At 39.5% G+C, this 1,041,943-nt stretch overlaps 16 protein-coding genes and 8 long non-coding RNA genes across 27 annotated transcripts; 13 read left to right on the top strand and 11 right to left on the bottom strand.

The window, feature by feature from the left end:
• Positions 1 to 46,330: 46,330 nt before the first annotated feature.
• On the bottom strand, positions 46,331 to 46,925 carry LOC109420761 (lectin subunit alpha-like). The gene is made up of 2 exons (XM_019695235.4): positions 46,776 to 46,925; positions 46,331 to 46,715 (listed from the first exon to the last, which is right to left on the bottom strand). The coding sequence occupies exons 1-2, from the start codon at positions 46,878 to 46,880 to the stop codon at positions 46,341 to 46,343; spliced, it is 480 nt and encodes a 159-aa protein (XP_019550780.3). The 5' UTR covers positions 46,881 to 46,925; the 3' UTR covers positions 46,331 to 46,340.
• Positions 46,926 to 101,652: 54,727 nt separating this feature from the next.
• LOC109428166 (uncharacterized) lies at positions 101,653 to 102,739 on the top strand. Its single transcript, XR_003896440.2, has 3 exons — positions 101,653 to 102,136; positions 102,197 to 102,303; positions 102,363 to 102,739. It is a non-coding gene; the product is annotated as an uncharacterized LOC109428166 (long non-coding RNA).
• Positions 102,740 to 255,489: 152,750 nt separating this feature from the next.
• On the bottom strand, positions 255,490 to 735,659 carry LOC115264953 (uncharacterized). 2 transcript variants are annotated; one of them, XR_009997626.1, is made up of 5 exons: positions 734,342 to 735,659; positions 707,031 to 708,205; positions 494,320 to 494,362; positions 417,659 to 417,758; positions 255,490 to 255,593 (listed from the first exon to the last, which is right to left on the bottom strand). It is a non-coding gene; the product is annotated as an uncharacterized LOC115264953 (long non-coding RNA). The 2 variants fall into 2 exon arrangements; XR_009997625.1 differs by lacking the exon at positions 255,490 to 255,593 and adding an exon at positions 351,582 to 351,729.
• Positions 349,437 to 351,335, top strand: LOC109421016 (general odorant-binding protein 45-like). The gene has a single exon (XM_019695504.4). The coding sequence runs from the start codon at positions 350,320 to 350,322 to the stop codon at positions 351,310 to 351,312; it is 993 nt and encodes a 330-aa protein (XP_019551049.3). The 5' UTR covers positions 349,437 to 350,319; the 3' UTR covers positions 351,313 to 351,335.
• On the bottom strand, positions 398,230 to 399,351 carry LOC134286999 (uncharacterized). The gene is made up of 3 exons (XR_009996946.1): positions 399,252 to 399,351; positions 399,111 to 399,180; positions 398,230 to 399,045 (listed from the first exon to the last, which is right to left on the bottom strand). It is a non-coding gene; the product is annotated as an uncharacterized LOC134286999 (long non-coding RNA).
• Positions 491,578 to 494,191, top strand: LOC109420732 (embryonic polarity protein dorsal-like). Its single transcript, XM_019695197.4, has one exon. It carries the CDS (start codon positions 492,450 to 492,452, stop codon positions 493,968 to 493,970), a length of 1,521 nt encoding a protein of 506 aa, XP_019550742.2. The 5' UTR covers positions 491,578 to 492,449; the 3' UTR covers positions 493,971 to 494,191.
• Positions 622,888 to 629,535, bottom strand: LOC115265007 (uncharacterized). The gene is made up of 2 exons (XM_062854669.1): positions 629,452 to 629,535; positions 622,888 to 629,393 (listed from the first exon to the last, which is right to left on the bottom strand). The coding sequence occupies exon 2, from the start codon at positions 629,311 to 629,313 to the stop codon at positions 622,888 to 622,890; it is 6,426 nt and encodes a 2,141-aa protein (XP_062710653.1). The 5' UTR covers positions 629,314 to 629,393; positions 629,452 to 629,535.
• On the bottom strand, positions 662,886 to 663,341 carry LOC134287895 (uncharacterized). Its single transcript, XR_009997623.1, has 2 exons — positions 663,167 to 663,341; positions 662,886 to 663,097 (listed from the first exon to the last, which is right to left on the bottom strand). It is a non-coding gene; the product is annotated as an uncharacterized LOC134287895 (long non-coding RNA).
• On the bottom strand, positions 667,086 to 668,810 carry LOC134286998 (uncharacterized). The gene is made up of 3 exons (XR_009996944.1): positions 668,549 to 668,810; positions 667,432 to 667,528; positions 667,086 to 667,374 (listed from the first exon to the last, which is right to left on the bottom strand). It is a non-coding gene; the product is annotated as an uncharacterized LOC134286998 (long non-coding RNA).
• Positions 688,566 to 688,974, top strand: LOC134286997 (uncharacterized). The gene is made up of 2 exons (XR_009996943.1): positions 688,566 to 688,645; positions 688,706 to 688,974. It is a non-coding gene; the product is annotated as an uncharacterized LOC134286997 (long non-coding RNA).
• Positions 735,660 to 831,285: 95,626 nt separating the features above from the next.
• LOC109420799 (ribonucleoside-diphosphate reductase large subunit) lies at positions 831,286 to 835,406 on the bottom strand. Its single transcript, XM_029869125.2, has 5 exons — positions 835,180 to 835,406; positions 835,010 to 835,098; positions 834,705 to 834,882; positions 832,196 to 833,814; positions 831,286 to 832,050 (listed from the first exon to the last, which is right to left on the bottom strand). Exons 1-5 carry the CDS (start codon positions 835,217 to 835,219, stop codon positions 831,463 to 831,465), a joined length of 2,514 nt encoding a protein of 837 aa, XP_029724985.1. The 5' UTR covers positions 835,220 to 835,406; the 3' UTR covers positions 831,286 to 831,462.
• A 30,547-nt stretch (positions 835,407 to 865,953) lies between these two features.
• Positions 865,954 to 867,090, top strand: LOC109421191 (radial spoke head 1 homolog). Its single transcript, XM_019695687.4, has 2 exons — positions 865,954 to 866,269; positions 866,326 to 867,090. Exons 1-2 carry the CDS (start codon positions 866,186 to 866,188, stop codon positions 867,037 to 867,039), a joined length of 798 nt encoding a protein of 265 aa, XP_019551232.2. The 5' UTR covers positions 865,954 to 866,185; the 3' UTR covers positions 867,040 to 867,090.
• Positions 867,091 to 885,576: 18,486 nt separating this feature from the next.
• Positions 885,577 to 950,778, bottom strand: LOC115264946 (RNA-binding protein 42). The gene is made up of 5 exons (XM_029869122.2): positions 950,621 to 950,778; positions 950,166 to 950,559; positions 949,932 to 950,099; positions 930,014 to 930,269; positions 885,577 to 886,004 (listed from the first exon to the last, which is right to left on the bottom strand). The coding sequence occupies exons 1-5, from the start codon at positions 950,659 to 950,661 to the stop codon at positions 885,880 to 885,882; spliced, it is 984 nt and encodes a 327-aa protein (XP_029724982.1). The 5' UTR covers positions 950,662 to 950,778; the 3' UTR covers positions 885,577 to 885,879.
• Positions 891,914 to 929,993, top strand: LOC109420831 (uncharacterized). Its single transcript, XM_029869123.2, has 2 exons — positions 891,914 to 892,733; positions 929,036 to 929,993. Exons 1-2 carry the CDS (start codon positions 892,725 to 892,727, stop codon positions 929,555 to 929,557), a joined length of 531 nt encoding a protein of 176 aa, XP_029724983.1. The 5' UTR covers positions 891,914 to 892,724; the 3' UTR covers positions 929,558 to 929,993.
• Positions 950,779 to 950,943: 165 nt separating the features above from the next.
• Positions 950,944 to 953,370, top strand: LOC109420817 (zinc finger protein 391-like). Its single transcript, XM_029869121.2, has 4 exons — positions 950,944 to 950,989; positions 951,058 to 951,183; positions 951,253 to 951,383; positions 951,894 to 953,370. The coding sequence occupies exons 2-4, from the start codon at positions 951,073 to 951,075 to the stop codon at positions 953,245 to 953,247; spliced, it is 1,596 nt and encodes a 531-aa protein (XP_029724981.2). The 5' UTR covers positions 950,944 to 950,989; positions 951,058 to 951,072; the 3' UTR covers positions 953,248 to 953,370.
• Positions 953,333 to 964,838, bottom strand: LOC109621988 (uncharacterized). The gene is made up of 4 exons (XM_029869120.2): positions 964,522 to 964,838; positions 964,185 to 964,460; positions 963,175 to 964,117; positions 953,333 to 955,781 (listed from the first exon to the last, which is right to left on the bottom strand). Exons 1-4 carry the CDS (start codon positions 964,768 to 964,770, stop codon positions 953,401 to 953,403), a joined length of 3,849 nt encoding a protein of 1,282 aa, XP_029724980.2. The 5' UTR covers positions 964,771 to 964,838; the 3' UTR covers positions 953,333 to 953,400.
• Positions 964,839 to 967,811: 2,973 nt separating this feature from the next.
• Positions 967,812 to 970,259, bottom strand: LOC109419288 (uncharacterized). The gene is made up of 3 exons (XR_003896439.2): positions 970,189 to 970,259; positions 969,762 to 970,123; positions 967,812 to 968,903 (listed from the first exon to the last, which is right to left on the bottom strand). It is a non-coding gene; the product is annotated as an uncharacterized LOC109419288 (long non-coding RNA).
• A 5,702-nt stretch (positions 970,260 to 975,961) lies between these two features.
• LOC109621987 (SUMO-activating enzyme subunit 2) lies at positions 975,962 to 979,034 on the top strand. The gene is made up of 5 exons (XM_020076185.3): positions 975,962 to 976,121; positions 976,184 to 976,355; positions 976,892 to 977,046; positions 977,111 to 977,398; positions 977,525 to 979,034. The coding sequence occupies exons 2-5, from the start codon at positions 976,212 to 976,214 to the stop codon at positions 978,876 to 978,878; spliced, it is 1,941 nt and encodes a 646-aa protein (XP_019931744.2). The 5' UTR covers positions 975,962 to 976,121; positions 976,184 to 976,211; the 3' UTR covers positions 978,879 to 979,034.
• A 14,563-nt stretch (positions 979,035 to 993,597) lies between these two features.
• On the bottom strand, positions 993,598 to 994,827 carry LOC115264988 (histone H1). The gene is made up of 2 exons (XM_029869169.2): positions 994,698 to 994,827; positions 993,598 to 994,635 (listed from the first exon to the last, which is right to left on the bottom strand). Exon 2 carries the CDS (start codon positions 994,615 to 994,617, stop codon positions 993,703 to 993,705), a length of 915 nt encoding a protein of 304 aa, XP_029725029.1. The 5' UTR covers positions 994,618 to 994,635; positions 994,698 to 994,827; the 3' UTR covers positions 993,598 to 993,702.
• A 5,767-nt stretch (positions 994,828 to 1,000,594) lies between these two features.
• On the top strand, positions 1,000,595 to 1,010,515 carry LOC134287897 (uncharacterized). Of its 2 annotated transcripts, none has more exons than XM_062851082.1 (3): positions 1,000,595 to 1,000,996; positions 1,001,079 to 1,001,138; positions 1,010,096 to 1,010,515. In XM_062851082.1, the coding sequence occupies exons 1-3, from the start codon at positions 1,000,865 to 1,000,867 to the stop codon at positions 1,010,411 to 1,010,413; spliced, it is 510 nt and encodes a 169-aa protein (XP_062707066.1). In that variant the 5' UTR covers positions 1,000,595 to 1,000,864; the 3' UTR covers positions 1,010,414 to 1,010,515. The 2 variants fall into 2 exon arrangements, 1 of the variants encoding a protein (XP_062707066.1); XR_009997624.1 differs by having other exon boundaries at positions 1,000,698 to 1,000,996; positions 1,001,082 to 1,001,138.
• LOC109428556 (uncharacterized) lies at positions 1,005,710 to 1,007,393 on the top strand. 2 transcript variants are annotated; one of them, XR_003896436.2, is made up of 5 exons: positions 1,005,710 to 1,006,005; positions 1,006,064 to 1,006,158; positions 1,006,222 to 1,006,293; positions 1,006,358 to 1,006,466; positions 1,006,529 to 1,007,393. It is a non-coding gene; the product is annotated as an uncharacterized LOC109428556 (long non-coding RNA). The 2 variants fall into 2 exon arrangements; XR_009997627.1 differs by having other exon boundaries at positions 1,006,358 to 1,007,393.
• A 904-nt stretch (positions 1,010,516 to 1,011,419) lies between the features above and the next one.
• Positions 1,011,420 to 1,017,519, top strand: LOC109420855 (zinc finger protein 883). The gene is made up of 4 exons (XM_062847952.1): positions 1,011,420 to 1,011,586; positions 1,011,874 to 1,012,844; positions 1,015,035 to 1,015,674; positions 1,017,384 to 1,017,519. The coding sequence occupies exons 1-4, from the start codon at positions 1,011,420 to 1,011,422 to the stop codon at positions 1,017,517 to 1,017,519; spliced, it is 1,914 nt and encodes a 637-aa protein (XP_062703936.1).
• Positions 1,017,520 to 1,017,820: 301 nt separating this feature from the next.
• Positions 1,017,821 to 1,022,155, top strand: LOC134286344 (uncharacterized protein K02A2.6-like). The gene has a single exon (XM_062847951.1). The coding sequence runs from the start codon at positions 1,017,821 to 1,017,823 to the stop codon at positions 1,022,153 to 1,022,155; it is 4,335 nt and encodes a 1,444-aa protein (XP_062703935.1).
• A 3,452-nt stretch (positions 1,022,156 to 1,025,607) lies between these two features.
• Positions 1,025,608 to 1,029,684, top strand: LOC109621983 (zinc finger protein 665). Its single transcript, XM_029869119.2, has 5 exons — positions 1,025,608 to 1,025,904; positions 1,025,990 to 1,026,052; positions 1,027,243 to 1,027,446; positions 1,027,530 to 1,028,751; positions 1,028,878 to 1,029,684. The coding sequence occupies exons 1-5, from the start codon at positions 1,025,812 to 1,025,814 to the stop codon at positions 1,029,648 to 1,029,650; spliced, it is 2,355 nt and encodes a 784-aa protein (XP_029724979.1). The 5' UTR covers positions 1,025,608 to 1,025,811; the 3' UTR covers positions 1,029,651 to 1,029,684.
• Positions 1,029,685 to 1,041,943: the final 12,259 nt, after the last annotated feature.

The following is a 1,041,943-nucleotide window of genomic DNA, read 5'->3' as shown; positions in this document are numbered from 1 at the left end:
CCAAGCGTCATTTATACAACTCTTATGGTATAAAAAGGATAAACATAGCCCGTGGCGTAATGATCACACATTCACTTCTTAAGTGGATAGTCATGTCAAGAAAAGACTGTGGTATTTATATATTGTTGAATAATTTTCAATTGGATCTGGAGCCATTTGCATTATCATTTGTAGCTCATGTAAGACAGCAAGCAAATCTATATATCTTTCTATCTTTTACCAATGGTAAATAATCGAATCTTTTTCAGCATTTCGCTTGGAAATGGTTTCGGTTGTTCTCTTTGAAATTAGTTATAGTATCAAATCCTTCGATGATTCCTTTATTTTTTCCCAAAAAATAATTTGGAAATCCTTTTGGCATTTGATTTTTTTTTTTGCTATTTCCTTAGGATTTTTTGGTAATGTGTTTGGAAGTTCCTTTGGCAACTCCTCTGGTAATTTCTCAAGCAGTTTTTTTTTTTTTCGGAAATAGCGATTTCTCTCGAAATTTCTTCGGCAATCTTTTGTAAATCGAATATTGCTTCTGTGATTCCTTTGCAAAACCCTTCAATAGTTCCGTTTGGTAATTTATGATTTAAAAAAAAATAATTCGCTAAACTTTCAATAGAATGATCGAAGGACTTTTGAAAAAGATAGCGGAACAATCTTCCGAGAAATAATATGAAAGAATTGCGAGGAGAATTCCTAGAACAATTTCCTGAGAAATTTCCGAACGAACGGTGAACGCCCCAAGGAATTTCCAGAGGATTTGCCAAAGAAGTTTCATGACAAATTAAAAAAAAACTAAAAAAAATTCCGAAGGGTTTTGCGAAGAGAGTACCTAAGCAACTCTTAAATGAACTATCGGAGAGCTTCTCGAGAACAAAAATGCGGAACCTCGTATATTCGATGAAAATACAATTCTATTGCAGAAGGAATTTCAGCAACATTGCCGACAAAGCTTAAAATTTTTATTTTTTATTCGTGAACTTTAACTTAGGCTAATTTTTCACACGGGATAGCTTCCAAAGGTATTAAGAAAGAATTTCCAAACATACCCCCACAAGATTTTAAGGAAGAGTTACCGCATAATTTTCAAAGGAATGGTTGAACAATTTTCAATTGAACTACAGTGATTTTGGGAAACACGCATGTCTTCCAGGTAAACAAGTTTTATGGCTTATTCAGTACATATTTCTGTGTTGTTTGAGTTTTGAAGTTTTAAAATATATGTCTCCTTCTACGCTGATAAAATCAGTTGGAAACATATTTTCAGCACTTTTTTATTTAGGAAATTAAATGGGACTATATCGGTAACTTTTTAGGTTTTGTCAAAAGTTTTTCAATGCTAATCATATAAGTCATGAACACTCAAAATTTCCTTGCATTTGGTTCATTGAATCCAGAGATATAACAGCTCAAAGTTGGCTATCGGATTATTATGACTTTTTCTAGAATCTTTCTAACTTCATGTAGAATGACCCGATCTTTCCTAAATTGAGACCATTGATACACAACAAGTTGATCAACTTACAGTAAAAATTTAAGATTTTTTGATACACTTTTCAAAAGGTTACACAGCCATTTGACCATTTTTTGAAAAGTGAAAATTTGGCCTGTCCCGACCATTTTGTCTATCTCCTGTTTATTGATCCCTTAAGAGTTGAGCAGAAAGCGAGACACAGACGGTAAAATGTATGCAATTTTGTCGTCTTTTTTTATGCAAAACGGTGAGAATATCTTGCCCTGCGATATGTAGAATTACAGGAAAAAAAATAAAATTCGTTAATTGTTGCGATTAAATACAAAAGAAACAATGACATCCAGAAGGTGATTTTTCAATGATTTTTTGAAAATGTTAATACGCTTTAAAAGACACCAAAACCATTATGAGATGTACAAAACAGTCCCGAATATCAGCTAAATATATAAAAGTTTTGATTGAAAATACAAAAATGCTCAAACTATATCCCGTCTAAAGGCGGGGTTGGGTATTAGAGGGTTAACGGCAAGGACAGTAGACAGTGCAATACGCTCTGCTTTTCTGGTACACTAAGTGTACTGGAAAGGCTATATGTTCACTTCAAAAATGACCTTCTGATAGAAGGCTCGGAAGATCGAGTCACATACACCAATCAACTCAGCTCGACGAAGAGAGTTGATGTCTGTGTGTATTAGGCCTGTCCAATTTTTCAAAAGTGTTCGCTGATTTTCAAGTCCACCCCCGTATTTTTTTCTTTTCGTACGAAATTGGTACGAAGGTTCTCAGATTTTTTTATTTTTTTTTCATAGGTAGGGTTCATTGATTGATTGGTTTGTCTTTATTTCAGAGACTTTCAGCGCTTGGCTGGCTCGTCTCTCTCCCATAGGGTTCATATACATATGAACAAAAACATAAGTGAATCAACCAGGGTCGCCTAATTTTCCGGAAAACTCTAGTGGAAAACAAACATTTTTCACAGACACCACCTTATTTGAAAAATCATAACTCAAGAACGAAGCATCATAGATACATTTTTTTGTGAAATCATCAGCAAATTTTACCAGCAATCAAAAAAAAAAATTGTTTTCCACGAAATTTTCCACTGTTGTGGAAAATCGGTTGGAAAAGTCGGAAAACTATTTTCGACGTTCGGAAAAGGGAAAAAAAATTTCTGAAAGGAAATTTTATAAGCTATATTCTGTAAAATTTTTCACGATGTGGTTTTTCTCCGTTCTTGAGTTATGTCCAATTTTGTGCAAACGAATACTTAACATTTTCAATTTTTGCAAAATAAGGGACAGCCTACTGTCCCGGCAAACGTCGTACTGTTTATCTACTGTTTTTTTTTTTTTGACAAACAGCTCTATAAAGAAACTTGATTTATGAACTGTTAGAATTCATATAATTTTTGGATTGGCATGCAGTCATTCAAATCAGAAGGGAACAGATTTTGTCTATTTTCCGACGTTTCGGTGCAATGTATTTTGCCCAAGAAGAAGGCAAAATACATTGCGCCGAAACGTCGGAAAATAGACAAAATCTGTTTCCTTTTGATTTGAATGACTGCATGCCAATCCAAAAATTCTATAAAGAAATTTGCAAATTCTTCTGTATGGGAGCCCCTTTTTCCAAAGGTCTCAGACCGTGTTAAGAACCATCTCTGTCCCACAAAAACCCAGCATGCAAATTTTCAAGCCAATAGGTCCAGTAGTTTCCGAATTCATAAGGGTCAAACAGACAGACAGACAGCAATTCATTTTTATAGGGAAGCGGAACCATCTCGGAAGGGCTCCTATTTTGGTCACTTTTCTGCTATAACTCAGCCAATTTGGAACCAATTGACACAATTTTCGGAACGCGGCAAGATACGTATAGTATCTAGCCGTGTACAAAATTTCAAGTCAATTGGTTTGGAATTGACTGAGTTATAGCGAAGAGTGCCCAAAATACCGGCCACTGCCCAAGTGGCTCGCTACCCTATATAGAGAGAAAAGAGAAAAAGAGAATTTCAATCAGATTTCAGGAACACTTCGGCTTACGTCGATGGCAAAATCAAGAGTATACATTAAAAAAAGCACTATCACCGCTAGGTAGACTGATCTGTTTTTTTTTTGTTGAAATGATTTATGTATTTACAATAGACCAAACTGAGATGGATTCAATTTGGTAGGCATTGCGATCGATAAATAATTATCAAGGGATATTTCTAATGGGTTATATGAGTTGGTATCTATGTAGATAAGCTCTTCAGACAGTTTCCAATCCAATTAGATTCCAAAGACAGCTACATCATCGTGAACCCCCAAAAATGTGAATGGCGACACATGCAAACCGTAATTCTCGTCAAATGAATATCTGATAGCCTTATCTGCATTTTTGCAAAGAAGTGACTAGTGAAGTTAATGATAGTAAAGGCGTGATCCGGGGTGAAAGAAAAGAAGGGGTGGATTTTGGACTATTTAAGGTTCCTTAAAATCTTTTTTGAGCTTTAAGGCGAAACTGGAAGCATTTCCTCGCTTTTTAATTTTTTATTAAATAACGAAGCAATATTTTCAAAACCGGTTTTCATCACATGTAGAGTATAGATCAAGGTATCTTCTGATATTTTTGTGGTGGAATTTTTTTTCGTTTTTGCAGAAACCATTTTTGAACAAAATATCCCAAAAAAATGGTTTCTGCAAAAATGGAATACATTTTCCACCTCAAAAAAAAAATCAGAAGATACCTTGATCCATACTCTACATGTGCACGAAAACCGATTTTTAAAATATTGCTTCGTTATATAATAAAAAATCAAAAACCCAAAAAATGAGGAAATGCTTCCAGTTTCGCCTTAATCACACATCTTCACCCATGACTTATATGTTTAAATGGAATTCATCCTTGCATAGCCTCATGCAACTATGTGCTGTCAAGTGGTGAGTTCAATCCCCAAAAACTCCGTTGAGTTTCCCTATTTCATCGGATGTATAAGCGTAATCAGTCTGGAACTTCTTGAGCCCTTCTGAATTTACCTAAACCGCCTATGAAAAACCACTGAAATCCCGCTGAAGCTCACACAAGAGCCTGCAGTGTAAAACTTATGTGAAGCCCGTTGAAACGTTTAGAAATGCACAAAATTTCATTTTGAGTATCAGATGGGTGCCGATGTAATTAATCGATCGTTCTGCGTGAATGACTTGTGTGTGCAGCTTGATTCGGAACTAACTTTTACCGAACATACAGAAAAAGTTATTGCAAAAGCTAACGCCATGTTTGGACTGATTAAGCGTCTTGGGAAAGATTTCGACGATCCTTACACTATCATCTCACTTAACATTGGATGAGTTCGTTCAACCATTGAATATGCTAGTGTAGTTTGGCAACCATATTATGAAACTCATAAAACGAGAATCGAAAGTGTTCAAAAAAAGTTTGTCCGGTTTGCTCTTCGTAACCTAGGTTGGAGAGACGCCTTACCCAATTACAAATCATTATGCAGAAATTCGTAGGAAAATGGCCGATGCTTTATTTTTAAGGATGTCATAGATGATAGATAGGTTTCTCCATACCTAGCAGGGCAGGTCTCATTGTATGAAGGACGATCAGGTTTAAGACAAGTACGTCCGTTTCAAATTCCAAATAGAGTTCAAAATTACGCTAGGAATGAACCCATGTATCGCATAATGTCATTTTATAATGCTAATCGAAATCAGTTTAATGTTGAAATGTCCAAAGAAAAAATTAAGCATGTAATTAGATGTAGTTTTTAGATTAATTGACCTGAAATAAATGTATGTGTTGTAATAGTTTAAGATAATGGGCAAATGCCTACAATCATAATAAATCAAATCAAAAAAACGTCTCAGCAATCCTTCTGAAACTCTTCAAAAGCAGAGTTAATTGCTATTCTGAGGTATTAGATTATGATGCGAATAACAACGTCCGCACGCAATTAGCCGTAACCTAGACCATAACAACGATTAGCCATGAATATTTGGGCCAAGAAGCGTTTTTCTAGACTCATAGACACTAGAAATGTATAAAGTCATTTCAGAGTTATAAAAAGACACTACACTCCGCCATGCATTTTTTTTTACCAAACATCAGTATTCAAGCAAATGAAAATATATTGCAGAAGGTTTCAAAATATTCTATCGGTGAAAAATTTACTTGGCCGGGGCCCGTGGCGTAGTTGGTCACACGTTCGCTTCATATGCGGGTGGTTATGGGTTTGATTCCCAGCCCCGGCACTTGCAATTTTTCGTCAGTTGCTTTACCCCGAGAGCAGCTGACACTGACCCTCTTCTGAGCCCCATGGCTCAAACGGACCCGGATACCTAGATATCGGCGAACTGCTACTCATAATGGACCCCCAATCGGACTGGAAAGGAACAACGGCCATCCATCATCATCCTTGTGCTCATCATTCTACTAGGTATAATGAGCATGAGCATGAGCATAGATGACCGCACAATTCGTAGTTGCTACTCCGTGATTGACCAGAGCAATCGAAATTGCACAAGGAACCAATGAATAGGGCTTGGGACTAGCTTACTATTCTCAATGTACACAGTTCGAGAGCTCTCAACTTTAATAAGGTCAATAACGGCGCCGGCCACGTCCTTACGGTCATCGAGGATGGGAGGGAATGTTAGTAAGACAAACGTTGTTAAAAAGACCGCGAATCGCTGCATCTCCACGTTTGTCTCAGGAAGGAATTTTTTGTTAGTAGGGTAAGGTACATTGTCAGTCCGGGAGTCACATATGGTTGGTGATATGATTTGACAATGGATCAATATACACAAACCGCCGTTAACAACCGACCACTTTTCGACGCAAAAACTAGCCAAAAGGAAAATTATATCGCGCGTCTCCACTCCACTAGGGAGCAGAGACCTTTAGTCTATTCCACACAGAAATACACTGAACGCGACTCACTTGTCGGCGCCCGGATTTTTTTTCTCGACCGGCGAGCCCTAACTATCATTTTCCACTCTTTTGTGTTAATGCAAAAAAAAAATATTTATTATCCACTAAAAGTGTATTTGGAAGTAGCGCCGACGGAGAGCGAAAAATTCGGAACCGACTCGAGCCACGACGCGTCCACCGCACAGTTCGTCCCGTCGTCGGAGCCCCGCAGAGAAGAAAAAAAAATCGCAAAAATCTAGCAAAGCCAGCGCGCGAAGCTTTGCTGCTGCCGAACTACCGCACACTACTGACTGCTTGGCGTCCCGTCGTCGTCGTCGGAGCCCCGCAGAGAAGAAAATATCGCAAAAATCTAACAAAGCAAGCGCGCGAAGCTTTGCTGCTGCCGAACTACCGCACACTACTGACTGCTTGGCATCCCGTCGTCGTCGTCGGAGCCCCGCAGAGAAGAAAAAAAAATCGCAAAAATCTAACAAAGCAAGCGCGCGAAGCTTTGCTGCTGCCGAACTACCGCACACTACTGACTGCTTGGCATCCCGTCGTCGTCGTCGGAGCCCCGCAGAGAAGAAAAAAAAAATCGCAAAAATCTAACAAAGCAAGCGCGCGAAGCTTTGCTGCTGCCGAACTACCGCACACTACTGACTGCTTGGCGTCCCGTCGTCGTCGTCGGAGCCCCGCAGAGAAGAAAATATCGCAAAAATCTAACAAAGCAAGCGCGCGAAGCTTTGCTGCTGCCGAACTACCGCACACTACTGACTGCTTGGCATCCCGTCGTCGTCGTCGGAGCCCCGCAGAGAAGAAAAAAAAAATCGCAAAAATCTAACAAAGCAAGCGCGCGAAGCTTTGCTGCTGCCGAACTACCGCACACTACTGACTGCTTGGCGTCCCGTCGTCGTCGTCGGAGCCCCGCAGAGAAGAAAATATCGCAAAAATCTAACAAAGCAAGCGCGCGAAGCTTTGCTGCTGCCGAACTACCGCACACTACTCCTCATCATTCTACTAGGTATAAAGTAGAAAAAGTGAAAGCAGCAGAAAGGCAACCAGTTCGATAAAGTTGAATAGAATCTAGGCGCTGTACAAAATGTAAGTGCAGCTGACAATTGAATTTGCTCACGTAGTGCCCCAGTGGACGATAGAGCTGTAAATTAGGTTAAGTGATTAATAATTAAAAAAAATACTTACATTTTGTATGGTAGATAAATTGGCCGAAAATGTGAATTTCATGCGAATTTGTATGAAAAACAGCTACAAAGATGAACAATCAAAATGTATCAGATGAAATATTTTAAATGTTTCCGCATATGACAATATAGCATGAATTCTGATATTCTATGGAAAGAAACCTGATGTACATTCGATTTTAAATATCTGCTATTTCAGACATAGCGAGCACCGTCTTCAGCCAAAGGTTGTACAAACTGACCATAACTTACACTAGACAACGGACAACATGTGCGACACCCAGTGGCCCAATGGAGAATTTCGAGGAAAAGTTTTCTCCGTCTGGAGTGGGGATCAAACCAACACACTATGGGTTACAATACGCTTCAAATTCTGGCGCCACAGCCGTAGAGCTAACAATCATTTAATCATAATATAACTGCATTGTAATTGTTTTATTTACTTATTGATAACGATACCCTATTGATGTATTGTCATATATTTACATAAGTGTGCTGAAAAAATCGGCATCGAGTTGCATACATTTTTTTCGCAATAATTTTGCACTGTGCTAGTTTAAGGTAATATCGTAATATCCATAATGCTACCTAACTAATTTCCATAATAAATATTGTGCAATTCTCATATTATGGGAATTTTTGAAAGACTGGAAAAGAAACTGAAGGATTTAACTCCTTTCCCACGTCCCAACCAAAACCGTAACATTCAATTCGTTTTTGTAATGAGTGCGTCATTGAACGACAACTGAACTGAGCGAACCAAAGAGCATAAGAGCCTACTCGACGACGACGACGCAGCAATGTGCAGCATTCGCTTTGTTCTCTGTGTTGGTCGTTGAACGACTTGAAAGCTCTCCTCAACACAGTCAACACCGAGACTAATGACGACAGAAAAAAAGCTTTCCACCATGCGCTCACTTGGCCGGTAGTAGCGCTGCGGCGTTCCCTTCACTTTGGCCTCCCCTTCTCCCATTTGCAGCATGCTTCCTCCTCAGTTACCAACCAACCAACCAATGCATAAGCGAGCAGACATTCAAAACATAAGCGCACAACGCTCCGCGAGCGAGGACTGAGGAAGGAAAAACCTTCAATGTGCTTATGCATTTCGGTTTCGTTCGTTCGGTCGCTCGCTTGGAGTTTTGTCGTTGTTGGTCCGTCGCGGCCGCATGCTGACTCCTGGCTTGGTCGTAGGTATGAGAACATTGAGCTCGCACAGTCGGTCGCCTCTCACTTGCTTATTTTTTCTTGTTGTACAATCGATGCTCTCCTTCCCGTCACCGAACGTCGTCGTCTGACTGCGATTGCACGTGGGGGTGATGGGGTGAAGTGCATTTCACTTTGTGAAATTGGCTTGAACAAAATTCAACTATCCTCAGATTAAGGATTTACATTGGGTAATGAGTGATATCGTTTAGCTTTAGGTTATTATATGGAGACGCATGGTCATCGTATCCCATGCATCGTATCGCATTGCGTTTCAGGAATCACCGGTCAAAAACTGGGATCTTATTACTGATTTGGTTGCAGCCAAATTTCATGGATACTCACCATCCATTGACACTCCAAGTGATTTAGATGATGCCGTTGATACTACAACGACCTTTATCATGGAAGCTTTTGAAGAAGCATGCCCTCTACGATCTGTGAAGATCACAAGATAGAGGAACCCCTTGGTGGAACGCTGATCTGGCGAAACTCAGGAAACAATGTAGAAAGAGTTGGAACAGACGACGTTCGGCTGGTTCGGAGGCTTTCAGGTCGGCTCGCAATGCCTACAGGAAAACTCTCCGGTCTGCTGAACGATCCGGCTGAAAAAACCTTTGTACAAATGTTTCCTGTTTGAGTGAAGTCAGTCGGTTAAAGAAAATCCTGGTGAAATCTAAGGATTTCCGAGTGAACGAACTTCATTTGCCAAATGGCGATCTGACTTCCTCCGGTGAGGAAGTTCTGGAATGCTCATTCAGCACACACTTCCCTGGATGTGTGGATACTACATCTTCGGATGAACCTGATGTCTTTTCTTGTAGTTACGATTCCCTGGTCTCGGCTCGGAGTAATGTAACTATAGAATCGACTGAAAGGACACTTAATAGCTTTGCTCCTTTCGAATCTCCTGGGGCAGATGGGATTTATCCTATTTTGCTTCAGAAGGGATTTGATTATTTCAAACATGTTTTGAAAAAAAAAAATATACTTGTTTTCAGTTTTGCTACAGGGTATATTCCCAAATCTTGGCGGGATATTACTGTGAAGTTTATTTAAAAAGTAGGTCGTGCGTCGTATGAACAAGCAAAGAGTTTCAGATCAATCAGTTTGACCTCTTTTCTTCTGAAATGATTAGAACGCATTGTGGATCATCACATCCGTGATGTTCATCTGGCCAACGTGCCTCTTCATGTGAACCAACATACCTACCAATCTGGTAAGTCTGCTGTAACTCTTTTACACAAGGTTGTTTACGATATCGAGAAAGCATTCGCTCAAAAGCAATCTTGTTTGGGTGTTTTCTTAGATATCGAGGGTGCCTTTGACAACGTGCCTTTCGATGCCATATTGGAAGCCGCACGGCGTCATGGTATATCTCCAATGATTTCCAATTGGATTCATCAAATGCTAAAAAACCGATATCTCTTCTCGATATTGCGTCTAGCAGGGATTAGGAAATTGAGTGTTTGTGGATGCCTCCAAGCGGGAGTCTTGACACCGCTTTTGTGGAATCTCGTAGCAGATACGCTATTGAGGCAATTCAAAAATAGTGGTTTGGCGAGATGGATCTACATAGGTCTTAGCCGAGTCGAAAGACATCAGCAAAGAAAAAAATAGCGGTTTTCTACTTATGGGTTTGCCGACGACTACCTAACATTGTTGGTTGATATGTGTATCACCACTCTTTGCGACCTGATGCAAAGCGCTCTTCAGGTAGTTGAGGGTTGGTATCGCCAATATGGCCTTTCTGTTAATTCGCGTAAAACATCCATTGTTCTTTTTACGGAAAGGCTAAACCGTAATGGCGTTAGACCTTTGCGTATCTTTGATTCTGAAATCGATGTGACAGAACAGATAATGTATGTTGGAGTCATTCTTGATTCCAAGCTATCCTGGACACCTCATATTGAGTTCAGAATCAAGAATGCTTGTATGGTCTTTGGGCAATGCCGACGAACCTTTGGTACTTCTTGGGGTCTAAAACAAATGGATTTACACAACTGTTGTTCGTCCAATGGCTGACTTGTGTTGTGGCAAAAGGGCGAAATGAGAACGATCCAATCAAAGTTAGGCCATCGCCAAAGGATGTGCTTAATGGCGATGTCTGGAGCGTTCTTTTCAACTTCCACGGCAGCGCTCGAAGTTCTCTTTGACGTTGCCCAACTACACATTCATCTCAAACAAGAAGCACTTTCTAGCACTTACCGTCTACGGGTACTCGGTCTACTAGAGAAAACTCCTGTGAACCGCAGATCAACACACACCTCGTTGTTTCCACTTTTGGTGAATTGGGACAAAATTGTATTTGCTCCAAGTGATCTTACAATTGCTTGTAATTTCCCATATTGTACATTTACCGCGAAATTCCCTTCCCGGGAAGAGTGGACATCTGGATATCTGCAAAGAAGTATTTCAGACGGCATCGTATGTTACATTGATGGCTCCCTTCTCGAAGGTCGAGCAGGTGCTGGTGTATATTCTCGTGAGCTAAGGCTGTATCAGTCTTACTCACTTGGTAGATACTGCACCGTTTTTCAGGCCGAAATTTTTGATCTTATGTGCGGAGTGCAATCGACTCTTCAGAAGCACGTAATAGGTAAAGTAATATACTTCTTTTCAGATAGCCAGGCTGCTATTAAAGCACTTGCTTCAGTGAACTCTAGGTCGAAGATAGTTATCGCTTGTCGAGCTCAAATCGAGGAGCTGAATTCCACAACCGCTGTTCACCTTGTATGGGTACCTGGCCATTCTTCCATCGCTGGAAATGAATTGGTAGATGAGTTAGCTCACACTGGAGCATCACATGACTTCATTGGCCCTGAGCCAGCTAATCCGGTATCGAAGAGTTGGGTAAAGCTTCAAATTCACACTTGGGCTGCCACTCAACACAGACAATACTGGAATAGTTTAGAGTCATGTCGTCAAACCAAATTGTACAGTGCTGAGCCATCTCTATGGATGGCGAAGTATCTAACTAATCTGTAAAAGCAAAATTGCAGCATCCTGGTCAAAGCATTGACTGGCCACAGCCGACTCAGCTATCACATGGCAAACATTCAGCAAGCTGATTCATTTGTATGTGACAGCTGTGAATCCGATTATGGAACTTCGTATCATTTGATATGTAACTGTCCAGTTTTTACGCAACAGCAGCGTTTCCGAGTATTCGGTAAACACTTATTAAGTGAAACGAGCGTCTGTTCACCAAGGAGGTGCGGCTCAAACAGCGTCTGTTCTGGCATCCAGTGGCTGAGTAAGAAACGCTGCACCACGCCAAGGCTAGATCCAAGGTGGTTGCCCCATCAGCGTGGTCGTCCCAGTGTTAGTTGGTACGTCAAACAGAACTAGCACGATGGCCCTCCGGCGAGACAGGAGTGTTGGCGTAGGCCCAATAAGCCACCCGTAAAAATCCCCATTGCGAATAACATAGGACAAAATACGACTCGATACAATCGGTATCTACGCGACGAAATAAGGACTACGATTGGAAACATGGAACATGGAATTGCAAGTCACTAGGTTTCGCAGGATGTAACAGGATAATTTACGACGAACTACATCCCCGCAACTTCGACATCGTGGCGTTGCAGGAACTTTGTTGGACTGGACAGAAAGTGTGGAAAAGCGGGCATCAACCGGTTACCTTCTACCAAAGCTGTGTCACCACCAATGAACTGGGAACAGGATTCATAGTGTTGGGCAAGATGCGACAACGTGTGATCGGGTGGCAGCCGATCAACGCAAGGATGTGCATGTTAAGAGTTAAGGGCCGTTTCTTCAACTACAACATCATCAACGTCCACTGCCCACACGAAGGGAGACGTGATGACGAGAAAGAAGCGTTCTACGCGCAGTTAGAGCAAACATACGATGGTTGCTCGCCGCGTGACGTGAAAATCGTTGTCGGCGACATGAACGTGCAGGTTGGAAGGGAGGAAATGCACAGCCGGTAATCGGGCGAAACAGCCTGCACGCCGTTTTGAATGATAACGGCCAGCGATGCGTAAATTTTGCAGCCTCCCGTGGTATGGTAGTCCGAAGCACCTTCTTCCCCAGTTAGCCTAGTGGTTAAGGCTATGGATCGCCGATCCGGAGACGGCGGGTTCGATTCCCGTTCCAGTCGGGAAAATTTTCTCGACTCCCTGGGCATAGAGTATCATTGTACTTGCCTCACAATATACAAATTCATGCAATGGCAGGCAAAGAAAGCCCTTCAATTAATAACTGTGGAAGTGTTCAAAGAACACAAAGTTGAAGAAAGGCAGGCCAAGTCCCAGTGCGGACGTAGAGTCACAAAGAAGAAGAAGACCTTCTTCCCCCGCAAAGATATCCACAAAGCCACCTGGAGATCACACGACCATCAAACAGAAAACCAAATCGACCCTGTTCCAATCGACGGTAAATTCTTCTCGGACATAATGTCCGCACATACCGCAGTGCGAATATAGATTCGGATCACTACTTTATCGCTGTATGTATGCGCTCAAAACTTTCGACAAATATCACCACGCGTCGAAGTCGAACGCCTCGGCTCAACATCGAGCAACTTCGTAACGTAGAAGGGGCTCAAGACTACGGGCAGCAGTTAGCAGTGGCCCTACCAACGAAAGAGCAGCTTGGCGCAGCTACACTTGAAGATGGCTGGAGGGACATCTGATTCGCCATAGGTAGTACCTCGGCTGCAGCACTAGGCTTCGCGACTCCCAATCACAGAAACGACTGGTACGACGGCGAATGTGAACAGTTGAAAAGCGAGAAGAATACAGCATGGGCGAATGCTGTAACACCGTATGAGAGCGAATGAGGCACGTTTCAAACAGGCGCGGAACAGGCAGAACTCAGTCTTCCGGATGAAGAAGCGCCAGCAGGAAGAACGAGATCGCGAAGCGATGGAAGAACTGTACCGCGTTAAGGACACACAAAAGTTTTACGAGAAGCTGAAACGCTCGCGCAGAGGCTTTGTGCCACAAGCCGACATGTGCCGAGATAATCACGGGAATATTCTCACGAGCGAGCGTGAGGTGGTCGAGAGGTGGCGGCAGCATTACGATGAGCACCTCAATGGCGACGTTGCAAGTACCGAAGGTGGTGTGGTAACAGATCTAGGAGTATGTGCACAGGACGAAAGACTTCCGGCCCCTGACCTCCAAGAGATTGAAGAGGAGGTTGGCCTGTTGAAACACAACAAAGCCGCTGGGACAGATCAACTACCAAGCGGTCTTCTAAAATACGGTGGAGAAGCACTGGTGAGAGCACTACACTAGGTCATTACCAAGATTTGGGAGGAGGAAGTATTACCGGAGGAATGGATGGAAGGTATCGTGTGTCCCATCTACAAAAAGGGCAACAAGTTGGATTGCGGGAACTACCGCGCGATCACACTACTGAGCGCTGCCTACAAGATACTCTCTCATATTTTATGCCGCCGTCTATCACCGATTGCAAAGAGTTCGTGGGGCAATATCAGGCTGGATTTATGGGTGAACGCGCTACAACGGACCAGATGTTCGCCATCCGCCAGGTGTTACAGAAATGCCGCGAATACAACGTGCCCACACATCACTTGTTCATCGATTTCAAATCGGCGTATGATACAATGGATCGAGAACACCTATGGCAGATTATGCACGAATACGGATTCCCGGAAAAACTGATACGATTGATCAAGGCGACAATGGATCGAGTGATGTGCGTAGTTCGAGTATCAGGGACTCTCTCGAGACCCTTCGAACCTCGCTGAGGGTTACGGCAAGGCGATGGAAAATTGGCTACGTATCTTTATTCTTTAATTATTGGTATACACTCCACATAGGTTCACCACGCCATGGGCCATGAACCAAAAAATGCAGTCAGGACACTTAAAGTTAGCCGAAACACTAGAGACAAAACATTATTTTCCCGCTGATGAAGGCACCATCCCTAAGTGGTGAAACGTTTGGTAAACAATAAACCCGTTTAAAGCCACTAAAATTCCCCAGTTAAGACTACAGTTGATCCTGGAAAGCAATACTCTAAACCAAAACATTTTCTCTTCTTCTTCGTCTTCTTCTCTATGGCTCTACGTCCCTACTGGGGATTGGCCTGTCTCGCTTCAACATAGTGTTCTTAGAGCACTTCCTCAGTTATTAATTGATGGGCTTTCTTTGTCATTTGTACATTGTGTGGCAATGTCGAGAAAATTTTTCCAGCTGGAACGGGAATTGAACCCACCGTCTCCGGATTGGCGATCCATAGCCTGAACCACTAGGCTGACTGGAGACCCTAACCAAAAGATCATCTTGAGCAAATTTGTTATTACACCATTTCCATCGTAAACGTCAGTTGACCCACTGCTCCTCTACGCACTTTGCCTGCTTTATGCCCGTCGATTTATTTTTTTTGCGGCAAACATCATTGAATTCGAACAGCATTCGATACATGTCAGTAGTAATGGTGATGGTGGTGGTGGTGGTAATACCCCAAACCGGACAATGTGTGCCGATCGATCCTTTTACCCCCGTTTGGCTGTTGTTGAAGCCGAGGAGACTCGAGACTCGGGACTATGGCGGTTCACTACCCTCTCGCAGAGTGTCCGTCAGCCGTACCGACCGGTCGGTCGATTGTACGCAACCAGCCGAGGCGACCGTCACCATTGCCATCGAGGCCTCAGCAGCAGCCAGCAGCGAGAGGCACAAATTTTCCCATTCCCTTTAATCGCTCATATCCTCTCCGCATCCTCTCGGTCGTCGTCGTCGTCGTCGTTTTCGTCATCGACCGACCGACGAGCATAAAATGCGAGCATAGCGAGGAGAAAGAGCGACGAGTTTTTCGTCATCGTTGATGGTTGATTGCTCGTCGTCGTCGCTAGTCGCAGAATTCAACATCGGCAACGTTGCATTTTATGTGTGATGTGTTTTTTGTGAGTGCATTTTGCTCCTTTGACTCACCACCGGTTTCCTATCCCGACTAGGAAGACGAAAAAGGTTTCGGTTGACAGATGTTACTTTATAATTGACGAAACTGTCATAGAATTTCCGATGATTCTCAGCAATGTACAGTACTGTCGCCCGCTGAATTAGTTACCGGTTAAGGTAGTGTGCTATGAAGATCACTAAAACAATGTCAAAGAGGGCTTAAAATGGAGTCCCATCGACGATTAGTATGATGAAAGAACAAGGTTTTATGAAAAACATTGGTTGCATTATTGAAGAAACAAAAAAAAAATGTCGAAACAAGCAAAATTCATCGGGCGAAGGTTTTATAATCTGAGTAATCGAAATGTGCAGCATAATGCTAAAAGGAAAAGAACTTGTGCGACTGAAAGGTGGCAGCAACACTTAAATGAACATCTAAACGGTTGGGTATTTTTAGCGTATTTTCTTATAAGAATCTATGAAAAAGTAATGAGAAAACATGGTGGCATTCATGACGAATTAAATGGGCATGCATGCAATGCAAATTTTGGATAACCAGAAACAAGAGAGTTAGAAAGAAGAAAAAGAGGATGTCAGACTAGTATGTTGCTATGGTCCAAACAAACCGAATACGTGGAACGTTTCTGTTATACCCTCCCACTCAGGATCTCCTGCTGCAGCGCATACGGCATTAACCACCACCACACATAATGCGTTCTCCATGGATGATGATGGGTGTGTTCGAGAGTGAGGTTCGCCAGCCGTCGATGCTTTCGAGCGTGCTGCTTGGTTCGGGCTATTGTTGTTATACTCCTTTGGGTCCCGAATCCGAACATTGCAGCGTTGTCAAATCGATCATCAGACAGGCATGGGATGGTAGGTAGTCCTGCAAGGTTGGGTGGTGTTGGCTGGAGGGTGGTAAGTACTCGGTGAGGACACCACCGACCGCCACCAACAGCTCCCGGCTGCATGAATGAGGTGGAACACTGCTCGGAGTGTTTACGGCCCGCTTGGGATCGAGGACCCTGACCGGCTCGCAAATTACACACCTGATTTGGTTTCGTGATTATTATCGGCGACATGTGTAGGTTTGATTCGTTGCTGGTGCGTACTTTTTTCTGTTGTGGCGGAATCGAATTGCTTGGGAGAGCATTGAATATTGCACGACGACGGGTTAAGGGAGTAATGGAGTTCCATAATGCAAAGTTGTATTTTATTTTTGCTGGTAAATATTTCAGACATTGAGGCATAGCGTTCAACCATTTCGATTACTGATTCGCATTTTGCATCACAGGCGATTCCGTGCAGCCCAGTATTGGAGTTTATGAATATATTTTAATCATAATTCTGTTTCAATCACCATAAATTAAACTATAGTAGTTGAACACGTACTAAGGTCGCTTTCAGCAGTAGCGTTATATTCCAAATTCTGACGGACGGACTCCAAATTTTGCAATTCTACTGGGGCTTTCCAAATTTACTTTTCGATCATTTCTAGTATAAATAAATTAAAATTGTTATACGGCTTGTTCCATTTTACATACAGAGGATGTCCAAAATGTTTGGAATAGGCAACTTTTTTTCTCTCACAAAAAAATTCAACATGCTATAACTTTTCGTAGAATGCATCAAAAAATCTCAAATTTTGACTGTTTATCAACCTGTTATATGTGCATCACTGGTACAAATTTGTGCTCGATTGATTAATCTTTTGCAAAGTTATAACCGTTCGGGTGAAACACTATTTTTTAGACAACTCATTTTTGAGCTGTCATATCTCGGAAACCAGTGAACCGAATTGAATGAAATTTTGAACGTACACTAACAATATACAGATGCTTCACAAACTATTAAAACATAGATAGTTTTTGAACGTTGAAAAAAAATTATCATGGATTGACACTTTTTGGATTTTTCTCGAAAAAAGGTATTTTTTTTGCGTCAATGTCAATAAATTTTAGTGTTGATGTCCAAAGATTTTCCACTTCTGGTCTCAAGTTATCTCTAATCAGATATATTAGAGCCTATTTAGATTGAAGAAAGAACACATTTAGCAATTTTTGTATGGTATTGTAAATTTGACTTATTTTCCTCTATATGTAAAAATTTCAACCCGGTATAACTTAATTCGTCGTAAGAAAATATTACATTTTAAAACGTTGTATTAGGTATCAATATATTGTTGATAAACGTTAAAAAAAACAATCATTCAATTCGGTTCACTGGTTTCCGAGATATGACAGCTCAAAAATGAGTTGTCTAAAAAATAGTGTTTTACCCGAATGGTTCTAACTTCGCGAAAAATTATTCAATCGAGCCCAATTTTGTACCAATCATGCACATATAACAGTTTGATAAACAGTCAAAATTTGAGATTTTTTGATGCACTCTATGAAAAGTTACAGCATGTTGAATTTTTTTGTGGGAGAAAAAAGTTGCCTATCCCAAACATTTTGGCCACCTCCTGTACGATTTGGAACGAGCTGCATTGATATTTTAGAACCATCAGCAAATCATAGACAGATTTTAAAAGGTTGCTTATTTTGGGACTTTATTTAAATTCAGAAAGAAGATCCTCATCATTCCTTTGATGATTCACCGGAAAAAGTTCTGATTTTATTCCTGAAGAAAGCCATGGTGGCATCCCAGGTCAAATTCATATTTTTATAATTTGTAAGCATGGAGTTGGAGAAAAATCAAGATGTCCTTCAGGAGTTTTCGCGATAAATGATTTGACACTTATTCTCAAATGTTTGCAATGAGTTCCCCAAAAAGTTCATGCTGAAGTATCTCTGGCAATTTCTTCAGAATTACTTTCAAGACTTTTTCCAAGAATTTATTTATGGGCTACTCTGGGAATTGCTTCAGGAGCTTACACAACATTCCTACTGCAGTTACCCGTGAATTTCTTCGGAAATTGTATCTGGAATATTTTTTCAGAATTTTTCAAAAAAAAATTCCAAAAATTTCTCCAGAAAAATGATTTTTTTTTCAAGAATTTTTCCAAGAATAAGATTTCCATGAATTCCTTCAAAAGCTTTCCGGGAATATCTTCAGAAGCTTCCACAAAATTCCTGCCACAGGTCCCTGTGAATTACTTCAGGAGTGCACGGGGAGTTTTTTTTAATTAAAAAAAATCCTCCGAGCATGCTTTTAAAAGTGTTGCCGCGAAATTTATTCAAGAAGTTTATAAAAAAATAGTTTATTAAGGAGTATATTTTGAATTTTCCTCAGATTATTTTTCAGGAAATACCTTTAAGACTTCCTCTTCATTATTCATTTCTTCATGAGCTCCTCTGGAAAAAAAAAAACATCCAGATGTTCAGTTTGGCATGACTCTGAGAATTGTTTCAAGAGTTTTTCCAAGAACTTCGGCCGAAGTCACCCCGGAGATTCATCCGGGAGTAGCTCCGGAAATTTCTGCCGTTTTCTTCCTTCCAACTTTCATAGAATAGTGTCAATCTATCATACAACGCCCACGCCACAAGTTATGCTACCAAGCGAACTGTGCCGCATAATTTTCACAGTAATCTGTCATTGGCATTCACGCACCAATGCATGGACCCTTTGCAAAAAATAACCATTTCCCACAACACTCCGACATCTGCATGATCTTGGGCAGGCCGCAGAGGACACAACGGCCATATTGATTGGCAACTTGACGTAGCAGGCACCATTATTGCCTAAACATAGAATATTACCAGCATTCACACAGAAGATGTGTGAGTATAGTTGAGCTGGAAATACTGGAGTACGTAGCAACTACCGGACGGTCAATCAAGCTTAACTCCCTCAGAAGTTCTCCCGGGAATCCTTTTAGAAGTTTTGCCAGAATTGCCTTCAAGGGTTTGTTCGAGACATCTTAGATTGTCCTAGAATTTTTTTTTCCAAGAAAGTTTATTGGTAGTTCCTCCAAAAATCTCGTCAGGAGTACCTACCCAGCCAACCACATATCGTAAATGTGGTGTGGAAAAAATCGTATATTTTCAGATATTGAATCAGAATTGTAGATAGAGGGCCCATATAGCCGAGGCGGTAAACGCACGGGTATTCAGCATGACCATGCTGAGGGTGACGGGTTCGATTCCCGGTCGGTCCAGGATCTTTTCGTAAAGGAAATTTCCTTGACTTCCTTGGGCATAGAGTATCTTCGTGCCTGCCACACGATTTACGCATGCAAAATGGTCATTGGCAGAGGAAGCTCTCAGTTAATAACTGTGGAAGTGCTCATAGAACACTAAGCTGAGAAGCAGGCTTTGTCCCAATGAGGACGTTACGCCAAGAAGAGAGAGAATGAATCAGAATTGTATTGTAATATGTATATTTGTTGACAATGGTTGAGTAAAATCGCATTCCATGCCAAATTAAATTTCAATTGCGATTTTGTTTGGCCGGCTGTTCGGGTTCGTTTGGAAGTTGACCATCAATGTTAACTTCTTTTCCCGATCAGCCTAGATAGCTGTGTAGTGTCGGTAGCGGTTGTCTCAATTGGCTAAGAATAACGCTACGGACCACCTGATCCAGTGGTAAGAGTCCACTAAACAGGTGACCCCTAATTCATGGTGTTATGCGGCTTTATGCTTACCGTGCCAAAGAATGAATGGTTAGGGGGGTCTAATAAAAACCTAACCACAAACGGAGCCTGTGGAGAATTAAGGCGTCCTCAACAGTATTACGCCCTTACTGCGCTAACCGGAGCAATGGTGCAGTGGACCTTGCTTTCTCCGAGATAATCAGTTGCCCTTCTTAAGTCTCAAATTTGAGGCTAAATAAGGGCGGGGTTATTCAAATGTTGTTAATTAGCTTACATTACTGCCTATATGGGTTCGCTTAATGCGTTTTCGCCATTGGCGTTTTTCAATTGATACCGATTTGGTTCGTCATTGATGTTTCTTTTTTTGTGCTGTGATTGTGAAGAGTGTAATCCTGTCTAGTTTGGGTAGTGGCTACGACAAGGAAACCTCAGATCAATTTTCAGCGTAAAAAGCGTATGTAGCCCAAGTGGATCTACTTCAAAAAAGTTCAATTTCGTAGGGTAACTTCTGTATAGGTTACCTTGTGAACCCAGCTTTGCTTTTTTCATTATAGATGAACTGTCGTGCCTCGAGCATGCTATATTTTAGAATAACGTTAACAGTATGTTTCAACCTATCCTTATGGATGCCTTCAAGCAAGCTCTTGTTTTCAGCATCTTTTCGCTGATATTTGGCATCTGAAGTAGCTCAAACATTGGTTTGAGATACTTCACTTTGACGGAATACTTAGGTAGTACAGTTCATGGTTAACTTAACATAGAATTGCACCTAACCCAACTCTGCAAGAGCAGAATTTGTCATGAGTTGACTGATTGGCATGTGTCAGATGAGGACTCTCCATTTGACCTTTTTGCACTTTGGAGTGTTCCTTCGCAAACTTTGCGTATTCAGGCGTCCCTGCTCAACAAGCTAGGGAACCTGTAATAATTGGTTGCGATCGCTTCCATTGCTACTCCAAGAGAGTTTCATTATGGTTTTGTTATTACAACGCCCTTCATTGTGGTATACCATAGCTACTGCTTTGAAAGAAGCTTGCCCTCTGCGGTCTGTGCGGACCGAAAGAGGTATTCCTGAATGGAACTCGGACCTGTTCAGGTTCTAAATATCTTCGGATAAACCAGTCTTTTGTATAGCTACGAATCTTTAGCTTCTACCCCGAGGATTGTAGCTTTAGAATCGATTTAGTGAGCACTAAAAAGCTCTGCTTACTTCAAATCCCCTGGAGCAAATGGGGCTTTGTCCTATTTTTCTCCAGAGGGATTTGAGTTTTTCAAACATGTTTTGAACTCTTGTAGTTTTCTATTGGGTGTTTTCATGGCGTCAAATTACTCTGTAGTTTTATCCCGAAAGGGTGCATGCGTTGTAAAAAGAAGGAATAAGTTCCAGATTTATCTGGTTACGTCGTTCTTTCTGAAATGCTCGAAACGTATTGTCGATTATCACATCTGTGATGTTCGTCTGGCTAACATGCCTGTTCATGTGAACTCACATGTCTCCTAATTTGGGATGTCCACAGTGACTCTTTTACACAAAGTTGTATACGTTTTCAAGACAGCACTCGCTCAAACGTAGTTTTTGCTTAGGTGATTTCTTGAATATTGAGGATGCTTTCATGACGTGCCTTTCTCTGTCATATTGAAAGTCGCATGACGTCGCAAGCTACCTCCAATGAGCTATAGGCTCTTTTTACGCTTATGCGTTTTACAGTGTCCTTTTCAGGGCACTGATTAACCCCGTTGTGATAAGAGCTATGAGCTCTCGTTGCGCTTATGCGTTCATTCCCTCTTTTAGGGCACCAATTCCTATTTCATCACCTTTCCCTTTCCCAATTCCCATCCCTTGTCCCATTCTCCCTCAGGTAAATGATGAAATAGGCTCATATGTATGGCGATGGCACAAATGTCCCAAATGGAGGATAACGTGCCTCTGGAGCCGGCCTTCTGATACCTGATAAGCTGAGAAGCAGGCTTTGTCCCAATGAGGACGTTACGCCAAGAAGAGAGAGAATGAATCAGAATTGTATTGTAATATGTATATTTGTTGACAATGGTTGAGTAAAATCGCATTTCATGCCAAATTAAATTTCAATTGCGATTTTGTTTCATATAGCCGTCTCCGATCATAAAAGGTGCGAGAAAAAACACACATTCTTAGTGTCAAGCTGCAAGTTCGCTAGCATCGCATATATGATTTCTTCGAATCGTTGAAAACGTTGCTTCACATCGTATATGAATCTGCTAAATCGAGCTTGCTACCAAAAGTATGATGAAAATCGGTGAAATCGTATACAATAATAACAATGTTGTATATTGATCGTTTGCGTCACACATGCGTCGTATACGAAGTGAATGAAATCGTAGAAATCGTATATGCATTTTTACAGTCGCATATGATTGTTACTGCACTTTTAATAGTCGAAGCTTAATCTCGGAAATCGTAAATGGTTTTGTTTACATATTTGAATCATGGAGTAAAAGAAAAAATGGTATTCATCACAAATTTGTATTGTTGTTTTTGTTGACACATTCCAACCATGGTAACAATGATTTCAACCAAATATATAGGTTTCCATACTAGCAGATGACTTACAATAAGTGATGTATAGATTCTAACAACGATGTGAATTCCAGGCCTCTTGCACGGCACCACTTTTTGTGCCACTCAATGCACAACAACAACGCTCCCACCACAAGTCTCGCACCGTATCATGCTAATTTTTATTCATTTCATGCCATTCACTTTGAACTCACTATTTTCAACTTGGCAATAAAGCCAATAGAGATAACGCGCAGTTCTCAATCAAAGGACCTAAATTCGATTCCCACTGAATACCAATAGGTTTTTTTAATTTGAAAATCTTGAGTCGTATATTGGTACACTCAATCGTAATAAGATCATGCATAATCGTATATTCTGACGGATAAAATCTGCGAAATCGTAGAAATTTTTCGAGAAATCGTAAATAATGTTGGATGGAATCGCAGTAATCGTATATATGTTTTGATATGGCCTCCACTTTAGTATGTATATGCCTCTTTCGTGCATTGAATACGATTTCTTTGGTGCTATATATGTGTGACTATTACAGTTGCAATTTCGATATAGCAACCAAATTGCTGGCTGGGTACGACATCTTTCACAGAAGTTCCTTCGGGAATTATTTGAGGAGCTCACCCACTTGAGCCAGCTTGAAAAGCTTCAGGAGTTTACCTCCTACGGAAATCACATTGGGAGTTCATACGAGAATATTCATCATCTCCTCTAGGAATTCCTTCAGGGGTCCCTAAAACCCCTTTACTCAGGATTTACTTCGAGAATTTCTTCAGGATTTCTCCCAAGAATTCCTCAAAAAAAAATCTTAAAGATGTTTTTTTAAAAGCCATTTCAGGAATTCTTCCTGATATTCTTTGACGATTTAGTCCTGTTTTTTTTCAGGATTTCCTTTGGAAATTCCTACGCAAGTTCTTTCGAAACCCAAAATAAGGAGCTTCTCCAAGAATGTTTTCGGAAGTGTTTCCAGGAATGGCTTTGGAAGTGCCTATGAAAATTCCTTCCAGAGTAACTCCGAGAGTTTCTTTAAGGAGTTTTTGTGGAACTGTTTGAGAAAGTTATCTGAGAAATCTTCAGGTTATCACATCAGGGGGTTCACTAGGAATTCATTTAGTAGTTTCTGTAGGAATTTCTTCAAAGGTACTGCAGAGAGTTCCCCGGGAATTGGCGTCATATATGTTCACCTGAGAGTCAGATTAATTTTAGGAATTGCTCCGGTATACCCTTCTTGAACTCTTCAGCGAATTTCATTTGTGAGGAAATTCCTAAACATTTTTTTTTAAATTATGATATAATTCCTAAAGTAGTTTCTCCAAGATTTTTTTAGGAATTCCTCCGGCAATTCTTTGTGATTTTTTTCCTAGTAGGGTAAAAACACCAGACTTCGCCCCCCCCCTAAAATTCTGCTCTAATCTTCGCCCTTCATACATAAAAAATGGAATTTGTATGGAGGGGGCGAAGACTAGAGCAGTGGCGAAGTCTAGTGCTTTTACCCTATTCCATGAGGATTTTTTTCTGGGAATGTTTTCAAAAGCTCCTCCAGAAAATCATCCAACAATTACATCAGGAGTCGCTCCGAAAACTTCTTCAGGCTTTTGTGGTGTTTGTGTTTTCTTTGAATAACTTCTACGAGAATTCCTTCACTATTCGATCATGAGTTCTTTCGTGACATCCTGCAAGCTTGTTCGGAATATTCCTAAAGTTTATCCAGAAGCAACCCTCAGGAAATACTGCAATCTGAAACCAATGTTTCGTGATTCTCGCAAATAGTTTCAGATTAGTGCTAGGAAATCAATTCTCCACGGATTCAGTTTGTAATGATTCCATAGTTTTCTTTAGATTTAGTACATTTGGAGTTTAACAGGAGCTCCTAAAACGTTTTTAATGGATGCATCGTATATATTTTCAGGACTTCCTCTGAAATTTTATCAGAATTTCAAGGACACCAATGAGGAAACGGTTGGAGCAAATTTGAAACAAATCCTTGAAGCCATCTCCGTAAGAATGTTTAAATTATTCTTTGAAGAATCTTTAGAAAAAGTGCTTGAAAAGTTTCAGAATGAATTTGGAAATCTCATAAAAATCTTTAAATAATTGTAAAATAAGATCTTTAAAGACACTCCAGAAGATTTACTCAGTACGGTTCTTGAGTTTTTGGAAATATTCAGGTATTATTCTATCTCTTTTCCAAGACTTTTTTCTTCAAAGTGTTCTTCCTAATATTTTCTGATTTTTCGCTCTTTTTTATATATTCTCAACTTTTCAAAGATCAAAGTTGAAACCAGGGGCAACCCCTGGAGGAATGTCTGATAAAACTCTCGCGGAATTTCAAGTGGTGCTCCAGAGGAAATCCCAGGTGGAACTTGTTTAAGAAATCTCCGATAAAATTCTTGAATTTGCAACCCCTAGAAAAAAAAATGGGTAGATTTCAAAAGACACTACACCGTCTTCAACCAGAGGTTGTACAGACTGAACAAGAACTAATATATGACAACGGACAACACACATAACACCCAGTGGCCCAGTGGAGAATTTTCCGTTTGACGAAAAGTTTTTCCCGACTGGAGCGGGAATCGAACCCACACTCCGAGGCTTACGAAACGTCTAGATGACTGACGCCTCTAGCCGCACGGCCACGAAGCCCACAAAGTTTTTGGTGAAATTTCAGGTTGAACCTCTGGAGGAATCTAGGGAAATCTTAGTACAATTCCAGGAAAAATTCCGAAGCGAAGTCTGGTGCAGTATCTGGAGTCATTCCCAGAAGATATCCCGGAAAAGTTCCCGAAGGAAATTTTGAAAAACAAAACAGGAGAAACTTCCGGTAAATCTCGGAGGAACTCTTGGAAGAATTCACTGAGGAATTCCTGGGAAAGATTTTGGAGAAGCTGAAATTTCTGGGAGAATTAGAAAAGCAACTGCAAGGATCAGTTCCTAGAGGAGCTCATGGGAGAGATTCCAAAGGAATTCCCGAAAAGACGAGAACATGCAGGAATTTCTGTAAAAATCTGTAATAATTTGGAAAAATGGAAGAATTCTTGGAGGAAGTTCCAGTAGATTTATTAGTTGTAAGAAAAAATCGGAGGGATTACCAGAGAAACTTTGGAAAGAATTTCTTTTGGAACTTCTGGAATTATTTCCGAAGGAATACTGGATGAATTCTAGAAGAAGCTTCTGATGAAACTTCAAGAATTTCTGATGGATCTTCTGGGAGTTTCCAAGAAGAACTAAAATAGTAACCCTCAAAGGGATTCAGGAGCATATTTCTAAAAGAACTCCTGGAAGAACTGAAATAGAGACGATTGTAGGATGGAAGTTTTAATGGACTCCTAGAAGACTTCCCGAAGCAAGTATACTGAGCAACATCATCATTAGGGCTAATAAGGAGCGTATTGATGATAAACGATTTAAAAAAAATAATAATAATGAATAAATAATAACACATGGTGTTTCCTTACAAACTTGGAACTTTACAGAGGAGCTCCATTTTTCGGAGGGATAGGAGCTGGGATTCCGAAACAAGCTCCGATACCACTGTCAGAAAAATTTTCTGTCGAACTCCTGGAACAGATTCCTGAGGAACTTCAGAAAACTTTGGGATTTTTGGAAGAATTCACGTAGAAATTTTCAGAAGAATTCCCGGAGCAATATCCGGAAAAATTCCCAAAAATCAAATCCGAAGAATCAAAAAAAAAAAAATATATATATATGTAAAATTCCCAGAGGAACTTACTGAATAATTTTCGAAGGAACTTCTGTAAGAATTCCTTGTGGAACACGTATAAGAAATCCTGGGTGGAGCTTTCTCAGAAATACCCAGTAAAATTGCTGGAATAAAACTCCTTCTAAAACTGAGATTTTGGGAAAAAATCTCGTAGAAGTTTCCAGACGAATTCCTAGAGCAGTTGCCGGAAGAACTCCTAAAGAAACAATCGGCGAAATTCCTTGAAATATTTAAAGACACGGACAACGTCTTCAGCTTTCGGCTGTACAGACTGTTTTAAACTTAACATGAGACAACGGACAACGGAGCATGCACCAGTGGAAACGGGGAAGAAACTATTCTCACGAAAAGTTTCAACGCCCGAAGCGGGAGTCGAACCCTCACCCCAAAGCATGGTGCGATTATAAGCTTGCTGACCCTAACCGCACGGCTACGAGGCTCCACAAACTGTGAAATAACTTGTGGATGGAATTTTGAAATTTTTTCTTACGGATGAATTCTTGGAGAAACTTTTGAAAGTATTCCTTGTGGAACACCTAGAACAACTTCCAGCGAATCTCTTTTGAGAATCCACAGAAATTCTCAGTAAAACTTCTGGGATAACTTCCAAGGAAACTGCTGATAAAGTTTCCGGCAGAACCAACTTGGAAAACTTGGAACTTCCCGGACCAGCTCCTGGAAAAAATCAACGAAAATTTCTCGAATAAATGAGAGCTGAAATATCTCAATCTGAAATAGTTGGAATAGTTACATAAATAGGACATAAGATGTCTGTTGATGTTTATGAATAAATAAAGAAGTTTCGAAATACCCGTAAGTTATAATTTCTTGTGAAGCTGCTGCAGATTCCGGAGGAACTTCAGAAGAATTTGGGATTTTCGGAAAATTTCCCATATAAGTTTTCAGAAGTATTCCTGGAGTAGTCTTCGGAGAAATTCCTAAAGAAACTTCTGTAATAATTTTCGAAAAAAAATCTTCCGGAAGTTCTTACGATAATCCTCAGTAAACCCTGGTGGAACTGCTTGGGTAACTCACGGCAAAGTTGCTGCGAAAGTTCCTGGCCAAACCAACTTATAAAACTTGGAGCACTACGGAGCAGCTCCTGATAGAACTCTCCGAAATATTCCTTGAGCTTTTTTCGGAGGAATGGAAGCTTGAATTTTTGTAGAAGTTCTGGGACTACAGTTAGTGACAATTTTCTGCGGAACTCCTGCAGCAGAAGACTCTGAGATTTTTACGAAAAAAAAACATGCGAAGTTCCTCGTGGAGTTGCTGAGATAACTACCGGCGAAACTGCTGCAAAATTCGCGGCAAAATGAAAAAGGAAAACTTGGAACTTCTCGGAGCAGTTCCATGAAGAATTCTCCGAGGTATTCCTTGAACATTTTCGGAGGAATGGGAGCTGGAATATCTGAGAGGAGTTCCGAAACAACTCTAAGTAACAAATTCCTATGGAACTACTGCAACAGATTTCAGAAAAATTTGGGATTTTTGTAAGAATTCGCGAAGCAGTTTTCGGAGGAATTCCTAAGGAAGCTTCCGGAGGAATTCCCGGAAAAACTTCCGGAAGCACTCGGAAATTTCTGGCGGAACTGCTGAGATAACTACTGGCGCAACTACTGCGAAAATTCCCGGCAATACCAACTTGGAACTTCTCGGAGCAGCTTCTCGTACATTCTTCGGAGGAACGGAAGCTGGAATTTCTGAAAAAAGTCTGAAAGAAACAACTGGAAGTAATAATTTCCTGTGGAGATCCTGGAACAGATTTTAGGAAAAATTCTCGTGGAAGTTTTCTGAAGTATTCCTGTAGCAGTTTCCGGAGGAGTTCATAGTGAAACTCCCGGCAGAATTCCCTGAAAATTATCTAACCGATTTTCTGGATGGTACTAAAAAAAATCCGTGGGAACTTACGGAAGAACTCTCGAAGAAACTCATGAAAGAATTCCTTGTTGAACATATAGAACAATTCCAGGTGGACCTCTTAAGAGACTTCTCAGAAATTCCCGAGTGAAACTGCTGCAAAAGTTTCCGGTAAAACCAACTTGGAACTACTCAGATCAGCTCCAGGAAGAATTCTCTGAGGAATTTCTTGATTTTTTTTTTCATGAATGGGAAATGGAATTTCTGCAAAGTTTTGAAACAGTTCTAAGTAACTTTTTTTTTTGTAGAACACCTGGAACATAGGAACTTTGGATTTTAGAAGAACTACCGGAGTAGTTTCCGGAGGAAATACTAGTGACTCTCCCGGAAGAATTTTCTGAAATATTTCTGGTAGAACTTCTGGAGGAATTTTTGATGTATTCCCGTGAAAACTTACAGAAGAACTTTCGGAGGTCCTTGTGGGACTTCTAGAAACATTCCTGTTGGAACTCTTACGAGAATGCTCCGAAATTCCCGGTAGAACTACTGGGATATCTCCCGACGAAATGCTAAGAGTGTAACTCCATCAGGAATAACCGGCGACATATCTTGAAGAATTTCTTAGAGCGATTCTCAAAGGAACTTCTGGAAGAACTCCCGGTGAAACTACTAGAGGAATTTCCAGTAGAACTCCTGTTGTAATTTTTTACCGATTGTTTTTAATTATTTTTAAATAATTAGCTTATCCTTAAATCTTCCGAAATAATGGGAGCAGAACTACAAATTCACCGGAATCTTCATATTCTTTCCGAAAGCAAGAGTTATCTTCAGGAACCATCAATATTTCTGCGAATTCGTGAAAAGTTTGGACGTTATTATCCAGCGTCTCGGGTTAAACAATAACTGAACCCTAGTAGGATGTTGGGGACAACATAACTCAGACAAGGGGGTCTCCAGTTAGCCTAGTAATTAAGACTTCTTCTTCTTCTTCTTTATGGCTCAACGTCCACACTGGGACTTGGCCTGCCTCGCTTCAACTTAGTGTTCTTTGAGCACTTCTACAGTTATTAATTGAAGGGCTTTCTTTGCCTACCATTGCATGAATTTGTATATTGTGAGGCAAGTACAATGATACACTATGCCCAGGGAGTCGAGAAAATTTTCCCGACTGGAACGTTAATCGAACCCGCCGTCTCCGGATTGGCGATCCATAGCCTTAACCACTAGGCTAACTGGAGACTCCAGTGGTTAAGACTATGGATCACCAATCTGGAGACGGCGGGTTCGATTCTCGTTGCAGTCGAAACCATTTTCTCGACTACCTGTGTATCATTATTTTTGCCTCATAATATACAAACTTAATGCAATGGCAGGCAAAGAAAGCTCTTCAATGAATAACTCTGGAAGTGCTCAAAGAACACGAAGTTTTAGATAAGATAAGTTTAAGTGAGAGCGTAGAATCATAAAAAAGAATGACCCAGCTAAGTACGCTGACCATGCACTACGCCATCGTGGTATACAAGAATCCTAACATCTTAGGAGGGCTTACCGGTACATTTTCATATCAAAGAAATGGTAGATGGTAGGTAATGGTCGGTTCAACAATGAATGCCAACGAGTGACGAACGAAAATAACGCCATCAGAAGTAGATGCTAGTGTGACAAAAGCAGAAAATAAACGAATTCATTGTAGCAACAAACGGCAGCATGAAGAGAAGGTAGTTGTTGAAACGCAAGAATGCATGGATCAGAACGATTAGGGAGGCTTGATGGCTGGGATAGAAATTAGCTTACAGAGAAAAATAATGATGGCAAGCAGGTAAAAGGAAGTATAAAACTTGTTTTTGCTAATTGATTTTTGACTAGATGCTTTTATGTTTAATATATTGAAATTCACAAACGATAGTTGCAGTTTCGATAATCCTAGTTAAGATCAATAGAAATTCGCATGATCAAGTTCTCATTCATAACTAGTTTTGTTTTCAATACCCAGACAACCAGGAGTCGCCTAAGGATGCACGCATTACATCGTATATCACGCTTCGTCGTTTTTTTACTCCATATAGTCTCCGTTTAGTCGCACAGCAGCGCAGGTAAAGTTAGCGCACTTGAATAAACACTAAAAGTGCCATTAGACTGTTTGTGATTATGTCAAATATTTGCCATTGAAGTCCGACATTTATCCAAGGTTGCTATGAATCATGATGTGTTGGGCATTTGTTGGGCTTGTTTGGCCAAATATTTGTCACGTCTAATGGGACCTTAAGGTCAGTTAGAATATCATGTTAATTGATCAGTTTCTTTTGTAAGTAGTGTTCGATATTAGGTGTAAAGTGCGGCTCGTTAATCTGACGATTATTATGTTGGCAGTAACATAAAGAGAGTTGTTTTTTATTTCGAATATCACTAAGTCGCATTCGATGCTACATTGCATCGCAATAGTGTGCACCGTAAATCGCATAAGTTGACGTTTTAAGTCATAATTTATTGTTATTACCCCGCCAATGTACGTATATCATCTCTACTTTTGTACGCATAAGGCACGCTGCATCTTACATATGCAATGTAGTTTTCTCCTAGAAAAAGTACGTGTTATACGGTGGTTATAAACTTCATTACGTGCAAATTGGTGGTCTGAGAAGAAGAACGGTGTATGGATAACAAGGATGAACCACAAGCTCGCTGCACTATATGGTGAACCCAGCATCATGAACGTGGTCAAAACCGGGAAGATACGATGGGAGCGGCATATTTCCAGGATGCCGAACAACAATCTTGCTAAATTGCCACCGATTGTTTTCGTTCTTTTTGTTTTCATGGGTGCTCACTTCTTACAAAAAATACAAAAATAAGAAACGAAATAAACAGCGCTTTAATCCTTTGTAGGATGAAAATGGGAGCCACGTACTTAATAAGGGAACCAATACCCTAAGACTGACATGAACTTGAAATTGCAATTTGGCCATTTGAAATGTACACAAAAAGTGAATCTATAATGATGACTACATTACTATCTCAGATGCAAAAACTAAGATTCACATCTTCAAAACTGCAAGGTGATGGCTCCCATGGTGAATCACTTCCCGTACCGCCTTAAGTAAAACACGATCTGAGCAAATGAGGGTCATATGTACACACATTCATATCTAGTTTTCCTAAAACCATCTCGCAAAGTCAACTACATATCATGCGTTTGCTCACCTTATCCGGCAGTGGAACTTCGTAACGATGTGCGTCTTCCGACTGTAGCTATTCGTCCTTATTGCTGGCAGCTTTTCTTCCTACAGTTGTATCGGTAAACCCTTCAGGATTCGTACCACCGCAGCGCCATGCAATTGAATATGGATGAATAATTTATCGATCTAATCTCGCCGTTGCTGCTGGCTGGTTGTAGGTATGTAGCAGCAGATCTCGCAACTCACTCCCGCAGTTGTGCTGCATTCCCGGTGGACCAATTTCTTCCTTCTGCTCCAGCAGTCCAGTCCTCCGGCACACTTCCCGTCAGTCAGTGGTGGTAGTACACGACACCGTTATTGTAACACATAACTCACAAACCGTAATAAGGGTATTTCACTGGCACGAGCGGAAAGGCAACTATGTTGTTTAGAAACGTAAGTACATTCTCCCGGTAGGTGGATGGGTAATTACCACCGCCCGCGAACTAAAAAAAAATAGAAAAACGCGATCCTAGAACCCACGCGGAGGGCACTCCAGAATGTTTGTACGATATATTTTTGAACCGTTCAGCTGCCGAGGGGCTGGAGCTGCGACTGATTGCGGCTGGAGAAATTCACAACTACGGAAGAGAATCACCACCACGCAGCCGACCAGCAGCAGCATTATTGCCAGCGGGGTCGGAAAGGGCGAGGCAGCATTGGCAGCAGCACAGAGCTTAGCTAGGTGCACACAGGCGGCTGCGGCGGCGGTAACGGTGGCCGGCCAGGAATAGAAATGCAGAGGGCAAAAAACAACACAACAAACGGAGACCACCACCGTATCGCATCGGACGGGGCCGGCCGGTGAATACACGTAGACGTACGGGAAGCCTCCTTTCTATGGGTTTTATCCGTTCCTTCACCAACACTCGTTATGCGTGCCGGGTCAGCATATTTCTTTAGAGAATGCAGCAATATCGAATTTTGCATTCGGACCCAGCCAGCATGGGTTGCACTATCGTACCGTTAGAAATGGAGATGGAGGGATTACGATCAGGGCCTGTGGTGGTGTGCGTATGTTTGGAACTAATTTGAATAGGACAAAAGGGGAAACATGAAGACTGATCCCATGGAATCAGCTGTTCGAAGAGGTAGAAGTTTTTTACAGTATTTAGTTACTGTCCCATTTAGGATTACTGCCGGTAATGTTAGTTCCGTTAATTATCCTCATTTTCTTCGTCTAAAAATAATACTAACTCGAAAACGGTTTGTTGAATTGGATATCTTCGAAGATGTTTGAGGATTTTTGAAGGTATGGGAATGGGACCTTGTACATTGTTTTAAGGAACAAATTTTCATATTTTATTTTTATTTTATTATGGTATACAATTTATCAAATTCCTCTGGATATTTATTCAGAAATTTCTCTCGGCATTCGTTTGGAAAATGTATTGGAGATTCCTTTGGAACACCTACCAAAAATTTCTTCGGACATTCTTGGAATAAATCTTTTTAAAAATAATTCCAAAAACCAAAAATTCTCTCATGGAATTAGAAAAAAATCTTCCATGGATTCATCCGGAAATTTTCTTCAGGGATTTGTTTAGAAATTCCTTCTATTCTAAAAAATTTCTTCAAAGCATCTTGCATTCTTTACTTCTTAAATTCTCCCAATTTTACCCATGATTTTGAGCAGAAATTTCTCCAAGGATTTTTTCGAAAATTCGTTCAGAGATTCCTTCAGAAATTTCTTTGGACATTTATTCAAAAATTTCTAATAAAACTTTCTAGCCTTTAGAAGCAAAACCACACTTTTCAGAAAATGTTTCAAAAGTTTTCTCAAAAATTTGTTACAAGGATTTCTCCAGAAGTTTCACAATTTCTGATGAAAAATCTTCCTGGGATCTCTTTAGACATTCCTTCAGGGATTTAAAAAAAAAGTGTGATGTCCATTCGGGAATTTTCTGTGGGGATTCTTATACGAACTGCCCTAAGGGTTCCTACACATATTTTTTCGAGGGTGTCTTTCAGAAAATCTCCCTTGGCTTTTATCATAAATTCGACTAATAATTTCTTCAGAAATATCACCAAATTTTCCTCCAGAGATTTCTTTACAAATTCCTATAAGGATTGCTTTGAAAAAAAAAAACATTCACAGGTTTTTCGATAATTCTTTCATGGACTCTGGTGAAATTCATCCTAGGATTTTCTCAAAGAATATTTTACGAAATATTGAAAAAATCTCCCAGGGATTCTTAACCATCCTTTTGCATCAAGTTGGCAGCAGCTTGCTGACGTAGTGTGCGGTTAGGGTAAAAAATGACCCCAATGCCAAGGGAGGGTTAAAGAAGTTCTTCACGGACTCATCCAGGAAATCCCAAAAAAAATCAGTCAGAAATTGCTTCACAAAATCTTCTAGGGCATAGCTTCCCACCCTTCGTTTCGCGACCCCCCAACCGCTTGCAGGCACGCTTCGATTGTTTTACGAAAAGTGCAGTGACGACAGACTGGGGGGTCGCGAGAGCCGAGTTTAGGAACCGTGGTTCTAGGGATTCCTTCAGACTTAAACATGTCCTTCAGATTTCCTTAGAAAATACTGCAAGAATTCCTTTCAAAAAATCTTGCATAGATTGTTCGAGAAAATCATCTACGTATTCTTCAGGTTTTTTTTCATGGAGGATTCAACATTTTTTTCAAAACCATCTATGAACTTCCCCAGAAACAACCCATGGATTTTTCTTAGAAAATGGTTAACGGATACATTATGAATTAGAAATTCAGAATTCCTTCAAAATTTTTTCAGCAGCTTCAGAAACTGCAAGAGATTGTTAAAAAAAATCCCAAGATTTCTTCACATTTTCCTTCCAGAAATTGCTCCAAGGATTTCTTAAGAAAGTCTTAGAAAACCCGCCAAGGATTTCTTCAGGAATTTTTCTACAGAGTTTTTCAAAGATTTTTATAAGTATTCTTACGTAAGGGCTGGAAGACATTCTTGCAGAGATACCTGCAGAAATTCACATAGCGATTTCATTAGAATATCCACCGGATATACTTCTATGTATTTTCTCATAAATTCTTCCAGGATTTCCTCCAAGTGTACCTCTCGGAATTTCTCTATGTATTCCTCCAGCAATTCCTCGGAAAAAAAAAATTGTTTAGGGTAACTTTCCAATTGTTGCACGGTTAAAAACTCGCCTATTGTTGCACACTTCATGTTATTCTTATGGAGTATGCAACAATTGGCATATTTTTAGCCGTGCAATAATTGGAAAATTACCCTAGGATTTTTGTTTTTGTGGATTATTTCTGAGATTGCTACAGGAGCTCATTCATGGGATTGTACCAGTGAAGGGGCACTGAAATCGGGGAACCTTGACTAACTAGCTATGATTTTACTGGAAATAATGTATCACACATCTTGTCAGTAATCAGCCGAAGCATTAGAATGACCTTTTTATGGTTTTATGGTTTTTATGGTTTTTTGCTAGGTACAAATTTTGGAATTCAAACAAGCGGAGTACACGTCAAGATAGTATAAGGAATCAGATCATCAAAGATATCAAGCATATATTACATTCCTCGGTGAGGCAGTCATAAGAAATTTTGAAAAAAAAAATTTTAAAGCTTTAAAGAAAAGTCTGGCAAATGGGCGGTTTGCATGCATCCGTCAAAATTGATATCATTGCTAGGGGATCTGTGAAAATATAGTCAGAGAATCACCCCATTTATTCTACTTATCGTAATCATCAACAAAACGAGAGATATTTATAACATTTGAGGAAGTAAATATATAAAACTAAGTATGTAAGTATGTATGTAACAATTTATTGGTATGAGTGCTCCGCGTGTTAAAAGGCTGAAAACCTCTGCATTATAAGTCATCATAATACAAACTGCAACTTTTAAACTTATTGGAAATTTAAATTATACCATTAACACCTATGTGCCTGAGCCTCATTTTGCTTCCAATACTCTTGTTTTGAAGGTTTTAGAACCGGTCAGAAAATGGCCACTTCACTGAAGGCACCTGGGTCGGAACATCCGGAGAAGTGACCATTGTATCTGAAATCTCTAGAAACATGGTTCAATACTCTTAGGTAGGTAGGTGTTAAAAAAAATAACATTAAATCGTGGTTAAATGTATATAACATCGAAGTACATAAAATAGATGGCCTATAAAATCGAGGGTCCACTAAATCTAGGTATAACTGTATTCATTTATTGAATAAAAAAGATATTTATTTTATATAATATTAACATTTTTTTTTGGATTTCTTCACCCATTACATATCACATACAGCAACAACAAAAGCTGAAGCTTTCTGAATAAAAACTATAATAGAAACTTTTTAAATTTTGTAAGAAAATACTTCAGATAGCCTACTTTTTGAGTTAAAATTATTTCGGCAAGACTGAATAAAGTTTATTTTTTATTTTTTATCAGTAACTGCTCCTTCAGGAAGGCAATTCTGAAATTCTCTCGGAATACAGGACTTACGTTGTATCAAACAATTGCCCGTTCGGCGATTTTTTTTCCTATGTTTGTTACCATTTAAACATACACTTTTTGACACACGAATATTTGACAAATTCTAACTACGGCTACTTCCAATAGCTAGCGTCAAGCTCCCTTTTCACTAAATGGGTTTTACAGGACCCGTTTTAGGACACTGATGGAATTTTTAAATCTCCTTCCTACATATTTCATTATCACTCCTTTCTCTCATCCCCATCACATATCCCATTAGCGGTGACAAAAATGTCCTGAATGTAGAACAAGGTCAGTGTCTCTAGAGCTCTCTTCTGAAATCTGTCACCTGACTCTTCTGTCAAATATGAAGATTATTTTGTACATATGAGTTACTCACATTACTGGAATTGGAAAGTACCTGAAAATGAAAAAGAAAAAAATAATGTCAATTTCTCGTAAAATATGGTGTTTTGGAGAATTTTAGCTTGGTGAAACTGGCAGCACTGGAATAGCTCATCGTATAGAACAGGTTTATAGATAGAAGGCAGTAGATAACTGAAAGGAAAACTGTTGGGATGTTTGGGTCTCGGAGCAACAGTAAATACAATAATGTAAGTTATATTTAAGATTACATGGGTAAAAATCCGGAACTCGAAACTGGCATAATGCGTCATGATTGGGCGATAAATATGTGTTTTTATGTTATGGATATATACCATAAAAAATCGGCATGATATCATGACGAGTTTTGCCGTTTCTTATGTTTAGTACTGATAACTTTACATTTTCGGCATGATGTCATGCCGCATGTACTCCAGAAACATAACGAAAATTTATGAAATCCTAAGCCTTATTAATGGAACTCGTACTTTTAATTTATGATTTTGGTTCCATTGGCAAAAATATTGAAACTCCTTTCCATCAAATGGAAAGTTGCTACAAATGTTAAACTAAATTAACTTCTAGTTCCAATTACTTTTTGGCAGTTTTTAACTCCGGTAGCATAATTTATGTTTCGAAAGGAATTTTGATCCTCAAATCAGTTATTTGAATAAGGCGCCGTCATAGGTAATGAAGGAAAATATCTTTTATGGGGGGTTTCTGCATGCAAACCAAAAGCCCTTCCTTTTTTACTGCTTCCCTTTTTCGCTGTTCAATAAGGTTAGAGTTACCCGGGCAGAGGTCAAGTACTGACGATCAAGACGTGCTATTGGTTTGATTGATATAAGAGGTAAAAGTACTGAAAAAATAGCAAAAAAATGTTCCTAGGACGGCTGACTAATAGCAAAATTTGCTATTTGAAGATTAACCGAACAGCTCGCTGCTATTGATTAGCTCTCAAAAGAGCTAAATTTGTTATGATGATGTTGGTCGAGAGGTTAATTTTAGCTATTATTTCCAGTACTTTTACCTCTTATATCAAGCAAACCAATATCACTTCTTGCTCTCCATATCAAAATATGCCTTTATTGATTTTTTTTTCTTATGCTCGGATACACACTTTTTTGTTTAAAGAATACTATGTCTTACAACGAAACAGAGCAAATCGGAATATGTGTGGAGCTCACTCACGTACACGATGCAAACAAGATCGGTCATCTTTGCGGCTGAGGTAACACTTTACCACCGACGAATTTGGTGTGAACGTGGCGACCCATAGTCCACAGACAGTGTGCTTGGACCTATTCCCGTATCCAACGATGGGCGCTGGGCGACGACGTCAATTGGTGGCATTTAACACAAAGCTCGCACCCGTTTGTTTTGTTGCATTACTTCATACCGCTGTTTTCAAAAACGCTGAAATTTCGACCAATTGTAACCCATATATTAAAGCTCCATTGGTAGAATTTTAAGCGAGATCGAATAAGTTTTCTGAAAGTTATAGAACTTTTAGTAAAACTTATAAAATTTTTGAATACATTTTTAAAACATTATATCTCAATATGTACTTGATGAAACTTTTTCAATATTTTTCGTGTTATAGCTTATACCTCAGGCTTTCATATGCAGCTTCGTTTAAGGTTTTATATTCACTACAAAAAATATGAAAAATTTGTATATGTTCAGAGTGCCATTTGAAAATTTATCATATTTTGGTCAATAAAAGTGCCAAGTGTTTTCAACTTTTTTAAACTCTTTTAATGATATATTTTTATACAGGACCTACTAAACTACATATGAAGAGTAGGTCCTATGGATTTTTCGTTCAGTTAATGCACTTTTATTGGTGGAAAACGATTGGCAGATTCTACGTGCAAAATATGGTAAATTTTAAAACATCGTTAACTACATACGCACATTTTTCATATTTTTTTGTAGTGAATATAAAACCCCAAACATGGCTGCATATGAAAGCCTTAGGTATGAGATGTAACACAAAAAAAATGAAAAAAAATTCATCGAGTACATATTGAGATATAATGTTTTAAAAATGTGTTCAAAAATCTAATAAGTTTTACTAAAAGTTCTATAACTTTCAAAAAACTTATTCGATCTTGCTCAAAATTTTACTAATGAAGCTTTAATATATGATTCATGATTGGTCTAAGTTTTAGCGATTTTGATTGACGCATAAAAAAGTTATTAACATTTGAATGAAAAATTATTTTGACCAAACAATTGCTGTACGGACAATTGTTTGATACACTGTAGTCATGTTATCATGAAGCGACATATTTTATGATTTCATAACTTTTTCGTCATGTTTTGAGCTCCGGCTTTTTACCCGTGTAAAATGATTGAAATGAAATAAAAACTAAATAACTAAATGAAGCTGACCACAAAAAACACTGCTGTTGATAAGTATTTGTTCACTCATAACTGGATAACTGACACTGAGGAAGATTACAAGTGGTAGTCGACATACGCGTATCTGTCAAAGGATAAGCAACATAGGGCGGAATTCAAAGGTATGAAACTGATTACACTCATTCGAAAATGATTTGGTGTTTGCACCAGGCATATATTTAGTTTGAATCAATCTCTCTAAAGATCAACCATCCAATGCTTAAACTAAGAATAGAAATCATTACTTGAACACTCTTAGCTGCTATCTTCTCGGTCACAAATTTGTTCATCATGGCGGCGGAAGTTAAGAGACGACTTCAATTCTCTAGAATTCTTTTGAAATCTTTGGGTATGTATAAAATAATAAAGTTATACTTCTATACTTTTACATATAAGCGTATTTCAATGAATTTCGTTTTCAGCCAACGGGCATGATATTTCATGGCTTAAAAGCGCGATATTTCATGACTACAAATCCACCAAGTCTAGAAAACAAAGGCATTGCAGTGGATAACGAATTGCCTCCGACTTTGATGAGTATCACTGGCCAATAAATCTCTATTATCCATAACAGGTACACTGGAACCTCTTTTTATGCACATGACTGGAACTGCATAAATTAAAAATGTGCATAAATTAAAAAAGGCATAAAAAGAGGGAAATTTATGCATAAATTAAGTTTATGCTTTAATTAGAAAATTTAGTTTGCGAGAACAGATCTTGTTCCTGGGCAGATGAGGTGGGGCTAAGGGGGTTTCCAGAATGTTCCCAGAGAGCCCAGAAAGGGGGTTCCAAGGGGCTCCAGGGGCGTTTTAAGGGATTGTTTCGGGGGGTTTGAGGAGCCTTACAAGGTTGTTCTGCCAAGATTTTTTGGTGTTTTCATGGGATTACGGAGAATTCTGGGATATTTCAATAGTATTAAGTGGGTTTCAGGGGCGTTCTAAGGGGCTTTAGGGGCAATTCAAGGGATCTCAGGAGACTTTAAAGGGCGTTGCATGAGGTTTGAGGGGCGATTTACGGTATTTCAGAGTCTGCTCTGAAACTTCCTGAAATGCCTCAAAAATCCCCCTTGAACCCCCCGGGGACCCCATGTAACGCACCTGAGAGGCTTCGAAACCCCTGAGAACATCTCCGTAACGCTACCGTAACGCCTCTGAATCCCCCGAAAATGCTCTGAAACGTCTTGAAATGCCTCTAGAATCCCTTTTAAATCCCCTCGGGCCCCATATAACGCACCTGAGAGGCTCCGAACCCCACGAAAACTCATCCGTAACGCTTCCGTAATGCCTCTGAATCACGCCGAAAATGGTCTGAAACATTTTGAAATGCCTATAAAATCCCCCTTAAACCCCCTCGGACCCCATGTAACGCACCTGAGAAGCTCCGAACATCCCGAAAACTCCTCCGTAACGCTTTCGTAACGCCTCTTAATTCCGTAGAAAATGCTCTGAAACGTCTTGAAATGCCTCCAAAATCCCCCTTATACCCCCTCGGACCCCATGTAACGCACCTGAGAGGCTCCGAATACCCCGAAAACTCCTCCGTAACGCTTCCGTAACGCCTCTTAATCCCGCCGAAAATGCTCTGAAACGTCTTGAAATGCCTCCAAAATCCCCCTTAAACCCCCTCGGACCCCATGTAACGCTCCTGAGAGGCTCCGAACACCCCGAAAACTCTTCCGTAACGCTTCTGTAACGCCTCTGAATCACGCCGAAAATGATCTGAAACATCTTGAAATGTCTAAAAAAATCCTCATAAACCAGAACCCCTAAAAACGCCTCCGTAATGGCTTTGAAATCAGCCTAAAATGCTCTGAGACTCCTGAAATGACTCCGAAATCCCCTTAAGACCCACTCGGATCCCATGTAACGCACATGAGACCTTCGGAAACACCCAAAAACGAACCTGTAACCTTCCTTTGCTCTCATCTGTAAACATCCCCCGGTCGCCGTTGCAATAGTTCCTGTCATTAATAAATATTCTTATGCACAATATTGGTTTTGAGCAGCTTTCCCTCTTTTTATGCAGGGCATAAAAAAAGGTGCATAAATTAAAAGTGCATAAAAAAAACATGCATAAAAAGAGGTTTTAGTGTACTATATAAACGAAAATTTTATCCTCGTGTTTATTCTAAATATAAGGCTTTTAATGATTTAAAAAATTAAAAAAAAAACCCTAATTAATCCACCTAGCGGTGATGGTGCCTTTCTCGTGCCGCCATTTAGGATTTATGTACAGCAGCTTGGAAATTCTGGTCGCTATTTTTGGACTCCAGACTTCTTCCCCATATCAGATACACCCATATTGATTGGTTTTAGAGCGTAAACCTCCATTAAACAGCTGCCGTCTTGAAGTTTTTGCCGCCATCTTGAATTTTGAGACGCCATATAGCCATATAGTGAACATATAGCCTTTCAATACACTTCGGTGCACGAGAAAGGCAAAACAATATTTTCGAGCATAAATTCTGTAGAAAACTAAGATATTTAACTAAACCATTAGATTAAAAGTTCTGTTTTTGATAGAAAATTAAATAAACTTTCGAATGAGGGTTAAAAAGCTGCGATAAGTTTGACCTTTTTCAAGTTATAGCCAGTTTAAGACAAGCAAAGTCAAAAACATCTAAAGTTAATTACTATATAACGGTTGAGATTTGACCATATGCGTACACATCACTCCTTAAAAAGTTTACATTCACCCATCGGGACCCCCGGAACCGGTTCCGGAACACTACCGGTTCAGATATGGACTGATAGTGTTTTCCTGCTAACCGTTCATCAGGTTATCAAAAATGCCGCTGTTTGTTGTGTCGCATGAATGAGTTATGTTCAATTTTATATGTGGTCACTTCCGGCGGAACACCCAGAACCGGTTCCGGAACACTACCAGTTCATATATGAGCTGATGCTGTTTTCCTGCTAACCGTTCATCACGTTATCAAAAATGCCGCTGTCGCATGCATGGGTTTGGTTCTCTTTTATATTTGACCACTTTCGGCGGGACATCCGGAACCGGTTCCGGAACACTACCGGTTCTGATATGGTCTGAGACTATTTTCCTGCTTACCGTTCATCAGATTATCAAAAATGCTGTGGTTTGATGTGTCGCATGCATGGGTATGGTTCTCTTTTGTGTATGGCCACTTCCGGCGGGACATCTGGAACCGGTTCCGGAACACTACCGGTTCAGATATGTTCTGAGACTATTTTCCTGCTTACCGATCATCAGGTTGTCGAAAGTGCCACGGTTTGATGTGTCGCATGCATGGGTTTGGTTCTCTTTTATATTTGGCCACTTCCGGTGGGACATCCGGAACCGGTTCCGGAACACTACCGGTTCAGATATGATCTGATACTATTTTCCTGCAAGCTGTTCATCAGTTTACCTAAAATGCCGCTGTTTGTTGTGTCACGTGCATGGGATTAGTTCTCTATTATATTTGGCAACTTCCGGCGAGGCATCCGGAACCGGTTCTGGAACACTACCGATTCTGATATGGTCTGAGACTATTTTCCTACTTACCGTTCATCAGATTATCGAAAATGCCGTGGTTTGATGTGTCGCATGCATGGGTTTGGTTCTCTTTTATATTTGGCCACTTCCGGCGGGACATCCGGAACCGGTTCCGGAACACTACCGGTTCAGATATGTTCTGAGACTACTTTCCTGCTTTCCATTTATCAGATAATCGAAAATGCCGTGGTTTGATATGTCGCATGCATGGGTTTGTAGCATTTTCATATCTGGTCCCCCCCAGAGGTACCGATCCGGAACACCTAAATGGCCATAACTCCGGAACGGCTGGACCGATCCGAACCATTTTCAATAGGAAACAATGGGACTATATGCCGCGTCGAATGAACCGTCGATCATTAAAATCGGTTGAGGTTTACTGCCAAAAAGTGATGTGAGTTTTTTGTACACACATACACACACATACACACACACATACACACACATACACACACACATACACACACACACACACACACACACAGACATCACCTCAATTCGTCGAGCTGAGTCGATTGGTATATGTGACTCGACCCTCCGGGCCTTCTATTTTTGGAGTGAACATATAGCCTTTCCAGTACACACGATGATCAGTGTATGCTTAAACCAACTATCCGATAAAGTTAGTTAAACCCTCAAGTTGAGGGTTAAGTTAAGCATAAGCATGCTTGAATCCACCATGAGAGTAATTGAGCTGTCAAACCATCAACCATAAATATTGTTGATGTAAGCATAATATGGTTGAATGAACCTTTTTTTGTGCTCTCATGAATGCTTCAATTCTGGTTAATTTTAGCTTCCATTACTGTTTGACCTATTGTAGGGTAATTCATGTATTTTGGACAGGCTGAGGACAACCTTAGAAAAATCGTCCCCTAGCTTTCTTAGAAAGGAATAGATTATTTTGCAAAGTTACTATTACACTTATAATATGATTGTACTTTGCGTTCCTGGTGATAAAAAGCTTAACGAACGCATTTTAAGCTGGGAAAATCATAATTTCCAATCGCTTGTTAGAGTTGCATTTTGGACACCGAATATATGTTTTGGACACCCTCAGGTATATATAATTTGGACAGGGCAATTATCTCTATGTTTAGCCATGGATACTGCTAAATCATGGAAGTAGCATACATTAACACATATTTTCTTGCAAATAATCAAATTTCTTCGCTTAACAGGCATTTAACTTGATAACTATTACAGTTTTTGTTAAAATCGAGGAAATATCACCAGACCCACAGAATACGCCTCCAAGTATGCAATCGCATAACATCCTCATGTAGATCGTCAGATGACCAAAATATATTTACAGTAGAAAACTTGTAATGTATTTTGGACACCACCTATTTTAGGCGTTCTAGATGAATGTTAAGAGATTGGCTGCCCAATACTTCTTTATTGATCAGTTTTCATTGCAATAAGGCTTTTAAATTTCTTACAATTATCAATTCAACGATTTTGAGGTGAATATTGTATGTGACTGTGAAGTGTATGTCGTCTTGCATACCTGTGCATTTGAGGGGTTTTAGTGAAACTTTTTACATTTTCGATAATTTTGAAGTTAATTCTTAATTGTTAAGTGTATTTTCAACGTAAGTCATCAGAATAGGGTCTGTTTGATCCAATAATCGATATTTAGAAGTATCTACTTTTATTAGCTCTCCGGAACAAGACATATATCGCAGTGCATGTCCAAATTATATTTTTTACCCTATTATGCGTCATAAAATCTCAATATAGGATTATTTAAATGTCAATGTTTTTCTCTGTGATCATTGATTCTCTCGGATTTTTTTCCGGAACTCTTTCGGTTGCTTTTTTATTACTCATTATGGGGTTCCTTTGAGAATTTCTTCTAGATTTTTTTTTGGGAATTCTATCAGAAGTTTATCTTGTGGATAAGAATTTCTCGAGACTTCTTTCTGGAATTCCTTCAGTGATTTCTCCTGGAATTCCTAAGAGAATACCTCCTTTCCCCTTGGGATTCCTCCCGGATTGTTTTAGGATTCATTCAGGGGATCATTTCGAAATTCCGACAGGGATTTATCCCAGGATTTCTACATTTTTCCTTGCATGTATGCATTATTTAATTATAGACTTGCGAAAAATTTTGGAATTAGAGTAAAAAGATAGGCAGTTTGAAAAACAACATGGGACTGACATGCGGAGAAAGGCAGTGGATTTCCGCAAAGGTTCATCCAGGAATTAATTCCGAACATCCTCCCTTGAGCGGAATTCCTACCGGAGTTCTTCTAAGAATTTTCTTCGTGATTCCTTCCGATGTTTCTTCTAGGATATTTTTTTCTGAGATTGGATTTTTTCAGATATTTCCCGGGAGCCCTGCGAGGATTACTCCTTTTGGGAGCGTTTAGGATTCTCCGAAAGTGTAATGCGCTATTCATTAAGTAGGGTTTTTATCTAATTGCCGTCTAACTTAGCACTAACCAATCATTAACGAGTTTATTCTTGTACCTCGCTTAATGCCTCATGGCTAATTTAGTATCAATTACTGGAATTGAAGCGTAAGCTTTCATACCATGTAAAAAATATTGTAGAAGAACTATGATTTTCATAAAATAATGAGATTGAACAATTGGCTCTCGAATTCTGTTTCCGTCTAGTCCACGTCTATTTTGGGCACAACCTGAATTTAATTCCCGGTACACCTTCTATGTGACACTATGGTACATAGGATGATCAAAAAATATTATTTGATCATAGGAGTTTATTCGAAAAGTCGATCATTGATTGATTGATTTGTCTTTATTTAACCCGCGAATACCCAAATTTTTGTTTTTGTTCTAAATATCATTTTTCGTCATCTAAAATGGATTTAAACATGTTTTGGAAGTTGATTCTTTTTAATTCTCGATTTCGTGAATTTCAGTTTTTGATTTTTCTAATTTTTATTTTTGAACATCCTCACAGTTTTATATTTTTCCTGGAAGTCTATTAGGGGTACGGATTTTTTGAGATGAAAAAATTTTGAGATTCTATGATTATTGTTGAAATATTTTTATATTTATTTTTTTTCATAGAAAATTTTATTTTCCGTGTAATTTTAAGGAAAATTATTTAAGAGTGTATTCGATTCCCTTAAACTATAGAACTATGACGGAATGATTTGAGGAAAAATTAAAATACGCTTATTGTAGCGATTTAATACAAAATAAACAATGACTTCTGGAAGGTGACTTAAACATCAATTTTTCAATGATTTAAAAAAAAAAATGTAAATGCGCTTTAAAATACACCAACAACCATTTTGAAATATACAAAACAGTCCATAATATCAGCCAAAAATATGAAAATTTTGATTTTCCACGAAACAAAAATTACAAAAATGCTCAAACTATACCCCGTCTAAAGGCGGGGTTGGGTATTAGAGGGTTAAGAGACTTTCAGCCCTTGGCTGGTTCGTCTCTCCAAAAAGTCGATCAAACTCTTCGCAACCCATATCAATTCATGTGTTCAAAGTACTTTTGAGCAGAAAGCTTCCAAGTTGAGATTAAGATGGCATTGGATAACGACTAAAATATTTCAATTCCTATTTTTCCCTAATACCATTATACGCCATCACAGTGCGGTGCTTGCATCGTCCCTAGACGAAAACAACTTGTCGTTTACATTGTACCGACGGGAAATAAATGATTTATTTCATTTATTGAACAGCTTCTGCTGCATTGTGCAGCAGTGAAATCCAAATTGAGATTTTGTGGGGTGTGCATTGAAGGTCAGTTCAACAAGTGAATCTGGAGAAGTGAAAATAGAACGGCGAAGAAGGACAATTCTGCAAGCTGCAGCTTCGGAGCGGATGCCTTCGTCGTATGTAAAACGAGAAAAAAAAATCAACTCGTATTTGGAGTGCGATGGCGACTGGTTATTGATAGTCTATATCGTTTTGCTTCTGTTTGATGAATCATTTGGCAAAGGTAAGTTGGAATATCTGAATTTGAAAATGACGAAGTAGATTTCTACCCGGTGGACAAACTGTTTGAAGCAATAGGAGAATATCAAAATTCAAATCTTTAGAAGCAAGTCTTCCTGGAGCATTTCGAAGTCCAAACCAACAAATGAAACCACCGTTTACACTTTTCAAGGTTGTACTCCGACATTCTCACACACAAAATAAAAACTATTTTCACAGTCAAGGTCGTTCCAGTCCCAGTACAAGTCTGACGACGGCAGGTACCACATGTGCACACAGTGCTCCTTGGTGTGCAAATTGTTCGGTTCATTTTTCTTCCAGTTGGTATACCCGAGTGGCAATCCGGTGGCATGCCATATGAACTTTCCCTCCAGAGCCATATCGTTTGCACCGATCCACAGATCGAAACTGGTGACATCTGCCAGGAACATGTGGGAACTGCGCGCTAATCGGACAATCTCGGTTTGCTTCCATTCGGCCTCGACTACGGCCAGACGCATTCCGAGGCGGTTGCAATGATGCACAGCTGCGATCCAGTTGGCCTACGCGGTGGAAGAGTTTTTAAGGTGATGGGATAGAGGACCGGGGTTTTATGGGATTACCTTGACATCTGGAATGTAGAACGTTGAGGGTGAAGAACAGAACAGTTCTTGAGAAACTGCTACTGAAATAACTGCTAGGAGGATGCCGAACCGCAGGAAAGCCATTTCTACTTGGGAAAGTGCAGGACAGTAGTGAGGTCAACTGCAACGAGCACTTATATATTTGGTGAAGCGTTTCGATGGTGAAAATTGATACAGAAATTCCCCTAAGATAAGATAGTTACTTTGGCATGTGCTTCTAAAAGCACGAATTTCTCGTTAATTGAACAACCATATCGATAGAATGGTATTAATAACTGTATAGATTTCAATCTCTTGAAACTCGGCGAATCTTGTATTCACTTTGTTGGAAGTTTGTAAACAAGGTGTCGACATATTTAGAAGGTGATTGGACTCTTCCTGATTGTTCATTTGATTTCATGATGATTTGCTCATTTAATCCAACTCATGTTAGAGCTATATAACCGAAGAAGTATTTGTTCGTTCGATTCCCAGTCGGTCCAGGATCTTTACGTAAAATAATTCAGCATCCAAAAATGATAATTTAAGAATTTAAGAAATTTACCAAAGATCCTAGGTTGTGCAAGTACAATATAGACAGAAAGTACCGCTCTGTCCGTTCTACCCAACGTAGTTGAGTAATCTGTATGAATATTCAGAAAACTACAAGTTCTGACAATACCTTCATCAGTACGAAGTTTGATTCTAACGGAAACAAACACTAAAATATTTACCCATGCCTCACTTAAGTACAACACTCTATGAAACTATTATTAGACAGATTTCCACAGGAAATATTCTCATATGTTTCAGCAACTCGCTACACAAACAGATAGCTTCGTTTCGGGTTCGCTGAGGGTGCCTTTCAGAAAATTGGATCCATTAAAGTATACCACAACCGTACACCCGATGTGGTCAGAGGCACGCATTAGTTTGAATTAACGTAGCCTTATGTTTATAACGTAAACACACACACAGTAACGCCCTTCCGCATGATCAAATTTGCCGGTCCCTGTCCCGCCGCAATGCCTCATCCAGCCACCAACAGCCTTCGGACCGACCGACTTCGATGCTGATGCCGCGCTCTGGTGGGATAATGGTTCAATATAGAGCTACTATGGGGGCCGTCGTCATACTCTCAGAGTCGTTATTCGTTCGGGCAAATGGAGTGAAATAATCACATTTATATCCTTTTTTGTGAGAGATCTTTGTTTGATTACGTTTAGCGTTATTTTCTTTAGACGGTTGTTTTTGGGGTGGCCTTAACGAGTTGGTCGGATTTTCTCAAGGAGAGCAGTGGGTTAGCAACGCGCCATGTATTGTTGTTTTCGGGGTTGTGGTGGACTACAGCCTCAGAATGTGGAATGTGGACCAGTTTAGCGGTTGGATCTAACTTTGAGCACTTTTCGCTCACTTTTCGCAATTAACTCAGTCAATTTTATTCCATCAAACTTGAACTTTTGAACATGATGAGAAATCTATAAAGTCCAGTGTCCAATAGGGCATGATCGGTGAAGTAATATGTAGATTTGTAGTAATGAGCTGAATTTCGAATTCCTTTGCAAGAAGTGGGTAGGCGAAGTATCTGTTAAGGAGAAGTGAGGAGTCAGGAGCGGGATGCTGCACACGCAGTTTCAGCGTGAGAGCTCCGATCCATTCCTCGGCCTGCCTGCCGGTGGAGATTTTGGACGGATTCTGAGCTGCTATGGCTGAGTAGCAGCTTGGCAAGATCATTGACTTTGCATCGACGAAGTCCAACATAAGTTAGGACCTGAAAACGGCCCTGTTACGACTCCGTAAGTCGTTGGACGATGCCAAGCAGGATCACGTGAGACTCGTGAAAACTGCAGCAGCGGCGGAACCGGCAAAAGTAAAGGTTACGAAGTCTACCCAGACGGAGGCCTTCGCTTTCGCAGGAGGTCCAAAAGGTGCGGCGGATGCGACTGCTTGTGATAAGAGAATACTAACCCCGAAGGTTGGCAGTAATGCCGGCAAGTCAGACCCCAGCCAGGCGTCCAGGAAAGCTGGAAAGGCTGAGTCTGAAAAGTTTGGCCCATCCTGGATGGAAGGGAACAGGGGCTTGCGATCGTTGTTAGGCCCTGAGCAACCACAGAGTAGTGTGAACCAAGGAGAGGTCCCCCATGGACGAATGTCGATTGGTACAGGAAGAAGAAAAAACCAGGTCGAGGAGAACAGGGACGCCAAACCAAAAAGGCGTAAAATAGTAGGTGCCAAGCGCGAGAAAGGCGACGCGCTTGTCATCAAGACCGAAAAGTCTAAGTACTCGGACGTCTTGAAGGCTATGCGAAGCGACGCCACGCTCGTGGATCTGGGAGCCGACGTGAGCAGTATCAGACGTACTATTACGGGTGAAATGATCCTAGAGCTGAAGCGCGACAAGGATCGCAAGGGCACCGCCTACAAAAGTTTGACGGAAGAGGTTCTTGGCGAAGGGGTAGAGGTGAGGGCTCATACAGCAGAGGCGACTCGGAAAGTGAAAAACTTAGACGAGGTCACCGAAGCGGAAGAGCTTGTCACGGCACTGCGGCAACAGTGCGACGTGCAGGTGGCCACCACAGCCGTCCGACTACGGAAGGGGCCGGCAGGGACACAAGTAGCATTGGTTCAGTTACCTGTGGCGGACGTAAAAAAGTCCGTTGAAGTAAAAAGAATCAAGGTGGGCAGTGCGTATGTCAATTGATCTTCCACGAGTCATCGGAGGTTTGTTTTAGGTGTCTGGAATTAGAACACTAGTCATGGGACTGCAAAGGCCCTGACAGGATCAAACAGTGTACTGCCGTTCTACGCATAATTGTCCCATGTTATATGGGATTCCCATATAACATGGGACAATCGGGCGTAGAACGGCAGTGTATGAGATGCGGCTCCGAAGGCCATAAGGCACAAGGTTGCACGAGTCCATCCATTTGTCTGATTTGCATCAGGAAATCCATGAGCAACAGGCACCCAACTGGTGGTCCAAGGTGCCCGGCCTTCAAGAAAGCCGCCGGTAACGCAGCAGAACCTAACCCACTGTGACGAAGCTCGGCAACTGCTTTGTCAGGTGGTTTCTGAGTGGGGGACGGATATCGCCATTATAGCGGACCTGTACCGAGTACCCACCGGCAACGGCATTTGGGTCGCGGATGGGTCTTGAAAACTGGCGGCGATATGGACGACGGGTAAATTCCCCGTCCAGAAGTTGCTGTCTACTACCTATAAAGGCTTCGTGGTCGCCAAAATAAACGGGGTCTCCTTCTGTAGCTGTTATGCATCTCCGCGGTGGAGGACTGTGCTAACATGGCAAAGGCCGGTTGGTAATAGCGGGTGAGTTCAATGCCTGGGGCTTGGATTGGGGAAGCCGAACTAGTGGGGTCAAATCCTGCTGAAACCAGTGGCCATATTATATGCCGACCTGGCAAATGTCGGTACCAGAAGTACCTTTTGTCGGAGCGGAGCAGAGTCGATTATTGACGTTACCTTTTGCAGTCCTGGCCTAATAAGTAGTTCGAACTGGAAAGTAGACGATAGCTACACTCACAGCGGTCACCTAGCGGTTCACTACAGTATCGACTACAACAACAGGCCAAGCCCTCGCAGGTGGAAGACATCATATGACAACGACGGGGTATTTAGGGAGGCGCTTCGCCGTGAGCGAAACTTACTTGGTTTAGACGGTGACGAGCTGGTAGCGGTGCTCTCGCATGCGTGCGATCCAACCATGCCTAGGCAAGTTTACCCTAGAAATGGGAAACCACCGGTTACTGGAGGACTCAAGCGATAGCGAACCTGCGCCGCTCCTGCCTACGAGCTAGGTGGTGGATGCAGCGAGTACGAACTGAGGATGTGCGAAACGGACAGCGGGTGGTGTTCGCCGCTGCTATAGTCGCGCTGTCGACCGAGATAAAGCCAAGCAAAGAGGCCGGCTGTCACAGTGCCAATGTGCAACCGTGGAGTGCTGCCTACAGGATCGTGATGGCCAATACGACAGGTGAAGTAATGGCTTCTACAGAGCAACCTCCAGATATTTTGGAGGAGATCATCAGGGAGCTTTTCCGCGTCATGATCCTAGTCTCTGGACTCCTTTCGTAGGACAGCCTGGGTCTGGAGCTGGTGATGAGGAGAGGGACACCGATGTGGAACTTGCGGGGATAGCCGTAGGTAAGACCCCAGGTGCGGACGGAGTTCCAAACCTGGCCTTTATTTAAAAGTAGCTATTGCATAGGCTCCCGAGATGTTCAGGTCCGCTATGCAGAAATGCTTGGATGAAGGAGTTTCCCAAGAAGTATGGAAGAGGCAGAACCTGGTTCTATTGTCAAAGGCAGGGAAACCACTCGAAGACCCATCGGCATATAGACCAATGTGCTTGATCGACACGGTGGGGAATGTACTCAAAAAGATCATTTTCAATAGAATGTTGATGCACACCGAGGGTATAAATGCTCTCGAGTAGCCAGTACGGCTTCCGGAAGGGGAGGTCGACCGTAGATACTATCATGTCGATTACAAAAACCACCGAGTAGCGTTCTGGCGTACGAGAAGGGGAATTCGCTACTGTGCGGTAGTGACTCTGGATGTAAGGAACGCGATCAATAGCGACAGTTGACCGACTATTGCGCTCCTTCGTCTGGGGATACCCGGGTACCTGTATAAGATTCTCGGAAGTTACTTCCAGAATCGGGTACTAGATTACGACACAGAGGTGTGCCGGAAGTGTTTTTCACATAACCTCAGGAGTCCCTCGCGGATCCATCCTGGGTCTGGTGTTATGGAATGTCATGTACGACGACGTGTTAGGGTTAAAGTTCCCGATGGGAGTGGTGTTCGTCGGCTTCGTTAATGTCATTACATTAGAAGTCTACGGTGAATCGAACGAAGAAGTGGAGTTGACTACTGCCCACTCGATCAAGGTTGTGTAGACGTGGATGAGATCCAGGAAACTGGGATTGGCTCACCACAAAACTGAGGTGGTGGTTGTGAACAACCGGAAGTCGGAGCATCAAGTGGTAGTCAGTGTCACACGACGCGCTCTGCGTCATCACTGGTATGGTGCCTAACGGCATTTTTTTTTTATCAGGGAGGACATGGAGTGCATTGAAATGCGCGGCACAACAGACATACCCAAGACTACCAGGACGACCTTCATGGCCAAATGGCAGCGGGCGTGGGACAGTTCTACCAAAGGAAGGTGAACCCATAGGTAGACTCCGAGGGTAGACAGTTGGATTAATAGGCGCCATGGGGAAGTAACATTCCATCCGGCAAAGACCAGGCCTTGCTCATATACATTACATTTATGTACCGTAAAACGGGGTATCTTTGATAATGCGGGTAACTTTGATAGTACGGCAGGCATTGTGTAATTTATCTTATAACTATGATTCCTTCAACCAGTTAAGAAAAAGGTAAACATAAATCAATTCTATACATATGAAAGTTCGAATTTTCATTAAAATCTAGTTTATATACAACTTTTTGGACAAAAAATAAAAATTGTTGAAATTTCTGTCATTTATCAACCCCTTCAAACAAACTGCTATACGACCTCGTTAAAACTATTTTTTCAATGAATGGACTTGAATCCTTGAATCTCTTAACGAAGTGTGTTTTTATGAAATGGAAGCAATTTTGTAAAATGTGACATAAATCTCCATACATTGATAAACGCCTAAAAGTATGCAATGCCCTTGTAATTTCATGTAGATAAATATGTGTTGTACAAAATTGGTTAATAAAACATTAAAAAACTACTCAAAAAAAGAAAACTAACCATGCATAGCATGTAATTATATGTTGATGTACCGTTAAGCATTTATTATTCCAAAGATAATGATTTTTGATAGCTAAATTTATTGTGTTTTGCACTCAATACTCCACAAACTCAATTTTATATGTAGAATTTAGTAAAATATCAATGTTTTGATATAAAAATTCTATCTAATATATTCCACAAGCCTTCTTTCATCATGTTCATACGCTTAAGATTTCAATCTGTAATTATTTTTTGAGATTTGATGTGTTTTTGGGGCATTATCAAAGTTACCCCAAAATGAAAATCTGATTTTCGGTTATATGAAAAACTAAAAGTTATCTAAAATATTTCAGATTATCGAATCTTTTAATTGCAATTGATAACTGATACCCCAGTACTTGTTTTAAAAATATAAAACTAGGGGAAATACTGTTACATGTAAAAATATTGAGAAAATTCGCTGAAAAACTATCAAAGTTACCCCATTTTACGGTATTAAAAATATACTATGTGCTAGGTTTTGAAATATCTAGGAAAAAGACCATGTGGTTTATGGTTAGCTGCAATGGAGATTATGCTATGATAGAAAGTTTTGGAGTTATATCTGCAAATGTATTGTACACCTTTGGGTTTTCACACGATTCATCGTTGTATTTCTATCGTCTTAATATTCAATGAAAAATGCGCAATACTTTTTGTTTAGCTTGTGGCTGGTTTTTCTAGTAAGACATTTTTAGTGGATAATTCTAGGGTTCTGGAGGAATAGTGGACAATTTTTCCGTAATCCAATGCCACTGTCGTTGAAGTACTTTTACTTCGCATGAGCCTGACGGTGGTGTTGTTTTCCTCTTAAGCCCGTTCCAATTCTGCTCACGTTCGTTTTTATTACACTTCAACTCGGAACAAACTTCCCCATCGCATAAACCAATTCTTTCCGTGTCAAGAGAGAACCAACATATACCATCACCAAGATATGGTCTTCCGACCGATGCGATGCTGCGATGGGGACGCAGAGCCGTAGAACGAGAACTGATAATGGCAGGATAAATTTACTTTCAGAACCAATTTGATTTACTTCTTCAGCCGGCGCATTGTGCTCCGTGTTCTTGGGGGTATTACCTGGTTCGGTCCCTTTCGGATCGAAACCGCCTCGGTCTCTCTGTCTCTCTCTCTCTCGGCACCACCATCGGGCAGGATTCCTTCAGGCACAACAACCATCCGTGCATATCGCATTCGTCTCCAACAACAACGGACGAGAGTGAGAGGTGTTACAAGAACTGGAAAAAATCGAAACGAAACAGCATTTTCCACTCTATACCTTTTCCACGCGCGGTAGATTGTACGGACCGAAGTCGTCGACGACGACGGCGGCGACGACGATAACAACAAGAACATGATTCCAGCATTTTAAAACAGTGCACTCGGGATCAGCGAGTTGTCATATTATTATGAGTAATCCTTTCACGAACTGGTTCAGGGTTGAGGGCTATGCGACGCGGCAGCGGAATCGGTGCAGGAAGGCAGGGGTGATTAATTTAAGAAGCATTTTATAATGAACCTCGGGAAACGTGAGCAATTTCCGATTGGATTGCACCGCGGCGGCGGGCGCGCACACACAGGATCAACGATTCCTCCAAGATGGAGCATGCGGGCGATGAACTTTCGATTCGCGGCAAGGATGAATACTGTTCCGTCACATGGAAGGCATGATGTTTTTTTTAGAATTATGTGGAAATTCTGGTAATTGTATACAAACTACAAAAGACTTTAGCTAACTTCCCATGATTGGAGAAGCGCTCATAGAACAAAAGCTGTGGATCAGGCTTTGTCTTAGTTGGGACGTTACGCCAAGAAAAAAAAATATAAACTGCAAAATGGAAAGTCGATGACAATTCTACCAGCTTAAAGCTGTGCGCTTAGCTGGTAGTGTAAATACCATGGGTGCTGTTGTCCTTCTGACTTCAGCTAAATTGAGAAGGGGCATCCCGAGGTGTGCTTTAAAAAGCGAATGTCCTGTGAGTGAATATGAAATGCCCCTCCACCGGAACCCATACCTGAAGTGGCAGTCTCAATACGGTGGATAGGGGATCTTAGGCAAACACAACTGAGAAACCTTCAAGAAATCAAAAACGAATAGATAACGAAGGAAGAGCATACAAATTTAAACTTGAATTATTGCCTGTTGTGAAGATTTATAGATTCCGACGCAAATAAATGATTAGGCTCATTTTCAGCGTAGGTGCGTTATAAATGTTTGTTTACAATGCAAAACTATCACCAAATGTGTACCTAACAACACAGCGTAAAATATTCACCAGGACGCGGTCTGGTTTTATATCTGTGGGCCCACGCAAGAAAAATCCACGCAACTAATTTTCGCGCAGGAGTCTAAACAGGTGGAATCTCCGCAATAAACCTAGTCCTAGATAAAGGTAACTGTCAATTTGTCAATTACATTTTCTCTAGGGAGAAAGGTTTACCGCAACCATTATGTTTTCAGAATTGAAAAATGTCATGCCGTGCACTGGCGCAAATGTTCTTCGCACACCATTGATAGTTGTATAAAGCCTCCGCATATCGTTCGGATCCATTTTTCCCTGTGCTTCAGCAATCATACTCTCTACGTGCTGAACATTTCTTTTCTGTTGTGTAATAGTTTCTTTACTGCTGGGCATTTTTTTTATTATCGTACAAATTGGGCCGACCCGAAGGGTCTTAGATTTTCATGAAACTTTTACCACAGGCAGGGCTCATGGATATATGAACAAAAAAAATTGAGGAAAATTCAGGGTCGCCTATTTTGCCGGAAAACTCAGGTGATTTTTTTTTTGTTTTCCCCTGACACTACTTACTTTGAAATATCATAACTTAAGAACGAAGCATCGTAGAAAGTTTTTTTTAGAAAATGAAAGCAAATTTTCTCAGAAATCCAAAAAAATATGAACTGGAAAAAGTTTCCCACAAAATTTTCCTCAGTTGAGAAAATTCGTAGAGAAAAGCCGGAAAACTATGTCCGAACTCGTGGAAAATTTTCAAAAAAATGTTTTTGGGAATGTAATTTTATAAGCATTGATCGCTGAAATTTTTGGAATATACTTTTTTCTCGTTACTGAGTTATGGTCAATTATGTGAAAATGATCATGTAAGCCTATATTATATGGTCATTTCTCACAAAATTTGCCATAACTCAGGAACGAAAATTAAGTGCATTCCAAAAATATCAGCTTATGAAATTACCTTCTCAAAAATATTTTTTTTAATTTTCCACGACTTCGGACACAGGTTTTTCGGCTTTTCTTTATGAATTTTCTCAACGTTGAAAAATTTTGTGGAAAACTTTTTCCATTTCATATTCTTTGGATTTCTGAGAAAATTTGCTTTCATTTTCATTAAAAATCTTTGTTTCTACGATGCTTCGTTCTTGAGTTATGATTTTTCAAATAAAAGGCTTTTATGGCACATTTGGACTTTTTTCAACAAAATTGGCCATAACTCAAAAACGAAAAAAAGTGCATTCCAAAAATTTCAGCGATTAAAGCTTATAAAATAACCTTCTCAAAAATATTTTTTCGAACATTTTTCCACGAGTTCGGGCATAGTATGTTACCTGCACTGTGCGTGCTTGGCAGACTATCTGGGGGATGATTATCTGCACAGCTTTCATTCCACACTCTAGCTAGTGCTACCCATTGTTGATTATCGAACCCACAAAACAAAAAATATGAGTGTAACAGCACCTCTTTATTATTATCACATATCAAAACGCATTGTGTTCACAAAAACGATTCGTATGCAGGCTTGTTTGTATGCACACTTTAGCGAGTTTATTTTTACATTTATGCGATTTCATTCGAACACCAATGCGAGTTAAACTGATATAATAAGAAAATTACCAAGTGAGGTCGTATAATCATCGCAGTACGCAATTATACGAATTCAAATAACACTTTGCGAATTCGCTCATACTCTTTTGCAAGTAGTAAAACATCAGAATGTCGTTTACTGCGATGCAGTCATAACTTAAGAAAGTTCAAGTTAAAAAATAACATCATAGGGTATATGTACCATTCCTTGGCCTAATTTGCAAGCCACCTTGACCATTTTGACCATAACTCATGAATTGATAGCACTAGAAATAATATGTTGACCCTATTACACACTCTAGGCAATGCAAGTTTCACCAATTGGAAGTAAACTAACGTAAATATTCAAGAATTCAGTTAATTAAGTTAAAAAGATTCGATGCGATGGGGTGCAACGTTGGTCTATGGTACAAAAATTGGCCTATTAGTGGATACAACGTTGGCCTATTGCTCTCCATGCACTAAAATCACAAATTATCTTATTTTTACAATATTTCTGCTGAAGTATTATCTGTGTTTGTTCACTAATCTTACTTTTAAATTACATTTACGGAGCCAAATTTTCAAAAAACTATAAATAAATCACTTAGACTAAAGTTCAATCTTAATTTAATAACGAAAACAACGCAACCCTATTATTGTGTTATATTTTTACAGTCACCGCACACAAAATCTTTCTTTCTGGGCTTTACGCAAGCAATGTTGTTGACGTTACTTTATCGTTGTTTTTGACGTCACTTTACTGATGGGCCAAGATTTGGGTACATAGTGAAAAAAAATGTCCTCAATATTCGGCCCACATTCAATTTGTAAAAAAAGCTATTTTTCGTTGAAAACAAATATACAAGTTCAAAATAGCGTCTTTGACCGTCGCATCAAATGTTCATTTATTGAAAAGTCAATTCGAAATGTCCCAGAACCATGCCATTTGTGATCATGTGTATAGACTACCCACTAAGCCGAAAATTCATGGCATCTACAAAAGCTAAACAACGTGACATTTTTGTTCAATTTTAATGCTCCAAAGTGCTATAATTGAAACGAAATGCTACAGTTGTTTGCCGTATAGCTTTTCCGATATCCAGTTATGCGTGTTTGTTTGAGTTTTTGGTTTACGTTGAGATAGGCCCAACGAGGGGACTATGCCAACGAAGCATCCCGATACCCTATGCGATGAAAACTGTCCCTCTGCCGTACATATGTGCGATAGTATCTTAAAATACTACTTTATACGATATACTGCGTGTATGTTTATGCGACTTCAGTAGCCGTTGGATACTAAAAGGCAGGGTATCATCAGTGACGTCATGCTAGAACCAGAGCTAGTTACTCAAGGTTTCCACATTTCGGGGTCCCTGTACAGGTACGCTCTCATGGAAATGCCATCAGTATTGTGCCTTAAAAACCGTATCTGGATGATGTTTAAGGATTATAATCATATTCAAAGGATCATAAAAATATTTAAAAAAAAAACGGAAAGTAGATATAAACAGAAAAAAATTTTGAAAAAAAATTCCTGAAGGAATATCGTAATTCCTAAAAAAATCTCTTGACATTTTGTTGGAAGTATTCCTGGAGAAATCCCTGAAGAAATATCTGGAGACTCAAATGAGTATGCATCTTCATACTTCAGGAGAAAATTTGAAATAAATTCCTGAATGAATCCGAGAAGAAATTCCTTAAGGTATCCTTGGAGAAAATCCTGGATGAATTACTGGCGAAAAACATTTTCACAGAAAAAGCCCCTGATTGAGCCACTGAAAAAAATCAGCAAGAATTTCTGTAGTATTCCCTGAAGGAATACTCCGCCTTCTGGAATTGATAATGGAATCCTTGGATCTCTGAAAGAGTTCGTGATTAAATGTTCGTACGAATGTCTGAAGAAACCACTAGAGAAATTTTCACAATAATCCTTAGTGGAAACAAGAATCTCTGAAAAATGCCTCAACAAAAAGAGAAATTTCTGAAGGATGTGAATGGAATCTCTAGAAGATTCTCTGGAGGAATCAACTAACGGCCAAAAATCTTCCTATTAGTTTGTTAAGAAGGAATTCCTAGTAGAATTTCTTTAAAAAAACACGAAGAATCAATAAATTAACTACTCGATCAATTTCTGTAAGAATCCTTGGATGATTTTATGAATTCCTGGAACAATTTCTAGATTTTTATCTTGAAAGTTTCTGAAAATATTCCGAATTTATGATTTTCTGAAGTAATTGATGGAGGAATTTCTAAAAAAAATCCGTGTTAGATTTAGGAGAGAATTCTTCTGAGGGATATCAGAAAGAACCCATGAGGAAACTGATCAATGGAATATTTTCTATAGGAATACTTCGAGAAATTTCTGAAAAAAAAGAAAATTTCAGAAAAAATCGGAATCAATTCACAGAATAACTTCTAAAGCAAGATTTTCTTAAAGATTTTTTGGAGTTTTTTTTAAAGAAATCTATGAAATATTTTCTGATAGTAAATCCTGGCAGACTTAGGTTTATTCGTATCCACGCAGAAGTTTTAAAAGCAATCCATGGGTGATTTTTTTTAAAAGGAGTCATTGAAGAAACTTCTGGCGGAATCTCTTGAGGAATTTCTTAAGAAATGCTAAGAGAAATTCCCAATGAAATGTGACAGCGAGCCTCACACCAAATTGTCTCCCAGCTCTTCAAAATCGCAGTGTGCTGCGCTGCTAGGAGGCTCACGAAAATCTGGTGGGTGCGAGCTTGGCGCATAGCTCCCGGGGAGCTCGTCTCATGCGCTGCGTGAGCTGTTGGTATCTAAGGTGAAAACCATCTTCTTGGTAACGAAGAACACCAACAAATTTTTTCCGTACCCAACTCAAGTGTCTGGTTGGCCTATGCGATAAGACTAGGGACTCTCAATGCAAAGGTTAAGGTTTCAATTCTCGTTCGTTTAGGAAGTTTTTGTCGTGAAATTTTCTATTTTAATCAGCGCATGAGACGAAGCTCATGAGACACATCTTGAGAAAAATGAGGCGCACAACTTTCAGTCTCAAAATGTACAGTGCTCCTGGGAGCTCGCTTGCAATGTGGCTCCCGTACATGGGACTGCAGCACGTGTACATCAACTCTGACAAGGTTTCCTCAAAAAATTAATGCAAGATTTTTAGGAGATATCTCTTGAAGAATTACTCAGCCGATGTCTCATTTATTTATTTATTTTTCAAAAGCTGTCCCACATTTACCACAGATGATGCGAAGTGAGAAATAAGAAATAAGGAGTGAGGAGTGCGCAATAAAGGGTAAAAGGGAGCAACGAGCAGTGAAAAATAAAAAGTTTGAAAAAGCAGTGAGGAGTAACCATTGAGTGGTGAAAAGTGTGAAGCAGTAAGGAGTGAGAAGTGAGGAGTTTGACATGGATTTGAGAAGTGAGCTTTGAAGAATGAAAAATTTAGAGTGTGAAGCAGTGAGGAGTAATTCCTCAGTATTCATCAGTGAAGAGTGAGGAGTGAGTAGAAGTAATGATCAGTAAGAAGTGGGCACTAAAGAGTACTAAGCGTTGAATAGTGAATAACGAGGAGTGAGCAGCGAAGAGTGAAACATTGAGGAGTAAGAGGAAAGAAATGAGGAGAGAGTAGTGGGGAATGAAGAGTAAGTAGTTAAGAGTGATCAGTGAAGTGATTGGCGAGGAGAGACTGAGAAGTAAGCAGTGAGGAGTGTTATAAGTGAGAAGTAAGCAGTAGGAAATTAAAAATTAAGACCAAGGAGTGTAAAGCAGTGAGAAGTGAGAAGCAAAGCAGGCTTGACCGCATTTAGCGCATAAACTCTGCTGTTTTGATTTACACCACCAATACGATCATATTAGTGCAATCTCCTATGTTAACCCTCTTAAAATGTTAGGATTTTCGAACCATGATGGCGTAGTACACGTTTAGCGTGATGATGATGATAATGATGAATGTGAATTGTGATTGTAAATGAATTGTCCGCAGATTGTGTCCGGAGAAGTCTGGAACTGAGTCGACTAAAATGAGTAGTTACGAGTGTCTAGTGAGGCGTGATCAGTGAGAAGTGAGTAGTGAGACTAAGCAGTGAGCAATGATCAGTGGGAATGTAGAGCAGTGAGGAATTAAGCGTGAGGGATGGGAAGCGAGTGAGAAGTAAGCAGGTGTGAGTATTGGAATGAAGAGTTGGAAGTGAGGAAATGGAACTGCTGTGCCGTTCACAAGAAACACGCAAGTTCTACCAGAAGCTCAACGCATCCCGCAAAGGCTACGTGCCGCAAGCCGAAATCTGCAGGGATAAGGGCGGGAGCCTCCTGACGGACAAACGTGAGGTGATCGAAAGATGGAAGCAGCACTTCGACGAGCACCTGAATGGCGAAGAGAATGTAGGCACGGAGGACCAAGGCAGCGGAGGAAATGACTATGTTGGTGCAGCAGAGGACGGGAACGAACCAACTCCCACGCTGAGGGAAGTTAAGGATGCCATCCACCAGCTCAAAAACAACAAAGCGGCTGGTAAGGACGGTATCGCAGCGGAACTCATCAAGATGGGCCCGGAAAAGTTGGCCACCTGTCTGCACCAGTTAGTAGTCAAGATCTGGGAAACCGAACAGCTACCGGAGGAGTGGAAGGAAGGGATAATCTGTCCCATTCACAAGAAAGGCGACAAGTTAATGTGTGAGAACTTTCGAGCGATCACCATTTTGAATGCCGCCTACAAAGTGCTATCCCAGATCATCTTCCGTCGTCTTTCACCTAAAGTAAATGAGTTCGTGGGAAGTTACCAAGCCGGTTTCATCGACGGCCGGTCGACAACGGACCAGATCTTCACCGTACGGCAAATCCTCCAGAAATGCCGTGAATACCAGGTCCCAACGCATCACCTGTTCATCGACTTCAAAGCGGCATACGACAATATCGACCGCACAGAGCTATGGAAAATTATGGACGAGAACAGCTTTCCCGGGAAGCTGACTAGACTGATAAGAGCAACGATGGACGGTGTGCAGAACAGCGTAAGGATTTCGGGTGAACTATCCAGTTCATTTGAATCTCGACGGGGACTACGACAAGGTGATGGACTTTCCTGCCTACTATTCAACATCGCCCTGGAAGGTGTTATGCGACGAGCCGGGCTCAACAGCCGGGGTACGATCTTCACGAAATCCAGCCAATTTGTATGTTTTGCGGATGACATGGATATTATTGCTAGGACATTTGGAACGGTGGCAGAACAGTACACCCGCCTGAAACGTGAAGCAGCAAAGGTCGGACTGGTGGTGAATGCGGCTAAGACAAAGTACATGCTGGTAGGTGGGACTGAGCGAGACAGGACAAGCCTTGGCAGCAATGTTACGATAGACGGGGATACTTTCGAGGTGGTAGAAGAATTCGTCTACCTCGGTTCCTTGCTAACGGCTGACAATAACGTGAGCCGTGAAATACGAAGGCGCATCATCAGTGGAAGTCGTGCCTATTATGGGCTCCAGAAGAAACTGCGGTCAAAAAAGATTCACCCCCGCAACAAATGTACCATGTACAAGATGTTAATAAGACCGGTGGTTCTCTACGGGCACGAGACGTGGACGATGCTCGAGGAGGACATGCAAGCACTCGGAGTTTTCGAGCGACGGGTGCTAAGGACGATCTTCGGCGGCGTGCAGGAGAACGGTGTGTGGCGGAGAAGGATGAACCACGAGCTCGCTGCACTTTATGGCGAACCCAGCATCCAGAAGGTAGCCAAAGCCGGAAGGATACGGTGGGCAGGGCATGTTGCAAGAATGCCGGACAACAACCCTGCAAAGTTGGTGTTTGCTAACCATCCGGTTGGTACAAGAAGGCGTGGAGCGCAGAGAGCACGATGGGCGGACCAGGTGGAGCGTGATCTGGCGAGTGTTGGGCGTGACCGACGTTGGAGAGCTGCAGCTGCAAATCGAGTATTATAACGGCAAATTGTTGATTCAGTATTATCATGAATTTGATGTTAACTAAATAAATGAAATGAGTTGGAAGTGAGCAGTGTAGAGTTGGCAATTGTAATAAAACACATTAATAAAAAAAAGGCAGAGTGAGTTACAACGGTTATCGTTGTTATTTATCGAGTGTCCGTTACAAATATAGCCATATTGCACTAGATATTGCATAAGTTTTCAAGGATTTATAAAACCGGAAGCCACTAATTACAAAATAACGTCAGACATAGATGTTTGGCATCTACTACGTCAAGACCGCTCCAAAAAAGTGAAGTGATAAACTTAAGTGATCATGTCACTGTTTTCTACATCAATATAATCCGAAAGAACATCTTATGATAAAAAGAAGGAAAAATCCCTCACAAAAATATTCACAGTTTCAACGCCTGCTAGCCTCTTAATGGTTTAAATAGAAAGAATAGACTTTGATTAAAAGAAGGAAATATTTCTGATGATTACCCAGAATTTGTCTGTGGTTTCGAAATCTTTTGATCGTGATTTGGCCAAATGGCCGGACACCCTCCGAAAACTACTTTATGGTTTTCTTTTGAAATTTCTCCTTGAAAAATCTTCCACGGGATCTTTAAAAAAATTCTAAGGAACGGCTTCCACTTTGATTTGCTTCAAAAACCCATGAGATTTCTTAAAAAAAAAACCTTTGAAGATTCTTTCACAAAAACGTCTCGAAATTCCTTTTAAAATTCCTCCAGGCATAACTGAAGACTCGAGCATTTTCTCCAAAAATGTCTCCAAGAACTCCTTTAGAAAGTTTTCCATTGATTGCTTCTGAAATTATTGCAACGATTACTTCAAAAATATCTCCAAAAATTCGCCCAGTAGATGTTGCAAAGTTTACTCCAGATATTTCTCAATGAATTTCATCAAAATTTCTCAGGCACTTCAGAGTTTCCTTCACAGATTAACCAGATTTTTTTCCCAGGATTCTTCTAAATAATTTTCATATACTCCATGGATTCTTTCAAGGATACTTTTGAAAATCTTGCATGGATTTCTTCAGAAAATCAAGAAAAATCTAAAATGTCTTTCCAAAAATTCGAGATTTACTTAGGAGATATGAGGAACTTTACTAATTACTTTAGATTTTTTCTTAGAAATTTCTTCAATAATTTACTTAGAGCACTTTAATGAATTCTTGTTAAATAAATTCATGAATTTCTTTACAAATTCCTCCATGATTTTTTTCAGGAAATCTTCCTCGAATTTCTATACACATTACTCAAGTATTACCGCTATATTTTATTTTCAAAAGTTCAAAAAATCCTCCTTCAGCCATTATTAGAGAGCTTTTTAAAGAAATACCTCCAGAGATTCCTCCAGATATTCATTTAAAAAAAGTTCTCCTTCAAAAATCATTCGAAGGATAGAAAAGCAGGCATATGTAGAAAGGTTTTTCCGGGAGTTTCGTCGGGTTTTCTATGTTTTTTTTAAAGAAACTTCTCCATGAAGTCGTCCAAGTATCCTCTATTAATATCTCCACGGATTCCTCCATGAATTTCTTCAATAAATCGCGCGAAAATTTTGTAATGATATTTTCTTAGGGAATCTTTTAAACTATCTCACGATGTTCTACCACAAGGGGTTTCTTGTGGAGTTTCTTAGGGTGTTAATAAAATAATTTCCTCAATAATTTCTCTTCTGATTTCCTCACGAATTTTCCTTGGTTTCTTTCAGTAATTCTTTCGAGAATTTTCGACTAAAAAATACTTCAAAAAATGTTCCATGTTCTAGGGATTTTTTTTAGAAATGCTTGCAGTGAAATTTTTTGATAGGCGTAATCTTACTAAAGAGCTATCTTTCAAATGAGGATATTCCATTTAAATAATGGAATTTTGTAGCAAAACTGAAGTCATCTCCACGGAGGCGTGTCAATATAGGAATTTTGGAGTCTTGAGTGACCAGATCTAATTTCACCATGACAGCACTAACTAGTAGAGATGAATCCTGGTGATGGTTGGCAATCGGCAACAATAACAATGTTTCCAGATTGTTGTAGATTGTGCAGTATGAGTTTGAGAGAATTGTCGTAAAAATAAAAGAACCATAAATCAATTTTTGAACAATCTACAACCCAACAAAAATCTTTATTATTTACCACTCTCGATCGATATCTGTGGAGGTTGTCAATCGCTAATCGGAATCATAATCACCAACCCCACCATCAGCCTCCGGGTACAATCAGCGTCAATCAGCCAAACATCGATGTCGTCGTCGACGATGTCGACGTCGACGATGTCGACGTCAGCCACCGTCATCATTGTAGGTAGGCTTGTAGGTCATGACCACTTAGACGGCGCTTAGTGCCCCTACTAAACAGCACACATCTATCTACATATAACTGCAGTTTGGGTGAATGGCTTGACTAGAGTGCTCGCTCATAGCTCTACGCTAGCTGCAGCCTCCCTCTACTGTACTGACTGCATTCTGTGCGCGATTAACGGGGCTTTGTTGGACAACGACTACGAGTTAGCGAGCGAGCGAGCCCCAGCTCTGCGCGCCCAGAAGCCCAGAATGGTGACGAGGTTGGAAATATTTTTCAATGACTCATTGTTAGCCGTTTGGCACTTGTGCCTCCGGGGGCAGCATGTGTCACGTTCGAGTGCCGGAATAGCTGAACTTGGGCTCCCCCGATTGGGAAAGAGAATAGTCAGGTTCAAAATAAGAAATCTATCCAGAAATTAAAAATTAATAAAGCTTTTGTCAGATGGTCTAGTGTCCTTGATATTATGCACTAATATTCATTAAAACAACTTTACGGGAATCATCGTAAAGAACAGTTATAAATTCAAGTTATTCATTAAGGATTTGCTACAATTTTTGCAACAAAATGATAAAATATTTTTTATTCAAATTCTGATTCTGAGTTTCATGGACATTGACGATTGACAATAACAATTATAATTCTACCATATTTTCCGGTTCAGGTCTCTTCAAAGCAGTTAGTTCTCGTGGTGTTTAGTTAGTACCGACTAGGTACCCAAATCAAGACACTACAAGTTGAGTGGTTCAGCAAAATAAGTGCCGGTGATTGTTCTAATGCTTTCAATGTCGAATGAATGCGACCCGTGCGCGCGCGCGCGATTGTTGACGAGTATCAATTTGCCTGATCTTGGATGCGAAAATTGCGCTTGACCTGGTGGGCACCGAAGGTCTCCATCTGTTTGTATACAAATTTAGTTGGTGGCCAAGAGTGATTGGATGATAAAGACAAATTGGTGGAATATGTGCGACCTCAAGAAGTTCTCAAATATTTAAATATGGCTTACAATTATTAACCCGGGAGCGGTCCGTCGTGTACTGAGTACACGCACCATGAAAAATGCACGCTTGTGGTACACAGCGTGAGCGCGGCGTCGCTGCAGGTAGTCAAAGACGCGACTGCTTGAGAGTTAATGTAAGTACAGCATCGTTTGATTTATTTGTAAAAATCTTAAACTCTGGAAAATGTCCTCAAAAGATCTACGGGACCGTTTTGCATATAGGGTAATAGAGCCATTATTAATCTTACGCTCCCAGATTCATCCTATTTGAAAACAAAGCGATTATGACGAGGGTGGTTCAAGGTGCACGGCCTTCAAAAAAGTCGTAGTGAACAAATCACAGTGCAGATAAGCTGAACCTGAACTACTACGACGCAGCTTAGCAACTGCTTTGTGGGGGACGGATCTCGCCATCATAGCGGCCCCATACCGAGTACCCGCTGGCAATGGCATTTGGGTTGCGGATGGGTCAAAAAAAAAAAATGGCGGCGATATGGACAACGGGTAAATACCCCGTCCAAGAGTTGGTGTCTACTACCTATGAGGGTTTCGTGGTTGCCAAAGTATACGGGGTCTTCTTCTGTAGCTGTTATGCGCCTCCGCGGTGGCCATTCGAGCAGTCACCCAGATGCTGGACTGTATGACAACCGTGCTAAAAGGGCGAAGACCGGTGGTAATAGCGGGTGACTTTAAGGCCTGTGCCGTGGAATGGAGAAGCCATTTCAAGAATCAACGGGGGCCTAGGCGAATCCACCCTTGAAATGGGAGACCATCGACAGGTGGACTCAAGCGATTGTGTACCTGCGCCGCGCTTGCCAACGGGCTGGCGAATGCATCGAGCACGATTTGAGGAAGAGCGAAACGTACGGTGGGTGGTGTTCGCCGCTGCAAAAGCCGCGCTGAAGACCGAGATAAGGGCAAGAAAAAAGGCCTGCTTTGAGGGTCTCTGTCAAAGTACCAATGTGAATCTGTGGGATGATGCCTACAGGATCGTGATGGCCAAGACGAGAGGTGTAATGGTTCCTATAGAGCAATCTCCAGAGATGTTGGAGGAGGGTCATCCAGGGGCTTTTTCCGCGTCATGACCCTAGTCCTTGACCTCCATTCGTAGGACAGCCGAGGACTGGGGCTGGCAATGAGAAGCGTGTCACCGATGTGCAACTTGGGGGACAGTAAAATTACTTAGCGTAGGTAAGGCCCCAGGTCCGGATGGAGTTCCGAACCTAGCCTTAAAAGTAGCTTTTGCAGAGGCTACCGAGATGTTTAGGACTATTATGCAGAAATGCCTGGACGAGGACGTTTTCCCAGATGTATAGAAGAACCAAATCCTTGTTCTATTGTCAAAGGTGGGGATACCACCCGGAGACCCGTCAGCATATTGACCAATACAGTCGAGACTCTTATAAGATCACTGGTCGGGGGGCGCTATAGGAATCCGCTTAATAGGAGACTAAGAGCATATGGGATTTCGGCATTTTGGGGGTGTGGCCTATTATCTCGGGTGTGTTAAGAGTTAACGCAATACTTTCTTCGGCAAAGTTTCAGGGCTTGATAAGATCTACCATTTAGAACTTTGGTTCACATGATTAGTTAGCAATTTGGCCGCTAGAGGGACCATCAACAATTTGATGCTAAATTGCACTACAGGAACCATATCAGGTTGTCAAGCAAACGTTACGATATGCGACAGCTCAAGACCCTGATCATTTGGAAGGATAGTGTCTTCGGGAAAGTTGTTGGGTACGCCAATAACTTACTGACGATGAAGTTGCGAAGTTCGAAATTCCTCCACTGGGCGGCGCTAGTGAGCAAGTGAATTTTCAAAACCTCATATCTCAGAATCCCGATAACTTAGGAAGTTGGTGTCTTCGGCAAAGTTGATCAGTATGACATAAACTTACATAAAAATAAACACTTGTTTCGCAATTCTGCCACTAGGTGGCGCTAGTGAACATGCAAATTTTAGAAATCCCATAGCTCAGAATCCTGATAACTTAGAAAGTTGGTGTTTTCGGTAAAGTTGATCAGTATGACATAAACTTACATAAAAATAAACACTTGTTTCAAAATTCTGCTACTAGGAGGCGCTAGTGAACTTGCAAATTTTAGAAATCTCATAGCTCAGAATTCTTATAACTTAGAAAGTTGGTGTTTTCGGCAAAGTTGATCAGTATTACATAAACTTACATAAAAATAAACACTTGTTTCAAAATTCTGCCACTAGGAGGCGCTAGTGAACTTGCAAATTTTAGAAATCTCATAGCTCAGAATCCTGATAACTTAGAAAGTTGGTGTTTTCGGCAAAGTTGATCAGTATGACATAAACTTACATAAAAATAAACATTTGTTTCGCAATTCTGCCACTAGGCGGCGTTTACCGGGGTTTTTCGTCTTTTTTCGACTTTTTTGGTGGTTTTTCGGCTTGGCAAAACTACTGTCGCTCCCCTCGATAACTTAGAAAGTTGGTGTCTTTGGAAAAGTTGATCAGAGTGACATAAACTTACATAAAAATAAACAGTTGTTTCGCAATTCTGCCACTAGGCGGCGCTAGTGAACATACAAATTTTAGAAATCTCATAGCTCAGAATCCTGATAACTTAGAAAGTTGGTGTCTTCGGCAAAGTTAATCAGTATGATATAGACTTGCACAAAATGGGACACTTGTGTCAGAATTCTGCCTCTAGGTGGCACCAGTAATCACGCAAATTTTGAAAATCTCATAGCACAGAACTCTGCAATCTTGGAGAGACTGTATTCTTTGATGATATACTTGGTTTGAAATTCTGCCCCTGGGCAGGATGCATATTTTATGAGTTGTATACCTTGATGTCAGTCGGACTCAAAAGGAATCCTCCGTGGAATTTTTAAGAGTATGCCAGCTAAAACTACTAGACGAATTAAAAGAATTAAAAAAATAAAGAATTGCGAAACAACTGTTTATTTTTTATGTAAGTTTATGTCATTCTGATCAACTTTGCCAAAGCCACCATCTTTTTAAGTTATCGGGGGGAGCGACACTAGTTTTGCTGAGCTGAAAACTCCCCAAAAAAGTCGAAAAAATACGAAAAAAAAAACAGTAAACGCCGCCTAGTGGCAGAATTTTGAAACAAGTGTTTATTTTTATGTAAGTTTATGTCATACTGATCAACTTTGCCGAAAACACCAACTTCCTAAGTTATCAGGATTCTGAGTTATGAGATTTCTAAAATTTGGAAGTTCACTAGCGCCTCCTAGTGGCAGAATTGCGAAACAAGTGTTTATTTTTATGTAAGTTTATGTCATACTGATCAACTTTGTCGAAGACACCAACTTCCTAAATTATCATAATTCTGAGCTATAAGATTTCTAAAATTTGCAAGTTCACTAGCGCCGCCTAGTGGCAGAATTGCGAAACAAGTGTTTATTTTTATGTAAGTTTATGTCATACTGATCAACTTTGTCGAAGACACCAACTTCCAAAATTATCATAATTCTGAGCTATGAGATTTCTAAAATTTGCAAGTTCACTAGCGCCTCCTAGTGGCAGAATTTTGAAACAAGTGTTTATTTTTATGTAAGTTTATGTCATACTGATCAACTTTGCCGAAGACACCAACTTTCTAAGTTATCAGGATTCTGAGCTATGAGATTTCTAAAATTTGTATGTTCACTAGCGCCGCCTAGTGGCAGAATTGCGAAACAAGTGTTTATTTTTTTATAAGTTTATGTCACTCTGATCAACTTTTCCAAAGACAACAACTTTCTAAGTTATCGAGGGGAGCGACAGTAGTTTTGCCAAGCCGAAAAACCACCAAAAAAGTCGAAAAAAGAAGAAAAAACCCAGTAAACGCCGCCTAGTGGCAGAATTGCGAAACAAGTGTTTATTTTTATGTAAGTTTATGTCATACTGATCAACTTTGCCGAAGACACCAACTTCCTAAGTTATCGGAATTCTGAGATATGAGGTTTTGAAAATTTACTTGCTCACTAGCGCCGCCCAGTGGAGGAATTTCGAACTTCGCAACTCTTCGTCAGTAAGTTATTGGCGTACCCAACAACTTTCCCGAAGACACTATCCTTCCAAATGATCAGGGTCTTGAGCTGTCGCATATCGTAACGTTTGCTTGACAACCTGATATGGTTCCTGTAGTGCAATTTAGCATCAAATTGTTGATGGTCCCTCTAGCGGCCAAATTGCTAACTAATCATATGAACCAAAGTTCTAAATGGTAGATCTTATCAAGCCCTGAAACTTTGCCGAAGAAAGTATTGCGTTAACTCTTAACACACCCGAGATAATAGGCCACACCCCCAAAATGCCGAAATCCCATAAGCTCTTAGTCTCCTATAACGCTCACCCCTGTCTAGTAGGAGTTCGTTTAATAGGAGTCCGTTTAATAGGAATTCGTTTAGTAAGAGACTCGACTGTACGCTTGTTCGAAACGGCGGGGAAGGTGCTCGAAAAGATCATCCTCAACTCAATAGAATGTTGAAGCACACCGAGGGTGTAAATGGTGTCTTGAGCATACAGTTCAGCTTCCGGATTGGGAGGTTGATCGTAGACGCTATCCTGTTGGTTACAAAAACTGCCGAAATAACGCTTCAGCGTAAGAGAGGGGGATTCGCTATTGTGCGGCAAAAACTCTGGATGTAAGGAACGCGTTCAATAGCGCTAGTTGGGTGGCCACTGCCAATGCGCTCCTGCGTTTGAGGATATCCGGATACCTGTACAAGATTCTCAGAAGTTACTTCCAGAATCGAGTACTAGTTTACGACACAGTGGTGGGTCGAAAGTGCTTTCACATAACCTCAGAAGTCCCGTAAGGTTCCATCCTGGGTCCGGTGTTATGGATGTCATGCACGACGAGTTCCCGGAGGAGATTGTCGACTGCTGACAACATTACGCTGGAAGGCTGGAAGTCTACGGTGAAACGATCGAAGAAGTGGAGTTGACTTCTGCCCACTCGATCAAGGTTGTGAAGGCGTAGATGACATCCAGGAAACTGTAATTGGCTCACCACAAAACTAAGATGGTGGTGGTCAACAACTAAAAATCGGATCAGCAGGCGGTGATCAGTGTAGGCGATTGCATCGTTACTTTGAAGAGGTCCGTCAAACACTTGGGTGTAATGATCGACGATAAGCTTACCTTCAGTAGCCACGTTAATTATGCCTGAAAAAGAGTCTCCACAGCTATAGTGGCACTGTACCGAATGATGTCCAACAGCTATGTATATGGTGTATGCCAGTAAGTTCAAGCTTCTGGCTAATGTCGTTACGTCCATACTAGGGTATGGTGGCCCGGCGTAAGGTACGGCGATTAGTACTGAAAGCTACCGTGGTAAGCTGGAAAGTACTTTTAGGCCGACGTTCCTGAGGGTTGCTGGCGCATATCGTACCGTGTAACACGATGCGCTCTGCGTCATCACTGGTACGGTGTCTATCGGCATCCGTATCAGGGAGGATATAGAGTACTTCGAAATGCGCGGCACGAGAGGCATACGCAGGACTGCCAGGATGGCCTCCATGGTTAAATGGCAGAGCACCTGGGACAGTTCCACCAAAGGTTTGGCTGGAATGCGGTTTCAACGACTGTCACCCGCATCGTCTTGGAGCTACAGAGGAGGTGGCACGTGGACTAGGGTAGTTCAGATGCGGTACAAGAGGTGGTCCAGGGGTTCGGAGTCGGCTACATAGGTCATACCGGTGCCCTGCGGTCGAAATCGACCCTTACAGCGACTAAGTGTTGCTGTCGTGACGTCGGTCAACTGGGTTGAATCCAAACCTGCGGTTTAAAAGGGGTCCCCGGTAAGGGCTGGAGCAGGTGGTTGCCCTACTGTCAGCAACCTTCTGGTGCAGGGTAGTTAGTGACCCTTGCCTTCAGCAAGTCAGATTTGGTTGCACGTAGACATAAGATCCCAAGCAACACACATGGTCACAAAACAGTCACGGCAGCGCAGGTAATGGTTGCGCAGTAAGTCACAGTGACTTCTGTGCAACCCTTACATGCGCTGCCGTGACTGTTTTGTAACCATGTGTGTTGCTTGGGTTATTGATGCCTTCAAAACAGTTGGGCGCGTGCGTGGGGTTTACCTTGCCCGCCTTCCGAGGACAAAGGTAGTGGTAAGGGAGGGGCACTCGGGAAACTGGCTAAGCGCCAGCTTGCTATTTCAGTGAACTCTCCAAATCAAGTCATCGATGTTCGTTGCTGCAGGATACGCAGCTAACCTTGAGGATACGATGTGCACTAGTCCCTCTGACTTCTTGGTGGTTTCGGAGAGACGAATGGATTGACGATTATGGAAATAAGTTGAGTGGGTCGAGGAAAGAGTACGTCCTGGCTTCAGTAGTTAGTTTCCATGTCGAACGTGGGCTTCTTAATAGTAAAGATCAACGGGTTGCACTACGGTAGTTGCTATGCCTTCCCAGGTAGCTGATAGGCTAGTTCTTGTCCATGCTAGACTCGTTATCTAGCGCACTGCTGGGTAGGTATGAGTCCCGGGTTTTTTGGCGGGGACTTTCAAGCCTGGGCGATTAAATGGAGAAGCTGTTTGACTCACACAAGAGACTGGGCTCTGGTCAAATCTATGACCATCTATGACCAATCTATGACGTATGCGATAAAAATACCCACAGTATGAAACAATGCAGAGTCCATTATCGATGTGACCCTTTTTGAGTTCGGGTCTTAAACCAAACTTAGACTGGAGGGTTACTAAAGGGCGCACGAATAGTGACCATCTGGTGATTTGGTACAGGTCGAATATAGAGAAAGGAAGCCACAGTCAAAGGGCTTCAACAGCCACCGCGGAGAGCTGACCTCGTGCTTTGACAAGCTGGCGTTTCTGGAGCGATTGTTCATGAAGGGAAACACCGACGACCTGTCTAGTGACGACACGTTCGGAATTCTCAGTCACATGAGTGTGACAAAGCAAAGCCAAGACGATCCCTATTAATGATTGGGCTCCGATCAGTGTAGTAGTGGTACACGGAAATCGCAAGAGGAGGATAAGCAGAAGGATGCATAGAGCTCTTACCGATGATGATGGAATGGAGAACCTACATGGCGACTAAACTGGCACTCCAAAAGAAATTGAGGCACGTAAGAGGACTTGCTTCAGCGATTTTTGCCAGGAATTCCTGTGGAGATGCTTGCAGGGTATATAGTTACGACCAAGACGAAAACCTCGTCGCCACCCCGGAGCAGTCAACCGAGATACTGCAGCGCTCCCGGGAAACATTCTTTTGGGGCCACGAGCATGGTCATAAGACTCTTCCATGTCAAAGTTATGTTTGTTTAAGGTTTGCGAGGGATTTTAGGGGACTTCGTTAGCCCTTAGGTGAGCTTCACGAGGATTCCAGGGGGTTTCAGAGGCATTTCAAGCCGTTTTATGGCGTTCAAATGCGTGTCATAAGGCTTCGGAATAATTTTAGGGGACTACACAGGCTCTCTGGTGAGGTTTAAGGGGATTTCGGGAGGGTTCCAGAATCGCTACAAAACATTCCAGGGCGTTTGAGGAGATTTCGGATTGGTCTTAGGGTGTTTCACAAGCTCTCACGTGAGCTTCACGTGGATTCCATTGAGCAGAGAGGTTCAACCCTTTGAGAACGGATGGGTCGTATTTGCCCAGCCGAGAAAATCGACCATCACAATCGTGTTCTAGACTAGCGAGGTTGCATTCAGAGAGGTGAAAATGCTGTCTCCAAAGGGTTAAGGGGCGTTTCAAAGTGTCACAATGCGTTTCGAGTCTTTGCAGGAGGTTTCGAAGGGGTTTCAGGTGAGGGTTCTGAAATTCTTCATTGTATTTCAGTGTATGGCAGGGCATTCATTGAGGTTTTAGAGGGGTTCAAGGGGCGTTTCAAAGTGTTATATTGGTGTTCTAGGTGGTTTCACTGATTACGCTTGTAGATCCAATGACCTCAAAGAATAAATTCCATTCAAACACATAAGTTATGCATGTATATCCCATGATTTATACTCAAGAAAGTGTTCAGGGAATCTTGGATAGTATTAACACTCCCCTTACCTTACTCCTCCCATAATCTGTTTCCTCTGAACGCGTCTCAAATTCCCTATAACTGCACACGCTGCTTTATGATCCATTAACCAATGATAGGTACCCGTAGTTTTAAGTAAAAAGAAAAGAAAGACTGGAAGCCAGTGGGTGACAAATCGGCGTACAGACCAATCTGTTTGCTGGATATCGCCGAGAAGCCGTTGGGTCGGATTATTTTTTTAAGGTTGATATTCTATACTGAGAAGTCAGATGATTCTGGGCTTTCAGATAACTAGTTTAGCATCCGGAAGGGACGAGTACTATGTGGACGCTATCAGGAAAATGACTAAAATGACCAAGATAGCGTTTTAAATGAAGCGCTACTACGTGGTTGTCATGCTAGACATGAGAAAAATGTTCGACAATGACAGTTGGGTCGTCATCGAAATCACTATATATTAGCACCTAGGAGTCTTCCAAGCGATCACTGAAGTATCTGGTGTCATGATTAAAGATAAGCTGAACTTCGGTAGGCACGTGAAATAAGCCCGAAAAGAGCAACAGGTTGCGCAATTTGACAGACTTGCTGCCTGAGCCATTCTTTTAAGTTTTATATGAACTGCGAAATACTAGTCTAAGCCCAGCAATTATGTGTGACTTGGAACAACCCAATCTCATCTTGAGTCACCTGCCACCCGAATTTAACAAACACCATTTTATGCTATTATTTAGTGTGCAAAAATGAAAACTACCTATGCAAAAACGTCAAAATACCAAGACCGGACCGCAGGCGTTCATTTTCATGATGACTTCTGCACCACTCAGTGACGACGACGATGATGGACGCGCTTATAATGTGTCAATCTAGGTTAAACATGCGTACGTAGGTACGTGCACGGGTCGCATCGCGTGTGACACAACTGTGATGCAATTTGACAGAAAAAAAAAACCGGTTATCGGATCAAGGGGGCCAAGCACCAGCACCAGCAACCAGCAGTAGCGCAGATCGAATCGTGGCCGGTGTGGTGCTGGCTGGTGTCTTGATGAACTTGACGAAAATCGAAAAGGTCAAGTTGAAGCGCCACTGACTGAACCGGATGGTGTGTCTGATGACTGGGCTGGCGTTGACTTGGCTCGGCAGGGCCACCGGATGGGTCTCGGACGTTGTGTTGCGTTGGATTGGATTACCTTGTGTATCGTAGGTTGATTTCTGGTTTTTGCTGGAAATTCATTATGTTGGGTGAGCATTAGTTAGGTTACGATTTTCCGTTCTGATTCATATGACGAATACTGGAGGCTATGCACGTTTTGAAACTTGGTATTTGTAGGTGAATTCCCACCTACAAAAAACAAACGCCATCTGGTACAAGATGCGGTACTCATCTGTCATCCTAGGTTAAAATAATTCAATTTTTGAAGTATTTCTGATATTACCAAACTCCATTCTTTAAAAGAAGTACGACCATGGATTTCATCAGCCAACGAGGTTGAAACTTTTTACAGCATACGATTTAAGTGTAATAAGTAATATAATATCTTATACCATTTTAGTGTATAATGTTAATATCTTTCTTGAGTTCATGCAAGATTTCTTCCAAAAATTTCTTGATGTATCTCTGGAAATTCTTTCAGCAGTTTTTTTTTTCGAAAGTCCATCGAAAGTTGCTCTGGGAATTTTTGAAGATGTTCACTCCAAAAGTCAAATCCGGTAAGCACACGGATGTTCAGTAAGACCATTCTGAAAGTGACAGGTTCGATTCCCGGTCGTTCCAGGTACTTTAACTTATGGAAATTTTCTAGACTTGCTTGGATTTAGAGTATCTTCGTGCCTGTTACACATGGAAAATGGTCATTAGCAGAGGAAGCTCTATGTGAATAAATCTAGAAGTGCTCATAGTACACTAGCTGAGAAGCAGTCTTTGTCCCAGTTGGAACGTTACGCCAAGAGGAGAGAGAGGAAGAAGAGTCCATTCCTCAAAGAATTCTACCATAAGTTCATCCAAATTTTTCTTTTCAAAATCGGAAATTATTTTATAAGTTCCTTTAGGAATTCTGTAAGGAGTTGCCCTGGGAATCCTCCATTAGTTTCCGGTATAAATAATGCATACGTTTTTTCGTTATTTCTTCTCCAGGAATTCTATCTGCAGTTCCTCCAGGAATGTTTTCAAAAATGACATCCAGAATTCTTTTGAAAATCCCCTGAGATTCCGAGCATGTTTCTGACAGTTTCTTAGGAAACTATCTTAGAAGTTCCACTAGAAATTCTCCCAGTTATTTCTTTGGGAACTCTTCCAGAAGTTCTTCTGAGATGTAATGCAAAAGTTCCACCAGAAGTTATTCCAAGAGTTTGAACGGGTGTTTTTCCAATAATTCCTCTGTAATCTCTTCTCGGAATTCCTTCAATAATTACTCTGGAAGCACTTCTGGGAATTCTTCAAAAAGTTTCCAACGAAACTAATCTTAAAGTTTTCTAGTTATTTGTTCGTCCGAGATTTCTGGAAGATTCTCCGAAGATGCTTTCTGTGCCTCCAGGAATGCTTTTAGAAATTCCATCTGAAATTCTTTCGGAAGATTCCTCAAGAAATAAATTCGAAAACCCCTTCGAACAGTCTTCGAGCAGTTCCTTTAAAATTTCTTAATGAAGTTACACTGGGAATTCTCCAAGTAATTTCTTTGGTATTTTTTAGAGATTCTTTCGAGAAGTACACTCATTGCACAATTATGGGTCACTCAAGGAACAACCATTTCATAATATGAATCGTTTTTCATACAAAAATAACACTTTCATTATTTTTATTTTATATTCTAATCATTGAAACCTCTCTTTATTGTTTTAAATAAAAATCTGCTTGTAAAATTCACTTTAGGCGGTGAAAATTACTAAAATGTTGGTGAATAATGAAAACCACAATAATGGGTCAAAATTGGCTGTGTAACAATTATGGGTCAATTTGTTGCCTATTATGGGTCACTTAAGAGAAATCGGCTCAAAAATAATGTTTTGTCTATTTTTTCAATGAATGATCACTTATTCTCGATAGATCAACTATAGTAGAATCTAAAACTGGTCTCAAACCTCTTAACGAAGCGTGCTTTCACGATTTGGAATCAATTTTTCAAAATTGGGTCAAAATCTCCAACACAACCACCGATAAACGCCTAAAAGTATGCAATGCCCATGTACGCATAACTGTCAATATTATGCTGCACAAAAAGTGACCCATAATTGTGTGATTTTCGGTGTTCCTTGGCACAATAATGAGTCACTTAAATTTTGCCAGAAATGAGCTTTAATTGGCTGCAGTCACATGAATTTCTACATTTAGAACGTTAATTATACCTTTGTTCTGGTGACGATACCATTTCGCACATGAAAATCACTGAAGCTCGCTTTTATAGAGCTTACGAAAGCAGCGCACGCACTGTCCGATATTCACAATCGAAGCGTTACTTTGACAGCTAGTTTTGCGCCGAACAAAAAAATATTGAAAATATGTATGTTTTGATGTATAAGCCCGTGTGCGGTACGTATAGTGGCACAAAACAAATCAACTTATGTGCGAAAAATAATAATAGCTAACAAAAGCTTGCAATTAATTAGTATTTATCTATTTAAGTGGAAAGTGACTAATAATTGTGTGTGACCCATAATTGTGCAATGAGTGTATTGCAGAAGTTCCTCTGGGAGTTGTTCCAAAATTTCTCCCGTAAGTTCTTCCAGTACTTTTTCCGTGATCTCTTAGAGATGTTCTCTCAAGATCTTCCAAAAGATATCCCAGAGATTGCACGGGACGTCTTCCAAAAGTTTCTTCAAGTATCGTTCCTAGCAATTGCTTAGAGAATTTCCTCTAGCGTTCTCTACGGATTTTGACGAGAGCTTTTTCAGGACCTCTCTAAGGAACTTCAGAGGGTTCGCTGGAAATTCTTCCAAGGTATTGTTTACCAGTAGTTTCATGAGTTTCATTGAAAATTTGTCCATGACAGTCTACGGCAATTTCGTAAAAAATCTTATCTCCACAAGAGACAATCCTGAAATTAAATTTGGAGTTTCTTCGCAAATACGAGAATTTTCATGTAGGATTCTTTGAGTTACATAAGAAGGAATTCTTAGAGGAGCTTTTCAAAGAATTCTTTAGGGAAGAACCTAACAGAGGTCTCGGAGGAACTCCTGAAGGAATTCTCATAGTACATTTCCGGAAAGACTGTTATCCTTTTGGTACCAGATTGTTTTGCCGCTGCTTTTGCAACCTCGCTTATCTCGTATACGTTTGTTATGCTCGGTTTTAGCACCGATGGCATATACAACCATCTCGGCTCCAAAGGGTTGGAGAAATCCATGCAGGGACTCCAGAAAGATTTATTCAAGGTATCGATGCAAGAACTGCTGGGAGAACTCTAAACATACTCTTTCTAAAATTACAGGAGATGAAAGTATCTAGATAAACTATTGGATGAACTTCGAACTTCGAATTCTTGAAAGAAAGCTGGGAGAAACCCTTACGGAAGTTCTTGCAGAATGACCGGTGGAACCCTGGGAAACGTTTTTGCTGTAACTTCAGAATAAGTTATTAAAGGAGGAACTTGTTACTGGAGAAATTTCTGGAAAAATCTCAGAAGAAACTTTTGAGGGAATTCTCTATGATGCTACTGAAGAAGTGCTTGGAGAAACTCCTGAAGGAATTCCCAAAAGTACTTCTGGAAGAGATCCCTGAGAAATTATACTAAAAGAATCACAATAGTTGCACAAACTATTCCCTTTGGACCCCTGAAAGCATTCTATGAGGAACACCTGAAATAGATTCAAAGGAACTTCTGGAGGAATCTCTTAACTGATGTAAACCGGCTTCAAGAAGATGTCGGGGGTTCCGGATGGGTTTTTTGTTTTGGTAGTTAACCAAGAATATTTAAATTCCTGCGTGAATTTCTTTAGGAGTTCCACCAGGGATTTCTCAGGGATTTCCCATATCAATTCTATCGGGTATTCCAGCATCAGTGCCACTAGTAGTTCTACCAGGATTTCATCTAGCAGATCTGCCGGGAGTTGATATAGAAGTTCCACCAATAATTGGTATACCAGTTCAACGAGGAATTCTTTTAGGAGTTTCACCGATAATTTCCACAGCAATTCCGACGAGAATTACTCCAGGAGTTTCACCGGGTAGAAGTTCTACTGAGTATTCCAATTTCATCGGGGATTTCCAGTTTCCAGTTTACCCGGAAATTCTTCTAGAATATTCACTGCAAATTCACGGAAGTTCCACCAGAAATTCTATTAGGAGTCCACCAGGAATTCTTCAAGGACTTACACCGGGAATTTTACCAAGAGTTCCACCAGAGAACCTACCAGGAGTTCCACCCGGTTTCCCACAGGAGTCCCACTTAGATGTCCTTCAGGAATTCCACCGGGTATTCGTCTAGGAGTTTCACCAACATTTCCTATAGAAGTTACACTCTGTAGGAGTTACACCGGAAATTGCTCTAGGAGGTTCGCCCGGCATTCTTCCACCAGGAGTTCCACCTGGATTCCTATAAGAGTTCCTCCATGAGCTCCTACAGGAGTCCCCCACCAACTACTCTAGTAGTTCTAGCGAGAATTTCTCAGAATTCCCAAAGGAGCTCCGCAGGAAATTCTTCTTCAAGCTCCACCGGTTATTACTGTAGCAGTTTCGCCGGAAATCCCTCGTGGAGTTCGACACGTAATTTTTTTAGGAGTTCGCCAGAAATTCCTCCAGAGTTCCATCGGAGTTCTAGGGCGGGTTTGGTGATCTAGAGCCCAGAACCTTCGATTCATATATAGAATGTCCTGGTTTCAATTACTGGTCCGCTCCTTTCCTCCAACTTTGTACCTCAACTTGTAACCTTGAACTGGGTGTTATTTTCTTCTTACATCATCACTATCGTCGCTTTGCTCACATTGACTTGCTTTCTGAGGTGGCAGGCGCCAAGCTCGCCTAAAACTAGAAAGATTACCAACACTCACATACTGAAGATGCCTGTTGGTCCTAAACAGTTATCACATTAGTACCTTGTGTAAGTGTGTCGTTGATTGCGCGATACTTTAGTACCGTTTATGGGCGGTTCATCAAGATCAAGTTATAAGCTAATAAGGTCTTCTAATTCCGTTTTGGCTCAAAAACACACGCATCAGTGACAGCCTTGACGGTTCCTGTTCTAAAAAAGAAAACCAAACATCCAACTCTGAGACCTAGTTACGACGACAGGTAGATCCAGGTCTCGATCTGTGCGCTCTAATGGCCCACATTTGAGGAAACAAAAACAAGGAACACATTCCGTCGTCAGCACCACCATCACCACCGACCACTGCTAGAACCCAAACCAGGTGGCCCAAGATGCAGAAGGATTCAAAACATAGGAGAAAGGGAAAGATTCCTCCTTTGTGTTTTCCTCGATCCAAACCTGCCTACGTACCTATGACTTACCCAATGCTCTCTACAACCTTTTTGCTTTTCTATGACTAAAGGGAATGACGACGGACGACGCAATCGGCAGGTTTGAACCGCCGCGGCACCGACTCATCATGCTCATCGCTGCCTAGCAGCTAGCCAGCCAGCCAGCGTTAGGGTAGGTCTTTGATCTGAGCTGCAATGAAAAATACCTGATTTTTTCGGGATCTTCTTCATTTTTCCTGTTCGTCGTCACCGCGCGAGTGGGAATACTTGTTTCAAGACGGTGGTGTGGTGTGTCCTCTCACCTGGTTTTTCGGTTATAGCTATTTTTTTTGCCGCACTTTTCTATACAAGTTGGTTTCCTTTCTACTCTTCCTGGCTGTCGTTAACTCACGTCGTTGTTTGCATGCATCATACGTTTGGTGAAGCCAGGGTAAAGGGCGCTTCCAAAGAAAGGGCTCAATAAGAATATTTAAATTCACTATCTACATCCATCATAGCAACTTGCATGTGAAAGTCATATATACCATATAAGTGTAGATGATGAGTAATGTCCAAATCGAGGATCATTCCACCCCAGCGGCACATTTCGTACCCTAGGATTTTTAGTTTCCTCACAACATGTTGTGAAACCGAAAATAAGATAAAAAAAAGTGAACACATTCTATCATCAGGGTCTGACTCAGAAGGTACGAATCGGACCGAGTTCTGCTGCTGATGTTGCCTGTTGCTGCATCAGTCAACCAACTCCGGGAAAAACAGGTTTTCTTGGGTCTTGAGCCAGACCAGAGCAGTATTAAACTGATTCAACATGTAGCTTTCTTCGTTTTGGTTTCATCGTTTTTGCATCCTCTCTCGGGGCATGATCTTGGCCTTTGTTCTTGAACTTTTCAGGCCGGTGATCGCTGTTACACATGATGTGTGTGTCTGGACTGCTCGCTGCTGCCCGAAGAAGAAGTCTGGGCTCTGGTGGTTGCTGGTTTATATTTTACTTCAAAATGTATTACTTATATCATTAGACTTTTGAAACGGTTGAACTTGTTTGTGTTCTTTATTAAAAATTTAGCACTTTTTCCATCAGCAGCTATTATACAAAATCAATATTTCCAATTTTTTAAAATGCCATTTAGTGCTCCAGGTATTATGGATGAATGCTCAATATACTGTATCCCATATAAGACATGTTCAAAAATTGAGTTTCTGCCAGCTTTTCTCAAAATTGGACCTCTGTGAGTCGTGACCAGGGATGAGAAATGTGCTGGAAAAACGGTTACCGGCTGTACATTTGACATTTTCCCACACGAACATCATAGGCCCAGCCAAACTCAAACTGTTCGAAAAATAAATGTCATAACATTTTTTTTCTGCAGAGTGGATAACTGACACTGAGGAAGATTACAAGTGGTAGTCGAAATACGCGTATCTGTCAATGGATAAGCAACATAGGGCGGAATTAAAAGGTACGAAATTTATTATGGAGTTTTTTCTACGTTTTTCTGTAGTTTTGGTGGTTCATAGCATAAAAACGGTAGAATATTATGCAGAATATTTTTTCTGGATATCCTAGGTCATCCAAACTGTTCTTGAGTTTAGATCCTTAAGTCAACGGGTGTAACGATAACTTCTTTCATTATACAAAGCTACGATTTCTAATCTATCATGTCCAGTAAGGGGTTACGTACAAAAGGCTGAAACACGAAAGGCTGAAATAACAAAAGGCTGAATTACGAAAGGCTGAATCACAAAAGGCTGAAAATGTCAAAAGGCTGAAATAACATAAGGCTGTAATAATGATTCGACTAGTTTTCAAACGGCGAGCCTAAAGGCAACATTAACATCACAGACAAACAGACATAACACTCTAATTATTCATATCGTACACTGATATAATGATCTTTATGAAAATTTGCTAGTTGGCCGACCACTCAGCCCTGACACTTGCATTGGCTTTGCTTGAGTTTGACGCACACTACCGCTCATTGGTTGATGGTTCATTGTATGCAGTATTCAATATTCACTTAAAACAGAATGCCGAGATCGGCTGTGCAAATCTCGGTTAAAGTTCATTTGCTGAATCTCGGCTAAATACTTGACGTTTGAAGTTTGATGCCAGCGGCACCCATAGGTGCTGCTATGAATAAAATTGAGTTTTTGCTGATATTTCAGTTAAATTTAGGTTGCCGAGCAATCGGCTGTGCGGATCTTGGAAAAAGAATGGAAATTAGCCGAGCTCAACTGAGTGTGTTGATCGCCTACATAACTATGACAGTATTTCTCCAAAGAATAGCATATATTTAAAAGAAGGAAAAATCTCTGATCACATTGTTGACAGCTGTAATGGCAACCAATCTCCATAACAGCATGACTTGAAAGAATAGCTCATGCTCAAAGAAGGAAAAATCTCCGATTGAAATACCATCCGTCATTTTGTGTGTTAGTTGGTATGCATCATTAGCTTCTTCACTAAGCACATTCTATGACTAGGACTCATATATGTAGCCGATCTGGTTAGCGAACGGGTAGTCATGCTGAGGGTGACGGGTTCGATTCTCCCTCGGGCCAGAAACTTTTTGTAATCAAAAATTCCTTGACAACCGCGGGTATAAAGTATCTTTCTGCCTGTCACACGATATACAAATGCAAAGTGGTCATTTGCAGAAATGGGTATAGAAGCTGAAAGTAGGCTCTGTCTCAGTTGGGACGTTACGCCAGAAAAAAAGAAGAAGAAGTACTATAACTCAATTCCTGCATTTTTGCAATTTCAGCCTTTTGTGCATTCAGCCTTTTGAAATTCAGCCTTATGTTACTTTCAGCCTTTCGTATTCAGCCTTTTGTGCATTCAGCCTTTTGAAATTCAGCCTTATGTTAACATCCCCCAGTAAGGCTTCTGAAAGGTCAATAGACCATATCAGATCAGTCGAGATGTCCTAGGTCATCCATTCTTGAGTTTAGATCCTAAAGTCTATGGGCGTAACAGTAACTTCTTTCATTGTACAAAGCTACAATTTCTAATCTATCATGTCCAGTAAGGCTTCTGAAAGGTAAATACATCATATCATATCAGTCGGGATATCCTACGTCATTCAAACTGTTCTGGAGTTTAGATCCTAAATTCTACGGGTGTAACAGTAACTTCTATCATTATACAAAGCTACGATTTGTAATCTATCATATCAAGTAAGTCTTCTGAAAGGTCAATAGACAATATCAGATCAGTCGGGATATCCTAGGTCATCCAAATTATGGATTATGTAACACTACCTAATGTAGTGGGAAAAACTATCATCACAAGTGTAGACCTGAAGCTATGGTCTACGGAGTAGTTTTATTGATCTGGAATATCTTAAAACTATCTTGAAATGACTCATGATATGCCAGGGGGTTTACAGATAACAGTTTAAAGTTCATTGTGAGAATAATTACTGTTACTATCAATAGCTAAACTTCAGACTCTCAATGTCCCAAAAAACCATAATAATATATAGTAGACTTCAGGTTGGTCCAGTCACCGCGATTGATTATGAAACGTTACTCAGTATGTAAGATATAACTGATGTTACGAGAGTAGACCTGAAGTTCTGAACTTCAAGATAGTTTGGTGTCTGAATGACATTTGAGGTATCAAGAGCTTCACGGATCTCGGCAGATTATGCTATGCTTTTATTTATTGTGAAAACACTTAAAGTTTTTCTTGTAGATTTGAAGGACTTCATAATAGAGCAGTTTGGACGAACCAGAATTACCCAAAGGTTTATAATAAAAAAGAAGACTTCAGATTGGTCCAGTAACCACGGATATTGCATATTTACACAGAATAGCAGACATGACTGTTGTTACGAGTGTTGACCTGAAGTCCTGAACTCCAAGGTAGTTTGGTTAACCTGGAATATCTCTGTAGTGTCTTTAAAAGACATTTGAGATTTCATGAGCTTCGCGGATTACAGCAGATTATGCAATACTATTATTTATAGCGAAAACACAGAGTTATTCCTGTAGATTTGAAGGACTTCATTCTAGAACAGTTTGTACGTTCCTGAATGTCCCAAAGGTTGATAGCAAGCTAGTAAACTTCAGATTGCTCCAGTAACTGCGGTTGATTATGCAACGTTACTCAGTATAGCAGATATGGCTACTGATACGAGTATAGCCCTTAAGTTCTGAACTCCAAGGTTGTTTGGATGACCAGGAATATCTCTATAGTGTCTATAACAAGGGTGCGACCATTCATTTGCAAAGATTTACATTAACTTGCTATTATCTCAGTTCAGATGCATGCTATCGAAAAACAATGTATGGATGAATTTAACCTTGTAGTTTTATCTGAAAGTTTGCCGAATGTTGGTCCGCAAACGAACCCCAATGTTGGTCGCAAACGTATACCATAGTCGTGAGCGAGCTGTGAAGGCAGCTCTCCATAGCGTAATGTAATTTACAATCTTTCTTTCGTTAATTCTCTCGGCCAATTCTTAAGAAATTTCTGAATGTCTTAGGATTTGTTTTGGAGTTTCCTTCGGCAATTTCTTTGAAAGTTTTGTCGGGAATTCCACTGTCACTTCCATAAGTAATTCCCATGTTCCTTCAAAAATTGTCCAGGCAATTTAATGTCTAAGATAGTTCTCTGGAAACTTATTAAGCAATTCCTTTCTAAATTTTGTTTGTAATATTTGAACTTCGAAAGTAATTGCTCAGCTCCACATTGTGGTCAAGGAAAATGCAACGCATTCTCATTTCTTGAGCGATCCCTCGCCTGAATTTGAGATAGGCCGGTAGCTAGGTATCGCAATGTACAGACCTACCATGATTATTTTTGGAAATTTCATCGGAAAATCCTTTGAAAATTCCCAAATTTCTAAAGAAATAAATGAAAGTATTCACAATGGAATTTCTCCAGAAATCTCGAAGGTATTGTTAAAGGAAGTTTCAATTCCATAGTAAATTGCTTGAAAAATTCCCAATGTAATTGCCATAGAATTTTCCTAAGCAAATATCCGACTACTCGTATTGTTAGAGGAAAGTCAGTGCAAATCGACGATATGTGTTGCTTGATCAAAAGTTTCTAGTAACGTAGCTGAACACTAAAAACATGACCATCCGCTTACGAAGAGAATGTTTGATCTTTAAGGACAAGCTATTTGGAGTTACCTCCAAGACAAAAAGCTTAAATTTTATGGAGCACCGTTTTAAAGAATCGTTCAACGGATATGGCTGAAAATGCATCATTATGCAATTTAATCCAAATCCGTTTAACGGGTTTTTAATCGTGCTCTAGAAAATTTGAGTTATGTACTCAAAATACCTTGTTCTTAAGGCTAAAAGATCACGCATTGATCTCCAATAAATGGACAAGTAAATCCCAAAAACCAGCTCATTTTCAGAAAAATACAAAAAAAAAATTCTAAAAAAATGTAAAAAAAACTGAACAAATTTCCAAAAATAAACGAACCCCATAGGCCCCCATAAGCTCTTCAAAACCGAAGAATTAGTGATGGAATTTCAAAATGAATTACCCAAGGAAATTCCTAAAGAATCATTTCTGCGGCATCTGCCATCCTGCAAGAAATTGCATATTGCCAAAAGTTTTAGTTCACGAAATGTACAAGAAAAACAGCTTATTTTCCATGGAATTTTAAATAAATTTGGCCAGGAATGCCTTCTGAGATTTTTCTGAGAATTCTTCCAGAAAACTTTCCAAGCATTACTTTATTAATTTATAATTCCCATCAGAATTTTCTCCACATTTTCCTAGAGGTTACTCCAGAAATTATATTAGGAATTAATTTATAAAACCTTCTTGAATTCCTTTTTAATATATCCTATGAACTCCTTAAAAAAACCTTTCAGGAATCCGTTTCAAAAAGTCTTTTATGAATTCTGTTTTGAAGATTTTTTCAGAACATCTTCCATGGATTGCGTTAGAAATTCCTCGAAAACTTTCTTTAGAATTTCTTCACGAACCCCTCTAGAAATACTTCTATGGTCTTGTACCGACTTTTCGAACTTCTATGGTTTTTTCCAGACATTACTTCATATATCATCTTACGGTTTCTACAGAAATGTTTTCAGCAATTTCTTCAGAAAATCAAAAGTTCAGAATTCCACCAGAAATTTCTAAAAAGATTTCTCCAGACCCCTTGAGAAATTCTTCCCAAATATCAGTCAGAGTATCCCAGTCAGAAAAAGTCTTATGAAATTGCCCCAGCAATTTCTTCAGGTATTGCTCCCAAAAATTTCTCCAGAAATTCCTCGAAGAATTCTGTTCTAAAATTTCCATGGTCCTTTTGAAACTTTGCCAGAGAGATAAGTTTAAAAATTATTTAAGAGATTTGTTTAGAAAATCCTTTAGAAGTTTTTGGTGGTATTCTTTCCGAATTTTCAATAGGGATTCTATTAGAAATTCCTTTATAGGTTCTCTCAAAAAATCCCTTTTTGGTTTCCTCAGCATGTTTTCCAGAGATATCTTCAGAAACTCGCACAGGTATTTTTTTTCAAAAATTCCACCAGTAATATGTTTTGGAAATGTTCTAGGGATTCCGAAATTTTCACAGGACATTAATTCGTGCAGGAATTCCTTCCAGGTTCAGGCAGGAATTTATCCAGATATTCTTGCAGAAGTTCAAACACAGAATTTTTCAATATTTCCTGTAGATATTTCTCCCCTTAGATTATTTCCACGGATTCTTCAAGAAATTTATTCAAAAATTGTTCCTAGGAATTTCAACAAGAATTCCTTTAGAAATATTTCAAGATCTTTATATATCCGTCTACATAATGCTCCTGGATTTCTTTTAGTAAATCCTTCACGACTTTTTTTGAAAGATTGCTCCAGAAATTCTTCTGAAATTCCTTATGGGATACCTTCTAAAATATATCAATAAACTTCTTCAGAATTTAAGGGATTTCTTCGTAAATTTCAGCAAGGGTATACTTTACAAGATCTTTAACGGAATTTTACGGAAATTTCTCTAAAACATTTTTCAAAACTTCTAGATTTCGTTTTTTTTTTTCAAGAGTGCCTCCGAGAATTCTTTGGGAAACTTCCTCAAGATTCAGATATTTTTCCAGGGAATTCTCAATAATTCTTTCAGAAATTGCAAAAAAAAAAAATAAGTGGCATTTTTATTGAAGGAATCCCTGAGGGAACTTCTTAAGATATCCCTGGAGGAGTGCCTTAAAGTCTCCTTTTGCATTAGGGTCATTTTTTGGATTTTTTTTTTGAGAGTTTTCAGTAGGGATTCCTGGAGAAAATCGTTTACGGAATTTCTGAAGAAATTTATCAATAATCTCTGCAGAAATTCCTGGATAAATTGCAGACAAAGGTACTGGTGGAATTCTTGAATGAATCCCTCAATAAATTTCTAAGGGAATCCTGGAGGATTTTCTGAAGGAATCCCTGGAATTAACCCTGGACATACTTCTGGAAGAATTCTTAGAAAATTTTTTTTCACAAGTTCTGAAGAGATTTGTACAAAAAAAACCGCTGATGTACTGCTGCCCATGTTCGTATAGTCGACGTAAATACCATTGACAAAGTCGGCAAACGCTGGCTAGTATTAAACGTATGGATATATTTGTGGCCAATTTTATTCAATAGAACTCAACATCTAACCTTGAGGTAGATATCAGCGTGGAAAAAATCATCAACTTCGTATTAATTTATCAACAAATTATAAAAAATGAGTTGAAAACGATAGTGGCGCTTACGTCAACTATGCGAATATGGGCAGACTGCGCAGGAGATCTTCCAGAAATAAAACGAAATCATGAAGTAATTCTTTGAAGAACCACCGGAATTATTATTTTTTAAATAATAAAGTTTTGTTATGCTTCTTTGAAAAGAATACCTGGTAAAACTATGGAATCCTCAGCAAGTATTCACAGAAGAAGTTCTTGGAAAATTTCTTGAAATATGGTGTTGGCGGGGAACAGAACGAGGAATGTGGCGGGCACCGGGCTGTTAGCAGCCGAAAGAATACACGACTGATGTGTGATTCATGGCAGCTTTAAACTGCAAGTAAATTGGTTTTATTAATTCCAGAACCGTTTTAACAAATTCTAATCACTTACACTTTTCGGTGTTTTCTTCAACTAACTTCAAACCGTTCTTCCCAACGCAACTAAAACCGATCTATCTATAATAAATCAAATAGTTAATCACTAGTTTTTAAGTATTTTAGTGTAACTGACACATTAGTCATTAGTGTTGCTCATCCTAGTTGTACATGTTACTCATTACTTTTGTGGCTTCAAACCCATTTTAGGTACTGTAAACAAATCAGTTTGATTAGTATTTCACATTTCACTCGACCTAGTTCAATATAGTTTCTTACTTTTAATATTTAGATTTAAGTAGAATAATAAATTGATTAGATTAGAGTTTGCTAATTTATAACGTCACATCAAGATATAAACAGGTGGTTTTGTTATCTCTCGCACCTTTTGTGCGACTCCTATCAGCTATCTCATCTCCTGTCATTCGTTAACGATTTTTATTTGTGCTGGTAACCAGTTGAAGGCAGTGCAGCCAGCGGCAACATATGGCATAAATATATTCTGAAGTAATTTCTTTAGGAATTGTTGAGAGAATCATTGGAAGAATTCCTGAAGCATCTAAAAAAAATCCTGATAGAATCCCCAAAGAAAGGTCTGAATAAATTCTAAGTAATCCCGAAAGGAATATCTGCAGGACAGATCAACCAGTGGAACTTCCAAAAGAATCTCTTGAGAGTTTTCTATTGGAATTTCTAAACAAATGCATGAGAGAATCCTCGAAACGATGTAGAAATATCTGAAGGAATCTCATGAGAAGTCCTAATTTCTGACCTAAAGAAAACCTTTAAAGAAATTTCTGAAAGATTCCTCGATTCTCTGTAAGAAAATCTACTGGAATTGCATCTTTTGGGTAGTTCAAAAAAAAAACTCCTGAAGAATATTCTGATGATATTCGTGAAAAAGTATGATAAAATACATGCACGAACTTCTATAGTAATCCTGGAAGAAATTTCCTGAAGAATTCCAGGAGGAATTTCTGAAGAACCCTACTTCAAGATAAATCTCTGGAGAAATTTTCAAAGGAATACATGGACAGGAATGGCTTCTAAAGGGATCCTCATGCCTATGTTGCTCTTTAAAAGCCTGTCCAAATTTGCTGTTAAGTCTAAACATACTGAGAAAAACTTTACAAATTGGAAACACAGAGGAAACACAGATTGGCAAATTGGCAAATGAAATTATGTAACAAATCGTGAAAAAATCTCTTTCGGCTCTGATGTGTTTGAAAAGTTGGCAAGCCAAAAGAGATATGGAATGGTGAAAGTAGGAGTGTTCATGGTGTGGGCTCGGAGTCAAATTGGCTTTCTATTCCACATAATCGTTACCTGTCTTGGGTTCGAATCCCACCAGAACGCGTTTATTTTTATAGTTTCATCTCTCAATTGGCCAATTTACCAACATTTCGTGTCTTTCAATTTTCAAGTTTTTTTTTCCAGTCTAAAGGAATACCTGAAAGAAAATAAGGAAGATTTCTTGCCGAAATCATTCTAGGGAATCCTTTAAGAATCTTGTTTCTATAAAAATAGTTCTCTGAGGAATCTTCAAAACCGATCTCGTTGAAAACATGAAAGGAATTCCTGCAAGAATGTTCCTTCCGCGATAAGTGCAGAACAATTTCGTGAAAAACTGATTTCCCTAGAATATTTTTTTTCTAGGCGCTATATTGAAACCGTTTACATGGGTCGTATCAGTATAAAGACCCCTGAAATTTGTTAACGTTGAGTAACCAGCGCTGATTTATCCATAACAGTACTGCAGTTTACTGGATCCCGTAGGATGGGAAATATGGTGAGTAATGATTGTAATAAGTAAAACGATCCGCAATAACCATTTCACAACTTGCTGATGGTTGGGGCTTGAGGGGGTTCAGGGAGATTAGAGGGGGGAACCAAGAGGGTTACGTGAGGGCTTCAGAAGTTTTCAGGAGGGTTTCAGGGAATTCAGGTGATTCCAGGGGGTACCAGAGGTGTACCAGAGGGGTTCCAGGGAGGTTTTGGGAGGTTTCAGTGGTTTTCTTTTTTAAGACGATTACACCGTCTTCGACCTTGCGGCCCCTACAGACTGAACATTACAAACATTTAGCAACGAAAAACACATTTAACACTCAGTGGTCCAGTGGAGATTTTTTTTGTTCGACGAAAAGTTTTCCCCAACTGGAGCAGGAATCAAACCCACACTCCGAGGCTTACGAGACACCTAAACGGCTAATGCCGCTAACCGCTCGGCCACGAAGTCCACCAAATTTACAGTGGGTTTCATGAGCACTTTAGGGGTTTCGGGGAGTTATATGGGTTAACGGGAGGCTTCAGAGAAATAAAGAGTTTCAGAGGATGTCAACGAGGTTTATAATGGGCTCTATGACGACTCCTATGTGTTTTCAAGAAATTTCAAGGGATTCTAAGTGGTTCATGGAGATGTAAGGGGTTTAATGGATATTCAGATGAACTTCAGTGGGTTCCAGGAAGTTTCATAGGATTTTTATTTTCATAAAATATTCATGCTCCACCCAGGATAGGCCAACTGGGACAATGCTGTTGTTATCTAGCTTTTAAGTGTAGACTTAATGTGTACATTTTGGTCAAATTTTTTTTATAATCAAAGAAAATATTGCTGAGCGAACATGACCGTGAACATATTTGCCACAACCATGCTCCATGCTCGGAATCAATCGGTTTCTCGAGATCATGCACTACCAACCGGTAGAACGAATGACTGGTTCCATCCAGCGAGCAAAAGTCTTTGCCCCCAACCGCGATCGTTGACTGTGGTACCCGGCTCGTGAGTTTGTCGTTTTTTTTTCTCTTCAACCACACTTTATCCCGCACGTTACGTTCTTGGTTGCTGGAGAGGAACAAGATGTGAACCACCTCAACAACAGGCTAGACCCCATCAGCGGTTCCAGCATCACTCAGAGCACTAGATGTTGAATCCCATCGCACCCGGTTCATTAGTTCTGCGGGTTGATGTTCTGCGAGCGCGCTGAGATGAATAGTTATTTTTACTATTATTTCCAAGATGCTGGAATGGGCTTCGGTTACTTGCCTATCATCTCTTGTGCTGTTTCATTCCGCCAGTTTTGTGGATGACGACGACGACGACGACGACGGTAACGAATCAACCGGGCCTGATGACTGACTCGACCGATCACGTTCTTGAAGCTCTCTGGCGGCGGTGGTGGTGCGATCGTGAATGTTGCGCTCCAAGTTCAAGATGAAAAGTAATGATGGAGTAGAACATGAAATGCTGGAGGTTGTTGATTTTCTTGTCGATCGGAACAGTTCTGATGGTAGAATGAGCCTCATGTCGGATCGAAAAGAAGAATCTTTGAAACACTTCCTTTTTTCTTATACATTTTGAAAAAAAAACTGGCCATATTGCGATTTTGAGTGAAAAAAAAAATACGCTGACTCTTTGCAAGCATATGTTGAGTTCCCAGTGTATAGTCATTTGGTTTGAATGGACATGCCCAAGTTACAATGTTAAGTTAAATATACTAGTAGAGTTTCTCTTAGAACCATCATAAAGCCAAAGTATTCGGTTTTATAATGGTTCTCAAAACCTCTTCAAGACTAGATGGTCATAACAATGTTACTTGGAATTGGTCACCCCCTAGGTTATTCAAATTGTCACAAAACTAAAATTTGGAAGATCTACATAAACTTGAATTTTAAGTATGCAATCCTTGCAAATTTAGTTCACCTTTAAGCCCAAGGATGCCAACACGAGATATTCAGAGTCAACAACATTGTCAAGGAACTCAGGTTCTTGAAATCTCTGACCCCATAATCCAGAGATCTTGGAACAGAGGTAGAACCCAGATATCTTCAGCATCCATTTCCGCTCGGTCCAGAAACATTTTCTGGTAGCAGAAGTTCTTGAACATAGGGTAGCTTATTGCCTGCCCCACGATATATTTAATACAGATTGATAATTGGCAGAGAAAGCTCTTAGCTAATAACTGTGGAAATGATCAAATAACATTAAGTTGACAAACAGGCTTTGTCCCAGTCAGGACGTTACACCAAGAAGCGGGAGAAAGGAGAATATCCCAAACATGTCCAGCTTCGTTTACGTATTGAGCTATGGTCCATTCCATAGCTTTGTATGTAGCTGATTTTTTGGTATGCCTTTCAAATTTACCTTTCTAAATCCCCATTTCGTTCTGCCCTAGAGTAGATACCTAACAAATAATCACACCTCATTGATAACTGATCGTGATACAATCATCCCATCCGGCTCCACGGCACCACTTTCAAATTGCTCCCATTATTCTGAGCACGCTTTTTTTGGAAAGTTCTCTCCCTTCTTGCAAAACTTCCTTTCACCCAGAACAAAACAAAAATCACCGCTCATGTTGTTTCGTAACTTTCAAATTGTGTCTTCTTCTTTTGGACTTTTTTCTGTTTGTTGTTGCTTAATTCGCCCCTCATCTGGCTGGGGGCATGATCTCAGAAAATGGAAAGTAAAAATCTTCGTAGCCAAAGACGATCTGCTGCCCCGCTTCCGGATTCTCATTTCATCCCATTCGATCCAACCCGTTCGCGTTCGTGTGGCGTTGCGTTGTTGGTCGATCGTCCGCTGTTGTAGCAGGCAGGAAAGTTCCCGAAACCTCGTGGCTTGATTAAGGTCCATAAACTTGAAAACCTGAATTTAGAACTTCAACGACGTTTGCTCGTTAGGTTGTTGTTGGTACGCGCGGTGGTTACGGAGAGAGGATGGTTTATTGTCAGAGGCGTGTGAGATGAGGGACAATTGGGAAGTTAAATAGTAAGGACCAAACCAGTTCAGCCCCTGATGGCCCACAACTTTTTTTTTGCAGAATCTGAAAGACGATATACATTTCAAATTTCGTATAGATTGGAGCACTAGAACGACAAGGCTTGGCAAAGTGGGAAACATTACACTTTATCTCGAAATGGTGTTTTTGAAAAGTACCGTTACAGTGATCACGATACCTAAAAAAAAAGGGGACCTCGAGGTACTTAACGGTTCACTTCACCGAAGAAAAAAAAAATTTCGCGATAAAAATCTATGTTGAACGCAAAAGTCGTTGTTTTTGGAGTTAAAGTTAAAACAAAGTGTTTTTTAATGCGAAACTGAAAGCATTTCCTCATTTTTTTGGTTTTTGATTTTTATTAAATATCGAAGCAATATTTACAAAGTCGATTTTCGTGCACATGTAGAGCATGGATCAAGGTATCTTCTGAATTTTTTTGTGGTGGAAAAGGTTTTCCATTTTTGCAGAAATCATTTTTTTTGTGAAATTATATTCAGAAATGGTACCTTGAAAGATACCTTGATCCATACTCTACATGTGCATGAAAACCGATTTTGAAAATATTGCTTCGTTATTTTATAAAAAATCAAAAACCAAAAAGTGCGGAAATGGATCCAGTTTCGTCAACTATGCATTTAAGTATATATGAAAAGTAAAAAAAATGCAAATCGGTCAACTAGTTTTTGAGATATCGTGATCACCGCAACGGAACTCTTTAAAAATATTCACGTTTAAAGTTAAAACCGTTTAAACCGCTAAAAAATCTTTTGAAGTGTTGGGGCAGAAAAAGGGAATATTCAGTGGTTCTGTCATGGGGTCTCCAGTTAGCCTAGTGGTTAAGGCTATGGATCGCCAATCCGGAGACGATGAGTTCAATTCCCGTTCCGGTCGGGAAAATTTTCTCGACTCGCTGGGCATAGCGTATCATTGTGGTTGCCTCACAATATACAAATTCATTCAATAGTAGGCAAAGAAAGCTCTTCAATTAATAATAACTGTGGAAATGCTCAAAGAACACTAAGTTGAAAAGAGGCATGCAGTGGGAACGTAGAGCCAAGACAAAAAAAAAAGAAGAAGAAGTTATGGCAAAGTCAAAGCTTGTTACTCAAAGTTTTAAAATTTCAGCGCCCCTAAACCTCCATGGAAATGGTTTTACTATTGTGCCTAATCGATAATTATTCCGCATTATAATTTTATTTAATGTCTCTGCAATCATCGGAATGGAACGAACTTTTTTCTAGAATTTCTTTTATGAGTTGGAGAAAATTCTTCCTTAAATTTCAGGAAATTTCCTCCACGATTACTTTTGAGGGCACCACTGGAAATTACTTTGGGGATTCTTTTAGGATATATCATTTTTTTCTGGATTTTTTTTACATAAAGAAGAACCTCGCAAGATTTCCAAGAATGGTTTCAGCAAGAACTCCAAATTCCTGAAAATTCCTTTAGAATGCATTCCTTTCAATGCATTTCTTTGAAATTAATGCAGAGATTCTTTCAGGAATTTTCCCAGGGATTTTTCTTTTGAGATTTTTTCCTTAAGGGACTCTTAAGGGAATTTCTTCAAGGGTTGCTCCATAAGTTTAAGCTTGTATTCCTTCATGTATTTCTTCAAACATTTCTGAAGAAACTCCTGCAGAAATAGTAATTTCTCCTTTCCTCGGAGTTCCTCCAAAAGTTCTTCTCGAAATTTCTTCGGAAATTCTTTAAGAAACTTTTCCACGGTGTTTCTGTAGAAATTCTTTCAAACTTTTTCTTTTCAAAAATGTAATCCTGAAGTGTGTTTTTGCAGAAATATTTGAAGATTATTTTGGAAATTCTTTCAAACTTTTTTCTAAGGTTTCCTTAAAAAAATCAGATTTTTTTTTCGATTTTTTTAGAATTTGTTATTTGAATTTCTAAAGTGTAGTTTTTGGAAAATTTCTGAATATCTAATGGAAAACAATTGAAAAAAAAAATCAGATATTGCTTCATTTATTCAGCAGTTTCCAAAGGCATTTTATTAGAAACTCCTTTTAAAAATGGCCAAGAGATTCTTCTAGAAGTTCCTCGTCTCTAATGGTCTTCCAGGATTGTTTTGATATTTTTCCGATTTTCCTTCAGGAATATTTCCAGAATTTGTTTTTTTTGCAAAGATTTATTCAACAATTCCTGCAAAAATTGCAACAGAATGTATTCCTTAGAATTTTTCAACAATTTTTTTCTATGAATACCTGCAGATGGCTCTTCAGTTCTTTCAGGTATTCTTTCCAAGATACCGTCAAGAATTCATTTTTTTTTTGAATTTTTCAATTGTTCTCTAAAGATTCCTCCAGATTTTTTTTAAATTTCTGCAATATTTCCTTTAGAAATTCCTTCAGGGATGTTTGTTTACAAATCCTTTGTATATGAAATTTTTCTGAGGTATCTCATGGAGTTCTCGCAAGGATTGTTTGAGAAAACCAGGTTCCCTAAGAAATTTAATAAGGGATTTCATCCAGAATTACACCAGTACCTCAGTCTGCGATTTCTGGAAGGATTTCTGCAGACATATTTTCAAGAGATTCCTTCACGAATTTCTACAGGAATCTCCCCAGATTTTCTTTTGAATTATTTGCAGTGTTGCTCTTATGATTTTCTTTTATCTAGGAATCAATGAGGCAGTCTAAGGAGTTTCTTCAGATGAGTCCTAGGTATTATCGTTGGAATTCATCCATGAATTGCTCCAGTGATAACTTCAAATATTGCATCAGACTTTTTTGTCTCAGAATTCCTCCTGAAAATTTTGATTTTTTTTTCTAGGAATTTCAAAAGACATCCTCAGCCGTTATTAAAGGGTTTTCATGAGATAATTCTCCAAGGATTTATTTAGAAACTCTATCAGAGGTTTTTTCAATGTTTGTGCAATTTTTAATAGAAAATCTGAAAAATCCCTGGACGAATATCTGATTCAGTTCTACAAGAATCTCTAAAATTCCAGCATGAAATTTTTTCAGTAGCATCCCCATAAAAAAATTAGGGGGTACTTTTATATGAATCTCTGAAAGAATGTTTGTAGAGATCCTAAAAAAATCTCGAAGGGATTTTTTGAGCCCCACAAAAAAATTCTGTAGAACCTCGTAAAGAAACTTCTCGGGAAACCCTTGATTGACATGACGGGATGATTGACACGCGTGAGGTGTAATAAGTGATAAATTTGCAAAATTTGCATTCAGAATAGTGATAAAAACGTTATTTTAAGTTTAATTTTACTATTTTTAGTATAATTTATTTCATTTGAAATCACAAAACATTGATGTCTTCGGCGACTTAACCTTTTTTTATGCACGCTTCACTTTGCAGAAGGCAGGAAACATCTTGGACGTGAAACAAAAAATATAGTATCGCAACACTACCTTTGCGGCAAAATTGCCAACTAGCTTTTGATGATTAACCTGGGCTTGTTAGTGGAATATCTGTAAATAAAATGAAAATCGGGCTAAGTACGGTTCCTTTGAATTCCACTAAGAATTTGCATCCTTTGACAGATACGTATTTCGACCTCAACTGTAAGGTCGTCTTCAGTGTCTTGTACTTGACTCGACGCGGTGAATGTAAATTATATTCACGCTGTGGAAAGTTGCCTTCACAGCTCGCTCACGACTTTGGTATACGTTTGCGACCCCAATGTTATTCGGCAAACTTTCAGATAAAACCACAAGGTTAAATTCATCCATACATTGTTTTTCGATAGCACGCTTCTGAACTGAGATAATAGCAAATTAATGTAAATCTTTGCAAATGAATGGTTGCAACCTTGCTGAAAAAAAATGAACTTTCAAAACGCTAAATATGTTTGCTCGCTAGATCCCGCACATGGCCCAGTGTGCCTTGGTGGAAGTCCTAGAAATGTTTATTAGGGAATTTAAAGAAACAATCCTGGAAAAATCTTTTAATCATTTCTTGGAGGGTTTTCTTAGACATTTCTTGATGAAATTTGAAGGCGAATTTCTGAAAAATTGCATGGAGAAACGCTTAGATAAGCATTTCTAACGATCCCTAGAAAAATAATTTGTGTTGTTTCCAGAGCAAAGTACCCAACAAACATTAATGCTGAACAATGGACGATTAAACCGCTTTTAGGCTTGATTTTAAAAATTTTAGTTGAATAAGCCGTTATTCAATCATCATTGTTACTTGGGTAATACCACAGATCAGATCACAGTGGTTCTTACATATATGAGGCGAAATGGCACACAAAAGGAGTGTTTATGGTTTGGCTTCGGGGTTAGTTTGCCTTACTTTCCGCAGAATCGTTACATGTTCTGTGGTTTAGATGATTAAAGCGCCGGTCTAGCGAACTCGTAGCCGTGGGTTCAAATCCCAACAGAAAGCAATTTTTTTTTTCACAAATTTTGTCTCTCAATTTGTCAATTAGCAACATGTTGTGCCTTCTAATTACAAGTTTTGCCAATATATTTCAGACATACCAGCAAATCTGATCAATGTCAGTAAAGGGCAATTTATATCATTCACAGTACGAACAAAATCTGTAAATTTATGACGAACTAAATGTAACAAATAGACCTCCATCGTGCTCGATAGAAATTTATATGTGATCTTAAAATTACACTGCTGATTGCTGAGAGAAAAGTGTTAATTATAGCACTGACTTTTTAGAAAAACTCAAAAAATCTTCATACGAGAATCGAACTTAGATCTTCCGAGTGAGAGTTCACGCCTTACCTCTCTAGGCTGTCTCACCAAGCTGAAGAGAAGCCAACATGATCCACCATAAAGGAACAAACTGTTGTACCGCTTTGGCCACAGAGAGCGAAAGAGAGCAGTCTCCGCAGCGAGGCAGACGACTGAGCGTAGGTGTCCTCGTTTATGTTACTGCTTGTAAATTTCAAGCGAATATGCCTCAAAATCTGTAAACAGTACGCATGATTGGCTGATTACTGAGCGGACAGTATCATCGTATCATCTCACGGTAAATGGCTGTAATTTTGTAGCTTCTGATATAATTTTCAGTCGATGCTTAACTTACATGTTGTTTAATTTTCATGATTTCTTTCTGTGTTGTCTACCATACTTCTTGGTCATGTTACTTGGGCTCCAATAATAAAATATTTATATACTTGGTACCTCTCTGATTTTTACTTAAAATACGAAAAACTCCTCCCTTACCGCATTTTTTGTGCACGGGCTTGAAAGGGCGTCAAAATATAAAAAATAGACACGGAAATCGTCTTCAGCGAGAGGCTGTACAGACTGCACGGAGTGTGGCTTCGTGGTCGTGCGGCTAAGGTCACCAAGCCTTTAGTCGCATCGTGCTAAGGAGCGCGGGTTCGATTCCCGCCGCAGCTATCGGGAAAAGTTTTCGGCTGTGCCACTGGGCGTTGCATGCTAGTCCGTTGTCTAGTGTCGTGCTTTCTTCAAAAAGCAAATTGCTCACTGTGGAAGCATTAAACGTGTCCGTGTCTTTACACTAGACAACGGACACGATACACATTACGAGCACCAGTGGATAAAGGGAAGAAACATTTCTTGCGAAAAGTTTGATAACTCTGAGCGGGAACCGAACCCTCGTTCCATGACATGGTACGGTTATACTTTTGGTGAAGCTAACCGCACGGCAACGAGGTTCCACAAAAAAGCAAAGATCTAGTCATTTTTTTTTGATACCTAGTAGGGCGGAAACAATTCCTAATTCTACTGAGTTACTTATTATTATTATTATTATTTTTTTTTTGTCTGTATTAACGAGATTTTTAACCCTAGGCTAGTTCATCTCGGGACCCACGTTTTACTTCCCTTCCGAAGGAAGAACCCACATTTTGTGAGTATGTCGGGAGTGGGATTCGATCCCAGGTCCTCGGCGTGATAGTCAAGTGTTCTAACCACCACACCAGGTCCGCTCCACACTTATTATTATTATTGTTATTATTATTATTATTGTTTATTTTTAACTCAAAATTTAGAAAGAGGGAAAATTTACTAAGTTACTTTTTTCCTACGTGTATGGAAGCATAAAACATGAAAAATAAAATGCATATTTCAATTGCCTGTTTTTAATTTGTGAGGGTGCTCAAACTGGGATTTGCCTTTTTTAATCTCAAGAGCTGGTTACTCAGTGAGTAACTTCGAGTAACCTCGATGACACCACCATGGGAATCGCTGACCCAAAAAACTGGCGATCAATAGGTGCCCAGATCGCGAGCATTCTCGTTGCTGCCACAACCACGGTCATCAACTGGCTAGTCGTGACTATTACAGATTTAGCTACCTATCTCAACACTACAATCCAAGAAACCTCGTCACCCAGAGATTCAGGGTACAGTTAAGCGCGCTCCGCCTGTCGTAAGGCCAGCGGCGTCATGGTCGCGATTTTTCCCGCAGTCAAGTTCGCAGATTGTGAATAATCCCTGGTACCCACTTACGTAATTTATGTTTAGTCCCTTGCTGTCAGAGCTGTCAGATCGGTGTAACACGCTAAATATAATCAACACAAAAGGCAATTTACACGGGAAAAAATACACGGTAATGAATATTTATTGGGTACCTGGCAAGGCACAGAAAATTAAATGGTTTTCTTTGGTACATCGACGTCTTGAAATTATTCTATGGTAAGGCTATGTTCTCCCTCGTTGGTTTGACCGGCATCTTATGTAAAGTAACAGGTTTCGTTTTTAATTTGAACTTCTTGTAGCCTTGTGGGCACCACAAACACACTGCTGGTGACTGTACTTACTGTTTGCTTTGATTCTGCGTTTCTTTTCACTTTGCCCATGGGTAGAATGATGTTTAAACCATTTTCAGCTCAAACGATATTCAGATTAACGGGGGTCAAATAAAAAAGTGTTTAGATTAGCTACGGTCAAACCAACGAGGGTAGACGGTATTCTGTATCCCAAGGTATTGCGTAGTCCCTGGTAACTGGCATAATGAATAGACGGGTATCAGAAGGCCGGCTCCAGAGGCACGTTATCCTCCATTTGTGATATTTGTGCCATAACCAACATTGACAGCGGCAGAGCCTGGGAAGCTGAAGGTACTGAAGTCAAAATAGACAGAGGCCCTCGAGTGCGTGGAAAGCCTGACTGTGACGTCAGACGCGATTTCTTTTTCAAAGTAAGCGTGCGGAGCATCCGTTGGCACTAGAAAGGTCAGGAGAATTATAACACCGAAGCAAGCTCGAAAATCAAGCACCAGTCAGGCACCCCAGAGGATTGGGAACGGTAGGTTCAAAAAATTTGTCCTGTCCCAACTGTAGACAGTAAACGCGATAAGACTCTCATCATCAAAATCGACGAACCCAAGTATTCAGAGGTCTTGAAGGTGAGGAAGAGCGATGCTAATCTCATCTGATCTCAATCGGATCTAGGAGTCAACGTACAGCATCAGACGTCCTCGTACCGATGAATTGATCCTTGAGCTTAGGCAAAGTTTTGGCAGAATAAGTCCTCGGCAAAAGAGTAGAAGTGAGAGATCTTACTGCTGAAGTGCCTCTCCAAAGCAAAATTCTAGAAAAAGGCAGGATGGACCATCCTATTCCTATAGTCTTTGCACCAAAAATTTTGGATAAGATCACGCCCAAGCAACACACATGTTATATAAGAGTTACGACAGTGCAAGTTTTGGTTGTATAGAAGTTAATTTTACGTAATTCTTACATTGTATTGAAATAACGTCAAATAACCTTTTATACAACCAAAACCTGCAATGTCGTAACTAATATATAACATGTGTGTTGCTTGGGCGGATGCAGATGAGCTCATCACGTCACTGTAGCAGCAGTGCAAGGTGCAGGTGCCTATCGTGTTCCTCCGAATGCGGAAAGACTCGTTGGGGATACAGATATCCTCGATTAGGCTACCTGTGGCGAATGCCGATGCATCCTTTAAGTAGGAAAGGTTAGTGTCGGCTGGTCGATATGCTCATGCCCATGACCGGGACACGAATCATGAGACTGCTAAGATCAAACTTTGTAAGCGATGTGAAGTCGGTGTATATAAGATACAAGACTGCACAAAACCCTCACAAGTGTTCAATCTATTCCGGGAAATCGGAGAACACCGAAACTCGAAGTGCCGGTTATCAAGAGAGCCTCAGTTGCTAGTGAATCTGAATCTGAACCACAGTGACCACAGTGAAATGAGTGGGGAATGGATATTGCTATCATAGCGGATCCGTACGACGTGTGGTTGTGAAGGGGTCCAAAATGGACGAAGGATAAATACCTAGTTCAGGAGTTCGTAGTCGCCAAGAAAAACGGAGTCTTCTTCCATAGCTGTTATGCGCTCCTTGGTGGTCGATAGAGCATTTCACGCAGATGCTGAATTGTATAACGGCAGAGTCGCCTGGGCCGTGGATTGAGGAAGCCGTTTCACGAACCAACGGGATCATATTATGCTATAAGCATTAGTCATATTTTGAGTCGCAGTCCAAGGCGAAGCTCTCGTAGGTGAAAGAGAACATATTTCAACAACGAGGTATTTAAGGTGCTGCATCTCTGTGAGCGAGACATATTTGGTCTAAGTGGTGCTGACCAGTTGGTAGCGACATCGCTGGCATGCGATGGCACAGTGTCTAATGAAGAGAAAACGCTGGTGTGCTGGTGAACTCAAGCTATTGTGAACCTGCGACGTACATGTCCAAGTGTCCAAGGACAAGGCAACGGATGCAGTGAGCACGTACTGATGAAGAGCGGAATGCCGATCCTGTCCCGTCTTCTGTGGATCACGAAGTCCATAGCAGCAAGACTAGGCCTACTTTGAAGGTGTGAACTGCAATACCTTATGGTGATCTTGGTGATCAGGTGCATGCAGGTGCTTGTTCAAAAAAAATGTAATCCATCCCTTAGATCAAATAAAAAGCTTGTTACGTTTTAGTATATTCTGTTGTAAATTGGCATAATTACATTCATAATCAGTTAAACTAGCCACACTCGGAGGAAAAGCAAACCCTCAAATAATGCCCACTCGAACTGACATGCCAACCGCCAATTTAAATTGCACCCGTTAGACCGACAAACGCTTATGCCGACAAGCCCGACGCTGCTGTCAATCAAGCAAAGCGGCGCGACGAACGCCGCCAACACACATACTGCTGCATCGGGTTCAGAAAACACAAAACTTCTGATCTGCCACCACGTCACCGCAAAGCATCACTCCACAAAAGTTGTTCGATAGTGTCGGGTGTGCTCATCGTGTGTGGATCGTTTAGCATCCACGAACAAGTAGAGAAGGCGAAAATCAAAGACGGTTAAGTTGAGAGGTCGAGCAGAACCACACGGGAACGGTTGCCGTGTCCCATACGGCACGGTGAAGCACGGACGACACGCCTGGCATCGAACAATCGACAAAAGGTAATTCCCCACGCCAATTGATAGGAAGAGCCAACTAACCTATAAATTTTCTCCAACCAGCACACTCTGGATCGCCACGTGTCTGGAAAGAAACGAAGCTCTCGATCGATCCGAAGCAGCAGGCCAAACGGTGCGGACAGCACGAGAAAAATCAAAAACCCCTCTGGGTAAGTCGCCGGCGAATGACCAGCATAATTTATCTGGCTAATAATGCGTAATTCTCCAGGGTTTTTATGTCGCACTGGATTGCGTCACACCATCGCTTTTCGGAGGCGGTAATCACCGGCCAAGGTGCACGCAAGGCCAGGCAGCTTCGATCGGACCAGCAGACCGGAATCAGTTCCCTCGGACGGATCAGCGGAAGCAGGAGCTACAGTTCGGAGAAAGAGCACTCTCGGCTGCCATCACCCGAGAAAGGATCGCCGACAGGCGGCTTCGGAAGAGGCCTACGAACACAGGGCATCGCTGTTGAAGTGAGGTTATGCTCCGGATGTAACATCACGGGAAGAAGGCCGTCGGTTCAGAACTGCGAGTGCGAAAGGCGTCGGAAAGAGGCACGTTCCGAAGAGTGCCGGATTCGAGCGAAGCGTCGAGAGGAATAAACACGGGTGACGTGGCGCAGTGAGGAGAAGCACGTTTGCCGAACGTGCTCGGTTGGCGACGGCGGGCAGAAAGAACCAAAGTGTGGAATGTGACTTTGGTACCGTGAGTACCCGCTAGATTTAAGTAAAAATGAGAGGATAAAGGTAGCGTCAGGTCGTTAGGAGTTAGTGCAGCAGGAGAGCAGGATGATTTCTGCAAAATATATGTGTGGAAAAATGTGATTATGCCTTTTGATTAGTTGGTGCGATAGCCCTCCAGTGTCTGTGCCCTTTTGCTCTTTGGTTAGTCGCTCTACCGAGCCGGGAACATCACAACAAGCTATTCTTCGGTAAAAAAAAAGCACTTTGCTTGGTTCCCTGACTACACTTCTGGACCACACGCCCTGCAGAATGCAACATTCATTGAACCACAATAAGAACAAGACGTGGAAGCCTACGAAGAACCATCCAGGAGAACCACACAAAGAATCAGAATCCGAATTATTGCTGCCTGCCTCTCCGACCAACGACCGGCAAACGTGAGGCTCGTGTGGTTCAAGGCACCATCAGAGCAAGAACCAGAACCAGACCACAACGACCAAGAAGAAAAGTAGAAATTCTACATCTTTTGAGACTTCTTTTTCCATCATCAGAGGCAGCAGCAGCAGCAGCAGCATCCCGCCAGCCAGATCGAACCAGCAGATCTTGGGGTTCGTCGTTTTCTCTTTGTGTTTTGTCTGCTGCGCGCATAGGCTCCCCATCTCAACAGCAAGAAGAGCAAGAACCCGCTGGAAGAAGCTGTCGGGTTCTCGACCAGAGTGCCCAGTGCTGGCCTTTGGAGTGTTGCGGTCGACGGCCAGCTGAAGGCAAAGAACGTTTTTTTTCTCCTCGTATTCTAATTATGGCCAGGCATTCAACTAGTCATCATCATTATTGAGTTTTTTTTTCTGCTATTCACTCTCTCGCTAGAGCCGGCTAGAGCAACGAGCAGTTTCCCCCGGTCAGTATGGTGTGGATGCTGCGAGGAATGAACTCGTAGTTCTGGTTTTGAACTTGAAGCTTGCGTTTGCGCCACTACCACCACCAGCACCGGTTCGGTCATTCGTCCATCGGTGGTTACTCGTCTAATTCGGGTTATGTCCGGTTCTGGGCTCTCTGATTGTGGTTGATTCTTCCTAAACGTTTTTCCCTTGAACCAGAATTTTTAGAAAGTCGTTCTGGAAGACGACCGACCAAACAACGGTACAACGGTTTGTCCGTTTTCAATTGCGTTCACCCTTCAGGAATATGTTACTGTTTCCACAGCATCGTCGTTTGTTACCATCTAACAAGTTTGGTGAATGTGCGCTCGGAAAAGCTGCACCATAAGAGAAAGACTGCGAAAAAAACGTCATCTTGATTCGAGTGGTCTCGCTACAGCATCCCGAAAAAAAAAACAATCGATTTTGGAAGAATAAACTGCCGGTTGAATCGAAACAGCACCACTGCGGCTTTGGTTGCGAAGTGAATCCTAAGGGGGAACAAATAACAATTGGATGTGGTCTGAAATTTAAATCCTGATTTCCTTTTTTGGCACAATCACGCACCGCACGATTCGTGCTGTGTTTGATACCGACGACGACGACGACGACGACTGGGGCTCGGAAATGAATCGAAAGGATATTGTATTTTCAGATGTTACAAAGATTGGCTGCGTCGCCGTTGAGTTTTTTTTTTTGGTTTTGTATTATATTGTTTAAAAATTATGAGGATTCGTTTTGAAAAGCAAGCTCAATAATGACCGTATATATGCATTTACGATTCAAATGGCAACTGCTTCGATGTCTCAGTTTCGATAAACTCGTTGGATTATTTTCTTATAAATTTCCTCTGGTCACCTGGATTTATGACATTTTTCGAAAATTTTGAGATTAATAATCAATCGGATTTTTATTCAATTGTTTAAATTTTTCCGGAAAACTTATCTTTGATTTTTTTAACTTTTTTTATGTAAAAGAATCTTCCATTTTTGCAGGCCTATGTAGTAGTTTTATTTTAGAAGAATTTCCAAAAATGGCAGCAATATCATGAATATTTAACCATCTAATACCCAACCCCACCTTTAGATGGGCAGTTATGTATTTTTTTTTCTTTCCTGGGCAATCAAAACTTCTATACTTTTGGCTGATATTTTCGACTGTTCTGTATAAGTTAGAATAATTTTCGGTGTATTTAAAAGCGTAGGTATTTATTTTTTTTTAAATAATTGAAAAACTGATGTTTTGATCATTTTATACCTCAATTTGTGCACATGGCTGGGGGAGCATAAATTAAAAATGTGCAAAAACTAAATAAGGCATAAAATGAGGGAAATTTATACATCAAATTTGGGCTTCCCAGACAACCAGGAATCGCATAAGGATGCACGCTGTACATCATTTAAGGTACTATTTTAAGTCACTACCGCATATATGTACGGCGGAAGGACAATTTGACATATGATGTTATTTTTTGAACTTACTGCGATGTATCTGGTAAAATCATATAAGAGTGCAAATTAACTTTTATAATGCATGACTGCATCGTAGTAGACGATATTCCGATGTTTTGTCGCGACGAACTTTGCTTATTCGCAAAAGCGTTCGAGTGAACTCGCAATGTGTCAATTGAATTCGCATAATTGCGTACTGCGATGATTATACGACTTCGCTTGGTGATTTTCTAATTATGTCAGTTTAACTCGCATTGGTGTACAAACTAAATCGCTTAAAAGTAAAAATAAACCCGTTCAAATGTACATACAAACTCGCATAAGCTAGAATCGTTAACGTTGGCATATTGCGATGTGATATGTGATAACAATGAAAGAGGTGCTGATGGAGTGCCAAAAAGTTAAAAGAAAGTGGAAAGTTATCATTATGGCTACAAAACAAGTTACAAAGCCATCATGTTTGTTTTGTTGACCTTATATAAATATTATGGGTGGTGCTAGCAAGAGAGGAGTAATGGTAACTGTGCGGGAAATCATGCACATCATTTTGATTTCCAAAGAGCCCGCCGAACACGTACAGCGCACGAAAACCAAGTGCATTTCAACAAGCACTGAGGTGAGTAAGAATGTCATGACATTTAATAAGTGTGTTTCATAAGTAGTGTTTGGTGCTAAGTGTGAAGTGCGGCTCGATAATCCAAAGGTTATTAGTTCGATACTTAGGTGACAAGATTTTTTTATTTCGAATATTTTTAAGTCGCATAAGGTGCTATATTACGTCGCAATAGTGCATACCATACATCGCATAAGATATCGCTTCAAGTCATATAGCGTCATTAATTTCCCGTTGATGCACGTATAGTGCCTCCACTTTTGTACGCATAAGGCACTTTTACTGCATCTTATGCGATGTAACTTTACCGCATAAAAGTACGTATAACATGAACATAAACTTCATTATACGTGCAAATTGGTTATCTGGGTTTAATGAGGGAATCTAGTTCACAATTTCAGATTTCGGCTTATGCAGTCTTTGGTTTTAGCGTTGGTTGTTTCTTATCTTCGCCGACGTTTCGGTCCTCGGATCGGACCTTCTTCAGGGCGACCAGTTGATTTTTTATCGAGCCCTGAAGAAGGTCCGATCCGAGGACCGAAACGTCGGCGAAGATAAGAAACAAACAAAGCTAAAACCAAAGACTGCCTAAGCCGAAATCCGAAATTGTAAATTACTACAAGCAGTCGTTACACACAAACCTAGGAATCTAGTTCGTGGAAATAGGTCTAGCTCCTGGGCATTTGAGGTAGGGCTAAGGGGGTTACCATTAAGTTCCCAGAGAGCCCAGAAAAGGAGGTTCCAAGGGGCTTCAGGGGCGTTTCAGGGGGTTGTTTCAGGGGATTTGGGGTGCCTTTTAAGGATGTTCGGTCAGGTTTTGATGGCGTTTTCATGGGATTACGGGAAATTCAAGGGCACTTCAATAGAATTTAGAGGGTTGCAGGGACGTTTCAAGGTGCTTTAAGGGCAATTCAGGGGATCTCAGGAGCCTTTAAAAGGCGTTACAAGGGGTTTGAGGGGCGTTTCACAGCATTTCAGGGTAATTTCAGAGAATTTCTGGGGGTTTCAGGAGCATTTTAAGGGCGTTACTAGAGATTTTAGGTGCGTATGATAGCATTTTACAGGGCGTTTCGAGGTATTTCAGGTCAGGGTCGTATCAGGGGGTTTCAAGAACATCTTTCCATCAAATAGCAATTCAGGAGCGTTTCACAGGGTTTTGAGATAGGATCCGTGAAAATCCTCTGCAACTTCCTGAAACGCCTCAAAGATCCCCCTAAAACCCTCTCGGACCCCATGTAACGCACCTGAGATGCTCAGAAACTCCCTAAAACTCCTCCATAACGCCTCTGAATCCCACCAGGAACGCTCTGAAACATCTCGAAATGGCTCCAAAATCCCCTTTAAACGATCCTTGGTCCCCATGTAACACACCTGTGACGCTCCGAAACTTCTGAAAACTTCTTCGTAACGCTTCCATTAAGCCTCTGAACCCTCTCAGACACCCGAAAACCCCGAAAAGCACAATATTGAACAGACTCAAATTTCGTGGGTAGGACAAATGTATGGAATCAGACACGTCTTAGATTAAAAAATGTTCTCAACGACAACCCCAGAACGTTGCGAGAGTAACTCTGTTATCGAAGTGTTGCTCAGAACTCCTCTGGATAGCTCTGGATCACTCTGGTTTTCCCGAAGTGTTGCCTGATACCAGAGGGGTAAGAAGCTTACCGTAAAATTTGTGGTGTAATTATTGGAGTAATTATTCTCACAATATCAGAAACATATTTATTGTTAAAGTATCTCTTAGAGGTATCCCTAGAAAAATCTTCGAAGAAGTCTGTACAGCGTATTTTTTTTTTCGTGTGCTTCTTCTGAGAAAAGTCTTGGTGAAATCCTTGGAGAATTTTAAGGTGGATTTCCAGGAGTAATTTCTTGAAAAGTGTCTGAAATAATCATTGCAGCATTTTTTCTGAAAATTTTTGACTATTTACACCCAAAAAGCCAAGGTTATTTTCGCAACAAATTTTCAACTTGAAAAAATCATAACTCTGTTTATTTTTATTCAATCCTAATGACATTTTGAGATAATATCCAGTTTTTATTCTAGTTTTGATAAAATGGGACACGAAGTCAAAAAACAGGATGATTCCGGAGTTATTTCGGATTCCCGTGGGGTACCAACGTTATGGCACTTGGGGTGATAGAAAGAACAATTTTTTTCTCTATGGAACAACTTTAAAACATTGGCAATAATCGAAACTTTATCCAAGCTGATTCTATTAGTACCTTTTCTGAATACCTGGAGTCCTTCTGGATGTTTCTGGATCCCCTGGAATGCCCACGGGGGAACTGATTCCAGGGGACATTTGCATTTTGATTGATTGATTGATTGATTTGTCTTTATGAAAGAGACTTTCAGCCCTTGGCTGGTTCGTCTCTATCTTTGCATTTTTACTCCAAAACATACCGTGCGACAGCTCATTATTCATGATTTCTCGTCAATAGGATTCTTTTAGCTGTAAAGAAGGCCATTGACAATTTTGGCACACTTCCGGAACGTCCGGGGTGTCCTGACGGAACTTGTATATATTTAGTTATTCTTGACGTTTAAACGTGAGGTGATCGAAAGGTGGAAGCAGCACTTCGATGAGCACCTGAATGGCGAAGAGATCATCCCAGCCAATTCACGATCGGATATGCTGTAGAATAGGATGCTAAAGTGGAGGCGATATGCTTACATTTTGCACGCGGTTAAATGGAAGCATGTACGCATACAGCCTCCACTTTAGCATTCTATTCTACATCATATAAGACTTCGTGATGGCTGGGGTAGACAACGAAGGAAACGGCAATGCCAATGCTACAGAAGACAAAAATGATCCAACTTCCACGTTGAGGGAAGTTAAGAAAGCCATTGAACCAACACTGTAGCTGGTAAGGATGGTATCGCAGCTAAACTCATTAAGATGCGCCCAGACAAGTTGACCATCTGTCTGTACCGGCTGATAGTCAAAAGCTAGGAAACGGAACAGCTACTGGAGAAGTGCGAGGAAGGGGCAATCTACCCTATTCACAAGAAAGATGTCCATTTGGAATGAGAGAACTGCCGAGCGATCATCATTTTGAATGCTGCCTACAAAGTGCTACCCCAGATCATTTGTGAGTCCCCAGTGAGTTCGTGGGAAGATATCAAGCCGGCATCATCGACGCCCGATCGTTAACGGACCAGATTTTCGCCGTACGACAACTCCTCCAGCAATGCCGCAAATATACGATCCCATTGGCTTCAAGGTGGTATACGACAGCATCGACAGTATCGAGTTATGGAAAATCATGGACGAAAACGGCTATTCTGGGAAGCTGACTAGACTTATCAAAGCAACTATGGATGGCATGCAAAACTGCGTTAGGCTTTTGGGTGAACGTAGGAAACTGCGACAAGGTGATGAACACTCATGCCTACACTTCAACATTGTTCTAGAAGATGGACTAAATAACAATTCTCACGAAAACCGGTCGATTTGTGTTTTGCGGACAACATGGATATTATAGCCAGAACGTTTGAAACGATGGCAGAGTGTACGTACACCCGCGTGAAAGTTCGGACTGACGGTGAATGCGTCAAAAACAAAGTACAAGCTAGTAAGTAGGCGGAATCAAACACGATGAGATTCGTCGGTGTGAGGCGGAGAAAGAGGATGAACCACAGGCTCGCTGCACTATACGGCGATCCCGGCATCCACAAAGTGACCAAAGGTCGAAGGATACGCAGGACAGGGCATGTTGCAATTAACGTGGACAACAACACTGTGAAGTTGATGTTCGCTACTGATCCGGATGGCAAAAGAAGACATGGAACGAGACCACGATGGGTGGACCAGGCTTGATCTGGCGTGCCCAGGAACGAAGAATGCCAGCCAAATCATCATATTATGGCCTACCTGTGTTGATTATGTGTTATTGTGATATTTGTGCCTTAAATATATTTTCGTTGTTGAAAGCCGAAGCATCTTGATAATATCCGTAGCATTCTCATTTTTAGTAAGATAAAGGTGCCATTAGACTGTTTGCTATGATGACAAATATTTGGCCAAACAAGCCCAATAAATGACCAATACAACGTGGATCATGGCAACCTTGGATAAGTGTCGGACTACAATGACAAATACATTTATCCGTCTAATGGACTCTAAAGTGCGATAAGTAATGCGATCCTTTAACCCGTAAACACCCGGGACGATCTACTTATGGTAGAAATGCAATGTCTTCTTTATTTTAAAACATTTTACCCCGGATTTTGTTTATGTCAAGGGGAATAGTTGTGTTAAGAAATGCATGGTACCTCTCACTTTTGCATCCTCCCCCCTTTTGCTGGGAGCCGAAAATACGTGGCTTTTGTTGTATTTTTTATCAATTCTACATGTTTTTGCTTAAATTTCATCGTTTTGATAATCATCAATAGTTTTCGCTGATCCTTGAGATGCAATGTATTACTACCCGTCATAATCTGATGAAGTTTTGATCCCAGAGCTATTCTAAGGCCTCCAAAGTATTCCGAAGTTTGTGACACAAATCCAACATTCTCAACCAAATTTCATACACGATGTATTTATGATCACAGAACATAGTCTACGGTACTCAAAAAGCCTCAAAGCATTTCTTAAGATATACAACATCTACCATCGTTTGTGTTCACTCTGTTCAAGAAATTTTGTCACTTTATTGTCCATTAGATCTCGCAATGCTATGAGCAACTTGATATTGTGGTAGTTGGACATTACGTGGAATACAATTGGCCTCCAATACATTTTGAAATTTGGATTACGATATTCACATACTGTATCATGCTTTAGTTGTAAAAAAAAATCGTGGAATTTAGTCTATACTGCTGATGGAATCTCAGTGCACAGCTATAACGCTTTTGGTACATTCATGGGATATTCCGGGCTTTCCAAACTATTCTGGAATTAGGATAAGGACCTACTCTTGTACTCTTGTTGGAGAAATTCCTGGACGGATTCTTGGACGAATATCTGGAGAAATGCACAAGTAACACAAAAAAAAAATACTCAAAATATTATGAGATACAACAGGTAATCGTGAATTACATCGATAAAGTAAAAAGTAGAGCTTGTAGAGCTTGAAGGTCCTAATTCCAGAATAGTTTGTCTGGCTTTTCGGGCCCGTATGAAGTTGATCACCAATATCAACTTCTTTTCCCGATCAGCCTAGATAGCTGTGTAGTGTCGGTAGCGGTTAGTTCAACTGGCTAAGAATAGCACTACGGACCGCCTGTTCCAGTGGTAGGAATCCACTAATCAGGTGACCCCTAATTCATGGTGTTATGCGGCTTTATGCTTACCGTGCCTAGGAATGAATGGCTAGGGGGGTCTAATAAAAACCTAACCGCAAACGGAGCCTGTGGAGTACCAGGGCACCCTCCACAGTATTTGCCCTTACTGTGCTAACCGGAGCAATAGCGCGGTGGACCTTGTGTTTCTCCGAGACAATCAGCTGCCCTTCTTCAATCTCATACTTGAGGCTGAATAAGGGCGGGATTATGAAGATGTTATTAATTAGTTTAGATTTTCACCTATATGGATTCGCATTATGCGTTTTACACAGTGTATTCTGTGCATCCTCGCCTTTGGCGCACTCAATTCGATACCGATCTGGCTTTATTGTTGCTGTTCTTTTTTGTGCTGTGATTGTTAAGAGTTTAATCTTGCCTAGTTTGGGTAGTGGCTACGGTTAGGATAGCTCAGATCAATCTTCAGCACAAAAGAACAGCAACGATCAATCTTTGTAGACTTATGCAAAATGGTACAGCCCAAGTGGCGTTAGTCCAAGAACCTTACTTTCGTAAGGGGAATTTCTATTTAGGAAACCTTGTGAATCCGGTGTTTGCTACTTTCAGTAAAAATGAAATGGCAAACTCACGTGTCATGCCTCGAGCATGTGTGCTTGTCAACAACGCAATCGTTGCTACACTCATCTCTGAACTAACTACCAGAGATGTATGTGCTATCATAATAGATGTATCTGTTGGAAACCTCAACAGGAAATACGTTTATTGTTCGGTTTATTTACCGCATGATGAACCATCCCCTACGGATGCTTTCAAGCAAGTCATTGCATACTGCACTTCAAAAGGCCTTCCGCTAATTGTTGGTAGTGATGCTAATGCTCACCATATAATCTGGGGCAGCTCAGACATCAATTTGAGAGGCTCCAGTTTGATGGAATACTTGAGTAGTACAGATCTTGGATTACTTAACATAGGCAACCGCCCAACCTTCATGGTATCTGGTAGAGAGGAAGTGTTAGACATAACTCTTTGCTCTAGCAGAATTAGTCATGAGCTGACCAATTGGCATGTGTCAGATGAAGAATCTTTATCTGATCATCGTTACATCTTGTTTGAACATGTGAATTTTACTTCGCAAACTTTGCGTTTCAGGAATCCCCGGTCAACCAACTGGGATCTCTTTACCGATTTGGTTGCAGCCAAATTTCATGGATACTCACCATCAATTGACACTCCAAGTGATTTAGATGATGCCGTTGATACCACAACGGCCTTCATCATGGAAGCTTTTGAAGAAGCCTGCCCTCTGCGGTCTGTGAAGACCACAAGAGGAACCCCTTGGTGGAACTCCGATCTGGCGAAGCTTAGGAAACAATGTAGAAAGAGTTGGAACAGACGACGTTCGGCTGGATCGGAGGCTTTCAGGTCGGCTCGCAAGGCCTACCAGAAAGCTCTTCGGTCTGCTGAACGATCCGGCTGGAAAAACCTTTGTACAAATGTTTCCAGTCTGAGTGAAGCCAGTCGATTGAACAAAATCCTTGCAAAATCTAAGGATTTTCAAGTGAACGAACTTCGTTTGCCAAATGGTGATTTCACTTCCTCTGATGAGGAAGTTTTAGAATGTTTATTCAGTACACACTTCCCCGGATGTGTGGATATTACATCTTCGGATGAACCTGATGTCTTTTCTTGTAGTTATGATTCTTTAGCTTCGGCTCGGAGTATCATAACTTTAGAATCGATTGAATGGGCACTTAATAGCTTTGCTCCTTTCAAATCTCCTGGGGCAGATGGGATTTATCCTATTTTGCTTCAGAAGGGATTTGATCATTTCAAACATGTTTTGAAACAACTACTTGTTTGCAGTTTTGCTACACGGTATATTCCCAAATCCTGGCGGGATATTACTGTGAAGTTTATTCCGAAAGTGGGTCGCGCGTCGTATGAAGAAGCAAAGAGCTTCAGACCTATCAGTTTGACCTCTTTTCTTCTGAAATGCTTAGAACGCATTGTGGATCATCACATCCGTGATGTTTATCTGGCCAATGTGCCTCTTCATGTGAACCAACATGCTTACCAATCTGGAAAGTCCACTGTGACTCTTTTACACAAAGTTGTTTACGATATCGAGAAGGCATTCGCTCAAAAGCAATCCTGCTTGGGTGTTTTCTTAGATATCGAGGGTGCCTTTGACAACGTGCCTTTCGATGCCATATTGGAAGCCGCACGGGGTCATGGTATATCTCCAATGATTTCCAATTGGATTCACCAAATGCTCAAAAACCGACATTTCTTCTCGACATTGCGTCAAGCGACGATTAGGAAATTGAGTGTTTGTGGATGCCCCCAAGGGGGAGTCTTATCACCACTTTTATGGAATCTCGTAGCAGATACGCTATTGAGGCAACTCAATAATAGCGGTTTTCCTACTTATGGTTTTGCCGACGACTACCTAACATTGTTAGTCGGTATGTGCATCAGCACCCTTTTCGACCTGATGCAAAACGCTCTTCAGGTAGTTGAGGGTTGGTGTCGCCAATATGGCCTTTCGGTAAATCCGAGTAAAACATCTATTGTTCTTTTCACGGAAAAGCGAAACCGTAATGGTGTTCGAACTTTACGTCTCTTTGATTCTGAAATCAATGTGACTGAACAGGTAAAGTACGTTGGAGTCATTCTTGATTCCAAGCTTTCCTGGACACCTCATGTTGAGTTCAGAATCAAGAAAGCTTGTATGGCCTTCGGGCAATGCCGGCGAACCTTTGGTACAACTTGGGGTCTAAAACCCAAGTATATCAAATGGATCTACACAACTGTTGTTCGGCCAATATTGGCCTATGGATGTCTTGTGTGGTGGCAAAAGGGCGAAGTGAGAACGATCCAATCAAAGTTAGGCCATCTCCAAAGGATGTGCTTAATGGCGATGTCTGGAGCGTTCTCTTCAACTCCCACGGCAGCGCTCGAAGTTCTCTTTGACGTTGTCCCACTACACATTCATCTCAAACAAGAAGCACTTTCTTGCACTTACCGTCTATGGGTACTCGGTTTACTAGAGGAAACTCCTGTGAACCGCAGTTCAACACACACCTCGTTGTTTCCACTTTTGGTGAATTGGGACAAAGTTGTCCTTGCTCCAAGTGATCTTACAATTGCTTGTAATTTTCCATATAGGACATTTTCCACGAATTCCCTTCCCGGGAAGAGTGGACATCTGGTTATCTGGAGAGAAGTATTTCAGACGGCATCGTATGTTACACTGATGGCTCCCTTCTAGAAGGTCGAGCAGGTGCTGGTGTTTATTCTCGTGAGCTAAGGCTGTATCAGTCTTATTCACTTGGCAGACACTGCACCGTTTTTCAGGCCGAAATCTTTGCTCTTATGTGCGGAGTGCAATCAGCACTTCAGCAGCACGTAATGGGCAAAGTAATATACTTCTGTTCAGATAGCCAGGCTGCTATTAAAGCACTTGCTTCGGCCAACTCCAGGTCGAAGATAGTTATCGCTTGTCGAACTCAAATTGAGGAGCTGAATTCAGCAAACGCTGTTCACCTTGTATGGGTACCTGGCCATTCTTCCATCGCTGGAAATGAATTGGCTGATGAGTTAGCTCGCACTGGAGCATCACATGACTTCATTGGCCCTGAGCCAGCTATTCCGGTATCCAAGTGTTGGGTGAAGCTTCAGATTGACACCTGGGCTGCCACTCAGCACAAACAATACTGGAATAGTTTGGAGTCATGTCGTCAAACAAAATTGTATTGTACTGAGCCATCTCTAGGGGTGGCAAAGTATCTAACAAATCTGTCAAAGCAGAATTGCAGCATGCTGGTCAAAGCATTGACTGGCCATTGCCGACTCAGTTATCACATGGCGAATATTCAGCAAGCTGATTCATTTGCATGTGATAGCTGTGAATCCGATTATGGAACTTCGTATCATTTAATATGTAACTGTCCAGCTTTTGCGCAATTGCGTTTCCGAGTACTCGGGAAACACTTATTAAGTGAAACTGACTTCAGAAGCCTGAATCTTCAGGACGTTCTGTTGTTCTTGACCCGCTGTGGTAAAGAGCTATAGGCTCTCTTTACGCTTTATGCATTATCACAGTGCCCTTCTCAGGGCGCTGTTCGAACCCATTGTGGCACGCTTATGCGTTATTACAGTGTCCTTTTCAGGACGCTATGTGAACCCATTGTGGTACGCTTTTGCGAGTATGACGATCCTATTCCCTTACCTGTCCTTTCCCATCTCCTATCCTTTTTCCTTCCCTTCTCCGTCAGGTAAATGATGAATAGGCTCGTGTTCATGGCGATGGCACAAATTTCCCAAATGGAGGAGAACGTGCCTCTAGAGCCGACCTACTGATACTGATACTGATACTGGGTGGACCAGGCTTGATCTGGCGTGCCCAGGAACGAAGAATGCCAGCCAAATCATCATATTATGGCCTACCTGTGTTGATTATGTGTTATTGTGATATTTGTGCCTTAAATATATTTTCGTTGTTGAAAGCCGAAGCATCTTGATAATATCCGTAGCATTCTCATTTTTAGTAAGATAAAGGTGCCATTAGACTGTTTGCTATGATGACAAATATTTGGCCAAACAAGCCCAATAAATGACCAATACAACGTGGATCATGGCAACCTTGGATAAGTGTCGGACTACAATGACAAATACATTTATCCGTCTAATGGACTCTAAAGTGCGATAAGTAATGCGATCCTTTAACCCGTAAACACCCGGGACGATCTACTTATGGTAGAAATGCAATGTCTTCTTTATTTTAAAACATTTTACCCCGGATTTTGTTTATGTCAAGGGGAATAGTTGTGTTAAGAAATGCATGGTACCTCTCACTTTTGCATCCTCCCCCCTTTTGCTGGGAGCCGAAAATACGTGGCTTTTGTTGTATTTTTTATCAATTCTACATGTTTTTGCTTAAATTTCATCGTTTTGATAATCATCAATAGTTTTCGCTGATCCTTGAGATGCAATGTATTACTACCCGTCATAATCTGATGAAGTTTTGATCCCAGAGCTATTCTAAGGCCTCCAAAGTATTCCGAAGTTTGTGACACAAATCCAACATTCTCAACCGAATTTCATACACGATGTATTTATGATCACAGAACATAGTCTACGGTACTCAAAAAGCCTCAAAGCATTTCTTAAGATATACAACATCTACCATCGTTTGTGTTCACTCTGTTCAAGAAATTTTGTCACTTTATTGTCCATTAGATCTCGCAATGCTATGAGCAACTTGATATTGTGGTAGTTGGACATTACGTGGAATACAATTGGCCTCCAATACATTTTGAAATTTGGATTACGATATTCACATACTGTATCATGCTTTAGTTGTAAAAAAAATCGTGGAATTTAGTCTATACTGCTGATGGAATCTCAGTGCACAGCTATAACGCTTTTGGTACATTCATGGGATATTCCGGGCTTTCCAAACTATTCTGGAATTAGGATAAGGACCTACTCTTGTACTCTTGTTGGAGAAATTCCTGGACGGATTCTTGGACGAATATCTGGAGAAATGCACAAGTAACACAAAAAAAAAATACTCAAAATATTATGAGATACAACAGGTAATCGTGAATTACATCGATAAAGTAAAAAGTAGAGCTTGTAGAGCTTGAAGGTCCTAATTCCAGAATAGTTTGGATGACCTAGATCACCAAATGAAAGTTGCTTAGTTATCAGAATTGCACTCTGAGGCTTTAAAAGTAGTGTAGATTATATTTTGCGAGCATTCGCTTCAATAAAAATATCCTAAGATTTACATATATTGCGATTTCAAAACACATTTGGTCCATTTGTATGGCAGTGGACACCCAAATAGCAACAAATAGAGATACTCGTAATACAATGAGGTGCACCAGACACAATCGTGAAAGAATTATGCCGATAGAGTGAAGGAAAAAAAGAGTAGAGCCTATAGACATTGAAGGTCCTAATTTCAGAATAGTTTGGAAAGCGTGAGATATCCCATGAATGTACGAAAAGCGTTATAGCTTCACAGTACGAACAAAATCTGTCAATTTATGATGAACTGAATGTAACAAATTGACCTGCATCGTGTTCGATAGAAATTTATGTGTGATTTTAAAATTACACTTCTGATTGTTGAGAGAAAAGTGTTAATTATAGCACCGACTTTTCAGAGAAAATTAAAAAAAATCTTTATACGAGAATCGAACTCAGATCTTCCGAGTGAGAGTTCAAGCCTTACCCTTCTAGGCTGTCTCACCAAGCTGAAGAGAAGGCAATCAAAGTTAAACATGTTCCACCATAAAGGAACAAACTGCTGTACCACTTCGGCCACAGAGAGCGAGAGAGAGCAGACTCCGCACGGAAAGATCGATGTACACAGAGCAAGGAGTAACTTTCACGCAGCGATTGAAAAGACAAAAGATTTCATGCAAACTTGTGTGAAATTTCACGCAAATTTGTGTAATACCGGATCAGCACATTTTTTGTGCTGATCCAGTCATACGCAAATATGAGTGAAAAATCCTTTGTCTTTTCGCAAGTTACTCATTCGCTGTGTACTTTCGTTTTAGGGTGCGCAGCGAGGCAGACGACTGGGAGTAGCTGTTCGCGTTTACGTTACTGCATGTAAATTTCAAGCGAATATGTCTCAAAATCTAAAAACAGAACGCATGTTTGGCTGATTACTGAGCGGACAGTATCATCTCACGGTAAATAGCTGTAATTTTGTAGCTTCTGCTATAATTTTCAGACGATGCTTAACTTACGTGTTGTTTAATTTTAATGATTTCTTTCTGTGTGTGCACTGAGATTCTATCAGCAGCATAGACTAAATTCCACGATTTTTTTATATTTAAAGCATGATACAGTATGTAGATATCGTGTTCCAAACTTCAAAGTGTATTGGAGGCCATTTGTATTTCACGGAATGTCCAACTATCACAATATCAAGTTGCTCATAGCATTGCGAGATCTAATGGACATCAAATTGACAAAATTTCTTGAACAGAGTGAACACAAACGATGGTAGATGTTGTATATCTTAAGAAATTGAATTCCAGAGTAGTTTGGACGACCTAGATCACCCAATTCAAGTATCATGAATTTTCTAGGGATGCTTTGAGGCTTTTCGAGTACCGTAGACTATGTTCTGTGATCATACATGTATAAAATTTGGTTGAAAATGTTGGATTTGTGTCACAAACTTCGGAATACTTTGGAGGCCTTAGGGATCAAAACTTCATCAGATTATGACGAGTAGTAATTCATTGCATCTCAAGGATCAGTAAAAAATATTTATGATTAGCAAAACGATGAAATTTGAGCAAAAACATGTAGAATTTGAAAAATACAGATAAAAGCCACGTATTTTCGGCTCCCAGCAAATTGGGTGCGGGTGCAAAGGGAGTAGATTCCATGCATTTCTAATAAACATAATAAAATCTGTCTGGTGGGGGGGGGGGGGGGGGGGGTGACTTATTTATGAGGAGTACGAGAGTAAGTCTCTGCTTCAGTGGACACAAACGCGAATGTGTTTGGTACCTTAGCCGAAAAAATTGGAGTTGTGAAAAAGGGAGTGTTTCTGGCAAGGGCGCGGATTCTGTTTCGCTTTTTACTCTGCAGAATCATTACCATTTTTTGGCTTACTTGTTTCAAGCGCCGATCTGGCAAATATAAAAAGTCGTGGGTTCGAATCCCATCAGAATGCAATTTTCTCAAATTTTCAATTCACAAAATTCTGTGCCTTCTAATGACAAGTTTTCAAATATGACAAAACGAGACATGTTAATTATTATGTAATAACTCTACACCTGTCACCATTTTATGTCAAAACATAATGTGCTTACCAATTCACTTTAGTATAAACTGTTGAACTTTTTCAATCAATGGATACGCACCTGAAATGAGAGAGGGAAAAAACTTTCAATATAAGTACATAAAGTGTTAAGTTTTGATAATTATTTTATTGGAAAAATTCAAATGGCCGCAACAGAAATTGAAAAAAATATCCTTGCAAACGCACAATATTGAGCGGTATTCAAATCCTAGAATTTCCTTGTTTTTTTAGCCAAAATTCAGTTGGCGTCCATCTCTCGTTCGACACGTTCATGCATAATTCATTCCCACTTGGAGCCCACCGAAGCAGAACATCATCCTCAGATGAATGGTTTTTTTCTGGCGGTAGCTTTCGCCAACTCAGCTTCAAAGAATTTTATCTCACTGACTCACTGCTAGGAAAATGTAGGCATAGAAAAACAAATCCTTGTTTCTCGCCAGCAGCATCACCCGTATAAAAGAAACGGAGATGGAAAATTACGGAAAATTTATCCAACCGCACACGTTTCCTCGTTTGGCAGGCGTTATATAGGGTGGAAATCGATTTTGAATTTTGTTTTCTCGGTTTTCCGAAGAGTGCTTTCTGAAGAAGATTGTTTTTCTCTGGCATTGTGCCAGCCGATAGTTATTGTGATGCTTTTGCGATGAAGGCCGCATCCACTTGATTTATTGAGTGGGTAAAAGTTTTTCTTCTTCTAGACGTGTCAGGTCAGAATGAAGCAAATTCTAATTTTTGGAAACGCGAAAGAAACGTCAACCGCAAGATGAAGGCGAAGAAGCTCTACCTACAATTTTAATAGGAGTTTCCAAAGGTTGCAGGAGACCACTTAAAAAAGAACCAGACATTCATTAAAATTATTGTTATAAAAAGTCAAATCACCTGTTTGGCTTCCTCATTTATCCTCCTTCATCAAAATTATCAATCCTCTTAACCGTCCACAATCAAGGTTCAATATCAATCACCGCAAGACCAATGTTCCGTCTCTTGAACATACTTGAACTTCACCGCTCTTGTATCGCTCAATTCTCTTAGCTCTCGGTGTGAACTCCGAATGGCAAATTGCCGAATAAACTCACTGCCGTTTGTAATTAATAACACGATGTCAGACATTATCTTCAAGAGCGTCTCAAACCTGAACGGTGGTGAACGCTGGCTGTGCTGTCTGCTAACTAACCTTCATCTTTGTGACAACCTTTGCCACTACTGTGTGGAACAAACTTGAATGCAGTCGTTGTTCAAAATGTACCTATTGTTACCAACATCGCATCATGATCATCACCATCACCAACATTGGTGTAACTATGACATGACAGCAGCAGTTTAGCGCGCTGCTGGCCATGACTACAGTCGGTGGTGGTATACGATCGCGATGTGGCGTGGTGTTGGCTGGCCTGGCGTTAATGAGAATTTATTTATGCGACTAATTATGTTCCAATATATGCGCTTCACCTTGCGGTCAAGTGTCAACGGGTCTCGTGCCGCGATTTGTTCATAGTCGTCGTCCATCGATGGGGAACACGTTTCTGGCTGGGAGGCCTGTACAGGCCATACATATCGGTAGCACAAGAAAGGTGAGCCATCAAGGGCCAGGCTGGCATTGATATCACACCTCTAGTGAGCGATACCATACACTGCGCTGGTGAAGTTGTTCGTGGAGGTATTCCATTAACCTTTCCAATGCCAATTGTTCAGGTGCCTGAGCTGGGTGGTATTTGGGAATATGTTACCGAGGGAGGTTAATTAGTGTCGGAGGATTATTCGGCAGGTGCTTGTTCTCTCTCTCTCTCTCTCTCTTCTTGGCGTAACGTCCTCATTGGGACAAAGCCTGCTTCTCAGCTTAGTGTTCTATGAGCACTTCCACAGTTATTAACTGAGAGCTTCCTCTGCCAATGACCATTTTGCATGCGTATATCGTGTGGCAGGCACGAAGATACTCTATGCCCAAGGAAGTCAAGGAAATTTCCTTTACGAAAAGATCCTGGACCGACCGGGAATCGAACCCGTCACCCTCAGCATGGTCATGCTGAATACCCGTGCGTTTACCGCCTCGGCTATATGGGCCCTGGTGCTTGTTACTCCCGCTGATTGGATTGATGACGATTTGCGGCAAGGACGCATGTTTATATTAAACAATTTGATTAAAGTAAGTGCTGTGCATAAATTTTCTGGGAAGGTTATAGGAAGTAATAGCGCTAGTGTACCTTGAAAGTATTCAGAAAATTCATGAAACTATTCTCATTACTTACCGAAGTTGGTTACTTTTTCGGGAGACAAAACTATAAAACCCCAGATATCGCTAGATGTATGTCATGAGGAACTCTAGAGAGAACTCCTGGAAGAATTCCTGGAGGAATCCTTGAAAGAGTTCCTGAAGGAATCATAAAACGAGTTTCATGAAGAATCTCTTAGGGAGATCCCAAAGAAGTTCCTGAAGAAATTCCCGGAAAAATCTCTAGAACAATTACAGAAGAAATCTCTACAGCAATTCCAACAGAAATATTTCTAAAATTCTATAAAACGCCTCTGCAGGTTTTCCCGTAAAAATCCGAAGGATTCTTTGGAGAAATCCCTAAAGTAATTCCAGGAGAAATCCATAATGGAATCCTCGAGAAATCTTTGTAGAAGTTTCTGAAAAAAAAACTTTCCAGCTATTACAGGAGTGATATCTTCAGCAATATCAGAAGAAATCACGTAAATTAAACTTAATAATTAAACGAAAAATCGCTAAAGGATTTCGAGAAGGAGTTCCTAGATCATTCTTTAAAGAAAATCCTGGAGAAAACCCTGAAGGAGTTCATGGAAGAATCTCACTTAGAACTCCAGGTGGAATCCCTCAAATGATTCCTAGAAGAATGTCTGAAGGAACTCCTGGAGTGATTTCTGGAGGATATTGCGAATTATCTTGAAAACATTGGTGGTTCAGATATTTTCATCTCTCAATTTGCCAATTAATCAACATTCTGTATATTTCTAATTTACAAGTTTTTCCAGTACGTTTCGATTTGGTACAAGCCTGTAAAGGGCAACATAGACTTGTGATTTCTGGAGGGATCGATCGAGAAGATCCTGGAGGAATCCAAAAAGGAGTTCCTGAAGACAACTCTTAAAGAGCTTTAGGAGAAGTTCATGCAAAAATCCATGAAGAAGTTCTTGGTGAAATCCCTGAAGGAGCTCAAGGAGAAATCCCCTATGGAATTTGGGAACAAATTCCTGAAGGATAAATCCCTCAAAAAACTTCAAAAAAAAATCTTCAAGACATTACAGGAAAAAATCTCTGATGGAATTCCTTGAGAAATTCCTGGATAAATGGAAGGTTCTTCTGAAGAAATCCTGGATAAAGGGAAGGTTCTTCTGAAGAAATCCTTAATGAAATTCCTAGAGAAATCGCTGAAAAAATCCTGGAGGAATCACTGAAGAAATTTCTGGTGGTATCCCCGAAAAAAAATTGACAGAATACCAAAAGTAATTCCGGAAACCATGTAAGAATTCCTGGATGAATCCCTTGCGGAATTCCTGGAGGAATTCAAGAAGATATCCCTGAGAGCTTCTACAATCTAGAGGAACGCTTGAGGAGAAATACAGAAATACTCGAATGAACTCCTGATAAAATTCCTAGGCGAATCATTGCAGAACTTTCCGGAGGAATTCCTGGATGAGAAACCCTTGACGGAATCTTTAAAGGAATCCCTGAAGAACTACTAAGACAAATCTTATTTCTGCCCGGTGTCTGTGAAAAAAAATATTTTCGAAAAAAAAATCAGTATCGCTTAAGGTGCCCTCTTTCATTTGAGGCTAAGAGCGAAATGTTCTTGAACGTTTTTTTTTAGTTTTGTCATGATTTTTAGAACAAATTCCCGAATAAAACCCATTTTTGGGTACTTTTTACCCAAAATTTGTATGAGAAAATAACCACCGATAGATCATTTCGCTCTCAGCACCAAATGAAAGAATGTACCCTTAGCTTTCATGTGGTGGGTAGACACCGTAGTTGAGGGAATTACTGGAGGAATCTTTGAACAAATTCCTGCAGCAATCTCTGAAGGAACTGTCAGAGAAATCTTTGAATTTACTTCAGTAAACCCCCTGAGGGAACTTTTGGAGAAATCCTGGAAGGAATGCCGGAAGGAATTTATGATGCATTTCCTCGAAAAAAAAATCATCCCGAAAGAATTTTGGAAAGACTTATTGGAGGAATTAAGGAATAAATTCATGGAGGGATCCCAAAAAAAAAAAACTCATGCTGTAACCTCAGAAGGAAAATCTGAAGGAATAACTAAAGGAACTTTGAGAGGAACCCGTAAAGGAATTCCTGGAGGAATCCTACAAAGAGTTCCTAAATCGCCTAGTAGTAGTTAATGGAGGCATTCCATAAGATCTTGGAGGAATCCCGAAATTATTGCCTGAATGCAGAACTTGCTGGATGTAGAAAGAAAATAGAATGCAGAAGGAGCAACTTAAGAAGGCTTTTGTGATTGATGAATTCCAGAAGGAACACCTAGAGGAATCCAGGAAGGAATTCCTCAGGGGGTCCCGGAAGATTTTTTTGGATGAATCTTAACCCGGAAACGGTCGCGCCATGTAATAAGTACACGCACCACGAAAAAAGAACACTAGGACTATCCAGTGTGAGTGTGGTGTCGCTGAGGAAGGCCGAAGACGCGACTGCTCAAGGGTTAAAAAGAATTCCTGGAGAATTCCCGGATGGAATTCTGGACGGAGTTCCTAGAGGAATCTCGAAAAGAACTACTGGTGAACAAAGAGTAGAAAATTCGAAGATTGAAAGTGAAGATTGACATTCTCATTTTTTCATTCACGTTTGACCACATTCATTCAGCTGAATGCCTTTTTTTTCATTCAATTCTCTGTCACGAATATTTTTTTTCGCACGTCGTAAAATGTCCAATTTCTGTTACAGACGCACAATCCGACTTAATGGACGAATAGAGATGATAATTAATATTCTAATTAACTACTATACACAAGTTTTGAGGAGATTAGAAGTATAATCGGGAGTTGCGGTCCAGTTATATTTCTCAGTGAAAATTGTCAGTGACAGAAAAATGAATGAATAGGTGAAAAAATTCATTCACCAAAATGAATTTTATTTTGATCCCTCAGTTGAGATTTTTCAAATTTCACGTTGAGTTTCACTCATTGAAAATGAAAATTTTAAACTCTGCTGGTGAAATCCTAAATAGAACTCCCTCAGGAAAAATAGAAGAAACTTCTGGAAGAAGCCGGGAGAGAACTTATGAGGTAATCCTGAAAAAAATCTCTGAAAGATATCTCTGAGAAATCTTGAAACATATTTCTGGAGGAACCACGGTAGCTATTCCTGTAGGGATTCCAGGAAGAACTCCCGGGAGAGTCTCGGAAGAAATACCTGAAGGTATCTCGGATCGAATTCCCAAAGAATATCGAAAAGAATTCCTGGAGGAATCCCATCAGAAGGAGTTCCGGGATGATTTCCGAAAAGAACGTTTGGAAGACTCGTAGTTGAATCTTTTATACGGATCTCAGGAAAAACTCCTAGAAGAACCACAGAATGACCTCTGGACACTGAAGGCATCCTCAATTAACGACGACTAGAAGAATCACCGAAGGAGCTCCCTGAAATTCCTTAATTGATTTAAGGCTCAATTTCTGGTTGAAGCACAGATGGAATTTTCGTAGGACTCCTTAAAGGTTTTTTTCTGGGATTTCCAGAGAGTTCTTGATGAGATTCCTCCAGGGTTTATTTGCGATTCATCCTGAAGTTCCCTCTGAAATTCTTTCAGAACTTTCTTTTAAGAGTCCTAAAGAGATTCCATCTGGGATTTTTCCATGATATCTTGCCAGGGTTTCTCCCGAGATTCCTCCAGAAATTATACTTAGGATTTCTTCAGGAATATAATCTGAAAAAAATCAGGAGTTCCTGAATTCCTTCAAAATTTCTTCCAATTTTTTCCTAGACAAAAACTCAAGTGTGAAAGTAAGTAACGCTGCGAACAAAAAAGCAATCTGCCAGAGCAAAAACTCTATTACAGGTGATGATGTACCTGGGCTTGTTAGGAGAATATCTGTAAATAAAAAGAAAATCGTGTTAAGTACTGTTCCTTTGAATTCAAAGGAGCAGTACTTAACTCGATTTCCTTTTTATTTACGATAACAGGGTTGACTGATAGACCAAGAACAAATATGAAACCTCGTCAGTCGTCATCCTGAGTTCGGAAATTGTTATCCTAGTAACTGGGCAAAATATGTGTTGTGTATTTGTCCACATGTTATGACCTAATTTATTACGCATTTGTAGTGCTTCACTACAAGGTATTTTATTTTATCATGTACTTGAAGTGCTTCATTATAATTTTCGTAATCACATTTATGGAGGAATTCTCCAAGAAACTCCTGTAGGTACTTCGTGGGAATTAAAAAAAACAACACTCGAGGATTACACCTTGAAGACTTCTCTAATAAATTCCCGGACAATTTCCATTAGAAAAATCTTAAAGAATCTCAGAATTAACTGCCGGAAGAATTCCAGAAAGATCTGCCGGTATTCCGGACGGAGCTCTTGAAGGAATCCCGAAAAAAAAGTTCCTAGAAGAATCCTGGAAGGAGTTCCTGAAGAAAACCCGGAAGCAATCCTGGAAAAATTCCCAGAGGAATCCCGGAAAGAGGTCCCAAATAAATCCCGGAAGAAGCTCCTGGAGGAATTCTGGAAGAGATTCTTAGAGGAATCCCAGTACCCCGGAGAAGTTTGAACAGGAATTTTGGTACGAGTACCTAGAAAACGCCCGGAAGAACTACTTGGACTACTTGGAGGAATCCCGGAAATGTTTGAAGCTTTTGAAGGAATACTGAAATAAGTTCTTGAAGGATTCATGGAAGGACATTACAAGGAATCCTTGTGAAAGGACCTACGGGAGGAATCTCGCATGACATTCCTGGAACGAATCTCTGAAGAAATTATAAAAGGAGTTCCTGAAAGAATCTCAAAAAGAATTCCTGAAGCAATCCACGAGAGAATAAAGACGTGTGAACCCTATGTGTGTTTCATTGGCGCAGTTGGTCGTTTGAGTGTGCGATCGAACCGAGCTCTCGACGCATACCGTTACCTGTTCTGTGGCTTAGTTGGTTGAAGCGCCGGTCTAGCGAATACGGTGTCGTGGGATCGAATCCCACTAGAACGCGATTTTTTTTTTCACAATTTCATCTGTCAATTTGCCAATTAATTAACATTCTGTGTCTTTCTAATTTTTAAATTTCTCCCAGTACGTTAAGTCGTACCAGTAAATTGGTACAAACCTGTAAAGGGCAACATAGAATATGTACCGTCGAAGAATTGCTGAATAATCCTGGTTGAAATTCTTGGGGAATCTCATAAGAACCTCCTTCAGAAAAGTCCTATTATTTTTTCTTTGGGGGATCCTCCAGCAGTTTGATCTGGAGATTACTCCAGAAATGCCATTAGGAGTTTTCTTCAGCAATTTATGATGGGAAACTCCTTTTGGAAATTCATTGAAAAATATTTCTCTGGATTGCTCCAACTTATTTTACTAGAGATTCTTTCATTTGTGAATAGGATTCCTCCAGAAATACTATCTTTGAAATACACCAGAAATGGCGTAGAATTCTTTCGGGAACTCCTGCTGGGAATACGCTTTGCGAATTACTCCAAAAATTCGTTCATGTGCATTCCTTCAGAAATTCCCACATGTGACTTACTTCAGAAATGCTGTCTGAGGATCACTTCAACAGCTCCTTTTTTTTTTTTTATTTGTGAATTTTAACTTAATGCTAATTGCTCCTGTTGGGGATTCCACCCGATATAAGTACTAATAATTCTGGTGATGACTCCACTGAAACTTTTTCTGTTATCTGGAAATATATTCAGGTTTTTTTAGAATTACTGCAGGAATGACAATAATTGAATGAGCAATTCTTCAGGAACTCAAGTATTTTATATTCTCCACATTCTTTTATAGATTTCGTCTACGGACTTATATCCTTCAGAATTCCTTTAGTCAGCAATTTTATTTAGAAAGTCCATGAGGATTTATGAAGGAACTCCAGAAAAATTTACAGAAAAAAACTCAAGAATGGTTACCTGAAAGAACTCCTGAATAATTCCCAAAATAAGCTCCTAGAGGATTCCTAGAAAAAAATATTGGAAGATGTTCATGACGAAGTCCGAGAGGGATCCCAAAAAAAAACTACTGGATGATTTCTCGAAAAAAAAAACTTCTGGAAGATTTCTAAATGGAACTTCTCATACATTCCTACAAAAATTCCCAGGGGGTAACAACTAGAGGATTTCCAGAAGAAGTTTCAGAAAGGCACACAGACGGAATTTCTAGAGGACTCTTAGAAAGAACTCTTGAAGGATTTCCAAGAGAAAACCCTGGAGGATTTTAAGACAGAAGTGCTGGAGAATTTCTGCAAACAACCTTTAGAGCAGGGCTGCCCAACCTTTTTCGCATGTTCCAGACATTTTCAATCGGTACGTTCGCAAAATAAGTCAAACATGGCGTATTTTAGCATCAAATGAAAGCTTAGTGTTACATCTAAGTCATTCAAGTGAAAAAGTTAGAATTCGTTGACAATTTTTAGCTTCCGGTGCAGTTGAACCCAAAAAACAGTCCGGCCCGCGGGCCGGATGGATGGATGGACTGAATTGCCACGGTAGCTAAGTGAATAAGCTAAATTTTAATTTCAACACATGTATCCCTTAGCCCTCACACCAGGCTTCCATTTGATACTAAACGATCTAATATCTGACCATTTTTACGATCCTACGGACCACAAATGTATGAAACAAGCGAAAAAGGTTGGGCAGCCCTGCTTTAGATGATTCTGAGAAAACACCAGAGGATTCTTCGAAAGCATTTCTGGAAGACTCTCGGAAGGATCTCCTGGAGAATTTCCAAAAGGAAGTCCGATAGGATTTTAAGAAAGATGCCCTGGAGTGGGAGCTTATGCAAGATTCTCAGAAGAAACTTCTGGATTTCTAGAAGGCACTTCTGGAAAGTTCTTAGAAGGGACATCTGGAAGATTCCTGGGAGGAACTTCTAGAATACTACTATAAGTAGCTTCTATAGGATTCTTAAGGGCGAACGGGCTGGTCGAGTAAATATCCGCCATTGCTCTGTTGCTAAATACTTAGATGATAATTTCAGATTCTACTTCACAGTTGGCAATAAAAACCTTTCATTGTGTATGCTCACTTGCAGTGCATATGCTGATTGATTTTTATCATGTTCTGTGCGATAGAAATCGAGATTACCGTCTTCAAAATGGCGAGGCAAATTGTTAGACAGAGAGGGAAGAATGGAAAAATAACACGGCGTCCCGTATAACCTTAAGAGAAGTTTCTGAATCCATGAAATTCTGGAGGAAATCTAGAAGACGCTCTTTATAACGGTTCGAAGTGGCCTTGTAGCTGCCGGCTTAGAATAGCACTATGGACCATCTGTTCCGGGGGTAAAAGTCCACGACCCGTGCTGATGGATGCTCGATCTTTAACGGAGCCCGTAGCGTAGGTAGATCACCTTTTTGGGTTGCGTTGCGGCGACATGCACTTTACAAAGGACATGGGATGTGTGGTAGTTTAGCCTCGATGCAGCCTCGAGCAGCTCGATGAGTAGGCCGTGCTCTTGGAATTGTCATTATCAGTATAACTGTCAAGAGAGAAGCACCACAGGATGTACCACAATAGATCAAATATTGGTCGCAGTGATCACGCTCCGAACAGAGAAAAACAAAATCCCAAAACACCCTACGCCGTTAAGACATCCGGTGAAGACTTGGGCAGATGAAGATCCGGTCATTCGCTACTCCAGGCCGAGGACCAACCTGAGGCCCGTTCTCCAGTTAGTGGTCGCAAACATCCCGGTTCAATTGGGCGGCAAAGGTCGCAACGGACATGGAAAAAGGAGAAGCACGAGGAAGGAGAGGATCGCGGATGATGGCAGCAGGACAAAGTGGCCCCGAAGGAAGAAGGTCAGATTAGACTAGGAAGAAGGTCAGATAGCTAGAAGATAAAGCAAAAGTGCACAAAATTGGGAAGAATAAACAGGAATGTGAACAGGCAATCCAATTGTTTTCCTGAATCCGTGAGATCAACAAGGATAAGCGTGCCGACCCTAGAGATATAAGGTCCTAATCGGCTCAGCATACGTGCAGAATCTCGAGGCAGCGTTGTCAGACGAGTGGGAGCTCAATGTGCCCCTTCTAGAGGACTTCAGGAGTACAGTAAGAAGAGCCGAGAACACCATCGAATATGTAGAACGGGGTCGATGAAACGAATGGTTCGTCGATGAGAGAAAAGCAATTTTGGAGAAGAACGAAGAGCGGACGGTAATGCTGCAGCATGAAACCTGGCAGAACGTGGAAAGAAACATAAGTGGAAAAAGCAAACGCGTCTCTTTCGGGAGAAAAAACACTGCCTGGAATATGTAATGCGAAGAGCCGGGATCAACAGTCGAGGTACGTAGTGGAGCGGACTTGGTGTGATGGTTAGAACACGTGACAATCACGCTGAGGACTTGCGATCGAATCCCACTCCCGACTAACTCACAAAATGTGAATTCTTCCTTCGGAAGGAATGTAAAGCGTGGATCCCGAGATGAATTAGACTAGAGCTAAAATTCTTGGTGGTAGGCACAAATCGAACACGACAAGAATCGTCTACCAAGTAACTTACTATAGTGGGGGATACCTTCGAGATAGTGGAGGAACGCGTCTACCTTGGATAGCAACCAATTGCTCACATTTTACTTAATAGAGAAATAGATTTGCAATAACCAAAATTTGTATCAGTTTATTGTATGCATTCTCGATTAGTTTTGAACGATGGTTATTCAAATAATTAAGAAATAGGTGAATCATTTCCGAATTAGCAATTCAGTCCAAAACTGAACACGCGTCAACCATCGTAGCCGAATTGAAATCCCCGCTACCCTCATTCTCGGAAATCCTTCGGCACTCATTCAAAACCATACGCACCTAATGAGTCCCATCAGCGACCGCCGCCGTCTTACCGCGTACAATGCCTTCGAGGCCGCCGCCGCCGCCGCCGCCGAGTTCGAGAGTCGAGAGATTGTTGCACGTTTTTTGGCAACCGGTGTTCCGCTCAATTTTTCGCTGTTTCCTAGCGGACGTTATAGTTGTATTAAAACGTGCCCTCACTCACAGCCTGCTGACAACTTGCCTGCCAGCCTGCCTGCCTCTGCCGGCGTGCGGCTCGACCTCGGTGCGATGCTTTGTTCCGCGTAGGGCCATGAATGCCGCAGAGCAAATAAAAAAAGGTTTCAATGAGCGAATTCGTCCGTTCGACCGTTGGTAGGTATGTATGAGAGCAGTGTCCGGCGACCGTCCGCGCAGATGTCGTCGTCGTCGTCGAGTCGCACCGGCTACCACCACGAGGTTCATTATGATTTTAATTAGCTTCGATGCTGGAAGTGACCGAACGCGCGTTTGCTCCAACTGCTCGTGGTCTTGAGTGTTCTATAATGGATGGCGGTAGTGGAACGTACCAGCAATCGTCGTTGTCGTCGTCAGTGCTCACGCATAGTAGTACAACAGGTCCGACTTAGTACTTCTGTGGTACATTGGAACAGAAAGCAAATTTTCATTTTGTCATTTTGTCATTTTATTTATTTATTTGACCTTCATCGGGCATAGAGCCTTAATGAAGCCTGGCTGGGAAAAGCCTTTTTGAGTTGCCCACATCATACGGCTCACTCAAATAGGCATAAAAACCCTGCATCTTTTGAATACATATACACATTAAAACATAGGCAAAAAATAATAATAATAATAGTACAAAAATGCCTTAAAAACTAGATTGTTACAAATAATAAAGTCATTCTATAAAAGCATTACACATAACACAAAAAAAAAATATATATATAAAATAAAAACACATAGTTTCTTCCACAGAGTATGTTCAGCTTCTGAGCTATCGATGGCTATCCTGAAGCCTTCGTTTGAACGACTCGGCGGAAGTGTTGAAGTCGAACAGGTAGTGTACACTGTTGAAAATGTCAGACATGAACCGGATTGGTTCATGCATTCCATAGCCTGAATTTCTCGATTCAAGCATTAAAAATCCACGTTGGCGAAGTACTCGCATTGGAGCATAAATGTTGATTCGGCTAAGGATCTCAGGAGAATCCAACTCTCCCAGCAGAATTTTGGCCACGAAAACAGCTTGAGCGTCCTTCCTTCTCTGTTCAAGAGTTTCGATGCCGAGCAATCTACAACGGTTCTCATACCTTGGAAGATTGATAGGATCCTGCCATGGTAGATTACGGAGGGCGTATCTCACGAACTTTCGTTGTATCGCTTCAATCCTAGCGATCCAACTTGACTGATTGGGACACCACACTACCACATTCGATTCAAGAATAGATCGGACCAAAGCGCAGTATAACGATCGTAAACATAGAGGAAACTAGTGGCAAACTATTCCACTTGAAGAAATCTCTCGGATATTTTTCAGAAACTTTTGCATGAATTGCTTCTCGGATTCATATTAAAGCTTCTAGGAGAAACAACTAGGAGAAACAACAGAACTAGTGTTTTTACCATTCCGAGATTTCCCTTTAAGGACTCCCATTATTCTTTCCAGAACTTCTTCCAGAAATTCCAACGAAGCTCTTCCTGAACTTTTATAAAACTTATTACTGAGATTTTGCAATTTCCCTCCAAACTTTTCCTAAAGTTCCTCACGAGCTATTTCTCATGAAGATTATTCCAGAATTTTATCAGATATTCCTTACGGACTTTTTCTAGTCTCTCTCGGTATATTTTCTGAGATAGTTTTTAGAAAGTCTTGCGAGAAATGAGATAATTCTTCGCGATATTTTCCCAAAAGATATCCAAGAATGCAAGAAAACTAAGAAAACATCTCGAGAAATCTCATGGAATTTCTATGAAATTTCGGTAAAAATTCTGTGATGGAAACTTGAGAAAAGCTGAGAAAACATCTTTGAGAAATCTCGGAAATAACTGCATTATCAACCCCGAATGTTACTCCGGAAGAAATCCATAATTATAACTACGCTCATCTAAATTCATATTAGGGGATTCACTACAAATATTTCAAATAGCAGAAAATTTTAGCTTACGCAGAAATTTAAGGTGTATAGTGAATCCTTATTATTAGTGTGAATTTTATTTGTTCTCACAAAATATGAAAAATTATTAAAATAAACACCTTAGGCAATTTATTCAAAAATTACTCGAGAAATCTCTGAAGACACCGCCGCAGATATTTATAAAGGAACTGCTGGAACAGTGCCTTAAGGAATTTTTTAAGGTGTTCTTGAAGAAATGTTATAGGAAACCCTTAAGAAATTTCTAAAACAAAAAAAACAATGAAGGATTCCTGGAGAAATTCCTAAAGGAATCTCTGCACATAGTTCCTAACAAACCACTTGAGAAAATCTAGACAAAATTTCGTAAGGGAACTTTGAATAGTTTCCTGATTTTTTTTTATGAATCGACTCCTGGAGGAACTTCTATAGGAATCTGAAGATAAGTTCATGTTAAAACCCCTAAAGGAATTCTCGAAAGAATTTCTGGAGGAATCTCTAAAGGAATCCAAGAGAAACAAATCAAGGGTGGATTTTCAGAAGGAGTCCCTGGAGAGTTACTTAAAGCAATTCCTTGAGAAACCGCTGGTGAAGATTCCTCCATTAAATATTGACAAATTCTCAAAAAATCTTGGAAGAAATTTTGAAGACCTGGAGAAAAAATATAAAACTCCGTAATATTCATAGAAAAAAATACTCTCTGAAGAGAAAGAAAACTCTTCGAGAAACTTTTGGAAAACTCTCTAGGGGACTTTCTAAATGAATCTCTGGATGATCTGGATTAACTTGTGAAATTCTGGATAATTTTTATTTCATAGGAAACTTTATGCTTTTAAGGAATTTCTTGGCGAATTTCTACTAAAGGAATATCTGAAACAATCCACAGAAGACTGTTAAAGGAATCCTTCGAAAAATTTCCGTAGAGGATTTTCAGTAAGAATTTGGGGTTTTAGTAAGAATGGGTTTCAGAAGAAATCTATAATAGCTGCTTCTTCGAAATAATTTCTGGAAAAAATGGAATTGTCACATCCTAAAAATTTAAAGTTGCGAAAACTGTGGGAAAATATTCATTTTTTTCTTATTCTGGCGCAAATATATCTATGGAATCTATGGAATGTTTTCTAAACAGAATCATTCGAAAGATTTCTGTAGAAAGCTCCTAAAGAATTTCTGAAAAAAAATCATGAAATTTCAATATTTTATGAAAACATTTTTCGATAAATTTCTGGTTGCATTCTTGGAGAGATTACTAAATCAATGCCTTGAGAAAATTTCAAAATAAATCCTTGCAGGAATCCGTGGAGGAATTTTTAAAGGAAATTACTGGGGATTATCTGAATCAGCGGAGAATTTGCGGAAAAATTAACAAAAAAGCAATCAGTGCAATTCGGGAGGGATTTGTGAAGGGCTATTTGTATAAATTTAGAAACAAACGCCTGAAGGAATTCCTGTAGCAAGCACTTGAAGAAATCATGTGAGAATCTCTTCAAGAATTCCTGAAAAAGTTTCTGGGAACTTTCGTTCTGCAATTGTCCCTGGAGAAATTCCTAAAGGAATCCATGGAGGAACTCGTGACGTATTTCCAGTAAGAAACCGCAGGAGAAGGAATAACGGAATAACGTGAAATAACCTCTCTCTATCTCTATCATATAAAATTGTGAAGAAATTCATAGAAAACTTTTTTTGAAAAGTTTTTGAGAAAATCTCTAAAGGAATTTACGCCTAGACCTGTGCGCCGACTATATTTTGCTCGGCGGCGGCGTCGGCGTCACGCCGGTGGCAGCTATCGGCGGCGGCGGCGGCGGCGTGAATCGGCGTGACCAAAATTTGACCATAATGTCAACATTGGCAAAGCAAAGTCATTACGCTTATGAATTTGTAGTCTGATCTTTTTCATGACCATTGATGACATAAACCATTACGTTTAAGTGAATACCTTTCTTATTTCTGTTCGGGTCCGTCACTGCCACCACATTACTCGTATCCTTAGTGTAGTGCATGTTGCATTATTTCATTTCAAAAAAAGGGCAATAAAATATCGGTTTTGCTACAGTTGTTTTGTTTTCTTCGAACCTTCAGAAGCTATCACATTTCATAATAATAAGGTCGCATTATTTACACTAAGGAATCCCCGAATAATTTCAGGGAGGATTCTCAGACAGAATTCCAAAAGGAGTCTTAAAGTAACTCCTGGAGAAAACCATGAAGAAAATTCTGGACTAATCTCTGCTGGAACTGCTGTATTTAACCCTGAAGGAACTTCTGCAGGAATCTCTGGTGGTTTAAAAATCTCTCTTGGAGAGATCCCTGCAGAAACTTATGAAGAAATTCCTGATTTTCGAGGAATTTCAGAAGGAAATCCAGTAAGAATCATCGAAAGAATTCCTGAATGATTCCCCAAACGAATTCAAGCAGGGATTCCAGGAGAAATCCCCGAAGGAATTCTAGCGGGAATTTCTAAAGGAATCCGTGAAGGAATCCTCAAAGGATTTTTAGGAGGTATGAACGAAAAATATCCACGACGAATCTCTGAAGGGATTCCAAGAGAAATCCCTGAGAGAATTCTGGGAGGAATTGCCGAAAGAATTTCACGAGGAATCTTCGAAGGAATTCTGGGAAGAATGCGCGAAGGAATACTAAGAAGAAATCCGAGAGGAATTCCGGTATGGATCCTCTATGGAATTCCAGCAGGAATCTCCGAAGAAATTCGTACAGTAATCACCAAAGGAATTCCTAAAGGGTGTCCCGAAGGAATTCCAGAAGGTATCCCCGACGGAATATCATTAGAAATTCCCGAAGGAATATCAAGAGGAATCCTCGAAAAAAGAACCTCCCAGGAGAAACCCCCGAAAATTTTCTAGAAGGAATCCCCGAAAGAACACAGGGAGTAATCCCTGAAAGAAATGTTTGAAGGAAATCAAGGCAGAATCACCATAAGAGGAAACCCCCAAACATTTCTTGGAGGAATCCTCGAAGGAACTCCAGGAGGAATCTCCGAAGAAATTCAAAGAAAAATCTCCTAAGAAATTTCAAGAGGGATTTTAACCGTTATGTGGCCGGCAAACTTTTTACTTTTTTCTACACCGTGTATTTTAAATGGGTACTGGGTACCCGGGTACCCTGCCGGCCACATAAGGGTTAAGAAGAAATCCCCGACGGAATATCAAGAGGGGTCCCGAAGGAATTCCAGGAGGGATCCCCTAAGAAATTGTAGGAACAGGCACCGAAAGAATTCCAGGAGGAAATCCATGAGGAATCCCTTAAAGAAAATCCAGAAGGAATCTCCTAATAAATTCTAAGAGAAATCATCAATGAAATTCCAGGAGGAAACCCCGAAAAAATTTCAGGAGAAACCCACGACAGAATGTCATGAGGAATTCCCGAAAGAAATTCATAAGAAATCCGTGAAGGAAGTCCAGGTGGAATCCCGAAGGAATTCCAGATCCTAGACTAATTTCTGAAGACTGAAAAGTTTCTTACGAAATTCTTGATGGATCTCCAGGAGACATTTAAGAATCCTTCTGAAAGCCTCTGAAGGGACTTTTGGAATGACACCTGAGCGAACTCTTGTTGAAATATTTCAGGGAGTTTCTGAAGGAATTCCTAATGAACACCTGGTGGCATCCCTCCTGGAGCAATTGGGGAGTTCCCTAAACGAACTCTTGGAAAGATCCTCCAAGGAACTTCTGGAGCAATCCTTGAAAGAACTCCTGTAAAAATCTCTGAAAAATTACATGATGCATTCCGAGGTGATTCCAAGAGGAATCCCCGAAGCAATTTAGGAGGGATGCTAGAAAGAATTCCTGTAAGAACCCTTGATGAAACTCCCGGAGTGATCCCTGAAGGAACTTTTTGGAGGATCATTGAGCAAATTCTTTGACTAATTTCTGAAGCAACTCCTGCAAGAATTCCTGAAGGAGCTTCAGAAGGAATGCCTGAAGGAACTCTCAGACTAATCTCTGAAGAACCTCCTATGAGAATACCTGAAAGATCCTATGGATGAATCTCCGATGTATTCCCAGGAGGCATCCCTGAATCCTATTAAAAAAATCTGAAGGAACTCCTGGAGTTTTCCCTGAAGGTTCTCCTGTCGACATCTTCCTAAGAGATCGCCTAAAAACAATCCTGGATCAATAAAAAAAAACCTGGAGGCATCCCTGAAGGATTTTCTGGAGGCATCCCTGATAAATCTCCTGGAGGTATCGATAAATCATTTTGGAAGAATCTTTGGAGAAACTTCTGGAGAGATGTGAATGATGGATAATGAATAAAATCTAATGTAAAAAAAGTTCTAAGAGTTTCGTATTTGAATGGACACCCAGAAACTGCATTAAAATTTCTTCAGAAGTTCTTAAAACTCTTCTCTTCTGCAGAGTTTGTCTGAAACAATAGAAAGACAAAAAATAGACAGACCAAAGTTTCAATGACCGGATTTCAAATTGTTAGAACGTGTTATTTTTAATTCACTATCATAAAGCCATAACTTTAGTAATTGATTTTTTATTGATATTCTCTTAATAGTATTAAGAAAATCGATGATGAGAAATCAATTATTGCAGTCAAATTCTTATGATAGTGACCGACTCAACTTTATATTAACTTAATTTTGTTCGTGCACTGATCACCGGCGCGAAAAATGAAAATCGGCGGCGTGATAAACAGCGGCGTATGGCGCGCCGCCGATACCTCGGTTGGCGTCGGCGTGGGACAAAAAGTGTCGGCGGCGGCGGCGTGGCGAGGCGGCGCACAGGTCTATTTACGCCTGGTAGTTTCTGAACGAATCTTTGATAGAACAATTTCTAAGAGAATCCATGTAAATTCCAATCCAGAAAGAATTCTTGATAAAAAAATATAAAGCAATGTAGGAATTCCTGTCTTGGAAGGATTTCTGAAGGAACTCCTGGATAATTTTCTGGAAGAATCTGTAGTGGAATTACTTACGAAATTATTAGAGGGATTTCTTTATTTAGTTTTGAAGGGATTCGGTATTAATACAAGAACCGTTGAAGGAATTTCTGAAGAAATTCGTGGAAATTTACCCAAAAGAATCACCCCTAGGAAATTCTAAAATAAACGGAAGAAATTCTAAGAAAGTTTGTTAAAGTTTTTTTGAAGAAATTTTTGAATATTTTTTGGAGAAGTGTCTAGAGTACTTTCAAAACTTAGATATATTTCTAAAGGAATTCAAAAGAGACTTTATGTAAGAAGTCTTGAAGAATTTTTGAAGGACTTCTTCTATGGATTTCTAAAGTCCCTGGAAGAATTTCTCAAGAAATTTGTGATAGATTTTTTCTACAACTCCTGGGAAAAGTTTCTAAAGGGAGATTAAAGGTAGAGGAATAACGATAAATTACTCAAAATAATTACAAGGAATAAGTACGGCACGTTTTGGTCCCTGGAAAAATGTTTAGAGGAATATCATGAGAAATTTCAGAAAAAAATAATCTTGGAGGAGTGTCGGAAATAATTCACAAAAGAATGTTTAAAGAACCTATCGAGAAATTTCTGTAGATGCTACTAGAGGATTTTAAGTATGAATCCTTGGAGGATTTTCTGGAGAAAGCTTTTTAATAATACTGAAGAAATTCATGAAGGAACTTCTGTATAAATTTCAAAATCAATTCCCAAACAAAATTTTCAACTTAATCCTTGGAGTTTTCTTTTAAGAATCTGTTTTAAAATCCTTCCGGTAATTTTTGAAGGAAATTACAATTCGTTCAGGAAATGCCAACTCCATGGAGAAATTCGCAAAGGAATCCATGCAGCCGTTGGTGATGTTTTTCCGGGAAGCATTTCTGAATAAACCCACAAAAGAAAGTCCTGAAAGACCTCTTGGTAAAATTTCTGGATCACTGGAAGAATTTCTGAATGAAGCAGGATTAATTTCTGAACAAATTAATGAGAGATTTTATGAAGGGATTCCTGGAATAATTCCTAAAAGAATCCAGGGAGATTTCCAGAAAGAGTCTCTGGAAGAATTTGTAAAACACATGGAATTTCTTAAGAAACCTCAAGAGGACCTTCTAAGAGAACTTTTGAAGGAATTTTAGAGTATTTTATTTTAATAAATCCTGAAGAATTTTCTTCAAGAAATTGCTGGAGTACTTTCGACGGATACTCTGGAGATACTTCTGAAGTAATTCTGAAATTCTAAAGGAACAGCTAAAGCAATAGCTTAAAAAGTTCATGAAGGATTTGCGAAAAGAAAATATAGTTTTAAATGAAACTTAAATATTTTCCTTAAGGAATCCATGAGAAATTTAATGAAAGAAAACCTTAAAGAATTTCTGAAGTTCCTGAAAGAATTTATAAACAAATTCTTAACAGTTTTTTTAAACGACACGCAGGAAAAAAAAATTTGAGGGGGGATTTGAGAAAGAAGAATAGAGAATACTTTCGTAAAAACATTTCTGGAAATATCCATAGCAGATAACTTTGGGAGGAAATTCTTAAGGAAATTATAAAAATCTCGGAGGAATATACAAAAAATCCAAACATGAAGAGGCCATGGAGCATTATTTGAATAAATCTCTGAACAAAATTCCGAAAGTTTTTCTGGAGCAATTTAAAAAAGAATTCTTGAAAGATTTTCTGAATGAATCCCTGAAAAAATTCTTAAGAAATCCATGGAAAATTTTCTTATGAGGTACCTGGTTTTCTAAAGGAATTTCTGAAGAAATCTATCGGAGGTTTTCTCAACTGAAATCTTCGAAAGATTTCTGGGGAAAGATCTATGATAGTTTCCGCAAAAAAATCTAAGAGAACTCATGGAAGAATTTTCACATCAATCACAAAAGAAGTTTTCATAACTAATCCATGGAGGTTTTTTAAAAATTTGTGAAACAATCTTTGGAGGAATTTCTGAACTAAGTAATGGGATATTATCTAGAAAATTTCAGAAAAAATGGAAGGAATCTTTAAAGGATTTTTGAGGCAAAACCCTGGAGAAATTTATAAATAAGCAATTGGAGCACTAAAAGAAAATCACCGTAGGAATCTCTGCAAAACTTTCTGGAGACTTCTGTCCGGGATTTTTGAATAAAATTCCTAGAAAATTTACAAAGTATACATGAAGAAGTTCATGAAGTAAAACCTGTACGAAATCCTGAGGAATTCTGGAAAAATGATAGAATCTTTGAAAATCCCCAAATGAATTATTGGTAAAATTTCTGAAAGAATTCCTGTATTTTTTTTAAGGAATCCATTGATGGTTTTTTAAAGGAATCATAGGAAAAAAAATCTGAAAAATCCTTGAAGAAATTCCTAACCGAATCCCAGGAAGAATTTGTGATGGAACCGAAACAAATTTCTGAACGATTTTTTGGAAAAAAAATAAAAAGGGATTCCTAAGAAGGTTTTCAAGAAAATTATGAAGGAATCATTGGAGTATTTTTTTTAATAAACTCCAAAGGATTTCTTTCAATAAATCTTTGAAAGAGTTTCTAAGGAAAACTTTGGAGAATTTTCTGAAGGAATTCCAAATTCCTGGAACTGCTGGGATAAGTTTTGAAAAAAAAAAACCCGTGAATCTAAAAAAAATCCCCGGAGGGTATTTTGAAATTTTTGAGAAATTTTGTGGAAGATTTATCAAAGGAATTCTTAGAGAAACCTCTAGAGGACATTCTAAAGGATGGGCTTGTGAAACAATCCTTGGGTGTTTTTTTTTTTATTTTAAGGAGAGCCAGATAAATTACAAAAAAAACCTAAAAGATATTGGAAGATATAGAATTTTCCGACTGAAATGGGCGTTGAACACACACTCCGCGGCTTACAATATACCGAAACGGCTGGCACTGCTTACCGCACGGCCACGAAGTCCACCTGGCTTCAATATTTTGCTAGGGAATTCCTTCCATTCAGGTCCTTTTTTTATTTTTAAAAAAATTGGAGGAATATCCGAAACAACCTGAAGAAGATTGGATCCCTTAGAAATATAACTGTAGGAACCTCTAAATTTTCGGAAAAGTCCATAAAGGATTTTTTCATAGAAAACTCTGGAGAAAATTTCCATTCATTCGAAAGGGTTCCTAGAGGGCTTTTAAAACGAATTCTCTGATTTTTTTGATTTTATAAATGTATCCCTATGAAAATTTCTTAAGGTATCCATTGACAATTTTCTAATGGAATACTTGAAAAATTTATGGGGGAATATTTGGGCTTATTTCTGGCAAAATGATTGAGGATTTTCTAAAGGAATCAATGGAGGAATTTCTGAAAAAGTCCATGGTATGTTTTTTCAACTGAATCTTTTGGAAAATTTCTGGAGTAAGCTCTGTAAAATTATCAGAAAAAAAATTCATGGAGGTTTTTCTGAAGCAATCCATGCAAGGATTTAGGAAAGAGTTTTTTAGAAGAGTAACTCATGGAGGAATTTCCAAATCATTCTCTGAAGATAATACCAGAATAATCCATGGAGGTTTTCTGAAAGATTCTGGGTATTATTGGAGGAAATTCAGGAGAAAATTAGTGGAGATTTTCTGAAAAATAAATCTAGACATTTTTTAAGAAATCCCTAAGGGAATTTCAAAGAATCCCTGGAAAACATATAAAAAATTGTAGTAAAATTTCTGGACGAATCCTTGGTTGAATTTTTAACGAATTTCAAGGAGAATCCATCCCTAAAAGATTCCTTTGTGAAAATTACTGATGAATCATGTGTGAAATGTCTGAAGGAATCTCTGTGAGGATCGAACGCAATCTCTGAATAATGTTTTTGAATGAATTCTGGAAAGTTTGTTCGAGAGAATCCGTAAGAGAATTCTTGGGGGAACTTTTTAAATGAATTTTTGGAAGACTTGCTGTAACACCTCAAGAGGATTTTTTAACAGAATCCCTGAAAGTTTTTCTGAAGGAATACATGCTAAAGTTTTGCATAAATATCAAGAGGAACTTGTAAAAAAAATCCTTGGGAAGAATTTTATCAAAAAAAAATATGGAAAAATTCCGAAAGCAAAACATATTGATTTGCAAAAAGATATCATTTTTAAATGTCTGAAAAAAAAAATCCATCCTGGAGGAATTTCTTACGGAATTTTTGAAAGATTTCTGTGAAATTTCAGAAAAAGTTTTTTTTTTCTTAGGAGGAGTTCTGGAGCAATCCCAGAAATACATATTTTGCGAGTGAAGAATTGATTATTATTGGTTTTAAATTTTTCACTCAAGGCGGGTGTCTCATCATTTGACCTAATGCCATTTGACCAAACGCCATCTGGCCAAATGCTGTTTGGCCGAAAAAGTATTGATTAACTGTATATAATGCTAATGTTCCCTATATCAGTAAAGTTCGAAAGAACAACCTGTGAGAGAAAAAACGTAAAAATCTCTGATATAAATATTAGCAGTTTTAATGCCGATGTCCGGCCATTCGTCCGAATGCCGTTTGGCCGAATGTCGCTTGGCCGAACGCCATTTGGCCGAATACCATCTGGCCGAAATGGTCATTTGGCCCAATGTCGTTTGTCCGAATTACGATCTAATGCATTTAGAGGCGTGGGCAAACTCTGGATAACATTCCAGCTGCAAATATGATCACCAAAAGTATTTTATTTTTCAATCATAGACTATTCTTCCTAGTTTGACCATTAAGGGATTAGTTGGCGTTGAAACTGCCAATATTTCTTTCGGAGGTTATTCCTTCTTTAAATCATACAGTGTATCAAACAATTGTCCATACAGCAATTTTTTTGGTCAAAATATTTTTTCATTCAAGTGTTTATAACTTTTTTCTATGTTAATCAAAAACGCTGAAATTTTGACCAATCATAAACAATATATTGAAGCTCCATTGGTAAAATTTTGAGCGAGAGCGAATAAGTTTTTTTTTTGAAAATTATAGGACTTTTAGTAAAACTTTTAAGATTTTTGAACACATTTTGAAAGCATTATTTCTCAATATGTACTCGATGCCTCTTTTTCATTTTTTTTTGTGTTACAGCTTAAGCCTAAGGCTTTCATATGCAGCTTCGTTTGAGGTTTTATATTCACTACATAAAATATGAAAAAAAAATCAGTCTTCCCAAACGAACACCGAACTCGCCAAGTACTGCTGTATTCAAACTCCGCTTGTACTCCGACTCGGTGTTTAAACCGCAACACACAAATCTGTACCCAAACGTGTACTTCTGTTCAAAGTTCGTTTTAAACACAAGTACGAACATATGTACAGTACACGTGTACCGTGCGAAACGAAGTGGGAAACGATCATGCAAAAAAGAACTTTCTCGAACGACGATTGACAGTTCGGCACCCCTCGTTTACCAATCGGAAAGCCGCTTCGGGTTTCATTCTCGGTTTGCGTTCGGTTCGATTTTCGTTTCGTACTACGGTACGTACACAAGTTTTGTACTTGAGTACTCTTCGGTACGGAGTACGCTAGCATACACGGGTACTCCGATGATTGGCGTTTGATGTTCAACACAAGTGCAAGAAAACGTACCGAAGTTGTACATGAGTTGCGTTCGTGGGAAGACTGATTTTGACCAAAAAAAGTGCCAAGTGTTTTCAACTTTTTAAACTCTCTTAATGTAATAATTTTATACAGGACCTACTAAACTACATATGAAGAGTAGGTGCTATGGATTTTTCCTTCAGTTAATGCACTTTTATTGGTGGAAAACGTTTGGCAGTTTATATGTGCAAAATATGGTATTTTTTTAAATATCGTCAACTACATAAGCACATTTTTCATATTTTTGTAGTGAATATTAAACCTCAAACGTAGCTGCATATGCAAGCCTTAGATTTAAGCTGTGATACGAAAAATAAAAATTAAAAGTTTCAATGAGTGTATATTGAGATATAATGTTTTCAAAATGTGTTAAAAAATCTCATAAATTTTACTAAAAGATCTATAACTTTCAGAAAATTTATTCAATCTCGCTCAAAATTTCACCAATGGGGCATTTATATATGATTCATTGGTCAAAATTTTAGCGTTTTTGATTGACGTATAAAAAATATAAACATTTGAATGAAAAATTATTTTGATCAAAAATTTGCTGTATGGACAATTGTTTGATACACTGTAGGTTGTTCTTTCGAGTTATAGGAAACTGTTACAAGACCACTCGAATGTATCATTTCTTTTTCGGAAAAACGGCATTCGACCAAACCCTTCATGGGTTGAACTTGAAAGAATAGTCTTTAATTACACAATGTCAAAATGTTCCTTATATATCCATAACTTTTGAAAGAACAATCTATGTTTAATGTGTACCCTTCTAAATTTTATTTCGCGTTAACTTTTATGCTGGACCATTGTGAACAGACGATCATTGCTGATTGAGTTGAGTGGCTCCGCGGAACCGTTCTCTTGTTCGGAGACTCGAAGTTAACGCTTTTTCGGCCCTGACCTCGTGATGTATGTATGTTTTGTTCTGCGTGATGGTTGATGGCGGCTTCCGATCTCCACGTCGTCGTTGCCGGTCGTCGGTCAAGTTAATTACCATTAAAGGACCAATTCAACAAGCGACAACTGATTAATTGCCGCTTGATGTGCGAGATGTATGAATTTGTCTATAATTCATCAACGTTCATTGAGTGGAAAATTTTCAGGTTCAAAGGCTTGTGGCAAATTTGAAGTCATACTATGTGAATTGGTTACATTACATCGTAATGGTCCATGTGCATATAATTGCAAGATTATAGTGAGGATGTCTGGGATCGATTACCAGTCTTTTATTTTTGGAGCTTTCTTTTGCTTTTGCTACACTTAAGGGATCGTTATACCTCGCAAAAGTAGTGTATCCATTCATTAGGCATTAGTTAATAGATGCGGAAGCGCTCAGAGATCATGATGTTATACTGGAATTTTACGCCAAAACCGAAAGAGAATGAAATCCAAAACGTTTGATTCGAGAAACAGATAGGGTGTAAGCTACATGATTGATTTTTCTAAATTTTATGATGTCGTTTTTAACAATTGATTGATTGATTGATTTGTCTTTATTTAAGAGACTCAGCCAGTGCCGGATTTAGAGGGGGGCCAGGGGGGCCAAGGCCCCGGGCCCCCACATTTTAGGGCCCCCCACAAAATTCCACTTCACGAAAAAAAATAAGAACTTCGAATTACTGTCTATTGACAAGATGTATGTGATATGTCGTGATTCTTTTGAGTAAGAATATTTGCCCATCTATTTATGAAATTTTAAATTTTGTCTCCAAAAATTATTTAAATTTATTTTTGTTGTGCATTTGCTTAACTCTTCAGTAATCGTGCAGTTTTATTTTGAACAAGTTGAAAGAAGCTCACTCGTTGTAGTTAGCATCAGCGTGGTGCTGACGGTATAGTGGCCGACCACGCGATTAACGGAAGGTTAAGAAATATTACCGGATATCCTGAAAACAATATTAGGCTAAATTCTAGAGGAACTCCAAACTTCCAAACCTCTATAAATTACAGAGTAATAAAGTTCCTGCTTAATATGTTTGTTTTTCTTTCTGTCTACAGATTTTGAAAACATTTTGAAGAATTTTCTACAAAATTCTTGAAAGAATCAAAGTATTTTTTTTTCGAAATTTAGAAGTATTTTTGGAAATCCTGAGTTTGATTTTACTTAGATAGCTTACCACTTCTTATAATCGGAGAACCACAAATCTGATGAATCATTTTAAGAGGAAATCTAGCATAAATTTAAGACAGATTGTTGTGAAGAGTTTAAGTTCGATTTTTTTGAGTAGAGAGATTTGCTCACTGAAATGAGGATGAATCCATGGTGAAATTCATGGTGTTCATGGTGTTGGCGAAATGGATTATCAAAAATTCAGTAGAAATTTGTGAAGAAATTGGCTGTAAACTTTTCCGTTAAATATTTTTAAGAAAATCAATAGAAAATTCTTTTGGAAATTGAGTCAAAAATTCCATTCGGAATTTATCACACATTTCCTCTAAAATTTCTTTAGAATGTTTGTTAGAATATTCTCTTTGATACCAGAGTAATTCTTTGGGAAGGTCGCCGAAAACTTCCCTAACAGTAGCGGTAGAACAAGTTTTTGTTCATTCTTTACCAGCAATTTTTTCCAGAGATTGCATCAGAGCCAATATAAATTCTCTTTGGATTTCGCAGAAACGACACCATCGATTGCGCTACAAATTTCACTTGAGCATTTCAGTTATAAATTCTTCTAGGAGTTTCTCTATGAACTCTGGCTTGAATTTTGACTAAAGCTGGGATCCAATGCGGCGAATGTAGTTTTGAAAACAATTATTTGCTTTATATAATTTTCCTTTATCATTGCTTTCACGTTTGAATTTTAAGTCTGTTATAAATAATTCAGTGAATATTGACATTTTGCATAGTTCTGCTTATTGTTCTAGATTCATGATTCTTTCACAACTACATTAATCATATTTGTAAGAGAGATAATTTTTTTCCAGGTTATTTGGGCAAAATGTATCTTCTTTACAAAGGGCCCCCACAATGCTGCGGCCCCGGGCCCCCACATTTGTAAATCCGGCCCTAGATCCGGCCCTGCTTTCAGCCCTTGGCTCTTTAACAATTCAGTTTAACACTCCTTATAAACAAGAAAATTTTATGTGCTTCGTATCCTCGTTCCCTTATATTGTAAAGATTAAATCTGTACATATATACAATTAACCGAAATTGACTTTCCGCCATAATTACAGCTCACCGAGAGTGTTGAACATCCATCACCTAAATTGCCTGGAAAACGCCTTCACAAAAGTGAAACACAAAGAAAAATCACAACTGTCAATATAGATTTACTAGTAATTGCCCGTGATCTTTGCTTCCATCGTCTTCGCTTATGCCATCATTGCCATGTTCCCAATTACAATAAGGCCAATGTACCACCACGAGCCATTCTGCCGCCCGGTCCGACAACATAACTTCTGTTCCTGCTTCAAGGAGCATAGCTTCTAGAAAAGGAAACCACCGACCATCATCCCTTGGCAAGCATAGGTCGTTCCATCAGTTGTGTCTCTACACGTAGTGTGCAATTCGTAGAACAATGCGTCGTTCCATCATCGCGTCGCTACCATCAAGCGGCCAGTGGTGCAGTGCTGACGACTGACTGGCCGTCGTCGTGGTGTGGTCAGGATTCCAACCGAGGCCATCCGAGTTCAAGGTTTGCCTGCCCTCGGAGCTATTATCGTTGTTGGTTGTTCGAGGAAAAAGCAAAATCAGACACAGACCTTGGCAAGAAAGAACACCCGACGAGACCGCAGCAGCGCAGCGCGGCCGCAGCATAAATTTATGTTCGTGCACTTGCACCTCCACAACTCGCCACCATCAGACGACCGACTCACAGGCAACAACGACTGCAATAAGGAGAATGCGCCTTCGGTGTGTTTCCTGCCTGTGTTACTGCTGCTGCCGTCGATGAAGAACATTTCACGAACCACGCAAAAACTTGGAAAACTGAGCTTTGTGCATTACATATTCGTGCCGTACACGTAAGGCAACATCCAGCGACGAGGGGCACAGTCGGTGCTAAAATGCCTCCGGGCCCGCTGAATCCTTCATTTGATTACCGGAGAGTCGGAGGAAGGATGCATTAAGCCATGATAGCTGGCTAATGTAACGACGGTCAAAGTTGAAGATTGCCCATGAAAGATATTGGAAATCAAAAATTTCAAATCTGGAAACAGCAGATCAAACGATTGTGATGGTATCTACAGTTTCAAAACTAGTAACAAAAAACAGCGAAAAAAAGCTGTTTTCATTTACGTAACGAATTGAACTTCGAAGAGAAGTAGGTGTCCGATGTTAATTAACGGCGACAGGGCGACCTTTTTTGTGGTGTACTCATCGTCATCATGTGTCGGATGTCGTCATTTTCAGACCTGTGAACTAACATATTGCCGCGTTTCAAGGGAAATGATTTTTCTCTGTCTTTCGTTTCGTCAAACAGATGTTTTAGGTCTTGTTATAGGTCAATCGAGTTATCGTTCAAAGTGGTGACGCATTTTGGGGTTTCTCGAAGGCTGGAAAGTGAATCAACTGGCATTTGAAATGAAATAACATTTCGGCGCTTGCTTTTCTGATGACAAATTGTCTTATGAAAAACGGTGCATCTGCGTGAATCAAGATCATGGTCGACTTTTGGGACAGGGGCGGGTGGGCGAGCGCATTCATAATGATTTTAAAAATAGTTGTTTTCAATTCAAGGATGTTTTCGATCACCTGGCAAACATTTGACTTATTTATCCATAGCTCAGTTCAGAAGCATAACATTGAAACAAGGTGTTCGGCGAACTTGTAGATAAGTGTTTTTCCTACAATTACCACCAAGGACACCATATCCTAACTTTCATATATACGGCGTGAGAGCGCTAGTAACACCTACTCATACTAAACGATCGAAAAATCCGATCGTTTAGTATGAGTAGGTGGTACTAACACTTTTACGCCGTTAATATAAGAGTTAGAATATGGCGTCCTTGGTGATAATTGGAGGAAAAACAATAATCTACAAGTTTGTCGAACATCACATTTTATTATAAGGCTTCTGAACTGAGGTATAGACAAATGAGTCAAATGATTGCCAGATGATCGAAAACATCCTTCGTTTTCATAAACATGAAAACCCCCTCTGCGAGATTCGAAGGGACTCGAGAGTGTCCCCGATACTCGAACTACGCACATCACTCGATCCATCGTCACCTTGATCAATCGTATCAGATTATCCGGGAATCCGTATTCGTGCATAATCTGCCATAGCTGTTCTCGATCGATTGTATCATACGCCGATTTGAAATCGATGAACAAGTGATGTGTGGGCACGTTGTATTCGCGGCATTTCTGCAACACCTGACGGATGGCGAACATCTGGTCCGTTGTACCGCGTTCACCCATGAATCCAGCCTGATATTGACCCACGAACTCTCTTGCAATCGGTGATAGACGGCGGCTTAAAATTTGAGAGAGAGTATCTTGTAAGCAGCGCTCAGTAGTGTGATCGCGCGGTAGTTTCCGCAATCCAACTTGTCGCCCTTTTTGTAGATGGGACACACGATACCTTCCATCCATTTCTCCGGTAATACTTCCTCCTCCCAAATCTTGGTAATGACCCAGTGTAGTGCTCTCACCAGTGCTTCTCCACCGTATTTTAGAAGCTCGCTTAGTAGTTGATCTGCTCCAGCGGCTTTGTTGTTTTTCAACCGGCCAACCTCCCCCTCAATCTCTTGGAGGTCAGGGGCCGGAAGTCTTTCGTCCTGTGCACATACTCCAAGATTGAGGTGCTCATCGTAATGCTGCCGCCACCTGTCGACCACCTCACGCTCGCTCGTGAGAATATTCCTGTGATTATCCCGGCACATCCCAGACAACCAGGAATCGCATAAGGATGCACGCTGTACATCGTATAAAGTACTATTTTAAGTCACTATCGCATATATGTACGGCTGAGAGACAGTTCTTATCGCATATGATGTTATTTTTTGAACTTACTGCGATGTATCTGGTAAAATCATATAAGAGGGCAAATTAACTTTTATAATGTATGACTACATCGTAGTAGACGATATTCCGATGCTTTCTTGCGACGAACTTTGCTTATTCGCAAAAAGAGTTCGAGTGAACTCGCAAAGTGTCAATTGAATTCGCATAATTGCGTACTGCGATGATTATACGACTTCGCTTGGTACATTTCTAATTATGTCAGTTTAACCCGCATTGGTGTACAAATTTAATCGCATAAAAGTGAAAATAAACACGTTCAAATATACATACAAACTCGCATAAGCTAGAATCGTTAAAGTTGGCATATTGCGATGTGATATGTGATAACAATGAAAGAGGTGCTGTCGGAGTGCCAAAAATCTACAAGAAAGTGAAAAGTCATCATTATGGTGGAGCGCTATCGACTGAAAACTCTGTATAACCAGGGAAGTTTTTCGGCTTCGCAGTCATCAAACGCAATCAAACGACTAAATATCGTTCTTCATCCGACGTTTCGGTGTTTATTACACCTTCCCTGAAGAAGCCGAAAAACTTCCCTTGTCATCATTATGGTTACAAAACAAGTAACAAAGTCATCATTTTTGTTTTGTTGACCTGATGATTAACAATAGGTGGTGCTAACAAGAGAAGAGTAGTGGTAACTGTGCGAGAAATCATGCTACATCAGTTTGATCTCCAGATAGCCTGCCGAACACGTACAGCGCACGGGAACCAAGTACATTCCAACAAGCACTGAGGTGAGTTGTCATGACAATTAATCAGTGTGATTCATAAGTAGTGTTTAACCCTCTAATACCCAATCCCGCCTTTAGACGGGGTATAGTTTGAGCATTTTTGTAATTTTTGTTTCGTGGAAAATCAATTTTTTTATATTTTTGGCTTATATTTAGGACTGTTTTGTATATCTCAAAATGATTTTTGGTGTATTTTAAAGCGTATTTACATTTTTTTTAAAATCATTGAAAAGTTGATGTTTTAGTCACCTTTTATAAGTCATTGTTTATTTTGTATTGAATCGCTACAATTTACATATTTTAATTTTTTCCCAAATTATTCTATCCTTGTTTAATAGTTTTAGGGAATCGAATACACTTTAAAACATTTTCCTTAAAATTACACGGAAAATAAAATTTTCTGTGAAAAAAATTTAAAATAATAATATTTCAACAATAATCATAAAATCTCAAAATGTTTTCATCTCAAAAAATCCGCTCCCCAAATTGGCTTCCAGGAAAAATATAAAAGTGTGGGGATGTTCAAAAATAAAAAATAGAAAAATCAAAAACTGAAATTCGCGAAATCAAGAATTAAAAAGAATCATCTTCCAAAACATGTTTAAATCGATTTTAGATGACGAAAAATGATATTTAGATCAAAATTAAAAATTTGGGTATTAGAGGGTTAATGTTGAGTGTGAAGTACGGCTCGAGTTCGATACTTAGGAGACAAGATTCTTTTATTTCGAATATTTTTAAGTCGCATAAGATGCTATATTACGTCGCAATAGCGCATACCGTGCATCGCATAAGATATCGCTTCAAGTCATATAGCGTCATTATTTTTCCGTCAATGCACGTATAGTGCCTCCACTTTTGTACGCATAAGGCACTTTTACTGCATCTTATGCGATGTAACTTTAACGCTTAAAAGTACGCATAACCTGAACATAAACTTCATTATACGTGCAAATTGGTTGTCTGGAATGTCGGCTTGTGGCACAAAGCCTCTGCGCGAGCGGTTCAGCTTCTTGTAGAACTTTCATGTGTCCTTAGCGCGATACAGCTCTTCCTTCGCTTCGCGATCTCGTTCTTCCTGGCGCTTCTTCATCCGGAAGACTGAGTTCTGCCTGTTCCGCGCCTGTCTGTAACGTGCCTCATTCGCTCTCGTATGGTGTTGCAGCATTCTCGCCCATGCTGCATTCTTCACGTTTTTTCAACTGTTCACATTCGCCGTTGTACCAGTCGTTTTTGTGATTCGGAGTCGCGAAGCCTAGTGCTGTAGCCGAGGTACTACCTATGGCGGATCGGATGACCCTCCAGCCATCTTCAAGTGTAGCTGCGCCAAGCTGCTCTTCCGTTGGTAGGGCCACTGCTAACTGCAGCGCGTAGTCTTGAGCCACTTCTACGTTACGCAGCTGCTCGATGTTGAGCCGCGGCGTTCGACTTCGACGCGTGGTGATAACTGTCGAAAGTTTTGAGCGCATGCATACAGCGACTTAGTAGTGATCCGAATCTATATTCGCACTGCAGTATGTGCGGACAAGACTGGCGCTCGAGCCTAGCTATTTAGCACTGTAGTTGGAGGAAATGCCAATGCAGAACCCGTAGCTTCCGGGAAGGTAAGCCCAGCTCCCTGGGTTAGTGGGTTGGCGTCAGGCCCTGCGAGCCAGCCGTAAAAAAGACTAGCACCGGAAAATCAACAAGAGAAGAATGCGAACCGATACCAATGGCGACGACCACAGCGACGAAAAGGGACTTGCGATTGGAAGCTCGGTACGTGGAACTGCAGATCTCTCAACTTCATCGGGAGCACCCGCATACTCGCCGATATACTGAAGGACCGCGGGTTCGGAATCGTAGCGCTGCAGGAGGTGTGTTGGACAGGATCTATGGTGCGAACGTTTAGAGGTAATCATACCATCTACCAGAGTTGCGGCAACACACGTGAGCTGGGAACAGCTTTTATAGTGATGGGCGACATGCAGAGGCGCGTGATCGGTTGGTGGCCGATCGACGAAAGAATGTGCAGGTTGAGGATCAAGGGCCGATTCTTCAACATTAGCATAATAAACGTGCACAGCCCTCACTCCGGAAGCACTGATGATGACAAAGACGCATTTTACGCGCAGCTCGAACGCGAGTACGACCGCTGCCCAAACCACGACGTCAAGATCATCATAAAGGATCTAAACGCTCAGGTAGGCCAGGAGGAGGAATTCAGACCGACGATTGGAAAGTTCAGCGCCCACCAGCTGACGAACGAAAATGGCCTACGCCTCATCGATTTCGCCGCCTCCAAGAACATGACCATTCGTAGCACCTTCTTCCAGCACAGCCTCCCGTATCGTTACACCTGGAGATCACCACAACAAACGGAATCGCAAATCGACCACGTTCTGATTGATGGACGGCACTTCTCCGACATTATCGACGTCAGGACCTATCGTGGCGCTAATATCGACTCCGATCACTACCTGGTGATGGTTAAACTGCGCCCAAAACTCTCCGTTATAAACAACGTACATTACCGGCGGCCGCCCCGGTACGATCTAGAGCGACTGAAGCAACCGGATGTCGCCACCGCATACGCGCAGAATCTCGAGGCAGCGTTGCCGGACGAGGGTGTGCTCGATGTGGCCCCTCTAGAGAACTGCTGGAGTACAGTGAAAGCAGCCATCAACAACGCAGCCGAGAGCACTATCGGGTACGTAGAACGGAGTCGACGAAACGATTGGTACGACGAGGAGTGCAGAGCGGTCCTGGAGGAGAAGGATGCAGCGCGGGCGGTAATGCTGCAGCATGGAACCCGACAGAATGTGGAGCGATACAGACAGAAGCGGAAGCAGTAGACCCGTCTCTTCCGGGAGAAAAAGCGCCGCCTGGAAGAAGCGGAGTGCGAGGAAATGGAACTGCTGTGCCGTTCACAGGAAACACGCAAGTTCTACCAGAAGCTCAACGCATCCCGGAAAGCTACGTGCCGCAAGCCGAAATATGCAGGGATAAGGAAGGGAGCCTCCTGACGGACAAACGTGAGGTAATCGAAAGGTGGAAGCAGCACTTCGACGAGCACCTGAATGGCGAAGAGAATGTAGGCACGGAGGACCAAGGCAGCGGAGGAAATGACTATGTTGGTGCAGCAGAGGACGGGAACGAACCAACTCCCACGCTGAGGGAAGTTAAGGATGCCATCCACCAGCTCAAAAACAACAAAGCGGCTGGTAAGGACGGTATCGCAACGGAACTCATCAAGATGGGCCCGGAAAAGTTGGCCACCTGTCTGCACCAGTTAGTTGTCAAGATCTGGGAAACCGAACAGCTACCGGAGGAGTGGAAGGAAGGGATAATCTGCCCCATCCACAAGAAAGGCGACAAGTTAATGTGTGAGAACTTTCGAGCGATCACCATTTTGAATGCCGCCTACAAAGTGCTATCCCAGATCATCTTCCGTCGTCTTTCACCTAAAGTAAATGAGTTCGTGGGAAGTTACCAAGCCGGTTTCATCGACGGCCGGTCGACAACGGACCAGATCTTCACCGTACGGCAAATCCTCCAGAAATGCCGTGAATACCAGGTCCCAACGCATCACCTGTTCATCGACTTCAAAGCGGCATACGACAGTATCGACCGCACAGAGCTATGGAAAATTATGGACGAGAACAGCTTTCCCGGGAAGCTGACTAGACTGATAAGAGCAACGATGGACGGTGTGCAGAACAGCGTAAGGATTTCGGGTGAGCTATCCAGTTCATTTGAATCTCGACGGGGACTACGACAAGGTGATGGACTTTCCTGCCTACTATTCAACATCGCCCTGGAAGGTGTTATGCGACGAGCCGGGCTCAACAGCCGAGGTACGATCTTCACGAAATCCAGCCAATTTGTCTGTTTTGCGGATGACATGGATATTATAGCCAGAACATTTGGAACGGTGGCAGAACAGTACACCCGCCTGAAACGTGAAGCAGCAAAGGTTGGACTGGTGGTGAATGCGGCTAAGACAAAGTACATGCTGGTAGGTGGGACTGAGCGAGACAGGACAACCCAAGCAACCAAAAGTTCGGATAAAATAGCATGTTTGGGCTTAATCAGCTATTCGAAGGTATATGAATAGCATTCTATTCAGCTCACTTTTTAAGTAATTAACCGAACTTCAGTTCACAAAAAGTACACTTGTGTCGCTGAAAGCAACGCTATTCAGCTTAAAAATAAACTTCGAAAAAATGAAAAAACAAAATGTTTAGTCCTCAAAAGTAATTTATTATTAAGAACCATTAGTTCATGTGGAATCCAAATTGACTAATTCCTTGAAATAATGTTAGATGTTTTTTAATTACTGAGATTTGAACTCGGGATCTCCTCGTTGAAAGTCGGTGCCTAACCACTACTCCATGTATGTGTTGTTATGCACTGTTGGATTTTACTCAATGTGCTGATATCATATAGTAGAGCTCAATCAGGTTCGCGTGTGAACTTTCTCTGAACTTGGAATAGTTTTTGAAGTCGAAAGTTCGAAAGAAGTTCACGTGGAACTTCTTGTGAACTTACGCAGTTTGACATTTTCAGTTTGTTGTGATTCGCAGTGCAGAGCAATAAATTAAGGCCAGTTAATCGATTTCAAGAAAAGATTATAAGTTTTCGGTTTAGGTTTCAGTGAATACGATTGCGTCGATTACCGGTGCGCTGCAGTACCAAGTGAGACGGGTGTGAAAACATCCAGCAAAGCTGGAAAATTTTTGTGCGCAGCCGAAAAACCCCCGGCGGCATCCTGGGGGGAACAGTTTTCTGCTGCGGGGGCAGCCTTTGATCCACACAATACGGATCCTTTGCGTTGATTACAAGTAAGTACGTTCAAATATTATAGTGGAACAAAGTGTACTTGTGGAATTAACACAAGCTGTGGCTGCTGAGCTCGATTTCCGAGTGATTTAATTGAATGAGAACTTCTCCCCGGCCCCGCTGTCGCCGAAGTTCAAGTAAAGTTCACTTTTGGTACGGTTAATATTTTTCCGAACTTTCAGTAGTAAGTTCAAAACAAGTTCAAAACAAGTTCGAAACAAGTTCGGAACGGATGATTTCAAGTTGTTGGGATATGTTCAAATGAACTATATTTGAATTTTAAAGGCACGCAAAAGTTCAACATGAGTTCGGTTAATATTTGATTGAACTCTGTTTTAAAGTTCAACATAAGTTCTTTTTGAACCTTTTTTCGACTTTAATGTCGTTTTGAAGAGAAGTCAAAAGCTTGTACATGTACTTCCAAGTTCATAAACAATACAAGAGTAACTTTTTGGAGAATTAAGTTCAACGAAACCTGGAATTGAACCGAACTTGAACTTCTGAGTTCGTTCTTCAAGTGGAATCCGAACTTTTGGTTGCTTGGAAAGCCTTGGCAGCAATGTTACGATAGACGGGGATACTTTCGAGGTGGTAGAAGAATTCGTCTACCTCGGTTCCTTGCTAACGGCTGACAATAACGTGAGCCGTGAAATACGAAGGCGCATCATCAGTGGAAGTCGTGCCTACTATGGGCTCCAGAAGAAACTGCGGTCAAAAAAGATTCACCCCCGCACCAAATGTACCATGTACAAGACGTTAATAAGACCGGTGGTTCTCTACGGACACGAGACATGGACGATGCTCGAGGAGGACCTGCAAGCACTCGGAGTTTTCGAGCGACGGGTGCTAAGAACGATCTTCGGCGGTGTGCAGGAGAACGGTGTGTGGCGGAGAAGGATGAACCACGAGCTCGCTGCACTTTACGGCGAACACAGTATCCAGAAAGTGGCCAAAGCTGGAAGGATACGGTGGGCAGGGCATGTTGCAAGAATGCCGGACAACAACCCTGCAAAGTTGGTGTTTGCTAACCATCCGGTTGGTACAAGAAGGCGTGGAGCGCAGAGAGCACGATGGGCGGACCAGGTGGAGCGTGATCTGGCGAGTGTTGGGCGTGACCGAGGATGGAGAGCTGCAGCTGCAAATCGAGTATTATGGCGGCAAATTGTTGATTCAGTATTATCATGAATTTGATGTGAACTAAATAAATGAAATATGTGCGGACATTGGTAATATCCGAAAAGAATTTGCCGTCGATTAGAACGTGGTCGATTTGGTTTTCTGTTTGGTGGTCGGGTGATCTCCAGGGAGGCTGCAAAGTTTACGCATCGCTGGCCGTTATCATTCGATACGGCGTGCAGGCTGTTTCGCCCGATTACCGGTCTGTACATATCGTCCCTTCCTACCTGCGCGTTCATGTCGCCGACAACGATTTTCACGTCACGCGGCGAGCAACGGCCCTTAACTCTCAACATGCACATCCTTGCGTTGATCGGCTGCCACCCGATCACACGTTGTCGCATCTTGCCCAACACTATAAACATTGGCGTAACTAGAGGGTGGGCCAGGGGGGCCAGGCCCCCCCCCAGAATCCGCCAGGCCCCCCCCAGAAATTGTTCATGACTTTATATATGAAAATTAGAAAAAAAAAATCTGAAAACCACTGTCGTGGTGACAAATATAGATCTATATTCTCAATTTAGTTGAAAATCGGAGTTTCGACTAGCGAAGTTGGATTTTTCTCCAAAGCCGTGCGTCGGACCTAACTTCGGAAGTGGTGCGCTGTATAGCAAACAGCTATACAGCGCACCACTTCCGAAGTTAGGTCCGACGCACGGATTTGGAGAAAAATCCAACTTCGCTAGTCGAAAATTCCGGGTTTCAACTGCACGTACAGTAATAGAAATTTAATTGGCATAATATGTGTTTAAATTGACAGTTATTGGAGACAATTCTCAACTTGTCACTCTTTACAAGATCATTGTCCAAAATGGTCTATGTAATTAGTTAGTTTTGTTTGGAAATATTATATAATCAGAATTATATAAAAAGCAATACTTTGTACATTTTCTTTTTTAAATCGCTGAGAAATTAAATCTAAATGATAATTTCCAGGAATTCCTGGATGGGTACCTTTAAGAATCTTTGAATTTTCTAGCAGCATTACTGCAAAATATGGTTTAGTGATTCTTTATGGAAATCAAGTATCATGTGGATAAAAACTCTGGTTGAATTTGCAATGGAATTCCAGCAAAAGTTTGTGAATTCCTAGTGAGAATAGATGTACGTAGCTGAAGCGTAAACGCATGTGTATTCATTAAAACCATGCTGGAGGTGATTTCTAGTCGGTCACTATTAATTTCTTTTATTTCGTGGGCCAGGAGTATTTTTGCGTCTATCAAACAACGCACAAATTTAAATGGTCATTGAGGGAGTTTTAATATATTTAAAAGCTGGTGCTGCAAGATGTAATCGTAAGTTTGAAGGTATTCATGATTGGACTTGTAAAAGACTTGGTATTCATGAGATAATTGTGAAAGAACTCCTGGATGACTTCTTGGAGAATTTCTTGGCTTCTATGTCCCTCTAAAATTATCTAAAAGAATTTCAATACAAATCGCTGGAGGAATTCCTCTAGAAATCCTTCAAATCATTCAAAAAATCTACAAGTAATCCTAAAAAAACCCTGGGGTGAAACCCTGAAAAACATTATGAACGGAATACTGTAATTTTTTAACTAACCGCTGAATAAATTAAAAAAAAATCCGAGAGAAATTTCGGAATAAATCATTACAAGAATTCTCGGAGCAATACCTACAGGAATCCCTGGAGTAATTTGTGAAAGTATACCTGGAGGAATCCCTGGATGAATTCCTGGAGGAATCCGAAAAGCAATTGGCCGGGGTTCTGCTAAACCGAACTAAGCGCCAAAAACTTTATTCCGAGATAATTAAGCTTAAAGTTCAACCACTCACAAATAAACAACAGCAAAGATTATTTGAAACTTTTCCACACACATGTAACTTAAAAGCCTTCATGAATCATCAGAGACGAGGAATACATGTAAATTATTTGAAATCATTGATATAATTACATTTAATTTTTCAGTACTTCGCACTCAGTTCACTCTGGCTGAACAAAAACATTGGAATATGGTTTATAGTTCAGTGTAGCTGGCTGTGTTTCTTAGTTTCATAGAAAACCATTCGGATTGTGAAAAAACTCGTTTTTTCATCGTCTATGATATTGAAATCGATATCACTCACAATTCTTTACATGAATCAGAGAGGAATGCTAGGAATTTCAGGAAAAAAATCTGAAGAATCCGCATCAGAAACCCTTGTAGAAATTACTAGAAAATTTTTTAGATGAATCGTTGGAGGAATTTCTGGATGCATTCCTGGAGGAATCCTTAGAGGAATTCTTCAAGAAATCACAGGAGGAGTTCCTAGGTGTATTTCTGGAGGATATCCGGGAGAACCTTCTGGAAAAATTCAATGCGGAATCTCTGGAAAGTTCCTGGACTAATGCCTGGAGCATTAGGGGATTTTTTTTATTGTCGTACAAATTGGTATGAAGCTTCTGAAGGTTAATGAAATTAGGTAGGGATCATATATATTTGAAAAACTAAATTGAAAAAAAATCAGGGTCGCCTAATTTTCCGGAAAACTCCATTGAAAATCAAACATTTTCCACAGACACCACCTACTTTGAAAAATCATAGAACGAAGCATCACAGGCACATTTTTTTTGTGAAATCATAAGCAAATTTTCTCAGCAATGCCAAGATGGATTTCTGGAGGAAATCCTAGAAATTTTTTTGGACAAATTACTGGCGGATTCCCTGGAAAAGTTAATGGATTGATTGATTGATTTGTCTTTTTTAAAGAGACTTTCAGCCCTTGACTCCAAAGTTAATGGATAAATTTCTGAAGGAGGCATCCCTGGAGAAGTTCCTGGAGTAATGCCTGGAGCATTAGAGAAATTTCTGATGAAATTCTAAGATAAATTTCTAGAAGAACTCCCAGAGGAATTTCTGGAGGAATTCCAGGAGGAATTCTTGGAGGAATCTCACGGAAGAATGCTTAGAGGAATCCCTGCAGGAATCTCTGGTATATTCTTGGAGGAATTCCTGGTGGAATTTCTAGAAGAACCCGTGAAATAACTCCTGGACGGATTTCTAGAGGAATCCCTGGAGTTGAAATTCATGGATTTATTCCTAGAGGAAACCTGAAAGAATTTCCGGAGGAATCCCTTGGAAAAATTCCTATAGAATTTCCTGAAGAATCTCCTGAAAGAATATCGGAAGCAATCTCTAAAGGATTTCCTGCAGAAATTTCTGGAGGAATGCTGTAGGAATTTCCGAAGAAATTCTTGGAGGGATTCATGGATCAATTTCTGAAGAAATTCCTGTAGGAATTTCTAAAGAAATACCTACGGTAAATCTTGGTGGAATTTCTTGAGGAGCCCCTGGAGACACTGCGGTAGTAATTTCTGAGGAATTCCCAGAGGAATTCCTGAAGGAATTCCTATATGAATTCCTGAAGGACGTTCTGAAGGAATTCCTGGAGTATTAGAGACGAACCAGCCAAGGGCTGAAAGTCTCTCAAATAAAGATAAATCAATCAATCAATCAATCCTGGAGTATTTCTGAAGAAACCTCATAAGGAATTCCCGCAAAATTTCTTAGAGAAATTTCTACAAAAAATCTTGAAAGAACCCCTGGAGATATTCTTGGAAAGAACCCTGGAGAAATCCCTGAAATAAATTTCTGGAGGAACCTTAGGAGGGATTTCTGGAGGAACTTCCGGACAAGTTCCAGGTGGAATTTCAGGAGGAATTTCTGCACAAATATTTATAGGAAATCTTGGAGAAATTCCATGGAACTATTCATGGATGAATTCCAGGAGGAATCCCTTAATCAATTCTTTGAGGAATCCTTCAATGAATTCCTGGAAGAATCTCCAGAGGAATTCTGGAAAGAATCCATGGAGAAATTTCTGAATATATTCGTAGAGAAATTCCTAAAGAAATTCCTAGAGGAATTCCCAGAGGAATTCTGAGAGGAATTTCTAATAGAGTTCCAGCAGAAATTTCCAGAGGAATTTCTGGAGGACTTACAGGAGCAATTTCAGTAGGAATTTCTGGAAGAATTACTGGAGAAATCATCGGAGGAATTTCTGGAGGAATCCATGAAATAATTCCTGGAGGAATCTGTAGAGGAAACCTCGGAGAAGAAATTCCTGGAATAATTCTTGGGGGAAACCCTGGAAGGATTTCTGGAGGAATTCTTGGAACAATTCCTGAAGGAATTGCTGTACGAATTTCCGAAGAAATTCTTGGAGGAATTCCTGGATCCATTCCTGAATCCCGAAAGTATTCCTGAAGAAATACCTGGGGTAATTTTTGGTGAAGTTCGTGGTAGAACTCCTGGAGGAGTCCCTGGAGAAATGCCTGGATGAAATCCTGGAAGAATGCCAGGAGGAATACCTGGAATAATTCTTGAATAAATTCCAGAAAGAATTTGTGGGGAAATTTTTAAAAGAATCCCTTGAGGATTTCCTGGAGGATTCCTGAAAAAATATTTGAAGGAATTCCTAGATATATCTCAGGAGGAAATCATTCAGGAATCCCAGGAAGAATTATTGGAATATTTCTTGAATAAACTCCGGGAGGAATTCTTGGGGTAATTTCTAAATGAATCCCTGAAGGATTTTCTAGATAAATTCTTGGAGAAATTGCGGTACTGATTGCTGAAGGAATCCTGGATTAATGCCTGGAGGAATCCCTATAGAAATCTCTGGAGGAACTTCTGGAGGAATGCCTGGAGTAACCCCTGGATAAATTCCTGGAGACATGCCTGTATCAATTCCTGGAGGAATCTCGAGAAATTCCTTACGAAATCCCTGGAGGATACCCTGGGGAATTTCCTTAAAAAACCCTGGAGAAATTCCTGGACTAATGCCTGGAGTAATCTCTGGATACATTTCTAGATGAGTTCCTGGTGGAGTTTTCAGAAGAATTCTGGGAGCAATCTAGTGGAGTTTGGAGTTTTTAGAAGAACTCCCGAAGCAATCTATAGATGAATTGCTGGAGAAATCCCAGAAAATTTTCTAAAGAAACCTCTTGAAAAATTCCTAGAGGAATCCTCAGAGAAATTTCTAGAGAAATTCTTGGAAGAATCCCTGGGAAAATGCTTTGAAAAATCCCTGGAGGAATCCCTAAAGCAATTTCTGGAGAAACCTCAGGAGGAATGCCTGGAAAGTTCTGGACAAATTCCTGCAGGAAGTTATGGATAAATTCCTTGCGGAATCCCAGGAAGAATTCCTGGATTAATCTGTAAAGGAATTTTTGTGGAAATTCCTTGGAACTATCTCTGGAAGAATTCATGAATGAATTCCTGGAGGAATCCTTAGAGAAATTTCTAGAGAAATTCTTGGAAGAATCCCAGGGAAAATGCTTTGAAAAATCCCTGGAGGAATCCCTAAAGCAATTTCTGGAGAAACCTCAGGAGGAATGCCTGGAAAGTTCTGGACAAATTCCTGCAGGAAGTTATGGATAAATTCCTTGCGGAATCCCAGGAAGAATTCCTGGATTAATCTGTAAAGGAATTTTTGTGGGAATTCCTTGGAACTATCTCTGGAAGAATTCTTGAATGAATTCCTGGAGGAATCTCGAGAGAAATTCTGGAAGCATTTAATGGAGGAATTTCTAAAGAAATTCCAAAAGAAATTTCTGAAGAAATTCCAAGAGAAATTTCTGAAGAAACTCCAGTGAAATTTCTGAAGAAAATCCAAGAGAAATTTCTAGAGGAATTCCCAGAGGAATTTTTGGAGGAATTCCAGGAGGAATTCCTGAAGGAATTGCGGTAGTAATTTCTAAAAGAATTCCTATGGGAGTTCCTGGATCAATTCCTGGAGAACTTTCTGAAGGGATTCTTGGGGTAATACTTAAGTAACCTCTTGAGGAATTCCTGGAATCATCCTTAGAGGAATTTCTAGAGAATTACTTGGAAGAATCCCTGGGGGAATTCTTGCAAAAAAAACCTGGAGGAATCCCTGAAACAATTTCTGGGAGAACCTCTGGAGGAATTCCTGGACAAATCTCTATAGGAAATCTTGGGGAAAATCTGTGGAACTATTCATGGAAGAACTGCAGGAGGAATCCCTAAATGAATATCTTGAGAATCCCTGAATGAAATCCTGGAAGAATCTCTAGAGGAATTCTGGAAGGAATCCATGGAGAAATTTCTGAAGGAATTCCTGGAGAAATTTTTAGAGGAATTCAGAAACGAATTTCTGGTGGAGTTCCTGGAAGATTTTCTGGAGGAATTACTGCAGGAATCATCGGTGGAATTACTGGAGGGATCCATGAAATAAATCATGGAGGAATGTGCAACCCTAGAGAAGAAATTCTTGGAAGAATTTTCGGAGGAATTCATGGAAGAATTCCTGGATCCAAACTTGAATAAATTCCTGGAGTAATTCCTGAGGAAATACCTGGGTTAATACCTGGAGAAATTCTTGGTAGAACTCTTGCAGAAGTCTCTAGAGAAATGTCTGAATGAAATCCTAGAGGCATGCCAGGAGGAATACCTGGAATAATTTATTGAAAAAAAATCCGGGAGAAATTTCCGAAGGAGTTCCTGGAGGAATCTCAAGATTCATTCCTGATGAAATACAAAGTTCGTTTTCTGAGGGAATACCAGGAGGATTTTCTGAAGAATTCTCAGGGGAAATATTGAAGAAACCGCTGAAATTCCTGAGGATATCCTGAAATCCTGGATTAATTCCTGCGGGAGTTTATGAAGGAATCCCAATAAGAGTTCTTCTAGAAATGTTTAAATTAATCTCGGAATTCGTTTTTGTAAGAATAACAGACTGACAGCTGAGGGTGACGGGTTCGATTCCCGGTCGGTCCAGGATCTTTTCGTAAAGGAAATTTCCTTGAATTCCTTGGGCATAAAGTATCTTCGTGCCTGCCACACGATATACACATGCAAAATGGTCATTGGCAGAGGAAGCTCTCAGCTAATAACTGTGGAAGTGCTCATAGAACACTAAGCTGAGATGCAGGCTTTGTCCCAATGAGGACGTTACGCCAAGAAGAGAGAGAGAGAAGAATAACAGAAGAAATTTCCGGTGAATCCCTGGAGGAACTCTTGAAGTAATTTCTGAAGAAACCCGATGAGGAATCCCGGAAGCAAGGCCCATTAGGAACTCTTTATGGAATCTCAGGAGAGCTTTCTTAGCGAATACCTGGAAAATTTTTTGGAGGAATAGTCCTGGATAAAAAAAATGAAATCAATGTCTGCAGTAATTGTTGAAGGAATACTAGGATCCCTAGTGGAGCGGACCTGGTGGGATGGTTAAAACACTTGATTATCACGCCGAGGACCTGGGATCGAATCCCACTCCCGACAAACTCGCAAAATGTGAGTTCTTCCTTCGGAAGGGAAGTAAAGCGTGGGTCCCGAGATGAACTAGCCTAGTGCTAAAAATACCGTTAATACACATAAAAAAAAAACTAGGATCCCTAAAGGTTTTTTTGTACAAATTTTTCAAGCAATTCTTGGAGTGTTTTTTAAGAATCTCTAAGTAAATTTTTCTAAAAGAATTTCTGGAATACATTCCTGCAGAAATACTTCGAATCATTCCAGATGTAATTATTGGAGCAATCTCTAGTGGAATTTTGGAAGGCATATATGGAGATATCCTTGTAGAAATCTCTGAATACCTGCAGAAATACTTTAAAAGATCTCTGGAGAAATTCCTGAAGGAAACTTCGAAAAAAGCACTGGAATAATTACTGGAGGAACCTCTAAAGATATCCCAGGACAAATCCCCGAAAAAATGTTTAGTGGAATCCCTAGATGTATTCTTGATTGAATTTCTGGAAGAAGCCAAGATGGAATCACTGAATTAAGCTATGGAGAAAAATCTTGGAGGAATTGTTCGTACTCATATAGTTTACAAAACTATGAACAAATCTGAAACAGTCATTTTGATTACTCAAAACTACAATACTGATTTGCATATTCACATATCGGGCGCCCATCCCGCTTAAAATTCATCTCAAGTCAGGCCCCCCCTGGGCCCCCTCCAGGAAAAAATCCTAGTTACGCCAATGACTATAAATCCTGTTCCCAGTTCATTGGTGGTGCCACAGCTTTGGTAGAAGGTAGCCGCTCGATGCCCGCTTTTCCACACTTTCTGTCCAGTCCAACCAAGTTCCTGCAACGCCACGATGTCGAAGTTGAGGGAATGTAGTTCATCGTAGATTATCCTGTCACATCCTGCGAAACCTAGTGACTTGCAATTCCATGTTCCATGTTTCCAATCGTAGTCCTTATTTCGTCGCGTGGTTCTTTGCCGATTGTATCGAGTCGTATTTTCTCCTATGTTATTCGCAATGGGGATTTTACGGGTGGCTTATTGGGTCTACGCCAACACTCCTGTCTCTCCTCTTAAATATCCTTTCAGAAATTGCAATCGTTCAACCGTAATTTCTTCATTGGGTTTTCCTAGATTTTCTTTAAACATTTATCCCGGTATTCCTTCGAGGTTTCCCAAGATTCCTCAAGAGATTAATTTAATGATTCCTTCAGGAATACTTCCCGAAATTCCTCTCAGAATTTCCCCTGTGATTCCATCAGGGATTCCTGCCAGATTCTTTCAGTCCATTAGGGATTCTTTCTAGAGCATCTCCAGAATATTCAAATGGATTGCTTTTGAGATTCTTCCAGGGATAAGTTCAAGATTCATTAAAGGACTCCTTCAGAATTCTTCCTGGGTTTTCTTCCGGAATATCGTCAGCGACTTTACCTGGAATTCCATCAAAACTACAGGGATTCCACCCCAGATTCCTTCATTCATACTTTTCTGAGATTTCTTCAATGATTTCTCTAGGAGTCCTTTTGAGATTCCTTGAGCGGTTTTTTAAGGATTTTTTTCTTGATTCCTTCCAAGACTACTTGCGGAGTTATTTCAGGAATCTGCTCCGGCTTTTCCTTGAGATCCATTTAGGAATTATCACAGAATTTTTTCATGGATTGCTCCCAGTATTATTACAGAGATTCGTCCCCTAATTACTTCCGATATTCCTCCTAGACTGGATTCCTCTAGATGATTTCCCCTCCATGTAGAGGGAGGAATTCTTCGATAGTGTAGCAAGCCATGTTTCAAATGTTGGGATGCAGAAGAATATCAAGAATTGATTAAAAAGTAGTATGGATTCGTCTTACTTTACGCAAAGATCTTGGCCTAAACGGGAAAGCTAGACACTCTCAGCATGGTCCTTCTCAATAAAACAGAAAAAATTACCACAAATAAGAGAAGAGGTTTGGGGTAACCCTTAACGTAATCTAACAGTACTTTTTTAACATTTTTGAGTAGATGCTTTGTTTAGAGAAGTTGTGCTGACATATAGCTTGAGAAAATTATCAGATGATGAGAATCTACCTCGAAGAATGGTTTTGGAAAATCACAAAATAATTTAGATATTTTGCTATTGGCTTAAAATATTATAAAAATAATTGCAGTATGCGATACTTTGTGAAATCTATCATAAAGTTCAAATAATACTTTGTAGCAAGTACGCCCGATTCTTTTTTTTATTTCCTATCCACTTGATTTTTTATCCACTGAAAGTAGTAACCGTGTCTACCTGTGTACCAATTTTCATGTGAATTGGTACATACAGGACACAACAGCTTAGGCATACGGCATCATAAAACTCTGCCAATATCTCGACTCCGGAGTAGGGTGGCTCACACTTATATAAAAAACAAAAATTTCGAAATAAATCATGTCTTACCTAATGTATCAGTTTTTCTGGACACCCAAAAGCTACTTCAAAATTTGAGCAAAATTGGTCAAGCCTAAGGGGGCGATCAACAAGCTTGAAGTTTGTATGGGAAAACTTTACAAAATGTATGCAGAAATCTTTTGTCGGCTGTTCGAGTCCGTATGAAGTTAATCATCAATATTAACTTCTTTTCTCGATCAGCCTAGATAGCTGTGTAGTGTCGGTAGCGATTGTCTCAATTGGGTAAGAATAACACTACGGACCGCCTGTTCCGGTGGTAAGAATCCACCAACAGGTGACCCCTAATTCATGGTGTGATGCGGCTTTATGCTTACCGTGCCTAGGAATAAATGGCTAGGGGGGTCTAATAAAAACCTAACCGCTAACGGAGCCTGTGGAGTACCAGGGCGCCCTCCACAGTATGTAGCCCTTACTGCGCTAACCGGAGCAATGGTGCAGTGGACCTTGTGTTTCTCCGAGACAATCAGCTGCCCTTCTTTAGTCTCACTTGAGGCTAAATAAGGGCGGGATTATGAAGATGTTGTTAATTAGTTTAAATTTTCACCTACATGGGTTCGCATTATGCGATATACACAGTGTATTCTGTGTATCCTCGCCTTTGGCGTTTTCCAATCGATACCGATTTGGTTTTATTGTTGCTGTTCTTTGTTGTGCTGTTGTTGCGAAGAGTTTAATCTTACCTAGTTTGGGTAGTGGCTACGGTTAGGATAGCTCAGATCAATCTTCAGCATAAAAGAACAGCAACGATCAATCTTTGCAGATTTATGCAAAATGGTACAGCCCAAGTGGCCTTGGTACAAGAACCTTACTTTCGTAAGGGAAATTTCAATCTAGGAAACCTTGTGAACCCGGTGTTTGCCACTTTCAGTAAACATGAAATGGCAAACTCGCGTGTCATGCCTCGAGCCTGTGTGCTTGTCAACAACGCAATAGTTGCTACACTCATCTCTGAACTAACCACCAGAGATGTATGTGCTATCACAATTGATGTATCTGTTGGAAACCTCAACAGGAAATACGTCTATTGTTCTGTGTATTTACCACATGATGAACCATCCCCTACGGATGCTTTCAAACAAGTCATCGCATACTGCACTTCAAAAGGCCTTCCGCTAATTGTTGGCAGTGATGCTAATGCTCACCATATCATCTGGGGCAGCTCAGACATTAACTTGAGAGGCTCCAGTTTGATGGAGTACTTAAGTAGTACAGATCTTGCATTACTTAACATAGGCAACCGCCCAACCTTCATGGTATCTGCTAGAGAGGAAGTGTTAGATATAACGCTTTGCTCTAGCAGAATTAGTCACGAGCTGACCAATTGGCATGTGTCAGATGAAGAATCTTTATCTGACCATCGCTATGTCTTTTTTGAACATTTAAATGTTACTTCGCAAACATTGCGTTTCAGGATCCTCGGTCAACAAACTGGGATCTTTATACTGATTTGGTTGCAGCCAAATTTCATGGATATTCACCATCCATTGACACTCCCAAGTGATTTAGATGATGCCGTTGATACTACAACGACCTTCATCATGGAAGCTTTTGAAGAAGCATGCCCTCTACGGTCTGTGAAGATCACAAGAGGAACCCCTTGGTGGAACTCTGATCTGGCGAAACTCAGGAAACAATGTAGAAAGAGTTGGAACAGACGACGTTCGGCTGGTTCGGAGGCTTTCAGGTCGGCTCGCAAGGCCTACAGGAAAGCTCTCCGGTCTGCTGAACGATCCGGCTGGAAAAACCTTTGTACAAATGTTTCCAGCTTGAGTGAAGTCAGTCGGTTAAACAAAATCCTTGCGAAATCTAAGGATTTCCGGGTGAACGAGCTTCGTTTGCCAAATGGCGATCTGACTTCCTCTGATGAGGAAGTTCTGGAATGCTTATTCAGCACACACTTCCCTGGATGTGTGGATATTACATCTTCGGATGATCCTAATGTCTTATCTTGTAGTTATGATTCTTTAGCTTCGGCTCGGAGTATTGTAACTATAGAATCGATTGAGGGGGCTCTTAATAGCTTTGCTCCTTTCAAATCTCCTGGGGCAGATGGGATTTATCCTATTTTGCTTCAGAAGGGATTTGATTATTTCGAACATGTTTTGAAAAAACTACTTGTTTGCAGTTTTGCTACAGGGTATATTCCCAAATCCTGGAGGGATATTACTGTAAAGTTTATTCCGAAAGTGGGTCGTGCGTCGTATGAAGAAGCAAAGAGTTTCAGACCTATTAGTTTGACCTCTTTTCTTCTGAAATGCTTAGAACGCATTGTGGATCATCACATCCGTGATGTTCATTTGGCCAACGTGCCTCTTCATGTGAACCAACATGCCTACCAATCTGGTAAGTCCACTGTGACTCTTTTACACAAGGTTGTTTACGATATCGAGAAAGCATTCGCTCAAAAGCAATCTTGTTTGGGTGTTTTCTTAGATATCGAGGGTGCCTTTGACAACGTGCCTTTCGATGCCATATTGGAAGCCGCACGGAGTCATGGTATATCTCCAATGATTTCCAATTGGATTCACCAAATGCTCAAAAACCGATATCTCTTCTCGACATTGCGTCTAGCAGGGATTAGGAAATTGAGTGTTTGTGGATGCCCCCAAGGGGGAGTCTTATTACCGCTTTTGTGGAATCTCGTAGCAGATACGCTATTGAGGCAACTCAATAATAGCGGTTTTCCTACTTATGGTTTTGCCGACGACTACCTAACATTGTTAGTTGGTATGTGCATCAGCACCCTTTTCGACCTGATGCAAAGCGCCCTTCAGGTAGTTGAGGGTTGGTGTCGCCAATTTGGCCTTTCGGTTAATCCGAGTAAAACATCTATTGTTCTTTTCACGGATAGGCGAAACCGTAATGGCGTTCGACCTTTGCGTCTCTTCGATTCTGAAATCGATGTGACTGAACAGGTAAAGTACGTTGGAGTCATTCTTGATTCCAAGCTTTCCTGGACACCTCACATTGAGTTCAGAATCAAGAAAGCTTGTATGGCCTTGGCTTATGGATGTCTTGTGTGGTGGCAAAAGGGTGAAGTGAGAACGGTCCAATCAAAATTAGGCCATCTCCAAAGGATGTGCTTAATGGCGATGTCTGGAGCGTTCTCTTCAACTCCTACGGCAGCGCTAGAAGTTCTCTTTGACGTTGCCCCACTACACATTCATCTCAAACAAGAAGCACTTTCTTGCACTTACCGGTTACGGGTACTCGGTCTACTAGAGGAAGCTCCTGTGAACCGCAGTTCAACACACACCTCGTTGTTTCCACTTTTGGTGAATTGGGACAAAGTTGTCCTTGCTCCAAGTGATCTTACAATTGCTTGTAATTTTCCATATAGGACATTTTCCACGAAATTCCCTTCCCGGGAAGAGTGGACATCTAGTTATCTGGAAAGAAGTATTTCAGACGGCATCGTATGTTACACTGATGGCTCCCTTCTCGAAGGTCGAGCAGGTGCTGGTGTTTATTCTCGTGAGCTAAGGCTGTATCAGTCTTATTCACTTGGTAGACACTGTACCGTTTTTCAGGCCGAAACTTTGCTCTTATGTGCGGAGTGCAATCAGCACTTCAGCAGCACGTAATGGGCAAAGTAATATATTTCTGTTCAGATAGCCAGGCTGCTATTAAAGCACTTGCTTCGGCCAACTCTAGGTCGAATATAGTTATCGCTTGTCGAACTCAAATCGAGGAGCTGAATTCAGCAAACGCTGTTCACCTTCTATGGGTACCTGGTCATTCTTCCATCGCTGGAAATGAATTGGCTGATGAGTTAGCTCGCACTGGAGCATCACATGACTTCATTGGCCCTGAGCCAGCTTTTCCGATATCGAAGTGTTGGGTAAAGCTTCAGATTCACACCTGGGCTGTCACTCAACACAGACAATATTGGAATAGTTTGAAGTCATGTCGTCAAACCAAATTGTATAGTGCTGAGCCAACTCTACGGGTGGCGAAGTATCTAACTAATCTGTCAAAGCAGAATTGCAGCATTCTGATCAAAGCATTGACTGGCCACTGCCGACTCAGCTATCACATAGCGAATATTCAGCAAGCTGATTCATTTGCCTGTGATAGCTGTGAATCCGATTATGGAACTTCGTATCATTTGATATGCAACTGTCCAGTTTTCGCGCAACTGCGTTTCCGAGTATTCGGTAAACACTTATTAAGTGAAACTGACTTCAGAAACCTGAATCTTCAGGATATTCTGTTGTTCTTAACCCGCTGTGGTAAAGAGCTATAGGCTCTCTTTCGCTTTATGCGATATTACAGTGCCCTTTTCAGGGCGCTGTTTGAACCCATTGTGGTACGCTTATGCGTTAGTACCCTCTTCCAGGGTATTTTTCCTATTTCCCTACCTGTGCCTATCCCCATCCAAATCCTTTTTCCTTCCTTTTCCCTCAGGTAGATGATGAAATAGGCTGTTATTTTGGCGATGGCACAAATGTCCCAAATGGAGGAGAACGTGCCTCTGGAGCCGGCCTTCTGATACCTGATAGGGTGGCTCACACTTATATAAAAAAACAAAAATTTCGAAATAAATCATGTCTTACCCCCTGTATCAGTTATTCTGGACACCCAAAAGCTACTTCAATATTTGAGCAAAATTGGTCAAGCCTAAGGGGGCGCTCAACAAGCTTGAAGTTTGTATGGGAAAACTTTACAAAATGTATGCAGAAATCTTAAATTTTAGATTTTTTATTAAGCCCCGTTAGGCTTGACTGATTTCGCTCAAATTTTGAACGTAGCTTATGGGAATCTGATACAGCTAAATCCAGGGGTAGTGGGACTGGACATTTTTCGATTTTTTTTATAAGTGCGGACACCCTACTCAGGAGTGCTTACATGCCATTTATGTGAAGCAAAGTAGCTTCAAAAACTTCAAAACTCAACTTTTTTTCGTCTCCGTCGACCGAAGTTACCACACTGCCATTATTAATCTTATCGCATCTTGATGCCCTGCCCAATTGCAGCCTTTAATTATTTTATTGCTTAATTCATTTCAACGCGTTAATCTCCTTCGTGGTCTCTGTCTGTTGCAGTGTAGTAGTATCCAGTCCAGCAGCAGATGGATTGCATGGTGCAAATCTCTCGAACCGATATCCAAATCCCGACGTCATAAAAAGCAGCACCAGCAGGCAATCAACCATCAGCACAGACATCCCATCCGACAACAACGACGACGACGATAGGCCCCAGAGAGGACGATCGACCCGGCCCGATATAGGACGAACGGCCTGAAAAATTGGCAACAGTGTGCAGTAGTGCATTCAGCAGCATAAATGCATCCAGCCAGCAGAACGCACACCACCCAGCATCATTGGTGGTGCATCGCGCGCCGGGAGGAAGGCACGGAAGGACGGACTCTGATGCTGATGCACGAGATGCAGACAGTCGTCGTCGTCGTCGTCGTCGGATTTGGATACACGGACGGACGGCCAGGAAAGGGGCAAAAAAGAACCTTGAGCATAATTCAATAAAATGCATCCTTGACTGTTGTCGGGAGTTTTGTGCTCTTTGCCCGGAGAGCATGTTTCGAACGATGGGAATAAATATGCTCCCAGTCGATTGGTTCCGAAGGAGGCAGCGTTGAATTGGTGGGAGGAGGAATTGGAACGAAACTCACGATTTTTTTGTGTCATATTTTCAGGAAAACGTGCTGAAAAGCATTATGAGGGTAATATTTTCGCGAATGTCACTACAATATGGCTGTCGGAAGGGAATATCTTCGGAGTCATAAAATAAATGTTTCGGAGTGAGTGTTAAGGCATTATCAAGCAAAGTTAAACGGTTCGCTTTGAATCCATACGGATTACAGATGGAGGTAAGGGATTATTATAAGATGCAAAATGTTATGTTAACCTGGAAGGAGCATCCAACATAGTTCTGGTGCTCATAACCTAAGTAACACTTTATATTTGATTTAATTGTTTTTAAGGCCCACCATTACCCCCAGCTCTTTAGTTAGAACCCCCCGGTAGCGGATCCTATGGAGCACAGTCTTAATGACACGAATATCCCAAATGGAGAATAACGTGCGTCTGGAGTCGACTACTTATACCTTCCATTGAATTCCATTTTCTAAGAGCAAATAGAACATTTAAATCGGATGTCTGGAATCCAACTGCTGAACGCATCCTGAAACTTCCTAATGTTGACTTATTCTCGCTGTTGAATGGTTCACTTCGATAGTAGACATTTTCAAGATTTTCTGCTACAAATTTATCAGATTTTCATTTCGAAGTTTCATAGGAATTTCAAAAGGGTTTCGGAGGGGTTCTCGATAGTCCTTAGGGCTTCTAAGGAAATTTGAGGAATCTTTCCGAGGAGTTTGAGAATTTTCATTGGAATACACACAGTAAGATCAGCTCGGTATTTTCCGCATCTTTTTACTGAGTTCTCAACAGCAGATTTAACTCGGTACGCTCGGTTGTTTATTTTGCGGATATTCTGTAAATGAGTTATCGAGCTCAGCTTATAAACTGTCAAAAGTTACTGATGCACGGTAAATATCGTTAACTGGGAACGGTAAATACGATTACCGAGTGTACCGAAATAAATCTGCTGTTGAAAACTCAGTAAAAAGATGGAAAAAATACTGAACTCAGTGAAAAAAATACTGAGCTGGAACATCTGAATCTTAGTGTGCAGGAGTGTTTCGGGGTAATTCAGACGGCTTCCAAGGAATATTCATGTGTTTTAGAGGCGTTTCAGAGCTTCAGGATATATTGAAAATACATATATGGAACGTCCCTTAAACCTCTTGAAAACCCTTGTAATGCTCCTGAAACTCCCTGAAACCCAATGAAACTCCCTGGAACGTCCCTGGAACTTACTTAAAGCTCCATGAAACTTCAAGAAACGCTACTGAAATCCGCTAAAACCTCTTAAACGCTCCAAAACTCCATAAAAATCCCAGGAAAAATCCTGAAACCCGCTGGAACTCTTGAAAAAAAAAACATAACTTCATGAAACAGCTCTGAAACTCCCTGGAACATTCATGAAACTCCCTGTAACGTCCCTGAAACGCCTTGAAAAACCAAAGAACACTGCTGAAACCCTCTGGAATCCACTGAAACTCATTGGAACGTCCCTATAACCCCATGGAACGCTCCTGAAACAGCCCTGGAACGCCCCGGAAATTTTGGAAATTCCCTGATGCAGTCCTGGAACTCTGTGGAACGCCCCTGAAATATCCTGAAAACCCTTGGAACTCTCCTAAAACCCCTGAAACTCACCGGAACACACTCGAACGTCCATACAATCACATAGAACACCCCAGGGATCCCCTGAAACTCCTTCGAATACCCCTGACACTACCTGGAACGCCCCTTAAATCCCTTGATAACCGTTTGAACGCTCCTGAAATCTTCTTTAACCCTCTGGAGTACCCTGGATTATCCTGAAACCCCACGGAACGACCATAAAGCTCAGTGAACCCCCTGGAACACCCCTGAAACTCTCTGGAACCCTTGGAACACCCTGGAACACTCCTGGAACACTCCTGAAACAACCTGAAGCCTCATTGAAAACTCCTGATATGCCTCTTGAAACCTCATGAAACGCCTCTGAAATCCATTGATCAACTCTCTAACGCCCCTGGGACGCCTATGAGACCTCCTCGAACACCCATGAAATCCGCTGGAATCCCCACAGTTGGAACGAAAAAGAACAGTATTTAGCTCAAATATCTTTTACTTACATTTCCCAGAAATTCATTTTTCGGAAAGACATTTTCCGGAAAACATTTCCCGGAATGACCCATTTCCCGGAAACCTTTTTCCGGAATGTCCCATTTCCCGGAAACCCATTTTCCGGAATGGAACATTTCCCGGAAAACTGTTATCGCTATTCCCAGACTCATTAAATTGCAACCTTTTTATGAAATGCACAATAATTGACTTATTTTGGTTGGTATTCGTTGATGAATTTAAGCAGGGGTTTCAGCTTTATTTCCAAATCTTTGACAAAACATTAAAACATATTAGCAGTTATGATCAGGCCCGGATTTAAGGGGGGAGGGGCAAAGGGGGCAAGTGCCCAGGGCCCCCCGATTAGGGGGGGGGGGGCAAGAATCCATAAGCACTATATATTTTGTTCAACGAATCTATAAAAATGCACATCAAAGACGATCATATTTATTGTAAGTCCTAGATAATTGGATACCCTTCTAGATTGTTTATAATCTGAAATCGAAATCCATAATTTCATAATTTTGAAGCATTGGAACTATTTGCAGATTGGATTTAAAGTTTTTGTGGGATTTTTTTTTGTATAGACTGTTTCAGAAATTATAAATACACTAACGATTAACTGCCATTTCAATTTGAGCACAATATCCAAAAAAGTTTCTTCTAGCTCTTATAGTAAACATGCTAACGAAGCAAATAATACCAATTTTGTTGATGTTTCTGGTAAAAGTTAAAAAATAGGGCTCTTTAAACAAGATGATTAATATTTGAAGTTGTACAAAGTGGTCAAAAAATGTAGCATAGTAGAAAAGAAAAAAATCTCAAAGATAAAATATTTAATTTCCAAACACAATAAAAATGGCTGTATCGATAATAAAAGATATTTCTCCATTGGTAAGAGTAATTTTTACTGGCATATTTGATCAAGAACCACAATTACGGGCCTTCTCAATACAAAATGTTTTGTTTCAAATTTCTCAACAACACCAGTAGCACCAAACGTTAAGCAAACGAATGTCTTAATTACTGCTTACTGCTTTCGTCCTTATGGCTTGACAAACTTTGTCATCTAAAGAATTGATTTAGCTTAAAAAATAAGTTTGTTTAGATTAAATGCGTTCAGGAAAGCTAAGAAACTGTGTGGTAGTTCTTATCTTCCGTAGAAAACCTTAAAAAATAAGAAACTTGATCTCCGAAAAAATGTTGTGGAAATGCATTTATCGGTTTTTCCCAAATATTGAACAAGGCATTCCTTAGACAAGTTGTTGAGAAAGCGAATGAGATAAAAATTTAGATATTTTTGGTATTTAGTGATAAATAATGTTGAAATCATTAAAAATCACCTTTGTGCATATGCAAATTTGAAAAATTAAGTTATTTGTTAGAGAACTCGACTGTTCTTTAAAATATCAAGACAATTGAAAGGAAATATAAAAATATGGAGTACAATATGCTATACTCTGAAAGAAGTTGGTAAAAATCATTAGAACAGTTCATTTAATTTAATAAACAAAGTGTATTTATAATTTCTGAAACAGTCTATATGTGCTGCAATTCTAAAGCCATAAAACTGTTTTGTCAATTTATGTTTTGAAGCAATGAAATTTTGATCTTTCGATTAAACTGAAAAACAATATTTTAATTGCTTGGCAATTCAATTGTTTAGAACATGTTTGTATTTCCCAGAGTTACTGTTTTAAGGCTGCTTGGTTGCAGCAAATTCAGCTCTAGAGAGATTTTTGCAGTATTCAACAATTTATTGAGATCAGAAAAAAACTTATTTATGTAAAAATTACTGCACAAAAGTGCGTTAAAAGATTGAGTTTTTCGGAGTAACTTAACCCTTTGGAGCCGAAGGGGTCAATATGACCCCGGCGATGAAACCAAGCATAACAAACGTGTTCCACACCAGCACGGTAGCGGCAGCACTGGCAAAAAAATCCGGCTCCAAAGGGTTAAACAATACTTGTACATTAGTCTGTTGATTATACGATCATATTCTGAAAACAAACTACTTAAGGATAGACTTGTTAGAATCCCAAAATGGCCGCCACAATGGCCGGCTTTGGCACCTACTCACGATTTTGAAAGCACAAATCTCTTCATAAACAAAACCAGCGCACCTGAGCTTCTTATTTTAAGCTTATTACAAGTGAGTAAGAACATAATAATTAAATGTACTGTTGTTTGAATCTTGCTTCTTGACATTTGTGCATCTGAAGTTCTGATGCACTGTTGAAGCGGGACTTCAAGATGTTTGTCCTTAATATTCATCTGCAAAAGTTTATTGAGGACAGATGTTATCATGGGAAAAAGAAGATATTGATTTCTGGAAATTTCCCTGGAAAATTTGGGTTAGTTTTGAAAATCTAGTTTCCAGAAACATCTCAGAAAAGTGATTTTACACATCTGTTTCACTGTCATTTTGTTTTTAGAATTCATTGTCAAAGTTGCTTCCTGGCGTACTAACTTTGTTCAATCTGAATCTTAAAATACTCGTAGAATATTGCAATCCTAATGAAATTTTTTCCACATTGATAGGTGTTAAAATGAACGCTAAGTTCTAGAATTTTCATAAATTGTATGAATTCGAATGAATTTTTAAAATATATGTTATACCTATCTGAATAAGATGACATTAACGCTGTAAAATTGGATGCAGTATCTTGGTGTTTTAGCAAAAATATTAAAATAAATGTTCGTAATTTTTTCTTCATTTAAATAATATGTCGTCATTTTTGAGAACTGCAGTGTTTAAAGTACCCTTTTTGTAGGACATCGGTAGTAAGCAATATTTGGCCTGAATATTTCCTACAATAATACTATATCATTGATAATACTGCAAAATAAATTATAAAATAATAATTTGAATGAACAAAATAGTTGTCTTAGTTTTTCCTAAATTGCAAAAAACATTAAAAATATAAAAATACGAATACACAACATTGAAAACAAAAAGTTGAAAAATCTTCAAAATCTTACTTTTGGGGGCCCATTTTATAGGGTTTGCCCCGGGCCCCCCGATGCCCAAATCCGGCACTGGTTATGATGCCAACAGTTTTTTCACTATGTACATCTTGAATGAACAGCCATTGTTTAATGAAGAAAAATTTTCAATGACAATTTTGGCAACTGTAATTCCAAAAGATAACATTCGAAAGAAAACAAATGAGAGGAATAATATCTTATAAAATGGTGGCGGTTGGATTTTGCGCATAGTTTGTAACCAGTATACCCTTGGTCTAAAGTTTCTTATTATTTACGAGCTCCATAGGTGGGTTGCAGATTAGTCAATATTAGCTCATGAAATCAAAAAGTCGGCTCATCTTTCGACAACGCTTCTGAAACCTACACATCAGACGCGAACAAAAAAAGAACAAAACTAAAACGTTGAAATGAAAAAATAAATGAGAGACGAAATGGCAAATTTAAAAAATGGGGAAGGCAGAGAATGACTACATATATCAAAGAATTGTATACTGTTTTAAATTTTGAGTGTAGAATTAGCATTTAAGTTAAAATACACATAAATAAAAACTAAAAAAAAATAAAAAAAAATAATTTATCTGTAGCACTCACCTTATTATCTTATTTATTCTCTCATGTGTTCTTTGCCTTTTTGGTACTAAACCTTAACACTGTAAATAACAAGAGGCCAACTTCAAGTTTTTGCCTAACGACTGGGTGTGGCTTATTAGGCCAAAAATACATTTGGCCACATTATTACTAAGCCAAATTGTCATCAGGGTAGATTGAAACGAAAAAATAGCCCATTGCTGGAAGAAGGGAAAATCTCTAAAGGTGCAATTGACAGTTTGGCAATTAAACAACTCTGTAACAGTCTAACTTGAAAGAACAACACATTTGTAAGAGAAGGAAAAGTTTCAGATAGAGTTAATAGTTTGGCCGCCAATCAAATACGCAACGTTGTAACTAGGAAGAACAGCCCATTAAATAAAGAAGGACAAATCTCCTATATAGAATGCAACAAGTGCCAATAAAACACATGTTGGTAACCATGTGTTTCAGGTCGTCTGAACAACACATTTTTAAAGAAGGAAAAACACCAGATAGAATTAATAAATTGGGCGCGAATCAATTCTGCAACGTTACATCGTTGGAAAGAACAGACTGTAAATTGAAGAAGGGCAAATTTCCTCTGCAGTTAGCAGTTCAACTTTATAAATGCACCTAGAACAGCCTTTGACGAAAAGGAAGAAGAATTTCTTATTGAAAAGCCAGTCAAATATATCCATTCGGCTCAACGATGCTGGCTCTACTTTGTTAAGTGAACTGAAACGAGAATCTGAGTTCCATTTATTTATTAAGCTTTACAACCTTGAAAAAAAAAAATATTAAAAAGTTTTAAGGCTCGATTTTCTGGAAATTTATCATCAACTGGTAAAATTATTTTTAATAAAAAACAAAAAAAAAAACAGATTATGCTTAAAGATTCTAAAATATCTTTTCAGGTTTTCCTAGAATTGCCTTTCTGGGAAATTAGGCATTCCGGGACATTAGGCGTTCTGGGAAATGGAGTATTCTGGAAAATGGTTTTCCGGGAAATGGGGTATCTGGGAAATAATTTTCGGGAAATATCTTTCCGGGAAATAGTATAGAACCCTTACTGTTATTTCACTGAAACGCCCTTGCTTATCATTCTTTAGTCGTTTCAAGGGTTTTACACTTTTTCGTGCATTAGCTGATACTCTCTCAGCGTGCCAGTGGGTCATAATGACCCTAATGCACGACTAATTTTCATTTTTATTTGTTTCATGAGAGTTTCTGGGCAGTTGCGGTGCCCCTGACCCTAGGTCTCCTTTGAACTTCCCGAAACCTCTTTGAAGTTAAGATGTGATCTTTTATCTTGAAACGCTTCTGATACCCCCTAGAAATGCCCCTTAAACGCCTTATAAAATTCAGTGGCATCCTTTAAATTTTGAGACACCCTAATACTAGCCCTAATACGTCCCTGAGATCTCATGGACTCAATCTTTCCACCTGAAATCAAGCCTCCGGCAATGTGACCGAAAACTCTAGAAATCTCCGAAACCCCTGAGGCAGTCTAAAATGCTTCTCCAGCACGCTTAAAGTTTTAAGGGCTCCCTTGAAAGCCCTGATACTCGAACTACGCACATCACTTGATCCATCGTCGGCTTGATTAATCGTATCAGTTTATCCGGGAATCCGTATTCGTGCATAATCTGCCATAGCTGTTCTCGATCAATTGTATCACACGCCAATTTGAAATCGATGAACAAGTGATGTGTGGGCACGTTGTATTCGCGGCATTTTTGCAACACCTGGCGGATGGCAAACATCTGGTCCGATGTTGCGCGTTCACCCATGAATCCAGCCTGATATTGCCCCACGAACTCCCTTGCAATCGGTGATAGACGGCGGCATAAAATTTGAGAGAGTAACTTGTAGGCAGCGCTCAGTAGTGTGATCGCGCGGTAGTTCCCGCAATCCAACTTGTCGCCCTTTTTGTAGATGGGACACACGATACCTTCAATCTACTCCTCCGGTAATACTTCCTCCTCCCAAATCTTGGTAATGACCCAGGGTAGTGCTCTCACCAGTGCATCTCCACCGTGTTTTAGTAACTCGCTTGGTAGTTGATCTGCTCCAGCGGCTTTGTTGTTTTTCAACCGGCTAACCTCCTCTTCAATCTCTTAGAGGTTAGGGGCAGGAAATCTTTCGTCCTTCGCACGTACTCCTAGATCTGTTACCATGCCACCTTCGGTGCTTATAACGTCCCGAGTAGAAGAAAATAACAAGTGAATGACATTTCAAGGTATTTATCTTAAATACTACCATACCTTGATATGCCCTTCCTTAGGTGGCAATAAGAGGCAAAATAACAAAAATGAATACCAAAATTTAGTATAAATAACACCTAGAAAATAACAAGTCTTATTATTTCAATAATGAATGCATACCTAAAATTTCAAGTGCTGTATTTGTTATCCTAAAGTTATTGAATAACAGACTAATAACATTTCTAGTTATTTAATACTTCATTTATGCGATGACTTCATAATGTAATAGCAAATCTTGCTCTTCGGCTATTTTCACTGCTAAACCAACAAATACCACATCAATACCGGACACTGCTCAATTACCTCCAACAGTTATTGTGATGTTCTCATTTCGTAGAATAACGCAGCAATAACAATTTTAGGTATTAGAGCACATGTTGATCTTCGCATGTTATTTGTAAGGTATGCCCTTCTGCTCGGGGTCGCCATTGAGGTGCTCATCGTAATGCTGCCACCATCTCTCGACCGCCTCACGCTCGCTCGTGAGAATATTCCCGTGATTATCTCGGCACATGTCGGCTTGTGGCACAAAGCCTCTGCGCGAGCGGTTCAGCTTCTCGTAGAACTTTCGTGTGTCCTTAGCGCGATACAGCTCTTCCTTCGCTTCGCGATCTCGTTCTTCCTGGCGCTTCTTCATCCGGAAGACTGAGTTCTGCCTGTTCCGCGCCTGTCTGTAACGTGCCTCATTCGCTCTCGTACGGTGTTGCAGCATTCTCGCCCATACTGCATTCTTCACGTTTTTCAGCCGATCAACTGTAAGCCATTATTCTTCCAAATAGTTTCACTGATTATCCCCCAGCTGTCTAAGTGATAAGAAATAGGGGAAATTACGTATTTTCGGCAGTTTTGCTCGAAAAAACACACAGAAGGCTGCGGTGGATTGAACACGGTGGAATTTTCAGTGGAACACCAGGAATCGATGGTCGGCTTTGTGGTAAGCCGCACACACGTTGGTTTTTCTTGAATTTGAAGAGGATCTAAGGTCTCTAAACGTTTGAGGAGACTGAAAGCTATTTGCGAGTCCAGTGGAGCAGAATTTTTTATTTAGTGTGTCACGTTAAGTATGTGGTGACTTGTTTTAAAGCATCCGTGAAAGATAATTCGCCATGTGATAAATAAAATGAACAATAGATAGCTCCTACAACGATTGCCTAGTACACATCAAGGATGGGAACACTCACTTGCAAAGAGTTACACTCACTTGCAGTTTTCTCAGCTCAGAAGAATGCAACTGAAAACGATGTATGAACGACTTTTGCCTGGTGATTTTGTCTAAAAGTTTGCGAGTATTATTTTGATCCTTGCTGTGCATGCATCGCTCCAGATGGTGTGAGTAAATATTGCAGCATAATCAATCGCGTTCGCAATGATCTTGCGCGAAAACGAAAACAATAGATGCGCGGTGCTTAGTTTTGTATTGTTTGTTGTTGTGAATGCATATGGTTTGGATCATTGGTTTGTCCTTTGTCGCGTTCAGTTCATTCCTGTGTGAAATGGGCTTAAAGCTTCTGCTCCCTAATGGGGTGGAGACGCGCGACAGGATTTCTTTTATTAGACATGCTTTCATATAGAAAAGTGGTCGGTTGTGCGCGAAAGTTAGTGTTTATTGGTCCATTGTCAGATTACATCACCAACCATAGGTGACTCCTAGACCTGACAATGTACCCTACCTCCCTAACAAAAATTCCTTCCCAAGACAATCGTGGAGACACTGGGATTCCCGGTCTCTATAACAACGGTTGTCTTACTAACATTCCCTTCCCTCCGCGATGACCGTAAGGACGTGGCCGGCGCCGTTATTGGCATTACTAGTGAGTTCTCGAACTGTGCACATTGAGAATAGTAAGCTAGTCCCAAGCAGTGTCTTAATTTGTCAAATTACAGTCATCCTTACCGACGCTCAGGGGCTCCTGCGTTGTAGATTTGTTTTTGTTTTGATTATCGTCTCGACAACCTGTGTGCCACTCTCTGAAGTTCAAGCGATGAAAAATTCATTACCTCGCTGTCTGCTGAATTTAAACCACCCACTGATATTCAAAGTCAGCATATTCATCTTCAATTGATATTTTTTGGTTTAAGCACGATTTAAAAGTAAAAAGTGCTGCTGGTGGATACCATTCACCTAAAGCAAGTATAATAAATATAATTAGGGCAAAATATCGACATTTGCGTGCCTTAAATAGCCTAAAATCACAAAAAGTCATTTCCAAATTAAAAAAATCATTTTCACATTCACCGAGCTCGGGCTGAAGATCAAAACAGAACTTCAGCTACAGTTGATTACACTACGAGGCGTCGCTCTCATTGTCTTGCTTTCTCTTTGTCATGTTCATTCTCGGGGTCATGTTGGTGCGAGACTGCATTCGTTTATTTGTGTTCGTTTTCGCACTGATTGAACATCATTGGGCTGATTTTTTTAGGCACTGGTCCCAAGCCCTATTCATTGGTTCCTTGTGCTATTTCGCTGCTCATGCTCATGGTGGTTTTGTCTAAAAGTTTGCCGAATAGAGTAGGGGTCGCATACCGAAGTCGTGGGGGAGCTGCGAAGGCAACTCTCCACGAGGTGAATGTTAATTACACTCACCTCGTGGAGAGTCGTTTTCACAGCTCTGTCACGACTTTGGGATTCGTGTGCGTCCCCTACTCTATTCGGCAAAGTTTTAGACAAAACCACAAGACAAAAATCGTCCAAACATCGTTTCTTGATTGCACGCTTCTGAGCTGAGAAAACAGCAAGTGAGTGTAACTCTAGGCAAGTGAGTGTTCCCATCCCTGGTACACATGCTCGAGGCATGACACGCAAGTTTACCATTTCACTTAGTTGAACGTAATTGGGTTCTAAGGTTACACAGAGAGATGTTCTCGTTACGAAAACGAGATACACGGACATTCCGAGTATAAAATAACTTCGTATGAAGACTAGACATTCTACGCAGCAGCATGCTTCTATTTTTATTTGACTAGAAACCAAGGTCCGAGGAATAAATCGGTATCGTAATCGTTTTCTTTAGAAAATGATAAATTATAAAGCTTAAAATTACACAAGACAATGTTATCCTACACATGATGCATACAAAAGTGACAGTTTTGGCAAAGTGGCTGAACAGAGAAGCGATATTTTCATCAGTTAAGACGGCAAGCAAATCGGAAGAAACGAAGAAGAGCTTGCATCGTGTTACATGGATACTGAAAGTTAATTCCTAATTCTCTGTGAAATATCCTGACACCATAAGCCTTGATGCATCACAGAGAGTCAAATCCGAAATGAAGAAGAACCAGCTTACAACGAACACTGATGTTGCATTCAAGTGAAACTAGGCCTGCTTTTTTTCTAAGGAAAGTAGCACAAAAACAGGAAGATAAAAGAAATCCCAAAAGAACCTGTCCCAGCAAGCGGTAGGTTAGAGTTTCTACCTACGACACCGCACAGCTGTTTTGTGAACTCATTTTCCCTGCTCTCTTGTCCCATGCTGGCTGGTTAGGTTCTAGAAGAGGAACCGAAAGAACTTGAAACCATCCCAGCTGAAAGCGCATAAAACCAACAACGCAGTCTGATAACTAGTAGCCGAGTGAAAGAGTATGCGGTGATAAAGGCAGTAACAACACAACAAAAAAAACTGGAATTGGCCGAGGCAAGCCTGTCCTAACGAAGCATTAGAACACTGAACTGGAATCTAGGTAGAATTATGTATGTGAGCATGTGTGCGCAGTTCAAAGAAGAGTGAAATGTAAATAAAAAATAAATCATATTGCAGGAAGCACTGGCACACACTCCGTCGACGGCGGAGTATGCACCGATGCAACATGGCAACGTTGCGTCTGGGTTGAGCTTGGAAAAGGACTTCTGCATCCCGTAACCGACTGCAGCCGCACGCAGCAGCAACACCACGGGTCTTCGTCATCATGTGCGAAGCTAATGGATTCGACCCGGTCGTCATCGTCGGTCGTCGGGTTGCACTGCGATGGGATGCCTGTAGGTAGGCAGCAGTTCGATTGTCCGGCCTGGTTGGTAGGTTAAAACGATGCAATTCGTGGTTCAATCGAGAGAATTCGCTGTTCATTGAGCTGCGGAGGCGTAAAATAATAATATGTGTACTGCTATTTCAACCGAGAATGCTGTTTTCTCTGGGCTTTATGATATACAAAATTTTTGTATTTTGAGTCTACTTTCTTGATGATTTACAGACAAATACGGGCTTGCTGGCTTAATTGCTACCGTTCCTGATAAATCCATAGATGGTTGTAGGATCAATCCTTGGCTCGTCTCTTTCCTACTCCCAAGTAACATTTTTTTAGTCTATTGGACTAGAAGAGGTTCTTAGAACTACCATTAAACCAAAATAAAAGGTATTAGGTTTTATGACGGTTCTCAAAACCCTTAAAGTGTAGTTGGTTTTCAAAATGTTACTTGGGCTACTTTGTATCATTGTAATTACTTTCTCCCTCTTCTCTTCATTTACAACCCATGTATGTTCAGATACCCAATAGCAATCGCTAGATCCAGAAACTTATTTGAAAAAAGTTGTTTTCCTTCCTTTTAACTTTCGAACAGTACAATAATGTCAATCTTTTCATAACACTAAGTTATGAACAAGTTATGCAACCAGCGAACTGTGCCTCATCATCTTCAGAGTAATTAACATACAATCTCTCGGTAACTACTCTCCAAACGTTGAACCTCTGTTAAACAATCATTACCCCACAATACTGCGACACCCGCATGAACTTACGCAGATGCAGCGGTCTGCCGTGGGCAAGCAATTGCAATCATCGTTTACCTCCCTATTAATCTGCAACTAGACGTGCCTCTGGAGTCGATCTACTGAACTTGAAGTAGCAGACGCTATTCTCGCCTAACAATAGAAAATCATCAAAACTTACACACTTAAGTAACATTTGATAGCTAATTAGTCTTGTAGAGGATTTGACAACCGTCACAAAACCCAATACCTTTTATTTTAGTTTTAAGATAATTTTAAGGTACTTTTCTAGTCTATTTTACTAAAAATGTTACTCTGGTGGTGACTATAGTAGTATCATTCAACTCAAACCATGGAAATGCTTAGAAGGCACCAGATTGATTTCATGTTGTTGATAGTCTAGTAGTGAACAAATTGCAATGAGATGTAAATCATACATACCCATCAAATGACACCATAAGTAGGATCCATTTTGAATCAAGCGTTATGTTTTACATAGAAGTTCGACGTACCTGAAATGAAAAAAAAACAACTTTGTATTATTTTGAATAATTCCGGTTTCGATAAAATATATTCCGTTTAAGTCTACATGAATGTAAATATATCGTTCATCCCTCGTTCCGAATCGATGCCTGTTTCAACATAACAAGGGCGTTGTCAGTGTTTCCATCTCTGAACAAGGGGATTCCACTTTTTTACCAATGTCCCTATCACAATATGCAAGTACTTTTTTCCCTTATCCATCCAGCGAACAGGATTCCGTACGCACAGTTGTTTTTTGTTTTGTCCCGGGTATATAGATAATCGTCCGAACCGAGTGAAAAATAAACCATTGAAACGATGTGGTTATACCAACGCCACCGCACTCACTGCCGTATGCCACCATACAGACAATTCATATTTTGGCACGTGTGATGTGTATCATCATCCCTTCCAGAATGGGGTCGTTGGACATGGGACATGGACTGGCTTCTCGGGCTAATGGTGCTGATGGAGAGAGTGAGTACAAAAGAGCACTGCTGCCGTTTAATTAAATAAGGGAGATAGGTCTGATTGGACAATTCAGATGGCCATATGGTCCGGTATGCGTTTTTTTTTTTGGTGGATTACTTAGCACCAATATGAAATAAATTATTGAAATTGATTCTCGTTGATGAAAAAAGGTTCTTTTGAAAGCAATCTGAAAACAAATGTGAGATCAATATGGTTGTTTTTGACAGATCGGAGCACTTTAGTATACGTGGAGGATATTCCAGGGAGAACCTTGACAATACTGCTACCAAAACTTCCTCCCAAAAATTTCAATTTAAAATCTAGCTGCACCTGAAAGCATTTGCAGCAGAGTTCAAGACTTTTATTAATTTAATATGTTTTGTACATCGATTGAGATGATGAAAAATATCATGACATTGATAATAGAAATAACCATAAATGGTTTTGATGAATTAAAAGTTTACTTATGCAGACTTCTCACAGTAATTACTTATAACCTTGTTTTTGGTATTGTTTTGAAATACCTTCAAAAACGTGAAGGAAAAAAAAATGAAAATTGATATTTGGATATGTTACAAAAAATAAAAGAAAATAAATTATTATAGAAGTATTAACATATACATATTAAAACATGGAGCCTTTCAAACGTATAAATAAGCAAAATTGCAAATTAACACAACACGACACAAAACATAAATGTGCCCTGTTATTCAAATGGATAACACTTTCCTATCACAGAATGGCGAGGTTTCATTAATTGATTTGGTCCATCAGTCATCCAGGAATTGTATTTCATTTGGCAATTTGCCTTTTAGTTCACAGTATTTGTTGCTGTGTTCATAGCCTGGTTTAGTCTAGGAAAACTAATTCTAATTGGCATTCCGTTTCGGGGTTCGATACTTGAGCTCAACAACTTGAAATCCTTGGCAGGAACAGGTTTACATCACTAGTACTTGACCGCTTCCCGTAATGCCCTGAAAGTTGCCAATCAATGCAGGATTGCATTTCATGTGCCTCTATTTTTCCAGAACCCTATAAATGTGCATTAAAATTATGGGAATATAATCAAGCTAAAATAATGAAACATACATCACAAAGAACACACGAATAATAAACTTATAACACATTAAATAACTATTCTGTTTTATAAGTGCAACAAATATTTGTACCCGTAGTAAATGTTGATAAATTTAACAAAGATGGTAAAGTAACTCATCTCTAAGAAAAAAATTGATCGTTGATGAAAGTTCACGACTTCCGTTTTATTTTAGTGTTGGTTTTAAATGTATACATCTGAAATATCTTGTGCCTTGTGCAAAATAAATGACAATGATTCGAAAAGATATGGACTGGATGTTAGGTTTATCCCAGGAAAAAGCCTATGTGGAGTAATTTTTGGAGGTCTTTTGCAATTATTTCCTAGGGAAAGTCCTTGAAAAATTTGCTGTGAAAATACAAAAAAAATGCAGCATTTTCAGAGACGTAAATGTTTATTTTTCCAATTACTTTCCTATAAAGTATTGCAAAACTACTGTCAGAAATGGCCCCAGAAATTCATGAACTCAAATCAGTTAGCAGTTATTTTCATCAAACTCCTGTAGAAAAACAGAACAAAACAGAAATTATCACTGAGTTGCACTATGTATATCGATTTTCTATGGAATGACTGTATACTAAGCACAACTCGTTAAGTCTGTCGCTTCAAGTAGAAGTGTAAGTTCCTAACTCATACAACTGCATTCAAGATGGTTATAAAACTAAGTCCCATATTTAATTTTCGAAAGCACACATCGGCAGCATCAAATATCGCACCACCCTGAAAAGTTGATCTATTGGACATACGCGGCTGTCAGATCTGTGTTCAACTTCTCAAAACTCTCAATAAAGTGAAGTTTCTGGAAGTGGAAAACATTTACAGAATCAATTCAAACTGGTTCCAAAAAGAAAATCCTCTTACAAACAACATTTCTGCATGTCGGAATAATATATTAAAAATACATTCTGATTTTTTCAGGCAGTTTTTTTTTGACACTTTTTATTAAATTATTTGTCTTTTATTCATCATTTTATTTAATTTTTTATTTTTTATTTTTCAGTTTTTTTTAAGAAATCATATGTTTAGGTATTGTTTCAAAAAAATTGAATTATTTACCCAAATCTTCTTCTGAAAAATTCACCAAGAGTTTCAATTAATATTTCTCCATAAACTATTTCATAATTGTACCTGGGAAAATTCCTCAAAGATTTCCCCAGATTTTTTCAATTCAAACTAGCTGCCCCGACAAACTTCGCACGCCTGCCCACTGCGTTTCTTTTAATTTGCAGTTCCAAAGGGAAATACCTGCAAAATGATATTTTAAAATTTCACATTTTTCTTGCTGTTTGTTGCCATCATTTTTCTTTTCTTTTTTTTTTGAAACGAACACTGTGGAGCTTTGCATCAACAGACCAGTCAAAAAATGAACTTAAATCCGGTGGGCCGATGTGGAGTTAAATTGTAACACACAATCTCAAGAATTTCTATTTTACGGAAATCCTATATTTTTTATTCTTGGAATTTCAAACGTGTCCGAGTTATTTTGGTGTCCTCCTGGGTTCGACCTTTTTTTTTTTTTTCAGAGAACCAGTTTTGTTGTAACATGTCTCTTGAATTTCCCAAGGATTGATTCCAGATTTTCCTTTACGCATTTACCCATGGATTTTCAGATTCTTTCATGCAAGCCTTTATTTAAAATGATTTTATGACGCTACTTTTAAAATAAACATTGAAGATGTAATTATTACTAAGGTGATTTTATGAGAAGATACCAGGAAATAACATCGGAAGGATTTGTACAAAAATCTTCGGCGGAGTTTATAATGCCATCTTTGTAAGTGTCTTAAAAAAATATCAGATGACTTACTGTTGGCCCACGGAATCATTTGTGGAGGAAACTAACACTAAAAAAATGGATAAAAAATCTTATCCTTTCGGGACGCGCGCTCTTTCGAGCCTTAAACTGCACCGCGCTCGCCCCGTATACGACGAGCGAGGTGATTTGGTGGTATTGCACTTTTTACAATGGCGCGCGTCCTGGAGGGTTATGGAACTTTCAGAGAAATTTTCGGACAGGCCTTCTGTAGAAATACTTATGTGAAAACCAACAAAATAAAATAATAATAATAATAAAATACAGGGTTTTTTTTTCGAAATCGATTGTCCACTTTTTTTGTAACACTCCTGCTATTCTATTTTTAAAAGAATGGCTCCAGAACTTCTTATATGCATTTACCGTGCACTTTTTAATTCTTTTATGAAAACCTTAATTTAGAATAATTTTTAGACGTTCTGAAAGTAAACATTTACGATGTTATTGTTATTCCTAGAACGATTCCATGACTAGATTCCAGGAAAATTCTTCGGCGGAGTTTGTTAATGCGTCTTTGAAAGCATTCTTGGAAAAAATCTTGGTTGCGTTGCTGAATCACTAGAGCATTTTTTAGGGAAATTTCTGAACAAACTCACGGAATAATTTGGGATGGAGTCTTCAAAGGAACCTTCGGGAGAAATATTTGAGAAACTTCTAGACGAATTTTCAGAGAAATTAACAGGCATATCTGAAAACTCCCAAAAATATTAGAGCAAAGCGTGAAGACATTTTTGAAGATGTTCTCTTAGGAATTCCATAAGAAATCTTAGAATTATAACCATCATTGCAGGAATTTAAGAGGGAACCCTTAAAACAATTTCTAGATGAGTCGTTGCAAAAATTTTAATTGGATTTCTTATGAAGAATTCAAGAGGGATCTTCTGGAGAAATTTTTGTAGGAACTGTAGGAATTTCTGGTGAATTCTTTGGAAGAAATCCTCGAAATTTCTGGATGAATTCTCTCAAATTTTCAAAGGGTTCTCTGAAGGAATTTAGGATGGTATTCTCAGATGAACTACTGGAAGAGCAATATTTCGACGAATTCTCATAAGCATGTCTGGATAAACGTCGAATGACTATTCCTCGGTGACATCTATTGAGATTTTTTTCTGAAGATATCTAGACAAATTATCACAAACAAATTCGAGTAATCATCGGTGGAGCTTGTAGACAAATGTTTAGGAGATGTCTTGGAAGAATTGATGTATCCTCCTAGAAGAATCCTTGGAGTAAATTTTAAAGACATACTTGGAGGAATTGTTTAAGAAACTTTTCAAGGAATCCTAGAAAGAATTCCTTGAGGAATATGCGGATGAACTTCAGAAGGAATTGTTATAAGAACGCCCTAAAAAATCTTAAGGACGAAGACATTTCTGGATGATTTTGATAAAAAATACATGGAAAATTTTGTAAGAGGAGAATTCAGACAAAAAATATAAGGAATCCTAAGAAAAATATTCAGGAAAATACTTTGGAAGAACAAGCAATGGAATTTCCGAAGAAATTCTTTAAAGTCCCAGGCAGAGATGCCAGATATACAGATATTTCTGTATTATACAGATTTTTGACCTCCTATACAGACAAGATACAGGGTACAGAAAAATACAGATGTTTAAAATGTGATACAGATTTATCCAGAAAACACAAAATTTTAAGTTATTTTTAATACATTCAATGAAAACTTTGTAAATTGCTGCTGTAACTTTAAAGAATTTATGCGAATTTGTACATTTTCACACATGTTTTAGAAAAATCAATACCAGTAAAAATTAAACACCGTCAAAAAGTAGTACTTTTTTGTTAGTTTATATTGAAATCTAGGACTCTCGGTGACGAATATAACCTCTGATATGGCGATACAGAAAAATCTGTATTGATACAGAATTTGAGATAAAATAATCTGGCATCTCTGGTCCCAGGTAACAATTTGATGCTGTACAAACGTTTCTCAAACAATTTTAAATCAGCTTTCATTTGAACAAAAGCTGAGCACAAGAGGTACAATTGTTCATTCAGCTCCTAACATCTAATTTTGGTAATTTTATTCAACCTTTAGCTGATTTGAGGTTCATTGGAAGGCTGATTTTAGGCTTAATATGCGCAGTTATCAATTAAATTTTTTAATTGTGTAAAAATAAAATAAAACACTTTCGTGAGCCTATTTTTATCATTAGCTGCGTCTATTTTCAGAAGATATGTTAAGGGATGTATAAATTAATCTGTGAGAAAACTGGGAATTGCACTCGGACCTCCTGATTTATAGTCACTCACCTTAGCACCTACATCACAAACAATTGTATACATATCATCGAAAACAAGAGCATTACTTGTTGTGTCTGAATAGTCAAGAACATAAGTTGAACTAAGTATTGAGGCTGATGAAGCGATGTGGATTTCACGAAAACATGCTTGGGTCAGCTGTCAAAAATAATTTGATTAAAGGTTGAACAACAGATGACTTAATCTGTATGCCTTAAAGCTGGTTACGCAGATGAATAATATTCTATTCAACTTGATATTCAGCCATCTATGTATTGCTAATTAAAGAGGTTGAACAAGCCATACTTCAGACCAATATTCAGCTGCCATTGTGTTCAGCCATTGACACTTTTAACCAGCTATTGTTCAGCTAATACTCTCACAGCATTCATTGTTACTCGGGGTACCATTGCAAGAATTTCTGAAGCAATCCTTGATAGAACAACTGAAAAAAAGTATAGAAATTTTCGGGCAAATCTTTTGAAATCGTTAAAGGAGCAATCCATAGATGATCTCTGGAGAAATCCTCAAAATATATGTTGGTGCAATGCCACAGACATCTTCTTATGCAATTGTGTAACAACACACTCAGTTTTATTTCACGATCTCGGCTGTGCAAATCTGGGTTTCTGAATTTTAACCGAGACTCAGCTAACAAGACGATAGGCTGCTTAGCAACAGGGGGTTTTATGCTGATTCTCGGCATTTTGAGCAGCGATTTCATCAGCTGACTATTCGACTGTGCAAATCTCGATATCCGTAAACTGAGATTCGGCATTCTTAATTAAGGCGCATTTTCTCAATTTTTCGGTTTTTGATTTTTTATTAAATAACGAAGCAATATTTTCAAAATCGTTTTCCGTGCACATGTAGAGTATGAATCAAGGTATCTTCTGAATTTTTTTGATGTGGTAAATGTTTTCCATTTTTGCAGAAACCATTTTTTCGTGAAATTTTGTTCAAAAATGGTTTCTGCAAAAACGAAATACATTTTCCACTACAGAAAAAAATCAGAAGATACCTTGATACATACTCTACATGTGTACGAAAACCGATTTTGAAAATATTACTTCGTTATTTAATAAAAAATCAAAAACCAAAAAGTGAGGAAATGCTTCCAGTTTCGCCTTAAGTGTGAATGATCGATTTCTTTAGAAACTAGTCCAATGAGAATTCAAATGGATTTCTTCAAGGACTAATCCTAAAAATTCTGCAGCAATGTCTCCACAGAATCTTGCATTATTACTTTCAGTGCTTCGGGCAGGAATTTCTTCAGAGATTCATGTCTCCCAATATTTCTCGATGTCCCCAGAAATTTATCTGGTGTATCCCCTAAGGATAATTCCAGTAAGTTCTGCACGGATTTCTTAAGAAGTTTATTTTAAAATATTTTCTGGAAATTTCTACGGAAATTCCTTTAATATGTTTCAATAGTTTTTTAAGGATCTTCGCAGACTTTTATAAATGTGTTAAGGTACACCGGGGCAAGTTGAAACGGGTGGGGCAAGATGAAACAGTGGGTTAACATGATATTTTCTAATGATGATAAACAGTTCGATCGCCATAACACATAGTTTTCGATTCAAACAATCTTTTAGCGAAGGAAAAATTTCCAAATTGTATTGAAATCTATTTCAAAACTTCGTGTTTCATCTTGTCCCACCCGTTTCAACTTGCCCCGATGTACCTTACTCCAGGTATTCATGGTTTTTTTCAGAAATTTGTTCACAGATTTCACCAAGCATACTTTGAGAAAATCACCCAAGAATTTAAGGATTTCTCCAGGAGTTTACCTATGTAGGGTAATTGTTCCCATCGTTGTGGTAGTACCTAATGTTGCGGTAATGGCAATTGAGCACTTTTTCGACTGAAATGTTACCAAAAGGTATTTTTAATAGATGTATGGTGCTTAAATTATGAGATTGCACCATTTGTTGTGCTTAACATTTGCCCAAAAACTTATTTTAAAAAAATATTTTCCTAAATGTGTTTGCTGCTGTGTTCCTATTGTTGCGGTAGTGTTCCTAATGTTGCGGTATCCCATATGATTTCAATGGGATACCGCAACAATAGGAACAAAATACCGCAACATTAGGAACACAATGTTCTTTCAGATAAAAACGAATAAAATGCTCATAACAACATTAAAGTGGCAATATTTCGTTATTTTCCCGTAGATTAAGGATGGATTTTATTATTTTCAATTCAATCCATGTAAAAAAGTTTGCTTGGGGCGATACAATTGTGGTTTAAACATGAACCCAGCGCTTAACTCCTCCATGATCGGATCAATTACCCTATTCCTCAATAATTTAGGAATTTTTCTACGAATTCCTCCAAAGATTTACAGAGTAGTTTCTTCGGGAAGTTCTTAAGAAATTTCTCCTGAAATCCCTAAACCCTTTCGAGACGGATGGGTCACATTAGCCCAGCCGAGCAAATCGACCCTTACAAACGTGTTCAAGATCAGCGAAATTGCATCCGTCTCCAAAGGGTTAAATAATTTTCCAAAGAGTTCTTTGGATGTTCCTCCAGAGGTTCACTCAAAGTACTGTCTTTGATTTCTACAGATATTTTACAGAACACTTTATCACTATCACAACTCGTTGCAGGTTCACAGTTTTAGCTGGAATTGCAGGAGCAAGTCCACCTTCCTGCTCACGTAAATCTTCAGGATTTCTTTCAGAAATACCTCCTGGAATTCCTTCTGAAATTCTTCCGAGGAGATCTCCAGAGACTTCTATGGTTTTTTTTTTCAAAAGTTATTGAAGAGTTTTTTTATTTTTTTTTTTTTTCTAAAATTTTCTCTATGAATCCTACAGGGATTGCTCCGGAAATTTTTCCAAGTATTGTTTCCAAGAATAAGAAATTCCTTCAGTGATTTGTCTAGAAATTCTTACAAGGATTATTTTTGAAATTGCATTGCGAGGTTTCTCACTCATATCTCTTGAGATGTCTAGATCCCTGCAGGGATATTCAGTAATTTTTCTCTTAAATCGTTTTAAATACTTTTGGAAATTTTTAGAAGCTATTCTTGTTTTATTAAGTACTAGCTGTCCCGGCAAACTTTGTCTTGCCAAGCTTTGGTAGTTTGACAACTGTTGAGGTCATTGCGGCACAGCACTCTAGATTTGTTTCATTTCGATCATGTTGATTTTCTTCCCAATTCATAAAAAATCTGTATTTATATTTTTTTTTGTAATTTCTTAGCTAGTTTTCGTAATTTTTAATACTTATAAACACAGCCACCATGAATACGAATAGAACCGTGCAAGAGTCATGCTGATCGGTTCACCCGTTCGTGAGTTTTGTTGCCTCAAAGAAACTTCGAACTCATTTTTATATATATAGATTCCCGAACAAAAATTCTTTAAATAATTTTTGAAGCTATCTTATCAGAAATTACTAGATGAATGCCTAGCACGATGCTTATGAGAATACATGGATAAACACTTTAAGATACCTCTTTTCCTGAAAAGAAAACATTAAAAATTACTTATGGGGGAAAGGTACTGGTGGAAATCTTTAAAAAATCCATCAATACATTTCTGAGCGATTCGTTAAGGATTTTCTGAAGTATTCATTGGAAGAACTCCTGGAAATACATCTGAAGGAATTTCTCATACAATTTCATCTTAACCACTTCTTAACCTAATTTACAGCTCTTTTGTCCACTAGGGCACTACGTGAGTGAGCGATTCCAATTGACAGCTGCACTTCCACTGTTTGTTCAGCGCCTAAATGTATTCTATTATTCTACTACATCGAACTGGTTACTTCGCGCTGCATTCACTTTCTACCCTACTATGGCAGAATGATGAGCACGAGAATGTTGATTTTATTTCACTCCGGGTATTCAAATTCTCCGGGATAATCGAATCATGAAAAAAAAAAAAATTATGAAAACGTATGGAAAAGTATATGTTTTTGTTATTTTATGTGCATGACGTAGCCAGAAACTTAAATTAGGAGACGTCCATCAATTACGTAACTTTTTTTATTTTTTTCGCTCCTAGTCATGCTGGTTTAATGAGACCCCTGAAGTTTTTGTATTGGTCATCACACTATGTTGGATTCCCTCTCTCCTCGTAAAGCGTGACGTAAGTTATAGGCGTTCCTTTAGAATATTGTATAAATTGGATCCGTTTTCGTTGACTTTCCGGGTTATATTACAAAGTATTCTAACATAGAAAGAGCTTCTGCGCTAAGTCTATGATACACACGTAGTACTGAGAGCGATGAAGGAATTCCTTGATTTGCTCCCGGAAAAATCACTTATCATTACCAAGACAAGGTATTGAGTCATCAATTAAAATATCTAAACAAGTTATTGGTTTGGTATTGAGGACTGCTTGAGGTATTATTGAATTATTGAACACGCACCATTTATTTTTTAGGTTTTGCATACCTCAGTTTAATATTCTACACCTACTTATTCTCTCCTGCTCGGGTACCTGGGAGTTCCTGTAGAAATCCCTAAAATATCCTGGGGAATCTCTGGAAGGAACTCTGAGGAAATCCAAGCACGAGTTTCTGCAGAAATTCAAGGAAAAGGAGCTCCTGCAATAATCCTTGGAGAAATTCCAGCAGTACTTTTGGAACTTCCCCTTTAAGAGAATTCTTATGCTCCACCAACAGAAAATTCTGGAGGAAACATTTAAAAAATCCTTGGGGAAATCTTTTCAAAAATCGCAAGAATAATTCTTAGGAAATTTATAGAGGAAACCCTGTTGGTTTTGTAGGTAAAGGAAGGTAAGGAAGAATCTGCAGCAAAAATTCCTGAAGAAATCTCAGTGGACTGAAGGATTCCATGCGAAATTCTTGGAGGAATACCAATTGATACCAAGAGGAATTCATCTTATTTGAATGCTTCCAGCTGCTGGAAGTCTGCACCGGGAATTCATCATTAAAAAAATCTCTGGAAGATTTTTCCTTGGAAATTCAAGAGGAATCCCAGCAGTAACATCCGAAAGAATGTCTACAGGCATTGTTTGGGAAATTCCTGGATTGACGTCTGTTTTCAAAGGATACCATAAATTATATTTTGAAAACAGTCGCAAATTTAGCATTTTTTTCGCTGAAACGGAATTTTAAATTGTTTGGCCCTTTTCAAATATAACGGGAGATTTGTTTGTTAAGTAATTTGTATATGATTCCAAAATATCTCAACTGAAATAAAAATTGATTGTAAAATGGTATCCAAATGTGAAACACTTTTTCTTGTTAAAAAAAAAGCTAACACAATCGGATCAGAAAACCGACAATATCTGAAAAAAAAAACGCAATCGAGGCCTCCCTAAATCGGGTCAGCACAGTATTATAATATACGATTTCGAAGTTCTGCAATAAAATATTAAAAGAAATCTTAATAAAAAACTCCAGATAATCGAGTCTAAAATTCCGGATAATCGAATCCCGGATAATCGAGTCTCCGGATAATCGAGTCTCCGGATAATCGAGTTTCCGGATAATCGAGTCCGACCTGTATTTTTAAGAGAAATTTGGAGGAATTCTTGGGAACCCCCTGAAGAAATTCCTAGAAGAACTACCAAAGAAAAATTCTTGGAAAAAAATTGGCAATATTACTGGAGGAATTCACGGACCCTTATTATTGCACGAGGTTCACGTAACTTAATACAAGTATGTTCTTATGTAGTTTCCCTTAAGCAATTCCATGAGAATTTTCGGAAGAAAGCCGTGAACCAATTTCAAAATAAATCTTTTGAGAATTTTTTAGAGAAACTTCTGAAGAAGTTACAAGAAATTCTCAAATAATTCCCAAAAAATGCTTGAGAAAATTCCGAAAAAAAAATTGTAAGAATCTCTGGAGAATTCTTCAAGGAAATACTTGGACAGGAATGCATTTTGAAGGGATACTAAGAGGGATCATTAGAGGAATTCTTGCAAAAAATAATCTAAGAAACCCTGCGACAATCTTCTTTTTGTAAACATTACAGAAATTTTGGATCATCCTCAAATGATTCCCAAGAGATTTCCTGGTTCAAGAGTTTTGAAAGTATACTTTTTAAAACATGTCAAAAATTCTGTTTTTTGTTATCTAGTTTCAATCTTTCAAAATTTATTTTGGTAAAAGTACTGATAATAATAGCAAAAAAATGTTCCTAGGACGTCTGACGAATAACAAAATTTGCTATTTGAATTTTGAAGACCAACCGAATAGCTCGCTATTCGTTAGCTCTCAAAAGAGCTAAATTTGTTATGATGATGTTGGTCGAGGAGTAAATTTTAGCTATTATTTCCAGTACTTATACCTCTTATATAAAACAAACCAATATCACTTTTTGATCTCCATATCAAAATATGCTTTTATTGAGTTTTTTTTTCCTTCTGCTCGGGATACCATAAAATATTGCAAATATTTACCACAGATTTCATGATATTTTTCGTTCAAACTTTGCTATTTCCATTACAACTGATTTGATATTACTTGATGGATTGAATTCAAGAATGTATTTGACTAAAGTACGATCAATGCCCAACTCCGTGGGTGGAAATCCTTTCACACAGAATTCCAACTGTCAGATATGTACGTCGCAAAACTAGTCAAGATACACAGCAAGAGACAAACAAACAAAGCTCACCAGGTGCTGAACACCTTTCACCCATCGAGTCAATCAAGCATTGCTGGACGGACACATTCACCATTCTCAGCACGATCTCCCGCCCGAGTTGCCTTTCGTAGAATGGCACTTTCTTACGGTTCGGTGCGGTGTGGTGCTGTGGCCGTATATTCTTCCATACCTACGCCCCGTTCCGGATTCCACACGTACACCGTCGCTTTCCCAAAGGTGGGTCCCTCAAGAAACAGTCTATCCATTCTTTCCATCATCCGGCAAATACCATGCACACAAACCCGACCTTTCTCTTCTGGGATCCTGAACGTAGGCGCGCGCGCGCTCGGGAATGTGCTTACCTCCTCCGAGAATCTCGCCCCGAGTGTGGATAAGTTCTAATGCGCCTCTTGTACAGCATTGACCGAATACTAGGCATGTAAACAAACATAAACTTGATTTCTTTCGCCTGTCTCAGGTCTCAGCTGCCATGCCAGCGAAGGGCAGGCCCGAGCATGAAAGCTCTTGTAGGTGTTGGGATCATGGTAGCTGAATGGGTTGGGTGGGGGCGCAGTAGTGCTGGGAGACTGGAGCTGGAAAACCGGTAAGACCAAGACCAAACGGCTTGAGCAGAGTTGAGCTAGAAATTTGTACAGTTTTCTCGAGGGAAGTGCGAATTCGATGTTAGCATGACACAGTTTTGTATTAAGATATGTTGCAGATAATAAATCAGTTTATCAAAAATGCTTCCTTCTAAGCTTGTCGAAGTTATAGGAGTTTGACCACTGATTTCAAACAATTTATTTCAGTCTTAATTTTTTTTATTCGCCAACAAGTGAAGTCCCTTCTCGGACGCACAATTCAACGCAAGCCTACTTAAGGTAGGGTTTTTGCGTGAAAGGTGAACAGCGAGAACACTTTCGTCGTGTGCTGGCTCTGGCTGGCAGGCTCGATGTCAGAAGACGGAATCAACAAAACGAAGACAAAATCTTAGAAGGTAAGGTTTAATAATAAACATGTTTATATTTATCATAGAGTTCATTACTCTTTCAGGCGTTGCTGCTGTTGCGTTCAGTTGTGTGTGCAATGGTGTGAGAAAATATGAATGTTTACAGGCTCGATTGCGCTTCGTTGGCGCAGAAGCCGGATTTGGAGTTGTGTCGTCGTGAGAAGGGTTATGGTTGGCATTAAATATTATTGCATAGGTTTTTGAAATTTTATTTCATTCGTCAATATCCTTAAACTCTTAATTCTATTGATATGGAAATGGAACCATCTCGGCAGGAATCCTATTTTGGGCACTTCTCTGCTATAAATCAGCCAATTCTGAACCAATTTGACACAATTTTTGGAACGCGATGAGATACGTATAGTATCTAGCCGTTTACAAAATTTGAAGTCAATTGGTTTGGAATTGACTAAGTTATAGCAAAGAGTGCCCAAAAACCCTGCCGCTGCCCAAGTTGTTCGCTACCCTTTTCATTTGGAGTTAAGGAAGTAATTCAAGTAGGTTTTGGTGATAGTGATGAAATCTGTTATAAGTGAAAATAAGAAACAAATAATTTAGGCAGAAATTTTGTAAAAACTTCTAATAGATGCTATTTGCTCGCACTGGAGGGTCTATCCAGGGCAACACTGGATGCATTTCCTCATTTTTTGGGTTTTGATTTTTTTTTTCATTAATAAAGTAATATTTCCAAAATCGGTTTTCATACACCGGTAGAGACACCTCCTGATTTTTTTCATGGTGGAAAATGTTTATCAGTTTTTCAGAAATCTTTTTTTTTATTTTATTGTAATAGGTGAAACCGATTTTGAAAATATTAGGGGAGATCGGGGCATAATGGACACCTGTTTGACCAAAACCGTTGACTTTGATGTTGAACTTTCAATGTATAAGTGTAAAGGAACAAGTCACTGTTCTATTTCTCAAAAGTACCATTTTATTTATTTTATTTATTTATTTATTTTTTGTCTGAATCTCGTTATTTTTAACCCTAGGCTAGTTCATATCGGGACCCACGCTTTACTTCCCTTCCGAAGGAAGAACCCACATTTTGTGAGTATGTCGGGAGTGGGATTCTATCCCAGGTCCTCGGCGTGATAGTCTTGTGTTCTAACCACCACACCAGGTCCGCTCCACACCATTTTTATTCCTCCAAAATAACCAGCATATAATTGAATTTGAAATATGTTTTTCATATGGTGAAATTCCATAAAAACCATAAAAACAAGTGAATTTTATTGTTATTACTAATATTTATTGAAGACACTTTACCAGTCAGTCATTTGATATTCGTGTCCGAAGTAAATTTTTACCTTATCTACATGCATACGCAAATTTAGCAATGGATGAAGCCGATTCGGGGTAAACTGAACACTGGAAATTACGAGTGGATGTACGGTACGCGCATTGCATACTGTTAGGCATTTTAGGGAGTTTGGAAAAAAAAATAATACGATTATTTAAGACTACAGTTTATTTGATTAACCTTCATGTACCCAACCCCCAACAACTCATTTTTAAAATGCTGGTTCCGGATAATGCAAGGCCACTTGAGTATAATAAACTTGCACCAATTTATGATCCATTGAGGGCGACTTAAAAAAAATCGGATGAAAATTGACGAAATGCCAGCATTTTGAAAATGAGTTGTCGGGGGTCGAGACGTGAAGGTTAACTTTGATGTTATGTAAACTCGTCTAAGATGGAATATTATATCTGTGATCACCATAGGCAAATTACTTAACTGGTCGATGTAATCAAAGAATTAGCATAAAATATGGCGGGATATCCATTTCGCCCCGTATTTTTTCCTGTCAGGTCAAAAAACACACGGTTATTATTTCTTCACAATAAAGACATTCTATCTACGGTAAATGATTGAAATACGTAGGAAACAAGCTAAAGTTGTGAGCCAACTGATATGTTGAGTTTTACCCTGTTAAACAGACCTAACGAACTCATTTGCTTAGGGTGCCCATTATGCCCCCCCTGGTGGAGATGAACCAGCCGCGGGCTGAAAATCTCCTTAATAAAGCTAATAATAATAATTATGCCCCTATGCAAAAACAAGGAATGACAGTTAAAATGTTTCAAAAAACAACTACTAGACGAAGAAACAACAACTTATTCGGTATGTGTTAAGTGTTGCGTAATGTGTTAAAAACCAATGTAAACGTCCAATAAAATTACAGATTCCCTGAAGAAGATCCAATAAGGATCGAAACGTTGGAAATAGAAAACATATAGTTGTTTTTGATCCCCGAAAAGACTGAAACGCCACAAAAATACCCAAAAAGTCTAACAAACAGTCGTCGCCAAAGCTGTTAGTTCTCCATATCAAAATATGCTATTATTGAGCTGTTTTCCTCTGCTCGGGCAAGAACTAAGAACACTGGAGGCGATTGCTTCTTTCGGCGTAGACTCATCGCTACGAGTTGTGTCCTATCAATTATCAAGTATGTAGAGGAAAGTTTCAGTTCCAAGGAGGATCCAAGGCTTTGCGGATCTAAGGAAGTTTCATGATGTTCGAGGAGATTACAGAGGGCTTCAGAGATGTTTAAGGCAGGGAACTTTTGATGCGTTTAAAAGACTTTAGGGGAATCTCAGGAGGCTTCAAGGTTTCATTGGAGTTCCCGGGAGTTTTTAGGGGCTTTACAGGGTTTCAGGTGAGGTCATGGAACGATTCATACGCGTTTCAAAAAATTTCAAAGGCGTTCACGAGGTTTCAAAAGGGCTTAAATACACTGTGGTGCAAAATTGATTGGACAAACGCCGATTTTCATACAAAATAGCCAAGTTTGTGATGCTGTAACTATGGTTTGCGTTCATGGATTGAACTCAATTTTTGACACGAAACTACTAATAGGCTAAATTTTACGTATACGAGGTACAGAAAGTTTTCGTTCACAGGTTTGGGCGTGGCAAGGCGTTCAAAATGTGTAAAAGTAATCGGACAGCGGTACCCCTTTGATTTACACGCGTGCCGGTGTCCGATCACTTTTGCACATTTTGAACGCCTTGCCACGCCCAAGCCTGTGAATGAAAACTTTTTGTACTTTGTATTCGTAAAATTCAGCATATTACTAGTTCCGTGTCAAAAAATGATCTCTATCCATCAACGGAAACCAAAGTTACAGTATCCCAAACATGGCCATTTTGTATGAAACTCGACGTTTGTCCGATCAATTATGCACCACAGTGTACGTATTAGCACAGACAAACAGACGTAACACTTGCGAAATTTCCATTGACCACTCTTTTAACGATAATTTTGAATCCTCATAGTTATAGGTTCACAACCAGAGGCGCGCGCATCGCTTTTCTTTGCGTTTGACATTTCACACAAGCGCCTTCTGTTGACGATATTGCACAAATCAGTGTAGCGTGAAACATTTCCACCAGGTGATGTTAGTGTGAGCTGGGCGATGGATTTTCACGAAAATTATCTAGTACAATTGTTAGGGTAGGTAATCAAAAGTTGAACCAAATTGCGGCTTTCCGAAGTAGCGCAAATTTTGAGTGATTTTTTCTCCGACATGGAAATAATTTACTACGGCAAAATCTTATGTACATGAAAGCCACGGGTATAAGCTTTCTGCTAAGTGGTGGAAAGTTTGTATTTGCACCGTATTTTACTGAAAAATTCGATTATTCGTCAACAATGATTTTAATCTTAATTTGAACCATCCTAAGCATAATTTGAACCAATTTTAATATTAATTTGAACTACTGGCGGCAGCAGCTCGACCATCTCCCACAACAGCCAATTTCGTGCTAAACAATAGAAAAACACATGGATCTGCTAATTCCCATACATATTTTTCATTAGGCAGTGGAATTTCAACTAAGAATGTTCTAAACTCTTCAGGAACTTGGAAACTAAATTTGGAAATTTTCATCCTCCAAGAGTAAACAAAGCAACCACTAGCGCAGTCTGCTGGCCAACACTGGAAGCTCGCCCGCGTTTACTAGTTCAAATTTAGATTACAAATGGTTCAACTTGAGATAACATTCTCCAAGTAAGAATTACATAAATTTGATAATTTTATGACAAATAATGCGAAATATTATTCGGTTGGTCGATTCTACGATGAATAAGCTTTCATTTGACGTGTTCACATATTGCATGAGCTGTACGAGTGCACCGAAAATGTGCTTTCTCTGGGGGGAAATGGGTGAAATTACAGTGATTTTTCAATTGCCTGTTTTCCATGACAAAAACGCTTTTTTCAATGCTTTTAAAGTCCATGTTATCAGGTTATATTACGGAAATCTGTTTAGCATCTTTTTCGGGACAATATTTGCCTAAAAAGTACGTTTTAAAAAAGACACAGACACGTTTAATGCTTCCAGTGAGCTATTTGCTCTTTGAAGGAAGCACGACACTAGACAACGGATTAGCATGCAACGCCCAGTGGCACAGCCGAAAACTTTTCCTGACAGCTGCGGCGAGAATCGAACCCGCACTCCTTAGCACGATGCGACTAAAGGCTTGGTGACCTTAGCCGCACGACCACGAAGCCGCACACGTTGTTTTAATGAATTTTGAAATGGTTCAAAATAAGATTACAATTCGACTAGTTCAAAGTTTGATTTCTTACCCTACGTCTGTTTGTCTGTGGTATTAGGGTGTAGGTAGGTTTCAAGGGGTTTAGAGGCTTCCAGGAAAGATCCAGTTGGGTTTTAAAGCAGTATCAGAGAGTTCCAAGGGGATTTTAAAAGACTTAAGGGGATTTCAGACGATACCTTAGCGTGATTTTCAGGGGGTTTCAAAGGAATTTCAGAGCGATTTGGAGCGTTTCAAAGGGATTAACAGGCTTCCAGGTGAGCTTCAAGGGCTTTCCAGAACCACTTTCAGGCTTTTCAGTGGGCTTCAGAGGAGTTCCTCGAGAATTAAGGGGATTCAGATTCGTTTATTGGGCTTTCGTGTGAGCTTCAGGGGGATTTCAGGAGCGATTCAAAGGCGTTTCAAGACGTTTTATTGAATTTCAGTACATTTCAGGGGGTTTCAGAGGGGTATCCCGGAATCTTAGGGACTTTCCCAGTCTTTCAGGTGAGCTTCATATGAGTTTCAGACACTTTCATAGGCGTTTCAAGGTGTTAGAGGGCTATTTAGGGCGGTTCAGGGCGCTCCTGAAGTGTTTCAGAGGGTGTCACAGGTTTTCAGGCGGATTTCAGGATTCGGAGGTGTTTTATGGAGGTGTTTTTTTCAGTAGGATTCCCGGGAATTTCAGGGAATTCACATGCTTTCAGATGAGTATGGGCATTCCACAATGTTACAAGGCGTTTCAGGACGATCAGGGGGACATAAAGAGGCCTCACAGGTTGTCAAGTGAGCTACAGGATGATTTCAAGTGGATTTCAAAGGCATTCCATGGCGTTTCAAGATGTTTCAGAGCGTTAGGTGGAATTCAGAAAGTTTATGAGGCGTATCAATGCATTTCAATGCGTTTCAATGCGTTACAGGGCTTTACAAGGGGCTTCAGGTGATTTTCGGTGGTTTTGGGGGGGCATCACAAGGTATCGGTCATGTTTCAGGAGTTTCTAAAAAGGGGTTTAAGACGTTTCAGACTGATTTCTTCAGTAGATTCGATTATCTTTATTCAAGAGAGTTCTTGGAGATCACATACATACCACATGATATCATATGGTTGCATGAGGCTGCTGGAAATGTTTTTTTTGTAATACCTTTGATTACGCTATTATTAGTGAGAAGTCGCAAGTTATTGTAGATTCGACCCGGTTTTGGCTGTTTTGCTGTTGAAAATTGAGGTTATACTCACCAGGGTTCTCTAAAAAAAAGCTGAAGGAAACATTTTTGGCCTGTACAGCTAAAGCTGTAAACGTGCTGATATTCAGCAATACCATACTGAGGGTAACAGGTGCGATACCCGGTTGGTCCAGTGTGTTTCGTAAATAAATTTTCTTTGAATACCTTGGGCAAAGGGAAGCTTCGTGCCTGCTACATGATTACACATGCAAAATCTTATTGACAGAGGATGCTCTCAGTTAAAAACCGTGGAAGTTTTCAAAGAACACTATGCTGAGAAGCACGCTTTGTACCATTTGTGACGTTGCGCCAAGAAGAAGATGTTCAACGAGGTTCAATTTCTAAACAAGATATATCCCAGAGTAACAAATAACAATCCGTTTCTCGTTAACAAGTTCAATACCACGTTGGTTTGGTACCTACGTGCATCTAATTTAAATTTCTAAACCGCATGAAACTCTTCAAACGCTGCGCTGGCTGCTGCCAAGCTGGGTTTAGATAGATCTCGACGCAGTAAACAATCCTCACGCCGAGTGCGCGCTTTTGTTATGATCTTGGCTTTCCGAGTCTCGGGAACCGGTTTCTCAAGAGGCAAACCACACAAAAAGAAAAGTTCTTTTAGAATCTTGGCTTAGCCCCACGTCGTCGTCGTCATCGAGTCGAGCACAATTCATTTCTTTATTTTTTTTTTCGCTGCCCCATCCCGAGATGATCCATCGATGGTACCCGGCTCTCGGTTGAATAAACTCACGCGAGCACACTACTGCAGTGTGGAGTGGAGGTTTGTCAGTGGAGTAGCTAGATTCTTGTCTCTAGAATATGTCAACTGGCCCCCTTTTTACACTCCAATACCGCTTGGTTTAATAATGAGTATGATCTACTCATAAATGCAAAATTTTTTAACAACAAAAAAACAATTGTTAACAGTTACACATTAAAAACAAACTTAACTCTTGTATCCATAAAATCATCAAATTTGCTATAATTATTGTACGCCAACCTAGCTTGGTTTAATAGTGACCTACATGAATCACATATACATTTATCATCCTGTAATGTAACAACATTAAATTATAAAGGCAATGTTTAATTCTTCAGCAGTCACGTTTTACAATACGTTGAAAAAAAAAAAACCAGTGGCCAATTTCTAGGAGAGTAAGGATTTATCTTTACTCGTGCTATATTACTACTGAAGCTCATATTTTTTGCTTGTCAATATCTACAAATGAATAGATTCTTCATGATTTCCATCAAAATTTTCTTCAACATAATGGAAACCCATCAGAATATATTTTCAAATGTATTCCTAATGTCTTCCATGATTAATTGAAGTTCTTGCACTAACTATGGAATGTCCTGGATATGTATTCATCTAAGAATAAAAATCCCTAAAGATAAATGTATATACTCATATACTGCATATATTCACTTCAGAGAAAAATCTTAATGAAATGTCAATTGAAATATTCCTGGAACGATCCTTGGAAGAATTCTTGAAGGTAATCTCGTAAAAGCCTTAAAATTACACTAGTTTACAGCATTTTTGAACTCGGTAAGCTGATGTTCATTTTTGGTGTTGAGTTCGAAAACGCGAAGGAAAAAAATTACAGTACAGCGGAAATTTTTTCGACTTTCCATACAAGGTTGATGATTTGAAATCGATTTTTGTTCTATTTTTAAGCAATGTCGCTCACTTCACACATATCATTCTCCGTAATCAATGCTCCGATTGCGCTGATTTTTTTTTACTGTAACTCGCCTACATATGATATGTCAAATAAACATTGAGAAAGAATTTTTTGCAATTACGTGGCATAAGATTGGACTTTTCAATCGTCGAAAGTGTGCCGAAATGGCCTACTTTTCTTCACGAACTCAAGAGTGCCGAAAAGTACTACTTTTCAACACTCTTAAGAGTGCCGAAAAGTACTGCTTTTCGGCACCTTTGCAAGGGTACACTTTTCACGAGTTTTCCGAAACGCAAATGCCTATCCGTAGTCTTATGTCGATTTAATGGCTGCTTCTCTGTCATTTCGGCAGATCAAATCTGAATAGAAGCGATTTCAATTCTAATTTGATCAGCCAAACAGACGTACAGAGAAAAGCAGCAGCAGCAAACAACGCTCGTTGACGACGCGATTCCGAGTACTTGTAACCTCTTGTGACACCCATGAATGACACAGCCTACCTGATTGAAATAAAAGACGCGTATGGATGCTCTGCTCACACGTGGTTTCTCATGAAACATGTGTGGAGTGTGGACAGTCAGAAACTAGGTGAGAAATGATCGTACTCAAGGGTATTTTTCATAATTGCAAAAAAATTTGTATGTAACTCGTTGCAAAACTCGATTTTTTCAGCACTCGTCGTATTTATCCAACTCGGCAAGCCTCGTTGGATAAATGTACGACTCGTGCTGAAAAAATCTTCATTTTGCAACTTGTTGCATAAATAACTATTTCGATTGTTTTTCTTATTGAAAAAAATACATTTCTTCATATATTTTTGGAAATTTGGCTGAAATTTAAGGAGATCCGCCCTAAAACTCGCCAATATCTTGAATTTAATCAATCTGACGCAAAACCTGCATTCAGATGATCGAATGGTATTGTATTCAGCTTTTAATTTATGGAAAAAAAATGAAATTGGTTGAACACAACGCAAGATATTTGAATTTTAGTAAATTCTATATTTTTAAAAGTTGTAAAACTCAATATTGAGCTAAAACTCAAAAACTGCTCTACTTAATTTTTTTAAGCACGGTTTAGAAATCAGTGCTAAATTGTACTTCAAAAATTTTGATCGTTGGCAGAAGTTCACGACTTTCGTTTTATTTTGTAAACTGTTGTTATCTTTGGCAGAAATCTTCAAGGTATCCTTGTAAGAATTCCTGAAGAGAATTCTGAAAAATATCCTCTCAAATAATAGAATCCTTTGAAAAATGCTTGAACTCACCTGAAGGAATTCCGGGACGAATTGCTGGAGTATATTCAAAAAGAAATGTCTAGAGAAATTTTAGTAGAAATTCCTGATGCATTAAAAAAATCCAGGAGGAATCCCTGAGAGAATTTTCGAAAGAGTCTTCTCTAGGTGAAATTCTGGAGAAATGTCTGAACATCCCTGGAGGAATTGTTGTATGAATTTCTGATCGAATTCCTGAGTAAACTCCAAAAGAAGCTGCTGGAGGGATTACCGAAAGAATCCCTGAAAAATTTGTAGGCAACTTCTTGAATAAATTCTAAGAAAAACTTCTGGCGAAATATTCAGAATTTTCAGAAAGGAGTCCCTGGTAAAATACTAGAAGGAATCCTTAGATAAGTCCTAAAATAACACAGCGCAACATTTTTTTGTCTCAAGAGCAAACTTATGTGTCTCCGAAGGACTTTGGGCCGCTGATTCCGAATCCGGGCTCAGATTTGCTCTAACACGTCACAATTTTGAGCTATACCTCAATTTATAGGGCAAAATATGCGATTTTGGGCTTATTTGACAGCAAGCCATTAAGCAAGGAAATATTTTTTTTAAGCAATCAAAAGGTTAATTGGTCAATTAACATCTAAATTAACGACTCATGCAGAATATTTCGTTTTACCTAATCAAATTTGATGGATTTTAGCAAAGTTATTAAAAATTATAACATTAAAATTACAGTACCAAATGAAGTTACCCAAATATTATCATCATGCAGTTCCTTACACAAAACCAGACGATTCACAGTTCAAGGTTTTTCCACTTGAACTGTGATAAAACGAAGCATTCGCTTAAATATCGGGACACTGTAAGATCGCCCATACCTCTACACTATCCTGGTTATCGAAATGTCGATTCTCCTTGTGAGTGAACTGGATGATCAGAAATTTAGTCCAAATTTGCTTTCGGAATTGACAGCATTCATACGGGTTAAAACAGATTCTAGAATGCACAGAAACTTCTAATCTTCACTTTTTTCCCTTTTGGTCTTACTGTTACTGCTTGACCACACATAGAAGGAATTAGGGCACCAAGATACAAAACACCGCGAAAAATTATCCGGAATTACAACCGACGAATACTCTACATGTACCTCGTTCACCTTTATCGAAAAACGACAATCAATCTTCTTGAGGTCCACATTAACCAAGGCTAGCAAGAGCAGGAGTATGGGAACAAACACGCCCTTCCTTCTATCGCGGCTAAAATATAAACGACTCATAAAAAAGTGATCATTTTCCATAACAAAATCAGAAATTGCAAATAAAAAAGTAGGGGTGGGAGCAATAATAAACTATAAAATTTCCATAAACAAATCAAAAAGTGCATAAATAATTCAAAACTTCCCATAAATAATTGATTTTCAAGCAATAAAAAATGTCAGAATTTCCACAAATAAATCAACAATTGCAATAAAAAACTATATTTTTTCCAACAAAAAAGTTTAAATTTTCCATAAATAAATCTGATTTTTCCATAAATAATTTAAAAATTCCCAATTGAAAAACATTAAAAAAGCAATTGAAACTTAAGCAATAAATACGAAATAATGAGCAAAGTAAAAGTACTGGTTGAGCCATGCGGCGAAGCCGCATAGAGGATTGAGGAACTGAGGCGGCAGAAGGCCGCCGAAGTTTCCGAAAGCCGATGCGCCGTAACTGCGTCGATTCGGTTCTAGGCAATCCACAGATCCAAGAATTGGCCCGGTATAATGCGAACAGAGATGTTATCCTTTTTTAAAGTCCGACGAGCGTTAGCGAGTTCGGACAGCAAGCGATTGTCTGTTAATTTGCACAATAGCTTCAGTTTTTCCATCATAGTTCTAAGATGTAGTATGTTCGAAATTTTTTGTTGGAAAAAATATAGTTTTTTATTGCAATTGTTGATTTATTTGTGGAAATTCTGACATTTTTTATTGCTCGAAAATCAATTATTTATGGGAAGTTTTGATTTATTTATGCGCTTTTTGAATTGTTTATGGAACTTTTATAGCTTATTATTGCTTCCACCCCTATTTATTTATTGGCAATTTTCGAATTATTTATGGAAAATTTTTAATTTATTATGGGACGATTAATTGGCTGCCTTCTATCGCGGTGGTTTTCACGGTCAGAAGATCGAATCTTTGCGCGTTGACACTTTCAACGGAGCGCGGACACGCGGCGACACGGTACATTCGGCAGATTTTCAAAAATGTTATCGTCCGAAATATTTGTTAAAAAAAAAAACTGATATTTGAACGCAAAAAATGACAGTCCCAATATGCCTTTCGACATGAATCGATCTGAAACTATTTCAACAGTGAATCGGCAGTTGAGTTTTATATCTAAAATTGCCAGACTTCTCGTACCCGCACTGCTGGAAATCGTTGTACTATGCTTCTGTGCACCCGATTTTGAAGAATGCTTAGATCGCGTTGCATCCAGAATTATTATAATTGTTACTGGCGGAATAAGATTGCCAAGAGTTGCGTTCTCAAACGTCCCAAATATGTATCTGACAAGCAAAATGTTATATGAAGCTGACCTTTTTGGCAAACCAACTTTATGTATGCCGTAATCAGTCAAAATGTTGTCTCTGTACAGCATTCCGTTATCGCCACGCAAATGCAAATTTAATTGGCAATCTTCTGGTCAGTCGTTACCGATAGTTTAAAAAACGCTATTCTAAAGATAACAGACAGATTTCACTTCATAAATTCCACAAAGAATGCCGACAGAATTTCTCCTGGAACTGTTAAAAATGTCTCCATTGATTCGTACACTAGAAAACCTTTAAAAACATGATTTTTCTTTCAAGAATCCTGAGATCTTTCTAGAAAAGATTTACCAAAATCCATCTGTTACTGAACATTTCTCAAAAAGTGTGAGCAAAATTATAAAAAAAACGGACTTTAAGGAGCTCGGATATTCCTCAAAGCTTTAGCCTTTAAGTCCGATAAATATCTGTCAAAATCGACTCTGAGTTTGGCAAAAAATGTCTTCAATAATTTTTTAAAGAAATTCACATTGGTCTTGTTTAAAAACACTTTATATTGGTAACCACTAAAGTAATCAGCGACTCATCCCTTTGATCACCCTTAACTTGACCGATAGATAATATTGAGGAGTGATTCTAAACTTTTGGTCGATGACAGCAACAGTTCAGTTAATTAATACGTTTTTTTATCAAATTCAGTAGGAGATTGAAAGCTACTAACAAATAGCCTTGGCAGTAAAAAACGACCTGCAGTTCGATGTTTTGTTTCATATTTCATTAAAATTTTGCAACTTGAGGTGCAGGTGAGTTTTCATACATTTAACAGACAAATCTGTTACATCATTGAATTGTTAAGACCCATTTGATTTAATATCTTCTGAATGGCACCTATACTTTTGTAAACGTACAGTCAGGTCTTTTTTTACGCGGCCGCGTAAATGAAAACTCCATACAAAAAAAAAAAATCATATTTTTGATGCGCTGTATAGCGGACCAGGTTTACTATACAGCGCACAACTTCCGAAGTTAGGTCCGATGCACGGATTTGGAGAAAAATCGCTAGTCGAAAACTCCGATTTTCAACTAAATTGAGAATATATCCCTGGTGATGTAATGCACGAAAAAACAAATTCCTCGAGGGATTCCTCTACGGATTCCTCCAGGAATTCCTGCAGGGATTCCGCCAGAAATTGCTCCAGGGATTTGTGCCGGATATTTCTCCAGAGATACCACCAGGAATTCCCTCAGAAATTCCTCCGGGCATTCCTCCAGGAATTCGTTCAAGACTTCCTACATGTCTTTCTCCTGGGAATTTTCCTGGAATCCCTTCAGGGAATGCTTCGGGAGTTCGTCCAAGGATTGCTCCAGGAAGATGCAGATGCAGATATTTTTCCTGGGATCCCTTCCAAAATTTATTCAGGGATTCAATCGATTATTTCAAAAATCTTTTCATCACCAACCAAGAATTTCTCCAAGGATGCTTCCAGGAATACCTGAAGACTTTTTTGAATTAATTCATTGATTTCTAGGGAAATTTCTCTTGCGATTAGTTTTGGAATTCTTTATGGACAAACGTCATGAAATCCCGCTTCAACAGTGCATCAGAACATCAGTCGCACATATGCCAAGAAGCAAGCTTTAAACAACATTGCATTTTATTATTCTGTTTTTGCTCACTTGTAATAAGGGGATTTTTTTTATTATCGTACAAATTGGGCCGAAGGGTCTCAGATTTTCATGACACTTTTTCCACAGACAGTGCTAATGGATATATGAACAAAAAAAAAGTTGAGAAAAATTCAGGGTCGCCTATTTTCCCAGAAAATTCAGGTGGATTTTTTTTGTTTTCCCCTGACACTACTTACTTTGAAAAATCATAACTCAATAACGAAGCATCGTAGAAACAAAGTTTTTTTAAGAAAATGAAAGCAAATTTTCTCAGAAATGCAAAAAAAAATATGTACAGGAAAAAGTTTTCCACAAAATTTTCCACAGTTGAGAAAATACATAAAGAAAAGTCGGAAAAACTATGCCCGAACTCATGGAAAGTTTTCAAAGATACATACTCTATACCCAAGGAAGGCAAGGACGAATTCGTGGTAGAATTCCTATATAAATCGCTAGAGGGTTCTCATGAGTAATTCATAGATAATTCATAGCCTGGAAGAATGTCTGGATGAATCCCTGGAAGAATTCCTGAAGGAGACCCTGGAGCAATTCCTGGAAGAACCCCTGGAAAAAAATCTGGAGACATTCCTGTAGGAATTCCTGAAGAAATCTCTTGAGAACATCCTGGAGGAATTCTTGGAGCAATTCCTGGAGGAACTCCTGGGGGAATCCATGAAGGAATTCCTGGGATAATCACTGAAAGAATCCCTGGAGCAATTCCTGGAGGAGTTCCTGGAGGAATGCCTAGAAGAACTTCTGAATGAATCTTTAGACGAATTCCTGGAGGATTGTTTAGAAGAATCCCTGCAAGAATTTCTGGAGGAATTTTTGGATTTCTCAGAGAAATCCCTGCAGAAAGTCCCGGAGGAATCCTTGGAAGTATCCCAGTAGGATTTTTTTTTATGAAATATCCCAGGAGAAAGTACTGAAGAAATCGTTGAAGGATTTCTGGGAAAAGTCCTGAGGGAAACCTAAGAAGAGTTCTTGGGGAAACTTCTAGAGGCATCTCTGTAGCAGTTCAAAGAATTTCTTGAAGAAACGCCAGGATCAGTCCTGTGCGCAGAATGAGGGGGGGGGGGGGGAGAGAGATGGTGTTCGGGTTAAATGCTTCGGGTATTAAGTATGTCCGACCATGCTGAGAGTGGCAAGTTCGAGTTCGGGCCAGTGCAGGAACAATTTGTAAAGAAAATTTTCTTGCCTTCCTTGGGTATAGAGTATGTATCTTTATGCCTGCCAAATAATATACACATTCAAAATTGTCATTGACAGAGGAAGCTTCCAGTGAACAACTGTGGAAGTGCTCTCACAGTATGAACACTAAGCTGAAAAGCAGACTTTGTTCAAGTTGGAAAGGTACACAATGGAAAAGAAGCAGCTTTTGTCTATGAGATATAATGTAAATTTTCATCTCAACATACTTTCATGCCACAATTCAACGTATTTACGTAATATGCCTGCATTATCCTAATTCCTAATTTATCTCTGCTGAAAATGAACCGAACCCCCTCTAACTAGATACCCCCTAGCTACGCCAACCAACTTGGCATCAACAAACTCTCTGGCGCTTCGCCGCCTTGGCCCATTTGCTGCGTCCGACCAAACCGACGACACAGAGCAGACAACGTGGATGACGACGATGACAACGACGACGACGACAAAGTTGAACGCCGGGAAAAACAAAGTCTGTTACATTTCAGCCGGATAACTGGTTCCAGTCTGACGAAATTTCTCCCGAAAACAATGCCATCCATGCGGGTTAGACGAAAATTTCTCAGATTTGTACTCGTCGTCCGGGGGAGAATAAACATCGCATCGCGTGGTGGCTCCAATATGGGAATGAAGCTGCGCGTTGAATCATAACTGTTGTAAGTATGTAGGTATGGAATAGAAATCCATCAGAACTTGACGTGGAAGGAGGAATGAGGGCTGATGAGGGAGAGGGGATTCAAGAAGTGTTGCTTTATTTTTCCTAAGCACAGAGCGGTGGTAAATAGAAGACGACGACGGTGGCGGTCACGAAATGTCAGTGAACTTTCGGGACCTCGTGGCTCGGCAAATACCGCGAGACCTGGCTGGCTGGTTGGCATCTCGCGGCTCGAGTCGAAGTCGGGAAAGTCTTTGTACTGGCCGAGAATATTTACACACTCATCGCACGTTACCGCGTACCAGCTGATTCCATCTCTTCATGTGGTGCCTGCCTACCTACAATTAGCAGAGTTACTAGCGCCTAGTTAGCTGTTGTGAGTTGGGGAAATTGTTCCTTATGCAAATGCCGGCCAGTTTTGCGTGTTTTGGTCGCTTTTTCACTGCAATTATCAACCGGTACGGAATGCAAGGTTCTGTAAGAAGAGTGAGTTCGAGCCGGCTATGTACATTATACGCATGTATGTTCGTGGGCAGGTGTAAAAGGAATGTTTCAAATATACTATATTAACAGTATAGGTCACTTCATGTTTTTACATACAACGACATGGAGACACCGTTAGCGAATGATTTCAGCACCACCTGTTGTCAGAAAAAGTCAATAAATGTATTTTGATCAATTTTAGTTTACCGTGCAATGCGACATTTCTTGAAAAAGATCTTAGGGGTGTTGAAGTTTTTTGTTCCCAAATAATCGATTAATATATAATCGATTCAAAATATACGCCAACAAAACAAAATTCCATTAGATGACATCTAGGAATACATCTATAGAAGAATTTGAATGCTCCCTCATTGTAACGACACCGGAATCGTTTAACATTGGTTTAACATCATAATTTTAATTTTCCATCCTCAAAGTTAACTTATATTTTTCCCTGGTGGTTGTTATTTTCTTTTGACAATGGCTTTTAATATCATCATTCTTGATGCCCATGCTGACATTCATCGGATTAAAGCTCCTCTATTTGATCGTATAATGTGTTGTAGACGCATCTGGAAGAGAATTTACTTTTTTGTACAGAAATGGCTCGTTTGTATTTCTATGGAGCAGTTAAAAAGATAACTTTACCAATGCTGCGCCTTGATGGAGTCGTACTTTTGACAGTGTTTAAATACCCTATTGTTGTTGTTCAAAATACTGTACTTTTCCTAGTCATACCAGGACTTTACCAAGAGATCATTCAACAAGTCATTCAACTATTGATCATATTTCTTGGTAGTTTGGAAAATCGATCGTTGCAGCTAGACCCTACGGGCTATGGAAGGTAATAAACGTGAGAAATTATATTTGCATGTCGCAATTTGGATCGGAAATGTGGTTTTCAGACTCGTGGAGCTAGATAACGCGTTAAATGCCCAACAAACATTTTTGTTGTACAAGAGTGGAACAAACTTCTCCTAAGCAAACTTTAGCTTAACCCGGGAGTGGTGGCGTCGTGTACTGAGTACACGTACCATGAAAAATGCACGCATGTGGTACACAGCGTGAGCGCGGAGTCGCTGCAGGTAATCAAAGACGCGACTGCTCGAGGGTTAAGAAACTGTTATTCAGCTAGTTCTATTACTTGGGTGGTTATTATATCTTTCATGACGATGCCTGCACTCAAAGTGTTTAAGTTTGATAAAAATAAGAATAAAAAAATCGGCCAGAGAATTATACGAGAAAACCCTGACAACTTTGAACTTTTTTTCAGATTATTTTTTTTTTCATAGAACTACATATAAAAACGTGTCTACAGTGTTGGCCAGGACAATTACTTTTAATTCAATAATCCATTTTAGGTTGGTGTTAAAAAAGTGAACATGTTTTCGTTGACAAAGCATTTTCTCGTTGTTTCTGGACGTATCTTTGTAAAGAAACGTATATAATTTGGAAGTCACCCGTAGACTTCATGGGCATGTGGGTTTTATTATCGAAACTTTTCGTGATATCGAACACAGAAATTCTATGTAGAGGTCAAGCTAGATTTATAAAACTTTATACACGATAAAAAGAACGGCAAAATTCAAGAAAGTGATTCTGGGATTAGTTCATTCGTGTTTTCTTTTCATTTTACAATGTGCTTCAGTTCATGTCAAGTCGTACTTCAAGTATTCGGCTTTAATAAGTTAAAGTTGGGGTGTGAGACCAATTAGGTAGAGGGTCCTATGTTGGGCACTTTAAGCTATAAAGGCAGCACCCGTTTATTCAGTGGCGATTCTTAACCTTAAATCTACCTGTTCAACAAGCCTAAATTCTTGATTTGTCTTATCAAATTAGCTTGTAATTGGTAGAAAATGACGAGAATTGTCGTTTCCGTCCATTTCAATTTGATTCTGATCTTAATTTCTTCACAAATTCAAGAACAAAAAAACACAGTGTGCAAGACAAAGTTTGCCGGGACAGCTAGTTTATTATAAATTCGGTAGAGAGTGCTCCAAAAATACATGTGGAAATGCGAACAGAATAGTAAAAGAAGGTTCAGATTCTGATAAAGTTGGTTTAGCACACCAGAAAATGTTGAGCTAATAAATATTTTATTTTTCTAATTTGAGTAGTTGAAAAAAAAATCGATTATTGTTTAATCGATTATTTAGGAATAAATAGGCATCCCCACCATGCAATGACAGCTTGACAGAATAAACGTCATTTGGATGGCACATGCATTGAGTGTGTAGTAGTACCTCTTCTGCCGCTTGGTGGCGACACATTCACTAAAAAGGAGTCGCCAAAAAATCGTAAGAGTGACCTATATTGTTAATATAGTATATTTGAATGTTTGGTCCTGTGAGATTGTAGTCGCGTGAAGTATTTTTTATTTTGTTTACTTTCTCTCCCCTTCCTAATAACGTCGATCATTGTGCATCGTTTGAAGAATCAAGTGCCTTATTCGCTGTGCAATGTGCAATTGCAAAAACTAGCCGAAAAATATGCTAATTGTTCCTTAATAGTTTTCGAAAACAAATTTCAATTTTTTTTTAATTTTCTTCACAATGCCCCTGTCAAGTATATTAGTGACCGTTATATTTTCCCACACACTTGTTTTCGAGTCCCTTATTCAGCTATTCATATTCCGGTAGAAGTTTAGATTAACGCAGTTCAGCACAACTGGGATTATTTTGACTTCCCAGGGCATAGGATATCACCGTGACTGTCATTTACACTCAGTTTTATTTTCCAAGCTCGGTTGTACAAATCTTGGACAATGCACATTCCAAATTTCATAAAAAATGGAGTAAATTGGAACCTCTTGCTATGCACGTGGCTGGGACCGCAAAGATTAAAAAATATGCATAAATTAAAAGAGACATAAAAAGAGGGAAATTTATGTATAAATAATGTTGGGCTTTAATGAGGGAATGTAGTTCGCGAGGACAGATCTTGCTCCTGGGCATATGAAGTGAGGCTAAGGGGGCTTCCAGAAAGTTCACAGAGAGCCTTAAGGGCGTTTTAAGGGGTTGCTTCTGGGGATTGGAGGGTCCTTTTAAGGGCATGCTGTCAAGATTTGTTTGCGTTTTAATGGAATTACGGGGGTCTAAGGGACGATTTAAGGGGCTTTAAGGGCAATTAAAGGATGTTTCAAGGGGTTTAAGGGGCGTTTCAAGGTATTCCAGAATCATTTCAGAATCATTTAAGAAAGTTTCAGGGTGTTATTTTAAGGGCGTTCCTAGAGGTTTTAGGGGCGTCTCATACTATTTCAGGAGCGTTTCAAGGGGTTTTCAGGTACATTTCAGAGGATTTTTAGATCCTATTAAAGGCCCCCAAGATCCCCCTGAAACTCCCTCGGACCCCACGTAACGCACCCGAGAGGCTCCGAAACCTCCGAATACTCCTCGGTAACACCTCTGCATCTCGCAGAAAATTCTCTGAAATTTCCTAAAATGCTTCCAAAATCCCCAGCAATTTCCCTAGAGGAATTCGGAGCAAATTTTAATCAAATGGAAGAATTCTTAAAGCAATCATTAAAAGAAATTTCAATCAAAACAATTTAAGGAATCTTTGAAGCAATGCCGTTTAAACTGAAGATGTGCAGTAATTATAAGAAGAATATCTTGGGATATTCCTTGAGAAGCGTCAAAAAATAAATACTAAAGTGATTTCTGATGGTGCTCCTGATAGAATCTCTGAACGATCCCCGTAAAATTGGTAAAATAATCTCTGAAGGAGATTTTCTATAAATCTTAAGAGAAGTTTACGATCCAATCCCTGGAGGACCTTCCAGAAGAATCTCTTGAGAATTCCTGAAAAGAACCCAATGGGACTATGTAAAGAAAATCAATTTGGAACATCTCTAGGAACTTCAACAAAAAAAAATCAGAAATCAGAATTTCTCAAGGAATCGAAGAAATTCTATTCTAAGCAATTATCGTCCTGATTAGAAAAAAACATCCAAACAATATAAATAAGGTTCAAGTTTAGAATAATTTTCTTACGAGCATACCAGTATATGGGGCACTGGAATTCGAAAACCTTGAGTGAGTAACCAGCTTTGATTTTGCCATGACAACACTGGTCTAAAATGAGTTTTAGAAAAGAATATCATTAGAAAATACGTAAGACTTTGTGAATTTAGTTCTAGAGGATTTTTTTTTATAATGAATGCTCTCAAATATCTATAGCAAAATTCTTGTATTGACGATTTTTAAAAACCAGCAACAGCAATTCACAAAAATAAAATTATAAAAAAGGCTCACGCCGATTACGCCGCCGCTGCCTCAAATTACTATGAATGCCGCTGCCGGTGAAATCTGCTTCGGCGCACACGTCTACTCCGGAATCCCCCTAAACCCCTTGAACCCTATGTAACGCACCTGAGAACCTCAGAAACCCCCGAGACGCCTCCGCAACGTCTCTGAAACCAGCCTAAAATTCTCTGAGACTTCTGAAATTCCTCCAAAATTCTCTGAAATCTCTGAAATGCTATCGAAAACCCCCTCAGAGCTTCGAAAGTTCTCTGAGATTTCATGGTACCCCACTGAAACTCCTTGGGAATCCCTGAAACGCCTTTGTAATCTTCCTTTGCTCTCCCCTATAAATGCCCGCCATTGCAATAGTTCCCGTCATTATTAAATATTCTTATGCACAATATTGATTCTGAGTAGCTTTCCCTTTTTTATGCAGGGCATAAAAGGAAGCGCTTCATCCATAAGGACAAGGCAAAGCGTGAAACTTTCAACGCGATTTTCGTGCTATTGGTTTTTGTAAAAAGTGCCGTTACGGTGATCACGATATCTCAAAACTAGTTGACCGATTTGAAAACTTTTTTTAATTCTTCGTGTTTCAAATCTCAAGGTACTCAACGGTTCACTTCAACTTAAAGAATTTAATAATTTTAAACAGCTGGAAACATTTACTTCTTAGTTTCCTCCAAGAACAGAACATACGTTGATGTGGTTATAAGTAAGACAACACCGAACATGTGGCACTGGGGTAACCACTTCTTTAATCTTTGTTGTCCGGCATTCTTGCAACATACCCTGTCCTTCGTATCCTTCCGGCTTTGGCCACCTTCTGGATGCTGGGTTCGCCGTAGAGTGCAGCGAGTTCGTGGTTCATCCTTCTCCGCCACACCCCGTTCTCCTGCACACCGCCGAAGATCGGCCTTAGCATGCGTCGCTCCGAGTACTTGCAGGTCGAGCATGGTCGATGTCTTGCGTCCGTAGAGGACGGTTTAACGTTTTGTTCATGGTGTATTTGGTGCGTTACCATGATTTGGGAGGAGGAAGTATTACCGGAAGAGTGGATGGAAGGTATCGTGTGTCCCATCTACAAAAAGAGCGACAAGTTGGATTACGGGAACTATCGCGCGATCACACTACTAAGCGCTGCCTACAAGATACTCTCTCAAATTTTATGCCGCCGTCTATCACCGATTGCAATAGAGTTCGTGGGGCAATATTAGGCTGGATTCATGGGTGAACGCGCTTTTATATCCTTTAAAAGAAGAATATTAAAGACGTTGACAAGTCCAAGGCTTGTGCAGTATCTGCTGTGTGGTCCAATGATCAGCCGTATTAATACTACCTTAGGTAGACATAATGAATCATACCTAGACATTAAGGTATTGCCATGAATAGTATTTCATGTAGGTAGATATCCTATGCACACATCCATTAGGTAGACACTACAGTCCTTTCCCCTTTAGAAAATTTCAAAAAATAACATTCATCACCAAAATAATGATAGCACAAATAAACTGACGAGTCATTCATACTTAGAAACTGACGAGAAATTCATACTTATTTCTGCTGTAGATTTCTTGTTGGCATTGTTTCTGGAATTGCTGCCAGGATTCTTCCGTAAATTTCTCCAAAATAAACTGACGAGTCCGTCACTTCCAAAGAACATATCTGTTCGCTAACAAATCTACAAAATCAAAAAGACGATTTCGCTATCCCAAAATCGGCAGCCAAAAATGTACAAATAACACAAATCCATTCACCATAACATTAGGGTCAACATATAACATATCACGGTGTGTCTAAAACCGTTACCCACCATTCGAAAGATATAGTATCCAGGTATCATCTCTGAAATTTTGGAAATGTTTCATCGTGGGAATTGATAGTTTGAGCGATTTGAAATTTTAGGGCAATTTTCAATGAAATTCTCTTTAAACTATTAATATTCAATCGTGGTTGAGTCACGATCGTGGTCATCGATCTGTCCCTCATAAATTTGGAATTCAACATTCGAAACGTATTGTATTCGAGTATTCTTACTGAAAATTTTAGAACATTTTATCTACGAAATCAAAAGTTATCCTGAATCGATTTTATTATCCAAATCCATATGTTTTTACAGTATTTATAGCAATTAAATAGATACTTTTTACTACAAATAACCAAAACCAATTCAAATGCCCGCTGTTGCAGTCAATCACAGCATTCATTAGCTAGTTGAAATAGGATTTAGATGTCTGGTCTGGAGCGTACGATATGTCTCCCATGTTTCTGAAAAACTTCTAAGAAAGCTCTCAGTAGCTTGTTCTCCGAGCACACCAAGAGATATTCCAGTATGTATCATCTCAGACCAGCAACTGGAACGGCAAAATATGAAACTTTGAGAAATTCGGCTAATTAAGGGTCTCCCATATCGTTCCAAACCTAGTCTTCAACGTGGAATAGTCTGGATCCAATTTTTCACGCTCTGTAGATATCTTTGTAGTTTTTAGAGTTTTAATGCATGAAATATAATTATTATTAAACCATCATAAATAGTTAATTAAACGCTTACATTTAAAAGGTCGTGTTAAGACCTCCATCGAGAACCATTAAAGCGTTCATTAAATTGTGACATGCTTTTCCGGTGAAGCCATAGTGCGTTGCTAATGCCTCACAACAGCCATCATGGACCACATCTGTACCTTTTCAGGACTTGCGTTTTTGGCGGCTTTGTACAATCCCGAGCAGAGGAAAAAAGCTCAAAAACTGCATATTTTGATATGGAGAACAAAAAGTGATATTTGTTTGTTTGAGATAAAAGGTAAAAGTACTTAAAATAATATCTTAAATTTACTCCTGGACCATCATCATCATAGCACATTAAGCTCTTGGTAAGATCTAACCAATAGCAGTAAACTATTTAATTGATCTTCAAATATCATATTTTGCTATTGGTTAGATGGTTCAAGAACAAATGTTTGCTATTATTTTCAGTACTTTTACCTCTTATCTCAAGCAAACCAATATCGCATTTTGATCGTCTGTACTTGAACTCTGCCCGGGATGCGTTTCAAGAGTTATGTGCAAAGCAGGTTGTTAAATTGCAGTCAATATCAGCTCCTGATCCATACCCTTGACTAGGGGCTCATTTACACAACAAACATAGAGTTTCGCTTACAAACTTAGATGTTTTCGCTTGCAAGAATGATGACAACGCTACTTCACCATGCCGTGGGTCTAATAAAAATCACGCAACAATTTGCTTTTATTGCTGACTTGCTTCTACACATTACAAAAAATGCTGCTTTCCCTTCTCAATTCCTGGTAAGCATTGTTACAGATCCACTAAACGTCATTTGACCATTCATATACCACGTTAATTGCAAAGTATGTATCAATTTCCTAAAAGTTTCATATTAAGCGGTTCCACGTTAAGCAGTTCTGAGAATACACTGTGAAATCTCTTGGTGTGTTTAGAGAGCAAGCTACTGAGAAGGTTCCCAGCGATTTTGCCGAAACATGGGGGAGATATTTCAAGACATTGAAAACCTGTTCCATCCAACTATGGAATGCTGTTATTGATCTCAAAAGCGGGCATTTGAACTGATTTTGGTTTTTGTAGTAAATGGTTACCGTTTGTGTAAAAACCTTTGAATTTGGATTATTAATTCAATTCAAGATAACTTTTGATTTCGTAGATAAACTGTTCACAAATTTTCAGTAAGAATACTCGAATACCATACGTTTCGAATGTTGAATTCCAAATTTATAAGACAGATCGATGGTCACGATCGTGATACAACTACGATTGAATATTAATAATTTAAAGAGAATTTCATTGAAAATCGCCCTAAAATTTCAAATCGCTCAAACTTTCAATTTCCTCGATGAAACATTTCCAAAATTTTACCACTTTTATATCCTTTAAAAATTTCGCCACTTTTATATCCTTTAAAAGAAGGATATTAAAGATGTTGGCAAGTCCAAGGCTTGTGCAGTATCTGCTGTGTGGTCCAATGATCAGCCGTATTAATACTACCTTAGGTAGACATAATGAATCATACCTAGACATTTAGGTATTGTCATGATTAGTATTTCATGCAGCCATGTAGGTAGATATCCTATGCACACATCCATTAGGTAGACACTACACGCGCTACAATGGACCAGATGTTCGCCATTCGCCAGGTGTTACAGAAATGCCGCGAAAACAACGTGCCCACACATCGCTTGTTCATTGATTTCAAATCGGCGTATGATACAATCGATCGAGAACAGCTATGGCAGATTGTGCACAAATAGAGTAATGCGGGGCAAAAGTTCGCACCTAACAGACTTCACAAAATAACTATTGAACGAAAAGAAAATAATATCGTTTTTCTTCGTTAAACGGGTCCCTATCATGTTGCCTTCAAAACGTAGTACTAGATTTTTTCGCGTTCCTTTTGTAGTTGTAGTAATACAATTTTTAAAACAAGTACGCCAGTGCGAACTTTTGCCCCATAGTGGGGGCAAAAGTTCGCATTATGCGGGGCAAAAGTTCGCACCTTGTACAGGGTAGTTTATTGGTGTGATGTTCATTTATTTCATGTTAATTCATGTTCATTTTTTCACTCTAGCCATGAAATCTGTTTCTTTCTGTTCTTAGAATTACGACCCAACTGGAATACGACCTGGTGTTCAGCTTTTGTATAGAGTGTGTTTTATGAAGACTTCCACAACTATTAACTAAGAGCTGTCCTTTAAGCGTTACTGAAGTTGTCAAAATACATTGTGGGGTAATCATAGTGAAACGTGTTGCACAAAATGCATGATAATATAAATCAAATATGCAGCAAAACAGTTGAACGGGAGTGTTATTGAATCTTATCCCCATCAGTATGATGATGGATTATAACTGTGAATTTACAAACTAAGCAATGAAAGACCCCGGTAAAGTAGATGAACATAAGACCTTCAGAAACATACGAAAAAACACGACGAGGATGACGAAGAAAATGTTTTAAAATGTTTTTTTTTTTTGTTATTTTTCATTTATTGATTTAAATGCGTGAACATAATGTTTGCTTTACAATCAATCTTCTTGCAAAACTAAGTTCAGACCCTCTGTCGCAACAATTTCAGGGTGCATACTACTCATATTATGCATATATAGCAGTTTCTATACGAAATTAGTTTTGCTTCAAAGATTCTGTAATTATATTCATGTACTAGACTCAGAAATCTAGTGCGAACTTTTGCCCCACAGCTACTGCGAACTTTTGCCCCACTGTCGAGGTTTTAACAATGTCCCTTTCTGCAAGAAGCACTAGTAGTTTATTGTTTATTCGAGTGCACCTCGCGAACTACTATGGAATAACGATTCTCCGACATAAAGAGGTAATGAGATTCTTCTTCTTCCTGTTACTACAAATTCTTATTCCAAAAGGTCCAAAAATTCTATCGAAACCCCTATAAACACATTTTTTCGCATAACTCTGCCAAACCATAACGAAATCGTTCAAAATTTTATTGACGAGTAGCTGACCTGATTATGTGTCGAACCCATACAAATTTGTTTGGGTTCTTAACTCGTGCTCAAAAAAAGACCCACTGCGAACTTTTGCCCCGTGCGAACTTTTGCCCCGCATTACTCTACGGATTCCCGGATAAACTGATACGGTTGATCAATGCGACGATGGATCGAGTGATGTGCGTAGTTCGAGTATCAGGGACACTCTCGAGTCCCTTCGAATCTCGCAGAGGGTTACGACAAGGTGAGGGTCTTTCGTGCTTGCTGTTCAACATTGCTTTAGAGGGTGTACATAATTAGGGGAGCGGGGATAGACACGAATGGGACGATTTTTACGAAGTTCGTTCAGTTGCTTGGTTTCTCTGATGATATTGATATTATAGCTCGTAAATGTGAGACGATAGCGGAAACGTACATCCGACTAAAGAGTGAAGTCAGGCGAATCAGATTAGTTATCAATGTGGTGAAGACAAAGTGCATGATGGCAAAGGGCTCTAGGGAGGAATCACCGCGCTTGTCACCCCGAATGTATGTCGATGGTGATGAAATCGAGGCGGTTGAAGAATTCGTGTACTTGGGCTCATTGGTGACCGCCGACAACGACACCAGCAGAGAAATTCAGAGGCGTATTGTGACAGGAAATCGTACTTACTTTGGACTCCGCAGATTGAATCAAGTTCGCCGTAACACGAAGTTAACTATCAACAAAACGCTGCTTAGACCGGTAGTCATCGATGGGCACGAAACATGGACCCTACGTGCAGAGGACCAACGCGCCCTTGGAGTTTTCGAACGAAAGGTGTTGCGTACTATCTACGGCGCAGTGCAGATGGAAGACGGGACTTGGAGAAGGCGAATGAACTACGAGCTGCATCAGCTGCTGAGAGAACCAACCATCGTCCATACCGTGAAAATCGGCAGGTTACGGTGGGCGGGTCACGTCATCAGGATGTCGGATAGCAACCCACCGGTACAAGAAGACGTGGTGCGCAGCGAGCTAGGTGGGTCGACCAAGTGGAGTACGACCTGCGGACAAACAGCCATGGACCGAGTGGAATGGAGACGGCTACTATGTACAGCAGAGGCCACCCGGCCTTGGCCTGATCGTAAGGTAAGTAAGAAGATCTGGTCCGTTGTCAACCGGCCGTCGATGAAGCCGGCTTGATAACTGCCCCGAACTCATTCGTTTTAGGTGACAGATGTCATCTTCCGTCGTGATAGCACTGAGCATAGCACTTTGTAGGCAGCATTTAAAATTGCGGGATGCGTTGAGCTTTTCGTAGAACTTCCGTGCACAGCAGTTCCATTTCCTCGCACTCCGCTACTTTCAGGCGGCGCTTTTACTTCCGAAAGAGGCGAGTCTGTTGTATACGCTCCTGTTTGTAACGTTCCACGTTCTGCCAGGTTCCTTGCTGCAGCATTACCGCCCGTACTGCGTTCTTCTTCTCCAAAATCGCTTTGCATTGCTAGTCGAACCATTCGCTCCGTCGACTCCTTCCCACGAACCCAATGGTGCTCTCGGCTGCATTGTTGATGGCTGCTTCTACTGTTCACCAGCAGTCCTCTAGAGGGGTTACATCGAGCTCGCCCTCGTCTGACAATGCTGCCTCAAGATTCTACGCGAATGCTGAGACAACATCCGGTTGCTTCAGTTGCTCAAGGTTGTACCGTGACGGTCGCCGGTACCGTACATTAATGTTGATGGAAAGTTTTAGACGCAGTTTGACCATGACCAGATAGTGGTCGGAGTTGATGTTAGTGCCACGATAGGTGCTGACGTCGATAATGTCGGAGAAGTGCCGCCCGTCAATCATAACGTGGTCGATTTGCGAATCCGTCTGCTGTGGTGATCACCAGGTGTATGCTGTATTGGAAAAAGGTGCTACGTATGGTCATGTTTCTGGAGGCGGCGATATCAATGAGTCGTAGGCCGTTTTCGTTCGTCTGCTGGTGGGCAACTCATTTTTCACAATTTCAGGTTTCATTTCCTAGATACACTGAATTCTTTTTTTACACGACTTTTTTTTTACGCGATTTTATTTTGCACGACTTTTTTTACGCGATTTTCTCGAAGTTACGCGACTTTTTTTACGCGATTTTGGTCATTTGCGGAGGGCAAATCGCGTAAAAAAAATTTCCTTTGGATTTTTTTTGCGCGAATTCTCGAAGTTACGCGAACTTTTTTTACACGATCTTTTTTTGCGCGAACGCATCCATCGCGTAAAAACAGAATTTAGTGTATACCTAGGATATGTGTGCCATCAGTAATCTCACGCTCCCATATTCATTTTATTCGAAAACAAGCGATTACGGCATCGATTGATTCCGTTCTTTTTGTTTTCATACGTGCTCACTTCTAACAAAAAATACAAAAATATGAAACAAAACAAACAACGCTTCAATCCTTTGAATGAAAATGGGAGCTACATGATTGTACGACATTTCCCCGAAAACCAGTTCCCCGAATGAAGTTTCCCCGAAAGTTATTTCCCCGAAAAACGATTCCCCGAACGAACCGTTTCCCCGAATGTACCGTTTCCCCGAATGTACCGTTTCCCCGAATGTATCGTTTCCCCGAAATATTTATAATACTATTTTTAGTACTGGTTTCTAATCATTTTCTTGATTAATTCCATTGTCTGAACTAGTCATTGGAACGAAGTAGCGGAAAGTTAGCCTGAGTACAAAGTGTGCTGATGTGTAGTCTTTAGAAAGATATCAAGATCATGGAAACTTTCACATCTCATTGTGTATTCCCTCTTACCATGAATTCTTCGAGATATAATATTCTTCATAACGCTTCTATGAGGTTTTTTTAAAATATGGGTCGTTCTTTTCTGTTGTACTGATTGAAAATGACATGACACTCAATTAGGAACACGCTCATCATAATTTTCCCTTCTTTCATTCATAGGCTGTTCTTTCTATTTATTTTTAAATTTTCAATCGAAACGCCCTTTAAACACATAATACCTTTAAAACGAGTCATCGTGATTATAGTAGTAATCTGCTAAAATTCATTGTCATTGTAAAACACATGATCCAGATGACTTCAACTTTTAGTCTTAAAGTATTCTTGCAAGCGAAAGAAGTCTATGAGCACAATTTTAATGTGTATTAACTGGCTTTAAAATAAAAGTCAATGTGTTTGACAAACAGATTTGAAGCTAAGCACTCTTCAGTTTTTTTGTAAATCAATGGATCAATCATGACCGAAGTAGAATTTAGAATTGACATTTCTACAGAACATACTACTAGTTAGACCCCCGGCAATATTTTGAAAGAACAGTATATGATGAAAGAAGGGAGAATCTTTGATGAAGATTTCTACTATAATGCCTATAGATACCTACTCGAACAGTCGATCACAAAAAAGAAACAAATATAGCAGCAGTCAAATTACTGATGATTCATTGAGCTGTTCAACTTAAAAGAACAGCCTATGTTTGAAAGAAGGAAAATTTTATCAAATGAAAGGTTATCAATCTGGCCAAAAAGATGCTGCTGGATCTTTAGGCAGAAGTATGTCAGGCCGAAGTACGTTAGGCTGCAATCATTAGGCCGAAAGTATCATTACGCCGGACGAGCATCATTACGATTGAGTTGAAAGCCAAGAAAAAAAAAACAAGTTTGATCATGTATAACCCAATACTTAAAAGAATAGCCGACTTCTCAAAGAAGGGTAATCTTGTCATGGGACAGTCAGTGGTTTGATAAATTACTACCGTCAATAAGCCATGCAAGTCGGGGCCCGTGGCGTAGTGGTCCACACGTTCGCTTCATAAGCGGATGGTCATGGGTTCGAACCCAGCCCCGGCACTTGCAATTTTTCGTCAGTTGCTCTTCCCCCCGAGAGCAGCTGACACCTTGACCCTCTTCGGAGCATATGCTCTAACGGACCCGGAAACTTGGATATCGGCGAACCGCAACTCATAATGGACGACCCTCAATTGGACTGGAAAACGAACAGCAGCCACACACCAGCATCATTGTGCTCATCATTCTACTGTGAACAGGGTAGAAAAGTGAAAGCAGCACAAGGCACCAGTTCGATATAGTTGAATTATAATAGTATACATTTAGGCGCTGTACAATGTGTAAGTGCAGCGTCCAATTGGAATCGCTCACGTAGTGCCCTAGTGGACAAAAAGAGCTGTAAATTAGGTTAAGTGATTAAGAATAAAAAATAAGCCATGCAATATAACAACTAAAAACAACTGCGTGTTATAAAAAGAGGCGAAATTATCGGATGGAATGTTGGCCGAGTGATCACTTCCTAAGGAATATTGTTAAGTCAAATACACTAGAAGAGGTTCTTAGAACCATAATAAAACCAAAATAATAGATAGAAAGATTTATGGCGGTTTTCAAAACCTCTACAAGCCTAATTGCCTATCAACATGTTACTTGGGTTGATCATCAGTTCTTCAGTAACAGTATAACATCAACATCAAGAAATCATCTATGTGAGAAAAAAGAAAAGGATAAAAGAATATTGTAAAATCATGGAAGTATATCCCAGTATCCATAGAATTCCCTAGATTCGAGGAATATAAAACACTCAAGGAACTTAAACATCTTCTAAGCCTTTGAAAACAAATTTTAACATCTGTTATGTAGAAAATTAAGAAGACGGACTACTGACCCACTCTACCCTATGAACTTCAGCTTCGCAACCCATTCGGCTTAACGTACTTCGGTCTGACGTTCTTTGGCTAAGCGTACTTCGTCCTAAAGACCGGATGCCCCTAGTTGTGCATAGGGTCAATGTTAAATGGCATATGCAATAATCTTTTCAGGGAAACGGTATATTCGGGGAAACGGTATATTCGGGAAAACGGTACATTCGGGGAAACATTTTTCGGGGAAATGGTACATTCGGGGAAAAAACTTTCGGGGAAACTTCATTCGGGGAACTGGTTTTCGGGGAAATGTCGTACAATCAGCTACATGCTTAATAAGGGAACCAATGTCCTACTTTGATTATCCTTAAAGCTATTTGTTAGACATGAATTTAGTTCGAATGGATTGATACTCCATAGGTGCTGAAGCGGCCTCAATCACGTAATGAAGTCATACTTCTTCACTCGAGGGGAGGCTCCGTTTGTTAGTCACTACTCGTTGCCGGGGGTTTCCACATCGCATGACTGACCCCACACAATCCAGGAGAAAATCTTGGAACTTGCCGGACTGTGTTATGGCTCAACTGCAAACTTTTCAACCAACGCAACGCTGGCGCTGGCTGGTCGCTATGGGGCGGTCACGTCACATTTCGGCCTTTCGAATTCTCGCGTGGTTCGTCTTGAACATCGTGACATTGACAGAACCGCCTCCCAGAAAATGAATGCGTCGTCTTGCAACCAAACCTTCGAAGCGCAGGGATGTTTCGCAGGGTTGATCGTTTTCAATTATGCGCACTGTCATTACGAAAAGGCAATATATTTTTTCAATTTTCAACATCGATAAATCCACTGATCGATGGTTTTTGCAGCCGTGGTTGGCGCTGCTGCCGATGCGAATTGGTCCTGGAAGAGAAACAAAAGCCACCAGTCAGCACCAACCACCAATATGAGAACCCAGCAGCTGGGAAAACGTGGTCGAATCGAACGGGGTGGGTTGAAATGTCAGACCATGAAGCGAACGGTCATGGTAACTCTTGGTGTTACACACATCACACACTAACATACACACACAGCGAGACTGTACATTCCACAATGGTTTTACGCAGGTTGTAGGCTTTAAATCGACGATCAAATCCGAGGACACGTGTAATTTGCTATGCGCCGAACTCTAGCTTACATACCTAGCTATAGGACCGACTTCCAGAGAAACAATTCGAAATAAATCATTTCACTAAAGCAAGTTGGCTTTGAAGCTTTTTGCGGCCTTGATGGAGGCGGGAGTTTAATGTATGACTGGCCGGGCGATGAAATTTATGCATTCGAGTGCTGATTTCGAAACATTTATGCGAGCAGGAAGGAGGGAATTGAATTCGAATCCAAGGATAGTGGGTAAGCCGTATAATTGGATGCTGTAATAAGGTATTAATCTTGGGGAGCCGTGCAGGGATTTCGAACATTGAACATCTGGCAGGGCTTATTGGGTGATAGGATCTGAATACGACTTATTTTGACTGCCGGTCAGTCGTTTTGAATTTTCGTTCACTGATGAAGCCAGTTTAAACAATCAATCAATTTCATAACATTGTAAATATCATTTTGGAAATCTAAAGTATAAAAAATCCTCAAACCAGTTTAGAATTCTTAAACGATTTTAACCCTAGTAAGCTGTTGCGATCAATATGACCCTGACGGACACACTGAGCGTGCAGTACGCCAGCGTGGTGCACCAATCCTAACATCCTAGGAGGGTTAACACACATCGATAACACTAGTTTACAAAATAAAACGAAAGTCGTGAACTTCTGTCAACGACCAAAATTTTTGAAGCATAACTTAGCGCTGATTTCGAAACCGTGCTTCAAAAAATTTAAAGTAGAACAGTTTTTGAGTTTCAGCTCAATATCGAGTTTTACAACTTTTTAAAACAAGAAATTTAATAAAATTCAAATATCTTGCGTTTTGTTCAATCAATTTTAAATATTTTTCCATAAAATAAAAGCTGAATATAATACCATTCGATCATCTGAATACAGGTTTTGCGTCAGATTGATAAAAAATCAAGATATTGGCGAGTTTTGGGGCTGATCTCCTTAAGCAAAATTTCCAAAAATTTATGAAGAAATATTTTTTTTCAATAAGAAAAAAAAAACTATTTAAAAATTCTTTCTCAACGTTTACTTGACATATCATATGTGGGTGAGTTACAGTAAAAAAACCCGGATTGATCCACCTAGTGGTGATAGTGCCTTTCTCGTCGAATATGTACTCATGACGTTTCCGTTGACGTGAGCTGAAATGTTCCTGAATCATGAGAATACTTTACTTAGAATTTTATCAGAGCCATCATTGAATTGACTTTAAACTTATTGATGGCACATATTCCGACGTTATGTTCAACGTATAGGCAGAGCTGAAAAATATCAGACCTCTCAGTTGACAGCTTGACCTCCTTCACTATCACTGGAGGCCGATCATCACCAAGACGATACAACTTTTTCACAAACACAGATACCTTAACGATTTTCGACAAAGAATTTTCTATACAATTCTACACACGCTATATTTCATTATCATTGGCTACAAGATGCATGTAAAATTTGACAAAAACATGCAAGTAACTGAAATTTTTCATTCAACTTTCTACCACATTACAGTGCGTGAGGGAGCAACCAGTCGCACAAAAATTTTACGCAGTCATTTTAGACGCGAAAGAGAATTGAAAAAGTTTGTTCGGAGTTATTACGATTAAATTTTAATTTTCCCATACAACGTTGACCCATCCTTCTGCATTATTACACCTCAGGAATCTGAATTGGTGTGATTGGATGAGATCGTCTTAGTTCTGTCAAGATATCTATCGCTTGCTTTAATTTTTCTCACTTTTGAATTCCGACGAAGCACCCAACGCTAGTTTTGGAATACTACCGGTAGTTTCTTATGTGGTCTGAGACTATTTTCTTGCTTACCGTTCATCAGGTCATCGGAAAATCCGCGATTTGACGTGTCGCACGCATGGGTTTGGTTCGCTTTCATATTTGGCCACTTCCAGCGGAACACTCGGAACCGGTTTCGGAACACCATCGGTTGTCCCAAATATGGTCTGAAACTATTTTCTTGCTAACCGTTCATCAGGTTACCTAAGGAGCCGCGATTTGATGTGTCGCATGCATGTGTTTGGTTCACTTAAATATTTGGCGGTGGAGCGGGCCTGGTTTGATGGTTAGAACACAAGACTATCATGCCAAGGGCCTGGGATCGAATCCTACTCCCGACATATTCACAAAACGTAGGTTCTTCCTTCGGAAGGGAAGGGTCCCGAGATGAACTAGCTTCGAGTTAAAAATCTTGTTAATAAAGACAAAAAAAATAATATTTGGCCACTTCCGGAGGGAACACCACCGGTTGTCTGAAATATGGTCTTAAACTATTGTTTACTAACCATTCATCAGGTCGCCTAAGGAGCCGCGATTTGAAGTGTCACATGCATGGGTTCGGTTTACTTTTATATTTGGCCACATCTGGTGGAACATACGAAACCGGTTCCGGAACACTACCGGTAAAATCTTAGGTTGTCTGAGACTATTTTCTTGCTTATCATTCATCAAGTTATTAAAAAAGCCGCGACTTGATGTGTCGCATGCCTGGGTTTGCTTCACTGTTATATTTGGCCACTTCCGGCGGGACCTCCGGAACCGGTTTTGGAACACCTGTAGTTTCTTATGTGATCTGAGACCATTTTCTTGCTAACCGTTTATCAGGTTATCGCAAAGGGCGCGATTTGACGTGTCGCTTACATGGGTTTGTTTCATTTTTATATTTGTCCACTTCCGACGGGACGCCCGGATCCGGTTCAGGAACACTACCGGTTCAGATATGATCTGAGACTATTTTCCTGTTAACCGTTCATCAGGTTATTGAAAAAGCTGCGATTTGATGAGTCGCATGTATGGGTTTGGTTCACTTTTAAATTTGGCCACTTCTGGTGGGACCTTCGGAACCGGTTCCGGAACATTACCGGTTCAGATATGGTCTGAGACTATTTTCTTGCTTACCGTTCATCATATTATCGAAAATGCCGTGGTTTGATGTGTCGCATGCGTGGGTTTGTTGTATTTTCATATCTAGCCCCTTCCTGGGGTACCGATCCGGAACGCCTAAATGGCCATAATTCCGGAACGGCTGGACCGATTCGAACCATTTTCAATAGCAAACAATGGGACCAGATTCCGCGTCGAATGAACCGTCGGTCATTAAAATCGGTTGAGATTTACTGCCGAAAAGTGACGTGAGTTCGTTTGTACACATACACACACACATACACACACACATACACACACACAGACATCACCTCAATTCGTCGAGCTGAGTTGATTGGTATATGTGACTCGAATCTCCGGGCCTCCTATCGAAAAGTCATTTTTGGAGTGAACATATAGCCTTCCAGTACACTTGGTGTACGAGAAAGGCAAAAATCAGCTCAATCGGAGCATTGATTACGGAGAATGAGATGTGTTTGCTTAAAAATAGAACAAAAATCGATTTCAAATCATCAACCTTGTATGGATAGTCGAAAAAATTTCCGCTCTACTGTAATTTTTTTTCCTTCGCGTTTTCGAACTCAGTGCATGATTCTACTCCAAAAACGATCATCAGCTTACCGAGTTCAAAAATGCTGTAAACTAGTGTAATCCAGCTGATAATTACAAAGTATGAGCTTAGTCAAGCAGAAACCACATTTTTCTGCAAACGATTTTTCCTCAACATAATCACTGCCATGCCATAAATTGCTTACATGAACTGCCATGCCTCAAAACAGAGGGTACGGTATTTGAGGGTAGTATTTCTAAATTCGGCAATGCTTTTGAGAATTTTTCAACAAGCTTTTTTTGGCAATTCCTTAAGCATTTGTTTTGGCCATATTTTCTATAAATGTTTTGGGAATTTTACCATTTTGTGCATTTTCGGAATTTTCTCGGCAATTTCTTTGAAGCAGCTTTCGGAAATCCTTTTACAAATCACTAGCAGAAGAATATAAAAATTCACTTGAGAATTCCTTCTGAATTCTCATGAATTCTTCGGTTATTATATTCGTGAATCCTTCGGTGATGCTTTTGGAAATTTCTGCGCATGTTTCCTTGAGAATGTTCTTGGCAATCCCTGTGGAACTTCTTTCGAAAGTTACTTTAGGAATACCATCGACAATCATTTTTAAAAAAATCAAGCAAATATTTATGAGATTTTTTTGTGATTCCTCCGCAAATAGCTGTGGAAATTCATTCGATAATTCCTTTGAAAATTCATTTGAAAATGCCAGTTATTACTTTGAAGAGTCTTGTTACCGACAAAGCCGGAAACAACATTATGACCCTTAATAGAAGAATCTAAGACATTATATTTTCCATAAACAGGAGTTGTTTTTTGTAGTTAAAATAGTAGAGGAATATTTTCCGTGGCGTAAATTTAAATATTAAAAAAAAAAACGCTATAAAAGCATACCCCCCAAACTGTTATACTCATTTGTATTGGACATAATATCTTCGGTGTTGTTACACATGATAAATGACACATGTAAAGTGTGGGGAGGGAGAAGTGAAAGGAAGAAGAGGAAAAGGAGAGTGTGAGGACGGGAGTGGAGAAGGAATGGAAAAGGAACAGAGAGAAAGGTATTGACCACAATCGTGTTGGTAATGTTCAGTCTGTGCTGCCTCTGGCTGTAGACGGTGTAGTGTCCTTTTTTTTGAAACGGCTAAGCAGTCTAGTGGAAATAAAACATTCATTTATTTAGTTAACATCAAATTCATGATAATACTGGATCAATAATTTGCCGCCATAATACTCGATTTGCAGCTCTCCAACGTCGGTCACGCTCAACACTCGCCAGATCACGCTCCACCTGGTCCGCCCATCGTGCTCTCTGCGCTCCACGCCTTCTTGTACCAACCGGTTGGTTAGCAAACACCAACTTTGCAGGATTGTTGTCCGGCATTCTTGCAACATGCCCTGCCCATCGTATCCTTCCGGCTTTGGTCACTTTCTGGATGCTGGGTTCGCCGTAAAGTGCAGCGAGCTCGTGGTTCATCCTTCTCCACCACACACCATTCTCCTGTACGCTGGTGAAGATCGTCCTTAGCACCCGTCGCTCGAAAACTCCGAGTGCTTGCAGGCCCTCCTCGAGCATCGTCCATGTCTCGTGTCCGTAGAGAACCACCGGTCTTATTAGCGTTTTGTACATGGTACATTTGGTGCGGGGGTGAATCTTTTTTGACCGCAGTTTCTTCTGGAGCCCATAGTAGGCACGACTTCCACTGATGATGCGCCTTCGTATTTCACGGCTCACGTTATTGTCAGCCGTTAGCAAGGAACCGAGGTAGACGAATTCTTCTACCACCTCGAAAGTATTCCCGTCTATCGTAACATTGCTGCCAAGGCTTGTCCTGTCTCGCTCAATCCCACCTACCAGCATGTACTTTGTCTTAGCCACATTCACTACCAGTCCGACCTCTGCTGCTTCACGTTTCAGGCGGGTGTACAGTTCTGCCACCGTTCCAAATGTTCTAGCAATAATATCCATGTCATCCGCAAAACAGACAAATTGGCCGGATTTCGTGAAGATCGTACCCCGGCTCGTCGCATAACATCTTCCAGGGCGATGTTGAATAGTAGGTAGGAAAGTCCATCACCTTGTCGTAGTTCCCGTCGAGATTCGAATGAACCGGATAGTTCACCCGAAATCCTTACGCTGTTCTGCACACCGTCCATTGTTGCTCTTATCAGTCTGGTCAGCTTCCCGGGAAAGCTGTTCTCGTCCATGATTTTCCATAGCTCTGTGCGGTCGATACTGTCGTATGCCGCTTTGAAGTCGGTGAACAGGTGGTGCGTTGGGACCTGGTATTCACGGCATTTCTGGAGGATTTGCCGTACGGTGAAGATCTGGTCCGCTGTCGACCGGCCGTCGATGAAACCGGCTCGGTAACTTCCCACGAATTCATTTACTTCAGGTGAAAGACGACGGAAGATGATCTGGGATAGCACTTTGTAAGCGGCATTCACAATGATGATCGCTCGAAAGTTCTCACACATTAACTTGTCGCCTTTCTTGTGGATGGGACAGATTATCCCTTCCTTCCATTCCTTCGGTAGCTTTTCGGTTTCCCAGATCTTGACTACTAACTGGTGCAGACAGGTGGCCAACTTTTCCGGGCCCATCTTGATGAGTTCTGCTGCAATACCGTCCTTACCAGCCGCTTTGTTGTTTTTGAGCTGGTGGATGGCATCCTTAACTTCCCTCAGCGTGGGAGCTGGTACGTTCCCGTCCTCTGCTGCACCAGCATAGTCATTTTCTCCGCTGCCTTGGTCCTCCGTGCCTACATTCTCTTCGCCATTCAGGTGCTCGTCGAAGTGCTGCTTCCACCTTTCGATCACCTCACGTTTGTCCGTCAGGAGGCTCCCGTCCTTATCCCTGCAGATTTCGGCTTGCGACACGTTGCCTTTGCGGGATGCGTTGAGCTTCTGGTAGAACTTGCGTGTTTCCTGTGAACGGCACAGCAGTTCCATTTCCTCGCACTCCGCTTTTTCCAGGCGGCGCTTTTTCTTCCAGAAGAGACGGGTCTGCTGCTTCCGCTTCTGTCTGTATCGCTCCACATTCTGTCGGGTTCCATGCTGCAGCATTACCGCCCGCGCTGCATCCTTCTCCTCCAGAACCGCTCTGCACTCCTCGTCGAACCAATCGTTTCGTCGACTCCGCCGTTCTACGTACCCGATAGTGCTCTCGGCTGCGTTGTTGATGGCTGCTGGGAATAAACCAATATTTTTTTATTTTGCCTAACGTTTCGGTCACTTTTTCGGTCTTCTTTAGGAAATTAACAATAGTACCGATTAACCTTCTGAAGAAGACCAAAACGTGATCTAAACGTTGGTCAAAATTAAATAATGTCTTTTGACTTCCTCGAGACTGCTTAGCCGTTTCCGTAGCATAAAATACCTGTAAAAATACCAAAAGAAACTCTTTAACTTTTCAGGACGCGCGCCATTGTAAAAAGTACAACACTACCAAAAAAAAACCTCGATCGTCGTATATAGCGCAAGCGAAGTTTTAGGCGCAAACAGGTGCGTGTCCTGGAAGGTTAAAGAACTACAGAAGGAACTGCTGATGAAATCTTAGAAAAATTTTTGAAGGAAACCTTGAAAAAAAAAATTGGGGTGAACCCAAAAGGAGCTCCTAGATGAACGTCAGTAACAATTTTTGGAATAATTTCATAAAATATTGTTGGAAGAAACTCCGTATGAAATTCTGAAGAATCGGAGTAAGTCCTTTAGGAAATTCGAAAAACGAATCTTCCAATCAATTCCAATTCCAATCCCCGAAAAAACTCCAGAAGAAATTTAAGGCGGGTCATCTGGGTAGGAACTTCTGAAAAAATCCCAGGAGCTGGTTACTCCTTTTTCGAAAATTTTTCATCATAATATTATTACAAACGACAACCAGGTGGAATAGTATCAAAAAAGCAAGAGGGGTTCTAAAAGGAACATCGTGTGGAAACCTGAAAGAAGTTCCAAGTGATTGTATAGAAAAATTCCTTGAGATTTCCTATAAGTATCCTAGGATAAACTTCAACAGGATTCAATAATTTCAAGGAATCTGCGAAGGAATCCTAGAAGATACTCGTAGAGGAAATCAGAGCAAGAAAACATATTCTTCATTGTTATGATATCGAAATCGAGTTCCGAAAGATATATCATTCCAGGAAGTGCGTCATTCTTGAAAGCGTACCAGGTACTGGTACAGTAATATGATTCATTCTTGCATTCTGCGAAAATAGACAGATATATGAATTAAACTTTGTTAAATTTCCAGATGTACCCGGAGTCACAAGAATATGATCAGAGCCTTTTGTCGGCGTTTAAAACCATAAAATGTAAATTTTGCTACGGAACTTTCTTACTTTTATATTGATTCCACTCCTATGTCGTATCTGGTATTTTTGGAATTAATAATAGGAAATTTCTTATTTAGTACTTACTTGATGGACTACAACTCGTAGCGGTGAGTCTGCGCCGGATGAAGCATTCGCCTCCACTGTCTCGGTCCTGGTCAGTAGCTTTCAGTCACCATGCTGAACGTTTAGAGCCATTAGGTCCTCCTCAACTGCAAAAAGCCAACGTGTGCGCGACCTACCAATCAGCCGACGACCCCTGTGTGGTTCTCTGCTTAATATGGTTTTAGGTTGTCGTTCGTCCGGCATACGAGCTACGTGCCCAGCCCACCACAGCCTTCCGTGTTTTATTAGCTTCACTATATCCATCTGTTTATATACTTAGTACAATTCGTGGTTCATGCGACGCCACCAGATGCCGTCCTCCAGTTTGCCGTCGAGTATTGTTTGCAGCACTTTACGTTCGAAGACTCCGAAAGGCTCTCCGATCAGCTTTTCTCAACGTCCACGATTAATGGTCGTATAAAGCGAACGGAAGAATCAGAGTCTTGTACCATGCGAGTTTTGTCTTCGTTCGCAGCCTACGGGACTTCAGCTGGCATCGCAGACTAAAAAGGCTCGATTAGCAGCAACAATCCGTCTTCTCACCTCGCGGGTAACATCATTATCGCACGTTACTAGAGTACCGTAAAACGGGGTATCTTTGATAATGCGGGTAACTTTGATAGTTCGGCTGGCATTGTGTAATTTATCTTATAACTATGATTCCTTTAACCAGTTAAGAAAAAGGTAAATGTAAATCAATTCTATACATATGAAAGTTCATCTTAGACGTATTTTCATTGAGATCTAGTTTATATACAACTTTTTGGGCAAAAAATAAAAATTGTTGATATTTTTGTCATTTACCAACCCTTTCAAACAATCTGCTATACGACTTCGTTACAACTATTTTTTCAATGAATGGACTCTTATTCTCGATAGATGCATCATAGAAGATTCCAAAGCTGACCTTGAATCTCTTAACGAAGTGTGTTTTTACGAATTGGAAGCATTTTTGTAAATTGGGATAATTATCTCCATACATTGATAAACGCCTAAAAGTATGCAATGCCCTTGTAATTTCATGTAGATAAATCTGTGTTGTTCAAAATTTGTTAATAAAACATTGAAAAACTACCCAAAAAGAGAAAACTAACCATGGATAGCAAGTAATCATATGTTGATGTACCGTTAAGCATTTATTATTACAAAGATAATGATTTTTGGTAGCTAAATTTATTGTGTTTTGCACTCAATACTCCACAAACTCATTTTTATATGTAGAATTTAGTAAAATTCAATGTTTCGACATAAAAATTCTATCTAATATATTCCTCAAGCTTTCTCTCATCATGTTCATACTCCTAAAATTTGAATCTATGATTACTTTTTGAGATTTGATGTGTTTTTAGGGCATTATCAAAGTTACCCCAAAATAAAAATCTGATTTTCGGTTCTTTGAAAAACTAAAAGTTATCCAAAATATTTGGATTGTCGAATCTTTTAATTGCAATTGATAACTGATACCCCAGTACTTGTTTTAAAAATATAAAACTCGGGGAAATACTGTTACATGTAAAAATATTGAGAAAATTCGCTGAAAAACTATCAAAGTTACCCCATTTTACGGTACCAAGATAAACGAATTCGTTCACAACATCAAACTTTTCACCACCTAGCACCACTTCGTCACCACTACTACGGCCGGACCGACGATGACCACCAGCAATCATGTACTTGGTCTTTGTAGTGTTAATCGTTAGTCCAATCCTCGCGGTCTCCCTTTTAAAAGGTATGAACGCATCTTCCACGGCCCGACGGTCGATCCCGATGATGTCGATATCCTCCGCGAAGCCCAGGAGCATATGCGACCTTGTGACAATGCATTTAACAGATCCATTGCAATGGTTCCGCTCCTTTGCACACTAGCTCTCCTTATAGCTCCTACCAGCGCGATGTTAAACAGTAAGTTCGAAATAGCGTCGTCCTGCTTCAGCCCGTCTAAGGTTACGAACGATGACGAAATTTCATCTGAACATACACTTTATTTCGATCCGTCAAGCGTCACACGAATCAGGCTAATCAGCTTCGCCGGAAAACCATGTTCGATCATAATCTGCCATAACTCGCTACTTTTCACCGAATCGTACGCCGCCGCCTTGAAATCAATAAACAGATGATGAGTTTGCAAGTTGTACTACCGAAATTTATCGAGAATTTGCCGCAGGGTGAACATCTGATCCATCGTTGATCGGCCCTCACAAAAACCCGCCTGATTTTAGCCGACGAAGGACTCCTTAATCAGCCTCAGCCTGTTAAACAGAATTCCGGACAAAATTTTGTACGCTGAATTGAGAAGTGTTATTCTTCTGTAATTCTCGCACTCCATTAGATACACTTTTTTGGAAATAAAGCAAATGAGACCATCCAGGCAGTGCTTCCTCTTCCCGTATATTCCATATAAGAGAGTTGATACAGCTGCTCACTACCGTACTTGAGAAGCTCGGCCGGGAGTTCGTCCTTCCCAGCAGCCTTATTGTTCTTCAGTCATCTAATGGCTGTCTTGACCTCGTCTCCGTCTCGACTCCTTGACACTTTCATACAACTTTGCAAGCATTACCGGAAATTTGATTAACAATAGCTCCTATTGTGGGCAACAATATCTAATGCTTTTTATGGAAACAGGCAGCATATGACAATAATTTTCAGCTAATCACATAGCTAATCGTCAGTGGCGACTGCTGATCCTGATGAAACGAAACCCTGGATTTTGATAGGTCCCATGAGGATCTCACAAAAAAATACATTGAGCTTGGAAACACCTTTTTCCGTATCCCAACGGCAGCCGGTGGTGTTGGCGGCAGATTGCAATCGACGGATGAGAATGAAACTGCTGCTGCTGCTGCTGCTCCTGTCATGATGCAATGAACAGGTAAGGAAAATAAAAAAAAAACAGGGAAAGGCAACAAGGTGGAAGGTGTCTGTCTGACTGAACAAGAGGATTCGAATCATTTTGCAGCGTGAGAAACTTTTTGACGATGCATCTGCTGTTCGGATTATCGGATTTTTTTTTTATAATGGGTCTGGGTCGCCGTCTACCTCGACGAGAATGATGGAAGAACGTTGCAGTTTTTGAATGCTTCTTTACGAAATAAGAATGCATTAACTACCGATGATTATGATCCATATAATGTGTCTTTCGTTGGATTTGAAAATTCAATCTTTTTGGGTATTTTTGTGGCGTTTCAGTCTTTTCGGGGATCAAAAACAACTATATGTTTTCTATTTCCAACGTTTCGATCCTTATTGGATCTTCTTCAGGGGATCGAATAAGTTGTTGTTTCTTCGTCTAGTAGTTGTTTTTTGAAACATTTGACCTGTCATTCCTTGTTTTTGAAATTTGTCCGTTTTTTAGAACCGGAAAACCCTTCAAATTTCGAAAAACTGATTTGGTAGTCGGAACCCGGACCGCAATCCACTACTTTTGCGTATAGTTTTCCAAATTCAATCCTAAAAAATATTAAATTTGTTTGTATTTGACTAAACTTCTGTATCTAGAAAATTGAGACCACCCCTGCATCGTATCCATCAAGCTCGCTACATTTCGACTATTTAACAAACAAATGGTTGGAAAAATTGCATAGTCAACTGCGTCCAGCTTTTCCTCGATCCAATTCACCTGGTGCAGGGCCAGTACCACCACGTAGGTAGGTAGGTATAAGGTTCGTTCGACTAGCTCCACGGGATCGGAACGGCCAGCTATGTAGCAGAAGCAGCAGGTCCACCAAGCAACTCACTTCGATGAGCGCGCTCAACAGCTAGGAAACACAAAAGAGTGAATGATGCGTATCCGAGTGGAAACGTGGGAGAATCGCTCTCTCGGAAGAGCTGCTGGAATGACCTCCAGCCGGAGTCGGAGTTCCACATTTCCGCCGCCGCCACAAGCATCATCGCTTCGATGGCGTTAGGAGACGAACTGGCCACCACTTGGTCAGTGACCATCAAATCATATTTCGAACTATGACTATGTTGATTCACTTTGCCACACGGAGCACGGGATAGGTTGATGTGGGATGCACGACACGACGACGACGACGATCAGCTTGTAAGACGAGCGACGCAAAGAACCACGCATCACGGTTCGCTAGGTGTCTTAAAGTTTTCCTTCCTCGGTCGGTGGACGATCGCTTAGAGGTGGATGCGGTTGGTGGTGCGGCGACGACTGGCGATTCATTCACAAGCTGGTACAACTGGGAAGACATTCACGCCTGTTGACTTCGCATTTTCTCGAAGACGTTCCGGTCTAGGCCCTCTTCATCAACGCGCGCCGGTGGCTTCGAATAGCAAATGACCAAATCGCAGCCACTGTGTCTACTCTGTAGGTTCTTGTAAATGCCCGTCACCTATAGCTATATATGAAGGGCCGTCGCCATCGGATCGGGACGACGACAGTGACTGGTGTGGGAAGAAATCACATCTCTGAATCGAATGGGGGTCGGAAGAATTGCTGCTCCACTGGGTCGTAAAAAACCATCATCCCGTTGCGGCACGGTTGGTGGCGATCTCCGCTTCGAGATGAATCGGATGAATGCACAAGGGCTCTTGAATTTGGGTAGCAAATCGATCTTTCAATAGGACAGATCGGTGAAGTACTAGATTTGTAGTAATGAGCTGAATTTTTGTATGGTGAGAAGGTCAATTCTCCGTTTCTGCAATGAAATGGTGCAAAAAGCGTGGGTATTATGATTTCTTGCCTAATTTGATGCTGTTTGAGCAAAACTTTGGGCAACAGTGTTGTTGTTTTGTCCATTTATTGCAACATAAACAACATAGTTATCCAAAGTTTTGCTCAAACAGCATCAAATTAGGCAAGGAATCATAATACCCACGCTTTTTCCTCCATTTCATTGCAGAAACGGAGAATTGACCTTCTCACCATACTAAAATTCAGCTCATTACTACAATTCTAGTACTACACCGAACGTGCCCCATTGACGTGCAGGTGAAGAATATTTTCCAATTATTTGTTAGTTTCTCAATTCAACACAATTTAACAGGTAGTTGATGCTTGTGGGTTTGTCTTATTGTGTGTTCTCATTTTGCCCATCTCGTACACCAAAGTGTATTGAAAGGCTATATGTTCACTAAAAAACTATACCTCGATATCCTGGAGGAATGCTTGGAGCAATACCTAGAAAAATCTCTGGAGACAATCCTGGAGAATTCATGGATCAAATTCCTGGTGAATCCCAGGAGTTTTTCTTGAAAAAATCTCTTAGAGGAATTCTTGGAGGAATCCCTGGAGGAATCTATGAAGAAAAACTTGGAGTATTTCCTAGGACAATTCCTTGATGAATTCATGGAGGAATTTCTAGAGGAATTCAAGAAAGAATCCTTGAAAAAAAATTTGAAGAAATTCCTTGAGAAATTCCTGGAAGAATCCTTGGTGGAATTTATGGAGGGATTTCTGGAAAAAAATCTCGGAGGAATTCTTGTCACAATGCCTGGGGAAATCGCTAGAGAAATTCGTGGAGAAATCCCTGAAGCAATTCTCGGAGAAATCTCGGAATCTGGAATGTGGAGGAATTCTTGTGGGAATCTCTGGGGAAATTGCTGGAGAAATTCCTGGAGGAATTTCTAGGGAAATTCCTTGTGGAATTCCTTAAGCAATTCCTGGAGGAGTCTTTGGAGGAATGGCTGGAAGAATTACTGGGGAATTCGTGAAGAAATTCCTGGAATAATTCCTACAGAAATTCCTGCTGGAATTTCTTCACGATTCTTCACGATTCTCCAGAGATTTCTTCAGAAATTCTGGAGAAATGCTTAGAATAATTCCTGGAGTAATCCCTGCAGTAACCCCTACAGAAATCCCTTCAAGAATTCCAGGAAAATCCATCCTAAATGAGTTTCTTGAGGAATACCTGGAGGAATTCTGGAAGAAATGCATAGAATATTCCTGAGAAATCTTGCAGGAATCCCTGGAGAAGAAATTCTTAGATAAGTTTTTGGAGGAACCCCTGGAGAAATGGTTGTAAGAATTCCTTAATAAATTACTGTAGGAATTTCTGAATAAATTCTTAGAGAAATTCCTGAAACAATTCCTGAAAAAATTCCAGCTGGAATGTATTCACAAAATTTCAGAGAATTCTTCAGACATCCTGGAGGAATGTCTAAAGTCATTCCTGGATAAATGCTTAGAGGAATTCCTGAAGTAATCCATGCAGGTGTCCCTAGAGAAATATATTCAAGAATTCCTGGAGAAATCTCTAGAGGATTTCCTGAAGAAAACCCAAGAGGAACTCTTGGAGGAATGTCTGAAGGAATATCTGGAAGAATGCATGTAAAAAATTCTTGTAGCAATTCCCGTAGGTATTCATGTAGGAATTCCTGTGGAAATTCCTGGGGAATTTTTGAAGGAATCCCTGGAGAAATTCTGGAAGGATTACCTGGAGGAACTCTTGGAGGAATTTCTGTATGAATTTCTGGAGGAGGTCCTGAACGAATTCCTGCATCAAATCGCGGAGCAATTTCTGAAAAAAAAAAATCCTGGAGAAATTTCTTAAAACAATTCCTGGATGAATTTCTGCATGACATCTTGGAGGAAAGAAAGCCTGAAGAAATTCCTTGAGAAATGCCTAGAGAAATTTCTGGAGTAATCTCTGGAGGTGTTCTTTGAGAAATTCATTGAGAAATTCCTGGAGGAACTCTTGGAGGAATGCCTGGAGGATTGCGTGGAGGAATTCCTGTAGGTGTTCTTGTAGGATTCACTGTAGAAACTCCTGGAGGACTCCCTGAAGGAATTCCTGGAGAAATCTCTGGAGGCATTTTTGGGGGATTCCTTGAAGAAATTACTGGAAGAATCGCTGGACTAATTGCAGAAGGAACTCTTGGGGAAATTCCTGAAGTAATTCCTGAAATATTAAAAGACAGTACACCGTCTTCAGCCAGAGGCTGCACAGACTGAACATTACATACACGAGACAACGGACAACACACTTAACATCCAGTGGCCCAATAGAGAATTTTCCGTTTGACGAAAAGTTTTCCCCGACTGGAGCGGAAATCGAACCCGCACTCCGAGGCTTACGAAACGCCTAGACGACTGACGCCGCTAACCGCACGGCCACGAAGCCCACATGATGATTACCTGCAGAAATTTAGGGTGAAATTGCATTGACTGCTTGATCTAGAGGAATTCCTGGATCAGTTCCTGGAGGAATCCCGGAAGAATATTTAGAGGAATTTCTGTAAGAAATCCCTGGAAAAAGTTCTAGAGGAACCCCTTAAGAAATTCCTGGAGGAACCCCTGGTGGAATTCCAGGAAGAACCCCTGGTGGAATTCCAGGAATAATATACGACGCAGGAGGAATTCCTGAGTGAATCACAGGAGGAGTTTCTGAAGAAATCTTAGGAGGAAGTTCTGAAGAAATCTCAGAAAGAAATCATGGAGAAATCCTGAAGGAAACCTAAGAAGAGTTAGAGTAGTAGCTCATGTATGAATCCCTGTACGCAGATCCTGAAGGAATTCCTGAAGAAACTCTAGGAGGAATCCCGGAAGCAATCCCAATAGTTATTCCTAAAGGAATCTCTAAGTTCCTGGTGGAAGCCCTGGATTAGTTCCATGAAAGGTCCCTGAATGAATGCCAGGAGGAATTTCCGAAGGAATTCCAGGAACAGTTTCAAGAGAAATCCTTGGATAAATTTGGAAATTAATCCCTGCACTTGTTTCTTAAATAATCACAGAAGGAATTCCCGAGTTTACCCCTGGAGAAATTCTTCGAGGAATTCCTGAAGAAACCCCATGAGGATTCCAGGAAGCAATTCCAGGAATTCCTTAGGAAATCCCATGAGAGTTTTCTTAATAAATCAGTAAAAGATTGTGTATACTCCCTGGATAAACATCTGAAGGAATCCATGTAATTAGAAATTCTTGAAGGAGCCCTTGGCTTTAAAAAAAGACAATTACACCGTCTTCGACCTTGCGGCCTCTACAGACTGAACAATACTAACATTTGACAACGGACAACACATATAACACCCAGTGGTCCAGTGAAGAATTTTTGTTTGACGAAAAGTTTTCCCCGACTGGAGCGGGAATCGAACCCACACTCCGAGGCTTACGAGACACCTAAACGACTGACGCCACTAACCGCTCGGCCACGAAGCCCACTAGAAATAGAGGCTAACTTTTCTGAAAGACTACCTGGAAGAAATTACTAGAGGAATACTTTGAATAAATCCAGATGGAATAGTTTGAGTAATCTTTAGCAGAATTCTTGAAGGAATACATATTAGTGTGGGTCATCGGAACCGTTTTCTCAGATCAAAGCTTTTGTGGTTCCGTTTCGGGTCCTGAGTATCTGTGCAAAATTTAAGCACGAATGGTTGCGTCTACACTTTGCGCATTGCAATTGAAATTTGTATGGGATTTTGTATGGGAAAACATACTTTTTTGCATTTTTGTCATAAGTTGAAAAAGTTTGTCTGAAACTTTTTAACCAATATCGTAAAATGATAGCCTAGGATGTTCTGAAAAACTTTGTTAAAGACCGCAAAGCGATCCGATGCTTGTAAAAATAGTTATAACCAACGAACCGCATGCATGTGTTTATGTTTTAACATGTAAAGGAATAACAATAGCAACAAAATCATGCTCTTTCGCCAAGCAATGCCAACGCTATAACTTTTTTCATAAGCATCACATTGTCGCGGTCTTCGAAAAAGTTTTTCAGGACACCCTTGGCTATGTTTTCACTTTATCGGTTGCATGGTTTTAGACAAATTCGAGGTTGTTATGAGAGAAATGCAAAAAAGTGTGTTTTCCCATGTAAAACCCCATACAAACTTCAAACGCGATGCGCAAAACGTAGACACAACCGAACGTGCCCACATTTTGCACACTTATTTGGGTCCTAAAATGGGATCAAAAAAGCTTTGATCTGGTAGGATACCATTGAATTTTTCATTTTTCCATATAAACGATGACCCACTCTAATACATATATGAATAAATCCCTGAAGAAATCTTTGAAGGAATATCTGCAGAAAGGTTCTCTGGTGAAATACCTTATGAAATCCATGGGGAAATGTCTAAAGGAATCCTTAATAAAAGCATTGGAAAAATCACTGGAGGAACATCTAAAGATATTCAAGGAGAAATTCCCGGATAAATGTCTGGTAAATACTTAGAAAAGTTCCTCAAGGAATACCTAGAGGGGTTACTGAAGGTTTCCTGCAAGGAGAATCTACAAAGAAATTTCAGGTTTTTGGTTCTTAGCATGTCGTTTGTTTAAATTTATTACTAATGAAAATTCCTGAACTATGAGCTTATACACTTTACAGCAGCAAAGGGCTTTTTCCCTACCGACGGAAAATTTGGCATGATGATTTTGTATTCCAAAAAGAAAAATCCAAAAATTTAACCATTCAACCTACCTTTTTATTTGGTTAAATTCAATGATAATATTAAAGTAGTACTCTTAGAGAAATAATTGATGCAATTTCTTGTGGTTTTAGAGAAAAAAAAATCCTAAATTATCAGAATCGTTTATTTCTTGTCAAGATTTTTTTGATCTCTGAATTTTTGATTATCTTGAGTTGGCTCGAATTAATGGAAATGTTATATCGGCCAGGGCACGCCCCCCGCCCTGCCCCCCTCTGGCTACGCCCATGATGGGAAACATGATCGGAATCATAACGGGCCGAAAATTATGATGGTAGCTGTTCTATGGAATTTTATTGTTATTGTTATTTATTTGACTTCAAAATTTTGAAAGAGGGTCTATGGAATTTTGATCTCTAAAACTAAGCGAGATTGATATATTTGATATGAGGAATCAGTAAATTGTGACCAGCAAATGTTATAAGCCGGTCCAAAATTCAAGATGGCGTAGCAAAATTTAAGCTGGTGGCTATTTTGTGAAGGTTTAGGCTCTAAAACTATGTAGTATTGGTATTTTTTACATGAGGATGATAGTCGAAGTTCAAAAAGGGAGAGCAGAGAATCCAATGTGCCGGTACGAAATCCTAGATGGCGGCTGCTTTAAGGAGGTTTGAGCTCTGAAGCTATGAGTAACTCTCGCTGAGATCGTCCCACTATTTACAACTTGTCTTTGAAAATGCTTAAGGTGGCGATTTTCTTTAAGTTCTTGCCAAAAAGTAAGGAAAAAGCATTTTGTTACTCATATTGATGGACTCCCCGTTAGTTGGAGCCAAATGGTCAAATGTTGGCTCATTTGAACTGATATAACTTGCAAGTTTCTTCTGAAACTCCCTCAAAGCAAAATATTGTTGACAAAAGGAAAGATAGGGCCAAGGATGGGAACACTCACTTGCGTAGAGTGTCCTTCCCGGGACGTCCCGGGACAAGAATTCCCGGGATTTGAATGATTTCGGGATTTCCCGAATCCCGGGATATAATTTTAGAAATCCCGACAATCCCGGGAATCCCGGAATGTAGATCATTCGTAGCTAAAACTGCCAAATATCCAAGCAAAACCTTGTTTTCACTTTTGGAATTTTATCGGTTTTCTCACATACTACCCATTGGGCTTTGGACACTAGGTTATACTTAAGAAAACACTCACGACAAATTTGGTTTTATCTCTCTCTCTTCTTGGCGTAACGTCCCCACTGGGACAAAGCCTGCTTCTCAGCTATGAGCACTTCCACAGTTATTAACTGAGAGCTTCTTCTGCCAATGACCATTTTGCATGTGTATATCGTTTGGCAGGCACGAAGATACTCTATGTCCAAGGAAGTCAAGTAAATTTCCTTTACGAAAAGATCCTGGACCGGCTGGGAATCGAACCCGTCACCCCCAGCATGGTCATGCTGGATACCCACGCTTTTACAGCTGTGGCTATATGGGCCCTTGGTTTTATATAATGCCTTAAAATTAAATTTTCAATTATACTGGTTTATTCAGTGGCGGTAAGAACTAACTGGACGTGACCCAAATATAATATTACATTGTAATGTTTGAAAACCTGAGTCCAAACTTGTACTATATTATGTGAATTATCCGATTTTTTTTAGAAGAGAATTCATGAATCTCAAAAACGAGTATAACGTCTTTAAAATTATTGAAGAACTGCAATTGCTAAAAAAAAGCCAAACTTCTGTATTGATATATTCATAAAACTATAAGTTCAAAAGATTCCCTAAAATTGCAATAAGGTTGAACAGATGCGTTTTTTTACAATGCACCAAAAATACAAACATCATCCGTAGCGATATTGGACGGATTATGATGCTTTTTCCACTCAAAATATAAGATATTTGTAGAAAATTAACTTGCAATAAATTAGCTACTAAATAGTTGAAAACAGACATTTCTTGATGAACTTAACATTGATCCTTTATTTCTCTTTATAGATGATTTTTTACGTAGAATAATGGTTCATTACATTGTACAATAATTGGATAAAATGACTTATAATGAAAACAAAATATAAATGTGTTAAATAAATAATAATATTTGAACTGCACAAGAGCAAAACAAAACAATTTTCTAGGTTTTAATTGAAATTAAAAAAAATCCCGGGATCCCGGGATTTCCCGGGATTAGCTTAGTATTTTGTCCCGAATCCCGGGACAAGAAAATTGGCCGGGAAATGGACACTCTATTGCAAAGTGTTACACTCACTTCCTGTTTGCTCAGTTCAGAAGCGTGCAATTAAGAAACGATGTATGGACGACTTTTGCCTTGTGGTTTTGTCTAAAAGTTTGCCGAACAGAGTAGAGATCGCACACGCACACCGAAGTCGTGAGGGAGCTGTGAAGGCAACTCTCCACGAGGTGAATGTAAATTACACTCACCTCGTGGAGAGTCGCTTTCACAGCGCTGTCACGACTTTGGTATGCGTGTGCGACCCTTACTCTATTCGGCAAACTTTCAGACAAAACCACAAAGCAAAAGTCGTCCATACATCGTTTCTTGATTGCACGCTTCTGATCTGAGAAAACAGCAAGTGAGTGTTCCCATCCCTGGATAGAGCTACTATTTACAGTTATTAAAAGTTGGGTCAGCCATATTGATTTTGGCCGCCATCTTGGTTTACAAAATGACAGATAACTTTTGAAAGAGGAAGAAGACATCTCCAATTTTTTTATATGTTATGAATAAATGTCTCAGCTTTCAATTGATGCAAAAATTTTGAAAATCGATGTTTGCCATCATGGCGAAAAAAAAGTTTTGGTATAAAAATCCAAGATGGTGGTCAAAATCATTATGGCAGACCCAACTTTCTATAACTGTAAATTGTAGCTCTATATTTCCTCGTTTCAACAATATTTTGCTTTGAGGGAGTTTCAGAAGAAACTTGCGAGTTATATCAGTTCAAATGAGCTAACATTTGACCAAAATTAAGGAGTCCGCAAAAATTGTTGTGCCTCCATCAATTTGAGTAATCAAATGCATTTTCCTTACTTTTTTGGAAAGGACTTTCAGAAAATCGCCACCTTAAGCATTTTTAAAAACAAGGTGTAAATAGTGGGATGGTCTCAGCGAAAATTACCCTATGTAATATGCAATACGTTTTGAGCTCTAAAAATGTTGAACATTTAATATGGGAAAGATGATTGGGGTCCAAAAACAGTGCCCAAAAATTCAAGATAGTGACTGTTTTTTATGGAACTTTGAGCTCTAAAATTGGGTACATTTGATATGAAGAAGATGTTTTGAGTTACAAAATGCTAACCAGGAAATCCAATATGGCGGTCTGAAATCCAAGATGGGGAACAAAAATTAAAGATGGCAGTTGTTCATTGAATTTTGAACTTTTTACAGTTCTATCACGATAAAAAAAAACGAAATAGTAGTGATTAAAACGACTAGTGATGAAACCTAAAAACCGCTAAATTTGGCATTAAGAAGGCGTTTGGAGTTCATAAATTATGACCAGTATACTAAATATGGCGGACCAAAATCCATAATGGCGGCCAAAAATTCAAAAAAAAAAGATAAAAAAACGGCTGTGGATGGAGTTTTGGGCTACAAGACATGCCGTACGGAGATTTTGATTATTAGTTGGAGGGCTTTCTTTGCCTGCCATTGCATGAATTTTGTACCTTGTGAGGCAAGCACAATGATACACTATGCCCAGGGAGTCGAGGAAATTTTCCCGACCGGAACGGGAATCGAACCCGCCGTCTCCGGATTGGCGATTCATAGCCTTAACCACTAGGCTAACTGGAGACCCCTGCGGTTACTGGATCAATTTGATGTCTACTATATATTATTATGAAACTTTGGGACATTCAGGGTCGTCCAAACTGCCCTTAAGTTTAACTCTTGACAGTAACAGTAGTTATTCTCACAATGAACTGTAACATTACACATCCAACTGTAATCTGTAATCCCCCTGGCATTTCATGAATCATTACAAGATAATTTTGAGATATTCCAGATCAACCACACTACTTTGGAGACCATACCTTCAGGTCTACACTTATGATAAGGCAGCATCCATTTATTATATGCCACAAAAGTTCAGCCTATTGGACGCAGTGGCTTAATTTCCCCAACAGGGGAGGAAAAAAAAAAAAAAAAAAAAAATCCATTTATTACGTAACGCTAAAATCGTCATTTTTCGACCCCGTAACGCTTTTTTGTATGAAAACCCGAAAATTTGTGTATGGGCCGTAACGCTTGGCCATACTCCCCCTTCTCCCCCTAGAGCGTTACGTAAATTGTGGATGGCGCCTAATAGCTTTTTCCACTACGTTAACTAGTGTTATATAATCCACTGTATCTACCAAAGCAGTTCGAGGAACAATAAGCGTTGCTATATAGTTTTTGGTATAATGGGCCATCCTCACTATTATAAAGCTTAGTTGATAAAAACAATAACTGGTGATTTCGTGTTAGATAGTAACGTAACACAACCAAATACGACCCATGAACCTCTTAACTCTCGAGGGTCACTTCTCAATAGTTTTGTGATAATTTAGGTCATCCATTCTTTCATGGACTGCACAACTTTATATCTAAACTTGCAATGCTAGCCTGCTACATAATGATTAATACCCGAGCAGAGGAAAAAGCTCAATAATAGCATATTTTGATACGGAGATCAAAAAGTGATATTTGTTTGTTTGAGATAAGAGGTAAAAGTACTGAAAATAATAGCTCAATTTTACTCCTGGAACATCATCATCAAAGCACATTTAGAACTGGGTAAGATCTAACCAGTACCAGTGAGCTATTTGATTGATCTTCAAATATCAAATTTTGCTATTGGTTATATGGTTCAAAAACATATTTTTGCTATTATTTTCAGTACTTTTCACGGTGTGTCTGGTAGAACAAAATTATTAAAAAAAATCGGTATCGTTAAGACACCCACCAAATGAAAGCTGAAGGTCCTCCCTTTCATTTGAGGCTAAAACAAGAAAGTTCTATCGGCGGTCCTAGAACAATTTTTTTTTTCAAAAATTTATTACTATGAGACTTGCACTTTCTTCCTTTCCACCTTGAGTGTAACCTAATGGGCTCGTATAAGGTCGCTCATTATTAACGTATCATACTAATAGAGTAAACGGGTAAAAACATATTCAAAATGGTTTATACAAAATGTTGCCCAGACAAGTGTAAAAAATATTTAAGAGAGTTGTAATAGAATTTTGCCAATATTTAAGTATGTGTTTTAACCATCTTCTCCTTATTGACATGTAGAAGAAGTTATTTCGACTGCAATTCTCCTCGTTTTTATCGACAGTACCACAGGTTCGAAAAATTTTACAGTCGTAGTAGGCCACGACTTGGATGTCAATAAAAATAGAACGATGAACAAAGTAGCTCGGATAAAATGACCACGTGCCGAGTCCGGTATTCGTTCATTTTGTGTTCCTTTCTGGTACTTGTAAAAGCATTTAACATTTTTCGCCAATTAGAAGGATTGCTGTGTTGTATATAATTAGGTATTGAATCATAAAAAAATAAAAGAAATTAAATTTCAACATAGCTTTGCTGCAAACTTTTAGAGAAACAACTACGACATGAAATCATAAAGTTACGATGAAAACCGTACTACACCTTGGTGCTGTGTGTCGAAGAAGCTTTTTCTGTAACCATTCATATCAATGAAGGTAGTTGATGTTCACTGATTTAGATATTTGTTTTATATGGTTGAGCATTCAAATAATAGACAGAATAAATTAGAAAGTCCCAACTTGTTTTTATTTGTATTTGCAGGTTATTGATATTATTGAACAACATTTTCTGAAATATACCAGATGTAGAAGTTGGTATTGTCTCTCGATAATATATCGCAATTATTCATTTAAAGTTTATTTGTTCAATGATGAGATCATACCCTTTAGAATTACTCTCTTTAAGTATAAATATAATTTAAATCTTCTACGCGGAGCATCGATATTTGCTGTAATTGTGAAACATGTAGTACTACAAGAACTACAGTTTCTCCTAAGTTAACGGGCAAACACGGCAGACTTAGCACTACCAGCGATGATGCAAAAAGATAGTGCTCGTTGCAATTCTGCTAAAGATGTTAAAAGGAGATTTAATATTTGCATTGAAAATGCAATCACTGTACTCCATTCTCCTGCAGCAATACAGTGAATACATTCTTAATACGAAAATATCAGTTTTGGACGAGAAAACCGCGTTAGATTTTTCAATGATGACGATTGCATTAATGGCGGCCTTAAGAACAATAAATCTCGGATTACAATTAGAATATTATGAAAAAGTATCTATTTCACCAATAAACTAAATAAAACAACACAATTTTTATTTTAGATTTGCTCCATTATTGTAGGCCCACCTATCTCGAATAATAGGTCGTGACCCACCTGCCCCATAAGAAATACACGCGTTTTAAAGATTTGATTCCAGAAAATATTGAGTTGCGGTCATCTTAGGATCCTGGAAAGTGTATGTCGTCTTGTAATTAATTGTAGTATCTTGGCATGCCCTAGCATCGTGACCTTGTGTATTGACCCGCACACATTATTGGTGCATGATAAAAAGGACTTGGTGTTTTAATGTTTTAACGTTTACGTTGCCTGAAGATTTGTAGAACTTGTTTATAAAGTAAAAGTATCAATAAAATGTTCAGTTTGCAGTTTTAGACAATTCGTGGTATTTGGAAGACACAGCAATTCCCTTATATCACAGACAAGAAGACGTAACTCTTAGAGAAAATTCATTAATATTATTTAACTCGGATGTTTTTTGCTGTCTTTTTATAAACACGCTTCCACCTATTGGTAGAACCGCGTGAGACACTGTCGGCCATGATGGATTGCGATTTGACGTTTGCCTAACACGCACACTACTATACATATCACCTGTAAGTTTCAGCAACGTGTACATTCGCAAGCATCAAAGTGTTCGAACATTAGCAGCTCTGGTGAAAGGATCGCGGAAATCAAACGAAATTTGAATTCATCGTTAAAAGCATGTGCCAAGCCCTGTAAAAGAGTGTTACGTCTGTTGTCTGTGCTTATATCATGCATTGCCCAATAGGCCTTTTCAGCTGACAGGTTCGTGTATGCCACTGTTTACAACTGCCGAACAAAGGCGCAAATGCTGAACTGTCATTTTCATAAGAGAACTGTCAAAGGCCCCCAAAATCAGCTGATTTAAAACGTCTTCTGATTAGGTCTATAGAGAAAATAATAACATTCGTCAAATAATTGAAATTTTTGTCAAATGCACGCTATAAGGAGGAACACGGTGATATAATAATAATTACCAGTATTAGAGCATGACGCGGTACACATGTTAATTTAAATTTGAACTCATCATCTCCACCTGCTTGAAACTGTTACAATTTTTCAAGCATTACTGCCCATAACCACGAAACTTACTACTGTTTACTCGATTTTTTTATTTACTTGGGACTATTATGCTTTTTTGGGAAGTGTAATATACATCATATAAAAAATCTTTCGTCGGAAAGCCATATTGGCAATGGATAAACTGTTTTCGTAATTTCTAAGTACTTTGAGAAAATACGAAAAAATATCATAGTATATAAACATCGTGGCGTTGCAGGAACTTTGTTGGACTGGACAGAAAGTGTGGAAAAGCGGGCATCGAGCGGCTACCTTCTACCAAAGCTGTGGCACCACCAATGAACTGGGAACAGGATTTATAGTGTTGGGCAAGATGCGACAACGCGTGATCGGGTGGCAGCCGATCAACGCAAGGATGTGCTTGTTGAGAGTTAAGGGCCGTTTCTTCAACTACAGCATCATCAACGTCCACTGCCCACACGAAGGGAGACCCGATGACGAGAAAGAAGCGTTCTACGCGCAGTTAGAGCAAACATACGATGGTTGCTCGCCGCGTGACGTGAAAATCGTTGTCGGCGACATGAACGCGCAGGTAGGAAGGGAGGAAATGTACAGACCGGTAATCGGGCGAAACAGCCTGCACGCCGTATCGAATGATAACGGCCAGCGATGCGTAAACTTTGCAGCCTCCCGTGGTATGGTAGTCCGAAGCACCTTCTTTCCCCGCAAAAATATCCACAAAGCCACCTGGAGATCACCCGACCACCAAACAGAAAACCAAATCGACCACGTTCTAATCGACGGTAAATTCTTCTCGGATATAACCAACGTCCGCACATACCGCAGTGCGAATATAGATTCGGATCACTACTTAGTCGCTGTATGCATGCGCTCAAAACTTTCGACAGTTATCACCACGCGTCGAAGTCGAACGCCGCGGCTCAACATCGAGCAACTTCGTAACGTAGAAGTGGCTCAAGACTACGCGCAGCAGTTAGCAGTGGCCCTACCAACGGAAGAGCAGCTTGGCGCAGCTACACTTGAAGATGGCTGGAGGGACATACGATCCGCCATAGGTAGTACCTCGGCTACAGCACTAGGCTTCGTGACTCCGAATCACAGAAACGACTGGTACGACGGCGAATGTGAACAGTTGAAAAACGAGAAGAATGCAGCATGGGCGAGAATGCTGCAACACCGTACGAGAGCGAATGAGGCACGTTACAAACAGGCGCGGAACAGGCAGAACTCAGTCTTCCGGATGAAGAAGCGCCAGCAGGAAGAACGAGATCGCGAAGCAATGGAAGAGCTGTACCACGCTAAGGACACACGAAAGTTCTACGAGAAGCTGAACCGCTCGCGCAGAGGCTTTGTGCCACAAGCCGACATGTGCCGAGATAATCACGGGAATATTCTCACGAGCGAGCGTGAGGTAGTCGAGAGGTGGCGGCAGCATTACGATGAGCACCTCAATGGCGACGTTGCAAGTACCGAAGGTGGCGTGGTAACAGATCTAGGAGTATGTGCACAGGACGAAAGACTTCCGGCCCCTGACCTTCAAGAGATTGAGGAGGAGGTTGGCCGGTTGAAAAACAACAAAGCCGCTGGAGCAGATCAGCTACCAAGCGAGCTTCTAAAATACGGTGGAGAAGCACTGGTAAGAGCACTACACTGGGTCATTACCAAGATTTGGGAGGAGGAAGTATTACCGGAGGAATGGATGGAAGGTATCGTGTGTCCCATCTACAAAAAGGGCGACAAGTTGGATTGCGGGAACTACCGCGCGATCACACTACTGAGCGCTGCCTACAAGATACTCTCCCAAATTTTATGCCGCCGTCTATCACCGATTGCAAGAGAGTTCGTGGGGCAATATCAGGCTGGATTTATGGGCGAACGCGCTACAACGGACCAGATGTTCGCCATCCGCCAGGTGTTGCAGAAATGCCGCGAATACAACGTGCCCACACACCACTTGTTCATCGATTTCAAATCGGCGTATGATACAATCGATCGAGAACAGCTATGGCAGATTATGCACGAATACGGATTCCCGGATAAACTGATACGGTTGATCAAGGCGACGATGGATCGAGTGATGTGCGTAGTTCGAGTATCAGGGACACTCTCGAGTCCCTTCGAATCTCGCAGAGGGTTACGGCAAGGTGATGGTCTTTCGTGCTTGCTGTTCAACATTGCTTTGGAGGGTGTAATAAGAAGAGCGAGGATAAACACGAGTGGGACGATTTTCACGAGGTCCGTTCAGCTGCTTGGTTTCGCCGATGATATTGATATTATTGCTCGTAAATTTGAGACGATGGCGGAAACGTACATCCGACTAAAGAGGGAAGCCAGGCGAATCGGATTAGTCATTAATGTGTCGAAGACAAAGTACATGATGGCAAAGGGCTCCAGGGAGGAATCACCGCGCCCGCCACCCCGAATTCATATCGACGGTGATGAAATCGAGGCGGTTGAAGAATTCGTGTACTTGGGCTCACTGGTGACCGACGACAACGACACCAGCAGAGAAATTCAGAGGCGCATTGTGGCAGGAAATCGTGCCTACTTTGGACTCCGCAGAACTCTACGATCGAATAAAGTTCGCCGTAACACGAAGTTAACCATCTACAAAACGTTGATTAGACCGGTCGTCCTCTATGGGCATGAAACATGGACCCTACGTGCAGAGGACCAACGCGCCCTTGGAGTTTTCGAACGGAAGGTGTTGCGTACCATCTACGGCGGAGTGCAGATGGAAGACGGGACCTGGAGAAGGCGAATGAACCACGAGCTGCATCAGCTGCTGGGAGAACCAACCATCGTCCATACCGCGAAAATCGGGAGGCTACGGTGGGCGGGTCACGTCATAAGGATGTCGGATAGCAACCCGACTAAAATGGTTCTCGAGAGTCATCCGACCGGTACAAGAAGACGTGGAGCGCAGCGAGCTAGGTGGGTCGACCAAGTGGAGGACGATCTGCGGACCCTACGCAGAGTGCGGAACTGGAGACAAACAGCCATGGACCGAGTGGAATGGAGGCGGCTACTATGTACAGCAGAGGCCACCCCGGCCTTAGCCTGACCGGTAAGTAAGGTAAGTATATAAAAAAAAAAATTGTTCTAGACCCGCCGATAGAACTTTCTCATTTAAGGCTCAAATGAAAGGTGGGACCCTTAGCTTTCGTTTGGTGGGTATTTTAGCGATACCGATTTTTTTAAAATAATGTTGTCCACCAGACACACCGTGTTTTACCTCTTATCTCAAACAAATCAAAAACACATTTTGATCGTCAGTAATTCGCCTCTGCTCGGGTATTCACTAATATTCTTCAAAGACTAATCGGCATTGATCTGTACTTTTGAAACATTTCAGGTCGTTCAAACTTTTATGGCCACCTGAAACCTTGAGCCCCAAATGTCATTTCTCCGGTATTTTTCCTTGAATTCTACCTGAGCTTTGCTTTTGGGACACTGAATGGCTTACCTTTCATTTACTCCTGATAAAAATTATATAGAATAGGATCAGTTGTTGCATACCTGGAAAGTGAGAAAAGAACTAGATTATTCACTTTACTTGAAGGAAGCGTATTATTTTTTAATTATCATATATAAGTTTTTCTTCTTCTTTTCCTCCTTCTTCTTCTTTATGGTTCGACGTTCCCACTGGGACTTGGCCCACCTCGTTTAAACTTAGTGTTCTTTGAACACTTCCACAGTTATTAATTGAAGGGCTTTCTTTGCCTGCCATTGCATGAATTTGTATATTGTGAGGCAAGTACTATGATACACTGTGCCCAGGGAGTCGAGAAAATTTTCCCGACCGAAACGTGAATCGAACCCGCTGTCTTCAGATTGGCGATCCATAACCTTAACCACTATGCTAACTGGAGAATCATAAATAAATTATGTTGTGCATTTTTATCGCAGTAGAATGGGGGTCAAGATGGTTAATAGTTGTATGTCAAAGTATTTTTAATTCAAGTTCAGTATCACATGACAAAGTCCATTGTTCTGAAATAATTGTTTGTCCTTAACATTTGACCGATTATTATTTATGTCGTAAAAGTTGAGTCTTCTATAATTGGAAGCGTATTCAAAATGCAGCCTTCTTAAGCTGTGAAATAAATCTAAAAATCGGTCAACCATCAGAAACCCCCTTCATTGGATCATAAAGCCTATTAGGCCATCGTTTTGACATTTAATTTAAGCAAATTAGCATCATTTTCTAGCATCAATGTCCTCCACTGCACCCATCTGTACCAACATCGCAATAGACAGCGACGCAATCGCACAGTCCCAACCAACTTTAGGGGGGTGTCTTATTAACAGATGTAATTGGCTGGCGGCAGCGGTAATGCTTCTTGTGCCGCTCCATTCAATAAGCAGTAGTGTAGTGCAGCTTCCTTCAATGAACAAACCCATAAACCAGCTATGATTTACTACCGATCGCTCCATCTCGGAGTGGTTCTAACCTTAAAAGAAATAAAAAAAAATCTAGCGCCAGCCCGGTCGACCGACCGTCGTCGTCATCATTGGTGCGCCAAAACAAATTACCCAACTAAACTGTGCCGCCTGGCCGCGAAGAGCTTTGAAAATCCATCGATTACCCAACGGCGACGACGACGACGACGACGACGGGGCAATGCCAAAGCTAAGACACCAAGGAGACATTCGAATCCATCCGTTTGTCAGTTTGTACGTCGGTCAGATCCGGAGGGGCCTCGAACTACAACAGCTGCTCTTGTACCCATTCACAATGAGCGGAGCCAGCCATCAGAGGTATATCCTATCAACCAGCCACCATCAGTGTGCATCTTTGAACCTGAATCGGCCAGATCGGTGCAAGTAGGGGTTCAGCGTCTAGTTTTTTGGGCTGAATGAATGTAGTTTCTATACCTAATTTATTCACACATACTCACCGATAGAGTAAGGTGGGACAAGAGTACGAATAGTAGAAACCAAGCTCAAATTCCGTGTATTTGCCGCCTTAGAATACCACTACGGGTGACCTGTTCCGGTGGTTAGAGTTCATCAAACAGGGTTACCTCAATACAAGGTGTCAACCGACCAGTGTTGAGGGGTGATAAAGATGCTCGACCATTAACGGAGCCTGTGGGGTACCTGGACACCCCCACAGTAAAATATCTCTTACTACGTTAATGCAGGACTCTGGCGCGGTGGACCTCCTTTCCCGTGCAATTCGTGGGCTTAAAGCATGAAGTCTAATCAAAATCAAAAACAAACAACAAGTACTAGTGGTAGTGGTAAGGCTAGCCCCTTCGGAAGAAGTGGGTTGGTGAGATCTCCTTTAAGGAGAAGTGAGAAGTCAGGAGCGGAAAGCTGCACCCACCGGTCCAGCAATGGAGCTCCGATTCATTCCCCGGCTAGCCTGCCGGAGGAGATAGTGGACGTAGCACGGTTGATGAGGTCGATCAACCAAATGCGAGAAGGGCTGTTCGCGGTTAAGTGGCTGACCATTGACTTTGCGTCCACGAAGTCCTACGTAAGTAATGACCTGAAAACGGCCCTGTAGCGACTTCGTAAGTCGATGGACGATGCCAAACAGGAACACGTGAGACTCGTAACGGAAAATCAATAACAGAATAATGCGAACCGATACCAATGGCGACGACCCCAGCGACGAAAAGGGACTTGCGATTGGAAGTTCGGTACGTGGAACTGCAGGTCTCTCAACTTCATCGGGAGCACCCGCATACTCGCCGATATACTGAAGCACCGCGGGTTCGGAATCGTAGCGCTGCAGGAGGTGTGTTGGACAGGATCTATGGTGCGAACGTTTAGAGGTAATCATACCATCTACCAGAGTTGCGGCAACACACGTGAGCTGGGACCAGCTTTTATAGTGATGAACGACATGCAGAGGCGCGTGATCGGTTGGTGGCCGATCGACGAAAGAATGTGCAGGTTGAGGATCAAGGGCCGATTCTTCAACATTAGCATAATAAACGTGCACAGCCCTCACTCCGGAAGCACTGATGATGACAAGGACGCATTTTACGCGCAGCTCGAACGCGAGTACGACCGCTGCCCATACCACGACCTCAAGATCATCATAGGAGATTTAATCGCTCAGGTAGGCCAGGAGGAGGAATTCAGATCGACGATTGGAAAGTTCAGCGCCCACCAGCTGACGAACGAAAATGGTCTACGCCTCATCGATTTCGCCGCCTCCAAGAACATGGCCATTCGTAGCACCTTCTTCCAGCACAGCCTCCCGTATCGTTACACCTGGAGATCACCACAACAAACGGAATCGCAAATCGACCACGTTCTGATTGACGGACGGCACTTCTCCGACATTATCGACGTCAGGACCTATCGTGGCGCTAATATCGACTCTGATCACTACCTATTGATGGTTAAACTGCGCCCAAAACTCTCCGTTATTAACAATGTACAGTAAAGGCGGCCGCCCCGATACGATCTAGAGCGACAGAAGCAACCGAATGTCGCTACCGTATACGCACAGAATCTCGAGGCAGCGTTGCCGGACGAGGGTGGCTCCTCTAGAGGACTGCTAGAGTACAGTCAAAGCAGCCATCAACAACGCAGCCGAGAGCACTAACGGGTACGTAGAACGGAGTCAACGAAACGATTGGTTCGACGAGGAGTGCAGAGCGGTTCTGGAGAAGGATGCAGCGCGGGCGGTAATGCTGCAGCATGGAACCCGACAGAATGTGGAGCGATACAGACAGAAGCGGAAGCAGCAGACCCGTCTCTTCCGGGAGAAAAAGCGCCGCCTAGAAGAAGTAGAATATGAGGAAATGGAACTGCTGTGCCGTTCACAAGAAACACGTAAGTTCTACCAGAAGCTCAACGCATCCCGCAAATGCTACGGCACGCAAGCCGAAATCTGCAGGAATAAGGACGGGAGCCTCCTGACGGACAAACGTGAGGTGATCGAAAGGTGGAAGCAGCACTTCGACGAGCACCTGAATGGTGAAGAGAATGTAGGCACGGAGGACCACGGCAACGGAGGAAATGACTATGTTGGTGCAACAGAGGACGAGAACGAACCAACTCCCACGCTGAGGGAAGTTAAGGATGCCATCCACCAGCTCAAAAACAACAAAGCGGCTGGTAAGGACGGTATCGCAGCAGAACTCATCTAGATGGGCCCGGAAAAGCTGGCCACCTGTCTGCACCAGTTAGTAGTCAAGATCTGGGAAACCGAACAGCTACCGGAGAAGTGGAAGGAAGGGATAATCTGTCCCATCCACAAGAAAGGCGACAAGTTAATGTGTGAGAACTTTCGTGGGAAGTTACCAAGCCGGTTTCATCGACGGCCGGTCGACAACGGACGAGATCTTCACCGTACGGCAAATCCTCGGAAATGGCGTGAATACCAGGTCCCAACGCACCACCTGTTCATCGACTTCAAAGCGGCATACGACAGTATCGACCACACAGAGCTATGGAAAATCATGGACGAGAACAGCTTTCCCGGGAAGCTTACCAGACTGATAAGAGTAACGATGGACGGTGTGCAGAACAGCGTAAGGATTTCGGGTGAACTATCCGGTTCATTCGAATCTCGACGGGGACTATGACAAGGTGATGGACTTTCCTACCTACTATTCAACATCGCCCTGGAAGGTGTAATGCGACGAGCTGGGCTCAACAGCCGGGGTACGATCTTCACGAAATTCGGCCAATTTGTCTGTTTTGCGGATAACATGGATATTATTGCTAGAACATTTGGAACGGTGGCAGAACAGTACACCCGCCTGAAACGCGAAGCAGCAAAGATCGGACTGGTGGTGAATGCGGCTAAGACAAAGTACATGCTGATAGGTGGGACTGAGCAAGACAGGACAAGCCTTGGCAGCAATGTTACGATAGACGGGGATACTATTGAGGTGGTAGAAGAATTCGTCTACCTCGGATCCTTGCTAACGGCTGACAATAACGTGAACCGTGAAATACGAAGGAAGTCGTGCCTACTATGGGCTCCAGAAGAAACTGCGGTCAAAATAGATTCACCCCCGCTCCAAATGTACTATGTACAAGACGTTAACAAGAATGGCGGTTCTTTACGGACACGAGACATGGACGACGCTCGAGGAGGACCTGCAAGCACTCGGAGTTTTCGAGCGACGCGTGCTAAGGACGATCTTCGGCGGCGTGCAGGAAAACGGTGTATGGCGGAGAAAGATGAACCACGAGCTCGCTGCACTTTACGGTGAACCCAGCATCCAGAAAGTGGCCAAAGCCGGAAGGATACGGTGGGTAGAGCATGTTTCAAGAATGCCGGACAACAACCCTACAAAGTTGGTGTTTGCTAACCATCCGGTTGGTACAAGAAGGCGTGAAGCGCAGAGAGCACGATGGGCGGACCAGGTGGAGCGTGATCTGGCGAGTGTTGGGCGTGACTGACGTTGGAGAGCTGCAGCTGCAAATCGAGTATTATGGCGGCAAATTGTTGATTCAGTATTATCATGAATTTAATGTTAACTAAATAAATGAAGTGAATGAGGAATCGTAGCTGGACCTGAAGCAAGGAACGCGGCTCAGCAACTGCATTGTTAGGTGGTTTCTGAGTGAAGGACGGATATCGCCATCATAGCGGTCCCATACCAAGTACCCACCGGTAATGGCAATTGGGTCTCGGATGGGTCCAGAAAAATGGCGGCGATATGGACGATGGGTAAATATCCCGTCCAGAAGTTGGTGTCCACTACCTATGAGGGCTTCGTGGTCGCTGAAGTAAATGGGGTCTTCTTCTGCAGTTGTTATGCGCCTCCGCGGTGGTTGATCGAGCAGTTTACGCAGATGTTAGGATTGTATGATGACCGTTTTGATAGAGCGAAGGCCGTTGGTAATAGCGGGTGACTTTAATGCCTGGGGCAGCCGTGTCACGAACCAACGGGGTCAGATCCTGCTAGAGACACTGGCCATACTACATGTCGGCCTGGCTAACGTCGGTACCAAGAGAACCTTTAGTCGGAACGGTGCGGAGTCGATAATTGACGTTACTTTTTGTAGTCCTGGCTTATGCGAGGTATGCACTTCAAACGGAATCGCTCAAGTAATTTTCGTTCAGTGCATTATTTTTCCGTGACCAGAATGGTCAAGAAATTAAACACAGCAAGCCTCATTTGATTTGACGTTTCGTTTCAGCTCCGTACTAGGATCCGGAATAAAGCGACGCTTTCTCATTTCTGGAGCGATTCCTTGCCTGAATTTTCCACGCATCGAGATAGGCCAAGAAATTTCTTGCGATCTGCGTACTACCCATTAATAAGTAATTCGAACTAGAGAGTAGACAACAGCTACGATCACAGCGATCACCTGGCAGTTCGCTACAGTATTGACTACAACAACAGCAGGCAGCGGGTAGAGGAAGTGGCAGTTAAGCCAAGGTCAAGCTCTCGCAGGTGGAAGACATCATACTGCGACCAAGGGGTATTTAGGGAGGCGCTCCGCCGTGAGCGAATCCTACTGGTGGACTCAAGCGATTGCAAATCTGCGCCGTACCTGCCTACGGTCAGAAGGGGGATGCAGTGAGCACGAACTGCTGAGAAAGCGTTCCAGCGTAAGAAAAGGGAGAATCGCTACTGTGCAGTAGTGACTCTGGATTTAAGGAACGCGGTTAATAGCGCCAGTTAGGCGTTTATTGCTGAAGCGCTCCTGGAGATACCCTAGTACCTGTATCCTGTATACCTGTATAAGGTACTTCCAGAATCGAGTACTAGTTTACCACACAGAGGTTGGTCGGAAGTGTTTTCATATAACCTCAGGAGTCTCGCAAGGTTTCATTCTAGGGCCGGTGTTATGTTATGTCATGTACGACGAGGTGTTGAGGATGTTTCCGGTGGAAATGGTCAGCTTCGCTTTGACGGCATTACGCTGGAGGTCTACGGTGAATTGATTGAAGAAGTGGAATTGACTGCAGCCTACTCGGACTCCAGGAATTGGCTGACCATAAAACTGAGAAGGTGGTTTTGAACAACCGAAAGTCTGGGCAGCACGCGGTGATCAGTGTAGGCCATTGGTCTTTCACCTCGAAACGCTCCGCCCAATACTTGGGGAAGATAATCGACGATCGTGTATGCAGTAGGCGCAAGCTTCTGTATAGAAACACCTTGTTCGCATTCAGGTATGTAGGCCCATCTTATGGCATGGTCTTACTGTGTGCGCTCAAGATGCAAACGGTGCCCAAATGCGCTTCAAACGCGGTAACACAATGCTACCAATAGCAACTTAGCAATTCTTGTCAATATATATCACAATCGCTGAATTCAAAAGCCCCTTTGACATCGGGTGACTTGTTAGAAAATCTTACCGCATTTGATAGTTACGTTTTGAATGCACTGCACGCAGCAATACTACGTACCGATAAATACCGTGGGACCTGAGGGGGCCTTCCTGGGGATTTCAGACGAAATGCAGGGGTATTTTGATGCGCTTCTGAGGATATCAATACCTACGTTACATTTTTATTATCAATTAGTCTTGTAGAGGTTTTAAAAAACGCCATAAAACCTTTTACCTTTTATTTTAGTTTTATGATGGTTGTAAGAACCCCTTCCAGTATTTTTGTCTAAAAAAATGTTACTTAGGAAGATGATGATTAACCTGGGCTTGTTAGGGGAATATCTGTTAGTAAAAAGAAAATCGCGTGAAGTACTGCTCCTTTGAGTGCCACTAATAATTTGCATCCTTTGACAGATACGTATTTCGACCTCAACTGTAAGGTCGTCTTCAGTGTCTTGTACTTGACTCGACTTGAGGTTTCCAGGAGAATTTCACCGGAGTTTCAGGAGGAGAGCCGCAGAGAAGGTTCAGAAAAGCTTCAAGGCGTTTCAGTGGATTTGAATAAGTTTACGGAGAGAAACTTAACTGGCCTCATAAGGTATTCTAAGGGGATCCAAGGCGTTAAGAAAGGTTTCTATAGCTTATAGGTTAAAAGCACTTCAGGAAGTCTACGAGGTTTCAGAGGCGATTTAGTGAATTTCAGGAGGTTTTAGTAGAGTGAATTTGCAGAAGGTTACAGTTGGTCCAGGCTCTCACTACCTGAGCTTCCTCTCAGGTGTCTATTGAGCAGATCACACACCTTCACTTTGTTCATGGAAGAAGAAAAAGGAAATCAAAAATAGAGACTAAGAAACAGTTTGCAGACCTCAATTGCATAAGATTTAATGTAGTACATTTTAGAGCTATTCAAAATTCTTGGGTGAGTAACTGGCCCGGTCACGTCCTTCCGGTTATCAAGTCGCGTTTTTCCTTTAAATCCAAAAAGTTTGTCCATCAATCCCACTGTGACCCGTCTTCAGAACCGCGCGTCTGCAAATTTACTTTTTATTTATTCTCATTAATTCTAATAAATTCATTAAAGTTTAAGGTCACCTTGCGCAAACCATCACCATCATCATCGTCGTCGCCGTCGCCGTCCTAGTCGCATTCAAATCTGCTGTGTGTCTGCTGCTGCAGTTCCGATCAGGCGGCGGCGGCGGCGGCGGCGATGCTTTCGTAATAGACTCCGACCGATCGACCGCCAACAACAAACGTTTGGCACAGATTCTTTCCTCTCGGCATGTCTTGGCCCCAAAAATTCTCCTCCCGCCTGCCTAGAAGGGGGTGTGTGAGTGTTGGGGGTGGCAAACGAGCATTTTTTCATGTTTTGTTTTGATTCGGCTCATTCCGTCAGTCAACGGCTACGACGACGACGCTGACGGAGGAGCTGCTGATTAGCCGAACTGCTGCTGGATTAAATCGATGAATGGCAGCTGTTTAACGGGTTTTGCCGCATCTGAGATGCACTTTAGAACAGCGGCGAGGCGATGCATTCGCAAATAAAACCGCAACCTCTCACTTTCGGCGCGGATTTCGCGTTCCGATTACAATCGCTTGCTTTGTGGGTTGTGGTAATCGACACTAACTGCCGCGTCGGCTGGCTGTGACTCGTCGTCGAGTGCCGCTACTTTAGGGCTAATGGGTGACCTTTCAGGAGCTGCCGCAGTGATACTCGACGGCGGCGAAGATGATGACGGTTCGGAATGAAGCAATCACAAGCAGTCTCTTTGAAGTCTTGTTATGCGCGGGAAGTGATTTGAGGGCGTTTCCGATTGTCCCGGTGGTAAAATGTGGCTCAATGCAGCTCAATCACCCACTCCGGCGATGATCGCTTAACCCAGATAAGGGATACTGGAAAACAGTTCCGAGCACCAATTCAACAACATTATTCATGTCGCAAGAAGGTGAACATGACAAGTCGATTTCATTTGCGACTCAAACCAACATGCAAGTGAGAGGCAAAAATTAATCATAAATTCTAAGACTCTGAAAACAATCTACCATCTGTATTGGTTTCATTCAATCGTTTGTGGATCTGTGTGTCGTTTTGACTTCAGCTAGATTGGGGTTGTACGTACCGAGCGTCTGTTCACCAAGAAAGTGCTGCTCAAACAGCGTCTGTTCCAGCGGCTGAGTATGAAATGCTCCTCAACCGTAAGCTATACCAAAGGTGACAGCCCCAGCACGGTGGATAGGGGACCTTAGGCTAACAATCAAAAACCATTACAAAAACCGAAAATAAAAGATAACGAGCTGATTCAACGAATTTTAGCGCAAAACAGCGAACAAGAATTGGAACTTGGAATGTTTTAACCCTAGCCCCGCAGGGTAGGCCGTTTGGCCGAATTTTTATCCAAGGATTTGGAGGCGTGGGCAAACTCTGAATAACATTCTAGATGCCAATATGATCATCAGAAATATTTCCTTCTTTCAGTCATAGACTATTCTTTCTAGTTTTACCATCATGGGATTAGTTGGCGATGGAACTGAGAATATTTTTGTCAGATTTTTCCTTCTTTGATTCATAGGCTATTCTTTCGAGTTATATTGATATAGGAAACAGGGGCATGATCACTTAAGTTCATCGTGCCTTTATCGGCCAAACGGCATTCGGCCAAACGGCGTTCGGCCAAATGACCCTTTCGGCCAAATAGCGTTCGGCCAAACGGCATTCGGCCAAATGGCATTCGGCCAAATGACCAGGAACCGGTTTCTTGCTCAGCGCTCTCGCCCACGCTCATGAAGTGAGAACTTGCTAATGAAAGAATAATTGTGGCCAGATTCAGAACACCTTACCATGATATTTCGCGCCAACCGATGCTGCCGAATTACGAGACAAAGAGAACTTTTACAGCCAATTGAATGCTGCCGTGGACAAGATTCCGAAATGTGATATCAAGATATTCATGGGCGACTTCAACGCGAAGGTTGGTTCCGACAACTAGGTATTCTCATTAAGTCCATAATCACATTCTCCTACATATTCTTTGTTTATCTCTTGGGAAATTTCCATGGCAATTTACGAATGACATTCTTGGATGCATAAATTCCATGAAATCTTCAGATGTTTTTATAGAGGAACCTCCAAATACTTTACCAAGAATTCTTCTAGATAAATTCCCATGCTTAAGAAGCTCCTACATAGATTATTTCAGAAATTTCTCTGGTGAATCATTTAGATTACCATCCATTGCTTCGGAAATTTTTTCAAGGGTCCTCCTGAAATCCCTTAGAAAATTTCGTCAGGAGTTACCGATGAAATGCCCAGGTCTCTTTTTGGAATTTGTCCTGTGGTTCTTTCAGAAATATTTCCTAGGATTCCTTTAGAGCTCTAAATCTAGATTCCTCCGGGAATTCTTTGAGATATACATCCACAGATATTTACAGAAGTATTTTATGAAATTACATAAAATATGTTGAAGTTATTCTTCGAGGGTTACCTGAAAGAATTTCTATAGAAATGATTTAAAATTCTTGATTGAGATTTGATTTCATTGAAACAAATATCAGAAACAATCGGTGGAGGAACTCCTGCAGTAATTCCTGGGAATACCTGGAGGAACTCCTGAGATTCGCCACAAAAGTTCAGTCAATTGGGCATAGTGGCTAAATTTCAATAACAGAGGGGTAGGAAAAAAAACTCCTGATATGGCTTTGAAGGAACTTGTAGAGGAATTTTATGAGATTTTTTTTGGAAAATTTAAAGGAAAAAAATAAAATGGAGAAGTTTCTGAGGAAATCCCTGATGGCATTTCTGAAGGACATCCTTGAGGAATTTGTGAATTAAATTATGAAGAAGTTTCAGAAGGAATCCTTGAAAGAAATTCTCCAGGAATCCGTGCAGAAATTGCAGACAAAGGTACCGTAAAACGGGGTATCTTTGATAATGCGGGTAACTTTGATAGTGCGACAGGCATTGTGTAATTTATCTTATAACTATGATTCCTTCAACCAGTTAAGAAAAAGGAAAACGTAAATCAATTCTATACATATGAAAGTTCATCTTAGACGTATTTTCATTAAAATCTAGTTTATATTCAACTTTTTGGACAAAAATTAAAAATTGTTGATATTTTTGTCATTTGTCAACCCCTTCAAACAATCTGCTATACGACTTCGTTAAAACTATTTTTCAATGAATGGACTTTTATTCTCGATAGATTCATCATAGTAGATTCCAAATCTGGCCTTGAATCTCTTAACGAAGTGTGTTTTAACAAAATGGAAGCAATTTTGTAAATTGGGATATTAATCTCCATACATTGATAAACGCCTAAAAGTATGCAATGCCCTTGTAATTTCATGTAGATAAATATTTGTTGTTCTAAATTTGTTAATAAAACATTCAAAAACTATCCAAAAAAAGAAAATTAACCATGAATAGCATGTAATCATATATTGATGTTCCGTTAAGCATTTATTTAAAAAAAAATATAATGATTTTTGATAGCTAAATTTGTTCTGTTTTGCACTCAATACTCCACAAACTCATTTTTATGTGTAGAATTTAGTAAAAAATATATGTTTTGATATGAAAATTCTATCTAATATATTCCACAAGCCTTCTCTCATCATGTTCATACTCCTAAGATCTGTGATTATTTTTTGAGATTTGATGTGTTTTTAAGGAATTATCAAAGTTACCCCAAAATGAAAATCAGATTTCCGGTTATATGAAAAACTAAAAGTTATCCAAAATATTTGAGATTCTTGAATCTTTCAATTGCAATTGATAACTGGTACCCCAGTACTTGTTTTAAAAACATAAAACTCGGGGAAATACTGTAACATGTAAAAATATTGAGAAAATTCCCTGAAAAACTATCAAAGTTACCCCATTTTACGGTACTACAGGAATTCTTGAATAAATTTCCAAATGAATTTTTGAAGGATGATTTGGAACAAATCCTAGAAGAACTCCTGGAGATACTTCTGGATTCTTGAAAGAATTTCTTGCATCTCTTGAATGGTTTTGGTGGAAAAAAATCCCTAATACAATTTCCCTAGATGAACTTGTAAAGTGTTCTTAAAGAAATCGCCAAAAGAAAATTTTAATTTTTATTCAAGGAATTTTCAAAGCAATTCCTGAACAACCGAAGAATGCTGTGCAGTAATTCCAAGAAGAATTTCTTGAGATGTTCCTGGAGAAACGTTGAGAAATAAATCCTCAAGTGATTTCTTAAAGATCTCCTGAAAGAATCTTTGAATGGATTTTTCAAGAGTCACCGAAAAAAAAAATCTGAAAGAATCCCTGAAGGAAGGATTCTATGATTCTCTACAGAAGTTTACGATCACACCCGTAGAGGAATATCTGAAGATATTCTAGGAAGCCCCTTGGCGGAACTTCCCGAAGAAACTATTGGGTTTTTTTTCCGGAGGAACTCCTGAAAACAGAATTCCAACAAAAAATCAGATCAGCACTGGTATAAAATAAGTTTTAGAAAATATTATCCTTTGAAGTCACGTGCGATATTGTGAGTTTCTATCTTTCATTTCATTTATTTAGTTAACATCAAATTCATGATAATACTGAATCAACAATTTGCCGCCATAATACTCGATTTGCAGCTACAGCTCTCCAACGTCGGTCACGCCCAACACTCGCCAGATCACGCTCCACCTGGTCCGCCCATCGTGCTCTCTGCGCTCCACGCCTTCTTGTACCAACCGGGTGGTTAGCAAACACCAGCTTTGCAGGGTTGTTGTCCGGCATTCTCGCAACATGCCCTGCCCATCGTATCCTTCCGGCTTTGGCCACTTTCTGGATGCTGGGTTCGCCGTAAAGTGCAGCGAGCTCGTGGTTCATCCTTCTCCGCCACACACCGTTCTCCTGTACGCCGCCGAAGATCGTCCTTAGCACCCGTCGCTCGAAAACTCCGAGTGCTTGCAGGTCCTCCTCGAGCATCGTCCATGTCTCGTGTCCGTAGAGAACCACCGGTCTTATTAACGTCTTGTACATGGTACATTTGGTGCGGGGGTGAATCTTTTTTGACCGCAGCTTCTTCTGGAGCCCATAGTAGGCACGACTTCCACTGATGATGCGCCTTCGTATTTCACGGCTCACGTTATTGTCAGCCGTTAGCAAGGAACCGAGGTAGACGAATTCTTCTACCACCTCGAAAGTATCGCCGTCTATCGTAACATTGCTGCCAAGGCTTGTCCTGTCTCGCTCAGTCCCACCTACCAGCATGTACTTTGTCTTAGCTGCATTCACCACCAGTCCGACCTTTGCTGCTTCACGTTTCAGGCGGGTGTACTGTTCTGCCACCGTTCCAAATGTTCTGGCAATAATATCCATGTCATCCGCAAAACAGACAAATTGGCTGGATTTCGTGAAGATCGTACCCCGGCTGTTGAGCCCGGCTCGCCGCATAACACCTTCCAGGGCGATGTTGAATAGTAGGCAGGAAAGTCCATCACCTTGTCGTAGTCCCCGTCGAGATTCAAATGAACTGGATAATTCACCCGAAATCCTTACGCTGTTCTGCACACCGTCCATCGTTGCTCTTATCAGTCTAGTCAGCTTCCCGGGAAAGCTGTTCTCGTCCCTAATTTTCCATAGCTCTGTGCGGTCGATACTGTCGTATGCCGCTTTGAAGTCGATGAACAAGTGATGCGTTGGGACCTGGTATTCACGGCATTTCTGGAGGATTTGCCGTACGGTGAAGATCTGGTCCGTTGTCGACCGGCCGTCGATGAAACCGGCTTGGTAACTTCCCACGAACTCATTTACTTTAGGTGAAAGACGACGGAAGATGATCTGGGATAGCACTTTGTAGGCGGCATTCAAAATGGTGATCGCTCGAAAGTTCTCACACATTAACTTGTCGCCTTTCTTGTGGATGGGACAGATTATCCCTTCCTTCCACTCCTCCGGTAGCTGTTCGGTTTCCCAGTTCTTGACTACTAACTGATGCAGACAGGTGGCCAACTTTTCCGGGCCCATCTTGATGAGTTCTGCTGGGATACCGTCCTTACCAGCCGCTTTGTTGTTTTTGAGCTGGTGGATGGCATCCTTAACTTCCCTCAGCGTGGGAGTTGGTTCGTTCCCGTCCTCTGCTGCACCAACATAGTCATTTCCTCCGCTGCCTTGGTCCTCCGTGCCTACATTCTCTTCCCCATTCAGGTGCTCGTCGAAGTGCTGCTTCCACCTTTCGATCACCTTACGTTTGTCCGTCAGTAGGCTCCCGTCCTTATCCCTGCAGATTTCGGCTTGCGGCACGTAGCCTTTGCGGGATGCGTTGAGCTTCTGGTAGAACTTTCGTGTTTCCTGTGAACGGCACAGCAATTCCATTTCCTCGCACTCCGCTTCTTCCAGGCGGCGCTTTTTCTCCCGGAAGAGACGGGTCTGCTGCTTCCGCTTCTGTCTGTATCGCTCCACATTCTGTCGGGTTCCATGCTGCAGCATTACCGCCCGCGCTGCATCCTTCACCTCCAGAACCGCTCTGCACTCCTCGTCGAACCAATCGTTTCGTCGACTCCGTTCTACGTACCCGATAGTGCTCTCGGCTGCGTTATTGATGGCTGCTTTGACTGTACTCCAGCAGTCCTCTAGAGGGGCCACATCGAGCACACCCTCGTTCGGCAACGCTGCCTCGAGATTCTGCGCGTATGCGGTGGCGACATCCGGTTGCTTCAGTCGCTCTAGATCGTACCGGGGCGGCCGCCGGTACTGTACATTGTTAATAACGGAGAGTTTTGGGCGCAGTTTAACCATCACCAGGTAGTGATCAGAGTCGATATTAGCGCCACGATAGGTCCTGACGTCGATAATGTCGGAGAAGTGCCGACCATCAATCAGAACGTGGTCGATTTGCGATTCCGTTTGTTGTGGTGATCTCCAGGTGTAACGATACGGGAGGCTGTGCTGGAAGAAGGTGCTACGAATGGCCATGTTCTTGGAGGCGGCGAAATCGATGAGGCGTAGGCCATTTTCGTTCGTCAGCTGGTGGGCGCTGAACTTTCCAATCGTCGGTCTGAATTCCTCCTCCTGGCCTACCTGAGCGTTTAGATCCCCTATGATGATCTTGACGTCGTGGCTTGGGCAGCGGTCGTACTCGCGTTCGAGCTGCGCGTAAAATGCGTCTTTGTCATCATCAGTGCTTACGGAGTGAGGGCTGTGCACGTTTATTATGCTAATGTTGAAGAATCGGCCTTTGATTCTCAACCTGCACATTCTTTCGTCGATGGGCCACTAACCGATCACGCGCCTCTGCATGTCGCCCATCACTATAAAAGCTGTTCCCAGCTCACGTGTGTTGCCGCAACTCTGGTAGATGGTATGATTACCTCTAAACGTTCGCACCATAGATCCTGTCCAACACACCTCCTGCAGCGCTACGATTCCGAACCCGCGGTCCTTCAGTATATCGGCGAGTATGCGGGTGCTCCCGATGAAGTTGAGAGATCTGCAGTTCCACGTACCGAGCTTCCAATCGCAAGTCCCTTTTCGTCGCTGTGGTCGTCGCCATTGGTATCGGTTCGCATTCTTCTCTTGTTGATTTTCCGGTGCTAGTCTTTTTTACGGCTGGCTCGCAGGGCCTGACACCAACCCACTAACCCAGGGAGCTGGGCTTACCTTCCCGGAAGCTACGGGTTCTGCATTGGCATTTCCTCCAACTACAGTGCTAAATAGCTAGGCTCGAGCGCCAGTCTTCGCCGGGGGTGGTGTTTTTAATGGGCGCCCAGGAGATAATATTTTACCTGAGCTTCCACCCCAGTTTCTATCTTAAGGAATCCTTTATGAATTTCCTAGTATACGTCATCTATAGTATTCTCTCTAAAATGTATAGCTTAGTTTTTATGAGGATAGTTTTTATTGTAACCTCTGACTTACATGCATTTAAGCCTTTATTAGATGAAAATTGTGCTTTAGGTACAGGAAACAAATAATTCTGTTTTGGCGTACCTCACCTTAAAAAAAAATAAGGTCACGCCGATTACGCCGCCGCCGCCACCGCTGCCTCAAATTACTATAAACGCCGCCGCCGGTGAAAACTGCTTCGGCGCACACGTCTAGATCCGACTACGCATTGCTGGGATCCATCGACAGGAGGAGAAAATCGAGTACCGGTTCAACACACGACGATTGGACACGGTCCTTCGTCGAGGAGCTAGAGAACCGTGCTGCGGATATTCCAGAAAGTCGAAGCATAGAAGATCGATGGAACGCCATCAAAAACGCCTTCATCGCCACCGGCAAAGAATAATTTCAGTGAGCACCCAGAGAAAGCAATGGATCACAGATGACACCTGGAGGATGATAAAGGAGCGAAGAAACGCCAAAGCCGTGATAGAGCGAGCAAAAACACGAGGAGCCAAAGCCGTAGCCCGTCAGCGCTTTCCGGCTCTCGAGTAGGAAATGAAACGCTCATGTAGCGTGAGCGAACTCCCTAGCCGACGATGGCGAGAAAGCCGCAAACACCGGCGACATCCGTCTTCTCTACGATGTCTTACGTTGCCTTAGTAAGACTAAGATGAATGCTACGATACCCGTGAAAGATACATCTGAACAGCTGTTGACCGACTCGGTTGAACAGTTGAAACGCTGGTTCGAGCACTTTGGATTCAACGCACTTTGGGTTCAACGCGTAGCAACACTGAAGCTCCATCAGTGCAGGAGATATAAACAGTCATCCGAAGCATGAAAATGAACAGAGCCCCGGGGGTCGATCGCATATGCGCTGAACAAGCAGGATTCCGTGCCGGACGATCCTGTGTGGTCCTCATTGTCACGCTCCGTATCATCCTGGAGCAAGTCAATGCGTTTCAAGAGTCTTTCTACCTTGTGTTCATTGATTACGAAAAAGCTTTCTACCGTCTACATCACGAAAACATGTGGAAAACCCTCAGGCGCAAGGGTGTCCCTGAGAAAATCATCGGCCTCATTGAAGCACAGTGCAGGCAGTCTTGCGAATAATCGCGACCATCACGAGACAATCACTTGAACCGCTTTCTGGAGTCACCGTTCCCAAGGTGATACGAACCAGCTAGCGTGTCACGCCTGGAATGACAAACATGTTGTGGGTTCCACCCTTCGCAGCTTTGCAGCGATAGCAGTTGCTGAGTATGCTTCAGGCGGGTTGCGAGAAAATCAATCTCTCTGAGCAACGATGCATAACGGGCGAAGTGAGAGCGTTTGCCGTAGCCAGGGCGAACTGCGTGGTGCGCTCAATGTGTGCGTTTAAACTGAGCTATGCAAAACGAATAGGATTTATGACGTAGTACCGTGCTTGTGATAATACACAAGCATAGTTTTACATGCTGTTGCGCGTGCATCTGCTTGCGGCGACGGAGAGAGTCATGACACTCACATGAGCCGTATCCAAGTCAGGATGATTGTAGCAAAACAAGGGTGACCGGGTGACTATGATGGGATTCTGTCTTTTCTGGTGTTAGCGACTGTAGAGAGAGCGAATCAGAAACCGCAGAGACAGGGTGACACAAGCTTGGTGCTTATCAGCTTTTTTGTGACTTGTACGCTGATGCTTCGCGACACTGAGTGCAGGGCATTTTCGTGCAGAATATTACACAACGGTGTTTTGTCCGATCCCATCCGGGTTGATGCTGGAGACAAGGATGTATACTATCACCGCTGCTGTTCCTCATCGTAATCGACGAGATCCTGGTAGGTGCGATTGATCGTGAACCAAATTGTGGGTTGCTGTGGCAGCCCATTACCATGGAACACCTAAATGACTTCGAATTGGTTGATGACGTTGCTCTCCCAGCTCAACGGCGCTCTGATATGCAGAGCAAGCTCGATTATCTTGCCAATCGCTCCTCGGCGGCAGGTCTTACCATCAACGTCAACAAGGCCAATTCGTTGGATGTAAACACGGCCAACCCTTCCAGCTTTACGGTAGCTGGGCAAGCAATGGAGAATGTTGAAAGCTTCCAATATCTTGGTAGCCAAATGGCACCACGATCGTCATAGATGCACGGATCAAGAAGGCGAGGGCTGCTTTTGCGAGTTTAAGAAATGTGTAGAAAAACAACCAGATTATTCGACGCACCGAAATCAATGTATAAATGCATCAAACGCTGACGTATCAGATTTAAAGCTAGTCAAATTCTTCATGTCAAAACTAATTGTAGTTGATCAAAACCTGCAGCACTCCGCATTAGCGATTCGATTGTGTCCTTTATTTATCAAATTACTCAAAAATAACCCACAGAAATAAGACATTGTCCAACCATCAAGTTCAATTGTCGAGCGGCAAAGTGGAAGACCTTTCGGAACTCGAGTGTTTGGAGGTCGCCTATTTAGGTAAACTTGACAGAGGCTCGGCTCGATCACGGACTGACAGACGGCGGACACCCACAGTGTTGCTGGTTGTTATTTGTGCACAATTAGCCTCTCCGGGTCGATTGTTTGTCATACCTCTACCACTATAAATACTATAAGCATAGAGAGTATAATTAACGATAAGGTCAACGCAAGCGCGACTATGGAGAGCGCATAATTAGTGTCGTTAATCTCACCGCTAAGCTGGCCGGCATTTCAAACGGTTCTTCAGAGAATGCAATCCGAGTGCGAAGGTATTGTAACAGTAACCGTTGCTAGCTGATGATCAGTGCTAAACAAACAGCGTATTATGTCACTGACTGGTTGTCATCGAGCTGAGGCCAACATTTGAATGCAATTTTGTAGCAATCGACGTATACTTGTCAGACGGTGTTAGCTAATGCATCGCTCTCTGTTTAAGCTGCCATCACTGAACGGAGTATTGAGAGACTTTTTTTTGGTGTCACATACCGAGAGCTGTTGACCCTCAAATACGGACAACAGTTATACAATCCCCCACTAGGCACCACACCGACCGCTCGGAAATCATCATATCCATCTACGGCACACTTAGCATCTAATTATCTCCTAGCACCTTCGTATGGTCGAACGGACGGATGTCGGACACCCGGCATCCCGCGATCGCGTCGACTAACGAAACAAAAAAAAACGCACACTCACAGCATCAATGGAGACTCTTGGAGATCAGTTGCGTGGTCATGTCTTCCGCTAAGCAACAGTTTCAATAACGCGATTTGGTTCCACACAGTTACGGATCAGCATGCCTGCCACCGCACCGATCGCCGCGATGAACCAGCAGCTGTTCGTACCCTGAGCTAGCTGAACTAGAGAAGTGGTTTCCAAACCGTGGTGCCTGAAAAATCTCTTTGGAAAGATTTTGGTGGCATTTTCAAGAGATTTTTGAAAAATGTTTATACGCATTCTTGGAGAAATCCCTAAGTTGTTTTCCTGGAGCGTTTTCTTATGGTAATTTGTGTAGGTAAATACTTCTAACGGGATAATTAGAATATCCAGATAAACTTCTGGATAAACTTCTTTAAAAGTTCCATGAATCCATGAGGACCCTTCCAGGAATTCGCACAGAAATATCTTCAAAAATAGTTCTTCAGGAATTCCTTTCAAAATTATCCGAGAGATTATCGGATCTCTCGGATAATTTTTAAAAGAATTCCTGAAGAACTATTTTTGAAGAAATTTCTGTGCGAATTTCTGGAAGGGTCCATGGAGAAACTTTAAGAGGTATGCTTGAAGAAATTTGTAAGAAAATACACGGAAGAACTCCTGTAATAATCTCTGTATGAGTTTCTGGAGAATTTCTGTTGAAGTTTCTAGAGAAAAACCCCAAAGAAAGTCATACAAACAGTTCGAGAGATACTCCTGTCGGAGTTTTCAAGGGAGTCCCTGCAGAAATTCATTAAAAATGTTTTATTTTTCTTAGAATATCTGACAGAGTTTTTGAAGGAATAGCCGAAGAAATTTCTGAAAACAAAAATCCTGTAAGATATTATGAAAATATACCTGAAGTAATTTCTAAAAGAATCTGAAAAAAAGCCAAGCAGCAGTTTCGGAAGCAATCGAAGGAATATTTCCTGAAGAAATTCTTGATTTAGTTTTTCAATTATGTTCTGAAGCAATCCCTGGTAGATTTCTCAAAGAAACCCCTACAAGGTTTCTGGGAGAACTCCTGATTTTCAGGGAAAATGCGAGGAATATTTTCCGAAAGCATCCCATTTTTTTTTTAATTTGTAGAAGAAATTTTGCAGAAAGGGGGTTTTTCCTCGAGAATCCTTGGCATACTTACTAGAATAATCTCTGGAGGAGTTTTGAATGCAAACTTTGTAAATTTTGGATAAATTTTCGTTGAAATTCCATTGAAGATTTTTTAAAAGAACCCCTGAAGGATTTTCTAAAGTAACACGTTGAAGATTTTACGAGAGAGATCCGAGATTTTTCTTATGATTTGAAAAGAGAAATTTCTGAAAAAAAAACTGAATGTTTTCTAAAGCATTTGTTGGAGAAAGTTCCAAAGAAATTACTAGAGAAATTTCCGAAAAAAAAATTCAAGAGAAATTTGGAAAGCAATCCATCTATTTTTTTTTTAAAGAATCTCTTGAAGGAATATTTGAACAATCCCTGAAAATTATACGTAAAAATACAATTGAATCATTTCGTAAAGAAATATTTTACCCCCTATGAAACTACGGAAGATTTTGTGAAGAATTCTCTGGAAAAGTTTCTGATGAAAATCGTAAAAAATTTTTGGAAAAAATCACTGTAAAAAAATTTCAAAATAATTCCTAGAAGATTTTATGAAAGTAACAGTCATGTCTTTTTTACGCGGTTTTCATTTACGCGACCGCGTAAATTAAAACTCCAAACAAAAAAAAAACATTGTCTTATTTTTGCATGATTCGACGAAAAAAGGTGGGACTTCTTTACGCGGTTTTTTGAATTTAGAACTGAGTTTTTTCAACGCGGTACGTATCCCCCGCGTAAAAAAAATCTGACTGTAAATATGTAGAAGATTTTCTTTAAAATGAAGAGACTGCTGATTTATATTCAAAACTCCTCGAGAAATTACTGATGAAATGAATGGAAAATATTTGAACGATTCTCCATTGAAGAATGTATAGAGAGAATCCTTAGAGAAAATTTCCGAATGAATTCAAAATTTCCTTGAAGAAGGTTGTTTTTCTGTAAATCGGAAAAAATCGCATTTATCCATCATTACCCCCCTCATCTAGCAGCGCTTAGCGATAAATAATGGCGGATGAATTTGGATTTTTCCGGGTCAACAAAAGAGTGAAATTGAGAGTTACAAAAAATCGTTGGAGGAAACTTTTCAGGAACTTTTGTTATTTTCCCCTTAGGAAGATACTATCCCAGATATTTGCCAGAAATTCTGCAGGTTGCACGGCATCGCTCAAGCCTCAAATTAGTAAAATAATCGGACCATTTGACTGTGATTGAATTGCGACCATCATTGGAAGTCTTGAAAAATGGTCACCAAAATCGTATATTAAACTTTTAGGTTGATTGGTGCCCTAGATCTCAAGAGTTTCTCAAGAAATATCTTTAGAAGTACCTCCAGCAGTTCATCCGGGAGTTTTTCTGGAAGTTTTTGAATCTAATTAATGGAGAAATTCATGGTGGAATTTCTAACAGTTTCTTGAAGAATCTAATGGAGGAGTTCCCGAATGTTTGAATCATTCTAAGTTAAGAATACAATTTGAATCTAACGATTAATCGCCTTACGAACCTGCCAATAGATAGTTTCTTCGACCTTGAATTCCTATTAAATAGGGAAAATTGTGTATTTTCGACAGTTTTTTCTCTTCGTCATGGGGGCTTTTTCGAAAGCTGTTGAACTCAGATTGGGCCTCAAATCCTTCCCAACCAAGCTGAATTGTACGTCCAAGTTTCAGGAAATATGGCCGACAAAAACCCCTCATGACGAAGAGAACAAACCTGCCGATAATACCCATCGTCACCCTAGTACAGTATTTTATTAATCTTCAATTACTTTCATGTATATGCTACGATAATACCAATCTACACCTTACCTGAGTCCAAGCGAATACCTAGTGAAAGAGTTTGAAAACCCTAGAGAACGAACACCCCCTCTCTCAGTAAATGCTGCCGTTGGTCCAGTCCACCTTGACCATCGAAAACCGGTCCACGAATTTCAGCCGAGTGAGTTAGGGTCAGTAAAAAGCTACTCTGTTTTACAGATGGAATTGCTAAAAAAAACTAAAGAAAGATTTCTCTAACGAATTTCTCGAGAAATTTCTAAAGGATTCAATGTTTTAGCTCTTAGAGAAATCCCTGAAGAAACTCCAGGTAGAATCCAGATGGTAGGAAATCTCCGAAAAAAAACTCCTCCTAAAGGAAACCCTGTAAAAATGCTTTCTGAATAAATTTCCGATAATACAGCTTTGAAAAGAATCTGCAAGGGAACTTCTCCTAGATAATTCTCTGAAGAAAGCCAATCTGAAAAAAATCACAAAGGAACTTTTTTGAAAGAAATTCCTCTTGGAAAAAAATATAAAAGAACTAATGCAAGAGAAATTTCTTTTCTCTTTCCCTTTTGACGTCCCTGAAGGAACTATTCATACTGAATTCACTGAAGGAGTTCTAAACAAATTATAGGTGAAGTTATTAAGAGCGCTGTGCTAGAAATTCCCAGCGAAAATTCTGGAGGAATGTCTAGTTAAAAGTCACAGAGGAATGACTGAAGGAACTCTTGGAGAAATTTCTAGGTGAAATTTCGGAAAATGTTTGATTCAGTTCTAATGAAAAACTTCTTCTTCTTCTTCTTTATGGCTCTACACACTTATTTTAGATTTAGGAGTTCGGTATTTTTTCATCTGGGCACGGATTGTAAACCGCAAATTTGGCGACCTATCAGTAATCTTATTAGCGAGAAAACGAACTTCAGTAAAATATTTTACATTTTACTGGGTTCGGTAAATTTTTTAACTTCTTTTTCGGTAATATGGCCAATTCACCGAAAAGTTGAAAAAGTCAGTAGATGCATGTACCGGCTTACGGTAATCATTACTGAGTTTTCGTTGTTATCAAATATAAACACAGCTGCCCGCGCAAAAGGCTATCACAAACGTTTTCAGCAGCAGCCGCCGCGGTCGCAGCAAATTGCTCATCACAATGCTGACAATATTTTAAGAAACGGGAAAGAGGATTCGACTTTTCTGTGGTTTCACCAACTTCCAGGTAAGAAAATCAGCGATAGAAGCTTCAGTGAACAAAAACGAGGAAGAAACTTCTACGGGAAAAAAATTTGCAATGGTGCCGACGACAAGACTGACGAGACTTGTAATTCATATGCGTGCGAAACATTGCAAACTAACCTCCAAATTGTGTTGCTATATTAATGCAGAAGGTTCGGTCGGCACTAGTTTCGATATTGCTCCCTGTAGATATCCGATCTCTTAACAAATTCATCGAAGATCCATCGCTTTCCACGCAGAAGTTGGCAAATCATCAAAAAAGGTAGCTCCTCCTGTCTGCATATATAAATGGTAAATGGAAGTAAAATAAAACCGGGATATGGGATTCGGGAAACATCTACGAAAACTGGGAAATTCGGTAAATAGTAGTAAACAAATAGGTTACTGAAAGCCGGTAAAAAATACTCTACAAAAATTACCGACTAACTCAGTTGTTTTTGACAGATCATCAATTTGTATGCTTACTGACTATTCGGAAAATTTACCGAGTATTCAGCAGTTCAAAAACCCAGTAAAATTTTACCGGAGTCGGTAATCTAAACTAGCTGTGTACGTCCAAACTGGGACTTGGCCTGCCTCACTTCAACCTAGTGTTCTTTGAGCATTTCCACAGTTATTAATTGAAGGGCTTTCTTTGCCTGTCATTTCATGAATTTGTATATTGTGAGGCTAGTACAATGATAAACTATGCCCAGAGAGTCGAGAAAATTTTCCCGGCTGGAACGGGAATCGAACCCGCCGTCTCCGGATTGGCGATCCATAGCCTTAACCACTAGGCTAACTGGAGACCCCAAAACTTATGAAGGACAATTTTGGAGACATTCTCAATGTACTTCTGGTTGACTTTTCGAGAAAACTCAGTAGAAATTTTTATACGGAAATTTGCGGAAACCTGCTCGAACCTTTTGAAAAAATTGATTCTCCTGGGAGATTTCCCAAAGAAATTCAAAGAAGAACTACATTTTACGATTATATTAATAGTGGCAAAATCAAATTCAATCACCTTGAGGTGGTCCTTTTTTAAACTTTACAAGAAAAAGATGACGAATAAAAGAAACGGATAGGAGATTGACACTGTACATTCGTTTAACCGAGGTGAATGAATATTTGTTTTTATTTAAAAAATTATTGCAATTGTGTGAGCATTTTTCTAAATTTTCCTTTAGAGCTTTCAGTTTTTAAGAAGTAAGCAAGATAATTAACTTAAAATGGGAATAATGCATTGGGGATGTGAGAACTTCAGGGCGATCACCATTTTGGATGACATTACATTAAAAAGTGAAAATTTTGCCCGTCCCGATCATTTTGTCTTTCCCCTGTATGTTCATTACCCTTTCCATTGTGTGGGGTGGTCATCGCGACCAAATGAATCATAATCGTGATGTAGACGGCAACGTGTATATTATTATATAACTGTTGGATGATATCACCTACCACAGATGGCTCCAAGGTCCACACCTTACCCTACCCTACTAACAAATACTCCTTCCCGAGACAACTGTAGGAATGCTGTGGATTCCACGGTTGCTAGTAATAACAGTTGTCGAACTAACATTCCTTCCCTTTCCCGGTGACCGTGGAGATGTGGCCTGCTCCGTGATTGACTTTTAAATATTGAACTTTGTACATTAAAATTGTGTAGCTAGTCCAAATCACCATTCATTGGTTCTCTGAGCATCTTCGATGGTTCTGGTCAATGACGGAGTAGCAACTACGATGTGTACGGTTATCTTGGCTTGGCTTTGCTTTGTAGACAGAAATAATCAACTAAGTTAAATCAAAATTTATTTAAAACTTTTGGAACGGCAGGAAAAAAAAATACTAAATAAAAAACACGTAGTTTGGTCGCTACCTCCCACCCCTCTGCATGGCTTTTCGTAATTTTTAGGTACAGTCAGGTCTTTTTTTACGCGGTTTTCATTTACGCGGCCGCGTAAATGAAAACTCCATACAATTTTTTTTTTCATCGTCTTATTTTTGCATGATTCGTCGAGAAATGGTGAGACTTTTTTTACGCGGTTTTTCGAATTTTGAACTGAGTTTTTTTTTTACGCGGTACGTATCCCCCGCGTAAAAAAAAACCTGACTGTAGAACCAATTCAACCCCCCCCTTTTACCCTTAGTGATCACGTGGGATGGCCCCATATGGACATTTTCGTCAGTACATTTGGAATAGAGGTAGTGCTGTGCAGTCGCCTGAAATGTGAAGCACCAATGGTCAGACTGGTGGAGAATATTCATAACAACTGTTTGAAAATCTAGGTCATACAGTAATTCAAGTACAATTAAACGCTTATAGCTACAGCTGCAAAATATAAAAAGCATTACACAATGTCAAATTTGGAAACCCCTGAACTAGAGTAACACCACACATCAATCGAAACAGATATACGGCAATAGTCATGGTCAGCAGACAAAAAACCGCGCACTGATCTAAGAAATAAAACAAAAGCATTGTGGTGGCACAAAGGCAAAACAGCAAACAAACAAAAAATATCCCACAACAGCGGCGGCGCAAACCTAGCCTTGAACTTTGTGGATAAAAAGCTTCTTAGCGGCGCGCACCAGGTAGGTACCAACAGAAAACAAAAACCCTCGCCTTGTGTCTACACTCTACTTGGCTCACGGCAGTCTACAGTTAGTCAGTGGGAGAATGGACCTCTAGGTACCACTGACTGTGTGTGCGCCCGCGCGTGAGCTTCAAGCGAATTAACCCTCTAATACCCAAATTTTTGATTTTGATCTAAATATCATTTTTCGTCATCTAAAATCGATTTAAACATGTTTTGGAAGATGATTCTTTTTAATTCTCGATTTCGTGAATTTCAGTTTTTGATTTTTCTAATTTTTATTTTTGAACATCCCCACACTTTTATATTTTTCCTGGAAGCCAATTTGGGGAACGGATTTTTTGAGATGGAAACATTTTGAGATTTTATGATTATTGTTGAAATATTATTATTTTAAATTTTTTTCACAGAAAATTTTATTTTCCGTGTAATTTTAAGGAAAATAATTTTAGAGTGTATTCGATTCCCTTAAACTATTAAACAAGGATAGAATGATTTGGGAAAAATTTAAAATATGTTAATTGTAGCGATTCAATACAAAATAAACAATGACTTCTAAAAGGTGACTAAAACATCAATTTTCAATGATTTTTTAAAAATGTAAATACGCTTTAAAATACACCAAAAACCATTTTGAGATATACAGAACAGTTCTAAATATCAGCCAAAAATATAAAAAAATTGATTTTCCACGAAACAAAAATTACAAAAATGCTCAAACTATACCCCGTCTAAAGGCGGGATTGGGTATTAGAGGGTTAAACGAGAATGATCATTCTCAAGCTCTGCTCCGCCGATGGTGTTTTGCACGCTGGTTTCGGATGACGATGTACGACTAAAGACTTAACTTTTAATGCGGGATAATTGAAGTTTTTATGTTCGTGATCCGACTGTTTTGCGGTAGAGGTTGGTGGCGGAAAGGAAGTTCGGTAATAGGGTATTGGTTTGCGAAAGGAGATTTTTTGGTTAAATTTTATTGGCGTCGATTTGATCTAACAGTGGCTTGAGCATGATTGACTGTGCGGATTGTAGTTACGAACCAAGATTGGTCCAAGAGCAACAAATAAGCACAGCTTATCAACTGAATAATCTTCTTTGAAGTTAGAACGATATTTTAACTGAATATGGCTATGGCATCGATTAGGTCTTATCTGCCAATAGGAAATGAGGGAAGGAATGTTAGTTAAACATTGATTGCCACAGAACTCCAACTGCAACTGCATAACACAAGAAAAAGGATAACGTAAACATGGGTAGAAAAATATTAGAAATTATTGAAAAATGCTGCTGGTAATGGGTAAGTGATCAAGATAGCCTCAAGACTGATCCATTTGTGTTCTTTGGATAACAAGAAAAAATATTCCACGCTGAACGAAAATATAGCTGAGATAAAACTACTAATATGATATCTAAATGAAACTATTTAGTAATTTGAAATTCGTCATAGCGCAGCGGAAAGTTCCGAAATGGCGACAGCCGTGATTAGTTTGCACATATTCTGCATTGAAATGTCCTATCAGCAGTCAGCACTTATAATCTGAACCTGTACCCAACTAAATGTAAATATTTCACCAAGATAGAGATCGTGATCGAGGCGAGGTGTCTGTCAATGACAGTAACAACCGGTATTGACTTGTTTCAATGGCGATTGACATTTCCAATGATTTAAAATCTCGCCCACGACCAGGTATGCAGCCGTAAACAAACTGCTACATTATCATTAGAGCTACCCTAGACCTTGTCCCGAAACCAGGAGCCATTTTATGCTCCAAAAATGGTTCGATTCAATGGTACTCGATCGGAAAGTTTATTTTTATTGGCCACTAATTACTCGATTGCTCAACATATTCCGGTAACCGATTTGACTTTTGCCAACCCCAGAGCATGGGTGACTACTTTTTTTCTGCCAGGTAGGAACATTTGACTGCATTTATAGATATGGAAACGTGTTTGATTGATCTGTTTGGAAGTGGGTGCGTTCTCGCACCTTACAGCTGTTCAGTGTAGATAAACACGATGCCGCCAGCTAAGTAAGTAAACTTTACCCAAGGTTTGCAAGAGGTGCAATTTTAGCTTTAACACACTTGTCACAAGTTTATTATGGGTTTAATATTGATTTGCACTGAAATAACATGTGACGGTAATTCTAATGTAAAGAGTGTGAAACTACTTTGACAGGAAGATCCTATTTTGTCAATTTTATAGAAATTGACTAAAAAACACGAACTCGTTTAATGCTTCCAGTGAGCTACTTGCTCTTTGAAGGAAGCACGAAACTAGACAACGGACTAGCATGCAACACCCAGTGACAAAGCTGAAAACTTTTCCTGACAGCTGCGGTGGGAATCGAATCCACGCCTCTCAGCACGATGCAACTAAGTGCTTGGTGCCACACGGCCACGAAGCCACATAACTAATATTCTTTTGAATGTGTAGATACTGTCTGTATCTCACCGTGTACAAAAATGTTAGCCAATTCATGTGAAATTTACTGAGTTATAAGCGAAAATTTCCCAAAACTAGTCCCTCTGCTGAAATTGTTCCACATCCGATTATTTCTTTCACAAATTTTTAGAACTATGCCTATGTTAAAAATCAAATAGGATATGAGTAGGTTGTGGTTAGCCCTGTCAAGAGTACCATCCTTAGGGAGAAGGGAAAGGTGCAGAGCCGACAAGGCCTAACACTAATAAGGGCACATGATGGTTCTATAGAGGTTAAATGCCTTGAGATTGGTGAACAAATCGATGTTCTATTACATAGTTACGATTAGTACTGCAGTAAAATATTAAGCTAAAGCCTTGAATTTTGGGCCGCCATTTTGGATATTCTAATCGCCATTTTTTGACTCCGAACTTCTACATATCGAATATATATTTCTCCAGAAGATCCTCAAAAAGTCTTTTAAGAGTTGCTGGGGATTTCTTTAGAGGTTCCTTGGGAATTCCTCCAGCAGTTTCTCGGGAACTCCTCCAGGAGTTTGCCGAGAATTTCTTCAGAAGTGCCTAGGGATCTCCTCTAGGATATCCTCTGGAATTCCTCTAGAAGTTCCTAAGAAATTCCTCCAGAAGCTCTTCATGAATTCCTCCAGGAGTTTTACAGGTATTCTTCCAAGAGTTCCTCGGGAATTTCTCCACGAGTTCCCCGGTGATTCTTCCAGAAATTCATCAGAAATCTCTTCAAGAGATTCTTGCGTAGACCTCTAGGAGCTCCTCGCAAATTCCTCCAAAATTTTATCGAGAATTTCGTCAGGAGTTCTTCGGAAATTCCTCCATGTATTTCTCGGAATTCCCCCTGAAGCTCCTCGATAATTCCTCCAGGAGTTCATCGGGAATTCCTATAGGGGTTCCTGGGAATTCTTCCAGGACTTCCTCGGGAATTATTTTAGGAGTTCCTCGGGAACTTCTGCATAAGTTTCCCAAAAAAATCTTCAGGAGTTACTCGGAGGAATTTTCGGATTTCTTGGAAGAGCTTGTGGAAATAAATACGAGGAACTTCTTTAGGAATTCCCGGAAAAGCCATAAAGAATACTACCTGGAGAGAACCATGCATTATTGCTGGAGGAGTTCTTGGTGAGCTTTTGAAGTAAATTTCATGGAAATTCTGCATGAAATTTCCCATGAAAATCCTGGAGAAATACTCGGGGACCCGTGAAGAAATTGAAATGAAACTCCGAAAGGGATTTCCCTTACTTACCTTACCTTACCGGTCAGGCTAAGGCCGGGGTGGCCTCTGCTGTACATAGTAGCCGCCTCCATTCAACTCGGTCCATGGCTGTTGGTCTCCAGTTCCGCACTCTACGTAGGGTCCGCAGATCGTCCTCCACTTGGTCGACCCACCTAGCTCGCTGCGCTCCACGTCTTCTTGTTCCGGTCGGATTACTCTCGAGTACCATTTTAGTCGGGTTGCTACCCGACATCCTGATGACGTGACCCGCCCACCGTAGCCTCCCGATTTTCGCGGTATGGACGATGGTTGGTTCTCCCAGCAGCTGATGCAGCTCGTGGTTCATTCGCCTTCTCCAAGTCCTGTCTTCCATCTGCACTCTGCCGTAGATGGTACGCAACACCTTCCGTTCGAAAACTCCAAGGGCGCGTTGGTCCTCTGCACGTAGGGTCCATGTTTCGTGCCCATAGAGGACGACCGGTCTAATCAACGTTTTGTAGATGATTAACTTCGTGTTACGGCGAACTTTATTCGATCGTAGAGTTCTGCGGAGTCCAAAGTAAGAACGATTTCCTGCCACAATGCGCCTCTGAATTTCTCTGCTGGTGTCATTGTCGGCGGTCACCAGTGAGCCCAAGTACACGAATTCTTCAACCGCCTCGATTTCATCACCGTCGATATGAATTCGGGGTAGCGGGCGCGGTGATTCCTCCCTGGAGCCCTTTGCCATCATGTACTTTGTCTTCGACACATTAATGACTAATCCGATTCGCCTGGCTTCACTCTTTAGTCGGATGTACGTTTCCGCCATCGTCTCAAATTTACGAGCAATAATATCAATATCATCGGCGAAACCAAGCAGCTGAACGGACTTCGTGAAAATCGTCCCACTCGTGTTTATCCCCGCTCTTCTTATTACACCCTCCAAAGCAATGTTGAACAGCAAGCACGAAAGACCATCACCTTGCCGTAACCCTCAGCGAGATTCCAAGGGACTCTAGAGTGTCCCTGATACTCGAACTACGCACATCATTCGATCCATCGTCGCCTTGATCAACCGTATCAGTTTATCCGGGAATCCGTATTCGTGCGTAATCTGCCATAGCAAAGGGATTTCCCAGTAGCTCCAAATTGAACTCTTGGGAACTTCTATAGAAATTTCCTGAAAACTCCTACAAGATTTCCTGATGAATTGATGACGCAATTTCTTAGGATATCTTAGAGGAATTCCCATAGATCTCCTGGTGGAATTCCCGTGGTTTTCTGGAGGAATTCCCGAAGAACTCCAGGAGGAATTTCCAAGGAACTTCTGGAGAAATTCCTGAGGAAATTTTGGAAGAATTCCCGAGGAATTTCCGAGGAACTGCTAGAGGGATTCCCGAAGATCTCCTGGAGGAATTCCCAAGACACTTTTGGAAGAAGACACTGGTAGAAGACCCAAAGAACTTGTGGAAGAATTCTCGAGAATTTCCTGGAGAATTCCTGAGATACTCATAGAGGAATTTCCGAGAACCTAAAGCTATGTTCACTTAGAATCCGGAATCATGTCACATTTTCTAGTGGCGCTCTCAATGAACATAATCATCATTCTTTTGCAGCACTCTGATCATACACTAATCCTCTTTAAATGGTGAAAATTTCATCGATTTTCTTGCAACGAGTGAAAAGTTATTTCAGATTGAAGACAAGAGGAGGAAAAAAATCTTGCACAAACACGTTGAAAATTTAGCGTGGTCAGGTACGACAGTCGCGAAAAATGTTAATATCGTCAAAACCATTATGTGTTATGTGCACAGATGTTGTTAACCATGGCATAAGGAAGTGTCCTCGGAAGAAAAAAGCTTGGGTTCCTTGATAAATCTGCTTTGAATTTGAAGATTTGGCAAGAAGTTCGAACTCTGGGCATGGTTTCTTCGCAACAAGATGATGAGAACCAATTCATACAAGGATGACAGCCTCAAGAATCGCGTGCTGCTTTTCAAAAACGCACACAAGGGATAGAGGTTTTACCTATTTTGATGAGCTGCCATGACAGCCGGAGACGTTCAGTGGTATCGTCACAGATGGGTAGTGTTTATCAACAAAAAAACTAAAATTTCGCGTTTTCTCAATTCACTGGATTGCCCCTCATTTCGCAATAAAAAAAAAAGTTTGGCAATTTTTCTTCGGAATCCTAGTCAGACTAGTCAAGGCACTCAGGACACTGCACAGATGACCTGATTGTTGAACAAACGTGCGGAAGGGGTTGTTGCTAAAATTTACCACCGTTGTGCAGATTTTTAGAGAGGTCAACACTGAAAAAGTGAGAAAATGTGTGAAAAATAAAAATAAATAATTTCAATGATATTTTTCCATGAAAGTACAATAAATAACCTTTGTTTTGAGGGCTTCACCTTTTATGTTTGTTATTACATCCCTAAGATATACGTGATTTTGTTATTCCGGATTCTAAATGAACATAGCTTTACTGTAGGAGTTCCCAATTATCATCTGGAGGAATTTCCGACGAACTCTTTGAGAAATTGCCTACAGTGATAGACATTCGTTTAGCCGAGCCCAAAAAAAGTGTCAGGAAACTCATACAAAAGATTTTATGATAAAACTTTTTTATCGTAGTGATAGTATATCTAGTACTGTTTTATAAAAATGTGATACATTAAACTTACATAAACACTGAAACAAATCCGAGGGTAAAAACCCTTCAAATGTCATTTTTTGCCTAGACATTCGTTTAGCCGAGGTAAATGAAAAATTGGTTTTCAATAGATTTTTTTGCAATTTTGTGAGTTTATTTCGAGGATATACTCCAAGGCATTTAGTTTATGACGTGTTAGCAAGATAATTGACCTTAAAAGTTTATTTATTTGTGAAATTCAGAGAAATATTATAAAAAAAATTAAATAAAAGAAAATGGGGTAAGTACGATTCCTTTGAATTCCACTAAGAATGTGCATCCTTTGACAGATACGTATTTCGACCTCAACTGTAAGATCGTCTTCAGTGTCTTGTACTTGACTCGACTCGAGTCAAGTACAAGACACTGAAGACGACCTTACAGTTGAGGTCGAAATACGTATCTGTCAAAGGATGCAAATTCTTAGTGGAATTCAAAGGAATCGTACTTACCCCATTTTCTTTTATTTACAGATATTCCCCTAACAAGCCCAGGTTAATCATCATCATAAAAAAATTTCCCGATAAGGAGAAGCGACGATAAACAATTTTTTTTAAGAAAAATGTTTTCTGTAAACACTCAAACGTAAGCTAGATTAGTAGTTTTGGAAATATGGCTCAGAATTATTGTTAGAAATGTTCAAATTATTGCATAAAATGTCATGAAAAAATTAAGTATATTGGTTTTTGGTTGGTTAAACTTTAAAATGGGATTGATAAAATCTAAAATAAATAGTTTTGCATTGAAATAAAGACGTACCCTAATGCCTGTGGAATATACGTGTTTGATACTAGCATTACTACATGAGTTAGAAGACTGAAAAGTGAAAGAACTGCAAGAAGTGTCAGATTTTTTGTACCCTGTTTATTCAAAAGCAGATGCTCATACAAAAATGCAAGATATGATCAAACAATTGGCTTATTTCATTCAATCCGAAGAAATATATTGTAAATGAGTCTTAGTTGTGAACCACATTCATTTTTAACATGATTTATTTGAAAAGAATGTCTAAATTATGAAACAAGTAGTTCATGCTAGAAATTTGAATACTTACGGTGCCATTTTTCGAAATATGAGCCGTCCAATGTATGTTATTTCAGCCAGAATACAGTCTAGAAGATATTGGGAGCTATTAGAAGACGTAATAGTAGTAAACGCTGTAATTGATGCAAGTAAAACCATCATATTTAATCAAAACCAAGATCAAAACAATACTTAAATACGTGATTTTTTGATGGTTTGCGTTTTTTTTTCTGTTAAAAACATTGTTTTTCGTAAATTTTCAACCTGCTTTGGTCATGAAACTCTCGTTAGATTCTTTCGAAACACTTCCGATAAAAATAACTACATCAAATCTCAATTTGGAAACATTTACAATATTATGACACATTTACATGAGATGCATGCAAAATTAATATGGCAACACATCCAAAAACGATCTAATTCATGATTTACAAGTCGATCTATAATGCAGATCACCATACAAAATGACTTTGTTGGATATTTTTTCGAAATTTGATAGTTTTTTATTATGGAATTCTAAAAATTGTACAATTCGGCTAAACGAATGTCTAGGCAAAAAATGGCATTTGAAGGGTTTTTACCCTCGTTTTTGTTTCAGTGTATATGAAAGTGTGATGTATCACATTTTTATAAAACAGTACTAGATATACTATCACTACGATAGAAAAGTTTTATCATAAAATCTTTTGTATGAGTTACCTGACACTTTTTTGAAAACTTTTTAGCTTAGGCAAAACGAATGTCTATCACTGTAGTTACTCAAGGATGAATTCCCGAGGATCTTCTGAAGGAATTTACAGATTTTTTTTGTGGAACTTTTGGAAATTTATCCGGGGATCTAAATTATTGCTGGAGGAGTTCTTGTAGACGTGATTAATCTGGATGGAAATTCCGGATAATTTATGTAGCTCATTTAAAATAAAAGCATTGGGAAATTCCCTGGGAAATCCGTGGGGAATCCATGGAGGGATTCCTGGAAAATCCTGGAGAAATTCTCGAGGACTCGTGAAGAAATTTCCATGAAACTCCTACCAAAAGGAATTTCCTGGAAGCTCCAAGATACACTCTCGGGGACTTCTTTAGAAATTGCGTGGAAATTCCTGTAGGCTTTTTTGAAGAACTGATGGAGAAATTGCCGAGGATCTTCTGTAGGAAGTCCCGCGGATCTCTCATAGGAGTTTCCAAGGATATCCTGGAGAAATTCTCGAGGAAGTTCAGGAGGAATTCCCAAGGATCTCCTGGAGTAATTTCCGAAGAACTCCTGAAGGAATTCCCATGGAGCTCCAGGACGAATTCCCGAGGAAATCCTGCAGGAATTCCCTATGAACTGCTAGAATTCCCGTGGATTTCTGAGGATCTCCTGTAAGAAGTCCCGTGGATCTCTCAGAGGAATTCCCAAGGATCTCATGGAGGAATTCTCGAAGAAGTCCAGCAGGAATTTCCAATGACCTATTGGTAGAATTCCCGAGATGCACTTGGAGAAGCTCCTTTAAAACTCCTTGAAGAATTCCCGAACAACTCTTGGAAGAATTCCTGAGGATCTCCTGGAGATATTCCCCAAGAACTACTGGAGGAATTCCCGAGGAACTTCTGGAGGAATTCTCGAGGAACTTTTGAAGGAATTTCTAAGAAACTCCCGAGCATCTCTGAAAGAATTTTTGTGGAGCTCTTGAAAATAAATCCGAGGAACTTCTTCAGGAATTTCGATAAAAACCGGGAAATATTCGAGAGAAATCCTGAGAAAATCATGCATAATTGCTAGAGGACTTCTTGGGGAACTCATAAAGTAAACATCATGGAAGTTCTGGAGGGAATTTTTGGATGATTTATGTCGTTATTTTTAGTTAAATCATGGAAAAATTCCCTGGGTATTCCTATAGGAATTCTACCACCAATGCTGCAGGAATTCTTTGTAAGCTTCTTAAAAAATTTCCATGGTATTCGTGAGGAAGCCAGAGAGGGATTCCCGGAAAACTCTTGGAGAAATTCTCGGAGACTCCTGGAGAAATTTACCTGGAAACTAAGGAAGCAATTCCCGCAATACTTCTGGAGGAATGGTCGAAGAGCATTAAGTTTTGTGTGAGTAATGTGAAGAATGGTAAAGGGAAGCGATGCCATCTTGACTTGACTACCATTTTTAAACGCTCAATTACAAATATTTTTCTAATAAAATAATGGACTATAGCAATAATTTTGAGAAGACGGTATTTTTTTTGCATCCTTGCTGTGATTAACCTAATAAATATCTGCTTCAGTTTGATAGCAACGAATTTAAATTGTTTACTTGCCTAATTGCACATACTTTAAACGTATCTAACAAAACTTCAGCAGGTTAAGTGCAGAGAACATACAAAACCAACTCAGCATTCCAAGCAGTAAGTACACATAATATAATGAGATCACGGCACAGTAATACATTGACGTCACTTTCGAGAAACCGCTTTTTATGTCACCGAGGAATGAATGACCTCGCGTAATAACTAAAGTATTTCAAGGCCAATCCCAGCCGGGGCGCACCCGACCCATGTCAATGTCCAGCCAGAGCTACAGAGGAAACAGACACGAACTGCCGCCGCCGGTTCTCCGCATTCTACTAATCTGATCTTACGGCTATGGCGGCGCGGCGTTGAGATGTCGGCGTGGATACAATACAAAAGTTCTGTCTGTCTTTCTCTGCCGGGGCCGCACCGTCAACAACAATCGCATATGTGAGTTCATACATACAATGCGCGGCAAAACAAGCAAGATCACCACGAGCTGATATCTCGCACTTGGGGCATTACTAAGTTCGAGCGCGCATGCTTGTGGGTCTATATTCACTAGGCAGGCGGCAAGATTTCCAAGGATCGGATAAAACAGGGGTAAGTCAACTTTGTCTGAGCCAGTTCCCTCAAGCTCGTTGGTTGATTGTTCAGTTCAACGCAGTCCAGTCCACTGGTCTGATCTACGTGACTTGTGTGGATAATTTGTAGCCTGATTGATTTTGTTTCTGGATTTCAGCTTCCATGTACGATACAATTCGCAAAATGCCGTGAAACGAAAAAAGCTAAGTAATAGGTGTCTAATTATTCTGCCACAATAACGACAACCCTTACAGTAATTGCAATTAAAACAACTAGGATATACCCAAAATTTCTGCAAGAGTTCTTTCAAAAGCTTCCTTCCACGATGAAAGAAGTTCTTTCTAGAATTTTTCTAGAAGTCCATTGAGAAGTTTATCTAGAAGTTTGTTTAAAAATTTCTCCAGAATTTTTGTAATAATCTCTCAAGAACTTTGTTCAGAAACTTCTCCATGATTTTCTTTAAGAAATTGATCTAGGAATTCCTCTAAGGCTGGTACAGTCCAAGAAATGAAATAAGTTTAAAGTTCTAGATCATTTAAGTTAAACTTCCTTCTGACAAGAAATAATCTTCTTCCACCATTTGTTTTTTTTTCGGATTCCAAAACTGTCACTTTTATTTATTATGTATTTCACGAATTGAGAAGTACAGTAGGGACTCTAAGTGTTCTTTTGATAAATCTAGTAGGTGCTTCAGCAAATTTACTACACGAGTATGTGCACAAATTATGCCCAACATTGTGGTGAGCGGGGGGTCAGTCCAGAAAAGCGGGACAGTACGTGTATTATGTATAGGAAAATTGAGTGACACAAGGGGCTGGGGGGATCTGACAGTACGTGTATTAAATATGTATAGGAAAATTGAGTGACAGAAGGAGCTGGGGAGGATCTCGAAATCCCGAAAAACGATATAATAAATGAATCTTCCCCATTTCCTCAAAATCCTCTTGCATATCTTAAGAAATTTCTTTTGGAGTTACTTTGAAAATTCTTCTAGGGTAGTTTGTAATTCTTCAGGATATCCCGGATTTATTATTCGAATTTCATCAGTTGATTTTTTTTTCCTGGAGAAACTTTCAATTTTCAGAAAAACTCATAGGGAAAATCCTGCAAGAAAAAAAGTCTGGAGAAACCCTTGAAGAAATGCCTTAAGGAACTGATGAAGCAGATGAGGAAAGACCCTCTGAGAAAATTCACAATAAGGCGTCTCGGAAGCAACTGTCTGGATAGTTTTAGAGAAAGATGATAAATTCCCAGAGAAAATTTTGGACAAACATCTTGAGAAATTCTTAAGAAACCCTATTGGAAATCCGACATTTGCGTAGGGTTTTTGACCCCATTCCCGGCACTACAGGTTAACAGAATTGTAGTACCAAAATTCACAACGAACCGACCGATTTTGTCCACTTATTCCATCTTAATCAAATACCTTATTGCGTGAACTTGTTGTTAACAGTGATCGTTGTTAAGATTTTCTGCCAGAAAGTTGATTTTGAACGAGTTTACTGCACCTAGTCCAGCGCCAATTCTCGGCACCAGCGCCGAACTTTCAGCAAAATCAAATGGGAAATCACTTCGGCACCCATATTTGTGCTAATGAAGTGCACTCGTCTGCGTATAATAGTTGTTTTGAGCACTTGTGCGGCTTCAGTGTAAAAGTGTTGCTAATTGACTGTGGATCCCGTTGCAGAAATTTTGCGGGAGATGATTACTTATCGAAGTGTGTTAGGAAAATATGCGGCATGTGATATTTTGATTTGTTTTGCTTTATGAGGTGCCAGGAATTGACGCGGGTGTCCAAGTAGTTCGAAACCCTATAAACTATTTCGTAAACTCCTGGGGAAATTCCTGGAGGAATTGCTTGAAGCGCAGCTCCTGAAGAAACTTTGAAGATTTCTTGAGAAATTCTTGGAGAATCTTCTGTACTGAACTAATTTATCTTCTACCTCTAACTCGGTGAAAAAGTCGAGAGGTAAGAGATATGCTCCACAGTCAGGAGATCTGTGTACGAATCCAACGATTCTCTTTTACTACGTTTTAGTTTGTCCGTTCAGTTCTAGCAATTCAACCCTCCTCATGCATCACGTTGGGAACAGTTCGCTAACGTCGTGCACGGTTTGAATCAAAAATTACCCTACTGCACTAGAAGGATTAAGGTAGATCAAATTTCAAGCGACTGTTGTGGTGCCAAAATGATGTGATATCATAAGATTTCTTTTTACTGTATTAATTTCTGTAATAATGGAGAATTCATAGTGCATTCACTGGAAATGTCCGATGTTTTCCCATTTAACCCTTTGGGGACGGATGGGCCATATGTTCCCAGCCAAGAAAAGCGGCCATCACAAACGTGTTCTAGACCAGCGAGGTTGCATCCAGAAAGGCGAAAATTCAGTCTCCAAAGGGTTAAATCATTACTTGAACTTAAGTATGAATTTTTTAGAACTTTCTGTAAAAATGTAGAGAAACTACACGAGGTAACTTCTTTGATTTTCATAAAAGGCATTCCTTGGTATGGGCTCCTGGAAGTTTTCCTTTCAAATCCCTGTGATGAAAACTCATTTCAACGTTAGGATTAATCTTTGCAGAACTTCTTTAAGGAGCACCTGAAGAAATTGTTAGAAAAACTTGAAGAACTTTTGGAGAAAATGTTGAAAAAAACACTTAAACCTAATTGTTATTACTCCCATTCGTAGTTCAGATTCACCGAAAAAAAAGTAAAAAAAAATAATGATGAATTCATGCAGTGTTCAATCCTGGGATGTATTTCCGAGAATTGATGTCACATTTTTAATATCTTCGGCTATTCCTACGAGAACTTTCTCAATAATTGCAATTGTAAAGGAAAACTTCATGTTTTATAACAAAATATGTTGATCGGAGGGAGTTGGTATTCTCAGCTTTCAAAATTAAACTTTTTGATTCTATGCTGCCCGACGTTTCGGCCATGGGATGGCCAGAGATTTTTTTCCTTTTTTTTGAAATAGTCGTTGGTAGATCAAGTAATACTGTGAAAAGTTGATGAAAAAGTAACCACAAAATCACCACAAAAAGCCCAGATCATGACAACTACAAAAACAGACAATTTAGGATGAAAACTATTAGGTGCGCAACTAAGTTCCCGCTGTTTAGCAATAGATGGCGCCAGTAGTAAATGCTGATTGAATGTTATATTTCTCAAGCGTTACAAACCAAGCTCAGACATATGGTAAACAAAGCGCTTTGTCAAATCAGTGATTTTGGTTTAGTGTTATATATTTTGGTTGTTTGGTCTGGTTTCATGCCAAATTATCGTCATTAGCGGGAAGTGTTGATTTTCTTCTTCCATTCGAAGAAAACGACGGCTGACGCACATCAAGAGCTCCAGAAAGTTTACAATGATGCTGCTCTAAGTGAAACAATGTGTCGTGATTGATTTCGTCGCTTGAAAAACGCTGATTTTAATGTTGATGATCGTTCGCGTGAAGAAAGGCCGAAAAACTTCGAAGACTTTGAATTGGAGGCATTGCTCGATGAGGATCCGTGTCAAACGCAAGATGAGCTTAGTTCAGGATTAGGAGTTTCCCGTCAAGCCGTTTCTAAGCGATTGCATGCGTTGGGAATGATTCAAAAGCAAGGAATTGGGGTGCCTTACGATCTGAAGCCAAAAGATGTTGAGCGTCGTTTTTTCGCCTGTGAACTACTGCTCCAGCGGCAAAAAAGGAAGAGTTTTCTACATCGCATTGTGACAGGTGACGAAAAATGGATTCATTACAGTAACCCAAAACGGAAATATTCATGGGGATTGCCCGGGCATGCCTCTACATCGTCGCCAAGACCGACTATTCACGCTTCGAAAGTTATGCTGTGTATTTGGTGGGACCAAGTTGGTGTTATTTATTATGAGCTGTTGAAACCAAACGAAACCATTACCGGGGAACGGTATCGAACTCAACTGATGCGATTGATCCGAACACTGCACGAAAAACGGCCTCAATACGAGCACAGACACGAAAAAGTGATTCTTCAGAATGACAACGCTAGACCTCACGTTGCGAAACCCTTGAAAACCTACTTGGAAACGCTCAAATGGGAAGTTCTACTCCACCCGCCATATTCTCCTGATATTGCACCGTCTGATTATTACTTGTTCCGGTCGAAGGCACATGGTCTCACTGGTCAGCAATTCCACTCATATGATGACATCTCAAAATGGCTTGATTCCTGGATAGCATGAAAAGACGAACAGTTCTTTCAAAATGGTAGTCACGTTCTACCAGAAACAAGGGAAAAAGTCGTAGCTAGTGATGGGCAATACATTGAATAATTCGTTTGTGACCTTTGTTATCATAATAAAGTTTCTTTTGCACAAAAAAACGGCGAGAACTTAGTTGCGCACCTAATATAGACCATTTTTCCCCTGAAAAAGGCCACATCCCATGGCTAAAACGTCTGATTGAATAGAATAAAATCGTTTAATGTTTTAAGACTGAGAGTGTAAATGAAAACTTTCGGGAATTTTTTTATCAATTACAAATTACAAAAGGAATTTCGATTGGTACTCCACATTGAGAATTTCTTTGGAAATGAGTCTGAAAATAGGTTTGATAATTAATTTGACTATTGAAAACTCTTTCAGTTATTCTTTTTTTGCGAACCTTAGTTTTTTTCTATATTTAATTTTTTTAAATTTCTGCAGCATGTTTTTTAAGGCCACTACATTGTCTTCAGAGATGGTACACTGGCCATATTTCCCATATATAAAAAAAACTGGCCATATTTTCCTCAGATTTTTTCAATGGCGTCTTCAAGACGTTCTAGGTTTTTTATGATTTTCGCTGGAAACATTGCTATTTGTGGCCGTGCTGCTAGCGGTATCAGTCGTTTAGGCGTATTGTGAGCAGGAATGGGACGTGACAGCTCACTGATACAAGCCCTCCTGTTATTTTTGTTAGAGTTGATACGGGGTCATACAGAAGAAGAAGAAGGGGTTGCTTTAGTGTTGCCAATGAAAAATTTATACAAATCAATCAAAACTTGTCATCCATCCATTGCACAATGGGTCCACAGCCGTATTTACGAAGACAAAAATGTTTGTACCTAAACCATAAGTTTTAGATACATGGTGTCTTTGGGAAAGTTTCTTCTTATTTTTCGACCTTTTTCCTCATTATTGTGAAATTAGGGTGGTCCCGCTAGTTTAGCTGATCCAAACATCTGCTTTTTAATAGTTTTATGTACGTTTATAAAATGTTCTACAAAGTTGTAAAACAACTTATTTTTAGCAAGTTTGCCAAAGAAACCATTATTCTATCTCTTATGGTTCCTAACTTATAATTTTTTAAAAGATTTATGTATGGTGATCCATGAAATTCAGTTTTCTTGAAATAACTTTTAATTCGTTCGTTTCTCGTAAATACTTTGTTCCGAGCACTTTTAGAACTATCAACGACGCATATTTTTTTTCCAAAAAACTCAATGTTCTAACTCTCAAGGTTAAAAAGATATTTTTCAAAAAGTCATATTTTAAAAAGGAGCAAATGGATTTTCAATCCCTCAGTTGCATTGGAAAGTTCATACTCCGTTTTATTTATGGTAAAAAAAACTGCAGGTACATTTTTTGTTTGAAGTTTTTTATTCAATTTTGAAAAAACGATTTTTTTCATAAAAAAGCAGTTGTAACTTTGAAATTCGATGAGATACAAACTTGGCGTCTTCGACAAAATTGTGAGTTTTAGGCTGCTCTAAAAGTGCTCAAAACAGAGTATTGCGAAAAAATCAACACATTAAATTATCTTGAATAAAAACAGATTTCCATATGGAAAGCGGAACAATTTAACCCTTCAGCGCGTGCGCCGTTGTAAAAAGTACAACACCACCACATTTAGAGCAGCCTAAAACTCACAATTTTGTCGAAGACGCCAAGTTTGTATATCATCGAATTTCAAAGTTACAACTGCTTTTCCATGAAAAAAATCGTGTTTTCAAAATTCAATAAAAAGCTTCACACAAAAAAGGTACCGTAAAATGGGGTAACTTTGATAGTTTTTCAGCGAATTTTCTCAATATTTTTACATATAACAGTATTTCCTCGAGTTTTATAATTTTAAAACAAGTACTGGGGTATCAGTTATCAATTGCAATTAAAAAATTCGATAATCTGAAATATTTTGGATAACTTTGTTTTTCATATAACCGAAAATCAGATTTTCATTTTGGGGTGACTTTGATAATACCCTAAAAACACATCAAATCTCAAAAAATAATCACAGATTGAAATCTTTGGAATATGAACGTGATGAGAGAAGGCTTCTGGAATATATTACATAGAATTTTTATATCAAAACATTGATTTTTTACTAAATTCAACATATAAAAATGTGTTTGTGGAGTATTGAGTGCAAAACATAATAAATTTAGCTATCAAAAATCATTATCTTTGTAATAATAAATAATAACGATACATCAACATATCATTACATGCTGTTAATGGTTAGTTTTCTTTCTTTTTGGTAGTTTTTTATTGTTTTATTAACAAATTCTGAACAACACATATTTCTCTACATGAAATTACAAGGGCATTGCATACTTTTAGGCGTTTATCAATGTATGGAGATTAATATCCCAATTTACAAAATTGCTTCCATTTCGTAAAAACACACTACGTTAAGAGATTCAAGGCGAGATTTGCAATCCACTATGATGAATCTACCGAGAATAAGAGTCCATTCATTGAAAAAATAGTTTTAACGAAGTCGTATAGCAGATTGTTTGAAGGGGTTGATAAATGGCAAAAATATCAGCAATTTTTATTTTTTGTACAAAATGTTGTATATAAACTAGATTTTAATGAAAATACGTCTAAGATGAACTTTCATATGTATAAAGTTGATTTACGTTTACCTTTTTCTTAACTGGTTGAAGGAATCATCCCAAGTAACACACTTGTCACCGAAGAGTCACGGCGGCGCAGGTTTTTGTTGCACAGAAGTCACAGCGACTTACTTTTAGCAAGTTAGTGTTTATTTGTTAGAAGTAAGTCATAGCAACTTCTGCGTAACAAAAACCTGCGCCGCCGTGACTCTTCGGTGACAAGTGTGTTACTTGGGATAGTTATAAGATAAATTACACAATGCCTGCCGCACTATCAAAGTTACCCGCATTATCAAAGATACCCCGTTTTACGGTACCTGCAGTTTTTTCACCATAAATAGAACAGAGTACGATCTTTTCAATGCAACCGAGAGATTGAAAATCCATTTGCTCCTTTTTGAAATATGACTTAAAAAAAAAGGGATTTTTAAAAGAAAAATACCAATATCTTTTTAACCTTGAGAGTTAAAACATTGAGTTTTTTGGAAAAAATATGCGCCGTTGATGGTTCTAAAAGTGCTCGGAACAAAGTATCTACGAGAAATGAACAAATTAAAAGTTATTCCAAGAAAACTGAACTTCATGGATCACCCCAATATAAATCTTTTAAAAAATTATAAGTTAGGAACCATAAGAGATAGAATAATAGTTTTTTCGGCAAACTTGCTCAAAATAAGTTGCTCTACAACTTTGTAGAACATTTTGTAAACGTACATAAAACTATTAAAAAGTAGATGTTTGGATCAGCTAAACTAGAGGGACCACCCTAATTTCACAATAATGAGGAAAAAGATCGAAAAATAAGAAGAAACTTTCCCAAAAACACCATGTATCTAAAACTTATGGTTTAGGCACAAACATTTTTTTCTTCGTAAATACGGCTCTGGACCAATTGTACATTGCCGGTGAATCTTTAGATTAATTGACTTAATTATTTTTTGGTATACAACTTTTTGTCTTGGTGCATTTTTATTGTTAAAATTCAACCTATCTGTAACTTTTGTATCAATAGTTATCACCGAAATGTTTCAATAGTTTTTGAGAATTGAAATGTTTTGTAGTTCGTCACAGAAAAATGAAAACAAACCGTTGAAAGATAACTGATATATGGCAATCTAAAGTTGACTATGTTGTATGGGAAAACGACTTTGGTGCATTTTTATTGTCCGATACTGTACGAAGTGAGATAGGAAAAACTGAGAATATGACTCAAAAACATCGAAATTCGTGAAAATATTGTAATTTATGGTCTAAAAACATGCCAAAGCCGGCCGTAAAGCATTGAAAAATCGGATGAATTTGGCACTCTCAGTCTTGAAAATCAAACGATTTATTTAATTCTGCCCGACGTTTCGGCCATGGGATGTGGCCTTTTTCAAGGGAAAAATTGGTTTATCGTTTTTGTCCTAAATTGTCTGGTTTTGTGGTTGTCGGTTGGTCATGATCTGGGCTTTTTTGTGGTGATTTTGTGAGAACTTTTATCATTAAATTTGCACAGTACTATTATTGATCCACCAACGAGACAAATGATGCTTTTTGATGGTCAACAACATGAGGTAAAAAAAAGAACCAGGGACTCAACACGGCTTTCTTAACCCTAAAAGGGATACCTGGGGTCCATTGGACCCCAGGCGCCTTTCAGAGTTCGTCTCTGATGGAACACACTCAGCGAGATGACGAAACTGAGGCCATGAAGGTATCCCTTTTAGGGTTAACAACAAAGTCCCTCTTGTAAACGAACGGAAAGGGACGCAACGCTGCTTTTGTCAAATCGACCAATTAGAAGTGTTCTTTTTTGACAGGGTTTCACTTTTGCAGTGCTACGAAGTAAGGTGTTGTGTTCCATTCTAACTACATTCGGGAGAAACTTTTCGTCGAATGAGAATTCTTTCACTGGTCCACTGGATGCTTCGTGTTGTCAGTTGCCTAATGTTGGTGATTGTTCAGTTTCTGCAAGCTCTGGTTGTAGACGGTTTAGTCACAGACAAACAGACGTAACACCTAGAACAATTTTCGTGGAGATTCATCGCCAACTTCACACTACCATCACCTGGTGGAAATGTTCCACGAAACACTACTGCGTTGTTCAATATCGTCAACTGAAGGCGCTAGTGTGAAACGTCGAACGCAAAGAAAAACGATGCGTGCGCCTCTGGTTGTGAAAGCCACAACAATGAAGATTTAAAATGATCGTTAAAAGCATGATCGGTGGTAATTTCGCAAGTGTTACATCTGTGTGTCTGTGGTTTAGTGCTTGTCGTTCGATATGCTTCTGCAATGTTTTTAAATGCATAGATATTATGCTACAATATTATTTGAACAAAGTTCTTAAATTCTAATATATGAAACTATTTACTAGTGGCAACCAGCTTTGGTGTGTTTTATATGAACTGTTTACTGTGTCAATACCGCAATCAATCAAATTTATACTGAAGACAAATAAACGAGCTTCTTTAAGTCATATTTTACTTAATTTGCAAGCATTTTGGCATCTGCAGTTCCTTGGAAAATTATTGACCATTTATTAACCATAATAGCAAAAAAAAGAACTGTCCAAAGGCTAGCAGGCAATAAAACCTCTTCCGTGGACCATGGATCAATGTTCTTCTTGCCGTAAGTGATCCGAGAGTTTGGGGTCATTGCAAGCCGTCCGTCACTCAACTATACGTATGGCATCAATTCACCTGCTCACCATTACCGCCATGCCAAGCGATGGTAAAGGTCCACTCGATTTGCCTGTGTGGTGTCAGTTAATTGGTCGCGTTTTTTTCAGCGTTTTTCTGCCGCAATAATGTCGCTTCTCGGAAATGACCATTCGCATTTTCGCACTGCAGGTAGTCAGGTAGCCCGCCGTGCCGCCGGCGGCACAGCGCGCATCCTCGATGAACAACAAGTTCTTAACGCCGCGCATAACGAGAGCCAACTTAAGTCAGCTCAGCGCCATCTATACAGCGAGCTGGCTCCTCGTGTGCCAATGAGCGTGTCTGACCAAGTGGCCGACGTGCAGCGCACGAAGATATAGAGGCCAATAAAATAATTGCAACACTTATTGAGGTGAGTGATGCTAATTTTAAAACCGGTATGCGTGAGAGTGATGCTGCACAGTGCACCACAGCATGGTTCGGTTAGTGGATTGCAGACGAGTAACTATTACTGCAGTAGCGCATCATCGCCTCGGTCGATTGGGGTTTACGATGTTGATGATGTGTCGGAGATAAGCCGATAAAGTTTTAACAGGCCAATTTGGGCATTAAATCGACCAATCAATACGGAAAATTAAAGAAGTGATATCTTTCTTATGGGTACAATACACTAAAAGACACGGGCACGTTCACTGCTTCCAGTGAGCTTTTTCGCTCTTTGAAGGAAGCAAGAAGACAACTGACTAGCATGTAACACCCAGTGGCATAGCCGAAAACTTTTCCTGACAGCTGCAGCGGGAATCGAACCTTCACTCGTCAGCACGATGCGACTAAGAACTTGGTGCTACTAGCCGCACGACCACGGAGCCGCACAACGAACTCTTATTACAACAAATCGGACCCCAAAAACACGATAGTAAACTCGCGAAACGTTTCATAGATCAACCTCACTTTAAAGTATGAAAAAAAAATTTAAGCTTCATAATATGTTTATAAACATGTATTGAGTTTTCATTAATAATTAGTATAGTATGAAACGAGACACATATGCCACACAAATGTCCGACAAGATAGTGCTATCAGTAGGTTTATAAACTAAAATACTAATAACACTTTTTTATGCATTTACATAGGAAAATTCGTAGTATCAACTTCTGTTTTATTTCTAGCTGTACTGGTCACAAGTTTTTTACTGTATTACTTACTGTTATTTACTGTACTGGTTACAAGTTTTACGCTTGGTGGAATAATTGAAACCTGGACCAAGAAAAGACTACAATGTGTTTCTAAGAATATTCAATTGTTTTCGAAAATATTTCAAACATGAAGACTAGTAAGTTGATGCTCATAAATTTCGTAAACTTTAAGTCGTCCGCGGGTTATGAAGGACCCCCAGGCGTAAGGGTAAAAATAATTAACTTTATCAACCGGTTTAATATTATAAATAAATGTGGTTTCCTCAAGAAGAATCCATTGGTAGTTCCCACTAGAAACTTGTTTCGCAACATCGCTAAAGAGGAAATATGCGAATGACTGGAACCCAACCAATCAGGACGGAAAATCGGAGGAAAACATAAAGGAGAAGCCTACATAAAGAGCCAATGTACTGTCGATGACGATGACGACAACGACGGCGACGACGAAGGCGACGGCAGCGATCAAGGTCAATGTTACGAAAACATGCGCTCATTTACACGAAATGTCAATAAACCGGCATAACCTTCGCCACTTTACTACCGCACGGCGGCGCCATCATCAAGAACAGCGGCAGTAGAAGCAGCAACATTTATTGCCTATATGGTTGGTATGGTACTTGTTCGTATCCGTTCCTTACCCGCATCGCACTTGACGAGCGCAGTCAGTGATGATCTCCAAAGCAGATGAGAGAGAACGCGAAAAGTCAGTCAACTCAGCTACCGAACCGAACTACGTCAGTTTCACTGTGCGAACCTATAGGCACAGACAAACAGACGTAACACCTTCGCGGATTTTCATGGAAATCCATCGTCCAGTTCACACTACCATCACCTGGTGGAAAAGTTGCACGAATCACTGTGTTGTGCAATATCGTCAATGGAAGGCGCTACACAGTGGCTGATTTCGTCATTTTAGCGCGCTTAATTAATAACTTTTTGCAATTTGGCACTATAAAACTCATTTTATACTTGCCGTTTCAATATCCTAACGGCCTACTTTTCCGTACTATCCAAACAAATGCATTATGGTTCATAATGCATCTCATTTGGGTAACATTATGAATCATAATGCATTTGTTTGATTGACAACCTGTGTTACCACAGTAAAACCTTGAAAAACTGTGATGGTTATAGCACGGCTTGCTTGATTCAGATTTCGTGTGGGAGCACGTGGTCGTTCCCATTCAACCACCGAGAAGCACAATGATATTGATGGAAATGATCATATTCTAGTGAATAATTTTGATCATTGCAAAAAATGTTGTATGCAACTCGTTGCAAAACTCGATTTTTACAGCACTCTTCGTATTTATCCAACTCGGCAAGCCTCGTTGGATAAATGTACGACTCGTGCTGTAAAAATCATCATTTTGCAACTCGTTGCATAAATAACTATTTTAACTCTGACGTTTAGCGTCATGGTGTCTTCGAGAAAGTTTTTCGCTATAATAAGAAGCTTCTTTTGAACTATTGCTAAAAATGATCAATCCCCCTAAAAGTGAGATAGAAAATTTATTTTTTGCATTTTTCAAGATCCACGGTTGGTGTCTTCACAAAAGTTGTAGAAAATGTTATTTGGAGCAACTTTGCCAAAGGCGCCAAGTTTGTAACTCCGTTACTTTTCAAGATACGTTACGTCTTTTATCATCAGCCCCTTGAAAAGGGTTTTTGCGTAATAACTTTCGAAGAGTTGATTCTACATTTTTCTGATGTTCTACAAAGTTATAGATAATGGTAAAATACATAACTTTGCCGAACACAACATCCCGCTAATTTCAAAAATAAAATAGTTATAACGGATTTTATAGTTTTTTGGGCCATATTTCAAGCATATATAACCTAGCTATAGGCAATTATATGCAAATTTCCTTTTACGCATGTGAGTATATAAGTAATTGCCTTTCTTAGAAAGCCAAAACCACCAAACTGTAAGAGACTGTAAGATGGTTTTTGCACAGAAACTTTCAACCATCTATGTTACTTTTATATGGGATTTATTCATATCTTCAACATATTTATTTGACAGTTCATGGCAACTTGCATTTTTATTGTTATTGTACGTGTGTGTGAATATATAGAATGGATTGTGGTGCATTCTGGAGCATTCATGAAGTACGTTACACAACTAGCGCGCTAGTGTGAAACGTCAAACGCATAGAAAAACGATGCGTGCGCCTCTGGTTGTGATTGCCTCAACTATGAAAATTTAAAATGATCGTTAAATGCGTGGTCGATGGAAATTTCGCAAGTGTTACGTCTGTTTGTCTGTGCTATAGGTATCTGACACCACAGTCATCAGTCGTAAATGGCATAAATAGTTTTCATCGTCATTGTTTTCGTGGTTCTTCGATATGTAGATTCCTATCTAGATGAGCGAATGCGCCAAAGATCTTGTGCTAGTTTTGGTCGTTAAGCAGAAAGTTAAAGCAATCAAACAGAAGGTACACGTTCAGTGCCGAGAGTTGCAATTCTTGGGAGGCTTAGTTGTATGCTACATGGTTTAATATTTATTTCTAACTAGAGTGTCCTTCCCGGGACGTCCCGGGACAAGAATTCCCGGGATTTGAATGATTTCGGGATTTCCCGAATCCCGGGATATAATTTTAGAAATCCCGACAATCCCGGGAATCCCGGAATGAAGATCATTCGTAGCTAAAACTGCCAAATATCCAAGCAAAACCTTGTTTTCACTTTTGGAATTTTATCGGTTTTCTCACATACTACCCATTGGGCTTTGGACACTAGGTTATACTTAAGAAAACATTCACGACAAATTTGGTTTTATCTCTCTCTCTTCTTGGCGTAACGTCCCCACTGGGACAAAGCCTGCTTCTCAGCTATGAGCACTTCCACAGTTATTAACTGAGAGCTTCCTCTGCCAATGACCATTTTGCATGTGTATATCGTGTGGCAGGCACGAAGATACTCTATGTCCAAGGAAGTCAAGTAAATTTCCTTTACGAAAAGATCCTGGACCGGCTGGGAATCGAAACCGTCACCCTCAGCATGGTCATGCTGGATATTCACGCCTTTACAGCTGTGGCTATATGGGCCCTTGGTTTTATACAATGCCTTAAAATTAAATTTTCAATTATACTGGTTTATTCAGTGGTGGTAAGAACTAACTGGACGTGACCCAAATATTATATTACATTGTAATGTTTGGAAACCTGAGTCCAAACTTGTACTATATTATGTGAATTATCCGATTTTCTTAGAAGAGAATTCATGAATCTCAAAAACGAGTACAACGTCTTTAAAATTATTCAAAAACCGCAATTGCAAAAAAAGCCAAACTTCTGTATTGAAATATTCATAAAACTATCGGTTAAAAAGATTCCCTAAAATTGCAATGAGGTTGAACAGATGCGTTTTTTTTTTACAATGCACCAAAAATACAAACATCATCCGTAGCGATATTGGACGGATTATGATGCTTTTTCCACTCAAAATATAAGATATTTATAGAAAATCAACTTGCAATAAATTAACTACTAAAGAGTAGAAAACAGAAGGGGGATTCACTTAACAGCGTAAACAGATTAAACTGATTAAACGTCGCGATCACCAAGGCAATCTATGATTATTTCATTCGCAAATTCATGAAACATTTCAAATAAGCAGAAAATCATGGCTTACGCAGCAATTTAATCTGTTTAGTGAGTACCCCTAGACATTTCTTGGTGAACTTAACATTGATCCTTTATTTCTCTTTATAGATGATTTTTTACATAAAATAATGGTTCATTACATTGTACAATAATTGGATAAAATGGCTTATAATGAAAACAAAATATAAATGTGTTAAATAAATAATAATATTTGAACTGCACAAGAGCAAAACAAAACAAATTTCTAGGGTTTTTCTATTTAAAAAAATCCCGGGATCCCGGGATTTCCCGGGATTAGCTGAGTATTTTGTCCCGAATCCCGGGACAAGAAAATTGGCCGGGAAATGGACACTCTATTTCTAACTTGAAAGTGTATAACTCTTTTTGGCAGAATTATTCATGCTTTAATCAGTACTGTCGTGATAAAGTCAGAGCTAGTTACTCAAGGTTTCCAAAATACAGCGGCTCCATTTACGGGTACGCCTTCAAGGAAATGATTTCAATATCGCGCCTAGTTAAGAGTCATTCCTGGAAATCTCTTCCATGCATTGTTATTTCACGATTTTTGCTGTAGTTAATCGTGGAAGGGATAACAAAATTCCCTTTATGAGTTTTGTAATAAATATCTATCATTAAAATTTCAAGAAAATTGTCCACAATTACCTCCAGGGACACTGCCAGATATTCCTCTGAAGATTCTTTGGGGAATTGCCGTGGAATTTCCTACAATGGTTTTAGGAAGAATTCCTCTGAAGACTACTTTTAGTATCCCTACAAAATGCATCTGTCAATGGATTTCTTTGATTTTATTAATAGGTTTCTCCATATATATTTTCAGGAATTTCCACCGAGATTTTCTTTAGAACTTCCTCAGGAGTTCAAGGAATTTCTCAAATGATAGCTCACGGATTTCCTTAGAAAATTTTTCCGAAATTCCTCCTGGAATTCCTAAACATGATTTTAAAGAAAATTCATTCAAGGATTGCTACTTATGTATGACATTTAAAAAAAAACATCCAGAGATATTGTCCGATTTTTTTCAGGAGTTTTTCTTTTGGATTTCAACGAAAATTCTTCGATAAATTTCTCAAGAAATTCTACTAGGAATTTTTTTAAGAGTTTCTCCAAAAATTCGCTCAGTTTCTTCAGAGATTCGACTATTGTTTTAGAAATTCCTCTAAGGTTTTCTTTTTGAAGTTAAGATTTTATTCCACAAAGTTTTTCACAAATTATTGCGTGAATTTCTTCAGAGTCCTTCAGATATTACTCCATTTATTTTGGGATTTTCTTGGACATTTATTTACAAAATTTCTCTAGAAAATTCTCAAAAGATTCTTCTGGCTTTTCCTCCAATGGTTCCTCTAATAATTACTACAGTCATTGCTTTGGATTTATTCAGACCTTCCTTCAGATTTTATTTTCAAAGATTCTTCCAGCAATTGTTGCTAAAATTACTCCAGAATCTGTTCCGTAGAATTTTTATGAAATTTTTCAAGAAATTTTTCTATTATAACCTACAGAGAGTTCCTAATTTCTTTCTGGTTTTATTTCAAAGATTCCTTCAAAAAACCATTTTTGAATTATCTTCAGCAAGAATCTCTTCTCTACGGAAGTTTTGGGAATCCTTGTAGAGGTTCAGGTATTTTTTCCTTGAAATTATTTACAGAGTTTTTCCATAAGCTTCTAATGTTTTTTTTTGTTTTTCAGAGGGCAAAGGGGGTATCTTAATGTGTTCACCAGGTATTATTCTTGCCATTCATACAGGAGGTTGCCAGAGACTACTTGGGATAATCCTTCTGGGATTTCTTAGGGTTTCTTTGAGATATTCCTTGTAGAATTCTTCAGGAACTTTTGTGCAATTTCTTGAAAACTTCAGAAAAATCCCTGTAAGAATATCTGAACAAATTCTATAGGTACTTCTACAAACATTCTAGGTGATATTTCTGATGAAACCACAAGAGGAATTTATTTAAAAAAATCCTTGTGGTAATTTCCGCAGAAATCACCAATTTTTTTTGGAGAAAACCCTGGGATAATTTAGGATTTGTACAGGAATTGTTGAAAGAATTCCGGATAAATTGCTCGAAAAAAATCTCAGGAAATAAAAAAATACCGAAAATTTCTGGAGGAAATCCAGTAGAGTTTCGTGATTAGGAAGGCAGAACTTTCCGTGAAGAATATGCTTGAACCTCTCATTCAATGAACGTATGAGGATACTTCTGCGAACTTCCACATTCTGGCGTTAGGATTTTTGTAGGGAAAAAAATCGCAGCAAAATATCTCAAATTTCGCGGCCTACTATTAAGATTTTTTGAAAGAAAAAAATCGCATAGATAAGCATCTACAAAGATCCCTTGAAAAACTCTTTTGATATTTCAAAAGGAATTTCCGTTGAAACTCCTAGGAAATATGTGTGAAAAAAATTCTGAAAGAAACCGTTAAGAAATTTTCGGAACTATCTTTAATTTCCTCCGGATAAATTTCGGGTGTAACATCGAAGAATATCTGGAGGATATCTTGAAAGAATCCCTGTATGAGCTCCTGCAAGATTCTCTGGAGGAATTTCTTCCTCAATCAGTAGAAGTAATAATGCAAGAATCTCTAAAAATTTTCAATGGAATCTCTAGAGCAATTCTTGGGTAAATCTTTTGTGGACTGAATAAATAGCTAAAATAATTTCTGAAGAAACATCTGAAAAGTTTCCTAAAAACTCCAGTAGAGTCGTTTATTAAAGAATCTCTGTAAGAATTTCTAAAGAAATCCCTGGTGGAGTTTCAGAAGGATCCCATAAAAACCTACCTAAAAAATTCTTGGAAAAAATCATCAAAGAATATTAGAAGGAAGCTCTGGCAAAAATTTCTGAAAAAACGACGTAGGGTATTGGTTCCCTTCTTAAGCATGTGGCTCCCATTTTCATCCTACGAAAAACAAAGGATTGAAGCGCTGTTTGTTTTGTTTCTTATTTTTGTATTTTTTGTTAGGAGTGAGCACCCATGAAAACAAAAAGAACGGAATCAATTGGTGCCGTAATCGCTTGTTTTCGAATAGGATGAATATGGGAGCGTGAGATTAATGATGGAACACATACCCTACATTTTTTGAAGCAAACCATGACCGATTTTAAGACCGCATTCCTTGAGTAATATCTGGAGGACTTCGTGGCTTATATTTGGAAGAAATTCATGCAAAATTTCTTAAGGCTTGGAATCCCTGAACACATTTATGGAGTAATCTCATAGATGATTTCCTGAAAGAATCCTCGTTCGTAAACTTCCGTAAATCTATGAAGGTATTTTTAGGGAAACCCAAAGATGCTTTTTAGAGTATTCTTTGAAAAAATTCTGGAGGATCATTAATCAAACGTTCCGAAGGAAATTTTTGTGCTTTCAAAAGAAATCCGTGGAAGCTTGCCCAAAGAATTATGGGAAAAAATCCAAAATAGGTTTTATAAAATAGTTCTTAGGGGCTGTCCATAAACCACGTGGTCATTTGTTTGGGACTTCTCAACCCCCCCGCGTGGTCATTAGTCCATACAAATTTTTTTTTACGTCCATACAAAATGGTCATTTGCCGAACCCCCCACCCCCTCATGACCACGTGGTTTATGGACAGCCCCTTAGATAAACTTCTTGAGTAATTTCTAAAAAAAACTTAGTAGAAAATTCTCAATGAATCATTGGGAGTATTCCTGAAGATTTCTCAGAGAAATCTGTGAAGGCATTCATGGCTTTCATTTTTTATTTAAATTGCTGGAAAAAAATCTGGGGTCATACATAGGGGCATATTTGGAGGAAAACCTGATGGAAACTCTGTATGAAGTTCTACAAGAATCTCTGGAGGAATTCTTACCAAAATCAATGTAAACAGTAATGCAAGAATTTCTGGAAGAATCGCTGCAGAATTTCCTGGGGGAATCTGGATACTGGATATGCTCATGTGGGCATTTTCAATGAAATACCCAGAGCAATTCCTGGACAAACCATTTTCTGAAGGAATTCGGGATAGTATTCTGAAAAACCTACTAGAATATTTTTCTAAAGAATCTTTGAAAGATTTTATAAAAAAAATCCTGCAGAAAATTCTACCTAAAATAATTGTTTGTGAAATTTCTGAAGAAATTCATCAGGAAATAGCTAATTTCTGAAGGAATCCAGGGATGAATTAGGTAAGAAGCCCATAGAAAATTTATTTAGACTTGGAATATTTGGAATTTTTTTTGGAGAAATCTCATAAGGAATTTTTAAAGGAATCTACAGTAAAATTTCTAAAAGAATTCATGGAAAATTTGCTCAACTAATATTTGTTGGAATTTGTGAAGGAGCGTGCAAGTTTCCAAAAATAATCGTTCGTGAGTTTTCTGCAAGAACCTTTGATTTTTCTAAAGATGATTTCCTGAATGAATTCTTATACAGATTCCTGAAAAAAAAAATCTGTGGAGCTATTTTCAAGGAATCCCATGGAAGCTTTTTTAGAAGATTTTTTGAAGAAACTTCTGGAGGATCATCTAACGAAAATTCCGAAGGGAATTCTAGAGAAAATTCTGAAGTGATCCATTTAAGGTGTACTTTAACTTCTAGAAGAAATCCGTGGAAGACTTTCCATAATGGATTCCTAGATGTAGATTATGGATCAAGGTACCTCCTGATTTTTTTTCGTGGTGGAAAATGGTTTACGTTTTTGCAGAAAATTTTCCAAAAAAAAAGGTTTCTGCAAAAATGGAAAACATTCATCAAAATTTTAGAAAAAAAAAGATGTTTTTTAAACATGTCAGAATTTTAACTTGGAAAATCATCATGTCAAAAGTTTTAAACTTAATTGAAAATTGGAAAAATATGATTGTTTTTATCCCAACAATCCGAGTCTACGTAATTGGACATTGCGCTCATTTTGTCCACAACTTTTAAGGTTTAAGAATTTTTACTGATGGTTATTGTATTGTTTTTTTTTTGAAAAATATACATTTTATTGCATTATTCAAATATTGCAGGTTTTTTAATCATAAATCTTACGCTTGTCAAACTATTTAGTGGAAATTTACTATAAAAATGCAATTTTCATTTTAAAAATACATATAAATACAGATTTTTGTAAATTTGATTCAGATTTAGAAAAAAAAAACATCTTACGAAAAACGCTCAGTGAAAGTGTTAGTATTTCGGCTACCAAAAATCTAGGTATGCAAAGAGTGCAACTTGTAAGAACAGCGGAATGACAAAAAATGTTTGCACAGAATGAAAGCAGCTTCATCACCTACAAGTATCATATGAAAGTGAATCATTAATGGAACTTGAAGGAAAGTCCTAGGGTCAACCGCACGGTATTAAGCAAGGATGGTCCAGGATATTTTCATAATGGAAATATTCTTGACTTCCTTGAGTATAAGGTACCTGCCACACGATATGCGATTGCAAGATACAATTGGCAAAGAAAACTTTATGTTGATAACTGTAGAAGTGCTTACAGAACACAAAAACTAAGAAGAAGACTCTGCTCCAATTGTGACGTAACGCCAAAAGACAGCGTTGTTGTTTGTGAAAGAAGTGTATATTATTCTTTTAACCCACGAGCGATCGCGCTGTTGTATTCTGTACAACACGTTGAAAAAATCTCGCTTTTTGTACTCAGCATTAGCGTGGTAGTCAACCGCGCGAGCTACTGAAGGTTAAACTTGATTTAATTAACAGTTAAGTTTACCCCGTTTATGATACCTAAAGGGCGAACACGAAATTATTGCAACACTTACAAATTGCTGTAACATTTTCCCCGTTGGACAGAAATTGATCAAATTTTGTACAGTTACTCTTAGAAGTATATTGTTTATATCCTGTAAATTGCTTAGCCGTGTCGTTTGTTGAGGTAAGGATGGAAGTGATTAAAGAGAAAATAAGTGTAAAATTGTTTTACACTCCAAGCAAGATCCAGAGCTGTACCATTTTGGTTTGAAACAAAATATACTAGAAGATTGCAATTCAACCGTCTGAAAAATGGAAAAAAGTCTAAAGATTTCTTGACTTTGACACTTCACGTTGACACAAGCGCGGAAAAGAAAAAAAAATGGAAAAATATTGAAAAGGTGCGGGATGCCAAAATTGTCAAGCTTTTATGGCGTTAAACGAAAGTGTCAAACATTTTATCATACAAAATTTCACTTCCAATTACTATTCCAGTATATGTAAACTGAGGTAAATATATGTATAAAACTGCCCTGCAATTCTGGTTTTTATCCGATAAAAACAAGAAATTTTAAAGACAATTAAAGGTGTGGCGATAATTTCATGTTCGCCCTTTAATAGGAAGTAAATACTTGTTGAGTAGGTAATATGAGGTAATAATATTGGTATTCACAACCACCCAACGACTTTGGGAAGTCTCATATGGTAAGGTATATGGAACCCACATCTAACTGTTTAATCATATATTGCTAAACAAATAGAATGACATGCACTAAGACCAGCATTGATTGAATCGTGATCTGCAGATCCGAGCCAGCAACGTTCCAATGTTGTTTTAAAAGGTTTTAAAAATTAACGCACAATTTGTGCCTGTCAGTACTAATTTCCTAAAAGGTGCGTTTTTTTTTTGCACCCGCAAGTAGAGACCCCGAAGGTGCCCGTATAACATACATGATGGAATTATTTGTGGGTCTACAACCCGATGATTAGGGCAGCCGAGCTGCCGAATCGAACGATTCATGCGGCAAGATTGATGTGATGCAAATGACCTCGACGTAGGAGTTCCATAGCGGCGATTGGCGCTCCCATTTGAATTCCAAATGTTTGCGAGGTAAATTGATTATTAGCTTTCCGAGGAATTGTTGGCACCTACGTAAAGCTTAGCGAGGTGTGAAGTCATTACCTGAAAATAAGAAGGGAAGTGATGTTAATGGTAAGAGAAAATTGAAGATCAATTACTTTTGTGTATTATTAAAATGCGTTTTTTTTTTAATTTTTTGTTGCATACAACGTAACACACAGGTTAAACTAAATTGGCTTAAAAAAAACAAATACCAACTTTTCAAACAGTCTTAGTAGAATACCCTCTTTCACTGAGTTAATGAGCTATTGATATTGGAATCAACATGTATTCTATGTACCTTCTATTGATCATCATTTTACAGATATGCATAATTCAACTACCACTTTCAGATTTCCTCAATATCATAGAAATGGAAATGTGTAGAAAATTTGTTATCATGTGGATAATCAACCATTTTGCTACTAAAATGGAATTTGTTGCACTGATTCCACTGAAGTCTTTTTGATTGTAGAAATTTTAACTCATAGAAAAAAAACATACTAAAATCATTGTTTGTCTTATTTCCTTCCACCGGTGATGATTTGACTGCAGCTTTGAAATGTAGTTGCATCTTAGTCTTCTGTGCCCCATGATCAATCTATAACTAGAAGGTACAAATCCGCAAGCCAGATGGAGCAAGTGCCTAAAGGCGACCCGCCCGCGACTCGATGCCAAATGATAATGACTGCGCGCCACCAATGCTCACCTTCCCATGGCGGAAAACGAACGGTTTTTCGTCTATTGAAATGAAAATTGTGTGAGTTTTTCGTACCGTTTGCCGTTTTCCGCGTGCTTGTACCACCTAAGGTAAGCAGAGATCACTTCCCACCCAACAATGGGGGTCTAGTTGAGTGAGCGATCCAAGCCGAGAGATTCCGGGTGGCAGAATTAGGGTTGTTCGTGGTGGTGGTGGTGGTTGAAGAAAAGAATTTTCCCTTCGCCTAAAAGACGGCACGGTTCGATGACTTTCTCCCGCAGGCGACCGGGTTGGGCTCGGGAGGTCTTCTCACGTATATTCAGTTGGGCGAGGTCCCAAGAATATAGGTTTAAGCAACAGTGAACGACCAGACCGATTTTGTTCATATAGTTTTGAAGTGGATGAATATCTAATGTCTGAAAAGCGCTCTGATTGAGGGGTTTTAATTGGCAATTGTTGATCAAGAACGATCTAGCAGGTTGACCGTTGGTACTGTAATCATCCAAACAATGTTTAACTAAGGGGCGATTTCTTCACCCTGGCTTAAGCGTTAAGCCAGGTTTAACTGTATGGGTAAGCCTGGCTTACCGGTTAAGCCGAGGTGAAGAAATTGGCTCTAAGAATCACATCATGTTATTCTTAGTCTTAAGTACGGCTAAGGAACCATATCCTGAGCATGAGCTAACGCACCGATAGTCCATGCATACCAAGTTCGAAGCTATGGTCTGCGGGCTAATACTATCTACGCAGCACTGGATCTACATTTGCTGCGTTGCACATTGCCAGCTATCCATACAAAAGTCGAACAAAACCAAAAGCATTGTGAAATTTGGTTGTTAATTTCATTTTTTTATAATTTTGGTATGATGAATGTGAGTCTTACTTTCCAGAGAAATGGTACCCATATTATGCAAAATGCCCTCGTTTTCATCCTACCTAAAACGAAGCAAGTAAGCGCTACTTGTTTTGTGTGTTTCATTTTTTGTTAGGAGTGAGCATGCCTGATCAGTCTTCAAAAGTTCCTTCTAATTGCGTTGGTTTCATCTGAAATACTAGGAGCAGAAAAATGTACGCTCCTTTTTTAAATCAACAGTGCATATAATCTTGGTAAACACCCGACTAGAATATTCTAACAAAAATATAACATAATTATGCAAACTATGATATTCATATGCGTTGAGGGTCTCCAGTTAGCCTAGTGGTTAAGGCTATCCGGATCGCCAATCCGGAGACGGCAGGTTCGATTCCTGTTCCGGTCGGGAACATTTGCTCGACTCTCTGGACATAGTGTATAATTGTACTTGCCTCACAATATACAAATTCATGCAATGGCAGGCAAAGAAATACCTTCAACACTAAGAACACTAAGTTGAAGCAAGGCAGGCCAAGTCCCAGTGGGGACGAAGAGGGAGTGGGGGAGAAGAAGAAGATGATGGTATTCATAATTCATATTATATCATGTTTATCATCCTTGGTGTTATTGTGATGCTATACACTGAACCTCTTTTTATGCATGTTATTTTTTTGTACCTTTAATTTATGCACCTTTTTTATACCCTGCTAAGAAGAGGGAAAGGTAGTCAGAACCAATATTGTGCATAAGGATATTTAATAATGACGGAAACTATTGCAACGGTGCAGTGGCGTAGCCAGAAATTGTGGAGGGGGTTTCAACGGTCTATGATACTTTTTTTTTATTTGACACTTGCATTTTGTAAACAGTAATGAGTAATTGTAGTCTGAAAATAGCGGCGCAGCCGAAAATTTTTTTTCCTCGAAAAGCCCTGTATACTAAAAATTTGTTCCACAAATTTTGGCTTCGGGGGAGGGTCTTTTAACCCAAAACACCCCGCCCCCCCCCCCCTGTGGCTACGCCAGTGCAACGGTGGCCAGGGGGTGTTTATAGGGGAGAGAGCAAAGGGAGGTTGCAGAGGTGTATCAGGAGGTCCCAAGGGCTTTTAGCGGGGTACCATGAGATCTCAAGGCGGTTTTCGGGGGTTTCGGAACCTCTCAGGTGCGTTACATGGAGTCCGAAGGGGTTTAATGGGGATTTTGGAGGCATTTCAGGAAGTTTCAGAGCATTTTTAGGTGCGTTACATGGGGTCCGAAGGGGTTTAAGGGGGATTTTAGAGGCATTTCAAGAAGTTCAGGAGTATTTTTTAGCGCGATTCAGAGGCATTACGGAAGCGTTACGGAGGAGTTTTCGGAGGTTTCGGAGCCTCTCAGGTACGTTACATGGGACCCGAGGGAGCTTCAGGGGGATCTTGGAGGCATTTCAGGAAATTTCAGAAGATTTTTAGAAATCCCATCACATATTTTTTGAAACGCTCCTGAAATACGTCCCTGAAATGATTCAAAGGCGTGAACCTTCTGATACAACCCTGACTAAAAATGCCTTTAAACGCCCCGGAAACCTCCGTAATCTCATTGAAATGTGCTTGAAATCATCATAATTAATTTGAAATGCCTCTGAAACCATTTGGACGCCATTAATAGGCTCCATAAACCCCCTGAAACGCACTTGAAAATCCCTTGAAACGCCCCTGAAATGCTATCAAACGCCCCTAAAGCCTCTAGGAACGCCCACAAAATTTCCCCGAAACACCCTGAAACTCTTAAATTACTCTGAAAGAAATCTGAAATACCTTGAAACGCCCCTCAAACCCTTTGCTACGCCCTTCAAAGGCTCCTGAGATCCCTTGAATAGCCCATAAAGCCTTGAAACCCCCTAATACTATTAAAATGACCCTGAATTCCCCGTAATCCCATAAAAACGCCAAGAAATCTTGACAGCTAGCCCTTAAAAGGCTGCTCAAATTCCCTGAAACAGCCCCTTGAAACACCTCTGGAGCGCCTTGGAATCCCCTTTTTTGGGTTCTCTGGGAACTTTTTGGAAACCCCCTTAGCCCCACCTCAAATTCCCAGGAGCAAGATCTGTTCTCGCGAACTAGATTCCCTCATTGAAGGCCAAACTTGATCTATGCATAAATTTCCCTCTTGTTATGCCCTTTTTTATTCAAGTACATTTGAACTTATGTATTCCTATTCCTATCCATGTTCATAAATAGAGGTTCCAGTGTACTTCAAATATGTCACATTATGTTGTAAATGTTGTTTGATTTACTCATTGTATTATAATTTAGTTTTGATTGTTCAACATTTGGAACATAGTCCCAACTAGTGGAACATACATTTATTTGCTCAACATTTAAGACAAGACATAACCAACAATAGTGCCAATCGTATCAGTAGCGAACACCAACTTTGCAGGGTTGTTATCCGGCATTCTTACAAACTGCCCTATCCACCATATCCTTCCGGCTTTAGCCACCTTCTGGATGCTGGGTTCGCCGTAAAGTGCAGCGAGCTCGTGGTTCACCCTTCTCCACCACACACCGTTCTACTGCACGCCGCCGAAGATCGTCCTTAAGGAGAAACATCAGAGCGTACAAATAGCTGCCGCAATGGCCGACTTGGACCCCTACTCACATTTTCAAGAGCTCAATTTGGAAAAGCTGCCTCTTTTTGCAAGTGAGCAAAGCCAGGATAAACAAGTGCGGCTTGGTTCGATACTTCGTTCGTCAGATTTGTGCATCTAAAGTTTGTATGCAAAATTGCAATGGTATTTCTGGTTGTTTCACCTTAACACGTGTCGCTCGAAAACTCCGAGTGCTTGCAGGTCCTTCACGAGCATGATTCAAGTCTCGTGTCCGTAGAGGACCACCGGTCTTATTAGCGCTTTGTACATGGTACATTTGGCGTGTGGATGAATCTTTTTAGACCGCAGCCTCTTCTAAAGCCCGTAGTAGGCCCGACTTCCGCTGATGATGCGCCTTCGAAATTCACAACTCACGTTATTGTCACCGGGGTAGAGGAATTCCTCCACCACCTCGAAGCTATAACCGTCTATCATAACATTACTACCAGACGGATCCGGTCGTGCTCGGTTCCACCTGCCAGTTTGTACTTTGTTTAGGACGTATTCATCAACAGTCCGACCTTTGCTGCTCTGCCATCGTTCTAAATATTCTGGCGATAATGTCCATGTCGTCCGCAAGTTGTGTGTTTTGCGTCGACCGGATTTTGTGAAAATCGTTCCCCGGTTGTTGAGCCGACGCACTACACCTTCTAGAGCGATGTTGGAGAGAAGACATGAAAGTCGGTAACCTTGTCGCAGTCCCCGGCGAGATTCGAATTAACTTACCCGAAACCCTTACGCAGTTGTGCACACCGTCCACGACACCGTCCATCGTTGCTGCAATCAGTCTAGTCAGCTTCCCAGAAAAGCCGTTTTCATCCATGGTTTTCCATAGCTCTGTGCAGTCGATACTGTTGTATGCCGCTATAAAGTCGATGAACAGGTGATGCGTTGATACCTGGTATTCAAGGCATATCTGGAAAATTTGCCGTACGGTGAAGATCTGGTCCGTTTTCGATTGGCCGTTGATGAAGCCGGCTTGAAAACTTCCCACGAACTCAGTCGTTTTGGGTGACAGATAACGGAAGATGTTCTGGAATAGCACTTTGTAGGCAGCATTCAAAATTATGCGATACCATCCTTACCAGCTGCTTTGTTAGTTTTGAGCTGATGAATGGCATCCTTGACTCCCCTCAGCGTGGGAGTTGGCTTATTTTCGTCCTTTGCTGCATTAACGTAGTCGTTTCTTCCGTTGTCGTGGTCTCCCGTGCCTACGTCCTCCACGCCATTTAGGTGCTCGTCGAAGTGCTGCTTCCACCTTTCGATCACCTCACGTCCGTCCATCAAGAGGCCTCCGTCCTTATCCCTGCATATTTCGGCTTGCGGCACAAAGCCGTTGCGTTGAGCTTATCGTAGAACTGCACTGCTTCATAAGAACGGCACAGCTGTTCCATTTCCACGCCTTCCGTTTTTCCAGGCGGCGCTTTCTCCAGAAAGAGACGGGTCTGCTGTTTCCACTTCTGTTTGTAACGATTCACGTTCTGTCGGGTCCCTTGTTGCTGCATTACCGCCCTCGCTGCGTTCTTCTCCTCCAAAGTCTCCGTTCCACGTACCCGACGTACGGCTGCGTCGTTGATGGCTGCTTTTTCTGCTTTCCAGTAGTCCTCTAGAGAGGCCTCATCGAGCTCGCCCTCGTCTTGCAACGCGGCCTCGAGATACTGCGCATGTACTGAGGCGGTATCCGGTTATTTTAGTCGCTCTAGGTTGTACCGTGGTGGTCGCCAGTACCGTACATTGTTGATGACGGAAAGTTTTGGGCGCAGTTTGACCATCACCAAATAGTGGTCGGAGTCGATGTTAGCGCCACGATAGGTCCTGACGTCAATAATGTCGGAGAAGTGAACTTTCCAATCGTCGGTCTGAATTTTTCCTCCTGGCCTACCTGAGCATTTAAATCTCCTATGATGATCTTGAAATGCGTCTTCGTCATCATTAGTGCTTCCGGAGCGAGGGCTGTACACGTTTATTATGCTGAAGTTGAAGAATTAGTCCTTGACCCTCAACCTGACCGATCACGCGCCTCTGCATATCACCTATTACGATGAAAGCTGTTCCCAACTCGCGTGTGTTGCCGCAGCTCTGGTAGATGGTATGATTACCTTTAAATGTTCGCACCATGGATCCTGCCCAACACACCTCCTACAGTGTTGCGATGCCGAACCCGCGCGCGGTCCTTCAGTAGATCGGCGAGTATGCGGGTGCTCCCAATGAAGTTGAGAGATCGGCAGTTCCACGTACCGAGTTTCCAATCGCAAGTCCTTTTTGTTCGCTGGGGTCGTTGCCGTTGGTCTCGGTTCGTATTATTCTGTTGCTGATTTTCCGTTACAATGATTTTTTACGGCTGCCTCGCAGGGCCTGACACTAACCCCCTACTTTCCGGAGGACCATAGTGCACAGTTGAGCTAGAGTCCTCTCTGGCACTCGGACGGTGATCAGCCGCCCCTAACATGAGGATCAGACGCTGTTGTGAGCCGCTCCTGCTGAAACGCTCAGGTTTGCAGAAGCAAACCCCCTTCCCTGTTAGCCTACGACCAAAGTTCCCACCGAGGTTTGTTACCCGATCTTCACTTAGGTGACTCGCAGTCCAGCCAGTGCCACGCGGAGGTAGAGATTGGAGGTCAGCTCACCATCTTGCAGCCCAATTACTTCATTGGAATACCATCCTCACCAGTTGCTATATTGCTTTTGAGCTGTTGGAAATTCCATTTTGGAACGGCATGCTTAACATCATCCAGCAAGGAAGGTGGTTGGTTTCCACCAGCCACTAGCGTAGTTTTATCTTCCGCTGTCTAAATTGTTTGTGATTCTGAACCCCAAAATAAGGAATCCGTGACATAACAATCCTTCACACCTCCGAATACAGCAATAAGCTCAAACCGCCAGACCAGCCCCGCGACAACAGATGACCCACATTTCACCGTCATTGCCCTCAGCCAGCAGCATGGTCGCGACTGATTTGAGTCTTCTGCCACCTCCCGCCATGGGCAAACCAAAACACCACTCATACCCGCACAGCTGTTTTATCAGCGCACAATCATCGTTCCGCTTCGGTGCTCTCCCACACCTCCGACGACGGACGACCGGTGCGTGGTGGTCGGTGATGTTATAGTTTGTCCAACATTTGAATTTTTACCACCCGTCTGCCCGTTGTCATGTGGCGCTTTATGATTGATCTCTAGGAGGGTAACTGTAGTGGCAAAACAGAGGGCAAACCGCTCGGCGGCTCTTAACAGCTGACGAGGCGCTTGTCTCTTTCTTCTTGGCGTAACATCCTCACTGGGACAAAGCCTGCTTCTCAGCTTAGTGTTCTATGAGCACTTCCACAGTTATTAACTGAGAGCTTCCTCTGCCAATGACCATTTTGCATGTGTATATCGTGTGGCAGGCACGAAGATACTCTATGCCCAAGGAAGTCAAGGAAATTTCCTTTACGAAAAGATCCTGGACCGACCGGGAATCGAACCCGTCACCCTCAGCATGGTCATGCTGAATACCCGTGCGCTTACCGCCTCGACTATATGGGCCCTATGAGGCGCTTGTCATCTCTGCCAAATTAGCCCATTTATAATTCGCGTGGCGCTGCACAGCAGCGGAGTGAGTGGACGGAGGCAGGTGTCAGCAACTGTTTGCACGTCTACCTACAGGTGGCTTGCGTTGATCCTGCATGATGCGCAAAATAGTGTTTTTTTCCTTTCCATGAAAACAGCGAAATTGAGTTTCGGGGCAAAGCTCAGCTGTAGGCGGAAATCCAAACAATGTGCGGAAGATCGAAGTCAAATAGGATTCAAAGTAGGTTAAATTATTTCGGAGGGGCATGTGGCGATCCGATCCAGCAGAGTCGTACGGTTGCTCGTTGCTCGATTGGTTTAACACGTGTTGTGGCGATCATTTACAGCTGTCCTTGTGGCGAGCGGAAGCAAAAAGAAGTGAAGGATTTTTTTTTTGCGAAAAGTTTATAAAAAGAAGGGACTTAAACTGCCTTATCCCGAAGCTCGAAAGGTGTTCCTTTCTCGTATGTGTATTTTTAGGGTACAATGATATTAACGTAATCCACTTCATATCAAGGAAACAACAGTTCCTTGGTAGCAGCTGAATGTTGTTGACAAGATATAATATTGGATAATTACTGACTGTCCCAACGTAGTTGGTCATATATGTTTTTTGCAGTACATTCTGGAAAATTTAATGAAGTACTAGAGCTTAGTATGATTGTTCAGTATCAAAGGGATCTTAAAGCTTTATTCACACACTTTGTGGACTTACCACCTTTAGCACAGGGAGGTGACCGAGCACCAGGACTTACGGTTGGCTCTAGCGGAGTAATCCTAGGCGTGACGAAGGCCCAAAAGTGGACTCTGCTGCGCCTATTCAGAAATTCCACACATCCGGAGACAACCCTGTACAAGCGACACCGCTTCCGAAGTGTCACAGCCCAGCTAGGAGTGCCTCGGGCACATCAGAAAGGACACAGGTCTTGCTTTGTAATTGGTAACTGAAACGGTACGCGCTTAGGTAACTACGCACAAGTGAGCTGGTAGTGCAGGCATTCTATCTTCTTGGTAAGGTCGGGTGACACAGCCTTAAAACGGCGCATGGGCTGCGCCACTGTTTTCCGTCCCATAAAACCGACCGTGGCGTGGCCTTAAGATGCGTTCCTGGTCTGTTATCAGCTTGGGCAACTAAAGTGGTTGGAAGTAGGTATTGCGAATCTTTTCTGAAATCCGCATACCGGCCAACAACTGGTGCGCCGACAGCCCATGCGCCGGGCAGTGCGCCATACAAAATGTAAATAAACAAGTGTCAAAATGGTTCGCGCCAAGAGCTCTATCTCTCTTAGGGCTCGGTTCCATTTTTTGTCTAAAATATTGAACGTCTTTATGTCTGGAAATAATGTACAACAAAGATATTATTGACGGTAACAACGCTTTTACTTCATTAAACCACTGATTAATAGTGATTTGGCTAGTGAAAAACTTGGCGCATAGGCAATCGGCGCGCAAATTGTGCGCTGGTGTGCGGATTTGAGTTAATTGTCGCAAAGTGCCGAACACACATTATACCATGGCGCGCAACGAAGAGGTCAAAGAGAAACTTGTCGAAATGCTAAAAATTCCCGAGAAGCTCAATATAGATGAATACTTCTGATTAGCGCTAAATCGGCTGTGCCAACCCTCGGGTGACCTTTCTGCTTGCAACGCTAACCACCAAGATCATTGTCGACTACTTTATTGTCACTGAGGGATAGCATCTCTAAGGGGGAACCAACAGAAATGTGATCGAGAGTGCAGAGGCAGAAGGGAAGGCGTTGAACCCGTTCGTGTGAGGAGGACTGGTGCCACTACGAAAGGCTGGTGTACTCACCCGCGAGCAGGCGATAGGAGTTTCAACAGGAGGAGTACGGCCAGTAGTACACAGGGTCAAATATTTGACAAGGAAAGAACTCAACAAACAACATCAGTTTGACACTAATGAAAATTCGATCGAGTCAAACAAGATGTTTGAGCATTGGTTTCTTTTTGGACAAATATTTGACCCTGTGTACTAGCAGCTTACGAGGCGGCGCAGCACCGGCCGAGGAAGCGCAGAAGACTGGCGCAAACCTCACGCGGGCGCTGAACCACAACATGAGTGGTCTATCGAAGGTGTTGGTAGTTGCCGGTCAGCTGGACGAGCTGATCGGCTACATGAGCGGGCGGAATGACATCAGCAAGAACTTGAAACAGGGCCTGCTGAAGCTCCGTAAATCGCTGGCTCTGGACAGGAAGAAGTATGATTTCTTGGTCGAAGAGCGGAGTGCTCGTTGATGCGAGCAGGAATTAGCGGTCCACCCAAACGGACAGTTTCCTCTTTGCTGGCAACGCGACGATGCAGCACGAAACCATGCAGCTCGCCGGAGCCGTAGCGGAGAGGTCAAACAGCCCTACGGCTCGAGCTGCATGGTCGAAACCTGCCGAGGAGACGCGGCCTAAAAACCGTCCGGAAGAGGCGGGCGATAAGCCAAAAGGAAGAAAGGGACGACCAGTGCAAGTACCCAGGCTGCCAAGTCGGTTGCGAAACGCTCAAGGGACAGGGAAACCAAGCCCTAAGAGGCTAACCCTGAGAGGAACAGTGGCCAACCGGACCAAGGGAAGGAGAATCCTTAGGTTACGGTTGGAAAGAAGAAGGAAGTGAGAAAAGTGTAGTCAGTCTGTAAACGTGAACGAAACAACGCACTGGTTCTCAAAACCGAGGCAGGCACGCACGCCCAGATGCTGAGGACCACGCGAGGTGAAAATCGTCTCTCACTACAGGGCGCGAACGGAAAAGCATCAAGTGCACCAGGACTGGAGAGATGATACTAGTGCTGAAAAAGGAGGCATCCAAGAAAAGCACCGTGGAGCGGACCTGGTGTGATGGTTAGAACACTAGACTATCACGCCGAGGACCTGGGATCGAATCCCACTCCCGACAAACTCGCAAAATGTGAGGTTTTCATTCGGAAGGGAAGTAAAGCGTGGGTCCCGAGATGAACTACCCAGCCAACCACATATCGTAAATCATTGTGTGGAAAAATCGTATATTTTCATATATTGAATCAGAATTGTATAATAATATGTATATTTGTTGACAATGATTGCGTAAAATCGCATTTCATACCAAATTAAATTTCAATTGCGATTTTGTTTCATATAGTCGTCTCCGATCATAAAAAGTGCGAGATACTATCGGTAGGATCGCACAGAATCGGACAGAATCGTGCAAAAAAAACATACATTCCTAGTGTCAAGCTGCAAGATCGCTAGCATCGTATATATGATTTCTTTGAATCGTGGAAATCGTCGCTTCACATCGTATATGAATCTGCTAAATCGAGCTTGCTACCTAAAGGTATGATGAAAATCGGTGAAATCGTATACAACTATAATAATGTTGTATATTGATCGTTTGCGTCACACTTGCGTCGTATACCAGCTGAATAAAATCGTAGAAATCGTATATTTATTTTTACAGTCGCATATGATTGTTACACACTAACTTTTTTTACCGAACTCAGCTATATTTTTGACGAGTTTATAACAGCTGAGCGCTCGGTGATCAGTTCGGTAATCAAAACAACTACTGAGCGCTCAGTAGTCGCGGCACTTCACCGAACTGTCAAACATAACTGAAGCGATTGCTATGAGTATGACGACAGCTCAGCATTTTTTTGAAAGCCGGTCGGTAAAACCATAGGCATTTTTTCAGGTAGATAGCTGACCAGCCCAGTACTTTTTTGACGAAGTTCGGTTACAATGAGACTGTTTTTGCTCTGTAAACAACGAGCTTCCATCAGCAATCATAGCATATTTTAATGCCTTTAATACTTAATTCGGCGTTTTATTTATAATTCAACACATTCACGCTACAGAAATATATTATTCATGATTCTTGTAAATCCCCAGCGGCCGTCATCTTGTTGCAGAATCTTGCACTGAGTCCGGATGGTGATGTCCTAAGCCACGTCGTTAGCAAAAAAATCATTCTATTCGGTGGTTAAAATTCTGGTGGGATTTTCTATAAAGAAAATAAAAAAATGAAAATCGAAGTACTGACACAGTATATCATTTGCGCTTACATCACTCTGTTTGATTCACTTGCAAATTCTGACCATTTTTGCTTGCACAGCCGCGAAACTTCCGAACACTTTCCAAAATATTTAATTTCTTTGATTACTGAGCATGGAAATAAAAAAGATGGCGTACGATTTGACAGCTCTGCTCGCGAAACTAACAGTTCATTCAGCACTTTTGAACAGTCGTACGGTAATCAAATGACGACTATTCAGTAAAAAAGTTCAAAATTGCTGATTAATCAGTAACAATTTTTACTGAACTTTTTTACTGCAGGGGAAATGCCAGGTGTGCTGAACATATCAGCGAAAATATTTGCCGTACACAGCATATGGTTTTGAAAAAATGCTGTCTTCAGTAGTGTTTATTACAGTGTTCAGTAAAGACTTGAGAAAAATACCGAGTGTTCAGTAATTTCTCTCTTTTGACGAATGTATCCGCTAAAAAAAGTACCGAACATCGAGTGTGGGATTAAGTGTGTACTGCACTTTTAATAGTCGAATCTTAATCTCGGAAATCGTAAATGGTTTTGTTTACATATTTGTATGATGGAGAAAAAGAAAAAAAAAATGGTATTCATCACAAATTTGTATTTTTGTTGTTTCAACCAAATATATAGGTTTTCATACTAGCAGATGACTTATAATAAGTGATGTATAGATTCGAACAACGATGTGAATTCCGGGCCTCTTGCGCGGTACCTCTTTTGGTGCCACTCAATGCACAACAACAACGCTCCCCCCACAAGTATCGCACCGTGCCTTGCTATTTTTTATTCGTTTCATGCCATTTACTTTGAACTCTCTATTTTCAACTTGGCGGTATACCCAATAGAGATAACGCGCAGTTCTCAATCAAAGGACCTAAGTTCGATTCCCACTGAACACCAATTGTTTTTTTTTAATTTGAAAATCCTGAGTCGTATATTGGTACTCTCAATCGTAATAAGATCATGCATAATCGTATATTTAGACGGATAAAATCGGCGAAATCGTAGAAATATTTCGAGAAATCGTAAATTATGTTGGATGGAATCGCAGTAATCGTATATATGTTTCGATATGGCCTCCACTTTAGTATGTATATGCCTATTTCGTGCATTGAATACGATTTCTTCGGTGCTATATATGTGCGACTTTTTCAGTTGCAATTCCGATATAGCAACCAAATTGCTGGCTGGGTAGCCTAGGGCTAAAAATCTCGTTAATACAGATAAAGAAAAGAAGAAAAGCACCTCCTACAAAGCACTATCTTGAAAGGTATTAGACGAAAAAAAAAACAGATAAGAACTCTAACAGTGCAGGCCACTCTTCAGTGTAAAATCCTGGAGGGGATCACCGAAGTAGAAGAGCTCGCGGAAGTGAACAAGGCGACTGCAAGCCGGCAAGATTAGAGTAAGCTTGTCAGTGTGCCCGCGCAGTATATACGAGCCGCTGGCGTGCTTCAAGCGCTTTGAGCAAGGGTTTGAGTCGTGGGCGTGTGAAGGCCCCGACAGGAGCAAGCTCTACATGAGGTATGGAGTAGAGGATCATATCGCTAGGGAATGCATCTCAGCACTAAAATGTCTGATTAGCACGGCGAAAAAGGTTTACACGAGGGCGGGCCTAAATGTCCAGTAGGGTGGGGCTAATTTTAAAAAATCTCTCCGGGATATGATTTCCCAAATGGAAAGTGATCTACTAGTAGAGAGAAGTGAGCTGTACAAAAATGAGCGATTTCGGTTGATATTTAGGGGTGGCGCAAAGGGTTTAGGTAAAATTTTTGCTAGAACAAATCTTCAAAAAACATCTCAAAATTAATTTTCGAACATAACATTTCTAGACTAAATCGGTGATTCTAGAACCCAATTGGACCGAATTTGTGCTCAAAATTGTGATATCTCTACTGGTTTCCGAGATATTTGAAAAAAATATCATATTTTGGTACCCAATTTAAAAAATACCGAAATACGGCATATTTTTCCAAATATCTGAGAAACTAGTGGAGATATCGCAATTTTGAGCACAAATTTGGCCCAAATGGGTTCTAGAACCACCGATTTAGTCTAGAAAAAATAAGTTTGAAAATTAATTTTAAATGTTTTTTGAAAGTTTGTTCTAGTAAAAATTTCACATGAACCCTCTGCGCCACCCCTAAATACCAACCGAAATCGCTCATTTTTGTACAGCTCACTTCTTTCGACTAGTAGATCACTTTCCACTTGGGAAATCATATCCCGGAGAGATTTTTTAAAATTAGCCCCACCCTATTGTCCAGGCACGCGAGGAGGTCGAACAAACCGATGCTAATGCAGGTTACACAGCTAAACCTGAACCACTGTGAAGCCGCACGCACAACGGTTGCTGTGCAGGCAGTCTAGGTATCAAGTACAGACATTGCCCTATTATCGAAACGCATCCCTCCCGATAACGAGAACTGTGTAGCGGATGAGGCCAAGGCCAGGTAGCCGAAAGACCAGATCTCGTCTATCCTAGATTCGCTATCACTAGAGGGATTGCGTCCCGTGGTCATCGGTGGAGACTTCAACACCTGGACGTTTGAGTGAGGTAGCCACTCGACTAATGCGAGAGGCTGGGCTCTACTCAAAGCTATGGCTATACTGAACTTGGATTTCGCGAATGTAGGCGACAGAAAACCCTACACCTAGCCCTACACTATGATCGGTGCAGAGTCCATCATTGATGTGACCTTCTGGAACCCGGTTCTGAACCCTAGCTCGGAATAGGCAGTGACCATCTGGCGATTGGATACAGGGTGGAACACGGGGAGGAAGACGCCAACAACCGACCGTCATCAGGGATGGATGACCTCGCGCTACTAAAAAGTCAGCATTTGTAGAGCGATTGCTTATGGAGGATAACGCTGACGATCTATCCAGCGATGATCTAGTCGGAACCCTAAGCCGTGCATACGACGGCGTCAAAGCGATCCCTACCCAGAAATGGACGCAAACCGATATACTGGTGGTGTCCGGAAGTCGCAGAACTCTACGCATCCTGCCTAGGAGCTAGATGGAGGATGCAAAGAGCTCGCACCGATGAGGGTAGAATGGAGCGAAGTGATGCCTACAGGGTGACAGAACTGGCACTGACATGCTCAGAATGGGGGGTCTCCAGTTAGCCTAGTGGTTAAGGGTATGGATCGCCAATCCGGAGACGGCGGGTTCGATTCCCGTTACGGTCGGGAAAATTTTCTCAACTCTGTGGGCATAGAGTATTATTGTGCTTGCCCCACAATATACAAATTCATGCAATGGCAGGCAAAGAAAGCCCTTCAATCAATAACTGTGGAAGTGCGCAAAGAACACTAAGTTAAAGCGAGGGTGCCAAGTCCCAGTACGGACGTAGAGCCAGAAAGAAGAAGAAGAAGATGCTCAGAATGGCTATACTGATGTACTTAGACAGAGGCGAATTTCCGGAGAGGTGGTAAAGGCAAAGATTGGTTCTACTGCCCAAACCCGGGAAGCCACCTGGCAACCCATCGGCATACAGACGTATCTGCCTTCCCGGAAACTGTTGGAACACATCATTCTGTCAAAGCTTATTGTTATACCGAGAAACCCGATGACTTTGGCCTCTCGGATAACCTATTCGGCTTCTAGATGGGGTCGATCGGCGACGGACTCTATTAGGGGTGTAACCAAAACTGCCAAGATAGCGCCCCAAAAGACGCCAACAGGAATCCGCTATTGCGTGGTCGTCACGCTGGACTTAAAGAATGCGATCAACAGTGTCAGCTGGGTCAGTTGAGTGCGCCATACACCACCTCGGAGTCCCGGTTAACCTATACCGGATACTGGAGAGCTACTTCCAGAATAGGGTGCTAATCAACGACCCAGAGGAAGGTGAGAGGAGCAACAACATCACCGTGGAGGTACCTCATGGGTCCATCTTGGGCTCTAGCCAGGACCCGAGCTTCCAGGGGAGAGACAACTTAAGACGATATCTGGTGTAACGCTAGCCAATAGAGAGTGGCCTGGCTATGCACGCCCCTCCCCTCCTTCTCTAAGTCATCCCGTATCCCGTATAGGCGTATCGCGAAGGTAAGGAAGAGAAAGAATCAGTTTTCAGGGGTCGAAACCCACATAACCCGAGGAATCACCTTTTGGGTATCTGATCAGCAGAAAAAAAAAAAAACAGAGCGACGGCAGAACAGAAGCCGGAAGGATATAGTGGAAGGGAATGTTGCAAGAATCCCAGCCATCACACGATAGCATATGATGTTGAATAACATGCTAAATTGGAGGCCATATGCGTACACTTTACACGCGGTTAAATGGAAGCATGTACGCATATGGCCTCCACTTCAGCATCCTATTCTATATCATAATATGACTTCGTGTTAGTTGATTGATTGATTGATTTGTCTTTATTAAAGAGACTTTCAGCCCGTGTTAGTTGGGATGCTAAATAGAAGGATCCGTTTGGCACAATACGACGTGGACACGGCTGACGGACCACGCCCAGAGCAATTGGAAAGTGTGGGAAGATCCCGAGGTTTGAGAGAAGCAGTAGCAGTGAACCGAAATGTGTGGCGTGGTTATTAGTATGGGACACGCTTGTATGGAAAAAATAGATCCTCGCTCCAGTCGACTTTTTCGATCCCATTTTGGTCCCAAATGAACTGTACAAAATTTCAGTGCAATCGGTGAAACTATAATTTAGCGCAAGCGGTTCAAAGTTTACATAGGATTTACTATGGGAAAAGTTACACTTTCAAACAAAAAATCCCAGAGGTCGCCCCTTGTCTCCTTAATTCAAATCAATCAACGTTTCTTGTAGAAAAATCATTTATGAAACTTTCCTTCGAAGACCGCAAAACAATTGGATGCTTGTGGAAAAATTTATTGATTTATTACCGATTAGTGATCCAACGAACGGCTTTTTGTTTTGTTTTATCAGCAGCACTGCTGCTGCCGTTGCTGCATGGGGCGGCGGGTGGCATCACCACCCCCAGAAACAGCAGCAGCCAAGGCAGCAGCTACAGTGCTGCTGATAAAACAAAACAAAAAGCCGTTCGTTGGATCACTAATCGGTAATAAATCAATAACTTTTTCCACAAGCATCCAATTGTTTTGCGGTCTTTGAAGGAAAGTTTCATAAATGATTTTTCTACAAGAAACGTTGATTGATTTGAATTAAGGAGACAAGGGGCGACCTCTGGGATTTTTTGTTTGAAAGTGTATCTTTTCCCATAGTAAATCCTATGTAAACTTTGAACCGCTTGCGCTAAATTATAGTTTCACCGATTGCGCTGAAATTTTGTACAGTTCATTTGGGACCAAAATGGGATCGAAAAAGTCAACTGGAGCGAGAATTTGATGTTTGTCCCATACTAGTGGTTATGTATTGTGGAATCAGCCTTTCTATGTAAAGATGTAGAACTAAATAAATTATGTGAATAGCTAAAAAAATGGCCTTGTTTTTGTTTTACATTTTTGATTCGACTTACGTTTATCTGTTCTCTCTCTCTCTCTTCTTGGCGTAACGTCCTCACTGGGACAAAGCCTGCTTCTCAGCTTAGTGTTCTATGAGCACTTCCTCAGTTATTAACTGAGAGCTTCCTCTGCCAATGACCATTTTGCATGCGTATATCGTGTGGCAGGCACGAAGATACTCTATACCCAAGGAAGTCAAGGAAATTTCCTTTACGAAAAGATCCTGGACCGACCGGGAATCGAACCCGTCACCCTCAGCATGGTCATGCTGAATACCCGTGCGTTTACCGCCTCGGCTATATGGGCGTTTATCGGTTACAGTCAGTAAAAACGGTTTCTGTCATTTATTTCAACTATTGAGCATTGAATTGGATGTGTTAATCACCGTTAACTGATATTTATTTGTTTTATTGATGTTTCTCGGTGAGCCAATGAAAACTATTGGTTTAACGTTGTGACGTTTCGGCTTACTGTTTTACTTCAGCCATCCTCAGACAATTTCGATCACCGCAGCAACTTTCACCTTCTTTACTGCTGGGCGATCACGTACCTTCCAGAAGGTACGTGATCGCCCAGCAGTAAAGAAGGTGAAAGTTGCTGCAGTGATCGAAATTGTCTGAGGATGGCTGAAGTAAAACAGTAAGCCGAAACGTCACAACGTTAAACCAATAGTTTTCATTGGCTCACCGAGAAACATCAACAAAACAAATAAATATTGAGAATTGATCATTCAAAATATAGATTATGTTCCATTAACAAGCACTTCGATCGATCTCAGGTTCTAATTTTCTAATTCAATAGTTAATCGCATCCCAAATCAATCGCCCAGCTACAATGGCAGATTACAATTAGATCGGAATTATTCCGTTCCGAATCACAGCCTCTGAGCAGCAACAGCATCATCAGCCTTCGATGCGCCAAACGAGAACGCATCCAACCATCATCCGGTTCACCCATGACTGCCCATCATCTAAAAACCTCAGTTCGCAACAGAACAAAGGGTCCCCTCCCTCGGTCGCGGCAGTCGGGTTTGGAATCGATTCCGCGAGATGAACCAGCCTAGCGTAAAGATTTTCACGCTTGAAAGTGTCCACTCATTGGTCACATCTGAAGCTTCACGACACACATCACCTACACCCGGCCGCGTCACAAGATTTGCCCCTTCCTGCTTTCCGAGACGCGGCCGCCGCGACGCGTAGAACTCGACGACCAGCATTAGCAGCTCAGCTTGCGGTTTGAAGCAAGGAACGTCCAAGGCGGACGATGCCGGCGGCTCTATGAATGACTGAGTACTCAACGAATCGGAAAAAAGTACTTGCCCGCAAAAAGGCCCCAAAGACGACGAATCGTTGGCATCTTCTCTACTCTACTAGTCCACTGCCAACTCGAAGGCCTCTCCGGCCGCCAAGCAGTTCTTAATTGAGACGATCTCCGTAGCTGGGCTCCACTGTCTAAGACTATTTTCCTAGATTGCCACGTAAAGTACGAGTGTGTCTTCCAGCAATGGTAACATACAATGATGATGATGATGGGCGCGCTGTTGTTGAAGGTTCCGGAACCACGTCATGGGAAATGACTTTCCACCTATTATCATTTGGGACTAATCATTTGTTCTAGCGGTGTGGTCGGAGCCAGCCGTCGTCATCGTCGTCGTCGTTCCGCCTTACTGTTTCCTCCAGTATTTGAGATTTTTCCTAATGCTAATGCTTTTCCTGGTCCACGCGATGTGGCGGCGACGAGTTCCGCTACTGCGCTGGGGATCTAGCTTTACGTAATTCTCTGCCACTTGTGATGGCTTTGTATGGGAAATTTAAATATAAAAAGTAATAAATTAGCCATCACTGCTTCAATTGTAGCGCCATCACTACCGGGACGTGATCCAGAACAAGAGCAACCCCCGGTGAAGCTTAGGGGTATGGGTGATTCTGGGTGGATCAGTGCATCTACGGCATAAAGTTGCTCGGAATTCTTCAATATCATGGAAGTAACCATTGGATTAATAAAAATAATATGCTAACAAAAACAACTTGCAAAAAATGATGAGCATAACTATTTTTTATTTTAATCGTAAGAAATCCTTTGAGAAATTCCTGAAGGAAACAATGGAGGAATTTTTGAAGGAATCCCTTAAGGAACTCCTGAAGAAATCCTTGGAGAAATTCCTGAAGGAATCCCTAGAGAAATTCCTGAAGAAATCCCTGGAGGAATTCCTGAAGGAATCCCTAGAGAACTTCCTGAAGGAATCCCTGAAGAAAATCATGTTGGAGAAATTCCTGAAAAAATCCCTGACGGAATACTTGAAAGAATTCCTGATAGAATCCCTGGAGGAATTCCTGATGCAATCCCTGGAGGAATTCCTGAAGGAATCCCTGGAGGAATTCCTGAAGGAATCCCTGGAGGAACTCCTGAAGGAATCTCTGGAGGAATTCCTGAAGGATTCCCTGGAGGAATTCCTGAAGGAATCCCTGGAGGAATTTCTGAAGGAATCCCTGGAGGAATTTCTGAAGGAATCCCTGGAGGAATTTCTGAAGGAATCCCTGGAGGAATTCCTGAAGGAATCCCTGGAGGATTTCCTGAAGGAATCCCTGGAGGAATTCCTGAAGGAATCATTGTAGGAATTCCTGAAAAACTCCTGGAGGAATTTCTGAAGAAATCCCTGGAGGAATTCTTGAATGAATCCCTGGAGGAATTCCTGAAGAAATCCCTGGAAGCATTCCTGAAGGAATCCCTGGAAGAATTCCTGAATTCCTGAAGGAATCCCTGGAAGAATTCCTGAATTTCTGAAGGAATCCCTGGAGGAATTCCTGAAGGAACCCCTGGAAAAAATCCTGAAGGAATCCCTGGATGAATCCCTGGAGGAATTCCTGAAGGAATCCCTGGAGGAATTCCTGAAGGAATCCCTGGAGGAATTCCTGATAAAATCCCTGGAGGAGTTCCTGAAGGAATCCCTGGAAAAATTCCTGAAGGAATCCCTGGAGGAATTCCTGAAGGAATCCCTGGAGGAATTCCTGAAGGAATCCCTGGAGGAATTCCTGAAGGAATCCCTGGAGGAATTCCTGAAGGAATCCCTGGAGGAATTCCTGAAGGAATCCCTGGAGGAATTCCTGAAGGAATCCCTGGAGGAATTCCTGAAGGAATCCCTGGAGGAATTCACGATGGAATCCCTGGAGGAATTCCTGAAGGAATCCCTGGAGGAATTCCTGAAGGAATCCCTGGAGGAATTCCTGAAGGAATCCCTGGAGGAATTCCTGAAGGAATCCCTGGAGGAATTCCTGAAGGAATCCCTAGAGGAATTCCTGAAGGAATCCCTGGAGGAATTCCTGAAGGAATCCCTGGAGGAATTCCTGAAGGAATCCCTGGAGGAATTCCTGAAGGAATCTCTGGAGGAATTCCTGAAGGAATCCCTGGAGGAATTCCTGAAGGAATCCCTGGAGGAATTCCTGAAGGAATCCCTGGAGGAATTCCTGAAGGAATCCCTGGAGGAATTCCTGAAGGAATCCCTAGAGGAATTCCTGAAGGAATCCCTGGAGGAATTCCTGAAGGAATCCCTGGAGGAATTCCTGAAGGAATCCCTGGAGGAATTCCTGAAGGAATCCCTGGAGGAATTCCTGAAGGAATCCCTGGAGGAATTCCTGAAGGAATCCCTAGAGGAATTCCTGAAGGAATCCCTGGAGGAATTCCTGAAGGAATCCCTGGAGGAATTCCTGAAGGAATCCCTGGAGGAATTCCTGAAGGAATCCCTGGAGGAATTCCTGAAGGAATCCCTGGAGGAATTCCTGAAGGAATCCCTGGAGGAATTCCTGAAGGAATCCCTGGAGGAATTCCTGAAGGAATCCCTGGAGAAATTCCTGAAATAATCCCTGGAGGAATTCCTGAAGGAATCCCTGGAGGAATTCCTGAAGGAATCCCTGGAGGAATTTCTGAAGGAATCCCTGGAGGATTTCCTGAAGGAATCTCTGGAGGAATTCCTGAAGGAATCCCTGGAGGAATTCCTGAAGGAATCCCTGGAGGAATTCCTGAAGGAACCCCTGGAAAAAATCCTGAAGGAATCCCTGGATGAATCCCTGGAGGAATTCCTGAAGGAATCCCTGGAGGAATTCCCGAAGGAATCCCTGGAGGAATTCACGATGGAATCCCAGGCAGAATTTCTGAAGGGATCTATGGAGGAATTCCTAAAAAAAATCGTGGAGGAATTCCCGACGGAATCCCTGCAGGAATTCCTGAATGAATCCCAGGAGGAATTTCTGATGGGATCCCTGGTGGAATTCCTGAAGGAATCCCTGGAGGAATTCCTGAAGGAATCCCTGCAGGAATTCCTGAAAGAATCCCTGGGGGAATTCCTGAAGGAATTGCTGGATGAATTCCTTAAGGAATCATTGGAGGAATTCCTGAAAAAAATCCTGGAGGAATTTCTGAAGAATCCCGGAGGAATTCCTGAAGGAATCCCCGGAAGAATTGCCGAAGGAATCATTGGAGGACTTCCAGAAGGAGGAATCCCTGAAGGAATCTCTGGATGAATTCCTGAAGGAATCCCTGGAGGAATTACTGAAGGGATCCCTGGAGGAATTCCTAAAGGAATCCCAGGAGGAATTCCTGAAGGAATCCCCGGAAGAATTGCTGAAGGAATCATTGGAGGATTTCCAGAAGGAGGAATCTCTGGAGGAATTCCTGAAGGAATCCCTGGAGGAATTGCTGAAGGAATCCCTGGAGAAATTCCTGAAGGAATCCCTGGAGGAATTACTGAAGGAATCCCTGGAGGAATTCCTGAAGGAATCCCTGGAGGAATTCCTGAAGGAATCCCTGGAGGAATTCCTGAAGGAATCCCTGGAGGAATTCCTGAAGGAATCCCTGAAGGAATTCCTGCAGGAATCCCTGGAGAAATTCCTGAAGCAATCTTTGGAGGAATTCCTGAAGGAAGTATTGGAGGAATTCCTGAAGGAATCATTGGAGGAATTCCTGAAGGAATCCCTGGAGAAATTCCTGGAGAAATTCCTGAAGGAATCCCTGAAGGAATTCCTGAAGTAATACCTGGAGGAATTCCTGAAGGAACCCCTGGAGGAATTCCTGAAGTAATCCCTGGAGGAGTTCCTGAAGGAATCTCTGGAGGAATTCCTGAAGAAAACACTGGAGGGATTCTTGATAAAATCTCTGGGGAAATTCTGAAGGAATCCCTAGAGAAAATCCTAAAGGAACCTTGGAGACAATTCTGAAGGAATCCCTGAAGAAATTTCTGAAGAAGTCCCTGAAGGAAATCCTGAAGGAATTCCTGGAGCAAATCCTGAAGGAATCTTTGGAGGAATTCCTTAAGGAATCTTTGGAGGACTTCCTAAAGGAATCCCTGAACGAAACTCTGAAAGAAATCGGGAGGGATTCCAGAAGGCATACTTGAAGAAATTCCTGATGGTATTTTCGAGGAATTCCTGAAGAAGAAATTCTGAAAGAATCCCTGCATTCTGAAGGAATCCGTGGTGGATTTCATGAAGAATCCCTCGGAGGAATTCCTAAAAATCCCTGAAGGACTTCATGAGCTCCCACCATCAGGAAAAATTTCTGATGGAATTCGGGGAGGAAAGTGTTATCAAGGATTCCATTAACTGGCTAACGCAATTGACAAATCTTCATACCGCATACCCTTATAGTAGCAAAAACGTTGACAGTAGCGCTTGGATCGGGTGGATACACCCGGTTCCCGGTTTACCCTGGCACTGACTGGCTTACATAAATCTGATGAAATCTTCCTAACTGTTTCTTGCGCAAATATACCCGGCCGGGCAGAAGCAGCCAGCGGCCGCGATTTGTCTACCAGAGGGAAACGGCGCGGCGGCTCGACGAGACGCGGCGCGGAAGCTAGATAGGAACTCATAAAAATTAGATTGTACCGGTCGCTGCACGCCGTGGGAGTAAATCTTTGACGGTGGGAACCACCACCGCACCGTAGGCTTCTTTCACGTGCTTTTACCTGCATTGCTGGTTGGTTCTTGAGCGGGATCGCCGCTGCCGCGCCACTGCGCCGCCGTCGTGTTCAAACACGCGAAGCAAGATATTGTTATAAAGCTCTCTCGAGCGAAGAAAATTGGATGCGGTTCGATGCTTTTCTCGAACGGCCCTGGACAGGCCGCTGAGATGGGTGGGTTCAGGGATGGGTCATCCGATGTCAGCAGAAGAATGGCCTTCTAAACTGTTCTTTTCTTACTTTTTTTGATAAGCGATTTATATGCAATGCTTTGTACCGTTGCTTTGAAAAGTCGAATATTCTCTGAATTGACTATTCAAATCTATCGCTGTTTATTTTCTTGGCAAAATTTTCTGGTGAAAGGTTTTTTTTTAACATTTTAACCCATGGTAATCAGCCAAATAAGTTTTAAAGTTAATTCTTCAAACAGTCGTGAAATTTTATGAACTTATGGAGTTAAATTGCACAAGCAAAGTTATTTTCATAGATTAATCTGGTCTAGTTACACCGTCAAGAGTCTCTATTCAAAGTCCCTTAAAGGCCATTAGAAATTTCAGGAAAACTCAAGAGAGGAGTGCCTGGATGAATGCCGGGCAGATCCCCCTAAGGAATTCCGTGAGGAATCCATTTGGGAATCCCGCAAGGCATATCTGAAGGATTCCAGATCAGAATAACTGATGGAATTCCGGACAGACCAGAAGGAATCTCGAGAGAAATAAGTAGGATATCCTAGGAGGAACCTCGTCGAGATAATTTTCGTGAAATAATCTTTGAGGAATTCCTTACAATTCTGGGAGCAATATTTGAGGGAATTTAGGAAGAAATTCTGAAAAACTCCTAAAGAGTTATGATGAGGAACTACGAGACGAATCTCAATAGGAATTCTTGAGGGAATTTCCTAAACGTTGTAGGACCAGCTCATAAAACTACATTAGAGAATTGTGTTCATCAAATTTTAACATAAGGTTGACATATCTCTTGAATATAATCAAGGGTCCTTAATAGTTAAACACACAAAGTTTACAGGTTCTTCTTGGCAATCGATTGTTAATTAACAACGGATTTAGCTATGTAAGAAACACATGGCAATAGAGGCTTTCCACGAAGCAGCACGAAAAAAAATCCATTTTTTTTAATTTTGCATTTTTGATTTGCATTAAATTTTGCACAGCTGTTCTAATCAATATAAATAACTATTTTTTTATATTAAAACTTTTTATTGAGTCTCGACTAACTTTCAAATAGGGCCTATGAAAAAATGGAACACATGCAAATGAAAAATCATATCTCTGAAACTGCTTGTTTGATCGGAAAACTGTCTTCGGCAAAGTTGTAGATTAATAAATGGTGGCTCTCAGAAAAATACACATTGAAAAATTTATTTAGTTTTTCTTCTGAAAAAACTGAATTTTGTTACTAAAAATTAAATATCTCAAAAAGTTATTTTTTTACCTTCGTGATATTTTGTGAGAATAAAGTTCATTCTGTTAGCTACCATCTGTAGAAATTTCATAATGGTAAAAAAATGTACAAAAAAATTATGACACTTTGAACATTTTCGGTTGTGTGTTTTTTAGAGTGTATGACGAATTCACGCAAACTCGCCGTAGGGGTTTGGCAAAACTGTCTCAGAATCCGATAAAATTTCTTAGCTTTAAAGACGTATTTTAAAGCAAGATTGCATACCGTCGATGGGGGTGACAATGGGTCTGGGGGGTGAGATTGGGTCAAAATGGAGAAACATAAAATTTGAAATAGCTTAATTACTATCGCTAATTTATATTGAAAACTTTATATTATTTCAAAGGGGAGGTGTTTTTACACGTCATGATGCAGAATAAGATGTTTTGCAATAATCGTTGTTTGTTAAATTTGTGGCTAAACTTATATGATGAAACTACTAGTAAATCACTCTGAAAAAATTTCTCCTTCGTTATGTTTAACACAAGTGCCTAACCATAAATTTTGTTATGAGTTATTAGCTGTAGGTATTACCTGGTCGATGTAATAAAAAAAGTGGGCTGTCATTGCTCTTTTTATTTTAAAACTTAATATTTTCGAACCTATGTCTAAATATTAAGAATGGGGGTGAGTTTGGGTCAAGCAAGTTATCGAGTGCACATAACCTTAACTAAAAATTCAACTTGTTATCCAGTCCCCATTTGACGTTAAAGTGGTGCCATGTGTACCGTATTTTCACTAAAGCACGCTCTCTTTTAAAAATTTGTCGAGAAGCGTCAAACGAGTATGTTAATACGTTTAGTGCCTAAAATCATTTATAACAATACACCCATGAGTGTGGACAGCTCCTCTAATCATCAGCTAATCTTTAGTGTACTGCAATATCGTAAGCTCACAAAATAGACTTACATAATATTTGAACGACCCTCTATCTTGAGATGGAGTGATTTGCTTTAGCAATATAGAGGCCAATGATCATGTACATAAGAGTTTATAACGGAGGGTTTGGTTAAACATTTCTTATGCAGTATACAGAAACTAGCATGTTTTTACAATCAATCTTTCATTCCTTCTTCGCCCCTCCCTCATTGTAATCTCCCCTCCTCTCATGGAGGTTGAAACTCTTAATGAGGATGATTATGATGACTAATAATGATACAGTATACAAACGTTATTTTATCAAATTTCAACCATTTTTTCGGTTGTTTTAGCCCTTTTAAGTGGATTAATCATCTTTCAAAATTACCTAAGCTTTTATTCGTCATGATAACATTGTGTTTACTATTTATGATCAATAAAATTAATTTATATTCTTAGATAGGTGAATTCGAATACTTTGACCCATTCTCACCCCCTCTAAGGGGTGAGATTGGGTCAATTTTCAATCATTTGTAGTTTACTAAGCAATTCATATAACGTGATACTTTCTTGCTAAACTATCATTACCACGTAGGAGAGTATACATACCAAATAAAAAGTTATTCCGACTTCAATTGCATTTGTTATTTAACAAACATTCTTTGAGTATCCTTTTTTGACCCATTCTCACCCCCAACGACGGTACGTTGTTTTTTTTTATTTACCTTGACTAATATTTGAAAAGGTCTAAAGTATTTGACCGTTTTTTACTCAATATAAATTAAAAATGACATTACCTACAAAAAAGTTATGTATGGGTGACTTTTAGATAATCATGTGAACTTTCATAACATTGAAAAATGTCAATACGCTTTAAAAGTAAAAAAAATGCAAATAAGAAAAATTATTTCAATTTGCAAAACATGACATTTTTGTAATTATTGAAAATTTTGCCATATATCGCAAGATGCGCACTTTTGAAGAGAAGCATTTCTGCGGTACCGTGATTTCAGGTGAAACTGATCAGTGGGGTGAAATTGATCGACGTGAGGGCCATGTTCATTTGTTAAAAATATTGCTTTAAACTTAAAGCAATTTGTAGAAAATGACCATCATCCGGCTAAAGGATTATTGAATGATGAGTTACATGTTTTACAGTCAATTAGTCACATATTTCTGTATCAAATTCAATATTTTCCGTAATTGCGTGTTTGGCGAACCTCAAATACCCTTTCAAACTTTTGTTACCGTGGCTGTATCGCACATGTAATGAATATTCGAATGAATGCTTTTAGCTGCCAAGTATTTGCTAAACACGATTTCATAATCAAACATTTTATAAATATTCAAATTTATACATAAAATTGCATTTTTCGGAAGTAATCACTTTTTCAGTATGAAAAGTGCATACTTTAAGGCGTTTTCATGAAATTTATTAAAATTAAAACTTGAATAATTAAAAATTGAGAAAACTCGTTAAACTTTTGCGCAGCATTTCGCATTCTGGGGTTGTTAATTCAGGTGGAAAACATATTTTTGGTACATGCAAAGGTATTTCATTTACTGATCAATTTCATCCCGAAAGCAAAATTATTGATTTTTTATTTTAAATGATATTTACCTATTGCAATAAAATGATTTGTAGTAAAAGTTTCAATCTCGTTGACTGATGAGAATCGTGGTCGTACTTGTTTATTGCTTTGAGTTTGACTTTCTTTGGGTGATCGACTGTACGTTGGATGATATCTTTAATTGGCAATTCAGTCTAATTTGGTCAATCAAAAAGAACTATATGTTTTCTAAACCCGACGTTTCGGTCCTTATTGGACCTTTTTCAAGGATTCTGTAATGTTTGAGTTTGACCATATCGCTGCATTCGAAATCACGGTAGCATTAGTAGAACATTTTTGACAGCTCCTCCCCTCTTAAAGTATATTCTCCTATACCTAATAGAAGACTCCTAGCAATATCATAAACTTCCTCTAAAATGCTACGTTTTTGATGGACGGTTTCCAACAACAAATACTTCATGTCATCATTTTGCGTGTTTCTCTTCGGTAGAAAACAAAAGATTTTATCCAGGGCGTTTTTTACAGATATTAAATTAAACATAGCTCCATAGCATAGCATAGCATGAATACTTGCACAAATCTTGGATGGAGTTGCAAAGTTAAATATATCCATTGACATTGCTGATATCGCTACTATCTACAATGTCATAGATTCACTCAGCTCCACACACCTGGCCAAGTCCTTGCAAGTATTTATAAATCCTTTCATCAACTTAGAAAGAGCCCAGAACTGAAGCAGCTTCCAATAGATGAAAGGATGTTGAAAATAGCGAATTTTCAACTTATATGCAGTTATATAGCAAATATATACTGAAGTAGAATTATTTATAAATAAATAATATTGGAAAGATCTCACCAATTGTTGTGTGGTTTTTGTGGTTCAATGCCGATTATCTAATTGTCTTGATTAACCCTTCAGCGCGCGCGCTGTTGTAAAAAGTACAACACCACCAAAAAACCTCGCTTTTCGTATACAGCGCAAGCGCGGTGCAGTTTCGGTTGCTTGATGGCGCGCGTCCTGGAAGGTTAATGTTCTTCTCTGCAGAGAACAGCACAGTACTCAGCAAAGAACAACACAATATGTACTGATCACTAAACACCCGCGCATCTATTATATTAAATTAAACATAGCTCCATATGTTTAAAACACAAGTCTATCTAATGCAAAGTATTTATTTTATTCTCTTATGAATAAGAAAACTTTTAAGTTGAAATTCGACTTCTGGTTAATGTTCTGAATTTCTGTGTAACAAATCTGGTGTGCTGGTTCAAAAGAGAATCCTAAATTATATTCTTTGTATTGGATAGATTTATAATTGAAACATGTAAAGCTATGTTCAATATCAATATGTGAAAATCCACGTATAAAAATACCCAAAAATTGGTTTGACTCAAAAAAAAAAAAACATTTTGTGTTGGGTTAGATTTAGATAATAGCAATTAAATTACTTTGATCCATTTTGAATTCTATTCTTATTGGTTGGTGTGGGGTTTGGTTCTCCGAAATAGGATTAATTTAATTTCGCAAATGGGCATGTATTCCAAATTGACTTCAATTTATTTTTTAACTTTTTTTAGCGTGATCGTTTTTTCAATATTTTAATTTTTACTTGAAAGTTTACACAAATTCCTTAAAGTCACACATACCACACTTTTTTGCGATCATGTTATTTTTAAGTTATATTGGTATAAATAAAATAGTCAAAAATTTAAGCCCTTTTCAAATATTAGTGTAGATAAATTTAAAAAAAAAACAACAAAGTATGCAACGTTGCTTTAAAGTACATAGTCTTCATACCTACACAATTCCATTGAAATCTGAGAGGGTGCTGCCAGCCCCAAAATCTAGTTTGCGGGAAATTCGTCATGCACTCTAAAAAAACACGCAACCAAAAATGTTCAAAGTGGCGTAACTTTTTTGTACATTTTTTTACCACTATAAAAATTTTACAGATGATAGCTAACAGAATGAACTTTATTCTCACAAAAAAACACGAAGGTAAAAAAATAACTTTTTGAGATATTTAATTTTTAGTAACAAAATTCAGTTTTTTCAGAAGAAAAACTGAATAAATATTTCAATGTGTATTTTTCTGAGAGCCGCCATATATTATTCTACAACTTTGCTGAAGACATCTTTCCGATCGAACAAGCCGTTTCCGTGTTATAATTTTTTATTTGCTTGTGTTCCATTTTTTCATAGGCCCTATTTGAAAGTTAGTCGAGACAAAATATGAACTTTTGATATGAAAAAATGGTTTCTCACATGAAAAGGAATAGTATACAAAAATATCAAGTAAATTAAAAACATCGATTAAAATGGATTCGTGCTGGTCCGTGGAAAGCCTCAATACATATTGATAATGCATTACCAGAACAACCTATAAATCTTTTCTAGGGGATTTTGGGTTTAACTTACAGGAAACACTGGAGTTCTGAGTTGAGGGGTTTCTGAACAATAATTATATACAGATACTGATGTTTTAAAGGTAAAGTTGTAAATAGTTAAAAAGTTAGGTTTTGTCACCCAACAAAACAAAGAAAATCAAACTGAAATACGTTTGGCTGAGATGTTCACCATGTTATTTTTTTCACGAATTGCTTTTCCCCTCCTTACTTGATGAATACGAACTATGTACGTTATTGTATGATTTCCAAAATTTTATTTTAGGACGTCTAATTCTTATAATATTTTACCAGTACACGGCTTATCCATGCGTCTTTCTCAATTTTTAATGGCACACGTATTTTTGCTTAATGTTTTGTCGTTATTCTACTGGGTTAACGAGAACGAAGGTGCAATGGAACAATTTGTGTGGACTTTGGTATGCTGCAGTTATGTGTCAGTAATTCGTGGCCGTGTGTTTAGCGGCGCATACCATTTAAGCGTATGGTAAGTCACGGAGTGAGGGTTCGACTCCCACTTCAGGCGGAGAGAACTTTTTGCCGAACAGAACATTTTTCATTGACCGACTGAGTGCTGTATGTAAACTGAAGGAATTTTGGAGGCAACCATGAAAATTTAGATTGGAAAGAGCTTCAGGCAAGGTTCCAGGATATTTCGATGAAATTAACAGGCATTTTTTCGGACATTTTAAGAAATATTCTCCTTATAGAAATTAAACAAAATTTGGAAAAGTTGCTGGCAATACTCATGAAATGCATCCTGAAAATGAAAATGTAGATTTTTAAGCTATATCTTTGTACATAAAAGTTTTTTTTTATTCTGAGAGAATGCTTAACGATGTCAAATTCTTGGAACAGACTTCTGGAATTACTCAATAAAGGAATGTGTTTTCAGAATGTTGTTAAAAAGAGGATAACAAAACATTTTTTATAATTTATTTTAATGAAAATATCGTATTCATCAAGGAATTTCTCTAATTATGCCGACTAAAACAAAATGAAAATGATTTTTTTTTTCAAAAAACTTAGAAAATTATTCTTGAGAGCTTTACTAACCTGAAATTCATGGCCCACCTTGTCAAATATTGCTACTTCGTTCTTCTTTGCAAAACTACAGCCCATTGAAAATGAGAGTGTAAGCTATTAGGCAAAACGTTATTAAGCTGAGTGGACATAAAAGCTGAATGGTCATCAAGCCGCTTTTGTCAAACAGGTTGTATATACAAGCTGGTTACATGGTAAACTCCATCTAAGATGTTTCCTTGTTCAAAAAAGGTTGCTTTTTCTTATAGCATTTCTGTTAGGATGTCGAACTGCTAAATTTTCCATTAGACAATTTTCCATTTTTTCATCATTATTTCTGGAATGATTGTGTAGTTTGTTGTGGGGTTTCTTTCTAGTTGCTTTGGCGCAGCATCATTATCGTCCCTAGCCATAATGTCCCAGGTCTTTATGAAACATTTGTAGCATTCCGTGGCGTTACGTGCAGATGCGTCGCAGTCCTAGGAAAGAAGGTAAACAGGATTTTTGGCGCATCCAAACTTTTGGCCTTTATATCATATAAATAAACCTAGTCATACGTAAAGTTGCATCGGTTAGGTGATGACCATTCTTTCGGCCATATTTTGAGAAGAATATCGCAACTACATCAATATTTAAACATACAGGGGGTGGCCAAAATGTTTGGGATAGGCAACTTTTTTTCTCCCACAAAAAAAAATCAACAAGCTGTTACTTTTCATAGAGTGCATCAAAAAATCTAAAATTTTGACTGTTTTTCAACCTGTTATATGTGCATCATTGGTACAAATTTGGGGCTTGATTGAATAGTTTTTCCCGAATTTAGAACTGTTCGGGTAAAACACTATTTTTAGACAACTCATTTTTGAGCTGTCATATCTCGGAAACCAGTGAACCGAAATGAATGAATTTTTTAACGTTTATCAACAATATATTGATACTTAATTCAACGTTATAAAATGTAATATTTTTTTCACGGCGATTTAAGTTATACCGGGTTGAAATTTTTACCCATATAGAGGAAAATAAGTCAAATTTACAATACCACACAAAAATTACTAAATGTATACTTCCTTTAAGCTAAATTGGCTCTAATATATCTGATTAAAGATAATTTCAGAACAGAAATGGAAAATCTTTAGACATCAACTCTAAAATTTATTGACATTGACGTAAAAAATTACATTTTTTCGAGAAAAATCCAAAAAGTGTCTATCCATGATAACTTTTTTCAACGTTGAAAAAGTATCTATATTTCAATAGTTTGTGAAGCATTTGTATATTGTTAGTGTACGTTCAAAATTTTATTCAATTCGGTTCACTGGTTTCCGAGATATGACAGCTCAAAAATGAGTTGTCTAAAAAATAGTGTTTTATCCGAATGGTTCTAACTTTGCGAAAGATTAATCAATCGAGCGCAAATTTGTACCAATGATGCACATATAATAGGTTGACAAACAGTCAAAATTTGAGATTTTTTGATGCACTGCATGAAAAGTTATAGCATAAATAAAAGAAAATCGGGTTAAGTACGGTTCCTTTGAATTCCACTAAGAATTTGCATCCTTTGACCTTACCTATCCCAAACATTTTGGCCATCCCCTGTAGGAAAACTGCATTAACCCTCTAATACCCAACCCCGCCTTTATACGGGCTATAGTTTGCGCATTTTTGCCTGGGCAATCAAATTTTTTATATTTTCAACTGATATTTAGGGCTTTATGTATGTCTCAAAATGGTTTTTGGTGTCTTTCAAATCGTATTCAAATATTTTTTTTAATTAATTGGAAATATATGTTTTTATGTTTTAACTTTTCCGATATCATCGTTTTTTTTATGTATTTAATCGCGACAGGAAACGTATTTAAAATATTTACTCAATCATTTTATTATAGTAGAAAAGTTTAAGGAAGTTTAATACACACCAAACTGATTTTCCTGAAAGTTACACGGAAAATGAAATTTTCCGTGTAAAAAAATAAAATAAATACATTTTAACAATAATCATAAAATCTCAAAATGCTTTCGTTTTAAAAATCGGTATGCCAAATAGGTTTCCAAGAAAAATATAAAAGTGTAGGGATGTTCAAAAATTAAAGTTATAAAAAATCAAAAGTCAAAGTTCACAAAATCGAGAATTTAAAAGAATCATCTTCCAAAACATGGTTAAATCGATTTTAGATAACAAAAAATAATATTTTGGTCAATATGAAAAAAATGGGTATTAGAGGGTTAAATTTCACAAAGCTTTCTATTTCAAAGCTTTGCTAACTTGAGGTAGGGTAATTTTCCAATTGTTGCACTGCTAAAAATTCGCCAATTGTTGCACACCTCATAGGAATAACATGGAGTGTGCAACAATAGGCGAGTTTTTAGCCGTGCAACAATTGGAAAATTACCCTACGGGCTGTTCATAAACCACGTAGACCAAACTTTGGTCATCTCAGGCCCCCCCTCCCCCTCGTAGACTTTTGTTCATACAAAAATTTTGAAATTTGTATGGAGTGTAGACTTTGGCTAGACCCCCCCTCCCCCAAGAAGTCCACGTGGTTTATGAACGGCCCCCTAGTATAAAAGCGCTTAATTTCTATGGCCGATTAGTCCACCTTCAAAAGCTTTGCTAAGTCATTTTTTTTTATTTATGCAAAACAATGATCAATTATCATGGACAACTCTTAGTTAGGAACTCTGGCAGCTGAGGAGCGGATCCTGTCCTAATTGAGATATCACTAGTGTAGCTGTTACGAATCCATATTAGTTTTTCAGGTAAAAAAAAACACCAAAGGTTATTATTCGAACGTTACCCAATTTGAAACCCAATCAGCCATTCGTCACAGATGATCGAATTTGCTCCGCCATCATTCCAACAAATTTGCACTAATCGACCTGTCTACCAACAGCAAAAAAAGAACTGACCGATCCCATTTGAGATCATTCGCCGATGATCGCATAATGCAAATTTAACCCGCCAATTGTCATGGTGTACCCACATCACCAAACTCCACATGCAATGCAAAACCACGTTTTTTTCTGTTACTGCCAGCATTTTTTTATCTGACCCGCTGATGCCCATGTGCAACCACGTGAAACCTCTCCATACACATGTTGGTTGGTAGGCAAAACAGTCAATGGTGTACAAGGCGTAGGTAAGTACGAAAAAAAGATAGCAGCGTCAACCAACAACAACTGACCTACCCAACCGAGAAAAAAAAGCAGCCGAGCAGACTACGATGGATGACGTGCCCCTCTTCCGCGAAGGTCGTCATCCAAGCGGACACATTTCCTCCTTCGATCAGGGTGGTGGCGACGGACGACGAAGGCGACGGTGATGGTAGTTCGATCGAGTAGTGTTGGCCGTTTTCGGCGCTGAATACATTTTAGCGAAGTCTGGAAGCGAAATTCTAGGCGTCGGTAACATATTGACTTGCCTAATTATCTTACGTTTTCAGCCGACACGTGTATGTATTACATGAACGGTGATAAGCAGGTACGCAACCCGAGCAGGAGTAAATAGCTGAAGAATACCAAACTCAGGTATGGAAATCCGAATACCTACAACCTGAATGAGGTATTAAGGAGCCATGCATAAGAGGTAAAATACCTAAAATAATAACTGCGGAGGTATTATTCAATTATGGAAAAATTGCTATTTGTATGGAAAAATCGCCGATTATTATTGAGGTATTGCCATACCTGATGTCATTATTCACGTGTTATGCACATAATACACACGAGTTATTATTTTAGGTATTTTACCTCTTATGCAGGGCTACTTAATACCTCATTCAGATTGTAGGTTTTCGGTTTTCCATACCTGAGTTAGTTATTCTTCAGCTATTTTCTCCTGCTCGGGCAACACCACACCAATAACTCGTTGAGGTATTGTATCAATACCTACAAAATACCAAAATAAATTATTTTCCATACTTGGATAACCGATCAATACCTCGTCTTGGTATGATACCTGACTTTGGTATGCTGCAGTTATGTGTCATTTATTCATTCCTGCTCGGGTAAGCGACCAATACCTCGTCTTGGTATGATACCTGACTTTGGTATGCTGCAGTTATGTGTCAGTTATTCGTTTCTGCTCGGGAATATATGAATTTACTTACACTAGTGGTTAGGTCAACCAGCATAGTTGAGCCCACATGAAAACGGTCATGTTCTATTTAACAGACTACGACGCCGGTGTAAGTTTAACAGTACAGTGTTGAGCAAAAATCTATCAGAGAATACCTAAGATCCAAAACGATCCCCGAACGGTGCTTCGATCACCGATAGTAAAAAAAATGGTCCTATCACGAGTCAATCTTTGCAAATCGGTTTTTCTAAAATCTATCTACTCACCGGTGTCCGAGTAGCTGTCGGTCGGCTTAAAAAAGCACTGACCACCTGTTACGGAGGTGAAAGTCCACCAAACAGGTAAATCCAATTCAAAATGTCAGGCGACTTGTACTGAGGGATGAATGGTTAAGGGGGTTTAAAAGATGCTCGATCCTTAACGCAGCCCGTAGCGTTGGTAGATCACCCTTTTGGGTTGTGTTGCGGTTCCTTATCGACTAGTGCACCAAGTGACATGGGTTTCCCGTGATGGCGTCACGGAAATACAAATCAACATCTGCATCAGCCGAAAATGGATACGGAGCCTTTTTGATGTGCGGAACAAACGTAGCGCCGACATTGCGTCCGACCACCCTCCCCTAATCGGCAAGATCCGGCTGCGCATTGCTAGGATCCATCGACAGGAGAAAATCGGGCGTCGGTTGAACACACTTGACTGGATTAACGCCGGTTCAACACGCCGACTGGAAGACGTTGCGGTGAAAAGGTCCATCGTCGAGGACCTGGTGAAGCGTGCTGCGGATATTCCGGATGGTGGAAGCGTAGAAGATCAATGGAGCACCATCAAGAACGCTTTCATCGCCATCGGCGAGAATAATTTGGGTGAGCTACGCACCCGAAGAGGCCCATATAGCCGAGGCGGTAAACGCACGGGTATTCAGCATGACCATGCTGAGGGTGACGGGTTCGATTCCCGGTCGGTCCAGGATCTTTTCGTAAAGGAAATTTCCTTGACTTCCTTGGGCATAGAGTATCTTCGTGCCTGCCACACGATATACACATGCAAAATGGTCTTTGGCAGAGGAAGCTCTCAGTTAATAACTGGAGCTGAGAAGCAGGCTTTGTCCCAGTGAGGACGTTACGCCAAGAAGAGAGAGAGAGACGCACCCGAAGAAAGCAGTGGATCACAGATGATATCTGGAGGAAGATAGAGGAGCGAAGGAACGCCAAAGTCGCGATAGAGCGAGCAAAAACACGAGGAGCCAACGCCGTAGCCGTCAGCGCTATTCGGTTCTCGAGAAGGAAGTGAAACGCTCATGAAGGCGAGACAAAAGAGCGTGAGCGGACTCCCTAGCCGACGAAGGCGAGAAAGCCGCAAACACCGGCGACATCCGTCTTCTCTACGATGTTTCACGTCGCCTCAGTGGGACTAATATGAATGCTATGTTGACCGTGAGAGACACGTCTGGACAGTTATTGACCGATCCGGCTGACCAGTTGATACGCCGGTTCGAACACTTTGGAAAACTTTTTCAAGTACCGGGCACGCCATCAACACCTCAGCACGATCCATCAAGGGTTCGACACATTACCCCTGTCAACACCGACGCTGCATCAGCGCAGGAGATGGAAACAGCCATCCGTAGCATGAAATCGACAAAGCCCCCGAGGTCCATCGTAATCAGCTGAATTTTTCAATGCTGTTCCGGTAGTATCCGCACAACTCCTGCAACTGTAACATATGGGAAACCACGACATTTCCGGTCGACTGGATGCAAGGCGTCTTAGTAAAAGTACCCAAATAGGGTGACCTGACTATACGCCATAATTGGCGGCGCATCATGTTTCTATGTATCGTTCTCAAAGTCCTTTGCAAATTTATCCTTGTCCGGATGCAGGAGAAGGTTGACGCACCTCTCCGACGGCAGCAAACAGGATTCCGTGCCGAACGATCCTGTGTGGACCATATTGTCACGCTCAGAATCATCCTGGAGCAAATCAATGAATTCCAAGAGTCTCTCTACCTGGTGTTCATTGATTCCGAAAAAGCTTGCAATCACGGAAACATGTGGGAAGCCTTCATGTGCAAGGGTCTTTCTGATGATGATTAACCTGGGCTTGTTAGGGGAATATCTTTCTGAGAAAATCATCGGCCTCATTGAAGCCCAGTTCGGGGCATTTCCGTGCAGAGTAGGGTGTTTGTCCGATCCGATCCGGGTCGTTGCTGGAGTGACCGCTACTGTTCCACATCGTAATCGACGAGATCCTGGTAGGTGTGATTGATCGTGTTCCATATCGTGGATTGCTGTGGCAGCCCATTACCATGGAGCACCTAAATGACTTCAAACTGGCTGATGACGTTGCTCTCGTAACACAACGGCGCTCTGATATGCAACGCAAGCTCGATGATCCTGCCAATCGCTCCTCAGCGGCAAGTTTTATCATCAACGTCCACAAGACTAAATCGTTGGATGTAAACACGGTCAACCCTTCCAGCTCTATGATAGCTGGGAAATCAGTGGAGAATGTTGGAAGCTTCCAATATCATGGTTGCCAAATGGCGGCCGATGGCGGCACCAAGGTTGACATAGGTATAAGGATCAAGAAAGCGAGGGCAGCTTTTGCGAGTTTAAGAAATGTATGGAAAAACAACCAGATTAGTCGACGCACCAAAATCCGAATTTTCAACTCGAATGTGAAATCTGTGCTGCTATATGCCAGTGAAACCTGGTGTGTATCAGTGGAGAACACTTAACGGCTGCAGGTCTTCATCAATAGATGCTTGCGGTATATAAATCGTGCATGGTGGCCTCACAATTGAATCTCCAACGTGGAGCTCCATCGTCGATGTCATCAAAAGCCGATAGCGACAGAAATTCGGTAGTGAAAGTGGAGGTGGGTCGAACACACTCTACGCAGAGGCGGAAACGAAATCTGCAAACAAGCGTTAGACTGGAACCCAATAGAACATCGCAGCAGAGGCAGACCCAGAGGCTCGTGTCGGCGCAGCCTCAACAACGAAATCAAGCAAGTCGAAAGAAATTTGACCTGGCCACAGGTCAAGGCGATCGCCCAGGATAGATCTTTCAATTCGGCCCTCTGCACCACCGTGGGTGCCCAGGACTGAAAGTCAGTAAGTAAGTATACCGTCGCGTGCTGTCGCCCGTCTAGGTAGGAAACGTGAAAACATCTGTAGACTGTACTCCAAGCACTGTTTACTATTTTTCATTCATACAACCGATTGAGCGTATGTGTACATAAATATAATGGAAGCATTTCGCAATAATGAAGGTTGCAGTAGACATAATTACACAACGGGGTACTGCCTTATCGTGGCAACGTGCTTTTTTATTTAACGAGCATAGATCGCAAAGCAATGTCTACGAACCACGTGCTTATCAAGCGATATGATGTTTACACAATAAGCCAAGTATATAGCACCACCATGCAGAAAAAAAGTCTTAGTGTCCCTAACGCAGATCAAGGATGAACTACCAGTGCCTGACCGTTGGTCTACTATGGATTCTCAGTACGACCGGTAACTTCGCCGCATCAACCAAAGGAAACCTCGTCGAAAAAAGCTACCAACGAGCTACCTTCGAGTGCAACCAATATCTTGGTGCAAGCACACAGTGTCAAGCCCGCTGCGAAGCACTGGTACTACGATCCTGGAACGACAGCTCCGGTCTACAATACATCCCGTACAGCCGACACTTCCGACCGGATTGCAACGATGTTAACTACCTGAATCGGACTCTGCAATGTCTCGACGATAGGCTGGAAGCGGCTCCATGCGGAGCAGTTTGCTGCACGGCGTCGATCTACAAGGAGTGCTACTTGGAGCAATGGGGCAACCTCGTAGGAACTCCGCAGCTCGTTCCAATGGCGAAGCTGGTGGTCACTAGCACTATTCTCCAGTGTGCGCAGTTGCTACAGGTGGACGCAGCGGAGTTGGATTTCTTCGCACGCAACAAGTTCGATGTCTCGGACCGTGCCAGGTGTTTGTTACGTTGCATTTTGATCCGCCAGGGATTGTTTAGTGGAGCTAGTGAGCCAAACTTCGATCGTCTGTATGTTCAGTGTGGGGGATACAAGTTGGACGAGAAGACTTTCAAGCGAGGCGCCAGTGCTTGTGTGGACAAAATCCGACACAAGGGCTACGATAGCTGTATGTTTGTAGCTCGAATTGTCAACGATTGTTTCACAATGGAAACCGGACCGCTGTTGGGGCTGATTGTGGGTGCATTGCTGGCATCAGGAGTAGCTTCGCTATTGGCTGCAGCGATTGCTTATTCCGCGGTCACTCAACTAGCATCCATGGCTGTTGGAGAGGTTTTACCATATTTGGCGACATTGGGTATTGAAGGTGATCAAGCTTTGGTTATTTTCAACGCCATAGATGCAGCATCTGGTGCTTTCGAAAATACGCTGGAGGGAGGTCTATGGGCCGCTCCAGAAGGGCTGAACGGAGGGTTGTGAAATAATGAATGCTTTATATGAAAAAAAAAGAAACTTTGCAACGTGTTTAACCCTTGTGCGATCGCGCTGTTGTATCTTGTACAACACGTTGAAAAAATCTCACTTCTTGTGTTCAGCATTAGCGTGATGCAGGTGGTGGTGGCCTACCACGCGAGTTACGGAAGGTTAATAATGGTATTCTACATGTGCGTATACATAGATTTAAAGCCAACCACTTTCGGGGTGTACCTTGGGATGTACTTTCTAATCAGTCTATGATGCTAAAGGGGTAAATTTTAAAATCTTTGGCAGTCTTTCAAGACTTTGACCAGTCTTAGCCTTGATTTGAATTGATTCAGCTAAATATATTTGCAACAAACTATATGATGATATTCTTATTCACTTACTATTTATATTAATCCCATTCACCGGGCATACCTGTAAAAAGATAGAAGAAGAGAAGATAACATGAAATAAATTGTTTTTACTGATAAATACTTGATGTGTTAAGGTGAAATTGTATGCATTTCATCACATTCTGGTTTTATTTTTTTTTATATAAATAACGAAGCAGTATTTTAACGGAGAACGAAAAGACGAGCTGTTCCCAAAGTGATGCAACAGGAAGGTTAAGACCGAGGAAATCATACTGGATCTGGATGTTGATTGCTTTCGGGAGACAATTCTTGTCCAGACATTTGCAGGTATACAAAGAAAGATGGTGCATGCCACTATTGCCCCGTTTTACACCGTAGACGACGATGCTGTTTTGAAATTGGTGAGATTGCTCCTTTTTTATCTACTATTTCGACAATGATTTTTCGTTGGGGTCTAACTGATCTGATCGATCTGACCTGGTCGATTATTTCTTTTGCTAAAAAACTAGATCAAAATAAAATAAATCTTCATTCATCATGTTCCTATGACAAAAAGGAAACTGTGTATTTTTACCAATTTTTTTTTTCGAAAACTCAATACACATTCTGTAATGACGCAAAGAGAGGATCGATAAAGATAAATCGATACTGTCAGTTGAACCCTAATGAATCTTTGTCAATTTATTGTTTTCCCATGTGTCTAAATATTCATGGAAGAGGGTAATTGAGAGGGTATTAAATATATTGTTAACTGGAGGCGGGAGTTATGATCACCAGCAGGGATTGGCGGCATACACCGAGCGGTGCGAAAAAAACGTGTGCTTCACACAATCGCAAGTGCTTGTCTCCCGTTTTGCCGAGAGACAAGAGACGTATGAGTGAGAGCTTTCGTAATTGTACGAGAGACAAACCACAGCACTAGCTCTACAGCGCAGGGAGTAGGGTAACCAATATAATTTGGACCCCCATATATTTTGGACCCCCTGGGTCGTATTATCACAACTTACACCGATTTAATGATGAGATGACGAACATTTTTAGAATCATTCGCTAAATAAGATTGCTCTGCACGGGCAGCAATCATTTCCTTACTGGAAATATCCTTATTTGTCTTGAAATTAATTTTTAACAATCTCGTCATCCGCGCGAGTGTCGCCTCATGTTTACAAAAAGAGATTGCGGTGCTGAGGAAACTTGCAGATGTAAACAAAAACGTTTATCATTCTAGCGCACTAAATTCGCAAAGTTCGTCTAATCAGCCTTTGTCAATCAAGTAAATGGGATGTAATCCAGCATATTCAAGCGGCAAATTCTTCCAAAATAGTTTCAAACGAGTTTAAACACTGGGTGTCCAAAATATATACTGAACAGGGTCCAAAATATATTGGGGTGTCCAAAACAGTGAAAACTGATGCTTCAAAAATCAGTTATTTTCATCAAATTTTCAGTTAGAAATGACCTTGTGGGTATTTTTAACGGTCAATGGAGGCTTTTACAAACATACCAACATCATCATTACGCGGTGTAAATACCGTCTGAATCTGTTTGATTTTCACTTAAATTCAAACTAATGTCCTCTAGGGGTCCAAAATTCAACCGTTACCCTAATGCACGGTGCTTGGGACTGTGCTTGTTACCAAACAGAAAAAAAATCACTTAATAAATTAATTTAAGAGTTTGCGTTTTCGGCAAAATTGTTAAGCTTGTCAAGGGTTGACAAGTGATAGGTCGTTTGATTCGTAATTTTCCCAATCATGCGTAGTATGAAACCAAGTGCAAAGCACGGAGACAAGCACCGAGAGAGTGATTACGACAAAGCGTGAGAGACAGGAGAGCTCAAGCGTGCGGCAAAGTAAGCGAGCAACACACAACCGATTGCACGTATTCGTCTCCTTCTGGTTTGTTGTGCTGTCTCGTAACAGCGTGTGCGGCACGCAAAGAGTTTTGAGTCGCACCCTATCCCTGGTCACCAGGCATGAATCAAGGAGAGATCCTCCGAAAGCATCACTATCATTTGATTGCGATGGTTAGCTTTGGATCAGCTCCAGCAGTCTGCAATATGTTCGACGCACCCTTGGAGACAAACTACCAGATGGAAATTTTAATGTGGTACACAGCAAAAAAATATGAAAGTTAAACAGCACGTAAATTGAAGATCAACTGAAATTTACGACAGAAAAATGTAAATAACGTCAGCCGAGCAGCCCGCTGCTGGTCAGACGGCTTGTTTACAGATTTTATAGCATATTCGCTTTAAATTTACATGCATCTGCTACATATCATGCCGGCCACTCTCCGTCATCAGCTAAACGACCGGCTGCTCGCAGCTGTGGCGGTTCCCCGTTGGCTCTCTCAGTACTCTCTGCAGCAGCCGGAGCATGTCGGGAATGCGTGCATTATGGTAGAAGCAGTTTAACTCAGTGTTGAGAATACTCACTTGCAAGAGCGATACTCACTTGCTTCTATCTCAGTTCAGAAGCACGCTATCAAAAAATGATGTTTGAAAGGCTTTTAAATTGTAGTTTAATCTAAAAGTTTGCCGAATAAAGTAAAGGTTGCAAACGCATACCAAAGTTGTGAGAGAGCTGTGAGTACGAGGTGAGTAAAATTCGTGTAATTTATACTCACCTTGTGCTCACAGCTCTCTCACGGTTTTGGTATGCGTCTGCGACCTTTACTTTATTCGGCAAACTTTTAGATTAAACTACAATCTAAAAGTCCTTCAAATATAATTTTTTGATAGCATGCTTCTGGACTGAGATAGAAGCAAGTGAGTATTCGCAACACTGGTTTAACTTTGACTGTCTGCTATTCAACAAGCTGAGATAGCCGAGAGAGCTCGGGCGTGCTACTTACACTCCAAGGATCTGAGTTCAATTCTCGATCGGTGCTCAATTTTTCTTTATATTTTCTAATAGATATTTGCAATGTAATTTTAAGATCGCACAAAAATTTCCATCATATATGACGGGGTCCTTTTGTTACATTCGATCCGTCATAATTTTACAGATTTTTTTTTCGAACTGTGTAAGCTGTGCTGCTGTAGGCCAGTGAAACATGGTGTGTATCAGTGAAAAACACTCAACGGCCGTAGGTCTTCATCAATAGATGCTGCGGATAATATAGTTCGTGCATGGTGGCCTCACGATTGAATCTCCAACGTGGAGCTCCATCGTCTATGTCATCAAAAACCGATAGCGACAGAAATTTGGGAGCAAAAGTGGAGATGGGTGGACCACATCATACGCAGGGGCGGAAACGAAATCCGCAAACAAGATTAGAATCTAGCAGGACATCACAGCAGAGGCAAACCCAGAGGCTCATGGCGGCGCAGTCTCAATAAGGAAATAAAGGAAGCTGACAGAAATTTGACCTGGTCACAGGTCAAGGCGATGGCTGGCAATCGCCTAGGATTGAGATATTTCAAATCGGCCATCTGCACCACCGTGGGTGCTCAGGACTGAAAGTAACCCAACTAACAAAAGTAGCTGCATAACAGCTTATGGAGCAAACGCTCTTCGAAGAAAGCTCGCATAAGCTCTTATACAGCAAAAATGTTAGTTGGGAAGTAAGTATTCCTTTTGGATGGGGATGGGGACAGGCCCGGATTTAAGGGGGGGCAAAGGGGGCAAATGCCCCGGGCCCCCCGATTAGGGGGGCCCTTCAAGAATCCTGAAGCACTATATATTTTATTCAACAAAATTATATAAAATGCACTTCAACAGACGATTAAATTTTATAGATGTCCTAGAGCTGTTATAAATGGGTTCTTTTAAGAAGGCATTCAGATTATTTCAAAACCTAAATTTTCACTTGAAAAATTTCATAATTTTGGATTATTTTATATCAAAATCCTATGTTTCATAATGTTTGGTGCAAACATGTTTTGCTCTTTCGATTATAGTAGGGTATGAGTGCCATCATTAATCTCACGCTCCCATATGCGTCCTATTCAAAAACAAGCGATTACGGCACCGATTGATGCCGTTCTTTTTGTTTTCATGCGTGCTCACTTTCAACAAAAAATACAAAAATAAGAAACAAAACAAACAGGATTGAATCCTTTGTTTTTCGTAGGATGAAAATGGGAGCCACATGCTTTGGAAGTTTACCAGTACCCTATGTGGCAGGAAAAAAATGCGAAGGTGTTTTTCAACTTCAAACCTTATTTTCGTCTATTTGACGCTAATCAATCTCTGTTTCAATATTCAATGATCTCTAACAGCCTAATTTTCTGAAATTTTTTTGATTTTTTTTTTTCGTTTTTGTCACTACCTTTACAAGACAGCGCTTGAAACTGAAGGCAATCAACGTTTTCAAACCATAATATCATCAAATGTATGTGCTAATTTCAATGAAACTACATGGCTCTGGTTTAGTATGGGTTGGGTTTTCATCTCATTATATTTAAAAAATGTAGTATATTAGACATTTTGTTTAATGAAATTTTTTTTTGTTCCTAATCACTTAACCTAATTTACAGCTCTATTGTCCACTGGGGCACTACGTGAGCAATTTCAACAGCTGCACTTACATTTTGTACAGCGCCTAGATTCTATTCTACTTTATCGAATTGGTTGTCTTTCTGCTGCTTTCACTTTTTCTGCTTTATACCTAGTAGAATGATGAGCACAAGGATGATGATGGATGGCCGTTGTTCCTTTCCAGTCCGATTGGGGGTCCATTATGAGTAGCAGTTCGCCGATGTCCAGGTATCCGGGTCCGTTTGAGCCATGGGGCTCAGAAGAGGGTCAGTGTCAGTTGCTCTCGGGGGAAAAGCAACTGACGAAAATTGCAAGTGCCGGGGCTGGGAATCAAACCCATGACCATCCGCATATAAAGCGAACGTGTGACCAACTACGCCACGGGCCCCGGCATTATTTTAATGACAATTGGCGCGCAGTTTATTGATACTCACTTTTCCAACTTACATTATTACAAGTTAAAAATCAAATATTTTTATTTTTATTTTTTTTGTTGACATATTCACAATTTTGTTTTTAGGGGCCCACATTATAAAGTTAGCCCCGGGCCCCCCGAAGCCTAAATCCGGCACTGGATGGGGAGGGAAATTTTGGGAAGAAATACAAAGAAGTATCTAAAGAAATTATTGAATCAAATAAAAGCAATTTCTGAAGAAATTTTTAAAGGAAAGAATCTGTGAGACTTTCTAAAAAAAATCACTGAAAAATTGTTGAAGGTAAATTTAGAAATATTAATTTTGATTTTAATGAATCCATGGAACCTTTTCTGTAAACAAGCCTTGGAAGATCTTCTAAAGAACTTCTTGGAATTTTATTTTGTTGGAATTCTAAATTTCGTATTTTATGAAAGCAAATTTTTAGAAAAATACATAGGGTAATTCGCCAATTGTTGAACGGTTAGTACCGGCATTTTGGTTTTCATTTGTTTTTCCGTGCATAATTCCACTTTAGTTGAAAAATATCCAGTGAACGTCTAGATCTACTTATCCCTTATACTGCCCATTGAATTTGTATTCCCTTAAATTCCATTTTCTAAGAGAAAATAGAACATTTGTATGGGAAGTCTGTAACCCAAATGTTGAACGCTTCCTTAAGCTAGCTCATCCTAATGTTGGACGGTTCTCGCCAATTGGGTTTTTAAATTAAGAAAAATGTGTTGATTTTTTGATTTTATACGAAAGAGCACCTTTTTCTGAACCACCATGATTTTTTTCAGATTTTTAGAACTTCATTTTGGTACATAAAATCGCTTTCGAAGAGATTTTTCGAAATCACCTTTTGACAGCTGGCCAACTGCTTGACAGCTCCGCCCAGTACAAAATGCGACGAGGGGTGATTCGACAAATCGCTCCCATACAAACTTCAAACTGATTTTTAAATAGGTTCCCGGGCTCCAAAGTTCATGAGAATTTGGATTTCGGCTCAGTTTTGCATGCAGATTCTGAATATGGAATTATCTCAACACCGCCAAAGAAGCCAATTGTTGAACGGTTGAAGCTTTGTTCGTAATTGATGACGTATAACCCGACATCAACCTATCATTCATCTGTTTTTATTTTGGCCACCAAACCCAACATAGACCCAACAGTCCGATGTGAGTCCAACAGTGGTCCAACATTTGATAAAATTTGGCCCGACTTTGACCCGACATCCGATATTTTTTCACTCTGGCGGATTTTTTTCAGGTTTTTCGTGTTTTGTGCCCATCTAGTCCGAGCTAGTGACAATTCATTTAAATGACAAGTAATCGCACATTTGAAGAGAGCTCTACTGCCTATGATCGCATATCAGTCCCATATTTGCTGGGTTTCCTATTCATATGGGACAGTTATGCGATCATGGGTAGTCTAGTGGACTGAAACCATTTTAAACATGACTAGATGCAAAAATGGCAGAGAAGATTTGATTAGAAGCGAAAACGATAGAAGAAAAGTACGCCTTGAAAAGCCCCTGAAACCCATGGGACCCACTCAACCCCAGAACACTCATGGGACGACCCTGAAATCCCTTGAAAATCCATGGGTTGCTTCTGAGCCTCCTGGAACGCCTTAAAATACTCCTGGGAGCCCCTTACCACTCTGAATTCCTCTTGAACACCTCTGGAACGCCCTTGAAACCCATTGAAAACCACTGGAAACTTTCTGAAGCCCACTGGTGCACTCCTAAAACATCCCTGGAACGCCCTTGAAACCCCATGAAATGCACAGTTAGGAAAAGTGAAAAAAAGTCATGCTAACATAGTAGGTTATGCCAGTGTTCAACAATTGGATCATGGATACATAATGATAGTGTGATGAGAAAAATATTTTTTCAAAATAAATTACAATGAAAATGTGATTTTAAACAATGTTAAACTGTTAATGACATCCTTCAAGTTCTTATAACTATGGTGTGCCTTTGATATTTGTGGCCGATTTGCCCGCAAAGCTTATTTTGTAACAGCAATTTCTTAAAATTAATCTTAAGAATTTGTGCAGTTTTCGTGTCATCAGCGGTACAAAATTTTCAATCAATTTTTTTGACGTAAAATATGTATAATTTTATAACTTAATTAGAGCAATATCGTGACCCTCATGTATATGCATCTACATCTTACGTTTACGTTGGATGAAAATTACTTAAGTAAGATTTATAATAATATATTCAGAAACTGTTCTACATTTGGGTAGTGTTCAACAATTGGCGAATTACCCTAGACATTCAAGGTTTTTTAACCCTTTAGCACGCGCGCTGTTGTAAAAAGTACAACACTAACAAAAAACCTCGCACGTCGTATACAGCGTGACCGCGGTGCAGTTTCGGTTGCTTGATGGCGCGTGTCCTGAAAGGTTGAGGGATTCAATCTATGAAAAAAATCTCGAAGCAACTTCTAGAGAAATTTCTGATGGAATTTCTGGAATAATCCTTGAAGAAATTCAGAGAAGGTGAGCAACGGTTTGTTTGTGCTGACCAAAATAAGCAAAAGTTAATTTCACGGTCACGCGCAAAATTCCACTTACAATTGTTTTTGTCTCTTCAAAAACAAAACTGTTAAGCGTGAGAGAAGAAAGAGAAAGAGAGATGAATAATGTAAACTAGTATTTAAGTGATAAGTTTAATAAAGAGGGGGTCAGTACCGCGTATCATGGTAACATGATAATCTTTTATATTTGTACCAGTCCCTTAACCACCTCGGTTACACAGTGTTGTTCTGTTGAACAATGAATGCCGAACTTATTGAGTTTTCCCTCACAGCATTTGATGGTTGAAATTACACAGCTAATCGCGTTCGGTAGTTTTTACCGAAATCTCAACCGCTGAGCGTTCGGTAATGGATTTTCAACGAAATTCTGTAAAAAATTAACAAATTTCGGTAAAATGTTATCGTTTATCTGTCAAACTCTAACGACTTTCGGTAAAGGTTGCTACCTTTACCGATTTTTTCCTGTAAACCAAACTTAACGGTTGAGATTTCGGTAAAACATTACCGAAGTCGGTGATTTTTTCTAACTGTGTAGGTAACTGTGGACAAACCTCCTCCCGGAATCGCTCTGAATTTTGGCACCTTGCACTTGACCGATCACCATTTTCGAAGAATCGGCAGTAATTGAGTCCCTGATAAAGGTATTCGAGTTTTGCCAAGACCATAAAAGCCATTTTCATATCAAATGATACATTGACTACAACAAAAATGAATTCAGAAAAGAACAAATCAATAGGCGTTTATATATTCTCCAATTGCATCTCTACGTATTGAAAGCACAAATTGAAGACATACACAGTTAGAAAAAGTCACCGACTTCGGTAATGTTCTACCGAAATCTTAACTTTTAAGTTTGTTTTACAGGAAAAACTCGGTAAAGGTAGCAAGTTCTACCGAAGTTCGTTAAAGTTTGACAGATAAACGATAACATTTTACCGAAATTTGTTGTTTTTTTTACAGAATTTCGTTAAAAATCCATTACCGAACGCTCTGCGGTTTAGATTTCGGTAATTGTTACCGAAATCTCAACTGCTGAGCGTTTTGTAAACCGATATCCTGTAAAACTTACCAAACTTCGGTAAAATGTTATCGTTTATCTGTCAAATTTTACCGAAGTTCTGTAAACGTCACCGAATTTTTCCCGTAAAAAAACTTAACGGTTGAGATTTCGGTGAAATATTACCGAAGTCGGTGTTTTTTTCTAAGTGTGTACCAGGGATGCTAACAAAAGGCTGAATTTCAAAAGGCTGAATGCACAAAAGGCTGAACACGAAAGGCTGAAAGTAACATAAGGCTGAATTTCAAAAGGCTGAATGTACAAAAGGCTGAAATTGCAAAAATGCAGGAAATGAGTTATAGTACTTCTTCTTCTTTTTTTTCTGGCGTAACGTCCCAACTGAGACAAAGCCTGCTTTCAGCTTATACACGCATTTCAACAGTTATTAATTGAGAGCCTTCTCTGCCAATGACCACTTTGCATTGGTACATATATCGTGTGACAGACAGGAAGATACTTTATGCCCGCGGTTGTCAAGGAATTTTCCATTACAAAAAGTTTCTGGCCCGAGGGAGAATCGAACCCATTACCCTCAGCATGACTACTCGTTCGCTAACCAGATCGGCTACATATATGAGTCCTCGTCATAGAATGTGCTTAGTGAAGAGTGCATACCAACTAACACAAAAAATGACTGATGGTATTTCAATTGGAGATTTTTCCTTCTTTGAGCATGAGCTATTCTTTCGAGTCATGCTGTTATGGAGATTGGTTACCATTACAGCTGCCAACAATGTGATCAGAGATTTTTCCTTCTTTTAAATATATGCTATTCTTTGGAGAAATACTGTCATAGTTATGTAGGCCAGTGGTGCTCATCCTGCGGCCCGCGGGCCGCATGCGGCCCTCCAAGCTTTAAGATGCGGCCCGCGGAGTACTTTAAGACGAATCGAAATTTTTGAGCGATTATTTGAAATAACTCGTTAAATTTATTAAGAAATCAAACAAACAAAAAATACTGATCAATTTTTACAGTGTTGAACACAAATTAAATGATGAATAAACAAAAAGAACAATCCGTTCTGGTAAGATTCGAAATCGCAACTCCGGAATATTTCGGTATTTCAGCTAAGTCACGAAGCCAGTGATTTATAAGTGGTACGAATCAAATGAAAGTTTGTTAAAAATGTAATCTTGAATCATTTAAAAATTAGATTCAGTTTTTAAGCGCAGTCAATGCAACGCTGAGCAAATATTTCACATTTCGCCTTTCCGAAGAACATAAAAACACAAAACACGAAGTTTTTGACAAAATTCTCAACAAATCTCAACTTGCCAATATTGTTTAATTTTCACTGTTTGTTTAAATTTCTATTATAAGACTCACACATTTTTCAAAACAAAACTTACGAATCCAATTTGAATTGTCTAAGCGAAACACCTGAACGAACTTAAAGAAAAAAAATCTCAGGCGAGATTCATAAAGCGTCTCCTGTGCCCTTTTGGAGAAACTCCAGGAAACATTATTGGAGAAAATTTTTAAGCAACTCTAAGCGAAACATATGGAGAAACTCAAATCATCCTGGAGAAAATAAACCTGAAGAAACTCAATGAGAAAGTTTTGGCGAATGGAAATTATAGGAGCATCTCCTAGAAAAATTTACTGATGCCACTCTAACAGAAATTTCTTAAACAATTTTTGAATAAATTCCTCGACCAACAGAAAGATTCCAGGACCAACTGCATCAAGACACAAAAGATGCCTAGAACGCCTGAGGAAAATCAATTTACTAAAATCTTCAAGAAACTCCTGGAGAATTTTCGGAAAAATCCGGAAGCTATTCTAGGAGAAATTCTTCGAAACGATTAATGAGGAATTTCTGAAGTAACTTCTGGACAGTTCCAAAGGCAAATCTAAGAGGAGTTCTTGGAGGTGTTCCAAGAGAATTCTACAAAAACTAAAAGAAACTTCAAGAAGTTTCTCGAAAACCTTTTGGAGCAGCTCCACAAGAAATTTCAGGAGAAAATCCAGCAAACCTTTTTGCAGCTATTCAAAAGAAATTCTTATAAAAGCTGCTTGACAAGTTCTTGAACTGGCTTCAAGGCAATTCTAGGGGCAACTTCTCAATTATTTGTTTGAATTTCAATTTGAAGCTCAAACGTTTTTCTCAACCAAACTCATGAATCTAAATTGAACAGTACAGATTTTTAATAAATATGCTTTAGAATTATTCTTGTTGTAGTTTTTGTGCATCGATGTTTTATGCGGCCCGCAGGTCGATCTCAAATTGCAAATTTGGCCCGCGGTATCCTCTAGCCTGAGCACCACTGATGTAGGCGATCAATAATGCATACTTTAGCGCGGAAAAACAGTCCTAACGCTTTCCGATTTCGAACATAGTAACGGAAGCATGTTCGTCCAATGAACCATCAACCAATGAGAGGTAGTGTGCGTCAAATATGAAACTCAAGCAAAACCAATGCAAGTGTCAGGGCTGAGGGGTCGGCCAACTAGCAAAATTTTATAAAGATCATTATATCAGTGTACGATATGAATAATTAGAGTGTTATGTCTGTTTGTCTGTGATGTTAGTGTTACCTTTAGGCTCGTATGACTGCCTTTTGGCTCGCCGTTTGAAAACTAGTCGAATCATTATTTCAGCCTTATGTTATTTCAGCCTTTTGACATTTTCAGCCTTTTGTGATTCAGCCTTTCGTAATTCAGCCTTTTGTTATTTCAGCCTTTCGTGTTTCAGCCTTTTGTACGTAACAAGAGGTCCGTAGAACCATCATAAAACAAGAATAAAAGGTATAAGGTTTTAAGACGGTTCTGAAGACTTCTTCAAGACTCATTTGTCGTCAAAATATAACTTGGGAATGTCAACAGCACTGTTTCGGAGTGTGGGCTGCAGAAAACGTTTTCTCGGCAGGTTATTCATGCAGAACTACCAATATTCGCTGGAAATCCTGAAGACTGGCCCATATCCATTAGTTGATACAAAAAAAAATCTACACAAGTACGTGATTTATCGAATCAGCGATGTCTTTGTGAACATTCCCGTCAAGCTGTTTGTAGTAAACTTCTACTCCCAGACTCAAGGTACACCATTCATTACAATAACCCCTGCAGAGGGTGATGATTACTGACAATTGCTTGAAAAAAAAACACTTGTACATTGAAATACTTTATCAGAGCAATAGTGGGAACAAAAAGTTTTAGAAACTTCGAAATTTTCACAAAATAACGAAAAATACAGGTAATTTCTATTTTCAGGTTAAAATCAACATTCATCACGATATTTTTTTTTTGCCGGCAAACAATTACGTGTACATGAAAAAAAAAATTAAATGATTGTGACAAGTTTGGGTACTCAAAACTAAAAAATAATCAGAATATTTCATGTAATAAAGAAGTTTGAATTCTGGGATCAACATTCATCGTGACAATTCCTTTACATTTTTGTTGAAAAAAGCAATATACAGGGTGTCCACTCATAGTAGAATATACAATTCGCTGAGTTTTCAGGTTTTTCCCGGAGGGAGGGGTTTAGAAAATTTATAATACAAAAATTGGCAGAATTTTTATAAATTTTACTATGTTTTTAAAGACTAAAATATTAACGCGCACTGAAACGCCAAAAACTAGCAATAGCCAATATCTCACAGAAAAAGTATTTAAAAACATTCAAAGTCTTTACCAACAGAGAGATGTTCCTTCTGTTTATCATCTGCACAAAAAACTATTGAAAAATATCCATAGAATTTCCAGTTATTCAACAAAAACCTGAATTTTTATTGCTTCACCCATACAAAGTGTTAGACGTTTTTGATCAAGTTTATTGCTAATTTCTAATTTTTAATTGAGCGATAATATAGCTGCCGTTTTTAAAAATTATACAGAAATATCATAAAAAATTAAGTAAAATGTGCAAAACTATGTAAATCAAAAAAATAAATAAAAAAAGGTAAATTCTTGAAATTCTTTAAAAAAATATTTTTTTTGCATGAAATTACATTGACATTCCCACCGAAACTTAGGAATAAGTTTCGAAATTCCTTTAGAAATTTGATTAAAAACCTATCCTGAACTGGTTCCGACATTAGTTTGAGAATGTTTCTCGAAATTCTGTCCATGATTTTTTCTTGCATTCCTTCCAAAATTTCTCTTCGTATTTTTACCGAAATTTCTTCTTTAAATTCTTTCACAGTTTCTCACACAATTCTTTTCGTGAGTTCTTACTTGTATTTGCATTCTTGGAGATTTGCTGGAGTGTTTTTGGAATTTCGCCAGTTCTCCCAAGTTCCAAGGTTTTGTCTGCCTATGATCCCATGAAAAGTTTCTTCCGATTTTTTTTTTCGAAGTTATTTCGGGGTTTCGGAGAGCTGTTTCTGGATATTCTACCAAAGTTTTGCAGTAGTACCTCCCGGGATTTTTTCTAGAGGTTTTCCCGATATGCAAAACTTTTCGCTTTTTTTTTTTTCATTGGAGTTCCCCCGAACTCTTCAAAAATGTATCTAAAGTTTCTTCAGGAATTTCTCATAGTACTCATAAGTCATAGTTTTTCGGGATAGCTTCCTAAAATTTTCCCTCGGATTTTTTAACGATTTTTGAAGAAGTTTTTATAGACCTGGCAAGCTGTCAGAGAAAATACGATTACAGATATAAGTCATTTCAGGAGAGATATCTGAAGGCCCAACTAACAATCGTAAGCTACAAACAAGCATTAATGCTAAATTATGACTTTATAATAGTAATAATAGCTGAACAAGAATACATACTGTACAAATGCTTTTTCAATTGAAAAAGCAACCAATGTTCAACACCTTTCATATCGGTATTAACCTTCACGAACCCAACCCCAGAAAACTCATTTTCAAAATGCTGACATTGCGTAAATTTTTTTTGCGATTGCGATTTTGCGATTTTTTTTTTGAAGTCGCCCTTATTTGATTTTAAATTAGTGTTAGTTTATAACACTCAAGTGGCCATGTAGTATCCGGAACCATTCCGCAGATATTCCGGATTGTATTGGGGTTTATGTGTGGTTATTATTTAAAGTCAATTATTAAATTTATTGACATAATTGACATTGTTGAAAAAAATTTACATTTTTTTGAGAAAAAATCCAAAAAGTGTCTATCTATGACAACTTTTTTCAACGTTCAAAAAATACTTATGTTTAAATTATTTATGAAGCATTAATAAATTGTGAAGGTACGCTCAAAATTTCATTCAATTCGGTTCACTGGTTTACGAAATATGATAGCTCAAAAATTAGTTGTCTAAATAATAGTGTTTTACCCGAACGGTTCTAACTTTGCGAAAGATCAATCAATCGAGCCCAAATTTGTACCAATGACGCACATATAATAGGTTGACAAACAGTCTAAATGAAAAGTTATAGCATATTTATTAAACTTTTTTGTAAGAGAAAAAAAAGTTGCCTATCCCAAACATTTTGGCCACCCCCTGTTTTTCTCTGTGGGGCTATGGATTCCCGGGGAGTTCCTATTGAGATTACTCCAGGACTATCTCATGGTATTCATACGGCAAACCTGAGCGTCTGTTCTCCAGGAGGAGCGGCTCACAACAGCGTCTGATCCCCATGTTAGGGGCGGCTGATCTACGTCCGAGTGCCAGGGAAGGACTCTAAGCTCAACTGTGCACTATGGTCCTCCGGAAAGTAGGGGTTGGTGTCAGGCCCTACGAGCCAACCGTAAAAAACCATTGTAACGGAAAATCAGCAACAGAATAATACGAACCAAGACCAACGGCAACGACCCCAGCGAACAAAAAGGACTTGCGATTGGAAACTCAGTACGTGGAACTGGCGATTTCTTAAATTCATTGGGAGCACCCGCATACTCGCCGATCTACTGAAGGACCGCGGGTTCGGCATCGTAGCACTGCAGGAGGTGTGTTGGACAGGATCCATGGTGCGAACGTTTAGAGGTAATCATACCATCTACAAGAGCTGCGGCAACAAACGCGAGCTGGGAACAGCTTTCATCGTGATGGGTGATATGCAGAGGCGCGTGATCGGTTGGTGGCCGATCGACGAAAGAATGTGCAGGTTGAGGATCAAGGGCCGATTCTTCAACTTCAGCATAATAAACGTGCACAACCCACACTCCGGAAGTACTGATGATGACAAGGACGCATTTTACGCGCAGCTCGAACGCGAGTACGATCGCTGCTCAAGCCACGACGTCAAGATCATCATAGGAGATTTGAACGCTCAGGTAGGCCAGGAGGAGAAATTCAAACCGACGATTGGTAAGTTCAGCGCCCACCAGCATACGAATGAAAACGGCCTACGACTCATTGATTTCGCCGCCTCCATAAATATGGCCATACGTAGCACCTTTATGCAACACAGCCTCCCTTATCGTTACACCTGGAGATCACCACAGCAGACGGAATCTCAAATCGACCACGTTCTGATGGACGGACGGCACTTCTCCGACATTATCGATGTCAGGACCTATCGTGGCGCCAACATCGACTCCGACCACTATCTGGTCAAACTGCGCCCAAAACTCTCCGTCATCAACAATGTACGGTACCGGCGACCGCCACGGTACAACCTAGAGCGACTGAAGCAACCGGATGTCGCCTCAGCATACGCGCAGAGTCTCGAGGCCGCGTTGCCAGATGAGGGCGAGCTCGATGAGGCCCCTCTAGAGGACTGCTGGAGTACAGTGAAAGCAGCCATCAACGACGCAGCCGAGGGCACCATCGGGTACGTGGAACGGAATCGACGGAACGAATGGTTCGACGAAGAGTGCAGAACGGTTTTGGAGGAGAAGAACGCAGCGAGGGCGGTAATGCTGCAGCAAGGGACTCGGCAGAACGTGGAACGATACAAACAGAAGCGGAAACAGCAGACCCGCTTCTTTCGGGAGAAAAAGCGCCGCCTGGAAGAAGCGGAGTGTGAAGAAATGGAACTGCTGTGCCGTTCCCAAGAAACACGGAAGTTCTATCAGAAGCTCAACGCATCCCGCAACGGCTTCGTGCCGCGAGCCGAAATATGCAGGGATAAAGACGGAGGCCTCTTGACGGACGGACGTGAGGTGATCGAAAGGTGGAAGCAGCACTTCGATCAGCATCTGAACGGCGTGGAGAACGTAAGCACGGGAACCCACGGCAACGGAAGAAACGACGACGCCAGTGCAGCGGAGGACGGAAATGAACCAACTCCCACGCTGAGGGAAGTTAAAGATGCCATTCACCAGCTCAAAACCAACAAAGCAGCTGGTAAGGATGGTATCGCAGCAGAACTCATCAAGATGGGCCCAGAAAAGTTGGCCATCTGTCTGCATCGGCTCATAGTCAGAATCTGGGAAACCGAACAGCTACCGGAGGAGTGGAAGGAAAGGGTAATCTGCCCCATTCACAAGAAAGGCGACCATTTGGAATGTGAGATCACTATTTTGAATGCTGCCTACAAAGTGCTATCCCAGATCATCTTCCGTCGTCTGTCACCTAAAACAAATGAGTTCGTGGGAAGTTATCAAGCCGGCTTCATCGACGGCCGGTCGACAACGAACCAGATCTTTACCGTACGGCAAATCCTCCAGAAATGCCGTGAATACCAGGTCCCAATGCATCACCTGTTCATCGACTTCAAAGCGGCATACGACAGTATCGACCGCGCTGAGCTATGGAGAATCATGGACGAAAACGGCTTTCCTGGGAAGCTGACTAGACTGATTAAAGCAACGATGGACGGTGTGCAAAACTGCGTAAGGGTTTCGGGTGAACTATCCAGTTCATTCGTATCTCGCCGGGGACTGCGACAAGGTGACGGACTCTCATGTCTACTCTTCAACATCGCTCTGGAAGGTGTGATGCGACGAGCCGGGCTCAACAGCCGGGGAACGATTTTCACAAAATCCGGTCAATTTGTGTGCTTTGCGGACGACATGGACATTATCGCTAGAACATTTGGAACGGTGGCAGAACTGTACACCCGCCTGAAACGCGAAGCAGCAAAGGTCGGACTGGTGGTGAATGCCTCAAAAACAAAGTACATGCTGGTAGGCGGAACCGAAAACGACCGGATCCGTCTGGGTAGTAATGTTACGATAGACGGGGATACTTTCGAGGTGGTGGAGGAATTCGTCTACCTCGGATCCTTACTGACGGCTGACAACAACGTGAGCCGTGAAATTTGGAGGCGCATCATCAGCGGAAGTCGGGCCTACTACGGGCTCCAGAAGAAACTGCGGTCGAAAAAGATTCAGCCACGCACCAAATGCACCATGTACAAAACGCTAATAAGACCGGTGATCCTCTACGGGCACGAGACATGGACCATGCTCGAGGAGGACCTACAAGCAAAGCATTCGGAGTTTTCGAGCGACGCGTGCCAAGAACGATCTTCGGCGGTGTGCAGGAGAACGGCGTGTGGCGGAGAAGGATGAACCACGAGCTCGCTGCACTTTACGGCGAACCCAGCATCCAGAAGGTGGTCAAAGCCGGAAGGATACGGTGGGCAGGGCATGTTGCAAGAATGCCGGACAACAACCCTGCAAAGCTGGTGTTTGCAACTGATCCGGTTGGCACAAGAAGGCGTGGAGCGCAGAGAGCACGATGGGCGGACCAGGTGGAGCGTGACTTGGCGATCATCGGGCGCGACCGAGGATGGAGAGCGGCAGCCACGAACCGTGTATTATGGAGAAATATTGTTGATTCAGTTTTATCTTGAATTTGATGTAATACTAAATAAATGAAATTAATGAAATTCATACAGGAATGTCTCTTGGTACTGCTTCACTAATTTCTCTTGGGATTTCTTTCGGGATTCCTGCAGGGGTTGTTCCAGAAATTTTTGCTGAGATTTCTTCTGGAATTCATGCTGAAATTTCTCAAACATTGGTACTCTTTAGGGGATATCTCCAAGGATTACATCTGTAAATCCAACAGTAATTTCTCCTGAGCTTTCAATAGGAATTCTTCCAGTGATTCTTCCAGGAATTACTTCAAAAGTTTATCCATGACTTCCTTTAGGGATTTATCTAGGGATACATCCAGGGATATCTTTAATCTTTTAATTGGGACTCCTCCTGGAATTATGCACTCTAGCGATTTATCTAGAAACTCCTCTAGAGGTTTCTAGAATCCTATCGAAATTCTTGTATGGGTTGTCCTGTAACTACTTCAGAAATTTCTCCGGAGGTACTTCTAGGATTCCGCTATGGATTTCTTAAACATCCATTATCGTCAGTCAACTACATTTCGGACCACGGTTTGAATATATTTTTATTCCTTTGTCTTGTCAGTATCGGCCAAAGTCATTGCCACTCGCATCCTTGTCATCGAGCTCGCATCCTTGATAGCATTTTCTTAAAGAACCACAATTTAACCATTTTCTTCCGAGGTCATTCCCACCAGAAAGATAAACGAGCGATTTACCATGCTCTTATTTACATCCGCTTTTGTAGGACATCAACCCTCTGTCACCAACGATCAGAGCGCGTGTGTTGGTCAAGCAAATCGTTCGCAAAATCTATTGTGTGAATTTTTTGCTCTCTGAGTGAGCACTAACGGAGGAGCACAGTCTGTGCCATTCCATCGTGAATCGCTCTCACCCACTACAACAACACGAAGCCATTTGCGGTCGTCTTCGCCGATTTGTCCCTGCCCATTATCCAGTTGAGTTGAAAGGAAATCAAAAGTGGAGGGAAATTCTCTGAAACGACTGGAGGGCGACTATATCGAAAGTGGGCTGTAAACATTCAACGCATGAAAACTTTGGCTATATGTATTTTGAACCAATTTGAAACGAATTTCAGGAAATTATTTGCAATGTTTATACCTCATATTCGATACAGTTCTTTGAAAGCAAAAAACACCGGCAGCAGGGCAGCCGCGTTGAAGACAAGGATATTAGTAAAGACTATCCTTCCACGGAGTAGTCCACGTGGTGCACCAGACTTACTTGGGGGCGGGGGTTGGTGGATGGAGAGGGTGCATCAGTCGCTCACACACAAATCAATTTTACCGTCTAGACGGTTTCGGTTTTTTCGGTAATTTGTACTTGCTACTAACTAACTGCCGGTCGTTCGTCAGGACAAGTCACTTCCAAAACGGAAGGTTTAGCACAGTTTAACGATTATTTAGTTTGTCCAGAGGGAATATTGTTCGCCTCGCTTTGGTTTTGCAAATATGGTTAACAAAGTGGTCACATGGCATCCTGTGTGTGTACAATAGTCATGTAGAGGCAAATTGCGGTTAAAATACTGTTCTATCCTTACATAAATGGGAAAATTATTTGATAATTAAAGGCCAAACAGACAACTAATTGGTACACAGATATTTTTTCCTGCGAAATGTTCAACCGCATCATCCGAGTGTGGCTCATATTGGGAATCGTAATGTTCACAGATCGATGCGCATCAGCGTTTATTGGTCGGTGTCACATTTTGCGGTGGTGGTCTGATCTAGGAATATCACGCTGCAATGGTTCTCATTCTGGAATGGGCACTGGTGATTATGTGTTGGTGACAATTCTGTGAACGGTAATCACGAGGATCTATTCAACTAACAGCATTCGAGAAATGTCTGTAACTTTTGCTTAATTGAGATATTTTTATGCATTTGGAAAAATATCAGGCCAAGCATGTCTAAAGGTCCTATCTGCAGAAAAGATGCTCTCTTTGGTTTCCCTCTCTTTCGTTAACTCCTAAACTACCAAGGGTCCAAAAAAAGTCGGAAGTCCAACTTTGACAAGGTATTTCTCGGCCGTTTTTCAAGCGATTTTAAAACTTTTTTTTGCGATGGAACCGGACAGGTTTCAAGATTTTCGTCCTTTTAAAAAAATATAAAATAGATGCGTCTACCCAAAGTTATTAAGCAAAAAGCACTTCCTAGTTTTTTTTGGGAGCGCATTTTTTGCGCACATTGATGAATAAAACAAAATTTAAAGCGATGACATATGTTTTTTTCGACTCTAAATCATGCGTACAGCTGGAGTGAACATGTTTATGCAAAATTAGTGATTTTTCAGTACACTGATAATTTACCTTACTCAAAAAACTGCTAAAATACCCTATTTTTCACATAAAATAAGCAATAAATCAAAATTCAAAGCGATGACATATAGTTTTTTTGGTCTTAAATTGTTCGTAGGATTGTACTCGACATTTTTGATGAACAATGAAAATGTTCTAATTACATTCTTATTTTGTTTTACCCAGAAAACTACGAAAATTTCATACTTTTTACACAAAGTAGTCAACAAAACTAAATTTAAAACGATAACATGTAGTTTTTTAGCCTTGACATGTTCGTAGCAGTTTGGGGGACATACTTGAAGAATAATAGTGATGTTTTCATTACACTCAAATTTTGATTCATTCAAAAATCAACGAAAGTACCACATTTTTCACGCAAAGTGCTTAACAAAAATAATGGCTTACAATGCAAAGTAGTTTTTTACCTTTAAATTTTTCGTGAAAGCATACTGGACGTTCTTGATGAGTAATAGTGATGTTTTCATGACACACTTAATTTATTTTACTCGAAAAGCTACAAAAATACCATAATTTTCATACAAAACAGTCAATAAAACAAAATTTAAAGCCACAACATGTAGTTGTATGGCCTTAGATTTTCCGTTACAATGTTCTGGACCTCATATTTTAATTCACTCGAAATACTAGGAAAATACCACATTTTTCACACAAAAGTAGTCATCAAATAAAAATTGGAGTCAATGCATTATAGTTTTTTTGCCATGAAATTATTTGTAAAAAAGTACTAGACATATTTGATAAACAATAGTGATCTTTCAATTACATTCGTTGTTTTCTAAATTTGTTAATAAAAAATCAAAAAAAACTCAAATAAAGAGAACTTACTATGCGCAGCATATAGTCACATGTTGATGTACCGTAAAAAATATATTTTTACACAGATAATTATTTTTGATAGCTAAAAGCACTGAAATTTTTACTCAGGTGGAGTACTGACTCAATTTGTTATTTATAATTTAATAAAATTCTTCATCTTTTGATGCAATAAATTAACCTAACATGTTTCATACGGCTTTTCCCATCATGCTGATACTCTTTGCGTTGCAATCTAAAATATTTTTTGGGATTTAATATGTTTGTCAGAGCACTATCAAAGTTTCCCCAAAATGAAAATGTGGTTCTCGCTCATATGAAAAAATAATTTTGATCACCCAAAACAATTAAAACTGTCCAATCCTTACTTTGCGATTATAACTGAGACACCAGTACTTGTTTTAAAACTATTAAATCAGGAAAAAATACATGGAATAATATTAGGGAAACTTCCTGAAAAACTATCAATGCTACCCCGTTTTACGGTATTGAATCAGAAACTCTTCTATATACATTTGTTTTTCAGGAATTTCCCAAAAGGTGCATTTATATTTTATGATATCTTTCAAAGATTCTTCCAAAATGTTTTGTCGTGAGTTCTTTTCGAAAATCTTTCAAAAATATTCCAGAGATTCCTTCATGGATATTTTCAAAAACATCAAGAATTCATGCGGAATTTATTCAGGGGTTCTATTTCTCGAGGAATTCTTTTAGAAAACTTTTGAAATGTTTCTGTGTATTATTACTTTGGGGTTTCATCAGAAATTCCTCTAGCGATTGCTTGATAAATTTCTCCAAGGACTCATTTAGATTATTATCATATTTTTTCAGGAATCTCTTATTTTTTTTCTTGGAGCATTTTCGAAGTTAAAAAAAAACTGGCTTTCTCCAGTTTTCTCAAGTTTCCATCCTAGTTCCCATGCAAAGTGTTTCTCTTTTATTTGCTCCCAGTATTAGTTTCTTCCGTGTTTTTTTCGATATTTTTAGAGATTTCCGATAATTACTTCCGGAATTTCTGCCAAAGAGTTTTCCGATATTTCTCCTGAATTTCGTAGCTGGTTTTCATCCGGAGTTTCTCCCGGGATTTCTCTTAGAAATTTTCAGAGTTCTTTCATGAATTTTGTAAATATTTCCTACCAGAGTTTTTTTTTTCCGAGATTTCCCAGTTCTTCTCAGGATTTCTTCCGAAGTTTCTCTCGCGTTCCTCATTGTAGAGTAATCTCAGGTGAAACTTAAAAAAAAACTCGCAAGAACCTTTATAAAATATTCCGGATGTAACTTCTGTAGTAATCCGGGGAGAAACTCCAGAAAAAAAAATCATTGAAATTTCTTTCTTCTGGGAGAAATCCCAGAAGCAAACTCGTGAAAAACACCTTTAAAATCCGGGAGGAGCCTCAGTTGAAATCACAGCAATAGTTTCTGTAAAAACCTTAGAAATCCCGGAAAAATCTCATGGAGAAGTACCAAGAGGAATACCGGAAGAAATCGCGGAAAATCTTCAAGAGAAATTCCGAGAGAAACTCTAAGAGAAATTCTACCACAACATCTGATGTATATTCCCGGAGAAAAGAGAATAAATTCCACGAAAATTTGTTTGGGCAAAACGCAGGAGGAAAAATCCAACGAGAGGCTCTGAGAGCAAAGATGGGAAAACTTCTTCTTCTTCTTCTTGGCGTAACGTCCTCATTGGGACAAAGCCTGCTTCTCAGCTTAGTGTTCTATGAGCACTTCCACAGTTATTAACTGAGAGCTTCCTCTGCCAATGACCATTTTGCATGCGTATATCGTGTGGCAGGCACGAAGATACTCTATGCCCAAGGAAGTCAAGGAAATTTCCTTTACGAAAAGATCCTGGACCGACCGGGAATCGAACCCGTCACCCTCAGCATGGTCATGCTGAATACCCGTGCGTTTACCGCCTCGGCTATATGGGCCCGCAAAGATGGGAAAACCTCTGGAAGAAAATCCATAGGATTCTGGACTCAAATAAAAACAAATAAAAAAAATCCCTGGTGAATTTTCGGTTTGCCTTGTATTTTTTTCAGGAAGTAGATAACCTGAAACTGGTACATCAAAGTCAGTAATAGAAATCTGCATGTGTTTGTTTTAAATTTTATGTTATTGACTATTTTGTGTGAAAAATTTGGCACATTCGTGATTTTTGAGTAAAACAAAACGTGGATGTGAACATCAAAATTTTATCAAATACATTCCAACGGAAAATTTCAAGACTAACAACTACATGTCATTGCTTCAAATTTTGTTTTATTGACTATTTTGTAAGAAAATTATGGTATTTTAAAAACTTGTTTGGTAAAATGAATTAAGAGTGTCATGAAGGCGGTATTATAGCTCAACGTTCTTCATTTCAAGAAAAAAAAAAAACAAGCCAAAAAACCAGAATGCATTGCCTGATATTTCTATTTGTTGACTACTTTGTGTGAAAAATGTGGTATTTTCCTAGTATTCCGAGTGAAATAAAATATGAGCGTAATAAAAAATTCACTAGGATTGTTCAAATAAATCCACTAAACTACTACGATAAATTCAAAGTTGAATAACTACATATCATTACTTTAAATTTTATTATTCGCTTTTATGTGGTATTTTCATATATTTTTTATAAAACAAAATATTAGTGTAATGTAAATATCAACATTTTATCAAAAACAGGTCCAGAACATTGTAACGGAAAATCTAAGGCCATACAACTACATGTTGTGGCTTTAAATTTTGTTTTATTGACTGTTTTGTATGAAAATTATGGTATTTTTGTAGCTTTTCGAGTAAAATAAATTAAGTGTGTCATGAAAACATCACTATTACTCATCAAGAACGACCAGTACGCTTTCACGAAAAATTTAAAGGTAAAAAACTACTTTACATTGTAAGCCATTATTTTTGTTAAGCACTTTGCGTGAAAAATGTGGTACTTTCGTTGATTTTTGAGTGAATCAAAATTTGAGTGTAATGAAAACATCACTATTATTCTTCAAGTATGTCCCCCAAACTGCTACGAACATTTCAAGGCTAAAAAACTACATGTTATCGTTTTAAATTTAGTTTTGTTGACTACTTTGTGTAAAAAGTATGGAATTTTCGTAGTTTTCCGGGTAAAACAAAATAAGAGTGTAATTAGAACATTTTCATTGTTCATCAAAAATGTCGAGTACAATCCTACGAACAATTTTAGACCAAAAAAACTATATGTCATCGCTTTGAATTTTGATTTATTGCTTATTTTATGTGAAAAATAGGGTATTTTAGCAGTTTTTTGAGTAAAGTAAATTATCAGTGTACTGAAAAAATGACTAATTTTGCATAAACATGTTCACTCCAGCTGTACGCATGATTTAGAGTCGATAAAAACATATGTCATCGCTTTAAATTTTGTTTTATTCATCAATGTGCGCAAAAAATGCGCTCCCAAAAAAACTAGGAAGTGCCTTTTGCTTAATAACTTTGGGTAGACGCATCTATTTTATATTTTTTTAAATGGAAGATAATCTTGAAACCTGTCCGGTTCCATCGCAAAAAAAAGTTTTGAAATCGGTTGAAAAACGGCCGAGAAATGCCTTGTCAAAGTTGGACTTCCGACTTTTTTTGGACCCTTGGTAGTTCGCGGGAGTTTTTACCCCCTCGGTAGTTTAAGTGTTAATATCACAGCTGTTTATTTGTATTATGATTATCTCCTTGCATTGAACGATGGTCAAAACAATCGTCTTTTGATTTGTACTGCAAAAATAGTTGAAAAGTGTACCATTACATTTCAATAATGGAAAGAGAAAGTGAACAACTAACATTAACACAGCGCAACATTTTTTTGTCTCAAGAGCAAACTTATGTGTCTCTGACAGATTTTGAGCCGCTGAATCTGAATCTCAGATTTGCTCCAGCACGTCAGAATTTTGAGCTATACCTCAATTTATAGGGCAAAATATTCGATTTTGGGCCATTTTTGACTGCCAGCCATTAAGCATGGAAATATTTTTTTAAACAACCAAAAGGTAAATTGGTAAATTAACATCTAAATTAACGACTCATGTAAAATATTTCGTTTTACCAGATCAAATTTGATAGTTTTAAGCGATTAATGTAAGGTACGATATTTCCCATACAAGTCACCCTTCAAAAGTTGCATGCAAGTTTGCTTGTAGCATAGCATAGCATAGCATAGCCGACCGTACACATCCTGGGGTGGCTGTCGATAGAGACGTTCAATGCGCCAGAAAAGTTGCCTGGGACTTGACAAACCTTTCATTGAACGATCGACACCTGGCCAGGTCCTTACGATCAGCGGGGATGGGGAGGAAATGTTGATTAGATATCTACTCAGAATATGTCCAAGAACTTGGCCCACTTCATAGATATCTGGAGTTGGATTTTGGATAGGAATTTATGGGACGCTTTCCTTGGCGAAAAAGCAGAATTTTGGCATATTTACAAATATAGTAGGATATTGAAATTCACATTTACCTGAATTGATCTGAAAGCAACAATAATTCAGTTATACATAAATAATAGATAGATCTCACCAAACTGGATTTCTTTTTTCTGCTGATTGCTTCCGAAAATTTCTTTTCTTATTATTTGGAGAGATCTTCCTCAACAGGCCATGTCGTCTCAGCAGGGGGAAGTGCCGGTCTCTACCAGAAAATGTCCTCCCAGGAATCGAGATTTTTGAACTTCAGCGTTGGAAATCTTGCAGCTTGACGTTGACGCCAATTCGCAGCAGACCGGGTAAAAGGAAGTCCATCTTCTTCATATGCAACTGGTTTACCGGTGGGGTCCTCTTCTTACCGCTTGAATTTACCGACATCGAATCGTTTTTCTTTGTTAAACAATCCATAGCTAGGTATATGCCGTTTCGTGTGACGAATTTTGCAAACGTCTTTCAATGGGCTTAGGTGGAATATTTATGTTCAAAATAAAACTTTTAATTTAGCTGGATCTAGTATCTACGAAACAGGTGGAAAATCACAAACGCGAAAAAACTGGCAGCCGAAATTTTCGATACGTCAACACGCGCGCACAGACTACTTCGATCCGTCGAACTTGCAAAAAGGAAAGATAAACAATTCATGTTGCATGCAAGTTTGCTTATTAACATAAAATGCTTAAATCTATCAAATTTGATTTGATAAAACAAAATATTTTGCAAGAGTCGTTAATTTAGAAGTTAATTGATCAATTTACCTTTCGATTGCTCAAAAAATATTTCCATGCTTAATGGCTAGCAGTCAAAAAAAACCCAAAATCGCATATGTTTCCCTATAAATTGGGGTATAGCTCAAAATTGTAACGTGCTGGAGCAAATCTGTGCCTGGATTCGGATTCAGTGGCCCAAAATCTGTCAGAGACACATAAGTTTGCTCTTGAGACAGTCCAAAAGTTATTTTTTGTTACGCTGTGTAATAGCTGAATAACAGCTTATTCAGCCAAAATTGTTAAAATCAAGCTGAGGAGCGGTCTATTCATCTGTTGTACAGCAATAATGATTGTTGTGATGTTAATGTTTGTTTGAAATGAAGGCTAAACAGTAACCAGGAATATTCTTCTTCATTTTTTTCTTGCCGTAACGTCCTTATTGAGATAGAGCTCAATAAGGACGTTACGCAAAGAAGAAAATGAAGAAGAAGTCTCTGCTTTGTGTTTTATGAGCACTTACACAATTGGGTTTTTAAATTAAGAAAAATATATTGATTTTTTGATTTTATACGAAAGAGCACCTTTTTCTGAGCCACTATGATTTTTTTCAGATTTTTAGAACCTTTTATTGGTACCTAAAATCAATTTCAAAGAAATTTTTTGATATCACCTTTTGACAGCTGGGCAACTGTTTGACAGCTCCGCCCAGTACAAACTGCGACAAGGGGTGATTCGACAAATCGCTCCCATACAAACTTCAAATTGATTTTTAAATAGGTTCCCGGGCTCCGAAGTTCATGAAAATTTGGATTTCGGCTCAGTTTGACATGCAGATTCAGAATATCGAATTATCTCAACACCGTTAAAGAAGCCAATTATTAACTGAGAGCATCTTTGCATATACATTAGTGACCCGATTTTATCAGCCCCTTTCAGAACACACTTTTTTCTCTCCTTAAAACCTGAGCACTTTTTCAAACTTTTTATCCATCTATGTACTGCATTTAAGCTGTAGTTTTAATTTAGTTTCACCGTAAGATAACCAGAGCAAAAAGTTTGTCGTGAAATGGGGCTGGCAAAATCGGGTCCTTACTGTACACTCCCGATCAAATGTTTGGGGTCACTCCCTCAAACACATGTCATTGTTTTAGGCCCATACATATCTCCGCCAATTTGCGTCCGATTTCAAAACCTTAGGTCTCCTTCAAACGATAATAAATCAAACAAACTTTGAACATAATTTAGGTGGAATGTTTACAAAAAACCCGATTTAATCCACCTATGGTGAACAGAACCCTTGTTACACTTATTAAAATTATTGTTTATTATTTGTATTTAACATATTCATTTTGAGTGATGGACCAAAAGTTCTAGAAAATATTGTGGATTTGGCATCTAGTGGATTGGTTTCCAAAATATCATCATGGACCATGGACTAAACTACCAGAAATGCCAGACAAAAAAAAATATCTTACTTATTCTGGAATTATGTATCTTTTGTTAACTGATTGAACAATAATTTCCCATAGCCTGGTCAAAAGCTTATGCAAGATAACAAACGAATATAATAATAAAAAGGAATTTATTGAAATACTCCTCGAAAGATTTCTCAGTAACCAAATGTCCAATCGAAATAAAATTTCAGGGCCTTCTACAAGGATACTGGAGCTTTCGTTTGGTGCTAAGAGAACCCAAATCGGTTGACAGACGGCTGAGATATTTATTATGATACACTTGGTCAAAAATCTCTCAAAACTTTAACCTGTATTACTCCCAAGTACTCTTTGAAAGATATCTCGATAACCAAATGTCCAATCCTAATAAAATTGTATAGGGTTCTACTAGGATGTTATAGCTTTCATTTGGTGCCAGGAGAACCGAAATCGGTTGACAGACGGTTGAGATATGGGTCTCCAGTTAGCCTAGTGGTTAAAGCTATGGATCGCCAATCCGGAGACGGCGGGTTCGATTCCCGTTCCGGTCGTGAAAATTTTCTCGACTCCCTGGGCATAGTGTATCATTGTACTTGCCACACAATGTACAAATTCATGCAATGGCAGGCAAAGAAAGCCCTTCAATGAATAACTGTGGAAGTGCTCAAAGAACACTAAGTTGAAGCGAAGCCGGCCAAGTTCCAGTGGGAACGTAGAGCCATAAAGAAGAAGAAGAAGAAGAACGGTTGAGATATCTGTTATGATACACTTGGTCATAAATCTTAAAAAGATTAGTTGTATAAATCCTAAGTACTCTTCGAAAGATATCTCAGTAATCAAATGTCCAATCGAAATATCCAATCGTTTTACTAGGATGTTGTAGCTTTCATTTGCTGCCAAGAGAACTCAAATCGGTTGACAGATGGCTGAGATATTCATCAATATGCTAAATGTCAAAAATCTCTCAAAAAGCTAACCTATATGACTTCAAAGTACTCATCGAAAGATATCTCGGTAACCAAATGTCCGATCGTAATAAAATTCAATAGGGTTCTACTAGGATGTTATAGCTTTCATTTGCAACTAAGAGAATCCAAATCGGATATCAGACGGCTGAGAAACGTGCGTGACTTTTTTTGTAACATACACACACACATACACACACACACACACACACACACACACACACACACACACACACACACACACACACACACACACACACACACACACACACACACACACAACACACACACACACACACACACACACACACACACACACACACACACACACACACACACACACACACACAAGGGGCAGCAGGGACAGGAGTCCAGGGGCTTGACGAACCCCCCCTTCTGCGAGTCGGGTGGCAGCTTGGGAATTCATCCTAAGCGAAAATCGTTCACACATCCGTGTGGATTACCACCTTTGGCTCTTCCTTCGGGGAGTGACCGAGCTTCTGGTTTCCAGATAGCTCAAGCAGAGGATGCCTAGGATGTGGCGGGGTTTCAACAGTGGGCTCTGTTGGATCTCCATAAAAAGCCACACATCCGCAAGCAACTCTGTACAAGCGACCTGGTACCGCTTCCAAAGTGCCTTAGCCCAAATACTCGGAGTGCCAACCGGCACATCAGGATCGATGCCAGTAACATCCTGATTATGGCATACTGGTCAACGCAAACGACAACGGACTACGGATTACGGATAGGATGACGACGATGGGCTGACATTCGTGCCATTCTGCTCCCTGAGTAAGGAAGGGTGACACCTACTTGAAACGGCGAGCGGGCTAATGGTGCGTCTGCCTCCGTCCCGGTAAAACCTTGGCAGGCCTCCGGATACGTTCTTCATCTGTCCATCATTTTTGATGGGTACTAGGCTCGGATGTAACACTCCCGACTTGCGCTGATCTGGCTCTGGACACGGACCCCATGAAGGTACGTGTTCAACCCTCGCTTGGCCTCCCTGATTCATAGACAACCAAGAGATCACGAAAGCGACTACGTACAGCAGGTGGAGATAGCGGCTCGGAGGGGGGACCCAATAGAATGGAGACATCAAATTATACCGAAGTAGTTGGAGAGAACGCGGACGCGTTCAGAAGAAGTGGAATGATGCAGCGATCACCAGTGACGCCGCTGGAAACTGCTGCGAGAACGAGTAGTAGCGCGATACGGAGCGAGCCTCAAGGAAGCCAACGGGAGCTAGCATTCCTGAATCAGCGAGTGCTTACACCGAACTCGAACAGCGGCACAGTTCAAGAGTCGAGCTTGTTCGAAGTGAGGAGAAGGGTGAACGAGTTGTACGAGTTTGTCAAAGACAAGCACAACGTTCACCTGAAGATCAAGCAACTAGTGACGAGCATCAAGTCTGCCGTTACAGTTGCGGAACGCGATCAGAAGGCGCTCAAGCTGAGAGTGGAAACAGCCGAGAAGTCTCTGGCGGAAGCCACGGATAGACCTACGGCTGAAAACATGGAGACGCCGAGGAGCCACCGGAGTACTCGCTCAGAGAAACGAGGCAGGGACACGCCAGGAGAAGAGGAAGTCCCGAAGAAACAGAGAAGCGAACGGGAGCGTGCCAGCAATCGGAGTGATGATGGATGGCGCACTGTGGAGAACCAGCAGGCGAAGAAGAAGAAAAAGCGAAAGGAGAAAGAAGATAAGAAGAAGGAAGAAAAGAAGAAGGAACAGAAGAAGAAAGAAACCCAGCGGCCTCCTAGGGAGAGGAAGAAGGGCGATGCATTGATCGTTGAGGCGAAGGACAAGACGACGTACGCTGCTCTGCTTAGGAAACTGCAGGAGGACCCGGAGTTGAAGGTGTTGGGCGAAAACGTAGTGAAGACCAGACGCACCCAAAAAGGAGAGATGCTGTTCGAGCTCAAGAAGGATCCGACGGTTAAGAGCTCGGCGTTCAGGGAGCTCGTTGCCAAATCGCTGGAGAACGAGGCCAATGTGAGAGCCTTATCACAGGAAGCGGTGGTTGAAGTCAAGGATCTGGACGAGATCACGACAGAAGATGATCTGAAACGCGCATTGAAGGAGCAGTGCAACGTCGAAGGACCGATGGTGATTCGGATAAGGAAGTCGTATGGAGGCACTCAGACGGCGGCAATCCGATTGCCTGTGGATATTGCCAATAAGCTGGTAGCAACTGGCAAGGTAAAAATTCGATGGGCGGAGTGCTCGTTGCGACTGGCTCCCCGAGCCACCAAACAAATGGAGCGATGCTTTAAATGCATGGAATTTGGTCATCAGGCGAGAAATTGCAAGGGCCCCGACAGGTCCGGACGATGCTGGAGTTGCGGTGGAAACGGCCACGTTGCTCGGGACTGCACGAGCCAACCCAAGTGCATGCTGTGTAAGCCGGAGGACGGAAACGACCATAAGACGGGAGGCTTTAAGTGCCCGGCCTATAAAAAGGCGATGGCAGGTCAACAATGATTGAGATAACCCAAATCAACCTCAATCACTGCGACGTCGCACACCAACTGTTGTGGCAGTCGACAACAGAGACTAAGTGCGATGTTGCAATCATCGCAGAGCCGTATCGGGTGCCCCCTGAGAACGGCAATTGGGTGACGGACAGATCCCAGATAGCGGCCATACAGGTGATGGGTAGATTCCCCATTGAAGAAGTGATCGAGTGTTCGTACGAAGGCTTTGTGGTTGCCAAAATTAATGGAGTCTTCGTTTGCAGTTGCTATGCACCTCCAAGGTGGTCAGATGAAGAGTACAACAGGATGTTGGATGCACTCACGGACACGCTGGTCGGGCGGAAGCCGGTAGTCATCGGAGGAGATTTCAACGCCTGGGCCGTGGAATGGGGTAGTAGGCTCACCAATGCTAGGGGGTACAGCCTACTGGAAGCCCTGGCGAAGCTGGATGTGAGGCTTTGCAACGATGGTATGGCCAGCACATTCCGCAGAGACGGCCGTGAATCCATCATCGATGTTACGTTCTGTAGTCCGTCGCTCACGGAAGACATGAACTGGAGAGTCAGCGAGGAATATTCCAACAGTGATCACCAGGCGATCCTCTACAGTATTGGCCGGCGAGCCTCTACTTCGACGAGGAGAACGCGAACATGCGAACGAAGGTGGAAGACAAAAGAGTTCGACAAGGAAGTCTTTGTCGAGGCGCTGCGGCCATACGGCGGTGCAACCCTTGATGCAGGTGAACTAACGGAAGCGATTGTTACGGCATGCGACATAGCAATGCCGAGGAAGATAGAGCCCAGAAACAGAAGACGGCCAGCGTATTGGTGGAACGCGACGATCAGTACCCTCCGTGCTGCTTGCCTCCGTGCTAGGAGACGCTTCCAGAGGGCCAGAAATGAAGCTGAGAGAGAAGCAAGGCGAACCGTTTTTCGGGGAGCTCGAGCCGCTCTTAAACGCGAGATAAGGCTGAGTAAGTCGAACTGCTACAAAGAGTTGTGTCGAGAAGCCGACGCCAACCCCTGGGGCAACGCGTACCGAATCGTGGTATCGAAGCTCAAAGGTCCAGCAGTACCCGTGGAAATGTGCCCGGACAAACTAAGGAGGATCGTGGAAGGTCTTTTTCCGCACCATGGCCCAACGTTTTGGCCTCCCACACCATACGCAGAGAATGCAGAAGAACCCAACGAAGGTGCTCGGATATCCAATGCAGAGTTGCTGGTAATTGCGAAGGGGCTCAAGATCGGGAAAGCTCCCGGTCCGGATGGGATCCCGAACGTAGCAGTTAGAACGGCGATATTGGCGTTTCCGGACATGATCAGGATGGTGCTCCAAAAATGCCTGGATGAAGGCTACTTCCCAAACAGTTGGAAGGTTCAAAAGTTGGTGCTTCTACCGAAACCAGGAAAGCCGCCGGGGGACCCAGGATCGTATAGACCGATCTGCCTGCTGGATACCCTAGGAAAACTGTTAGAGAAGGTCATCCTTAACAGGTTGACAGAATACGTCGAAAGTGAGAGGGGACTGTCAGCGATGCAATTCGGATTCCGTAAGGGAAAATCGACGGTGGATGCGATTCGGGTAGTCATCGAGAATGCCCAGAAGGCGTCCAAGAAAAAACGGAGAGGTGATCGATTCTGCGCTGTGGTAACGATAGACGTCAAAAATGCGTTTAATAGTGCCAGCTGGGAGGCTATCGCCGTAGCGCTACACAGTATGCGGGTTCCCGATTATCTGTGCCAGATTTTACGGAGCTACTTCCAGAACAGGGTACTGGTGTACGAGACCAACGAAGGGCAGAGGTCTATAGAAGTAACGGCAGGTGTTCCACAAGGGTCCATACTAGGCCCAACACTCTGGAATGCCATGTACAACGGCGTACTGTCGTTAAAACTTCCCAAAGGAGTCGTCATTGTGGGCTTCGCAGACGACGTCGTGTTGACGGTAATGGGAGAGACTCTTGAAGAAGTTGAAATGCTGGCGACGGAATCAATATCCACTGTTGAAAGATGGATGACTGGGGTCAAGCTACAGATTGCCCATCACAAAACGGAGGTGCTTCTGGTCAGCAACTGTAAAGCAGTCCAAACGATGGAGATCGTAGTCGGAGAGCATGTTATCACATCGAAACGAGCTGTGAAGCATCTAGGAGTGATGGTCGATGATCGACTTAACTTCAAGGAGCACGTTGACTACGCCTGCGGAAAGGCAGCGAAGGCTGTCAATGCTATAGCGACGATCATGCCGAACGTCGGGGGACCACGAAGTAGTAAGAGGCGTCTTCTGGCGAGCGTAGCAGGCTCAATACTCAGGTATGGTGCCCCAGCATGGGCTGAAGCACTGAGTACGAAGTGGAATCGAAGAGCGCTAGACAGCGCATTCCGACTCATGGCCACTCGGGTCGCCAGCGCGTACAGAACCATTTCGACGGAGGCAGTATGTGTTATCGCGGGAATGATGCCCATTTGCATCACCATCGCCGAAGACGTGGAATGCTACCAACGCAGAAGTACCAGGAGCGTAAGAGATATCGTCAGAGCGAACTCGTTGGCTAAATGGCAGCAAGAGTGGGACAATTCGGCGAACGGCAGGTGGACTCACCGGCTTATCCCTAGCGTGTCAGCGTGGGTGAATAGGAAGCATGGGGAGGTGAACTTCCATCTGACGCAGTTCCTGTCCGGCCATGGCTGCTTCAGGAAGTACCTGCACCGGTTTGGGCATGCTCTTTCGCCCTTTTGCCCGGAGTGTGTTAACGTGGAGGAGTCACCGGAACATGTCGTTTTCGAATGCCCCAGGTTCGAAGAAATTCGCGTCTTGCTGGGCGGAGTGACAGTCGACAACATTGTCGAAGAGATGTGTCGCGATGAAAACACGTGGAACGCTGTCGACAGAGCAGTAACGAGGATGCTGTCCGCGCTGCAGAGGAAGTGGCGCGAAGACCAGAGAGCGGCGGAACGCGATCCGGGTAGGCATGATCCACCGCCGGGGATATGACTGAGTCGTCCGTAACGTGGCACCGGTTTTTGGTCGTCGGAGCGCCGGTGAACCGGAAGTCCACCACCAACCGGAATCGCCGGACCGACTTCGGCACCTTACTGGTCGGGATAGAAACATCGGTATCGGGAGAACTTCCACCGCCGGGGTTTTTCTCCGTCGGAGTAGGCTAGGGCCACCGCCGGGGACTAGACCGAGTCTATCGCGAAGAAGCACCGGAATTTGGTCGTCGGGGCGCCTGTGAACCGGAAGCCAGTCTCCAACCGGAATCGCAGGAGAGACCTCGGCACCTGTCTGGGAAGAAACGGTTTCGGAAGATGTTCCACTGCCGGGGAACTCTTTGTCGGCGTAGGGTAGATCCACCGTCGGGGACTACACGAGTCGTGCGCGGAAAGCTGGAGTGCTTAATGGCGCAACGGCGGCACGGGGAGGACACCGTTCGGAGCAAGTTAGTAGGATCCGAATGCCTTGCGTGGTATTAGAATAACAAATTGTGTGTATGTTGTACCTATGTGTCGCTGAATGGCGATGTTAGGTACTAACATTAGAACGTGTAGAATAACAAATTTGAAACTAAGCATGTTGTCCGCTTAATGGCGAGCCAACACCAACCGGAGTAAGCAAAATACGAGACGTGTCTGAGTATAGATTAGGAGCGACAAAAAGTGCATGAGCACAGTAGCAGAAGAGCGCATGAGCGCATTGCCCCCCCTGAAGCAGTCGCATATCAGTGGTACCAGGGGGATCGAGGCATCAAGGTGTAGCAGAGTTTTTCCAATCGGTTTTCTCTGCTGGGGAGGTTGGGAGGAAAAAAAAAAAAAAAAACACACACACACACACACACACACACACACACACACACACACACACACACACACACACACACACACACACATACACACACACAGCCTTTGCTCAGTTGGTCGAGCTGAGTTGATTGGTATATGAGACTCGGACCTGCGGGCCTCGGATCGAAAGTCGGTTTTTCGAGCGGTATTTATACCCTTCTTATGGGTGTAAGAAGCAGTGTTGAAAATTTCATTTCGTCATATCCAAATTCAATCGCCTACAGCTAATTTTAGAAGCTGAACCTGAGAATATGGTATATGAAAAACTTGTGCGGCTAGACCAGTTCTGCTAGAAAGTCAAGGAAAAACCGATATTTTTCGAATATTTAAGGTAAATGTCACGGACCACCTTTGAAAAATGCTAAATGATATTCACCGTGAATATCATTTGGCATTTTTCAAAGGAAGCCCGTGACATTTACGTTAAGTATTCGAAAAATAGCGGTTTTTCCGTGACTTTCTAGCAGAACTGGTCTAGCCGCAGAGGTTTTTCATATACCATATTCTCAGGTTCAGCCTCCAAAATGAGCTGTAGGTGATTGAATTTAGATATGAAGAAATGAATTTTCAGCACTGGTAAGAAGGGTAAAAAAAACTATAAAAACTGTATAAACTATATATATAAGTTTCAACATTTTCTGAAAAATAAATATAAATTTAAATAAAATTGCACCAGTGTCGCTTGAAATTGGGTCAACCAAATTTTAAGATGACAGTGGTAATATAACCTTATTTCTATCAGCTTTCAACAGCTTCTTCACCAAACTAAGCTAAAAAATCTAGGCAAAAAGTCATTAAGTAAATTGACTGTAGATGTCATAAGTATCGCAAGAATGCCTGTTGAAGTTATATGAAACGTTTTTTCAATTATTTTATTGACAGTTTCTTCATTGCAATATTATAGAACTGATTTAAAAAATTTTCCACAGTTTTCCTCATGAAGTTGAGCAATCTTCCAGAAAACACTTCAAAAGACTTAAAAATCCCAAAGGCTAGTTCAGATATTTGTCAAAAACTCCAATCAATCAATCATTTAATCCAAGCAATAGCTATAAGGCTGAAGTTAGCGATAACAAGGAAATGTCATGATGATGTTTTAGGTTCACTACAGCGATTTGTTTACATTTTTTTTAAAAGTCTGCTCATGGAATTTTTCCGTTTTTAAGAACCGTTGAACGGATTTGGATTAAAATGCATCACGCTGTTGACAATCACTGAACAATTAGCGTGATGCATTCTCATCCAAATCCGTTCAACGGTTCTAATAAACGGTACTCTAGAAATTTTGAGCTATGTACTCCAAATACCTTGTCCTTAATACAATAACTGTTTGTTTCAGCGCTGTTCAGGTAAATAAAGTTGTAATTGTAATGTAGGTCAATTAAAATTCTATATATGATAATAATATTTCTTATTTCAGGAAAATCAGGTAATTTGTCAATTACACAATTAATTATATTTAAATTACATGTTACTTGGGATTTTGGGAGGGGTAGCCTAAGGAAGCTAAATGAACTGGTTTCAGGACAAATGTTCGTGGGGTGGCCAGAATTTGTCACGAGATAACAACCATCGTGTTGTCTTCCGAAGGTTTTCAGTGAATTTAGCTTACCCTGCTACAACAAACCATCAGGTAGATCATTCCCTTCCGGTATGACACTGCATCAAAATCCAACGACATTGAAACAAGTGGTCAAAGTGCGTGATCCACTGTCGACCAGTGAATTAGTCAGGAATGAGCGTGAACTAAACGATTTTTGATAGCCTTTAAAGATACGATTTTCAAGATTTTTTCCGAAGATTATTGTGGAAATTTGCCCTCAGATTATATCAAAAGTTTCTCAAATGACTACACTAGAATAAATTCAAATAATTGGTTGAAAAATTCCATGCAGTATTACTACAAAAAATACTTTTAACTTTTACTTAGATATTTCTGAAGGCATTCACAATGCTCTTTTAACTTGTTCACAGTGTATACATTCTGTATCAAAACATCTGGATACACCCCGCTTGTTGATCAGATTTTTTCCAAGTTATCTTTATTTTTTTTTATCCTGAAGAACTGCGTTTTAAACATCTTCAAGATTTTCCAGAAATAGTTTCGAAACTTGTTCAAAGGTTTTCCAGGAAGTACTGTGGAGAATTCATATTATATTTCGAAAAATATTTCTATATAAATTTCTTTGAAAATCTAAGCAGGCATTTCTAAGAAATTAAGATAACATTTCTTCTGAAATTCTTACTATTCTACTGTTACGTTCCTAATACTTCTCTTAAAAACTCACGGTAATAACAGTAAATCTATTCCCGGATCAATCAACCTCAGAATGCAAATATCAACACCGTTCGAAACTCCTGCCAACAAATATGGAAAATGTTTTGTGGTTTGCACACTGATGGTGTATACTTTTATACGACCTCTGTCTTTTTCATTGTGTGTGAAAACCTTATTCCATTTTTTTACGTATTGAGTCAGTTCTTTCAAATTGAGGCTTGAATTTTCAAAGATAAGGATCTATTACATTTTAGCATTTTTCTAATGCTTACAATTTAATTTAATTTTATTTAAAACATAGTTCTGATACTAAATTTTCTCAAAAAAAAATTGTTTGGTTTTCATCAGGCAATGTCAAACAATTACACTACGCTTCGAGGTGGGAGGGGAGCTTCAACAAATTGTAATGATCTAAACAAAAAATTGGAAGTGGTATATATAAATTCAAGAAATTCTTGTCTCTCAAATTGTGTCAAGAAATTTGATTGAAAATTTTTTTCTTAAAATTTTACTAGAAAACCTCGCAGGAAAAAAAAAATCTGGGAGCATTATTTTTGAAATTCTTCGAAGCATATCTGAAAAAAATTAGAGTGTACCTGAAAGTCAGGAACTTTTCAAAAGGTTCCAGGTAATATCAGGGGCATTTCATGGGGTCTCTGGAGTGCGTCAGGGGGTTTCTCCCTGTTCAGGTAAGGCCCTGGAGCTTCCTGAATCCCTTTACAATACCCCTTAAATCTCTTACAATGCCTCTGAAGGGCTTCAATGCCCCTAGAACAAATTCCAAAGTTCTCCTCCATGAAGCCCCCTGAAGTTCCCTTTAAATTGCATACTCCTTAAAATCATCTTAGGCCGTCTTAAATTTCCCTGACGCTACACAAACACCCCTGAAAACCCTGGAACATCCTCTTAAAATAATACAAAAAAAATATGAGTCTATCGAACCCAAGTAACACACATGTTACAGAAGAGTCATGGCAGCGTAGGTTTTAGTTACGCAGAAGTCACTATGACGTACTTCTAGCTAGTAAGATCCAATTAGTTGGATGCTTGTAAGACCCAATTTGTAACAAAAGTGTGTGGCTTGGGAGGACCATAGCCAGACATTTTTACACTGGAACCTCCAGTTAGGTAATGAGTCTGGACAGTGTTAACTGAATGTTTACCTTAATCGATTCATTACTTGATTGAGTTTAGTTTAGAGCCTGTGCATAAACTACGTAGATTTGAACGGGGGATCTGTCCAAAATCTATGATCACAACGAATTTTTATTTTTTTTTCCACGGACGAATGTGTACGGCAGGAGGGAAGTTGGTCTGATTGGTCATCTCAAATGAGTCCACGTACTTTATGGACCACACTTTATAACTCCAATGGATTTTAACATTGCAAAGAAGAGTAATGAGGGTGAGTGGCTAGGATGTTTTGACGAGGGGGGGGGGGGGGGGTCATGAGGGGGTTCAGAGTTATATTAAAAGAATTTTACAGGGTATGGGGTGCTTTTCTGATGCGTTTCAAATCATTCTAGGGCATTCCAGAGCGCTCCAGGAGGTCTCAGAGTTGCTTTAGGGGGCTTCATAGGCTTTCAGGTAAGCTTTATGGGGGCCCAGGAAGGTTTTAGATGCGTTTATGGGCTTTCTAAGAGGTTTCAGAGGGCCTTTTAGGGGCTTGACAGGCTCTCAGGTGAGTTTCCAAGGCGTTTAAAGGGGGTTTCAGTGCCGCTGCAAGGCGTTTCAATGCGATCCAGAAAATGTCAAAGAGGTTTAGGGGGTTTTACGGGTTCTTAAGTAAGTTCTACGTGGGTTTCAGTGGTGTTTCAGAAATGTTTAGGTATTTTAGGGCATTTCAGGACAATTCAGGAGGTTTCAGAGAAATGGTTTTAGAGGACTTGAAGGACATCAGGTGAGCTCCACGGTGATTTCAGAGGCGTTTCATGGGCGTTCATGTGGTTTTAGAGGGACTTCAAGACATTCTACACTGATTTCGCTTGTAGATCCGATGACTTATACGAAAAGGAGCTTTTAGAGATTCGCTGCAATTTGCAGTCTTTATTAAGCAGCTAAAACGCCTTTTGCATCTGCTATCCAACGTTTCGATATTCGTAGGACGGTAGATGCAAGGGCCATTTAAGCTGCTTAATAAACACTGAAGGATCTAAAATTAGCGATACACTCGTCAATAACAGTCGTAGGCAGTAAGTCAGATTTTCAAACAGATATCGATCAGACCACTTAACAGGACGTAGTTGTATGAAGTTGTGCAAGCAGAAATTTCATTCAAACGCACAAGTTATGCATTTAAATCCGATGGCCTAAGCTCAATAAAGTTTAAAGAGAACCTTGAAAAGGCCCCCACCCACTAATCTCTCATCCCTTAACGCACCCCGAAACTTCCCTTACATTGTTTGGCTGCTTCGTTCCTGTAAACCAACTGTATCCCTTATATTAAGTACTCCAATTATTCTGAAAACGATTAAATTTAAATATTGTTTACATTAGGTATATAAGTACCGAAATGGATTTTAACTAATTGATTCTACCTAAATGGAGCTTCCAGTGTAACTGAAATTCACGCAGAAATAAATTTTGTAATTTCACCACTAATTATTCAGTTATATCTCCAAGATATTACACAAATATCTCTCTCGATGTCATTAGCACAAAATTTCAAAAATTTTCAGGATTACTGCTGAAAACTTTTCAGGGTAGTCGGAGTGACTTCTGCACAACAGAAACCTGCGCCACCGTGACTCTTCTGTGACAAGTGTGTTACTTGGGTGGCTCCCTGTGTAAGTGTGGTTGATCTGGCGATAGCGCCACCGTGTATGGACGGTCACACAGTGACAGCAGTCGAGTTACGTCAAACACACAAGGCTACGGTGGCGCTATCTGTTCATTGCATAGCGGCCGTTTTAGTTACTTTAGTGATCCATTCTCGAAACTCTACCAGAATATCCACCAAAACTTTGTTTTAGCAGGACAAAGTACAATGTTGAGATTTGAATTATTAAAAAAAAATCAACGGTGGGAATCGAACCCACGACTCCCAATTCACTAGACGAACGGAAGAATAAAATAAAATATTCGAATAGAGAAATCACGCACAAAAAAAATACGAGTGAGTATAGAATTTGGGCTAATAATTCATAGATTTAATTTGAATACAGTAAGGACCCGATTTTGTCAGCCCCATTTTGCGACAAACATTTTGCTCTCATTATCTTACGGTCACATTTTAAGCAATTTATTAATATTTATCACCAAACTACAGCTGAACATAGAGGGATAAAAAGTTTGAAAAACTGTTTAAATTTTTGAAGAGAGCAAAAAATGTGTTCCGGAAAGGGGCTGACAAAATCGGGTCACTTATGTATATGAAATAATCAAAGTGCGTTAAAAAGTTTCAATTTTGTCAGCTAGCATGATTGGGAGTGTGAGTTGTCTATCACTGTTTAGCATTTCTAACCATTAATCAATAATGATAAAAAATATGCAAATGAACAGATTATTTTTTCATACTATTCAAATACTCATTTGCTAACCTGGTCGGAAACATGATGTTGGTGGCAGCTCGTGGTTGCCGTTGCTGGAACTGCTGCTGGTGGTGGTGGGAGGCTAACGGTGGTGACACTGACACTGGCGGGACAGCAACGTTGTTGAGCAGCGGCACGTAAACAAATAAAAACGGTGTCAACAAATCGCCTAAACGACGTTCGTTCCACCGCTGCTGCTGCTGTCTCACAGTTGGATTACATCTGCCGGGGCATTTCCCCAGTGACTCCATCTGGTGGTAGTATTCGTAGGCCAGTTGCGCCTGCAAGTTGCTGAGTAAAAATTGTTGCTCTTCCTGTTGCCTACCCGGTAGGCGCATGGCGGAACCGTTCCAGCTCATTTCCCGACGGGTTTGGTGTTGTTGTTGCTGTTGGGTGAAATGCGGTGGACCAACCACTGGCACTGTCACCGTCGATGGTGGTTGGCGATGTTGTTGCAGCTGACTGCGAACACGATTCAATTCACTGAACACAACATCGCTGATAAAATTGTTCAACCGATACGATTCGCTACACCGCGGCGGCAACTGTTGTTGACCGCACCGGAACCACGGATACGTAATCACAGGACCACTCGGATAACGGCTCATTATCGGTTTTAGAGATCAGGACACTATCAGGAAAACAGCCAAAAACGCGCACTTATTCTCACGACAGCCCCGCCAGTCAGTAGTCGATGCCAAACTCTTCGCAAGGATAATTTCGAATCCTAACTGGCTCCCCATGCAAGGAGAAAACGCACGGACGTCAACAAAACCAGCAACAAAGGAATGGAAACAGTTTCCTTGAGCTTGTGGTGGGAATACACATTTCCATTCCATGCTGGTGCATATTTTTACTCCGCTTGGGTGGTGTGGCGCAAACGTCCTTGTTTGTGTGCACATTTTCCGTTCTCTACGCTTTTTGCATTTCGCTGGTTCAGAATCGGACAGGTGGTGACGACGATGTGGGTAGGGTGGATCCCAGCATTTCACCAGACCAAAGCCAGACGACAACGACGACCATCCCAAGCCGCGCGCCGGTTGAGTTTGAGTGTATTGGTGGGTATTGGCAGTGCACACAGGACGGTGATGACAACTTTTCCCCGTCCGTATCCCTGTTTTATTCAAGTTCCCCCTATTGAAATGGTGGGACACCCAACTAGCGCCATAAAAATGCACTCTCATCACCATGTCCCAACGCGAGGATATGTACTGCTCTTTTTGTCTTCCTTGGGGTCGTTGAGGGGTACTCGAATGGAATGTCAATATATATTATAACAAATGCAAAGAATAAAATAAAATGATTGCACAAGCACAAATTAGGGTAAATCGCTAATTGTTGCACGACTAAAAACTCACCAATTGTTGTACACTCCATAACAAACGCATGGCATGTGCAACAATTAGCAATTTACCCTAACAAGTTACATTTTTTCAACGAAATTTCATAAATAGAAACTTCAAATTGCTGCAATCTTGAAACTTGGTATATTTCGGCTTTCAGTTACAGAAAAACGTTGATAATTTTAGATCATTGCCTACGTTTCGATACTGTCAGGGCCAGATCTAAGGGGAGGCCGGGGCCCCGAGCCCCACATTTTAAGGACCCTCACAAAAACCTTTTTTGGTTGCTAACATTAAGGACAGACTTACTAGAATCCCAAAATGGCCACCACAATGGCCGACTTTGGTACCTACTCATGATTTTGAAAGCACAAATCTCTTCGTAAACAAAACCAGCGCACCTGAGCGTCTCATTTTAAGCTTATTACAAGTGAGCAAGAACAGAATAATAAAATGCACTGTTGTTTGAAGCAAGGATCGGTATATTCGCCTCACTCCATTCATATTCACTCCTCTTTGCTGAAGCGAATCGAGAAAGATGCAGCAAACGAATAGTCATGATCAAACATGCAACTCCATCACCAGTGGGAAGCGATGCGCAAATTGGTCGGCATGGATATTCGTTGCCATTCGTCGCAGTTTGAATCGCACGCGAATGAATGAATGGCGAATGGTGAAGAATGCTGGTGAGCGATCGAAGCGGCTATTATCATAACTAGAAGAAAATTTTTGCATGTAATGCATACATTTTTAGTGTATTGTTGTTGAACTGCTAGATTAGCAAAGAAAATAATAAACATTTTTGGAAACATCAAAAATTCGTATGCACAATATCACTCACGAATCGCATCACCGCTCGATCGCTTGCGATGCGAATGTGGACGAATGAGTAATTTCCAAGTGTGGCTTCCCACCGTTCGCCGGAGTTTGCTATCGTCGCTGACAAGCAAGCAAGCAAACTAAAGCGACAACCGTTCGCTGCTGACTGTCTTCGCATGTGGAAGAAGATAAAAAGTCGAAATCAGGAACCCTGGTTTGAAGCTTGTTTCTTGAGATTTGTGCGTCTGAAGTTTTGATGTACTGTTTAAGCGGGATTTTAAGACGTTTGTCCTTAATTTTTTTTCATATTGCTAAAGTTCAGTTCAAAAATAAAGGAAAAAAAGTTTTTGCTCATCTCTCCGAGATTGTCCCACATCCGCTTGGGCCCTGGGCCCCCTTTATCCGGGCCTGGTATGATACTGTAGTTGGAATCTTCGCCATCATCAGGGCTCGATTTGAATCAACTTGTTGCTAGGTAGCACAATATTTAGAATGTTTACTGAGGGATTCTTAGCTCTCAATAATCAATCAGTCTGGATTGAACATATTTTTTTGTCCATCAACAACGGTTAAAAACCATTTAAAAAAATCAAAACATGAAAGACTGTTGTCATTCAATTTCATACTTGAATAATAAGCCAAATGATGTACTGACTTGTTAATGCTCTAAATGCTTGCTTTACTCCACTTTTATTCATCCCTTTCCTTTTTGCTGATGCGTGTTTTACAAGAGTTGTAGGGGGATTTGGGGCATAATGGGCCCTAAGCAAAGGAGTTCGTTAGGCCTGTATAACAGAGAAAAAATTAACATAAGTATTATCAGTTGGCTTACCGTGTTGTGGCAATTAATTGCCAGGGAAAATAGGTAGAGAAGCGAAGAGTGAACAGCCGCCTGAACGGCAAGACTTTTCTGTTTTGATTTCATCGCTCGGATGCTGGCAACTGCAGCGAAACAGATTAATCTATCCATCGAAGGTGATGCCTATCTCGCATACCGCATTTGAAAACTATTTATACTGTTGTTTTATTAAGTAGACATTATCAAACTGATGTTCCAAAATGGAACAATTTTCAATAATTCGAGGAATCAATGTTGTTTACACTGTCATCCAAGATATTTGGAAACTTTGGTGAAAATATGTTTGAAGCGAATGTAATACTTATCTTTACTTATGCGGCAATCGTCAAGGTTTGTTGATTTTGTTCATTAGGATACCAGTTTGGCGGTTCGATAAGGTATTTTTGGCTTCACACTATTCGCTTATCTACCTATTTTCTCTGGTAATTGCCAGTGTTCATTTCGCCTAAATCGTTTACAACATTAACATAGGGTAAGAAATCTAGCTTTGAACTACAGTGTATCAAACAATTGTCCGTACAGCAATTTTTTGGTCAACATAATTTTTCATTAAAATGATTATAACTTTTTTATACGTCAATCAAAAACGCTGAAATTTTGACCAATTGGTCGGGGTTCTGCTAAACCGAACTAAAGACCACTTTTTGAAAAAATGAGTTTTCGTAACCATTGGATGAAGAATATGATGATCTACCTTCAGTGTAAAAATCCAGTAATTCTTGCAGTTCTTCGTGGAGTAAATTCAAAATTTCAGTTTGGCAGAACATACAAAAAAAGAAATAGCACCGAGCCAGAGTGAACTGTAAACCATTTCATAGAATCAGCGAAATATTTTAGTATTGATCTAGATGATGGACATTTCAAGTTTTCCTCATCGCCGTCAGATTTCTAACTTCTAACTGACTCATAGTAACAATCTGTGAGAAAATTGAACACGTAATTAGAAATACGGGTGTTGGAGGATTCAATTATATGTCGATGAACTTGATCGCCGTTTTTCCAAATCACATTCAGCCAGAGTGAACCAAATCCACTGCATTTTAAAATCAATTTATTCTCAACAATTCAAAAATCAACTGGGTTTGAATACCTGCGTTATGTCGATACACCTTATACTGATACTTTAACACAGGAGCCGTCATTGAACAACAAGGATAATAAGAATAATAAAGGTTAAAAAAAAATCAAACACTTGGTTCGCTTTGGCTGATCGAAAAATGGCGTTTTCACGAAAACCATCCTTGAGAAGAATGTTTAGAACTTGATTCTGACTTAACGACTGACCTTCAGGTAGGTAAAATGACCTAGAGGTAACGCGCTTGGTTATCACTCAAATGATCCAAGTTCAAATCTTTTTCGTATTTTTGAAATTTGTTTTGTCTTGGTTCACTTTGGCAGAACATTTTCATGGTTTTCTTTGACCAGCATAAATTTGAGGTACACAAATTGCTCCACTTTCACATCTCAGGACTTCAGGACATGCAAGGAAATCATTTGACATAATCACTCTTTCTCTGTGCCTGCACAATGCATGGTCTATAAAAAAAACATGGGTGGCAACTGCTGAGCAATGGGAGGCAACTGGAGGGCTTTCGCCGTTCATATTTCAAACTATTTTGAGACCTCCGTGCTACTATTATACGCGTCCTCTCTGATTCATGTTAAGGATTCAACTTCAGACGATGAAAAATCGAGATTTTTTTTCACAATCCGACTGGTTTTCTCTGAAACAAAGAAACACAGTCAGCCACACTGAACTATATACCATATTCCAATGTTTTTGTTCTGCCAGAGTGAACTGAGTGCAAAGTACTGAGAAATTAAACGTAATTATATCAATGATTTCAAATAATTTACATGTATTCTTCATCTCTGATGGTTAATAAAGGCTTGTGAGTTACATGTGTGCGGAAAAGTTTCAAATTATCTTAGCTGCTGTTTATTTGTGAGTTGTTAAACTTTAAACTTAATTATCTCGGAATAAACTTTTTGGCGCTTAGTTCGGTTTAGCAGAACCCCGGCCAATTATAACTCATATATTAATGCTCCATGAGTAAAATTTTGAGCGAGATCGAAAAAGTTTTCTGAAAGTTATAGAACTTTTAGTAAAACTTTTAAAATTTTTTAATACATTTTTAAAACATTATATCTCAATATGTACTTGATGAAACGTTTTCAATATTTTTCGTGTACAGCTTATACCTAAGGCTTTCATATGCAGCTTCGTTTAAGGTTTTATATTCACTACAAAAAATATGAAAAATTTGTATGTGTTCAGAGTGTCATTTTGTAACCTTCTCCTTAGTTCGAGGTCCAAAAAGCAAGGAAAACTACGGGTTCGGTTACTGGTACTCAGTGACTTAAGCGCCACCTTCTTGCGAAGGGCCACTGGTACGGTTCAAGTCCGGCCAAAAGACTCCTATGTCAGGGCAGGTAGGATTTCCCAAACTCCCCAGTTCACCCTATTGGTAGGAGTCTGATCCGACCTTTGGTTTCCCAAGATGGCAGTGACGCATCTTTGGACATAGGACTCAATCTGAGAAATATGAACATATTCTTCAGTTCTTGAAGACTGCGGTAAGTTTGTGCGCTCTTCGCCATTCGGTTGAAAACCACTGACGAAAACAGGAGGTCGTGGTGAACGAGAAAATCGATTTCCACGATCCCCTTGTGTGACTTGATCCGTTTGAGTCACAAACTCTGATTGTCGATTAGCCGCAGTTGGCAACGCCCCAGTTAGGTTTAACAGGGGGTTTTCAACTTCAGCGATTGGTGAATTTAAAACCAGCAAATCTTCGATAATACTATCACCACTCGAACCGACACTGTCCTCATTTTCCCTAGTTGAAGATAGAAACGCCACGCGACGCGTTTGGTTAGTTGTCCTCGGAATCGTTCCAGTAGGCCTTTGATTTTCTCCGGGATCTGACGCGCGTAACGGTCTGGCCTGCCCTACTTCCGGTCTAGTTAAGCCCGAATGGTTCGAATTCATAGTCGTCTGCATGTATAGTTCATCCTTATTGTCGATCAACTCGTTAAAATATCTTAGCAACATTTCCTTGATGACACTTACTAAAACGTAACGGGTTTCCTCTTCATTAGGGCTTTGAACCTGACACCTCCGAAGTCTGAGAAAATAATGGTACAGACGGGATTTAGAAGTTATGTTAGCCTGATGTATAATCTGCTCTTCGATATCTTTCAAACGATTTTCGATTAATGCACACTCCTCTAAAATTCCTCGCCAAGACAGATAGTCACGATTTTCCTTTTCATCATCTCGCAATGCCGATCGTAGTCGACGCTCATTGTCCTGTCTGATTTCCGAAACCAATAATCCGCGCAAAATCAACTCGTATTCTAGCTCACTTTGCTCTAAATGAGACGCATTCATTCGATACAGGTTGGCCGTAAATTTAGCCATCGTACCACTTAGTTGGTCTTCACTGCTCTCTCTTCAAAAAAAAAAATCTTCCAACGAAGTTAATTGTAAAAATATCCTATATCAAAAAACCAAAAAAAATTGAATATATTCCTATTAATTTTCCAGGCCCCACGTTGGGCGCCAAAATGTAACCTTCTCCTTAGTTCGAGGTCCAAAAAGCAAGGAAAACTACGGGTTCGGTTACTGGTACTCAGTGACTTAAGCGCCACCTTCTTGCGAAGGGCCACTGGTACGGTTCAAGTCCGGCCAAAAGACTCCTATGTCAGGGCAGGTAGGATTTCCCAAACTCCCCAGTTCACTTCACCAATCAATCTCTAACTCAAAGAACAATTACAATACCGGAGACCCAACTTCTTACCTTAAAACTCAAATAAATTCACTTATACCAATAGCAAAAACCACTTAAATTTACTCTTACCTTTTCTAACGAAATTCGAGCACTTTATGGAGACGCACGGTCACTAGTGAAAGTATAACGAAAGAAATCAAGAAACGAACCCCAAAACTAATTCTAAAACTATTCCCAAACTACAGAGTAAAAAAAATGCAAATTCAATTCTAATTCAAGGATTTAATAGGCGAAAGAGTGTAAAACAAAAACTTTAAAGGACTACGAACTAACTTTTACTTTGTGCTATTTACAATATTTACAGGGATTTTCTTCGAGCTCATGAGTGCAAAATCTAACGGGCTTACTTGAGGGCCAGCTGGCATATGGTTCCACCGTAGGAAGGTCACACAGGGCGTCGACGCACTCGTTGTTCGGTCCTGGTTCCAATCGTCGTGTCTAGCGTGGCCGCACAGCGGATTCGACGGGACTATATAGGCCCCGGAATCGGAATGGGTGTGGATAGGCTGCTTGCCACCTAGCGACGACCGAGTGTCCTGACGGTACGGACTCGGATTCCTGCCCAAACACCCACGTTGAATGGGATTTGGCACCTGTTCAACGTAACTATTGTAATGCCCAAGCACTCGCACATTTTCAAATAAAAAAAATAGCTTACCGTATATCCAACCGATTTTTGCTCGACACTCTTTTTTACTTAAATGAACCACAAACCGAAAACGAAATAGCTATACGTAGTCAGGGAAAGTATTACAATTAGTCACAACTTATTTTGCAAACACTATGTAGTTATACATACTTCACCGTTCAAAAATGCTATCACCCGCGAGTAACTTTGGCTTAAACACCTTTAAAATTGATCTAAACTGATCTTCACTCGCCAACGGTTTCCACAAGAGTAACTCACGCCATGTCTGAACTAGCAGATTATTAAAATTGAATGTACATCGGGTTTCTTTCCACAGAATGTCAGATTTCATGCTATATTATCATATGCAGAAAGTTTTAAAATATTTCATCGGGGAAATTTTGATTTTTTCATCTTTTTAGCTGTTTTTCAAATTTGCATGAAATTCTCATTTCGGCCAATTTCTCTCCCATACAAAATGTATGAAAAAATTTTCACCGATAGAATATTTTAAAACCTTCTGCAAATAAAAATATAGCTCGAATTGAGATGTTTGGTGAAGAGAAACCCGATGTACATTCAATTTTTATAATCTGCTGGTTCAGACATAGCGTGTAACTCCAATTTCGTTTTGAGTATAAGTCAAAGCCCCAAAGTCGACCCACTGCTATTGTTTTCGTCTTTTGAATTTTGATTGGCTGAAAGTTGGTTTCCGGTTTTTCTTTTATTGATTTCTCTGAATTCTGATTGGTTGGAAAAGGTATCCGGTGAAAATGGTATCCGGTCAGGAATTTTCAAATCAATCGAGCAGCTAGTCGAGCATCGCTGCTGGATTATCGATTATGCGCCCTTGAATATGCAACCCGATTAATTCGACTCAGACTGGTTCTAATAATGACACACAGAGCTCACCACCGGCTAAAACGATAAAATCAACATACAACCTAGCATACAAGCAACATAGTGAAGGCTGGTATGCAGCTACAAACTTGAACGAACATATTAAAAACTTGTGTGTAATTTCTTTATTAATATTAAATATAAAAAACTATGTAACAATTACATTCGTTACAATTTGGAAATTCAACATATTTTGATCAATAAAAGTGCCAAGTGTTTTCAACTTTTTTAAATTCTCCTCATGATATATTTATATACAGGACCTACTAAAATACATATGAAGAGTAGGTCCTATGGATTTTTCGTTCAGTTAATGCACTTTTATTGGTGGAAAACGTTTGGCAGATTATATGTGCAAAATATGGTAAATTTTAAAACATCGTCAACTACATACGCACATTTTTCATATTTTTTGAAGTGAATATAAAACCCCAAACATGGCTGCATATGAAAGCCTTAGGTATAAGATGTAACACAAAAAAAAATGAAAAAAATTCATCGAGTACTTATTGAGATATAATGTTTTAAAAATGTGTTCAAACATCTTATAAGTTTTACTAAAAGTTCTATAACTTTCAGAAAACTTATTCGATCTTGCTCAAAATTTCACTAATGGAGCTTTAATATATGATTCATGATTGGTCAAAATTTCAGCGTTTTTGATTGACGCATAAAAAAGTTATTAACATTTGAATGAAAAATTATTTTGACATAAAATTTGCTGTACGGACAATTGTTTGATACACTGTAGTCAAATTGTATTCTTAATTTGAACCATTTCGAAATTCATTAAAATGACACACTTTTTGGGCAAATATTGTTCCAAAAAGTTGGTAAATGGCATTCCGTAATATCATCTGGTAGCATTGACTTTAAAAGCATTGAATGAGCGTAATTGAAAAATCACTGTGATTTCACCCATTACCCCCACCCCCACAGAGGAAGCACTTTTTCGGTACACTCGAACAACTCACGCATTGTATCACACACAATAAGTGAATACGTCAATCGTAGAATCGACCAACCGAATAATATTCCACATTATTTCAGGTCAAACATGTCTAAAGGTCCTATCTGCAGAAGAGAGGCTCTCTTTGGTTTCCCTCTCTTTCGTTAATATATCAGCTGTTTATTTGTATTATGATTGTCTCCTTGCATTGAACGATGGTCAAAACAATCGTCGTTTGATTTGTACTGCAAAAATAGTTGAAAAGTGTACCGTTACATTGCAATAATTGAAAGAGAAAGTGAACAAAGAGAGCCTCTCAAATGCAGATAGGACCTATTGAAATGTTTGGCCTGATTTGTCATAAAAATAGCAAATTTACGTAATTATTTACTTGGAGAATTGTATCTTGAATTGAATCATTAGTAATCTAGATTTGAACTAGTGAATGGGGGCGAGCTTCCAGTGTTGGCCTGCCGACTGCGCTAGTGATTACTTTGTTTACTCTTGAGAGGTGGAAAATTCCAAATTTAGTTTCCAAAAGTCCTGAAGAATTTAGAACATTCTGAGTTGAAATTCAACTGCCTAATAAAAAATAGTTATGAGAATTAGCATAAAACATATTTCAAATTCAATGATATTTTGGTTACTTTGGATGAATAGAAATGGCACCTCTGAAAAATAGAACAATGACTTGTTCCTTTACACTTGCATTAAAAGTTTAACATAAAAGTACACGGTTTCACCAAAAACAAGGGTGTCCATTTCGCCCCGGGTGTCCATTATGCCACAACCACCCCTACCAACAGTGCGTCCTAAACGAACCACATAACCTCCTCATTACCTCCACAAATGAAAAAGTTCGAAGAAAGCAATCAAGTCGATTTCATCAACTGCCGGTTGACAATGGAGCAGATCTTTACCGTACGAAAAATCTTCAAGGAATTCCATCAATACAAGGTCTCGACGAATCACTTGTTCATCGACTTCAAGGCGTAATACGACAATATCCACCGAAATAATGGACAAACACGGTGTTTCTGTTAAGCAGATCGACTGATCAAAGCAACGTTAGGCGGTGTGCACAACTGCGTAAGGGATTCGGGTGAACTATCTAGTTCATTCGAATGTCGCTGGAGACTGCGACAAGGTGACGAGTAGAAGGTATCAGGTATCAGTAGGTCGGCGATCAGCACCTGAACGGCGTTAAGAACGTAGGTACGGGAGCCCACGGCAGCGGAGGAAACGACGGCGCCAGTGCAGCGGAGGACGGAAATGAACCAACTCCCACGGTGAGGCAAGTTAAGGATGCCATTCACCAGCTCAAAACCAACAAAGCAGCTGGTAAGGATGGTATCGCAGCTGAACTCATCAAGATGGGCCCAGAAAAGTTGGCCACCTGTCTGCATCGGCTGATAGCCAGGATCTGGGAAACCGAACAGCTACCGAAGGAGTGGAAGGAAGGGGTAATCTGCTCCATTCACAACAAAGGCGACCATTTGGAATGTGAGAACTTCAGGGCGATCACCATTTTGAATGCTGCCAACAAAGTGCTATCCCAGATCAACTTCCGTCGCCTGTCACCTAAAACGAATGAGTTCGTGGGAAGTTATCAAGCCGGCTTCATCGACGGCCGGTCGACAACGGACCAGATCTTTACTGTACGGCAAATCTTCCAGAAATGCCGTGAATATCAGGTCCCAACGCATCACCTGTTCATCGACTTCAAAGCGGCATACGACAGTATCGACAACCCAGAGAGCTATGGAAAATCATGGACGAAAACGGCTTTCCTGGGAAGCTGACTAGACTGGTTAAAGCAACGATGGACGGTGTGCAAAGCTGCGTAGGGGTTTCGGGTGAACTATCCAGTTCATTCGAATCTCGCCGGGGACTGAGACAAGGTGATGTACTCTCATGCCTGCTCTTCAACATCGCTCTGGAAGGTGTGATGCGACGAGCCGGGCTCAACAGCCGGGGAGCGATTTTCACAAAATCTGGTCAATTTGCGTGCTTTGCGGACGACATGAACATTATTGCCAGAACATTTGCAAAGGTGGCAGAGCTGTACACCCTCCTGAAACGCGAAGCAGCAAAGGTTGGACTGGTGGTGAATGCCTAAAATAACAAAGTACAGGGTATGTCCAAAATGTTTGGGATAGGCAACTTTTTTTCTCCCACAAAAAAGTTCAACATGCTATAACTTTTCATAGAGCGCATCAAAAAATCACAACTGTTGACTGTTTGTCAACCTATTATATGTGCATCATTGGTACAAATTTGGGCTCGATTGATTAATATTTCGCAAAGTTAGAACCGTTCGGGTAAAACACTATTTTTAGACAACTCATGCGAACCGAATTGAATGGAATTTTGAACGTACACACACTAACAATATGTAAATGCTTCACAAACTATTAAAGCATAGATACTTTTTAAACGTCGAAAAAAGTTATCATGAATTGACAATTTTTTGATTTTTCTCGAAAAATGTATTTTTTTACATTAATGTCAATAAATTTTAGTGTTGATATCCAAAGATTTTCCACTTCTGTCATCAAATTATCTCTAATCAGATATATTAGAGCCTATTTAGATTGAAGGAAGAACACATTCAATATTGTTTGTGTGGTATTGTAAATTTGAATTATTTTCCTCTATATTGGTAAAAATTTCAACCCGGTATAACTTAATTCGCCGTGGAAAAATATTACATTTTATAATGTCGTATTAAGTATCAATATATTGTTGATAAACGTTAAAAAATTCATTCAATTCGGTTCACTGGTTTCCGAGATGTGACAGTTCAAAAAATAGTTGCCTAAAAAATAGTGTTTTACTCGAACGGTTCTAACTTCGCTAAAAATTAATCAATCGAGCCCAAATTTGTACCAATGATGCACATATAATAGGTTGACAAACAGTCAAAATTTGAGATTTTTTGATGCACTCTATGAAAAGTTACAGCATATTGATTTTTTGTGGGAGAAAAAAAGTTGCCTATCCCAAACATTTTAGCCATCCCCTGTACATGTTTGTAGGCGGAACCGAACACGACCAGATCCGTCTGGGTAGTAATGTTACGATAGACGGGGATACTTTCGAGGTGGTGGAGGAATTCGTCTACCTCGGATCCTTACTGACGGCCGAAAATAACGTGAGCCGTGAAATTCGGAGGCGCAAGTCGGGTCTACTACGGGCTCCAGAAGAAACTGCGGTCGAAAAAGATTCACCCACGCACCAAATGCACCATTTACAAAACGCTAATAAGACCTGTGGTCCTCTACGGACACGAGACATTGACCATGCTCGAGAAGGACCTGCAAGCAATCGGTGTGCAGGAGAACGGTGTATGGCGGAGAAGAATGAACCACGAGCTCGCTGAACTTTACGGCGAACCCAGCATCCAGAAGGTGGCCAAAGCCGGAAGGATACGATGGGCAGGGCATGTTGCAAGAATGCTGGATAACCACCCTGCAAAGCTGGCGTTTGCAACTGATCCGGTTGGCACAAGAAGGCGTGGAGCGCAGAGAGCACGATGGGCGGACCAGGTGGAGCGTGACCTGGCGAGCATTGGGCGCGATCGAGAATGGACAGCGGCAGCCACAAACCGAGTATTGTGGCGTACTATTGTTGATTATGTCTTGTCTTAAATGTGATGTTGAACAAATAAATGTATGTATTGTATGTAATAGACGTATTGCCTGTTGAGATTTCCAACAGAAACATCAATTGTGATGACACATACATCTTTGGTGGTTATTTCTTAGATGAGTGTAGCAACGATTGCGTTGATGACAAGCACACAGGCTCGCAGCATGACACGCGAGTTTGCCATTTCATTTTTACTGAAAGTAGCAAACACCGGGTTCCAGGGAATCAAAATTTAACCATCGCGCAACAATAACGACAATGTCGCAACCTGAATTTGTTGCGACATACTACCTAATGCGACATAGGTTTGTCCCAACTTGAAAAAAATGGGATAAAGATCATGCAGCACGAGTTTAGAGATTTTTAAGCCTTGCATTGTGATTTTCGAGCGGTAACTTCGAATCAGTAAACACTGCAACGCTGCTGAAGATGTATCATCAAAAAGTTTCAATTTTGGGTTGGTAATAATTGATTATTCACGAGTTGAAAAGTACGCAACAAATTCAGCTTCCGTTTTGTCTGCAACAAAAATTTTCGGGATCATGTCATTATCTGTTACCAGTTGGGATGAAGAGTAATCGCTGCGCCTTCTTTGTTGCTTGTTTTGTGCCTCTTTTGTCTGACAATTCTCTTCACTGTCACAAGGTTTCCTAGATTGGGCGTTGGGCGGTGTGCACAACTGCGTAAGGGTTTCGGGTGAATTGTCCATCATGTTCATTCGAATCTCGCTGAGAATTGCGACAAAGTGGCGGTGCACACTGCTCATGCCTACTCTTCAACATCGCTCTGGAAGGTGTGGTGTCACGAGTCTACATAGCTCAATAGCCAATGGTTTTTTACAAGATCCGGTCAATTTGTGTGCTTTGCGAATGACTTGGGCAGTATCGGCAGAATATTTGGAACAGTTTGTACACCCATATGAAACGCGAATGAATGCGTCAAAAATAAATTAATCTGTGAAACGCTTGTGGATGCTATCGACTGTTAATTCTTGAACTATTTTTTCGGCTTTTTTTGGCCTTGCCGTCTTCAGTGTAAATCAAAACGACATATATTGTCTATGCCCGACGTTTCAATGGTCTATGGCATCCTTTTCACTGAAAATGTAAACTCGTTTTGTATATTGCCATTTGGCGGACCCCTCGTCATGCCGGGCACCCCACACAAACACACTGAAATGCGACAACCCAGGAACGAGTCTGGAAAGCTTTGCACCGGAAGTGCAAGTCTGGCAGCACAAAGAGGAAGAAATCCAGACGAAAACCAAGTCTGCCAACAGACAGACGGACGAACGGACGTCTACGACTCTGAGAGGACGAAAACGACGACAACAAAGCGTGGAAATTTTGTCCGTGTTTTTCCTCGGGAAGGGAAACAAAGATGCTTCGCTTCGCAAAGACGCGGTGGCAGACAACCGCTCGATAGTGCTGCGGCTGCTGCTGATGATGGTGGACGGTGGATGAAAATGCTGACGACGGACGGCAGCCAACCAACCAGTCAGTGCAGTGTCATTCACACGAGTGAACTCTCCTGCTCTCTCGCTTCGACGGGTTCTTTGTGTTCCGGGAAGAAGCGTGGAGCACGCGTTTCTGGAGCAAACGCTTTGTTTGGCTTTTCCGATTAGCTGGAGGAAACGATCGGGAGTATTTCTTGGAGAAAACAGTTGGAATTGAGATTTTTTTTGACAGCACCAATAAGTATATGTCGCATCAAAAATAAAACGAAAGTCATGTGGTTGTGGTATACTACAAGATTCCATATATATCCAGCTTTCGTAACATACAGTCAGGTTTTTCACGCGGAGGATACACTCCCGTTCAAAAGTTTGGGGTCACCCCCTCAAAAACATGTCATTTTTTTAGGCCCATATCTCCGCCAATTTGCGTCCGATTTCAAAACCCTAGGTTTCATTCAAAAGATAATAAGTCAAAGAAACTTTGAACATGATTTAAAAGAAACTTTTTCAAAAAAAATTGTATGTAAACTTAACCCAAAGTTGCCAAATTTTCTAAAAAATAAATATAAACTTACGGCAGTGTCGCTGGAAGTTGGGTCGACCAAATTTTAAGATGAGAGCGGTAATATGACCCATTTTCTATTAGCTTTCAACTGCTTTTTACAGAACTTAGCTAAAAAATCTAGAAAAAAAAAGTTATCAAGTAAATTAATCCTTGATGTCATCGACCAAAAGTTTGGGGTCACTATCGTAAAACATGGAAAAGTGATTTGTTGATATCTTTGTCATCTTTCATTCAATTTTAATTCTTCTTGGCTTATTTGAAACAAAATGAATGATACTTACTGCATAGACATTGAACCACACATATTTGTTGAAATTAACATACTAAAACTTAACGTAAAGTTGCCTCATTTTTTGAAGCGAGGTAAAATGTGCTAACTTTACATAACATTTTTATATACAAAAATCGTTAAATACGTTAAGTTGAAGACATCAAACGTAAATTTAGTTAATTATCTTTGAAATGAGCCAAAAATAATTAAAATTGAACTATAGATGACGAAGATATCACCAAATCACTTTTCCATGTTTTACGAAAGTGACCCCAAACTTTTGGCCGATACATCATATTGAGGGGGGACCCCAAACTTTTGGTCGATGACATCAAGAATTAATTTACTTGATAACTTTTTTTCTAGATTTTTTAGCTAAGTTCTGTAAAAAGCAGTTAAAAGCTAATAGAAAATGGGTCATATTACCGCTCTCATCTTAAAATTTGGTCGACCCAACTTCCAGCGACACTTTCGTAAGTTTATAATCATTTTTTAGAAAATTTGACAACTTTGGATTAAGTTTACATACAAAATTTTTTGAAAAAGTTTCTTTTAAATCATGTTCAAAGTTTCTTTGACTTATTATCTTTTGAATGAAACCTAGGGTTTTGAAATCGGACGCAAATTGGCGGAGATATGGGCCTAAAAAAATGACATGTTTTTGAGGGGGTGACCCCAAACTTTTGAACGGGAGTGTACATATAGCGTAAAAAAAATTCGAAAAACCGCGTAAAAAAAGTATTTCCATTTCTCGACGAATCATGCAAAATAAGACGATGAAGAAAATGTATGGAGTTTTCATTTACGCGGCCGCGTAGTTGCTGAAACAAGATGGCGTTGCTAGGAACTAGTGATTTCCAGCTAACCCCCAAACATTTTGCGAGGATTTCATTCAAATGATCCACCACTTTCACATCAATAATTAACCCAGAGGTTTATCTGAGAATTGTATAGGAAATATTAATTTTTTCGAATGATCTTTCAAAGATCCCTCAAGATCCTTTAAGAATTCCCACCCGAGATTCCTCCAGAACATCCACAACTCATCGTCAGAGATTTCTGTTAAAATATTCCTGCTGGAGTTTTCTTAGAGATTCATCCAGATAATCTCTCAGACTTCGTAATTCATGCCTCTATAGGTTCCTCAAGAAGTTCTTCCAGGAATTACTCAAGATATTCCTCCATGGGATTTTTCAGAAAGTTATCCCAGAATTCTTCATGAGGTTCATCCAAAAGCTCGCCCATAGGATCTTTCAGGATTTACTCAAGATATTCCACCGACGATTTCTCTAGTGATTTCTCCGGAAGCTTTTGAAAGCTTCTTCTGGAAATTCATCTTAGGGTGCCTGTTGTAGTTGTTTCAGGGTGTCCTTTAAGAATATTCCCAAAAATTCATCTGAAATTCCTCCTTCAACCTTTCAACAACAAATCTTACAAGAATTACCTAAAAATATCTTGTAGGGATTCTTTCAGACAAATCTTCGAACAATTTCCTAAAGAATTTCTCCTTAGGTTCTTCCAGAAACTATTTTAAAGATTCCACAACTAATGCCATTATTGGTTTTATGCCAAATGACATTATGCCAAAACGGCATTATGCCAAATGGCATTATGCCAAATGGAATACAGCCCCGAGATAAACTAGCCCTGGGCTAAAAATGATAAACATTAAAAAATGCATTTGGCTTATCCTATCTATCAAATTTATAGAAAACTTTCTGGAGGAATCTCAAGAGGAACTCACAGGTATTCTTAGAAAACGAAGAGCAAATATGGTGGAGTTTTTGGAGAAATCTTTGAACGACTTCCTAAAAGAATTATAGGAAGACTTTTTGAAAGCATCTTTGAAGGAACAACAGAAAGAATCCCTGGAAAAACTCACGAAAAACGTCGAGATTGTATATCTAATGGATTTTTTTGAATAATTCTTGGAGGAACTTCAGAAAAAAATTATAGACAGGGATCTGAAAGCATTTTCGGAAGAATATTTGGAGTAATTCCTGGAAGAACTGATTAATATATTCCCAAATGAAGCTTTAGATGAATTAGTAGAGGAATTATTATTAAACTCATGGATGTATCTGTGAGTTCCTAGAAGGTTTTCTGTAGGAATCCTGACAGTAGTTCTGGAGGAACTCCTTGTGGAATCGTCGAAAGACTTTGTAGTGTATTTTCAAGGGAAATTGCTGGAGGAATTACAGTCATTGCACAATTATGGGTCACTCTGTCACAATTAGTAGTCAGTCAGTTCATTCAAATGGAATTGACCCATAATTGTGGGTGACCCATGATTGTGCTATGACTGTACTGTAAGAATTTTGAATGTTTTGAAGAATTTCAGAGGATTTTTTTAATTATTTATATCAGAATTCTTTTCAGGAATTTCCTGAAGAACATCTGGAGAAATTCCTAACACAGTTTATGATTAAAACTGTAAGAATTCTGCGAGGAATCTCTGGAGGAGTTCCTGAGCAAATCTTTGGAATAATTAGTAGAAAATACTTTGATAATGAGCCTGGGCTTGTTAGTTGACTACCTGTAAGTTAAAGAAAGACGTGTTAAGTACTGTTGCTTTCAGTTTCAATTAAGTATTTGCACTCTATGACAGATACGTATTTTGACCTCATCTGTAAGGTCGTCTGCAGTGCCCCTACTAGACTCGAGCCCTGTGTAATTGTTACGAACAGTACTTAACTCGACTTTCCTTTGCTTAGAAAGGGGGAATCCTAAGCAAAATTTCTGGCAGAATAGTCGTGAAGTTCTGGAATCCTCTAGCAGAGTTCAACTTTGGGATGTTTTTTGAGGGTTGTCTGATTGGATCAAATGAGAAATTCCCAGATAAATTCCTGGAGGAATATGTGGTGGATCTTCAGGACAAAATGCCAGAAAGAATATCTGGAAAAAAAAAATCCTAAAACAAACCTTGAATTGAGGAAAAAAATCTTTCACAACCACCACTAGAGAAATTATGCACCTATTTCTGGAGGAGGAATTTTTGGAAGAATCACTGAAAGAGTCCTTGAAAGAATTCCGGAAGGAATCTTGAGCTTCCCTAGAGGATCTTTCGAATAATATTCTCGCAGAATGTTTGGCGGACTGCTGGAATCACTGGTGAAATCCTTGAAATAATAATTCCTGGCAATGCTATTTTGTTTGTTAAATGCCCGATACGGAATAGTCCTTAACCAAACGGGAATCGAACCTGTCATCCTTATCATGCTCTTTCTGAACTCCCGCGAACTCTGAACTCTGAGCCCCATTCACTCCTTATACATATGTATGCTAACTGTCACTTGACTCCAATGAAAATAATCCAGGAAAACCCCTTGAAGAAGCCCTGAAGGAACACTTGAAGGAACTCCGGAGATTGATTCTCTTAGACAAAATGCATCAGGAATCCTTAAAAGAATTCCGGAAGTATTTTTTAGAATAATTCTGCAGGGAAACCCTTGAAGAATTCCTGGAGAAGTCTCTGGAAGAATCTCAAAGATTATGGGAGCCAATTTCGGCCAATTCTTGGACAAATTTCAAGAGAAATCGAATTCCTGGAAGAATTTCCAGAGGGACACTTTGAAGATTTCCGGGAAGACATTTTAGAAAAAAAAAATCGGAAAAAAACTAAGGTAACTTCTTTTTAGGATTCCAGGAATAATTCCTAGAAAAACTCGAAAGAAGTTCTTGTAATAATTCCGTTTAGGTATAGGACCATGAAATCGTTTTGAAGTTTTGGGAAAAAATATCTTAAAGAATCCTTGCGAGAATTCCAGTATTGATCCATGGAAAGACATCGAAAGGAAACCTTGGAAGGATTCCAGAAATAGTTACTATGAAAATTGCGAGAGAAATCACAAGAAAAATTTCTTGAAAGATTTCTGGCAGAATTACGAAGAGAGTTTCTTTACAACGTTCAGGAAAAAGCTAATGAAAGAATTCTGGGCGGAATCCCTGTTTCCCTATTTCCGGGACCAATATCCAAATGAAATCCAAAAGAAATCTCAGAAAAATATTCTGAAGAAAGTCCTGGAACAATTTCGCAAGCCATGAAAGACCTTAGAAATCAATGATAAAGGCCCCATTAGACATGACAAATATTTGGCCAAACAAGCCCAACAAATGACCAACACAACGTGAATCATAGCAACCTTGGACGAATGTCGGGCTTCAATGGCAAATATTTGTCATAATGGCAAACAGTCTAATGGCACCTTAAGAAACATCCCTGGAAGAATTTCACAAATTAAAATTTCTGTTAAAATTCCGTAAGATTCCAGTATGCAATTCTGGAAACTACGAAAAAAAATCCTTGGAGAATTCCGGAACGATTCTATGTAAGAAATTCAAAAGGAATGCTTGAAAGATTTCTCTGAACAAACCTTCCAAGAATTCCGGGAAAAATCTCTGAAAGAACACTTGCAGGAACTCCGAAAAGATTTCTGCGAATAAAATGCCTTAAAGCATTTCGAGAGAAATTCTTGAAAGAATTCCAGAAGAAATCCATGGAATCTAAATTCTTTAAGAAATATTGTAAGAATTCTAAAGTTTCTAAAAACAATTTTTGGAGAAATCGCTACACAAATACCAGAAAAAATCCTTTAGAAAGAAATAAATAATAGTTTTCCCGGATGAAATCCCTAGGAGAAGGTGAGAAAGTGGAATTCTTGGAAAATTCCCGAATATAAATCCTTGAATAATTTCGGTAGGAGTTCCTAGGAAAAAAAAAATCCATGAGAAATTCTTGAAGAAACCCAGAAATAATTTTTATAAAACATTCTTGGATAAACCCGGGTGGAACATCAGGTTTAAATCTCAAGAATAAAGTCCTTGAGGAATCTCTAGAAGAATTCCGGAAGGCATTCCTGACAAATTCCTAGAAAGAATTTTTGAAGAATTCTCAAATTTAAGGGAAAATAAACTTCTGAAAAGTACCGAGAAGAATCCTGCTAAGATTTCCATGTACAATCTCTGAAAAAATCGGAGACAAATGCCTAAACAAATGCCGGGATAAGTCTAGTTTAGTCTAGTATCTGGAATAGTTTCAGGGAGAATTCCTGACAGGATACCTGAAAGATTTCCGGAGAAAAACTTAAGAAAAATGCAAAAAAAATAATGCTAAGAAAGCCCTTTTAAGGATTCAAGGAAGATTTCTGGAAGATCCCGGAACAAGTCCTTGGGATAGCTCCGGAATAAAAACCTAGAAGAATTTCACTAGAAATGGCTTTGAGAATTCCGAATGCCTGAAAAATTGACTGAAATAGCACTTAAAAACACATCTTCTTCTTTGTGGCTCTACTTCCCCACTGGGACTAGGCCTGCCTCGTTTCAACTTGTTGTTCTTTGAGCATTCCCACAGTTATTAATTGAAGGGCTTTCTTTGCCTGCCATTGCATGAATTTGTATATTGTGAGGCAAGTACAATGATACATTATGCCCAGGGAGTCGAGAAAATTTCCCCGACCAGAACGGAAATCGAACGCGCCGTCTCCGGATTGGCGATCCATAGCCTCAACCACTAGGGTAACTAGAGACCCTGTGGTGACGAGCGTCTTACTCATTCACTTTCATACAAGGCATTCGCGCGCATACGCGCACCTGCGTGAAGCCTTTGTAGCCTTCCCACTCTGCGCAGCACAACAGCAGAACAATCAGTCTTATATACACACTCGCGCTTGCAAGACGCGGTTACCACAATTTTCATTTTTCATTTTGCAGCATTTGGTGGGGCAATGAGAGCGCAAGTCAGTCCAAAGCCGATGATAAGGAAGGGTAATGGCTGAATAGTCTTTGCTGACCACATAAACGCCATGGGATAGGAAAAGGGTACCTATTTTGGTGTGGGATTAGGGTGTTGGTACAGACTTGACAATATCAATGCTATTCAGATGCTAAATAATTTTAAGGCTCAATAGTGAATCGCATACCTTCCAAAACCAAAAAACAATAATCCATAAAATACCAAGCAAGTCAAAGAAAGAAAAAGCGGATCATCCGGCACAGATGGCCAACCTTCGATATATGCCGGAAGAGCTCATGAAACACTTGGCAAATCGATCTGGCTTTGTGCCAAAGGGTGGTCTAGTGTCAGAGGAATGAAGAAACATGGAAGATTGTGATTGAAGTGGATGACATCAGGAAAGACAGCATTGTTTTCATATCATGTTTTGGATTGGATTTGTGGTTGTGTTTTTGCGCTAGGAGATAATGAACAACCTTCAAACTGGAAAGAGTGGTTTTCTTCAATGATCATGCTAGTTTCGTGTATCAATTATTTCTGCCATGCATTGTTTAGGTAGCTGCATCGTTGGAGCGGTTGAGCGAGGAAAGGATTGCTTCAAATATAGCAAACACAGATGAAATTTTGTATTTCAAGTCCGCATTTTTTTTTGTGTAAACCAAATGAATGTTGTTATTATAATGATCTAGGTTCACGTCTTTGTTGTTGCTTGACAAATGCATAGCCAGAGTGCGATTTGGTGGAGTGCAGTGGGTTGACTGGAATCTAAGGCTACAACACTGAGTGAGATGCGAGTCTGGGTCATCATGAATACTCTACTTTTTCTTTGGATCAGATCTTCAGTCAGTTCTTCTATCAGACTAAAACGGTAACATTTATTGGTTAAAACTTGGGGCTTGTTGTGTAAATGTTTTTGGCATTAGAAACGAATCTGTGGTTCTAAAATGAATCGACAGCGGTCTGATCAGGTATGTGTTCACACAAAGTGAGTTCTGATCCTGGGCGGTGTGCGTTTGCAGCCTTATTCATGTAATGGATCTTTTTGGTTTGTTACGTAGTATTGCAAGGTGTGTACAAGTGTTGCAAGTTTGAATGCAAAGAGTGATTTGATTGAGCGGAGCAGATTTTTATGTTTTAATCCGCGTTGTTTGGAAACAGTGTATAGACAGGACCCTGTTATGAATGTGATTAGTTTTATCTGTCCTGATGGTCGAAGCGGTGGATGAGCGAGCGTTCGGCAAGACATAATGGTGATTTCCTTGGATTCCTTGAGCGTGAAGAGTCTTTGAATTCAGTTGCAAGATTGTCATTGGCAGAGGGTGGTCTCAGTAAAGGACAAACACTTTGCAATCCTGGTTCAACAGCGCATTAGAACTTCGAATGCACAAATCTCAAGAAGCAAGCTTCGAATAACAGTGTCACTTTTATTTTGTTCTTGCTTGCTTGTGAAAAGCTTAAAATGAGGAGATTAAGAGTCCTGGTTTTGTTTTTAATTAGATTTTTGCGACTGAAAATCGATAGTAGATGCAGAAGTCGGCCATTGTTGCGGCCATTTTGGGATTCTTACCAAGTCTATCCTTAACTTGAGCAATGGATTAAGAAGCAGGCATTGTCTTGTTGGTGCATTGCACTGGGAGGAGGAGAAATATCTGCTCTTTAAGGTTAGGTCGGTGCAACATTTTGAGAACTTGTGATTAAATTCACTAGAAACGTATTGCTGTGATTAAATTCACTGAGGGTGTACAAGTAGCAATGGATTTAATAGGTAACAGGCATCCATTGTGGAGGATAATAAATGGGGTAATTAAATTCAAATATCAGTCCAACTTGAGAATATTCCGAGGAACGAATCCAGTAAAGCGAGAGGTCAGTAATTGGATAGGTTCTGCTGCGACAAAGTGCGTTCTGGAAAGTCGTGTTACAGAGAGCATCGCTGCGCTGGTACTGCAGAATAGTGCTGAAGTGCGGATGGTCTTAGAAAAGGATTCACCAGTACATTTTGGAAGACACTGCAGCGGTCACATAGAACGGACACCAGAAAAGCGTCTTTTGGAAGAGGTATTCAATGGGAAAGCATAATATACTGTTGCCTTCATGCCACGCCGCTCACATGAAGGATTTTTGCTGCTGCAAAGGATATTCGTGGCATCGGGGTCGTATGGTTAATATCATGATCCATTTGGCCGTGTTATGATGTGGAATGCTGGTTCGATTCACGACGCAGTTGTCATGTGGTGTATTTGACTGTGCGTTATCTGGTCTGTTGTCTGGTGTCGTGCTCCCTTCTAAGATAAAATGACAGCCATACAGAGAAAATTAAACGTGTTGATGGTTTTTGCATAAGTAAATATTCAGAGTGACTGAAAGCGTTTCACTAGACCAAATGAAGAACAGGACCACAATTCCACGATAACTAATAAGTGATAATTTGTTGAAAGATATTGAGAAAGTCGTATTTTCGGAACTTGAATATAATATGCGTGTGTTAATGACTACTGAACCTATAAAAAGGAGTAAGTGGAACAACTGCTAAAGAAAAAAAAATACTGTCAGAGTATTTTAACTGTGTTTGGTCGTGGTTGTCTGCCGTTACCATTTGTCAGATGGTGATTGGTGCTTAGAGAGGAGAGTGTCACGCTCTTGATAAGTCATATAGGGCCGGTCGATTGTTTTTTGGTAAGGAGACACACGTTACTGTAAGGGGGGAGAGACGGAGCAGCTTTGCTTCGGAAGTGTTCACGATTGTCTGAAGGATGGTACGTGCCGATCAAGTAGAAGTTAAGAAGTACCAGTAGGTGTAGTTTATTCATTGAGTGTGGCATCGAATCACTACATTGAATTCATGATTATCCCATATGACGTTTAGACAGTTTTGATATTGAACGGATTAAAGTATTAGTAAAACTCTAGAAATCTCTAAGCCTATGTACAAATTCAGATTATTGAAAGGGGGATGTGGTGACGAGCGACTCATTCACTTTCATACAAGGCATTCGCGCGCATACGCGCACCTGCGTGAAGCCTTTGTAGCCTTCCCACTCTGCGCAGCACAACAGCAGAACAATCAGTCTTATATACACACTCGCGCTTGCAAGACGCGGTTACTACAGACCCCACTAGGTACGTGTAGTCAAACCAAGAATAGTTCTATGACCCTTGTCGGATGCTTAATTCGGAATAATTATGCAAATTATAAGATTAGTAAGTAACCTTAACCACTAGGCTAAATGGAGACCCTATTGAAAGAAAAAAAGGACATAAAACACACATCAAGAGCTCTGGAGAATATCTAGAGGAAAATCTTGGAAAAAATCAACGGAAATATAGAAGATTTACGGTGAATGCCCCTAAACTATTCTGAGGTCAATCCTTTGAAAAAAATAGGGAAGAGTTCCTTGAATTCTGAACGATTACCGTCGGAGAATTCCTGATGGATTTTTAGGACGTCTGGTGAGATTCTATAGCAGAATTTTGGAAGGAAATCTTTAGAAAGTTTTAATAAAGAATATTTCAAGGAATTCCCGAAGCAAAACTGATATAATTATACTAGGTTACACCATTTTTGAACTCGATAAGCTGATGATCATTTCTGGTGAAGAAGCATGCCCTGAGTTCGGGAACGCGAAAGAAAAAATACAAATTGGGCCCACAAGAACCCCCCACGACGAAGAGAACAAACCTGCCGATAATACCCTTTGTCACCCTATGTCAAATAAACAATGAGAAAGATTTTTTAAATTGTTTTTTTTATTGAAAAAATAAATACATTTCTTCATATATTTTTTGGAAATTTTGCTAAAGTTTCAAGAGACCTAAACCTCGCCAATATCTTGAATTTCATCAATCTGACGCAAAACCTGCATTCGGATGATTGGATGATATTACATTCAGCTTTAAATTTATGGAAAAAGATTTAAAATTGGTTGAACAAAACGCAAGATATTTGAACTTTAGTTAATTCCATATTTTAAAAAGTTGTTAAACTCAATATTGAGCTAAAACTCAAAAACTTTTCTTCTTCACGGTTTAGAAATCAGTGCTAAATTGTGCTTCAAAAATTTTGGTCGTTGACAGAAGTTCACGACTTTCGTTTTATTTTGTAAACTAGTGTTATAGGACAAGATTCCGAAAAAATCCGTGAGGAATCTTTAAGAGAATACCGAGAACGGAGGCCTGAAAGAAGTTTAAGAGGAATATTTACAAGACTTCCTGGAAAAATCCAGAAACAGACCGGAGAAAAATTTCTGGAGGAATCCCGGGAAAAACCCTTGAAACAATTTCAAAGATAACACTTAGAAGACTAGGTACAGGAAAAATTCCAGTACTAACTTGGGAATGAAAAATTCCGAAAAGAATCCATGAACATTTTCAAGTAAGATATCTTGAAACATTGTCATGCAAAAAGTCGTACAATGTCCTTCAACCTAGAAAGAGTTCGGGTAGAAATCTCTGGAAGAGCTTCGGAAGAATTCCTTATTAAAGTCTCTGAAATAATTCCCAATTTAACCGTTGAAGTAGTTCCGAAATGAATGTCTGGAAGAATTGAGAAAAGCACTTCAGAGTTTTTTTTTTTGTTGAATCTTTCCACGAACTCCACAAGAAATCCTTGAAAGAATTTTGAAAGAAATTCCTGGAAGAATTCCGACAGTTATTTCTAAAGAAACTGAGGGAATCTTAGCAATTCTTGAAAGAACTGAGGAGAAAACTACAAAAATACCGGGTTGAATCCTTGAGAAACTTCCAGGATGAGTTTCCTTCTTAGAACATTCTGACATCGTGATAGGGATCAAAGTTAACAAATATATTCGAAGAACCATGGTGGGGTTTGGAGGTATCAAAACGTTTATATTTCCATTGCGTTTTCTTTTTTTTTTTTAATAAAGAGCCGTAGCGGAATAATTCAGCATGCCATTCATTCGGAAATAGAATACATTAAAGTTGACTAATTCGCTCAAATTAAACTAATGTTCGTCACCATCATAATCCCCATACCCAAAGCCAATCAAGTTGTTAATAATTTGGAAGTAGTTAATTTATTCACTACTTATACACTACCTTATTTAATCGTATTGACTAGCAGTAATTAAGTACACAGCGTGCATTAAAAAAGTCCATCGTTCGTCTCTCCTGTATGATGAATCCAATGTATCGTTATCTGTAAAATCAAATGGAAATGCAACAAAGTAAGTAAAAAGTGAACATAGTTACCATTTCATGTATGGCTGAATATCAATCAACTGTTTTTTTTTTTTTCGTTTGCCATCCCCACATAGGTCTGCGCGCAATTGGATCGATAATATTGTTTCCATTCGGGAAAATTAAAATAAAACCAATTAATGTTCCGCTACTGCGAGCAAACATCGCATTACCGTTCGCCAAACAAAAAACACGCTTAAATGAATAATGTTAAATATCACCTATCAACCCGAGACAAAAGATAAATAATTGCATTAAAATTTGTATCGATCCGCTTTGTTACCGCCCGCCCCTTGGCCTCGCCCTCTCCGACTTTGTCATCCAACATCAGCGCTAAAATAACCCAGGTTCATTGTGTTTTATGTCAACCCCCTCTTCCAGGTTCGAACCCGGCTCAGAGGCGTAACTGGGAACCCAAACATAAACATATTTTCATGATCGAAAACGAACGCTCATTATTTTGTTCTTTGATGTCAAAATAGAATATTTCGACGTTTTGAAAAAATGATAGAACAATCTCTTCAGACAAATCCTAATATCCGGATTGTAAAGTGTAACCCAATCAACATCCCTTGCTACGCCCGTGATGCCCCCTCCACAACCGACCAGCATCCGATATTAATGACAATGATGATGAGCAACGCATTTGCATTGCACTCACCGGACGGAATCGAATCACGCCATAATGTTCTACACCAGTAATTCCACCCAGGGACCGCGGCGAGAGTGACTCGGATGGCCGGAATTATAATCAAATTTCGTCCCTGCTGTTCCGGTTCCGAGGAATGTGCCAGACGAGTGGAGCATCCGGAAAGGGGGAGGGCATTGTTCGAACCTGGTTCGAGGGCTGGCACGAAAAAAAGGATCAATTATGCCACCCCATCCGACGATGACGACGCCGCCCGACCGGAGACCATTGAAGCGTGAAGGAGTCAGTGCAGTGGTGGCGCGCGGTTGCATATTTTATACTCCCTGGTTACCGGTGGTAAGTCGATGGGTGGGCTGACACTTTCCGGCTCCCGGGGGTTATGGTTGCAAATGCGCTCAGCAGAGTTGTTGATGCTGTCAGGGCTTCCGCGACTGGATACGCGGAATTATTTTTAATGTCATAATTACTTGCGTGTAATTGCGAGCAAACCGAATTTGATCAATAATTGCATTGATTATGACAATGCAGTATGACTGCGAGACAAAAGGTGAGCTGCCACACTGGAGCATATAAAATCAGTTGGAACATTAAGCCGATGGAAAATTGATCGAATGTTTTAATGATTGTATTTATTTCAAGCCATGGTCTTAATTCTTTAGAATGCATTCTGCTATAAAAGTTATTATTTGAAATTGATACACTTTCTTGTATAAAATTGTTCACCATTTCTGAATATTTAGTTTTCAGTGTTGAGTCCATACTATAGTAAGTGATCACGGTGATCACTATTTAGCTTTTCTAGCTCATCACACAAATTGCGTGGACGTGCCCTTTTTACCCTTCTTACACCCATAAGAAGGGTATAAATACCGCTCGAAAAAACGACTTTCGATCCGAGGCCCACAGGGCTCGACGAACTGAACAAATGTCTGTGTGTGTGTGTGTGTGTGTGTGTGTGTGTGTGTGTGTGTGTGTGTGTGTGTGTGTGTGTGTGTGTGTGTGTGTGTGTGTGTGTGTGTGTGTGTGTGTGTGTGTGTGTGTGTGTGTGTGTGTGTGTGTGTGTGTGTGTGTGTGTGTGTGTGTGTGTGTGTGTGTGTGTGTGTGTGTGTGTGTGTGTGTGTGTGTGTGTGTGTGTGTGTGTGTGTGTGTGTGTGTGTGTGTGTGTGTGTGTGTGTGTGTGTGTGTGTGTGTGTGTGTGTGTGTGTGTGTGTGTGTGTGTGTGTGTGTGTGTGTGTGTGTGTGTGTGTGTGTGTGTGTGTGTGTGTGTGTGTGTGTGTGTGTGTGTGTGTGTGTGTGTGTGTGTGTGTGTGTGTGTGTGTGTGTGTGTGTGTGTGTGTGTGTGTGTGTGTGTGTGTGTGTGTGTGTGTGTGTGTGTGTGTGTGTGTGTGTGTGTGTGTGTGTGTGTGTGTGTGTGTGTGTGTGTGTGTGTGTGTGTGTGTGTGTGTGTGTGTGTGTGTGTGTGTGTGTGTGTGTGTGTGTGTGTGTGTGTGTGTGTGTGTGTGTGTGTGTGTGTGTGTGTGTGTGTGTGTGTGTGTGTGTGTGTGTGTGTGTGTGTGTGTGTGTGTGTGTGTGTGTGTGTGTGTGTGTGTGTGTGTGTGTGTGTGTGTGTGTGTGTGTGTGTGTGTGTGTGTGTGTGTGTGTGTGTGTGTGTGTGTGTGTGTGTGTGTGTGTGTGTGTGTGTGTGTGTGTGTGTGTGTGTGTGTGTGTGTGTGTGTGTGTGTGTGTGTGTGTGTGTGTGTGTGTGTGTGTGTGTGTGTGTGTGTGTGTGTGTGTGTGTGTGTGTGTGTGTGTGTGTGTGTGTGTGTGTGTGTGTGTGTGTGTGTGTATGTGTGTGTGTGCGTATGTTACAAAAAATGTCACGCACGTTCCTCAGCCGTCTGATATCCTATTTGGATTCTCTTAGTTGCAAATGAAAGCTACAACATCCTAGTAGAAGCTTATTGAATTTTATTACGATCGGACATTTGGTTACCGAGATATCTTTCGAAGAGTACTTTGAAGTAATATATAGGTTAGCTTTTTGAGAAATTTTTGACATTTAGCATATTGAAGAATATCTCAGCCGTCTGTCAACCGATTTGAGTTCTCTTGGCAGCAAATGAGAGCTACAACATCCTAGTTGAACGCTCTGAAATTTTATTTCGATTGGACATTTGGTTACTGAGATATCTTTCCAAGAGTATTTCAATAAATTCCTTTTTTATTATTATATTCGTTTGTTATCTTGCATGAGCTTTTGACCAATCTATGGGAAATTATTGTTCAATCAATAATGCTAACCTCATATAAAGTGTATACTAGCAGGTTATTGTTTTCAATAAAATTATAAATTATAAATTACAAATAAACAGGAATTCTATGAATACATACTAACAATATGTTAAATGAATGCTTTGAATTTATATATTGTGGGAAAAATGCAAGAACTGGACAGCCAAAATAACTAGCTAATCCCAAAACTGATTAGCATAGTAGATATATTATTTTTGTTCTTTTAACACCATAACCATGAATACCAAGTACTTCGGAGCTAATTTATTCGACTGATTAAGAGATATTAGACAAAGTGTATCTCGCTGATTTTCTTATCCATTTGTTAATCGATTCAAGATCTTTTGGCAGTTAAGAAAAGATACAATATTCCATAATATGTAAGCTATTTTTTAAATATTTCACACAAGATTCTAGAAGGTGTCTGGAATTTCTGGTAGTTTAGTCCATGGTTCATGATGCTATTTTGGAAACCAATCCACTAGATGCCAAATCCACAATATTTTCTAGAACTTTTGGTCCATCACACAAAATAAATATGTTAAATACAAATAATACAATAATTCGCGGGGCCCGTGGCGCAGTGGCTACACGTTCGCTTCATAAGCGGATGGTCATGGGTTCGATCCCAGCCCCGGCACTTCGTCAGTTTCTCTTCCCCCCGAGAGCGGCTGGCACTTGACCCTCTTCTGAGCTCTCATAGCTCAAACGGACCCGGATAATTGGATATCGGCGAACGGCAACCCATAATGGACGACCCCCAACCGGACTGGAAAAAGGAACAACAGCCACACATCATTTCATCGTCGTGCTCATCATTCTACCAAGGACAGGGTAGAAAAGTGAAAGCAGCACAAAGGCAAACCAGTTCGATATAGTAGAATAAGAATATAATAGAATACATTTAGGCGCTGTACAAAGTGTAAGTGCAGCCGCCAATTGGAATCGCTCACGTAGTGCCGTATTGGACAAAAGAGCTGTAAAATTGGTTAAGTGCTTAAGATTAAAAAAAAATAATACAATAATAATTTTAATAAGTGTAAGAAGGGTTCTGCTCACCATAGGTGGATTAAATCGGGTTTTCATATTCATATTCATATGAAGTTTTGCTCATGTATGCTCAAGGTGGCCCACACTTATATGAAAAACAAAAATTTCGAAAAATGCCAATTCTTACCTCCGAAATCAGCTGTTTTGGATTCCCAGAAGCTACGTTCAAAATTTGAGCAAAATCAGTTGAGCCTAAGGGGGCACTCAAAACGCTTGAAATTTGTATAGGAAAACTGAAATGTATGCAGAAATTTTAAGTTTTCGAATTTTGCCGCTAGGTGTCGCTGTAAGCGTTCAATAATCAAACCGTTTGGTATTATTGTAGGTGACTATATGCCAAATAACTTTGTCGAAGACCGCAAAGTGATCCAACGTCTGTGAAAAAAGTTATACCCTAGGTACAGTGAGGATAAACTTTTTTGTTGTTTTTCCAATACATGTAAACATTGTAAAGGAATAATATCAATAATGAAATCTCAATAAACCCCTCACTTTGCCTAGGGTATAACTTTTTTCACAGCCGTCGGATCACTTCGCGGTCTTCGACAAAGTTCTTTGGCATATAGTCACCTACAATAATACCAAAGGGTTTTTTATTGAACGCATACAGCGTCACCTAGCGGCAAAATTCGAAAACTTAAAATTTCTGCATACATTTGGTCCAGTTTTCCCATACAAACTTCAAGCGTTTGGAGCGCCCCCTTACGCTCAACCGATTTTGCTCAAATTTTGAACGTAGCTTCTGAAAGTCCAAAACAACTGATTTAGGAGGTACGACTTGGCATTTTTCGAATTTTTTGTTTTTCATATATACGGCCACCCTAAGATCATGGTGCAAAAAAATCATGGTGTTACACGCAATATGAATTCCCAAGAAGGGGTTTCAACATGCTGTGGTGCTAACATCGCCAAGTACTTCATATTGGGATTCTGGAGAAGGCTTCGGATGGTGATGATTTCAAGGCAACTTTAATATGAAGTCATTAGCTCGACTCTTATAAAATTTTATTAATGTATCAAAAACAATAGAGAATATCGAGAAAATTATCAATTATAAAAAAAAATAATGTGGTTGTGAAAAAAACAATAGAGAATATCGAGAAAATTATCAATTATAAAAAAAAATAATGTGGTTGTGAAAGTATTTCGATCCTGGACAATTAGTGATGCTAGAATTGGAGAAGACTCCATAGATTAAGTCAGAATTCCTAGATAGAACATTTTGATCGGAATCCTTGTTGCAATCTACAGAGATTCCTCCAGGATTACTCCACAGATTCGTGCCTGTATTTCTCCAGGGATTCCCTTAAAAAAATCCTCCAATAATTCCTCCAGGAAGTCTCATATATTTCTCCATAAATTCCTCAAATAATTCCTCCAGGAATTCCTCCAGTAAATACTCCAGGAGTTCCTCCAAAATTACCTCCAGGAATTCCTCCAGAGATTTCTCCTGAAATTTCTTCTAGAAATAATCCTCTAATAATGTCTACCAGAATCCCCCCAATATTTCCTTCACGGATTCCTCCAAACAATCCTAAAGGGATTTCTCAAGAATATCTTCCAGGAATCCCTCCTGTAATTCCTCGAGAAATTCCTCCAGGAGTTCCTCTAGAAAATATCCAGGGAATTCTCAAGGAATTATTTCAAAAAATGAATTATTTAAAAAAATCCTTCTAAAATTCCTCCACAAATTCCTCTAGAAATTTGTCGAGAAAGAACGCCAGAAATTCCTACAGGAATACCTCCAAAAAATCCTCCAGGTATTCCTTCAGAAATTCCTCCAGGGATTTCTACAGAAAATACTCTAAGAATTTCAACCAGAATTTTTCTAGATAATCCTAAAAGTATGTTACATTTTTTTTAGAAATTCCTCCAATATACCACCAGCGATTTCTTCCAGGAATTCCTCCACGGATTCCTCCAGAAAATCCTAAAGGAATTTTTCCACGGAATCCTCCAGGAATTTCTTTAGGATTTTTTCCAGAAATTCCTTCAGGAATTTCTCCAAGGATTCATTACTGAATTTCTTCAAAAATTCACCAAAAACTTCTTCCAGAAATTACTTCAGGAATTCCTTCAGAAATTTCTCGAAGAATTCCTTCAGACATTTCTCCAGGAAGATGAGGCTATTTCTCCAGAAATTCCTCAAATAAATCCTCCAGGAGTTCCTCCAGTAAAACTCCAAAAATTCCTCAAGAAATCCCTCTTGACTAGGAAAAATCTTCTATGAGTGTCTGCCAGAATTCCACCAATATTTCCTCCACGGAAACCTCCATAACATCCTAAAGGAATTTCTCACGGAATTCTTCCAGGAATTTCTTCAGAAATTTCTTCAAGGATTCTTTCATGGATTCCAGGAAATTCTCAAGGAATTTCTTCAGAAATTCCTCCAGGAATCCTTCCATGAATTTGTTCAAAAATTCTTCAAAAAATCCTCCAGAAATTCCACCAGGAATTCTTTCAGAAATTTGTCGAGGAAGAACTCCTGAAATTCCTCCAGGCATTCCTCCACAAAACCCTCTATGAATTTCTGCCAGAATTCCCCAAGAATGTCTCCCGAAACCCTTCCAAGAATTCCTCGAGAAGTTCCGCAAGGATTTTGTTCAGGAAATCCTCCACGCATTCGTCCAAGAATTTCTTCAGGTTTTTTCCAGCAATTTCTCCAAAAAAATCTTCAGGGATCCATTAATATTTTTTTTTCAAAAATTCCCCAAAAAAATTCTTCAGGTATTCCTTCAGAAATTGCTCGAGTTGTTCCTTCAGACATCCCTCCAGAAATTCCTCCGAGATGCTTCCAAGGATTTCTCTCCGAAATTCATCCATGGACTCCATCAGAAAATCCTCAAGTAATTTCACGCGAAACTCTTCCAGGAATTCCTCCAGGAGTTTCTCGAAGAATTCCGTGAGATATTCCACCAGGGAATCCTCCACGGAATCCCCTAGGAATTTCTACAGGATTTTTTCCTGAAATTTCTTCTGGAATTCCTCCAGGGATTCCATTATTTTTCCAGGAAGCCTAACATATTTCTCCAGAAATTCCTCAAATAATTCCTCTGGTAAATACACCAATAATTCCTCCAGTGATTCCTCCTGAAATTTCATCTAAGAAAAAATCTTTTAAGAATCACTCTCAGAATTCCTACAATATTTCCTCTAGGGATTCCTCCAAAAATTGATCCACGGATTCCTCCAAATAATCCTAAAGGAATGTTTTACAGAACTCTTCCAGGAATTTCTCCTAGAATTCCTCGAGAAATTCCCTCGTGGATTCCTTCAGCAAATTCTCAAGGCATTTCTTCAGGGATTCCTCCTACGATTCATCCATGAATTTCTTCAGAAATTCCTCAAAAATTCCTCCAGGAATTCTTTTAGAAATTTCTTAAGGAAGCGCGCCAGAAATTCTTCCAAGAACCCCTCCAAGGATTCCTCAAAAAATCCTTTGGGAGTTTTTACCAGAATTCATCCAGAGAATCCTGAAGGAATGTCTCCCGGAACTCATCCTAGAATTTCTCCAGGAATTCCACGAGGAATTCCTACAGGGAATCCTCCTTGCAAGGATCGGTATATTCGCCTCACTCCATTCATATTCACTCCTCTTTGCTGAAGCGAATCGAGAAAGATGCAGCAAACGGATCGTCGCGATCAAACACGCAACCCCATCACCAGTGGGAAGCGATGAGCCATCTGCTTGACATGAATATTCGTTGCCATTCGTCGCAGTTTGGATCGCAAGCGAATGAATGAATGGCGAATGGTGAAGAATACTGGTGAGCGATCGAAGCGGCTATTATCATAAGTAGAAGAGAATTTCTGCATGTAATGCATACATTTTTACTGTATTGTCGCTGAAAAGCTAGATTTGCAAAGAAAATAATTCGAAAACATCAATAATTCGTATGCACAATATCAATCGCATCACTCACGAATCGCATTCGCTTGCGATGCGAATGTGGACGAATGAATAATTTCCAAGTGTGGCTTCCCACCGTTCGCCGGAGTTTGCTGTCGTCGCTGACAAGCACACACACGAACTCTAGCGACAACCGTTCGCTGCTGACTGTCTTCGAATGGGGAAGAAGATGAAAAGTGGAAATCAGGAACCCTGCCTCCTTGCATTCCTCCAAGAATTTCTCCAGAACTTTTTCTAGGACTTTCTCAAGGAATTCCTGCAGGGATTCGTTAAAAAAATTCTTCAGAAATTTTTAAAAAAATTCCTACAGGAATTCCTCCAGAAATTCCATCAGAAATTCCTCGAGGAGTTCCTTCACAAATTTCTCCATTAAGCCTCATATATTGCTCCACAATTTCCCCCAAATAATTCTTTCAGGAATTCCTCCAGTAAATACTCCAGGAATTTCTTCAGAATTACCTCCGGGAATTCCTCCAGAATTACCCCCAGGAATTTCACCAGAGATTCTTCAATATTTTCTCCAGGGATTCTTCAAGAAATTGCTCCACGGATTCCTCCACAAAATCCTTAAGGAATTTCTCCCGGAACTCTTCCAGGAATTCCTCTTGGAATTTCTCGAGCAATTCTTCCATGGATTCCTCCAGGGAATTCTACAGGAAATTCTCAAGAACTTCTTCAGAGATTCATTTCTTCAACAATTTTTTCGTGATCTTCTTCAAAAATTCATCCAGAAGTACCTCCAGGAATTCTTTTAGAAAATCCTCTAGGAATTTCTGTCAGTATTACTCCAGAGAATCTTAAAAGAATGTCTCCGGAACCCTTCCAAGAATTTCTTCATTGTTTCCTCCAGGAATTTCTCTATGAATATTTCCAGGAATGCCTTCAGAAATTCCTCCCTCTTTGGATTTCACCAGAAATTTCGCAAGAAATTCATCCAGGGATTCCTCCAGGAAATCCTCCACATAATCCTAAATCAATTTCTCCCAGAGCTCTTCTAGGCATTCCTCCAGGGAAACTTCCATGGAATCGTCATGAAATACCTCCAGAGATTGCTGCCGGAATTCCTACATAATATTCTCTGAGAATTTCTGCCACAATTCCTCCAATATTGTCTCCAGGGATTCTTCCAGAAATTCCTTGACGGATTCCTCCAGAAAATCCTAAAGGAATTTTTCCCGGATTTTTTCCGGGAATTTCGCTAGGAATTCCTCCATAGATTTCTCCATGATTTCCTCCAGGAGTTTCTTCGGGAATTCATCCATGAGTTTCTTCAGAAATTGCTAAAAAAAACCTTCACTGATTCCTTGAGGAGTTCCTCCAGACATTCCTTCAGGAAGCCTTAAATACAGGGGATGGCCAAAATGTTTGGGATAGGCAACTTTTTTTCTCTCACAAAAAAGTTCAACATGCTATAACTTTTCATAGAGTGCATCAAAAAATCTCAAATTTTGACTGTTTGTCAACCTATTATAAGTGCATCATTGGTACAAATTTGGGCTCGATTAATTTATCTTTTGCAAAGTAACAACCGTTCGGATAAAACACTATTTTTAAGACAACTCATTTTTGAGCTATCATATCTCGGAAACCAGTGAACCAAATTGCGACACGAATGCACCCTGGTGTCAAGTGTCGAAAATAAACAAACAAACAACAGTGAACCAAATTGAATGAAATTTTGAACGTACACTAGCAATATACAAATGCTTCACAAACTATTAAAACATAGATACTTTTTGAACGTTGAAAAAAGTTATCATGGATAGACACTTTTTGGATTTTTCTCGAAAAAATGTAATTTTTTTACGTCAATGTCAATAATTTTTAGTGTTGATGTCCAAACATTTTCCACTTCTGTTCTCAAGTTATCTTCAATCAGATATATTAGAGAACACATTTAGTATATTTTGTGTGGTATTGTAAATTTGACTAATTTTCCTCTATATGGGTAAAAATTTCAACCCGGTATAACTTAATTCGCCGTGAAAAAATATTACATTTTATAACGTTGTATTAAGTATCAATATATTATTGATAAACGTTAAAAAATTCATTCAATTCGGTTCACGGGTTTCCAAGATAAGACAGCTCAAAAATGAGTTGTCTGAAAATTAGTGTTTAACCCGAACGGTTCTAACTTCGTGAAAAACTATTCAATCGAGCCCAAATTTGTACCAATGATGCACATATAACAGGTTGATAAACAGTCAAAATTTGAGATTTTTTGATGCACTCTATGAAAAGTTACAGCATGTTGAATTTTTTGTGGGAGGAAAAAAGTTGCCTATCCTAAACATTTTGGCCACCCCCTGTATTTGTCCAGAAATTCCTCAAAGAATTCATCTAGGAATTTCTCTAATTATTCCACTAAGATATCATAAATGAATTCCTCCGTGAATTCTTCCAAAAAACTCTGCAGCAATTTATACTGAAACTCCTCCCGGAATGCAAACATGGATTCCTCCAGGAATTTCTCCAGAGATTCCTCAAGAAAATCATTAGGAAATTTCTCCAGGAAATCCTCCAGGAATGATTCGCAAAAAATACCTCAAAGAATTCTTTCGGGAATTCCTCTATTAATTCCTTCAAAAATTCCATCAGTAATTCCATCTTGAATATCTACAGGGATTCTTCCAGAAATATCTGCAAGGATTCTTTAAGGAATTCGTGCTCTGATTTCTCCAGTAAATCCTGAAGAAATTTCTCCCGGAACTCCTCCAGGAATTCCTCGAGAAATTCCTCCAGCGATTTCTACAGATTTTTGTTCATGATTTTTTTTCTGGAATTTACCAGGAATCTCTTCAAAAATTTCTCCTGGAACAACTATAAAAATTTCTCTGATTTTTTCTCCAGAAGATCCTCTTAAAATTCTTCATGGATTCCTCCAATTTTTTTCCGGAATTTCTCCAGGAAAACCTCTAGGGATTCTACCAGAAATTTCTCTAGGAATTCTTCAGCGATTCATCCTGGGATTCCTTCACGGATACCTCCAGGAATTCCTCCTAGGATTACAGCAGGGATTTCTCCAGGAATTTTCCAAAGCTTTCTCTAGGATTTCCAAGGATTCCTCTAAGAATGTCTCCAGGGATTCCTCCAAGTATTCCTCCTGTAAATCCTCCAGAAATTCTTCCAATAATTCTTTCAAGAATGCCTCCAGAACTTCGTCCAGGAATTTTTCCAAGGATGCTTCCAAAGATGCCTTCAGGAATGCCTCCACTGATTCCTCCAAAGATTTCTCCAGTAATTTCTGCAAGGATTCGTCAATGAATTCCTCGAATAATTCATCCAGAAATTCATGCAGGAATTTTTCCAAAAAAATCCTTTAGGAATTCCTCCAGCAATTCATCCTGGAATTCCTCCAGGAATTATTTCATGGATTCCTTCACGGATTGCTTCTGTTACAATGATACACTATGCCCAGGGCAGTCGAGAAAAGTTCCCGACCGGAACGGGAATCGAACTCGCCGTCTCCGGATTGGCGATCCGATGCCTTACCACTAGGCTAACTGGAGACCCCAATTCCAAACTCAGGCTCCTTCAAAAGATCGGTCAGTGTCCGGGTGCTCCCGGTCACGATTAGTTTAAGTAAGAGATGGGCAGTCCCAAGTATCGAACTTCCAATTGCAATTCCCTTTCTCGCCACTGAGGTCGTTGCTATTGGTTTGGGTTCGTATTAGAATCCAATTGAAAAGAGTTTTTTTTATTTTGTGTAATAATTGTGCCACATAATTTTCACTGATGGAAAGCAATGCATTAATAATAAAAAATCAATTCTGTTTATTAAAACTCTACGAAGGCAACTTCACATTTGAAATGCACAGCAATTGATTGCATCCAGTTCTCCTGCCTCTGTCGAACCCAGAACCCCTGCTCCATCACACCATATATGAACATGATATTGAACAGGACAACGCATTTCGATGACCATCCAATATCACACAATCGCCATCACCCAAATCCGATGCAGTAGTGCACAACTGACTGTGGCATCCGGTCACACAGGAAAAGCAACCAAAATCCTCATTCAGTCAGTGCGCTGTGTTTATATGCATATGCGCTCCCCCCATCATAAGGGCCCGCTGCTACCATGGGTGCGAGCAATGACAATGCGTCGCATGATCGTCGACAGCCGGAACGGAACGGTATCTGGGTGGCTCTGCAGGGATTTGGTAATTATTGATAAAACCGGTTGTCACAACAAGCGCTGGCAAGGATCTCATTGCATATGGATGCACTGCACACTGGCACTGCACACACCTGCATCAGGGTTTCATTCACAGTCTGCGTCGTCGCACAGTGATGCGAGGGCGGAAAAAAGTCGAAAAATCAACTTACGTATTTTGATTCAAATGTATTTTTGCATTTTTCCTCGACATTTGAATGATCTATTTTCAAAATTTGGTGCTGATTGAACGAAAATTGATTTTTTTCCAGAGCTTTAAAGTGGGTGTAAATCATACTTGAAATTTAAGCTCCCATATAAAATGTATGGAAAAACAAAAACAAACTTCCTCTAAGTTTTCAAATATGAGCACACATTTGTACACATTTGACGCTATATTCATTTTGAAGATTTTTTTGTCAGCTTTCAGAAAACCTAGGGGTTATTTTGCGCAAACTTGCGCAACATATGTTTTTCGGCAAAGAAACAACTAGAAAGCCCTTATGTTGAATGACATTTGACCTCCTGCTTATAGTTAGCGTATTGCTTTACTTATTTTGCGAATAAAAGGAGATACATTTATATCTTCAAATTGTTACGATTGTATTGCTTCCATTTCTTATCTTTTATCATTCAACTTTTTATTTTCAAGGCTCAGACGTCATGAAACTTTACGGAGCCATGCAAGCAACTCATACATAGACGAGAGGTCAATGGGAAAACATCTTTATATCTAAATTATTTCCAACATTTCCTCAAATTCTACATTGAAGAAATTTCTATTAATTTGTTTCGGCTCAGCTACCATAGCGCATAACAGAGCCGATGCTTGTTGTAGAATGTTAACATTTTTATATGTGAAAAGTATTTTAACCCTTCAGCGCGCGCGCTGTTGTAAAAAGTACAACACCACCAAAAAACCTCGCTTTTCGTATACAGCGCGAGCGCGGTGCAGTTTCGGTTGCTTGATGGCGCGCGTCCTGGAAGGTTAAGACAAGACATAAATAGCTATTATGCGCGCAGGTATTCAGCAAGAGTACATTGATGCTGTCTGTTTTCGATTTATGACCGTTCCAGAATATTTTCGTATTTAAAATTTCAATTGCAATGGTGTCCCTTTGGGCCCTAATATTCAAATCTGATCTTTTGATAAGTTGGTGGGCATGAATTTATCAACAAGCAAAAGTTTGATATTCGCGCAAAACGTAACGCGTGGAATGTGTCAAACGCCATAAAAAGGTAAATTGGCATAGACAATTTTCAGTAAATAACTACGGAAGTCTTTAAAGAACTTTAATTGAAGCTGATGAGCAGATTTTGTTAAAGCTGGGACGTTACGCCATACAGGGCCCATATAGCCGAGGCGGTAAACGCTCGGGTATTCAGCATGACCATGCTGAGGGTGACGGGTTCGATTCCCGGTCGGTCCAGGATCTTTTCGTAAAAGGAAATTTCCTTGACTTCCTTGGGCATAGAGTATCTTCGTGCCTGCCACACGATATACACATGCAAAATGGTCATTGGCAGAGGAAGCTCTCAGTTAAAAACTGTGGAAGTGCTCATTGAACACTAAGCTGAGAAGCAGGCTTTGTCCCAGTGAGGACGTTACGCCAAGAAGAGAGAGAGAGACGTTACGCCAATAAATAGAAGGAAGTTGTTTTTATCGAAATTGTAAACCCACGTATCTAAAATGAAAAAAAAAAACAAAAAACAAAATACTTGAACTTATTAATCCATGTTTAATATATCAGGTTTTGTAATTGTTTGCATTACACACATCTGGTAAACTTTTTTTTGTCCTAAATGAGTAATTACATGCTTTTGTTTTTCTATCGGATATTTTGCCTAATTCAGTTAGATCCTAATTTTCGCCACTTCCACAAGCATTAACCAATAACTCTATGCTCTGGCTTATTTTACCGGTAGCTGTTCGAAAAATATTTATTTACAATATTTTTTTTAGTATTGATTCAACATTTTTTTGTGTTCATGAATATTAGAAATTTATGGAAAATATAAATAAATACATAAATAAGTACTGGTACGAAATTGTTTTAGTTGGTTCAAAAGTGTAACGGTCAAACGAATCTTCTGATCATTTAGGAGAACTTCATATAGGAGAACTTCAACGTTTCTCAAACTGAACAATTATTTATTTTAACCGGTTCATAACTAAGTTGATTTTAGCCAGTTTGCAAAATCATTTAGTTTCGTTGATCTGTCAATCTTCAAAAATAATAATGTTTTTTTTACACTGACACTGCACAGGCGGAACTTTTTTATTCTTTTCAAAAGTTTATCGGATTAGTGAACCGGCTTTCCTTATCACTTAATTTGGTCCTATGTTTAATCGTTCATAAAAATAAATTAACAATTATCAAGCTGGACAGCAAAATTAATTAACCGGTTCATAAATCATTGTTTTTGATTAACCGGCTCTCAAAATTATTTTTTTTGTCGAATGGGCATCCATTTACTAGTGGGATGATTTTCTTGATTTTACCGGTTCGAAAATGAACCGGTTTTCTAATTCACTTATTTTATTTTTTGTGGAAGGTTAGCCATAAGAAGTGATTATAAAACAACTATCCTCAAGAGATATACTGTAATTATTTAACCGGTTCAAAAATAGATTGGTTAGACAAAACGGTCCAACAAATAATGTATTCTCCACTTGTTTATCATCATAATGTATAGAACATCAGCATAAGTCCAGTTGGACGAAATGCTTGATTATACCGGTTCAAAACTGAACCGGTTGAGCAAACCGTTTCGCAAAATAATACATTTTATTCATGTTTAATTTCCCATGAAAATAAATTATAAAAAAAATTAACGATTTTTAATCGGAATTATAAAATATTTTTTACCGGTTCAAAAATGAATCGGTAAAATGAACCGGTTCGGCGAAATGAACATTTCTGTTGTACTATTCGCTTCTCACTCAAAAAAATCTGTTATCTCCATTGGTTCCCTATTGGACGTTGGAGGGTAAAAAACATTCCCAAATTGTCCACTCCCCCGGGGGAACCAAGATTCCGGAACGGTCCTGAAAGTGGCCAACCTGGCCCAAATGTTCTGAATTGACTTCTAGTGGACATATTTTGCAAAATTATGGCAAACGATGTGTCGCAAGATGGGTTTTAAAAAAAATCTCCAAATTTTCCACTTCCTCAGGGGAACCAGGATTCCGGAACGGTCCTGAAAGTGGCAAATGTGGCCCATAGGAAGTCAACATGACTTCTAGTTAACTTATTCTAATAAATAATAAAGTTTTTATAAGCTTTGAACGAATATCATGCATGTTAAGACTTTTTGCCACCTTTTGTATGGAGCCGCATCACTGTGCGTCGGTTCACTTCCTTTCCGTCGCACCAATCAAACATGCATTCGCACTGTTTTATTATTTTTAAACTCAATCTACAACATGCTGGCCATGTAATTAACGCCGGCCCAAGGGTAGCGCACAGTCAGTGGATTGCGATAGGGGTTCCAGATATTCAAGGGAACAGTGGCTTTTTGATTCATTCATTTCTTTATGCTTTAGGTGTAATGTTTTTTTTTTACAAGAACTGTACTACCCTCACTCGCATAACAGTCCCATATGAACAGGAAACCCAGCAAAGATGGGACTGTTATACGAGTGGGGGCAGTGTATATTCATTATAAATGTTATTATGTAAAAAATGGTTCTGCAATATATTTTTTATTGATTTTCCAATTAATATAACCAACCAAATCTACTTTATGCACCAAGGGCGTAGCCAGCTTTTTGGTAAGTGGGGTAAGACGGCCGTAGGATGGGAAATGAAATGCAAGTCATCATCGCGCTGTTTGTTGCGATCTACTGCAGTGTACGGTATCACTTCGATTTATTTGCTAAAACTATTCCTCTATTTCTAAACAACAATTACTAAATTACCAAGTGAAGCTAAAGTTTGTGGATTATAAAATTATTGAATTTAATTGTAAGTAGAAGTAAGGTACGATTGAATTTAAACTAAATGCAATTCCTAATTTGTAGCCAACACACAATCACCGGCAATCGATACGATTCTTCCAAGTTTCCCAAAACGTTCACTAAAATTGTAAGTAAATGTAGCAATCGATCCAAAAGTTTGGGAATTAATTAAATGATATTTATAGCTTGATGCTTACACGATACCCAAAGAGTTTGCTATCAAGTTCAGGTGTGACCAGTGAGTCAAAATTCAACCATCGCGCAACAATAATGACAATGTCGCAACCTGTATTTGTTGCGACAAACAAACCCATGCGATATAAGTTTGTCCCAACTTGAAAATAATGGGATTTACATCGTACACCACGAGTTTTGAGATTTTTAAGCCTTGCATTGCGATTTTCGAACGGTAACTTCGAGTCGGTAAACACTGCAACTCTGGTGAAGCTCTATCATAAAACAGCTTCGACTTTGGGTTAGCAATAATTGATTATTCACGAGTTGAAAAGTACGCAACAAATTCAGCTTCCGTTTTGTCTGCAACAAAAAATTTCGAGATCATGTCATTATCTGTTACCAGTAGGAATAAAGAGTAATCGTCGCACCTTCTTTGATGCTTGTTTTGTGCCTCTTTTGTCTGACAATTCTCTTCACTGGGTGTGACATTACCCCACCCCCAACAAGTATAATAACATTATATTCTAAAAGCATTATACATATAATCTTTCAGCAGTCACGCTGTTTTTTTTTTTTTTTTTATTGATTAATGACATTTTACACCAAATAGGTGCATTCATGTCTTCTTAGATCTAATACACAAATAATTCAATTAAAACTTTTCAGCACTTCAGCTATGCGTTTTTCTTGCTTTCTCGATCGTTTATTCAATTTTACAACCCAAGCGTCGACGTCATCATATGATGGATCCGGGCCGGAGTCCGAATCGCTATCGTCACTAGCATTGTTGTCGGTCTTTCGAAGGTCATCTATCGGCTTAGCTGCTGTCGTATTCTGGTCCTGCTCTATCCCTCGTATGACTTTCTTCTTACTTGGCGGCGGATTCATTGACGATGCAACGGTACTGCTCACGGAACGCTTTTTCTGTTGCTCACGGGGCTGTAGTTTTGTATTAATTTCGGTAGACACGTCCATCTGGTTGTCAGCCTCACTGTGTGCAATCGGCGACTGCTGTTGTGTGGTTTGATTTCTTTTGTCTTCGGACGATACTTCAGAGCATTTTTTGTTGGGGTGTGCTTTACGCTGGCACTGGCGGCATGTAACAATTTGCGAACGATAGGTGACTGTAGTGACGTGATCCGATATTTGGATAAATGACGGCACATGCTTAGCGAGTTCGATCCTCACCACGCGAACGCCGTTTGGGATTCCGGGAAAAAACTTTTTCCACAGTTCGCGCGCCACTGACTTGACTTTTCCATACTGCTGCATATACTCGGCAACAACTGCATTCGGTACGGCGGGTGGAAGGTCATGAAGGCGAACATTAGTTGCATTGTCCTCGATGTATACGGGGATGTTAAAACTCTTGTTCTCGGCTATTATAGAATGCTTGAGATGATGGGCGGATGCAACTCTTTCGGCTACTTCTAAGCCACACATCTCAATTAGCGCGCATTTGCGGATGGTGTGTATCTGGAGATTCTTTACGGAAGCAAAGTCCAGCGTGAGTTTCTCATCGAGAAATTGTTTTATTTTACCCGCACTCGGTCGAACGGGGAGAACGCTGAAGTCGACGACTAATGTGTTTTTTCGTATGGCATTCATTGTTCACAATGAACAATGCTGCCTCAAAGCTAACCGAATACGAGAGCCCGCTCTGTGGCAAAACGCGACCGGACAGATCAAACGGTGGCTGACAACTGAGTCACGCTGTTGTATTTTATTTAATAAACGTTTAAAAAAGCTCTCCTGTTCTACACAAATTAACGTGGTACTGGTAGCTGCCAATTTTTGGAAGATTCAGGATTCTTCTTCACTCGTGCATTATTTCTTCTGGAGCTCAGAATGTTTTTCGATAATATCTACAAAACATTCGTAAGAAATTTTCCTTGACTTCCTTGGGCATAGAGTATCTTCGTGCCTGCCACACGATATACGCATGCAAAATGGTCATTGGCAGAGGAAGCTCTCAGTTAATAATTGTGGAAGTGCTCATAGAACACTAAGCTGAGAAGCAGGCTTTGTCCTAATGAGGACGTTACGCCAAGAAGAGAGAGAGAGAGAGAGATTCGTAAGAAATTATGGATGAACTCTTCTGCAAATTATGAATTCTTTTGAGGACTAACCCATAATTTTCATCACGACGTCCTTGAACATTTTTTCCAGTTGAGTATAATGAAAACCCATCCGAAGATTTTATGAAAATATCTGCATTATGTCTTTCATGATTAACTGGAGTTCGTTCGGTAATTAAACATTCAGTTTGTCTATGCATATTAGCAATCTTGGGATGTCCTGGATTCTCTATCCAATATAATGTCAATTAGCGTACTCCCGGTACGATCCTTGGAAGAATTGTTGAAGGTATAAACCCTCGAGGTATCCCCGTGAGAATTCCTTAAGGGAATACCTGGAGAAATTCTTGATAAATGTCTTGCAGGTATTTCCGGAGGACTATCAAATAATGGAATGTTTGGAAAAATATTGGGAATTTAAAAAAGAATTCCTAGAGAAATTCTTCGAGGAATCCCTGGGAGGAATCCGAAAGAGCCTTCCATGGGTGAATTCCTGAAGAAATTACTGAAAGCACTTTTAGCAAATAAATACCTGTATGCTGCTTAAAGTAAGTCACAGTGATCACAGCCGACTTCAACGCAATCAAAACTTACACTACCGTGACTCTTGTGTGATATGTGTGTTGCTTGGAAGAATCCCTGAAGGATTTATTGTCTCGCATATTGTAAGAATTACTGATGGAATCCCTGAGTGAAATTGTGAAGAAACTACTGGAGGAATTCCTGAGAAAAATCCCAGGATAATTTTCTGGTTCCAGTATGCATCCTTTTATCTTCCAATATGATTCGCTGGAAGAATTCTTCTAGAAATTCATGAAGTAATTAAAAAAATCTTCAGGTAACCCTGGAGAAATTTTTGGGTACATCCCTGGAAAAGATGATTGAATAATTTCTGGAGGACTCCTGGATGAATCTTTGAAGCGAATCTTAGAGGAACATCTGAAGAAATCATTTGAGGATTTTCTGGAGCCATCCCTGGAACAATTTCTGGATAAATCCCCAATGAAATTCCTGGATTAACCCCTGGAGGGATACCTATAGGAATGTCTGGAGAAAACCCTGATTCCCAGATGAATCTCTGAGAGAATACATGGGTGATTTCCTGGAGGAATTCTGGGAGGAATTCCTAGAAAAATTTCTGAAGAAATCTTTTAAGGAATTCCTAGAGGAAATACTAGATAAATTTCTGGAGACTTCCTTTGAGGATTTTCTGGAGGAATTCCTGGAGGAATTGTGGGAGGAATCTCTAGAGAAATTTCTGAAGAAATCTCTTGTGGAGTTCCTAGAGAAATTTCTAGAATCCTTGGAGGCATTTCTGGATAAATTCCTGCAGAAATTCCTGGAAGAATTCATGGAGGAATTCCTGAAACAGTTCCTGGAAAAATCTCTAGAGAGAATTCAGGAGGAATGCTCCTCCAGGAATTTCTGGCGTAATCCCTGGAGGAATTCCTCGAGAAATCTCCAAAGGAATTTTGGCAGGAACCTCTGGAGAAAAGTTTAAGAAAAAAATCCTTGAGAAATTCCTTGAGGATTGCCTGGAAGAATCCTTGGATGAATGTTTGGAGGATTTCCTGAAGAAATCTTCGAAGGATTTCCTGGAGGAATCCCTGGGAAAAATCTAGAGAAATTTGTAGTAGAACTCCTGGAGAAATCCTTGCAAAAAATCCCGAAGATATTACAGGAAGAATTCCTGGAAGAATTTCTGAAGATATCCCTTGAGAATTTCCTGGATGAATTTGTAAAGCAATTGCTGACATAAATTCTGAAGGATGTCCAGGAGCAATTCCTGGAACAATTCCTGAAGGAATCCCTGAAAAAATCAGAAGCTATTCCTAAACCTAAAGAAAGTCCTGGAAGAATTTTTGAAAGAATCGCTGAAGGAATTCCTGGAAAAATTCTATGTGAGTTTCTGACAGAATTTATGAAGGAAATCCTGGAGAAATTGCTGAATCAATACCTGGTGAAATTCCTGGGGGTAACCCTGAAGAAATTTCTGGGGTAATTCCTGGAGGAAGTCCTGGATTAAATCCTGGAGGAATGCCTGGAGGAATCTCTAGAGTAATTGTGGGAGAAAAGCCTGGAGAAATTTTTAAAAACGCCTTTGGAATTTCTGGAGAAATCTTCGAAGGAATTCCTGGGGGAATCCTTGGAAAAATCCGTGGAGAACGCCCTGGAAGAATCTCCGAAGCAGTACCTCAAGGAATTCTTAGGGGAATTTCTGATGGAGTTCTGGAGGAATCCCTGCAGCAATTCCTGAAAGAAAAATTGAAAGCATTCTTGGAGGAATACCTGGAGGAATCCCTGGGAAAATCCAGAAGGTATTCCTAGAGAAAATCCTGGAAGAATTTTCGAAGGAATTACTGAAGGATATCCTGGAAAAAAATCTTGGATAAGTTACTGACACAATTCATTGAGGCAATCCTGGAGGAATTGCTGGGTCAATTCCTGGTGAAATTCCTGGCGGAATCCCGTTTACAAATGTTCATTGACTTTCATTCAGTTGACAAACGAGTATCGAGCAGCTGAATATGAATATGCAGGCAAGTGAATGAAAATTGCCGCACGGTGATCTTCAGCTCATCTGTTCGAAAATTTTGCGCCCTGCCTGGGGGAATCATTGATTTTTTTTTTTAAATAAACCTTGGAGTTGTTTTTGAAAGAATCACAGAAGAAATTCCCGTGTTAATCACTGGAGGAATTCTTGAAGGAAAACCTGGAGAAATCCCGGAAGCAATCCCATAAGGAATTTTCAGGAAAGCTTTCTTAACAATTTTTTTGGAAGAATTTCTGTAGGAATACTCATAAAAAAATCAGAAAGAGTCCATGTTTGCAATAATTTCTGGATAAATTTATTGTAGGAATCTATAGATGAACTCCCAAAAGATTTTTTTTGAACAATTTTTCTATAGAATTTCTGGATAATTTTTAAATCTCTGGTAAAATTTTCCGAAATGATTACTGAGATATTCCTGCATAAATACATTTAATTATTCCAGATTGAATTATTAGAGCAATCTAATGGAACTCTTGAAGGAATACGTGTAGGAATTCCTGAATATATTTCTGAAGGAACACTTGCAGAAATACCTAAAAGGATCTCTGTTGACATTCCTTTAGGATTCTCTGGAAAAAATCCTAGAGGAATCCTCGAAAAAATCACTGGAGGAACCTCTAAAGATATCTCAGGAGAAATTCCCGGAGGACAGTCTAGTAAAATACCTAGAAGAATTTTTGAAAAAAATTTTGGAAAAAAACGTGATGGAATCACAGAAAGAAGCTATGGAAAAATCCTTTAGTAATTCGTCGATGCATTCTTAAAGAAGTATCTGTAAGAATTTCTAAAAAAAAATCGTGGGAGGTAATCCTGAAGCATTTCTTGGAACAAACCTTGAAACAATCACTATCGGAACCCTGCAAGACGCTCATGGAAGAATTCCTGGAGAAGTCTCTTGTTGAATTCCTGAAAGAATCCCTGGAGAAATTTCTGAATAAATATCTGAAAGATTGTAAATAAAAGAAAATCGGGTTAAGTACGGTTCCTTTGAATTCCACTAAGAATTTGCATCCTTTGACAGATACGTATTTCGACCTCAACTGTAAGGTCGTCTTCAGTGTCTTGTACTTGACTCGACTTGAGTCGAGTCAAGTACAAGACACTGAAGACGACCTTACAGTTGAGGTCGAAATACGTATCTGTCAAAGGATGCAAATTCTTAGTGGAATTCAAAGGAACCGTACTTAACCCGATTTTCTTTTATTTACATTTTATTTACAGATATTCCCCTAACAAGCCCAGGTTAATCATCATCTGAAAGATTTTCTAAGTGTCCTTGGAAGCATTCATAAAGAAATCCCAGGTAGTTTGCTCTTAGCATGCCGTTTGTTCTATTTGAATACTTGTGAAAATTCGTGAACTATATGGCTATTATATTCTATGATTCTATCAAATCCTTTTTTTCCCTATCGGAACCGGTTCCGGCATATCTGGAGAATTTGGCATGTTGTTTTTGTATTCCATAAATAAACATCACCAAATTTAGCTATTCAATCAAGCTTGTTATTTGTTGAATTCTATGACAAGATTAAAGTCGATCTCTTGGAGAAGTACTTGGCGAAATTTCTTAGATTTTGGGTTTTGAGTAAAAAAAGGTTTGATAATTATGGATAAAAACCTTAATTATTACAGTGACCCCACATCGATGAATCACCTTAATTTTGTACACTATTTATGAATCACCATGTTGATCGAATGAGTGATCCATAAACTGTGGTCATTTTTGCCGATTCATAAATTGTGGGGTCACTGTAGAATAGTTTATTTCTTGAGATAATTTTTCTGGTACTCTGAATTTTTGATAATCTTGAGTTGGCTTGAATTTAACGAAAAAAAATCTCGGTCAGGAGGGGGGTGGGAGCACGGCCCCCTGCCCCTCTGACTACGCCCATCCCAAGTAACATTTTAAAGTCAAATATACTAGAAGAGGTTCTTAGAACCATCATAAAACCAAAATAAAAAGTATAAGGTTTTATGACGGTTCTAAAAACCTCTACAAGACTAATTGGCCATCAAAATGTTACTAGGGATGTTATGCACAGTTATTCAGTGCCAAATCGATTTTCCGATAACCATACGATGCTCGTCCTACATGATGCTGATATGGCTAGTTCTAGTTTATAATGCTGGCACATTTCTGTAACCCATTATGTATGTACCTGCCGATCTAGGTTCCACAAATTCACCCACACACTAGGTGGAGGTACTGGATTCCGGGACAATCAATACCGGCCTGTAGTTCGCCTGGACGAGATAATGTGCGTGTTTGCCTCGATTGGACTAAATGGATTTGTGGATTGAACTTCTAATGGTACACCAATGACAAAACCCGCCCGTCCCTAAACAATAAGTGAGTGCATTGCATATGCGTCCATTCGATAGGAACATTGCTGATGACGGTCATACACAAGTATCGAAATTTATTTGCTTACAGCTAATAGAAAACCCATTATTCCTGATGATCCATGTTGGTCTCGATCTAATTCTGATGCAGGTGATGCAATTGTAATTTCGACGAACTAACATGCTTTTATTTATGCTTGGGTGGAGCTTTTAATTGAACGGTACCACTTTGTTTCAAACTTGCTCATTTGTCTATAATATGTAATAACAAGTTTCAAAGTAGTTTGGTGCATGTAGAGAAAGTGGAATCGAAATTTCCCGATGAATGTTGAGAAAAAATCAAGCAATTCCACCAAGCAGTATTTCAAAAGCTTCATTTTAAGCTATGCCTTAAAAGACAATCCAAATTCCAGCAGAACTCAACCACAACCAATTCGAGAAAGGAAGAGAATTCTGAAGAAAAATGTCCATTCACGTGAAAAAAAACATCATCAGCAGCAAAATACCACGCCATTCATATTTCTCAGCTGCGAAAAGCTTTATCGATTCAATTCAATTATCCAACACGATACAAAACCACACATTGCTGAACGTGCGCAATCCATCGCTGCTGCTGGGTCGGGTCGCATCTTGCCAACAAAACATAACAGCTCCCCATTGCTGATTTATGCTCATCAAGAGCCCATAAATCAGAAACCCATAAATTATGGCTCCATTTCATCGGCAGACAATTCGGCATGTTTTGGCCGTGGCCCGCAACGAGCACGACCTGATATTAGTAGGGCTTGCTGGGCTCATCATCATGCAATCGCACCCCGACAACAAGGTACCCACTGGCAGATTCAGGCGAACATCCGAGCTCCGAGCTCTGGAGTGGTAATCCTTGAACGGTGAAATTTCTCCCGCGAACTATTGTGCTACATGTATAAGTGAGTTGAGAAGCGTGGTGAATCTTCCTCACGACTTGCCGATGTAAGGGGCAACATCGGTAATTTTGTTGGTTCAATAGGGTTGTTCTATCTGAAGGGCTGTGGGGTCAGTTAAGGCCTGTACTCGAAAAAAATGCACCACAGAAAATAGTGAATAACTTTTGATTGAACGCATACAAACAGTTGATTTTTCAAACAGTCCCCGTATAGTATGTGTAGATGATGCCATGAAAATTTCATAAAAATCGGTGAAGTATTGGCAAAGATATCTCAGACGCAAAAAATGACATTTTTTTAGTTTTGTGGACCACTGTAAAAAATGGTTTTGGCTATAACTTTACTACTAGTTTATAAAAACGTCTGAAAATTTGACTGTAGGTTCCCAGTAGACGTGTGCGCCGAAGCAGATTTCACTCACTCAAGGTTTTCATATTCCAGTGCCCCATATGCTGGTATGCCCCTTAGGAAATTACTTTATAACTGTACCTTATTTACATTATTTGGATGATTTTTCCTCATCAGGACGATAATTCTTTAAATTAGAATTTCTTCAATTCCTTGAGAAATTCAGATTTCTGATTGTTTTTTGGAGTTCCTCGAGAGGTTCTAAATAATTTTCTCAATATGTTCCCATCGGCCTCTCTTCATGAATTCCTTCAGGGATTGTTTTAGGTGGTTCTTCAAGAATTTCTCCAGAAAATTTTCAAGAGATTAGATCGTAAACTTCTCTTGGAATTTATAACCTTTCTTCAGAAATTCTTCCAGAATTTTTCCGAGAAACATTCAGTGATTCTTTCAGGAGCTCCTTCAGAAATCACTTCATTTTTTGGCGTTTCTCTAGGAATATTCCAAGAATTCACATCATTGTCGAGTTGTAAAGGTCAGAGATTCCTAAAAAATATATTTTACGAAACTTCTTTTGGTGATTGCTTCAAGAATTCTGCCGTTTGATTAAAATTTGCTCCTAAAATTCCTCTAGGGAAACTTCATTATGGCTTTTTATCCACTAATACCTTTCAGGCATTTCGCACGAATTTTTTTTCAAGAATTCCTCCAGAAGTATCTTCAGGAGCTCTTTTAGAGTTTGTTCCAAATCATCCTCAAAGAATCCTTTCAGAAATTTATTGAGATTATGTTTTTTTTTTCAAGAATTCTTACAGTACCTTTGTTTGCATTTTTTCACGGATTCTCGAAGATGTTTTTTCAGAAACTTCTTCATCATTTAATTCAAAAATTTTCAAGGTTGTCTTTAAAACAAATCTTTATAGATTGTCTCAGAAACTTCTCCAGGATTTTTCTCCATAAATTTCTCCAAAAGTTTATCATATAATTCTTCTGGATATTCCTCTGAAGTCATCTCAAAGAGTTCCTCAAAATTTTCCCAAACAAGGTTTTTCATGAAGGATTCCTTGAACGACTGAAGGAGTGTTAATTTGGAGACATTTCTGATGGAATTCCTGAGTAATCTTGAAAATGGACAGCTTTTGAGTGGCCTAATTTATATAATTTCTAAGGAATCAATGGAACCATTTTAATAGGTTCTCTATAGAAATTCTTTTGAAAATTTATGGAGGAATTTAAGGCATCCAAAATAAATATTTCTGAAGTCACATTCGGATTTTTTTGGTAGATGTGGTAGTTTAGCAGATCGATAAGTAGGCCGAGCTCTTGGAATGGTCATTATTAGTCGAGACGTCAACTGGGGAAGCACCACATTGGCGACGAAAGAACCCTCGTTTGCTTTGGATCGGCCTTTGGCTTTCGGCACGATTATCGGAAAAACGATTCAGCAATTTTGGAGATCAAGACAATTAAAAAATCAAGATCGTGCAAGGACGTACAAGTGCTGCAAGTGGAGCTGACCAAGAATCATCATAAGATCAAGAAGAAACCCTCTCCTACTCTGCCGAGGTCAAGCAGCAATAACAACAATCAATATGAAACTGGAGAATTTGTTGTGACGCCAGTCGTTCCCCCAGTAAGTTCGCCCAATACTGGTGTTTCTGACGCCACGCTTTCAATGTCAGTTTGCTCCGCCCATCTTTATCGAAGCAAGACTGAGTCCACAAATCTAGTGACCATGACAACAAGAAAAAACGATTATTTATTGACATATTCCAGGAAGGAAAAAAAACAACATTCATCTTCTTTTGTTTTGCCTTTCTCGTACACCAAGGTGTACCGAAAGGCTATATGTTCACTCCAAAAACGAAAATTTGATAGAGCCCCCGGAGGGGTCAAGTGTTATATACCAATCGACTCAGCTCGACGAGTTGAGATGATGTCTGTGTGTATGTATGTGTGTGTGTGTGTGTGTGTATGTATGTGTGTGTGTGTATGTGTACAAAAAAGGTCACCTCATTTTTAGATAGTAAACATCAACCGATTTTAACGGCCGACGGTTCATTCGACGCGGAATCTGGTCCCATTGTTTCCTATTGAAAATGGTTCGGATCGGTCCAGCCGTTCCGGAGTTATGGCCATTTAGGTGTTCCGGGTCAATACCCCAGGAAGGGGCCAGATATGAAAATGCAACAAGCCCATGCATGCGACCCATCAAACCACTGCATTTTCGATTATCTGATGAACGGGAAGTAGGAAAATAATCTCAGACTATATCTGAACCGGTAGTGTTCCGGAATCGGTTCCGGGTGTCCTGCCGAAAGTGGCCAAATGTAAAAGTGAACATAACCCATGCATGCGACACATCAAAGGGCGGTTTTTTCGATAACCAGTTGAATGGTGAGCAGGAAAGTAGTTTCAGACCATATTTGAACCGGTAATGTTCCGGAACCGGTTCCGGGTGTCCTGCCGGAGGTGGCCAAATGTAAAAGTGAACATAACTCATGCATGCGACACATCAAAGAGCGGCTTTTTCGATAACCAGTTGAATGGTGAGCAGGATAGTAGTTTCAGACCATATTTGAATCGGTAGTGTTCCGGAACCGGTTCCGGGTGTCCTGCCGGAAGTGGCCAATAAAAAAACTGAACCAAACCCATGCATGCGACGCATCAAAGAGCTGCTTTTTCGATAACCAGATGAACGGTAAGCAGGTAAATTGTTTCTCACTGTATCTGAACCGGTTGTGTTCCGAAACCGGTTCCAGGTGTCCCGCCAGAAGTGGCCAATTAAAACAGTAAACCAAACCCATGCATGCGACACATCAAAGAGTGGCTTTTTCTATAACCAGATGAATGGGTAGCAGGAAAATAGTTTCATACCGTATTTGAACCGGTAATGTTCCGGAACCGGTTCTAGGTATCCCGTAGGAAGTGACCAATTGAAAAACTGAACCAAACCTATGCACGTGACGCACCAAATAGCTGCTTGATCGATAACCAGATGAACGGTAAGCAGGAAAATAGTTTCAGACCATATCTGAACCGCTTATGTATCATAAACTGACGAAGTTGAAGAGGTGAATTCAACTGAATGCGTCTGACGATGGCCGAAGAATAGTAGGTCGAAACGCGTAACGCTTAACAAGCTGTTTCCGATATTTGTCACCGATAATAACCAATCAATCCACAAATAACATATCTGAACCGGTTGTGTTTCGGAACCGGTTCCAGGTGTCCCGCCGGAAGTGGCCAGTTAAAAAAGTGCCATGCAAACCCATGCACACGAAACATCAAATCATCAAAAATATTGGCTAACCAGATAAACGGGCAGCAAGAAAATAATCTCTGGCCACACCTAAGATTACCAGCAGTGTTGTAGAATCAGGATTGGATGCATCGCTGAAATTACGAAGGTGAACAAAATCAATGCAAGCGATAAATATGCGTAAGAGAACAACATCTTAATGAAAATTAAAGCGATCTTGTCAAATCACGCAATTTTAGATTCCTGAGACGTAATTATACAGTAGGATGAATCAACGTTGTATGGGAAAATTTAAATTTTATAGCATCAATCCCCTTTTGTGGCTGAAATTACTACGCACAATTTTGATGCAACTGGTTAAGCCCTCGCGCTCTGTAACACGGTAGAAATTTAAATGGGTTTTATTATGAGAAATTTAACTAGCTTGCACTTTGTTTTGTCAATTTTTACCCAAATCATATAACCAATGATAATAAAATAAAGGCTAAAGTGTGACGAAAAAAAATTGCCGAAATATCTTGATAATGATCGGCATCCACTGCTAGTGAAGTTGGTCAAGCAGTCAACTGAGAGGTTTGATATTTTTCATCTCTGCTTATACGTTTAATATAATACATAACTTCGGAATATGAGCCATCAATAAGTTTCCAAATTCGATTATGGCTTAGATATAATAATGTTACTTTTTTGAATAAGGCTGACACAAATTTCGATTTTCTCTTAAGTCATGAGGGGTCCCCCTTGGAAATTTTATTCGGAATTCATCATTTTGAGGAAGGGCACAAATAAATAGGGGAGATCAGTGCATAATGGACACCCGGGGCAAAATGGACACCCATATTTTTGTCGAAACCGTTGACTTTTATGCTAAACTTTTAATGCATAAGTATAAAGGAACAAGTCATCGTTCTATTTTTCCAAAAGTACCATTCATATGCCTCCAAAATAACCTAAATCAGGCCAAACATTTCAATAGGTCCTATCTGCATTTGAGAGGCTCTCTTTGTTCACTTTCTCTTTCAATTATTGCAATGTAATGGTACACCTTTCAACTATTTTTGCAGTACAAATCAAAAGACGATTGTTTTGACCATCGTTCAATGCAAGGAGACAATCATAATACAAATAAACAGCTGAGATATTAACGAAAGAGAGGGAAACCAAAGAGAGCCTCTCTTCTGCAGATAGGACCTTTAGACATGTTTGGCCTGAAATATCACTGAAATTGAAATATGTTTTTCATATGGTAAAATTCTTATAATTTCAACGCAGCAGCAAATAAGGTATTACGAGTGTTTGAGTGCGTCCACCATAAAAACAAGTGAATTGCTACCTTACACGCAGAAAAATAAATTGTAAACACAATTAAATTCTAGTTCAAATCAACCGATTTTTCAGTTTACTATAGCGACAAACTGTTTTCTAGTTTAAACTGAACTGTTCTATTGTTTGATAATACAAATATTATCATTTGTCGAAATTTTTGACAGTTTGTTAAAACAAACAGAGATATGGTATTTTCAACATGAAATAATGGATTGATTAAAACGACTGCACTTTTGCCACTAACAAATCCGGAATGTGATTGTGTTGGTGGCGGCAGCAGCTGCGGCAGTTCGGAAATTTATTTTTAGAGCGTCGGTAAGCGGATGGGGAGGAGAACGACTAAAAAAAGACAAAAAAGGCGAAACCGATCAACATTTTGTGGATGCTGTCGTGAGTACCTGCGCGTTATCCATCACGGCCAAAGCTGCACTTGGCGTGATGGATTTGCTACACCTTCTTCGTTGTGGCAATGTTGGGGTAAGCATTTTATAGATGTGTGAGTGCTTTCGGACCATGTTTATGGTTTTTATTTTGTTGAAACAAATGAAATGTTTTAACATTATATGAAATGATGGTAATTGGTTGTTTTTATCGATAAACTCTAAATGAAAACAATTAAATATAATTTTGGAATAAGTAAATTCTCAGTTTGAAAATCAACCATGCGTTTTATTGTTTTAAACAAGCGCCATTTTTCTGCGTGTATCTGCATGTATACGTAGATTTAGCAATGGATAAAGTATTTTATTTGTGATTAGAATTTACTCAAAATTGAAATTTCAATGTTGTAGTCGATTTGGGGCGAAATAAACACTGGCAATTACGAATGGATGTACGCGCATTGCATACTGTTAGGCGCTTAAGAGTGTTTGGAAAAAAATCAATTGGATTATTTTAGCCTAAAGTTTATTAAATTTACTGTAATGTTATGTAAACTCGTCTAAGAAGGAGTATTTAATCTGTGGTATCGATCTCCGTGGGCAAATTACTTAACTGATCGATGTAATAAAAAAATGGCAGGAGTGTCCATTATGCTCCGATGGGTGTCCATTTCGTCCCGTACCTTCTCTGCCAGCTCTAAAATCACACGATTAACCATTTATTATTTCTTCACAATAAATACATTCTACCTGCTATAAATGATTGAAATACGCAGGAAACCAACTAAAGTTGTAAGCCAACTGATAATATGTTAAGGTTTTCTCTGTTATACAGGCCTAACGTACTCATTTGCTTAGGGTGTCCATTATGCCCCTAATCCCCCTTAACCAATAACTTTTTAAATTTTAAAGTGAAGTTAGAGTTCTCTAGAAAATTTATTACCAAATCCGATGAGTTAAGCGGATTTGCTCATTGTTTGTGTATTTTTTCATCAAATACATTAATTATTTATCAACTCTACTCCCCCATTGATAAGTCAACGAGCACTGTGACAAAAGAAAAAAATGAGATTTGTTCCGTTCTAGAGTATTCTCAGAATTCAGGAACACTTTGGTTTATGGCTCTTGAGTACATATTCGACGAGAAAGGCACTATCACCACTAGGTGGATTAATCTGGGTTTTTTTTTTATAAGAAACTTGCTGCTGCGGTTTTTTTTTCCTGTGGGCATTACGTTCAAGTGGGTTCCTAAAGGTCAATCCCGATCTACCGCTACCCCCGGAAGTTCTCGAAAGGAAAATCCCGTTGCCCCAAAATGATTAGACCACTGTCGATCCCGAAATTTACAAGGCTGCTTCTTAGCCACAGCGGCTCCCAATTACTCCCGGGGCAAGCTCAGTAACATCAGAGCTTTCGAATTCATGGCCAGCACTATCATAAATCGTCTACCTATGTCTATGAATTCCATAAGGGGAAGACAACTTATCAAAATGATCCGTGCAAAAAGATTGTACAACTATGCAGACTGGAATCGAACCATAAACGTCGAGATCACTGAGCTCTTGTTTAACCCACACGGTTATCAACGCTTGAAGATATGGTGTTGCTAAATATGTATAAAAATCAATCTGTCAGTTGACACTGCGTCATTGGGCAATAGGGCACTGCACTGTTTTGATTTTGTATGGGATTTTGACGTTTCGTGGCCTTGTTGTTTACAAAATTTCTGTAAGAGTGAAAGAGAAGGAGATAATTTCATGCACTGCCCTATCTTTCTCGTTGTCATGGCCACTAAATTGGCGAACTCAGTCTTGCTTTGATGAAAACGGGCGGAGTCCACTGACATTGAAAGCGTCGCTTTAAGAAAACCAGTATTGGGCGATTTTACTGGGGGAAACATGGGGGAAAAACTGGCGTCAGAAATCGAACTGAATTTGTTCCTGACATTTATGTCTTAGTATTAAGTCTATGGCAATAATATGAGACACGTGAAAAAATCAAGCCAAACAGTGGTTACCTTGGCAACGAACTTCGAAAAAAAAAACAAGTTCCTTTGCACGGAACTGCCCCAGGATCGGATTCTATCCGTTGAATTGGGCGAAACGGTTATCAAGTTCACCTTAATGGTGAACTGCCTCAGGAGCGGATTCAATTCCGTTGTGTTAGGCGACAATATTACCAAGTTCATTCCCAAAGATGAACTGCCTCAGGAGCGGATTCAATCCGTTGAGTTAAGCGAAATATAATGAAGTTCACCCCAAGGTGAACTGCCCCAGGAACGGATTCAATTCCGTTGTGTTAGGCGACAATATTACCAAGCTCAGTCTCAAAGATGAACTGCCTCAGGAGCGGATTCAATCCGTTGAGTTGGGCGATAAAATTGTGAAGTTCACCTAACGGCGGACTGCCTCAGGGACGGCTTCTGTCCGTTGAGTTAGGCGAAAAGATTTCATTGATGTGACCGGGAGGAAGTGATTGCGGTTAGGGGCCGTCCATATACCACGTGGACAGAAAATCGTGATTTTTGACCCCCTCCCCCCTCCCCGTGGACAAGCGTGGACTTTTCACTGACCCCTACCCCCCACCCCTAATGTCCACGTGGACTTCAGAAAAAAAAATATTTCGATTTTTTTATTTGAAAAAAGACAATGATTTTTAAACTTTTAAAGTTATTTTTCTGAAAATGATGCAATGAATAAAATATTTTTCTTAATTTTATACATTACGAATATTCTCGTATTACAAATTATCTACATAGGCTACCATGGCTCTCTGAATGTTCAACCCTCGATTGTCTCATATTTTTAGGTGACGTTTATGCTTTTATATATAATATATAGTATACATACTATCTATTAACCCTCTAATAACCAGCCCCGCATTTAGACGGGGTATAGTTTAAGCATTTTTGTAATTTTTCTTGTCTGGCAAATCAAAACTTTTATATTTTTTGCTGATATTTAGGACTGTTCTGTATATCTCACAGTGGTTTTTGGTGTCTTTTAAAGCGTATTACCTATTTTAAAAAATCATCGAAAACTTGATGTTCACCTTTCGGATGCCATTGTTACTTTTGTATTCAATCGCCACAATTAATGTATCTTAAATTTTTCCTCAATCATTCAATTCAAGTTGAATAGTTTAAGGGACTTCAATACAAACTAAAATTAAATAAAATTTTCAATGAAAAAAAATCAAAATTAAAATATCAATTATCATAAAATCTCAAAATGTTTTCGTCTTAAAAAACGATAGGGGAGACTGGGGAGGCTTGATCCCTCTTTCCTAATTTACCTGAAACTTTAAGAAAAAACACAAGACTAGATCCGATTTCCATACAAAATGACAGGTAAACATCTATTGCAAGTTAATACACAACAGAAGGCCTTTAAATCATTGTTAAAGTTTTCAAAACTGTGTTTTCATGAAGGCATGTCTTATGATGTATTTTTCAAAAATGGGTGACACTTGATCTCCCTTTGAGTACATGGTTTATTTAAAGGGAAAATAATTCCAGAGTCTTCCTATTCATTTTCTTTTCGAGTTTTCTTGTATTTTCGATAAATATGGAGCGTTTGAAGTTGTAAGATTTCCTTAAATTTTAAAGGATATGCCGTATTTTCAAAATGAAGAGACTAGATCCCCCTTTTCTTGGTTTGCACTAAAGTTATAATTATCTGACACATTTTATCGTTGAATAGACTTAAATTCCAAGTAAATAGAAGCTTCCGAATAGATTTTTATTTTTCACATGTATAATATGTGTGTAATCCTCGAGGGATCAAGTCTCCCTATGTCACTGTTGTGCATACTAAGCTGAAATAATTAAAATATGTTACCAACAGCCTTATTTGGATAAATAAGTTTGAAAGTATTTTATTTAAACTATGTGCTCTGAAATTTTGACACGATTTGGTTCAATTTTCACAAAGTTATTGAGATTTTTCGGAATCGCCTAAAAGATTTCGTAGATGCTATCGACTGCTTCGAATTCACAGGGGATTTTTCTGCTTTCAGTCTGTTAAGCGATTGAAACGAAAATATTTTTCTTACGCCCGACTTTTCAATGGGCTATGCCATCTTTTTCGCGGGTTAAGAATATTTTTCGTTTTTCGTCTGGAGGTTCAATCTTTGCGTGAAAACTTGTCAACATAATCTGGTTCATCAATTTCTATTGGATTTACTACACGAAACGGGAAGAAAACTGGACACTGGACTACACTATCTTTCTTCGTCGTAAAATATTCTTAACCCTTGAAAAAGATGGCATAGCCCATTGAAACGTCGGGCGTAAGAAAGATATTTTCGTTTCAATCGCTTAACAGACTGAAAGCCGAAAAATCCTCTAAAAGATTTCTGAAGGACTGGAAACAAACCATCAGCCGTTGAAAAATAATGCAATGTACAATCGAAATAACTTGTAGCAAAAACATAGTCGTTTGTCCAGGAGTAGTTTTGGAAAAATTATGCTAGAAGAAAAATGTTTTTGATTCCGAGCAAATATGGGGGGAACAAGTCTCCCCAGGGATCAAGTCTCGTCAGTCTCCCCTATGTCAAATAGGCTTACAGGAAAATATAAAAGTGTAGGAATGTTCAAAATTAAAAATTAAAAAAATCAAAAACCAAAATTCACAAATTCGAGAATTAAAAAGAATCATCTTCCAAAACATGTTTAAATCGATTTTAGATGACGAAAAATGATATTTAGATCAAAATAAAAAAGTGGGTATTAGAGGGTTAAAGATTGTATTTTTTTAGATCATTGCTGAAAAATATTTATTACAGCAACATTTTGAAAGTACATAGTAGAGTTTAAAAGCTCACTCATAGTGATATGATTTTGAACTTAATGTTCTATAAAATATTTTATATCTCAGAGGAAATAACCTGCAAAGTTTCTCGATTTAAAGTATATACAGAATTACAGATAGAATTAAAAATGATATAAACCTCTATAGTAATCCTTGCAGAATTTTACCGAAAATTTTAGACACTAGACAGTTTGAAATCCTGATAATTTTTCAAGAATGTTGTCATTATATTTCAAAATCAATATTGTCCACGTGGACATATGACAAACCCCCACCCCCCTCTCCGTGGACAAGCGTGGACTTTTCTCAGACCCCCTCCCCCCTCTAAGTTGTCCACGTGGTATATGGACGGCCCCTAATGGAAAATGGTCAGCTTTGAATGAAAAGGAGATGTGGTAGTTTAGCAGATCGATAAGTAGGCCGAGCTCTTGGAATGGTCATCATTAGTCGAGACGTCTACTGGGGAAGCACCACAGTAGAAATCTCTGGAGAAATTTCTGAAAGAATTCTGAACTTTTGATTTTCTTAAAAAAAAACGCTGTTAGAATGTTTGGAATCCAGAGACATTTTTGAAATAATTTTTTTTTTTTTTTTTTGTTTTGAGAGACTTTACCCAGAGGGGAAACTTTTGAAATAATCAATGAAGGAATTTCTTAAGCATGAAAGGTTTTCTAGAAGAATTCTTGGTGAAACTTCTGGAGGTCCCCTCTATTCCTGGGGGAATTTCGGAGGAAAATTTAGTGGAATATATTCCTCTAAGAATGTCATTTTGTGAGTTGCCATAAAAATCTTCCTATTAGATATGCCGAGAATAAGTAAGAGAAGGTGTTTGTGAACCTCATAAAGTTGCAGCCAATAATGTTGTTGATTTACAAAATAGACTCGCTTATTATACCGCATTTAGTTCACCACTGGACTGCGCATCTGCGCACCATGTCTTCATAAGTGCGAAAACGTAAATAAGAGTGCGCAATTAGATCAAATCAAGTTGATGTCTTCAGCGCACTATTTATTCAATCTATGCTGAATAAGTGCTCTGAAGACACCGAGTTGATTTGATGCCATCGCTCACTTTTATTCGCGTTTTCGCACTCATGAAAACTAGTACGATAGTCCAGTGGTGAACTAAATGCGCTATACTTCGCGACAGTGATAACGGATTTTATTAGGTGAGGAGAATAAAACATTTTAAGTTGATAAATACTCATTCAAAGTGAAATTGATAAGTCGGTGAAGTGGCATGAAGGGTGCTGAAAATATTTTTTTTCCAACTGCATCCAAGACCACTCAAAATTTTAAAACAGCTCGAAAATTCGAAAGTTTACCAAATGTTTATTAATTCGCGAATAATGTTAAGCATATCCTCGAGAAACGCATAAAAAGAATTCAATTTTCATAGAAGTGGAGCGGATCTGGTGTGACGGTTAAAGCACGTGACTGTCACGCCGAGGACCTGGGGTCGAATCCCACTCCCGACAAACTCACAAAATGTCAGTTCTTCCTTCGGAAGGGAAGTAAAGCGTGGGTCCCGATATGAACTAGCCTAGGGCTAAAAATCTCGTTAATACAGATAAAAAAAAAGAAAAAAAAAATCATAGAAAATAAGAAAATATTTTCAAGAGTTCCTTGGGCAGTCGCTTTTGAAATTCTTTCGGTCATCATTTTGGAAAAGTCTCAGACAATTTCTTTGAAATTCCTGATTTCCAGTTGAAATTTGCAATGCAATAATAGAAGAAATAGCTGGTTTTTGAAAGATAACCGAATAAATGGCAAAAAGAATTGCCGAACCAATCATCAAAATAATTGCCGAATGAAAACGCAAACAAATTTACGAAGGAATTAAAAAAACTGCATGAGAAATTTCCAAAGGAGCTGTCGAAGAAACTTTTGTATAGAATGGCAAAATAATTTCTAAATACATTATGAAAACATTTCAAGAGGAATTGGACATAGTTATTTCCAAAAATGTTTTCAAAGTAATCAGTGGGAAAAAATCCTAAAAGAACTATCAAAGAAACAAACAAAAAATTCTGGAAGACTAATCGTAATGTTTTATATATTTTTGATAAATATGGCAAATTAATCCCTTGGGCCAAAAGAGATTCCAAAGGAGTTGCTGTCAATAATTTCAAACTGACTTTCATAGTCTAGGGTTAGTTTTGTTCCACTGACGTTTCAGCACTCTGTCAAATACAGACCAAATATAAGATGCCCAAACATCGGGCAAAACAAAACTAATATTTTTGACTGACTGAAAGCCCGTTAAAAACCAAACAGTTATCCAGTTGAGTCACAATGAAATGTCCAGATAAATAACCGCGGGCATTCATAAAAAAAATCCAAAGGAATTATCGAGGAATACATGTCCGAAGTATCGGAACAATAGCGGTAGTAGTTCTCAAAATAATTGCTTAACAAATTTTCAAAGAAATTGCTGAAGCAATTGTAAAAATTTCTGAGCAGTGAGAAAGAAAGTTCTAAACAAATCCTGAAGAAAAGTGCAATAAGATTTGCCACAGGAATTTTCAATGGAATTTTCAAAAAAAAAAATATGCGGGAGCTGTTTCCATAGAAACTGCAAAAGAAAATAAAAAACACAATGACAGATATGTTTCATGAATCTGGAGAATTAGACGATTTCCAGAGAAAATTTAAAAGACAGTCTCAAAATGTAAGGACTGTTCAATTTATAAAACGGACAACTTTACAAGGCCATAAAAAGAAGACGCGTAGTTCAAATTTCATTACTCTTGCTTCGTTGTTCAGTACGTCATCTTTTAATATAGTAATCATTTTTGAATCGAATAAAAATAGTTTTATTTTATAGAAAACCGGCCAGGTATTAAATGAGGTGAATTTTTCGATTGCTGAAAACTGAAAATATATATAAAATTACTGTTCACATATGTTATATCATTTTTAATACCAGAAAAGTATGTGCCATGCTGCAGCAGCATGAGTAAAAAACATTTTGGTAAAATTGTAAATCAATTGAAAAATAAAGTGTTGAGTTATTAAAGTCTCAAGTGAGATTCGATTTTTTGAATAAAATTCAATTGTAAAGCAAAAAGGGCATGACAATATTAAATAATCCATTTTTTATGCATCCAGCCGAAAGTGGGAATAATGTGGTTTAAAATGCAGAAAACTGCTTCTTAATAGCATTGCTGGTTGGGTTACTGTGCGCCATTACAGACACAGTAATCAAAACAGTTTCGTTCTCTGAAGGTTCTTCCAAATAACCATGAAACCTAATACAAATTTTGCATAACAATGATGTTGGAAATAAAAACTTTGCATCCGATTTTTATTAAATAATGTGTACGAAAACATAGGACCAACTTTGTTGAAAATAAATAATAACAAGATTCGCTAGAGTCGAAAATCTGCATCAATGGAGCAAAAAGTATGATTTTTTTTAATATGACCATCTTTATGGATTAAATTTTTGATGAAAAATGCGATTAAAAGTAAATTTTTCTTTTGTATCATTCAGAGAGCAATATTCTACTACTCTGGACAAATTTTTAGCCGAATCCGTGATGCTATTGCAACACAGGACTTAAATGAACATAATAATTTCTATGAAAACAAGGCAACTCATTATATCAAGCCGAAGAATGCTTGGTGCATTAAAACTGACCAACTATTGAGCTTTACCTTTAGTAGAATAGTATAAGATTCCAATACATTAAAAACTTCATGAAAATGTGCATGTTAAGTATGTGGAAAGTTATGTCGAATTTTGAGAAATGGGTTTTATTGATGTTTTACAAAAACCGCTCCAGTTACACAATAAAGAACATTTTGCGTAATGTTATATTTTTCCCACATTTGAGAATAGCTACAGAAAGTTACGCAAAAAACTGATAATGATTTTATCGAAAAATAAAAAGAGAGCACACAAGCAAGTTGTCCGTTTTATAAATTGAACAGTCCTTAGCTGAAGGAACTAACAAAATGCTAAATTGCTTAATTCATGAATAAATTATCTAAAGAGTTTTCATATGAATTATAAATGAAATTTAAAAAAAAAGCTAAAGGACTTTTTTGAAGCCTCGTAGCCGTGCGATTTGGGTCACCAAGCTTCCAATCGCACCATGCTATGGGGTGAGGGTTCGATTCCCGCTCCGGGCGATGAAACTTTTAGTGAGAATAGTTTCTCCTCCGTTTCCACTGGCACATGCTCTGAGTGTCCCTTGTCTAGTGTTAAGTATCATTCAGTCTGTGCAGCCTCTGGCTGAAGACGGTGTCCACGCCTTATTTTTAACAAATTGTCCGAAGATTAAAAAAGTCTAAGGAATTTATTCATACATTTCCAAGGGAATTACAGAAGAAATTCCATAAAATGTTGAAGGAACACAAAAAAATCCCTAAGGAACTCTCAAGTCATTGCTGAAGAAGTACCTTTGGATTTGTCAAAAGAATTGCCTGTGAAATTTCTGAAATAGTTGTGTAGCAAATTGCAAAGAATTAAATGAAGCAATTGGCCGTCCTATAAATAAAATGTGGAGAAAATTCTCAACGAATTTGATTTTTTAATGATTTTGGGTTTCATTCTAAATCGCGAATCAGCGCAGTGTCGAGCAATGTTTTTGTCGACTGTTCGGTTTCGTTTGGAAGTTGACCATCAATGTTAACTTCTTTTCCCGATCAGCCTAGATAGCTGTGTAGTGTCGGTAGCGGTTGTCTCAATTGACTAAGAATAACACTACGGATCGCCTGATCCAGTGGTAAGAGTCCATTAAACAGGTGACCCCTAATTCATGGTGTGATGCGGCTATATGCTGGAGAATTAGGGCGTCCTCCACAGTATTACGCCTTTACTGGGGTGAGCGGACCTTGCGTTTCTCCGAGATAATCAGTTGCCCTTCTTCAGTCTTGAATTTGAGGCTCAATAAGGGCGCGGTTATTCAAATGTTGTTGATTAGCTTACATTAGTACCTATATGGGTTGGCTTAATGCGTTTTCGCCATTGGCGTTTTTCAATTGATCCCGATTATGTTCGTCGTTGATGTTTCCTTTTTGTGCTGTGATTGTGAAGAGTGTAATCCTGTCTCGTTTGGGTAATGGCTACGGCTAGGAAACCTCCAATCAATTTTCAGCGTAAATAGCGTGTGTAGCCCAAGTGGCTCTACTTCAAAAAGTTCATTTTCGTAGGGTAACTTCTGTATAGGTTACCTTGTGAAACCAGTTTTGCTTTTTCATTATAGATGAAGTGTCGTGCCTCGAGCATGCTATATTTTAAAATAACCTTAACAGTATGTTTCAACCTGAGGTCTCCAAATAGCCTAGTGGATAAGGCTATGGATCGCCAATCCAGAGACGACGGGTTCGATTCCCGTTCCAGTCGGGAAAATTTTCTCGACTCCCTGGGCAGAGTATCATTGTGATTGCCTCACAATATACAAATTCATGCAATGGCAGGCACAGAAAGCCCTTCAATTAATACATATCTGTGGAAATGCTCAAAGAACACTAAGTTGAAGCGAGGCAGGCCAAGTCCCAGTGGTGACGTAGAGCCATAGAGAAGAAGATGTTTCAACCTTTCCTTATGGATGCCTTCAAGCAAGCTCTTGTTTTCAGCATCTTTTCGCTGATATTTGGCAGTATTGCTACGATGGTTATATCATCTGAAGTAGCTCAAACATTAATTTGAGAGATGCTTCAGTTTGATGGAATACTTAGGTAGTGCATCAGTTCATGGATAACTTAACATAGAATTGCACCTAACCCAAATCTGCATGAGCAGATTTTGCCATGAGTTGACTGATTGGCATGTGTCAGAGGAGTCTCCATTTGACCTTCTTTGGACTTTTGAGTGTTCCTTCGCAAACTTCACGTATTCAATGGTGTCTGCTCAACAAATTAGGGAACCTGTAATAATTCGTTGCGACAACATTTTATTGATAACTCGCTTCCTTTGCTACTCCAAGAGAGTTTCATTGTGGTTTTGTTACTACAACGCCCTAGACAACGCCCTTCATTATGGTATACCATAGCTATAGCTTTGAAAGAAGCTTGTCCTCTGCGGTCTGTACGCACCGCAAGAGGTATCCCTGAATAGAACTCTGACCTGTTCAAATTCAAAATATCTTCGGATAAACCAGTCTTTTGTATAGCTACGAACCTTTAGCTTCTACCCGAGGATTGTAGCTATAGAATCGATTTAGTGGGCATTAAAAAGCTCTGCTTACTTCAAATCTCCAGGAGCAAATGGGGCTTTGTCCTTTTTTTTCTCCAGAGGGATTTGAGTTTTTCAAACATGTTTTGAACTCTTGTGGTTTTCTATTGGGTATTTTCATGGCGTGAAATTACTTGATAGGTTTATCCCGAAAGGGTGCGTGCGTTGTATAAAGAAATAATAAGTTTCAGATTTATCTGGTTACCATGTTCTTTATGAAATTCTTGAATCGCATTGTCGGTTATCACATCTGTGATGTTCGTCTGGCTAACATGCCTGTTTATGTGAACTCACATGCCTCCCAATTTGGGATGTCCACAGTGACTCTTTTACACAAAGATGTATACGTTTTCAAGAAAGCACTCGCTCAAACGTAGTTTTTGCTTGGGTGATTTCTTGAATATTGAGGATGCTTTCGATGACGTGCCTTTCAATTGTGTGGCTTCGTGGTCGTGCGGCTTAGGTCACCAAGCCTTTAGTCGCATCGTGCTAAGGAGCGCGGGTTCGATTCTCGCCGCAGCTGTCAGGAAAAGTTTTCGGCTGTGCCACTGGGCGTTGCATGCTAGTCCATTGTCTAGTGTCGTGCTTCCTTCAAAGGGCAAATAGCTCACTGGAAGCATTAAAACGTGTCTGTGAAAGTCGTATGACGTCACAAGCTACCTCCAATGAGCTATAGGCTCTCTACGCTTATTCGTTTTACAGTGTTCTTTTCAGGCACAAATGTTTCGAATGGAGGATAACGTGCCTCTGGAGCCGACCTTCTGATACCTGATACCTGACTCCTAAATGGATTTCAAGGTTACAAAGAAATTTAATATGTGAGTGCAAGAATATTTAATATGTGAGTCACGCAGAACTTTATAAGACGTTCAAGAGAGTTTAAGGAACATAAGGGGATTCAAATGCATTTCAAGGCATTTTAGAGGTTTAGGTGGTCAGGTGTGTTTCCCGAGGGTTTCAGAGGTGGTTCAAGACGTTCCAATGCGGTTCAGGGCATTCTAGGACGTTTCATGATGAGTTTAGGGGGTTTCACAGGCTATAAAATGAGTTTTACGGAGGTTTTATGGAGGGTTCCGGAGGTGTTCCAAGGCGTTTTTGGGCGTTTCAGGAGGTTTCAGATAAGTTTTATAGGATTTCACATGCTCTCAGTTTTGTTTCAGGGGGTTGCAGAGGTGATTCATTGCGTTTCAGGACGTTTAAGTAAGTTTCAGAGGGTTTTAGGACACTTTACAGGCTCTTAAACGGTAAGTCATACAGTACATTTTTCACTACCATCGTAAAGCGTTTATCGTTTTTATTTTATTTTATTTTATCGTTTATCGTCAAACGCTACATTTGATGCATGAATTGCACTATTGCCATGTAGACCTGATGTTCGAGAGGTTCCGAAAACTGCTGAAAGAACATGAGGATAACTTGAGAACCGAAAGTATGAGAAAACGGTGGCATTGCTCTTCTGAGCAGGTTTCCAATGTGAGATGTGATACGCAGTGTTTACTGTGGTTTATGAAGGCGTTGCAGGGAGTTCCAGAGGACTTTCAATAGGTTTCAGAGGCGTTACAAATTCGTCTTCGGCGGGTTTCAGGTCCGTTACAGCAAGGGGGCCGAGAGAGTTTTTACCTTCCTATTGCATCACATTGGGAACGGCTCGCTGGCGTAGTGCATGTTTTGGGTAAAAAATGACCCTAATGCCAAAGGAGGGCTGGGGTTTCCGAACGCTTTTCAGGAAGTTCCTCTCGGCGGGTTTCACAGGCAATACAGAGAGTGTGTTCGAGGGTTTCGAAGAATTTAATATGAGCTACAGGTGGTCCAAGGGGGTTGCAGAGGATTTCGGAAGCGTTACATGGGCAGTTTTGGGGGTTTGGGGGTATATACCATATATCATGTACGAAGGGGTTAAGGGGGTTTCCGAAGGCATTTCAGGAGGATTCAGTAGATTTCGGAGGCGTTACAATACATGATGACGATTGTTCAGTCATTGTCAACATTGGGATGGATTTTCATTGAAATCTGTTAAACGGTTCTTCAGAACGGTGCTTTAGAAAATTTTAGCTATGTACTAAATACCTTGTCCTTAAGAACTCCAACAGTCTTAGTTTCCGTCTAGATAGCGTTACCTTATTGGAGGTACCTAGATAGATTCTACCTTTAAAACTTTACACACAAATTAAAAAAAAATGTTATGCACAAGAACATTGTGGTCTCGTGAATTCGGGCCTCTACTTCACCAATTGTCATTTGAATCAAAGTCATTCATGTGTAAAACATTGTATGTCGCTAATCAATCCAGCACACTTGCCAAGGCCAAGCATTTATTCTGATACATTGAATCCGAAATGTGAACCACCCTTTCAGCATTCAGCCTTTAGCCTGAGGCCAGTCGGTGTTTCTTTTCCATATTCATAAACCGATCCCGTCTATCGTCGTAGGTAGACGAATTTCATTACATAAGGACCATTTTTATCGTCTTCGTCGCCGACGTCGATTTCCATTTCTCTCGCGCATACAATTTTCCCGTGTTTCTCGGCTTTACCACCAAGCAGTCCAACCCTCTCGCGGTTCTTGTCCACTTCCTTGTCGGTTGGTTCACGGTTCCGCAAGTGACTTTTCCGTGGCCATACTCCGTTTCTTTATTTTACGGCCGCGGCATCTTGAATGGTTTCTCTCACTGAGCGTCTGTCCGTAGTCGCGTCGCGGCTCGTCGTCGATCTCGAAGTGTGTCAAGGGCACGCTGCCGATCGTTGCTGGTTTGGTTCGGTTGGTCCTCCGCGCAATGGTCCCGTCTTTTCGCGACGGTGCGGTGCGGTGCTCGATCTTGTGCGAGCATTCGTTTCAACATTGGAGCGCTGTCCTCGCCTGGCTGGCTGGGACCGTATCGGATATTATTAATGGCGGAGACCCTTTTCCTTGGAGCCCCTCGCAAAGGGACCCAACCGACGACGCGACTTTTTGTTTCAAGTAAAAACCAAACATAAATCAGTTCATCACCTGAGAGTGGAGTTCGAGTGTAGGCAGGCAGTTTACCACGCGGCCAGCCAGCAGCACACATAAACCACGACCATGGCAAATGGAACGGAATCGTTTCGAAATTGAAGGTTTTGTGGATAATTACGTCACCACACCCGTCGTCGATTCGATGCCATCCTGGATACGGGCGTTCTCCAAACAAAGCCTGAGGCCGGCTGCTACCTTGGAGCTCTCCGTGGCGAAAACAATGAGCTCAGCTACATTCGGTTGAAGGAAGGGGGCATTAAGTAATGCAAGTAACCAGAGCAGGACGCCCGAGGATGTAATGTTTGAAATGTTTGGCTTCGGCAGAAACAAAACTTTCACTTCCCAACCGCGCGCGTGTTCCATAGCTTCATGGGTCGATAGTTCGTTCTTTAGGGGTAGTATCCAACCATGCGAATCCTGAGTGATAGAGGCGAATGAACCACGCGACTATGTGACTCATATTTTGCTGGTATAATCTGATGTGTATCTAAACGTAAACTTTGTTGCATTTATATCAATTTACTGTTTATTTTTTGAAACAGACGATTTTTAGTAATGATTGTTATTTGCATTTGATTCGGACACTACATGCACAAATTATCAGTTTAGTTTGGGTAGTGGATACGGCTAGGAAACCTCAGATCAATTTTCAGCGTAAAAAGCGTGTGTAGCTCAAGTGGCTCTACTTCAAAAAGTTAATTTTCGTAGGGTATCTTCTGAATAGGTTACCTCGTGAACCCAGTTTTTCTTCTTTCATTATGAATGAAGTGTCGTGCCTCGAGCACGCTATACTTTAGAATAACGTTAACAATATGTTCAACCTCTCCTTATGGATGCCTTCAAGCAAGCTATTGTTTACAGCATTTTTTCGCTGTTTTTTGGCAGTGTTGCTTTGATAATTACATCATCTGAATTAGCTCGAATATTAATTTGATAGGCTTCAGTTTGATGAAATACTTAGGTAGTACAGTTCATGGATAACTTAACATAGAATTGCACCTAACCCAACTCTCCTTGTGCAGAATTTATCATAAGTTGACTTATTGGCATGTGCGAGATGAGGAGTCTCCATTTAACATTCTTTGCACATTTGAGTATTTCTTTGAATACTTTGCGTGTTTAGGCGTCCCTGCTCAACAAACTAGGCAACCTGTACTAATTTGTTACGAACATATTATATGGATAACTCGCTTCCATTGGCACTCCAAGAGAGTTTCATTGTGGGTGTGTTACCACAACGCCTTCTATTGTGGTATACCATAACTATTGCTCTAAAAGAAGCTTGTCCTCTGCGATCTGTGCGGGCCGTAAGAGGTATTCCTAAATAGAACTCTGATCAGTTTAAGTTTAAAATATCTTCGGATAAACCATTCTTTTGTGTAGTTACGAATCATTAGCTTCCGCTCTGAGAATTGTAGCTATTGAATCAATCAAGTGGGCACCAAAAAGCTCTGCTTACTTCAAATCTCCAGAGAAAATGGGATTTTAAGCTCTTGTAGTTTTCTATTGGATTATTTTCATGGCGTCAAATTACTCTATAGTTTTATACCGAAAAGGTGTGTGCGTTGTTCCAGTTTTATCAGGTTACCTTGTTCTTTCTTAAATGCTTGAAACGCATTGTCGATTATTGCAACTGTGATGTTCGTCTGGCTAACATGCCTTTTCATGTGTACACAGTGACTCTTTTATTGCTGTAAGTTTTGTGTACTGGATTGCGTTGAGTCTTTTACAGAAAGTTGTATGCGTTTTTAAGAAAGCACTCGCTCAAACGTATTTAGTTTGGGTGCTTTCTTGAATATTGAGGATGCTTTTGAAGACGTGCCTTTCAATGTCATGTTAAAAGTCACATGACGTCAAAAGCTACCTCCAATAAGCTATAGGTTCTCTTTACGCCTATGCATTTTACAGTGTCCTTTTTAGTGCCCTTGTTGAGCTTAAACGTTCATTTCCTCTTCTAGGGCCATGACCTATACCTTAGGGTGGGGCTTATTTCAAAAAATCTCTCCAATACATCTCAGAAACCAGTAGAGATTTTTCAATTTTGAGCACAAATTTGGCCCAATTAGGTTCTAGAATCTCCGATTTAGTTTAGAAAAACTAAGTTTGAAAATTAAATTTGAAATGTTTTTTGTAAGTTTGTTCAAGCAAAAATTTCACTTGAACCCATTGCGCCACTCCTAAATATCAACCGAAATCGCTCACTTTTGTACAGCTCACTTATTTCGACTAGTAAATCACTTTCCACTTGGGAAATCATATATCGGAGAATTTTTTTGAAATTAGCCCCACCCTACCTATTTCATGAACTTTCCCTTTTCTAATTCCCATCCCTTGTAGATGATGAAATAGGCTTAAATAATGCCCCAAATGGAGGATAACGTGCCTCTGGAGCCGGCCTTCTGATTCCTGATACCTTCTACAGTGGGATTCCGTTTTTGGCATGTTCCGTTTTTTGGCACTCCCGTTCCGTTTTTTGGCAGCACAGGATTCCGTTTTTGGCAACATTTTTAAATCTAATAAAAATATAGCAAATATCTATGAATAATTCTTCTATTAGACAACTTGTATTACATCAATAAGAAATAATAACGATTTTATGCTATTCCGGTATTCGAACAAAGGAACCAGCCCATTTATGTTTGTCACACATATCCTAGATACGTGATGTATGGGTCCATATATCATTTTATATTATGTCCAACTGTTCATTGTGTGCAGGGAGTACAAAACCGAGTAGATCTTTCTTCTTTGGCATAACGTCCCGACTAGGACAAAGCCTGCTTCTCAGCTTAGTGCAGCTTAGTGTTCTATGATCCATTCCACAGATATTAAAGTGTATATCGTGCGACAAGCACGTAGATACTCTATGCCTAAGAAAGTTAAGGTAATTTCCTTTACAAACGGAAGTATAAAGTATATTTTTGAAAAATACTTCCTCATACATTTGTAGTCAGTCATTTGTCCACTAGGACCAGAACGTGAGCTATTGGATGATAATGTTTCTTACACTAATAGCTACGATACTGCTTTCTTTTCTAATTTTGACGACGGTAGAACGATGAGCCCCCGGTATTTCTGTTCATATTGTTGTCCATTTTGGTTGTCAGTCCAGTAGACAGTGATCTTGTCCAGGGGCGTTATCGAATTATCCTTTCGTTAGAGCAGTCCGCTGGGTGTCCTTTTGCTTTACAGAATTTGGTGGGAAATTGCTTTGAGAGAATCATTTGATAATCTTTAAGGGTAAGGGTGTTTTCCCAAATTTGCCATATTTCGCGGCATTTCGCGGGATATTTCAAATTTCGTGGTCAAGACCCAATTTCGCGGATTTCGCGGCTTCCATTGTCCCTAATTATCATCATTCTTGATGCCCACGCCAATAGCCACTGGATTGGCCAGATAACTAAGAATCTGGAAGATCGCCCGCCGGAGGCATAGCAAGAGCTCTTCAAATTAATCACATAAAGTGTTCGTAAGTACCTACCGGATCTAAGCGCATCTGAAAGAGGAGTAAATTTTCTTTTCAAAAAGTGCTCTTTTGTTTCTCTGCGATGTGGAATTCGATAAGAAAAAGTGAAATAAGTGCACTTTGCCTATGCTGCGCCATGGCACTTTTTGGCGGAGTCACGTTTTTCTCTAGAGTTCTCATTCCTGCCACCAGATGCGGAGGGATCGTTAGATTTGCCTATTGCAATTAACTGTAATTGTGTATTTTTTGCTGTTAGGGTGGTCCAAAATCATGAAAACTACATAAATCATTAGAAAATTTCGATTTCCTACGTTTTTTTTTTCAACGGATCAATTAATATTTCTACACACCAATGATGTTGGCGGACAAGACGTGATCTATTCTCAGGAACCGTCCATAGACCACGTGACGTTTTACGGTGGGTACGGAGGTTAGTTAACGATTTGAAATGGGGTCAGATAGTCTCATATAGTAAACTGCTCTTTATCAATCTCCGAGTCCGAGTTTGGGTTGTATGTACATTGATCCCTGTTATCATTTGTCGAATCAACCAAAACAATCTTATCTATACAGAATTGGCAATACACATTCACAATATTGAAGAGCCTTGTTGATAAACGATCATCAGAGATCGGTAATCATATTGATGAACAGTAGAGCTCCAGCAAAAATGTCAAAATCTTTATCCCTAAAATGCATGAATAACGTACAAATAAACTTCAAGTATTTGTTTAAAATAAGATTACCTTACGAACCGAGACCAACGGCAACGACCCCAGCGAACAAAAAGGACTTGCGATTGGAAACTCGATACGTGGAACTGCCGATCTCTCAACTTCATTGGGAGCACCCGCATACTCGCCGATCTACTGAAGGACCGCGGGTTCAGCATCGTAGCGCTGCAGGAGGTGTGTTGGACAGGATCCATGGTGCGAACGTTTAGAGGTAATCATACCATCTACCAGAGCTGCGGCAACACACGCGAGCTGGGAACAGCTTTCATCGTGATGGGTGATATGCAGAGGCGCGTGATCGGTTGGTGGCCGATCGACGAAAGAATGTGCAGGTTGAGGATCAAGGGCCGATTCTTCAACTTCAGCATAATAAACGTGCACAGCCCACACTCCGGAAGTACTGATGATGACAAGGACGCATTTTACGCGCAGCTCGAACGCGAGTACGACCGCTGCCCAAGCCACGACGTCAAGATAATCATAGGAGATTTGAACGCTCAGGTAGGCCAGGAGGAGGAATTCAGACCGACGATTGGTAAGTTCACCGCCCACCAGCAGACGAACGAAAACGGCCTACGACTCATTGATTTCGCCGCCTCCAAAAATATGGCCATACGTAGCACCTTTTTCCAACACAGCCTCCCTTATTGTTACACCTGGAGATCACCACAGCAGACGGAATCTCAAATCGACCACGTTCTGATTGACGGACGGCACTTCTCCGACATTATCGACGTCAGGACCTATCGTGGCGCCAACATCGACTCCGACCACTATCTGGTGATGGTCAAACTGCGCCTAAAACTCTCCGTCATCAACAATGTACGGTACCGGCGACCGCCACGGTACAACCTAGAGCGACTGAAGCAACCGGATGTCGCCTCAGCATACGCGCAGAATCTCGAAGCCGCGTTGCCAGACGAGGGCGAGCTCGATGAGGCCCCTCTAGAGGGCTGCTGGAGTACAGTGAAAGCAGCCATCAACGACGCAGCCGAAAGCACCATCGGGTACGTGGAAAGGAATCGACGGAACGAATGGTTCGACGAAGGGAGGTTTTGGAGGGGAAGAACGCAGCGAGGGCGGTAATGCTGCACCAAAGGACTCGACAGAATGTGGAACGTTACAAACAGAAGCGGAAACGCCTCTTTCGGGAGAAAAAGCGCCGCCTGGAAGAAGCGGAGTGTGAAGAAATGGAACTGCTGTGCCGTTCCCAAGAAACACGGAAGTTCTATCAGAAGCTCAACGCATCCCGCAACGGCTTCGTGCCGCGAGCCGAAATATGCAGGGATAAAGACGGAGGCCTCTTGACGGACGGACGTGAGGTGATCGAAAGGTGGAAGCAGCACTTCGATCAGCACCTGAACGGCGTGGAGAACGTAGGCACGGGAGCCCACGGCTGAGGGAAGTTAAGGATGCCATTCACCAGCTCAAAACCAACAAAGCAGTTGATAAGGATGGTATCGCAGCTGAACTCATCAAGATGGGCCCAGAGAAGTTGGCCACCTGTCTGCATCGGCTGGTAGTCAGGATCTGGGAAACCGAACAGCTAACGGAGGAGTGGAAGGAAGGGGTAATCTGCCCCATTCACAAGAAGGGCGACCATTTAGAATGTGAGAACTTCAGGGCGATCACTATTTTGAATGCTGCCTACAAAGTGCTATCCCAGATCATCTTCCGTCGTCTGTCACCTAAAACAAATGAGTTCGTGGGAAGTTATCAAGCCGGCTTCATCGACGGCCGGTCGACAACGGACCAGATCTTTACCGTACGGCAAATCCTCCAGAAATGCCGTGAATACCAGGTCCCAACGCACCACCTGTTCATCGACTTCAAAGCGGCATACGATAGTATCGACCGCGCAGAGCTATGGAGAATCATGGACGAAAACGGCTTTCCTGGGAAGATGACTAGACTGATCAAAGCAACGATGGACGGTGTGCAAAACTGCGTAAGGGTTTCGGGTGAACTATCCAGTTCATTCGTATCTCGCCGGGGACTGCGACAAGGTGACGGACTCTCATGTCTAGTCTTCAACATCGCGCTGGAAGGTGTGAAGCGACGAGCCGGGCTCAACAGCCGGGGAACGATTTTCACAAAATCCGGTCAATTTGTGTGCTTTGCGGACGACATGGACATTATCGCTAGAACATTTGGAACTGTGGCAGAACTGTACACCCGCCTGAAACGCGAAGCAGCAAAGGTCGGACTGGTGGTGAATGCCTCAAAAACAAAGTACATGCTGGTAGGCGGAACCGAACACGACCGGATCCGTCTGGGTAGTAATGTTACGATAGACGGGGATACTTTCGAGGTGGTGGAAGAATTCATCTACCTCGGATCCTTACTGACGGCTGACAACAACGTGAGCCGTGAAATTCGGAGGCGCATCATCAGCGGAAGTCGGGCCTACTAGGGGCTCTAGAAGAAACTGCGGTCGAAAAAGATTCACCCACGTACCAAATGCACCATGTACAAAACGCTAATAAGACCGGTGATCCTCTACGGGCACGAGACATGGACCATGCTCGAGGAGGACCTACAACCACTCGGAGTTTTCGAGCGACGCGTGCTAAGAACGATCTTCGGCGGTGTGCAGGAGAACGGTGTGTGGCGGAGAAGGATGAACCACGAGCTCGCTGCACTTTACGGCGAACCCAGCATCCAGAAGGTGACCAAAGCCGGAAGGATACGGTGGGCAGGGTATGTTGCAAGAATGCCGGACAACAACCCTGCAAAGCTGGTGTTTGCAACGGATCCGGTTGGCACAAGAAGGCGTGGAGCGCAGAGAGCACGATGGGCGGACCAGGTGGAGCGTGACTTGGCGAGCATTGGGCGCGACCGAGGATGGAGAGTAGTGTGGGACACGCTTGTATGAAAAAAATAAATCCTCGCTCCAGTCAACTTTTTAGATCCCATTTAGGCCCTATATGAACTGTACAAAATTTCAGCGCAATCGGTGAAACTATAATTTAGCGCAAGCGGTTCAAAGTTTGCATAGGATTTACTATGGAAAAAGTTACACATTAAAACAAAAAATCCCAGAGGTCACCCTTTCTCTCCTTAATTCAAATTGATAACTTTTTCTTGTAGAAATAACATTTACGAAACTTTCCTTCGAAGACCGCAAAACGATTGGGTGCTTGTGGAAAAAGTTATTGATTTATTACCGATTAGTAATCCAACGAACGGCTTTTTGTTTTGTTTTATAAGCAGCACTGCTGCTGCCGTTGTTGCATGGGGTGGCGGGAGCCATCACCACCCCCAGAAACAGCAGCAGCCAAGGCAGCAGCTACAGTGCTGCTAACAAAACAAAAAAAAAGCCGTTCGTTCGATCACTAATCGGTAATAAATCTATAACTTTTTCCACAAGCATCCAATCGTTTTGCGGTCTTCGAAGGAAAGTGTCATAAATGATTTTTCTACAAGAAGCATTGGTCAATTTGAATTAAGGGGACAAGGGGCAACCTCTGGGATTTTTTATCTGAAAGTGTAACTTTTCCCATAGTAAACCCTATGAAAACTTTAAACCGCTTGCGCTAAATTATAGTTTCACCGATTGCGCTGAAATTTTGTACAGTTCATATGGGACCTAAATGGAATCAAAAAAGTTGACTGGAGCGAGAATTGGATGTTTGTCCCATACTAATGGAGAGCGGCAGCCACAAACCGAGTATTGTGGCGTACTATTGTTGATTATGTCTTGTCTTAATGATGTTGAACAAATAAATGTATGTATGTAAGATTACCTTGGTGATCGCGACGCAGAAAAATATTCAACGTAGCGTTTTACGTCGTTTAGTGAATGTCTTATATATTTTTATAGATGACTGCTGCTTTGAACTGTAGCGATGTGTGTGTAGAAAAGAAACGCGTAGATGTCGACGAATTTGTTTCACTATATATTGAAACTACGATAGAAGTTCGTGAGCAGTTCTAACGATAAGGATGAATCGAAAAAAAAACTACCACTTTAAGAATATAAATGAGCAATGGTTTGTAGTTATTGTTACATGTTTTTCATGGTTGTTTTTTGCCTTTACTTTATATTTAAAGGTGCCATTGTCATAATGACAAATGTTTGCCATTGTAGTTTGACATTCATCCAAGGTTGCCATGATTCACGTTGTGTTAGTCATTTGTCGGGCTTGTATGGCGAAATATTTGTAATGTATAATGGGACCTTTAAGTTTAAAAGAGTTAAGTTGTATTTGGTGAAGCAACATCATCTTTAACAATGCGGGATGTAGGTAGTGTCTAAGAAAATAAAATCATTCTTAGTCATCACTCCCCTCCTCTCCAGCTCACTGTTTTTAACTGGAGCACCCACCTTATTGTGTTTTCTAGTGTTTTTCTGTCAAAAAATAGAATAATAATAAAAAAATAAATAAAATTTATTTAAAAAAAAATGTTAGAGCTGTAGCCATTTCATTATCCCCACCCCTCCCCCCTCACATTTTGCTTCCCACTCACTATGACCACGTGACTTAGTGAAGGCCTCTTACTAAAATTGTTAGTATTCTGAAGTCAATTTAAATTATGTTAAGATAAAATATAAACTTCAAACTTTCTTCACTTCCTCCACAACCATGGGGCTCCATTGTGTCCTGATAGAAAAAAATTCGCGCTTAGCGTAAAAATGCGCAAACAGTGACCTATATAGCCAAAAACTAGACAAAATTGCACGTCAGATCCGGAATACGGCGTCGTTTTCTGATGTTTCCTAAACATGTACTGGATCTCTATAATACGAAGTTTTTTCTCCAAAATTTCACAAAAGTCAATATTTTTGCATGTTGTAAAAACATAATAATTTTGTGATTGAATTCCAAACAAACCCTGAAATGTAATGGTTATTCATACCCAAAAACAGCAAAAATATTGTCACATTATCCAAATCTTCCTATGTTTTACAACGAGCTGTTGAAGAAAGCTCATCAAATAGAGACAATAAACACTAGTAATATACCACACAAAACCTCAACTTTGAAAAAATCTACAAGACTCAGTTTTTGAACCAATGACTTATAAATTTGGGGGTTTCTTAGTTGAAGTATTTATATTGGAAGAAAAATATTAGAAAAATAAAAATTGAAGTCGATTTTGAGGTTTTGTCCGGCTTCCGGCCACTGTGCGACGATCCGGTCTGGGGATTTGGACTTTTTAAAAGGTCGTATTGCCTACAATCTAACGATTCTAGAATTTTTACACGTGGAATGCTCTTCTGGATGGCTTTTTATGTATTCTTGTTGTTATTTACCATTTTTCAATTTTATATAATTCACTGGTGCACTGGTAACGACCGGCCGAAACTTCGGGAATGTAGACAAAAATCATTCTTGATTCATAGACTGAGAAAGCCATTTGCGTTTTCCATCGAGTTGCCAGTCATAAATGAGCATGAGCATGAGCATAGATGACCGCACAATTCGTAGTTGCTACTCCGTGATTAACCAGAACAATCGAAATTGCACAAGGAACCAATGAATAGGGCTTGGGACTAGCTTACTATTCTCAATGTACACAGGTCGAGAGCTCTCAACTTTAATAGGGTCAATAACGGCGCCGGCCACGTCCTTACGGTCATCGAGGATGGAAGGGAATGTTAGTAAGACAAACGTTGTTATAAAGACCGCGAATCGCTGCATCTCCACGTTTGTCTCAGGAAGGATTTTTTTTGTTAGTAGGGTAAGGTACATTGTCAGTCCGGGAGTCACCTATGGTTGGTGATATGATTTGACAATGGATCAATATACACAACCCGCCGTTAACAACCGACCACTTTTCGACGTAAAAACTAGCCAAAAAGAAAATTCTATCGCGCGTCTCCACTCCACTAGGGAGCAGAAACCTTTAGTCTATTCCACACAGAAATACACTCAACGCGATTCACTTGTCGGCGCTCGATTTTTTTCGACCGGCGAGCCCGAACTAACACTTTTCACTCTTTTGTGTAAATGCAAAAAATGAAAGAAAATATTTATTATCAACTAAAAGTGTATTGGGAACTAGCGCGACGGGAGGCGAAAAATTCGGAACCGAATCGATCCACGACCACGACGCGTTCACCGCACACTCACCGCCGTCGAAATGCTCACTTCGGACTCTCGAGTTGCCAGTCATAAAACCCCATATAAAGTCAATAATTAGTTGTAGAGCTTTAATTAACGATCCTTTTGTGCACATTGTATCCTATGTCAAGTCGGATGACGACTATGAGCCATTCCCTGAACTTCTATGAATCTTATAATAATCTTATTTGGAGCACTAAGGGCCGATTTCTTCACCCGGGCTTAAATTTTAAACCAGGCTTAGCAAAATTTTAAGCCGGGCTTAACTTTTTTTAGATTTCTTCACCTCGGCTTAACCACTAAACCCGGTTTAATAAAGCTACGGTTTACGTTAAGTGTGGCTTATTTTAAGCGGTGCTCTGAGGTGGCTTAGCAGCGCTAAGCCAGGCTTATGCCGCAAATTGCAGAGTTTGGGTTTCTTCACCGGCTCGATGGATAAAATTTTCAAACATCAGTAAATATTTTAATAAAACATGTACACTAAGGTGGCCCACACTTATATAAAAAACAAAAATTTCGAAAAATGCCAAGTCTTACCTCCTCAATCAGTTGTTTTGGACTCCCAGAAGCTAGGTTCAAAATTTGAGCAAAATCGGTTGAGCCTAAGGGGGCGCTCAAAACGCTTGAAGTTTGTATGGGAAAACTTGGTCAAATGTATGCAGAAATTTTAAGTTTTCGAATTGTGCCGCTAGGTGGCGCTGTAAGCGTTCAATAATCAAACCCTTTGGTATTATTGTAGGTGACTATATGCCAAACAAGTTTGTCGAAGACCGCAAAGTGATCCAATGTCTGTGAAAAAAGTTATACCCTAGGAAAAGTGAGGATAAACTTTATTGTTATTTTTCCAATACAGTAGACGTTCGGTCGGTGCAAACGGTTTAACTGCAATGCTTTTTAACTGCAAGTCCGGTAAGTGCAACAAATTTGCAGTTATCGCACCACTATCCGTCAAAACGGTGCGCCAAGTTAGCCCAAATGAACAATCGAATGAATTTTTCGTTCATTTAACGTCAATTGATGGGTTGTTGATGCCCATCTGACGTTGCAGTTATCGAATTTTGTTCGCTAACTGAAACGTAAACATGTTGCAGTTATCGAACGTCTACTGTACATGTAAAGGAATAATATCAATAATGAAATCTCAATACTTTGCCTCACTTTGCCTAGGGTATAACTTTTTTCACAGCCGTCGGATCACTTCGCGGTCTTCAACAAACTTGTTTGGCATATAGTCACCTACAATAATACCAAAGGGTTTGATTATTGAACGCTTACAGCGCCACCTAGCGGCAAAATTCGAAAACTTAAAATTTCTGCATACATTTGGCCAAGTTTTCCCATACAAACTTCAAGCGTTTTGAGCGCCCCCTTAGGCTCAACTGATTTTGCTCAAATTTTGAACGTAGCTTCTGGGAGTCCAAAACAACTGATTGAGGAGGTAAGACTTGGCATTTTTCGATTTTTTTGTTTTTCATATAAGTTTGGGCCACCCTAATGTACACTTATGAACGATGACAATTGTAAAACATAAGGATACGGATGTAGGCGATGATAAAGAATATGATAATCTACAGCCGGTGCGTCGTCAATATAAAATATATTCAACATCGGTTTTTAAGACAATCAAGTTTTTACATTTAATTGAAAGTCTTCAAAAAGGAACCGTTCTGATAGTTTTGGAAATTTGTCATCCTGATTTGGAAGTCGAAAGTACATTTGCATTGAAGCTTCTATTTATTTGAATCCGGTCCTTCCATAATTTCAGGTCACTATAGACATATTTTTGTCTCTTATGGTTCAAGAGATATTATTTTTTTCACAAACAAACTTAGGACGTCACTCAAAAAAAATCTTCTACCGTATTACCCCGCTAATACGACACCGACTGTTGTCGTATAACCGGGGTAAACTTTTAATTCGACAAACTGGTCGCCCTACACCACCATGCTCATTGAAATTTGGCAACTCTATTTTTGTTTTTGTTTTGATTCCCGGATTTGTTATGAAACATAATTTCATGAAATATTGCGGTGGCGCGAATGAAAAGCTCGTTCTTTCTACGATTGTTGCCATCCTCAGTTCATTCCGGTTGGTCTCCAGGCGGTTTGGGTGTTGAATAGCACCAACTCAGAACTTCCGGAATTTGCGACTGCAAGAGGAGTTGCTGCGGGTGCGAGTATAAGCGCAATATCAAACTGTTTTGCATTTACAGTGTACATCGCTGTGACATTTGGACATTTTTTAATTCGACATGTGTCGTATAAGCGGGGTACGAATTAAAAAGTGTCGTATTAAAACGTGTCGAACCAGAGGGGTAAGACGGTAATAACTTTTTATATTCTTATTTCTTACAAAAACTTAGTTCAAAGCACGTTTAGGCTATCGAATATTCAACATTTTGACTCATAATTCTAAATATAAAAAGTATTATTCGTGGTTTACTTCTTAACATGACTTATTTTGAATACAGGGTGACGTTGGATATTATCGGCAGGTTTGTTCTCTTCGTCGCGGGAGTTTTTTGTCGGCCAAAATGCCTGAAACACGGCCATATCATTCAGCTTACTTTGGAAGGATTTGAGGCCAACTCCCATGACGAAGAGAACAAAACTGTCAAAAATACGTGAGTTCCTCTGTTTAAAAATGAGTAGATTTTAAATACCTTTTTGCAGTTCAGCACTATAAAATTTGATTTATACTTGCCGTATCACAACGGACTAGTTTTCGTACTATACCCAGGGCGAATGACACTTCCTCTGCTAACCGGAAAAAATCCGCATTTATACGTTTCTAACCGTCGTAAACCGCGTCTAACTGCTGCTCAGTTAACAGCGGTTAGCGACGGTTAGGAACGGATAAATGAGGATTTTCTGGTTCAAAAAGTATATGTCATTCCCCTTGACTATACCAAACAATTGCTATATGATTCATAATGCAACTGATTTCGGTTGTATTATGAATCATAATGCAATTGTTTGATCCACAACCAAAGTTGTCACGGTTATAGTACAGCTCGCTTGATCAAAATTTGCAAAATTTAGTGTCTAGCATACATGACCATTCCCACCGAACCACCGTGAACCACGATGGTACTGATGGAAATTATCATATGCTTGTTTTTCTTTGCAAAAATGTTTTGCAACTCGTAGCAAAACTCAATTTCTACAGCGCACGTGTAATCTCATTTTTCATGATAAATATTAATTGCCTTTTTCTAAGATATTCGATGACAATGCGTCTAGATATGTTGAAATTACATTTTCAGCACTACAATAAACATTCTCTTTTATATTTTAGTACAAGGCAGCGTGCATCGTATTAACGCATTTTTATATTAAAATCCTAAATCTTTTGTATGGGCCGTAACTTTGCTGTGGCTTTCATTGAATGTACACAGTTCAAAATTTTAAACATATTCGAAAAATAAACTTGACTCTGATCTCACGACCAACACATTTTCAAAAACTCACTATCGAAATGCGTTAGAGTTGCATTTCGATAGTGAGTTTTTGGGCGATAATGGAGATTATTAAATAATTAAATAAATTTTATTCGAAAGCGATTCTGGATATCAAAACATAAAATCAACATTGCAACGCCTTTTCTGCAATTTGGTACTCCAACTTTGTACAATGAGAGGCAAATTCGAACACCAAATGTTGTGGAACGATCATATGGAGTAGGTACTAAATCGAAGATCTTCGATACTAGCGTTGGGTAAACTTAGGTAGTTCATCATTGTTAATTTCCTCCTGCATCCGAAAAATTTACCGAGCGATTCCGCTTTTTCTGCTAAAATTTCAGCGGATGTTTTGTTGTTGTTACTTCATAGTGTATATAACGGGCATTTCAAAATATCGGTGGCTTAAAATGACGTTTCCATTGGAAAGTCATTGGAACGATATGGGAAATTTCGTAAAGCTTGGCTTAGCGTAAGCCATCGCCTTCATTTGCTAAGCCAGTGTGAAGAAATGCAAATATTTAAACCTGGCTTAAGAATTTGGCTTAACTTTAAGTGTGGTTTAAGATAAACCCGGCTTACGTCGTTAAGCCGGATAGGTGAAGAAATCGGCCCTAAACCAAATTAAGTCATAAAATAGCTACATTACATTACAGAAAAGTTTATCTTCAAAAGAAGGCAAATGACTGTAAGGAAAATATTATTAGTAACTTCACCAATAATTTTGTTAATAACAAGTTACTCCTTTCTTGAAATTGTATGACAGTAAGCAGATTCTTTCTTAGTTTGTTGCAGACGTCAGACGCCATACCGCGAAACCATAGAGGCATGGCCCAAATCCACCTCTCTGAAATGTAACGCCCGACATTGACTGGCGGGTAGCAATAAGGAAAATGAGATTTTTGGCAGTGAACAATTTATCGTCTAAACACGTTTGTTTGGCTATTTACGCATGAACTTAATATTCGAAATATTTTCCACCATGCATCGCCAGCTCCACCCTCAAGACTTTCCAGCTACGTCTCACCGTGCTTGTTGCTCTCAATTCGATTTTATTGCTTCACAAAACAAATCGATTCTGTGCCCTGTGGATTTTCCTCATATTTCAGCTGATTTGGAGCAGGTCGAGGCCATCCTGGGATCCGTGCCGGGGCATTTGTGTGCTACATCAATATAAGCAAAACATCTAAATGGCCTTGCCGGCGGTGGTGGCTGGTCTGGAAATCGGAGGCCAGAGCAGAGCCAAATATGTTGGCGTGGGTCGAAAATAGATTTCCATCAGGAGAAACGGAATATTATGGTTCATTGCTGTTTGGAATGGTAAGTGATGTAGGGGAACTGCGGCCATAACGCCCATAGGGGGCAAGTTGCGCCACCCTTGTTTTAGGCAAACCACGTTATTTTCAGCACTTTTTTCAACTGCAATCGTTAAAATAAGAATAAAAATGCTTCTTTACATTTGAGTTTACATATTTTTACTAAAAAAATGTACAAAATCTTCAAAAAAAGATTTTGGTTACTTTTGATGTAATTTTAGCCTGTCAAATTGTTGCACTTTTTTACATCATTTCAAAGAATTTTTTTCTCGCTATCCCCATAAACTATTTTGCACACTCCCATTGTTTGTGTACCAATCGGAAAAAGTATCAAATTTGGCCCTTATAACTTTTTTACAAGGGCCCAAACTTCTGAGGCATATGTGGGGTAAAATGCCCACCCCTAGTTATTTACATTAAAATAGCCATTTACATCCAAATTCTGGCACAAATTATGGAACCAAGCAACAGCACATTTTTACTATGAATAAGTTCACTCATCACACATCCAGGTGTCATTTTGTAGTATCTATATATATAAAAATGAGTTTGAAGTTCCTTTGAGGCAACAAAACTCATGAACGAGTGAACCAATCAGCATGACCCTTGCACGGTTCGATTCGTATTCATAGTGGCCGTGTTTATATGTAGAAAAAGCTACGAAAATCAACTTAAAACAAGAACAATTGTAAAATTACTGAAATTGTTATGAGCGGGGGAGACATTCGAAACGAACGCACTAAAACTAATCTCAGAGTGCGGTGCTGCAATGACCCCACATCAGTTGTCAAACTATTACACCAAAATGGCAGTACTGGGCAGTACAACGTCTGCCGGGACAGCTAGTTTATTGATAAAACAGCTCACTATGACGTTTAAATGGAATTGACCCATAATTGCAGGTGATCCATAATTATGCAATGACTGTATACCATTCACGAACAATAAGGCCGGAACAAATCACATTTTCTTCTTTTGTCACAATACTCGTTGGCTCGCTAAGGGGGAGGACAATAAATAATAAATGTATTTGACGAAGAAATACCCAAACAATTCGGCAAAATCTATAAACTCATCGGATTTGTTAAGAAATTTTCTGTGTAACTCTAATTTCACCTTAAAATTTTAAAAATTTTCGAATAATTTATTGGTGTCCCCCCTCAAAATGTTGAATTTCGACCAAAATTTTCCGAGGGGGCGGTGACATAAGAGAAAATCGAAATTTGTATCAGCCTAACAGTTGACAATAAACCAGGCGCGCAAGTATATGTACACAATTTGGCATCCTGGCGTTAGCTGTGGCTAGTGGCGCGTTTTACCCCGCATTGAAACTAAAAATCTGAAAATCAATTTTTTTTTCAAATTTGAATTTTTTAGTAGCAAAACATAAAACTGATTTATGGTTTCTTCTATTTGAAAGGAAACATGTTGGTGCTTCATGTTAGTGCCAAAAAAGTGTGTATTATGAAGTGTTTCGTGGTTAAAATTGGACTCTTCCTTAACGTGGGCGTCTTACCCCCAGTTCCCCTATTTGCGAAACTCGTGACGAGTAATGATGGATTCATGTTACGTTGAGGTGAATAGCGAGCTTATTTGATTTGTTTGGTTAAGACAAGAAGGGAAATGTTGATGTCTGCATATGTATATTTCTTTTTATTTATAGAAACATCTCATTTGCCCATTTTTTTTTTTTCTTATTTTGAAAATATGCCATTTTATTCTGTAGAAATAAAAAGCACTAGTTTTTTTTTTTTTTTACTTTATGACAATTTGCTTTTTATATTAATTATCATTTATTCGACAAGGATATTATGGATCACCTTCTTCTAAATCCAGTTTTCAACACTTCGCTCATGCTGATTGAATAAATCAAGGGTTTTCGATTTTCGTCCAAACACAAATGGTTCTCACCTTGAATGGGAAACGAGCCAAGGGTTGCGTTTCAAGGGTTTACGTGGAACGTGGAACACGATTCTAATATTTATTACGAGGCCATGCAAATCCACCAGTTTAGCTCGTGGTCCAATGAGCCACTGAGACCTAGTGGCAACTCGTTTGTAATTATAATTCACACAACTCTACGTCAAACAAACACAAGGATACGTCACTTAGCTATTTTGGTTATAACTATGACGCCTTGAATTACTGCTAATTACACTAGTTTACAGCATTTTTGAACTCGGTAAGCTGATGATTGTTTTTTGTGTAGAATCATGCCCTGAGTTCGAAAACGCGAAGGAAAAAAATTACAGTAGAGCGGAAATTTTTTCGACTTTCCATACAAGGTTGATGATTTGAAATCGATTTTTGTTCTATTTTTAAGCAAAGTCGCTCACTTCACACATCCCATTCTCCGTAATCAGTGCTCCGATTGAGCTGAATTTTTTACTGCAACTCGCCTACATATGATATGTGAAATAAACGTTGAGAAAGAATTTTTAAATATTGTTTTTCTTATTGGAAAAATTACATTTCTTCATATAATTTTGGAAATTTTGCTAAAATTTAAGGAGATCGTCCCCAAGACTCGCCAATGTCTTGAATTTCATCAATCTGACGCAAAACCTGTATTCAGATGATCGAATGGTATTATATTCAGCTTTTAATTTATGAAGAAAGATTCAAAATTGGTTGAACAAAACGCAAGATATTTGAATTTTATTAAATTCCATATTTTAAAAAGTTGTAAAACTTGATATTGAGCTAACACTCAAAAACTGTTCTACTTTAAATTTTTTGAAGCACGGTTTCGAAATCAGCGCTAAATTATGCTTCAAAAATTTTGTACGTTGACAGAAGTTCACGACTTTCGTTTTATTTTGTAAACTAGTGTTATACTAACCAATTTCCAGAACCCAATGTTAGGCTAATCTGTTGATAAAAAGCACCTCGTTTGACGTAGAAAGTTGTTTTTGATTAGAATAAACAACTTGCAAAGGCTTTCAAATGGCGTCATTGTCTCTGACGACAGTTACGAGATTTTTGGGGTAGAGATCTTGGATCCCACGAATAAATTCGCCAGCAAAGGAAGAACTCGCATTTTGCGAAGTTCTTCTTCTTCCTCTTTATGGCTCGACGTCCCCACTGGGACTTGACCTGCCTCGCTTTAACTTAGTGTTCTTTGAGCACTTTCACAGTCAATTATTTAAGGACTTTCTTTGCCTGCCATTGCATTGCAAGAATTTTTAGGGGCCATCCATAATGGCTTCTAGTCTGTTGTAGTCAAAAACGGATTCATATTCTTTCATCCGACCTCATCCGATGCACCTCATTTCTGCGAGCCGGATCGATTTCCGAAAATCTGCATGGGCCCACGGCTTGAAGAACAAACGTCTTGAAATCCCGCTTCAACTGTGCATCAGAACTTTGGACGCACAAATCTCAAGCAAGCTTCAAACAACAGTGCATTTTATTATTCTGTTCTTGCTCACTTGTAATAAACTTAAAATAAAAAGCTCAGGTGCGCTGGTTTTGTTTACGGAGAAATTTATGAGCTCAAAATCGTGAGTAGGAGCCAAAGTCGGCCATTGTGGCGGCCGTTTTTGGGATTCTAACAAGTCTGTCCTGAACGAAGTGGTAAGTAGGGGAAAATTGTCTAAAATGCCAAGATGGGGTAAAATGGACCAACTCAAAAAATCATTTCGGAATGTGATTTGACCATTACTATAGGTGAACGGTGTCAAGATATGTTAGCATAAACCATTCTTCTAGAAGCTAAGCCATCAAATCTTTTGATTTCCCAATGAAACTTGGCAACTTCCGGTTTTTCGTGCTTGGTTTTCTGGTGATTTTATTACCAGCCAAGTGTTTCCAAAGAGATTGAGACACACATGGAGGCGCATGGTTGTTGTTTTCTACGCTGTCCATGTGAGGGGTAATTCAAATATGACGATCATCGTTTAGCGGGGAGGGGAGGTTACACTCTTTGTAGGGGCCATGCACAAATTACATCACGCTTTTAGGGGAGAGGGGGGTTTTGCATAACGTGACGACCCATACAAAAAAAATAAGGTCTAATAGGGTACGTGTTCCATCAGTAATCTCATGCTCCCATATTCATCCTATTTGAAAACAAGCGATTACGGTACCGATTGATTCCGTTCTTTTTGTTTTCATGGGTGCTCACTTCTAACAAAAAATACAAAAATAAGAAACAAAACAAACAGCGCTCCAATCCATTGTTTTTCGTAGGATGAAAATGGGAGCCACATGCTTAATAAGGGAACCAATACCCTATATAACGTGTGACATAGGGGTGAGGGGTAGAGGGTCTTGCCCGGGATTTCCCGGGACAAAAATCCCGGGATATCCCGGGATCTGAAAAACCCCGAATCCCGGGATATTTTTCAGAAATTCCCGGGATTTCCCGAAAATAAAAAATGGCAATACTAAAACAAATCTTTTTCCTTTGAAATCTTCTTTTTGTCAATGTTTCCTTTTTTCCATCCAATCCTACGCTATCTGTCAGGTATAGTTTATTTCTACTTAAATCAAGTTTAGATGAAAGTCCAACTAATCAAACCAAAGATATTGTGGCTGAATTTATGTCATTCATTTTTCATTTTTTTTTTTACTTATTCGTTTATTTGGAAGGCTCGGGCGCCACATGGGCATAACTGAGCCGAAATCTTTTGATTTTACATTTTACAATTTATTACTGCCTTTCCATTTTTCATTGGCGTTACATTACAATTATAATCAAACTGAATCAACAGACAGAATATCGGAATGTGAAATAAAATGATTTATTTTAAGCTAGATTGTTCTGGTAGTATTCTTGGAATTTGTGGCAATGTTCAACATTTTTACAATATGTGAAATATGTGAACTGTTGCAAATATTTTTAGATGTTTCTGGAGTTATCCCTTAAGAATACTGTGTTGTTATATAATATTCAACAGCCCTGATCAATTTCTTGCACATTTACGTTTAAATTATGAGGAAAATTCGCAGAATTTTCAAAAGAAAACGGATAAACAATCCCTAATTTCTGCAGGACTTTGACAATCTTTAAAATATTTGTTGACGATTTCGTAAAGATATTCGTTGAGACATTTTGTTCTTAAGTCCAGACGAAATTTTCTGCGGAGCTCATTTCAACAATCACTAGAGATAATACAAAAGATAATTTTGACAAAATTTCTAAGAGAAATCAGTAATTTATTTACAAGAAGGAACAGCACACCGTTCTTAGATCTTCAGTAGAAATTTCTGTTATGATTTATGGCAAAAAACAGAGCGATATCGAATTGCAAAAAAAAGCGAATCGTACAATAAAATAGAAGAATATAATTTAATACCTTGTCATCCTGCCAAATAAATCGAAAAAAAAAGATCAATGGACTTTCGGGATAGAAATGTTGAAATGGAAATCATAAATGAATTTTCGAAAGAATTTTATAAGGATTTTTTGAAGATATTCATATCAGTTTAACAAGAAGTTTGTTGAGAGGGTCTGTCTTGAATTATTCAGGATTTTTTTCACAGTTTCTTCAATGTATTTCATCAAAAAAACTAATCGAAATTCTGAAATGTTAACATGAATGTATATCCACATATAATTGAAATAGTCACACATTTTCTTAAAGAAAAAAAAAACAAAATGCGGACAAATAATATCTTGAGAAATTGCCGTTTGAAATTTTCAAATCACCATTCTAACACTGCCATTTTTATTCCCTCATAAAATTCTCAAACAGAATTCATGCACGCCTCAGGGTGAATTATAAGGGATTACTTTAGAAACATCATCAAGTTCTGTCAAAAAATTCCTTCGGATAAGTAAGGCAGAAGTTAACCTATAGCCCAAGTTAACCTATTGCGGAAGAAGATAAACTTTATTCGAAAATTTTCAAATACCTTTGAATGTCTCCAACTGCCCTCACACAATCAAATGTCTATGAAATATGTATTTTCTTTCAAATATAATGGTTATTAGTTGATCGAATTTAATTAAAAGTGCTTAAGAAATCGTTCCATTAACTTTTTCATCGTTTTTTAGAAAACTTAGATTTTTCCCGGGATCCCGGGAAATCCCGGGATTTGGAAAATAAAAATCCCGAATCCCGGGATTTTTTTCAGTCCGGGAAACAAGACCCTCTAGTGAGGGGGGGTTGAAAATGGCCGATTTGTGCGTGACATAATTTGTGTATCATCCCTGTATTGAGTATACAAAATAACTAGGTTAGGAGGTAAGACTTGGCATTTTTCGAATTTTTTAAGTGTGGGCCACCTTAATGTAGATTCGATGACTTATGCTCAAGAAAGTTTTAAGGAAACCTTAAGCAGTCCCAAACCAACCCCATCACCCCTCCTTGCTTCCCCTTGAGCACGCCCTAAACTCTCCTTAGCTCCACTTGCAACTTAATTCCCTGAAACCAACATTATCCCTAATCTAAAACACTCCAACTGCTCTGAATACAATCATATTCCATTTACGTAACGTTATCTAAATGTGGTGGAGAGGATCTGGTGTGATGGTTAGAACACTTGACTATCACGCCGAGGACCTGGGATCGAATCCCACTCTCGACAAACTCGCAAAATGTGAGTTCTTCCTTCGGAAGGGAAGTAAAGCGTGGGTCCCGAGATGAGCTAGCCTAGGGCTAAAAATCTCGTTAATACAGATAAAAAAACGTTACCTAAATTGAGGGACCCAAATAGATTTTACCTAAATGGATTCGAGCTAAATGGAGGTTTGAGTGTAAGTACCAAAGTATTTTCCTTTGATTACTAAAATATGCTGTTCCATGGGTGGAAGCAGTTAGGACTAGAGTTCGGTTTGGTAGATCATTCGCCGCAACGCAACCCAAAAAGGTGATCTACCCATGCTCCGTTAAAGATCGAGCATATTTTAACCCTGAAGCATTCATCCATCAGCACGGGTCGCCTGACGCCTTGGATTGGAATTACCTGTTGGTGGACTTTTACCACCGGAACAGGTGGTCCGTAGTGCTATTCTAGGCCGGCCACTACACGAGCCATTACTTTCATTATTTTTTCCTTACATATTATTTTGTAACCTGAGTTTTTTTTATCTGTATTAACGAGATTCTTAACCCTAGGCTAGTTCATCTCGGGACCCACGCATTACTTCCCTTCCGAAGGAAAAACTCACATTTTTGCGAGTTTGTCGGGAGTGGGATTCGATCCCAGGTCCTCGGCATGATAGTCATGTTTTCTTACCATCCAGCCAGGCCCGCTTCACCGCAACCTGGCTTGATTAGGTACACATTCTACCTGCAATTTTTGTTTTTTTTTCTCTAAGGTAGAGCAGAAGCTCAATTTGTTAATACAGCTAATATTATGAAAAATTTTACATGATGTTTAACTTTTTTGCAGGTGCTCAAATAAACTTTTTTGTTATAATAAAATCGACCATATTTTAAGCTAACTGTCAAATTTTCAGCTCAATCGGTCAAAGGAGAACAAAGATACAGCTTGTCAAAGTTTGCCATTTTGTATTAAAATTGGCTTCCACTGATATTTCAATGAACATAGCCATTTCTATATGATCAGCTGAAATATATCGTTTGGATTATTTGAAATATCGTATTGGATCATTACTAGAACATATATGTACCTACCAACGACCCAAAGACTCGAGGGTTCATATCTACAGCAATAAAATATTTGAAGCTCAAATGTGTTTGAAATGGACAAAATAAAACGGAAAAAAAACAGAAAAAAAAAACAACGTAGATGGAGAGATGCAATAAAGAACGTGGATTGATGTAGTGATTGTATAACATTTCGCCGAAAACCATTTCGCGGAATTCCTTTTCGCGGTGTAACATTTCGCGGAATTACATTTTGAAGAATGAACCATTTCGCGGAATGCACCGTTTCGCCGAAAACCATTTGGCGGAATGTATCGTTTCGCGGAAAATCGTTAATAAGAGCAAACAATTTAACTTATCGAGAGACAACATCATGATGTGATTCAAAATTCAAATCAGCACATGAAAAATGGAATATTTCAAATTAAAAATTCATTTTTGTAGCAGTATACTTTGAAAGAACAGCCTATGTATGAAAGAAGGGAAATTCTCTAACAATATTAATTTAGCAGTTATGCCAAAATAAGTATAATGCATACAGTTAATGAGAGAACAGTTTTGACCAGAAGGAAAATTTTCGTATTGAACATAACAGCATATCTGTTAAAACAGCGTTTGTTTGAAAGGTGGAAAAATCTGTTATACAAATTTGAGATTTTTTCTAATATCTATTACAACAGCTTGAGTTACAAAAAATAAAAGAGAAATCTGGTAAAGTTATCACTAAGGGTTGTTACTTGCCTTTAGGGTAACGCGGTCAAACTGTATACAAATAGCTTCATTTTTACATAATTGCAATGCTTTCAATCAATAAAGGTGAAAATGTGGAAGCTGGTAAGCAGATTCAGTTCCTGAATTATGATTCTGGGTCATTAAGCCGAAAAAGATTACACTGAATGGACCTTGGGCCGAAAAATCAACAAAAAAAAAACTACACACCACATGAACAGTAGTATGGGACAAACATCAAATTCTCGCTCTAGTCGACTTTTTTGAATCCATTTAGGTCCCATATGAACTGTGTAAAATTTAAGCGCAATCGGCGAAAATATAATTTAGCGCAAGCGATTTAAAGTTTTCATAGGATTTACTATGGGAAAAGTTACACTTTCAGATAAAAAAAATCCCAGAGGTCGCCCTTTGTCTCCTTAATTCAAATCTATCAACGTTTTTGTAGAAAAATCATTTATGAAACTTTCCTTCGAAAACCGCAGAGCGATTAAATGCGTGTGGAAAAAGTTATTGATTTATCACCGATTAGTGATCCAAAGAACGGCTTTTTGTTTTGTTTTATTAGCATGGTCTCTGATATTAATTATTTAGTAGTTGTTATACCAAAAAAGTATGATGCATACCATTTATGAAAGAGCAGTATTTGATCAGAAGAATGAAAAGTTTTTGATTAAAAATAACAGCATATTTGTAAAAAACAGCGAATGTTTGAAAGATGGATAAACCTGTGACACAAAAATAAGCGTTGTTCTTATATTTATTATATAAGTATAGGTTAGTTAGATATACCAAAACAGAGGAAGCTAGTAAAGTTATCGCTAAGGAGTGTTATTTGGCTTAAGAGTTATGCGGTCACCCGGTATACATATAGCAACATTTTGATATATAATGCTTTCTATCAAGAAGGGTGAATGTGTGGATCAAATCCAGAATTATGATGCTGGTAATGACCTAAGGACATTAGGCTAAATTGACATTAGGTCGAATAATCATTGGGATGTTAGATGTTAGACCAATTGGATAATAGGCCTCGAAAGATCTGCCTATTATTAGAAGGTGTAAAAATCTTAGAAGAGCCAGTTAGTAGCTGGGTCACCAAACATTGGGCACTATAACTTAAAAATAAACAACCTATTCTTAAAAGAAGGAAAAATCTCAGTTGTAGGTATCAGTTTGATCACCAACAAGTTTTATTAGAATGGACAGCCTATTTAAAGACGAAAAAAAAATCTCCTACGGAGTGAGCAATAAGGCCGCCAATGTACAACATAACAGTGCAACTCGAAAGAACAGCCCTTGATTTAAAGAAGGATAAATTTCTAACAGTAGGGTCAGCTCAGCAGCCTAGCTACCAAAAAACTCACTCACAGAAGAAAGCTACGAAGAAACTCTCTCAGAAGAAGTTGGCAGATTGATCGCCAGCCAAAATTTTCAACAGTGTAACTTGAAAGAACAGCCTATAATCAAAAGAAGGTCAAATATACTAAAATGTTATCAATTTCATCGCCTCAAACTGTACAGCACATGAACAGCCTTTGATAAAAAGGAGGTAAATGATGAAAAATAGCAATCCGATCGCCAAACAACAATGTTACTGGAAATAACAGTTCTATTTTAAAGAAGGAAATATCTCTGATGTTGCTAGTGCTTGAAGGTACAATCTATGTGACAACGATGGCTTGTTGATCATTAGGTACGCTCAATGTCCATTCGATCTTATTTCTAGTTAACCTTATGACATTCGTCCTAATGTCTTTGGGCATGACGTTCAGAATCATTAAAATTAGCCTACGAATTAAAGAAGGTAAAAATTTCTTCAGAAAGGTATCAGATTTAGCGACATTTAATACAATCGCAGAGCTATGGCGATTATGATTGCGCATGAATCGGCGATGGGGCTAGTAAAGTTTAGCAGAGAAAATAATGTGTTCTTCTATAATTATATGCAAAATATTAAATTCCGCGAAATGGTATTCCGCGAAATGGTATTCGGCGAAATGGTTCATTCCGCGAAATGATACACCGCGAAAAAAAAATCCGCGAAATGGTTTTCGGTGAAATGGTATACAACCGATGTAGTCATTGGATTCAGGTTAGCTTTCTATTCCGCACAGAATTGTTAGGTATTTGTTCTGTGGCGAAATTTGTTAAACACCCAGTCTTGGGAGCCGTGGGTTTAAATCCGTCAACCAACAGATGTCACCCAGACAACCAGTAATCGTATAAGACGTTGCATAGGATGATACAGTGGCGGTCATATGCGAGCATGCCTCCATTTAGGCGCATGTAAAATGTACTATCGCCTCCACTTTAGCATCTTATGCAACATCTTATACGATCACTGGTTGACTGGGCACTTCGCCTTCCCATAATGTGTTACATATTCCTAGGTCTAGGAACAAGGTCTAATATATCGAAAAAAGCCGAGAGAAAATCTAAAGCAAAACGAATGAGACCGTATCGAGATAGAGAGATATCTAGATTGGGAGTTACCGACATGTAAAAAGGTGAAATGTGTGCAGATTGGTCAAGTCATAGATATAGGAAGAGATATCGTGATGTAAAATATCGAAGTGTGGAGTGGAGAGTATATTGAATTTATTTTATGAAAAATGATTTTCCTTAGAAGACTATCCAAATCGATACTGTACCTGAATCTAGTGCATTGCTAGAATTTTCTGTTTGGTGATAGGTGTAGATTGGATTTTGCAGACCCGCAACCATATGGGTGGATATAGGTAGCACAATTCGTTTAAATAAAATTTTAGCCGCTCCTCCAACTCCACAGGGAACATTATATACTTGTAGGTAGTTATGGTTTATAATTAGCAGAAAATAGGTAAAAGTTTGCGTTTTTTTAAGTTACTGAAACCTAGAATTCGTATGCTCCTCTGCATTTAATTCACATGAAAAGAGAAACCTCCGAGTTTCAGCCAAACAATATTGAAATATGGAGGTAGCTTAAACACCTCCAGGCTTAATTTTCGAGTGATAAATAGAAGCTTTCCCTTTTAGTGTCATAACTTTCTCAATATTCAATATTTTTGCATGAATCTCTTTAAAATTTATTTTTGAACAAACCTGCAGATTTTTTTTATTTTTTTAAAAATTGTGCATTGTGTGATTTTGTCATCAATTCAGAACTCTTTCCAATAACAATCACCAAAATACACGTTCACTTCATAAGTGGATGGTCATGGGTTCGATCCTAGCCCTGGCACTTGCAATTTGTTGTCAGTTCCTCTTTCCCCCGAGAGCGGCTAACATCTGACCCTCTTCTGAGCATATGCTCTAACGGACCCGAAAACTTGGATATCGGCTAACGGCAACTCATAAAGGACCCCCAATTGGACTGTAAATGGAACAAGAGCCACACAGAAACATCGTGCTGATCATTCTACCATGGCCAGGGTGCACTCATACTCACACTATACATCGACAATCCTCTATTTTGTTTTGCTTTATCGATAGAACTATTTGTCAATACAATGATATTTATTATCGCGTTTAGTTACTACTGCAACCTCTGAACAGGCAAGATGTCATTAGGAGACATAAAATAATGTACCGTATTCGAGTCGGATTTTCATGTACCCAAATCGTTCTTCAGAGAATGTATAATTGGAAAGTTTTAAAATAGTTCACCAGAGAAATTTGGAGTAATATAAGTTTGTCGCATTTTTCATGCTCATATTTATTAAATACATTGGAAAAATTTTCTCCGAAAATTTAGCCCAAATTAATCAAAATACATATAATTTAAGAAGAAAAATCCGAGGTTCATGAAAAGTCGGTAATAATCAAAAAATGTTTTATTTTTATTATTTTTTCTCAAAATTTTAACTTTAGAGCAGTATAGCTTTAAAACAATGTGAATAAATCATTTTTTTTTTCATTTATTTAGTTCACATCAAATTCATGATAATACTGAATCAACAATTTGCCGCCATAATACTCGATTTGCAGCTGCAGCTCTCCATCCTCGGTCACGCTCAACACTCGCCAGATCACGCTCCACCTGGTCCGCCCATCGTGCTCTCTGCGCTCCACGCCTTCTTGTACCAACCGGATGGTTAGCAAACACCAACTTTGCAGGGTTGTCGTCCGGCATTCTTGCAACATGCCCTGCCCACCGTATCCTTCCAGCTTTGGCCACTTTCTGGATACTGTGTTCGCCGTAAAGTGCAGCAAGCTCGTGGTTCATCCTTCTCCGCCACACACCGTTCTCCTGCACACCGCCGAAGATCGTCCTTAGCACCCGTCGCTCGAAAACTCCGAGTGCTTGCAGGTCCTCCTCGAGCATCGTCCATGTCTCGTGTCCGTAGAGAACCACCGGTCTTATTAACGTCTTGTACATGGTACATTTGGTGCGGGGGTGAATCTTTTTTGACCGCAGTTTCTTCTGGAGCCCATAGTAGGCACGACTTCCACTGATGATGCGCCTTCGTATTTCACGGCTCACGTTATTGTCAGCCGTTAGCAAGGAACCGAGGTAGACGAATTCTTCTACCACCCCGAAAGTATCCCCGTCTATCGTAACATTGCTGCCAAGGCTTGTCCTGTCTCGCTCAGTCCCACCTACCAGCATGTACTTTGTCTTAGCCGCATTCACCACCAGTCCGACCTTTGCTGCTTCACGTTTCAGGCGGGTGTACTGTTCTGCCACCGTTCCAAATGTTCTGGCAATAATATTCATGTCATCCGCAAAACAGACAAATTGGCTGGATTTCGTGAAGATCGTACCCCGGCTGTTGAGCCCGGCTCGTCGCATAACACCTTCCAGGGCGATGTTGAATAGTAGGCAGGAAAGTTCATCACCTTGTCGTAGTCCCCGTCGAGATTCAAATGAACTGGATAGCTCACCCAAATTCTTTACGCTGTTCTGCACACCGTCCATCGTTGCTCTTATCAGTCTAGTCAGCTTCCCGGGAAAGCTGTTCTCGTCCATAATTTTCCATAGCTCTGTGCGGTCGATACTGTCGTATGCCGCTTTGAAGTCGATGAACAGGTGATGCGTTGGGACCTGGTATTCACGGCATTTCTGGAGGATTTGCCGTACGGTGAAGATCTGGTCCGTTGTCGACCGGCCGTCGATGAAACCGGCTTGGTAACTTCCCACGAACTCATTTACTTTAGGTGAAAGACGACGGAAGATGATCTGGGATAGCACTTTGTAGGCGGCATTCAAAACGGTGATCGCTCGAAAGTTCTCACACATTAACTTGTCGCCTTTCTTGTGGATGGGACAGATTATCCCTTCCTTCCACTCCTCCGGTAGCTGTTCAGTTTCCCAGATCTTGACTACTAACTGGTGCAGACAGGTGGCCAATTTTTCCGGGCCCATCTTGATGAGTTCTGCTGCGATACCGTCCTTACCAGCCGCTTTGTTGTTTTTGAGCTGGTGGATGGCATCCTTAACTTCCCTCAGCGTGGGAGTTGGTTCGTTCCCGTCCTCTGCTGCACCAACATAGTCATTTCCTCCGCTGCCTTGGTCCTCCGTGCCTACATTCTCTTCGCCATTCAGGTGCTCGTCGAAGTGCTGCTTCCACCTTTCGATCACCTCACGTTTGTCCGTCAGGAGGCTCCCTTCCTTATCCCTGCATATTTCGGCTTGCGGCACGTAGCCTTTGCGGGATGCGTTGAGCTTCTGGTAGAACTTGCGTGTTTCCTGTGCCCGGCACAGCAGTTCCATTTCCTCGCACTCCGCTTCTTCCAGGCGGCGCTTTTTCTCCCGGAAGAGACGGGTCTGCTGCTTCCGCTTCTGTCTGTATCGCTCCACATTCTGTCGGGTTCCATGCTGCAGCATTACCGCCCGCGCTGCATCCTTCTCCTCCAGAACCGCTCTGCACTCCTCGTCGAACCAATCGTTTCGTCGACTCCATTCTGTGAATAAACCGTATCTTTTGAAAATTGTTTCAAATCGGTACATTTCAAACCCCGTTCAAAATCACGAAAAAATGAGAATTTTGACTTTGTTTCAGCATAGTTAAGGTCTCAAAAAAAAAAGACTATTCTACACAATAAAATGGGATTTTTTTGAGGGATCTGAATTAAAAAAATATGCTCACGTTCGAAATGCAAGAAAAAAACGAAAAATCCTCCATTATGGTTTATAACCCTAAATATAATCTTAGTATGTAACTTTGAGTAAAAAAATGCAAAAAAATCTTGCTGAACTTTAATTTACACATGATTTGGTAGTTTTTCTCATAAAAAATATAATAAAAAAATATTTTTACGAATGGTTTACGGTCATAGTTCAAATATTGAATACCGACAAACACACTATCCATTCATCTTTTTGCTGTTTCCACATCACTACCAAATTATTTTTCAGTTTTAATTTTAAATACCTTTTAGTTAAATTAATATTTTATTAATGATGCTACCATAAAGCAAAATATCAACTAGTTTTAGATCATTCATTTTTTTTTTTATTTGAATTCGAAGGTTAAACATGGACATGCGGATCGTCCCGAGTCCGTCATAACCCCACTACTCATATTCAGGAAATTCATGCATTTTTCGCAGTTCCAAAACATTGAGAGGAGTTTTTTTTAGGATAAGACAGAAATAATGAAATTCACATATCAAATATGAATCCATACATTATTATCGTGTATAAAAAAGACCAGCGCGGCGCCAAAGGCACGTGCTTCTTTATTTTTCCGAGATTTATGCCATGGTCATAAAAAACCCCTCTTCTATCTTTTACCTGAGGAAGTAGTAAGACAATTAGAGATTTGGATGAGAACAGGTAAGAAAGTAAAGAAAGTTCTAAAATAGATCACTTTGGAAGTGCAATAAATGAATCAAACAACACCCTTGAAAGGACACACCTAACTCAAAAGCATAAAACTTTAGAAAAATATATAAACCTTCTTATCAGAATGGTTTGAAAGCAACAGAATAGCCTGCAGATCAAACATTTCGAAGTTTGGATGCTGTACCTAGTCGATATTATCCAAAGGTAAGGTAAAGAGAAACTATGAAAATCTATGAAAACATCATGATTCATAAATCGTGGAACATCGGTAAATCACATCCAACACAGCCATGAGTACGAATATCGGCATGATATCAGGGTTTTCGAAATATTCTGGTTTTAGCAACAAGATGACAAATGGTCCATCTTCACCCATTCATTAGTGTCAGTACTCACTAGTCGCAGAACAATGTTCTGTATCTAAAGCATCTTAACGCAACTGCGAACGACTCCCCCATTAAAGCCTGAAATGCACTGCCGTTCTACGCAAAATTGTCCCATATAACATGGGACGATTATGCGTATGACGACAGTGCATGAATGTTAAAATGGCCAAATCTACTAACTGTGAAAATGCTCATAAAACTTTGAGAAGCAAACTCAGTACCAGCAGGAATGTTATGTCAGGAAAAATTATTACCATACAAACGTAAAAAAATGCCTACTAACAGCCATCAGCAAAATTAACTCACAAGAAAGTTAATGCGTTTGAATGAGAGGACTGATTTTGAGAGTATCTGTTTAGGTAAGTTTCTTCCAGGTAAGTAATATCCTTGCCAACGTATACGACCATTTGAAACAAAAACAAACATTGTGCCCTAAATGCTAAGAAGTAGGAAAAACACACTTTTATTGCCTTTCACTACGATGAACTGAGCATTAATTACGTTTTGGGAACAATATCTCTTAACTGGCGCTACCTTTCTGAGATTAGGAGGCTGGACACTAGGATATAAATTGTTTACCTAAATCTTTTCCATACATGCGGCTTCACAGGGTAGAATTTCTCAGGTACCTTCAACGGTCATCCTCAAAACTTTTCTCATAAATAGAACCCGACCGACGTATTTCCCCAGTATTTTATCAATGACTGTGCGGGGAAAACCACACAATTAATCGATTCATTCGGAAAACCTGTCATAGGCGGAGTAAAACAGTGCAAAATGGCCCAAAAGCCGTACATCGTAATCACCGAACAACCACAGTCGAAAGCACTGCGGTTTCGCTACGAATGCGAAGGACGATCGGCTGGTTCGATACCGGGCGTTAGCAGTACGGCAGAGCAGAAGACATTTCCCACAATCGAAATTCGCGGCTATACTGGCCGGGTGGTGGTGGTTGTTTCGTGCGTCACTAAGGATCCACCCTATCGACCGCACCCGCACAATCTGGTCGGCAAGGAAGGCTGCAAGAAGGGTGTCTGCACGGTGGAAATCAACAACAGCAGCATGAGTTATACGTTCAGCAATCTGGGGATTCAGTGCGTGAAGAAAAAGGACATTAAGGATGCGCTTCAATTACGTGAGGAGATTCGAGTAGATCCGTTCAAAACGGGCTACGGCCATGGCAAACAACCGGCGTCGATCGACCTTAACGCCGTTAGGCTCTGCTTCCAGGCGTTCCTAGAAGGACAACAGCGAGGTCATTTCACGAATCCACTAGTGCCTGTAGTTTCCGATATAATCTACGACAAGAAAGCTATGTCCGAGTTGGTGATTTGCAAACTAAGCCACGTCGCAGCGACGATGGCCGGGGGTAAAGAAGTGATTTTATTGTGTGAAAAGGTGGTGAAAGAGGACATAGCGGTACGTTTCTATGAGGAACAGCAAGGAAAAATTGTGTGGGAAGATCATGGTGAATTTCCACATTCAAACGTACATAAACAAGTGGCTATAAGTTTTCGTACACCGAGATATCGATCGTTGGATGTTGAACATTCAGTGATGGTGCATATACAGCTGAAAAGACCATCGGATGGAGCAACCAGTGAACCGGTACCATTTGAGTTGATCCCAGTGGACGGAGACAATTACTGCAAGAAACGTAAACGGTCCCAGTTTAACAGTTCTGAGATTACCGATGCACGTCGAGAATACGCTGCTGCTCAAATTAAACCACCAGGACCATCGGTGAAAATTGAGCCGAAAGATTCCCATTTACAACAGAGCTTCGTCACACAAAGCACCTATCGTAATCCAGCGGACTCCCCCGAAAATGTCATGACGCCGATGACACCCGCCTCGCCATTTGAAGGTGCCGTCGGTTATCAAACCGGCAATGAATACTATGCAGTTAATCAACGATATCAAAGCAATTATAATAACTTTTCCGCTGCTGGGCCCTCAAACGGATTGCCACTTTACCAACAGCACCAATACCAGCAAATGGGAGTACACTACGGCGCCATGAACAACCTGGGCGGAGCACTCGCTAATGTACCTGCGACAGGTCAGCAAGGATTCAATCTGCACCAGCCACATCCACAGCAGCAGCAGCAGATGACCGACAATCTCGACTGCCTGCTGGATATGGAACTAGCAAAAGGATTCCCGATAAACTCGTCGGAGATCAAAACCATGATGGGACAGTTTGGTGAGCCGTATCGGGTGCAGCAAGAGGAGGAAAACCTCTCCAATAGTTTCACCAGACTGACGACCAGTACCATCAATAACGCTAACAAGTGATTTCGGGAGACTGTAGATTTGAAAGTTTAATATGAACGTGTCCTGACGCAGCGGGATGAAGTCATTTGATATGTGATACACCGTTATGATACTTGTTTGGAGCAAGAAATGCTGTACTTTACGTTTATTTATTGAATAAAGTTATTTAACTAAAACACAAGGGATTTTTATCTTGAATACTACGATGACATGTCTATTGTTTTATTCCAATTTTATTTCTACCATTCCTAATCATCAAATTCTTCAGTTTTGAAATAAATAATTCTTCAGTTTTGAAATAAATAATAAATGAAAAAAATGTTTATTTTTTTTTCTTGTTCCGATCAAACTATCTGCACAATATACTTACCTCACTATAAGTCTTTGTTTCCTATCACTATCATGGTTCGATGCTGTAAAGATACAAAAGGAAGAATATCTTAAATAGGCAGAATAAAATGTATATAGTATATTCTAGCATACAAAATTATGTTTGTGCTAGCTGCATATTTTTCATGTTTTGTGAGCTCGGACAAGAGTGGCAGAAATTGGATGATATGTTTCGTTAGTTTTGTAAATGTTCCAAAAAGTTTTTTTTTTTGTTTGTTTGAATACCTTCAGGAACTTCCCCGGAAGTCTCTCTACTGGCTTACTGGCTGTTCTGTGAGTTGTCCGTTGTCTAGTTCAACTCTTCAACTCATATATGACTCCGGCCATGGTACCGATCATAACAAACGAGTTCAAGGCCGGCGAGGTTGCTGCAGCAGCGGCGAAATATCCCGGCTCCTTAACCTTCCGGCAATCGCACGGTTGGCTACTCTCTGCAGCAGTACGCTAAAGCGGAGTACAAATAGCGAGATTTTTTCAACGTGTTTAAATGTATTTTCATGTTTAAATATTTGTTTGTTACTTACAAATTCGTTCCTTCCGATTTCTGTCCTATCCAAAGTATGCCTGCATGACGGTATTTATTAAGTTTACGTCCTAAATTATTATTGGTTGTGTGTTACATATATTTAGTCAGTGGTGTCGAGGTTACTCCAAGTAACTCACTGAGTAATTATCTCTTGAGATAAAATAAAACAAGTTTATGTCTTCGATTATGCAGAAAATAGCTTCTCGGTGAAATCAGGAATTGTTTTCGCCCTAGGCAGCGTCCAATTATTACGTAACGCTGTCCACTCTCCAGTTATTCCCACAAAAAATCTTCCAATGATTTTTAATGGAAATTCTGCCAGGAATAACTTCGGAGATTTCTCTGAAAAACCCTTCAGGGTTTCTTCAAGGTATTACTGTAGAATATTCAGTATTTTCTTCAAAATTTTAAAGAGATTACCCCAGAAATTGGTTGCAGAACACCGTTATAAACACTCCCTTCCGGAATTTCTTCATGTATTCCTTTAGAATATCTACCAATTCCTGCTGCATCCTCTGAAAGGGTTACTTTAGAAAAGTTTCCTATGACTTCTTCAAAGATTGTTCTAAAGTTTCCTTAAGTGATTCTTTCTGGGATTCCATTAGAAATTGCCCTGGAAAATCCTTCTGAAATCCTTTTTGGGATTCCTCCTTAAATTTGTCCCAGAATTGTGTTGAGACATATTCTACGGATCCATTCCAAATTTGTTTCATGGATACCTTCAGAAACAACTCCATGAATTCGGTCCTAAATCTACCAAGCATACTTTCAGAAGCTCCTTGCGAAGATTTTTTAATTTTTTTTTCAGTTCTTTCTATAAGAAGTCCACCAGGGATATGTTGAAGATTTGCTCCACGCATTGTATTGAAAATTCCCGCATGCAGGTGTCCAGGAATTTCTTCTGGGATTTATCCTGAAAATCCAGAGTTTATACAAAGAGACCAATCTACGTGGTTTATGATAGATTTATTTAGGGGAAGGGGGAATCTGGCCAAAGTCTACGCTCCATACAAGTTTTAAAAATTTTGAATGGACAAATGTCTTCGAGGGAGAAGGGGAGGGGGGGGGGGGGGTCTGAGGTGGGCAACATTTGGTCTACGTGGTTTATGAACAGCCCCAGAGATTGCTGCAGGGTTCAATTTAATAATAAACTTTTCCATGAATTAAACCAAAAATTTTCCGAGATTTCCAGGAGGTTCATACGACATTCCTCCAGAGATTCCTTCAAGAATTTCCCAGAGATTTCTTCAGACATTCTTGTAACGTATCTTTCAATAGTGCTTCCTGAGATTTTACAGGGAATTTAGAGGAGATTTCTGCTGATTTATTCATGGATATTATGAGATATTACTGATTGGGTTTTTTTTTTCTGGAATACCTTCAGGGATTCCATCAGAAATATCTCCAGAGACTTCTTCATAATTTCTTCAGAAATTTCAGCCAGGAATAAAACAAAAAAGTTCTTCCATGAAGTTTTTTTTTAATTCCTCTGAAAATGTTATAAAAAAAAAACATACAGGGATTCCTCCAGAAATTGTTGCAAGGGTTCAAAGCAATGCATGAGAAATTTCTTCTGGGATTCTTGTAGAAATTCCTACAAGGATTTTTTTAGAAATTTCTCCCGCAAATCTGCCAGATATATCTCATAGAATTCCTTCAGATATTCTTGCATAAATAGTTTAAGATCTTCTTTCTCATATTTTAATCAGAAAATCATGGATAATTTTATACATAACTTACTGGGAAAATTATTAAACTAGGAATTGTCTGAAAGAGATTCCAAAAATATATTCTTGATAGGAATTCTGGAAGAATTCCTGAATAAATGCTAGGTCGAATAGTTAAAAAAACTCAATAAAATACCTTCATAATTTGCAGAAAAAAAATCATGAGAAATTTCAAGAGGAATTCTGAAGTTGAAGGAAATCTGCTGAAGAAAAAACTGCTTGTTAAATTTCAGGAGGGATTCCTGGATAAATTCGAAGAAGAAGTTCAGAAGAAATTTTCAAAAACTATACCTGCAGAAATTGCAGTCAAATATACTAATGGAACTTTTGGAGAAATCCGTCAATAAATTTCTGAAGGATTCCTTCAAAGAACAGCTGGAGATTCTGACCTCTGTAGGAACTCTCAGAAGAATTTCCTATACTTATGTTTCTGTACACAAAAATCCCAGCAGAATCCTGCAGAAACAAAAAAAATCATGGAAGAATTCCTTCTTCAAAAAATCTTAGAAAAAAATACCTGGAACGATTAGTGAACCCTCTGTAGGTATTCATAGAAAGATTTATTGGAAAATTCCTTAAAACTGCCAAGCAATAGATTCTGGAGTGTTTTCTTCTGGAATTGCTAAGAGAAACTTTGGGAAAAAATCTTAAAAAATCCCTGAAGGAATGCCTGGAGGATCTTCTGGAGAAACCTCTGGATGAGCTTCAACAAAAATCTCTTGAGGACTTTTTTTTATGAATACCTGAGAGAACCCTTCAGTATATTAAAGAACCCCTCAATACCTGAAAGAAGTTCTGGAGAAATTACAGCAAAAAAAATCCTGGGCAAAAGTTCTGATTTCTAAATTAAACCCGTAGAGGAAGTTTTGAGAGAATCTTCAAATCTCAGTTTGTAAATTTTCTGTAAAAAAATGAAATTTTTTTGAGAACTTCCTGAAGAAGCCCTTAGAGAAATTCCTGAAATCATTTCTTGTGAAATTTCTAGATAAATTCTGGAGAAATTTCATTGAAATATTCCTGAATTAACTCTTTCAGCAATATTTGAAGAAATACATGAAGGAATACTTGCTCAAACTTTGATTTGACAGAAGTTTGTTTATGTATTTCGTTTAACAGTGCTGAAGGAATTTATCCAGAGCTATTATCAGAATTTATTTTGTTTGAGTTTTCTAAAAAAACCCTGATGGAGTCCTAGGAGGAATTTCTGAAGAAACATGTGGACTAGTATCAAGAAAAATAATTTGACAAATTTCTTGAGAAGCTTCTGAAGAAACCCGAAGGAATATTCTTAGAGGAATTTTTGAAAAAAATTCTGGAGGGCTCACTGGAGAAACTTCCAAAGAAATACATGGACATAGACTATTTCAACAAGGTTGATATTTTGGAACAAAGCTTTTTCGATTTCTTCAAGCATCCATAATAACTGTGAAAAAATTGGTAGCGATTGGTTGCGTCCCCGTATTGCAATTGAAATTTGTATTGGATTTTGTACATATAAGAAAACGTACTTTCTTTGCATTTTTCTCATAAGTGGAAAAAAAAGTCTAAGACCAGATAAGGGGCTGTTCATAAACCACGTAGACCGAAATTTGGCCTTTTCAGAACCCGTAGACTTTTGTTCATACAAAAAAATTGAAATTTGTATGGAGCGTAGACTTTGGCTAGACCCCCCCTCCCCCCAAAAAGTCTACGTGGTTTATGAACGGCCCCTAATTTACGACTTAAAAAATAGCCTAGAATGTGCTTAAAACATTGTCGAAGACCGCAAATTGATCAAAGGCTTGTGAAAATAGTTATTCGCTTGGCAATATGGGCCAAAAATCGAGATTTTATTATTAATGTTATTCCTTTACAATATGTTAAATGTTAAGGACCACCGGACAATCTGTAGGATTGTTTTTCACAAGTGTCGGATCACTTTAGGTCTTCAACAAAATTTTGCGGCACAAGCGAAGTAATAGCCTAACGTCATCGGCTATACAATTGAAGAAAAATTCAAGCTCCTCGTGAAAAAAATGCAAAAAAGTGTGTTTGCCTATGCAAACTTGCACAGTTGTTTTGGATGCTAATCCACCTAATAATTACATTTTATTCATTTACATCAAATTGTATGCGCAATAGCCATTGATCCGTTAATTCTTGTCATACCGTCTGACATTCACGTTGACTCATCCAGGGCGGTATTGAACACTTTGTCTCTCATGCCCAGTGGCTTCGTAACAACTACACTGGGTTATTACCAAGATTTGGGAGAAGAAAGTATTACCGGAGGAATGCATGGAAGGTATCGTGTGTCCCATCTACAAAAAGGGCGACAATTCGGATTGCAGGAACTATCGCGCCTCCACACTACTGAGCACTGCCTACAAGATACTCTCATAAACGTTATGCCACCGTCTATCACCGATTGCAAGAGAGTTCATGGGACAATACCAGACTGGAGTCGTGAGTGAACGCGCTACAACGGACCAGATGGTCGCCATACGCCAGATGTTGCAGAAATGCCGCAAACACAACGTGCCCACACATCACTTGTTCATCGATTTCAAATTGGCGTATGATACAATCGATCAAGAACAGCTATGACAGATTATGCACGAAAGCGGATTCCCGGATAAACTGATACGATTGATCAAGGCGACGATGGATCGAGTGATGTGCGTAGTTCGAGTATCAGGGACACTCTCGAGTCCCTTCGAATCTCGCAGAGGGTTACGGCAAGGTGATGGTCTTTCGTGCTTGCTGTTCAACATTGCGTTAGAGGGTGTAATAAGGAGAGCGGCGATAAATACGAGTAGGGCAATTTTCACGTAGTCCGTTCAGCTGCTTTGTTTCGCTGATGATATGTATGGATATTATAACTTGCAAATTCGAGACGATGGCGGAAACATACATACGACTAAAGAGTGAGGCCAGGCGAATTGGATTAGTCATTTATGTGTCGAAGCCAAGGTACATGGTAAAGGGCTTCTGGGAGGAATCACCGGACCCGGTACCCCGAATTTCTATCGACGGTGATGAAATCAAGGCGGTTGAAGAACTCGTGTTCTTGGGCTCACTGGTGACCGTCGACAACGACACCAGTAGAGAAATTCAGAGACGAATTGTGGCAGAAAATCGATCTTACTTTGGACTCCGCAGAACTCTAAGATCGAACAAAGTTCGTCGCCACACGAAGTTAGTTAACTATCTGAAAAAAGCTTATAAGACCGTTAGTCCTCTATGGGCACGAAGCATGGACCCTACGTGCAGAGGACTAACGCGCCCTTGGAATTTTCGAACGGAATTTGTTGCGTACCATCTACGGCGGGACTTGGAGAAGGCGAATAAACCATGAACAGCATCAGCTGCTGAGAGAACGAACCATCGTCCTCACCGTGAAAATCTGGAGGCTACGGTGGGTGGGTCGCGTCATCAGGTTGTCAGGTGGTGCGCAGCGAGCTAGGAGGGTCGATCAAGTGGAGGACGATCTGCGGACCCTACGCAGAGTGCGGAACTGGAGACACACAACCATGGACCGAGTAGAATGGAGACGACCCTACGTACAGCAGATGACACTCAGGCCTTAGTCTGACCGGTAAGGTAAGCAAGATTAATTATTAGATTTGTTTTTTTTTTCGTTTGCTTGTAGGTTGGGTTAAAATGTTGTCAACCGACATAATAACACAGATAGCACTATTTGTCTGAAAAATATAGATTTACCTAATCCATTACCGAAGAGATTATGAGCTCGCTGGTAGGTATGATTATTAATTATCTGAGGATGATTTTAAATATTATTTAACCGTTTACTAATGAAGTTACTGATTCAAAATCCTACCTACGGCTACGAGTAGTGTCTCAATTTATCTGCCTTAAACCCAAAATTTTGGTTCATGATTGACTCGCAATTTAAACATTCAATTTTTGGTATGTTATCCATCCATAGCATGAAAAGAATCACCACAAATTATTCAGGGGCCCATATAGCCGAGGCGGTAAACGCACGGGTATTCAGCAAGACCATGCTGAGGGTGACGGGTTCGATTCCCGGTCGGTCCAGGATCTTTTCGTAAAGGAAATTTCCTTGACTTCCTTGGGCATAGAGTATCTTCGTGCCTGCCACACGATATACACATGCAAAATGGTCATTGGCAGAGGAAGCTCTCAGTTAATAACTGTGGAAGTGCTCATAGAACACTAAGCTGAGAAGCAGGCTTTGTCCCAGTGAGGACGTTACGCCAAGAAAAGAAAAAGAAGAATCGCTCAAAATTTCATTCAATTCGGTCTCCGAGATATGACAGTTCAAAAATAACATGTTTCAAAAATAGTGTTTTACGAGAACGGTTCTAATTTCGCGAAAGATTATCCAATCGAGCTCAAATTTGTACAAATAATGCACATATAATAGGTTGATAAACAGTCAAAATTTGAGAGTTTTCGATGCACTCTATGAAAAGTTACAGCATGTTGATTTTTTTGTGGGAGAAAAAAAGTTGCCTATCCCAAACATTTTGACCCCCTGTAGATATCATTTAAATATGTTTTAAAGTGGTTTTGTACTGTTTAAATAATAGAAACAGTTTGCAAATAGGAGCAATTTAAGAAAAAATGGAACAATTTGAAGGGGAAAAGTTGAGAAAAAGCAGGAGAATGTCCCAAAATATTTTGCCGCGGAATTGGTATAAACATTTTCAAATTTTGTGAAAAAAATGTTTGAATATTGCCTTGAAAATCATGTCAACCCTTCTTGTGAAATTTTTGACCAAAACTGCTGTCGACGGGATGCACTGGGAAGGTTAGAAATTCCTGAAGAAGAAAAGATTTCTTCCAAAGATTTTGAACGTTAACCCTCTAATACCCAAATTTTTGATTATGATCTAAATATCATTTTTCGTCATCTAAAATCGATTTAAACATGGAGTGAGTTTTTGGAGGCAAAGTGTACAGGCCGCGTTTTCATTCGGTCGTCGTCGTCGTCTATTTGACTGCTCATCCTCGTACGGGGCGATTTAGTGAGTTTTTGGAGGCAAAGTGTACAGGCCGCGTTTTCATTCGGTCGTCGTCGTCGTCTATTTGACTGCTCATCTTCGTACGGGGTGATTTAGTGAGTTTTTGGTGGCAAAGTGTACAGGCCGCGTTTTCATGCGGTCGTCGTCGTCGTCTATTTGACTGCTCATCCTCGTACGGGGCGATTTAGTGAGTTTTTGGAGGCAAAGTGTACAGGCCGCGTTTTCATTCGGTCGTCGTCGTCGTCTATTTTACTGCTCTTCTTCGTACGGGGTGATTTAGTGAGTTTTTGGTGGCAAAGTGTACAGGCCGCGTTTTCATTCGGTCGTCGTCGTCGTCTATTTGACTGCTCATTTTCGTACGGGGTGATTTAGTGAGTTTTTGGTGGCAAAGTGTACAGGCCGCGTTTTCATTCGGTCGTCGTCGTCGTCTATTTGACTGCTCATCCTCGTACGGGGCGATTTAGTGAGTTTTTGGTGGCAAAGTGTACAGGCCGCGTTTTCATTCGGTCGTCGTCGTCGTCTATTTGACTGCTCATCCTCGTACGGGGCGATTTAGTGAGTTTTTGGAGGCAAAGTGTACAGGCCGCGTTTTCATTCGGTCGTCGTCGTCGTCTATTTGACTGCTCATCTTCGTACGGGGTGATTTAGTGAGTTTTTGGTGGCAAAGTGTACAGGCCGCGTTTTCATGCGGTCGTCGTCGTCGTCTATTTGACTGCTCATCCTCGTACGGGGCGATTTAGTGAGTTTTTGGAGGCAAAGTGTACAGGCCGCGTTTTCATTCGGTCGTCGTCGTCGTCTATTTGACTGCTCATCCTCGTACGGGGCGATTTAGTGAGTTTTTGGAGGCAAAGTGTACAGGCCGCGTTTTCATTCGGTCGTCGTCGTCGTCGTCTATTTGACTGCTCATCCTCGTACGGGGCGATTTAGTGAGTTTTTGGAGGCAAAGTGTACAGGCCGCGTTTTCATTCGGTCGTCGTCGTCGTCTATTTGACTGCTCATCCTCGTACGGGGCGATTTAGTGAGTTTTTGGAGGCAAAGTATACAGGCCGCGTTTTCATTCGGTCGTCGTCGTCGTCTATTTGACTGCTCATCCTCGTACGGGGCGATTTAGTGAGTTTTTGGAGGCAAAGTGTACAGGCCGCGTTTTCATTCGGTCGTCGTCGTCGTCTATTTGACTGCTCATCCTCGTACGGGGCGATTTAGTGAGTTTTTGGAGGCAAAGTGTACAGGCCGCGTTTTCATTCGGTCGTCGTCGTCGTCTATTTTACTGCTCATCCTCGTACGGGGCGATTTAGTGAGTTTTTGGTGGCAAAGTGTACAGGCCGCGTTTTCATTCGGTCGTCGTTGTCGTCTATTTGACTGCTCCTTTTCGTACGGGGTGATTTTTGGAGGCAAAGTGTACAGGCCGCGTTTTCATTCGGTCGTCGTCGTCGTCTATTTGACTGCTCATCCTCGTACGGGGCGATTTAGTGAGTTTTTGGAGGCAAAGTGTACAGGCCGCGTTTTCATTCGGTCGTCGTCGTCGTCTATTTGACTGCTCATCCTCGTACGGGGCGATTTAGTGAGTTTTTGGAGGCAAAGTGTACAGGCCGCGTTTTCATTCGGTCGTCGTCGTCGTCTATTTTACTGCTCTTCTTCGTACGGGGTGATTTAGTGAGTTTTTGGTGGCAAAGTGTACAGGCCGCGTTTTCATTCGGTCGTCGTCGTCGTCTATTTGACTGCTCATTTTCGTACGGGGTGATTTAGTGAGTTTTTGGTGGCAAAGTGTACAGGCCGCGTTTTCATTCGGTCGTCGTCGTCGTCTATTTGACTGCTCATCCTCGTACGGGGCGATTTAGTGAGTTTTTGGTGGCAAAGTGTACAGGCCGCGTTTTCATTCGGTCGTCGTCGTCGTCTATTTGACTGCTCATCCTCGTACGGGGCGATTTAGTGAGTTTTTGGAGGCAAAGTGTACAGGCCGCGTTTTCATTCGGTCGTCGTCGTCGTCTATTTGACTGCTCATCTTCGTACGGGGTGATTTAGTGAGTTTTTGGTGGCAAAGTGTACAGGCCGCGTTTTCATTCGGATCGTCCGCGGCACGTCGTCGTCGTCGTCGTCTATTTGACTGCTCATCTTCGTACGGAGCGATTTATGATACGATAAATGCAACAAACAACATTTTTTGCGATTTTAGTCAACAGACATTGAAATGTTCGTCACGTCAAGTGTCGGCCCAAGTTCCAAAGCCACGTTTATTTTCTCTTTCGTTAATTTTCGCACTTCGAAAACTATCTGAATGGTTCGTCATCTTCGATGTCGGCATGTGTTTTGTTTTAGTCCAAATGAAAATAAGTGGTTTGATATTAATAGGGTTGCATGAATCACTCCACTTACCAAAGTGAACTCATATCATGCGCCCTTTCCCCTCCCCACTAACAAAAAGTCCTTCCCATGACAGACGTGGAGACGCAGAGGTGATCTCGGTCTTTAGTAAGCAACGCACGTCATTATAACATTCCTTTCCTTCCTCGATGACCGTAAGGACGTGGCCGGCGCCGTTATTGACCTAATAAAGTTTGGAATTCTCGAAGATGCACATTGAGGACGGTAAGCTACTCCCAAGCTCCGTCTGTTGGTTCCTTGTGCAACTTCGATTGTTCTGGTCAATCACGGAGTAGCAACTACGAATAGTACGGTCATCTATGCTCATGCTCATGCTCATGCTCATCTAAAATCGATTTAAACATGTTTTGGAAGATGATTCTTTTTAATTCTCGATTTCGTCAATTTCAGTTTTTGATTTTTCTAATTTTTATTTTTGAACATCCCTACACTTTTATATTTGTCCTGGAAGCCGATTTGGGGAACGGATTTTATGAGATGAAAACATTTTGAGATTTTATGATTATTGTTGAAATATTATTATTTTAATTTTTTTTCACAGACAATTTTATTTTCCGTGTAATTTTAAGGAAAATAATTTTAGAGTGTATTCGATTCCTTCAAACTATTAAACAAGGATAGAATGATTTGGGAAAAATTTAAAATATGTCAATTGTAGCGATTTAATACAAAATAAACAATGACTTCTAAAAGGCGACTAAAACATCAATTTTTCAATGATTTTTAAAAAAATGTGAATATGCTTCAAAATACACCAAATACCATTTTGAGATATACAGAACAGCCCTAAATATCAGCCAAAAATATAAAAAGTTTGATTTTTCACGAAACAAAAATTACAAAAATGCTCAAACTATACCCCGTCTAAAGGCGGAATTGGGTATTAGAGGGTTAAGCAAAATATACGTACAGTATGGCCCATAAAAAAATGCGAAAGTTTTCAAAGACATTGTTCACCTGCTTCCAACCGCTAAACCTCACATTTATCTATTGAATATCATAGCCGGTACACTAATTTAACAAAGTCATATAAACATTGACTGATTTAAATCATAACCCTTTGAAAAAAAAATAACGTTGAACATATGGATCTCAAAAACGTCCACGCGAAAAAGGCTATTTTTTAAGGTTGAAATTTTCGACAAATTGCTCCCAGTCACATAAAATTAAATGTTATTTAAAGAACAGCACTTTCATAGCTAGTCAATGTCTTCAGGCTTCCGTTGACGATTTAGACAAGTAAGAAACTTTATTGTCCCATAAATTATGGGACGTTTTCTGAAAGTTGAGGTACACGATAAATGAAGATTTTCAGAAAAAAAATGTTTGAAGCATCAAACTGTTTTTAAATACTACATATTTGTGTCTATTATAAACGTAGGTTTATAAGCCTTCATTAGCAAGAAATTATTTTGATTTTTTTTAAACAGTGTGAAGTTATTTATGGATCTATTTTATATATGGCTTTTGAAATATGCCACTTTTTTAGTTTTTGGTGCCGAAGCTTTCGATATTGTTTTCAAAAATTTTCTAAACGTGGGCGTATTTGAAGGTACATATTTCTGCATGGTTTGCATGTATTAAAAAATACGCCCCATTACGTTACGCCCCGAAAATTTGAGGAATAAGTGTTTTATTTTAAAAATTGTTGGCAACTATTAAGCATCCCATATAATTAACCAATGAATATTTTGACACACTTTTTGAGGTATTCCGTATGACAATCACCTCCTTATTGCAGCCTTATCTGAAACAGCTGAATACATTAGAAATATTACATAAAAAATTACCGAAGAACGAAAAAAAAAGATTTTCGCATTTTTTATGGGGCATACTGTAGAAGTCTTGTTTTTTTTTTTTCTAAAAAGAATTCAATCCTCTGGCTGAAGACTGCAGATGCTTCCAATAATTTGATTGAAAGTTTGACAATAATTCTATAAGCAAAAATGCACCCGCGAATCCTACAAGTCCATAATAAAAAAAAATACTTTTTCTCTGCAAACCTCCGTTGAACATATGGTCCAGACCCAGGTGCGACGGTAACCTTTTATGCATTTTTTACCTTTGATAAACGACAGATTCTCGTCAGATACCTCCTGGAGAATATCACATACTCGTTCGTATCTCACGTTGGTTCCGGAACGTGACATCATAACGTCAGCTTTTTTTTTCCACTACAATAGCTAAATTTGGCATGTCCTGAATCCTAGGGATATCTCCCTCATCTGTAGAGCCTTTTAACCACTGCGTCCATTATTTAGGAATATTGTGGTATGACCCATATTTAATTTGGTGCTAGTCAAGTATCCTGTCACAATTGAGCTGTGATGGACAATGGTTGATGTAACACCTGATCCCAACTAGGCACAACTCGTTTTATAAAGTTTATTACCCTGTTGGGATTACTTCTCCAAATTTCCAAGGGCTCTAGAAACCCTTTACCAAATATCGCCAATCTGTGATGGTACAGCACTCCGCAGTTGCAGAGTAAATGCTCGGCAGTTTCGTTTTCCGTTTGACAGAAACGACACTCGGAGGATTGGATTTTTCCAATCTTACTTAGATGATATTTACTCGGGCAGTGGCCAGTCATCAGACCAGTAATTACCCTGAGATCTCTTTTGTTTAGATTCAGTATGGACCTGGCTTTTTCTGCACTGGGTTTTATGAACCTTTTTGCTTGCTTGGATGCATCCGTGGCATTCCAATTAGATTCTACCGTGGACATTTCCCAAGTTTTTAGTTTCATCCGAAGAGCACACTCAGGAACTCCACAGAAAGGTTCAGGGCCTACAAAGCTTGATGCCGCACCCTGTCTAGCTAAATTGTCGGCGTTTTCATTTCCCAGAATTCCACAATGACCGGGCACCCAGTATAAAGTTACCTCGTTTCTACTGGCCAATTGCTTCAGAGAAATAATGCATTCCCACACTAGCTTTGATTGACACGTGAAAGCTTTTAGCGCATTTAGAGCCGCCTGACTGTCCGAAAAAATACAGATCTTGGCAAACCTATAATTTCTTTTCAGACAAATGTTGGCACACTCTAGCATGGCTTGAACTTCCGCTTGAAATACAGTGGGACTGCATCCCATTGGTATAGCCTTACTGATACCGGGGCCAGAAACACCAGCTCCAGTATTTTCTCCCATCTTGGACCCATCAGTATAAAATACAATAGAACCTGGACGTAAACTTGGCCCACCAGCATCCCAAACATAGCGACATGGTTTCACCACTTTGAAGGGAACATCATAGTTGGTCTTCGTTATCATCCAATCTTCTACTGTTTTTATGTCCATGTTTAATTTGAAGTCTTTGATGATCCTCAAATGTCCAGCAAGATCCCCGTCTAGGACTTTATTGTAACGTATAAACTGCAGGGCACTTTTTGCCGCTTGTAGTTTAACAAATTGATGCAATGGCAGTAAATTAAGAAGGGCATCCAAAGCAACTGAGGGAGTGCTTTTCATTGCTCCTGTCATAGATATACATGCAAGTCTTTGTAACTTACTTAGCTTCTTTTGACAGGTTACCTCATTTGTTTTGGGCCACCAAACAAGTGAAGCATAAGTAATCTTAGGCCGGACTATTGCAGCATAGATCCAGTGAATCATGTTAGGTCTAAGACCCCAGGTTTTTCCTAAGGCTTTGCTGCAGACCCAAAGGGCATTGGTACCCTTGGTTAAAACATTGTTTAAATGAGAATTCCAATTCAGTCTTTTGTCCAAAGTTACCCCAAGATGTTTAACTTCTTCTGAGAACTGAATTTGAACTCCATCTAAAGAAGGTTCAGTAAGATTTATTTTTAACCTTCTAGTAAAAGGTACAATTACAGTTTTTAAAGGGTTTACGTTTAATCCCTCCTCTCGGCACCATTTGATGGTAACATTCAACGCAGATTGTAGCCGGCTAGATATCGGTCGTCATATTTTCCACGTATCAGAATAGCTACATCACCTGCGTATCCAATAACCTCAAAGCCTTGATTGATGAGTTTTTTAAGGAGTTCGTCCACTACCAAAGACCACAATAAGGGCGATAGTACTCCTCCTTGAGGACAGCCCTTCACAGATCTTACTGATAGTTGCGCACCTCCAAGAACGGAAGAGATCTCTCGATCTCTAAGCATCGATATTATCCATTCAATAATGCATTTATCCAAGCCCCTTGCTTCCATTGCAGAACGCATTGAGCTGTAGGATGCGTTATCGAATGCTCCTTCAATGTCGAGAAAAGCAACCACGGCTATTTCCTTGGCTTGAAACGATTTCTCAATTTTGCCGACTAGCGACTGTAACGCTGTTATAGTAGATTTGCCTGTTTGATAAGCAAATTGAAACTTGCTTAGAGGCATTTCTACTAAGCTGGTAGACTTGACAAAGTCATCCACTATTTTCTCCATGGTCTTTAACAGAACACAAGAAAGGCTTATGGGTCTGAAGGCTTTTGGAGTTGTTTTGTCCCGCTTGCCAGCTTTTGGGATAAAAACAACACGAACCTTCCGCCATGCCTTAGGTATGTAAGCTAAAGTAATACTGGCTCTGAATATTTCGGTTAAAAGCGGACAAATCGCCTCTTTTCCATGTTGAAGTAAAGCTGGGAAAATTCCATCTTTCCCGGCAGATTTGAAAGGTTGAAAAGAACTCAATGCCCGTTCGACCCTCGACGGTGTGAAGATTTCACAAGCTTTTTGATAGGCATTGGTCGACCACGCATGTCTTGCCTTATCCGAGTCCTGTTCTTCATCCGAATAAGGAATCGATCCTGGGAAGTGAGTTCTCATCATTACTTCCAATGTTTCAGAAGAATCAACAGTAAAACTGCCATCTTCCTTTTTAAGACTTCCAAGACCATTTGAATGGTCTTTCGAAAGGACTTTATGAAGCCTTGCAGCCGTAGGAGCGTTATTGATGTCTTCACATACCCGTCTCCAGTCCTTGCGTTTGGCTAGTCTCAATTCTCTGTTGTATTCTGTAAGGGCTTGTTTATACTGAACCCAATCAGATGTAACTTTTGCTCTATTGATTTGACGTCTTGATTTCTTCCTTAGATCTGCCAGCTTATCATTCCACCAAGGGACATCCCTGTTGGATGACCTCTGTCGGATTGGGCAACTAGCATGATATGATGAAATCATTTTATCAATAATCTCATCAGAGGCATTTTCCAACTGTGAAACAGACAAGATCTGCTCACCCTTATATGAATTCCCATTCATTAAATAAAAGCTGTAGAGGTCCCAATTAGTTTTCTTTGGGTTTCTATAGCTTTCAATTAAATTTGATCCGGCTTTATAATCGAACCTGATATGTTTGTGATCTGACAATGATTCCTCATCAGAAACATGCCAGTTCGCGATCTTTTCTGATAGCAAATATCTACAAAGCGTAAGATCTAAAACTTCCTGTCGAATAGCATAAACAAAAGTTGGAGAATTCCCTTTATTGCAAATGTCTATGTTATTAGACGAAATGTAATTCAGGAGATCCTCACCTCTTTTATTAATATCTGTACTGCTCCATATGGTATGGTGGGCATTTGCATCGCACCCTATTACAAATTGGGCGTTTATTTTTTTGCAATAATTAACAAAACTTACGACCAAAGATGGAGGCACATCATCAACGTCTCCCGGAAAATATGCAGAAGCAATGCATACCTCAGTTTTTCCCTGGATTGTTGGGACCTCCATTTTAATCGCAACAATGTCTCTAGTAATAAACTCAGTAATTGGGACAAATTTTGTTCTCCTACTTACTAAAATGGCTGTTCTTGGATTAGACTGACTTTCGTCGTACAAAATCCTACAATTCTGCGAAGAGCAACCCATTACCCTTCCATTATTTACCCAGGGCTCTTGAATTAAGCCCACGTCTAACTGTTCTCTAATAAATCTTCTGCTGAGCACAGCTGAAGCACCCTTCGCGTGGTGAAGATTTGTTTGGATAATTTTCAAGGTACTCATTTTTTTTTACTATTTACAGGAGAAAAATAAGGTCCACTGCGTCATTGCTCCGTTTAACACAGTAAGAGCAAAATACTGTGGAGGGTGCCCTGGTACTCCACAGGCACCGTTAGCGGTTAGGTTTTTATTAGACCCCCCTAACCATCCATTCTTAGGCACGGTACGCATTAAGCCGCATGACACCATGAATTAGGGATCGCCTGTTTGGTGGACTCTTACCACCGGATCAGACAATCCGTAGTGATATTCTTAGCCAGTTGAAGGAACTGCTACCGTCACTACACGGCTATCTAGGCTGATCGGGAATAGAAATTAATATTGATGATCAACTTTTTTCGAGCCCGAACAGCCGCAAATCCTAGGGATATTGTCGGAGGAATTTCGGATCAAACCGTCGAAATTCTACAAGATGTCATATAGGTAACGTTTTGAGCGGTTTTCGGGAATGTATGAATACCCTAGTAACAAAAATAAATGTATTAATTATTCTGAAGAATTCTTCAAGACCTGTTCCTTAAAACTGAGCATGAGCATGAGCGTAGATAACCTTACAATACGCAGTTGCTAATCCGTGATTGATGAGAAATATCGAAATTGCACAAGGAACCAACAAACGGTTGCTAGAGACCGATTTCATCTCTGCTTCTCCACGTCTGTCACGGGGAGAAAACAAACGAAAATGAACGAAAAATGTATGTTGGCATTAGGGTACCATATGTTGGCAAATAGGTACACCTGCCCAAATGGTACAAGACCCTATACGAATCTCACCACATTCCAGAAAAATATGTCAATTGGCTCAAATTTAACTGAGCTATAACAGAAAAATGACCAAAATAGATGCCCTGCCAAGATGGTTCCACTTCCCTAATACAATTTTATTGGAGAAATATTGGTAGTTTTGTCAAACTTCTTGAGTGAAATATTGACATTTTCTTAAGGCAATGACAAAAACCGAAAAATTGTGGGCGTTTTTTTATTTAACATAGAACTAGACTGTACTTTGAGGTTTTAACATTACTTCAATCTGTTCTGATAAAAATGCAAAAACCGGATTTACCTGTACCAAGTGAGTTAACAGTTTATTTTTTTTCGTATTGTTGTAGGAAGAGTTAAAATGTTGCCAATCGACATAATGGAATAGGTAGCACCATTTGTTTCCAAAAAGATCTTTATCTACTTGACTGGAGACCCAAGTAACCACAAGCATTATATCATTACATTAATTCAATCGTATTATAGTTTAGCTAATGTGAGATAACTTTCATTCTACACCTGTCAAGTAATAAAGCGTTTACTCTACATTATGAAAGCATTGAAGCATTAGAGGATTTTGACAGTTCGGTATAATTCTATAGCGACGTTGTTTAATGCTTCATTGCATTACCAGGTTAAAAGTTTTATAGCAATCAATAATGCAAGGATTTATTACTTTATACATGCCTTTACTAATGCTTTCATCGTTGTAAACAGAAAAAAACCTCAGTTCGAAAAAAATCTGTAAAACATTTTTAGAAACACAACCATTCAAAATAAAAGAAAAACAAACCAAAATTTTCATGGATTGCTGCGTAGAACTTGGATTATTATGCTCAGATGTTGCTGTTTTAAAATTTATATTGCGTATGGTTTTTCTGGTTTCTGTTTGGAACTTGAAGACAATCAGATGCCGAGGGAACAAAAATTATGTGGGGTTGAGATATTGGTTTCCTTATTTAACATAGCGCCCCGATTTCATAAAAGAAATGATAGAAGTGAGCACGTATGAAAACAATAAGAACAGAATCAACACAGACTAATTTATATCTTTATATTATCTTCGTTTGTGGAATCAATCGGTTCTGTAGTCGCTTGTTTTCGAATGGATTTGGGAGAGTAAGATAACTGATGGCATTCAGACCCTCTAGCACAACTTTTTAGAGCTGCTGAAAACACAACTCAATAAAGCACGAGCTGAGTATACGCTACTTTATGTTGCACATTTTTCCAGGTGCAAAATACATGGTAGTCGTAGCACAGCGTTAGCGCGTCCGAGTTTCATCGCGGTCCAGTTTCAGCAGTCTAGGTTCAATTCCCGAAACAGAATAAAAAACATCAGTGCGAGAGTATCGGAACAGGTATGAGAAGATAAAAATAGACAGAAAAATAAAAAAAATACTTTTTTTCTTTTGTTGACATGATGCCTTAAGTATGCATTCCATCCTATTTCATTGCATTAGCTATATGGCACAAGCATTTTATATGCTTTAGCAATCGCCACAGTAAAGCTTGCTTTAAATCAACAATAGTAGCGCCACTTTCGACTTTAAACCTACTTTAATGGTACCTATATGACAAAACAACTTTATATCGCATGTCATATAATATACTATAAAGCAAAATTAATGCTCTATATCCAGCGTCATGGTTACTAGGGGAGTACATTATTAGCTCGTTAGTAATCGAACATGAAAAACTGATGAATAACTGACACATAACTGCAGCATACCACACTCAAGTATAATACCCAGACAAGGTATTGATCGGTTAGTCTATTATTGAAAATAGCTTATTTTAGTGTTTTGTAGGTATTGCGTCAAAAAATACCCGAACGAATTACTGGTTTGATACTAAATACTGCTTGAGGTATTATAAAAAAAAAAATACACTGTTGGTATGGGAACATCACCGGTAATTGTTTACCCGAGCAGGAACGAATAACTGATACATAACTACAGCATACCAAATTCAGGTATAATACTAAGACAAGGTATTAGTCGGGTAATCAGGTATTGAAAATAACTTATTTTGGTATTTTGTAGGTATTGATAAAACACCTCAACGAATTATTGGTTTGATGTGGAGAACTGCTTGAGGTATTATTCAATAATGAAAAAATCACTATTTGTATGAACAAATCGCTGATTATTATTTAGGCATTGATACCATACCTGATGTCATTTTTCACGTGTTATGCACAGAATACAAATCAGTTATTATTTTAGGCATTTTACCTCTTATGCAGGGGTTTTTGATACCTCATTCAGGTTGTAGGTATTCGGTTACCTGATGTTGTTATTCTCGTAGTATACATATAATTATACCAGTTATTATTTTTCCTTTTATGCAGGGTTCGTTAATACCTCATCCAGGATGTAGGTATTAAGTTTTGTATACCTGAGTTTGGTATTCTACATTTTATATTTTTTTCCTGCTCGGGTAGGTATGATTGTTAATTGCTCGTTTTTAAACCGTTCACTCACGAATTTACTGTTCATCCAAATCCTAAGAGCAGTGTTTCAATTCGTCTGCCAATCACCCTAAAAGTTAGGTTTATGATTGAATCGTGATTTAAAAAATCAATTTGTGATATGTTTTTCGGCTTTAGGACAGAAGGTTGAAGGACAAAAGGTCGAATTACCAAAAAAAATAGTGGACCAGGTTAGCAGCTGATGTGTCTCACTCATAAACAAACATATTTGATGAGTCTTTGTTGTCCCTCATTAAAAGAAACATTATAGTGCTGTTATAGAAATCAAATGCATTTCAGCCACTAACATTTCTGTCAGATTTTTTTCCTTCTTTTGTTTATAGGCTTTTCTTTCAAGTTGTGTTAATGTAGTATGTCATGGCAATTTAGTTGGATTTTTCAATTAGGATTTTTTCCTTCTTTTTATTCAAAGATTTAGCCTTGTTTTATTCAATAGCTGTACTTTCTAACTATAATGCAAAAATATTCATTGACTACTAGTGTTTAGTATTCATACCTTCTACCTCTTGGATTGATAGGTAGTTCCTACGAATTATACTGTATAAGAAAAAAAAAATCGGTTTGTATGCTCACATTAACTCATAGACTGTTGGGCTTTATTAAATCGTTGTAATGATTGAAGTTTCAAATGACAATATTTCAATCTATGATTAATCCTTCTTCAACCCATAGGCTGTTGTTGGATCTCGCTCCAACGTCGTCGGCCGGCGTCATCACAGGCTGCTTCAAACCGAACCAAGCTGCGAAGCGTGTGAGAAACGGCCCATTGATACAGCAAGCTGCGCTGCCTATTGTACGATAGTTTCGTCTGCCTAACCGCACGTTGGGCTCCCTGTAGCATGCAGCGCAACGCGCTCATTCTATTATTTTCTATCTGTTTTGTGTCATTATCCGTACTATCAGTCACCTATAAAAGGTGACTGAGCAAACTGTATCATAATAGTGTGTATCGTCATATCACCACTGAGTAGGAGCACTGCCTCTCAGTGGTGGGAATAAATAGTCAAACGTAGTCGAGTAGTATTTCTTCTCCGCCGCCCGGGGCAATTTAAATTACACAACGTGGGGCTAGACATCCTGGCCGAAACATTGGTGCCGTGACCAGGATGGCATCTGAAAAGGATCACCGGACGTCGGAAGAAGCAAACCACTGGACTCTGTGAATCGTCGTCGTCAACCCAACAGTGAGCACACCACCCGAGACATGTGCGTCTCTCCGTTAGGACCGTTGCGTCCACCGTCAGACCCGTGTGTCATCCCGTTTGGATCCCTGCATCCCCGTCGGACCCCTGCGTCCATCGTCGGACCCGTGAAGCAAGGCCGAAGCGTCGACTTGCCGAACGCACCGTCCACCCGTCGGACCCCTGCGTCCATCCCCAGGCCGCAGCGCCACTTTTCAGGCCGTAGCGCCATTTCGTCGGACTCCAGCGTTGAAGCACAGTAGACGCTGGAAAAAGGAATTCTGGCCTGCCACTCCGAGCAGTCAGGCCGAGCTAGCGATTAGCAAGAATCTCCCGTCCATCACCCAAGTTTCGTAAGTGCCAGCTAGTACCCCGGATTTCCGATCCTGCACTGGGCGTAGTCAGATCAAGTTGTAACGACAACAGGAAACTCCAGTCGGCGTCACTAGGGCACAGGACAAACCACTCATCAATCAAGTATTATCATCGTTTCGGGGATCCAAGCACCAGCCAACTCAACCGCAGTAAAATCGAGCCATCCATCCACACGACGACGACGACGATCAACCTCTGCACATCCATCCAACCGAGTGATCGTATGCGCAATTTCCTACCTACCTGCACGCAAGCACATCAACGCAACTGAAGCCAGCCCGATCGTACCTGCAACAACGAGCGCGTACCGATCGTACAGCAGCAGCCGACTCCGAGCAATGGGAATATAAAAACATTCGTTTTGGGCGGGAGTATGTTGGATCTCGCTCCAACGTCGTCGGCCGGCGTCATCACAGGCTGCTTCAAACCGAACCAAGCTGCGAAGCGTGTGAGAAACGGCCCATTGATACAGCAAGCTGCGCTGCCTATTGTACGATAGTTTCGTCTGCCTAACCGCACGTTGGGCTCCCTGTAGCATGCAGCGCAGCGCGCTCATTCTATTATTTTCTATCTGTTTTGTGTCATTACTATCAGTCACCTATAAAAGGTGACTGAGCAAACTGTATCATAATAGTGTGTATCGTCATATCACCACTGAGTAGGAGCACTGCCTCTCAGTGGTGGGAATAAATAGTCAAACGTAGTCGAGTAGTATTTCTTCTCCGCCGCCCGGGGCAATTTAAATTACACAACGTGGGGCTAGACATCCTGGCCGAAACAGCTGTTCTTTCAAGGAATATTGTTTTCCACATATAGCTTTAATGAATAACCTTTCCTTTATATCATTTATGGGTATATTATTCGCAATGCGGTAGTAAATTGCTGCATATAAGCTATAACAAGTTTTATTAGAAAAATAGATTTCCTATTTTTTAGATAGAATAGATTTCTTATTTTTTATTAGAAAAATAGATTACCTATTTTTCAATAATGTTTTTTGAAGTTGTTGAATAATGTATCAATGATTCTATTTTTATCGGAATTTCAATTGTCGTTTTTGTGTCAAATTCTAATCACTTTTTCATGTCTTCCACTTTGTCTTTAGTCTATTTAAACTTTTTCCAATTCGACCTTTTATCCATTCTACCTTTTGTCCATTCAACAGTTTGTCACTGTTTGTACAACACATTACAATACACATACAAATACACACTTACCATGATCTGTATATGTACCCATAAATGATACCAATAAATTAGTAGTTTACGTGCCTCCGCCATGGCAGGACGCCGAATAATTAGCCGTGTTTTATTCCCATGTCAAATCACAACAAAAGGGTCCAGCCCGTTGGACGAACAGTCACATTCGACCTTTTGTCCTTCGACCTTTTGTCTTTCGACCTTTTGTCGTAGATTCATGTTCTTCGCCAATAGCGTGACAAATACCCCCACAAATTATGCATTTGACATGTACAGTGTTTCAAACAATTGTCCGTACAGCAATTTTTTGGTCAAAATAATTTTTCATTCAAATGATCATAACTTTTTTATACATCAATCAAATACGCTGAAATTTCGATCAGTCTTGAACCATATGTCAAAGCTCCATTGGTAAAATTTTGAGCGAGATCAAATAAGTGTTCTAAAAGTTATTTTAATTAAGATTTTTAACACATTTTTAAAACATTATATCTAAATATGTACTCGATGAAACTTTCTCAATTTTTTTTTGTGAAGCAGGTTATACCAAGAGCTTTCATATGCAGCTTCGTTTGGTGTTTTATATGCACTACAAAAAAATATGAAAAATCTGTATATGTCCAGAGTGTCATTTGGAAATTATCATATTTTGATCAATAAAAGTGCCAAGTGTTTTCATCGTTTTAAAACTCTCCTAATGTAATTAGTGTAATTAGTATTTTTTACAGGACCTACTAAACTACATATGAATGGTAGGTCCTATGTATTTTTCATTCAGTTAATGCACTTTTATTGGTGAAAAACGTTTGGCAGATTATATGTGCAAAATATGGCAAATTTTTAAATATCATCAATTGCAAAAGCGCATTTTTCATATTTTTGTGGTGAATATAAAACCTCTAAAGTAGCTGCATATGAAAACCTTAGGTATTAGCTGTATCACAAAAAAATGAAAAGGTTTCATCGAGTACATACTGAGATACAATGATGCAAATTATCACCTCACTAGTGCTCATCACAACTCATCAACTGTATATTTATCGCGTGCGATTGAGCTGTGCACTGATCAGCGATGACCAGCAGCAAAGAGGTGGCAAAACGAACATGATATAAATCACAAACGATTTTGCACACATCTGACTGTGCCGCCACACGCTCGCCCGAAGAGCTGAACCATACCGAATAGGTTGGTTTGCGAAGCTACGGCACAAACGCTCGACACGCACACATAAGCAACATTCGCATGTACCGATACCATACTAATAAAGCTTCCAGCCAACGATGCTTCGCGATAAGCTGTCGAAAAGCATCGAAAGCGATGAAAAGAGATGCTTGGCTAGACCGCAACGGCTCAACGGCGAAAAGGAAGAGTCAACTATGCTGATCATTGTTGAGTCCGTTCGTGTGCTACTTGTATGGGAGGTTGATTGAATAAAGCGAGGATGGGTGAAAACGTATTCGTTGTCGAAAGAAAATCGCATCATTTCGCGAATGTTTTCATCAAATAGCAAGCTTGCTGAGATATAATGTTTTAAAAATGTGTTCAAAAATCTAAAAGTTCTATAACTTTCAGAAAACTCATTCGATCTTGCTCAAAATTTTACCAATGGAGCTTTAAAATATGATTCATTATTGGTCAAAATTTCAGCGTTTTTGATTGACGTATAAAAAAGTTATGAACATTTGAATGAAAAATTATTTTGACCAAAAAATTGCTGTACGGACAATTGTTTGATACACTGTATGTGCCAATATTTCGTTCTGTGATCCCAGCTTTGGCATTTTTGGCACTACAATTCTGGGAATTCCTCTAAGGCTTTCATAAATGTTGTCATGTCGTTCACACGAGGGACTTTCGCGTAACAGATGAAAAAGGTAAAATTATCCGATAGCCTACTTTGAGCTGTTATATCTCCGGATTCAATGAACCGAATGCAATGAATTTATGACTTATATAATCAGCTATGAAAAACCGTTGACTTAACTTAAAATTCTCAACACGGAAAAAAATTATAACGAGTAGATTATTTTTTCTAATAGAACACCAAATTATCCAAAACATCAACATTGTTTCAAAATTTAAGATGCAAATTATAGTTCATTTAAATTACCTCTAATTGGCTTATATATAAATGTGTTTTGAACGAAAGTAACAACATAGCCGCCAATAAATTTAAAAGTAATGGAATACATATTAAAAATAGACCAGTTTACTAAAAAAAACGTGGAAAAATAAAAACGCTATAACTTTGTCTCTTGTTAAAAATTTAAGGTTAAGTCAAATGTTTCAAATGAGTTCATTATGTAAGTAATGAATGATCAAAGTTTCATTGCAATCGGTTCATTAAATCCGGAGATATATTAGCTCAAAGTTGGCTATCGGATAATTTTACCTTTCTCAAGAATCTTAATAATTTCGTGGAAAATGGCCCGATCTTTCCCAAATTTGGACCACTGATAATAACTTACAGTAAAAATTTGAGAATATTCGATGCCCTTTTCGAAAAGTTACAGCTAGTTGAACATTTTTTTGAACAGTGAAAATTTTGCCTGTCCCGATCATTTTGTCTATCCCCTGTAAAACTTTGAACTTGGAATATTTATAAATAGGGGAACTGCGGGCATAACGCCCCCCGGGGGCAAAACGCTTTCACGTGATTTCATCATATTGTGGGGGTCTTCGTTAGATGCAAGCAAACTAGAACTCAAACTGAGCAGGTTAAGCCCAAGAACGGCTGCTATTGTCAAAAAAAAGCGTGAAAAACGGCGATTTTTCACATTTGGAAAGATTCCCTAAATTGCAGCGCACAGAAATTAAGACATTGCGCGTTGATTATATGGAATCAACCCATTAAACTACCACGCGCCTCCTACTCCTTCATTTGCTGCTGGGAAGAGTTCGATGGAGCCCCTTTGTATTTCACATCAAGTCAAAGCGGGAAATGCCAGCGGACGTTTTGACTCACCCAAAAAGGCGTTTTGCCTCCTGCAGTTTCCCGGCACCTACCTAAAAAGTAACACTTTTTTGAATTGTTTATTTGAATCGGAAATTTTGTAGACACTCGGGCCAAAAGTTGAAGTCTCTTAGGTAAGGGAGTAAACTGCTTTTCAAGGCAGAATACGACCTTAAAATAAGCATCATTTGAGGATTATGACGACATATGCTTAGCCGGGGCGTTATGCCCCTCTTTCCACTACTATAAATATCATGATCAAAATTTGATTTGGTAGATCTTACACCGTAACGCACTGTTCTAAGGTGATCTACCCACGTTACGGGTTTCAATTCGTTAGAAATATTCACCATCAAAAATAAGAACATCCCCACACCAAGGTCATTCTCTATGAATTGCTTCATTCAAAAGTAAAATCCCCTGAAGCAGCGCCCCTCACCAATCGAACCATCCGAACCGAAGAAAGTCATCGCTGCGTGGAAATAAGAACATTTACTTTCGTTCCAGTTTCTAGCGCCGAGCTGCAGTCTTCCAGCCAGCGGCAGCGCCGTAGAAACGCGTGTCCATCCGCCGCGCCGGTGCGCGCCGTCCCGTGAGCGGCCACCGTAGGAAGTTAGTTTACTGTAACAGTTATGCTTTTGTGAGTTTTTCGTCACTGCGCTCCGTCCAAGTCCAAGTGTGTTTTTGGCAAGAATCGTATCGCTCGCTTCGCTACTGTCTGCTGGCTGGCTGGCTGCGCGTAATATTTGTGGGTTTGATTCCGGGGCAGGGGCTTGCTTACGTTCCGTAGGATAAATTCGCTTCTTATTAGCGTCAGCAGATAACTCACGTGCAATTGGATGGTGGATTAATGTTGTTCTAAAATGAAGCTTTTGTTGCGACCAGACAAGAGCTGCCGAAATAAGTGAGGGAATAAAAAACAGGAGCACCGAGATTCTCGAGCGTGAACCGTGAGCTTCGTGGTGCAGAATAATTTTACAGTTCAAGGATGTTAAGTCGGCGGAGCTTCTTATGCTGTAGGTTGTTGGTATGCTCCAGTGCGATTTTGTGGAATGGAAACGCGCTTCACTGGCCGTGAATTTGGGTGCTCTTTGGAGCGGTAATCGTTTCAGTTCGATGCTTTGGCCAGGTTCGATGCACTCTTTGTGTTGAGGGGGGAAGGTTTTGCTACGTCGCCGACGAGAGATTAACAAAGGTAGTCGATTTTGTTTGTATCTACTAGAAGCAACTGTGGGATCATTTTAATTGAAAACATTATCTCATGACTGGTAACAGAAGAGGAGCCACATTTTTATTCTGCGGCCCGAAAAATCTCATTTTGCAGCAGTCCCACGTGACGGTGGTAATCGGGTGCTGCTGTTAATCACATTTCGCTATTTGTTGAACTACACTAGCCCGCAGGATACGTAACCCTCGCACAATTTCTGTGGTGAAGGGGAAATAAGAGACAACATGGAATCTGATTAAGCGGACACGCCCGAGTGCAAATGATATTAATTTCATCTCATTTCGCTTTTTTTTCGTAACGCTCCTGTTACCCCTTGCTTTATAACTGATTCAATTTACGTGTACGTGTGCATGTGATAGACTACCACCTCTATGGGAGTATCATTTGTCACCTGATGCAAGGATATACGATAAAGGGGCTATTTGGGCAGAAGGCTCTTTTTTGGCCACTATCCTCTTTTCATTCATTTATTTATAATCATGTCTGTGCAAAGATAATACTTAGTCAACAATTGTACGCAACATATTTTGGTTCACTGTTGATTCTCTCAACCTCGAAAACGTTCCACACTCGCCAAACCACGATTGGCGTCTTGTACCAACCGCATTTCTTGCGAATACAATCTTTGCAGGATTGTAATCGACATTCTTGCAACATTTTTTGCCCACCTTCTGGATGCTGAGTTCGCCATAGAGTGCTGCGTACTTGTAGTTCACCCTTCACTGCCACAGGCTGTTCTACTGCATACCGCCGAAGATCATCCGTAGTACACGTCACTTTAAAACTCCGAATGCTTGCAGGTCCTCCTCGAGGATGATCCATATCTCGTTTCGGCTATTCTAGCCCCTATGAAGTTTGATGATCAACTTCTTTTCTCGATCAGCCTAGATAGTTGTATAGTGTCGGTGGCGGTTGTCTTAATGGGCTAAGAATAACACTACGATCCGTCTATTCCAGTGATGAAAGTCCACTAAACAGGTGACCCCTACATCATGGTGTGATGCAGCTATATGCTTACCGTGCCTAGGAGTGAATGGCTAGGGGGTCCTCTACAGTGTTTTGCACTTACGGCGCTACGCGGAACAACTGTGCAGATGATCTTTTGTTTCTCCGACATAATCCGCTCAAACTCGAGGCTTAATAAGGGTATGATTATGATACCGATCTGGTTTTATCACTGCTGTTCTTTTTTGTGCTGTGGTTGTAAAGGGCTGCAAACGGTGTGTCGATAAGGAGAGCGTCCAACATAGCACTGGTCCTCACAAGTTGCTACCTCATGCTTCCACGGGTCAAGCGATGAAAAAGACCGCCAGCTAAGAGTTGTGTGCTTAGCTGGTAGTGCAGCCTGGTCACTGTTGTCCTTCTGACTTCAGCTAGATTGAGAAGCGTCTGTTCACCAAGAAGGTGCGGCTCAAAAAGCGTCTGTTCGGGCATCCAACGGCTGAGTAAGAAACGCTGCACCACGCCCAGCTAGATCCAAGGTGGTAACCCCACCAGCGTGGTCGTCCCAATATTGATTGGGATGTTAAACAGAACTGGCACGATGGCCCTACGGCGAGACAAGAGTGTTGGCGTAGGCCCAATAAGCCACCCGTTATACCCATTGCGTATAACATAAAAAGAAAATACGACTTGATACAATCGGCAAAGACCCACGCGACGAAATAAGGACTACGATTGGAAACTTGGAACTTGGAATTGCAAGTCACTAGGTTTCGCAGGATGTGACAGGATAATTTACGACGAACTACATCCCCGCAACTTCGGCATCGTGGCGTTGCAGGAACTTTGTTAGACTGGACAGAAAGTGTGGAAAAGCAGGCATCGAGCGGCTACCTTCTACCAAAGCTGTGGCACTACCAATGAACTGGGAACAGGATTTATAGTGTTGGGGTGGCAGCCGATCAACGCAAGGATGTACATTGTGAATGTTAAGAGTTAGGGGCCGTTTCTTCAACTACAGCATCATCAACGTTCACTGCCCACACGAAGGGAGACCCGATGACGAGAAAGAAGCGTTCTACGCGCAGTTAGAGCAAACATACGATGGTTGCTCACTGAGTGACGTGAAAATCGTTGTTGGCGACATGAACGCGCAGGTAGGAAGGGAGGAAATGAACAGACCGGTAATCGGGCGAAACAGCCTGCACGCCGTATCGAATGATAACGGCCAGCGATGCGTAAACTTTGCAGCCTCCCGTGCGTGTCATGGTAGTCCGAAGCACCTTCTTGCCCCGCAAAGATATCCACAAAGCCACCTAGAGATCACCCGACCATCAAACAGAAAACCAAATCGACCACGTTCTAATCGACGGTAAATTCTTCTCGGTTATAATCAATGTCCGCACATACCGCAGTGCGAATATAGATTCGGATCATTACTTAGACGCTGTATGCATGCGCTCAGAACTTTCGACAGTTATCACAACACGTCAAAGTCGAACGTCGCGGCTCAACATCGAGCAGCTGCGTAACGTAGAAGTGGCTCAAGACTACGCGCAGCAGTTAGCAGTGGCCCTACCAACGGAAGAGCAGCTTGGCGCTGCTACACTTGAAGATGGCTGGAGGGACATCCGATCCGCCATAGGTAGTACCTCGGCTACAGCACTAGGCTTCGCAACTCCGAATCACAGAAACGACTGGTACGATGGCGAATGTGAACAGTTCAAAAACAAGAAGAATGCAGCATGGGCAAGAATGCTGCATCACCGTACGAGAGCGAATGAGGCACGTTATAGACAGACGCAGAACAGGCAGAACTCAGTCTTCCGGATGAAGAAGCGCCACCAGGAAGAACGCGATCGCGAAGCGATGGAAGAGCTGTAGCGCACTAAGGACACATGAAAGTTCTACGAGAAGCTGACCCTCTCACGGAAAAGCTTTGCGGCACAAGCCGACATGTAACGAGATAATCACGGGAATATTTTCTTACGAGCGAGCGTGAGGAGGTCGAAAGGTGGCGACAGTATTACGATGAGCACCTCAATGGCGACGTTGCAAGTACCGAAGGTAGCGCGGACACAGATCTAGGAGTACGTGCGCAGGACGAAAGATTTCCAGCCCCTAACCTTTAAGAGATTGAAGAGGAGGTTAGCCGGTTGAAAAACAACACAGCCACTGGAGCAGATCAATTACTAAAACACGGTGCAGAAGCACTGGTGAGAGCACTACACTGGGTCATTACCAAGATTTGGGAGGAGGAAGTATTACCGGAGGAGTGGATGGAAGATATCGTGTGTCCCATCTACAAAAAAGGGTGACAAGTTGGATTGCGGGAACTCTCTCAAATTTTATGCCGCCGTCTATCACCGATTGCAAGAGAGTTCGTGGGACAATATCAGGCTGGATTTATGGGTGAACGCGCTAGAATGGACCAGATGTTCGCCATCCGCCAGGTGTTGCAAAAATGCCGCGAATACAACGTGCCCACACATCACTTGTTCATCGATTTCGGCGTATGATACAATCGATCGAGAACAGCTATGGCAGATTATGCACGAATACGAATTCCCGGATAAACTAATACGATTGATGAAGGCGACGATGGATCGAGTGATGTGCGTAGTTCGAGTATCAGGGACACTCTCGAGTCCCTTCGAATCTCGCAGAGGGTTACGGCAAGGTGATGGTCTTTCGTGCTTGCTGTTCAACATTGCGTAAGATGGTGTAAAAAAAAGAGCGGGGATAAACACGAGTGCTGTCTCTGCAGGTTTGACAGTTAATTTGTTATTAATCACGGAGTAGCAACTGCGAACTTACTGTTGACTCCTGAAATGTCCTTGAAATAGTCCTCACTACCCTAAGCCTTTGTTTACTGATCCACTCGATACAGTAACTAAGCGGTCATTGACACCCCCTAGATACCGGTCGATTATGATTGAACGGCTTTTGCATTGCAACCACACTGACTGCCGGCCGTGCCGGTTTTGGTTGACTAGAATTTAAATAACAAAAGCTCCCCCGTTTAAAAAGTCATCCAATAAAAGCAACATGTGCTCTCTTCATGCCACCACCAAAGAGAAGGGGTTTCGATCGATCTATCCGATCGGTGGTGCCGCGGCTGGAGACGTCAACTCCAACGTGCGGCGCAGCGACGAGGAAAAGTCATCTCCGAACGTGGTGGTGGAGCACATGCGGCGAGGTGCGTTTTCGGCTGGGAGGTTTGTGTTACACTAACTTGGCGCGCAAAGAACTGGTTGTCCCTGAACTCTGTCAATGAACTCTCCTGCCGGGACGCACGCGCGCACACAGCAAACATTAAGCCAAGCCGCCCGACAGAATAGGTAGGAAGGTATCCAAGAATCCAGCCGATCCGACGTCGTCGTTGACGACGTGCGTGTATGTGACTGGAATTGACCGCGGCGGGATTGGACGCACGTTGCACCTCATTGGCCGCGGGGGACTGTCGTCGGGGAGGGGTGGAATTCTGTGGGTTGTTGTTGTCGTCGAGGTTCTCATTAAACCGGCTTAACTGCGCACACCATCACCGGGATGATCGGGGTTTGTTTACAAATGTTATTTTATGGGGTTTTTGGAATGCTTTTCCCTTTCACTTGATAGGAAAGAGTAAGCGTTAATATTTTTTGGGTCTTCGGATGATTTGTTTTGGAATAGGGTATGTGTACCGTTCCTTGGCCTAATATGCCAGCCGCCTTGACAATTTTGACCATAACTCGTGAATTAATAGCACTTTAAATGATGTGTTGACTCTATCACGCACTCTAGGCAGTGCATGTTTCTGCAATTGGAAGTAAACAAGCGTAAATATTCAAGAAATTACTTAATTAGGTTGTAAAGATTCGATGCGATGGTATGCAACGTTGGTCTATGGTACAAAAATTGGCCTATTAGTGGATACAACGTTGGCCTATTGCTTTCCAAACGCTAGAACCACTTATTCTATATTTTTTAAATATTTCTGCTGACGTGTTATCACTGTTTGTTCACCAATCTTGCTTTCAAATTACATTTTCGGAGCCAAATTTTCACATAACCATAAATAAATCACTTAAACTAAAGTTCTTTCTTAATTTAGTAACGAAAATTACGCAACCCCATTATTGTGTTATATTTTTACGATCACCGCACACAAAATCTTTCTTCCCGTTCGTTCTTTCTGGTTCATTCGCAAGCAATGTTGTTGACGTCACTTTTTCGGTGTTGTTGACTTCACTTTACTGATGGGCCAAGATTTGGGTACATAGTGAAAAAAATGTCCTCAATATTCGGCCCACATTTAATTTACAAAATAGTTATTTTTCGTTGAAAACAAATATACAAGTTCAAAATAGAGTCTTTGACCGTCGCATAAAATGTTCAGTTATTGAAAAGTCAATTCGAAATGTTCCAGAATCAGGCCATTTATGATCATGTGTATAGCCTACCCACTAAGCCGAATAATCATGGCGTCTACAAAAGCTAAACAAAGTGACATTTTCATTCAATTTTAATGCTCTAAAGTGCCAAAATTGAAACGAAATGTTACAGCTGTTTGGCGCATTGCATTTCCGATCTCTAGTTATGCGTGTTTGTTTGAGTTTTTGGTTAACGTCAAGATAGGCCGAACGAGGGGACTATGCCAACGAAGCATCCCGATACCCTACAAGTCTGGGAATAGGAGCTTACGTGTTTGTCCCCGTGTTTCTGCATTTTTATGAGATCATTTGAATCAGTTAACCATATGTGAAAAGAACTTCTATGTATAGAATATTGATTGAGCACACCTTAAATGAAACTCAGGATTTACGTTAGAATAAACGAAAATGTGCAGTCAACCATTTTAATAAACTTACTCAGGCCTAAAAAAAACATTAAACCTATACAATGCATACACGCAACCTGAGATTGGCAGATTCTAATACAATTGGGTATGAAACATATACAAATATTGTATTAGGGCCTTGCAAATACAAAAATTGGTAGGTGGCAGTATACCAAAAATTGTATTGGCTTCCTAGAATCTGGAAAAGGAAAATTTCGCATGCGTGCGTGTGCTCTGTCGCACTGGTTTCTCATTATTTGTTCTATTTTTAGACTGATCATGGCAGCAGCGGCGCCATCAAATACCAATACATGTTTAAAAAGAAAAACGGGCGGCGGCGGGAGTCGAACCGAGGCACTATCATGATGATACACAGTATCCTGCGCTCTAACCAGCACGGCTATAACTGCACATGAATGGACAAGAGGCTGAAAGCCATCATCATCAACACAAACGTGGCTTGGTGATGAAAGTGATACAGCCGCCACACTGCACAATGGGTCCAGAGCGTATTTGCGAAGACAAAACTGTTTAAGCTTCAGCTTTAAGTTTTTAGACACATATTGTGTTTTAGAAAGTTTATTTTCAATTGTTGACCCTATTCCCTATTATTGTTATGTTAGGGTGGTTCGTCTGGTTAAACTGATTCAAAAATCTGCTTTCTAATAATTTTATTTGCAATGCCATGATGGATGGTGATGGATCGTTTAATTAGAAATTCCACCAATAAACAGCAAATTCTAAATTTCATATATCTCAGGACTCTCACCACTTAGAAAGTTGGTGTCTTCGACAACGTTGTTAAGTGAGTCAAGGACTTACAGTTAATGGTCCACTAGGCGACGCTAGTTACACATTTGCAAAAGTAGTTATCAACTAGCTGTAAGTTTGTTTTCTTTGAACGTGTCAAAGGTTTTTCAAAGAGCTATGTATTAGTCATAATTGTGCAATGTCGCATTCCATTCGGTTCACTTGATCCAGAGATATAGCAATTAAACGAAGAACACTCAAATATGAACTACTTTATTAGAGTTGCTCCAATTTTATGTAAAGTTATCCAATCGAGCCCAAATTTGTTCCGTTTATATCTTACTAGTTGTGCAACTGGCAGGAAAAATTTGAGAATATTTGGTGCATTTTTGAAAAAGTTACAGCTTGCTAAATATATTTGAAATAATAAATAAAAGTTGCATGCTTCAATTAGTTCGTAACTATCGCCGCCTACTGACAGAACCTTGAACCAATCAGCTAATCAACTGAGCGGCCGTAACCAACCTAACAACATCGCCGAAGACATCAACTTTCTAAGTGATCTGAGTCCTGAGATATATGGAATATAATATTTGTTTAAGTTTTAAAAATTCCCTAAAACATTTTTAGCAAGTTGTATCCTTTTATAAAGTCCACCAAAACTATTCAAATTTTGATTACTTGTTCCTCAACGAGTTTGATTTAATTGGTGCAAATTTGGGCTTGATTGATTATTCAACTTTACACGAAATTAGAGCCCTTCTATCTATATCTAGTTTTTGACTACCGTTTATCAAATTACTGTACCTTAGGACTATGCGAACCGAATTAATTTAAATTTTGAAAGTTTGTGGAGTTTGTGTGTATTGGTCTTCATGAATGTACATACATGTACATGTAGGTATACATGCATGTATCGTTGGACTCGACTAAAATATGACTTAAGGCAAAAAAGTTGCAATTTATTGAAAACTTTTCGAAAAGTTCTAATGATTCGAATGTTTTATCCAAGGGCTGAAAGTCTCTTGAATAAAGACAAATCAATCAAATCAAATCAATCGAATGTTTTATTTTTGTAAATTGTAAAACATTCTGATATTGTATAGAGAATAATTAATCAGCAGATTTTTGGATAAGCCACGCTTGATTGACCGTAATCATTTCACAATAATGAAAAAAAAAGAAATGACAGAACTTGGCAGAAACATTTTTGTCTTCGTAAATACGACTCTAGACCCATTGTGCACTGAAAAGTCCGCATCCAGCAGGTTGCTGTTTGCAAGTGGAAAATTCCATGTAGACAATAGGACGCGAAGCTCAGCAGCGAAGCGAAAGTTATTTTTAGACGCAACCCGGTTCAACTTCTCGGGTTTGAATGGAGGTGTTTGTGTGTAGTGGTATGGAAGCTATGGAACCGTGTAGCGCATCTTAAGGTGAAACATCAAGGAATCCCATTGCAATTTTTCATACAAACTTTAGAGGCACAAATCTGACGAACAAAGCATCGAGCCAAGCCACACTTGTTTTTCCTGGCTTTGCTCACTTGCAAAAAGAGGCCGCTTTTACAAATCGAGAGCATTTGTTTACGAATTTTCAAGATTGGTGCTCTTGAAAACGTGAGTAGGGGACCAAGTCGGCCATTGTGGCAGCCATGTTTGTATTCTTTGAAGTTTCTCCTTAATACAACGAATGGATTATGATTTATCACATTTTCTGTACGTTTTTAATACATAAATTGGTAGAAAAGGCATATCTCAATTTTTGGTAGCTTTTCTTGTTTTGCGTGTAGGGCTGCAAAATGGTGTATCGGCAAGGTGCATCCAACATAGCTCTGGTCCTCACAATGCGCTACCTCATGGTTCCACGGCTCAAGTGATGACAAAGACCAGCTAAGAGTTGTGCGTTTTGCTGGTAGAGCAGCCTCTTCTGACTTTAGCTAGATTAAGGAGATACGTCCCAAAGGTCTGTTCACCAAGGAGGTGCAGCTCAAACAGCGTCTGAGAATGAAAATGGTCCTCCACCGGAAGCCATACCTAAGGTAGCATCTCCACCACGGTGGATAGGGGACCTAAGGCCAACAACCTACTGTTCCCGAAATCCAAAACTGCAGAAACCGAAAATGAAAGATTATGACCTGATTAAACGGCAATGACTTTTAGGACGAAACAACGCACAAAAATTGAAACTTAGAATGTATTAACCCTAGCCAAGCAGGGAAAACTAGCACAATTAGCCACCGGTGAGAATAATTTGGATGAGCTACGCATCCGGAGAAAGCAGTGGATCACAGATGATAATTGGAGAAAGATACAGGAACGAATAAGCGCCAAAGCCGCGATATAGCGAGCAAAAACACGAGGAGCCAAAGCCGTAGTCCAGTAGCGCTATTCGGCTCTCGAGAATGAAGTGAAACGCTCATGTAGACGGGACAAAAGAGCGTGGGCGGACTCCCGAGTCGACGAAGACTAGAAAGTCGCAAATCCCAGCGATATTCGTTTCCTATACGATGTCTTACATCGCTTCAGTGAGACTAACATGAATGTTTCGATGCCCGTGAAAGACACGTCTGGACAGCTTAAACGCTTGTTCAAGCACTTTGGAAACCCTTTGCAAGTGTCAGACACGCCATGAACATCTCAGCATGATCCGCCAAGAGTTTGACTCATTATCCGTGTCAACAGAGAAGCTCTATCGTTGCAGGAGTTAGAAACAGCCATCCGTAGCATAAAATCTAACTTGTGGAAAGCCCTCAGGCGCAAGGGTGTCCCTGAGAAAATCATCGGCCTCGTTGAAGCACAATACAGGGCATTTTGGTACAGAGTACTGCACGACGGTCGACAAAGGATCGACGATTCACACCGACAAGGACAAGTTAGCAAGGACAAATCAACTTAGATGGGCAGCAGTTTGGTTGAATGGAAATTTCGACAAGGGCCTCCAACAACAGCATCATCATAGATTCAATAGTTGGCATCATCATCGTAGGAAAACACGACAATAAGCAGGACGATCATGAATACATCTTCCGGCACATCATTCAGCGCTACATTATCCCACCGGGACAAGATTACAACCACATCAAATCTTCTTTTTTGTCAGACGGCATCTTGACGACTCCGAAGAAAGCGGTTGCGGATGCGGAAGGCCACAAGTCGATTCCGATCGATCAGACTGGTCAACCGCTGAAGATAACCGGGGCCGATCACGTGAAGAAGCAGAGCATTGCCAACAAACCTTAGTGGAGTGGTGGTCGAGGCTTTATTGTTTTAACAATTTGCACGGTCAGGACCCCTTGTTCGCACAGTACTTGTTAATGTTTAAATAAATGATATCTATCTGATGTTGATTAAATCCCTTAAAGAATTTATTACGCAAATTCTCCAGATTTTTTTTGCAGGATCCTTCAGGGGTTTCTTCAATGGTTCCCAGTAGTTCTTTTTGGAATGCTTCCAGAAATTACTTCTTGAATTCCTCTAGGTGTTCCTTCTGGAAACAGATTTTTTTGCAGGATCTTTCAGGAATTTCTTCAATGGCTTCCCAGGAGTTCTTTTTGGAATGCTTCCAGAAATTACTTCCTGAATTTCTCCTGGGATTTCTGAAATTGTTTCTAGTTGGATTTCTCCAAGAATCCCTGAGAACCCTTATGTAATTTCATCCGGTATTCATCCAGAAGTTCCTTTTGCAATTTCTCCAGAAGTTTTTTTCCTAGATTGCTACAAAAATGCTACCTACATTCCTTCAGGATTCCACCCGAGACACCTCTAAGAACACCGTGCAAGATTTTTTCCAGCATTACCTTAAGGGATTCTTCCTGGAACTGCACTGGGCTTCCTCTAGAAACTTCTACCGGGATCCCTTTAGGAACTGCTTCCGGGTTTGCTTTAGGAGTTTCTAATAAAATTTCAGCAGGAGTTTATTTTGAAATTCTCGCAGATCTTCCCAATGGGAGTCCTACGGAGGTTATAACGAAATCCTTCATGAAGATATTGTTATTGGAGTTCATACGAAATTACTCAAGGATATACGTATGATATTCTTCTATAATTTCCTTATGAAATTCTTACCGAAGCTCTTCGACGAGTTCCTCTAACAATTTCTTCAGAAATTCTTTCAGAAGATTCTCCTGGATATTGTCCAATAACTCTTGCAGGGATAACATGTATGCAGGAATTCCTTGTGGGAATCCCAGAGAAAACAGCTGCTGAAGACATTCCAAAAGGAACTAAAATAATCTTGGAAAATACGCCAATATTAATCCCTGTAGTAACTTCTGGATGAATCTTAGAATGAACTCCTGGACTGCAGGAATACAGGAACTCCTAGAAGAATCCCGTAAGGAATTCCTAGAAAGACCCCACGAAAAGTTGCTGGAGAAATCCCGGATAGCACTACTGGAAGAATTCCAGATGTAAAAAAAAACTCTTGGAAGGATCCCAAAGGAAATTTTGACGACATCCTGATGAATTCATGTAGGAGTCCTGGAATAAATTTCTGGAGAAGCAACAGATTCCTTCAAGATTGGATTCTTCACAAATTTGTTCAAGGGCTCTTCTAGTAGTTTATTGTGGAATTCGTAAAGTTCTTGATGAGATTCCCCCGGGAATTTATTTAGGATTCCTTCAGAATCTTCTTCTGCGATGCCTAATTTCTTATAAGATTCCTAATTGGATTCAGATTAGATTCCTTCAAGAGTTCCTGTTTAAGAAAATCCAGAAGGAACTTACTGGAGTATTCTCTCGAAGGAATCTCGTAGGAACTTTATGAGGTATGCTATAAGTAAAAACTGCAGGAGGAATTTCAAAATATTCCCTAATAAAATCTTGGAGGATGTCCATCAGAAACATCTGAAAGTATTCCAGAATGAACTTCTAGAGGAATCCCAGAAGAATCTGCAGAAATTCCCAACGGAACTTATGGAGGAAACCAAAAAAGAGTTCATAAATAGTTTCTGAAGTTCTTGATAAAATCCCGGAAGACGTTTATGAAAGAATTCCAGAATAACTTCCTGGAACAATCTCGGCCAGAGAATCCCGAAAGCAGTTCCAAAAGGAATCCACGAAGGGGTTCCTGAAGAAACTCCAGAAGCAATTCCTGACAAAATCCCAGGAGAAATTCCCTGAATTCTTGAAGCAATCCTGGAAGGCGGTCCTGGAAGAATCTCAGAAAGGTTGTAACCTGCTCCTTTGGTTTGATGGCTGTGGTATATAATCATTGCTCTCGTGTGTCGAGCCGATTATGATGCTCCCAGCCTCGCCAACCAAAATAGGAGTTTCAGTTATATATTGTCATGTCAAATCATCACACTGATACAACACGAACAACATAACATTATCATCGGATCGATCGTTGCTAATTGTCGGTCGATCGCGCCGCATGCCCCTTGTATGCTCCGCTGGGCGCAAGCTGCTTCAACACCACTTAAATTCAACCCGACATCACCTAACGTAGTTCGCCATAAAAACCCACGCACCGGTATTAGGAACCCTAATAGAATACTCTCACTCTCTGATGAGATCAAGAGTGATCTCCCGTTATCAGTTAGAAGGATTGATCTTGAACACCACTCACTTAAGAATCCCTCATCACACTCATTTCTGATACCAATAAAATCATTATGAGAGTCAACGAAAGCCATCAGTTATCGGTTAACTAACAAGCAGACCGCGCGTATTGCTCCAGTGGAAAGTTAATATTGAAAGATTGTGGATAGAGTTCGGCTCGGGTCTGACCGATGTTAGTTGGTGCAGTGAAAAGAAAATTGATTGGTTTTATACAAATCTGCCATTGTTTCCTCACTTCCCAGAGCGTAGCTAAGAAGCTGAAGCATGAATACTCCAACATCTGCAATGTACTCTAAGGGGTCGTCCATATATGACGTAGCTTTTTGGGGGGGAGGGGGGTGTTTGTGATTTTGTGACGAAGTGTGACGATGAAATTTTTACTTGCTTAAGTATAATTATCCAGTAGATCAAAAAAAATATTGCATGATTTTTTTTTCCATTCACATTAATGTAAATAACAAACAAACGGCTTCATTTCATAAGAAATGCAACTATCGGACGCAACAACTGTATCTGAGAAATTGTTTTTGAAATCCTGCGTAAAGAATAATGTATTGTGCTTGCTGACGAAAATCAATTTCGCTCAAATGCTTCTTAAGACCAATAGTTTGCTGCTTGCTAATGGGCACTACACGCCGCTAAGGTGGCAAAGGAAAATTTTTCTAAGTTTTTGGTGGGATTATTCCAGGAGTTCCTTATATAGTTTCTACACTGCCGTTCCAAGCATATCTGTCCCATGTTGATGTTCAGCATTTTTCACTTTTTTCTTCCTATCAGGATAATTTTATGTGTATTTTTATGTAAACTTGTAAAAGTCCTTAGTTTGTTCTGAAATTTCATAAATAAATACCAAGCCAAATGGTCCCATTGTTGCATTTCCAAGCATATCTGTCCCACTACAAGAAATACAGTCAAAAACTGCGCAAAGTAAGCGCAGAAATTTCAAAATTGCGTTGTGTTTCACAGCATAACTGTCCCACTGGGAAGTATTTATTCAAAAATAAAATATTTTTATTTGCGTTAAAAAAGGCAACTTAACTGATTCCACTTCAGATATAATCCATTTTAATAGAAATACGGCTGCGTGTGCCGTTGTGGTACTGTAGTTGTTGGTCAATAAGAAAAATGCGTTATTAATTTCAATCGCAGTTTTCTCAGTTGCACATTTTTGAACATGGTACAAATATGCTTAGAACGGCAGTACAGGACTTCCTCGAAAAATTCATCCAACAATTTCTTAAGGAGCTCCTCTTGCAACTTTGATAGGAAATTCTCATTGTGCTCTTTATAGGTTTCTCCAACAGGAGAAGGATAACATTTCCACATGAATTCCTACTGGGAATACCAGAAAAAAAAATCTGAAAACATTACAAAAGGATCTGCAGTAATCTCAGAAGGAATCTCTGAAGAAACTTCCAAAAGAATTTGAAAAGGAACTCCTGGAACAACCTTGAAATGAATTCAAGATATTTGTAGATTGTCAGAAGCAACTGTTGGTTTAATTTCTGAAGGAAGCACGGAAGAAATAATTGAAAGAATCCCGTAAGGAATTTATGAAGGAATCCCGAAAATAACATTTGGGAAGCACGGAAGATTATCTGGATATAACTCATGGTGAAATCTAAGAAAGAAACACCTGGAGGAATTCCAGAAGCAACAATGAAAGGAATCCGTAAAGGGATTCCTCGCAGAATTCTAAGATATCCTGGAGGAATCCTGGATGCCGGAAAAAAGTTACTGAAGGAGTTCCGGTAAAAAAAAATCCTGGATAAATTCTAGAAGGAAGTCCCCGAGGAATACCAGAAGAATCCAGGAAGGAATTCCTGAAGGAATCCCAAAAAGAACACCTGGAGGAATCCCAGAAGCAACTCCTGGGAGGGTTTTGAAAGAATGCCGGAGGATTTACCTGCCGAGATTTTGGAATAAATATCTGAGTGAATTCCTGAAGGAAACCAAGAAGGAACTCCTGGAGGAATCCCGAAAAGAACTTCTTCAGGAAACACAGAAAGAAGTTCTGATGGAATCTCAAAAGAAATTCCGGTTAAAATCCCTGTAGAGATGTCCAAAAAAAACTGCTGGTGGAAGAGAGGAGAAGGAAGCCTTGAAAGAACTCCTGAAGGAAACCATGGATAAACTTTTAGAAAAGTCTTAGAAAAAAAAACACTGGCGAAATCTCAGAAGGAGCTTTCGGAGGAATCTAAGAAGGAACTCCGGAATGAATTATGAAAGGGATCTTTGAAGGAACCCCTGAAGGCATACAATAAGGAGGAATTCTCTAATGGAATCCCAAACAAAATTCATGGAGAAATCCCAGAAGGAAGAGCTGGAGGAACTAAAAAGGGAGACATTCTCAAAAATGAGAATCCCAAAAGAAACTTCTCGATGAATTCCAAAATGAACTGCTGTAAGAATTTTAGAAAAAACTCCTACAGGGTCCTTCGAATGGTGAATTTTATTCAAATGAAACCAATTTCATATTCTTAATAGATTTATTAGTGAGCAAACTAATATCTTCGGAAGAACTTCCAGGCTAATATGGTATTGGGAGCATCAGTTCTTCGGCATCAAGCAGAACGATGGGTGGTTTATTGAGTCATTAGCTTTGGTGATAATCTTCACTACTGGTTGCACCTATGGGCTTGATGTCGGCGATCTGAACCCGGCAGTCGGCAATGCTTTCTTCCTATTGTTGTTTTTTCATAATATTCTATTAACATACAAGTTAAAATTGAAATCGGCGCTAAGTTCCAGTTTTTTTACATGAAAAATTTTTGAAGGGAGGGGGGGTGTTCAACAAGCTACGTCATTTATATAGGGGGTATCTGAATTTGTGACGAAATGCTACGAGGGGGGAGGGGGGTATTAAAAATCGCTTAAAAAGCTACGTCATTTATGGACGCTCCCTAAGGAGTAGAGAAGATTCTGTGAGATCGGTAAGGCTTAAGCTAAAAAAGTGCCCCAGAGATTTAACGTGTGTTCCTTGATGCCTATGCAGGCCTTTTCTTTGATCCAACATCATGGTGGTGCTTTGTGCCATGATTAGGTGGTGTCGTGGTGGTGATAGCGCCAAGGGCGTGCCAAGCAGCGGGGTTGCCGGCATGGTGCCGGTGGTATTTCCCCCTTCGACTGTCCGGACAGGGCAAGATGTGCTGTCGCCGTGGGATACACGCGAACACTATCACCACACTCAACATTACCAACCATAGGTTAAGGATAATTAGGATAAGTTCAACAATATACGTAAGTACACCTCATTTGATCACTACATTTTTTATCTGGGAAAGTGAAATTTCTTTTTTGTCTGGGATGGCTCGTATAACTTAGCGTGTGGTTCCGCCTTTTATCGAACCAGATTTTTGCCATGGGTCAAGTCATTGGGTCAGGGGACCAATGCCCAAGGCAACTCTTCTTCTTTACTACCTATTTTTGTCTCCGAGTCTCATGCGCCCTCTGCGGAGCGGTGACAAGGTCTTGCAGGATTTCTTGAAAAGTCTCTGAAAGAAACCCTGCAGAAATCCCTCCGGGAGGAATCTCGCATGAAATTCCTGTTAGAAATCCCAGACGGAGTTTTGGAAGTGATTTCTGTGGGGATCTTGGAAAGAATTCCTGAATCAATCTTACAAAGAACTCCTGAAGGAATTCCTGGGGTTATTGCTGAAATTCTCAGACTTTATTTTCAGGAATACTACATATTAGGAAACTATTAGGATAATCTTGGATGGAATTATTGGAGAATAACCGGAACTCCTTTAGAAGTCCCGGAAGAAAACTCTTAAGGATTCCAGAAAAAAAATCAATAGGAACCTTTTACGAATCTCAGAAAGGATCCCAGAGGAAACTTTTGAAGAATCCCCAAAAACAATCTCAGATGGATCTTCTGAGGTATCACAGAAGGAAATCCTAGAATAAATTTGTGGAGAGACCACGGAAAAAAATCCCGGAGGAATCTCAGGAAAAATGGCTGGGGTAATCCTAGAAGGAATTCCTGGAGAAATCTCGGAATTGATTGCTAGAGAAATTTCGGAAAGAGTTTTTAAGGAATTTAGGACCTCCTGAAGTAATTTTAGAAGGTATTTCTAAAGAAATTCCAGAAAAACTCTCTGGTAGAATCTCGGGAGTAGTTCCTGGAGGAATCCTGGCAAAAACTCTTGAAGAAATGCCAGACGGAACTGTTGTGACCGGAGGTTCTCCAAGGTCCTCTTCTAGTCTTCAGTCTTCATTGGAAGACGGGACGTTGCGGCAGCTCTTCGCTTTCGTATATCATCACTGCTTAACGTTCGTTGAAGAACTGAAATTCGTTTTCATTTTTCTGACGTTTATCCATAATCAATGCCTTCTATGATGGTACCCGTAGCTAATCGCCACCTAAGATCATCATGCTGTAGTCTATACAACATTACTTCCCGCCTCTACTCTTATTTCATCATTGACTTAAATATGAACTTATAGATTTAACATTAATCCGGGAACAACGAGTCATAACATCAGCTAGTAGATGGTATTTTACAAAAACACAGTAACACCTTATTTAAATAACGGTTTAATGTTGGTTAACCTAACTCCTCGAAATGATTTAACTCAAAAATGCTACTTGTTATCTGATATTACATTCCTTCAGAGTTTAAGAGTCTCGAACGCTCCCTGACGACACGGAGTGAAGACAAACACATCGTAATCAAATATTATCTTCCTGCAATACGTGTTCACCAATTTTTTTCAATGAAATCCAATCCAGATCCAATCCAAAGTCATTCCATATCTAATGCAAATCAGATCCAAATTCAATCCAGATATAATCCAAATTCAAATCAAATCCAATCCAAATCCAATTCATCCATAATTCAATTCAAATCCAAATCCAATCCAGATCTAATCCAAATCCAATACAAAGCTATTCCAAATCCAATCCAAATCCAATCCAGATCCAGTCCAAATCAAATCCAATCTAATTCAAATCAAACCCTAATTCAATCCAGGTCCAATCCAAATCCAATCCAGGTCCAATCCAAATCCAAAACAGATCCAATCCAAATCCAATCCAAATCCAATCCAATCCAATCCAATCCAAATCAAATCTAAATCCAATCCAGGTCCAATCCAAATCCAAAACAGATCCAATCCAAATCCAATCCAAATCAAACCTAAATCTAATCCAGGTCCAATCCAAATCCAAAACAAATCCAATCCAAATCCAATCCAATCCAAATCCAATGCAAATCCAATCCAAATCCAATCCAATCCAAATCCAATCCAAATCAAACCTAAATCCAATCCAGGTCCAATCCAAATCCAATCCAGGTCCAATCCAAATCCAAAACAGATCCAATCCAAATCCAATCCAAATCCAATCCAATCCAAATACAAACTAATCCAAATCCAATTCAAATAAAACCTAAATCCAATCCAGGTCCAATCCAAATCCAATCCAGGTCCAATCCAAATCCAAAACAGATCCAGTCCAAATCCAATCCAAATCAAACCCAAATCCAATCCAGGTCCAATCCAAATCCAAAACAGATCCAATCCAAATCCAATCCAAATCCAATCCAAATCCAAATCCAATCCACATCCAATGCAAATCCAATCCAAATCCAATCAACATCCAATTCAAATCCAATCAACATCCAATCCAAATCCAATTCAAATCCAATCCAAATCCAATCCTAATTCAATCCGAATCCAATCCAAATCCAATCCAAATAAAATCCAATTTTAATCATTATTCAATACAAAACCAATCTTAATCATATCAAAGTTTTATCCATATTTAATAAAAAATCTTGTCACTCACGTAAAGTTGATTGGACGCAATGGCTCAATTTCCGCAACAACGGGTTAGGGAAAAATCAAATTTAGGTTAATTCCAATCCAATTCCAATACAAAACCGATCCTGAGATTTTTAACTGTTGGCAATTACCTTCCACGAACATCAGACATTCAATGATTTCCAATACTGCTGATTCAGAAACAGAACTCTCCTTTTCAACCGACGAAAGTCCTTACACTTCCGTATCCTGTTGATTCGGTGATCAGTTGGATAATCTTGTGGAAAATATTCTCTTACAATCGGAGGAAGTCCTCGCACTTCCAAATTCTGGTAATTAGGTTATTCTTCCGCCTACTATCATTTGTACAAAAGGAACTCCGCCTTCTCTATCGGAGTCCTACTAAAGGGTAACTCTGCCTTTTCCATCAGAGCCCAACTCTATTTATATGAATCTCCGCCTTCTCTATCGGAGTCCATCTATAGGGTCTCTGCCTTCTCAATCAGAGCCCTATTTTATCTATGAATCTCCGCCTTCTCTATCGGAGTCCATTTTAGGGGTCTCTGCATTATCTATCAGAGCCCAGAGTGTTTGGCAACAGAACAACATTTATTACAATTCAAACATACCGTATTCCATAGTGAATAATTACTTCAAATATTCGCCTTCATAACTTCTATATTTTTCTATCCAATCGAATTCCACAACTACGCCAATGTTGTGACCGGAGGTTCTCCAAGGTCCTCTTCTAGTCTTCAGTCTTCATTGGAAGACGGGACGTTGCGGCAGCTCTTCGCTTTCGTATATCTTCATTGCTTAACGTTCGTTGAAGAACTGAAATTCGTTTTCATTTTTCTGACGTTTATCCATAATCAATGCCTTCTATGATGGTACCCGTAGCTAATCGCCACCTAAGATCATCATGCTGTAGTCTATACAACAGGAACATCTTTGGGAATTTTGTGAGAAACTCTTGAAAGAATCCCAGATGGAACTTCTGAAGGAATCCTGAATAAACCCCTGGACGAATCTCATCAAAAGCTCCATGGAAATCCCACAAGAAACTCCTGGAGGAGTCCTAGAACTAATTTGTAGAAAAACTACAAAGGATTTCTTGGGTGGAAAGAATTCCTGCGGAATCCCAGAAGGACCTCCTGGAGGTGTGCCGCCGTGCCGTTATCAAGTCATTAATCAGCACACTTTCTCACAACCATGAACCCCACCTGTTAAATTCAATCAAATCGCCCATGAAAAGCTAGCAAAATTCCTAGTCAGCAAAATCCGAATGCTGGCGAAATTTTTCCAAGTCTAAATCGTAAAAATTAAGGCCACGAAACATCAAAGACTTAGAAAAATTGGCGCTCTGATATGCAGAGTACAAGTGCGGGCTTGTGAATAAAACCGCGATTTTGCATCGAATCGTGTCGGTGTCTTCTGCGCACTTATACATTGCAAGGCGCTGAATAAGTGCGCAGAAGACACCGAAACGATTTGATTCAAAATCTCAGTTATATTCAGGTCCCGCACTTATACTAACTGCAAAAGGGGTCCAGTGGGGTGGGAAGTGCGCAATATCTTGGTAGCCTCATGGTGGCCGATAGTGGCACCAATATCGACATAAGTGCACGGATCAAGAGGACTTCCTTTGAGAGTTTAAAAAGAAATGTATGGAAAACAATCAGATTAGCAGACACACCATAATCGGAAGCAAGCGTTAGATTGGAACCCAGCAGCCAAGCAGGTTATCGCAGCAGGAACAGATCCAGAGACTCATGATGGCGCAGCCTCAACAAGAAAATAAAGGAAGTCGACAGAAATTTCACCCGATGGCGATGGCTGCCCAACTAACAATCACTCATTTTACAGGCACCATTATGACGAATTAATTCAGCATAATGTTGAATAACATTTGAATTATTTTCTCGTACAACCTATGTTCGGGTTTTGTTCACCCAAATTTTGAGAAGGTATAAAGCATCATGTTGTGCACCAAATTAATTTTTTGTTGTTCAAAGCGTTTCACAAATGTACAGGAAAGTTGTTATTAAGCTTTGGCAAAAATGACTGAAAATAAATAAAATGCAAAAATGTTGAACTCTCACGTGAGTAATTATTTGCTCTCATGTTGAATAATAGGTGTTTTATGATATAAGAATTACATATAAAATTACCTAAATCCGGATTAGAACTCGATACCTGTCGATTGCCAGCCGCATGCCTTCCTAGAGATGGTGAGATGCAGCACCCAAAGCAAAACATAATCTTCCCATGACTCAATAATGATCACTCCTGAACTTGTGTTCAGCAGTGGTGAATTAGCACAGCACGTGACAATCAACTCAACAACGCCTTATACTTCAACAGCTGTTCAGCCCAAAACATGTGTTTTCCATTCTGATTTCGCTGTCAGTATTTTTATCGCATGGTGAGGAAACTTGTATCGAATGCGGCCAAAAAATGTTTGTCCTTATTAAAGATATTGTTTCCAGACGTACTAATTGCGATATAAATATGTTTTTATTTTTATTATTAAATATCGATCTTTAAAAATGTGTGACAATATGTGGTGCGGAATGGTCTTGGACATGGTGCATTCACAACATCTGTTCAGGTAATCTACTCATGCTCAGTCGAAGATCCGTTAAGAATTTTTTTGTTTATGCTTTTGTCATGGAATCTAGATATTGTGTTCAATAAATAGTGCATAAGGATGTTTTGGGATACTTGAAATGTGTCGATTTCTGAATGCTGTTTGGTTATCTAGGTGACTGTGGGAACAATGTTTAGTAAACACGACAGCACTGAAATGCCAAATGCAGCGATCCAAGCGTCTCGTACAATCGAACTGCTGCGGAAGATAAAAATATAATAATCAACGTACAAGACATCTTGTTACAGACTAATAATCTATATAAATAAAAATGGAATGGTGTTTGTATGTCACGAATAGGCTCGGGAACGGGTCAACAGATCGACATGATTCTTTCACTGTTGCATTCCGCCAGGGCTCCGAATAATTAGAAAAAGTGACCGAGAAGGCAAGAAAAACGGGAAAATCTGAAATTCTATTTTGAGGGGCATTTCTTTATGGAACCGGATGTCAAAAAACAGAGTAGGCAGACAGGACGACGTTTGCCGGGACTGCTAGTAATAAATAAATGCCTCATTTTTAAGTTGATAACGTCTCTTGGCATTCAATGTTAAGCTACATAATTCCAATCTGTTTTATGTTATGTAATTCGTTTGAAATATTGGTTCTTTAAAACTTGGTTGTCTAAATAGTTTTAGCCTAAATCATCATCCCATTATCCGAACAAAGTTCCAAGTCAAACTATGACGGTCAGAAGGCGTTTATTTGACAAGTGATAAGCACATTTTTCAGGAGTATATGCTTATCGATACATCAGCTTAATAAGATGCAGACAAATGTTTTGTTAAACTCATTTGTTAAGGAATAAATGCTTGTCGAATAAATTTCTTGTTAAATTTTTGAAAAGTGTTTTAATTTACTATTGTTGATACCGATGAGGAAAGTCGAACATTGACTACTTTCTCAATTGAAAAATCATTCAAACAGTAATGTGTACAGCATAATTTTAGTTCAGCCATCATTACCATTATTAAGCAACAATTCAGCAAGCTTGCTTGTTTGTGACTTGCAATTGTTAGTTGGGTGGCAATTGCCTACGATGGAGTTCTTTCAATTTGGTCCTCGGCACCACCATGGGAGCTTACAACTGAAAGACATAATCTCGGAGAAATGAGCGAAAACGGAGAGCTGGTTGCGGAATTTTCTCGACCAGAACTACATAAGTAGATTATACAAAATTTTGACAATGGTTTATAGACATAACATAACTTGATATAACTTAGTTTCCTCTAGCATAATTTCATAGCACATTTATACTATTTTTTGTTAAGTTTGTTTTCACAACTAATAAGTAGGCTTTACTTCAATTAGGACGTTACGCCAAGAAGAATAAGAAGAAACAATGCCAGAAAAGGAAAATGAGAGGAACAATTTCCTCTGGAGACAACTAAAATCTGTCAGATCCAACAATAACCTCCAACAGAGAACAAAGGGTAGCAACTACAAAAGATCGATCAGCCTCCATCACTGTCGACGATGGGTGTTCCTGCTTTTCAGTCATTGAACCGGTGGAAAATAGCGTTCACAGCTCTAGCAGCCCCCAGTAGGTAGGTATTAACTTGCGGGAATGGAAAGGAAACCCCGAATCGTGTTTTTATGCCTCCTATGCATACACAACAAGTTCCCTAGCATCAGCAGCAGCAGCAGCAGCAACCATAAGAGATCGTGCGGCTGGGAATCGATTGGATGCATGGTGGATGTTTAAATTGAAAATCCCCCGCACTGTGGCTCTGCTGCTGGCTTGTTGAAGTTGGAGTTCTCAACGCGAGATGCTGGATGCTGCCCGGGCTGCTGCTGCTGAAGAAGTCTATTCTTTGCCATTATTCACGGTTGTTGAACTTGAAGTTCACGGTCAAGCCATTCTCGATCGCGATACGATTGGCCCCAAGGGCTCCCCACGCGAGTTGTGCACATACAAGCATCACTATAATTGGGAATAATCGATGGAAATGAAGAATAACTACTATTATCCCGGTTGATGCGCGATTCGACAACTAATAATCGAAGCTATTGTGCAACAAGAAACCCGGTGAATGCATTCGGGCAGGTCTGGGCAGTTGTGTGGTGATTATGGTGGTAAGGGATACATAATCAGCTCCGTTTCAAGGTTGAGTTCAATTGAAAAATCTGAAAAGTTCATCAAATTGATCATCTTAGCTCACTGGGCAGTCTGAACAAAGCGAGAGAAGCTAGCTTGAGCCTCTGTATTGTGTTTGATTGCCCTTATTTCAGTTTCGAATGTGTTTAAGCCCCCATAAATTAAATAACACTTAAAGTGGCGACTCTTACTCTAATGGAATACGTTACTCAAGGACAACATTCAGGATTCAAAGTTTAAAAAGGATGTGCAGGAATAAGAATCTACAAACTAATAATTTAGGCCTGACCGATAGACACAACCCCAATGCTAAGATTAACCGTTATGTGTCCGACAAATTTTTTGCTTTTTTCTACACCGTTCTTTTCAAATGGGCGCTGGGTACCCGGGTACCCTGTCGGCCACATAAGGGTTAAAGCAAATTCCTGCAGCTTATTTAGGTGTATTTTGTGGTGCGTCTGCCAAGCCTTTACCAACCACTGGTGTTGTTTTTCACGCAAAAAATCTCTAGAACATTCATAAACGTTCATAAAGACGGCAACACACCAGTATCACAAGAAAAAAAAAACTTTTAGTACTGACAATAAAACGACTAGACGGGTTTCAACTGGTGTGAAATGTGTGTATATGTACGTTTTAAATTAATTAATCCATTCCGATATTCGCCACTCGATGATGGTGCACAGCGATTCAAGAACTGACTCAAGAAGTCCCTTCAGATGCCAATAACAATAATCATTTCTTGCCCAAGAGCTAAATAGCCATTGCAGATCCAATGCACTTGTTGTTCCTGGTCAAGTCATGGCGTTGTATCGCAATATGCGACATAATATCACGATCGACGTCAACGGTGGACAACGGGAGGGAATATGAACGAACGAAAACATTCACTTTAATCAAAAGCTATTAATGAATTGCGCGTTGGGGACATTCAGCCCTCGGGGAGTTCACTATCCTCTGTCTCCGCTGGTGCTTTGCATTGGTTCTGGCTGGGTGAGTTTCAGTTAAAGGAACAGGGTTGGTTTGACAAGTGGTAATGAAATGGGAGTAAACTTAATTTCACGTCATTTATGTTTGGCGATAATTCACTGGTTCTTCAATGCGTCTCTACACAGTTGAAACATGTTCGTCACTTGTGCTGTTGATATCCATTATTTTGAGCTACAGGTGATGGAAAAACGATAATATGTATGCTTAATGAAACCCCCTAAGAATTTAGATGCGATAATGTTCTTTTCCTACAGTGCAAGTCAAAATAATTTTTACGGTAAAGTTCCTGCCCCGACCGGGAGTCGAATCCGTCCTCCTCAACGAAAATGTTCAGAATAATTTCAAAATGCAAATCGTCCGAAGCACCTTCTTCCCCCGCAAAGATATCCACAAAGCCACCCGGAGATCACCCGACCATCAAACAGAAAACCAAATCGACCACGTTCTAATCGACGGTAAATTCTTCTCGGATATAAATAACCAATTTCCGCACATACCGCAGTGCGAATATAGATTCGGATCATTACTTAGTAGCTGTATGCATGCGCTCAAAACTTTCGACAGTTATCACCACGCGTCGAAGTCGAACGCCGCGACTCAACATCGAGCAGCTGCGTAACGTAGAAGTGGCTCAAGACTACGCGCAGCTGTTAGCAGTGGCCCTACCAACGGAAGAGCAGCTTGGCGCAGCTACACTTGAAGATGGCTGGAGGGACATCCGATCTGCCATAGGTAGTACCTCGGCTACAGCACTCGCGACTCCGAATCACAGAAACGACTGGTACGACGGCGAATATGAACAGTTGAAAAACGAGAAGAATGCAGCATGGGCGAGAATGCTGCACCACCGTACGAGAGCGAATGAGGCACGTTATAGACAGGCGCGGAACAGGCAGAACTTAGTCTTCCGGATGAAGAAGCGCCAGCAGGAAGAACGAGATCGCGAAGCGATGGAAGAGCTGTACCGCGCTAAGGACACACGAAAATTCTACTAGAAGCTGAACCGCTCGCGCAAAGGTATTTTGCCACAAGCCGACATGTGCCGATATAATCACGGGAATATTCTCATGAGCGAGCGTGCGGTGGTCGACAGGTGGCAGCAGCATTACGATGAGCACCTCAATGGCGACGTTGCAAGTATCGAAGGTGGCGTGGTAACAGATTTAGGAGTATGTGCACAGGACGAAAGACTTTCGGCCCCTGACCTCCAAGAGATTGAGGAGGAGGTTGGCCGGTTGAAAAACAACAAAGCCGCTGGGGCAGATCAACTACCAAGCGAGCTTCTAAAATACGGTGGGAGCACTACACTGGGTCATTAACAAGATTTGGGAGGAGGAAGTATTACCAGGGGAATGAATGGAAGGTATCATGTGTCCCATCTACAAAAAGGGCGACAAGTTGAATTGCAGGAACTATCGCGCGATCACACTTCTGAGCGCTGCCTACTAGATACTCTCACAAATTTTATGCCGCCGTCTATCACCGATTGCAAGAGAGTTCGTGGGGCAATACCAGGCTGGATTTATGGCTGAACGCGCTACAACGGATCAGATGTTCGCCATCCGCCAGGTGTTGCAGAAATGCCGCGAATACAACGTGCCCACACATCACTTGTTCATCGATTTCAAATCGGCGTATGATACAATCGATCGAGAACAGCTATGGCAGATTATGCACGAATACAGATTCCAGGATAAACTGATACGGTTGATCAAGGCGACGATGGATCGAGTGATGTGCGTAGTTCGAGTATCAGGGACACTCTCGAGTCCCTTCGAATCTCGCAGAGGGTTACGGCAAGGTGATGGTCTTTCGTGCTTGCTGTTCAAAATTGCGTTAGAAGGTGTAATAAGGAGAGCAGGGATTAACACGAGTGGTACGATTTTCACGAAGTCCGTTCAGCTGCTTGGTTTCGCTGATATTGATATTATTGCTCGTAAATTTGAGACGATGGCGGAAACGTACATCCGACTAAAGAGTGAAGCCAGGCGAATCGGATTAGTCATTAATGTGTCGAAGACAAAGTACATGATGGCAAAGGGCTCCAAGGAGGAATCACCGCGCCCGCCACCCCGAATTTATATCGACGGTGATGAAATCGAGGCGGTTGATGAATTCGTGTACTTGGGCTCACTGGTGACCGCCGATAACGACACCAGCAGAGAAATTCAGAGGCGCATTGTGGCAGGAAATCGTGCTTACTTTGGACTCCGCAAAACTCTACGATCGAATAAAGTTCGCCGTAACACGAAGTTAACTATCTACAAAACGCTGATTAGACCGGTCGTCCTCTATGGGCACGAAACATGGACCTTACGTGCAGAGGACCAACGCGCCCTTGGAGTTTTCGAACGGAAGGTGTTGCGTAACATCTACGGCGGAGTGCAGATGGAAGACGAGATTTGGAGAAGGCGAATGAACCACGAGCTGCATAAGCTGCTAAGAGAACCAACCATCGTCCATACCGCGAAAATCGGGAGGCTACGGTGGGCGGGTCACGTCATCAGGATGTCGGATAGCAACCCGACTAAAATGGTTCTCGAGAGTCATCCGACCGGTACAAGAAGACGTGGAGCGCAGCGAGCTAGGTGGGTCGACCAAGTGGAGGACGATCTGCGGACCCTACGCAGAGTGCGGAACTGGAGACAAACTGCCATGGACCGAGTGGAATGGAGGAGGCTACTATGTACAGCAGAGACCACCCCGGCCATAAGTAACTGATTGGTAAGGTAAGCAACTTAAAAACCAAAAATCGCTTTCAATTTGCTCCGAAGCCAATAAGTAAGTCCTGAAGGGCAAAATATTTGACAAGGAAAGAACTTCAGAAACAACATTAGTTTGATGATGATTAACCTGGGCTTGTTAGGGGAATATCTGTAAATAAAAGAAAATCGGGTTAAGTACGGTTCCTTTGAATTCCACTAAGAATTTGCATCCTTTGACAGATACGTATTTCGACCTCAACTGTAAGGTCGTCTTCAGTGTCTTGTACTTGACTCGACAGTACGAGTCAAGTACAAGACACTGAAGACGACCTTACAGTTGAGGTCGAAATACGTATCTGTCAAAGGATGCAAATTCTTAGTGTAATTCAAAGGAACCGTACTTAACCCGATTTTCTTTTATTTAACATTAGTTTGACACCAATAAAAATTCGATCGAGTCAAACAGCATGTTTGAGTATTGATTTCTTTGTGTAGCAACAGCTCAATCGTCGCTGTTTTCTTCCAATGACTGGAGGTCCTTGGTGGTCTATTTACAATCACCTCTGACACTTAAGCTCAGGTCCTGGTTCAATCCTTGGCCCGTCCCTTTCCTTTCCGCTTTTTGCCTCTCTTGTACACTAAGTGTACTGGAAAGGCTTATGTTCACTCAAAAAACGATTTTTCGAAAAAAATACTCGGAGGATCAAGTCTCATATACCAATAAACTCAGTTCGACAAATTGAGATAATGTCTGTATGTGTGTATGTTTGTGTGTATGTATGTGTGTTTGTGTGGATGTCTGTGCGCAAAATAAGTTCACTCACTTTTAAGCCATTTCCCATTGTCCGGTTTTTCGGATTATAGCTTGAATCAAACCGGAATAGTTTGCTTTTCAAATGGTCTGGATCGGTCAAGGCGTTCCGGAGTTATGGCCATTTCAGTGATCCGGTCCAGCACCGGTAGAACTGACCGTACATAAAACTGAACCAAGCCCCACCATCATGCGACACATCAAACTGCGGCGATGTTTGTAACCTTTAGCATGGTTGACTAATTTTGTCCGGAAATCATCACTGGAGAACATAAATACCACGATGTCGGCCAGGGATGCCAGATGTGAAGACATGTCTTCAAAATGAAGACATTTGAAGTTCTGTGAAAACATTTATTTTTGTGAAGACATAAGGAAGACATTTCAAATTTTGTGAAGAAGTTTGAAGACTTTTGAAAGCTGAAAAATAATATTTATTTATGTTGTTATTCTAAACCATTAATTCAAATCTTGGAACAATTTCGGATGAAATGCGTTTAAATTTTTGTAGATAAAATTTTTACCTTTTGAAATCTTTAACTTCTTTTTCTTCTTCTTGGCGTAACGTCCTCATTGGGACAAAGCCTGCCTCTCAGCTTAGTGTTCTTTGAGCACTTCCACAGTTATTAACTGAGAGCTTCCTCTGCCAATGACCATTTTGCATGCGTATATCGTGTGGCAGGCACGAAGTTACTCTATGCCCAAGGAGCCTTCAACTTACAAATTCCTAATTTTTTGGTCTCCATATTGGCGGAAATTTTGAATAAGTTTTTAGTTAAAATACGAATCAAATAAGATGACCAACGCTTCATGGAAATGTTAGGAAGTATGCCGAATTATTGAATTATTTTTTCTTCAGCAATTGTTTATAGGAAATAAAATTATCAACAAAATTCCTCTGGGAATTCTACTGGGTAGCCTCTAATTTTTCAAAAATCTCAAAAAACAGAGGTTGTTTCTAGAATATTACCAAGGTTTATTTTCGGAAATTCTCCCCAGAACTTCGATTGAATTTTAAACAGAGCTTCATTCAAAATTGTCCACAGACTTGTCCGAAGATTTGTCCAAGCCTTTAAAGATTTCTCCTGTAGTCCCTCGAGAATCTCTCTAGAAGTTCCATGGGAATTCCTTCAGGATTTCATCAGGAATACCTTTAAAAGTAGGGCCCATATAGCCGAGGCGGTGAACGCACGAGTATTCAGCATGACCATGCTGAGGGTGACGGGTTCGATTCCCGGTCGGTCCAGGATCTTTTCGTAAAGGAAATTTCCTTGACTTCCTTGGGCATAGAGTATCTTCGTGCCCGCCACACGATATACGCATGCAAAATGGTCATTGGCAGAGGAAGCTCTCAGTTAATAACTGTGGAAGTGCTCATAGAACACTAGGCTGAGAAGCAGGCTTTGTCCCAATGAGGACGTTACGCCAAGAAGAGAGAAGAGAGAGAGACCTTTAAAAGTTTCTCAGGAATTTTTCCAGGTGCTCCTCGGGTATTCCACTTGGAGTACCTCAGTACCTCTTCAAGTTCCTTGGGAATTCCTCCACGAGTTTGCCGTTTTTTTTTTCAGGAGAGCCTCGGAAATTCCTACAGAGGTTCCTCAGGAATTCATCCTAGAGTCCTTCGGGAATAAGGTGTTCCTCGAGAATTCTTCCAACAGTTCCTGGGAAATTCATCCTGGAGCCCCAAGGCAATTTCTCCGGGAGGATCGCGGGAATTCCTTCAGAAGTTCCTCGAGAATTCCTTTAGGTGTTCCTCGAGAATTATTTTAGAAGTTCCTCGGCAATTACTGTAGCAGTTCCTTGGAGTTGAATAGGGTATATGTACCATTCCTTGGCCTAATTTGTAAGCCGCCTTGAAAATTTTGACCAAAACTCATAATAGCACTAGAAATAATATGTTGACCATATTGCACACTCTAGGCAATGCTTGTTTCACCAATTGGAAGTAAACTAACGTAAATATTCAAGAATTTACTTAATTAAATTGAAAATATTCGATGCGATGGTATGCAATGTTGGTCTATGGTACAAAACTTGGCCTATTAGTGGATACAACGTTGGCCTGTTGCTTTCCATGCACTAGAACCACTTATTATCTCATTTTTTTCAATATTTCTGCTGAAGTATTATCTCTGTTTGTTCACCAATCTTACTTTTAATTTTCATTTTCGGAGCCAAATTTTCAAAAAAACTATAAATATATTACTTAAACTAAAGTTTTTTCTTAATTTAGTAAGGAAAACAACGCAACCCTATTATTGTGTTATATTTTTACAGTCACCGCACACAAAATCTTTCTTCCTTTCCGTTCTTTCTGGTTCTTACGCAAGCAATGTTGTTGACGTCACTTTATCGGTGTTGTTGACGTCACTTTACTGATGGGCCAAGATTTGGGTACATAGTGAAAAAAATGTCCTCAATATTCGGCCCACATTCAATTTGTAAAATAGTAAAATAGTGACTATTCGTTGAAAACAAATATACAAGTTCAAAATAGCGTCTTTGACCGTCGCATCAAATGTTCAGTTATTGAAAAGTCGATTCAAAATGTTCCAGAATCATGCCAATAATGATCATGTGTATAGACTACCCACTAAGCCGAAGAATCATGGCGTCTATAAAACATAAACAAAGTGACATTTTCATTCAATTTCAACACTCCAAAGTGCTAAAATTGAAACGAAATGTTACAGTGGTTTGGCGCATAGCTTTTCCGATATCCAGTAATGCGTGTTTATTTGAGTTTTTGGTTTACGTTGAGATAGGCCAAACGTGGGAACTATGCCAACGAAGCATCCCGATACCCTATACCGAAATTATACGTTTGAATTAAATTTTAAATGTGTTCATTTTACCCCCATCGATTGTTCATTTTACCCTCACTGTTTTTCGCTACTCGGATTTCTTACCTTTTTTGCCATCGAAAAAAAAATAAAGAAAACTGTAGTTTTGAACAATTTTATCTTCTAGAATGCTTAGAACATAATACCATCTACGCTATTACATGATGCAAAAGAAAGATTTTAACATATTTCCATTGAAAACGAAGCCAAACGCTTAGGGTGTTCATTTTACCCCCATTTCCCCTACACGTTCCTCGAGAATTCCTTTTGGGGTTCCTCAGTTAATCCTCCAAGACAGAAATTCTCCCAGAAGTTTCTCAGAAATTCTACCAGGAATTTCTCGGGAATTCATCTAGGAATTACTCGGGAAATCCTTCAGGAGTTCCTCGGAAATTCATTCTGGAGTTCCCAGGGAATTTCTCCGGGAGTTCCTCGGGAATTTCTTCAGAAGTTCCTCGAGAATTATTTTTGAAATTCCTCAGGAATTCCTCCGGTAGTTATTCCTCGGTAATTCCTTCAGGAGTTCCCCAAAAATTCTTCCAGGATTTCCTCCAGAAATCCTACATAAATTCCTCAGAAATTTCTCCAGCAGTTCCTCGGAAATCCTTCCAGGAGCTCCCAGAAAATTCCTTCATGTATTCCTCGGGAATTTCTCCTGGAGTTTTTGAGATTCCTCCGGGAGTTACTCGGGAATTTTTCCAGAGTTCATCGAGAACTTCTCCACGAGTTCCTCGGGAATTCTCCTGGAGCTCCTTGGGAACTGCTCTAGGGGTTCCTCGAGAATTCCTTTCCTCTAAAAGTTCCTCGGAAATTGTCCCAGAAGTTTCTGAGGAATTCCACTAGAATTTCCTCAGGAATTATACTAGGAGCTTCTCGGGAATTCATTCTGGAGTTCCAAGGGAATTTCTCCAGGAGTTCCTCGAAAATTACTTCCAAAGTTCTTTGACCATTCCTTTAAGTGTTCCTTGAGATTTTTTAAAGAGTTTCTTGGGGATTCCTACAGGAGTTCCTCGAAAGTTCTTCCAGAAGTTCCTCGGGAAGTTCTACATAAATTTCTCGGATTTTTTTTCCAGATGTTCCTCGGGAATTTTTCCAGGAGTTTGCCAACAACTTTTTCAGGAGTTCCTCAGGAATTCCTTGAGAATTCCTCTATGAGATCCTCTATAATACCCATAAGAATTGCTAGAAAAATCCTTGGAAAATTGCTCCATGTATTCCTCGGAATTCTTCTAGGAGTTCTTCGGGCATTCCTGCTGGAGTTCATCGGTATTTTTTCCAGGAGTTTTATAGGGATTCCTCTTGGAGTTACTCGTGAATATTTCCAGAATTCCTCGGGAATTTCTCCTCCAGTTGCTTGGAAATTCTTCAATAGATTCTCGGGTATGCCTCTAGGAGATGCCTCTTGGAGTTTCGGAAATTCCTCCAGGAGTTTCATGATAATTCTCGAAAGGGTTTTTTGGGAATTTCTCTAGGAACTACTTGGGAATTCCTCCAGAAGTTCATCGAGAATCCCTCTAACATTTTCTCGGGAATTCTTCCAGAAGGTTCCTGGGAATTGTTTCAGGAGTTTATCAGAAGTTCATCTGGATATACCTATGAATACCTCCAGGAAATCGTCGGGAATTCCCAGGAAACTCCTGGAGTAGGTTTTCTGGGGATCAAGAGGAATTCCCGAGGAACTGCCGGAAAAGAACCTCGAGAAACTATGAAGAACTGCTCGTGGAATTCTTGGAGGAATGCCCGAGAAACCTGTAACTCCTCAGAGTATTCTCGACGAATCCCAAGGGGAATGCCCAAGGAACTCCTGGAAGTTTTCCCAAGAAACTTTTTGAGGAATTCCTGAAGGAATTCTCGATGAACTCTGGAGAAATTCCCGAGAAACTCATGCAAGAAATCCCGAACAACTCCTGGAAGGAATTTACCGAGGATCTCCTGTAGAAATTCCGGAGGATCTGTTGAAGCAACTCCTGAGGATCCTTGGATGAATCCTAAAGGAACTCCTGGAGGAATTGTTGAGGATCTTTTGGTGAAATTCTCGTCGATTTCCTCTCTGGATCTCCGGAGGGAATTTCCGAGAAACCGCTGGAGGATTTTTCGATGATCATCTGAAGGAGTTCTCGAGGTTCTCCCGGAGGAATTGTCCTGGAACTCCTGGAGGAATTACCGAGGAGCCCCGGGAGGAATTTCCGAGGAACTCCTGGAGTAATTCCCGAGGAACTTCTGGAAGAATTGCCAAGGAATTCCTGGAGGAATTTCCAGGGAACTTCTGGAAAAAATGCTTAGGAGTTCTTGAAAGAATTCTCGGGAAACTTCTGAAGAAATTCTTGCCAAACTTATAGAGGAAATCCCGAGGATGGATTCCTGGAGGAATTCCCGAAGATCTACAAGAGGATTTCCCGACAAACTTTTCAAGGAATTCATGAAGGGATTCCCGATGAGATTCTGGAGGAATTCCCGATAAACTTCCGGAAAACCCCTGAGGAACTCCGACAAAAATTTCCAAGGAAATTCTGTAAGAATTGCAGAGGAGTTATAGGAGGATCTTTAAGGATCTCCTGGATAAATTATCGAGAAACTCCTGAAGGATTTTTCGAGGATGTTCTGGAGGAGTTCCCGAGGATCTCCTGGTGGAATTCCTAAAGAGCTCCTGGAGGAACCCCGATGAACTCCTAGAGAAGTTCCCGAAGATCTCGTGAAGGAATTTCCTAAGAGCTCCTTTTTTTCTGGGAGAATTCTCGGGAAACTCAACTGCTGAAGAAATTCTTGGGAAACTTATGAAAGAATTCCGGTGGAACTCCTAGAGGAGTTCTCGAGGAACTTCTGGCGGAATTCCTGAAGATCTCATGTAAGAATTCCTGAGGATCTTTTGAAGGTACTGCCGAGAATCTGCAGGAGGATTTGCTGTGGGTTTTCTGCAAGAATTCGCGAGGAACTCCTGGTGGAGTTCTCGAGGACCACTTGGGGGAATTTCCGAGGATGATCTGGGGGAATTCCCGAGAAACTCCGCAATGCATTCCCAGGACATTTCTGAAGGTTTTCGCGAGGATTTCCCGGGAGAATTTCCGAGGAATTCGCGAAAGAATTCCTAGAGAAATTCCCGGATTTTTTTTTTTTTGTGGAACTCGTGAAAATAAATCCATGGAACTTGTTTAGGAATTTTCTGGATAACCCCTTAAAATTGTCATGGAAATTCTGAAGAAAACCATACATTACTGCTGGATGACCTTAGGGTATATTCCTTCATATAAAGCTAAGTAAGAGCATGGCATAAATTTTGACTTCTAATATTATGTTATATTCAAGCCACAATATGGGGTGTGAAGACTTGTGAAGACATTTTAGCGTGCCTTGTGAAGACATTTGAAAATTTCACCTCGTATCCCTGATGTCAGCCCAATATTCAAGATGGCAGCCTAATACTCAAGATGGCGGCTCCAAATTCAAGATGGCGGCTGTTTAATAGAGTTCTAGATGCAATATGGAGTATATTTCTTGGGTATATTTGGTATGGGGAAAATGATCGGAGTCCAAAAATGGCGACCAGATTATTCAAGATGGTAGTCTAAAATCCAATATGGTGGCTCCAAATTCAAGATGACGACCGTTTATTGATATTTTAGGCTCTAAAGACATGCAATATTTGTATATTTTGCCTTAGGAAGATGTCTTGATTCCAAAAATAGCGAAAGATGGCGGATTAAAATCCAAGATTGCGACTCTAAATTCAAGATTGCGGCTGTTTAATGGTGTTTAAGGCCCTAAACCATGCAATCTGGGTATATTTTGCCTTAAGAAGATGTCTGGACTCCAAAAAATCGCGACCAGAGTATTCAAGATGGTGGTCTTAAATTCAAGATGGCAGCTCTAAATTCAAGATGGCGGCTGTTTAATGGTGTGTTGGCTCTAAAACCATGCATTATGGGTATATACATATTGCATGGGGAAGATGTTTGGACTCCAAAAATGGCGACCATAATATTCAAGATGACGGTCTAAAATCCAAGATGGCGGCTCTAAATTCAAGATGGCCGCTATTTAATAGGGTTCTAGGTTTTAAAACCATGCATTATGGGTACATTTGGTAGTGGCAAGATATTCGGAGTCTAAGAATGGCGACCAGAATATCGAAGAGGGTGGTCTGTTGCCCAAGAAGCCCAAAATTCTGAATAACTTTGCTGAAGACAGCATCAGGTTTGGAGATATCGGGTGATGAATCGCAGGACATAAACGAGAAGAATTCCAGACACATTCTTGGAGGAATTTCAGAAGGCAATTCTTAAGGAAGCCGTGAGAAACTCACGGAAAGAGTTCTGATGGTACTTCTCTAGAGGGACAGTTGGTGAAATTTCCGAACAAAATCCTGGAAAAATTCCAATATGATCTTTTGCGAAAACTCCAGAAGAAACTTCCCAAGGAATGCTAAAAATTCTACAGAAAATCAGTATTAAAATACCTTTATTCTTGCATCGTCGTTATCCTAAAGTTGATTGAATCATACCTAAAAATAAACAAAATAAAAAAAAAAGAAATTAGTCACATTTACCCTCAAACAAAAATTTGAACTTATAACTAATCCAATCCGGTCGGAAACGATTCAAATACCAACAAATACCACCCATCACTGCAAGCCCCATCGGCCTCTTTTTCATACCGCCCAATTAAGTTAAGCACTATTGAAACCCCCCCCCCCCCCCCCGAAATCGAAATCCTTTCGGTCTCTCCCAGCATCAGAGCAAAAGCCGGTATTCCATTCTTCTCACGGTGTGATGTCACGCCGAAAGAATGTGTGCCCCAGAGAAGAAACACCGAACCTACCACCGCATCGCACCGCGTAAACCACCACCCAGCATCCTCTATCGTCTGTGCTTCGGCTCGGCGGTTCAGTGTCCTTTATATGTTCCGACCGCGCGTGCGAGGTGGGCACCTATCTGTCGCGTTGCACACTGTTGTTAATTCGATGATGGGACACCGAACCGGCGAAGAGTTGACCTTTCTCCGTGTGTGGACGGCTGGCCACCCGTGCATGAATTAAACCTTGATCAAAGTGTTACGGATTAGTTTTGCTGGAAAAAATCGGGTGATATGCCTTTTGGCTAAGGGTGGTCACGAAAAAAGTGGGTCTGTTGTTGGTTCAGATTCACGAAAGATTTTTGTATACATGTCTACTGGGATAGAAAAATAAAAATATATCTCGAGAGAATTCCTGGAAGAAGCTCTGAAGGAATTCATGGAGGAATCCCTGTAGGATTCGCTGGAAAAAAATCTAGGAGGGATCTCTATTGGAATTCTAGTAGTAATCGCTGGAGAACTTTCAAGAGAAATCCCTAGAGAAAATCTAGAAGGAATCTCTGGAAAATTCCAAAGGGTGCCTAAAATAATATCTGGAGGAATCTAGGAAGCAATCTATGAATAAATTTCTGGGCGGATTCCTTGAGGACATCTTGAAGAACTTCCTGGATGAGTTCCTGAAGGAATTGATGAAAACTCTTTTAAACAAATTCATTGTAAAATTCCTTAAGTAATTTCTGAAAAAAGATAAATCCTTGCAAAAAATCGTGAAGAAACCTATGAGGGAATTCCGGAGCGAGCCCCAAAGGGATTTCTTAAAGAATAGTTGGGGGAATCTAAGGAGGAACTCCTGGCAGAATCCGTGGAGAAATTCTTGAAGAAATTTTGTAGCGAGAAATGGTGGAATTTATGGAGGAATTTTATGAGGAATCCATGGAGGAGTTCGTGGAGGAAATTCTTGAGAACTTTCAGAACAATCCTTGTTGAAATTTCTCAAGAAATTCCAAGAAAGGTTTCTGGGAGAATTCCTGGAGGAATTTCTGAAGGAATTCGAGGGGGAATCCATGAAGAAACAATCCAAGGAGCCTCAGAAAAAAATCCTTGGGTAAGCCCTGTAGGAATCCCTTGAGGAAAACCTCAAGGAATAACTTAAGGAAACGTTGTAAATTGTAGAAATCCCTGGAGAGATTCGTGAGGACATTCGTAGAGAAACCTCTAAAGAAGCTCGTAAAGGATACCCTGGAGGAATTCCTGGAGAAAATTCCTGAAGATATCTGTGGAAGTGTCTGTAAAAGAATCCCGGTAGGAATTAGTGAAAGAATGTCTGGAGGAGTCGTTTGAAGAATTCTTGGAAGATTCCCTGGAGTAAATTGGGCTGCAAAACGGTGAGTCGATAAGGAGGGCATCTAACATAGCTCTGGTCTTCACAAGTTCCTACCTCATGCTACCACGGGTCAAGCGATGACAAAGACCGCCAGCTAAGAGTTGTGTGCTTGGGCACTGTTGTCCTTCTGACTTCAGCTAGATTGAGAAGGTACGACCCGAGCGCCTGTTCACCAAGGAGGTCCGACTTAAACAGCGTCTGTTCTGGCATCCAGTGGCTGAGTAAGAAACGCTGCACCACGCCCAGCTAGATCCAAGGTGGCAGCCCCATCAGCGTGGTCGTCCCAGTGTAGGTTTGGACGTTAAACAGAACTGGCACGATGACCCTCCGGCGAGACAGGAGTGTTGGCGTAGGCCCAATAAGCCACCCGTAAAAATCCCCATTACGAATAACATAGGAGAAAATACGACTCGATACAATCGGCAAAGACCCACGCGACGAAATAAGGACTACGATTGGAAACTTGGAACATGGAATTGCAAGTCACTAGGTTTCGCAGGATGTGACAGGATAATGTACGACGAACTACATCCCCGCAACTTCGACATCGTGGCATTGCAGGAACTTTGTTGGACTGGACAGAAAGTGTGGGAAAGTGGGCATCTAGCGGCTACTTTCTACCAAAGCTGTGGCACCACCATTGAACTGGGAACAGGATTTATAGTGTTGGGCAAGATGCGACAACGTGTGATCGGGTGGCAGTCGATCAACGCAAGGATGTGCATGTTAAGAGTTAAGGGCCGTTTCTTCAACTACAGCATCATCAACGTCCACTGCCCACACGAAGTAAGACCCGATGACGAGAAAGAAGCGTTCTACGCGCAGTTAGAGCAAACATACGATGGTTGCTCGCCGCGTGACGTGAAAATCGTTGTCGGCGATATGAACGCGCAGGTAGGAAGGGTGGAAACGTACAGACCGGTAATCGGGCGAAACAGCCTGCAGGCCGTATCGAATGATAACGGCCAGCGATGCGTAAACTTTGCAGCCTCCCGTGGTATGGTAGTCCGAAGCACCTTCTTCCCCCGCAAAGATATCCACAAACCCACCTGGAGATCACCCAACCATCAAACAGAAAACCAAATCGACCACGTTCTAATCGACGGTAAATTCTCCTCGGATATAACCAATGTCCGCACATATCGCAGTGCGAATATAGATTCGGATCACTACTTAGTCGCTGTATGCATGCGCTCAAAGCTTTCGACAGTTATCACCACGCATCAAAGTCGAACGCCGCGGCTCAACATCGAGCAGCTCGGCTAAAGCACTAGGCTTCACGACTCCAAAACACAAAAACGACTGGTAAGACGGCGTATGTGAACAGTTGAAAAGCGAGAAGAATACAGCATGGGCGAGAATGCTGCAACACCGTACGAGAGCGAATGAGGCACGTTACAGACAGGCGCGAAACAGGCAGAACTCAGTCTTCCGGATGAAGAAGCGCCAGCATGAAGAACGAGATCGCGAAGCGATGGAGGAGCTGTACCGCGCTAAGGACACACGAAAGTTCTACGAGAAGCTGAACCGCTCGCGCAGAGGCTTTGTGCCAGAAACCGACATGTGCCGAGATAATCACGGGAATATTCTCACGAGCGAGCGTGAGGTGGTCGAGAGGTGGCGGCAGCATTACGATGAGCATCTCAATGGCGACGTTACAAGTACCGAAGGTGGCGTGGTAACAGATCTAGGAGTATGTGCACAGGACGAAAGACTTCCGGCCCCTGACCTCCAAGAGATTGAGGAGGAGGTTGGCCGGTTGAAAAACAACAAAGTCGCTGGAGCAGAACAACTCCCAAGCGAGCTTCTAAAATACGGTGGAGAAGCACTGGTGAGAGCACTACACTGGGTCATTACCAAGATTTGGGAGGAGGAAGTATTACCGGAGGAATGGATGGAAGGTATGTGTGTCGACAAGTTGGGCTACAAGTTGGATTGCGGGAACTACCGCGCGATCACACTACTGAGCGCTGCCTACAAAATACTCTCTCAAATTTTATGCCGCCGTTTATCACCGATTGCAAGAGAGTTCGTGGGGCAATATCAGGCTGCATTTATGGGTGAACGCGCTACAACGGACCAGATGTTCGCCATCCGCCAGGTGTTGCAGAAATGCCACGAATACAACGTGCCCACACATCACTTGTTCATCGATTCCAAATCGGCGTATGATACAATCGATCGAGAACAGCTATGGCAGATTATGCACGAATACGGATTCCAGATAAACTGATACGATTGATCAAGGTGACGATGGATCGAGTGATGTGCGTAGTTCGAGTATCAGGGACACTCTCGAGTCCCTTCGAATCTCGCAGAGGGCTACGGCAAGGTGATGGTCTTTCATGCTTGCTGTTCAACATTGCGTTAGAAGGTGTAATAAGTAGATAAACAGGTGTAATAAGGGGATAAACACGAGTGGGACGATTTTCACGAAGTCCGTTCAGCTGCTTGGTTTCGCTGAGGATATTGATATTATAGCTCGCAAATTTGAGATGATGGCGGAAACGTACATCCGACTAAAGAGTGAAGCCAGGTGAATCGGATTAGTCATTAATATGTCGAAGACAAAGTACATGATGGTAAAGGGCTCCAGGGAGGAATCACCGCGCCCGCCACCCCGAATTTATATCGACGGTGATGAAATCGAGGCGGTTGAAGAATTCGTGTACTTGGGCTCACTGGTGACCGCCGACAACGACACCAGCAGAGAAATTCAGAGGCGCATGGTGGCAGGAAATCGTTCTTACTTTGGACTCCGCAGAACTCTACGAATAAAGTTCGCCGTAACACGCAGTTAACCATCTACAAAACGCTGATTAGACCGGTCGTCCTCTATGGGCACAAAACATGGACCCTACGTGCAGAGGACCAACGCGCCCTTGGAGTTTTCGAACGGAAGGTGTAGCGTACCATCTACGGCGGAGTGCAGATGGAAGACGGGACTTGGAGAAGGCGAATGAACCACGAGCTGCATCAGCTGCTGAGAGAACCAACCATCGTCCATACCGCGAAAATCGGGAGGCTACGGTGGGTGGGTCACGTCATCAGGATGTCGGATAGCAACCCGACTAAAATGGTTCTCGAGAGTCATCCGACCGGTACAAGAAGACGTGGAGCGCAGCGAGCTAGGTGGATCGACCAAGTGCAGGACGATCTGCGGACCCTACGCAGAGTGCGGAACTGGAGACAAACAGCCATGGACCGAATGGATTGGAGACGGCTACTATGTACAGCAGAGGCCACCTCGGCCTTAGCCTGATCGGTAAGGTAAGTCGCTGGAGTAAATTACACAAATGAAAAACAAAATTCTTTAGATCTTAGTTTTTTGTTTTCATTTTTTCAAGAACACTCCTTAGTTCGAATCACTTGAGGCTCCTCTAGTTTATTACTCAAACTAATTCGCGAACCGGTTCCGACACCGAAACTCATTATCCAATTGGCAAATGTCAGCATTTGATTACAAACCCCCCCGAGGACCATTAACCGACAATCGCAAAACAATCGACGCGCATTCAAAAACCCCGAGTGCGAACATCTTGTGTGTGGAAGAACGATGATGACGACGACGATGACGGTCGACGACGACGACGACGACGGTGGTGGCATTCAATATATATGCGAAAGAGCTATGAACCGGAGAACTGGACCAAGAGACCTTGAGTGCGGTCAACGATTCTGGCTCTCCTCGGGTACTGCTGCCGCTGCTGACTCGAACTGTGCCGACTGTTGCCGGATGGGGCTTTGCAAAACCGTTTTGGTGCTCTCGTACATACGAGTTCTTGTTGAAGATTTTTTTTGTACTTGTGATCAATAAGAAACTTGCAGTGTTGAAGAGTTTTTTTTGTACCACCTGAAAAATGGTCTTACAGCCTCCGGTAAAACCATTCGTTTTTTTGTTAAAATCTTTAGACGACGGGACTATTTCAGAATAAACATTTATAAATAACTTGGAACAAACTAGGGATAACATTGTTCCAAAAACATAAAACCTCACGCCTCACACATGATTGTCTTCAAAAACTCTAGCATGTTGAAACTGAACTTCGAACGTGACAATGAACGCAGTAGTGAAAGTTTAATTAGTTTTCGGAAAGTTCAGATAACACCTTCAGCCTTCTCAGTTTCCATAGGGCAGCGACATTCAGTGTAAACTGTTGGAAACTGTTAATTGCTCCAAACAAAGTCCTCGCCGCCGATGTTGTGCTGCTTCACTCGCAATAAAATCCTACAACAATTATCACCGCTTGGCTTGGCGGTTTTCCACCGGAAATGAACCATACCAATAGTGCTAAACGCATTTCCCAGACATTTAAGCGACCTGTCGAGGAGGGAGCTAATCACAATTAACAAAACTTATGCACGTGGTTCTTCCTGATACATTGTGCAGCTTGAAAAGATTATACTGAATTTTTTTTTTTGTAATTGTGCATAAAGCAGCTCGTTGTAAAATTGAAATTTTTCAGCACGATTCGTCACTCGTCAAGCCTCATTGTATGAATGCATAAACATGCTGATAAAAATCAGTTGGCAAGTTGTTGCATAAATAACCATTAATAAAGCATTCATTGAAATTTCATGAATAAGTTGCTCTCAATAAATATGATGGCCTAGTTTCGAACGTACGAAAACAAACATAAAAAATAGTATTTTGTGCGTGAGATTTTCAAAAATTTTCCAAGCCACCTATCAATTTGTTTTTTATGTGTACCACCGATCTTATTAAAAATATCTTTACTTATGACCTCCACTTTTGTTATCTTTATTAACGATATGTTTTACTCGAGGCTAGTTAAATTCGAAACCAAAGATTTACTTTCCTTCCGAAGGATGAACTCACATTTGATAGGTTCGTCAGCAGTGTTATTCGATCACAGGCCCTCGGCGTGTTAATCACGTGCTTTTAACCGTCACGCCAGGTTCACTCCACAGAAATATCATTTCAGATTCGCCACGAAACAGTTTAATAAATTTTATAGAAATTTCTTAAAGGGTTTCCAGTAGTCCTAAAAAATTCTTCATCGATCCATTTTTATATTTCTCTATGATTAGCTCATCCTTTTAAATAAGTTTTAATGAGGGCCTTTTTTAACCACTTAACCTAATTTACAGCTCTTTTGTCCACTAAGGGACTACGTGAGCGATTCCAATTGGATGGTTGCTTTTCACACTGCTTTCACTTTCCACCCTATTTTATCAAGACGAAGATTTGAAATACTCATTGAATTATGAAAATAAAAAAAGCTATGAAAAACATTTTGTAAACAATATATAGTGCTCGTGAACAAGTTACAAAGAAGAAAAATGATTTAATGCAGTGGTGTTCAACCTGCGGCACACGGGCATCGCCCTCGAAACTCATGAATGCGGCCCTCGGAGTTACCTGGAAAGGTAGCTGATAAGTTCAAAATATTTTCAGACATAATCGGAATAATCCTATAATCATATGTTTATCACCTTCGGAAAAATCTATTTTACATTGAAACATAAATATTCTTTGGCAGTTATAGGGGAACTCACGTATTTTCGGCACTTTTGTCCTCTTCGTCATGGGGGGTTTTTTGAAACGTACTGAACTCAGAATTGACCTTAAATCCTTCCCAACCAAGCTGAGTTATATGCCCAAATTTCAGGCTAATCGGCCCACAAAAACCCCCCATGACGAAGAGAGCAAACTTGCCGATAATACCCTTGGTCACCCTATGTGATTTTTGCAAATACATATTTGAATAATGTGAATAATTTGATTTTCTAGTTATCATAATTGTAAATAAATAACACGTTGAAATTCTTCTTCATCATAATTCCAAAACAAATTGACTACTCAAGATTCGATTGGCAATGTTGAAACAGGGGATACTCAAAATAACTGGGACAGGTAAAATTATCACTTTTCAAAAAATGTTCAACTCGCTGTAACTTTTCGAAAAGGGCTTCAAATATTTTCAAATTTTTACTGTAAGTTTATCAACTAGTTGTGTATCAGTGGTCAAAATTTGGAAAAGATCGAGCTATCCTATACGAAGTTATAAAGGTTCTAGAAAAAAGGTATAATTATACGATAGCCAACTTTAAGCTGTTATGTCTCCGGATTCAATGAACCAAATGCAATGAAATTTTGATCATTTATGACTTATATAATGAGCTATTAAAAACTTTTGACTTAACTTAAAATTCTTTACACGAAAGAAAATAAGAACAATTAGATTTTTTTTCAAATATAACACCAATTTATCCAAAACTTCATCATCGTTTCAAAATTCGAGATACATAGTAATTATAGTTCATTTGAATTCCCTCTAATTGACTTGAATATATTTATGTTTCAAAGGAAAACTACCAAATAGCCGGCATTAAATTGAAAAAGAAATGGGATGCACATGATAAATAGATAAATTTACTAAAAAACCATGGAATAAATGAATTTGCTATAACTTTTTTTCTTATTAATAATTTTAAATTAAGTCAACTGTTTTTGAAAGTTCATTATATAAGTCATAAATGATCGAAATTTCTTTGCATTCAGTTCATTGAATCTTTATAACTTTGTGAAGAATGGCCGATCTTTTCCAAATTTGAGCCACTGATACACAACTAGTTGATAAACTTACAGTAAAAATTTGAAAATATTTGATGCCCTTTTCGAAAAGTCGCTGTAACTGAACATTGAACATTTTTTGAAAAGTGAAAATTTTACCTGTCCCAGTTATTTTGAGTATCCCCTGTATAAACGACGTGCAAATCCCACTTTTTTATAATATTTTAAACACTACACTAAATTCTACAAAACTAGACTACATTCTTGATCATATCTTCAGACCAAGCCACACCACGATTTTTCAGGACCACAAAAATATTGATCCAAATTTCAGTTTCCGTTGAAAAGTTGATCGATTGGCCACCACCTGCGGGTAACCAATCAATCAACTTTTCAACGCAAACCGACCTTTGATTCTTCAGATTTGTGCTCTTGAAAAATCTAGATGTGGCGTCGTCATATATTCACCAAGTCAAACATTTAAAAAAATGTAAATTTAAAAGTTTGTAACAGCATTCAAAAATAATCTTTTTGTTCTAAATAGTATATATTAATAATTACAGATGGGCTTGATGGTCTAGTGGCAATCGCTTCTAATTCGTATGCAGAAAGTCCTCGATTCAATCCCTGGCCCGTATTTTTCCTCCTACTTTGTATATTTCTATATACTTTCTCACTCCTCTTTACATACAGGGGATGGCCAGAATGTTTGGGATAGGTAACTTTTTTTCTCCCACCAAAAAATTCAACATGCTGTAACTTTTCATAGAGTGCATCAAAAAATCTCAAATTTTGACTGTTTGTCGACCTATTATAAGTGCATCATTGGTACAAATTTGGGCTCGATCGATTAATTTTTCGCGAAGTTGGAACCGTTTGGGTAAAACACTATTATTTAGACAACTAATTTTTGAACTGTCATATCTCGGAAACCAGTCAACCGAAATGAATGAATTTTATAACGTTTATCAACAATATATTGATACTTAATACGACGTTATAAAATGTAATATTTTCTCACGGCGAATTAAGTTATACCAGATTAAAATTTTTACCCATATGGAGGAAAATAAGTCAAATTTACAATACCACACAAAAATTACTAAATGTGTTCTTCCTTCAATCTAAATAGGCTCTAATATATCTGATTAGAGATAACTTGAGAACAGAAGTTGAAAATCTTTGGATATCAACACTAAAATTTATTGACATTGATGTAAAAAAAATACATTTTTTCGAGAAAAATCCAAAAAGTGTCAATCCATCATAACTTTTTCCAACGTTTAAAAAGTACCTATGTTTTAATAGTTTGTGAAGCATTAACAAATTGTTAGTGTACGTTCAAAATTTCATTCAATTCGGTCCACTGGTTTCCGAGATATGACACCTCAAAAATTAGTTGTTTGAAAAATAGTGTTTTACTCGAACGGTTCTAACTTTGCGAAATATTAATCAATCGAGCCCAAATTTGTACTATTGGTGCACACTTAATAGGTTGACAAACAGTCAAAATTTGAGATTTTTTGATGCGCTCTATGAAAAGTTATAGCTTGTTGAACTTTTTTGTGAGAGAAAAAAAAGTTGCCTATCCCAAACATTTTGGCCATCCCCTGTATACAACTCACAGCCGCACAGCTTCAGAATAATAAATCACACAATTCTATCATCTTACGCCTGGCATCCACGCACCAATGTGTGAACCCTCTGCCAACCATATCCCACCAACACTCTGACATTCACATGAATTTGTGCAGACGCAGAGGTATATTCGGTCTGCTGTAGTTGCAAACGGTTGCAATCATCACTTCCTTCCCCTTTCCCACATTGACCTGCAACCTGACGTGGCATGCGCCATTGTCGCCTAAAATAGAAGGTCACCAACGCTCTCACACTGAAGATGCCTGCTAGTCCCCGGCAGATATCTCATTCCCAGTCAACCAGTGATCGTATAAGATGTTGAATGAGATGTTAAAGTGGAGGTGATATACATACATTTTACATGTGCCTAAATGGAGGCATGCACGCATATGGCCTCCACTTTATCATCTTATGCAACATCTTATACGATTACTGGTTATCTGGGTTGGTTCCTTGTGTGAGTGAAGCTGGTCTGGCTATGCTGGAGTAGCATCTACGGGCGGTCAGTCAAGCTCAAGCTCAAGGTTAAAAGGCGTTCCTGGGATGTTCCAGGGATATTCAAGAGGGCTTCCGAAACTCTTCAGGAATTTTCGAGGGGTTTGCAGGGCGCTCCAGAGGTGTTCCAAAGGTATTCAGAGAGTTTGGGAGATCCCAGTAATATTTCAGGGTGTTCTAGGAGATTCAGGAGCAATCCAGAGGTTTTCAAGGGGTTTCATGGGCGATCCAGGGGGTTGGGAGGGTCTCAGGGTTTCCAGGAGTGTTCCAGAACATCTGAACTATATACAGCATTTTTGAACTCGGTAAACTGATAATCGTTTTTGGTGCAGAATCATGCCCTGAGCTCAAAAACGCGAAGGAAAAAAAATACAGTAGAGCGGAATTTGTTTCGACTTTCCATACAAGGTTGATGATTTGAAATCGATTTTGGTTATATTTTTAAGCAAAGTCGCTCACTTCATTTTTTTACTGTAACTCGCCTACATATGGTATGTCTAATAAACGTTTAGAAAGAATTTTTAAATTGTTTTTATTTTTTCTTATTAAAAAATACATTTCTGCACAAATTTTTGGAAATTTTGCTAAAATTTAAGGAAATCGTCCCTAAAATTCGTCAATATATTGAATTTCATCAATTTGACGCAAAACCTGCATTCAGATGATCGAATGGTATTATGTTCAGCTTTTAATTTATGGAAAAAGATTTAAATTTGATTGAACAAAACCTCTTGATGATAACGATGATTTGGACCCACCATCAGCGCAAGGATTATCTATGGCTGCAGAGTCATAGCGGAAAAGAATGATCTACCTGATAGTTTGTTGTACCAATGTAAGCGAAGTTCACTGGAGACCAGCGAAAAAAAATATGATAAGGGAACTTACGTATTTTCGGCCGTTTTGTTCTCTTCGTCAAGGGGGGTTTTTGAAACCTGTTGAACTCAGAGTTGGCCTCAAATCCTTCCCAGCCAAGCTGAGTTATATTCCCAAATTTCAGACAACTTGGTCCACAAAAACCCCCCATGACGAAAAGAACAAACCTGCCGACAATACCCTTCATCAGCCTATTTATTTTCTCGGGACAAAAACCTGGCCATCCTACGAACATTTGTCCGCCGAAATCTTCAAGCCTACAGTCATGTTCAAATATTAAAGGGAATAACAAGGAACGAACTCATCGGATAATCCTATTCAGTTGATTTCAGTGTTTGCCTTTGGTTGTAACATCCAATAGGTTAAAAATTACCTCCAAACTATATCAAATGTTCGAGTCTCCACTGCACTCGTCGAACGAAGGATTAACCGGAAGAAAAATAACTACTGAAAGCTAGCATTTTGTTGAACTTCAACAAATCTTGATGACATTTTGAGACTAGATCCAGTTTTTATTGTAGTTTTGATCAAATGGGACACGATAACCGAAACCCAGATTGTTCCGGAATTATTCCGGCTTCCCTTCGAATACCAGCGTTATGACATTTTTGGTATCATATCAAAACTTTAATTTTCTTTATGAAAGTATTTTGAAACATTGTGAATAATGGAATCCTTATCGAAACTGATTCTAACAGTAAATTTTCTGAATATCTGGAATTCCTCCAGATGTTCCTAGGTGCTCTGGTATGTCCCTGGGGGAACCTGTAGTAGCGGACATTTGCATATTTACTCCAAAATGTGCCGTGCGATAGCTCTTTCTTCATGATTTTTTTGTAAACAAAACTATTATGACTATAAAAATGATCATTGGTCATTTTGGTCGCTTCCGGAATAACCCTGTAGGAACCCGTTGTAGGAGACATTTTCATATTTACTCTAAAACACACCATGCAATAGCTCTTCAGGATTTAACGTCAATAGGACTCACATAACAATGAAAAGGGTCATTGACCGTTTTGGCCGCATCCGGACCCTCCGGGGTGCCCTGGTGGAACCTGTAGTAGGGGCCGTTTGCATATTTACATAAAAATATGACGTGCGACAGCTCTCGTAAATAGATTTATTATTACTATAAAAAGGTCACTGGAAATTCCGGAACCTCCGGCTCTTACGGAACCTGTAGTAGAGGACGTTTGCATTTTTACTCCAAAACGTGTCGTGCGACAGCTCTTTCTCTAGGATTTTTTGTGAATTGGATTCCTATAACCATGAAAAGAGTAATTACTACTACAGGTTCCACCAGGCTCAGGGCACCCTGAAGCTTTTGGATGCTAATTATAATTAGCATCCAAAAGCTTCAGGGTGCTCTGGGCCTGGTGGAACCTGTAGTAGAGGATACTTGCATATTTAGGCCAAAACAAGCCGTTGGACAGCTTTTTCTTCAGGATTATACGTGAATAGAATTCTTTTAACCTGGAAAAGGACCATTGCTCATTTTTGACCGCATCTGGAAACTCCGGCATGCCAACATTTGCATAGAACATCGAATCACGAAAAGATTTGACACAACTTTTGGAATGTGGCGAGATAGGTATAGTATCTACCCGTGTACAACATTTCAAGTCAATTGGTTCAAAATTGACTAAGTTATAGTGGAAAACAGACGAATATAGAAGCCACCGCCCAAGTGGCGTGATACCCTACGATTCGGTTAAGTATCTAACCAAGTCTGATCCTCATTGAAAATAGACTCTAGACCTACCTGGAATAATTTTTGGCCGAATTTCTAGAGATTTTGTCTATATTTTAGAAGAACATTTCTCAAATTTAAAGTTTACGTTCCGAGATTCTTTAACGCTTTCCCATCGTATCCCAACCAGTATTTTTAATTAACCCTATAATGGATACCTGGGGTCCATTGGACCCCAGAGCCACTTTTCAGTTGTCGCAAACAAGTTTGGATTGACATATCGGCCATATTTTTACAGTACCTACAAACTACACCACGATGAGTTATGCAAGATGGCGCAAATAGAAACATTTTCGCCCACCATCCTAGAAACCCTGGGCGACAAACGTCCTCAAAAATGTAAACTACTTTTTAGGTGAATGTCTTGATGCAATATAATGACAAACAATACCAAAACTTCTTATTTGATGGATAATTTACTTCACAATTGACTCACCAGGTGGCGAAAGTATAGCTTCAAAGATTACATATCGATAAGATTTTTGAACCACATTTCAAAAATGTAATATACATTTGTTAGGTACTTGATATCTCGATCTAGAGAAAATATTCTAAGTTGATGACTTCGGCAGATTTATTTATATGAATGTTATTTTTTAATTTCAATAATCTCTGATTTGAAATCATCTCACTAGATGGCGCTCCTGCACAATCAATTTATTCCGTCGATATCTCAGTCTAACGAAAAGATATAATTTTGGTATTTTCTTCAAAGTTGTTCGTCTGACTAAGCGTTACCCTTGATGTAGTTATTAGTGATTAATACTCCTACCTACAAAGTCGACATCTTTGACAAAATTATTGAGAAGCTGGCTTTCAAATCTGAAAAAATAAAACATCTTCGAAAGCATTAGGCAAGGACTTGATTCATTCCAAGTTTTCTTCAGGTATTTTTCTACAAATTCGTTTAGGGCTCCGGGTATTTCTCAGGGATTCTCTCAGGATACCTTCATGATGTTCCAGTAATTTTATCAGGGGTTCTACAAAATTGTCTTCAATAATTCCATCGACGATTGCTCCAGGAATTTTCATACGGATACCTTCAGGAATTTCTTCCGGAATTTCTGAAGAAACTCCCCCTGGGATTTTTTTTTCGAAAATAAATACAGGGATTCTTTCAATGACTCTTGCCAATGTTCCTCCAGGGCTTTATCTACGAAATCCACTACGGATTTTTTTCGGGAATTTCTCCAGGGATTGTTTTAGGAACACCACCAGCGATTCAACTAAAAATTCATAGAATCATCCCTCGGAATTCCTCCTGGAATTCCTTCCATGATGCAAGAATTTCCCCTGGTTGTCCTCCAGGAATTGCTTCCGGGATTCCTCTAAGATATAAAATTTAAATGCTAACTGGCACCACTATGTCTGGGTTGTGCGACGTCATAATCTATTGGTACACTCTAAATTTACTGTAAAAAAATCTCTATAAATAATAAGCATCCCGATGCACGACAGATAAACTGTACATGCTCATTAGCGCCACCCAATGGCAGAGTTCCGAATCAGATGGCTCATCAACTGTGAATGTTTAACCCGTAGGCTACGGGGCTTACAACAAAATTTCAAACCGCTGCCAAAGACGCAAACATCAATATTTTTCAATGAAATTTTGAGGTTTACTTCACTATTAGTTGTAGTTTCCGTTATGCTGGGAGCCACAAAAATTGAAGCCACGAGGACAGTTTTATTCCGGTAGACGTCTGGGTCAGGAGGATTAAAAATTGCATAACCTTCCTTTTAGCAAGGCCCCATTAGTTGGAATTCAAATGAATCATGTGAAAAGCTGTTAGTTCTATGTATTATTGTATATTACGTCAGGGTTAAAAAGTATATAGGTGATGTAGAACTTTTTCCAGGCCTCCAAAATATTTTCAATTTTGAGTCTAATTTCTATGCGCTTGTAAAAGATTTTGAGGCATGCAAGAAGTTGATTTTTCTGTCCTAAGCTAGGTCTTAAGTATATTGAATTGAACTATAAGTAAAACTTGATGGTAACATACTGTTTTCGTTGAAAAAAAATCATGTTTTTCACGAAAGTAATACAATTTTACAAGAAATTGCCTACTTTTAGGCGATAAATGCGGTACCTTTTGTGAAACAGTGACTCTTCGACTTAACAATGATAGCAGCTTTTGCCGTTCATCAAAAAGGAACCTGCATATACAAGTTACCAAAAATGTAAATTTTCCCCATTTCGACACCATACGAAAAAAAATCGATTGAAGGAAATTTGCCTGTTTACCCAAGTCTTTTTCCTTCCGAACACAACGACGACTACGACGACGACGACGACGTCTACGTGTTTTCCGATTCCAACGAAAAAAACCGGGAAGGTCGTTGTCGTCGTTCGTCTGCGTCTTTGCGTACGTTTCTTTGCGTGCTTTTCCTATTGCAGGGAATTTGGGGAGAAAACCAGGATGCTGTAAATTATTGTTCTTCGGGGGATGCCAAATTTGGATTCGTGCTCGAAGAAAGGTGAACTTCTGGCGTTTTTGTCCCGATGAATAGGATGGGGAGGTTCGTTTAAGACGGGGGAGGAAAATCGATATAATGTGAATATTTTAAGGGAAGAAATGCTGTTGGATGAGTTATTTTAGAAATGGAAGGTAGGTGATGAAGAAACTTGGAACTCGTCAAATGTAATGTAGGCAGTAAAGGCGATTTAGCTTTAGCAATTTAGCAAGACCATGCAACTTGTATTTTGGTTCGATTCCCAGTACGATCCTGTATTTTGGTTTTTATAATGGAAATTGCCTTGATTTCCATGTGTTTTCGTACCTACTAAACGATACAAGAATTTTTGGTTCATGGCTGTGGAAATGTTCAAAGAATACTAAGCTGAGAAGCAATCCCTGTCGTTATAGGGATTTAACTTACGAAAAAAGAAACAGGAGAAGAAAATGATTATACAATTAAATTACAACCCCGTGGTCAAAACCTGAAAATAACTTCTAATGCGAAACACTCACCACCAGAGAGTTTCCCGGATGCATTCGCTTTTGTTCTGCCAACAATTAGACTAACTTATCTCATCAGTCGTAATCAAATCTCACACGCACAGTCCCTTTCAAGTTTTTCCGAATTTCTGAAAAGGACCGTTACAAAACTCATCGGCCAAACTATACATAATCCACCACCACCATCACAAGCAAACTACCGTCGTCAAAAACTTGTAATTAAACAACCCTTTTTCTAGGCATTAGTTAACTCGTTCTAGTCACCTTTTGTTTCTCTTGTTCTTTCAGTTATTTTGGTTGTTAGGAGAAATCGGCATGAAACGCTCCGTAAAAGTAGAACAGTACAACTATAATCAGAACTGTGTTTCAATGAAACAGATATTAATCCAAATGGCGACGGAATGGTAAAACTTTTTCTTCAAATTGTCAAATAATATTGCACCTAAGTACTCTTTGTAAGACAACTCGCTAACAAAATGTCCACCGGGGCCCGTGGCGTAGTTCTTACACGTTCACTTCAAAGGTGGATGGTCATGGGTTCGATCCCAGCCCTGGTACTTGCAATATTTCGTCAGTTGTTCTTCCCCCCGAGAGCGGCTGACACCTGACCCTCTTCTGAGCATACACCTCTATCGGACTAGACCTGTGCGCCGACTTTATTTTGCTCGGCGGCGGCGTGAGGGCCATTTTTGGCCGGCGGCGGCGGCGTCATCGGCGTCACGCCGGTGGCAGCTTTCGGCGGCGGCGGCGGCGTGAATCGGCGTGACCAAAATTTGACCGTAATGTCAACATTGGCGAAACAAAGAAGTTGTCTCTACGCTGTAGAATTTGTACTTCAGTTTTTGCTTTTTCATGACCATTAAATTTTATGACATGAATTATTATTATGTCAGTACACAGGATGAAGTATTTAACCAAAAAGAAACCAATATTCAAACATCTTGTTTGTTTCATTAGTGGCAAACAGATGTTTTTTTCTTGAGTTCATTTGTCAAATATTTGGCCCTGTGTATTATAACCTTACGTCTGAATGAACACCTTTTTTTTTTATTCCTGTTCGGGTCCATCACTGTGCCCAGTAATTAGACCTATTGTGAAATTACCAGTAGGGTGCCTGTACCAGTTATCGCACTACCTAAGGAAAACTACTTCTATAAAAATAAAAAGAAGACCGACGAATGTCTTCGATATGTCAAATGATAGATTTGTATTCATACTTTACAGGAAAAATATAAAATCTGAGCCAAATCCACTTTTACTATTTATTACAGCGTGTGCCAATGATAGGAACCCTGTACCAGTTATGGACATACTTTTTAATTTCGGTTCCACTTCGCACTATTTACATGCATTCCTTATGGGATTTGCCATAACTGGTACATTATGGCGAAATAAAGTGCAAGGAAGCCGAAATTCTAAGGAAAATGAAATATTTCTATCATAATTTGAGCAAAATGTGAAATTTAAATGATTGCAGTCATCTTTCATGAACGTGATCTATTGTTCACATATTTTTTCTTGATGATTTGCATCGTTAAAGGTTGAAAATCAACTATGGCGAATTTGAGGTACTATAGCCATAACTGGTACACTGAGCCTATCCGTATTAGTGCATGTTGCATTACTCCATTGCAAATTAAGGGCAAAAATATAGATTTTGCTACCGTTTTTATTTTGTTTTCTCAGAACCTTCAGAAGCTATCACATTTGATAATAAGGTCGCACTATTTTCAAGGAATCCTCGAATGATTTCCAAAAGAATTCCAGGAGGAGTCTTAAAGAATCTCCTGGATGAATCCATGAATAAACTACTGGAATAATCTCTGCAAGAGCTGCAGTATAAAACCTTTAAGAAACTTCTGCTGAAATCACTGATATGTTGTTCAAGAATCTCTCTTAGAGACATTACAGGAAAAAAACTTACGAAGAATTCCCGAAGGAATTCCTAGAGGATTCCCCAAAAGAATTAAAGCAGGAATCCCCGGAGGAATTTCAGAAGGAATCCCCAATGGAATTTTAGAAGTAATCCTGGAAGGAGTTCCAGGAGTGATGCTCGTAGGAATTCCATGAGGGAGCGAATTCCAGCAGTAATCTCCAAAGGATTTCCAGAAAGAATCCTCGGAAGTATTCCAGTGGGAATTTCAAAGTGAATTCGAAAAAGAATCCTTTAAGGATTTCTAAGAGTAATCAACGAAAAATATCTAAGAGGAATCTCTGAAGGAATTCCAGGAGAAATCCCTGAGGGATTTCTAAGAGGAATTGCCGAAAAAATTCCAAGAGGAAACCTCGAAGAACTTCTAGGAGAAATCTCCGTAGAAATTTGAAGTGAAACCCCAAAAGGAATTCTAGGAGCAAACCTCAAAGGAATTCCAGGAGAAATCTCTGAAAAAAAAACAAGAGGAATCCTCGTTAAAGTCCAGGAGCAATCCCTGAAAAAAGTGCAGGAGGAATCCCCGGAGAAATTTTAGGAATAATCCTCGAAGGAAATTCAGGAGAAATCCTCGAAGGAATTCCAGAATGAATTCCAGGAGAAATCCCCAAACGAAGTTCAGGAGGTATACCCGACAAAATTCCAGAAGAAATTCCTGCAAGAATCCCAGGGGGAACCCCCTTAAGGAATTCCGGGAGGAATCTCCGAAGGAACTCCAAGCGGAATCCTTGAAGGAGTTTCAAGAGGAAACCCCGAAGGAATTCCAGGAGGAATCCCCAAAGGCAGTTCAGGAGGAATCCACGACGGAATATTAGGAGGAATCCTTTGAAGAATTTCAGAAGAAATTCTAGGAAAAACCCTGAAGGAAATCTAGGAAGAATCCCCGTAGGAATTCCAAGAGGAATCTTCGAAATAATTCCAGGAGGCATTTCCGAATGATTTCTTTGAAGAACCTCCAAACAAATTCCATGAGGAATTTCCGTAGGAATTTCAGGAGGAATGCTCGGAGGAAGTCCATGAGGAATCCCCGAAGAAATTGCAGGGGAAATTGCTGCAGGAATGCCAGGAGGAATCCCCGAAAGAATTCCGGTAGCAATCTCCGAAGGATTTCCAGGTGGAATTCTTGATAGGATTTTCAGCGGAATATCCCGAGGGAATCTTTCTGGGTAGAGGGATCCCTGCAGGATTTGTAGGAGGAATCCCCGAAAGATTGTTAGGAGGAGTCCCCGAAAGAATTCCTGGAGGAATTCCAGAACGAAATGCTTGAGGAATTCTCCATGAGAGATTCCACAATAATATCCTGGAGATATGCCTGATTATATTCCTAAAGTTATTCTCGAAGGAACTTTAACAAGATTCCCTGAAAGAACTCCTGTAAGAAGTCTCTGATATAACTCCTGGTGCATCCGTAAGTCCACCTGGAAAAATCTCAGAAAGAACCCCAAGAGCGATCCCTTGAAGAACTCATGCATGAATGCCTAAATGAATTTCTCGAGGAATCCCCTAAGGTTATCCTAAAGGAATCTGAATGAACTTCTGAAGGAATCCCTGAAGAAATTCAGGAGAAACCTCTGAAGAAACATCTTCATGAATGCCGGAAACTCCTGGTGGAATCTATGAAGGAACTCTTGGACTTATTTCTGTAAGAACTCCTGTATGAATGTCTAAAAGAACTTAATAAAATAGCTGTATTCGAATTTTGTCAAGTCTAGATTTCGAACGTCAAGACTAGATAAGCCATTTTAAAGTTAAATTCTATCGCAGTCGAATCCAAAAATCGTTAACTGCTGTTCGACAGAACAACACTGGACGAAAAATCGGCAATAATTGAGTCCTGAGGAAGGTACCAAATGTAACCGAAACGCCGGACAAGATATAATAATAGCTGTATTTTAAATGTATCAAAACTGGAAAAGCCAATACAAAGTAAAATTTTTAAAGGAACTTCAAAAGGAATCCCTGCAGGAACTCCTAGACTAATTTCTAGGACCTTCTTCCTGAAAGAACTTCTAACGGAACTTTTGATGGATCTCCAGGAGGCATCTATGAATCCTCCTGAAAAAATCTCTGAAGGGACTTAAGGGAATTAAAGAATACCCAAGCGAATTTCTGTTGAAATAGCTTAAAGAACCTCTGAAGGAATTCCTAATGAACACCTGGAGGCATTCCTGAATCCTCCTGGAATTGTTGAGGAGATCCCTGCAGGAACTCCTGAAGAGGTCACCGAAGGAACTTTTAGAGCATTTCTTGAAAGAACTACTATACTGCATGAATCCTTGAAAATGTTCATGAATTAATCTATGGAGAAACTTCTGTAGGAATATCTGAAGGAACTCCTACATAAATCCCTAAAAGAACTCCTGAAAGGATTTCTGAAATATTTCCATGAGGCATACCGATAGGAATTTCAGGAGGGATTGTTGAAAAAATTCCAGGAAGGATTTCCGGAAGGAACCCTTGATGGAACTCCTGGAGTGATTTCTGAAGAATACAGAACGCCAGGAGAAACCCGTTGTTAGAATTCTAGAGGAATTCCTGAGAGATCTCCTAGAGGAATCTCTGAAGAAACTTCTGGATTCCTGAAGAAACTCCTGTATGAATTCCTCAAGGAATTCCCGAAGAAATCTCTGGAGAAATTCTCTGACTAATCTCTGAAGGGCCTCCTATTGGATCCCCTGATGAATCTTCTGGATGAATCTCGGATGTATTTCTAGGAGGAATCCCTGAAACCACCTGAAAAAATCTGATCGTACTCCTGTCGAGACCTTCCTGAGAGATCTTCTGAAAAAAATTGCGTGTTGAAACTCCTAGAGGCATCCCTGAATCTTTGAAGGAACTACTGGAGACATCTTTGAAGAAACTCCTGAAAGAATCTCTTAAGGAACTTCTGAAAAATTCTTTGATTGGAATTTTAGAGAAATCTTCAAAGAGTTTTAGTATTTTATCTCAACTTAATGTAAACAAAATTTTGTTCGCGCCCTGATCACCGGCGTGAGAAATGAAAATCGGCGGCGTGACAAACATCGGCGTATGGCGCGCCGCCGATATCGGCGTCGGCGTCGGCGTGGGGCAAAAACTGTCGGCGGCGGCGGCGTGGCGCGGCGGCGCACAAGTCTATATCGGACTGGAAAAGTAACAACAACCACATCAACGTCCTCGTGCTTATGATTCTACCATGATAGGGTAGAAAGTGGAAGCAGCACAAAAAGCAACCAGTTCGGTATAGTAGAATAATAGAATACATTAAGGCGCTGTACAGAAGTGTAAGTGAAGCAGCCAATTGGAATCGCTCACGCAGTGCCCTAGTGGACAAAATTGCTGTAAATTAGATTAAGTGGTTAAGAATAGGAGGCAATCAGTGAAGTACTAGATTGAAAGTAGTGAGCTGGATTTTTGTATGGTGAGATGATCGATTCTCCATTTCTGCAATGAAATGGTGCAAACAGCGTAGGTTATATGATTTCTTGCCTAATTTGATGCTATTTGAGCAAAAGTTTGGGTAACTGTGTTGTTGAAGTTGCAAGAAAAAATAATACAACGACAAAGATACCCAAACTTTTGCTCAACCAGCATCAAATTAGGCAAGAAATCATATAACCCACGCTGTTTGCACCATTTCATTGCAGAAATGGAGAATCGATCATCTCACCATACAAAAATCCAGCTCACTACTTTCAATCTAGTACTTCACTGATTGCCTTCTATTGAAAAAAAAAAAACATACTTGATATCCATATGCAATGCTATTGTAATCTCAAGCCATTCCTCAAGATATCCATTCCACCCCGTTCTCCCTCAGGAACATTACCAGTCTGTCGCTACACGGAGGCGCTTGACACTTTCCTGCGTCTGCTCATGCATACCGTGCCAATTTCAGGCATTCGCTCTCGTAATCCAAATTGTTGAATAAGCTCCTGACTGACGACGGCGGCGGCGCTCCAAATCCAGCCCAACCACGAGCCAGCCTTTGGAAGGTAGTATGTACCTACCTACCAACATACGAGGGAGAGGTGGTTGACATAGTTTTTCCCCTGTTTTGTCGTTGCTGTAGCTGTTGCTACTTTCCCTGTTCCGTCTATCGGGGCGCCGACGCCGTGTCGGACGCAGCGCAGCTCCGATTGAAGGACCAAGTTTACGACTATGTTGCTCCGCTTGCGCTTGTTGTACACACTACATTGGATGTTGTTGTCACGTGTTTCGAATGTTTTTTTTTCTGTTTTTGCTGCTTCCCAAATTAAGGGAGATAACAAAGTGTTTTTTTTATTATTGTTAACATTTTGAGAGAAAAAAGAAGTCTGACAGGCTTAGCGTTACTGGTGTATATGCTAAAGGCCCTGGGTTTAATCTCTAGCCCTGTTTCCCTTCCTTCCAACTTAACAGCATAGTGTCTAAGTAGCATATCACGCCTACAAGCTATGCAACCAGCAAACTGTGCCGCTGCACACAATCCAACGCTGGCGACCACGCACCATCGTGAACCCTCTATCATACAACCATTCCCATAAGACCTACAGGACCTTGTGTTTCACCAACACAATCAGCTGCCTTTCTTCAGTCTCAAACTTGAGGCTGAATAAGGGCGGAATTATGAAGATGTCAATATTTAGTTTATATTTTCTTCTATATGGTTCCGCATTATGCGATTTACACAGTGTATTCTGTGTATCCTCACCTTTGGCGTTTTCCAATCAATACCGATCTGGCTTTGTTGTTGTTGTTCTGTTCGTTGCGTTGCCAAGTTTGGGTAGTGGCTACGGTTAGGATAGCTTAGATCAATCTTCAGCATAAAAGAACAGCAACGATCAATCTTTGCAGACTTATCGTTGGTGTGTTCGACTGTTTTACGAAACTGTTTCGTGGTGGCTTGTCAGTCTTGATAAAAATAAAACACTATTTATGTTATTTTGTCCGACGTTTCGGTTCGTTTGGGACCTTCTTCAGGGACTCTGGAAATGTTTATTTATCAGTTGCAACATTGTTAATATTTGAGAAAACTTTCAATTTTTACCAATAGTTACAGTGTTCTCGTCCAGTGTGGTTCGGTAGAACCTGTAACTGTCGATTTGGTTCTGATTTCTGTCGGATACAAAAAGTGGTGCGTAATTTTAATTTTCATCCACGCAATTTGTCTCGGTGTACTTACTCCCGCACAATCGCAGCCAAATTGGATGCCCTATCGGGGAAAACTCGTTCCGAAATTTAGCCCTCCGGAATTTAGAACCTACTTCGAAAACGATCACCATTGCTTTCCGTGTATCTTTGTGGTGTTCGTGTGGACTGTCGTGTTTGGTGGTGTAAGTGACTAATAATTTCCCTACAGTGTGTGTATGTATGTACAATTTGTTTCGCCCGTTTGTTTTGCTCATTCGTTTGTACTTCTTCGGCTCTGCTGGTTGTTTCGGAGCCAATGCAGAACCCCGGCATACGCGACATGCAGGTTGTCCGTATCCGTTCGTTTGTTGATCGTGTTCGGCGTGTTGTTGATGTGGCAGCTCTCGAGTATCAATAGGTTTCTCCCTTTGTTTGTTGTGTCTAGGATTTTCGTCTGGTCCAGCTTGAACTTGTGGCTCTCTCTGGCTGCATGAAGTGTGTGGAGTTTTTTCATGCTACACTTGTGTTTGGATACCCTGCCTTCAATTTCTGTGTGGTCATCCCGATATAGCACGCATTGCAGTTTTCGCAGTCTATTTGTTAAACAACGTTGCTGCGTTCTTCCATTGGAGTTTTGTCTTTGACTAGTGGAAGAAGCGAGCCTATGTTTTTGCGTTGTTTACATGCTATTTTTGTATCGGGGTATTCCCGTCGAAGGATTTTTGTGACGGTTTGTGTCAGTCCATGTATATTCGTGAGTGAGCAATATGCTGTTTGTAGTTGATTTTCGTCATTATTGCTCACCTCCATAGCTTGTTCATGGTTCTGACTTTCAACCACTCTGTTTATTACGCAATTGATTATGTTTGTGGGATAGTCATTAGTACGTAACAAAGAGAAGATGGTTGTTTTGATGGTTCTCGGAGTTGAATTTGTGGAGAACATCATCACCCGTTTTGCGAAATTGTAGGCTATATTCATTTTCAGGCTGATTGGGTGTCTTGAGTAGAAGTTTAGAAATCTACCAGATGCGATAGTCTTCTTATACCATTCTGTTCTCACCGTTTGATTTTCCTGCCTAATCAGCATCATATCGAGGAACGGTAGTTGGTTGTTTTCTTCCCGTTCCACAGTGAATTGGATGTGTTCGTTCTGTTGGTTGAACGTATCTAACACTTCACGTATCTTTTCTGTAGGAAGGGCCAGAAACAGATCGTCAACATATTTCTTCAAGAACGGAATGACCACAGAGGTCTTAGCAAGAGCATTTTCCAGCAGGTCTTCCATCACGTATTCGGCGGTTATCGGCGATAGAGGGTTTCCCATCGCCGTGCCAAAGATTTGCTGATAGAATTGCCCTTCGAAAACATTTTTGTCAAGACTGACAAGCCACCACGAAACAGTTTGCAGAGTTATGCAAAATAATACAGCCCAAGTGGCTTTAGTGCAAGAACTTTACTTTCGTAAGAGGAATTTCTATCTTGGAAACCTTGTGAATCCGTTTGCTACTTTGAGTAAAAATGAGATAGCATACTGGCGTGTCATGCCTCGAGCAAATGTGCTTGTCAATAACGCAAACGTCGTTACACTCGACTCAGCATTTTTGAACTCGGTAAGCTGATGGTCATTTTTAGTGTAGAATCATGCCCTGAGTTCGAAAACGCGAAAGAAAAAAACCCTAATTAATCCACCTAGCGGTGATGGTGCCTTTCTCGTGCCATAAAGTATCCTTTCAACAAAACACAAGTGATAAATTAAGTCCACTCAATATGGATATATTTTATATGAGCATGGTCAAAATTTCAATTGTGGATTTTTTATAATTCCAAATAACTTCCCCAACTTTCCAAGGAGAACCATTTTACTTGGTTTCAGAGAATAAATTCTAGAAAACAATCGCCGTATTTAATATTGAGGCATCATATAGATATTCAAGTAATCATTTTTTTAAATCTTGACATATTTTTCATGCAAAATATACACAGCAGATAAATTTGTAATATCCTCTGACGTAATTTTTGGCATTTCCGAACGTGATTTTACCTGTTTATATCGTCGTTTTCCAACAATTATCACAGTCATTATGTTCACCCTGTTTAGCACCGGAAAATGTCAACGAACCTGTTCCAGAAGATAGGGTAGTGGAGGTAATTTGGCCCGGGGCATGTATTTTGGCCCACCCTGGGTTTTTATTACATTTATCATAATTATCTCTACCAAATCTTGGTAAATGATTATTGGAAGTTCCAATAATCATTTGCCAAGATTTGGTAGAGATTATATGATATATGTAATAAAAAACCCAGGGTGGGCCAAAATACATACCCCGGGCCAAAATACTTCCACTACCCTACAGGCTTATTTTCGAATAGGATGAATATGGGAGCGTAAGATTGCTAATGATGGAACACACACCCTATATGAATTGTCTGTCGGTTTAATTCTAGCGATTGCTATGTAGAACGCGATTTAAGAGTGTACTATCAAACTCGGTGAAATAGCTAAACGGCGGCGGCTAATTTGCTGCATTGAATGTGGTATCTTAAGAATATTTTTGTAACAATATTATTGCATTTTTCATTCGTTGATAGACTTTCGATCAAATCTTCGAAGAGGAAAAATAAATACTCACACGTCACTTTGCATGGCATCTAGCAACTGAATGAACCATGTATTCATTGTGCCAACCGAGAGAGTGCGTTCAATGGTGTTTTTTTAGCGGCGGCAAAACTCAATCAGTGTATGGGAAAAGCGGTGTGACAATATTTTGGTGGCATAAAATTTTTCAGGTGTGAGTCTTTTACGGGGTAAAATCCGCAATAGGATCTGAATTATAAACGAACGTCGTTATGACGTCACGCGGGGAAAAGCGTGCATGCTGCCGTTGCATGCTTTATACAACTTGTGTGAAGAATATGATATTTGCTAGGATTTTTTTTATGATGATATATAAATGACTAAAAAGTAACTAAAATCTCAACTGGATCGTTTAAGGATTTTTTTTTATTCGGCAATGAATGGCATGCATTCATTTTGGGAGCGTTTAAACTTAAATCGATTATTTTCTGAAGATTATTGAGGAAATTCTAAGTTCGGCGGCGTGATGAGTTTTAAGCTGGCGGCGTGCTGGAAAATCAAAACATCCGGCGGTGTAAAGTAATAAATCTCGACGGCGCACATCTCTAGTCTTTGAGACAAAATGAGATGAATATAGGTACTAGGCCGAAGAAGAAGGCTTTTACCCTATTTAATCTATATCCATCAATCTAATTTATTCGTTTCGGTCCATCCGAATGGCGCGGCACCACCCAACAACCACCCACAGCCACCCGAACCGAAACCCAACCCAACCAGTCAGCTGTCCGGTCCGCGCGTCACCGCTGGCTGTGTGCGTGATCCTGATCCTGCCCGCGCGCACCAGACTTTCGGTGGGCAAACAACATCATTCGCGAGTGACAACCCTTTCGCTCACACTGTCCCAGCATTGATGTTGCATTGGTGCCGGTAGTGGGATGCAAGGTTTTTATATATTGTAAGGTTGAGCATGACGTTTAGTTTGTGGAGAAAAGCAGAGGAAGCGAAATTTCAAAGGAATTTGAGGTGGCGGGGGATTTGTTTCCAGAATTTCTCACGGTGAAAAAATAATGGCCGCTCAGCCAGTTTTGACATCTAAGACTACCTTAGAATATGTAAATACCTTGGTGGGATGCACTTCAAAACTAGGCCCAGTTTCGCGACGAAACGCGGAAAGGCAGTATCCGCGATCAACTAGGTAAATATCCTATAGGAACGTAATTTAAAACGAAAACCTTCGGCTGCCTCCCGTCCGTCACTTAGCATCGCCATCGCTATCGAACTATGAATGGCAGTGAGGTGGGGTGCTATACTCGGTCAGCCTCCTCAACCCAGCCCATGCACTCGGATGGGTTTGGGTCGGCGTCGAAGCGCTGGATATCCATGCCAGTTGTCCCATTTCGATGACGTTTTACTTTAGGGGGAGGGAGGCAATCGGTCGTACGACTGATTCGTCATTCCGAAGGGGCTGTTCATAAACTACGTATACCAAAATTTGCCCCCCCCCCCCGTCGTTGACTTTTGTCCATACAATTTTTTTAAAATTTATATGGAGCGTAGACTTTGGCCAGACCCACCCCCTTCCCCCCATAAAGTCTACGTGGTTTCCCTGTTTAAAAGTAAACTTTGAAATATCAGGACATGTTGCCATCATTACACTCATACGTGGTTCGTTAGTGATGGGTGACAACTCTAGGCTTTTTTTTTGCTTATATGTATAGCACGTTAGCGCCGCTCTTTCGTCGTCGTCGTTTTCTCTCACATTCTCTCTTAAGCTGTTAGTACACAGGGTCAAATATTTGTCCGAAAAGAAACCAATGCTCAAACATCTTGTTTGACTCGATCGAATTTTCATTAATGTCAAACTGATGTTGTTTCTTGAGTTCTTTTCTTGTCAAATATTTGATCCTGTGTACTACTGGCCTTACTTTCGTTCTCGTGGTGTGCTGCGGCGCTGCGGGCTGCGGCGTCCGTCGTCGCGGTCGTCGCGCACCAACTTAAGCAGGCTGTTACACCTGTCGCTCGGGTGAAAAATGCTGGTCCGGATCATTCAATTGGCCATAATTCCGAAACGCCTTGACCGATCCGAATCATTTTCAATAGCAAACAATGCGGTAAAATTCCGGTTCGATTCGAGCTATAATCCGAAAAATCGGCCAATGGGAAGTGCCTTAAAAGTGAGTGAACTTATTTTGTTCACAGACACACATACATACACACATACAGACATCATCTCAATTCGTCGAACTGAGTTGATTGGTATATGTGACTGGACCCTCCGAGCCTCCTATCGAAAAAAATTTTTTTGAGTGAACATATAGCCTTTCAGTTCACTTAGGTGAACGAGAAAGGCAAAAATACAGTAGAGCGGAAATTTTTTCGACTTTCCATACAAGGTTGATGATTTGAAATCGATTTTTGTTCTATTTTTAAGCAACGTCGCTCACTTTAAACATCTCATTATCCGTAATCAATTCTCCGATTGAGCTGAAATTTTTACTGTAACTCGCCTACATATGATGTGTAAAAAAAAGACACGGACAACGGACAACATATGATGTGTAAAAAACGTCAAGAAAGAATTTTTAAATTGTTTTTTTTTCTTATTGAAAAAAATACATTTCTTCAAAAAAAATTGGGAATTTTGCTAAAATTTAAGGAGATCGTCCCAAAAACTCGCCAATATCTTGAATTTCATCAACCTGACGCAAAACCTGTATTCAGATGATCGAATGGTATTGTATTCAGCTTTAAATTTATGGAAAAAGATTTAAAATTGGTTGAACAAAACGCAGTATATTTGAATTTAAGTAAATTGCATATTTTGAAAAGTTGTAAAGCTCGATATTGATACTTAAAATTTTTTGAAGGTCGGTTTCGAAATCAGCGCTAAATTGTGCTTCAAAAATTTTGGTCGTTGACAGAAGTTCACGACTTTCGTTTTATTTTGTAAACTTATGTTACCAGAGATGTATGTGCTATCACAATTGATGTTTCTGTTGGAGACCTCAACAGCAAATACGTCAATTGTTTGGTTTATTTACCGCATGATAAACCATCCTCTACGGATGCTTTCAAACAATTCATCGCATACTGCACTTCAAAAGGCCTTCCGCTAATTGTTGGCAGAGGAAGTGAGAGGAAGTGTTAGACATAACGCTTTGCTCTAGAAGAATAAGTCAGGAGATTACCAATTGGCATGTGTCACATGAAAAATCTTTATCTGACCATCGTTACATCTTTTTTGAACACTTGAATGTTACAAACTTTGCGTTTCAGGAATCCCTGGTCAACCAACTGGGATCTCTTTACCGATTTGGTTGCAGCCAAATTTCATGGATACTCACCATCAATTGACACTCCAAGTGATTTAGGTGATGCCGTTGATACTACAACGGCCTTCATCATGGAAGCTTTTGAAGAAGCATGCCCTCTACGGTCTGTGAAGATCACAAGAGGAACCCCTTAGTGGAACTCTGATCTGGCTAAGCTCAGGAAACAATGTAGAAAGAGTTGGAACAGACGACGTTCGGCTGGTTCGGGGGCTTTCAGGTCGGCTCGCAAGGCCTACAGGAAAGCTCTCCGGTCTGCTGAACGATCCGGCTGGAAAAACCTTTGTACAAATGTTTCCAGCTTGAGTGAAGTCGGTCGGTTAAACAAAATCCTTGCGAAATCTAAGGATTTCCGGGTGAACGAACTTCGTTTGCCAAATGGCGATCTGACTTCCTCCGATGAGATGGGATTTATCCTATTTTGCTTCAGAAGGGATTTTATGATTTCAAACATGTTTTGAAAAAACTACTTGTTTGCAGTTTTGCTACAGGGTATATTTCCAAATCCAGGCGGAACATTTCTGTAACGTTTATTCCGAGAGTGGGTCGTACTTCGTATGAAGAAGCAAAAAGTTTCAGACCTCTCAGTTTGAACTCTTTTGCTCTGAAATGCTTAGAACGCATTTTGGATCATTACATCCGTGATGTTCATCTGGCCAACGTGCCTCTTCATGTGAACCAACATGCTTACCAATCTGGAAAGTCCACTGTGACTCTTTTACACCCTTGTGTAACCTTACGATATCGAGAAAGCATTCACTCAAAAGCAATCTTGTTTGGGTGTTTTCTTAGATATCGATGGTGCCTTTGTCAACGTGCCTTTAGACGCCATATTGGAAGCCGCACGGGGTCATGGAATATCTCCAATGATTTCCAATTCGATTTATGTACCAAATGCTCAGAAACCGACATCTCTTCTCGCTGCATTAAGCAGCGATTAGGAAATATAGTCTTTGTGGATGCTCCACTTGCCACCAATTTTGTGGAATCTCGTGGCAGATACGCTATTAGAGCAACTCAATAATATCAACTTTCCTTCTTATGGTTTTGCCGACGACTACCTAACATTGTTAGTCGGTATGTGCATCAGCACCCTCTTCGATCTGATGCAAAACGCTCTTCAGATAGTTGAGGGTTGGTGTCGCCAATACGGCCTTTCGGCCTTTCGGTTAATCCGAGTAAAACATCTATTGCTCTTTTCATGGAAAAGCGTAACCGTAATGGTTTTCAACCTTTGCGTCTCTTTAATTCTGAAATTAATGTGACTGAACAGGTAAAGTACGTAGGAGTCATTTGTGATTCCAAGCTTTCCTGGATACCGCATATTGAGTTCAGCATCAAGAAAGCTTGTATGGCCTTCGGGCAATGCCGGCGATCCTTTGGTATAACTTGAGGTCTGAAACCCAAGTATATCAAATGGATTTACACAACTGTTGTTCGTCCAGTATTGGTTGAATGTCTTGTGTAGTGGCAAAAGGGCAAAATGAGAACGGTCCAATCAAAATAAGGCCATCTTCAAAGGATGTGCATCATGGCGACCTCTGGAGCGTTCTCTTCAACTCCCACTGGAGCGCTCGAAGTCATCTTTGATGTTGCCCCACTACACATTCATCTCAAACAAAAAGCACTTTCTTGCACTTACCGCCTATGGGTACTCGGTTTACTAGAGGAAACTCCTGCGAAACGCAGTTCAACACACGCCTCGTTGTTTCCACTTTTGGTGAATTGGGACAAAGTTGTCCTATTTTCCATATAGGACATTTTCCACGAAATTCCCTTCCCGGGAAGAGTGGACATCTGGATATCTGGAGAGAAATACTTCGGACGGCATCGTTTGTTACACTGATGGCTCCCTTCTCGAAGGTCGAGCAGGTGCTGGTGTTTATTAAGGCTGCATCAGTCTTACTCACTTTGTAGACACTGCCCCGTTTTTCAGGCCGAAATCTTTGCTCTTATGTGCGGAGTGCAAACAGCACTTCAGCAGCACGTAATGGGCAAAGTAATATACTTCCGTTAAGATAGCCAGGCTGCTATTACAGCACTTGCGTCGGCCAACTCCAGGTCGAAGATATTTAGTTATCGCTTGTCGAACTCAAATCGAGGAGCTGAATTCAGCAAACGCTGTTCTGTTCACCTTATATGGGTACCTGGCCATTCTTTTATCACTGGAAATGAATTGGATGATGAGTTAGCTCGCACTGGAGTATCACATGACTTCATTGGCCCTGAGCCAGCTATTCCGGTACCCAATTGTTGGGTAAAGCTTCAGATTGACACCTGGGATGCCACTCAGCAGAAACGATACTGGAATAGTTTGGAGTCATGTCGTCAAACAAAATTGTATTGGACTGAGCCATCTCTACGAGTGGCGAAGTATCTAACAAATCTGTCAAAGCAGAATTGCAGCATGCTGGTCAAAGCATTGATACTGGCCACTGCCGACTCAGCTATCACATGGCGAATATACAGCAAGCTGATTCATTTGCATGTGATAGCTGTGAACCCGATTATGGAACTTCGTATCATTTGATATGTAACTGTCCAGCTTTTGCACAACTGCGTTTCCGAGTACACGGAAAACTCCTATTAAGTGAAACTGACTTCAGAAACCTGAATCTTCAGGACGTTCTGTTGTTCTTGACCCGCTGTGGTAAAGAGCTATAGGCTCTCTTTACGCTTTATGCGTTATCACAGCGCCCTTCTCAGGGCGCTGTTTGGAACCCACTGTGGTACGCTTATGCGTAATTAAAGTTTCCTTTTCAGGACGCTATGTGAACCCATTGTGGTACGCTTATGCGTGTATAACGATCCTATTCCCTTACCTGTCCTTTCCCCTGTCCCATCCTTTTTTCCTTCCCTTCTCCCTCAGGTAAATGATGAATAGACTCGTGTTCATGGCGATGGCACAAACTTCCCAAATGGAGAAGAACGTGCCTCTGGAGCCTACTGATACCTGATGTCGTGTAATGCCATGCACATTGCACATTTGTTTTCTGTGCTAGTAACCACAGATGAGGTTTCATTGAACTACCGATTACTGTAATGGTAATAATGTCAATTGAAAACATGAGTATCACTCAGTTATTATCACTTTCAATTTCAAAATTTGAACGCCCGCATAAAACCAAACAGAAAAAAAGATATAATCTCCATACGCAGTTACCTATTATGTAACAGAAATAGAAATATACCATTTTGAAGGTTTCTACAAAGCACTACGTTTATCAGCGTGATATTTTCTGCTCATGTTATACCCCCTTTCTCGGGTTCAGCGCACACCCTTAGCATACATTTGATAGAGCGCCTATCGCCTACCCCCTTTGCATTGTTCCTTTCGGGAATCTGCGCAAACTATGTATGAGAATCGAGCAGCAGGGTGGAAAGCAGCAAGCAACACAACACCCGATTGTTGTTAGGATCCCCGTCCGTGTGTTTTTTTTTTCTGTTTCTGCTAGCAATATCCTTTTTCCCGATGAGTGTGAGAGAAATTTAAATTTTAAATGGAATTCCATGCCAGCCGTCGCTATGAATAATGGCTCGACAGCACGCTACAACTACCTCTGTATGTATGGATGAGTGTGTGTTCGGTAAAGATTGTCGTCAGGATTCTTTCCGTATGGGATAGCGCATTGAACTCAGCTGGGGGATAACTTTTTTTCGTTTAGTTTCCGAAACAATGACATTCGCTCAATTGTTTGAATTTGAGAATGTACCGCATTGGATGGAAAGAATGAAGTTCAAGTGTTTTTCAAGGATTTAAGAAATTTTTAAAAGAATGGCATTGTCATGGACTCCAGCTGACAGCAACAATATGGTCGTTTCATAGATTTGGAATTTATTGTAAATGGAGCCAATTAAATCAATGACGTTGAAACGATTAATAAACAGCAAAGTTTTGTCTGCTAGTGAAATTGTGCTTATGTTGAAATTAGCCTTTCGTTTTATATGAAGACTATCATATTGATTCCCCTAGAGGATTTAGTTTGATTAGATCTCAGAAAAGCACCTTTTCCGGAAATTGGCAATATTATAAGGTACCAATAAGTAACAACCAGTTCCCTAATAAGAATAATACAGCTGTTTTATTAAAATTAAAATCATATTTTAAACTGTAAATTAGGGTATACTTATGTACCATTCCTTGGCCTAATTTGTAAGCTGCCTTGACAATTTTGACCATAACTCATAAATTAATAGCACTAGAAATAATATGTTGCCCTATTACACACTTTAGGCAATGCATGTTTCACCAATTGGAAGTAAACTAACGTGAATATTCAAGAATTTACTTAAGTTTAAAAGATTCGATGCGATGGTATGCAATGTTGGTCTATGGTGCAAAAATTGGCCTATTAGTGGCTACAACGTTGGCCTATTGCTTTCCATGCACTAGAACCACTAATTATCATATTTTTTCAATATTTCTGCTGAAGTATTATCGCTGTTTGTTCACCAATCTTACTTTTAAATTACATTTTCGGAGCCAAATTATCAAAAAACTATAAATAAATCACTTTAACTGAAGTTCTTTCTTCACCGATGTCTTTTTATCGGTGTTTTTGACGTCACCTTACTGATGGGCCAAGATTTGGGTACATACTGAAAAAATGTCCTCAATATTCGGCCCCCGCGAGTACTTCGGCTTCCCAAACTAACATAGTCTTAAGGCAGTAATAAATTGTAAAATGTAAAATCAATGTAAAACAAAAGATTTCGGCTCAGTTATGCCCATGTGGCGCCCGAGCCTTCCAAATAAACAAATAAGTAAAAAATAAAAAAATATTCGGCCCATATTCAATTTGTTAAATAGTTATTATTCGTTGAAAATAAATACACATGTTCAAAATAGCATCTTTGACCTTCGCATCAAATGTTCAGTTATTGAAAAGTCAATTCGAAATGTTCCAGAATCATGCCATTTATGATCATGTGTATAGACTACCCACTAAGCCGAAGAATCATGGCGTCTACAAAAACTAAACAAAGTATCATTTTCATTCAATTTTAATGCTCCAAAGTGCTAAAATTGAAACGAAATGTTACAGTTGTTTGGCGGATAGCTTTTCCGATATCCAGTTATGCGTGTTTGATTGAGTTTTTGGTTTACGTTGAGATAGGCCGAACGAGGGGACTATGCCAACGAAGCATCCTGATACCCTACTTCCCCCCAAATTAAAGCTCGGGTGCACCGTGCAGCTCAAGACAAAAAGTCTAAAAACCTCTGCTCTATGGATTCAGCCAGGGATTTTTCAAGGGGTTCTTCATGGGTTTGCTTCTAAGATTATTGTTGGGATTCCTCTTGAGATTTCGCATTGGATTCCTCTAGAAACGTGTCCCCGGATTACTCTCGAGATTGTATCAGGTGAAAAGCTCATGAATTTCGTACTAAGATTATTTGAATGATTCCTCATGACAACTATTCCAAGGTTGATCCATAAGTATTGGAAGGAATCCTTCCGGAATTTCTTCAGGGCAGTGACCATTTATTATTATCCCAATTTTTTGTACAGATCTTTACGCTACGCCATGCTCCCCCAGCCCCCTAGAGCGTTGCGTATTTTGTGGACGGTTCCCAGGTGATTTGCTAGAGATTTCTCGCAGGATGTTTACAGAAATCACTTCCGATATTTTCCATATATTCTTCCATAGAATCCTCTCAGACTACCTCTTAGAATTTTTTTTTTATTCTTCAACCACAGAACCTAATTTACAGCACTTTTAGGGCACTGCGTGAGCGATTCCAATTGGCGGCTGCACTTACACTTTATACAGTACCTAAATATAATCTATTCTAATTCTACTATATCGAACTGGTTGGCGTTGCGCTGCTGTCACTTTTCTACCCTGTCCATGGCACTAAGGGCCAGAATCGCAATCTAGCGGAACTAAATTAATTACGACAAAACGAAGCATTTCCGATACATGGTGTCTTCGACAAAGTTGTTTGACATCAGCAGAGGCATCTATTGCTAAGAACGTAGTAGTTCGCAACTCGTCCGCATAGGTGGCGCCACCATCTAACTTCTTTGTTTTACGTCCTAGAGACTTGGCGTCTTCGGCAAAAATGTTTATAGGGAAAGAGACGAACCAGCCAAGGGCTGAAAGTCTCTCTAATAAAGACAAATCAATCAATCAAAAATGTTTATTTTGGCAAAATAAACAACTCTTTCTCAGACGTCAAAATTCCACAGCCTACTGTTTTCGAGTTATTTAAAAAATAAAAACCAATCAATGAAAAAACAGTTTTTTAAGCTAATTTTGACATTTTTACCAGAAACCATGTGAGTTTATTTTTTTCCCAATGCATATGTGTCAAACCAAACACATTGTATGGGAATATGTTTAATATTATCATTAAAAATTAAAAATAAAAATACAAATTCGAAAAAACAGTGTGAATTTCATGTCTTAATATCTCGCAAAGCACAAAAAATCGCAACTTCAAATTTTCAGCAAATACGAAGCAATACTAGGTGAACATACTGCCAAAAATTTGGAGAGGTATTTTTTGGTGTTTTTGAGATAATAGCTTTTTTGTAACAGTATAAATATAAGTAGTGCCAGCATGTAACTTTTTACTGTTACACATTAGATAGTTTATGTCTTTGAAAAAGTTGTTCATTTTGACTAAATAAACAACTCTATCTTAGACGTCAAAACTCCACGGCCTACTGTTTTCGAATTATTGCATATAAACTAGATTATATTGACAAAAAATGACTATAAAACACATTTTGATGCAATAGTATGAACTATTTCTATTGTTTTTACTTTTACGATACATAGTAGGTCATGAACATGTCAGTTTCGTGGAGCTTGAGCTTCACAATCTTCTATCAATGTCCTTTTCATCCAGGAACAGATTCACGAGCTTTCGACAAGATATTTCGCGCTCTAGAATTTAAAATGATTGACAAAATAGGTTAAGCTTAAAACATTTTGAAAATGACGTGCAAAAAATTAAAAGATATCTTGACCCATGCTGGCAATAGTAAACTGACATTTGCAAGACCTAAATTACCGATTTTCGAATTTGGGATGGCATTGATGAACGAATTTCCAAAGGATTTACAGAAAACATTTCCGAAAAAAAGCTGAGAGCATTCAAAATAATTAGTCGAAGAAATTTCCAAAGACATATGCATAGAATTTCCCAGAGGCATTGCCGAATTATTAACTAAAGATATTACCGAAGCAATTCTGAAAGGGATTGCCGGAGGGTGTATCTGCTGGGTTAATCCCGGTAAATAAAATTACAAAGAGAATTAAAAATAAAATTAGCAAAAAAACTGCTGAAGTAATTTTCAAATGAAAATTGATTATTGTTATTGTTATTTTTTATTTATTCTTAACTAAAAATTTTGAAAGAAGGAAAAACCTCTTTGAGTGATTTCAAAATAAAATTGCTTCAGAAGCTCCTAAAATGATCGGCAAGAAAGCTCATATAACATCTTCCGAAGCGTATGCTGATGAAATTAATAAAATAGTTGTAAAATTACCTCCTAAACATTTTGTCGGAACAGTTTCCAAATGAATTACCGATAAAATGTCAACCTCTAGGCAGGGTCGCGGTACATTGAATTCAAACCAAAAATACAAAATTCCTGTATTACACGTAGATTAAAGTGGGGCAAAAGTTCGAGTGGGGCAAGAGTTTCTTTTGAAGTTTTTGAGCTCAATTCAAATTATTCCTTTCGGGTGTCAAGCCCTTTTGAAAAAGAGTCTTTTACTCCTAAAATTATCAGCAAAGTTCAAACCGAAAATTAAAATTTCCTGCAAATTATTTTTTGAAGATTTTGTAGTCTTAGGAATCGAATTTCTCACAATTGTCCTGGTGATGATGATGATGAACCGCAGGGTGTTAGTGGAATACCTGTAAGTGAAAAGAAAATCGGGTTAAGTACTGTTCCTTTTAAGACGGCCTTGGCCCGTCCCTTTCCTCCTACTTTGCATCTTTCTATGAACTCAGTAACAAATTTTGAAAACGACGTATAATCAATGGTACACCATTGATTATACGTCGTTTTCAAAATTTGTTACTGAACTTTGTCTCTCTTCTCTCTACAAATACAACTAATAGCTATTGCTAGAACCAGAAACGGTTGAAAAGCCATTCCTCTTCCTTCCATCGTTCACAGCACAGTGTTATCTATCAGATAACGCCTACGAGTTATGCAATCCAGCGAACTGTGCCGCATTAGCTTCATAGTAATTATCACACATATGCATCCACGCACCAATAGGCGAACCTCTGCTAACCATATCCACTCAACACTCCAACATCTGCATGAATTTGTGCAGACGTAGATGTATATTCGGTCTATTGTGGATACAAACGATCACTTCCTTCCCTTCTCCACATTGACCTGTAACCTGACGTGGCAGGCGCCATTCACGCAAAAACGGCTACGCTCAAAAATGTGTTCGGCCTGCACATTTTTAGTAAACATCCATGCCGCACATGACTGTGTTGGAAACACACATTTTTTTTTAAATTGCTCGTACGCTCACATGAGCATGTATTTTGTAATAATTTCGACATGGCAACCTCACTGGGTTTATAAACCACCTTCAAATACCGAAAAATATTGATATTTTGCAAAAATGTGAGCGTACGAGCAATTTAAAAAAATGTGTGTTTCCAACACAGTCCCTGTGCGGCATGCGCGCTACTCAAAAATGAGATTTTTTATTTTAGAGAGTAATCGCCCCAAAATAGAAGATCACCAACGCTCACACACTGAAGATGCCTGCTAGTCCCCGACTGATATCTCATTGGTTCAAGAAACAAAACAGAGGCGTTGTAGCGATGAATGTTGAGTTCGACTGAAAATACAAATTTCTTGTATTAGACATAATTTTGTGAAGATTTTCTATGCAATAATATTGCTTCAAGATTTTTTTTTTTCTTATGGAAGATGTTTTTCGTTTTTGCAAAAACAGGAAACATTTTCCACCAAAAAAAAAATCAGGAGATGCCTTGGAGAGTATGGGGCTGGCAACGTCGGCATGATGCCTGCTGTCGCTGAGGCTTGTTATGGGAAGGGCAAACAAAGTAAATGTGACTATCGTTGTTCTCACCCCATAGCATTCCTTCTGGAGCTCCTCAGGGATTTCACAATAATTCATTCCGGAATTTTCCAGAAAATTCCTTCTGCAGCTGTATGATTTCTCCAAGAGTTCCTGAATTCCTCCAGAAATGCCTTTCGAAGTGATTCCTCCAGGAGTTTCTTCTAGGATTACCCCAGCATTTTTTCCTAGCATTCCTTCAAGCATTACTCCAGTGATTACTCAAGAAATGTATTCCATAATTGCTCTAGGAGTTCCTTCTGTAATTCCTCAGGAAGCACCACATTGAATTCTTCTTGGGGCTATTTCCTAGAATTCATTCAGAACTCATTCTGCGGTTTTTTTTCTTGAACTTCAAGGCATTCCTTCCAGGATTTCTGCAGAATTTTATTCTGAGATTATCTTTTGCAATATCTGCAGAAGCTTTTTTGAAATTTCTGAAGCAATCTGAGCAATAGAAGCAAAGAAAGCAATAAAGTTACTGAAAAAAATCCGGAAAAAGTTCCTGGAGGATTCTGAACAAGTTTTTGGAGGAATCTCGAAAGTAGTTTCCGAAAGAAACCTGAAAGAACTTCCTGGAGACTTCTCGAAAGAAATTATTGAAAGAATTTTGGAAATAATTTCTGGAGGAATCCCACAAGAAATTCCCAAAGGATTCCCGGCATGAGGTCTTGAAGTAATCCCTGTAAGAATCTAGGAAAAAGCTCCTGGAAGATACCCGGAGGAATCCCGAATGTAGTTTCCAGAGAAATCCCAGAAGGAATTTTTGAAGCAATCCTGGAAGCAGTTCTTGAAAGAATCCCAAAAGGAGTTTCTGGGAGAATTCCGGAAGAAGTTCTTGAGGGATTTCCGAAAGGATTACCCATATTCATCACAGAATTTCAAAGAAAAAACAATGGGAGGAACCCGTAAGGGAACATCTAGGGGGAGGAGCGGATCTGGTTGGATGGTCAGAACACTTGACTATCACGTGTTTCGAGATTAGTTGATTTTTTTCGGTGAAAAAAGACTTTCCAAATCGTTTTGGCATAACGTTTCGGCCTACTTCATTCAGCCATCATCAGATCTGTGAACATTTATTGAGTCAAGTTAATACAATTTTCCTTCTTGGTCTACAATTTGAAATTACCACCCACTTACACAAAACGTTTGTTCTCCACCACTGTGGTCTAACAACTAACCCTAAGTCTAAACGAGCATAGAAATAACATAAGGAAAAAGGAAGCGAAAACAGGACTAGGACAACACCACATTGAAGAAGGACACGATTTCGACTTCCAAAAAACCGAGATCCTGGAAAGCATTGACAACCAGGAGAACAGAACTATCGCAGAGGCCTTCCATATAGAGCTGCTAGGGAATAACACCACTGTAAACCTACAGCGCGAGTGTGGTGGTATAGACGCAGCGTACAATGGACTAGTGTGCAAAATACGAACGTTGTCGAAGCGCACACAGCCGAGACGAGCCGAATGACGTAATCTGACGAAATAATATACATAGAAATAGGACTTAGGGTTAGTTGTTAGACCACAGTGGTGGAGAACAAACGTTTTGTGTAAGTGGGTGGTAATTTCAAATTGTAGACCAAGAAGGAAAATTGTATTAACTTGACTCAATAAATGTTCACAGATCTGATGATGGCTGAATGAAGTAGGCCGAAACGTTATGCCAAAACGATTTGGAAAGTCTTTTTTCACCGAAAAAAAATCAACAAATCTCGAAACATAAAATTCAACGGTGACGAAAAACCCCACAAACTTGACTATCACGCCAAAGACCTGGGATCGAATCCCACTCTCGACAAACTTACAAAATGCGAGTTCTTCCTTCGGAAGGGAAGTAAAGTGTGGGTCCCGAGATGAACTAGCCCAGGGCTATCTCGTTAATACAGTTTAAAAAAACAGCTAGGGGAACCTTAGGAACTTCTGGAGGAACTAAGGATTTTCTTAAGAAATCCTGTCAGCAATCTCTGGAGGAATCCCAGAAGGGCTTACTGATTGATGAAATACCTGGAAAAGTCTTAAAGGAAACTTCTGAAGAAATCCTAGAAAATACAGGGGGTGGCCAAAATGTTTGGGATAGGCAACTTTGTTTTCTCTCACAAAAAAGTTCAATATGCTATAACTTTTCATAGAGTGCATCAAAAAATCTCAAATTTTGACTGCTTGACACTTTATTATATGTGCGTCGTTGGTACAAATTTGGGCTCGATTTATTAATGTTTCGCAAAGTTAGAACCGTTCGGGTAAAACTCTATTATTTAGACAACTCATTTTTGAGCTGTCATATCTCGGAAACCAGTGAACCGAATTGAATGAAATTTTGAACGTACACTAACACTATGTAAATGCTTCACAAACTATTAAAACATAGGTATTTTTAAATCGTTGAAAAAAGTCATCATGGATTGACACTTCTAGGATTTTTCTCGAAAAAATGTATTTTTTTACATCAATGTGAATAAATTTTAGTGTTGATATCCAAAGATTTTCCACTTCTGTTCTCAAGTTATCTCCAATCAGATATATTAGAGCCTATTGATGGAAGAACACATTTAGTAATTTTTGTGTGGTATTGTAAATTTGACTTATTTTCCTCCATATGGGTAAAAATTTCAACGCGGTGTAACTTAATTCGCCGTGAGAAAATATTATACTTTATAACGTCGTATTAAGTATCAATATATTGTTGATGAACGTTAAAAAAATCATTCAATTCGGTTCACTGGTTCCCGAGATATGACAGTTCAAAAATTAGTTGTCTAAATAATAGTGTTATACCCGAACGGTTCTAACTTTGCGAAACATTAATAAATCGAGCCCAAATTTGTACCAAAGATGCACATATAATAGGTTGACAAACAGTCAAAATTTTAGATTTTTTGATGCACTCTATGAAAAGTTACAGCATGTTGAATTTTTTGTTGGAGGAAAAAAGTTGCCTATCCCGAACATTTTGGCCATCCCCTGTATTGTTGAGAAACCACGGATGGTATTCCTGGAGGAATTCCAGAAGGAGCTCCTGATGAAGGAATCCCACTTGAAAAACATCAATGAGTAGAGCCCACTTCCCAAAGCTCGCGAATCCACATTTTGAGTTTAATCACACTACCTATGAAAAGACGCTGATTTTTTTTTCAAGTCTGAACAACAAGGCAACGAAACGTCAAAAAAATAGAAGAGCTTTAGCCTTTAGGTACCATTACATATGACGAATATTTTCGGCGTTTGATTTGAATAGGTCGAATTTTTGCTATGATTCCTATGTTCCTACGGCCTATTCAAATCGAACGCCAGATTTGGTCAAACAAGCCCAACAAGTCATCAACACAACATGAATAATGGCAACCTTGGATGAATTTCGGACTCCAATGGCAAATCTGGCGTTCGATTTGAATAGGTCGTATGAACATAGGAATCACAGCAAGCATTCGACCTATTCAAATCGAACGCCAGAATCCAGAAATATTTGGCATTATGACAAACAGTGAAAAGGCACCTTTAGCAAACGTGGCGTGCATAGACGTACTCTTTTTAGAGTTCATGTACTCTTTTTTAGCAAAAATTGGGCGTTCTATTCTTTTGGTAAAATGGGCCCAATTGGTTTTTTAAATTAAGAAAAATGTATCGATTTTTTGATTTTATACGAAAGAGCACCTTTTTCTGAGCCACTATTATTTTTTTCAGATTTTTAGAACTTTATTTTGGTACCTAAAAACAAATTCACAGAGATTTTTTGAAATCACCTTTTGACAGCTGGGTAACTGTTTGACAGCTCCACCCAGTACAATATTCGACGAGGGGTGATTCGACAAACCGCTCCCATACAAACTTCAAATTGATTTTTAAATAGCTTCCCGGGCCCCAAAATTCATGAAAATTTGGATTTCGGCTCAGTTTCGCATGCAGATTCAGAATATGGAATTATCTCAACACCGTTAAAGAAACCAATTGTGCTTTTTTCTGCAAAATTACATTTTTCTAAATAAATAAAAAAGAAAAGAAAATCGCGTTAAGTACTGTTCCTTTGAATTCCACTTAGAATTTGCATCCTTTGACAGATACGTATTTCGACCTCAACTGTAAGGTCGTCTTCAGTGTCTTGTACTTGACTGATAAAATATACCTTACAAGTAGTAGAAAAATCAGTATGCTACCAATTAGAACTACTTAACGATAGGTCTTACCTGCAGAAGAAAGGCCTTATTTATTTTGCCTTTCTTCCATCGAAATCACACCATAATTTGCTTCTTGCTGAAAAATGATGTTGAAACTGTCGTTTATTAATTTGTTTTGCAAAAATGGCTTCACTTTGACGTGCAATAATCCGAAGGGTAAATAATAATGAAAGTATCTCTATTCTGTAATATGTTAGCTTTTGAAAGCAGGTTCAATTTTAAAAACTATCTTGAACGAAGCAGTGAGTTACATTTTCCATTGAATTCTTAAAAGAAGTTTGTAATCTGTGTTAACGAAATTTTAACCCTTCCGAAGAAAGAACTCACATTTTGCGAGTTTGTCAGGATTGGGATTCGATCCCAGCTCCTCGGCGTAAGCGTCAAGTATTTGGACTATCGCACTAGGTCCGTTTCACAAAAAAAAAATTAAATAAGTCTTACGAAACCTATTGCATGAAATTCATTTACGGGAGAACAAAAAAAATTGACCGTTCTCGCTAATTCTTAACGAAAGTAATTTAAAAACAAATCACAAACATTTTATTCATATATTTATATATTTGTATATAGTATTTGGATTGGTCAATAGTTGGCATGAATACTTAAAAAATGTGAGATTAGAAACTGTTGTAATAGCTATCCAGTGATGTATTAAGTAGACACAACTTCAGTTTTTCACTTCGTTAGAAAATTTACCTACTTTTAGGTGTCAAGTATGGTATACAGAATTTAAGTATCAAAAACTTCAAGAGAGTCAAAACGCAAGAAAACAGAGTCATATGCCGCTTTTCTTTTTGATCCAGTTCCAACCTGAGTTGGAACTGGATGAGATCACAGTTTCAACCCCAACCCGACTTCGGTTTCGCTTGTACTAAAGTTTATTTGAGTTTGTTTGACGCATGGTGTCAAAATTTTGATTATTATCGAACTTTCATGTACCTCGGATTTTTCTGCATAGAATGTCAACCCTTTATAAGGCCGAGAGAACCAGGCACGGAATCCACTCGTTCTACATTGGAAGATGAAGTACATGTGGTGTAATGAACAAAAACGTTTTTATTTTCAAAAAATTCGATGGTCGATTTTGTATGGAAAAAATGGTCTAAATTTCAACTTTTTGTCAACAAACTTTAATTTGTTTTTATTTTGTGATGCGTTAATCAATCATGCTGATTTTTTGACAGGCTATTGCCCTAATATTCATGAGTTACTTGTGTGGATTTGAACTCGATTGGCCAATTATTTTGAACGATATGGCAATTTTGGTACATGCCCATTTATTATAGTACATTTTTTCAAAAGGCTGTGTTTCTAAAAGTAATTAAGCAATCAAGTTGAAATTTTGTCCACAAGTAAAAGGAACATAGGCCTTTCATTTCCCATCATTCGATTTTCAATTCGCTCACCATAACAGAATTTCGAGCTTATAAACCTTCATGCACTCAAAAATGGCAGTTTTTGGAGAGACATTTTGTTCTAAAAAAGCCCATTCATATTTGTTATGGCTCAAAAAAATCATGAGTGTTCACAAAGGCCTAATGTATCCATCAGTTAAACAGAAATTGTAAAAATTTTCTAAACGAACAGAAAAAAATATGTGTATAAGGTGGCAATATAGTTGCCACTGCCTTATAAAGGGTTAAACTTCGGCTATAATGTATAAATGCAAAATTTGAAAATATTCTAACGGGGAAAATTTGAGTTAGATGAGTTTTAGCTATACTAAAAATCAATAATTACTATTTTAGCCCAAAAACGTCGCATACAAAATGTATGGAAAAATTTTCGCCGATGAAATATTTTCTAGTTTTCCGATTATGAATATATAGCTTAAATACTAATCATTTTCGAAGAAAAAAGGTACATGAATGTTCGATAACAATCGAAATTTTGACACCGTGTGACGTTTGTTTGTTTACACATTTTCCGCCAATCCAGTTCCAACCCAGGTTCAAAAAGAAAAACGGCAATAGAAAAAAGTGTGGGTAAAATGAACATGTCTTCAAAAACAAGTTTAAATGTATAATTTCGATATATTCAAGTGTAGGGCAACAAATTTAATACAAACTTTATATGCTACACTCTTAAGGAGAAACTTCAAAGAATACCAATATGGCTGCCACAATGGCCGACTTGGACCCCTACTCACGTTTTCAAGAGCACAAATCTTAAAAAAATCGTAAACAAATGCGCTTGATTTGGAAAAGCTGCCTCTTTTTGCAAGTGAGCAAAGCCAGGATAACCAAGTGCGGCTTGGTTCGATGCGTCGTTCGTCAGATTTGTGCCTCTAAAGTTTGAATGCAAAATTGCAATGGGATTTCTTGATGTTTCACCTCAAAACTTTATACTTTGGAATGTGTTGAAATAATTATTTGTAAAAAAAATGTACTAAAACAAGCGATTTTTCGAATAAAAATCTTATTTTATGAGCGTAAAATATTTTTTGTTTACTTTTTGCACTAGTTGTGTAAAAATATGTGTCAAAATATGATTTCAATATACCGAGTTAGCACAAAATTTTATAAAAAATGGATAGCGTTTAAACCAGCTGTTTATTTTACCCCCAAGTAGTTCTGGTTTTGAAGTTGTTCTAAAAATTTCATTGAAAGCGATACCTATTTTTTTTAACTGAATATTATCTTTTGGAAGTGCATTATTGGCATATGGGATCACACATGTCATAATTTGCGAAAAATATACGTATTGATAAGCTCAATTTTACATCAGAGCACATTTTTTGCGTGGGCTTTGATATTTTCGTCATAATCAAGTGGTTTATTTAATTTTTACGTTCAAGATCAGCAGAAGTATAATGATTTACGTTATCACACAGGAGCCAAGGGCTGAAAGTCTCTTTAATAAAGTCAAATCAATTATTACACAGAATCCAATCGTTAAAACATGAAAAATACGCTAATTGCTGTAACATTGCTACAACTTGATTGATATGCAAATGAACTGCTCCTAGCTAAAACCATGCTCTCGTCATGTATTTATATATCAAACGTATGGATACAAACGAAGAAAATGTTCGCCTGAAACGCGGCAATAAAGATGCACATAAACAACACAATCCTTGCAATCGATGATACACTGCGAAACCTCAGCGTCTCCAACAAATCAACCGGTTCGAATTATACAAGAACCGCAGCTGAGAAGACAAGTTGAGCGCTACCAATACGACTTGTACATAAAACAGAATCTACAACAGCACCTAGCGGCGACTGGACAAAACTTCTCCAATATGCTTGAAACCGGTTAACCGGTTTGTGGCCCGACTTGCATACAACTCACCAGCTGATCTATCAGTTTTGTTCAATGATCTAGACCAGTCGGTTACACTCTGGTAGCGCTTACATATGGAGCAGCATGGTTTTCTGTTTCGCTTGATGGCACAGCTGATTTTCAATGCATGTTTATTCGCTATTCATCGAAGGTAATCATTCATTTAAAATTGTGAAGTGTCTTCTGAAAAACTTGAACTTCAACTTGAAACGTTATTGAACATTCGACCAAAACTTTCTCTAATAATTAAATTGCTTTAATGGTTTTCGAGGTAGCTAAATACTTCTTCACGAGTACTGATAACACATAAAATGCTTTAAGACTAACCAGCCTTGGCTTAGCACTTCAACTTTTTTTTTTGAAATGTGAAAAGGGCGGAACAACCATAGCACGTCTCAGCTTCTTCCATTCCTCGTAGGCGTATTTCAATTTATTTATGCAAACTTATCCTGTTATCAGATAGAGGGGAGACTGCTCTGGAGATATAATGAATATTGGGAAATGCGCCCAGGAGAAATGGGAGAAGTAGAAATTCGCAATGGTTGTTACGCTCTTTTCAAATATTAGTCTACATTTAATGGAAAATACAAAACCAAGAAAAAAAATGATGAAATGCATCCAGTCTCGCCTTTATAAGAGATGTCACACGAACTCATAACTTCAGAGTTGAGGATTTCATCGTGTCGATTGTATCAACATCAAATTTGCAATGTAATGCATGTAATGTTCACAAACAACCCAGCTACTGAAAATGAACCATTCAACACCTCCACGGCAACCGGCTGCGATGCGGCCATGTTTTTGAAGTGTTTTTGAAGTCATCATCTGTTTCAGGTCAAACATTTCATTTAGGCGTAGTTTACGAATGATATTTTTTCTTTAACAAAAAAGTTCTTTGCATCCCCAATTGCGGCCTAATTTGAACACGTTTTTATTTATTGTTACTAAGAGAATTAGATTTTTTCATGATTCTCCCAGTATTTTCAAAAATTTTCTTTTTTGTTGTGGAAAATATTACGCGCTTTTCAAGTGTTTGTCCAGAAAAGTGTACTGTTTACAAACTTTTGCTGTCAAAATGGGGTTCAACGCACAATGGGGGTCAGAGATTTTGTCTCGCTTTTTTACTGTGGGGTAGTATTCGGATGACAAGTGGCTGCTCCACGGTCATTCCAGTAACACCGAAAATGCCATCTCCAGCACCCACCACGACCGTCACCAGTAAAGTTGCATAGTTCTTGATTGCAATCAATTTACTTCCAGTCAGCCAACGTGAAACATCGAATCCGACACAGAAAACCAGAAAACTTTTGCCAATCAATAAAAGCCAATCCAACACTCGAACGGGTGCTGGCTGGCGGGCGGTAACCAATGGCAGCCACCTTTCGTTGAACTTTTGTTTCCGACCGACCGATAGTGTTTCGTCGTCTTCCAGAGACCCTGCCGGAACTCGTTGCAGCCGGAGCCGGAGCCGGTGGCAATTGCTCGAGGCAAAAAAAAATCCACTGAACTAGTTTTCAACTTTGCACACCTCAAGAGAACAAACCAGTTCACCCTTGACATGAAAGTTAGTCTGCCGCGTCACTTTTACCCGCTAGGTAGGGCTCGAGGGTCGATTCTTGATCAATTTTGACTTTTACTGCAATGAAATGATAGCTTCAAATTAGTTCATGGGTCGAAACAGTACGCTACCCCATTGTTTGAATGAAGAATCTGATCAAGTTGTCCGTAATTGTTCGTACCAAGTTTATTGAGGAATGCGGGAAATGTGAATCCATCTTCAATCCAAGTTTTCAAATTTAAGAAAGCGGCATTTGTATTGAATTTCAACAATTAACATTTAATATGCTTAAATTTTATTCTTTTTATAGTCTATTTCTAGTCTATTTCTAGTCTATTTCTAGTCTATTTCTAGTCTATTTCTAGTCTATTTCAAGTCTTTTTCTAGTCTATTTCAAGTCTTTTTCTAGTCTTTTTCTAGTCTATTTCTAGTCTATTTCTAGTCTTTTTCTAGTCTATTTCTAGTCTATTTCTAATCTATTTCTAGTCTATTTCTAGTCTATTTCTAGTCTATTTCTAGTCTATTTCTAATCTATTTCTAGTCTATTTATAGTCTATTTATAGTCTATTTCTAGTCTAGTCTATTTCTAGTCTATTTCTAGTCTATTTCTAGTCTATTTCTAGTCTATTTCTAGTCTTTTTCTAGTCTATTTCTAGTCTATTTCTAGTCTATTTCTAGTCTATTTCTAATCTATTTCTAGTCTATTTCTAGTCTATTTCTAGTCTATTTCTAGTCTATTTCTAGTCTATTTCTAGTCTATTTCTAGTCTATTTCTAGTCTATTTTTAGTCTATTTCTAGTCTATTTCTAGTCTATTTCTAGTCTATTTCTAGTCTATTTCTAGTCTATTTCTAGTCTATTTCTAGTCTATTTCTAGTCTATTTCTAGTCTATTTCTAGTCTATTTCTAGTCTATTTCTAGTCTATTTCTAGTCTATTTCTAGTCTATTTCTAGTCTATTTCTAGTCTATTTCTAGTCTATTTCTAGTCTATTTCTAGTCTATTTCTAGTCTATTTCTAGTCTATTTCTAGTCTATTTCTAGTCTATTTCTAGTCTATTTCTAGTCTATTTCTAGTCTATTTCTAGTCTATTTCTAGTCTATTTCTAGTCTATTTCTAGTCTATTTCTAGTCTATTTCTAGTCTATTTCTAGTCTATTTCTAGTCTATTTCTAGTCTATTTCTAGTCTATTTCTAGTCTATTTCTAGTCTATTTCTAGTCTATTTCTAGTCTATTTCTAGTCTATTTCTAGTCTATTTCTAGTCTATTTCTAGTCTATTTCTAGTCTATTTCTAGTCTATTTCTAGTCTATTTCTAGTCTATTTCTAGTCTATTTCTAGTCTATTTCTAGTCTATTTCTAGTCTATTTCTAGTCTATTTTTAGTCTATTTCTAGTCTATTTCTAGTCTATTTCTAGTCTATTTCTAGTCTATTTCTAGTCTATTTCTAGTCTATTTCTAGTCTATTTCTAGTCTATTTCTAGTCTATTTTTAGTCTATTTCTAGTCTATTTCTAGTCTATTTCTAGTCTATTTCTAGTCTATTTCTAGTCTATTTCTAGTCTATTTCTAGTCTATTTCTAGTCTATTTCTAGTCTATTTCTAGTCTATTTCTAGTCTATTTCTAGTCTATTTCTAGTCTATTTCTAGTCTATTTCTAGTCTATTTCTAGTCTATTTCTAGTCTATTTCTAGTCTATTTCTAGTCTATTTCTAGTCTATTTCTAGTCTATTTCTAGTCTATTTCTATTCTATTTCTATTCTATTTCTATTCTATTTCTATTCTATTTCTATTCTATTTCTATTCTATTTCTATTCTATTTCTATTCTATTTCTATTCTATTTCTATTCTATTTCTATTCTATTTCTATTCTATTTCTATTCTATTTCTATTCTATTTCTATTCTATTTCTATTCTATTTCTATTCTATTTCTATTCTATTTCTATTCTATTTCTATTCTATTTCTATTCTATTTCTATTCTATTTCTATTCTATTTCTATTCTATTTCTATTCTATTTCTATTCTATTTCTATTCTATTTCTATTCTATTTCTATTCTATTTCTATTCTATTTCTATTCTATTTCTATTCTATTTCTATTCTATTTCTATTCTATTTCTATTCTATTTCTATTCTATTTCTATTCTATTTCTATTCTATTTCTATTCTATTTCTATTCTATTTCTATTCTATTTCTATTCTATTTCTATTCTATTTCTATTCTATTTCTATTCTATTTCTATTCTATTTCTATTCTATTTCTATTCTATTTCTATTCTATTTCTATTCTATTTCTATTCTATTTCTATTCTATTTCTATTCTATTTCTATTCTATTTCTATTCTATTTCTATTCTATTTCTATTCTATTTCTATTCTATTTCTATTCTATTTCTATTCTATTTCTATTCTATTTCTATTCTATTTCTATTCTATTTCTATTCTATTTCTATTCTATTTCTATTCTATTTCTATTCTATTTCTATTCTATTTCTATTCTATTTCTATTCTATTTCTATTCTATTTCTATTCTATTTCTATTCTATTTCTATTCTATTTCTATTCTATTTCTATTCTATTTCTATTCTATTTCTATTCTATTTCTATTCTATTTCTATTCTATTTCTATTCTATTTCTATTCTATTTCTATTCTATTTCTATTCTATTTCTATTCTATTTCTATTCTATTTCTATTCTATTTCTATTCTATTTCTATTCTATTTCTATTCTATTTCTATTCTATTTCTATTCTATTTCTATTCTATTTCTATTCTATTTCTATTCTATTTCTATTCTATTTCTATTCTATTTCTATTCTATTTCTATTCTATTTCTATTCTATTTCTATTCTATTTCTATTCTATTTCTATTCTATTTCTATTCTATTTCTATTCTATTTCTATTCTATTTCTATTCTATTTCTATTCTATTTCTATTCTATTTCTATTCTATTTCTATTCTATTTCTATTCTATTTCTATTCTATTTCTATTCTATTTCTATTCTATTTCTATTCTATTTCTATTCTATTTCTATTCTATTTCTATTCTATTTCTATTCTATTTCTATTCTATTTCTATTCTATTTCTATTCTATTTCTATTCTATTTCTATTCTATTTCTATTCTATTTCTATTCTATTTCTATTCTATTTCTATTCTATTTCTATTCTATTTCTATTCTATTTCTATTCTATTTCTATTCTATTTCTATTCTATTTCTATTCTATTTCTATTCTATTTCTATTCAAAGATATGTAGGTACTCAGGTTTATGAATGCTCTTCAGTATATTTTACGCACCGTATCACTGAATACAAACCCATGCCATATGGAAGTCAACTGTTGCAAACCATAAAATGCTTCAAGGGTTAAGTTTTCTCCTCGCCATGACCGTGGACTTCTCTGGCTGCCACATCTAGTCAACTGGCAGACCCCACGTTTACGCACGGTGGCGCAGAGATGTTAATGGGTTTATGTGCGTACTCTACGTGTAATTGGTTTATCCTTCCCTGAGGATTTTTTCTCTCGCTTCAGTGTCAACAACACGTTGTGGACCACTCTGTGCCTCTGTACTGGGGTAAGGAGAAGAGAAAAATACCCTTGGCCGTTCTAAAATTGAATTGTCAGCAGGGACACCACCCAGCGAGAAAAACGACGTATAAACCTCATTCAATGAATGTCAAGGTATACTTCCTGCAACTTTATAAGTTATCAATAACATTGGCAGAACATTTTATCAATTCAATGATATCATTATTCAACCTTGGAAGCAACTAGCTGCAAGGGCTAAATGAAAAAATGTGATTTTCAGTCAAACGAACTTATTATAAAAATAAATACGTGAAAAAATTAAAAAACAATTTTCTGAAAAAAAACACATGGATGTCACAGAGGTCTAGTTCAAAAAAAGGTGTAGTAAGTATTAACATACATTAACCAATTCATAACCATTGAAGCTCATGAAGATCACGATAATATACCATACAATAGTAGACAATCGAATAAAGTAAGACATGATAAAACGCATGCGAATGACTTTCGCTAAAAAAAAGTTCCATTTACGTGCTGACCTCTACTAGATCCAGCAGCTGATTTTAAAACATAATTTGCATACGTGCATCTTAGCCACTGAGTCTGGCATCTGCGACGACGGTAAAATCCTCACCCCATTCGAACAAACCTTTCTTGAACAAGAAGGAAATGCTCGCCGAAAAAAAGAGTAAACTTACCCAAGGCCCTCACGTTTTGCTATTTTAAATCGACCGTAGTATACAGGTTTAACCATATTTTTTTCGGGGTGCTGTTACCACCTCACCGGCGAACGCAACGCAACGCAACACGATGCAAGGTCAGCCAGTTTCCGTGCAAAAAAAAGAAACAAGATGATATCAAAAAACCTATTCCGGGACTTGAGAAAAAGAGCGACGAAAAACCTTCAAATTGGTGCTTCGCTATGACAAAAACAGACGGCGTTTTGGCGGATTCCTTTGCGATACCGTGAATGACTGGCTAATTGATAGAGAAGCGGTTCCAAAATTTTCCGCTTATTGATGGAGAGAACTCAGCACTATCGTTGGCCGCTGAGAACCATCAATTATGTTACGGAATATTGCAAATTTTGGCAACACGCCAACTTTTATATTGTATTTTTTTTTTTTGCGTTAAACAGGATGACTTTGCAAAAAAACGAGTCAGACAGAAGAAGTTCTCAAACACAAGTGCAAGAAAGTTCTGGACCAAAAGTCGTAAAGATTTGTTAGATAATCGGAGATTTTAACACTTACAGCTCATAAGTGTTATATTTCCTTCTGGAATATCCTAAAACTTCATAAGGAAAAATCCTACTAGAAAACCATCATGTATGAGCATGAGCATTGGTGGCCGTACACTTCATAGTTGCTACTCCGTGATTGCCCTGAGCTAGCGAAATTGTACAGAGAATAAATAGGCTTGGGGCTTGAGATTTGGCACCATCCTTAATGTATACGTTTCGAGAGCTCAAATTTTATTGGGTCAATAACGGTGCAGGCCACGTTCTTACGAACTACCGGGGAAGGGAAGGAATGTTAGTTCAACAACTGTTGCTACTTGAGGTTGTATGTACTACTGGACCCTTCACAGTTGTCACGGAAAGGAATTTTGTTAGAAGGGAGGGATTGATAGTTGCATAGATCAAGGATTCACTTTGGTAAGCGATGCGAACAGTCCAATATGCACACAAATGTGTCTCCTCACAATTTGGAAGAATGGTGAGACAATGAAAATTTTTATTGAAAATTTTTGGAATGAAAAAGATTTTGCGTCACCGCGCAATTGGGAGGACTGGTGCACCAACATACTACTTGCCATGAAATCAATATATCCAAACAAAACTTTATGCCGATATTAACAGTGACCCCGAGCAGAGGAGAATAGCAAGTTAATAACTACGAAATCACACAACCTGTTTTTATATCTTGTTTTGTTATTAACAAATTATCAAGGCATAACTTTTCCATAACAAATTTTGTTGGACAATCTCATTTTGTTATAATCAAGCTATACATTAGCTAAATAACATTTAAATAACATGTTTTGTTGAAGTACAGTCGGAACCCGCTCGTTGAGCCACAACCTCCACCCAACCAACGAATTCGATTCGCTAGTTGGGTGAAGTGATAGCAGCACAAGGGGCGTGCGCATTGTTTTGTTTTTATTTTCAATCATGTTTAGGAAAAATTTCAATTTGTTTTACATTTAGAGCAAAACTGATACGTTTTGCAAGATACATGTATGACCAATGCGAGAAATTATAATTTTTACCCATTTTAGTCGGTGAAGTGAAAATATAGATGTTTATGAAACCACCCGGACCAAAATGCAAGCACAAAACGCTTTCAATGATCGACAAAATAAAGATTGCCGATGTTTTGCATTTGTTTCGAAGTAACTGTACATTTTGTTTTTTTTTTAAGAAATATTAAATAGAAATTCTTCTCGATTATCAGTAAAGCCTGGAACACATAGCGTCCGTTCCGTCGAGGTTAATGTGTCAAACTACTGTCACGCACACGCAAACGTATGCATTGTGTGGGGCACTTAAAGTTTAAGAAACCAAAAACTCATTAGCTCGCCCCTTGGAATTACAGATTGGTTGTCATTTTCAGTTTGACATTGAATTATGACATCCAGGTGCTTTTTAGTTGGCTGACAGCTCAACTAACGGAGCTCCAACTAAAAAGCCACCCAACTATTAAGCCCCCAACCAGCGGGTCATGACTGTACAAGTTTAGTTAATGTTGTACTATCGATCAACTTATCAGCAATAGCACAACAGTAACAAGTTTTGAAATCACAGCAACAATTCGACAATTATGGCCTGTCCCTTTGTGTTGTTCCATTTTTGTATTCAGTTAAAAAGGAAATTCCTGAACGACTGCTTTTAAGAATTCCTTAAATCTTCCAGAGAACTACTGGCGCAATTTTCTTAGAAATTCCGAAGTTATTTCTTCTGAGCAATTATTAGGATTCTTGGCAGAATATTTTGAAAAACTCCTGGAGAATCCTTCGGAAAAGCAAAAGGATTTCACCATGAGTTTTTCCGAAGGTTTTTTTTTTAATTCACGAATAAAAAGAAAAAAATCCTTCGGAAAAACTCATGGTGAAATCCTTAAAGAAATTTTCAGAGAAATATTAAGATGAACTTCAGGACTAATGATCACAGGAAAATCCATGAAATATTCCGTCAAAGAACTTTCGCAGAAATTTCTGAAGATTTTTGAAGTCATTTATAGAAAAGTTTATGACCAAATCTGTCGACAAATTTTTAGTAAGAATTTTATGACAAAGTCACATGCTATGTCCAAAGGGAAGTATTATGAAAAGTGAATGTACCTCAAAATTTATTCGCTAGAACTATATTTTTGGACCTCTAGATTCAGAAAATGTGTAGTTTAAAATAATCCATCTTGGGTTTTTTTCCCATACATTTTTATATGGGACGAAATTGACCTTAAAATGACTTTTTTCGATATTTGTATGGGAAAATGGGAAAAAAATCAAAAATATCAAAAAACCCAAGATGAAAGATTTTAAACCGAACAGATTCAGAAACTAGAGATTCAAAGCTACGATTATAGAGAATAACATTTGAGGTACATTCGATTTTCATAATACTTAATAGTTAATAATAAATACTTAATAGTAAATAAATAGAGGAGTTTTAGAAAAAAAATATTGCAAAAAATTCTGGTGAAAGTCCTATATTATCAGAGGAAGTTCAGGAGCAATTATAGCAAATTTTTTGCAGGAATTCTTGTAGAATCCAGGATGAATATTCGACATAAATCTTGAATTCAGGGAAAAATCGGAGGAATTAAAGCAATCTTTCCAGGAAAATTGTAATAATCTGTACAATATTTCCAATATCCCAAAAATTTCCTGCAAAACTGTTGAGCATTCTAAAAATACTTCAATTTCTATGCTGAAAAAAAAAACAAAGGTCACAGTGCTCCGAAAACAATTAAAGTATAACAGTTTATAAATTACAGGTGGAAATCGAAGCTCGTCGTATTTGATAATATAGAAATTATCTTGCGACTTTAAATCTCTTAAAATGAATTTAAAGCTGAATATAGTATTTTTCGATCATTTGAAAATATTTCTTACGTCAGAGTGATGAACCTCATGTTATTGGCGGGTGTGTGAGACAATACGAATAATTTCATATAATAAGTAAACTTATTTAGTAACGAGTTTGGTATCATAGCAAATTCTGCTCTCCGATTATTATCAATAACATATTAATATCAAAATTTGTTATTGAAATATTTTCCGAATTCACTGTTATTAAGTTGTTATTGAAACTAACAAAACAAGTTAAGGAAATGGTTTTCCAGGAACATTTTTTTGTTATGGAATTTGTTATTTTGCCGCTTATGACAGACAAGTTTATAACACAATATGTTATGGTAATAACTTGAAAATAATCGATTTTATTATTCAGTTATTTTGCCAAAATAAAACAGCTCCTTATGCTGTTGTTATTCCCTTCTGCTCGGGACGGACCGCACAAACTTAGGCAAAATACTGAAGTATAATAACGGATTAAATCAGAGTAGCCAGCACTGCACGGTGGCAGATTGTACAAAAAATACAGGAGAATTTATTTAAAATGAAACCAAATTAATGAAAAAATTCGGGGTAATGGCTTCCAGTCTGGGCTGCAAAACGGTGAGTCGATAAGGAGAGCGTCCAATATAGTTCTAGTCCTCACAATTTCCTACCTCATGCTTCCACGGATCAAGTGATGACAAAGACCGCCAGCTAAGAGTTGTGCGCTTAGCTGGTAGTGCAGCCTGGGCACTGTTGTCCTTCTGACTTCAGCTAGATTGAGCAGGTACGACCTGAACATGTGTTCACCAAGGAGGTGCGGCTCAAACAGCGTCTGTTCTGGCATCCAGTGGCTGAGTAAGAAACGCTGCACCACGCCCAGCTAGATCCAAGGTGGAAGCCCCATCAGCGTGATCGTCCCAGTGCTGGTTGGGACGTTAAGCAGAACTGGCACGATGGCCCTCCGGCGAGACAGGAGTGTTGGCGTAGGCCCAATAAGCCACCCGTAAAAATCCCCATTGCGAATAACATAGGTTAAAATACGGCTCGATACAATTGGCAAAGACCCGCGCGATGCCTGCAAATAAAACCAATACATTGTCTTCACAAGTAAAACTGTAATTTTATTTAACGATGGTGCAAACATTATCACGCATACGGTAGGTTTCGCAGGATGTGACAGGATAATTTACGACGAACTACATCCCCGCAACTTCGACATCGTGGCGTTGCAGGAACTTTGTTGGACTGGACAGAAAGTGTGGAGAGGCGGGCATCGAGCGGCTACCTTCTACCAAAGCTGTGGCACCACCAATGAACTGGGAACAGGATTTATAGTGTTGGGCAAAATGCAACAACGTGTGATCGGGTGGCAGCCGATCAACGCAAGCATGTGCATGTTAAGAGTTAAGGGCCGTTTCTTCAACTACAGCATCATCAACGTCCACTGCCCACACGAAGGGAGACCTGATGACAAGAAAGGTGCGTTCTACACGCAGTTAGAACAAACATACGATGGTAGGAAGGGAGGAAATGTACAGACCGGCAATCGGGCGAAACACCCTGCACGCCCGCGCCGTATCGAATGATAACGGCTAGCGATGCGTTAACTTTGCAGCCTCCCGTGGTATGGTAGTCCGAAGCACCTTCTTCCCCCTCAAAGATATCCACAAAGCCACCTAGAGATCACCCGACCATCAAACAGAAAACCAAATCGACCACGTTCTAATCGACGATAAATTCTTCTCGAATTTAACCAATGTCGGCACATACCGCAGAGCGAATATAGATTCGGATCACTACTTAGTCGCTGTATGCATGCGCTCAAAACTTTCGACAATTATCACCACGCGTCGAAGTCGCACGCAGCGACTCAACATCGAGCAGCTGCGTAACGTAGAAATGGCTCAAGACTACGCGCAGCAGTTAGCAGTGGCCCTAACAACGGAAGAGCAGCTTGGCGCAGCTACACTTGAAGATTTATTTACTCGGTAAAATTGGGTGCAAAAAAGGTTTTTTCAACACAAAGAAGTTTAAAAGACATTATGTAATTTTTCTGACAAAATAAAATGACGGAAACGTGTTGTATGGCTTAATTTGATCTTAAGCTGTACGTGAAATCATAAAATTAAGTAATATTTTTCTGTATTTACATAAATTATCCCGGCTAGGCGACATATTTTTCTGATAAAACTCTGTGTTCCTGATGATTCCTCCCATAGGGCTAACCGTCCTGAGTTAGTCATAACTGAGCTCATGATAGAACTAGCGGTTTTATCACAGCATTTTTTTGGTTTATGTTACGGCCACGAAATCTTTTGTTGGTTTTATGCATTGCCTCACAGTTTTGTGTATTTGTTTACAAAAAAATCTCTCCGACAACAACCGCAAATGCAAGTTTTATTGAAATGGTATATAATAAGTGATAAAACCAATTCATGTCTACTTGCAAGTATTTAACTGAAGATGTTTATAGCAGAAGTTATATGATAGTTTTATGGAACGCCAAGGGTTCAAAGTAAAAAACTACCACATAAAACTAATTTAGAACAACTAGCTTTTTGACATGCTCGTATAAAACCAGGATAAAACATAAATAAACCTTCAAGGCATGCTGATTGTTACTTGGGCATAGCCATGTCTTCTTCTTCCTTACCTGTAATATACTCTCATTGATGGGCGAGAATGCTGCAACACCGTACGAAAGCGAATGAGGCACGTTACAGACAGGCGCGGAACAGGCAGAACTCAGTCTTCCGGATGAAGAAGCGCCTGCAGGAAGAACGAGATCGCGAAGCGATGGAAGAGCTGTACCGCGCTAAGGACACACGAAAGTTCTACGAGAAGCTGAACCGCTCGCGCAGAGGCTTTGTTCCACAAGCCGACATGTGCCGAGATAATCACGGGAATATTCTGACGAGCGAGCGTGAGGTGGTCGAGAGGTGGCACAGCATTACGATGAGCACCTCAATGGCGACGTTGCAAGTACCGAAGGTGGCGTGGTAACGGATCTAGGAGTATGTGCACAGGACGAAAGACTTCCGGCCCCTGACTTCCAAGAGATTGAGGAGGAGGTTGGCCGGTTGAAAACAACAAAGCCGCTGGAGCAGATCAAATACCAAGCGAGCTTCTAAAATACGGTGGAGAAGCACTGGTGAGAGCACTACACTGGGTCATTACCAAGATTTGAAGCATTACCGGAGGAATGGATGGAAGGTATCGTGTCCCATCTACAAAAAGGGTGACAAGTTGGATTGCGGGAACTATCGCGATCACACTACTGAGCGCTGCCTACAAGATACTCTCTCAAATTTTATGCCGCCGTCTATAACCGATTGCAAGAGAGTTCGTGGGGCAATATCAGGCTGGATTTATGGGTGAACGCGCTACAACGGACCAGATGTTCGCCATCCGCCAGGTGTTGCAGAAATGCCGCGAATCCAACGTGCCCACACATCACTCGTTCATCGATTTCAAATCGGCGTATGATACAATCGATCGAGAACAGCTATGGCAGATTATGCACGAGTACGGATTCCCGGATAAACTGATACGATTGATCCAGGCGACGATGTATTGAGTGATGTGCATAGTCCGAGTATCAGGGACGAGTCCCTTCGAATCTCGCAGAGGGTTACGGCAAGGTGATGGTCTTTCGTGCTTGCTGTTCAGTATTGCGTTATAAAGTGTAATATGGAGAGCTGGGATTAACACGAGTGGTACGATATTCACGAAGTCCGTACAGCTGCTTGGTTTCGCTGATGATATTGATATTATAGCTCGTGAATTTGAGACGATGGCGTAAACGTACATCCGACTAAAGAGTGAAGCCAGGCGAATCGGATTAGTCATTAATGTGTCGAAAACGAAGTACATGATGGCAAAGGGCTCCAGAAAGGCTATAGAATTTGTCACATCTACAAGACTCCTTTGAGGAATATCTAATTGCGCATTAAAAAATGAACTGTATATAATATGAGTATTTGACTGAAGCAATTATTGATTTAAATGCTTTTAAAAACTAGTTTTAATAAATTTTATTGATTGTAACACAGTTTCCTAAGTTTCGTCTACCATTAAGCATTAAGCTGAAAAAATGTTGCAAAATGTCATGTGAGTCAAGTGGACAGCACATCAACCGATAAATTAAAAAAAATGGTATTGGGTCTTATTTGCTGTTATTGTCAGCGGTCTTCTTTTTTAGAAGCCACGCCGGTATGCTTAAACATGATCTCCAGATTAACCAAAGCACGAAAAGAAGATTACCCACATCCACTCTCCCTGACCATATCGTTGTCGTCATCGGTAACGACGACGGCGATCATTTCGACCCACCACAAGACAAGAACCAAAAGCGGCGGCCAGCAGAAGCCCAGCGGCCAAGTGGCGGCGGTCCAAACGGCGGGCGGGCGCAACTCTTCTCGTGCATGAATAATTCTTGACCCGTTAGCTGACACAGTTTTCTCGGTGTTTTGCTGGTTTGCGATCTTGCTCACTCGATGGTTTGGTACTCGATGTGATGCTCAGTCCACAGGGTACCTACCTACACTGCGACTGACTGGCTGGACCGGTTCAGTTCTTGCGAATTCTTACCGCCACCGCCACACCACCCCCTCGCTTTAGTGTCGTTCATTTTTTTACGTTTGAGTGGAAGTTAAGTAGGAGACAATGATGTGAAATTCTAAGATGAGGCTCTCCAACTAAGCGTTTGAATAATTAGTTTGATTGAAATGGGAATGGAATTGCGAGTAATTTATAATAGAATTAATGCCATGACTGATTTCGAGACGGGATATGCAAACACAAGTTTGCGTCAACACAATCATAGGAACGGTTTGTAGGGGTCAATTTATTTTAAGCTGATTTCTCTTTCTGTGTTTTTTTCTGACTCACTGTTCTTTGTTCAAAAAAGAAAGTATAAAACGTAATACACATTTAAAAAACTTGAAAACTTTATTCATTTTAGATATGTGAACACAAAGAACGGTTTGTAGGTTCGATTAAAATAATAGTTTTAACAGCGTTTTCCTTCTTCTTGGTGAAACGTCTTCACTGAAACAAGAACTGCTCCTTAGCTTAGTGGCAAATAAGCACTTTAACAGTTATAAACTGAGAGTTTTTTCTGTCATTGGCTATGTTGAATTTGTATAACATGTGGCAGTCACGAAGATAGTGTCTCAAAATCCAGAAAATTTGATTGGTAGTAAACATATATGCTGCCAAATTCATCCTTCTCGAAAACACGACACCGATTGATTCCATTCTTCTTGTTTCTGTGCTTTTGTTCTGAGAAGAATGAAATTGGGAACACCCTGCTGAATAGAGGAATAGTCTACATCTACAAAAAAGCGATAACTTACAATTATGTTTTCGACAAATTTCATAATCTCACCTGAAAAGAAAGGAAAAAAATGTAAATGTTATTTGAATATCACGCAGGAGCATTATTTAAAAAAATAATACTAAAACATTTCACATTAAAACGATTCAGCAACAGTAGTTGTATGACGTAGCAAAACCTAGAATTCAAGCTGGTCGGCATACAGCCGCTGTGGAAAGCACACGGGTATTCAGCTTAACGATGCTGAGGGTGACGAATTCGATTCTCGGTCGACCCAGGAACGTTTCGTAACGAAAATTCCCTTGACTTCCTTAGACATACACACTCAATCCTGAATTGCCTGTTCGGTACTTTTTTGACGAAAATAGAACAGTAGAACTATTTCAGTAGATTCGGTAAATTGATGTTCAATACACCAACTATCAAAAACGGGTGCCAAGTTAAATGTGCCGACAACGCCCATCGGTGCAGCGACGCCAATGGCAAAGGAACGGACATTTTTCTGCAGGCCGCAGGCCGCACTGGACCACAACGTCAAGCGTGACAGCAGGCTAGATGAAGTGTCAACTGAAAAATAGTAAATCCTAGACTACATGCAAGTCATCAAAACATTTCATCTATAAATCGTAGATGGGCCTTTGAAGAATTATAAAAAATAGTATTTTATTGCTAAATTTTTACCCAACCCGAGTGATTTGAATTGATATTAATTGTAAGTAGTAGAAACTAAAGGCGTTGAGCTTGAAATTGATTAGCATCTGTATTTTTTAGTAGAAACCAAATCTACGGCCGCTGCCGATACGATTCCTCTCAAATCTTTAGTACGTCCACTAAAATCGTAAGTTGGTCTTGTATAATCTAGAATAGTAATATATAAAAATAAATTGAATTCGTAGCTTGAAACCCACACCCCCACAAAGTGTGTCTGCTGTCTCGATTAGTGACGTAAGCCGTAACAACAGTAAACAATCCACTATTGCTGTATTCGGCAGTTCTATTTTCGTCAAACATTTACAAAACACGGTATTCAAATTTAGGTGTGTAGTAAGGGTATGCGGTATACCGAATGTTTTCGCCAAATACACCTCGAAACTAAATTCCGCGGAATTCCACGGAATTGAACTAGGCGAAATTTATGATTTTGAATTTCGTTTCGTTTCCTCAAATTCTGAAAATTTCGCCTTAAAAAAATAGAACATGGCGAAATTAAACGGAATTCCTCGGAATGTCTAATACATTTCGAAAACAAGTTCATAGTGTAAATGTCCATATCATTTATCGAAGATCTTGCTAATCTCAAATTACTGAAAAGTGTTAAATAAACACCTCGAATATCGAGACCCAAACCAGGCTGAAAGTCTCTACCTCTTATTATACCTCTTATCTTGGACCTACTTATTCTTTTCATAATTTAAATCTCAATTTGTTCATCGAGCACATGTTCTGCTATGCACATGGATGTCAAAGCTTCAACAGTGTTAATGTACAGTATCGGACAATAAAAATGCACCAAAGCCGTTTTCCCATACAAACTAGTCAACTTTGGTTTGCCATATCACAGTTATGTCTCAACCAATTGTTTTCATTTTGCTGTGACGAACTACAAAACATTTCAATTTTCAAAAACTATTGAAAAAGTTCAGTGATAACTATTGATACAAAAGTTACAGATAGGTTGAATTTTGACAATAAAAATGCACCAACACAAAAAATTGTGTAGCCTAAAATGCTGAAGTCAGATAGCTATGGTGTCTTCAGCAAATTTATTGGTCATCACACGAGAAACATATTTGCCGAAGACACCATAGTGATTTGACTTCAGCATTTTTGGCTACATATTTTTTTGTCTTGGTGCATTTTTATTGTCAAAATTCAACCTATCTGTAACTTTTGTATCAATAGTTATCACTGAACTTTTTCAATAGTTTTTAAAAATTGAAATGTTTTGTAGTTCGTCACAGAAAAATGAAAACAATCAGTTGAGACATAACTGAGATATGGCAATCCAAAGTTGACTAGTTTGTATGGGAAAACGGCTTTGGTGCATTTTCATTGTCCGATACTGTACATGTTTATTTTATTTTTCATTAAGCTACTGCTTAACCTTTCAGGACGAACGCCATCAATCAGCTGAAACTTCACCTTGTATACGACGAGCGAGATTTTTTGGTAATGTTGTACTTTTTACAATGGCGCGCGTCCTGAAGGCTTAAACAATCCACCAGAAAATGTTCAGACACTGAAAGGAGTGCTTGGGAGATATTGGGATAAATTTCGGAAAATACTGAAAAAAATATTAACCGTTCTAGGATTTTAGGATTGGCGCACCACGCTGGCGTACTGCACGACCAGCGTGCCTGCCTGCAGTCAGATTCACCCAAAATCTTACCAGGTTAAAAGGAATTCTAAATCGTGAATTTTCATAGCTCCGGTTCTAAATACATTGATGTAGAAGTCCAAAGCAGTGTTCTTAAAGTATTTCATGTGGAAAGTATGTGAAAAAATCTGCAGGGGTTCGTACCGATGTTTTTGACGAATTTCTTTCTTCCTCAGTGTCAGTTACAAGTGGTAGTCGTTACGCGTATCTGTCAAAGGATAAGCAACATAGGGTGGAATTAAAAGGTACAAAACTGATTACACTCATTCGAAGAGGGTGTTCTGCTCAGAGGGTTCGAAAAGTGTTTTATTTTTTTTTAAGAATTCGTTGTGTATATCTCACTTAACTAAAAACGTTGGTACTAAACAATCGATTACCAATCGGAGTTCCTGTAAACTTTATTTTTTTTAATTTTTAAAAAACCTTAATTGTGGTGTACTGTAACAAAATTCTGTCACGAGATCCACCTGCTTCTGATTTTGTATAAATCCCTTTGGCAATATTTGAATTGTCACTAATGTTATCTGCTAAAATTGTTTTGAAGTGACCCCGGTTTACGGTACCTGATACAAAATAATAAGAAGAAAGACCATTTATTTGAGGAAGTCTTAGAAAAAATATTTTGGGAAATTTTTGAGTAATTTCTGATAAATTTCAGTGAGAAAATTTCAAAAGAATCTTATAAGGATCCAGGGAGAAAGCTGAAGGAAACGCTGAAAAAATCCTAGAGGAATAACTAGGAAACGGAAAAGACCCTAATAAAAAAAACCCCTACTTCCGTGTTCGATTACTAAAAGAAATCTCCTCATAAATCAATGTAAACAAAGGTAAAAGTTTATTTTTACTGGCTTTCTCAGTCTGGGGTAATTCAAAACGACAAATCTTGGAGAAAATTTTTGAAGGACAATGTTAAAATTTTCCAACATTCTTCAGAAACTTAGTTTAAAGTTCCTTCAGGTTTTTTTTAGGAATTCTCCACAAGTTCTTCTAGTTATTTACCATTTCTCTAAAATTGGTGCTAGCCATTCTTGCACGGATTTTTATTTTTTTAAAGGTTCTCTTCAACAACTATTCCCGGGAATTTTTCAAAAATGATCTAGGAATTTCTAGAAAAGCATTTCCTTCTAAAAATACATAGCGAGTCACTCTGGAAGTGCTAACAATAATTCGAGCAGACTTTTTAAGAATACAATGCAAGGTGTCCTCCACTGATGTTTGAATGGCGTACAGCAGATTTCAAGTTTGCATTGAAAATTCGGATTTTTAACGCACAAAAATACGAATTTTCAACTCAAATGAAAAACGGTGCTGCAGTACGCCAGTGAAACTTGGTGTGTATCAGTGGAGAACATAGTTGTCCCACGTTCTAAGGAAATCCCTATCAATATGGGATAACACTATGGTGCACACGGCAGTTCAGGTTTTCACCAACAGATGCCAGCGGTATATAATTTGTGCATGGTTGCCTCATAATCACCAACCGTTAGATTGGAATCCACTGCCGTTCTACGCCCAATTGTTTCATGTTATATGGAAATCCCATATAACATGGGACAATTAAACGGCAGTCCAGCAGTACATTGCATTAAAGGCAGACCCAGCCAGAAGCTCATGGAAATGCAGTCTCATTAAGGAAACCAAGGAAGTTGCCAAAAATGTGACCTGGTCACAGGTCAAGCGATGGCGCGCAATCACCCAGGATGGACATCTTTCAATTCGGCCCTCTGCAACGCCCTGCCCGAGCAAAGTCTGATAGCAAATTGAAAACAAATTTTGATGTTGTGATATTGCAAATTTTGATAACTCAGGTTGTTGTCGTTTTGGTCGTTTTAACGGTTAAAACATCTAAAATGAGAGCAGAAAAATGTTCTTGTGACAGCAAATTGAAAACACTTCCTGCTATCGATGATAGCAAATAGATAACTGTTTTTGTAATCAGTGCAAGAAAAATGAAAAATCGTTAAATGTAGAGTTTTTCGGTTGATATAAAATCATAAATACAATAATAAAATTGCACTAATGATATATCCCTAGAATTACTTTACATAGTTTACTTAAAATAGTTTAAACGATTCTAACACTAAACATTTGCATTAGTTTAAAATGACAGCGAACTGAAAACAAAATTTGAAATCGAATTAAGTAAAGATAAACTGATATCAAAATGTGATATCAATTTGCTGCTGAATACAAATCATGTTTTCGAATTGCTGTAATTTTGTTGTTGGACTTTGCTCGGGTGGGTACTCAGGACTGAAAGTAAGTAAGTGAGCCTGCATGGATAGAGCTATGTAATCTTATTTTTCTCTTCATCATTTGTTAATCCAGAGTGGATCCGAAGTGGCAGGAAACTGAAGAAGTCGATAAGCAAACAACGAAGTCAAAGTAAGTAAATATAGCTTACTGTATATGTTACGCAGAACAGAGTGCGATTAATTTGAACACTAAAGTAATTTGAGCACCCCTGCGAATACCCCAGCAATTGTAAAGATAGACGTAGAACAATGCTGTTATGAGCTTATTTGTAAAACTAGTGCGGAGATGTATTTCGAAGAGGATGGCAGCATTTGTCTGCCCAGCTAGGTTACCGAATTAGTAAGTTCATAAATGTATGTGTATATTGAATGGTTTTTAATAAATGTGCCTATTTTAGCTTTTTAGCTGACCAAATTAAATATGTGTCTGCTGTAAGAGTCGGTACGATCTCTTCCACCCTCATCCGCAACAGTATAGTTAATTATAAGTACACATTTAAGTCTCTGTATGAAAAAGACTATGACTTATTTCGACAACTTCTGTATGTCGATATGTTGTTGATGTAACCTTTATTAAAAGTTAAAGTTTAACCTCAAGCGGAGCAATGCGAGGGCTTACGGAAGAGAAGCAAAAATTTATTGTGACCAAGCACTGCATTGAAAAAGGATTGTCGCTAAGAAAATTAGCGAAACTTGAAGGTTTAGTATCTGTGCGGTCTGAAATGCTATCAAATGGTTTGGTATGCAAAACACACTAACATAATTACTCGGGCGCGGTAGAAAATCAGGTTTGTTCATGTCAAATTAGGACAACGAGATGTGCAAGATCTAAAGGAAATAAGAGGTATCCTTTAAAAATTGTTCTAAAAAGTGTAGCACGACTATAGGTATTAGAGTGGGTCAACGTTGTATGAGGAAAATTAAAATTTAATCGCATCAACCCGGAACAAAGCTTTTTCAATCTGTATTAGCGCCCAAAAAAACTGTGCAAAATTTGGGAGTGATAGGTTGCGTCCCCGTATTCCGTATTGAAATTTGAATGGAATTAAGTATGGAAAAACATACTTTTTTGCATTTTTCTCATAAGTTGGGATTTTTGTCGCAACCAATCGCTCCCAAATGTTGCATAGTTGTTTTGGACGCTAAAAGGAATCGAAAAAGCTTTGTTCCAAAAAATCGACTTTATTGACCCAGTCTAATAAGTATGGTTCAACATGCAAAGGAGCGTAATTCCCTAAAGACCTCCCGGAAACAAAAATGTCCGAAACGCAGTCAAATTTAGTCAGATTTAGTGAAAACTCGGGCTCGGAAACTATACTACGATGTTTTTAGCAAAAATAACATATGCATAATCATGGATGATGAATTCTACGTAAAATTGGACTACAAGGCACTTCCAATGGCACAGTTTACATTGTGAAGCATGGCACGGATGTTCCAAATTCGGAAAATTTGGGAAAAAGGTGTTGGTTTGGCAAACAATTTGTCAATGCGGTATGAGATCGTTACCTTTCTTCGTCATCGCAAATATGAACATCAAAATTTACCAGAACGGATGTCTCCAACAACGAATTCCGTCACTCATATGAAAGCACACCCAGTCAACCAGTGATCGTATAAGATGTTGAATAAGGTGTTAAAGTGGAGGCGATATGCGTACATTTTACATGCGCCTAAATAGAGGCATGCACGCATATGGCCTCCACTTTGTCATCTTATACAACATTCTATTCGATTACTGGTTGTCTCGGCAAAGGGCTTACATTATTTTGGCCAGATTTGGCAACCTGCGGGACAGCTTGGACTGGTATGATCAAAACAATGTTCAATTTGTGGGAAAACAATGAATCCTCCAAATTACCCGCAAATAAGGCTCATTGAGAAATATTGGAGTTTGATGAAAGGAGAACATCGGAAAAAGAATAGAGGAGCAGATGACGTCATCAAATTCAAGAAAGATTGGGTCAACGTAAGCAAAAACATAGGCGGAACGGTTGTCCGAAACCTAATGAAGAACATCAAGAAGAAGGTGTGAGAGCTGGCAAGCTCTATAACAAATAAAATATATTTTGATGGCATGCGCTCTTCTGATGTTCAATAGACATTGTAATTGAATTTAATTTACAAAATATATGAAACATTTTTAAATATAGCAATTTTCAGGTAAACTCATAATTACCGATACAGTTCGAAGAGGATTTTGTTAAATAAAAATACTGATTATCTGGCTGTTTTTGACAGCAGGTGTTTTTTTTTAATTTTCTAACTCTTTGGTAATGACAACAGTACCGAATAATCAGCAGTTCAAAGCTCCAGTAAAATGTAACCGAAGTCGATAATCAAACAAAGCTACCCGATCAGAAAGGCATAACAAAAATGTAACAAATTTATATCAGCGGTTGATAGATATATCAACGTTTGTTATATTTAGATATATTTGACAAAAAGGATTTGCAACCCAGATTTAATTATATCAGAACTATAACAAAGTCAGTTATAATACAAATTAATTCATTTTGATCATCTTTATATGAAAATTATAACAAACTCAGTTATAATTTTGAAAATGCAGTTTATATCAAATGAACATTTTACAAGTGGTGTTTGGTACGCAGTTACGCCGCTGTGTGGTGCTACTGTGCTTGTAAAATACAGGATTTTTGACAAGTTTGAATCATGATCCAGACCTTTAAGAAAATTCAGGTTACTCATTAAATTTATTTATTGCATTACTTGTATATTGAGGATTATCCCTTTTTGGAAGTTCAAAATCGATTTCTTGATTATCTAGGTTCAAATTCACTAACACAAATTGAAATTCAAACCTTAAATAAACTAATATAGTATTTTTGACATGTTTGAATCATGATCTAAACCTTTAAGAAAGCCCAGGTAGATATTGCCGCGTTAATCTTGGATTCTCAGCCAGCTGCGTTCGAAACGCGCAGTATTAGATCGCGCTAGACCGCGCCCCTATGGTTTGTACACGGTGTGCACCTTGTCTAAAACTGTTTTTGCAGCCGCCGGGTGGGAGCTGTCACGTATAATCAGCCGCCTTGTACAAATCAAACGGGCGCAATGTTTCCGCGATAAACTGCGGCTGGTTGAACAATTCGTCATTAAAGTGTAGAATTAGCTTAGTGTTAAAATACACATTAGTATAAACAACAAAAAAATCGTGATTGAAATCATCGTCATCATCAAATATTTGAAAGCAGTTTTTTCGATCAAAACAAAAGTCTTTGCTATGAAAATATATTCACTGTACTCTATGCAAGTTTTTATACTGAAATTAGAAGTTTTATTATTGTTACGTAGGAACAAAATCGCGCACTGATCTTGAGAGCAATTTTATTATAGCTTCAAACTAGAAATACCAATTCATTAGTTAGGCGAATTTCGGCCTTAAAGTATGTATTACTTACATAAACAGTGCACGCTTCAGTTTAGACGTGAAATTATGGAGCCTTGATCTACTGATTCGTCAAGCTGCTGGGATATTTAAGGGGACTTAATTATCTTTAGCACACATTTCGGTTTCATTCATAACCTACCAAGAATCAATACATTTCATTCTCCTACTACGGGCGGTTTGAGAGGTATATCGATGAATTCCAATAATTCCTGAATATAATATCTCGTTAACTAACATATTATACAATATTTCAATTGGTAACTTACAGTTTTAAGATGAAATTAACGTATTTATATCCTACTAGATGGCATGTGTTGTAAAACATAAACAATCAATTATACTTTTGTGAAGCAACTAGGGATTTGTGTGCATGCATTCTACCTACTGTCCTGAAAGCGTGGTACAATACTAACGTGCTTCAACGGGCTGTAATGAACCCGTTTTACGCCGGGTTGCCGGTTTCGCGCTCGCAGCAACATCCCCCTCCCCGTGAGGATCAGTGGGATCCTCTACTCCATGATCATCTACGTTCAGTACCGCGAGTTTGGATACCGGCCGTCTGAACAATCCTCCAGCTGTTTGTACTAACACCTGCCGAACCCTACCATCTCTGCCGACAGTAACGTCCAGGACGCGTCCGCGTACCCAACCGTTTCTTCTAGTCTCGTCTATCACGATGACTAAGTCTCCTGGCTGCACCGGCTTTGTATCTTGGAGCCACTTCACACGTCTCGTCAACGTCGGTAAGTACTCTAGTACCCAACGCCTCCAGAAGTGGTCAATCTGCATCTGAAGCTGGTCCCATGATGTTCGAACAGTTCTCGCTGAAGCTTCCATCTCCACCATAGGCTGTTTCACTCCTGTTGAACTGCCAAGGATGAAGTGATTTGGCGTTAACGCTTCTTGCTCCACTGAGTCCAACGGTAAGTATGTTAGCGGACGCGAGTTCACGATCGCTTCTGCTTCAACTATCAGCGTCTGCAAGCCTTCATCGTCCAGCTTGTCGTCTTGGGGAAGGCTGGTCATAGCGTTCTTTATGGAGCGTACCAAACGCTCCCATGATCCTCCCATGTGGGGAGCAGAAGGCGGAATGAACAACCACTTCGTCTCCGTATTCGTAAAAGTTGTCGCTGCGTTCTGTTCGATGTCTTTGATTTGGCTTCGCAACACACGATCCGCGCCGATGAAATTCCGACCGTTATCGGAATGTATTTCCACAGGTGCTCCTCGTCGACAAACGAAGCGGCAAATGCAAGCAATACACGACTTGGTCGACAGGTCGTGCGCTATCTCAACGTGTACGGCACGTATGGTCAAACACGTTATCAAGCAAATCCATCGTTTTGAAGTTGCGCGCCCTACTTTAACCAGGATTGGCCCAAAATAGTCGATGCCAACATAGCTAAACGGGCGAATACCTGCTGATAGACGAGCAGCTGGAAGTGGTCCCATCATTGGTACAATCGGACGAGCTTTGTACACTCTGCACCATTGGCAGCGGCCGACTACGCTTCGGGCTGTTGTTCGTAGTCGCGAAATATGGAAACGTTGACGAACTTCGTTGACTACTGTTTCAAAGTTTCCATGTAGAAGTCTCCGGTGATAATCGTCGAGAAGCAGATACGAAACACGGTGTCTCCTCGGTAGTATAACGGGGAACTTGACGTCGACCGACAAGACTTTCGCTGCGGCAATGCGGCCATCAACTCGAAGAACTCCCTTGTCGTCCATAATCGGTGATAGGTTCCATAGCTGGCTTGTCCTCTCGAGTTTCAGTTGCCTTTTGTCCGATAACTTGTTATTCTTCGAAAAAATTGCTACTTCATCGCGATACGATTCCACTTGAACCAGTTTCCAGATTAGAATTTCCGCAGCCTGTAATTCTTCTTGGTTTAGGTTCAGGCTACAATAATTTTCGTCGAATGCTTTGCGTTTCAATTTTGTTATGAATCGGATAACATAGGCCGTCGCTCGCAAAAGGCGGTTCCATTTGGAGAACCGTTCGAAACAGATTACGTTTTGTAAAACTGGCTGTTCTTTATGCAAGAAACACGCTCTGAGCTCCTCATCTGTTGATATGATGTACTTCTGTTTAGGCCACTGCCCCTCGGACTGCTGCAAAAACGGTGGACCACAGAACCAGCGGCCAGATGCTTTTAGGCACGGTTTACCGCCCCATTTCGTGGCATCATCAGCGACGTTGAGTTTGCTTGGGACGTATCTCCACTCTTGAACACGGGTCGTTGACAGAATTTCTCCAACTCGGCATGCTACGAATGGGCGATACCGTCGATGTTCCGACCGAATCCATGCCAGAGTTACCTCGGAGTCCGACCAGTAGACGCAACGATTGATCTTGACGGTGTGATTTTCACGGACGAATGTGAGAAGTCGAACTCCTAGAACCGCTGCCATCAGTTCTAAACGAGGGATTGATACGTATTTGAGCGGCGCGACCTTTGTTTTCGCAGATACCAGAGCGCACTTGGTTGTTCCCTCCGATCCGACGACGCGAAAATATACCAAAGCAGAGTATGCCGCTTCGCTGGCATCCACGAAAATGTGAGCATCCAAAGTATCGTAGAGGTCGGTACTTGCTCCATCAAAGTAGCAGCGCGGTACTCGAACTTCGACAACGTCCATCAGCAACTCAATCCACCTCGTCCATTTCTCGTAGATTTGATCGTCGATGCATTCATCCCACTTGATAGCACTTCTCCAGATGTCCTGCATCATTATCTTCCCGTGCACCAGGACACAGGCCAGCAGCCCCAAGGGATCGAATAGGCTCATGACGCACTTTAGCACTTGGCGTTTCGTTGGCCTTGCTCCGTTGTCGATTAGCGTTCCGATTTCCTCACGGAACGTCATGGAAAACTGTAGAACATCCTCCTTCGTATGCCATAGCATTCCCAAAACGCGTTCTGAATCGGTTTTCAGCCCAAGATCTTTGATGTCTTGCTTAGGCGGTTCTCCTAGGTACTCCAGAATGGCTGGCTGATTGGAGACCCAATGTCGCAATTCAAATCCGCCTTTTGAGTGAATCCACCGGACTTCCCCTGCTACAGATTTTGCCTCGTCGATCGACTCAAAGCTATCGAGGTAGTCATCCACATAGTGGCATTTGCAAATCGCCTCTGACGCCCGTGGATACTGTTTGGAAAACTCCTCTGCATTGCGGTTCTTTACGAATTGTGCGGATGACGGGGAGCTGGTAGCTCCGAAGGTGAGGACGTCCATCATGAATACACCGGGCTCGTCATTCGGGCTATCACGGAACAGGAAACATTGTGACGGACGGTCTCGTTCAATGACTCTCACTTGGTGGAACATCTCCTTGATGTCACTGCTCACTGCCACCGGATATTGTCGAAAGCGGAACTGCACGGAAGGTAGTGGTACCAGGAGGTCTGGTCCAGGAAATAGAGCAGAGTTCAGACAAACTTCATCGACCTTTGCGGCTGCGTCCCATATCAAACGGACCTTTCCAGGTTTTTTTGGGTTACAAACAGCGCCTAATGGCAGATACCAAATTCTTCTGGGATCGGCTTTCGCGAGTTCGTCCTTGGTAGCCCGATGAGCATATCCTTTTTCCTGGTACTCATTAATTTGTTGGTGGATATTTTCCTTAAGGAGTGGGTCCCGGGCCATTCGCCTCTCGAGGCACTCCAATCGCCGCAGGGCCATGGGGTAGCTGTCCGGCAGTTCTACAAAATCGGATCTCCACAGCAGACCAGTTTCGAACCGATCACCCATTCGACGGGTCGTTTCCTCCATGGTTCGTCTAGCCCTCACTTCTTCATTAGACTCTAATGTTTCCTGGCAGCCGACCGCACAATCTTCGGCGTTGAAATAGTCCTGCATCAGGCGATCCAGTTTGACCTCAGCTTCACACTCGCATACATGATAACTATATTCATCCGTGTTTTCTGATTTGTCCAGGCTTCCGTATATGCACCATCCTAAGCGAGTCCTTGCTGCCACAATCCCGCTGTTTCCTTCCTTGATCTTCAGAGGAACAGCCAGTTGTAGGTTTCGCAGGCCAACTAACAGCTTCGGTGTGACGTCCTCGTAGCTTCGAACAGGCAGGCCCTTCAGGTGTGGGTGATCTTGTTGTAGTTCGGTGAATCGCAGAGTTTGTGACGGCAAATTCAAGCAGTCTACGGTGCGCACGTTCATTAGCTGGAACCGCTTATTCTGACCCGTTTCCGACACTTCGAGTGAGACGATCTGTGACTCGTCTTCCGTCCTCGTCATGTTAGCGGTCCACCTCAGGCATAATGGGACTGTCGGTCCTTCTATTTCCAGTTCTTGAGCCAGACTTTGCTCGATCAATGTCGATGAAGAGCCTTCATCCAAGAAAGCGAAAACGGTGACAGTCTTGGATTTCCCATAGAGCGTTACTGGAACGATTCGGAATAGAATCGACTGTCCGCAGTGGTGATGCACATGGTTTTCTGTCGATGATACAGTCGGTTTGACCGCTTCTTCAGGTTTACCGTGGAGCAATTGGTGATGGCGGAAATCACAGCCGTTGATTCCACATCGACTAGAGACTCTACATATGCGGCGGCCGTGAGGGTTGAGGCAGCTACGGCAAACTTTCAACGTTTGGACATTTTTCCAGCGATCTTCTACCGAGAGTTGCTGAAATTTCGTACAGCTCTTCAAACGGTGTCCTGCTTTTCCGCAAAACAGGCACGGCTTCTCATCTACAGACTTTTCCTTCACTTGATTGGTAGAAGACCGGACCGGTGTTGTTTTGTTCTCGGAGTGTGCGTTGACGAAGCTTCTATCCTTGTTGCGAGACTTTTCGCTTCTAGCGTGTTGGCCGGAAGTATAGATTACCACTTTACTTACTGATTCAACCACCATCCCCATGAAATCGCTGAAGGTACGCAAACTCGCCTCAGGCTGAAGCATCAGATGTTGTGCCCATTGTAGCTTCACGTTGGCCGGCAGCTTTTCGACCAGCTCCTGCAGAAGTGCTGGGTTCGATAGGTGTGCTTGTTGACCCGCCGCAATGAGATGTTGAGCCAGATTTCGAATCGAAATTCCAAAATCGATCAGTGAATCCAACTTCTCTGGCTTAGGTGCCGGCGTTTCGCGTACATTTTGGATCAACTTGTTGATGATGATCTCCGGACGGCCATACAGGGTCCGAAGAGTCTCCAGTACGTTTGGTACTGACTCGGGCGATAGCAAATAGTATCGAACAGATTTCAGCGCGTTGCCTTTCAGGCATCGTTGCAAACGTGCAAGATTTTCAACATTGTTGAATCCGCATGCCGTCGTGGAATTGTGGAAACTGCTATAAAATATAGGCCACTCCTCTGGATCACCCGAAAACTCCGGCAAATCCCGGGGCAAGACTTGCCTTGCTGTCAGTTGCTCTGGAGAAGGACGTTGCAAATTATTCTGCATGGGCTGGAGCTCTGAACCCCGGAGAAATCTGTCGCTGCGGCCGTATTGTCCTTGAGGAGGGTGAGGAGGGGAAGGTGCAGAACTGTGCCATTGCGGATTACATTCCGAATCAGATATACGAAATCCGAATGAACTGTCGACGTATCTTGCATCTCCACGAACATTTCCAGATGGTCTTGGCACTGTTGGGTTCGCGTGTAGGTTCGAACGACAGTTTCCAAGTCCAGGTAAGGTGGCTCGACCAGCAGGGGCGTCCAACTGGAAATTTAGATCCGTGTCCCGCACCATATCGAATACCGGGGAATTTGAGTGCGCTTGCCTGAGCCGCGTCTGCTCGTTTATCGTTGATTCGACCAACGGTGGTCCCAGGGGAATATGCTTGGGTGCGAAACGGATTCGCGGGCCAGACCTGCTCTTACCTGTTGAAGAATCTTGTTGAAGAACTTCAATTCTACTCTGCCTCAGATCTGGGTTTGGTTTCCCAGTCAATCTCGTTTGACTATGTGCCACAGAAGAAACCTGACACTTCGGTAGTCCTACAGTGTCACTGACATTCGTAACGATCTTCGGTAGAGCTCCTTCGCGGGATCGTTGGCGATCCTGTGAATTTCTAATAGAATCGCCACCATAAGCTCCCTCTTCTTGCTGCGAGATCAGCATTCTGCACTTCCGCAACTGGGCTTCTAGGTTCAGCAGTCGTTCTGCTGATACGGGCTGTTGCTCGCACTCTGCCAGCTGGCTTCGAAGGGACTGTAATATGGGAATGTCTGCTGACGACTTGTTGGTATCTCCGATAGGGACGGTAATAGCGGGTACCTGGTGCGACGAATTGTGGCCTTCGTCGTCGTTTTTTGTCGCAATATTGATGTCGCTACTTTTAGGTAGCTGGTGGTGCAGAGGGGTAAATCCGGGTGGATGTACAGTGGAAGCTAATCCGGTGGCGACGTTCTGTTCAACCCACGCTTCAACCTGTTTTTCACGAGCCTCAATCTCGTTCACACGGCTTCTTACGCTCCGGTTGTCCCCATCGTCTCCTGCCAGTGACTCCTCTAACTCGTACATTTCTTGCGAATGTTTCTTCTGCATCTCCAGCTGCCTTCTTTCTAATTCCAGTTCCTTCTTCTCTAGCTCTTGCTGTTCAGCCAGGCGTTTGCGTTGCAAATCTGCTCGTCGGCTGGAGGTCGTCGACCTCTCTGAAGCTGGAATTGATGGTGTACGACATCTGGGACAGATCCAATCTCGACTTGAGATGGACTCGTTTACGCCAGCACAGGTAAAATGCCACCACTTGTCACATTTGTCGCAGGCTACCAGATCATCTGCTACATCTGGGTTCTCACAGGCGGTACAGGTGCAGATCTCGGACCGTTCGAGGTCCATCGATGCAACGGAAGGCTTTTCAGTGGTCATTGTTGTTTATTTTGAAGATTTTGTTACGTAGGAACAAAATCGCGCACTGATCTTGAGAGCAATTTTATTATAGCTTCAAACTAGAAATACCAATTCATTAGTTAGGCGAATTTCGGCCTTAAAGTATGTATTACTTACATAAACAGTGCACGCTTCAGTTTAGACGTGAAATTATGGAGCCTTGATCTACTGATTCGTCAAGCTGCTGGGATATTTAAGGGGACTCAATTATCTTTAGCACACATTTCGGTTTCATTCATAACCTACCAAGAATCAATACATTTCATTCTCCTACTACGGGCGGTTTGAGAGGTATATCGATGAATTCCAATAATTCCTGAATATAATATCTCGTTAACTAACATATTATACAATATTTCAATTGGTAACTTACAGTTTTAAGATGAAATTAACGTATTTATATCCTACTAGATGGCATGTGTTGTAAAACATAAACAATCAATTATACTTTTGTGAAGCAACTAGGGATTTGTGTGCATGTATTCTACCTACTGTCCTGAAAGCGTGGTACAATACTAACGTGCTTCAACGGGCTGTAATGAACCCGTTTTGCGCCGGGTTGCCGGTTTCGCGCTCGCAGCAACAATTATTGTTATTGAATTAACATGATACAACTGGATCAATTAGTCGTCTGCAAATGAAAATCACCTTAGTTTTTGAAGAATTGATTGATTACAAATTATTTGTGGAGCTTTGAAATTTATTTCTACTTGAGACACGTTTCATTGCCATGCAATTAACGTTCATATTAATTCAGTAGAAATACAGCTTCCTATGATCTGCAAACATGTGGTGTGGGTATTACATACTTTCAAAGATGAAAGAAGGCTGTTAATAAATAAGGCTAACATCAATGGTCCTGAAACCGATCCTTGTAGCTCTCCCGATAGAGTACCGATCAGGCTTCAATGATTTCCTTTAACTTCCACAATTTGAAAGCGGTTATTCAAATATGATTTACTCAATAAAACAGAATCTCAACTGAAATCAAATAGATGTGATAACCTGTGCATTTCTTTTTTACCGATATGGACATCGTCATGCATCTTGAGCAAATGCCGAAGCAAATGCCGAACAGGTGTTTTCAACTAGTGGAAGAATTTCTTGTTTAAACTCTTTTTTGCTGAAAATGAAAACATTATATGAGGTCACGAGGCAAAGCAAACGCCACAGAATTGCATCAGTATGTCAATTCTTGTACCATGTAATGTTAAAATTGTGCATTAAATACTTTATTTTTTAATTCACAAGCCATCTAAATCTGACAATCTCACAGAAATGCACACTAACGCCACAAAGCAGTGAAATTTCTAACCACCAGACTACTGCATAACTTTGCCATAGGCGAAAAGTTTCTTGATGGTGAGGAACATTAGATAATTATTTAATAACATATGTCAAAATGTTCTAATTTATTTGCTCGCAAGCACCAAGAGAAGGTGAAATTGTATGCCACTCTTTCCACTGTTTAAGAGCCATTAACTATCTCTACAACTTTGATGAAGATACGACATTTATTCTGGTCTGAAGCATGCCAAAATGCAGAGCAAATTCTTGAGTTACAATTATAACTAAATTATACCCACTTTTGTTATTATATCCTAAGATGACGTAATTGCGATAAAATGTATCAAGAACACTTTTATGTGACGTCATATTTTCTCTCCCCTGTACGTTGGACAAATAAGTCTATTTATAGACCAGCCGCCAAAACGAAGAACCACTTGATCATATACCGCCCTTCACTTCAAGTGCTGCAACGGCCTCATTGATAAAGGCGCCGGATTGCAGGTGAAGGTTGGCGTCCTTGGTTCGATTCCCGTCGGGGTGTGGGTTTTTTATATACTACGTGGGGCAAGTTTTTTATACAAAAAACTTTGCGCTTAAAATAAATAACACTCTTAATAAAAATTACCCAAAAAATGAGTTAAATTTTACCCAACTTAATTTTTACCCAATATATTTATATCTAATTTATAACAAAATGTGTTATAATTTATTGATCATTCCAATATTTTTTATATCTCACTTTGTTATAAATTTGTTAAAATTGTATCAACACCTGTTATAATTATGTTATGGCTAGAGCAATTTCAGTTATAATTTTTGTTATTTTAACACCTAACCGGCGATTTTTATAACTCATTCTGTTATGAAAAATCTTTGAAATAAATAACTCAATCGGTTATAATTTTGTTATGCCTTTCTGATCGGGTATGGTGACCTATAAAATTGTGTGTGCTTTAACCCTAAAAGAGATACCTTCATGGCCTCAGTTTCGTCACCTCGCTGAGTGTGTTCCATCAAAGACGAGCTCTGAAAGGCGCCTGGGGTCCAATGGAACCCAGATATCCCTTTTAGGGTTAAAGTTGTTAGGTCAAAGGCTTGATAGGCAGTTCAACTCCGCGATCTGACGATAAATGGCGTTAGCGAAAAAAATGTTTTCGTAACTTTTTATGTTTGATTTATTGTGATTCAAAAGGGTATTCAATTATTTCAGCTATTCCAACTTCCTTAGTTCCCTGCAACGCATCTATCGCACATTGACGTTTATACCGTTTCTTGACGGAATCCAGTTTCAATTTTATCGAAGCAAGATTGTAGTGGCAACTCCTCTTCCACCACACTCATCGATGGCGCTACGTAAGTGCTCTTGATCTTCGTTGCTCGCAACGCAGTACCACTCGTAGGGTAAGGTGCGGTAAAATGATATATTCCAATCTTACTCCGTTCTTTATGGTGAACAATCTTATATTAAGGATATTTTAAATTAGAGTTGACTTGATACTTGATACTTGATGATACTTGATACGATGTTTTTTTGGTGTCCAAAGTTAGGTGGTAAATAGGATGTGGCGTAAAATACCCATTACGACGAGGTATCCCACTTAACTTGGGTATCAGAGACTTCAAAAATCCTGCACCTTTTTTTATCTGTATTAACGAGATTTTTAGCCCATGGCTAGTTCATCTCGGGACCCACGCTTTACTTCCTTTCCGAAGGAAGAACTCACATTTTTGCGAGTTTGTCGGGAGTGGGATTCGATCCCAGGTCCTCGGCGTGATAGTCAAGTGTTCTAACCATCACACCAGGTCCGCTCCACCCTGCACCTTCATATGTCTCTTAATCTCCTCGGGAACATTGGGATGCGTGTTACATTGTCAAATCAAAAGAGATTCCATGAGTTTGGTTGCCAGGCTCCAAGAAGAATGAATATTGGAGTTTTACAGATGATAATAATCAGGAAACTTTCAGAAACGCAATGTTTGTGTTGGACTATGTTATCAAGCCAGTGAATTTTGAGCCATGTTCCCCTACTCTTTATTCTCTATTAATTGATTGAACTACTGTACAGTGTGCACCGACATTGGACAACCATCATAGCAACAGTAGGCTGAAGCTACAGAACTGGTCAATACATTTATAACGTGTTCGATGGTCACTGTCTACGGTTCACACAAATTTCAAAAACTCTAAAGTTCAGGAAATATATGTCAAAACTCAAATTTTGTTTTTCATGTATCTTGTGAAAAATGCTATAGTTGAACTGGAACTATCTCTTCGACGTAGATCATTTCAAAATAATCACAAAAAAAATATGCTAATGGGTTGACCAACACTGTAATGCCGAGGAGTGCGTTTCTTCCACTGCGTGCCGGTGCACTTGACAATGAAGGAGGTCTATGTTTTCTAGCTTGCTTGTTGTCCGTCCTCCTTTGCTTCTTCGGAATCTCTTCCTGTGCTGTGCTGGTCAGTTATCAATTGGTATTTTCTGAACAGTGACGGTGGTTGTTGAAAGAAATCACAATTAGATACGATATGGTGTCGTGTCTTCAAGGTTTGCCGCCACAGCTTGACATTGGTGGTATCACCCGGCCTATAGGCGACGACTTACGTTTGCCGGTTGCGTGACAAGGTTGTACCATTATCATTTAGCAAACAAGTTGAAAGCTTTTGACATCGTCATAAAAATTGGCTGGCTTCTGCGTCAAAATTTAGGATTTGCATTACAATCGAAGGATTATATTCCGCCTATTCAGAGCAAATCAATTTACTGCCAATAAACTCTTTTCTTCGACTGTCAAATTTATTGGGTATAAAATGAAAACAGATGAGGTTCGGTCGGTATCAATCCATCACACTAACCTACCTCGACTCACCGAACGAAAAATATAAAAGGTAATTGACTGAAGTTCAGCAGCGATAATTGGTTTCGATTGATGAATTGCGAGCGAGAAGTCCTATACCTACCAGGTAGGTACCAGTTTGGGCTGTAGGAGAGTTCGTTGCTCTTTGCCGATTCTTAGTTTGCCAAATCTTAGCGCCCCACAACGTTGCTCTGGTTGTGCCCGTGGTCACGTCGATTACCAGCGCCGGCCGCCGGTCGTCGTCATTCTATCCCTGATCTGATTGCTAGCTGTAAAAGGAAACTAGTTTTCTGCTCACCGCAGCTCCGACAATAGCAACATGTTCTGCTTTCGAAGCGCAATGACTTGGGCGCTTTCGGTTGTTGAACTTTGCAAATGTGGTTGTTCTTCTGTGGAACATAAATATTTCATTGATCGGCATGAGAGGGCATGAGGGGATAGAAATTGTTGCAGTCTTGTGTTAGAAATATCTCGAAGATAATCGACAATGAGCGATTGATCTTTCTCTCGATAAATTTTTCTGGATACTGGGAATACAAGGAATTTGTTGACATCTGATAAAGATATTCTTTGTTTTATTTTGTTCCATAGTTTATTAATATTTATGCATTTATTTGCTCAACACCACATTCAAGATGATACATAATCACCTATAGACAGTACGTCCCTATCGTGGTGTTACAGCTCGAACAAATAATGTTTCTTCCCATACAAACAGTGTTACGAAGGGGTGGGTGGGTGTCAAAATAGGCCAATTTTGGCGTTATGATATTTGTGAATGAACCCCGTCCCAATGGTTTGTGGCTGCCGCTCTCTATTCTCGGTCATGTCCAGTGCTCACCAGATCACGCTCCACCTGGATCGCTTGTCGTAATCCATGCGCCACACGCCTTCTTGTGCTAAGCAGATTAGTTCCAAACATCAACTTTGTTGGGTTGTTGTCCGGCATTCTTGCAACATGCCCTGCCCATCGCACCCTTTCGGCTTTGACCACCTTCTAGATGATGGGTTGCCGTATAGTGCAGCGAACTCGTCGTTTATTATTCGTCCTTATCACGCATCGCTCGAAAACTCAGACTTATTGCGCACTATTAAAACTTGCCAATTGTTGCATAGGGCTGCAAAACGGTGAGTTGATAGGAGAGCGTCCAACATAGCTCTGGTACACACAAGTTCCTACCATTATTGGCGTAGCTAGGATTTTTTCTGGAGGGGGCCCAGGGGGGGCCTGACTTTTTAAGCGGGATGGGCGCCCGATATGTGAATATGCGAATCGGCATTGCAGTTTTGAGGAATCAAAATGACTGATTTGTCCTGGGATATCTATAGTGGTTCCTCCTCTTTGAGGTTTCCTTCAAGGTATTTCTTCAGAGATATCTACAGGGATTTGTCAATATATTCCTTTCAGAGTTCCGCTAAAGATTGCTCCAATAATTCCATCTGGAATGATTCGAAGTATTTTTGCAGGAATTTATTAATAAAATTCTTTCAGAAAATTATACCAGCGATTATTTGAAAATAATCCAGGAGTTGCTTAAAACATTTGTACACAAAATTCTTTATGGGATCATACAAGTATTCCTTCAATAATTCGTCCAGAAATTACTACAGACACGGATTTCTTCAGACTTTCTTCCAGGGATTCCTACAAAAATGCTTCCAGGAATTCACTAAGAAAGCTTTCCTGAGATTCCCTAAGGAATTCCTCATGGGGTTTCTTCAGAAATTTCTCCAAGAATTCCTGCAAGGAATGACCCAAGAATTCCTTCTATAATTCTTTCAGGAACAACTTCCGGAATTATTTTAAAAATGCCTGCAAGAAATCTTCTTGGGATTTCTTCAGCAACTCCTCCAGGAATTAATCCAAGATTTCAGGATTTCCTCATGAATTTCAGCAATTTCTTCAGTACTGAGATTTCGTCAGAAAATCCTTCTGGAATTCCCTCGGATATTGAACTTTGTATTTTTTCTGGAATTCAGTCCGGGAACTGCTCAAGGGATTTCTCCAAATATTCCTCTAGGATTTTTTTCAGGATTCTTCTGAGAATTCCTGCATGGATTCCTCTAAAAATTTCTACAGGGATTCGTCCAGGAATTCCTCTAGAGGTTCCTCTAGGGATTCCTCCAGGAATTCCACCAGGGATTTCTCCTGCAATTGTTCCAGTGTGTGTGTTTAGAGACGAACCAGCCAAGGGCTGAAAGTCTCTTTAATAAAGACAAATCAATCAATCAATCAAATTCCAGTGTGTCTTTAAGGAAATTATCCAGGAATTCCTTCTGGGATTGCTAATGGAATTTATGCAGGGAGTCCTCCAGGAACCCCTCTAGAAATGTCTTAACCTTCCCGGACGCGCGCCATCAAGCAACCGAAACTGCACCGCACTCGTGCTGTATACGACGAGCGAGGTTTTTTGGTAGTGTTGTACATTTTACAGAATTATCCCAGAATTACCCCAGGAATCCCTACAGGAATTCCTTCGAAAATAATTATCGCAGTTCCTCCAGGAATTTCTCCAGAAAATCCTCCAGGGATTCCTTAAGAAACTCCCCCAGAAATTTCTCAAGAGTTAGTCCAGGAATTACTCTCAGAATTTCTCCAGGGATTCCTGCATAAATTCCTCCTGAAATTCCTATAGAAATTTCTTCTGGGATTTCTTCAGGAATTATACCAGGTATTCCTCCAGGCATTCCTTTAGGATTTCATCCAAGCATTTCTCCGTGAATTCCTTCAGGAATTCCACCAAGAATTTCTCCAGGAATTATTCTAGGTAAATTCAGAAATTTCTTCAGGAATTTTTCCAGGGATTCATCAGGAAATTTTACCAGGAATTTCTCCTCCACGGATTCCTCTAGAGATTCCGCCAGGATTTTTTTCAAGAATACTCCAAAAGTTGCCCCAGGAATACACCAGGAATTCTTCTGGGATTCCTCTGAGGATTCATCCAGAGATTCCTCCAAGAATTCCTCCTGGAATTCCTCCAGAAATTGCTCTAGCAATTCTTCCTGGAATTTCTCGGGAAATTCCTCCTGGGATTCCTCCAGATATTCATCTGGAAATTCCTCTAGGAATTTCTTCAGAAATTTATCCAGGGATTCCTTCCAAAACTCCTTTAAAGAGTCCTCCAGGAATTAATTCAAAGATTTCTCCAGGAATTTCCGACAGAAATCTGTCCAGAAGTTGCTCCAGGTATTCCTCCTGAGGTGTCTCCAAAAACTGCTTAAGGGATTCCTCCAGGGTTTCTTTTTTCAATTCCCACAGGGATTCTTCAAGAATTTCTCTAGAAATTTCTCTGAATATTCCTCCAGGAACTCATCAAGAGGTTTCTTCAACATTACCCCAGGAATTCCTTCAAAAATTCCTCCAGATATTGATCTTGGAGTTCCTTCTGGAATTTCTACAAAAATTACTACCGCAATTTCCTTCAAAAATTCCCCCGGAAATTCCTCCCGGATGCCAGGAATTACTCCAAGAACTTCTCCAGGGATTCCTGCATGAACTCCTCCTGAGATTCCTCTAGGAATTCCTTCAAGGATTTCTCCAAGAATCCTCCAGGAAATCCTCCTGGGGTTCTTTCAGGAATAACCCCAGAATTTTCTCCTGGAATTTATTCTGGAATTGTTTCAGACATTCCTCCAGGCATTTCTCGAGGAACTTTTCCAGCAAGAATTCCTTCTGGAATTATCCCAGGTATTTCTTCAAGAATTCATCCAGGAATTTCTTCAGGAATTGTTCCAGGAATTCCTGTGCGATTTTTTTTTTAGAAATTCCTACAGCAATTCATCCAGGAATTTCTGCAAGAAATCCTCCAAGGATTCCTTCAGAAATTTCTGCAGGAATTCCTCCAGGATTTTTTTCCAGGGATTCCTCCGGAAACTCTTTCATGATTTCCTCCAGGAATTAATCCAAGAATTTCTGCCAAAGGGATTCCCCCAAAAATTATTACACAGATGTTTCTCCAATGATTCCTCTAGGGATTTCTCCAGGAATTCTTCCTAGGTTTCCCACAGGAATTTGTCCAGAAGTTCCTCCAGGCATTCCTCCTGAGGATTCTCTAGAAATTGCTCCAGAGATTCCTCCAGGGATTTTTCCAAGAGTTTCTCTAGAAATTTCTCTAAGGTTTTCTCCAGGTATACCTCAAGAGGTTTTTTTTTCAGAATTGGCCCAGGAATTCCTTTAGAAATGCCTCCAGGAATTCCTTCAGGTATTGATTCAGAAATTTCTTCGGAAATTCCTACAGCAATTCCTCCAGGAATTTCCCCAAGAATTCCTCCAGGGATGTATCCAGGAATTCTTCCTGGGTTTTCGACAGGAATTTGTCCAGAAGTTCCGTCAGGCATTTCTTCTGAGATTCCTCCAAAAAAATTCTTCAGGGATTTTTTCCAAGAATTCCCAAAGGGATTCTTCCAAGAATTTCTGTAGAAATATCTCTAAGGATTCCTTCTGGAATTTCCCAAAAGGGTTCTTCTGGAATTTCTCCAGAGAGTCCTCCTAGAATTCCTCTAGGGTATCATCTAAGAATTCATTCAGGGTTTCCTTCAGGATATCTTCCAGGGGCTCCAGGAATTCATACAGGAATTTCTCCAGGGAGTCCACAAGGAAATTCTCCTGGAATTCTTCCAGGGATTCTTCAAGATAATCCTGCATGAATTCCTTCAGGAATTCCTTTGGGAATTCCTCCACGGATTAATCCAGGAATTTTTCCAGCGATTTTTATTCGCGAATTCATTCGGGAAATCCTCCAGGGATTGCTATAAGAATTCATCTAGGGATTGCTCCGGGAATTTTTCCAGATGTCCCTCCCTGAATTCCTCTAAAGATTGCATCAGGAATTCATCTAGGAGTTTATCCACGGATTGTCCAAGGCATTCGTCCAGGAATTTCTCCAAGGATGCCTCCAAGAAATCCTTCAATTATTCCTTCAGAAATTCTTACAGGAATTTCTCCAGGGGTTTCACCAGAGATTTGTCCAGATGATTCTCCAGAATTTCCTCCAGAGATTCATCTAGGAATTGCTTCAGGGATTTCTCCAGAAATTCCTTCTGAAATTTCTCAAAGAATTTTGAGATTCCTCCAGGTATTTGTTCAGAAATTCCGCAAAGGATCCATCCATTTTTGTAGTAATTCTTCCAGGGATTCCTGATAGTCTCTCAGTTGCATTGGAAAGATCGTACTTAGTTCTATTTATGGTGAAAAAACTGCAGGTACCTTTTTTGTTTGAAGCTTTTTATTGAATTTTGATAATACGTTTTTTTTTTCATTGAAAAAAAGTTATAACTTTGCAAATCGATGAGATACGAGTTGAATTTGCTTGAAGTGTGTCGTTTTGCATATGAAAATCTGTTTTTACTCAATATAATTTTATGTATTGATTTTTTCGCAACACTTTGTTCTGGGCACTTTTAGAACAGCCAAAACTCACAATTTTGTCGAAGACGCCAAGTTTTTATCTCATCGATTTTCAAAGTTACAACTACTTTTCGATGAAAAAAAAATCGTATTTTCAAAATTCAATAAAAAGCTTCAAACAAAAAAGATACCTGCAGTTTTTTTACCATAAATAAAACTGAGTATGGTATTTCCAATGCAACTGAGAGATTGAAAATCCTTTTGCTCCTTATTGAGATATGACTTTTTGAAAAAAAGTGATTTTTCAAAGAAAAATGCCAATATCTTTTTAACTATGAGAGTTAGAACATTGAGCTCTTTAGAAAAAATATGCGTCGTTGATAGTTCTAAAAGTGTTCGGAACAAAGTTTTTACGAGAAACTAACGAATAAAAGTTATTTCAAGAAAACTGAATTTAATGGATCACCCTAGCATGAATCTTTTGAAAAATTATAAGTTAGGAACCATAGGAGATAGAATAATGGTTTCTTCGGCAAACTTGCTTCAAATAAGTTCTTCTACAACTTTGTAGAACATTTTATAAACGTATATAAAACTAAAAAAAACAGATGTTTGGATTAGCTAAACCAGAGCGACCCCCATAATTTCACAATAATGAGAAAAAAGGTCGAAAAATAAGAAGAAACTTTCCCAAAGATACCATGTATCTAAAACTTAAGGATTAGACGCAAACATTTTTGTCTTCGTAAATATGGCTCTGGACCCTATGACCCTCGGAACGCACAATCCGAACATCTTTGTCTCTACTTCTTCACACTTTTGGTTTCTTAGTTATATGCATGTCCCGTTCGCAGTTTTCGAAACCGCATCATTATCATGCAAACTGCAGTTTTTGACAGTACATTTTGGATCACTGTCTTTTAATCATAGCAGTAAATGATCTTCCGAATTCATAAACTTATTTGACCACGTGCATATTGCCCCACGATCCCTTACATTTGACGCAGAGGTGAAGGCTGTACCACTCCCACACAAAAATTAGTGATTTTCTGTTACTGTGATCCTCGTGTCAGTAAAACGTGACTCTCTCTGAACGCACTTGAAATTCACACCAACTGACATAGTGACCCACATGAAACCAAACGTTTCCGACTCTGAAGTTCACTTCCTCGTGCTTCCTCCTCTGATACCTATAGGTAAAAAAGAGATATGAAGAATGCCATTCAAATGCACTTCAATTCAGCTCAGCTGCAGCAGTCATCGTCGCTTTCGATGGCTCTCATTTCCATTCGGTGCAAAATTTCGCGAACGAGCCAACCAGCGCAGCGGTTCTGCAAAATTGCCATGGACAATCAATCCGATCGTGTAAGCTTGCACACTCGGTCACGAATTGTTAGTGTAAACAAATGCCGCCGCCGCCGCCCCGGACGGAATTCCTTGACTTTGACCTAGAATCGCAGGCGCAAAACGCCTGGGGCAGAGGATGGCGGCGAGGCGACAACGACGGAATGCAAGCCGAATTTTTCGAACTGTATGTGGAAGGAGGTAGGTACCTAACTACAACCGCAACACTATTTGTTCGACAAATTGGGCAACGTGGTTGGGGTGCCGCGTGGTGGGAAGTTTTTAGCTGATTCATCGATTTTTGAACGTTTTAACTGGGGCTCGCTGGCATTAGTAATTGGCCAGTACTGGAAGCAGAACTGAAATGGAGGGTAAATGAGTAGCTTTGGTTTATTATTGTTCTTATTTTGTGTTATTCCAGTTCGATAACAACAACATACGAACGTAGCCGAAGCGAAGGGATTTTTTTTTCTCTCTCGAATGATAAATATTAGCTCATTATTATTTTGCACAGCTGTAGCTGGCTCAATAAAATTGAAGTGTAGAAGGTCTAGTGGTAAATGATTATGTATGACGTTCTACTAGATATCACTCAACAAATGATTTGGTCTGAAACTTCTTAATTGTTTTGAAAACATGATACGATGGCTTTTTATGTCTCAAAGTATTTTTTGCATAATGATTGCAAGTTCCGTTTCTCACTAGTAATTCTTACCGCCTTCTTCTTCTTTTTTTCTTCTTCTTCTAACTGTTCTTCTTCTAACTGTTCTTCTTCTCCTTCTTATCTTTATTCATCTTCTTCTATTTTTGCCTTTCTCGTACACCAAGGTGTACCGAAAGGCTATATGTTCACTCCAAAAACGAAAATTTGATAGAGCCCCCGGAGGGGTCAAGTGTTATATACCAATCGACTCAGCTCGACGAGTTGAGATGATGTCTGTGTGTATGTATGTGTGTGTGTATGTATGTGTGTGCGTGTGTATGTGTGTATGTGTACAAAAATGTCACCTCATTTTTAGATAGTAAATATGAACCGATTTCAACGACCGATGGTTCATTCGACGGGCTACATTGTCCCATTGTTTCCTATTGAAAATGGTTCAGATCGGTCCAGCCGTTCCGGAGATATGGCCATTTAGGTGTTCCGGACCGGTACCCCAGGAAGGGGCCAGATATGAAAATGCAACAAACCCATGCATGCGACCCATCAAACCACGACATTTTCGATTATCTGATGAACGGGATGAAGGAAAATAGTCTCTGACTATATCTGAACCGGTAGTGTTCCGGAACCGGTTGCGGGTGTCCCGCCGGAAGTGGCCAAATAAGAAAGTGAACATAACCCATGCAAGCGACACATCAAATAGCGGATTTTTCGATAACCAGTTGAATGGTAAGCAGGAAAATAGTTTCAGACCATGTTTGAACCGGTAGTATTCCGGCACCGGTTCCGGATGTCCTGCCGGAAGTGGCCAAATAAAAATGTGTACCAAACCCAAGCATGCGACACATCAAAGAGCGGCTTTTTCGATAACCAGATGAACGGTAAGCAGGAAAATAGTTTCAAACCTCCTTTGAACCGGTAGTGTTCCGGAACCGGTTCCGGATGTCCTGTCGGAATTGGGCAATTAAAAAAGTGAACCAAACCCAGGCATGTGACACATCAAACAGCGGCTTTTTCGATAACCAAATGAACGGTAAGCAGGAAAATAGTTTCAGACCATGTTTGAACCGGTAGTATTCCGGAACCGGTTCCGGATGTCCTGCCGGAAGTGGCCAAATAAAAAAGTGATCCAAACCCAAGCATGCGACACATCAAAGAGCGGCTTTTTCGATAACCAGATGAACGGTAAGCAGAAACATAGTTTCAAACCTAGTTTGAACCGGTAGTGTTCCAGAACCGGTTCCGGATGTCCTGCCGGAATTGGCCAATTAAAAAAGTGAACCAAACCCAGGCATGCGACGCATCAAACAGCGGCTTTTTCGATAACCAGATGAACGGTAAGCAGGAAAATAGTTTCAGACCATGTTTGAACCAGTAGTATTCTGGAACCGGTTCCGGATGTCCTGCCGGAAGTGGCAAATTAAAAAAGTGAACCAAACCCAGGCATGCGACACATCAAAGAGAGGCTTTTTCGATAACCAGATGAACGGTAAGCAGGAAAATAGTTTCAGACTATATCTGAACCGGTTGTGTTCCGGAACCGCTTCCAGCTGTCCCGCTGGAAGTGGTCAATTAAAAAAGTGAACCAAGCCCATGCATGTGACACATGGAAGAGCGGGGTTTTTCGATAACCAGATGAGCGGTTAGCAAGAAAACAGTTTCATACCGTATCTAAACCAGTTGTGTTCCAGACCGGTTCCAGGTGTCCCGTCGGAAGTGACCAATTAAAAAACAAAACCAAACCCATGCATGCGAAACATCAATTCATCAAAAATGTTCGTTAACCAGATACACGGGCAGCAAGAAAATAGTCTCTGACCGCACTTAAGATTACCGGCAGTGTTGCAGAATCAGGGTTGGATCCATTGCTGAAATTACGCAGGTGAACAAAATCGATGCAAGCGATTAATATGTGTAAAAGAACAAAATCTTGATAAAAATTTAAGCGATCTTGTCAAATTACACCATTTTAGATTCCTGAGGCGTCATTTTACAGTAGGATGCACTATGGGGGATTCCCATACAAGCAGGCGGACAAAAATATTTTCGTAATATTTTCGAGGATTTATTAGTATTCTGTAGTTGGTTCGACTAAAATATATTGTTTATGAACATTTTTAAATATCACGACCAAGTTTTGAAAAGGGCGTATTTTCAAAATGGTTAAATAACTGCTAAAATATAAAAAGTTTGAATTTATTTTATTTTTGAAATTTTTATTTTGTTTTTTTTGTATAGTTACTTTCAAAAATGAATTCCAAGGGAATTTGCTTAGAATGTTTGAGAATCGTCGTTTAATCTCAAGGGGTGCGCCCGGGCGGTCTCGTGCGTAAAAAACGCTGAATCTCCCAAGACCGCAATTTACCGCAGCATTTCGCATACAAAATCATTAGAGTAGACCTAAAGCTTGACCATAAATTGATTTTGAGCCTGGGAATGTTTGGGAAAAAAAAGATGCCGATTATCAAAATTTGAATCTCATGCCTTTTTCAACTTCTTCTTCTTCTTGTACCTTTTTTTCATACAATGGTTCAACTATTTCACAAAACCACGTGTTTGTTGGAAAGCTTGCTTCATTATCTTATCAATGATGTATTGAAACCAATAGAAAATGATGATAATAATTAGAAAATATCGATTTGAAATTATGTGTTGTTTTTTTGCGAAACTTACATTTTTTATCTTTACTCAACTGTGATACTCAATATCTTTGTAACTACATCAGCTAGAAACTTGAAATTCTAGATTTCTCTTAGTTTATATGTTTATTATCGATAGAAAATTTCAGAACAAGCATTAGTGGAAGTCACTTTTCTGATTTTTGTCCGCCTGATATCCTATAGTGGGATGGATCAACGTTGTATGGAAAAATTTAAATTTTATAGCACCAATCCCCTTCTGCGTCTAAAATTACTGCGAACAATTTTGATGCAACTGGTTGAGTCCTCGCGCTCTGGTAACACGGTAGAAATTTGAATGGGCTTCAATAAGGGAAATTTCGATTGTTTGCACTTTTTTTGTCAAATTTTACATGAATCTTATAACTAATGATAATAAAATATAGGCTAAAGTGCACAGAACAAAAAATTGCCGAAATGTCTTGATAATGATCGGCATCCAGTGCTACTGAAGGTGGTCAAGCAGTCAACTGAGAGATTTGATATTTTTCAGCTCGGCCTATACGTTTAACATAGCGTCGGAATATGAGCCATCAATAAGTTTCCAAATTCAATTATGGCTTGGATAAAATTTTTGCTTTTCTGAATATGGCTGACACAAATTTAATTTTCTCTTAAGTCCAGGGGGGTCCCATTTTGGAAATTTTGGTCGGAATTCAACATCTTGAAGAAGTGCACAAATAAATAAACCAATAGATTTATCAATTTTAAAGTGAAATTAGAGTCTTCCAGAAGTTTTTTTTTATCAAAACCGATGAGTTAAGGCGAAACTGGAAGCATTTCCTCATTTTTTTGGATTTCGATGTACTATTAAATAACGAAGCAATATTTTCAAAATCGGTTTTCGTGCACATGTATAGTGTGGATCAGGGCATCTTCTGATTTTTTTACGCGGTATAAAATGGTTATCGTTTTTACAGAAACCATGTTTGAACAAAATTTCACAAAAAATGGTTCCTGCAAAAACGAAAAACATTTTATGCCGCGTAACATAATCAGAATATACCCTGATCCATACTCAACATGTGCACGAAAACCGATTTTGAAAATATTGCTTCGTTTTTTTTATAAAAAATCAAAAACCAAAAAAATTAGGAAATGCTTCCAGTTTCGCCTTAAGCGGTTTTGCTTAATTTTTTTAAGAATTTTTTCATCAAATACATTTATTATTTATCAACTCCACCCCTCATTTACGAGTCAACGAACACTGTGACAAAAAAAGAAAATGAGATTTATTCCGTTCTAGAGTATTCTCAGGAATCAGGAACACTTCGGCTTATGGCTGGAAAAAATGTTGAGTACATATTCGACGAGAAAGGCACTATCACCACTAGGTGGATTAACCTGGGTTTTTGGTTTTTTATTCTTGTTATCAGCGTAATGTCCCATCTGGGGCAAAGCCTACTTCTAAGCTTAGTGTTCTATGATCAATTTCACAGTTATTAGCTGAGAGAGGCTGAGAGCTTTCTCTGTCAATGACCTTTTGCATTCGTACCTAGGTATACCGTGAGAAAGGCACTCTATGCCCAAGGAAATCAAAGAAATTTCCTTCACGAACAGTTCCTGAAATGATCGAGAACCGAATCCTATGCATAGTATTGATGAATATCCGTGCGCTGACCGCAACCAGTGTAATTATTTCCTCACTCGTCATCAGATAGGAAACTGTTTGAATTGCCTTAAACAAGAAAAGAATCATAGCTGCGTGAAGGCAATTCAGCGGTCAACGGTCGTTAATAAATAGACTTCAATTGACATGTAACAACGTTTTAGGTACACCTTCATAAGGTACTGGTGGTTTCCTGTCTTTGACGAGTTCATCACGCTAGAGCCGAATTCCTTTCGAATCGTGTCTCGTTGATGGTAGAGTGAACGGCGCGCGGCAGTAGCGGGTAGCGGCTATCACGAAGCCGATGACAGATGCGGGACGCGGCGACCTTGCCATTCGGATAGTAGAGATGAATATTCCGAGGCAGCAGCGCAACCGGCAAAACCGCCAATGTCGCCCGGTCGGATATCTACCCAGTAGAGTAAAGTGGGTAGCTAGTAGCTAGCGGGCGACCAATACCTGCTGCCTAGCAGACTGCTTCTTACCGGTTTGTTGGAATCTATGACAAAAGGTCGAAAGACATAAGGTCGAAGGACAAAAGGTCGAAGGACAAAAGGTCGAATGGACGAAAGGTCGAATGGACAAAAGGTCGAATGGACAAAAGGTCGAATGGACAAAAGGTCGAATGGACAAAAGGTCGAATGGACAAAAGGTCGAATTGACAAAAGGTCGAATGGACAAAAGGTCGAATGGACAAAAGGTCGAATGGGACAGAAGGTCGAATGGACAAAAAGTCGAATAGAACAAAAGGTATAATTGACAGTAGACAATTTGGAAGACATGATAAAGTGGTCAGTATTTGACAGAAAAACGACAATTAGCTTATATGCAGCTATTTACTACCGCATTGCAATTCGAAATAGATGCCTAGAATGATAGAAAGTAGAAGCCAATAGAAGGATATAAAGTAATGTTATTCATGAAAGTGAAATCCGCCGAAAATGCTTTGAAGCTCTTTGGAATGCCTCCAAAATCCCCCTTAAAACCCCAGAAACCCCATGTACAGCAGACGTTCGATAACTGCAACATGTTTACGTTTCACTTACCGAATGAAATTCGATGACTGCAACAACTGACAGACGTCACATAACTGTCAGTTGCTGCAGAATGCAACCAATGTGCATACGGAAAACATCGCACTGCAACAAAAGTGCATGCGAAAAACATCGCATCGCTGTTGACATTTCGTTTTGACGGATAGCGGTGCGATAACTGCAAAATTGTTGCACTTAGCGGACTTGCAGTTAAAAAGCATTGCAGTTAAAGTGTTTGCACCGAGCGAACGTCTACTGTAACGCACCTCAGACCTTCCGAAACCCCAGAAAACGCTATGTAACGCTTCCGTAACGTTTGTGAAATCCGCCGAAAATTCTCTGAAGCTCTTTGGTATGCCTCCAAAATCCCCCTAATACCCCCAGAAACCCCATGTAACGCACCTCAGACCCTCCGAAACCCCAGAAAACGGCATGTAACGCCTTCGTAACGTTTCTGAAATCCACCGAAAAATGCTCTGAAATTCTTTGGAATGCCTCCAAAATCCCCCTAATACCCCCAGAAACCCCATGTAACGCACCTCAGACCCTCCGAAACCCCAGAAAACGGCATGTAACGCCTTCGTAACGTTTCCGGAATCCGCCGAAAGTGCTCTGAAGCTCTTTGGAATGCCTCCAAAATCCCCCTAACACCCCCAGAAACCCCATGTAACGCACCTCAGACCTTCCAAAACCCCTGAAAACGCTATGTAACACTTCCGTAACGTTTGTGAAATCCACCGAAAATTCTCTGAAGCTCTTTGGAAAGCCTCCAAAATCCCCCTTAAACCCCCGGAAACCCCATGTAACGCACCTGAGACCCTCCGAAACCCCAGAAAACGCCATGTAACGCCTGCGTAACGTTTCTGGAATCCGCCGAAAATGCTCTGAAGCTCTTTGGAATGCCTCCAAAATCCCCCTAATACCCCCGGAAACCCCATGTAACGCACCTCAGACCCTCCGAAACCCCTGAAAACGCTATGTAACGCTTCCGTAACGTGTGTGAAATCCGCCGAAAATTCTCTGAAGCTCTTTGGAATGCCTCCAAAATCCCCCTAATACCCCCGGAAACCCCATGTAACGCACCTCAGACACTCCGAAACCCCAGAAAACGGCATGTAACGCCTTCGTAACGTTTCTGAAATCCGCCGAAAAATGCTCGGAAGCTCTTTGGAATGCCTCCGAAATCCCCCTAATACCCCCAGAAACCCCATGTAACGCACCTCAGGCCCTCCGAAACTCCCAAAAACGCCATATAACGCCTCCGTAACATTTGTGAAATCCTCCGAAAAATGCTCTGAAGCTCTTTGGAATGCCTCCAAAATCCTATAATGAAAAAAATGTACTATACGGTTCACGGGTTGGGAGGTATGGCTTTCAATCTTTGGAGGAATAACTTATGAAAGCTTAAGAATCCGTTTTTGAGTTATTCTTGCAAAGACTGAACGCCATACCTCCCAACATAATCATCAGCAGTCGAAATTCGAAGAAATTATTTATACTTATACAGTGTAATTCGTCGGAACTACCTATACATCCAAGAGGGGATGAATCATCCCGGATGATCACTAATCACAAGTAGTAATTTTTTCTGCAGTAGAGATAGAAAGAACAGCTATTGAATTAAAGAAGGCAAAATTTCTGATTAAATTATAAGTACCTAAATAGTCGATAAATTATTCAGTAACAAAACTTAAAAGAACAGCCTATAAATTTAAGAAGGAAAAATTACTGAACAAAACATCAAACTAAATTACCATTAAATACTACACCAGCACAACTTGAAAGAATAGCCTACAAACAAAAGAAGGAAAAATTTCCTATAGAAATGTCAGTGGCTGAAATACATATGATTACTATAAAAGCACCATAATGTTTCTCTCAATGAGCAAGAACATGAAGCATTCGACCTTTTGTCCCATTCGACCTTTTGTCCCATTCGACCTTTTGTCCCATTCGACCTTTTGTCCATTCGACCTTTTGTCTATTCGACCTTTTGTCCATTCGACCTTTTGTCCATTCGACCTTTTGTCCATTCGACCTTTTGTCCATTCGACCTTTTGTCCTTCGACCTTTTGTCCTTCGACCATTTGTCCTTCGACCTTCTGTCCTAAAGCCGTTTGTTGAGCTCTGCGGTCAGAGGCGACTGCATAGCAGCACACTCACCATTACCTTCCAGTTGTGGGGGTTATTTTGTTTTGCTTCCTCGGTCAATGAGTGGGGTAGATGTTTGGTGGGTTTGAAAATGTTCACAACATATGAATGCGGAGAAAACGAAAATAGAGCAGAGAACTCCGAAAACAAGCTCATGTATGTTGTGTAACTAAACCAGACCTTGCTAAACCTTGTAATAACGTACGCGGTTGCATTAGAGTTCCTCATCAGCCGATTTGCTGTGGATTGAGAGTATTTTCGACTTCTCTACTGTTTATCATTCCTGTCACACGATACTTTCTTCTATTTTTCGGCCATGATGTTCCAACTGCATGGGACTGTGGCCAAAATCTTACATTTCAATAAGTTACTGACACCCGACCATCAGGAGCATATAACAAGATCATAACAAAATTATGACAATAGTTGTTAGAAATAACAATATAAGGACTGTATCGGAAATTAACTATAAACGTTCACAATAGCCTGAAAAATAATCTGCTCGAAATAAACATAACTTAATTTTTGGAGATACTATATAAATCTCTTAAATAAAGAATAGCAGTTTTGATTTTCAAAAAATAATCATTCAACTTGGACTTTTATCTCAAAGATTGCACAAATGTTTTTAAAATTTTGGACACCTCCTAAAAATTTAAAATTGCGAAAACTCTGGGAAAATATTCAATTTTTCTCTTATTTTTGCGCAAATATAATCTTTTCCAGAATGCTCATGATAAAGGAAAATTATTTTTATCAAGAAAAATTCCCTCCGCAGTTTAGGGCAATTCTTAAAAATGAAAAAAAAGGCCATTTTTCGAGGAACTCTTTTTTATGCGTCTTCAAAGAACGATTACGCAAATAAAAAATACATAAAGATGAAAATTTGCATTTTTTTTCGATTGGGTATGTATTTAAATCTATTGAAGAGGTAGTTTTACCAGAGAACGAAATTTTATAACCTCTAAATAAATTTAAAACAGAGCGTCAAAGTTCGACCGAAAAGTAGGTATTTTTTGGGATAGACCATATTATTAATGTTGGAGGCTTTTCTATCCAAAATAAGAATTTTAAAAGTCGGTTTTGAGTGATATGTTATGTGTACTTAACTGCTAGTAATAATCATTATTTTCCAGATTTTTTTTCGTTACAAATGTTTGAAACGTTAAAAAAATTTAAAATAAAAACTGTTTGTACAGATTGTTATTTTGTGTGGTATACTCATATATCCATATTTTCAATAATACTAAACATTTTCCAAATTTCTTCAAGCTGTTCTAAACTTAACTATATAGTGAAGATTTCATAGAAGAACCGGAATGAAAAGACCAACCGAGCGTCGACATAGAGCATTTTGAATGTTTATAGTTAATTTCCGATACAGTCATTAATTCTGTTATAAGAATTTTTCCATTTGAATATCCATAATAAAATAAAATTAACATTTGTTATAATTCTAGCAACTAAATTATAACGAAACTTGTTTCATTTATTCAAACATATTATGCATGATAGTTTAATTGCCTCTAACATAATTTCGTAACACGTTAATTGCAATCTTTGTAGTATTTTTTGTAACAAAATAATTTCAAAACTTATAAGATTTTTTTGTTGTCGCGAAAATAACTGATAATTTTTGTTATTTTGGTCACTCGAGCCAAGAGATTTATTACAAAACTTGTAACAAATTTGTTCTGAAATATATAACAGAATTTGTTATAATTTTGTTATGATTTCGCAAGTTCAGTCTAACAAAATCTTGTTGTGATTATATCTCAACTTGTTATGTTTTTGTTTAAATTGGAGCTAGTTTTGTTGGAATTTTGACTACTAACGGTACATGTTTTATAAAAATCATTGTAACAAAATAACACAACCTTTAATAATTATGTTTTACCCATCTAGTCGGCAGATCTTGGAGATCGCTACACTACGAAGAAAGCTTTGTTTCCATACATTCATAATGCCGAGAAGAAGACGAAAAAAGGCAATACGTGCAATCATGTACGACTTTTCCGGAAAATCAATCTTTTAGAGAAAAAGTTGATATCTTTTGACGTTTTCAAGTAACGCGTGTTCAAGACCATTTCTGTAAGTGTAAAAAATCGCTAGTGTTTCCTTCTAGGTTTTCCTCTCTTTTATTGATTCTTCTTCGTCGTATTATAAGGAATAGAAGATCTGTATTTATTCTCCATTCTATCTGCCATAATCTCAAAAAGGAGTTTGTCTAGATTATCAAAACGTTTATATCTGGCCAAAAACTTTTTTGAAATTATGGTACATAGAAATTTCTTTAAAAAGTCATCTACGAACCTTAACCCATATCCACCCTGCATCTTATTTATAGCACTGATTTTTTCCCTTGATGAAAGCACAAAAAACAGCTGAATCCTGATGATATTTCATGGCAGGGATGGAAAATGTCGCGGAATTCCATGAAAAAAATGCCATGTCATTTTTCCATTTACACCACTTCCGGTGTCAATTTCTGTTCGTACGCATCACCAGTCCATAACGCTGATTAGTCATGGATAATCAATGATGTCTTCGATTAACATTTCCGACTAAGTGCAGTGAATTAAGCAAATAACGAAATGACATTTTTATGACATTTCCCATTCCTGCCAAGGTTTGGCTTGCATATCTTCCATTTTTTTTATCTGTTAATTATAACGAGGCCTTAGCAGTTCATCTCGGGACCCACTCTTCCGAAAGAAAAAACCATTTTGTGAATTTTTCAGGAGTGGGACTCTGCTCCACTAATTCCTCTAACGAACCCTGTAAGAGTTTGTCTTTGGATTTTTCTCGTTCCGATTCCGTTCTAGTAAGGATTCCTCCAAGAATTACTACTGCTAAGTCAAAGATTTCCTTCGGGATTCCTTCATTGGCTTCTTATACGATTCCTTTGAAATTGACTCCTGGGATGTCTCCAGAAATTTCTCCCGAGTTTTCGTCAGGGATTTCATTTTAGGGTTTCTCAGATATACCTCCTGTGATTTTTCATTGATTTCTCCTGAGATTCTATCGGTTGTTTTTCCCGGAATTCCTTCAGCGAATGTCCCGGATTCTTTCCGGGATTTATTCTTTGATCTTTCCTTGGGTTTCTGGAGAAATTTTTCTTAAAAATCCTTCGGGGATTACTCCAGGATTCTGTCAAGTTAATGAATGATTGCTTCAGGTATTCCTTCTGGAATTCCGTTAGCAATTCTTTCTGAGATTCCGACATTCATTACTTCCGGGGTTCCTTTGAAGATTTCTTCCAATATTCCTTCCGAGTTTCTTTCACGACTTACTCCCGGGACTGCATTAGGGTTTACTAAAGGATTCTTGTTAGAGTTTCTTCCCGGATTCCTATGGGGATTTATTGCGGGTTTTCTTCAGAGATTCCGTGAAGAAATCCTCCAGGGATTCCTCAATTGATTTTTACTGGTTTCCCTTAGAGATTTCTCCAGAGATTCATCCAAAGATTCTTTCAAGGATTCTTCCCGGGATCTCTTCATTTACTTCTACCGGGCTATCTTTTGGAATTATTTCAGGTATTTTCCCAAAATTTATTTAGGGATTCCTATTGTGATTTCTCCTAGATTCTTTCAGTAGAGGGAAAGGAATCCAGAAAGTTTTCCCATGATTCCATCATTAGTTCTCTTCGGGTTTCCTTTACGAATTTATGTTGAGCGGACCCGGTATGATGGTTAAAAACGTGATACCGAGGACCTGTGATCGAACACTGCTCCCGACAGACTAAAAAAAATGTGAGATCTGGTTCCGAGAGCGCCAAGGGCGTAGCCAGCTTTTCGGTCAGGGGGGGTGGGTTTTGGTAAGTACCCTTAGCAAATTTGTACCTACTAGCTTTTATAACTAAACGCTTTACAATGAAATTGAATATAAAAGACACATTCTACCGTGACGTTACAACGTTTTGGAAATTTGACAAGGAATCCGCATTTGCAATAATATTTGAGGGTTTACGGTTGAATCACACAGCGCAACATTTTTTTGTCTCAAGAGCAAACTTATGTGTCTCCGAAGGATTTTGGGCCGCTGAATCCGAATCCGGGCTCAGATTTGCTCCAACACGTCACAATTTTGAGCTATACCTCAGTTTATAGGGAAAAATATGCGATTTTGGGCTTTTTTGACTGCAAGCCATTAAGCATGGACATATTTTTTTTAAGCAATCAAAAGGTTAATTGAGGGGCCCAGAATCATAGGGGTGTTAGTGACCTTTTTGTCGATTTTGAGCTGAGCATATCATAAAATTCTACAGAGTTCAAGCTTTCAGGAACTTTTTTTAGATTGTTTCTACGATGATTGGAAAAAATACAATAAATCAGAGAAAATTGGGTTGATTGTAAAGCTCCATACATTTTGTATGGGATGGAAAATTGGTCAAAAACTTTAAACCTCATTTACTCGAAAGTTGGTTTTTGTCACTTACACCCCTTTGCTTCTAACCCCCTCAATTGGTCAATTAACATCTAAATTAACGACTCATGCAAAATATTTCGTTTTACCTAATTAAATTTGATAGATTTAAGCATTTTATGTAAGTATGAAAACTTACATGCAACTTTTGGAGGGTGACGTGTATGGGAAATATCATACCTTACATAAATCGCTTAAAACTATCAATTTCGATTTGGTAAAACGAAATATTTAGCATGAGTCGTTAGTTTAGATGTTAATTGACCAATTAATTTTTTGATTGATTAAAAAAAATATTTCCATGCTTAATAACTTGCAGTCAAAGAATCCCAAAATCGCATATTTTACCCTATAAATTGAGGTATAGCTCAAAACTGTGACGTGTTGGAGCAAATCTGAGCCCGGATTCGGATTCAGCGGCCCAAAATCTGTAAGAGACACATAAGTTTGCTCTTGAGACAGACCAAAAGGTAATTTTTGTTACGCTGTGTAATACAAGTTATAGTGAAAAATATGACCGAAAAGGCGTCAAAACGTTGTAACGCCACGGTAGAATGTGTCAATAACATTATAATCTATAAGCATTAATTAGCCCTTCAGCAGTCACGCTGTTGTATTTTGTATAATATGTCATAAAAGCTCACCATATCTGCATAAATTAACGTGTTACTGGTAACAAGTTCTCCAGAAATTCTTGAAATAAATTCAAAAAAAAAATCAAGTATTCCAGGAGAAATTCTTGGTTACATCCCTGAAAAGATAATTGAAAGATTCTGACATTTGCGAAGGAACTCTTGAATGAACTTTTGAACAAAACCTGAGAGGAATTGCTGAAGAAATCATTTGAGGAATTCCTGGAAGACTTCCTGGACTCCCTGAAGAAACACCTGGATGAATCCCTGAAGTAATTCCTACAGGAATGCCTGTAAGAAGCCCTGTAGAATCCCTGGAGGAATTCCCGGAGTAATCCTTGGAAGAATTTCTGACAGTATACATGGAGGAATTTTTGTATAACTTATGGGAGAAATACCTGGATGAATTGCTGACGTAATTTCTGAGAGATGTCCTGGAGAAATTTATTGGGTAAATTCATTGAGAAATTCCTGGAGGAATTTCTTGCGGAGTTTCTGGAGGAATTCCTGGAGAAATCCTCGAAGGAATTCCTGAAGGAAACTCCGGGGTAATCCTTGAAGAAATTTGTGGAGAAATCCTTGGAGGAATTCCTGGAAGAGTATCTGGGGGAATCCCTGAAAAATTACTGAAGAATTTCTTAAGAAACCCCTAGAGGTTTTCCTGGAAGTATCCTTGGTGGAACTTCTGAAGGATTTCCTGGAAGAAACTTCGAAGGATTTCCTGTAGGAATTCATGGAAAAATCCCTGGAGAAATCTCTAGAAAAATTCCTGGAGAAAGGATGTCCAGGAGCAATTCCTGAAGTAATTCCTGGAAGAATTCATGGAAGATTTCCTGGAGAAATTCCTAGATAAAATCCTGGAGGAATTCCTAGAGGGATTACTGTGGGATTGTTGGAGGAATCAATGATGAAATTCCTGGAGAAATCTCAAGACGAATTTATGTAAGAATTACTGGATAAGTTTCTAGAGGAATCTCCAGAGCAATTCTTTTATTTTTCAATTACTGAAAAAAATATTTTGATAAAATCCTGGAGGGATTTCTAGTGGAATTTCTGGAAGCTTTCCTGGAGAAATCCTTTAAAAAAATGTGAAGAAATCCCTGCAGTAATCTCCAGAGTGATCTCCTGGAGGAATCCCTGAAAAATTCCTGAAGGTATTCCTGAAGAATTTCCTGGAAGAGCTTTTCTAGAAATCCCTAGAGGATTTGCTGGAAGAATCATTAGAGAAACTTCTGGAGGATTTCCTAGAGGAATCTTCGAAGGATCTCCTGGAAGAATCCATGGGAAAATCCATGGAGAAATTCGTGGAGAATTTCCTGGAATAGTTTCTGAAAAAAATCCTCAGAAGCTTTCCTGGAAAAAAGCGTGTGAAATTGCTGACATAATTTCTGAAGGATATCCAGGAGCGATTCCAGGATCAATTCCTAGAGAAATTGAAGGAGGAATTCCTGAAGAAATTCTTGAGGTATTTCCTGGAGAATTCCTGGAATTCGTGGATAAAATCCTGGAGGAATTCCTGGCAAAATTCTTGGAGGATTTCCTTTGAGAATTGCTGGAGGAATCTTTGGAATTCTTGCACCAATTGCTGAATAAATTGCTCGGGGAATCTATAGAGCAACTCTGGGCAAAATTTCTGAAAAAAATCCCCTGAGAAATTGCTGGAAGAATTTATAGAAAAAAAATCTGGAGAAATTCCTGGAGAAATCCTTGAAACAATTTCTGAAGAAACCCCTGGGGGAATCCTTGGAGAAATTCGTGGAGAAATCCCAGGAAAAATCTCTGAAGAAGTTCCTGCAGGAATTTTAAGCGGAATTCTTGGAGGAATTATTGAAGGAATTCCTGAAAAGAATCTAGATGGTATTCCTAGAGAAAATCCTTGAAGAATTTCTGAACAAACCTATGAAGGATTTTCTAGAGAAATTACTGGATGATTTGCTGACATAATTTATGATGAAATTCCTTGATTGATTCCTGGTGAAACTCCTGGAGGATTCATAGAAGAAATTTCTGGAGTAATTCCTCGAAGAGACCCTTGATAAATTCCTGGATGAAATCCTGGAGAAATGCCTGCATGGATTTCTGAAGCAATCCCAGGAGAAACTCCTGGAAGAACTCGAGCAATTCCTGGAGAAAAATCTGATTGAATTCCCGGAGGAATCGCTGAAAAAAATTCTAGAGAAATCTCTGCAAGCATCCAAGGAGGAATCCCTGAAAGAATGCCTGCAAAATTTCCTGGAAGAATGCCTGGCGGAATTTTTGGAGGAATCCCTTAAAGTAATTCCTGGAAAAATCTTTGGATGAATTTCTGTAGGAGTCTCTGCAAAAAATCCTTGGAGGAAGCCCTTGAAAATTTCCTGGATAAATTTCTGTAGAAATTCCTGATGGAATTCTTGGAAGAATCCCGGAAGCAATTACAGCAGGAATCTCTGGAGTAAGCCCTGAAGGAATGCATTGAGGAAACCCTGGAGGGTTTGTTGGAGGAATCTCTGAAAAAAAAATCTTGTTAGAAGTTTTGGAGGGATTCCTGGAGGATATTCTAGAGAAATGCCTGTAGGAATTCCTAAAGGAATGTACAGAAGAACTTCTGGAGAAATCTGTAGAGGAATTTTAGGCGAAATTTCTGGAGGAATCGCTAGATGCATTCCTGGAGGAATTTTTAGAGAAATTCCTGCATGAACTCCCAGAAGCATCCCTGGAGAAATTCCTAGAAGCAAGCTTGCTATTTGATGAAAACATTTGCGAAATGATGCGATTTGCTTTCGACAACGAATACGTTTTCACCCATCCTCGCTTTATTCAATCAACCTCCCATACGAGTAGCACACGAACGGGCTCAACACTGATCAGCATAGTTGACTCTTCCTTTTCGCCGTTGAGCCGTTGCGTTCTAGCCAAGCATCTCTTTTCATCGCTTTCGATGCTTTTCGACAGCTTATCGCGAAGCATCGTTGGCTGGAAGCTTTATTAGTATGGTATCGGTACATGCGAATGTTGCTTCTGTGTGCGTGTCGAGCGTTCGTGTCGTAGCTTCGCAAGCCAACCTATTCGGTATGGTTCGGCTGTTCGAGCGAGCGTGTGGCGGCACAGTCAGATGTGTGCAAAATCGTTTGTGATTTACATCATGTTCGTTTTGCCACCTCTTTGCTGCTGGTCATCGCTGATCAGTGTACAGTTTCGCAGTTATCGCACGCGATAAATATACAGTTGATGAGTTGTGATGAGCACTAGTGAGGTGATAATTTGCATCATTGCCTAGAAGAATTCCTGTGTTCTCTTATGGAATTCGTAGAGGAATATCAGGAATGATTCCTGAAGAAGTCGCAGATGGAACTCTTGGAGAAATTCTGGAGCAATTCTTAGAAGAGTTCCTGAAAGAATTCCAGAAGGAATCCCGGAAGCCATTTCAAGAGGAATTCCTAAAGGAATCCCTAAACAGTTCCTGCAGGAAGTACTGCATTAACTCCTGGAGGAGTTCCATAAAGAATACAAGGATGAATTTTTAAAGGAATCCTAAGAAGAGTTCATGGGAGAATCTTTGGACGATTTTTTAAAATCACGGAGACAAATTTCGTTCGTTTGAAACAAAAATATTCATGTTTAATCGGTAAACTGATAAGACGTTTAAATTTAAAATTTTAATTTTTAAAACTTACTCAATTACACATTTATTTCGACAACACCCATTGAGGAGCCCCCCGTTCCGCCGTCGAGAACATGAACAAAACTCACAAGTTGCAGCTGCAACATCAAACAAGATTTCCTCCTGCAAAAAAAGCAAGTTTCACCGAAAGTCTCCACGAAATCCCGTTGTTTTCGGGAGCATGTGTTATCTAATAGATGTATACAAGATGTTAGCATTGAAAGTACAACATAAGAGGTGGGTTTTCCAGTGAAGGAATGACTTTATAAGTTTAATGGGAAAACAAATATTACCGTAGGGCCGACATGCCACAAAAAAAAATAAAAATATTTACATTTATTTCTAACATCATATGTCAGAAGATGCATTTTTGTTTCAAACATGGATAGCATTTGCTTCAAATGTGACGTTCGATTTGCTCCAAACAGTTTAATTTTTGTTGCCTTAACAAATTCACAATGAAGAAATCCCATGAGGAATCCTAGAAGCAATCCCGTGAGCAGTTCCTTAGGGAATCCCAGGAAAGCATTCTTAACAAATTCCCGGAAAATTTTCTGTAGGAAAAATATACGAAAGAATCCATGTCTGCAATATTTTTTGTACGAATTATTGTTGGAATCTTCGGAAGGACTCCCAAAAGAATGTTTCATACAATGCTTTAAGGAGCTCCTGGATAAATTTTTAGTTTATCTCTGGTAAAATTTCCTGTACGGGTTTCTGGAAGATATATCAGCTGAAATACTTCGAATTATTTCAGATTGAATTATTGAAGCAATCTCTAGTGAAATTCTTGAAGGAATATATGAAGAAATCCCTGAAGAAATCTCTGAAGGAATACTTGCAGAAATACCTAAAAAAATTTCTGTTGACATTCCTTTGAAAAACCCTGGAGAAACTTTTGGAGGAATCCTCGAAAAAAGCACTGGAACATTCACAGGAGGAACCTCTATAGATATCTCAGGATAAATTCCCGGTTGAATGTCTGGTGAAACCCCATGAGGATTTTTTGAAAAATTCTCTGGAACAATCCATGATGGAATCACTGAAGGAAGCTATGGAAAAATTCCTGGAGGAATGCTTGCAGAAGCATCTGAAAAAAACATGTGGAGAAATTGTTGAAGGAATTCTTGATGCATTTCTTAGAACAAACCCTGAAACAATCTACCGCAACCGGTTCCAGTATATCTGGAAAATTTGACATGATGTTTTCGTATTTCATGAATAAACATCACAAAATTTAGCCATTCAACCAAGCGAAAGTGAAGTTCTCGAGTAAAAAAGGTTTGATAACTGTGAATAAAAACCTTAATTATTAGATTTTTTTATTTTTTGAGATATTTTTTCTACTCTGAATTATTGATAATCTTTGAATTGGCTCGATTTAATAAGAACTGACCCTGGCGGCCAGGGGGGCACGGCCTTCTCGACCGGAACGGGAATCGAACCCGCCGTCTCCGGATTGTGGCAATCCATACCCTTTACCACTAGGCTTACTGGAGCTGCTGTATCTTCGGAATCAATGAATCGATTGCAATAAAACATTTGACTTAACTTGAATTTTTAAACAAGAGAAAAAGTTAAAGCGATTACATTTATTTCACATTTTTTTAGTAAATTCGTCTTTTAACTAAATTGGTTGTTGTAACTATCCTTCAAAACACATTTATATATTAGTCAATTAGAGGGAAATTACATGAACTATAACTTGCATCTTGGATTTTGAAACGATGTTGAAGTTTTGGATAATTTGGTGTTTTATTGAAAAAATAATCTAATCATTATAATTATCTTCCGTATTAAGAATATAAAGTTAAGTAAAAGATTTTTCATAGGTGTAGGCCAGGGCTAAAAATCTCGTTAATACAGATAAAAAAAATCATAGCTCATTATATAAGTCATAAATGGACAAAATTTCATTGGATTCGGTTCATTGAATCCGGAGATATAACAGCTCAACATTGACTGTCGGATAATTATACCTTTTCCAATAACCTTTGTAACTTCGTGGAGAATGGCCAGATCTTTTCCAAATTTGTACCACTGATACACAAATATTTGATCCACTTTTCGAAAAGTTACAGCTTGTTGTACAATTTTTGAAAATTGAAAATTTTGGCTGTCCTGATCGTTTTGTCTATCCCCTGTAAATGTTTGTTAAAATTTCAGAAGATTTACTGTACATTGGAGATTATCCACGGAGCACTCTATGGCAAGCTCAGCATCCAGAATGTTGCCAAAGCCGGAAGGATACGGTGGGCAGTGTTGCAAGAATGCCGGATAACAACCCTTCAAAGATTTCGTTCGCAAGAAATCTTATCTACCTATGTAAAGAAATTGAACTTAACAAGTGAATGGAATAAAATGTTTAAAGGTGATGTTAAAGCAATATTACAATCAATCCATTTCACTCTCAAATGAAGCAAGTGCACAGTGTTTGAAGTAGCAAAGGTTCAAAGGTTTATGCAATTACGTTGCCAAAACTACTTTACATTTAGCCATCCATGACAGTGTGGTATGCTACCACTACCGATATCTCTCGATATGCATAATAATTGTCTGCCCCGGATTTACATAATGACATATTGCTACCGGCCTGATTGGGTTTGGTGGAATTGCTACGAGCTATAGCTCTGGTCGTACCTACACCAGCCAGCGTCGTCCGTCGTACGTGTGTCTCTGTACAATTGCCATATCACGCGGATTCAATCCGTCGTTGTTCGTTCATATTGTGACTCGATGGTCAATGCCAATGTCAGGGTGATTAGCGCATGCCTGAATGAAATCTCTATAGCTTTAACTTCACCTTGGACAATTGAAAGAAGCTCAACGTTTGGGTTGAGACTAAGACTACTTCCACATTGCGTGATCTATGATCAGGGGCCTTTCCTGTTTGAAACCTTCAGGTGAATGTGGAAATGAAGTTAACTCGATTCACGCTGATTCTTAACACAATATAGACCTTTTTTTCAGTTGAAACGTAACGTCCGGAAGAAAACTACTAAGGGCTGTACCATTTGTGAACCATTCATAGAAAGATTTCAATGCCACATTAGTTTGCTTCATTTACTTTTCTCGTTTACTTATGATAGCCGGCATCTCGTATTCTTTCAAAATTTGCACCTCACAAATAGGAAAATAAACAACAGTTTCGTTGAACAGCCAGCAGAACTGTCAATAATTTGTTCACAACAATATGCGGCGTCCTTCGGGTCGTATTTGCAAACCATTTAATGATCCATCATCGGTAGGCTCTGGCATCGGACGGCTCGTATGTTTGTGTTCAGTTCAGCTGCTGCTGACCGTTGCAAACTCCAACGACCGAGCCACCTTGTGCCCCAACAAATCCAGGCAACATCTCGAGCATTGCACATGCACCCGTCCGTCCGCCCGTCCATGCATCCGTCCCATCATCCATCATGACTTACACACATCAACTACCTACATACTTGGGTCTCGCTCTCAGTCAGTACTCAGTAGCAAGCAGCAACCAAAGATGCCACGATCTATGTGTGAGCTGAGCAGCCTTCATGGACGGTGAATTGTTAAGTAGTTCAACAACTATTACCCGTAGGTAGTCAGTGCTTACATACAGCCAGCGCAGTCGGGTCGGGAGTTGCTCTTCTACTACTAGAGGGTACCTATATAGGGCAGTGCATACTGCGGTTGCTACGGAAAATTTTTCTAAGTCTTTGACGTTTCGTGGCCTTGTTGTTTACGATTTGGACTTAGAAAAGTTTTAGCAACTTTGGTTGGTTTCTGAGGACGGTATGATCGTGAACTTGGGAGTGAAAATGGACATTAAGGAACATATAAGGAAAAAGGATGATTTTATGCATTGATACGCTAGGGAAACACGATTCAATCAGGTAAGAGTGGTTCATGTAAATTGATTTTCAACTCCAACATGCCAAACATCCACAAAATCCTCGTTTCAGGAATCAAACCAAGTTCAAAAAGAGCTGATGACCTTGGCCATAAGGAAAGGGTTTGCAAAACCCGCATTGAGCAAATTTAATTCGGGAACAAGGCGCCTACAATGGGTCGTTTGGGAAAGTTCTACGCTACTTTTGGATTACCCGCAGACCGTCGGATTACAAGAGTTGAACTACTGAGCATGTACTGATTGCTCTACAATGACTTTCAATCACTGCGGTGCCGATATTAGAAAAGAGAAGGACGCTGGCTGTATCTTTCCCGCAAGGCCAATTTGAACCTTTCAGTAATGCCAACTCTGAGCCATTATGTTTGCCGATTAACAAGCACAAGCATCGTCATGCCGAAATCTAAATAAAAGAGAAAAAAAAACTCCATGATTTATTTTCTAAGGTTTACCAGGAGTTCCTGTTGGGACCGCTTCAGGTGCTCCTTCTTGAATTCCTGCAGGGGTTCTTTCATGGATTCCTCAAGGATTTCCTTCAGCGTTTCCTCCAAGGGTTTCTTCTGAATTTACACCAGAAGTTCCTTCTTATTCCTTCAAGGAAATTCAACCGGATTTTCTAACGGAATTTTTCTAGAAGTTCCTTACAGGATTCCTCCAAAAGTTCTTCCGAAAGGGTTCCTTCCGGGATTCATTTCTAGATTCGTTCAGGAATTCGTACCGGAATTCTTCCAGGAATTCCATCCAAAACTTCTTCAGGAGTTCTTTCTGGAGATTCTTCTGGTATTCATTCTAAGAATAATACATAAGTTCCTGCTGAAATACATTCAGAAATTTCTTCTGGGATTCCTCTAGCAGTTCCGGGATTTCTTCAGGAATTCATTCTGAGATTCTTCCAGGAATTCCTTCGGAGATTCCTCCAGCAATTCTTCCTGGGTTTCTCAAAAAACTAATTCTAGAAGTCTGCTAGGAGTCCTCCGGAAGGAATCCCGGCAGGAATTCCCAGAGGAATCTCGAAAGTAGTGCCGAAAGAAGTTCCTGTAGGAATCCTAGGAGTTCCCGGAAGAATCTTGAACGGAGTTCCTGGTGGAAGCCTGGGAGGAATTCCTTAAGAAATCCCAGAAAGAACTCTCTGGAGGAATTTCGGAAGGAACTTCTGGGGAAATCTCGGAAAGGACTTCTCTGAAGGAATTCCGGAAGGAACTTCTGGAGGAATCACGGGAAAAATCCCAGATGGAATTCCTAGAGCAATTCTAAAAGAAACTACTGGTATAATCTCAAAAAAAAAAAATCCTGGAGGAATCCTTGAAGCAACTATGGGAGGAGCCCGTGGAGGAACTCCTGGAGAAATACTGGAATGAGTTCCTGGAGGAATCCCCATAAATATTTTCTGGATGTATCTCAGAAAGAATTCTTGGATGAATCCCAGCACGAACTCTTTGAGGAATCACAGAAGGAACTCCTGAAGGAATAACAAAAGGAACCCAGTAAGAAATTCCTGGACGTATCCTCAAAAGAACTCCTGAAGGAATCTGGAGGAACTGCTGGGCAATTCTTAGAATGAATACCAGAAGAAATTCCAGAAAGAGCTCAGGAAGAAGTTTTGGATGGAACTCCTGGAAGAATTGGCGGAATCCTGTAAGACACTTCTGGAGGAATCCCGTTAGAAATTCCGGTTGAATTTCCTGGAAGGAATTAGAAGGAGCTTTTGATGTAATTTCTGAAGAAATCCTTGGAGGAAACCCTGAAGGAACTCCTAGAGGAATCCATGAGGGAGCTCCTGAAGCGGTCTCAACAGGAACTCCTGGTTAACCTTAGAAAACAAATCATGGAGTTTTTTCTCTCTCTTTTATTTAGATTTCGGCATGACGATGTGCTTATTTATCTGCAAACATAATGGCTCAGAGTTGGCATTACTGGAAGGTTCAGATTGGCCTTGCGGGAAGATACAGCCAGCGTCCTTCTCTTTTCTAATATCGGCACCGTAGTGATTGAAAGTCATTGTGGAGCAATCGTAAATCTTATTCAGTACATGATCAGTAGTTCAACTCTTGTAATCCGACGGTCTGCGAGTAAACCAAAAGTAGCGTAGAACTTTCCTAAACGATCAATTGTAGGCGCCTTGTTCCCGAATTAAATTTGCTCAATGCAGGTTTTGCAAACCCTTTCCTTATGGCCAAGGTCATCAGCTCTTTTTGAACTTCGTTTGATTTCTGAAACGAGGATTTTGTAGATGTTTGGCATGTTGGAGTTGAGAATCAATTTACATGAACCACTCTTACCTGATTGAATCGTGTTTCCCTAGCGTATCAATGCATAAAATCATCCTTTTTCCTTATATGTTCCTTAATGTCCATTTTCACTCCCAAGTTCACGATCATGCCGTCCTCAGAAACCAACCAAAGTTGCTAAAACTTTTCTAAGTCCGAATCGTAAACAACAAGGCCACGAAACGTCAAAGACTTGAAAAAATTTTCCGTAGCAACCGCAGTATGCACTGCCCTATTGAGACGACGACAAGCCGCCCTTCCTCACAGCACCCGTTCTCAGTAGGCATGGTGTGTGAGTCAACTCTGCAGAAAACTAGTCGAACTGGTTTATAAATGCACATCAGAATGCCAATTCCAGAGAGACCATGTGCTGAGCTGCTTACTGTATGAGTGCTACATCTAGTGTGTATGAACACATAACTAGGCCGGATAATGTGCGGTTCTCTCTGTTCTTCAATAATTCTTCATGCCGAAATCATCGTGCAAAGATGTTGACAGATACCTACGTTGGGAAAAGTTTTGGATAGTTATGGGACCGTTTGCGTTGTCAACAAATTCGGTAAAGTAGGTTTGATAACACAGCAAAACATTTTTTTTTTTGTCTCAAAAGCAAACTTATGTATCTCTTACAGATTTTAAGCCACCGAATCCAAGTCCGGACTCTGAGTTGCTATGCCTCAATGGCTATAGCTATACGGCTGTACCCTATGGGGCAACATATGCGATTTTGCCAATTTACCCGACGTTTCAGTTGTGTTCGGCAGCCTTTTTCTAGGGGAAACTAAACAGGAGATTTTTTTCAATACTTGCTTGACATCTAATCAAAGTTTTACAAACTTCAATCTATCGTTTATGTTTGGGTATGTGTATCGTATGTTAGCTTGTCGTACATTTTTAGCGTGGATCTGTGGGAGATAGAGAGGTGTGTTGGGAACGTCTGTTGGGTGTATAATTATGATGGTTTACAGTTGTGGGTGGTTTTAGTTTCCTATACGTTGTCACCACTGATCACGGACACTGTCTAAATATCTGTCCAAAATGGTGAGCTTTAGCTATGGTGCTTTTTTAGATCATCATAAATGTTAGAATCTACCAGTCGGAAACCACTTTAAAACTGAAAAATATTGATGTCAAAAATAATGACTCACAGGATGGCTGCAGAAATTTGTTTTTCTAAACTGTTTTTGATTGTTTGTTTTTGTTTTGGTTTAGTGCTGCAAATCTCCGACGACCTAATTAGCTTCTTTGAATTAGAATCTCTACAAAATTTCCTGCAGACATTCCATTAAGAACTCCTTCAGAAATTAAGCCGGAAATTCTACAAAAGATTTATTCAAGAATTCTCTTAGAAATTTCTCCAAAAAATGCTTCCGGGATATCCTCAAAAAATATCCGTCTTTTTTTTGTAATTTTTATTTAAATATTTCTCCTTCAATATGTATTTCTGTGAGGAGTCTTTCAAAAATGTTTCCCAAAATAGCTTCGACAATGCTTTCAAAATTGCCTCCAGAAATGTCTTCTTGCATTGCTTCATAAATTGTTTTGAAAAATCTTACAAAGGTTCTTCTAGAATCTTCTTTTGCTTATTCCCCTACAAATGTCCTAAAAAATTCCTCCGAGATTTTTTTTCCAAGGAATTAATTAGAAATTATTCTTATAATTTCTCTGGAACTTATTCTGAGAGGTCTTTCCAATACCTTTTTCAAGGATTCGGAAGAGTATTCTTCGAACACTTCGCTTGAAATTCATTCGAGGATTTCTCCAAAAATTTCTTCAAATGTTTCCCTAGAAATACCACCTAGAATTCTTCCAGAACTTCTTCCAGACTTTTTCAGAAATTCTTCCAGAACATTTTTCCAAAGAATGCACCCAAGAATATTTATAAAAATTCCTCCAGGAATACCTAAGAGGACTCTGACAGAACATTATTCTAAGATTTTTCTTAGAATTCCTTACAGAGCGCCTTCAAAGATGTCGGGAAGTTTCAAAAATCTGAGGAATTGATAAGAATACTTACCGAACTTTTTCCTTTAGAAATTTCTTCAACATTTATCCTGAAACTACTCCATTAATTTCTTTGCGAACATCATGAGACTTTCTTTCTCTTCCTTCCTATTTCTCCAAGAATACCAACAAAGATGTCAATACCAAGGATATTTCATGGAATTGCTTCAGGAACGCTCAATATTATCTTCCAGTAATTTATTTGCGTTTTACAGCTACAGGGGATACTCAAAATAAATTGACCTATTTATCCTTTGATTGCTTAAAAAAATATTTCCATGCTAAAGGCGAAACTTAAAGCATTTCCTCATTTTTTTGGTTTTTAATTTTTTTATTAAACTAGCTGTCCCGGCAAATGTTGTCTTGCCAAGCTGTGGTGGTTTGACAACTGCTGAGCTCATAACGTCACCGCACTCTAGATTGGTTTCATTTCGATCGTGTTGATTTTCTTCCCAGCTCACGAAAATCAGTACTTTATCAATTTTCACCCTTTTCTAGATGATTTTCGTACCTTTTTGTACATATAAACACAGCCACCACGAATACGAACCGAACCGTGCAAGAGTCATGCTGATCGGTTCATCCGTTCTTGAGTTTTGTTGCCTCAAAGGAATTTCAAACTCATTTTTATATATATATAGATAACGAAGCAATATTTTCAAAATCGGTTTTCGTGCACATGTAGAGTATGGATCAGGGTATCTTCTGATTTTTTACGCGGTAGAAAATGTTTTTCGTTTTTGCAGAAACCATTTTTTAGTGAAATTTTAATTTGCAGTCAAAAAAGCCCAAAATCGCACTTTTTTGGGGCAAAATATGAGCGCATAAAAATAGGGCAAAATATAGGTATAGCTCAAAATTGTGACGTGCTAGAGCAAATCTGAGCCCGGATTCGGATTCAGCGGCCCAAAATCTGTCAGAGACACATAAGTTTGGAAAAGACCGGGCTATTTTACACGAAGCTAGAAAGATTTTAGAAAAGAGTATAATTATCTGATAGCCAACTTTAAGCTGTTATATCTCGGCTAAAATATAAACGACTCATAAGAAAGTGATCATTCTTCATAAATAATTCGAAAAGTCCCAGTGAAGAAACAGGGCTGTGAGCAGTAATAAATAACAAAATTTCCATAAACAAATAAAAAAATGCATAAATAAATCAAAAATTTCCATAAATAATTGATTTTTGGGCAATTAAAAACGTCAAAAATGCAATGAATAATTCAACTGTTGCAATAAAAAAAGCCAATTTTTCCACCAGAAAACTTCGAATTTTCCATAAATAAATTCAATTTTTCCATAATAAATTAGAAAATTCACAATAAAAAATATCTAAAAAGCAATTAATAATTCAAAAAGTGCAATAAATAAAAAAATAAATTATCAATAAATGTCAAAAAACGAGCAATAAACGTAGATGCATTTTGAGCCAAAAAAATTATATAGAACATGCGGCGAAGCCGCATAGAGGATTGAGGAACTGAGGCGGCAGAAGGGCGCCGAAGTTTCCGATATCCGATGCACCGCAACTGCATCGATTCAGTTCTAGGCAAACCACAGATCCAAGAATTTGCCCGGTATAATGCAAACATAGATGTTACCTCTTTTTGAGGTCCGACGAGCGATAGCGAGTTCGGACAGCAAAGAAATTGTTCGGTAAATTGCAATCATAGTTACGCAAACTTTTCAGTCGTTTCAGTCATATATAAGTGCGATTCAGCATTTCACTGTCTCATACTTTTCTGCATTCGTTTTTCATGTGTTATTTCGTCATTTTTTATTGCATTTTTTGTATTTTTTATTGCTTTTTCGATATTTTTTTATTGTGAATTTTTTAATTTATTATGGAAAAATCGGATTTATTTATGGGAAATTCGAAGTTATTTGGTGGGAAAAATGGCTTTTTTTATTGCAACAGTTGTGTTCCCGTAATCGGCAACAATACGGTAGGCGACCTTCCGAAAATTTAAACAACTCGCCAAAATGTTTTCACTGGTGTATTTGTAGCTCGTACGTTAAATTTTCCCTATCGAAATACAGTTATTTTAAATACATAGGTTTGAATTAGTCTACAAATTGTATCAACCGCAGAATCATGGACAACCATTTTTATAACATTGCAAGTTACTTACGTTTAGTGTTTTTATTCCCTAATTTCCGTCGGTTCCGGAAAGCGGTTCTGTACGGTAATCTGTACCAACTGTAGCGCCTGATTCCTGCATGTTTGCAATTTCTGGATTATATATATAGTTGTGTATATATAGATAAATTACCTCGAATTACTTGCTTTCTTACTACACTGCGTTCGCTTCTCTATACAGGAGTAAAGAGCTGTGATTGCAAAATCACCTTCGCTAACCGTGGTTGAAGCTGTGATCAGTGGTACACTCATTGCACAATTATGGGTCACTCAAGGAACAACCATTTCATAATATGAATCGTTTTTCATACAAAAACAATACTTTCATTATTTTTATTTTATATTCTCTTCTTTGAAACCCCTTTTTATTGTTTTAAATAAAAATCTGCTTGTAAAATTCACTTAAGGCGGTGAAAATTACTAAAATGTTGGTGAATAATGAAAACCACAATAATGGGTCAAAATTGGCTGTGTAACAATTATGGGTCAATTTGCTGCCTATTATGGGTCACTCAAGAGAAATCGGCTCAACAATAATGTTTTGTCTATTTTTTCAATGAATGATCACTTATTCTCGATAGATCAACTATAGTAGAATCCAAAACTGATCTCAAACCTCTTAACGAAGCGTGTTTTCACGATTTGAAAACAATTTTTCAAAATTGGGACAAATTCTCCAACACAACCACCGATAAACGCCTAAAAATATGCAATTCCCATGTACGCAGAACTGTCAATATTATGCTGCACAAAAAGTGACCCATAATTGTGTGATTTTCGGTGTTCCTTGGCACAATAATGAGTCACTTAAATTTTGCCTGAAATAAGCTTTAATTAGCTGCAGTCATATGAATTTCTACATTTAGAACGTAAATTATACCTTTATTCTGGTGACGATACCATTTCGCACATGAAAATCACTAAATCTTGCTTTTACAGAGCTTACGAAAGCAGCGCACGCACTGTCCGTTATTCACAATCGAAGCGTTACTTTGACAGCTAGTTTTGCGCCGAACAAAAATATATTGAAAATATGTATTTTTTGATGTATTAGCCCGTGTGCGATACGTATAGTGACACAAAACAAATCAACTCATGTACGAAAAATAATAATAGCTAACAAAAGCTTGCAATCAATAAGTATTTATCTATTAAAGTGAAAAGTGACTAATAATTGTGTGTGACCCATAATTGTGCAATGACTGTACGTTAGCTCAAGGTTTCGCATATACAATAATAATTCATTTTACCTGCTAGATTTCTCAAACTACTAGTTCCAAACTATCACTTCTCACAATTCGTTCGTAATTTTAGCTAATAATTCAATTTAGAAACAAACTTGATCAATTCACTAGTATAACTATCGATTTGTTTTTGTTTTGGTTCCTGCATTCCATCCCTATTCTCTTACGCTTTGCATATCTGCACTACCACGCCTGCGTTGAACCGAGTCAGTGACGCCGAATCCTGGTGGGGGTTTCGTTGATAGCGGAGGCGCATTCGCAGATTGCGTAACAAGTTGATTTATTCATTGCATTTTTGATTTGCCCAAAAAATTAATTATTTATGGATTTTTTTTATTTATTTATGCATTTTCTTATTTGTTTATGGATCTTTTGTTATTTATTACTGCTTACACCCCTGTTTCTTCACTGGGATTTTTCGAATTATTTATGGGAAATTTTGTATTTATTATGGAACGTTTAATTGTCTGCCGTTATATCTCCGTATTCAATGAACCGAATGCAGTAAAATTTTGATCATTTATGACTAATATAATGACTTTGGATAACATTTGACTTAAATTGAAATTATTAATAAGAAAAAAAAAGTTATACTATGTTTTTAGTAAATTTATCTATTTTTCATATGCATCCCGAAACATAAATATATTCAAGTCAATTAGAGGGAATTCAAATGAACTATAATTACTATCTCGAATTTTGAAACGATGATGAAGTTTTGGATAAATTGGTGTTATCTAAGACAAATTATCTAATCGTTATAATTTTCTTTCGTGTAAAGAATTTTAAGTTTAGTCAAAAGTTTTCAATAGCTCAAAATTTCATTGCATTCGGTTTGTTAAATCCGGAGATATAACAGCTCAAAGTTGGCTATCGGATAATTGAACTTTTTTAAAAATCTTTCTAACTTCGTGCAGAATAGCCCGTTCTTTTCCAAATTTGGACCATTTATACACAACTAGTTGATGAGCTTACAGTAAAAATTTGAGAATGCTTGATGTTTTTTTCGAAAAGTTACAACCAGTTGAACATTTTTTGGAAAGTCCACTGGGAGCGCTAATGAATATATACAAAAAATGGAAAAAAATCAGGGTCGGCGGGAAATTTTGATGGCATCATCTACACATAATACTTGTTTCTGGTTGAAAAATCAGCGATTTTGATGCATGCAATCAAAAGTTATACACTATTTTCCGTGGTGAAATTTGTTTCGGGACACCCTTTAATCAAAGTTTTACATACTTCGATCTATCGATTATGTTTGGGTATGTGTATCGTGTGTTAGCTTGTCGTACATTTTTAGCGTGGATCTGTGGGAGGTAGAGAGGTGTGTTGGGAACGTCTGTTGGGTGTATAATTATGTTGGTTTACAGTTGTGGGTGGTTTTAGTTTCCTAATAATGTCTACTGATCACGGACACTGTCTAAATATCTGTCCAAAATTATGAACTTTAGCTATGATGCTAATAAGTATCAGAATCTACCAGTTGGAAACCACTGTAAAACTGAAAAATATTGATGTAAAAAATAATGGCTCACAGGATGGCTGCAGAAATTTATTTTTCTAAACTGTTTTTGATTTTCATTTCATTCAAAATTTCATTGCATTCGGTTTGTTAAATCCGGAGATATAACAGCTCAAAGTTGGCTATCGGATAATTGAACTTTTTTAAAAATCTTTCTAACTTCGTGCAGAATAGCCCGTTCTTTTCCAAATTTGGACCATTTATACACAACTAGTTGATGAGCTTACAGTAAAAATTTGAGAATGCTTGATGTTTTTTTCGAAAAGTTACAACTAGTTGAACATTTTTTGGAAAGTCCACTGGGAGCGCTAATGAATATATACAAAAAATGGAAAAAAATCAGGGTCGGCTATTTTCCCGAAACATTCAGGTGGATTTTTTTTCCCTGAAACTAGGGTCTTGTACCATTTAGGCAGGTGTACCTATTTTGGGCACATGCCGCCATAAATAAGTCAATTTCAAACGGATTGATTTGAATTTTTGTATAGAGTTAGGCACGTACAGAATCTAACTCTAAACAAAAACTCAAATCAATTGGATTGAAATTGACTCAGTTATAGCGGAAAGTGCCCAAAATAGGTACACCTGCCCAAATGGTACAAGACCCAACTTACTTTGAAAAATCATAATTCAGGGAACAAAGTTTTTTTTTTTTTTTGATGAAAGCAAATTCTCAGAAATTCAAACAAAATATGAGCTAGAAAAAGTTTTCCACAAATTTTTTCACAGTTGAAAAAATTCATAAAGAAAAGCCGGAAAAAACTATGTCCGAAATCGCGGAAAATTTTCAAAAAAATATATTTGAAAAGGTAAATTCATAAGCTTTAATCGTTGCAATTTTTGGAATGCACCTTTTCTCGTTTTTGAGTTATGGCCAATTTAGTTGAAAAATGTCCAGATGTGCCATGTAAGCCCTTTTTTTTAAATCATAAATCAAGAACGAAGCATCGTAGAAGCAAAGTTTTTTTTAATGAAAATGAACGCAAATTTTCTCAAGAATCCAAAAAAATATGAGGTGGAAAAATTTTCCACCGTTGAAAAAATTTATGAATTTGAAAAGCCGGAAAAACTATGCTCGAACTCGCGGAAAATTTTCAAAAAATATATTTTTGAGGAGGTAATTGTATAAGCTTTGATCGCTGAAATTTTTGGAATGCTTTTTTTTCTTTCCTGAGTTATGGCCAATTTTGTGAAAAATTACCATATAATATATGCGTACATGGTAATTTTTCTCAAAATTGGCCATAACTTAGGAAAGAAAAAAAAGTGCATTTCAAAAATTTCAGCGATCAAAGCTTATGAAATATTTTTTTTGAAAGTTTTCTGCGAGTTTGGGTATAGTTTTTTCGGCTTTCTTTACTTTCTTTTTTCTCTACTGTGGAAAATTTTGTGAAAAACTTTCTCCAGTTCATATCTTTTTTGGAATTCTGAGAGAATTTGTTTTCATTAAAAAAATTGTTTCTACGATGATTCGTTCTTGAGTTATGATTTTTCAAAGTAAGTAGTGTCAGGGGAAAACAAAAAAAATCCACCTGAGTTTTCCGGGAAAATAGGCGACCCTGAATTGAGCCCTGCCTGTGGAAAAAAGTTTCATGGAAATCTGGAACCCTTCGGCCCAATTTGTACGATAATAAAAAAAATCCCCAATTGTGAGATATTCACTCATTTTTAAGTAATTGAGTAAAATAGGGAAAGTGTTCTTCGGGATCTCAAAAATGATCAATAATGCTTATCCTTTTCATAGTATTTTTGTCAATAACTCAAAAACGAATCGAGATATCGCAATTCTAACCACATTTTTGGCCCTTCATGAATCCTAAAATTATCGGTTTTAGTAAAATAGCGCATTCTTTCGTCGAAAATAATTTCATGTTTTTTTAAGCCCCATACAATTTTTTAGAGCTTTGGGCACCACTTACCCTTGAGATGCAGACTTCATATTTTGACACGATTATTTTCCAATAACGAACTTTCAACATTTCCGATTTTTGCTAAATAAGTGACGGCCTAATGAAGGGGTTTAAAGAAAATACTGAAACCATAAAACAATACATGATTTGTTTGATCATTTTTCTAAATTAATCCCACAAAGTTTCACAATAAACTACCTATCCTCGTGAGATTCTGTATGAATTTCCCAAAGGTTGTTTTGAAATATATCTTGAAGACATATGAATCTTTATTAAAAGATGTTCAATGCGGGACTGGTTCATCTCGGGATACACGCTATACGCTAATTATTTTCGTAAAAAAAAATAGAATGTTTCAACAATAATAATAAAATCATAGAGTATTATCGTCTCAAAACATCGATTTCAGAAAAATGCTTCAGAAAAAAATATAAAAACATAAGGATGTACAAAATTATAAGAATGCATAAATGTGTAAAAATTAGAAAAATCAAAAACCAAAACTTACAAAAACACAAATAGACATTGCAACCAAAAACACATTCTAACGATGCCTGACAATTTCGCCGAATTTTTGCATTCATGTTTCTTTAAAATATCAATATTCAGTGTCGGTTATACACCTTTTATTTTCATCACAAGAACATCAGCGCAAGGACCCAGACAACCAGGAATCGCATAAGGATGCACGCTGTACATCGTATAAAGTACTATTTTAAGTCACTATCTCATATATGTATGGCTGAGGGACAATTTTTCATCGCATATGATGTTATTTTTTGAACATACTGCGATACATCTGGTAAAATCATATAAGAGTGCAAATTAGCTTTTAAAATGCATGACTACATCGTAGTAGACGATATTCCGATGTTTTGTTGCGACGAACTTTGCTTATTCGCAAAAGCGTTCGAGTGAACTCGCAAAGTGTCAATTGAATTCGCTAAATTGCGTACTGCGATGATAATACGATTTCGCTTGGTGCTTTTCTAATTATGTCAGTTTAACTCGCATTGGTGTACAAACTAAATCGCATAAAAGTGAAAATAAACTCGTTCAAATGTACATACAAACTCGCATAAGCTAGAATCATTAACGTTGGCATATTGCGATGTGATATGTGATAAAAATGAAAGAGGTGCTGTTGGAGTGCCAAAAAGCTAAAAGAAAGTGAAAAGTCATCATTATGGTTACAAAACAAGTTACAAAGTAATCATTTTTGTTCTGTTGACCTTATAATTAACAATGCAATGGGTGGTGCTAGCATGGAAGCAGTAGTGGTAACTGTGCGAGAAATCATGCTACATCATTTTGATCTAAAAATAGCCTGCCGAACACGTACAGCGCACGGAAACCAAGTGCATTCCAACAAGCACTGAGGTGAGTTAGAATGTCATGACATTTAATCAGTGTGTTTCATAAGTAGTGTTTGGTGTTAAGTGTGAAGTGCGGCTCGATAATCCAAAGGTTATTAGTTCGATACTTAGGTGACAAGATTTTTTTATTTCGAATATTTTTAAGTCGCATAAGATGCTATATTACGTCGCAATAGTGCATACCGTACATCGCATAAGATATCGCTTCAAGTCATATAGCGTCATTATTTTTTCGTCAATGCACGTATAGCGCCTCCACTTTTGTACGCATAAGGCACTTTTACTGCATCTTATGCGATGTAACTTTACCGCATAAAAGTACGTATAACATGAACATGAACTTCATTATACGTGCAAATTGGTTGTCTGGGGGTTATCTATGGCTGCTGGAAGAGTCTTACCGGAAGAGAATGATATACGTGATGATATGGTTTAGCTAAATTCACACATTTGTCAGGATATCAGTTCATTTGAATTCTTCAGGCAGCCCTAACCACATTCCCTTATTTTTAGTTTTTTTTATTAAGTAAAACCAATGCAAATATCATTTTTCTTTTATGTCTGAGATCTCCTTCGGACACGAGGAGGGAGGATGAAAATAAATAAGCAACAAAAAATAAAAAAAAAGGAAAACGATTAAAAAAATTAAATTTATATGTATTCACTATTACAACAATATTTTCCAACTATTGATGAAAAAGTCTATGTTCAACCAATTGTTTATTGCAAATTAGGACCATGAGTAGTCAAGCTTTTTTTTAAAGATTTAATATTTTAAACAAGCATAACGAACAATTTACAAGTTGCAATAAAAAAGTACATATTTTTTCTCACATCGAACCATATGTAAGTTACAGTACTTAAAAAAAAAACAAAATAACAAAAAAAAATGAACCTTGCTAAATTATGTTTTAGACGGTCTGAAAAATCACATATCTGAGAAATAATTCATCCATTTATGATAGAAGTTGTAAAACAGTAAAAAAAAAATCTCGAATTACATTTCACAAGGTCCCATACATGTTTTTTATATCTTTTTTCAAATTTGTCGTTATTAAAAAAACGATTTATGATTGGATGTTGAAAAAAAAATGTGTATACTATTTTATTGAAACTTGTACGTAGAATCTGAATCTCAAAAATATAAAAAAATGTTCTCTTTTGCTGGTTATAAAATTCTATGAAAAATAAAAAAAATGAAAGAAAAAAGTGGTAAAAGCTTTCGACCATTATGGGCTACTTGGCAAAGAAAAACAATAAAATTAATGATCTTGTACCGGCTTTTCGAACCCTCTAAGCAGAATACCCTCTTTGAATGAGCGAAACTGATTACACTCATTCAAAAAAAAAAAAATAAAATTAAGGTTTTTCGAAAATTAAAATTATATGACATCTAACATAGATCCGCGACTAATATTAATCTCAGAGTATTTTTTTTTTTCTAAAAGTCCTTCTTCAATATTCTCCAACATCTTCGATGACATCACTTCATTTTTGAAGCAGATTATAATTTATTTGTATTTTTATACACCCATTTCAAAAGTTAGGCGAAGCATATTGCAAAACAAATATCATTAAAAATATTTTCAGGTAGAAGCTCATCCACGAGCAAAATTTCATTAGAATTGCAAAAGGTCGCGTCTACGCATTGAGCTGGAAATGTTTTATAACATTGTAGAGCATGAAAAATGTAACATCAGAGCTGATAAAAATTATTGAGAAATAACTTTTTTTCAATAGATTGTCAGTTAAAAAACGAACGTAGCTTGAAAAGTAACAGAGCTACAAACTAGAAAACTTAATTTTTCCACGATGAAATTCCACGTTGAACGAAAAAGTCGATGTTCCAAGTGAACCTCGAGTCGATGTTCGGTACCTCGAGTACCTTGAAATACGAACAAATTAATAAAAGTCGATCAATCAATCTACAGGGGATACTCAAAATAACTGGGACAGGTAAAATTTTCACTTTTCAAAAAATTTTCAACTTTTCGAAAAGGTCATCAAATATTCTCCAATTTTTACTGTAAGTTCATCAACTAGTTGTGTATCAGTGGTCCAATTTTGGAAAAGATTAGGCAATTTTACATGGAGTAAGAAAGATTCTAAAAAAGGGTTTAATTATCCGATATCCAACTTTGAGTTGTTATACCTCCGGATTCAATAAACCGAATGCAATTAAATTTTGATCATTTATGACGATAATAATGAACTTTTAAAAACATTAGACTAAATTTCAAAAAGTTAAGAGGAAAAAAAGTTTAAGCAATTTCATTTCATTCATATGCATCCCAGAACTTTTTCAATTTAATGCCGGCCATTTGGTTGCTTTCCTTCGAAACATAAATATATTCAAGTCAATTAGAGGGAATTTAAATGAACTATAGTTACTATCTCGAATTTTGAAACGATGATGAAACTTTGGATAAATTGGTGTTATATTAGTAAAATAAACTAATCGTTATAATTTTCTTTCGTGTAAAGAATTTTAAGTTTAGTCAAAAGTTTTTAATAGCTTATTATATTTATTAGTCATAAATGATCAAAATTTCATTGCATTCGGTTTGTTGAATCCGGAAATATAACATCTCAAAGTTGGCTATCGCATAATTATACCTTTTTCTTGAATATTTCTAACTTTGTGTAGAATAGCTCGATCTTTTCCGAAATTTGACCACTGATACACAAATAGTTGATGAACTTAAAGTAAAAATTTGAGAATATTTGATGCCCTTTCCGAAAAGTTACAGCTAGTTGAACATTTTTTTGAAAAGTGAAAATTTTACCTGTGTTTTGAGTATCCCCTGTAGCTCACATATGTTCTGATTCTGATCTTGTTTTTTGCTTATGAACGCTTCAAGATTTTTAAACCCTAAGGATTCGAGCTTTGAAATTTCAGAGCACTTTTGATGCCTTACATACTTACCTTACCTTACCGGTCAGGCTAAGGCCGGGGTGGCCTCTGCTGTACATAGTAGCCGCCTCCACTCCACTCGGTCCATGGCTGTTTGTCGCCAGTTCCGCACTCTGCGTAGGGTCCGCAGATCGTCCTCCACTTGGTCGATCCACCTAGCTCGCTGCGCTCCACGTCTTCTTGTACCAGTCGGATGACTCTCGAGAACCATTTTAGTCGGGTTGCTATCCGACATCCTGATGACGTGACCCGCCCACCGTAGCCTCCCGATTTTCGCGGTATGGACGATGGTTGGTTCTCTCAGCAGCTGATGCAGCTCGTGGTTCATTCGCCTTCTCCAAGTCCCGTCTTCCATCTGCACTCCGCCGTAGATGGTACGCAACACCTTCCATTCGAAAACTCCAAGGGCGCGTTGGTCCTCTGCACGTAGGGTCCATGTTTCGTGCCCATAGAGGACGACCGGTCTAATCAGCGTTTTGTAGATGGTTAACTTCGTGTTACGGCGAACTTTATTCGATCGTAGAGTTCTGCGGAGTCCAAAGTACGAATGATTTCCTGCCACAATGCGCCTCTGAATTTCTCTGCTGGTGTCGTTGTCGGCGGTCACCAGTGAGCCCAAGTACACGAATTCTTCAACCGCCTCGATTTCATCACCGTCGATATGAATTCGGGGTGGCGGGCGCGGTGATTCCTCCCTAGAGCCCTTTGCCATCATGTACTTTGTCTTCGACACATTAATGACTAATCCGATTCGCCTGGCTTCACTCTTTAGTCGGATGTACGTTTCCGCCATCGTCTCAAATTTACGAGCAATAATATCAATATCATCGGCGAAACCAAGCAGCTGAACGGACTTCGTGAAAATCGTCCCACTCGTGTTTATCCCCGCTCTTCTTATTACACCCTCCAAAGCAATGTTGAACAGCAAGCACGAAAGACCATCACCTTGCCGTAACCCTCTGCGAGATTCGAAGGGACTCGAGAGTGTCCCTGATACTCGAACTACGCACATCACTCGATCCATCGTCGCCTTGATCAACCGTATCAGTTTATCCGGGAATCCGTATTCGTGCATAATCTGCCATAGCTGTTCTCGATCGATTGTATCATACGCCGATTTGAAATCGATGAACAAGTGATGTGTGGGCACGTTGTATTCGCGGCATTTCTGCAACACCTGGCGGATGGCGAACATCTGGTCCGTTGTAGCGCGTTCACCCATAAATCCAGCCTGATATTGCCCCACGAACTCTCTTGCAATCGGTGATAGACGGCGGCATAAAATTTGAGAGAGTATCTTGTAGGCAGCGCTCAGTAGTGTGATCGCGCGGTAGTTCCCGCAATCCAACTTGTCGCCCTTTTTGTAGATGGGACACACGATACCTTCCATCCATTCCTCCGGTAATACTTCCTCCTCCCAAATCTTGGTAATGACCCAGTGTAGTGCTCTCACCAGTGCTTCTCCACCGTATTTTAAAAGCTCGCTTGGTAGTTGATCTGCTCCAGCGGCTTTGTTGTTTTTCAACCGGCCAACCTCCTCCTCAATCTCTTGAAGGTCAGGGGCTGGAAGTCTTTCGTCCTGTGCACATACTCCTAGATCGGTTACCACGCCACCTTCGGTACTTGCAACGTCGCCATTGAGGTGCTCATCGTAATGCTGCCGCCACCTCTCGACCACCTCACGCTCGCTCGTAAGAATATTCCCGTGATTATCTCGGCACATGTCGGCTTGTGGCACAAAGCCTCTGCGCGAGCGGTTCAGCTTCTCGTAGAACTTTCGTGTGTCCTTAGCGCGGTACAGCTCTTCCATCGCTTCGCGATCTCGTTCTTCCTGCTGGCGCTTCTTCATCCGGAAGACTGAGTTCTGCCTGTTCCGCGCCTGTTTGTAACGTGCCTCATTCGCTCTCGTACGGTGTTGCAGCATTCTCGCCCATGCTGCATTCTTCTCGTTTTTCAACTGTTCACATTCGCCGTCGTACCAGTCGTTTCTGTGATTCGGAGTCGCGAAGCCTAGTGCTGTAGCCGAGGTGCTACCTATGGCGGATCGGATGTCCCTCCAGCCATCTTCAAGTGTAGCTGCGCCAAGCTGCTCTTCCGTTGGTAGGGCCACTGCTAACTGCTGCGCGTAGTCTTGAGCCACTTCTACGTTACGAAGTTGCTCGATGTAGAGCCGCGGCGTTCGACTTCGACGCGTGGTGATAACTGTCGAAAGTTTTGAGCGCATGCATACAGCGACTAAGTAGTGATCCGAATCTATATTCGCACTGCGGTATGTGCGGACGTTGGTTATATCCGAGAAGAATTTACCGTCGATTAGAACGTGGTCGATTTGATTTTCTGTTTGTTGGTCGGGTGATCTCCAGGTGGCTTTGTGGATATCTTTGCGGGGGAAGAAGGTGCTTCGGACTACCATACCACGGGAGGCTGCAAAGTTTACACATCGCTGGCCGTTATCATTCGATACGGCGTGCAGGCTGTTTCGCCCGATTACCGGTCTGTACATTTCCTCCCTTCCTACCTGCGCGTTCATGTCGCCGACAACGATTTTCACGTCACGCGGCGAGCAACCATCGTATGTTTGCTCTGACTGCGCGTAGAACGCTTCTTTCTCGTCATCAGGTCTCCCTTCGTGTGGGCAGTGGACGTTGATGATGCTGTAGTTGAAGAAACGGCCCTTAACTCTCAACATGCACATCCTTGCGTTGATCGGCTGCCACCCGATCACACGTTGTCGCATCTTGCTCAACACTATAAATCCTGTTCCCAGTTCATTGGTGGTGCCACAGCTTTGGTAGAAGGTAGCCGCTCGATGCCCGCTTTTCCACACTTTCTGTCCAGTCCAACAAAGTTCCTGCAACGCCACGATGTCAAAGTTGCGGGGATGTAGTTCATCGTAGATTATCCTGTCACATCCTGCGAAACCTAGTGACTTGCAATTCCATGTTCCAAGTTTCCAATCGTAGTCCTTATTTCGTCGCGTGGGTCTTTGCCGATTGTATCGAGTCGTATTTTCTCCTATGTTATTCGCAATGGGGATTTTTACGGGTGGCTTATTGGGCCTACGCCAACACTCCTGTCTCGCCGGAGGGCCATCGTGCCAGTTCTGTTTAACGTCCCAACCAACACTGGGACGACCACACTGATGGGGCTACCACCTTGGATCTAGCTGGGCGTGGTGCAGCGTTTCTTATTCAGCCGCTGGATGCCAGAACAGGCGCTGTTTGAGCCGCACCTCCTTGGTGAACAGACACTCGGATCGTACCTCCTCAATCTAGCTGAAGTCAGAAGGACAACAGTGCCCAGGCTGCACTACCAGCTAAGCACACAACTCTTAGCTGGCGGTCTTTGTCATCGTTTGACCCGTGGAAGCATGAGGTAGGAACTTGTGAGGACCAGAGCTCTATTGGACGCTCTCCTTATCGACTCACCGTTTTGCAGCCTTACATCTTCCTTCTATTTTCATTCATACAATTGATAATTCAGTAATTATTAAAATAGCAAAAACGCGCGTAGAACATTTTTATGTTGTTCAGATCACGTGTTGGAGATGCATGGCAAAAAACCGCAGTATGCAAACAACTATACTAACTAAATTTTGGTAAACAAAATTCACTTATGTAAATTATGCATATTTGACAAACTATTAGCATGCAAAAAGTTTGCTTCTCGCATTCCTCATCCGATTCAACATGCCCTGAGCTGCATCATAAATTAAAAAAATGGGGATGTCAAACGACTTCCTCCTTTTTTCTTATGGTTTGTGAATTTTAACATGAGCTAGTTCTTCTTTCATTCTGTATACCAAATTTTCTACAGAAAAATGTTTTTTTTTTAAATTCAACAACAACCAAACAATGACAACCACCCCGAATACACCCAGGCCCCAAAACGGTTGACTTATAGACAAGCGCACGAAACCGTACGGCGTCACCACCGATTGTCACGTTTGTATTAATTATCGTTCAAACTTGTTTCTTACACAGAACATTCTTCCTGATTGCTCTCTGGTGGTGGTCGGGTCGGACAGCTTCTTGCCTTGCTACAACTTTTATGAATAAATATTCACTTTCAACAACAAAGTCGTTGTAGGTTATATTTATCGCTGTGGTGGGGTGAGGTGATTGCCTTTGGAGAATTATTCCTGAATTGATCTCTCCCAATGCTGCTGGGTGGAATAAAAATAATTTCTTACGTTTTTGGTTGGTACAGCTCTGTATCGGAGAGCTGCGTGATTTCACTTATCAGAGCTGACCTGAAAGTGCACTTCGTTTCCGCTTTTAATCACTTTATCAGACATCACTCCGATTGATAAAATTGAAAAGATGTTCCTTCTGGTAACCAAAACGCATTTCTGTTACCGGACAACTTTGAGCAGCGGAAGAATGACTTCGCCTATTCATTGTACGAAACAACGATAGCAAATGGCAAACGAACCGCGAAACTTAGTCAACCGACCGAAAGAACAAACCGTCAAGCGAATGTGCCTACCTACGTAGTGAGAGTACATTCTTGATAATACACTTGCCGGCCAAGGTCGGGAGCACTATTGCTGATAAGACGGTGTTGACCGGCGTTCTATTCTGAACATCACCTTTCAGAGTTGGGTTTTGCTGGAATTCCAGTTTTCGATTGAATAACCACATTCGCATGCTTTAGATTGCAGGTCGTTGACTTTCACGCCGAAAGTGTTGCGATTATTTCCAGCTAATTCGGCACTAATGAGGTACGCATTATCGCTAAATAGGAAATAAAGGATTTATTTTGATGATGCCATCACAATGGGAATGAAGCAGACTTTGAGCCATTGCTATTGGGATGGCATATGTATCATGTTGTGTCTTATGAGAAATCAACTCTTTGAATTGTATTCTACTGCAATTTTTGCTATACTTTGCCCGGTTCTACCCCATTTGGCATAATGCCATTTGGCATAAAAGCCATGTGGCATAACGGCAATTTGGCATAATGGGCATTTGCACAGGATTATGCACATTCTTACCAAGAAGGCTGTTCTTCGTATTATGCCAAACGGCATTATGCCAAATGGCATCATGCCAAACTGCGTTATGCCGAATGGCATTATGCCAAATGGGGTAGAGCCCTTTGCTCTACGAGGTGAACACGCTCCTCCCACTGCAGAGTTGATTTCTTGCTCAGCGCTCACGGCCACGCTCCCCTGATGAAATAGGATCCTATTAACCTTCCTTTTGCATCACTTTGGCAGCAGTTCGCTGACGTAGAGTTCGGTTTGGGCCAAACATTACCCTAATGCCAAAAGAGGGATAATGAGAGGATTATTATTGTATTCGGCAGCATCGGTTGCCAAATTGCAAGACAAAGAGAACTTTGAACTTTGAAAGCAGTGGACCATAGATAATACCTGGAGGAAGTTAGAGGAGCGAAGCAACGCCAAAACCGTGATAGAGCAAGCGTTAATACAAAGAGCCAAAGCCGTAATCCGTCAGCGTTATTCGGCTCGAGAAGGAAGTTAAGCGCTCATGTAGGCGGGACAAAAGAACGTGGGCGGACTCCCTAGTCGACGAAGGCGAGAAAGCCGCAAATACCGTCGACATTCGTCTCCTCTACGATGTCTCACGCTGTCTCAGTGCAGTGGGACTAACATGAATGCTACGATGCCCTTGAAAGACACATCTGACAGCTATTGACCGACCCGACTGACCAGTAGAACCGCTGGTTCGAGCACTTTGGAAATCTTTTTCAAGTATCGGCCACGCCACCATCACCTCAGCATGATCCGCCATGGATTCGACGCATTACCCGTGTCAACACCGAAGCTCCATCAGTGCAGGAGATAGAAACAGCCATCCGTAGCATGAAATCGAATAGGGCCCCGGGGGTTTGCCAAATGGCGGAAGTCGACAGAAATTTCACCTGGCCATAGGTCAAGGCGATGGCGTGTAGTCGCCTAGAATGGAGACCTTCAATTCAGCTCTCTGCAGCACCATGGGTGCTTAGGACTGAAAGTAAGTAAGTAATTATTCAGTGATTCTTCCAAGTACTCCTTCAAGGATTCCTTCAGAAATTTAAATAGATCATAGTCGCACAAAAACAACTTCTCCAAATAATAATCTCATCAAAGCCCTTAATGGAACCTAAAAATCTCAGATATGTTAACCTAATGCTACCAAACGTTTTAAATAGTCCTAATTCTCACCATAAAACAGGCCCGGATTAAGGATTGTGGGGGCCCGGGGCCCGAGGGGATGTGGAGGCCCCTCGGAGAGATGACCAAAAATGTTTTTCCTTATTTTCAGTACAGTACTTGAGTAATATGAAAAATAAAGCTAGTGTTAGCAACCAAAAAAGGTTTTTGTGGGGGCCCCTAAAATGTGGGGGCCCGGGGCCAGGGCCCCCCGGCCCCCCCTTAGATCCGGCCCTGCCAGAAAACCAGCTTCTACAACTGTTCGTCAGTTGCACATAATAAACATCACCCGCAGCTCGTCTTCGAAGCGTCGCAGATGCAAAACAACCTACGAGAGGAGCAAGCAACACAGAACTAAACACGCCAGGAAAAGGGGTAAAGGGACGATCATCAATGAGAGTATATTACAGGTGAGGAAGAAGAAGAGATGGCTATGTATTAGTAAGCAAAGAAAAATGTAAACACAAATAGTGACGTCACTATTTGACACGCGTTCTTATGGGAGCTCGCTTTGCTTGTAGTAGTGACATGTTTTGCACCAGACACGGATCTCACGCACACGAAGTATCTTCTTCCCCACCTTTAATAGACTCTCATTGGACGATCATGTTTGTGTTTCACCGTGTGTTAGGCGAGGCCATCGCAGTCCAGTCAGCCAGCAGCAGCAGCGATGACGGATGAGAATAACGGATTGTCTTGTGTAGCCACAGCAACCAACGCAACGGATGGATGATAGCCAGCACGGTTTATGAGGTGGGCAGTTTGCCTGCAGTTAACAGGTAGGCATGGTCTTCCACTCTTCAGTGGGCTATATATAGAATATAGGAAGTTGGTCGCTTTAGAGAGGCAGAGGAAAACCGGTAATGAAGGTCGATAAACTCCAAGGAATCGCTGCTGAAGTGGATCGTATTGTTTAATTGAATTGATATGAATTATGGATCTTCGGTTTGATCTATAAAATGTAAAAAATAAATGATCCCTGTAAAATAAAAAAAAAAAACAAATTGAAATCCGATATAGAAAAACGATTCAACTGTGAATCCGCATAAATAAGAGAAAAACTGAAATCAATTGATTGCAAAAGAAAGATTCAAACCCATTGCCATTGAGAAATGTGAAAACGAAAAAAACGTACCAATCAAACGTTCCGTATGACCCTATTATTATGGCTTATTTTTTAAAAGTTGTTGATACCTGGAATTCGTAAGCTCTTCTGGATTCAATTGACATAGAAAGAGAAACCGCTGAGTTTGGACCAAAAATATTAAGATTTAACAGTGGGGCAAATGCTTAAATGTTTAATTTTCGAGTACTTATATACCAATATGTACTATAACATATATTCAAATAAAAAAGTTTTTGGAATATATTTGTAATTCTCTCTTAATAACGTAAAAACCAATGTTACGAACGAAAACTTGTGTCTCCAAAAACATGTATGGTTCATTAATAAGCCATTATTTCGAGCAATGGTCATATACAATAACGTTATTTGCAAAAATGTCTCAAAAAAATAAAAAGTTCTAAAATTCACTCAGAAATTCCTTTGAAAATGTCTCCTCCGAGGGTTTACCCTGGAATTCCTTTATGAATTGCTTCATAAATTCTTCAAGGGGTTCCTTCTTAAATTAAGAGATTCGTGACAAGTACTTGATAGAGCGTGGTTACTGGTCAAATACGGAAATTATTTCAAGGATTTCACCAGAAATACCCACAGCAACTTTCATTTATTTCATTTATTTATTTCCCAATAAACTTAAGACAAAAGTCTTTTGTGTTTTAGATTTTTTATGATACATGAAGTGCACGAAGTTGACAATTTCTGTAACTGACTAATTATTTATCTAAGTTGCTCTAGAAATGCCCTCTTAAATTGTAAAAACGAAGTCATGAATTGTAGATCAGTTGGCAAAGAGTTCCAATTGTAAATGATTCTAACTAGAAAAGAGTTAGAATGGTGTGAAGTACGGCAAAGAGGCATTGAAAATTTAACCCCCCTTTGACTCCTCAAGCGAATGAGTTTGCTAAATAGATAGTTGGGACATTTTTTGTATATTATTGGATGTAATAAGAGTATGGATCTTGCTTCTGGAAAATTATTGAATAAACAACCCATCAATGATCTGTGCAGGTGAGAAACTCTAGCATATCGATTCAAGTTATATACATATCTTACACAACAGTTGAGAGCTTTTTTCAGTTTGTTCAGAACAATTGTGGATGCCTGGGTGGTAACAAAATCACAAAATAGAAAATGAGGATATATTAAACTTTTAAACAAATTCAACTTAGTGTCTTGTCGTAAGAAATCAGCATTATAACGCAGAGTACGGAGAACTGAATATATTTTTCCACATTGTTTTGAAATAAAACTATCCCATGATAGATTGCTTTCTAGGGTTACTCCTAAACTTACTAAAGTACTTGAATACATAATCGGAACGTTATTCAAAACTATCTCGGGTCTGTCTTGATTTTGATTCTGGCGAGTAATATACCACGCTTGGGTTTTACGTGCATTGAGCATCAACGAGTTTTCGGTGGCCCATGAAGCAATCAAAGATAAAGAATCATTTATTAAAGTTGCAGCATTCTCATTAGACAAATTAGAAACATCCACATATATTTGTACGTCGTCCGCACCCAAGTAACACAACTTGTTATATAACAGTTTAAATTTCACTATACTAGCCTAAGCTGATGTATTTTTCATGAATGTTAAACGTATTATAGGATACTTATATATTCAAAACAGCGCAAAAAATGGCGGCTTATAAAACATCTTGCATGTCATATAAGATGTATTAAAATACAATTGTGAGACTAATGTAGTAGGCTGAGCTTTGGATGATGAGAAATAAATGTCACTGTTGTATTAGTTCAAATCTGAAACAGACGTGTTTACTACATTGGCGACTGAGGATTCAAAATCAGACATGAAAAAAAAAGATTCGGAAACCATAAAGATGACGGAAGATACTTGACCTGGAGGAAGACGACGGATTTTGGACCATGTGGACAAATTGTATCACTCCAGGAGTTGAAGTTACCGAAGGGAACAGGACGTAAGCTGCCAAAGGAGTGCGCGTAGTTTAACCCACACGGAAAGGAAAGTTTGGTCTAGTTGATAGGCAAATGAACAGGTATGAAATTATGTACTTTTAAATAATGTGAGATATGAGTATTTAATCCTGATGGTGGTTTGTGATGGTTAAATTTCTAACAATTTTAAATTGAGTGACCCAATCATTGCACACAATATGTGAATCATGCTGATGTCATGGAAAATAGTCCATCGTTTATTGTTAAGTTGAAGTGGAAGGAACGCGAAGGATTGCTTTCCATATAGCACTACTACTGCAGCTGTTGTTTAATATACGCATGGATGTTGACAACTTCTAAGGTTATAAGTTCGTGTAGAAGTTTGGTTACATTACAAGAGGTTTTATTGTTAGGTATAAAGCATTCAATTTGCACAACGCATAACTAGCTGTCCCAACAGACGTTGTGCCATTTGGTTGTGGTTGTTTGACAGTTGTTGTCGGGTCATTCTAGCAACGCACACTAAATTGGTTTTATTGCGATCTTTATAAATTTCGACCCGCCCTTTACAAGTCCAGTAATTTCATAATTATTGTTGCTTTTAGTTGATTTTTGTAAATTTTATCTGATAAAACAGCTACCATGAATAAGGATCGAACCATTCATCATTATGATTTGATTTTGATCATTACAATGCATGTAAGAGCCAAGATTAAAGTTCAATAAATTCTTGATTACAATATAAGAACCCAGTGTAGTATTGCTAAATGATGCATTCGTTCAATCATATGGGAAGAAACCATTTGAGCAGTTACAGACTAGACTACAGTTATTTCATTGGTTGCACTATCTCAAAAGTATAACCAAAGTATTGCAGATTTTATCCCGTAATAGACTCACACCCGGAAAATGTTGTCCCACAAAAATATTCTCTGAATTTTAAAGTGTTGCTTGAATGTTTGTGTTGTTTTGTATGCAAACTATCTAATGATTATTTACGTGTCTAATTAAATGTTAACTCTCTATTTCGTTGAATCAACGAATAATGCTGTAATGTTGCAGAAGAAATGTATAAAATTAAAATCAATATGATAAAGATCACGTTTATCCATTTAGAATTTAAATTGTAATCTCATTGAAGAAATGTTTATTAATCTTCAACTGTTGGAAATAGCTTTATACTTAAGCTTAACAGATCAAGAGGATACATATAATCCTATAGCAAAGCAAAAATACTGGTGTTTTAAATTGATACACTATAATTCACATAAAAAAATATTTCTAACCATATTGTCAATCTTCCACCCTACCGAACAAGACGATATGAATCCATCCCGGGTGAAATCATCGTCAGAGTTGTCGCCAGCCAATCAGCTGGAGGGAGCTTGACGTTTCTCCGATCATTCTAACACAAACAGCAATAGAGGTGAAGCTTAATTCGTTTCGATGATTTTGAGATGCCGACTGGAACTTGGCAGCGCGTTTTGTTGCAGAAGCAACATACAACATCACGGGTTTATAAGAAGTTCAGGACAAGTAGTAGAAAACAAACTCACCCACCTAAATAAACGCTAGTAATATGAAACATCGAAAGGAAGGCAACTGAACAACATTAAGTAAGAAAACAGCGCACCGAGAACGAACGCAATCCGAATGATGCACAAATTATAGTACACCGAAATGAACATACCAAGCATAGAGAGTATGGTAATGAATCAGCTTGGTACGTGGATCTCGGTATGATAATCGGAACATAGTTTCCCTCGAACTTGAATGGAATTTTGCCGATTTAAATTAAAACGCATCCCCAGTGTCGTTGAAAGTTTCATTACGATTATGAAGAGCTTATTTTGGTGTTAAAACCAATCAATAATGCTAGATGAATGTTCTAAACCAAAAACTTTTGCAACAGACTCAAAATGTCAATAAGTGGTGTTCGGTTTTGGCATTCAAATTTACTTAAGTCATTTATTCGACGTTTTTCTTCTGCCATTGCCTAGCGATAAAACAGAGAACATGATGGGCAGAAAGAATTTGCTCGACCAATACAGAAACATAATTGAGTTAGTGTTTCTCATGGCTGATTCAGGGAAGGGAACATTAGTTTAAATCGTAGCTCGATGCGTAAAGAACATTACGTATGTTCTGATCGGAATGAAATCCAAATAAAGAGGATAATGTTATCCTATTGCCAACTTGGAGCGCACAAAAGAAACAAGTAATGGAAGGATTGTCATTCCTAGTAAATTCTCCATACACTGATTCGAAAGCGTTCTCTTCCAAATATGGAGCAGGCTTAGTGCATTTGCCGTAATATTAAGTTTTCCACAAAAGAGATAAAATGAAATGCAAAAGAAAAGACCAGATGTAGGAGAATCTTCTCAGTCCATTTGGCATTCAGTCTATCATGAGATGAAGGAATTGAGAATTCAGTCCATCTATGATAAAGGGAAACGCAAAGGAAACTTAGAGTTTCACTCTGCAAAAGAAAAGACCAGATGTAGGAGAATCTTCTCAGTCCATTTGGCATTCCAGTCTATCATGAGATGAAGGAATTAAGAATTCAGTCCATCTATGATAAAGGGAAACGCAAAGGAAACTTAGAGTTTCAGTCTGCAAAAGAAAAGACCAGATGTAGGAGAATCTTCTCAGTCCATTTGGCATTCCAGTCTATCATGAGATGAAGGAATTAAGAATTCAGTCCATCTATGATAAAGGGAAACGCAAAGGAAACTTAGAGTTTCAGTCTGCAAAAGAAAAGACCAGATGTAGGAGAATCTTCTCAGTCCATTTGGCATTCCTGTCTATCATGAGATGAAGGAAGTGAGACTTCAGTCCATCTATGATAAAGGGAAACGCAAAGGAACCTTGATGTTTCAGTCTGCATTAGAGAAGACCAAATGTAGGAGAGTTATCTCAGTCCATTTGGCAGTCCAGTCTACCAATAAATAAAGGAAGTAAATTGATCTTCAGTTTATTTTCTGGTACAGGGATACTGGAATATATAAGGATAATACTTGATATTTAATACTTCAACTATTCTAGGCTTTGATGCAGATTATCAATGGTATACGAAATCTCCGATAAGAAGGCCAAAACTGTTTATTTGAAATAACAGAGGTAAGATGTTCACCGGATGATGAAGAAAAAAAAATAGTAATGCGGAAGGATAAGTATTGAAATGACATTTTGTTTTGATAATTACTTTTCTGATTTATGCTTTAATCGTCTAGGTACGCAAGACTACCGTTCCAACCTGAAGGATGATACTGATAAAGGCCAGCTTTGCAAGCACGAATTTCTGGAGAGGTCAGCTGACGGTTATCAATTATTTCGATACAATATTCCGAAATCAGTTTCCTTGCATAGCATATAGTGATAACACAAGCTGTATATAAATCATTAGTGAACAATTGTACTTGCATATAACATTATAATAGGTTTCATCGATACAGTCATTACTCAACGCATTACACACTATTTCAATTTTATTTAAAGTTAAGGAGAGATGTAGTAGGCTGAGCTTTGGATGATGAGAAATAAATGTCACTGTTGTATTAGTTCAAATCTGAAACAGACGTGTTTACTACAACTAATAATGACGTCTGAGGAACGTTTTATGTACATTCAAACAATAATTAGTTTAAATCAGGTTATCTGTCAGTAAGAGAAACATGCAAAATACTTATTTGTTTAAACCTCATGCACCGGTGAAAATCAAGCTATCAAGTAAGCCATATAACTTACGCAAAACATTAATACTGCTAACCGCAAGCTCTGGTTGATATCGAGTTATTTGAAAATATCACAACGGCAAAAAAGCATTTATATAACAAGGTAGCACATGTCAATTTGGTATGCAACAGTATGGTAATTGAACTGAACTATATATGCAATACAAAACCAAAAAAAAAAACAAGAAATTTTGCGATCATTTTTTGATTCCCAATGCAGAAACAACATGGCAGTTCGTCGCCTACAGTGCCATTTAGAAGTTTTCGGAACATCATTCAAATATACCACATATCCCATTTTTCAATTTCTACAACTGTTTAAGTGAAAGTGTTCGTAAAACACGAAGCTTAGTAACAGGCTCTGTCCCTTTTGAAGCATAACAGTAAAATAAGACGAAAAGAAATGCAGTGGAAATAAATCTGTCAAATTCATTATCAGATGTGGTTGAACATTTTAGCCGGTACTGTCACTGGGAAAAAATGTGACATCCAAATTTGGAAATACTTCTTGCAACTTGATTAGTTGAAACAACGTTCAATCTACGATTTTTAACCACAGTCAAACAAAGTATATTGGAAAATATTGTAATAACGGTTATATAACATGTTATGCACATATTTTTAACATACTCCACCGATAAGCTGTATAACTGTCTCGCGGTAGTAATTTTCACGCAAACAAAACTTATTCATGGATAGAACCTTAATGAACCATGATGACGTTTGTAAGTCAAAATGTTGAAGATTTGTTGTTGTTTGATCCAAATCTACCACTTCAGTTAACTTTTAACTAAAATGTATCTAATTAGAGATATGGGCGAATTTTATATGCAAAGTATTGTGAGTGGCAGTAGTAAGTACAGGGGTTTGTGTTGTTGTCATACAAACAGATAAAATATGAGCTGAAATTTAGTTGCCAAAGCTGGGTCATTGCTGTGAACCTCAACATAACCTCTCTCTAATTCAAGCCCATGAAGTGAAGCGTCTTATATTGACGATTTTATCTCATAATTTTACATATAGTTATATATTCAGATTCTACAGTGCGTACTTGCTTTGGACAAGGATGTCAAGGAAACTGCACTATCAAGATTTATGAAGAATTGGTTTGTGCTGTCAACAAATTTACCACAAAGCAATCTTTCTTAATTCAGATTCCATCATCTTGATAAAGAATACATCCTGTCGACATGTTAAACCTGAAGTGCAATGCTCATATTCCACGAAATCTGAGAAGTAGGTTATTGATGAAAATGGCATGCAATCAACATATCCTAAACACAATTATAACCATCGAAAAACTGAAGACCATTCCATCAGTTTGTTATTACATAACATAATTAAAACCGGATTATAACATAAGATGTTTACACAGCCACTTATAATACCCAAATAAGACATTCTTTATTTTTTAAATTTGTCAAGATGTTTTCTGTGTTACTTGGGCAAATAAATGAATCTGGCATCCATTGAGTCTTAAAGGCAAATCATTTATATAAATAGAAAACAGTAGTGGTCCTAGTACAGATCCTTGTGGAACTCCTGATACTATTGGAAGAAACTCAGAGAAACTACCATTTATGAAAACAGTTTGCGTCCTTTCTGACAGATATGAGCGAATAAGGTAAACTGCATCGTAACTAAAGCCAAACTATTGTTCTAATTTTTTGCATAATTTATTGTGAGAGATAGTATCAAATGCTTTAGAAAAGTCAAGCAAAAAGAGGACAGTAGATCCTCCTTTATCTAGAACAACTCCTATGTCATCACACACTTTTATCATTGCTGTTTTGATGCTATGTCCTTTTCGATAACTTGTGGGCTTCGTGGCCGTGCGGTTAGCGGCGTCAGTCGTCCAGGCGTTTCGTATGCCTCGGAGTGCGGGTTCGATTCCCACTCCAGTCGGGGAAAACTTTTCGTCAAACGGAAAATTCTCCATTGGGCCACTGGGTGTTATGTGTGTTGTCCGTTGTCTCGTGTTGGTGATGTTCAGTCTGTACAGCCTCAGGCTAAAGACGGTGTAGTGTCTTTATAACCCGATTGATACTGATTTTTCAACAATTTCCCAAAAACCTTGGATAGTGCACTCAAAATACTGATAGGTCGCAGGTTTTCCAAAGAGCTCACTGTCGATTTCTTCTTTATTGGAATTATCTTGGAATGTTTCCATGCTTTCGGGTAAATTCCGCTCATGATTATACTATTAAAAATGTGTTTTAAAGGTTTCAAAACTAGTGGGAGTATCATTTTTATAAATTTCAGAGGAATTTCGTCGAGACCAACAGCGTTTGATTTAACATCATGAATTCCGTTAACTATATGACAATCTTCAAGTTCGTTAAACCTGAAAGATGATGTACATACATGATTGTTCTCTTCTGGAGCAGATAGTGCATTTGTGCTAAAATTTCTGGAAAAATGACAGTTAACGTCATTTGGAGTTGCATCAACCAAAAAATTATCATTTCTCTTGGTAACATTCAATGAATTTAAATTCTTCCATAGATCTTTAACAGAATCGATTCGCGATATTCTTGCATTCCAATATCGTTTCTTAGCGTTCGTAATCAATTTCTCCACAAACTCTACTAGAGATTCCTGAAGAAACAAGGAAGATGTATATGAGTTTCTGCAGAAATTTCTCCTTGGATATCTTTAAAAAATCCTTCAGAGATTTAGCTTATTTTTTGGGATTTTCCTAGAATTATTTTTCTTGAGAAATCCTTCGGAAATTCCTCTAAGCATTCTCTCAAACGATTTTCCAAGTATTTATTCCAAAACTTTCTCCGAAGTATGCTTTAGAAATTGTTCCAGAGATTTTTTTTGAAGATCTAAATGTCTGTCAGAAAATTCTCTGGGATTTCTTCAAAAATTCCTCCAGGGACGCTTTTGAAAAAACAAATTGAATTGCATTCGCAAATTTTCTGATGAGATTCCTTCGATTCTCTCAGTAAATGTTCCATGGCTTATAAATTCGACTAATAATTTCTCCAGATTTTCCTCCTGAGATTTCTTTACAAAGTTCTCCAACCATTATATTGAAAAAAAATTCCTTCATGGGCCCATGCTGAAATGCATCCTACGATTTGTTTAAAAAATCTTTCACAACTCCTGAAAAAATCTCCCAAGGATTCTCAAAGAAATTGTTTCTGGAACTTCTTCGAAAACTCCTCGTAGATTTATTTTAAAAAAAAATATCCCGGAAATTCTAAAGCAATTCAGTCGGATATTCTTTCACAAAATCTTAGATTTATTTAGACTTCAGAATGTCCTCCAGAAATTCCTCCAAAAACTCCTTAAAAAAGTTTTACAAGTACACTACTCGCCATAAATATGGAGTCGCATATTGCAACACTCTTACTGAATATTGCAGGACCCAAAAAAAGTTTTGCATCACCCAAAAATGTGATTATTTTAGGACTTTGAGGCATTAATCATTTATGACCCCCTAATTCTCTTTGAAAAATCAACTCGTACCCACAACCTAATTGGTTCTAGGTTTACTTCATTTTTCCTCCTTATTTCGGGTGATGCAAAACTTTTTGCGTGCTGCAATACTGTATATTGCAACGATTTCATATTATTGGCGGGTAGTATATAGCTTCCGAAAATGTTGCATGCATTCCTTTAGAAAATACTTCAAGAATTCCTTTCAAAAAACCTTGTATAACTTGCTCCAAAAATGTTGTTTGTTTGTTTATTACCAGGGATTTTAACCTTTTATGGGTCATTCATCCCGTTGCTCCAAAAATGTATCTACGAATGTGTTCAGATTTTTTTTCATAGAGATTCCTCTAGAAAATTTTCAAAGCATTCATCTAGAAACCCTTCCATAAATTTTCTCAAAAATACTCCATCATTTTTTTAGAAAATGACTCACGGATGCATCAGAACTCTAATGATTTTTCTCTAAGGATTGCTTTAAAAAAATCTTCAATAGATTATTAAGGAAATTACCAAGATTTCTTCACATTCCTTCAGATATTCCTTGAAGTCATATTTTTTTAGAAATTTCAAAGCATGTTGCAAGAATGTCGGACAACAACCCTGCAAAGTTGGTGTTTGCTAATCATCCGGTTGGTACAAGAAGGCGTGGAGCGCAGAGAGCATGATGGGCGGACCAGGTGGAGCGTGATCTGGCGAGTGTTGGGCGTGACCGACGTTGGAGAGCTGCAGCTGCAAATCGAGTATTATGGCGGCAAATTGTTGATTCAGTTTTATCATGAATTTGATGTTAACTAAATAAATGAAATGAAATACACGCCAAGATAGTATAAGGCAACTACCAAAAGCAATTCACAATTCACGGTGAGGAAATCACAAGGAATTACGAAAGAAGTTTGTAAGAAAGCTTTGCGGAAAAGTTTGTTAAAAAATATCGCCAGAGAACCACCCCATATACTCCGCTCATCGCGATCATCGACAAAGCGTGAGATATTTATTGAAATTGATGTCAAAAAGGGATGTATGAGAATTAGGCCAATGTATAAAACTAAGTATGTCATGAGGTATGCTTTGACGCTATTTTGGATGCTCCATAAAAAAAAATATTGATATGATGTGATCCGCGTGTCATAGTCTAAAAACTCTTGCATTATGAGTCACCATAATAAAAACTAAATGTTTTAAACTGATTGGATACTAAAAACTTTACCATTAACAAAAAAATACATAAAATCAAGGTAAAATGTACATAAAATCGAGGGTCACGTAAAATATGAGTTTTTTTTTATTTCTTTTATTTATATGTATTTCTTCTTTTAACAAAAAAAAATACAGAAGCACTCTAAAAGATTTGAAACTGGTCAAACGGTTACAAAGGTAAGATTTTTGTAAAAAGACAAAAATTAATGAAATATTAAAAAACTAATATTTTGCGTGACTTTAGAACAATTTGGTGTTCTTCAAGCTTATTCAAGTGTCAATATGAAAAAAGATTGAAAATCGGTTAAAAAAGTGAAAGGATTTTTTAATTACTCGAAAATTCAGCTTCAAGGCGTTTGCACCACCTTTAAATTTGAATATTTTTGGCACACACTCAGAGATTTCTTTCTTAAAGTCGTTTGAATTCAGAAGAACTTATCCTGCTTTCCACAACTTTCAAAAATGAGCCGCAGCCTGAAAGTCAGAGAGTCTTTAGTAATCTCACTCCTCTATTCATCATACTCGAAAACAAAGCGATGACGGCACTAGTGGACTTATCCACCGATGAACTGAATTCACTCGGTCCAAGAGTTTTGAATCTGGCCAAGCCCTGATTTTAAAATAGTCCATCAGTGATACAAATGCTGGAGAGAAAGCTTCTTCCTAATTGGTTATTTTATTCAAGTCATACACTTCAACCTCTTACGTAAGTCAATAGTGAAAATGAAGCCTACTTTAAAAAACAGTAAGAGAGCTCAGAAAATAAACCACCTATTGGCAGAGCCATACATAGGTGAACTGCTATTTTGTCTCAATGCAATAGCGTATCTGCTACGATGTCCTTCGATAGTGGAAACAAGACTCCTCCGTGGAGCCACTCGCAAATACTCAAATGCCGAATTGACGGATTGTCGAGAAGTGATATCGTTTTTATAACATTTGGTAAATCCTTTATCCTTTATATGTTATAAGTTCCATTCCAATCTATTCAACAAGATTATATTAAGAAATCCTGGATTCAACTTCTATATTATATGGTATTGTTACACAAAATTAGCCATAACCCAGAAACGAAAAAAAGTGCATTCTAAAAATTTCTACGATTGAAGCTTTTAAAATTACCTTCTCAAAAATTTTTTTTTAAATTTTCCGCGTGTTCGGGCATAGTTTTTTCGGCTGCGAATGTGCTACAACAATATTGGCTTCGTCTTAAGTTAAGATATGACACAGAAAAAATCCCAAAATGCAAGCACGGTGCAATGTCAACGACAACTACTGTAAGATAAACTTTCCGAATATCTCAATTTTTATCATCATATGTACCAGTTTTCCCCGCGATTACAAAACACAACCAAATATCTCTGGTCAGCTGTTTTTGGCACGTCTAGCCTTCTAGACACCCGATCCTAAAACATATTTCAAAAATTAGATGGGCTCGTAAAAAAATAACGATAAAACCACTGCAAAATACTGGTTTTCCCACCAGACCTGGTTTAGCCTATCTGCGCTAATCTATAATGGTCACACGAGAGACGAATCGGACGCAAGCTAACCTTGAATTGATTTAATCGTGAACTTTATCTCTCCGCCAACCAGTTTTGGGGGTCTTTGCGTTGCGCGGGGTTTAAAAAAAGAGTAAACGGTACGGAGTGGATACCAAAATTAGGTTGGAGACTAACTGGACCATTTTAACGACACCGTACCGGTCAGTACGAACTCTGATACAATGATGTCTTGCTAATCGACGGGTGTGAGTGGCGTATGCTAATTCAGCCATGACATTCTATATTTAGATCACTTAGGCCTTTGGAAACTAGACTTGTTTAGCAATAGTTACCCCGGTATGATTGTTTTTTGTCATACCCGGTAATTCTTTGCGAAAATATCGTAGGATCTACCAGTTCGATGGCAAGCTGTTATACACAAAGCATTTTCAATAAGTGGATTGCAAGTAGACTAGATTATTTGCATAGAAAATTATTCTTGTTGCATTTTACTGGGACTAAATTACAAGTTCAACGCTATCACTTGACTTCTTGGCTAATCGGTAATGAACTTTTCGTAGGCTAAGCCCTTCGTATATATCCCATACACTTGCAACCGCCGGCTTTAACCTACCTCCTTACAACAACACAACGTTAAGCTATTCTAATGACCTGTTTGCTTTCTGGCCTACCGCGGCGCATTGTATCCGTTTAAACGCGAGTATAATCGTGCTATGATATGACACCGGTAGGTTAGTTGTCACATTGAGCGTTCACTCGTTGGTAAAACATTTGAATGAGTACACTCAAACCTCCATTTAGGTAGGATCCATTTAGGTAAAATCTATTTAGGTCCCTCCATTTAGGTAACGTTACCTAAATGGAATTTGATTGTGTTCAGACCAGTTAGAGTACTTAAGATTAGGTATAAGATTGGTTTATGGGAAAGAAGTAGTGAGTGGTGTTAGGGGGTGGGTATGGGGGAAGGGGGATGCAATGTTGCCCCCTGAACACCCCCCCCCCCCTCCCTTCCATGCAGTGTTGAAAAGTGTCAGTATCCAGCGTCATTTCCAGCTGAAATTGAGATAATCAACCAACCTTCCATCATTCAATTGATATCAGCTCCAGCATTGATGACGTCAAACCCGACATCAACCTAGCATTCACCTGTTTTTATTTTGGCCACCAAACCCAACATAGACCCAACAGTTGTTCGATGTTGGTCCAACAATGGCCCAACAAACGATAAAAATTGACCCGACTTTGACCCGACATTCAATAATTTTTCAGTCTGGCGGAATTTTGCAGAGTTTTTCGCATAGTTTGTCGTGTTTCGTGCCCAGCTAGTCATTCGAATGACAATTCTGATCTAAGACCCTCCAAAACCCCCGAAAACGCCCCTGAAGCCCCTTCCCTCCTGAAACCCACCCCCTCCTGAAACTCCTTGAAAGCCATCTGAAACTCCGCATGATCTCCTTTAAATCTCCTAGTAACTCTTCCTTGTTGAACTTCTTTGCAACCTTGTAATCCATTTAGGTAATAAACTGAATCCATTTAGGTAATGAATCCATTTAGGTAAAAATTCTATTTAGGCAGTCCCGACTCATTACCTTAATGGAGGTTTCAGTGTAGTATGATTCATATCGCTCAGTTAAGCGCACAAAACAGCTGAGTTGGGACTTGAAGGGCACGTGTGATTGTCACCGATTTCCAGTGCCTTGAGTAGGAGAGCTTGTGCGATGCAGTTGGCAAAAACATTTTATTTCTTTATCAATTTGGTAGTAGTAATCTGACTTGTCCCAAAAAGAATTAATTTGTAAGTTTTAGCACACTGGTGGCAAATCAAGCGATTTAAACCAAAAAAAAATCTTGGTATCTAAGGATACGGACAAATGTGCCTTGACGGATAACCGGAAGGTGGATTTGGGTAGTCGAAAGGTGGAAGTCGTACTTCGATAAACACATTGAGAACTAATCTAATAATCTTCATTTCTATTTTTTAAAGAAGGTTGCTCAGCATTTTGTTAGAATACTTTCTAAAGAACACCCCAAATCTCAATGAAGTTACCGGTACTCCACATTTTACCGACAAGAATGACCAAATGCCCCTATGTGACCATGCGTAACTGCGCCAGAAAGCCAGCGAGCGGATGAGGTCCGCAGTATCGTATTTGACGATCACCGCCTCATCCACCACACTCGGTTCAATTGAATCGTGACCAACAATAGGTAGCAAATGCATAAGACAGCGACGGCGGCGCTGTCCATCGGATCTTGATCGGTGGGGTGTTGGCATGAATGCGTCTTTTGCGATGCGTACGTTTGTCGCGCCGTTTGCCATTGACAATGATTTCAGCAAATTGAAGCAATTACTTCATACCGCCGTCAGCCGTCAGTTGCCTTGTTCGGTTTTCATTGACAAAGATATCCAACTCGGTGCGCGAAGTTCCTACCGGCGATGGCGGCAGCAACGCGGCACACAGGTCGCGTCGTAGCGTTAGATCATAGCTTATACTTTTATCTTTAAGTAGGTTCAGCCATGTCCTAAAGAAACACTTTTGTTTTTGCTTAGTGGGACATTACATTGCGCCTTCGCCATATGAAGAGAAACGTTTAACGACACGTGAAAAGTTTGAGGTCTTGGTCGCTTTATGTTATGTTAACACTCTGTTTGAAACTCACGCATAAAATCTGGTTATGTCTATACGAATTTAGGTGTTTCCCACAGGCGTAGCTAGAGGAGGAACCAAGAGCCAGCAGCTCCCTTGATTAGACATTTTTTGTACGAAAGTTAGTGATACATTTACAATGATAAAAATGTGATATTAAGAAGACCTTGGAAATATTTCAAGCTTAATTTCCATTAAAAATAAATACTTTTATATCTCTACTCAACTAGGGAGCAGAAAATGAGTACACTAAGGTCTTTTTTACACGTTTTTCAACACGGTTTCGCAAATTAACACGGTTTTTTACACTGATTCGCGAAATAACAGGGATTTTTCAACTTTCTCGCGCTAAGTGTCCAAAAGCGATCTCTTACTAAAAGGATGAAAGGAGATTTATGAGAATGGGTTAACAAGGGGGTTGAAGAGTGGTATAAGGTGAAGGTAGATGATGATGTAAGAGGGCTGTAGGAAAGGGATGTGTGGAGGTGTGGGGGGTTAATACATGGGGGACTAGGAGGGGTTAAATGCGGGTTTTCCTAAAGGTGATTCCTGGAGTATGGTTCTGTTAAGAACAAATTAAAAGATGTTCTAGGTTATCCCAAAACTTAGGTTATCCAAGGACTTTCGCGGGAAAGCGCCTTAACCTTCCAGGACGCGCGCCATCAAGCAACCGAAACTGCACCGCACTCGCGCTGTGTATGAAAAGCGAGGTTTTTTGGTAGTTTGTACTATATGTTTGTACTTTTTACAACAGCGCGCGCACTGAAGGGTTAAGATCTACAAGCGTAATCGATGGATTTTAGTTACATTACTGATACGGTGCAACATCCTACAGGTCCTTAGAGCATAGTTCTGTAGAGAAATACTTTTCAAAGATATTCTAGGACCTCTAAGAACTTCCGCGAGTACAGGCCTGAAAATGTACGAGCGTAATCAATTAATTGTTGTTATATTACTGATGCGGTGTAACATCCTACAGATCCATGGAGCATCAGTAGGTCGGCTCTAGAGGCACGTTCTCCTCCATTTGGGAAATTTGTGCCATCCATGGAGCATGCTTCTGTAGAAAAGTATCTCGCAAATATGTTCTAGGTCATCCAAGAGTTTCCGCGAATAAAGAATGTAAGATCTTCAAGCGTAATACATGGATTTTTGATACATTACTGATACGGTGTAACTGCAGATTCATGGAGCATAGTTCTGAAAAGAATTTTGTTCCAGGATATTCTAGGGCATCTAGGAACTTCCGCGAGTAAAGGCCTTTAGGACGCTATACTGTATCAGTAATGTGGCAATGAACCATTGATAACGCTTGTAGATCTTCAGGTTTTTATTCGTGGAAGTTCTTGGAGGACATCTATGGGAACTACTTCTGTACAGAAAAATAGTTCATGGACCTGTAGGATGTTACACCGTATCAGAAATGTAACAACAAACCATTGATTACGCTTATAGTTCTCAAGGCCTTTATTCGTGGGAGTTCTTGGAGGACCTAGATCATCTTTGGAAAGTAGTTCTCTACAGAATCATGCTCCATGGATCTGTAGGATGTTGCATCGTATCAGTCATGTAAGAATAATCCATTGAATACGCTTGTAGATCTTAAACCCTTCACTCCTGTGAGTTCTTGGAGGATCTAGATCATCTTTGGAAAGTAGTTCTTGAACCATGCACCATGGACCTGTAGAATGCTACTCCGTATCAGTCATATAAGAACAACCCATTGATTACGCTTGTAGATCTTAAGGCCTTAATTCGCACAAGTTCATGAAAGACCAAACATATCTTTGGAAATGAATTCTCTACAGCACAATGCTTAATGGACCTGTAGGGTGTTACACTGCATCAGTAATGTGACAACAAACCATTGATAACGCTTGTAGACCTTCAGGTCTTTACTCGTGGAAGTTCTTGGAAGACCTAGAACATCTATGGGAATAAGTTCCTTACAGAAAAATGGTTCATGGACCTGTAGGATGTTACAACGTATCAGTAATATAACAACAAACCATTGATTACGCTTATAGATCTTAAGGCCTTTACTCATGGGAGTTCTTGGAGGACCTAGGTCATCTTTGGAAAGTAGTTCTCTATCATGGATCTGTAGCATGTTGCAACGCATCAGTCGTGTTAGAATAATCTATTGAGTACGCTTGTAGATCTCAAGGCCTTAACTCGCGGAAGTTGCACAGTACGTATAAGTAATATAACAACAATCAATCGATTACGCTCGTAGATATAAAAGTCTTCACTCACAAAAGTTCTTGGGTGTCCTGGAACATCTTTCTCTACACCACCTTGCTCCACGGACCTGTGGAGTGTTGACAGTCTCCTTGATCCTTTGCTTCGTCCGTCTAAACAGTCCTTAACACACCAAAACATCCTCTGCGATCTTCCTTGGAAACAGTATGCACTCTGCTCCCCATAACTCATCCCTTGTCCCCTTCCCCACTAACCCCTAGATTGAACCCTTACAACTACCCTACTCGGATATCAGAACGTGAGGACATTTCAAATATTTTCGAATCTCCCTCAGTTTTTTTTTTGCACTGGTTCCCGAATTAGTCCGGTATTTTTTCACACGGTTTCTCAAATTAATACGGTTTTTTACACGGTTTCGCGAATTAACGCCTTTTTTTGCACTGTTTCGCGAATTAACACGGTTTTTTACATGGTACGTATCTTTCGTGTTAAAAAAGACCTTAGTGTACAAACAAAAGGCTCGGGCAAGCGGGACCCGTTTACGACATAATTTGAATGGTTCGTTTTCTTCGGTGTCGATATGTGCAATATTTTAGTCAAAATGAGTAGTGTTTTGATTCAAATAAAGGTTGCATAAATCACATTACATACCAAAATGAATACAAATAACTTTTCCTCGTGACCCAACAAAAACTCCTTACCGCGACAGACGTGGAAAAGCTGCTTTCCAGTAAGCAACGCACGTCACACTAACATTCTTTCCCCTCCTCAATGATCATTCGCCGCTAGGAGCAACACAAAACTTATTCCCGAAATGTATCCTGCTTAGGCAACTAGCTGAGTGGAAATAGGTTCAGATGAACACTCGTTCTTGGCGCTGATCCGGTTCTGTGCTCAGTCCCCATAAGGGTCTGTGCTAACCCTTTGGTGGCCTCCCACCGCGAAACGCTCCCATGAGATGCTGCGGGAGATTGTGGAAACTTTCACGAAATATTACCATGGTCTCCCGTTTCCTATGCCGAAATCGGACAAAGCGAGGATGCCACAAAGACACTCAAGGTGAACAAGGCACAGGGTCTGGATGGTATTCCGACAGTAGCCATTAAAGCGGCCATCGTGGCTCGCCATGGCATGTTCAGAATTTCCGGAGAAGTGAAAAATACAAAGGTTCTACTGCCCAAACAAGCGAACCCACCTGGCGACACACCAGCGTAAAGATAATCTGGATTAAGGTGGCCCACACTTATATGAAAAACAAAAATTTCGAAAAATGCCAAGTCTTACCTCCTCAATCAGTTGTATTGGACTCCCAGAAGCTACGTTCAAAATTTGAGCAAAATCGGTTGAGCCTAAGGGGGCGCTCAAAACGCTTGAAGTTTGTATGGGAAAACTTGGCCAAATGTATGCAGAAATTTTAAGTTTTCGAATTTTGCCGCTAGGTGGCGCTGTAAGCGTTCAATAATCAAACCCTTTGGTATTATTGTAGGTAACTATATGCCAAACAACTTTGTCGAAGACCGCAAAGTGATCCAACGTCTGTGAAAAAAATTATACCCTATGAAAAGTGAGGATAAACTTTATTATTATTTTTCCAACACATGTAAAGGAATAATATCAATAATGAAATCTCAATACTTTGCCTCACTTTGCCTAGGGTATAACTTTTTTCACAGCCGTCGGATCACTTCGCGGTCTTCGACAAAGTTCTCTGGCATATAGTCACCTACAATAATACCAAAGGGTTTGATTATTGAACACTTACAGCGCCACCTAGCGACAAAATTCCAAAACTTAAAATTTCTGCATACATTTGGCCAAGTTTTCCCATACAAACTTCAAGCGTTTTGAGCGCCCCCTTAGACTCAACCGATTTTGCTCAAATTTTGAACGTAGATTCTGGGAGTCCAAAACAACTGATTCAGGAAGTAAGACTTGGTATTTTTCGAAATTTTTGTTTTTCATATAAGTGTGGGCCACCCTAATCTGGATCTTGCCGGGAAGTTGTTGGAGCGGATCATTCTGTCGAGCTTGACGGTCTTTCCCGAAAGGACAGATAGCTCTGGGTTCTCGGATAACCAGTTCGGCTTTCGGAAGGGTCGATCGACAATGGACGCTATTTGGTCATGACTGCAGTGACCAGAATAGTCGACATAGCGATTCGAAACAAGCAAACGTACGCGGTTGTTGGTCAACAACTGGGCCACCATCGATAGCGCCATAGAACACCTAGGAGTCCCGGATAAGGGTTGATGCTTGCTACAAGAGAGTTGCTTCCTCACTTCCCCAGGGTTAAATCCTGAGCTCGGTATTATGGAACGCGGCGTATTAAGTAACGGTGAGTTTACGGGAGACAGCTGGAACTCTCACACCACAAAACGAAAGTGGTGGTAGTAAGCCCGAGCAAGGGGCAGCAGTCACCATCCGTGGGCGGATGCACGATCACTAAAGTAGCTGAATGTCATAATCGTTGATAAGCTGAACTTCAGTAGAAACGTGGAATACTCCTGCGGAAGGGTAAGTATGGCGTTGTCTAATGCCGTTTCACTTTTTTAACCTGGGTTTGAACTGGATTGGCGAAAAATGTGTAAACAAACTACGTCAAACAAACTTGAGTACAAGCGAAACCGAAGTCGGGTTGGGGTTGAAAATGTGATCTCATCAAATTCCAACACAGGTTGGAACTGGATCAGAAAGAAGAACGGCGTATGATGATGAATAGCTTGGCAATAGATTCGAGCTAGAGTGAGCTACTTGCGGCAGTTGCGGTGTCGAGAATGCAAGAAATACGCGGTAGATATGGTGGGATAGTTTCAAGGCGATTCAAAGCTTCTCAGGGGCTTTCACTAGGGTTTCGAAAGGGTTTATGGATTCAGATAGGAGGATTTGAAGAGCCTTCTAAAAAGTTTCAGGAGATTTTCAGAGGAGTTGCAAGGCGTTTCAAGGGTTTAAAGGATTTTTGACGTTTCAAGGAATCTTTTTAAGGAGAAGGTTGGTGTTTTGGCCAAAGTCTACGCACTCGGACCCAACACAAATGAGATCCTCAAAATGTGGTTTACGTGGTTTACAAACGGTCTCTTATCTGATCGAGCTGGAATATTGCACAGTTGTAAGAACATAAATTTTGCAAGCCTAGAGTTTCCGACCTGCAGATTACTAATTTAACACCCTACCACTGTGTCAATCACTAACTGTTGCAGGATGGGAAATTTGGGAAAATATAAATAATTTGGAGGCTGGTATGAAAACGATCTTGACTACCAGAGTTGGGTGATAAAATTGTGCACATAAAATTACCACTTTTCCTGAGAAACTTAAAAAAAATCAGCTTCGTGACATACCATAAAACGAGGTAAGGTACACCGGGGCAAGTTGAAACGGGTGGGGCAAGATGAAACACGAAGTTTTGAAATAGATTTCAAAACAATTTGGAAATTCTTTCTTCGCTAAAAGATTGTTTGAATCAAAAACCATGTGTTATGGCAATTAAACTGTTTATTTTCATTGGAAAACATAATGTTATCCCGCTGTTTCATCTTGCCCCACCCGTTTCAACTTGCCCCGGTGTACCTTATCATTGATCAGCGGGGTAACATTGATCGGCTTGACCGACCTTACGAAATGTTCAAACAAGCATTTTATTTTGAATCAGTTTCTGCTATCGAATGGTATATCGTAATGTGCTATTATTTAGCTATTAAATGACATGTAATTCTAGAAAATTGAATTTCATAAACATCGAAATGAATCGATTTTTCCATAACGATGTTTCGTAATGCAATGAGATACATGGTCAAACATTCATGCATGGCATGAATACTAGGTACAATATGAGGTTCAAAATCACTGTATTACTTCAATATGATATCCTAAAGTTGGATTGATTGAACAAATCTTTTATGAAAATGCTCTTTTTCAGTAAAATATACGATTTATTAAAAATAAGCTATCAAATCCGTCAGCCATAGCCTACCTTTAGGCGTTATTCGCGGTTTGGAGGATTTTAATCTTAAAATAACTCAAAAAGTACATTACTTGTAAGAATTTGGACAACATATTCGAAATCAGCGACCCCGAATTCAGTGAGTAAGGGTATTTTCAACACAAACAAACATTGATCACTGACGTGATCAATGTAACCCCAAATCAACAAAATCAAAAATTAGATTAAAAAGTCTATTTGAACATGTTTAAAAGTTTTACAATACTTTTTCGAGTAGCTTAACACATTATCAGAGGGCCAGTACTTGTTTTAAAAATATAAAACATGTAACATTTGCTTTAACAAGAGAATTATTCAAGAAAGATCGAAAATTCTGATCAATGTTACCCCGGATTACGGTACCTGTTCGTATGAGTCACGACAGCACAGGTTTACTTTTAGCAAGTATGTATTTTTTAGAAGTAAGTCTCAGTGACTCCTGCGCAACGAAAACCTATGCTATCGTGACTCTTCTGCGATATGTGTGTTTCGCTCGGCTAATTTAAGTTACGTCCCAATCAAAGAGTCGAGTATTGCTTCAGTTGTATTTCAAAGTTTTTCTGTAAAATATGAAGCAAGAATTAGTAACTGTACCAAAGATATTGTACATACACAAAAAGGTAATGATATTATGTAATAAACATAGACCATTAATGGACTATGTTTATGGAAATCGTGCATGTACATTTTTGTTTTACTTGTTTCAGTTATGTTATAAACTGAATAGATATTGTTTATGTAAAACACGGCAGACTACCATGGGCTGGTCATATCACACGGCTTCCGAATGAACAACAAGTGAGCATAATATTCATAGAACCAAAAAGAGAACACAAGGTCAGATAACGGCCACGCATGATATTCCTTTGCTCACATTTTTGTAGGATTTAAGGACTGGTCAAGGGGTTACTTAGTAGATACTTGTCGTCTCAAGCGACCCATAACCGGAACTTGTAGGGATAAATTCCCAATTCTACACAAATTGAAGTGAAAGAAAGTAACCAGTAAGTTAACCCTCCTTTGGCATTAGTCCATAGTAATCCATACACTACGCCAGCGAGCTGTTCCCAATGTGATGCAAAAGGAAGGTTAATAAGTATTCTATACCTACATGATTCTCTCAAATTTTAAGGCTGCGGCTAAAAACTAGGTATAAGCAAAGTTATACATTAAAATACGAAATTTTCTGAACTATTGCAAATCGATACAAAATCTTCAAATATGATTTATTTCAGTTTTCACCGATTAACAACATTTGATCGTCTGGAGTAATTGCAGCAATGTAGTAACTTCGCCTAACACAAAAGAAAATGCTGCTCCATGATTTTCCAGCGCAGTTGTAGAGCAAAGTTGCAGCCAAACAAGTATTTAAGTCGGGAGTTGAATTTTATCTGACGTGACGAGTAAATTATCGTACCATGAAAAACATATCTTTTAAAAACACTTAATTTTCACTTCGATCGTCACTGCAATGAGATCTTCCCCCGTATGACTTCATATTTACAAACATGAACTCAGATAAAATATCGAATTCTAGATTACAAAACAGTCACAACAAGTGCAACAGAAGTTGTAATATAATGTCAATCTGAAGTTATATAAATGTACATATGAAGTTGTGGTTGTATAAGATGCAAAACCAAATTGGTTGAAATTGCGGGCGCCTTAAACGACTCAAACTAATATTGAATCTATTGAATCTAATACAATTTGAAATTAACATTCTCATACGATCTATGGTTTGCTGGGAAAATATTGGTAAGCATGGTAGATTACACTGCAGTAATATACAGTATTAGAAAGTAAAAAGTAAACATTTTCTCGGTGTTTGGAGTCTATGAATCAATAAATCAGGGAATTTGAAACGGAACTAAAAATGACCTGTATGTTAATATCCACTAAAATTTAGTTCAAGCAATTTATATGGTTCCATTTAGAAAATAAAAAAGTGAATATCTATACTCATAACGCAAAAAGCAAACTCAATAACAAAACAGCAATGAAATTGCTTGAACGAAATAGAAATCAATAACACAGGTAATTTTTAGTTCTGTGGAAAAATTTTGGCTAATAACCACCAAAGATATAGACCTCCAAAAAATGTTTTTTATTTTGTATAGAACTTATTCCATATTCTACTTAGAGTAGGGCTGCCCAATGTACGGCCTGCAGCAAGCTTGGTGTAAGTCCATTTAAGGCTGAAGAAGTTGTCATTGATATAATGGTCATCTGAGATCGCCAAAATTTGATGTAAGTGGTTTACATACATCTCCTAAGACTTTGAAAGAAATATTTCAATTGAATATTGTTATGGAAGTATTTAAAAGAACATACTGCAAGCGTAAAACACAGCTTTCAGGAAACTCAAAACCTTACAGGAAGCTTTAGAACTTCAAAGAGAATCTGAGATTAAAACACTAAAAAGCTTAGAACCTACTTAATCTATCATATTGGACTGAGAACTCCTTTTGAAAAAAACATGTTTCTGGCCCGTCAGCTGTTTATTAATTCTAATCTTTGACTCGCAATCAGAAAAGGTTTTATTCAGTGTTTTACCTTCGCCCGCTCTGAAAAAAAAACTGCAAATATGAGAACAATCAACGGAACTACGAGAGAAGCTGCAAGCCCACGTGCAACGATTTAACCCACGTGATATAAACACATTGACTTCCGCCCGATATCAACTAAGAAACATATTAACCAGGGGTTCGCAAGTATTGCTAAAGCAGATTCCAAATTCATCGATAGCAGCAACAAATAAACCAACCGGCATATTGGCCCCCGGTTTAGAGTTATCCGCCTCACGTTTTGCATACCTACAGTTTCATGATATGGATCGAACTTACCTCTCAGCGTGTTGTAATTCCCGAACTAATCCAATATTTATCGCTCTATCAGCCCGGCAAAATGGTTCGCTTCGGGGCGATACGTGTGCTCTGTGTATAAATAGGCTAGGTAAAGTGCGTACAATTTTTTCTTCGTTCTGCTAAACTGCTTTTATTTTTCTCCCGGTCGCAAGTGGGGTGTGTACGTATGTTACTGGAATATTTGTTTTATTTTCGATTTTTTTCTTCTCTCCCTGGGCGATGTATATGGTAAGAGTGTATCCGTCGTGATTATCTCATCCAGCTCTGTGGTCGATGGTTTAAGCTCCACTGAGGCCAGCAGCACTTATACTGCACTCGTTGGACTGCGAAAAATCCATGCAAAAATATGCTTCTTTTGTTGTTGATTTTTCTTCAAGCCCCACGTCTTCTCTCTTCAGCTCACCGTTGCGTGAAAATCAAGCAAACATTCACACTACTTCATTCCACTGACATTCTTTCAGAAATGAGCAAAACAGGTAAGGGGCCCAGATTTCTACTCTCGGTGCACCGGTAAATGCTTTTCCGCTTACTATTGCCGTGCCTTTCCTCTGGTGCGATATTTTCCAGCCAACCAACAACGTTCACACTCGGCTTTGCACCCACTTCGGCGGCTTTCCGTCACACACGTACCCGCGGTGAGCTTTTTTCTTCTAACTACCACCCCACACTGACTCGCTAGCATCCAAAGAGAACGCTCGACGGAAATTCAGCCTTCGACGGAGAGATATGTACCAATTTCCCGCAGCCGCCAAGCAACAAAGTGTGTTAGCGTAATTTCGATCACAATTAACTTTTATGATACTCCTTCACACACAATCACGTTTTCTCGTTTCACTTAGCACACGAAACGAGCACTGACTGCTGTTGCTGTTGCAGCGAATTTAAAAAAAAACCGGCCACTTTTAGAACAACCAATACAACACGTAAACCAACCGCGCAACTTTCAGCTGAGAACGAGCCCACAATTCAATTTCAACAATTCGGTAGTCACGCTTTCTTCAAAACTTCCAACAGCTGCCACGAGAAGTTTTCCGCGGAATGAAAATCGCACCGAATTAGGTAGTTAAACTCTTTGTCTAGCACTTCCAATGACGAGTTCGGTCGGAGTTCCCCTTCAATCAACTGTCGTCGCGTTAATCGGGCGATAGCTTACACTGAAATGAAAACGAAAACAAAATATGGGTGAATTAATAATAAATAAGCGAATACTACGCGACAAGAAATTGAACAATGCGAATTAGAATGCAAAATTATAAAATAGAATACGCGTAATTGCATCCGTTACAATGAACCATATTTGCATCAAATGGAGAAGGTCGCTGGCCTGACATCCATTCAGGTTCTTGCCTTCTTGCGTAGCAGTAGAACTACACAAACGTCATCTACGACAACAAACAACAACGGCGACGGCGACGACTTGCAGTTCTTTATAGTGATGCAACAGATGGCAAAAAATATGTATAGAAACGCCACTCCGACTATACAGATTGTTTACGTTATTTCGCGTGCACTTGAAGTTCGAAGTAGATCAAGCGTACCGAGATTAGTCAGTCGCTTGGCGGTAAGATAGATAGATTGAGTAACTCGTTGGCGGCTAGCTGCTAGACAGTTCCAGCGGATGAGGTGCGCGAACACAACCAACGCAAGAAAACGAAAACTCCGTAAACGTTTTGAACCACGTGGTTATTGCCGTAGATCAGTTGCTCGTTTCGTCTAATTAATAGTGTACGGAGTAATCTGACTACGATGACACCATTGCCTTAATAGGGCAGTTACAGCTGAAGGGTACGGCAGCACTATGGGATCTCACGTAGACAAAATATGAAAAGTATCTGGATCTTAATATTACAGAAAGCTACGTTCAGCCATCAGAAGGCCGGCTCCAGAGGCACGTTATCCTCCATTTGGGACATTTGTGCCACGTTCAGCCATACCTTGTATTTTGAATTATAAAGTTTATCAACCTAAGGTCATACATACATACTCTTGTCTCCCAATTTTTTAACAATTCCTTTTTTCCAGTAATTTGTTTGACAATTCCTTCAGTAATTCTTTGAGATTTCACATCCCTTTTCTTGTAAATTCTTTATGGAATGCCTTTGCAATTTGTTTGGCAATTTATTTGGGAATTTCTTAAGTAATGCCTTTGGGAGATTCTCCTGTAATATATTAGACAATGCCTTCTTTGGCAATTTCTTCGCAGCAACCACAAGTTCGGATAGAACAGTATGTCTTGGCTTAATCAGCTGTTCGAAGGAAGATGCACAGCTTTTTAAGTAATTAACCGAACTTAAGTTCACTAAAAGTACACTTGTGCCGCTGTAAGGAACGCTATTCAGATAAAAAAAAAAAGCTTTGATGAAATTTGAAAAAGTAAAATAGACCTCAAAAGTTATTCATTGTTAAGAAACAATAGTACATGTGGCATCCAATTTGATTAATGTCTTTTACATTTTTGATGTTATTCACTCACTGAGACTTGAACTTGGTTCCTTCTCGATGAAACCCGGCGTATGAGTTGTTGAGCACTGCTAGATGTTACTCAAAGTACTGATTTAATTTATTAAGGTCCAAGCAGGTTTGCGTTTAAACTTTCTCTGAACTTGAAATTCACAGCGAGACACATGTTTTAAAGCCGTATTAACTACAAAGTTCAAAATAAGTTTACTTGGAACTTCTTGTAAACTTGCACAGTTTGACGTTTTCAGTTTGTTTTGGTTCGTAATTGTGAATAGTCCAAAGAAGTAAAATGTAGTGCCACCGTCGATCGTTGATGAAAGTTTTTGAGTTTTCAGTGACTACGACCGCGTCGATTGCCATCGCGCTGACACGATTGGCAGAGAGACGGGGTCAAAAACATCCAGCCAAGCTGTATGATTTTTCCGCAACCGAAAAAAAAAACTTCTGTGGAGTAGTTGTTCGCTGCGGGACAGCCTTTGAGTCCCACTGCAATACTGATTCCTTGCGACAACTACAGGTAGGTACATTGAACAATAATCATGAAACAGTGAAACAAAGTTTACTTGTGAAATTCATGGAAGCTGTGGCAGCTGAGCTCGATTGCCGAGTGAATGAAATCTTCTCCCGAGCTCCGCTTTCTCCGAAGTTCACGTGAAGTTCACTTTTGGTACGGATAGTATTTGTCCGAACTTCGAGTAATAAGTTCGAAACAAGTTCGGAATGGGGAATTCGAAGTTGTTTTTAAATGTTCAATTGAACTTTATTTGAACTGTATAGGCACGCGAAAGTTCAGTATGAGTTCGGTTAAAATTTGATTGAATTCCGTGCTAATGTTGAAAGAAAATACGTTTTGAACCTGTTTTGAACATTGGGGTCATCTTGAAGAGAAGTCAAAAGCTTGTATTGTACTTCTAAGTTCAAAAGCAATACATGTGTAACTGAACCAAACTTGAACTTCTGAGTTCGCTCTTCCAGGGAAATGCAAACTTTTACTTGCTTGGTATTTCTTTGGAGACTTCTGGAATTGCTTTGGAATTCCTTCAGCAATAGTCAAGCTTGGTGACCTTGGTGGCTATTGCTTTTGATTCATATGTAGAAGGTCCTGGGTGTAATCCCTGACCCGTCTCTTCCCTCCTACATTCATGTTCGTTCATAGCTATCGCTAAACGGTTTGAAAAAATCCGTTGCCCTTCCTTCCAACTTTTACTGCAGTGTATCTGTCAGATAACGCCTATGAGTTATGAAATCATGCGAATTGTGCTGCACATCTTCGGAATAATAAAAAAACACAATTCTATCACTTTACGCCTGGCATCCACGCACCAATGTGTGAATCCTCCTTCTTCTTCTTTTTCTTTATGGTTCGATGTTCGCATTGGAACTTGGCCTGTCTCTCTTCAACTTAGAGTTCTTAGAGCACTTCCACAGTTATTAATTGGAAGGCTTTCTTTGCCTGCCATTGCATGAATTTGTACATTGTGTGGCAAGTACAATGATACTTTATGCCCAGGGAGTCGAGAAAATTTTCCCGATCAGAACGGGAATCGAACCCGCCGTCTCCCGATTGGCGATCCATAGCCTTAACCACTAGGCTAACTAGAGACCCCTCTGCCAACCATATCCCACCAACATTCCGAAATCCACAAGAATTTGTGCAGACGCAGAGGTATATTCGGTCTGATGTGGATACAAATGATTGTAATCATCACTTCCTTCCCCTTTCCCACATTGATCTGCAACCTGACGTGACAAACGCTATTGTCGCCTAAAAATAAAATATCACCAAACCTCACACGCTGAATATGCCTGTTAGTCCCGACAGATACATATCCAGAGCGTATCCAGCATCGTTGTCTTCGGATCGCGTTAGGTTGCATGAACTCGACGCACCCAATGAGCTTGGAGGTACTAGCAGGGTCTACTGCTTATCAGATCGTTTCGTGGAATTGACGTTATGGTTCCTCATCCGCTGTGAGGTGCTGAATCCATTGGTAATTGAAAACTTTGAGAAGCTGATCGAACGAATTCATCAAACAAAATATATGACGGTGTAATACTCGTACATGACTCTGGAGGTTCACCCTTCTTTGAATGTTCTCAATCGCGATTGCTTCCCAGACTTCTTCAATTTCACTATAGGTTTTGATTTGACCATGATGCAAGAAATCCGTGGAATCCCAGATCCGCTCCGATCGGAGCACATTCCAAAAACTTGCAAGCAAGTTTGGTCATATCAGTTGCGACAGAAAGTTTTTCACTGGTGGGTCAAAAATAAATGAATCCACTGGATTTGGTGTATTAAATGAGCTTCATAGCTCCGCCCAGAAACTTTAAAGTCCTTGCTCAGTATATGTAGCAGAATTGGCGGCTATACACTACGCATTAGAGCAAATCGCCTCTCTTCCATCTGATCAATACTTCATTTTCACGGATAGCCTCAGTTCAATTGAGGCTATTCGCTCAATGAGGCCGGTAAAGCACTCCACGTATTTCCTAAGCGAAATACGATTATTTCTGAGTGCTCTATCGAATCAAGCATATAATAACACCTTGGTTTGGGTCCCTTGGCATTGCTCGATCCCGGGCAATGAGAAAGCGGACTCACTCGCCAAGGTGGGTGCTATGGAAGGCGACCCAAGTAACACACATGTTATATAAAAGTTACGACAGCGCAAGTTTTGGTTGTATAGAAGTTTATTTTACGTTATTTCAACACAATGTTAGAATTACGTAAAATAAACTTCTATACAACCAAAACTTGCGCTGTCGTAACTTTATTATAACATGTGTGTTGCTTGGGGATATTTATGATCGTCATATCGTCTTTAATGATTTTTTTTCCATTACTCGTCAGCACGCCTTGGTCAGTTGGCAACAAAAATGGGATGCAGGAGAGTTGGGCAGGTGGTTACACTCAATTCTCCCACAGGTATCGAAGACGGCGTGGTTCAAGGGGTTGGACATGGGTAGAGATTTTATCAAGATAATGTGTCGACTTATGTCCAATCACTACTCTCTGGGCTCGCATTTCTATCGAATAGGGCTCACAGATTGCAATCGTTGTAGCTTTGGTGCAGGATATCATTAGATATCAACCATGTTGTGTGGGAATGCCCCGAATACGGTATTGCCAGATCCGATTTATGTACATCCCTCAGGGCCCGAGGGAAATCAGAAAAGGAAAACATTAGAGATGTGTTGGGTAAACTTGATCATGAGTGTATGAAGCTTGTGTACGACTTCTTGAAGCAAGCTGAAGTCTTTGTTTGATATCCCCGTCTTGTTGTTCCACTTTTCCACCTCGTGTCTGTGTTTGATATGCCAGTCTTGTTGCTCCACTTGTCCAGCTCGTGTCCCTTCGAAAATCGTCTGTATGTATCGTTACAGGTTGTTTGTCCACTCTACATTTGACCAGCAGCAATACGCCACACCATGCTGTTACGTGATAACGAAAAGCCCCCATCACCGTATCCTTTCCTCAAATATTTTTGTTTCCCCTAACCTCGACCAAACCGCGAGTCAAAACATGAAATTGTAAAAAGTTTTAACGAATTCGGTTATGCCTGCTGGCGCATGAGCCTTAAATAAATGAATAAGTAAAAAAAATAATATCTCTTTGGTTCCTGATCTGGCGATACTGGACTATCCACGGGCTCAAATTCCTTTGAAATTTCATCAGCAATGTTTTCATGAATTTCTTCGATATAATTGGGTAACTCTCGCTGAGACCGTCCCACTATTTACACTATTTATTTAAGTTCAGATAACTTTTGATAGGAAAAAGATGCATCTCTAAATTTTTGATATGTATGTTGTGTAAAAAAAATGTCCCCGCTTTCGATTGACACTGAAAATTTGAAAATCGGTGGTTGCCAACATGGTGAAAAAACATTTTTGGTATAAAAATTCAAGATGGCGGCCAAAATCAATATGGCCGACCCATATTTTTATAACTGTAAATAGTAGCCCTATCTTTCCTCTTTTCAACAACATTTTGTTATGAGGTGGTTTTTGGAGAAGCTTTTGAGTTATAACGGTTTAAATGAGCCAACAATTGATCAAAATCGAGGGGTCCGCAAAAATGGTTGTGGCTCTAACTAACGGGAGGTCCATCAAATTGATTAACAAAATGCATTTTTGTTACTTTTTTGAGGAGGACTTTCAGAAAATCATTACCTTTAACATTTTTGAAGACATGGTGTAAATAGTGGGACGGTCTCAGCGAAAGTTACCCAATTCTTTTATATCAGTTCCAATAGGAATTCCTTTGGAAATTTAGGTATATGTGTTACCTTTCGGTGACCATTTTAAAAAATAAGCAAGAGGGTGTAAGTGACACAAATCTACTGTCGAGTAAATGAGGTTTAAAGTTTTTCACCAAATTTTCATTCCATACAAAACGTACGGAATACGGAATCTCAAATTTGACAAAATGGTTATTTACACCTCCCTTCCTCTTTCATTTGAGCCTCCTAACTCAGCATTGCTTTTTTGACTTCCTTATATTTCCTCATGACAAATTATTCGTGCATTCTGCAGTTATGCTTTTAAATTATGCAGCAATTTGTTGGAACTATTTTGAATGATACTTTGGTAATTTCTTAGGAATGTCGTCGATAAATCTTTGGAATCTTCTTCAATAAATGCTTTAGAACCATTTTCGGCAATTTATTTTGAAAATTCTATCGGAAACTTCTTTGAAAATTCCTCAGAAAATTCTTTGGAAACTTCTTCGGTTATTCCTTTAAAGATTCGTTCGCTTGTTTTACAATTTTTTTTCCATGATTCTATCGACAATTCCATTCTCTTTTATATTTTTAGCGGAATTTTTTGTAACAATTTTTCGGTCTTTTTTTTCAGAATTTATATGGCCGATTCATCTGGAAACGCTTTCGTAATCTATTTACAATTCTTTTGGCTATTCCAAGTAGTGTTCATTCGGTAATTTATTTGAAAATTTTGCAGCACCTCTTTTGAAAATTTCCATTGGAATTTCTTTACTTTTTTTCTTTCGGTAATTCCTTCGTTGTTTTTTTTTCTAAATCCATGATTAGTTAATTCCATTGCAAATTAAGCAGTTTTGATTAGGTATTCCAAAGAAATTGTCTTATTTATATCTAAAAAATAATGAAGGAACTTACACCAATAGATTTCTGAAGGAGTTACCAAAGAATACTTTGAATGATTTGTTTTTATTATTCTAACTTTATAGTTTTTTTTGTCCACTAAGACACTAAGTGATCGGAGGACCTTTAGGTTGCTGCGCTAATAACTCAACTGTCAATTGAACGCTACGATGCTGCTTTTTAAATTTCGTCAATGATAGAACAAAGAGTACGCAATGTTGTTCATGTCGTTCCGTTCAGTTTATCTTGATTTTATTGGTATGCCGTGATCGTCATCACATTATAGCATATAGTCAAGTCATATCGTCATCATTAGAGCATATAGTCAGAGGAGGGTCAGTGTTCAACCGACAATTTGTGTCGGCTTCACGGAATTGAAGCTATGATTATCTGCATAAGAGAACGGTGTGATCCTCACGACACGGGGTCACGCCTTTTGACTGAATTGTAAAAAGAATTTCCAAAACAATTCCCTGAGAAATTTTCAATTGCCGTAGAAGAATTGCCGTAAATGTTTTTTTTTTGTGAAATTCACGCACAAAATTTGAAAAATAACTTTCCTAAGAGATTGCCGAAAGGCCTCCCAAAAAAATTTCAGAAGCAGTTTCCAAAACATGTTTGTATTTAATGAGCTGACAGAATGAATTTCAATATAATTGCAAAAAGTTTCCCACAGAGAGTGCCAAAGCAATTTGTGAAGGGATTGCCAAATAAATTCAGAAGAAATTGACGTAGAGATTTCCGACTGAACACCCAAAGTCAATGAAATTTCAGAAGGAATATTCACATGAATTGTCAAAAAACTGCCAAAAAAATCTGAATAAATGCCCGAAGAAGTTCCCAGAAGAATTTTTACAGGAATTCTCAAGGAAATTGCCAAAGGAATTTCCAAAAAAACTCGTTAAATTGCCGAAAAAAATTAAAGAAATTCCCGGAAAAATTAATAATGGAGAAAACTAACCGAACCTCTTTCCAAACAAATTTCCAAAGTAATTCTCGAGGATTTTCTAGTGAATCGCCGTAAATGTTTCCTCAAAAAATCGAACAAAATTTTAAAGAATTTTCCGAAGTGATTACCGAAGACCTTTTCGGGAGAATTTCCAAAACAGTTTCCAAAAAAAAAAAATGGCTGAAATGCAAAGATTTTACAGAATAAATATCAATTCAATTGCCAAAGAATTCACGATGATATTGCCAAAGGAATGTATTTATGAATTATGAAATCCCCAAGAAACTGTCCAACAATTTAAAAAAAATTTATGTCGACATTCCCAATGGACTTCTCAAAGTATTTGTTGAACAAATTTCAGAAAGTTTATCAAAGGAATTCTCAATAAAATTTTCAAACGACAGGTATTGTTGAAGAAACTGCCAAAAAATAATCTTACTTAATGTCTGACTGAAGAAATTCTCTAAAGAATTATCACAGGAAGTGTCCAAGAAATTGCCAAAGAAATCTTTGTATTTCCGAATAAAGTTTGAAGGAGTTTCCGAAGAAATCCACAATGGACAAACCAATTGCCGAATCTGTCAAACAAATTTCAAAATAAATTCCGATAAGGATGACCAAACGAACTTTCAGCTAAACTATAGAAAGATTTTCCAAAAAAAATACGGTTTGTATTTCCAATGGATTGACTGAAAGGATTAACAAAGGGATGGATGAAGGAATTCAAAAACAAATGTGAAAGCAAATCTTGGAATTTCCAAAGGGTTTTCAAAAAATGTAATTGAATAACAGCATTTTCTGTATTACACAAAAATTTTCGAATATTGTATTGCTCTTTAAGTGAGCTACTAAATAGCGCATTTCATGGCAGTGGCGTCTCGTCCATTGGTCCACTGCGTGCACTACACAGTTGACGAAAAATAAACTAAATCGTTATAATTTATAAACTCTCCATTCGACCCTTTTGATGTTCACAACTTCAAGTGAACAAACCACTGTGAGATACCAGTACGTATCCAATAGGAATCTAGTCTATTTTCCAACCTAATCTCACTATGCCACCACCCAGCCGCTGCCAGAGTGCTGAACGCCGAAGCATGCGATACGCACATGTGAGAGCATCGCAAAAACATCACTCGCCTCAGTTCACTTCCAGCAGTACACGGGAACGCTGTATATGCATACAAGAACTGCGTTTACTTGTGTGGGACTGTTCCGTGCTGCATTGGCAATGTATTAGTAAAATTTTTGTTCACTTCTTCCAATGGACGTGGGCCTCGTCGGCGGTGGAGAAAAGGGAAGATTGTTTGCTTGCGTTCGCGGGGCAGCTGCTAAGTTTGGCAACGTCGCATTTGAGCTACGGTGTGCTTTAGCAAGAGAGCCATGCGGAGAAAGAGCGAAGCGGTTGCCGCCCAGTCACTCTTTCGGCATGCGTACATGCCTTTGGGTGGACATGAATGGGTGAAATTTTCATTCAGTTCTAGTTGCGCGTCGCGTTCGCGTCCGGTTTCATTTTCCTGCAACATTCAAGGGAAAATGCAATTCCCGCAATTTGTTTGCCAGGCGGTCAATTGAGGATAAGCTTATACCGACTTCTCGAACACTTTAAGCATAATAACCTCTTCGATTGACTTCAGATTTGTACTTTTAAATCCGCCCTCTAATGCTTGGACAGACACGCGTATTCTGATTACAGTAATAGATCAATCACATGGATCAATTCCATTTGAACGGCATGGGGAACTGACTGACTAATAATTGTTACAGAGTGACCCATAATTGTGCAATGGTTGTTCCACTTCTTCCTCAGTGTTAGTTATCCACTGCTGAGTTGATTCATCGAAGTTCAAAAGCTTTTCCGAAAAAATCTCTAAACAATGTCTAATGTGGGCAATGTCTGCTCTCGCTTCCTCAATTTAAATAATGTCCAGCTGATCAATAAGCTGATATTTTTTTTTGGAAAAAAAATTCAGAGATGAAGTGCTTACTGAGAATAAATGGGAAGATATCTTCTCAGAAACGTATCTGTTTATTCATCTGATTATAACACTTGACTTCCGTCGACAACCAATGTCATTAAAAAGGTTTTCCATCTTGGTTAGGACCTATTTTCGGTTACAAAAGGCTGAAGAGGCTTATACTGATGGCGGTAGAACACCCCCTGTTTTATCAATTGAAGCAATAAAGCAGTTTTATCGACGAAATCGTCGTTAGATTCGCTCATCGAGCGGAGTACAGATTCCTGGTGTTTTCTATTTGCACTACAGTTCATTGTTAAAACTCTTCAAGTGCACAGTCAGCTCTACAGGTCACGAGACGCCCCTGTTTCATGGTGTTCGTTCAATAGCAGTTGTCAAAATAAGTACTGAGTTCGATTCGAGAAACATAGGGTTCAGTATTGTACGATTTTTTATAAAAAACTTGCCATTTCTATAGAATAAGCTTTTATGGATGACAACAATCAGCATAGTGGTCTATATGTTCTGGATTTTTTGCATTGACGATGAAAATCAATAGAGGTAATTCGTGGTGAACTCACCTAGGGCGAAAAGCCACGTTAATAAAGACAATAAAAAAATAGAGGTAATAAACTATAGAGGAAGAATGTCGCTGTTGACGCTGCCGTATCATCTCTTGCTGGCGGAGATAGGCCGGGATAAAAGTGTCAAAGCGAAAAAGTATGCAGTTTGACAGATAGTTTCCCGACATGTTTGCGAACGAGAACAAAGGGAACAGCAGCGACATTTGTCCACTATAGTTTCTTAACTCTAAAGAATTTTCATCGTAGAGTTCATGTTAAGTTCAATGGATAACTAAACACGTTTTTTTCGACGTTCTTGCGTCAATCGTTAACTACACTCCTAGGCGATCAGTCATTCCCTGTATTACTCCAATTTATTTGTCTTTGTTATGCTATGATTAAATTTTCAGAGCTACAAATCCTGTTTCTTGTGTGGTGTTCGCCGATGCAATGGCCTCTAATACCACAATTTCGATCCACATTTTCCTGCGCCCACCCGAAGAATACACCATCTTCAGCTCGCGAACATTATCTTCACAGTCAATTTAATATTTGATTTCATGTCACGTCTAGTTCAGCCAACTTGTTGCTGCTGTGATCCATGCGCTGTGCGCGCACAGGTTATCATCATCGGAGCCTCCAAAATGTGCGCTGCGGTCAATGTCACCACTTTTGAAGGTTATTTCTGTGTGTCGATGCGTTCGACAGGGTCTGGTGCACGTAAGTGCTGCCTGTTGGGGTGCAATTGATAGCTTTTATTGGAGATTTATGGTACGTATTAGAGGATTTGATCAGTGTGATTCAATCCAGGTTCAGCTAATACAAATCGTTTGTAGAACAAACGTCAACCACGCGAACGTAGCACAAAAGTTGCAATATGGACCCTGTACTTTAGTATAACTTTCAAGTCACCAGGCCCCTGACACGGCCTATATCAATGCATTGGAATCATGGTAGACAGGATGTCCTGGGCGCTAAAAAATAGCGCCCACTGTCAAATGCGAAAACATTAACAATTTTTTGTTTAACGTTTATTTTGGTTTGTTGATCAGTTTTTGGAATCATTTTTTCCACCTGTTATGATCACAAAACACTTCAAACTCGCTTTAATATTTATGTACGGTAAGAGGAACATGCGATTAGTTGAATAAAGCAACCCAACAAACACGCATTGTGAATGGGATTTCGTGTGTGGCTCACAACATCAAACAAAAGCTGCGTTTGTTGATTACACACTCGTTTCAATTTGCACGAATATGAGTATAAGGCAGTTAGATGTTGGCTACGATATATTTCATTGATGCCAGGGGCCTGCAAGTCACAGTCAACAGAAAAAAGTACGTCAAAATGACAGTATGTACCAAGAGATGCTGGGTCATTAGGCCAATGGTCATTAGGCCGAATGGTCATTAGGCCGAATGGTCATTAGGCCGAATGGTCATTAGGCCGAATGGTCATTAGGCCGAATGGTCATTAGGCCGAATGGTCATTAGGCCGAATGGTCATTAGGCCGAATGGTCATTAGACCGAATGGTCATTAGGCCGAATGGTCATCAGGACGAATTGAAAGTTAGCCGTTGTTTTTACCTTTTCCAACAATTTTTGCCAACAACTAGTTTAACAAGGAAACTAGAAAGAATAGGCTATGTTTTAAAGAAGGAAAAATTTATGAATTGAAAATCAGCAGTTTCAGCGCCAAAAACTATTTTAGCAATGATACTAGAAAGAACAGCCTATATTTAAAAGAAAGAAAAATGCATAGATAAAATATCAGTAGATTCAGCATCAATAAAGTATTTTCGTGTCTGTCACACGATACACACATGCAAAATGGTCATTTGCAGAGGAAGGTCTCAGTTAATAACTGTGGAAGTGTTTATAGAACACTAAGCTGAGAAGCAGGCTTTGTCTCAGTGGGAACGTAACGGCAAGAAGAGGACCCGATGGCCATTCGGCCTGATGACCATTCGGCCTAATGAACAGTCGGCCTAATGACCATTCGGCCTAATGACCTTCGGCAGAATGGCCTGACACCGTACCAAGAGTATTGTCCCAGTGTTTTAGGCTAAAGGGGCAATGGCAACCTAATGTATGTTACATACATAAATGTTTTTGACGTACGCAGAGCTTGCATTTCATAGGCGCAATAAATGTGTTGAAAAATGGTCAAATTGAAAATGCAAAATTTGCATACAAAACAACATATTGCTGGTGAGTTTTGAACCCATGACTCTTCAATTCACTAAACAGAACGTAGGAATCATAGCCACACACAGCTAATCGCGTTCGGTATTTTTTTACCGAAATCTCAACCGCTGAGCGTTCGGTAATGGATTCTTACTAATTACCCCTGAAGATGACACAAAACCCCAGTGTCGAAACGTCGGGCAAACAATAAACTTCGTTTTCCGTATTGAAGACTGCGTAGCCGTTTAATTCCTGCAGTTCATCAAGAGATTTCTTCTGGAGAGTTTTCCGACTTTTCTTTCGGCTTGCTCTTGGAGGTTTTCAGAGTTCCTCCTTTAATTTGCTTAATATTTTCTCCCGGTATTACTCCTGGAACTTTTTTCCGAGATGTCCCAGCTTTTCTCAGGATTTCTTCTGAAGTTCCTCTTGAGATTTCTTCAATAATTCTTGCCAGATTTCATCTGCATTCCTTCTTATATTTCTCCGGGAATTTCTGACAAGGATTTTCGTAAGTCATCCTAGTAGACATTCTAAAGAAAAACTCGCGAAAAAATCTCTCAACAACTCCGGGAGAACTCATTACAAGAAAGTAGCATGCAGAATCTCGCGACAATTTCTGGAAGGGATTCCTGGAAGAGCTCTGGGAACAACTACAAGGTAAAGCCTGGAAAAAGCTGTAAAAGAAATCACGAAAAAAAAACTTAGCCCAAGCAACACACAAGCCATATAAGAGTTACCACAGCGCAGATTTTGGTCATATAGTAGTAGATTTGACGTTATTCTTGAGTTATGTTAGAATAACGTCAAATTAACTTCTATACAATCAAAACTTGCGCTGCCGTAACTCTCATATGACAAGCATGTTACTTGGAATTGGCAATTCCATCGGGAATTCCTCTATAAGTTTAACCAAATATTGGTATAGAATAAAGGTTCTCAATTTTTTTGCCGCAGGACTTGGCACTAGTTTTTCCGTGTACATCTAGCTAAAAATCCAAACTGCAAGCAACAAGTTGAAGTCATCCATTGCAGAAAAAATGAAAAAAATCAAAACTTTCACCAGGATCATAAACCTTCTGATTGTGAACTTATGCAAAAAGATTCTGGAACTGATCGATTTCAGAATGCAGATAGTAGCGTCGATATTCAAAATACTTCGGGCTAAGACTCACGATATTAAAGTTTTAACAGAATTAAGGAGAAATCCCATTTTGAGATTATTTCTTCTGATTCTCCAGAATAGATATTTGTAAATTTCCAAAAAAAAATGCCTACCCATAATTTTTTTTATACAGTTTGGATACATTTATTACAATACCGCCAAAACCTTCACGACCGGCCAAGAATCAGCCCGCGACCGACCAGTGGGTCACGACCCATAGTTTGGGAAACGCTGCTAGTATTCCCGCACGAAATTCACCAAAAGTATTTTAGGAGTTTCACAAGAAATTGCTCAAGGCAGCATCCATTAATTACGTAACGCTAGAATTTTAATTTTCTGACTCTCCTGACTCTTCTGAAATCCTATTTTTTGCGTGGGCCGTAACGCTGGCCCGTACTCTCGCCTCTCCTTAGAACGTTACGTAATTTGTGCATGACGCCATAGGAACTTGATCGGAACCACCGTGAAGTTGTATAAGTTGTATAAGTTCTAGAGGGAATTTCTGTAGGAGTTTCAATAGGAATTCTTCTAGAAGTTCTACAGAGAATTTCTTCCACTAGGACTTCCACCAGGGATTCGTCACCAATTATTTCTCAAATTCCCACGGGAAAGTTCGGCAGGAATTCTTGTGGGAATTCCACCGAGAATTCTTCTCGAAGTTCTCCAAAATTTCCACATTTCTGCAAAAAATTACTTAAGGAGTTTCAAAGGGAATTTCTCCAAGAATTCCTCAAGTGGTTTCTCCTAGTGTTCCTCAGGAAAATTTCTATAGGATTTTCAAAAGGAATTCTTCTAAAAATTCTACCAAGCATTCCTCTAAGAACTCCACCAGAAATTCCCCTAGCAGTTCATTCGGATTTTTTTCAAGAGTTACAACGACAATTTCTCTAGAAGTTTAACCGTGAATTCTTTTAGATGCACCACTGCAAATTCCCACAGTAGTGCCTGGCATTTCTCCAGGAGATCTACCGCAAATTATTGTAGGAGTTCCATCGGGATCTTTTCTAAAAGTTTCACCAGAAGTTCCTCTCGAAATTGCACAAAATATTGCTCTTCCCGGAAGGTCTACTGGGACTTCCTCCAAGTGTTTTATCGGGAATTCCTTCAGGAGTACCACTGGAAAATGCTCTAGGAGGTACACTGCCCAGTCCATGCTCATATAGTCGACGTAACCACCATTTTCAATGTCGGCATTCACAAGCTAATATCTATCACATATGCATAATTGTGACCAGTTTTATTCAATAGAACACGAGATCTAATCACTAGCAAGATGTCAATGTGAAACAAAAAATCTTAAACTATCCATTATTCATTGATGAAACTTCAAAAGTGTATTGAAAACTACAGTTTCGCTTACTTCAACTATGTGAATATGCTAAAAAGTCTATTTTCTCTAAACGTTCCACAGTAGATTTGTATAGGAATTTAAATTCTTCTGGGAGATGCACCCGAAAGTATTGTAGCAGTTTCTCAGTGAAAGAAGAAGCTCCGCCGCACAGATGCTTCATTCCCCCAAGAGATCCTCCGACAACTCCTTCAGGGCTACGACGGAGAATTTCTATAAGGAGTTTATGTGGATTTTTTTTCTCTAGAATTTGCAGCGGGAATACCCCAAGGAGTTTTACCGGGAAATCCTCTAGCAGCTCCGCTAGAGATTGTTCAAGATTTTTTTAGGAATTCCACCGCGAATTCTTCTAGGGTTTCTACCGGGAATCTCTCTAGCAGAAATTCCTTCAATAAATCTCCGGAATTTCGTTCAGTAGCTCCTCAGAAAATTTCTACACGCGGTTGTCCTGAAATTACTTCAAGAGTTCCTCGAGACATTGTTTTCATGAATTTTCCAGCTGTTTCGAGTTTTCCTATAGGAGATCAACCTGGAATACCTTCAATAGTTACTCCGGTAAACTCTTAGAGGAATTCCCTGCGGAAATTTTAGAGGATTATCGGTGAAGCTCTTAGAAGGATTCCCGGTTTGACTTCTACTGGTGGAACTCCTGGAAAAAATTCTGGTGAAGCTTCTAGAGGCATTCTCAGCATATCTTCTGATTTCGGATTGTGGAGCACATCTTGCAATTTTCTAAAATAATGAATTATCCAATGATAATAATTTGGTCACAAAAAAAAACAGAATTATAGATGAATTTCTCAAACTTTGCACCACAATCAAGAAAATCCCTAAGAGGTAAGTGACGCATAATAATAATTTGTTCATTTTTACATGCAAACCATTACAGGCTTCACAAATCAAGAAGTATCAATTGTCGAAAGCGTACTTCAGTTGCAGAAAAAATATATAAGTCTGTAACACAATTCGGGTTGGCTAAAATATAAACGACTCATAAGAAAGTGATCATTCGTCATAAATAATTCCAAAAGTCCCAGTGAAGAAACAGGGGTGTAAGCAGTAATAAATAACAAAAGTTCCATAAACAAATAGAAAAGTGCATAAATAAATCAAAAGTTTCCATAAATAATTGATTTTTGAGCAATTAAAAACGTCAAAAATGCAATGAATAATTCAACTGTTGCAATAAAAAAAGCCAATTTTCCCACCAAAAAACTTCGAATTTTCCATAAATAAATCCGATTTTTCCATAATAAATTAGAAAATTCACAATAAAAAAATATCTTAAAAGAGCGATTCCAAGCAACAGCATCAAAATTAAGGAAAATTTTTAATTCATGATTTTCTATTGAACTGAAACTTTGCACAGTTTTTCAGTTCCATCTAAATCGCCATTTTTCGATATCAAATTTTTATTTAGAGCCACGACTAACTTTTCAAAAGGGTGTATGTGAAAATGGTTCAAAAATATTCAAAAATATGCACAGCAAAAACGGATTGTTCGATTGTTATGAATTTTTCAGCAAAGTTAGATAGCTAAATGGTGATTTCTAAGAAAATATACACTGTGAAAAAAAATCTATTTTATCATTGAAAAACATCATTTTTGTCACAAAAACTCAAATATCTCTAAACCCTATCTTTTTACCAACTTGAATTTTTTAGGGAAAACGGTCCATTGTATTAGCAATCTACCATAAAAATTTGGTGATGGTAAACTAATAAACAAAAAAGTTATAACATTTCAAAAATTTCACAATTTTTACATTTAGTAAAAAAAATTTTTCTGTGTAAATTATTTCGGCCGGGAATCGCGATTTGATGCTGATTTTATTGTTCAGCAAAGTTAGATAACTAAATGGCGATTCCTAAGAAAATATACACTGTGAAAAAAATCTTTTTTAACATTAAAAAACATCATTTTTGTCACAAAAACTCAAATATCTCAAAACCCTATCTTTTTACCAACGTAATTTTTTAGAGAAAACGGTCCATTGTATTAGCAATCTACCATGAAAATAAACAAAAAAATTATGACAATTCAAACATTTCACAATTTTCACATTTAGTAATAATTTTTTTTAGTGTAAATTATTTCGGCCGGAAATTGAAGTTTGATGCTGATTTTATTGTTAATGGCCTTGCGTGAGTAAAACAAGTTGTTTTTATTATATATTATATATACATATAATATACTATGTAACGTAATGTTCCGATTTTATCACGCCCTCCGCGCATTAGTCGTTTATTCATTAATTTGCTGTTACATTTGAGGACAAGTGTTTTCCCTCTTCTTCAAGATGAATGTTGAAAGCGTGTTTTGCAACGTTAAAAATATTGAAATGGGTATAGATGTTGAAGAATATTACAGGGCATTTTTGAAAAGGGGCGTAATTAAATTGTTTAAACAGATGTCGCTGATGGCAATTTCTCAGTTGTTGTCGTTTTCGAACTTCCTGCGCCCTGCTTTACCGATGATATACAGATGGCTCGTTTGTCAAATTTTAGACGGCAGGACGTGCAAATGCGTAATTTTGTACACAATGTGGACATTTGGGCATAACCAGTCTCTTTCAGTTTATCTATGGTGCTTTCGGTGAGATTTCGTAACTCTTTTGAACATTTTTTTTTTCATCAAACGGTCTACAAGAGAGCGTTGAGTTGAAGACCTTTGAGAAAGCGACTGTTCGTTAGATTATAATAAACAAAATCACTTATTAATTTTAACTTACTTGGTGGCTGAAGAAAAAAAAAATACTATACAATTTTTAATATTCATAGCGGTAGTATTTTTTTGTTTTTTTCGTGAGCATTGTCAGGTATGTATACAGACAAACAAACGTAACACTGGCGAAATTTTCATTGACCACGCCTTCAACGATCATTTTGAATCTTGGTTGTGGCTTTCATAACAAGAAGAGCGCCCATCGTTTTTCTTTGCGTTTGACGTTTCACACTAGCGCCTTCTGATGACGATATTGCACAACGCAGTGTTTCGTGAAACATTTCCACCAGGTGGTGATAGTGTGAACTGGGCGATGAATTTTCACTAAAATTGTTCTAGGCGTTTCGTCTGTTTGTCTGTGGTATGTACCTCTTATGCATTTGTTGTTGTTGAAGTTACTCGCATTCTTCCGATCATAAAGTCTGTTCTCTACACACTTAATTTTGATTACCGAGTTCGGTAATTTTTTGACGAGATTAAAACTGCTGAGCACCGAACTCGTTCAGCAAAAATGCATTGTTTACCTTTTCCATACGATTTTGACAGTTGTTTTACTGAGCCTCAGTAAAATCGATTACCGAAACTACCGAGATCGTACTGCTGTTATAATCTCGTCAAAAAAGTACCGAACAGGCAATTCAGAAATAAGTGTGTAAGAGGGATTTTTTTTGCGGATAAACTAGACGTATACGCGTATAAAAAAACTTTTATTATACAGCTTTTGTCTTAAAAATAAATTCAATTCAATTTTTCTTATAATCAACAGCTTTTCAACACTATCAAGGGATTTTTTCACCAGTCACGTACAATAAAAAGTATGACAATCTCAATATTTTTGATCACAACACTGGATCGCGTCTAAGTTTCAAATAGATACTATAGTAATTACGAATAATCAAACTAAAGTATCATGAAAACAACTTGTTTAATTCAGGCGGTAGCCTTTACAATAAAATCAGCATCAAAATATAATTCTCGAAATAATTTACACAGAAAAAAAATTTTTTTTGTTACTAAATGTAAAAATTGTGAAATGTTTGAAATGTCATAACTTTTTTGTTTATCAGTTTACCATCACCAAAATTTTATGGTAGATAGCTGATATAATGGGCCATTTCCCCTAAAAAATTGAAGTTGGTAAAAAGATAGGGTTTTGAGATATTTGAGTTTTTGTGACAAATATCATATTTTTTCAAAGTAGAAAAAGAAATTTTTTACAGTGTATATTTTCTAAGGAATCATCATTTAGTTATCTAACTTTGCTGAAAAATTTATAACAATCGAACAATCCGTTTTTGCTGTATAGCTTTTAGAATATTTTAGAACTATTTTCGCATACACCCTTTTGAAAAGTTAGTCGTGAGTGAATATGAAGGTTTAATATCAAAAAATGGCGATTTATATGAAATTGAAAAACTGTGCAAAGTTTCAGATATTTTTGAAATGGTCGCTCAGGATCGACTGACATGACTCCGTGGAATTCCTCAAAAGCAATAAATAATTCAAAAAGTGCAATAACAAAAAAATAAATTATCAATAAATGTCGAAAAGATTCTATAACATTTACCCGAAAATCATTTACCCGAAAGACATTTACCCGAAAACCATTTACCCGAATGTAACATATACCCGAATGCCAAATACCCGAATGCGACATTTACCCGAACGCGACATTTACCCGAATGCAACACTTACCCGAATGCGACACTTACCCGAATGCGACATTTACCCGAATAGTTTATTACTATGCACAAAATATGATTTTGTAAAAAAAGTTCACTTATTTTGTTCTATTTAAAAAGTGCATGTATTATTTTGTATTGTGGATCAGAAAAGCATTTTGATATTCCTCAAGAACCCATTTTATCAAATTTTTCCTGAAATGATCCGCGATAGGAATTCACAGGGCATATGCTTGAATAAAACTCATAACTTCAGCTTACATTTGTTATGTTAACGCTGTTAGCGTTCACTCTAGATATTTACCCTTCTTTGATTCATATGCTGTTCTTTTGATAAGCAAAGAACAGTTTATGATTTAAAGAAGAGGAAATCCAAGGTGTCATTAGTTCGAAACGATTAGAAACAGCCCTCGGAAAATCAAGATATCATTAGAAAATAATATTTGACAGAAAAGTTAGCAGATTGTTCACCAAACAGAACATCCCATTATTAAAAGAAGGAAAAAATCTTAGATGTAGACTTGGAATCCATCACTCAATCATGTAAGAGTGTAATTTAAAAGAACATCATGTAATCGAAACAAGGACAAAACTTATATGCATCCCAACTAACAATAATGGTAGCTGAATAACAGCTTATTCAATCAAAATTCCAAAAATTAAGCTTATGTTTGACTTATTCTTCTATTGTACAGCAACAATGTTTGTTGTGCAGTTAGTAGTTCGAACGCCTACAAAATATGCAGCAGTGCAACTCGAAAGAACAGCCTTTGAAGAGAAGAAGGGAAAATCTCCGAAGGATAGGTAATAGTTTGGCCACCAAACAACACAGTTATACTATGTCTGTTAAAGAAACTCTACCCCTTTACCCCGAATGCCATCATAACCTCGAATAGGACATAATTCCAACAGCCATTTCCCCGAATGGGTCATCACCCCGATAGATATGTATAATAGTTCCCTAAAGGATATAGATAGAAATATGGATTCACGGGTCTCCTATGGAGTTAGTAGTTCATCCGCAACAAACTAAATAACATTTCAACTCCAACTCGCAAAAGTTGCCTCTTATGGAAAGAATGAATACATTATATGGAGAAGTTACCAGTTTAGCCAGTACCAGCCGACCAACAGTTTAAGGGTGGACAATGTAAATTCGAAAGAACAGCCTATTTTAAAAAGAAGGCAAATCTTAGAAGTGGATAATACTTGCGGTACAGCTGCCAGTTTGTGATCGTGTATATAAGTAGCTAATTTTGCATTTTTTGGGCGACCTTCTGATTGATTCGGATTGACGTTCGGGCTAATTGGATGGAGCCGTAAAAGAATACAAAAAATCCTTTGATTAAAATAGCATTGTGACAGCCATATGGGGATCAAGTACACATTTTTTTATTTTTCGGGTAAGTGTCGCATTCGGGTAAATGTCGTATTCGGGTAAATGTCGCATTCGGGTGAATGTCGCATTCGGGTATTTGTCGCATTCGGGTATTTGTCGCATTCGGGTAAATGACGTTCGGGTAAATGTCATTCGGGTAAATGTCTTTCGGGTAAATGGTTTTCGGGTAAATGTTATAGAACCGTCGAAAAACGAGCAATAAACGTAAATGCATTTTGAGCCAAAAATTACATAGACCATGCGGCGAAGCCGCATAGAGGATTGAGGAACTGAGGCGGCAGAAGGCCGCCGAAGTTTCCGATATCCGATGCACCGCAACTGCATCGATTCGGTTCTAGGCAAACCATAGATTCAAGAAATTGCCCGGTATAATGCAAACATAGATGTTATCCCTTTTTTTAGGTCCGACGAGCGATAGCGAGTTCGGACAGCAAGCAATTGCTCGGTAAATTGCAATCATAGTTGCGCAAGCTTTTCAGTCGATTCAGTCATATAAGTGCGATTCAGCATTTCACTGTCTCATACTTTTCTGCATTTGTTTTTCATGGGTAATTTCGTCATTTTTTATTGCATTTTTTGAATTTTTTATTGCTTTTTCGATATTTTTTTATTGTGAATTTTCTAATTTATTATGGAAAAATCGGATTTATTTATGAAAAATTCGAAGTTATTTGGTGGGAAAATTGTCTTTTTTTATTGCAACAGTTGATTTATTCATTGCATTTTTGACGTTTTTAATTTCTCAAAAATCAATTATTTATGGAAACTTTTGATTTATTTATGCATTTTTCTATTTGTTTATGGAACTTTTGTTATTTATTACTGCTTACACCCCTGTTTCTTCACTGGGACTTTTCGAATTATTTATGGGAAATTTTGTATTTATTATGGAACGTTTAATTGTCTGCCATTCGGGTTTCTCTGGTGGCCAGGAAAGGTCGGGATCATCATGTTCATTTTTGTGCCCTAAACATCACAGCAAAAACACACTCATTTAAATTGAGAGGTCTTTCTCCCCGTAACGTGGGTAGATAACCTTAGAATGGTGCGTTGCGGTGTAAGATCTACCAAATCAAATTTGATCTTGATATTTACCGTATTTTTAAATATTCCAAGATCTAAGTTTGATGCTCTTTTCCTTGTGTTTTGTAGTATTTGTGTTTCAATGTACTGCTAATTAACATTTTATTTCAGCAGGATTCAGGTAAACGTATCGTACGATATAAATAATATTTTAAAAATATGTAACTGTGGCGAGCGTATCACTAATATGTACCTTATTTCGCGTACGATGTTAATATTATTTTATATTTCAGATTATCAACCAAAGAATCTAGTAATTCAACCAAATGCCAACAAGATGACGAGGAAACCAGGATGAATTGGGCAGACAACTGATTCGAAGCAGTCTAACAATGGTGTGGCTGAACGTTAACCAAGCGTATCCTTTGGAGTTTACCCTTCCACTAACAACACCCAAATTCCCGTGACACCTAGGCCTGAGAGATCGTAGAGTTGTCTACATTTTTCATAGATGTCCAAAACTAACCATCCTTTCCCATTCCTCAGCAGTCGCAAGGACGTGGCTAGGACAGTGCTCGACCATTGGAGGATTGCATCAGTCTTGTCTAAGAGTCAGAGATTAGCTCAAATCTTTGTGCTTTGGTTCAGACATAACAGCGGTCTATAGGACTGTACCACCTACACACTTAGAAAAACTGACGGATTACGGTAAAATTTTACCGTAATCTCAACAGCTGAACGTACGGTAAAAAGTTCGGTGATTTTTCGAACCACCGAACGTACTGCGAATCTCAGGAAAATGCATCTTTAAAAATTACCGGAACTTTCGGTACTTTTTACAAATTTATCGTAAAAATCGCAGAACGTTCGGTATGTTTGTTTACAAATGAATTCTCAATATCACTGAACGTACGGTTAATTTTACAAATTTACGGCGATTTTATGCGAGCACAAAAAAACAATATTTTCATAAAAAACGTCGATGATGGGATTGAAAACATGACTTTCTAAGGGGCTGTCCATTAATTACGTAAGGGTTTATAGGGGGAGGAGGGGTTTGAGAAATCTTACGCGCCATACAAAAATATTTGGCTTTCCATACAAAAAATCTTACAAGGGGGGGAGGGGGTGTCGAAAAATCGCAAAAATTCCCTTACGTAATTAATGGACAGCCCCTAATCTGGAACCACACTTGCTGCCACTGTAAAAGAGAGTCTTGCTTGGAGATGATGCGCAAATTCTAATAGAACTGATGCTCGAAGCTGCCGGCGTGGCTGTCAAACGCATTTTACAGTAGTACGGTAAAATAGTCCCATCACCGATCTGTTCGGTAAAATATTCACAGGTCTCCTGTAAATTTGTCTGATTTCACCGGTTCTTCGGCGATTTCTTAGATTTCACCGAATGTCTCCTGCAATTTCATCGATTTCGCCGTAATACTGTAGTTTGCTTGTTTACAGACCAGTTTCGGTGATTTTTTTCACCGAATACTGTAATTTATTCTAAGTGTGTACGAATTTGTGCGACTCGCTTAATGCTAATGCTAATGCTAATAAACATCACAGTAAAAATAAATGATGAAGATCGACGAAACCCTACTTTTGTTGTACGAATCTGGGAGCAATACAATATAGATGGTCACTGCGGAACCAATGACTATTTATTTGGGGCCGCTATAGCCACAGCATTATGCTTGGGCTTACAGCATCTTCGTGCGCAATGCATGCCGCACGATATACAAATGTAAAATGGTCATTGGCAGAGGAAATTCAAAGGGAAAAATGGTGGAAGTGCTCATAGAACACAAGATGAGAAACAGGCCTTGTTCCAGTTGGGACGTTACGCCAAGAAGAAGAAAAAAATGATGATTATTTTTGTGTGTATCAGACATGAAAATTCATAAAGGTAGAGCCATGTAACGCCGGGTTATGGAGCGAAAAGTATAAGAAGTGCATTGTCGTTACACAATTGACCACGTTCCGGGATCCGTGGAACCGTTTCCGCGTTGGCCAGACCTGACTAGAACCCTTCAAAAATGGTCCTAAGCAAGATGTTTCTCATTTAAGAGAAGTATGCAGAGAAGTTATGCAAAAAAAATACATAGTGAAAAACATTTGTGGATTTTCAAGCACATAGCAACAATGAAAAATGATTTTTCGGATGTTCCGGTTTTCCGGAACTAGTTCTCAATAATTAGTGAGTATTAATATCTTTAATCGAAGTCCACGTGTATACCGTTCCAATATAGGGGAAGGTGGGGTAATATGCAGTATGCACCCTCTAAGCAAACATGGCCCTATAACTAAGATTAAGATGATTTTATGGGTGTCTTGCGTTTTGGTCCGCGTGATATAAATTTTACCGAATTAATTAATTAATTAATTAATTACCGAAAATTAACAATTAAAAAAAAAGTGTTACGTTTTGGGTACTGAAAAACTGTTGACGGCAAAACGCACCTTGAGGTGGGGCAATACCTCTGGCATTTTCCGCTTTGAATTCTAATGAAATACCAGGCGGCTCCATCTTACTATTTACGGCAGCAAATGGAAGGTGTAGGAGGCGTTAGCAGGTGAGCATGTGGCCGATGACATCAAAGCAGTCTTGTATTACCTTTGCATTTACATTATCTACGCCAGCCGTTTTTCCCATGGAAAAGAAAGTATTCCTAAGTCCTTTAATCGTTATAGTTTTCCAGGTAGAAGACACCTTAAAATTAAATCTTAAGGGAAATGTTTCAGGGAAAATGTGCGGTACCGGTTATCGCCATGGTACAAACTAGAGCAACTGAGTGGAACGGACCTGGTGTGATGGTTAGAACACTTGACTATCACGCCGAGGAGCTGGGTTCGAATCCAACTCCCGGCAAACTTGCAAAATGTGAGTTCTTCCTTCGGGGAAGGGAAGTAAACTGTTGGTCCCGAGATGAACTAACCTGGGGCTAAAAATCTAATACAAATAAAAAAGCGACTTAAGCAACTGGCGATCCACAGCATATTCGCAGAATCTCGAGGCAGCGTTGCAAGACGAGGGAAAGTAAGTTTCTGTACGTTATTTAGAGTTCAACTCTTAAAGTTGATCTCTTTTTAAATTTAAATTTAAAAGAACTCCTATCAAGTTTTACGGTAATAGGGTTTTGAACTACTGGGCACCCGCGTCAATTCCCGGCACCTCACAGTAAATCAGATCAATATATCACTTGCCGCATATTTTCTAAACACGCTTCCGTAGGTAATCATTTCCCGCAACATTTCCGCAACGGGATCTACAGTCAATGAGCTACACGTTCACTCTGAAGCCGCACAAGTGCTCAAAACAACTATTACATGCGGACGGGTACACTTCGTCAGCACAAAGATGGGTGCCGAAGTGATTTCCCATTTGATGTTGCTGAAAGTTCGGCACTGGTGCCGACAATTGGTGCTGGACTAGGTGCAGTAAACTCGTTCAAAACCAACTTTCCAGCAGAAAATCTTCACAACAATCACTGTTAACAACAAATTCACGCAATATGGTATCTGACTCAAATGGAAGAAGTGGAAAACAACGGTCGTTTCGTTGTGAATTTAGGTAATGCACAATTTTGTTTTCATGTAGTGCCGGAAATGGGGTCAAAACCCTATAGTCAGTAATATAGTTGATTGATTTATCTTTATCAAAGAGACTTTCAGCCCTTGGCGTAATATAGTCTGTCAGAAACTAAACGGCGTCGAAAATGTGTTGATAACAGGTTTCATTAAGGTTGAAGGATTCGTCATTGACATAATCGTCATCATTGAAAACTCGAAAGCAGTTTTCTCGTTCATAACTGAAATTTCCGTAGTGAAAATGTATTCACTGCATTCCGCGTGGAGAATGCATTGCAGTGAATACATTTTCAATTGAAACATTTCAGATTTGAGCGAGAAAACTGCTTTTGAAATTTCAATGATGACGGTTATGTCAATGACGAATCCTTCAACCTTAACCTAAATCAAAAGTGCAGATGTCAGATGCCGTTCTGATTATCATTCATTACGTCAATTCATTGATTTACAAATAACGCCAAAATTTTCGGTGCACTTTTGCAATGTGCAGTGAAACCTCATGCATATAGGGTAAAGGGCCACCCTTAATTTTCATGCGATTCTAGCGCTTTTGGCATGCGTGATAATTGATAATTGCCATCAAGCTGGTCCGTTAGTTCATTGGTACAGAAAAGCAATGAAAATATCAAAAAGTCTGAACTCGAGGCTTTTCGCGTAATATTTTACCTCTTGTAAGCTGACTTCATCGCAAACGATGCTAGTTCTGTTCGCCTGTGTTATTTTGCAACTTTTATGCAGTTAAACACTTGCTAAAAGACCCTCATATGATAGGCATATGGTGGAATTATCCCCTGGGACAGTTTTATCAGGTGGCTGGACATTTTTCTTTTAATGGAGTGTTTTGCCCCGTTTGATTTAAAAGGCAAATTTTGGAACGTTTTCGAAAAACGTTCCAAAGCTACCATAGCCGCCCCTACAAAGGCAAAGTTCGCATGCAACACTTTAGGAACAACGATTTGCAGTGAACAATAGATGGAATAAGGTGCCAGTTTTAGATATATTGCCATTTCTGCTTAAGGTGAGCATATTATACCTGTTTACCCTAATGGGTAATTCCAAATGTAGCCTCGAAATAATATAAAACAATAATACTGCTCCCTGGATTTCCCAAAGAACTATACCTTTCGTCCAAAACGGGTCCGCACCAAAAAATTGCATCTGCTTCTGATAAAAATTTATATCCAATCGAACAATCTCCTTCGGAGGCCGTTTATAGTCTGAATCGCCTGAATGGTTTTATCCGCGCGTCGAGCTCCTATATGGCGGTGGCGGTTGTGTCACGCATACGATTACTTGTGCAATAAGCCTGCTAAGAGTTGCCACATTAATTGGCAAAATGCCTGTCCGCACTTTCGATATGGATTTGAATGCTTCAAGTTACTCGCTTGCTGGCCGGCGGCGCAGTGACAATCCGGCGAAACGAGATCGAACGTCGTCACCGATAAATGCAACTACTCTGTGCTCTCCTAAACCAACACACACGTAGACACTTTTCCACTACCTACAGAATGGTTGCCCCCTTCCAAAATCATCTGCACTCACGTTCCCGTTTCAATGTCATCAATCCATTCGCGCTGGGTCCGGAGCGAGGAGAACGCGTTTTCATCGATTTACACGGTGCGGAGATTATGCGCGCGCGATGCACAGAAAACCTCGACTGCGAAAGGTTTGAGATTCAATTAGCACGAGATAGATCTTCTGTTGATCGCTCGCGACAAGCGCTTTGCGTTGATTCTTCTCTATTCTGACGGAGCTATCGCTTGTGTAGAACGCAGGAAATGACGATGCACAACACACTGACTGGTGGACAACTAACGGACCTTCCGTCCGTACACACAGAATGCAACAACTTGCCGTTCGCTTCCACCTTTAGGCAGATGATATAACTTGAACGGTTGGGGTTTGTTGGTAGGTATTCGAAAGTAGTAAACTTTCCGCAGCACCGTAGAACAAGTGGCTTCAAATTCCAGAACACGAGACCATAACAGAATCAACTATAGACGGCCACTGTTTACACTCACACACACGGCCACGCCACGAACAAAGGTAACCGCGGCAGAACGCGAAACAATTCCAGTCACGAATCTTCTACTGCGGGGATGTGATGGCTGGAACAGTTGACGACGTGTAACCCCCGGTACAGAGTAGAACGACGGACGGCGCGATGTATCGCGAACTTTCAGAACACCAGCGACCCAACTACGGGGAGCGACTTCAGCATGCGCTCATTACAGTCTCGAACGGAAAGCAGAACTGACGAAGGCGGCATGCGGCTCGAGTTGTATCTCCCCCGGGCCGGTTCTTCTTGCTTGAGCTTGCTTGGCTCGTCGTCGTCGATAGTCGCTCCGCTCGTTGGCCATAAGCGGGCGGTGGCGTGGCGACGGCGGCAGAGGTGCTGACTCAGCTGGTAAACTGCTCTCAATCCCATGCTCTCTCTCGGGTGCGCGCGCGGTTGCGTTCCTTCAGTCGTTTCTCAAATTCTGGGTCGCGGCTCCACGGAAGAAGCGAATGCAGTTTGATGGAAATATGATGGAACAAAAATGAAGATAGTTTCAGAATCCGGAAATGCACCCCACACTCAATATCTTGAAGAATGTTCTAACAAAAGTGAAAGTAATTTAGGGGCATTTTAGGATGGCAAAGAAGTCTTAGTATTAAAACTTGTTACAAATCATGTAGGGAAATGATTTGCATTCATAACAATACCCATAGTCATCTCATTTTCCTCATTGTACCGTTTATAACACTAATTCACAAAAGAAACGAATGCTATAAACTTCCATTAGCAACAAAAATGTTCTATGCATTATCGTACTCTAACATGTTTGAGTAGAGGAAAGCGGGGCATACAACCCCGTCTACGTAAACGTGGTCATTTATTTAAAAAAATAAGGCTAATTTTTTTTTTATTATTCTTAATCACTTAACCTAATTTACAGCTCTATTGTCCACTGGGGCACTACGTGAGCAATTTCAATTGACAGCTGCACTTACAATTTGTACAGCGCCTAGATTCTATTCTACTTTTATCGAACTGGTTGACTTTCTGTTGCTTTCACTTTTTTCTACTTTATACCTAGTAGAATGATGAGCACAAGGATGATGATGGATGGCCGTTGTTCCTTTCCAGTCCGATTGGGGGTCCATTATGAGTAGCAGTTCGTCGATGTCCAGGTATCCGGGTCCGTTTGAGCCATGGGGCTCAGAAGAGGGTCAGTGCCAGTTGCTCTCGGGGGAAAAGCAACTGACGAAAAATTGCAAGTGCCGGGGCTGGGAATCAAACCCATGACCATCCAAGGCTAATTTGTAAACAAAATTACCCAGTCAGGCAAGCAAGTTACTTTTTACACCTAGAAATCGTTCATATGTAGGATTATTGTATGCAGGATGCATGTAGAATTGCTATTTTATTTATACCAAATGGTACTGGAAAATTACAGGAGGCAAAACACCCGCTAGTATTTTGCGCATTGGCTGGTAATGCAATACCATGGGACTCCAGAGAATTACTTCCAGCAGTTGGAATGAGTAGGTGGAGGCGCGTGGTAGTTAACACCTATGTGCTTGAGCCTCATTTAGCACCCAATTTCAAAACTTCAAAAATCTGATTCTCAGCCGTTTCTCAACGAAAGATAATGAAATTTTGACAGTTGATCACAATATCCTTCTAGTTTATATAACCAGGGGATCATGATTCCGGATTTTTCCGTTGTTCCGAATTTATGGTCAGAGGTACTGGGATAACCTCCTTATTAGATAGAGGTGCAACCTATCATTTGCCTTCGAAAACTAGCTTGCGGCATATCAAACTTCATGATTTTTCAAAACAAGAGTATTGGACCATGTTTCTAGAAATTTCAGATACACTGGCCACTTCTCCGGATGTTGCGGACTCAGGCGCCCCCGCCCAGGGAAGTGGCCATTTACTGATTGGTTCTAAAACCTAACTTGCGACATATCAAACTTTATGATTTTGCAAAACAAGAGTATTGGACCATGTTTCCAGAAATTTCGGATATGCTGGCCACTTCTCCGGATGTTCCGGGAACCTAGTGCCCCCAGGGAAGTGGCCACTTTCTGCTCTGTTCTGAAACCTAGCTAGCGACATATCAAACTTCATGATTTTACAAAACAAGAGTATTGGACCATGTTTCTAGAGATTTCGGATACATAGGCCACTTCTTCGGATGTTCCGGATCTTGGTGCCCCCAGAAAAGTGACCACTTTCTGACCGGTTCTGAAACCTAGCTTGCGACTTTATCAAACTTCATGATTTTGCAAAACATGGCCCAATACTCTTGATTTGCAAAATCAGGGTCAGAAAGTGGCCTTTTCCCTGGGGGCACCAGGGCCCGGAATATCCGGAGAAGTGGCCGGTGTACCCGAAATCTTTAGAAACATTGTCCAATACTCTTGTTTTGAAAAATCATGAAGTTTGATATGTCGCAAGCTAGGCTTCAGAACCGATCAGAAAGTGGCCACTTCCCTGGGGCTCCATGTTTCCAGAAATTTCAGATACACTGCCCACTTTTCTGGATGTTCCGGAAACCTGGTGCCCCAGGGAAGTGGCCACTTTCTGACCGGTTCTGAAACCTAGCTTGCGACACATCAAACTTCATGATTTTGCAAAACAAGAGTATTGGACCATGTTTCCAGAGATTTCGGATACACTAGCCACTTCTCCGGATGTTCCGGAAACCCGGTGCCCCCAGGGAAGTGGCCACTTTCTGCTCGGTTCTGAAATTTAGCTTGCGGCATATCAAACTTTAAGGTTTTGCAAAACAATAGTATTGGGCCATGCCTCTTGAGATTTCGGATACACTGGCCACTTCTCAGGATGTTTCGGAAACCTGGAACCCCAGGGAAGTGTACCACTTCTTTGGGGGCACCAGGTTTCCGGAGCATCCGGAGAAGTGGCCAGTACATCCAGAATCTCTATAAACATGCCCCAATACTCTTGATTTGCAAAATCATGAAGTTTGATAAAGTCGCAAGCCAGGTTTCAGAACCGGTCAGAAAGTGGCCACTTTTCTGGGGGCACCAAGATCCAGAACATCCGAAGAAGTGGCCAGTTTATCCTAAATCTCTAGAAATATGGTCCAATACTCTTGTTTTGTAAAATCATGAAGTTTGATATGTCGCAAGCTAGGTTTCAGAACAGAGCATAAAGTGGCCACTTCCCTGGGGGCACTAGGTTTCCGGAACATCCGGAGAAGTGGCCAGTATATCTGAAATTTTTGGAAACATGGTCCAATACTCTTGTTTTGCGAAATCATAAAGTTTGATATGTCGCAAGTTAGGTTTTAGAACCAATCAGTAAATGGCCACTTCCCTGGGGGCGCCTGAGTCCGAAACATCCGGAGAAGTGGGCAGTATTTCTGAAATTTCTGGAAACATGGTCCAATACTCTTGTTTTGAAAAATCATGAAGTTTGATATGTCGCAAGCTAGGCTTCAGAACCGATCAGAAAGTGGCCACTTCCCTGGGGCACTAGGTTTCCGGAACATCCGGAGAAGTGGCCAGTGTATCCGAAATTTCTTGAAACATGGTCCAACAATGGGGGTGGAAGCTCAGGTAAAATATTATCTCCTAGGCGCCCATTAAAAACACCACCCCCGGCGAAGACTGGCGCTCGAGCCTAGCTATTTAGCACTGTAGTTGGAGGAAATGCCAATGCAGAACCCGTAGCTTCCGGGAAGGTAAGCCCAGCTCCCTGGGTTAGTGGGTTGGTGTCAGGCCCTGCGAGCCAGCCGTAAAAAAGACTAGCACCGGAAAATCAACAAGAGAAGAATGCGAACCGATAACAATGGCGACGACCACAACGACGAAAAGGGACTTGCGATTGGAAGCTCGGTACGTGGAACTGCCGATCTCTCAACTTCATCGGGAGCACCCGCATACTCGCCGATATACTGAAGGACCGCGGGTTCGGAATCGTAGCGCTGCAGGAGGTGTGTTGGACAGGATCTATGGTGCGAACGTTTAGAGGTAATCATACCATCTACCAGAGTTGCGGCAACACACGTGAGCTGGGAATGTGCAGGTTGAGGATCAAGGGCCGATTCTTCAACATTAGCATAATAAACGTGCACAGCCCTCACTCCGGAAGCACTGATGATGACAAAGACGCATTTTACGCGTAGCTCGAACGCGAGTACGACCGCTGCCCAAACCACGACGTCAAGATCATCATAGGGGATCTAAACGCTCAGGTAGGGCAGGAGGAGAAATTCAGACCGACGATTGGAAAGTTCAGCGCCCGAAAATGGCCTACGCCTCATCGATTTCGCCGCCTCCAAGAACATGGCCATTCGCAGCCGAGAGCACTATCGGGTACGTAGAACGGAGTCGACGAAACGATTGGTTCGACGAGGAGTGCAGAGCGGTTCTGGAGGAGAAGGATGCAGCGCGGGCGGTAATGCTGCAGCATGGAACCCGACAGAATGTGGAGCGATACAGACAGAAGCGGAAGCAGCAGACCCGTCTCTTCCGGGAGAAAAAGCGCCGCCTGGAAGAAGCGGAGTGCGAGGAAATGGAACTGCTGTGCCGTTCACAGGAAACACGCAAGTTCTACCAGAAGCTCAACGTATCCCGCAAAGGCTACGTGCCGCAAGCCGAAATATGCAGGGATAAGGAAGGGAGCCTCCTGACGGACAAACGTGAGGTGATCGAAAGGTGGAAGCAGCACTTCGACGAGCACCTGAATGGCGAAGAGAATGTAGGCACGGAGGACCAAGGCAGCGGAAGAAATGACTATGTTGGTGCAGCAGAGGACGGGAACGAACCAACTCCCACGCTGAGGGAAGTTAAGGATACCATCCACCAGAGTAGTGTCAGTGTGCGGTAGTTTGGCAGCAGCAAAGTTTCGCGCGCTCGCTTTGCTAGATTCTTGCGATTTGTTTTTCTTCTCTGCGGGGCACCGACGACGGGACGCCAAGCAGTCAGTAGTGTCAGTGTGCGGTAGTTTGGCAGCAGCAAAGTTTCGCGCGCTCGCTTTGCTAGATTCTTGCGATTTGTTTTTCTTCTCTGCGGGGCACCGACGACGGGACGCCAAGCAGTCAGTAGTGTCAGTGTGCGGTAGTTTGGCAGCAGCAAAGTTTCGCGCGCTCGCTTTGCTAGATTCTTGCGATTTGTTTTTCTTCTCTGCGGGGCACCGACGACGGGACGCCAAGCAGTCAGTAGTGTCAGTGTGCGGTAGTTCGGCAGCAGCAAAGTTTCGCGCGCTGGCTTTGCTAGATTTTTGCGATTTTTTTTCTCTTCTCTCTGCGGGGCTCCGACGACGGGACGAGTGTGCGCGCGCCGTGGTTGAGTCGGTTCCGAATTTTTCGCTTCCCTTCGGCGCTAGTTTCCAATACACTTTTAGTTGATAATAAATATTTTCTTTCATTTTTTGCATTTACACAAAAGAGTGAAAAATGTTAGTTCGGGTTCGCCGGTCGAGAAAAAAATCCGGGCGCCGACAAGTGAGTCGCGTTCAGTGTATTTCTGTGTGGAATAGACTAAAGGTTTCTGCTCCCTAGTGGAGTGGAGACGCGCGATAGAATTTTCTTTTTGGCTAGTTCTTGCGTCGAAAAGTGGTCGGTTGTTAACGGCGGTTTGTGTATATTGATCCATTGTCAAATCATATCACCAACCATAGGTGACTCCCGGACTGACAATGTACCTTACCCTACTAACAAAAAATTCCTTCCTGAGACAAACGTGGAGATGCAGCGATTCGCGGTCTTTTTAACAACGTTTGTCTTACTAACATTCCCTTCCATCCTCGATGACCGTAAGGACGTGGCCGGCGCCGTTATTGACCTTATTAAAGTTGAGAGCTCTCGACCTGTGTACATTGAGAATAGTAAGCTAGTCCCAAGCCCTATTCATTGGTTCCTTGTGCAATTTCGATTGCTCTGGTCAATCACGGAGTAGCAACTACGAATTGTGCGGTCATCTATGCTCATGCTCATGCTCATGCTCATGCTCCAAGAACATGGCCATTCGCAGCCGAGAGCACTATCGGGTACGTAGAACGGAGTCGACGAAACGATTGGTTCGACGAGGAGTGCAGAGCGGTTCTGGAGGAGAAGGATGCAGCGCGGGCGGTAATGCTGCAGCATGGAACCCGACAGAATGTGGAGCGATACAGACAGAAGCGGAAGCAGCAGACCCGTCTCTTCCGGGAGAAAAAGCGCCGCCTGGAAGAAGCGGAGTGCGAGGAAATGGAACTGCTGTGCCGTTCACAGGAAACACGCAAGTTCTACCAGAAGCTCAACGTATCCCGCAAAGGCTACGTGCCGCAAGCCGAAATATGCAGGGATAAGGAAGGGAGCCTCCTGACGGACAAACGTGAGGTGATCGAAAGGTGGAAGCAGCACTTCGACGAGCACCTGAATGGCGAAGAGAATGTAGGCACGGAGGACCAAGGCAGCGGAAGAAATGACTATGTTGGTGCAGCAGAGGACGGGAACGAACCAACTCCCACGCTGAGGGAAGTTAAGGATACCATCCACCAGCTCAAAAACAACAAAGCGGCTGGTACGGACGGTATCGCAGCAGAACTCATCAAGATGGGCCCGGAAAAGTTGGCCACCTGTCTGCACCAGTTAGTAGTCAAGATCTGGGAAACCGAACAGCTACCGGAGGAGTGGAAGGAAGGGATAATCTGTCCCATCCACAAGAAAGGCGACAAGTTAATGTGTGAGAACTTTCGAGCGATCACCGTTTTGAATGCCGCCTACAAAGTGCTATCCCAGATCATCTTCCGTCGTCTTTCACCTAAAGTAAATGAGTTCGTGGGAAGTTACCAAGCCGGTTTCATCGACGGCCGGTCGACAACGGACCAGATCTTCACCGTACGGCAAATCCTCCAGAAATGCCGTGAATACCAGGTCCCAACGCATCACCTGTTCATCGACTTCAAAGCGGCATACGACAGTATCGACCGCACAGAGCTATGGAAAATTATGGACGAGAACAGCTTTCCCGGGAAGCTGACTAGACTGATAAGAGCAACGATGGACGGTGTGCAGAACAGCGTAAGGATTTCGGGTGAGCTATCCAGTTCATTTGAATCTGAAATTTCTAGAAACATTGTCCAATGCTCTTGTTTTGCAAAATCATGAAGTTTGATATGCCGCAAGCTAGATTTCGAAGGCAAATAATAGGTTTCACCTCTATCTGATAAGGAGGTTACCCCAGTACCCCCGACCATAAATCCGGATAAACGGAAAAAATCCGGAACCATGATCCCGGTTACATAAACTAGAAGGATTTTGTGATCAACTGTCAAAATTTCATTATCTTGCGTTGAGAAACGGCTGAGAATCAGATTTTTGAAGTTTTGAAATTGGGTGCAAAATGAGGCTCAGGCACATAGGTGTTAATAGCACTAGTTTACAAAATAAAACGAAAGTCGTAAAATTCTGTCAACGACCAAAATTTTTGAAGCGCAATTTAGCGCTGATTTTGGAACCGTGCTTTTGAAAATTTTAAGTGGAACAGTTTTTGAATTTTAGCTCAATTTTGAGTTTTACAATTTTTTAAAATATGGAATTTACTAAAATTCAAATATGTTGCGTTTTGTTCAAACAATTTAAATCTTTTTCCACAAATTAAAAGCTGAATATAATACAATTTTATCATCTGAATTCAGGTTTTGCGTCAGATTGTTGAAATTCAAGATATTGGCAAGTTTTAGGGGGGACGATCTCCTTAAATTTCAGCAATTTTTTTAAAATTATATGAAGAAAAGTATTTTTTCAATAAGAAAAAAAATAAAAATTCTTTGTCAACGTTTATTTGACATATTATATGTAGGCGAGTTACAGTAAAAAAATCAGCTCAATCGGAGCATTGGTTACGAAGAATGAGATGTGTGAAGTGAGCGACTTTGATTAAAAGTAGAACAAAAATCGATTTCAAATCATCAACTTTGTATGGAAAGTCGAAAAAATTTCCGCTCTACTGTATTTTTTTTCTTTCGCGTTTTCGAACTCAGGGCATGATTCTACACCAAAAATGATCATCAGCTTAACGAGTTCAAAAATGCTGTAAACTAGTGTAGGTGGATGACATAATATTATTCAATGGAAAATTGGCGTTAGCCAAGCATTTTTCGTTTTGTTTTTCATATATTCGTTAATTGGATTCATTTATAATCTTTTTTGCTTCCATCTAAAGAAAACCACTTAGGGTATGTGTTCCAGCATCACTGGTTCACGAACAGGTGAACTCGCCGGTACAAAGAAACTAGCTGTCAACGCATAACGACAGAAGGTGTAGGTAGCAAACGTGAAACGTGATGAAATGACGATTGATCTAATGTTTTGAGATGCTGCAAATGATTATATAATTTGTTATTGGGTGAAGGGAAATTCTTAAAAGTATGTTCGTATGTAATACCACAATTGTGAAACCAATTTAGTGTATTTTTCCTCAGAACTTGTAAATTACGCTGTACATATTCCTGCAAGTGAACTGTAGCAGTCTGAATTGCCAGAGTTCGATAGGTATCCTCAACTTAACCCTTATTGGAATACCCATTTGCTAATTTTATATTTATCTAAAAGGACTATAAATCCTCATAAGAAGGGTTTGCTCAGGATAGACCGCGAATTTGAAGATTGTGAGAAGACTATTGTAAGTTTACATGAAATCCCACAAACTATATCTGACCAATAAAACTGTTGTTTTAGTTTTGAGCTTCGTTAGACAAAAAGCTGCGAGGTGCTTCTACAATCCAAACAGTATAAGTGCCATCAGTAATCTCACGCTCCCATATTCATCCTATTCTAAAACAAGCGATTACGATTCGTATAATGAAAATGGGTGGCACATGCTTAATAAGGAAACCAATACCCTAATTCATATCCACCTATCGCATTTATAGGCCAGTACTTTAAGGACAAACTTCTTAACATCCCGCTTCAACAGTGCATCAAAACTTCAAACGCACAATTCTCAAGAAGCAAGCTTTACTCAACAAAGTATTCTATTATTCTGTTCTTGCTCACTTGTAATAAGTCCAAAATAAAAAGATCAGGTGCGCTGGTTTTGTTTACGAAGAGATTTGTGCCCTCGAAATCGTGAGTAGGTGCCAAAGTCGGCCATTGTGGCGGCCATGTTGGGATTCTAACAAGTCTGTCCTTAAAAGTAAATCTGTTGAGTATTACATAATATTTTAGTTTATTGTTTTCAGAGAAGTTGTGGAGATGATCCATTCTTTAATATTCCATTAAGAAGAATACCATTTAGAAGAATACCATCGATAAGCCTTAAGTTTAAGCCATAAACCTGTGCAACAGAATACAGCGCAAGTCATTTTAGTCCAAAAACCTTACTATCGTAAGGAGAATCCCTGTCTAGGTAACATTCTGAACCCGGTGTTTGATACTTTCAGTAAAACTCAAATGCTAATCTCATGTGTCATGCCTCGAGCATGTGTGCTTGTCAACAACGCAATTGTTGCGGCACTCGTCTGATTATGTCTGTCCTTTACCGACTTTTATCTGCGCCTGTCATTCTTCTGGCACCCGTGTCACGTAACCAGCCTAATTCAGCATGCCATGTTATATTAGATTAATAATATTCTAAAATTTACACTTGGTATAAAGTCTTTAATTCACGGAAAGCCGCCCGATTTTTGTTGTCTTTATTAACGAGATTTTTAAGCCTAGGCTAGTTCATCTCGGGACCGCCAGATGTCGTTTTAAACCACCGAATTGTTCACATCAGCTGCACTTGGTGTTCAAAAATACCAAACACTCTCCGGTAGAACTCCTTCAACTAACAAGTCTCGTCACCGTATAGAGCAGCCCGGTAGGACCGGTGTCTTAGCACCGCAAGTTATGTCTTCATTTGCACTTTACTGGAGTTACGAAGGCCGCAGAAAAAAAAACTGCATAAAAATATTGTGTTGGTGGATTGAATAGGAGTATTGTTTGCCTGCTTCGGGTACGTATAACGGAGTCGACGAAACGGTTGATTCGACGAGGAGTGCAGAGCGGTCTTGGAGGCGAAAGGAGCAGCGCGGGCGGTAATGCGGCAGCATGGAACCCGACAGAATGTGGAGCGATACAGAGAGAAGCGGAAGCAGCAGACCCGCCTCTTCCAGGAGAAAAAAGCGCCGCCTGGAAAAAGCGGAGCCGCAAAGACTTCGTGCTGCAATCCGAAATCTGCAGGGATAAGGACGGGAGCTTCTTGACGGACGGAAGTGAGGCGATCGAGAGATAGAAGCAGCACTTTGACGAGAACCTGAACGGCGAAGAGAATGTAGGCACGATGAATCAAGGCAGCGGAGGAAGTTACTATGTCGTGAAAACCAGGTCCCAACGCATCACCTGTTAATCGACTTTATCAACCACACAGAGCTATGGAAAATCATGGACGAAAACGGCTTTCCTGGAAGCTGACTAAACTGAGTAAAGCAACAATGGACGGTGTGCAAAACTGCGTAAGGGCTTCGGGTGAACTATCCAGTTCCTTCGAATCTCGCCGGGGACTGCGACAAGGTGACGGAGTCTCATGCCTACTTTTCAACATCGCGTTGGAAGGTGTGATTCCCCGGGCTCAACAGTGGGGGAACGATTTTCACAAAATCCGGTTGATTTGTGTGCTTTGCGAACGACATGGACATTATCGCCAGAATATTTGGATTAGTGGCCCACACGCGAAGGTGGTGAATGCGTCCAAAACAAAGTACATGCTGGCAGGCGGAGCCGAACTCGACCGGGTACGTCTAGGTAGTAATGTACAAAACGCCAATCAGACCGGTGGTCCTCTACGGACACGAGACATGGGCTATGATCGAGGAGGACCTACAAGCACTCGGAATTTTCCGAGCGACGCGTGCTAATGACGATCTTCAGCGGTCTGCAAGGGAATGACGTAGCTAAGAAGAATGAACCACGAGCTCGCTGCATTTTACGGTGAACCTAGCATCCAGAAGATAACCAAAGCCGGAAGGTTACGAAGGGAAGGGCATGTTGCAAAAATGCCTGCCAACAACCCTGCAAAGTTGGTGTTCGCGACTGATCCGGTTGGCACAAGAAAGCGTGGAGCGCAGAGAGCACGATGGGTTAACCAGGTGAAGCATGAACTGGCGTGACCGAGGATGGAGAGCGGCAGCCACCGCAACCGAATATTGTTGAGCACGTTTGTAGATTATGTCTTATCTTAAATGTGATGATTAGCAAATAAATATATGTAATGAAATGTACGTATGTGACATATTCAGATGAATAAAAATGATTAGATTAATTGTTTCATAAATAAATCAAGTCTCTCTACAATAAAACACTACAAATTGACATCGTACGAGCGGTGATCACCCTCCATTAGAGAACCACTGCCCAGAGCAAAGACTCAAGGCGAGGTGAGCAAGCCGCATAAGCCAACGATCTTCCTACGGATTCGCAACATTCTCCTACCGCCTCCTGCCTATCGCGCTCCGTTACTACGATGGATCTGAAAATGAGCATTGTCTTTTCGGTTTGTCGTTGTTATCACTTCGACTGGGTAGAACAGCATACCGGAGCAGCATGCAACCGATGGTAGAGTACGTCACTTCAGCAGCCAACAGCAGCAGCAGTGCGGTCATTAGTAATACATGAAGCGATACCAGAAGTCAATGATCAAATTAACATCAAAGTGGCGTTTACGGCTCAGATGCAATTATTTGTTCGGTGTTATCTCCTAGTGATGGTCGTGGTCGTGGCTAACTGAGGCAACAACGGGACGCATTATACGTTCGCTCGTGCAGTAATGGGATAATCACAGTTGGTTCTTCCTAGTGCAGTTCAAGAAACAAATACACAAAGTAATTTTTTTGGGTTTGTTAGATGGAGATACAAATAAAAGATGATTATCTGCGCGCAGATAAACTATTCTAGAGTACCTACGAAACGTCAAACGTCCATCGCGTGCATCGAATTCGAAGTCACTGACCTCTTCCTATTTCCCTGCTGAATATCTTTTTCGCAATTTCTCAAATCTTCAAATCTGTCGTAATATATACTTTCATAATAATTTCTTCTTTGTACACTTGATACATTGGAACATTGCACTGGTCAACAATTCCTCGAAGTGCTGTTTCCGAATGGCAGCCACCGTTGTTCCCATCATGTTCCTTCGTCAGCACATATCGAGAGAGAAGGCGCTGTTTTTCTCAACATGCCATTGACAGTTTCGTAAAACCTTCGCATATCATTCTGTTTCATGCTCTCTTGTGCCTGAGCAATCAGATTTTTCTCTTAGAATTTGCATCTTTTGACAGATACGTATTTCGACTCAACTGTAAAGTCGTCTTCAGTGTCTTGTACTTGACTCGACTTGACAAGACACTGAAGACGGCTTTTCAGTTGAGGTCGAAATACGTATCTGTCAAAGGATGCAAACTCTTAGTGGAATTAAACGGAACAGTAGTATATTGTTGATGAACGTCCAAAATTTTGTTTAAATCGGTTCATTGGTTTCCGAAATATGACAGTTCAAAAATAAGTTGTCTGAAAAATTGTGTTTTACCAGAACGGTTCTAGCTTCGCGAAAGGTCAATCAATCGAGCTCAAATTAGTACGAACGATGCACATATAATGGATTGACAAACTGTCATAATTAGAGATTTTTTGATAAACTCTATGAAAAGTTACAGCATGTTGATTGCCTATCCCAAACATTTTGGCGTCCAAACTGCCCTATAGTGAAGTCCTTCGAGTCCTCCGTTGCATAATCAACCACGGTCTGGACCAATATCAAGTATAATAGATATAATTATAAACATTTGGGACAACCAGGGTTGCCCAAACTGTCTCACAATGACTGTAACATTACACATCCAACTGCTATCTGTAATCCCCCTGGCATTTTTATTCATTAGTCATTTCAAGATACCTCTGAGATATTCCAAACTATCAATAAAATTACTCCGGAGAACATAGCTTCGTGTCCACACGTGTAATAGCTTTTGCCACTACGTTAAATAGTGTTATATGATCAACTGTACTTTCCAAAGTAGTTCGAGGAACAATAAGCGTTGTTGTATATTTTTGGGATATTATGGGTCTTTCTTAATGTTATGAAACTTTGTTGATAAAATAACCACTGGTGATTTCATTTTAGATAGTAACGTTATACGGATTTAGGACATTTCCCCGAATTCCATTACCCCGAATTCCATTACCCCGATTTCCATTACCCCGAATGATCCATTACCCCGAATGATCCATTTCCCCGAATGGCCCAATATCCGAATGATTTATCCACAAGCCTACCTCGAGACCCGCCATGGGTAATTAACGGTACACCAAGTGTTTCACCACATTTTCAACAACAATTTTCCTTATTTTAGCATATGTTGTTCTCTCGGACCTTACTACCAAAGAACATTCATTCAAGGACATTCTAACTACTATGTGGTCATCACATATGTATCCTTGTTTCAAACAAAGGCTATTCTTTCTAATCATCAATTTAAGCAATTTGTTGGCGTCGCAACTGTTATTATTTTTATCAGAGATTTTTCCATCTTTTAATCATAGGCTGTTCTTTCAAGTTATACTGTTATTGCCTGTTCTTTTAATCATACTGGTCAGAGATCTGTTCAAAGCGTCCCAGGAGATCATATGCTTGGATATTCTCACTGCAAAAGAATATGCAGAATAAAGTTTTATCAACCAAACTAGTTTGTTCCGGGATGAACGTCATGATTTTCCTTCGTATTGGAAAATGAGAAATTTATAGTTAAAAAAATATCCGGGGTAATGGAATTCGGGGAAATGAGTTATTCGGGGTAATGGGATTCGGGGTAATGTCATTCGGGGTATGGAATTCGGGGAAATATCATAGAGTCTATTTACTAATATTCTGGTAGGCATTGTTCTGTACCTTTGAAACATTTAAAGTTGTACAAACTTTTATGAAACTCATCTTTTGAAATTTGCATTCGTTGAAGTCATTGTTTGTGCTATGGAAAGTAATGTTACCTAGTCTAACCCACCCAGATCCGTGAACTTCTGTGAAACACAGAGCCATTCCAAAATACCTTAGAGATCAAGTTAGAGATATTTCAGGATTACTAAACTTCCCTACAACTAAGAACTTCCAGTTAACATGTATATCAAAATTACTTTCCGCTATATAGACTAACCATACATAATCATGAACCACGAGCTCGCTGTATAATCTACGACGAACCTAAGCATCTGGAAGGAAGGCTAAATAAATGAATTAGATACAATTATTACGATTGGTAATGTTCCGTAACTTAAAGCAACGAAAAAAAGATACACAGTCGTACTGTGTAGACTTCATGTAATATATTGTAAGACAGAGTGACGATTCTGAATATCCCTAAGCTATGTCATTGTCTATGATTATACTATGTGAGCTCCAGTAAGTATAATATATTATGCAATATAACTCTATATAGCCAAAACAGAAACTTCAAATTCTGAAGCTGTTAGATTTTAAACACCATAATAGTCTAGATGATTCCACCTGATCTGATGATGTCCATTAAACACTCAAAAGACTTACCCCAAATAACAAAATTAAATGTATAATGCTTTTGAAGAATTCTTCAACACCCATTATTTAAAACCAAGCATAAACCAAATTACTCTGCATAACTACGTCAACACAACCATAAACCCGCCATAAGACGAAAAAGGCCCATCCTAAGCTAGTCTTGGAGAACTGATTTCAAGATTCTCTTAAAATCTGTTTTACTTCACAAGTTGTCCTCTAGGCGAATTAGTATCTTCTTGCAGAGCTCTCCGAGTGCACCATAAAACGATAATACAATTGACTGCTTCTGACAGCTTCTGTTTGCTGCTGCAGCTTTTATGTTGGAGGAAAAGTTAAATTGACTCGGGAAAAAGCATCAGGAAGTCAATGATACAACATTATAATCGGTATTAGTTTCTAACATGAAATGGGAATATTTCCGTAGTGTATCAAGGTTGACCACTGCCAAGCGAAATTTATCGTATATATGTTGCAAGATACTTCCGAAAATTGCAAAGCGCTCCGATAATAATGCAATGGGAGAATCTTCAAAATTATTAATTCAAGTCACGAGAGCATGAGTTTTCTCAACATGGCTTCCGATGAAATCTACGAAAACGTCATTAATTCTTGCATCATCAATTTTTCAACATCACCATAAGATCGTCTTAAATTACTTTCAACTCAAGCAAGAGTTAAAAGCGTAACTCTAGAGTTCTCAGGTTTATAACGTTCTCCATAAAAACACCAAAAAACCACCTTAAACTTATTCCAACTTAACCAATATCAGTTCTATCGCTGCTGTTGTTCGATGCAGACGGATTGTGCTCTTTGCTCAGGTAGTTTTTTCGCCTCCGGCTTGTGCTGCTAGGCATTGAATATCGCCTATCGCTTTGCTTTGTGTGTCGGTCGATCATACCGTCGGTTTGTTGGTGGTGTCGTAGGAAAGCACCAGAAATGACTGAAATGAACAAAACGTTCGTAAATACGGTGCAGTTCACCTGGGTGCGAAGACGCCATTTTTAAGAATCCAACATGTTGTATGTGAACATTTGTGTATCCACAAAGGATTCCATTGTGGATACACGATAGATGTTGGCTTCTGTCAAATGCATTAGGTGGGATTAGGGTTGCCACATACGTGGTGCAGTTTCGCTTCCCGCCGGGTAGCCCACGGCCCTCATGGGCGGAAATCGCCGCTTTTTTGAAGACGCTGAACACTGACTTGCAGCAGATGGAAACTGCATATAAAACGGCACATGATCGTTCATTGTTCGTGAAGTTCGTGTCGCGGGATGCCATGGACGAATCGTTGCGGAAGAACACAGAGGCTAGAAGATTCGCCTATTCAAATGGGCAATCAATAGAAGTGCGGTTGACTATTGCGGGCGTCAATATGCGATACATTCGTGTGTTTGATTTGCCACCGGAGATAACTGATACGAGCCTGCCTTCGGAACTTGAAAAAATTGGAAAAGTGCAACGGGTGATTCGAGAAAAGTTCCCCTCGGGGCTTTTTTTTTCCTTCTAAACCATAGGGGGATAAATCTGCTCATCAGACACCCTAACAGGAAGGTTAGGGTAGTGTGGGGTTGAGGCCGTCTTCTACAATGCCGGTAGAAGCCAGGACTACTCTCTCATCGACCCACTAAAACACATTCCTATGGTCGCCAAACCCTACGTCTCTCCGGAACCACCAAGAAGGTATTGCTTCAGAGAGGGGCTAGTGCATATCGCACCCTCAAGGTTAGCTGCCGTAGCCTAGCAGCAACGAACATCGATGACTCGCTCTGGAGTGTCCATCACGGTAGCCTGCTGGCGCTTAGCCAGTTTCCCGAGTGGTCCTCGCCACTCCCTTTGTCCTCGGAAGGCGGGCAGGGTCAACCCCGCCCGCGCCCTACTGCTGAGCGGACATCAAGAACTGATGCCCACATACAACCCGATCTGACCTGCCCGCAAAGGAAGGGTATTACTACCCTTCAGGCCCTATCAGATGCATCCGTAGGTTGCAGACAGCAGGGTCAACCCCGCCCGCGCCCTACTGCTGAGCGGACATCAAGAACTGATGCCCACGTGCAACCCGATCTGACCTGCCCGTAAGGAAGGGTATCACTACCCTTCAGGCCCTATCAGATGCACCCGTAGGTTGCAGACAGCAGGATCTCACCTACCCCGACCCTTGCCGGGGACCCCTTTCCAACCGCGGGCTCGGATCCAACCCAGTAGACCGACGCCACGACAGCACCATTACCGGGACTTCCTCTCCGCGGCCACTTAATCGTTGTAAGGGTCGATCTCGACCGCAGGGCACCGGTATGACCTACGAAGCCGACTCCGAACCCCTGGACCACCTCTTGTACTGCATATGGACTAGCCATTCTCCGAGTCCACGCGCCACCTCCTCTGTAGCTCCCAGACGATGTTGGTAATAGCCGTTGAAACGGCGTTCCAGCCAAACTCATCCCTACACATCCTCTGGACCAAGTTGTCCGGAGTTGTGTCCTCCCCGCATGTGGCAAGCATGCGGTCACGCATTGTGCGAAAACGCGGGTACACGAACAAAACGTGTTCCGCCGTTTCCTCTAAACCATTGCACACTGGGCATTCGGGAGAATCCGCATGCCCGAAACGGTGTAGATACTGTCGGAAGCAACCATGACCTGTAAGGACCTGTGTCAGGTGGAATGTGACTTCCCCATGGCGCCTATTAATCCAACTATCTACCCTCGGTATCAACCTATAGGTCCACCTTCCTTTGGTGGAACTGTCCCACGCGCGCTGCCATTTGACCATAGAGGCCATCCTGACAGTCCTGCGTATGCCTCTTGTGCCGCGCATTTCGAAGCACTCCATGTCCTCACTGATAAGAATGCTGATAGGCACCATACCAGTAATGACGCAGAGAGCGTCGTGTGACACGGTACGGTACGCGCTCGCAACCCTCAGGCACATAAGCCTGTAAGTACTTTCCAGCTTCCGTCGGTAGCATTTAGTACTTAGCGCGGTGCCCCACGCCGGGCCGCCATACCTAAGTATGGATGTAGCAACACTAGCCAGAAGCTTGCGCTTACTGGCGTACACCGCAGAGCTATTGGACATCATCCGGGACAGTGCCGCAATAGCTGTGGAGGCTCTTTTACAGGCATAATCGACGTGGCTACCGAAGGTAAGCTTATCGTCGATCATCACGCCCAAGTGTTTGACGGAGCGCTTTGACAGGATAGTACAGTCTCCTACACTGATCTCCGTCTGCTGCTCCGACTTCAGGTTGTTAACAACCGTCACCTCTGTCTTGTGGTGAGCCAGCTCCAGTTTCCTGGACCGCATCCACGCCTCCACAACCTTGATCGAGTGGTTGGTAGTCAACTTTACCTCCTCGATCGTTTCACCGTAGACTTCGAGCGTAATGTCGTCGGCAAATCCGACAATCACCACTCCCACTGGATACTCTAACCTCAACACCTCGTCGTACATGACATTCCATAACACCCCAGCCAACCACATATCGTAAATCAGTGTGTGGAAAAAATCGTATATTTTCATATATTGAATCAGAATTGTATAATAATATGTATATTTGTTGACAATGATTGCGTAAAATCGCATTTCATGCCAAATTAAATTTCAATTGCGATTTTGTTTCATATAGTCGTCTCCAATCATAAAAGGTGCGAGATACTATCGGTAGGATCGCACAGAATCGGATAGAATCGTGAATAAACATACATTCTTAGTGTCAAGCTGCAAGTTCGCTAGCATCGTATATATGAATTCTTTGAATCGTGGAAATCGGCGCTTCACATCGTATATGAATCTGCTAAATCGAGCTTGCTACCTAAAGGTATGATGAAAATCGGTGAAATCGTATACAACTATAACAATGTTGTATATTGATCGTTTGCGTCACACTTGCGTCGTATACGAAGTGAATGAAATCGTAGAGATCGTATATTCATTTTTACAGTCGCATATGATTGTTACTGCACTTTTAATAGTCGAATCTTAATCTCGGAAATCGTAAATGGTTTTGTTTACATATTTGTATGATGGAGAAAATGAAAAATTAGTATTCATCACAAATTTGTATTTTTGATGTTGTTGGCACATTCCAACCATGGTAGCAATAATTTCAATCAAATATGTAGGTTTTCATACTACCAGATGACTTACAATAAGTGATGTATAGATTCCAACAACGATGTGAATTCCGAACTTCTTGTACGGCACCACTTTTGGTGCCACTCAATGCAACAACGCTCCCACCACAAGTCTCGCACCGTATAATGCTAATTTTTATTCGTTTCATGCCATTCACTTTGAACTCTCTATTTCCAACTTGGCAATATAGCCAATAGAGATAACGTGCAGTTCTCAATCAAAGGACCTAAGTTCGATTCCCACTGAACACCATTTTTTTATTTGAAAATCTTGAAAGTCGTATATTGGTACTCTCAATCGTAATGAGATCATGCATAATCGTATATTTGGACGGATAAAATCGGCGAAATCGTAGAAATTTTTCGAGAAATCGTAAATTATGTTGGATGGAATCGCAGTAATCGTATATATGTTTCGATATGGCCTCCACTTTAGTATGTATATGCCTGTTTCGTGCATTGAATACGATTTCTTTGGTGCTATATATGTGTGACTATTTCAGTTGCAATTTCGATATAGCAACCAAATTGCTGGCTGGGACCGGACCCAGGATGGAACCTTGCGGGACTCCTGAGGTTATGTGAAAGCACTTCCGACCCACCTCCGTGTCGTAGACTAGTACACGATTCTGAAAGTAACTTCCGAGAATCTTGTACAGGTACTCCGGTATCCCCAGACGCAAGAGCGCATCGGCAATAGCAGACCAGCTGGCGCTATTAAACGCATTCCTTACATCCAGAGTCACTACCGCGCAAAAGCGAATTCCCCTCCTCTTAGGCTCGAGTGCTTTCTCGGGGGTTTTTGTAACCGACAAGATAGCGTCTACGGTGGACCTCCCCTTCCGGAAGCCGTACTGGTTACTCGAAAGACCATTTTCACCCTCGGTGAACCGCAACATTCTATTGAGGATGATCTTTTCGAGCACCTTTCCCGCCGTGTCAATCAAGCATATTGGTCTATATGCCGACGGGTCTCCGGGTGGTTTCCCCGCCTTTGGCAATAGTACCAGGCTCTGCCTCTTCCAAGCTTCTGGGAAAACTCCCTCGTCCAGGCATTTCTGCATAGCAGACCTGAACATCTCGGGAGCCTCTGCAATAGCTACTTTTAAGGCCAGGTTCGGAACTCCATCCGGACCTGGGGCCTTACCTACGCTAAGGGACTTAGCTATCCCCGCAAGTTCCACATCGGTGACCCTCTCCTCATCGCCAGCCCCAGTCCCCGGCTGTCCTACGAAAGGAGGCCAAGGACTAGGATCATGACGTGGAAAAAGTCCTCCAATGATCCCCTCCAACATCTCTGGAGATTGCTCTGTAGGAGCCATCACACCTCTCGTCTTGGCCATAACGATCCTGTAGGCGTCACCCCACGGGTTCGTATTGGCACTCTGACAGAGACCCTCAAAGCAGGCCTTTTTGCTTGCTCTTATCTCGGTCTTAAGCGCGGCTTTTGCAGCGGCGAACACCACCCGCCGTTCGTTTCGCTCTTCCTCTGATCGTGCTCGCTGCATCCGCCGCCTAGCCCGTAGGCAGGCGCGGCGCAGGTCCGCAATCGCGTCGGTCCACCAGTAAGCCGGTGGCCTCCCATTTCTAGGGTGGACTCGCCTAGGCATGGTCGCATCACACGCACGTGAGAGCACCGCTACCAGCTCGTCGCCGTCTAAACCGATTAAGTTTCGCTCACGGCGGAGCGCCTCCCTAAATACCCCTTCGTCGAAGTATGATGTCTTCCACCTGCGAGGGCTTGGCCTTGGCCTAGCCGCCTCTTCTTCTATCCGCTGTCTGCTGTTATTGTAGTCGATACTGTAGCGAACCGCCAGGTGGTCGCTGTGAGTGTAGCCATCATCTACTCTCCAGTTCGAACTACTTGTTAGGCCAGGACTACAAAAGGTCACGTCAATAATTGACTCTGCTCCGTTTCGACTAAAGGTACTCTTGGTACCGACATTAGCCAAGTCGACATCTAAGATGGCCAGTGTTTCTAGCAGGATCTGACCCCGCTGGTTCGTGAAACGGCTTCCCCATTCCACGGCCCAGGCATTAAAGTCGCCCGCTATTACCACCGGCCTTCGCCCTGTTAGCACGGTCGTTAAGCGGTCCAGCATTTGCGTGAACTGCTCGATCGGCCACCGCGGAGGCGCATAACAGCTACAGAAGAAGACCCCGTTTACTTTGGCGACCACGAAGCCCTCATAGGTAGTAGACACCAACTCCTGAATGGGGTATTTACCCGTCGTCCATATCGCCGCCATTTTTCTGGTCCCATCCGCGACCCAGTTGCCGTTGCCGGCGGGTACTCGGTATGGGTCCGATATGATGGTGATATCCGTCTCCCACTCAGAAACTGCCTGACAAAGCAGTTGCTGAGCCGCATCACAGTGGTTCAGGTTCAGCTGCGTTACCTGCACTGTGATTTGTTGTTCACTGCGGCTTTCTTGAAGGCCGGGCACCTTGGGCCACCCATCGGATGTCTGTTGTTCGAGGATTTCCCGGTACAGATCATGCAGATGGGCGGACTCGTGCAGCTTTGGGCCTTATGACCTTCAGCGCCGCATCGCCTGCACAGTTTGCGCCTGTCGGGGCCTTTGCAGTCCCACGACTTGTGTCCTGGTTCCAGACACCTGAAGCAAACCTCTGGTGGCTCGTGGAATGTCAGGTGACATACACACCAACCCACCTTTATGCTCCCTACTTTAACGGACTTTTTGACATCCGCCACAGGTAGCTGAACCAAAGCTATCTGTGTCCCTGCTGGCCCTTTCCGTAGCTTAACGGCTGCGGCGGCCACCTGCACATCGCACTGTTGCCGCAGTGCCGTGACGAGCTCTTCCACTTCGGTGATCTCATCGATGTCCTTGACCTTCAGAGTCGCCTCATGTGTCAGAGCCCTCACCTGCACACCCTCACCAAGGACCTCTTCTGCCAGCCTCTTATAGGCGGCGCCCTTGTGCTCCTTCTGGCGCTTCAGCTCCAGGATCATCTCGCCCGTACGAGTACGTCTAATACTGCGTACGTCGGCTCCAAGACCCTCAAGCTTGGCTTCGCTTCGCATCATCTTCAAGACGTCCGAGTACTTGGACTGTTCCGTCTTGATGACGATAGCGTCGCCTTTCTCGCGCTTGGCACCTGCCCTCCTACGCCTTGGCTTGGCGTCCTGCGCTACTACCTGCGGATTCGCCTTCTTCTTCCTCTTCCGCTCTACCTTCGTCCAAGGGGGGTCCTCCCCTTGGATCGCCCTACTCCGTGGCTGTTGAGGGCTCACTAGCGGTCGCAACCCCTTGTTCCCATCGTTCCGGGACGGGCCAGCCTTTTCAGGCCCACCCTTCCCAGCTTTCCGGGAACCCTGGCTGGGGTCCGACCTTCCGGCATTATTACCGACTTTCGGGGTAATGATTCGCCTGGCCTTGCGGGCACCGCCAGACAGCTCCTCGCCTGACGGTTGCCTCGCCCGCTTCTGCGATTGCTTGCCCGGTTTGTCGCGAGCAGTCGCTTCCGCCTTATTCGGACTTCCTGCGAAGGAGAAGGCCTCCGTTTGGGTAAACTTCGGCACTTTCTCATTTGCAGGCTCCGCTGCTGCAGCAGTCAGCAACGCGAGTGCCGCGTGCTCCTGCTTGGCATCGTCGATCGACGCCCTAAGTCGAAGCAAGGCCGTTTTCAGGTCCTTGCTTATGTTCGACTTAGTGGACGCAAAGTCGATGATTTTGCCAAGCTGCTGCTCAGCCACCTCTATTGCGGACCGTCCTTTGGATCCTCGGTTGACGGCCCTCAACAACCACGCTCCGTCCATAACCTCCACCGGCTGGCTTGCCGGGAAGTGGACTGGAGCACCCACGCTTGAGCTGCGTACGCAACTCCCAGCGCCTATCTCCTCACTTCTCCTTGTCGGAGATCTCATCAACCCGCTTCTTGCGAAGGGGTTGATCCCACCACTATTTCCACCTAGATTCTGATTTTTATTTGACTTCATGATTAAATCCCACGAGTAGCACGGGAAACAATGTCCACCACGCCAGAGCCCTGCATTAACGCGGTAAGGGACAGCTTACTGTGGGGGGTGCCCAGGTACCCCACAGGCTCCGTTAAAGATCGAGCATCTTTTTCACCCCCTCGATCACTCATTCCTCAGCACGGGTCGCTTGACACCTTGAATTGGGGTTAGTAGTCCTATTCTGAGCCGGCGACTACGCGGCTGACTCGCAAGCGGGGGGGTGCGTCAGGCCCCAGGACTTTAGTCCCTGCTGCCCGCGGGGCTAGGTCTCGATCATTTGTACACCGGAGTGCGTGGTGTCTTCATGAAGGTCGCAACAAAAATCCCGTCATGGATCGACGTTTCCAACCGGAAAGGGAGGCTATATTATGAAGGCCTGAAGGAGACGTGCTTCTTATGTCAAGCGGAAGGGCATCGGAGGGACTCTTGCCCTCAACGACAAGTTAGGGAAAACCCGGACAAGAACACGCAGAAACTTACGTACGCTGGGATAGTGTCTGGAGAGGTCGTTGTACCTGTGGATATCGATTCGCAAGGCTCTATGCAGGAGGATATAATAGAAGTTCTGGAGGAAGAAATCATCGTCCAAAACGCGGACATTCTGGATGTGGATCAGGAGCAACCGAATGGAAGCAATAATATGCTCTCATTTAGGAATGAGATGGATCGGAAAGAAGACACAACAAAAGAGGAGGTCAGGAAAAGCCAGGATACATCGACAAACGCGAGGGTGGCTCAGCGACGGGCTCAATTTGCAGCTTCTGGTGGTGATCTTTTGAATATTTTTTGTAACTATTCGACAAGATGTCGGCTCTGTAAAGTTTTTAGCTAAACGATCGAGCCAATAATAAACTTGCAAAAAAAAAACTTAACCAAGAATACTTCGGTTTATGACGTTCTTGATGCGGATTTATGCAAACTCCGTCGAGAACATCATTATTCTTGTACTAAATTGTAAACAAACAAAATAATTGAGAGCCGACAATTAAAACTTGGATCCCCCGTCCGATTAGTTCCATCAGCACTCCGGTACCGCTGCCAACCGGGAGCACCTGTTCCGCAAATCAGTCATAATGCGGTGCAGTGCCAAGTTCCTCTGGTCATCTAACAGGTAAGTAATTGTTGATTCTCAGATTGTTTATCAGTGCCTGCAGTCCGATGAATTTACGGATTGCTGGGGAATCGACGTCCAATGACCAAACCTCGGACCAAACCTACCTCTTTTTGGATGCTGAAACCGAAGGAATGTGGCAATGCGCCGCTTCAGGGTCGGGTTTCGGGACGGATGTGATAGTGGATCTACGGCAATCGGAATCAGATGATGGAGTTTTTTTTTTTCATTTACCAAACTGTTCTCACTCCAGAACAGTTACTCTTGCTCAAAAATGAATAAAAATGAAACATAACTACGAGAGCCTCTTAAAACTGACGTTAAGGACAATAGTTCTTATGCACTGATTCGCAAGTATTCTTGGAGATAGTTTTAAAATCACAGATTGATGAAGAACAGTTGTGCTCAGCAGAGATAATGATAACATTAAATAGACTATGCAATGCTATGATAAAACTATCATAAAAAACAAATAAAACTAAATCGAATCAAGATTGTTGCTTGGGACTGGACATTAAGACGAAGGCTTTAGAATCGAAACTCAAGAAGAGTTTGGAAGACCTGGGATATCTCTACTGATCTGATACTCTCTATTGATCTTTTAGAAGACTTACTGGGCATGATAGGTTACAGACGTAGCTTTTTATAATGGGACAAGTTAACGTTACACCCATAGACTTTTTTATCTGTATTAACGAGATTTTTTGCCCTACCCGAGCAGAGTCTTTATATCATAATTTGTCATAATTAACATATCAAAGTATTACTTTGTTATAACATGTTTTGTTGGGCAATCTTATTTTGTTATGATCATGTTTTTGAGATTCATCCACTGAATAACATTTGAATAATATACTTTGTTGTAGAACAAGTCTCGGTATTAATCAACTATTGAAAATGTTCAATTATGTTTTGAACTAACACAACAAGAACAAGTTTTCAAATTCACTGAAAGAATCATTGTTATTAATTTGTTATTGAACCTAACAAAACATGTTATTAAATTGATTTTCCAGCACGGTCAGAAAATTCACACAAAACTGAGCTAAAGTGGGACAACTCAAAATTGAGTAAATTTTTTTCCAGCGCTAGCGCTGACCCAAGTGCGAAAATCTCATCAGTTTAAGTCGTATAATATTCTTGCTGATGTGAAGAATATTATACGGCTTAAATTGGTTGGATTTTTGCACTTGGGCCAGCGCTATCGCTGGAAATGCAATTTACTCATTTTTTGAGCTGTTCCAGTTTAGCTCAGAATTGTGTGAATCTTACTCATTTTAGAGTAACTTTTTCTTAGCGTGAGGAACATTTTTTTTTATGATTTTTGTTATTTTGCCGCTTATGACAGACAAGTTTATAACATAATAAGATATGATAATAACATAAAAATTACGGATTCCATTATACAGTTATTATGCCAAAAGAACATATTTTATTATGCTGTTGATATTTTCTTCTGCTCGGGTTGGCTAGTTCATCTCGGGACCTACGCTTTACTTCCCTTCCGAAGGAAGAACTCACATTTTGTAAATTTGTCGGGAGTTGGTTTCGATCCGAGGTCCTCGGCGTGACAGTCACGTGCTTTAACCATCACACCAGGTCCGCTCACTTACCCATAGACTTTTGGATCTAATCTAAAGAACAGTTTGGATGATCTAGGATATCCTGACTGATCTGATACTGCCTATTGAACTTTCAGAAGACTTACTGGATAATATAAATTACAAATTGTAGGTTTGTTTTATGAAAGAAGTTACCGTTACACCTGTAGACTTTGAGATCTGAGCTCAAGAACGGTTATCCAGAGAAACAAATTCTGTCTTGATCATACTCTAACTTTGTTATGCTGTTGAGCAGCAAAACTACTGAAACACGTAGAAAATAACGCTTGGAAAAAATCCGGCTTCAAAGGGATAAACAAGAACTCAAATCATTGTGAGTGTGTCTGGTGGGATTCAATCCAAGATTCTCTATAGAAAAACCATGCTCTTTTATCTATACACAAGTTCCAATCAATTACAAAATAAAACTTCCAGCATACCCGAGCAGACGGGAAAAGCAACAGCATAAGAAGCTGTGTTATTTAGGCAAAATAACTGAATAATAGAACCGATTATTTTTAAGTTATTAACACATATCATAACAAAAAAATGTTCCTGGAATACCATTTTAATAACTTGTTTTGTTAGTTTCAATAACAACTTAATAACAGTGAATTTGGAAAATATTTCAACAACAAGTTTAGATATTAGTATGTTATTGATAATGATCGGAGAGCAAAATTTGTTATTTGATATCAAATTCAGTTATTAAAGGTGCTATTAGACTGTTTGTTCTAATGCCATATATTTGTCATTGAAGCCCGACATTCATCCAAGGTTGCTATGAGTCATGTTGTGTTGGTCATTTGTTAGACTTATTTGGCCAAATATTTGTCGTGTCTAATGGGACCTTTAAGTCATTCTAAGATATTTTAACTTGGTTCACAACAACGCAAGATAATTGCACTCTAGTAATTTTTTATATTTTCAAATAATACGACTTCCATTCTACAAAGATTCCTCCAAAAAAAAATTGCTAGAATTTCTCCTGAACTACCTCTGATGATTCCTTCAGAACTTTCACCATCAATTTCTGCAATATTTTTCCTAAAATTCCTCCATCGATTTATCTAAGCCTAAGGATTACGTCAGAAATTCCTTCTGTGTTTATCAAGGGACTTCTCTGAGGTTTTTTTTTCAGGAATTTGTCCTTTAATTCTACCAGAAATTCCTCGACAGATTTCGTCATAAACTTTTCCATAAATAGATCCAAAAAATCTTCCAGAGACTTCTTCGGAAATCTTCTACGGAATCTTTCACAAATTTTCAAAGAGTTGTCTAGAAATTCCTCCAGAACTCTGCATAGAATACCTTCAAGGATTTATTCAGAATTTCCTGTGATAATTTGTCACGAAGTTCATCGTAAGATTTCTTTGAAAAATTCTTTGAGGATTTCACCAGGAGCTTTTTCAAAAAAAAACTCCAAGAACTCCAATAATTTCTCAGAAGATTTACATTTGAAACCTATAAGAAAGTTGCGGCTGGAGTTCTTTTAAGACTTCTCTAGGGATTTATCGAAGGGTTCCTCCATAATTTTCAAATGTTTTCCGAATACTATGTTAGGGATTCTTCCGAGGATGCGTTCAGAAATTTTCTTCTTAACTGAATGCAAAAATCGAACAAAACAAAGGGACAGGTCATAATCAGGGTGTCTACTCAATTATGAAAATGAAATTCCCTGATATTTCCAGGATTTTTCCAGGTTTTTGAAAATAATTCCAGGTTCATGAATCTTTAACAAATCGGCTACACTAAACCTGTTTTCAGATTTCTAGAAATTCGTGGAAACGCAACTTTTTGAGAAATTTCTATTTTCAGCTATAATGGCATTCAATGAGAGCATTCCACCAGCATTTGTACGGAAGCACGAGATAATTTTCAGATGGAATTTCTAATACTATCCTGGCGATACTGTAGGAGATTTTTGTGCATAATTTAATGAAAAATTTGTTTATGAATTTCTGAAGGAATTTAGCAAGGAAAACAACTAGAAATTACACTATATTTTTATAAAAGTTAAGCTTGGCTGTTCCAGCAGTAAATCTTTCAAGTGGGTTCCTAAGAAAACTTTCTTAAATATTGTCGAAAATTTAAAAAAAAATACAGCTAACGCTTTTAAAAAAAATCCTCCAAGAAACCCTTCATGCATAGCTTAAGTTATTGCGCACGAAGACCTTCGTTGGTTTCGCAAAAGAATCGCTCAAGTATGTATTTTTCAGAAATTTCGCTTGATTCTTTTTTCCAGCGATTCCAGCTTAAATAGAAATTGCTAGCAACAATGTTAGATATGTTTATAGGATTTCAGTCAGAAAATCTTTTCAGAGTTTCAAAAGAATTGACTTCAAATAATACTGCCAGTTACACTTGAAAATGTTTAAAATGTCCACATTAATTCAACTATACGGTTATTCTGACTTCCATCAGTATATTTAAATTTTTTTCTCCACAACAAATTTGAACGATTATTTTACGTCAAAACATCGTTTATACCAAAAGTATATAAACAAATATTGTTACAGATGGACTGTTTTCAAAATTAATAGAAAAAATGTTGTAATTCAATAGTTTTGGTTGTCAATAGATCCATTCTTGAAACAAGTAATTGGCAACTAGAACATACTAATAAGTTGGCAATCATGTTCCAAAATTATTGCATTATGTTCATCGAAAATTGTTACTCTCGAGTTCGTTAAAATATGTGGAGCTCAGATGCAACTATGAGAAAGAAAGAGTTGAACATTCTTTCAAACTTAGAATCATTTATGAGTTCTGGCGTTCGATTTGAATAGGTCGTATGAACATAGGAATCATAGCAAACATACGACCTATTCAAATCGAACGCCATAGTTGTTCTAAAAACGTTTCAGAAATGGTCAGAAAAATATTTAGAAATTCTTTCAGAAGTCATCTAGTTAATTTCGCTAGAAATACCAACATCGAATCCGCCAGGAGTTCCAACTGATCAATAATATTATGCGGGAGTTTCAGGAACAACGCTCAAAATGTATCTTCAAGTTCCTTTAGGCATTTTCCAACATCTAAACAGGCGATTGCGAATTTGTTAGGCAAACTTCAATAAATTCTGCAATTTAAGTCACTAAGTCAATATTTAACGCTGCAATAGATTGAAAGATTTGAGAATTCAAAATCCTAACAATAAAAGCATGTCGACTCAGTTTTCCGAAATAGGTAAAACATAAAATGGGAGATTGCTGTGAAAAAAGTACTAGTTAGTTTAAACGTCATATCTGATCATATCTGATATATAATATTTAACGAGCGGGTAGATAGTAGCGGCGCAGCCGAAATTTTTATTCGCTTTGTGGCATTTCTAACTGAAAATTTGTATTAAAATGATAAACACAGAATATCCCTGATTGTCACCAGAATTCCCTGAGAATTCCAGGATTTTTCCAGGTTGAGTAAAATTCCCTGATAATTCCAGGTTTTCCAGGTTTTTCCAGGTAGTAGACACTCTGATAATTGTCGAATTGTTGCTTTGATTTCAAAACCTGTTACTGTTATGCTATTGTTGATAAGTTGATCAATAATACAAACATAACAAAACATGTTATTTAAATGTAAGCTATACACATGCAAAATGGTCATTGACAGAGGAAGCTCTCAGTTAATAACTGTGGAAGTGCTCATAGAACACTAAGCTGAGAAGCAGGCTTTGTCCCAGTAAGGACGTTACGCCAAGAAGAGGAGAGGAAAACAAGCTATAAAAACAGGTTATGTGATTTCGTTGTGATTGGTTTGCTATTCTCCTCTGCTCGGGTTATTCTAACCCAACATTCCCTTTCTATATTTCCATCTATCGCCAATATTCTGCTGCAATCAATATGAACAATATTTAATTACCCACAGTGGTACACTTTTCCAGACAGGCAAACAATCATCCGTCTACTCAAAAGTAAATGGCGAAAACTGATCGATCATATCTCATTGAGCAGATTGAATCTTTGCAAAAACTGACTGCTTGAACAACCCTTGCATGCCCACGTTCCTTATTTTTCTTAAGAATCATGATCGTGCAATACCAATATACATGAACGAGCATAATCCTATTTGCTCAACCATAATAAACGCGGGCTTCAGAGGGTTCGCTGCTTGATGGATGCAGAACGGAAGAATAATTACGAAAACTATTCATTTTAAATTGTTATTGTTATTGTTATTTATTTTTAACTAAAAATTTTGAAAGAGGGAAAAGCCCCTTTGAGTGATTTCTTCATCTACGAAATCTTTCTCAAAAAGGCATAAAACCTCTTTTATCTTTTCAAAAATCATTATAAAATAAACTTAAAACTAAAGGCTCCTCCGGAAAAGTATCCATAATCGAGCCATGGTCTTGATGCGGATTTGTCAAGGGATGAACCAAGGTAATCTGACTACGACGAAGGAATTTTGAACATCAAGGACAGAAATCGGACGCAGTTCTTGAAAACTGAAAAAAAAAATTTAAAGAGTATCAAACAGCATAACCAATTTCAATAAAATATCTGAAAAGAATTTTCATCATGACTAAAGATTTACAACCTAAAATATCTCTAACAGATACAGGTAAAGAAAAGCCTAAACTTTTAAACATATCAATTAAGTTTTTTCTGGGTAATGTATAATGAACACAATGAAATATTATATGATCAATATCTTGATATGATTCACCACAAATACATAAATTTGAATCTACAATATTGATACGATATAAATGACTATTAGAAATATAATGATTAGACATAAGTCTTGAAAACAGACAAATAAAATTTCTACTAGTAGATAAATGTTTGAACCAAGGTTTTTTATCCACAACAGGACAAATGGAATGACACCAACGACCTTTATCGCTGCAATCCCAATCAATTTGCCAAGAAGATTTCGATTTTTGTTTGATTTCAGCAAAGTATTCCGAATGAAAAATATTACGTTCATAAATAATACCACGAGTAGCACCTAATTTGGCCAAACAATCAGCTTGTTCATTACCAAAAATTTGACAATGTGCAGGAACCCACACAAATTTTATAATAAATCCTCGACGTTGTAAATCGTATACTAATTTTCTCAGCATTATGATAATGTAATGAATTTTAAAATTGAAATTTGTTGATTTAATTGCATTTAAACAACTCAAACTATCAGTACATATGATGTACAAATTTGGAGAATACCCTTCAATAACACTGCATGTGAAATATAAAGCAATCAATTCAGCAACAAAAATGGAACAAGGAGATTTCAATTTAAAAAAATGAGCCACCTCAATATTATAAACTCCAAATCCAGCACTATTTCTAATGAATGAACCATCTGTATAAAATAAATACTGAGGTTCAATTCCTCCAAATTTACGGTCAAATAACAATTTAGCAAATCGATAATGCTCATAGTATGGAATTTGTTTTAGTTCCAAAACTAAAGAAATGTCAATTAAAGGTTGAAAAGAGTGAACATTTATGTCATGATTATAAAAATTAATTGAATCAAGAGGGACAATGTTTCTAGTGTAACAATAAATAAATGAATTTAGGATCCTACAAGAGGGATTAATTTCATACAAATCTTTCAGTATGTTAATTATTGGATGGTTATTGGTAAAGCACTGGACTAGAAATTTAGTATTCAATTCATTGAAACGAATTTTGAGAGGAACAATGCCAGCTAAAACTTCAATAGATTTTGTGTGCGTGGAATTCATCAATTTTAGACAAATTCTTAAACATCGAAATTGAATTTTTTCGAGTTTTGCCAAATGTGTTTGAGAAGCACAACCAAAAGTAAAACAACCATATTCCATAACAGAACGAATTGTTGTCTTGTAAAGAGTTATCATATCAGATGGATGAGCACCCCACCAAGTGCCAGTGATAATGCGAAGAAAATTGATTCTCTTTGAACAAATTTTCTGAATATACCTAATATGATAACTCCAATTCAGTTTAGAATCATACCATATACCTAGATACTTATACTCACTAACCTGCTCTATTTCAATACCATTAAGATATAAATCTACACTAATAGTGGAATGTTTTCGAGAAAAAATAATAAATTTTGTTTTTTGAACCGAAAAGTTAAAACCATTATTGAAAGCCCATAAACCAATATTATCCAAACTAACCTGCATAAAATGACGAATTATTTCTCTGTTTTTGCCACTTACTGAAATAACCTTATCATCAGCGAACTGAATTAAATAACAACCATTTGGAATGATTGCTGAAATATCACTAGTGAATAAATTATATAAAAAGGGACTTAAACAAGATCCTTGAGGAAGACCATAATAACTATAACGAAAAATTTTAGAAGACCCATTGTGATAAAAGTACATAATTTTATATGAGAATAAATTATAAATAAAATTGGATATAATTAAGGGAATTTTCAAATTATTCATTTTTTGGAAAAGTAAATCTATAAGTACAGAATCATAGGCTCCAGATACATCAAGAAATGTGGAAATAACATCTTGTTTTTGATTGAAAGAAAGTAAAATTTTAGAAGCCAAAAGGGCTGTGCAATCACGAGTACCACGACCCTTTCTAAAGCCAAATTGAGAAGTTGAAAAAATGTCATTTTTTTCAGCCCATAGCTCAAGACGATTTAAAATCATCCTTTCCATAAGTTTACGAAGACAGGATAATAAACTAATTGGTCTACGACTATCAGCCAAAAAAGGGTCTTTACCTGGTTTCAGAATACTAACTACTTTAATAGAACGCCATTCTAATGGTAAAATATTTTGAAAAAGAAAAGAGTTATAAATTGACAATAAATGAATTTTACCTTCAAACGGTAAATTTTTAAGTACAATGAATTTAACATTATCAATACCTGGAGCAGTATTATTTGTTATAGATAATGCCAAGTTTAGCTCATCTAACGAAAATGGAGAACATAATTCAGGAAAATAATTGTGTAATTCTACACTTTTGAAATTAATAGAACGGGGAACAAAATCAGGACATATTTTCGATGCAAATTGATCAATCCAATTATCTGAATATTCCAATGTAACAGGAGACGAATTATCCTGTTTCCTTAAATTTCTAGCTACTGACCATAATATACTTAACGAAGTTTCTTTATCAAGATTCTCAACAAAATGTTTCCAATAGTTTCTTTTTTTAAATTTGGTAACGCGAGTAAACAAAGCTTCTTCCCTACGGTAGGACAAATAATTTTCTCTTGTGCCTGAACGACGAAATTTTTTGAATGCAGTTGATTTATTTTTCAAAGCAATTGAACAATCATTATCCCACCAAAAAGTGGGGCGATTTTTTTCGTGGTTTTTGCGTACTGACTTGGTTTTTTGAGATTTAAGTAAACATTTAATCAAAATTTTGATAAATTGATCATAATTTTCAATTGGCGATTGAGAATTATCCCAATGGATTAATGAAATGGAAATTAAATCAGAAAATTTCACCCAATCAACATTTTTTGAAAGATCATCAATATTAGAATTTTCAGTTTTATTACTACATTCATTATTATTTAATTTAATCAAAATAGGAAGATGATCACTACCATTTGGATCAGGTATTATTTTCCAAGATAATTTGAATGCTAAACTATTGGAACATAAAGATAAATCAATACATGAATTTTGAAATGGAGGAACTGCAATTCTCGTAAATGAACCATCATTAAGAATATTTAAATTGAATTCATCTATTAGTTCCATTATTAAGGAACCTCGACCGTCAATTCTATCACTGCCCCAGGAATAATTATGAGCATTTAGATCACCTACAATTATAAATGGTGATGAAACATTATCTAAAATCATTTTGAATTCTGATTTGGAAAAGTATGAATTTGGGGAAGCATATATGCAAATAATACAAAATTTACAATCATTATAAGTAACAGAAATAACAACATGCTCAAGTTGTATATTCAAGGCTAAGTTCAAATACTTAAATTCAATGCCATTCTTAATGCCAATCAAAACTCCTCCAAATGAATTATCTCTATCCTTTCGAATGATATTATATGATGGGATACGTAAATACTTTGAATTTGATAACCAAGTCTCATTCAAGCAAAAAATATCTATACTATTTTGAGCAATCAGAACTTTTAATCTATCTAATTTAGGAATTATACTACGGCAATTCCATTGTAGAATATTCAAGTGACAATGTTTTGTTGAAGCCATTACGAAGAAAACAAAGAAGCAATGATGGGTCCAAATGAATTCAATTTATCCAGAAGAGAAGCCAAAAATGGTAGAATCATCTTGATTATTTTCTTCCAAAAATCATTAAATCCCAATAAATCAACTAAATCTTCCAAAATTCCCAAAATTGAAGAATTATTGCTATTTTGGTTATCATTAACATTTTCATTACTATTTGGTGGATCAGAATTAGAACGCTGAAAGCCAGGAATAATTCGAGGCTTTGAAGAACTCAAGCAAGGGAAATTTTGTTGAAATGAAGCTGCCTTTGGATTTAAACTACTTTCATCAATATTATTATTTGTTTTTTGAACACGCTTCCTTTTAGTAGGAGGTTTGTAAATAAAATTTTCCGTATATACACAATCATCTTCTTCATCATCAGTTAAGGATTCAAAAATATTAGGGGCAGCAATATTACTAGAATTTTTCAAAATCTCTGAATAAGAAAATTTATTCCTATTTTTCAATTTTTGATTCATTTTTGATTGATTTTCAATATAAACTGGACAATTTTTCAAAGAATCATGTTTTTTATTGCAGTAAATACAAATATCTGATTTTTTATCTGATTTACAATCTGATGATAAATGTGATGAAGAACATTTTGAACATTTTGGTTTATTGGAACAAAATGCAATAGTATGACCAAAAAGGAGGCATCGTTCACAGTGCATCAATTTGGGATAAAAAAGTCTTACATCGAAAACAACTTCACCAACTCTAATAAAATCAGGTAAAACTGATCCAGCAAATGTAATTTTGAAACAATTGGAATGAATATATTTTCCTCCTTTTTCATTCAAAAGGAATTTGGATAGGCGATGACAATCCAGAACATTTACTGGCGAAATAGCTTTATTTTTGAAAATTCCAATTCCTCTATTCAAAATTTCTTCACATTCCAATGAATCATCGTATATGACACCATTGATTTCACAAATTTCAGATGGTGCATATACGCGATATGAATCAGCAAAAAGTTTAGATTCCAAAAGAGAGTTTGCGTCAGTACGCGAACCAAAAACAACACGTAACTTGTCAAGTGAAATCTTTTTGATTTCCTTGACAGATGAATATTTTTCATAGATTTTTGCAGAAATCAATAAAACGTTAATAGGTTTTTCCTTTTTACGAAAAAACACTACAAACGGTCCAGAAAACGAGGCAGGAAAAATTTTGATCCGAAAAGGTTTGTTATTTGAAGATGAGCCAGGAGGAGGGTCACCTTCTTTCAAACCAGAAGAATTTTCATCAATATCCATTATCTACTACTACTATAGAGATCTACACTACTATTAACCACAAAATAAAAAATTAAAAATAAAATACTTAACAAACTTCAAACAGGGAATGAAAATGTTTTGTCTTCGAATCGCCAGGCGAGCCCACAAAACTCTCGTTAATCTTCAACTACTAGTTTCAACGACAATACTTCAAACGGATGCTACCGGGATGAACAATTCTTCCACTGGAGAGGGATGAGAGGGAGGACTCGATAGCCAAATATCCACTTGATGCCAGAAAAACCGCAAAACTCTTCCACCGCAAAAAGCTTCTTGTTACAATCGAACAATCGTCCAACTTCAACCGCTACGCAATCCACCAGGAGAGAACCAAAGGTAGTCCCAAGTTTTGACTCGATTTCCAATCCGCAGTTCTTGAAAATTTTTCGCTCTGAAAAGAGAAAAAAAAATGTCAGACGCAGACGAAAATCAACCTTTCCAGGTCAAGGCCTGCTACAGCAATGAACTATTCATTTTAAAGCAATGATAATTTGCGCTGATGCTTGATGGTGCTGAGTGAGCGATGATGGATAATTGGCTCAACCCGATGACGATCTTCAATTCCAATCATTCCACTGATGAAACGGTGCGCTTAATTTCGTGTTTGAACCAATTGTGAGCCGGAAAGTAGATACATTTACAATAAATTTAAATACTCAATCAATTTTGTAGTTTTATGGGTCAAACTTATGTGGTTTTTAATTTTATTTGTGTGGTTTTGATATCGAGTTAAAAATTGACGCTGGTAAATACCTGCATGGGAACGTCCATAAATTACTTCACGCTTTTAGCGGGGAGGAGGGGTTCAGTAAAGTGTGACAACCCATACAAAAATTCCCGAAGTTTCATACATAGGGGTAGGGAGTTTAAAAATGGTCAATTTTTGCGTGACGTAATTTATGGATGCAACCCAATAGAACTTGCACAAATTTAAATATCAATATTTTCTAGAAAAAAAATACATCCAATTGAAAACAAAGAAGACACGCCGATAAAGGTCCTTTTTATTTTAGTAAAAAATATTCTAAAGAAAATCCACACATCATTTTGTAAAGTATATCTATAAAGAACGCCCATTTAAGGACTATGTCTAATAGAACTTGTATCTCTTTCATCGATCTCACTACTTGGCTATAACTGCTAACTTAGCCTCGAATAATCCGCAACGAGTAACACCAAAGCAAAAATTCAAAAATTTTCCATTGGCTCCTCGGCAAGAACTACGACTTTGCCTTCTATTTACAAACTGACACTTAACTCGCATTTGGAAAGCTTATTCAGCGACACAGATTCGAAGCCAGTTTTGCATCTAACTAGAATCGCAACACCATATACCAAGCGAGAGAGAGAAAAAAACAGCATCCACTCCTAAAGCCTAGTAGGTATTGCATGAAAACTCGATTGCGACGAGCACGCCGAGCTTGTAGAATTGCGAGCTGTAACTTTATGTAGGTACTCTGCTTAATCTGCTGCAAAAATAAAGACAACATTGGCAATTTTCGAGACCGGGTCCTACCCCTACATGGCCCCGGCTGCTCTGCGCTGAAACAAGTTTGGCCTGCTCGACAGTCACTCTGATTGGGTTAGTTGCTTACTCTAGCTGTAGACACTAACCGAAAGCATGCTCGGTGGCAAAGAGTTTACAGATAGATCAAGGCATATACCTAGTCCTACACTAGAACTAGAAGCATACCGCCGGACGGATCATCTACGGGTGGAGTGAGGTGGGGAACCAATATGGCCAAGTTTGGCGGCCACCATGGCTATAACCAAAGGGCATCTATCTAGCTTTGCACAATGTACTGCACAGTCTACTTCTGACACAAAATTTCCTTTTTTAAACTTCGTCGTGCAGCGATTTGCAGCATTTTTGGGAAAAATATGACGGAGAACCACTGTTAGGGGAAATGATAAAGTTTCGAAACTTTATCATTCTTCCGCAACATTATGTGTAACCTTACTAGCGCCAAACTTTGTTTCTTTTCCAGCAAGCATAAGGTAGGTGCATCAGGTTTGGTCAGCACAAGAGCTGATTAATGAAAATTTCAATATTTTTTAATATTATCCAATTCCAAGTTAGGCTGACACAAATTTAGATTTTCTCTTATGTCACCGCCCCCTCGGAAAATTTTGGTCGAAATTACACATTTTGAGGGGGGGGGGGCACCAATAAATTATTTAAGAAATTCTAAAATTTTAAGGTGAAATTAGAGTTGCACAGAAAATTTCTAAACAAATCCGATGAGTTTATAGATTTTGCCGAATTGCTTGGGTATTTCTTCGTCAAATACATTTATTACTAGCTGTCCCGGCAAACTTTGTCTTGACCTCTTGTGGTGGATTGACAACTGTTGAGCTCAAAATAGCACCGCACTCTAGATTGGTTTTATTTCGATCGTGTTGATTTTCTGCCCAGCTCATGCAAAATCAGTACTTTATCCATTCTCTTACTTTTCTGGCTGATATTCGTAACTTTTTGTACATATAAACACAGCCACTACGAATACGAACCGAACTGTGCAAGAATCATGCTGATCGGTTCATCCTTTCTTGAGTTTTGTTGCCTCAAAGAAACTTCAAACTCATTTTTATATATATAGATTTATTTATTGTCCTCCCCCTTAGCGACCCAACGAGTATTGTGACAAAAGAAGAAAATGAGATTTGTTCCGGCCTTATAGTTCATAAATAAGCAAAATTCAACTGAAGAGTGTCAGAGTGATCTTCTTCTTCTCTATGGCCCTACATCCCCACTGAGACTTGGTCTGCCTCTTTTCAACTTAGTGTTCTTTGAGCACTTCCACAGTTATTAATTGAAGAGCTTTTTTTGACTGCCATTGCATGAATTTGTATATTGTGAGGCAAGGAAAATGACCAGGGAGTAGAGAAAATTTTACCCACTGGAATGAACCTGCCGTCTCCGGATTGGCGATCCATAGCCTTAACCACTAGGCTAACTGGAAACCCTGGAGTGTCAGAATGTAGTCAATGTATATGTATTCTGTGTTTTTCTTTATTCTTCTCTCTGGCCTTCCGTCTTGGACGGGATTGGTGGTCTAGTGACTACCGCTTCTGATCCGTATGCAACTGCAGTAGTGCACCCCGTTGATCTTCGCTATTACGAAGCCTTCGTGCGACGTGTAAATTATGTATTTCCTGGACCAGATCGTCGGTTGGTTTAACCTCCGCGCGTGCCTGGATATTAAGGCCCACCTACCATGTGATTCTTGTTCGCCGTTCAAATCAGACATTTTGGAGCTAAGTTTCACTCCCTGGCGATGTGGCCTTCCAAACTGCACTTTCTGCAGACTTTGATCTTGTCGGAGCCTTAACACGCCCACGACTTGTGTCGCAGCACTTGAAGCACACCTCTGGCGGCTCGTAGATGCTGGGCAGGCACACTGACCAGCCTAATCTGATCTAGCCGACTGCAATCACCAAATATAACGGGCCAGCCTGTCGAGCTTCTTCTTCTTCTTCTTCTTCTTCTTCTTCTTCTTCTTCTTCTTCTTCTTCTTTATGGTTCTATGTCCCCACTGGGACTTGGCCTGCCTCTCTCCAACTTAGTGTTCTTTTACACTACAGAGTCGCCTCCGCCGTTAGAGCTTTCACCTTACCTGAGCTAATGCCTGTGGGAGGTGCTTTCCTTGGCCCCCTCTTTCTCAAGTCCTAATGCGCCGGAGCGCCTCACATGGCCCTCAGAACCTCGGCGTATGTATCCGCCTGAGTTTTGGAAACCAGCACGTCGCTCTATTCGCGCTTGCGGACTCGTTTCACATTTCTCAACTCCTTCTTCTTTGGGGCCGTCCATATACCACGTGGACAGAAAATTCATGGTTTTTGACCCCCTCCCCCCTCCCCGTGGACAAGCGTGGACTTTTCACTGACCCCTACTCCTCCTCCCTCAATGTCCACGTGGACATCCGAAAAAAAGTGTTTTTTTTTATATTTCAAAAATAAATGGAAAAAGTGATTATGAAAAGTTTTTTTTTTCAAAATTCTTTCTTTTTTTTTGTAAACATTGTCTTAAATATAATTGAAATTTTATAAAATACAAATATTCTATTGCGTTACATAGAATACAAACAAATAGCACAAAATAGGTACCTACAAGTTTACAACATTGTTTTTAATTCAGCTTAATGTTTGTGAGAGTGTGGGTTCGATTATTGCTCCAGGTAATGCAAAATTTTTGGCAAACGGAAAATTCTTCATTGGGCGTTTTTCGTGTAATGTCCATCACCTAATGTTAGTGATTGTTCAATGTTTAGTCTGTACAGCCTCTGATTAAAGACGGTGTTTTTTTTTTCGAATGTTTGTTCAGTCTATGGTTGTCTGAAAATTTAAAATCTTAGATTTTTGTTGAGATAAGATTATATTTCTTAGGTTCTTACAAAAAACAAGATTAGCAGCAATTTGTTGTGTTTTAAAATAGTTACTATGTTTAAAATGTATTTAACCTGTAATTTGTAAGTCCTGATGTTAGTTTTGTTAGAATTTGTAACAGTTGTGTTCGAAAAGATGCGGGGTTTTTACGCCTTCTGCAGACTGAAATTCAATGATGTTGTTCAAATCCACAGGGCATTTCCCCAACACCTTCATTAAGCCGAAAGGCAGATGAAGTGAAAAGAAATAAAGAAAATAAGAAAATAAGCAACTTAATTGTATTGATGAGGTTTAGACTTAATTATCCATTAGAAATATCTTAAATTTTAAAGGAACCTACAAAAACAGTTTCTGAGATAAGCCTGCAAATCCCTACATGTATTTTGAATCTTTAAAGTAGTTTAAAAAATTGATATGAAACTTCGAAAAATTCATACAGAACTTCAATGAAAATTTTCTGACTGAAACACCAACATTTGCATGGTCTACATTCCATTTTTAATCTCCAGAATATTCCTCGATGAAGAATATTAAGTAATTAGAAATTCTGATAAATTTAAAACAAATTAGTCTGTGAATCAATACCATGATTTTTTTTCCTTGAAGAAGTAACTTACAACTAAAAGGCAATGTAAATGTAGATTAAAATAAAATGTATGAAAGAACTGTTGAAGAGAATCTTATCAATAATGCGATATAATTTGTTTCGTTTGTAGATTCTTTTTTTCTAATTTATATATCAATGTTGTCCACGTGGACATTTGACGAACCCCCACCCCCCTCTCCGTGGACAAGCATGGACTTTTCGCTGACCCCCTCCCCCCTCCAAGCTGTCCACGTGGTATATGGACGGCCCCTTTCCAACCGTAATTCAAGGATTTTTCTTCCCTTGGTCCATTCGGCCTCCGTTTCTCTTAGGGTTGGCATCCTGGAACTGCGTTTCCTGCCCCTTGCACGTTTCGCAACCGACTTCGGGATCTGATTGCTAGCACTGACTTCCCCTTTCTTCCTCTTCCTATCCGCCTCTTTAGGACGCTTCTTGCGGGCCGCGTCTTCTCGGCAGGTTTTGGCCATGCAGCTCGAGCCGTAGAGCGGTATGACCTCTCCGCTACGGCTCCGGTGAGCTGCATGGTCTCATACGCCATCGTCACATTGCCAACAAGCAGAAGCTATCCGTGCAGGTGGACCACTCTTCCCTGCTCACATCAGTCGAACTCCGCTGTTCGATCAACAGATCGTACTCCTTCTTGCCCAGAGCTAGCGATTTGCGGAGCTTCAGCAGGCTCTGTTTGACGTCCTTCCTTGCGATTGAGTTGAAAATGACTACAATAATAGAACCGAATACTTTATAACTTCTCAATAGTGTTAATGTAATACGACATGCACTATATAAAGGACACAGGCAGTGCCGGGCCCCCACATTTCAGGTGCCCCCACAAAATTCCACTTCACGAAAAAAAAATGTAAAGCAAGAAATAAAGTAGTGCAATAAACTTCTCTTGATTTGATTTTTGTCATAAGAACTTCAAAGCACTGTCAACTGGCAAGTTGTATGTGATATGTTGTGATTCTTTTGAGAAAGACTCATGGAAAGACTACAACTATTTGTCCAACTATTTATGAAATTCTAAATTTTGCCTCCAAAACTTAATACCATTCTTTTTTGTGCAATTCCTTATGAAAAATTACCGGAGATCCTGAAGAATATCTTCGAAGAAACTTCAATTGAAGAATCAAAAAGTTCCTGCTAAATGTATTTGTTTTTTTTTCTGTTTAAAGTTTTTGAAAATATTTTGAAGAATTTTCTATAAGAATTTTTGAAGAATTAAAGGATTTTTTTTGCCGAAATTTAAAAGTGTTTTTGAAGCTCTTGTTTTTGATTTTACGACAGCTTATGACATTCTCAAATCGGAGATTACCAAAACTGTTGCAACATTTTTTTAGAGAAAATTTATCATGAAATTAAGACAAATTATTTTGAAGTTTGAGTTTTTGTGAGTGAAGAGATTTGCTTGCTGAAATAAGGATGGATTTTTGGCGAATTGATAAAATCCACAGATTTCTAAATAAAATATCAGAAAAAATTGTGGAGAAATTGGCTAAACATTTATCCGATTTTTCCGTTAAATGTTTTCAAGAAATTTAACAAGAAATTCTATTGAAAATTTAATTAAAAATTTTGTCAGAAACTTATCATGGATTCCCTCTAAAATTTATTCAGCATTTTCTTTTATATTTTCCTTTTTTATTTCAGAGCTTTGTGAAAAATTCTTTTGGGAGGTTGTGAGAACCTTCCCTAGCAATCACGTTAGAACAAGTTTTTGTATATTGTTCTTTCTTCGTGGTGATCGACCTGCAACTTCTCCAAAGATTGCAGCAGGGATCCACTAGAAATTCTCCTTTAATTTCGCAAAAACAACAACATCGGTTGTGCTACAAATTTGACTAGAAATGTAGGAAATTTTAAAAAATTTCCCTAATGACATTAATACCTTCCTTCATTAACATATTTGAAAAAAAATATAGTTTTTAGTTTTTTTTTATGTTAGATGGGCAAAAATCTGTAAATACATTTGTAAATCCGGCCCTGGACACAGGATATACCACAAAAGATCAAATATTGGTTGAAACAAACGGTTCGCTAAAATCAATTAAAATATCCTACTGCTGTTCTTGCGATATATCGCTTTCCATATAAATCCGCTAGCTCGAGAATCTCAGGGCAAACCGGGGAAGGTAACGATGATTAGACACTTACCTGATCGTCGTAAGCCTCACAAATGCTGTCTGTCTGATTTCACCAAAAGCAATTTAATAAAAAGAGAAAATTTTGAGTGCACACATTATATTGAAAAAATAGGATCATTCGGGGTGGGTTTTAGGTTTCAATTTGTTCTTAATCATACAAAAAAAAGGAAATCGTTGGCTAGCATCACACGTTGCGGCCGTTGGAGGGATGGGCGCCTTCGACGACGATGGCTGGGCCCAGACTGACGATCCGCTTGTTCGTGGGAGAGTAATCCACGAGATGAAAGATGGGGAACTCACGTACCTGGTCGTGCGATACGCCGATCGCAAGGATAGATGTGCTAGTGGAGAGCCACCGAAGTCTTCAGGCCTTGTCGGTGTGGTAGGGGTAGGCCGGACAGCGACGATTCACCGAACCTTGGGCCACGTGGTCGATACTTCGTGGATGAGCGGTGGGTCCTTCAAAGTTTACGTCCGATGCTTCGTTCACGAAGCCTTCTCATCCGCAGATGATTCTCACTGGCTTCACGGGACTGTATGTTGACGAACAGTCGATATTCGAGACACCACCAGATTTTCTCACTTGTGCGGCCGAGTGGATTTAACACGGAGGGAAAGTTGTTCACGGTTCGGGCCGGTGCGAGTACTTATCACCTCTAACTTTTCCGGACTCTTCCGGTGAAAAATACGGCACTAAATCTTAAAAGACACCACTCAGTCAAACTTTTCACCTCCACCGTGGACAAGTAGCAAATTGGCGCACTACTTCACGATCACGCACAGTATAATGCCCGATGTAACTTTTGGTCAAATCACTCGAATATATCCGCGAGCCGAACTTACTGGTGGGTTTTCCAAAATGGAATAGAGGCCGATTCCCTCGCGGGAAATCGCTTTTATATCCTCGGCTCTCCCACTAACATCTGTCCAGATCACTCTCCCAGTATTTCTCCGTATGCATATCCGTCCAAAACGCACACTTCGCAGACGCCAAGTTTTCCATGGGTACACGTTACGTAACTCCACATATCGTCGGGCAGCTCGAAAGATTCGTTTTGACGGTTATTTCTAATTTACCTAGCTAGATTGGTTACTTTTGTAAGGATGATCGTGGCGCGTCTTTGATTAGTATGTCTATCTAATTACAGAAATTAAAAGACATTTAGGTGGGATATCCATCATCCTCTTTTTACAATTTTCAAAACATTTAATTTCTGTGAAGTTTTAGTATGATTTACAAAATATTTTTGAATTCATTTAATCGAAGAAAGGTTCACCCTGTTTTTTTTTAAATTATGATTTTTTTTTTGTAGTATAGTGTATAAAGCGATCATCCTTCTTCCTTGATGTCTCATCTCACCAAAGTCAAGCATGAGAAAAGGTTCTATGCAACAAATGATTTTGCGAACGTACCCCAATGCTCGACCGCGCCATCGTACGCTTATTATGAGATGAGCCATCGAGGGATTAGCAATTAGCTTATTTTATGAAATATCATGTTTGAAAGGGAAAAGAAAAATATTTATATAATTCAATCATTTGATTAATTCATGTTTTGGGCTTATGACGATTAAGGTGTAACCCACTGGTTACATGGTTTACAGTGGTTATACCTCCAATAGAGAAAAAAAGGAGTTAACTGAACGCTCGCCACTCTATGTGGGTGTTGCGACGGTATCGCATGTATTTGGGTGAACCTGGCAACTGTCCTATCCAATAGGAATTAATTGAATGTACATATTAGAATTGTAAGGAGATTTAGTGTTAAGTTGAGCGTTGAGTCGAAGAGTTCGTTAGAGATTAAGAAACTATCATGTAAGTAGTTTTAAGTTAAAAACATTTTAAAACTATTAAAATGAATTTCCATTAATACAGCATTGAAGCTGTCGTAAGGAAACGCTGCTCTCAATATGTGTTTCATTGATCTAGAGGAAACTCGCGCCAACAGTGGGTGTTAAGTTAACCCGGGAGCGGTCGCGTCGCCTACTGAGCTGAAGGCTAAATTTAGATATGTCGGAATGACATTTTCAGCATTGATCCTCCCTTGAAACAATCAGATTGATATAGTGCTAGTCAACGATCTTCAAGCCGTATAAGCCAATAGCCATCGTAAAACGATCAAGTCCAACAGGAACAGCAGAACAGAAGTGACAGTGATACAGTGACCCCACACCGATGAATCACCTTAATTTTTTACACTATTTATGAATCATCATGTTTATCAAATGAGGGATCCATAAACTGTGGTCATTTTTGCCGATTCATAAATTGTGGGGTCATTGTACTATAAATTTAGTCACAATATTGTACGTGCAATTGAAAATCGGAATTTTTGTCACGCGAAAATCGATTTTTCTCCTTAACCGTGCGTCGGACGTACGTCGGGCAATGTGCGCTGGCTAGAAAGCCAGATTCGCTGTCCAGTGCACTACGTCCGACGTTAAGTTTTGCCTATGGATTTGGAGAAAAATCGATTGACGCGTGTGGGTAAACTTCGGGTTTCAACCGCGACGACATAAACTTATGTTCGCTATCCCGAGCAGATGAAAATAACAAGAGAATAACATATCAAGGTATTTATCTTAAATACTACCATACCTTGATATCCTCTTCATTAGGTGGTAATAAGAGGCAAAATAACAAAAACGACTACCAAAATTTTGTATAAATAACACCTAGAAAATAACAAGTCCTGTGATTTCAATAATGAATGCATACCTAAAATTTCAAGTGCTGTGTTTGTTATCCCAAAGTTATTGAAAAACAAACTAATAACATTTCTTGTTATTAAATGTTTCATTTGTTCGATGACTTCATGATGTAATAGCAAATTTTGTTCTTTGGTTATTTTCACTGCTAAACGAACAAATACTACATTGAACAATACCAAACTCTGCTCAAATACTGTTATTGTGATGTTCTCATAACATTTCGTAGAATAACGTAGCAATAACAATTTTAGGTATTAGAGCACATGTTGCTCTTCGCATGGTATTTGTAAGGTATGTATGCCCTTCTGCTCGGGATGATATGCCGGTGTGCAACCCTTTCAAGACCGACTCTTTAAGATTCTAACATCCTTTTAACTTGTTGTTTTAGTATCGAGCCTTGAAAAAGTTCCTATTAGGGATCAAAACGTCGGCAAATATTCTGTAAAAATAAACACAACTTGTTGTGACTGAAAGCCTTCAGAAAAAATATCTGGTGAAAGTCATCAACAACTACTTTCACGCAAGGACATAGCCTGTCAGCGTCTCCAGAGTCCTGTCGGAGTCCATTCCAATTCCTGAACCTAATGGATACTACCTTAAAAGCCTGTACCCTCCATTAACACACGTTCTAAGCTCTCTACCGCGAAAAAGTTGTCAGTTTACAATCAAATCGGAGAGGCTGTACCCAGACTCACCTGCAGGTAATACAACAGCCATTCCATAGAAAAACGATATAGTGCATCTCCGATTGTCTTGAAACTTGGTGGGCTTGTAGTTCTTCGGAAATAATCAGACCCAAGGGGCTTGCAACTCTAAACTCTTCATAGTATCGCAAAATACTAAGAAATACTAGCGAAATACTAAGCAAATACTCGAGGAAAAGTCATCAAAGAGCTCTGGTTTTCAGAAAACTTGTTTTCGTTTTGAGGCTGATGACAGGCAATCCATCGTCGATTTATTACGGGGTGAGAAGAAAGAAACTTGTGAGATTTTTGTTACAAATGCTTGTAGTTAAATGGGATGCATTTTTGTATTAAACTTACTTCGTCTTATTACGTTAATGTCAGCAAATTGAATGAGCGTGCTATGTAGTGAGATTTTAGTTTTCTTGGGTGATTGGAAAGAATCTGATGCATTATCGAATGGCGAATGGTGATTAATCGATGATGAAACAGAAAGAGAAATGAAATAATTTCGTAACTTCTTGGATGATTCCCACCAGAAACATTAAAATAAATAGTTGCTCAAAGCTATAGACGAGCTTTCACTATCAAGAAAACGGTCGGCTTCACATTACATTACCTAAAGCTTTATTATTAACGTAAAACAAATAAACAATCTATTTCATATTGTGTAAACGAGGTACAACATTCAGGATATATACATCGCCTTTGTGTGCCTGTTATGTCCAAAGGGCACGAATCATGGCACGGATTCGAATTCATCTCGAAACTGGTCGTAGTGATAATGAGATTTTCAGCTGAAATTACAGCACTAAATTGAATAAATCCGAAGGAATAACAAATGATGATCTTACCTTTTCGAAATATTCCTTTTAAACGCCGTCAAAAACATTCTAAAACACAGTTTTTCATTCAGTTTCCAGTCTCATGCTGGTACAACTGACACATGGTCGGCGTTAAGTCAGAGAGGACCATGTGTCTTTTACATAATTTCTAGAAAAACGACTTTAAAGTTTGCAACTCTATAAGTTTTGAGTTTTTCAACAAATGTTTTTGAATTTCTGCCATAAATCTTAATAACTATTCATCATAGTATCGCTCTGTATTGATCGCGGAAAAACGTTAAATAAAGCTTAAAACCGAGAAATTGCTAAGTAATTAATTGTACTTAGTCCACTCTGACTGAACGGTTTTAGGAAAATCTTCAACCAACTACAGTTCACACTCAAGTTCTTACATATTTGATGAAAAAATAATGCACAAGTAGGGCAAAAGTTAACATGAGTGATGTTTAATGTGAGCAGGAAGTTTGAAATTTGATATTTCTGTTATTACACTGTTGATTACCATTTTCAATTTTTATGTTCAGTCAGAGTGGATCAAGTACAACAGTTCAATATCGCATGAAAGGTAGTCAATTAATGAGCTATTTAAGAATTCCTAACTTGAACATTCAATAGCTAACAAGTTTTGAATGTATTTTCATAGTTCGGCACGTTTTTAAAATATTGTCGTTACACGGTTCATAATAATTTATTCAGAGGACTGGCATTTTTCAAAACCTCGTTCAGACAGAGTGAACCAAGTACACAAATCTTCAATAATCGGTCAAATCAATTTCTTCATGAAACGGTCATTGATACATTTCAATATGATGCCCAACAGCTACTAAACAAACATATTTTGATTAGGAAAGGATTACGAAGAATAAGGTAATTTCAACTATTTTTCTTAGAGACACATGGTTCACTCTGTCTGCACGTGAAATGCCCCAATATGCTTCAACACGATGATCTGTAAAATACGATATTGATCATAATAAAATGGAATTACACGTGCTTTCTTGATCAATAATCATCAGAAAATGCGTTGACTCTCTAACGATTTGGAAACGTATCACATTTGGATGATAAACTATTATATTTATTGGATTTTAACCAATACATATTTTTTCATCTCTCTTGACATCAAGCATATGGTCCACTCTGACTGCACGCTATTAATGATTTTTGCAGTTCAACCAAAAGAAAATTGTGCTATAAGTCTCGTAAATTGTAACATTATCAAAATTAGGTGAATGTTCCAAGTAGCCTAAGTAATTCTTGATCAAATGCTCTAAAAATCTAATTTTCGTCAATTTTGTTACTTGGTCCCCTCTGACTTAACGCCGACCACATAACAAACTGCACTTTATCAATCCATAGCAACCATGTTGCTTTGATGAAAGTTTTGCAAATACTAGAAATACTATCGCGATACTATTAGTAAATACTTAGGAAAGTTTAGAGTTACAAGCCCCGTATTTTTTTATTTCGTCATTAGGGTGACCAATTTTCATATAGAGTGGTCCTAAAAATTAAGGTTTTTCAAAACTAAAAATTTTCAAAAAATCGTAACTTTTGAACCAGTTGACCGATTTTAAACTTCTTTTTTTTTTGTTTGAAAGCTATTGAATTGTAGTTTTCAGGAAAAATACGTTAAAGGGGCTAAAATGTAAAGAGTACTATAAAATATGCAAATATATTAGTTTTTTCACGTTTTCATGGTCTCGGGACCAAAGAGGTACCCTTGTTTTATATTTTTATCAGAAAATTCAGGAAATTTGGCGTAAAATCAGAGATGTATGTTTTTTTTAGTTTTTGAGATATGAATTTTTGAAAATAAAAGGTCAAATTTTCCCATACAAGACACTTTTTTAAATTTGATCATATTTTGATTCCTTATAATATTATGGATACCAAAACCACCAGGAATCACTTTAAAAAGCAATACTATGCATAGTTTAATGAGAATTTGCAATTTCAAGCAATTTTAGAGTAGCTAGTACTATAATATATGACTCTCTATATTCAAAAAATCATATCTCAAAAACAAAACATCATACATTTCTGATTTTTTGATATGTTATGCCAAATTTCCTGAATTTTATGATAAAAATATAAAACCAGGGTACCTTTTTGGTCCCGAGACCATGAAAACGTGAAACAACTAATATATGTATTTGCATATTTTATAGTACTCTTTATATGTTAGCCCCTTTAACGTATTTTTCCTGAAAACTACAATTCAATAGCTTTCAAACAAAAAAAAAGAAGTTTGAAATCGGTCAAATGGTTCAAAAGTTACGATTTTTTGAAAATTTTTAGTTTTGAAAAACCTTGATTTTTTGGACCACCCTATAGGAAAATTGGTCACCCTAATAACGGAATAAAAAAATACGGGGCTAATTTTTTCCGAATAACTACAAGCCCACCAAGTTTCACGACAATCGGAGATGCACTATATCGTTTTTCTATAGAATGGCTGACAAAATAAATTCCTGAAAATGATTTTCAACCTTCTGCCACACACAAGTACAACCGAGGTCCGTCGGCTAGCCTGAGAAAGGCAAGTATTCAGATCTCTGGATTCGTGATCCACTCTGCTAATAGCTCAGACGAAAGTATGAAAAGTAAGTGTGGAATCATTAAATATGTAAAAAAAATGTTGAACAAAATTCCTGAAATCAAGCCTAACTTTACCAAACCTCGTATGTGTAACATTTGTAAACAAAAAAGAGATTTTCACATGAGGCGCTGAATTTCGTTGAGGACTACTTGTGTCACTCACCTTTGGGGATGATTTGTGAAAAAAAATAACCGGATTTTGTTAGATACGGTGTTTGGTAAAGTTAGGCTTGTAATATAACATGGATTATTTGGTAGAAAAAAGTGCTGCGCCATTCAGTTTCTCCATACTTGGCTGAGGATCAAGTACTTGTAATAAATATTGAGTAATTAATACAGCATCTACTTTCATTGCGAAAAACCACCCATCAACCAAACTGTTTCCCTAAGGCAACCCGGCGGCGCCTCAAAACCGATAACAACAATTTCGCAAACGTATTTTGGTGTTATCCCGCATCGGGTGCATGGGAACCGGAATGAAGACATAACAGTTTCTCCCCCAACCAAGTGGCTGATTACATTTACTTTATGCGATTTGTCGTACACTAAAATACCCGTAAAAGAATCAGATTTGTACGTTTGTAAAATTGGTCCCAAAATTATTTAGCCATCCAGGAAGTATGTCACGATTGTTTATCAGCACTTCATTCGTAAGGAAAGGGGTTTAATCAGGTGAATATGCAAAGTCGGTCCAGAGTTTCAATACAGTAATGTTTCGATTTTATCACGGCCTCCGCGCGTCAGTCCTTCATTTTTCATTCATTTGCTGTTACATTTGAGAGCAAGTGTTTCCCCTCTTCTTTAAGGTGAATGTTGAAGACGCGATTTGCAACATTAAAAATATTTAAGATGCGTGTAGATTTTGTAGAATATTGAAAAGTAGTTTTGAAAAGGGGCGTGATAAAATCGGAACAATACTGTATTTCTGATATTCTCACATAAATACTCCAGCAGGAAGAAGTTCATTAATCAGAGAATATATTATTCACCAACCATACATAGTGCATCAAAAACGCAATTACATAAACAAAAGCCAGATATCTACATATGTGCGAATTGTTTGCTAATGAATAGCTCATCATAATGCAACGGGAAAGGTCGAGCAACAGCGCGCCTAAAGCTTTAATTCCTACGTAATCTAGACGTGACTGACATCTACCTTACCTACACGTTTCGATCTCCACCCGGCGCTCTGCTAGCTAGACATTATTATTGGCGATGATAAGTGATTAATTGTACTTGAACTACTCTTAATCTTGTTAACGTTGCTTTGTATCACGACATGGGTTTAATTGTGGTGCTTTAAAATTGTCTCTAATCTCTCTAACGAGATGGTATTGTTTGTGGTGATATGCAACATATGCTATAGTGGAACAGTTTGAATATTGCAGTATAGTCTCCAGTTAGCCTAGTGGTTTAGACTACGGATCGCCAATCCGGAGACGGCGGGTTCCCGTTTCAGTTTGGAATACTTTCTCGACTCCCTGGGCATAGTGTATCATTGTTCATGCTTCACAATATACCAATTTCATGCGATGGCAGACAAAGGAAGCACTTCAATTAATAACTGTGGATATGCTCAAAGAACACTAAGCTGAAGAGAGCCAGGCCAAGTTCCAGAGGGAACGTAGAGCCATAAAGAAGGAAGATACAAGAAAACTGGGTTATTGGATTTGGGAAACTTCAATTACAAACTGAAAGCTCGCATAAACGTCAGTAAATTGAGCACCCAGAAATATAGGGAGTTGGCGTCAGACCCTGAGATTCAGTTATAGAAAAAAAAAAACACAAGCAGCGGATAGCCAACATGAACTGGACCTACGAACCAGTCTTTCATGTGCAGAATCGTATCTTTAAGAACTTCTATAGCTTTCGTAATACAAGTTACCAACATTAGCTTTTATTGCTCTGAATGATTCTTCAATCTAAGGTTGTCTTAGTTTTTTTTGTAGAGATAATATTTATTTGGAGCCAGGAATTTCTCCTGGGATATCTTAAGAGCTTCCTGCACTGATTGTTCCAGTGCATTTTTTAGGAGTCCTCAAGAAATTTTTTCACGGATTTCCGAAGGAATGTCAATAGAGATCCTTCTAGATATTTCTGTAAGTGTTCCTACAGAGATTTCTTTAGACATTTCGCCTACAATAATTAGTCCAGAAATTATTGCAGGCATGGATTCCTTCAGATTTTTATTTCTAGATACTACAACAGAAATTCTTCCATTTGTTATGCTTCCGGGATTCCTCGTGGGGTTTCTTCAAGAATTCCTCCAAGTTTTCCTCCAAGATCTCCTCCAGGTATTCACCAGGGCATTTCTTTTTGATTCTTTCAGGAACAACTCAAGAGATTATTTTAAAAATTTCTCCAAGGATTTCCCCAGGAACGCTTGTTAGAATTCCTCTTGGAATTCTTTCAGGAACTCCTGCAGAAAGCACTTCCTCCAGGAAATGTTGAAATTGCTTGCGGGATTCCTCTAGGGATTTCTTCAGGAACTGCTACAGGGATTCTTCCACGAACTCTTCTAAGGGTTCCTTCAGGATTTCTCCAAGAATTCTAGCGAATTCTTCAGGAATTATTCCTGGTATTCCTTCAAATTCCTTGAGAGATTCCTCCAGAAATTTGTTCAGGAATTTCTCCAGGGATTCCTCTGAGAATTCCTACAGGGAGTCTTCTGAAAAATCCTCCAGGAATTCATCCAGAGTTTCCTCTAGAAATTCCGCATTGAATTCCTCTAGAGATTTCTCCAGGAGTTCCTCTGGAGATTCCTTCAGGAATCCTTACCGGCATTCCTCTTGGATATCCTCCAGTGATTTCTTTAGGAATTCCTACAGGAATTCTTTCAGAAATTCCTCCAAGAAATCCTGCAGGGTTTTCTTCTTCTTCTTTATGGCTCTACATGCCCACTGGGACTTGGCCTGCCTCGCTTTAACTTAGTGTTCTTTGAGCACTTCCACAGTTATTAATTGAAGGGCTTTCTTTACCTGCCATTGCATGATTTTTTTATATATTGTGAGGTAAGCACAATACATTATGCCCAGGGAGTCAAGAAAATTTTCCTGACTGGACCGGGAATCGAACCCGCCGTCTTCGGATTGGTGATCCATAGCCCTAACCACTAGGCCAACTGGAGACCTCCTCCATGCATTCCTTCAACACTTCATCCAGGCATTCCTCCAGGTATTCCTTAGGAATTCATCTAGTGATTCCTCCAGGAATTGCTTCAGAGTTTCCTCCAAGAGTACCACCACGAATTCCCCAAGGAATTCCTACAGGAATTCATCCAGGAATTCGGCAAGGATTTTTTCCAGAGACTATTACAGGGATTTCTTTAGAAACTCCACCAGGTATATCTCCAGGGATTCCTCCAAATATTTCCCCAGGAATTACTTCAGGGATTCCTCCAAGAATTCCACCAGGAATTCTCCTAGGTATTCTTCCAGGAATCTAGCCAGGTATTTTCCAGGGGCGTTCTTGCATAGATTTCTCCAGGAATTCTTTCAGCAATTCCTCCAGGAAATCCTTCAGAGATTGCTTAAGAGATTCTTCCAGGGTTTTCTCTAGGAATAGTTTCTGGAACTTTCCAGGGATCCCTCCGCTAAGAATTCCTCTAGAAACTGCATCAGAGGTTTTTTTAGTGACTTCTCCACGAATTTCTGTAAGAATTCTCCCAAGGATTCCTTCGAAGATTTCTCCAGAAATTCCTCTAAAAATCCCTCCACGAATTTCTCAACAGATTTTTTTTCAGAAATTCCTCCCAAAATTTCTCTAGAGATTTCTACAGAAATTCATCCAGTAATTCGTTCAAGAATTCCTCTGAAGATTTCCCCAGTCCAGGAATTACTCGAAGAACTCCTCCAGGAATTCCTCCAAAAATTACCCCAGAAAATTCTTCAGGAATTGCTCCTGGAATTTCTACAGCAATTGCTCCTGGACATCCTTCAGAAATCATGTCAACAATTCCTCCAAAAATTTCTCAAAGAAATCCTCTAGGAATTTCTTCAGAAATTCTTCCTACAAATTGTTCAGGAAACCTTCAAAAATTTTTCAGGGATTCCTCTAGGCATTCTTCCAGAGATTCTACCAGGAATTGCTTCAGTGATTTCTCCACGAATTTCTCCACGGGTTTTCCAAGATATTTCTTCAGGAAATTCTCCAAGGATTCTTCCAGTAAATGCTCCTGGAATTTCTCAAGGGATTTTTTCAGAAATTTCTTCATGAATTCCTTCCAGAATTTCTCTGTAGATTTTTCCAGGAATTGCTCAGAAATTCCTCCAATGATTTTTCTAAGGATTCTTCCCAGAATTCATCCAGGAGTTTTCCAGGTATACTTTAAAAAGTTCCTCCGGGGTTTTCTTCAGGCGTTCCTGTAGGGATTCCCCCTGGAGTTCATCCCGAATTTCTCTAGGAATTCCTTCTTAAATTCCTCTAGACGTTTCTTTTTGAATAAATTCCAGGATTTTTTTTTTAATTCTATTAATTGAAATTCTCCGGAAATATTTTCAGAAATGTTTCCGAGAATTTCTCCAGGCATTTGCTTTAGGAATTCTCACAAGAATACCACGAGGGTTTTCTTTCAGTAATAGTTTCAAGGCTTTTACGAGAATACATTCAACATTTCTTCCAAGGATCCTTACAGGAATACGTCAATTGGCATTTCTTTAGGATTATACTCTGAGATGAGTATATGCAGTATACGAGTATATAAAACAATATTTAAGGAAATTTCGGCAAGGATGCACTCGGACAATACAACCAAAGTTTTATTCTAAGAGAAATAGAGATCCAGAACATTCCAAGATTGCCAATAAACATAGACAAACTGGATTATTTATTACTGAAAGAACTCCAGTTAGTCATGGAAGACGTTTTGAGAAATCTTAGACATTTAGTAGACATTTCAATAAATCTTCCGACGGTTTACCATTATGCCATACTGGAATTGTGTAGAACAGTAGAGGTTTTTTTTCAACGTGTTGTACAAAATACAACAGCGTGACTGCTGAAGGGTTGAATAATGCTTTTAGAATATAATGTCATTCTTCCACCCATTACTAACAGATATCATTAAAAAGTGATTACTCTGTAAAATGTATACTATTAAAGCCTGTCTCCGCAATAATCGGGACACAGAAATGTGGCTGTAACTCTGCAATAGATACATTAAAATTGCTCGAATTCTGCCTGATAATATCTTAAGATGTGTTCATTTCACCTGCAAAATTTCATGTGAATCGGTGAAGTACCTTTTGTTGTAGCAATGAAGCGGTAGAACGCGAGCAATTGAATTTTGTACAGCCCCTGGTTTAGCTTATCAGTGCTGTAACTTTTGAATTTGATTAAGGAAATGACTGAAATTTTTAACACAAACCTCTCAATCTACTTTACTTGCATAGGAAAAATTTAAAAAAAAATCGATGCACTATCAACAATTTTGTAGTAGAGACAACAATTAGTGAGTAGCCCTTATTGTATCGATTGTATTGTTGAAAGTGCTACACCAATACTCATCAAATTTTGCAGGCATAATATACACAAAATCAACTACCTTCTGTGAAAATTTCATGGAAATTGGCAGAGACATTCAAAAGCTATGAATGGGCAAACATCGCACATGAAAAACATAAAACATTTTCACTAACACTATCCCCTATCAACACCATTTACTTTCAATCCAAATGATAAAAGTTGATGAAATTTTGCAAGAAAGTGTCTCTATTATTATCATAACTGCACACGGATTTTCATAACTATCCTCACAGAACTTTGAATTGTTGCTGATAAAAACCATCTAGTATGCGAATGAAAATGGGTGATGATTGTACAAAATCTTAAAAACCACGTCTGTTTATTTCTCATCCACAGCTAAAAATAATGTTTCGATTTTTATGAAATTTTGCACAAATAATAAGCATATATCAACGAGTTCTCAGATAATTATTGGCCAATTTTTATTGATTCAGTACAGAGTTACTGCCGTACTTCTATGTCCCAATTATTGCGGATACAGGCTTTAAGTACCAAAAAAGATCTTCGGCTCCGTAAAGCGTTATACGCGGTTGAGCCCCAAATAAATGAACTAGATAAAAAAAATATAATGTCATTATATTCAATTCCATCGTGTTGCATGTATAACTAGCTAGTAGGTAAAAATTTGCTAAGGGTGCTTGAACCACCACCCCTTCCCCAATGATCGAAAAGCTGGCTACGCTATATGGGTCGTTGATCATATTTACACATCATTTCAATTAACGCATCCACGTTTTATTTTGCAAATCGGTTGCAGTTTCCAGTGTATCAGCGAAGTCAATTTTTCTTAGCAGGAATATGCTGCATATGTTTAGCAATATTAGAGGTATCCACACACATTAATTCCCCATGCTTATAGTGTCCTATGTCGCACCGGGTGACTGTCGCACATGACTGACCCAATTGGCAGTGGTCTCGGTATAATATAATCTTTGCGCAATTAGGTTGTATCTCAACATAGTGCATTTAGTTGTACAGCAGCATGCCCACGCCACGTACCCCCATGTTCTGCCAAAGCTTTCACGATAGAGCAACCACAAGCCGACGACGACGATGATGACGGTCAATCGATTTGAAAGTGAGCCGGCTGGCTGCTGTGTTCTACCCAGTTCTACCTCATAGGTACATCAACATCTATCGCAAAGTTACCCCTCTATGTGTGACAAACTTGCTGCAAACCAAGAGAGGCTGTTGTCGATTAGCAGTCATGTGTGACTCTTCAACTCTCCTACAGCACTGTAGTAGGCCTCGGTCGGTACCTACGAATGCTTTAGCAGGGCATGAAGCAATCAGAGGCCACCCCGTCTGACTGAACAGAACTGAACTAGATCAAGTTTTCAGGATGACAACATCTCGGAGGGCAACCGCACCGTCGTCGTCGGTCGTCGCTTAGCCGGCCGGTGAAAATAAAATTGCATAGGGGAAGGTGGGGTAATATGTACCCTCTGAGCAAACGTTGCCCAATAACTAAGATTACGATGATTTTATAGGTGTCTTGCGTATTGGAAGTTAGTTTACTTATTTAACTAAGAGACGCCAACTTTTTGTCCGCGTGATATCAATTTTACCGATACAAATGAACAATTTAAAAAAGTGTTACGTTTTGGGTGCTGAAAAACAGTTGGGGGCAAAACGCACCTTGAGGTGGGACAATACGACCTCTGGCTTTTCCCGCTATGAATTCTAATGAAATACCAGGCGGCTCCGGCCGGAACTTTATTTATATAGTGAAATAGCGTGAGGGCGTTTTGTCCCGGAGCCCCGGGGGTGCATGTTACCCCAGGTTACCCTGCGGCTATCTCGTATCGTATCCAAGTACATATGCATACATTTGTCTGTTCGACCAATCTGCACTTTTAGCCTTGTTTTTGGGTCATTCGACGGAGCAGTAGTTCAGTGTTGCAGGTTCACGAAGAGGTAATTTTAATTAGAAGCGACCGTCATTCTTTTCTGCACGTCTTTATTGAACACTTAGCATCAACCGTAGAAGTGTATACCAAGTACCTTCACGGTGTCTGTAACAAAAAAATATCGAAAAAAATAGTATCCCCACGTTCAATTGCGGCTAAGAGCGAAATGTTCTGGAACAATTTTCATTTTTCTCGTGATTTCTAGAACAAATTTCCGGAAAATTCCCATTTTTGAGTGCTTTTTATCCAATACTTGTATGAAAAATTAACCCCCGATTCAACATTTCGCTCTCACACTCAATTGAAAGAAGATACCCTTAGCTTTCATTTGGTGGGTGACTTAGGGATACTGTTTTTTTTTTTCTAATAATATTCTTCTACCAGAGACACCGTTACCATAATCATGGGTCAAATTGATCACTTCAATACAACTTTTGAAGATAACATTTGTAGCTGTGACGGTTATTGGGACCGCGACGGTACATCGCCACCGCACTCTGCATTGACACCTCTCTATTGCGATGACGTTTTGGTAGCAGTCAAGATGAGAGGAAAAAAATGATTGTTATTCGGTGAAAGTAAACATATGTTGAACTCGTGCTCAAAATTATATTGCGTCATGATAATTGTAGTCTCTCTCTCTCTCTCTTCTTGGCGTAACGTCCTCACTGGGACAAAGCCTGCTTCTCAGCTTAGTGTTCGATGAGCATTTCCACAGTTTTTAACTGAGAGCTTCCTCTGCCAAAGACCATTTTGCATGTGTATATCGTGTGGCAAGCACGAAGATACTCTATGCCCAAGGAAGTCAAGGAAATTTCCTTTACGAAAAGATCCTGGACCGACCGGAAATCGAACCCGTCACCCTCAGCATGGTCATGCTGAATACCCGTGCGTTTACCGCCTCGGCTATATGGGCCCTTAATAATTGTAGTCATAATAATTGATTTTAGTGATTAGATGTGCTAGACTCTGCTAGCTAATGTTATGAAGATAATATTACTAGAAAGGAGTTTTAATTAGGATTAATATTGGAAATTACTATTAAGCGATGAAAGCGAATACGTTTGCCCATTTGATTAAGTAATACTTCCATAACCTCACACGGTTCTGCGGGATTCGTAGGCGAAAACTCAAAAATTAGTTTAACAACTCAGTTGAGATTTCGCCTACAAATCCCGCAGAACCATGTGAGGTTATGGAACTATCTGTAGAACGAACAACTTAATAATAATAGTTTACGCAACAAGGTGCAGAATGATGATTTTTACAGCACGAGTCGTACATTTATCCAACGGCAACGAGGCTTGCCGAGTTGGATAATTACGACGAGTGCTGTAAAAATCGAGTTCTGCATCGAGTTGCGTACCACATTTTTAGCAAGTTCATAAATTACCGCTTGAAGATAGTTTTTATCAAAACTTTTTCATCAATCTGCACACTGATGATCATAGCCATATTTAAGAAAATCTGATCATAAGCAGTGTATCGGAAATCTATATATATAAAAATGAGTTTGAAGTTCCTTTGAGGCAACAAAACTCAAGAACGGCTGAACCGATCAGCATGACTCTTACACGGTTCGGTTCGTATTCGTGGTGGCTGTGTTTATATGTACAAAAAGTTACGAAAATCAACTAGAAAAGTAATAAAATTGATAAGGTACTGATTTTTCATGACCTGTGTAAAAAATCAACAATATCGAAATGAAACCAATCTAGAGTGCCGTGCTGCAATGAGCTTAACAATTGTCAAACCACCATAACTTATAGCAAGACAAAGTTTGCCGGGACAGCTAGTTAACTATAAACGTTCAGGATGCTCTATCTCGAAGCACGTTTGGTCTTATCATTTCGGTTCTTCTATCAAATCTTCACAATACAGTCAAGTTTAGAACAGCCATAAAAAATTTGAAAAATGTTTAGCATTATTGAAAATATTGTAGAATGAAAACATCTCACAAATTAAAGTTTTGGACAAATTGTTGTTTTTAAAAGATTTTTCAGCGTTTCAATAACCTGTAGCGAATAAAACTTGTACGGGAAAAATCCAAAAAATATTGATTATTGTTAGCAGTTATGTACACATAACATTTCACCGAGCACCAACTTAAAAAAAATATTTATGATCGAAGAACCATTAGCATTCAAAAAATGGCCTATCCTAAAAAAACAATAATTTTTTGTCGAACTTTGACAGTCTGTTTTAAATATCTTCAAAGGTTATACAATTCCGTTCTCTACTAAAGCTACCTCGACGTTAAGTTTAAAAACATTTCCAATTTAAAAAAAACATCGAATTATCAACTTGATGTATTTTTTATTTGCGTAATCGTGCTTTGAATGAGCATCAAAAAATGGGGTCCCTGAAAAATGACCTTTTTTCATTTTTAAGAATTGCGCTAAAACGGAGTCGAATTTTTTCTTGAAAATAATTTTTTACCTATATTATGAGCAATCTGGGAAACAATATATTTGCGCTAAAATATTTAAAAAAACCAATTTTTTTTTCCCTTTTTTCCGCAATTTCAAATTTTTAAGAGTTGTCCAAAATTTCAAGATCATGCGTTTAAACTTTGAGATTAATGTCCATGTTAAATAATTATTTTTACAAAAGCAAAAGTGCCATTCCTTTTTCTGAGGATCTATATTGTACCTCCAAAAATAAAATTATTTATAACTCGAATAAATTATTTATTAGGATGTTTTGAACATGTATAGTTAATTTCCGATACACTCCTTAGTAGGTTACACCGTGCAGTTGTCACAAATTTTCAAACCTGCGTCCAGAAAGCATCATGAAGCTGATCAAAACTGAAAACAGTGCTGTAATGGTTCATTACGCAACGCAAATCAGTGCTGTAATGAACCATTATAGCACTTCCGATTTGGTGTTGGAAAGTAGGCCTTTTCCTGTTATATTTGCGTGAGGTAAAACAGCCTATTACGATGAGAAATTGCAAAAAATGTATTTCAATTCCTGGTTCAAAACTCATCAAATACCTACGTATTACTTAATCAAATGAGCAAACGTATTCGCTTTCATCGCTTAATAGTAATTTCCAATAACACAGCGCAACATTTTTTTGTCTCAAGAGCAAACTTATGTGTCTCCGAAGGTTTTTGGGCCGCTGAATCCAAATCCGGGCTCAGATTTGCTCCAACACGTCACAATGTTGAGCTATACCTCAATTTATAGGGCAAAATATGCGATTTTCAGCATTTTTGACTGAAAGCCATTAAGCATGGAAATATTTTTTTGAGCAATCAAAAGGTTAATTGGTGAATTAACATCTGAATTAACGACTCATGCAAAATATTTCGTTTTACCTAATCAAATTTTATAGATTTAAGCGTTTTATGTTAGTATGAAAACTTGCATGCAACTTTTGGAGGGTGACTTGTATGGGAAATATCGTACTTAACATAAATCGCTTAACACTATCAAAATCGATTTGGTTAAACGAAATATTTTGCATAAGTCGTTAATTTAGATGTTAATTGACCAATTAACCTTTTGATTGTTCAAAAAGTTCAACATATGGTTACTTTCACCGAATTACAATCAATTTTTTCCTCTCATCTTGACTGCTTCCAAAACGTCATCGCAATAGAGAGGTGTCAATGCTGAGTGCGGTGGCGATGTACCGTCGCGGTCCCAATAACCAAAACCAGTGGATCTCCATGATCCCGCGTGACAAAATTTGTTCAACGAATTATGACTTAAAGAAAACTTGTTTATTATGGATTATGATTATGGATATTGTCGCACGATACTCACGATGCATTCACAGCAAGGAATACCATAATACTAAATACTAAACACCGGCGCACCGATCGCGTCGCCACCTTCACCGTTAAAAAACTGATTCAAAGAGAGCAGGGGCAAAAAAAAAACAACGGACGCGGATTAACATAAACCACTCCTGCACTCTAACTCCGGGCGTCTACTGGATTCTAATTGGAGCAAACTCACTGCATTTTCTACATAACAATGGATTTTACTACACAGCTTCCTGCACCTGGTCATCCGTCTTGCTCCAAAACCCGTCGAAATTTCAGCTGCACACCAAATTTACTCCTGAACACCATTACAAGCACTAATTTTCACAAGTTTTGCCTAATTTAGTCAAACTTATGCATTCATGTGTATGATACAGTTTGAATATTCTAAAATGGGACGAAAATACTTCAGATATTATTGATTGAATTACTGAAGACCCAAAACTGATATCAAGATCAAAACAATAACAGACAAGATTTTTCACTATTCGGTGTATCCTCGCCTTTAGCGTTTTCCAAATTACACCAATCTGGTTTTGTTGCTGCTATTCTTTATTGTTCTGTGATTGTAAAGAGATTAATCTTGCCTAGTTTGAGTAATGCCTATGGATAGGATAGCTCTGCCGTGTACATCATAGTTGTCCCATGTTAATAAGGATTACCATGGAACACGGGACAACTATGCTGCCCACGGCAGAGTTCAGATCAATCTTCAGCATAACAGAATAACATCAAACAATCTTTGCGCAGGCTAATGCAAAATGATACAGCCCAAATGGCCTTAATCCAAGAACCTTACTTTCGTAAGGAGAATTTCTATCTAGGAAACCTTGTGCTACTTTCAGTAAAAATGGAATGGCAAACTCGAGTGTCATGCCTCGAGCCTGTGTGCTTGTTAACAACGCAATCGTTGCTACACTTGTCTCTGAATTAACCACAAGAGATGTATGTGCTGTTATAATTGATGTATCTGTTGGAAACCTCATCAGGAAATACGTCTATTGTTCAGTTTATTTACCACATGCTAAACCATCGCCTATGAATGCTTCCAAACAAGTCATCGCATACTGCACTTCAAAAGGCCTTCCGCTAATTGTTGGCAGTGATGCAAATAGTCTTTATATCATCTGGGATAGCTCAGACATTAACTAGAGAGGCTCCAGTTTGATGGAGTACTTAATTAATACAGATCTTGGATTACTTAACATAGGCAACCGCCCAACCCCCATGGTATCTGCTAGAGATGAAGTGTTAGACATAACGCTTTGCTCTAACAGAATTAGTCACGCGTTGACTAATTGGTAGATGTCAGATGAAGAATCTCTCTCTCTGATTAGCGCTACAACTTTTTTGAACATTTAAATGTTACTTCGCAAACTTTGCGTTTCAGGAATCCCCGGTCAACCAACTGGGATCTCTTTACTGATTTGGTTGCGGTTAAATTTCATGAATAATCACTAGGCCGTCCCTTATTTTGCAAAAATTGGAAATGTTATAAGTTCGTTAGTGGAAAATGATCGTTTTAGCTAAGAAATAATCGTGTCAAAGTTTGAAGTCCGTATCTCAAGGCTAAGTGGTCCCTCAAGGGGCCTAAAGTTGTCAAAAATTGTATGGAACCAAAAAAACATGAATTTTTTTCGACAAAAAAAATACGCTATTCTACTAAAACCGGTGATTTTAGGACCCTGAAGGGCCAAAACTGTGCTTAGATTTGCGATATCTCTACTCGTTTTTGAGTTATTGAACAAAATAGGGTAAGTTTCCTTCGGAATCTAAAAAAAATGGCCAAAAATGCTGATTTTTCGGTCGTTTTTTGTCAATATCTTGGAAACGAGTAGAGATATCGCAAATCTAAGTACATTTTTGGCCCTTTAGGGTCCTAAAATCACCGGTTTTAGTGGAATAGCGTATTTGTTTGTCGAAAAAAAATTTCATATTTTTTTGATCCCATACAATTTTTGACAACTTTAGGCCCCTTGAGGGACCACTTAGCCTTGAGATACGGACTTCAAATTTTGACACGATCATTTTTGAGCTAAAACGATCATTTGCCACTAACGAACTTATAACATTTCTAAATTTTGCAAAATAAGGGACGGCCTAATAATCACCCTCCTTGGACACTCCCAGTGATTCAGATGATGCCGCTGATAGTACAACGTCCTTCATCATGAAAGTTTTTGAAGAAGCTTGCCCTCTGCAGTCTGTTCTGACCAAAAAAACAATGTAAAAATGTCGGAACAGACGACGTTCAGCTGGATTGGAGGCTTTCAGGTCGGCTCGCAAGGCCTACCGGAAAGCTCTTCGGTCTGCTGAACGATCCGACTGGAAAAATCTTCGTACAAATGTCTCCAGTTTGAGTGAAGTCAGTCGGTTGAACAAGATCCTTGCAAATCTAAATCTAAGGATTTCTGAGTGAACGAACTCCGTTGGCGATCATACTTCCTCTGATGAGGAAGTTCTGAAATGCTTATTCAGCACACACTTCCCCGGATATGTGATATGTGGATATTACATCTTCGGATGAACCAGATGTTATATACTATTTTGCTTCAGAAAGGATTTGATTATTTAAAACATGTTTTGAACAATAAATCTACTTGTTTACAGTTTTGCAACAGGGTATGTATGTTCTCAAATCTGCACGGGATATTACTGTAAAGGTTTATTCCGAAAGTGGGTCGTGCGTCGTATGAAGAAACAAAGAGTTTCATACCTGTACGTGATGTTCATTTGGCTAACATGCCTCTTCATGTGAATCAATATGCCTACAAGCCTATCAATATACCTGGTAAGTCCACTGAGACTCTTTTACACAAAGTTACCGAGAAAGCATTTATTCAAAGCCAAATTGTCGTAATGTATCGTAATGTATGAAACGGTTTATTTAGTTCCTAGAAGACACCTCTGCACTTCAGCTATGCAGACTTACTACTGATCTGAGAATTGTTCTATAAGCTATATAATTTATTATTAACATAATCAGACATCTTATGCCCCAATGATGACCTCTTATAACTAATACATAACTATACTATACATAACTATATAATCGTGAAGCTCACTTAGGGGTGCTACAGTTGCAATATTACATGGTTGCAACTTCCAAAATGTTCTAAATAAAATGCGCAACAGCCACTTTCAGCCAAATTGAATTATACATACAGGGTAATGCTGGCTTGATATACATATCATATGTATGCAAGCATTACGGTTTGAAATGCGTGGTTACTTGGGAAGAGCTCAACATAACAACAATTTTATGAGTATATTTTTAACATGTATCTACAAATTACCACTCGCTTCTCAATTATGTGAGAAATTTCTAAAGGCAAAAAACAGACACCGGCCAGACGACGAGAGTTCTCCTCTCCGAGGAGAGCTGCATCCCAAATTGAGAAAATTGAAACCGGTCTCCTCCACACCTCCACCGGAAAGCCTAGACGATGGGAAAATTGGTACCACTTGGAAACATAAACCCTCATAATTGTACCTTACCTAGCTCTGACTCCGTTCCATCTTCTGGATGGAGATGGGTAGTTATTGTGAAGACGAAACGGAACACCGTGAGTGTTCTCCATTGTGGAGCGGTCGTCGTCAATCGGGAGCCTGCTGCAGCCAGGCCGCCAGGACACGATTGTTGTTTTACTGCTTGTTTTTCCGCTCTCGCCTTGCACGTGTACGGTAGTGATGCCAGATATTTGGTTCGGTTTGGAACAGCTATTGGTGAAGATTTCTGCATATCTCGATATTGCTTTATATCTGACAAGATTTGGCAAATTCTTTTTCAGGTTGACTTTGTACTTCACAGAATCGTTACTTGTTATGTGGCGGAGTTAGTTAATGCACAGTGTCCAGCGAACTTGAGGAGACGTGGGTTCAAACCCCACACAGCTAATCGCGTTCGGTATTTTTTACCGAAATCTCAATCGCTGAGCGTTCGGTAATGGATTTTAAACGAAATTCTGTAAAAAAAAACTATCAAAATTCGTGAAAATGTTATCGTTTATCTGTCAAACTCTAACGAACTTCGGTAAAAGTTGCTACCTTTACCGAATTTTTCCTGTAACACAAACTTAACGGTTGAGATTTCGATAAAACATTACCGAAGTCGGTGATTTTTTCTAACTGTGCACCAGAACTATGTTAATTTTTTCTCCATTTTCCCACTCAGTTTGTTCATTTTTCAACACATATTGTGCCTATGAACTTCAGGAGTTACGAACGACTTTACTGTTTAGAATGTGCTTCGTAAAGGCATGTTAGAGAATCATGACAAATGTTTGGGAGTAACTCTAACCACAACTCCAGGATGCGGAGAGAATCGTGATCAGAATTTGGAGGGGGTCCTTACCAATATTTGAAAGGAATCTTCCCAGTATTTAGACGGAAATCTGATAGCTTATTTTTTGTTTATCCTGACTAGGAGTCGAAAGGAATCCTGTTCTGGTTTTGCGGGAAATCATGGTCTGTTTTCGGAGGATATTGTGATCAGGATTTGAACGAAATCCCGACCAGGAAAATCCTTAGCAGTATTCGGAGGGATAAATAATTTGGAAGGAATGCTGGCTATAATTCAAAGGGATCTTGATCCGAATTTGCGGTAAGGGGTGATACACAAATTATGTCACGCAAAAATTGACCTTTTTTAACCCCCCTCCCCCCTATGTCACACTTTTTGTATGGGACCTCAATATTTTTTGTATGGGTCGTCAAGCTCTGCAACACCCCCCCCCCTCCTCCCCCCCTAAAAGCGTGACGTAATTTGTGCTAGGGGCAGTGCTTCCTGACAAGAATATGGAGGGAATCCTGAGACTCGAAGAGTATTCTGACCAGCATCCAGAAGGAACTCTAGCTAAAATTCTGATGGAATTCTGACCATAATTCCAAAGGATCCTGACCAAAATTTTGAAGGAATTCTCTCTAGGAGAATAAAGGAAACAGTTCTTACTAGGATTAAAGTGGAAACCTTAAAAGGATACGGAGGAAATGCTTGCCAGGATAAGTAAGCAATTTTCACAAGGATTATAAGAAATCATCAAGATTTAGAAATACTCACCAGGATTTGGATGGAATCCTTGCCAGGATTCGAAGAGAATTCCTATCAGTATGAGGAGGCACTTCTCACGAATCCACGATTCTGAGGCAATCTTGATTAGGATTCTGAAGGCATCCTGGCCATAATTCTTCTCTAGGATTCAGAAGGAATTCTGATAAAAAGGAAATCCTGACTAGAATTAAAACCAAAGGGAATCCTTGGCAAGATAACGAGGCAGTTTTTCCAGGTTTCGGATGAAATGCTTATCAACCTTCGGAAGAAATCATTAACAAAATTCGGAGAGAATCTTCATCACAATTCGAAGTAAATCCTATTCAGCATTCAGAGGCAACAATTTTGCCTAGGATTTGAAGGGAATGCAGACCGCAATTCGAAGGGAGTTTTGACCAAAATTTGGAAGATATATTGGCCAGTAATTTGGCCAGATTTTAGAGGAAATCTTGGCCAGAATTGGGAGGGAATCCTGATCAAAAATTGTCGGTAATTCTGATAATAATTCGCAAGGAATCCTGGGCCAGTACTTAAAGATATTTTAATAAGGATTCCGATGATTTTTATCTAGAATTTGAAGAGAGTAATGATCAGAATTTGGCGGTCTATTCAGGATTCGAAGTAGAACCTGATAAGTATTTGGAATGAATCATGTCTAGTATTCGGAGGAAGTTCTAATCTGGATTCGGCGAGAAGGCTGACCAGAATTCAATGAAATCCTAATTAGAATTCCAAGAGAATCCTGATTCGAAGGAAACCCTGACCAGAATTCAGAAAAAAAAACTGTCGAAGATGCCGAGGAAATTCGGTCTAAGATCCCGACCGAAATTCGGGGACTCCGGAAGGTATCCCAACCAGAATTCTAAGGGAATCTGGACTAAAACTCAGATAGAATGTTGACCGGAATTCAGAAAGAATCCTTACAAAAAATCAAAGATAAATCTGGATAGAATTCGGAAGAAATTCTGACCAGAATTCTAAGGAAATCTTGACTAGAATTCGGAGGTAGTCCTGTCCCAGTATTCGAAGATAATTCTGACCAAGATTTAGAGGAAATCCTGACCTCGATTCAGAAGAAAATCTGGCATTCGGATAGAGTCTTGATCATGCTAACATTCGGAAGCAATCCAGACCGGATAGAATCCTGAGCATAATTCGAAGGAAATGCTGAACAAAATTCGGGGAGAATTTCGATTCGAGTGCGAAGGAAATCTCCCAACTAACATTTATTGTGAATGTAAACGTCAACAAAGCGTCCTCAATACGGCTTGATGCTGAGTTACTGTGTTGTATATATGGACGGAAGCTTCTATGCAAGCCCTATACCAATGAATCTGGCAAACTTAATCCACATTTATATGCTGTGCGAGCAGCTTCTATGCCACCAAGTCATAGCTCTTTTCTCGACTCCTATGTAACCACCAACTGCATAACATCTTGAGAAGGCGCTTTTTCAGACTTTTCACAGTTGTTAAATAATAGTTATACGGCATCCCCAAATTTATCGATTAAATATAACATATAACCATATGGATACACAAGCACAGGAAGCAAATGACTAAAGCCTATAGCGCTGAAAATGTTAGTTGGGCTTCGCAAAACAAAATCAGAGCAATATCACAATTCAGAGTAAATCTTGTTCAGTACCCGAAGGAACAAGGATTTGGAGCGAGAGCTAACCAGGAATCGAAGGAAAACTTGGCCAGAATTTGAAGAGAATTCACTCCAGGATTTAGAGGCATGTTTTGAGGGAATCCCGGTCAGCATAAAAAAAACTTGACTAGGGTTTGGAGAGAATCCTTACCAGGACAAGAAGACAATTCTTGCCAGGATCCGGAGGATATCCTTACCAGGATACAAAGGAAATCCTTACTAGGACTCGGAAGATGTCCTGATCAGAAATTTGAGGGAATCCTGACCAGGATTCGAAGAGAATCATCTATAGTAGGGAATCCTGATCAACATAAAGAGGATATTCTGACAAGGGCTGCAAGGGATTACTGATTAACAATCGGAGGGTATTCTTACCAGGAATCGAAGGGAACCAATATTTGGAAAGAATCCTGACCTAAATTGGAACGAGTCCTGATTAGAATGAAATTCTGACCATAATTCCCAGAAAACTCTGACCCTTTATTCCAAGGAATTATTTTCAGTATTAGAAAGTATTTATATTCAGGATTCGGAGGGACTTCTGAAAAGGTTTTTTTTTAGAATTAGGAGAGAATCTTGACCATAACTTAGGGGGTATTATATCCAGGAATCAGAGAAAATTCTGATTAAAATTCAGAATGAATCCTGTTCATTATTCGGAAGGAATGCTGTCGAGAGTTCCTGGAGGGAATACTGACCAGAGTTCGGGGGCAATCCTGCCCAGGATTTGGAGGAAACCTTAAACAGAATTCGGAGGGAATTCAGACCACAATATGAATAGAATCCGGGCAAGAGAATCCTGCTCAGTTTTCGAAGGGAATCCTGACCAGAGTTTTAAGGAATTTCTGACTAGGATTTGATAGGAAATCTGACCAGAATGTGAATGAAATCCTTGTCAGAATATTAACAGAATTCTGTTCGAAATTCGGAGAAATGTTTAAATTCGAAAGGAATACTAACCAGAATTCGGAAGGAATCTTGACTGAAACTCGGAGAGAATCTTGATCATCAGAGTTTAAAAAGAATCCTGATCAGAATATGGATAGAATCCTGACCAAATTCTGGTCAGAACTCGGAACAAGAATTCGGAAGAAATCTTGGCTGGAACTCTGATGGAATCTTGACCAGAATTAGGAAAGAATACTTCGGAGAGAATTCTGACCAAAATTTAAAGGGAATCCTGACCATAATTAAGATAATCCTAATCAGAGTTCGAAGGGAATTCTGGCCAAAATGCAGAGAAAGTTCTGTCCAGAAGTCCGAGGAAATTCCGACTAGGATTCGGTAGGAGTTTTGATCATAATTCAAATGGATTCCTGGTCATAATAATATGGACAGAGTTGTGATCGAAATTCAGAGATATCTATTGTTGAATTCGAAAGTAATACTAACCAGAATTCAGAGGGGATCAGAGTTTAAGGTGAAGATATGACGAAGCCACATATGGAAAAGCAAAAGCATAAATCTAAAGAATACAATGCCCGTGTTCGCTGAAACGCTGATGGATTGGTCACCACCAGCGGTAACCAATCGATCAACTTTTCAACGCAAACCAACATTCGATTCTTCAGATTTGTGCCACAGACTGTAGGGATAGGAATATTCTTGGATCGTTTTCGTGAATTATTTCGTTTTGAATTCAAAACACCTCACATTTCTCTTTAACCTTTTGGAGCCGATTTGTTTCGCCGCTGTCGACGCAACCTCGCTGGTGTCGAACACGTTTGTTATGCTCGGTTTCATCGCCGGGGTCATATATGACCCCTCCGGCTCCAAAGGGTTAAAACACGTTTATTATCACGGAAGCTAACCAACAAACTGACGTTCACATTCGAATCCTGATTAGACGCCTGTTATGATTCAACTTTCTCTATGCAACGGTCTTTACGATTCACATCTCTACTTCTATATGCATTCGCTTATGTCGTAGTTTCTTGAACACGATTATATTAATCACATCCTATATCTAATATTCCTTGTGATCTCTACACAGACTTGTCTGTGTTTGTGCTCATGAAAATTGGGTATGTGAATTCGTCATATTCTCATCTTAAAGGGAATCCTTATCAGAATATGGACAGGATTCTGACCTAAATTCGAAAAAAAATCGCGATAATTCGGAAGGAATTTCAACCAGAATTCGGAGGTAAACTTGGCTGGAACTCTGATGGAATCTTGACCAAAATTCGAAATGAACCGTAACCAACATTCATAAAGATAATTCTGAACAGAATTCAGAAGAAATCCTGACCCATAACTCGGAGGGAATTCGAATTCTGACCAGAATTCCGAGAGAATCCTGTCCAGTGCTCAAAGGCAATTCTGACTAGAATTTGGAGGAAATTCTGACCTAGATTAAGAGGAAATCTTTACCACGATTCGGAGGAAAATCTGGTACAGATTTGGAACGAGTCTTGACCATGGTTCTGATGAACTCGAGGGCATTTTTAATGAGACTTGCATGATCTTGAACATGATTCTGAAAGTACCATAAATCCATAAATGACGTTCCACTTTAGTCTCTTGTAGTTTATTTAACAATTCCTAATAGGAGGTTCTGGTGTCATATGCACCTTCGAGCAAAACGACTCTCGGGCATTTTAGGGAATTTATACAAAAAGCATAGAGGTCTGCAAAGCTCAGAAATTCGGCATAAACTGTAGCTCAATAAGCAACAAGTGATAAATAAATATTAACAAAAATCCATGAATTTGTATCGCTAGGAATGCTGATGAAACACAAGATAACATTGAGTGAAACTTGAAGGAACATATAACACAATCTCAAGTAATTCTATCATGAACACCTAACATATCTAAGCTAGGTAGAAGTAACATTGCTATAGATAGTTAAAACTAAAATTAAATAATTATGTTATTGTCCTTAAGAAAACGATTCAAGATTAACAATAATGATGTATCCATATTCGTACCACATTTGATACACAAAAAGAAACAACCATACAAACCTTCAATTTGCTCCCATTCAACGATGCGAATTCTTCCTTATCCTTATCGTAATCCAAAGCTCTCGATAGGTGTAAATACACAGCATGCAACCAAAACATTACTCGGTAGCACTTACGAGCGGCTGGCAACAGTCCGTGCAGCCCCGAATAAAAATTTACATTAGCCTGACGTTAAATTTCGATGTTTACATCAACATCAAGGTTTGATGTACTTCTGATGTTGAACATTAGAAAACATTACGATTCAGATGTGTTTATGCAAGGTAACATAATGTATACATCAGGAAATCAAACGTTTTTCTGATGTCAAGCAAATAATCCGAAACATCAAAATCTGACGTTTTCAAATGTTTTTTGATGTGCAAAAAACATAAAACTCTAACGATTTTCTTTTGTATGTTGATGTAAAATAACAATAGATTTGGACGTTTTCAGATGTTTCATGATGTGCAAAAACATTAGATTCAAACGTTTTGTTATGTATGTAGATGTAAAAAACATTAGAATTATACGTTATATTGATGCAAATTGAGACATCGGATTTAGATGTTTTCAGATGTTTTATGGTGTGCAAATACATTAGATTCAAACGTATTTCTGATGTATGTTGATGTAAAAAACATCAGATTCAGACGTTTCCTGATGTATGTTGACGTCAATTCTGACATTTGTTTTAGACGTTTTTAGATGTTTTATAATGTGTAAATACATTAGATTCAAACGTATTTCTGATGTATGTTGATGTAAAAAACATCAGATTCAGACGTTTCCTGATGTATGTTGACGTCAATTCTGACATTTGTTTTAGTCGTTTTTAGATGTTTTATGATGTGTAAATACATTAGATTCAAACGTATTTCTGATGTATGTTGATGTAAAAAACATCAGATTCAGACGTTTCCTGATGTATGTTGACGTAAATTCAGACATTAATTTAAAATGTTTTTAAATGTTTTATGATGTGCAAATAGATTAGATTCAAACGTATTTCTGATGTATGTTGATGAAAAAACATTAGATTCAGACGTTTTCTTACGTTCTTTGATGTACATAACCATTTGATACCAAGATGGATATTCATATTTGCAAAAAACAAACGTGTTCTAATGTTCTAGATTACATACCACAGTTATATGTATTGCGATTGATAGATATTGATAGATTGAAGTCATATTCTTAAATACTCGTTTTCCTTTCGATTGTCCGTCTCTAGGTCCGTCTAGAATGTCTTAGTAATGCATACATTTTGATCATAGCAGTAGCTCCCGTGCCCCATCAGTCAGTTAACTGACCTCAGCTTACCTAACATCATATGTGGCAACTCTTTAAGCGACATATTGGAACTAGTGCCGAGAACGCGAAGAGTCGTTAGACCACTGATGTAGGCGCCAAATCATGGGTGACGAATTTTACGGCGTGCTTGATCAAATTTGTAGCATTTTACACAATCTATTGGACAACAAAAGAAATTCGAATAGTTAATAACAACTTCTCATCAATACACCTATTTCTACACCTCTAACTACATAGCACCTTACCTTACTTCCGACATGATAGATTGAAGTTATATTCTTAAATACTCGTTTTCCTTTCGGTAGTCCGTCTAGAATGACTTAGTAATGCATACATTTTGATCATTGCAATAGCTCCCGTGCCCCATCAGTCAGTTAACTGACCTCAGCTTACCTAACATCATATGTGGCAACTCTTTAAGCGACATATTGGAACTAGTGCCGAGAACGCGAAGAGTCGTTAGACCACTGATGTAGGCGCCAAATCATGGGTGACGAATTTTACGGCGTGCTTGATCAAATTTGTAGCATTTTACACAATCTATTGGACAACAAAAGAAATTCGAATAGTTAATAACAACTTCTCATCAATACACCTATTTCTACACCTCTAACTACATAGCACCTTACCTTACTTCCGACATGATAGATTGAAGTTATATTCTTAAATACTCGTTTTCCTTTCGATAGTCCGTCTAGAATGACTTAGTAATGCATACATTTTGATCATTGCAATAGCTCCCGTGCCCCATCAGTCAGTTAACTGACCTCAGCTTACCTAACATCATATGTGGCAACTCTTTAAGCGACATATTGGAACTAGTGCCGAGAACGCGAAGAGTCGTTAGACCACTGATGTAGGCGCCAAATCATGGGTGACGAATTTTACGGCGTGCTTGATCAAATTTGTAGCATTTTACACAATCTATTGGACAACAAAAGAAATTCGAATAGTTAATAACTACTTCTCATCAATACACCTATTGTCTACACCTCTAACTACATAGCACCTTACCTTACTTCCGACATGATAGATTGAAGTTATATTCTTAAATACTCGTTTTCCTTTCGATAGTCCGTCTAGAATGACTTAGTAATGCATACATTTTGATCATTGCAATAGCTCCCGTGCCCCATCAGTCAGTTAACTGACCTCAGCTTACCTAACATCATATGTGGCAACTCTTTAAGCGACATATTGGAACTAGTGCCGAGAACGCGAAGAGTCGTTAGACCACTGATGTAGGCGCCAAATCATGGGTGACGAATTTTACGGCGTGCTTGATCAAATTTGTAGCATTTTACACAATCTATTGGACAACAAAAGAAATTCGAATAGTTAATAATAACTTCTCATCAATACAATGGTTAGTTTTGGACACCTATGAAAGATGTACATATATGCTTATAGCTTTACGATCGCTCAGGCCAAGGTGTCTCGGGAATTTGGGTATTGTTAGTGGGAAGGTAGACTCCAAAGGATACGTTTGGTGAACGTTGAGGCGCACAAAATATTATTTGGTTGTGTTGAAACAGCTGCCTGCATAATTCATCTGATCTGTTTCTTCATATTGACCGCTGCAGAACTGGGTGGCCGAAAATCTGGAAAGGAAAACTGTATCAACATATTTCATTGAATAAGCTATTCGTGATACGCTTGCAATGGTTATACACCTTACCATAGTTCCTGTATTATATAATAAACCTACCTGAATCCTCCCGAAAGAATATGTTCATTATCAGCAAACACTAAACACACCAACAGACACACCGAAAAAAAATCACTATATCAAATCTTGATTCTGGATTGTTCCTACAGGAGCCTGACTACATTTGTTAGGAAAATAGCATGATCAAATTTTAATGTGGTAGTCCTTGCGCCGTAACGCACTATTCCAAGGTGATATACTCACCTTAAGGGTTCCGAAGAAAAAAAAAACATTTAGGTACATACAAACTTTAAATTAATTTTATAAAGACGCGGACACCGTCTTCAGCCAAAGGCTGCACAGACTGAATGAAAATTAACACTAGACAAGGGACACACGGAGCATGTACCAGTGGATACGGAGAAGAAACTATTCTCAAGAAAATTCCCGGAGCGGGAATCGAACCCTCACCCCACAGCATGGTGCGATTAGAAGCTTGGTGACCCTAACCGCACGGCTACGAGGCTCCACATTTGTTGTTTGTCTGTATTAACGAGATTTTTAACCCTAGGCTAGTTCATCTCGGGAATGCCTGGAATGCCTGGAGGACTCCCTGAAAAATTCTAGAAGGTATTGGTAGAGAAAATCCTGGAAGAATTTCTAAAGGAATCCCTGACGGATTTCCTGAATAAATTCCTGGACTCCTGGAAGAACTCCTGGGGGAATTCGTGGAAGAGTCTCTGAAGCAATTCCTGGAGAAATAGCTGGAGGAATTTTTGAAGGAATCGCTGAAAGAATTCTTTGAGGAACATCTGCAAGAATTCCTGGAAGAATGTCTGGATAAATGCCTGAAAGAATGCCCAGGAGAATTCCTGGTGGAATTCTCGGAGGAATCCCCGAAATATTTCCTGAAAAAATCTTTGGAGGAATTCCTGGGGGAATTCCAAAAGAAATTCCTGATGAATTCCTGTAGTAATCTCTGGAAAAATCCATGGAGGAATGCTTTGAAGAATTCCAGGATAAATTCTTGTAGAAATTCCTAGGGGAATTCCTGGTGGAATTTTTGGAGGAATACCTGAAGTAATTTCTGGACGAATCTCAGGCGAAATTAGCAGCTCCTGAAGAAATTCCTGCAGGCGTTTTTGAAGAAAGCCCAAGAGGAATTCCGGAATCAATTCCAAAGGGAATTCCTATAGGAGTCCCAAAACAGTTCCTGGAGGAAGAACACGATTTATTCCTAGGGGAGTTCCTGAAAAAATCCAGGAGGAATTTCTGAAGGAAACCTATGTATAAAGATTTTTTTTAAGTATCGTTTTATTTGTGAATTTTAACTTACGCTAATTCTTCACACATATGTATAGGGCCTAGGGGAATCCTTGATGGAATTTTTAAAATAATCAATGAAGTTATGCCTGATAGAATCACTGCAAGAATTCCAGAGTAAATCCCTTGAGGTATTGCTGAAGAAATTCCTGGAGGAAAATCTTGAGGAATTAAGTTTTTAAATTTTGAAAAAATATTTATTTTTTGATTTTATACAAAAGATCACCTTTTTCTGAGTCACTATGATTTTATTCAGATTTTTAGAACTTTATTTCGATACCTAAAATCAATTTCTAAGACATTATTCGAAATCACCTTTTGACAGCTGGGCAACTGTTTGACAGCTCCGCCCAGTAGAAAATGCAACGAGGGGTGATCAGACAAACCACTCTCATACAAACTTAATTTTTAAATAGTTTCCCGGGCACCAAAATTCATGAAAATTTGGATTTCGGCTCAGTTTGGCATGTAGATTCAGAATATGGAATTATCTCAACACAGCTAAAGAAGCCAATTCCTGAAGAAACCTGATGAGGAATTCCGGAAGCAATCTCATAAGGAATTTCTTAGGAAATCCCAGGAAAGCTTTCTTAACAAATTCCTAGAAGAATTTCTGTAGAAATACCTAGAAAGTATCTCAAGTAATACTGAAATTTCCATTTCATGTGTATGGGAGCCCCCCTTTCCAAGGAACCACCACCACCACCACCACCATAGAAACATTTCTCACCTTCTAAAACTTACACTTGTCAAATTTGGTTCCATTTAGTTGATTGTTTTTCGATTTATGCAGAAATTTCCAGTTCATTTATATGGGAGCCCCCCTTTCCAAAAGGGGGAAGGGTCTTACGGCGCGTAAAAATATTCCTTACTTTTTGAACTCACAGCATGCCAACTTTGATTCCATTTGCTTGATTTTTTTCTCAAGTAATGCTGAAATTTCCGTTTCATGTGTATGGGAGAATCAATTTTGGAGGTGAACCAGCCTCGAGCTGAAATTCTGCCTACTAATAAAGCCAAAAATAGTAATAACCCGGATTACACCACAGTAGAGTCATCCGGAGGGTGCCTGATCGTTTTTTTCTTTCAAATTATACCTATTTGCCTGCTCCCTACTTCACTAAATGAACAAACGCTGACTATTTTTCACGATAATACGATCGTGACCACACCTGAGGTAGAACCGAGGTAGAACCACACCATGCACTTACCTGACCGAATCCCTGGAGGTAAACGAAGTGCTTCCGTACTGCACAGTCCTGCCTGAATCCCGCAATCAGCTTCACTGCCTGGTGCCGCTTGAAAATGGCAGCAAACTGCGGCGGGACGGGATTTCCCTGGAAATAAAAATAAAATACTTAGCTTGGTCCGGTAATCTATCTGGCACATCGGGTTTACTATCGCCCGGCAAGCGGTCCTGGTGCAAACGACCGGATCGCATATAGTCGGGAGCAAGCCAAAGACAGTAAAGAAAAATTTCCCCGTCGAATTTACCATCACACTTCAAATAATCTGCTCCGTTATTCACTCGCGCACGCGGCCGGTCCATCCAGCGTAGTTTCACCGGTTCCTCGCGGCACTATTAAACACTTTTTCACCCACGAAACGCGATATTTTTCGATTTTTCCGACGCGAAAACACTGCTTTTCATTTTGTTTTTCAAAATAATAATAACATGGTGGTTGAAGGTGCACGGAGAATTAGAGTCACATATTTTCAGCAAAATTCCATGGCACTCAAAAATGAGTAACATTCGCACATAAATTCTAAAATAAATAGCTCGTTCGCTCACATTTTTGTGGAATTTTTGTTTTTTCGGTATACTAAACTTTATTGCCATGCCTAAATTATTGCAAAATACAGGCTTATGTTGATGCACGAGCTGATTTTAAATTTGTGTTTTACATAAAGTCCAACGGAATTTGGTCGATTTTGTGTAGGTATCATGCATTCCTGTGTTATGAATTTTACACGTGTGGGGAAAGTTATCTTTCGTTGCACAAATGCACGTGTGTCAAACAAGTGACTTTTGAGCGGCGTCGTGGCTATGGAAACATGTTCATTTTCTGTAAACACGGCACCGCTCAAACGTCAAATTAGTGAGCTCAGCTGAATCCTTTCTGATGATTGAGGCATCAACGTGATGTATGATTCTAATGTAAAATTCTTCCATCTGTCGTTAGATGTATGCTGATGTTTCAAGTGCGGAACACTTGACATCAAAATGATGTTTGATTCTAATGTTACATTACATTTATCTGTCGTTAGATGTAGTCTGATGTTTTAAGCGAGCAACAGTTGACAACAATATGACATTTAATTCTAATGTAACATTACAATCATCTGTCGTTAGATGTTTTCTGATGTTTCAAGTGAGCAACACTCGACATCAATATGATGTTTGATTCTAATGTTACATTACATTTATCTGTCGTTAGATGTAGTCTGATGTTTTAAGCGAGCAACAGTTGACAACAATATGACATTTAATTCTAATGTAACATTACAATCATCTGTCGTTAGATGTTTTCTGATGTTTCAAGTGAGCAACACTCGACATCAATATGATGTTTGATTCTAATGTTACATTACATTTGTCTGTCGTTAGATGTAGTCTGATGTTTCAAGTGAGCAACAGTTGAAATCGATATGACATTTGATTTTGATGTAACATTTGAATATTTTGTCTTTGGATGTTATATGATGTCAAATTCAACATCACATTGAAGTTTGACTTCAATGTTACATGTAAATCTTATGTATTACTGTGTACTTAGATGTTACATTGAAGTCTGAGTACATTAGGAGAACAACGATATACATTAAATGTTAAGGTTTTATAGATGTATGCTAATGTTTTCTACATTACAATTTCTATTCGGGGCCGTTTCTTCCTTCGTCGAACAAACACTTTTCAGCCAGAAAGCGAACGCACATTGAATCCCGGCGTCAACACACTAACCGCCCATCATCACCACCCACACGGGAAACTCTCTCTCACTCACCATTGCAGCAGCCATTATTGCCAACGTCGTCGTCGTCGTCGTCGTTCTTCGTCGGTAGGTTTGTAGGTCGTTTTCTCGCTCACAGGACATGCATTAGCTGTTTCTATGTAACCCACACACATCCGAGTCCCCTTCGGAGGACTAAAACTGCTTCCTTATGCGACATTATCAAGGGGTATGGATCGACGGGAAAATTCCAGATGTAATTCCTTAGACGTTCATTGAAGTATTTCCAGAATAAATTCGATGAGCTTACCTACACTACACTACAGCAGAACGAATTCGCCTCCCGAGATTACCGAGATCGCGGACGGCTGACGACGCGGAAGAGTTCCGACAACGATGGAAGGCCGTATTTGTGCGCTACGTGTCCTACCTGATCGGAAAATGAACCCTAAAAACCCGGCCGGCGCGTGTACCGCTCCGATGCGAGACCAGAATCCAACTGTTTGATTGCTGCTGCATTCCGATAGAGTGACAGTCGCTTTTCTCTCTGAGTGTAGTGTATTGAGTTCCTGATTGGATGACGTCATATATTGCTCTGAGTTAATACTAGCGAATACACAAGTTATCCCTACCTGAGATAAGGCATCTTGGTTGTTGTGATGAGAGAGTTTGACAGATGGTGGGGAAACGGCAGTCAGTTTGAGGTGGTGAACGAGAACGGACGCAACTAGAATACTACAACTGGCGAACGAGGATCGGATTTCTGGGTAAGCCGATTTTTTTTTTTTTTGGATGTGGCGTGTAAAAGTTGAACGCACCGTGGGCAAAAGAGGCACCACCAATAATTGAGTTTGAGTGACAACGCGGAAGCTGCCGTGGGATCTAGGGATTGAAACTGTTTTTGTTTTGATTTTGCTGAATGGAAGAAAAGGCCTGGTAATGAGGTGCTGTCGTTTTAAAGTTGATATCGAGTATTTCCGAAGCGGCGGTATTTGTTTGAGGCTGACACAGTTGAAAAGATTTGACCAGAAATGAGAATATTGCTACTTACCGGTAGTCAAGACGCAGGATGATGGAAGTGGTTACAACGGGGCAGAATGATTCAGTCATGCAATTTTGTGGAGTTGTTCACTTGCATTGGATGTAGATCAGGCGGAAAAGTCGTGCGTAGGACTATGCATTGGGGCTTTTCGTAGCAACAGGTAGAGGTGATGATGATCGTGGGAGAGATTTGGGTGCAGTGAACAACTATTCGATATAAGAATTGGGTTTTAATCGAATAGTGCTGGGAAGGTCGAAGGGATATTTTCAGATAGTAGAGTAGTATAGACCTTGGCCTTTAAGTATGCACTTTGAAAGCAGTTGAGCTTTATGGGTTCAAGATGGGGAACTGTGACATTTTCCACTTGCGGAATACATGAGGATTTCCCTAGTAAAAGGAAAGTTTTTACAGAGTTGTCGATGGTAGAAAGGATTTTTGAGTGGCGAGAATCATAAGGTTTCTCCCTGGAAGGGAAGTCTGTAGGACTTCCGCTCATTGCGAAGATCGGAAGGATCTTCCAGTGGCGAGAATCTTAAGGTTTCTCCCTGGAGGGGAAGTCTGTAGGACTTCCGCTGATTGCGAAGATCGGAAGGATCTTCCAGTGGCGAGAATCTTAAGGTTTCTCCCTGGAAAGGAAGTCTGTAGGACTTCTGCTGATTGCGAAGATCGGAAGGATCTTCCAGTGGCGAGAATCTTAAGGTTTCTCCCTGGAGGGGAAGTCTGTAGGACTTCCGCTGATTGCGAAGATCGGAAGGATCTTCCAGTGGCGAGAATCTTAAGGTTTCTCCCTGGAGGGGAAGTCTGTAGGACTTCCGCTGATTGCGAAGATCGGAAAAGATCTTCCAGTGGCGGATATCACGTGGATTCTCCGTGGAACGGAAGTCGGTAACGCTTCCTTGGATTGCGAAGATCGGAAGGATCTTCCAGAGGTGAGAATCTTAAGGTTTCTTCTTGGAGGGGAAGTCTGTAGGATTTCCGCTAATTGCGAAGATCGGAGGGATCTTTCAGTGGTGAGAATCACGAGGATCCTCCATGGAAGGGAAGTAACACTCCTTTTGATTGTGAACATCGAAAGGATCTTTCAGTGGCGAGATTCTCTCTGGAAGAGAAGTTTAAAGTACTTTCTTTGATTGCGAAGATCGAAAGGATCTTTCAGAGGCGAGAATAATGAGAATTCTCCTTCAAAAAGAAGTCTTTAGCACTTCATTTGATTGCGAAGATTGATGAGTCTTCCAGTGGCGAAAAATACCAGAATTCTCAGTGGAAAAAAGAAACTGTGAGGCTTTCTTTGTTACGCGAAGATCGATAGAATCTTCCAGTGACGAGAATTACGAGGATGCTCCATGGAAGAGAAGTTTGAGGGACTTCCTTTCGGCTTGCGAAAATCGGAGAAATCTTCGTTAAGAAAATTGGTAGGACTTCAGGATTGCGAAAATCAAAAGGCTACTTCTGATGGAGTCAATCACGAGAATGCTTGAAAAAAATCTGTATGATTTGTTTTGGGTGGTGAAAATCGAAATGATTTTCCAGTGGTGAGAAACGGAGGGATTCACTGTAGGACAGACATGTTGAGTTGCAAAGTTTGTTTTGGAAATACAAAGATTACAAGTATCTCCCAATTGCGTAAGGCATATGAAATACATATAAGTTTTTATAAATTCTCTGGAACCATTACGAAATTAACGAATACTGGAAGAGTCTCAGGTACGAGATTAATGATATTTGATTTTTAGAAGCTGCAGAAATCGCAGTGTCTCCCATCAAGGAATCATGGGCATTATATGTACTTCGACTTCTAATTGAAGCATATAAAAATACGGCGATCACAAGGATCTTCTGAGAATTATATGAGTTCTATGCCGAAGCCATGCCACGTTTGAGTGGGCGTGAGAACCAGAAAGATCTACAAATAATGAGGTTAATGAGTTATACATACTGATAGAGCTAAGATTCTTATCTGCGTAGATCACATGCTAAGTATGTGAAAAACTAAACGTAATATCGTGAGATTCATATACTGTGTGGATTCGTTAGTTGCGACATGACTGCGCTTGATTGACAGTGCCCGAGATCGCAAGAATCCGAACATTTACATGCTACAGTGATTAATTTGCTCTAGTTTCGCTTATCTGCTGAAAGCTTATAATAGTCCATTTCACGAGTCGATTTTATGAATGAAAATTTGACAGCAGGATGCGTCCTAACATATGAATTTCAATATCATCAATGTTGTTGTTTCGTAAAATGACTCATTGAATAGATCGGATGTGTTGGTCTATGAGTGCTAAGATTACTTCCGATAATGTAAGTCGGTTTTCTAGCCAGCTGAATGTTTGAATTCTGTGATGAGGGAGCTATGTATTAAGATATGGATGCTGCGATTATTGACAAGATATTAGGATAGGTAGGTTAATCAATGCTGGGATCAGAATGAGGGAAATATGCAACAATGAGAAGATGATGGATTTCCTAGACTTATGAAGAGGGTGATCAAGAAGAAGCGATACATTATGAAATATTCCGAGCAGAAGCTTTTTATAGAAAGCCGTTTCAACTGTCATTCCTTTCAGCTGCATAACATGATCAGAGAATGGATGATTTCTTGAGAGATTTAGGTAAGGGCTTTTCCACACATCGAGATAGGCTGAGAAATTCCTTATGAACTGCAAATCTTAAGCTTTTAATGCTTCACAGCTTGTAATATGTACACGGAAAAAAATGTCTTCTTCACTTCTATGTGTTTTGTACAATAGGAGTAAGCAAATGCTTGCCATTAATTCGACTAATGGAACAACTGCGACTCATATTATTTGCAGCCCATACTCTCCATGTGCTCATTTACCTGCATCGACAAGTATGAGTTGCGCATGATTTGAATGTGCTTTGAAACATAGATATTTGCCTACAAGTATTATTAGAATTTTCTGAGTGCATATATTTGAAGTAGTAAGCTTGCTAAGCTGAACAATGGGTACAGGCATAAATGACAGGTGACACAATCCGCTCGTGAAATAATAACGAAGGATTTTGGAATATTGACGGAAGTCGAAATAATTTAATTTATGGTTGCTGCATAAAATATTCCAAACTCATTAATCATTGAATTGAACATGCATAAGCAAATTAGTGTTGCTGAAGCAGTCGGATGATTGAAAATCGATGGAGGTTTGCAATTTACAGAAAGTGCACTATCTGGTAAAGGTGTCGAGAAAGAAAAAAAAAATGACCTGGATTACCTGAGACGTTTTATTAATGGTTTGAGCTATTTGTATTGAAGTCTATAATGTAATAGCGCTTTAGAAGAAGCATCCCTGATACATATTGGATCTGAAGATTAAACAATGAGTTGAGGACTGATACAGCGCTGCTACTTAAATCTTCTGAGATTGTTGTCTTGCTTCTACGCTGGCATGGCAGAGGAATGTTGTTTTATTACTCAGATCAGTTAATTTTTCGATATGTGCATGCTAGGCATGTTGATTGGAATAGACTGGGAAACATTTTGAAATTATATTTTGTTTTTCAAGATAAGCGCAGAGAATGCGAGAAAGTGTGGTTTGTATGTTAAACATACTATGTTTACAATAACCATTTAAGATTAATGGTTTCCGATCATCTTTATTTAAAAAAAAAAGAGGCAATCGGTGGATATACAAAGCAAACTGTTCTAGTTGATTGTTAGTCATAGTGGCAATTGTGATAACGAACATAGAAGGTATTTGTTGTGTAGTGTACACCATCGGTATATCGGTTTGAAACAAGAGCTACTGTTTCTCATTGAGATGGACAAGGTGTGTATTTTGTATCGCCAACTTATGATTTAGATTTGCACATACAATTGATTAGGTTAATCTTTGTTCACTTCATGCTATACTAGGAGACTCACTAGGAGATGAGCTGTTTGAAAACTTTGCATTGTATTTCAATGTGATATTTATTGGGCGTACGCTTTTGTACGCTTTTTATTGTAAAGGGGGGATTGTAGTGTATTGAGTTCCTGATTGGATGACGTCATATATTGCTCTGAGTTAATACTAGCGAATACACAAGTTATCCCTACCTGAGATAAGGCACCTTGGTTGTTGTGATGAGAGAGTTTGACAGATGGTGGGGAAACGGCAGTCAGTTTGAGGTGGTGAACGAGAACGGACGCAACTAGAATACTACACTGAGCCTGGGTTGGCTCCCGATCCAGCCGCATCAGGACTCCCCAATCCAACTGTATGTACATGTACAGTCAGGTGTCCTTCTAGAAGCCGCCACCCACTTACCTACTACCCACTGAAATTTTTCGGCTTCCTTGCATTCAAATTTGTTGTTTTAGGACTGAATTCGGCTTTATTTCTATTGTCCTAAGCTGAACATCAGAAATGAAGTAAAATGCGGTGTGTGGTAATTAGTGGCTGGCAACGTTCGATCGGAGAACCAACTGTAGCATATCCTCACGGCATGGCACGAGCAGAACGCAGTGTTGCCATGTTGACAAAAATAAAAAAATTGAAGATCTTTTTCCCTATTCATGTTAATTTTTAGAATACCTAAAAATTTTAATCGAAAATGCAGTGGTTTGATGGGTCGCATGCATGGGTTTGTTGCATTCTCATATCTGGCTTCTTCCTGGGGTACCGGTCCGGAACACCTAAATGGCCATAACTCCGGAACGGCTGGACCGATCTGAACCATTTTCAATAGGAAACAATGGGGTAATATACCGCTTCGAATGAACCATCGGTCGTTGAAATCGGTTCATATTTACTATCTAAAAATGAGGTGACCTTTTTGTACACATACACACACACACATACATACACACATACACACACATACATACACACAGACATCATCTCAACTCGTCGAGCTGAGTCGATTGGTGTATAACACTTGACCCCTCCGAGGGCTCTATCCAATTTGCGTTTTTTGAGTGAACATATAGCCTTTCGGTACACCTTAGTGTACGAGAAAGGCAAAAACATAACCATAACAAGTGTTTGACAGCTGGATTCAAGCGATTTGAAAACGATCGATGCGCCATCTACAAACGGTTGCTAGTTGGGTTATTTCATTTGAAATGACATGACGGTTGCTGCTGGTTACACATATGCAGTATGCTAGCATAAACATCTGTTATCTGTGGTAAGCTCTTCCGCTGATGATGTTTGCAAGCAGCAGCAGTATTGGCGGACAGTTCGGAGGAGATTTCACAAATAAAAATTATTTGCTTTTATTACTATAATCATGTGTGATTAAAAGTACAACAATAATCATTCAAGCATAGTTTTCGATTTTACGACGTATAATTGATGAGCTTGAGTTGACCATTTCAATAATTTTGATTAATTTTATTCGGCCCACAAGATCGACATCACTGCGTTCAATGATCGATGATTGTGCGCCAGAAGGCTCCGTCCCGTCGTCGTTGTACTGTGATGGGTGGTAAACATTGCCATCGATCTCTTGGTGCGGCTGACACAAATTTATATGGGGGAAAGTGGGGATAAGATGCCATTTTTCAAACTTCCATCGTTTTCTATGATAAATAACCTCATTTGTTAGACATTCAAAGTGGTAACAGCAACTAAACAATATTTGCTTGATACTCCAGTAGAAAATTTCACGAAACTAATGCACTTTTATCGATTTTTAGCTATTAGAGAAGTTGATTCGTAAGACGGAGTGCTCCCATCCAGTGCTGAAAAATTCATTTCGTCATATCTAAATTCAATCACTAACAGCTCATTTTAGAAGCTGAACCTGAGAATATGATATATGAAAAACTTGTGCGGCTAGATCAGTTCTGCAAGAAAGTCACGGAAAAACCGTTATTTTTCGAATATTTAAGGTTAATGTCACGGACTACCTTCGAAAAATGCAAATGATATTCACGGTGAATATCATTTGGCATTTTTCATAAATAGTCCGTGACATTTACCTTAAATATTCAAAAAATAACGGTTTTTCCGTGACTTTCTTGCAGAACTGATCCAGCCGCACAAGTTTTTCATATACCATATTCTCAGGTTCAGCTTCTAAAATGAGCTGTAGATGATTGAATTTAGATATGACGAAATGAATTTTTCAGCACTGCCTAAAATATCGTTCAATTGTACAGATGAGTCTCCTTTTACGCCTTCAACTTATGACGAACCTATCGTAAAAGGTTGGAAGACAAAAGGTCGAAAGTAGTGTATGTGGTATTTTGGCAATATAGGGTAAACTGATTAACAAAAAAAAACCTAGATCTAAAAGTCTTAATCAAAAAAATACCACAGCGGCTAAGTTAAAAAGTCTTCAATTAGAGGATTCAAAAACAGCTGGCACGAATTAGAAAACAGACTAGTGCTTCTTCTGATGCACTCATCAACAGTGTCCACTTTCGTTACATGGTGAAGTTGCTCCATTGGGTACCATGGGTTCAAGTTGTGTATTATTATCTTAAGGAGCTTGTTCTGTTTGACTTGAACGCGTCTACGATGTGACTTTGCATAGTCCTCCATATTGGAGAACCGTAGAGCATAATCGGACGCAGTATGCACTTAAAAACTACACGAAACGAAACGAAAATTCGCAATTTTTTTTATTAGGGGGATTAGGGGCATAATGGACACCCGGGGCGAAATGGACACCCCTACTTTTGCCGAAACCGTTGACTTTTATGTAAAACTTTTAATGCATAAGTGTAAAGGAACAAGTCATGGCTCTATTTTTCAAAAGTACAATTTATATTGCTCCAAAATAACCAAAATATCATTGAAATTGAAATATGTTTTCCATATGGTGAAATTCTTATAATTTTGAAACAGCATCAAATAAGGTATTACGAGTGTTGGAGTGTGCTCATCATAAAAACAAGTGAATTGGGTTCTTTAGGGGTATCCCGTTTATTTCATAATCTGATTCTCCGCCCAAAAATTAGTCAAAATCCAAAATATCATAATTTTTGGAGTCCGGGAACCATTTTTAAAATTCATTTAAAGTTTGTATGGGGAAATTTTTTTGTTCGGGTCGAGCTGTCACTTTATCGATTGAACTGTCATTCTATCCACGAAAATTAAAACTGTTTTGTTAATTTAACCATCAAAACAAAGGTATTGGAATCCAATAAAATCACGTTACACTCAGAAAAATGAGCTCTTTCGATTAGGCTATAGGAAATAGCAATATTTTATTCACTAAACAACCCAATTGTTACCTTATCTACATGTATACTAAGATTTAGCAATGAATGAAGTATTATATTTTCGATCAGAATTTACTTAAAATAGCAATTTTAATTTTGTAGTCGATTCGGGCGAAATGAACACTGGCAATTACGAATATATGAACGCGCATTGCATACTGTTAGGCGTTTTAGAGAGTTTGGAAAAAATCAATCCGAATATTTTAGCCTAAAGTTTATTTAATTTACTTTGATGTTATGTAAACTCGTCTAAGATGGAGTATTATATCTGTGGTGTTGATCTCCGTAGGCAAATTACCTTACTGGTCGATAGAACCAAAGAATTAGCATAAAATATGCATGGGTGTCCATTATGCCCCGATGGGTGTCCATTTCGCCCCGTACCTGACCTGCCAGCCCTGAAAAACACACGGTTTAAAATTCATTATTTCTTCACAATAAAGACATTCTACCTGCTGTAAATGATTGAGAAATGTTGGAAACAAGTTAAAGCTGTAAGCCAACTGATAATATGTTAAGTTTTACTCTGTTATACAGGCCCAACGTACTCATTTGCTTAGGGTGTCCATTATGCCCCTAATCCCCCTACTACGGGCCAAAAGTTAAGAATTCCGAGTTCAACAAGCATAAAAAAAGCAAGAAACCCTCGTTCTGTACACGAAACGTGGAATGAATTTCTCTGATGTTTGCAAGTGACAGCTAGAAAAGTTTGCTGGCGCCGGGGCTGGCGCTCAGTAAAATCTCGGATACTTATTCAAAACGACGTATCAACATAGGATTTGCGTGTATCATACGTCGTTTTGAAAAGTATCCGAGAAATATTGATTGCTGACATGCGTTCAGTAAACATTTTTGTAAGGGCTGTTTGCAGTTAAGAAGGAATTTCTCGGCCTATCTTGATGCATGGGAAATTCCTTGCCTGAATCGCCCAAGAAACCGTTTTTCTTCCACAAAATTGGTCATAACTCAGGAACGGAGAAAAAACAATCTTGAAAATTTCAGCTTATGTAATTCCCTTCCAAAAATATTTTATTTTAGAATTTTCCCGGAGTGCGAAAATAGTTTTTGCGACTTTTCCAACCGATTTTTCTCAACATTGGAAAATTTTGTGGAAAACAATTTTCATTTTGTATTTTTTTTTTTCAAATGCTGAGAAAATTTGGTTTTGATTTCACAAAAAAAAAACATTGTGTCTACGATACTTCATTCTTGAGTTATGATTTTTCAAAGTAGGTGGTGTCTGTGGAAAATGTTGGTTTTCCACTGGAGTTTTCCGGAAAATTAGACGACCCTGTTTTTTTCAATATTGTTTTTGTTCGTATATATTTGAAGCATATCAGTGAAAAAATATCATTGAATTCTACCAATTTGTACGATAATTTAAAAAAAAAATCCCCATTAGATGGATTCGTGTAATTTAAAGCTATTGTGTTGCCGGAGTTGAAGTGAATCGTATAACAGACGTCGGTAAGTGCTTCAACTTTATCTGTCCGGTTGCGCAACGCAAATGCTAAATAAAATGCGTTAACAACCTACTATTTCGACAATGATTTTTTGTAAGGGCCTAATTGACATGATCGATTTCTCTTCATCGACTCTCTCTTTCGCTAATGTCGTAACGAAAGATGGTCTTAAAATCACATCTACACGCTACCACAATAGTAACCAGAATGATTCTCGTTTTCATTCGAACTCACGTTTCCCTTCTTTTTTCACGGACTCGGTTCCGATCGGAGCTAGGTTTTCCGAGCCACCCAACTATCGTCCCCGTTCTCGCATAGAGTTCGGCTTGATGTCCTCTCTCGCTCATGGTCGCGCTTCAGACGGGTTGCAGCAAACCTTCGTTAAGTTTTGCTGTTTTATGCCGTCTCCACGCTGATTCGCAAAGGGATGTCCAAAATAGCGCGTATTTTACTTTTTTCGATACACACATAAGTAAATTCAACAAATTGATTTAATATGCTAACTATACCCACTACAATATCTCTCTCCTCTACTCTGCGAGAAAAAAACATGTATATATTTTCCAAACATTTGACCAAGATACAAATCATATGCATGACTCTGATACAGAATGGTAGAATATCAGAGCAACAGTCGCGATAAAATCAGAATCGGCTGAAATTGCATCCAAAATAATCCAATCTAAATCAAATTCCAGTCCAATCCAAATCCTATTCCAGTCCAAACCAATCCAAAGCCAATCCAAATCCAATCCATTCCAATCCAAATCCAATCCAATCCTAATCCAGTTCAAATCCAATCCAAATCCAAACAAAATCCAACCAAAATCCAATCAAAATCCAATCCAAATCTAATCCAAATCCAATTCAAATCCATTGCAAACCCAGTCCAAATCCAATCCAAATCCAATCCTAATCCAATCCAACTGCAATCCAACCTCAATCCAAATTCAATCTAAACCAATCCAAATTCAACCCAAATACAAATCCGATCCAAATTCAATCTAAATCCAATCCAAACCCAATCCAAATGTAATCTAAATCCAATCCAACGTCAATCCAAATTCAATCCTAATTCAATCCAAACCAATCCAAATCCAGTCCAAATCAAATCCTAATCCAATCCAAATCTAATCCAAATCCAATTCAAATCCAATCCAAATCCAATCAAAATCCAATCAAAATCCAATCCAAATTAAGTCCAAATCCAATCCAAATTCAATCCAAATCCAATCAAAATCCAATCCAAATCCTATGCAAATCCAGTCCAAATCAAATCCAAATTCAATCCAAATCTAATCCAAATCCAATTCAAATCCAATCCAAATCCAATCAAAATCCAATCAAAATCCAATCAAAATCCAATCCAAATCCAATCCTAATCCAGTCCAAATCCAATCCAAATTCAATCCAAATCCAATCAAAATCCAATCCAAATCCAATCCAAACTCAAATCCAAATTCGAATTCGGTTGGAATCCAATCCAAATCCAATTCCAGTCAGAAAACAATACAAAATCAAGCTAAATGCAATCCAAATCCAGTCCAAATTCAATCCTAATTCAATTGAAATCCAAACAAAATCCAAATCCAATAAAAATCCAATTTCAGTCTAAAACCAATCCAAAACCAATCTGAATTCAATCCAAATCCAATACGAATCCAATTAAAATCCAATCTAAATCCTTTTCAAATCCAATCTAAATCCAATCCAAATCCAGTCCAAATCCAATTTCAATCTAATCCAAATCCAATCCAAATCCCTTTCAAATCCAATCAAAATCCAATCCAAATCCAGTCCAAATCCAAATGCAATCCAAATCCAGTCCAAATCCAATCTAAATCCAGTCCAAATCCAATCCAAATCCTTTTCAAATTCAATCTAAATCAAAATCCAGTCCAAATCCAATCCAAATCCTTTTCAAATCCATTCTAAATCAAAATCCAGTTCCAATCCAATCCAAATCCAATCTAAGTCCAATCCAAATCCAAATCCAATCCAAATCCAATCCAAATCCGTTCCAATCCAAATCCAATCCAAATCCTTTACAAATTCAACCTAAATCTAATCCAAATCCAAATTCAATCCATATCTAGTTCAAATCCAATCCAAATCCAAATCCAATCCAAATCCAATCCAAATCCAATCCAAATCCAATCCAAATCCAATCCAAATTCAATCCAAATCCAATCTAAATCCAATCCAAATCCAGTCCAAATCCAAACCCATTCCAAATCCGAATCCAATCCAAATTCAATCCAAACCCAATCCAAATTTAATCCAAATCCAATCCAAATCCAATCCAACCCCAATCCAAATCTAATCTAAATCCAATTTAACCTCCATCCAAATCCAATCCAAATTCAATCCTAATCCAATTCAAATCCAATCCAAATCTAATCCAAATCCAATCCAAACCCAAACTCAAATCCTATTGGAATCCAGTCCAAACCCTATACAAGTCCAATTCCAGCTCAAAACCATTCCAAAACCATTCAAATCTAACCCAAATCCAATGCAAACCCAATCCAAATCTTATCTAAATCTAATCCAACCTCAATCCATATCCAATCCAAATTCAATCCAAATCCAATCAAAACCCAATCCAAATCCAATCCAAATCTAATCCAAATCCAATCAAAATCCAATATAATACCTATTCAAATCCAATCGAAATCCAATCAAAATCTAATTCAAATCCAATCCAAATCCAGTCCATATCCAATTCAATTCAAATCCAATTAAATCCAAATCCAATCAAAATCCAATCCAAACCCAATCCATGTGTATCCATATCCGATTCGAATTCAGTCCAAATCCAATCCAAATACAATCGAATCCAATTCCAATCCAAATCCATCCAATCCAAATCTAATCCAAATCCAATATTATACCTATTCAAATCCAATCCAAATTCCATTATTATCCGATCCAATTCCAATCTGAATCCAATCCAATCCCAATTTCAATCCAATACACATCCAGTTAAATTCTAATCTGAATCCAATACAAATCCAATTCAGTTGTAATTGAAATGCAATCCAGTCCGCACCCAATGCAAATCCGATCCATCCAAGTCAATCCAAATCCGATCCGAATTCATTCCAAATCAAGTCGAAACTCGAAATAAGTCCAAATCCGGCACAATTCCAATAAAAATCCAATCAAAATCCAGTTTCAATTCAATTCCCAATTCAATATAAATGGAATCCTTACCAAATCCACATCAAATCCGATTCCATTCATCTCTTTTTTCGTCTCCTTTGGTCATTTTTTTCTCTGTCTTTCACTCGTTTTTTTTTGCTAGTTCTTTTTTTTACCTTTTATTTTTTTTTTCAAGTATTTCAATCTCTTTTCGTTTTTTTTTACTTCGTTTATTTTTTTCTCTTCATTTTTTACAGTCGCTATTGTTTTACTACGTCGCAATTTCTTTCTCCAATTCAACTTTTTTTTTTTTTGCTTTTACTTCCAGTTTTTTTTGCAATACAACAAATTTCCTTTTTTTTCATGGCGTTTCAAGTTTTTTTCAATCCATTTATTTTTTTCACTCGCCTTCTCTCTCGCTCCATTTATTTTTTTCCAATCCGTTATGCTCTTCCATTTGCCTTTTTTTTTTTTTTACTCAAAGCCATCGCATCTTTTCGTTTTTTTTTTCCACTTCTGTCCTCATCCATATATCAATACACTTCTCTTGTCCTTTTATCCGCCATAGCATATAACAATTTCTTTCAAGACATGTATTTTTTTTTTTGCTGCACTCCTGCCATTCTTCCCAGCTTCCCTCCCTCTCAACAGAACTCCCTTTCGTTGCGGTCATCGATCCGCACCGGCTGCCATTTATCTCCCCAACACGCCCACCTTTGAGCGACAATTCCCCTTCAACAGACTCAAAAATTCACATGTGATGTCACAACCACTTGCACCAACTAAAAACTACACTTTTAAAATAATAACATGGAAAAACTAACAAACTTAAACGAAAATATTGACTGAAAACCACTACCGGCTGCGCCATTGTCGTAACGAAAGATGGTCTTAAAATCACATCTACACGCTACCACAATAGTAACCAGAATGATTCTCGTTTTCATTCGAACTCACGTTTCCCTTCTTTTTTCACGGACTCGGTTCCGATCGGAGCTAGGTTTTCCGAGCCACCCAACTATCGTCCCCGTTCTCGCATAGAGTTCGGCTTGATGTCCTCTCTCGCTCATGGTCGCGCTTCAGACGGGTTGCAGCAAACCTTCGTTAAGTTTTGCTGTTTTATGCCGTCTCCACGCTGATTCGCAAAGGGATGTCCAAAATAGCGCGTATTTTACTTTTTTCGATACACACATAAGTAAATTCAACAAATTGATTTAATATGCTAACTATACCCACTACAGCTAATAACTTGATCAAAACAAACAAAATCGATATTCTTTTTGTTTCTATAGCAACATGCAGTCGTCTTCTTCGCATTCCAACCAAATAATCTTTGGAAAACTCATTACACATTCTGTGATAACACTAAGAGAGAATCAATGAAGAGAACTCGAAAATGTCAGTTAGGCCCAAATGAAAAAAAAAAACAGTGTCGATTTTCTGATAAATCTTGAAGAAAACCAAAGTTACAGCGACAACATGATATGTATTTATTGAAATTTTGTTACATTTCGATAAAGATTTTTATCACATTCCCGATAAAGAATATTTCTCAAGTGTAGTTATCAATCGATGAAGTTGTTTGAATATATGTAACGACATAACCAGTAAAGAAAAGTCGGCAATAATCTCGCAAAGCAGTTTAAACTGTCTTGTAGTTTAGGCTATACATAGAGTTGTGGCTGCGTAGCCAGGTTTTAGTAACCACAGCGACATCGGCATGGCAAAGTGAACGAACTCGTCCGCTTTGTAATTCAAGGAAGGACTGTTCCAATTCTTCAACTTGAGGATGTTACGGTTGGATATTGTCTAGACGTACATATTGCGCGGCCTTTAGGTAGGTTGAAAGCTTTGCAAAAAGTTCACGGGAAAGCGACAAAAACTCCTGCACAGAAAACAAATCGGGTTCACCAGACTGGTCTCCTATCATCAAAACTTGGTCAGTTAACTGGGAAAGCTGTTTTCGTCTATAATTTCCAAAAGCTCTGTACGGTCAATGCTGTCGTATGCCACTTTGAAGTCGATGAACAGATGATGCGTTGGGATCTGGTATTCACGGCATTTCTGAAGCATTTGCCGTACGCTGAAAATCTGGTCCGTTGTCGATCGACCGTCGATGAAACCTGCTTGATAACTACCCACGAACGTATTTGTTTTATGTGGCAGACGACGCAAGATTATCTGGAATAACAATGGTGATCGCTCTGAAGTTCTCACATTTCAAGTGATCGCCTTTCTTGTGAATGGAGCAGATTATCCCGTCCTTCCACTTTCACTTCCGGTAGCTGTTCGTTTTCCCTGATTCTGACTATCAACCGATGCAGACAGGTGGCCAAATGTCCCAAATGGAGGATAACGTGCCTCTGGAGCCGGCCTTCTGATACCTGACATCCTTAACTTCCTCAGCGTGGTAGTTGGATCATTTCCGTCCTCTGCTGCACTGGCGTGGTCGATTCGTCCGTTGCCGTGGTCTTCCGTGCTTACGTTCGCCACGTCATTCAGGTGCTCATCGAGGTACTGTTTCCACCTTTCGATAACCTCACTTGCGCTCATCAAGAGGCCCCAGTCCTTATCCCTGCATATTTCGGCTCACGTCACGAAGCCGTTGCGGGATGCGTAAAGTTTCTGGTAGAACTAACATGTTTCATGCGAACGGCACAGCAGTTCAATTTCTTCGCACGCCGTCTGTTCCAGTCGGTGCTTTTTCTCTTCAAAGAGGCGGGCCTGCTGTTTCCTCTTCTGTTTGTAACGTTCCACGTTCTGCCGGGTTCCTTGCTGCAGATACACCACACGCACTACGTGCTTCTCCAAAATCGCTGTGCAATCTTCGCGGAAACATTCATTCCGTCAACTCTTCCACGTACCCAATGGAGCTCTCGTGATGGTTGCTTTTAATGTATGGTAAGTGGGGGCAGGATGGGTCACCTAAGAAATGGACCCCTATAGCTGTCTGAATATATATCGCATTTCTCTGTATTCTACCACGACTCTCAGATACACTAGTCAGCTATGATATAAAAGTATAGAAAGGTCACAAAGTTTGAAACCTGCTTCTTGACAAGCAATTTTCAAAACATGACCCATCTTGCCCCACCTCATTTTTACGGGGGCAAGATGGGTCAGCTATCAGAAAACTCGATTTTTCTCCAACAAAAAATACTATTTCTTCTATTTTTTTTCTATACATCTAAGCTTCACAGACGTATTACATGAAAAAAGTGTTGAAACATATTCTCAGAACTAGAAGATTTTTGTTCAGGTAGCCATGAACGGACTTTAAAAACCTATATTTTTTGTAGGAAAATTTTAAAAATAGTTTCACAAACCCTCAGTGCTCTAATTGCTTCGATAATGTAGGTCACAGAATAGCCTTTCAATGAAGAATAAAACATTTTCAAAAACTATGCAAACATTCCGAAAAATTAGGGTGACCCATCTTGCCCCGTCTACACAATACACGTAGTTATATGAGTTATATGGAATGTAGGCTCAGTGTACCAGTTATGGCTATAGTACCTCAAATTCGCCATAGTTGATTTTAAACCTTTAACCCTTTCCTTCCCACGACTTTGAACGACTATTTCTATGCCAAGGAAGCGTTTCCGAAAAAAGTGCTTGAACAAAAGTTATTGCAAATTGGTCAAAATTTTCGAAATCAACGAAAAAAATTTTAGTTGTAAATCAATAGTATTTTGATTGTTTATCAATAGTTCCACTATTGAAACAAGTAGATGGGAGTTGGGTTTACCCAATGGGATTACAATCATATTTTAAAAACTATTGCATCATATTCATCTGATTCCGTTTATCTCGAGTTCGTCGAAAATCGATGGTGCTCTAGAGCAACCATGGGAAGTAGAGGGTTAAAGATATAAGTCAACAAGAAAAATTTCGTGAACAATAGATCACGATCACAAAAGATGATTGCAATCATTCAAACTTCACAATTTGGTCAAATTATGGTAGAAAAAAATCATTTTCCTTAACTTTTCGGCCTCCTTGCACCCTATTTCGCCATAGTGTACCAGTTATGGCAAATCCCATAAGGAATGCATGTAAATAGTGCGAAGTGGAACCCAAATTAACAAATGTGTCCATAACTTGTACAGGGTTCCTATCATTGGCACACGCCGTAATAAATACTAAAAGTAGTTTTGGCTCCGGTTTTATATTTTTCCTGTAAAGTATGGAAACTAATCTATCGTTTGACTTATTGTTTACATTTGTCGGTCTTCTTCTTATTTTTGTAGAAATAGTTTTTCTTAGGTGGTGCGATAACTGGTACAGGCACCCTATATCATAAGGAGTATAACGAAAAAATATTTTATTTTTTTCTTTGCAAGGAACGTAAAGAATTTTCAAAACAATATATCACTTTTTTTGTGTATCCACTTCGTTCATCTGGGAAAATTATTGAAAGATTCAAAAAATATATAGTACGGTTGAAAACGGTACTGACCCATCTTGCCCCCTGACCCATCTTGCCCCCACATACCATACTACAGCAGTCCTCTAGAGGGCCATATCGGGCTCGTCCTCGTCTGGCAACGTTGCCTCGAGATTCTGCGTTTATGTTGAGGCGACATCCGGTTGTCAAGTCGCTCTCTATATTGTACCGCGGCGGTCGCCGGTACCGTACATTGTGGATGACGGGAAGTTTGACCATCACCAGGTAGTGGTCGGAGCCGACATTCGTAGGCCGTTTTTGTTCGTCAACTGGTGAGCGCTGAACTTTCCAATCGTCAGCCTGAATTCCTTCTCCTGGTCTACCTGAGCGTTTAGTTCACCTATGATGATCTTACACACCAAACGCTTTCAGCAATATTTTGCTGAATTTTGCCGAGCTGAAGGGTCCAGCAAAATTTTTTGCTGAACTTTCAGCAAAGTTTGCTGAATTTTAGCAAAACGTTACTGGTGATCAGCAGAGTTTACTGAACAAATCAGCAAAATTTTGCTGAAATTCAGCAATTTTTTTCCTTCAGCTCGGCAAAATTCAGCAAAATTTTGCTGAAACCCTCAATCGATTTTTGGTGTGTAACGTTGTGGTTTGGACAGTACGACACTCACATTGGAGCTGCGCGTAGAATGCGCCCTTGTTATCATAAGTGCTTCCGGGCTTAGGGCTGTGTACGTTAATTATGATGAAGTTGAAGAATCTGCCCTTGATCCTCAACCTGCACATTCTTTCGTCGATCGGCCATCAACCTATCACGCGGCTCTGCATATCACTCTTCACGATGAAAGCTGTTTCCAGTTTGCGTGATATTTGGAAATTTGTATGGAGCGTACTTTGATCAATCACTTCTTAATACCCCCTGAAATTCTACGTGGTTTATAAAGAGCCTCTGACAAAGGCCATCACAGTTGTGTGCTTATCTGATATTATGTATGTGTAGTAGTCAGGGATGGTAGTAATGAGGTTGTAAAATAATAGTGACTTTAGTCACCAAAATTATCTAAAAAGTGACCAAATAGTGACTGAATAGTGACTTCAAAATTATTGTAAAATTTAATTTATATGCTGAACATTCGATAAATTAATCAATTCCCGAGAAAATCAATGCATAATTTTGAGCTGCTAAGTTCTAGAGTTACAGTACAGTATTTGAGCAAATTTCGCGAACGAAAGTTTGGCAGATTTCTTGTTGAACCTCATCATCGCATATAGGATGACATTTTTATTTAAAAAAAAAAAGAACCAAGAAAAACTCAGAGATGAATAAAAGATTTGTGAAGAAATGTTGATTTTAACAAACTTCTGGATTCATTCGGTGGCGGGTAGAGTCAAAGAAATTATAAGCGGCGCAGCCGAAATTTTTTTAAAAACAAGGATTCTAAGAAAAATAGGTGCAATAGTTTTGGCATTGCTGTTTCACCAAATTTCTTATATGATCTTCTGAATGTTGATTTACGAAAATAGTGACTTTAGTGACCATTTTACTGAAAAAAGTTACTTTAGTGACTTTTTCATGCAAAGAGTGACTTTTTAGTGACCGACTCGAAAATAGTGACCAAATCACTAAAAAGTGACTCGCTACCAGGCCTGAGTAGTGCAGCCTTAGTTTTACTAGGTATAGTGCTGTTTTTTCTGATTTCAACCAGATTGAGAAAGTGCGTCCCAAGCGTCTGTTCAACGAAGAGGTGCGGCTCAAACCGTGTCTGTTTTGGCACGGCTGAGTATGAGATGCATCGCGTCAATCATACCGAAGAAGGCAGTCCCTTCTGCTCGGCTTTCTTTCAGTACTGATAAAGAAAATCCTTTTAATTATGTGAAAGATACATGTTATATTATTTAAATCCCAAAATTTAAACTAAAAAAATGTTTTACGATTGTTTTGGTACATATTTTATAGTCTTTTTGTAAAACTTAAGTATGATTTATGAATTCTACACTATGTAATGAAATAAGTACATTCCCATTAACGTGTAACAATAGCCAAATGAACTGTTTGAAAAAGACACATTAGGATTATTGCCTTAGCTAGTTAGAATCTATACATAAACCGAGCATGTCGTATGCACTTACGATCCACACATCATGCAGTCCTCTTTGTTTTCCAGCGAGCACACCATCTCGGCCATCCTTCGGTTACGCTCGGCATGAGAACCATTCTGCTGACCATTGTCCGTTGGCTTAACGGGGGACTGGCTGTTGTTGGCTTTGCTCGGCGTACTTGTATCGCCGTTCATTTTCGATGGAGAACCACTGACTGAGCCACTGTTGTTTATCCTGTTCGACTGATTCAACCGAGTTTTGTCCACAGTAAATTGAATGGCGTTAACCGCCGGCTTGGTACGCAAGTAATACATTCCGGTTTTCAGTCCCATCTTCCAGCCGTAGAAGTGGATCGACGTCAACTTACCGTAGTTGGGCTCGGCCACGTGGATGTTGAAGGATTGGGATTGATCGATGAAGGCGCCGCGATCCGCTGCCATTTTTATACAGCTTTTGACCGAAATTTCCCACACCGTCTTGTACAGATCACGGATATGCTGCGGGATTTCTTCTATGTTCTGAATCGATCCATTGTTGGCAATAATACGATTCTTCATGTCGTCATCCCAGAGGTCGAGCTCCGTCAGATCTTTGAGCAGATGATGGTTGACAATCTGGAATAAAAGTAAAGATTTGTAAGAATTTTTGTATAGGTACTTTGAAATATTTCCCAATTTACCCATTTCCCAATTAATTTACAAATCATCATGGACCACTCATACCAAACGAAACCCTGTCTATAACTAGATTACTCTTTACCTGGAATTCACCGGACAGTACTCGTCGGTTGTAAACGTTGGAAGTGTACGGTTCAAAGGACTCGTTGTTGCCGAGAATTTGTGCGGTCGAAGCCGTCGGCATAGGCGCCAAAAGCAGCGAATTGCGAACTCCGTGTTTGGCGATCTTATCTTTTAAAGCGGCCCAGTCCCACAGATCTGTGGGTTCCTTATTCCACATGTCATACTGTAGAATCCCTTTGCTGACCGGGCAACCCGCATAAGTTTCGTATGTGCCTTCTTTTTCCGCCAGTTCGCAACTGGCCTCAAGGGCACCATAGTAGATTGTCTCGAAGATCTGTTGGTTCAACTTCTGGGCTTCTTGGCTGTCGTAGGGGTACCGCATTAGAATGAACGCATCGGCCATTCCCTGGACGCCGATTCCGATCGGGCGGTGGCGCAAGTTGGACCGTTTGGCCTCCGGCACCGGATAGAAATTGATGTCGATGATTTTGTTGAGATTCTTGGTGGCAGTTTTGGATACTTCTTTCAGTTTCTGGAAGTCGTATGTCTTGTCGGGTTTTACGAACATATTCAAGGCGATGGATGCCAGATTACAAACGGCAATTTCATCTTTGGAGGAGTATTCCACGATCTCGGTGCACAGGTTCGAACACTTGATGGTGCCGATGTTCTGCTGGTTGCTCTTTCTGTTGCAAGCGTCCTTGTAGAGCATGTATGGTACTCCGGTTTCAACTTGGGACTCAATAATCGCGAACCACAGATCTTGCGCTTTCACCTTGCGGATGAACCGACCTTCCGCTTCGTAGGATGTGTACAGTTTTTCAAACTCGTCGCCCCACGTATCAGATAATCCAGGACATTCGTGCGGGCACATCAAGCACCAGTCTTCGTTGGCTTCCACTCGTTTCATGAACAGATCCGGAATCCACAGCGCGTAGAACATGTCCCTAGCTCGGACATCTTCCGCGCCTGTGTTCTTTTTCAAATCCAGGAACTCGAACACATCTCCATGCCACGGCTCCAGATAGATGGCAAATGCACCAGGCCTCTTGTTGCCTCCCTGATCCACGTACTTAGCCGTATTATTGTACACCCTCAACATCGGAATCAATCCGTTGGAGATGCCGTTGGTTCCGGCAATGTAGGTTCCCTTGGCTCGGATGCAGTGAACATTCAAACCAATACCGCCGGCGGATTTGGAAATCAACGCACACTGTTTCAACGTATCGTAGATGCCCTCAATGCTATCGTCGCTCATGGTCAACAGGAAGCAGGACGATAACTGAGGCCTACACGTTGCGGCAGCAAACATGGTAGGCGAAGCGTGGGTGAAGTATCTCTCCGACAGCAAGTTATATGTCTCAATGGCCGCGTCGATGTCTTCCCCGTGAATACCGATGGCCACGCGCATCAACATGTGCTGGGGACGTTCCACGATCTTACCCTTGATCTTAAGCAGATAGGACCGCTCCAACGTTTTGAAGCCGAAGTAGTTGTAGCCAAAGTCCCGATCGTAAATGATGGCCGAATTCAGTCGATCGGCGTTGTCCATGATAACCTTGTAGTGGAACTCCGAGATCATGGGTGTGCGCTTCTTCAGGTGTTCGTTCTCCATCATGTACAGATCATGCATCACATCTGTGAAAAAGAGAATAAGGATATGATATGTCATCTTCTCTCTCTCTTCTTGGCGTAACGTCCTCACTGGGACAAAGCCTGCTTCTCAGCTTAGTGTTCTATGAGCACTTCCACAGTTATTAACTGAGAGCTTCCTCTGCCAATGACCATTTTGCATGTGTATATCGTGTGGCAGGCACGAAGATACTCTATGCCCAAGGAAGTCAAGGAAATTTCCTTTACGAAAAGATCCTGGACCGACCGGGAATCGAACCCGTCACCCTCAGCATGGTCATGCTGAATACCCGTGCGTTTACCGCCTCGGCTATATGGGCCCTCATCTTATGTCATCTTATCGTAGTCAAAGTTTACCGCTAGTCAGATTAGGAAAGGAAAGAAATAAAATTGGCATTGTCGCAGAACAGCAATTGAGTTCAGATTCAAAGAAGACATGAATAAAGTTTATTAATGTTTCAAACAAATTTAGCTCTGAAGCTTCCCTCTTATCCATTAAGTGTCATAAGTCAGAAGCATATTTACTTCGTTCTGCATGTAAAGCAACGTTAAGATCCTCTCATAGTAAAAACCAATTTCTTACTTCATAAATGAAAAAAAAATCAATACCGTTTTCCAAACATAGATAAGTTCAGCTATGCATGTTAGCCGATAACCCGTATCAAATTGATCGACAAAACAGTTATCAAATTTCGAATAACACGCAACGGTTGATATAACATGAACATTCTTGAAATGCTATTCTCAACGTCCTCAGCTGCCACCAGCACATGGCCCTTGTACACAAGATTGTACGCAATTTTTTATATCATTTCTATACATGTACCGCGACCGCCCGCATTTTTGAAGTTCGGACAAAATAACCCAGTCATGTAACATAAATCAACTCAACTTACCGGAAAAGTGCTTCTTGGTTTCCTTGTGTAAATTGGACACAGCCAAACGTGCAGCCAGAATAGCGTAATCCGCATGTTCCGTTGTCATGGTGGCAGCCGTTTCCGCAGCCAGATTGTCCAGTTCCTGAGTCGTCACACCCGAGTAGAGTCCATTGATTACTTTCAAGGTGATTGCGACCTATCGAAAATAACATATTAAAACAGTTACCTACACGTTACACCAGAAGCAACATCAAGAGAACGAAACCACCGAATACAATCACCCCTCATACAAAAGAAGCTACACGGCTAAGGGAAATGCTTACCGGATCGACGAAATCCATGTTCAAGCCATAGCACAGTTTCTGGATACGCGAAGTAATTTTGTCCAGGTGGACTTCTTCCTTGCGACCATCTGAGAACAAAGAACACAGACATAATCAGATCGTTGCCCAAAAGCAAGTCCCAGAACTCCCAGAAATTTGGATCCACCTACCTCGCTTGAAGACGTACATCTTGTTCGACTTGAGAACCATTTCTACGGTGTAGCAAAAGATCTCCTGGGCGAACCGACACCGGAAGGCACTTGTCTACACAGAGGACACTTGGATTTTGGTAGCAGGATCAATAATCCGGAGATAAATCGGCAGGAATTTTCACGAGCAAATCGGCACAGGTCTGAACTCTTGAACTTACACGACAGGAATGAGAAAAGCGATGCAAGTTTTCCCGCAATTTTTGTCTTTTGGCGTTGCCGATGACAGGCGGAACGAGGCGAAACGGAACGATGTGCGCGCGGTTCGTTTAGAGCTCTGAACCAGCAAATCGCATAAAAAAAAAAAGTTAACCGTCTTCGTTGGTTTGATCATCAGGCTTGATCGCATCTAGGTATATAGATTTGTTATTGTCTATCCGGTTGGAATCAAGACCGACATTCAATCAAAAATTGCCATTTTCTTGGTCCACAAGTGTCGCAACTGTTTCGCATCTAGTGCGCTGTGTTGCTGACAACAACGGGAAGGATGCGCACTACATTTGACATGATTAAAAAACGTCGCGAGTTGGGTCGCGTCGCGACTTGATTGTGCGAAGTCCGGTTTGGTGGCGGCCCGACAATATATCTAGAGCTCGATTTGAATAGGTCGTATGTGCTTTCGTCGATATAAAAATCGATCAGTTTATTTTAGTTACTGTAGCAATATTAATTATTTTTCGGGGACTTTTAATGACAGAAAGGAAAGCCTGTTTTGTAAGGAATCGGCTGTATGTACAAGATTTGTTTAATGTCAACAGTTTTCGCTACAATAAGCGAATCTAACTGATCGAATTTTATATCGACGAAAGCACATACGACCTATTCAAATCGAGCTCCAGATATATTGTTTATTATTATTATTATTATTATTATTATTATTATTATTATTATTATTATTATTATTATTATTATTATTATTATTATTATTATTATTATTATTATTATTATTATTATTATTATTATTATTATTATTATTATTATTATTATTATTATTATTATTATTATTATTATTATTATTATTATTATTATTATTATTATTATTATTATTATTATTATTATTATTATTATTATTATTATTATTATTATTATTATTATTATTATTATTATTATTATTATTATTATTATTATTATTATTATTATTATTATTATTATTATTATTATTATTATTATTATTATTATTATTATTATTATTATTATTATTATTATTATTATTATTATTATTATTATTATTATTATTATTATTATTATTATTATTATTATTATTATTATTATTATTATTATTATTATTATTATTATTATTATTATTATTATTATTATTATTATTATTATTATTATTATTATTATTATTATTATTATTATTATTATTATTATTATTATTATTATTATTATTATTATTATTATTATTATTATTATTATTATTATTATTATTATTATTATTATTATTATTATTATTATTATTATTATTATTATTATTATTATTATTATTATTATTATTATTATTATTATTATTATTATTATTATTATTATTATTATTATTATTATTATTATTATTATTATTATTATTATTATTATTATTATTATTATTATTATTATTATTATTATTATTATTATTATTATTATTATTATTATTATTATTATTATTATTATTATTATTATTATTATTATTATTATTATTATTATTATTATTATTATTATTATTATTATTATTATTATTATTATTATTATTATTATTATTATTATTATTATTATTATTATTATTATTATTATTATTATTATTATTATTATTATTATTATTATTATTATTATTATTATTATTATTATTATTATTATTATTATTATTATTATTATTATTATTATTATTATTATTATTATTATTATTATTATTATTATTATTATTATTATTATTATTATTATTATTATTATTATTATTATTATTATTATTATTATTATTATTATTATTATTATTATTATTATTATTATTATTATTATTATTATTATTATTATTATTATTATTATTATTATTATTATTATTATTATTATTATTATTATTATTATTATTATTATTATTATTATTATTATTATTATTATTATTATTATTATTATTATTATTATTATTATTATTATTATTATTATTATTATTATTATTATTATTATTATTATTATTATAGAGTTTTGGCACTTCTCAGCAAAAATTGCTGGAAACTTTCACCTACCCCGGGCATTCGGAATGCCAAAGGGGATTAGGCTCTGTGGATCTCATTAGCCGGTTTTTTAGCTTATCCTAATGAGTCTGCTTTTGGATGTACTTTCAGTTGTGATGATTCAGGAACCGCCTAACTATACTACAGGTTCCAAGAATCACCGCTTTCAGGATGCTGTTCAGGTCCTTCTTCAATTCCAGCTCGTCTAGGGACCTCAGGAGAGATTTAGGGACAACTCCGGTTGCCGAGAGGACAACCGGAACTATACGGACGTCCTCCAGGTGCCACATCTGCTTCAACTCCTCCGCTAGGTCGTGGTACTTGGTTATCTTGCCGGAGAACGTTGATTGGACATTATGGTCTAACGGTACAGCGATGTCGATGAGAGTTACTCGCTTCATCCTTTTGTCGAAAACCACAATGTCAGGCCGGTTGGCACGAATGAGGACGTCCGTCATGATCTCGCGATCCCAGTACAGCTTTATGCAACTATTTTCCAGAACCGGGTCCGGCTGGTACTTGTAGTAGGGTACAAATCTGTCGACCAAGTTGTGCTTTAAAGCAAGCTGTTGGTGCACAATCTTGGCAACTTCGTTGTGACGATCGAGGTAAGCTGATCCAGCTAACACTGAACAGCCTGCAACGACATGCTCGATCGTTTCCCCTACTGAATTACACTTCCTACAACGGTCCTCCACGTCCTCGTGCAATATGTACCGCCGATAGTTCTTCGTCGCAATTACCCGGTCCTGGATGGCTACCATGAAACCTTCTGTTTCTGAGAACAGGTCACCCCGCACCAGCCACGCGTTTGACGCCGCCTTATCGATGTGCTCGAGTTCCAGTTGATGGGGGTGCGTCCCATGTAACTCCTTTTGCTTCCACGTTACGATCATCTCGTCGACGGTCTTGATGTCGCAGTTCAGCTGATAATCCTCCTGCGCCAGATGCAGGGCGCTGTAACCGTGGTCAGCTTCACATACAGTGCGGTACATTTCGTGACGGTTCTGGCTTTCTACGAAATATGCCCGCAGCTGCTGGATCTGGGAGACACATAGTGCCTGGATATCGGTGACGCCTCTTCCTCCTACTGCGCGTGGCAGGGTGACTCTCTCAATGGACGACTTTGGATGGCGCATGCGGTGCTTGGTGAACGCCACTCGTACTGCTCGTTCTAACGCCTCGAGGTCAGTCTTGGTCCACTTTACCACCCCAAAGCTGTAGGTCAACAGGGGCACAGCAAACGTGTTGATCGCCTTCACCTTGTTGCCGGCTGACAGAAAGCTCCTCAGAACACAGTTGACACGATGCAAGAACTTGTCCTGCAGTTCCTTCTTGATCGCTGTGTGGCGAATACCTCTAAGTTGCAGGAAGCCGAGGTACTTGTACACTTCGCCTTCAACCATATTCCGAATCTCCTCCTGTTCGTTGACGCGGAAACAGCTGGCGTCCACTACTTGACCCCGGCGAAGATGGACTGACCGACATTTGTCAATTCCAAACTCCATCCGGATGTCGTTGCTGAACACCGTCACAAGCTGCAACAGTTGATGCAGCCTCTGTACTGATTCCGCAAACAGCTTCAGGTCGTCCATATTATTATTATTATTATTATTATTATTATTATTATTATTATTATTATTATTATTATTATTATTATTATTATTATTATTATTATTATTATTATTATTATTATTATTATTATTATTATTATTATTATTATTATTATTATTATTATTATTATTATTATTATTATTATTATTATTATTATTATTATTATTATTATTATTATTATTATTATTATTATTATTATTATTATTATTATTATTATTATTATTATTATTATTATTATTATTATTATTATTATTATTATTATTATTATTATTATTATTATTATTATTATTATTATTATTATTATTATTATTATTATTATTATTATTATTATTATTATTATTATTATTATTATTATTATTATTATTATTATTATTATTATTATTATTATTATTATTATTATTATTATTATTATTATTATTATTATTATTATTATTATTATTATTATTATTATTATTATTATTATTATTATTATTATTATTATTATTATTATTATTATTATTATTATTATTATTATTATTATTATTATTATTATTATTATTATTATTATTATTATTATTATTATTATTATTATTATTATTATTATTATTATTATTATTATTATTATTATTATTATTATTATTATTATTATTATTATTATTATTATTATTATTATTATTATTATTATTATTATTATTATTATTATTATTATTATTATTATTATTATTATTATTATTATTATTATTATTATTATTATTATTATTATTATTATTATTATTATTATTATTATTATTATTATTATTATTATTATTATTATTATTATTATTATTATTATTATTATTATTATTATTATTATTATTATTATTATTATTATTATTATTATTATTATTATTATTATTATTATTATTATTATTATTATTATTATTATTATTATTATTATTATTATTATTATTATTATTATTATTATTATTATTATTATTATTATTATTATTATTATTATTATTATTATTATTATTATTATTATTATTATTATTATTATTATTATTATTATTATTATTATTATTATTATTATTATTATTATTATTATTATTATTATTATTATTATTATTATTATTATTATTATTATTATTATTATTATTATTATTATTATTATTATTATTATTATTATTATTATTATTATTATTATTATTATTATTATTATTATTATTATTATTATTATTATTATTATTATTATTATTATTATTATTATTATTATTATTATTATTATTATTATTATTATTATTATTATTATTATTATTATTATTATTATTATTATTATTATTATTATTATTATTATTATTATTATTATTATTATTATTATTATTATTATTATTATTATTATTATTATTATTATTATTATTATTATTATTATTATTATTATTATTATTATTATTATTATTATTATTATTATTATTATTATTATTATTATTATTATTATTATTATTATTATTATTATTATTATTATTATTATTATTATTATTATTATTATTATTATTATTATTATTATTATTATTATTATTATTATTATTATTATTATTATTATTATTATTATTATTATTATTATTATTATTATTATTATTATTATTATTATTATTATTATTATTATTATTATTATTATTATTATTATTATTATTATTATTATTATTATTATTATTATTATTATTATTATTATTATTATTATTATTATTATTATTATTATTATTATTATTATTATTATTATTATTATTATTATTATTATTATTATTATTATTATTATTATTATTATTATTATTATTATTATTATTATTATTATTATTATTATTATTATTATTATTATTATTATTATTATTATTATTATTATTATTATTATTATTATTATTATTATTATTATTATTATTATTATTATTATTATTATTATTATTATTATTATTATTATTATTATTATTATTATTATTATTATTATTATTATTATTATTATTATTATTATTATTATTATTATTATTATTATTATTATTATTATTATTATTATTATTATTATTATTATTATTATTATTATTATTATTATTATTATTATTATTATTATTATTATTATTATTATTATTATTATTATTATTATTATTATTATTATTATTATTATTATTATTATTATTATTATTATTATTATTATTATTATTATTATTATTATTATTATTATTATTATTATTATTATTATTATTATTATTATTATTATTATTATTATTATTATTATTATTATTATTATTATTATTATTATTATTATTATTATTATTATTATTATTATTATTATTATTATTATTATTATTATTATTATTATTATTATTATTATTATTATTATTATTATTATTATTATTATTATTATTATTATTATTATTATTATTATTATTATTATTATTATTATTATTATTATTATTATTATTATTATTATTATTATTATTATTATTATTATTATTATTATTATTATTATTATTATTATTATTATTATTATTATTATTATTATTATTATTATTATTATTATTATTATTATTATTATTATTATTATTATTATTATTATTATTATTATTATTATTATTATTATTATTATTATTATTATTATTATTATTATTATTATTATTATTATTATTATTATTATTATTATTATTATTATTATTATTATTATTATTATTATTATTATTGTGAGAATCTTTCTCTGTAATGATTATTCAACAACTATATTCATTATTTGTATACACTTTATTACCGATACATACTTCAATATTACATACAATGATTCACACTCCAGACAACAATAACAACACAGAGAACAGACATCCAAGTCCAGTTCCGAAACTGTGTAAGGAATTTAACGGCCATTTGAAATCGGCAACACATGTGGCAATAGCGTGGCGCTGCAATCGGTTGATTTCCCATACTAATTTTATTCACCACTTGAAATGTTTCAATTTACCACTGACTGTGGCAATATGGTGTTTGGTGGCGTTAGTGTTGTCATCGTGTATTGGTTTGCAACCTTACTCGAGTAAAGATTCAAATCCTTACACAACTTTCCGAATGAAATTTGTTCTAGCCTGAATGTCTGTTCTCTGTGATAACAACATCTCCACACTGAGAGGATTTTCCGTATACCTTTTATGTGTGAAACTACATAATTTTTTGCAATTTGACTCGATAAATAAAATATATGTATGTGAAACATAACACTTATGAGGTCTTTTCGATATAAAGTCCATATTGAGAGCCAAATGACATTTATTACTCACATTCATAATATTTATGTGTGATCCTTATGATATATACACAGACAAACAGACGTAACACTCTTCATAGCGGCTTGGCACATGAATTTAACGATCAATTCGAATTTCATTTGATTTGCGCGATCGTTCCACCAGATGCGCTAGTGTTCGATCGCTTTGACGTTTGCCAGTGTAAACGTTGCTGAATGATGCACACGAAAATTACAGGCAATTTGTGTAGTAGTGTGCGTGTCAGCAAAACGTCAAATCGAAATCCATCATGGCCGACAGTGTCGCGCGCGGTTCTACCAACAGGTGGCAGTGTGCTCATGAAAATGACACCGGGCAAAAGTTTTTGATGAATTTTCTCTAAGAGTTACGTCTGTTTGTCTGTGATATATATTTACGTAATCCATATCATTTTTATGCGCTCGGATCACTTTAAAATTATGTTTCGAATTTATAATATTTAATATTGCGATTTTTTTTTCGACTTAGACTTTGATGCGATAAATTTCGTCGTACTCATATTTCGCTTTCGATTTCGCTGTCAATCTCAGTCGCAGGGTTTTTGCAACTCGCCCGATAATGTGACAGTTTTCCCCGGCCGTCTCAATGTTTACCATTAAGGTCTTTTGTTCTCGGTCCACCAGCTGGTCATGTTTACACAACAAAACCAGCTGGTTCACCGATGTTTACGTTCATCCTTATTGTTCTCGGCTACCAGCTGTTTATGTTTTCATAACAAAATCAGCTGGTTTCGCCTGAATCGGGGAAAGAAGGCGAAAATGTGTCATAAATGGTAGGTTAGTACCATATTAGGGCGAGTTTAATTTCGTCGCCAAAGTCTGAATATTTGTAAGAAATACAATATTGTTATTAATTATATTAAATATTCGCTTTTGTTATCATTTATTTTTTACTGTTGTATTAATTTTATTACATAAGTATTTCATTTTTAAACCCGATTATAAAGCATAATAATTCTTTTTCGGAAATTTGACGGAAGAGGTCCAGTTGTGGCGAAATTTTCGGCAGGGGGGCGGAAGCACTATTGCTGCAATCTTCGTCAGTCGACATGAATAGTCTTCTCGTCATCGCAAATTTGCACTTTCCCGTATTGAAAATGGCGTATTTGGTTCCCCCTATTGTGGGACGATTCGTGAATGTTGCTGGCACTGTCGCGGTCTTTGGTCGGGATGCTTTGGGGCACGATTTTGTCCAAGAGGTTTGGAAGCTTCTCATCGTCCGAATCCTTCTACTGCCGCTGGCAATCATCTCGAGCGGGTTTAACTTCTCCGACGCCGTGCTTCTTGTCCAGGTTGCGGTTCTTTTGTTGGGGTAAATCATTGTTTTCAGACAGCAGCGCACGATTATCCGGCCAGTTGCTAGCCACGGAACTGATCCAAAATGCCCCTTCGCTGACTGGTTCGCCCGCTCCGGTTCCTCGTCGTAATTGTACTGGGAAACTTCTTCCGCTAAATCATCGACGCTCCTCCTAATTCCGTACATTTATATACCTAAAACGATAACAACTAATTATTGAACATAAAATAAACGAATTCAAAAATTACCTCAAGAAGCGAATACAATTTCCAACTCAAACGTTGTCGAAGTTTCATACACATGATGGCCGTTGCTAGCTTGTTATTCAAAGCAGTTTTCCAAACTTCAAAATTATGTGTGGGAACATATAATTTTTAACTATAACATCTCATCTTTATTTATGATGTTTGCCCACACATAAATGTAATAGATGGCATACATACGTTTTATAGGTACCCTCATTAAAGCTAAACGAGATGCTATAATGTGTATGTTTGCACCTATAGAAATTACGATAGCAATGTCTTATAAATTGTAAAATCGAAACCTTTATAAACTTTAACTTTGCAATTTTATCAGTGCACATATGACAGATACTCAATGTAAACATACACGCTAAACGTAATAGAGTAATACAATAATTTATTATGTGCATACCACAAGGTACCACATCCCGGTCAACCATTTCTTTAAAAATCTTTATTTACATTTCTTTATAACGATCTTTAAAGACGTTCATATCAAAAATCGATAGCGATCGTCATCGTTTCTTAAAGAAATTTAAATAAAAACAAAGTCACTTCGTTATCGATTGATAAAGATTTTTGAAGATACATCGATATAAAAATAGTGGTTTCTGCTTTATCGATACGTCATCGTCACCCAAAAAAACCTAGAAATAACAGCCACTTTACCGCCACCCCACTCTTGCTGTTCATGTTTATTTTTTTTGCAATCATTTCCTAAATTGGGGATTGAACTTACATATTTAGAAACTTAGATATTTTATGTTGATACATACTTACTGAGTCACACGCAATTACAATAATCATGAGTGACCAAATGTATTCAAATATGTATCTAACAAATATTGTCTATCCGGTTGGAATCAAGACCGACATTCAATCAAAAAATGCCATTTTCTTAGTCTACAAGTGTCGCAACTGTTTCGCATCTAGTGCGCTGTGTTGCTGACAACAACGGGAAGGATGCGCACTACTTTTGACATGATTAAAAAACGTCGCGAGTTGGGTCGCGTCGCGACTTGATTGTGCGAAGTCCGGTTTGGTGGCGGCCCGACAATATCTAGTCTTCAGTCTACCCGGATAAAAACTAACCATAGGGTGTTTGGTGAAAACCATTCATGCACCATACAGTGTACCAACTACAATAATGTATATTGTAATGAAATGGTTCACTAAAAGCTTCGCACATTGTAGCTACTATACATTTACATTCGATTTTTATGTAACAACATATTATACTGTTTTTCTTACGTTTGAACCATTCACTTTTCCGAAACATTATTTTTCCGTGCATTAGTAATTATTTATTCAGTTTTAGATTTTTTCCGTGCTTTGTTTTGTTGATGTTTGTGACTTTTTTGATGCAAAGGAAAGGAAAGAAAAAAAGTAAATAAGTTGAAACATCAATTTAAAAGTAAAGAGAAAATCGCGTTAAGTACTGTTCCTTTGAATTCCACAAAGAATCAAAGGAACAGTACTTAACGCGATTTTTTTTACTTACGGATATTCCCCTAACAAGCCCAGGTTAATCATCATCATTAATTTAAAGTCAATTAAATTTTTAAATAAGTAGTAAACCAGATCTCTTAAGAACTGCAGATCCAAGAGATATGGTGGACTAGGTATGTAGAGTGCGATGAGAGGAATACGATTGACGTACTTTATCGTAGAGCCATCTTTAACATATGGACTGGACTGAATACTGAAAAAAATCTAATTCTCATGAGTTGTTATGTATTTCCCCGTGTATTTCAAACTTTGGTCAAACTGGAGCCTCAATATTGCAAAAACGGTTAAGCACGCTGTAATGATACTTATGTACCTCGTCACCCACTTCATGCAACTACATTACTGGACGAACATTTGAAAAGGGCCTATCTGCTTTGCGTAAACAAACATGTTTTTGTCTCTGTAGGGCCCAACTGCATCCACTCACGCACATAAACACCCTTATCAGAAAGAGTGTTCTTCAAGCTATCTGTTAAGGGTGTTGATGTGCGTGGGTGGATGCAGATGGGCCCTACAGAGACAGAAACATGTTTGTTTACAAAAAGCAGATAGGCCCTTTTCAAATGTTCGTCCAGATTAGTGGTCTAATAATACTTAGCGCGCTCGGCATAGTTCCATCATGCCGCTCAAAGTGTTGCCACAAATAATGCTTAGTTTGCGAAACCCAGTTATCTGGCTTGTGGGGCATGGGAGCCTAAGCTTCAACTGTTAATGCAATCAGAGACTACTCAGACCTCGACTCAGACTTAGACGTGGGCGATCCAATATATGAAGGGTTATCCACAACGCTCTGGAGAATTCCCAAAGCGCATTCTCATAATGCTAGTAAGCCTAAGATGCCATTAACAGGAGGAAAATGACAAGATAATATAACATTACATGGTTTATGTAATGTAAACCAATGCAACATAACAAAAGAGAATCATTCCAAAACCATTTAATTAAATGTATAACCAGTGGTGAAACTACAATTAAAAACAATATATTTACGGTACATTTTGTTGTTTGAAACCATACGTGTACCATACAATGTACGGTTTATTAAAACCCACGTATCAGTATTTATAACAATTCATTTACAATATAATGTATGGTTTTGCAAAAAAATATATATGGAGAAAAATATTTTTTTATATTGTTACGATACTTAACAACCCGTATAGTATATTGTAAAAATTTTATTTACTATTATCTGTATGGTGTTCTACATTACATTTTATTGTTTTTGTATTTTTATTTTTACAGTGGTTTCTATTGTAAAAATGGCTCCACCCCATTACCCCGAATGCCATTACCCCGAACGCCACTACCCCGAATGCCATTACCCCGAATAGGCTACTACCCCGAAAGCCATTACCCCGAATGGGTCATTACCCCGAAAGCCATTTCCCCGAAAGCCATTTCCCCGAAAGCCATTGAGCATGAGCATGAGCATGAGCATGAGCATGATTGACCGCCCGCGGTTGCTCCTCTGTTATTGCAAGGACATCTGCATTTACACAAAGAACCAACAGATTATGCTTGGGACTAGCCTCCTCTTCATTGTGTAAATGCTGAGATCCCAATACTTTTCAATGTGCAATACCAGCGCCGGCCGCGTCCGAATGCAGGTCAATTGAGGATAGGGAAGGAAGTGATGACGTAGTTCTCGCTTAGGCCAATAACCGAGGAATTCTCTGCGTTACTACGAGAAACCACTAGGAGTTTGGATATGGAAAGGAAACGTTGAGGGTTTTGTCTTGGTAAACAAATTGCAACAATCACCTTATTTTGCTATGAACGATGCACTCGCGAAAAGTTCCCTTTGAATTCGTCCCCACATACGCGTCACTTTCAGGGATTATTAACATTGTTTAAAGGGTTTCATACTTTGGTAACGGAAATCGAAATATTGCATCTTCCGGAAGTATAACAGCTTGACAATCCCAACTAAAGTAAAAGTACTTGAACATAATTACGCAACGAAATAGTGTGGCCAACACCGTAATGTGGCAGACTGTACAAAAATATAGCTAAATTGTATCAAAATGAAACAGGAATACTAAAAAATTGGGCCGACACTAGAAGTGACGAAATTTGCAGATCTTGTTTTGTAAATATATAAAGGAGACCGAATGTCACAGAGTGTAATTTTTCGCCACCTACACGTAAAACGAAGGCACAACATTTTCCGGCACTAATTTCGGATTTCACGGTCGCGCCCCCATCAGCCCATCGCGAAATACGAAGCGAACGCGCGACACTTATTCCGGATTTCATACTCCAACAAGAAACAATGTAGTACTAAACACTAAAATATCCGCGCATCTCGTTTCCGCGCGAGAACAATGACAAACGCGATTGATTATACTACGATACTCACCTTGCATGAGCGATGTATGCACAGCAAGAAACAACAAATACCTATTCGCTTCGTCTTCAAAGCGCCAGACGAGTTTACAGAGCCCTCGTAAATCTTCAGGAAATGATCTTCAACGGCTACGCTTCCAAACGGATCCAAAAAGGAGTACTCTTACTGGGATGAATAGTTCTTGCACTTGCACGGAGAAGGAGAGGGAGGGCTGGGCGCTCAGCCAAAATTTCCGATTGACTCCAGAGAAAACGTCCACGGCAAAGCTTTCTCCCCGAATAACGTTTCAAATCTCAGCCAAAGGATCGACCAGTTTCAACAGCTACACTAGCCCCCAGGAGCGAACCAAACGTAGAGGCAAGTTTTCTTCCGACTTCAAATCCGCAATCCTCGAAAAATTTTCACTCTGAAAGGGGAAAAAAATGTCAGACGCGGACAAAAATCAACCTTTCCAGGTCAAGGCCTGCTACAGACTCAGCCATTTCCCCGAAAGCCATTACCCCGAAAGCCACTACCTCGAAACGGCCATTACCCCGAATCGTTCAGGAGATCACCAAAAAAGTGGTGACCGATTAGAAGTTGATGAAGGTGGTTATAAGTTAGAAAAGGGTAAGGCGCCATCCACAAATTACGTAACGCTCTAGGGGGAGGGGGGGAGTATGGCCGAGCGTTACGGTTCATACAAGAATTTTAGGATTTTCATACAAAAAAGCGTTACGGAGGTGGGAGGGGGGCTCAAAAATGGTCGATTTTAGCGTTACGTTATTAATGGACGCTGCCAATCAGTAACTAGTGTAGGTATGAATACTCTTCTCCATCCTATGCCCCTATATTAATTCTATTCTAAAAAAGACGATTTAAGTACCGATTTTTTCCGTTTTATTTTTGTAACGAGTAAAAAAAATATAAAAATAAAACACAAATCAAATAGCTCTTATTTACTTCGTTTTAGATAGCATGACAATGGGAGCACACTGTTTAAGATAGGTTCCGTTTCCCTAAGATTTCCGTATGTTGTGCTTCATGCAAAAATAAGGTTCGTGAAAACGAAAGCAGCAAACGCAATGATATTAAGAAGACAAGTAAAGACAAATTTTCCATATTTTAAACTAGCTGCTCTTTTGAACTTATAGCTATGGGTATAAAAACTACAAGTATTTTAAACTGACATTTTCCCTTCTTTTAAAAGTTGGTTGGCCTCAAGCACGATTATAAACTGGTGGCAAACGATTGTGCTGGTTATCAAACTACACTTCTTCAAATATTTGCCTTCTTTTAAAAATAGGCTGTTCTTTTGAGTTTGCAGTTTCCAACCGTGTACTATTGCAGACCCGAATAAAAAATACAGTAGAAAAACCGAACGTTGTATTGTAACAGTACTATTTAGAACCATATTTTTACAATAGACACCACTGTAAAAATAAAAATACAAAAACAATAAGATGTAATGTAGACACCCATACCGTGAATTGTAAATAAGATTTTTACAATATATTATACAGGTTGTTAAGTATCGTAACAATATAAAAAAATATTTTTCCCCATATATATTTTTTTGCAAAACCATACATTTTATTGTTGATGAATTGTTCAAAATACTGATACGTGGGTTTAAATATACCATACATTGTATGGTACATGAATGGTTTCAAACAATAAAATGTACCGTAAATAAATTGTTTTTAATTGTAATTTCACTACTGGTTATACATTTAATCAAATGGTTTTGGAATGGTTCTCTTTTGTTATGTTGTATTGTTTTACATTACATAAGCCATATATAGTTATATCACAGACAAACAGACGTAACACTTTGAACGTTTTTCGAATCAAATCATAGTCACGGAAACATGTTCGCCCAATGCTAAAAGGACTGAGTTTGGCCGACCATCAACTAGGTGGCGGTAGTGGGCAAACGTCAAACTCGAGCAAAAACGATGCGAGCGCCACGGGTGGTCTGTAAGCCAACTATCAAATTTTCAAATAGACCGTTAAATCGGTGTACGATGCAAAATATCAGAGTGTTACGTCTGTTTGTCTGTGGTTATATTATCTTGTCATTTTCCTTCTCTTAGGCTTACTAGATTTATTAGAATGCGCTTTATGAATTCTCCAGAGTGTTTTGGATAACCCTTCATATATAAAATCGCCCACGTCTAAGTCTGAGTAGTCTCTGATTGCATTAACAGTTGAAGCCTAGGCTCCCTTTGCCCCACCAGCCAGATAACCGGGATTTGCAAACTAAGCATTATTTGTGGTAACACTTTGAGCGGCATGATGGAACTATGCCGAGCGCGCTAAGTGTTATTAGACCACTAATGTAGTTGCATGAAGTGGGTGACGAGGTACATAAGTATCATTACAGCATGCTTAACCGTTATTTCAATATTGAGGCACCAGTTTGACTAAAGTTTGAAATACATAACAACTCATGAGAAAACTGTCAAGTTCGATTCAAATATAAGTAAGGTTAAAAAGCGAACCCGCAGACGAACCTATATTAGAAGTCATTTCAGTGTTCAGTCCAGTCCATATGTTAAAGATGGCTCTACGTCAAAGATAAAGTTTGTCAACCGCATTTGATTCGATTGTGGTCGAAGGCAAGTTCACATGAGAGAAGAGGAGAAAACTCCCCTAAATGCAAATACAGAAAGAATAGTGTTGAACTCATCCACTGATTTACGGTAATCTGACCTGCATCTTTCCGGGTTGGCCTACATCCGTATTTCTCTCATCGCACTCTACACACCTAGCCCGCCATATCTCTTGGACCCCTGCTTGGACCTGCAGTTCTTAGGACATCTGGTTTACCACTGATTTAAACATTTTATTGACTTTATACTAATTTGTAAGTGTTTGGTTTGTTAATTGGTTGTGTTGAAGGGATTTTGTATTTGTATGTGCGGAAATGTGTTAAGGACAGGTAGATTTTGTGTTGGATATTCAGGTTTTTCCCTAGCTGACCCACCTGGCATACGAGTAGGGCACTAGTAGGCGAAACCACCCTGACTACCACCACCTACCAGCTTTAGAAACCCACCACCAGAGGTCTTCGAGCGGCCCATTCAGGCGGCCATCAGGAGGGCGAAATAGGGGCCATTGCAACAAACCCGAATGAAAGGGTAATGACCGATGGCTCAGGTCAAGAACCTTGAAGGCCAATACTGAAATTCCACTCGCTCACTTGCCTAAAGACAGTCCCAGAGATTAGTTCGAAGAAAAGTTTAAAGCTGTGAGCAAACTCAACAAGAAAGAAGTTATAGTGGAAAGAGTGGAAAGAGAGGAGGAAGAAGTGAGCGGAAAGTGGACATCAGGTAACGGCCATGGACCACTATTTTTCTATTACCGTGGTTTGACTATTCCATTCACAACAGGACCCCGCCGTTTTGGTATAGAAACCACCACATTTCTATTACCACCCCTACGCTGTCCTAGTGCCCCCATTTCGGGCGAATTCCGGCATCGTTGTTGGCCGAAGACCGATCCGGCAATATCGGTATCCTAGGACCCGTAGGAAGGTCCCTGGAAGCTGCAGCGAGAACCCCTAGAGCCATCGCGGAAGCAGAAAGTGGCCAGACGTGGCCGAAGCCGTGGACAACGAGAGGAGGACATCGGTGGCCATTATCAGGCTACGAGGAAAGTGTGGTCAGGTGGTTGGTGAGGAGCAGAGGGGCCCCGACGAAGAAAAGGTCAGATTAGCGTGTAAGAAAGTGGGAAGAAGTGAAGGTTAAGGAGTAGGCCAAACTTGTGTCAGAATAAAGCCAAACTTGTGTCAGAAAGATAGAATAAAGTGGGAGTTTTTTTGAAAAGTGAAGTGCTTGTGGTTTTCCTGGGTCTAGTGCGAAATTTCCCTGTCCCGCGGTAAATTAGGGGTAGGCGTGCCGACCCTGAGGCAGTTGAGTCGGGGAGTCTCTAAGACGCTCCCGATTGGCTGGTCCGATACTTACAAATTATTGATGTTTATACTTATTCACTTTTTTCTCTTTCCTTTCCTTTGCATAAAAAAAGTCATAAACATCAACAAAACAAAGCACGGAAAAAATCTTAAACTGAATAAATAATTAAAAATTCACGGAAAAATAATATTTCGGAAAAGTGAATGGCTCAAACGTAAGAAAAACAGTATAATATATTGTTACATAAAAATCCAATGTAAATGTATAGTATAGCGAACCATTTCATTACAATACACTTTATTGTAGCTGGTACACTGTATGGTGCAGGAATGGTTTTCACCAAACACCCTATGGTTAATTTTTATCCGGGGAGTTGTTTGGTAGCCAAACTGTTAATTTCTTTATAGAAATGTTTCCTTCTTTTCATCGGAACCTGTTCTTTCGAGTTTGAGTGTTACGTAGTTTATTTGCAGACGAATAACTAGCTCCATAGCAGTTTTGTTCTTCTTTGAATAATAGGCTGTTCTTTCAAGTAAAATTTTTCAGAATTGACTTGAGGCCAAACTGGCAACTAGATTTCTTTTGATTTTCTTTTGTTTCCAGAACATCAAGCCCTAAAATTGTTTTCTGAATATTTTTTTCAAGATTGTAGTACTGGACTGGATTTCAGATATTCAGTTCAGTTCACTTAGCAAGGTAGATCCAGCATCGTTGGACCAAATTAACTATTTTTTTTTCTGGCGACTAGGGTAATTCATGTATTTTGGACAGGCTGAAGACAACGTTGGAAAAATCATCCCCTAGCTTCCTTAGAAGGTAATTGATTATTTCGCTTATTACTAATACGCTTATAATATGACTGTACTTTGCATTCCTGGTGACAAAAACCTTAGCGAAAGCATTTTAAGCTGAGAAAATCACATTTTCCAATCGCCTGTTAGAATTGCTTTTTGGACACCGAATATATGTTTTGGACACCCTCAGGTATATATAATTTGGACAGGGCAATTATCTCAATGTTTAGCCATGAATACTGCTAAATCATGGAAGTAGCATAAATTAAAAATATTTTCTTACTAATAATCAAATTTCTCCGCTTAACAGGCAACTCTTTTGATAACTATTACAGTTTTTGTTAAAATCGAGGAAATATCGCCAGACCCACAGAATACGCCTCCAAGTATGCAATTGTACTGCATCCCCATGTAGATCGTCAGATGACCAAAATATACTTACAGTAGAAAACTTGTAATGTATTTTGGACACCACCTATTTTAAGCGTTCTAGATGAATGTTAAGAGATTGGCTGCCTAATGCTTCTTTATTGAACATTTTTCATTGCAATAAGGCTTTTAAATTTTCTACAATTATTAATTCAACGATTTTGAGGCGAATATTGTATGCCACTGCGAAGTGTATGTCCTCTTGCATACCTGTGCATTTGAGGGGTTTTAGTGAAATAATTTACATTTTCGATAATTTTGAAGTAAATTCTTAATTGTTAAGCGTATTTTCACCGTAAGTCATCAGAGCAGGGTCTTCTTGATCCAATAATCGATATTGAGAAGTATCTACTTTTATAATTTCTCCGGAACAAGACATACAACGCCGTGCCTGTCCAAATTATATACATGTCCAAATTATATTTTTTACCCTAAACTGTAGCATTTCTTTTCATGAAAGACTGTTCTTCTAGCTGCACTTATATGTATAGTTTACTGAGAGTGGAAGCTGCTTACTGTATATGAGATTTGCCCTTCTTCAATTTATAGGCTGTTCTTTCTAGTTACGTCGTTACCAGGTTGATTAGCGACATATTTCTATTGATTCCATCTGGTGTTTTTCCTTCTTTTAAAGTTGGGCTGTTCTTTCGACTTATATTGTTACAGAGTTGTTTGGTAGCCAGTTGCCCTTTGCAGATTTATGTATAGGGGCCGTGCATAAACTATGTAAATAGAAGAGGGTCTATCCAAATTTTAAGCTCTATACAAATTTACAAATTTTTGTATGAACAAATCGTGGACTTCGTGGCCGAGCGGTTAGCGGCGTTATTCGTTTAGGTATCTCGCATGCCTCGGAGTGTGGGTTCGATTCCCGCTCCGATCGAGGAAAACTTTTCGTCAAAACAGAAAATACTCCACTGGGCCACTGAGTGTTATACGTGTTGTCCATTGTCTAATGTGAGTAATGTACAGTCTGTGCAGCCTCTGGCCGAAGACGGTGTAATTGTCTTTTAAAATTCTACGATGAGGAGGGGGAATTTATATGCTGTTCTTTCTAGTTATATCCTTGCAGACTTTATTGGCGGCCAACCAACCAATCAATTTTTTCAATTTTTTTCACTTTTAATGAATTTTTTTTAAGTTACACTGTTATAGAGTTTTATTACCAAATCGTCTATTCCTCCTTAAAAGATTTTTTTTCTAACTATAAAATGTTCTTTCCGGGCCTATTTTGCAATTTGTATTATTTGATCTCGCCCAATGATCATTAGACTTATTAGTAATACTTTGGCCAAATGTCTTTTCGGCCTAATGAGCCAATATCGATAGCCAGTATTTGAAGGACCTTTGCTGACAGCTCTATCTCATACAAGATCATCTCTAATACGTATTATTCCATTATTTTGTTTTAAGGTTATTTCTTACAATGATATCTTCTGGTATTGAAGCTGTCAGTAATATTATTAAATTAATAAAAATATAAAATACCCATCATCAGAATAACCCATCTAAAAATATGCTTTCGGGGTAATGGCGTTCGGGGTAGTGGCCCATTCGGGGTAGTGGCGTTCGGGGTAATGGCCCATTCGGGGTAACGGCTTTCGGGGTAATGGCCTATTCGGGGTAATGCTAGGGGTAGTGGCGTTCGGGGTAATGGCGTTCGGGGTAGTGGCATTCGGGGTAATGGGGTAGAACCGTAAAAATATGGTTTTAAATAGTACTGTTAGACCGTTCGCAATGCTGTTTTATTTTGTATGGCGAGTTTTAAAATTTTTAAAACTCGCCATACAAAATAAAACAGCATTGCGAACGGCCTTACAATACAACATTCGGTTTTTCTACTGTATTTTTTATTTGGGTGGTCAGCCGGTCGTACACGCTAAGGTCAGTTTACCCAAATATGGGTAAAGTTTACCCATAATCGTCGAAAAGTGCACATTCGCATTTTATGAGTAAAGGCACTTTACCCATATTTGGGTATGATGCGTCTACGATTAATATAGGTAATATTTACTCATATATGGGTTTTTAAATTTTGAGTAAACTTTACGCAAATTTGGGTAAAAAAACGCTGTTTCAAAATTACTAGGGAGAAGTTTCAGTAAAATCAGATACCAATAATTTCGGATAAAGACCATGAAGAAAACATGAAAAGAATGTTTTTTGTCTCTCGTTTATTTAAGGTATTGATACCCATTTTAAGCAAAGATTTAGAGGGAATTCTCCCTTTCCGGAGGTGTTTGCTGAATACTTACTTCCATTGCTATCGTCGCGGTGGATTGTTCCGCTTAGTTAAACGTCTAGTCAGAGGAAGGGATGTCGATGGGAATGCTTTTGTTCCGCTGGACTGGAGGTTGTTCCGTCGAACGAATCGGGGTAGGATCTTATTCGTAGGCGCTTCTGCTTCGGATGGTTATTCCGCTGTACCGGAATACATCGGGAAATTCTCTCGACGTTCGCAATCGCACACGGGAATGCTGTTCTGCCGAAAGTTGAAAAAATAAGATTTAGCGGGTATTCTCCCTTTCCGGAGATGTTGGCTGATTACTTACTTCCTTGGCTGTCGCTGCGACCGACTGTTCCGCCTGGCTGGACGTTCTTATCAAAGGAAGAGATGCAGACCAGGATGATTTTGGTACGCCGGACAACAGAGGTTGTCGGTTCGAACCGAACTGCATCGGATAATTCCCTCGACGTTCGGAATCGAACACGGAAATGCTGCCGTTCTTTGATGCGATCGTTTCTAGCGTGCTCCTCCCTTCGCACAGAACTTTTTCGAATATGGTTCTCTTCTATTTCGGCCTTGAATTCGGCTGGAATTCGCCGGAGAGTTGCCGACAGCTGAAAAGTTAGAAAATTAAAAATTTAGCGGGAATTCTCCCTTTCCGGAGGTGTTTACTGAATACTTACTTTCTTGGCTATCGTTGCGACGTATTGTTCCGCCTGGCTGGACGTTCTAGTGCTAGTCAGAGGAGCAGATGTAGATGAGGATGCTTAAGTTCCGACGGACTGGAGGTTGTTCCGTTCCGTCGAACCGGGTAAAATCCTAGAACTCAATTGCCTGGCCTGTGTATTATTAGCACAACTTAAACTTAGCAGGACTAAACAATAAAAACTTAGCTTAAAAAACTTCGTCCGCAAAAAAAAAAACTCGTACCAAACGCGAGTGTTGCCGCTCAATAATGTTTATTTTTTCATCCAAATATGGGTAAATACAACTTACCCATATATGGGTAAAGTCACTTTGATTATAATATGAGTAAATATTACCTATATTTATCGGTATAATTTACCCATAAAATAGGTTATGCATACAAAACCCAAATATGAGTAAATGAGCTACTTATTTATGGGTAAACTGATCTTAGCGTGTACAGCGACGCCGACGTGTGCATACACTGAAAGAAATTTTAGAGTAGTCTGAACTATTCCTCCATGTTTAATTTTACTATATCCAAAAATAGTAATGATAATAATGGTTTTGATGATAATTACTATGTTTATGTTTATGTTTACTATAATCTGACAGCCAACTGAATAGTAATTGGTACTACCAAACATAGTTCCCTTAATCATATCTTTCGTGTTTGTCATAACCATATTACTGGATATCTGTTACTATTTCCATGGTAAATTTGAACATAACCAATGTTTTTCTTGTTCCTTCGGCCATCTTTTAAGTAATGCGCTGAATCATAAAAAGCAAGTTCCGTAAACAATATTTTCTTTAAGGAATTTTGAAGCTGCTGGTGAAATTTTCAAAATGTGTTCACGGTGAGCAAACCTTTTATCGATCTTCGGTAAATAAGCCAGTAAATTCTAACTGGAATCGTTCAAAATTTCAGAACTTTGTCACCAACCGAGCCACCGATGCCGAAAATTGTCCCTTCGGATCCCAGAGCTACCGTGCCAACGAACCGCGCAGGTTGGTTCATCTTTCTGATTCCTTCCGCTGGCCAAACAGTTCGTGCCACCCGAAACTTCCAAACTGAATCTCACAAAACATACCTTCGTCCATCCTTTTAGCCATGTTCGACAATTAGTTCCCGGAAGACTTCGTCACTATGCAGCTGGATTGCCCCCGAAACTCTAACCAAACCATCAGTTCCGGAAATGCATGTCTATAGGCTGTGTGGTGGAGGTTGGAACTGAACGAGGAAACGCCGGAATATGCGCACCAAGATGATTGCGATGATTCCCACGGATTTTCCACACCCGACGGGTGTGTTCATAACGATGCCTTCGGAATCGGAATCCTGATTCGGCTGCAGATACATCTCCCCAAGAACCTCCCACTACCAGGCATAAGAATAAACGCGATCCGGCCAAAATCGCTCATCTAATGATGTAAACGAGTTCTCCCCGAGTTCCACCGGACTGACGGGCTGGATTTGCAAGAGGACCATCCTCCGCGAGAAGGACACAGATTATTACGCATCTTAGTACGAGGAGCAAAGAAAGACGTCCGCTTCGGAAGGCTCGCACCTCATCCCAGATGATTGATGGGTTCCAGCGCCGGATCAGTTCTCAGTTCCAGCGATGCAACCCGAAAACCACAAACTGCACGTCTCCAAAATGCCACCGAAAAAGGAAGCCCCACAACAGGTGTTTTGAAAAATACTAATTATAGTTATTGTACATATTTAAAAATATTTTATACGTTACAAACCAATAAATATAATTAAAATTATTCACCAGATATTTTTTAAATGTAAACCAAAAAATACCACTGGCCGAACCACAGGCATAGTAAATGCAACTGTTTCACAATGGTTAAACTTACTATGTTTTTGCATACCGTTTAACATGCGCATGGTAAAATGAACTACGATATTTCATTCAAAAATACCATAAAATGTAAACATTAAACGGCATGGTAAACTAAACCTAGCACATGGTAGTTTCAAGAATGAATCATGGTCTACCAAAATCAAGTAGTAAAGATGTTTTAATTTGACCCTCGGTACAGTCACAATTACCATGTCCGTTTTTTCAGTGTAGAAGGTGGTGATCGATAGGGTGGCGAGTTGATTGGAGGTGATTGGCGTGTGGAGTCGGTATCACGCCGGGGGTGTTTGGAAACGGTTACCAAGCGAGTGCAATCGAGTGCAGTAAAAGAGCCAGGACGGAAGTTGGACCGGAATTCATCAAGAATCGTTGCAGTGGGACAGCTTGGCCGGTGAGATAGAACAGCGGACATTTTTAACAGCGGATTAGAGGTACGTGGATTGATTCTTCCTTGTATTTTTCATTTGTATAAACTTGGTGTTGTATTTATTGAAGTTTTCTTTAAATTCTTTCTGGTGCAGTGTATAATGGCGTTGATTGGCACAATAGATCCGTACGTGCCAGGCACAAAGTTCAGTAATTATGTAGAGCTTATTGACTATTTCTTTTCGTCGAATAACATTACGGATGATCGTAAGAAAGATATTTGTTTGAGTTGTGCGGGTCTTGTAGTTTTCGAAGAGCTTAAGTTGTTGTATCCAGCCACTGATCTAAAAACCTTATCGTATACCGATATTACAAAAAAGTTAAAAGAACGTTTCGATAAAATTGATTCCGAGATTATGTTGCGCTACAAGTTCCGTTGTAGACGCCAGAGCCCATCTGAAAGTGGAGAAAATTTTATTTTAGCAGTGAAACTTCTGGCTGAATCGTGTGAATTTGGCGCTTTCAGAGATTTCGCCATTCGCGATCAGTTGGTGTTTGGCGTCTATAACAGGGAACTACAAAAACGATTGCTAAATGAAGAAGGGCTTGACGTTCGTTCTGCTGAAAGAATTATTAAGGTGAAACGGGACGCCGTGTTATTTTTCCTATCTTGCCTCTCTTTCTAACAATTTGCCTCGCGATTTTGAAGATGGTAATCTCGAGTTCTATTGCACTGAAGATGATGAAAAACAATCAGCATGTGCAGTGCAAGTGAGCATACACAATGATAGGTTTTTGTTGCAAAATATGAAGTAGAATCTGAGATTACCATCTTAGTAGCAACAGAGCAATGGCGGATATTTACCCGACCGTCCCGTCCGCCCTTAAGGGATTCGAAATGGCGAACAGTAATACGTAGTACTTCCATTCGGAATCTGGCGAAAATCAAGTTAACTCTGTAAGGTATAGGCTCGGTGCTAGGCAACCTAGAGTAGATAGAGACGATCGCACCCGGAGTAGATCCAGAGACAGAGCATATATTAGAAATCAGGATTCGCGAAATAATTATCGGCGTTATGAAGGTCGTTCAAGGTCAGATCATAGAAGCTCAAGCCGAGGCAGATATGCTAATTTTGTTTGTCATTTTTGCAAGAGACGTGGCCATATTCAGAAGAACTGCTATAGGTACATAGACAGCCAGAAGAACTCGGTTAAATTTGTTAAGGAGGTGCAACCGGAGAAAGACGAGCAAAGTACAGGCGATGTACATGATTACTTCAAGCGGCTTCGAGTAGAATATGACTCCGACACTGAGGAAGAAGGTGACTATCCCTGTCTAATGATTTCCTCTATTAAGAAAATTAGCAAACCTTGTCTAATCGAGGCCAATATAGAAGGTCAATCATGCCAAATAGAAGTCGATAGTGGTTCGGCAGTGTCTGTAATGAGCAAGTTAGAATTCAAAAAGAAGTTTCGTGATGTTAAACTGAAAAATAGTGCTAGAAAACTGATAGTAATAAACGGTTCAAATTTGGAGATTTTGGGAAAAGCATTAGTTACGGTTTCTTTGGATAATGCTGTGGCCGAATTGGAATTAATTGTTTTAGATGGAGATCACTATTTTACTTCTCTCATCGGTAGAAATTGGATGGATGTTTTTTTAAAGGTTGGAGAAATAGTTTTTCGAAGTCCTCTAAACAGGCAAATATATATGGTTCACAACACTCCAGTGTTGGAGATAATAGAGAACAGGCCATAAGCATCATTAAAGAGCGTTTTTCAGACTCTTTCAACAGAGATTTTTCGTCACCAATTGTAGGGTTCGAGGCAGAATTGGTGCTAAAGGAGGATAAGCCAATATTCAAAAAGCCTTATGAAGTACCATATAGACTAAAAGACAAAGTTTTAGACCATTTATGCCTGTTGGAAAGAGATAAGATTATCACTCCAGTAAAAACCAGTTTATGGGCATCTCCAGTCGTAGCTATTGTAAAAAAAAGATGGCGATATTAGGCTGGTTATAGACTGCAAGACATCTATTAACAAAGTTTTAATTGCGAATACATATCCTTTACCAACGGCTCAGGATTTATTCGCCTCATTATCTGGTTGTAAGGTTTTCTGCTCTTTAGATTTAGCAACGGCATATACTCAGTTGCAGTTGTCGGAAAAATCGAGAAGAATAACTGTAATAAATACTATTAAAGGCCTTTTTATGTACAACCGGCTACCTCAGGGCGCCTCCTCTAGTTCAGCAATATTTCAGCAAATAATGGAATCCATTTTGGAAGGAATTGAATATGTTTACTGTTATTTAGACGATGTCCTCATTGCTGGAAAGGACTTTGACGATTGTTACAGACGACTCAACACGGTATTAGAGAGACTTGCTAGAGCAAATTCAAAATTAACTTCAATAAATGCAAATTTTTTGTATCACAGCTGCCATACTTCGGGCATATTATATCAGACAAAGGGTTAATGCCAAACCCGGAAAAGGTATCTACTATTAACGCAGCAAAAATTCCCAAAAACAGTACAGAACTGAAAGCTTTCTTAGGTTTAGTAAATTATTATGGAAAATTTCTCCAGAATTTATCAACTACGTTGAACCCGCTCTATCATTTGCTGAAAAAGGACGTTAGATTTCTATGGGACTTCAAATGTGACGAAGCTTTCAAGCAGTGTAAAGAAAAAATACTTAACGCTAATGTTCTCACATTTTACGATCCAAAGCAACCAATAGTCATTAGCACAGATGCTTCTTCTTATGGACTAGGCGGAGTTATTTCTCATGTTATAAATGGAACTGAGAAGCCTATTTGGTTCACATCATTCTCACTTAACCATGCACAGAAAAGTTATCCAATAATACATCTTGAGGCTTTGGCAGTAGTTTCAACGGTGAAAAAGTTTCACAAATTCATATTTGGACAACATTTTACTATTTTCACTGATCACAAGCCTTTCTCTCTCTCTCTTCTTGGCGTAACGTCCTCAATGGGACAAAGCCTGCTTCTCAGCTTAGTGTTCTATGAGCACTTCCACAGTTATTAACTGAGAGCTTCCTCTGCCAATGACCATTTTGCATGTGTATATCGTGTGGCAGGCACAAAGATACTCTATGCCCAAGGAAATCAAGGAAATTTCCTTTACGAAAAGATCCTGGACCGACCGGGAATCGAACCCGTCACCCTCAGCATGGTCATGCTGAATACCCGTGCGTTTACCGCCTCGGCTATATGGGCCCTAACAAGCCTTTATTAGGTATATTTGGAAAAACAGGGCAGAATTCGATTTCAGTAACAAGACTTCAGCGTTATGTCATGGAATTGTCAATCTATGATTACACAATTGAGTATAGACCAGCAAACAAAATGGCTAATGCAGACTTCTGTTCTCGTTTTCCATTAGAGGTGGAAGTTCCAAAAAGCTTAGAAAATCAGCATGTGAAGAGTTTGAATGTTTCGCAGGAAATGCCTCTAGATTATACTGCTGTGGCCAGAGAGACAAAAACTGACTTATATTTACAACAAATACTTGCCTTTATGAAAAATGGTTGGCCTGAACGAATAGATATTTCCTTCAAAAACATATATTCACAGCATCAGGATATTGAAGAAATTGACGGATGTTTACTTTTCCAAGACAGGATTATAATCCCAGTGTCATTACAAAGAAGAGTATTACAACTTCTACACGCTAATCACAAAGGAATTGTCAAAATGAAGCAACAGGCAAGGAGGTGTATTTATTGGTTCGGTAAAGGTTCAACTCACAATTTATAAGTATTGGTGAAAGCGCCTACTGACTTTACAGAGAGTAAACAAACACTCCTGCACGCGGATGTGCAGATGAGGCAGGTTCGTTAGTGCATTTATTTATTTATTTATTTATTTATTTGCTGTATTTGATTCTTTTAAGACAGGAAAAACCAGCAAAGCTGATTAAAAAACCTGTATCTTTTGACAAAACAAAACAACAAAATACAAACATTCAACGGACAACTATATGTCTAATTGAACATACTAATACTAATACTAATACTAATACTAACTAACCCTAACCTTATCAACTCTATTTTTAAACAATGAACTAGAACATGTAAAATCAAAGTAACTGGAATATTTGTTAAATGAGGCACATATTCTACGGATAGGTTCATATTTTCCATAGTTGGTCTTCCTGAACGACAGGTCAAAGAAACATGAGGATCGAAGCGTACGAGAGGGAGCCGAAAAATTTAAATTGCCTAGAAGGCTGGGGGAATCAATATCACCTAATATAACCTTGGCTGCAAATAAGGCCTCAGCTTTAGTACGTCGTGTCGAAAGCGTCTCAAGGTTCAAAAGTAAACATCGGTTCGCATACGGAGGTACAGCAATCGGATCATTCCAAGGAAGATGGGCAAGGGCACGACGAATGAATCGACGTTGAACGGATTCCACACGTAAATTCCATGTGACGTAGCTAGGGGACCAGACAACACAAGAAAATTCCAGAATAGAACGAACCAACGAGCAATACAATGAACGGAAACAGTATGGATCTCGGAAAGACTTACACACTTTAGTAATGAACCCAAGCTGACGGTTGGCCTTACAAATAGTTGATGTCATGTGCTCAACAAAATTCAACTTAGTGTCAAGAATTACTCCTAAATCAGTGACGGAAGAAACATGCTTTAAAGAAATATCGTTTAGTTTATATGCGGCAAAAACTGACCTCCGTTTACGTGAAAATATAATGACCTGACATTTATCTATGCTTAATGACATTCTGTTCCGATGACACCAATTTTCAAAATGTGATAAATACTGTTGTAGTTTTTTTGCATCGTCCGATGAGCGAATGACGTTAAACAATTTTAGATCATCGGCGTATAACGATCGACAGCAAGGCAGAATCTTTTTAGTAACATCATTGAAAAACAATGAAAATAACGTGGGCCCTAGATTGCTGCCTTGAGGCACACCCGAAGTAGAAGCGAATGATGATGAGTAACAGGAACCTATTTTGACTTTCAAAGCCCGGTTTCATTTGTCTCTTTCCCATCTTCAACTTGTTTATCACGCTGTGCATATGACGCAAGAAATATGCACGCATAGGCAATGGGAGAATAAAAGAAACAGCAAATCAAGAAGAGCCACACCATGTATGTGCACTACATGGAAGTAAATACCGCGCCGGTTGGAAAGTGAAAAACGATTTTGTGCAGTTTTCGCGATTGTGTGGCTATCGCCGCGGACTTTTTCGTGATGTAGTGAATATTATTCCGTTTGTGAAGCCGGTGAAACATTTTACACTTCGATTATGGAAGCAATTACGTTTCGAGAGGCAATAAAAAAGTGAGACTGGTCCCGGTAAGATAGTGCTAGTGAAATGGTGCGAGCTGGTGTGCGTTGGGGGAGAATTTGGAAAAGATAGCGCACAATTTATAAATTAGCAGTTTTGCAGTGAAATATTGTGAAAATGTTGTGTTTCTTGGTTTCAATGAAAAGGTAAGTGTCCTGAGCAAGCGTTGAAGCAAATTTTAAAATAACTCGATATCAGATAGTGGTGAAAATTCGAGTATTTCTTCATCTTCAATTGAAAACTCACACATGTGAGAAAATTAAGCAAGCATGTGTTAGAAAAACCAAACTGATTTCCCCCTTAATAACGACATCGAATCATTCGTAAACAACTGTGAAGTTTGTTCCAAAACGTTGATTGTTCCAACACAAAAGAATACTCCGGAATGGATTGCTACTACCCGGCCATTCAGTAGAATTCATGCAGATTTTTTTTATTTCGAAAGACGCATATTCCTATTGATTGTTGATAGCTTTTCAAAGTGGTTGGAAATAAGCTGGATGAAATACGGTACCGATTCGGAGAAAGTTATCAAACAGTTCATTGAGTTTTTCGCACGATTTGGTCTGGCGGATGTAGTGGTGACAGACAATGGACCACCGTTTAATTCTAAACATTTTATCAGCTTTATGGAACGTCAAGGAATACAAGTTTTCAAAAATCCACCGTATCGTCCTCAAAGCAACGGTCAAGCTGAACGGTTAGTTCGAGAATCAAAAGAAGTACTGAAAAAAATCCTTTTGGATCCCACATTAAAACATTTAGATTTACAAGAAAAAATCCATTATTTTCTTTTCAACTACAGAAACACTTGTTTATCTGACGGAGAAAAGTATCCTTCTGAAAATGTATTAAGTTACAAACCAAAAACAGTTCTTTTTTTAGTGAATCCCAAAAGTAAATATAAGCGACATTTGGCCGAGCCATTAGCTTTGAGATACAACTGTAATGATGAGACGAGGCATGATCCCTATGCTAAATTGAAATTGGGTGATAAGGTTTACTATAAGAACCACAATCCTAAAGATATTGAAAAATGGATTGAAGCAACTTTCGTTAAAAGAATTTCTCAAAATGTATTGCAGATCGCCATCGGGTCAACCCTCGTCTCGGCCCACAAGGGGCAGGTGAGAATTCGGAATGATTCGGCTGGACGAAGGCGTAATGCGACGCTCCAAGTCCCGAAGCCAGACAGTGAGGAACGAAAAACGAACACAAACCCAGAGGAAATGGAAGAAGATCAACAGAGCAGGAGGCAACAAAGAAGCTCAAAGAGAAGTCGAACAGAGCGAGATGAGAGCGATGATGAATTTTACGGGTTCGATATCACTTCGGAGCAACCGCTGCCAGCTAGTCGTGAGTTACACCCCTGCTCGTTGCCACCATCACAACAGCCAAGGCAGCATTCTACTGATGATGTTCCAGTTCTACGAAGATCATGCAGAACAAAGAAGAAAAAGACAGACGCAGCTTTTGTTTATACCAAAGTGTTCAAGTGATTAATAATTTTGAAAATTATATGAATTGTTGAAATAATAATAATACAGTTTGAAGTTAAACCATTAGTCTAAGAACAAATTCCATTAAGGGGAAAGATATTGTTGAGTACAACTATTTAGTTCAGTGTAGGCTGGATGGGAATGAAGTACACTGAAATAAATTTTGTTGTGGAAACTACCGATTCCATAGTAAAATTACTAACCGTACCTATGATTCTCAACCGACAACAATTTCCAGTTAATTCTACTAAAACACTGTCAACTTAACTAGCAGTGCAGTTGACATTACTAAAATTAATCTTAATTTAACAAATGAGCATTGTATTTTTCACCATACTGTGTTGTAAAATGCGTGTCCAGGAAAAATTAACAATGTTTTGCTGTTGAGACGACTACGCTTTTAGTTGAATTGACTACAATGCATTGTAATTTTAAGCATATTTAAGTTACCTTAACAGATTTTGTTGTCGGTTGAAAATCATAGGTACGGTTAGTAATTTTACTATGGAATCGGTAGTTTCCACAACAACATTTATTTCAGTGTAAGTGAATGCCGCCGAGTGCTAATTCCAAAATGATTGTTACTGATGATGATAGCTAAGGTAGGTAGTAGTAATACCTCAACTGATACAGAACTACAGTCAGGTTTTTTTTACGCGGGGGATACGTACCGCGTAAAAAAAAAACTCAGTTCAAAATCCGAAAAACCGCGTAAAAAAAAGTCTCACCATTTCTCGACGAATCATGCAAAAATAAGACGATGATTTTTTTTTTGTATGGAGTTTTCATTTCAGGCCAAACATTTCAATAGGTCCTATCTGCATTTGAGAGGCTCTCTTTGTTCACTTTCTCTTTCAATTATTGCAATGTAATGGTACACTTTTCAACTATTTTTGCAGTACAAATCAAAAGACCATTGTTTTGACCATCGTTCAATGCAAGGAGACAATCATAATACAAATAAACAGCTGAGATATTAACGAAAGAGAGGGAAACCAAAGAGAGCCTCTCTTCTGCAGATTGGACCTTTAGACATGTTTGGCCTGATTTACGCGGCCGCGTAAATGAAAACCGCGTAAAAAAAACCTGACTGTATTCAGAATGTTGATCAACAATATGAGTCAAGAACCTTTTGAACATAAACAATCAGCTATTGTTAACATCACATATAAATACTCCTAACGCAATAAACATGAGCTGAGCACTCGTATTCAGAACAACAATAAACCGAGTGTTAGTTCATTTCAAAGATTAGATGCGGTCAAACCAACGAGGTTGGACGGTAACACCTACCATTAGAAAAAAGCAGGTCGAGAAGCAGGCTATGCATTTGAATTGACATTTTCTAAGATGGCACATGGAATGATTGATGAGAAAATTGTTAATGAGTACCAACCGTCAGAAGAGGAGAAACTATTCGAATTTGATATTCAAGTAAGTTGGTGGCATACTCAAAAAACCTTTTTGAAATAGATTCCATCCACATCTAGAAATACAACGGCCCAAGGAACTCACGATTTGAGCCGCACGGAGAAGGCAGAGCCAAATTCGCTGCTGGTGGTCGATATGAAGGACAGTTTAGGAAAGGCTTACTTCATGGCAATGGACGGTTGGTTTTGCAAGATTGTCACAGATACGATGGGCATTGGCGCAAGGGTCTAAAGCATGGCATGGGTCGGATGTATTACCCAGACTGCTCGCAGTACGAAGGGGAATTCAGAAAAGATCAACGACATGGAATTGGAAAATACCAGTATCCGAACGGAGCACATTATGAAGGAAACTGGTTCAAGGACAAGCGTCACGGTGTTGGGTGTTACGTGTTCAGCCGCGGTGGCGTTACCTTGAAGGGGACATGGATCGAAGGAGTCGCTTGTGGTCCCGCAGAAATAATTTTTGAAGACTACCGATTTCACGGATATTGGGACGAAGATAAACCAAGAGGTCTGGGTTGTTTTACATTCGACGCCAAAGTCATGATCAGTGGAAAATATTACGTCGATGAAAAGGAGGGATGTGACTCGAGAGAAGTAGTATGGCAGCCGATGTTGATTGAGAAATACGAATATTCAAAGCTACCACTTGAGCCCCTTCCGTTTCCGGTAGATGAATCAGATATATCAGAAATCAGTTCATCCGAAGATGAAGAGTGTGACTCAGGAGATGAGGTACATGTTCTGGATGAAGAAAATTCAATGACATAGTAAAAATAAATGTTCTTGGAAAACCAAATAAAATTAAGACAATTTACGCAATTGTGCATTTGTGCATTTTTGCGCTCTATAGTGCTATACGGACGTGGGATGATTAAAAGGTGGATGTAGCGCTTCTACATATGTACATACAGGGGATGACCAAAATGTTTGGGATAGGCAACTCACAAAAAATTCAACATGTTGTAACTTTTCAAATAGTGCATAAAAAATCTCAAATTTTGACTGTTTGTCAACCTATTACAAGCTCGGCTGGTTAACCTTTCGCGAAGCTAGAACCTTTCTTGTAAAAACTATTTTTAAGACAGCTTATTTGGAACTGTCATATCTCAGAAACCAGTGAACCGAATTGAATGAAATTTTGAACGTTATCAACAATACATTGTAGGCCTGTCAACCTTTTCAAAAATGTTCTCTGATTTTCAAATCCAGCCCCACATTTTGATTGACATCCTAAAAGAAGAAACTGGTCAAAATTTCAGCCAAATCCATTGAAATTAGGAGGTGCATCAAATCAATTTTGTGTTTTTCGACTATTTTTGAACTTCAAAAAAATCATAACTACACTAAAACTTGTCAAAACTTAATTCTTTCGGCAAAAATTGAAAGCTATACTTGTTTGCTACAAGTTCTCCAAACAACGTTTGCCAATAAAATTGAAGGAAAAATGTGTAATTATCACATTTGTATTCAGAAAAACCTTAAAAAGTTGATTTTTTGATAGATTTTGTTCTGGAACACCCTATTATACGTAATAAGATGATTTTTTTAAAAACGGCATCATATTTTCAAATGTCTTTTGGTTATTTGCTTTTTTGATACCAATGCTGTAGGAGTTGAGCAAAAATTACCAAAATTCGTGAAAGCCTAATGTGTCCTAAAACTAGCTTCCTCTATATGAGTGGAAATGTTAAACCAGTATAACTATATTCGTCGTAAAAAAATATTACATTTTAAAATGTCGCATCATGTATCAATATGTTGTTGATGAACGTTCAAAATTTCATTCACTGGTGTAGTAGATATTGGCTGGGTATAGGTTTCCATGGTAAATTAAATGCATAGCGTAACTTTAAGTGAAATAAAGACGGTATAAAAATAAGAGTGTATGGAAAAAATGACAAACACTGAGACTGCACGAAAATCTGAACGACCCGCTGACCCGGAAGATGATTGCCGAAGTAAGATACGAACGTATTACTTCGTTTTTGGCGTACGAGGGAGAGAATGAGAGAACACCGAGTAGGATGATTGAGCCGAACCCGAAAGAGAAATAGAGCGCGTGAACGAGAGCTTGAAGGGTAGGTGTTAGTATTCGGAGGGCAGAATCGAGAGAGGAATGTTACGAAGGGGGGGTATATGACTTCGTTGCAAGCCGAGCCTAATCATTCTGTTGGTTATTCTTGATGCTACCGGACGTGTTCGCGATGGCATCAAAAAGAAAATCGGACAGGCTAATGTCCACGGAGCGGTACGACAACTGGTTTCGAAGATATGACAGTTCAAAAATTGGTTGTCTAAAAATAGTGTAGGTAATCAAAATTTGAACCAAATTGCGACTTCCTGAAGCAGTGCAAATTTTGAGAGATTTTTTCTCCCACATGGAAATAATTTACTACGGCAAAATCGTATGTACATGAAAGCCATGGGTATAAGCTTTCTGTTAAATTGTAAAAAGTTTGTATTTGCACCGAATTTCATTGAAATATTCGATTTTTCATCAACAATGATTTTAATCTTAATTTGAACCATCGCAATCATAATTTGAACCAATTTTAATCTTAATTTGAAATACTGGCGGCGGCAGCTCGAGTAACTCACAAAACAGCCAATTCCATGCTAAACAATTAAAAATCACATGAATCTGATGATTCTCATACCTGTTTTTCATTAGGCAGTAGAATGTCAACTCAGAATGTTCGAATTTTTTTAGGAATTTGGAAACTAAATTTGGAATTTTTCATCCCCCAAGAGTAAACAAAGCAACCACTAGCGCAATCTACAGGCCAACATTAGAAGCTCACCCCCGTTTACTAGTTCAAATTTAGATTACAAATGGTTCAAGTAAGAATCACTTAAATTTGATAATTTCATAACAAATAATGCGGCATATTATTCGGTTGGTCGATTCTACGATAAATAAGCTTTCATTTGACGTATTCACTTATTGCGTGTGATGCAATGCATGAGCTGTATGGGTGCACCGAAAATGGGCTTTCTCTGGGGGGAAATAGGTGAAATCACAGTGATTTTTCAATTGCTTATTTTCGATGGCAAAAACGCTTTTTTCAATGCTTTCAAAGCTTATGTTATCAGATTATATTACGGAAAACTGTTTAACATCTTTTTCGGGACAAAATTTGCTCCAAAAGTACGTCATTTCAATGAATTTCAAAATACTTCAAATTAAGATTACATTTTGACTAGTTCAAATTTTGATTTCTTACCCTAGTGTTTCACGAGAACGATTCTAGCTTCGCGAAAGATTAACCAATCGAGCCCAAATTTGTACCAATGATGTACATAATTGGTCGGCGTTAATTCAGACCGGACCGTCTGTTTTTTTACTGATTTGGAGAAAATGTTCTGCAAGCACTTGAAATTTCAAATCTCTAATATTATTTTCAAAAATACTATTATTATTTTATGTAACTTATTGACACATCTGCATCAAAATAACGTCGAAAAGCTCAAGTTTAACGAATACTCCAGCTTATCTTTACCTGTCCGAAAAATCTCGTAGTCCACTCTGACGCCGACAGTCAAAATATGATAATTTTTGATGCACTCTATAAAAAGTACATACATTACATATAGACATAATAAACAATAGTATGCCCTCTAGCGTCCGCAGCTTTTTCTTTTTTCTCACTCACTCTCGTAAACAAACACGCGAAAGAAACAGATATTAGAGGGGGCACTTTGCCCCCTCTTTTATCTCGCTCTTTCTTGCGTTCAACAAAATGAACGAGCGAGAAAAAAGAAAAGGCTGCGCACGCAAGTGAGTACGCCACAATACTCGGTTCGTTGAGCTTCTGGTAAAACTTCCGTGTTTGACACAGCAGCTCCATTTCTTCACACTCCGCTTCTTCCAGGCGGCGCTTTTTCTCCCGAATGAGCTGGGTCAATTGTTTCCACTTCTGTTTGTATTGTTACACGTTCAACCGGGTTCCTTGCTGAAGCATTATCGCCCACCCTGCGTTCTTCTCTAAACTCTCTGCACATCACTCGTTCCGTCGAATCTTTTCCAAGTTCCCGATGTAGCGCTCGTCTGCGTCGTTGACGACTGCTTTTACTCTAGCAGACCTTTAGAGGACCCACATCGAGCTCGACTTCATCTGGCAACGCTGCCTCGAGGTTCTGCACGAATGCCTAGGTTATACCGTAGCGATCGTTGGTACCGTACACTGTAGATACGTCGATATGTCCTAGCGTCGATAATGTAGGGGAAGTACTGTCCGTCAATCAGAACGTGGTCGATTTGCGATTCCCTCTGCTGTGGTGATCTCCAGGTGTAAAGATACGGGAGGCTGTGTTGAAAAAAGGTGCTACGTATGGCCATGTTTATGGAGTCGGCGAAATCGAGTCGTAAGCCATTTTCGTTCGTTAGCTGGTGGGCGCTGAACTTTCCAATCGTCCATCTGAATTCATTCTTGTCTTATCGTCGTGGCTTGGGCAGTTGTCGTACTCGCGTTCGAGCTGGGCGAAGAATACGTCCTTGTCATCATCAGTGCTTCCGTAGTGTTGGTTGTGCACGTTGACAATGCTGGAAGAATCGGTCCTGGATCCTCAACCTGGACATTTTTCGTCGATGGGCCTCCAACCGATTACGTGCCTCTGCATATCGCATCACGAAGAAAGCTATTCCCAGGCCACATGTATTCCTGCAGCTCTGGCAGATGGTATGATTACATCTAAACGTTCGCACCATGGACCTTCCCAACACACCTCCTGTAGCACTACGATGCCGATCTCGGGATCTTTCTGACTGAAGGCTTCAGTATGTAGATCGGCGAGTATGCCGGTGCTCCCAATAAAGTTGAGGAAACGGCAGTTCCACGTACCGAGTTTCCAATCGCAAGTCCTTTTCGTTCACTGGGGTCGTTGCCGTTGAGCTCGGTTCGTATTATTCTGTTGCTGATTTTTCATTACAATGTTTTTTACGGCTGGAAAACCCCTACTTTAATGATGCACAGTTGTTCAGCGTAGAGTTCTTCACTGGCACTCGGACGTCGATCAACTGCCCCAAACGCTGTTGTGAGTAGCTCTTTCTGGAGAACAGACACCCAGGTTTGCAGAAGAAAACCTCCCTTATCTGTCAGCCTACGACCAAAATTCCCACCAAGGTTGGTTACCCGATCTTCCCGAAGGTTGCCATGCGGAGGTAGGAATAGGAATTTCTGGGCACTATGAGCCCGCATCGAATAATTGGGTTCTTTAGGGGTACCCGGATTATTTCATTCTCCGCCCCAAAATTAGTCTAAATCCAAAATTTCATAATTTTTGGAGTCCGGGAACTATTTTTAAAATGCATTTAAAGTTTGTATGGGGAAATTTTTTTGTTCGGGTCGAACTGTCATTTTAGCGATTGAACTGTCATTCTATCCACGAAAGTTAAAACTGTTTTGTTAATTTGACCTTCAAAACAAAGGTATTGGAATCCAATAAATTGACGAAATACTCAGAAAAATGAGCTCTTTCGCTTAGGCTATAGAAAATAGCAATATTTTATTCATTAAACAACCCAATTATCCTCTTGTGCCTATTGACACATTCCACGCACTTCTACGCCAAGGATGTGAAATTTCAAAACGATTGTTTCGCCCCAAGCTTTCCAGCATATGAAAAAGGGTAGAATCGACCTTAGGAAAACTATTTGTTTTACTTAATTTGACTGGCAACGTATTTAAATAGCTAGGTGAAGTAATAGCATTTTATGTAAGAAAAATGAATTTTTTTATTGATAATTTTCAAATATGCCTGCTTGCATGTTAAAGTTCGAAAACATTATACCTATTTTTTAATCTATATATATAAAAATGCAGTGGCATACGTGGGACCGCGCATAACTTGCGAACGGAAGGTCCGATTTTGATCATCTTAGTTTTGTTCCGTTAGTTTTTACCCAAGGAAGGTTTATGAGGCAAAAAAACATGGAAAAATTGAGAGTTTTTGAAAATTGATTTTCAATGCAATCCGCGTACGGGGACTTGGTCTTGAAACGTCAAAAAACGCAGTAGGCAAGACAAAGTTTGCCGGGTACAGCTAGTGTAGTATAATAATGTATATTTTATGCACCCAAAGCACACTTTTCATAAAAATGGGTTTTGATATGTTTTAAGCACTTTTTGAAATAGCCGCAATTTAATGGTGTCCCGTTACGAAAATGGCATATTTGTTGTAATAACGAATTTATTACGAACTTTAGGAATTCTGTTAGTACTCGTGGAGACCTTTCTTCCAACATATGGGTTACCTTGATCGACGCGTTATCTTAGGCGTTACATTGGGTGCGTAGACATGCACGGTGCTCCCCAGACCGTTATTATAAAATAAAAATCTCCATCCAATCGGTGCCCACCATTTGTTTTCTATGACTATCCTGCATGTTTTGTATTGAGTACCAGTAGTATCAAACATAGTTTTGACTGATTTCTACCAACATGTGAAAAGGGCGGAACAATCATTGCATGTCTCAGCTTCTTCCGTCCCTCCTAGACGTATATCCATTTATTTATGAAAACATAAACCGTTATGAGATACAAGGGAGTCTGCTCTACCTATTACTGGCCAGAGGTTGCAGAAATTTGCAATGGTTGTTACGCCATTTTCAAATGCTAGTCTAGATTTTTTAAAGAAAATCTGAACATTTGAGTGTTGTAATATGGATAATAGTACTCACTTAGTTTATTGTAACGTGAATATTACAATAAATTCTGAACATCTGTGTTTGCTTCAACTAAGAATAAAACGCGGACAAAATTTCAAGAAAAGGAAAGTATAAAGATATCTAATACATGATAAAAGTGATGAGGAAATCAAAATAGAATTTTGGGGGACATAATAGAAATTGTATAAAAAAGTTGGAGCCTTGAAATTTTATCCATATATTGTTCGTTTTCACACATGAATGAAACACAAAATAAATACTCAAGTATGAGGCAGAGCAGATCTCAACAAAATATCTTATTCAAAGGAATGGGTTTAAACATATTTGCTACAAGATATCAATCGTTTTGCCAGTGTTTTATGTCTCTCGAGTTTAATAACATTTCATCATTCTCAAGAGTTGATAAAGTGATATCCATCACGATGTTGGGACATTCTAGTGTGAATCACGTGTGTTTTAAGACTGGGGCCGGAATCCCACTTCTAATGTATGTAAAGGACAGGAAAGTAAGCCATTTCGACTAGAAATCTTATTGGGCTAAAAGTTAGTTAAAACAGATAAAAAGTTATTTTCTTAAATCCATGTTAATACATCTGATACATTTATACAGAAAGTTTTTATATTAGTTAACACAAAAAAAAGGATTTAAAGTTATTAATAAATCAACCATCTAAAGGAAAGAAGGTCAATATTCCGGTCCCTTAAATGTTGAAAATATTGTGTGGACAAAAGGGGGAGGGTGTTAAGATGGCCACCGATTGGTTTCTTTCTTGTTGTTATGCTGTATTCTCACTTTTTACAAAAAAACAACAAAAATAATACACAAAACAGACCAGAACAGATACCTTACGTTGATTATGGATAGCGCCAGTTGAAATGAGTTGCGAAAATTATTGAAGAAATTACCCACATAAAATATGCAAATGCCTCTGTAAAAGTAGATATATACAGACTTGCTTCGGCATTAGAGTCTTTTAATTTTCAATACACGTCCACATAGTATCAGCAGTTCGGCATTTATCATACTCATACGCTTAAAACCGCTTGTGGTTAGCATTACTATTCTGTGGAATTGAACCTAATACTCAACGCCATTGAATTTGAGGGGACTGCGATTCGTTTCAGATCAACGATTGACATTAACTCAATTTCACCATGGCATGGCATCTTTTCACATTTAAAACAAAGATTCTACGGCCAATCAGTTTCGAACAAAGCACCGTGTGATTATCGAATTAGTTGATAAAAGAGAAGTCAAATCGCTGTCAAGAGGCACTTGTGGTGTGATGATCATGTTTTCTCATAGTAAATTTAAACACATTTTTCAGTGTTGATATTATTATTTATACTACACTACTTTCGTATTCAAGATATTACTTTAAATACAATATATACTTGATTAAATGCAATTGCCAATCGAAATTTATAAATCAACACATATTGGTATTCCTGATTTTATACAGAATTTATTCGTTGTTTTAATTCTTCTGCAAATAAAACTAGTATGTTAAGAGCTTAAAACAATTTAAACTCTTTTTCTACGCTAGCAAGATGCAATTCGCCCCAGATGAGCTGCAGTGAAACCTTTGGTTCAACCCTTACCCTGTCCATCCCTCAAAATGTGACCTTCTAACCTCGAGCTGCCACAAATATTTTGGCTTCCTCCCATTACTAACAGATATGATCAAAAAGTTGTTATCGTGAGTATATTGTATATATTTAGTTCAAAAAAGATCTTCGGCTTCGTAAAACTTTATATGCGATTGAGCCCCGAATAAATTAACTAGATAAAAAAAACTCTTCTTCCTTTTATCCTTACGCACATAATGTGCATTTCCTATTTTTACTTGGTTGTTTATTTATATTCACGATTTTCTTATCGTATTTGAACTTGAGAAGTTACAAACATTATTGAAATATTTTCATATTAATTCACATTTATTTATATCAATTAATAAAAATGTTCATATTTTCTTCAAAAAGTTCAACAAAAACTATGCCAAACATATCTAATACTCAATGCAATACAATTATTCTTGGAAATATTTCATCAACATCGTTAAAAAATGGCTGAGCACATAAATATTTCGATTATTTCTTTGAATATATGGCTTTACGCCCTTTAAAAGGGCCTAACTCAAAAATGGGCCCTACGATTTTTTTCAAATTTTGCCCAGACATGCAGGATGGTCATAGAAAACGAATGGTGGGCACCGATTGGATGGAGATTTTTATTTTATAATAACGGTCTGGGGAGCACCGTGCATGGGGTCCCGTTACGAAAATTTTATAGACATTCATAAGTTGATAAATAAGGTTTGATCAAATATTTAACCAAAAATCTGTAACCGTGATGAAATTATATTAAAGGGTGTATATATTTTCATTATCCTTCTTGGTGTAACGCTCCTACTGAAACAAAGCCCGCTTTTCAGCTCTCCACGAAAACTACGTAAATAAAGGGCAGGTATTCTGGTGGATCAGTATAAAAAGTGGTATTCTATCAAGTTTTGTGGTGACCATACTTTTTAAATGCTATAACTGTTTTAACATGTCCTATGAATTACCACCATGATGTATAAAAAGGTTTATATAATCACACAGCGTTTAAAACTTGAAGATCCCGAAGTGATGGTTGGCATTCCTTCTTTACTCCATTTATCACTCTCCATTTATCACTATATAATTGACTTTTATGACGACAAATATATTTTGAAGCTTATGTTCTTATTGGCGTTGCAATACTTTTTGTGACAACATAAAATAGTAATCATTGATTGAAACTTTTAATTTGAAAATCTAGCGACCTCCCTCTTGTCCTTTTGGTTGCAACCTTTTTTCATCTCGAAATCCGTTTGTTTGTATCGTTACTGGTTGTCGTTAGCTAAATATCAATCACTCAGGAAAATTGCCTCATACTTAATGGCAAATATCCATATCCGTTAATGGAAAGCCCCTATAGTCCTCGCTTTTATATTTATTCAGTAGGATGATACTGACAATAAAACTGTTTCTGAGTATCTTGTACTAATTGATGCCTGTTTTGGTAAATGGCTAAAAGTGATTATTTCATGTGTGTTATTGTGTTTGAGAGTCCCCCGCGGAACCTGTTCCAGGTGTCACGGAGCGGCCATATCAGTTGATACATACTTGAGTAAATTTTTTCTATCCCATTCTTTCGAAATCATGAAGATTGATACGTGGCTCGGCATGTTTTGGTTACAAATCAGAAATGTCCCCGATGACACCTCGTGGAACCTATGCTATATGCTCCGGGGTGGCCATATTAGTTGATACATACAGTATCGGACAATAAAAATGCACCAAAGCCGTTTTTCCATACAAACTAGTAAACTTTCGATTGCCATATCTCAATTATTTCTCAACCGATTGTTTTCGGCCTTTCTGTGATGAACTACAAAACACTTCAAATTTTGAAAACTATTGAAAAAAATCGGTGATAACTATTGATAGAAAAGTTACAGATAGGTTGAATTTTGACAATAAAAATGCACCAAGACAAAATATGTTTTAGCAAAAAATGCTGAAGCCAAATCATGTTGGTCTCTTCAGCAAATTTACTCATCACCACACAAGAAACATATTTGCCGAAGACACCATAATGATATGACATGACCATGTTTTGCTATAGCATTTTTTGTCTTGGTGCATTTTTATTGTCAAAATTCAACCTATCTGTAACTTTTGTATCAATAGTTATCACCAAATTTTTTCAATAGTTTTCAAAAATTGAAGTGTTTTGTAGTTCGTCACGGAAAGGCCGAAAGCAATCGGTTGAGAAATAACTGAGATATGACAATCCAAAGTTGACTAGTTTGTATGGGAAAACGGCTTTGGTGCATTTTTATTGTCCGATACTGTACCTCAGTTTATCGTTTCTGATTCAGCCATTCGAAATTATGAATAGGGGGTTGTGGGGCAAGATGGCCATATGGGGCAAGATGGCCATGTGAAGTGTGTGAAGTTTGAGTGTTCAAAAACAGTCTAAATCAATCTAAAGCAGCCTCAAAACTGTTATTGAGAGTTTAAAGATACTGCAAAACCACAGAAAATTTCTTTTTCATATTAGTTGGGGCTGTTAAAATTAACAACGATGTAGATGATACCTCAGAAAAACTTTGAAGTTATTTGCTCTTGAACGGTGATTGGTTTCATTGAATATTTTGGTACAGAGATGGAAAATCGTAGCAAAAACCGCCATAAGAGGATTCGTTACAAGACGTTGAATTACAGTATAATGCGTGAAAAGAGTAGTAATGTATCTGCCGATAAATCGTTTCGAGAGAAACAAGTTTGCTGAAATAAATATACCAAATCATAGAACATTTCCAAAGAAATTTCTATCAATTTTATTTCAAACATTATCATAAAGAAAATGTTGGCAAATACCACACCATCTGTAGGCAAAGCGTTGCGGATGATTCGACCTTGGTTTATTGAACGTTGATTAGGGATTAAAGCACACTAATTGTGAAAATTTAGCTCTGTAGCCGTCTTGCCCCGATGGGGTGGCCATCTTGCCCCATATGGCAAAAATTCTATGTCGAAAGTAACATTTTTCAAATGAATTTATTTTGCATTCGTAGTGCAAAATAAAATGCTTTTTTGTGTTAATAAGATAGAAAAGACATGAAACAAAGGGGATCAATGTTAAACAGCCATATTCTAATGAAAGTATATGCTCCCAAGGCGCCTAAGCTTAGGGTGGCCATCTTGCCCCTGAACCCCCTATTGATATATCGCACGGAAATGTTTCAGTTGAAACCCAGAAGTATCCCCAATGAGGCCCCGCGGAACCTGTCACGGGTATCCCGATGGGCCAACGAATACAAATCTGGTTATCGCAGTTGTGTTTCACTGTTCGCAACAAAAAATTCGCTGAACATCTATGGTTCAAACACAACAACGCACGAAAGAATCACTTTTAGCCATTTTGGCAACCCCCTGACCCCAACACAATCCAGAATATCGCCGGAACGGTTTCGGATATTGCATGACCACTTGAGTATAATAAACTAGCACCAATTTATGATCAATTGAGGGCGTCTTCAGAACAATCGGATGAAAATTAACGGAATGCCAGCATTTCGAAAATGAGTTGTCGGGGGTCGGGTACGTGAAGGTTAAGGACGAGGTTGCTAAAGATTAAAAATGGCAGGCAGTATGGCACTCACTTGCTTCTTCCCTCCTCCTTCCCCTCGCCCAAACCATCGACGAGTACGAAGGTTGACGAACAAATTTATTAAATTAAGTTAGCTTACCTGCCTAAAATGTACTGGAATTGCTACTTGCGGTAGGTTATTATATTTCCCGTCCATGAAGTAGTTTTTCTTTTCATTAATCAATTCCATATCACAAATTCGTGCCAACATTCAACACTCGAAACACTACTTTTATAGACAAGCGCTCCGCGCATTCTTTTCAATACGCAATTAAATTCACTTCGGTATTCGCCAGTTCCATCAAAATTTGATGGTATGATGAAAACTTCTCACTTTTCATTTACGCCACAGTTTGTCGCCGAAATATCACGTATTTTCCACTTTTGTGGCCATAATTCGAATCGTTTTTGATCGCGGTTAGGAATACAAGTTGCTCGAACTCAAAAGCGTACTGTTAAACTGAGTGTTGTTGTTCAACGCTACTCTAATTTTTTTTTCTTTATTAAAGAGGTTTTTAGCCAGACGCGACTACTCTGAATTGATTGAATCGTTGTTCACGTTTTAAAAGGAAAACGAATTTTTTACGCTTTTTTGCAAACTTTTGGAATATTGTGTTCAAAATTCAAGCCAATGCGATGCCAAAGAGTAACAGAGCAGTTGGTTTGCTTTTTATTCATTGTTTTTTTAAGTGGATCATATCACCCCATTTCACGGTAGACCGATTCGATAGAAGTGCACAGTGCGATTAGATTATTTAATACTGGACAACAAAAAAGTATTCATGAATATTTGAAAATATTTTTGAGAACTAATTGTGCCAGTGACCCTGCATAATCAAAAAAGTGTATGGGCAAATTCCAGCATGTAAAGCTACTGATAAATAATCGATAAGCCTCTGTTTGACAGGGACATTCTTTTCTTTTTTGGACAGGGCACACTACACTGTGCGCCGCTTAGTTTGTTCGGTTAGAGTGGGTGGTTGGGCGGATGATTCGAGTTGGGTATAATATACTCCATTGCACGGTGACGTCATCAAGAAATCGCTCTCTTTCTCTCCTACGGGAAATTAGAAAACAACAGGACCAACACCTGTCAAATTTGACAGGTACTGGTCCTGTTGTTTTCAAACTCTCTAAAAGAGCGAAAGAGATAGAATTTCACCGTGAGGTGGTCAATTATTGTTGTGATCTTCAGGGAGCTTCACCTTAAATAAACCTCGAAACAGGTTCCCCAGAGCCCATTCAGATGGCCACCATAGAGTCAGAGCGGGTTTGAAGGCCTATTTGTGTCCTGCCGGACAGCTACCATCTGTCTTAAAAACATTGCCGAAGACACCAACATTCTATAGAATATATCTAGCAAAGCATTTGATCTACAACTAGATCAGATGTCTTTAGCCGTAACGGGACACCATTTGCAAAACACTGTTTTCACGCGAGCGTAACGCTGCGCTCCCAAAATTAAATCAAGAATACAGGCATACCTCGATAGTACGTACACCACCGCTTCGTTTGGTGTACGTACTATCGAAACGTACGTACTATCGAAGCACAATTTTTTATTTCAAATTTCATTTTTAAATCAAAGAATGTTATTTCTAGAATGTCAGGATTGCCAAAAAATACATGTGGCCTAAAGGTCCGTTTAATAATTACGTAATTTTGATTGTTTAGGATGCTATCTTTATTGGAAAAATCTTCTTGTGCTCTGGGGATGCTTCGTGCCTCTTGTCTCTGGGAACTTATATTGATTTTTTTTAGTTATCTTTCAGAACCAAACTGGTCTAGATATAATTGAATCGATCTAGATCAGTTATATCTTGTAAAAAAACATTCTAGATGTATTTTCTTCTGCAACATTGATTGCCGGGATATTTTCAAAATCTTCTGAACGTTGCCTTCTAGGACTCCTCCAAGAGTTTATTTTTTTACGAGAAGGGATTTCTAGAGGTATCTCGGAGCTCTTGGAGGAATTCAAGGAAAAATTACTTGATGAATCTTAGAAAGAATTCCTGTAGGAATCTCGGAATGAATTTCTGGAGGAATCACGGAACGAAATTCCTGGAGGTATTCTGGAAGAAATTCCTGAAGAAATCCTGAAAGTCCTGATAGAATTACAGAAGAAATTCTTGGTGAAGTTTTGGAAGGAATCTCTTAAGAAATCTCAAAAAAGACCCTGGAATCTCATTAGGAATCGCAGGAGAAATTCCTGGAAGAATCCCTAAGGAATCCCAGAAAGAATTCCTGGAGAAATCTCGGAACCAACACCTAGAGGAATTTCGGAACTGAAAGAAACTTGAAGAAATCTTTAGGGAGCGAGAAAGCGAAACAATTGAATTGGTACAGCCTATATGACAATGCAAGCCGTGGTTGCTAAAGAATTTTTTCAAAGTTTTTGATTGTGAACTTCTTGTCCACGTTTCGGACTTCAAGAGATTACTTCCAGAATTTCTCAAGGAGTACCTGAAATCCTCCAGGAATTTCATCCGAGATTCCCCAATAATTTATTTTAGGATGTCTCTGGATTTTTTTTTTGGCTTCCAGATGGTATTCCTGGAAATTCTAGCAACTTCACCCAAAATTTCTCTACACTGAGACGATTTTCCGTATACCTTTAATGTGTGAAACTACATAGATTTTTGCAATTTGTCTTCACCTTTACAAAATATGTAAGGCGTACATAAAAAGTATAAGCGTCTCCACACATAACTTATATGTATAGAATTACATACATTTTATGTACCTCTACAAATAAACTTTATATGTGGGGTTTATAACGTTTATGTTTGGCGGAGCATGATAATTATATGTGAGGAATATATGAAAATTATAATAAAAATAATAAATTCATCCACGTGTTTTTGTTTTGTTTCATTATTTTATTTCGTTTTATTTTGTATTTTTTATTCAAAGTTATCAAATTTGAGATTTTTAAACACTTCCGAACACATAAATCGCCATGATGATCTTGTCCTTCATCTTCACCTGGTTTGCCTCCTTCGGTTCTTCATCGGAATGGGACGAATTCTCATATAATGAATCCTCTGTTTCCGTCGCGAGGGTTGCGGCAACTGCTGTCGGTGCTCCTCCATCTACCAGTGCGAGTTTACCCGAAGTTGTCTCCTTTTGATTCCCCGGGGAAGGTAACATTTTCTTCCAGCACCCATTTTCTTCTGGATGAAACTTCTCCCGATGAATTATTGAAAAGCCGCTGCTTCTCCTCCCGCACATTTATGGATTTAGCTAAAACGATAAAAAACTTATTATTATACAAAAACATAGTATTATAAAACTAATAATTACCTCCAATAAACGGATAGAACATTCACCGTAAAACTCGATGAAGTTCACTGCACATGATTCGGCACAAGATGGCTGTTTCAGGCTTGCTATATTTGATTGAGTCTCCCAAACTTCAAAACTATGTGTGAGAATATATAATTTTTAACTATAACATCTCATCTTTAATTTTGATGTTTGCGCACACATAAATGAAAAAGGTTGCGTATATATGTTTAATAGGGTACCTTATAAAACCGAAATAGGGTGATATAATGTGTATGTCAGTACTTATAAAAATAACGATTGCAATGTCTTATAAATTTTATAATCTGAACCTGTATAAACTTTAACTTTGCAATTTTGTCAGTGTAGGAGTTCTTTCGGAAATGGTATCAGAAATTCTTACCGAGATTTCTTCAAAAACTCCTTGCAACAATCAGTAAAGATTTATTCCTGGAATTTCATACGAGATTCTTCCCGAAGTATCTTCTGAGAATTCTTTAGGAATTCCTTCTGAAACCCTTCCAGAAATCCTACAAGATCCCTGACAAGAACTTCATTCAGTGTTCCTCTAAATGCTTCTCCAAGATCCCTCCAGGAACTCCTTCCATTTTTTTCGGGAGCTTCATCTGATTCAAGTATTCCTTTTGAGATTTCTACAATAATTCAAGACCAACAATTGAAAAGGCCGCATCAACATTTTGTAAACAAACTTGTTTCAGTCGACTTAGGGCCTTCTGAAGTCCACCCACACACCTCACCACCACTAACATCATGCTTTCTGTTAGTGGTGGTGAGATGCGTGAGTGGATCCCAGAAGGCCTCACGTCGACAGAAACGTGTTTGTTTACGCAATGTTGATGAGGCCTTTTCAATTGTTGGTCTTGAATTTCACCAGGTAATTTTTCTGGGTTTTCTCCAGGATTCTTTCGAAAATTCCTTCCGGGATTCCTCCTGTAATTTCCTCTGGGGCATTACTTTTCAAGAACTTCTTCCGCGATTCCTCTTTGAGCTTCTTCTAGGAATTCTTTCAGAAACTGAGTCAGGAAAATCTTCGAGAACTCTTTCCAGAAATCATCTAGGGACTTTTTTTTTGGTTTGTACCAAGAGCTCCGTCAGGAATTCTTGCAGACCCTTCTCGAATTCTTTTAGAAATTTGTAATGGAAATCCTCCTGAAGTATTTTGTTTATGGAATTCCTCATGTAGTTTCTGTAGGATTTTTTTTTTAATTTCTTTATGTTTGTGAATTTTAACTTAAGGTGAAACTGGAAGCATTTCCTCATTATTTTGATTTTTCATAAAATAACGAAGCAATATTTTCAAAATCGGTTTTCGTGCACATGTAGAGTATGGATCAAGGTATCTCCTGAATTTTTTTCAGATGGAAAATGTTTTTCGTTTTTGTAGAAACCATTTTTTGTGAAGTTTTGTTTAAAAATGGTTCCTGCAAAAACTAAAAAAAATTCCATCTGAAAAAAAAATCAGGATATACCTTGATCCATACTCTACATGTGCACGAAAACCGATTTTGAAAATATTGCTTCGCTATTTTATAAAAAATCAAAAACCAAAAAGTGAGGAAATGGATCCAGTTTCGCCTTAATGCTAATTCTTCACACAGTTCCTGTAGGATTTCCTTGAATAAACACAGGAAAAAGCAACTTAGTTATAGCTCCCTGAAGAATCACAAAAATCCCAAAGGGATTCTAGAATAAGTTTGTGGAGAAACCACGGAAAGAATGCCTGAAAGAGTTACAGGAAAAATTACTAAGGTAATCCTAGAAGGAGTAATGCTGAAGGAATCTCAGAATTGATTTCTACAGAAATCCAGGAATCTCTGGAAGAATCTCGTGGAACAATCCTGGCAAGAGCATTTGACGGAACTCCAGACGTATGCTCTTAAGGAATTTCAGAAAAAAAAAACTCCTGGAAAACCCCAGAGGGAACTTCTGATGGAATCCTAAATAAGGGGCCATGCACATATTACGTCACGCTTTTAGGGGGAGGGGAGTTTTGCATAACGTGACGACCCATACAAAAAAAGGTTGAGGTTTCATAAAAAAGTGTGACATAGGGGGGAGGGGGGTTGAAAAAGGTCCATTTTTGCGTGACATAATTTGTGTATCACCCCTAAACTTCTGGAAGAATCTCATTAAGAGTTTACGGAATCCCAGAAGAACGCTATGGAGCAAATTTGTGGACAAATCACGAGGGGAGCCCCGTATGGAATTCATGTGGAATCCCAGAAGGAACTACATGAGGTGAGCCACCATGCCACCATCAAGTTATAAAACAGCACACGCACGCATACCCCTCTTTTTGAATTAAATCCAACCGCTCATGCGACGATTTTTTTTTTAATCCGAGAGCTGACGATTTTCTTAAGTCTGAATCGTAAACAACAAAGCCACGAAACGTCTAAAACTAAGAACATTTTCCTTAGCAACCGCGGCTTGCAGTGCCCTACGGTACTCAAAGTTGTTTAAATTTCCAAACTCATGGAAAATATTTCATACGTATCACAAAAAAAACCGTTATTTGTTGGAAATCAATGGTTTGGACAAGTAACTTAATGGGTTCGATTTATGTTTTGGAGAGCATTCTTCGCCGATAAATTTAGTTTTTTTCATTACCACGCAAAATAGAACCATCATGTGCTTTTTTATTGTATTACAACATTCTATTGGTAAAGAAAACGTTTAGTTAATTACTGTGCAAGTGCTTATCAACCACTAAGCTGAGAAGCAGTCCTCCCCAGTTGAGATGTAAAGCAAAGAATACTGCAATCATTACATTAAACGTATTCGTTCATGCCTTTCATTTCGCTATATTTTAAAACTGATTAATGAAAATTCGTGTTATAGGAGTCTGCAAAACACAAATTCATAGTATCGGAGTCTTTGCTATACGTCTACTAATGATTCAAACTCATTTTTGTAGATTGAAAGTTAACTAAATTTTGGTGTACGTACTATCGAGGCAAAATGTACGTACTATCGAGGGTACGTACTATCGAGGGTACGCACTATCGAGGGTACGTACTATCGAGGTACGCCTATCCTAAACTATACATTTCTCAGTAAAACTCACTTCGGCAATCTTGTTCACATCAATCCAAAGAAGAAATGTCTAGAAGACTCTATTATTCAAAACCTCATAACAGAGCTAATATACGCATTTCAGTTTGAAATTTAAAAAAACAAGATTTCTGCGATGGTGTCCCGTTACGAAATGTAACATGTTATAAAAAGTAAATTGAAACCAAAACCCCATAGAACAAGTACTGCACCAGGAAGTACATCTAATAAGCTTGTTATAAAACCTGGCAGTGGCGTAGCCTTAAATTGTCTCTGGGAGGGGTTTTCAATGGGTAATGATACCTTTTTTGATTTGACACTTGCATTTTGTAATAGTAGTTTACTTAACAAGGTGCAGAATGAAGATTTTTACAGCACGAGTCGTACATTTATCCAACGAGGCTTGCCGAGTTGGATAATTACGACGAGTGCTGTAAAAATCGAGTTCTGCACCGAGTTGCGTACAACGTTTTTTGCAATCTCATAAACTACCACTTGGGGATAGTTTTTGACAAAGCTTTTTCATCAAACTGCACGCTGACGCTCATTGGCATGTTTTAGAAAGTCTGATCATAGCAGGTTATACTGTGCAGTTGTCACAATTTATCAAACCTGCGTCCAGAAGGCACCAAGAAGTTGATCAAAATTAAAACAGTACTGTAATGGTTCATTACGCAACGCAAATCAGTGCTGTAATAAACCATTATAGCTCTGCGAATCTGGTGTGGGAAAGTAGGTCTTTTTCTGACAGTTTTGCGTGAGGTAAAACAGCCTATTACAATGATACATTGCAAAAACAGTAACGAGCAATTGTATTAGTAGTCTGAAAAATTTTCGTCTCTAAGCGCTTTATACTGAAATTTTTTTTCCACAAATTCTGGTTCTGTGGGGGGGGGGGGGGTGTTAGCCCTATCCCCCCCCCCCTTCCCCCCGTGGCTACGCCAGTGGAACCTGGTAAACCATATGGTCATGAACATTATATTCGATTGCAGACGTCATTTGTTCACGAAAGCTAGTTCCTCGCGTTGTCCCGTTACGCTGGAATGTGTCTATTCTTTAAACAATGGAATTCTTTCATTAAATCAGCGTAGACATATTGTGTAGTTGAGTTTTATTCTATCTTTACATCATTATCACTTAAAAACTTTATTGAAAACGAAATGTCTTGAATAATCGATGGAACGGATAATTATTTAATAATGACAAAAATAATGAGTTGTACATTGTGAGAAAATCATTGTGGATATTGAAAGGAAGGATATTACGTTATGGGTATTATCAATCGGCAAACAGTTCTTTACAATTGAGTTTGAAATTGAGACACTTACCATTATTGACCTAGTGAAAGGGGCCCACCTGTCAACGACCTACTCAAGCCACTCCAATCCATAACCAAGACCTAATTTTGATTGAATAGGCTGAGAAGAGCTTGCTTCTCTTTATCTTTCTTGCGAACCGCTTCGATGCTCCGATTTTTCCACGTACTCTTGCGGAGCTTGATGGGTCGGCTGCCAACGTAGCGACCTGTTGGGAACAAAACAACGAAAGACATTTGAATGGAATCCTGAGGCTTCAAACTTAAACGAATTATTGGTTGGTAGAATGGTCTGGAATTGTACGCCATTTGTTTGTTCGAATAAGCAATATGTTTGTCATTGGAACACCTACACAAATTGGTCCTCACAGTAACATTTACACATTTTTGTTGTTTGTTTTAAATTAAGTCCAGTGCCTTGAAATAATTGTAGATTAAATTATTTATCTAAACCAACAGTACAATATCCATAAGTTGGCTATGCATATGGAAATTAAATATGCCGGAAAGAGTAGGTTTTGTTTTATTCGGCTAACCCATTTTAAATTTCAAATGCTTCTTAGAATCGGTATGTCACACTTGTCCGCTTCGAGAAAGATTTCACAATCAGTAGAGCGTGAGGTCTTCTATTAGTAAATCAAATGTCCTGATTGATTATGGATGGAAACATATGTATAGGTAACACAGAAATTTGAAAAACAATCCTAATATGCTAGCTGGGTCACGTAGAGCTCAGGTGATTCACACCAATGTTGTATTGTATCTGCATTCTACGTGATTCTAAAATTGCCAGTTAGCAAAATACGTCATCGTTGGAAATAAGGATTAGGGTAACCAGTAACCAATACAGTACTTCTTCTTCGCCTTTTTAGCGTTACTTCCCCACTGCGCTTTATCTTTTTTGTTTCACATTTCTATCAATGTCAAAATCGATGTCAAAACTCGTTGCAGTTCCAGAAGGTTCGTGCAAGAATGAGAGTGTTTCGTAATGCATTTCTCGTCTCTTGTGTGTGCCTAGAGCGTTTTGAACAGTTGTCAGTTGTCCAAACGAAATGATATGGTTGGGGGACAAACGTGACGCAACCAACGAATCCCCGCTGTAAAATGAAGTTTATGACTGTGTTATACGTACGACGGAGTGCAGATAGAAGACGGAACGTGGAGAAGACGAATGAACCACGAGCTGCATCATCTGTTAAGAAAACCAACCATAGACGAGTGCACCGATGAACTGAATTCATCGGTCCGAGAATTTTGACACTACAGCGAGGTCGTTCCCAATCAGAATTGTTCAATTCTGATTGGAAATCTTCCACATCTGATTGGAAGCGACCCCGCTGTAGTGTCAAAATTCTCGGACCGCGATGAATTCAGTTCATCGGTGCACTCGTCTATTGCCACACATCAAAGTTTGCCATTTTGTATGGAAATTTGCTTTTACAGTGGCGTTTCGGTTTTATCACTAATCGTTTTAATCACTACTCGCCCAAATTCACGGTTTTCTGTTCGATTATATCACGGTTTTCATTTCGTTTTTATCACACTTGTTTAAAACATTTCGAAATCAATATAAAATAAATACTGCATGGTGGATGGTGGATTGGACACCAAAACAGTTAAAAAATATAAGCTACGACTTAAATATTTTGCAGCTGATCGATTTTGGATTAAAAATTTACATTTATTTCTCATTTCGCTAAATTCACGGTTTCGTTTATATAACGGTAAAAATTTGTTTGACCGTGATAAAACCGAAAAACCACAGTACTACTATTTTTATGAACGTTACTGTACACAAATTAGCGGAACACCGTTATCTTATGCGATGTATGGTGTACATTCAAATTCGAATAAAAAAAAATTATACAGTCGACTCTCTACAACTCGATGTTCTTTAACTCGATATTTTCTATAACTCGATGGATTCGTCGGTCCCTTCATTTTCCCAAACCGTACTCTCCATAAGACGATATTTCCATATCACGATGCTTCCTTTGGTCGATGTCAAGCTTAGTACAATTTTACCTCCATAACTCGATGTTAGCTTGAAAGTCAGATATGGGAGCGTCCATAAATTACGTCACGCTTTAAGAGGGGAGGGGGGCTCAGCAAAATGTGACGACCCATACAAAACTTTCAGAGGTTCCATACAAAAAGTGTGACATAGGGGGGAGGGGGGGTTGAAAATGACCATTTTTTGCGTGACGTAATTTATGGACGTTCCCTATAACCAGTGCATAATAAGCGACGTATAGCTAAAAAATCGTTTGAAGATTGATGAAACCATAATTTTGAAGGATGATCGAAAATTATCACTTTTTATGTCATGCCCCACGGGCGCAGAGCCGTACCAAATTGGACGAAAAGTTAACATAAACGACTCTCGCCTTGACTCTCGCTAAAATAACTCTTAACGTATGCTTAACCCTTATGTGGCCGACAGGGTACCCGGGTACCCAGCGCCCATTTAAAAAGCACGGTGTAGAAAAAAGCAAAAAGTTTGTCGGACACATAACGGTTAAACAAGTTTATTTTTACATACTTGCGACTTTATCTATACACTATTGAGAGTTTAATTGACATAATTAAATGAAGTACCAAGTGAAGTCATATAATCATACAGCCATTCCATAGAAAAACGATATAGTGCATCTCCGATTGTCGTGAAACTTGGTGGGCTTGTAGTTCTTCGGAAATAATTAGACCCGTATTTTTTTATTTCGTCATTAGGGTGACCAATTTTCATATAGGGTGGTCCAAAAAATTGAGGTTTTTCAAAACTAAAATTTTTAAAAAAATCGTAACTTTTGAACCAGTTGACCGATTTTAAACTTCTGTTTTTGTTTGAAAGCTATTGAATTGTAGTTTTCAGGGAAAATACGTTAAAGGGGCTAAAATGTAAAGAGTATGTACTATAAAATATGTAAATAGGGTATGTGTACCGTTCCTTAGCCTAATATGCCAGCCGCCTTGCCAAGTTTGACCATAACTCGTGAATTAATAGCACTATAAATGATGTGTTGACTCTATCACGCACTCTAGGCAGTGCATGTTTCTGCAATTGGAAGTAAACTAGCGTAAATTTTCAAGAACTTACTTAATTACGTTGAAAAGATTCGATGCGATGGTATGCAACGTTGGTCTACGGTACAAATATTGGCCTATTAGTGGATACAACGTTGGCCTATTGCTTTCCAAGCGCTAGAACCACTTATTATATATTTTTTTAAATATTTTTGCTGAAGTATTATCCCTGTTTGTTCACCAATCTTGCTTTCAATTTACATTTTCGGAGCCAAATTTTCACATAACTATAAATAAGTCACTTAAACCATAGTTCTTTTTTAATTTAGTAACGAAAACAACGCAACCCCATTATTATATTATATGTTTACAGTCACCGCACACAAAATCTTTCTTCCCGTTCGTTCTTTCTGGTTCATTCGCAAGTAATGTTGTTGACGTCATTTTTTCGGTGTTGTTGATGTCACTTTACTGATGGGCCATGTTTTGGGTACATGGTGAATAAAATGTCCTCAATATTCGGCCCAAATTTAATTTGTAAAATAGTTATTTTTCGTTGAAAACAAATATACAAGTTCAAAATAGCGTCTTTGACCGTCGCATAAAATGTTCAGTTATCGAAGGGTCAATTCGAAATGTTCCAGAATCAGACCATTTATGATCATGTGTATAAACTACCCACTAAGCCGAAGAATTATAGCGTCTACAAAAGCTAAACAAAGTGACATTTTCATTCAATTTTAATGATTCAAAGTGCTAAAATTGAAACGAAATGTTACCGTTGTTTGGCGCATAGCTGTTCTGATCTCCAGTTATGCGTGTTTGTTTGAGTTTTTGGTTAACGTTAAGATAGGCCGAACGAGGGGACTATGCCAACGAAGCATCCCGATACCCTATATTAGTTTTTTCACGTTTTCATGGTCTCGAGACCAAAGAGTTTTATATTGTTATCAGAAAATTCAGGAAATTTGGCGTAACATATGAAAAAATCAGAGATGTATGTTTTTTAGTTTTTAAGATATGATTTTTTGAAAATAAAAGGTCAAATTTTCCCATACAAGACACTTTTTTAAGTTTGATTATATTTTGATTCCTTATAATATTATGGATACCAAAACCACCAAGAATCACTTTAAAAGCATTTATGAGAATTTGCAATTTCAAGCAATTTTAGAGTAGCTAGTACTAAAATATATGACTCTCTATATTCAAAAAATCATATCTCAAAACAAACTATTAAGCTTTGGCAAATATGACTGAAAATAAATAAAATGCAAAAATGTTGAACTCTCACGAGAGTTATTATTTGCTCTCATGTTGAGAACACCTATTATGAAATAAGAATTACATATAAAATTACCTAAATCCGGATTAGAACTCGAGACCTGTCGATTGCCAGCCTTCTTCCCATGACTCAATAATGATCATTCCTGAACTTGTGTTCAGCAGTGGTGAATTAGCACAGCACGTGGTAATCAACTGAACAACGCCTTGTACTTCAACAACTGTTCAGCACAAAGCACGTGTTTTCCATTCTGATTTCGCTGTCAGTATTTTTATCGCACGGTGAGAAAACTTGTATCGAATGCGGCCAAAAAGTGTTGGTCCTTATTGAAGATATTGTTTCCAGACGAACTTATTGCGATTTGAATATGTTTTTATTTTTATTAATTAATATCGATCTTTAAAAATGTATGACAATATGTGGTGCGGTATGGTCTTGGACATGGTGCATTCTAAAAAAAAAGTCGATTTCTGAATGCTTTTTGGTTATAAAATGCAATTTGCAATGCTTTTTGGTTATCTAGGTGACTGTGGGAACAATATTCAGTAAACACGACAGCACTGAAATGTCAAATGCATCGATCCAAGCGTCTCGTACAATCAAACTGCTGCGGAAGATAAAATATATAATAATTAAGGTACAAGATATCTTGTAACAGACTAATAATAATTAATAAATGCCTCATTTTTACGGTGATTACGTCTCTTGGCACTCAATGTTAAACTACATAATTCTATTCTGTTTTATTTTAAGTGATTTGTTTAAAATTTTGGTTCTTTAATAACTTGGTTGTCTAAACAGCTTTAGCCATGATTTATCCCATAATCCGAACAAAGTTCCGAGTCAAACTATGACGGGCTGAAGGCGTTTATTTGACAAGTGAAAAGCACATTGTTCAGGAGCATATGCTTATCGATACACCAGCTTAATAAGATGCAAACAAATGTTTTGTTAAACTCTTTTGTTAAGGAATCAATGCTTGTCGAATAAATTTCTTGTTAAACTTTTGAAAAGTGTTTTAATTTATCATTGTTGAAAGTCGAACATTGACTATTTTCTCAATTGAAAAATCATTTAAACAGTAATGTGTAGAGCATAATTTTAGTTCAGCTATCATTACCATTATTAAGCAACAATTCAGCAAGCTTGCTTGTTTGTGACTTGCAATTGTTAGTTGGGGTGAGATCTGTGCTGCTGTGCGCCAGTGAAACTTGGTGTGTATCAGTGGAGAACACTCATCGGCTGCAGGTCTTCATCAATAGATGCCTGCGGTATACATTTCGTGCATGGTGGCCTCACAATTGGATCTCTAACGTAGAGTCCCATCGTCATGCCATCAAAAGCCAAAACGGTGGAAATGACATCTTTAAGCAAGCGTTAGATTTGTATCTAGCAAGGCATCGCAACAGAGGCAGGCTTAGAAGCTCGTGGCAACACAGCCTCAACAAGGAAATCAAGGAAGTCGTCAAAAATTTGACCTGGTTACTTAAAGCCTTATTCACTCAAACTAAACATTGCATTACATTTTCATGTTCGTGCGTTTTGAAGATGCGATTCAAAATGCGCCTGGACGAGCTCCCATCTCATTTGCCTACTACACGATATACAATTGCAAAAAATAAAAATGGTAATGCAAAATGAAAGCTCCAAGTTAGTCATTGTGGAAGGCTCATACACTGAAAAGCAGGCTTTATTCCAGTTGGGATGTCACACCTGAAATAAGGAGAAGCTCTGATCTGGACCAATAAACACATACGCAGATGAATCAGCCAATGATATCTGATACCTAATGGGAATGTCCTGCCTCTCTATAGCGTCTATCGACGCGTATATCCTCATAACCATATCCATATAATATCTACTCTACCTTATTGTTAACAGCTATCGAGGTACATCACTATAATGTGATGTCAATTACAATTTGTCTTCGCACAAACGAACTATAACTGCGTTTGGTGGGCGAATTCCGCGAAAATAGCCTCCCTGGCTTGTGTAACACAATCAAAGACGGATCCCGAAGCTGTTCTATGAATTGCAATTTTTTTGACGCAGAGTCTTGAAATGATTTACCCGAAACGGTTTCCCGCACTTTCCCGAGGGCGAAAGTAACCAGCCACCACGGTCCACCAGAGCTAATGCAGCAGCAGCGAATAGCTCTCGTCTGTGTGGCAGTGTCCTGTCGTGGCTTGTGCCACCTAACGATTCCTCTCGTTGATAAAAAGCGCGCGCCTCTTGCGAGCAACCAACATTCAATTCGCGAATCTCGTACGAAACGGTTGTGCAAAATAAAATAAAAGTCGGTGTACAACGTGGTGTAATCCGCGCACTTCGAAGCAGTTTGTTTTCGATCAACGCAATTTGGAAGTTTCAAGAATCGTGAAAGGCTGTAACAAATATGATGTGAGCGGGTGGAAAACAAAGCACAAATAGTGTAAAGTGTATGAAGGACTGTGCAAAAGCAGACGAGCTTAGTAGTTAATCGAAGAACGTGGAAAGAGTTTGATTTACGTCGAAGTTTTGCAGCGATTGTGATAAATTTTAGTAACAGGAGGAATTCAGAGCTAGTTCTCTTCAATCCAACGGTGTAGCTAACTGGGATAACAAATCGCCAGAAACAACTATGGAAAAGGTAACAGCTACAATGATGTGAACATGGTGAATCGTATTTGTATAATCCTCTGCTACTCAAGATTTTGTATTTTTTGGAGATTAATTGATGGGATTTATCGATCTATTTTGAACAAAAAAGTTTTAAAATCTCAAAGAAAATAAGAAGTGATTCAAAGTTTCAATGACACTGATTCACAAAATCAAACAAAACTGATTTTTGTTATCAATTATTGATTTGAAATTGCACTGCATTGTGCAGCAGAACTTCGGCAAAAGCATCCTAATGTAAAGATTGGGAAAGATGCATTCAGCGCCTTCAAATGTTTTTTTACACAAATATGGTCTTCCGTGTGCAGCATAATTGTCCCATGTTACTTTATGACGATTTTGACTTTTTTTCGCCAAATGTTCTATTATTGCGCATACTTTCAGAAAACACTCTCGGTTAGTGCACTTTGTTCAGAAACTCTATGAAAACAACATTAAGTCAATTTGTCAAAAGCTATCCTATGTTCAGTTTATCCGCATAAGAAGCTATTCGAGCATCTCTGACGGAATCCTGAACATTCTCCGGAAATCCTGATATCATTTGTGAAATTCAACATGGCATAGCTTATGATGAAAATTACTCCATGGGACAGCTTATGCTGAACATCTCGCTGACATGGGACAGCTTATACCGAGCAAACCCCGAAAATTGCTGGATTTATCGGCATTACAGTCCCACCTTAGGTCCCACCAAAGTTTTTCTTCGAAAGGTTAAAGTAAATTAAATGTTTATGAAATTTTTCGTACATACTGCAATGACAAATGCCAATTCTAACCTAGCCTGATGAATTCACTTTGTTTTTTCATTACACTTTTCCGTAGAAAACGATACAAGGCTTGAACTTAAAACACGTTTTTCTCAGTTTTCTGTTTTGGAACATGGGACAACTAGGCAGTGGTCTTCCACATAGTTGTTTTTAATCATAAGACCCTTATTTCAATGAACACAAAAATGTGGGTGGTCCAAATTTTCAAAAAAAAAAATGGAAACCAAACTTTATTATTTGCAAGTATAACTATATACATTCTTTGGCAAAGTTGTAGATCTGACAATTTTTGAGCAAGTTTGCTGAAGACAATTTTTATGTAGCTTTAAAATTGACCGATTGACAGAAATTTTCCTTAATTAGCTTAGGATGGTTCAAGAAAAACCGGTTTTCTGGATGTAACGTTTTTAGTTTAAATTTCTCTTCGAAGCCCTCCAAGAAACGCTTGTAGACATTTGAAACGCATCATTTCGTGCGCGGAGATGATCGTTGTCTTTTTTTGGTTGAATTGCTACACACATTTCACTTAAAAAATCATAGTTTATTCAAAAAGCGATATTACGGGTTGAGGCAAATATAAAAAAAATATAACAATATACAGCCATTCCATAGAAACTCGATAAAGTGCTCCGATTGTCCCAAACATCGATGGGTTCGTAGTTCATCGAAAATATTGAGACCCGTATTTTTTTTATTTCGTCATTAGAGTGACCAATTTTATGATGGAGTGGTCCCAAAAATCAAGATTTTTCAAAACTAAATTTGTTTTTAAATTCATGACTTTTGAACCAGTTGGCTGATTTAAAACTTCTTTTTTTTTTGTTTGAAAGCTATTTAATTCTAGTTTTCAGAAAACATACCTTGAGAGAGATAAACTGCCCTACTAACAAAAGTAGCTGCATAAGAGCTTATGCAGCAAAAGAATTCGACAGTAAGCTCTTTTAAGCTCTTATCCAGCAAAAGTGTTAGTTGGAGGTGTTTAGGTGCAAAAAATTGCAAATAGGTACATTAGTTTTTTTACGTTTTCATGGTCTCGGGATCAAAGGTTTTATATTTCAGAATATATTCTGATATATTATATCAGAAAATTCATTGAATTTGGCGTTACATATCAAACAATCAGAGATGTACAGTGTATCAAACAATTGTCCGTACAACAAATTTTTTGTCAAAATAATTTTTCATTCAAATGTTAATAACTTTTTTATGCGTCAATCAGAAATGCTGAAATTTTGATCAATCATGAATCATATATAATAGCTCCATTGGTAAAATTTTGGGCGAGATCGAATAAGTTTTCTGAAAGCTATAGAACTTTTAGTAAAACTTATAAGATTTTTGAACACATTTTTAAAACATTATCTCTCAATATGTACTCGATGAATTTTTTAATAATTTTTTTGTGTTACTTCTTATACCTAATTCTTTCATATGCAGCCATGTTTGGGGTTTTATATTCACTACAAAAAATATGCAAAATGTGCGTATGTAGTTGACGATGTTTTAAAATTTACCATATTTTGCACATATAATCTGCCAAACGTTTTCCACCAATAAAAGTGCATTAACTGATCGAAAAATGCATAGGACCTACTCTTCATATGTAGTTTAGTAGGTCCTGTTTAAAAATATATCATTAAGAGAATTTAAAATAGTTGAAAACACTTGGCACTTTTATTGATCAAAATAGGATAAATTTCCAGATAACACTCTGAACATATAAAGATTTTTCATATTTTTTGTAGTGAATATAAAACCTTAAACGAAGCTGCATATGAAAGCCTTAGGTATAAGCTGTAACACGAAAAATATTGAAAAAGTTTCATCAAGTACATATTGAGATATAATGTTTTAAAAATGTATTCAAAAATGTTATAAGTTTTACTAAAAGTTCTATAACTTTAGGAAAACTTATTCGATCTCGCTCAAAATTTCACCAATGGAGCTTTAATGTATGGGTTATAATTGGTCAAAATTTCAACGTTTTTGATTGACGTATAAAAAAGTTATAATCATTTAAATGAAAAATTATTTTGACCAAAACATTGCTGTACGGACAATTGTTTGATACACTGTATGTTTTCTAGTTTTTGAGCTATGATTTTTTTTGAAAATAAAAGGTCAAATTTTCCCACACAAGACATTTTTTTAAATTTGATTATATTTAGAAGCCTTATACAGGGGATAGACAAAATGATCGGGACAGGCAACATTTTCACTTTCCTAAACATTTTCAAGAAGCTGTAACTTTTTGAAAAGTGCGTCAAATATTCTCAAATTTTCAGTGTAAGCTAATCCAGTGTATCAGTGGTTAAAATTTGGTAAAGATCGGGCTTTTCTGCACGAAGTTTTAAAGATACTAGAAAAAGGTATAATTATCCGCTAGCTAACTTTGTGTTGCTATATCTCCGGATTCAATGACCTGAATGCAATGAAATTTCGAGTATTTGTTATTTATTATATTTGACTAATATAATGAGCTATAATAACGTTTGGCTTTACTTAAAAATCTTAACACGGAAGAAAATTATAAAGATTAGATTATATTTCTAATAAAACACCAAATTATCCAAAACTTCAACATCGTTTCAAAATCCAAGATGCTAATTATAGTTCATTTAAAATTCATGCTTTAATAGACCAGTTTAAGTAAAAAACATAAAAAAATGAAATATGTAGCTATAAATTTTTCTGTTGTTGATAATTTCATGTTAAGTCATACGTTTTTCAGAGCTCATTATATAAATCATAAATGGTCATAATTCCATTGCGTTCAGTTCATTCAATCCGGAGATATAAAAGCTCAAAGTTTGCTATCGGACAATTATACCTTTTTCTAGTCTCTTTTTCGTGCAGAATAGCCCGATTTTTTGGGGTCTCCAGTTAGCCTAGTGGTTAAGGCTATGGATCGCCAATCCGGAGACGGCGGGTTCGATTCCCGTTCCGGTCGGGAAAATTTTCTCGACTCCCTGGGCATAGTGTATCATTGTACAGGAAAGCCCTTCAATTAATAACTGTGGAAGTGCTCAAAGAACACTAAGTTGAAGTGAGGTAGGCCAAGTCTCAATGGGGATGTAGAGCCAAAAAGAAGAAGAAGAAGCCCGATCTTTTCTAAATTTGAACCACTAATCAACTTACAGTGAAAATTCGAGAATATTTGATGCACTTTCTGAAAAGTTACAGCTAGTTGAACATTTTTGGGAAGTGATTTTTTTTCCTGTCTCGAACATTTTGTCTACACTCAGTAGCAAAAAAAACCGAGCTGAATTTTTCTCCCACAATCTGTCATGTTCAATCTGCTGCAACTTTGGCAATTTTCAATATTTTTGGCTGAAAATTTTACCACTTCATCATCAATATATTGATAATGTATGGTCAAAATTTCAAATTGATAGAAATTATGTATTTTGAGTTATAACAATTTATATGAAAAAATCTATTTTTGGACATACTTTTTTCAAAAATCCGTATTTCAGTGAAAAATTTAAGTACCTTCATGAAAATTCCACTGTAGCGTCAGTAAATATAGAAAATGTTGTGTTCAAAATTTGAAATGTTTTCATCGAGCGGTTTGGGCCACAGAAATCGTCAAAGTTGAAGTACACATCTGGGTGCCTACAGTTTTCACTCCATATTGACCATGCGGAAACACCGGTGCAGAAAAAAAGGCGAGGTCAATTCGTTCCATTAATGTTTAGATTAAAGTTTATATATTGATGATGAAGTGGTAAAATTTTCAGCCAAAAATATTGAAAATTGCCAAAGTTGCAGCAGAATGAACATGACGGATTTTGGGGAAAAAAATCAGCTCGGCTTTTTTTTGCTACTGAGTGTATCTCCTGTACATCTATGAATACAAAAAAACACCATGAATCACTCAAAAATGCAATGCAATGCATAGTTTTATGGGGATTTACAAGATTAGACGATTTTAGAGTGGCTATTATTAAAATATTTGGCTTTCTATTTCCAAACAATCATATCTCATAAAATAAAAAAAAAAACATACATTTCTGATTGTTTTATATTAACTCCAAATTTTCTGATAAAATATAAAACATATGTACCTGTTTGGTCCCGAGAGCATGAAAACGTGAAAAACTGGTTCCAGGGGCGTACCATGGATGTTCCTGGTGGTCTCAGGGGGTTTCATGTGGTTTCATGAGATTTCAGAGGCATTTCATGAGATACTAATCTTGATTTCTGGACCACCCTATCATAAAATTGATAACTCTAATGACGAAAGAAAAAATACCTGTCTAATTATTTTCGATAAACTACAAACCCACCAAGTATCACAATATTCGTTAACACACTATATCGATTTTCTATGGAATGGCTGCATAGTCATACTTGCAAATAAAACAGTTAAGTTTTCAATTTCCTTGAAAATATGGACCATACTAATTTTTGAGTATATATACTGTATATACTGTATAATATATTCAAAAAGTACCCGTCGAGTGCCGTGATTCGTCTTTATTTTCGCGTGATTCGCCTGTAGTTTTTGGTGATATTGCTGCTGAATGTCCGGGACACACAAGTTGAAGTTAAGATTTTCGTCTCGAGAGTACTGGAATTCGTATAATTTAGTGAGTCTGTTCCTGTACGTCGTTATGGTGCCTAAGCGTTGACTAAAAGTATCTTTTGGACGTATCCACGACACCTAGACCTACGAGGACGTAGAGGTCTCTGCATACCTTTCATAGATGTCCAAATAATCTTCCTTTCCCATCCCTCAGCTGTCGCAAGAACGTGGCCAGGACAGCTCTTAGTCGTTGGAGGATTGCGTTAATATTGCGTTAGAGTCAGTGATTAGTCCCAAACATCTGTGCTTTGGTAACGGACGGGAAGAAGGAAATTCTTTTAACAGCGGTCTGGAACTGTACCACCTACGATTCTGTGCAACTTCCTTTTGTATAAGACCTATGAGCGATTCCAAGCAACAGCATCAAAATTAAGCAAATTTTTTAATTCATGATTTTCTATTGAACTGAAACTTTGCACAGTTTTTCAGTTCCATCTAAATCGCCATTTTTCGATATCAAATTTTAATTTTGAATCACGACTAACTTTTCAAAAGGGTGTATGTGAAAATGGTTCAAAAATATTCAAAAATCTGCACAGCCAAAATAGTTCGTTCGATTGCTATGAATTTTTCAGCAAAGTTAGATAACTAAATGGTGATTCCTAAGAAAATATACACTGTGAAAAAAAAAATCTTTTTTAATCTTAAAAAATATCATTTTTGTCACAAAAACTCAAATATCTCAAAACCCTATCTTTTTACCAACGTAGTTTTTTAGGGAAAACGGTCCATTGTATTAACAATCTACCATAAAAATTTGGTGATGATGAACTAATAAACAAAAAAGTTATGACAATTAAAACATTTCACAATTATCACATTTAGTAATATTTTTTTTAAGTGTAAATTATTTCGGCCGGAAATCGCAGTTTGATGCTGATTTTATTGTTAATGGTCGTGCGTGAGTAAAACAAGCTGTTTTTATTATGTATTATGTATATTATATGTACAGTAATGTTCCGATTTTATCACGCCCTCCGCGCATTAGTCGTTTAAGGTACACCGGAGCAAGTTGAAATGGGTGGGGCAAGATGAAACACGAAGTTTTGAAACAGATTTCAATACATTTGAGGACAAGTATTTTCCCTCTTCTTCAAGATGAATGTTGAGAGCGTGTTTAGCAACGTTAAAAATATTGAAATGGGTATAGATGTTGAAGAATATTCCAAAACATTTTTGAAAAGGGGCGTGATTAAATTGTTTAAACAGATGTCGCTGATGGTGCGGTGGCATGACTCTCTGCACTTAGCACTTCTGGCAATTTCTCAGTTGTTGTCGTTTTAGAACTTCCTGCGCCCTGCTTTACCGATGATATACAGATGGCTCGTTTGTCAAAGTCTAGACGGCAGGACGTGCAAGTAAATTTGTATTCAATGTGGGCATTTGGGCATAACGAGTCTCTTTCAGTTTATCTATGGTGCTTTCGGTGAGATTTCGTAACTCTTTTGAACATTTTTTTTTCATCAAACGGTCTACAAGAGAGCGTTGAGTTGAAGACCTTTGAGAAAGCGACTGTTCATGTTGTTCGTTAGATTATAATAAACAAAATCACTTATTAGTTTTAACTGACTAGTTTGGTGTTGTTTGCTTGACTGAAGAAAAAAATTACTAATAATTAATTTAATATCCATAGCGAAGTATTTCTTTGCTTTTTCGTGAGCATTGTCATGGTATGTATACAGACACACAAACGTAACACTGACGAAATTTTCATTGACCACGCCTTTAACGATCATTTTGAATCTTGGTTGTGGCTTTCATAACCAGAAGAGCGCCCATCGTGCGTTTGACGTTTCACACCAGCGCCTTCTGATGGCGATATTGCACAACGCAGTGTTTCGTGAAACATTTCCACCAGGTGGTGTTAGTGTGAACTGGGCGATGGATTTTCACGAAAATTGTTCTAGGCGTTTCGTCTGTTTGTCTATGGTATGAACCTCTCATGCATTTGTTGTTGTTGAAGTTACTCACATTCTTCCGATCATAAAGTCTGTTCTTTAAGAGGTAATTTTTTTTTAGATAAACTAGACGTACACGCGTATATAAAACTTTTATTATACAGCTTTTCTCTTAAAAATAAGTTTAATTCCATTTTTCTTATAATCAACAGCTTTTCAACACTATCAAGGGATTTTTTCACCAGTCACGTACAATAAAAAGTATGACACTCTCAATGTTTTTGATCACAACACTGGATCGCGTCTAAGTTTCAAATAGATACTACAGCAATTATGAATAATCAAACAAAAATATCATGAAAACAATTTGTTTAGTTCAGGCGGTAGCCTTTACAATAAAATCAACATCAAAATATAATTCTCGAAATAATTTACACAGAAAAAATTTTTTTTTTGCTACTAAATGTAAAAATTGTGAAATGTTTGAAATGTCATAACTTTTTTGTTTATCAGTTTACCATCACCAAAATTTTATGGTAGATAGCTGATATAATGGGCCATTTCCCCTAAAAAATTGACGTTGGTAAAAAGATAGGGTTTTGAGATATTTGAGTTTTTGTGACAAAGATCATATTTTTTTAAAGTAAAAAAATAATTTTTTTACAGTGTATATTTTCTAAGGAATCATCATTTAGTTATCTAACTTTGCTGAAAAATTCATAACAATCGAACAATCCGTTTTTGCTGTACAGCTTTTAGAATATTTTTGAACTATTTTCGCATACACCCTTTTGAAAAGTTAGTCGTGAGTGAATATGAAGGTTTAATATCGAAAAATGGCGATTTAGATGAAATTGAAAAACTGTGCAAAGTTTCAGATATTTTTGAAATGGTCGCTCAGGATCGACTGACATGACTCCGTGGAATTCCTCCTATATATGTCTCAAAATCATTTGAAGGCGCTGAATGTATCTTTCCTTGTAAATCTGGGACCACTGTGGACCCCCTTATTGAAGAAAGCTTCGAGTTATAACACAAATTTTACATGACCACAATTGTATTATTGCTTTATGATGACTATTTCCAAAGTTACAGATAAACGATTTGACAAAAAATAGCATCACTTCTAGATAATCATGACAAAAGTTTATTTATGAATAAATGATTCTTGGTGGACTAGTGATACAATAAACGATATCATTGAAATAAAATAAGAGCATTAAAAAGTGATCAGTTTGTTTTACGGATCGTATTTATCACAAAATCGCAAGTAACACTTTGATGACCAACTAGTTTTGATGAGGTTTTAAGATCCTTGATAAAACCTGATACCTTTTATTTTTGTTTTATGATGGTCCTAAGAACCACTGCTAGCATATTTGATGAAAATGTTACTTGGGTATGTAATATTGAAAGTTGTGAACAATATTCATTAATTTATTTCCAAATAAAAATTAAGATAATAATAATGATCACTACAGCCCAATTGAATTAATGAAATTCAAGTATAATTTTGTCATACGTGACGACATTATCTTAATTTAATCGAAAAACTAATTAGGGGAGATTGCGCGTTATCAATGTCTTTTTAATTGGTATACATATTGCTTATTCACAGTTTGCACAACTAGTTCAAGCACACATTCCACTAATGTTGAAATTGGATAGCAATTAGAAGCTTCCACAAAACCACAAGCAACAAGTGGCTCAATTTAGTCGAAACACCTATTCAATATTGTAGAATCATATTTGTCGAAAACAATGAGATGAATGCTGCGAATTCAGATGACGAAACAACAATCAAAAATATATAAATCCATCAAAGTTCATCTAATAAAACGGTTCGTCCGAAAAAAATATAACGAATCATGTGATATAAGTTCTGCGAAGAGAAATGCACATCTATATATCCAATCAATCATTGGATGCTCTAATTTGACATTAATTTTGTCTAACTTCCCCCATATCATGTTGCCAACGCAATTACATACAGGTGATTAAGCGTTTAATCCGGGTTAGACACATGATTTAATACGATAACCGCACGTGAAACGGTGATATTAAAGTTACCAAACCACCGGACAGAAGTGAACGATTACTTTCAATGTTATTTGGCACGAGGAACAACATCGCCAGCATGCCATCACGTGGGCACTCTTGTTTGCACAGCAGAGACATAATTCAAGAAAAATACTGATTGTTTTAATTGAGACCGGCGTGAATTCGTCGTCCAGGTTCCATCGAAATTCTAATGACTATCTTGGCGGGCCCTAGAATAAGCATCTCGACAGTTATGTCTGCCGAAGTAATAAAACAAAAAAGGTCAATCCTCGGAAACTGTGTTGGTTCTTCCGGGAATTTTTCCTATCAAATTTGAAGAGTTTTTCTCAAATTAGATTTTCTGTATAATTTTGCGCGATGTGATTCGCTATGGCATTATGTGCCGCAGTTTGTGTTTTAGGAAAAGCAATCAAAACCAATAAAAAATCCGTTGTAATTTGTCGACAAAAACGATTGCAAAGAAACCGTGTGCCTTATGCTATGCGTGTAGAAAAATAAAGCCGTAAAAATGTCCTATCCCGAGTGGCAGCTTTTTCTATTCCGCCAAATTTGAAAGCAATGCATTGAAGTTAAGGGAAATTGGTTGAAAGTGCTCCCAGTGCTGACCGTGCAGAGGGTGTCTGGGTTCGATTGCCGGTACGATTGAGGATAACTTTGTGATGCATTTATTCTAATTTCCAAACGTGATCAGGCATGTTAAATTGAAGATCGATCAATGGCATAGCCAGCTTTTTCTTTTTTCTTACTCACTCTCCTGAACAAACACGAGAAAGAGAAGGATGTAAGAGGGGCACTTGTCTCCTTTTTCGTCCCGTTATTTCTTGTGCTAAACAAGGATATGAGTGTAAAAAACGAAAATAAATGACGAATAATCCATATGTACTAAAATTGAACATTTTTATAATAGGGTAACCAAGGGTATTATCGGCAGGTTTGTTCTCTTCGTCATGGGTGGTTTTTGCGGGCCAAATTGCCTGAAATTTGGGCATATAACTCAGCTTGGTTAGGAAGGATTTGAGGCCAACTCGGAGTTCAATAGGTTTAAAAAACTCATAATGACGAAGAGAACAAAACTGCCGAAAATACGTAAGTTCCCCTATCTCAGAAACCAGTAGAGATATATCGCAATTTTGAAGTCAAATTGGCTTCTTTAGCGGTGTTGAGATAATTCCATATTCTGAATCTGCATGCGAAACTGAGCCGAAATCCAAATTTTCATGAATTTTGGTGCCCGGGAACCTATTTAAAAATCAATTTGAAGTTTGTATGGGAGCGATTTGTCGAATCACCACTCGTCGCATTTTGTACTGGGTGGAGCTGTCAAACAGTTACCCAGCTGTCAAAAGGTGAATTCAAAAAATCTTTTTGAAATTGATTTTAGGTACCAAAATAAAGTTCTAAAAATCTGAAAAAAATCATAGTGGCTCAGAAAAAGGTGCTCTTTCGTATAAAATCAAAAAATTGATACATTTTTCTTAATTTAAAAACCCAATTTTGCCCTTCGGGATTGTAGACAATTAGGAATCTAGAGAATTTAGTCTAGAAAAAATATTGGAGTGTTGAAAAAATAAACATATATTTTTGCACAGCTCGCTTTGACCGGAGAATCATATTCTGGGATATGTATATTTTTCAAAATAAACCCACCCTAACTAGACAGCCATTTGTTTGATCATTCACCAGTCAAACGCTTTTTGTTATTTATAGCTTGCTTTTAGGATTTTCTGGTAATTATGTTATGCTGCCAAGGACAAATACTCTAGGTAGTTGATACCTTTGTCTCTGAATACCCTTGGTGAAAATACAATCACAAGGCACGGTAATGGTTGGCACAGCGAAACAGACCTCTGGTAAGGTCCTTCAGCTGGTGTCAGGCCATTCGGCCGAAGGTCATTAGGCCGAAGGCCATTCGGCCGAAGGTCATTAAGCCGAATGGTCATTAGGCCGAATGGTCATTAGGCCGAATGGTCATTAGGCCGAATGGTCATCAGGCCGAATGGTCTTCTTCTTGCCGTTACGTCCCCACTGAGACAAAGTCTGCATCTCAGCTTAGTGTTCTATGAACACTTCCACAGTTATTAACTGAGAGCTTCCTCTGCAAATGACCATTTTGCATGTGAGTATCGTGTGACAGGCACGAAGATACTTTATTGGTGCTGAATCTACTGATATTTTACCCATGATTCTTTCCTTCTTTTAAATATAGGCTGTTCTTTCTAGTATCATTGCTAAAATAGTTTTTGGCGCTGAAACTGCTGATATTCAATTCATAAATTTTTCCTTCTTTAAAACATAGGCTATTCTTTCTAGTTTCATTGTTAGACTAGTTTTTGGCAAAAATTGTTGGAAAAGGTAAAAACAACGGCTAACTTTCAATTCGTCCTGATGACCATTCGGCCTAATGACCATTCGGCCTAATGACCATTCGGCCTAATGGCCTTCGGCCTAATGACCTTCGGCCTTATGACCCAGCATCCCTTCAGCTCCCTGCCATGCAACTCCGATCCCTACCTCCCAGTTAGAACCGGCCGGGATACGAGCAACCTTAGGGAAGATCACATAACCCACCCCGGTGGGAACTTTGGTCGTATACAGACAGGGAAGGGGGTTTGCTTCGGCAAACTTACTGGGGCCCTTCGGACAGTAAACCAGGGCGTTGGTGTTAGGCGATTGGAAACTCGGTACGTGGAACTGCAGATTTCTCAACTTTATTGGGAGCACCCGCATACTTGCCGATGTACTGAAGGACCGCGCGTTTGATATTGTAGCGCTGCAGGAGGTGTGATGGACAGGATCAACGGTGCGAATGTTTAGAGGTAATCGTATCATTTACCAGAGTTGCGGCAACACACGCGAGCTGGGAACAGCTTTTATAGTTATGGGTGATATGCAAAGGCGCGTGATCGGTTGGTGGCCGATCAACGTAAGAATGTGCAAGTTAAAGGTCAAGACCCGCCTCTTCCGGGAGAAAACGCGCTGCCTGGAAGAAGAGGAGCCCAAATAAATGGAACTTATCTGGCGTTCACAAGAAACACGGAAGTTCTACCAGAAACTCAACGCATCCCGCAAAGGCTTCGTGCCGCGAGCCGAAATGTACAGGTAGAAGGACGGGAGCATCTTGACGGACGGACGTGAGGTCATCGAAAAGTGGAAGCAGCACTACAACAAACACATGAATGGTGCGGGGAGCGCAGACATGGAGGACCAAGGCAGCGGAAGAAATGACTACGGCAGTACAGCAAGGAGCAACAACGAGCCAACTCCCTCGTTGAGGGAAGTTAAGGATACAATCCAGCAGCTCAAGAACAATAAATAAGTCTGCTGGTCTGCTGGAACTCATCAAGATGCGCCCGGAAAAGTTGGCCACACCGACTGAGAGACTGAACAGCTACCGGAGAAGTGGAAGGAAAGGTTCATATGCCCGATCTACAAGAAGGGTGACAAGTTGGAGTTTGAGAACTTTCAAGCGATCACAATTCTGAATGCCGCCTACACAGGTGCTATCCCAGATCATCTTCCGTCGTCTTTCTCCTAAAGTGAATGAGTTTGTGGGAAGTTACCAAGCCGGCTTCGTCGATGGCCGCTCGACAATGGATCAGATCTTCACCGTGCGGCAAATCCTGCCACGAATACCAGGTCCCAACGCACCACTTGTTCATCGACTTCAAGGCGGCGTTCAACGGAAAATCATGAACGTCTGTTTGCCTGTTTTGCGGATGACATGGACATTATTGCAAGAACATTTGGAACGGTGGCAAAGTTGTTATTTCTGTTTTATTGTAATAACGATGTAATACTAAATCACCCAGCCAACATGAAGTCTTATATGATGTAGAATAGGATGCTTAGCAGTGTTGGTAAAAACTCAAATTCTCAAATCTCATGCTTGAGTTGTTTCACGCGCGATTCTTGACTCGCCAAACTCACCGCCGAAAAAATCATGCATGAGATGACTCGCGATTTCACTCATTGCTTTATTTCTTGGTATTCTTATTACTAACATCGATGTTTTTAGGATTGTATGATAGAACAAAAGCAAACCTATCGTACAACAACATTGGATGTCGTTCAAATTGATTTGGATTCGTTTTACTGGCGAACGAGATTTCGGCGCTTGACTCGTGAGAGCGAGATTTTGCATGAAAATCTCGCGCGTGAGAAAATGATTCAGAATCGCGCGCGAGTTTGCTCACGCAGGAGCGGTTCATGAGTGTGCTTTGAGTGTGATTTTACCAACACTGATGCTTAGATGGAGACCATATACGAACATGTCTCCATTTAAGCTGTAGCATGTCTCGCATATCACGGTGTGTTGAAACAGGATTATTATCGCACTGTCATGAACCTAAAATATTTTTTCGTTATAAGTTAGCCTTCGCTGTATATATTAAGATTCTGGAGGTTAAAAAATCTTTCATCGGGGAAAATTAAAATAAAATCGATTTTAGTAGTTTACCACTTTTCTCATATGATACGGTATTACGCAAATCTCATGAACCTAAACTCCGCTAGAAAAAGTCCCCTTTCTAATAATGAATTTGAATCCATTTAGAGAGAAACGAATGCAAAAGTCTTTACAACGAGTTAAAATTTGTTTGGCGTTCGTTTCATGTGTCCAGCCCACAACAGTCTGCCAAAAGTCATAAATCATAAAAGTCTATATTCCTTCCATTGTCTGGCACATAGATATTAGTAATGGAGGTAAACAAATACTTCCCATTAGTGCGACTCATACAGTTGAGGAAACACCATACACCTGTGGTTCATACCATTTGCAGCACATACCCTTCATGTGCTAAGCCTGAAATGGCGGGTATTAATTGCACATACTTTGCATGTCAAATTAAATCCACATGGGCATTTGCCAAAAAGTATGAGTCGACTATACTGAGTGTGCGTGAATTATTTGTAAAAGTTCTGCTTCTGATCTGTGGAGGACTTTCGTCCATACAAAATCTTGAAATTTTCAAAGACTTATCTCCTTGTTACTTATAAATTGATACTTTTAGGGTTAAGTGGGCTGTTGAGTCTCAAATAACAAAAAGTTGACACAAAATACATTAGATTGTCATATTATGTTAATGCATTCAAAAATGATTATTCAACATTCGGTTTAAAAAAAGGTGCACCGGGGCAAATTGAAACGGGTGGAGTAAGATTTTTTTATATTAACGTGTATTTTAACTTATAACTAATTCTACACTTAAAATGTGGAGTAAGGTGAAACAGCGGGTTACCGTGATATTTTCTAGTAATGATAAGCAATTTGAATGTCATAACATTTTTAAATCAAACAATCATTTGGTCAAGGATAATTATACAAATGGTATTGAAATCTTTTTCAAAACATCACTAGTTTATATTAAGAATTTACCTTACTGAATGAAACGCATGCTTAATATATGTCAATGTGAATGACATGTTATAGTATAAACCTAAAATATGTTGGAAACATATCAATTTGCAAGTAATATGATGAATTTCAATAATAGTAGTCTCGTGCAGTGATTTTTTTCTATGTTCGTCTGGGTTATCTGTAGTTTTATTTTATTAGACACTTTGGTCTTGATAAAAACTTCATGCATTTTAATAGTTTCAATGTTATGACTGTATTTTCCTCGTAAAATTCCTTTTTTTTGCAAAGTGAGTTTGACAACAGATTTAGTATGGGGAGAAATGTAACTTGTCCTTGCAGAGCGTGATAAAAACGAAATAAAAAGGAATAGTGACTAGCCATAAAACTGAAAAGCCACTGCACTGTACTTACAAAGTGGAAACTATCCATTAGAATTGAATTATAAAGTCACCCGTACACTCGATACCTTCCAACCATCTTCTATGTGTTATAACTATTTAGCAATCAAAATCTATCCAATGATTCCAAAATAAAGCATAAAATAACTAAGAAAAGTTCTTAAAAAGTTGTATTGAAACCTCAAATTCCGTCAATCTTGCCTCACTTTGCACATCACTGTTTGTTGTTTTTTATATATTTTATGACATTTCCAGAGTATTCATGTCTTCTTAATATTGTTCTGCATTTTCAATTCTAATTTTATTTGTAAGTTTAGTTAAATTTGTTCTCAGCATAAACAACAATGAACATATCTGAAACTTAGTAAAAAAATAGAATTAAGGGCTGTTCCTTTTAACTGCACTACTATTTTGCATTCTTTGACAGATACGTATTTCGACCCCAGTTGTAAGGTCATCTTCAGTGTCTCGTACTCAATTCGATATTCTTTTTACGTACATGTATTTCGCTAACATGCCCAGGTTCATCATTATTATATCTAAAACTGTTTCAAACGAAGATTGATTGATTTCACAATAAAAAAAGATTACATATGCTTATCTTAAAGTACGTGTATTCTCTAAGTATTCTCTAAGGGCTGATTTCTTCACCTCGGATTAACCGGTAAACCAGGCTTACCCATAAAACATAGAAAAAATGCTTATATAGTGGTGAAGAAATCGGCCCTATGTGTCCAACACACGAACAAAAATATTCATAGAATAAATTGTCACTTGTTAGTAAAACAAGTGCAAAGTAAGAGCACAATATACATAAAAGTTTTTATAAAGTTATAAATTCGAAGAGCTATCAGTATTACTGCAAAACTAGTTTAAAACAACTTAATTGACAGTTAACATGAATGTTAAAAGATACGCGTGATTAAGTCCCCATATTTGTTTAATGATTTTGCAATCGAATCATCTTTCGTAACCGTGTGATCGCCGTTTATGTGTATCGTTACAAATTAGCATATGAAGAGTATGTGCTGCAAATGATACGAATCACAGGTGTATGGTGTTTCCTCAAATGTATGAGTCGCACTAATGGGAAGTGTTTGTTTCCCTTCATTACAAATAACTATGTACCAGACATATGGAAGGAATGTAGACTTTCATGATTTATGACTTTCGGCAGACTGTTGTGGGCTGGACACATTAAACGAACGCCAAACAAATTTAAACTCGTTGAAAGACTTTTGCATTCGTTTCTCTCTGAATGGTTTCAAATTTATTATTAGAAAGGGGACTTTTTAGCAGAGTTCAGGTTCATCAGATTTGCGTAATATCATAATTATTATGAGAAAAGTGGTAAACTACTAAAATCGATTTTATTTTAATTTTCCCCGATGAAAGATTTTTTAACCTCCCGAATCTTAATATATACAGCTAGGGCTAACTTATAACGAAAAAATATTTTAGGTTCATGAAAGTGCGATAATAATCATGTTTCAACACACCGTGCATATTTCCAAATTTGAAACGATTGGTATCCCGCTGCTGGATACCACTCCATTGACTTTTCAACATAAGCCGCCAATAAGTTCTTCAGATTTATGATCTTGCAAATGTTTTGTGTGACTTCGTTATATCTTTACCACACATAACAATCCTTCCCATTTATACATTTATATTATTCTTCACGACAGTAAAACCAAATTTTAGGACTTGAGATGAGAATAAGAGAGCATTTATCCTTGAAAAAAAAAACGTAGAAAGTAAGCTTAACCTTCCGGACGCGCGCCATCAAGCAGCTGACGCTGCATCGCGCTCGCACTGTATACGACGAGCGAGGTTTTTTGATAGTGTTGTACTTTCTACAACGGCGCGCGCGCTGAAGGATTAAGGCGAAATTGGACACATTTCCTCATTTTTTGGTTTTTGTATGGATCAAGGTATCTCCTGATTTTTTTTTCCTGGTGAAAAATGTTTTCCGTTTTTTTTGCAGAAACCATTTATAAGCAAAATTTGAAAAACATGGTTTTTGTTAAAATGGAAAACATTTTCCACTACGAAAAAAAATCAGAAGATATCTTGTTCCATACCTTACATGTGTATGAAAACCGATTTTGAAAATATTACTTCGTTATTTGAAAAAAAAAAACAAAATATGAGGAAATGCTTCGAGTTTCGCCTTAAGATAAGGACACATATGACATTTTGAACTACTTTCCTCTACCAGACCACTCAATCGTCTCGACGCTTTGTCTATTGTACTTCGTACAGCACAAGTGGAACAACCTACAGCCCGAGCACGGCGGTGGTGTTATTGTGAGTGACGCCTCCATATTGCAATTTTATTTTAAATATTAGACTTCCTAAGGCAGGTAAAATTGAGACGAAGAACCCGGATCTTTTAACAATAATGAAAATTTCCTTGGTCCCTTTGGTCATTTAATCCAAATCGAATCAATGTTCGAACATTTATACTACTCAACCCTAGAATGTAAGGTATACACACAGAGAAAGAGACGTACAGGGGATAGACAAAATGATCGGGACAGGCAAAATTTTCACTTTTCAAAAATTGTTCAACTGGCTGTAACTTTTCGAAAAATGCATCAAATATTCTCAAATTTTTACTGTAAGTTCAGCAACTAGATGTGTATCAGTGATCCAAAATTAGAAAAGATCGGGCCATTCTCCACGAAGTTATAAAGATTCTTGAAAAAGGTAAAATTATCCGATAGCCAACTTTAAGCTGTTATATCTCCGGATTCAATGAACCGATTGGAATGAAATTTTGACCATTTATGACTTATATAATGAGCTATAGAAAACCATTGACTTAACTTAATATATTTAACTCTGAAGAAAATTATAACGATTAGATTATTTTTCTAATAAAACACCAAATTTTCCAAAATATCAACATCGTTTCAAAATTCAAGATGCAAATTATGGTTCATTCAATTTCCCTCTAATTGACTTATATATAAATGTGTTATGAAGGAAAGTAACAACATACACACTTAGAAAAAATGACGAATTACGGTAAAATTTTAACGTAATCTCAACAGCTGAACGTACGGTAAAAAGTTTGGTGATTTTTCAAACCACCGAACGTACTGCGAATCTCAGGAAAATGCATCTGTCAAAAATTACCTGAACGTTCGGTACTTTTTACAAATTTACCGTAAAAATCGCAGAACGTTCGGTATGTTTGTTTACAAATGAATTCTCAATATTACTGAACGTACGGTAAATTTTACAAATTTACGGCGATTTTATGCGAGCACAAAAAAAAAACAATATTTTCATAAAAAAACGTCGATGATGGGATTGAATACATGATCTTCTGATCAGGAACCACACTTGCTGCCATTGTACAAGAGAGTCTTGCTTGGAGATGATGCGCAAATTCTAATAGAACTGATGCTCGAAGCTGCCGGCGTGGCTGTCAAACGCATTTTACAGTAGTACGGTAAAATAGTCCCATCACCGATCTGTTCGGTAAAATATTCACAGGTCTCCTGTAAATTTGTCTGATTTCACCGGTTCTTTGGTGATTTCTTAGATTTCACCGATTTTTTCCTGCAATTTCATCGATTTCGCCGTAATACTGTAGTTTGCTTGTTTACAGACCAGTTTCGGTGATTTTTTTCACCGAATACTGTAACTTATTCTAAGTGTGTAGCCACCAATAAATTGAATAAGTTTTAGAATGCATATTGAAAATGGACCAATTTACTAAAAAATCGTGAAGAAATTAAAATCGCTATAATTTTGTGTCTTGTTAAAAATTTCAAGTTAAGTCAAATGTTTTCCAGAGTACATTATATAAGTCAAAAATGGTCAAAATTTTATTTCAATCGGTTCATTGAATCCGGAGATATAACAGCTCAAAGTTGGCTATCGGATAATTTTAACTTTTTTAAGAATCTTTATAACTTCGTGGAGAATGGCCCGATCATTTTCAAATTTTAACCACTGATGCACAACTAGTTGATGCACTCACAGTAAAAATTTAAGAATATTTGATGCACTTTTCGAAAAGTTACAGCTAGTTGAACATATTTTGGAAAGTGAAAATTTTGCTTGTCCCGATCATTTTGTCTATCCCCTGTATCACTTGGTAGAAATTGCTTATAAAAGCATCGTCACGAAAATACGACCACTCAAAGCTAATCATGCAGTGTTCAGAAAACCGCCAAGCAGATGGTGATAATGAGCAAATGTGAAACAGGAGTAGAAACAATGCGAGCACCGTAAACAATTGTTTTGCGAACTACATGATATTTGAACTAACCGTTAAAAAGTGGAATGATGATAACTGAGTAGAATAAGACGTCTGTTTGTCTGTGGGGTGCATATTACGATATTAGGATATTTTTTGTAAAACGTTGGATTAGGATAATTTTTGTAAACGTTTCTAAAAAAATCATTTAGAGGTTCCACTGGGTCAGTTTTTGAAAAATGGCACTGTTTCGTAAAAGTCACACAAGATGTGGATTTTCTTCATTATTTTGGGAAACCATTGAGAAAATTTTAAATGAACTTCTGTTCTGTCAATTCAAGTTCTCTACCAGGTATTTTGCTAGCAATGCACTGTACCGATCTGCATTTCGGTACAAACCTCTATCGGTTCTTCAGATTTGTGCTTTTTTAAAATTAGAGGTTTGGCTTAGTTGTACATCTTATAACTGTCGTCAAGAACTCACCAATGATTTTGCCAGGATCTCGACAAAATCGTAAAAAAAAGTAAACTCATACACTGTTCAGCGATCCATGATCATCACATGCATTCCCATTAATCACTGCATTTTCATACACGATCCTTTCTAATGCATCACGAGGCATCATGCATTGCACACGACTACTGGTGGTTATCAGCTCCGTTTAGTCAAACACATCAAACACCGTGTCCACCTACGCCAGCTCTCACTCCACTTGCATCATCCCTCCCGGATATGGGCCAGCGCACCGGTTCAACGGTTAAATCAACCATCCTTTCTTTCTCGATGCTAACTACCTACATCAGCGATGGCAAAGCAATGATAACCGCACTAGGCGTCGAACCATTATTCCTACTGAATCTGACTGAGTTGGGAAGAAGCAAAAACAGTTCACTTTCCCTGCACCTGATAACGGCGTGGAAGAGGCGGCTAATTTGTCAAACTTGCCAGTAGCAATCCTCAAAATGCTCTGCGGGCAGCTCGAATGGGTGGATCTGGCACTTCTATTTCAACTAGAACACCACATGGATGCTTTACGCTTCGTTGAACTACATCCGAGCCGAGCAGAAGCGTGCCTCAGAAACGCAGGTTGTTGCTAGACAGTTGAACGGAGTGGCGGCGCTAGGACATTGGTTACGGCAGAAGAGTAATTAAATCCGCGATAGCCACAATTATTGTTTCCCCATTTTTTTCCTACCGTAGTTGTATAAATCAATTTGCTCATTAATCAGCACACAGTCAATTGCCAACAAATTATCATTTTGCTCATTTTCTTGTTTTGTAAACAACCGAGCGTTCCCATAATTGCGGGTAAACAGGGGATAGAAGGCAGAATACAGGATGGATTCCCTATTCATGGCTTCACCAACTCGTCACTATGGTTCAGGGGGTTTCAGCGAGATTACAATGATTTTCTTCTTATGGCTAGATTGCGAAGCGAATTCTGCTGGTACTCCGAAGAAATGTTTTCGGATCGAGGCGTCTGTTTTGTAAATATCATAGTGTTTACTTCAGCATTTAAAAGCGTTGGAGGCCGAAGTCTATCAAGTGACGTTAGGCCACCGTCTCGGGGCGTGATGTGAAAGTGATGTCATGGCAAGAGCGAACCGTGGAAGCCGTTGGCCCTTCTGGATTAGAAACGAGGGCATGGTTCGTAATGTCACGACTTCCGACAATAATCGGAAGTATTAAAAAATCATCTAGTTATTTTTAGAGCTATTAAGATGAAATATCTCGGACATTCAACATATAATTTATGGAGCCTTGTAGTCGTGCGGGTAGAATCACTGAGCTTTCAATCGCACAATAATGCTATGGGGTGAAGGTTCGATTCCCGCTCCGGGCAATGAAACTTTTCGTGAGAGGTGAGAATAGTTTCTTCTCCGCATCTGGTGCATGCTCCATATGTCCCTTACTAGTGTTAAGTTTCATTCAGTCTGTACAGCCTCTACGTATTTTTTTATAATTGCCACAGTGATAGTTTTAAATGGCTATTTACAATCCTCAAATATTAGTTTACTTAACTCATCAAATTTTGATTACTATGCTTTATGCGAGTTAGCATACCCATGTTTGCAAAATAAAACTGAAAGTCACGAGTTTCTATCAACGATCAAATTTCTTTGTGCTGATTTCAAAATCATGCTTCAAAAAACTGAAGTAGAAATGTTTTTAAAAGCTCTGTAATTAGATTTTACACTATAACTGTACACTGATTCCCAATTCTCAAACACTTATTCGGAAAATTCACATTTTTTTTAGTTATGCTCCTATTGCAAAAAAGTTACGATATGCCCATAATTATTGTGGGGTTTATTATAGCAAGACACTATAGGCGACGATCCTTTATAGACATAAAATATCATTTTGACTTTATGCGATTTAAATTGCGGTCGGTTAAAAGCTCTCCGAAATGGGCTATTTGGTGTTAACTCCAAGTGTTGCTTTGCGCTACAATAAGCCTGAATAAAGCATTCGTGTCGATGAGGATGCAGTAAGACGCACAAAACTGATATTTATTGCTCCTTTTGATAGCATTTGTGTGTCCTGATCCATGCGACCTCTATTCTCAGAAGTAAATAGCCTTTGACTCGAATGTAAACAGAACAACACGCATAAACACATACGTCACCCGCATCAGCCTCAGCAAGCAGATGAATTGGATTGTTATTGCTGAATCCATTCTTCGGTGGCTACCCCCTCTACAATCTTCTTGGGAATAACAGGCGCAACAAACACTGTCGACCGCCACAGATTATCTGGGTGGAGGGTGTATGGCTTTACTCTTATTGCAACGAAACTGCCTCGAGGGATGATTCACTTCTGGGAGATAGGAAAAGAATGGCAAAATAGTTAACCTCTGTTTTACTTTAACTTCTTAAACTTCTTGTTTCTTCTTCTTTCTCACCTTTCTACTTAAAATTCCAGAACAGTGGGACAGAACCTGCTTCTCAGCTTAGTGTTCAATGAGCCTTTACACAAATATGATCTGACAACTTTTTTCCCAGTTGACCATCAATTGGGTTTTTAAATTGAGAAAAATTCAATGATTTTTTATTTTTAAATAAAAGAGCACCTTTTTCTGAGCCGCTATGATTTTTTTTCAGATTTTTAGAACTTTATTTTGGTATCTAAAATCAATTTCAAAGAGATTTTTTTTAATCACCTTTTGACAGCTGGGCAACTGCTTGACAGCTCCGCTCAGTACAAAATGCGACGAGGGGTGATTCGACAAATCGCTCCCATACAACTTTCAAATTGATTTTTAAATAGGTTCCCGGGCACCAAAATTGATGGAAATTTGGATTTCGGCTCAGTTTGGCATGCAGATTCAGAATATGGAATTATCTCAACACCACTAAAGAAGCCAATTGGGTTTTTTAATTTTGAAAAATGTGTAGATTTTTTATTTTATACGAAAGAACACCTTTTTCTGAGCCACTTTGATTTTTTTCAGATTTTTAGGACTTTATTTTGGTACCTAAAATCAATTTCAAAGAGAATTTTTGAAATCACCTTTTGACAGCTGGGCAACTGTTTGACAGCTCCGCCCAGTACAAACTGGGACGAGGGGTGATTCGACAAATCGCTCCCATACAAACTTCGAATTGATTTTTAAATAGGTTCCCGGGCACCAAAATTCATGAAAATTTGGATTTCGGCTCAGTTTGGCATGCAGATTCAGAATATGGAATTATCTCAACACCGCTAAAGAAGCCAATTCATATATTCCATTTACATATCGCCTGTTGCGGAGATACATAGATTCCGGCGCAGTAAAAATGATTAGGCTCATTTTTAGCGTGGGTTCATTATATTTTTTTGTTTTCAATGTAAAATATTCCCCTGTAAGCGGTCTGTTTTTATATCTGTGGGCCCACGCAAGAGAAATTCACGCAACTTGTTTTCGCGCAGGAGTCTAAACAGGTGGAATCTCCGCAATATACCTTGACTCAAGGTCCTTGAGTTACTAAACGTTGTATAGGAGAATTAAAATTTGATCTCATCAATTCGGAACAAAGCTCGGTACGTGGACCTGCCGATTTTTCAACTTTATAGGGAGCACCCACATATAGGGAACTGCACGCCGCGGTTGCTAGGGAAAATTCTTCTAAGTCCTTGACGTTTCGTGGCCTTGTTGTTTACGATTTGGACTTAGAAAAATTTTGCTGGTTTTACTGAGGTGCACCCAGGTGGGCAGGGTGGCTTTGATTGAAATTATCAACGCGTGGTTCGTGGGTGGCGGAATGCGCGCGTTCGGGCTCCTACTTGCAAGATTATGAAACCTGACTTGACTACAGTTATGAAGTTCAGCAAGTTGTAAGGCATGATTAGCTGATGTCAGGATGAATCATTGACCACATGGTCACCACTGGCCACTCCGGGAACTTCCGGGATGACCCGAAACAACCTGGAGAACCGGTGATAGGGGTCAATTACGTTTATTTAGCAAAACATGATGAAAAACACCACGGCTCTTTTTTTATGTTTTTTCGTCAATTCACTTGTGACTGCATAGCAATACTGGCCATGGTTCCCATGTGCCACTTCCGAAACTTCCGGGATGCCCTAAAGAACCGACATTAGAGGATAATCATATTCTAACAGAAAAATGTGTCATGCGACGGATCTTCCTTCATGAATTTTCATAGATATGTTTGAGGTTGTATCGATGCTAGACATGGCCCCCATTATTGGCCACTTCTGGAACATCCAGGTACCCCGACGGAAACGACAACAAAAGCTAATTACGATCATACAACAAAACATGTAATGTGACCATCATGATTTTTAATTCCTATGTATGTGGTCGTATCAAAAGTGGCCACACTCTTGGTTGACCATTTCTGAAACTTTCTGGGGCGCCCTGAGGGAACCGATGGCCAGAATCAATTTGGTTCATTCAGCGACGGTTTCATCATGTTTTTCGAGAATATGCTTGTGGTTACTGCTAAAACTTAGAGAATGCCCTCAAGAGACTGATGGCATATTGAACAAACGCGTTCATATGACAAAATGTGGTGTGTAACGCATCTTGGCTAGGTCCAGAGAAATATCTGACAGGATAAAATAATGCCTGATGGAACTTCCGAAGGATTCCCTGGCGTAATTCCTGGAGGAATCCCTTTCAAAATGTTTGAAGGCATCCTCAACGGAATTTCTTGAGAAACGTCCATCTGGGAATTCCTCCGGGTTCTCCTCCTCCAATTCCTCCAGGAGTTTCTCTAAGAGTTCATTCTAAATTTTTTCCTTAAGTAAGTATGAGAGTTTCTTCCAAAACTTCTCCGGGAATTTCTTCTGTAATTCCGCACAAAGTCCTTCCTGGAACTCCTCTGGGAGTTTCTTCTTAAGTTCCTCTGGAATTCCCCCCGGCAGTCCCTTTTAAATTACACCAGGAGTTTCACGTAGAATTTCACTGTGAGTTTGTCATAATTTCCCCCGAGAGTTTATGCTGAAATTCTTCCACAGGCAGTTTCTCATGAAATTCCTCCGGGAATTTCCCCAGGAATTCCTACGGAAGATGCTTGTAGAATTTCTTTAGTTCATTCTAGAATATCTCTGGAAGTTCCTTCTGAAATTCCTCCGAGAGTTCATCCTGGAATTCTTCCGGGAGTTCACTCTGAAGTTCACGCGGAAACTCCAACGGTAGTTCGACCTAGAATTTATCTGTGAGTTCGCCATAGTATTCCTTCAGAGTACCATCCGGGAGTTTCCTCCTAGAATTCCTCTTGAAATTCCTCATGGAACTTCCTGGATCCCAAAAATGCTTCAGGAGTTTATCACAGAATTGCTCGGATGTTCCTCTTGAAAAACGTCCGGGAGTTCCTTCAGGAAATCTTCCGGAAGTTCCTCTGGAAGTTCGTCCTGCAATTTCTCCTAAAGTTGCTTCTGGAATTCTTTCTGGAAATTCTTCTGGAATCCTTCTAGGAGTATCTCTGGAGTTAATCTGAGAATTCCTCCCAAAATTCCTCCTTTCTTACCGAAATTTCTCTGAAGGGTCACTTTGAAACACCTTCTGAAATTCCCACAGGAGTTGCCCGTGAAATTTCTCATTAAATTTCACAGGGGACTCTACTTTTATTTCTTAGGGGGGTTTGCCTTAGAATATCTCTAGGAGTTTCTCCTAAAACTCTGGGACTTCCTATTGAAATTCCTTCTGGAGTTCCTCCTCCTCTGAGAGTTCACGCTGGAGCCCCTACGAGAGTTCATCCTGAAATCCTCCGGGAGTAAGTCATAGTATTACTTCGGATTCTCCACTTGAATACTCTCCACAAGTATCCTCCTGGTACCTCTATGAGAGTTCCTCGAAGATCCTGGAATTCCTCTATGAGTTCGTTATATTATGTCTTCGGATGTTCCTCTTGAATACCCTCATGGAATTCCTTCGAGAGTTCCTCATGAAATGTTACCAGGAGTCCCTTCTGAAATTTCTCTAGGAATTCCTTCTGGCAGATCCTCCTGGAAATCATCAGATAGTTCCTCCTAGAATTCCTGCGGAAATCCTTTCGGTAGTTCCTCCTGAAACTACTTCGTGAGTTCATCCTAGAATTTCACAGGGAGTTTCTCATGATATTCCTGCGAGAGTTTATGCTGGAATTTCTTCGGGAGTTCCTTCTTGAGTTTCTTAGGTTATCCTTTTGAAATTCCTTCATTCCTTTGAAATGCCTGATGGAACTTCCGGAGGATTCCCTGGCGTAATTCCTGGAGGAATCCCTTTCAAAATGTTTGAAGGCATCCTCAACGGAATTTCTTGAGAAACGTCTGGCAAAATGTTTGAGGAATCTCTGACTAATATATTGAGGAAATCTCTGTTGGAATTGTTGAATAAATATCTGGCAGAGATAATCCAGATGCAGTGCATTGCCCTTGCGGAACTCCTAGATGAATCTCTTAAAAAAAAAACAGATGGAATTCAAGAGCAGTAATTTGCGTAAATTTTAGAGGAGTTTTTAGCGGAGTTCCTGTATGAAGTTCTTAGCGGAGTTCCTGTATGGCGGAATTTCTAAAGAAATTTTGAGAGGAATGGCAGCAGTAATCACCTGCAGTACTCTTTTTTTTACCCCCGCTGTTGGGGGAATGAAACAGCACTCTAAGAGCAACCCCTGATGGATTTCCAGGAAAAATCCCTGATAAACACCACGAAGAATACCCTCCGGAACTGTTGGAGAAATTTCTGGAAGAACTTCTAGCTGAACTTCTGGAGCAGTCAGTGGTGGAATTCAAGATAAATTACTAGTGAATCTTCAGAAAAATCCCTGGTGAAACACTACGCACAATCCTTTACGAAACTCATGGAATGATACATGGTGGAGCTTCTGGAAAAATAACTGGCACAGCATCTGTCAGAAATCACTAGCACCACAAATTATTTTTAACGATTTTTGATAGGGATTTCTCCAGGAACAAGACCAGGGAATCTCCCAGAAGTTCCTTAACTTTGGTGTAGCTAGAGCGGCCACCAGGATCCGAACAATCAGAGGAACATTTGAAGAAATACTCTTACGAACTCTCGAAGGTATTACAGGAAGGACTACCGAAGGAATTCTAGGAGAAATCGCCATAGGAATTTTGGGAGGAAATCCCAGGGGAACTTCTACGGAAATTCCGGGTCAAACTCCCGTGGGAATTTCAGGAGAAACTTCCGTTGACTTTCTAGGAGAAATTCCACGAGCAGCTCCCGCAGGAATTCCTCGAAGAAATCCTGAAGGAATTTCAAAAAAATAACCTAAGAAACTCAAGAAGGAACTCCCGAAGAAATTCCAGCATGAACTCTCGCAGGAATATCATGAGAAACTCCCTGTGAAATTCTAGGATGAACTCACGAAGTAGTTTCAGGAGGAACTACCGAAAGGATTTCCGCAGGAATTCTAGGAAGAACTATCTGATGATTTCCAGGAGGATCTGCCAGAAGGAATTCCTAGAGAAATTTCAGAAGGGACTCCTGGTAACATTTCATGAGGAACTCTCGAAGGAATTCCAGGAGGGTATTCAAGAGGAACATCCGAAGACATAATATAACGAACTCATAGAGGAATTCTAGGATCTTCGAGGAACTCTCATAGAGGTACCAGGAGGATACTTGTGGAGAGTATTCAAGTGGAGAATCCGAAGTAATACTATGACTTACTCCCGGAGGATTTCAGGATGAACTCTCGTAGGGGCTCCAGCGTGAACTCTCAGAGGAGGAGGAACTCCAGAAGGAATTTCAATAGGAAGTCCCAGAGTTTTAGGAGAAACTCCTAGAGATATTCTAAGGCAAACCCCCCTAAGAAATAAAAGTAGAGTCCCCTGTGAAATTTAATGAGAAATTTCACGGGCAACTCCTGTGGGAATTTCAGAAGGTGTTTCAAAGTGACCCTTCAGAGAAATTTCGGTAAGAAAGGAGGAATTTTGGGAGGAATTCTCAGATTAACTCCAGAGATACTCCTAGAAGGATTCCAGAAGAATTTCCAGAAAGAATTCCAGAAGCAACTTTAGGAGAAATTGCAGGACGAACTTCCAGAGGAACTTCCGGAAGATTTCCTGAAGGAACTCCCGGACGTTTTTCAAGAGGAACATCCGAGCAATTCTGTGATAAACTCCTGAAGCATTTTTGGGATCCAGGAAGTTCCATGAGGAATTTCAAGAGGAATTCTAGGAGGAAACTCCCGGATGGTACTCTGAAGGAATACTATGGCGAACTCACAGATAAATTCTAGGTCGAACTACCGTTGGAGTTTCCGCGTGAACTTCAGAGTGAACTCCCGGAAGAATTCCAGGATGAACTCTCGGAGGAATTTCAGAAGGAACTTCCAGAGATATTCTAGAATGAACTAAAGAAATTCTACAAGCATCTTCCGTAGGAATTCCTGGGGAAATTCCCGGAGGAATTTCATGAGAAACTGCCTGTGGAAGAATTTCAGCATAAACTCTCGGGGGAAATTATGACAAACTCACAGTGAAATTCTACGTGAAACTCCTGGTGTAATTTAAAAGGGACTGCCGGGGGGAATTCCAGAGGAACTTAAGAAGAAACTCCCAGAGGAGTTCCAGGAAGGACTTTGTGCGGAATTACAGAAGAAATTCCCGGAGAAGTTTTGGAAGAAACTCTCATACTTACTTAAGGAAAAAATTTAGAATGAACTCTTAGAGAAACTCCTGGAGGAATTGGAGGAGGAGAACCCGGAGGAATTCCCAGATGGACGTTTCTCAAGAAATTCCGTTGAGGATGCCTTCAAACATTTTGAAAGGGATTCCTCCAGGAATTACGCCAGGGAATCCTTCGGAAGTTCCATCAGGCATTATTTTATCCTGTCAGATATTTCTCTGGACCTAGCCAAGATGCGTTACACACCACATTTTGTCATATGAACGCGTTTGTTCAATATGCCATCAGTCTCTTGAGGGCATTCTCTAAGTTTTAGCAGTAACCACAAGCATATTCTCGAAAAACATGATGAAACCGTCGCTGAATGAACCAAATTGATTCTGGCCATCGGTTCCCTCAGGGCGCCCCAGAAAGTTTCAGAAATGGTCAACCAAGAGTGTGGCCACTTTTGATACGACCACATACATAGGAATTAAAAATCATGATGGTCACATTACATGTTTTGTTGTATGATCGTAATTAGCTTTTGTTGTCGTTTCCGTCGGGGTACCTGGATGTTCCAGAAGTGGCCAATAATGGGGGCCATGTCTAGCATCGATACAACCTCAAACATATCTATGAAAATTCATGAAGGAAGATCCGTCGCATGACACATTTTTCTGTTAGAATATGATTATCCTCTAATGTCGGTTCTTTAGGGCATCCCGGAAGTTTCGGAAGTGGCACATGGGAACCATGGCCAGTATTGCTATGCAGTCACAAGTGAATTGACGAAAAAACATAAAAAAAGAGCCGTGGTGTTTTTCATCATGTTTTGCTAAATAAACGTAATTGACCCCTATCACCGGTTCTCCAGGTTGTTTCGGGTCATCCCGGAAGTTCCCGGAGTGGCCAGTGGTGACCATGTGGTCAATGATTCATCCTGACATCAGCTAATCATGCCTTACAACTTGCTGAACTTCATAACTGTAGTCAAGTCAGGTTTCATAATCTTGCAAGTAGGAGCCCGAACGCGCGCATTCCGCCACCCACGAACCACGCGTTGATAATTTCAATCAAAGCCACCCTGCCCACCTGGGTGCACCTCAGTAAAACCAGCAAAATTTTTCTAAGTCCAAATCGTAAACAACAAGGCCACGAAACGTCAAGGACTTAGAAGAATTTTCCCTAGCAACCGCGGCGTGCAGTTCCCTATAGGCCGATCGCAGCGCTGTAGGAGGTGTGATGGACAGAATCCGTGGTGCGAAGGTTTAGAGGCAATCATACCATATAACAGAGCTTCGGCAATACACGCGAACCATCACACTCTCATGACACCCCTTACCCTTTTCCTGAAAGCGTGACGTAATTTACGGGCACTTCCCGTATTTCGATTCGTTCGTTTATGCTTCGCAACGTAATTTTTCGCCTCGTCTTTCAACTATGATTTTTATGTGAAATATTGCAAATATAATCAATATTTTGTTCGTGCTATGTGGTATTACTGCGTGTGATCATCGTGTTATCTGAGTTCGTGATTGGAATAAACGGAATCAAGCCTTTGAAGACGATATTAGTGAAACTAGTAGCAGGGATGGGAACACTCACTTTTAAAGATTTACACTCACTTGCTTTTTTCTCAGCTCCGAAGCGTGCTATCTAAAAACAATATATGGGCGACTTTTTCCTTGTGGTTTTGTCTAAAAGTTTGCCGAAGAGAGTAGGAGTTGCACACGCATACCAAAGTCGTGACAGAGCTGTGACAGCGACTCTCCACGAGGTGAGTGCAATTTACATTCACCTCGTGGAGAGTTGCCTTCTCAGCTCCCTCACGCCTTCGGTATGCGTGTGCGACCCCTACTTCAATCGGCAAACTTTTAGACAAAATCACTAGGTAAAAGTCGTCCAAACATCGTTTCTTGATTGCACGCTTCTGAACTGAGAAAACAGCAAGTGAGTGTAACTCTCTGCAAGTGAGTGTTCCCATCCTTGACTACCCAAGTAACCAATAAGCATTTAAAATAGCACTCCTTCAGCACTATAGTTGCCTTTACGACAAGGCGTTTAATGTCAATTAGCCGTATATACGCCTATAGTGCTTCCTCACTGCAGGTTTTGGCAAAATAACGGGCTGTCTTAGTGCTACACCTTCAGGAACGTCGTGACAAAATGTCAAAGAAGCGTAACGCCTCATCGAGCAAAACAAAATATAAATAGATTTGCGTCTGCTTCTCGTTCTTTCAGCCTGCTTCTCCGCTTCCTCGCCCTTCCACAGCACTCCGACTTCAGCTGGTGCTAGGTGTTATTTTTTTGCATGTGCTAGTAGTGATTTGGGTTTGAACTTACGATCCGAAGATTACTCAATCATATTAACTTATCAACCTGCTGCTGCTGATCCACGATGCTACAGCTGTTCCGATGGCGTGCGTTGATTTGATCCCCAATATAAAGAATGGTTTTCCAAGCATTCTTTATATTGGGGATAAAATTAACGCACCATCGGAACAGTTGTAGCATCTTGAACCGTCAGCAGCAGCAGCAGAGTCAATACACAAAACTTGTTTTCAAAGAGGTACTTCATTATGTGTTGAGCTTTCCTCTTTTGAATAATCCTTTGATCCGCCAAAGCATCCACCTAATCAGGACACATTTACCGACGAAATGGGAATTAGTAATTTTCTGATGGCCAAGTCCCCAATCCAAACCAGAAATGTTTGCTTCTGAGCTGATGAATGAGTGAGGGAAAACGAAGAAGCAAATCTGATGCACAACTTTGTAAACAGAAGCGTTGGCCCTGTAAGAGAGAGACGACATGTGCTGTGAAATGCATAACATATCACCCATCCTCTTTGCTCTTGGCACTTGAAGAGCAGTTTTGAAGCATTCTGATAGCTCCCAATCGAAAACCTCTCAAGCAGTTGAAATGCTAATTAACAACCAAAAGCTTTTGCGTAGCACAGCTTATGCCATTTGAAGGCAGTTATGCATTCGAACTGCTTATGTAGGGCAGCAAGCAGTTCGAATGCATTATACGGGATGCTGTACGGCTTATTCAAATGCTTAGTGGTTACCTGGGTAGTAGCGGAATATACCCGATTCTACAATGGACACTCCGTGCAAGACATGTTCCGAAAGCATTGACACAATGCACAGCCTGTGACACTGTTTGCGAAGGCAGGTGCGCAAAAAAGTTTCACGCTACATGTGTTATGTTCGCTAACTAAAAATATCGTTTGGATATGCGATGACTGTATGTTCGAGTATTGCAAGGCTTGAGATCGTGTTCCAGAATCTCCCATGGTTCGACCAGCGGACAGTACCGCAATCGTTACTCACATCGAAGATTTGAAATCACAAATCGAAGTTATACTCTACTCTATTGCTGCACTGTCTGTATCTATTGCTTATCGTACGTCATCTGTATCAACTCAACGACATTCAACACCAATCAAATCGCCGAAACCATTGAATAGCGCGAGAGCCTGTAGGTCCGAATGTTCACGTTCGTCTACACACAACCGAGACGATTCGTTGTCGCTGCTCCTAACGAATATTGACAGACGAGCAACCGAAAACGAAATCACTTACTTGGTGTCACAGTCTCTTTGTGCTCCGGAATCTGAATGTATGGATTTAACCAAACTAGTACCCCGTTGGAAAAACTGCGAAAGTATGGATTTTATCTCCTTCAAAGTAGTGCTATCTGGAGCCTGGAAGCAACTTGCACTGAACGTTACCTGGCCACGTGAAGTGAAAGCTCGAGAATTCGCTTGTAGGAAGAACATTGATCCATGGAAACCTCCAGCGTTGAGAAATTTTACACTATAGGTAGCACCGTCATATTTGTTAAGAAACAACGAGAGATTTGCAATTATGGTTCATGTATAATGCTTTGAATTTGTATATCTGATTCATTTTTTGTTCTTGTTTTGCTTTTTAATTCCATATTGATAAACTTGTAAATGATTTTTTTAATTGTAACGAACGCTTTGTAATGTTTTGTAATGTAATGTTTATATTTTGCAGTGTATTTTTGTATTTGTATTAGTATTTAAGTCAAACAGCCTGTATAGTTTAACTGAAGACAGTGTATAGTAATAATAAATAAATAAATAAATGACTATTTGGGGCTGCTCATAAGCCACGTGGACCAAATTAAGACCATCTCAGAACGCCATCTTTGATAGACTTTTGTCCATACAAAAAATTGAAAATTAGTATGGAGCGTAAACTTAGGCCTGACTTACCTCCCCCCCCCCTCCTACGTGGTTTATGAATGGCCCCTTTATTCTGCAGATATTCCACCACAGTTTTTTTACAAATTCTTGTGAAGTTTTCATCATTGGTTCCTTTAGAGAGTTTCTTCCAGATGTTCGTTTTCTTCTTCTTGGCGTAGCGTCCCTATTGTCTGGTTGTATTCATCCAAGGCTCCATCCTGCATTTTGTTTTTCAAACATAACTGTTTACATTCCTTTCAAGAGTTATTTGAGAATTATTGTAGAGATTCCTTTAGGAATTACCCCAAGGATTCACTCTGGAATCCTCCCAACAATTCCTCTCAATGTTTTTCTACGGATTTCTGGCTAGATTTTTTTAAGATTCGTTTAGAAAAATCTTCAAATATTTCTACCGGAAATCTCCAGAGATTCTATCTAATCTAAGATTTTTACATATAATTTTCAGGTTTTTTATTGAATTCTATTTAATTGATTCCTCCTGGGATTCTTCCAGAGTATTCTTAAAAAATGTCTTAGCATTCATTCAGCCCCTCAGGACTCCGGCTGGGATTCCTTCTTGGATTCATTCATGGTTACTTCCTGGGATTTCTTCAATGATTGTTCCCGGGAAACCTCCATTATTTTTTTTGGCGGGACTCCTCCATAGATTACATTTGAGATTCTTCAAGGGATTTTTAAGGATTCCTTTCTGAGTACCTCCTGAGATTTATTGAAACATATTTTTGGAAATCCGACAGCTATCACTCACAGATATTTCCCTTGATTCGTCCTAAAAAGTTTCTGGATTACTTCAAGGATTATTTTTTCTAAACTTCTTCAAAGTTTCATCCAGGATATTCTCTGTTTTTTGACATTCCAGAAAAGGTTACTCCTTGGGTTTTATGAGAGATTTGCCTGACCTTTTCAGAGTAGCTAACAAATGTCACTTTTTGCTAGGATATCAGTTATAGTTAATAGTTTAATTAAGCACACGACTATGCGTGGATTTGCTTATCCCGAATCTGGAATCTGTTTTGAGAGTGTATGATTTTTGCAAAGATTTCTTAGGAAATAGGAAAATGAGAAGAGGAACATAAAATAAAGAGATGAACTCTTACGTTTTCTAGGAACATTGCAAGTACAGGGTGCGGCAGGAAAAAATGCGAAAAGTTCAAAGCACTATTACACGCTAAATATGAGATATATATGACTATTTTTTCATGAATATGATGATATTGTAAATAAAATTAAAAAAATTGTTTTATCAGATACGAAATTTGGCGACCTGTGTATTTTTCTGCGGTTTGAAAATTCTGATTGTCTTCAGCTTCAGACGCCACCCTGTACAGGTTAGTGACCAAAACTGGAAAATTTTTAATTAACTTTTCAGAAAACTAACCTATAAGAGATCATGGAACCACAGACAAACAGACGTAACTCTTAAAGGAAATTCATCAGAAACTTTTGCCCGGTGTCTTTTTCATGAGTACACTGCCACCTGTTGGTATAACCGCGCGAGACACTGTCGGCCATGATGGATTTCGATTTGATGTTTGCTAGCACGCACACAACTACACAAATTGTCTGTAATTTTCGTTTGCATCATTCAGCAACGTGTACAACACTGGCAAACGTTAAAGCGATCGAACACTAGCGCCTCTGGAGGAAGGATCGCGGAAATCAAATGAAATTTGAACTGATCGTTAAATGCAACTACCAAGCTGTTTTGAAGAGTGTTACGTCTGTTTGTCTGTGATGGAACGTTGAAACATAGATTGGTTAACGTCAAATGGACGAAAATGAAGTTTGAAGTTGAAAAACACTTTCGCATTTTTTCCTGCCGCATACTGTACACCACGATACTACCTCCCAGCCTGGTTTACTTTTTTATTTGTATAACCAACGTCTGTTTAATTTGTCAAATGTTGTTTACATGGGCTAGAATGTAACAGCGTTATGTAATTCATGCTAAAATATGCTTCCTATGAACCCTCAGGCCTTTGTGACCCACATTGAACAACTTTTCAGGAGTTACGCTCAAAATATGCTACATGAGATAAACTGCCCCCACTCGCATAACAGTCCCATCTTTGCTGGGTTTCCTATTCATATGGGATATTTATGCGAGTGGGGGCAGTAAAAATGCAAAAAAATATTGGCAAAGAAAGCTTTCAATATTCAAAATGGGATGCAAACTATGTGCCATTAGGGTCGTAATTGCAGGATGCAGAAGATTAACAAGAAGTTAAAGAACAACAATGTAATGCTGTTATTTTGGGCTATTGTTCTACACTACAACCTAAGAAATCTCAGGGGGTGATAAAACCGGATCAAAAAACTGATAAAAACGAGTCGAGACTGTATTTCAGAAATTCCTCCAATAGTCCAGAGTGGAACTCTTTTTGAGATTTTTTCGAGGATTACTCCAAGGTTCGTTCAGAGATTCCGTCAGAGACATATGCCAAAGTTCCTTCAGAGATTCTTTCAGATTTTTTATGGTTATCGTTCAGGATTCCTTCAATACTTTCTCGCAGGATTCCTTCATTGAGTCCTCCTGGGATTCGTTCATTGATTCTTCCAGGGTTACCTTTAGGGATTCCTCTCAAGATTCTTTCAGAAATCCCTTCAAAGATTCCTCCGAGAGTCTTTTATGGAGTTTTGCTGGAATTCGTTCATTGATTCCACCTGATATTCTTTCCGCCATACTTTCAGATATTCTTCATGAGATTTATTTAGGGATTTCTACTTGATTCTTTGAGGAATTCATTGAGAGATTTCTCTCACGATTCCTTCATTGATTATTTCCTTCCTTTAGGAATTTATTCCCTGCCGGGATTCCTCCAAGGATTTCTTCACGTGATCCCTCCCGGACTTTCTCGTGATTCCTTCCTATTTTTTTCTGATATTTTCTTATTTCAGGGAATAGTTCCAGGAATCCTCTAGTTAATATTCCTGAAATTCCTGCGAAGATTACTCCATGTCGGTGAGAAGGAGACTCTTCGATAGTGTACCGAATAATGTAAAATATGATTCAAGCGTAAGAATAATGTCAACAATTTATTCAAAAAATGCAACTTTGCATGGAATCTTCCAAAAAATTGGACCCACCAAGAACCAGACCAAGACACTGTTAGCATAGTCTCACAGATGTTAGCATAGTCTCACAGAATAAAAAAAAATAATTTCATAAAATAAGATTGGCTGCAAATAGAAGGTGAGAAAAATAAGAGTGTTTTTGGAAACATACATTCCTGTAGTAAGCTGTAATCTGGCAGTCATTTTTCTATTTTTATATTAGTAGGTATTTATCATCTCTTGTACTAGTTCAGAATTATCTTGTGATTTTATACGTTATCTAAGTTTAGCTGAAATCAGATGTTGAGGACCTACATTGAAGAATGTTGATGAAAAGACACAATAAACATCCATTTTTTCTTGAAATCAAGTTTATTTTATAGGCTATCGATAAAAAAATTGATTGAAAGATTTAAATTGTGAAACACCTTGGGCGTTAACGGGTTAATGTCAAATATTATGTATTCGGATTTCGTTTCAATTATTTATTGATTACAATGCTTACTAACTCGTAGCACTTGTAATTTTGAATACCTAGTATGTACATGGGATGAAAAAAAGGTCATTTCGAAATAGTTTTTCTATTGATTTCCTGGTTGTGACAAGGTTGTCTTTCTGTTCTATCTTTGCAGAGTCAATTTCCAACGTTTATCTGTTTGTGCATTGTGGCACTGATTATTTCATCGCACGGCCATCCTGCTCAATCTCCGCAGTCTGGCGCAAAGGATATCAACAACAGCATAATGCCACCCATCAAAAAAGATGTCTTCATGTCACGCGGTTGGGGTGCATCGGGAATGCCATTCACCATGCTGTATCTGAACCACTACACCAAACAGCAAAAGGCTTACGCCCAACATCAGCTGCAGCAACAGATGCAGAAACTTCGCGAGCAAGAAGCTGCTGAGACGGACGCTAACCGCGAACTGCGACCCGTTGAAGACGAACTTGAACAGCCCAGAATGCTACCGTACGGATCGAGATATCCAGAACCAAATGCACAACCAAACGAAATGAGCCAGAGTGGCGGTTTCAAAGAGCCGGACGAGTACGCCGATGGCACCATCTTTGTACCTTCCAAACCCAGTTCACCACGGAGACAGTATAATGTACCTCAGCTATTCGTCTCGTACGGTTGGGGTCCAATGGGTTAATTTGTGTATTGCAGCTGATGAAAGGGTTAGCATTTAATTCTATTTATTTTATTTAGATATTATGTAATTGTGCCATCCAAAGTGAGGTTATTCCACAGGAAGTGAAGGAAATGTTTTGATTGACCATCGGAATTCCGATTTAAATTGAACAATCTCGTGGAATTTGCATAGTAAAAACAACATGTTTGGTTGCACCACCGGATTTTTTTACCAGTAACAATTGAATAAAAGCAGAAAGTTGATTAAGGCGTTAAATTCAATTAATTCATTTATGTTTTTTTTACGAAAAGGGGACAAATTTGTAAATGATGATCCACACTTCATATGGAATGACCCACTAACGACTCAGATTTCTCTATGTGATGTCTTGACTCTTTGTGTATAAAAACTGTGTACCATATCGATACATACCAAACCAACCAAAATAAAAAAAATAATTCCAAAAACAGAACTTACCATCCATCTCCTTCATTGCCCGAATGAAATCCTGCGGATCTTTAAAGCTTACGAAACCGTAACCCTTGCTTTTGCTCGTTCGTTTGTCCCGTATCACTTTGGCGCGCTGGAACGAAGGAAATTTGTTGAAGGTGCGCGTCAACAATTCATCATTCACATCGTTGCCCAAATCGCCGCAGAAAATTCGGAAATCGTCATCGGGCCAGTCCGCTAGGGATTGATCCTCCCACGTCTGACCACCCGCAACGCGTACGGTCTGAAAGGAAGCAAGAAAGACGAATAGGAAGGAGAAAGGGATATTAATTACATCGGTGACTGTGATAGTTTGCGAAATTGAATGTAGGTATGTAGGTAGGTAAATGCAAAGGTGGACGGGTTCAATGAATATTGAGCGGAACAAAAAGTTTCCCAATAGTTTTGATCCGATTATAGTAGGTACATATGTTTATGATACAATCAGTAGGGAGATTTGTATCTGTAAGCTAATTTTATAACACGAAACAAAGTAAATTAGTATTTAAATTTTCAATAATTAAATTGTCTTCATAATGCTGCAAGCCGATCTAAGATCATTGAAAGGGTTTATATATGTTGAGGTGCGGGAAAATAAGGCAAAATTTGAAATTTTGTAAAAATGTGTAATCATATTTTTTGAAATTCTTGTTTTTTGTCATACGTAGTACTTACAATAATTAATGTGAAAAATCAGCTTAAGAACATGGAAAAATAGTACATACTATAATTACCAAAGTTATAACAATTTCTGTAGAACTCGTTGTCTAGAGAAATTTTTGGAGGAACTCCCGGAGGAATTTCTAAAGGAATTCTCGAGGAAATTTTTCTAGAGAAATTCTTGAAAAAAATTCTGGAGGAATTCCCCAAGGAATTTTAGGAGGAGTTTCTGGAGAAATTTGAGAAAGACTATCTGGAGGAACTCCCAAAGGAAGTTCTGGAGAAATTTCCAGAAGAACTTATGGAGGAATTCATGGTGTAACTTCTGAAAGAATTTCTGAAGGAATTTCCGGAGAAAATTTTGGAGGAATCTCGGAAAAATTTTTGGAGGACTCCCCGGGGAAATTTTTGGAAAAATACCCGGAGGAGTTTCTGGTGGACCTTGTGGCGGTGTTTCAAGAGAAATTTCTAGAGTAATTCCTGGAATAATTTTTAGATGAATTTTTAAAGAAATTTCTGGATGAATTCCCAAATGAATTACTAGAATTTCCAGAGACACTTCTGGAGGTATTCCCGGAGGATAATCTAGAGATTTTTTTTCAAGAATTTTCAGAGGAATTTCTCGAAGAATGCCCTGAGGAATTTATGGCAAATTTCGAAGGAATGCCTGGGGAAATGTCCGGAGGAATTTCCGGAATAAATTTCTGGGGGAATCCACGATGGCATTTCTGCTGATATTTCTGGAGGAATTCAATAATGTTTTTATGGAGGTATTCCTAGCGAAATTTCTGCATTCGTTCAATACATTGCCTTCATGCCTAATATCATCTTCTATAAACTTTCACAATTGTTCGCAACCTAGAAAATACTATCATATCTATCATTTCATTATGCACTTTGATCTCAACTCCTTTACATTCTGAGTAGAAACAGATAAAGCCATAGCAATTACTTGAATATAAAATACGGTCGATAAATCAGCCAAATTTTTGGAGAAATCTCTAGAGTAATTTCTTGGAAAATTTCTCGCAGTAATTTGTTGAGTAATTTCCAGAGGAATTTATTGAGGAATTCTCTAATCTATTTCTGAATGAATTTCCAGTGCAATTTCCCGACAAACTTCGGGAAGAATTCCTGGATAATTTCTGGAAGGATAACCGGAGCAATTTATGCAGGAACTCTAGGAGGAATATCCGAGGAATTCGTGGAGAAACTGCTGAAAAATCTTCAAAGGAAATTTTAAAAAATCCCCGGATGAATTTTTAAAGAAATTCCTGAAGGAGTTTCTGGAGGACCACACGGAGATGTTTCTTGAAGAATTTCCAGAGTAATTAGGCCGTTACAAATATTTTTTTCACTTTTTGTCCTACCACTCTTTGGTTGGTCAAGGGGGGGATAAAAATAATAAAGTATTTATTTTGAAAACTATTAAAAACTCCTCGGATTTGTTAAAGAATTTTTGCCAAGACCCGATATTTTGATAAATATTTTTTTATTTGCCCCCTCAAAATACAAAATTCAGCCAAAAATTTTTGAAGGGGGGGGGGACAAAAAGTGAAAATAAAATTTGTATCAGCCTTACTTGATGAAATTCCGAAGCAATTTCTAAATGGATCCCCAAATGAATTTCTAAAATTCCCTGACAAATTTCTGGATGAATGGCTGGAGGAATTGCTTGATGAATTTCTGGCGAATTTTTCGAAAGAATTGCTGGAGAAATTCTTGAAGGAGCTCTGGAGGAATCCCCGAAGAAACGTCTGGTGGAATTCACGAAAGAATTTCAGGAGGAATATCCGAAAAAAAAATCTAAAGGAATTTCTGGAGAAATGTCTGGAGGAATTTACAGAGAAATTTCTGAGAAATGTTCCAGAGAAACTTCTGGAGGAGTTCCCGAAGTAATTTTTGGAATTATTCCCACAGGAATTTCTTGAGGAATTCCAGAAGAAATTCACGAAGGAATTTTTGGAGAAATATCCGGAGAAATTTCTGGAGGAATTCCTAAAGAACTTTCTCGATTCTCTGAAGATTTTCTGGAAAAATTTCTGAATTAGTTACAGAAACAATTTCTGGAGAATTTACCGGAGGAGTTTCTGGAGGAGACCCGGAGTTTCTGGAGGAGTTCTCAGAACAAATTCTGGTGGAATTCTCAGAGGATTTTTTGGGGGAATTCCTAGAAGAATTCCTGGAGGAATTTCCAGGATTAATTCCCGGAAGAGTTTATGGAGGATTTTTCGAAGAATATCTGGAGGAATTTTCTGGAAGAATCTCTGTACGAATTCCCGTCAGAATTGATAGACAAATTTCCGGAAGAAATTTTGGATTAATTCCTGGAAGGATTTTTGGAGGTTTTTGTGAAGAATTCCTTTATGAATTTCAGGAGCATTTTCCGTAGGAATGCAGTCTAGTCTAGTCTAGTCTAGTCTACACATACACAGCCATTCATTGAAAGAATCATTGAAAGAATCCTGGAAAATTATAGAATCGACTACTTCTACCATTTTTCTTGTCATTATTAATGCTTGCAGTACATCAAAAATGTATTACAAGCATTAAAGCGGCCAGGCCTACTGTGCAGCGTTATTGATTCTACAATAAAACCATTAAGGCGGGGACATCTCGTACCAACCGCTCAGTTTTTTAGAGAAAGCTAACTACGTGAAAAATCTGTGGGGATGACGTTGCTAAGAAGGTTAATGTCACCCCTTAGTCCTTGGAATCCTGGGATGGAACACAGGTATTTGGTCCGTGTCCTGGCCTTTGCTCGCTCTCTGAAATGAAACAAAACACTGATTTCTAGGAGTTGAGGCGCTGTAACGTAACAAAAACAAGTTCCTCAAGAAGTTGCGAAAGAAGAGGAAAGAAAAGAAAATAATATGTAGCCTGGAACGATCTCACCAATTCGCCATTAAACTCCGTTGAAGGAAAATCTCCAAATGCAACATCGTCCTCCAGAAAGCTTTTCACTAGTATCTTAAGTACAGTAGCGCACGGCGTCACTGCTGCCATAGCAGCATGCCTTTCCTTACTCAGGGTTTCCCTTGGTTTTCCCCCACAGGGCTTATTCGCTTTCCAAACCAAGCCATAAAATCGAGAACACCAGCTGGACTTCTAACTCCGAAAACACTTTGACGGCTAGTTGCTATAGGTTCTCAGCGTCCGCGTAATGGGTCTTTATCCTGACCGGGAACGATTCGCGTTCCTTGCACTGGAATGCGCCACACTCGCGACGACCACTGGACCACGAACTGTTTTTTTTTTTCATTTCATTTCCGCAGCTTGAATCCAATCGCGGTACAAACTTTACGAACTTAAATTGCTTCACTTTACACGGCTTTCCTTAATCCTCACTAAACTTGTTAAAGATTTTCACCCGCATCACTTTCCGGATGGCGTAGCGCAATAGTTAGTTCATTTTTCACTGTTCGTGTTGGAGGTAACGCGGAAGCGAAAAAAAAACTTGACAGCAAATGCAAACAGCACCTACGCGCCAGGAGCATTTTCCGTAGGAATGCAGTAAGGATTTTCTGAAGGAATTTCTATGGAAATTTTGACCCACAGAATGAGTAAGCTTTCTCTAAGCTTACAGAAATTTCGATTTAGAGGAATCTCTGAACTAATCAATGAAAATAATTCTGGAAGAGCGCTTCGGGCTACTTCCCAAGCAACTCCTGGAGCAATTCCTGGAGGCACTTCTCAAGGAATTTCACAAGAATAATTCACAACAAATTTGGAATCCCTAGTAGAATAACGAGGAATTACGGGACGAATTTTATGTAGAGATTTCAGGCAGGAATATCTAGAAAACTAATACAAGCCCCCCGCAACATAATCTGCCGAAGCAATGAAAAAATATCTGGGAAAAAGTTTCTCGAGGAAATGTGTTGCGCACACGGCCAATGGATGAGCTTACGCGGGTTCCTCTGCTCTTCCTGTTGGCAAAATACACGCTGCACAGTGCATGCACTTTGGTTCATAACCATTGACTATGGCATTACATCAAGAATTTTTACTGTATAGGAAAAAATCGCATAGCTCTAGAGAAATTTTCATGAAATAAACATTTTTACAGATGTTCCAGATCTTCCGGTGGGCCAATAAGTGGCCACTTCGGTCCATAACCCAATTATTGACTACGGTCTAATCCAAGAATTTTGATTGTATTGAAAAAAAATGCATAGTTCTAGATGAATTTTCATGATATGCAAATTTTTACAAATGTTCCGTTGGCCAATAAGTGGCCACATTGATCCTTATGAATATTCAATCATTGACATCGGTCTTAGACCAAAAATTTTGATTGTTTTGGAAAAAATCGCACAGCTCTAGAAAAATTTTCATGAAATGACAATTTCTACGGATATTTCGGATCTTCCGGTGGGTCAATAAGTGGCCACTTTGGTCCATAAGAGTATCCAATCATCGATTATGGTCTTAGACCAAGAGTTTTGATTGAATTGAAAAACAAGTCGTACATTTCAAGAGGAATTTTCATCAAATAACCATTTTTACGGATGTTCCGGATCTTCCAGTGAGTCAAGAAGTGGCCACTTTGGTTCATAAGAGCACCGAATCATTGACTATGGTCTTAGACCAAGAATTTTGATTGCATTGGAAAAAAACGCAGAGAAATTTGCATGAAATGACCATTTAGACCGATGTTCCGGATCTTCCGATGGGCCAATAAGTAGCCACTGTGGTCCATAAGAGGACCGAATAATTGACTATGGTCTTAGACCAAGAATTTGATTGTATTGGAAAAAATCGCATAGCTCTAGAGGAATTTTCATCAGATGGCCATTTTTACGGATGTTCCGGATCTTCCGATGGGCCAAAAGGTGGCCACTGTGGTCCATAAGAGGACCAAATCAGTGACTATGGTCTTAGACCAAGAATTTTGATTGTATTGGAAAAAATTACATAGCTCTAGAGGATTTTTTATCAAATGGCCATTTTTACGGATGTTCCGGATCTTCCGATGGGCCTGGTATTCTTACATCGAAACCAAATGGTCCCCAACAATGTTGGACACTGTCATGCAACTAAATTATATGGTATGTGGGGGCAAGATGGGTCAGGGGGCAAGATGGGTCAGTACCGTTTTCAATCGCTCAATATATGTTTTGAATCTTTCAATAATTTTCCCAGATGAACGACGGGGATACACAAAAAAGTGGTATATTGTTTTGAAAATTCTATACGTTCCTCGCACAGAAAAAAATAAAATATTTTTTCGTTATACTCCTTAGACCAAGCCCACTCGTGGGCTTAATACTACACACGCAACAGCACGTCGTTAACGATTTTTAATTTCGTTATCCACCCATTTTCGCACCGGTCGTTCGTTTCCATGTGAGTAAAATAATGATCGGTCGCCTTTGCGCACCGGTGGTCTCTATTCTATCCGTTTCATCGGTTTTTTGCACTTCTGTAAATCATCGCAATATTTTGTGTATTTCTATGGTGTTATTGCAAATCTTATTCAGTATAAGACTGAAAACAGTTAGTAAAAATTGAACTCAAATAAATAATGCCCTTGGAGATTTGTACCAGTTTTGGTGCGTTTAAAGATATTATTTTCGCAATAATGTATGATTGTATTTAATCTCGGAATTCAAGCAATCTTTTTTTAAATTATGTGTTTGTTGCTTACTGTATGACTTGTAGGTTGAATTTTTATCTAAAATAATATCCATCTCTTCGATATCCATGTTGCCTTTCTCGCAAGAAATTTATCTGAATTTGAGATTTGGAGCATCTTTTTTAATTACCGTCTACCCCCGTTGGTTTGAACGACACCTCATGCAAACCAACGGGGTTCAGTTTTTAATTTGAACTTCTAGTAACCCTGTAGGCAACGGAAAACACACTGATGGCAACCCTTTTTGCTGTTTTGTTTTGATTCTGCGTTCCGTTTCACTCCGTTCCATGAGCAGAATGACGTTTGAACCATTTTTAGTTTGAACGATGTGCAGATTAGCGGGGGTCAAATTAAAAAATGTTCAGATTAGATGAGGTCAAACCAACGGGGGTAGACGGTATTAGGTTTATTGAATAATTACATCCCTTGCATTTCCAACACATTTATAACGTAGTTGTCTCCTTTACAACTTCGCGTAGGTCAAGATTCTTGAATCCTGGTCATAGTACAAGCTGTACAGTCTGCGATAAGTTTGCGTAACCTTTTTCCATTAACGTGTATTTTAACATCAGCTAATATACTCAGTCACAACCTTTTAGTTACAAAGCATCAATCGAAAATCTTAATATATATTGCGATCTTTTGGGTGCTGATATATGAATATTTTGTTGGAAGCAGATTCTATGCGCTTGAAGTAGACTGCGTATTTGTCAAAGTACATAATGAGCTCACTCTCCTTTTTGGCACTTCATACAACAATCGATGTATTTTAACATCCAACACCTTGTTTTTTCTATAACGAGGTACCTACAATATGGCAGTCCTGCACACCGCCTATTTTAATAGATGAAACTTGGCAGCTCGACTACATTTTTTTTAGATTATTATCGGTATGATTAAAGTTTGTTTTTACAAAAAAAAATACTGAAGTGTTTCTATGATATCTGAATTGAGTTAGGTACAGTCAAAGCATCTTTGAAAAATCGTAACTACTCTTATCTAATCTTATACATACGCAGCCAGTGCGGAATCACCCTGGAAAGCAATCGTGTTACTTCTCTTGTCATTATTGGTGCTTGCAGCATATCATAGATATGACACATGCATCAAAGCGGCCAGCTCTACTGCGTTGTATTTACGCGCAAAGATGATTCTTCGAAATACTTGGAGAGAGCTAAACGCGAGAGAGCGCACGAGCCTACGGATAGAGACCGTACTTTGCGTGTCTCTATATTCTAAGCCCTGCTATGAACCGTACGTAAACTTTTCGCTTTCGAGCCCTACTTAGCAGCGACCGGTGCGGTTCGCTTCTTTGTTCGGGGCTCTACTTAACGTTAAAACGCTTGATTGAGCCCATGAGTGGGCTTGGTCTTATGCTATACATTCCATATAACTACGTGTATTGTGTAGACGGGGCAAGATGGGTCACCCTAATTTTTCGGTATGTTTGCATAGTTTTTGAAAATGCTTTATTTTTCATGGAAAGGCTATTCTGTGACCTGCATTATCGAAGCGATGAGAGCACTGATAATTTGAGAACATATTTTTTAAATTTTCCTTCAAAAAATATAGGTTTTCAAAGTCCGTTTATGGCTACCCGAACAAAAATCTTCTAGTTCTGAGAATAATCTACCGATATGTTCAACACTTTCTTCATGTAATCTGTACGTCTATGAAGCTCAGATGTATAGAGAAAAACTAGAAGATATAGTATTTTTTGTTGGAGAAAAATCGAGTTTTCTTATAGCTGACCCATCTTGCCCCCGTTAAAATGAGGTGGGGCAAGATGGGTCATGTTTTGAAATTTTTTTGTCAAGAAGCAGGTTTCAAACTTTATTACCTTTTTATACTCTTATATCATAGCTGACTAGTGTATCTGAGAGTCGTGGTAGAATACAGAGAAATGCGATTTATATTCAGAAAGTTATAGGGATCCATTTCTTAGGTGACCCATCCTGCCCCCACTTACCATACTTCTCCGGTGGGATTTTGGATGCTGGTTATCGAAATTACTGAAAAACCAGAAGCATTTGCTCAAACTACCGTTAGTGGGGGTGTCATTGGGCCAAAATTACATAGATCATCCCTTTGTAGGTCGTTAAGACAATATTTTAGCTCTAAATCAATGTTAAATTCGATGGGCACGTTCATTTTCATATTGGTTAGGATTGTTCAAAGTATACATGCTTCAACTTTAATTTTGACAATGATATAGCCCAATTGAAATTGGCCCAATTTCACCCCTTCTAGGGGGTGACATTAGGCCAAACACTAAAATTCCAACAAAAAAGTTCAATATGAGAAAATATCGCTTGCAAATCCAAGCTATTGAACATATAGATACTTGCGCACAACCAATCACTGCTGTAGTCGCTTTAAAATAACATTTCAGGCGAACAAACGTGAAAGTTTGATAACATTCATAATCTACGTTCAATCACAGACAAACAGACGTAACACTTGCAAAATTTCCATCGACCACGTTTTCAACGAACATTTTACATTTTCATAGTTATGGCTTTCACAACTAGAGGCGCGCGCATCGTTTTTCAAATGCGTTTGACGTTTCACACTATCGCCTTCTGTTGGCGATATGGCACAACACAGTGATTCGTGCAACTTTTCTACCAGGTGATGGTAGTGTGAACTGGGCGATGGATTTCCATAAAAATCGTTTAAGGTGTTACATCTGTTTGTCTGTGGTTCAATGATCCAATGCAATACATATGCTATTCCGTAAATATAACTCCAACCAACATTCTCAAATGACAAAAGTAATATTTCTCTATCATCTACATAGTAACTGACATGCGTGCATTCTTAATTTAGTATGAATCTTACATTTATTTCAAAACTACACCGTAATATGCATAAAATAATGCGAATACTTTTAGTTGTTTTAATTCACATTTGTAGGGTTCTTGTACTGATTGCATTGCTTTTATATGGCCCAAAGTCACCCCCATGATGAACTGAAGCTGTAGTACAAAGCTTGAATAAATAAGTTTTTCATGGAAAATAGCTTACTGAATCTAGAAAACTCATAATATTTAACAAAACAACTACTGAATGCACCTAGAAAACAGCAATTCATTACAAGTTCGGTGTTCAGCTGTTTTCTACTGGGCATTTTAAAATAACGATATTGCACAGTACGCCTAACCACAAAATTCACATCACGTTTTCTTATTGGAAAACTAACTAAATGTGACTTTTTTCTACACCGGATGGCCAACGTAAGTTATATATACCATACACTATCCAATTTTTGATCATCACTTCGATAAATGTTAGTATTTTGAGCGAAACAGAAGAATAGAAAAAAAAGACAGACATATTTGCCTCCCCCGAAAGGGGGAGGGGTTTCGCGGGGCGGCACCGAAGGTAAAAGTTAGTACAACTATTCCCCTTGAATAGTCCAAGTTTTTAAGAATCGGTCAATGCACTGCTGAGAACGAGCAGTTTGAAAATGTTTGGTCCGTCCTGGTACTTTACGGGTTAACCATGGGGTCGAAACGATGGGCAAATAAACTACGTCGTTTGTTCATTTCATGACTGCGTAGCCAAAACTAGTTAATTGTACCATACAGTCGATTCAATCCCAATACAAACTTTATTTGAGTTTTACAAAAACTGACTTCTTTCTCGGGGATATAAGCTTTCGACCAAAGAAAAGTGGTGATATACACGGGGTCAGACAAATTCATTATTTTCGAGCCCTGAAGAAGATCCCAACATCTCGATCGAAACGTTACGATACGAAGATACGAAAGTTAAGATACAAAAATCAACACTTTTCTTTGACTGAAAGCCGAAATCCCCCGAGAAAAAGAAAACAATAAAACAACTAGATTTCGAAATTTTGCTAAGATCTGAACATTTTTTTTTTATTATCGTACAAATTGGTACCAAGGTTCTCAGAATTTAATGAAATTTTTTTCACAGGTAGGGTTCACATATATGTATATGAACAAAAAAAAATTGAAAAAACAGGGTCGCCTAATTTTCCGGAAAACTCCAGTGGAAACCAAAAATTTTCCACAGACACCACCTACTTTGAAAAATCATAACTCAAGAACGAAGCATCGTGGATACATTTTTTTTTGTGAAATCATAAACAAATTTTCTCAGCAATTCAAAAAAAAAATACAAAATAAAATTTTTTTTTGTACAAAATTTTCCACTGTTGAGGAAAATCGGTTGGAAAAGTCGGAAAAACTACTTTCGTACTCCGGAAAAATTCCCAAAAAAAATATTTTTAAAAGGAAATTTTATAAGCTATATTCTGTCAAATTTTCAAGATGTCGTTTTTCTCCGTTCCTGAGTTATGACCAATTTTGTGGATATTGTCCAGATGTGCTATATGAGCCGTTCTCTTTAAAAAATCATAACTCAAGAACGAAGCATCATAGACACAATGTATTTTTGTGAAATCGTAAGCAAATTTTCTCAGCAATTCAAAAAAAAAATATTAAATGAAAATTGTTTTCCACAATTTTTTTTACTGTTGAGGAAAATCGGGTGGAAAAGTCGGAAAAACTATTTTCGCAGTCCGGAAAAATTCCCAAAAAATATATTTTTGAAAGGAAATTTTATAAGCTACAGGGGGTGGCCAAAATGTTTGGGATGGGCAACTTTTTTTCTCCCACGAAAAAAAATCAACATGCTGTAACTTTTCATAGAGTGCATCAAATAATCTCAAATTTTGACTGTTTATCAACCAATTATATGTGCATCATTGGTACAAATTTGGACTCGATTGAATAAGTTTTCGCGAAGTTAGAACCGTTCGGGTAAAACACTATTTTTTAGACAACTCATTTTTGAGCTGTCATATCTCGGAAACTAGTGAACCGAATTGAATGATTTTTTTACCGTTTATCAACAATATACACACTCAATCGTGAATTGCCTGTTCAGCAATTTTTTGACGAAAATAGAACAGCAGAACTATTTCGGTAGCTTCGCTAATTGATTTAACTGAAGCTCAGTACACCAACTGTCAAAACATGGTGCAAAAGGTAAACAATGCAGTATAGCTGTATACAGCTGTTCTATTTTCGTCAAAAAATCACCGAACACGGTATTCCAAATTAAGTGTGTATTGATACTTAATACAACGTTATAAAATGTAATATTTTCTCACGGCGGATTAAGTTATACCGGGTTGAAATTTTTACCCATATAGAGGAAAATAAGTCAATTTTACAATACCACACAAAAATTACTAAATGTGTTCTTCCTTTAACTCTCAGGCGACGGTGCTTAAAATTAGCGTTACACTAATTTTCGGAGCATCATATCTTCTCCGTTTTAAACCCAAATGTAAAATTTTTTATATTGCCGAAAATCTTGGGGCCTCAGCATTCATAATAATTTTTCATACATAGTCGTAGCGAGGAAAAACGATAAAAGGGGGCTTTTCAAAGAGGAGCACCTCCTTAAAAACAGCGTTACACTAATTCAAATGTTTATATCTTTGCTGATAATCCATATAATTACAATTTTCTTCCATCATTGGAAACCGCCAACACTCACCTTGCTAGAAAAAATATCGAACATAGTCGTAGCAAGGATAAGGGCAAATGGGGGGCACCCCATTCATGTGTTCGCCTAACATATAACAATTTATATCAGCCCCGTTTTGCAAGCAAATCATGATTTTCTTTCACGGTCACAATCTTCAGGTGAGGTACTTCCAAAGAAAATGCAAATCATGGGCGAAGCTAGGAAAAACAGTAATAAGGGGCAATTCTTTCAAAATCGTCCAAAAATTTCATAAAATCATAACTTGACCATGAAGTAACAAATAATCAATTTTCTTGTGCCAATTAGAAGCTTAGAATCTTGCATTATCGAGAAAAATATCACACATAGTCGTAGCCGGTGATATGGGCTCGCAAGGGGCAGAGAAATTGAGTTCTCAAATCAGTACACACAATCAATATTCTATACTAAATTCTCAGTTATCAAATCCAAATTTATTCTTTCTTTTTTTACCACTGTAAGCCACCAGAACCCACCTTGAAAGGATTAGGCATAGTCGTAGTAAGGAAATAATAAAGGGGGGAGGGAGAAAGGTGACTTTAAATATTTTTCAAAAGTTGCGTAATTTCAAAATCAGTTTACTAACATGCACTATTTATTTTTCTATTACCAAATGATCTTCTAAAAATGGGGTGGGAAGCTAGTTTTAGGTGTTCCCCAAACCTTCTCATTTCTTTCACAAATCCTTATGCCCATTTTCGTGTTCAACTGCGTACTGCGATCCAAGAAAAACGATTTCTTAGGAAATACAGGCAATGAATTTTCATGCATCAAGATAGGCCCATATATTCCAACTGAACTGCAAATAGCCTTTTGGTAAAAAAAAACATTAAAATAAGACAAAAAATAGACGAAGTTTAGAAACTAGTAATAAGGGGCAACCACTTCAATCATTTACTCCTACGGAAGACATAAAGAATGAAAAAAAAAGTTCAAATTTTAAAAAAAGAACTCTTAAAAAATTCAACTCTTCCAGCATTTCCTACTATGATTTCTCTAGAAACACCTTCTATGAAATCTCCTGAACTTATAGGAATTCCTCCAGAAACTTCTTCAAGAATTTTTTGTGGGATCATTCAATGCAATATTCCATTGCTCCAGTGATTTCTCCAAGAACATCTTCAGAGATTTTATCCAGAAATTTCAGCTGTGATTCGTCAAGCAATTGCTTGCAACTGTGGTCCTACCAGCAAATCCTTCTAGGACTCATCCAGAAATTCTTACTGTAATACCTCCAGGAGTTCTCCAACAGTTTTCTCGTGGGATTTCTTCAGGATTTTTTTCTAGGATTAAGCATGGCAATATTCCGGACATTCTTATAGAAGTTCCTCCGGTGAATTGTCTAGAAATTCCTTCTGAGATTTTATCCAGGAATTCCTCCAGTTATTTATCATAGTATTTCTCCAGCAGCTCCCCGTGGCCTTCCTCCAGAAATTCCAGCATGGATTCCTCACGTACTATTCCTGTGGTTCTTCAAACTATTCTTGTTTAGACTCCTCCAGAAATTCTAACTGTGGTTCTTCAGAAATTCTGCTAGGGGTTCCTCTAGAGCTTTCTTGTTGTGATCCTTCCGGGCAATCTTCCTGGAATTCTTCCAAAAATTGCTTCGGTTGTTCTGCCAGAGATTTCTTCAAGGACTCATCCAGGAAATCGTCCAGAGATTTTGTCCAAGAATTCCTTCAGTTATTCTAGCTACCGTATCTCTAAGAATGATTTTAGTGATTGCTTTAGGCATTTATCCTGGCATTCTTGCTGGAATTTTTCCGGGAAATCTTCCTGAGATTTTTTTCAGAAACTTCTCCTGTGATTCCATCAGGGCCTTGGGTCTGCTCTGTGGATTCCTTCAGAATACCTCTACCAGTTCCTTCAGGGACTTATCGAGATATTTCTGCAGGTATTTCCTCAAGAAATTTTTCTTTTGATTTTCAAGACATTCCTGATCTTTAGAAATTTCAGAATGGTTTCCTCCAGTAATCTCTAGGATTTTTGTTGAAATTTCTACAATGGTACATTCCCGAATCCTTCTAAGATTTCCTACAGTGATTTTTCCAAAGATTCTTCCAGAAGTTCATCCGGTGATTCCTCCAGAAATTTTTATCCAAGAGATTTTATCCAAAGATTTTCGCATAAATTTCTAATGGTATTCCTCCAGGAACTCCTCTTGACCTTTCTCAAGCAATTCCAGCTGGATTTCACAAGCAATTTCTGCTGTGGTTGTTCCAGCAATTCTTCCCATGACTCATCCAGAAATTCTTACTATAATACTTCACGGTATTATTCTAGGGATTCTCCTAAGAATTTCTCCTGGGATTTATCCCAAAAAACTCTTGCTGGGATGATTTAACGCAATCATTATAGGATTCTGAAATCTCTAGAAGAAGTATTTCGGGAGATAATAAGTCTCTGAAATCCCATCCGAAATGGCTGGAGGCAATGATGCAAATTATCACCTCACTAGTGCTCATCACAACTCATCAACTGTATATTTATCGCGTGCGATTGAACTGTGCACTGATCGACTGATCAGCGATGACCAGCAGCAAAGAGGTGGCAAAACGAACATGATGTAAATCACAAACGATTTTGCACACATCTGACTGTGCCGCCACACGCTCGCCCGAACAACCGAACCATACCGAATAGGTTGGTTTGCGAAGCTACGGCCCGAACGCTCGACACGCACACAGAAGCAACATTCGCATGTACCGATACCATACTAATAAAGCTTCCAGCCAACGATGCTTCGTGATAAGCTGTCGAAAAGCATCGAAAGCGATGAAAAGAGATGCTTGGCTAGAACGCAACGGCTCAACGGCGAAAAGGAAGAGTCAACTAAATATGCTGATTAGTGTTGAGTCCGTTCGTGTGCTACTCGTATGGGAGGTTGATTGAATAAAGCGAGGATGGGCGAAAACGTATTCGTTGTCGAAAGCAAGTCGCATCCAAGGACTTGGCATCCCTATCCCACCAATGGAATGTTTTCGTAGCCAGCATAACAGCGGCTCAAGCGTAGGGCTCAAGCTGACAACCTATCTTTTAACACAGCAGCATAGTTTTTATGCTGGGTAAGAAAACAAGAAGACCATAACAGTCCCCTGGTCGCATCATTTCGCGAATGTTTTCATCGAATAGCAAGCTTGGCTGGAGGAATGCTAGAAGAAGTTCCTTGAATATATGCCAAGAGGATTTCCCTATTGGAGGAATCGGTGGAGGTGTTCTGCAGAAATCCATGGAGGAGTCGCTGAAGGAATCGTTGGAGAATTTTTTGGAGGAATTGCAGGAAGATTGCTCGAAATAATCCAGCAAGAATCCTAGCATTCTATGATTCAGAAACTTCCATACACCAGTATAGTGTATTTCGAAAGCCGATGTATGAAGTGTCGCATGACAGCATTGAATCATTTTCAAAACATGGCCCTGGAAACATGATTCTGGAAAATCGGTAAACGGATTCCAAAATACCCAAATATATTCATATGCTACAAGCAGTGTTGGTCAAATCACACTCAAAGCCCACTCATGAACCGCTCCTGCGTGAGCAAACTCGCGCGCGATTCTGAATCATTTTCTCACGCGCGAGATTTTCATGCAAAATCTCGCCCTCATGAGTCAAGCGCCGAAATCTCGTTCGCTTGTAGAACGAATCCAAATCAATTTGAACGACATCCAATGTTGTTGTACGATAGGTTTGCTTTTGTTCTATCATATAATCCTAAAAACTTCGATGTATATAATAAAAACACCAAGAAATAACGGAATGAGTGAAATCGCGAGTCAACTCATGCATGATTTTTTCGGCGGTGAGTTTGGCGAGTCAAGAATCGCGCGTTAATCAACTCAAGCATGAGATTTGAGATTTTACCAACACTGGCTACAAGTTTCAAAATCATGAAGCTTGCAGAAAAACTTGTAGTTAGAAGACACAGAATGTTGCTAATTGACAAATTTAGAGATGAATTTTTGAAAAAAAAAACCGCGTTCTGGTGGGATTCGAACCCACGACCCCGTATTCGCTAGACCGGTGCTTTAACCAACTAAGCCACAGAACCGGTAATAATTCTGCGGAATAAAAAGCCAAACTGAACCCGAGCCCTCACCATGAACATTCACTTTTTCAAGAACCATCTCTCTTTCGGCTTAGATGTCAATCCACAACACAGCCTCGTTTGTGCCCAACAACTCAAGCATGAAGCTATATGTGTTTCGAAAAATAGACCGCGCAACCACCGGCACCGATTTCCGTAAAATCCGCATATTGATTCCAAAATGGACAAATTATTTCGAATATCACAAAAATAGCTCGAAATGATATATCATAAAAAATCAAGAAATTTGAGGTGTCGTATTTTTATATCCTCCAAAAGAAGAATATTAAACATGTTAACAAGTCCAAGGCTTGTGCAGTCTCTGCTGTGTGGTCCAATGACCACCCGTATTTATACTATCTTAGGTAGACATAATGAATCATACCTAGATATTTAGGTATTGTAATGAATAGTATTTCATGTAGGTAGATATCCTATGCGGACAACCATTAGGTAGACACTACAGTATGAGGTTCTGAATTATATTCAAAAATTGACCCCGGAAGCGGTTCCTCGAAACATCCGTAAACCTGGTTCCAAGGCGCTTAAGTGACCGGGATGAAATTTCAGACATATTTTTCTATCATTCTAGTTCAATTACGTCTGAAAACTAAACTTTTCTCATATCGAAATTCACTTTTCCCAATATGGACAATTCCAATGACCCATTTTTATTCCGGAATAACTCCGGAACCAAGTGTTCAATCCAAAAATCCATATCAAATCCCTAAATTTGAAGGATATGCACTTCTTGTGTTAAAGCTTAATTGAAAAATATTGAAAAACAAAAAGTTATCGCGAAAAGAGTGTTTTTTCGAACTCGTCAGAGATTTCATAAGAATTTTTCCAGGGATGATTAATGGAAATCCAATTCCGTCGGAGATTATACTAAGCAATCCTGTGGGAATTCCTCAAACGACTCAATCAGGTCTTCCATCAAGGTTTCCTTATGAAATTCCTCCATGCATTCCTTTGAAATACTGAACATTATTCCGGGAATTCCTCCAGAATTATTGAGATTTTCATCAGAGCGATTACACAAGTTTACAAAATAAAACGAAAGTCGTGAACTTTTGTCAACGACCAAAATTTTTGAAGCACAATTTAGTGCTGATTTCGAAACCGACCTTCAAAAAATTATAAGTAGAACAGTTTTTGAGTTTTAGCTCAATATCGAGTTTTGCAACTTTTCAAAATATGAAATTTACTAAAATTGAAATATATTGCGTTACGTTCAACCAATTTTAAATCTTTTTCCATAAATTAAAAGCTGAAGACAATACCATTCGATCATCTGAATACAGGTTTTGCGTCAGATTGGTGAAAGTCAAGATATTGGCGAGTTTTAGGGACGGTTTCTTAAATTTTATCAAAATTTCCAAAAATTTTTAAAGAAATGTATTTTTTCAATAAGAAAAAAAAAACAACTTAAAAATTCTTTCTCGACGTTTATTTGACATATCATATGTAGGCGAGTTACAGTAGAAAATTCAGCTCAATCGGAGCATTGGTTACGGAGAATGAGATGTTTGAAGTGAGCGACTTTGCCTAAAAATAGAACAAAAATCGATTTCAAATCATCAACCTTGTATGGAAAGTCGAAAAAATTTCCGCTCTACTGTAATTTTTTTCTTTCGCGTTTTCGAACTCAAGGCATGATTCTACACCAAAAATGATCATCAGCTTACCGAGTTCAAAAATGCTGTAAACTAGTGTTATTTAAGGTATTCTTTGGGGAAATTCTCCAACTACGTTTTGGGGAATTTCTATCAGGATTCTTTTTTTTTTTCAAGGGATTCGTTAAAATTATTTTTCCGAAGTAGCTTAAAGACTTTGTCACAGAATTTCTTTCGGAAATTTCCCAAGGTAGAGTCTTGTACCATTTGAACAGGACTTTTTTACGAATTCGTTCACGAGTTACTTTGATGAATTCTTTCAGGAATACTTGTAAAACTACTGCAGGAATTTATAATAGAATTCTTGCAGACGTTATTTCAGGAGCTCATCTTGGTTTCTCAAAATACCCACTGAAATTTCTCCGAAGACTTTATTTAGGAATTTTTGATGATTTTTTGCAGGGAATCTCAAAAAAAAAAAAGCTCCAGATATTCTCATGGGAATTCTTCTAAGGATTTTTTTGGGAGTTTCCTCCAAGCATTGTTTTAAAAAACCTTTCAGAAAATCATAGTAAAATTCTCCAGAGATTTCATTGGAAGTTTCTCAACAAGTTGCTCAAGCAAGTGGGATTCTATGGTGATTCCGGCTCTGTTTGTGCCCATACAGTGAAGAGAATTGTCAGACAATAGATGAACAAAACAAGCAACAAAGAAAGCGTGGTTTATTTTTCCATCCGGCAAGACTGCCTTTGGCTCATAGCACTGGAAGATTTTCTTTTTCTGATATTATCAAGAGGAAAGCAAACTTTATTTACTAAGTTTTCTGTTATATCTGAAAATTCATGAGCAAAAATGCTTCGTTCAATGAATGAATGATATTTTTTTGTTCCAGGAATTGAAATAAGGTTACAAAATCTTTCCTGGAGTATTTTTTCAGCCTCTGAATAATCATCTTCTGTTGCAAAAATAAATTCCCAGTCCTTCTTAAATTGGTCTTTTACTTTTTGTGATGCAGCCCAGTTTGATCGATATAAATATAATTCAGGTAATACCTATTCGTTAGTAAAATTTGCTTATGATTTCATTTTTTCTACGATGCTTCGTTCTTGAGTTATGATTTTTCAAAGAAAACGGCTCATCTGGGCAATTTTCACAGAATTGGTCATAACTAAAAAACGAAAAATAAATAATCACATCTTGAAAATTTTACAGAATATAGCTTATAAAATTTCCTTTCAAAAATTTATTTTTTTTTTGGGAATTTTTCCGGAGTACGAAAATAGTTTTTCCGACTTTTCCAACCGATTCCCTCAACAGTGGAAAATTTTGTGGAAAACAATTTTTATTTTGTATTTTTTTTTGAATTGCTGAGAAAATTTGCTTACGATTTCACAAAAAAAAAACATTCAATTTGTGTCTACGATGCTCCGTTCTTGAGTTATGATTTTTCAAAGTAGGTGGTGTCTGTGGAAAATTTTTGGCGTCCACTGGAGTTTTCCGGAAAATTAGGCGGCCCTGATTTTTTTCAATTTTGTTTTTGTTCATATATGGTATGTGAACCCTACCTGTGAAAAAAATTTCATCTGAGAACCTTGGTACCAATTGGGTTCTTTAGGGGTATCCAGATTTTTGCAAAATCGGAATCTCCATCCAAAAATTAGTCGAAATCCAAAAGTTCACCATTTTTGGTGCCCGGGAACTATTTTTAAAATGCATTTAAAGTTTGTATGGGGAACATTTTTTGGTCGGGCGGAATGGCACTTTATCGATTGAACTGTCATTCTATCCACGAAAACTAAAACTTTTTTGGTTATTTGTCCATCAAAACAAAGGAATTGAATCGCAATAAAATCACCTTATGAGCCTCTGCACGAATTTGCCCTGTCCTGCTCACTCCCACAGAAAATTTGAAAACAGCGCGCACAGTAAAAGTCAAATGTGACTTTTACTGTGCGCGCTGTTTTCAAATTTTCTGTGGGAGTGAGCAGGACAGGGCAAATTCGTACAGAGGCTCATACTCAGAAAAATGAGTTCTTTCGATTAGGCTAAAGAAAATGGCAATATTTAATTTGCTAAACAAAATTGGGTTGTACGATGATAAAAAAAATCCCCATCTTACACATTGTGAATTTTGATAAAAACGGATTGCATTTTGCTGATTTTTTATGATGCTCTGGAATAATATTGTCCACGTGGACATTCAGAATACCCCTACCCCCCTCTTCGTGGACAAACATGGACTTTTTTCTGAACCCCCTCCCCCCTCTAAGTTGTCCACGTAGTATATGGACGGCCCCTATCCCTTCCTCTGTATTTTTTCTTTGCATTTTGGAACTACTGGTACAAGTTTTTAAACTTACCTTACGGTCCTTTTTTCCCCGGCGCTCGGAATTTCCGAACGACTGCAGAGCCGAAGAAGCCCGTGCTGCTTTGATGGCTTCCTCGGCAATCGGATTCGGGCCGGATTTCTCCGTTTTCTGTTTCTTGATTTTGGTCGTTACTTCAAACTGTATGTTGGCGATGTCGTACTGGAAGGATAAAGGACATAATGCATTTAGAATAGCTATTGTTATTCTCAATCTGTGAAGGCTTACCGATTGTACTGGAGTAGACGAAATGGTTGGTCCAATTGAACTACTGGCAGCCGCGGGAGCATCAACCTTTGGCAGCGTGCCCACGGTTGGCCTAGCGTTGTACAGCTTTGGAGCACTGCTGACCACTGCCGGTGTAGGTTCCGTGGAGTAGGATTTCTCCGGAACGGCGGCATGCTGGGAAGAGTGATGCTGCTGCTGCTGCTGAGGCACCGGTGTCGAATAGGTTGGCAGAAAGGGAGGAACTGGCGGCGGCGGTATACGGGACGGCACGGTGGCCAACTTTTGCTGCACCTGGTTGTAGGTCTGGGAACCGATTACAGTTCGCACCTGGGAGGGAATAAACGGAGAGCTGATGCTGCTACCGGCGGTTGCCTTTGAAATTTCCGCCTCGAAGCTGATGCGGAAAGAACGATTTATCAATAAAGTTTTTGAGTTACGATGAATGCTTGACTTACCGAGACATTTCGTCCTCCATATTTTTCCGTTTGGAGCCCATTTTTCAGGTTTAAATCCAAGAATCTTTAAAACGTTTGCAAGTTCGGCAGATTTGAAAACATTATCGATTGTTTACGTTCGTGAAACGGTGCCGCGCCGCGACGCGAGCGGTGATCAACTGAGCGAGCTGTCAAGCTCTTGTGGTGGAACGAGTGGAAATCGATTTCAATCGAAGGAACGCTTGAAATTTAGGATTGGTGTGTTGTAAAAATGCAACATTTATGTTCAAAGGAAATCTTATTTGGGGTACGAAGTCTACATCTAAACAAACTTTCTGAACGCTGATAACATTCACAGCTGATCGGCACGATAACGATTTGTTAGCATTGGTTAGTTGTTCTTGGGTCACCGGTCAGTTTAGTAATTAGTATATCAATCTTATGGTCTAATTATTTAGGATACACGTTCTTGGATGGAGGTCTGTCGAATATGTGCTGAACCCACAGCAAGGGATTCAAAAATAAGCATTTTCGATGGAACGGATCCGATAGCAAACATGATCCATCAGCTAAGTGGATTGGAGGTTAGTTTAAACTTTAAAGAATGCTAAAAATCTAATCGTCATGAAAACAACTACCGAATTACTTTACAGATATTGGATGAATATGGACTACCGGATGTCGCCTGCTGCACATGTGTAGATCGCTTGGAATCTGCATTAGAACTGAAACAGCAATGTTTGAAGTCAGATGAAAGATTCAGACAACTTATTCAACAGGAAAGGTGATTGGCTGATTTAGGGTCTGTGTCAATTGGCGAATTAAAATTAATTTTCACTTAAACTTGACAGTTCGATAATTATTTCTTTAGGAAAACTGTCAAGTTTAAGTGTTGAACTGTCAAATTTAAGTAAAAATTAATTTTAATTCGCCAATTGACACAGACCCTTAGTAAACAAAGGGCGGGGCATTTGGCTTAAGGCCGTTTGAAATAAGGTCACTTGACAAAAATGCTACCTTCTTTTAGTTTAGTTAGCTTAATTCTTCAGATTCATGGAAATCCTACATTTTTGCCTTTCTTGTACACTAAGTGTACTGGAAAGGCTATATGTTCACTCCAAATTTTAAAGTTAGATTTCTTAAAAATGTTTGACTTACCTGTTTATAATGTTTTTCCAAATAGACACCGTAGACCGTTACGCCAAATGTCCTTTATACCAAACGATATAAATCCCAACCCCAGTAAAAAATCATTTAATGATGTATTTTTCTATAATTTTGTTCAATATTTTAGTATACTTGCATCCGTGTATGAAAAGAATACTGAACCAGATGTCCCAATAATAAGCTACAAAATTCTATATGATCAAGTGATTGAACATGTGCCACCAGACATTGAAACCGACTATGTTGTAGAAGTAGAAGCCTCTTCTTTAGAGCAAGTTTCCAAATCAGAACAGGGAAAAGTATCAGTCGAATACATTAATCCACAGATCGAAACAGTTTATGCAAACGTCGAAGAGCCTTTAACAATCGGAAATGACTGTTCATCCTCCATTCCACCAGAGACCGAAACGGATTACATAGTCGAGGTAGAGGTTGATAGGGTTGATGAATCTAAAAATTCGAGGCAAAGACAGAAGTCAACTACTAGCATAAAACAAGAAATTGCTAGACCGTATACAAAGTTTTACAAATCAAAGAAAAAATTTTCATCTACATCGACAACTCCTGAAATTGCAATCACTGTCAAGGTTGAGCCTGATTGTATGACAACGAAGAATACTTTAGGACCACACGAAAAAGCGAAATCCAAGGATAGTCGCTCCAAATTAGAGGAAAGGTCGAAATCATCGAAACGAAAACCATCGGACAATAAGGCAGCATCACCAGCAAAGGATGACAAAGAGATTGATCTGCCCTTCCGCTGTTGTGGTTGTGAGTGTTCTTTCGGCTCCAAACCGGAATTACTGCAACACTCGAAAGAATCTCACGCATCTCAGAAAACGTCGAACCGTGAGCGACCGTTCGAATGTGCCATCTGCTATAGGCGCTATACCAGCGCTAGAGGCTTCAAAATTCATCGCAGGAATGCGTACCAACTGAAACAGCACCAATGCTCTTCGTGTGGTAAAAGATTTCTACACCGCGCGCTTCTGGAGAACCACGAGAGGACTCATACCTCACTGAAGCCCTTCCAGTGTCCAAGTTGTCCGAAAACGTTCAGATCCAAATCGAATCTATTGTCCCATCAAAAACTGCACTCCGAAATCCCAGAGCACACGAAACACGTGTGCAAACTGTGCAACAAAGGCTTCAGCCGGAAGAGCTATCTCAAGCATCACAACACTCTACTTCACAGCCAGGAAACACCATACCAGTGCACGTTCTGTCCTAACCAGTTCAAAGCGAAGGCCAACCTGCGGCTGCATCTGAGGACGCACACCCAGGAGCGACCGTATTCTTGCGAGCTGTGCGACAAAAGCTTCATGTATCCTACCGATCGGAAAAGGCACATGTTACAGCATACTGGCCAAAAGCCGTTCAAATGCAAGGAATGCGACAAAGGGTTCACCCGAAAGACGCTGCTGCGCAAACACCAGACTGTGCACCAAAGCGGGGCTGCTACCGGGGAAGACGATGACTAAAATTTCCTATTAAAAACTTCATTTTTACACCAAACTTCAGCATTACTATATGAAAATTCTTCAATGAAATACAAAGGCATGTGTGTACAATAGACATAACAATATTTTTAATGCGTAACTGTACATGAAAACATGTTTACTTACACCTTTAAACTACATTTCCGCATACTCATCATCTTCGTACGCCATTGCATCGCAATCTTCCATTTCTACCTTAACAAACGGTATCACGTCGAAGTCGTCCTCGGCATCCGCGCTACTACTACCGCCAGGCGTACCGTACTGTCGTATCCACTCGGCTCGCTTTTGCTCCGGTTGTGGTTCGTGATTGTGCGGATGACCACCCACCACCAGCTCGAACAGTCCCGTAACGGTCAACGTGGCTCGGCAGAGATGTGTTACGCATCGCCACCGGCTGTTGTCTCCGTTTTCGGTGATCGATGCCAAAGTGAACTTGTTACCCTCGTAGATGATCATCGGATGCGATCGAAAGAACCCGGGTTGCATGAGGAACCAGAAAGGTTGCACTGATTCGGTGTAGGCATCCATGATGGAGTGCTCTCCGAGCGGATAGTAGAACATGTCCCACAGTTCCTCCTTGTGGTTATGCTTCGGGACGTCCGGCAGGGTTGCCGTTTTACAGTCGTTGTCCAGGTGAATTGTGGCACGACATCGTCTGATTGTGAAGAAGATGCACTTCCAAAGGGAGTGGGTCTCGGTGGACGATCGATAGTAATACTCGTAACGATTTTGATGTATTTTCATTTGATCTTTATAAATCGTAACGTGGAAATTCCGATCGTGATCATTCGTAGACAGTATGTGTAGCAGAGTAGCTGGACGGAGTGGACCTTCGTGATCTTTAGGGTCAACGGCAACTTCGAGGGGTTCACTACTTTCTAACAAATCTGGATCCACTTCGGTTGAGTTTGTAATGGCCAGTATTTCATCATCAGCCAGACGTTCATGAGTGTGTTGATGTTTGTGGAACAACGTCTGAAAAGTGCCCTCTACGCGAATGTAAGCCTTGCAATGCCGTATTCGACACTTCCAGGTACTCACCCGATTGTTGCCAATAATGTTCAGGTAATACTTATGGCCTTGATAGATGACGGCACGAGATTCCCGATACTCCCAGGGGTGGCCAAAAACCCAATAGGACGCGTAAACGTGTCTATTTTCGTCAAAGATTTGACCTTTTCCAGTGTTCATATGATAAACAGCTACTTGATCTACGGAATGATTATGTTCCTTCGTTGGATCCACGTTGGTGACACTTCTACCGTCAGCACTTAAACTAAGCACCACTGGACAGCGACGCATCTTCAACCAGGTACAACTCCACAAACTACTTCCATCGGTTTTGCGAGATCTCAGCCGAAACTCTTCACCTTCGTAACGTATGATTAATTTCGATGTTACTCTGGATACTTCAAAGTTCCTGACAGGGTCATGCCGCGCAAGCTGGGACAGTATATTCTTCGATCCAACATTTTTCTCAGACATTTCTTCCAAACTGCCTTTTGCTTGTCCTTCTTCCATTAAGTTATCCGCAACACTCCGTTTGATCATGAGCTCCATTTCGGAATCGTGCATTGCATCGTGGTTGTGCTTACTCCTAATGCAAATCGAGTCGTAATGACCTTCTACGATCACGGCCGCCCTACACCTAATGTTCCGAGAGTTATGCTTCGTACACGTCCACCGGCTTGTGCAGTTCTGATCGAGCGATGCTAAAACGTATCGGTAATTTTGAAATACCAATCCACAGGTAACTGTTTCTCCGGTTTTCATAGTCTTCAGGATGTAAAACGTTTCGTTCTGGTGAGTGGCTTCGTTCCAGATTTTGCCTACCGTTGACGGGTACGACAGAAGCCTTTGCCTGAATGTGAGATCTTCATCTGATTCTAATTCTGGTGATCGTCCTTCGATCAACTTTGTCAAAATTTCTTGGGATGTATTCTCGTGGGAATGGGCATTGCGGAAAGTTACTTCCTCAAAATCCCCCTTCACGATCAACAGAGCACGACACGAGTGCTTCCTGAGGCAATTCCAGCGTACGACTCCCTTGCGGGTTATGTCCAGTATTATGAACACATTATCCCGATAGATTACGCATCTGCCTTCATAGTACATAGAATGTCGTAGAATCAGCCACAGAGGTTCTCCCCCAATCATTCGCTTTCCCAGAGGGTAACTGAATAGCGGAGCCGGCTCCGGTTTGTGACTATGCTTTCTTCCTTTGAATATATCGAAACGTCTGCCATCTGTGTCGACCCTTACGACCAAACCGCAGTGTTGCAGTGAATCCATGATGCACTTCCACAGCGTGGTTCCATCTTTTTGCCTTCCGAAGTACCTGAACTCGTAGCCATCCTGTTTGATCTTCATCTTGGAACCCGCATGCAAACACTCGAATTTCCGCTCGGGATCGTCCACACTGAGAATGCGGAAAATCTCTGGTTGCTTCTCTTTGGTCAGAGATTTGATGGCACATTTCTGCTGCTCTTTAGCAAGTTCTTTATTCAATCGACCTGTTGGATATAAAAAGTTTTATTATTAACAGGTTTTTTTTGTCATAATATTGTCCTAAGTCTAGATTTTTATGGCAATGCAAAATTATTAAAACCTACAATTCCCTGAGAAAAAACTCGTAAGGAATTCATTGAAAATTCTCATGTAGCAATTACACATGAAAACCAGAAGAAAATCTCCGAAAAATCCGGTAAGGAGTTCTGAATCTCGGGAGCGCTCCTTTAGTTGATTGCAGGAGAATTCCGCGGAAAAATTCTGAAAGAAAATATTAAAAAGATTCCAGGAGAAATCCCTAGAATAATACCAAAAAACCCTGGAGTAGCTCTGAACGGAATACCAGGACAAAAAGCGGGAGAAACCCCGGGAAACATCATAATATAAATTAAATATGACTCCCTGTATGACTGTATGTAGTGTTCCCAGAGTTACCTCTGAAGAAATTTTAGGAAGCAACCTGGAGAAAACCCCTGGAGGAATCTCAAGAGGAATATTGGGGTAAATCCCTAGAGATATCTTCGATGAAATGATCCGTTAAAATCCCTGGGTGGAGTTCCGGATGCTCTGAATAAATATATAGGAGAATTCATAGCTAAATACCGACTTCTCGGAGTTACCGCTGAAGTAAAACTACCGAAAAAAATCAATTGAATAGTTCCAGGAGTAATCCATAGAATAATTCCAGGAGATATCCCTGAGGTAAATTACAGTAGAAATTTCTGAGAAATACTAGAAGAAATCTCCGGAGAAAATTATTTCTTGAAAAAAAAATCTGAAAACACAATTCACAAGAGATCTCTGGAGAAATTCTCAGAGGAATCAAATGCAAAATGCAAGTAATTGAATCGTTGCTCTTCCAGAACATGTGGAAAATCTAAAAATAAAATTAAAGCTATTTCAAAATACAAACAGTAGCTTCAATACACTTAGGAATACAAACTACTAATCCGAAAGCTAAGGTAGAAATATAGAGAAAACTCATCATTTCTAGAAATAAATCCAATAAATTCCAGAGAGTATTTATGGATTTTTGCATTGGCTACCAAAATAATTTGGCATGACAGTTATTACAATATCGCCTAAGCTTTCGCGACCCTTATAAAAACAGCCCGTGATCTACCAGTGGGTCGTGACAAATTGTTTGAGAAACGCTGCTTTAGTATTTTGTATGTAACGCTTCAGTGAGCTTCAGGGGGCTCTGGAAGCGTTTCCGGAGAATTCAGGGACTTTCAAGGAATTTTGATGGTTGCAAGGCGTTTCAATGTATTTTAGTGGAGGGATTTCAGAAGATTTCGGAGGCTTCACGGGGTTTCAAGAAGATTGAATGTTAATTGGGTTTCAAGGCGGCGGGCTGCAAAACGGTGAGTCGATAAGGAGAGCGTCCAATATAGCTCTGGTCCTCACAAGTTCCTACCTCATGCTTCCACGGGTCAAGCGATGACAAAGACCGCCAGCTAAGAGTTGTGTGCTTAGCTGGTAGTGCAGTCTGGGCACTGTTGTCCTTCTGACTTCAGCTAGATTGAGGAGGTACGATCCGAGTGTCTGTTCACCAAGGAGGTGCGGCTCAAACAGCGTCTGTTCTGGCATCCAGCGGCTGAGTAAGAAACGCTGCACCACGCTCAGCTAGATCCAAGGTGGTAGCCCCATCAGCGTGATCGTCCCAGTGTTGGTTGGGACGTTAAACAGAACTGGCACGATGGCCCTTCGGCGAGACAGGAGTGTTGGCGTAGGCCCAATAAGCCACCCGTAAAAATCCCCATTGCGAATAACATAGGAGAAAATACGACTCGATACAATCGGCAAAGACCCACGCGACGAAATAAGGACTACGATTGGAAACTTGGAACATGGAATTGCATGTCACTAGGTTTCGCAGGATGTGACAGGATAATCTACGACGAACTACATCCCCGCAACTTCGACATCGTGGTGTTGCAGGAACTTTGTTGGACTGGACAGAAACTGTGGAAAAGCGGGCATCGAGCGGCTATTTTCTACCAAAGCTGAACTGGGGACAGGATTTATAGTGTTGGTCAAGATGCGACAACGTGTGTTCGGGTGGCAGCCGATCAACGCAAGGATGTGCATATTGAGAGTTAAGGGCCGTTTCTTCAACTACATCATCATCAACGTCCACTGCCCACACGAAGGAAGACCCGATGACGAGAAAGAAGCGTTCTACGCGCAGTTAGAGCAAACATACGATCCTTGCTCGCCGCGTGACGTGAAAATCGTTGTCGGCGACATGAACGCGCAGGTAGCCTGCACGCCGTATCGAATGATAACGGCCAGCGATGCGTAAGCTTTGCAGCCTCCCGTGGTATGGAAGTCCGAAGCACCTTCTTCCCCCGCAAAGATCTCCACAAAGCCACCTGGAGATCACCCGACCATCAAACAGAAAACCAAATCGACCACGTTCTAATCGACGGTAAATTCTTCTCAGATATAACCAACGTCCGCGCATACCGCAGTGCGAATATAGATTCGGATCACTACTTAGTAGCTGTATGCATGCGCTCAAAACTTTCGACAGTTATCACCACGCGTCGAAGTCGAACGCCGCGGCTCAACATCGAGCAACTTCGTAACGTAGAAGTGGCTCAAGACTACGCGCAGCAGTTAGCAGTGGTCCTACCAACGGAAGAGCAGCTTGGCGCAGCTACACTTGAAGATGGCTGGAGGGACATCCGATCCGCCATAGGTAGTACCTCGGCTACAGCACTAGGCTTCGCGACTCCGAATCACAGAAACGACTGGTACGACGGCGAATGTGAACAGTTGAAAAACGAGAAGAATGCAGCATGGGTGAGAATGCTGCAACACCGTACGAAAGCGAATGAGGCACGTTACAAACAGGCGCGGAACAGGCAGAACTCAGTCTTCCGGATGAAGAAGCGCCAGCAGGAAGAACGAGATCGCGAAGCGATGGAAGAGCTGTACCGCGCTAAGGACACACGAAAGTTCTACGAGAAACTGAACCGCTCGCGCAGAGGCTTTCTGCCACAAGCCGACATGTGCCGAGATAATCACGAGAATATTCTCACGAGCGAGCGTGAGGTGGTCGAGAGGTGGCGGCAGCATTACGATGAGCACCTTAATGGCGACGTTGCAAGTACCGAAGGTGGCGTGGTAACAGATCTAGGAGTATGTGCACAGGACGAAAGACTTCCGGCCCCTGACCTTCAAGAGATTGAGGAGGTTGACCGATTGAAAAACAACAAAGCCGCTGGAGCAGATCAACTACCAAACGAGCTTCTAAAATACGGTGGAGAAACACTGGTGAGAGCACTACACTGGGTCATTACCAAGATTTGGGAGGAGAAAGCATTACCGGAGGAATGGATGGAAGGTATCGTGTGTCTCATCTACAAAAAGGGCGACAAGTTGGAACTACCGCGCGATCACACTACTGAGCGCTGCCTACAAAATACTCTCTCAAATGTTTTGCCGCCGTCTGTCACCGATTGCAAGAGAGTTCGTGGGGCAATATCAGGCTGGATTAATGGGTAAACGCGCTACAACGGACCAGATGTTCGCCATCCGCCAGGTGTTGCAGAAATGCCGCGAATACAACGTGCCCACACATCACTTGTTCATCGATTTCAAATCGGCGTATGATACAATCGATCGAGAACAGCTATGGCAGATTATGCACGAATACGAATTCCCGGATAAACTGGCACGGTTGATCAAGGCGACGATGGATCGAGTGATGTGCGTAGTTCGAGTATCAGGGACACTCTCGAGTCCCTTCGAATCTCGCAGAGGGTTACGGCAAGGTGATGGATTTTCGTGCTTGCTGTTCAACATTGCTTTGGAGGGTGTAATAAGAAGAGCGGGGATAAACACGAGTGGGACGATTTTCACGAAGTCCGTTCAGCTGCTTGGTTTCGCCGATGATATTGATATTATTGCTCGTAAATTTGAGACGATGGCGGAAACGTACATCCGACTAAAGAGTGAAGCCAGGCGAATCGGATTAGTTATTAATGTGTCAAAGACAAAGTACATGATGGCAAAGGGCTCCAGGGAGGAATCACCGCACCCGCCACCCCGAATTCATATCGGCGGTGATGAAATCGAGGCGGTTGAAGAATTCGTGTACTTGGGCTCACTGGTGACCGACGACAACGACACCAGCAGAGAAATTCAGAGGCGCATTGTGGCAGGAAATCGTGCCTACTTTGGACTCCGCAGAACTCTACGATCGAATAAAGTTCGCCGTAACACGAAGTTAACCATCTACAAAACGTTGATTAGACCGGTCGTCCTCTATGGGCACGAAACATGGACCCTACGTGCAGAGGACCAACGCGCCCTTGGAGTTTATGAACGGAAGGTGTTGCGTATTATCTACGGCGCAGTGCAGATGGAAGACGGGACTTGGAGAAGGCGAATGAACCACGAGCTCCATCAGCTGCTGGGAGAACCAACCATCGTCCATACCGCGAAAATCGGGAGGCTACGGTGGGCGGGTCACGTCATCAAGATGTCGGAAAGCAACCCGATTAAAATGGTTCTCGAGAGTCATCCGACCGGTACAAGAAGACGTGGAGCGCAGCGAGCTAGGTGGGTCGACCAAGTGGAGGACGATCTGCGGACCCTACGCAGAATGCGGAACTGGAGACAAACAGCCATGGACCGAGTGGAATGGAGGCGGCTACTATGTACAGCAGAGGCCACCCCGGCCTTAGCATGACCAGTTGGTTGTTGGTTGGGTTTCAAGGCATTTCAGGCGGCTTCAAGGGGCTCAGGGGAAGCTGCTGGGGAAATTCAGGGGTGTTTTAAGGCGTTTTAGGAGGGTTTCAATTGGAATTCCCAGGGGTTTAATTCTTTGACATTCAAGTACACACAAGAAACACGAGTTTGATGAGAAAAAATAGTTTAAAATAGCGAAAAGAAATTCACGTTCTCTGGGAATCGAACCGACGATTCCTAATTCGCTGGACGGGCGCTTCTTTTCTCCAAGCTACGGAGTTACTTGACCATCTGCGTCTCCTGAAGACGAAGTGCTGAACTCTATTTCACTAACGTACATGGTTTGCTTCTTCTCACAACGCAAATCTCCTTCGTATGGAATTAGATAAACATGTACACACAGTTCTGTTGTTTACATGTATGTCAAGGCAGAAGAGGAATTATATTTGAATTGTCGTGAACTTCGAACACTGTCTACCCGATGACTAATCGGTAGGACTTTGAGTGTGCTGTCGGATCAAGCCAAGTGGAAATAACAACGTTCTCTAGAGATTTCTCCTAAGATGCCTTCCTACATCATTTATAGCTGGCTCCCGGAATTTGTTTAGGAATTTCTCCCGGGACTTCTTTCCCAGCCCAACAACGTGAATCTACTGCAACATGTGTGCTGTTTGGGTTCAGTATTCTGTCGAATATTCCTACCGAGATTCATTTAGGGATTCCTTTGAAGATTGCTTCTGGATTTTGCCACCCAACTAACAAATGCAAGTCACAAACAAGCATGCATGCTGAACTGTTGCTCGATAATGGTCATGGTAGCTGAACTCAGTGAGTCATTGAGTCGAAGTATGATTAAACGAAAGCTTTTATTCGGCTTATAAAAAAACACGTACAGAAATATTTGGTTAATAATGTTGCTTTGAGAGACATTTCTTTAAGCGAAAAATGTTGCATGGGTATTAACTATAAGGATGCGGGTATTGCCACAATAGATCTAAACTGATCTAAATACTGTCCGCTGTGGCTCATCGGAACAAAAAATAGTAGGGGTAGGCAGGGCATAATGAGCACCTTGTATTTTCACTGTAAATTTCCAAATTTTCAAAACAAATTGCTTGATTGTAGCTTAACTATCTCAAATGCAATGAATTCATGATGAAACATTTGTCAAAAAAGCCGTTTGTTTTGAAAAAAAAAGTCTTAATGCGTGAAGTTGTCATGTACTGGGGAAATATTATAAGAATCAGCTGACCTCAAATTAGTTTTTGGAATCGAAATAAGAACGTGACGGGTATCTGTCAAATTTCTTGATATTTCCTGGGTCAATGATATGTATTTGTTACACTTTCAAAATATTTGTATGATTATTTTGTTAAAAAATATACTTTAAAAAGTTGATAGTAGGGTGGGGCAAAATGAGCAACTTATGGAAAAACGATAAAAATGATTAACATCTTAAACAAACGAATTTCACTTTTGGTTTCCTCCGTTACGATGCATATAGTATGGTTTTATCATTAAATTTCAATTTATTAGCTTTAAAAAAAAAATCAGTATGTGTATATTCTCACCGTTTAAAAATGCCTTAATAGTAAACTCCATTAAACCCCGCAGTTCCCTACAAATTGAACCCCATAATCCCCTCAAATTGAGGGGCCCATATAGCCGAGGCGGTAAACGCACGGGTATTCAGCATGACCATGCTGAGGGTGACGGGTTCGATTCCCGGTCGGTCCAGGATCTTTTCGTAAAGGAAATTTCCTTGACTTCCTTGGGCATAGGGTATCTTCGTGCCTGCCACACGATATACACATGCAAAATGGTCATTGGCAGAGGAAGCTCTCAGTTAATAACTGTGGAAGTGCTCATAGAACACTAAGCTGAGAAGCAGGCTTTGTCCCAGTGAGGACGTTATGCCAAGAAGAGAGGAGGAATCCCCTCAAATTCTCATTGGTTGTTGCCGGTATGCTTTATCATTGACAAGACCAGTCAATCAGCAATTGATTGTGTACAGAACAGGGATTGATCATCCTGCCCTAGGGTGCTCATTATGCCCCACCCCCAAAACGCATTCCACTATTTTATACGTTTTTAAAAACATTACATTTTGCAACATTTACAGCTTTATTCAAAATTTCAACGATAAGTTTTTGTCAGTTAAGGTTCAAATGAGGATTATACGTAAAAATTACACATTGATTGCGCTTAATTTACTGGATTTGGTGGCAAAATGCTTGAGCTGCTCATTATGCCCCGCCTACCCCTAGCAAATTTTCCACCTACAACTGTTAGGAAAGTGCCATCATCTCCCTAACTGCTATAATTTCTTATTGCAGCTTGATCTATGTGTTTAGCAGAGCCGGGTAACATTTCACGTCAACGACTTATTCTCTCAAAGTTCCATTAGCATTAACTTTTTTGATTTGTCCAATGGGACCAAACCATCAATGTAGTAGTTATACCAGATTATAAAATTTAATATGCCCAATAACATATATTGCAAACGTTAACCAATATTTATGTAAAAGTTTCTATATCTCTCACATAAGAGTCTTAGGCGGGAATGAGTGGCCTGGCCTAAGTCTACACTTCATACAAATATCTAAAATTCGACACCGGATATCACTGGTTATTTTACCACTCTTGTCTCACAATTGTGTTGATCAAATAAAAATATTAAAACAGTATTTAACTTACAGTCATCAATTTCATCGTCCGAAACGTTCCTCTGAAAAGCGCTTATTGCCTCCGTCGAATCTGCGCCAATTCCGACTTTTGTCAAAACAGCATCGATCTTTTTCTGCGAAACTGGCCTATGGTTGTGCGACCCTTTAACTTCAATCCGCTTGAACATTCCGGTGATGAGTAAACTGCATTTGCATTTCCCTGCTCCTCGCGATAGGCAGTACCAGACACTATTCGCACCACTATTTCTAATCTGATGCAGGAAATATCTGTAGTTCTCGAATACGATGCTTCGCGTCAGCTTACTACTCGAGTTCGACTGTTCGCCGTAGAAGAACCAAAACGGTTCCTGGGTGTCTTTATATTCGGCGAATCCTTTTCCTGGTGGGCATTCCATAAGCATTGCCGGTTTTTGCGAATGAGAGTGGTTATTGATTTTCCCTATTATGGATGCAGTTTTACCGGATGAGTCAATCTCCAGCTTAGAATTACATAGTCGTAGCCTTTTTTCAAGACACACCCATACAGATCCTCCACTCTCCAGAGCGGAAAAGAATCGATACAGGAAACCTTCAAAAACTACAACCAATTTTGCTCCGTCTTCTTTTCTGACGCCGAAATTCCTGCCCTCCATCTCGGACTCAATTAGTTGCAAAACCTCTGCCGAAATCGCTCTCACTCGTGGTTTTCCTCCGGTCAGGGGATCTGTTCGCTCGTTCTCGCCTATGGAACAGTCCGAGTCAGAGACACTCATTTCCAAATCTGGACCATTGCCATCAAATGAGACCTCATCATTCTGCACCAGTTCATTTAGTTCTTGGCGTGTGTCTGGAGGATCGGTCTCCTGCTTCACAAACACCGATATCGGCAGGTGTTTTTCACGGAAATCCAAAAAATCCTGGATCCTTTGAATGCATGCGCGGCAAATTTTCGTCACGGCATCCCAGGAGTTGATCTACAATTATAATTTGTTATATCCTTTCGTTATTAGGCAATGCTGAACCATGCAGCGAGCTACCAACCTCGACGTCCAAACTGTCGCGGATCTTTTTCAACAGTAGCACATCCGAAGCGCTACCTGCCGGATGCAGATCCAAAAGTTTGCCGCCGATTTTCAAACAAAAACGGCACACCCGAATCTCTGCTGGGGCATCAACGACTTCAGCTTCGTCGGCGGCCATCTGGTTTTGAGCGTAGTCGTTGCACTGCAAGGCTTGCTTCCGGAACTCGTAGTGCTCATCCAGCTTGCGGATACACGGCCGACAAATTCGACTCGTTTCGTCCATGTCGGGCAAAACCTGTTGTCGAAAAGGTACCATTAATTATGACATCATTTGCTTACCTTCAATAAGTTCTTACCTCCCAACCGATGCATGCTTTTATCTTATCCACCGTGGAAGGTTCCGTGCGTTTGGGATTGTGCACTTCAAGAGCCAGCAACTTAACACCGGACGAAAGTTTGCACAAATAACAACACACAACTGACGGTGTTGGCGGCGGATCATCCTCCGGTTCCGTCTTGACCTCGAACTTTATTCGGAAGTGCTCCAAGTCCGGGTTGTTCCGGACTTTTTCTGTTAGCTTACGTTTGCGAGGTATTCTTTGCATTTTCTATACGGTAGGCTTTTGCACTTTGCTGACTACGATTTACGATCGTTCTTGGAGCAATAATTCTGAAGAAAGGATACGGCCGGAAGAATCAGACTGGTCTGGGATGCAACAATGCACCGATTTGTTTATATTACACAAACAAAAACATGTGCACGCTGCCACCAGGTGATGCACGATTATGGGAAGTTGTTCAAATTTGTGTTATTTTCACTAGGGGAACTCTAGATTGAGTTTAAATAAGGGCGAAAGTAACATGAGAGAGTTCTCTTCATCAACTCTCTCTTCTGCAAAATTGGGTTCTTTAGGGGTATCCGGATTTTTTCATAATCGGATTCCCCGCCCCAAAATTAGTCTAAATCCAAAATTTCATAATTTTTGGAGTCCGGGAACTATTTTTAAAATGCATTTAAAGTTTGTATGGGGAAATTTTTTTGTTCGGGTCGAACTGTCATTTTAGCGATTGAACTGTCATTCTACCCACGAAAATTAAAACTGTTTTGTTAATTTGACCATCAAAATAAAGGTATTGGAACCCAATAAAATCACGTAATACTAAGAAAAATGAGCTCTTTCGATTAGGCTATAGAAAATAGCAATATTTTATTCATTAAACAACCCAATTAAAGTGACAAGATGCGAATTCAATCGAACTTTTTTACACTTAGACGCTAGATTGCATCTCAACCTAGCGATTTATGACCAAAAAGTGCAACCACTTGCATCTTGTCACTTTAATTTGAAGAAGAGAGAGTCGATGAAGAGAACTCTCTCATGTTACTTTCGCCCTTATTTAAACTCAATCTAGAACTATTTTCACTAGGGGAACGTATTTTCGTCCGTTGTGTCACAACTTTTTCGCAACTAGTGTGCGCCGTTCACAGAAAAAACTGTTGTGTTATGGTCGAGGGGGGCGACACATCTAAATCGTACAAAAGATTCCCGAATAAAAAATACAGTAGAAAAACCGAACGTTGTATTGTAACAGTACTATTTAAAACCATATTTTTACAATAGACACCACTGTAAAAATAAAAATACAAAAACAATAAAATGTAATGTAGAACCCTATACAGTATATTGTAAATAAGATTTTTACAATATACTATACGGGTGGTTAAGTATCGTAACAATATAAAAAAATATTTTTCTCCATATATATTTTTTTGCAAAACCATACATTATATTGTAAATGAATTGTTATAAATACTGATACGTGGGTTTTAATAAACCGTACATTGTATGGTACACATATGGTTTCAAACAATAAAATGTACCGTAAATATATTGTTTTCAATTGTAGTTTCACTACTGGTTATACATTTAATTAAATGGTTTTGGAATGGTTCTCTTTTGTTATGTTGTATTGGTTTACATTACATAAACCATATAATGTTATATTATCTTGTCATTTTCCTCCTGTTAATGGCATCTTAGGCTTACTAGCATTATGAGAATGCGCTTTGGGAATTCTCCAGAGCATTTTGGATAACCCTTCATATTGGATCGCCCACGTCTAAGTCTGAGTCGAGGTCTGAGTAGTCTCTGATTGCATTAACAGTTGAAGCTTAGGCTCCCATGCCCCACCAGCCAGATTACTGGGTTTCGCAAACTAAGCATTATTTGTGGCAACACTTTGAGCGGCATGATGGAACTATGCCGAGCGCGCTAAGTATTATTAGACCACTAATGTAGTTGCATGAAGTGGGTGACGAGGTACATAAGTATCATTACAGCGTGCTTAACCGTTTTTGCAATATTGAGGCTCCAGTTTGACCAAAGTTTGAAATACACGGGGAAATACATAACAACTCATGAGAAAACTGTCAAGTTCGATTCAAGTATAAGTTAGGTTAAAAAGCGAACCCACAGACGAACCTATATTAGAATTTCTTTCAGTATTCAGTCCAGTCCATATGTTAAAGATGGCTCTACGATAAAGTACGTCAATCGTATTCCTCTCATCGCACTCTACATACCTAGTCCACCATATCTCTTGGATCTGCAGTTCTTAAGAGATCTGGTTTACAACTTATTTAAACATTTTATTGACTTTAAATTAATGATGATGATTAACCTGGGCTTGTTAGGGGAATATCCGCAAGAATATCCGTAAGTAAAAAAAATCGCATTAAGTGCTGTTCCTTTGATTCTTAGTGGAATTCAAAGGAACAGTACTTAACGCGATTTTCTTTTTACTTTTAAATTGATGTTTCAACTTATAGGCAACTCCAACGGAAGCTAACGATCCTTCCGCATCTGGTGGCAGGAATGAGAACCCTATGAAAAAAGGGGCTCCGCTAAAATTTTCCATGGCGCAGCATAGGAAAAGTGCACTTTTTTCACTTTTTCGTTTCGAATTCCGCATCGTAGAGAAACAAACGAGCACTTTTCGGAAAGAAAATTTGATTCTCTTTCAGATGCGCTTAGATCCGGTAGATACTTACGAACAATTTATGTGATTAATTTGAGGAGCTCTTGCTATGCCTCCGGCGGGCGATCTCCCGGATTTTTTGTTAGCTGACCAATCCGATGTCTGTCGGCGTGGGCACCGAGAATGATGATATTAGAAGCCATTGCCAATGGCAAATAGCAACTATCGGGGCAAAATATGAGTAAATTTTGAAGACAAAAAAGTGGATTTTTATGTAAACAAACGATTTTCTCCCTATCTCACTCAGCGCCTCTACAATGGGGGACCATTCGGATTTACCTATTCACTTTTTTCTTTCCTTTCCTTTGCATCAAAAAAGTCACAAACATCAACAAAACAAAGCACGGAAAAAATCTAAAACTGAATAAATAATTATTAATGCACGGAAAAATAATGTTTCGGAAAAGTGAATGGTTCAAACGTAAGAAAAACAGAGTAATATATTGTTACATAAAAATAGAATGTAAATGTATAGTAGCTACAATGTGCGAAGCTTTTAGTGAACCATTTCATTACAATATACATTATAGTAGCTGGTACACTGTATGGTGCATGAATGGTTTTCACCAAACACCCTATGGTTAGTTTTTATCCGGGTTTCGACGAGGATGCATCTATTCTTTTAGATTAATGTGCAACTGTTAGATTTGTCTATCTACTTTTCGCTGCATCTACTTTCAAAACCTGCCGAGCGCTGCTTGAGATAGATGGAGATGTGAATAGATAGAATGTGGATGTGCAAAAACAAGACCAGTACAGCATGTGAAAAGGGTCTAACTGCAGTCATGATTTTTCACGAACAAATACGTTTAATTTTTATTACAATTTTTTAACTTATCCATGAAAACCAAGGCCAATAATAGATGTATTAAATATATATCTGAGCTTTTACCTTACTTCTGCTTCAGCTAGTTGTGTGGCTATATCAAAACTTCCTCTAGTGAAGCGAAAATGCATATTGGTTTGAAAAACTAGTGTTAGGCTCTTTTCATGTAATTACCACGAGGTGGTGGTGGTAAAAGTGAAAAGTCAAACGAATCAATCGTAAATAATTCCGTTGTTTTTTTCTCAATAAATTTTATTTCATTGCTTTCATTTTCAATTGCACAGAAGATTTATCTATAAAATGCAAAAAAAAAAACGTTGCGGGAAGCAATTTAGTTTTATTTATTTGAATTGACTCCTCCCGACAAAGTGTTCAAAAAGCTATGCACGAAAACCGTCTTGAACATGTAGGTTGCATGTTTTTGATTCAATCCTGTTCTGCTCCAGCTTGGTCTGCTTGGTCATCAGAAATGCCTTAGAATCCGGAACCTCCTGAACGTTACGAAGCTTTAGACGTTTTCCTATGTGCTGTGCTACCGGGCGGCTTTATCGATACAGGAAGTTCCACCTTTACCAGCTTTATAGTGGCCATAATGGATAATCGACTTCGAGTGGCTCGCTGACGCGTTTATTTTGTGAAATCAGGTTGATGAGGTTCAATTGCAGCTGGTGGCCGGGTGCTGGTTGCTTAGGATGCGCATCACCTGCCTCTGGGAAAAATGAAGGCACTGAAGGAGCAGCTGCTGGAGCAACAATTGATCGAACGAAGTTTTAAACCAAGAGCGCTTTGGTGGTAGAGTCTTAATCGGTTCGGGTTCGATAGAATTCCTCGGTCCGCCAGGTTCCGAAACCAACATATTCGTTGCCGAAAAATCTGGAAACAAATTTAATTAAATTTAAACCAACCCGGGAGCTACTTGACAGCTGCCGAACAACGTCAGCGTACCTAAAAATTTTGGTCCGGGTGGTACTGTCAGATTCAAAGCGGCAAGCGCTACTTTTGAAAAGGACGAAAACCGACAATAACAAACCGAACAAAAATATTAAAACATTAAACATTTGTTGTCTCCGCTTTTTTGTGGTAGGTAAATGCAAATTAAGTGCGGCATGATGAATTTGTTTACTAGAAGCGAAAATTATTTCTATAAAACAAGTAAAGGCAAAATAGTCGGCTTTTATAAAATTAATAAGAAACTCATGTTCATGTTTTCTTCTAGCGCGGTTATTAAGTACCAGCAAGTAATAAATTAGGTTACTTATGCAAACATTTTACAGCTACATATCTGGTGGCCAATCCAAAATGGAAGTTAAAAATAATCATTGTCAGATTTTTTTTTCGTGTTTGATCTTCGGTTTGGTCTAGCATGCACAGTCACCAATTAATATGGAAGACCGTTTAAACATGTGTTTTTATTATATTTTTTACAACAAAAAAAAGAAAAATCAAAATAATTTCAATTTAATGAACATTAGTTTTTGCAGGTTTTTGCACTTCTGTTGAATACGTCCTTTTGATACGAAACGCTAGCCTCTTGTTGGCTTCCACTCACCACGAAACAAAAAGATGTTTTCGCATGGACAAAAATTGTTGCGTCAGTGAAGGATGGACCCGTTGTTTACGAACAGTAGCGACATCTGCGATTTGCAAGTAGGTACGCGAAACTGAGCTCATCTGTCAAGTTACGGAGGGGTTGATTTAAACCTACACAACACGAACGCGACTTCTTCTTACATCGAGTTTTTTGACTGGGACATTTTGGTTACCCCTCCAGCTTGCTATATGCTCGCACCTTGATAGTTGCTTTCGTCGGATAAGCTGCACCAACGGCAGTCGCTGCCAAACTCGCGTTCCGATAACCGGAGGAGGTATTTGGCAATCCCGTCGACGTCGGTGTTGGAAGCACCCTTCGTCTGTCCCCGTTATGCGTTATCTTCGTCGTCGATGATGGCAGATTTTGCGGGATGTTTCCTCGCGCGGCACGCCCTTGGCCGAGTCATACGGGCAACGGCCCGGCAACTGGGTTGCTCCTCTTTCACAGATGGTGCTCCGGATGCTGCTTGCCGCCACCCGCCAACCAACTGTTATTGTACGAACTGCAAGGAAAAAGCGGCAAATTCTAAATTGATTGAAAGACTTACAATAAAGTGTATGCACTTACCGGCAGCATCTTTAGAAGGTTGCATTTGGCGTGGAACTGCAATTCACTTAACGGAACATCGGAACGTCTTCTTCTTCTTCTTCTTCTTCTTCTTCTGGTTGTGGGTGTTGTCAAAATCACCCACTGGTAGATGGCACAGCACTTATGCTATAACGCCAGTCGGTTTTTCATTGGGACGGGATACAGTTTTGTTTATGTTTCATATCGGGTTGTTGTGGATTTTGTTTTAGTGCATTAGATACTTAGCTTGATTGTTTTGAGGAATTTACACACATTTTTCAGCGTTTCGATATTTTTATCTTCGAAAGCTTGTTGGATCGAGTAGAATTTGTCGAGGTTGTGACTATCTCTAGGACAGGGGTTTTCAGACCTTTTGTCACGCGGTGCACTTTTTGGGAACAAATTGCTACGCGGTGCACTTGAACAAAAGTTTTGAAAGATCAAATTTAAAGATTATTAACGGGATTTTTGATGCACGTCGAAATGACTTTGTCACAAGTTAATTCTAGGAATTTGATGGACTAAATTCTTATCGGAGTCATGATCTTGGTTCTGGCGATATTAGTGTTTGGATAATTTTAGTGAAGTTTTGCGTTGATCCCTGGATTTCTGGATAACCGGTGTGATTTTTGGTAAATATTCTTTTTGAAAGATTTCTAGAGAGGCTCAAAATAAATATCTTCAAAATAGATGTCTGTTTTCAGAACTTGAAAATACCTCTCTCTCTCTCTCTCTTCTTGCCATAACGTCCTCACTGGGACAAAGCCTGCTTCTCAGCTTAGTGTTCTATGAGCACTTCCACAGTTATTAACTGAGAGCTTCCTCTGCCAATGACCATTTTGCATGCGTATATCGTGTGGCAGGCACGAAGATACTCTATGCCCAAGGAAGTCAAGGAAATTTCCTTTACGAAAAGATCCTGGACCGACCGGGAATCGAACCCGTCACCCGAAAAATACCTCTTGAAATATATTGGAAAAACTTGTAATTAGAAGGCACGAAATGTTGCTAATTGACAAATTGAGAGATGAAATTTGTGAAAAAAATCCCGTTCTGGTGGGATTCGAACCCACGACTCCGTATTCGCTAGACCGGCGAGAGTAAGTCTCGGCTTCATATAAATAATTCGCTTGCCATTGTAGTTAGTGGGCACAGTGTTTTGTGGATTGGCATCTAAGCCGAAAACAGAGATGAGTTTGTGAAATAGGAGTGTTCACGGTGCGCCTTCGGAGTCAGTTTGGGTTTCTATTCCGCAGAACCATTACCTGTTCTGTGGCTTAGTTGGTTAAAGCGCCGGTCTAGCGAATACGGAGTCGTGGGTTTGGATCCCACCAGAACGCGGGATTTCATCTCTCAATTTGTCAATTAGCAACATTTCGTGCCTTCTAATTACAAGTTCTTCCAGTATGTTTTAGACATACCAGCAAATCTGGTAAAATGCCAGTAAAATGGGCAATATGTATCATTGACCTCTTGAAATATCTGAGTCAAATTCCCAGAGAAATAATAACATACTTGTTGTATGGTTCGTGGTAAATTACTTCAAAAGTAAATGAAATATACCATCTTAGATTCTTGAAAATACTAGTCATATTCCTTTTGAAATTCTTAATAAAATTCTGGAGAATACGTTCCAACATACCTTATAAGATTTTTGGTATAAATTCATAAGACTTTTTTCTTTTTAGAAAACTCATAAAGGCTTTATTTAAACATTTTTCTGTCTGTCGTAGAGATGCTTTGCTCTGATTTCTCAAGGTTTCCTGAATTAAATATTTCATATACAATAGTCAAATAACACAACTATCAGTTATTCGCGATGTTGGTTGATGAATTAATGAAATATTTTTCATCAGACTTGTAGCATACTCAGAATTGTCGCGGTGCACTTGACAAGGCTTCGCGGTGCACCAAGTGCACCGCGGTGCACGATCTGAAAACCGCTGCTCTAGGAATTAAATGTTTGATACATTCGAAAATTATGTGTTCGGAGGTATTCAGGCAATCGCAAAAATCACAGTACATCTCATCCTGGATCTTCATCTTGCTGAGCCAGAATGGCGAAAAATCATGCCCGGCTAGCAGCCGATTCAGTGTCCTCGTTTCGGTGTTGCTGAGGGGTAGATTATGGAACCACGATTTTGGGTTGATTCCAGTTTGGATTTTAAAGAACTTTCTTCCTTTTCCTTGCTCCTGAGTATAGTTGACATACCACTGTTGAACTTCATCTGTAATGTCGTTTCTTATCAGGTTGACGGCGTCATGAGGTAGAATCCGGTTGCTCACAATTTCGTCTGAATGGAGTCCAGCCTTGGCCAGGTTGTCGGCAATCTCATTACCAGCCAGCCCTACATGCCCCGGGATCCACTGGATGCAGGTATGTTGCGAGGTAGCTTTCTCTATGATAATTTGTATCGGTTCGTCTCTTTCCACTTCTAGTAGCTGGCTCCTGATGACTTCACATCCCGATTTCGAATCCGTAAGGATTACCGCTCCTTCTATTTGATTCCTCTCCAAATATTTTAGTGCTATTAAAATAGCTTCCAGCTCCGCAGACATCGTGCACACCGTATTTTCAAGTCTCAGGCTTAGTTTGAAGTTGTTGCTCTCGTCGTAGATGCCCACTCCACAGTGGTCATTGTCCTTCGATGCATCTGTGTATATCTTTCTACAGTTTTTATATTGCCCATGTATCCTTCCCAGGGCAAGCTGTTTGAGGATTTTCGTAGCGGTGATCTTTTTGTGCCATGGCCGGTCGTCAAGTTCTGTCTCAACCCTTACGAGAGGGGAGTTGTTCGGAACATGAACTGAACAAGCTATGTTGTTGAATATGTGCTTGTATTTTTGAAAAATTGCTTCTTGGAAGGTCAGTTTTTCTGCATCCACCATATTGTTCTGGTTCAACACCTGCAGTTGCGTCCAAATCGGTGACTGATATTGTGCATGTCTGACTATTTCCTTCGCTGTAGTCAGCTTCCTGCGGTACTCTAGAGGAGGCTGACTAGCTATGGCGCACAACGTATTGATGGGTGTCGTTTTGGAGCACCCAGTGATCTTTCTAAGGCACGCGTTGTTTGTAACCGTGAGCTTTTCCAAATTGCTTTTTGACGAGTTGGCGTAGACGGACGCACCGTAGTCCATGTAGCTCCTTACGATTGCATTATACAGCAGACTCAACGTTTGAGGGTGTCCTCCACTTTTTGTAGCACTGATGACCTTAAGCATATTGACTCTATCGTTGGCACTTCTCTTCACTTCTCTGATGTGGGCTCCAAAAGTGAGGGAGCGGTCCACAATCAGTCCAAGATATTTGTGTGTGTTTACCGTCTCCAAAGCCATATCTCCAATATTCAAATCTAGAGTTTTTTGGTTTCGCTGAAAAAGCATAACTTTTGTTTTATTTTCATTTATTTTTAGGTTCAGCTTTTCCGATTTAACTTTGAAGACATCTAGAAATCTCTGCGTGCGGAATTGAACTTGTTCTCTACTGTTGCCAGCCACAACTGCCATGAAGTCATCCGCAAATTGTACTAGTACGACTCCATCGATTTGGATGTCGTGTAATTGAGCAGTATAAATGTTGAATAGCAAGGGCGACAGAACGTCCCCCTGAGGTAATCCATCACATATACTCCTTTCCACGAGCTTGTCCCCTACTTGAATTTGCACAGTCCTCTCACGAAGAAAGTTACAAATCCAGCTTGTCAACTCTACTGGTGATCCATACTGGCACAGTATCGTCTCCAGTGTATCTGTTCTAACCGTGTTATATGCGCTGGAAAGGTCTATGAAGACTGCTCCGGCAATCTTTCCTTCTCGTTTGGTGGCATTTATGGTGTTGATAACGTAGTTTAGACAGGTTGTCGTTGAACTGTGCTTTCTAAACCCAAACGACGTCACTGGTAGGATGGCGTTTTCGTGCACAAAACGATTTAGCTGTCCCAAAACTGCCGCATTGACAATTTTTAGAGAACAGTTCAGCATGGATATTGGACGCAAATTTCCAATCTCCTCCGGATTCTTTCCAGGTTTTGGTATTGCAATTACCTTGATTTTCTTCATGTCGGTGTCAACATGCCCTGCCTTCCACATTCGATTTAGGTCCTGGATTATGTTGTCGCGTATCTCTGGCTTCAGACTCTTCAGCAACTCGTAGCTGATACCATCAGGTCCTGGTGCTGTTGATTTTCGCTTCTTACTCAGGATGCTGTTCCACAACTCCACGTTTAGGATATCGTAGTTAACTGCCGCACAAATTCGCCCGTCGTAGTGATCCCCGAATGGAAAATTCGCATCCAGGAACTTGTTAGCTGCTTCTTCGTCTTCGTGAACAATAGTGACCTGGTTTCGCTTTCTTCTTTTTCCTGTTAGATTGTTAATCTTCATCCACAACTCCGTACTGCTCGTGCTCGGCTCAATCTCTTCGACATATTCTCGGAACTTCTCCCTCATAGCTTCGTTTCTGCTCCTTTTGAACAATCCCTCTAGCCGTTTCATCTCCATCAAATCTTCTAACGTGCCGCTTCTGTTGAATTTAGCCCTAGCTTCGTTTTTATTCTTCCATGCTTCTTCGACCTCTGCACTCCACCAGTATTTTGGTTCAAAACGGTTCTTCTGCTTAGCTTTCTTCATTATCCTTTTCGTTACCTGTTGAAGTGTTGCCAGTCCATCCACTTGTGCTCCATCCAGCTTTTCCAATTCTTCCTTCACCTTTTTACGGTTCACGAAGAACTTCTGGGTCGTTGGACTTACGTTCGAGATTACGATGTGTAGAACTAAGTGTCTGCTGCCTATCCCATACTGTAGAATCTCCAAACTCGTATCCTGATACAGTCCCGGGGACACCATAACCAGATCAATCGTAGAAGGTTTTTTGTTGAGCTCCGCTGGTACAAAAGTAGGTTCTCCCGTGTTCATCAAAATGAGGTCCTCTTCGTTGATGACATCGAAGAGAACCGCACCTCTCGCGTCCGAATGGAATTGGTCCCATAGTCTGTGGTGGGAATTCATGTCCCCACCGATTAGCACCTTTTTGAAGCCCTCAACCCTCTTTATCATCCTCAACAAGAAGGTTTTGAACTCATTGGCCAGCGTGTTTGGTGACATGTAAGATTTTTCAGTGCAATATTCAGAGCGTAGAAAAAAACAAAGCAGAATTAGCAAGAGTTCTGAATAAAGAGGAATACACAATAGGAATAATATCAGAATGTTGGACGAAAGAGGAATTCGAAAATAGAAAATACAAAATCTCACAGTACAATAATTACTACTGCTCAAGGTTTGATGGGTACGGAGGAGCAATGATTACAGTTCATAATTCAGTGCAAAGCAGAACAATCGAGGTTGACACGACGGACAATATACAATGTGTCGGCAGATACGTAAGCAAGTTTGACCTAGCAGTTCTAGCAGTGTATGTGTCATCGGAACGTCTGAAATGATTCCCGCAACGATGACAACAAAATTGTTAACTTTGTTTACGTCGGTCGCCTCGTCGACCGCACTAGATGTTGAGAGATGTGAGTAGTTTACAAAAAAGATTGAAGATGGATTATGGATGGAAGTAGATGGAAATAGATAGAAAGATTGAAACGGATCATGCACAGTACATAAGATGTGTAAGATAATTGGTAAAAATAGGATTATCTGGATGTGTCGCCCCCCTCGCAAATTCATAAGGTATTTCAATGAATTCCGTTGTTTTTTTTTCGCACAGTGCACAACTGTTTGAAAATTTTTGCACGTGCGTAAAAATAATTCAGAGTGTACCAATTTTGACAGTTCCGTCAAATCAGATTTTGTTTGCAAGCCGCTTTCGTGGAACCGATCCGGAATTTGAATTTTCGTGAAAATCACCTGCAAAATCGAATCGCTCGCTGTGAAATAATATCGTGAACGTTAGCTTACAAGCTTTACATAGTTTTTGATTGCAGGTAAGTGAAATCACAACCTATTCAAGCGGTAGAAATTGAACGTTTTCTTTACCCATCAATAGGCAGGACTGTCCCAGCAAGCAGCGGAACATGGCGGCCCAAATTGCGGGTGTTTTCGAACCGGAGCTCCAGGAGAAGATTTCCAATGCTAAGATTTTGGTCGTCGGAGCCGGTGGAATTGGATGCGAGATTTTGAAGAATCTGGTTCTTTCCGGTTTCCAGGACATCGAAATAGTAAGTTGTGTTTGTTTTCTTTGTGTGTAAAAAACGTCTGACTCATAACCTCAAAGGTGACGCCGCCGATAGGCAGTGCTCCCAGAGCACTAGGAAATTGCATAATTTTTACTCATATTTTTTTAAACTAATTTTAAATCCAATATTTTACGTCAAAATGATTATTTTTTTCTTGAATTTTAGTTAGAATAAAGATCATTAGTATTTTTTGATCAGCAGTTTTAAATGTTATCAAATAGAAAAATACAACACTTCTTGGCGTAACATCCCCACTGGGATAAAGCCTGCTTCTCAGCTTCAGTGTTCTATACTGAGAGCTTCTTCGCCAAATTTTTATTTTACATCTGTGTATCGTGTAGCAGGCTCAAAGATACTGCATGTCCAATGTCAATGAAATTTCGTTTACGAAAAGTTACTGTATTGACCGGGAATCGATCTACGACCATGGAAAAACTTACAACAGATCGTTTATATAAAGCGTAATGATATCTTTACTACTTCAATGCAACTAATAACATACGTACCCTTTCTTCCAGATTGACTTGGACACCATCGATGTGAGCAACTTGAACCGTCAATTTTTGTTCCACAAGGAACATGTCGGCAAGTCTAAGGCCAATGTTGCTCGCGAGAGCGCCCTTAGCTTCAACCCAAATGCCAAGATTAAGGCCTATCATGACAGTATTACAACGTAAGTTTGATCTAAAACGACTGAATGAGAATAATTCCATGACCAACGGATTTTTTTATTACAGCTCCAACTACGGAGTCAACTTCTTCCAGCAGTTTAAATTGGTGCTGAATGCGCTCGATAACCGGGCGGCTCGCAATCACGTCAATCGGCTTTGTTTGACGGCGGATGTTCCGCTGATCGAATCGGGTACGGCCGGCTACAATGGCCAGGTGGAACTGATCAAGCGCGGGTTGACGCAATGCTACGAGTGCACTCCGAAGGCAGCTCAGAAGACATTCCCCGGCTGCACAATCCGGAACACGCCATCGGAACCGATCCATTGCATCGTTTGGGCGAAGCATCTGTATAAGTAAGTAAAATGTCTGGGTAAATCTATGTGGTTGGGGTTGGAAGCTGTTTAAATTGCACTAGTTTTACTAACCGGGCCCTCTTCAGAATAGTCAAAGTTTCATTAAATTTATTTCTTCGTTTTCAGTCAGCTGTTTGGCGAGAGCAATGAAGATGAAGATGTATCCCCGGATACTGCCGATCCGGAAGCAGGTGCTGAGGCGGGAGAAAGTGCCCTCGCCGGAGAAGCCAATGAGAAGGGAAATGTGGACCGCGTGAACACACGGACCTGGGCGCAGCAGTGCGGATACGACCCGGAAAAGATATTCAACAAGTTGTTCTACGATGATATCAACTACTTGCTTAGTATGTCCAACTTGTGGAAGAGTCGTACGCCTCCCAATCCGGCCAAATGGGACGCCTTGGAGGAGGGAGGTGAAGCAGCACCAACAGATACGGTTCTACGTGATCAGAAGGTGCTCAGTTTGACCGAGTCGGCCAAAGTATTCGCGGAAAGCATCACCGCTCTGAAGGAAGATTTTGGCAAGCTGGCCGAAGGTGATCACCTAGTTTGGGATAAGGATGATAAGCACGCGATGGACTTCGTAGCAGCTTGTGCCAACATCCGGGCACAAATCTTCAACATCCCTCGGAAGAGTCGGTTCGAAATCAAGTCCATGGCAGGGAACATCATTCCGGCAATCGCCACTACGAACGCCATTACTGCTGGGGTTGTGGTGATGCATGCCTTCCGTGTCCTCAAGGGGGAGTTGGACAAATGCAAATCCGTTTATATGCGACTGCGGCCAAATGCTCGCAATCAGTTGTTCGTTCCAGATCGTACGTTGAATCCCCCGAATCCCAAGTGCTACGTTTGCGCTGCTAAACCGGAAGTTACTCTTAAGGTGGACACAAAGAACGTCACCGTCAAGGAATTGCGTGACGATATTTTGATCAAAGCACTGAACATGCTCAATCCGGACGTAATCCTCGATGGTAAGGGAACAATTGTCATTTCTTCGGAAGAAGGCGAAACCGATTGTAATAACGATAAGAAACTGGAAGAATTGCAAATTGTTGATGGATGTATCCTGAAGGTGGATGATTTCGTGCAAAACTACGAATTAACCGTTACCGTTATCCACAAAGACCCTGCTCGAGATGAGCCCAGTTTCGATATAGTTGCCGATCCGGACTCCCTCAAGCCGAAAGAAGATGAAGATCAGAAAATGGATGACGCCCAACCGTCAACATCCGGTCAAAATGGAAATTCGAAACCCACCACTTCCGGCAACGGAGCTGCCACTGCTGACGATGATGACGATATGTGCATCGTCGAAGAAGATGCTGAAAAGCCTAGCACGTCCGACGCGGGCGCCGGTCCAAGCACATCCTCCGCTTCCGAGAAGCGGAAGATCGAAGATAGCGAGGGCCCATCGACGAAGAAACCTCGTGTCTCCAACGACGAGGATGATGATGATGATTTGATCGTCATCAACTAAAGTAGCATTTTGGACGGTGATGTACGGTAAGAATGAAATTTGATGTTTTATATCCGTAGATTTGTCAGATCGCTTCGAACGAAACTCCGGTATTGTATCACTAAAGCTGGTAACTTGGCAATGAACCTCTATAATAAATGTATCTCGTAAAATTAACGCCAGAAGGTGTGCAACATTTGTCCGAAACATCCGTGTTATCAATGCGACAACTGAACAGGTACTTTGTATCAAATTTCGTATGTTGGGGATGGGGTTATTTTTTATAAGACTGGTGTCTGCCTGATGTGATCATGCCTTGCAAATTTTGATGGGGTTTCCTCATTGGGATTGGGGCTATACCTCAATAGGAATGGAGCTCCACACTCTAAAGAATGTTCACGTCCGATTTACGTGAAATATCACGTAGCTTATCCTTATTCTCAAAACCTCAATAGTTACGTGATGTTAGCATCTTTTAGGGTAGGACGGGGCAAGATTGTGTTAACTTTCAACAAACTCAACGTGATCCTTAGGGTGCTCATTTTGCCCCGCCCTACCCTACTCGATAACCACGTCGTATGCCCCGCCCTGTTTGGTGAAAGGCCACCTTATTTTCACGTAACTCGTTTCGTCGCGTTTGTGTTAGTGTACTCCCGACTTAAGCTTTCGCGGAACGAAAGTTACGTAATTTTCCAGTGTGCAAAAACAATTCAAAATGGCGTCGAGAAGTATACCCTGATAAAAAATATCATAAAAATACGATAAATTTTATTGTTACAACACCATTTTTTCGAAAAATATTTACCATTAAACATATTGTAATTTACACGGCTCACTCACCATCACCCCTATTGTACTTTACCATTCGGCGAATGGTAAATGGCACTTTTACAATAAAAAATGGTGGTCGTTATGTATCTTAACCATAAAATTTTGAGAAAATTTTCATACACTTTTTCGCGAAAAACAATAGAATGTATTGTGTTTTTATGAGACATTTTTAGGGCCATTTTCAAATGAAAACAATATATCTTAATGTTTTTTCATTGTTCTTACAATACAAATACAAATAATTGAATGGCGTCAAATTAATCGTTGTTACAATAATATTTGTTGTTATTTGTAAGCAGTTTTCGCTTTTGAAAATCCATAGAATTTTTATTTCTCGCTAAAATTTATATCCAGCATTTACGAGCACTAATGGCCGCCAGAACTCTGATGTCTGTCTGGTATGTATTGCTTGGCAGCTGTTGATAAGATCTATCTTCAATCTTTTCAAATAACTGCCAAATATCATAAGTCAGACCTCAGGTCGTATCGTTCACAATTCATGTGGCCATTAGTATCTGTAAATGTTGGAGAAAAATGTTACCGAGAAATATGAATTCTTTGGTTTTTTAAAGGCGAAATCTGTTTACATAACAACAAATATTATTGCATGTTTATTTTAACATCGGTTCAACTGACCCCATTAAACTAATTGTATTTGTATTGTTATCAATGGTAGTTTACTATTTACTAGATTCCTTTAATTTATTGGAAAACATTAGAAAAATCATTGTTCATCTTTTTCTTGTCGTAACATCCTCACTTGGCTAAACCTGCTTTTCAGCTAGTTTTCTATAAGTACTTCCTCAGTTATTCATTGAGAGCTTCCTCTGCCAACACGGCTTGACGTCTGTCAGTCGTTGAAGTTTTAGCGAATAACATTCGATAACCGAAACATCTACTGTACTCAAATTTACACACAACCTTTTGTGTAAAAAACTTAGCACTTGTTTCAATTTTTCGAACCATGCTATAAATTTGATGCAGTCCTATTTGAAAGATAGATCTCAAACCGTGTTCAGTAACGGAGTATACTCAAGTTTTCTTCCGATTACGTCAGGAGTACCCCAAGGATCAATTCTTGGACCCATCCTATTTTCCATGTACATAAACGATCTGCCGGATGTGTTGAAGTATTGCAAAATTCATCTTTTTGCCGACGACGTTCAAATATACTATGATTGTCATGATGATTCTGCCGCTTCCATTTCGATCAAAATCAACGAAGATCTAGCAAGGGTTCAGGAATGGTCGTCCATGAATTTGTTATCCCTTAATATTAAAAAAACGCATGCCATGTTTATCAGTACCAACAGAGGAAATTCAGTATTACAGCCAACAATCATTCTGAATAATGACATTATTGAATTCAAAAGTCAGGCAACTAGTTTGGGCGTTATTATTGAAAACAATTTTTCTTTTGATAAGTTTGTTTTTAAACAATGTGGGAAAATAATTGCAGCTGTAAGAACATTGAGCAAATCAAGCTCATTTTTGAACGTAGAGACTAAAACTAAATTGTTTAAAAGCTTGATATTTCCTCATTTTGTTGCTTGTGACTACCTCTTATCAGATATTTCTTCATTTGCTCTGTCTAGAATCCGTATTGCACTTAACTCGTGCGTACGATATGTTTTTAACTTGAATAGATTTTCTAGAGTATCACACCTGCACTATCGACTAATTGACTGTCCTTTTGAGAAATTTGGTTCAATGAGAAGTTGTTTGTTCTTGTTCAATCTCGCAAACTCAATGAAACCCGCGTATTTATTTGAGAAACTGGAACCTTTCAGAAGCAACCGATCGAGAAAATTTAGAATATCGCGAGTCCATAGCTCAAGGTATGGAAAGTCGTTTTTCGTCAGAGGCGTGATGATATGGAATCTACTTCCCAACAGTTTAACGCTAGAGAAATCTTTTGTAGCATTTAGGAGGAAATGTATTGAATACTTTAATTAGTTTGTAGTTGATAATTAATTCATCGAGACCAATTGTATAACATTATGTCAAAATACGTGGCGCTTATTCTACATGGATATTCTTTTGTAACATTTATAAAAAGACACATGTCTTATGTTACTAAATAAAATGAAATAAATAAATAAATAAATAAGTGTAATTGAGAAATAAACTCTTTTTTAATAAAAAGTCCATGAGAACTTTGCAGGCACTTTTGCAACTATTTAAAAACAACTTAAATTATTTTTTACTGATAGTAACTTTAATAAATTATTATAGAACTATTGAAAAACAATCGAATCCATTAGTCACTAATAAAGGTTCACTTATTGTACAAACTATATGGGCTTGATTTCTATTGTAAAATCAATATATGTATATATAATACATCAGTAACAAATTTTGAAAACGACGTATAATCAATGCTACACCATTAATTATACGTCGTTTTCAAAATTTGTTATCGAACTATGTATTTTATTGTGAACAATAAAACCAGTCATATGTTAATAATATTTACCATGTAATGAATGGTAATTTTTTATCCGGGTAGGTTGGTGCAAGAACTGCTTGTTAATAGAATTTCCGTGCAAGTTGGTGCAAGTATAGAGGTAATTGAATTGTTTAAGGACAAACGTCTTGAAATCCCATTTCAATAGTGCATCAGAACTTCAGATGCACAAATCTCTAGAAGCAAGCTTCAAACAACAGTGCATTTTATACACGCAGAAAAATGTCGTATATTTGAATCAAATGCATAACCACTTTGTTTCAAATTCAATACTGTTTTTTAAATCAAAGCATATTGATATTTGAGTCTAATACTAGACGACTTTGATTCTAAAATAAATGTATTAGAAACAAAGTCGTTGTGTTTTTGATTTTAAAAAAATGGCTCATAAAGCGGAAAAATGAACTTGCTCGACGAAATTGTCGAAGAAATCGTAGTTAAAACATAAGAAACATCTATTTTATTGAAAACATGTGCTTTGTCGGATGACACAGAGAGTGCCTTCAGTGGTAAGTACAAAAAAGTACAACGTACAACTATTATTTATTTATAAAATTCATATCGCTCCTTCCAGATAACAGCAACACGGGATAATCGAGCACAAGGAAGTCCAGGAACTCATTCTGCAGCCGTTGCTAGCGGATAGGACGAGATGCATCATGTCGTAATAAAGAAAAGGCCAGGTAAGCATCTACAGTAGTACTAACTGCTGTTCATAAAATTATGTTTGCTAAGGAAACCCTTTTTGTTTGACAGAATCTTTCTCCGCTATCTATTGAATCTTCCGCCGAATCTGCATCTGTAACTACGCCGCCTCTATCTCTGCTAGCTGTTGCTAATGTAACTACAACTGCACAAGAGCTTACGTGTACTACAAACAACAGCAAAAGGATAAGGTCCATTATCGAAAAATATAAAAATGAACAATACATAAAACTTTTGTTGATATTGCCTAGTAATGTAAGTATAGTAAATATTGCACCCTAAAAGTCTTATTCATTTTTATTGGATTATCTGCTTTGATTGAATACGATCTCATAACTAATGAGAGCATTCCGATCTTGTGCTCTCAATATTTATTAGATCGCAATCAATCAATGAAGATAATCCATTAAAAACATATTTTTATGGTCTTTTTGAAATATATTACTATCAAATAATATTATTTTTAAAATAAATAAATTTTGTATTTGAATAAAAAATTTGCGTTTTTTGATTCAAAAATAAATATTTTTGAAGTTAAGTAGTAATATATTTGTTTCAATGAAATTTAATATTAGAATCAAATATTTTCCACTTTGAATTTACATTCAGGCTAATGCGAGCTAGACTTAAAAACAACAAAATAAATGCTTTGAAGCTAATACTCGCTGTCATTGATTCAATAAAAATCGCACTTTGGCCGTGGATCAATGGTATTTTATTTTTGTTTCAAAGTCGTTTTTTTTTAGACTTCAATATATATTTTTCTGCGTGTAAGGTATTCTGTTCTTGCTCACTTGTAAAAAGCTTAAAATTTGAAGCTCAGATGCGCTGGTTTTGTTTACGAAGAGATTTGTGCCCTCGAAATCGTGAGCACGTGCCAAAGTCGGCCATCGTGGTGGCCATTTTGGGTTTCTAACAAGTCTGTCCTTAAGGCGATTGGTACATTAAGGCGAAACTGGATCCATTTCCTCACTTTTTGGTTTTTGATTTTTAATAAAATAACTAAGCAATATTTTCAAAATCGGTTTTCGTACACATGTAGAGTATGGATCAAGGTATCTCCTGAATTTTTCCCTGGTGGAAAAAGTTTTTCGTTTTTTCAGAAACTATTTTTAAACAAAATTGCACAAAAAAATGGTTTCTGCAAAAACGAAAAACTTTTTCCACCAGGGAAAAATACAGGAGATACCTTGATCCATACTCTACATGTGCACGAAAATCTATTTTGAAAATATTGCTTCGTTATTTTATTAAAAATCTAAAACTAAAAAAAAATGAGGAAATGCTTCCATATTCCGCCTTAATAGAAAGCAATCAGTGAAGTACTAGATTGAAAGTAGTGAGCTGGATTTTTGTATGGTGAGATGATCGATTCTCCATTTCTGCAACGAAATGGTGCAAACAGCTTGGGTTGTATGATTTCTTGCCTAATTTGATGCTGTTTGAGCAAAAGTTTGGGTAACTGTGTTATTGAAGTTGCAAGAAATAAATAATATAATACACAGTTACCCAAACTTTTGCTCAAACAGCATAAAATTAGTCAAGAAATCATATAACCCACGCTGTTTAGGCCATTTCATTGCAGGAATGGAGATTTGATCATCTCATCATACAAAAATCCAGCTCACTACTTTCAATGTAGTACTTCACTGATTGCGTCCTATTACGAGCGCTTGACCTTTTCATTAATTTCAGAAGCTAGAATAGATGTTACTAGTCCAGTTCAACGAGTGTTTGAAACGACTGGACTACAAACCTTGAGCGTCAAAATCCTAAGGTTTGTTTAAAATTATCCAATCTTAGAGGATCCGAACTTACGTAAGAAGCGTGAAAGTGGAACTAAGGATCGGGAGCATTTGAAGGTGTTAAAAACATTTAAATTGTCAAATGTTGGGCAGTCGGATAATGATGTCGCCAAAAAAATAATTCCAGTCAAAGTACCGCCAGGAAAATTCATCTGCGAGAAAGTTTCTGATTTTTTCGGACCATTAAGCAGCACAATAGGATACAGAAGCAAAACACGTGCCGGAAGTTGTATGACGAGGATCTGACAAAGTACGATGGATGCATTTTCAGGGAGGATAAAACGTACGTGAAATGGGCTAAAGTTAGCTTTCCGGACAAAAGATCTTTAGAGTCACAGGTCGGTGTGATATCTCAGGGTGGCCACAGACTCGGGAAATTCGGGAAATGCGGGAAAAAGTCGGGAATTTAAATTCATCGGGAAAAATGCGGGAATAAGTCGGGAATTTTGTTTTTGATCGGGAATTTCCCAATCTTTTCCACATTAGGTATTTTCCTTAGAAATGTCTATGAATTCCGTGGGAAATCATACACGGGATTTTGCCAGAAATAAATTCAATGATTTTCCGCAGAATCTGTGGCTTTTTAAATTCATGGTTTGTACGCATTTTTTTTTTAAGTTTAAAAACATATTTTTTAGAATCTGTATTTAATCCACCTTTTGAAATTTAACATAGTAAATACTAATTACAACAACGAAAATAATAAAAAATAATTTTGCACAAATGTCATTAATCTTCTGAATATTCGCCTAGATTAATTTCTATTCTTGCATTACCGATTTTGTATTTTGGCGTACTTAGAGGAAGATTTTTTGACTGAAACCATGAAAAAATAGTGATAATTTCAGAAATTTTATTCAGATTGTTTCTGTATTAGTTCCTGGTGGAACAATTTGAAGAATTATTACCGAAATTACTAAACTCGCTACTGTAGGTCTTCCTAACAATATTGCTTTGTTAGAATTTTAAATGGTATTTCTAGAGAAATTTCTGAACGAGTTCATAGAAAACCTCCATGATATAACCGAAGTGATAACATATAATAACTAATAAGTGATAATATATAATTATAACTATGATAATAGTAGTAACTTTCAATGGCGCAATTTTCAAAGTTTTTTGAAAAATTACTAAAAGCAGTGAGAATTTAGTTGTTCGGAAGAGTTTCTGGTGGATTTGTTTGTTATAATAATCATTGAAACATATGTAGCTTAGAATAAATGACGAAATACTAGAAAGAACTTTTTTGAAGTGTTTTCTATGTAACTCTTAGTATAATTACTGGATAAACTTATAAATAATTTCCTTACTTTCAAGAAAAAAAATGAAAGCGAAATTCCATGTTCAAAACCAGACGACAGGACTCTCCAGATTTTTTTATGGAATCTTTCAAAGTATTGCCTGCAAAATTTTAAGAAAAACTCCTGTAGGAGTTCCTGGAGTAACCAATGGAAAACATGAAATGCTTCTTGTATGATTTTTTAGCCTATTTTGGCCTATTTTCTAATGCGGATCTGAAGAATCGTTTAATATCCTTGGAGTAATTCATAGAAGCACTTCTGGAGGATTTCCTGTTGAGAATTGTTACTGGAGCTTAGAAAGTTTTATTTCTTTGTAGATCTATCTGTTTTTTTTATTGCGTTACTCTTTGATGAATAATTAATCCAATGCTCTGAATACTACCCTATTCAGGCTGTACAAGATTTTTAACTCCTAGAGAAATTTGACAAAACATTGGGTAAATTCCTATTTTTCGCCATAGATTTTTTTTAAAGTTGTATTTATTCACTGCTCATCAGCTTCCACCAAAAAATATCCACGAGCTTCCATGTAAGCTTATTGAAACTGAGATTAGATATTAAAACCAAAATATCTTTTAAGTTTCCTGAAATATCCAAAAACAGCCTCACAAATTACGTTAGAAAAGTTTTCTTTTCCATGGTTTCTACAAATTCAGATCGCAATGGTAGCTGTAGTGCTATAAATGGAAAAATCTTCATCCCCCAGATATTAAAAAAAAAGTAATGGTCACGTGCTCCCATAGTTAACCGCAGCCTTTCAGCAATTCCCTCAAAAAAGGATTTTTTCACAGGAGTTTTTTAGAAGTACAGTAGACGTTCGATAACTGCAACATGTTTACGTTTCACTTAGCGAACGAAAATCCGATAAACGCAACGCCTGACAGTGTCAACAAACCATCAACTGACGTTAAATGAACGTGAACTTCATCTGACTGTTCATTTGGGCTAACATGGCGCACTATTTTGACATTTGGCGGTGCGATAACTGCAATTTTTTTGCACTTACCGGACTTACAGATAAAAAGCATTGCAGTTAAACCGTTTGCACCGACCGAACGTCTACTGTACCAGAATTACTCAGAAGATTCAGCAGAAATTTCAGTGAGTTTCGCTTTTTTTCTAGGAGCAACTTTAGAACCCAGCTTTAAATCTTTAGGAAGACCTAAAAAACAGAACCTATATACCTAATATTAAACTATGTACAATTGAATGGGTTTCGGATTATTTTTGCATCTGGAGGTTTGTATATGGACCTGTTTGCAAATATTATGGAATTGCATTTTCAGAATAATTACTTATAAACACAATTATTGCATAGGGTTTCTGATTTGGTAGCTGCAGCAAATAGCAAAGACTGAGGAATTTTGCAATAAACTTCTTCCCGGAAAATTTTCAGGAAATTTCTGCAAGAATTTCACCAGAAAACATTTAAACAAGTCTGTTCAGGCTCCAGAGGCACGTTTTCATTTGGAAAATTTGTGCCATGAATACCTATATGAATTATACTAGAATTCCATCATTAACATCTCCAGAATTTCCGGAAAAAAATCCGATGTAAGGTATTCACCGGAAAGTGCTTCAGTTATTTGGCTAGATTTGTTATTGGAAGCATTTCTTCAGCTAAGGAGTTCAGAAAAAAATCTTTTAAGAATTCCAACACAAACAACCTCTAGCATGAGTTTAAGTTTCAAGACCTCCAGAATAAGAAGCAAATTTCAAGCATGTGTTACATGTAAATTTGCAGTTTTCAAATCCACACTTTTCTAACAGCCCTACAAAGGAGTTCCTTCAACGATTATTCCATCAGTTTCCACGAGAATTGCTCAAATAATACCTAACGATTTTTATAAGGTTTTTTAGAAGTTCCACAAAGAATTCTTTCGTGAGTTCCTTCAGGATTTTTTTCTGTGAACATTTTTCAGGAAGATCATTTGAAAGTTCATCTGAGAATTCATTAGGAAATTCTTGCAGAGCATCCTTTGTAGTTTTTTTCAAGAGTTTTTTCCCGGGTTTGGTGGTCTAGTGGCTACCGCTTCTGATCCGTATGCAGAAGGTCATGGGTTCCATCCCTGGTCCGTTCCTTCACTTATACCGCAGACTTATACCAAAAAATAAAAATATCAAAAATGCCCACTCCGCTGATGCTCGGGGGGACACTACCGCAGCGCTATTTGCGGATGAAAGTTTAACCTTCATGTGGTAGTGTGCGTTACTGATTGTATGCGGATACCAAAACATGCGCACACCACCTTCTCTTATGACAAATCACGAACACTGTTACAGATAGCTTCCACATTGACACGCTTACACGGAGAAACTGAAAAACTCAAAATTAGGTACTTTTAAACTCAATTTTGAGTTCTTTTTCATCTCCCTTTTCATGCGCTCTTTCTATTGTTGTCAGAGAGTGAAGAGAGAAACAACCCAACTTTTGCAGTTCCGTGCGTCAAGCCAACACTGAGTTTCTAGCACAGTACTCAAATTTGAGTGAATACAACCTAGTCAAAATTTCGGTTGGGTGGAAAAAACTGAAAATTAGGTATTTTTTTCACATGGAAGCAAGCGGGAACAACCCAACAAAAACATCGATTCCATCAACTCAAAATTGGCTTGACGCACGCAACCCCGAAGTTGGGTGGAAAGAACTCGCTTTTGGGTAGTTTCGTCTCTCCGTGTAGAGAGCGCCTCTCTTGTCTCGTCACTTGACGTTTACATAGAAAAAGGCAAGAGATGGCATTCTTTCTATTTTTATTCTTTGCTTATACTTTGTATCTTTCTATCTACTTTCTCTATCTCTTTATTCTCTAAATATACAACTGATGTATATTCATATGTTCATAGCCATTGCTAGAACTAGAAACGAATTGAAAAAGTCGTTTCCCTTCCTTCCAACTCCCACAGCACAGTGTACACACTTAGAAATTAGTACCGAACTCGGTTAAATTTTTACCGAGTTTTTATCTGCTGAACACTGTAGCCAGCCCGGGCGATCCGTCTCAAAACACGTGGCTTAAGCGCCACTCCACAAGGGAGACCACATGCCCAATTTTAATTGCCCGGTTGAGACTCTCCTGAGGGCGAGTCCATAGATTCTCCTCGAAAGGAATTTTACAGATCGTTGGCTGGCTTACGAACCAAACGTCCGAACGGGTTCACCCTATTATCACAACGAAATTCTCTACTCCCAAAGACACTCAGAGATTCCGGTAAGAGATCCACTCATTCTCCCAAACGATGCAACATACTGAGTCACTCGTTATTTCTCATCACGGGCAGACTCTCCGATCGTCGCGCAACAAATCAACACATAAGAGATGGACTGATTGCCCATTAATCAAACCCCAACTGGGTGGAGGACGGGAACCGATACTAATCGCGAAGTGACGTGCAACACATGAAATTAACTAAACACCAGGGAGCTTACACAACACTAACATTTATTTCTGAAAGACGGAAACGGAATTCATGGAAGTTTTAGTTATAATTTTATTCACATCTAACAAACATTTTCCTTCGGTTGTGTGTGTATTGGGTATGGCTAGCTACTCCCTATCTTGTGTGCATTCTCTTGCCCTGTCTGCCTACTCTCACTCTGTGCTCATGTGCTTTGCGTTATCTCGCGTGACGTCACGGCTTTAGCAGCGCAGATGCGTATTAGTCTGCGCTCCTGGTTCTACGGGGATCGACACGGCGGCAGTTTGTCACGCACGTGTTCACGATCCAAGGTTTCGTGTTCGCTCTAGATGCGCATTTTTCTCAGTCTTTGGACTGGCAACAAAAAACTCCGAGGCGCCCTCATCGGACGCCCCACTTCACTCCAAAAAAGATTGTCTGGTATGACTCACCGGTTTCGTTGGTCTACTCTACCGCAGTCGATGACCTATGGCTGGGTCAACGATCTCGTCCACCGAGTTCGTTCAAGATGGACGAACAGCGACTGAATCGTCAATGCTGACAATGGATGTCCTAGGATGGCGGTGGATGCATTCACGAGGTCCCCTGAACCTCGTTCGGCCGATATGTTGACGAATCGGGCGACTTCCAGCTGGTTGACGGTCGCTGGGCACGTTTTCGTCCGTTGAGGGGCAGGTTTTGGGCGCTTGGGTGCGAGATGAATCTGCTGCGAATAGACAGCCTAGCGGCTTGCTATGTTTGGTTTCCTAGCTAACTTCGCACACAATTTTCAAAACTACGCACACTTTCTAGGAATTTTTATGAACTCGAACAAAATTCTCAAACGCGCACACCTCTGATTAACTGAGAAGTCACGGACGAAATCGACGAATCTGTGGCTCCTCAGATTAAAGAACATGGACCTCGGACAAACCGGACTTTGTCATTTCCCGAACTCCCGTCGTGCACTTTGTGACTATAGAACCCCGAAGGATAACTCAGTACGAAGGTCGTGCCGCTGTCCTTTTCCAACCTTTCAATGAGACGGAGGAGCCCGCCCCGGGAAAGATTTTGCAAAGTGCTCGCAACTCATGATTGCATAAGCTAAGGGATGCTTTATATTTGAACTTCTTTTCGTTCATTAATCTGATTGACCTATCCAATCTTATTGAGACATATATTTGGACTATATTAATGTAATTCATGCATGTATATACATATAAACTATTTACAAAATTCCTGACTGCTACAACACTCGGTTGTCCACTCGGTGTAAAATTTAGGAACCGAACATTCGTTTAAACTTTGTGTCAGTCTCAAAACGTCAAACTTACCGAAGTTTTCGGTTCAACTATCGAAACCAACCGAACATCGGTTGATTTCAATTTTAAAGGTATTATTGGGATCAAGAGCACATTTTTTGCAGAGTTGTTGTTCACAAGAATGAAAACCGAGTTTAAACTTAAGAAAGCAATATGCAATGCGTATTTAATTTCTCACATTTAACGTTGCTTGAAAGTTAATTTTGTTTTGACCTTGCAGTAATTCATCGGGTTCAGAGCATTGTGTCCACGATTGACCAAAGTGGAATCTGAAAATAATTATTTTCTCCATGCAAGGTTGCGACCATTCCTTTGCAAAGATTTACATTCTTTTGTTATTATCTCAGTTCAGAAGCATGCTATCAAAAAACAATGTGTGGATGAATTTAACCTTGTAGTTTTATCTGAAAGTTTGCCGAATAACATTGGGGTCGCACACGCATACCAAAGTCGTGAGCGAGCTGTGAAGGCAACTTTCCACAGCGTGAATGTAATTTACATTCACCGCGTGGAGAGTTGCCTTCACAGCTCGCTCACGACTTTGGTATACGTTTGTGACCCCAATGTTATTTGGCAAACTTTCAGATAAAATTACAAGGTTAAATTCATCCATACATTGTTTTTCGATAGCATGCTTCTGAACTGAGATAATAGCAAATGAATGTAAATCTTTGCAAATGAATGGTCGCAACCTTGTCTCCATGTACACTTTCGCACTCAATTGAGGTTTTATTGAATAAAGTACTTAATTGCACATTCCGATAAGTTTTGAGATAATGCATTCCAATGGGCTTTGATTTTAACAGAACTTTGGACGTCACAAACAAGTCCAACCTGACCTCAAACATTGAGAAAACAAACATGGCCTAACCAACAGTTTGGCTCGGCAGGCGATGATTTTTCAGAAATGAAGCGAATCGCTCGGTTTTTTCTCGTATACCGACGTAATCCGTTGAAAATTTAAACCGAGTTCGGTATATAAAACTAAGTGTGTATATAACGCCTGCAAGTTATGCAACCTAAGCGAACTGTGTCGCTTGACCTTCATAGTATTCACCACACAATCTATCACCTTACGAACCCCTATCCATGGATCGCATCACCGACCCAACGGTGACTCCCAGATCTTCCATCCTTTCCGTCTAACAAATACCCTAGTTCATGCGGGTTGTGGGGACGCAGTGTGCTCTCGGTCTCTAGTAGCAACAACCAGTACACTCTCACATTCCTTTCCCTTCCCAGCTGACTATAAGGACTTGGCCGGCGCAGTTATTGATCAAAAATGTATGAGCTGCTTAAATTGAACTCTGAGAATAAGTGGAGTAACCCAGCCCCTTATTCAGTTTGGATCTCAGTGCAATTAGTAACAGTTCAGATCAATCACGGAGGAGTAACCATTGACATGTATAGTCAGAATCAGTCCTGCAAATTTCATTTCGTCATATCTAAAGTCAACCACCTACAGCTCATTTTAGAAGCTGAACCTGAGAATATGGTATATGAAAAACTTGTGCGGCTAGACCTGTTCTGCAAGAAAGTCACGGAAAAACCGGTTTCGAATATTCAATGTAAATGTCACGGACTACCTTTGAAAAATGCCAAATGATATTCACCGTGAATATCATTTGCATTTTTCGAAGGTAGTCCGTGACATTTACCTTAAGGGGCTGTCCATTCATTACGTAAGGCAATTTTTACGATTTTTCGCCCCTTGTGAGATTTTTTGTATGAAAGTCCAAATATTTTTGTATGGCGCATATGATTTCTCAAACCCCCCCTCCCTCCATAAACCCTTACGTAATCAATGGACGGCCCCTTAAATATTTGAAAAAATAGCGGTTTTTCCGTGAGTTTCTTGCAGAACTGGTCTAGCCTCACAAGTTTTTCATATACCATATTCTCAGGTTCAGCTTCTAAAATGAGCTGTAGGTGATTGAATTTAGATATGACGAAATGAATTTTTCAGCACTGGTCAGAATTGATCAAGATTTTTTTCGACCATTTATCCAGTTAATCATTTGCAAAATTCTATACCAGTTTCTCTGAAAGTGTCTACAAAAGTTCAAGTTATTTCCACTTCATGAGCTTCTTTGGAAATTCCTGTAGGAACTCCTCCATTGATTGCTCCAGGAATTCCTCAAGAGATTCCATTAAGATTTTTCTTTCCAGAAGTTCCTCCAAAATTCCTTCGGAGATTCTTCTACATTTCCTCCAGAGATTTCTCCAGGAATTCCTCCAGAGATTCCTCCAGGGTCTAGGGATTCCTCCAAGAATTTCTCCAGGTTCATCAGCAACTTTTTTAAGAATTACTACAGGAATTCCTGCAGTATTTCTTCCAGCAATTCCTGCAGAATTTCCTTTAGGGATTCCTTCAGAGTTCCCCTAAAAGTTCCTCCAGGAATGCCTCTAGGGATTCCTCTAAGGATTTGTTCAGCAATTTCTTCAGGGATTACTACTGTAGGGATTCCCCCAGAATTTCCCTTAAAGTTCCTCCAGGGAATCCTCAAGATTTTCTCCAAGGCTTCCTGCAAGGATTCAACAACAAATTCCACCTGTGGTTCTCTCATAAAATTCTGCAAGTATTTTCTCCAGGGACTAGTTCCGCGAGGGGTTCTCCAGAAATTCCTCCAGAGGAGGGAGAAATCTCTGGAAAAATTCTTTGAGGAAATCAAGAAGGTTGCTCCGGAGGAATCCCCGAATTTCATGAAGAAAACATCAATGGAACAATCCGTGAAGGACTTCCGAAGAAATTCCTGGAAAAAATCTTTGAGCAATTCTAGAATTAGTCTTTGGTTTATAGATAATTAGAATGGGCTGCATCTAATATATCCCTGAAGTTAAACTACGCGCACCCAACCCCTCTTTTTTGGTTTCTCTAATAGCGTAATCAGATGTTAAAAGTTGCATTTTGTCGAACAGTAAAAAAAACAATTTATTTATCTAACATTGCTTCAACTTATAATAAATATAATGAGAAAATACAAAATGTGCTAAAACTTTAACCAAATTTTGAAAGCATGCCTACTTTTTTGAATTCGCAGCCTTGCCTTTTGTGGTCGCTGCTTTGGGTGGGCCGGCTTTTGCTCTTCCTTTGGTGCTTTGCTCAGTCGCGTCTACCCCGGCCTTCTTTACCTCTTTGGTGGTTGTCGTTTTTGGTGCTTCTGTTTCAGATTTCACAGCTGCCTTCGGTTTCGGCTTAGCTTTAGCTTTCAAGGTAGGTAATAAGGACACGGAAAGTCTGGCTTTCTTTCCTTTCACGGTTGTGTTTTTCGAGTCCGCTAGCTTTTCAGAAGGATTGTTGTTTTTATCCTTTGGTTTTGGCTTGGCAGCGGCTTTGGTGGTTTTTGGCTTAGCCTTTGCCGTTTCAGCCTTCGCCTTGGCTTTCGCTTCTGTTTTCGCTTTTTTCTCAGCAGCCTTCATCTCCTTCGCCTGCTGAAGTTTCTTCGTTTTCTTGTGCGCCGCTGAGAAAGCAATCGATCCCGCCATTCCCGTTCCAGAAGTGTGAACGAACATATCCTTGCTCAGTGCTTTGTCGACGGCCTTTTTGAACATGAACATTTTGAAGTTCTCAGGTACTGGCATGTTATCCTGAACGTACTTCGAAACGCTTCTGATGGACACCCCGGACTTCTTGTTTTCGTCGAGGGCATTCATTGCATCCAATATCATAACGTCGTACGACTTCGATTTTACTGTCGGACGTGGAGCGCGTGGCTCAATATTGGGCTTTGGCGCCGATTGTGGAATGCTGACTGTAGGGGGTTTAGCTTGCACCACTTCTGATTCTTCGGTATCAGACTGCTGTTGTTCATTTTCGTCGCCGCTTTCCTCCTGATCCGATTCATACTCCTCTGAAGAACTTTCATTGCGGGTAACTGTTCGCGATTTGAGAAACGGAGATTCTGTTCCGGATGTTTCTTCTTCTGATTGACTCATCGTTGGTTGATGTAAATTCTGTAATGTTGGTAAATAATTGATGATTTTGTATAATTATGTAAATCCCCTTATTTAACTACCTAATATTACTGCTATTGGTATTGCAAAATATAAAAAAAATATAATTTCGGAATGAAGCAGACCAAACACACGCCACAATCAGATAAACGTATCCAGCAATAATCGGAACAGTACGAATGGCAACAATAGACATTGTTTCAAATTCGCTATAAATGCTACTGCAGGGGTTCACAAAGCTTTGTTGACAGCCCCCCATCGACAAACTGCAAAATATATTACAATATAGCCCAATGTCGCAATGCATTTACAGGCATACCTCGATAGTACGTACACCACCGCTTCGTTTAGTGTACGTATTATCGAAATGTACGTACTATCGAATCATACATTTTTATTTCAAATTTCATTTTCAAATCTAAGAATGTTATTCCTAGAACGCCAGGATTGCCAAAAAATTACATGTACATAAACCCGGCTCCGTTTATTAATTACGTAATTTTGCTTGTTTAGGATCCTATCTTTATTGGAAAAATTTTCTTGTGCTCTGGGGATGCTTCGTAGAGGCATCTGTCTCTGGGAGCTTATATTGATTTTATTTGAATTATCTTTTAAAACCATCCATACTGGTCTAGATATAATTATATCGATCTAGATCAGTTATATCTTGTTATAGAAGCATTCTAGAAGTATTTTCTCCTGCAATATTTATTGTCGTGATATTTTCAAAATCTTCTGAACATTGGTCCTTCTAGGACACTTCCAAGAGTTTAATCACAGACAAACAGACGTAACACTCTGACGATTCCCATCGTACATCAATTTAACGGTCCATTTAAAAATTCGATAGTTGGCCAACTGGCCATCCGTGATGGTCGGCCAAACTCAGTCCTTTTAGCATTGGGCGAACATGTTGCCGTGACTATGGTGTAAATCGATAAATGTTCGAAGTGTTACGTCTGTTTGTCTGTGGTTTAATTTTTTTACGAGAAGTGATTCCTAGAGGTGTCCCGGAGCTTTTGGAGGAATCCCGAAATTCTTGGAGGAATTCAAGGAAAAATTATTTGATGAATCTTAGAAAGAATTCCTGCAGGAATGTCGGAATAAATTTCTGGAGGAATCTTGAAATGAATTCATGGAAACAAGCTTGCTATTTGATGAAAACATTCGCGAAATGATGCGATTTGCTTTCGACAACGAATACGTTTTCACCCATCCTCGCTTTATTCAATCAACCTCCCATACGAGTAGCACACGAACGGAATCAACACTGATCAGCATAGTTGACTCTTCCTTTTCGCCGTTGAGCCGTTGCGTTCTAGCCAAGCATCTCTTTTCATCGCTTTCGATGCTTTTCGACAGCTTATCGCGAAGCATCGTTGGCTGGAAGCTTTATTAGTATGGTATCGGTACATGCGAATGTTGCTTCTGTGTGTGTGTCGAGCGTTCGTGCCGTAGCTTCGCAAACCAACCTATTCGGTATGGTTCGGCTGTTCGGGCGAGCGTGTGACGGCACAGTCAGATGTGTGCAAAATCGTTTGTGATTTACATCATGTTCGTTTTGCCACCTCTTTGCTGCTGGTCATCGCTGATTATAGTGCACAGTTCAATCGCACGCGATAAATATACAGTTGATGAGTTGTGATGAGCACTAGTGAGGTGATCATTTGCATCATTGCATGGAGAAATCCCGCAACGAAATTCCTGGAGGTATTCAGGAAGAAATTCCTGAAGAAATCCTGGAAGTCCCGAAAAAGTATTACAGAAGAAATTCTTGGTGAAGTTTCGGAAGCAATCTCTGGAGAAATCTCTGTGGGGGGGGGGGGGGGGGGGGGGTGGGGGGGTGGGGGTTGAAAAGTCCCAAAAAAAATGACCACGTGGTTTATGGACAGCCCCATTCAGGTATTCAGCTACTTCTGGGATTCCTACAATAATTTCACCAGGTAATCTTTCTGGGATTTTTCCAGGATTCTTTCGAAAATTTCTTCCGGGATTCCTCCGGGAATTTCTTCTTGGTGACTGTCAGGAATTACTTTTCAGGAACTTTTTCCGGGATTCCTCTTAGAGCTTCTTCTAGGAATTCTTTCAGAAACTGATTCTGGGATTTTTTCGAGAACTTTTTCCAGGAATCATCTAGGAACTCTTTTTTGGTTTCTACCAAGAGCTCCGCCAGGAATTCCTGCAGACTCTTCTGGAATTCTTTCAGATGTTTGTAATGGAAATCCTCCTGGAGTTCATTATGATTTTTTTGGATTATTTTGTTTTTGGAATTCCTCATGTAGTTTCTGTAGAATTTTTTTGAATAAACACAGGAAAAAGCAACTTAGTTATAGCTACCTCCTAAAAGAATTCTAGATTAAGTTTGTGGAGAAACCACGGAAGAAATACCTGGAAGAGTTTCAGGAAAAATTACTAAGGTAATCCAAAAAGGAGTAATGCTGAAGGAATCTCGATATTAATTTCTACAGAAATCCAGGAATCCCTGGAAGAATCTCGGGGAACTTCCTGGAACAATCCTTGCTTTTGATGGAACCCCAGGCGGAACCTCTCAGAAAAAAAAACTCCTGGGAAAACCCCAGTGGAAACTTCTGAAGGAATCCTAAATAAACTTCCGGAATAATTTCATTAAGAGCTCACGTAACGTCAAAAACAAAGAACATTTTCCTTAGCAACCGCGGCTTGCAGTGCCCTACGGTACTCAAAGTTTTTTAAATTTCCGAACTCATGGAAAACTGTCAAATATTTTATACGCATCGCAAAAAAAAGTTTATTGGAAAACGAAAAAAAAAACAAATAAGTGAAGTGAAATCAATGGTTTGGGTAAGTTACTTGATGGGTTTAATTCATGTTTTGGAGAGCAATCTTCGCCGAGAAATTTAGTTTTTTTATTACCACACAAAATAGAACCATCATGTGCCTTTTTATTTTATTACAACGTTCTATTTCTAAAGAAAGCATTTAGTTAATAACTGTACAAGTGCTTATAGACCACAAAGCTGAGAAGCAGTCCTCCTCAGTTGGGATGTAACGCCAGAATGATGATGCCAGATATTATGACTGGCAGAAAATATCTCTGTAAAGCGAAGAATACTGCAATCATTACATCGATTCAATTCACTACATTTTAAAACTGTTTAATTTACTGAAAATCCGTGTTATAGGAGTCTGCATAACACAAATTTATAGTATCGGAGTCTCTGCTATACGTCTACTAATGATTCGAACTCATTTTTGTAGATTAAAAATTAACTAAATTTTGGTGTACTTACTATTGAGGCACGTACTATCGAGGGTACGTACTATCGAGGGTACGCACTATCGAGGGTACGTACTATCGAGGTACGCCTGTATTGGGTTTTTAAACAATGTAATTGAATTTAATTTACAAAATAAATAAAACATTTTCAAAATACAGTAATTTTCAGGTGTACTCATAATTAACGATACAGTCCTTACAAAGTATTTAAGTTAACTCCCGTAACGTGGGTAGATCACCTTACAATGGTGCGTTGCGGTGTAAGATCTGCCTCACTAAACTTAGATCTTGCTTCCTGTCTACAGACAGTTCTGTACCTTTCAAGATCTAATTTTGGTGTACTTTTTTCGTACATGTGTGTTATTTTTGAATTTTTATACTAATTAACATTTTATTTCAGGAGGATTCAGGTAAATTTCATGTATGAATAAATGCTAGCCTGATATAATCATAACATGTTTCAGACAGGTTTCAGATAGGTAACAAAAAGGCAAGAATGTTCTATCATATGATAAACAATCACACATATACACACATATCATATCATGTATTGGAAAAGGGAGGGATCATCAGAGCACCCGATTGAAACGACTTGGATAGGAACCTGTGACTGCCTCCTCCTTGTTAACAACAACATTTCGTGGATTGAGGGCGGTCTCTTCGATCCCATCTATTGGGAGTATTCTGTCAATCGAGTCGAGGGCTTGATTTTGCTGTTGTTCGCGAGAACTTTCTTTTGGAAGTAGATTCTTTTCCCATGACGTGGGTTTCGCGCAAGTGTCTCTTTTTGCGGTTAACAAAACCCTTATTGGCCCTTCATACAGGAGAATGACTAATCACTAACAATAGCACAATCTTGATTAAGGTGTCATAATGCATCACGAAGCTTTCAAACGAATCATTGACTTTTTGCATTTCAATGATTGTTTGCCTCGCGTTTTCAAAGTGATAAAAAACTGTCAATTCAGTAGCAACCCAGCAGAAAAAGTATTGCTTTTTTCACTGAAAATTTTCCTTGCTTCGCTGAACAACATGACGTTTTCTTCCAGCGAAGGCTTACGCGATACAGAAAACCGCTGAATTTCACACTAACACTGCAGAAAATCTGTCAACAATAACTCAATACACATGCATTTTCAGCGAAAAGATCTATTTGCGTGACAACAATCGACTCCCATGACTACCGGGCGGCCGCCGTCAAATATCAGGATTGCCAACTGTCCGGCGACTGCTGTCAGTTTTCTTTGTCGCCGAATCTGGCGCTGGGTCTTCGGCGCGGAAACCCAAAGGTGGGAATAAAATGTTGGGGTTTGCGCGCAATATCATCGCAATCACTGCGAGTGAGCAAATAGGATGATACTTTTTCATGCGAATATTCGATTTGGTAGCAGAGAATTATCACTTTGAAATTTCGAGCAACATATCCAACATGGCTGCCGATTCCGATGACGCCGTAAAAAGCCTTAAATCGCTTTTCAGATTATTCCAGTGCTATAGGAAGATGCCTTGCTACAATAGATGGTAGAACAAAATCATCATCATCATCATAATCAGTATTTTAGAATTCCTAAAACCTTATGACAAAGAGAACAAAACTGCTGAAAATACACAATATTCCCTATTGATTTTATAAACTCTAAAATACAATTTTGAAATGCAGTTTTGTTGCTTCATCAGTTTGGAAGTATTGAATATTTGATTAAAGGTACACTACACAACCTTTTAAAATGCTCTATAGGTATGTACATTTTTCTCATTTCGGATATCTTGTATTTTCCAGAAGCTTCAACGCTGGGGAACCGTGACGTGAAAAATAAATGAATATTAATGACTATTCTGTTTGTCTGTGAGGAAGTACTAGCTTGATCCCGATGAGGATGTATATCTCTCTACCAACACACTCTACCATCATTTCTTATCACCTTGCCTGCTGAGTTCGTTCGTTTCATTCTCGTACAGGGGATAGACAAAATGATCGGGACAGGCAAAATTTTCACTTTTCAAAAAATGTTCAACTTGCTGTAACTTTTCGAAAAGTGCATCAAATATTCTCAATTTTTTACTATAAGTTCATCAACTAGTTGTGTATCAGTGGTCAAAATTTGGGAAAGATGAGGCCATTTTCCACGAAGTTATAAAAAATCTTGGAAAAGGTAAAATTATCCGATAGCCAACTTTGAGCTGTTATATCTCCGGATTAAATGAACCGAATGCAGTGAAATTTTGACCATTTATGACTAATATAATGAGCTACGAAAAACCGTTGACCTAACTTAAAATTCTTAAGACGGAAGAAAATTATAGCGATTAGATTATTTTTCTAATAAATTACCAAATTATTCAAAACTTCAACATCGTTTCAGAATTCAAGATGCAAATTATAGTTCGTTTAATTCCCCTCTAATTGACTTATATATAAATGTGTTTTGAAGGAAAGTAACAACATAGCCGCCAACAAATTGAAAAAGTAATGGAATACATATTAAAAATAGACCAATTTGCTAAAAAATCGTGAAAAAATAAAATCGCTATGACTTTTTTTCTTGTTAAAAATTTCAAGTTAAGTCAAATGTTTTCCAGAGTTCATTATATAAGTCATGAATGGTCAAAATTTAATTGCAATCGGTTCAATAAATCCGGATATATAATAGCTCAATGTTGGCTATCGGATAATTTTACCTTTCCCAAGAATATTTATAACTTCGTGGAAAACGGCCCGATCTTTCCCAAATTCAAACCACTGATACACAACTAGTTGGTGAACTTACAGAGAACATTCGCTGAACTTTTCGAAAAGTTACAGCTAGTTGAATATTATTTTAAAAGTGAAAATTATGCCTGTCCCGATCATTTTGTCTATCCCCTGTATTTGTAAACAAAAGTGTAGCAAAAAATCTCGATATTTGGATCTGATAGAATACCGCTTTGCAGGTCAAAGTTTAACACAGATTCCAAATCTAAGGAATTTCAATAATGACTCGACCAGAACCCTGGCTCATGGCACTTGTTGCGAAGAATGGCTTGGACAATCTTTGCCGAGTGTGTTTAGCAAGTGGAAATGCAGACCTTGGCTATACGCTGATCAACATATTTGAACCGCCAAATGTAAGTACAACATACTACCGCTAAGTATTATTTAATACTTTAAATAATAAATGTTACTGAATTTAATTCTGATCTGTTTCAGCAGGATACCGCATCAGGATTTTCGAAAGCGGATGTTCTACACACCATCTGTGACATAGAGGTATAATTTTTATGTTACTAACTTCCTTTATAGTGGATTGAGGATTGGTCATTCGCTCCTCGTTGAAGGGGTTGATGAATAACTCCGTCCTTAAATAGTTACTTCCGTATTTTTTTTGTTCTTGTTTTCGTGTCCTAGAATACGTTAACCCTACAAGTATGACCGAAGAATATCAATTTATTGACATTGATAATGATAATGAGATAATGAAGATAAAGAGTCGGTTAGGGTAGGGCGGGGCAAGATGAGCTCCCTAAGGATCACGTTGAGTTTATTGAAAGTTAACACAATTTTTCAAAGTACCTCTCAGTAGTTCTCTTCTATATCTTGTTTTCTATCACCCATAAACATGAGAGGGTTAAAAATTTACAATAAGGATGATTTATTTGACTAAACAAAAAAGATGTTTTATGGTCAGTTCGTACATGCTACGGGGCAAGACGAGCACTTCATTAAAATCCCAATATTTTAACAATAAATTGGCAATACACTGATTGATATAGTGAACCTTGTGTATAGCTATGGTATCACGTTCTAAAATTATCATTTTTTTTCGATTATTGAAAAAAAAATGCGGTTTTATAATACTTTATACAAAATGACCCGAAAAACAATAAACGATTATTAGGTTGCTTATTTTTAGAAATTTTCGAAATCGGCTTTTCGGGCCCGTATGAAGTTGATCATTAATATTAACTTCTTTTCCCGATCAGCCTAGATAGCTGTGTAGTGTCGGTAGCGGTTAGTTCAACTGGCTAAGAATAGCACTACGGACCGCCTGTTCCAGTGGTAGGAATCCACTAATCAGGTGACCCCTAATTCATGGTGTTATGCGGCTTTACGCTTACCGTGCCTAGGAATGAATGGTTAGGGGGGTCTTATAAAAACGCAAACGGAGCCTGTGGAGTACCAGGGCACCCTCCACAGTATTTGCCCTTACTGTGCTAACCGGAGCAATAGCGCGGTGGACCTTGTGTTTCTCCGAGACAATCAGCTGCCCTTCTTCAATCTCATACTTGAGGCTGAATAAGGGCGGGATTATGAAGATGTTATTAATTAGTTTAAATTTTCACCTATATGGTTTCGCATTATGCGTTTTACACAGTGTAATCTGTGCATCCTCGCCTTTGGCGCACTCAAATCGATACCGATCTGGCTTTATTGTTGCTGTTCTTTTTTGTGCTGTGATTGTTAAGAGTTTAATCTTGCCTAGTTTGGGTAGTGGCTACGGTTAGGATAGCTCAGATCAATCTTCAGCACAAAAGAACAGCAACGATCAATCTTTGTAGACTTATGCAAAATGGTACAGCCCAAGTGGCGTTAGTCCAAGAACCTTACTTTCGTAAGGGGAATTTCTATCTAGGAAACCTTGTGAATCCGGTGTTTGCTACTTTCAGTAAAAATGAAATGGCAAACTCACGTGCCATGCCCCGAGCATGTGTGCTTGTCAACAACGCAATCGTTGCTACACTCATCTCTGAACTAACTACCAGAGATGTATGTGCTGTCACAATCGATGTATCTGTTGAAAACCTCAACAGGAAATACGTTTATTGTTCGGTTTATTTACCGCATGATGAACCATCCCCTACGGATGCTTTCAAGCAAGTCATTGCATACTGCACTTCAAAAGGCCTTCCGCTAATTGTTGGTAGTAATGCTAATGCTCACCATATAATCTGGGGCAGCTCAGACATCAATTTGAGAGGCTCCAGTTTGATGGAATACTTTCGTGCGGCTCCGTGGTCGTGCGGCTAGGGTCACCAAGCTCTTTGTCGCTTCGTGCTGAGGAGCGTGGGTTCGATTCCCGCCGCAGCTGTCAGGAAAAGTTTTCGGCTGTGCCACTGGGCGTTGCATGCTAGTCCGTTGTCTAGTGTCGTGCTTCCTTCAAAGAGCGAAAAGCTCACTGGAAGCATTGAACGTGTCCGTGTCTAAGTAGTACAGATCTTGGATTACTTAACATAGGCAACCGCCCAACCTTCTTGATATCTGGTAGAGAGGAAGTGTTAGACATAACGCTTTGCTCTAGCAGAATTAGTCATGAGCTGACCAATTGGCATGTGTCAGATGAAGAATCTTTATCTGACCATCGCTACATCTTGTTTGAACATGTGAATGTTACTTCGCAAACTTTGCGTTTCAGGAATCCCCGGTCAACCAACTGGGATCTCTTTACCGATTTGGTTGCAGCCAAATTTCATGGATACTCACCATCAATTGACACTCCAAGTGATTTAGATGATGCCGTTGATACTACAACGGCCTTCATCATGGAAGCTTTTGAAGAAGCCTGCCCTCTGCGGTCTGTGAAGACCACAAGAGGAACCCCTTGGTGGAACTCCGATCTGGCGAAGCTCAGGAAACAATGTAGAAAGAGTTGGAACAGACGACGTTCGGCTGGATCGGAGGCTTTCAGGTCGGCTCGCAAGGCCTACCAGAAAGCTCTTCGGTCTGCTGAACGATCCGGCTGGAAAAACCTTTGTACAAATGTTTCCAGTCTGAGTGAAGCCAGTCGATTGAACAAAATCCTTGCAAAATCTAAGGATTTTCAAGTGAACGAACTTCGTTTGCCAAATGGTGATTTCACTTCCTCTGATGAGGAAGTTTTGGAATGTTTATTCAGTACACACTTCCCCGGATGTGTGGATATTACATCTTCGGATGAACTTGATGTCTTTTCTTGTAGTTATGATTCTTTAGCTTCGGCTCGGAGTATCATAACTTTAGAATCGATTGAATGGGCACTTAATAGCTTTGCTCCTTTCAAATCTCCTGGGGCAGATGGGATTTATCCTATTTTGCTTCAGAAGGGATTTGATCATTTCAAACATACTTTGAAACAACTACTTGTTTGCAGTTTTGCTACAGGGTATATTCCCAAATCCTGGCGGGATATTACTGTGAAGTTTATTCCGAAAGTGGGTCGCGCGTCGTATGAAGAAGCAAAGAGCTTCAGACCTATCAGTTTGACCTCTTTTCTTCTGAAATGCTTAGAACGCATTGTGGATCATCACATCCGTGATGTTCATCTGGCCAACGTGCCTCTTCATGTGAACCAACATGCCTACCAATCTGGTAAGTCCACTGTGACTCTTTTACACAAAGTTGTTTACGATATCGAGAAGGCATTCGCTCAAAAGCAATCCTGCTTGGGTGTTTTCTTAGATATCGAGGGTGCCTTTGACAACGTGCCTTTCGATGCCATATTGGAAGCCGCACGGGGTCACGGTATATCTCCAATGATTTCCAATTGGATTCACCAAATGCTCAAAAACCGACATCTCTTCTCGACATTGCGTCAAGCGGCGATTAGGAAATTGAGTGTTTGTGGATGCCCCCAAGGGGGAGTCTTATCACCTCTTTTGTGGAATCTCGTAGCAGATACGCTATTGAGGCAACTCAATAATAGCGGTTTTCCTACTTATGGTTTTGCCGACGACTACCTAACATTGTTAGTCGGTATGTGCATCAGCACCCTTTTCGACCTGATGCAAAACGCTCTTCAGGTAGTTGAGGGTTGGTGTCGCCAATATGGCCTTTCGGTAAATCCGAGTAAAACATCTATTGTTCTTTTCACGGAAAAGCGAAACCGTAATGGTGTTCGATCTTTACGTCTCTTTGATTCTGAAATCAATGTGACTGAACAGGTAAAGTACGTTGGAGTCATTCTTGATTCCAAGCTTTCCTGGACACCTCACATTGAGTTCAGAATCAAGAAAGCTTGTATGGCCTTCGGGCAATGCCGGCGAACCTTTGGTACAACTTGGGGTCTTAAACCCAAGTATATCAAATGGATTTACACAACTGTTGTTCGTCCAATATTGGCGTATGGATGTCTTGTGTGGTGGCAAAAGGACGAAGTGAGAACGGTCCAATCAAAATTAGGCCATCTCCAAAGGATGTGGTTAATGGCGATGTCTGGAGCGTTCTCTTCAACTCCCACGGCAGCGCTCGAAGTTCTCTTTGACGTTGCCCCACTACACATTCATCTCAAACAAGAAGCACTTTCTTGCACTTACCGTCTATGGGTACTTGGTTTACTAGAGGAAACTCCTGTGAACCGCAGTTCAACACACACCTCGTTGTTTCCACTTTTGGTGAATTGGGACAAAGTTGTCCTTGCTCCAAGTGATCTTACAATTGCTTGTAATTTTCCATATAGGACATTTTCCACGAAATTCCCTTCCCGGGAAGAGTGGACATCTGGTTATCTGGAGAGAAGTATTTCAGACGGCATCGTATGTTACACTGATGGCTCCCTTCTCGAAGGTCGAGCAGGTGCTGGTGTTTACTCTCGTGAGCTAAGGCTGTATCAGTCTTATTCACTTGGTAGACACTGCACCGTTTTTCAGGCCGAAATCTTTGCTCTTATGTGCGGAGTGCAATCAGCACTTCAGCAGCACGTAATGGGCAAAGTAATATACTTCTGTTCAGATAGCCAGGCTGCTATTAAAGCACTTGCTTCGGCCAACTCCAGGTCGAAGATAGTTATCGCTTGTCGAACTCAAATCGAGGAGCTGAATTCAGCAAACGCTGTTCACCTTGTATGGGTACCTGGCCATTCTTTATTACGTAGCGGAGTTATGTCGACTGGATATTTGGGTTATTGTGTGACGAATACAACCATCCAACTGGCAACACTGCCACCAAGCATAAAAGCAACGCGCGTACGCCAATAAAGCGCCGCGACGCAAGCAAGACGCCTACCAGCAGCATTGACGACGCACAAAGAAAAAATCTCTCACTCCTCGTACAATCATTGTACCGTTCAGTTCATCGTGTACCCGATCCACCATCATCCCGCAAAAGCGGTGCGGTTTTCGCCACCTCTCGAATTTCCAGCCTAAAAGGACCGCAAGCGGTAAAGGTAACCATTTCTCGACCACAATCCAGGTGAATTCAGGCTAAAGACGTTCTTTCAACAGCTACTTGCACACGTCGGGTGGGTACACGCGACTGCAAGAGGAGAAAGCACCAAATTAAGCACACACATCGACGCCATCATCCATTCCCACACGAGGTGAAGAATTTGTGAAATGAAACAAAACGCACTAGCTAATGCTCCGCCATCTTCTCTCAACAGCCACACCGAGACCACCCAACATGCTCCTTGAAGAAAGCCGTCCCTGATAGAACCAATTCAGCGAGATTACAGGTGATATTGTCTTTGCTACTCTGTCAGGAGAAGAAAGCTAATTTTTCCCCATTTGGTAAAAAAGGTATCCGATTCTGGCCGTACTGGCGCCAGTCAAAAGGAAATAACGTCATCAATAATCGTTGCACCACCTAGAGCAAAGGCCGTATCCACGAGAAGGCTCTCATCACGAGGTAAGCCACACAAACCACCACATCTTGTCAGGTATCCGGATAACCAAAGAACGTGCTTTCAGGGCCTTCTTATCGTATGCGCCTCTGCATCGACGTCCCACCGGCGATCATCCATCGACAGCACGCTTGTGCGTGTGTGTGACAGCAACACATCTCGTCGGGACCGAGCGCCAAAAGAGTAGGACTGTGTTGGGAAGTTCAGTGTGTGATTGTGCTGTGAGTCAACCAGGTACGTCTGACTGAGGCGACATACTACACTCGGTGTGACTGTGTACGTGCATGTTGGTGCTTGTGAAAGTTTACGTTGCCACCCAATGAGACACGATCAGTGCACGGAGGAAGATCGCAATGAACGTGGCATATTAGCAAGAGAAAGACAACAGCATAGCGGGTAGTGGTGGCGCATTCGTGTGCGCGTCATCGCGTCGTCGGCAGTGCAGTGCGTCGTGTATGTGAGAGAAGTGATGGAATCGCCCACGGGCGTTCGAACATTCGCTTTCCAATAGGAAAAGCGCTCGAATCAAGTAGCGCATTCAGAGAAGATAATCATCGTCATCGTTCATCACCGGGGGCCCCTGCAGCGCATCGATCATCGGGCAGCAGATTGTCGGCCGAATGCAGTGAGCTCGAATAGTCTTATGGTAGGCTTAGATTATAAGTTCGGGTGAGAATGCACTATGCAACAATATATGCACATGAGTATGTTTTGAAAGAAGAAGCTGGTGAAAGATAGTTTTTTTCTTATTGGCTGCCCGAGCACCTCACCAACAAATAGTGTGCTTAGCCGGGCGTGAATGTCAAAGGCAACAGGTCTCGGTTCACCCAATGAGTTGAACCTTTCTGATTTCGGCTCAGCTGAAGACGTTATTGTTATTATTATTTCTTCTTCCTTCGTTCGTTAAGAAGAAAATAAAGAGGATTGCAATATCTTCCATCGCTGGAAATGAATTGGCTGATGAGTTAGCTCGCACTGGAGCATCACATGACTTCATTGGCCCTGAGCCAGCTATTCCGGTATCCAAGTGTTGGGTAAAGCTTCAGATTGACACCTGGGCTGCCACTCAGCACAAACAATACTGGAATAGTTTGGAGTCATGTCGTCAAACAAAATTGTATTGTACTGAGCCATCTCTAGGGGTGGCAAAGTATCTAACAAATCTGTCAAAGCAGAATTGCAGCATGCTGGTCAAAGCATTGACTGGCCACTGCCGACTCAGTTATCACATGGCGAATATTCAGCAAGCTGATTCATTTGCCTGTGATAGCTGTGAATCCGATTATGGAACTTCGTATCATTTAATATGTAACTGTCCAGTTTTTGCGCAATTGCGTTTCCGAATACTCGGGAAACACTTATTAAGTGAAACTGACTTCAGAAACCTGAATCTTCAGGACGTTCTGTTGTTCTTGACCCGCTGTGGTAAAGAGCTATAGGCTCTCTTTAAGCTTTATGCGTTATTACAGTGCCCTTCTCAGGGCGCTGTTTGAACCCATTGTGGTACGCTTATGCGTTATTACAGTGTCCTTTTCAGGACGCTATGTGAACCCATTGTGGTACGCTTTTGCGAGTATGACGATCCTATTCCCTTACCTGTCCTTTCCCATGTCCTATCCTTTTTCCTTCCCTTCTCCGTCAGGTAAATGATGAATAGGCTCGTGTTCATGGCGATGGCACAAATTTCCCGAATGGAGGAGAACGTGCCTCTAGAGCCGACCTACTGATACCTGATACCTGATGACCGAAGAATATCAATTTATTTACATTGATAATGATAATGAGATAATGAAGATAAAGAGTCGGTTAGGGTAGGGCGGGGCAAGATGAGCACCCTAAGGATCACGTTGAGTTTATTGAAAGCTAACACAATTTTTCAAAGTACCTCTCAGTAGTTCTCTTCTATATCTTGTTTTCTATCACCCATAAACATGAGAGGGTTAAAAATTCACAATAAGGATGATTTATTTGACTAAACAAAAAAGATGTTTTATGGTCAGTTCGTACATGCTACGGGGCAAGACGAGCACTTCATTAAAATCCCAATATTTTAACAATAAATTGGCCATACACTGATTGATATAGTGAACTTTGTGTATAGCTATGGTATCACGTTCTAAAATTATCATTTTTTTTCGATTATTGAAAAAAAATGCGGTTTTATAATACTTTATACAAAATGACCCGAAAAACAATAAACGATTATTAGGTTGCTTATTTTTAGAAATTTACTCAACCAAATAGTTGCAGAGGTTACGGAAACCTATGTTCGGCACTATTGAGTGGATTACAATAATTTCAAAATATTTTCTATATTACCATCAGGGGTGCTCATCTTGCCCCACTATAGGTAAATAACTAAAATTGAATAAATTTTAATGTTTGTTTTTAGAAAATATTTTCTAATGTAAATTAAAATGCTTTGCAGTAAGCTAGTAATGTTGGCTGATAACTAGAATTATGGTAAAAATTTGATTCTGACATAAAAACCTTATTTTATTCTGATGATTTCTTATAAGAAAATGCTAAAATTCCATGCTATCGACTTATTTGACAATATTGTTTAATTCGTTCATTATGAAGTACCTTTTATCAGGTTTACAAACAGGATGAACATTATTCTAACGGATTATAAAGTTGTTTGGGCAAAATTCATCATAAAAGTAGTAAAACGGAGGGGTGCTCATCTTGCCCCGGGTGGCCATCTTGCCCCGTCCTACCCTATAAGGTCATGGACAGTCGGTTATAGACATTGATTACTCAATGGTTTGTGTGGGGATGTAAAGAGTGTTTAGACAATCTGGTGTGTCATACAAAATATTTAAGCTTTCATACAAAAATATCTAACAAGGAGGTGGGTGTCGAAAATTGTGAAAATTGTCTTATCTAATAAGTGAACTGCTCCTAAACCTTCAACAACGTTCCCACAGCAATTCAGCCTACCACTCTTCAACTCCGCTATGGTGACAGTTTTAGGATGACTGATACCCATATTGTTGCTGGCGTAACGAAAATCCAGTGCCTTGTATATTGTACAAAAGTATGTGCTGCGAATCCAAATTTTCCAGCACCCACTGTTATCGGATCGATCCAATCGATTTTTTTTCGATATATCATAATAATTTTCTGAGTATGAGCCCACAATGTCTGAAATCGATGGAAAGATTGAATGATGAATGTGCCATCCCATCAAACATATTTGCTGTGTAAGAATGGAAAAAGCTACTCTTAAGGAAACTTTAGCTTAAGAAACTGTTATTCAACTAGTTCTGTTTTTTTTTTTGCGATACTACGGTGTAATCACAGACAAACAGACGTAACACCTTGAACGATTTTTATGGAAATCCATCGCCCAGTTCACACTACCATCACCTGGTGGAAAAGTTGCACGAATCACTGTGTTGTGCAATATCGTCAACAGAAGGCGCTAGTGTGAAACGTCAAACGCATAGAAAAACGATGCGCGCGCCTCTGGTTGTGAAAGCCACAACTATGAAAATTTCAAATGATCGTTAAAAGCGTGGTCGATGGAAATTTCGCAAGTGTTACGTCTGTTTGTCTGTGGTGTAATGTTCACTTGCTGCAATTTATTATAACCTAGTACGTGCTTCTGATATTTTGTTTTGCATTCCAGCTTTCAGAAGATGACCACTTGCCCAAGAGAATTTGCCCTGTGTGCTTTTCACGTTTGGATGATGCTTACAACTTGCGCCAGCAGTCGCAGACCACCCAACAAACATTATACGAAGTTCTCGCTGAGGTAACATCAGCATCAGAAAATGCAGCAAGAAACAACGTGAACCAGCTCGAACATGAGGTCGGTAAATTATTTGAACGAAGCAAATTGTTCCCGAAAATGTTTCTTTTCGGAATGTTTCCCATTTCATGTTTCTCTTTTCAAGGCTACTTTGAACAGCTTAGAACTTATCTTACCCATATTTTACCATTATAGTCATTACGGGTTTGCCGTTGATTATCTTCCCAAGCCCGTCTTTTATTCGTGAATTTTAACTTAGGCTGGAAGAACTCATTTACTAACTTGAAATACGAACAACTCGACACTGATTTTTCATTTGGGCCTAACTGACATTTTCGAGTTCTCTCTTTGTGTTACCACAGAATGTGTATTGAGTTTTCCAAAGATTTTTTGGTTAAAATGCGAAGAAGACGACTACATGTTGCTATAGAAACAAAAATAATAATGATTTTGTTCGTTTCGATCTAATAACGAAAGAGAAAGTCGACGAAAAGAAATCGATCAAGTTAGTTAGGCCTTTATGAAAAATCATTGTCGAACTGCCTACATGTTACAAGGTTCAGCTGAAAATTTCACCATAGACTTATCCTGATGTCTCTTCCTATGGAGAACTCACATTTCGTGAGTTTCTTGATGGGAGTGAAATTCGATCCCAGGTTCTCGCGTGAAAATAATATGCTCACAAGGGTAGCGTAGTTTCTTATTTAAATCGCTGCTTATTCATATATTTTTCTTGCTTTTGTTATACAATGACTTCACGATCAAAGCCGGATAACCCTCGGAGGGCACTATTGAAAAAAACATGCTTCTTCTTTTTCTTCTTCATGGCTCGACGTTCGCATTGGAACTTGGCCTGCCTCTCTTCAACTTAGTGTTAGAGCACTTCCACAGTTATTAATTGAAGGGCTTTCTTTGCTTGCCATTGCATGAATTTGTACAAGGACAATGACACATTATGCCCAGGGAGTCGAAAAAAATTTCCCGATCGGAACGGGAATCGAATCCGCCGTCTCCGGATTGACGATCTATAGGCTTACCCACAAGGATAACTGGAGACCCCCCAACAACCATACATGAGACACAAAGAAACGAAAGAGTTGAACAGACAAAATGTAAAGCCTGGACGATAATTTCTTTTATCTTTTTGCAGATATCCCAGAAGGATTTATGTGCTACGCAGTACAACACTGAAAATTCCGAAATGGCATCCGACGAAGAAAGTGCATCAGATACAGAGCACGACAAGGAACTGCTCTTTGAAGTTGAGTATCTGAATGTGTCGGAAATGTCCCTGAAGGATGACAATACATTAAATTTTGAGAAAGGCCAGACCAGTAAACAAGCGGAGAAGATCATACGCTGTTGCGGGTGTGACACTGTATTCGAAACTGAATTACAGTTAAGGGCGGACGGGACGGTCGGGGAAATATCCGCCATTGCTCTGTTGCTACTAAGATGGTAATCTCAGATTCTACTTCATATTTTGCAACAAAAATCTATCACTGTGTATGCTCACTTGCAGTGCATATGCTGATTGTTTTTCAGCATCTTCAGTGCGATAGAACTCGAGATTACCATCTTCAAAATCGCGAGGCAAATTGTTAGAAAGAGAGGCAAGATAGGAAAAATAACACGGCGTCCCGTTTCACCTTAAGGAAGCATTCAATCCGTAAGCATCGTCCCCGATCAGAAGTGGATGTTCCGGATGGCAAAGTGCCATGCAATGTTTGCTTCGCGCTTTTTCCGAATAAATTCACAGCTGCGATGCACAAGAGAGGCAAAAATAGTGTGCAACCACTGATGAAATGTAAGTTCTGTGGATGTAATTTTTTCACAAAGAAAGGCATGATAAAGCACAGAAGGCAGTTTCATAAAGGGCAGCGTCATAAATGCTGCAGATGTAGTTTTTCAAGCAAAGATAAGAATGAACTTATCGAACACTCCATAAGCCACAAAACAAATTCCAACGAGGAAGAAAGAGCTAAAGCATACCAATGCAAACTTTGTGATTCACGATTTCAATTGCTGCAGGAGAGACGACTTCACGAACGTTTACCGTACAGAATACGCCGAAAAAAACGTACCAAAAAAGTGTCCGAAGAAGCTACCGTTCCTGCCAATTGGTGTTGTGGTTGTGGCAGAGTGTTTAGCTCCATATCCGAATTGAACGCCCACCAAAATGAAGTCCATTTACCAAATCGCCTCGAACATAACGAAGAGAATCCCATTGAATGTGTCGGCTGCTACAAACGATTCAAAACCGACAACATCTTGAAGCAACATCTTCGGAAAAACGCCACCAGGAAACGGTTCTTCTGCGACAAATGCACCGCGGTACGTCTGTCTCCCGAAGAAATGATCCAACACCAACTGTCCCATACCGGAAAGAATGCCTTCCTTTGCTGTGGCTGCAAGATGCAATTTGAATCGAACGAACAGCTGGAACAGCACGCACTGCAGGAGCACGCCAACAGACCGAAAATTTATTACAACGATGAAGACGACACCGAACGGCCTTTCCCGTGTAAGGTTTGCTACCGACGGTACAAATCGCTGAGAGATCTACGAGGACATCAGCGGTTTGTCTATAGCGTTAGAAATCATACCTGCGAGATTTGTGGGAAAAGTAAGTGTCTATTAGTTTTAGATTTTGTACTGAATGCAGCTTTGTATTAAACCTCCCTGGCCAAGTTCGCAGGGGTTGACGGTATTAAAGTGAAGGAGTTTCATTTTGATTATTGTAATGTAGTGTTCTTTAGTGAAACGTATCACCTTTTTAACACTTTAATGCGCCTCCAACGGTTCATCACGAACCGGCTGCTGCAGATGGAGTATGGCTGATCATATGCATCAGACATGCTCGATAAACACGGAGGAACCGCCAGGGCTCAGTAGAGTCTATTCCTAAGCAATAGTTCAAAGTCGGTTGGATTTGAGAAGGTTTTGATGATCGTTACAAATCCTAATAAAAGTATTATAGGATTTGTGACAGGTTTTGGAACCTTTATCAGCCAGCTGACTTCAAAATGTTGTTTGGGCTCTATTTCTCACGTTTCTCGGTTGATTTTGATTATTAATGTCATAGTCGCTTTTTCTATTGTTTATCATGTTAGTTGGTCATATTTTCTTTAAATAATGCAATTAAAATCAACCGACGAATTAATAGTGGGAAGGAGATTTGCAGCACTTAATTGTGCTGATAGATTCGAAGCTAACGTGCGAACATTTAAACGCATTGTTGACATCAATGCGTTCGACGTGACATTTTGGACAAAAGCTGACTGCATTTTATTAACTGAACAACGTTACTTTTGTATAACTAGGTTGACATTTCTAGGCCACGCATGAGAAAATGACATGGTTTATCGAGGTAGGACCGACAGGACAGAACGAATTTGAATATTTTTCATAGTATTCGTAGGGGGATGAATACATAATAGTTGACAAGCAATTTTTGTTTTATTACAATCAACAGACCAACTTGGCGTATTTTTGTTTATCTCTTAGATGGTGTTATGACACCAACAGAAAAATATCAGGAGTTCAGTTACATGTTTCTGTGGGTTTTTCACACAAGAGATGAACATTGAGAAGTAGAAATCAAGAAAACAATTTGACACAGAATCGACTATATTTTAACATACGGGTTCGACTGATTCGATAAATCTATCTAGAAGGATCTAGAAGACAATTGACGCTAAGATTGGAAAAAAAGCTTGCAGTTGGGACTAGACTAAAATAGTGGCCGATAGGAAACAATGCGCTAGACAGCATTATTATTCATTTTTTAATATTTACCAGCAGGCTTTTCGCCGGTTGAGAGTACAGTATCTAGCTGTGTAGGAAGATACGGATTAGTTGATGTACAGATGACAGGGTTCTCACGGGAAGTGCTTCAAGTGAGGCTTACATAACAACTGACAATAAAGAAACCTATTTTCCTTGACTTTCTACGCAATGGACATCCGACCGAACACACGTGTTTTCGTTAATCTCCTAGGCATTATTAAGACATGGCGTATCTGCATGACGGAACAACTAGCAGGTTACAGTTCCAGACGTCTCTTTTTATTAACGACATTCAGCATATTTCCAATAAAACTACACTTCAATAAAGCAAAGACTAAAGCTGCTAAGATAGAACAAATCAGAATGACTTAATTGACTATTACCTTGGAGATCTACTTCGAATAACTGACAAATTGACAAGAACCTAACTAAATACATGGACCATACTACAACAAACCTATTGACATAAAGAAAAAAAAGGGAAACTTTTATTAAAACTATTTTTGTTCAACGCAGGCCAAAACAGTGTCGACTTGGGCCACGATATGCCTACGTACTTCTGTGTGTTGAAACAAAAATAGAGGCTCATAGAAGCAAACGTAGGGAAAGGGTGCGGTGTTAGAACATAAGCACAGTGTGCTACCGCCGTAATCACTATGAAAAAAAAAAAAAAAAAGAATGCAGCTTTGTATTAAACCTTCAGCGCGCGCGCTGTTGTAAAAACTACAACACTACCAAAAAACCTCGCTTTTCGTATACAGCGCGAGCGCAGTGCAGTTTCGGTTGTTTGCGTGTCCTGGTAGATTAATAATGCAAAGTCAAGTCATGAAGTAAAATTACTGATATTTTTTCGATTTTGCTAAGATCCTTAGAAATGATTTGACAAAGATTTTTCTTATATAACAATTATTATTATTATTTATTTTTATTTATTTACGACACTTTACCATAGTAGGCATTCGTGTCGTATATAACAATGGTCAGACAAGCTTCTCTCTCTATAAAAAAAAATTTCACATTCTTCCAGGTTTTCGCCACGTAAGCAGTCTTACACTGCACATCGCTAGTCACAAGACAAAAGCGGAGTTTCCTTGTCCCATCTGTGGCAACAAGTACAAACATGAGCGCCAAGTGCGTTTTTGTATGATTCGTCACGAACGCCCCAGGGAGCACAAGTGCAAGATATGTAACGTTACCTTCACGGCTGCAGCAAATCTCTATTCCCATATGGTGTCGCATTCGGATAGCCGTCCTTACAAATGTAACATTTGCGGTGTAACGTACAAACGTAGTTTCCACCTTCGGAAGCACATGGACGTCCATTCAGACAAGAAGCATTATCCTTGTAAGTACTGCCCGGCGGAGTTCTTCTCGACGTCTGAACTGTACAAGCACGAGATCAGCCACACTGGAGTGTATCCTTACGAATGCGAAATTTGTTCTAAGAAGCTTTGCACACGTCTAGTTTACATCAAGCATTACGAGGCCCACATAGAAGATTCGGAAAAGGTGTTTGTTTGTCACCTGTGTCCGAAGAAGTTCAGTCTGGATCATTTTCTATCGAATCACATCAAGTATAAACATCGAATCGAACCGCAGGACAAGCAGTGGAATAAAAAGTTCAACCGCAAAGGCCCGGCCAGGTTAAAAGGAGGTCGCAGACTTAGGCACCCTACACACTACTCAAACCGTTTGACCAACATTGCCACCGCCCCCAAGTTGGTCGAACCAGCAAATGTTTCTGCAACCGTACGACGAACTGCCAAATCGTGTTGCACCAACATGTCACTTTGGTTGCACCAACATCATCTCCCATTTGAAATCGTACTATGTTTGTGCAACAACACTACACACGGTACGATCGGTTCGTCAAACATTGGCTCCGCCCACCGTTGGTTTGAGTAAAATCAAACTGGTTTGATTTTTGCCGATCAAACCGTCAACCGTCAAATCGGTTTGACGAACTGCCAAATCGGTTCGTCAAACAGCATCACACACGGTCAAACACAGCACCAACTCAACCACCAACCTGGGGGCGGAGTCAATGTTGGTCAAACCGTTTGAGTAGTCTGTAGGGTGCCTTAAAGGAGTTCGGGTGTACGATGTTGCAGCTGCAAAGATGAAAAGGTAGGCGGAGAAGTAGATCAAGAAGGGCCGTTGGAACTCATGGAGGACTTCAGTGAGAAAGTAAGTCAATAAGAACTCGATCGTTAACAAAATAGGACAGATCGGTGAAGTACTAGATTTGTAGTAATGAGCTGAATTTTAGTATGGTGAGAAGGTCAATTCTCCGTTTCTGCCAGCCGCCTGTCACCGCAATACTGCCCCACAGGAAAATAACGAGCCAACATCTTTGGTTCCCACTTTCAGCCGCCTCGTTGAACGCAATAGCGGCGGCTCGGGCGGTTGGTTCCCCATGACAGCGCAAAGTTTGTAAACAAACATAATTCCAGGAGCAATAATTAAAAACGGCGAAACATTTTTCACAACAGATTTTTTTTTTCACCTTTTAAAACAGTTAGTTAAAGCAAAACATGACTTTTAATTTCACAATTAATTATTTCAAACGAAATCGTAATAGTTCCAGCTCGTCTTCTTCACGGGGAGAAAGTTTCAAAAAAAAAATAGAATTGTTATTAATATGATTCAGCCACAGTCAATTATCGTTCCTGGATTTTGATGCTGACCTCAAAAACATGGCCGCGTGACAGGAGGCTGGTTTCTGCAATGAAATGGTGCAAACAGCGTGGGTATTATGATTCCTTGTCTAATTTGATGCTGTTTGAGCAAAACTTCGGGTAACAATGTTGTTGTTTTCTTCATTTCTTGCAACATAAACAACATAGTTATCCAAAGTTTTGCTCAAACAGCATCAAATTAGGCAAGGAATCATAATACCCACGCTTTTTGCACCATTTCATTGCAGAAACGGAGAAATGACCTTCTCACCATACAAAAATTCAGCTCATTACTACAAATCTAGTACTACACCGAACGTGCCCCATTGTTAAGTTATTTCAGAGTCTGGTCAAGATTAAATAGTGAATTTGTGATGCCCGTAGGCACTTGCATTGATTGATAATTTAATTATGTGAAACATTCCAATTCAATCGGTGGGTGGCATGGTTGGATCTATAGATCTATAGGTATAACCTCAGTCGATTTGACAATAGATTTTATAAATGGTTTACCGCGTAGGGTCTTGTACCATTTGGGCAGGTGTACCTTGCTGTTGCTGCTATAACTAAGTCAATTTCAAACCGATTGATTTGAATTTTTGTATAGAGTTAGGCACGTACAGTATCTAACTCTGTACAAAAAATCAAATCAATCGGTTTAAAATTGACTTAGTTATAGTGGCAAGTACCCAAAATAGGTATACTAGCCCGAATGCACCGCTAGCCCGAATACAACAAGCCCGAATCGAAATTAATCTATCAGTATCTTATCGTATAGAATACGGAAGAATAGCGTATGTTCCAAAGAAGGAAAAACCTCTGCCGGATTTGTAAATTGATAATGGCGCAAATGATGGTGCTTGCTGTAGCGGTTGGTTACGCATCAGTGACGCTCGCTACAGAAATGCTTTCTGCTCGGGTATCACCACCGCGAGCCGAGAACTGTCAGAAGTGTACGAGTAGAGAAAGCACATTTTTTCCATATTTTGTATTGCCTCGTAAAAGAATTAATAAAGTTATGTTTGTTATCTAATTGCCTCGTATTTTTACGGACATAACATAATTGGCGACGAGTATTTTTCGGTCGAAGTAGTTCGCGTCGTTTTCGGTCGTCGGAATAAGAGTTTTTCGCGAAATGGCAACGGGCGGTCCGGCAGGAGCTGGCGCTGCCACAGCAGCCGGCGATTTGGCAGCGGTGTTCGCACAAATGGCACACTTGTTGGAAGCACAACAACAAGCCCAAAAAGCACTCCTCGAGCAGCTTGTGCGGCCGCGAGACGGCGAGTTCCTGATGGAAACACTTTCCAAAACCCTGACGGAATTTGCCTACGATCCTCAGCACGGTGTTGTCTTCGACAAGTGGTATGCCCGACACGAAGAGGTGTTCACTAAAGGCGGAGCGAACCTAGAGGATCCAGACAAAGTACGACTCCTGTTGCAGAAGCTGAGTTCTGTAGACCACGATCGTTACGTGAATTACGTTTTGCCGAGGAACCCACGAGATATTCCGTTTGCGGAGACGGTGGACACACTCAAGGAAATGTTCGGTCATCAAACATCCGTTTTCTTCCGACGGTTCCAGTGCCTGCAAACGTGCAAACGCGATACGGAGGACTTTGTTACCTACGCAAGTTTCGTCAACAAAGCTTGTGAGGAATTCAACGTCAACACGATCACTCCGGATCAGTTTAAATGTTTGATTTTTGTTGCTGGTCTACGGTCGGAGAAGCAAAAGGATATCCGTACGAGATTATTGGCCAAGATGGAAACTGATTCTGCGGCAGATCCGATGACGTTGAAGAAGCTGCTTCTGGAGTGCCAGCATCTGGACAATTTGAAACACGACACTGCTGTAATCGAATGTCCGAAGCCGCTCAGTCACGCGGTGCACAGACGCGAATCCGGTGATGCTGGAAGGAAGTTCTCCGAGAAAACTCCAGTACCCTCGAAAGCTCCACGACGTCCGTGCTGGCAGTGCGGACAAATGCACTTCGTTGCAGATTGTTCGTACACAAATCACACCTGTCGAAGCTGCGGAAAAGTGGGCCATAGAGAAGGTTATTGCGGATGTTTTTCGAGAAAACCGGATGAAGCAGGCAGCGATCCGAAGCAATCGAATACGGAAGGCAGGAAGAAGAAAAAGAAGCAGAAGAAGGAACAGTGCAACGGAAGCGGAAAGTCGAAGGGCATTTATGCAATCAACGAGGCTGGTTTTGCCAATCGTAGGAAGTACGTGGAGGTTTTTATCAACAACAAGCTCATCGAACTGCAGCTCGATTGTGGATCCGACTACACAATCATATCGGAGGATTCACTACCATCGTTGAACGACCCCAAAGTGCAGCCAACGAACCTGAAGGTGGCCACAGCATCGGGCAAGCCGCTACCTTTATCAGCCGAGTTTCCATGTCAGGTTACGTTCAGAGGAATCACGAAGCAATCGGTTTGTTACGTGACGTCGGTGCAAGGTTTCAACGTTCTTGGCAGCGATCTGATGGATGCTTTCGGCTTGTACGACATGCCGATCAATTCCTACTGTAAGCAGCTCACAACAGCAGAAGATCGAGAGGCGAATAACGAAGCTCTGAAAGCAAAGTATCCCGAGGTATTCCGCGACGGACTTGGACTGTGTTCGAAGGTTAAAGTCAAGCTTTTTCTCCTGCCGGGGGCCAAACCGGTATTCAAACCGAAGCGACCGGTCCCTTATCATTCGCAGCGGCTGGTGGAAAAGGAGCTTCGAAGACTAGAGGACCTAGGAGTGATCGAACCAGTGGACTTTTCTGAATGGGCGGCACCCATAGTGGCCGTTCGTAAAGCGCAAAAGGATGCTGATGGTGACCCTGTAGTCCGAATATGCGCGGATTACTCCACCGGCTTGAACGCAGTGTTGGAACCTAACAAGTATCCGTTGCCCACTCCGGACGAGATATTCGCAAAGCTAGCTGGCAGTAAATACTTTAGTATTCTGGATCTGTCTGATGCTTATTTGCAAATGGAGGTAGAGGAAGAGTCACAAACGCTGTTAACGATAACGACACACAAAGGGCTTTTCAAATGCAAACGGCTACCTCCTGGAGTAAAATCCGCCCCGGGTGCCTTTCAGAAAGTCATCGATAGCATGATTGGCGATTTGGAAGGAGTTGAATCATTCCTCGACGATGTGCTAGTGCACGGGAAGACACCAGAAGAGCACGACCGGAACCTGGATCTCATCCTCCAGCGGATTCAGGAGTACGGATTCCGGCTCAAGTGGGATAAATGCCGCATCTATATGACCGAAGTTAAGTACATCGGACATATCGTGGACCAAAACGGTATCCGGACAGACCCGGAGAAAGTGTCCGCGATCGTCAAGATGCCTCCACCACGGAATGTCACGGAACTGCGTTCATTTTTGGGCGCAGTGAATTACTACGCAAAGTTCATCAACGAAATGCATCAGTTGCGTAGGCCCTTGGATCAACTGCTCCAGAAAGACGCCAAATGGATGTGGTCCAAGGAGTGCCAAAGTTCGTTCACGCGGTTCAAGGAACTTCTACAATCGGATTTGATGTTGACGCACTACAACCCGTCAATGCCAATTGTGGTCGCGGCAGATGCATCGAATACAGGCATCGGAGCGTGCATCAGGCATCGGTTTCCCGGGGGCGCCGAGAAAGCAGTGCAGTATGCTTCCCGAACCTTGACGCCAACTGAACAAGGCTACAGTCAGATCGACAAGGAGGCCCTTGCTCTGGTATACGCCGTCACAAAGTTTCACCGAATGATACTGGGACGACCGTTTGTACTGGAGACCGACCACCAACCGCTTCTTCGGATTTTTGGGTCACATAAAGGAATTCCGGCCCACACATCGAACAGGTTGCAGCGGTGGGCATTGACCTTGCTTTGTTATGACTTCCACATTGAATATATCAACACGACGAAGTTTGGATACGTTGACGTGCTCTCAAGGCTTATCGACTGTACAGTGAAACCGGAAGAAGATTATGTGATTGCATCAGTTCGGCACGAAGAAGATGTTTCGGCGGTTTTGGAGGAAGCTGTTGATTCAATTCCAATCACCGCGAAGAAGATTGCTGCAGCTACGGATCGAGATGAAACACTCAAGCAAGTTGTACAGTTCCTGCACTCTTCGTGGCCAACCAAAGCTTCGTACCAAATCAACCCGGAGTTGACAGCATTCTACAACCGGAAGGACAGTTTGACCACCGTACAAGGCTGTATTCTTTTTGGAGAACGCGTCGTTATTCCTGAGATTCACCGGAAGCAACTGCTTAAACGTTTACACCATGGTCATCCTGGAATGGTGCGGATGAAATGCCTTGCTCGCAGTGTAGTGTATTGGCCCGGGATTGATCAGCAAATCGAAGATTACGTGAAGCAGTGTAAGGAGTGTGCAGTGGTTTCCAAGTCTCCACCCCACGCGCCACCAGAGGCTTGGCCAAAACCTGCTGGACCGTGGCAACGTATACATGTGGACTATGCCGGTCCGATCGATGGGCTGTATTTCCTGCTGATCATCGATGCGTTTTCGAAATGGCCGGAGATCTTTCCTACGAAAGTTACCACTAGCAAAGCGACAATAGATTTCCTTCAGACGACATTCGCTCGGTTCGGATTACCTGGTACTATTGTGTCAGACAACGGGCCGCAGTTTGCATCAGGTGAGTTCGAGCTATTCTGCAAGACGAACGGTATAACCCATATCCGCACTGCACCGTACCACCCGCAGTCAAACGGGCAGGCAGAGCGATTTGTCGATACCATGAAGCGTGCGATGAAGAAAATAAACAAGGGAGAGCCTCTACAGGAAAGTCTTCAAGTTTTCCTAGCTACTTACCGATGCACACCGAGTCGAACCACCGATCACAAATCGCCCAGTGAGTTGATGTTTGGTCGGCAAATGCGGACAACGCTTGATCTTCTGCGACCAGAAAAGCTGTTGGTAACCGAGAAAACAGATAAAATCGCTCAGAAACGTAGGTTTGCTCACGGTGACTTGGTTTACGCTAAAGTATACAAGGGAAACGACTGGACCTGGGAACCTGGCAAGATAATCGAACGGCTTGGAGCAGTAGATTACAACGTTTGGTTGGACGGCCGACGTGCTGGATTGATCCGGTCGCATGTTGATCAGCTACGTGCAAGACATGTGGCAGAAACAGCTGACAGAACCTCATCGAGCATCGAGGAACTTCCACTGGACATATTACTTGGAGAGTTCGGCATCGTTCATGTTCCAGATGGATTGGCTGAACCAGGTGGGACGGCACAGGTCACTCCACTGCAACGTTCCAACGTTCAGCTGCGACATCAGGGTGCTTCAAGTGCAGCTCAACCCGAGGCTCAACCATCAGTTACCACGGCGGGATCGAGGTCTCGTATACCAACACCAACGACCACCTATACATCGCGGGGACGAGCAGTTCGGCTTCCGCCGAGATACGAGCACTACGTGATGTCTTAAAGGGGGAGATGCTGTAGCGGTTGGTTACGCATCAGTGACGCTCGCTACAGAAATGCTTTCTGCTCGGGTATCACCACCGCGAGCCGAGAACTGTCAGAAGTGTACGAGTAGAGAAAGCACATTTTTTCCATATTTTGTATTGCCTCGTAAAAGAATTAATAAAGTTATGTTTGTTATCTAATTGCCTCGTATTTTTACGGACATAACAGTGCTAACACGATTTGCGTCAATAAATCTTGAAAGAATAGCCGATAACTTGAAGAAGGAAAAATTTCTGATGAAATGGGGCACGTTCGATGTAGTACTAGAATTGTAGTAATGAGCTGAATTTTAGTATGGTGAGAAGGTCATTTCTCCGTTTCTGCAAAGAAATGGTGCAAAAAGCGTGGGTATAATTTGATGCTGTTTGAGCAAAACTTTGGATAACTATGTTGTTTATGTTGCAAGAAATGGAGAAAACAACAACACTGTTACCCAAAGTTTTGCTCAAACAGCATCAAATTAGGCAAGGAATCATAATACCCACGCTTTTTGCACCATTTCATTGCAGAAACGGAGAATTGACCTTCTCCCCTGGGCTTGGATTATATCTTCCAGGAAGCTTTGATTTCAGGCATGTGGTCGATGGCCTTTGCAGTAATGATTAGAATAACTGAATGTATAATCAATGGCAAACAATTCTGTAAGAATCAGATCTCCAAGTCATCTGATATAGTTATACTGATCATGACGCTGCATAGTATATCGAACATTTGTCGAAGTCATTTATGTGCCGGGAAAATATAATTCCAAGTTGGAGAGAATATCACAAACTGAGGGAGGGTAATAGGCCCAGTCAGACCCCTGAATGGGCAATGTGGGTTAGTTTATGGGAATGCCATTGAGGGTTTGTAATATTCTCCGAGGCTTTCGAAATCCAACAGGGCGCGTCCCCGGGTTGCGGATAGGGGGAAAAGGGAGATTTTTCACATTTGTACTGTAATCAGCCAATGTGGTATTATCTCCTATGGTGTTGTAGTGCGAATGAATGATCTCATTCTATAGGAATTCGAACCTTATAATATATTGTTTATCAACTTCAATTTTCTAAGCTTGATAAGGTTTTGAAGACAAACATGAGATGAGAGAATTGCCTAATAGGAAAGTCACATCAGCAAAGCTTTTACATATGCAAATGCTATCCATGGGGTCATGTCTAGCATTTAATATTGCGACATTTGCACCCATTTAGACTCGGCCCGAATTCATTATTATCACAGTTGAATTTCGCACACGACTTCGCAGCGGCTCACGTTCACAACTTTGCTCGAGTTCGTGAGAGGGTCATCGGCTGCACAACCGGTAAACAAATTAAGTTTGAATGGTGCGAAATATCGCTTGGAAATAAAAATACAGTGGGTTTTCAAATTATCACAGTAGTCTAAACATTAACGAGAAACCCAATATGTATGGCAATGACTGATTCTTACCTAGCAGGGGTACTACAAGACCACGCGGACAATTCGATTAAAGGCTTAATTGGGGATAATATATTTTCCAGAACTGAAGGGACATTTTTTCCGGGGTGACTGGCGAGTCGGAGAGGGTAGAAGTTTCCGTTTGTTATAATAGGACAGATCGGTGAAGTACTAGATTTGTAGTAATGAGCTGAATTTTAGTATGGTGAGAAGGTCAATTCTCCGTTTCTGCAAAGAAATGGTGCAAAAAGCGTGGGTATTATGATTCCTTGCCTAATTTGATGCTGTTTGAGCAAAACTTTGTTCAACAGTGTTATTGTTTTCTCCATTTCTTGCAACATAAACAACATAGTTATCCAAAGTTTTGCTCAAACAGCATCAAATTAGGCAAGGAATCATAATACCCACGCTTTTTGCACCATTTCATTACAGAAACGGAGAATAGGAGGCAATCAGTGAAGTACTAGATTGAAAGTAGTGAGCTGGATTTTTGTATGGTGAGATGATCAATTCTCCATTTCTGCAATGAAATGGTGCAAACAGCGTGGGTTATATGATTTCTTGGCTAATTTGATGCTGTTTGAGCAAAAGTTTGGGTAACTTTGCTGTTGAACTTGCGTTAAATGAATAATACAACAACAAAGTTTCGTAAACTTTTGCTCAAACAGCATCAAATTAGCCAAGAAATCATATAACCTACGCTGTTTGCACCATTTCATTGCAAAAATGGAGAATTGAACATCTCACCATACAAAAATCCAGCTCACTACTTTCAATCTAGTACTTCACTGATTGCCTCCTATTGACCTTCTCACCATACTAAAATTCAGCTCATTACTACAAATCTAGTACTACACCGAACGTGCCCCATTGACAAAATAAACAATCGGGCGCTTTTTCTTTCTATGACTTGCTTGGTATTTTGTGGATTATTGTTTTTTGGTTTTGAAAGGTATGCGATTCACTATTGAGCCTTAAAATTATTTTGCATCTGAATAGCATTGATATCGTCAAGTTTGCACCAACACCATAATCCCACACCAAAATACCCTTTTCCTATCCCATGGCGTTTATGTGGTCAGCAAAGACTATTCAGCCATTACCCCTCCTTATCATCGGCTTTGGACTGACTTGCGCTCTCATTGCCCCACCAAATGCTGCAAAATGAAAATGAAAATGAAAGAAACGGAGAATTGACCTTCTCACCATACTAAAATTCAGCTCATTACTACAAATCTAGTACTTCACCGATCTGTCCTATTGTTAATCAGTTTTCCCCAAAATACCATATATGCTACCATTCGGGCTATAGCGTTACATTCTATAGTGTTACATTCGGGTTTGTGGCATTTGGGCTAGTGTCTTTCGGGCTAGTGTTACAGAACCTGCAATGGCAGGCAATGCCTGCCAATGCTGCGTTAACATGCAGCACCGAACATTTTGTCTGTGATCGATGTATAGCCACCGACGAACCGACGTGACAGTGGTGATTCAAAAGTGTCCCCCCCAAATTTAACGGTCGACCACCGAAGCGAGCGATCGCTTCTGTCAAATCAGCGCAGACGCGAACCGTTTCCTATATGAACACATGGGGGTTCGGTGTCGAGCTACCAAACCATCGCGGGCCGTTATAGAGGTGGCGATAGTGTTCGCTTATTTTTCATCATGGCGTCGCGGACAACAAATTTGAATTTATTTGTTCTAGCTGTCACGTCGGTTCGTCGGTGCTAGCCATCCGATTTGTCTTATGACATTTTCGGTTTTGAACCTGAGTTAGAGCTCATCCTGACTCGCAATATCAAACGAAAGCGGATCCAGATTGAGTATTCAAGATCAGCTTTCTGATTAATTTTGAATCAAGAATAAATTTTATATTATTGGAGGTGAGATGTTCTGATTGGTTTGGATACCACTGTATGTTTGTGATGCAGTACTAGATTGATGTAGATGTGGTTGTAGAAATAATGACATCACACTGCGCGTGCATTCATTTTTCTTTTAAACCAATACTCTTCCGTCTCACTTTCTTTGCGACTTTGACTGTTTGTGACTTGATTGTCAAGCTTGTTGATTTATTTGTAAACAACAGTAGGGTAAACATCTGCTAGTAGAACCACGGCAGAATATTAAGTTGATTTGATTGCAACTAGACTTTCAAAATTTCGAACCGGGAAAGCTGAGATCGGTAAGCTCGCTGCAATGGATGGATTGGAAAATCTTTGCAGAGTTTGTCTAACCAGTGGAAATGTAGACATTGACTACTTGCTGATCAATATATTCGAAATACAAAATGTGAGTATTGAAACTCTTTATACAATAATGAATTGTATGTTAATATGGTCTTCGGAGAACTGTAACTAATCTGAGTTTCTTTCAGCATGGCACAACTTCATCAGAATTTTCTATTAGAGATTCTCTGCAAATCATCTGTGGATTGAAGGTAAGTGCTTGACTAATAAATTTTCGACTTGGTAGGGTAAACCGGTGAATCATATATTTTCGACAAGCTAAGGACAACGCTAGAAAACCTTTTGAACGACAAGAAACCTCGTTAGAAACCAATAACATAGGGTATTTTAACCAATAGTGGATCTCCTTTCATTGTGCTTAAATTTCCTGCTTCAATGGTTTCACTGGTAAACCTCCGCCGGAAAATAATAATTCATATTCCAAGACATTAAAGCGACTATTCGATAAAATAAAACGAATTTGAAATGTAAACAAGTCCAGGGCTCCACAGGGCATTACTATTGGTTAAATCTTCGAGGGCCCAGTATTGTATCCGATTTAACATGGTAAGAGACAATTGTCGTCGCGGTTGAAACCCGAAGTTTCCTCACACGCGACAATCGACTTTCCTCCAAATCCATGTGTGAATCCTAACGTCGGACATAGTGCGCTGGATAGTGGACCTGGTCTTCTATCCAGCGCTCTTTGCCCGACGTACGTGCGACGCACGGTTTGGGATAAAAATGGATTTTCGCGTGTCAAAAATTCCGATATTCAACTGTAGGAACAACAATATGATTGGACTCTATCCATCCACCCTTTAGTACACCCGGGGTGTCCACTGTAAGATAACTTGAACCAAATTTTAATTGAATATTTAAGATTTGTGTACAATATGTGAGAAAAGTATAGCACTTGTTGTGCAATCCTTGGTAAAGTCGTTCAGCTAGGATACCATTGTTTTTACTATCAGGGCGAATTTCAGCTACTAAAAGGGGTCAACTATCGGTTCAAATACTTTATATTCCAAGTTACTAGTATGCTTCTCAATATGATTGAATTTATAGTGACGATAGTGACAAAAAGCAGGCCGTTATATTATTTGTACAGAGCCATTTGACGATCTAGATGATAAGCCATGGATATTATAATATCATTGAAATGGTCAACCTTACGTGACCTAATTTAGGGACGTTTTTTCGATATGTATTCTGATGAATTTATTCTTGTTAGCTATTGGAAGCACGACACAACATATACAGCATCGTACATCGGCTCCAAATTATATTTATTTTCAACTAGTAACTAACTAACTAAACATGAAAAATCTGATTAGGTGCATAGTTAAATCAATTGATGTTCCAAGAAGTATGAATAATACTAAGAATGTTTCAATTTCAGTTATCTGAAGATGACCCTTTGCCAAAGAATATCTGCTCAGTGTGCCTTTCGCGTTTGGAGGAAGCACACAAGCTGCGGCAACTGTCGCAGACATCCCAACAAACTTTATACGATATGCTTGCCAATGCAGTAACTTCTTCCGCGGAAGCATCAGATACAAAATATGCTACAATTATAGCGAACAGCGTGGGAAAGTCACATGGGGTATGTTACTTTGATTTATCTCAATATAACATCAGTTATGTGCTATCTATTTTCCTATTCTCTACTACCTCATCGCATCTCAGAAATCTCTAGGTGAACCACAATCCTTTGCAATAACTTCCGCTGAGCCAACAGAACAAGAAAACGCCACAGCTACCGAGCACGACGAGGACATGCTCTATGAGGTTGAATACCTGGATGAACCAGAACCATCGGAGATCATGGAATTAGCTGAGGATGATATAAAAATTGAGGAAGTCGAAATTGGCGAACAAACCACAGACGAAGTACACTGCTGTGGGTGTGAAGCTGCATTTGATTCCGAGCTGCAGTTACGGAAACATTCTATCCGCAGACATCGCCCCCGTTCAGTGATGGATGTTCCGCGTGGCAGAGCACAATGTAATGTTTGCTATACCCTATTTTCAAATGAATTCAAAGTTAAAATTCATAAAATGGGCAAAAATAATGTACAACCATTGAAGAAGTGTGCATTCTGCGGCTGTAACTTTTTCTCGGAGAAAGGATTATTGAACCATGAAAAGCAGTTCCATAAAGATAAGCTACATAAATGTTGCAAATGCAGTTTTTCATGCTATGAAAAAGATGAACTTTTAGCTCATTCCACCTGCCACTATGCAAGTCCCAACACAAAAAAGAATCGCAAAGCTCACCAGTGCAAACTATGTATGTCCCAATTTGTAACGCTTCAAGAAAAGCAACTCCACGAACGCCTTCCATACAAAATCCCACGGAAACAACGCCCCGAAAAAGATGAGGAAGTTACCGTTACTGTTCTGAGATGTTGCGGTTGCGCCAAAGTGTTCAGTACCATGTCTGAATTGACGACCCACCAAGAGCAAGCCCATCTACCAAACCGCCTTGATTATACCGAAGATAATCCCGTTGAATGCGCTGGCTGTTACAAACGTTTCAAAAGTAACTCCTTTCTGAACAAACACCTGCGAAGAGCTGCCGATAAAAAACTGTATGCCTGCAGCAAATGCACCGTGACACGACGGACGCTCAAGGAACTGATCGAACACGAGTCATCGCACACGGGGGAAAATGCCTTCCTTTGCTGTGGTTGTAAGAAACGATTCGAATCGAACGAACTACTGGAACAGCACGCTCTGCAGGAACACGCCAACAGACCGAAAATGTACTACAACGATGAAGACGACATCGTGCGGCCGTTCCAGTGCAAGATTTGCTACCGACGGTACAAGACGGCCAGAGATTTGCGGGGCCATCAGCGGTTTGTCTATTACGACAAAGTTCATACTTGCCAGATTTGTGGGAAAGGTGAGTATTTACTTAAAGAAGTAGCCCTCACGTGGATGCAACAACTCCTCCAAAATTTTCGTTATTTAAAATTGCACATTTTGTGTAGAATTCCTTTCTAAAAAAAAATACCATTATTTTTCTCAGGTTTCTCCCAAGAAAACAGCCTTGCACTGCACATCGCCACTCACAAGACGAAAGCGGAGTTTCCTTGCCCCATCTGTGGTAAGAAGTACAAACATCGGGCTAACGTGCGCAACTGCGTAATTCGTCACGAACGTCCCAAGCAGCACAAGTGTAAAATCTGCAATGTCACTTTCCCGGCTGCTTCGAATCTCTATTCCCATATGATATCGCATTCGGAAGACCGCCGGTACAAGTGCGACGTTTGTGGTCAGTCATTCAAACGTAGCTTCCACCTCCGGAAGCACATGAACACCCATACAACAGAGAAGCATTACGCTTGCAAGTACTGCTCGTCGAAGTTCTGCACAACTTCCGAGCTGTACAAGCACGAGATCCGCCACACGGGAGTCTACCCTTACGAATGCGAGATTTGCGACAAAAAGCTAACAACACGTCAGGTGTTCATTAAGCACTACGAGTCCCATATCGAAGTTTCGAAGAAGGTTTTCGTTTGCAACTTGTGTCCGGAGAAGTTCAGTTTGGATCATTTTCTGTCTAATCACATCAAGTATAAACATCGAATCGAACCACAGGACAAACAGTGGAATGAAAAGTTTAACCGGAAGGGTCCTGCTAGGTTGAGAGGGGGCCTCAGGTTTACTGGAGTCAGAGGAAATGCATACGCCTACACAGCTCCTCAGGATGTAGAAGCAAGCGGAGCAGCAGATGAGGAAGAACATCTGGAGCTTATGGAGGACTTCGGCGAAGAAGTAGAAATTAAAGTGGATCAATAAATACTTGCATTTTTGGGTATGCAGAGCTAATGAATGATTTTTTTTTGTAAATACCGTAAGCGTCTACTTATAAATAACGTGAAATTCCCTTTGAAGTCCTTTGAAATAATTTCTGATGCAAAAATAGTCATGAATCCACTGAATTTATTGAGCACTTATCCTACACCTGCCGCGATAGAGTGAACGGAAAACACGAGGAGCCAAAGCCGTAGCCCGCCAGTGTTGTTTGGCTCTCGAGAACGAACACGCAAAAAAGGCTACGCTAAAAAATGAGTGGGGTCTACTCATTTTTTTGTAAACATCCATGCCGCACATACATAGAATGTGTAATAGACCGGCCCAAATACAAAAATGTCGAAAAATTCCACGAGGCACCCTCTAGAATCGTGCCTTTGGATGAGAAGAACAATCTGTGAAAGATTCAGCTCAATCGGTTGAAAACTGAGCTGGCGCAAATGAGTTGAAGGTTTGTATGGGATGTGCAGTCCAAATATATGGGAAATTAGATGACCTCCAGTCTCTCATACAGCACGCCGGTTTGGCGAGTTCGATTTGGCTCAGAATTGATAGAATGACAGTTGATACCCTAATGAACAACTTTGTAGAAGACCATATCATGATAAAACTTAATTTAGTTGCGGTTTTAGCCAAAGAAACCAGGATGAGGACATCTTCCCCCGTTTACTCTCGGTTGTTATATGCAGAGCCGTAGCGTAGTCCCATGGCGCCCTTGGCAAGAATCAAAGTTGGCGCCCCACGACAATTGGACATTTTAAATATGTAAAAGTTTGAAATTATTCATTTTTTTCAACTCTTGAGAATCGACAAACGATTTGTTTTACTTTTACCCATTTTCGGAGATAAGTTCAATTGGTTTTACCAGAATTTTTCCAATTACTTTTCCAAAGGTTTCTTGTGAAGTTTAATCAACATATTTCCCAGAAGATCTGTAAGAATATTTTCAGTAATTATTAGATGAAACATGGACATTCAGGAGGGATTTCTTAAGAAATCTATATATGATTTTTTGTTGGAACCTTAGGAAAAATTCCTGCTTTAACGAAATTATGCAAGAATCTCTGGAGGAATTCCTGCAGTAATATCCGGAGTAATATACCTGATGAGAATTCGGGAGACATTTCAGCAAGAATTTCAAATGGAACTAATTTAGTAATTCTTTCAGGAAAACATGGAGCAGTTCATAATGAAATGCTTGAAGGAATTCCTGGAAGAATTTGTAGAGAAACACTGGAAGATTTTTTGCAGGATTTTCTGTAAAAGTTTCATAAGGAATCTTTGAAGGAATACAAGTATTAAGAAATAGAAATATCAACCCCTTGCAGATTTTTTGAAGAAATCATTGGAGGTGGTTCTGAAGGTATCCTTGAAGAAAATTTACAAATTTATCACTGAAATATTTTTTGAAAGAATAATGTAGAAATTTTCAAAGGAAACCATGGAAGTTTATCTAATAAAACTATCGGGAGAAATACTGGGAAAATCCTTTCTGAATAAATTCCTAGATAACTTCCTGAAAGTCTTCCTGGAGGAATTTCCAAAATAGTCCTTCGAAAAAATTTGAGAAGAATTTCCAGAAGGATTTTTGATTTGATTTTTTTTTTTCTGAAAGAATCATCGAAAGATTTTCCGTAAAAATCCCTGGAGCTATTCTCTGAAATTTCTTTTAGAGATTTTAAAATATTTTCTGAAACAAATCCAGAAAGAAATTCCGAAGAAATACTTGGTGAAATTTATGAAGTAATTTCTTATGTATTAAATTTGTTTTGAGGAAATAAAAGAAACTATAAGACTTGAATGGTTTCTGCTAGATTTTCAAGAGTTAAAATCCAAATAAACATTTACAGGAAATAACAAAGGTAAGAACTGAAAGAGCATCATCTGAATACTTTCCATTTGAAATACTTCTTGTCAAAACTGTACAATATTCAATGAATGCAAAGAAAATCATCGGAAGTAACCCCAAGACATTCGCCAGTGGGAATGTTTTGAAATTTTCAGAAAGAAACTTGCACTAGAATTTCTTAAGCACATAGATTTCGCTTTGTTCATTAAAAAAAATCTCAAAATTAAATAGTATATAAAATGCCAGCTAACATCACTGTATCTATTCAAAATAATCGAGAGAAATCTGTTATTTTTTAAAATTCAGGAGAACGTAAAAACACATGATGAATCTTTCATACTATAAGTAATGAAATATTGATAACTTTAAGAAAACAATAGCATTATCCTGTTTCCTTCTAGCCTTGACCCTTTTCGGCGCCCCTCTGAGGTTGGCGCCCTTGGCGTGGGCCAACCTGGCCAACCGTACGCTACGGCTCTGGTTATATGCAGCACGTGTCGGTCGGCCGTAGCTTGCGCGCTACATCATAGGCAGCTATGTAATTCTACATTATCTCGATACTCACCCACATGCGTGAGCAATGAAAATGAAGGACAACATAGCCGCCTATGATGTAGTGAGCAAGTTTTGAACGGCAGACACGTGCTGCATGTAACAACCGAGAGTAAACGGGGGAAGATGTCCTCATCCTGGTTCCTTTGGCTAAAACCGCAACTAAATTAAGTTTTATCATGATATAGTCTTCTACAAAGTTGTTCATTAGGGTATCAACTGTCATTCTTTCCATTCTGAGTCAAATCGAACTCGCCAAACCGGCGTGCTGTATGAGAGACTGCAGGTCATCCAATTTCCCATATAATTGGACTGAACATCCCATACAAACCTTCAACTCATTTGCGCCAGCTCAGTTTTCAACCGATTGAGCTGAATCTTTCACAGATTGTTCTTCTCATCCAAAGGCACGATTCTAGAGGGTGCCCCGTGAATTTTGAAAACTTTTTTTTCGCTTCATACAAATGTGGGCCGGTCTAATGTGTAACACCCGCACATTTTTTAAATCAGCTCGTGCACTTATATGAGCATGTATTTTGCAATAATTTCGATATGGCAATGGCAATCTCACTGGGTTTATAAACCACCTTCAAATACTGAAAAATATTGATATTTTGCAAAAATGTGAGCGTATGAGCAATTTAAAAAAAGGGCGAATGTTGCACATGCTATATGCGGCATGATTGTTTACTAAAAATAGTACTTTTATTTTTAAGAGAAGTGAAACGCTCATGCAGATGGAACAAAAGAGCGTGCTGTCGAAGGCGAGAATGCCGCAAACACCGGTGATGTCTGTCTCCTCTACGATGTTTTACGTCTCCTTGGCGGGACTGAGATAAATGCTACGATGCCCGTCTGGGTAGTTATTGACCGATCCGGCTGACCAGTTGAAACGCTGGTTCGAGCACTTTGGAAACCTTTTTCAAGTATCGGCCACGTCATCAACACCTCAGCATGATCCGCCAATGTTTCGACGCATTGCCCGTGTCAACACCAAAGCTCCATCATTGCAGGAGATAGAAACATCCATCTTCTACTTCTTCTTTATGGCTCTACGTCCCCACTAGGACTTAGCCTGCCTCGCTTCAACTTTTAGTGTTGTTTGAGCACTTCCACAGTTATTAATTGAAGGGCTTTGTTTTCCTGCCGTTGCATGAATTTGTATATTGTGAGGCAAGTACAATGATACCCAGGGACTTCGAGAAAAATTTTCCGACCGGAACGGGAATCGGACCCGCCGTCTCCGGATTGGGGATCCATAGCCTTAACCACTAAGCTAACTGGTAGCCTCATCCGTAGCATAAAATCGAACAGGGCCCCAGCCCAGGGGTGGATCGCATATCAGCTGAGATGCTCAAAGCTGATCCCGTAGTATCCGCTCAATTGTTGCATAAATTATTCTGCGGGAAACCGCGACATTTCTGGCCGACTGGATGCAAGGCGTCTTAGTAAAAGTACCCAAAAAGGGTGACCTGACTGTATGCGATAATTGACGGGGCGTCATGTTACTGTGTACATACGTGCCAACTTGTGACGTAGTTGAGGGGGCGAGGCCTCTTAAAACCATTCAAATTCGGAAAATTTCGACGCAGTATATCTAGTTTAGGCTTATTTACGTGAAAACTAGTGCATTGAGCTGAAAAAAGATGAATTTTGTCCAATTTTGGAGAGCTTCGCCCCCCCCAACTATGTCACAAGTTGGCGCCTATGACTGTGTATCGTTCTCAAAGTGCTTTGCAGAGTGATCTTTAACCAGGAGATGATTGACGCAACTCTCCGACGGCAGCATGCAGGATTCTGTGCCGGACGATTCTGTGTAGACCATATTGTCACGCTCCGATCATCCCGGAGCAAATCATTAAATTCCAAGAGTCGCTCTACTGATGTTCATTGATTACGAAAAAGCTCTGACCGTCTCAATCACGAAAATTTTGTGGAAAGCCCTCCACCCCAGGCGCAAGCATGTCCCAGAGAAAATCATCGGCCACATTGAAGCAAAGATATCCACAAAGCCACCTGGAGATCACCTGACCAACAAACAGAAAACCAAATCGACCACGTTCTAATCGACGGTAAATTCTTCTCAGATACAACCAACGTCCGCACATACCGCAGTGCGAATATAGATTCGGATCACTACTTAGTCGCTGTATGCATGCGCTCAAAACTTTCGACAGTTATCACCACGCGTCGAAGTCGAACGCCGCGGCTCAACATCGAGCAACTTCGTAACGTAGAAGTGGCTCAAGACTACGCGCAGCAGTTAGCAGTGGCCCTACCAACGGAAGAGCAGCTTGGCGCAGCTACACTTGAAGATGGCTGGAGGGACATCCGATCCGCCATAGGTAGTACCTCGGCTACAGCACTAGGTTTCGCGACTCCGAATCACAGAAACGACTGGTACGACGGCGAATGTGAACAGTTGAAAAACGAGAAGAATGCAGCATGGGCGAGAATGCTGCAACACCGTACGAGAGCGAATGAGGCACGTTACAAACAGGCGCGGAACAGGCAGAACTCAGTCTTCCGGATGAAGAAGCGCCAGCAGGAAGAACGAGATCGCGAAGCGATGGAAGAGCTGTACCGCGCTAAGGACACACGAAAGTTCTACGAGAAGCTGAACCGCTCGCGCAGAGGCTTTGTGCCACAAGCCGACATGTGCCGAGATAATCACGGGAATATTCTCACGAGCGAGCGTGAGGTGGTCGAGAGGTGGCGGCAGCATTACGATGAGCACCTCAATGGCGACGTTGCAAGTACCGAAGGTGGCGTGGTAACAGATCTAGGAGTATGTGCACAGGACGAAAGACTTCCGGCCCCTGACCTTCAAGAGATTGAGGAGGAGGTTGGCCGGTTGAAAAACAACAAGGCCGCTGGAGCAGATCAACTACCAAGCGAGCTTCTAAAATACGGTGGAGAAGCACTAGTGAGAGCACTACCTTGGGTCATTACCAAGATTTGGGAGGAGGAAGTATTACCGGAGGAATGGATGGAAGGTATCGTGTGTCCCATCTACAAAAAGGGCGACAAGTTGGATTGCGGGAACTACCGCGCGATCACACTACTGAGCGCTGCCTACAAGATACTCTCTCAAATTTTATGCCGCCGTCTATCACCGATTGCAAGAGAGTTTGTGGGGCAATATCAGGCTGGATTTATGGGTGAACGCGCTACAACGGACCAGATGTTCGCCATCCGCCAGGTGTTGCAGAAATGCCGCGAATACAACGTGCCCACACATCACTTGTTCATCGATTTCAAATCGGCGTATGATACAATCGATCGAGAACAGCTATGGCAGATTATGCACGAATACGGATTCCCGGATAAACTGATACGGTTGATCAAGGCGACGATGGATCGAGTGATGTGCGTAGTTCGAGTATCAGGGACACTCTCGAGTCCCTTCGAATCTCGCAGAGGGTTACGGCAAGGTGATGGTCTTTCGTGCTTGCTGTTCAACATTGCTTTGGAGGGTGTAATAAGAAGAGCGGGGATAAACACGAGTGGAACGATTTTCACGAAGTCCGTTCAGCTGCTTGGTTTCGCCGATGATATTGATATTATTGCTCGTAAATTTGAGACGATGGCGGAAACGTACATCCGACTAAAGAGTGAAGCCAGGCGAATCGGATTAGTCATTAATGTGTCGAAGACAAAGTACATGATTGCAAAGGGCTCCAGGGATGAATCACCGCGCCCGCCACCCCGAATTCATATCGACGGTGATGAAATCGAGGCGGTTGAAGCATTCGTGTACTTGGGCTCACTGGTGACCGCCGACAACGACACCAGCAGAGAAATTCAGAGGCGCATTGTGGCAGGAAATCGTGCTTACTTTGGACTCCGCAGAACTCTACGATCGAACAAAGTTCGCCGTAACACGAAGTTAACCATCTACAAAACGCTGATTAGACCGGTCGTCCTCTATGGGCACGAAACATGGACCCTACGTGGCGAATGAACCACGAGCTGCATCAGCTGCAAAGAGAACCAACCATCGTCCATACCGCGAAAATCGGGAGGCTACGGTGGGCGGGTCACGTCATCAGGATGTCGGATAGCAACCCGACTAAAATGGTTCTCGAGAGTCATCCCACCGGTACAAGAAGACGTGGAGCGCAGCGAGCTAGGTGGGTCGACCAAGTGGAGGACGATCTGCGGACCCTACGCAGAGTGCGGAACTGGAGACAAACAGCCATGGACCGAGTGGAATGGAGGCGGCTACTATGTACAGCAGAGGCCACCCCGGCCTTAGCCTGACCGGTAAGGTAAGTATTGAAGCACAGTACAGGGCATTTTCGTGCAGAGTACTGCACAACGGTGTTTTGTCCGATACCATCCGGGTCGTTGCTGGAGTGAGGCAAGCATGTATAGTATCACCGCTACTGTTCGATTGATCGTGAACCACATCGTGGGTTGGGCATAGTACGTATGTAACGCTTTTTGTATGAAACCCCATTTTTTTGTATGGATCGTAACGCTACGCTGGACTCCCCCTATACTGCCGTGAATCGCATATCAGTCCCATCTTTGCTGGATTTCCTATGCAAATGGGACAGATATGCGATTCACGGCAGTATAGCGTTATGTAATTTGTGTACGATGCCTTGCTGTGGCAGCCCATTACCATGGAGAACCTAAATGATTTCGCCAGTGTCGTTGCTCTCTTAGCTCAACCCAACAAACATTTTTGCTGTAGAAGATTGGAACAACATTGTCTTAAGCAAACTTTAGCTTAAGAAACAGTTATTCAGCAAGTTCTGTTTCTTGGGAATGGCGCTCTGATATGCAGAGTAAGCTCGATGATCTTGCCAATCGCTCCTCGGCGATAGGTCTCACCATCAACGTTAAAAGACCAAATCGTTGGATGTAAACCTGGTCAACCTTTCCAGCTTTACGGTAGCTGGGCAAGCAGTGGAGAATGTTAAAAGCTTCCAATATATCCAATAATATCTTGGTAGGCAAATGGTGGCCGATGTAGGCACCAAGATCGACATAGGTGCACGGATCAAGAAGACGAGGGCTGCCTTTGCGAGTTTAAGAAATGTATGGAAAAATAATCAAATTAGTCGACGCACCAAAAACCGAATTTTCAACACGAACGTGAAATCTGTGATGCTGTACGCCAGTGACACTTGGTGTGTATTGTCGTCGCGGTTGAAACCCGAAGTTTCCGCACACCCGACAATCGAATTTTCTCAAAAACCATACGTGAAACCTAACGTCGGACGTAGTGCGCTGGACAGCGGATCTGGCCCTCTATCCAGCGCACTGTGCCCGACGTACGTCCGATTCACGGTTTAGGAGAAAAATCGATTTTCGCGTGTCAAAATTTCCGATTTTCAACTGCACGAACAATATCAGCGGAGAACACTCAACGGCTGCAGGTCTACATAGATAGAAGCCTGAGGTATATTTTCGTGCATGGTGGCCTCACAATTGGATCTCCAATGTGAAGCTTCATCGTCGATGTCATCAAAAGCCGATAGCGGCAGAAATTCGGGAGCGGAAGTGGAGGTGGGTTGGCCACTCTCTACGCAGGGGCGGAAACGAAATCTGCAAGCAAGCGTTAGATTGGAATCCAGCACGACATCGCAGCAGAGGCAGATCCAGAGGCTCATGGTTGCCCAGCCTAAACAACGAAATAAAGCAAGTCGACATACACGCTAAGAAAATGTTACTCTAAAATGAGTAAGATTCACACAAAACTGAGCTAAACTGGAACAGTTCAAAAAATGAGTAAATTGCATTTCCAGCGATAGCGCTGGCCCAAGTGCAAAAATCCAACTGGTTTAAGCCGTATAATATTCTTCGCATCATCAAGAATATTATACGGCTTAAACTGATGAGATTTTCGCACTTGGGCCAGCGCTATCGCTGGAAAAAAAAATTACTCAATTTTGAGTTGTCCCACTTTAGCTCAGTTTTGTGTGAATTTTCTGACCGTGTAAATTTGACCTGGCCACAGGGCAAGGCGATGGCGGGCAATTTCCCAGGACGGAGCGCTACCGTGGGTGCTCAGGATTGAAAGTAGGTAAGTATGTTACCAGCATAGGTCCCGTAACTTGCAAAAGCAAACGAAATTCCTTCTATATAAAGCGCTTCTTCTTTTGGTAGCTTTCGAGGATGATCCTCAATTGGAAACATGAAAATAGGTGGGTACACGGTAAAAAATCTGCACTGTGATATAAACTGATAGGCACTTGAATTCGCACTACTGTTCAATCAGTTTGTTATCAATTACATATCATTTGACAAAGAACATCCAATGCCTCTTCAATTTTAATGTAACTTCACATCAATTCGTTGTTGACAATGTTTTGATTTCAAAACTAAAATTTAAAAAAAAATGTGTACAGCCGCACCCAGATTCGATACCAGGACCTTTAGAGTCACGACCAACTATTTTACCACTACACTGCTTCACATCTGTTAGAGAGGTGCGAATCGAAGCGAAGCACTTTCTACCGCCTGTCATCTATATTTACTTTCATGCCCAAAACAGTCATTACCAAATCAACAACTTTTCACTTTGGATCGTATTGCTTTTTACAGTAGTGCAAATCGAAGGGATTTTCTGTTGATTTCTCTGGTGGGTTTGTTTTGGTCCTCAAATCAACACTGACAGCATTGCGATCTCAAAGGAAAAGCACTTCTGATCATGTTGATTACGACATTCAATAGTTAAGGGATTTTTCCCTTACATCTAGCGTGCAGAGTTTTTACCGTGTAGGTTAAATAAATTAACACACATATACTTTTCTCAAAAATTTGATTTATTTTCTCTTGTTTGTATAACAACTGTTTCAATCACTATCATATTTGTTCTTGATGCGGTCAGTTTTGGTATTGTATTTTTTTTACAACGATCACTTATTAATACTTATGGTGACTTTATATACAGGAAAACCTCGTTATGATATATTTATTGTTTCTCTGGCGCTCGTCCTAACCGTCTCATTAAAACTCTATAAAAGCTTACCCACGTTATCAGCACTGCACTGACGCTTTCTTCAATAGATATGGTCATTCTTAAGACGTTAAATAGAAGAAAATAATGGCAGAATTGTAGATATTAGATATGGTAGTGTTTTTGCATGATAAAGAGAGGGACGAAATGTTGCACCTAAATACCGACTGATTATAATGATTAACATATTATTCTTCACACAACAGATGAGTTAAAAAAACATATTAAAAAAAAGGTTTCTAAGATTAAATTTTATATGTTTGGTAGATCAATAATTTACAATGCGACAACTTTCAAATAAGATAATGCATATATTATTGAAAGAATTAGGGCATAATTATTTGAGGTTGTTTTTTAAAGACTTAGACTAACATTTGATGAGTAAAAAAATGATAATATCTAGCATACTCATTGGTTTAAACTTTAACATTATGTATTTATGCACAACAGTCGGGATGGTGAGGCAAAATAGGTTATTTTTTTTCTAACAAATGGATTTTTTTCGTCAAGTTTAAAAAAATATATAAAATTTGTTTAATTTAGGTTCAGGTTTAGGCCGATTTATGTCTAATTTCTAATTGTTCATTATCTTTCTAAAATTATTTTTACATTTTTATTGATGATGCAAAAACGTTAGAATTTTATGGAGCCACGATTCGCGAAAAAAAAATCATACTAACTTTAACGCGTTTTGCCTCATCAACCACACTGAAATGTACAGTACGGGTCACAAGTTTTAGGTATATCCTCAATCGCTATTCTCTCAAAATCAAGGATCGATTGCGGAAATATATGAGATGTCGTGGTGGAAGATTGTTTCGTTTGCTTGTCTCGGATATGGTTGCTTCATGTTGGCACGTGAGACGGCATATTAACCCAATCCGGAGTGTGGGAAAAGATTTCCTAAATCTTAAGCTTGCTGTGTAATAAATTTTTCTAATTTATCAGTCATAAATTACAACATAAAATTCTCTAGGTATTACATTTAAAATAGGCACCGACATTCTACAAACTATTCGCTCCTCAACCTGCAACAGTAACACAAGCAAACATTGTTCTATTTTTTTCTTTTCCAAAACACATACGCGCCATACGTCGTTTTAATTGCCTTGCCTTATTCAACAGGAACACACTTTCTTGTTATGTTACTTTCAACTCATTATGCTGTGTTTCACCTTTCCTTACACCTACTATATACATCAAGGATTTTTCTGTGATGTTTGTATTTGTCGTTTCTTCTCAATTTTCCGCTGATTTTATTGATTTTTTTTTTCTGTGACTGTTGCGTCCATTACTTAGTTATCAGTTGAAAGAATTTTGTGAAGTTTTTATATTTCCCTCTTCTTTTGTTCTTGTAGGGTATGTTTCATTGTCCAATGAAAAATAGATCTTGTTGACATGCTGATTCTGTATGTTGATTCTGTGAACTGTTGTACACACGATAATGTGCCTTGGCAGTTTTTAACTTTCAATATCTCCTAATATTTTTTCGTCGCAAAATTTACAAAATTCCAATTATTCTCAGTGTACCAGTTATGGCTATAGTACCTCAAATTCGCCATAGTTGATTTTCAACCTTTAAAGATACAAATCAACAAGAAAAATTTCGTGCACAACAGATCACGATCACAAAAGATGATTGCAATCATTCAAACTTCACAATTTGCTCAAATTATGGTAGAAATAAATCATTTTCCTTAACTTTTCGGCCTCCTTGCACCCTATTTCGCCATAGTGTACCAGTTATGGCAAATCCCATAAGGAATGCATGTAAATAGTGTGAAGTGGAACCCAAATTAACAAATGTGTCCATGACTGGTACAGGGTTCCTATCATTGGCACACGCCGTATTAAATACTAAAAATAGTTTTGGCTCCGTTTTTATATTTTTCCTGTAAAGTATGAAAACTAATCAATCATTTAACTTATTGTTTGCATTCGTCGGTCTTCTTCTTATTTTTGTAGAAATAGTTTTTCTTAGGTGGTGCGATAACTGGTACAGGCACCCTAGATACATCATGAAACCAATCTGGTTAAGTCTTGTCATAAATTGTTTGTCACGGGATTTTTTGGCCGGTCGATTACTAGAATTCATAACTGCACTTAGTTTTGTCGCCAACACTGGATGAAGTTTGGAATAAGATCCTATAATTAACATAATTAACAGTAAGATTGGTGATGATCAATTAGTATTATAGAGGATTTGCGAACAGTCATAAAACCTCATACCTTTTATTTTGGTTTATGATGGTTCTAAGAACCTTTTCCAGTCTATTTGAATTAAAAATGTAGCTTGAGTGGCCTTCAAGGATTGTGTTACAAGCTAAGCTACCGTAACTTGCAAACGCAAACAAAATTCGCTTCGTATAATACACTAATTCTTTAGGCGGGCCTCTATGGTCACGAGGCGAGAACGCTAAAGAAGGCAAACCAAGAAACTTTCGGAATTATTTCGAAGAATACCTATGGTCAATCGTAGCATCTTTTCCCAACACAGCATCTCTTATCGTTCCTCCGATCGCCACATGAGACGTAATCGCAAATCTATAACTTTCTGGTTGATGGATGGTAATTCTCTGATATTGCCGACGTCAGGGTCGCTAACATCGACTCCGACCACTACCTGGTGATGGTAAAGCTGCGCCCAAAACTTCGTCATCAATAACACAAGTTTACAAAATAAAACGAAAGCCGTGAACTTCTGTCAACGACCAAAATTTTTGAAGCACAATTTAGTGCTGATTTCGAAATCGACCTTCAAAAAAATTTAAGTAGAACAGTTTTTGAGTTTTAGCTCAATATCGAGTTTTGCAACTTTTCAAAATATGTAATTTACTAAAATCCAAATATATTGCGTTTTGTTCAACCAATTTTAAATCTTTTTCCATAAATTAAAAGCTGAAT

This window comes from Aedes albopictus, chromosome 2 (assembly GCF_035046485.1).
Source record: "Aedes albopictus strain Foshan chromosome 2, AalbF5, whole genome shotgun sequence".
NCBI lineage: Eukaryota > Metazoa > Arthropoda > Insecta > Diptera > Culicidae > Aedes > Aedes albopictus.
The sequence above is the reverse complement of the archived record's forward strand: the minus strand, read 5'-3'. Positions and strand labels throughout refer to the sequence as shown.

Coding starts and splice junctions, on each gene's coding strand:
- LOC134286344 (XM_062847951.1), top strand. CDS start 1,017,821: ATGGCAACGGGCGGTCCGGCAGGAGCTGGCGCTGCCACAGCAGCCGGC.
- LOC109420855 (XM_062847952.1), top strand. CDS start 1,011,420: ATGGCATCCGACGAAGAAAGTGCATCAGATACAGAGCACGACAAGGAA. Junction 1,012,845..1,015,034: donor CTGCGAGATTTGTGGGAAAA/GTAAGTGTCTAT, acceptor ACATTCTTCCAG/GTTTTCGCCACGTAAGCAGT. Junction 1,015,675..1,017,383: donor AAAGGAGGTCGCAGACTTAG/GCACCCTACACA, acceptor TACCCAAAATAG/GTATACTAGCCCGAATGCAC.
- LOC134287897 (XM_062851082.1), top strand. CDS start 1,000,865: ATGACTCGACCAGAACCCTGGCTCATGGCACTTGTTGCGAAGAATGGC. Junction 1,000,997..1,001,078: donor ACATATTTGAACCGCCAAAT/GTAAGTACAACA, acceptor GATCTGTTTCAG/CAGGATACCGCATCAGGATT. Junction 1,001,139..1,010,095: donor ACACCATCTGTGACATAGAG/GTATAATTTTTA, acceptor TTTGCATTCCAG/CTTTCAGAAGATGACCACTT.
- LOC109621988 (XM_029869120.2), bottom strand. CDS start 964,770: ATGCAAAGAATACCTCGCAAACGTAAGCTAACAGAAAAAGTCCGGAAC. Junction 964,461..964,521: donor AAGCATGCATCGGTTGGGAG/GTAAGAACTTAT, acceptor TTTCGACAACAG/GTTTTGCCCGACATGGACGA. Junction 964,118..964,184: donor GCGACAGTTTGGACGTCGAG/GTTGGTAGCTCG, acceptor TTATAATTGTAG/ATCAACTCCTGGGATGCCGT.
- LOC109420761 (XM_019695235.4), bottom strand. CDS start 46,880: ATGGCTTTCCTGCGGTTCGGCATCCTCCTAGCAGTTATTTCAGTAGCA. Junction 46,716..46,775: donor TCTACATTCCAGATGTCAAG/GTAATCCCATAA, acceptor TCCACCGCGTAG/GCCAACTGGATCGCAGCTGT.
- LOC109420799 (XM_029869125.2), bottom strand. CDS start 835,219: ATGGTTCTCAAGTCGAACAAGATGTACGTCTTCAAGCGAG. Junction 835,099..835,179: donor GATGTACGTCTTCAAGCGAG/GTAGGTGGATCC, acceptor CTTTGTTCTCAG/ATGGTCGCAAGGAAGAAGTC. Junction 832,051..832,195: donor TACTGTCCGGTGAATTCCAG/GTAAAGAGTAAT, acceptor CTTTTATTCCAG/ATTGTCAACCATCATCTGCT.
- LOC115264946 (XM_029869122.2), bottom strand. CDS start 950,661: ATGGGCTCCAAACGGAAAAATATGGAGGACGAAATGTCTCG. Junction 950,560..950,620: donor ATGGAGGACGAAATGTCTCG/GTAAGTCAAGCA, acceptor TTTCCGCATCAG/CTTCGAGGCGGAAATTTCAA. Junction 886,005..930,013: donor GGCAATGAAGGAGATGGATG/GTAAGTTCTGTT, acceptor TGTTCCCAACAG/GTCGCTACGTTGGCAGCCGA.
- LOC109421191 (XM_019695687.4), top strand. CDS start 866,186: ATGGCACATGGAATGATTGATGAGAAAATTGTTAATGAGTACCAACCG. Junction 866,270..866,325: donor TATTCGAATTTGATATTCAA/GTAAGTTGGTGG, acceptor ATCCACATCTAG/AAATACAACGGCCCAAGGAA.
- LOC109420732 (XM_019695197.4), top strand. CDS start 492,450: ATGGCCCAAAAGCCGTACATCGTAATCACCGAACAACCACAGTCGAAA.
- LOC109421016 (XM_019695504.4), top strand. CDS start 350,320: ATGAACTACCAGTGCCTGACCGTTGGTCTACTATGGATTCTCAGTACG.
- LOC109621983 (XM_029869119.2), top strand. CDS start 1,025,812: ATGGATGGATTGGAAAATCTTTGCAGAGTTTGTCTAACCAGTGGAAAT. Junction 1,025,905..1,025,989: donor ATATATTCGAAATACAAAAT/GTGAGTATTGAA, acceptor AGTTTCTTTCAG/CATGGCACAACTTCATCAGA. Junction 1,026,053..1,027,242: donor AAATCATCTGTGGATTGAAG/GTAAGTGCTTGA, acceptor TTTCAATTTCAG/TTATCTGAAGATGACCCTTT.
- LOC115264988 (XM_029869169.2), bottom strand. CDS start 994,617: ATGAGTCAATCAGAAGAAGAAACATCCGGAACAGAATCTCCGTTTCTC.
- LOC109621987 (XM_020076185.3), top strand. CDS start 976,212: ATGGCGGCCCAAATTGCGGGTGTTTTCGAACCGGAGCTCCAGGAGAAG. Junction 977,047..977,110: donor TATCATGACAGTATTACAAC/GTAAGTTTGATC, acceptor TTTTTATTACAG/CTCCAACTACGGAGTCAACT. Junction 977,399..977,524: donor TGGGCGAAGCATCTGTATAA/GTAAGTAAAATG, acceptor CTTCGTTTTCAG/TCAGCTGTTTGGCGAGAGCA.
- LOC115265007 (XM_062854669.1), bottom strand. CDS start 629,313: ATGACCACTGAAAAGCCTTCCGTTGCATCGATGGACCTCGAACGGTCC.
- LOC109420817 (XM_029869121.2), top strand. CDS start 951,073: ATGGAGGTCTGTCGAATATGTGCTGAACCCACAGCAAGGGATTCAAAA. Junction 951,184..951,252: donor ATCAGCTAAGTGGATTGGAG/GTTAGTTTAAAC, acceptor ATTACTTTACAG/ATATTGGATGAATATGGACT. Junction 951,384..951,893: donor CAACTTATTCAACAGGAAAG/GTGATTGGCTGA, acceptor TCAATATTTTAG/TATACTTGCATCCGTGTATG.